At 35.0% G+C, this 1,052,067-nt stretch overlaps 10 protein-coding genes across 19 annotated transcripts; 3 read left to right on the top strand and 7 right to left on the bottom strand.

Annotated features, from left to right (window-relative positions):
- Nucleotides 1–122,879: 122,879 nt before the first annotated feature.
- On the bottom strand, nucleotides 122,880–658,279 carry LOC111047435 (nephrin). The gene is made up of 20 exons (XM_039422826.1): nucleotides 657,997–658,279; nucleotides 208,861–208,995; nucleotides 195,287–195,466; nucleotides 163,684–163,836; nucleotides 152,441–152,629; nucleotides 150,982–151,272; nucleotides 148,288–148,587; nucleotides 146,583–146,719; nucleotides 145,694–145,847; nucleotides 144,490–144,798; nucleotides 142,994–143,266; nucleotides 141,255–141,532; nucleotides 139,628–139,905; nucleotides 137,995–138,134; nucleotides 136,848–136,982; nucleotides 134,401–134,571; nucleotides 134,209–134,361; nucleotides 132,126–132,268; nucleotides 130,081–130,237; nucleotides 122,880–128,575 (listed from the first exon to the last, which is right to left on the bottom strand). Exons 1-20 carry the CDS (start codon nucleotides 658,067–658,069, stop codon nucleotides 128,316–128,318), a joined length of 3,909 nt encoding a protein of 1,302 aa, XP_039278760.1. The 5' UTR covers nucleotides 658,070–658,279; the 3' UTR covers nucleotides 122,880–128,315.
- Nucleotides 555,922–560,449, bottom strand: LOC120350484. Its single transcript, XM_039424007.1, has 2 exons — nucleotides 559,510–560,449; nucleotides 555,922–556,998 (listed from the first exon to the last, which is right to left on the bottom strand). Exon 1 carries the CDS (start codon nucleotides 560,317–560,319, stop codon nucleotides 559,567–559,569), a length of 753 nt encoding a protein of 250 aa, XP_039279941.1. The 5' UTR covers nucleotides 560,320–560,449; the 3' UTR covers nucleotides 555,922–556,998; nucleotides 559,510–559,566.
- A 53,833-nt stretch (nucleotides 658,280–712,112) lies between the features above and the next one.
- Nucleotides 712,113–716,759, bottom strand: LOC111047575. The gene is made up of 4 exons (XM_039422825.1): nucleotides 716,726–716,759; nucleotides 714,937–714,987; nucleotides 714,683–714,879; nucleotides 712,113–714,050 (listed from the first exon to the last, which is right to left on the bottom strand). Exons 1-4 carry the CDS (start codon nucleotides 716,757–716,759, stop codon nucleotides 713,127–713,129), a joined length of 1,206 nt encoding a protein of 401 aa, XP_039278759.1. The 3' UTR covers nucleotides 712,113–713,126.
- Nucleotides 716,760–752,778: 36,019 nt separating this feature from the next.
- On the bottom strand, nucleotides 752,779–753,798 carry LOC111047572. Its single transcript, XM_039422824.1, has one exon. It carries the CDS (start codon nucleotides 753,796–753,798, stop codon nucleotides 752,779–752,781), a length of 1,020 nt encoding a protein of 339 aa, XP_039278758.1.
- Nucleotides 753,799–762,273: 8,475 nt separating this feature from the next.
- Nucleotides 762,274–793,790, bottom strand: LOC111047573 (ankyrin repeat domain-containing protein 39). Of its 10 annotated transcripts, XM_039423998.1 has the most exons (10): nucleotides 793,498–793,777; nucleotides 786,398–786,648; nucleotides 783,104–783,312; nucleotides 781,362–781,465; nucleotides 779,187–779,236; nucleotides 774,535–774,664; nucleotides 773,027–773,268; nucleotides 770,468–770,752; nucleotides 765,129–765,341; nucleotides 762,274–764,734 (listed from the first exon to the last, which is right to left on the bottom strand). In XM_039423998.1, the coding sequence occupies exons 8-10, from the start codon at nucleotides 770,562–770,564 to the stop codon at nucleotides 764,535–764,537; spliced, it is 510 nt and encodes a 169-aa protein (XP_039279932.1). In that variant the 5' UTR covers nucleotides 770,565–770,752; nucleotides 773,027–773,268; nucleotides 774,535–774,664; nucleotides 779,187–779,236; nucleotides 781,362–781,465; nucleotides 783,104–783,312; nucleotides 786,398–786,648; nucleotides 793,498–793,777; the 3' UTR covers nucleotides 762,274–764,534. The 10 variants fall into 10 exon arrangements, with proteins under 10 accessions (XP_039279932.1, XP_039279931.1, XP_039279935.1 ...); XM_039423997.1 differs by lacking the exon at nucleotides 774,535–774,664; XM_039424001.1 differs by lacking the exons at nucleotides 774,535–774,664; nucleotides 779,187–779,236 and adding an exon at nucleotides 778,284–778,424 and having other exon boundaries at nucleotides 793,498–793,754.
- A 9,004-nt stretch (nucleotides 793,791–802,794) lies between these two features.
- On the bottom strand, nucleotides 802,795–844,198 carry LOC111047576 (calcium permeable stress-gated cation channel 1). The gene is made up of 16 exons (XM_022333365.2): nucleotides 844,027–844,198; nucleotides 836,823–836,918; nucleotides 833,354–833,546; nucleotides 832,752–832,834; nucleotides 832,216–832,350; nucleotides 831,497–831,691; nucleotides 827,925–828,107; nucleotides 826,956–827,036; nucleotides 825,996–826,167; nucleotides 824,238–824,446; nucleotides 821,595–821,745; nucleotides 819,597–819,790; nucleotides 807,838–808,026; nucleotides 807,266–807,402; nucleotides 805,224–805,504; nucleotides 802,795–803,378 (listed from the first exon to the last, which is right to left on the bottom strand). The coding sequence occupies exons 3-16, from the start codon at nucleotides 833,528–833,530 to the stop codon at nucleotides 803,094–803,096; spliced, it is 2,472 nt and encodes an 823-aa protein (XP_022189057.1). The 5' UTR covers nucleotides 833,531–833,546; nucleotides 836,823–836,918; nucleotides 844,027–844,198; the 3' UTR covers nucleotides 802,795–803,093.
- A 220-nt stretch (nucleotides 844,199–844,418) lies between these two features.
- Nucleotides 844,419–853,408, top strand: LOC111047577 (signal recognition particle 9 kDa protein). The gene is made up of 3 exons (XM_022333366.2): nucleotides 844,419–844,774; nucleotides 850,435–850,503; nucleotides 852,228–853,408. Exons 1-3 carry the CDS (start codon nucleotides 844,706–844,708, stop codon nucleotides 852,345–852,347), a joined length of 258 nt encoding a protein of 85 aa, XP_022189058.2. The 5' UTR covers nucleotides 844,419–844,705; the 3' UTR covers nucleotides 852,348–853,408.
- Nucleotides 853,409–854,462: 1,054 nt separating this feature from the next.
- LOC111047578 lies at nucleotides 854,463–881,686 on the bottom strand. The gene is made up of 4 exons (XM_022333367.2): nucleotides 881,423–881,686; nucleotides 863,286–863,421; nucleotides 857,792–857,971; nucleotides 854,463–856,529 (listed from the first exon to the last, which is right to left on the bottom strand). The coding sequence occupies exons 1-4, from the start codon at nucleotides 881,669–881,671 to the stop codon at nucleotides 856,147–856,149; spliced, it is 948 nt and encodes a 315-aa protein (XP_022189059.2). The 5' UTR covers nucleotides 881,672–881,686; the 3' UTR covers nucleotides 854,463–856,146.
- A 45,872-nt stretch (nucleotides 881,687–927,558) lies between these two features.
- Nucleotides 927,559–965,626, top strand: LOC111047574. Its single transcript, XM_039423995.1, has 14 exons — nucleotides 927,559–927,867; nucleotides 929,952–930,086; nucleotides 931,250–931,396; nucleotides 935,499–935,564; nucleotides 936,278–936,420; nucleotides 936,675–936,832; nucleotides 938,204–938,400; nucleotides 939,960–940,111; nucleotides 943,019–943,145; nucleotides 944,084–944,264; nucleotides 960,831–961,050; nucleotides 962,326–962,638; nucleotides 963,294–963,518; nucleotides 964,417–965,626. The coding sequence occupies exons 2-14, from the start codon at nucleotides 929,976–929,978 to the stop codon at nucleotides 965,080–965,082; spliced, it is 2,706 nt and encodes a 901-aa protein (XP_039279929.1). The 5' UTR covers nucleotides 927,559–927,867; nucleotides 929,952–929,975; the 3' UTR covers nucleotides 965,083–965,626.
- An 11,613-nt stretch (nucleotides 965,627–977,239) lies between these two features.
- On the top strand, nucleotides 977,240–1,007,527 carry LOC111047581 (RNA-binding protein 25). The gene is made up of 18 exons (XM_022333369.2): nucleotides 977,240–977,605; nucleotides 978,949–979,035; nucleotides 979,289–979,386; nucleotides 979,979–980,022; nucleotides 981,780–982,059; nucleotides 982,690–982,827; nucleotides 983,303–983,494; nucleotides 985,088–985,158; nucleotides 986,849–986,935; nucleotides 994,709–994,950; nucleotides 996,383–996,671; nucleotides 1,000,501–1,000,667; nucleotides 1,001,418–1,001,571; nucleotides 1,002,741–1,003,098; nucleotides 1,003,557–1,003,694; nucleotides 1,004,597–1,004,760; nucleotides 1,005,372–1,005,518; nucleotides 1,007,026–1,007,527. The coding sequence occupies exons 2-18, from the start codon at nucleotides 978,956–978,958 to the stop codon at nucleotides 1,007,116–1,007,118; spliced, it is 2,742 nt and encodes a 913-aa protein (XP_022189061.2). The 5' UTR covers nucleotides 977,240–977,605; nucleotides 978,949–978,955; the 3' UTR covers nucleotides 1,007,119–1,007,527.
- Nucleotides 1,007,528–1,052,067: the final 44,540 nt, after the last annotated feature.

Here is a 1,052,067-nt window from a genome sequence, read left to right as displayed (position 1 = left end):
GTAGTACGAGGAGATCTGATCATTCTGTTAAAAGTTATAAGTGTTTAAAATTTTGATCCTTGACATATCCTTATGACGTACCCCCCCAATACTAGGAAATACTGTAATTAAATGTTTCTAACGGGTGATTCTCATAGAAAATAACCCTCGTGAGATGATTTCAACCGAAATATGTATTTCTCTGTTAGGAAAGCCTTAAAAAAGTATTATAATGAAAAATTTGTATTTTGGCTGTAAGACATGATTTTCTATTTTTGGGTGTATTCCCCCTCTCCCCTCCACTACATTTGAAAATTCCTAAGGAATCCTGTTCATAATGAATTATTATTTCACGTGATGTGTTGTTTCTCATCTATACTAGTGAAATATCCAAGTTGTATAGGGTAGAAGTGGTAAGTTTGCATAATTTTGAAAACCCCTTAAAAAATACCCCTTTTTTGAAAATTCGTAGCTCCGGGACCAAAAATGGTAAAATCCTGCACGACAATTCAATTTATTGGAAATTTTATTATCTTTAATTTTTTTTTAGAATGATTTTTCTTAAGAAATTCAAGGTTTACGAGATAAAATAAGAAAATTGAAAAAAGTCCGAAATTTTGAGGGTTTTTGGGGGTTTTGGGAGTGAAGCCGCCCTCTGGCGTGTCAGAAAATTTCAGATTCGAATTCAGCGCCCCAAAATACATATAGAACCGTCAAGAAAAAATCTTTCGGGGCTGTTTCCTGAAAACGACCATTTGACTGGACTATTAGTAGAAATATTTCTACTCTTTTGACAAGAACAAATATCAGCAGGAGCTTCACTCACTAGAACTAAAACTAAGACAGTATAGTAAAGGAAGATTATATTGAGGAAATGAAATTTCTCCAGGTTCTCACTATCTTCTTACTTGGAAAATGGAAAATTATCGCAAAAAACTAGTAGAGCTTATTTGATGATAGAATGATCATGTTCAGATATTATAAGTATGTAAATGTGAATCAAATTCCAAGGATTGAATTCAATATTATGAGTAAACATCTTCTTGACGAATTATTAAAATTAGTTCGTTTGCAGTTCAAATGATTCATCCAATTTGTAAAATTGAATTGAATAAAAATGGTTCAGTACGAGTGAAAAGATTATAATTATCCATCATGGAGATCAATTGAACAATGGAAAAAGAATTTATGACATCGTAAATTTTAACAATTAATTTGCTTTTTTTTATAGGCTACCTTTCTTCACATTCTCTGTACCCTTTAGTTCACAGTATAAAGTATATACTAATCTTGTCATCTTCACAACTGATGATTACAAATGATTATTTCTGCCCTTGACGTCCAACCTTGGGCTAAATTCCTACAATATTTGATATTGAAAGGTTACAAGACATGACTACATGGAACTTTCTGTCACAAGGCCGAATTTTCAACAGTTTAAGAACATGTCTACAGTCGTATTTTGGAAGCGAATTGTGAATCCATTACTATTTAAATGTGACAGTATTCCAATATTGTTTATGAGACCAGCGTCTAAAGAAGAAAGCCTCCAACTCCAACCGAATGAATGATGACTAATGAAAGGAGGCTTTTTGCCATCGCTTCTCAGCCCTTGGACTTGGAAGCAGCGCAGCGCGTTCCCATGAGTAATTTATACTCGATTTGCTGTCGTTATTCTATCAAAAAACAAAGTACTCCACGGTGAAGTGGCTTTATGCTATTTACATAAACATACTCATGATTTACATGTTATTTACATAATTTTGAGAAATTACAGAATTCGTCGCAGCATGAAGATGTGACAGTTTTATATGGCTGAAGCTGTGCTCCGCTCTGGATGTCAATTTACACTGACAGACTCAATGGACAGCGTCCATCTAGTGTGGACAGGGTTCTTCCTCCTCCTTTTTCATCCTTCTTCTTCTTCCTTCCCTCCAAGTCCTTATCATTCCTAATTGACTCTCGCCTTCTATTCATTCAACCACTGATCGCTCAGACTTGATTCGTAGCCTTGAACTTCGTGGAAAATGTTTCTGGAGACAATTATGACAACATTCATTCTCATAATGGACTTTTTCTCACGCTTCTTTAAGCCTGGAATCACACACCATTTTATGATGTGATGTGTCATCTGGTTACACTCCCCTGGAAACTCTCGCTAAAAGCGTGGTATTGATGTACAGACATCAGATTTTGTTAAATTTTATTACAATGGGAGTCTGATTTTATCTTTCGGTGATTCGTATTCAACGCCTAAGAAACTATACCGTATTTAAAAGAATCATAGAAAACTTAATGGCTTCAGATTGGGGAATTTTGAATGTTTATGCTTTATGCACATGCGGAGAGTCTAACAACTATCGTGGGGAGTCGAGGAGGTAAAACCGTAACTCTTGACAATGACTGCTATCATCAGTCATAAAAGTAGAATGATTGGACCAAAGTAGCTGGTGATTGTGAATCAACGTGAAATGATATCTTATGTAATGACAGAATAATTTTCTATGAAGTCAAGCATTGAAAATTTGATGTAGAGTCATAAAATTACACTCAGTCTCACTTTATATGAAGAAGAGGTTGAATAATCACATTTTAAGTCTTTCTTCTTTAGAGCTACTTTTAATATAAATAAAAATTCACTTGAAATTGATATTGACTTGAAAATGGCATTAATGTCCGAAATATGTTGTGATAAAATAATTTAAAAGGGTACTGAGATTTATATTTTGATTTACATTTTGAGATTTGGATGTTCAGAATGTTTTAAGTTTTTCTGATTATTATTGCTTTTTTTATTGCTGATGATGCTCACATGAGATTTTTGTTCATGCGTGGGTAATGGGGAATGCGTTGATGGATTGATCAAACGTCCATGCCATTGGCGGGATTTGGATCCACGAACCAGGCGGTGCTAGCAGAGCAAAGTTTGTGATTCTCCTTACGTACCCCTAAACCCGACCGGCAATTCATTCATTGGGCAACCGGCCGGTTTGCTCATCCCTTGGAAACTCATTTTACTTACTGCAGTGGATATTTGCTTTTACTCTAGTTTGATATTCATCTCTACATTGTACTGTAGTTCAATAGAATGCATTCTCCATTGCTATTGTTTTCGTGAGAATGGACATTTTACTGTTCGGGAAATATTGTGAGAACTAGAGTAGGATTGAACTAAATTAGTTTAATTATGATGAAAACTCACTTATATGGGTATCAAGATTTGGAGTGAGGAAAATATTGTAATATTGTGAGAATTGGAGTATTATCAATTCTCTAGTGGTTCATTCATGACGAAAACTCCTTCAGAGGCGAATAAAGCTTGTTTAATCCCTGTAAGCATCCCCAATGAGTACGGAAGTGTACAGAATAACCTCATAAAACCTCGACAAACGCCAATTCAGGACTCATTGTGACGAAGCGATGTCGAGTACCCGCAGGATCGAGCTGAATTGCGAGCTCGACACTAGCAGCGAGTTAAACGAGCTTTAATTTAGCCGCGGCAATGGAAAGCGACAGTGAAAGCCTTTTTCAGGCCCGTGAAACGACATCAAGATAAATGGCGAAACCGATTAATAAAATATCGTTCGAGAAAGGAAGGGAAGATCGGTTGTTAACAGGAATAATGATAATAATTGAAGCAGAGGGGGATTTAATTTCTGACACGGACAGCTTGTGTGGGGTGTCTGGGCGAAGGATCTTCTCCCCTCTGTGGCGGCCTTTCCTCTGCTACGTTACGTCCGATTTAAAGATCGCCCTTTGTTCAGCTTGTTAAAGCTATTGGTCGGTAAACACAACAGCCTCCGAGTAAAGGAGAGATCCCTGCTTCTACCAACCGAACCATCCTTATCTCAACCATCTGATAAGCGGGACTCAGTGCTGCTCTTGTCACAACTCGTGATGACGACAATCATTGTCATGATGATGATTGTGTTGATGACGAAACGACAGTAACGGCCGCAGCAATGAAAACAGAGCAGGACCGAATCCCGACCTACGGTTCGGCATTATTGAGAGCTGGCAAGATTACTCTTGTCGCCGGTCCTTCGGTCTTTTTATTCTCATTTGTCCAGACATTGATCTTGCCTCCGCTGCTGCGTCCGCTTCATCAATTAGAGCACTCTTCGATACAATGTGGATGATGATCGCTCACCACAAACTGATTCAACACTGACTACTGGAATACTGAACAAATAGCTTGCTGCAACTCTGACGACAGCATTCCTCTTATTTTGTAATATGAAATATAGTCAGCTTTCTAAACAATAAGAGAACACTTATTTATAGAACTATCATAGAAAGGGCTTATTTGAAAGCACCAATAAATCACTATATTTCAGATTCAAATTAATTCTCAACTTTTATTGTAATTCACCATTATTGGTTGAAATTATTAGTAGCACTCTTCACCAAATAGTTGGAGACTAGCCTGTTATTGATTTATCTTAATAGGATAATGTATATTATTGATACTTGATAGTTTGAAAAAGTTAGTACAATTGTGGAGAGCAGAAGAAAATCAAGGTATTATTGATACTTGTTTATCTTCTCACTCAATTAATTTACAAAAATATTATTATATCTATATGTATTACAACGATGGAATTTTGAAATGCTTGGTTTCACCAAGCCCGGTCAAGAGATTTGAACAGGCACGTTCTACGGTTCATAACTAATTCACTGGAACGTATTATTTCAATGGCGATAGTTACTATTGATTATTTCAGTACAGGCTTGGAAAGCTTACTCGGTTTGACTATGTTTAAATGTCTTCACCGAGCTTGGTGAATCACAAGGATACTACTATATAGCTATATACTACAGTTGAACCTCTGTATAACGAAGTCGCTGTATCACGAGAAAAAAATCGCTGGTGAGAGGTATTCGTTATTGAGAGGTTGTTCTGTCAAGAAAACTAGTATGATCTTATGGATCTTAAATATATCACGGGCGGTAATTAAATGAATATGGTACATAGAACATAACATCTGGAACGTAGATAGTAACATTTTGTGAAATGTCACACATTTTGTGAAGTGTCACACATTTTACAAAATTGAAATTTGAGACAAAAGTAAATGGTGGGAGGATGGAGAAATCCAGCATTCCCGTTCCTTCATTCATAAATGGCGAGTTCTAACAATAATATTATTGAAATGTGTGGCAAAAGCAAGGATGAGAAAGTCTAGTCGTTCACCTGCCTGGTCTACGAATGAAAAGTTCTTGGAATTCTACATTTCCAGTTACTTGCATTCAATTTCCAACATGTGTTTCAACCTCTATTGACTGATTACCACCCTATCTTCTGCCTACCTGAATTTCCATTATTTTGAGTCTATTGACCTTTCTGCTGAAACAATCCCTTGAAAATGATCGTCTGCTTCCTATACACACTATATTTTGTATGTAGAAGTGAAGAGAAAACTTTTTTGAGAGGTCCAAAGTTTGTTAAGTAGAGGTAAATAAGCAGCCAAAACTCTAAAATGTCAAGGGACGAGGTAAAAATTCGTTGTGTAGAGGATTTCTTCAAGTGGAGGTTCGCTATAGAGAGGTTCGACTGTATATACTATTCTTGGGTGGAACGGGGTATGTGACTGTTAAACATATTATGGTAATTGATGTTCAACTTCTACATGGTCTATAATGAATGAGACACTTTGGGATGATTTCAACTAGCCATCGTAGGAGTTTTGTTCATTAGAAATGCTACAATTGTTCATGAAGTAGGCTAGATCCATCATATATACTGAAAGTACTGAATGATTTTCTTCCCCCTCAAACACTCTCCAATAATATTATGATATCAGTTTTCAAGCTTCAAAAAATAATACTTTCTGTGAACTTGATGCAGTCTTGATCATTTTTCCGAGAAGTTCTCGAATCATTGATATAATATCCAACTGGAAAATTTGAACCTTGTAGCAAGTAATTCGGATTGTGGCAAAACAATCAGTCTATTCAGTGATGCTAGTTCCAAATTTCCATAATTATTACTCTTATGAGTAACAAAGGCCCAAATATGATATAGCTCTTATGAACTATACAGAATGCCGGTTCTTATTTCAGTGTTTGAACATTGGAATTCGCCCTGGCATCGTCGTCAGTTTAGGACTGTACAGTAATTATAACGAGATGAGTAAACCGGGCAGCAACCAAAACTACAAAAACATCAAAATAAAGTAGCAGAAGAATAATATTTTGTAATTTTTATCATTCATCCAGCTTCATACTTCCAACCTAGAATTTTTCTTTTGATATTATCCCACTCTATCCCTGTAGACCCTGGAATAACAACATAGAACAGTTCATTATGAGAGGGGTGGACCGTGCAATGAGGCATGAGAAACGTTACAAGCCTTCTGTTCCCTGGCAACAAAACATCAGCTGACTGCAGACTGCAGAGGTGAATTGGTTGATTGATAGGTGTTGCAGATTGTTTTCGTAAGATAGCAACACTTAAAACGGGATAGATTGGACCATTGTGGGAGTGATTTCGGATGTCAGTTCATTTGATTCGTCAGTATTGGTTGGATGGGAAGCACTGTTAACTCTGTTATGAGGAATACTGACAGTGAGAAGTGGATCTCAGTAAATGTACGTTATGTAACCAGCCAGCGAGGTGATGGATGGGCAGATATGAATGAGGTTGTCTGACAGACCTGAGTCGCGTGGCCCTAGCTCTGCGGTCGGTGAGACTCCTGTCTCCCCAAAACGCACCCATGATAATCTCGTTCCCACAGTTAGGCAGTTAATTGCAAGCCTTCATCCGCCCAGATTCTATCAGAACATTCAGTAATCAGCTCCCACCAAACACTCGCTATTCCCGACTTGAGTGCCATTCAATTAACCACCATGAACAGTTAAAACTTACATTGATAAAAATGAATTGGCACAGGCACATGCCTCATGACTGAGGTACTCCATCAATCCTTGAATAATAAACTGTCTGTGGCTCGATTGATTGATAGAGTGGTATAACCACAGTCAACTATCTTTTCCGAATATACCGGCTTCATTTATGAAGTACTCTATGATACTATACTCATACTCAATTCTTACTTTATGTAAATATAGGCCCGCGTCTATTCACACTCTATACTTCACGACTATACTAAAAGATGGACATGAAACTCAACTTTTGAACTCACTGGTTATCTCAAAAATCGCCATTGCTGGACCACAAAACACTATAATTATATACTTCAATTCATGGCTCTGAATCTTGATAATATATGCAAGCAATGGCTGCAGAGGAAAGTAATGCACCATAGTTCGAGAAATAGATTGAAAATAACGCACAAGATCAGTGAAATGCTGAGAACTATATCAAGCTTCATTGATTATTTTGAAAAAGGATTGTTTAATAGTGTATTATTCAAGTGACCTTTCTATTAACCTGATCTTGTTTAATTAGCTAACGTGAATAAGCTCATTTCCACCAATGAAGGAACAATAAAATACAAATAACACGTTTCTATGAGATCGGCCAGATTGAAACACAGTTTGAGACAGTTATAATTGAAAGTAGAGGAGTTTGTAAACAATGTTGAATATGCTTGTTCAATAATTATCAATAGATCTATTTCCAATTTCCATTTTCAGCTGTAAGGAATTTCTCATAACTAATGAGAAAATTTTCTTTCAACAAGTTTTTTGTACTTTTATTTTTTTGAAGATAGTTTATCATTCTGAAGAGTTTTAGCTTATTATTCACATTCTTATTACAATCAAACAGTCCTCTTAATTTTGAATAGGTTATTCGTGTGCAATTGTAATTTCAATTATTGATGATGGTCAATCAACCATATTATTATCACAATAATCTGATAAATTTATATTACCATTTTTATTAGATTTGAACAGTTTGGTTTTGTCATTCTTATTCAATTTCTTGTTAAGTGACTAACGTAGCTTATCTCATCAGTCTACTGATCAGGTCATCACAGTCATCCACGTCAACATCCAAACAACCATATCATTCCCAATGATAGAGCTTTGAAAATTTTGGTCAATGAAACTCTCATCACTTTTTTTGCAACCAAACGTTCTCCAAGTTTCCTTATACGTCATATGCATATCAAGTTTCAAAATCAATCTTGTGATAAAACTTTAAAACCAACTCCAATTTCCTACAATTCGTTACAATCATTATAAACTGACACGCTTGGATATATGCTCCATTCAGAACTCAGATTGTTTATTGATTTATGGCCTTTCAGGTGGGATTAAAAGTATGATCGTGTTATTGATTCTCCACTTTGAAGGGAGATTAGTAGAATTTGCCACGGGCAATCAAAGGCTTCATCAATCAAAACAACAATCCTGTTTATTCTCTATTTACTTATGAATATGTAATAAAATGCTCCCGGGTTCTCACCTTTCAAATAACCGGTCCATCTCGTATTCCCATTAATATGGCTTGTATTTAACAGATTTATTCTTATGGAACCAAATATTTTAATAGCCTTCCGTCGCGTCGAGGATTCGTTATACTTGACATAATGGACAGCGTGTTCAGTTGGATGTTTGTTATTCTCAGATTGGATACCTCGCCGAAATATTTATATTGTCTCCATAGGAGATAATATCACATGTAAGAACTCGATTCGAGCTACTGCTACAACTCAACATCTTTCAACATTTGGAATTGGATGATAAATGTATTTTTCATTTCAAGTTGAGAGCCATTTGACCCCGCTACCTGTCACTATTTGCAAAACGATCCCTGCCACGTTACTATAACATACTGATGAATTAAAAAAATCGTTTTCTGCCTGAGAAGTATTCTCAACACTGATGATTTATTTCGAAACCCACATTTATTAGTCTAAATTTATCTATTTTATTACCTTTGAATTTATTTTCTATGTTTCATCTGCAGCTTCCTGTGACAAGGTGAGAACAGTATTGAATCCTTGGAATGTAGTGAAGAAGAGGCGTGAGTTGGCCTATAGAACAGAGTATAAAAAATAGTATATGGAGTAGTTGGCCTATACAGTATTAATACTCGTTGCATGTGCTTAAAATGTGCTCAATTAGAATTCGCTTCAGCAGTGCTCAATGAACATCTTCATCCATTATTCCAATATTGAACAGTGCAGTTCAATAATACATTTTCAAATGATGACTTGAACCTCTATTTGACAACTACATATTATTATAAGTTCTATAAACATTGCTAAAGAGATGTTTCCAATCTTTATACCAATTTTGAATCGATGATAGTGAAGGAGAGGCATTGTCTCTGTGTATCATCCCTTATTACAAGAACAATAAGAAAATTCATTCCACACCGGAAGTCATCAGCCATCCTGATAATCATGCTTCACATTTTCGTGAAATTGTTAGCAATTGCAGTGCACGTAGTGAGTAGATCATCTCCCCTTTCAGATATGTCGACTTCACACAGATCTTGAAGAACGATCTCTCGGTTTGGCATTTTTATTGTCTCATCCTGCGGAAACTGTTTTCGAAAATGAGCGGAGCATGCAATCCGTTGTTAGTGTAATTTAAAAACAATTTCCAAGTAGGAGAAGAGGGGTGACTAGGCAAGTGAGGGCATATTGCACGGTTAGGGCGGGAGTCAGATAACGTTAATTGTTGTAGTACGTATAGTAGCGTCATCTGTCGGCCTCAATTGTTGAATCATTCATTCCCTTAACAAACGGAGCGACAGCAGCAACCCCTCAGTCCGTCACAACTGGCTTCACTATCCACCCCTTGCACCTCCCCCCACACCAGCAATCCTCCACTGCTATTCATCTTCAACTGTATTATTCATCTTCAATAATAATATCATGTTAGATGTTCATGCTTCGAGTCCTTTGAATCTCTGTGAAGTAGGAAAGAATTACCCGGTGTTATTGATCTCCCCCTACAAAGCTTACAAAACGTATGTTGGTTTAATTTACTTTCTCGAAGACTCGGCTTTGATTCTTACATTTTATCATTTGCCTTTTGTATTTAATAAACTTGATCTTCTGATCTTCTCTTTACTCTAATCAGTGGACTCCCCATCTCGATAGTCAGCTTTGACTCTTGTGTTCTATTTTTTATCTCATGCTTTTTGTAACTGATAGGTTTATTATTTTATTATAGGTGTATTATTCTTTCTAAACGCCAAGTAGTTTGAATAACTTCAATGTTTCAATGTAACTTTCAAATGTTTGAAAGAATTTTGTTAAAATATTGTTTATGTTTCAGTGAATAGTACAATACGCATCTGTAGCACTTTGGAAAATTGCTCATGAGACTATTATTGAAATCCATCAATGATAGAGGTTTTCCATACTGATAATCCACCTTATGATCGATTATACTTGTTATTTATACAGTTTGTGTATGAAAAATGGATTCAAATTCATTCAAAAATGATGCAATGCTCATACTGTTCTTAAGGAATTGGTTTACGCAGCGTTCACGTTGGTATCAAATCAATCAGGTATCTGACAAAAACCATCTCAAAATCGGATCAATGATGGATCAAAACCATCAATGACGGATGGCATTCTTAGCCAATAATATCAGTTATGCCTCTTCAGTGTTACTCTGTTTTGACTTAGATCCTATATTGAAAGCTCTTGGTCCATTCATCCATTCATCATTGTGTTCATTAAACCTCATTGACACTCTAATTCAATCTTGCTTTTATAATTGATACTTGTACACTATCTCAATTGCTAAATTTATATAGAAAAAAATCGAGTACCTACAAATGACAATGCATACTCTCATAATCTCATGCTTCCTTTGCTGTTTCGTTTTTTAAAATAATACAAACATTTCAAATCATACCTATAAATATTCATTCAATAAAGCCTTCGGTGTAGCATTTGCAAAATATAATACAGTGTGAATTCAAAGATTTCAATACAGTGGCTTCACAGTAACTTTCATTTGAAGCACATAAAAATATGCATTGACATAAAACAATATTCAAAATTAGCCAATAAAAATTGGCTGGATGAAGTGTTTTCAATCGAGAGTGAAGCTATTTGTCAGAAACGCACGTGAGTGGAACGAACGCGCAACAGCAGACGTATTTCATGCGTGCATCATGCGTGACCAGCAACGCGTGCCCTTAAGTGGACGTGCCTTATCAGTTACATCCCCCCTTCCACCACATAACCCCACACGCGTTCATGCTGAATTACAAGTTCCATAGCACACACAATCACCCCTTCTGCCGTACCTGATGTTTTATTAATCTACTGAAACTACCTAATTTGATAATTTCGAAAAAAACAGATGTTGTATCAACCCACAACCTCACCCCCCATCACACACAATCGCTAGGTGTAAGTGTATCACTCACCCCATTTCCCTGGAGTGGTTCATACTGCACATCATCACTATGGTGTATCTTTCGGCCAGGCAATTATTATTAAGTGGACGATAAAAATGAAGTGCCCTCAAGCGAGCTAAAAAAGGGTGGCCTAGACGACCAACAGATGACTGTTTTGAATTGGTTGGTATTTAATTTCGCCAAATGATTTCTCTATTGAGGAAGAATGTCATTTGGGTTGCGATTATGGAGGAATACACAAATTTGTCTGGGGGAGGAAGAATATATAATTATGTCACGATTAGTTTTAGATTTGGATAGCAAAAGAGTTGAATTGATGAGGTAGTAGTCAGAAATGAACTCTTGAGAGGGAGTCGTTTTCGAGTAGACCTACTGTTAAAATTTCAATTTACATCCTGCATTTAAAGACATTGAAGGTAGGATTAAGGTCTATTTATTTATTTATTAATTCATGGAATCACAAAAATCATATTGTTAGGACCCGAAGATGACGATAGATCAAGTCTTGATGAGTGAACCAAGGCGATTACCACTCAGATCTGAAAGTTCATCATAGACGATTGGAACAGGGACAGCAACAGGATGGGATTGGAACATGACAAGAACAAGATGAGTACAGGTCATTCATTAGGAACAATATTATTGGTATCAGATAATGAAAATTATTCTCTTAATGACTTTATTTGAACCCGATGGAAATACCACAAGTTTCTTTGTTCTGTAGAACTCACATAACAGTTCTATTCATACAGAACTCAATCTATACTCAAGCTCCAAGTTTCAATTACTACTATGCAGCGAAATCCAGAGGCATGCAGAGAAACACGAGGCCCGACTCCACCAACACGACAACATCGAAGCAATCCAGCTGCTGGAAAATGAAGGATTGGTGAGGAGGCTGAGAAGGAAGAAGCCATTAGAACTGGTCTAGTGCTGATTCAAGTGTCTTGTGTCCAGTGGAAAGCAGAGCAGTGGAAATGAGTGAACCCCACCTGTGTAGTACAGTCATAAGCAGTGTACTAATAATATTAGAATTTGAATAGGATACCCTATGGAGGTTTCTCTTGTATGAAGTATTTATTAGTATTATAGGACAGAAAAAAGTTGCTCATTAGTCCCTAGACTAGATAGCAATCTATCGTTGAATAAAAAAAAATTACCACTGAAAATAATTGCTTTATAATTATTAAAGTCTATACAAAATAACTTTTGACTTGGAGCAACATGCGGCGCAGAGAAATGGAGGGAGATCAGCCAATTACCTTAATGAATAGTCATAGGTAGAAGCGCAGTTGCCAATTTGTCGATTAGACTCAGTCGACTCAGTGCTTTGAGACAGAGCACTTGAAAACTCATTGGAAATTAGAGAACGCTGGCCGGCTTAGAACGGAAACATCGCTACCTTTCTCTGCTGCGCAAGTCCCTCCAAGTCAAAAGTAATTTTGTGTGAAGTATAAAACCTAACTTCCTTATAATTAGAACTATCCAAGTAGAATTGGAAATACGAGTATACTATGTCATAATTTTATCACTTGAATCCACAAATTAAAGCTCCAATTCGAAACTATTCATATACAATTTTTCATTTTAATACCGACAAGCAGCCAATTATTTATATCAATAACGATTTGTCTAGCATTCAGGACATGAGCGGATAATAATTGATGATCAAGATCTGTCTGTCATAACAGACAGTAGCGCTTCATTGATGATCAAGAAATCACAATTTATCTAATCGGAATTTATAAAAAATCATATAAAATCGAAAGTCATATTTCTATCAAATTTTAGACCATCCTGAAAAATTGGGATTATTAAAATAAACAAGGAACATCACAATCCCGAATAGAGTTGGATGATGCTACATTGTCAATGCCAGCAATATTACATATAACTTGACTATATGAATATGAAGTTGTATGGCAATATATCACTGACTCCCATCACTCAGCGCTTTATTGTTCAGCAGTGGTGAGATTCTACTTATGATCGAATTATGCTAAGCTACCAAAACCGGTTGTCCGATTCCGCATGGACAATATTAACAGGTGCCTCCAGTGCATCCAACCCTGGATGTCCCCTCCAATGACCATCACTCAACTGTCAATAGCAACACTAAGATTTGAGGTTTCGCAAGTCTTTTAGTACCATTGAGGAGTTTTATCAGCCTAAATTCTATTAACAGAAGTAGTAGCCTGAAATTTGGGAAGAAATCAAGTTGACTTTAATTGGTATTATGACGTCCCAGTTTAGTGATCATGTTACATTTCATGTGAAGTATTTTCAATCTGTAAATAGTCAGTGAGTAATAATATGTAAGGTATAATTAGATAGGCCTATGTAATAATGTGATTTCAAGTATTAGTGTAACATAATGTCATAAATAATGGGAATACAGATTTTTGTAATTGACAAAATATGAGTATTGAGTAGATACTCTAAATGGGTCTCACATTGAGTATGAATTTATTAATAAAAACCTCTGGATGTGTCGTCCAACATCCAGAGAAATTATTATTATTATTGAACATTTCAAATATTGTACCCAATAATTATCCTACATGGAATGTCGAAATTAAATTGGAGTCGGTAATGAATTTTCAACTCAAGCTGTTCACCTTCAACATATTTTTTCCAACTCTATTATAAGATCTATTAATCAAATGGTGTAAGGATTCAAATTTATCGACAAGATAAATTGAAACAAAATAAAAAGAGTAGAGCTTCATCAACTGCGACAATGAATTCAACATAGTTTTCATTTTTGATTTGTGACTAATTTAAGATAGAATGATTATTGTGACTTTATTGAGTAGCCTACACCGACGCGAGAAGAGTGAGCATAAATGGAAGCGATAGATTCCAAACTGATGCAGTTTTAATGCATTCTAATATGATGTCAATATAGTTTTCTTTGATCATAAGATTATTCAGCCGACATAGTGACAGTTACAATGTCATGAATATATTATCATAATGAGGTGAACGAAACTATTAATTATTGAATTATCTGAGCGTCATTTACTAGACCATCAATAAATTCCAAAATGTCTTCAAAATTAATACTGATCATTATGGAAATCGATTTGGATAGATCTTGAATAACGAGATTGATAAATTGCTAAATCAAAGTCATAGAGAAGAGATCATTCTCAGTTTAAGAAGTATCGGAGAACATTCTTCAATTTTACGACGCACATTAATTAGATCCAGTTCTAGGAATGTGTGGCCGAGAGCTTACAGCTGGTTGAGTATCAAAAGCTGAGGCTGCCTGTTGTTCAGGCCAAACAAAAAACAACACTGATTTACAGCTTTATAAGCGACCGAATTTCCGACTTTTGTGAAAATCAAGTGCCTTTCAAGGTCCAAAAAAGGATTTGCTCGCATCCGAATGTATCTAATAAATTAATGCTACCATTTATAAAACAATGTAGCTTCGTGATGTATGTTAAATTCGCGGCAAAGCAATAAACCGTTTTTTCCATCGTAAGCAATAAATTTGTCAAAGGGTGGTCTCCTGATATTTCCATTTGGACCATGCGCTCCTAACCGAAACTTCTGTGAATAGAAATATCAAATTCTCCATATGGACATAACTCTCAGCAGGATGGATTCTCTTGATTGATATTTCTAATTCTTCTTGATGAAATATACGGATTTGTTGTCATTTTTGTCAGGTTATAAATTATAATATGAAGGTAAGTGTAAGGTTATGGCCTCAAGGTGTCTTTGTCGTGCTGTTTATATTCCTTGCCATCTGTGAAATGAGGACGATTCACTTTCTTGCATTTGTCACATTCTCTGCATTCCTCAACCTCGAATTTAAAAAATCGGAATAATTGTTTCATACTTTGAAATAGGAGATGGAGGCTGTCTCTAAAAGGACCTATCTTAGCAACTGCAAGTGGAGAAACAATACACTGATAACTTGACCAACTTGAAGGCCGAAGACAAATAAAATAATTATATGAAATAAGAAATGTAGCCTAATTGCATTATTTGATTTGGTTCTCTCAGAAGGAATTCAATTTCCCAAGTTCTAAACATAGAATTAATTGACCGAACGAAGTAAGGTCTAAGATTCAAGTCGACGGTTTTGCATTTCTATTTATGTTTATATGTTCAAATGTTTATATGTCGCGTATTTACAGCGAAACGCAGCAATAGATTCTCTCGAAATTTGACAGGAATGTTCCTTTTTGAATTCCGCGTCGATGTATACCTAAGGTTTTTTTTTAAATTTTGCATTTTAAGGATAATACAAAAGGAAAAGGAGTTTCCTTCGATGCATCATAAATCAGCTGTCTAGTGAACTATAATACTACCCGTTCAAAAACATCGAACATCTTGAAAATATATCTTTCCATCAACGTTATTAGACAGTGTTGTCTACTAACTTTGCCTTTTCATAAGCTGAGTTCATGATTCTAGTTTGGAGCTATTGATAGAAAACATTTTTTTACATTTTTCTTTTTTAATCTGATGATTAAAATTGGAACAAATATTATTGAAAATAAATTGATTTCTAAAATCATGAAAAGTGAGAAAAGATGTTTGTAGGAAATCAGCATTATGGTAGTTTATTTTGTTAATTTCAACCAGGACCTCCTAAATATTTAGGAGTTTCAATACACCGATTTTTCGCTAACACAACAACACAGAATGTTCTCTGATGGGTTGATTGGATTGGCGTATCGACGGCAGCCAGACCTGATAACAACGCTCACACTCACATTCCGGGACGACACGTCACGGTACGATTGAACAGAAAGCTCTATGTTTATTTAGGATTTTTCTAGACATTTTAAATTGATAAACTATTTATTGATTTTTGAGAAAACATAACAACAGGTCAATGTAACTTACTGAGCGCGAGGTCTACTGTTCACATAACTACTAATATTTATATTATGTTATTTCATCCTAATCTAGAGCACAAGAATACGAAATTTCATTGTGCAACAAAGTATGACGCAAAATTCATCGAATTATCTTCTCGTTTAGGCTATCATTGTTTATTTTTTATAGGAAAACTAATCTATTATCAAAATTATGCAATCATCCCCACTCTATAAATAATAAATTATGAAACAATATAATAATAATGATTATTGTGATAAAAAAGTGAAAAATAACGATAGGCAGTGCATTAAAAAATTATTGAAAGGAATTATTGTCTTACACAATATGAGATTGAAGCGACAATGCACTAATTGTTGGAGAAATCCAGCTTCCTCTATTCTCTATTTTTGACTATAATTACTCTGTACGAACATAATTCTACAACAAAAATACAAAAGTTGGATACAATTACATGAGAAAAAAAGGTCCTAACAAGATGTAGTGCATGTAATCTGGAAAGAATCAGATGGAATGATGAGATAAGAAGTAGTTGTTCAAAAAAGAGAACCTGATCTTGATTTGATTGGGATAAAAGGTGCATCTACTTTACATAAGTGAGAAAAATTGGTGGAGCAAGCGATTAGTGTTCCGATCCTGGACTTTTTCATACAAATCAAAAAATATCATTAGTTTGATATGCCTTGAGAATAGAATTTCACGGTTGATTTCCCACTTCAGCTCAATAAATAGAATCATGTTTCAATTAATTACAAATAGTACAATTAAAATAACACAAGTTTGCATTGTGTTGTCTGTAGCCCAAAATCTTTAACTCCATTGAAGTAAGAGATGAATGATTGGATCATTCCTACTCAGCAGCGAAATGCGTGCTTATTCTATATTCGCTCATAAAACTAGGCGACATTGATACAACTTCATGATTCCTATAATAATATTTTGGTATTTACCAACATAATGTTGATAATTTTATTCAATAAAAACATGACAGAATATGATCAACTGTCCTGTTTGGAGAACAGTATTGATCTACTTTTTTTATTGATAGTAAATATCAGGGTAGATAGATTAATATAAATTGCTGGAATTACCGATAGATCTTGCCTCCTGATTCTGAATTTATTTCTCGTATATTTTCAGTGAGAATATATTCTTGGAAAAAATTTAAAGAATAGAACACACATTTAAAACACACTTGTTGGAGCGTGTTCATGATCAAATGCTACGGCACATGTTACGTCACAGATCGTATTGAGAACATTCAAGATGATTTAAGAAGGACTTTTGTGAGTGGTATTAGTTCTGCAGGAGTTTTTCCTAATGGATTTGCATAACGTGCTTTGAGTATACTTACTCAGAGCCTGTTAATCTAAAACCATATTTTTGGAGAACCAGTGAATTTCAGCCTCTGCTTCCGTTAAATTCTCTAAAGCCGTAGCCGTGCTCACAAATGAATTAATGCTCTCCTCAAACGAGAGAAATTACTATTTGTTCTTGTATTCACACATATTCATTCTGCCAATGTGTAAACACTCCCCCATAGAAGCTACAGTATTGTTTCTACTTTAGTGTTCTACTTTTTCGCTGAAGATAGCAGAAATTCATTTTAAATCAGTGCTTTGCTAACATAAACTCTTTCACATCTTGTACGATCTGCAAAAAAACCCCAATCTGTGGAAGTACTGAATAAATAATAGTATTGAATGCCATTGTGAACAATATTTGCCTACGACTAGAAAACCTCAATATTGTGTGGGAGTTTACTGTGTTGAGGGATACTGAGGCTCGTGAGATAGTAAAACATGATAGCCCTCATTTGTAGGGCGAAAGTGCGGTGATGGTGATGCACTCTTCAGTAGAGCTAATAACCGATTCAACAATCATTAATTTCATAATCCGTTCGCCCAATGATGCGGAAGCCTATTAGAGCAATTTAATATGTGGGGTCGTTGTGTAACAAGAGCCGATGATTGCTGCTGGATACGCGAGTGCGCGCATTCGCATGCGTGGGAAGGATTCACCACCTGGTTGCTTCTGGGCGGCTGCTTTACTCATACTCATCGTCACTCCAACCCTCAATAAGCAATAGCATTCGACAAGTAATAAATTATTGTTGACGTTTAGTTCGGGAACATATTGATTCGTGATTTGGTTTACTGGTCGCCACTGTACACTAGCATACTCACTTATCATATTGGACATAATATTCACATAATAAATAATATTATCATTATAAATAAATGAAAATTATGCATCATAACGGCTGAAGAAGGCAAACTCCCTTTCATGAAAATTGAATTTTTAAGTGAGATTCATTTAAAATTATTGTTGATATCAGTTGGATGGGAAGCATTGAAAAGCTTATTAAGAAGAATGCCGACGCATGGAGAAAATCGCATTACAGAGTTCAACATTTGAGACTGCTCCTGTTCTCTCAGTGTCGTCTACTTATTTCGTGATCAAGTCCATTTTTCCGTTTCCCTCACTCCTGATTCTTCCTCCAACAATTTTCTATATTTTCCACATAAAAATCTTTACCCCTCCAAACTTCGCTCTCTCATTTCCTCTTCATTCTTCTCGTCCTCATCCTCCTAATCATCACCATCACCCTTTTTCCCCTCTTTCATCCCACCTCTCCTACTCCTCACCCCTCCTTTAACGCATCGCACTTTTCCTTCTACTTCTCTTCCTCATCCCCTTTGCTCCTCCTCCTCCTCCTCCTCCTCCTCTTTTTCTTACTCTCTTCATTCAATCATGATTTTCCATTTCCTCATCTACAGTTGATATGTCACCTCCTCTTCCCCTGTTGATGTTCTTTTATACCTCACCAAGAAATTTTATATGGAAAATTGAATTTAACAAAAATACTTGTATGTAAGTCAAGTGAGACACTAATGATGCCAAGAAATTATGAATTCACTCTCATCAATTAATCACTTTTTGAATAAAATACAATAAAACAAATCATTCATACAATACAATAATATTACATGTTCCATGTAACAATTTAATAGCTTTTTCCTAGACATGAGCTGAAACTCCTCCAAATATAATAATTTACTGCTCCACTTTATGAAGAACCGCTCAGTTCTCGAACAAGGTTGTGAATGATAGTTTAAAATATTGACGGTCGATAATGTTAATTTGAAGGAAGTGAATTAATCGATTTACAGTCATTAACATGTGGAACGTTGACGAGGAGAGGCCTATAGTGAGATCCACTTAAAGATGTCTGCAATACTCATATATTATAACACTTACGATGTAACCAACTCTGACAGTTTAAAGTGAATCCAACTATTATCGAAACTAACAGGGATCATCCTCACGCGTTTTATGTGTGTTTGTGCGTGAGTAAGTGTTATGCTGATGAGCCACTTGAACTAGGAAGCAGAGGGGTGATGGAACTCACACAACATATGGCCACACTTTATGAGTCACGCTTTATACACACTGCATACATACGACATTTACAAGCTTTCAGAAGTTCGACTCCTGCGGTTCCCGCTCGACCCTCCTCTTCGAAAATAGCCCAATATCAGTTGTGTTGTCGATGGTAACAAAATACGGATTGTAACCAATCAAATAACAACAGCTAGCTGGGTTGATTTATTGTTCCACAAACTTCAACAAAGTTACTTGGTATTGGAACGCAGGCTCAACAGTTTTTGGGAACTTTATATTTCTACAATTCATTTTCGAGTTTTTCGTTTTTGAGGTTGGTTGAGTCATTTTTGAACAATTTGTGCAATGAAATAATCAGATATTCTCATTCTTAATAGTATTGATAATGATAAAATATTTTAATAACTTTATGATATAATAATATTATCGTATTCAATTATTATTAGGTGGTAATATTAGATTAATCAACTGTTTACAAAAACAATGGTCATCGATCAACGAAGAGAACGAATAAAGAATATATAGAAAATGATAGAAATGATCAAAACTATCTCTGGCCGTAGCTTTGTTTGTGAGAATAATATGAGAGTCTTCTCAATATCAAGTTCAAGAATTATTTCTTCAATTTTCAAGACCAAGAATTTTCTTAATGTTCTCAATGACTATTATTGTGAAATTGCTCTCTGAGATCTTGAATTGAAATTCTAACTAATCATGATAAACGGGAAGTATATTTTCATGATTTTCATAGAATGAACAACACTATCAAAATCATGTTATAAACATGGAGTGTAACATGAATTCAGAACACTTGATCCAAAAAATGAGCACCTTTTTCACAACGATGATTCGCAACTGGTTGCAAGAAGTGCTTAGACAAAGGAAATCTGATTGTTGGGAGGGGCTGAATTGTGATGGTGAAGAGGGGGGAGGGCAGTGAAGAGGTCTAGAAGGTGAATCGAGATAAGGAGCTCAGCTTTGTGTAAGTCCGGTGCGATAACTCTCCCTAATCCGGGGCACTTAGCCGTCTCGGCCCGTCACAATGCACCCTTATCGGAATTGCGCCCCCTTTTGGCTCCCCCCTCCACTCTCGTTCGCCAGAATATCAAACTTGGCTACCAATAGGTCATTGTGTGGCGCGGAGGTGAACCTGTCCCACTTCTTGGCTCTTACTTCTTACTCATTCTCACTCTTACTTCTTACTTGGCTGTTATCGCGCCCTCAATGACGCCAAGCTTATAATCTCCGCCGATTTTCCCCTATCTATCTCTCACTTGTGGCAATCCGTAATTCTCATAAAGTTCCGCACAGATATACTCAATCTGAGAAGGTTTGTTAGAGTTGGTGAGCAGTAATGGGATATTCCTTTGAGCTTTTCTAGTATCAATTTAGTATTCGAAATTTAATAGTTCGCTTTGTTAGTAACCTTTTCTTTATCAATTGATCAATCATCTTTGAATATGGGAAAAACGTAACTTTCTCATTCAAGAACTAGTTTGCAGATTTAAAAATACATGTCGATTCACTGTTGTATTCTTCACTGGAATGATGATTGCTATGATGATAGTTCAAATTTCTGTAATGATAGAAAGAGGATAAATCGATTCGATAAAGATTTTGAGGGGAGTGGGAAAGGGTTGTGGGTTGTCGCCATTGCTGTTCAATATCTATTCTGAGAGAATATTCAAAGAGTGTGTACATTACGCACAAGAGGAACTCTTGGTGAATGGTAATCATTTAATTAGCATCCGGTATGCTGATGATACAGTGATATTAACTGATAATATGCAAGATCTGAAGAATATTATAGATAGGATTGTGGAAAACAGTAGTACATTATGGACTTGAAATCAGCACTGGCAATACCGTGTACATGATTATCAGTAAAGAGCTGAAATGCCAAATTGAAAGGGACAGAGGTGAGTTCATTTAGAAGGCCTCAATCTTCAAAAGTAGAGATTTGTGGTTGCATAATAAAGTTACAATGTTTTTTCGTTATTGTTATATGGGGTAGTGTACACTAACAAAAGCTTCAACAAAAAGATTGGAGGCGTATGAGATGTGGCTGTATAGGGGGATTTTGAGGGTTTCATGGATGGATCGTGTGACTAATGCCGAAATTCTTGGAAGAATGGGTGAAGGAAGAGAGCTGTTGAATAGTATAAAAACGAGAAAGTTGCAGTACTTAAGGTATATTATGAGAAACCCACACAATTAGGACTTCCTAATAGTCCCAGTAATGGGAAGGAGAGGGGTCCGCAGAAGATGCTGGAAAATTTGAGAATCTAGTTGTCCATGAACTCCGCGGATTTTTTTTTAGCAGCTGTAGTTAGGGTGAAGCTGGCCACTAAGGTAGCCGACGTCTGGAAGCGGACTGGCACATGAAGAAGCAGAAGATAATGATAGTTACTTTTATTATACATACACTTATATTGATATTGTATTCATTATGAGTGAGTGACCTTGGGTTATTGGGTGAAATGCTTGCGTAGCAGCTTGAAGTACCATAGGGTTCGAGCCAGACAGGTGTAATATAGCTCCCGCATTTTGGAATTATATCCGAATATTGGAGAGCATAATTAATGAGAGAATCAATAATATTTTATTAGTGCTTTCGAATGATTAACATTTTGCTTATATTGATTTATTTATCTAGAAGAGTTGCTTATACCATTTTGTGAAATCGAGAGAAATAATTTTATCACTATTTAACTAAAACTGTAAGCAAATCAGTTTCTTCACGAACCTGATGTCTTGATCTGTTAAACATTCATTAGAATCGCAGGTTTTTCCTCACGTCTAGGGTCGATGATGGAATGAGTAATTTTAATTTTAAAAAGAGACAACTAAATTTTTCATTGGTCGATTTTGAAATATATTACAAGCAGTAAAGATACTGCGGCGAGATGCTCCATAAATAATATTGAACTCGATGAGAGTTTCATTGAAACGAGTCTCGTAAAAACCGCAGTAGACGGTTCTAGTTTAGCGCAGATCATAAGATATTAAGTAGTGGTTGGTTAGCACAGAAAAAGTTAACCATAGTTATAAATTTTAATCTGCTTTTGAACAAGCTAACTGCATTATATGGTGGAGAGCTTGAGGTAGGTCTTTTACTATCTCGGCACGTACTACGAGTATTATGAATGGAGTTTTACGAGTAATAAAAATATCTTACAAGTATTATTGTTCGGATTGGAAAGAAAGAATGATTCATTGGGTCAGAGAGACGTTGATAAGGACTCACTGTCACTCTCCACTTGATAATCATTTTTTGAATATAAATTTTTCTTCAATAATGCAGCCTTATTCTGACTTCTGTATGTGCTATTCAATAAATTGATCAACCCAGTAGACAATATTTAGAATTGAAAGAGCTGGAAGCTGAGAAAGTTGGTCGATTTCTCAACTTTAACCCTTTTGTAATGATAAAATTTTTTATTTCCATGGAGAGAACAGGTTGAGACACATTTCAAATTCAAATTCTTCATTCTGCCTGACATTTTTTACAATGTATAAGCTCGTCAAAAGAAAAAAAATACAGTGTACATAATAAGATACATAACACAATATCAAGAATAACAATAGCTCAGAGTATGTATATACAAGTAGGCTAACAGTGAGACGAAAATTTCGCTTCCTCCACACAATACAATATTTCCAACATATTATACCATTTTAAATAAAAAAGAAGATGAAAAACGTGAAAATATACAATCAATTATGAAATGATACGAATAATAACTGAAGTAATCGTGAAAGATGAGCAATAATAATTGATTATGAGAATAATAATTCAACATTCATAATTTTTATATCATCAGAAATGAATTTCTTTGCCCAGCTTCACAAATCTTCAATGTGCTCTATCACACGTTCATGAAAACATAGATTTTGTCTAATCGACTGACTCTTTCCAAGTCAAACGTGTTTTTCACATTTTTTAATAAGGTAAGACAAATCCTCATCGACGCATGCCATTTATCGTAAAACGAGACTGAACTGTTGATACTATGAACTGCGTTTGCCTAGAACTATTGATAAAACTCTATTCAGACAAGATACTATCATAAAATAAATTGAGGATTGTTGTAGAATTGTTCCATGATAAAGAAAATCACAATATAAAATATATTGTATTTTTTACATCTTGTTATTTCAAATTTGTGTAAATAGAACAGTTAAAACTATGAAAAATGCAACGCATTATTCCTTTTCCATTATTTCATTGATTATTATAGTATATGCTGATTGAATTTAAAAAAATTGTTGGAGAAGATTAACAAATCACAGGTCTTTGGAACAGCGCTCATCCCATTCCATCCATGAACATTTCAAAACCACATCAGTTTGTGTCGCGTAGATACAACTTGAAATAATGAGCCACGGACCAGAAAACTGTTTGTTGTGACATCCTTTGCCAGTGACAAAAATGAACTTGCCATGTATGGCCCGCATTATGGCGCTTTTTAACCAGAGATAACGCGTCCATATGCTAAATGCACGTACTTTTTGAAGCAGCTACTTAATTCACCAGTGTCTTTCTGTCCATCAGCTTCTGTGAGACTCAGGGGCACTAAAATGTCTGTGATATTTTGAGCATGCACTAATTGTTCACTGTAGTAGGATTCACTTTGTACAGTCAGCATTAGTTGAACGCGAAGCACTGGTGTAATGAGGAATGCGCACAGTTCAAAGTGAACCTTGCTAATCAACAGGCCTTTCGCTCGGATTAGCTCTTTGCCAATGTTGAGCGGAATCTTCATTCCAGAAGAAATACGAAACTCTCTGGGTTTAATTCACCGCTTCAAAACAGACGAAGACTGAACTCTTCAGACGGTGAATCAGCAGAGCTTCCATCAAGCTTATCACACCCACTAATGCAAGAACAAAGAATTGAAAAAAAACAATAACAGAGGAAAGGCTGCACCAAGCGAAATCGATTTGGATCCATGATTAGGACGATGGTGAGTACTGAGCTGGGATGCTCAGCTGATTCCCAGTCAGTCGATTTAGTCAAGTATAATCGGCGGTGTTAGGTACTACCTCCGTAAACAAAGCCGTAGTGCATTCGTGTGACGTCAGCACAGGTAGGGCTCCTACACCAATAGAAACACTAGCTGATATAGATCAGCTGAAATCAACGAATTTTTATTGGTGTAGGAGCCCTACCTGTGCTGATGTCACACGAATACACTACGACCTTCTTTACGGAGGTAGTGTGTTAGGCCGGTTACAGACGAACCACTCTCGACGAACCATACAGACGAACAATACGACTAACGCAGAGAGACTTTCACACCACATTCGAGAAAACGAGTATTAGTGCAACAGTTTTTAGATGTTTGCATCATACTCGGGTGTTTTTATCAGCTTTATCAGCTGTTTTCAAAGTCACAGGGACTGCGATTGTGGAAGCGTAGTGCTCAAACCAGTGGTACTACACTCGCAAGGAAAATAATCGCTACCACAGCGCGCAACGTCATGTGGAAGTATCAGTGCCACTGCCATGCCTGCCAATGCATTCCATATAAGCTGCGTTTGTGGTACCACAGATGGAAAATAGTCGCTCTCACATCCCACATGCAATAGCGGTTCGTCTGCAACCGGCCTTATTACAGATGACCATGAGAATTCCATTTAATTCCGAAAAATCTGTTGAAAATGTTGTTCTAATTAAATTATCTACTACAGAGGATTTATAAGATATATTGATATTTATATTGATGAGTGAAGCTCAATATAATTCAGTGCTGTATATCATTCCCAATCCCTAGCACGGAGGAGGTTCAGCGGTTTACACAGTCCTTTCGGACAGGGAAGACACGCTGATTCCATCAGTGTAGCGCGCGTGCGGCCCAGGTAATACAAGTAATGTTACAAGTGATCCATGGAGAAATCCGTGGTCTATTAGATAAATAGTGATTGCTTAGCAACATGGAGCTCCCGGATTCAAACCCGGATACAAAAAAAGTTCTTAGCTATGTCACTCTTGAGTTATCGAATGGTCAAGTGTCGGTCCCGGCTATGAGGTTTATGAACGGCTATAATTATTATATACTCAGCCAAGGTGGAACTTCCGTGAGAGACTTCCCTTTCATAAAATCCATATCAATAATTTCACTGATACAAGATGAAAACATTTGAGGAATGTGAAACATTTGAAAAAATTCAGGAAAACTCTTAAAAATCCATGACTGTCAATAAATAATAATAATAATGAATAAATTTTTATTGCCCAAAAAAACTATAACTACTACATCGATTAGAGAAAATATTAGATAAATTACAATTATATACAATAGTTAGTTACAATAAAAATATCTTATAATGTGTCCTCTATATATCTAGTGTTCTCTGTGTGGAAATTGACCTACTCCACTATGGTGTACCATGTTCTAGAGTAGGTTTTGTTTGTATTGTTTTTTGTGTGGATTATTGATTAGTTAGTGTTTAGTAAGTCATCAGGTGGTTAGTTGTTCGAAATAATGTTTTCTATGTTCTGTCTCCCTTTGCTCATCAACCAATTGTGTACTATTGTTTTGAACTTTCTAGGATGATTAATCTGTTTGAAGTTTGCAGGAAGTAGATTATATAATTTTGGTGATACATGATTGAAATGTCTCTGGTATAGTGCCTTCTTTGCAACATTGGTGATAAGAAGATTCCTGTATCTGGTGTTGTGTATGTGGTTTCTGGTTTGAAATATTGTTGGGTTCTTGTGTAATCTGCATAGAATCTCCTTGGAGTAAAGCTGTCTTGGATCCATCACGTCAAACTCATTGAATAGCTGGTCTGATGAATAGCGTGGAGGCTTCTGGTTGATGACCCTAATGATCAGCCTCTGTACCCAGAGAAGCGGTTCGATGTGCAAGAAGCTTGTACCTCCCAATCTTACAATTCCATACAGCATGGAAATAATTAGAATGGAAAAAACCGGGGTTCTAGACAGTGTGACTGAGAAACTGAAATTTCACCCAATTTGTGCCTGTATAATAGATCAAAACCAGCAAGTTTCAATACTTTTCAGACATTATAAGGAGCGAGAAGTATAGGATAACCCAGCTTATGGAACGTGGATTGTATAAGAGGAGCAGACCAGAGACCATTGTGGCTGGAAAATGTAAGGCGAATGTTACGGAAAAATTAAGAACCCTCCAGAGCAACTGTGGTGCTCTTCCTGGGGGAGTTACTATCGCCTCCAAGGACAGGTCGACACACGTATAATGAATCTTGTGTGGAGTACAAATTGTGAAGTGCTGTATTTTAAATACCTCACGTTGCATCGGCAAATTGTGTCATGCTGGAAATATATATCTCCACGTATAACGAATCTTGCACTGAGTCACCAGTATTGAGGTTACAAATTTGGAAATGCGTGTGTGGACGCTGAATGAATACCAGACTGATTGAGTCACTACAAGATTCGATACAATCGTCTGAATCGCGGGAGGCATAAACACTCGCTCACCCTTGATTCTTCTTATGACAGATTGTATAATGATAAATTTTTTTAAAAGTAGTGTAGCGGTTGCTAAACACTGAATACGGATATCTTGAAACTATTACCTGTGATGGAACAGCATACAAAATCATACAGGTCGAGCAAAAATCCCGATGTAGATAATTTACGGGACTGCGTCTCTAATAAGTTCCGAAGGATTAAAATAGGGTACTAGGACCAGATATCGTTCGGAATATATTTCGAGAACAGAGTCTTGCCGGGTTTTATGCTCTATTGTAGGAAATTATATGATCTCCAGCTGCATCTGCTATACAGTCGACGAATTCGCTCCTAAGTCGAAGTTGGTAACAGATAAAAACTGATATATGAGCAGGTAAGGACAGAGAATAGGTAATCTCGATCTGACCCCACACACTACATCCACTTAGATCTGTTCCAATATCCAGGTTGATTCAATTATTTCAATGATCGTACTTGATTGGTTCTTGATAATATAGAATGTGTCAGACACAATGATTGACAGGCTTAAGAAATAATCGAACTCAGAAGACGAATTGACAAAATGGAAATATAATGTAATAAAATATATGATTTGACAGTGCAGATTCAGAGCTTGGATTACAGATTGAAAATAGTTTAACATTAACAAAAATGATTAGAAGTTTGCTTGTACTCTTATTATACCAGGCATGATTCAACAGAATTTATAATTGACTAATTTAACAGTTTTTTTGAAAAATAGTGAAAATAAATTATAAAAGACTTTTAAAATTGCTCGGGTCGTTGTTCTGGCAGCGGAGGATAGTTAATCAACTACAAGTTCTTATAAATTCTATATCAAATAAAATCTAGGATCTTAATGGTTATAAGCGCTTGTCGGCGTGGCCATTACTTTAACGAAGAACAATTTTATAGTTTCTGCACTGTTATCTCTTTCGAAGCGTAGATTGGGGCCCCGAAATGTAAAACTCACTTGAATCCTCTTGGCGGTCGTGGTTCCTTTAGATTCAATTTGTTTGATCGGTGGCCGGTCCAGGCTTCGGTTTCAGCACGTGTGGAATTTTAATTAAATATCTCCTTCATCAAAATAATTAGGGAATAATCAAATTTGAATTTCTAGAATCATCGATTGATGAAATAAATTTGCAAATAATAGATAAATTAGCCTACAGTATTGGCTCACAGATAAAATATACCAAAATCAAACAAAATTTCACTAATAGGTCTTTGGTAACTTTAAAAAGGTTTTAACGGTGAGGATTTTAAAAGGGAAGTGACTTGTCTTTTTCTAAGCCTTTGGCTAGAACCTTTTCTCTGAGAATCTCTGTGTAATTAATTTGCATGAAAATTTGCCATTGGTAGAATGATTATGACGTAGGCATGACGTCAGTGGCAAGCAGTAAAATATAATTCCTTTGATTACAATAATAACCTAATTTGTATAATTTTTTAAACTGCTTAATTCTCTAGATACAGTTCCTCTATACAGTGTACATGCACTAGCATATATGATAAGGCAGGTTTTTATGTCTGATAACAGATTAACATATGATGTTTTCAAACGATCATCCCTTTTGGTGCTATTTCTATGACATATGATTGGCTTAGACTTGCCAAAGAGATTCATTCACCATGGGACTCAGTTGAATCAATAATTTATAATTTAATATTTCTATACAATTCTTATTATGTTCGAAACTGTTATAATTAATTTTTGCTGCTCTTATCAGTAATACAATATTCATGCTATGACCTAGTCTGTTATAAACATTCGACATTATAATGTAATTTCGTGAATAGTAAATAAATTTTAACAATAATACATACATTTTATTTTTCTATTTGAAATTCTTGGTCCTTTATCAATAGTTCTTAATTTTAGAAATAATATTATAGCTTGCATGAAAACCTGGCATGACATTTTATAATATACTAGCAAGAGCCCGTGCTTCGCAAGGATCTATTTTAAAACTTGACAAAATGAAAACTTGACGTAATGAAATTTTGAAGAATTGAGAATAGGCCTATAACCATCCTTGGTTATTTAAGAATCTATAAGCAGAATTTCAAGTTAATTAGTCCAGTAGTTCAGACGTGATGATGCGTCAAACATAATTTTCCTATCCCGTACGTGCATAAGCCAGCTCTTTACTTTATATATATATATTTTTTTTTTACTTTATATAATTATTCTAGATATAGTTAACGACTGCAAGAGATAGGACTGTGGAACAGAATAGTGGTGAAACTATGATAGCGCCAGAAGTGTCTCAAACACAATAGTAGGTACTACATGAACTTTTTGAAAGTGATTTGAAAAAATGTTAAAACAAAAAACTGAATCTTTATCATTCTATCTTTATTTGGAGAGGCTTTTGTTTGAGCCGAATGGAAATCTATTTATAAAAAAATGAATGTCTGTTTGTGTGTTTGTTTGTATGTTTGTTTGTTCCCTGTAGACTTGAAAACTACTTGACATAACGGCATGAAAATTTAGGAATATGTTGTGGGATGGTTTATGAACAGAAATTTTAATAGGGGGGCTGATAATAATTTTTTATTAATCCATTTTACAGACATATGTTTTCGAAATTTTCGGCCGAGCGGCTACTGAAGAACGAAAAGATGATCATGATTCAAGATCATTATTGTGATAATATGATTTAGCATCTAAAGTTACCAGCTGTAATAAACATATCACCCTGTGATAAATTATTGTGTATTGGTATTAAAACGGTAGTTTGGAGTTGAAGTGTAGTTGATTGGTACCAGCTGTTGATAATGGTTCCTTAGAAGACCTATACAAATAATTATCACTCCCCTATCATTGAGAACCTGGAAAATGTTGAAAAAAATTATCACTTGATGAAAGAGAGTATATATATATATATATATATATATATTGTATAGTATTCATATTGCATTCATTAATTACTGAAGAATGAAAGAATAATTTACAATTTTTTGAATTTAGCTTAGCTTATATTCAACCTAAAATGGAAAGAATATGGAATTCTGTGTGATTCATCGTACATCGCATATTTCCTGGACCATATATCGACAATCTACAGCTATGAAAACATTGAATATTTTTCTTTGAAACACTGATATAACCTTTTTTACTTTCCTTGCCCTATTACCATAGGTAAGGAAAGTATTGCTTTCCAAAAAAAATTAAGGTACCCTAATTTCAAGTTTTCTATATGTTTCAAGGTCCCCTGAGTCCAAAAACATGATTTTTGGGTGTTGGTCTGTGTGTGTGTATGTGTGTGTGTGTATGTGTGTATGTCTGTGAACACGATAACTCCATTCCTAATTAACCGATTGACTTGAAATTTTTAACTTAAGGTCCTTATACCATAAGGATCCGACAATAAGAAATTCAATAAAATTCAATTCAAGATGGCGGAAAAAATGGCGGATAATTACTAAAAAACCATGTTTTTCACGTTTTTCTCAAAAACGGCTATAACGATTTTCTTCAAATTTATACCATGGATAGCTATTCATAAGCCCTTTCAACTGACATGAGTCTCATTTCTGGGAAAATTGCAGGAGCTCCGTAATATTCTTGAGAAAAATGGCAGATAATGACTAAAAAACCATGTTTTTCACGGTTTTCTCGAAAACGGCTTCAACGATTTCCTTCAAATTTATACCATAGATAGCTATTCATAGGCCCTATCAACTGGCATGAGACTCATCTATGGGAATATTCCAAGAGCTCCGTAATATTCTTGAGAAAAATGGCGGATGATGACTGAAAAACCATGTTTTTCACGGTTTTCTCGAAAACGGCTTCAACGATTTTCTTCAAATTTATACCATAGATAGCTATTCATGAGCCCTATCAACTGACATGAGTCTCATTTCTGGGAAAATGGCAGATAATTACCAAAAAACCATGTTTTTTACGATTTTCTCAAAAATTACTTGACCGATTTTTTTTATATTCATACTCTGTATAGTTATTCATCAGCTCTATCAACTGGCATGAGTCTTTTTCCTGTGAAACTAATGGGGGGTCCACCCCATCCTTGAGAAATGGACTTTGTAACCTCCTTCTGGTGCATGAGGTAGGTAGGTAGAGCAGTTTATAGAAAGAACACACTCGTAGTCGAGATATTTTATCTGTAGAGCAGCTGTTTTGACGACTTTTAAAAAAATAATCGAATTTCACAATTTACGCAAAGGAAAAAGTACTCTGAAAACAATTATATATATAATTATACACATACACAGTATCTCTTTCCTGTATAGGGCTACTTGTAATATAAATATAAAGAAAATAATTAAAAATCTCAGTACCCTTTTTTAAAAATATTTTTTGTGATAAAATATTTTTAAAAAAAGGGTACTGAGATTTTTAATTATTTTCTTTATACATACACAGTAGTCTGATTGTAGTTGCAAATATTTTTCCGCCAGTCGTCATTATGTTATTGCCCTAAATTATTCTCGTCTAAGAATGAGGCTTACAGTTCAATGAGCAAGGAAAGTTGTGTGAGTGTACCACACCAGATTTATTTTTGATTGAAAACTTTACTGATAGATATTACTACCAATTGATTGAGAAGAATAATATGTTTTCGGAATAATGAATGCTGCATGACTAAGCACATAGGAAGTCCGTATTGAGATGAACATGTTGATTGTCAGATAAATTTCATGATTCACCAAATAAAGTCAAGTGTAACATGATATACATTGGCGGTGCGAAGTTCGCTGGGTAAGCTAGTTGTAAATTAAGCTTTATTATTAATAGACAACGCTGAAAAAGACAGGTTCAATCACCAGGAATACTATAAATCTGTAGAGCGTTTACCACGTAAAACACGTGGTAAGCTCACGCTCTCAATCAACGCAAAATCAATTCGATCAGCTAATTGAAGAAATTGTTTTAAGCTTTCCAATGATTACAACATATGTTAGAATATCATGTGTCAATTATCTCAGTTCCATATGGAGTTCACCTTACCATAAGCTTACTTAATAGGATCCTTTTTCATCCTTTGAAACCCTTAGAAGCAAAATATCTCAAAATCCGTTCTTAGTGCGCGTCTAGCATGTTTGAAGAATATTTGTGCAAAGTTTTAAGCCTGTAGGCCAATTAGTTTGTGCTGTAGTGTTTTTTTACATCAAAATTTTCGAAAAATGCCCTCTCCTGAACCCCCCCTGTGCTCCTGATTGGAATTTTTCTGCATAGATATGATTTTTTTCGTACCTGAACGAAAAAGTTCCTCATGACTTTGCTGTGCAATGAACGGTTAAAAAGTGAAAATTTTGGGGGGCCCAGCTCCCTCATGGGGGGTGGGCAGATTTCTGAAAATCCTTTTGTAGTGGATGTTTTGAAGCTACAATAAACAATTGTGCGAAATTTCAAGTTTTTAGGCTTAGTAGTTTAGGCTGTGGTGTGATTTCAGTTTGTCGGGGCTTAGCCTTTTAGATATAGGTAGAAGAAGAGAAAGAAGAAGAAGAAGAAGAAGAAGAAGAAGAAGAAGAGTCGCCTCACCACACTCCGAACGCTGAACTCTTCAGCCAATCAGAGCCCTCGATTACAATTCGCCGTGCAGCTCGCTCCACAATATTTTGGCTATCCATCACAAGTGGAAAACATGCGAACATGAATACAGTATGGACAATTTTTTATTTGATTAAATTCATGTTTTGAAGAATTCATTGTTACGAATGATAAATTGATAGGAGCTTATAAATATTTTCTAATTCAAATGAAATAACTTCTGAAAAAAATAATGATTGGATAAATACCAATATTGAATTATTGTTGACCAAGAACTCAGTACATCGACAATTCATTCAACTAATTCTGTATTGATGGAATTATAATCATTTTCTCTATTGATAATAAATTTCATCAACTAATCATCAACTAAACTAACTGAAAAAAGTACTTCAATTTCCATGAATTTATTAATAGATCTATATAGATCTAAAGTGTAGGTCATATCTCAATTCACAAAGAGTTCGATTCTTGTTGGCAAGATAGATGTTATTCAATGCAGAAATCATTTTTATTTTACTAAAAGATAGGATAAAATGAATAGTTCTCTTCCAGGGGGAGTTTTGACAACCAACAAAACTCATTTTTCATTTGAAGAAATAATATCAAGAAGGTGCATAGGACCTTACTTTTTTGTTCAGCTTGCCAAAATACCCCTCATTTCAATATTAAAATTTTCGACTGACTGTACAGTGAGTCAATCATTCTATCAAGGCTTGAATAATTTTGAAATTTTAATTGAATAAAAATGGTAGAGAATAATTATCATGTAGATATCAACACCTTTATTTAAAGACATGTTAACTGCAAGCGTTTTCATATTGCCGATACAGCATTGATGAAACTGTAGACGTTTATTTAGCAGTCTTAAAAAAACTGTTCTAGCTGAAAAATTAATAATACATGTCACGTGTAGGCTCATACATACCATCAGGAAAACGAAGTTCAAAACTATGGTTCTCCTAAACATATGTTTTTGAGATAATTTCTTTGATGCAGCTGTTTCACATTCACCATTATAAATTATAAAGAGTTTGTGAAAATAAAAATATTTATTGATTACCAAAACAATACTATTATTATATCAATGATAATAATTAATTATTAAAACAATACTTTTATTATATCAATAATAATATTATTAAACATATTTATCAATTATCAGAACAATATTATTGAGTTTGAGTGGAATTAGGTAGAAAGCAATAATAGAACAGATGTTTTTTTTTTTTAATTTCTATCATATTATTTTGTTATTTCCAATGATTACAACATATGTTAGAATATCACATGTCAATAAATAAATATTATCTCATTTCCATATGGCACTCACCTTACCATGTTCATAACCTTACTTAATAGGATCCTTTTTCATCCTTTGAAACCCTTAGAGGCAAAATATCTCAAAATCCGTTCTTAGTGCGCGTCTAGCATGTTTGAAGAATATTGTTGCAAAGTTTCAAGTCTGTAGGACAATTAGTTTGAGCTGTAGTGTGATTTTACATCAAAATTTTCGAAAAATGCCCTCTCCTGGACCTCCCTGTGCTCCTGATCGAATTTTTTTTGCATAGATCTAATGTTTTTTTGTAGCTGAACAAAAAAGTTCCTCATGACTTTGCTGTGCAATGAGCGGTTGAAAAGTACAAAATTTTGGGGGGGCCCCAGCTCCCTCAGGGGGGCAAATTTCTGAAAATCCTTTCTTAGTGGATGTTTTCAGGCTACCATAAACAATCGTGCAAAATCTCAAGTTTGTAGGCTCAGTAGTTTGGGCTGTGGTGTGATTTCAGTCTGTAGGGGCTTAGCCTTTTATAAGTATAAAGAAGAAGAAGAAGATTGAGTCAGTCAGCTGTGTCTGAGCTGCTACAAAAACATCTGATCAATTGTAAACAACAGTGTAACTTCCAAAAGTTCAATGAGTAATTCGTAAATGATTTGTACTTAATTCGCAGAATAATTATAATTTTATTAAATAATTTTCTGGAAAAAATGCGTAGTACAGAACGGTACTCTTATCTTATACTCAGCTGTTGATAAGAAAGCCTTATCGCTCGGGTGCTAACTATTCGTTTGGCAGATCTTTCATTCTATAAGGGTAATTACAATTTTCCTAGCTAATTCTCTCCTTTCATGAGATTTACTCAAAAAATTCATCACACAACCTTCTCCAAAATTAAAATCGTATTTATGATTGTAAATCTGCGTTAGAAGAATGCGATAAGAATAAGATGTAACTTATTAGACATTACATCTTACATCTTAAGTAAGATGTAACACTGGAATGTTATCTAGAAATATCTGAAGAAAAATAAGTTATTCTGAGAATGAACAAATTAAATTCATTAATTATTATCAGTTATGATACTGCTTATTACTATATGTTATTATAATTTTATGATAGCTTTATTTGTACAGATGCAGCTTCGATTTGCTTTACTTCTAGCCAAGAGCATAATAATTACTTCGTTGAAGCCCGTAGACAAAAATTGTTCGAAGATAACTTACAGATTGAAGCGTCGGTAAAATCTATGTAGACAGTTTTATTAAATGTGAAATTTCAAAGTGGGACTATTAATCGCACCGTATTAGCATCTCATCCAATTATTCTGTAATTTATAGCCGATTTATAATCTGTGGCAGTTGAGTAATTAGAATATAATATTAAAAGCCGGGAGCCGCTCAAAAAAAGCTATTTAAAGAAAATTGAGCAATCTAAATGCAATTTAACAGTACATGATTTGCATCGACGTTGTCGCAATGGCTCATGAATAATCGATTTCAGAAACCATTGCATACAGTTTTTCATTCCATATTCACAGCTTGTAAGTCTTGATAAAACTGAGAATGTTGTTAGATTTTCTGATGCTTCAGATATATATAATAATAATGATATTGAAATTTAATGAACAGGGTATATTTGCTAGACGACAAAAATGATCCATGAAATACCAAACTATTTTTCCACGGAGTGACTCTAAATCAGTGGTTTTCAACCATTTATGTTTCGCAGACCTAATAAATACATTTTCAGCTCCGTCTACTCTCTCCTGACTAGTCAATAATCAGTTTATTAATTGAATAAGTTCCATGTCGTAATAGGCATAGCTTAATAGTAACTTTCCTCATAGCATAAATATATTTGACCTACCTTTTGAAAGATTTGATCTCCTTTGAAATGAGCATTGAAGTACATTCTCGAGAACAATGAGAGTTAATATGAATCAGTGAGGTTGGTTGACGAGACGGGAACAAAATTCGAGTGTAATTCAAAGCCAAATTCGAAGGCATAGAAATCAAGCAGACTTCGGCTTCTGGTGAGCGAATGACGAAAAGAGCATTGGATCCAATTTCACTAGAAAGAACTTGGTGCTTCTTCCATCATCAATTGACGATAAAACAAAAAGCCGAGTGTCTGCCACACATTCTTCTCGACAGACGACTGCTGCGTAGTTAGCGATCATTTCTAAAGGTTTCGCCTTCTAGCGATCATTTATAAGGCGAAACGAGTCTTGTTGCTCCAGGAAAGTCCAGAGGATCTAATCGGCGCCTGTCGTTACTCGATCCCTTTCCATTGTGCAGCTACAGGCGTCTTCCCCTTTGTGTACTAGCATCTCCTGTCATCTCATCGGGGCGATCCTTCAAACTTGGAGACACCGTGACATTGTGAGATAGCATGATCGCATGATGCTTGCTGCCTCAACCATCAGCAACCGAATTCACTTGCACTCTGTCACGTTATTCTTTATATTAAAATAACGATTAGCCTCCTGCTTGGCATCAGTCGGTAAAGCATGATATTTAATATAATTAGGGCGTGGTTTTTTTCTAATAGTATTCAGTCTTAAAAAAAATCTTGATAGGCCTAGATATGGGCTTCTCCAATAACTCTTGTAATTCAATAATAATAAATATATATATATAAATGATACTTATACTATAGAGATGAGGAATATAAAATAAATTGCACACCATGAAAATTTTACACATATATTACACAAATAATGCAAAGATCAGTCGAGGCAAAAAATATATATAGAGCGATAAAAAATATAATATAAAAATAGAACAATATTTGAAATCAATAAAAATATCACAGGCTAACTTTATATTCTAGATTTATGGCACGAATCATTACCATGTGCCTTTATCTTGAAATCATATGCATTCTTTGGCATGTAGCTGTGACATGTACTTGCTAATACTTGTCGGCTTGGATAATTCAATCAAAAATATGTGCTCTAAGATCAGCTGGATAAATTAGCCACTAATAATCCAAATATATCTATATATAAAATCTCTAGTATTTAGTAGATTTATTTGTATCGAATATATATTTTCATCTCAGGGTGCAAGATTCGGCACCTGACGGAATAGGTAGAGCCATTCATCTAGTGAATTAGAACTATGATAAATTATCGCAAATTGTATTGCAAAAAATTGAATATTGATGCATATGTTTTAATAGCCTAGATTTCGTACTTCTTTGATTAAACAGAAATTTCTAAAATATTGATCTATATATTTTTCTTTCAATTAGATACCTTTAATACTAATTTTTACTTGCGCAAGTATTACTCTTATTAATTTCTTAATTTATAATAACCCTTTCGGCGAGCTAGCTTTGATCATCAGATTATTTCGAAGCACTAGGGCGCCCATCACTAAATTCAAATTTAAATCACTCACGTGTCGAAAATCTTCTTGTAAGCCGCCGATGTCGATCCAACTCCATGTGGTCCGGGAATATGGTAGCCGGAATCGTCTCCTCCAAGGGGTTATAAATTTAATTATAATGAAAAATGACTTCTGCTTCACAATAGCATCACGAAGTCTTTTAAGAAATTAAATAATTTACTTTAACTTTAAATTTTTACAAAATTATTAATAAGGTACTTCGCTCTAAAATATTTGGGGTCCTCTTATGGTGGCATCTGGCTGGCGAGTGCTGGTTCTTCCTTCTCAAGTTTTACAGATCCTCTTTCCGACTTTCAAATTAGCATAAAATTTAAATATCCCAATCCTCCGCCATTAAATTCAAATAGATCTTACAAAAAATGCCAAAATATTGCTTAGATTATATGATTAATAATTTCTTTGCATTCGAGCCATATTGATAACATAGATTACACAAATTTTTACACGAAAACTAGTACATTTATATAAATATATATAAATATTTTTGAATTGGCATACAGTTGCCGCCTATTAACTGCCGTTTTACTATTGGTGCATGCAAATTTTATTAGGTATTCATGCGCCTGGTAACTCTTATTTCCTGAATACATTAAATTATTTTTATTTGGTTTTTATTTATGCCTTTGCATGCTAGTTAATATTCTATGTATTAATATTAATTCCATGCTACCTAATAATTAGCCACGTGGACGGGTGTTTTTTCACATTGCACACCATCCGAATGCAATAAAGCTCTGCCAAGGGGTTTTGGTCAGATTCTACGTTCTTCGGTTTGATCGATCTCTAGGTCACCGATCTGTGAATACATCTACCTAACCTCAATCTTCAAATATTTTATAAATAATCTATTTATGAGTAGTAAACTTCCTTCAAATCTCTTTTAGGTTCTTGTACCATTTAGCCAGAACAAGCTGATGCTATCTAATCATGTTTATTATCTGCTTGGCGATATTAGCCAATTACTTTATTTTTAGACCTATTACTATTTCTGTTAGGGCTTTTCATCTACCCAGATTTAAATATGTTACACGCGCCCCTGGGTTTGAATTCAAAATATTTGAGAATCACAATGTTTTTAATGAAAACCCACCCTTCAATACATTGATATACACTATACTTTATTTATAAATTATACTCTCCTACTTCTATCACATTTCGCAGACATATTTGCTGCATCTCCTTTATACCTTTATCAAAAACAATAACAAATTCTCCTCCTCAACACACATAAAAATATCATAAATATAAACTTCTAAACGTACTCCTCCTGACACCATTTACAACACAGTAATTTTTGAATTCGCCGCTTGCAGGGCTGCCAACTTAACTACACACATTTCATAATTCTCATAAATGATTCCTTTTAGACAATAATTTCGATTCATAAACTTCTGGGCTTATATCTTATAGTATTTCTTAGGTCTTAATATAAATAATTTTCTATACATCAGGTACAATACTTTCTTTTGCTAATGGCTCTTTGGTTTTGGTAACTGGTATTCACTTTAAGTCTTTTCAGGTAACAAACGTGGCATAATTAAAAGTAATAAATATAAAAACATATAAATAAATATATCGACATTAATAAATATAATAAATAACAATAATAAATAACTTTTTGGGTACAGTATTTCTTTTTATAAACATATGTTCAACAGATATTACATTCATTTGATTTGGGTGGCTTTGGTCAGCTGTTCGCTGTTCTACAATTCATAGTGTTACATGTTACATCAGAATTTGCTATCGACTTTCATAACTAACCTAACTGCTCAATTTTTTCTCTTAAAAAGGTAATTAACAAATTTTAATTTTACTATCCCCGCTTGTGTCCTTTTTTAGTGGATGTAGCTAATTTAATTACACATTTAAAAATTATTCTTTTTCTTATTGCAGGCTTCTAACGGCTGGAAGGAATTAAAACACTGGATTGTTGCCATGCGGTCCTATGCCAAGATTAAATTTATTAAGGAAGGTTAGTAAATCGGTTTGATAATAAATGTTTTCCTTGATTTCTTATCATATTTATTTCAAATTCTGTGATGTGGTTTGTAGAAATTTCGTGGCTTTCCCGTATCTTTTGGTTTTCTGCTTGTAGCTGTTGTAGGCTGGCTAGGTTATCTGCTGTTGATTTGTGAGGCTGTCCTATTGATAATTTTTTCATCATAAATTTAAAGCCCTTGTATCTCGTGTATTCTTTCAAATAACTCCTTGTTCCTTTAATAATAATTTCTTTTAATCTGTTCTTTTCCGATTCATCCTGCACTCTTAACTCATCATTCCTTTCATTTTCATTTAATACTCTTGATTTCGGTTCATTACAAATTCGTAGGCTCAAGACAATAAACATTTTTATAATATTAAATTTCCAATTATCAATACTAGATTCTTTCAATACCAAACAATACAATATTTTCCCTCATATCTACAACACAGTATTTTATTAATATCACAGCCATTATTACAAACATTACACACCATATCAAAACATTTATCAACTCTTTAATAGTATTATCTCTCATCATATAATATCCAGGTACTTTCACATTCTTCATTAGTCCATCTTCTATTTCCTTTTTGCCCATGCATGAATCCATATTTGCTTTGTTACCAGTTCCATTTTTGTTCCAACATGAATCCATAATAGTTTCGTAAGCAGCTCCGGTTTTGTTCCAATTATTTGATTCCTTTTTTCGGTCACATCGCTGAATATCTCTCTTGAAGCGTATGTGCCGCGGATGCACGCCGTCGGTCCGCTCCTGTCCTCCTCGGTGTCGGTCCGGTGTTCTTCTTTGCCCCTTGAAGCGTGCATGCGGCCTCCATCGGCGCGCGCGGTTCCTCCTTCGCTTTCTACGCCTCCGGGCCTTACGATGGTCGCTCCTCTTATCCGGTAGTCCGTCCTCCCTGTTGTCGTCCTCTTGGTCCGGGTCCTTGGTCTGCTGTGGGGTCAAATGATGCGCGGGTGTGGTGTGCAGATACATGGTGGCGGTCTCTTGATGTGCGGGCTGCTCTTCCTGCGGTGATGGGTCTTCGGCGGGAAACAATATACTTAAAATGGGGTTGTTGCTTGCGGCTGGTTTTAATTGCATGGTGGGCGGTGGTTTTTGGTGGTGGTTTATCTGGAATTGGCTTTTGTTCTTCTAATAATATTTTCGGTAAATCATTTCTGAATGTGGTGTATGACGTTGAAATATCCTGCTTTTCTTGGTTTGTTTCATTTGGGCTTGTGCTTGTTATATCGGGGGTATCATATAGTCCTGGTTTATTAGCTGTAGCTTTCTGTGTATCTGGTGGCGGGTTGTTGGGTGTTGGTTCTGTGTTTTTTGGTGATTTGATCTGGACGCATGCTCTAATGTGTAGTTTGTACTTATTTGATGAGGTGGCGGTTTGTAATTTTTGTCGTAATTATTCTGAGTGTTATCATTATTTGTGTTAAATCGATCACGGCCATAATAATAATTTCTTTCATAGGTTTGCTGTGGATAATGGTTTGTTTGACGATTCTGAAAACTTCTATTATTCCAGCTGTTATTTTGATTATGATTATAGCGGCGTTTAAATTGAGGGGTAGATCGTGAGCAATCATATGGTACTGATTCATAATTTTGGCTGTTATACTGATTAAATTTTGAGTTATGTTGATTTTGTGCGTATCTCTGGTCTGAACGGTGGTTTGATATTGCCATCACAGACTGTATGCCATATAAATGATTTATCAGCTGTTTGCAATCAGTAATGGGTTGTGTGGCGAGTGCCATTCTAACTTGATACGGTAGCTTCTTTAAAATAATACTTGCTAATGCCGATTCATTAATGGGCTCGCTCAATTGAGAATTTTTAAACTGTAGGGCAGTGACGAAAGTGGTACATGCACCGTCTAAGTTAGGGTTGAAATCGCATGATATGATGTCCGCTAGCACGTCCAACTGTTTACTTCTGCTCCAATACTGTTCCAGGAAGACAGCGACAAACTCATCCAATGATGTAAATTCATGGGCTCTACTCCGAAAAAACATCAGGGGTTCGCCAATCAATAAATTAGTCAAACGGAGACGCCAAAAATTCCAAGAGGTAGGTGCAAGAGTTTGTACTAATTTTATCTGATCAATGAATGGTTGAGGTTGCAAATGGCGATCAGTGTTATCAAATTTTCCTAGTCCTTGTAATATACTATGTACGTTGAGGTTGTCTGTTTGAATTCCTTGAGGTTGTTGTTGAATATGATTTTCCAATGCTATTATTTTTTCCTGTGTGATTTGCCATTGACTATTATGTGTAATTTTATTTGCGTTTATTTCTTGATTTAGTTGGGTCAGAGTGGATTTCTGAATTAGTAGAGTTCCATTTAAAGCTTTACAGGTTTCAGTGTTTTGATTGATGCTACCTTGCAGTTGGTTCATTTTTGTGGACATATTAATCTGTTTGTTTTGTATTTCTTTAATATTGTTAATATTTTTGTCAACTGTAGTTGTTAAGCTTTGATTGGCAACGGTAATTTGTTTGTGGATTTCTTGGTGGCAATCGGCCTTAATGTTATTTGTTATATCCTGAATAGGTGTAGTGATTTGTGTATTTAAGTTGTCTATCCTTTCATTGAGTTCACATGTAACCGTATCTAACCTTTCCGATAATCCTGCCGTAACTTTATCCTGACTTTCTTTTTGTAGGGTTATCATTGCTTTTAACTCTTCCCTATGACTCTCTACTTTAGTTTCAATATTATCCAACCGTTGTTCTACTGATTTTATAGCGCCTGTGGTCTCTTTCATACCCTGTTCCACTGTCTGTTTATTTTCCTCTTTTACTGTAGCAATCTCCTTTTTAATTTCTTGCATCATACTATCCATTGTTTTTTGTAACATAATGTTGAAAGTGCTACTCGTTTGTTCCATTATTACCTTTTGAAGCGGATCTAGTTCTGTGGTTGAAAACATACTCTGTTTGCCCAGGTGTGACTCGGCCTCCGGCGATGCGGGTTCTGCAGACTGCTCCTCGCCCCCTTCAAAGTTGATCTCTACTATCCGTTGATTCAAGGGTGTGTCAGCGGCGTCGATTCGAGTGGAGGATAGAGGTTGCAGACCTGGTGGATCGAAGACTATCGACCCAACGCTTCCTGGTTCCCTTTCTCGTGGCGTATTGGCATCTACCGTGGTGGGGTTTGATGTGCTCGGAGTCGACAAGTGGGATCTGTGCAACCGCCGTACATATATGAAACTTCAGAGTTTGCGGGAGTGTGATTCATTATGTCAAATGTGATGAATGCTAATTAAACAGTGATAAAAATGATAAGCGAAAATGCTTAAAAAAGAGACACAACCGGGACTTACAGTGAACAGTGATGTGTAAAGTGTTTGGATACTCTTACAACCAGGTATTTATACTTAAGTTTTTTACAATGCTCTAGCGCCCTCAATGTTTTGTTGATTTATTTTTGGCTAGTTTACAGGCTGCGACTTATTTTCCAACCGGCTTAAACACCTAATATATTTTTGACTAGAAAGTAATAGCAGTTTAGGCTTATAAAATATAATCTCTCTCTATAAACATGTAATTTTTCACAGTACTAATAATATAAAATTTTCTTTAAAACATATAATTTCTCTCTACTTAAAGCTCTGGTTTCCCCAAAAAGTAATACAAATATTCCTTCGCCAGTTTTCCTCACAACTCGTATAAGTTATCTATAATTTTCACTATGGTTATTGACCTAATTTCAAGTAATTATTCAATGAGCTTGGCTCTCATCATCAGTCCCACGTTGGCACGACATGTCTTTGTGTCACGTTATTCTTTATATTAAAATAACGATTAGCCTCCTGCTTGGCATCAGTCGGTAAAGCATGATATTTAATATAATTAGGGCGTGGTTTTTTCTAATAGTATTCAGTCTTAAAAAAATCTTGATAGGCCTAGATATGGGCTTCTCCAATAACTCTTGTAATTCAATAATAATAAATATATATATATAAATGATACTTATACTATAGAGATGAGGAATATAAAATAAATTGCACACCATGAAAATTTTACACATATATTACACAAATAATGCAAAGATCAGTCGAGGCAAAAAATATATATAGAGCGATAAAAAATATAATATAAAAATAGAACAATATTTGAAATCAATAAAAATATCACAGGCTAACTTTATATTCTAGATTTATGGCACGAATCATTACCATGTGCCTTTATCTTGAAATCATATGCATTCTTTGGCATGTAGCTGTGACATGTACTTGCTAATACTTGTCGGCTTGGATAATTCAATCAAAAATATGTGCTCTAAGATCAGCTGGATAAATTAGCCACTAATAATCCAAATATATATATATATTAAAATCTCTAGTATTTAGTAGATTTATTTGTATCGAATATATATTTTCATCTCAGGGTGCAAGATTCGGCACCTGACGGAATAGGTAGAGCCATTCATCTAGTGAATTAGAACTATGATAAATTATCGCAAATTGTATTGCAAAAAATTGAATATTGATGCATATGTTTTAATAGCCTAGATTTCGTACTTCTTTGATTAAACAGAAATTTCTAAAATATTGATCTATATATTTTTCTTTCAATTAGATACCTTTAATACTAATTTTTACTTGCGCAAGTATTACTCTTATTAATTTCTTAATTTATAATAACCCTTTCGGCGAGCTAGCTTTGATCATCAGATTATTTCGAAGCACTAGGGCGCCCATCACTAAATTCAAATTTAAATCACTCACGTGTCGAAAATCTTCTTGTAAGCCGCCGATGTCGATCCAACTCCATGTGGTCCGGGAATATGGTAGCCGGAATCGTCTCCTCCAAGGGGTTATAAATTTAATTATAATGAAAAATGACTTCTGCTTCACAATAGCATCACGAAGTCTTTTAAGAAATTAAATAATTTACTTTAACTTTAATTTTTACAAAATTATTAATAAGGTACTTCGCTCTAAAATATTTGGGGTCCTCTTATGGTGGCATCTGGCTGGCGAGTGCTGGTTCTTCCTTCTCAAGTTTTACAGATCCTCTTTCCGACTTTCAAATTAGCATAAAATTTAAATATCCCAATCCTCCGCCATTAAATTCAAATAGATCTTACAAAAAATGCCAAAATATTGCTTAGATTATATGATTAATAATTTCTTTGCATTCGAGCCATATTGATAACATAGATTACACAAATTTTTACACGAAAACTAGTACATTTATATAAATATATATAAATATTTTTGAATTGGCATACAGTTGCCGCCTATTAACTGCCGTTTTACTATTGGTGCATGCAAATTTTTATTAGGTATTCATGCGCCTGGTAACTCTTATTTCCTGAATACATTAAATTATTTTTATTTGGTTTTTTATTTATGCCCTTTGCATGCTAGTTAATATTCTATGTATTAATATTAATTCCATGCTACCTAATAATTAGCCACGTGGACGGGTGTTTTTTCACATTGCACACCATCCGAATGCAATAAAGCTCTGCCAAGGGGTTTTGGTCAGATTCTACGTTCTTCGGTTTGATCGATCTCTAGGTCACCGATCTGTGAATACATCTACCTAACCTCAATCTTCAAATATTTTATAAATAATCTATTTATGAGTAGTAAACTTCCTTCAAATCTCTTTTAGGTTCTTGTACCATTTAGCCAGAACAAGCTGATGCTATCTAATCATGTTTATTATCTGCTTGGCGATATTAGCCAATTACTTTATTTTTAGACCTATTACTATTTCTGTTAGGGCTTTTCATCTACCCAGATTTAAATATGTTACAACTCTCAATAGAATCTTCCAAGTTCATGGCAGCAGGTGGTGATTGGAACACTGCAAAAGCGCCCTGCAAATGACATTAAATAGCGTATGGAATGATCTGGTTCATTCAAATTAATTGATCAAAAATAAAATGTTTGGGAAACGTATATGGCTTGTAATGTTTTTCAAGTGCATGATATGACATCATCACAATATGAATAGAATTTATTTATTCATTCAGTCATGAAAAATTATCACTTATTAGACTTATATGAGAAGACACAACAGGCATATGCCCAAAACTGTCCCTTCTCAAATTTATACTACAGTCCCAATCAAAATATAGATTAATTCATAGATAGCTACTAACACTACTTATTATTAGAATTGAGAGGCCTGTTTCACCAAGCTCGGTCAAGACATTTGAACATGGTCGATTACGGGGCAGTTTACAACGACTGCACTAACAGAGGATTTCTATGGCAATAGTTACTACCAATAACTCCTGGGCACTCCTCTAAAGTGTGCCCAGTTTGATCAAGTGTCAGAAAATGTCTTGACCAAGCTTGGTGAAGCTGGACATGAACCGTTTTTCACGAAGAATTCGTGCTTGCGCGAAGGTTAACATTTATATAATATGAAAATATCATTGTATCATTGATTTTCTCCATACCATTATCATATTCTATATTTTTATATCAAAAGAAAACATTATCCTATTTGCCAATGCTTGAGATAACAAATTTTGTAAATTTATGGAGAATATTTCCTGTTGAAAGTTCTAAACTCAATCATTTTCCCACGTAGAGAATTTCATCTTCCCTGAATGGTAAAAAGTTGATAAGGAGTATTATCCATGGTATCGCAGGAGAAAAATGATTCAATGATGATATCATTATATTAGCAGAAACTCTGATAATAACAAATGATTGTGAAATTGTCAATCTTTGAGGTAACAACGAACTGTGCCTAGCATTATGCAAACCAGATCACGTTCAAACCAGCAATTCATAAAAGATACAAAAAGGAAGATGGCAGATGTATGAAGGAAAGAGAAGGAGTATTTTTTCGACTAAGAAGGATGGAGATGGAATCTTGGCACACGCCTGAGACAATAAATGATATGTAAACACCTGGCGTTCCAACTATTGTCAACAAGTTCAGGGTGTGATATGCTATACGAACCGAAGGTTACTGGTACAGAATATTCAGTTCTAAGTTTTACCAATTTGAACGTCGTTAGATTGGAGTAGTAAATCATGCAACAAACTACATGGTCTATTCTCTCTCCAACAGCAAAATCTATTGGAGATAGAATGAATATGAATGATAGAAGAGAGAATGTGAAATCAAAGGATTTATCAAAAACAATTTGATACACAAAAGTACTTCAAGCAGTACTCAACTCACAAGAAATTTGCTAAATCAATGATATCACTTGGCATCAACTGACGAAAAATGCTTGAAACTCTTGAAATCATTATTTATATTTTATGATTGGATATTCTCTATGTATATTAATATTCATTTGCAAATTGAACTCAAGGAAATGAGATTGAAGAGGTTTGTAAGAGTAAGTGAATAAAATGAAGAAGAAGAAGAAGAAGAAGAAGACAGAGTGGAGAATGAATGTATGATCAGTGTGAACCTCCCATGAGCCTTCCGTGTTGATATTCAACTTATGTCGAATGCTCCTGTGAAAAAACAGATTTATATCTCCGAGCCACCCCTGATGAACTGATTATAAGGGATAATTTTTTCTATTCCATTCGATGAAAAAACAGCGCCACCCGCAGGCGACTAGAGTAATCCTTTTCAAGGGTTGTCAAATAAAAACGTGTCACTGATGGGGTGGTTGAGAAAAGCCCACCCCTACTTGTCTCTATAAAAAATTCGTTCGCAATACTTCCCGCCCTTCTGGTTTTAGGTTATTAAATAACGCCTTCTCTATATAAAATCTATTTAGCATCAATTTTAAGCCATTTGTGGTGACATTCACGGAAATAGCTGGAACGTTTTTCATTGGGACAATCCATTGATACCCTACTAAAAGTTCAAAAGAGTTCATCAAATGAGCATTTTGTGACGTTCACATGAAGTATCGATTGTTAAACCGATTGATTGTCCGCTACTAATAAGATTGAAAACGACCAATTTATTGTGAATTACGAGTAACTGTTAAACCCTTCCGTTAAGGGGTCGATTGTAAATGACTAATCCTTCCCAATGCTCTATTGCATTTGAGTGGATATTTCGAATCATTTATAACCAACTCCAAAGAGAATAAATAAAATAATAATATTTAAAAATGAAGTCAAATTTTCCTTCCATATTTATTTTGTCTTGACACATTCTTTCAATTATAAAAAATATATATTACCCGCCCTAAATAAAAATCCTCTTCACGGTTAACGGATAATGTGTGCTCGAATATATTTACGATAGAGAGATACCACTTTTTCTCATATTATGTTGAAGTCCCTTTTAAAAAATCCCCTGAGATTCAATATTCGAAATATTGAGTAACTATTTCTCTGCAGGTTATAATGTAATTGATAAGCTGAGTGAAGTATCAAGTGCAGAAACTATTCTCCATGCCTAACGGCAATATCATTCGAACATGTTATAATAATCCGTTCATAAATGACACTTGAAGTTTATTGCTACATGCGGGCTTTATACAACAATATACCGTACTCACGTTCTTGTGAAAGTTGGAGAGAACACCAAATAATGCCTCCCTCCTCTTCTACAATGGTTAGGAGGGAATGAGAACTCTTCAACTGTAACAAAGCTAGTCTTCTATTGGAGAAATATCGACAAGAAGCTTTTTCAAGTCTATTCTTCTTAAATCGAGCATCAATAATTTACAAGTTATTGCACAATATGTACATGATTCTTGTTGTATTGAAGTTGATTCAATTATTAGAATTGTCTGATAATGTAGTCCCACTCCAAAAAATGGAAACTGAATCTTACTACCTAATCCACATTGTGATTTTCAAATTCGCAGATTTCCAGCTGTGATATCAATTGAAAAATTAGACACGAATCAATCACAATACTTGTATTGAGAGCAACCACCACGTATGACATCCATGTAGAAAATGTATAAATTGACGTATTCTGTAATCTGTAGAGGTGCGTACAGACATTCGCTCTGCTCCGCAATCAAACGTCACTCGAGCAGATCGATTGATGATCGACCGGGGAGCAAGATTGGAACGCGAGAAGAACTAACATCTCCTGTAACGTTCATGATCGGTGCGAGTGCGAAGCGAAGACGGAGCGATTGCTAAGCGATGGCGGAACTAGGGCGGAGCGTGCGCGGAGCGGGTTGGCGGCGCGTATATCTGTACGAACGCACCTTAATAAAAAGTTCATGTCAGAGAACTTTATGTTCAATAGAGTTATTTTGTCAACTCCTCAGTCATGATCATATTGAACATATTTTTAAAAATGTACATACTGTAACATAATCAGACAGTATAGTGTAGTTGCTCACTCAATTCTATCTTAATGTATAAATTCCTATCTTGTTTCGTTGATGTCTATTTTCCATCCAATCATTTTATCTTTGTAGAATATAGATCTAATTTGTACTTTGTGCTAAACATATTTTTTGAAATGTACATACTGTAACATAATCAGACAATATAGTAGTTGCTCACTCAATTCTAATCTATCTTGATGTATAAATTCCTATCTTGTTCGATGATGACTATTTTTCAGCCAATCATTTCATCTTTATGGAATATAGCGCTAATTTGTACTTCGTGCCCGAATGTAATCTAACCCATGAATGTATTTTCATCTTGATTAATGGTGGCTAGGTACTCCCAATTGTACCAAAACATCAGTATCTCGATTATCCTATTTCCATTACTGTACATTTCATTTTGTCTAATAATTATCCTGATGATTCAATCCTACTCCAGTAGGATCCTCATAACTTACAATCATATTGTAATTTGATTACTATTTTCTATCAGAAGTAGATTCTTGCTGATAGTTCATTACTTGTTGATTCTTGCTAGTTTCTTATTAGGGGCTACTTGTGATAAATGAGTAGTGATTTTTTGGTGATATATTAAAAAATAGAGAATTAGTTCACTTCAATGCACACAGTATAAGATTAAATATGCTTTCCACGACCTCTGCAGCTTCGAAGTTGGACCGAGTCTCGACTCCTTAAGCTTACAATTTCCAAAGATGCCCAACTTTAATTGCTTGTTCTCAAAGACTTTACTTTCTCGAATTAATCAATCCCTCTTCTGGCGTTTGTCACCTTGTTCCTGGCACTCGCCGTCTGTTTCCCGCTATTAAAAGCTGATTATATTATTAATGCATTAATGTTGTCTACAGGTTCTGTTATCGGAGGAGAGAACTACTCGCTGGCGCGAGCAAGTGGTTGTTAACTGTCCATTAGAACATGAATCAATAAACAACTAACACTAATACTTGGAGATTTCCAAGCCACAGATTTATTCATTTGGGTGTTCAATAATCTGGTTCCAAAAAGATTTATATGGAACTGGTTTCTTCTGTGTGGTGATTTATTTAACAGTATCTACACTACTTCGTTAGTCTATAATACTTATAAAGTGTTGACCTGAGGGTCGATGATTGGAATTGTTATACAACAGATCACATTTCTTATGGTCAATTGACGAATATTCATTCAATATCCAAATAAATATTGCATTGGCTACAATTTAGAAGTTGATATGATATAAACTTAATGCTAGGTTTGTAAGACAATTTGAATGCCGTCACAATATATTATAATGTATTTGTTATCAATGGGTCGTTGGTGGTCTTGAAGAAATCTAATGAGAGATAAGATGAACGTTTATAGGTAAAAAAGATCGGAATGAACGTTTTTCACGTGTAATAGAGACTATTGGAGACTATTTGAATACTCGTTTTACAATGGATACTTTAGTCTGACGTGGACGCGTTTCAAACGATAATGTTCATTCTTGATGCTTGGAGCTATGTCAATTGATTGATAAATTCACTTTCTTCTGATCAAATCGGACGATCTTCTTCATGATTTGTTGAAAAATTGTGGAGACAGCATCAACAAGAAGTAAAGCTGTCAGGAAATGGAAAAAGAGATGTTGTGAGAATTCGATAAATCATAAGAAGTTCGGACAGACTTATTAGAAACCAGTATTGAACATGAAACTTTCAAAACTCTTTCAGTCACGTTCCAAACGATTTGGGAATCTTTGAAGATGAGTCGTTGGTAACCTTAGTCTACGTCTTAATAGGAATGTAAAAAGCGATTAGATCAATATTTAAATTTTTGTCTGATGACACATTGGACATGTTTACGTATTATCGTTATCTAAATTAACTCCAAGTCATAACAGAGAAAACTTCTATACTTATATACGTAGATTGTTTATTCTATGGTCATAGCAAGAAGAACAAGAACCTGGATTTATCAACTTAATGAATCACTCTAATGGTCATCCTCATGTGTGGTATTTTTTACAAACGTTTAGTCTCAAATGATGATATTTTTCAAGATCTAGATCTAGACTGTAGATTTATTATAGAATATAATTACGAATGATTTTTCTTTCAGAAATACTACAGTCCTGGATGAGCCTTTGCTTTTCCAAATTATGTTTTCCAGATTCACTTCCATTGATGCAAAGTTCATACGCATACACATCTTGCTTTCATCAACTCATCCTTGTTGATTCAATATGATCAATTTTTAAGCCTATCCTGCTTTTATCTGCACCACTACTCCATAAGAAGTATTGGAAGTAGGGCTTAGTACTCTATGCTATATTCTACGTATGTCGACGTGGACTGGATTTTCAACATTTTTACTTTGAATTGCAATTGTTCACAGCCGATTCACATAAACAATTCTGAGATGGTTTTATACTATTCCAATCCAACTAACATAGAGGTTGAGAGGAGTTTGTAACACAAACACTCCATTATACTGAATCGCTTTTGATCTCATCCTTGTAGTCTCACAGATTGCTTTGTTTTCAGACTTTTTCACTGGAGCAACATAACTGAATGTTTACGACCACACTCATAGAATTCAACATTACAGGCAAATTATGTAATTCCGAGTAAACTCGAAGTTTTGAATGAAAATCGATCCAGACTCTTCTCCGCACACAAGCACTAGCACTTATAGTTATAGTTATAACCCATGTGAAGAGTTTTCTTTCTCTGATCTCTGTATACTATTATTACTCATATACTGATAATTGTAGCTCAAACATGTATGTGTTCTTGCAGAGGGAATGAATAAATTCATATTAAACTAGAACTGTAACTCATTGTTGAGACGTTGACTGCATTACAAAATCTACATTATAAGGTTGCTGTTGGAAATCCAAATTATCTTTACAACATCATGTATTGAAAAAGTAGCCTGTTCTACCCAAATGGAAAGCTCGGCAAATGAGGAAAACTGCTGTATGCACAGTCTTATGGTGGTGGAAACTATTAGCCACGCGCCCCTAATGAATGCATCCGCAAATCTTGGCCAGTGACTCATGTTTACTAACCGGAAACTTGCGCTTGTCGGTCAGTTTGCAGCGGCGCACTTCAGCAATTACTTTTATCAGTGCGCGGCGCGTGCGCCTACAACTATTTCACCATGTAAATGTACTCAGACCGCACTTTCAAGTAGTGGGAGTGCGGAGAGTTACCTATGAGGGCATACCGTATATTATAACCGTTGCAGGTGTAAATTTCAGCTGCCCCGCATCTTATGCGGGCCCTTTTCTCTATGTCTCTTTGTTTTGTTTTATTAGGATGTCATCTACTTGCCATTCGCCTAGTGAGATACACTTTTCACTGACAGTGTTCCATTTATAAAAAACATTGCTTCCCTGCCAACCAATACTGACAGTATGATGTGAATTAACCTGATGTAGGCTCGTGTCTAATGCTTCAAGTTTTTCTACATTTATTGTCCCCTCCTCGTTCATTTTTTCAACTACAAGCCCAGTTTTTGTAATGCAAAGCGACGCACAGCGCATGCCAAGAAGCCGTTGATGGAAAAAGGAAAACTGTAGGAAACAGCTTGCTGATTATAATATCTTCACTTCTTCAACATCATTCCTGTGTAATCATTTGTTCTGTAAGGGAAAATTCCAGGCAATCCACTTCTGTCCTATAAAGAGTTAATGGAATGATAGTCGCAAAATACTTCACTAATTTTCACTCATTCAAATTATAATACATCAAATTCAAAACTCTAATCTGAATCAATTGTGCTCTCCACGATCCGATATGATTTCAAATTATGAACTTGAAAGGTAGTTTTCAAGTGTTCATTCCACTTCACTCTACAACGATCCTGCACTTAATTGTTTTACTAATAGTAAATAAAAAATCGGACATCGAACTGCAATCATTGTTTTTCATAGTTGTGACCAAATTTTTTTCCCCGCCAAATAAAATTTTTCACGGAGCTTTAATGTATTCTGAACTTCAGAAAAGGATGAATATAGTTTGTAAGAATGTCAGTCAGTTCTAATTGAAAAACTATATTCAAAATCCAGATGTGAGAATGTAGAAAAAATTAATCTTGATATTAAAAAAACATTACATAATAATTTTTCAACCTATACTATTTCCAGCACGTCTATTAAAATTCGAGGGAGAAACAATAATAATTTGCCCCGTTCTTTCTTTTTCAATCTATCTTATGGATTGTGTATTATTGAATGAATGAAGGGATTGGTCCAATTCACGGGAAGGTGAAGACTGTGAATGCGATAATCCAAGGTGCGATAGAAATTACAAGTTACACGCAACTAGAAGTGAGAGTAGCTGTGTTTTCCTGCTGAGGGATACTCCTGTATTGTAGCTGTTAGCTGTATCCCAACCTAGAGTTACTTCAGATTTTATCGTATGATTTATCATGAATTTTGAAACTGATTCATTTCGTCTGGAATGCAAATCAGGGCAACATTTGTATTGACCAGAAGTGTTTTAGTGTCACAGTGTCCGTGAATACAAGGCTCCACATTCGTAATTATATATGTGCATAAATATGTAGCAAGTATAAAGATGTTTGGGTGTTGGACGGAAGCGAACATAGTCACAGGTGTCTCATGGCATCGTTGCGTGTGAGATCACAGGAGATGCTGAGAGATAGCCCCAACGCCCGTGCCTGCGTTATACGCCATTTATCACTCTCACGAGGAAATATCCTAGTGAAAAAAGGCAGAGAGTGCCTCCTCAAGATTTACGTGTTGCTGGGATGTGTTTGTAGTAATGTGGATCTAAAATTGATAAGGACCAGCTAGACTGAGCGTAGACGCATGGACCGAAGCTATTATTGACGCTGATATAATAATAAACTGATATCGTCTGTGAGAGCTTGTTAACGTATATCTCACTTGGAATGTAGTTATAGTGAATATTATAATATTCCGTTGAGATTGTCAAACTGGATTGTTGAACCTGATAACATATTTTTCATTCCCCATAACATTTTTGTGTAGTATTAAAGATAACACCTTGTGATTGCTATTCATATTAAATATAGATAATCGAGTTGTCACAATCAGTGTTCACCAGAGATTAGACTTCATAGTGTTTTTATTCGATATTTTTCTCATTTATGAGATGAGTGCATGCACACATACACAGATATCATACGATTCCCAGTATGATGATATAAGAAGAAGCCAATGTTCATAAACACAGTTTAAAAAGCTTATAATTTCTGTAACTGACATTAAAAAGGAAAAAATATTGAAGAGCAAATCTATAAAGCTTGTTACTCTTTCAAAACAGAAACTGTAAACAGTAACACGGAACGATTTGAATGTGTTGAGAAGGCCAGGCAATGTTTAAGCATATATTATTCAATCATCCAGGATACTGTTCAATCGACTGCATTATTTTCTTAGATGCCGATTAACATATACAAGCGCTGAATTTCTCTTGTGCAATAAAGTGTGTCCAAAAAGCCCCGAAAGAGGCGAAAGCACGCTTTTATTGCCGAAAAGGTTGAACATTACCGTTTCGTTGTAATTGATTCTGTACTTTGCTAATGAATATCCCCAGAACCTTTTCGTCTGCAAACATCCATTCTCTGAAATGCCATTTGAACAGTAGATCGAGAAAATGGCTCTTCTCCTTTGTATTTATACCTTCCTTAAGCATCTTCAACTTCTAAGTTTGTTAATGGCAAATAAACAGACGCCAGTAAAACTTTTGAGGGGTGCAATAAAATTTGGAGTTAAGTATGTGTACTTAAAATACAGTAACCAGCTTCATACCTAATCAATGGACAATAATCTATCTTTTTTATCAATCTATTTATCCAATTGATGATTGAATAATTTATTTGCTGAGATGCTTAAGAATTCACAACATACAGGAATCAATCGTGATATTTTATCAGCATTGTGGAATAAAACTTTGACAAACATTGGGATGATGCTCACATGAGCTATGGACTTGTGTGTGAGTAAAAGAGTTAACCTACAGTTCGAATAAATTATTTACAATTACTAAAGGATATATGAGAAGTCATAATAGGCTAATACCCAAAACTGGAACTTTTCAAACTATTTCTACTATACAAAATTAAAATGTAGGTTATTTCACTATCACTGTCTTATTAATATAGCATTATTATTCTTGGAAAAAACACTATTCAATTGAAAACAGTTTTTATGTCCGAACCACTGGGAAGTGATTTTACACTTTATAACTCGAGAAGACAGATATGTATAGAAAAATGACAGTATAATTTGGAATCGACTTTGCTTTAATTACTAGCCTCCACCAACAAAGAATATTATATGAGCTCAATCTCAAGTATTAAAAAATTTCAGAACACAAGTAGGTTTTTCAAGCAAATGCTGCGGTGAGAAGGAAAGAAAATGGTATGGTAAATGGTAAGAAAATGAAACTACTTCCCCAGTCATAGTAATAATTGCATTCTTCAATTGCAATGTTATAGTTACTTTTTATTTAGCACAGAGGAAGTTTACGAGCTCTTTTCCGCATCGTGTTTGATCCTTTAATGATGTAAAAGCGTTTTTTAAGTGAACAGCCGCATCTTGGCGACATACTTCGAGATCAATTACAGTACCCAACATCTTTTTGAAGCTCAATCGTCATTCAACATTGGTTTCTCAATTAAATCTTCTTCAATCGACTCCAAATCGAATTAATTCAACAATATCATTGAAAAAATCTCTTTGAGTGACTTTTGAAGTTCTGCTGGTTTTTCATTGATAACTGGAAAAACGGGATTCTGCACCAAGAGATTCTCAGTGTTGATATGCAGTAATGCAGTTACTGTTAAATTATAAACAAGAATAATTTTCCGTTCACAAAATGAATATAACCAACAATTGCGAAGAATTGAGTAACAGATAGAATTCAACCAATAAGAGATAGTTCAATGAATCACAAGCCGAACAGACGAGAGAGTAGCGACTGCATGACAAAATTCAACAAGAGTTGAGTAGAATAATAGAGATTTCAACAAATCACAAGCAAACCAATAAGAGAGCAGCAATTTCATTGCAATCACAACATATAATTCAGTTATGAGTAGAGGATTTCAGAAAGTGAAGTTTTTCTCATAGAATAATTTCTCCTTCTATTTGTTGTTAGACGCTGTAACTTCTCATGGTAATTTGACAAGACATAATGAATGTATAAGAATCAATTTCACAATAATTCATTGTAACTTCAACTATACGGCCGTAATCAACAGTTATAGAAGACCTTAATGAAGAATCCTATATTTCAAATGGGCGGCACCCTGGATGGGCCAAAAATGTCTAAGCCCGGGCGCTGTGGTGAAAATGAAGACAATAATCTATTTATTTGTTTATTTCGAGCACAAGGATTATATCCCATGATTGCTCTCTTAACACATAATACAAATAAACAATTGAAATGCAATATTTTATACAAATATTGAAAGAAAAAATAAGTCTTCACGAAAAGTCTCTCTGAAAAATATCCAGTACAGAAAATTTAAACACAATTTGAGATAAGGAAAAAAATTCAAACAATAAAAGAAAAAAGAAAGTTTCTACGATTGTACAAAAGTTATTCGTGGAAGAAAAAAAAATTAGTAACGAGAAGGAATTAAACACACAACTTCAAGGAGTAAAAAAAAACAAATAGATCACTGACAGAGAAGACTTTTCCTAATCAACTCCAACCATCAACGAGGGATTGACCTCAGCAACCCACTCCTCAACTCCCCCCCCCATTCACTCTCTCTCTATCTCTCTCTCTCTCTGTCGGGTGTAGCAATTTATGTGAAAGATGGTATCAAAACAAAAGTTTTAATCACATCTAAACAAGAGTATTGTTCCAGACCAGAGTTTATGCTACTTGTATTATCCTTATCTAGTACTGATAAATTACTCGTTGGTATCTGTTATCGCCCACCAAAAATAGGTCATTTCACAGATTTCGAAAATGCTTTGCTTTCTCTCATGCCTTGTTATAACCGTATACTAGTTATGGGGGATATGAACACCGACTTGAACATGACAAATCGTAGCTTTGACCACCTTCAACTGACTACAATTTTCCAATGCCTAAACATGACTATTTTACCTCTCGATCCAACTCATCATACTAATGAATCAGACACACTCATTGACCTTCTCATTGTTAGTGATCCCAATGAGGTTGTTCAAGCAGGCCAAATCTCAGTCCCAGCTATTTCTGGACATGATTTGATCTACTGTGTACTTTCCCATAAGATACCTAAGCCAGAACAGAAAATTATCACTTATAGAGACTTTAAAAACTTTGATGAAGCCGCCTTCCTGACTGATGTGGCTCAGACTCCATGGCATCAAATCGAAGCGTTACCCTCAGTTGATGACATGGTCAAGACTTTCGAGAATTGGACTTTCACTTTGTATGACAAACATGCACCTTATGTGACAAGGAGGATTAATAGAAAACGACGAGTACCGTGGATGACTGAAGACATACTTAAGATGATGGGACATAGAGACAAAGCACATAGAAAATTTAAAAAGACATTTGACTTGGACAGTTTGATAGAGTATAGGAGCCTTAGAAATAGAGTTAAACAGGAATTACGGAACTCAAAGATTAGGTACTTGAATTCGTTTATGACAAACAACAGACAAGACTCTAAATCACTTTGGCAGGGAATAAAAGAATTCGGACTTGGCAAACAGAAACCGAATCCACAAATAGACTTACCATTGAACAATATAAATGACCATTTCGTTTCACACTCTAACCAACGCGACGAAGTTGTCATTGCTAATCATATCGATGATCTTGAAGAGCAGGTTACAAACTTAGATTTACCAATCACTGATCAATTTCATTTCCATCCAATCTCAGAAGAAGACACTTTCAGAGCAATTCAACGTATTCATAGTAATGCTATGGGTGTAGACAAAATTCCTATTAAATTTATCAAGAATGTTATTTGCTGTTTTACCAACCATTACATACATTTTCAACAAGTCACTTGAAGAAGGCATTTTCCCTGAAAACTGGAAGTTTGCTCTGGTTCGCCCTCTAAATAAAGTTCCACCACCCAATAAAGTTAAGGATTTTAGGCCAATCAGTATTTTACCTGCATTGTCCAAAGTGCTAGAAAGACTCTTTCATGCTCAAGTTGTAAAATTTCTAGACAACAATAGTAAGCTTCATAACTTTCAATCAGGCTTTAGAAAATTCCATTCAACTGAAACAGCTCTGCTTCGTGTCACTGATGATATAAGGTTAGCTATGGACCAAAGAAAATGCACCATCCTCACCCTATTTGATTTTTCTAAAGCATTCGATAGTGTTGATCATACAGTCCTTCTGAATAAGTTGGCTATTCTTGGTTTCAGTCACAACTCGTTAGTTTGGTTTAAATCCTATCTATTAGGTAGGAAACAATGTGTATCTGTCGGTGACAAAAAGTCAACTTGGAAAAACGTTATGCATGGAGTACCACAAGGTTCAATTTTAGGCCCTCTCCTCTCCACTTTGTATGCTAATGACCTTTCTTCCATTATCAAATTCTCCAGTTTCCATACTTATGCAGACGACCTTCAAATCTATTTAAGCCGTCCCATAACAAAAATTAATGAAACAGTTGGAATAATGAATCAGGATATCAATTCGTTAGTGGAATGGACAAAGAAAAATGGCCTTAAGCTTAATCCCATCAAAGCACAACCCATTATAATTGGATATTCTCGTCTTATAAACAATATTGACCTCGAATCGATTCAAAAAATTAGTGTAGACGGTAATGACATTCCTTACTGTAGCTGAGTTGAAAATTTAGGCATTATTATGAATAATACTCTTGACTGGTCAGAACAAGTGAACAAAACTTGTAAAAGGGTATTCTCAGCCATGCATGCATTGAAGAAAATGCACGATATCCTTCCTAGAAACATTAAATTATTATTGGTTCAATCTCTCATCTTCCAACATTTAATGTATTGTAATTCTGTTCTTAATGATATGCAAGTCACTCTGAATGATAAACTACAGCATTGCCAAAATTTTTGTCTACGTTTCGTCTACTCTCTCCAACGCCATGATCATATCACCCCAGCCCACATTGCTAGTTCAACATAAAAGCTTCCCGATCAGAGGCTTTTTCGAATAGTCAAGCTTGTTAGAGATATCTTGAAATACGGTAATCCGAACTATTTTAAAGATGATTTCAAATTTGTCTCTGAAGGTAGGAGGATAGATGCTTCACATACTAGAACCGGAGAAAGTACTTTAAGGATACCCAATCATCGAACTACTATTTTCACAAAATCCTTCTTAGTCAGTGCCTGTTGTGCATGGAATACACTTCCTGTTTCTATCAGGTTTATCGATAGCCGAGCGAGCTTCATCCTGACTTTAAAAAAACATATTTTGGAACAAATCACTGAAACTGTCCGGCCCTAGAACGATCACATGACAACCATCCCTCACCCATTCCACCAATATAAACCTTTAAACCATGTTATAGAACGAATTGTTTATATATATATATATATATATATATATATATATATATATATATATATATATATATATATATATATTATATAAACTCATGTTATTTCAATTATCCACTGCATACTGCTGTATATTACTGAAAGTTGATAACCCTGACCCTACTTTCAGCCTACTTCATTTTATTAATCAATTATTTGATCTTATCTACCTATATAATTATTTTACTTTATTAATTTTCTTTTTTTTCTCTTTCATATTCATATTGATTAAAACTTTTACAATATTTCCATTAATAAATAAATCCTTAGTTTAAATAACGAAATTAACGTTTTGGTAGAGAGTTAGTGGGGAGGATATTTTTAATATTCTTTCCGAAGGATGGACATTGATATGTCCAAAGCTCCGCCAATTTATGTAGATGCATAACAATATGATTATTATCTATAGTTATTATATTACAAATTGCTTTTTCATATCATATACAGTTCAATAATTATTTTCTTAGTCTATATTATGTAAATTCATCTATAATTTTGCTGTATTGTAAGCTATTGTATATAAGTGTATAAGCCAGTATATATTGTAATCTACATAAATAAAGTACTCAATCAATCTCTGACCCAGCAAGCTGAACATTCAAACTCAATTTGTTCATTAATTTCTGCACTCTTATGAATGGTGAGAAAAAATGATGCACCTTGGAGCCCCAAACAAGTTAGCATTCCGTCTATTGAATGACGGAACACTGATATTCAGCATTGTCAGCAAGGTAGGAGAATTTACAGCACCATCCAACAATGCCCAAACAAACAAGTCCGACGCTTTATCTCGACGTTGACGTACAGACTTTAATGAGAATAGATCCGTCAATTGCTGAGTGGAGAACACTAGAGGACACGAGACACGACCTACCAAACCTTCTAAAGTATAAGAACCTCATCAGCTTGTTCTGTACCCTTTCAATGACCCGAACGTTTTGGTCTAAGTGAGGACTCCAAACCATGGATCCATACTCCAAAGTGCTTCTTACCAAGGCATAATTATAGACACTCAGTATTGACACAACATTGCTGAAGTCAGCTGCATTTCTCAGGGCAAACTCCAGTAATCTGTTAACCTAGGAAGACACAAAGATCATGTGAGAGGAGAATGTAAGTGAACTATCATATATGATTCCCAGGTCCTTGCAAGAATCAACTCTGTTAAGAACCGTTTCACCAAACCTGTATGTGTAAGCAGAAGGACATTGTTTTCTAGAGTAGATGATACACTTACATTAGGAAACATTAATTTCTAAACTTGTATTAGCATGACACAATGCAACTATGCGGTCAATATCCAATTGTAATTGACAGCTATCATCCTGGCTACCGAACTCTCGGAATATCTTCATGTCATCATCAAAAATCAGACACTTAGACGATAACTGAAGTGGTTAAAAAAAATATATTTTTCATAATGGTGAAAGTGGATTTCATTCATCAAACGAAAACAAATTTGACAATCCAGTCAACGTAGCGTCTTTTCTTGTCTCTTCTGAAATTCTTCATGATATTAGACTAAATGCAGTTGTGCAATGTAATAATATAGTTTAATTACAGTTCCGAACAGTCTATTACGACCATAATTAGCACTTGTTCAGCCGCTGAACTGCTGCCAATACTTTGCGAAAAAGTAAAAATATTGGAAGAATTGATGGCAAGTAAGTTTATAGGCAATATCACAAGGTGCAACTTATCTACTGCGAAAAGCTCGCGCACAAGTCTGACTCGTGCCAGTCATACGGGTAGCACCTGGCTACCCCTTAAAACACTGCCAGATAATAGTAACGAGCCGTAAAACATGCATTATCCCAGTCACAAGTCATAGAAAAGCTGCACTATAAATAATGTCTGCGAGTAAATTGAAAATGTCTGATAACTAAAAAACACAGACAGCCGGAAAATTTTAGATTTTTTTTTTATTTGTGTACATCTTAAAAGAATAACAGAATAATAACAGAAGAATAATAATAAAGAATACAGAACATGTATTTCGGTTATTAAAAGTTGATTGAATTGAGAAGATTGTGTGATGCATGAACCGGAGAATGCAATTCTTTGCACTCATCCGAACAATTTCAAGTTGGCCACTGTCCAACGCTACTCATCTTCAATAACTGGTTTTCCAAAACTTATTAGACCATTTAAGAAGTTGCATTAAAGAGGTTATCCATGAAATTTACCAGTTTTTTAGATTGGAGAATTTGGACTATGTTAGCTGGCATGAGGATAAAATCACTCAAATGCAATAAATATTAGAGATCAATTCGATGACGCTTCAACGTGAAGATTATCCTTCTTTCTGTTTGATAGGAGTAATAAGGAGCTGTTACAAAAAAATTGATCCATTTCAGTTTACTCTTCGGAAAATAATCATTATGATATTTTATTCCGCAATCATTTCAGAAATGAATTCTACATTATGAGTTGAAGGCATACTTTACTGGTTAGCTTCTTTTTTGGCTCAAAAACTAACTACAAGTTTGAAGTAATCTCACTCTTCCATCAACTATGGATTGTAATACATATATTCAATTCTTATCAAATAATTGAATTACAATAATCCTTCTGATACTGTATAATTCAAAAAATACTAATAATTGTTGCGTTCTCAGCTACTTCTTTATCAACTCCGTTATTGAACTTCTTTAAGTTTGAATAGTCTCGAAATGTATCTTGAACTGGATATGACATTCATATTTATACATATGATGTATTATGTGACATTCTACCTTCCACTGTAAAGTATCAACTTGAGGAACTTTTATTTGGATTTACTGGAGGGTGAACCCAATCTCTAGCTTTTGTCTGGAATGGAAGGCATATTTTCAAAACCAGCAAGCTGAATCATACCGTTTTAGGAACGGTTGTAACTGAGGATCCTTAGATGAGAAACAACTCAATTTTGTTAAAAAGATGACAGAGAAGTAGCGAACGTTGACGATCTAATGGACGGAAAGAAATTATCGCTTTTCTTACAACCTCATGGGGGTTAGTTAGAGGGGCACTCTTCAGCGAAAATCTCACTAGGCTTCTCGAGTGGAATATGATTAATGCCAGATATTTGTTCCTCAAAACTTGAAATCGAGTTAGAAAAGGCGACTTCTAACGTCATCATTAAGGAAGAAAATCTCAGCAACATGATTTCGGTATAAAACATCGCACATTAGTCGACAGCGAATTTGGAAACAAGCCCGCATGACTTTCAAGTCACTTATTACGCACTCCGGTTTACAATTATAAATTTATTAATATTTCATCCACCCAACACATGTAGTATGTTTTTTTCAGCATCAATTTTAAAACAACCGGTTAGGTCCGGTTGAAATCATGAGAAATCTCCAATTATTCTCAAGACCACTACTGCTACATGGGCAAGTTCAGCGTCTCATCACCAGAAATTTAGAGATTTCCCAAGGAAATAGCCAGAAAACGAATTGTTTGAACCTAAACGGAAGTATCGCTCTGACCCTCCCGCATCATAGATTGTCATCCTTTTTATTATGCCAATCAATGGAATCTCTAATGTCTTGTTTATAGCATGAAAAGTTAACAAAATTTCAACTGGATTCAGCGAACAAACAGTACAAGTTCGAGTAGAATATTTCGTGTGAAATGTACATATTCATTATTACTGGGTCAAGTATTCTCTGCTTGAACAGAGGTAGAGTAAAACAAAATGTCATGCAGATCACATACTAAAAACCAGTTTACTCAACAGTGGGACCTCAGTGTAGCAGTATCTTCACGTGTTTTAATTGACAGTCTCGGGTAATGAATTTAATATAAATATTTCGTGAATAGTCTATTTGACTGTGAAGAAATTCTGGGATAAAATTATTGATGAGAAGTATGTCTAGTATGCATAGCATCTCAATCAATACCTTTGAATAGTTTCTCCGAGTTAGCTTTAGTATGAAATGGGAAAAGAGACTGAATAAGAATCGAATATGTATTGAAGGTATAGTAAAAACCTCCATCGCATTGAATACAATGAACATAGTAAAAGAGCAATTATATTTTTGTTCATGATTAGATTGATGAATCAAGGAAAATATTCTGATCGAATTAACTTCTGAATCTATTGGAGCGCGCTGATTAACATTTCAATTTAAAATGTATTACCTGAGAGCCTGATAAGCCGATATTAATATTGCATTTTCTTAGATGATTGCCCACTTCGACGAGGTAGAACTGAAAATGGTATAATCGAATAGTATTGAGTCAGTTGCACAATCCCTGCAAATAAACCCATTCATTAATTGAATAATGGCTATGATATCAGATAAGGTGTATCGCCCACAATCACGTAGCAGAAAAAGAATGCAATGAATGCAGATCACGTATCTTTGCTCATATTCATTGCACATGAGTGCATCAGACACTGCTTTATTTCTTTCAACAAATAAGTTTTCCATTGGCCAATAAAAAACCAGTAGTCTACGTGACGAATTAAGCCCAGACTGGGATTCTAACGCCAATGTGTTTTGGCTGGTGGTTATATTGAGATTCAATTGAGCCTGTCAGAATACCTGATACATTATTCTAATGCTTCTCATTCAACCAATGGTGACAGCTCGAAGCCACACTATAGATTGTAGAATGGAGAGCTTGCAGATTGAGCAATAAACATGAAAATGAAAAAACGATTCGAATTGGAGACTATACTACAATAAAACAGCATTAGTCTAATATGTTGCAGTTCTTATTTCATGTGAAAATCATGGAAATCGTTAGTGGATGTGGTAGGATTAGGAAGTACTCTTGGATAATAAAAACTATTTGTTAATATTTATTTATTTATTCAGTCATGTACAATTATTACACTTATGTGAGAAGGCACAACAAGCTTATGCCCAAAACTGTCCTTTCTCAAATTTATAATCCAGTCCAAATCAAAATGTAGATAAACCTACTATCCTTTATCAAAATAACGATTTACACTTCGAAAACAAACCATTTTCGAATTAAAATAGATATAATAGATTATATTATGATTATAAATGATAATATTAGGAATCTTTTGATAATATTATTGTTATCGATCAATTAGGTTGAGAAAGCTTCAACAATATTGCTGTTGATCAGTTTTGTTTCAAAAACTCTTAATGTATTTCATGGAAAGGAATGAGATATTGCGATTATTAGAATTTTCTTCATCATTTTAATTACTTCAAACTCATTCTTGAGTTTGTAACTTCAATCAGAGAAAACTCCTATAATGTGTAATTGTAATTCTGTGCTTCAATCTATTGAAATGATTCCCAATGGTGATTACGATTCAACTCGCATTTTTTCAACTTTTTTTAACCGATTCAACATTGTATGCCACAAACCCAAATCCTCTCAAACATACATGAATATAGTTGTACAAATAAATTACAGAGAAATATTTATGTATAAAATAGTAATGTTAATAATGTAGGGCCAATTTTTCCATTTTTCCTTCAAGAGGTCCATCATGTGATTGCACATTAATATAACAAATATATTATGGAAATAATAAGATTGATATATAATGATTCGAAATCGAGTTCAGAAACAAGGTATTTCAAAATGCATTGCCAATTTAGAGTATGACAGAGTTGAAAACAGATTATTAGTATGTAGCGAAAGCTGTCATTAAAAATTCAATTCTTCATGAAAAAAATTCAATTTTGCTCATGGATCGAAGATCCAAATATGAATTCATTGATCAAATTCGTTATGTATCAGGTTTGAAATTATTAAGGAAACATCATTGAATAAAAACATTCCATTATGGTCTCAAGAAAAATGGCACCTATAAAAGTGATTGAAGATGCTATCTCTTCCTTATTAGGAAGCCCAAAAATGGAGTTGAACACTAACTGGGTTGAACTGTATCTCATGCTTCTAGAATGGAGTAAACCATATTCATTCCAATCAGTTTCTCTGAATTACTAATTATTTTCTAAGTGTTTATAAAGCTTGAACTACCTCAGATTTCTCCGTGAAAGCTTGAAAGCTCTTTTTATGATACTATTAACTCAATGTAGTTAATAGTTCTAATATCAGTTCTAATTGATTTCAAATCCATTTTATCCAATCAAATTAACATTTTTGTTTGAGTTGCTAAACAATAATTAAACTCCCGAATTATCGATAAATTACTTTGTTGATCTCTATATGCAAAGCAATTTCTCTATGAGAAAAGCAATTGATGATTTTTCAATCTCATTTCACTATTCTATTGTCATTGTAATTGTCTACATTCTGATACTGCTTCAATTGTTTCAATGAATTATTTTTTCGTATCACTTACTGATGACTCTTCCATTAGTCTGAAACTTGTTATGAGTGATTAGATAAGTTTTGGCAAGTCGAACACAACGTTTTAAACTTGAAATCAGTATGTGTTGAGGTTAGTGTTGTATCACCAACCACCACTTAGGTTAGTGATACATGCAACGGGGGAGGAGCATGAAGTCATTCAAACAATTTCCCAATTGAATTTTTTTCCCCTTTTATCAAATCAAATTAACCGAAAACACACAAGACGAAAACAAATATATGACAGTACAATAATGCAAGTGGAAAAAATAAGAGAAATATTTTGACATTCACAGCACTCAAGGTATGAAACGCAATCACGAGACTTGATTAATGGATTTTATTGTTTCAGATCCAACTTTTTACATTTTTACAGTTCTATTTGCCCAACGTAATGCATAATGCTGTTCATTTTTTTTAACGGTGATTGTATGAGTGTGCTTGGAGCCGTGATTGTGCAGAGCTAATTGAAAACCAGCTTCCGCCGGGCGACTTGAGTGCTACTGATATGAGAGCCGGCAGGTGAATATCTTGAGCGGTAGTGGGGTTGAAAGGAGAAGCGGAATGAAGAGAGGGGAAAGGTGAGGCATGAAGTGGAGGAAAATGAAGGAAATAGAGAAGTAAGAGTGTGGTAGTGAAAAGGACTGTCGGAATTTCAAAAAAGAACATTTGGCAGGAGGAAAACACGACTAAGAGGAGAATTGGAGAAGAAGTAAAAAACAATTTTTTGTCGAAAAGAGAACTGAGTGATGAAAGCGATAATTTCGAGTGAAAAAGAGAAGATACATAGAACAAATAGGACCAGCAAAAATAAACAGAAATAAGTGAAACAAAAAGAAAAACTGTTGGAAAGAGGAGAATAGTGTGAATAGAATACTATAGATGCTCATGAGAGCGGAGTGAAGTTTTTTCAGAAAGAGAGTAACAATTAGAAGTGATCATACAAAAGAAACTTATAGTAGTGGAAAACACGAGAGAAATAGAGTTTCAGTTGGAAAATAATTAGAGGAAGGCCAATTGGCTCGAGGTGAGATATTGTGATGAAAGAAAGAAGAGGAATTAAATTATAAGAGAAAAGACTAACAGGAGCGTTGGAAATAAAAATAATTATTTAGATATCATCTGAGACACCAGATAAAGCAAACTGTGAGAAATTGAGGAATGAAAAATTGAATCTCAAGAAGAAGAAGAAGAGAAGAAGAAGAAGAAGAAGAAGAAGAAGAAGAAGAAGAAGAAGAAGAAGAAGAAGAAGAAGGAGGAGGAGGAGAAGGAGGAGAGGAGGAGGAGAGGAGGAGGAGGAGAAGATGGTGAAGGAGGAGAAGAGAAAGGAGGAGGAGAAGTAGTAGAAGAAAAAATAAAACGATAAAATGGGAGGATAAACAAGAAGAAACAAAAAGGTGAGAAGGTTGAAAGAGATTAAAGGAAACGTTGGATAGAGAGAAGAAAACAACTGAAAAAATTGAAAAAACTAAGACAAGAAGAAAATAGGACAGGAACCAGCTTTAAGTAAAAGAAGTAAGGATGAGTGATGAGCAGTACAAGACTGAACGAATGTTGGGTAAGAAGAAGTAGAAGAAGTGGTAGGGCTCTAGGCTCGTGGTGACGAGAGGCGGCGTCTACGCAATGTACAGAGTATTGCGGTAGGTAAGTGTCTAGCTAGGGGCAACGCGACTGACCCACCAACGGAGGTTGTTGTTCAGTTGTTGCGGTGGTTGCGGTGGTGAAGGTCATCCACAACTGCAGTTTTGATTTGCACCCACCCCTCACCCCTTACTACAACCGCCTACTTGCGACAGACTTATAAATAACGTTAGCAGTCGTCGGCGGCTTTATCACTTAGCTCTTTTCCAGGGGACCGGTTTCGCCAGAACCTGAATTTCTAATTAAGAACGATTCTGTCAGTTCGGCGCTATGAATATTGGCTTGACGCGGCTGAAATCCGCACAAAATCGAAGATATTATCTTCACTCACATAAATATATATGCAGCTGATTCCACCGGAATAATATGTTTTCAACATCAACTGGATCAGATGCCAGAGGTTTTCTGACCGCACAAATCATAGCCATAATGTATGTGATCAAATACGCCAGTTTGAATGGTAAACTTTAAAATGTCAGCATAGGTTCTATTTGAAGCATTGATATCAATTTATCAGGAATGCTGAAAGATTGAATGAACTCGAGCATGGCTCTAATCTTCTTGAAACTTGGAAGGTAAACTCGTAAAGACGATGTACGATTTATTGTAGTTCTAAACATCCTGTGATAATCATCATGTACCGGAGAAAAACAACTTTATACTCGGAAGACATAACTTCCAAGCTTGATTCTCTCCCAACATTCCAACAAAATTGGTTCCCCGGCTACAAGTGGTGATCTCAGTGGTGAATTCAGTGTTGAACTTACACATTCAGTGTTGAAATTCATGGGTGTATGTGGCCTGAAAATGTCGGTATTCCTTTAATATTGGATTTGAAATGATGATTGATCATAAGCATAACAGTATGGTATCTACATATTTCTTCAAGTATTTTCAGGGTGAGAGATTTTTAACTAGGTAATATTATTAAACTATGTGATTTACAAAAAGTTATTCTTGAACAGGAAAAAATCATAATATGTTCAAGCTCCTGGGTAGAAACTATTAGAAAATATATTGTTTTTATCGATCTTCAAATATTTCTTTTCCTTTTTCTCCACATCTTAACAGCCGAGTGTAAAAAGGTAAATATAGGTTATATGTCACTGATATACCGACAGGTGACATTTTTGCCATGTTAATTTTACTGGTTCCAAGGATATTACTGGAACATCGAAATGTATCAGATATGTCACCGACGGAGGATGATTCAGGATCTTTTAAGCACTAGGAAACTAATTGACTGAGCGAAGGGGACTAGTTTTAACTCAACGGATTTGCTTTTGCCTGTAAGAAGTGTCACACATTTTTGGCCAAATGCGGCAACAGATTCTCATGGAATTTGACAGGAATGTTTCTTCTTTAATTGCGTATCGACGTTCAAGTGACATTCTCTGTGATTCACAGTTTGGATTCAGGAAGGGTGGAACAATATTGATGATGCTCTTTTTGGACTGAATAGGGAAGCTCTGAGTGCTTTGGATGGATCTCGGAAGGTACTTGGTATCTTTTGTAATCTGCCCAAGGCCTTTGACTGTGTGTATCATGACTGTGTAAACCATCAGTCCCACTATGGTGTGAGAGGAGTTGAGTTCATGTGGCTCATATCCTTTTTATTAGGATCGGAATGCTTTTCGAATCATCTTGGCTGCTGGTGAAACATGGTATATCTCAAGGCTCTTCTCTTGGACCACTGCAGTATCTGATATATGCATGATGTTAACATCTCAAGATTTGTGAACTATGATAGTTATATATATCTTTCCTGACGATACAACTGCATCCATGAAAAGTGAGAAACCAGATTCTCTTATAAGGGAAGCTGGGAACTGTTTAACGGGACTAAATGAATAGTTCAGTTACAATGGCCTCAATTTAAACTCTAGTAGAACTAAGTTAGTTTCTTTCCATGTTAGAGCTGCTCAAGAGAACTTCAATGTGCGGCTGGACACGGATACCTCTCTTGAACAAGTAGATGCTGCAACCTTTCTGGGCTTATGCTTGGATGGTGTTATGTAGTGGAAAACACACTCTTCTGAACTTCTGAAGAGACTGAGTAGAGCTACATTATTTGCTATCTGTATAATTTCCTAAAAAAGTGCTTAGAGTACAATCTCTCTCTCTAAGTACCGTCTCCATTTCAGAGGTTGGCAATCATCATGGCGATTTTTACTTTGTTCACAGCCGCTCTGAATAGGTCATTGGTTGTGCAATCAAACGCTTCCCTCAGGTTTCTCAACCAAGACATTCTCCTGCGTCTCACCGAGCGCTTTCCAACTATTTTACCTTGGATTATGAGGTGCAGAATCATGTACTTGGGTCCTCTCATAATGTGTCATAGAGTACAATGTACCAGTATATTTGGGATTCGTGGATTTCCACAAGTCATTGCAGGATGTGGGAGGCACTGGAAGAAACAAGCATCAGCATAGATTATATAAATGTGATTAAGAGTATCTACAAGGATACAGAAGTATTTATTGAGTTGGAGAGAAGAGGAAGGAATATCAAGATAGAGAGAGGTAAAGCAGGGTTGTCCATTGTCCCCGGTTATCTTCAACTGCTGCCTGGAGCCCTGTCATCATAAGTCTATCCAGCAATATTATATGGGTCACAAACGTGGTGTAACAATATTTATTGTTACAATTGTGAGTGATGAGAATTATTCGAATTAGCCTGAGAAGTTAGCCTGTTGTGAAAATGGATTTTGCTGTTTTGCTTTTCGGTGTTGTGTTGTGTTGACTCTGTAAGTGTGTGCGTAGAAGCTATGATCCTAAGAATAACATCAATTTTCCTGGAGCAACAGCTTAGTTCATGACCCTTGCTTTTCTGCGTTGTGTAGTGTCGACTCTATAGGTGTGTGTGTAGAAGTTGTGGTACTGGGAAGATCAACGATTTTCCTACAATATCAGTCTGGTTCACGACCTTATAAGGCAAGGAATTTATAGCTGTCAAGGAAAAATAGCTTTCACTTGGTGGGAGAATGCATCTTAAATTGTAGTTGTAACGTTCCTTTCTATTGGTGGAAATTTTTCTAGAGAATAGTGGCTACCAATCACAGTTGGCGTTGGTTGGCTTCCCATCTAGTGAGGCCGTTTGCAGCTGTCCACGGCAATACGAGAAAAGCGAAGTGCATTCACTCAGCGTCTGGCCTCCGTCATAAGCAGTACAAAATGTAGTCTGATCAATATTTTGTGTTAATCATGGCTTCCATGCCAGCTTTAGGCCTTTTTAGTATTTGGCTCTGGAACCTTTGTTCCAGTAGCATTTTTAGTTTTTTCTGCCTCAGTACTTGCTTTAATTAAGAAGAGAGAGAGAGTATCAAATTGTCACCTCACAATGGAGATTTTCCTCCTATAACCGCTACTAAAGGTACGTCATAGATTATAATATAATTAAGGAAATGATTATCGATGAAAGCTTCCATCAGAGTGTTAAATTTGTTGTGATAGATACATTTGAGTGTAATATGTAGAAATGTAGAGTACCATTCTGAAGAAGGAATTGAGAATGATATTTTTGATTTTAAATTATTTTTGAAGAGGAAGCTATTAACCTAAATTTCAATTACTGTTGTTTAAATCCAAATTGACTGATGTTTATAGTATATTATTATGAGTTCTATCAGTATTTTTGTTATAGATTTTATTTGTCTTTTTGATTCTAATGAAAAGCTTTCTTGATTATTTAGGAAACACCTATCATGTAATTTATTCTTTCAAATTACACCATATATGTAATCTACGTAAGAGAACTGACTAAACTAACAACAATACTCGAAATACCTTGTTATGAAAAGTAATTCAATCTACTTGTGAATTATGTAGGCCTATTATGGAATAACTATGTACTCATCGCTTTGTGTATAGGGCATAACCCTGGTTACAAATAAATTCTATTCTATTAAATCAAGAGATTGAAGTAGGTAATGTCTATTTATGTTTTAAAGTAATAAGTATTGATTTGAGTTTTATATAACCTAAAATAGGTTGATTTTATTATATAACTGAAGTTAAGTTAATTTGTATTATCCTAGTTTATTTTTTATTCTAACAGCGGTGTAAGTACGGGAACATCAAGTATGGGATAAACGTACGAATCCATCAATTCACGGGTTCATGAACGTGTGTCTTTAAGCCGCTGAGACGCCTCTGAATCGATGGCCGTCCTAGAAGCTTGGGCTATGCTGTCTCCTGTCCATCTGGACGTGTAGTGCTCGATCACCGAGCCTAGATTCAAATTGAAGAAACGGCTATGAGGTAACAACTTTTTCCAAATTAAACGAACGTCCCAGGAACTCCGGATGTGACAAAATGGGTTTTTGTGACTACAGACTTTCAATCAATTAAAACGTGCGGAATTAGACTTTTGTTAAATCGTAATTTTGAGATATTATTGGGGATAGATAGATTATTAATTTTATTAATGTGGTTTGAGTAATAGATTTTCGGTTGTATCTTTACATTGAAATGTGAGGCCATATTTTCTCTGTAAGGATCCAGCTGGGAATTTCAGTTTTCTTTAAATTTATAAATAATTATAATCTTCTAAACTACTAAAAGTTGAAAAAACTAAATAGTTGAATAACTAAAAGTTATTGATTAAATTAATGTTTTAAAATAATTCTCATCTTAAAGTTGTAAAGGATCAAATGAAGTTTCAAGGACCCTAACCTTTTCTAAATTTGTTTTGATGACATATATTTTTTGAATAGTTTTTTTCAAGGCAGTATTCCATGATGTGATACTTGAGGAATGTTTGTCTTTGCAGCTTTCATGATATAAAGATACAGAATAGTTATTATTGGGGATCATTAATATTTGATAATGTTTTGATAGTGTTTTAAAGTTTCCAAGTGTGTTCTAAATTTAATGTTCTAAGAATTTTATGAATTTTATGTGGATCTTTTCTTAAAATATTCATTGTCATTTATGTTTAACTTCTGAGACATATCTATGATAATTTTCAATAATTGCTCTTTTGAAATTAGAGTCCTTTAAGCTTCTTATGATTCAATCAAAAACGTTTTCAATGTAGAGCATACGGAGTAGGTTATTACCGAATTATCTATTTCAGAGATAACTTTTTAAATTTAGTAATTTTATTTTCGGTTTTCATAATGTAACTTCCTTTTTGTTTTATTAATTGTTGAATTTAACTGTAAGAGGTGACAATATAGTTGATACCTTCTCTCTATTTCGTTGTCTCTTGTCATTTCTGGTTTCCCGTTCTCTAGCACTAGGTATGTTTATCAAGCATCCCTTTTATTAAGTTATATTGTGTGTGCTTCTAAATTCTAAATTAAAAATTAACTTTCTAAATTCATAGCACGGCACAGTGGGCGCTGACAGAAAGGTTGGATAAGAGACTAGAGACGACACAAACAAGAATGCTATGCAGTATCCTGGGAATTAAGCTGAGTCAAAGAGTGAGGAACAGCGATGTATTGAGCAGAGTGCGAGTGAAGTACATGCAAAAGGAGGCTCACATCGCGAAATGGAATTGGCCGGGCATGTGGCCAGAATGCAGGAGGACCGATGGACCAAGATCTGCACCGACTGGATTCCGAGGGATAAGAAGAGAAGAGGACGACCAACCACAAGATGGAGGGATGAAATGAATCAGAGAGTCGGCTATGCATGGACCACTACGGCCAGAGACAGAGAAATGTGGTGCAAAATAGTGTCGAAATTATGAAAGAACTTAATATAAACTGTAAATAAACTGTTGTCAACTCAAATACCTCAAGTAGAGAGGCTTTTGTTCTATATGAATGTCAATAAAGCTATTATTATAATTTCCAGGTTGGTGAAACCTAGACAGCTTTATATAAAAGTCTACCATTCCTATTTTGTATCCCGTTTCCGTTTTGGTATCATTTTTCGGGACAAGAGGCTATATTCAAGTCTAAAAAAAGGTTTACAGATGTGTTGTGAGTGATGTTGTGGTTAATACCACACTTTCCATAATGGAAACCAAAATTGAAATTGTCAGCCACTTTTTTATATTCCTCTTCTTCTTCGTTCAAGGTTTAGGCTCTAGCCTGTTCCGACTCACAACAGTATAATTTTATATCTATCTATTACAGTACGGTAGTCTAAAATTAAAATAATAATTAAATAAGTTATTCATCTTTTATATTTTATATCCATCTTTTCCTAGGTCTACCTATATCTCTTTTTCCTATAGGGTGGTAGTAAGGAATTTTCAAGGGAATCCTTACTGTTGGCATTCTATTGACATGCTCCATCCACTGGTTGCGATATGGTATAACTTTTTCGCCCCACTTGGATGTAATGAGCTGGTTTACGTGCGTCATATGGAGGCCGAAAGTGATTGTTTTCTGACCAGGCCGGTAAAAGTTTTACGGCCCTAGGGCTGTAAAATAACCTTGAAGTCAGCTGATTGTGATTTGATGTGAACGTGTTTACAAAATAGTTTATGAAACGGAATCAGTTTAAGCTTCTAGAATTGAATAAAGTTTTTGCAATAAGATACTATCATTTTATTTGGATGAATGAAATACAAATGAGATATTATAAACTATTCAAATTCAATTTTCAGAATATAATAAAATCTAACCTCAAACCTCCTAGTAAAGCGTTTATCACGGAACATGGTGGATAAACGGAATCATTTTATGCTTCTAGAATTCAATAAAGTATTCTGTATATACTATTGTATATACTATAATATACTATTATTTTATTTAAATGAATAAAATACAGATAAGATATATATTATAAACTATTCAAATAATTCGATTTTCATAGAAGGATAGAACTTCTAACCTAAACTTCCATTGACATTCAGATCACATCAGATTGGCCGAATTTCAAGTGTGCTAAAACAGCTGATCAAAAACTTTTTCAAGTGTGATAACCAGCTGATCAAAAACTTTTTCAAGTGTGATGAACCAGCTGATCAAAAACTTTTCATTATTTGTGTTTATCATTCAATAATTAAAACATTTATAATAATATCATCTTATTGTCATTTGGAAGAATAAAAAGTATAAACTCAACCTCTTACATAATTGAACATAATCTTTTAGGTTATTTAGACAAATCAGAATAAAAAATAAAAATACTTGGACAATTTCTTGATATTCAGATTTGCTAGAGCTATGACCTTCCACTTTTGCTTTCGGAAGTGCTTATAATAGACAATGAGAATATTATTATTCTCATATATATATATTGTTTATTTTTCTGTGTGGCGAAAAATTACGTTCTCACCATGGGCAAAAATGTTTTTCCGGCTCTCAATCTTTTCTAGTCCTCGGCCTACGGCCTCGGACTTGAAAACCGATTTCGAGCCAGAAAAGTCTCATTTTCGGCCCTAGGTGCGAAATATACTATTTCATTCATATTGAAATGGAGTGGCCGTAGTCGAGTGGATCAGATGCTGGCTTTATGATTCAGAGGCCCAGGTTCAAATCCCGGCCCGGGCAAGATATTTATCTCGGGCCACTCCCGTGTTTCGGATGGACACGTTAAGCCGTCGGTCCGGGCTGCCTAAAAAGCAGTCGTTAGGTCATGTCTGAGGCCCTGAAATTGATCAGTTGCGACCTGAAAACTCTGACACCAGACCTGAGCCAGCCAGGTCACTCGATATTTTTATTATTAATATTACTAGTAGTTCTGTGAACAGTAGACCTCACGCAGTATCCTCATCCACAAGTACCTGATTGAAACTATAGACCTTATGGAAATACAGCAATAGGCTGGCTTCTCCACACATCTGTGTAATCACTTGTCAGCTGATTTATGATGAATAATATATTCTATAGTCTGATTTTTACTCTAATATTGGCGTTTGAAGGAGGCTCCTTTTTCCTTTTATATTATCTTTGAAATGCAAAATTTCCAAAAACGTATATACGTCGACGCGCAATTAAAAAAGGAACATACCTGTCAAATTTCATGCAAATCTATTACCGCGTTTCGCCGTAAATGCGCAAAATATAAACATAAAAACATATTTAAACATTAAGAGAAATGCCAAACCGTCGACTTGAATCTTAGACCTCACTTCGCTCGGTCAATTATTATTATTATTATAAATAATAATAAGTAATAATAGAAATAAAAAATTACTACTCCACAATTCTATAGATAAAAATATCATTCTTACTTTATTACCACGAAATAAACGCATCTACAAATTTGTATTTACTAAAACATTTCCATCCATAAATTCAAATCTTGCAAAAATATCTCTGAGTATGTACAATGCCCCAATATAAGCTAAAATTAGCTTCATGGGGTAGCCACAAAATTATAATAGGAAATTTTAATAGATTCTCAATTCATGTATGATAGATATAATGATATTATGTATAATGATTAATTCAATTGTAAAACCTAATCATTCATGTAATGTGAGAGAATTTTAATAAAAAAATTATTATTATTATTATTATTATTATTATTATTATTATTATTATTATATTATTATTATATTATTATTATTATTATTATGATTATTATTATTATTATTATTATTATTATTATTATTATTATTATTATTATATTATTATTATATTATTATTAATTATTATTATTATTATTATTATTATTATTATTATTAATCATGTTAAAGGCACCCACCTCTTGCCTTACATCCTCATTTCTAATGTGGTCTCGGCGGTCACAGCCCTTTGTCCTGCGAAAGAATCTCATTTCTGCTGCCTGCACCCTGCTCTCTGGACGTTTTGTTGTGACCCATGATTCACTTCCGTATAGGAGAACAGGGGCAGCCATCACTCTGTAGAACTCCATGAGTGTTTCTTTCCTCGCTTTCTTGTGAAGCGTCCTGCTGATGTTCCCACATATTGATTGGAATTTACCTTTTCTTCTTTCAATATCCAATTCGTCTTTGAAACTGATATCACAACCGAGGTAGCGATATTGTGACACTTGCCCCAATACTTTATTGTCAATAAATATTTTTGATGTCGTGGGGTATTTATCAGTGAATGCCATGATTTTTGTTTTTCCCTGAAAAATTCTAAAATAATAATATAAAATATTATAATATACACAGAACCTGGTTTCGTGGCTTTACCAGCCACATCTTCAGCTGTTTGTTCACAACTACTGTCTACCCAAAAGAAAATGGCGGAGGAGGAAGTGAAAGCGACGAAACCAGGTTCTGTGTATATTATAATATTCTATAATAATAAAAAGTGGTTGACAATTTTAATTTGTGTTTTCATCTAAAAAAAGCTTTGATACGGGTTTTTGGCCTTTCTAATAGATGTTCTTGCAGACCCTCATTCAAGAAACACAACCTTTTTTACTTCTCCTGCTATATATGTATTAGAGCTGGCACTTTTTTTAGAATGACGAATCTGTTTGGGAAGGACGCATGCATATAGTACACGTTTTAGAGGTATTATCCATCCAAACCATGGACTCACTCTACTTGAGAAAGGTTCATAATATTACATGGGGATGAAAATTATCAATCCTTTACCACAGAGAATCCAAGAGTGTGCTACTCCAGATAGTCTGAGATCTATTCTTCTGAATATTTGCCCTTACGAAATTGATGTATTCTTTGAAAGACATCCACTGGAATTCAAGGCCATACATGTTCATTATATGTATCATGATCTCTCTAACCTATTCATTCATTCATAATTTCATTGTTCCGTTAATTTAAGTTAACTTTCCATAAATCATTAGAGCTCAGCTCTATCAAATGATTCAATGTGAAAATTGTATAATAATAGTAATAATAATGATAAAAATAATAATTGAAATTTCATTATTCAATAATTATAAACAGGAAGAAGAATTCCCTCCATACTCCAATATCACAATTTACATTATCTTCTACTGAGCAGAGGAAAATCAGACTACAGTATCAATAATTTTAATCAATCAACTATCAAGTGGATCATTATTCGCATGCAATGACGCATTAGTAACATAGTATTATTTTTCTCTCGACCTTTCTCTGCTTTCAACTCGGGCTGACCAGTTGACAGTACTACTTCGCTACGTTCTCATTCACCCTAGTGTGGCATTCTCGTATTGCAGGAAACTGAATGTAGTATGGTTTGTAACTGCGCGAAGTCTGCTGTCCACTTTACTACTTGTTAGTTATCCCTATTGCATGAATAAATAATAATATTCTGCTCTTGTGAAGGATTTTTAGCATTTTTTTCCAAAAGCTTTTGAAAGGTGCAGGATGCTTTCTGCTCTAAAATGCAGGCAGGGGCGAAGAATACCATTCACACAAAGTTCCTGTGCAAAATGTATGAAAGAAACTATCATCTAATGTGTCTGGAGAGTTCAAGATTTCTTCAACATCTCATTCACTTTAGAAAATCCATCATTCTCGCCATATTTACTACCTCAAAAATAGTTATTTGTGCAACTAGTGCGCAAAGTGACAGTTTGCTGCACCGAAAGAAACGTTTTCGCCACACTTGGATGTAATAAGCTGGTTTACGTGCGTCATATGGAGGCCGAAAGTGATTGTTTTCCGACCAGGCCGGTAAAACTTTACGGCCCTAGGGCTGTAAAATGACCTTGAATAACAGCTGATCGTGTCCGATCTCACAAAAATCATAGAGAGATAATCTCATAATGACTTTAATAATCTATATAATTATGTATCGTGAATCGCGGTATTATGTCTATAATAATATATTTTATTAATTACTGTTTCATAATTTATATTTATTATTGTGTTTTTGATATCAACAATAGAATACGATGATATATCTCCATAGCCTCAACAATATAATGTTGGCTACATTGTCCATTGTCAGAAAGGTACGTATCGCAAGTATTTAAAAGTGAAGAATCGAATTTGAATTCAAAGTACAAAATTGTATCAATATTTAAAAGTGAGGTAGAGTACCTAATAATTGTTTCTTTTTTATTATCGAATTCCACTTCTTAATGCATACAATCAACAATAATAATAAGCAAATACAGCACAGATCTGAAGTTTAAGGTAAGCCTACTGGTAAAACTCAGCCTTGACTGAAAAATTCCTAGTAATTTTCCGTAATTCATTATTAAAACTTTTAGATAATTTTTCTTCAATATTAAACCATATAGAGAAAACATTAGGCCCACTCAAGATTGAATCTTCGAATGTTTTCTCTATGATTTAACTATTTTCAGAGCAATATTTTGTTGTGAAAATGCCAGCAAACCGGCTTCAAATTTGCGCTATACTCTATTATTATAGTAGCCTACATAGCCTACGTTATCTGACTTATTTCAGAGTGACGAATCTGTTTGGGAAGGACGCATGCATATAGTACACGTTTTAGAGGTATTATCCATCCAAACCATGGACTCACTCTACTTGAGAAAGGTTCATAATATTACATGGGGATGAAAATTTTCAATCCTTTACCACAGAGAATCCAAGAGTGTGCTACTCCAGATAGTCTGAGATCTATTCTTCTGAATATTTGCCCTTACGAAATTGATGTATTCTTTGAAAGACATCCACTGGAATTCAAGGCCATACATGTTCATGATATGTATCATGATCTCTCTAACCTATTCATTCATTCATAATTTCATTGTTCCCGTTAATTTAAGTTAACTTTCCATAAATCATTAGAGCTCAGCTCTATCAAATGATTCAATGTGAAAATTGTATAATAATAGTAATAATAATGATAAAAATAATAATTTGAAATTTCATTATTCAAGAATTATAAACAGGAAGAAGAATTCCCTCCATACTCCAATATCACAATTTACATTATCTTCTACTGAGCAGAGGAAAATCAGACTACAGTATCAATAATTTTAATCAATCAACTATCAAGTGGATCATTATTCGCATGCAATGACGCATTAGTAACATAGTATTTTCTCTCGACCTTTCTCTGCTTTCAACTCGGGCTGACCAGTTGACAGTACTACTTCGCTACGTTCTCATTCACCCTAGTGTGGCATTCTCGTATTGCAGGAAACTGAATGTAGTATGGTTTGTAACTGCGCCAAGTCTGCTGTCCACATTACTACTTGTTAGTCATCCCTATTGCATGAATAAATAATAATATTCTGCTCTTGTGAAGGATTTTTAGCATTTTTTTCCAAAAGCTTTTGAAAGGTGCAGGATGCTTTCCGCTCTAAAATGCAGGCAGGGGCGAAGAATACCATTCACACAAAGTTCCTGTGCAAAATGTATAAAAGAAACTATCATCTAATGTGTCTGGAGAGTTCAAGATTTCTTCAACATCTCATTCACTTTAGAAAATCCATCATTCTCGCCATATTTACTACCTCAAAAATAGTTATTTGTGCAACTAGTGCGCAAAGTGACAGTTTGCTGCACCGAAAGAAACGTTTACGCCCGAGCCGTAGGCGAGGGCGGAATGGTTTGTTGAGTGCAGCAGAGGAACTTTGCGCACGTATTTCACATTAAGTTTTTCCTACAGTTACCATTGAATATGAAAAGTGGGTAATTATGGGTAAAATTGCCTGAAATCCATCAAATAACTTAGTAGTGTTTGAATGGCGAGGCGGCTGTGTGGTGTGTGCTGTGGTGGCACTGTGCTGTTGCTGTCCTCGTTATAATATATAATAGTAATAATTAGCGCGTTGTGCTTCATTGCATCTCTGCTCACTATAGCAGCCCAGTCACTGTTACCAACTTCATTTTGATTTTGCTGCACTGTTGCTCCATATAACCTACTAAGTATTTTTCGTTGCCATGTTGCAAATCTGGAGTGCAGAAAAATTTTTCCCGCACTAGAGCGGAAAAGTGATTCTTTGCGTTCTATAATCAGTGCAGCAATGGCCACTTTTCAACGTAACTGTAGGAAAATATTATTTACTAAGCTCATTTCATACACATTTAATAATATTATATTAATGGTGAGATATATATATATATATATATTATATATATATATATATATATATATATCGTCAACTTGAGTTTCTTATAGTTTGAGACTCAACGTGAGAATAGGAACAAGGAAAATACTTGCATTCATATTTCACATGAAAGAGATCCTATTATATTTGAATATTTGTAGAAGCAGGAAAATTTTGGGCTATTAACGCACTTTTGAAATTTGATAGCTATAAGCTATCAGTCTATAGTTCAGTTGTTGGCCATTATTTTCAACGGGTTGACAAACCAAATTGTTTTCCTCAAATACTTAAATACGTATTTATCTGTGTCTACTTTCACATCTTCAGGAAATACTGATGATTGATCCACATTTGACGATAATTTTCCTAAAAATGATCAATTGGAACTTAATTTTTCAGGATAAAAATGTTTGGTAGTATCATTTGCACTACAAACATTTAGTCAATACTCCTGAAACAATTAGAATTATATAAAGCTCTCAGCTTCGATTAGCTGTGGAAAATGACACCAATTCTTTCCATTATTTGATAATCAGTGAAAATGATCTGATGTTGAATATAAATTTCGAGAATATCAGCATCGAATGCATATCAAATTCCCCATCTGACGGATATTTTATTCCGATTTAAACCAACATTTCTCATATTCCGACTCCATTTGAAGGCTTTGTCAAAAGGTTTTTATGCGACTGTTACTAATGGCAAGAGTGTACAGGTACCGCTTGTCAACCACTCTGCATTTAATAAAAAAGTTTCAAGAATGATGAAACTGACAACACCGTTCTATCGACAGATTTATTAAATTATTCGATCATAAACCAAATCAACTAGACATTAATTTTCGGATTCTTGGTTGTTTCTTTCTAAACCGGCCCGGCAGGATCGAGGTAAACTCCAACCACTTCTGTCGAAAGCTATAAATAATCAGCTTCTTATTCCGGAAGAATGAGGCCTACGTAGTCTCAATAGTCGATTTCATACCTACTAAAAGAGTATTTTGGCATATTTTCAAATGAGGAGAGATTGATATCTCAAAATTAATTATTCATGCCAATGTGTCTCCGATAGCGATGTTGATGAATGATTGTAAAGTTGATGTTCTGAGATTCACGGCATGCAAGAAATTAATCAACAACTGTTTTCTCATCTCATAGTGAGTAACACCAGTATGGTGAAATGTATTATACAGTGTGAGTCAAATGTATGGGAACCCTTCAGTATAAGATGGAAATTTCTCGTTATTAGCAAAGCTTTCCCACTGTTGAGGTTACAAGAGAAGATAATTTCAACTAATACAATTTCCTATATACTGTTACAGAACAAAAAAGATGTTGGGGACAGATGAAGAAAGTTACGATAAGTCATTAAGAGGAGGGAGAGAGAAGCATTCAAGTTTCTCAGTTTCCCGAAAAGCCATTCGTCGTAGAAAGTGATGTTGGATTCAAAGCCAAGTCCATTAGTAGATAATGTAACAAATAGCCGCGATAAGATGCAACCATTGAGCAGAGACCTCCTACTCATTGGGACTTAGAGGGACTTTGTAATGGATGGAGCTCATCCAAGTCTTCCTCATTCATCTTACGTTTAGAGTAAAATTCGTTCGTCCATCATATAGTTTTGAATCACTCCATGCTCTTGACAAAGTTTACAAAGTACCGCGTGATTTACTTCACCTTGATTGTTCATTTAGATTCGACTGAATTCTACATGGTATCAAAATAAATTTTGCCTGGAATACGAACAACATTTTTGAAAGAATACTCAGAATTTGCCTAGTTCATCGATTTACAATTATCATTCACGGAACATAACGGGAATAATAACAGAACATAAAACAGCATATAACACGAAATCACAAAAATGATGGAACAAAAGCAATAGCAAGAAAGTAAGTGTAAAACCTGGGAGCAAAAATGAGTGCTAAAAAAACAATCTAAACTTATCAAGGAAAAGCTGATAAATGCAGCAGGAAGTTCCAAGGTTATAATGCTTCCCCCTTCTTAACTGAAGTTCTCATTATCTTCATCAATAGTATTATTTATTTATCCAAAACTTACCCAAATGTATAATAATCATTCATCCATTTATGAATACAATTACAAGTCATATAGCAATGACTAAGAGAAAGAGAGAGCAGCAGGCTATATATTTGTATTTTATATTCAATTCTACATGAAGTATGAAAATGTGGTAATTGCATTTTTTAGTTTGAAAGTATTTCTTTCTTATAATTAATGTATGATATAAGTTTTGGTGAGAAAGAGAAGATCACACAAATATTATTGAAAGAACTACTTTTAGATATTTGAAAGTAGAATGCTGCTATTAACACCAGCTAATCCAGCACTATGAATGGTTCTCCAACTTGTATTTCCTCAATAATGGGATACTATATATAATGAAAGATTATACTTCATAGGGTATTTTTAGAATCAAGCAACAATATAACTTAAAAAACCAAGGCGCCCTCCCACCGTTATCTTGTATCAGCGGTTGTTCAATGAGGTATCATTGTCAGAAGAAACCAGATTTTCTCACATTGAAATCTCAGAATAACAATATCAATATGATGAATGCTAACAGTGCGCCGAGAAGCGTTCTTATCGTTTCTACGCGTTTTCCCACAATTTTGTCGTCCAAGAAATCATTTTCAGGATACAGACTATAGCGCATCTCGTGTTTCTCCACTGCTCAGGTGTCACCAACGAAGCTTTCATGTGTATTGGGATGCGACAGGCGACAAGAGATATGGAGCTATAAATTTTTATTTTATTGCTCATAAGCACTGTTCGGCTCAACAAAATAGGCTTATTCTCACTCTTACCGCAAATTTATCAACACGCTTCTTGACAAACGGTGTTGAAAACGTAATAAAATATCAATGAGTGTGAATGCTGGGAATACGAGTCGAGTGTGGAATACGTTTGGGTCGTCATGGCCGGAAAGGATGCGACATTGTACTGCAGTTAATTTCATTCACTCATTTAACAATCACTAATAAATATAATGATTATAGAATGAAATCACTGAATCGAAGGGAGGAAAACAGGTCAACCCTAGAATGTTTCATTCCCAAAATTGAAGGAAACTAAAGATTTTTAGACTTTTTCGTGTATGCCATGAATGAAATTCGACAATGTTTGAACAAATTCTAATGAACTTTTTATTCATAGCTCTCTCTATAATCTCATCTAAGTGAGATTATCTTATCTAATACAGTTCATAAAGCAAAATTCTATTAATTTCAATTTTGCTGTTTTCTTTAGGAAAGGACTCCATGTCTAGAAAGTCTAAGATATATCAGATCATTTTTAAGAAAAAAGAACATCATTTTCATCTTCTTCCGAAGCCACATTATTTCTATATTGTGACAGTCTCTATCATGGCTAGACACGCGTGCGGTCACATTCAGCTGCTTCTCCATTAACATGAAAATTGAGCAATATGCTTACAAAGATATTTATCATCACAGGTTTCAAAAGAGAATGAAAAAACGAATCACAAGGGTGGAATGTGTACTGTGTTTGGGGTGATACTTATTTTTTGTTGACAATACTCACGTTTTTTTTTATAAATTCAAGAGACTCATCTTGGAACGTGCTCAAGTTTTTTTAAGGATTCCAGGTGGCTATCTGAATGGTGTGATTCCAGCTGGATATGAAATGCATCGGAATTTTTTCGAGGGCTTCAACACTTTCATACTGAACTATGGATGAACTGATTCAAAGAAGGCTGGAATAGAGGCAGCAGCTCTATTTAATTCAAGATATTGCGAAATCTTTTGATACGTAACAATTAGTAAGGCTTTTCTATTTGGATTTTGTCAATAGAAAATTTTCCGAAAAATTGGCTTCGTATCTAGATTAGTAAGTATTGACTGAATCATCTTTTTTCTGTTCAAAAAAGAGGAATATTGTTCTGCAGTAGGGCCTATAACTAAATAATTATAAGTTCCCTCTGAACCAGATTTCCCATATTCGGTGGAGAATAGTTGATTGTATTTGTTCCTGTATGCATTTGAAAATGATTCGTGATGAAAATGATAATAATATTGTCAGTCCAGTGTATCATCAGACCCTATTATCTGATTCGGCTGGTACAATTTTTACACCGTATTCCTGCTTATGATGGACGTGAGTGGAACAAGTTTTTGATTGGTGATTAGTCACACCTCATTCCCATTGAGAATTCAATCCTGCAGAAAAATTGTTATGATCGACTTTCAGGGGAGTTATATCGAACTTGGTCATGCTCAGTACGTTGGAGAGATATGTTTCATGGGTGTTTCGATAGTCTATAATATTGTGGGCATTATTTTCAATTGAAAAACCAAAAAAGATCCAGTAGATCAAACAAGATATTTTCTTGAACTTCTACAAAATAATGTCAGCATGTACCGTGCTACTATGTGCTGCTAGTGAGATTCACTTCAAACTGCAAGCATCTCCATAGAAATACCATCAGTGCTCCCTATTCAACCAATAATGAAAGTTGGGTTGTTTAGTATGTACTTGCCTTGAGTCATACAGTATAATAGTGCAAGACAATTATTATTACATCATCGTTGTTGGAAATCCCAAATAAAATGTATTAACATTTAAATATGGATAATACTTATTAAATCCAATTCAAATTTATAAATTAACACTATAAAGAAGCATAATACGCGTACCTTATGTAACTTTTAAAATCCAGTTTATAGTATGAGAAACTGAAGTTTAATTTCAGGATTTACTATGAAAGGGAAGTCAACAATATGTCTGTACCAATGTATTCTGCTCATAAGTACTAACGAAACTTGTTTCCAAAGTCAGAATATTTTCCTTTTGAAAGGCTCGTAATTAGTACCGTATGCTGTCTGAGAGTGAAAGAGTGTGATTTCGGTGAATATATTCAAATATGTATTTGTTTTATATGATATCAAATGGAGATTGAAGAGAGATCGAAAGCTGAAAATAGTGCATACTCCAGCCTACAGAAAATTGTTAGATCAAGGCTGTTAAGCTGGGCCAGTAAAATTAAAATTCATAGGACAGTGCTGCGACCAGTGGTGATGTATGCTTGTGAAACATGGGTGTTGACAAGTTGTGATAAGATACTGTTGAATCGATGGGAGAGGAAGATCCAAAGAAGAATTTTTGGGCCAGTGCTAGAGGCTGATAGGTGGCGACTCAGAGAAAATGATGAGCTCTAAAATCTGTATGGGCAACCGAGCATAATAACTGGAATTAGAAGAGCAAGAATTCGTTGGTTGGGCCATGTGGAACGGATGCCGGAAACCCGCAAAGCACGAATGTCTCTGTATCAGCAACCAGGGGGGATAGAGAAGACGAGGCCGACCATGCAAGAGATGGTTGGACGACGTGAAGGCAGACCTTCAATCCTTGGGCGTAAGAAGGTGGAGACAGCGAGCACAGGACAGAGATTCATGGAAAAGGCTTGTGGAGGAGGACAAGGCTCTTCAAGGGCCGTAGAGTCAATGAGTGGTAGTAGTTTTATATGATAATATGACAATAATTGCAACTAATCTCAAGGCTATTGAAACAAAACTTCTCCAACAATGAATGCAGAGAGAGAAACAAATATGTACATGAAAAATTCTATAGCTACAGTAAATTGAAAGTAATTATAATTATAAGACTAAAAATATATACAATAGCAAATACAAAATTAATAAAAAATTAAAAATCAATCGAAATGTTGATGATGAAAATATAATAAAAATGATAATGAGGAAAGGTGTACAAATATGATGAGAAGAGAAAAAAGAGCGATAAGAGATGATGATACAATGAAGTTAATTTTGTATTTTTCCCTCAATAAATGAAAGAAATAGACGGGATTTTAATGAACTGATAGAAGTTGCTGAAACTATATGAAATGGTAGTTAGTTCCACAATCGAGAAGCTACAACTATGAAAGACCAGTTGAACATCGCAATTCTGTGGTAAGGCATCTGCAGTGTAGATAAATATTAGGGTAAAAACAGAGTAAATTTAAAAATAACAATAGCCTAGTCCGATCCTTAACGATGATCATTCAGTTCACCTTGCGAGGCTTATAATACTCGTATGCATGATTGAATATACATATTCATATAAAACAATAGTAATGTAGTATCCTAGTATACATCAAGTTTGCTCTGCGGGGGTCGTCATTTCCGTGTAGGCCTATAATGTTTTTCCTTGTTGAATCAAGCGTGTGATTCTCAGCAGTGTCAATTTCATCACAGCTGGACAACCTGATGGTGACTCTTGTTCAATTGTTGATGATTGGAAGAGCGAAACCTGGAACTTAAGAGCACAGTTCACAATCTTCGGACTCTTAATGGATGTCTGAATGGATGGAGAGATCACTTACTGCGATAGCCCACCACCCCAGAGGGGAATCAATACAAAGATTGTTACATATTTCACACCCTTCAACTCGATTCTTCTCCTGAGGTGAGAACTTCTCAGAGTTACTGGACTGCCTACCAGCATACTTTGCTCTGATAAGGGAAGTATAAGTAGTTGATCCCAAGGGTGCCAACCCTTTTTACACTGCTTTAATTTGCGACATTTCAAAAACTATTCAATGATGATGGATTCAAGATTGAATCATTATCAGTCATTCCATATCTGAAGTTAATAAGCGTGCAATCAAACCTAGGCAATCAAAAGCTAGTCAATCGTCATCTATGTTCTGGGATGTCAAAATATTTCTTTAAAATAATGCTATGATGGCTTTGTTCTTTGTTTTCTAGGACTTTTGCTCCTCCCCTTGAGTCCATAAGAATATTTAAAACTTCCCAAATTTCAAAAGCATGCAGCGACTTTCAGTCATGATTTGTACGCTCTTCCAAAAAATGGACGTTCATTCATTAATAATTGTACGATAATCCATTAACCGCTTCTATCTCAAATGCATCTATACTTTTTCCAATATTATGTATGTAAAGGGCTTCATTTTTGGTGTATTTTCTAAGTATCAATAAATCTGTGGTTTTCTGACAATTTCTTAGTATTTTTCATTTAATAGGCTTTATTTCTGGCCATACTATGAAATCGTCACGTTTTCTCAGAATACGACCGAATAAATCGTAGAAAAATCTTTGAGACCCATGAATTTGTTTGGATTATATTAAAAATTGAATTATAAACAATTAAATAATAATAATTTCAATTCAATTCAATTTATTCATTTCTTCAAATTACATTACAATCATAATACACTCAGTGCTTTTAGTTACTCCTCTAGCTTATAGCTAATTGAGGAGTGTCAAAATCATTTACATAATAATAATATATTCACATTCAATCATTACTGTATTTATTCTACAATGAGGAAATTCTTGAGAGTTTGACATACAGTGAGTTCCGATTTTCACCACTTGAGTCGCTCTTTAATTCTTTGACTGTTCATACACAAGTAACGAAATTCAGATGGCCGTAGCCGTCAGACTAGAGACTACACAATCGAACACAACACAGAAGCACAATCAAATAACCTTCAAAATTTATAAACATCAGTAATAATTCATTACAATATTTTTTTATAATCTTAAACCTATCAGCATATTACATTTTACATACAATACTTTCTTTCTATTTTCCATATTAAAATCAATCTAGCCTATTGGAATTTTTATTTTTATGTTTCCTTTTCTTCTCTGTTCACTAACTTTAGTATGCTACTAACTTTACATATTTATAACATAATTACTTACTAACCTGACTAAATTTTAACACACTAACACATAATAAAATCACTTGGAAAAAGATGTTTTATCCTATTCAGCTATTCTTATAAAGAAATCTTTCAATTTTGTTCTTAATTCGCTTTTTCCTTGCATATTCCTCAACTCAGGTGGCAGACAATTCAGCAGGTAAGGAATTCTAAATTTTGATAATCTCTTACCATAGTTATTATTATATCTTTGCGGTCTAAATGCCCTATTTCTTAAACCATAACCTATCTCATTAACTTCCCTGAATTCATTTTTAAAATAATTTCTGGACAGGTCAGTATATTTAGCAAGAGCTTCCATTGACATGATACCCAACAAGTGAATCTCAATTCCATTGAACAAAGTTTGCGTTATTCTCCTAACTACATCATAGACTTATAATAATATATTCACATTCAATCATTACTGTATTTATTCTACAATGAGGAAATTCTTGAGAGTTTGACATACAGTGAGTTCCGATTTTCACCAATTATAATTTTCCAATAATAATAATAATACTATTTATGGTTTTATGGGCACCTTAATTCAGAGCCAATAAGTCAAGAGCTGTCTTGTATGTGGCTAACAGTGGGAAGTTTGTTTCCAGAGACTGAGGGCTTTGTACGGGCGATTCAAGATCAAGTGATAGCAACAAATAATGCTTATAGGAGGCATGTAATGGGAGACAGGACCATAAGTGACAAATGCAGAATGTGTGCTAGTGCAGTAGAAAGTATCCAACATATTGTATCCGGCTGCTCAGTGCTAGCCCCAAGAGAGTATATGTTGCGCCATAGCAATGTGGCAAAAATTGTGCACTTGGAGATGCAGATCAAGTTTGGGAATATTGCAGAGGTCCCCCCTTAATATAACTATCAGCCTCCTCCTCTGGTTGAGTTCAATCACGTCAAGATCTACTGGGATGTCCAAATGATTACAGACAGTCGTGTAGTACACAACAAGCCTGACATCCTAGTATTGGATCAGCTGGAGAAGAGGGCTTATATAATAGATATCGCTGTACCTTCAGATGAGAATGCTCAGAAGACCAGTGGCGAGAAAATCAGAAAATACCAAGAGCTATCATTTGAGCTGAAGGAAATGTATGGGCTGAATACAGTGAGAGTACTTCCAATTGTAATAACAGTCAATGGCCTGATACTCAAGTCGGTTGTGGAAATATGTCGAAGTATTGACTTGGTAGACGAGGTGCTGAAGAGAATGCAAAAATCTGTCCTCCTTGACACTGCACGTAGTGCGCAAGTTCATAAAATAGTCAAACAGTGTTATAAAGATGAAAGGAAGGTTGCATTAAAGTGCCCCTTCTTTGAAAATATTTCCGCAAGAGCGTGCTTATAAAAGGAATAATAATAATAATAATAATATAATAATAATAATAATAATAATAATAATAATAATAATAATAATAATAATAATAATAATAATAATAATGATAATAATAGTATACGGAGTGAGTCATATATATGGGAACCCTTCAATAAGTTGAAGACTGTTCTAGATATAATACAGAAACTTTCAGGATAAGTTATTGATCGAATACTCCACCTTCTTATGTACAAATGAGTTTCAATCCCTCATAAGGGGGTGAATTAGGGATTGTAACTCGGATATTTCAAATGTAAATGACCATTGTGTTAAGCATCACTTTAAAGGCCTTTTCAAAAAAAGAAGGATGGCATCAATAAAAATCATATATGTATTCCCCTAATAAGGAGTTGAATCTGTAGATCAGTATGAAAATTGGAGATTGGTACACATAAATTAATTTACACGTTGTAAATAGCTCCAATCTGTACTAACATCCTCGAAAAAACAGAACTTGAATTAGATGTTTCTAATTGCAACTGCACCACCGGCTACGATGGCAGGGTATTTCTTCAAGGTTTGTTTACCTACTGCATGCATGATGATGAGGGTTTTGAAAACTTGAATCATTTTGACGTTTTTTTTTCAATCAATCATTGTTTTGGACGAGGAAAAGTATAGGATCATCGTATAAAAACTGGAGCAATCAAGATAGGTTCCTGCATTCTTTAAATGCAGTTTGGTGGAATAAACACTCCATTTTTTTCATGCTTATCTTTACAGTAGAATAGCTGTTTCCATCGATGGTTTTTGAAAAAATATCAATGGTCAAAAATGATACCTCCATTGTAACAATAAAACTAAAATTACATCAAAAGGTATGAGAATTGCAATTTTATTCAAATTCATAACCTTAGGTTACACTATTATAGGATCTGAAACTCTACGAACCTATGACTCTTACGCGGATGAGGAGGTAAATGGAACAAGTAGCTTGAGAATTTCAAATATTCTATAAAATTGACTGGGGTTGACTGCATTACTTATCAATATTATGAGTTTTAGAATTAAACTATACTATTATGTCCAAAAATACTTTTTAACTGGGCCGTTGCTTTTCAGTTTCATTATTTAAGATAATATTGAGAACTCCTATCTATATGATCATCATCCCATATTCATACTCTTGTATACCCAGAGGCGAACAAAATTCAATGTTTTCAATATTTCTTTTCTTCTCTTCAAAATCTTCTATTTATGTTTTGTTTTTCAGAATCCAGCTCTATAATTCCCAGCAACTCTCTACTCCACATATCAACTATGTATAGAATATTTTATGTGAAAAAAGATCATATTGAATCGACAACTTGATTTCAGTCCACTTGAATAATAACTGATAGATCAATTGAGTCATCCAGTAATATTGATCAATCAACTAGGCTATTGGTGAATGACACATAATAATCACAAAGAATGAGTGGTCGTCTAAGAATAAAAGCAAATAATAAGTTCATTACTGTGTCAGATGCGCTGTAAAAAAATAGTCTTGATAAATGTCCAGTGAGACACTGGAAGTTGTCCAATTTAATAGGTGCAACTGAGCGACAAGTTTTCTGCTATCGCTCATTGGACTGAAGATATCCAGTGAATTTATGACTGACTTCTCGTGGATTCATCATTGCTGGGCGTCTAATGGACTGATAAATTTATCTGCTAGTTAGTGTGCAAGTCACGGCGTGTATCAGGTCGACATATTGGACGCAATTAGTAGTAATTACCTGTTTTTTGTCGAAAAAGCCGATATCAAAGCGATCAACTCCAGCCCAATAACGATAATCTCTTCCAACAATTAAGAGGCCGGCTCTTTCAACACAGACGCCGCTCATTTGGTTTCTTATTTAAGACAAATACCGAAATAATAACATATGTCAAGCAACAACTAGATCACTATCGCAATTAATTCGGATATAGATCACATTGCAGCCTGCCATTATTACAGCTTGATTTGTTTGTTTCTTCAAGGCCGAGCACACACTATCTAACTGGTGCATTTAATTGTTAACAAATTAAATGTGGTCAGACACCTTCCCTGAAATTATCAATGTAGTTCACCAGACAATCTGAAAATTTGAGATTTTTGGTGAAGGAGAAAGTGCTATAATAGGACTGTAGGTTTTCCAATGCTTTTCAAGGGTACATAGACAATGAGAACTCAAAATTCACTTTGGAAGTGTGTTACTAGAACCCATTTCCACCTGAATAATTATTATTCCCAGAACTACGCTGCAGTTCATACTGAGACACTCAGTTGCAAAGTATTGCAAAGTCATTGAGTATAATTATGAAATAACCTCATGACAAAATTGGGAAATAATACATACGAAAATAATAATCTGACGGTATTCCCGTCACAAAATCTACCCCTGGATCTTCCTCCAGCAAGAATCCAATCATCTCTTGTTGTGTCATTCCAGATGTGTTCACTGACTCCTTCGAAAATCAGGCTTTACTCTGAGGATCCCAAGACACTGCCATAAATCTGTCTAGAAGTACAAGCAAAACCGGTCACGGGCTCACAGCACTCGAATGAAGGAATTTGACACTTCCAACCATTGTTTTTTGAGTTCTCAGTACTGTCGGTTCTAGGCTACGTTCTTCTTGAATTATAGCTTGTTTCATTTAAATACATTGTATCAGGAATAATTAGAGAATTGTTTGTGATTTAGCCGTAGGGTGGTGAAGGACCCCGTACAAGAAAAATGAATAAAACTATTTCCTATCAAACGGATAAGTCCTGATTTATTCGTGGTTCATTAGGCTAACTACTCTGAACAAATCTACATTTCCGCTTGAAAAATGCATTCCTGTGTGTTACACTGACAATTGGTATCTCTAATCTTATCTAAAGAAGTGTTTATTTTATCAGATTGAAATAATGTAGAGGCACAAGGATAATTCTTGTCCATTCGTAAGAATATCACAAGAAAGTGAATTGTGTGCGCTTGGTATTATATCCACCTGTATAGCTGTATTGTATACTTCCTTTAAAGAAAGTTGTTTTAGAAGGGTCTTGTAGACTGAGTTTCATATTAGGTCAAGAATTCATCAATAGGAAGCGAAGTGACACACTTGACAATAATTGGTACCTCTAATCAATAATAATTGTTGTCACTATTGAACACATCATTACATGGTACTTGTAGAGCAAGTTTTCTATTGGTTTCAGAATTTATCAATCCAAAGTTGAATCAATTCTGTCAGTGATCAATTGGTCCATTTCCAGATAGAAACGGCATCCCCGAATAAAATCGTTCAAATTTGCTAAAACACATGTCAAGAGCAAGCATAAATTCTTTGTAGATTTAATACGAAAGGTTTGAAAATTTTCGTCAATATAGGTGTTCCTGCGTTTTTTTGTTTTTGTTTTCTGTTCGTTTTAAAATGACTTCCCTATTCCTAAAAGTATCAATTCAAAGTAGGAGTTTAGAACGACTTGGAGGTGTGCGATGAACTAATCACAAGCATAACCTTATTTTTTGTAGAAATTGATTTATAAAACTTTTCCACAAATACAGTATACTATTACACCACCTGCATAACGTAGCTGTTTGAATTATATTGGAAAACCCTGCCGCACTGTGAAAGTTTTTGAGACTGCTGTGAAATTAAACAACAGTAAGGCGGGATGGGATGCACACCGGAGAAACGCGTTTCGTAAAAAAAGTTTCAGGAAACGTGAAACGAAAGTTGCTCGCAATCGACTGATAAGATTAAGCAGGAAACGTTTCTTTTGTATGCATGCGCAAGTGAAACGGATTGCATGAAACAAGTTTCATGAAAGAGGGCTTCACGAAATGCGTTTCTCCGGTGTGCATCCCGCCTAAAAATATGTTCAAGAAGTTTTTGAATAGCAATATCTACAGCGATATCTACAAAGTGGATGTGACTAATCTAATGGTTGGTTAAGACTACATAATAATGTATATTGCAATCATCTGGAATATTTCTGTAAAATCATAAAACAGTAGTCTAGCGAATATGATCATCTGGAAGCTGTTAGCAGTAGACGTCTCCTTCCTTCCACAGACGAATCCACTCTTCGTTCGCTAACATAGACTACATACATAATCATGTATCTTGGTATCTCCACTGAACATTAATTTTCGATATTGCTGTAAAATTTCAAAACAGTAGCGAATATATTGAAGAAGGTGTTTTAGTAAGAGTAGCTGGGACAAGTCACGATGCTGCGGACTCAGCGTGATTCAACTGGCAAATGCACGCAACGGCCAGACAGACCAGCGGCCACTCACACTCTAATTACGTCTGCAGAATAAGGAAGGCTGAGATGGACCACTTGACTGACCTGCCTCAACACATTTCACAGTGATACCTGAAAAATAATTACTGCTATTACAAATCAAAACATAATGTGAGCAGGTGAGACCGTCAACACTGAGGAAGGCCGTTGAATCAACTTGCAAAAAATTGACTAAATCGCTGCCAAATTATTAGTTGAGTCAATTGCAATTCTCTGCACAAATAATAAAGAGAATTGCTGCTTTTGACTGCTGCCAACGTAGAGACTTTCGCCTCGACAGGGAAGGTCAAACAAAATAGATCAAATAGTGTGCAAAATATTCTCTTATTGCTCATCACCCAGCATGCAACCCTTGAGATTCACTGCAAACTTTCAGTATTGGTTGAATAAGCAGCATTGATGCTGTTCACAAGGATTTCTGACATATTAAAGTGAATCTATAGTGAGTGAATCCAATGTAATATATCGTGGGATTCACTTTTAACAGGCTGCATTTTTTGAATGGAAAGCATTGTATGATGTTAAATAAGAATTTATGACAATATTCATAGTTAATTTAACTGAAATCTTCTCGTTCATTCTCAACCTACGCGTGGATGAATTGTGTGTGATGTCTATACTACACAAAAAGTTTGGCATGCGTTTTTCAGGTGCATGCATTCAATAGGCAGATGTGCATGCTCATACGCACACGCAAATGCACAAGCCGCAATCGCACGCGCTAATGCAGTGTGAGTGCGTGTGCCGGTTGCATAAGCATAATCAGGTCGTCTCCCGGGTCCTGGCAGATCATCACCAGCACAGTCCACCAAACTCTGCATATTATAACTTGTCTCTCTCGCTCCTCTCATCTTACCATTCATCCAACATTGTTCTGGATCACATAATATCTTCTTCTTCTTCATCATATTCTTCTTCTTTTTTTTCTTCTTTTTTTCTTATTCTTCTCCTCCTTCTCCCACTTTACTCACTCCTCCTTCTCCAACCTGATCTACTAGTCCTCCTCTTCCTCCTCATCTTTCTCTTCTTTTTCATAATCGTACTCCCATGTATCTTCCTCAATATTTCTCAACAGCTGCTATGATAAGTTTTATATTTAGTTTTAAGCATCTAAATTTGAAAATCTACTTTGTGAAAATACTTGAGGAAAGAAAATTTTGTGAATTGAAGAAATACAAGACTTTACCTATTTCGGACTTTGTGTTATCTGAATTTGCTAGAGGAATAGCACAAGGTTACCTTATCTTTCCTCTCCCTATCATTTTAATGAAAATATAATGCACTTATTGTATAAATGAATAAACAATGAGTAAATAAATTCTGAGTCAAGTACTTCTCTGAACTTATCTTCATATTCTCCCCACCTTTCCACTTTCCAATAACTTTTGTTTATCTTTTTTACTTCTCCTTCTTTTCCTCTTCCTCTTTCTTTCCATCCTTCTTCTCCTTCTCCTCCATCTTCTCCAGATTCTCCTTTTTTTACGTCTTCTTCTTACTCTTCTTCTACCCCTCTTATTTTTTTTCTTCTTCTTCTTCTTCTTCTCCTTCTTTTTCTTCTTCTTCTTCTTCTTTTTTTCTTCTTCTTCTTTTTCTTCTTCTTCTTGCTCTCCGTCTTCTCCTTCTTTTCTAATTCTTCTCCATATTTTTCTTCCCTTTTTCTTCCCTTTTTCTTCCCTTTTCCTTCTTGTCTTCCTTCTTCTTCTCCTTCTCCTCCATCTTCTCCAGATTCTCCTTTTTTTACGTCTTCTTCTTACTCTTCTTACTCTTCTTCTACCCCTCTTATCCTTTTTCATTTTTCTTTTTCTTATTCTTCTTCTTCTTCTTCTTCTCCTTCTTTTTCTTCTTCTTCTTCTTCTTCTCCTTTCCCTTCTTCTCCTTCTCCCGTTTTGTCCTCCTTCTGATCATTCGTTTCATTCGGGGATCCTGCCACCGGCGATATCTTGGATCAGATCCTTAGCATCTCTCATAATTTATTATTACAAGTCTACTGTCGGTAACGCCTTTTTCTATTTATGTCTCGTGTCTCTGCACTTCTAAATTGCTTTACATACAGAGTTGAGTACATGTTTTTCAGACTTGGCATCCAGTATTTGAGTTGTTTAATTGTTTGAGAGTACACGTCCATACCAGAATGAATAATAAGATGGTTGAAAGAGAATCATGCTCCGAGAGAGACAGCCAGACAGCGATCGTGTTTCCAACTACAGTTATCACTAATCTACGCATTATCACAGAATTCATTGAACGTTGATAGAGAGGTGATTAGTACAGAAATGAACGATTGATGAGTGGAAAAGTGAATCTTTTGGAAAGATCACGATGCAAGTAAGAAAACAAGAGTACTTGAGAAAGAAATTTATTCAATTACTAGGTATCCCTAGAATCTAGGAAGAATGTATGACTGCAATACTACAGTAGCCCTGATACAGTAATCAAGTACTGAAAATTTGAACGCCAAAATGATAATAACAACAGAGGAATATTTCAGAGATTCTAAAGAAGCATACAAAGAACGATATATATGCTTCAGGCTCTATTAATCGAAAGAAAAAAATTATTGAAGAATTCAAATCAGAAAGACAGACAGGAAGATATTTATCTAAAAAAATGCAATTTACAAAATAAAAATTCTATGTAGGCTACTCAGATTCACAAACAACAACAAAAAATAAAAACAATCTCATGAATACACTTTAGCCGAATAACTTTTTAGAAAATCTAGTTCCGTATTGAATCCTGTCTCAATTGGCTTTCTCGTAACCTAGAATACAGAACCAGCCTCCTCATTTCTTCTACTGTATTGAGTTCTCACTATAAAATTATTCTCTGAAAAGTGTATTCTGCAGAGGTTTCTCTTCTCGCAAATTGAACGTTTTTAGCTGATGGCCGATTTTCAGGGCCGGGCATCAAAGTTTCATCGAAGCCTGAAGTACAAGATTAAACTTATTATCATTTATTCATTCTATGTATAAGTCATAGATCTATCCAAAAATCAATAAAAACCTCAGCATAAAAGTATTTACATCTCATACTGATTTATGGTGTTCTCATTAATCCAATCATCACACAATGTGTCAAAGTTACACTTGAAGAAACTGTAAATCAATCTTGCTTGTAATCACTTTTTCATGTAAATCACATTATTCGAACAGTAATTTATTCGGCAGTTGGAATGATCAAGATTTGGAATTCTGAATCGATTCGACCTTGGAATAAAGATGTGTTAGATGTGGACCTGGACAGCACTAACCTACGTCAACAGGCTTTTCCTTATGGCAGTATTTAACGGCCAAGATAAAGACCAGCTATGATGAGTATTATTATAGCAGATGGAGCAAAGTGTCTAATGAATGCATTTCTTTTAGTCTGACAGGAGTCGGGGACTTGCGAGCAGCCAGTGCACCCTTTCTGCTATCGTTAATTGGCGGGAAAACGAGAAAAACCAGCGCACGAGGTTTTTGAAATGCATGAAATTCACAAACGTCTGACTAAAACATATTCACGTGCTCTTCAAATTGACCGGTACAAATAACTGCAACAGAAGCTTCACAATAATTATTTACTTTTGAATTGAGCAACTCTCCAAAAAGAGAATTGAAACGCGACTGAAAGACAGGTTGAATAAAAGAGTGGTGTTTTTGCTTTGATATGTTGTCCAGATCTACACCCCTCCACCGTTCAATGCCTAGATTTTGTTATTCAATTTATTCAAGTTAGTAAACCTGGACATGGCCAATTTTAATTATTAAATTTTCAATTTAATTCTCCTAAATGGAGCATTTTAGCACTATAACGGTGATTATACATGATTCAATCAACAATACATGTTTCGTCACACGATAATAATTATATGCTATCATAAGACTAGGGTAGATTGAATTCCTTATTAAAATGAAATGAATATGTAACATTCAATCATCTGATTTCAATTATTATTAGTTACGTCTGGAAAACATCTTGAAGCATGAGAGAGAAAGAAAAGTGCTTCGCTCCTCCACTTCTCAACCCCACTTCACATTTTAAGCTCAAATAACTTATCGATTGAGTAGACAAATAAATTTAAAACTATTACTTTTCTCGTGGAATATACAATTTCTCAATAGTTTCTAGATTGCATATTATGAGGTGTAATATTTTTATGATAAAAAATCTTTGAAAACTGAGATACGATTCTACAACATTTTCATTTGAATATTACAAAACTTGACAACAATTCTAACAATCAGCTCTCTACACACATTGTAGGTGTATTAGCTATGCTAAAATCTTATCCCAATAAATTCAAATTGTACATTGAATATTCCCAATATGGCATAGTACTTTATAAATCAGTATGAACATGTCTGACATTGCATGCATTGTAATTACGTACCTCCGATTCCAATGATTTGTTCTACTCTAACGAGTAAGTAGAATAACCAGTTCCTATATCATTGATTTTGAAGCGTTAACCATTCTTGCGAAATACAGCCCATCTTATTCTAATTTTCTGGTTACAACATACAAATTATATTAATAATAAATATTTTTGACGTCCTCCAAGACTAGGATTACGCTCTTGTTATTCCTCTATATCATTTCTTGTCTGATGAGTGTTAAGTATGGTAGGATACTGTATATTATATAGGAGTATCTTGTACAAGATTATAGTGTTTATTTGATTTACGAACTAATAATTGATACTGGTTCCCTAAAACACATGCCCTCTTATTACTGAATCTACGTGCGATCAATAGATAGGTGATTTAATTCACCTCAAACTCTTTTTTGTTTCTATTTTAACATCAATTAAAATATCGTATGTAAACGTCTACCTGAAGTGAGATTCAATTTATGCTGTCAAAATTCCTTATAAACAACATCGATGCTTCTCATTAAAACATTGCTGACAGTTCAAAATGAATCACGCTTTAGAGATACACTATAATATTAACGACCTAATGACTGAGATTATGACACCTGATGTGGCCTGATTTCTTAGCAATAAATTGAACACCTCCAAATACGTATTTTGTGGCCCTAGAGACAACAAATTTCTTTTTTTGTTTTTGAAACAATGTATAATGAAGACATAAATTCATTGCAATAAAAGTATATTCCAAGGCTAATATTAGTGAATCAATCTATTTTTATAGAATGATAAACCCCATCAACTCACTTGAATAAACTTAGATATTTAGCAATACAGAAATAGGAAGAGATATAATAGCAATAATAATAGTTGTGTGACTTTTAATCGAATGTCAATAAATCGCCTTTGATACGACGATGAGATTTAGACTGGGAGTCTTTCACGATCGTTCATTAGCGGTCAGGTTACTTGAGAGAAGCTTCATGTTAGTTGACTCGATTTGTTTTGTGTGTCGATGGCATAAAGCAGCTCAGAAGAGACAGAACCCACGCAGTGGTTGTTGTGGGGTGTAAGTTGATTCTTCCAGCGCAAGTAATACGATCTTTGTGAGGTGCGAATGGATTCCAGACTTATTAACAACATACATTTTTCAAGAGTTCAAAACATAAGTGTTATGACGAGACTAGACGTGTGTAGGCCTACTCATCACACCTCAAGATGTTATTTTGAACAATGAAAAAATTAAAAAGAAAGCTCTTAGCAATAGTCTGCATCATTCAAGGTGATGCACAGGTAATTTGTCATTTCGATCGTGGCTAAATTTATAAAGTTGTATGCAAACTGGGAATGAACTGAATTAATGATCAGCCAACGACTGGTCATTCATCAAACGCTGAGGCACAAACTGCATGACAGTTCAATTAAGTGGATCTCAACATCCGAAGTTGCACTGGATAAGGAAGGTAATAATACTGCTTGCTGATCACCTTTATTAGGCTGCATTTTTGCAGTGACATTGAATTCACCCGAACTGAACATCATGTTTTGCATTGATTTTCTTCTAATTCCAGAAGAACAGATGAGCTCTTTTGCAACAAGTAATATTATGCAACCCTTGATGAACAGTATCAGTGATTTTTTATTCAATCTTTTCAATTTGATTTAGTTGACGTAGAAAAGATGAGATTAGCAACTTTGAAGTTAAAACTACCAGACTTTTAACGAGCCATTAACTACTAACTATTAATGCAATAAACTGATGAAGCTTAAAAATATCAATGTGAACATTAATGAAACTAATGCAACTCTTAAAACAGCTACCATAACCATCATCAACTATCGATGCAGTGAACTATTAAAATACAGTAGGCTTTTACAGTTGAACTTAAAACTTTACTATACATTTTAAACAGCTCAGACTCATGCACCATAAAGCATGGTTACTCTAGCTCAAAGTAACCATGTTTTGGCATAGCCGTGGTGAAACAAGGTCGAATAATCAGAGTATATTTACTAGCCTTGATGAATTATAATATCTAGATAATTTAACTCATTTCTCTATACAATTCTCTTGCTTAGCTGCTCAGAGGTACAAGTAGTGGTCTTATACAACATTTTTTGTGCTGATTATGATTGAAATAATCGCGTGAGATGTAATCAAATAAGCCGAGAGGATCATTGAGATTACATAGGTCGTGACTATTGATAGCACCACAATACCTTGTTAAACTTTGACCCCCAGTAATAAGCTACATCAGTTTAACTCCCCTCTAAGCTACCGTACCACATTGCTTTTCAGATTCTACTTTTGATCAGCAGCAGGCAGTCTGGAAGATCCTTTTGAGGAATTCCAGTTCATTTCAACTTCTACAGCAGAACTATTATTGGAAGTAGGCTATTGACAATAATGAAAATATTGAACCCTCAGCGCACGTCATTTATTGACATTTCTTCATTCAATATTGGTTTAGCTATTCTATCTAAACGACAATAATAATGGAGGCAATCTTTAATTGAATGCGATCTAATGGAGGCAATAATTGTTTTTAAATTTACGAGTAATCCAGCATACTCGTGGTATTTTCAAAAAAAATCTCTTTTTCCAAACAAATTAACTCACTGCTCATTAACCTTTGAATATATCACTGGGGTGTACCTTATACCAGACATTTTTATTTGTGTTCTCTCTCCTCTACAGCAAAGTATTGGGATATTCCACATCTATGTAAATTCAATTTTCATCATTGATGTCTTTTCCACATTGGCACTGACTGTCAGTCTGCTACTGCTCAGTCAGCAAAGGAAACTGTCGGCTCTGAGGTGTGGTACACCCCAGTGTTATATTACCGTATGCAATTTTCCAAGCTCAGCTTACTATTCACCAAAAAAATTAAATGTTAAATTGTTTTATTTGATTTTTCTTCAGGAAATTACTACTTCTTCTAAGTTGTTTTTTAGTAGGTTTTTTGTTATTTGTCCATGTTTTAGTGATCCACCTGACAAAATTACTCACAATCCACAGGATAATTCAGATTCGACTTCTACTCCATAAAAAAACTTCTAGAATAAATAAAATGTAGTTTTGAGAGTAATGGAATGTATGGATATGCAAAATTATTTTGATATGGATTTTCTATATGTTTTATCAGTTCCAGTATGAAATATGAATATGAATAGGCATAAGTGTTCCAATCATTTTCAGAGAAAAATATGAAATTTCAGTTGGCTATTATAAGAAAAACCTATAGTCCTATCTCTTTTGCATGAGTACTAAATAAAAGTACTCATTTTGACTTTCATAAAAATAATGTAGGTGAATGATAGAAATAATAACAAATGAATAATGTAGTGCTGTTTTTTCAAATGCCTCACGTTGCGAGCCAAATTGTGTGGTGCTCTTCCTGGGGAAGTTACTATCGCCTCCAAGGATAAGACGACACACGTATAATGAATCTTGCACTGAGTCACCAGTATTGAGGTTAGAAATTTTGAAAATGCGTGCGTGGACGCTGAGTGAATACCAGACTGATTGAGTCACTACAAGATTCGATACAATCGTCTGAATCGCGGGAGGCATAAACACTCACTCACCCTTGATTCTTCTTATGACAGATTGTATAATGATAAAAATTTTTAAAAGTAGTGTAGCGGTTGCTAAACACTGAATACGGATATCTTAAAGCTATTACCTGTGAAGGAACAGCATACAAAATCATACAGGTCGAGCAAAAAATCCCGATGTAGATAATTTATGGGACTGCGTCTCTAATAAGTTCCGAAGGATTAGGATAGGGTACTAGGACCAAATATCGTTCGGAATATATTTCGAGAACAGAGTCTTGTCGGGTTTTATGCTCTATTGTAGGAAATTATATGATCTCCAGCTGCATCTGCTATACAGTCGACGAATTCTCTCCTAAGTCGAAGTTGGTAACAGATAAAAGCTGATATATGAGCAGGTAAGGACAGAGAATAGATAATCTCGATCTGACCCCACACACTACATCCACTTAGATCTGTTCCAATATCCAGGTTGATTCAATTATTTCAGTGATTGTACTTGATCGGTTCTTGATAATGTAGAACGTGTCAGACACAATAATTGACAGGCTCAAGAAATAATCGAACTCAGAAGACGAATTGATAAAGTGGAAATATAATATAATAAAATATATAGTTTGACAGTGCAGATGTAAAGCTTGAATTACAGATTGAGAATAGTTTAACATTAACAAAATGATCAGAAGTGTGCTCGTACTCGCATGACACCATGCATGATTCAACAGAATTTTATAATTGATAAATTTAACAGTTTTTGGAAAAAAATAATGAAAACAAATTATAAAAGATTTTAAAAATTACTCGCGTCGTGGTTCTGGCAGCGGAGGAAAGTTAATCAACTACAAGTTCTTATAAACTCTATATGATAAAATCTAGGATTTTAATAATTATAAGCGCTTGTCGGCGTGGCTATTACTTTAACAAAGAAAAATTTTATATTTTCTGCACTGTTATTTCTTTCGAAGCGAAGATTGGGGCCCCAAAATATAAAACTCACGTGTATCCTCTTGGCGGTCATGGTTCCTTTAGATCAAATTTGTTTGATCGGTGGCCGGTCCAGGCTTCGATTTTAGCACGTGTGGAATTTTAATTAAATATCTCCTTCACCGAAATAATTAGGGAATAATTAAATTCTAATTTCTAGGATTATCGATTAATGAAATAAATTTACAAATACCAGATAAATTAGCCTAAAATATTGGCTCACAGATAAAATATATAAAAATCGAACAAAATTTCACTAATGGGTCTTTGGTAACTTTCAACAAGGTCTTAATGGTGAGGATTTTAAAAGGGAAGTGACTTGTCTTCTTCTAAGCCTTTGGCTAGAACCTTTCCTCTGAGAATCTCTGTGTAATTAATTTGCATGAAAATTTGCCATTGGTAGAATGATTATGACGTAGGCATGACGTCAGTGGCAAGCAGTAAAATATAATTCCTTTAATTACAATATTAACTTAATTTGTATAATTTTTTAAACTGCTTAATTCTCTAGATACAGTTCCTCTATACAGTGTACATGCACTAGCATATATGATAAGGCAGGTTTGTTGTCTGATAACAGATTAACATATGATGTTTTCAAACGATCATCCCTTTTGGTGCTATTTCTATGACATATGATTGGCTTAGACTTGCCAAAGAGATTCATTCACCATGTGACTCAGTTGAATCAATAATTTATAATTTAATATTTCTATACAATTCTTATTATATTCGAAACTGTTATAATTAATTTTTGCTGCTCTTATCAGTAATACAATATTCATGCTATGACCTAGTTAGCTATAATAACACTCGACATTATAATGTAATTTCGTGAGTAATAAATTATTTTAACAATAATACATACATTTTATTTTTTTATTTGAAATTCTTTGTCCTTTATCAATAGTTCTCAATTTTAGAAATAATATTATAGCTTGCATGAAAACCTGGCATGACATTTTATAATACATTGAGTCAGTCAGCTGTGTCTGAGCTGCTACAAAAACATCTGATCAATAGTAAACAAAAGTGTAACCTCCAAAAGTTCAATGAGCAATTCATAAATGACTTGTACTCAATTTGCAAAATAATTATAATTTTATCAAATAATTCTTTGAAAAAATGCGTAGTACAGAACGGTACTCTTATCTTATACTCAGCTGTTGATAAGGAAGCCTTATCGCTCGGGTGCTAACTATTCGTTTGGCAGATCTTTCATTCTATAAGGGTAATTACAATTTTCCTAGTTAATTCTCTCCTTTCATGAGATTTACTCAAAAGATTCATCACAATAATAACCAATTTATTATTAAAAGAATTTACTTTTTCTCCACCTACTGTCTAAAGTGTCTAACTTTACTCCCTGGAACATAATACTAAAGTCATTTTTTTGCCCTCGGGACGAAAAAACAGAAAAACTCCCTAGGGCTTGAAAGTAACTACCTTTAAATTTCATGAGAAGCATCTCTATTTTTAAAACATACATTTGAGATAGGTTAGAAGGTCTAAGCTCAGATGAGGAAACATAATAGGTGTCTGTCATTGAGTCAACTGAATTCAATACCTCAACCAGAAATTCGATCAACTCATGAAATATACATAATGGGTGAAAAATTTGAAAACGGCTTAATATATCTCATAAACAAAGGTAATTTGACGGTGGGTGTGATCGGAGATCATACTCAAATTGAAAATACTACTTTACTATAACTTTAAAAATCTGCTCCGCCATCTTGGATCCGCCATATTGAATGCAACTGTATTTTTTTTTTTAATAGGAAGGTTTTCATGCAATACATGATTTCAATACGGAATTTCGAGGAAAAATGAATGGCGAAAACCGCACATCGATATCTCAAAACGTTTAGAAGATATTAACATTATTAATCTATACCTCTTATGTGTTATTTTCATTTCTGATTTGCATGGTATTGATTGATAATGTGAATATCTTCTAAACAGTTTGAGATATCAATGTGCGGTTTTCACCATTCATTTTGTCTTGAAATTCTGAATTCTTTGAAATCATGTGTATGACAAGCTTCCTATTTAAAAAAAATGAAGTTGCATTCAAAATGGCGGATCCAAAATGGTGGACCAGATTTTTAAAGTCATAGTAAAGTAGTATTTTCAATTGAGTAGGATCCCCAATCACACCTACTATCAAATTAACTTTGTGTATGAGATTTTAAGCCGTTCTCGGACTTTTCACCAACCCTGCATGTTTGTATGATACTTGATATTGGTAGACGATAAGAATTTATTCTATTCAAAATACCAGCCAACAAATATTTTTCATTTGCGATTCAAGTCTGAAACGCGCGAACTGGAGTCAGCCATTGTTGATAGTCGGCCAGCTGATAATTGTTACAACTTCTGCCAATAGATAGCCCAATCGGTAGTGCTAACCAGACGACCGGTTTCCAGGTTTTAGATTTTAGGTTATGATGTAAATTAAAACATTGTCATCACCAATAATGTGAGTTATTAAAATTATTTGATTTGCAGTCTCTATGAAAAAAATGTAGATGAAGGAAAAATGTTGTGTACATCACGAGTGAAAAATGCTTTTTCTCCCTCTGGGAAATCGGCTTCAAACTTTTCCCCTCAGGGAGAAAAAGCTGTACTTTTCACTCTAGATATACAAATAGCTATTTTTCCCCCAAATCAAAACTTTTAGTGGACAAAAGTGCAATTATAGGAGAAAACCCAAGGGAAAACTCTTACATGAATGTTAATAATAATAGCCTAATAATAATAATAATAATAATAATAATAATAATAATAATAATATAATAATAATAATAATAATAATATTAATTAATATTGATGATAATATTAGTTAGTGCTATCAGGCCATCGAAATATAACAAATAAAAGATCTGTAGAGAGAATTTTCGGATATTATTGAAATTTATAGAAGTTGTGATAAGAAATAAGTTGGGGTGTCCCACACCCCAGTGTTATATTAGTGTATCATTTTTATAGGAGTTATATTTTAATGTTAAATACTGCGATATTTTAATTCATTTTCTTATTGTTCTTTGTTACCTTAACTCCAGATGTAACATAGATAGAGAGAAAAGAAAAAGCTAGCTTATTCCACTCAATATCATGATAGCGGTGACCGACATAATATTGTATCTCTGTTGATATAATATTATTTTGTTTATTGCACTGATGATATATCAGCCAATCGGGTAGCAAAAATGTTAACCAGTCACAAAACGCTTATTGCTCCTTCTGAACATCCACCATTTCATGTATAATCAGATCGCATTCAACTGTTTTAGCCAATTAGGTGTGAGAATTTTAACCAATCACATTGTAGCCAATTTTTATTTTCGGATGATGCCCACATGAACAATTCTCAATTCAAACGTTACAGCTTTAGCTAATAAAAAAAACTATCTTTCATTAAAAAGATCTTGATATTCTATTCTCATGAAATTCATTACAGATAATCAAAATTTGACCAGTCCCCCTAGGAGGAGAGTGAATCAAAAAATAAATTCATCATGAGGTTGATTCTCATATAGATGGATCACTCTGAGTGTATTATGCTACGTAGCGAGACGAAAAGATTAATGAAGAAGCCTAATGACAGAACACGTTTTGGACTAATAAGTTTATCATTTCGAAAAACAGTTCAGGTACTGTTGAATTCTCACCGAAAAATTATTCCTGTTATGAATTGATAGCTCAATTTTGTTTTGCTGCTTGTGTCGGACGTGCATCATGTGTTTGAAGACATAAATCGTTCAATCGAACAAGAGCTTAAAAATGATTCTAGTGTTTGTGTACGAGTAATCTTCTCCAAAGCTTTTAGGGTGATTACTGTATAATAATCATTCCAAACATCACATGACAGCTATATACATAAAAATCTTTCCATCTTTTAGTGTGATATCAATTAATACGTGGTTCATCCCCATAATTCGTTAAGTGAAGGATAAGATCGTGAAAGGCGTAAAGTGGGTTTCACTAACGTGAGTTTCATATAGAAAAACTGTGGGAACTAACTAATCAAGCCACGATGTCATCGAAGAACGGTTATTAAGATATCGGTTTTGAGTAGTGGACTTATTTATTCTAATAACACTTGTGACAGATAGGGAAATGTAATAATTCTCATGAATAGTACATGAATCTTTCCCCTGTTAAGGGCTCTTAAAGTATAAGAATTAAATAAAATAGCATAACATGTCTTGTATAATCATCTCAATTCAATAGCCAAGTAAACCAGAAAAACTGAATTCTTTTCTACCAGGAAGAGTATTTTATTACGAATGGAGCAATTTGATAAAATGAGGATGTTGGTTCACAGTACAAGTACCAGAATAGTTGTAAGATAGTTATATTTAATCACAAGAATGATACACAGGAATGAACAAATCGTTAGCCAAATTCGCCATCATTCATAAACGTATTCTCCTTCTTCACTTATGAAAACGTCTTAATGGTACACGAACCGATTAATATCAATATTTTTAAAGCCATTACTCGAGCATGCAGCAGCTTGCTTATTTGGAAACCAAATTATATCGGCTCAAGCTTTTTACAGTGTTCCTGTTAATAACTTTCTACGAATATTGCTGGCACCTCATTATAGCCAGCACGCATGATTATTGATCGCAGATGGCTCGTTAACAGATTTCCATCTTCAATTACACTTTTTCAAAACGTGATCGACCTACTACGAAACCAGAACTTAAGTTTAGTACAACCCCAACGAACCTACCCAAGTAATGTACAGGTATATGTGACTTGACCTAAGACACAGTATTATAACAGGTCAAGGATGTGACCCTTACAACAAAGTGAACATTTGAAAAATGGATAATCAAGACAGCTTCTCCTCATTCCGGTGGTCAAGTCTTATCCTGACCTACGCCAAAAATATTTTATTGAACAGGGCATGCAACGAAAAAGATCAAGATTAATTAATGTAAGAAAATGCTTGCTTAGCCAAGTTACTCAAATTGTAACTTGCAGCAAGTTAATAGCTTCGATTTGGATTTTATTTTTGAAAGCTGTAGCGTCTTAGAAGAGATCTTTTCCTTATAAGTGAACCAGCCGTATTAACATAACCATCACCTCTCGAAAAATTGAGTCAATTAAATTAATTTTTTTAAACTGGTTTCATGTCCTTATGCAGAAGTTGAAGAATTGGAAAAATTCACAATTTTTCATCAAAGGTACAAATTATAATCATTTTTCATGAGAGTGAGTAAAATTTATCTAAAAAAATCACTCTTACATTTGAAGAAAAATGCTATTTTGAAAATCATAGAATCTATCAATAATAGAAAAATATAATAAATTTGATGTTCTGTACACACCGCTGCATTATACAGGACGGAGACGACTAGATAATGACTATTTTTAAGTCGTGATTGAATAATGGTTGAAATCGTCGCCGTCGCCGTCATGCGAATCGCAGTGTCACAAGACACAATGTTCTGTAAGTACCATACCATTAGCATAGTTCATCTTCATTCACAGTTTACAGTGAATACCGTACTCAATTATCTCCTCAAACGGTGTTTATCTCAATTATCACATAATTTCCTGTCCATCCCATTTATCAAATTAAAAGTATCTTAATTATCACAGAAAAATGAAATTAATAGCTCTTCTGCTTAATTGTAATCAATACTAAATTGTATGAGATTCAACACAAGAGTTTCGAAATTTTACAGCTTACATCTCATTCATTATACAGATGAGAAATGCAGAGTGAAATAGCCAATCAGATCATGTCATGAAAATTGTTGGATAACTTTCCGGTTTGTTGCATGTCATTCCATCGCGTCCAAAGTAACGCTCGTTTCACACTGCTAAAAGTTGTAAATATTTTTTTCTCCATATACTTGTAGAGTTTTACTGTCTCATTAATAATCTGATACAGTGTCATGCACATCCGTTTTATGCTTAGCAGCTTTCTGGAGTGAATTTCAATCAGAAAAACGGAAGATTTTCAATGTGAATTGTGAGCAGTCCCTAAATACGAATGAGTGGATTAATATCGAGCCTGCTGAATATATTATGCAGTTTTAGGCTCAATGGTCACGCGGCAAGTGCAAGATTATCGTCATTTTGATCAAATTCTCCATGCAAGGGTTGTTTGTGCTCGGCTACAACAAAGAGTGAGACAGTGTGAGAGAGTGCCTTCACCACACGGTGTCCTTGCAAAAGTATTTTTTCTCCCAAGTTTTATATTTATATTGGCAAGAGCACGCTCCACCAGATTGTCCGATTAGACACAATAAACTTCAATCAAGATTTAAGCCATTATATCTCGAGCAAGCCAAGTCAACCGCTGCAAGATGTGTCACAATGATAATGCAGTTTGCAAATTTGTATTAGAATGCACAGGCCGTAAAAATGTCAACCCCCTGCGCCTGAGTAATTGGAAAACTAATTTAGTATGTCAGAAATGGCAAGCTGTTCATTTTCATGTAATAGGTATTTGAAAAAATTGTCTTCATATGTCGTTGTAGGTTTTCTTATTATGCATGAAATCCAGACTTGCAATTTAGCTACAGTGAAAATATATTACAAAAGATTATCAAAATGAGTGCTACGTTTACATTCGAGTTCCCCATATAGTTAAATGAAGCTATATTTATAAGTTTATTAACTTATCATAAATAGGATCTTCTAGAAAATATACCTTTGAAGAGATCAGCAGTTGGTTTCATTCTAATTACTCTGTTCAAACATCTTGACATCAACAGAAATAGAAAAGACAATAAATAAAACTAAACTAAAATGTGTTCGAGATGAATTTGCGTTGAAATTTAAGATGTATTGAAGATCAACATCATGTTCATTGTAAAAAAGTTAATTGGAAAATAACTAGACGTTCACTTTTCAAAATAAAAAGCGAAAAATATAGAATCAGTAAATTGGCTACAGTATAGTGCGTTTTTGATCTAATGATAGAATAAATTCACAACAAACAATATAATTCCATAAGCGATAAAGCGATTCCAGGCGAAATTTTATTGAATCATAGATCTTAATACTTGTTCTTTTTTCACAATTTTCTACTGAACCTTTTCAAGGTTCTATATTTTCCAATATCAAAAACGTGAACGACTTCCGTGATTGAGTATTTTTTCAGTAACGACATAATTCAAAATTATTACAATGCAGATAAACGTGACACGATAACCATCAAACGAGAAAATGATTGAGTTACTCTTAAATGCTTCAAAAAACTTAATTGTGGGTGATCATAAAACTGCATACATCTTACGGTACCTGCAACCTGCTTCTCATTATAAGCTTCAGTGTCAGTTTTTCGCTGGCAATCATTATTATCGTAAAATTTACTGTGTTTACCTAAGCATCATTAATCTGCTATACCACGTCAATTTACATAATTATTCACATTTTATAGGACAAGACCGGATTCTACCTAATCTAATTATAGTTTATAGTTTGTAGATTGTAATTATAAGGTTTGACACCTGTAGGCTTCTAAATCTCACTTAGGGATTAGAGTCACTCAATATATTGATTGTAAGAGAATAATTATTTGAGGTTCCATTTTGAAAGAAGCAGTGTAAAAAAATGTGGCCTATTAAATTCTTCTTCTTCTTCTTCTTCTTCTTTTTCTTCTTCTTCTCTTCTTCTTCTTCTTCTTCTTCTTCTTCTTCTTCTTCTTCTTCTTCTTCTTCTTTGAAATTCTCTGGTGGAGGGACTCAAAATTAAACCTTGGGGAGGGGGTCCCAAAAGGGTTAAAAGGTGAATTCGCCTAAATTTAAGGGGGAGAGCACAATAATAAAAACAAATTCATGACCAATGACAAATGAGTTACAACTAAAGACTCACTTGTCTTTTGATCCCTGGACACCGCCCACACTTCCTGAGGTCAATACCTCGTAAATCGTAATGAATGTAATAAAAAATTCTGCCAATTGGTGGCAGTACTTGTTGGATAATAAATTCTTGATTCTCATCCATTTGGGCAACATTTTGTTATCCAACTCGTAGTTATGCCATTAGACGGCAGCACATGTTGGGTAATTCATGGAATGTGTGATAGTGAGAGTTATACACCACAAATCTGCTAGGGCCACAAATAATAAACCTGGAATCATTGAGGAATCTAAATTGAGTGTTTCAATTTTCAACGACTCCATAAAAAACGATTGAATTTAATACCTCGATTGAGAATATAGTAGAGAGTAGATAATGACTTCTCCAACTTTCCATAGGTTACAATAGATAATGACATTTTTCACTTCTCCAACTTTCCATAGGTTACAATAGATAATGACATTTTTCACTTCTCCAACTTTCCATAGGTTACAATAGATAATGACATTTTTCACTTCTCCAACTTTCCATAGGTTACAATAGATAATGACATTTTTCACTTCTCCAACTTTCCATATATTTTTACTTTCCTTGCCCTATTACCATAGGTAAGGGAAGTATTGCTTTCCGAAAAAAAATTAAGGTACCCCAATTTCTAAATTTCTATACGTTTCAAGGTCCCCTGAGTCCAAAAAAGTGGTTTTTGGGTATTGGTCTGTATGTGTATGTGTGTGTGTATGAGTGTATGTGCGTTTGTGTACACGATATCTCATCTCCCAATTAACGGAATTACTTGAAATTTGGAACTTAAGGTCCTTACAATATAAGGATCCGACACGAACAATTTCGATCTAATGCAATTTAAGATGGCGGATAAAATAGCGAAAATGTTGTCAAAACAGGGTTTTTCGCGATTTTCTCGAAAACGGCTTCAACGATTTTGATCAAATTTATACCTAAAATAGTCATTGATAAGCTCTATCAACTGTCACAAGTCACATATCTGTAAAAATTCCAGGAGCTCCGCCCCATCTATGCAAAGTTTGATTTTAGATTCTCCATTATCAGGCTTCAGATACAATTCAAACAAAAAATTCCAAGTGGAACAGATTGAGCATAAAAATTTTTTACAATTTATGTTCAATAACATTTTCACCTAAAATTAAAAATAAATAAGCTCGATATTCGAGAAAATGTTATTATTTCAATTACAAACTGTTGGCAACTGTTGATTCTATTAAATCATTCACTATAAAGAGATAGCAGACTCCGTGTGTCTCCAGCGTTATTGGCCTGTCAACAGCTGACTTGGTTCTTTGAATAGTAAACTTGAGATGCGCGTGTACACTAGCGTCAGGTCATGAATTTTCATAACGACAAGGAAAGTTGTGTGAGTGCGCCACACCAGATTTTTTTATATTCTTTGTAGAATACCTAAAAAGCATTGACAAACATTGGAACGTTTTTTAGTCCATGTCTGTCATTAGTATCGTACTCTTGTGTTGGAAAAATATTGAAAACTATCGATTACTAATTAAACAATCGACAAAGCAGATTACTACAACGGTCCCAAAGGCCTCTTTCCCGCATGTAGTTCTCTCAGATAAAATGGAACTAGGAATGTCCTCGTTATTAACATTCACAATGGCATTGTTATCAATAATTAACATCCAAATTTCATGTTCCACCTGTCTCATTATGTGTGTACCTGGCAGAGAAATTAGAAAGCTATACAATACTTGGAGAGCATTGCGTTATACTTTTCATAATAATCATTGTGAATTGTAGCTGTGACAGCTCAGTATAATTTCTCCACAATGAGAGCACATTTCTTGAATTACATGCTGTGATACAAAATTGAATTCTAGAATCAGAGATTTTCAGAATCCTTGAGCCAGTTACAGATTGAAAATAGAATCTTGTCATTTCCTTCACATTATATTATTTTGTTACATTAAAAAAACAATTTGTGTTTGCTTTGGTTTAGTTCCCAATTAATATAGTCCATTCTGCCTGCAGAGAGATTTTGTCTTACACTTATACTTATTGCATTAATTATATTCTATTTAGTCTTACATATATATTTTTCGCATGAATCATTATCCTGTATATTATTATTTCTCTATTATTATACAGAATATCATTATATTGTGTATCATTAGCATTTTGTTATGCTACTACGTATGATTTCTGTTGCACTATGTTCTGATGTGCAATGGGTCTGTCTAGACCAAGCACAAAATAAAAATCAATCAAAACAATCAATCAATCATTCTGATAGAGTAGCCTCCTGCAAATAATAATCTACAGTATTATTAATTCTATTGAATTTGGTGAAAGATAGTGAAGATCATTTATGTCAATAAAATTGACTATTTGGTATTTGGAATTTGGTAATTGTCTATACGAATGGGGAAATGGAAGAATTTTTTTGGTATCAGAATTGTATCTCGGATATGTATTTTGTGAGAATAGTATATTATATGCAGAAGTCTTCTCTTGAATCTATATGTTGGTATCTTATTATTATTATTATTTATTAGATTCTATAGACTCTACTCGTATCCTCAGTTTTGGTTTAATCAATTGAGTCACATTATCAATGTATCAATGTATTTACTTTGTTCGTTATGTGATTTATTTTTATCCTCATTATTAAAGAGACTTGAGACATAAAATGTTTATGATTTAAAACTTGAATTAATTCACATTCACAACATTGCTATGTGATGTCATTTGAAAATTACAATAATTTGTGATGTTATTATTTTAAAATCCTCGATTATTAACTCTCAAGCAAATCTGCAAACACAGTACTAAATAGATCCTTAACAGACAAATATTACTGATACAATAAAAATTGAAAATAACCTGGCATATCCTTGAGAAGTTTGTAGTAGCAAGTATTATATAGCGCATACACAGGCCAGACTTTATTGTTTGTAAATAATACAAACTGCATCACATGCAAGCATCCATGTTTCCCTTTCATATTGGAGATCATTATTTACGGCAAAAAAGCGAGCTGTAACATGTAACCCAAGAGATGTTAATCTTGAGAATACTCTTTCACGAATAAGCCATCGGATGCCAGCTTATTCAAAAGGTTTCGAGATATTTATAGTGGCCAGTGCTATGCAGACCGCTGTAGACCGCCTCTTACTGGTAGCTGAAACCTAATGAATGAATTCGCGATGACATTTATGCCTATTTATGAGCGCCTACTTTGCTAATGCGCTATGTGCTCCGATGCATTATAGTCCAAAGGAGAACTATATGTTTCAGACGTTGTAAAGTATTTGCTAATCCTCGGAAAAAAGCAAAACGAAAACTTCCAATTGGTATCCAATAATACCTATTATACTCAATTGAAAGATATCGCTGATGTTTCCTGAATAATATACACTTATGTCAATAAGTTATGACCTGTTTATTGAGTTACATAATGTGAACTTCATTGACAATTCGTTTTACAGCAAGCTCCATCACCAAGGAGTTCCGATTAAATACATCTCTTATTATAATTGTTATGAGGTGTTATTTTTGTATTTATGAATGCTCCAAGGTATTGGTGCATAATACTCAATGTAAAGTTGAATCATTGATATCTATAAAAAATGATTTTTCTTACTTTAAACTTAGTTCCATTGAGCAGCTACTCTCCGGCGGCGGAAACGCTGTTCAACCCCTTAAGCAAGACATAATGCAATGGATTATGCATTCTCAACACTCAGAGTTCTCAACAAAAGTAAAAGCAAGAAGGAAAAGAAAGATAATTCTATTGTGTACTTCCGGTTCGAATTTTCAAAATTGAACGCACAAAGAAAAATCATAGAATGTACCTTTCTAATACTTCGTATAAGTATGTTGAGTTTTCAAAAAAAAGTGTATGCGAGACGGGTAGGAGAATAGATAGTGCATTTTCAACACCAGTTCTTGGAGATTTCAATAAAAAGTGAACACCATGAGAAGGATGGCCAGATTGTGCGGGAGGGCCGCAGCAATAACGCGCCAACTTTCGTTGAGATTAGTCACCAAGTTTAGTGTGCGACACTAGTGGTAGTTTATTAGGCTGAAATTTTTCTAGTTGTTGGCCACCCGGTGCGCCGGTGCGAAGACGTGGGAAATCAAATGGCGAGCAATCCCGACCATAAGATTCACTCCATACTTTCAGTAATGATTCAATGGGAAGCACTGATATTATACACTAGAAATACTGAGTGAGTTTGGAGTGAATTTCACTATAGTATAGCTCACTGCCTTTCCAGTAGGCTATAGCTGTAGCTCTTTGCATCATCCCCTGGTGAGACACCGCCACTGCTGCCTAGAGATGCTGCTGATAACGCCAGGTCCCTCTCAATCAAGCTCTCTCGCTCTCTCTCTCTCACACACACACTCTCACTCTTTCTCTCCCAGACTTTTAGTGCTTCTCTTCCTCTCTCACAGTTTCTTACCTCTCTCCAGCACACAGCTGTTTCCAGACCCAAGACCACCGATTTTTCCACAACTCTTAATGGAATTTACCAACGTATCAGTGTTAACTTATTGCACCACCAATGTGAATTAGATAAATGAAACGAAAAATGATATTGCAATCATTGGTCAATCGCTCGTAATACCATATGGCTTGACAGATTGGCCTAAAAAAAACCAAACTATTGATTGAAAAAAGAAATAGGAGACTGACTCGCGGTTGCACGTACGCGACCCGGTCATTTATTAACCGAGATTAACCTCGAATTTTAAAACTTTTATGTAATGGGAAATGCAGTTACTTTTAGCACCTGCCCACATTCCATCAACACCAGGTCGAAACTACAATAGCTACATTACCATGACTATATAGTTACTGTAGTCGAAACGAGCGTCACTGCTAATAGTAAGTACATTTCTCACTTCATAAGTGTTTTAAAATTATTCGTAAAAATTATTGGATATGCAACAAATTAAGCACGTGATTAAAGATAACATACGCCTTTCTGATAGGCTCCCGTGGCATTCAACTGTCATTTGATCGCGGTTACATTTAATAGTTACTGAAAGTGTTCAGATCCAATCCAGAAGGAAGAAGGTTAAGAGGAAGGCCAAGAATGCGTTGGATTGATGACGTAGAAACTGATTTAGGGTGGATGGGCATCAGAGAAGAGAAGAAGGCGCAAAATCAAGACGAATGGAGAGGCATATTGCGGGAAGCTAAGGCCCCCAATGTGTTGTAGAGCCAAGGAGTAAGTAGATTTAGTAGACGTACGTGCTACCGGAAGTGTATATTTGGATTCCAATAGACAATATAAACAAAATCGAAATGCATTTAGTCTTATATAAATGCATTTATTCTTACTGGAAGAATAATAGCACTTGTTCATTATTGTTGAAATAATTGTAATTACATGGAAAATGTTTCCTCTGAATTTTTTTGTAAAATATTTCATAAAGCTCTTCATTTTTGAAAAGTGAGATTCTTTCAATAAATTCACAACGATGCAGTAATTTATCATAGTGTTAATAATATTTCCACAATAGTTCAATATTATTATTGGTATACTATGATGGTCAATAAGTTTTACGAGAACGATAATGTTTTGGTCAATATTCTTATGCGATCCTTGTTTAATCGGAGATACTGATTTTTGAGTTGGCAAACATCAGCCCCTTGAGATACTAGGTACTTTCACAATGTTATGCACAACAATGCAGCTCATTCTGCTTTCAGTGATGCCGTGAAACTATATGAAGTGAGACTCACTCTAAACTATCAGCATTCCTTATAAACAGCATCAATGCTTCCCGTTCCTCCAATGCTGCCAGATTAAAGTGAATCTCACTGTAGAGAGGCACCGTATTGTGCTGCTATGGAGTTTGCCACTTTTTACACAATGGAGGAAAGGACCTGTGTATAGTATAGTGAGTGGGGAGGCCACCCCCAGACAGCCCTTAGTTAGGGGAGGCCACCCCTAACAATATGCTCCACTAATCTGCTTTTTTGTTGGCCACTCGATAATTTACTATTAATAAACAAGCTAAATTTATTGTAAATGGATAGGGCATAGCACAGTAGGCCTAGTGTGTGCGAATATTCCGTTGGATTGGAGCAGATGGCACTACTATACCGACTATTAGCTGATCAATGTCGAATGAGATCATATCAACTACTGTTGCAGTTCACAGACATGGAAGTAAATTGCAGGCGGTAGTTCCCACTCTCATAAATATTTATTTTTCGTCTAAATACAAGATAAAAAAGACAAAAATGTAAGTAATAATAAATCATAATGGTTTAGCACAGCCAGCAAAGTCAGATTTGTTCGCTAGCTGTGAGTTCGTAAAGAGAACAAATTAAAAAATACTGAAACATGAGAAAACAACAAGAAGACAAGATAAATAGTTAATACTGATTGTTAACAAATTATATCTTAACATTGTATGGAAATGAAAAAAATGGTTCCATTTCAATTTTGAAATGAAACTAGTTGGAAATTTAAATTCCAAAAATATAATTTAAATTTTACTTTATAATCTAGTTTTGAGACCACCTTCTCCTTGTCTCTCTCACCTGCTGGTTTGAAGTTGAGAGCTTTCAAAGGGATTCTACCGTTTGCATTGTCTATGTGCGCTTTCCATCTATTTCGAAATTTTTCAATTTCTTCATTCAGTGGCTCGTCTCGATTGTCCTCAATTCGGAGTGGATCCAATGTTGTGTATCCCTTCACATTCCTTAGAAAGTGCAACTCAGCCGCTTGGATTCTGCTAATTTCTTTCTACCAAGAACCCATGATTCGCTTCTATGAGTCAACACTGGGATAGCCATGGTCTTGTAGAATTTCAGCTTTGTGTCTCTGCTTACTTTATTTTTCAATGTCCTATGAATCGTTCCACGAATATATTGGATTATCTTTTACTTATTGAAAATATCTTCATCTTTTCCGTAGGTGAGAGTACAACCCAAATAAGTAAAGGCTGAAAATTGCTCGAGGTTTAATTCCCAACAACAATTTTTGTTCGGACTAGCCATTTTCCTTTGAGAGCCATCATTTTTTTGTCTTTGTAGCTGAAGTTCGAAGGTCATACTCCACACATATTTTGTCAGTTGATATATGGAGTACTGCAGGTCGTCCTCTGTTTCCTGTATTATTATTATCATTATTCCCGCATTTACCTTCTCACTCCATTCTTTAAAATCTTCATCTAAATACAAATAAAACATTGTTGGGAAAAAGCGACATCCTTGACTCAATCATTTGCAAGTTCGCTCTTTTGATACTGTTTTAGGCGTTGTATCACTATTATTGATGAAAAGTACAAACTTTTGATCACCTCAATAACAGTTCTGTAATGAGGATGATCTTCACTGTCTAGAACTGTGGTTTCCACTCCTTAAATATTCAATAATTTAGTCTTCTGGTGGAAACGTGAATTATATCGATTTCCGAGTTTCAAATAGCCATAAAAATGTTGTATGGGATTTATCGCTTGGAACTCACCAGTTCTGTAATTATAATGATCTCTTTTGTTTAGAACTGAGGTTTTCACTTCTTAAATATTTAAATTTAGTATTCTTCTGGCGAAAATGTGAATTATATTGATTTCCGAGTTCCAAAAAGCCATAAAAAATTTCGTATTGAATTTTTTTCTTAGGACTTATTGGATCTGAGTCCAGGATGACCTCCTCTTTCAAGAGCTCTCATTATTGAAAATCTTCAAGCATTTTTTGTGTTCTGCTGACAAAATACATTTTTATAGTAGAACTTGGAAGAGCACCTTTTAAATCCATTTATTTCGACTATTTTAACTATTGTTATAATCTCATCAGGAACTGAAGAACTATTGATTCTGCATCCAGAGCTGTCAATGTTCGATGTACTTCTGGAAAATACTCTTCAAACCTCATACTGGCGAAGGTGTTTGTCAATCAAATTGTTCAACGAAATCGATATGTACGTAATGGTTCGAAGAATATGTACCTTGTACCTCATCGTATACGGTTTTTAGAATTAGTATGTTTTGTTTATTTTCATAGAAGCTATAAATTAGTGAACTTAGAAGACTTTTTAACCAGAATTTTAAAACTTTAGATGAGGAGAACAGTTATCTACTCTAGGCGTGAATTTGAGAACCCTTCAACGCATTCATATTGAATGTTGATTCTCAATAATCAATAGTATAATGAAGCAACAATATTTGAACCTCTCTGGCTGATCAAGGACATCAATTTAAGAAAAAAATCATCCATAAATTGAGTGCTTGAATAATACCAATAAAGCAACTATGAAAAAAGTTTGAAACCTATCAATTCAAAGAATCCTAGCATTATCAATGTAGTCCGATTTTCATTATACCACGGAACAAGGGTAATATATTGTTCCTTAGCCCGTGGTTATACAGATCCTTTGATACGATGAAATAATTTTCCAGATAATGATTGAATGAATGCATGAGTAAGTCAGTGCTTCTATATTATAATTAATGACTTTACAGATGCAAAAACAATCATACATTGGAGTGATATAAAATGATAAAGTTGACAGGACCAATACCTACTATTACCTATACAAGTAATAGTAGGTATTGACAGGCCTATATAGCTATCGATATGAATGATTGAAATGAATTATTTAGGGTTTTCAAATAGTGATGTGATGACTTATTATACATTATATAATTATATTCACTATATTATTGTATCCATTTGTAAAAATGAATCAATTTTCCATCAATTAAGAACTATTAAGTAAATTCAAATGTTGAATTTAGTTATGCAACTAAGAAACTTTGATTATTAGGATAATAAATAGGTCTGCAACTGTATTCAAGGCAGGTGCATCGTTAGCGCGATTCCTTCTCCATTAAGTTGAGAAATAATTCATGAGAATTGTCAAATAAATTTGAAATTTTTATTGAAATAGTCGATTTGAAGGCACGCGCCAGCGAGTTCCAAACCAAACTTGGAAAGATGCCTTGTGTTTTTTCATTAGGAATTGGATCAGCATTCATAATAGCCGAACTCCATTCTAATAAGGCCTTTATCCACAATTTATAAAGTGTCAGGTTACTGGATTTATGCCAGAAATAACATTAATTCAAACTAATCGGATTGTGGAATAACACGACTAAAATATTATCGGGACTGTCGTCTGTCTGGTTGTGTGTCAACTGCTGTGAGTTGTGACCGGTTTTAGTAGCTGCAAACCAACGGCACACCATCCACCATCATTCATACACATTTAATATACAGGTACATTTGATTATAGTATTTAGGCCTTCAGTACATAGGCCTACTGGGCAATCAAATTGGAGATGAGAACAGTAGTGGTGCTCTGCAATATCAGCTTTTATGGAATATGGAGGAGAGAGATTTCATTCCTTTGAATCAGATTCAGATTGTATAATGGAAACCAAATAATGTTAATTATTAATCAATGATTTCATTGGCATCATCAGACTGAATACACGTACATGTAGCCTACAATATGATATTCTTCAACAGTGAAGTTTCTCCTAGGTAAGTTGGAAAATAAGATTCCTTTTTCACTACATTTTGAGCTTCTCTTGGTCTCTTAGCCACTCAATTGAATAGAATTAAGTTTGCAAACAAAATTGGGATTAACCAACATGGATAGAATCCCATAAGCCCTTCCACTCTTACACAGAAATTAGACTCTCAATGGATGAAATCAGTGGTTCAATATTTTGCCTGATTTAGCATATGGCTAATTATTTTGGAATTGATATGCTAGAAAATTGGGAATCACTCACCTGGATTTGCACCTCCATCTAGAAAAAATATTGTTTCAATTACCTATTTTAAATGCTTCCGAACAAGGAGTCGAATATTCTAAGATATTTTATCTAAAATAATGTGATATAAAGACGCCATTATTGAAGAACTGAGTAGGCTACATAAAACTGTCACAAAAGTAAAAAAAGAAAATACGGTAACTAATAAATTTTATTTATTTTCACAAATATTTTTGGATTTTCCGCCCCCCGCACTCCCGACTGGATCATCCAAAAATAAGATCAGCGGGCTCGCTTCGCTCGCCTGCATTTTTCATTTGAGCATGCTTCATTCCATCAGAAAGTCAAAGTACTGAGAAACCGCAGAATAGCTAAGAAAAACTTTGATTTTGGGCGTATCTTTGGCGTTATTATTTCAAATTCCTTCTAACACAACATTATTATTACATCCCAGCTAAGCTTCTGTAGTAATATTGTACATTTTCTGTTCATTTGTTCTCGATAAAGCTGAGAAAACGCTGGAAAAACGCAGATTTTGGGCATATCTCTGGATTTTTTTCCAAATCCGTTCTTAGTGCGCCTCTAAAGGGCCAACTGAACATACCTACCAAATTTGAACGTTTTTGGTCCGGTAGATTTTTAGTTCTGCGAGTGAGTGCCATTTCGCTTTTATATATATATATATCTATATATATATCTTGACTAGCCGCAAGGCTCGCTTCGCTCGCCATACCGTTTAGCCAGGGTGCTCCGCCCCCTGAACGCCCGACTGGATTGTCAAAAAATGAGATCTGCGGGCTTGCTTCGCTCGCCTGCATTTTTCATTTGAGCATGCTTCATTCCATAAGAAAGTCAAAGTACTGAGAAAACGCAGAAAATCTGAGAAAAACGCTGATTTTGGGCGTATCTTTGATGAAATATTAAAGTCACCTCATCACAAAATTTTTAGACCCTAGCTAAAACCTCTGTAGGCTACCAAATTTGAAAATTTTCTGTCAATTACTTGATGAAATAACAGAGAAAACTTTGGAAAAACGCTAATTTTGGGTGTATCATTGACGTTATTTCAAATTCCTTCTAACACAACATTATTACACCCCAGCTGAGCTTCTGCTTCTGTTGCTTAAATTTGAACATTTTCTGTTCATTTGTTCTCGATAAAGCTGAGAAAGCGCAGAAAATGCTGGAAAAACGCTAATTTTGGGCGTATCTTTGACGTTATTGCAAATTCCTTCTAACACAACATTATTACACCCTAGCTGAGCTTCTGTACTAAATTTGAACATTATCTGTTCATTTGTTCTCGATAAAGCTGAGAAAACAACGCTAAAAAACGCTGGAAAAACGCAGATTTTGGGCGTATCTTTGGAAATTTTTCCAAACCCGTTCTTAGTGCGCCTCCAAAGGGCCAACTGAACATACCTACCAAATTTGAACGTTTATGGTCCGGTAGATTTTTAGTTGCTGACTCATGCACTCACTCGCAGAACTAAAAATCTACCGGACCATAAACGTTCAAATTTGGTAGGTATGTTCAGTTGGCCCTTTGGAGGCGCACTAAGAACGGGTTTGGAAAAATTTCCAAAGATACGCCCAAAATCTACGTTTTTCCAGCGTTTTTTTAGCGTGGATAGATAGATATATAAACGGCTATTTAAACATTACAGTATTTGCTTTTGTACTATGTTTATCTACATGTGAAATGTTATTGCAAATTCTGTTCATTTCATGCTGTTATAACTCACTCCACAATTCACAACTAGGATGGTGGTCATTAAGGAATCATATAGAATTAAATTGGTGGAAACTGAAGAAGCTTCTTCTAGCAAATAATGTTTAAACAGCCGTTTATATTTATAATATATCTACATTGGAAATGTATTTTTTACATTTATAATATAAATATAAACGGCTGTTTAAACATTATTTGCTAGAAGAAGCCTCTTCAGTTTCCACCAATTGAATTCTATATGATTCCTTAATGACCACCATCCTAGTTGTGAATTGTGGAGTGAGTTATAACAGCATGAACTTCATTGACGCTTTATTAGCAGGTTCTTGTCTACAATACGGAACACACACATTCTGTGAGCACTTGAGAATATATTTTTGTTGCTGTGTACATTATAAAACGCCGAATAACCCTTTCATATTTGTGACAAGGAGGATGCATGCCGCACTGGTAGTGTTCGATATAGAAGGGAGATAAGTGCTTTTAGCCGATGAAAAGATGTTATGAAACTCGGTGCACTTGTCTGCGCTGCGCTGCGCGTTTCAGCACAATGAATAGAGCTGAACCCGTCCAGTTGAAGTGTTGTTCTTTCTCACTATTGCTTGGCGAGAGAAAGACCCTCGTGTGAGAGAGCAAGGAGGGGACCGATACCACCAGCAAGGTTTCTTGTCTTGAAACAAACAAAATATCAAATGCCAGGTCCGTTGAAGTAGATGACAGAAATGATTGCAACAAGACTGAGAGTGGTTTATCACTGATCAAAAATATTCCCTTCAAGAACTAGGCATGAGCTATTCATGTTCATCTAGTATGGACATTTTTATCAAGATTCAATAACTCACCTCTAGGGGTCCATCAAACAAATTCTAGTTCATAAACTTCGTACTCTTTAGTATACTTCACTTTGCACTCTAAAGACCTATATTGATCATCTACTTTTATTACTTATTTTATGTTGATCTTCAACTTTAAACAGTGTCATGACTAGTTGTTAATAATTTCAATAAATTAATAATATGACTACCAAGATAAACCAATAATAACTATAACGTGAACTAGAACAGAGCTGAGCTACTTTTGGACTCCTATACAAGTATAAGGAGAAATGTCAGAAATGAGGGAATTATTTGCTCTGTCAAAATTTACGAACTGAGATGAGAGCTCGTAAAAATTCACATTGATTTGTTTGAAGAGATATTCTTGTTTTGACAAATCTTTCATACTTGCATACAAGTATGCTGAATGAAGCTCAAGAAAGTATGAAAAATAGAATTCCTTAGTGCTATGTTATGGATAAACGCGATATCAACATTGAAATCGAATGTTTTTTTTTCTGCTATCTCACGGTTCTCTGCTGAGTCTATTAGCAGAGTTTTATTATTCCTCTCTGCTATTTTACCATCTTGCTAAAGCGTTATATTCATCCAAAGTTAGTAGAGTCTACTAACGTTGATATTCATCTATTCTATGTATTTGGAGAAAGGTTTTTAGTTTTTCCCACAAAGGTAATTTGCAATGAAACACCACTATTAAAAATCAATTTTAATAAACAAATGATTGATTTTTAATACAAATGTGAAGGTTCGGTCAAAATAAAAATGTCAATGTCTATAAAATACAACTGTCAGCAAAAGATTGCATACAACATTTAGCATGAAAAATCAGAGACAACTTGTAGTAAACATTGAAGAATTTAAAACAGCTCAAAACATAAAGTTCAACATTTCAATTCACACTCGCGCGCATAACAATATTCATTCCTCAACTTGGTAAAAGATGGTAGATTACTTTGGCCTATTTGAAGTGCATGGCAGGATCCACTTTAGTTTCAACTTATACTAATTAAAAATGGGATACTGATGCTTATTGAAACAATTAGTTTGATTTAAAGATTTTTTTGGATGAATTTAAATTAGATTGAAGATTTTTTAATGAAATAGCATGTTTTAAATGCAAATAATATTTTTAGGAGTCTATAAATATTGTAATAATCATGTGCAAAAAAATAGTGATGTATGATTGATTATTGATTGCAGTATCCAATCAGTAACTAAAAATTATATGAAAATGGTGCAAAAATTATTTAAGAATTGACAATTTCAACTTAAGGAGAATAGTGAAAAGAATTGTGAGATGTTATTTTGATAACAAACAATGAATGATTGTTGTAGAAGAAAACATCTGAAAATATTCTGTAACAAAAATCAAATATGGGATCAAAATTCAAGCATAATGGGATCATGATAATGGCATAAAGAATCATGATAATTAAACATTTTATGATAATCAATAATCATATACGTTACAATTTATTATTCTCACAATATATTCTTAAATATCTGAATGGAACCAAGAATAGAAAAAATACGATCAATGTTTTGAAGAGACTGAATATAATACATCAAATTTTTAATTTCAATTTAGGAAACTTCCAATTTATAGTTAAAAAGCCTCTATTCAAAGATAAACATCTCCTTTAATCATCTCAGTTATAGAGATACTGATAATGTTGAAACTTTAAAGAAAATACCTGCTATACAAAATGCTAAAACTAGGAAGGTACTATGGTTCAGCACTCCGAAATGTACACAAACTTTTGATAAGCGATAAATAAATATAAAAGGTGAGATGTATGAAAAGTATTATAGGCCGTTCACCTTGCTCTTCCCCTAAGTCTAAGTGATATATACATACATACAATACATACATACATACAAAGGACACATTTCAAGTATCTCAACATTTAGAAAACAAAAATAATGATCTTATTTGAAATGTTCCTTATTATTTTTACAAATTTCCTTAAGAGAACAAATGTTCTTCAACAATCAATAGAATATTATCATTCAGATTCAAATCGATTTGGCTAAAATGCCAAGGACGTATCAATTTCTGTATCAGAACAAAAGGAAACATAGTGAGATCAAAATACAATTTGATACGATCGTAATAATTGTAACAGATTTTTAATTTATTATAAACGCGGGGTATTATTGATTTTTATGCGTTGTAAATGCATGAAAATATCATTCTCATTCTCGGCAACAATATTATGAATTTTTTTTGAAACATTTATGCTCTAAGAGTTGATTTTATTCTAGTTTTGGCACATCCACAGACTATTCGAATCACAAAAAAATTATAAGAATTTAATTTCTATGAAATTAACCACAAATCTCAAGTTATCGAACTAGTCATGAGATTAATCCTCATCTTCTTCACAATTATCAACATTCAAAATTAATTTTCTTTTCAGGATTACACAATTAATAATGATTTGAGAGAATTTTAAACATAGACTCGAAGAGTTGATGAGAACAGAGTGAAATTTTCATGTATTTCCTTGTTTCAAAACAGATTATATTCGTCATATATATAGAGGTATCATAAATATTAATATCAAACAATCAATCAATCAATATTATCAACATTAGATCATCAATTATTAATGTTATAAAAAATGGAATTGAGCTGATTTAACAGTCGGTCAATCATAACCAATATATTTACATTAAAGACCCTACTGTCACTATTATGTACATTGTACACTACTTTGGTACGATTCTCTGACGACTAGGCTTCCACAATGCACATCGCAACAGATTTAACATCAATCACAATTATGTCAGATACGGAGCAACTAACAAAAACAAAATCTAAAATGATAAAACAATATGTTCATAAGCAGTGTTATAAATTCGTTATAACACCACTGTGTTATAAAGTCGACAATGATTTATTTCAAAGTTATTGTTCCTTGTATTAAAATAAATACTTTGATTCACAAAACTGTTTCCACACAGAATCTACTCGAAAAATAACCCATGTCTTACTGCGTTCATGATCGAAAACTAACAACGAATCGTTAATGATCGTAGATGTGGGATGTAGAGGATGATTTGACTTTCAGTCAGTAAAAAAAAAATTAAAAAACATTGTACATGAATTGAACAATACGATTGATTTCTGAAGATCCAATAGCACTTTGATGTCATTTTCAATACTTCACAATGACAATTCTAATGGCACAACATATGATAAGGTACTAACAAAGAAGTGTTTCTTTATTGGGAAACTTATTTCAGAGTAAACGGTGAACGGTTCTAATGAACTAGCAAGACAGTCTTGCGTCACTAGCATGGACAATGTTCTGACACCTACTGTTCCAAAAATATGTCAAAAGTTTTACATTGAAATCGAATGGATATTCAAAAGCATGTACAAGAACAAAACTATTGCTTAGCATTAAAAACGTCTTCGGAAGAGGAAATGTCCATTCAGTTCTTCAAGCACAGTACCAATGAATTTTCTATAAGGCATTCATTTAATTCCAAAGTATTGAGCTTGATTGTTCAATTATGAACACTTTTCAAATTTGTTATTGTCGTATTCTTTTTTACTAATAAGTAATTGCGATCCCTATTTTCTGATGGTTTTTACTGTGAGCTGTCACATGATTATTAAAATTCAAGACAAAACAAAAAAGCTGAGATCAATATTAGGAATGTTCCATTATTTTTGGAATGGATAGTATTTGAGTCTCGAATCTCATTTATGTAGATAAATATAGTTACTTCTACCAGCGGGTTTCTGAATGATTTCAATAAGCTAAATTTGAATTAAAGTTTCAAAAACTAAATACTTTTTAGGAATTTAGAAGAAAAACTAATAATCCAGGATTCACCAGACATTTTACTAAAAATGTGTGAGGATTTATGATTAATGAAAAATTTTTAATAAAATATCTGTAATTGATTTAGACAGCGGAATTTAAATATAATAATTGTTATTGTTCTGATTCATGCTATATTTGGTGGATAATAATATGCATAAAATTCCATTTAAAATAAACTGAAACTTCACTAGAATAAAGATGAGATATTACATTAGTTCCCTTCATCATTTCTACAGCAAAACTCTAATGCTAAAGAGGACAAATAATATTTTTAAAATTGGAATGAAAAAATAATTAGTGAAAAATTATTTTGTTTAATTAAAGTATTAACTAAATAGAAAACAAATTAGTTTCGGAATAGTGCTTACTATGCTTGGATTTTAGATAAATACAGTGATAGCTATCAACTAATAATGTGATAATTATATGATATCAGCCCACATAATCAAGTTATAAGAGTAATCGTGTTTTTTCATTGATAGAAACATGAATATGATAATATATCATAAGTCGATATTATCCACAAAGTCATTTTAGAACAGAGACATGGGAAATTTTTCAAGTAAAATTATGAAAAGTCACACATAAAACAAAGACTAAAAACGAACAATAAAAACAAAATCACTAAAAACGCAATGAACGTAGTTTCGAACACATTCCTGTTTCATTTGATGAACATCCATCCTAAGACACTCGCACCTCACTAATCCACACTTACGCTGTGTGGATATTGTTCGTTACCAACAAAAAGTGTCTATCACAATTCAATAATTCTCCACCTATCACGAACCACCAAAAATATTGTTTTCAGATATTCTTGAACACAAAAAGCTCTTACATTTGTAACATAAAAACAGAGTTAGGAACTTTATCCAGAACATCACTATTTTCACAAAAATTATTTATTAAAGAAAAATTGATTCAATTTTTAGTTCCCATTAACTCAACGCCTTCTTATATATGTTTTTTGTTTGGTCTGCCATTGATGGCAACCAATCGGGATATTATCCAAACCATCCAATAAACGAAAACATCGGAAATGTGAAATATGTTTAGTAATAAAGGTTTCCTAATTGAAACAATTTGAATAAATAATAAAATCAACGATAATAGAATTCCTATGATAAAACCAAAAATTAACCACTATGATACTGATTCAATAGAATTAAAAAGTAAAATGTTACGGAAATATAATTTTAAAAAGAATATTCTTGGAGAATATCTACAACGATAATAGAATTCCTATGATAAAACCAAAAATTACCACTATGATACTGATTCAATAGAATTAAAAAGTAAAATGTTACGGAAATATAATTTTAAAAAGAATATTCTTGGAGAATATCTACAAAAATAAAAATATATACATAAATCATGATAAACAACTCAATTTAAAACAATATAACCGATGAGATTAAACAAGACTAAGATAACTGGCTACAAAATTAACAAGGAAAAATATTATCTACCACTTGTTTAAAATTAAGAATATGAGAATTTAAAAGCTTCATCATTAAAATCATATTAAAAAAATGATAAAAATTCAAAGTTGAGATATGTGATGGATTTATGGGCTCTAGATACAGTTACGGCATACCGGTGTTCACTTTCTATCAAGTGATATTTTTGCAGAATCAAACCATGAATTGAAAACATAAATCTATGTAGTTATCAGTAACAATTTTTCAGTCTTCAATGAAAACTATAAATACCGGTACTCATATATTTTTATTATTTTCTGTTTCATATTGAGAAATGCAACGATGATTGAATCTAACCAATCAATTTGTGGAATAGATTACCAATAAATATCAGTAAATGTCAGTTGTCTTCAAAAACTAAGATTTGTCTACTTATTCAAAGACAATCATTTAGGAGATAGATGATGAATCTGAAGCATTAACCACACTGCTCGAGTCAAAGAAAAATACTGAAAAGTTTGTCATGAGTGGGTTCTACAAAACATTACTACTAATTCAGTCACATCGATACATTATCTTCTTGACACATCAAATTCATAATCCACTCGATCATTTATCGAAGGTCAACCGGTTGTTGAAACTTCAAACTTTCATTAAGTTTTCGATTCGAATAGCATAGTTTGATTCTGCTAAATCAAGGTGAGACTCAAATTTAAATTCAGTTTCCAGTTTCTCATTTTTTGAAATTCATGTTCAAAAACCAGAACAAAATCTGTTTTTATATTACAAAATGTAAGTGCGAGTGGATACAGTCTAGTAAAGCAGACCGTTCTTGGTGTGCCGAAATCAGCAGACGGGCAGACTCTGTCACACGAGATGACCCTCGGTCTCCATGGCGTTGTAGCTGAAGGTGGATAGCATGGGGGGCGGCGCCGTGAGCACGGTCACGTCCGGAGGTGGCACAGGACGCGGGGGCGGATGTGCCAGGGGCGGTTGAGCGAACTGCACGGGAGGAGGTGGCGGATATGCGACGTAGCGGGCGTCCGCACTCACGTTGTAGTAGGGGGCTCCACCGTCGGGGTAGGGGCCCACCATCCCCACTCCCACTCCACCTACACAGTCGCAAACTGCTGCTAATTAGCCGGTTCAAACACTTGAGATTACACGTGATAAGGATACTCTCAGACAACACAAGATTTTAAAATGTTCACTATCAACAGAGTTATTGTGCAATTTTTCCATATTAAGGTGGAATTGAAGCGATATTGTCTTATCACATTATGGTATTACCATATATTATGTGGAACTGACAATATCGCTTTTATTTCCCCTTAATGAGATTTTATATCTCTGGGCTAAATAACATCTGGAGGAAGCACTGGCTAGGGGTATCAGTATAGTCATCTCTAGTTGAATACAATACTCAACGAGTTTGCAAGATGATGCATCTTTACCTATATTGGACTTTCCACTCGTTTTTTACTGCTTTCAAGTCGAAATGATGTTCATCTGAGTGGAAGACTAGGAAATAATTATGATATTTTTCTATTTATGCATTCTTTTTAACAATAAAGCACAGATCGGGGTTTAGTTGGTTTTACTTGTTTGGGAATCCCTTGGGAAGGTCCCACCTCGACTAATATATCTAAGAGGTCAAAGGGCTGTACGACTGTCATACATCAGCCTTGACCAACAGTGTGAACCTCCGTTTATCTGAGTAATTTATTGAGATGTTCCATTTTCCTCAGAGCGGACCATTCAACAAGAGAAGGATGCATTTTATGGCAGACCAGGTTGAACTGAATCATGTTAGCATTTGTTTAAAATTTTGAATGGAGATGAATCATCTTCTACTCTGTAACTGAGCAAATTTATACACTTCTTTAGCAGATTACGTCTAATGTTGTTAGGTTGACTATGACAAGATGATTTAAAAAACACTGCTGCATCGATCTCTACTTCATTTCAGGTTACTCAGCTTAGTTTTTTAAACTTCACTGGAAGAATATTACAGTAAAAAAGAACAAATATTTCATAACAAAATTTAGCAATCCTATAAATAATTATTATATTATTCTAGGCTACTAGGAAATTATTCCAGTAAGAGAAAATATTGAATAGGAGCGAACATTGTGCTTGAACAGCAGTAATAGATTCATCAACTAAATTTTTTTCAACTGGTTTTTTTCCAATACAATAAAGAGAATACGTTATCATGTCAAGATTGATTATTTGATGAATGATAACAATAATTTATTACTTGAAGTGTATAGTATTGAACATACAGTAAATAATACTGGTATAGTATGACATATATGTGAATGGTATCGTGAAAACTACTAACAACTACTCTAAACAACATCCATCAATACTGCTAGATTGTATCATTCAAGATCACCTATAATCGTGGATCAACTCTATGCATAGTTGCCTAGTATGTCAAGCTGATTCAGTATTAATTATCTCCATAGTTTGTTGCAAGTTTTCTAATTCTATTAGCTAATATTTTATGCTAACGATTAGCAAACGTTTACCTGATTAGTCAATGCTTGAGATTGAACAAATATTGCAAAATTAAGGGAGGAAAAATTGAAAAATGAGAACAGAGAAGTGTAGATGGGAATGAACTCACCACTTCCGTTGTGTGGGAGTGTTCCGTAGGTGTTCCTCTGCAGACCGATCGTCTCAGCCTCTTTGATTTGGTGCTGCATCTCATAGCCAGGGTATTGGAATGGATATTCGATTTGCTCTATCAAATACGTGCTTGCAGCTTGCTTCCTCGCATCCTCCTGTCAAATACAATCAAACCATCATTTGCATAACATTACTTCTTACAAAATAAATAAATAAATGCCGAAAATCAGTAGGCCTGATCGAATTTTGATGATTTATCCTTTGTATGATTGTGAATATTCTGTCATTAGAATAAAGCTTGATTTGATTTGGATTTTTGCACAGTACTGTTCATTCAAGTTTTCTATAAGATATTGCAAATATTTGCTGTGTGCGGAAGGTTTCAAATAATTCTATATAGTTTATTTGGAATATCGTTTAGTTGATTATTCTCATTCTATTAGCATTGGTTCAATGAAATATCTCTAGTTCCTTCCATTGTTTGATTATTTTATTTAGTAAAAAATTTAATATTTTTTTAGAAATTTTGTCAATTTCTAAGCATTTATACTGTCGATATAATTTTTGTATTCAATAGAGCGTATATATTTTTTAATGACAATGAATTCCAATATCCGATGAGAGCTATATAAATAGAGCTGAGGACTTCTACTACTGTAAATATTGGCCAAAGAGCTAAATAGGAAAAGGAAATTTGTTGAATGAAACTGTCCAAATCAATTCAATTATTCCAGAAGTTGGGTAGATTGCAATTTTCATCATTACTCTTCTATAGACTATAATTTGTGATTTTACATGTATGATTGTTCCAAATTTACTATTTCAATAATTATTGTATTACAATTTAATAAATTATTTTCAACAGCTAATCATTAATAATAAAATAGAACCACTCAATTATATTACATCAATTATTAAAGAGAAACTAGAATATCAACAAGTCATGTAGATGTAATTGCTTTAACCTTTCTTTTTAGATTTGATTTAGCAAAATTCTCATTTGTTTAGTTGTCACTTTACAGCTCTATTGTAACAGTTCTGCGCTTCAGGTAATACAGCACTATCATATATACACTACTTCTTGTACATCCTTCTTAATCAAAGTCAAAACTTTATAAAAATGCTGATTCTATTCTTTTTCAACGATCGATAGCGAATGTCGAGTTTGTACGAATTGTCAAAAGTAGTCTGAAACTAATGCGCCATTGAGAATCAAGCAGAGAATAATAACTAGGAGTATAGAAGTGCATTCTCTGTAGATTTTCAGCTCTGATTTAAAGAGTGCCAAGCGGAGAAAAAGCGAGCAAGTGGAAAAGTTCTTAGAGAGCAAGCTATGCTTTGAATTGTAACAGCAGATAACTAGATAGTATGCTTTAGAGTGGATTAATTTTCTCATCATATTTTTTACTTTGAATTATTAACAATCTCTGGTGACAGAGTAGTGACTTTGACATCATTATATCCAGAAACCTGAATTCATTCTTGCTTTTTATCTCCTTCCAAATTGGAATATTATGCTATTCAATTTGCTTCCCGATAGGAAGCAGTTTTAAATAGGAAAGATAGCACAATCAAATTTATCATAATGGTTGTAATAAATATCTAGGGGATTTCCAGTATTATTGGGAGTAAGAATCTAATAAAATAAACATAATTCTTTAAAATTGCAACAAGGGTCCAACAAAACAATCCAACTTATTGTTAATTGTTATAAAAAATTATAGTTCTTCAACATATTTCAGTAACAGTTAAACAAAACAACCCAACTTATGTAAATAAAAATAAAAATCTAAACAGCCTTTTACAATTGTTTAGTCACAACATGTTTCGGCATGATTTTCCAATCACTTGATAATGGCATCATATAGCTGCCGAAACATGTTGTTACTAAACAATTTTAAAAGTGTACTTAGATTTCTATTCTTATATTTTATTCAAGAGTAGCCCTGAAGGAAAAAAGACAACCCAACTTATAGCTTTTATTGAAATACTAATTAAAACATATTATATTAAACTTTTATAAGGAATGATTGAATGACCAACCGTATAGTCCTGATTACTGTCAGAGTAGCTTTCGCTTTTTTCCGACACGGAGCTCAACGTTTCGCCCGTCACTGTTTCATTGTAACTACTGGGAGCATACATTTCTATTGTTGCAGATTTACTGCTACTCTGTTCGCTCACACCTGCAACATTTGTTCATGAAAATTAGTTTTCATACAAATTTGAAAATGATATCCAGCATTAATATGCAAGGAGAATTATTGGTATTCAGATCTCAAACATCTTATTGTTTCTCAGAAAAAAAATGAACAATACAAATGTTATGGATGCTACTTGAAGATTATATTCAAGTTATTATGGGATTTTTTAAAATAAATTAATGATAAAGGAACGTGGAACTTGATATTTGAGTTCTTATGGGAAGTTTTTTGAATAAATGGATGATAAAGGAACGTGGAACTTGATATTCAAGTTCTTATAGGAGATGTTCTTGAATAAATAAATGATAAACGGACGTGGAACACGAATAATAAAATGTGTCCTGTTACCAAATTTGATAGTCTTGGGTGTATGAGCAAAACAAAAAGAAAAAAAGAGTGTGCTGGGAAAGAGCAACAAAAACAAAGCAAAATAAATGAGATAACAGAAAAGATAGAAATGATAAGTAAAGACTTCTAAGAAATATAAAATAAATATAACGAAATAAATTTATATTGACAGATTTGTATTTGAAAGCACAAGCCAAGAGCTAGTTCAGCCAGAGAGAAAAATGAGAAGACAACTTGTTGATGGATTGCAAATATTATGAACGGATGCAAATAGTGGATTTAAAAAGTAATCCTTTACTGTAATCTGGAAGTAAATATTTGGAATACTTAGGAATCAACTTCTTTATGATTGAAATGACGAATAAAAATAAATGAAGATGGAAAATATTAATTTACTCTTGCAGTAAATGATGGATATGATAGCTGAATAACAAGTGTTAAAATGTTTTTTATGATTTGAAAAGAACATGTGAAACTACTTTTGATGAAAAATTAATAATATTTAGATTTATAAACTTACTTATTTTATACTAATAAAACATTTTTATCTCACTCTTCAAAAAATTACTGTACAAGCATTCAATGGTTCATATCACAGGTATACAACTCCACAACATAGACACAACAAATGTTCAACAGGACAGGTAAGGAGTTTGTAAAAAGGATAAAAAAACAATCAAAATTTTCCACGATTAACAAATATCCACTTGAGGTGGGTGTAGAAGTAAGCTCAATCGGTGACGGATTAACATATCAAGGTTCACTACCTATAATGGTTTACTAAGAAAAACTGCTATTAATTGAATAAACACACACAAGATATCCACTAGAGGAGGTTAGCAGAAAGCTGAATTGAAGATTTCCACTACTTTCCAATACCAGAATATACTAATCATTTGTGAGAATGATGTCCTGCTAATATGAGATGAACTAATACAAGCCATCCAGTAGATGTGAGTCTAGAAGGAATATAGATTTTTGACAAACGTTCACTACCAGAAACCCAAATCATATCGAACATATGGGAGAAACTGCTAACTGGGAGATTATGCATCAAATTTTAATGGTTTGTATAGAAGACATCTATATTGGTTACAGTGAGGTGGGATTATTTCACTATTCACTACCAGGACATTTTTAAAAGTGGGAGATAGAGATACTACTATTGATGGGATAAACAGACACAAGGTAATGTTGAAAGGAAGCTAGATTGGCAGGTCTTTCACTACCAGAACATAATATTAAATATGTTACATGGCAGATAATAATGTTATTCATTGATAGGATAAACAAAACTCATAATGTATAGATTATAATGGGACAAATACACGCAAGGTAATATACTTGAACTGAGTGTGGAAGAAAGCTAAATTGGTGAAAGTATGTCTTTCACATGACAGAATACTCCTACTAATTAATGGGATAAGCACTCACTAGGTAGACATTACAATGGCCAGTGTGAAAGAAAGCTAGATTTGGGAGGATGAAAACACACAAGGTGCCCACTTGAGGTGAGTGTGAAGAAAGCTATAGAGGTGGGTGGAGCATGGTGATTGAATACAGTCGACGAATACCTGATGACACAATGCCAGATCTTGCGCGTTTGCGGTAAACGAAGCAGGCGACCAGAGTGATGTTGAGAATGAGTAGCAGCGCGGCGGTGAACGCGACACCGAGCGTCAGCAGCAGCGGCAGTTCCGCGCCAGCTATCAGCTCCTCGGGCAAACCTAGAATGACAAACGAGGTCAGGAGTGAAACCGACATACCTGTGATGCGTTTGTTGGTTTTCCGGCGCAAGCAACATGCGACGAGGAGCACGTTGAGCAGGAGGACAGATGCACCGACCACCGCTCCGATGACAAGCACCTTGTTACTGCCGCCTCCCGCACCCCCGCCACCTCCCTTGCCGCGACTCGCCAGCGACGGCGGCGCCACACCTGGGTTGCAAGTTGCAAGTTGCGTTAGGTTAGTAGCGGCAAGCCCCAGACCCCAGGCCCCCGGCCCTCACCCCTTCCCACAGCATACACACAACACTACCACTTACACACTAATGGTCACAAATCTATACATTACTTGTTTATTGTAAATTTATGATGGAGACACATGAGTGGTAACTTGTTGCCTCCATAAATAATTATTGATTAGACATTAATTTGAATGTATATTCAATTATTAATCTGACTAAACTGTGAATGTGAGGGAATTAATTGAGAATTTAGGGGTTTTGATAATGTCTGTGTTGATAATGATAACTTTCAATGAATAAAATTGTATTAATTAATCTGACTATGTGAATGTGTGGGCCTTACTCTAACAATCCATTGAAAATTTAGGTTTTATTGATAATGTCTGGGTTGATGATGGTAACTTTGATTTGTTCATGCGTATATGAACTTGAATTCTAATGGATTTGTAGTGTTTTTTTGAAAGATTTTTGGTTTAATAATGAGGACTTCCATTTTTTTATTGTACATTAGCTATTGAATACTGTATAAATACATGTTTGAATAATTTGTATACTATTTTGAACAGAGAACTATAATTTGTTAATAATTTTTTGTAGATGTTGGGACTGTTAACAATGACTTTCATTTAGTTATTGCGCACATAAATGTTAATACTGTATTACCTTTTTAATATTGGTAATGACTTTTTGGCAATGCCTTGTATAGATTATGCTTGAAATATTAAGTAAGGCCCGCCGCAAGGTAGACCATTGATATAGAATTATTCATAATCAATCAGCTGACGAGTGGATTATTCATTGCATGTATTATTATCATTACACAGATGTCTGGAGAAGCCTAGCAATGGTTTACAAAACATCCCACGGCGTCAGTTGCTTTTCGTGGATTAGCCTGGGTCTACTTTGCGGCAGGCCTAAGACTTTAATTAGTTCATATCCACATAATGTCCAAAATTATTTTCAAAATCAAAAACCAATTTTCAATTTTTATGTATGACTTCCCGATATGCAAAGAATCTTATTAATGGGACAATATGCAAATAAACTTGAATAGTTGTCTATTGAAATCAATACGGTAATTGTTTATTGATAATGTTTTTTGGATGTTATTAATATTGAATTCAATTTTTTCATTCCAAAAAGTGTTGTATTTTACTACAGTTTGATAGTAGGGTTACTAGAATTATTGTATTTGTTTAGTTGGGATTTTTTTCATACAGAGCAGGAGAATCTAAGCTAGAAACTTGAGCATGAGTGATCGAGTGGTAATATGAATTACAGAATGGACAGAAGTCACCTACAGTATGTATTACGTGAGGAAGTCTCACAGACAATTCTATCAACCCTAGTTATAATAAATGGGATGACGAATATTTCCACTATTCAAAAACTACCACAAAACACAAATACCATATAAGTATAAATGTAGTTTATTAATTTAGTTAGTATTAACTAACTTATATCGTAGAATTAAAAATATGCAAGGTATTATCATGCCAACATGACAGCAATTTGTTATTAAACATGCAAAAATACAGAGCATAATAATTAGTATAATTAGTTAGTCATCAATCAATTGAAAACATGTCAGATACTTTCATTTCATTCATTCACTTATTAATTTCAAAACAGTCCATTTGACTCAAATGATAAATTAAAATGATTAGTATTATTGATTCAGAAAAGCTGTACATTTTTAAATACGAAATAGCAAACGAAGAGTCCACTTGATTAGTTTTGTGACCATTTTGTGACTCAGGACATTAACAATTCTAGTATACTTTTCAAGACAAGGTAAATACAAATAATTATGAGACAGATATATTATATTTACAGGATTAGAGTATTCGATCTTAAATGCATTCAGTAAATATCGTAACAAAATTTAATTGTCAGAGGCCATGAGATAATCACAACTTGTTATGAATATTTTTTTTACATTAATCACAAGAGAATGACACAGTACCACACATAAGAAATAACTTCATTAAAATATGTTATTTTTTGATCAAACAACTCATTCAAGTATTAAAAGAAAGTATATATTCAAGAGTAATGTTGGATGGTTATTGGAATATGAGTTATTTTTCAGACCAAATAAACAATGACTTATCACAAACGATTGATTTCTCAATTCAATTCATTAATATAAACTTTCCTCACATATTATTCGATGAAAAAACTCAAACTTGAAAAAGAACTCGAACGAAAATGGTTCAACTTTACAATATGTAACCGTTCACTTACTGAATGAAGTATCCTGATAACGTTTCTCAAGCAATAGAGGTACTGAAAATATATTTAGTACTCTCGTAAGTGAAAACCTTGTAAATTGAGCAACTTGCAAACTTTTGCCTTCCCTGATATGCTGGGACTGAGATTCTGGACAAATGCAATACAAGTTACTAGAAGCATGCTGACAATAATCTTTTATAGGCTAGCGATATTTCTAGATAATTTCATTAAATTTTTCCCTAAAATGGTTTAATATTGGACATAGCAAACATGCAAATCACAGGATATGACCGTCCTATACCCAACAATCAGTAATACAATTTTTCATGCTAAATATGCATTAATATTTCCCAATATACCAGAATCAATCAATAAACTGACAATAAGACAAATTGTCAAAAAAAATTGAAAAAGGGAATTGATAACTTTAGAAATATTGAATCGAATATTTCAAGTAGAATGTCGTTAAAAATGATACAGTATTATAATATTCAGGATCAAGTGGACCATACACAAAAATATTTCAATTCTGATAATTCAAACACCATCTTACTCAGTTATTTATAATCATGAATATTTTTAAAAACAAACTGATAGAACTAAATTACATTAAATAAAACTCTACTAGATGTTTCAAAAGTGATCATCATTTTTATAGTTAACATCTTGATACTAAGACCACAGATTCAAGCCTTCTTGCCTATGAAAAAATGTTAATATTTTTAAAAAATATTCAATTCATGAACTAAGTAACTATAATTGGCAAAAAATCAAGCAATCAAGCTTAGCTAAAGCAAATTAGTGAACTCATGTTCACATAATATGATATGATTCTCCTGGAATACAGTTTTGTACGGTACACACAAGGTATTTGACTGTAAATGTTATTTTCGATGTAAAATTGAATTAATTTTCATATTAGAAGATTTTAAAAATACATTGAACAAACAAGATTATTCAGCAAATTGATTCAAGCAACATCATGTTGTACAATTAAATACTAGACAATACTTAACTTTAATAATTCACTTTTACTTTATTACTTTCAACAAATTTATTCCAGCCGAACTGATAAGTACTTAACTAGGAGAAAGCAATATCAAATGTGACTAGACAGATTATTTATCTTATTCTATGAACACAAAATACGAATACTTACTCAGCGTCGTGCCTTTCACGATGTCTGGCAGGAATTTTGTTTCTCCCATTTTGTTTTGTGCCATTATGCTGAACACATACTGCGTACCAAGATTCAGTCCGGTGACTGTATATTTCGTCACATTTCCTGCGTCTTCGTACCTAAAGTACAAAGAAAAGTTTAATTGACACTTCTTCGAAGAGAAACTTCTTCAGAGTAGAACATAAAAATATTGCAAAATTATTATTGAATAATGCGAAGAATATAGAGAAATTAGTTGATCAAAGTTAATAGATGAGTATAGATGATCGATCGATGTGTATCAGTGTTATTGTTGATATGACAAGATTTGAAGTTTTAAGAATGAAGTTTTTGAAGACAATCTATAGATGGTAATAATTACAGATAAGCTATAGTTGCTACTACTAGCCAATATTAATCAACTACCACTATCAGTGAATTGTTTCTCTAGTTGAAGATACAGAATTTTGAATAACTTTTATGTAGGGCAATCATAATCAATATTATATTCTACTCAATCACCATTCATCAACTACCGTACTGCACTATACTATTCGATCTAATTAGATGTATTTTAACTTTATTATCAAATAGAATCTTATAGATGGTGTGTGCTAGAGAGGACCTACAATTTGAACTCCGTCCTTAATGAAGGTTACACAATTTGAAAAAATTCAAAAAATTTGATAGGAAACAATAACTTGTTGAATGTATGCATTGTTTGATATTAATTATGAGGAAATATGTAAAGTTCAGGACACATTATTTTATCAGTAATATTGTGTTCTGGAAATATGAAATGAAATTTCATTCTTCTAATACAATAAATTTGATATAACTTTAATAAATAATAATAATACATAAATAATAATATTAATATTAACATTAATAATCATAATAATAATAATAATAATAATAATAATAATAATAATATATAATAATAATAATAATAATAATAATACATTAATATTGTCAATAGTCAACAAATTACAACTGTAGGTATGTTATTGTTACATGTATAATACGAACTATATTCATCAGTCAACAAACTAAATAGTAAAGTGCGCTTACTTGACTTGGATCCAAAGACCTTAAAGAGATATAGACCCACAATGCCTATGCCTTCCCAATGATAGCTCTTACTTGAAATTGAAGGCCGCCGTTGGGGTATTTTAGCACGAGATATTATATCTATATATTTGTTATATTATAGATTACAAAGGCATTGGTATGCAATAATCTTATAGGTTGCCCCCCAATGGCCGATTTCAATTCCAAGTACGACACTAGCGCTGCATGTGAGTCTATGCATCTTTGAGGTCTTTGCTTGGATCCGTAAGCACTCTAAAGACCAACCATCTGGTTGTGAAGAAGCATACCAGCGGAATAATAATAATAATATCGTATGACCTGGCTGGCTGTATGTTTTTCTATGTATTAACTTTATAGGAATTTAATTTGATGATTCCTATGTTGAAATTGATTACTAAGAAAATAAAATAGATTACTGTATTTAAAGATGTAGAATTTTCAAAATAAAACATTAGACAACATTGATATTGTGTTTTTACTTCCTAATACAATATTTTAATTTCATTCTATATAGGCTATTAATTACACATTTTCTTTTTACCTGTAATTGACATTGGAGGTTGTGACAGGCCTGAAGCGTAGCCGGAACGTGGCCGGAAGTCCACCGTCGAAGCCGGGCGTCCACCCCAAGGTCATCGAGTCATGCGTTGTGTTGAGCACAGTGAGGCCCGTCGGCGGGTCGGGACCTGCCTTCAGGACCAGTGTCACACTGGACGTGGCAAAACCCAGCTCGTTGCGAGCGATGCATTCGTATCTGCCATAGTCACTGTTCTCAACGTTTCTCACAATCAGCACGGATTCGTAGCGCACTGGGTCCAGCTAAAAATATATTTCCAATTGAGTTGGATTGCTTATAGTATTTTATGAAATTGGAATTATTTTTTATACTAGAATAAAAGTTATTTTATTGAAAAAATATTTATTAATTTTATATAAGAATATAATTATTATAACAGATCATATTATTAACATTATTAGGATAGAACAATAGGCTTGGCCCCAAACTTTTCTTCTCTCAAATTTTAATAAAGTGTAACCCGTACCAAAAAAGTTATGTTTCTAATGATTTTTAATAAGATATTATGACAATAATTATACAGGCCAATATGATGATGATTATAATGAATATTTTTCGTAACAGAAACTGGAGGTAAAGTTTCCTAAAAATCATTTTCATAATACAAGTTTTATTTCAATTATATTTTCTTATTTTACATGAAATAATTGATATTTCAGCTACTACATCAGCAAGATTCACTTCTACATGTTGTCATTCGTCTGTTCATGTTCAGGAGATTTGTGGTTTATATAAACATACACCAACCCACCATTCAACAACTAATTCATTCATTCATTCATTTATTGTACAAAATACTACAATCATAATATAATTATAACATTGAAGGAAAAACTAGGCTGAGCCTGTACTATTTCTCTCCAAAAAATTTGATAAAAAGTTAATGTTGTCCAAAGGTTGAGGTTATGATATCACACACTACTTCTTCACTTGATATTTGGTCCAGGAATGATTTTAAAATTTTGAAGGTTGACATAATACTTTAAATAAATAGCAGAATTTATCACGATGAATGAAAAAACTTGAGAAATATTACACTTATTTGAAAAATTTGAATACAAAGTCACAAACCTACCCACTATTAGTAAGTTACATCTGTTTTTTGTAATTCATCTTCCAAAGTAAAAAAAATGAAAATAATTACAAAGTCTATGGTACTGAACTATACAGACTTCAGTCTGTATTATTATTCATTGCTGTGAAGTACAAATGCTTCAATTAGAAATGCTTCGAAAGTAAATTTTGAATTTGGAATAACCGTTGAAAATATTTTGAAAAATACGATTTTTTTCCAAAAGTACGAACAATTTCAAGTTTATATTTGGATAATACCGTTGTGATAAATCAAGACAGCACATTACATCACTTCTAATACTAATTATAATTTAATCCTATTATTGAACACATATTATTAATTTTAGTAATTGGAAATTCATCATCCTTGTAATAGGACATTTTATAATCAATGAATCATTTAATTCAACCATGCACTCAATAAAAGCGATTAAAATATGCGTTTCACCTCTGCATAGAAACTAATCATATTCTAGTGAATCAGTAATTGATATTTTCAAATTGACTGACGTTTGACGACTAAGTAGGTGCTCTTGCTAGTCTGATTGCCCAATCCATTGCCAACGACGCAGTTGTATGGTCCAATGTCATCTTTGGTGACAGCGTGCAGGAGCATGGTCGACGTGTTATTTCTGAAGATCGTTTCCATCCTCTGGCCGATGTCTGGCTTTTTATCGCGACGCCACGAGATGTTCTCGGCAGAGATTGGATTGCCTTCCACCTGGCACCAGAACTCTCCATCTTCGCCTTCTCCAACTATTAGTTCACTACTGATATCAGTTATTATCATTGGATCTGTGGATTACCAAAATAAAATATTTTAGAGTTTTGTTCATCACAAACACATTACAAACATATTTATTTAAAGAAACAAAGCATGTTCAAATCTGTAGTATAGTGGCTGTACCAGATTGGTTGGGAAGCATTAGAAGAACTACTCCAATATCGTTATGTTCGATGACCAATAAGTCAAAGTTTCCAGACAATATTAATTATTGATTGGTATTCATTTTATCATTGATATAACCGATTTGACTGTTCTTCCTGTCTGTTTAATGTTTTTTTTCTCTTCTGAGAATTTCTGGAATCCCTGCCACTGCGGTCTTTAATTGTTTTTTTATTGATTCTATTAATCAATCAATGAATTGAGTATACTTATTCCTACATTAAAATATACATCAGCACAATGGATTATCCATTTCATATTCAAAATATTAATAATAATAAGTGTATTCATTATAAGTGTATTCTCTATTATTTACTTCTATCTTCTATGAGCAGATGAGGCTTCTGTAATAACGTGGACCCCCCCCCACCCATACACAGATGTATAGTCAAGTAGGGGGATTCCAAAATATGTTGTATATTGTATTTCATATGCGTGTATTATGTTTTTTTTTTGGAAAATAAATTGAATTGAATTGACTATGTCGAAAGAGATTAATACTGATAATACTGGACAAACATGATGAATAGAGAAAGATATGTACGTTTTAGACCCATATTTTATGTAGGTGTACATTATCACAATAATTCAACAGTTTCCTAATCTAAATATTATAATAATTCATGTCTTGATAATTGTATTAGCACAATGAATGTTGAAGTATTAATGTAGCTATAATTGTTGAAAAAATTCAGAAATTCATAGTATATCATTCCTAAGATTTGTTTAAAATCTTAAATATAAAAATAAAGGCTTATAATCCATTGAAATTATGGAAATTAGTATAGCTCAACTCAGTATTTCATCAAGTTACTCATAAGACAGTGTCACTAAGAGAAAGAGTATAAATCATTCAATAATAAATTGTGACGCATTTAAATATATAAGTACATAAAAATATGCTGGTTGGACTCTATATTAATAAAACATTCTTGAACTATTTGTGAGAAGATACTAACGTACATAATTGAACCAGAAAGGATGATAAGCATTGAGCATTCAATGAGAGAATATCATCTAATAGCACCGGAGAACCCACATACATTCAAATACACAATAATTTATAAGGGTACTCGAATTAATATGTTTATTCATATTAAAAGTAGCCCTGAAGAAAAAAGACAATTCAAATACACATTTGAAGGAAACAGTAATATGAAAAAAGAAAATATAAGGTATATGCCTAATAGTGATGGGATGCTAAATAATTCATAATAGAGTGAAAATAAGCTATAGAAAAAGTTCATAAAGATGATAATGTATCGTAATTATTGATAATGAACAATGAAGAATCCACAAATAAAACTGACATTGCACAGTGATGTTGATGGTGACAGTAGTGGCACCCTCGCTGTTGACCGCTTCACAAGTGTAGGAGCCGGCATCGCTTCGATTGAGTCTGGTGAAGTTGAGTACGGAGTTCTCGATATGCAGGTACGGCCCGGCGACGAGTGGCGACGTGTCCTTAGTCCACGTGTACGAGATTGTCGACGGCCGGCCATGGGCCTGCGTCGAGACAATCAGGCTCTCTCCCTCTGCGCCAGTGAACGATGTTTCCGTCATTTCCACGAACACTGGCTTGTCTGTAATGGACATAACCACGTTAGATCAGTTAAAGGTGAAGAAGAAAAGTGATTGTTGTAAATACTATTTACAACATCGATTTGACAGTAAAATATATAAGATCATGAGAATAGAATAGAAAATATTAAACAATTTTTATTAGGTAGAATTGTGCTACCTTTTTTAATCTACCAAGTACTTAAGCTTGGAACCCTTACTACATTTTAGACTGTTTTTATTTGTTCCTTTCTATGTTTTTGTTTCAAGTACTTATAGATTCCTGTAGACGATACCACCCATTATTATTGTACTAACAATTCAATTGGTAATAATTCAAATGAAAATAGCTGCTCTGGAATTTAAATACGTGCAGAAGACTGGAGGTATATTTTCATTGGCACATAAGTGGATACATAAGGTATTTGGAATAGGAGGCTATAATTAATACATTCACTAATAATTCATGAAACATTTGGATTCGAAATTGTTTGTTTTATTTTCATTTGCATTTCTAAGATTAATGATTTGGTGTAGAAATTAATATGGACATAACTTACATAATATTTGGACGATTTGAGACACACAATTGAGAAATAGCAGAAGTTTTGGGCAATACTTTCCTGTTTTTTCTTTTCTGACTATTGTATTGTTTGCTCTGTCCAACAAATAAATAAAATTACACTTTATGATCTTAGAATTGGAAGAAAAATGAAGAATCGCTATAGTAAAATCAAGAACAAGAATAATAATGTTGTGGAATTGAATGGGTATTCTGTGTATGAAAAATACAGTGAGATTTGTTGGGAATTTGGGTGGTTCTGTTATGAGAGAGATGTTTTCATTTTTCAAGAAATAAACCATTAAACTGAATTCATCAGTATCTCATGATTGTAAACGAATACACAATATTGGAACATCAATAAAAGAGCCATAATAAATTATGAGTTAATCTGAACTAGTTTGATATTAAATTTGAGTCAAATATTGTATTGGGATCATCAAATTGATTCAATTTTAATTTAATGATCGTGGAAAAATATATAAATTTGTATAACGTCACTATTACAATAAGTAACAATAAGAATTATTCGAATTATTCGGGGTGGTTAACATCATTTAACTTTGGATTTTCGTTTGATAATAATTATTTATCGTTTAGCATTTGAATAAATGCGAGTTCTCATCAATTTCCATCTGTAACGATAAGAGAAACAAAGATAAAATTGAATAATGGAATACTTACACAAGACATTCATTGTAACGATGTCATGCACGGATCTCTGCAGTTCCTCATTGGAGGCCTTGCACGTGTACACGATGCCATCGATGTCGGGAGTGATGTTGAGCTTGAGCTGAATGGAGGAGACGGTGCCGCCATGCAGACCCGGCTTGGAGCTCTGCGACATGATGCCGTCCGTGACGGGGATGCCTTCCCGCCACCACGTCATCTTGGCCGGCGGGTTGCTCGAGCTGGCGTCGCAGATCAGGGTGGCAGTCGAGTTGGAACGCAGCTCCTCGGGGTCTTTGCGGATTTGCACGCGTTCCGGTGGGTCTGCAAAAGCAGTTGATCACAGAATTTGAAAAAGATACACAGTACTTATTTCATATCAATTTTTCTTGAGCGTCCCTGCATTTAAATAGGAATACAAAGACGTTGACAATGAATTTGATACTCGATATTGGAGTATCGACTACCTAATCTACATACTAATTTTTAGAACATTTCATATCCATAATACAGATAATCCAATGGAAGAATTATTCTATTTTTTATATTTAGAAAATCTGAATTGAAAAATATGGTTTGCATAAATACTTTTGGACTGAGAATTTTATGAACGTGAATACCTGAATAAAAACATAACCCTATTTCAGACTTCTTAATATTATATGAAATCGGGAGAGATTTTGCAGCACAAGGTATCCTTATTTTTCCTCTCCTTATCATTCTAATGATGTGCTTTGCTGTAAAGTGTAATAATAACATTTTTTCACATTTGAAAACATTCTTATATGGATAACAACTATTGTATAAATTAGAATTTGGCCCGTTTTTGGCTTGAGCCTATGGTACTTTTCTGAAAGTTATGTTATTCCTTACAACTGAACTGAACAAACAAAATAATAAAAGAAGGAGGTATGAATGTTGATAATACAAATATCAGAGACGTTGGAGAATTGTTCAATAAATCTTATAATAAAAAATATTTTCAAAACTCAAGTTCAAGTGCGCATAAAACTAATTAGGTAGAACAATGAAAATGTGCCGTTACGAATATCGTGTTATGAATTGAATGTCGAACATCTCAATCATGAATTTATTACTCCAATCTCGTGCTGATTTTCTGTTCATATTTGTAGAAAATGAGTGACTTATTCGAGCAAAAATTTAAACTGGTAAAATGAAGTCAATGAAGAGGAGGAAATTGGTGTGATGCAATACTTACAAAGAACACTGAGGGTGACAGTTGCAATGAGTGGTATTTCTGTAGCAGGATTAGTTGCCTCACATTTGTAGATTGCTTCATTATCTGTGACATTCGTTAGAATTTGTATTTCTGATTGTACTGAGATACCTGCTTCTTTTGTTTGCGACGGGATCTGTAATAAAATATCAGAAAGTTAATTATTATTAACAATAGGTTATTATTCGTAAACAGTTCACTGTATCTTTCAGTTTGGAATCGTTCGTTTAATTTACTATGCATTCATTGAAAAACAAAACAATTACAAAGCAAATAGTTATATGACTAGGGACAACAAAAATACTTGGCCCAAAACTAAGTCATAGTTTTCTATCAAAAATAAATAAACGACTGTTCAATTAAATAATAAAATATCTCAAATAGTTTTCAAAAATTTCCAGTATTAAATAAATATTTGATTGTTTCTGAAGACTAAAAGTATAATGGTTTCATTGAAGTATATTGACTGAAACCATAAATTCCATCAATTTTGAAATCCTTCACATTTCCAAACACATTTTCTATTAAGTTGAGCTTTTTGGATTGGTTAAATTATTCTAGTTTAATAGTTGGATAGATAACAGCTAACAGTATCTATCGTGCTGTATCTAGAGATTTTGCTTTAATCTTCGCCTGCAACACAAATCTTTGTCAAGCTTTCAATTAATAGAATTATTCATCAACTAATTGTTATCTACTTGAATGAAAATCTTCAATGTAGTCAACAAAAAGTGAAAATATTTTGCTCAAATTTGATAGAAATGATTAACTTGAATTATTGAATCACGATAAAGTCTGAAATATGATATCATAAAAATATAATGACAGTCAACATTTTTGTGGAATTTTTAGATTTTACACTGTGACTCACCTTTTTATCATTCTTATACCAAGTCAATGTTGCAAGAGGGTTTCCCCCCAAAGATGTGCACGAGAGTTTTGTAACTTTTCCGGCTGTTAGGGGTTTACCCGCCTCAACCCCTGTGATAGTTGGCGCACCGGGTGGATCTGAAAATTAAATAAATAATCAGTAAACGGATATCTCAAATACAATTATAATTATAGGTATAAGAGTTTTCAAAGTTTTTCATTGTTTGTTTTGGCAATTACTCATTTGAGGATGATTCAAACTGTGATGATATGATAATAATAGGCTAATATCTGTGATAAAAATAACACAGAATATCACTTCACATTGAATGAATGAATGAATGAATTTTATTTGCCAAAAACAAAATACAAAAAAGCTTTACAAAAAATAAATATAAGTATATGCTACTGCACTTAAACCAAGATACATACATTTATTTAATTAGATATAATAACGAAATGATATCCTTTACATTACAAACAATAGTTTTAAAATGAAGATTCAATTTATGATCACATGCATAAGTACAGTAGGTGAGGCAAAAGGAAGATTCCTTGTGCGCCAGTGTGAGTCGTGAATCAGCTTAATCAGGGATGTAATATATAAACTTGAATCTAGCGTATGAAGTGTTCGAAAATATAATTTATAATATGAAGTTGATTATTGTATAAAAGTCAACGATTGGAAATAATTCAAGTTTAGCCATGCCTCTATGGCTCTTTTTCTGTGTTTATTATTTCGGAAATTATTAAGTGGAAATTCACTTTCTAGTATATTTATGAATTTACTGCTAATGTAGTAAAGTTGCCTTCTAAGAAGAGCTGAGTTGGTGTTATATATTTCATATTTTCTTATTGTATTAGGTCTAAGATTATAATTTATGTCATCGGCTAGAGGGAAATTATGCTCATCTATTTCACTATCCATTACCAACTGCAGGTAATAATCCGTTTTGGACTATTTACAACGACACTACAGTCATAGCCACCTCTAATACAAGGCCCCGGCCTTAGATATTGCAACGTCGCAGTGTAGGCCTAGAATATAATACATGGTTGGTGAAAAAGATCAGCTGGTATTTTTAAAAATCTCTTTCACCAATCATGTATCAGATTCTAGGCCTACACTGCGACGTTGCATTATCGTAGGCTGGGGCCTTGTATTAGAAGTGGCTATGCTACAGTCTAATATTCCGAAAGCGCTCCACATTGTGAGTACTAGTTTTAATTACTAATATTCAAAAATTAGACTGTAGTGTCGTTGAAAAAAGTCCAAAACGGAGAAAATAATAATTGATGATTCAATTAATTGTATAAACCATTACTGAAAATTTCAGACTATTATAGATGTAAGGCAATAAAGGAAGAACACTCTATTATTTACTAAGAAATACAAGTAGTATCTAAAGTAATGGAATTCTTTTTCATTCAATCAATCAACCAACTAACCAACCAAATCAATCTAATCAATTAATAAACCCAATAAATCAACTAACCAACTAATTAATTTATTCATTTTATTGTACAAAATACCACAATCATAAAATAATTATGACATTGAAGGAAAAAATAGGCTGAGCCTGTACTATTTCTCTCCAAAAAATTTGATAAAATTCAATTCAAACCAATAAATCCAATCAATCATGCAATTAATAAGTCAGTCAATCAACCAACTAACCATTTGTTTCATGTATTGAATGACTTACTGAGAACATTGATGGTGTGCGTGCTGACAACGTTCTCGGTGAGCTGCATGTTGAGTCCGTGGCAGATGACGACGAGAGCCCTCTTGTCAGGGACGACGACGGCCGTCGTGTTGGAGGTGGTGATCCATCCCCCCTCCTGCGCAGTGTAGGTGCGCTGTGTCGCGTTCTTCACCTGTTTGCCGCCGATCATCCACTTCACCTCGGCTGGCGGATTGCTCGGAGCCGTCAGGCAGGTCAGTGGCACTATGTCGCCCACCCTCGCTTCCGTTGGTCCCGATATTGTCACGTGAGACGGTGCGACTGGAACACATTCAAAAGAAACTTTAGACAGAAAAGCCTAGAAAAACTGAAAAGAGGAAATTTACGATAGGAAATTTATTGCAGTGCTTACACTAGGCTTAAACTCTATAAGTCTCTACAGTATATATATTATGAATAAATAATAGGGTAAGCAGTGAGTATACAGAGATGGTGAAAAATATGAAAACTGCTCAAGATTTTTTTACAAGGGAAATTTGACGATAGGTCTGATTGGGGATCCTATATTTATTTTGGTCCGCCATTTTGAATATTGTATCATATAATAATGTTATCATTAAGACCGGCATTCCATTTAAAAAAAAGAAGTTGGATTCAAAATGGCGGTTTCAAGATGGTGGGCCAAAATTTTGAAGCGACAGAAAAGTATTTTTTTAAATTCGAATAGGATCCCCAATTAGACAATCATCAAATTTACCTTTTGAAAGAAATAATATTCAGCTGTTTCAATAATTTTCACCAACCCTGAATAAGACTATTATTGTCTGTACAAAATTATAAGGTAATAAGCATTTTTCACTGGCTACTTCTATTTCCAGTTCATCTTGATTTCTCATAATTCTTTGTTTTTTTATAGAAATGCAATGTATGATATATTTTAGAAACTGATTCTTTTGATTCTGTATTCTTTACTTGATATTTATTATTCAATTCCTTCTATAGAAAACACTCTCCTTGAAAAAAATTTAAATAAAAAATGCTTATTTGAATTTTTAAAACATTATTTACAAAATATAACTGAATTATGTCTGCTATATCATGATTTTTGTAGATAAATGTGGATGAGTACCTAGATTGGTTTATGATCAGAGTTTACTTTCAATTTCTCATAAAACATTTTTGAAGAACTAAAAATGAAAACCAAAAATACTAGGGAAAAACTATAAATAAACTAAATTATTAGAGTCAAAATCAGCTATATTGAATCAGATCCTTCTCTTAAAATCAAGTTTAACTTTATTTCATGCATTTCAATTTACCTAAAAAATGATTATCCTGCTGAATTATTTCAAGGTGAACTAACTGAGCCACAGTTCCAGACCGAGCTGAATCCCTGAATATACAAAGTGCATTTTAAATGCCGATATCAATTCAATAATAATGGAATAATAGAACTTCTATGAAAGATTCAGGAAGCTGACCTAACTAAAACATAGAGTCGACTCAATTTCCCAGCGTTAAATTATAAATGGATCAAGCATTCAATGTAACCAGTTCAGCTTCTGCATCATTAAACTTAATCAATGTAATAATAATTGTGACATGGCCCTTGATGTATTACTAACTACTAAGTGAGTGTTCTATGTGAGCTAGTTCACTCCCCAGATTAAATCATGAAGAGCGTAGGCAGCGCCTCATTTCTCATGCTACAGCTTGCAGCTGTTCAAGCATGTATGCAATTAATGGAGGTTAATATTATCACAACATAATCTATTTTAATTAATAATCAATTTGGGGTGTGTGTGAGGAAGGAAGTGAGGTGTATATGTTCATGAGAGGGAGAAGCTCCACCCCACCACCGGATCAAGGGTGGTTTCCACTACTAATCATGATAATCAGGAACGTATTGATATTCTAGGAAGTTTAATCTTACCAAGAAAGTTAGTCAAAAGGAAATCTAATTATATTTATAGGTCATATCAATAAATATTATTAATTATATCCATATTATAGCACTATACTGAGCTATTTTTGGGTATTTTATGAGTTTTTTTTATTCATTCGTTTATATAATAATCATTTATTTTCGTATTCATAAAAATATGAGTAAAAAAGTAAATTCAAATGGCTTTTGATGGTGGAGAGTCCCTAGCGGGAATGTTCCACCTCGCCTGAATATATAATTTGAGCCGTCAATGGGCTTACAACTGTCATACTTCAGCCGGGACCGAAAGTTTAACGTTCCCATTCCATAACACGGGAGTGATCTGGTCAAAAACCTTTGGTGATGAGCGGGCTTGAACCCGGGATCTCTGGGCTGATGAGTAAAGTTGATTAAAAGGGTACTAATAAATTCATTGAAAAAATAATTATTCATCGATAATTGATATTATTATCAAAATTTACTATCACAGAATAAACCATGAGTGCTTCTGGCTTATTGTAACATACTTCAATGGTGATTGAAAACATTTATTGTATTGAAAATTCACTTTATTTTGTATTTTACTATTAGAACTGCAATTTCATGTTGAAACAAACATATTTTCAGCTGCACTTCGTTGAAAAATAGAGTAAAATACAAAATTAAATAGATTTTACAATACGAACAGTGTTCTAAATCATGGAATAGTTCTAGAATATCGATATGTAGGCCTATACGACAAATATTTCTATATGTATACGACAAATTTTATAAATTTGGTAATTACTTACAGAATACAGTCAAGTCAACCTCAGCTTTGAGAGGCGACACGCTCATGACATTGGAGGCCTCGCAGCGGTATCTGGCCTTGTTGTCACTGGAGTCGGCCGTGAACGAGTAGATGTTCTCGGACACTTTGGTGGTTGTCCTGTACTGCATGTGGATCTGCTCGTCGTTCTTGTACCAGATGACCTGCGCAGGTGGGTTGCCGCCTCTCGACTTGCACACTAGCTCTACGGTCTGGCCTCGTCTGATTGTTTCTCCTTCCGTGTAGCCTTCGATGTACGGCGGGCCTGGTGGGTCTGTAATCACAACAAGCATTATCATTAGTGTGTTAGGAATATTCATTCCAGAAACTGTAGAGACTGAATCATTGGTCTATTCGCTCATTCAATGGCTGGAATATTGTTAAGATCTTTTTGAAAGAGAGCATTATTTATTGTAAAAATTGTGTAATTTTCGATCCAACATAATATTATTTATTTATAGGAAAATCCAATGATTGTAAAATATGTGAAATATTGATATGTTATGACACAATTTGTGTCAATACTACTATGGAATCTTACTTTATCACTGAAAATTCCGATACGGTACTTCACGAAAATAAGAATCATTAAACTAAATACTGAACACTGGAATATATGGCATTTCAATCTTGCATTGGAAATGATAGAATATACAATCATTATAAAATTGATTCACTTAAAAATCACTTGCATCTGGAAATACATCTTAATGGCGGATTTCTCGTTTTCTGTCATACAATCATGCCTGACTATAATGTAAAGTTTTGAGCCTGTGACAAATGTTGATCATCAATACATAAATACAGACCATTTTGATGCAGATTCTGGATCAAATTGAAAATCGATGACAAATTTATTCTAGACAGCACTCAGTCAAATATTTACTGGTATGATGATTGAATACAATAGTTGTTTTGAAATAAAACTAATTTCAACAATCAATTCAAATATTCGATCATTGGATCAATCATTAGAGCAAGGACAATGAGAAATTGTCCTCCACCTTGAGCGAGCAGAAAACCTCAGCATTTGTATCTCAAATTCTATTGGAATGGATTCGAGATAGGCAACAATCCGCCTATAGATATAGATAATATAATACTGTAACTAATTATTCAACATACTTTATTTCTACAACTAGTCAACTGCTTCAAACCCATTTCTATTCGACAATTTATCTTTTCATTCCTCATTCAACTATATCAATTATACAGTCTTATATAATTTTCAATCGAGAAATTGATAATATATATCCCACCATTCGATACTTGGATACGCGGTTTCTCAAACTCATTCCTCACAATTCAACTTCTTCTTTTGTCGACAATAATAACATAATCCTAACAATTTGTTGTTTTTAATATTGTATTGTTTGTATTAAATTTGTTGTGGATTAAAATTGAATCGATTCGGAATACGTATTTTTGGAGCAACGACTCACATAAAACACTGAGTTGGACAGTGGCGACATAGGGCAGGTCAGCTGGCAAAGCCTCGTGCTTGGCAGCGCACGTGTAGTCCGTGTTGTCATCATCCGACGTCGGCGTCAGCGTGATTTTGCTTGAAATCGTGTATCGTTTGATTTTCTGCCCGGGAACCGAGATCTCAATGATGCGATCCTCTCGTTTTTCTGAAACAAACAATAAAATATAAATAACTAAATCTACTATTTAATATGAGTTACGACACCATATCACCATTTTTTTTACAATTTAGCATTGAAAGAATGTAGTTTAGCATAGTTATTCATAATATAGGTATGTTTTTATTGAAATAAAGAGTATTTCAATAAAAATAAAATATTTCTTAGAGTTTGAGGATGGTGTGGATCACTGAAACAAGTTGTTATAATTTTTATTTTTAATTTATTATTTTAATAATTTCAGAAAAAAAAATTAAAGAAAGAGAGATTCAAAGATTACCAGTTTCTCACTCCATACATCTACAGTGGATATATTTTTATGAATATGTGATGTTTAACTCGATATAGCTATTCATCTATTCATTCCAAATATTGTCATAATTCCATTTAATCTAATTATTTAAAAGCAAGTTACAATATAATAAAAACTATGGGAGCTGGAACCTCAACAATGAAATACTGTACTATGTAAAACCGATACCCAATGGTGTTTTAAATCTCCAACTTTAGTTAATTCACGAATAATTGATTATGAATACAAATATGATGTATTATGTACTGTATTGAGCCAGTGAAGACAAAAATCTACATCAATTGGGTTTTAACTAATTTATAGAACTTCTTACAGTATTGTATATCACGAATATTTTGGTTACATGAACAAATTATATGAATTATATCTTTCATAACATATCAACATTTCACATATGTTATAATCGTTGATATTATATTTTTAATCACAGAAAGAGTATTATGTTGGATCGTAAATCAGAATCTTCGTATAATTTTTTATCAGAGAGGGAGAAAATCAGAAAACCAGATAGCATTATGATATTTTCAAATGTAAGATACTGGCGTGAGAGAGCAGAGGGTTAGGTTTTGGAAAGCAAAGAACATATTTTATAAAAAGGAATTCTAACACGTGTACTTACTAGTACACGTGGGTAAGAAATTGAGATGATGATACTAGCTAAACAATAACGCATGATTGAACTAGAGGCTTTTTATCAATAAAAAATCCTGTTTTCAACTTGCTCCTGAAAGGGTTCTAAGGACGCAAAGGGTCGAAAAAAAGTCTCAGATGTGTCATACTCAGCCTGCAATGCCAATAGAGTTAGAGAAATGGGTTACAACTTCAGACACTGCCAAGTCAATAAAAACAGATACCAGACACTCATGCCAATGCCAATACCATCCCCACTTGAAATATAGTCTTTCCTAGACACTAAGATTCACTTCAACCTGTCAGCATTGGGAGAATGGGAAGCATTGTTGTTAATCATAAGGAATTCTGACAGTATGGTGTGAGTCTCACTATATTCTCCTCCATTATTACCCGGGGCATTTCTAGAAACTGGGAACTCGAATTTGTGCACAAGTGCAGCCAACATTTCAGTGCATTAAACTTATGACCACACGCCCTATTTCTATTCAGTGGCTCGATTCAATTATTGTGTTGGCATGCGATCGAGGAAGTTCAACAAAAATAATGTTTTATTCCACTGAATATTCAAGAAACTTTATATTGGTCTCAAGTTAAGAAAAATGGGTAGGTATTCTATATTCTGAATGAATAGTAAATACAGGCATAGGCTACCGTAAGTACATCAATAAAGTTGGAACATAAAATTATTTACAATACTGTTTTGTTTATAATTTAATTTCAGCTTAAAGCTGCGTTTACACCAAAGTTATTAACGAAATGTTAATAACTTAATCCTTAATATCGGGGCACCGAGCTTCGCTCGTTATTTTTACTTTCCTTGCCCTATTACCATAGGTATGGAAAGTATTGCTTTCCGAAAAAAATTAAAATACCCTAATTTCAAGTTTTTTATCCGTTTCAAGGTCCCCTGAGTCCAAAAACATGATTTTTATTTATTGATAAACAAAACACAATTCTCTAAAATGATCGTGTTTATATTTTACAGCTGGCTATACGTCAGCTTATGAATTTCGGGGATGCGATATTTTGATTTTCCACAGAATCACTCGCTCAATTTTTACTATCCAAAAACTACTAACCACAAAGTCTCAGCTGTTTCAGCCAAGGATGAATTATCCTTTTATGTCGTTCAGCGAGTTTTTCCAAGGATGAGACCTAGTGCAATCGATTTTTTATATCATAAACCTCCTATGTTCCAAATTTCGTGGAAATCGTTAGAGCCGTTTTCGAGATCCGTTGAACATAAATAACCAAATATAAAACTATAAAAATATAAACAGACACAGATATTGCTCGCTTAATATAATAGGATAGATATTATTTGATTGGACATAACTTATCATACACATGATGAACATATGTGTTTGTCAAGTTCCGTTCAATTTAATAGAATCTATCCTATTATATTAAGCGAGCAATTTCTGTATTTTTATATATTTATATCTGGTTATTTATGTTCAACGGATCTCGAAAACGGCTCTAACGATTTTCACGGAATTTGGAACATAGTAGGTTTATGATAAAAAAATTCTATTGCACTAGGTCTCATCCTTGAGAAAACTCGCTGAACGACATTAAAATGATAACTCATCCTTGGCTGAAACAGCTGTGGATAGTAAAAAAGTGAGTGAGCGAGTGAGTATGTGAAAAATCAAAATATCGCATCCCCGAAATTCATAAGATGAAATAAATATAGCCAGCTGTGAAATATAAACACGATCATTTTAGAGAATTGTGTTTTGTTTATCAATAAATAAAAATAACGAGCGAAGCTCGGTGCCCCGATATTAAGGATTAATTTATTAACATTTTTTTAAAACTTTTGTATAAACGCAGCTTAGTCACACTGATCAGTATGAACCGGGAAAAGAATCAAGGCTGGAATCATTCTTGGGAGTTCTTCAATTTTCAAAAAAATATTCAACTATCATTATTGAATAGAGCAAAAAAAACTGAGAAAGCAATCTCCGCAGTCATAAAATAGTAATGATCTTTTGACAAAGAAAATAAAAATAGTTATCTGAATTTTGAATTACTTTAGTTCTGGAAGTAATTCGAAATTTAATAAATTCGGACTAGAATAGTTTGGTTCAAAGTGGGTATTGTTTCATTAAAATCAGCTGTATTTCTCATTGTCAATATTAACCTAAAATTTATTTTGGCTAAGGTGTAATTTTTGTGATTCATGTTGTGCATCAACATAAGTGATTAATTGAAATGTTTAAGAAACCTTTAGATGTAAAAAATAATACTCAGTTAAAAAAGTCATCTCAGAAGCAATTTCGGTTGAAAATACTGAATACTTTTCCTGGCTTGACAGAAGATAAACTCCTTGAACTCGTACCAAGAAAAGAGAATGTGCTTTGTATCAAGATAAGTACTCATTCAAATAATGTAATTGATGTTTATTGTGTTCAAAAAGTACCTTTATTGTTTGAGTATGAAAATGCAATGTATCCAACAGTCTATATGCTTTGGAAAGTGCCTGACTTAATTCCATCATTTATCACTCACCACGTGGTGTTTTCTTTCATTTCTAATGGAGCTGATCTAATGCTTCCTGGAGTGATCACTCCAGAACCAATTACTAAAGATTCTTATGGAAGCTTGCATAAAGGCTCCCTAGTTTGTGTGACTTTGGAAAACAATAACGCAGCAATGGCTGTTGGAGTGACTGCCATGTCCAGTCTTGACATGTACATGTCTAATAAACGAGGTAAATGCGTCTCCATACTCCATTTCTACGGCGATCATTTATCAAGCCTTGATAAGCTTCTTCCTGTCCCCAACATTGTGCAGTTGAGTCTGCCTGAGCCAACTACTGGAATATTGAATACAGCTGAGAGTGACAAGTTTACCAAGAGTGATTTGGATAGTGGAGTTAATGATTTACAGTCTGAAACGTGTGATCAAGATGGATCTGAACATTTGAATACTGATAACTTTATGAACAAAGAGGACACTTGTCAGACCCAACTAGAGTCGCAACCGATCAATAGATCTGAGCATTCTAATGCCAATAGCATCTTGCTTGAAGAGAATAAAACTCCTGGAAGCCTATCAGAGTCTCAAAATACTGGGAAAGAAATGGAAGAGCTTCTAATGTATTGCTTTCTCAAATGTTTAAAAACAAGCGCAAGAAAAGTTCCATTGCCGTTATTGGTCAGTAATTTTTTCAAAATGCATATATTATCAGCATGCCCTGAAGATAATACGCTTGATTTGAAGAAAACTAAATACAAGAAATTATCAGCTTTCTTGGAAGAAATGGAAGGGCAACAGCTAATAAAATGTGAAACCATTTCCAAAGGGGTTTCAGTGATATGTTTTATAAACTATGATCATGAAAGTTTAAAAACATTTGAGGATATTTACAGCGACATAGAGATCAAAGTCAAGGACCCTGCTGAATCTGATCAAAAAAGTGCTTTGATCGGTGCAGACATGTACTGTATAAATGATTCCACACTTCCCTTGTTTTCACTGTATCTTTACAAGAGAAAAGATACAATTAGTAGAGATGCAGTTAAAAACTGCATAAGAGATTACGTTGAGAAACATAATCTTGTTGATAGTGAAGACAGAAATCTTGTAATTTTAGATGAGTTACTAGAAACAGTAACCGGTAAAACAATGAATTTGACATGGACTCAACTTATAGAGGCAGTGATCAACAAATTGGGAAATGTTGTGCATGCAAACATTGGGAATAGAAAAGCTTTTATGAAGGGAAAAGTATCACCTATTGATATTCAAGTAGGCATAAGAAGCTGCAACAAAAAAGTAACTCTTGTGAATAACTTGGAACTTCATGGCATAAATGTGAAAGACTTTTGCCAGGAATGTGAGCATGGAGTGGCTGCCGGTACCACTATTAATCACCCTCAGCAATTGAAAAGTAGTGCACAAGTGCAGGTGCAAGGTAATCAAGTAGCCTTTGTTTCAAAACTACTCATGAATAAATACAAGATTCCTGTTAGTATGATAAGAGGTCTGGAGAACATTCAAAAGAAGAAAAAATACTAGTCTGATGTGATTTACAAGCACTAGAATAGATTGCATATTTTTATCAAGATTCAAGATTCATTTATTGCCAGAACACTAACAAAAATGCATGACATTGTCAACAATTTTCGTAATATTCATTGTCAACTATCTATAACACAACTAAATTAGATATGACATCTCAAACGTTTTATTTTACTGTCGGTTTCTTTCATGAATAAATATATCTCTATTTCCTAATTTGTTCTTGCTAGATGAGTGGCATTGTTTAAAATATTTTTGGTGATTGGTATTAATATCCATGGTTCATCCTATTAAAAAAAACGTTTCAGGTTTAGCACAGTGAATTTATTGTTATTGATGTTGTTACAGTAACAGAAAAAAAAGTTTTAAACACTACGACGCATAATAAAATAATATCGAAATATTTTGAATAAATTAAGATTTTGAATGTAAGATTTGAAGATTTTTATTCTATATCTTGATCCGAAGATCTTGAATAAGATGCCAAGTCTTTTTAAATAGTGCAGAAATTCAATACTTTTTGGTAAAATAATAAGGCTTGTACAGATTTCTAAAATAAGGTATTTTTTACCAGTAGATGAGGTATCAATATCAAAAAACATTTGGAGGGATAAGTTATTACTAAACATATAAGCAATTATTTGCTTCACTGTGATCTAGTTCAACTGTGTCGGTAATGGTAAGAGTCAAGTCTTTTTAAATAGTGCAGAAATTCAATACTTACTCAATACTTATTGGTACAGAGAGCATAGATTTGTTTTTCTATGATTTCAGGTCTAAAGATCGGCTTGAATGATTTCATATGTATTTGTTACATAATAAGGATGATTGAGTGTATAATTTTCACATTATGCGACAGACAAAATGAATCGATAACGCCATTTTGAACCAACTTGAACTTTTGAAATTAATCACACAATTCGATTAGCAACAAACAATAAGGAGCACGGGGCCAAACTCGGAACTCAATTGCAAGATGGTGGCGTTTTAGTGAGATTGTGACCGGGACCGAACAAGTCTCCGCTGTCACAGTGACGCAATTAATTTCCCGCAATCTGATTGGATTGTCTCAGAAGTCTCCAGTTGTCGACCGCCAGATACGGCGCCGGAATTGCTAAAACAATTCCAAAGGTCGAATATGGAAGACAGACCTAGGTTGACGATTAGTGTGGTGCGCTACCTCTGAGAAACACCCACTTTTAAAAAATATATTTTGCTTCTTCGAAATCAGTCGAATGTTGCCTCACTCATAATACTGCGAGTTGAATTATTTCTACTCTACAGTTATGTTTTGTGTTTTTTTCTCAATCAAATTGATAGGACCAAGAATGGATCTTGAACTTTATATTCTGTAGCTTAAATACCACCGGGAAAAATCACAAAATATATTATTTAGAATTTGGTGGAAGTTGTACCTGATTACCGACTTGAATTAGAATAATACTGTTTTTCTTATAGTTTTCTTGGGGTTATGTACGATTAAAATTGAACCATTTTTCATAATTTTAGAAAGCTTCCAATTTCTTAGAATATATTATGTAGGTACATTTTCGAACTATTAAAATCGTGAGAATCATAAATAGAAATACGCAGTTATTGTATAAAACGATTATACGCAGTTAATCAATGAATGAATAAATTATGGAAAATTCAATCACAGTAATAATTTTATACCAATATACCCTCACGCATCAATGTGATGCTACCACAAACACTCGAAATCACCACTTTTCTGAGAAATTCCCTTGCAAAGGCAAAATAGAGTTGGTTTTCCAAAGCTATGCTGAACCTGAGGACTTGGAGACAACAGCAAAAACGTTTTCTATTGACTAGGGCGGAGGGTGTAAATTTTCTTGATGCTTGCACAATTCGTGCAAAAACTGGTTCGGTCGGGTGTGTTGAAGGATGGGGGGGTTGTGAAAATAGGCTGGCGGGAAATTTCAGTCACGCAACGTTTAGATATTTACGATGTGGAGAATAGAGAAAAACAGAAGGATCGGCAAAATGCCTTTATAAGCTGGTCTTCTGAGCTGAGCTTCGATGCTGTAAACATCTCCTTTTTTCGCAATACACATGACAATTTACGCAAAGTGATAAGCATCCGCAAAGGCATTTGCACAACACAGCTCCCACAAATCTCACCAGGCCTACTGCAAACATTTTCTTCGCAATTTTTGCTGTCCTATAAGTAGAGGCATATGAGTATTACAAGGAAGTAGTGGATAGTAGAGAATTTTTAGTAGAAAAAATGAAAAAAATTACAAACAATGAGGAGCTGATTTATATTCAAGTTGTTAATAATTTTCTTATGAATATCTGTATGTTTGCTGGAGAACAACGATTATTGTGGAATTAATGTTTGTTGATTTCAAATAATGTTATTATAGGCTACTAGCACAGATTTAGCCACAGTTTATTTAGTCTATGCTACAGAATTAGTTTATTAAGTCTAAACTTACGTTACTAGTAATAACAGTTCAAGATAGAAAAGGAGTTCGTGATATTGACCTCTCTTTCTTTGGCAAGATCTGCACATGATAAGAAACGTATTCTTTAGTCATTCTGTTTTTCATTTAAATCTGATACTGCAAGAAACAAGTATGATTTGGAAACCTCCTATCAACATAAAGAGAAACGTACAATTGGAGATTTGATACGACACGATGAAGGAAGATGGATGAGATGTAATCAGAAAAGCTTCCTTATTTGAAACGGAACGATTCAAGAATACTTGTTGAAGGAAACGGGCATTCTTTTCTCAAGAGGAGTAAGATTTTATCTGCATTTCTCCCTATCAAACTTGACTGAGAACGCATAGAAATACATTAATTTCACATTATATTATTCATATTGTTTGTCTCTAGAGACAAACAATGTCCCTCCCACATTTCTGAGAATAAAGTATGGAAAAATTATTAGGCTACGTCTTTTATTGAAATTTTTGGCCAAAATTGTCAAGAGATGTCAATTTATACACTAGGGTAGGCCTATACTATTCTAAATAATGTTCAGAAAAGTTGTTACCTAGTTTGAAGTGTTTCAATTTCAAGATAAGTAAGGTATACCATTGTACATGAATATATAAAATAACACATAGGCCTACATTATTTTATTTCGACTATTCTTCATTTTATCTTTTATATAAGTTTCCAATAGAATTGTTATGAATTCAAGGAATAAAAACACCTATTCGTATGCTTGTAGTAAATACTTTTCCATAATCATGATATAACTCTTACAATAATATTATTATCCAAGTATCATGAATGGAATTAACCTCACCATCATTTGCATTTTTAATCAATTCACAATTGAAAAATTGTAATAATAACGACTTGATTGGAAAGACTCGAATATTGCAGTTGTTATGTAAATAAGTCCAATAACGATAATAGGATTGGATCGCGCATTGCAGGCGTCGGCCTTTATGATGACCTGTGAATCGGCATGTGATATTCGGATGGACTATATTGATGACCTAGGACCCCACCTGATCTGGATTAGTCGGCCTCCATTAATTAACCTATCAGATTTGTGGTTTGGGGAGGATCAGTGATGACCTCAGCCTGTGCTGGCCAATCAAATTATTATGTTGCGGCATCGATTATTGCACGGCTTACAATCACTGCCTTGAGTAGAGGTATACCTCACTTGTAACCGCGTACATACGCATCAATCTATTGAATAGTCTCATGTTATCAATCCAATTTATTTTTCGACTTTAGGATGGAAACAACAAGAATTATTTACTAACACCGATTGATTGAAACATATGATTGGCTTACAATCATAGATTTTTGTGAAGGTGTACCACAGTTGCAACCGCGTACATCTATTGAATATGGTCTCATATGAAAGTCTAATCGGCTGAATTAATATATTTTCAGACTTGACGAACACCGAAAACAGCACTGTTGAACAAACACCGGAAACAACACTGTTGAACAAACACCGAATCATTAAAAAAAATAAGTTACTTGTTCGGTAGCTACGCCATTATCAGTTTCAAACTAGCCAACTGGATATGAGTACAAACTAACTATTCAAAACCAAAGTAGAAAGCGGCTCAATATGGTACTGCGCACGTTGTAATATACTGTGAACCACTCCGTACCTCATACAGTATTATGATGAGCGGCTCTGTACTTTAGTTTCAGTTTGTTCGCAACTGATAATAATGTAGCAACTGAAACTACCGCTTCATTGTTTCAATGAATTTGTAATGATGGCAAGTTATATTATTTGTTATGAATGTCTCAAACAATACCACCTTCAACACAAGAAGCAAAAACACGATTTATTTGTGTGTATACGAATTGATAACAGTTTATTATTCAGATGCATACAAGTAAGGCAATACGAGATAAGAGATTTGATGATTTTGATGTAAGTCTGCGTACAACTTTTGCACAGCGTAACACACAATATATTATTGTGTTGTTACAAGTAGTCCTCAATTGATTACCGTAAGGTTTCTGACTTACGACAGGTTTTCAACTAGCTAATATTTCAAATGTGATAAGGAGAGAATTTTTAACTTTCCAAACAGAATTGAATCTCTCACTATGAAACTATTCACAACTAAATTATCCTCCATCCCAATGAAATAACTTTTTAATCAGATGGAGGGGCAGCATTTCAAATATTATCTCGATTCATTTATCTTAACAGTTGTTCGAGACTGAATAGCAATAAGTAAGGAACATCTCAAAGTTTTTGAACGAGTTATTTCAGGAGTTCTGCAAGGGAAGTTACCGATTCATCTCCAAAAGATGTTTTTCGAAAAACAATAATTACACTGCAGTATTTCTAGAATGGATTGGAACACGGCATCTGGAGTGAAAAAGTTGATAGCCGTTCAAACTTTACGATTGAGTCAAGAGACTGTATTTAAACAAGTATTTAATTACTTACTTCTTCTCAATTCCTTCTACGACTCAAATTGATTTCTCACTTCAACCTTCAACTTCGTGGGCACCGGCATAATTTATTTTAATTTATTCAGAAAAATTCAAGACTTTTGCTAAGAGTTGGATGCTCCAGTGCCAATCATCATTATAACATTTCCAATTACGGAAATGATGCCGCAACTTTTAACCAACAAACATTTCAATTCATCTACGGATGATACCTACTTATTGTGTTGAAGTGTTGATTTAAAATATTGAAAACAGGATGAAGTTCAACGTTTTATTGACGATGAGTTGCCTATAATCTATTAGGAACAATCATTATCAATCAATAGAGTGGATGAGTAGAGAAGGTATTATGCAAATGAATTAAGATTATACTTTGATATGAAATCTATGAATCAAAGACTCATTGCTGATTATGTTTAAAACTCTACACAAAGAATTGATACTGAAAAAAGTTTCAAGAACGGAAGAAAAACTGACCAATAAACGGACAATGGACAAAATGTTCACTTACCAACTCCCTAGAGGAAATAATTGCTTAAACCTTATTACTTTATTATTATTTTAATATTATAGTTTAATAAAATTATATAATTATGCATGAGCATTTTCATTATATACCATAATTTATAGTATTTTGACATTATTATGATCCAAGTTGAGGAGGCCGTTGTGGGTTTTCACCTATTGTCTACAAAGAGATATTGTAAATTAATGAGTATAAATAGATAAATAGTTGATTATCTCACGTTATTGCACCTAACAATCTTTACAATAAACAATTTTCTGTAAGCTCTTGAGACGGTGGAGAAGTTGAGAGCAACAAGGGGATGTGAGAAGATTAAATATGTCTCGGAAAAGTATAGATCGACTTACCTAAGAGACAACTAGCCCTGAACAATGATTGTTTGCTATTGATTTCAGTTTTACATTGATTTTATTGGAAAATTCGAGTTTATAGTAGGATTTTAATTGCATATAAATATTATGCGAATACCTTATTCCTACTAATGTAAAAGTAAAGAGCATAAGCCATATGGTACAGCACCAAATTGATAAAGAATAGAATGTACCTAACCATCAAACTGTTCAAATACTATTTTTAATACAGATAATAATTTTAAGTACAGCTAATTACATTTTTTACTCACCAAGCTTGAGTTCCACATTATGTCTGTACCATACAATGGATGCAGCTGGTTTCGCATTTCGTACTTGGCATTCCAGTTGCAGAGATTGATTCTCATGAATCTCAATTTTCTCGTTAGGTTTGTGATCCACAATTTGTATCGAGGAAGGCGGTGCTAAAATAAAAAACAAACTCAATTATTATAATGTTAAAAAAAAACAAGTGAATTGTCAATACAGTAGCTTGGGCCTACTACACATAAAATCAAATGTTAGCAACTACAAGTATTCATAGATAGTAAATTACATTTTCAAGGGTCAAAAAATTCATTAACACTAATCATGAAATATAATAGATTGATACTAAAATTATGCGCTTGGAAAATAAACTGGAACGAACAAACATAGAACAATAAACAATAATTAATTTGATCTTCAAAATGCTACAGTTTTATGTTTTGTATGCAATTTGTCAGCTTCACATAACCTAAAAGTCGACATAGACAGTAGCTTCTCAACAGCTGACACAGAAACAGCTGGCCCGTTTCCAACAAATGAGTGGATATTTCCTTGGCGGTAAATTTGAAACTTTGTCAACTCTGAAAAATCACTTTCCACTATTTCTACACATGTAATTTTCAACTTTGATAGTTTAATTTCATGGTAAATTTGATAAATTGTTTTTTCTGAAAAATCAGTCAAGAAATTCATCAAAAATTCTTTTCATAATACACCTCCAGTTCAGAAGTGAATCCATTTTACAAATTTCTAATACGGAAGCTCTCTTTCATTTCAAAAGATAATAGTAAGAAACATCCACATTGTACTCAACATTCCTATCACATAAAGTAATCTACAGTATACATTTCATATATCTATTAATCAATATACAGTAATAGAGATTGCTGTATAGTGGTTCTAGCAAGAAAACAAAACAAGCAAGACGATTTCTCTTGCACTATAGTTGAAATTTATGAAATCATTTTAAATAACAGGAATAATGCAATAGTTTTTCACTATATAGTTCAATGATATGATCATTAACTGGTATAGATGGAGGTAGTTTCAGACAGAAACTGATTCGTCTGTTAATAGACAGACCATCGAAGATCCACCAAAGGTTAGCAAGGGATAACAGCGAAATTTCTTAGAGCAGAATGAAAGAACAGTAGCTGCTCTTCCGAGAAGGTCTAAGCCCAGGGGAAGCAGGCCTAATTTAACAAGCTTAAAGGGATAACAAGAAATACAAGCTCTACAAAACAAGGCTGAATATGGTCTCAGTGAAGGGACCAAGCCACTATAATGTTTCTTATTAGAGCCTCTTCCTTGGTCCAAAGGAATAATAACATCATTGAAATACTGCATCCACAGGGACTGAGCATTGTCATATGAGTTATACAATTCATAGACGCTTATTAAAATTGTATCTTTACTACTCATAGAACTACACAAATTATTATGAAGTTCGAAAAATATAACTAAAGGTTTATAATAGCCTAAATTATATGGATAACATGAATAATTTACAATTATAGACGATTTATTTTAGAAAAAGATTATCATGAATGGCATGGAGGAGAAAAATACCACTACATCCTGTACTAGATAGGCGAATCTATGATTAATATTTATGTCACTCTTGATTAATTGATTACAAGGCTACGCTGTGTTAGATGAAGTTCCATCAGTAAATGGAAAATATGATTTCACAATCTGCCTCAAGTACTACCATAATATGAATAGAACATTCTAATTTAACTTTACAAAACACTTCACTTTCTGGATCTCTGTTGAATAGTGGAGCAAACGATTTTTCGCTCGAAATCAAACTTGGACAATGAAACAATTCATGTCAACAGCAGTAAAACACGAACGTTCTTGCTCAACTAATTATAAAAGCTGTCCAACTGTTATTGAAAACGCTTTCAAACGTTTGGTAATAATAATGACCTGTACAAAGCTGAAAAGTAATAATGACTTGTTTAAACGGTTCTTTTTCTACCAAACACAACAAACAATTTACATTGTAGTTAATCGTACTTTGAAAGCACTCATCAGCCGAAAAGAGATATATTGAACAATTCACAGGTTTAATTAACTTTATCATCAGTTTCAAGAAAAACCCATCAAAGTCCCAGAGAGATTTATGTTTTCCAATAAAGTTTATTAAATCAGCGAACAATAATACTTCTGTTTTTGGTGTCACTGCTAGTAGATGCAATCAAATCATCATAGTTCAAATAGATGAATTACTTATTCTATACGATAACGAACTGATTTCTGCTGAACGATGTGCTAACTTTATTGCAAAGTCTTGTCACCTCTAACGAGAAGGTTGTTAACAGGAACCAGTGAGTCTATAAATTTATGGTTTCAAACTGCCAAAAAAATCATAATCTACAGAAGAGGAGTACAGCAAATCAGATCAGAGGGCACATGGAAGGATTGGCATGTAAAATTTCCCAAAGGATGATATGGTGGGATTCACTTGAAACTGTCAGCATTGTGTGAATGGGAAGAAGTGATGCTATTTATGGGGAATACTGACAGCTTAGGATGAATCTCACTATAGCACTTTCCTCGGTTGCTTCTCTAAACTAAAGGAACAAGGAAAAGTCCTCATGGGAACAGCAGCTAGCTTTTTAGCTGACTTTTAACCCTGCAGCCCTTCCAAAAACCTTTAGGGTTCTCGCCGTTTTGGGAAGCTCTTGCTTTCTTACTTTCATCTAATACTCACTCTAACAAATTCAGTTTCAATCTCTTGAATAGGTCACACAAAACTATTCACATATAATTATCAAACTTTACTGTACATAGTGATCATTTAATTGTATGCATCTCTATCTGATACTGTCTAAGATTTTAAACTCCACTGGCATAACCCAATCATCTATAACCCATCATAACCCAATCGTCATGAATCAGCACTTCATAGACGGATTCAACCGTTTATTTCAAGAAAATTCACAACAGTTCATCAAGATAGAATTTTCAAGTACAGCAGAATAGAGAAGTAGAGGAGAAATAATGATATATTTCTCTCGATCCCGTGAGAAGTACTATTATTTTTCATGAAGTGCATCATATAATTATCAAAAATGGAAAATCATGAATAGTCCTTGATAACATAATCCTTATTGAACAGAGCTTCCATCATCAAATTGCACTAGTAAGAAGGGAGAATGAGGAGAGTTGAGGAAAAAATGAGAAATTTAGAAATTTAGAAGAATTAGGGGATGGTACTTGTAATATTTTGTTTTGGGAAACCAAGTATATTCTGTGATTTCTTTCAAACCAGTATTCTAGAGAATAGTGTATAGGAGCCACTAGCTAGTATACTGAATTACTGAAGAATAGTGAACCAAACATGCTGTACTTTTCAGTGAGAAAAGTGTAGAGCGTATTCAGTATTCCCACTTTTTCTAATATTCAGCGTTCCAAACGACCCATTTTGCCGAAAGAGTCGACGAGCTTGTTTGTGCTGGTGGAAGAAAGAGATTGTGTAGGTGAAGCCGAGGCTGAAATTCACCTTTTTCCTGCTGGGAAGGCAACAGAAGTGGAGAAAAAGAGATAAAGGATGGAAGGCGGGTTGATAAAGCAGTAGCGGGCCCGAAATTAGAAGTCGCAATTACAGGCAAAATTAAAAAGTGAACGTTCCAAGACTGCAATGAAAAATAAACATTTTCAATGGGCGCCTCTTATTTTACCATTTTCCAACTGACGGGGAAGTCGACACTGGAAATTATTAATTTTCTTGCGAATCAACAACAGCGCTCTCTGACAAAGCAGAGCGGACCAGCCATATTGTTCGACGGCTGTGAATTTCCAATTTAAAGAGCATCCAATTGTCGAAATTTGTTCGGAAACCAAATTACAGATCAGTTGAAAACAGTTCGAGGACTATTGAGGAATTTTCAAATCGTGAAATGATATTCGAATTTGAATCCGTAATGTAATTTGAAATTCCGCTCCCAATAGTTGTATACCTTCGATTTGCGTACCTCAAAATAATTAATAAATATTATTATTGGATAAATTTATTTGGATATCTTAGTTTTAATGAACTATCACATCCCTATCTATCCAATCAGTAAATTTCTAAAATTCAACACAACAATAGTGTGTGCTTGCTCATTTATTAAATTATGAGTGAAGGAGAGTTAATTTCCAAGAAGCTAGAAATGATAAACAATGCAATCCTCCAAACAAAAAGAAATGGATCAATGCAATATAAATATCCATCTCATTACTGATGGAAACATAATAATCATAATCTATAACAAAAAATAAATGAAGCCTACCTACTCGAAAAACGTATACCAACAAATTCCCCATTTTCCCTAAAAGCAGGCACTTCTAAAAAGCGAATGATCGCTTATCTGTGAATGACATCATCATTTGTTGTGCCTCCCCATGGAGTTTAATCCTATCACTTTTATGTGTCCTAGAATAAACCAAATTGTGTGAAAAGATAGAAGACCCTTTCTAAGAGATTTGGAACTGCTTATCGGACTGGAAGAAAGCACACAGAAGAATTCAATTCTGTCAATTGAAGATAGCAAAACAGCCCTGTTATGACACTTCATATCATATCAACTGAAACTCTTTGCTAAGAAAATGGCGAGTGAATTCGATGCTTGAAACTTCAAATCCCCAAACTTCAATTTCCGTCAGATACATTCACATTAATTGGATCAGATCGAAGAATTCCGATGTCCTCTATCATGAATTTTCATCACATTATTCTCCTCGAGTGTTGTTCATGATCTGATCTGAACGTTTTCTCACAATTCCGTCTCTATCTATGATTTTTGATTAGTTCAACTGAATAAAACTGGAATAACCTCCGTATGGACTGCAGTTCTCATCTAATTTTCCTAGTCAAGATTTCGATTCTATTAGGCACTAATAATTTAAGTTGAGACTGCACACATACTGTGACAGACATAATTATTGCTTATACAGTATAAGATATTACAAAAGGGTTACTAAAAGAGAACATGAATTACTAAGAGAGCTATGAAGTTTTATCCATCAATAAAAAACTGTTGGGTTCAATAACATAGTCTATGTGTCTTAATACAAAAAATACTTTGTGGTTGATAAGCTGAATATCTTGATTTTTTTACCTAGATTATGATATCGATTCTAATTTTAGATCATACAAATTCTAGAGGCACTACATCGAATTGTTGCTGTATTTGGGGAGGGGGTCCCAAAAAAGGTCAAGCAGTGCTCAGAAGGATTATTGACGACGTTTGTTGGGTTTTCAAGGGGGTCCATAGCAGGAGCACCCCTGTAGTACAAATTTAAAATCACTCATTCATCCAAGTTTCATTATTTGGAAACAGATCAAGGATAAATGAGTGTAATATTTCTAATTAATTTATTAATTCAAGCCATCTAAATTCAAAATTTATAGTTTTCATTTTTGTTTTGGACTGAAATTTTATCAAAATTGGACACGTGAAATTCTAACTTTATTTTGGACTTTTTCACCTATAAATTTGGAAGAAAAATAGCACAAGGACTATCTTATTATTTTATCTTTCAATGTTATTATATTAGTGTCATTTGCATTGTAAATATAGAAAAAATAAAATCTCTTCATAGATTCAGAAGATCACATTTTCTATTTCTTCAATTCCCTTGTATTAGAGTTACACTTTATCATGAATTGGATTCTTGATCTTACTAGAACTAGAGAACGTAAAACTCTCAGTAATTTGAAGTATTTTAGATTCCATGGTTGTGGAACGTGAAGCTCTTACTAGTTAATAAATGTGTAGATTATTCCAAAGGTAGACATTCTAATATAATATTTTATTTAATTATCAAATCTCTTATCTTCTGGTGCCCCCATTGGTAATCAGTGAAGGCCAAAAGTACTCGAGTAAATCTCATAACACAGTGAATAGATTTTGGAGAAAAGCGGCACTAGCGTACAAAAAGTCCGAGTAATGCATACGACTGTCAAGAATAGGTGATCACTCGATATTCATAGAAAAAGCCCCAAGCAGAAATAGGATATCTTCCAGCTGTACTTTTTTCTCACTCGCTCTTACTCGTCGTAAACTCGTTCCCTCTCATACAGACAGGAAATCAGGTATAATAATGCGTCATAAAACTTGTACCCCCTTGTCACATGCAGAATTTATTCGCCGCCGCGCAAAGCTTTAGGGGGAAGATTGAATCACAGCGAATCTAAGCCCCGTTTTTATACCAAGTCTGACTCGACGGTAAGAATATATGGGCAGATAAAATCAATGTTACAGACCCTTTCTCCTGGGGGTCTTGCTTCCTGTTCTAATGCGATCAAAATAGATCTACTGCATCCAGCCTATTACTTTCTGCCAGACCCTTCCTTCTTCCGAATCGTGTTGCCAGGCGGAGAGAATGCTGTCGCACAATATTGGCGAGTGCCGATATTTCGAATAAAACATTCGCATTCGAAGCAATTATTGAGACCATACATCACCCTCAGTGACTTCATACTGACTGACCCCTGGGTCACTCTTGGGAAAATGATGTTCCACTGGTCAGATTCACTTCAAACTGTCAGCATTGTTTGAATGTAAAGCAGTCATTGTATATTTATAAGGAATGTCAACAGTTTCGGATGTAGGCCCTTGACACAAAGAAAAATATTATTCAATGGATGTTTTTCTTGCGTTAGGGAACGCATTGCTTACAGTGTGAGAATAATGTCAGAAGAACAGTCAATAGAATGAGATCGATTGAATCTGGTATATATGAAAGATAAATTTGGGTCATTTTTCATAACTCTTGAAAAACTGTTGATTGAGTTTACCCATCTAATAAAAATAACAATGTAATGTTTCAACCAATTTTTCTAAAGAATAAGATTGTCTTAGCTTGGAATATAACTATGAGAACAAAATTCATGTTGTTGTTATTCTTTCTTAAGCCTTAATATAATATATTATTCTTAAAAAATGATTTATCGAATCTACTAACCATTCAATTGAAACTACATAGATTTCTATACTATTTCAGATTCTTATCTTACTTTCACCAACAACCGTTATTGAAATATACATTATCTCTATATATAAAAATGAATGTCTGTTTGTGTGTTAGTTTGTTTGTTCCCTATAGACTCTAAAACTACTTGACAGAACGGCATGAAACTTTGAGAATATGTTGTATGAATATTGGGGATGGTTTCTGACCAGACAGGGGGGCTAATAATAATTATATATTAATCCATTTTACAGACCTATGTTTTCGAAATTGTCGGCCGAGCGGCTAAGGTAGAACGGGAAGATCATCATGATTCAAAATCATGTTGTGATAATATTATTTAGCATCTAAACTTACCAGCTGTAATAAACACTTCACTCTGTGATAAAATTGTTTACTGGTATTAAATCGGTAGTTTTAAGCACATAGGAAGTCCGTATTGAGATTTAAATGAAAACATCGATTGTAAATAATAGATAAATTTCATGATTCACCAAATAAAGTGAAGTGTGACATGAGATACATTGACTTTTTGGCGGTAAGAAGTTCGCCGGGTAAGCTAGTTAAATATACATATTATTATGTGGTTAACATATATGTTGCTATTTTTCTATAATATTCTTAAAATAGTTTATCGGATTTACACAATAAGAATAAACGTTGATTTTCATATCTAATTTACTCTCTACAACGAAATTTAATCTCTACTACTCCCCTCTTCGGTAAAAGTGAAGCACCTTATTTCTAGAGGGTATTGCACCCGAGATATGCATTCCAACAGGGTGAACCCAATCTTTAGAATTGTTTAATGCCGCGAAAGCGTTACTCTTTAAACTTTCAACATTGCTTATGCAGCAACATCAATGTGTGGCGTTCAAACAATACTGACAGCTTAAAGTGAATCTCACTTCTGCACACACCAGTTGGATTCACTTTGGACTGTCAGCATTCCTTATGAATAAGATTAATGCTTTTCATTCATACAATGCTGACAGTAAGAAGTGAGCCCCACTATGGTTCTCGCAGTACTTTGGCCCCGACGCTAAGCTTTAATATTTTTCAAAAGTGCCGTCCGAACCACGCTACACGCTATGAAATCTTCTGGGTGTAATTATATGGCCTAAACAGATGCTCGGCGCAATTTGACGCTGCAAGTTGTGCCATTAATGGAGATATATTGGGCGCCGGAATGTGGCATTAAAGCTTCCGCCATCACAGCCTCCATAATAATTCCTGCACAGCACTGCATGCGAATATCATGCTAAACGAAATAATACCTTCAATTTACTGCGAAATTAAGTAATCAATTTCATCCGAATGAAGGAGATGTTGTAATTCCGCGCTTTGGAAATCAGTGAAAATTGTACATGTCAGTTGAAAAATCACTGCATGAAAACATGAATTTTAGGGGAAATTGATTGTATCTCCCAGTTCCCATCATGGTTGTGTTTTACACGATGAACTTCTCATGATGACATGTGGTCTTTTCAACGATGTCGAGTGAACCATGTGAACTGGATCTCAAAATTGATTTGAAATAGATATGGTATATGGGCATATATAAAGAATTCCTGAATGGGGTTCTTGAATCATTATAGTTCAAAATACTTCAAAGTCAATCCTAGAACCTCGAAATTATCGATTTAACTGCAGACTTACTGTAATTTACTCAATTTCTTGTGATACGATTAAAATACGATCTTCCGACTAGTTTTGAAAATTGAAAACTGTCTTGCTTTCACCACCTACTTACCATTGGAGAAAAAAGTTTCTAGCATTAAGAAAATTTTATGTTCTCTGCTCGAATTGTCTCGACATTGACAATACTGTATAATCATTAAATAAGGAATAAAACTATTGGTCGAATGAAAATTATCTAGACACCAATAGAAAGAAGATATTCTCCCATCATTTTGATATAAAATTTTTATTAATTACGACATCCCATAATTCAGAGAGAAGTGATATTCAAAAGAACATATTTTCGCAATGTTTTCAATTCCCTAAATTGAAATTAGATTTCTTTTTCATCATATAACCCTGAAATTTTTTAAGCATCACTTGAATATCAGACATTATATTCTACTTAGATTTTTCTGGTCAAATTCTTCTTTCTATTTTATAAAGTTGCAATTTCACACAATTTGGGAACGCTGCTGATTTTTCCCAAAAGAGAGCCACGTCTCAAATTATTTATACAAACTATAGTCACGATTTATCTTTTTGACATTAAAAAGCACTCTCTTTAAAATAACTGAAAATTATTGTAGTCGGCAGATTATACGCTCACATTTTCATAGTTTTACTTTTCAGAGTCTGGAGGAAATTTTTTTTGAGTTTCAATGAGTATCTGAGTTACCGGCTTTCTTGAAATGGCATCACAAGTTTGGGGACAAATATATATTATTTATCACTACAATCTCACCAAACACTGTGTCAGAAAACTATATATTATTCGTTTTGGATTCCTTCCAGAAGTCGCCATCAATACACAACACAATTTCAGTCAGTTCAACATAATTATTATGATACCTCGATCATGCTGTGGGCAACTATGGATTTCTGTTTTAAACAACATAATATTATTCGTCTTGGATTTTATTGAAAACAACTAATACAATAATACAGGCATTCAAACAAAAAATATTCCCTTTTTGTGTAGTTCAGAAGTTGATATTGTGGTAATTATTCATATTGAATGAAAAAGACTAAGAAGTTGTCAAAAAACCACTGATTTATTGATAATTGGAAAGACCGGTTTCGGTTATTACACCATTGTCAATCTCTGATAAACTCATCTGTTTATCAATCTCTGTTTATCAGAGATTGACAATGGTGTAATAACCGAAACCGGTCTTTCTAATTATCAATAAATCAGTGGTTTTTTGACAATTTCTTAGTCTTTTTCATTCAAAAAAAATATTCCCCTATCATTTTTACTATCCTTGCCCTATTACCATAGGTAAGGAAAGTATTGCTTTCCGAAAAAAATTAAGGTACCCCAATTTCTAAATTTCTATAGGTTTCAAGGTCCCCTGAGTCCAAAAAAGTGGTTTTTGGGTATTGGTCTGCATGTGTGTGTGTGTGTGTGTGTGTGTGGTGTGTGTGTGTGTGTGTGTGTGTGGTGTTGTGTGTGTGTGTGTGTGTGTGGTGTGTGTGTGTGTGTGTGTGTGTGTGGTGTGTGTGTGTGTTGTGTGTGTGTGTGTGTGTGCGCGTGTGTGTGTGTGTGGTGTGTGTGTGGTGTGTGTGGTGTGTGTGTGTGTTGTGTGTGTGTGTGTGTGTGTGTGTTGTGTGTGTGTGTGTGTGTGTGTGTGTGGTGTGTGTGTGTGTGTGTGTGCGCGTGTGTGTGTGTGTGTGTGTGTGTGTGGTGTGTGTGTGTGTGTGTGTGTGTGTGTGGTGTGGTGTGTGTGTGTGGTGTGTGTGTGTGTGGTGTGGTGTGTGTGTGTGTGTGTGGTGTGTGTGTGTGTGTGTGTGTGTGTGTGTGAGTGTATTTGCGTCTGTGTACACGATATCTCATCTCCCAATTAACGGACCGACTTGGAATTTGATAAGCTCTATCAATTTCCACAAGTCTCATATCTGTAAAAATTTCAGGAGCTCCGCTCCATCTATGCAAAGTTTGATTTTAGATTCCCAAATTATCAGGCTTCAGATACAAAATTTTAAGTGGAAAAGATTGAGCATGAAAATCTCTACAATTAATGTTCAGTAAAATTTTCACCTAAAATTGAAAATAAGCTCGAAATTCGATAAAATGTGATTATTTCAATTGCAAAGTGTTGGCAACAGTTGATTCTATTAAATCATTCACTATGAAGAGATAGCAGACATCGTTTGTCTCCAGCGTTATTGTCCTGACACCAGCTGGCTCAGATCTTTGAATTAGTAGACTTCAGATGCGCGGGAACACCAGCAACAGGTAATCAATTTTCGTAATGGCAAGGAAAGTTGTGTGAGTGCGCCACACCAGATTTTTTAAACAATATCCCAGAATTGGTGTGATGAAGTAGGCAGATTCAATATACATAGAATGACCAATATCATGTAGATGCTTCAAGTTACAAATCGGAAGAGGAACTTGAAACAAGCAACGGGGGGGGGAGAGCATCCAGCTACAACATGCTCTCTTTGACACAAATGTGGATTGAGTGCAAGGCCTCGGTGAGGGTGGGGGGGGGGATGAAGGGACCCGGGACTTATACACAATCGCTTGGATCAACGTTGTCATAAGTTCTTTTATATTTTGTTGCTGGGTCCGCCGCTTTCCTTGTCCGTTCAATCTCTCTTGGAATGTCACCCTAAAGCCGACCCTACGTCCAAAGCTCCCGTCCCGGGATGCGATGGACAGACAAGCGCCTCCCCTTCCTACTCCTCATCCTCCTCCTCGTCTTCCACAAGATTGCTGTCAAAAAGTCCCTTCACCCCTAAACCCCCGCACGAACCCCTACTTTATTTTCTCGGCCTCTATCTGATCGAACATAAAGCCACTGCTCCCAGCAATGAACAATGTTTTTCTCATTTTTCCATAAATAATACGGGGTCGAATGAGGTTAGCTTTTCGAGATAGTGCATGCACCAAGTTTTCGCCTCATAGAAACCGAGGGTGCAACAAATAAATATCCCCTCTGAATGTTCGTCTTTATGATTGTGAATCCATCCAATCTCGATTGACTGGAGCAATCTTGATTTGAAAGGAAAGCAATGCTTAGTCATGGACTAAAATATCCATGAGAAATTGATGTGGAAGAAAAGGCCATTAGAAAGGTCGAGCTCGATTCAATGCAAATTATAATAAAAGTGAAGATTGAATGAATCCATAAGGACGCTATAGCCAAGTTTAAAATAAATTCTATCATATACAGAAGTATCTGGAGGAGTAGAAGTTCAAGTCATCATCTGGAGCAGGAATGTTGGGGGTTGATTCCATACTATGTACGACTATTTTTGTGAAACCCCCCCACCCTAAAAAAAAACAAAAAAAAAACTGATCGTTTACCTTCTCTTGCAGTTTTCGAAGTGTTCAGGGTGTTTGAAGAATGATATCATAATTATTGGATGTCTACTATGTGATCTACTATGTGAGTTGGATTTACTGATGTGGAATAATAAGGATGATCAACATAATTTTTTTCTCTACATAAATCCATCACCAATTCTCATTCGACTCATCTTCCTTTCCAACAGAATAAGCCATTAAAACACTATTGACAGCTTTATTCGGATTCTATTCTCTCACATGATATTGCTGTGGGTTGATCATCATGATTGAGAGTACGATGAGCCGTGCAAACATTCAATCAAATTTCCATTCATAGATCCTGGAGCAATAGTAACCATGTTCAATGGGCTTCCAGGTATTTCGTCATGTGGGTACAGATCAGTATGACATGAATTAATTTGTTTTTACCAACTAACTGTATGATATACAGAACACAGAAAATAGATTGATTTCGGTCACGATGTATTCATAGAGGGAATGCTTCATATTTCTAAAAGCTAGTTATCTGCCAACGTAGCTTCCATAGGATATTTCAATGGGAAGTGTTACAGTACTTGATTGTTCATTCACGATTTAATACTTCATTGAACATTTTCTGAATGTTCAATGAAGTATGAACATTAATAGAGAAATTTGGTAACCTGTAGACAGGAGCACATAGAGTGTTATAGAGAACAGTACTCACAATAGAAACGATAAATATGATGTAACATTCCCCATTTTCTTTGCAGGAAGACACTGAATGCGATTCAAATCTTTCAACAAGAAGACATAACAACAGTTACATGACAATTTCATCCTTGCGAATTATTATCGCTGTCTCCTACAAAATAGCCTTACTATGGAAAACTCAATCGACATAATTCTAGTAATGAAGATTTTCGATGCTGAATCTTCGTTTTTCTCATTTATAATAAATATAGTAAAGTTCAATGGATAATCAGAAAATAAGTGAATGTGTGAAATTATGTTTAGTGCTCACTTGTTAAAACTGGATAAGAATTTTATTTTCCAATTGAATCCTGATGTGAATCATATTCATTTCATGCATTGGGAACAATATGGCATGGAATACATATGATTAACATCAGGATTGAATTGGAATCTAAAATGCTTAATTCCAAATTGTTAAAGCTGTTTCCTTCTTCCTGAGATCAAATTGTTGTAGGCGTTTCCTTATTATGACAGCAGACAAAACGAATGAATAACACTTTCAATCGATAATCAGTGGCGTTTTCTTTGTCTTCTTCAATTTATGACAGCGGCTGCAAGAGTGTCGCAGTTTGAAAGATATCAGAAGACAGAAATAATTGAATTATTCTTTTCTCAAGTCGGAGATGTTTAGACTTTGGTTACATTTGACAAACAAGCTCTCGCTCTTGGCGACAAGTGCTCAACAGCATTCAGAATTCAGCATGGCGTCACACAAAAGCATCTCTTCTACAACGAGCGCCATTATTCCTGTAACTCTTTAACTGGAAGGATTCATAGCTGTTCTTAAATGACATTTTCTTTGTCTCTGCACATAATTAAGACACTTTATTCGTTAGAAATCTCTGCTGGAACAAAACAGAATCTGTGAAACGTTAAAATTGTCTTTTGCTTTCCTTCAACGAAAGCACACTGAAATATTGTTTTAATGGAATTAACATCATTATTTATCATTGGCTAACGAAAAATAATGTGAAATTCGAATAAGTAATGTGTTTCATTCAGCGTGTATCTCTGTTTCTGATTCATCTTCTGGATATTTCGTACAATTTTATGTTAGTTGAAAAATCATTCTACTGATAGCAAATGGTTAAGATTGACATTTATTGCTGTCTTAATAAACATTTCACAAAATAATGAAAGAATGTTGCTGTCAAACTTTCAGTAATAATCTTATCATTGATCCTTTCTACTTGATGCATTCTCATTGATCCATTCACATTCATCCATTTAGGGAAGAATCAAAGAATGGATGAATGAACAGGTAAGAGAGAGTTGATGATATAGTTAGAATAGAACAGAATACAACAAATCTTCAGAGCATTTCCTTTTTTTTTTCAGTGTATATCGGCCTTTCTTCAGAGCTAATTCGACTTTGCAATTCGGAGTAAATTGGTGAATAGATAGCCATCAAAATGACAACATGCAACTAGGAATGGATTTAGTGAATTTTAATCATTACTTCACTAGTCACTACTGTTACCAAGAGTTTGGAATAAATGTGTATTTGCCAGTTTCTTTTCATCAAATGATCTGGAGCAAAAGAGTTCAGCTGTAAGTAACTTGCATTGAATACCAATTGAAAAGTCACTAATTTATTCCTAGAACAGGTCTCAGAGTCACAGAGAAATTTTTTAAAAATTCCTTCATAGAGTTTACATGTTTAACTTACATTTTCATTAAAGTGACTTCGTACGGTCCACACCAGTGGACCGACTTGTGAAGAGAGAGAAAAAGATTTTAGCGAGCAGTTTGCCAAGCAATGTGAACAAACAACAAGAATTTGCTGAGAAAGTAATCTCTGGAATTCTATGTTTTCTTGATCGTGCCAAATCAGTACAATTCAGGATTTTCAACAGAAGTCATCGGGCTACTGAAAGAGGAAGAGAGTAGAAGATTTTTTCAAGAATGTTCAACGTAGATAAGAATATTGACATACTTTGAAGGCAGCACGAGGTTCGAGAAGTATGTTCTTTAGCAGAATGAGTAGAGTCCACTCTGAGCTAACAAGTTTTTGAAGAGTTGTAGGAATCAATTCCAAAAATAATGTAGTTGAGCCAAGAACTGTTGTGTGCTAGAAAATTAGGTGCCAAGAATTTCATCCACTTTTTCTCATTATTCATATATTCTCGCTTAATTTCTGATGGATTTCATGCAAAATTATTTCACAATCTATATGGAACAAGATTGATAGTTGCAAGAAGTTGATATCATTGTAACTTGTAACTATTTTCATCTAATTGCTTTTCATGTGTTGTTGTTGTGTGAAATAAATTGAAATTGAAAATGGGGAAATTGATATGGATGAATTGCCATGAACTGAACCTTGAATGTGTAATTTGATTCCGAAGCAACTGGGATGATTGTGAGCGAGCGTTAAAGCCGTACAAATAAACAGTTCCGACAGAGAGAAGATAAAGCAGAGATTTGCAGCATGGCGCGGCAGTCTGCACCTTTGTTTTGGCAAGTTCATGAAAACACAAAAGGCCACGAGATGCGATATGCCCAAGTGTTGTGGTGAGACCGCTATGCGATTTTCTGAAAGCGAAAGAGCGTCGAGGATTTGTAGGGATCATCCCTCTTTGCAACCACTTAGGGGAGGTTCCTCCTTGCCAAGAAGGAGCTTTCAGTACGGTGCAAATAGAAGTTCCCTCCAAAACACTACACACATTGCAATTCCTTCCCAAATTAGATTGTTTTCTTACGGGGCAAACGTCACTTGGTCACTCCATTCTGGCGAAAAAAATAAAATTCTAGAGTCGATTTGAGGGCTGAGTAAATACATCTTCTCCCCATTATTCTCGGATGTCACTGTTTTCTGTCAGTCTCACTTGAAATAACGCAGAGATGATTCACAACGTACTACGTCCATCTGTGGGGGAGCAAGCTATTCCAAAAGTGTAATAAAGTACTTCTTCGAGAATGAGTCCATTGAAAGTGATTGAGAGGCTCGGGAGGAGATCAGATAAGAAACAACAAAAATTTGTAAAGTTGAAGTGTAAGATAAAATGATAAATTATGCAGTAGGATTGATGTATCTCTTAGATACCCTTAGATACCCTAAAAGATACTCATTTAGATGCAATTGATTATACGTACTTCAAAATGCCATGTATTTCAAGTCACTAAAATGAGACTCACTTCAAAATGTCAGCATTAGTTGAAGGGGAGCATCGATCTCGTTTATAGGAGAAGTGGACAGTTTACAGTGAAACATGAATGTATATTTTCATTGAAAAAAGTTTATGATGTTCCAAGTTGGAGAAATGGGGCGAAATATCTCTTTCCATATTGTGTTGCTGTCAGTTCATGGAGTAACTCAAGAATAAAGTTGATCCACAAACCATTTCATTTTTATAAACTGCATTTTCAACTGGAAGACTCGTAATAAATAATGAGTCTCAAATCTTGAAGACGAAAATGTATGGAAGATAAAGCTTCATCATTCTAGAGGAGCAGTATAGTGAGAAGAAGCATGAAAAATATTTCAATTCTCTTCACAACGCTGGTTTTCAAACTTGTTTGAAAATAAGGTTCCATTACTTCCACGGATACACTATGAAATTATTGTAAACGAACAATGAAACTATCTCATAGTTTGTAGTGGATAAATTCCTGAGCTGAGAAATGAGCCGTGAATAAGAGCATCCATTATTTATCCAAAATTGAATAAAAAGAAAATGTTTATGGAGATAATACAGACTTATGAGGTCGCTTGTAAGAGTATTGCTCACACAATCTTCCACTCTCAATATTTTTTGTGTAATACTTCACCGGTTTCAGCAGATTCTCGCTCAGAACATACATTCCTATTTAGTGCAACACTTTGCCTCAACTCTCTCATTTTAACGTTAGACGCAAGGAAGTTGAGGTTTCATTTCTTTCTCGAATGCTTATACACGGCATTCTTTAGCTGTGTCGGTTGGCACAGATAAGGATGCGATTCAGGAGAAGAAAGGGAATGTCGGAAAAGAGGAGAATATAGAATCGGGAAATGAGAGAAGGGAAGAAAATCTCTTTCTAGTGAGTTGATATGTGTGCACATGAGTGTGAGTGTACGGCTAGAGTGTACAGGGATGGCATGCGAGTGACAAGGAGGGCCAAACACTCAATAGCAACGGAAAGGGGAGGGATAGGTGGTGTGTACGTAGGTGCCGAGAACTTAAAGGGAATGAAATGTTTGAGCGCATCTCGACCAGTCCAATATCCATAAAGTAATATGAACGCCCGCTGTTCGGCCAAAAAGAGCTCGTTTCACATCTAAACACTCCACCTTTCTGCACCAAACCATTCGCTCTCTCACTCGTTCGCCAATCTTGTCGTCATACCTTTTCACTCGCACTCTACACTAAACTCCACATCATAGCCTTACATCACATGCTTAGCCGCCAAATTCGCCACATTAGCCATTCACTCTCTCTTTCTCTCTCTTTATTTCTCTCTCCCTCGTCTCTCTCACTACCTGGAAAACAGAAGCAGTCAAACATTCCTACCGCAGCGTTTAAAAAACGACGTAGCCAGCATTCTCGCTGTACCGTTTCGCTCGCTTTTCCTAATTGAGTGATAACGTTTCAAACAGCAATTCGCAATTTGTTTTTCAATTTCCGTCGGAATTTCTTCGTTCTTCAATCTTCCTGAACAATGGTGGTAAATTAGCATAAGGGTGATGCTTGCTTCCATCAGCATTAAAATTTGATTTGCGTCATCAGTTTCTGTACAATTGTTTGCAAACAAGACAAAAGTCTTTCATGGTGATAAATATCGCCAGGAATTTCAACATGTTCATCAATTTCAACAGTTCTGATAAGTGGACCTTGATAGGATTCTGTTGCAATTAAAGTTCCCTCACGACTAGGCCTACTCTCAAATATAATTTTGTGCGTTGTATGCATCAAACGTGCTAAATTTGAAATACTTGGACTAATGAACAGTTAAAATTCAATGATGACGGAAAATTTTGAGCAGTATGCTTTCAACACATTTTGTTCAAAACATGGTTTTGTAACCCTTATCTAGGAATCTGTGGAGAATTCATTGAAATGCGCTCTGGAACGGATGATTAATCAACGATGAAATATTTCAATTTAAGTATTTTTTTCATCCCATAATCGAGAAACACAATAATAACTCCATATCTTTGCTCCATTGCTTCATATATTGTCTTTGAAGCCATCAAGCAGATTGTAGAACTGAGCATTTGTGAGATACCGTTTATTAGAGTTGAAAAGATACTATAAATTTAATATAAAGTGAATACAAGATACTTAAAAGTATAATACAATATAAATATAATAAAAAGATACAATACAGATACAATACAAAAATATATAATATAAGATACTAGATACATAAAGTGACGTTATATTTTCACTGTGTATTTTTGTCAATGGAAGTTTTCCTAAATACATTTTCTGATATTAGTATTGATGATCCACAGAATGCGTCAACCAATATCACAATAATTTATTATATTGCCTATCATTATATCAACATTTAATAATTATGACCTCTTTCCCAATGCATATAATATTGAATTGTTTGTGAACTGTTGCGAATTGTAGATTTCCAATCGTGTAGCCATCAATCCAAGTCACGATCATTATCAATAGTCGCCGTTCAACTTTGGAGACGACCACGGCTAAAAATGTATATTTTTAATGGGTAGTCGGCAACTTGTCACTGCACTGCTGGCTCGAGGCTCGGGGCTCGAGGCTGGGGGCTCGGGGCTCGGGGCTGGGGGCTGGGGCAGTCGCTGCGCTGATGGCTGTGATAATCAAGTTCCATGGTGAAATTCACTCTCAACTGTCAGCATTCCTTACACATAACATCGTTGCTTCCCATTCACCCAATGCTGCTAGTCTGAAGTGAGTCTCACTGCAGCTGCCAACAATGTTGTCAAACAGTTGGACAGCTGTAATAAATTACATCTTTGGTATTGATTCTGTGACAGTTCCTGCTTTGTATATTGATATAGTTACTCTCGGTCCGCTTGTTATCCAGACATCATTACAGATTAATAGCCTGTCAGAGTACCCAAAAATGAAGTATTTTTGGATTTTATATATTTTCATAGTGCTCAAGGTCACTAGATCTGTAATCACTAGATCTACGATGCAATTGCACCAACTTTCATTCAGTCGCGCAGAAATGGAAACAGTAGACGAAAATTTGTAAAAATCGCACAACGTATAGCACACGGCCTAGTTTCCAGCCTGGCAATTTCCAATATCATAATACAAGGCTAGCTGTGCCTTGTAAATCGTATGTTGAGCGATTTTCACCACTTTCCGCCCACTGTTTCGGTGCAAACTTCATGAAAGTGGGTGCAATGAAATCGTAGACGCTACGTTACATTATAACTCTAGTGACCTTCAGCACTATAAAATATATAAAAGTAACCAAAACTCTCTTTTTTGAGTATTTTAGGAAATCTGACTTATGCATAGGGGGTGCTGGGGTTCAAATCAATCCCAATCAAGAATAACATATTTTCAACTGGGATTGGATACTTCAAACAAGTAGCAATAATCAACAATCATAACTAATCTTCACACAAAGGTGGCTTCAATGGATAACTTGGCAAAATCTATCAAATTATTTATGAGAGAGCAAGAACTGCTTCCAGCATATGTTTGTCATGATGCGACAAACATCATTATTGTTCAAGAATAAATCATTGCACGCTTTCGAATGGTACATTTCTATCGGGTAGAGATTGTGACTTTGATATCCAGTTCACAGATATTCGTATAATTCAATTCACGAGAATTCAGAAGGAGATATTGGCTTATGAAATATGTTCATGTATAGTGATGATGTAATTGAATAGGCGATGTTATTATCAACAGTAATAAATTATTCACTAATTGCAATCGCACATCAATAAAGACAAACCAGCATCAATATTGAAACAAATACCGTATCAATTACAGAATAGATATCACTTGATGGAAGAGAAGACTGCAATCAGTATAATATGAATTGATCATGAGTTCAGTGTACCCGAGTTGGATATCACAACCAAGTAGAAATGACATATTGAATAAGCAATGAAAGCAATGAATGAATGTTGAAAAAAATTCTACAAGATGAATCTAATTATCGGAGGTGAGAGTGGAAAGTGCAATTAGCTGCTCAGCCAGAGTGAGATGAGATGAGATGAGATGGACCAACTGGACTGTGGACAACACCCTCGGCGGAAATTCAGCCGGAGAGAGCGAGGTCAGCCGTTGTCGCATCACGGCAAACATTTCAATTATTTAATCAGACAGAGCGCATACACCAAGTTTAACGAACATAATTTTCCAAATTGATTCTAGGCGAGATTGTATGTAATATCCAGGGGGCAGTGACAGAAGGTGAGGGTTGGTGGGTGAGTAAAAAGGAATGTGGGATAAGGTGTGTTTTCGGGAAAGAGAGACAGACAGTCGGTAGAGGGTTGGTAGATTGTTGGGTCAATGAGAGGGTGTTTCAGATGAACAAACTGGGAAAGATGAGGAAATGTAGTGCTACAATTCAGAATTCTGGAAGTTCAGATTGGGGGAAAGAAGATAGAATTAATGGGAAAGAGGTTGAAAAAAAACAGGTAAGAGAAGGGAGAAAAAGATAGAACACGATAAGAGGAGATGAGAGGACGTGGGAGAAGTGAGAGGAGTGGGGGGAATGGAAAACCAAGGAGAGAGAAATAGAAAGAGAGAGGAAAATTGAATAAAATATAAGACAAGTTGAATAAAAAAAGGGGAAGATGCCCTTGAAGATGTGTGTAGATGGAGGTGGAGAAGATGTGAAAAGAGGGATGAGAATGAGGAGAAGGTGCAGAAGCGAAGACGGTGGAGAAGGAAGAGAAAGAGGGAAAGGAGAAGACGGAGAAGGAAGAGGGGGAGCATAATGAGAAGTAGAAGAAGGAGAAGTATAAGGAGAAGATGAATAAAAGAGAAATAAGAAGATACGGGGAGTGTGTAGATGAAGGAGGAGCAGATTGTGATGAGAAGGGGGGAGGAAAAGGTGTAGAATGACGGAAGAATAAAAAAGAGGATAAAGAAGAAAAGGGATGACTCCAGACTGATCATAGTCGGCGACGTAGCTGAAATATCAGTAGCAATGGATGCACATCAGGATAGATTGCATAGCATTGTATGTGAGATAATAATGTACCGTTGTGAAAGGAGATATTTCAATTCCAACTCAAATTCATTGATTGAATTTGTAGAATACACATGAACAATAATTGATCACAATAAGCTGGCTACGGATATACTATTCATTCTATTGAAAGAGCAACTAATTGTAGTCATGGCGACTGTTTACATAGACAAAGGAATTTGACAATAATAGTAATCGAATCTTATAAACAATAAATCAATCAATGTTGATAAACTCAGAAAAAATATATAGTCCATTAAACTGTAGCAAAACTGTAGATGAACAGTAGTGATCCAATAAGACGCTAATTAATGAGATACAGTTTAGTCCAACTGTGACCCGTCCCTCTTTCTACTCAGCTCCGCAGAACGCCTAATAGCGTGTCCCATTTGAGTGGCAAAATTAACGAATTAGACTTGTACATTCCAAACACTCTGCATTTAAAGTTTTACAACACTTTTGGCAACCTATTCCGTTCTTCTTCAACAATTTCAACTTCTATGTTGGAAATTGTTGCCGCTATCTGCTTCTAGCCGGCCGTAATTCTCTATTATTCCTTACTTAAGGCTCGGAGTGATTCCATTCAAGATTCATCTGCGAAAGTGCCGACCTTAAAGAAGCATACGATCTCTTTCTGGGTGTAAACTTTTAGATCTACTGCTCTTCGGAAGTAATTAATCGGGAGCTCAGTTCTTCCGCGCCGCTCGTAATTGATCCTTATATCACCAGGATTTGTGGAAAACGTGCTAGAATCATCGACCCACAGCTTCCACGAATAAATGGCTGCCGCTCGCTCAGATTCATTCCTTGATTGTTTTCCGAAAATGAATTCCAACGGTTCTCATTAATATTCCCAGCTATCTTACTAACTCTTTATTCAAACTACTGAAATACTAATATACATCTCGTTTAGATAATTATTACTAATAGATGAATTTCACAAAATGCAATAGGAAATGTACCTCTATATCTGTATTGTCTTTGTTGTATTCTATTGATCGTATTGTATTTAATTATTATAATCATTAATTTATTCTTTTGGTTGATTATTTGAATATTAAAATATTATTGAGTTTATTTGGTGATCAATTATACTCTTCCAATACCAGATGTGAAAGAATTGGATATGATATTTATAGGAAATTGTATCTCCATCTCCAATAATAAAATATTATAAGTGATAAACAATCATATTAGAGAATCTCCTATATATTGAATTCGACTCAAGAACACATGACATTTATTTCCCGATATACGAGTATATCAAAATTCAAATGCTGGAGAAGTATTGATCAAGAAAAGAGTTGTAAAATCGTTTTGGAAATAGAGAGAGAATTACTGCATGTAATAAGATTTGAAATGAACCACTCACATCCAATGAACTGAAGGATTTATGAATTACTAGTCTGTCTATTCGAACTACTACCAACAACTACTTTCCACTTTGAACCGAACATATTTTCAGTTTTGTTACCAAATATTGTATCAGAGCACGTTTAATGCTCTCCAGGTTGGCACATTTGGAAAAGCACTTTTTCGAGTTTATAGAGAGTTTTAATTGCTTCCTACGGTTTTACCAAATGCCATTTGAGCGGAATAATATGAAGTTTTTTTCAAATCTATCTCCAACCCACTAACTGACGTTTGAAACAGTGACGGTTAATCGGAACTGCTCTTTTCTCATGAGACTATCCATCTTTGTCAACGCTAGCGCCGAGTTTTAAATTGTGTGACCACAATCGGCACTAAAAGCGAACCGAACAACAGATTTTCACTTTTGGTGATCATTCAGTGATTGTAGTTAGATTATACAATGATCATTCACTCTAATAAGAAACTTTAAAGTGAGAAGCAACGTTATATGTATTACCAAATGCCATTTGAGCGGAATAATATGACTTTTTTTCAAATCTCTCTCCAACCTTCTTACAAACTGCAATACAATGTAACTGTGAACAAGGCCAGATACTGTGTGATGTTTAATTCTGAAGATAGTTCTGATAAGTAACGTTTTGATATTATGACAATGCTTCAATATCGAACTATTGAAATATCTTATAGTTGATTAAAAGTCATCATATACAAAGAAAAGTGATCCAATGTTGGATCTCACGGTATTATAGATGTCAATTTACTTAATGAGGCTAAAATTCCGTGAAATCCCAGTAAGTGGAATTAAAGAGGCAAACTCCTAGTAGTTCTGGGTCCTTCTAAATACTGTACATCGTATTAAATTAATCAAACTGATGGAAGAAAACCTGGAATATTTAAAATGGACGGTGATTTTGAAATCATTAAATACTCCTTTAGAATATCAGTAGGATTACTTTCATTTCAAATAAACCTCATCCACAAAATCACGGAATATTGTATCAATGGGATGGATGATGTGTGTACTTATCTTTTAAATTGAAGCGGGGAAACGTAAATTGAACTTCGAATCTAAATATTGATTCCGATCAATTCCTAAGTACAGTAAATGTTTACAAGGGCGGTGATCAGATTAGAGAACATACATACGATTTCATAGTACATCATCTTGGAAAGTGAATAATTTAGAAAAGAGAAGAAGAATCTATTGAAAACACTCATTTCCAATCACTTTTTTCCGGTAATCATCCTTTCTACAGTATGCAGCTGTGTTTTAGTTGTAATGACTGATACATATGTTCGCGTTTAGAAAATCCATTACCAAAAGGATTAGACGGAGGAGCGCGAACATTTGCAAAGTAAACCCATTTGCAGTTGACCCCCTAACACTGTTTGCTCGGCGAATCCCAATCCAGGAAGGCCTTGCCGGAGTAGGAGGCATGAAGAGGATTAATTTATGAAGGAGCAAGCAGCAGATATTTAACCTCGTCAGATAACTTGATGGAGAGGGGGTTGGTGTGAGATGGGAAACATCAGGACACACGCACAGGCGCGTTCATCCGCGTCGTGTGATGTGATCCGTGGGAAAGAAGAGAAGGGGGAGGGGGGATTTCGAGTATAGGTAGAAAGAGCCACCTCTCCCAAGGGACACCCTCCCGGTGATGTCTCGAAAATGTGACTTCGAATTTCTACGACAAATCAAGGTGCTCTCCGAGATAGAATCAATGGACCTTTCGAAATTTCTTACGTATTTGTGCAGGAGATTTCAAATCTGCACCTCGGGCGCGTCCTAGAATCATCCCATCGCCTTTCAATCTTCAACCGGCTAAAATATTACAATCACGTAACACTCTCCATCATTGTATCTCGGAGGAGACCTTCTGTGTCGGACTCCTTCCATTTAGGCGAGTGACGTCTTCTAAGCGCCGTCTTCACAGACCCAACTTCACTCTCGTAGTCCTAGTCTGATCTTTGAGCTCCCCATTCAACATCAAAATTCAAGACCTACATTCAACAGGACTCATCAAGATAGATTTCCAAATGTTGTTACCATGGAATTAAATCTCTGTTCCTGATCCTAAAAGAAGCATGAAAACATATTTTACAAGAGATGAAACTCTGAGGCAAAATTTAGTCAACAAGTCGATTCGTTAATAATCTGATACCAAACGATAACTTTCACAAAATGCTATCAGTTTGATTATGAAATCGTTATATCCAATCATAATTGTGATCCAATTTTATGGTTCAGTTTGATTATTGATAATATGCAAATGATATTATCATTCTTATTGCACAGTTATGTATATTACTGAATATGATACCAACAACGAAGATTGCCAAATTCATGTACAATACTTATAGCCATTCCACATTAAGTCATCTATTAAAAATGATACTAACAATCAACACTACATTTTTAGAAATAATGAAAATCGAGTTAGCTGCTTTTATCCGTCTTGTGAAAGAACTCAAAGTGGAACTCGGATGAGCTGTTTAGTCATTATTGTTCATGTAAACAACTAACTATACAATTTTTAAACAGTGAGTTAATTACTTATACCCCTACTTTAATGTAACCCAAAATGAAACTGAGATGAGCTCTTTTATCTAAGCGCGAATTCATACGATACAACAATTATTACAATTTCATTCCACATCTGAGTCATTCATCAGAAAGGATACCAAAGAGAGAAGATAACGTTTTATTACAATTATTACAATTTCATTCCACATCTGAGTCATTCATCAGAAAGGATACCATAGAGAGAAGATAACGTTTTATTACAATTATTACAATTTCATTCCACATCTGATCCATTCATCAGAAAGGATACCATAGAGAGAAGTTAACGTTTTATTACAATTATTACAATTTCATTCCACATCTGAGTCATTCATCAGAAAGGATACCATAGAGAGAAGATAACAGTTGTAACAGTTGTAAGTATCAGTTGTAATAACTAACAATTCAATTTTACACATCACATATTTTTAGCAATTTTATTTTTTTTGTGTTATATTAATTCATTGTTACTGTTATTGTAATTATGGTTCTATTGTATATTGTTTTTCTCATAGTACTTTGTGTTTTGTAAATAAATGTAATTGAATTGAATTTCTCAAATAGTTAGAGAGTGAGTAAATTACTTATTTCCATTATGAAATAGAATCCATAGCGGAGCTAATATGAGCTCTGTAGCTGCCAATTTTATTCCATGTCATGTATTGAATGTTACTAACAATGCAATTTTATCAAATAGTTGGAGGGTGCGCCAATTACTTATGTGTCTGTTGTAATAGAACTCATAGTGGATCTAAGATGAGCTTTAAAGCCCAAGCGCACGATGTGCAACGGATAATTTGCAGCTTTGACGCGCTCCGACAAGGAAGGCACGATGAAGCCTCTTTACTGTATTAAAAGACCCATTTTATTAGTCTGCAAATGTGACCTAAAGCCAGGTCTTCTACCTCTATTGTGCTCAATGCTTTTGAAGTGCGACTACTCCACACTTAGGCTAGCGCTCGTATATTAAAAGTGAGAATAAAAAGGTGACATCCTTTGAAGAACACGGAAAATTTCAAAAAAATCTGTCTCGCACTTTCAGGAAATAGTCTGTCCTGAAAAACACAAAAAAGAAACAAATTTGAGCACGCTCTGGAGAGTTTAGAATGAGATGGTCTCAAGGGCCTCTTCGATTATCAGTCATCCAATTACGTAGAGAAAGACAGAAATAGTGAACAATACAAAATTCAGGCATCACGGATGAACTACAATTTTGAGATGTATTGCATTTCTTCACTGAAATGTGACCTCATACATATCATTGCTACTTGATCGAAATTGAATAGATATTCAAGCAGGACGTTGGTACTGTAAGCAGACAAGAGAGGTAAAAACTATTCTATTTTTCTATAAGGTTTTATTTCATTCTCATTTTCAAATTATAATTCATTCAAAATTCAACTTTATTTCTCTATCTAAGTTACAATTAAATTTTTATTTAGTGTAAGTATGAGTCATATAACCTATAATTCAGCACATGACTTTTGAAAATGATGGTATTATTAGAACTATATTACTGATGAAATTCAATGTTATAAGAAAAATAACATTTTCCGACAGTTACCTTGAAAAGTTACCATTTCTGCACTGATTACAGAACGCAAAGAATCACTTTTCCGCTCTAGTGCGGGAAAAATTTTTTCTGCACTCCAGATTTGCAACATAGCAACGCAAAATAGTTGGTGGGTTATATGGAGGATTAGTGCACGAAAACAAAAATTAAGTTGGTAACAATGACAGTGGTATAGTGTTGTGGTGCACGTTATAATAATATTGCGGACAACGAGGACAGCCACCACATGAGTGACAGCCGCCCCTTCATTCATTTACTACATTTACTACTACATTATTCAATTTTATTTATTAATAATAAAATTACACAGAAAAACATTTGATGGATTTCATGGAATTTTACCCTTAATTACCCACTTTTCATATTCAATGGTAACTGTAGGAAAAATTTAATGTAAAATACGTGCGCAAAGTTCCTCTGCTGCACTCAAGAAACCATTCCGCCCTAGCCTACGGCTCGGGCGTAAACGTTTCTTTCGGTGCAGCAAACTGTTACTTTGCGCACTAGTTGCACAAATAACTATATTAGACAGGTCACTCGATCTTATTATTATTAGTTTGGTGAGAAGCATTCAATGAGAAGTAGTGTCGTTATTCATGAGTAATGCGAACAACATTAATATGAAATGAATCTCAATATAGTTTGACAATGATTGTTTTATTTATACTCTATTTGCAAAAAATGCATTAGGCCTACTTTAGCAAAGGCTAGTGAGAGGCATTGGATGAGAAGTATTCTTGCTACCCATGAAGGATGCTAACAGAATTAAATGGATCTCACTATAGTTATACAATGATTGTTTCATTAATGCGCTATTTGCAAAAATATATTATTCCAGCTAAGAGATGTAGGAGCTAGGATGAGGTGGAAAAGGGATGTTGGGGGATTGTTGCTCCATGGTGATGAAGGGGAGGAGAAGGGAGGTAGTGTGGAGTCTGCGCAGAAGCCACCATCAGATGATAGGATCGATCTGGCCACAACAGTGGATTCTGACTGTATTATGGAGGCTGTGTACTGCTCCTAGCCAGGTAACAGCTCTAATGAATAGAGGTGAGAAAGGATAGAAGAGGAAGAATTAAAAGGGGAATCAAGAGACAGAGACAGGATTACAAATGGATCGAGAGGAGAAAACAGTGAGTGTTGCCGTGGATGTGAAGAGTGAGAAGTCACTGAAACGAGAAAGATTTAGTAGTTTTATAAAGTCGGCCAATGAATAGACTACTGGGTTCACAGTTACATCGGCTCATGTCTCTCTCTACCTACTCCTGAAAAGCACCAACGGATAATCTCTCACACATTGATCGTCCAAATAGTGTTTACTTAACCTCCGGGAAGATTACTAGCTTAATCCGGGACATATAACAGTACCCCTAGAATCGATTACAAAGAAAACCTCAATCCACAAAGCAACACGATAACAATTATTAGCCCCCACTTATTTTCCTGTAAGTTGTAAGCTGTGCTCGGGTTAACAGGGTGAACTGTCCTCAATCGATTGATGGCGTCTGCACTGGATAACTGAGTTCCATCTATCAGGCAAATCACACCAATCTATCAGGGCTTTTCTAGCTGGGAGGATCCGGATGGGACCAATGTTGACATGACAATCCGATCATTCTAATCCTGACACGACAAACAATACTCACATTGGGAAAAGAGCTGATATAAGAAGAAATACAAAAATGCTTAGAAATCTTTCCATAAGTATTATTTCCAAATAAAATCAGTAGGAGGAGAACAATGAGAGGGTAATAACGTCATCCAAAGCACATGTTAAACATAACTTCTCTTCAGGAGAAACTTTTAAAGCTTGATGGGATGGTATAATAATTTATTATGTAATTGAATTAAAAATACCTACATCATAAGGTTCTACAAAGAGAGAGTAGTTAAGAAACGTTAGGGCTCCTGACATCAGCACAATTTGTAAGAATGTAATTCTTCCTTTCTTGAGGAATAATATATTAAAATGTCTTGAGAAGGATGCAGAAGATTCTATTTGTATTTACAAATCTTATGTATGCTGCTCTTTGTTCAATGATAAGAATAATAGATTTTTGTGAATTTGATCTCAATAACATTTCATCAGATAGATCAGATTGGAAACAAGATTCATATGGCTGTCAGAGAATATTACTCCTGGGAAAGCTGCTCAACTTCACAATCAAATGTTATCAGCAGACACGAAAATCACAGCGAAGATGATGATAATGTTTTCAAGAAAGCATATTGCAGAGAACAAAGGACGTTATCTCAGTTCTCATGAATTGAATACGGAAGTTTCATTGTGGAGAATGAGGGAGCATATTAATGTGACAGAATGCACGAATATAGAGACTAATAAAGTGCAAGGTAAAGAAGCCTTTGAGACATCATCAAGTACATAGAATGCGAGCAAAATGTAAATTGAGTGAGATAAAAGCAGCTCAGGAAGGAAAATGCCATCCTAACACCACCATTATTCGCTCCAGTAAAATGCAGTGACTAGAATGCAATGTGAGAGTAGCTACAGAATAATTTGAATTCCTGAGTGAAATCAATTACAGTAATTACAGTACACAGTGACATCGAATAGATAGTATATTTCAAGATATTGGAAAATTATGAATTCTTGAGCAATACTCTAGATGTAGAACAGGATAATCGACATAAATCACTGAATAATGCATTCATTATACATGTATGATGAATTTACTTCGTACGAGATATTATCTGGAGTGCATTCTATGTATAGTTATTCCAAGTCAAAAAATGATTAAAAGGCTGTGCAAAGGCTAAAAATAAACTTTCTACTTGTGATATTTTTCCAAGTTTTTCGATTTATATATCATCAAGCTATCAAAATGAAAAAGTTTTCTCGGGAAAACATTTTTTCCGATCATTACTTTTTGAGATATGAGCTCCTGATGTTTTTTTTGGGACAGAACATTTCAAATTCGGTAAGATATAAATCCATTAGATTCAGAGAATGGATTCTTCATGGTATTGTTGATCTAGTAAAACCAAAATTTTCTGAAAATATCAATTTTTGAAAAAGTTATTCATTTACAAAAAAAAAACTCAACTAAAAGTTATTTTTAGTAAATTGAATAACTATCTTAAAAATTGGTATTTTGAGAATTCTTTACTGGATCAATAATACCATGAAGAATCTATCCTCTAAATCCAATGAGACTGACATCATCTAGTTTTGAAGATTTCAGTGACGTGTAAGTTCAGTAATGTTCAACAAACGTTTCAAATCGAACGAAGTTTCAAATTTCCTACTTCATCATTTTAACATTAAAATTCATTGAGCTCCAGAAATTTCCCTAAATTCAAATTCAAAATAAAACAAATTAGTAGAAAAAAAGTGACAAGGAACATCAGTGTATGGACAAAAAGATTGAAATCGGAATATAGTGTTTGTATTGTTCATGAATATATGGAGGAGGCACGCATTGAATTCAAACCAGGATCAGATACTGATGAATAATAAGCTTAACGAGGATATTTCCAATATCCAATAACCCGTTCCTGAAAGCTAGCGTGCATTGTTGGACATTATTAGCTGCATTTCACGATAGAATTATTTTCATAAATAACAGACTCTCCTCTCTCTAATTGAGAAAAATCCATTTCCCGCTCAGGCTCATGCAGAATGTAATAAATGAATGGAGCACCGGGCGGCCATCTTTTTTATTTGAACTCGAGGTCATCGATTCAATAAGGAGTTTCCAATTTCAAACGGAATTTAATCGGATTTATCGATATGTTAGACTATGAAAGAATAAACTCTACTCTTAAAATTGTTGATAGTGCTTTCAAATATTATTCATCTCCAAAAAATTAATGAGCTGTATTGAATGATGAGTATCATTGGATATGATTTTTTCTGTAACAAAAATCTATAGAAACATCGTGGAAAATGTACTATAAAGCCGCGTCCAGACTATGCCGATCGACAAAGTCAATCCACACGTGTCGATCGACACGTTCGATATTTGACTTGCTACATACCTCCGTAAATGTGGACTAGTCGAGCGACACACGCCGGTGGAAGTGAATTTGAATTAAAGTTAATGAATAAATGAGTCACTCGTAGGACGCTGCAGTGGCGGCTGCTGCAATTATCATTGCAGTTACAGAAAGTCATCATGATCGCCGTCGTCACCGCCAAAGGAGATTTTGGGTAAGGCCCAGCCTTGTCCGAGGCAGAAGAAAGTATAGTACTGAAGAATTTATGAAGGATTTATTGCATAATGATGTTGAAGATTTGAATTTGGAATACAGATGTGACGTAGTAGGCATCCAGAACTTTTTTAGAATGAATAATTCTGATTTTGAAAATATATTAAATAAAATTGCACCAGTAATCATCAAACAAGGCACAAAATTCAGACCAGCCATTTCAGTGAGCCAGCGCCTTGCAGTAACTCTGCGTTTTTTGGCAACAGGAGATTCTTACGTATCATTGGGCCTCTTTAAAATTTCAAAGCAAGCAATATTTACATAATAATATTATAAACTTAAAATAATGTTCAATAAAATAAATATTGGAAGAACAGTGTGAAATGCTGCGCAATCTCGTTCAACACGTCCACACTACTGATTTCTATTCGACTTCCTCGATCTGAACCGACTTGATTCGGGTTGAATTCGGTTCGGGCCGACAAAGCCGGGCGACATGTCACCACTTGTTCAACAGTGTCGATCGACCGTGTCGATCGACTCCATTCGGGATAGTGTGGACGCGGCTTATCATCCGTTGAACTGCAAATACCGTAAAAATCCATTCGCAGCTGGAGTAATTTTATCATTAGCTGGAGCAGTGGAGCAGTTTGACCAAGATAGTATTTTCATGAAATAAAGGATCTTAAATAATAATTGTTTCAAATGTTGTATTTTCTCTGAAACTCGAGCAATATTGAGTTCAATTGAGATAAGTTATTGCATGAAATTGGAAAGTCTTTCTGGGATATCATTTCAAGTGTGTGGAAGTTATCTAAGTTACTAGGTGAATGTAATTTAATGGACCTTGTTAATAGTGAACACATTGTTTCAATTCTCGTGCCTCGTGGTTTGACTGTCAAGGAAGTTATGTAGTAGATTTGAAATTTTCACTGCCCCTCCATTATTGAAACGTATTTGATAAAACAGTTTCTGTCTGTTGCTACACCATCATCAATTTCTAGTGTACTGGAAGTTTTCAGTCTATGAAAGAACTCACATATGAAAGACATTGGCAATTGGCATTAGCGATTCTATCAGTATTTAGTAGGAATGAAAGGAAGAACTCACATATGACAGAGAGCCTGGCATTGGCTCGGATGGCTTTGTGGAACTTGGCTGGACCGACTTGGCACTGGAACTCGGCGTCATCCTCGAGGCTGGCGTTGACCACTCGCAGGTTGTACACCCCGTTGCTGCTGTCACCTGTCATCGAGTACCGCGGGTAGCCCGGGATTATGTGGTTGAAGCCTGCAATCACAACACCTTCCATCAGTACACAAATCTTCTTATCTTAATACAAGACAACCTCAGAAATGTAGTATCAAAAACATTCAATAAAGAAGTCGATCGATGATAATGGAATGTATATCCGCTCTAACACGTGAGAAGTTGTTTTGCTTACTGAATATTCTATCGTTTTGTAGTTTCAACTACAAAGATCATTAAAATATATTGTTAAATTGACAAAAAGTGATCAAATTGGTTCATTAATTAGCAAATAGTATGTGATTTTAAATTTATGAAAAATGAAATGATTATAACACTTTGTGTATCAAACAAATGATGTACAGTGCAAAGCATTTCTTGCTTTGCAAGATTGTTATTTAGAGAAAGCACCTTCCACTGGGCAATTGTTTCCAAGAAAAACCGTCGATCTCGTCATCTGTACTATGACGCTATCATTCTACAAGTAAAATCTATTATTCATTTCTATTAGAATCTCACCTAATATAATAATCATGTAGGATCCATTAAAATAAAAATATAAACTTCACATACAAACACATCAATCTTTCTGGCGAAACTTAAATCAAAATTTACCTTTTGGACATTTAGTAGCATTCGAACTGTCTATGATTCACTGGTAGTCTAGTGATCTTACATAATTCAATTCAATAGTTGTGTAAATATTTCGATTATGTTGACAATGTTATGGACAGAAACATATTGATGAAAATATTACGATCTGGAATGGGACCACAGCTGAAATAATGACTGCAGAGCGATATTACAAGAATAGGCCTATAACCATCCTCGGTGAATTGAGAATCTATATGCAAAATTTCAAGTTAATCAGTCTAGTAGTTCAGACGTGATGATGCGTTATAAGTGAATACCCTCTATCCCTTACGTGTATAAATTATTTTTTTCCTCTATTATATTATTATAGATTATTTCTCCTTCACATTATCCTGCAACACCACACAATAATAGAGGTTATGAAAAAACTTGACTGGAAACGGAAGTGATCGGTTTTTCAATCGATTCAATCTCAAAAATATTGGGAGCAATGATTCGAGTGTACCTGTATTTCTGTAGCTCAATTTGGAAATTGGTTAACCAACAATTTCCCCAGTAAACACAGCGAAAAAATGTAATCCCCTGTATCACGGAGGTCGAAAATTCATTTATTTCAAACAAAGTGAATCCAAAAACCGATCGACAACATGCTGAGCCTTTGCGGAAATTCAATTTAAATATTTAATTAATACCGGAATAGAATTGACATTTTCCGTTGGAGATCAAAGCATCTGTTTGTTCAGCGTGAGGATTATCTCCTCAATGAGCAATCTATACAACCAATGCTTCACTGATTACTAACGATTTCCACCAGCGGGGCAAAAATTCAAATATACCACAAATAATCCGATGACTATGGGATGTATCATCAGCTAAGATAACTAATCCACTAACATAATATTATTACATCAGAAATCAAAAAGTTTGTACGTTAATGCATACATTTATGTCGATAACAGTGTGCTAAAGTATCTTTAAACTACAGGAAGGATGTTTTCTTTTAGCCGTTCAATCCTATACTTTGCTAGTTGTGAATATTTATTTCTTTCATTACTGTGCCTCTTGTTGTGAGGTTCGAATGAACTGCTGAATGTGAGAGTACCTTGACTGAGCCAATGGCTCAATAGGTCATTGATTCTTACAAATTGCTCATCGATATTGTTTTGCTTTAGCTTACCAGAAATAGTTTATTTCATTTCAAATAGTTAATACCGTAAAAACCGAAATAGATATTGACGTTATTTTTGTGATAGCGGAAGTGTCATTTCACTTGATTATGGCAATTCGCTGAATTTAAATGCACTTGTAAATTAGAAAAGCAAAACCAAAAATTCAAAAGTTTTGCTGGTGTCGCCAAATCACTATAAGAGAAAAAGTCTTCTTCTTTGCAGTGGGCAATGATTTACACAGTGGGTAAATATTGATTTATTGATCAACAAATTACAAATTTCCTTTTCATGTATTTATTACTCTTGAAGTCCACGATACAACCACAGACAATACTAACATTTCTATATTATTCTGTTTGAATGTACAAGTCGAGTAAAGTGATACATTTGCAGCCATGTTCAACTTGATACGTGCAAGAGAGCATAGCGATAAGAAAGCCAGGCCACAAATAATAGTAAACATCGTATACAAGAGCAGGAACTACCACTCGCTATACATCAGTACAGAGCGACACTCGGGCTAAGTGCAGGCCTCTGATTAATCACGTGCCTCTCCTCCCCAACCCTCCCCCAAACACTGAACTTCCCTTTCAATCCCCCCTCCAGCCCCACACTGACATATCCACATCACGAACTCACATGACCAACTCCGACACATATCCTGCCTTTTTCCCAAACCTCCTTCCAGATTACTTTCCATTTCGCAATGGTCGAGGCTTTTTTTAATAAAAATACGTACTTTATTCAAAATAATATGTAACCTACTACAAGAATTATCAACATTGACGTTTGTGATTGGTGAATGTTGTTCTTATCAGGATAAATTGATGTAGAAATACTCAAGATAGATGATTTATCGAATAGGATTTGGAACATTTTTGATATAATACTCATTGGGAAAAATACCTGTATACAGTTGAAGACTTTCTTCTAATTAAATTTTAGTTAAATGTTAGGGCATCTATAATATTTTTTGACAATTAATAATTTGATTTGAATAATTTGTCGATTTGAAAATTTGATTTTGAAATTGATCGATTGTCAAATTTCGATTTGAAAACAGATATGGTGTATAAAATCATTATTATGATAATTACTTGAAAGAATATCTTATGAAATGGAATTATCTTCAATTAAGAGTTAGCATTGAGCGGTGAACAGTTGTTCATATCAATATTGAGGATGATTCAACAAGTTTGATTCGAACCAAATCTGATGTCCTGACAATGGATAATGTTCATTGTCATTATTCCAAATTATTAATTCGTGATCAGATATTGCTTAACTGGAAAATTAACTAGAAAATTATCAACTGTAGATCTTGTCCACATCAATATTGAAGATGAGTTCTCAAATCCAACTCAAACCAGAGTTGATGTCAACAATCATTATTCTTACATTGAAATTTATGAATTGAAACTCTTGCCAAACAATATGTCTTTCATAAGAAACGGCAATTTAAAATGTATGCAATACTAAACTCCACCAACAGGGTTGCAGCCTCTGCAGGGAGATGACGAAACAATATGAATCTCATGTGATCCAAATTATAAAAATCTCATGATCTCAAATTATTATTCTCATGGTCTTATCGATAAGTTACAGACAATATGAGTTTCATAAGTTTAAGAGATAAATAGTTTGAAATTTGTTGAATATTCTCCAAAAAATCAAAGAACTAGCCTATAATTAAACCATAAAATTTTTTTCCAATATTAGTTTGGGCTATTTTTATATATTTAACACGATTCAAATATTTTTGTTCAGGCCTGTTTAGGATTCAGAGAAGTGGAATCTTTCTCAAACTGAATGTTGAACAGATATGAACTTTGGATGATGATGGAATATAAATGAATATAATATAATGAATAATGAACGTTGTTCTTGAAAAGAAATCATTTAATTGAGGAAAACGGCAAACACTGAACAAACGAAAGTCTTAGAAGTATAGCGAGCGATGTATTATCTCTAGAACTTGGATAGAATGTAGTTTACTCAAACTTCGCAAAAGTTCAATGTTACCAAGTGGAATGGAATAATTGGCATGTTCTGCTCTGTATGAGTGAATAAATACAGTATTAGCTGTAACTGGGAGAGCTGAAGACACAAAGAAAGGAGTGATATAGCAGACAGCTGTTGTAAAGAAAGTTCGAGAAGAAAATAGAAGCTTACGCCATTTGTAAGTTGAACAGCTTATCTGGAAAGTTCTGTATCGCTTCCGCCGAAGGTTCAACAACAGATGGAATATAAACTGGATTTCATGAATTGAGCGAATAGAAACTCATGCCATTCAGCCTACTCACTGGTGAAGCTGAATTTTCAATTGTATATTCACATAAAAATGATTCAAGATAATATACATTCATAGCAGGGGAAATCCTGTTCTGAGCTGAATCAAACTTTTCGATTATCAAAAGAAGTTCTTCATTGTTTTTATGCAGTAACTTCCAGTGTCTATTGGAATGTGTAAGGGCTTGAAACATGAAGAAAAAATGCTAGCAGGAATTTAAAACATATCGGCAATGTGAAATAACACTGTCAATGTGTTCCTCATATTAGTGGTGATGTTTTATGTGTTTTATGCTCCAAGACTAGTGCTCTAGCTGTATTCTCGGTAAAATGGTCCAACCCCAGTCAGAAACAGTCTATTCCAATGAGCGCCATAATGAAGTTCAATGTAAATCCACTATTACATTATGATATGGTCGCATGTATTTAAATGCGCCACATTTCAATAGTTTGATAAACAGCACATTGATCACCGTTAAAACTACCACCCCAACCACTTAATCACGCCCTAGTCATACGGAAAAGGAGAATTGGATAGCCGATATAATATTATAATAAGAACGGAATCTTCCAACTCTTTTACTACGTACATCGTAGGCTACGTCAATTACAAAGTTAGTAACAAATTCTACGAACAACCAGAGATGAACTCAATCTCTGGTTTGAATATATATTTTCTGTATGGAACATTAGTACTACGACCTTATCAAACAAATATTACACAGCATGAATACGATTTCACCGGAATCGTGTCAAGTAATTCGTGGAATGCATTTATTCGAGAATTCAGGAAACGAGATACACTAGATTCTAGCTGAGCTCGTTGTGATGTAATCAAAATTCTCTGAATAATATATGTGAGCGTCGTTTGAGGTGCCTGCAATTCGTAGCCAATGGGCGGAACGAGGAGCGGATAAGGAAATGAGGTGAATCGCTGAGATAAAAGTATTGGTGACTGGGATTCAGCGATTGATGGCACCACCATCACAGTCCCTCCACTCCCCACCACTCCCCCCCCCACCACACGACATCAGCTTTATTAAATAATGATGATGCATAAAAGCCACCTTTGACGAGAAGCGGGCTACTTCTCATGGAAGATACGGTACAGTAGATGGAAAAGTAATCTGATTCTCGATGTGAGTTTATTTAATCGAGTTTTCGGCTATTTCTCATGTTAGATGCGGTACAGTAGTTGAAAGAGTAACCTGATTTTCTATGGAAATCGATCTGATCAAATTGAAAAGCGGTTGTGAGAAACATAAATTGATTCGATAATCATCACAGTAAATATTCAGGTTTATGTTTTATGTTGGAGGAATATTATGGCCGCTTTCGAGGTTATTTCCAATTGTTTTTTTTTCACTGTAAAACCAATTAGGAAAAAGGCTTCGATGACTCCAGACAATCGAAAAAGTGAATGTATCATTGAAATAAATGTAAACTTGAAAAGCCCATTATCATTATTTTAATGATGCTACACTCCAGCACAATAGTTTACCAACGTGATTGATATCATTAGAGTTTAGGCAAGATTTGAATTGAAGCCGGCTATAATTTAGGGAAGTGACGTGTCGTGTGGAGGGTGTCTGGCCTCCAGCCAAGCCGCTTGTTTTTCGGTGCAGCCAGGTGGACAGCATACCACTCTACCTATATAGTGGGTAGGCCTACTGTCAGTATAGGTTAAATGGGAAGCATTGATGTCATGTAGTATGAAATGTTGTGACACTTTCAAGTGAATTTCAGCACTCGACGAGCGGCGATTAGGAGAAAGCGATGTGCAAAAATTAAGCCAACGGACCCTGGACATGACAAAACGCCACACTGGAGGTCGACCCTTTCACGGCTGCGCAACTTCAATTTTCGAGTCGACCGCTCCGGACTTGAGTGACCCCTAGCCGGGCTCCGGTCGTTGCAAATTGCCCGACCTGGGTTATTAATACTGTTAACTAATCTCAGCCTATCAAACGTCTGCGCCACACTGCACTCCATCGTTTGGTTAGTGTCGTTGTCGTCCTCTGCAGCCTGACCACAGGCAGCAACAGCAGAGCAACACAACAGCACCATCACAAGGAGATATCATCTGTTTCGAATTGCACACAGCTAGACTACTCTGTACACTCTTGAAACCGCTTTATTGCAGCCGTGCTAATTGATATTTGACACCGATGTCTCAACACCTCAATTAGAACTGTAGTAATGCAACAGTAACGATCTGATCGAGGTTAGAATCAGACTATAATCAACGTTATTTGTGTTACCGAACATCCTCCTTAACTTGAAGGGTCGCTTTCTTGCACTAAAAATCCTTTTTCCCCAACTACATCGTCAGTTTGAGCGCCCTAGAAGTTAAACCTGCACCAGAGTCACCCGGTTTAACTCGCAAATTAAGTTTAATCTACTAATGAAGGCGTGAATGCTGGAGGTTAGTTACTCTTTAATATGATTGCCCAGTTTCCAAATCTACATAAAACTGTTGTTCCATGATCAATCCATCACCCACGCACAAGCTAAACCCTGGAAGGAAGAAGAAGAAGAATGAATTGAATATAATAATTTAGTTCATCAATGAGAATTCTTCTGGATTCCTATCTTGCTGTAATGACTATAAACTGTAATGACTATAACGAGTGGAATGATTTGCAATCTTGACCTGACCATGACAATCTTTGGCAGTAGAACAATAATATCAAATTGTTTCTGGTGACCAGCAATAATGTAGTTTCAAGTCAGGCCAAAGCCATGAAATCAGAAGATTGAAGGAGAATTTAAATGAAGATGAATGTTTAATGCCAAGATGTAATATCTTACTGATAATCGTGGAACAAGATGGTTAATTATTTCCAAGCTCCTCTATTTGAATCAACCCTAATTAGTTTCAGTAAATTACTATGAATTATTTCTACGTAATTAACAACAATGCTTAGAAAAGGCGAAGTTAATGAGATGAAAAATGTATATTTATGTCAAATTTGAAAGTCGGATTTTCATAGGACTACAATTCGAGTACAGCGATTCCAGCAGCAATGAAAAAATGCTTCGAAAACGAAACCTGTCATTGATTCGAAAATGCCTTGTAGGATAAAAAAGTGTTGGAAATGATGCAGAGGCAATAAGAAGTTCGAGGATGCATTAGAAGTTTACAGAAGTAGAAAGAAGCCATTCATCATGCTACACGATATGAATCACTCGTAAATCATCTGCTGTGAGTAGTTTGCAATTTTCCGACTGGCCATCCATATCAATATTCTTATACCTGGGCACTTTTGCATCTCTGCTGGAAATCCGTGAAATATGCGAGTGTTTGTGTTTTGCCTCTCACTTCACATATCGTTCAGCTACTGCCAGTTTGCCAACTGCTCTTCAACTTGAGGAGTGCCGGTTTTTTCGAGAACAAGAAGCACTTCTATCTCCACACAATGTTCTCGTTTCCGAGCGCGTGGAGTCAAGAGCTCCTCCTTTCCATACTACAGTATACCTCTTACAAGCCTCTTCTCCCTAATGGCTCTGAATCAATCCGGACTTCGTCACACAAGCTCTTCCGGCAGTCTTCAGCTGAAGAGAGCTCCCTACAAATTGCCACTCTTCTGAAAATTGTTTGATTTGTTCAATTTGTCAGTTATTTGCTTCTGTGCTGTTCAGCAGCTGTGCTTTTTATATATCACCTGCTCCATTCATCTGTGATTTCAAATCTCTCCTTACATGTTTGTATTTTTAAATAATTAAAAATATTGAACCCATTATTCAATCCTCAAATATTGATTCTATTAATCTGCTTCTCTCAAAATCTGACTGACTAATAGGAGATTTTCTCCATCCATTCAACTCTCACGGGTCACTGCTGCCTCTATCATTGCCAGTTTTTGGCTAGGCAATTCTTCCCGTGCAGTTATGCTCAGAAATCGAATTAATTAGTTATTAATCTCAGAAATCAAATACGACTCAATAAACCCTGTTGTGTGGTTCAGCATGAGTTAAGATAGGAGGATAAGATATCTAAATAGAAGGACAATCATATCCACAGTACAGATAATTTCTTGGGTAAAATGTGCAATACACCTCAGCAGCTACTATTGTTAGACCTACAACAATAACACGGATTGAGGACTTAAAAACGATTCACACTGTTTGTGAATAACTCCAATACTTCTCACTCAACCAATTCTGACGATTTGAAAGGAATCTCACTATAATCGGAAATGTGATTGGATAATGTCGTCGGATGTGAGAAGAATGAAACTCTTGGGTTCATTGACTGGTGTATTGATGGAGCACAGCGTTACAGGTGAATATATGCGAGGGGTATTCATTGCCTAGCAGCAATAATCCATTGCTTGAACCGATAGCCAGATTTGTTCGCACTGATATCGCATAATCCGGCTGGAGCAAGTTTGTGTGACGCTCGATATCGCATGCTACAGTATATTGTGTGCGAACGGACAAAGCCGTGTATTAGTGTAAGATACAGTGGAGATCTGTCTCTCTCACGCATCGATCACATCGGCTGAATCCCGTCTGCTGGAGACTTGGTCAGGCTCCAGTGCGCCATCAGCTCACTACAAACAGTCAGCATTCTTCACTTATAACATCAATGCTTCCCATGCAACCAGTGCTGACGGTCTCAAGTGGATATCACTATACTGTAATCGAAGAGAGAATAGCTACGGACAAAACATCTCCACCTCCACCTCCACCAACCTCTCCTAGCAACAAACTTATCCAGATCTATAGTTCCCAACCTGAACTGTCTCTGACCTATCTACCTTCTTCCATTCATCAAAAATCTCAACCCTTGCACAAGCCTCGGCTGCACTGTTTTATATTTTCAACTCGTTCCTCGCTCTCAAAAGCAATCAGATATCGGGTGGCCTTTCATAGGTGCGATTGTATTTGATTTTAATTCCGTATTCTGCAACAGACAGCTTCACCCCCAGCCAAGTATTTTGTCGGAGATGTTTATCATCAAATCAGCGTTCTCCCAACCAGAACGATATTAGTTTCAATAGATTAGATGTGACTCGTCCGGAATGAAAACCTATACAATTTATTGTATCTGTTTCCGGTTCCATTCTCAATTAAGGTAAAAGTTTAAATCTTCTGAAGACAATCCAGGTCAATTGTTGATGAATCGATTAATTCATTTGAACAAAACAATGTTATGCGAAAATTCGTGCAGAAATGAAATAATCAACCATGCAATACATCATAGTATGGTCTACAAAATAATATGGACTTATACAATAAAATAAATAGACTATATTGACAATAAGGTCTCCTGACGAGTGGAATTTGATAGTAATACGAGTTATCAAGTCAAACTTATCTTTGCATAAGTTCAAATCATTCCATCCCATATTGAAAACATCATTCAATAATCCAACCTCATTCACTCTCTCCCTCCATTTTCAAATAGATTATCGTGTTGATTGTTTAGGCATTGATCTTTATCTTCCATCTTCCATTCATCAACAATCTTCATAATTGATCTTGATTGGTGATCGTCAGGAGAATACTGATGATCATCTTAATAAATCAACATAATAGAATCATAGAGCTGTATATATCGATCATTCAATAAATGGAATCTATTCATCATGTCAGTAGTGTTAAGGTTTCCTTTACTTCCGTTCCTAGCAACCTTTATAGAGATCACATGCAACAATTCCAAAAACAATGCGCATCAATTCAATGTGATGGAAACAGAACCAATGAATGTTTAATGGTTATTCAGGAGGCGTGCTTGAAAAATGCATTACTTGATTTGGGAGGCGGCAGCTTGTTGCCTATTGGTTGACAATCGCAGAGTAGCTTTTTGGTTAGTAGTTGTAGCAGCGGAAGTGCTCACTTCTTTCTCGCCATGGCCAACATCTGATTAAAACTCAATCTAGGTTGTGCTGTTTGTTCGATCAAATTGGATGCTCACTGTAAACAGCGCGCTTCACAATCCGTTCGAAAATAAACAAAGTCCAGTGAAACGATGGCTGTCTCTGTCTTTGCGATCCGTCGACTGGCTGAGTGGATAGAAGAGCTTTGCAAGTGAACGAAAAAAGAAGCTAAACATAAAGGCGAGAACCGCTGGCCGATAATCGAATGATTCGTTCGCTTTACGAGGAGACAGATATGGCAGAGTCTTTGACTGAACGATGAAGTGGTCTGTGAAAGAGACGCTGTCCATTCGTGTATTATTTGTGGGCATGGCTTTTAAATGGGTGATGACTTTCTCGTGGATTATTTATCGAGTCACTCTATATTTTATTTCACTTCCAGGATAAAACTTCAGAGATTCATTGCAATGTTAAAACTCCAATATTGAATTGTGAAAATTTGGCTGAGTTTCTATTTCACATTCAAAAATAGTTCATAATATAGATGAAAAATGCATGAACTGTCATCAAAATTATTGTATTTTCCATTCTCCAACATTTTATGGGGAGCTTCTATAAAGAACAACCGTGAAAAGCAGGTGAGTTGCGCTTGAAATGAATATTGAGAAGTAAAGTGGAGGAAATGAAAACCTGTTTTCTTTTCAAATTCACAGTTGTGGAACTTGCATCATAATTATTATTATTATTCCTCGTAATAAGATTTATGTGAGTATTCTTCCACGTGAAAGTTATTCCGATCAATTGACATAATAAATTGTATCAATTTGTTAGCCCACTCTGCAAGTTGCACGTTCGTATTAACACCTCTAACTTATCACTCGCTGATGCTTTTAAGGATCAAGTGTGATCGCTCAAAAGTTGAAGTATCTTGAATTCAGCATGAAGCGGCGAAAGAGAAGTAGGAAGAGTAATGCTCAATCGTCAGTTGGGAGAAAAACGTGAAATGCGAATTGACAGCGTACTAAGGCAGAGGGGATTACCGACTCTGATATAGATTAAGTCGCAGACAGTTCCAGGAGAACAGAATTCCCTGAACGGGACGAAGGGGTCTTTCAGGCTGGAATAATTAATCCAAAGAACTAGTAAAACTTACAGGTAATCTGGACGAGAAAAACCGGCTTCCATTATTGGAGTCAAATGAGAAACTTTTCCATTTGCAGCCAGGGCCAAGTTCGACATTTGAGTTTCAAAATGCACTTCAACTTGGAAGTCCAAATCGGTAGAAAAGGAATCTGACAGTCCTATTCACTTGAATGCAAATGCAATCTCGAATCCCTCCTACCCATTCTACACGTTTCCTCGTTGAAGGAGAATGGCATCTCAATACTCAATAGAGTAAACATTTCAACTCTAATAATGCTAATATTTCTCGAACTTCGCCTGGATACGGAATACTATTAAACTACGATGCCACTTGCATATAATATGATTCGACAAGAGTTAAACTTCTAATAGTATGAATCTTAATGCCAGAGCTCCTATTTTCAACAAGACTAGAAGCTAGCTAATGATATTGAATATCATACCCAGCTATAGTGATGTATTGAATTGATTCGATAAATTAGAAAACATCATTATCATGTATCTATTAAACACATTTTCTGATTTGAAGTAAGGTGAACATTAATGTCGAGTGAATTTTAATCATGATTTCATTGGAATAATTCTAGAATGAAACGTTCCCCATTTATCACTTTCTTGGTCATGATACTGCAGTGTTATGCATGTTACATGCATACGGCATGATAGTGGGCATTGCATGGAAGTTCATTGATTCAATAAAATATCATCTATCATCAAGTCAATGCAACAAATGACAGAGCGGTGCTCTCTCGTAAGATGCTCAAAAGGAATGAGGAGGAACGAGGAGATTGATAAATGGACGAGAACGCGAAAGGTATAGCTCGAGATGCTTTTGCTATCATTCGGGGTAAGTTGAGAGAAATATCAGCTGAGTAATGCTCCCGGACACACAGCAGGACAGAGAAAAATGAAAACTACGTTTCCGCATCCAACCATTCAGGGAGAAGCGGCACCATTCATATTATATCATAAATGCAAGGTTATTCGCCAATAAGTTGGCTAGTGAGTGCCGCGTTGAACTAGGATACTGCACTAAATTTAGATCAGTAAACGCTCAGAATTTATGTGAATTATGTAAAGTGGTGCACTAGAAACTGCTTGGCCAATAAAAGAGGACAGAGCTGACATAACTTCTCGTAGTATTCAGTTAAATTCATGACCGAGATGCCAGTATTGATCTCACATAATTTCACAATAACATTCTATAGCCAGGGAAAAAAGTATAGTTCAATCAATGATTTTCCAGATGGTAGAATCACAAATCTGGAAATCTCTTCTCTGATCACAACCTCTGCAATCAATTTCATCACACATAATATTCTCATGTACGTTGTAGTCTCATGATTAATTACTATTCCTCCATCCAAGTTTGAATAACTAGTATAACATTGAAACAATTTTAGTATAAGAGGGAATAAGCAACCACAATATGAAATTATGAATTATGAGTAAATTTTAATAATTTGCATGTAAAGATTTGAAACACAGAGAAAACATCAGACATGAAATACAAATTTGTTTACGAAGTTGACCAATTTATTTATACATAGTTCTTATATTCTGTGTCATCCTGGAGAGTCAACATAAAGTAAATAAAGGCACATTGTATTAATTGGAAATTCTAGAGTACACATTCAAATTGTTCGAGTTCTTGTTATATGAAGATGAATAAATAGGTAAATTGAAACAGGGAACTTCCTGTTTGAGAGAAAGTTTTATGTTTTCAATTTCCATACGACTTGAATGAATATGAAAACAGTTAGACTAGACCAACATAGTTTTAAATAGCTTTACTGCAAAAATTACCCACAATTTGAATTCGAATGAAGCTTGCAGTTAAATAGGAAAACAAAAATAGACGTACTACTCTGGTGGTCACGCACACACTGTTTGGCAATTTGGGAAGTAAATTGGAAGCGGAAACATGATATTTCCTCGTACAAAAACGAATTGAGGAATGGCATGGAATGCCAATAAGACAGAATGCAGCCAGCTCTTGAGGAATGTGCTTTGAGCAAATCAGAGCTGAATTCTATTAAACAAAATTAAACAAATCATAACAAACCAACACAGAGATGCTAACAGCAGTGACGTAGATTGATTGATTAAGTTCTTTATTTATGCAGATTACAATTTATTCATGCATAATTATTATGGGGATAGAGAGAGGAAGAAAGAGTGAGAGAGCGAGTGTGTGTGGAAGAGAGAAAACAGAGAGCAAGAGATGTGCTGACACAGCTACACGTGGAAACTTCAATTGATTTGATTGAAATGATGAATTTATTTGTACCTAGTTATTTTATCTATGTCAACAACATTTAATATAATGAATAAACGTTAAAAATATAATTTCAATTGATTTTAGTCGAAATAGTTGTTGAACTTTTCACGGTAATTCAGTAATTCAATAACTCACCAAGAGCGAAGCCATCCTTGGTCCATTGCACTCTGCCGGCAAGGTTGGCAACTTCGCACTTCAGAGTGATCTCCTCTCCCTCTTGCACCTTCTCATCCTTAGGAGAGACACGAAAGTACTGGAGCTGGGCTTCCCCTGCACAATAGATCAAATTTGAATAGTAAATTAGTTTCATCTATGAGAAAAATTGCCACAAACATCCCATAAATTACACAAGAAGGTGAAAATTCGAAACACTCGAATAACACATATTTCGAATGAAATCATTACATGATTTATTCATGATTGAAAATTGCCAAGAAGATATAAAATTGCAAGTAAAATTGATATAATTGCCACAAACATTGTATCATGACTCAAAAATATGTTGCAAACATTCCACTAAGAAACAAAAAATTGCTGCAATCATCCTACTCCTACACGAAGATTGCTATCGAATCAAATTTTATTTGCCAAAAGTTTCAATACAGATGAACAGAATGCAACAATGCACAAATAAATCATTTCAATTACAATGTTCCAAGAAATTGTCTAGTTTTGAATTGAAATGATTGTAGATTGTGGATTGATATTATCCGAAACATACATAAATTATCAACATGATAACAGGAAATTGAATCACAAAAAGCTATACAATATATTAATTTTCCACTTATTCCTTGTTACCAAATAATTATATATACGTCACATTTCCCTAAAATAGAGATAAAAAGAGAAATAGTATCCATGAACGGCCAGGATTGCCGAGATGACTAATGCGTTGCACCCTTCAGTCTGCTAGCGCTACCTGATCATGTGTTCCAATCCCGCCGGTTGGCAAGGACGTTTGATCATCTCATCAAATAACCTTCGCACTTTACATCACCCACACACAAGGGCTAAGATCATGTGGGCATCATCCCCAATAAAAATTTATAGAAAAGAGTAGCACATAGAACGTCACATAAGTTGTTCAATTTATTCTTTATGATAGAGATCTAAATTACATGAATCCATACGATCTAACAAACTTCAACTTGTACCATGTTGCATCATGATCAGACATGTACATAAGATTGTGTCGTATATAGGAAAAACACAGGATTGTAAAAGTAATAGAGTAACAAAAAGGTAGACAATGGAAAGTATCTTCTGTCATTATTGAAGAATACGTTATTTTGCAATGACAACTAGTAAGCATCCATGTCATAAATAATGGGGAAAACCAAGCCACGTTGTTCACATGCTCACACGTGTCTCTGTGTGATGAGCTCTGTGACATGAGCAGGGGAGTGGAGACTGCACAGTCTAAAGAAGTTGGGAGAACGTGAGTTATAAAAAATACTTATCGTGCTTCATTCTTTGACGTTTGCTTTATCTTTCTTCCAGTGAGCAGCCAATGTAGTGGGAAGTCCTTCTTCGATCCTCCTCTTCTTTCATCCCCTTTGCTAGCACAATCTCGTTCCCCATCTTTCCCCTGTAGCCATAACCTTTCATCTCCAACTCAGAGACAAACCATCGTCGAAGCCAGATTCGTGTTTTTCGTCGGTAAGACGCTCGTGAACAACTTGGAAAATTCATTTTCTCTCACTCTCTCTGTCCTATACCTCTCTCAAATATTTACTGAGCATGGTTCAATCATGCATGTCTTCTTTCTTGAAAATTGAACATCAAACATTCAAAATCTTCACTTAGCAAAATAGTACAAAACATATTTTTCAAAATAAAAATCGCAAACTTCTACATAATAATGTAACTATTTTAATCAAAATCAATGCATTTTTGATTTCATCAATAGTAAAACACTTCTAAGAGTCTAAAGTCATATACCATGGATTTTAAGTTCATTTTTTTATTCACAGTGCACCTTGATAGTTTTGTCATACCTTATACCTTTGTCACCTTATACCTTATAACTTATACCTAGTACCCTTACCTGTACCTTATACAGTAAACGGTACAAGTAGTACATGGTATTCCGTGGAATACCATCACTATCACTATCCCATCAGTAACATTCATCTCATCTGAGTTCTTGTATTATCAGTTGATATAGTAGAAGTGATTGACAGATCAATTCGTTAAAAAATGAAATTATATTTGCCGATGATGTGTAATCATAATATCTTCCCAGGATCGATGTGGGCTAATAAAAAATGTCAATTCACATTCAAAAGAGCCATATAGAAATGTTCACTAACAAGCAAACTTTGAATGTGAAATATCCAAAGACAGAGAAAGTTATTGAACGAACTGCAGATGTTTTGTGCGGCCGCTTTTTGCGAGTGAACAGTATTTTTGTGAAAGCGACTCGTTCCCTGAAAGCCGCAAATGTGTGTTAACGAGAAATTCATTCATATATCGAACGGTTGAGTTGGAAATTACGAAAAAAGTATGGAGAAAAGCCCTTTCAACGTGTTAGAGAAGTTTGTTTGGAGCATGTTGAAAAGCTGTAACAAAGAATATTCCAACGAAACGCTATGCAATACTTTTTCAAGAGTTTCCCTTTGCTTGTGGAGCAAGTTTTACATGTTGAACAAATTTAAAACTGGCGAATGATTCGTTTCATATGGATCGAAATGGAAATATGTGGATGGAAAGTGTATCAGTGTGATAAAAGTGGATAGCGGAATTTTGCTACACTGGAGGACAGACCACAGTCATTACATTGATCATATTTTCCCTATGGAGAATATATCTACATTCGAATATATATTATTTCACACCCCTATAACTACATTGGAGGGATGATCTTACATTACACATTACAAATAATATAGAAAAGACTTGAATATTATTAAAAGATGGAGATCATTGAGAGTGAAGGATATTATGGGACACCATAGTAGGTGAAGATTAAATGAACATGGAATGGTTGAGAATCATGTTTTACTATCAACTCCACAGTTAATGGTGTAAACCTTAATGAGATCACTCTTAAATATACCACAATGTATCATGTATCAATTTTATACATCATAATTATCCATTTGAACTTTATTGCATCTAGGATTTCAATGATTATGATTTTTAAAAGCAACATAGGAAAATAGAAGTGAAACGTGAGAGAATTAACTGAAGAAGAAGATAGGCTTTGAAATTCTACTTCACTCTAGTAACTATTTACTGGCACTATTTACTGGCACTAGTTTTTCCTTGCACATCTGTCTCCCTGAGATCTATTTGCTTCTCCTTCATTCTCACCTTCTAGGAGCCTGCTGTAGAATTACTGATTGAAGAGGTGTTTCTTACTTCACAATTCTCAACCTTACTTTCTCTCTTCTCATGATTCAGTGATAATTATACGAATGATAAAATTAATAAAACAAGCAATGTAATCCTCATTGACTCTAGTGATTTATGAATGTTCTATAACATTTTTATTGACTTTTCATTTCCCATAAATACTTTCACCTTAATTCGTCTTATACTTTCTTTAATCTTTTTACTCATTTATAATTTTCAACTCTAGTACTCAATTGTAGTCTCCTTCATAATCTTCTTCCCAGACAATATGAATCATCATTTATTAGAATAGATCACTAATTCATTTGAATTAAAAAAATATAGATCATCCATTAGAATGGTTGTCACTATTTTCGAAAGGCAGTCGTGGATTATATTAATAACTAGCAGGTAACCCGTGCTTTGCAAGGGTCCATTTTAAAACTTAACAAACTGAAATCTTTACGTAATGAAATCTAGAAGAATTGAAAATAGGCCTATAAGAATCCTCAGTTAATTAAGAATTTATATGCAACATTTCAAGTGAATCAGTCCAGTAGTTCAGACGTGATGATGCGTCAAACATAATTTTCCTATCCTTTACACGTGTATACGTGTATAAGCCAGTTCTTTCCTTCATTATAGTATAGAAGATGATAGATAGATGGATTATATGTCAGTATCTTTGAATCAGAATAACATTTGAAAGGTTTGAGATATCAATGTGCGGTTTTCAATCATATTTTCTCTTGAAATCCTGTACCGAAATCATTTATATCATATGACCACCTTCCAATTAAGAAAAAAATTAAGTTGGATTCAGAATGGCGGATCAAAAATGTTGGACAAAATTTGGGTCGACGGAAAACCTGCTTTTATTATTCGAATAGGATCCCCAATCATACCTATCTTCCAATTTCCCTTTTAAAAGAAATGTTCAGCTGCTTCCATACAACAACTGGAAGCATGACAAATCGAAAACTTGACAAACTGAAAACTTGATGTAATCAAATCTTGAAGAATCAAAAATAGGTCTATAACCATCCTCGGTTAATTAAGAATCTATATGCAAAATTTCAAGTTAATCAGTCCAGTAGTTAAGACGTGATTATGTGTCAAACATAATTTTCCTATTCCGTACGTGTATAAGCCAGATCTTTCCTTTATTATAGTGAAGATTATTATGTTTGTTGCTTTGGCCTGTGATCTATATAAATGTCCTGTAACATCTAAAGGTGCGACCACACATGCTGAACCGAACCTCGAACCGCGCAGCAAACCATGCATTCCGCCGAACATGAGCATGTTTCATAAAGTTAAAAATCAGCTGTTGAACATTCGCCTTACCGTACTCCGAACCGTTCGCCGTGCCGCTCGCCTCTGTTTCAACTTTTCGCCGTACCGCACTCCGAACGCTGAACTCTTCAGCCAATCAGAGTCCTCCATTACAATTCGCCGTGCATTTTCTCTACAATTTTGGCTATCCATCACAAGTGTAAACATGCAAACACATTCGCGAACATGAATACAGAAGTATAAATATGGGCCTTTTTTTATTTTGATTAAATCCATGTTTTGGACAATTCATTGTTACAATTGATAGGACCTGATGAATATTTTCTAATTCGAATAAAATAACTTCTGGAAAATAATGAATGCATAAATAAGTTACCAATATTAAAATATTGTTGACTAAGAATTCAGTACAACGACAATTCATTCAACCAATTCTGTACTGATAAAATTATAATATTTTTTTATTGATAATTAATTTTATCAACTAACCGAAAACTGTCTGAAATAAATACTTCAATTCTCATGTATTTAATTGATAGAATTATATAGATCTACAGTGTAGGTCATATCTAAATAACAAAGAGTTCGATTGTTGTTGGCAAGAAACATGTTATTCAACAGAGAAATCATTGTTATTTAAAAATATTGGATAAGTTAAATAGTTTCCTTTCAGAGGGAGTTTTGACAACCCACAAAACTAATTTTTCATTTGAAGAAATATCGAAAAGGTCCTATGCACCTTATTTTTTTGTTCAGCTTGCCAAAATGCCAAAATTTCAATATTAAAATTTTCGACTGACTGTACAGTGAGTCAATCATTCTATCAGGGCTCGAATGATTTTGGGATTGTAATTGAATAAAAATGGAAGAGAATAATTTATTTATGTAAAAATATCAACACCTTTATTCAAAGACATATTAACTGCATGCGTATTCATATTGCCGATACAGCATTGATAAAACTGTAGACGTTTATTTAGCACTTTGTCTCAAAAAACTGTTCTAGCTGAAAAATTAATAAACCATGCCACATGTAGGCCTATACATTGCATCAGAAAAACGAAGTTTCAAAACTATGTTTTTTCTAAACAGATGTTTTTGAGATTATTTTTTTGATGCAGCAGTTTAACATTCACCATAATATATATTATACAGAGTTTGTGAAAATAAAAATATTTATAGTAATTAAATATTAATAAATTATAAATTAAACATTTTAATCAATATTTATATAATAAAATAATTATTAAAACAATACTATTATAATCTTAAGTAATAACAATATTATTATTAAAAATATTATTTATCAATTACAATATTATTGAGGTTAAGTTGAATCAGGTAGAAAGCAATAATAGAACAGCTGTTTTTTTTTTAGTTTGTATCATATGATTTGAATGTGAAATCGCCGTATGAAATTGTATGTCCCATAATTTGAACATCAATTATGAAAAATGTAGAAGGAAAATTGAAATTTGGGCTTCGAGGTACACGAGATTGATATTCTTGGAATCTATGTGCAAAATTTGGAGATCTTAATCATTCCCGTTTTTTCGGTATGCAATCCACAAGTTGACATGTTTTGATGCGAACAAACGAACACACGAACAAATACAACCCTACTCTCTCTTATTATATAGATAATCCCTCTGAATGCCAATGATTTGCATCCAAAGAATCCCATTCACAGATACTGATCCATAATTGTGAATTATTATCCAGAGCGTAAATTGTATTTTGAAAAGTGAAAGTGACATAACCAACATTTTGATTTGGACAGTATAGTATTAAATGGGACAGTTTTGGGCATGAGCCTGTTGTGCCTTTCCTCATGTTAAGAATTTGTACAATGTGATAATCATTGTCAGATTTCGGATTGCTACTATTATACTGTGAAATTAATTTGCAGTGGAAAATTGAGGTATAAAATATTTCTATTGGTTTCTTTATTCTTATAATTTTTACAAGAGAAATTGAAAATGGATTTACAACAGAAAGGCGTGAAATTTTCGAAGTTCAAAGTTTTGTACTTTCCAGACCTGCACAACGAATTACCTATTTGAAAAATAGAATATGGTTAGAAATTGCTGATGTAATAGAGCATTCAAGTAAGTACACTTAAATTTCTCATAATAAAGTAGGCTAGATTTACCGTACACAATTATTTGATATAAATTTTATGAGTAACCTACTAGCATGTTTACAATTTTTATTCAGGTAGCCCACTGTAGTAGGCCTTTAATAACCTAGTCTCTAGGCCTAAATTGCTATCTTTTTCATTTTTCAAGAGGTTAGAAGTTAACAAAAGTTTATTTATTTCTTTTTTTAATGTTTAATTTGTAGTATTTAATAATAATGTAAATCCTAGACTAGCTAGTTTGTGTATAATAGAGAATTATCACAAGAAAGAGAGAAATCTATTCAACTGATTAGTTTTAAACTCATTCAAGATTGATTGATTAGATTAACATTAAATAATCAGATTCAAAACATTATTCAACCAAGATAACATTTAGCATTTCATGCTAACAATCTTTTACACTTTCAGTAAGTTGGCCTAATCACAAAATACATTTTTTATAATGCAGCTAGTAGTTTTCACAAACAGATTTATTAAAAATAATATCATAATTTGACTTAGAAGTATTTCATTACATTCTAAGTCCTAAACTTCCATTATCCTTGTTGCACCTCAAAATATTGTAAACCCATAGTTTATCAAAATAATAACAAAACTAACCTGACTATTAGAACATTTACTTTGTCTTTGGTACCTAACAAGAATTAATCTTCTCTTAATTTATAATTCAAAATCACTTGGAAACAATATTAAATAGATTGTTATAACTTGATCAGAGTCAGTGTAATATTTTTCTGGTTGACCATTGCTACCAAACTCATTTAAACTACAATATTAATGTATTTGAAAAACTTATTCATGCTCTATTGATTGATATATTGCGTGATGCCAGGTATATCAATGTGAATAGTATAAATTAAAACAGGAGACACACAACATAGATAGATTAAAAACACTGCAAAACTTACATTATAATCGGAAATTTTTAAGGAACTGTGTCCCCTTTCTCAACCGAGCAGAGAGTGTAATGTAAGTTTTTCAGTGTTTTTAATCTATCTATGTCATGTGTCACCTGTTTTAATTTATATTATAAAACTTTAAAGTGTTTTCTGTTATGTGCTATGAATGTAAGTATATACTTATAGTATTTATATCTAATGTAAATAGTTTATTGAGGCCCAGTTTACTTCTAATTTATTCAAAGTCCAAACTATGTCTTATCATTGATGATTAACTTCACATTATCTCCAAAATGAATATGCTGAAAGATTATGTTTCTTTTTTCAAGTACCATTTACAAACAAAATATTGAAGAGAATGTGCTCAAAGGAAATGCATATAAATTCTTTTTTGTTGACAAGGATGGAACAATTCTTTGGAACCTATACTTAGAATAAGTTAGTTAGGTAAGATAAAATTCTACTCATTTTTTAAACTTTATATAGGTGATGTCATTTTATACAGTTTCCAATTTTTTAAAAAGGTTTATCCACTTCAATGTTTTATTATCGATTTGATGGTAGATATTCAAATAGTAAGATTTAACTATGGTACGTGACTAAAATAATAGAAAAACTGGCTGAATTTTGAAATCATTAATAGCTTACAGGAAATCTTAATATTTCGAAACTACCTGAAACCACATGAGATCAAGATGGACAGTTGAGAAGAGTGCTTAAAAAACAATGTATTCACTTATCATTCAGGGAATAGAGTTATTCATAATATTTGGGATTCCTTCCATAAAGAAATAATTTATGTAACATCTAATAATGTGATAACATTACATCAATAATTTGATGTTAAAATTTTTTTTAAAACACTCTTCTCAACTGTCCATCTTGATCTTGAGTGGATGATGACTTTATAAATGACCATACATTAGAACTATGAATAGATGACTTCAAAAATTCACCCAGCAAGTGCTGGTAGAAAACACTGAATAATAGCTTTTAATGACAGTCATTCCACCTTTTAAAATTTATGATTAAATTCATGGATGAAATACCCACATTGTTCTGAGAGAGATTTATGTATTTGCAGTTTGGTATTCATTTTCAAATCACTTAGTTCTACTTATGATGTTGTAGATAATCATCATTCCAGATTAAGCAATTAATTTATTGATTATTTCCATTTGTTTCATTAAACTTGTTTCTCTAAATGTAGAACTAAAAATTACTTTATGCAGTACATTTTGGAAGACTTAAGTAAACCAAACGGTCGAGAAGTAGGTCTACTGACCACAGAAATAAATAAATAATTGTTCATGGTATCCAAAAATATATTGTTCACCAACAAGTTCTTTTGATCTAGGGGCACACTGATTAATCCCAATTCCTGCATGGAGATTTATTTATTCAATCATTCAGAATTACACAACTAACAGATTGATGCTAATAATAATTCAACTGAATGTTGGTTTATTGGAATTTCTCATATAATATTACTTTGTCATTATTGGAGGGTTCCTTCCCAAGAAATATAATTAAAAACTTATACAGATTACAATCAATTTCAGAATTCACTTTGCAAAGTTTTTTTTTATAATGAATAATAAATTATCTATAACTTTTTGATTTCAGGCCTAGTGATGTACCAGCCAGAAGTAGAGGATGACAAAGAAAATCAACTATGAATAATATTCCATGGATATGATTCATGTATGATGTAGTAGCCTACAGAAGAAAGAGATGGACTAATCTAAGAAATATATTCATTTTTCAGTACATCTTGATGTGTTTATTTCATGTTATTCATAATAATATCTTATTTTTCTGATCGCTCCTGCTAACTGCTTCAATTCAGGTAGTTTTGAAGAAAACAGCAAGTGACATGAAATTAATAAAATATGTTTTAATTGTTTATACTTGAGGGATTTTTAAATCTATATTTAACCCAAAAGCATCGAACTCTTATTAACAACTTTATTGGTTCTACTGCTTTTTTGGAACTAATAAAATTATTTAACATTGCTGACTGGCAAATGCTATAGGTAACACGTAGTTAAATAATAGACTTGAATTGGATATAAAATAGGGTATCACAATTATTATGTATTGTATTAAGAATTAAGTAATAGTACTTATTTACTGCATTGAAGGGGTAATAATTCTTTGAATATGAAAAATAAATTAAGCAAAAGTTGAAAATATGATGTTCCAAGCCACATCAAATATAATCACTTTCAATTCTACCTTCTAGGCTATATTTCCAAGGTTTTGATTAAAATTGATAAGCTTTTAGAACATTATAGTGAATAAGGAGTTTGAAAGGCTACTCTAATTCTAATTAATACCCTAATAAAATATTAATTTTAATAGGGCAACTTTAATGGTTAATTGTAGAAAATAACTAGTAGGCCTACCCTAAAATATTCAAAATAAGCATGACCAGTTTCTAATTATGTCATTGTCAAGAGAGTCCTTATTGAAAATGTCGAAACTAATCATGTTTCATTTTGGAATATCACAAGGGTACTAGTTACCTTCTATAATTAATAAATATTCATCCATTTTAAAATAGGCTATGTGTTATTTAAAGTACCATAACAGAACTCGTTTATTAAAGCAAGATATAGTTATCTCAACAATAATTATTAAAATTAGTTCGCCTGTTTGAATACACTTTGTACATGTCATATGTGTTAATCTATAATAATAATAATTTCCAATATTCGTATAGCTTTTACTGGTGAAGAGTCCCTAATTGAACATTGCCTGAGAAGGCATATTGATTTAGGCAGTCAATTGGCCTCACGATTCTTAGACATGATTGTATATCAGCCGGGACCGTACCCATCCAATGATCAAAAAGGGGACTGCTAAAATAAAATTGCCTAAAAAACGTTTACAATATTGATATCCCTTGGTGTAATATATCCCATAGATTCCAAAAATGCCAAAATTAAAGCACTTATTTATTATTTATTTATTGATTTTTTTTCGATAGAGCTTCAATAGGCCTTTGAAGTTGAATACGGTACTCATAGTAGGTAGGCCTACCTATAAACAATGTGATTCAAAGAACATGCATTGACTCTGAAGGCAATTGATTCTAGTTAATAAAATAATTATAATAATATCTTATTAATAATGGAATGCTTCTAGTTAATAAAATAATATCTTATTAATAATGAAATACAATCAGTTACTTCAAATAATTTACCCTTACAAATTTCAAGCATAGGAAATGAAAAGTTAACTCTTAGATAGACATGCCTATAAAGCATAGAATTTTGCATAATTATTGAAGTAACTAATAATTGTGGAAAAGTTATCTGAGTTTTAAAAAGCAATTAATTCACTTTATTGAATTAAATCTCCAATAATCATTTCAGAATTACCTTTTGGACAACCCAAAAAGTTCATTACCCATAACACATAAAGCAAAATTCATGTCAAAGAACTAGTTCTTTGAATGTTACTGTTTCTGCCCGCCTGGGTGCGCTGCAATCGATTCTGCTTCTGCCCGTTACGAAAACACAGCTTTAGACCTTTGCTTTCGATGAATGATTCACAAGTGGAAAAACCGTTGTTTCTGTTTGTCATGACCTCACGAATAAAAATATTGTTAAAAATAATTGTACAGTGGACTACCGACGAGGCCTACTCCAATTACACTCATTCTATCCCCATAAAATAATATTAGCTGAAGTTCCAATGAACGGGATAAGTTCAATATTTTATAAAAAAAGTGATGTCTTCAATTTATTGTTGAAGCTCATTAATGAAGCATATCTCTCTAGAAACAATTCTAGACCTTCAAGTGAACGATTGTAGAGATCACAAACGTCATTGGCCCGGTTGCGTATATTTATATTAACTTGATCATGATCAAATGTATCACTGCACTGTCATCAGAATTGTTTCATAGAATTTGTGACATAGAATCTCTAGTCGTAGATCTATTGTACATGATGGATCATGATATATAGATATATATTGGAAAAAAGTGATGATATATTATTATAAAATGTCGCGAGATTGTCTTGGATGAAGAGACACCAATGAAAATTTGTAGAGAAAAGCTCTACAGAGAATTCTCTTCAGAGAAAAAGCTAAAAAAATGACTGGAAAGTAAATTCGTATGGCTTTTGTTGGTGGTGAGTCCCTTGCGGGAAGATCCCACCGGCTGAATATATAGTAAGCCGTCAATGGGCCTTACGACTGCCATACTTCAGCCGGGACCGACAATTTAACGTGCCCATCCGATAACAATGACTGAAAAAATGGGTCATCAAAAAGCTCATCAATGAAGCATATCACTCCAAGTGATAATTCTAGACCATCAAAATGAACTTTGATCATGATTAAGTGTAATCACTGCACTGTCATCCGAATTGTTTTTTGTTACATAGATTCGGTTAAAGTAGTTGAAGTCATTTTACACTCGCGGTTGAATGTAATAGACTTTTTGTCATAGACATTCAATCTCAGCTGTTTTACATGGATGAAATCAAGCCGGTAAACAGCTGTGTGCAGAACTAATAAACATGATTCTCATTACAGCATACTCTACTGTAATGAAACTATATGTTTTCTTTACAGTCGAGTATGTTTCCTAGTACCGAAATAGGAACAACGAAACTGCTACAAAAACCACCTTCAGCGCTCCAGGTGGAAGTTTTGTCAACTTCCACAAAATTCCTGATTCGGAATTTGTAAACTAGGTTATGTCTATAGAATGCATGTAGTAACTTCATCACAAGCAGGTAATGTTTTCTATTTCTCGATTATTCTTATTTAGATTATTATGACAAGAGATAGTGTAGGTTACTTGTACGTGAATGTCTTTTGCAGTGCTCGAATTAAATTCTAGTCTCGGCTAACACCTCGACTAGAAACCTCATTCTTGCCTGCAAAAGGCCCCTTCCCGTACATGTAACGTAAGATACTATTCCAGTCGTAGATCTATTGAACATGATGGATTGGAACTCTCAAAACAAAGTGATGCTATATTATAAAATGTCGCAGAGACACCAATGAACATTTATAGAAACAAAAGCTAAAGAAAAATGACTGAAAAATGGGCCTTGCATGTGAGACACTCTCTCCCCCACATCCCCAACTTATTGTCTCCGATCGAATGTCTTCGTGTAGATTGCGAAGGAAAAATTATACCAAAAATCAGAGCCGGATTCCTAGTTTGGCAGCGATTGCTCGTGAGGGCAAGACGGGGAATTGAATCAGGGAGAAACAACGCCGGAGAAATGGGTCGACCAATAAGCGGCGAGCGGAACAGAGCAGAGGATTGCACGAACTGCTGAGCCGGCACTGCCGGACTGTGTAAACAGTGCAGATAAGACCCGGCTTGTTTGCCCCAGCCGACCAGCCGACCTGTGACGCTCCTATCGAACCCGTCCAATATCATCCAGAATCAACAAGCGTCTTAATAACTTGCCTTCCAAGCCAGCCACCACTGTTCAACTCACACCGCCTCCCACTTGACACGTTCCTTACTCTAGCTGTCACCGCCAGCAATAGCAGATAGGCAACCCGCTATACATCACTTCTCACTCAGATCATCTCACGTTCCTCAAATATTGAATAATGATTCAATCAAAAGGTTTTCATGAACAATTGAGCTATTTCAAATTGAGAACTATGTTAAGCAATTATTTAAGTACAGTTTAGTAGCAGCATGGGAATAATAGAAGAAATTATATGAGGTAGATTTTCAATAACTGTTAAACAAAATTCATCAAACCTATATTCATTAGGTTTATTTACAGGTACAGTACGGTATTATTGAACTTCCTAATTCACAAAAAGTATACAACATTTATTTAACCTATATCCATAAGGTTTATTTACAGATACATTACGGTATCATTGAAATCCCTTATTAGTATTTTACTCTTGAAATCAGTATTAAGACTCTACCAGCAAGCAAGTTATGCTAGTTATGATTTCCATTTTCAAGTTAGTGAATAATCATTCATTCAATATATAAATGTTCTACTAATTGTGTGAGCAGGAAACGAAAAATTCAATTTGAATCTGATTCTGATTTTATTGATGGATAATGCGGATTATGAGAACAAGATGGCATCCTGGATGTTATTGGTGAGTGAAATGATATGGCTTTTCCATTTGTTAGAAAATCATAGGAATTCCCTTTTATGAAGATTTTAATCAATGAGAATCCTGAACACAAAGAGTAATCATATTCTACGAAATGATTTGCAGTACTTATTAGCGAAAATAAGGCGTTTGCTTTGACTTCTTCGAAGTACTCGGGAATGAAATGTGAAATTCAAACGTTTTTTTCTTCATTATGAAAAATTAATGAAAAGTTGGCAATTGGAAACGCCACGTGCTGAACATTACACAAGAATGATTCCTTCTAATCGATATTGTACCCATCTCGAGATTCGGAGAAGAATTCAAGCCAAGAATGAAGGAACTGGAAACATAACAAGGAGAAAAAGCATACCAAGGGGGAACAAAACAGAACTATGCTGACACACTCTATTAACTCTGAAAGGGTGGGGCAGGGAGCATTTTTCTCGAAACGTGGTAAATATCAAAGGAAAAAGACAAAACCGGTCGAGTAAGAGAATTGAATGATTGGAACGACCTTACACATCGTTAAAATGAAAAATATCGGGCTATATTTGCTCACAGAAAGAAATACAGGATAGAGTACACCCGAAGCGATGGGAAAAAGAGATGATTCGCAATTCCAGTTGCCTACCATCGATAAATTGAATACCGATTTAGCATTACACGATTTGAGTTGCTTATTTACACAGAACACTGTCGTAGAGTGGGAGAAGTATTTAACTGAATTGATAAATCCACTTCAGGGATGAGGATTATGATCATTCAATATAGAACACTGCATAAACATATTCGAACAGAGAAGATAAAAAATATATTTTCCGAGAAACCTGGTACAAATCTGTATATTTAGTGAATAATAAAATCCATTAGTTAGCAGATATAACAGATGGCACACACAGAAAATTTCAATTTCGATGGAATTTCTAAATTTCTGACGAAAATTGTTCCAAAATCCGATAGGTTCTATGAAAGAGTAAATGGCTGATTGAAAAAACGTGATGATTTTAAACGTTTTCTCCAAATTGGTATATTTCAATAATTGGGGTTGATCATCGTGGAGAATCACCACGCATTTATGATGAGAAATAATTGAATAGGAAGAAGGTGACAGCATCCAACCATGCTTTGAGCAATAAATAGAAACTCAATTATAGATGAAGAAATTATACGTCATGAGAACATCACCTAAATAATTGAATAATCAAGTAGATGGATTGTTACATTCTGATAGATTCTCAATTTGATGAAGATAAAGAAAGATACAGAGAGAGATACATTTCAAACATCATTACATCATCTATCCAAATTACTAGATTACACAATAATCCTGGAACTTTTGTGTTCGAATGTGACAACAACCGCATATTTGTATGAGTATGTTTCCAAGAGCGTACTTAATCAACCTACATATCCTTATCTTCTGTTTGATAACGATCCGAAACAGCCAATAGGACAATACGACGTATTGGTCAGACAATACGCGAATGACCAATTTGTTTGCTCCACATCACATGAAAATGCGCATTTGTGCGAATGTAGGCCGGCGAGCCATTTCGAAGCGTTATGAGACGTAAGAGCACTCACTACCCACAGTTCTTTCCGTTTGTAAAAAAGTAGATCGAAAAACATTCAATGCGAATTGATACGCTAAAGCTGCTCGCAGTGCTGGGAAACTGCATTCAGCTTTTTATTGAACTGTAGTAGCGAATGCATAAAACTGTCCGACCCAGTTTTATGCCTAACGCCATGAAACCCGGCACGAACAATGAAATACCCCCACATCTAATACATATAGTGTGGTTAGAATTATTTCAATGACGACTGGATGCTTGTACAGATAACAATACACTCAGGTTGATAAAACCTGAAAAGTGTATAAATTTAATTGATTACTGGTAAACAAATTTTTGAATGAGATCTGATGACAGAATGGTATTTCGATCGGAACATATTGAGAAATTAAGTTTCAATAACAGATTGTATGAAATCTCCATAAAGCAACAGTATTGTGAGTAACGCAATAAGTGTTACTCATTAATCATGAGCAACGGGGGGACAATAATGTTGATCAATATATGGAGAAGAATTTGAATATGACAGGTAAAACCATGGATTTGTATTGAAAGTGAAAAACTGAATGTATGAGTGGGTTTGATATTCAAATAAACATGATGGAATATACGACAGTTTCACTGGAATGCGAACTCAGAAAAGCCTTGAACATATTTATTCATATCATATTATAAATAATTCGATTCTATTTAAATGAGGAAAATTTCAAGCAAAATATCATTGCTTCAAAGCAAGAAATTACTGTACCATAGGGATATCATTAATAATAGCCTATTTGTTTGCCTTATCGATTGGAAGCGTTGTAAAATCGACTGGAAAATGTATTCTGTGTGAAATTGTGTAAACAGGAAAACTATTTAAATGAGGAAAATGTCAAGCAAAATATCATTGCTTCAAAGCAAGAAATTACTGTCCCATAGGGATAGGTGATAATAGCCTATTTGTTTGCCTTATCGATTGGAAGCGTTGTAAAATCGACTGGAAAATGTATTCTGTGTGAAATTGTGTAAACAGGAAAACATATTTCCTAATCTGTGAACATAGTATTGAAGTGGACGAGTTTCCTAGAAGTCATTTCAATTATTCATGGTGATTTCTTAAGAAATCAATACAATATTTCATCGTTTTTTCATCTCTCCGAAGAAATGAATCAACTATTCTCGTACATTCGAAGAATTCGAAGAATAGTATTTCGAACATGAGGAAAAATTCATTTCCTGAGAGCCTATTGTATACAGGCCGAGTTTACTAGAGAAAGTTGCAACAAATTTTGATTGAATTGAATATATTCTAAAATACACTATTTAATGTGTAAATATTTGAGATTTTCCATTGTGTTTATTAGAAATAAACCAACAAGTCATCAAACATTCAATGGATTCGATCGGCAACTCGAACGAGTAGCAGGTGACTGCTGTGTCGAATCGTACAAACTCAGATATCACAAAGTAAGCAGTCCGAAATTAGGGGGTGACGGTGCACCAAACGAAGGTCCAACTATTAGAATAGCCTGCAAGAGTTGAATGTTGTGCCAGGCAGCAACATCCAGTTTGGCCCATTTGCAATTGATACACGTACAGCGGACAGGACGTGATCTGTGTATGTTCATTTTAAAATGAGCCCCTATTATTCCACATCATGGCTACTAATCCGGATCGGCACGTGATCTATATATACATGTATCTATACAAGTCAGTACTACTATAGTGAAATCCAGTTACAACTGTCAGCATTGTTCAAACGGCAAGCAATCATGTTATTTATGAGAATTGCTGACAGCTTCAAATGAATCTCAATACATGGATCTGAATTGTATATCTATATGAGTGGGTACGGTATGTATATGTATAGTGGCCGATACTAGGTTCGCAGGGTGAGCGAAAACCCTAAAGCCTGCAGAGCTCTGTTAATCATGCAAACAGCGAACTTGTGCCGTAACGGACAAGCAGTGCCGACGTCGTCCGTCCGTCCGTCCGTCCGTACGACCTCCTTGAGTACACAACTAGCATCAGCCAACTGCTGCTAAACGGTGATGGTGAGTGAATGAGTAAGTGAGTGTGTGAGTGAGTTAGTGAGTGGGTGGGTTGATACTGACAAGATACAGCAGCAAGATCGCCCGACACTCTCCAAAGTATGTCTAACCAACGATTATGAGCATACTAACTAGCTGCAAAATAAAAAGTGTAAAGAAATTTCCCACTCATTTTGTAATTATTTTATAGAGTGCATGAAACTGAAAAGGCATCTCAGTAATCTACTTTTTCGACAGAACTGTCCGATTCCAAATGTTCAGTTTCACATGCAGAGCACATAAAATCTTTTAAATACAAAATGTGACAATATCAAATATCAATGCTTCAAAGCAAGAAATTACTGTACCATAGGGATATCATTAATAATAGCCTATTTGTTTGCCTTATCGATTGGAAGCGTTGTAAAATCGACTGGAAAATGTATTCTGTGTGAAATTGTGTAAACAGGAAAACATATTTCCTAATCTGTGAACATAGTATTGAAGTGGCCGAGTTTCCTAGAAGTCATTTCAATTATTCATGGTGATTTCTTTAGAAATCAATACAATTTCATTGTTTTTTCATCTCTCCGAAGAAATGAATCAACTATTCTCGTACATTCGGAGAATTCGAAGAATAGTATTTCGAATATGAGGCAAAATTCATTTCCTGAGAGCCTATTGTATACAGGCCGAGTTTACTAGAGAAAGTTGCAACAAATTTCGATTAAATTGAATATATTCTAAAATACACTATTTAATGTGTTCTATTAGAAGCAACGAAACTTGTAAATATTTGAGATTTTCCATTGTGTTTATTAGAAATAAACCAACAAGTCATCAAACATTCAATGGATTCGATCGGCAACTCGAACGAGTAGCAGGTGACTGCTGTGTCGAATCGTACAAACTCAGATGTCACAAAGTAAGCAGTCCGAAATTAGGGGGTGACGGTGCACCAAACGAAGGTCCAACTATTAGAATAGCCGGCAAGAGTTGAATGTTGTGCCAGGCAGCAACATCCAGTTTGGCCCATTTGCAATTGATACACGTACAGCGGACAGGACGTGATCTGTGTATGTTCATTTTAAAATGAGCCCCTATTATTCCACATCATGGCTACTAATCCGGATCGGCACGTGATCTATATATACATGTATCTATACAAGTCAGTACTACTATAGTGAAATCCAGTTTCAACTGTCAGCATTGTTCAAACGGCAAGCATTCAAGTTATTTATGAGAATTGCTGACAGCTTCAAATGAATCTCAATACATGGATCTGAATTGTATATCTATATGAGTGGGTACGGTATGTATATGTATAGTGGCCGATACTAGGTTCGCAGGGTGAGCGAAAACCCTAAAGCCTGCAGAGCTCTGTTAATCATGCAAACAGCGAACTTGTGCCGTAACGGACAAGCAGTGCCGACGTCGTCCGTCCGTCCGTCCGTCCGTACGACCTCCTTGAGTACACAACTAGCATCAGCCAACTGCTGCTAAACGGTGATGGTGAGTGAATGAGTAAGTGAGTGTGTGAGTGAGTTAGTGAGTGGGTGGGTTGATACTGACAAGATACAGCAGCAAGATCGCCCGACACTCTCCAAAGTATGTCTAACCAACGATTATGAGCATACTAACTAGCTGCAAAATAAAAAGTGTAAAGAAATTTCCCACTCATTTTGTAATTATTTTATAGAGTGCATGAAACTGAAAAGGCATCTCAGTAATCTACTTTTTCGACAGAACTGTCCGATTTCCAAATGTTCAGTTTCACATGCAGAGCACATAAAATCTTTTAAATACAAAATGTGACAATATCAAATATCAATGACAAAAAAATCCGAAGAAGCTGAATAGTACTGAATAGTACCAGAGAAGAAAAGTACTATACATGAAAAGCTACACATCTCGTATATTCGTATAAGCGCATCACTCGTATATTCGGAATACAAAAGGGTATTTCAAAAAAAAATTCAGTAAAATTTTCAATTTTATTAATTGTGATTCCTCTAACTGAATAAGGAACGTTTTTCAGTATTATCACGAGATTATGATCACGAGGCTAGAACTTTCATGTGAGAGAGATAAGATGTTTCCTCTGACAAAAAGTTTGTGTGGATTTTTGAGGTGTTGTAGTTTCAAGTGTTGAGTTTGAAAATTCAATCAGCTTGAATTTTTACTAGGATATCATAGAACTCTCTTCAATCATCAAATTTCTTCTATTAGAAGCAACGAAACTTGTAAATATTTGAGATTTTCCATTGTGTTTATTAGAAATAAACCAACAAGTCATCAAACATTCAATGGATTCGATCGGCAACTCGAACGAGTAAAAGGTGACTGCTGTGTCGAATCGTACAAACTCAGATGTCACTAAGTAAGCAGTCCGAAATTAGGGGGTGACGGTGCACCAAACGAAGGTCCAACTATTAGAATAGCCGGCAAGAGTTGAATGTTGTGCCAGGCAGCAACATCCAGTTTGGCCCATTTGCAATTGATACACGTACAGCGGACAGGACGTGATCTGTGTATGTTCATTTTAAAATGAGCCCCTATTATTCCACATCATGGCTACTAATCCGGATCGGCACGTGATCTATATATACATGTATCTATACTACTATAGTGAAATCCAGTTTCAACTGTCAGCATTGTTCAAACGGCAAGCAATCATGTTATTTATGAGAATTTCTGACAGCTTCAAATGAATCTCAATACATGGATCTGAATTGTATATCTATATGAGTGGGTACGGTATGTATATGTATAGTGGCCGATACTAGGTTCGCAGGGTGAGCGAAAACCCTAAAGCCTGCAGAGCTCTGTTAATCATGCAAACAGCGAACTTGTGCCGTAACGGACAAGCAGTGCCGACGTCGTCCGTCCGTCCGTCCGTCCGTACGACCTCCTTGAGTACACAACTAGCATCAGCCAACTGCTGCTAAACGGTGATGGTGAGTGAATGAGTAAGTGAGTGTGTGAGTGAGTTAGTGAGTGGGTGGGTTGATACTGACAAGATACAGCAGCAAGATCGCCCGACACTCTCCAAAGTATGTCTAACCAACGATTATGAGCATACTAACAAGCTGCAAAATAAAAAGTGCAAAGAAATTTCCCACTCATTTTGTAATTATTTTATAGAGTGCATGAAACTGAAAAGGCATCTCAGTAATCTACTTTTTCGACAGAACTGTCCGATTTCCAAATGTTCAGTTTCACATGCAGAGCACATAAAATCTTTTAAATACAAAATGTGACAATATCAAATATCAATAACAAAAAAATCCGAAGAAGCTGAATAGTACTGAATAGTACCAGAGAAGAAAAGTACTATACATGAAAAGCTACACATCTCGTATATTCGTATAAGCGCATCACTCGTATATTCGGAATACAAAAGGGTATTTCAAAAAAAAATTCAGTAAAATTTTCAATTTTATTAATTGTGATTCCTCTAACTGAATAAGGAACTTTTTTCAGTATTATCACGAGATTATGATCACGAGGCTAGAACTTTCATGTGAGAGAGATAAGATGTTTCCTCTGACAAAAAGTTTTTGTGGATTTTTGAGGTGTTGTAGTTTCAAGTGTTGAGTTTGAAAATTCAATCAGCTTGAATTTTTACTAGGATATCATAGAACTCTCTTCAATCATCAAATTTCTTCTTGGAAATTATTAGAGACAACTCTATTGATATTCTCGTAATAAATAGAAAGGATGAGAGAGAAATTAAAGTTAAAATATTAATTGGAATTGATAATAACTGCGCATTCATCTGTACAAATCGGATACTGGATAACCGTACACCTAGTTAATATTGTTACCGTCCAGTTGATTAATTCGAACATACTATACATGAGCGCCATATCAATTCATTGAACAGTACAGTCTACTGAGAAGTGTCAACTCAACTTACATTACACTTACATCGGGATTCAATTTTGGATAGAATGCTCTGCACATACGTGTAAAAATATTTGAAGTTGCACGAATATCGAGTCAATTTTGAAGATCGGATCTTGATGGTTGCTCACTTCATTTGGTAAATTTGAACATTACATTTTTGAGAAAAGTATAAATCCACCTTATACACTATCCACTAAGAGTTGTTCATCCAGTACTCAACTTGAAAGCCCATGTAGTTTCCTATTTTCTGTCGAAGATACCTAAATTGGTTAATCCGAAGTTGAAACAAGGTGAATTCGCCTCAATTAATGCCTTATTATGCACAGCAAATATTTACTCCGCCGAATGAAGCTAAATACAGTATAAGCGATTGCCAAGCTTGGCTTCTTCCCAGCCGGTAGACTGGTGGCCAGCTAAGATTTAAATAAGTAATGAAGAGAAGGAAGGGCTTACCGAACCTCAGCGGGCTTAAGACTGAGTAATGAGCCAGCAAACTCCTTCGATTTCAGAGTTAATCACATAGCCACCTGTTTAGTGATTGAAGAGAGTAAAATGTTTGTGAGATCAAGTAAGGCTACTTATACCGTAAGTAAACCAATTTTATCTTGTTAGACCGAAGTGTAACAAGTTTCTTCTCTGGTGGAAAAATTTCCGAGATTTTCTTTGTTGTGAGGCCTCATTACTTCTCTGTGGTTCACCAGCCAGCCAAATTGGTTCTCTGTTCGATCCCATACCAACGAGAATTTCATGAGAAGAAACCCTGATTGATGAAATAAATATTTTTCGTTATTCTTACCTGACATATGCCACAGGATGTTTCAGTTTCATTAGTATGTTTGTTCGTCAGGATAATTCATTGAAAGGCTTTTCTTTAGGAACCCCTCACCTGATCCATTAAACTGAATATTGGGCAGATTTTTATGAGCACTAGTCCGCAACAAGTGAAGCCGCTTGACTTGGAGCATCACACCCACAATACAAACTGATTCGATTAGATGGCGTTTGTAGGAGCGTTGAAGCGAAACAGCGTCAATTTGAGAGCCAACTGGAGCAATAGTAAGTCAGCAATCCTTATAACTAACATCAACACTTCTCATTAAACCAGTGCTGATAGTTCAGAGTGAATCATCTCACTATAGCAGCAGAGGAATCCGGCGACGAAGTGGTATATCGTCGCGAAATTCGGCGAACAAAGCGAGTGGGTGTGGCGCTGTGATTCACGAATCGTTTGCCTCTGACATGAGAATAATATCAGCAGAACTGTCTTGCCGATAAATTAGTCGAACGCACAACTCCATGAATGGATGAGATGCCGGCGCCACCCTTGCGCTAACGCAAGAAATCCCGCCATTGAGAGAGAAAGAGAAAGAGAGAGAGTTGAGTGTGTGTGAGAGAGAGAAATTCAGCGAGAAAATCTATAAGATAATTCTATCTCATGTTTTAGTGAAATGAAGGCTTGAATTTTCGAGAAAGAATAACATGACTTTCTTGGAGTTACATTTCTTCGATAAAAATTGTGAGAAAAATCACTATTCAACATTGTAAATCATGTAATAGATGAAAACTGAGAAATACACAATGAAATTGTGACTATGTGACTGAGATCATGAACATATATCATTATTTTATCAATAAAATTGTTTTGGTTCGAGCCATTTTCATATCCGCAAAGCAGAGTTTTGCGAAATCGGCGTTTCTGCAGATTAAAAGCTTTCGAGCTTGATGAAATGTTGAAATCAAAGGGTCACCCTTTCTATGATCCCAATCAAATATGAAACATTCTAGCTAAACAGAGCAATTCAATTTAATTAAAATGCTATCCAATTTTGGAAATTAATTTGCGGAGATGAGTTTTATTCAGAAGAATGGGGATGAGAGCATTCGGAAAGGTTATTTTAATACGAGCACAGACAACAGACGAGAGTTTTGTTGATGAAATGTTTCGATAAATCCATGAAATTTTTGTCAGGTACAGGATTAATCCTGATGCATCGAAAAAATTGCGGACTCGCTTCAGAGGTGCCTTTTGAGCAACCACAAATCACTCTGGCGTACATCTCGAAACTTCTCTGCAATACAATACCACGTGATGAAAATATAACACGTCTCCGACAAAAAACACGCTAATTGCTGCGCGTATCTTGGCTGCGAGTGATGAACGAAAACGAGCCATGGTCTGATAGTGATAGGACGCGGAGGACGTCAAGCGGCCCTTTCGTGATTAATAGGCTGTCTCATTCGATGCCAGTGTTATCCAAATTTCTGCTTCCCAGAAGCATTTTCAACATCCAATGAATGAATTTTCAACGAAACAATTCGTAAAAAATAATAATATTCGCCTTAATTTCCATTCTACTGGAAGAATAGTATTTCATCACTATATCTCATAGTATCCGAATAGTAGGATGGAGATGTGAATTGAAAATTCATGAATAATGATTCACAAAGATCACTTTATTAATAAATTTGTTACAATGATGTCACCTTTGGACAAATAGGATCAATTAGACACTTGTGTACGATAAAATGTTGAGATTGAACTATATAACATTTTGTTGGAATGAAAAAACAGAAATCATTCACTTCAAATGCATTTCTCACGACCCTTGAAACCTATATCTGCTATTATAATGTACCGAGAAACTACGATGGTCAAAAATATTCTATTCAGCTCATTTGTGTTCCTCCAAAAAAAAAAAATTATGTCAACAAGGTAAACGTGCTAATAAAGGTAGTATCAATTGGTAATGTCAGAATTTAGTATTATATCGAATCAATCAATTCTTCTACAAACTATTAATGAATAATACTATCGAATTGTATCGACAGAATTATCTTCAACAAAGGCGGTAGGTAACGAAGAGTAATGAGAGGTTTTGCTACTACATCGTTTCAAAACATCCCAGTCTTCCATAATCTTTTAAAAATAATACTAACAAATTGTATCAAATTGTATCCCACTCTTCGTTGAATAATTAGCATTACCGTCACTTAATGTAAATTAGTGTATAAGCCAGTAATTATTGTAACATACATAAATAAGGAAATCTAATCTAATCTAAAAAAAAACTCTTCCATACTCTTTTGAAAATAATACTAACAAATTGTATCAAGAAGGTATTGTGGAGCATCTATAAAGGCAGTGGGTAACAAAAAATGACGTGAGACTTCGCTAGTACAATAATACATTGTGTGGAATGAGCTTTTAGCTTGACCCGCACACAAGAGAATAGAGCACGCTGACAATGGGGGCGGGTGAAGGTGGTTTCAATAAGCTGCACAAAATTGTGTAAATCTGAAATATGAAGCCACAAGATAGAAGTTGGTGAAAGGCTGGTCGGCGTTGACTTGGCGTCGTACATGCGACGTTCACCGATTTCAGACGCTATTAGGACGCCAATTCAGCCCTCCACCCCACCCTCACCCATCAGTACACCGGCAGTAGCCGATCCATTAAGTGTAGACGACGGTTGACTACTCTATAGCGGCCAAATTATGAGTAATAGCACCGGCCATTAGCATTGTACGGCTACCCGGTGCGGTGCCCCTACTAAAAGCAATGTCCTTTCCTCCCTACCTGTCCTGGCATCCTCCTTCACACCTCAAATCCATCGCTATCCAATCCACTCTTAAACAATTCAACTGCTCAACAAATTTCCAATCAGTTTCCACATAAGAAATCGATTGTATTCATTTCTGCTATTGAGTAGTCGAAAAATAGTATTGTTTTCGTGACATCCATCGGAATTGGGAGCAAAGATTGCCACCAAAATGGAACAGGAGGAAACCTTCTAACTACGTAGGCCTTTTAAGTATGTTTCCACTCATAATGTTGTTAAGCAATCCAGCAACTAGATTGGAAATACAGGATTGGATCAAAATGATCATAGAAGGAATTATAATTAATTATGATAGCAATGACACAGGAATAATAAAAAATTATAGTTTAATTTGAATGCTTTAAGCGATTACCTTTGAATCTTGAACCAGTGAATTAATTTGATTTTTGTATTAGGCTTGCAATCGTCTCTTAGTAATACCATAGACTAGGGAAACTGGATGGAGCTGAATCTGTGTAATACAAAAATAATCATCTAATTGCTTCGATTGGAGCTTTATTATTCAGTCTCTTTTAACTTTTTCTGTGTTCCATATGGGAAATTGGTTTTCATATAGCCTCAAAAAGCTCTATAAGCTCGTGAATATCGTAACAGGATTCTATTTCATATTAAGTTGAACAACATCGTTTCATCTAGGATTGCATTTGTAGAATATGTCCGATGACGAAATGAATAATCTATAGAAGTATAGAATCGAAAGAGAATTTATACCACTCTTCTACCATTCATGATATCATTCTACGATTCTTCTACCTATTACCGTCTACTACTATTCATAATATACCGACAACTCAATATAAATAAGGTCAACTGAATCTCACTTTTCCAGATACAGAGTAAATAAATAGGTATAGAATACATTATGTACTCTACAATCCGCAATAATATATTCAGTAGAATTCACAAGTCGAACTACTTCGAACGAAGAAACTACAGTAATCATACAACTAAATTGGGGTACCAACAATACAGAACGGAGAATACTGAAACTGATTCGGGGAAGTTTTGCAAGTCGCACACAAGAACTGTTGACAGAATGCAGTGAAACTCAGTTGAGACTGTCAGCATTGGTTAAATGAGAAGCATTGACGTTTATTGACAAGGAATGCTGTCAGTATAAAGTTAATCTCTCTCTAGTACAGAGTATGTCTTCTATGGTAATCTGACAACAAGTTAAACACCACAAGAAACTTTTAGCTATGCGATGCGAGACTTGAACTTCACGTTTGTGTGACCGGATTCATTGCAAATCTTTCTGCAATGGAATGGATGGTTGAGCTTGTATGACATTCCACAAACTCCAAAATCAAACATAAATTTATTATTATTATTATAACAAAACTAGTAGGATGAGGAATTTTTGATTATGATAATTGGCTAGTAAAATATCAACTATCCAGGTAGAATTATAATGAGTCATGTCAAATGATGAAGTAAAAACGATTCCCAATTAATGAAAATTCCCTTGATTATTTATTAATCTAGCGTTATAATCGGGAACTCGATTCAATGCAGTTCAATTGATTCAAACGCATTATATTTCCATTGCATCTTATACACATGTATATTCATATTTTATGGTGAATAAACTTTATTATTAGTTGATAAATGAGTAGACTCAAATTAAATAAGTTAGAAATCAATTTTAGTAGTTTTGAGTAAGTTAGTCAACATTGGGATTATCAAGTGAAATTTTTTCATGTCTATATATTTTTTTTAATATGATAATGAACATATTAACTAGGAAGAATCATGATATTCAATACTTACAAATGATAGTACAATTGACAAGAATAGTATGAAAGAAAAGGGAGTTTCTTTTTGTTCGAAACCTTCCTTAGAAGGGTATTTATTAGCAATAAGAAATTATTCAACAACGTAATTAATGTGAACCTCAATATTCTTCCAGAGTTTAAACTTTTTCCACAACTGATTTCCGATGTAAATATTACGATTAACGTCATAAAATATAAGTAAATTACGTATTAAATATATAGCCGCGGAAAGGAGAAGTTTACAAGACAGCAAGACAGATTTCTATGATTAATACGAGCATGGGTAATTAGAAGAACGTCTCATTGATATTCCTGAGAAAGATTGTAACAAGATAGGAGCTTCCTGGTCACAGACCAGGTGTCTGAGAATTTCCCATGGCCCGGCTTGTTCACAGGTTTCGTTACGCGTAGCTTGGCTCTCATCACAACCTGTTCTTTTTTTCATCAAGATTTTTGAGGTCAAAGTCTTCTTTTAGACTCTAGATGGGCAGCGTCTACCAGTATACAGTATACACCCACCTTCATTAGAGTACTACATTTTGAATGAATCAATGAGTCGAAATTAAAAGTTGATTGTGTATCAGTTAGTGCAGTCATATCATTTCGTGGAAGAATCTTCTGGGAGGTGAGAAATTGATGAAGAGAATTATGGCAATATGAATGAACAAGAAATAGTTTTTTTCTGGAAAATATAACACGCTCTAAACAAAAGCATTCCATAATTTTATTACAGACTATCAGGTAACCCGTGTTCTGCAAGGGTCTAATTAAAATCTTGACAAATAGAAAACTTGACCTACTGAAATTTTGAAGAATTTGAAAGAGGCCTATAACCATCCTCGGGAAATTGAGAATCCAAATGCAAAATTTTAAATTATTCAGTCCAGTAGCTCAGACGTGATAATGCGTCATTCGTGAATTTCTTCTACCGCACGCCGTATTTTCCCCGTTTAAGTCAATTCTTCCCTTTATCATATTACAGATTAGGGTTGAGGTCAAGTTAAACATTCACCACGTTTGATGATAAGTTGATTGGTTGGAAATGATAAAATTTTGATTTTTCAATCTTCTCGATTGTAAAACATTGAAAAAATATATTATTCTTCGTTTCATTGCATCAATGCACTACTGAACGACAAATTTTTTAAATGTTGAGAAAGGAACTAACAACTATATTATTGTGTCATAACATAAGGATTTACAATACACATTACACAATGAAATAATATCTTGAATTAAGTAAAAGATTAAATTGATAAGGAATGAATAATAATATTTTTCTTTACTTGGAGAGTTTCCTTGGAAGTGGTTTACTTATAAGATGTGTCAAATCACCAGAAATGGATTGTTTCAATTCAACTGATAGATGGGAATGACAAAGGAATGGATCTCAACTGTGATAACACTAAATCCTAACCAACTCGTTTCCTTCGGAAAATCAGCGGCCGATTTTCATGCAGATTGGGCCATGAATTATGAAAAATCAAAAGCGTCAAAAGCAAATCGCTGCTTAATTTTGAGCGAGTAATGGCGGCCGATATCTCTGTCTAAATCGAGCCTTACTCTTCTACTTGGTTAACTCGGTAAATTATTCAAGAACACTGATCAGAACGTCTGTTTTCAAATTAATTGCGAACGATTCGCAAAATGGAAATTGGTGGAAACTTCCGGCAGGAGAACAAATCGCCTCATGTTAAAATGAATCCGGATCTCTCACACTCATTCTTTCTCACTCCTTTCCTTCCCCTATCTTATATCTATCTCTCTCCATTGATCTCCATTTTTTACCTCTCCCCAATATACTCTATCCCTTTCTCACCATATACGCTATATCTCTAACGTACAATCTCTTTCTTTTATAGATATTATTATGCTCCATTCTTTTCCAACTCCACTGGTTCTCTCTCACTCTCTAGTTCTCTCTCTTTCTTTGCCACACACTCTCCATTTTATTTCATCATTCGGTTTTCGCCACTTTGTCACTCGCATATCACTCTCACACATATTGAAAAGACTAATTCTCCAGTTTTGGGCAATAGTAGCTTCGAACAATGGAGATTGAAACGCTGTATTCAATAAATTCAAATTGATGCCATTAATAGGCATGGAATCAGCTGGAATATCGCAATCCCTTGAATTCAAAGCTTATTTGAACATCAATTGAGCCGGAACTCGATGATTGCTCATACGAAATTTGAAAATACTGAACGGCTCAATGCGTTTATTCCTTGCCGGCCAGACCTCACACGTTGAGCCTTATTTCATTTATTTCGTTCGGACCTGATTTCGATTCTCGATTGAGCCACAGATTAAAACAGAAACGAACAGCTCTTGCTTCACTAATTATCTCACCGTTCATGAATAGAACAATAAATTTAATCGGACGAATATTATGAAACGATTTACTTCTGTAGGCCTATCTGTTGCTGATCAATATTCGCTCACATTGTTTCAAAATAGACCAGTACTACATACATTCAGAGCAAAACAGCAGATTATCTAGTCTGATTACTGAAGTTGATAGTTTGATTTGATTTCTCAAATCAGCATCCCAAATACAAAATCTCTTGTCATTATTTTTGGATCAAAAATATCTGTGTTTAAGAGTGCCCTTATTGAACTATTTCTTATGAAAAATTCGAAAATGAAATATTAAGGGCTAATATACAGGGCCCTCATTTGAAAAGGGTTTCAAGAACGTGGTTGAGCTAAGCTTAATTTGTTGCTTCGCAATCAATAACGGGAACCAATCAGAACGATTCTAGTATTTGGTTGTCAGGTAACAAAGCGAACTTGACTCAACCATATTTGCTTGAGAATCGTTTATAAATACTGCCCTCAGAGTCAGAGTCTGCATGAAATTCAGAAGTGTTTGAAGTATGAGTCCAATGGAGATTCATTCAGAAAAAAATTCACGACAAAATCGTTTTATATTCCGAATGACGAATGTTATACTTGTCCAACACAACCGTGATGTGTTGTCCTACAATTTTTGATTCGACTACCATGAAAGTTACGAGGAACTGTCAATTTGTAACAGCTTTAATCTAGTATTCCATGAGTGTTGAAGGTACTACAGCAGGCCATATTCATAGAAACAAATTGCTATATTGTCGGCCATGCTTGCTCTTCAAGCCGCTTGATGTGCAAAATCAACTATTATCTCAATGCTGGGGGCTGCAGCGCCTATTAAATAGATTTTATGTGTAGGGATATTCATAGGCAGCACGTTGTGCCAATCTCCATGTAGGATAATATGGGCCTCGTAACTGGAGGCATCATCAGCATCACTCTGACTCTTTCACACTCTCTCACTCTCTCTCTCCCTAACACTAACATGGAAGCCAAATTGCTAACAATTCACGCTCAACAAGTCTCCCCCCTCTCACATCAATAAATTCCAAGTCAGCTGCTGAAATCTTGATCCTTATGTCAGTATGTTATCAATGACAATAAGAATACTGCTAGATAATAATTATTCTATTGTCTGGTGCATCTAAGTATAAGTATCCCATAAGTATACTTATGGGATGGATCTTAATGACTTCTCTGTTACTTGTTATGGGGAAGTGAGGATAACTAGCCAATGAGCGAATTGAGCCTGCAAAACTCTTTATCATGAAATCATAACATTAAAAATATTGATATTACTATCGAAACCTGAATTTCAAGGCCAATGTGATTATTCCTATTCTACAGAATATTATTATGAAATTTAAATAAATTAACATTATTAGCTCTCAAGTTAACTTGTTTTAATTTTTATTTTCACCAATAATTCTAACAATTCAGTCCGTCTCTACGTAATGTTGACTGGATTGTTGATTGAATTTATGAGTTTATAAGTCTACTTCAAAGTTTGGTGGATGTTGAGTAATTAGATTCATGAATACTTGAACATTCAAGTTACTTCAAATGATTTGAATGTAGATTCCTATAAATCTTTCCAACAAAGAATAATACACTCATTAAAAACTATTTATACAAGACTGTGCGGAAGCAACAGATCAGTGATCCATTTTACTTCCACGATTGATCATTGTTTGAAATTTGGGGGGAATGATTAAATTACTCAACTTAACTTACGATTAACGTTTTAAAATTGATAAAACTAACTACACTGGAGTCTATTTTCAATCCTCGAGTTGAGTTAATTCTTTATTCTTAACTACGATATCACTTTTCTTCTATCATGGTCTCCTTATAAATGGAAGACTTGAAGCAGTCACCTTCTCTACGCCCTGAGGGCTGAATGCTTGCCCTTCACAACTTAGAGACTGATTTCCCAACAGAATACCTACTTGCTTGACCTTTCCCACACTCCCAAGTGCGTTCATTTAGCAGGGTTATAGTAAGTGGTAGAAGATGAGAAGAAGGGAATTGAATATGGAATGACTATGCTATGAAGATTAAGAGAAGAAGACCATCGTAGACCAAATGATCTTCTGTGATCAATGAGATTACTATCTATCTCATTGAGAACTTTCAATAGATTATTAGCATCACTTAGTTGATCAAGATTAATAGTAAGTTTCCACTGAATTAACTCAAAGTTCTAAAATCGAACCAAGTTGTAGTTTGTAGAGCCGTATTTGACTTACATGTGCCCAGCTGGCAGTAGTCGGTAGAGCAAATGAGATTTAAATATTTTTTATATTTATGCGCCTGCTGAAATAAAAATACCATATGGTTCTTACCAGCTTTTCAAGGAGCTTATACAAAATTCTGCTATCAATTGCTGCAAACTGCTGCCGCTTTATCAATCTGCAATCCTTACCGCTGCTCTGATTGACTCCACAATTATAGATGCTGAAGAGGAAGATAAATATAAGGGTTCTAAATATTGCATAAGACAATATGGTACCGACACCAATCCAACTCGCTACCATCTGACAAAGGGGTCAGCAGTGTGGTATAATACCGAGTGTGATCAACGACGGTATTTAGTTAGAATTCCTTATACTTTCTATGACTTGTAGAACTGCTTCGGCTTAATTGTATGACCCTGTGTTTCAGTCAATTCGACTTCAGTAATTATGTTGAGCCATTTAAATACATCTTGAGAATGTAATATTTCTGAAGATTTAACGATCAACGCTGTATATCGCTGATTTATCCAACACATTCGGTGAAGAATATAGTTGGTTGATAATTTAATTAATTTGTCAATAATGATAAAAAATACTAGTACAAGATTGGTCATGCATGAAGACAGGATTAAAAGGTACACCATTCAACAACTAAAATATATAATTGTATACAAATTTATATCCAACGAACAATAATAAAATATGAAACGATAAATATAAAAACAATATGAGAAAGTATGCAAGAAAAAGTATCACAGATGGCTCATTAAAAATCTTACTATGCTTACTAGTATCGATTAATAATTCTTGTAACTTTCCTATCAGCATATATTATATATTTATATGGCTCAATCGTTCGACTTGCTTTCGCTTGTCGAATAAAAATGTATAATTCCGTATTCCAACAATATCAAAAAATTAGATATTAACTCTGAGGGTTTGAGTTCGTCCGTCAGTGGAATAAGGGGGTTCAGTCTAATGCTCTCATATTGGTTGGTGTCCCGGTCGATCTCTGGTAAGCAAGTGGGCAGGTGATCCTCCCTTATTCTTTCTTGGCGATACTTCCTATTTCTAAATTTGCATAGCTGCTGCTATTGGTGGATTTCAACAAATCCCCAATGACGTAATTTGACTTTGTCAAATAGTTCGCAATACAAAGACATAGTGATAAATTATATATATAAATTTGATCCCATGCTAGTTACAATTACACATACATTTTACAATAATTGTATATTTTTATAATTTTTAGAAAGACCACGTGGTGACTTTTTGATATATATATATTTTTTTTTTCAGCGCCTACTAAATACTGGATTCTGATTGGTACATCACCAGTTTTTGTACAGAATGTGCTATTGTGTTACTGCGCCTAATAAAACTAGACCCCATTTCCTTTATATTTTTATTATATTTTCTCATGAATTTATGTGCTCGTATGAATATTTTTATATGAATAAATATATATGTACAATGAATATTTTTATACGTTTTCAAACGTTTATGCATGCTAGAATCTACAAAACCACCTTTGTCCTCGCTTTATTGAGTACTGTTTACTTGCAATTATTTTGCTAGAAAGTATCTGACTGAGTTTCAGATGTTCAGCTTGACCGCTGTTGATGTTGCCGACAAGCTCTATTTCCAAAGAACCTAACCTCAATACAATATTATTTATTAAATAATTGAAAAATGACTTCCATTTCGTAATGTTGCAAATCTTATCTCAATTGTCGACTGATAATACAACTGATGATAAAAGTTTCTGATTTCTTTCCATGAGACCTAATAATTAATTTCAACAAATGAATTTTATGTGTGCCAAAATGCACCGTTAAAAGTTCCAAAGTTAATCTGAAGTGAAGTACCACTCCTACAGGTAGCTATTATCATATAAGTCGAGTAAACTTGAATAATAAGTTGAGTAAATTCATTTCTTCAGAGAAGAAGACAATAACAAAATGTTATATTATTACCTACCTTTTTCAAAATTATACTGTTTAGAATATTTATGTATTTTTCACTTTATTTTCAATCCCATCGAACTCATGCTTTGTAGATTATGAAATTAGAAGTACAGTATTCATTTTCAGACAGATATTAGGAGTATTAAATAAGTTTTCAATTTGCTAGCTGAAGGTGAAAACCTTCATATTGTAGTAGTGAAGTATGTGTAGTAGTAGTAGTGTAGTATTGATAAATATTAAGTGAAAATAGTTCTAGATATTATAACAACCAACATTTTATAAAAATAACGAGCTAATGATTACGATTGTAGATTATCAATCTCTGATAAAGAGGAGTGAAGAACTGCGAATTATAAAAAGTAGAGAGCAAGTGATATGATTGGTTGGTGGATTGCCAATCAAGGCATAGGCATAGACAAGCCACACTCCCACCCGTAACTAACACTTCATTCAGACGTCACAGCTACATCTAATACATGAGTTACCATTGGTGTTTCAATAAGCCACTGAATATCGTGAGAGTATCTTGTATTGGCCAATGGCAGACATTACCCTTCATAGGTCGTTATCTTCCAATCAGTCTTGCTCATTACTAGATTATTATGCTGCTCTTTAGTTTAATTCTAATTCCAACTAACAATATACAAGGTGTGATGATTCAAATCAGTATCGGGTTATTCTGATAAATTAGCGGAATTGACAAATTCAAGTATATTTATTCAATTTGACAACATTATCGGAAAATTATAAGAGTGATTGACAATCAACTAGATAATAAAATTGATTGGTAGGAGAAAAGTTCTTCGATTAAGGTAGAACAAGATGTGTCTTAGACTATTCTCAGTTACGAGTGAAGTTCAAGCATTTATCAATTACTTTGTGAGCCATAAATCCACATGCAAAGTTTAAATTACCAGGGAGACGCCAGAAATTACCGCATTCATCATCAATATTACAAAGATGCTGTTGTAAAATCATTGCACAATGACAGGAGAGTATCAGGCGAGACGTATTAATATAAACGTGAATTATACAGCAGGAATGAAAGTTTTCCTTGTGCAGCAATACTTCCACTTTTTATCTGCTCTGGTTGAGCATTCTAATTTCATGCTACATTAACTATGAACTCCCAATGAGAGTTCTTAGACGCGAAACAAGACTTTTCTAATAGGATACTTGTGTTTTCGGGGGAATTTCATTCTTTAGCTCGTCCTGACACTATGCAGTAACGGCGAGTGGAAAGTTGTAAGCCCAAAAGTTATTTTGTCACATGTAATATCATTTTAAACATTTTGAGACCTCCACTGAAGCTGTCCTGATAATTCGAGTAGAACGAAAATAGAGCTTTGCGAACCAAATGCTGTACTTGACAGTGTCATGTGAATTCAACTTTTTTCAACAGTTTTTAGGGCAACAAATTAGTTGTTTTTTTGACCTCTATTCACATGCTATTCAAATTAGCATCACATACACATTAAAAATGCATGCAGCGCTTTAGTGTTCAGTGAGTACTTCAATAATGAAGAACAACATGATTATCTATTGGTACGGAAAGTATTGAGTGAAACTAATTGAAATTCCGAAAAAAAAATTAAAATACTGTTTATTCTAAACTTAGAAAGAATCTAACCTATTAAACAAGTATTAAAATTTCTCTAATTCAGAACACGAACCTCAACAATTTATATCATTTAGAAATCTGAAAATTGCTTCCTGGTGGTACGATACCTACCTAATTGAACTCATTATTTGTAAGTCCACTTTTCCTGTCGTCATCATCATCATCATTCTATTCATTCACGAACAAATTCATCTGGGATTAACAAAACCCTAGGCGAAAATAAATAAAGAAATACGAGTCGGTGCGTATAACTCAAAATCTTTTACAATTCCTGCCATTAAAAATTTACCATCTGAGCTTAATAACAATAGAGAAGGTATTTCTCATTTTTTACGATTCCGCTTCCAAAAACTTTCATTGATAATATTGATATTGTGTTACATTATTCAATTTTCATGGATTTTTCAATTTAATTTCTTAAAATAATTATCATTCACGTTGAAAGAGTAATTATCATATGGAAAAAGTCAACAATGTATTTCAATCAACATAATCACATCTATGCAATGCATAAGCAGCTGGCCGCACCAAAACCCCATAATGAGTTTTATGTGGTACTATGCTAAAGACAGCAGCGCCTAGATATTATGTTCCAAGTAGCTCAGACAGCCATTAAAGTTTTGAATAGTGCATTAAGTGAGTTATCAAAGTTAACCAGTAAATTGAAATGCAGATACGGGGTCGCAAGACATGGTGATATTTTATGAAGGGGAAAGAAGAGAAGCATCTGGTTGGAAGGGGAAAGATGCCACCACTCCTCACTCACACAAATGTGACTTTGGATGAGAGTTGCTTTCCCAAACATTGCAGCTGCAATGTAGCCAGCCGTTAGCCCGCCCCCTGTTCTGGGGTTGTAATATCATGAGACTAGCTTGCGAAGGGTGGACTACACCCTTGGAGACAAATAGCTATGAACTAATACCGTCTACAGTCATCTGAATAAGTGTAAGATTGGCCCCGGATGGGGACGGGAGGATGAGTCAGCGGCAATCCTCTTGAAAATAGACCCATTCTGTGAAGGGCCACGGGATGCAATGAGTTCATTACCAGAGGACGATGATACCATTGTCAGATGCAACTCATTTCCCCTCCTTGGAAAAGAGGGTCACATGAACAAATTTTTATAAGCCTTACGATTTCTTCTGGCTGAGGGTGATGCCCTTATAGGCTCCAGACTTGTGCATGTGTTACACGAAGACAAAAATCTATAGCTTCAGGTGGTTCCGAATCACCCAGAAGCAATTTATCAATTGGAAATCTATCAATTGAATATTCCTATGTGAGCATGCTGCACTAAATAAGCGAGTTCTTGTAGTGTTGTACTATCGATTATTCTGGATTGGAAGAAACTTACCAGATTACGAACCATAGTTGGGCTAATCAGTATCCAAAGAATACAAACAATAAACTCTTTTTCAACTCAGAAATTTAGCAACTAAATTAAAACAATTAAATAAGCAACTAAAGATATTTCTATGTGAGCATGCTACACTGAATAACCGAGTACTTGTAGATTACTACTATAGATTATGGATATTAAAACAATAAAAACAATTGATTTAGCAACTAAAGATATTCCTTCGAAAGCGTGCTACACTGAATAATTGAGTTCTTGTGGATTACTGCTATAGTTTATGGATATTATTGATTTGAAGAGTCATACCAGATGAGGAAACATAGTCGAGTTAATCAGTATCCAAAGGATACAAACAAGAGAGTCGAGAAATAATGAATCACCCACCTGGAACAAAAAATGAGAAATTTTTTATTCAAAACTGGATGAAACAAATTCAAAAGATAAAAATTGATAGAGAAATTGATGAAAATTGTACAATCTTGGATAAAATCATCAATGTAAGATGCTAATGAATATGTCATATTCAAGTAACGAAGTTACTTGAAGCGATTAATAAATCGCTTGGATCATCTATGTAATAAAGAGAGAGTAGGGGTACATATCTCGTTTGGAAAATTCACGTTTGGTAATTGCAATATATTTTTTATTGCTATCTTTAATATTGAAATAATGATTTTTTGGGAATGAAAATGTTTACCTACATTGATATTTTATGTAAATCAATACTGAATTTTCTACTCCCGAATATTATCCGCTTGATCATTATCTTGAAATTGAATTTTCTTCTGAGAAAACATGGAATTTAAACATTGAAAACCCTAAAATTCATTGATATCCATTCATAGGCCTCGTCTATTGGAATTGCTTCGTACACCTTTCAAACAATGATCTGAGAAAGCAGCTGTTATGTACTACCGTCGTAGTAACCGTAGTATATGTTATGTACTATCCCCCATATATGGAGGATATAGAATTGCCATCATTCCTTATAATAAAACATCAGAGCTTCCAATTCAACACCAATGCTGACAATCTGAAGTAATGTTTTGGGATTCTTCCCAAACTGTCAGCATTGTTTATATAGCATCAAGAAGCTTCCCATCGATCACCGATGCTGACTCTCACTACATCCATGGTTTGGCTGTAGCCTTGGTACATCCTTCGGCCAGATCCTCGAGAATGAAGTATGCTCTCTCTCTCTCCCGCCTTCGTCCCCAACACAAACATACTACATATCTCGTATATTATTAGGTCCCTGCTCACAACAAGCCCTCACCAGCAATTCATTTCCATCCCTTAGTGTGCCCTTAGGATGTTGCGCCAGCATGTCTTCCACCTTCCACCCCCCACCCATTGCTATCCAACACACACTTCTCCCACATGAATTACTGCCACTCTCCACTGCTAATACAATCTATCGCAAACGTGATATATAACAAATATTTATATATATCGGAATAGAACTACAGTTGGATTCAAGTGCGTTTGCCTGCAGTGGAAGTAGCATTTCCACCATTGAAGTATGAATATACCATGATTTTGAAAATAGAATGATGAATCAATGCCCACTTCACTCTTCATTGTGGTTAATGAAGAAATAAAATATCGAATCGACCAAAAATTATTGGAAAATGAATTTTACAAGAGTTGATGATGTTTGCTTCCCAGTGCGGAGCTTAGAAACTGACCGGTAAATGATTGATAGGTTTTATGGCAATTGAGTGAGTAGCAATATCTCGTTAGTAAACTATCCCAAGAACTTAGTATTTGGAATTGGGGTGAAGGTTTAAATCAGAACCGGTCAGATTGGTCAATCTAATAAGAAACTCACTAAAAAAATCAGTTTGAGAATGTTTTAGAACGGGCAGTTGGGTCAATCTAATGTATACTCAGTATTTGGGATGGAGTTGAAAAAAATGCAGTGTCGTAGCGAAGGAGTGGGTTTCCAGGCTACAAATCCCCACCCTCATCGAATGGTGAAGTCCATAGGAGGCCTAAATTTTATCAAACCAACCCGTCCCCCCACACCAATTTCAATATCCTGGCTACTCTATTGTTGAAATGTGGATTGGAACAGGTCAGTTTGACCAATTTAATAGAGACTCAATGTCGACAGTCAATGGATAAGTGTGAAATCAGGAGTTCGATTTCAGGCAGCACTTGTGAATTAGGTCTGTTGATTAGTTGGAATGTATTTGAGCCTGGCTGCTGTACAAACAATTCCAGTAGAAGTTGGTCGTTTGGCGGCGCAAATGTGGACATGTGAGTGTGTTTGTGCACATGTGAGAGTGTGTTAGTGCAGATGGGAGTGTGTGGGACGCAGCACCATGTCACAAGTCGACTGGACAGAAACTGTGGTGTGTTGAAGTTGGAGACTGATGGATGATCATGCCACCTCACCACACACTTTCTGCCTCCTGTGCGACGCCACCAAACATTCTAGCTTCCCTATCACCAGTGGAATGGGTCACCCTTAATGTATTCCGATAACAATACACGGTCACCGGCAATCACAACACGGCCAATCTCATTTAAATGCTAACCGAGTCAAGTTTAAAGACACGCCACCAAACTATCTCCACCAAATTCACTATCGGTCTCTGAAATTGAGTTTCGAATAGTTCAGCTAGAACGAATTACAAATTGTAGTAGCAACACAAATGAATCATTATAAGTTTTGATGAAACCTTATATGATTGTATATAATTATTTTGATTATGATTGTAATAGTTGATGATTAGAATGAATGATTATTGATTATGATCGTAATCGTTAATGATCATAATTAATGATTATCAATTATGAATTGTAATAATTTAATTATGATTGTATATATAATAATAATGTCCTACTCGGACTAGAGATGAGAACTTGAAGGGATATGAAGCATCAACGGATTATTGAAAATGATGAGCTAATAGTTGAATGAGAAAGACCCTTGAAATATATTTAATCAATCCTTCTTAAAAACGAATTAACAGTATGAAAGTATTGTGTCGAAAATTCTACCAAGATTCCATGACAAAGAAATGAATGGAAATGTTGCTGGAAGCCAGCAATCAGGAGTCTGTTAAATAGAATTTTTGAGGTCCTAAATTTTGTATGAAAATCCAGCCACTGTTTGCAAGTACAGATAGATTCTATTCTGGGGAAATATATTGTCACTTCTCAAATAGGTACCTATATGAATAGTCAACATATCTCAAGCCCTGAATCATGGGGATGTCTTCATGAGTAGGATTATTATTAACAGGGTTTCCAAAATACCTGATTATAGAAATGAAGATCATACTGAGCCGCACACTATCATATTTTTAGCAGTTTTTACCATGCATGGGAAACAATTTCGACTAGATTTTCACTTGAGTTATCTTGTATTATTAAGAAGGAATCGATCAAGTCGAAAAACTTTTTTAGTTTATTTTGTTTCGGGCTTGCTCAAGAAATGCTCACTATTTACAAAAATTTCTCAGGAGCATCCATCCGTATTTCTGAAGAGAAAGGAGAAATGCCATTAGAGGGAAAACAGAAGTCACCTCAGGCGTATTTTTCTGTGTTTTGGCTACACTGGGCAGTTGAGAACCACGTGTCTATACTTGAAATACAAGGAGGCTCGGAGCTGTGAAGCCAATTCCTTCAAAAACACGCGTTAGATATTCCTGAGGGACTCTTCTTCTCTTCACTGCTCCCTTTGATTCCAAGTTTCCTTCCATTAGCTTTTCTGTATGTTCCAATAATTGATTGCCAACGCAACAAATTAAAATTAAAGTTCCTTCTATGAAAATTGTTCTAATTGTCACGCACAATTCTACAGGTTCTCGTAACTAGTAGTGGAATCAACTTCATCCATTGTGATTTTTAAATTAGCTAATAGTGTTTTAATCAGGAAATAAAATTGATTTGTATAGTTTAAGCTGTGGTAATGAGTTGGAAGCCTCAGACAATCTCCCACTGATTCAGTCATTTACGAAAAATCACAGAACCATTATTAATGCAACATTCCATGCAGGCATTTCATGCCCTGAACTATTTGATTTTCAAGATGATGAATTTTAGAGAAATAGCTTGCAAAGGGAACCTTCAGATTGAAAAATATGAGATATTATCCAAAAAAATAAAAGATGACTGATGAATTTTAAAAATACATTCAAATGTTCTTGATTAATATTTTTCTGGAGTGAGTTTAATTTTATCAAACCGTGAACTCTTTCGTTTTAATTGCGTCTCTACGATTACATCCATCGTTTCTTCATCATTTCTGAGCTCTCCCATAATTTATTACTCATCTGCAAAAGACAACATAATAAAGATGAATCTACAACAGCCTTCTCTGAACGAGGAAATGTGAACGATGAGAAGAATCATATTCAATTATTATTCGCAACGGAGAAGATCTTTTTTCGTTTATCTCAAGTTGATATTTTTTGTATTCCGCTTAATTTCCTGGAGAAGAATTATTTTTCCAGCTGACAGTTGATCTCCAACTTTTCGACCTTCTTAGTAATCAGTTGGAGAAGAGTCTTAACTTTCTGCTCCAAATTGAATTCACATCAATAAAAATTAATTTCATTTGTGTACTCTTGCCGAGTAGTTGACTTTTCTGTGTATAACGAGACTTTGGAAAAGAAATCTGGGTATCTCAGCTAGGATTCAAGTTTCTATGACTGCACCTTGAGGATTCAATTTTGAAATTATCCACTGATGAACAATGCTGTTTGTGTCTAGCAAAGAGCGAAAAAATATTGGAATGAAACTTGAATTTATTCCGTTCATTGAAATAGAGTAAAAGAGCTTGTGTAATGTATATTCTAGACTGGAAGAATACTGGTGGTTACCCAAAAAGTATTTGATTAATTCATCATGATGTGAATCATTGCTATATTGACTTTTAGCTCCAACATTTTACATACTAATTAACTTAACTCTATTGATTATTGGTTTTCCTAACTGAAACCCATATCACAGGAACTTACGTGAATTTATCATTGTTCAAAACAGTTCTGCTGAAGATATCATAACCAAATAGAACATAATATAATAACTGTAACGTTCTAAGAAAGGATGGCCCGTTTTCCTTATTATTAGATTTACTCGCTTTTCCCTATCACGCTAATGTATACCTGCAGTGCTTGAAAGTCCTGTAGTAGCAGGCGTACTTAAGGACTCTGCTGAATCTATAACATCATGTTCCTACCAGTATCAAATTTGTATCTTGCTGACATTCCAGCGCGAGATATACGCTGTTACAACTTGTAATATGAATGTAAATTTCAAGGAAGTATCGACATTCCCTGTAAACTCTCCATGTAATTATATATTGTACGTGTATCCTAAGTGAAGATGAAGTTCATCTTGTAATGATGATAAAGGTATGAGGTATCAATATCGTATGTAATTGAAAGGGCTTTCCCCGCCATTAGGCATGTTTGAGGGTCGAACTGTGGTTGGGGGGGGTTGTGGGAATGGGGGAGGGGTTTCACGTTGCGAGGTTACCCAGTGTTACCACTACCACTTGGTCCTTTGATCAAGCCATCAACCGGGTTAGCCATTATCACTACTGTGCTATGTTCCCGTGCCATTTGATCATATTAATAAACAGATTCTCATCTTATGATAATTACGTCAAAACATTATACTGTATTCTATCAATAGTATTACTGAATGTTTATCAATTTTTTTTCTGCATCTAGTACGGTAATTGATACAAGGAGATACCGATAAATGAGTATTTAAATGATGTTATTCTATACAGAAATAGAGAGTAAGCTAGTGTATGGGTTCTCCAAGTAAATAGAGGAAAGGAAACATAATTTCATTCTATTATCTATCAGTTTTCACTACCACAGCGTGAGGTCGGATAGTTATCATTGAATAATACTGAAGATCAATACAGACAGATAATAATAATTCAACCAATAATCGATTTATTTATTGATTTCTTTGGTAAAAAATCACTTATCATCAAAATTATATTGGAGGGGAGAATAGGCGAGATTTTCAAGAAGATAATCTGTAGAATGTACATTGATTATAAAAAAGTGTAAATATTCAACAACAAGCAACTATCATTTATTCATTTGAACTAAAGTGTTTTTCGATCCTTTATTCTTTATTGATTCTTTTTCACAATGATGCACAGAGAAATTTCAAAAAAATCCTTCAATTCAAGTTCCTCAAATTTCAACTATCATTGATTTATTTGAATTATAGTTTTTACTCGTTCCTTGAATTTCAATATGCTCATTATAGAGTGGAAGTATTTTACCCAACAGAGCTTTACAGTATAATCTCACGATTATCAAGTTCTGACTGATATACAACTATCCATAAATTACTAGTTTTCATGAATTCACTTTTTTCACTTCTCATTGTAATTGAACAACCTCTATAGTTAAATTTACTACAGGTAATTCATAGTTGAATTTTACAACCGAAAAATAACTCAATTACAATAACAGATTATAAATCTAATATGTACATCTGATATGTCAATGATAAATTTGGTTATCATGAATGCTAAATTCAATTCGATATTGTCCATTTCGGGAAGAAAAGGCAAAAATATATCTCGAAAAGTGTTTTTGCAAATTAGCCAGACTTTAAAGACCTGACGAAGGTGAACTTCGGTCGTCAAACGACACGAAAACTGAGAGGGCACTCCGGCGCTGATGAGAGCAATTCAATTCCACAGCAAAGGAATATTTTCATCTTTGATCCGACAGAATCGACGGAAAATGTGGAGTTGAAAAGGAGGAGGAGATGTTTGTAAGGCAATTTGAGGAGTCGGTGGACAGGCGCGCAGAGTTTGCTACGAATGAAAAAGCGACTTTGAGCGTTCGCTGGCGCGTACAGAACATATTCGAGCGGCAATAAATAAGGAATCGCTCGCTGGCTCACAACTTCAATTAGCGGAGCGCGTGAGGAGTGGGTGGTGGTGAAGTAGTGTAGGAGAAGAAGGGGAGAGGAGTTTTCTGTTTCTTATTATTGAGAAGGGTGGCAGCGAGCCAACCCTAGACGTCCACCTCTCCGCTTTCTTTAGCTTCCTTCACTTCTTCACCACCATTGTTCCTTCGTTGTCTGCAGCCAGCATCTTCCTTATTTATATTTTATCTTATCTGTGGCTGGTAGTTGTGGGGCTTCGGTGACAAATCATACCTTTCATCTGGTCTCGGCCTCAGTAAATAACGTCGACGTGCCGAAAGGAAATTTGATAGCGTTCGCCGGCTAAATGAGATGGCCATTCAGACATCCTCCTGACCATTCCTCCTCCTCTTACTCCCTGACGACCATTCTTTTCTCCAGGAAAGAACGCACGGAAATGAGCTCGACTTTCGCCGGCTGACGTCACAAAAGAATAGTGCCTCCCTTCTCAGAAGTGTTTTTCTCAAAGTTCATATACCTGCACTCATGGAATAACCCTACAGATTTTTGAATTTCTGAATTAATCATCATTCCGCACTGAATTTCTTCTCATTTCAACTTCATAGCTACATTCATCATTAATGATTCAATCTTTCTTCTATATCCTAAATAATGTGCTAATATTGGAAGCCTTCATATTGATAAAAAATTCTTTACTAAGTTTGTTCAATGGGGCTATGTCACTCAAACCTCAATTGAATGGATGATTATTTAATAAAATTCACTCTCCATTCAAACATTGCTTGGATACCGTGAAATTCATTAACTATCAACCTGTGAAACTGAGATATTTTTTAAACAATTTATTTTACTGGAAGAGGTCAAGTGACTCGAACCAAATGTATGATCTCTAATTTAAGCATGGAGTACAGTAAAAAGCAAGTTTCCGACTAGAGCATTCTTTGTATTGATGGATTCTTCAAGACAGTCAAGAATAATCAAAACGGTAGAATGAAGATTGAACATGGAAATGAAAATAAAAATCACTCAAATCATTTTAGACAAACATTATCGTGTATCTCAAATATGTGGCGAATTAAAAATCTACATCACAGCTAACTATTTCACACAAACGGCGATTGACGAAGGCGGTTTGAAAAAGGATTATACCTATCAGGATGTGAGTGAGAGAGAATCAGAATCTTGGCGGGAACATTGAATACTCATTCTAATCATAGAAGCACTCCCTAAAGCATCAATCCTACAGAGACTCTCTACCAAGTATTTTATACAAAAAGATTTGGGAAAATCTTATCAAGATTTGGGTGAGAGAAAATTCGGAATCTTGATGAGAACATGAGCGAGGGAAGTGCAATGCTCATTTCATACACTTCCTAGGATCATTCCTAGAGCAACTCTTTATTCATAGAACAGAATGGATGTTTGAAGAAGCTTTCTTCAGTGAATAGCTGAAGAACTTAGTCTAAAGCATCTGCACGGTTGAAATGAAATACGTCGTCGCTGTGAACAAAAGCCGGAAGGCGTAAAGAAGTGCCAACTTGTCTGCAGGGTGTGCAATTCGAACAAAAGCACAAAGTGACAGAGTGGAAGGAGGCGTTGAGTGGTGAGAATGACACTAATATCTGTGGTAGAATTAATACAAGTGAGTTTGGCAAGACATCCCGGTTCTTGAGAAAAGGTTCCGCACGAGGTATAAACGGAATGCCAGAAGTCGAGGGCGAAAATTAGATCGAACTTCTTAATAAAGCTTTCGGGGAAGAAAGCGGCTGATTTATAAAAGACAGAGAGTTTTCCGAGAGAAAGGTTTCCTAGTGAAAGTGGAGGAAAGAGCGTCTTCTTCGGTCGTCGTCGACAGGACGCCGTAATGAATTTTTCAGCTAGGAAGTGGCGTCGTGCCAGCTATGTCGGGCGTCCGGCTTTTCGAATGCAAAATTAGGCAAACTGATAAATACGAGTCGTAAAAGCAGGCTGTGCGGTCCCCAACACGTGATTCTGCGGTCTCGCATTCCAGCATCGAAACAGATAGTATTTTAGGGGTTGAAGGGTAAAGGAAGCGCCTCTTGTGGTGCGGTGGGAGGGGGGGCGTGTCCAAGCAACGTCACCCGACACGTCTTTGCGAAGGCCGAACCTGGCCAACAGCCCAGACCTGACTATTATTTCTGCCTCTACTATAAATTACTCGATAGATAGTGTTATAGCTCGTGACTCGCACCGTGATAACTCTTACTAATTCCACCCCTTCCCTTATTCAGTCCCCAAACACCTCTAAAAACTACTTGCAGCCTGCAAACTACCGCCAAGATTAATTCAGAATCAGACACAACTTTCTCCATATTTCACGAGGTGAAGAATAAATTGGATGAATGGAGTAACGATAAATGGAGATTTCGAGTTCTGCTGGGCAAAAAGGCGAATGTTGGAATGAAGATAGACGGCCGATTATTAAACAACACAGGAGAGTGTTGCACAGTGGGAATGGTTGAGAGGTAACCACTATACTAAGATCCACTTCCAACTGTAATTGCATCATTTGGATGGAGTGCGTTGATGTTTTTTGTAAGAAATGCTGTCAGTTTGAAATGAGTATCACTTGATTGGCGAGTTCTAGAATAGCACGTCTTTTGAAAGTTTGGTCTCTTTTCTTGGTACATTTCGACACGGCGAGACTTCAACTTTCTTTAGATACTAAACTTGAAACCTAAATTACCTTCTTTGTCCCTCTTCACTTCACATTTCATGGAATTGAAGCGTTGCAATCGGACGTAAAAAAGTATATGGTCAGAAACACTGCACTCAGAACACTAAGATGAAAATTATCAACATTTGATCCGCAATGAACGATGAAAACTGCGAAAGTCTCCCCTTCGAAAATTCCACAACGCATAAATCTAATGAGTTATTGACCGAGCGAAGTGAGATCTAAGATTCAAGTCGACGGTTTGGCATTTCTCTTAATGTTTAAATGTTTGAATGTTTAAATGTTCAAATGTTCAAATGTTGCGCATTTACAGCGGAAAGTGGTGATAGATTTTCATGAAATTTGACAGATATGTTCCTTTTTAAATTGCGCGTCAACGTGTATACAAGGTTTTTTTGGAAATTTTGCATTTCAAGGATAACATAAAAGGAAAAAGGAGCCTCCTTCATACGCCAATATTTGAGTAAAAATCAGACTATAGAATTATTCATCATAACTCAGATGTCTTGTAGACTATAATACTACCCGTTCAAAAACATCGAACATCTTGAAAATGTATCTTTCCATCAACGTTGTAGACAGTTGCACCCAGACCTGATAACAGCGCTCACACTCACATTCCGGGACGACACGTCACAGTACAATAGGACAGAAAGCTCTATGTTTATTTAGGATTTGTTCTAGACATTTTAAATTGATAAATTATTTATTAATTTTTGAGAAAACATAACAACAGGTCAATGTAACTTACTGAGCGCGAGGTCTACTGTTCACAGAACTACTAGTAGAGAATATATCAATTTAAAAATTTATTTGCCAAGCAGATTTGTATAGTTTTTATTGACCGAGCGAAGTGAGGTCTAAGATTCAAGTCGTCGGTTTGGCATTTCTCTTAATGTTTATATGTTGCGCATTTACGGCGAAACACGGTAATAGATTTTCATGAAATTTGACAGGTATGTTCCTTTTTTAATTGCGCGTCAACGTATATACAAGGTTTTTGGAAATTTTCCATTTCAAGGATAATATAAAAGGAAAAAGGAGCCTCCTTCATACGCCAATATTAGAGTAAAAATCAGACTTTAGAATTATTCATCATAAATCAGCTGACAAGTGATTACACAGATGTGTGAAGAAGCCAGTCTATTGCTGTATTTCCATAAGGTCTATAGTTTCAATCAGGTACTTGTAGATGAGAATACTGCGTGAGGTCTACTGTTCACAGAACTACTAGTATTGTTTACTAATTATAAAAAATTGAAAATGTCGATATGATTTATTTATTCTATTAGTTACCAATATCGGGGCACCGAGCTTCGCTCGTTATTTATTTATTGATAACCGAAACACAATTCTTCAAAATAATTGGGGAAGGACAAACAGGCACAGCCCAAAACTGTTTCTTCCCCGAATTTTGATTTATACACTATAAATGGTCCAAAAAGTAGGTTATGTTTCATACACTTGAATTCAGGTTCAATTTTGAGTCAAAATATTTAAAAACAGAAAAGTTCTAATTTAGATTGTTTACAAACCAAATAGAATAACACTAATCACTTGAATAATTACTTAAATAATTATTAACTTTGAATATTATGATTTATGATATTATACTCTTATTTAAAGTGATAAACCATGTCAACAAATTGATTATTCTGATAAAATTTCTTGATAATATTTCTCGCGAGATACGGTAAGCTGATTGAATGATTACACAGCTGATCTCCCACACAGGCACACGCATCTTCTGTTATCGACAGACGACGAAATTATACAGACTCTGTTCTTCAAGGATGAATTATCCTTTTAATGTCCTTCAGCGAGTTTTCCCAGGGATGAAACATAGTGCAATCGAATTTTCAATCCATATCATAAGCCTACTTTGTTCCAAATTTCGTGAAAATCGTTAGAGCCGTTTTCGAGATCTGTTGAACATTAATAACCAGATATGAAAATACAGAAATTGCTCGCTTAATATAATAGGATACTAATTACTAATTAACGATACTTTTTACTCAATGACTATGATTTAATACGTAAATAAAACATCTATACTGATATTTTGTCTATTGGTTTTGTCTATCAATATTGATTCAGTTTCTGGTCTATGAATTATCACAGCACCGAAATCACACTGAGATGTGATTAGTAAAACATTAGATGTAAACATTAGAACATGAACATTAGATTTAAACCTTAGCAAACATTAGATGTAATTAGTCAAACATTGTGCGACGATAGCATTGGTACTGTGAGATACAGTGCAGTATATGAATAACATATTTCACATTATTTATGAATATGATCCAATTACTCTCCATACAACCAATGCTGGCAGTTTAAAGAGTATCTCACTAAAGGCACGCAAAACAGCTCACAAACCTCGATGCCAAATGATACGCTATTCCTGAGACAAACAACAGAATCAGGATGAAAGAGGATGAGGGTCAAAAGAAGGGTGTATCACCCCTAGAAGGTATGTCGAGGAAATAACGGGGTACCGAGTTTGTTTAGCAGGTTAGACGTTGGGGGACGCGACAGTAGAAGAGCAACACAGTAGCATCAGTAGTGGAAAGCGGCGTGCCCGTACCCCGGAAATTACACCCCAAGCAGAAAATAAATTCCAACCGTAGAGGGTGATTATCCCAGTGCTCAAAACACCTTCAAAATATATGGCGATTGCGACTCGCCCAGGTCTGACGCCCGCCCGCGTTACCGACAAAAACTTTGCAGGCAGCGTTTTATTTGCACTGTGTCTCAATTGCACAGCCGTCACATTGCCACAGTGGGGCATTGAGCACTGCTCAACAACTATGATGATCTTTTGCAAAGTAGCTGCGCAACTGCAGTTGTTTGATTCTCAGTTTTGCAGCATAGCTGCTTGATAGTATAAGAACCCTCGGTGCTCCGATTGTCAAGATAGTTTTCGTGAATTTTACAAGTTGCAATCACTCAGGTTGCAACTATATTCAAGATTGTTTATGATTGCGCTAGCTATTTTGGAAAATAGATATAGTTTGCTAGCGTGTTTGATGGCTAAAAGTAAGTTTCCTATGGCTTGGTATTTCAATATTGGAAGAGCTGAGGATCAAATAGAAAGGAAATATTCATATCGATAGTATCTGGACAAAGAAACTAGTCCAAGGAATGTTGAACACATATTATTGAATCTATTGTCTTGAAAAGTTTTGTCATGATTCAAAGTTAAAAGGAAATCTATTGTAAATTGATTTGATTTATACAGTTGAACGATTTGGGAATGAGGTTGGTTTATACCAGAATTGTACTACTCATACTATTCTCTCTATTATCATTGTTATACTGTACGCGTTTCTTTATCACGTAAGAAGTTTCTCTGGAATATTCCGAGGTGAGCTGCAGATTTGTACAATTGTAGCAAATGTGCATTGGAGGAGAGAGAGCTCTTTGGAGGCAACTCAGGTAACGCCATAAAGTTGTGCCATTGTTCAAGGTGCAGCAGTAGTTGGTGGTCGAAAACTGATAGCAGCCTAGACAATACGAAATTTGGGAACCGTAGAAAGGAGCAGTTGCACCGTTCTCAATTGATAGGCTAAGACCTTCAAGCGAGTTCAATTCAAAACTAATCAAAGTAAACCGCACGCGGACAAAGGCAGCCGAAAGTTTTTGTTTCATGAACGAGGTCGAACAGATTCGCTGACGAAAACCTGCTCCTTTTGGCCGATTCAGCATTTCGCACCAGGCTGACCCGGACTCTAATCCTTGGACTTGGGCTGACCGCAGGATTAGTCCCGAATCCCATGGTCTCTGCCGACTTGCCTATTTGCATTTGATAGAGCAACAAGATGGAATTCCCTCTATTATTAATTCATCCCTCGCTACATGATTCCCTGCCAATTGGGTCACGTGGACTCATTAGTTCTAGCTGGAGAGTCATTCTCCAGGGCATTCCGTTCCAATTTTAATTAATTAGTATAATTTAATTTGAGACTCAAAGCTAAATGTGAACGGGCAATCGTGTATGGACGGTGAGTCCGTTATTGTTTTCATAAGAGATGGTTCAAATATGTTTCTATGATACACAAGCTTACAATGTGATTATCAATTCGAAAATATATTTTTGTCTTGTTGGTCAACAGGTTGAAAATGGATGAAGTTATTGAAAAATCATAGAAAATGGAATAAAATAAGAGAAAGTTATGTTCTGGGAAAATAATGTTTAGACAAGGAATCATCTTGATGGTTGTATCTTAGGAATGGAAGGAGTTATGGAGGAAATTCAATTCAAGAAAAGAAAGCAATAATGTTATTACCTTCCTTCTTAAAAGCTTCAGTCTCAAATTTCAATACATTAGTTACAAACTTCAAAAGCAGATACACAAAATGCAAAGTAATGAAGATCCAAATACAGAGAATGAATTAAAATAGGAATGATAACAGTTATATATGCTCACTTTGTAATAGCAGGGAGATAGAAGACACATGCCACTTCTTGGGTCGATGCACAGTACTGGGAGAGTTTCGGATGAAATGGTTCGGTCGCTGGATTATAGAAGAGGAAACTATACTTAGATACCTGAATGGTGAAAACTGGAGAAGATTGGTGGGCTATATTGACGAGGCTTTGAAGTATCGGGAGCAATTGGTTTCAGAATTCAATTACTAAGAACAACATGAGGGTTATATCCCATGACATTTATAGTACCGTAGAATTTTTGTAATTTATGTAATTAGAGATACAGTTGTATACATTTATTCATTTATTTTTATTCTATTTTTTTGTCTCTCTTTCTCATTTTTATACATGCAAATCAGACTAAATATATTATTTATTGGGTAAATGATTTGAGAAGTCTTGCTGCCATTTAGAATAATTATATGATGCGCTAAGGTCTGATGATTAATTTATCTTTTCTAAGATTGATAGCTTTCATTCGGAGCGATTGAATGCATAGAGAGTATCGATAAGATGTTGTCCGAAATAATTTAGAACTGATTAGAGAAGTCAACTTATCAAAAAATTGATATGATATGATACAGATAAACTACCAACTCTGGCTGACGGCATGTGCCATGCCAATTGAATTTTTGTTATTGCTTTGGAATTGTAATTGTGCTTTTTGTTATGAGTATCAATAAATTCTTTATCTATCTATATATCTATCCACAGAGAATGAATAGAGAAGTGACAAATCGGAGGATTCCTATGTAGAATAAAATTAAAATAAAATAATTCTTCATTAGGCGGAGTTAGGACTTTCAAGTCCTCTCTACCTTTCATAAAGCTTCAAGTATTCCGTATAAGGATAGTCAACGAATTTATTAAGCTTCAATTTGATTATTTAATTTTCCTGCTATAACTACTACAAGTACAACTCACTGTTTAGTCTTGAGTGGATAATACCAGAACAAAATATTAAATAATGATGATGTTACATGATAGAATAGAGTGATGGGCGAACAAGTGGGTAGAATAGAGAGATTCATCTACACTTGAACGATGACTTGACAAATTAGCTTCCGGGAAATTGTGGAATAGACATGAATGAGAAACAGAGTGAAGAATGGTCGGAGACAGCAACAAAAGCACCAACAAACAGGACAAAAAAGAGAAAGGAGGATTTAGGATCGAGCGTGGATGGCATAAATCTTTCGCGAGCGAAACGAATGTCGCGAGGAGGCATGCGTATGTGGGGGGGGGGCTGGAAGAAGGACGGCCTGGAAATGGGGGGGGCGCTGATAAAATCGTGTGTTTTAATTTCGTCCGAAATATTCAGTTTCGCAAAACGAAGTAGCGAAACGGATGAGTTACGCAGAAAGCTGCGACCTTATCGCGGCCCTACGATAAATCGTACAGCGAACGCTGCGAGCAAAGTTATCGATAAATGCGTTGTTTCAATTTGCAAAGGCAAGCTCTGCTTCTTTTTCAACAGTAAGCATCGTCTAACGCAGCGAGTAGGGTGGAGAGAAGAGTGGATAATGGGATTTGTTTGAAATGAGGAGAATCTTGTCAAATGCACGATCATTGATGAATTATGATAAAGTGCTAAATGATGTAATGTGGAGTTGCTAAAACCTGAATACAAAACTCTTCATGGAGAAGGTTGAAGAATTTTATAAGTGTGGCTCATAAAGTATCAATAAAACTCATTGTATACTATGATAACTCACTGCTTCACCTATTGGGGTGATACTACTTACTACTTGGATAATATAACATTTGAAATCATAATTGAAAATCTATTCTTTTCAAAATTAATCTTATAATGTTATGGATGATAAGATAACAACTTGAAAATTATTCTACATTTTCGATATTTATGGGAAATTCAAATATTTCTCCATTCTAGCATATATAATTCTGAATAGAGCATTCTGAGAAAAAACTCAAATCATCCCATACATCAAATACAGAGTTAATAATGAAATTGCAATAAAATTTCTTGAATGAAAATGATAAAATTGAGTTGAATAAATTCTGGAAATCGGTATGATTGGAGCTATTCTTCATAATTGTAATCCCTATTTTTGTAATTACAGAATTTTTCTGAAATTTAAAATTCTTGTCCAAGATCTCCAGTATTTAGCACATCTAATTCATACTGTGACAATCCTCATTGAAACTCGTACTAATATAGAACGGGAAGAGTTCGAGAGCAGTATTCTGCAGGATAACCTTTCAGTTTGGAAACCAACCACGACAGCGCAGCTCTCATTAGGAAACGATAGATGAATTATACAAGCGCCAATGAGAACGGTCCTAACAAAGTGAGCGGGACAAATCGCCAGGGTTTTACACAGTATTGCTGCTTGAGGGTGTGGGAGTGGAAGGGAGGGGGGTGCTCAGCAGCAGACGGAAAGATGTCCACAGAGATCGGAGACGACGACGAATTTCGAATGGAGGAAAGCGGCGAACTGCGTTTCCTTGGAGACGCTATCCGACCGTCCGCCTGTGTTTTCACAAGCGTCATAATTCCAAAGGCTTGCCAGAGTGACCTGTTCACCCACCGAACCTCACCAAAACTCTTTTTCTCCAATCCCCCGCTCACCGTCCACAGCAGAACACTCGTCCGTCTGTCTCTTCAGCAGCCTGCTTTGCGCGCCTGAATTTGTGCTGTGGCTGCAATTATTCCCTAATAACGATTCGGAAACTGGCTACGTCTCTTTCTAGAGGGGCCGGATTTTTGTGATCGAGCTTCTCCTCCTTCTCCTCCACCTCCTCTTACTGTTTCTCTCTCCATCAGGAAATCTTCTTTCGAACAATTCATCTGATGAGATTCACTATAAACTGTCAACATTGTTTAAATTGGAAGCATTGGTATTGTTCTTATCCAATGCTGACAGTACAAAGTGAGTCTCACTATAGGAGGCAAACGGCGAAAGAAGCGCCAAAGAAGGAAATAAGAAAGAAAGGAGTCCCGCTCACCACCTAATTCATTGATCACCACTGATTAAAGAGCAAGGAGGGACCACGCTGCAATCGAGGGAAACCCTACTAGAATTTCAATAACTCCACCTTCATCTTATTTCTTTTTCCGCTCGGGGCCGCATTCCAACCTTCCAAGACGCTGTTTGAACCTAGTTTCTTTTATCAAACGAATTTCTCAATATCGTCTCCATTTCTTCACAGCCCAGTATAATTCTCACATTTATTATACCTGATCAAATATTAAAACAGTATATTAAAATGATGGTTGAAATTACTACAATTGAAAATGTCGAATGTCATGGTATATAAGACTTGAAATATGGAGTAGTAGGGAAGGGAATACCACGATACCACGGACATACTGATAAGTTCACAGTTGAAATTTATTTCCACCAAAAATTTAACAATAATTTCTAATTTTGCAATATGATTTACCTTGACCTAGTATCATGACGTCACTATTCAAACTAAGAAATAACGTCTAAGGCACAAGATATGTGAATAAAATCACTGGCATAAGGTTTGAACAGAAATCAATAGATGATTAAAAATAGAAAAAATATACGTCCCTGTTTTTGACTCCACTATGAGGTGTGATTTTGATTATAAGTCCGTCACCGTATTTCATAGTGTTACTGAATGTGCCGATCATTGTTGGGTTCAGCACACTAATCGATTAATCGTTATGCATGTGCGTTGACACCATAGCTGGTACACCGGTGGTAGAATTACAACACAGGCGCTTACTGTGGAAACTGAATACGCGCCACCTAATGCCGGTAAACAGCAGATGTGAAGTACCATACCTTGCTTTCCATGTAAACACGCTAAACCGTATCCTATGCATAGAATAAGAGTTGCCGGCATATATTTGTGGCTCTAATTGGATGAGCACTGCAACAACTTGCATATTCTAAATACAAGGAACGTTTGAAATAACACAAACTCTGAACAGCTTGCTCTGGATTTGCTCGTAGAGTGGGATTGCCTTTAGAATATTAATTAATTCTCTGAAGCGCTCATTACCTAGGAATTTGAGAGCAATTGGTAGGTTCTCACATGTTTACACTAGGCGAAGAAAATAAAAATGTCAATTAGAATGCACATTGCTGTATAGAATATTTGAAATAGGAAAACTTGAAAAAATCAGGATATTAGGAAAGATTAGAGAAAATCTATATTTGAGAGAGTAGTGGAAGAAGTTTTGAGAATAGTAATAGGCTATGACATTAAAATTGCAGTGAATTCAATTTATGTAAATAGTGAACTCTTTCAAATAAATTAATTTGCATTTATCAATCAAGAGATTCTATTACATTCAAATGATACTCCATGAACATCACAAGAGTGGTATTCTCAAATTGAAATTATTTTGACGTTTCGTAGACTCCATTCATTCCATGATGAAACTCACAATCAATCATTGAAATGTATTAAATGTCTTAAAATTTGTGTTTAATGTCTTACTTGTTATTCTTTCAAATATACTAGGGAATTTTTTATTGATTCGTTGATTAAATGATATTGTATTATGATTAACTTGTAACTTGTATAACATCACACGTTTTGACAGGAAAGTGAAGAGACAACATAGCCAATCCAATGTTATATTCGATTCCCATTCTTATCTCTTTATAAAAGATTCAAATCCATTAAGATATTTTGTCACTAATGAAATCGAAATACATATTCTCCCACTCCACTATCACTCGTATTCATAATTTATTCGCACATCAGTCATAGATAAACTGATGGTGTGTAGCTGAATCTCAATTATTGAAATTGATCAATTCAACCAGAATAACATTGAACTACACAATTGGATGAATAGAATCACCGAGTACCTTGCACCAACTGAGCGCAAGACACAACAATAGAGAATAGAACGAAACCGGTGAGCTTGCTCAGTACACATTGCACAGAGTATAGTGGAGGCGTCGCCTTGTAAACATTCACCCTGGATAAATTGTTAGTAGAACGTAGCGGTAATATCCTCTCTACACATTTGCCCTCCAGGGAATGATTCATTCTAGATCACACAAACTATTCCTTTAATATTCTCCTCTACCACTCATAATCACCTCAGTTCAAATAGTACAGACTAACGTTGGAACGCCAGTTCTCCACTGACTTATATAATATGAGGATGAAGATTTGAGATCTTTTGTGTATAACATGTTTCTTCCCTTCTAACTGCTTGTGTTCATAGCAAATGAGTGAAGAATTATTAAATCTGAAGAATCTAGATAGAATGAAAATGATAGAATATAATTAAATATACATTATTACGGATACGGATGAAAATGTAATATTGTGAGTGTCTTTGAATCTATTGGGTCTGATTATTCAACATTGAGCAGATAATTTAGTTTTTATTCAAACATAAACAATGTGGAGAGTGAGGAACTTCTCCTTACTTGTGAGAAACGATGTTAATTTCATTTAGGATGTTACCAGACAGCATAACAAACATTTCAAAGACGCTAAAAACGCACAGTTTTCAGCATACGTTTCCACCTTGTATAGAAGGGATCCACCCATTAATATCAGTTTCAATTGACAACTGATTTCGCCTCAGAGCTGAACAAGATTAGATAACATAGAACACGAATTTTCAAAGGAGGAGACATTTGCAAGGAAATAACAATAATGATAAAACCGAATTCACTTGACATGCTTTTGCTACAGTGACTCTCATTTTAATATTCGTACCAAGAACAATACATGTCATACACATGCCTTGCTTATGCCATCACTGCGCCTTTGTGATTCCCTAATTATACAACATGAATCACGGATAAGAAGCTAAGCAGAGAGCAGTAATTGAATTTCCAACTGAAGTAGGGTGTTTCTCAAAGTTGCACGAGCTTACGGATTATGCGATTTTGAGTAACACTTTGAGGGAGAAAATATAGAGAGTTGTTACAAGTTTCTGAGAAGCTAGAATAATCAATCAAGGGATTGAGCAAGTAGTGATGGCTGTATGATTATCATCATAAACTTAGAACTTTCTTTCATGATAAAGTAATTAGAAAACATATTGGTTAAATCAGTTATAAGTTTGATATTCTGTCGTCTTCCTCCAAGGATTAGACAAATTTCCTGTAGCTTGTTAGAAAATTTTCAACCCTTAATCCATTGAGAATCATGGATATACCTCAAATATAACTTCATAATGGAATCATAATATTATTATTATTATTATTACTTCTGTGATCAATAGTGGTAGCTTGGCTCACAACCTTGAATATGGATGGATTTCAAACTATAATAATTATTGACTGCTATGAGATAAACGAAGAGACATTCATACTCTGGATGGGAAAAAGTTAACATGGGAAAAAAATGCAGGTTTTCGGATATAATTATAACTAAGAAATTTTCACTTGGTGAATAATGGAATGTTCGTGTTTAATTTGATACTATCTGATATGGAATAAAAATAATATAGGTGGATCCGACATCCACAATAATATGAAACAGGATACCCTACTGCTAGAAAATTTCCCAATTTATGAAATATCTGAATTCGAAATTTCCCATAAATCAGATCCATTGTTCTCGTATTAGCAGGGCATAATCAACCTGTCCATAACAAGCGCCCAATTATGCCTAGTTTACGATTTCGCGTTGCGCTCGCCTATGACGTCACAGCGGACGATGGCCCATCTATATACGAGATGTTTGCAAATTCTGCTGCAAATGTGGAACTCCTGGCATGAAATTGGAAGCGTTTGATTATTGAATGCAACTACTAAGGGTGGCCCGTGCATCACTCTGATTCTGTAATGAAAGATTTGAATTATTCAAGCAGATTGAAAATTAAATTAGTTTTCTATGCAAATATTGGCGGTTAACGTATCATTTGATCAGTTGCATTATTCGTCTTTGTTGCGCGCGCATGCGGAAAGGTGAGCGTGTGTGAAGCCGAGTATGAATAATTTACGAACTGTTGCTTATTTTCGCATGATTGGTTTACAGCCGCAAACTCGATCACGCTTCCGAAACATTATTTTATAATTCGTATAATGTTGGATTGTAAAGCACGTATTGCCCACTGCCTGCTACCCGGCCCCGATAAAACCCAAATTACCTTCCGTAACATCGCATTAAGGCACGCCTAAGCCTATGTGAGTCTGATTAAAACGTGTGTGAAAAACTGATGTTTATCAGTGTTATCGAAGTAATATTGTACTTCGTAACTAGATTCCAAACCTTCTGGTTGTTACGAGATAAATATTCTGAGGCATCATTGAATTACCCATCAAATCAATAGTTCAACCTTATTTTCGACATCAATTCCTGTCAATTTGATTGAATCAATCTGAAAATTTTCAAACTCAGTTAATTTGATTATCAGTTAAATTAATAATTCAATTAACCTTTGGATCAATCAAACCTTTCTGGTGTTAGACTAATATAATGGAGTCATCAATGATATTATAGTTAAAGTACCCGAGTTACCCCACTACAAGAAGGTTCGACCAACTTCTGATATGGAATGGCAGTCCTTACTTTTTAGCTATTTTTTTAAGCAAATGAGTTGTACAAAGTATTCAATATCCAAAACTTCAGACCGAATTTTATCGTTTTCTTTTGATATAATGTTTTGAAAAAACGTTTCGTTTGAAATAATTTTCTCAAGAAAGCTATTGGATTCTGGATCGCAATATTGAACAGAAGTTTTAATAGGATCAGAACTTGAGACATTATTGATATATTTTCTAAATTATAGTTTCATCAAGAAAAATTACCAATGCGTGTCTGCATGGCTGCTGCAATATTGAATTGCCACTGAGGTATCATTTCCAGAGAGTCTCGACTGCAGCTGATAATTTTCCAACATAAACCATAGAAAATAGTTCATTAAGTTAGTAGCAGTACATTGTACAGAACAGTTAGTCATAGGTCATCACGCTAATTGCAAGGGGCCAGTCACACCATCACACAAAAGCAACCCCTATATGTATGAACCACTAATACCACTAGTGCTACAACATTTATTAGTTGTCTGCCCTGATTACGACGGCTCGACGAGGATTATTTCATTCGAAATGTGTTTGCAATTCTAGAACAACTCTGTCTCTCTCGCCTGGTCTGCGCTTTCATTAAGGTCACATTGATACTCTCACATACATTCTCATGTTTTGTAATGATCTCCTTCGTTTATTCTTTTGTACCTCCGTTAATTTCCTTCGAAACATAATTATGTAATTATTTCATAAGTAATGGGACGAACTACCTATTTAAATTGAAATTAGGAATATTGGCATTTCAACTTCATTATTTCATCGTTTGTATTGCTTAAAAAATGCATTACTTCGATTTCAATATCGGATGCTAAAATGAATTTTGCATTCCATCTTCCATAACAGAGCATTGATCTGTTTAAACAAGGATATGATAATTCCATTATAAAAAATAATGTATAATATGTAATAAGATAATGCTGTATATTAATTAATATGATAATGATTCATCAATGGATCCTGAAAGCATCAACCATCCTCGAAGAAAGTATATCGACAACCGACTCAAATGAATCTATAAACCATAGAATGCATCAAGATTTAAATTAAGATTATCTCAATCAAATTTGAGGCATTACTCAAATTTTCGATGGCAGAGCAGATATGACTTTTCATGTGTTCAAGTAAAAACTGTTGCTTCAAGTAAACAAGCTTAGCAAACGATATGACTGAAAGACAAAAGCGTTGTGATTTGATCAAGTTTCTAAACATTAACAAGTTTTCCCATGCATAGCTAGGCTATGATTGTCATCATGTGAACCAGATGGAACTGATGGGCTAATAAAAAAGCAAATTTGGTATCTGTTATATGAATACTGTTTCGATAATCCCTCTACGTATTCCGCTGCTCCAGCTCGATAGTGATAATTTGTTTCAGTGTGGTTGCCAGGTATTTTCACTCCAATACCCTCATGAATAACGGAAAAAACCTCATCAACTCTCATACACACAGAGAAGTATCTTCAAAGAGATAGCATTTCATTTATAAAATATTCGCTCCATACTAATACATTTTAAACCAACCTCTCTTTTTTAGATGGTGGAAAATACTCGCATTGAAAACATCTTCCATTAGATACACTGTCAGTGATCCGTGGTCATGCCTGGAATGAACTCTCTTTGTGTATGCGATTTCAATTTTCAAGCAAATACGTAATTAAACTCGCTCCATTCTCCACATGTCCGTCCTTCCACATATGTGATAGATGAAGAATGCAGGTGGTGGGTCATATACGCTGTTTGGCCCCATTTCAAAAATTCCCGATACAATCCTGAATGCCAGAATAAGAATTGTATGGTCATGATGTCGAAATTGGTGTTGGATAATATCACATTATTCTGTAAATACAATGAGAATCTCTGAATGAATTTTTTGTAAGTGATTAGATATCATAATTCCATAGTATATCATGGTTCAATTGAAAATCCCGTAATATTCGTATCTAAATATAATATGGAATTCATTCATGTTATCCTATTTCAATCATGAAATATCACAAAAGTATCATTAAAAAGATAATAATACCAATGTTTCCCAACCTACTTTTTCAATCAAATCATCTTATCCTATTTTTGAATGTATAGCGTACTGAATAATTTATATATTTCTAAAATAATAGTATTTAATCGTTTCCAAAATCAATATTTCTTTGTTACAAGAGTTTTCAGACCAATAAATATATCACTTCATATGCTTGGGAAAACGTATTCCAGGAAGGTTTTCAAAAAAGAAGCATTCCACTTTGACCCGATGCTGCATCAGTTCGCCTATTTGTAGACCTTATCAGAAAATAAGCAGAGAAACATCTCCAAAAGCCATAAATCCACGTCATGCAAACGAAGGTTCAACACAAAACCCCCGAAAGTCAACTTTCTCTCAGTCATCGACGAGAGAAAATCTAAGATCAAGTTTTTGAAAAGACTTTCGAGGACTTGGAAAATCACTTTCTTCTTTTTTACGTTTGCAGCAGAAGGTTTTATTTTTATTCCCTGTAGGGGGGGAAGTAGTAATATTCGTAATGAGTCGTGATGCCTCTTAATCAGTTGGATTACAATGGAGGTTGTGAGGGGCGAGGTGGATTTGCGAGGGGGTAGTATAAACTGAAGCAATAGGATCGGTTTGAAATCCTTGAATAAGCGTATTGTTGGTGGGGAGGTCATTTAGCCAGCATCGAGAGAGAAGATGATGTGGAAACCGAGGAGTGGGAGGAAGAGGAGAAGACCAAGAAGATTGTTGGGAGAGGAGGTGGAGGACCCGTGAGCTTTCAGTTGTGCCGGCGGCGGCGGGTTAGTCTTCCCGAGAGCAGCTAGGGGCGTCTGCAGTAGGCAACAATTTGTAGCTCGAGCGCTCCGGGATTACTCAGTTGTGCCTGATGTAGTAGGCACAACCATCAATTCTCTCCGACTCTCACCGAGTCGCTTTCTCCATTCACATCACCCGGAAACATCGCACTAAGAAAATGGAGAAACTTGAAGCGGTTCGAACAATATAGCCGCCAAGGAATCTCCAGTCTCCAGTCACCCTCCCAGAAACAAAACAAGGTCTACGCCGATGTGCAAGCAAATCACTCCTGATTTGCTTCGCGGCTCCGATTCTCGCCTTTTCATCAAACAGGATAGATCACAAAGCAGGGAGCACACACCGTCTCAAAGTAGATCCGGAAATTGCATTTGTCGAATGATCCACTCTACAACGTAAGATCTCTGTAGTCTCACTCATATTATTCTAACCAATTTTCCATTCTATAAATAATGACTACAGAGATTTTGACCATTGAACTTTCAATACTTATCAAAACTTACGTGGAACTTACAAAAACTCACACTGCTACACTATTACCACTTGTTGAAAACATTTTTAACAACAAATTCATTGAAATATCAAGATATCGCTTTCAGTTATTACAGCAATATCAATAAACTGAAGCTGGAGTGAAGAATAGCAGAGTATATAGTATTTAACAAGCGATGAGATTGATGGATGGATGAACTATCAAGGTGAAAGTCCGCCATCTCAATAAGTCACAACCATAATGACTAGTTAGTGATAACGGGACACACAAAATTAAACAATATAACTTATTTTCACAGAATACACTGTAGAATAATTAAACTCATGAGCTCGACTGATATTCAAAGGAGCAAAGTGAAGTAGGCTATTTATGAACCCTCAGAATTTGTAGAGATTCTAACAATCTTATTACAAGTTTGGAATTCATGTTTGTCGATGAATCAATCATTATTCACGAATGCATGAACAAATAAAGATTTCAGTAAAACTGTTAAATACCTACTGTGTTGATTATTATAATAAACTGGGAGAAAGATAAGTTGAGAAATGAGGAAAGACGATGGAGGAAGACGGTTTACAACAACACTGTATTACGTTCACTTCGAAAAAGTAATCAATGTGAAATGCCTTGCCTTTGAATTAATTTCTGGAGATGAAGATGGGATCGACTGCCTACGGATTGAAGCCCTACAGTGAAGCAGCAGATTGGTTTTAATCATTGAGCGAAGATTCTGAAGAAGGCAAAACATTGTCAGATTTCAATCAGGAAATGCTTTTCTACAGTAACCCAGTACACCACCAAAAGTTACATTAATGAAAGAAAAATATTAAAATGATACACCCAGGTTTTCATAAGTTGATGAGAAATGATCATAAGGAAAGCAATACCAGTTTTTACACTGAACTTCAAATTTCAAGCTTTATAGTTAGCGATGTAAAATATCATAATGAGCGATCATAAAATTCATTAGAATTTTTGATCAGACACTACACCCTTGCGTTCCCGATTGGAATGTAACTGTCGTAAAGCCCATTGATGACAAAGTGGCCTGGAAATTCCTATATTGAATTTCATGTTAGAATTTCTGTATTATGAATCTAAAGCTTTATTATGGGTAGTGTCACTTAATTCACCTGATTAAAAACTCACATGTATATGAACTTGCACTATTCGGAAAATCCAAACGAATATTATTGATAATTTCATATTCATTTGAATGTATTCTTTCTAAATCAGTGGAAAATAATTATATTTTTCAGTAAAAACTAAGTTTATATCAAAATTCGACTAGTGTCCCAGTTGCAAAATGTGAAACGAATGGCGAAAAAGTCTCTAATACAGTATATTCCTTGAAAAGCAGGATAGCCTATAGCTATAAAGAACCGTTACGATATGTTTATGAAATAGGCCTGCCCGCCAAGCAATTAAAAACATTGAGCCTTACCACATACAGAGAAGATTATGTCCAACGATCCCTATCGCGGGCGAGACCTGAATGTAACTGCTATTCAATTTTAGAACCGAAATTAATTTTTCGTTTGTGCCAACACCCAAAGAAGAGGCATACGGGAGACTTGGCGCTGTAGCGCACTCTTCATATGAACGTGGGTCGTATGGTGGCGGGTGGGGCAGTGGGCGGGGGGGAAGGATACCGCCGTAGGCGACTGGAGCAACATGGGGGAACATTCGTTTTTATTAAATCTCCAGAGACGCACTTATTTCATTCTGGAAAATGTACAACTCCCCTCTGGAGGCCTGGCAACCTGCTCCTCCCTCCATCCAGGTCAATGAAAAGGAATACCATATAATTGAAACAATCACCACACAAGTTCAGCAAAACTGTGAATTCAAATGATTATTACGAAAATACTAATTTTCCGTTCTATGGAATATTCCAGATGGAATAATGATGGTTTCATCATCAGAATATCATTTTTAGGCAATGAACTCTGATTTATCTGCTCATGTCATATTTTCAACCTTCCTTGAATTTCAAATCAGTTGGAAGAGAAGAAAGGTAATTAATAAGCTTGAATAGGAATGTTTCGTAAAATAGGTCGAACTTAGCAATAGACATTTCTTTTTGAGTCCTTCTCAGCAAGATTTATTTGACTTGATTCCCAACTGATGGAAGTTGAGCGTTCGAGAAAGCTTCAACCGAAATTAATAATAATAACAGAATACTAAAACAAATTATAACTCCTAAAAGATGTCATCTAATCCAAAGTCAAGTTCCTCTTCTTTAAGGAAGCTAACTGTCCACAGAGCATTTATTGTTTGGACAATCTCATCATTTGATTGTCACACTTGAGCCAGAATTCAGCCTACAACTAATGAATTTCAGCTACATTATCTTCATTGCTGATCTGACAACTGAGCATCAGAGAAAGAGCTGCAAGAAGTTTTATCATGATTCTCATCCCTTTCAAGATATTATCAACCCTACTAGTTTTTCAGATGGGAGAGAGAACGAACCAGTTCCAACCTAAAACACAATCATATTATGTATCAATCATCCTCACAAAAAAATGAGATTGGAGAATTTGGGTGATCAGAAGAACGCTCATCAATACAGGAATTAAACATTCCATTCAATGCTAACCTAACCTAACAATAATTATCTGTTAATTGCAGGAAAAAAGTTTCAAATCTATATCGTTATTTGTATATTGTATGTTATTTGTTTGTAGAGTGAAAAGTGCTGTTTTTTCTCCCTGAAGGAAAAGTTTGAAGCCCGAGGCGAAGCCGAGGGCAACAATTTCCCTGAGGGAGAAAAAAATTTCAATCGTGATAATATACACAGCATTTTTCCTCCACCTACATTTTTATACAAACTGCAAATAAAATAATTTTTAAAAACGTACGTGACAATGTGTTACAACATAATCTAAAAAGTAAACAGAAACAGCTGGCTTGTAATCACAGTTCTCCGCCGACAGCGCTATCTGTCGGCAAAAGTTGTAACAACAATAGCCGCCACAAATACAGCTATGATGAAGTTCCCGTTCCAAATTCGATTAGTTAATAAGGAATATTTGTTGGCTGGTATTTTTAATAGCATGGAATATAAAAAATATTTATACATTTTTTAGTATAGTGATATGAAGTTCTTAATAATTTTAGCAAACAAACATATATTTCATATTTTGATCAAATCTGGTTGAGGTATTGAATTTAGTTGGCTCAATGACTGACTACTCTATATGCTTCCTCATCTGAGCTCAGACTCCTTACCTATTACAATGTAAGTTTTTAAAATAGAGATGCTTCCTATGTTATTTAAATGGAGCCACTTTTCCTCCCTAGTGAGTTTTTCTGTTTTTACTACCGAGAGCGAAAAAGTGACACTTAAGTATTATGTTTCAGGGAGTAAAGTAAGTACTTTAGACAGTAGGTGAAGGAAAGACATATTTTTCGGAAGTACCTTTAGGTGTTCACAGGTACTGAGAATGAAAACTATAGATTCATTCATCTCTCAAAATAGTCTCCCTCCGTCCAATAACCAAAACACAATCATTATATGTAACAATCAGCCTCACAAAAAAAAGAATGAGATTTGAGAATCTGGGTGATCAGAAGAACGCTCATCAGTACAGAAATAACATCGAAAAACCGGCTAAAACTTTGAATACTTTTGCGAAAGTACTTGAAAGCGCAGAAAGGTGACTTCATAAGCACCCTCTTAACAACCACACTCATCACTGGTTATGAAGCAATTTTGATATTCACTGCCACGATCAAAGTGTGGCCTTAATTCTTGTCTGAACGACTCTGAACTAAGTTTCTTTCTCATCAAGAGAGGTACAGTGAGATTGACTACGATCTGTCAGCATTGGTTTAATGGGAAGCTTCTATGTTATTCATTAGGAAAACTGCGACATATCAAGTTTTTCTCATCAATGCAGATTTCCTTATGGATAACTTTAGTTACAGACAGTCTAAAGTGAATCCAACTATCGTAGACAGAATATCGTGTATGACCCGGCATTTGCGTTGTGACTGATCGGGTGGCAGGGCAGACAAACAGCGTGCGCAATAGTGGTTGGTGGAGTCGTCTGACGCGGAACATATTAACAATTCCAGCGGAAAGGTCTTTGATCTGGTTAGAGGGCGGCAGCGGCGAAGAAAGGAAAATGGTATTTACTGCTGACATGTAGCAAGTGGCAGTCAAGTTGCACTGCACAGACGAGGGCGTTAGGCGAAAATTTCAATATATTTGCATATTATTGAGGGTAAAGCGAGAGTTCGAGCACGACGTAACTCTATAAAACAATTGAGCGCTCCGAACGCTCTCTAGATTAGCGCTCGCCTGCAAGTGAACGGAGCTGCAGTCGCAGTCGACTTGCTAGCTGCTGTAGTCAGATTCACTTCATACTGTCAGCATTCCCACGTACAAACTCCAACACTCCTCATTTCAACGATTCTGACAGCAAGATGATCGAACTGTTTCACAAACAGCAGGGCCACATCAACTGATCACCCTCCAACATCCTCTCAACCTCACAACCTCCCCTACCGACCGGCAAAACTTCTCATTCATTTGATTCCGCTTAGTGTGGTTGAAATTCATCCTCTTCCCAGTATTCTAATATCATGTGGAAACAGACTCTAGTCGGACAGGTCTATAGACTTGATCAAACAATTCCAATATCTCTCATCTGTCCGGTTTAATGTCAATTTCGACGAAATTCACTAGCGACTTGGGTTTTGAGAATATCATTTCTCCAACCTTTTCTGGGCAGCGATTCATTTCAGCAACTCAATATTTGTACATAACATGTGATACAATCAAATCCTGCCAGTTCTCGACATATTGTGATAGAATGATCTCATGATGCTGAAATACCTGAAATTTACATTGCACTGAATTATAATATCTTTTCTCAAAGCTGCTGAAATGAATGTTATCTGCTGACTGTGACCTCGCGCCGCAGTGAGGATGGTTTCTCACAGCTTGGCGATGTTGTCATTTGAGATGGGTGTCTGGCTTGGAAGTGTTTCGGCCGCATTGCAGTATGACTGTTAAAGGTTGCCGGAAGATCAACAGCTGGGTTTTTTCGTTATTTTTCATGATAGAGAAATTCTGATTGCAGATTCGTTCTCAGCGACCCCAAGTTTAGCCTGAAGGCTCAGAATGTCAACAATGTTTTTAAATAATTAGAAATCATCAAGAAAAGTCATTAATATGGTAGTACACCACGTTTCTGGAAACTTTTTACTGGTGACTGGAGTTATTATTGATTATAGGTAGCACAAAAATCAAAATGACCGTGAGAAAGAAAAACTGCTGATGAACGCGAATAAGACCGCCACTCCATTGTTCCATTGTCTCGGCTGCTTGGCTGAGCCTGGCTGGAGGGATGAAATAACCGACTGGATTGATCTTTCGTCTGTCCGCTAGGCGGAACTACGCCGACCATTGCTGGGTGGAAGATGTTACTGCGGCCGCTCGCATTCCCACCAACGCTGCTATTATTTTGCTGTCTCAGCGCCTAGTCTGATTCAGCCAAGCAACCCGCCTGCACTGCGGAGCTAGGTAAGATGGAAATGTATCTATGATTGAAGGAAATGTGCAACTTTGAAAATAGAAATGTGAGAGCTTCCATATCGACTGAGGACTTGTGAATTCCTTATAATACTTTCGGAACTGTTTCATTAAAGCTTTTCATCATTATCTGGTAAGTAGTATCATTGTGATAAATATATTATCTCCCATCAGTAATACCAATTTCACCAACTTAACCGACTCAATTAACATTATGCATCTATGCTTCATATATTTCAGGTTAATTGGATAGATAAAAATTGAAGAGAATGTTAAGTTACTTGCATTTTTGATGTCATTATGTCGATTGAGTAACTCTTCGATGAATTTAATAGAAACCTATGGCATAGAATATAACAAACTTGTGTTTTCTCAAACGTATATAAGTTTTCTCTGCCTATGTTTCAAGGAGAAGAATGATAACGAATATATATATATATAATATATATATATATATATATATATATATATATACTAGCCGTCAGGCTCGCTTCGCTCGCCATATCCGTCTAGCCAGGGGGCCTAGCTCCCCGCTTCGCTCGCCTGCATTTTTAATTAGAGCATTTTTATCATATGTTAGGACAATCCAGTCGGGGGTCCAGACTAAACGTCTGGCTAAACGGATATGGCGAGCGAAGCGAGCCTGACGGCTAGTAATATAATATTCCCAGGATTGAAGTAGCAGTGCCCAATCAATTTTTCCGCGATAAATGCATTTAAATCTTCAACTTGATGCCAACCTAACAAAGTCAACTCAACTTAATGCAAACCTGACAGAATTATTGATTTAGTTGCCAGTTAACAACTGTTTCGAAGAGGTACTCTATCTAGATTACAGTTCTATAGTAACATATGATATGGAAATTTCAATTATAATTAAGAGATTGGAAGAAGAAGAATATACATGCTAAAAGACAAACTTTAAACCCTTAAAAACAAAACTTAGATTCGAAATATTGCCAAAAGATTTCTTAGTGCGCCTCTAAAGGGTCAACTGAACATACCTACCAAATTTGAACGTTTTTGGTCCGGTAGATTTTTAGTTCTGCGAGTGCGTGAGTGAGTGAGTGAGTCAGTCAGTTAGTCAGTCAGTGAGTGAGTGCCATTTCGCTTTTATATATATATATATATATATATATATATATATATATATATATATATATATATAGATTTATAATAAGAGGAATAAGAATCTATTGTGCGAGCGATATCATAACTATAGTGATAATGTTTAAAGCTATAATGAACCTATTTAGAGCACTAACAATTTAAACGCATAAATTTCTCCCTTGAACAAGAATTACTAGTATATTCGTTGTGAGGCTTTATAAAGATTATATACAAGAACAGACGTTTATTTGAAGATCAAGCTGTGAAAACACTTTTGTAGTAGATCACATGATGGGAATATGAGATAATTCAAACAGTTGCCTGTCAGAAAGAAGTTATAACCGAGCTCTTGACATTGCGATACTATCTTTATTGAGTAAAAACACTCCACATACAAGGGGCTTCAGCTCTTCAAATCCGTGAGATATTGACTTTCATTATAATTGAACAAGCACACTCATTCCATAATGTGTTCCGAAATCTGGAGTATGTGAGGCAGCAACGTCTAGAGCAGTATTAAGATAGGGCTTCACAACCGAAATTATCAGTTAACTTCTCTCTATTGACTTTATACTCTTCAAATAACAAAAAATTGGATATAAGTTTCATTTAATCACTGTATAGTTGAATGATAGTTTTAAATAGGTAGTCTAATGGGATAATATGTATCTGATATAAGAATAATATAAGTCTCATGAAATAATACGTATAACTAATAAAAAATGTGAAATCTGAATTTACATTGCACTGAATTATAATATCTTTTCTCAAAGCTGCTGTAATGAATGTGTCAATCACCACCGAATACTAATTATCTGCTACTGTGACCTAGCGCCGCAGTGAGGATGGTTTCTCACAGCTTGGCGATGTTGTCATTTGAGATGGGTGTCTGGCTTGGAAGTGTTTCGGCCGCATTGCAGTATGACTGTTAACGGTTGCCGGAAGATCAACAGCTGGGTTTTTTCGTTATTTTTCATGATAGAGAAATTCTGATTGCAGATTCGTTCTCAGCGACCCCAAGTTTAGCCTGAAGGCTCAGAATGTCAACAATGTTTTTAAATAATTAGAAATCATCATGAAAAGTCATTAATATGGTAGTACACCACGTTTCTGGAAACTTTTTACTGGTGACTGGAGTTATTATTGATTATAGGTAGCACAAAAATCAAAATGACCGTGAGAAAGAAAAACTGCTGATGAACGCGAATAAGACCGCCACTCCATTGTTCCATTGTCTCGGCTGCTTGGCTGAGCCTGGCTGGAGGGATGAAACAACCGACTGGATTGATCTTTCGTCTGTCCGCTAGGCGGAACTACGCCGACCATTGCTGGGTGGAAGATGTTACTGCGGCCGCTCGCATTCCCACCAACGCTGCTATTATTTTGCTGTCTCAGCGCCTAGTCTGATTCAGCCAAGCAACCCGCCTGCACTGCGGAGCTAGGTGAGATGGAAATGTATGTATGATAGAAGGAAATGTGCAACTTTGAAAATAGAAATGTGAGAGCTTCCATATCGACTGAGGACTTGTGAATTCCTTATAATACTTTCGGAACTGTTTCATTAAAGCTTTTCATCATTATCTGGCAAGTAGTATCATTGTGATAAATATATTATCTCCCATCAGTAATACCAATTTCACCAACTTAACCGACTCAATTAACATTATGCATCTATGCTTCATATATTTCAGGTTAATTGGATAGATAAAAATTGAAGAGAATGTTAAGTTACTTGCATTTTTGATGTCATTATGTCGATTGAGTAACTCTTCGATGAATTTAATAGAAACCTATGGCATAGAATATAACAAACTTGTGTTTTCTCAAACGTATATAAGTTTTCTCTGCCTATGTTTCAAGGAGAAGAATGATAACGAATATATATATATATATATATATATATATATATATATATATATATATACTAGCCGTCAGGCTCGCTTCGCTCGCCATATCCGTCTAGCCAGGGGGCCCCGCCCCCTGGACCCCCGACTGGATCGTCCAAGAATGAGATCAGCAGGCTCGCTTCGCTCGCCTGCATTTTTCATTTGAGCATTTTTATCATATGTTAGGACAATCCAGTCGGGGGTCCAGACTAAACGTCTGGCTAAACGGATATGGCGAGCGAAGCGAGCCTGACGGCTAGTAATATAATATTCCCAGGATTGAAGTAGCAGTGCCCAATCAATTTTTCCGCGATAAATGCATTTAAATCTTCAACTTGATGCCAACCTAACAAAGTCAACTCAACTTAATGCCAACCTGACAAAATTATTGATTTAGTTGCCAGTTAACAACTGTTTCGAAGAGGTACTCTATCTAGATTACAGTTCTATAGTAACATATGATATGGAAATTTCAATTATAATTAAGAGATTGGAAGAAGAAGAATATACATGCTAAAAGACAAACTTTAAACCCTTAAAAACAACCCTTAGATTCGAAATATTGCCAAAAGATTTCTTAGTGCGCCTCTAAAGGGTCAACTGAACATACCTACCAAATTTGAACGTTTTTGGTCCGGTAGATTTTTAGTTCTGCGAGTGCGTGAGTGAGTGAGTGAGTCAGTCAGTCAGTCAGTCAGTGAGTGAGTGCCATTTCGCTTTTATATATATATATATATATATATATATATAATATATATATATATATATATATATACTAGCCGTCAGGCTCGCTTCGCTCGCCATATCCGTCTAGCCAGGGGGCCCCGCCCCCTGGACCCCCGACTGGATCGTCCAAGAATAAGATCAGCAGGCTCGCTTCGCTCGCCTGCATTTTTCATTAGAGCATTTTTATCATATGTTAGGACAATCCAGTCGGGGGTCCAGACTAAACGTCTGGCTAAACGGATATGGCGAGCGAAGCGAGCCTGACGGCTAGTAATATAATATTCCCAGGATTGAAGTAGCAGTGCCCAATCAATTTTTCCGCGATAAATGCATTTAAATCTTCAACTTGATGCCAACCTAACAAAGTCAACTCAACTTAATGCCAACCTGACAAAATTATTGATTTAGTTGCCAGTTAACAACTGTTTCGAAGAGGTACTCTATCTAGATTATAGTTCTATAGTAACATATGATATGGAAATTTCAATTATAATTAAGAGATTGGGAGAAGAAGAATATACATGCTAAAAGACAAACTTCAAACCCTTAAAAACAACCCTTAGATTCGAAAAATTGCCAAAAGATTTCTTAGTGCGCCTCTAAAGGGTCAACTGAACATACCTACCAAATTTGAACGTTTTTGGTCCGGTAGATTTTTAGTTCTGCGAGTGCGTGAGTGAGTGAGTGAGTCAGTCAGTCAGTCAGTCAGTGAGTGAGTGCCATTTCGCTTTTATATATATAGATTTATAATAAGAGGAATAAGAATCTATTGTGCGAGCGATATCATAGCTATAGTGATAATGTTTAAAGCTATAATGAACCTATTTAGAGCACTAACAATTTAAACGCATAAATTTCTCCCTTGAACAAGAATTACTAGTATATTCGTTGTGAGGCTTTATAAAGATTATATACAAAAACAGACGTTTATTTGAAGATCAAGCTGTGAAAACACTTTTGTAGTAGATCACATGATGGGAATATGAGATAATTCAAACAGTTGCCTGTCAGAAAGAAGTTATAACCGAGCTCTTGACATTGCGATACTATCTTTATTGAGTAAAAACACTCCACATACAAGGGGCTTCAGCTCTTCAAATCCGTGAGATATTGACTTTCATTATAATTGAACAAGCACACTCATTCCATAATGTGTTCCGAAATCTGGAGTATGTGAGGCAGCAACGTCTAGAGCAGTATTAAGATAGGGCTTCACAACCGAAATTATCAGTTAACTTCTCTCTATTGACTTTATACTCTTCAAATAACAAAAAATTGGATATAAGTTTCATTTAATCACTGTATAGTTGAATGATAGTTTTAAATAGGTAGTCTAATGGGATAATATGTATCTGATATAAGAATAATATAAGTCTCATGAAATAATACGTATAACTAATAAAAAAATGTGAAATCTGAATTTACTTTAATTACTGAATCGTTAAATGTTACAGTAGTTTGAAATGATGAGATTTGACCATGAAATTTAACCAATTGCTTTATCATTTCACGGCTTTAACCTCTGATAAAGGTATATTATAAACTTATCATGAACTAATTGATATTAGTACATTAGAACTAATTGTATATTAATTTATTCAGTACAATGAATTGTTAGTACAGTGATTTATCATATCATATCATACACTCATTCCAGCAGTTGGAAAATTAAGATAGGTTAAAAGAAGTCAATTACTGAGTTGACAACAGTAAAGAAGCGTGGACTCAGTAAAGTAGAAAGGGCGTTCAGCGCAAATTACCCTCTAGACTGATATAAAGTATCAAGGGGTGTTTACTTAAAATCCCTCATCCTTGTACCACCACAGAAATATATTCTTCAATCGCCACTGACTCAGTGTAGCTTCAAGTGCTTCACAAGCTTCAAGAATTTAATATATTTTGAAATTCATAAAAAGGTTTTTAATTCCTCCATATATTGATGATGATCGATTGTTCCACTTTTCGAATCATTTTCAAGCAATGAAATCATCATCGATTATCATGACTCGCTAATTGATATAGTAACTCGATTACAACCAATTGTTACTGATTAGAGCAATTAGTCGACCAAATTGCTCGAAAATTTTGGGACGCAGCCGTGCAAAGTACACTAGAATGGAGCGATCAAAGAGTGAATGAATGGTCTCGGGCGCCGGCTCAGACAATGCTCGAATTAGCTCGCTCAATCATCTTTGGCCGAGTGAAGCCATTCTGGGCGCAATCGTATGCACATCGGCGAATGGATCATTTAGCCAATACGCTCTCAATGCGAGTTATCAAATCAAGCAATTGAATGGCGTTTGGAATGTCGATCCTATTGCATTGATATCTTTGACAATTACGCAGATCTGACCATTCACGTAGCATGCATAGATTACTATGTCCATTACAGTTAGTAATGGGGAAGATGGGATGAGCTCTTAATCTTTGTGATAAAATATGTTCTCCAGTTCACCAACCTCTCTATTGGGAATTAAAAATTCAATACCTAATAATTTAAGATGCGTTTTTTTGGCATGAGGTTTCCGAGGATGTCACGATTAAAAACAATTTCTACTTATAATTCATGGTATACTTGCTTTACAAATATTATTTGTGCAAAACTGAATCTCCCTTCTTATTAGGATTCATTAAAAAATATCCACCAAGCATACAAAACTAGGAATTATTCCACAAAATAAGTTTTTTCCCTAAACATACTCTCAAATAAAATATTATTTGTCTTGAACCGAAACTATCCTATTATTCGGTTTCATATCAAAATATCAATGTATTATATAAGACGGACAAAGAGCCAATATTATATTTAATCAAGCTTCGGAACTCCGATATTATTAAATCAACTCACCAATGGGAGGAGAACAAAGTTGGGACTTTATCAATTTCTTACCTGCAACAGAAACGATCATTGATTAAATTTTTCATGAGCAATAGATTTGACAGCATGATTCATTCAATTGGATTTGTGAATTGATGGATGTGGGAGGCTGCAAGTAGAGTATTTTTGTGACTAAACGAGCAAATAACGGTCACACATCATTATATTATATGCACATTACAAGTTCAATGCTAATCTAGGATTGTATAAAGCTATGGTCATATTCTATATAATTTTTTGTAACAACAAGCTAATCCAATTCCGCTCAGATTTGAATGATGCAGAAGGCCCTCTGTGATCAACAATACACATAATTAGACAATTCATATCATCATTATTTAATAACAATGACGATCATTGAAGAAAATTCTACGGTTAAGACTTTCTCAAATCTCAGTACAACATGAAGGGTGAGATGTTCAATTTACAGTTTATTAAGAAGTTGATGTGTGTTCTGCTGCAACAGCGTTCTACTTCACTACTCCACTGGTGGAACAGGTGATTAGAATTATCTACGAAGAGACTCCATTAAACTTCCAGCATTAGTTGAATTGGAATGATTCATGTTATTTATAAGGGATGATGTCAATTTGAGTTCCATCCACATGGATTGATAGAAGGATTATAACTTGAAACTCACATCACGAGTAGCAAAAATACTCGCTCTACCAAATCAAAACATGCAGTGAACTAGTTTGCATAGCTTAGTAGTGGCGGCGTTGTTTAATTATTGAAGTTTGGAGTGGAAGTTTCTCAAGAGCAGTGGGTAAAAGGTTGTTAGCAGGCATGCTTGACGCAGTTAATGTATTCCAGTCATCCGGCAAACTTTGTGAAAGAAGTTTGCGCTAAACCGTAAAGCCCCATGCGTTAGCAGCCAGTCGGTTCAATGCATAAGTCAAATATTTGACCTTCAATTCTTCAGGCAGTTTGTTACAAGCTTTCTGGATTTGGAAAACGTGTATGAAATCACGATTTAACTCTCCAATGAAAAATAGAACATACATGTTTGTCTATGGAAACTATGAGAAAACTAGAACAATGAATTCACTAGTATTCATGATGATACGAACTTTGTGCAATAATCAAGTACTACTATTCCTCATCAAGTCGATCATTAATGGGGAGAGGAGGAAGATGATAGCAATGAACGTATCCATTTTCTAATTTTTCGAATCAATTACCAAAGTAAATATTTCAACTTATTTCCCAAGTATGATATTGAACTAAATATTTATTTCATTTACCATAAATGAATAAAATGTGATACCACCAGTACCTCGTAAACCAACCTCATATTCTACCTTGTTCAGCCCATTCATATTCAAGTTTTGATTACTATACATAATTATAATCATAATTAATTTAATAATTATATATAACTTTATAGTAATATTTAATGCAGATCGATTCCAATTGCATTTTCCTTAAATTGATGAACAGTCGGTACTTTACTTCCCACTACAGACTTGCACAAAATTATAACCAAAGTGGACTAACTCTTTGAGGGACTAAATCATCAATTTATTTATCATACTATCATCAAAAAATATTCACTTCTGAATAATTTGCAATGTTGTGGTTATGCAATTAATTATTTATAACGATAATAAATTGTAAGTTGATTATAACGTGGATTTGACCGAAAGATTAAAACAATTGAGTCTTCTAAATTGTGGATTGAAGTACTATAACTGTCGTTGCAATTGAGTAGAAATTGCGTTAACCAAGTAGATTAAGGATGAGCAAACGGGGTGAGGGGAAGAAGGTGATGGGTTAAGCATGCAGCTCATAAAGCAGGGCAGTCAGAGGTTTGTGGATCGACAATTACAGTGTATAAATTAGCCAAGACATGCAACGCAACGGATACACGCAAACCCCTGGCCACCTGTTGTAGTTGAAGGGAGGATGTCCTTCCCAGTACAGAACCACCTCCTCGCAACTAGCTTCACGGAGATTCACTATGAACTGTCAGAATTTCTTATATGAATAACATCAAAGTTTTCCATTGAACCAATGCTATCAGTGCATCCCGGCTTCCAGCCATGCAATATTCATGTTTCATGTGACGAGCTTTGAAACGTCCAAAAACCGTCTTACTTGATGCCATAATAATCTTGTCGCTGTGGATAACCAACTATTTCATATTTCATCAAGCTTTTCAATCCGGCTACCACATTGTTGTTTTTTTTCATCAAGGAAGAGAAATGCTGGCTCAATGTTTATATGACAGTCCCAACACGTAACTGGAAAGAAAACACATTTTCCCAATATCTCTCACGGAAATAACTTTTCTTGTTAAACGCTCGTCGAATTCCCGGAATTTTTTTCTTCCGATGAAAAAATGGACGAAATGTGATACGTAGGAAGGAAAAACCTGCACCTCAAACAATGATTATTCAATTCAATCGGTTCCTTCACCAGACAAGTTAAACTGTATTAGGATGGTAGGATCATATCAAAATAATGACCAAAAATGGTAATATTTACAATCAATTGCATTATTAATTCCTAGGATGGAAAGATAGAATAAATTAGCACATAATTGATTTAACAGGCTGAATTCCGTTTTCCTTAAGTGAGTAATTAGAATCTCAGTATATTAATCCGACTGTTTCGGGATGAGTTTCCTTAGCTGGCACTTTCTATTGTCTATAGTAAGGTGAATAGATGACCCACAAGAATCGTAAATTTCACAAAGAATGATATCGTTAAATGCTAGCTAATCAAACTATTAAGCCACAACATCTTTGATCAATGTGCGCAAAGAACAATAGTTCACAAGACAATCATGGAATTGTTCTCATTTTCATCAATATCCAGCAATTAATATCACAGTATAAATAAATTTTATATACAATCTCTTCACTCAAAGTATAAGAATATCAAAAACAATGTCGTTGGCAGGAGAGATTGAATATTAAAATATAAATTGTTATTTTAATGTAATTGACAACATCTCAATATTGAATATAATAATGAACTCGAGTGAAGAAACTATTAAATAATCAGCTCAGCTACTTGTTGACAAGTCTATGAAAATAACAGTTTTGAATGGGCTGTAAAAGTAGATGACGTTGACAGGCTATAAAAATAATCACGTGACATGAACGCTGCTACTTTCAAGAGGACCACGGAAGGGAAAGAGGCGAGTCGCAGAGTTGGAATTATATGACAGGTTGTGACCTGCGTCCGCTTAATATTCCGAGCAAATGAGAAGAGTGCAAAACGGAGAGGCGGTGACTTGAACGAAGGCTCCTAACAACTTAGAACACGAGTGAATGAAAACGCTGGAATTTAATTGAAACGTTCCGTGAAAAGAATATTCTCGCCCGAGTGCCAGCAAACTTTACGATAATTAAGGCACGACGAAGCAGCCCGGAGCAGCGATTTATAATAAACACTATTCAGAAGATTTGAAGGTCCAAGGTGCAGCAAAAACTTTGCTTCAAGAAATAACTCGTGCTTTAAAAAACTCTTGAAACGAATTCTGTTCCAATGGCCATTCTACTCCGCGTAACACCCAAGAACAAGTCACCAGTGCACGTTTCAAGTAATGCGCTAAAATAAACAAGATGAGAGTTGCATACCTAAAGAATTTTTCTCGAATAGAATGTATTGAATCAGCTTTCTGTTACTTTTTCAGACTACAACTTCGCACCTCGCAAAGCTTAGCGCGTCAATATCGAATGTACTTGGAGTAAAAAATAACGAGATCGCTTTGTGATTTGAGAAGCGCTTACCGTATTTTTGTATAGTATACGGTTTGTATAATATTTTTATATTATACTTCACAGTATAACAGTATTTTTGTACTCCGACTATCAAGTTGAACACCTTCAACACTCATTGCATTATATTTAATTTTATTTGATCAATTGATCTGCATTCCATTAAAGAATTGTCTTCTGAATATTCTGCAATAAGCTACAAATATCTGGCAAGTGATCGATAATTTGATACTAAAGTTTATTGAGCTCTAATGTTATTGAAAATGGAGATGAAGATCATAAATATATTATATAACGTCAAATTTAACTTTTTACAAGAGTACAAAGTTCAAGGGTTTGTTCCATTTTGCAGCGATTTCTATTTCCTCCTCTCTTTTACTCCGTTTCTTATTGATCATTGATCAAGGAACAATCCTGATTGACACTGTGGCGTAGCGGGTCGATGTCAAACGAGGAAAACGATAGAAGAGTCCTGCGACAGTCGAGACCAGCGACGGTAGAGACCTGCGACATTCGAGGCCAGCGACGGTAGAGCACTCCTGGAAAAGAGGCCTCAAATGTCGCCTGTGGTAGGCGACAGTTGAGGCCTCTTCAATTTTTGAACAGCCCCGACAGTAGAGACCTGCGACCGCAGAGGACTCCTAAAAAAGAGTCCTCTAATGTCGCCTGCGTTAATTTTCGTACTCTCCCGACAGTCGAGGCCTACGACCGTAGAGTACTGGAAAACAGTCCTCTACTGTCGCAGGCCTCGACTGTCGTCGGTCTCGACTGTCGCGCCCCCGGCGTAGCGAAGGGAAGGGTTTCCAGGTTATAACCCCCCCCCCCCACGAGCTCGCTTGAAAAAGAGCGACAGTGAGCTTGCATCCCTCACGCTCATCAAATTCCACTGGTGAAGTGTAAAGAGGGCCAAAAAATTTTGGATAACCCCACCCCCCTCCCATTTCAAAATCCTGGCAACGCTACTGGATTGACACATTAAGAAGGTGACAAAACAGCGGGAGAAGCCTAATCTCAATTCGAAATCAAAAAAAAAATTGAAAAACTTTATTAAATAAAAGTGAATGCAGATAGAAGATCGATAAATGCATTTAATGAGTAATACATTAGGCCGATAGATACATTAAACTCAGATTGACACATTAAGAAGGTATCAAAACAGCGGAAAAAGCCTAATCTCAATGTGGAAACCAAAAAAACGGTTAGAAAAGTGAAGTTGGATGGGTAGAATATGGAGTGAGATGTGTGTTTGATGACGGCAACCGCCCAAACGGGTGTGAATGGGCCCAGGCATGCAGACAGCAACAGAATAACCAAACGGTTATCGCTGTCAGAACACGTTCCGATACTCCGTACTCTTTCATATTTGCATATTTGTTTTAGAGATGCTGTGCCAACTACCCACCCCCACCCCATAGCCACACTACTAGAGAATGAGCTCTATAGTGAGATTCACTTTGAGCTGTCAGTATCCTTATGAATAACGTCATTGCTTCCACATTCAACATAATGCTGACAGTTGAAGTTAGTCTCACTATAGGCTGCCACCATGCTCTCTCTTGTATTGTGGGGCGAAATATTCGATGGCGGCTATTGGAGAGTCGTTTCCATGCATACGATTGGCGAATTCGTGGTGATGCTGCTGCTGCTGATTTTGTGGTTCATGATGATGATGATGATGATGATGATGATGATGATGATGATGATACTGCTGCTGCGCTCGTATATTGACGATGATGACAATGATGATTGTGATGGTGATGCTTTTTGTGTGTCTTAACACATTCAGCTCTCAAAGGGAAGTGACGTCAACTTGTACAGGTCATGTGGAGACAGAGAAGCACTGTTAATAGTTGATGGATATATTGGCTTCACTTGTGTTCTTCTGTTTGATCAGGACAAATTCCGATAGATCCAAAAGTTTCATTTTTCCTCTTTCCTGTAGTTGTAGCCCTTTTCCTTCCTATTATTATCATTTTAACTTTACCATTTACTTCAAATCCAATAGAAATTCCTCTTCTTAATACTATTATTTTAGTGAGTTCAGAAGCTTCAATTGAGGAAGTTAAGGAATTGTGGTAATGAGAAAATCCAAATCCATTAAAAATATATCATGAACGTAGTTATATTTTTAATATCATCCACAAAATATCAATATATTCCATAAAATCAACAATTTTTTACACTGTGGCCAGTGGTACAAGATATTAGACTGATATGAACTGGTTCTAGTGAGTTCCGAACCAACAGCGGGTAAGTGTTGAAGAGGGTACCTAAATCACTCAACTATGTGTTGGCTACAGTTGAGTTGTTAATGTTGTATTAATTGAAATCGAAGATAGAATGATAACTACGATAATTAATACTACACATTACTTTGGAAAGACGCTAAAATGAAATATGAATATATAAAATATACATATGAGGATACATGAGTGACACAATAATTAGTGGAATTGTAGGGTACAGAGCTATTCTTCCAGTTATTCTACTTTAAAAACCTGCTCTTCGATCAAATGCCATCAATGCATGATATATTTTGCAATTTTATTACACATGGAGAAATTTTCATGGTTTTATTCTGATATGGTATTTCGAGATTGATGATTTGGTGTAAAAATTGATATGGACCTGAATATTTGGTTTATTCAGAACAAAATTTAGAAATACAAGAGGTTTTAGGCCTGTTTTCAATTTTCGAACATTATATTTGTTTGCTTCATCCAATAGATGAAAAATGAATGATAATCAATATCAATATATAACGTAAGATAAAAAGTAAGAAGCCCGCCTTAAAATGAAAGCATGAACCCTGGCACATTTTGCGAAAAGGTGATGACGTGGAAGGGGAAAGGCTCTCTCTGATCACACAAAGCTGTCGCCCAACTTCAAAATGTTGGCTGCAGTCATCGCAGGTCACCGCACAGGGTTGGGTGGAGTGGGGAGTGCTTGCAGAAGGAGGGGAGGGGTTTAGTTAATTACGGTCTTTTCATGAAATTACGCCTGCAGATAGATTAAAGCTTTTGCCATTACAGTGTTCGTATCTCGCGTCCGCGCCAATTAGAGTGGAAAAAATATGGAAGCGCCCATCACTTGATCATGTCCTTTGAATAATAATGATCTAATTTCCTGACATAAAAATGCGTGTCACATGCCTGACGATAAAATATCCGATTTATCCGGCTGCCTGTTCAAGGAAGTACAGTCTGATCTTTTTGCTACCGTCAAAGTCATCACATCACCCCCCACCCACCATCATAACATGAGCTGCTAAGTTACATTCCATCGAATCAATTTGAGGAGTCCCTGTTACATTTTCAATAGCGTAGTATTCAAACGTATCTCTAATCACACAAAAGACTACGTTAGGAGGTTGAAACCAATCCATTTCAATCATTCAGTATACCCAACAAATAATTCAATATTATACATTTCCCAATTCGTAGAATTTACGGGAATTAATGATTGAGAATGAAAAATCGAATCATCGAAATAAAACACATGTGTAATATTCCATTTATCCATTGGATGGCAAGCATCCGAATAATACATTGTGATGGAAAAAACAGGCGCTGTCCAGAAAATTATCAATATTTATTTTTGAATCAGATCGTCTTCCATTTTTACTCGTAAATTGCAGAAATTCCTATAACGAACGGTAGAAATTTATAAATATATTTTTTAATTTCTGACGTTTGTATTCGTAGTTTTTTCATTGTTGAGACAGTATTTAGATTATTTACTTCAATAAAACTTGAGAACTCAATACAACTGATATTCGAGTCATTTTTTTCAAATCAAGTACTGTTAATAGAACCTCAGTACTTTCAATAGGAAATGGAAAACTAGCCATGAATTTTATGAGATGAAATCAATCCACTCACATCATCCTGATTCATCTTTAAAACAAAATCATTGGGTTTTTATCAACTCCCAATGAGCGTTGTACATTTATAGCACTTGAATTCAAAAATACAGTTCAAGAGAAGTCTTATGTGTAACTGTGCTTGATGAATTTATAAGTGAATGAAGGTATTCTTAATTGTCAATATACGATTGCCACTTCAACGTAACAACTAGAGCTCTCTGAAAAATTAAATGAGCGAGATTCTATCATGAGGTGAAAGGAGAAAGAAGTCGACAGACGAATTATCCAGTGGATTAGACTCGAATTGCCCCTCGCAATCAACTGCAAAGGCACTGTGAATGGTGGACTAGTCTTTCCACAGATAGAAAGTTTTTTCGCCAACTTGTCGAGTAATTCGCGTAGAATGGCGGCCGCTCTGGGAATTGATAGTCTCTGATCTTCTCGTTAAGAACTTTAATTCTGCAGATAAATGCTGTAAATAAATAATACCGGGAAGTTGCTGATAATGGGGCGTCGAGGTGATTCGAGTTTTGGGGCGAGGAAGATTTCATGTTTCTGCTGCTCGCTGCTCGGCACTCAGCACTCGGCACTCGGCACTGCAACTTAGGCCGGCTGGGACAATAGTGCTCGTTCCAGATTTGTCAAGTTTCCAGAGAAGTTCGCAGCAGCCAACTTAACTGGACTTAAATGTTGAAACTTTGAGGACTCTCAAATAATTTATTGTTTGTGTACGCCCTCTCTCGGGCTGCGAGAAACAGATCCGCTCTTAAGTGAGATTGCCAGCATAGCCCGAATGGGAAGCATTGATCTTATGTACAAATATTGCTGACAGATCAAAGTGAATCTAACGATTGGGCACAATGGCTGTTCACCGGCAGACACCCAATAGAATCTGCGCTTTATCTGTCCCAACAACCTCTATAACCTCCTTCTCAGCCTGTTTTTGTCATATTATTCCAGCTGATCGTAATGTCTGCTCCGCACCCCCCACCAGCAACAAACAATCGTCGAGAACAAGCGAATCTTCCGCAATATGTTCTTGATTATCATCTCATTTTTCCTAACCGAGTTCGGCGATACGATGCTGTTTTTCTCTCAACAGAATTCCTTGTCTCACGAAGCGCTCTGATGATATTGCAACTCACTTCGGAATCAAAGAGAAAGGTCCACCGTGGATATCAAGCTAGGGCATATCCATTCTACTCATTTTTATGAGAATTTCGATTGATGCAATATGTAAATATTATTCTAGGAATTCTACAATGTCAATATTTTTTATTTCTCATTCATGCTTGACAATATTTTCTATTTTATATTCTATATTATGTCCAAATGAATAATGCCTGGTTGGTTTGTTGTTGTCATTGAAATTGTTTTTATCATACAGTATTACTTATTAGTCATGCTTGACGCATGAAGCACCATGATCGAGGTTCTGTATACTGTTTCACGAGATTCTAACCAATGGAAACAGCAAGAAAAATGTGAAATGTGAAATTCATCTAGATAAGAAACGTCGGAAGAGCATACTTTTGCATTGATATTCCACGCATGAATTTCCAGAAAACATGAATGAAAAGTTGAAACAATGACCAAATGACTGTGTTTATATAGGATTTTTTTGCAATCAATGAATGAAAATTTTGGGACTCAAGAACCTTGATTAACATTAACAAATAATAGATGTATCATGTTTTATCGATCACATCTCGCAAAACAAGTCAAGTCCCAGGTGCTGTACACATTTCCTCTCGAACCGGATAAACGGATATCCATCCACGTGATATGACAAGCATTAATTGAATGAGGACACAAACTGGCAATGACCTTTGGACAGGATATTGCCAACAAGAAGAAGTTTGCCGAGGAGTGAGCAGTAGGAGGAAGAAGAGGTGAAGTGGGAAGAGATTGGAGGAGAAGAAAAAGAGGAAGAAGAAGAATAAGATTGAAGAGAGGCAGAGGCAGGATGAAGGCGTCGCACAAAACACGCCAACAGATAAGAGGGATGCGAAGTTGAAGAATGGAGAGCTAACTAAATCAATCCGTAGGTGGCAGGCAGGCAAAGGTTTGGTCTCTTCACACCCAGCGTCAGTTATTGAATCTTCGATTCATTCAACAGAAGTTTGTTTGCATGAGACAAATACGCCCGTATTAGAGTAGGTAGGAAAACATCTGTCACCTGTTTGAAATTTCACTCCTACGCTGTTTTTAGCTTCATCTCTGACTTACAAGCCGGATAGATTCACTGGACTAACTCTGCCTGATAAAACGGCAAACAGGATTACGATTGTTGACAAGATATATGACACTGGCTAGAGAACAAATGGTACGGAAACGGGCGTATGTTAATAATAACGATTGGTTCCAAAAATAACAAAAAAACTATAGATTTTGCAAAATAGTATCACTTTCACCTCCAAAAAACCATAGTTCTAACGAATCTAATCATTGTAGGTACACCAAAGTGAGTTTCAGTAAACATGCCTCCACTTGTCTGTGGAAGGACTGACTGTGCTCAGAAGTTTATGTAATGAAAGTTCAATACAGAACTTTTTGTGTAGTTGAGAAGTTGATATTGTGGTAATTATTCATATTGAATGAAAAAGACTAAGATATTGTCAAAAAACCACTGATTTATTGAAATTAGAAAGACCGGTTTCGGTTATTACACCATTGTCAATCTCTGATAAACTAAAACTAAATACAAGAGCAGCAGAATTTATACTAGTAGGCGAGTACTGCTATTGGTCGAGGGCATGAATGCCTGCCATTGGCCTAGCTAGACAGTCTCCTCCCCCTCAACGGTGTGACAAAATGGCGGCTTAAGCAACAGAATCGCCATGATAATAAAATTTACTTTTTAGTACAAAATAAGAACCAAGAAAACAAATGTGAAAGATAATAAAACAAATATGTAAATGGAAAAACTATTGACTAATGTATGCTTACATGTTTATGATAAAACTAAATTCGTAGTGTTGTACTGGTTGAAATGAATCTGGTCATTTAAACTATACTGGGGATTTTCCTTAATTACTCTTGTTATTTCTAAAGCCTCTAGAATATTCAAAGATCTGCCTTTGTTATTAACATGCAGAAACTCAACATTCTCCTTAACTGTGAACTTGTGATTATTTGTTATCAAATGTTCTGCAAAAGTTAGATTCCCCATTTTGTTTATTCCAATCTCTGATGTGTTCTTTAATTCTACTTTTGAAACTTCTACCAGTCTGATCCACGTAACAAGCATTACAATGATCACATTTAAGTTTGTACACCCCGCTTTTATCCCAAATATCAATTTTGTCTTTACTCTAGCTAAATAGACTATTTGAAATCGGTTTGGTCTTGAAAATTAAACAGATAGCTGTCACAAATGGGTATGAAGAAAGTATGGTGGACAGATTATTGAGTAAAATTAATAGACAAATTTCAATCAATTCTAGCTTTGTAGGCTCAAACTGTGAGGAGAAGACTTTGATAACAATCCCATATTTAGGCCTTGTATCTGATAAGATAGGTAGGGAATTGAAGAGGAATGGATTTCATGTTGCTTTCAAGACCAAACCGATTTTAAATTTTATTGAGATAAACTCCAATCCCACCACCAAAATCAATAGCTTGATTAGAAATAAGTTGACCACCATCACCAAATTATTTAACAAGAAAAGAAACTAAGTATCTAACAGTTATGAATCCATATCCACCTAGACTTTTCGGTCAACCTAAATTACACAAAACTGATGTTCCTATAAGACCAGTGGTATCTTTTGTTAATTCCCCCTGCTCCAAATTAGCTCACAAACTGAATAGCACCTTTCGGTCATTAACAGGTTTTCAACCAAAGTTTAGTATTAAAAATTCATTGGAGTTGGTCAACAATATAAACCATATTCCTGTTCTATCATCTTATAAACTTGTGTCATTTGATGTTACTAATTTATTCACTAACATTCCGGTGGGAGAAAGTCTTGAAAGAGCTGAGGAAATAATGAAAGCCTCTATAAATGATCATACACTCAGAGAAGAACTGATAGGATTGATGAAGTTATGCACTCAGCATAATTATTTCAAATTTAACAATAGATTTTTTGAACAAAGAGAGGGGTTGGCAATGGGGTCACCCCTCTCACCACTCCTAGCTGAATTATTTATGGATAAGTTAGAAAGTAGAATCATTGAAAATAGTAATTACAAAGATAAAATTGTTTACTGGTTTCGATATGTTGATGATATTATTTGCTTATGGAAAGGAAGTAACAGACAGCTAGACAATTTTCTTTCCTATCTGAATGGATTACATCAGAGTATAAAATTCACTGTAGAGGTAGAACAGGATTGTGTATTGAATTTTCTAGATTTGAGAAAAGATCATAGCACTGGTTTTCACAAGTTTTCTATTTTCAGAAAACCAACCCATACTGATGTTATCATTCCTCTTCATTCTTGTCATCCTATTTCTCACAAACTTGCTGCTTTCAATAGCATGGTCCATAGAGCACTAACAATACCTATGAGCAATCATGATTTTGATATTGAGATCACTAAAATTAAACAGATAGCTGTCACAAATGGGTATGAAGAAAGTATGGTGGACAGATTATTGAGTAAAATTAATAGACAAATTTCAATCAATTTTAGCTTTGTAGGCTCAACTGTGAGGAGAAGACTTGGATAACAATCCCATATTTAGGCCTTGTATCTGATAAGATAGGTAGGGAATTGAAGAGGAATGGATTTCATGTTGCTTTCAAGACCAAACCGATTTTAAATAGTCTATTTAGCTGGAGTAAAGACAAAATTGATATTTGGGATAAAAGCGGGGTGTACAAACTTAAATGTGATGATTGTAATGCTTGTTACGTGGGTCAGACTGGTAGAAGTTTCAAAAGTAGAATTAAAGAACACATCAGAGATTGGAATAAACAAAATGGGGAATCTAACTTTGCAGAACATTTGATAACAAATAATCACAAGTTCACAGTTAAGGAGAATGTTGAAGTAATAAGAAATAACAAGAGTAATTAAGGAAAATCCCCAGTATAGTTTAAATGACCAGATTCATTTCAACCAGTACAACACTACGAATTAGTTTTATCATAACATGTAAGCATACATTAGTCAATAGTTTTTCCATTTACATATTTGTTTTATTATCTTTCACATTTGTTTTCTTGGTTCTTATTTTGTACTAAAAAGTAAATTTTATTATCATGGCGATTCTGTTGCTTAAGCCGCCATTTTGTCACACCGTTGAGGGGGAGGAGACTGTCTAGCTAGGCCAATGGCAGGCATTCATGCCCTCGACCAATAGCAGTACTCGCCTACTAGTATAAATTCTGCTGCTCTTGTATTTAGTTTTAGTTTATCAGAGATTGACAATTGTGTAATAACCGAAACCGGTCTTTCTAATTTCAATAAATCAGTGGTTTTTTGACAATATCTTAGTCTTTTTCATTCAATTCAATACAGAACCCTGATTCATAACTACAATACAAGTAACAAACCTGTTGGAAAACGTAAAGAGCTGAACAAATAGTGGACCTATTCATTCGAGCTTAGAATTATTCTTTTTTTCTCTGAACAAAACTGGATGGAATATGATTGTAGAGCCCATAAATCATTGACAATGTGATATCAGATGTTTGCACTAGGAAACAGGATATAGTAGCTCAAAAAATGTTGATGTTGTTGTGTGTCGAATGAATTGAATAATAAAGCTATGAGTGTTATATTTAATATGTAATCAATAGCTGGAAGAATAAGTAGGTGAATGAGAATTATACGGCCTCGTTTGGAAGTCATCTCCTACAACAAAAGTTGAACAACAGCAACTGTTTATCCGCTGTCGTTGTCATGACAACCTAAGAAGTCAGAAGTTGTATTAAGTCCACACAACATACACACACAAATATATATTCATATTCAAATCATCGACGCTTCACTTTGGTTTCGCAGAAAGTTTTGTAGAGCTTAATTAGGATTGAGGTATGTTGAGTAGAATGAGCTACATGTTTGGAAGATCAAAATATCGAGGAGTGGGAAGAGGAGGAGTAGAACGTAGCAGAGCGAGAGTGCGAGGGAAAGAAGGAGAGAACTGAGAGAAAACTTTTGACTAGTTGGCGTGGTGTGTTAATTGCGCCGAACACTTATGAGTACGTGGCGCGTAGTCAGAGGGGAAAAGTTGCAGATTCAAGTTCGAACTTTATGTTTGATTGAACATTATATTGTTGTTAATTTTCGAAACCGAACACACATACACACACACTATCACATATCACTGACAACATTAATAATAATTGTGTTTCCCGCTATCTCACGAGCCAACAGGCGTTAGTTGATTAATTTCGAAAATTACAGAGTGAATTGACTCTGACTGTTTTCCTGCGCCGTCTCTCCGTAAGCCAACTCTCCATTCACGTACAGCTGTCCAAACCGAATACTGGGGGTTAGATCACGAAACTTATATTTATTTTTGATGAAACATGAATAACAATGACAATATTTTTAAATTATTTATGAGGGAATTTTCATCAAATGACATAACCAGATTTCAAGTATAGGTAATAAGAGTCTAGCCCCCCAAAAATGTATAGCTATTCATATCTATATCTATTCAAAATAGATGAATAGATTCCATTTGATCAGTATCCAGTATTCATCAGAGCTTGTGAGAACGCAGTCTCTCGCAACAAAGGATTTTTTCTCGGAATGAGAGTACAGCACATATGGGATGAAATTGATAGTTCATTCAATTGTATTTGTATATTTTCATTTTTGTTCAATAATATTATTGGAATACAGAATTAAATACTCATAGAATGGAATCGAAAGAAGGGACCCGAAAAGACTCATTTTTCTGGAGCATGAAATGTCAATAGAACGCAGTTTATATTATTTACATTTAAACACTTAATCTATATCGAATATACTCACTCATTATGAAGTTCAAGGAAGGCGACCCAACTCCGAAATTAGCATCGATCAACGAATGAGTAATCACCGGCGCGAGGAGGATAGGCGTCACAATGAGGTCATCGATTATCGCCAAGTGCCAAAAAGTGATTCGTCGAGAACGACGTGGATGAATGATTTTGCGCAAGACACATTCTGCCAGCGATCCTCTCTTATCGGGTTTCCGATGGCATGTACGATCGATGAATTATAAGCCATGAAGGCAATAAATTAACCCTGATTGCAGATGCGGGGTTTTGCAAAGCGATGTCTTGAGCTCCAACTTCCGCCTGGCTTCTCCCTTCCGAAACTCCCCCCCCCCACCACCGATCACTACAACACCCCCTAAACGCCACCACCCCTCAAGCTTCTGCAACAACCGCCACTCTGGATTCGGTCCCTAATTAGGAGCCTTGTGCTCTAGTGAGATTCACTCCAATGTGTCAGCGATGATCGAATAAGAAGTATTCATGTTACTAACAGGGAATGCTGACAGTGTGAAGAGAATCTCACTATATATAGAGACGCACTGGGGCCCACCGACAATCCTCCAGGGTGAAACATCATCCATTAATTCTTCTGCCATTGAACGACTGCGAGATAAACTTGCTTCAACTGTTCACGTACTTGGGCTAATTTTGTGTTGGCTGCAATCGAAAATAAAATTGTAGATCACGAATTATATTGTTTCTAGTGTTGAAGGTAAAACAGCTTGGCCTTCAATCATTTGAAATTTCAAATTCAAATTTGAGATGAGCTTCTCCGAGAGAATCCAAATCCAAATTTCAACTGAAGTCAACAAACGTCAACCCCAACACAATCATGTAAGTATCGACAAACAATAAAATTAAGAAATGTTAAATTGTGTCTCTCTATTTGTTATTGGGCAGGTGAATTGGATAGAGAGATGAATTCAGGTTTATTCTATGCACGGGCTACAAGTAGGACAGTTCAAGTTTAATATCTGTATTTTAAAGTTAAGTCCAATATTTCAAATCAACACTATCACCTTCTCAGAACACAATAATTTAATTTCCTCTACCCATATCCACTGTTGTTCAGATTTTCCTCTATACAAGAATGATCTAGCCATATGGATGAAATTCAATAATTATATTACTATGATTATGATTGTGTTGCACAGCTAATTTTTAATAAACACTTTTTCTCAATGATTTTCACATAAGACAAGAATTAAAATGTTGGATGAGATAAGAAATTCTTCTTCTGCCAGTGCCTATTCGTTCCGAATATTGGCGATCAGCCTGACTATGGATATCTTATTTACAGCCATCCTGAAAAGTTCTGTTGTAGTCTTGGAGAACCAGGTACGCAGGTTTTTCAGTCATGATATTCTCCTTCTTCCTGGTCCTCTTCTGCCATAGATCTTTCCTTGGAGAACGGATTTCAGCATGCCGTATTTTTCTTCTTAGATAATAAATTAAGCTTGTGATATTCGATATTTAATAGCTCAACTCATTTCGGTTAACCAATCAAGTCTTATTCTAACGTACTCCGTTAGAATTAAATGGAAAACAATGTTCGAAGCCTATCACAATTTATTCGTTAGTTTATGAGGCCAATTCGTGGAGTTTAATTGAAATTAAGCCCAGCAATTTGGAGAAAGCGTAAAATGAAATCAGAGCAATAACTATTTGGCTTGTGACCGTAATGGAGAGGCTGAGATCTAGGGGTTTAGGGCTTTAGGACCTTTCGAAGGCATTGCCTGTGAGCAGTCACCATTCTCGGATAAAGGCTTTGTTTAAACTGTTATGGTGGATTTAGACTAGGACCAGCGTTTCACTAGATACACTCCATTGTTCGTCCCTTCTAAGGGTTCCTTGATGCTTGATGAATAGTGGTGCAGGCGTTCGTCACTTTTGTCATAAGTTGAAGGTTTCTCAGTAGGAACTTGAATTGGATTGGATGAAATTTCAAGATTTAGAGCCCCTTCCAATATATGGTTTTGAAATCGTAGATACTTCCATAATTTATTGAAATGATTAGATCTTGAAGAAATTGTTTTTCCCATATTTTTATTTTTTATAATAAATTATTAAAAGTTCCCTGTCATTATTTAAATGGAAACCGAAGATTTCGAACCCTCACCATATCTGATTCCTTATTGGAAATTATAATTTTGTTCTTAACTTTTGTCATAAGCTGGAGATTTCTTTGCGAGAATTTTCATATTTTTGAAACATTTTTATAGGTTATAATTCAATCTAGACATCTAGAGTGATGACCCTGTCACTCTATCATGGAATCTCTACCATGGCATCAGATAACATAGAATCATAAGATTCGGAACTCCTCTCATTTCTATGAATTTATTTGAGATGCTCTTTCAATCTGAAACACGACTGAAATTACATTGATCCAAGAAAATTCGCAGAATTGATAATTTTAGAAAAGACATTTTCCGAATGAGCTGGTGTATCCTATTCACTTTTCATCAGCGTTCAAAATCGACAAGTTTGAATTTCACTTCCACTTTGAATGGATGTCTGCCGTGGAAAATTCCAAATCGACAAAACTTTTCATCAGACCTTTCATTAAGAGCCATTCAGCAGCCTCTACAGTTCCGCAAACTTTCCGCCGTTGCAAAGAGCACCCTCATCTTTCTGCTATGATAATCGTGTTTTTCCTGCAGAAATGGGAAGATCAAACGAGTTCTGAGATCTGCCCTCGTAAACTAAGAAAGGTATTATTGTGAAAGCGGCTTCCTTTACTTTGCGCCCTCCAAGAATTACAAAAACTGTAGCAGAATATCAATGAGACCTGGTTGGAATTGAATTTAATCAACCTATGAATTATCGGCCTGAATACCAAACAAGGGAAATACGGTTTTCCACTATTGGACGGAGGAAGGTCTGGCTAATAAAAGCCAGACATCATAAACCGCCCATAAAAATGGAGTTTCGATTTCAGGGTTTTTATTGACTCAAGTCTAAGGAATACCAACGAACCATTCACTTTCTATTTTATATTAATTGAGTGATTGTCTAATGGAGATTCGTACTATTTGAATAATCTACTCAACAAAATGTTAGATTTTTGGAATCAATAGTCTACGTCCTTCGTCCACGATATTTATATTTTTTCAATAAAATCTATAGGAGTTGAATTATAAGTTACTGCAGGATATCTGAATAATATGAAGAAAAAGAATAATATTGTAAACACTCATATGACGGTATGTAGGCCTATTATGCTTGGAATAAGAGGGTCATCTGTTTATATTAGTATGTAGTATTTTTACTTTCCTTGCCTTATTACCATAGGTAAGGAAAGTATTGCTTTCCGAAAAAAATTAAAGTACCCCAATTTCTAAATTTCTATACGTTTCAAGGTCCCCTGAGTCCAAAACACTGGTTTTTGGGTATTAGTCTGTATGTATGTGTGTGTGTGTGTGTGTGTGTGTGTGTGTGTGTGTGTGTGTGTGTGTGTGTGTGTGTGTGTGTGTGTGTGTGTGTGTGTGTGTGTGTGTGTGTGTGTGTATGAGTGTATGTGCGTCTGTGTACACGATATCTCATCTCCCAATTAACAGAATGACTTGAAATTTGGAACTTAAGGTCCTTCCACTATAAGGATCCGACACGAACAATTTCGAACAAATGCAATTCAAGATGGCGGCTAAAATGGCGAAAATGTTGTCAAAAACAGGGTTTTTCGTGATTTTCTCGGAAACGGCTCCAACGATTCTGATCAAATTCATACCTAGAATAGTCATTGATAAGCTCTATCAACTGCCACAAGTCCCATATCTGTAAAAATTTCAGGAGCTTCGCCCCATCAATGCAGATAGATTCCCAATTATCAGGCTTCAGATACGATTGAAACGAAAAAAATCAAGTGGAGTAGATTGAGCATGGAAATCTCTACAATTAATGTTCAGTAACATTTTCACCTAAAATTGAAAACAAGCTTTTAATTCAAGAAAATGTGATTATTCAATTGCAAATTATTGTTGATTCTATTAAATCATTCACTATGAAGAGATAGCAGACCTCATGTGTGTCTCCAGCGTTATTGCCCTGTCAATTTGAGCTGGCTCAAATCTTTGAATAGTAGACTTGAGATGCGCGGGAACACTAGCGTCCGGTGATCAATTTTCATAACGGCAAGGAAAGTTGTGTGAGTGCGCCACACCAGATTTTTTCTATTCGTATTTTATTATGCTCTTGTTCAAATGGGTTGTTAGAACTCAAGCTCAATATGATCACATCTACACATTCACATTGTTGTAAAATTTTCATACAAATTTCAATAAACGATGGTTGGTTTACTTGGAATTCCCAGTCTCATGGAATATGAGAACGCGCATGCAGGTTTGAAGTACGCACTTTGGATACAGGATCTGCGATTGAGTTCCGTTGATTTTCATTATATCAGGTCCTTGAATACCGCTCGACTTCTTCTAGAATTCTAAGAATTTAACAATATTGAACAAATTTGTGCACAGGTAGGATTATTCAGGTATCTTCCTCATCCCACATCTTACTCTTGTATTATATGAACTACATTTCAGTCCTCTTGAGGAAAAGCTGTTTCCGTGATTTGTAATCAAATGTATTACAATATTCATGATATGAGAAGTTGAGCCAAATTCTCGACCATTATTTTCATCAAAATCATATTTAAATTTGTATTATTCATCTCACTTGATATTCTCAAGATACAGTTTCTTCGAATCGGATAAATATGATATCAACTGAATTCTGATTTGAGTAATAAAGTGATTTTTCTGTGATTGCGGCAATATGAAAGCTTATTGGATATCGAGTAGAAGACTAAACTCCTGTATTTCAAATGGATCAGCTTTGAGAGGAGCTTGGGGAAGGAGATGGAGAAATTCTCATTTAATGAATTTAGAAGATCCTAGTTTGATACAACACACATTTATAGTTCAATCAATTTCTAATATTTCTAAGCTCTTTTTGTACAAATACTGAAAATTATAGCAAGTTATTCTATGAAAACAACAACCACATTCTAATCTTGGACCAATATCTTATTTTGATATTATAATTCCAAAAACCAACATGGTTTGCACATCATAATATTGGTCCTATTCGAACAATTGCTGACACCGGCATTCTGCAGACAAAACAATGAAATACACCATTTTCTTGGCAGTTATCCACATCAATTTGGTAGTTGACAGATATGCTGCTCCATTTCATTAAATTGGATGCATTTCATTGTCAGTGCAATAGAGGAGAAGAAATGAGCAGTATTAGTAAGTGGGTCACAGTGATCGTGAACCTTGATGAGAAAAAGAGGGCAAAAGCTGTTCAAATGAGAGAACGGCCATCGAGTGGTGGCGTCAGTATGGCGAGATTCACTTTGGACTGTCACCATTACATAAAAATAACACAGATGCTCACCATACAATCAATGATCCCAGTACAAAATGAAACTCACCATCGTAGCCTGCAATTCGAGAGTGCAATCTAATTTCTGTCAGCAGACGTTGAAAACGATCAGGAGCAGACGATGGTCGATGAAGATGAAGATCTAGAGGAGGATTAAGAGAAGGAGGAGGAGAAGGAGAAGGAGGAAGAAGAAGAGGAGGAGGAGTGTGGGGTGGTCAATTGGAAAGACGAGGGGGAGAAGGTATAAGAGGGTGAGTGATCGAGGGAAAAGTAGGAGGTGGAAAAGGAAGTGGAGAAGAAATGGGGAATACAATGAAAGGGAGAAGAATTGATAGTTTATGCAGAATGAAGGACAATGTTTGAGAAACAAATGAGGAAGAAGATAAAAAAGAATGAATGAGAAGAAGTGTACAATCACAAGAAGGAGAATCAGAAGCACAATGAAGAAGAGACTCGATGATGGGATGGAGGGGTTGGGCGAGAACAGAAGTTGGAGAGGACGTGGACGGAATAGAAGGCAAGTGGTACCACCACTATTGCAGTTGGCATAGAACCAGCACCACCCTACCGACACTCCACCTCTTGCTCACCTTATATCACTTTAATTGCTCCCCACATCGATTGCCACCAAAACTAGCTCTTATTTAGTACGATTTCCGGTTATTATCGGATTAGATTATGGTGTAATGCACCTGATTCGTAGGCCAAGACCATGAATCAAGCACTTGTCGCTCTGCTGCTCCTTATCTGACCACTGATCACCGCCATTACAGGCACCGCAGCTCCAGGGACCACCACTGGTCACACTATTATATTATTAATGTGCATTGTTTTGCCATGCATTTGCATCTGCTGCTAATCGATATGATGCGACACAGAATATGCTGAGATGCATCGACATACATTCATGTTTGAGTGTTCCCTAGTGATGGTGGAGGTGGAAATACCAAAACGTAGCTTGGAGAAATCCTTCAAGAAGATGAGTGATTGAAAATATATGTCTGACAGATCATGTAATTATATGAGAATGAAAAATTATCTGGATCTTAATAATCATTTCACCGTATTTATAGATTTTAACGTATTATCTTATTTGATCTTAAAAAGTCATTTGTCAAAATCAATATCAAACTTGATCATTCATCAGGAATTCCAATGCACTATGTATCATCTCCAGCTCGCTGGAAAACAGTGCTTAATATGAAGGTACAAGCAGTACTCTTGAGATGAGCTATGAGACGCGATTCTCTATATGATAGACTAGGTGTAAAAGGAAAATTAAAGACTATCAATTTAATAGAGAGGGATGACTTGCAGTTGGGGCTACGATCTTTAAAATCTCATCAATCAATATACACCTTCGAATAATACTATCAAAATTGTGAACTTTCAATAGTTGAGACATAAAAGAGATACATTCCTCGTACAATCAATGAACCTGGAGAACCTCCTGATTGTGAATTCAATTGGAGAAGGAGGCAGTTGATCGGATTTTTCGGGCTTACAGTTTCAGTAACATTGATGATGACATGCCGGGGGCAAATGGCCAAACCGTGTCCAAGGTAACAAGCTGCACGTTGAGTGAGGCTCATGATCGGTATTCATGGGGCGGCACTGCCCCCACTATCCCGCCCCCAGCTTCCAACACGTTAGCGAAAAGTGCCCCCTTCCCACCCTTGAACCCCCGCGACAAGGCTGGCATCTGTACGAATGATGACGTCATCTTTTGCTTCATTCCTCCCCAAACCTCGTTTATACTTTGTGGACATTCCATAAATCAACTCAACTTCTACAAAATTCCACACTCCGCAAAAACCTAGTCGACTTCCAACCATTACAATGTAGGCTAGTAAACCGGTTGACTGGACTCTATTGTTCATGTTGTCTTTCTATTATACTAATTAAAATTCACTCTCAAGATCATGGATATATTGCAAATGTTTTACTCTTTTATTTTGTTCTCCTGTTGCACATAACGTCAATTGCTCTGATTGATACTCTGGACATGGTGTTCACCCTGTGAATACGCTGTGGGGGACGACCCCTTTATAGAATGAGAAGCTAGAACAAATACTGAACAAGTAATATTCATTTACAGCAGCGAATTTCTAGCTAGTAGTTGACATACTGAATACAATATGAAATGTTTCCCACTTATGGAGAGTGCTGAGATATCAAGCAACGAATGGAAAAGAAGTTTTACAAATGCAATACCATCTATTCTCTTGATCAAACGAATTGATGTCTAATGGAAGACGAGCAGGTACTGTAATAGAATTCTTTGCCTCAACTTACAAAGGTCAACACATTCTACATTGTTTCTCACTCACTCAGAGATATAACATTATCGAATCAACTTTGACAAATTGCAATGTCATGTATTCACTTGATCGAACGAGTTGTTGTCTGAGGTACTGTAATAGAATTTTCTACCTCAACCTCAACCGATGGCCAACACATACTCATCCAGAGATATCTCTACACCAGCATTATTGATATGACAGCTACAAACGATGGAATCAATTGCAGAGTAATGGTCAAAGATATCACATTATCGACACCACTGCCACAAACGATACGATTGCAACGTAATGGAATCACTCCATCCAATTAAAGGTCGGTACATAAGGAGGGATGATGATGATGATGACACGTGCTGAATAAATTGCAAACGGAGTGGGTCACGAGGGGGAGGTCAACTCTCTTAGATTGCAGAATATGGGGAAAGGGGAAAGTCAAGCCTTTTAGAGGGAAAGCTCAGTGCTACAGGTCGGGATGTTAATGTAGCAGTGTGTCCTTTTTAGGGATTGTGGTGGTGAGTAGTGGACGGTGTGGTCAGCCTGACGGCGATTTATAAAGCCCTAGCAACGAGTTCAGGTCAGTTGATGATAAATAGAGCAAGCCCAAACGCATGGTGGCAACGTCGCTCAAGATTACAGCTTTTGTCAGCGGACCAAACCTTCTCTCCAACTCTCTCACTCTCTCTGCACAGATGAGGCCTGCGGCTCGCTTTTTCATCTGCCAACATCTTGTATTAACCTTTTGTTGCCTTCGACACATGAACCCCGTTCACTCTGTTCCGTCTCGGCCGAAATTCAATGATTGTGTACATGCTCGCCACAATTTCAGTCTCAAACCGAAATGGATTGCTCGTCAACAGACAACAAACACTCTTCCTGTTTCGAAAGTTCCTTATTGGGTTTGTTCTATAACAAGTTCAATCATATTCAATAACTCATTTTCAATGAATCTAACAAAAGCCTATTGCTGCATAACTGGGAAGACATGTGGTAATTTCGAAACTGCAACAGATTTGATGAAAATCCATTTGCGATGGCAACTAAGAAGGTGTCTTAATTTATACAAAAGCGTCCCATAAAAAGTTACTCATAGATTATCGTCATGAAAATCATTGAGGAAAGTGATTTGAAAGAGTAGCACTGCCATTGATAGATAACAGAAATACGATTCCTAATACGTTAATTACAGGTCAACATTATTGATTACTGTTACTTTTTCAACAGAGTGGTATTCTTGATAAATTAATAGTTGGAAACCTTCATGAAATGGAGTTACAATATGAAAGAGCTAGAAATTAGGTGATGAAGAATATCGGAAAGAATATAGAAGGGTGTCACACTCCAGATTTGAAATTAATTTGGACCTCAAAGAGTCGATATTGAGAACTATAAATCAACACTGATCACCAAACTTCACTTTTATTGGAAATAAAATACAAATTCAAAGGTGTTGCAATAACTGGAGATGATCACGTAAGGATAGAAGGACAACTCTAACAAAAATATTTGTCCGAGCAGCCGGTAATAGAAGACTCGTCCACAACGCATCCACAATCGAAATAAAAGAGTATGACCGGAATAAAAAAATAAGATCGGAGGAAAAATAATAAAGTGGAATGCTTGAGTAGTGTGGGCATCAAATAGGAGGTCGACTGCGTGCTCATTCACTCCGTATAGATCTAGCATTATGAAATTACCTACCTATCAATTGTGGGAGGCAGAGGCCATTGTTGGACGAAATCAATTTAGGATGAGATGGTGGCTGGTCGTGTGCCTCACACGTGGCATTGCATTCCTGCGCGACACAGCAGGCACGTGCCACTCTAGGAGGCCGTGGTATAGGTATGTTCTGACCACTTATCCTGGATAACTATATGTTCAAAGATATTAAATAGGCTGTGTTCGGATGAAATGATGGGACAAGAATGAATAGCTAAGAAGTGCCATTGGATTGAGATGTTAAGGTTATTTGTTGCAGCAATTTGATAAGAAAGGTATTATATTTTGTTATAGAAAATGTGAACGAGTAGAATTTGATAACTATCCAACGAAAATACAAATTGAATGCTAACTAATATATTAAGTATTTGCACTTTCCTTAGATTATGATTATATATCCATAGTATTAACATTTCTATTGATTTAATATAAAATTCATTTCAATTTTTGAAAAATATTTGTTCAAGTTCGAGAATTTTAGTTTCTTATTCTAATAGATCAGAATTAATGTGAATCATATAATTTAGCCTACATGTATCATTTCAGAGCTATAAGGTATAACATAAAATGAATTTTCTCAAAGAGAGTAAGATACTGTTTATCGGACGTCCAAAATAACATAAACTTTCAAGGTAAAATAATAATCTTTTTTATTAGAAAAAATGTTCAACAAAGAATACATGCTTTTTATTACTTGGATTCACGAATTGAATTATTTACTGTACCCATAGCCTAATATTCATCTGTAAAAAATCTGTATTGATTGAAGTACTGCTTCCATATGATGTAGGTGGTATTTCTACGAATGTGTGTGTGTGTGTTTCCATACGAGTGTGTTTTTAAGAGATACTGGGAAAAGAGACACAGAGAGAGAGAGAGAGAGAGAGAGATTGATTGATTGATTGATTTATTTATCACATGCCAGGTCTTGAAAAACCTATTCCATTTATAACATTACAACATTGCGAAGTTACAAAATGATTTTATTTAAAATTATTTGAGAACAAATTAATAAATTAATAAATAAAAAATATTATTCTAAATGTACAAAAGAATAAATAATAATATACTAAGTTAAAAATAATTGAGAAATATAAAAGTAAGACAAAAGTGAGAGAAAGAGAGAGAGAGTGAGAGAAAAAAGTGAGAGAGAGAGAGAGATAAAGTGAACAGTGTTAGAGTGGGAGGAATTGAAAGATTGATGCAAAACGTAAATCGGAGCGATGAGATCAATACTGATTATTCCACGCATACATTTCCATTTGAAAACATATTTTCTTCAACACAGTGGGATGAGAAACGTAAAATTTCAATCATTCAAGCAGAGATACTGTGAAAAATGATTGGAAGTTCGGCTTTTTCAGATTGTGCTTTTCAAACGACGGAATGTGTGGTATCAGAAATATTATCCTATGCGGATGGCCCACCTCGTAACAAGTCAGGGAAAAGTTGGTGGTATCAGACATGATAAACTTGTACATGGAATTTTAATATGCTTATAGATGAATTTCATAAACAAGGGAAGACGCTACAAAATTGGAAATTGTCATTGTATTATTTTTAAATCTATGATAAAAATGTTTATATGACTGTATTCCACAACAGCATTTTGAGCGAAAATCTCTTCTTTTCTTCACATTGTATCCTTACCTGAGCAAATAAATATCACCCCTGTTACTAACCATGAGTATCAATGTCCAAGAACTGTCCAAGGACAATTATTCTTTCAAAAAACACTTTTCATTTGAGAATACAATCCCACTCAAATTACTGTCTTTGTTGTATACTGGAATAAGATAGTGCAGATAAATTCCTGTTGTTGAAATTTGTAAATGAACACAACAAGCGAGTGGTTTGTGGTTGAGAGGGGGCTAGAGTGAGATTCACCAAAAACTTGCAGCATTCTTCATAAATAGCACCAAAGCTTGCCATTCAACCAATGCTGACATTTCGAAGAGAATCGGACTATAATGTGTAGTCGGTGACCTTAAGGGGGGGGGGAAGCAGACAACATCCGAAATCTTGGCAAGAGTAAAGTGCTGCGTGAAGCATTCGCGTGGTTTTCTGAGAGCCCTGCTCCCTGCTCCCTGCTGTGGCTCTGGTCATCCTTCTCGGCATTAATTCAAACCATATTCCATTATTAAATCCGTTCTGACGGAGGCCAAACGAGATAGTGTGGCTTGGTTCAGCCTCAAACATATTACTACAATGCTCCAGTATGTGTCCTGCTTTCTGTTGGGCAAGCAATGATTAATGTACGCCGTGAAGTTTTCAGGTTAAAATATGTAGCATCATCCTTGAAGTTATGCGCCGGGTTATCATAGTCAGCGGCATCACTGCAACACAATTATCTCTGTGCAACATCATCATTCTAGAACACGGTCTGTTGTTCTATGATGAAAAATTTAACAAGAACCTTCAGGGTGGTTGGAATTTGAGATTTAAGCGTGGAGCAGCGATTGTTGAGTACAGTATGAATGAGAGTCAAGGAAAGAAATTTTCAATGGGATATTATGTTTTTCTTCTATTCATATTTTCTAATATATATATATATATATATATATATATATATATATATACAGAAAATAAGTCAGTATTATAAGTCAGAATTTCAGTTTAAATTCGATTTACTAATTAAAAACGAGACTTATATATATATATATATATATATATATAATATATATATATATAATATATATATATATATATATATATATATACAGGGTGTCCCAGATAAGGTGTAAACCCCGGCTACCATAGATTTTACATGCAATTTGCAACAAAAAATGTTTCGTAAAATTTTCTCCTATCCACCTTCGTTTTCGAGATATATCGATTTTTCGATATTTTTCAAGTAGGCGTACTTCCAGTCATTAAATCGTCAATATCTCAAGAACCATTGGTTTTAAGTGAATTTTAAGGACATCATTGAAAAGAGGACAAAATTTCACATTGATTTGAGGTATAAAACATGCCAGATTCATTTATTGAGTAGTATTTTTTTAGCGGTCAAAGTTGAAAAAGGGTGATTTTTGAAGTTTTTTTGAAAACTTCAGACACATTTTTCTCGATTTTTCTTCCAGGGTACGAAATAATTTTTATAGCGCAAAAACTTTCTTTTTTGATTATCTTTCGAATGAGACCAAATACAGGTGTCTAGCTTAAATCCTCGAATCAGAATTTCAGTTTAAATTCGATTTACTAATTAAAAACGAGACTTATCTTGTTTGAGTGTGAATAATTGTCTACAATTTGATAGCTTTGTGTCGAGTGATTGAGGGCGTAAAAATACTTTTTCTATAGGAAATTTGGCTGAGAAATTCAATGAAACTGGTTAGAAGTTCGTATCTGCAATTGTTATTGAGATACAAGTTGAAAAAAGTTCAAAGTCGAGTTAAAATCTAAACTTTTCAAACAGTTTTTTCTTGATTTTTTTCACGGTAACAATATTTTTCCGATAATGAAAAAACTTTGCCATTTTATAAACTATCGAATGAGTATAAATTTTCCAGGAAAATTTCAAAACTAGAGTGTTAAAAAATAAAAATTTTCAAGTAGAGCACCCTAAAGCCATCTTTTCGTTGTTTTAAATTCATACCATTGAGATTCAATTGAGTGAGAAGAAAAAATCAATCTGTTCATTAATCAGCTGCTCTGATAGAATAAAAAGTTTTTCCAATGCTCACCCAACAATAGAGACAATTCTCGCAGTCATTGTATGAAAAGTAACGTGCTTCCAGTCGGTCGATAATGATGTCTTTCCAGTCAATAGTCAAGTTTTCCCAGTTGGTTCGTAACATAATAATAAACACGGATACTTGATAACTTATTGAACTTGAGTAAAAAAAAGACTTATCATACTAATAAACTAAAAAAAAATCAAACAAACTACACTCGAAAACAATACTCCAACTAAAATATAAACTTGGAAACAGAAAACAACAAAACTGAAATAGTGAATTGGAAAAATCAAACACTCATGAAAAAACTAGACTTAATAACTCAGGAACACGAACGAATACTTTTTCCTATAGAAAAAGTATTTTTACGCCCTTAATCACTCGACACAAAGCAATTGTATCTGCAATTGTTATTGAGATACAAGTTGGAAAAAGTTCAAAGTCGAGTTAAAATCTAAACTTTTCAAACAGTTTTTTCTTGATTTTTTTCACGGTAAGAATATTTTTCCAATAATGAAAAAACTTTGCCATTTTATAAACTATCGAAAGAGTATAAATTTTCCAGGAAAATTTCAAAACTAGAGTGTTAAAAAATGAAAATTTTCAAGAAGAGCACCCTAAAGACATCTTTTCGTTGTTTTAAATTCATACCATTGAGATTCAATTGAGTGAGAAGAAAAAATCAATCTGTAGACAATTATTCACACTCAAACAAGATAAGTCTCGTTTTTAATTAGAAAATCGAATTTAAACTGAAATTCTGATTCGAGGATTTGAGCTAGACACCTGTATTTGGTCTCATTCGAAAGATAATCAAAAAAGAAAGTTTTTGCGCTATAAAAATCATTTCGTACCCTGGAAGAAAAATCGAGAAACATGTGTCTGAAGTTTTCAAAAAAACTTCAAAAATCACTCTTTTTCAACTTTGACCGCTAAAAAATACTACTCAGTAATTGACTTTGGCATGTTTTATACCTCAAATCAATGTGAAATTTTGTCCTCTTTTCAATGATGTCCTTAAAATTCAATTAAAACCAATGGTTCTTGAGATATTGACGATTTAATGACTGGAAGTACGCTTACTTGAAAAATATCGAAAAATCGATATATCTCGAAAACAAAGGTCGATAGGAGAAAATTTTACTGAACATTTTTTGTTGCAAATTGCATGTGAAATCTATGGTAGCCGGGGTTTACACCTTATCTGGGACACCCTGTATATATATATTGACTTATTGTTTTCCTATATATTTATCCTTTCAATAATGATTAGTATCATTCATTGACTACATAATGCATTGGACGAGATCATTTAAAATAATACTCTGCATTATCTATAACACTCATATTATCTAACGATTCTAAATCATTAACTAGTTGTTCCATGAATGTATTTGATCGATATAGAAATTGAAAGTGGGTTTTCAATTCAGCTCATCGTCATTTCATGGTTTCAAACAATGATAAAAAATAGAGAGGTTTGAAAAATGAATGAGACTTGTATGTGATAAGGTAATCTTTCAACAGATTACCCATTAGTTCCTGTTCTTTGAGATCCAGTTTGGAAATAGCTGCTAAATCAATGGTACTGAGAATGTACGAAGTCATTAGTACTAGAAATGTACGATGGAAAGAGAACCAAATTCAAAATGAATAGTTTTTTGATAGACCTAGGAATCGACCTTACATCTCTGCCCAATATAATAAGCTCCCACTTCCAATTAGGAAACCGATTTAGACCTTCAATATTCTCTCCACTCAAGAGCAACAAATCCTGGCAGGAGACAAATAACTGCTGAATAGTTGATTAGGAATGATACCAACAGGAGTTGCTCCCAAGTTGCAGGATAGATCATGAAGCAGCACTTCACTTGGATAGAATTCGGTGAACCTAATAGTGGCGCGAGCGAGCGGAGAGCACGAAGGGCTTCCACTGTATTTCATTAGTGGCGATCATCAAGCAGCTCGGATGGATGGAAGCTGATCCGGGACCCTTGATGTGTTCCCTGGAACATGTCGATGTGCCTGATGAAGGTCCTCCAGCCAAGTCATCATCAAAGATGAGAACGGCTTCGACAATGCTCCACTAAATTACATTCCGCCCTGCAACGTCTCCCCAAGGAAATTACCAAGACGGTGGGTGAATTTTGCACGACCCGCCGCCGACGCCGACGCTGCAGCAGGCTAGGATTTTTCCCGTTATTGGAATAATCATTCACCGGACGAGACCCAATGTCTCCCAGCCACTGCAACACTATCGTGAGCACTGAACTCTCCCACCCTAAACATCACTTTCGAGAACTCTTGAACTACAGTAACTACATTTTCATTATTATACCATCTGAATTTCAAAGTATTTCTGATTACGCTATCACATCTAACTTAAATTCGAGTTTATTGTGATTCCCCTCCTTCATCAATATACGTACTCTGCAATTACTTACAATACAATCTGACGTTTCGAGAATTGTAATAATGTTATCACGTCTATCTGACTTGGATTCTACTTACTTTGAGTGACTGGGGGCTGTAGGCCTATATTTTAGTGTGTTTCAAAACTATTCAAGTTGAAAAAACAACATATTGTATCTCTATTCCATCATGGAACAATTTGAAAGCATCTCTCATAATAGCGTTGGAATCTATGTTTTTCGAAATATTTTATCCAAATATGAAATAAGAATTTCCTACTTGATGAAGTGGTTTGTGATGCAATTTTAGGTTGAGGATTGATTGTGCTTCTATTCGATATTCTTCTTATTTTCCATGATGATTTATTATTTTATCCAATTTTGGGGAAAACTTACACAACCTGATTCAGGAGAAATACAATGCAATCACAGTATGATATGATTCATAGAAATTCCAATCAAATATGTTATACAGAGTTAGTGAAAAGTATGGCAACTGCTGAATATTTCATTTAAAAGGGGAATTCGACAATGGGTCTGATTGAGGATCCTAGAAGAGTACATTAAAAATCTGAAAGATCAATCTTTATATCTATTTATTTACTAATATTCAAAAGAGTATGGATTTTGTTGGATTTCCAATGTACAAATTTATTACAATCAGGGCCGTTTGAATTCAATCAGCTGGTGGCTTAAACTAAAAATGATCCACATCATAATGAACGAGACTTGATATGGATCCACTTTAAGATGAAATTTAGTTTAAACTGATACTGTGCAAACTGCCCTTAGAGAAATGGCTCGATGTGCGGTTTTAGCCATTCATTTTGAAATTCTGAAACTTAATTCAGTATCGAATCTCTCTTGGAATTCTGTATCGAAATGTGATATCATATAACCCCCTTCCCATTAAAAAAATGAAGGAACCAAGTTCCTTCAAAATGACGGATCCAAGATGGCGGACCAGAATTTTGAAGTGACAGAGAAGTCGTCTTTTGATTCTAATGGGATCTCCAATGAAAGCTACTGTTCAAAGTATCCTTGTAAAAGGAATACTATGGTGCTCTCATAATAATTTTCACCAACTCTATATAGTAATCAAATACTAGAAGAGTGTTGTACTTACTGATTGTTATTAGATTCATAGATCTCAGATGATTTCCTTTTCAACTCACCTGCAAAAGAAAATTATTAATTAGTTTTCAATTAGTATCAATCTTAAAACACATGATATACTGGAACTCTTTATACGAGTAGTGAAGGTATTTATTGTAGAAGCTATCCATATATATTATTGAAAGTAAATATATGCAGTTGTTACAACCACAAATTTATTAAAATATTGAGATACCGCTTTTCTTTGTTACACCATTATCAATCTCTGGTGAACAATGTAGAGTATTAAAGTATAGAATAGCACGATCTATAGAATACTCTATACTATTAAGCGAATAATATGATTGGTAGGTGAATAATGATAATGGAGATAACTCCCACTACACCCAATATGCCAATAGTAGATGTTCTCCATTATTGGTCATTCAACTTATCACTTGTTAAACAGTGAAACTTCTGTTGCTCAGTACTTCATATTCCCAGAGATTGATACTGGTGCAAACAACGAAACAGGTAATTCAATATTCAATTTAATTTGAGGGTGTGACAGCTTTGTATATTTTTATCCAATTCTGGATCATTCTTCGACTTCACTAATGAAACAATGTGGAATTGATAAGAATACATCATGTCAAAACAGGACTGTCGAACGTCGATGTTACCCATAACACAGTTGCATGAGACTGTCTGGAAATTAGTAAGTTATATATTTGTCTATCACTTCTGATGACATAAAAATTGGCTAGAAAAGCCTACCGACAAAGCCTATCATCTGTTGGAATTACTCCATTATGTACACCACACAGATGTGCTCTTTGAATCATGACAATGGAAAGGGATCGAAATAAATTTGTTAGAAATGAAGGCAGCGTATTTTTTTTCAACTTCAACGTCAATAAGCTCATCAATTGCGACTGGAAAAGTATTGATATTTTTCATAGTCAGAGCTATAGATGGAAATTTTATTTATGTCCTTTGGATTCTGGACTCTACACAATGTCACTAATATTTCAAAAATTTGTAAACGAATAATTCCCGCAAACAACTATACCTTTTCCAAAAAGTATGATGATTGGGAGAGAATCATGAATTTGAAAGCATATTGAGAATTAAGAAATATATTCACAAAGTGAGGAGTTAATAAGTTGTGTACGTGTGTGTCTATGATACTAATTGAAATATATGTTACACAGTCAAGAGATACGGTAATTCTTCATTTCTTACATCCTTTTATTCCATGATTTGATAAAAGAGAGAATTATAAGTGAATCCACGATCAAACTTACAGGAGTCAGGTATTAGCACAAATTTCAAACATTTTCGCTCTTGTATTGAATCATTGTCGACTCATTTCACAATAATTGATATGTGAGATCAAATTCATAGAACTGTGATAAACATTGTCACTGTGATAAACGTGATTATCAGCCGACACAACGCTCTCTATATCTGATCATGCAACCTTATTATTTGAGCTAGAATTCAATAACGTCCACAAACGAATAGCTACTATGGCTGAGAGGAGTTGAAGAAGAAGCAACTTTGTGAAAGTTTGGGAGTGAGAAATAGAGTATTGTCTTATGATTGGCTAGAAAATCAGCGAGTCTTCTCCACTTGGCACCGACAATTGTTTGGGACGAAGACACAGCTTTATTCATGACATCGCTAAGTGCAGACTACAATAATTTCCCAAGACTTCCTCATGAAGAGCCAACACTCTGTTCCAGCGCCGGAAGCCGGAACTTGCAACCTTTCTCTTATTTATTGTCTCATTTATCAACTCAGCTAATCACTGAGCGGCACTATTTCTCTCTTTCTGCACTCGCATCTCTCAACAAACTTCAAGCCAAATGAAATACTCTTTTGCTTCACAGTGATGCAAATTGCAGACTTGCACCAATTAATGGCGCGCTTATGATGCAAACTTTCTGACTTGCACAATTTGTTTGCAAGATGATTTGAGCAATCTATCTCGTATAATATCAAATTTCAAAACTCCGAATAAATTGAGTTTTAGATTGAGTATTCTCAAAATCTCATCTTCAAATAATTAAGTTTCTCTTTGAATTTTCCAAGTGGGAAACCAGAATTATTCAAGATAGCTAGGTATAATAATATGTGATTAAATAATTTCCATTAGTCAACAAAGAGGAGAGAGTTCAACCATAAATGGAATGAATTGATAAAACAATTCATTATACTGGGAGAATAGTCTATTTCCGATTCTAACAACTGCAGAAGCATAAATTCCAACAGGAAACTGTTGAAACGCCAATAGGCAAGTGAATAGCCAATACCTTCATCAGTTTCAGAAGAATCTGAGATTCAAATAAATTAAAGTGTCTGAGATTGAACATTTATATACATTATGGGAGAGCAATTATTATTCATTAATTTATATTTAAATAATGTGATTCCGATGGCATGTTTGATCAGTTTGATAATCAAGGACTGAATTGATGTTGATCTAAATTCACTAGTCATTATTGATATCTGTTACTAAAGATTGTTGCTCATCATCATTCACAAAAGTAATTGAAAGAAATCAGGTTTTCATCTTGATCAACAACGACATGAGTTGATAAATTGAATAAATGGAATCATATTTCGCTACACAAACATCAGCAAAGTTGAATTTTTGCGATAAAAATCATTAATATTACGGCATCATTCCATATTATTGACACTTTTCACTTCACCGAAGTATTTCAAAGCACATCAGTTCGAAGTTTCCTTGTGAAGATTAGTCTTCCATTAACATCACCTCCTGGAATCCGAAATTTTTCCCTTCTCTACAATGTTAAACATTATTAGTTAGATGTCTGTCGAAGCTATTCAGACAGAAGAATTCGATCGATATCGAGTGAGAATTGAGAGTTTTAACAAGCCCAAAAGCGCATTAGAGCCGAAATCGATGGAGCCAGTTTAACAAGCCTGATTGCTCGAGCATATTATAAATAGGTGGCTGAATATTTCGATCGGTGCGAAAAACCGTCTGGAGCAGAAATATAGAGCGCGAGTCACAGCACGTGTACTTTGGAATTCATATTCATAACAAAACCTTTCTCGACGATTTAAAATGCGAAACGCATCACTGAATATCATGTTTCTGATCGCGTATGAACAAATTTGAAAAGGCAATAATAGCGAGTTATATCTGCGCCCACATGCATCGTTCTATTTGCATTGGAAATGTTCACAAAGTGAAGCATACTGTTTATGTTGCCCAGCACTACACAGTCACCACAGATGCAATCTAGAAGTTCGGTCAGCCCAACAACAATACCCATCACAGACTTCATCACACTAATTGTGCCCACCTCAAACACTAATAAAGCTTTGAAGCTTCAGGTTTTCACGATAATGCAGCAATGCAGATGATGTTGTTACAAACTGACCAACTTCACTTTCTATAACTCGATATTGTATGCTAATTCCGTAATGCACCTGTTAAGCTATCATTAGTTCTAGAATTTACCTAACAACAACAACAAACATGCGTAGATATGTTGATTCTTACGTTTTCAGTATGGCGAGTAATAGTATGGTGTCCGATTAGTGTGTTGATTTTTAGATTACTTTGTCATTGAGTAGGTAATATGATGGGAAACAAGAATAGGTTCTTATGGAGAACTCATCTATTTTTGGCACGTGAATGACAACATATATGTTCCTAAAAGAAAAAAACATTTTCGATTTGTTATGGCTCGTAATTCTAAGAGTTCTACTTATGAGCAATACTAATTTGAATTATGTACGAATAACGGACCTGATAGTTCCACTTCAAACTGATATCTTTTTAGGACGTTCAATAAAGTAATAAGAAGCTCTTATTACTTCACATAGTATATTGGTGATTGAAAATTGATTAAAAGAGAAATTCTCTAATCTTTTACCGAGTGGAACTCCATTCTACGAACCCCTCACATCGTTTCAAAGATAAGAACAAAACTGTTTTTGGAATCATGAAGTAGGAATATTCTGCAGAAATCCATCATCCAAAAATATCAAAATAAGATTGCCAGTGACACTGAACATCATCTCACACGTTGCTTCCAAAGTAGAGATCAAATTTGCCTTACAGAGAAAAGGTATTCCACTTTCTCCTGGGATGTAACAATATCCATGTGGAGCTATCAGCTCTTTTGCTCAGATTTTGGAGTCAGGCCTCGAAAATTGGCTGGCGGCTACGACTGTTCCTGGAATTTATCTCTTCATTTACTAGCCGTCCCAGTTTTACACCTTTTTGAGTGCAGGAGATTCCAGAAGTCGTCTCTTCTTTTCATTTTTGGAGACAGAGAAAAACGTTATCGTTTCGAAACCTTCACGTTAGTGATAGTTCAGAATCTGGAAAGCATCTATTCATGTTTCTTCTACTCTACCCATTGCTGAGATCAGAAGGATTCTGTCATTATTATCTACTAAATGATATCTAGATATCATTTAGTAGATAATATATAAATAGAAAATATTATAATATCTAGTCTGACGTTATTTTTGTGAATAACGGTTTACTCCGCAGTTCACTGCTCTTGGACAATTTATATAAATCTCTGGAACGTATTATTTCCAAAGACTAGATTATCAATGCAATACATCGCTGAGTAAACCAGCTTATTCTGTGAAGAATAAAATCGGATGGTAACTTTCTTAATATTTCAATACTGATAATTCGATAAATAAATATGAGATTGGTCATGCATGGAAGTGGAGAATCAAATAAAGGATACAACATAAAAAATTTGATACATATATTGTACAAGTAAATATCAAAGACCAAATAAATGTGGAAACATATAGGGCAACAAGCACAAACAATAAATATAAGAACAAATATATCAAAAATAAAATATCACAGATTGGCTCACTACTTTTTTAGCTCTTTAGCACGAAACGTTACCATGTGCTTTTAATTCATTAATAGTATGCATCTATTCTATGTAGCTTAGGTATCGACTTGCTGCTGCTTGTCGATTTAAAAATCTCACTATATATCTTCTTTCCAAAAATCATAAAAATAATCAATTGATAGATCATAAATTATAAATATATTAAATCTATAGATCTCAGTATATTTCTCAATAATATATATATATATATATATATATATTATATATATATATATATATATATATATATATATATATCAGGGCTTAAGGTTCGGCCTCTGATGGAAGTAGATAAATCAATTTATCCAGTGAACAAGAGCTACATTATATCTTTACAAATCGCTAAATAAAATCAATGATTGAGTGGGCATATGTACTTTATAATATTAAATTTAAATACTCCTTTAATCTATGCATCTTTAGTTATATAAATTTGATACAACTCTTATCCAATAAAATATGTTTTTTGTACCTTTTTAAGACTTACGCAAGTTTTATAGTGATTTTTAATATTTATAACCTTTTTGACGAGCTAGCTTTTTATATTTGTTTCACTCGAAGCACTGAGGGCGCCCTAACTTTATATATTTCGATAATTTATCACTCACGTGCTGAATTTTTACAAGATGTTGGCGGCGATCCGAATTTCCTGGTCGTCCTGGATTTTTGGTGGCCGAAGTCGTCCTCTCCAAGGGAATAAATAAATATTTAAATGACTTTCGCTTTAATGCAGCATCACTAAGTCTTATAAAAATTAATTAATGAATTTAAACTTTAAGTCTTTCAAAAGTACAATTTAACAAAGGGTCTTGTGCTCTACAAAATTTAGTGTCGTTCCATAGTGGCGTCTGGCAGGCAATTGGGCAGGTTCTACCCTTATTTTCTACAATCCCATTTCCGACTTACAAATTTACATATATTTAAATAATTCACTACTATGCCATTAAAAGGATCAAATAGTCCGTGCCAATCTACTAAATTATTACCTATATCTTAGGTATAACATTTTATAATTTCTCGGACCATATCCGATACATAACCTGAGTAGTGATAATTTATAAATTCTTATCATTTATAGAAATATTTATATATACATTTGAATCGGCTCTCTATTGCCGCCCATCGATTACTGCAATTTGGTTGGTTCATGCAAATTCACTACTGTATCCATGCGCCTAGGAACATCCTACTTCCTTAATATTCTAATTTATTTTTATTTGGTGGTTTATGTATGTTCATTACAGATAATAAATATTTTTGGACTTTATAAGTTGTTTCTCCCTCTACAACAATTAGCCATGTGCATTCCAAAATCCTCTAGTTGAATACCACTAGTTTACAACAAATTTTTGACGAGGTGTCTGGCTAGATTTCACATTATACGACTTGATCGATTATTAGGTCGCCGATCAGTAGGTAGTTTAAGCCTAACCTCAAATTTTCCAATACTTTATATAATATAATAAGTAGCAAATAAAATTCTTTTCTATTCGGCTGTTTTTTAGCCATGGTACCCGTTATTATCTGATCTTTCAATTGTGGTTATCGCATTTGGCGATAATAGAATAGCTGTTTTACTTCAGACCTATAAAATTCTTCCAATTAGCGATTTTGCTTTCCTATCAAATTTTAATATGTTACACTAGATAGTACTAGATATCTAGATATCTATCAACTTAATGATATCGAGTATCTAGTAAGACATTCATTGTCCAAGTTATTCATTGTGAATTTAATTTAGCTTTTTTACGTTTAGTGAAATTTTCCAATAAGCTCAATCCCTCTGATTTACTGAAAAATGTAGAAAAATGTTCCAACAATAATTCTTCAATTACTTTCAAAGAATGACTATAAAGCAATAATTATCATTGATACAAGAAATTAAATTTACAATACTATAACTTACTATATCTATTAACTATATTATTAACTATTATTATTAACTATTATCTATTAACTTACTATACTATTAATTGGATTCGTGTACATCATAATTATAATCAATGTTCCTGAATATTACAACTTGAGAAAATAAATTTGTAGAGACAATATAACGTAACCATCAATATTCTTTACTAGAGACAACCAAACTCCACTGACCTGCTTGATCAGCAATATACATGATGGTTTTACTTCAAATGTACTAACTTTTCAATCAACCAAATAAGTCCTGAACTTAATTCAAGAAGCAATAGTAGGCTGTGGCTCAACGGGTCCGCTACATCTTCAATGGACATGATTCCTTCTACTCCAAATTAACCTTTTCATTCAACCAATCAAATATTTCACAACACAATGCATTGCTAGGTTCTGGCTGAAAAAATGCAAAAACTCAGCAAAAATGACAGCTACAGAAGATTTTTGTCAAAAGAGGAAGTGTGTGAAAACAGAGCAGCCATTAGGTGCGCACCTGTGCCTTTGCGGTGAATTCGCTTAATTTTGGCAGTATTGGATTGTTGGCTTGCGTATATGATAATAAGACAGCAGATGCTGCCACTACTATTGCAGCTAAGGAGACAATAACGATGGTGAAATTCACTTAGAACTGTCAGGCTTCCTTATGAATGACACCAACATTATCCATTCAAACAATGCTGCAGCTGATAGGACAAAAGATGTGTTGAGATTGAATTTGAACTGACAGCGTATTTGAATGGGTAGAATTGATGTTTTATATGATGAATGCTGACAGTATGGAGTGAATATTATCAGTAAAGCAGCGACAACCGCGACCCGCGTCCGCGAATTCGTTCGACAGAGGAACTTCGTCTCTGCGGCCATATTGCGTGGGTATTGATCCAGCACATGCACGGCCCTAATTGGGATCTAGACTCAGACACTCGCACACCAACTAAAAGTTGCATGTGTGCTGGGTCCCTAACCCTATTTCATCTCTCGCAGATTACTGCACTCTCACTGGCTGACGCCTCTCATTTTTACACTTCCAGCCCTCCCCCCCCCCCACAGTCGAATCGTCAAAGAGCCTTTCTTGGCAAATAGGGCGTATCACGTGAAAAGTTGCCTGCCCTTAGCCTCGCTTCCTTCCGGCACTCTCAGTTTCACCGCGCCACCGCTAACGACACGACTATATTATATTAGTGCTATTCACTTTAAATTATCAGCATTGAGAGAGTGGGAAGCGTTGGTGTTATTCATAAGACATGCTGACATTCTGCATCGTTTGTGATATTCACTTCAAACTGTCAGCACTGGGTGGACGGGGAGGGTTGATTTCATCGATAAGGGATGCTGGTAGTTCAGTACTACGAGTGCTCATGACCCTCAACCTTACCTTCTCTGCCACATCCTTACTCACAACTCACAACCTAATGTTCTAGTTTCATCAATGTTCATTCTATTCATTATAGTTCTGGTATCGCAATTGGGGAACATGATTTCTATACTTGTTAATCTTATCAATGAGGATTCTCTACGTACTTTATCTATCAATTCAATCGTGTACAATTAGGTATTATACTCCAACACAAATTGCCCAACAGGCTCTCATGACCAAAATCATCCCTTTTCAAATTTATCTCCAAATTGATAATTTGTTTATTAAAAGAACGATTCACACTTGAAAAAAAAACAAATTCTCAATTACGAATAGATAAGAAGCGATCATTCAAAAACCTTAATTCATTCATATATTGTACAAAAAGCTACAATCATAATAGAATAATTATGACATTGAGGGAAAACAAGGCTTAGCCTGTACTATTTCTCTTAAAGAATTTTGATAAAGAGTTAATGATGTTCAGAGTTGAGGTTATGATATCATACACTGCTTCGTCACTTGATTTTTGGTCCAGGAATGATGAATTGGAGATTTTCAATTTAAAAGATTGGTAAAATTCTTTAAATGTATCACAATGGATAAAAAACTTGAGAAATATTTCACCACTTCTCAAGAAAGTGGGAGAATTTTACTATGGAGAGTTTTACTCTAATTGGATCAGAAGCATTTCTTTTTAATCGAAAAAAGGAATATGACAGTTCAAAATAAATCTCACCATAGAGAAATTTCATCAAGAATGTTAATCTTGTAAATGTAGATTCTATCTATCATGAGTATATCTCACTACAAAATGTGAGCCCTCGATTACCAGATACTACTTACAATAAAACCAGTATTATATGTATTACTGTATATGTAATATACAGTATATGTAAACCATATATATGTAAACCTAGAGTTGCGAATGAATAAAATAGGTTTATTACGAAGCAGTAGATAATGACGGAGACAAATCAGTTATCTTAATGGAAAATCTTGAGGAGGCAATTTTCTTGTGTATTGGGAATTGGAGGGATTATGCAGAGAGTTAGATTGTGGGTATAGGAATACTGATGAGAAAGAACATGCAAAAAGCTGATACCTTTTTTCAACTAAGCTACTGACTGTTTCAAGCCATCCCTGGGAAGATGACTTCAGAATTAGCTACAAAATGTGCATAGCATAGAATTGGCATTGCTATGAGTATTAAAAAATTGACTACCTTGAATATCTCATCCAACAAATTCCCGAATGGGAGAAGGGCAGAATTAGTAAAAGTGCATCATGAATGAGCGTACATTTCCAGTACGTTGCTCTGGACAAGAACTGGCTTCAAGATTCTCGTATATGAAAATGAGCACATGCATTAGGAGGAAACACGTTTTAGGAGAATTAAAACCGTGGATGTTACTCTAATAGTGAATTCGACCCCGAGGGAAGAAGGTAAGCGACCAATCAACAACAGCAGAAAGAGGTTGGCAGTACAATAGTGCATTAGATAGATTGCAACGCAACTGCAACAGAGCAGCCCTTTATTTTTTCATTTCTCAAACATCTTACAATATTTTTCTTTCCTGTAGCTGGAACTCACTTCTTTTTATAGCAACCCTTGAAAAAAATACCTATAATTACCAAATATGTTTCTTGTCATGCTTGTACTCATATTTGTAACATATGAGTTCTCAGGTGATTGTGATATTGTAAACACTGGCAATATTTTCAAGATTGAATTTTCATTATTTAAAGATGACCGAGGGGGCCGTTTCTCGGTTCCATTTTTACCAAAATGGAAAGTTTGAATAGATGAGATCTGCTGGAGGGTTCACAACTATCAACTCTTGAGAATTGAATACTTTTTATATAATACTTATTACAATATTACGTATTTCGGATGGATACTTTAATCTTTGATCTCAGCTGCCAAAGAACAATCGTAACGTCATGTCAGAGGCCCTGATCAGGTGCGACCTGAAATCTCTGAAACCAGACCTGCGCCAGCCAGGTTACACGACAATATTATCATTATTACTATAGTTATGGGATCGAAAACTTTATTTCAATTAATTCTTATTCACACTACTTATCCAAGGAGTGTCAAGATTTTGCCCCTTTCAAGTCTGCTATCAGCAAATAATGAAGACTGTACAGTGTTCACATAAGATAATGTAGGAGAATATACCACGGTAGCTTCCCATTTTTACTCCAAAGAGGACCTTATCAATTAAAACGATAACAATAAAACTCAACCGCTTCACAGTGGAATAGTGTGCAGATACTTGAAAATATGTTGAATTGCGAAATTTTCTAGAATAATCAGTTGTATGACACTCGATCTGTGGAAATCTTTTTCCATTCCGTATCAATCATGACCGAACCATATACATCCTTTGTTTCCATCCACTGTTGGTGCAGTAATGTACTAGCTGAAGAATCCCGAGGATATCTGCCACAGCAATTGTGACAGAAGCATTCTGGCTGATGTTGTTCGGAGAGACGACCGAGAGCTGTTCATGAGAAAAACGAGATAGAAAAAGGCTTCGTTACGTAATTGGAAAAGACGAAATGGGAGAAACAATAGGATGCCACATCGAGGTCAAGGGAATAAGACAAAATAAGTTAAGACCGTTGAGATAACAGAGGAGGTTTGGGGTTGGGTTGAGGTGGAGGGTAAGTAGAGAAAAAAACAGTGAGAAATGAAACTGGGTTTATAACGATGAACTCGTGGTGGAGAGGGGGTGTTTTACACAGTATAAGATCTGCACCTTTTACTGGAGTGAGAGCGGTGAATTTCCCCTCCTGCAGCAGTTACATCGCGACTGAAAATGGAATGTTGACAGTTACATCTAATAACGAAAATAACTTTTGTATTGCTCGAGGCGTGGCCCCATATTCGCTGCTCGCGTCTAATATGAGAGCAGATCTGCCGACCTGACAGCCATTCGCCATTTAACATATGAAATTTCAGACAACAATTTCGACGAAACTTTTTATATTAAGGAAACTTTCAGCCTAACACGAAAGGCGTTCTCTAGCGATATTTCAGTCAGCATTCCTAACAGCAATACTTTCCATTCGAGCAATGCTGGCAGTTTAGAATGAATTTCACAATAGATCATATTCGACAGCACGAAACAGACAGACTGAGACGAGGATAATGTCACGGTGCTATGGATAATTTCTGATTAATTCAGACCCAAGTTCAAAATTAAAATAAATTTAGCCATTTTATTCGGAAAGTTACCATGAAATGGTTGTTCTTTTATATTAGTATTACTTGATCGATGAGTATTTGATGAGTTGATCACGAGAACTAATTTCTCGATTGGATATGAACATTATATATTTTTCAAGTTTACTTCTGTTACGATAAGATATGAGGCTATTTTCTAAGTTAGTTGATACACCTACTGTAATCATACTAGTTTGTTCGAGTTCATCATCATGAATAATTCATGAATCACATTAATAATATATAGGCTACTTCCGGGATGAAAACTGTGACTAAGAAATAGAGAAATCGATATTTCCGAGCATAAATCATTATATAAAAATATCGGGGGACCGAGCTTCGCTCTGGAGTGTAAAAGCATAGGAAATTTGTAAGGACAGATTGAATTTATTAGTTATTTATTCATTTTATCAGTCGTGCAATTATTTTTACAGTTATATGAGGAGGCACAACTTGACAAAGATTGGAGACAACTCAGACAAAAATGCTCAGACAAAAATGTCAAGACTTATACTCGGGCTTCGACTGCAACAGAGAGTTAGAAACACGGGAATTTCGAAAATGATCAATGTGAAGTATCTGCAACGGGAAGCTCATCTAATCAAGTGGAGATGGGACGGTCACGTGGCAAGTATGGAAGCTGACAGATGGGCGAAGACATACACGGAATGGATACCACGGGACAGGACCAGAGGAAGGGGACGACCAGCGCTCCGATGGAGGGATGAACTTTCACAACGAGTTGGATATTTGTGGCTGACCGAAGCTAGCGACAGGAGAAGATGGGCAAAAATTATTGACAGACTCTGAATTGAAAAGTGAAAAATTTTATAATATAAATTAATGAGAAATTGTATTTGTTTCCGAACACATATATACCTCATAAGAGAGGCTTTTGTTCTTTCAAGAATGTGAATAAAGCTATTATTATTATTATTATTATTATTATATTATTATTATTATTATTATTATTATTATTGACTACCTACGCATGATTCACATTACAAATTTTTAACAGACAATATTTCTTGCACAAAGATTATTGATTTCTCAGAATTTTTAGTTACACTAACTACTGTGTTGTGCTTCCTTCAGTGTCACTGCTGGTATTATCAGGAAACTTCGTTTCTCCATTATTATTTCCCTCATTATTATTATTATGAGGAGGAGGCACAACAGGCTTATGCCCAAAACTGTCCCGTTTCAAGTTTATACTACAATCTAAATCAAAATCTAGGTTGAGCTACTATCACTCATCAAAATAACAATTTATTCTCACTTCATAAAACAATTCAAACTATCAATTACAAATAGATATAATAAGAATTCGATTTAGAATGATATACTATTGGCCGGTTGCAGAGTCGTCACATAAAGTTAAAATCAGGTATTTAACTTATTTATGAAACCATAACTCCACTTTTCGTTGCACAGATGTCAAAGTAAACTATAGCTTCCAAAAAACTAGAAATCTGGTGTGGCGCACTCACATAACTTTCCTTGCCGTTATGAAAATTGATCACCTGACGCTAGTGTTCCCGCGCATCTCAAGTCTACTATTCAGAGATTTCAGCCAGCTGGTGACAGGGCAATAACGCTGGCGACACACAAGGTCTGCTATCTCTTCATAGTGAATCATTTAATAGAATCAACAGTTGCCAACAGTTTGCAATAAATGGATAATCATATTTTCTCGAATTACGAGCTTATTTTTAATTTTAGGTGAAAATGTTTTTGTTTAAATTGTATCTGGAACCTGATAATTGAGAATCTAAAATCAAACTTTGCATAGATGGGGCGGAGCTCCTGAAATTTTTACAAATATAGGACTTGTGGCAGTTGATAGAGCTTAGCGATGACTATTCTAGGTATAACTTTAATCGAAATCGTTGAAGCTGTCTCCGAGAAAATCACGAAAAACCCTGTTTTTGACAATATTTTCGCCATTTTAGCCGCCATCTTGAATCGCATTTGATCGAAATTGTTCGTGTCAGATCCTTATAGTGTAAGGATCTTAAGTTCCAAATTTCAAGTCATTCCGTTAATTGGGAGATCAGATATCGTGTACACAGACGCACATACACTCATACACACACTACTTTCCTTGCCTTTGGTAATAGGGCAAGGAAAGTAAAAACACCCAGTTAGACACATGATTTCGTTGCAGAGTCGTCAAATAGAGCTTATTTATGTCTCCAATCGCTTAAAATCTGGTGTGGGGCACTCACACAACTTTCCTTGCCGTTATGAAAAGTTATCACCTGACGCTAGTGGTCGACCGTTTGCAATTGAATAATCACATTTTCTCGAATTGCGAGCTTATTTTCAATTTTAGGTGAAAATGTTACTGAACATTTCATGCTCAATCTTTTCCACTCGAAATTTTTTGTTTAAATTTTATCTGAAGCCTGATAATTGGGAATCCAAAATCAAAATTTGCATAGATGGGGCGGAGCTCCTGAAATTTTTACAGATATGGGACTTGTGGCAGTTAATAGAGCTTATCAATGACTTATATCAGGTATGAATTTGATCAAAATCGTTGGAAAATCGTTGGACAATACCCAAAAACCACTTTTTTGGACTCAGGGGACCTTGAAACGTATAGAAATTTAGAAATTTGGGTACCTTAAATTTTTTTAACCGTAAAACGGTCATTTAAGTTATGGGCCCGAAGTCGTGCTGTTAAATCCAATATCTACTCCCACCACATGCATTTTTGAGGTTGTGATAGCTTTTTACTTTCCTTGCCCTATTACCATAGGTAAGGAAAGTATTGCTTTCCAAAAAAAATTAAGGTACCCTAATTTCATGTTTTCTATACGTTTCAAGGTCCCCTGAGTCCAAAAAAATGATTTTTGGGTGTTGGTCTGTGTGTGTGTGTGTATGTGTGTGTGTGTGTGTATGTGTGTGTGTGTGTATGTCTGTGAACACGATAACTCCATTTCTAATTAACCGATTGACTTGAAATTTCAAACTTAAGGTCCTTATACCATGAGAATCCGACAATAAGAAATTCAATAAAATCCGATTCAAGATGGCGGAAAAAATGGCGGATAATTACTAAAAAACCATGTTTTTCAAGTTTTTCTCGAAAACGGCTCTAACGATTTTCTTTAAATTTATACCATGGATAGCTATTTATAAGCCCTATCAACTGGCATGAGTCTCATTTCTGGGAAAATCTCAGGAGCTCCGTAATATTCTTGAGAAAAATGGCGGATAATGACTAAAAATCCATGTTTTTCACCGTTTTCTCGAAAACGGCTCGAACGATTTTCTTCAAATTCATACCATGGATAGATATCCATAAGCACTATCAACTGGCATGAGTCTCATTTCTGGGAAAATTCCATGAGCTCCGTAATATTCTTGAGAAAAATGGCGGATAATGACTAAAAAACCATGTTTTTCACGGCTTTCTCGAAAACGGCTTTAACGATTTTCTTCAAATTTAAACCATGGATAGAGCTATTCATAAGCCCTATCAAATGAAATGAGTTTTTTCCTGGGAAAATTGCAGGAGCTCCGTAATATTCTCGAGAAAAATGGCGGAAAATTACTAAAAAACCATGTTTTTCACGATTTTTTCAAAAATAACTCGACCGATTTTTTTCAAATTCATACCCTGTATGTATTTACCCTGTATATCCTGTATACCCTGTATTTATCAGCTCTATCAACTGGCATGAGTCTCCTTTCTGGAAAACCAAGGGGGGTCCACCCCATCCTTGGGAAATGGACTTAGTAACCTCCTTCTCGTGCATGAGGTAGGTAGGTAGAGCAGTTCATAAAAAGAACACATAGTCAAGATATTTCATCTGTAGAACAGCTGTTTTGACGACTTTGAAAAAATGACGACTGAAAAAATCGAATTTCACAATTATTCACACAAAGTACTTTGAAAACAATTTTATATACACATATACAGAAGTCTGATCGCAGTTTCAAATATGAGCAAGGAAAGTTGTGTGAGTGTACCACACCAGATTTTTTTGAAAGATGTTTACGAAAAACTATTTGTATAATTAATTATAAGTAAATTATTTTTCTCTTCCTATGTTTGTTCAAGTTGATTATAAGCTCCAAATCGCTATGGCACCAAATAAATATGGTGAGAAATCTCGCCAAAAGCCAAGAGTCGCCATATGGTTTATCAATTTTATGTGAAGTCTTGTAGGCATGTTCACAGTGATGTCGGTAAAAACTTTGCCCGATGCCAAGACATTGGTTGGATAGAAGCATGCACGGAAAAAAGTGAATAGAGCTGCAGTGTGACCTATGTGTGATGCTAATTCGAGATATAGATAAATGGGCTTCCGCCACCAACCATTTATGTGAGTGATTTTAAACTACGTCTCACATAGCTATGTTTGATTTTATGTAACGACTCTGCAACCGGGCATGAGTTTGCTACAATATTTGTTAATGTAGCCTACTATGTACTATTCTACACTAAAAGCATCTAGTTACTTTTTTGGACTTACTGAAGTAAACATGTTTTCTAAAAAAGAGAAATAAACGAAAATAAGTATTTCTTTCTGAATTTTTCTTCTCGTGAGATCAGCTGAATGATCCCACACTTGCACTCGTTCACTCAGTTCCATTAGGCCTACGGTATCGACAGACGACAAAATTCCCAGCTGTTTTTCCAGGGTTGTATTTATCATTTTAATGTCCTTCAGCGAGTTATCCCAGGCTTGAGACCTAGTGAAATCGATTTTTCATATCATAAAACTACTTTGTTCCAAATTTCGTGAGAATCGTTAGAGCCGTTTTCAAGATCCGGTCACATACAGATATATAAACATAAAAAATATTATATATATTATAAACATAAAAACATCTAAACATCTGAATATATAAACATATACACAGAAATTGCTCGTTTAATAGTATAGGATTATTGATATTATTTCTCATGCCTATCATGCATAATACTAAGTGAGACTTTTCACTTTTTCCAAATAAAAATCTTTTGGCAAAATTTAAGATTCTTTCACTAATTCTTCTTTTAAATCAAAAACAAAAACATTGCAGAAAACATGTTGAATGAAACAAGCCGAACAAATTTAGTCTACTCCAATGAGAGAGTTAATAACCAAAGTAATGATCATTATTTGATGATAGATTTAAGATGAGTTGCATTACGCTCGATATTTGTACATCTTCTTCGTTGATAAATCTCATTTACAAATTATTTCAATATTCTTATGTGAATTAGTTGTTCACCAAAAACAAAGTGAACAATCCATTCAGAATACTTTGGCTAGGATGTCTGGAGAGATGTTGTAGATTCCACAGAGAATTGGGAATAACCGTCTACATGAATTAGGGTAGGTGAGTCTATCATGTTCAGTGGCGTCAGTTATCAGATTACGGCAAGAAATCACTTCATTCAATGCAAAATCAAAGCCGAGTTGTCACACATCGCAGAAATATTTGGCGAAAAGTTTGCAGCCGACACTTTTCAAACAAATCGGATTAAGGAAAGCGGTGGACCGGTGACGAAATGATCGGACGCGTCGGACGTCCGGTGAGGGAGATTCGGCTGAAAGAGGATTGTGTTGGTGTCACTGGCCCCTAGGGGCGCGCCCCCCACGGTTAATATTTTATGGCCTCTGAATCCGAATGCGCGCTCGATATTATTAATGGTTTAGTACCCTCCTTTCCTTCCCCCACCGCCACACACGAATGTGTGCAACGGACGCCTCTCAGACAGGCCTGTCTATTTATGAGCGCCGCATCTGCGCCCCTAACTGACAATTAACTTTTCTAAAACCTGTGCGCGCGCGAATTACGATGCGTTACATCGTTACAAAGAGTTGTAATTGAAAATCACTGAAAAAATCCCCTTTATGGCCTGCGTTTGTTTAATAGGCATCGATTCCATGACTTATTCAGCGTGAACTCTTCGACGCTGAAGTTTCAGGAATTCATTCAATGTTAATTTCGTTCACTCGTTGATAGAAAATGTTACATATCCCCTTATGATTATCATAGAGCATTAGAGGTGCAATTCAAAAACATTAATGAACCTCAGGCAAATAAAAAAATACATCTATTACCTTGATCCTACTCGATGTTGATCACTTTATTCTAATATACTAGGAAAAATAGATAAAAATTAAAGTTTGAAGGTAGACAGCACTTAAATAACATATAACACGATTTATTCCAGTCAAGAGATAGCGAATGACGCAGTGTATTTGATCACATTGCATGTAATTATTATGACGAAAATTAAAATTTCATTAAACAATTTAGACATGAATTATTCATGGGTAGGAATGCTGAAGAACAAACATTACTCTGCTTAGTTTACATGGCATGGGGGGCATGGGGAGGCCCCAGAATTCCTCATCGTCGTTCAGTAGGTTTGTCACAAGGTAACAACTCACAACTGCCAGTATTTAGGTAACATCTAGGTCATTCTCCTTCACGTGCAACTTGTCGTTTACAAGTTCAGCAATAATTTATCCGGAAGCTGAATGCTACTGAAGTGAAGCTGAATGCTCACGGAGTCCGACCATGTGTGTAGTTTACATGCTATGTCCCATAGTGAAATTCACATCAAATTGTCAGCAATTCTTATGGATAGCGGCCACGCTTCCTTCTGGAACAATGCTGCCAGTTTGAAGTGGTTCTCAGTAGAGCAGGCATCAAGTACTACTACGGACATGCATTCTCTAAGGAGTGAGGAGTGTAGTTCCCTCGCTATCTATAGGTCTCACTCTCCGATCGACTCTATCCATTTAATCCTCGAATAGATAGCACTCAGACACCCATGGGACTCCATATTGTCGATGATATCCGCCCGATCATGCGCACCATCCTCGATCTCATCTCCACTGGATTTGGCTCGCCATCATCCAATTTCATCAGAAACAAAACAGAGCTGATCACCAACCAGCAAAGTTGCACTGCTTACGATGACAAGATATTCCAGCGAGAATTAGCTTCTACCAATATTTACATACTGAAATTAAAGGGATTGAAAAGCTATTACGCCGGCTAAGTTCAAAGTCACTGTTTGAAATTTCCTTGTCAAGATAGATGGAGGAGTTCCAGAATATTTTCAACGAGGACCTACTTGATTCAATGAGGATAATTCAGGTTCTACGCTCGAAGTTGAATTGCTTCCATTGTTACGGATTTATAAAATCTAAAGGCACGCTATCGACATTATTAGAGACTGCTTCCAGGATAATGAACATGATAAAATAAGAAAAATATATCCTTCTGCTTTCGAAATGAATCATTGATTCTTTCATATTTCATTTTTCATCGGGATCTTAGCTTACATCGATTAGGGAAGAACCAAATATTTCGATTGCGAAGTCTTCATCATTACGATTGTTACATTCACATTGATAACATATGTGGTACAAGAGAAATACAGAATAATATAAAATATAACGTTATGGTTATCATATTGATATATTGATAAATACTGAATGCATTCATTTATCGAAGTGATAATTCCTTCTTATAAAATAGATCAAATAATGTAGATTAAAAGAGTTTTTTTTTGAAGAGTCAATATATGAAATTTGAAAAAAAAATACTTTCTCTGTTTTGGAGAGATAATATTTTCTACTATATCACTGTGAACGCTACCAAGATTCTACCTCTTGGAACAAAGAATCTAAACAAACTGTACAGTTGATGAGAAAACCCCCCCCCCATCCTATCGAATATACGGTTACCGATTCGACCAGTTCTGTGGACTCTATAGTTGAGGCGAGGTAGGCCTATTGTGACAGACTACCAACTCCATCGGTCTGCGTTCACTGAAATTTTCATTCGGCTAATCGAGGGCTCACACAAATGATGCTGACGTGCATCTTTTTGGTCGAGGGACCAGGGACTGGGCATGATATGGGGGTGTCAAAATGGGAACCTCACGACTGGGGGGAAACTGCAAGTCCAGGTCGCTATTCGTTAAGCCCTCGAGACTCTTGCACAATGCGTCACTCAAATCAATTTACCGTCACCCCTGCGCCACACATTAGCCACTTTCCAACCCCTGTCCAACCATCCCCCTCTTCCCAACGACACAAAACAGCCGAGTTGCGCTAATAATCGCTACAACTGGGTAGTGGTAGGGGACCCGCCAACAAACTCGGGCTAGGCCCATTATTGTGAACCTGGTGCCACCATATCTGAAACTCGCCTTCGTAAACATCGCTAGATTCACTACAATCTGTCAGCTTTCATTCAAATAAACATCAATGCACCCCATTCAACCTTCGCTGACAGTTTAAAACGAGCCTTTATTGAAATGAATTCACTTAGAACTGTCAGCATTCCTTATAAGTAACATCAATACTTCCTATTCAACTAATGCTGACAGTTTGCAGTGACGAATCTCTACAGTGGCAGCTTTGAATGCAGCTTTGAATTTCATCGATTGCAACCTCTCGAGATTCACGTCACACTGTCAGGATTTGTTGAGTGGGATGCATTTGTGTTATTTATGTTTGAAGTTCGTATTATTGTGGACACTCACCTATGCACTCAATACTCGATGATAATATTCCCACAATTATCATAAGCGACATAAACACTCTTGTTCCGTCCACAAATCAGAGGGGGTGCGAGGGTATAATTTATTCACAAATCGATAATCCATATGGACATTATTATTGAACGTTATATGAATTCACTTCCAATTTCGTTTTTCTCTTGTTGTCTGGACGCCACATTGAACGCACCCCTTCATGAGATGGAACAATAACATCCAAGACACCAAATAAATAGACATCTTATATAGACATCTGTCATTGGCATGATATTTATCATAATTTGAAACGAGAACACAAAAAATCTACTCAAATTTGAGGAAATAATATTGGTGATGATGTATTGTATAGTGTGATGAAGTAAAGGAATTGGACATTTCAGCCAGATAAAACTGGACTAGATCATGAAATCGGAAATGCTTCGACAAGATTCCATGTCCTATGAAGAAGAAGAAGACCTAAGGAAACGTATTCTTTTGTTTTTGTTCATTCTGTATTCCACTGTAACAAGAGAATTGCAGACTAAACACTGAGCTCAAGATACAAAATAGCTGAAAATCATGTGAAAGGTAGATGCATATATTCTACAAATGGATCATTCCATGTAGATGTTGCCAGTGTCTGTATTACTTCATTCAGTCAGATATTTTTACTGAATCTCTCTGAGTTCAGATAGTTCTTTCTTATTCTCTTGAATAAATATGAAGAATATGAATATGATCAATCTGTTCGGAAAGAGCATGAAGTCTGAAATCATCCTCTCATTCAGTAACTAGTTTCAGAGCGGATATTGGAAGTTTCAACCAATAAGGAAATCTGTCATTCACATGTGAGAGTATAGTTTCCCTCTTGCAGTTAATGAACAGAGAGAAGGATATTTTCAGAATTGAGTGAATCGCCTGGGAACAAGTAGCTTCAATCCAATAGAATTAGTCTGTCTATGGCATGAGAAAAGAATCGATTGGTACATGTTATGCAATTTCATGAAGTGACATGGAAATCAAGTTTCTCTTTCCCGAACTCGATAACGGAATGGTAGACTTGAATTGATAAATGAGCTTTCCCTGAACTAAATGGAGACATAGTATGTATTCAACCCACTCAAATTATGACTGAGTTTTCATTCTACCGGGGAATCAATGTTGTTTTTTCAGAACTAAATGAAGAAATGGATTTGCTCATGAATGAGTTTCATTTCTGTAGATATGTTACGTTACTTTCCTTGAATTAGATGAAGAAATTGTAGGCTATCTACTGAATTCATGAATGGATTATCATTCACGGAATGATCTACGTTGGCTTCTATGAACTAGATGAACAAATGGTAGACTATCATTGCTACAGAGTAATCAACTATAAATGAGCGATGTTCAATTCAATTCGAGAATAAGTTTTCTTCTTACAGAGTAATGTACGAATATCTTTGACTCTTGGCAATTGCCGACTTGACGCCATCTCAGATATGGTTGACATCATCATCAAATCCATGGCAACTGTTAAGAGCGAACTGCTAAATTGGCCACTGGGATCGGAAGGCACGAAGCCAGCAAACCACCATCTACAGATTGCTGACAAATTTCAATTCACCTCAATGACAAGATTCACTTCATCCTGTCAGCATCAGTTGCAAAGGGGAAATTGGTGTTGTTCATAAGGAGTGCTGACTGTTTTAAGTGGATGACATATAGTGAGATTCATTGCAAACTGTCAGCATTGTTCGATTGGGAAGAAATTATGTTAGATATGAGGAATGGTGACAGTTGGAAGCGAATCTCACCATAGAAGTTGCCGATGCACCCCATGGTTAACCAGCTCCAATCTTGTCGCTCCACTCCTAATGGAGCACGTTTCCATTCACAAGCTCCACGTCAAGCGCTGTGACACAAGAATCACTATCACTCGCAAAGGGGTAGCAGTGAAGACCGATCCACCCTCAGACGTCACGTCAAAGCTGTAATAAAACTACCCCTGCTCTCTTTAAATATTTAACCCGGCTGCCTAACCCTCCACACGACAAACATTATCGCGTTCTAAACGGGCTCAATATTGTGTTTGCACTATAGTGAGGTTCACTGCCAACTGCCAGCATTAGTTTAATGGGAAGCGTTGATACTAGTCATAAGAAATGCTGACGGTTTGAAGTGAGTCTGTGCGGACTTTCAGAAATGCAGCGACGGGTGTCAAATAAGTTTTTCTACAGACGTTCCTTTCAAAGACCCTTCTTTCGTCGCAGCTACCGAGAATCAACTACAAACGTAATTCTTATCCAGCTTTATTTGCATATATGACTGTAAGGGTATAGGGCTCAGGGCTCACATCACACAAAGACCATGTGCAGTCAATGAAATAATGATGACGTTTCTAAGCAACATCATAGAATTCACTTGATATTTAAAGGCCTGTGTGCATAATAGTAGTTCAACTGGAGTTTAACTTAATGCAGCATTAAATCACACCTTCCATGCATCTTCCATGATTAATTTACAGTCCTTGTTTAAAGCACTATTCCCAGTTTAAACCAGCTGCTGAACCAAATCCGTTCGAACTGCTATTGAGCATAATGATAAATATGAAGAAGTACAAGAATGAGGGATAAATATCAACAGTTATGTACCAAAAATATTCAGTAGACTTAGAATTTCTGTCCATCACATTGCAAACCAATGCAGAGTCCGATGAGTATGTGATAATTGCTGATAATAGAGCATAAAGATCCAGATAATTCTAAATTCTTCCTCTTCTTAGGGTGCCTGTCCGTTCCGAACGTTGGTGATCATATTAGCTATGATAACTTTGTTTGTTGCGCTTTGGAACAATTGAGTGGAGGTTACTCCAAACCAGGCTCTCAGATCTGAATAATTCTTAATCTAAGCAATGGTGGGTTTTGAAAGTTCACAAATTGACTCCAAAAGTTCATTGAAATAGATTGAAATATGTTCAATTCAAATATTTTGGCCAATGAAATTTTCAACAGATCCAGTTCTACAAAAGTTTCAGTTCTATTGCCATGAACAATGGAAAACACAAATTTCCTTCAATCGAAATTCAATACAATTTTGATTTCGAAATTCTAATGGAGTCTTGAACAAGCATCAACATTGACATATGCTCTAGAAACAATGAAGAACGTTATGTATATTGGTTGTAGCGGGATTGAGAGGGGTATCGGATGAAAAAAGCATCCGGAGAGAATGTATTAGAAACAATGAGAGAACAAACAGACTGATGGTGTGAGGAGGGAGGGAGGAGGGAGCACTGCAGGGCAAACCCGGGCAACTTTGAAATTTTTATGCGAACCAGTGAATTTACTCTTTCACAGCAGGAATCACTGTTTGCAAATCAAGCAAACATCCCCGAATGGTGTTCCAAATATGCTAGACGCTCGCGAATATGGATGATGACCGTGGTTTATTATTGCCATTCGACAATGGCAACATAGTTCACCGTGCAAAAAATGGGAAATGAATAACAACAGTTATGCACCAAAAATATTCGGAAAACTCTGAATTTCTGTTCTTGATGAATGAAATTTAAAAACTAGAGTTGATGACAAATTGTAGGCTGTTCAGATTGCAAAATCACTAATTTTAGATTTTGATGAGTATACTCTATATATTTATATAATTATGAAGTATGTAATATTGTACTATGGTATATCATAAAGTCTATAATAATTGTGAAACATTTTTGAGTATCATTCTCCCACCCATCGTTGAATCAATAATTGGATATACAATTTTTTCACACCGAATTGGAATCTGCAGTAATCCTACTTCGATAGGAATGGACAGAATAAAACGTTAAAATCGAAAATCAACATTTTTACAACAATAATGTTGAACAACATTTTTCATGTGAAATTTAAATTCGTTTCTTTTGAAATTTCAATTAACATTCGACTGTACGATTGAGAACAGTAGAGCCGAATATACCACGTAATGAGCAGGAAGTTTGAGGTTTATGTGGAGGTTTAAAAGTTAGAGAGTAAAGTTTAGTAGCGCACCAGACTTGGAATTGGTTCTATGGTGGAGAGAGAAGGGAGAGGATGATGATGATGTAAGGAGTAGGTGTGGAAATGACAAGAGGGGAGAGAAGAAGGAGAATGATGAACAAAGAACAGAGAGAAAATGGAGAAAGAAGGATCAAATCAGCCGGAAAATTCCGAGCAAGTAGCTCATAAGTTTGCTTGGTGTCCAGTGAAATCTAGTGGAGCAGTACATAAGATCAGCCCGCGGCATCCGGTGGCCAAATTACACTTTCAAGAGTTTTCTTTCTTTTAGCGCGCCGCTAATTTGGAGCCGATGTTCACCGTTCAGCGCCGCAGGCTGGCCGCTCTCCTTTAATTGAGACCTTAAATCATTTTATATGCTCTTCGGAAAAGCCAACAAATCCCACGCCGAACAAACCAACAAACTTGTGAATCCGTTAAGACAGACGGAAATACTCACACCAACAACACACATCAGGAGCAAGTCTGCGAGGTTGAAGTAGGAAGTTTGATGCCTTGTAGTTCGCTACGCATTATTGACGCACTCACATGTGAGTGATTTGTGTGAGATCATCTTCACACTCATAATATTCTCTGTCTAAACTTGGAAGATTAGGAAGAAATCCAAAAATTTCCAAGGCTCAGATGCACCATCGGAGCATTTACAGGTTTAAACGGAAATAAATCACCTGTTAAGCTGGGTTCACACCAAAGTTATTAACAAAATGTTAATAACTTAATCCTTATAGATTCTATTAGTTTGAGCGGAACTTGACAAACACAAATGTTCATCATGTGTGTGATCAGTTATATTCAATCTAATAGAATTTAAAAGGATTAAGTTATTGAAATTTTGTTAATAACTTTGGTGTAAACCCAGCTCAAGTTTAAATCCAGAATGGAATACATTATATTTTGTGTAAAGATGTGGATTGCCAACCATTCATATGTGGTGTGGTATTTTTGATATTTATAAGAGCATTTGTTAGGATCCCTATGTTGCAAATAAATTTGTAAAAAGTTAAGGCCGTCCGGCTCGCAAATATGCTGGGTTCAGACCGCAGCTCTAGCTCAGTGGTAGATGCATGAATTTTCCAAATATAATTAATCACCACAAGGTTCAACGATTGGTGATTAATAATATTCTTACCGCTGCTTCCGTGAAGTTCTGGAAGAATACCAATAAGGAAATCAAAAAGATAGTTGATGACTGATTACCAGTAACCATGTATCCAATGATGATAAGTAATGAATGCTCTTAATAAGATCAATATTAATTGATTCACTAATTTTATGTGCTGCTGAATTCTATGATTTTGTATGCTGACATAAAACATAAATTATATTCCCATAAAATAATATATATATATAATATTCTTATATCTATAATTTTCTTTAAATAAATTCTTTTCTATAATTTGAATAATTATCACAAGGCATAATAGCATTCACCGTTGTGAGTTTTAAAAATTATAAATTTGTATTTAATACTGATACATGGACTTCAAGTCAATTCGGAATTCTACAATTTAAATTATTACTACAATTTGAATTATTATTTGATTTAACCTGTTCGGTCTGTAGATTTAACATGACATACTTTAATCAATGAGCAAATAATAATTAATAAAATTAACAATTCAATGATCTCAGGATTTTATGAGTTCGTGCCGTGCATGGAAGTAAGCTTCCTACATAAATCAAATAAATTCATAAAACGTTCTTATAGACTATATGATAGCACTCAACACGTTGCGAATTTTTTAAACTTGAATTAATTTATATAGAGCTTTGATCAATTCCCCAATTCACTATTAAAAACCGGCTAATGAGCTCATTAGAACTAACACTCACGGTAATGATGTTCTTGAAGGTCTTGTAGAGTGAATTAATTATTTCCAATAATTAATTATGCAGATCCTTTTCATCTCTGCTGGGCTCGCGCGTGGTCCAGATTTCTTATAAATTTCTCTCAGTATTAAAAATATGTTTATGGGAACAGATTACAATTAAGAACTCTTTGGCAACACTGAGTTCACAAAAAATCAAACATTAATTACAAATATTTTACATTTAAAAAAGGGATTGGCTTGATGATTTTAAAATTTAATAGAAAGTAAGACCCTAATCTCCATGTGCGTCCTCACAGATCGGGATCACAAGCCAAAAAGAAATGATTTTCAGAAAAATTTCATCTCTTCCTTGAACGATTTGTAAGCTTCCTTCTGATTGGCTTTCTAATTTTAGTAAGACTCAATGCAATTGGTTACTTCAGATTCTTCAGGGTTTCTCCAACTTTGTTATAGAAAGATAAATAAAAAGTTTTTATATAAATAAATGGAGTGATTGTCTTAGATTATTCCAATAAATAAATCTCGATATACGATACTATAAAGCAGTGTACATTTAATTTTTTATATGAGCTTTGTGTACTCTTGGTTTTCATACTTTTTTAGATTGCAATAAATACTCATGCAGCAATAATAGTTGTCCTTATCTATTTACATAAACCTTCCCTAGTGTATATAATATATATTTTGTGAGTAAAACTTATAATTCAATTTATACTGGTTGATCGAGCAATCAGCTGATTCGTTAGGTATCGATTCAAATAACTGTCGATTTATCCTAGATCGATTGATTCATTTAAAACAAAAACAAAGAATTCTAACCTCAAATGTACATGCAAACTTTTATTTTTTATGATCTGCCAATAATAAATAAGCCGCTTTATAATTTTTAATTCTGCCAATGGATTCTCATTATTGTTGAATTACAATTTTGCATGATTTTCTTATCGCTTTAGATAATATGATTACTCCTTATCACCAATAGCATTCGATTTTACTTGAGTGGTACTTTGACTAGGCTATCTTTCCTTTCTATTTTATAATTCTATTAAAGCTCAATAGTTAATTTCAAAAATATTTTGTGATTCTAAAATACCACGTGACAATATAAATGCAATAATAAAATTTGCCACAAGAACGTCATGTAACCGCAGATTAACATTAACGTCGATGGTGCCTTGAATCCACCTTGAATGTGTTTGGTCATCACAATATTATTATGATCACAAGCAAATTGGAAATATCACTCATTTAATGACATTCTTATAAATGATATTAATAATAATACTGAGGGTGATTCCCACATAAGTTCTTAAGCTTGTTCGTGGGTAATGGGGGAGAGGGATGATGATGAGAAATTATGACTACTTTTTAGGTAATCGGAACCGACGGCTTATCGTCTCCTCCGAAAGACAGGATAGCAAAATGAAAACGCGGTAAAATGCAATAAAATCGGTAATCAGTTTCAAATCAGGATTCAAACTTGAAGTATCCTCATGAATGAATTCAATCCCATAGCAGGAGTTTTATCCAAAAACATATCTTACCAAGAAACCCCGATCACGTTATAACTACAACAATAATACGTTCTGAAAGGGAAGAACACTTTTTAGTATATGGATATATAAATATTGTCGGTGCCAGAAAAAAATCATCGAAGTCAGAGGAACGGACACAAAGTCAAGTATTATAGGCAACTTTTTAATATTGGCATTGTTCAATATAAGTTGATACAGTTACTTGGCGTTGTATAGGCAATATTGCGAAGGCGTGCAAGCATAGCCTATCGTTTCCCCAGACCGGGGATCACGACATTGGGTTATTCTCTCTTTTTATGGTCTTAAAACACTCTATACATAAATTTAATATGCGATATTACGCTGCATGGTTCACCTTTGCTTTTTCGCATCCAATTTAAAAATCCACCGTTATTGTACACATTGTGTACATGAGGAGTATGAATAAATGAATAATGTGAGGCAGACTGAAGGGGCAGGTTATGTGAACCGCAACACATGAATGTAATGCTCGCGTTTGCAACCATCGATATGATTATAATCAAATTCATGGGAATTATGATGCAATGATTGGAGTACTTTCTAATTTGAAGATGGAGTTACCTGAAATGAAAACTTATTGATAATTTGTGGAAATTTCCAATTGAGTAAACCATACATTGCTTCAGGAATAATTCTTCTTTCCCATTCAATGATTTGTAATTCTAAATCCCAACCCATAATCATTAATTTTCAAAAATCCATAAGTTTTTTATAATGTGCCAGTGTGTATATTCGTATCATAATATACTGTAACTTCCAACAGGCTACTATTATTACATTAAAATAATAATTATATTTTTGAACATGTAATTTTGTTGATCACTTGTATTTCTATGTATAGCATTTCTTTTTTATGTATATCATAAGGAATGATAATTCTAACAAATGTTTTCTATTATTAGAGACGAGTTATCGTATAACTGAAGAGTTGAATGTCTTAACTATTGATACCAGTATATCTTATAATCAATGATAAAACTGTAAATAAATCCATCAGAAGTGAGAAATGGCCAAGAAAACATTGATTGAAACAAGAACACATGAAAACTATGTTGTTGAAACTTATTATGAATTACAATATCAGCCATTATCACTTTATGGTCAGATAATCATGAATTTATATGATAATCCTGAAGCGTCGTATTTCGATTATTGTTTAATGGTGTCTGGACCACAAACTGATGAAGGAATAGAAGGGAATTGATGAATGGATTCATCCCTGACAAAGGGATGACAACATTCCTTTTGATATTTCATATTGAATAATGTAGGGAAGTTGAAACTACAAACTGTATAAAGGGGATTTCGCAGCTCGACTGTAACAGAACTGACAGCAATTGGAATTCCCAACCTGCCGTGTTTTACACACCAACCTGTGTATTCTAATAAGCTCATTACTTGCTTGCAGTACATTGATTGATCATCAATACCAACCTTGGAGTACAGGTAAATTCAATCATAGGCAGTAATCAAACATCGAACCAAGTGAAGTACAGTTTGCTTCTTTTTCTTATTAATAAGAGTTCCAAATTCTTAGCATCATCAATGATCAATCTATTGACAATAGTTAGGAATGATATAATACCATAATTTTAAATGGAATGATACTACAAGCATTCATCCAAAACTCTTTCAACTATTTTACAGACCTATACTGAATGCTGTTGTTAATCCAAGGAATTCATTGCTGACTTCTCTGCAATCAATATTATCTATAGATGGGCAAAGTTCCAGTTAAGATCTTCTTTTCTCACAGGAAAGAATAATTGTGTAATAGAAGGTTTTGTCCCCATCCTCGAATTATTCATCCTTTTTAATACAGAAACAGACATTCATGGGGACAAAGTTTTCTGGTTATGTAGTCCTACTCATTCTCAATGGATACAACTTTTCCAATACAAAAACAAAATACTATCAAGTTAGTCTTGGATATTGTGGTGCACTTCCTGGGGGAGTCACTCTCACCTCCAAGGATAGGACAATACACGTAGGGTGATGTAATACTGTATTTAAATACCTCACGTTGGGCCGGCAAATCATGTGGAGCGGTATTTGATGGCTTCACACATGTAGGGTGAATCTTGTACTGAGTCAATGGTGTAGAGGCTATAAATTTTGCAATGCGTGTGTGGACGCTGAGTGAACACCAGACTGATTGATTCACTACAAGATTCATACAATTGTCGGAATCGCGGGAGGCCTAAACGCTCGCTCACCCTTGATTCTTCTAATGACAGATTGTATAATGATGAAACTTTTATAAGTAGTGTAGCGGACGCTAAACACTGAATACGGATACCTTAAAATTATTACCTGTGAAGAATGAGCATACAAAATCATACAGGTCGAGCAAAAATCCCGATGTAGCTAATTTACGGGACTGCGTCTCTAATAAGTTCTGAAGGATTAAAAAATATGGTATTTGAACCAAATATCGTTCAGAATATATTTCGAGAACAGAGTCTTGTCGGGTTTTAAGCTCTATTGTAGGAATTTATATGATCTATGGCTGCCTCTGCTGTACAATTGATGCATTCGTTCCTAAGTCGAGGTAGGTAACAGATAAAAGCTGATGTATGAGCAGGTAAGGACAAAGAATAAATATCTCGATCTGACCCCACTCGCTACATCCACTTAGACCTGTTCCAATATCCAGCCTGATTCGATTATTCCAATGATCGTATTTGATCGGTTCTTGATGATATAGAACGTATCAGACACAATAATTGACAGGCTTAAGAAATAATCGAACTCAGAAAGCGAATTAACAAAACTGAAATATATTACAATAAAATATGCAATCATACAGTGCAGGTTCAGAATTTGATTTACAGGTTGATAATAATTTGGCATTAACAGAATAGTTAAAAATTTTCTTGTGCTTGCATGATACCATGCGTGATTCGACAGAATTTTACAATTGATAAGATCTAACAGTTGAAAAATAGTGAAAAATGAATTATAGAAAATATTTTTTAAAATGTTCGGGGTCGTGGTTCAGGCAGCGGAGGATAGCTAATCAACTACAAATTCTTATAAATTTAATATGAGTAAATTCTAGGCTCTTAAATGCTAAAGCGCTTGTCGGCGTGGCCAATAATTTAACGAAGAAAAATTTATGTTTTTGAAACTTATTATGAATTACAATATCAGCCATTATCACTTTATGGTCAGATAATCATGAATTTATATGATAATCCTGAAGCGTCGTATTTCGATTATTGTTTTATGGTGTCTGGACCACAAACTGATGAAGGAATAGAAGGGAATTGATGAATGGATTCATCCCTGACAAAGGGATGACAACATTCCTTTTGATATTTCATATTGAATAATATAGGGAAGTTGAAACTACAAACTGTATAAAGGGGATTTCGCAGCTCGACTGTAACAGAACTGACAGCAATGAACCAACCTGCCGTGTTTTACACACCAACCTGTGTATTCTAATAAGCTCATTACTTGCTTGCAGTACATTGATTGATCATCAATACCAACCTTGGAGTACAGGTAAATTCAATCATAGGCAGTAATCAAACATCGAACCAAGTGAAGTACAGTTTGCTTCTTTTTCTTATTAATAAGAGTTCCAAATTCTTAGCATCATCAATGATCAATCTATTGAGAATAGTTAGGAATGATATAATACCATAATTTTAAATGGAATGATACTACAAGCATTCATCCAAAACTCTTTCAACTATTTTACAGACCTATACTGAATGCTGTTGTTAATCCAAGGAATTCATTGCTGACTTCTCTGCAATCAATATTATCTATAGATGGGCAAAGTTCCAGTTAAAATCTTCTTTTCTCACAGGAAAGAATAATTGTGTAATAGAAGGTTTTGTCCCCATCCTCGAATTATTCATCCTTTTCAATACAGAAACAGACATTCATGGGGACAAAGTTTTCTGGTTATGTAGTCCTACTCATTCTCAATGGATACAACTTTTCCAATACAAAAACAAAATACTATCAAGTTAGTCTTGGATATGAATACCTCAGGTCTTTATAGATAAATCCTCACTCTGATAAGGGTACCATATGTCTCTATGAATAAATCCAAACTCTGATTTTCAAAGGATTGACACACAACGTGTGGGCATCCTCATTTAACAAGTGTTAATTTCTAAGGACCTGTCACTTACGGATTATAAGGGGTCACATGAAAGAATATTGAATTTCGCTGTCAAGAAGCGTTGGTCCAGAGACCTTGTTGTACAGCGTTCTTTTATCAAACAGTCATTATTGGATCAATGGTAATTAATGATTCTATTCATAAGGAACTCTGACAGTTTAAAATGGAAGAGCACATGGCAGGCTGTTGCTCAGTCTGGAAGGGTGCAGGAAAGAATTCGGAGATTGGGACAACTAAAGCAAAGCTCCAGGTTTCAGGTGTTTGCGGGGCGTCACTAAGCTGAGGGTACCAGCATGTCCTTTGCGTTGGCACCTACCGAATTACTACTGCACAATGTACAGCTTTCCAAACCCCCCTGACCCTCCCCCACCCAACACAACTCACTAAACCCGCGCGCAGCAACATTTTGAATTCTTGCAGCTCGCACCAGCAAGCCAGTAAGCGACGCACAAAACCGCACGCCGGTTGACTTTTTTCCGAACGCTTTGACGTCAAATATTAACAAACCACCAGCGGTCAACGACGGTCCACAATCAATTTTAATTGGAATCGAAAAAGTCCAAGTAAAACAAACTGGAATCGACAGTTGAATGGACAGCTGTTCTCTCAAAATTGTCAGCATTGGCTGAATAAGAAGAATTCATGTTACTCATGAGAAATGCTGATGGTGTGGGTGAATGTCACTAAAGAGTATCTACTGTTGAAATGGATTGGTTCACTTTGTTACTGGCGAGTTTGTAACACGCTAACCAGTGAGACTCAATAACAATGAAATGTATATTTGCTTTGACTATTTATCTGGGAGGATGATTTATATGAACATATTCATTGTGGGTTTGGAAGGAGACATCAACTGACAAACGTTGCAACAGTTCAATTGAATTGGAGACACAAACGATTTTTTGTTTCAGCATAATCTCTCTTTGTCCGTGAATTTCATATCGATGAAGTTGCATGATTCATACCATATTGATGTGCTCATTCCAACTAAAAAAAGTATTGTTTGAGTTCAAGCCTTTTGGAATTTGCAATCTTTCATAAATTGCTGGAATGAATCACATAAAATAAGGATTAAACTCATATCAGAATAATATACATCATAGACAAAACTGTTCAAGTGTCTCACGTTCACTTCTTAGCAAGAATGAGCTACAATTTAATCACAAATCTTTACAAGCTGTATGATAAATTCCATCATAATTCTGAAAAATTCAGTGTAGATCACTCATATTCATTCTAGATAGTCCATAGTCGAAAGCTATAAAATGGAGGTTATAAACAATATTGAGGGATCTACTAAATAATAAATTATCTCCTTCAACGGAATGATTGGGATCCTCATTGAAAACAATGATGGTCCTGTACCGAGTGAGCTCCTACCCACCCTATCATCATCCACATACTGGACTTATTTCACTGATCTCCAAACTGGCCAAAATATGAAAGTGGTGAATGAGACGCTGACTGACAATAACTAGCGCAGTGCAGTGCAGGAAGCATTCATAGCACGAGTGGATAATGGAGAGCGAGAGTGCAAAAAAACAGAGAAACAAATTGGATTAGCCACTCAGTCGGGTTAATGAGCACTCGTGTGCTAACATGAATATACAACTGGTGGGTGGGCTGTAGGGTTGGAGAGTTGAAGGGTGAAGGGTGAAGGGCAGCCACCAGCCACCACATGGGCTGCCTTATCCCTTATCACTGGAGGCTGGCAAGCCAAAAATGAGTGAGTCATAGTGTCAGCATTCCTCATAAATAAAATCTATGACAACCATTCACACAATGCTGACCGTTCAACCAGAATCTCACAACACTTTCACCACCAGTGGGTAGATGCCGCGTTATTATAAGCTCCAACGGGAGAAGCCGCTAACTAATATGCTCAGACGGGCTGTTCGTACTGTCAGCATTGGTAGAACGGGATGCATTGATGTCGAATACATAGTATGCTGACAGTTGAAAATGAGTTGTACTATAGCTCCCTTGTCAATGGTTGGAATCCGCCGGAAAAGATAGACAGTTTTAATTATACAACAATTGGCAAATGTTGGGCCATCAATTGGTGTTGGTCAGTCTATTTTGTGGGCTGACAGGAACTAGTTCATGGACCTGTTGAGGAGTAAATCTTCATTATTCGTATCGGCATTAATTGCACTGTACATGTATTTTGTATTGGTGAAGGAATTCGGAAGAATGAATGAGTTCATTGAATTGTGATCGAATGGTAATACGTGTAATACTAAAATAAAAAATACTCAAATACTAAATTTTGCAAAGTCTCAAATAGTCTCCCAAGTCACAAATACTCTTTTGCCTAGAAATGAAATGCTGATTTGTCTAATTTTGAATGAATGAATGGATGAAAAACAAAAATGCATTCTCAAAAAGCAAAATGTTACAAACATCTGAAATGCAAATTATACATTTATTTTATAGAATAGTACTCCTCACTTAGAGACGAGCCTGTAAAAGTGAATTCGTATGGCTTTTGATGGTGGGGAGTCCCTTGCAAGCCTGTGTGTGGGAGGGTTTGGTGACAGAATATATCCAACTTTCCGAATTATCAGAATAATATTGTACTACCAACACGGGATATGTTAATCGCCAGATAAAGGAATTGGAACATACAATTTTAATCATAAATTATTGATTATTATAACATGACAAAAATATTAACATGGGACAATCTCAACGATTGTTATAACGTACTGTCAAGACTGGAATTATGTGTATGGTCAGCTTAATTGAATCTGTAAAAATCATTGAGGAATGCTGTGGGACTACACTGCATTCACTGTTTTATTTTGTTTGTGCATTCAAGGGCAGAAAACGTTCCTTGCAAAACAATCCAACAAAACGATAGAAACATCCGGATTTCGAAGTATTAAATTGAAGGGGAAATGAAATTAATAGGTGACATGAGTTCTATTAGGGAGTGACATCAATTCCTATTATAAAAACTATTTTGTATAACGATGATGATAAAATCTCAGAGAAGAACAGTACTATTTCAAAAACCTTTGAGCACAATCTGAAGAGTGCGTCAAAAACAATAAATCGCAGTATCTTACATGTGCATGAAACTCGTGTGAACCAAGCGTTGATGATGAATATTGCACTATCAGAATGTAAATGCACTTCTCGGGAGTTCAATCTCAGCTTCATAGCTAGGTATAAAAAGAGGATTTATTACTCGACTCAGTAAAAGGTATTCGAAATAACTCAGTACTCATATTTGTGGCAGACTAGCCCTGAGGTTTGATTCTGACTGAAATGCGCACAGTCTATTATTGAAAACTGCACTCCACAAATAACGAGAGTCATGCTCGAGAATTTCAATGAAATCCAAACTAAAAGCGCCTCAAGATAAAAATGAGACGCGAGAGATTTAACCCTAGTACCAGATTTAAATTCATTGCTGGCAAGTCAGTGAGGCACGAATAAGGGTGCGAGAAAAAGTCTCCAATCAAATATCTCACTCGAAGTTTACGACTTGGAGGCAGCTACAGTGAAATCCACTTCAAACTGTCAGCATGTCTCATAAATGCGACCAATGCTTCTCATTCAACAGATGCTGACAGTGAATATGCGATCACTCTTTGCAACCGCTTTTTAGCACTCAGCCAGTAAAACGCAAGAAGTCATCGAAACCAATGCGAGCCTCTATAGCGACATTCACCTGAAACTGCCAGCATTGGTTGAACGGGAAACTTAGCTGTTATCTATAAGAAATACTGACAGATTAAAGTAAATCCCATTCGAAGAGGTGGACGTACATTCACTTGAATCTGTCACTATTTCTTAAATTGGAGCGTTGTTGTAATTCATAAGGAATTCTGACAGTTTGGTTTGAAGTGAATAACTACTTGACGACCAAGATTAGAACTTGGCTCTCTGCTGCTGTCCTTCAAAAGTGAGCAGAGCTCATAGCTTTAAAAGTAATTTCTTTGACGCTTGAGAAGTTGGTGCTTCATTCGCCATCACTGGAGGCTGTGACGAAAAGGGTAGAAGACGATTCAAATTTATCTGTGAACTTCGTGAACGGATACATCATACGAAACGATCGACCAAGGAAGCTAAATGGAGCTCGTATGTTGCCCAATTCTTAGTTTATTTATTAGATGTAAGTTTGACATAATTTCCATCAGGGGTTTAAACAAAAAGACCATCAGGGAACAAATGTCCTACTGGTATGAAGATTAATCTAAATATTTTATGAGGTAAAATGTATTGTTTATTGTTAACTCCATCATTAATCGTACCGAGATTTTAGAGAAATTATTTTCTATGGCGTGAATCGATTAATGTATATTCTAGATTAAATACTATTAATAGCATACATATCCTAATCATTTCTACATGGTATGTGATTTTATTCACGAATAGAATGAATACTGTATCCAATATTGTTATATTCAATTCAAAAGGAATTGCTCGATTATTGAAGATTGGTTATCATGCAAGAGTATCTGTAGATCAATGGTTTTACTCCTTCCTTTTTTCTTCATTCTAACTTAACTTTGTTGGTATTTTTCTGCAACTCAATTTCTGAGACAAATACATTAATTTATGTTTAGATAGATTATATTTGGTTCCACTTGATTTTGACAACCACTCTATTATTCCCTTTGTATATTCTACTCCACCACTTCACACAACTGCTTGTGGGGATTTGAAGACTCAATTCGTGTTTTGGATATTATTTGTCATTTGATGCCATCAGTACTCAGTCAATGCTCGAGTTGATGTATCAAACAGTTGAAACATTTTTACATAATCCAACTAAGACTTTCTCTGAACGTCTCACAGACTCCATCAGTCCCACCAACCTCACCATTACTTTCCATCAAAGTATACATTATCCATCAAAGTATACATTAAAAGTCTATGTGGAGAAAATCAAACCAAATATTCAGATCAATTTTAATTTCAGATTTACTGTGTGCTGTGATAGATTTGATTTATACTGTTGTGATCGGAATAGGCAAGAGCCTAAACCTTGAATGAAAGAAGAAGAAGAAGAAGATATTCAGATGAAACATTTCCAATGTATCATCCAAAAAAACAAACGAATCAGCCTACCCGTGACATTACAGTCTTCAATTGACTATTATGCGACTCTCAATCTGGAATCAGATCATTCTTTTTGGAGAGTGAATTACAAAGAGTTCTCCGCTTTCCAGCGAAACATCTGGATAGTTATCGCTGCAAATGAATGAAGTATGAGAGCCCAACTGGCTGCTTATAATGAAGCGGGAATTCTGCTTGGTTGGTAATTCAGTTTGACATGCGAGCCAAGGCTAGGAAGTTTGCACTTCAAACTGTCAGCATTGGCTGAATGGGAAGAATTGATGTTATTTATGAGGTATACTGACAGTTAAAAGTGAACCTCAGTGCAGCAGACGAGTTCAAGTGGTTTTTGAAAAAGTTCACGGGTCCACTGGATGACAGCGTTGACATCGAGTGCCACCAGCAAGCAGGACGGAAGCAAAACTTGAAAAATAAAATCGATTCCGGCGATTTTTATCAATGATTCCTGTTCTTGATGTAGATGAGGGAAGGGAGGAGGGAGGCTGGTGGGGTTTGAGAATAAACAGCTTCCCTCCTCGAAAGGCATGTGGAACAAGTAGTCCAACTGGTGATAATTTACAATCAATTTGTTGATCGTTCAACAAGAATAGAAGGGGAAAATAAATTTAAAGTTATATATATTTCTGTTGAAACTTTATATATATCAAACTTCATAAACTTTGATGTATATTAAAGTATATATATATATATATATATATATATATATATATATAATTATATCATTAAACTTTGATAAATGAAAGATGATGCTTGATCGAAATGGGAGGTCTATCTGATTCACGGTAAAATTGTATCCACAAACCTGATAGAACCAGTTGGTCTTGAGGTGGAGAGATTGGATGAAATCGGTTTGAGTATTTCTTTACAATAATTTATCATTGTTATATTGCAATTTACTATTTTTGACACAATTTCTATTGCGACTGAATGAAGCAATATCGCTAAAAAGAAATAATCGTACTAAGAAATCAAATTACAGTTTGAAGCTTGACATATTAGGAGTCAAAATATAGTTTCCCTGCAATCGAGCTACATAATGCATTACAATCGCACTCCTTCCTACAAGATAAGTACGGAATATTTAATATAATTGTAATTCATAAGGTGCGTACAAATATACGCGCCGCGAACATGAGCAATTCACTTTTAATCAGCTGACTTTATCTGTATTTTTACAGAAACGGTAAGATACAGATATAAAAAGCTTGTCATCAGCTGATTAAAAGTGAATTGCTCATGTACGCGGCGCGTAAATCTGTACGCACCTTTAGACATACCTCATATTTGAACATTGCACTGGAAAATAATGATTTCAAATAGTTGGACCCAATGACCTCTTCCAACATGCAATGGGCGAAAAAATTGTCTATTCCTTGTTCACTAGTTCGAACTCTGTGAAAAAGTTGTGAATATATACAAAGTGAGAATTAACGGAGAACCAATAGTTGACCGAGCGAAGTGTGGCCTAAGATTCAAGTAAACAGTTTTGCATTTCTCTTTGTTTATATGTTTTTATGTTTATATTTATGTTCCGACAGGACAGGACAGAATTTACCCAGATGGACAGTATTAGAGGAGACTGTGGTTTAAAACTGCGCGAGGTCTACTGTTCACAGAACTACTAGTTTCTTTGACATACAACACACACAGTCAAAATTAATAGATCGACTGTAGTTATTCCAACTTCACATGTTCATGCTTCACTCAATTGACACAAAGAAAACCTACAAATATAAACAAGACCTATATTGCTTTTGTAACATACACTGTTGATCTTCAAAATGTACAATGTTCAACACAGTATGTACTTTGACCAACAATATTATCAGCAAGTAGTTCACAAAATAGCTTTCTAAGCAGAAAATAAGAAGATTCGAAATTTCTTTACAGCAACAATCGATAGCGCAGATAAGATCTGAGTTTGCAGCATTGTTTGAATCGAAGGTATTGATTCTAATCATGAAGAATGCTGCCAGATCAGAGTGAATCTTACTATAGCTGCTTACACTGCTTGGTTCGTTTTAAATCTGCATCAAGCCAATTTCCTTCTGACTTACAGAAAACTTTTCTCTTTGCTAAGCTTTTCTCTAATTTTCCACCTCCTTCGTTTCGTAAAAACGAGCGTTGCCGGAATCTAATAAGGCACCACTAGCAGCATTGGCTGAGGCAGATTTCTTTTGCGTCGTTTAGTAGCAAGCAGCTCCACTCGGTTCGGCGGCTAACTGCTCCAAAACTTCACAACAAACACACGTCCTGCTATCAATAGATGCTGCTGGCTGCTGTTGGCACTAGCCGTAAACATTAAACAACACTGCGCCTACAACTTGTTTTCTGTGTCCACAAGAAGGAGGAGTCCGACAATCAATATCAAATTTGGGTCATTTTAATACAACATGACCTTCCGCTGATATGATTTGTTTATCATTCAATATCAAATATATAAAATGTAATCTTAACGATTGTAATTATCATCATTTTTTCATTATTCATTGCTCGTTAGTGAACAATATCATGACGATTAGTTGAGGTCATTAAATGATAATTTATTATTCATTTCTTCACTTACAGATAATCAATATTCATAGAAAATAATTCATCAAGATAACAGAAAAAGGTTTGAGGGGTAAATGCATATTTGTTCACTGTGAATGTGGATACCTGAAATTGTAATCCAGTGAATTACTAAATCTCCAAGCTGTAGGCTAGAAATAAAAGAAAGTCGATTCATAAAACCGATACAATGAGTATCCAATAATAACGTTGAACCTTCAATCCCAACGATTATCATACAATTGATAATAAATAATGAATAGATATATATTTTCTGGAAAATGCAAACATTTACAACTACAATAGATTATTATAAAGAAATTGGCATAGATAGACGATTTGGCAAGATTGATATGAGAAGGAAGGGGCACTTGCCACTAATGATTTCATCAATAAGCTTATCATGTTTGTTATGTTGTGATCAGCATTGAGGTAATGATGCAATACAATATTGTCGCACCTGATTTGGAAGGGGTGTGATATCCAATAAGCATATCATGAGGCATATAATCGATACAATGAGGGGTGCAGATGAATAGTTGTGGCCAATGCGAGAGCATGTGAGATTCCAGGAACACTGAATCAAACTCTATATTCTAGTGATGTTATTATATTCAATAGATTCTCCTATGTATCTTTCGTAGATTTATTTTTGAATTGGAGGCAGCAAGAATCCACTTGACTCATAAATATTGATGAAGAATAGAGAATCCTTACACAATGAACTGAGAAACTGTTCAGCATTTGTGAATCCATGGATACTCTCCACACATGCTCTACTGCCTGCAACTGTAGGCTTGTGAAAACATACCTGAGTGAAACTCTCAAATAGAAACAATCAGCACGGACTCAATTGAAAGAAATTGTAGGTTCACAACGGTCGGAAAAGCATAGATTTCGAAGCAGAATTGGAAAAAGAACTGGAGCCGATTGGATTTTAGCGACCACACCAAGCAGAGTTTAGATTGAAGCAGGAGTTTGATTTTGTAGGGCGAGATCGGTTGGAATGGCGCCTTTTTGTTTGCCATCCTGCTTGTTTTCCGGGAACCCCTCCACTTCAAACAACCCCCCTTGTACATGTGTGCTGTTTTACTCGTGTGTGTGTATTAATTTTATCGCGGCTGAGCTTCCCGCACACAACACACTGGCAGCGGCAGAAGTTTTAGATCGGAGAATAATGAGTTTACATGGCAAATGTATAAAGCAATCACGGTTGAGAGTGAATATTACATAAGTGGTCTGAAAAGTCGAGAGGGATAACTCAGTTTCCTGTGCTGCTGATGTTGATAGATGCAGGAAATAATTCAATAGTTCGAAACAGCTGCTGAGAGTGCGACCGCACGCACGCACGCACATACCTGCAAGAGTGCGCCAACTTTGTGTGCAAGAGAAAGTTGTGACTAGACCATCACAATGACATCTTTTAGCTTCTACCACCCTTCCTCACCGATCAACACCACTAATAACCGTCCAAAGGTACGGAAGCTGCAGCCCCAAAAGTCCCCTCACCACTACCTCCCTGCACGAAGCCTTTTACAGCATTAATTACTAATATCTTTTGATGTGCTCCATTCTCTCTCTATACTCTCTTTATTCTCAAGTTCCCTGTTATAATAAAAATCGACAATATTCTTCCATTAGGGATTATACACGTCTTATATTCCACCTCGAGCTTCTCTCGCTAGACAAATTTCCTCTATTTGCGACATCCTACTAATAAAAGCACTGACAAACCTTATCAAGTTCAAACTTTTGTTTCTAAAGTAGCATCAAAGAACTGAATGACAAGAGAAACATTGTAACTAATGCACTTTGAGTAGTGAGTCACTTCGAAGAATCTTTCTAGGATGATGTGATTCTTTCTGAGTATGTGTGACGTGAAAGGTTGAATGGGACAGGGAGTTGAAGTTTAGGAAATTCTGTCAACTCCATAGTTCGAATTTGAATTTGGTCTCTCGTTATACAAATTTTGACAATTTCGACTGTACTTTGAAACTTGAATTTTTTTTTGTAATGTATTGTAATTGAAATTACCAAAAATATAATTAGAAATGCTACGGACAACTTCAAGTGAAAAATATAATGATATGAGACGCATTATAATAACTTTCTGCAAATGAATAGATTTGCAATCAATCAACAGCCAGATTACATGTTTATATTTATGGAGTTCTTCAATATTCTGCTTAACTATAATTGGCTTTTTATAGCTACTAAAAAAAATGTAAGTATTGAGTAAGGAAGCTATAATCACTGACTAACTACTATCAATTTGAGAGGAAAAACACCGATTTTTCATGCAAATCCAATATAGGCTAGGCGAGAGAAAAACAGTAAGTTTCAGTTTTTTATTACTGAGAGACATAAAGAACACAAGACCCCACTAACGATTCAATTTCGCTTTCTTACAAGCAGGACAACATATGGCTTCAAGATGCTGTCTGCCCTTCTTAAGGCTGTCACATCTGTTATGTTTCACAATATATTCCACTCAATTCTAAGACGAAGGATGAGAAAGTGTATCCAAAACCCCAGTGGCAAGTTTGTGAAAGGCTTCAAACAAATTTAACCCTTTAGACGGAGTGTGAATTCCCCAGAGCTTTATGGATTCCAAAATGCTTCAATTATACGTGATTCTGAAAATAGGAGAACAATCATTTCTAAGTAGATATCCCTATGGTAATATAAAAGAATTATTGATGAATTTTTCCTCTTCAATGAGAAAAACAGATTATCAATTTCGGTAAGGTAAAGAGAGAAATTATACAAGATAAGGATTACCTGCGTCAATACATGTTTTATGTGAAGTCATACAAGTTTTTATGTGACATGTTCACATGATATTCATGAATTTTTCATCTGTCAATGGAAAGTAAGTTCCATTTCTAATGAGCACTAAATGTTATTATTTCAGGGTTGTTTTAAGCTTCGATATTGTTCTAGCAATTTATTCTTCTTTCTCCTTATTATTCCATAACCCTATTTATTGGTCTAGGCTTTTACTGCTTCATTGGAAACTCCAACTCTTTATCCCTTAACCTCATTAACGAAAACTGATCTAAGAGAGAATTCTAAAAGATCTGGACATACTTTTTCATTGTTTTGCACTAGCCGTAATTGTATTTATACGAAACACTTTGTGAAATGAATTGTTCGTCATATCAAATGGCGCGGAATGCGGGATGAACGTAACCCACGCTTTTCTTCCTCGCACCGAACAACTGACGCTATGATCTTCATGTTTCAGCCGAATACATTTTCCTAAAATAAATTACAAGTTAAATGGAACACCTGAAGTCCCATTATTCATAGCGGCGGCATATGTTGCCGTTGCCTACTACAAGATCCTAGTTCACTTCTCATATACTGCGATCTTGGATGCTTGAAGCGAATAAGCGACAGAGACAGCACAATTACCTGCGTTTCAAAGAAAAGGTAGAGATAGAGAGAATAGAATTACTTTAGTGGGAGAGAAAGGGTAGAGTACAATTACTTGGGTTTAGGAGACTGAAAGGAAGAGATGAAAAGAGTAGAAGAGTACACTTGCGTGAATTTGAGAGAGAAATAGTGAGTGAGGAGGAGAGAAGTGGGGAGGATGGAGTTTGGTTGAGCAGCCGCGCAGCTTTTATTTGGAGCAGCGAGGTAAGAAAAATGAAGAAAGATTAATGTTCGTAATTAAAGACTGCGGCATGCGGCAGAAAAATCTGTACCAGGAAGGAAAATTCTGCACCTCTATGTTATTGATTTACAATATAGCACAGAGTCTAATCCTCATCGCTATGGAAAGACTAATTTTGAAATTTAAAAATGGCTAGCTGCATCAAGTTAAATCTATTCTCATCTCGAATCAAGGACTTACTGAGGAGATCTGATCAACAGATTTACGATTGTTTGTCTTGGTTGGAGTAACACAGTATAATACTGGGTGATTTTCAATGATAATTTTATTCTATACAACTACAGTATTTGAAATGACCGTTATTTCGGAGCACTAGCAAGTACTGATAAGATGGTGAGTGAGCACTTATTACCTAAATGTTAGGTGCACTAATATGTAAAAAATAGTGAAAAAGCAATTGGTTAATTGAATTGAAACAGAACAATTTTGGTAAAAGCGGTCCACCCATCCCCTTTACACGCACTATTGCTGTACTGATTAGTATCATTGATTACTTTGTTATGACCCAGTGTACAAACTTTCAGCTTTTGAGTTTTGTTGCGACTTTTCGGTAGCAAGCTATTTCTAATTGGAAGAGGAACAAGGTGTGAGTGGAAAGTTGAAATAGGAATAGTAAAATGTGAACGTCTGGTGACAAGGATTCGAATTTTCAATTTGCGTTTTGACATGTTGATTGTTTGAGCTCGTTCGTTCTTTCAAAACACTAAATGCTCATCTGCTCTAAAATTGAAATCCCAATTAATTGAATTATTTCTGTTTTCAGTAGTCTCTTCTACAAACAACTCTTTGGTGAATTCAATGTAATTTTTAAATCGTGTAATCATCGTGATGCACGATTCTTCAAAATCTCGAGATATAGGTGATATACAAGTTCTAAATACATAAATGCCGGGTAATGTAATTGAAGTATATGGTAGAAAGCATAGAAGTTTACTGACAACTGCAATTAACTGACTTAGAAGAAACAAATAACAGATACCTTTTCTGAGTCGGTGATTGAGAAAACTTTATTGAGATAAGAAAGTAGAATAATTACATACAGGGTTGGTGAAAAGTCCGAGAACGGCTTAATATCTCATACACAAAGGTAATTTGATGGTGTGTGTGATTGGGGATCCTATTAAAATTGGAAATACTACTTTACTATGACTTCAAAAATCTGGTCCGCCATATTGAATGCAACTTTATTTTTTTAAATGGGAAGGTTGTCATGCGATGCATGATTTCGATACGAAATTTCAAGAAAAAATTAAAGGTGAAAACCACACATCGATATCTCAAACCGTTCAGAAGATATTCACATTATTAATCAATATCATGCATATCAGTAATGAGATACCTACATAAGTGGTATTGATTAATAATTTGAATATCTTCTGAACGGTTTGAGATATCGATGTGCGGTTTCCACCTTTCATTTTTTCTTGAAATTTCGTATCGAAATCATGCATCGCATGACAACCTTCCCATTAAAAAAATAAAGTTGCATTCAATATGGCGGATCTAAGATGGCGGACCAGATTTTTGAAGTCATAGTAAAGTAGTATTTCCAATTTTAGTAGGATCCCAATCACACCCACCATCAAATTACCTTTGTGTATGAGATATTAAGCCGTTCTCGGACTTTTCACCCACCCTGTATATTATGTAATAAGTAAAATAAATACAAGTTCATGAAAAACTTGGAATAATAATAATTTCTCTAGATGTTGGACGACACATCCAGAGGAGTTTATTCATAAATTCAGGAACATTACATATTATTTTCTCATACATTTTCAATAATATAACAATATTCAAGGTTTTCAAAATGATATCTCACAATATAATATAATATATTTGTCGAGGTTATCATCAAATTGATACAAATTTATGCTACAACAGATAATAAAAAAATTCCAGAAAATCTGAAACTATATCTATTACCCTAAGCATCACCTAGTATAATGATACTAAACCGAGGTACTATTTGTTACCTATAAATTATCTTATTTAAAAAGAATACTACTTAAATCTAAATCCCACTTACTAGAGGTTCCTCACTACTTTGTATCCCAATACTGAATTGTCTGAATTGAACCAATGTCTAATTTTTCATTTGAAGCTATTGAAATTTTCCTCTCCTTTGATTTCTATTGGATATTGTAGGCCCTAAATAATATCCTAGTGATCTTTGCCCAAATGCTGTATACATTCTTGGTACTTCTTGGTTGTTACGTTCTCTTATTCTAGTATTATGGCTATGATTTATTATATGGTTCCTATTTTGATGTTTTTTCATATACTCTAATAACAATAATATATATAATTACCTAACGCTGAGTACTCTATTTTCTATAAATAATTCTAGAGTTGAAAAAAGGATTTCCCTGTCTCCCATTATTTTCAAAATGTGTTTTTGAATTTTAAATGATGGATCTCTAAAACTGAAGTTAGCTGCATCCCAAACTAACACCTTAAAAGGTACAACTAATGTAAACATTTTTAAACATTTCTTTGACTATGATACGAAATTCTGTCTATTGATGGAATTTTTATATTAGCTTCCTTATTTTGGCAGTTGCATATGTTATGTGCTTGTTCCATTTCAATGAATCATCTACTATTATTCCTGAATAATTTATATTGTCAAAGCGTTCTATTAGTGGGCAATTACAATAATTATTGTTACCATTTCTATCACAATTTATTATGAAGCTTCATTGTTGTCATGTGTGGTTCTGTGCTATTTGTTAATGAAAAAGATAAAAATTTTTTTTTTTAATTTAATGACAATAAATTATTTCTTAACCAACTAGTGATTTCTGTGAGTTCTGTCTCTGCTGTTTGGAACAGTTCTTTCCTTGAACATTCCAACATTTCCTTGGATACAGAATTGGTCCTAAATAATGCCCTAAAGGTTTCTTCCAATCTACATACATCCCTGGTACCTTGATATTACGCATAGCAGGGGACAAGGGAGAAATGTTATGAGTAAATATGAGAGGAATGGTGCAATAGGAATAGATAACGAAGTCAATATTGAATTTAGTGTCTGAGAAGCGAAGATTAGCTAGCAAAGGGAAGCGAGAGAGATGGAGTGAGGCGGCTCCATGACATCAACAAGCGACGACCAGCAGCTCCAAGACAGACATTTTTGAATGATCAGCAGCTTTCGTCAGCCATGTTTATGCTGTACGTGGAAAGAATTATTCGGCAATAGCCGATAAATATTTATCGATAGGAGAATAAATTCAGAGAATAGTCAGGCGATTCACTGATGCTCCGGATATTGGAGAGAGGTTCGGAAAGAAAGAAACTTGAGAAAATTCACTTTCTCGCTCGTGACGCACTGCTTGAGTGGAACAGCTCCAAACTCGAATGTCATGAAGCGACGTTTTTGTAGAATTTGATAACTGAGCGCCACACAAAAATCGCTGAAGGCGTTAATAACAAAAACGGTTCGTTCCCTTCCGTAGAGATCTCTCACCTTCACTCAGGTTCATTTGAGAGAAGGATCACAGTAGAAACTTGTGATAAAGAATTCCCAAAAAAATTGAGAAAAGATTGAAGAAGGAGGATGCGAGAAAGGAGAGGAAAGATGGAAAGGAGAGAGGAAATGCGCGAAAACATACGATTTATAATGGTGCGTACAGATTTACGCGTCGCGAACATGAGCAATTCGCTTTTAATCAGCTGATGCCAAGCTTTTTATATCTATATCTTACCGTTTCTGTAAAAATACAGATATAGTCTGCTGATTAAAAGTGAATTGCTCATGTTTGCGGCGCGTATATCTGTACGCACCTCAAGAGTAATGATTCAATTAGTATAATCATTTCCTGAAAATTATGAAGCATGTATATGTGATTTTTTTTAGCATATCTATCCACTACATGAAATAGCGAAATTATTGTGAGCCCAGGAACACAGACGAGCTGAATAATATTCAATTCTTATCAACTTTAATTAGCTATTCAACTATCAAGAATATAAAACGCTACTCCATTGCTTAAACAAAACAGTTATCGCCCCACACTTAGTAGAAAACTATCTACTTGAAAAAAATTGAAGTTAATCAAACAGTGATGATTAATTCAGCAATTATTATTTTCTTGTTATTATTGCTATCATGGAAATTTCCAAATCTCTTTGTAAATTAATTTATTATTGCTATTATGAACCTTTTTGAATTTCTTTGTATCGATTTCTCATTTATTTATGGATTCCTTATTCCTCACCCAATTACTTAGTCCCGGGTTCCAAAGAAATCATAGTGAACTAGATCAAAATATTATAACTTACATCGAAATATCGTATCCCTCAAAACTGAACAGAACTTTTCATAACAAACGAATAAAAAAAGAACATTTGAGAAGGTTTTTTTTGGAGGAAACAGATTTTTACTGCGAGCAGTATCCAAATCTGCTGTAATTATGGGAAAAACGGAAACAACAAGCATGTAATTCAGCTGCTGTTTGGTAGCAGGACCAACGTGTCATAAAGCGGTTATGGAGAGGAAAGGACCGACTATAAGAATATGGAAAAGTTCCCAAGAGATAATAAGTAGTAGAAACAGTGTTATAGTCTTGGGAATGGATGGGATAAGCGTTCTTAACGGCTTTATGGCTGTTGAAACGTATATGAAGTGGAGAAATTGTGTGGAGTATGACATTAGGTGATAGCGTAGCGTAGACAGAGCAGAGCCTCTGGTCATTAAGAAACAAGGGCTGCGCTCAAAGTCGATATAGATACACAGAGCTGCATTAGAAACTTCCCAGCGTTCAGTGCACCAACAATCGCGGCGATTTGATCAGCTGTTCAACTCTTGCTCGATAACTATCACTTTTAGTACTCAAGTAGCTGCTCTATTCCCAAACATGAACCCTGTTCGAAACGTTTTCATGAGGATAACTTTATTTATCGACGCATTTCTGTTACATCAACTCTCTTATAATGACTTGTCATATCATAATTAACGATAACATTCATCTAACTTGTATCACAACGTATTATTTCACATTGACTGCATGTCGGTATTGAGTTTAATACGCAGTCATTCCTTATTGAATTTAATGTACCCGTTTTTTACTTGATTTATAGTTCGTAAATTGAAAAATTCACGACAAGCAGTAAAGTCATATATTTGAGTAATTAAGCTTAATTGGCAAGGATATTATTTCCAGGCTCCTCAATTATTCTCTCACTAATTCTTCACCATATCTCTCTTCTATTCTAACCGTTAAATGTTGTGGGTTCCTGATAAGGCTAAAGAAAACTCAACAATTAGGCATAGCTTCTCAGAATCAGATCTTGAACTGTACTTGAACTGAATATGAAGGACATGGATGAGCATTTACGAGACTCATCAATTCTCTCATCATTACAACACCCAAAACATATATTCGAAGGAGGATAAGGATTTTTTGTCATGGTAATTTTTAATGAGATTATTTTCTCACTCAGATTTTGAGCTGTAGAAGTTTCTAAGAGGCCATTGTAATGAGAATTAGCAGACTAATCAATTTTTACTCATCATTACAACACCGGGAATAAATAATTGGAAGAGGATAATCAATTCTAATAGCAATAAGTTTCTAGTTTTCTCATGAGACTAAAGAAAATTGAGCAATTAAGCCAAACTCCTCAGACTCCATCTTGAACTGCACAAGTATGGTTGAGGCCATGAATGAACATGAGCAGAGGATTTAGCATTTAGTAGGTGTTAACAGGCACAGCTTGTGTGATGTAAGGTACATGGAGCAGGAGCCATGGCAAATCTCACGCTATTATTAATGCATAGTCAACAACATGACTGTCTTGTTGACATTATACAATATCAGATCACATATAGCCTGAAGACGAATATCTTAGCAGAAACTTGGACAGATGAGTAGATTGGAAAGTTATGATTTGAAAAGTTATCTGGTTCCACGAAGAAAAAGAGTGGAGGGATTCATCTCGATAAGTTATAGCCTACTTTTATCTTGATATTGTGATTATTGTCATCATATATTAGATGCTGGATTATATCAACAATTAATACTATATCTATTTCACTGAACAATAAATAATTATTCGGAATTACCAGGATGAGAACTTTTTGTGTTATCTGAACTAAACGGATTGATCTACCCTTCCTTTATCAGGTTACAATTCAAACCTTTGAGACAGTAAGTTGTCACCAATGGATATTTTCTAGTAGCATCGTCATCCTCGATTCTAAGCAGTTCATCAGTTAACATCATGCTCTGCTCAGTTGTCATGCAGTTGTTTCGGTTGTCATCCTAATCTAATATTGAGTACTAAGTAGGAGGAGTTTCGTTATCAATTCGGATCTTAATCTTTTTAAATTTAAAATTAATTGTTTCGAGTGTTTCTGTTTTGTTTCAAGTGTTTCTGTTTTGTTTCAATGTGGAAATTAGTGAAGAATTGGAAAGTCGCACATAACCTTTATTTTGACAATTTAGTTTATGAAATTGGGATGAAAAAAAGTTTTGGACTGTAGTATGTTTCTTTGTTCTTAAGTTGATCGTAAGTGATAAATAAATGAATAAATAATTATTTCATTTGGGAATGGAATAGTTTTGGGCCAAGCCTGTTGTTCCTTCGCAATCATATTTATATGATTTGTGATTGTATCCACAAATGAATAGATCTAGAGAAAACTTTCAACATTTTGATTGTATAAACTTTCAACGTTTATTGGTATCCAACAATAAACACAACAGTTACTGTTTTATTTCAAAATACTCGTGATTACTTTATTCAATTTATATTACTCGGCAATTGCTTGATTCATTTCATGAACCAGTTCAGTCATTCTAGCAGATTGAATAGAAAGTTGTTCAAATTCATATCCAAAAACTGTGGTGAACTATTCTGATAACATGCGATCAAACAACAGTAGTTATGGTAGTTGGTAGTTATGGTCATACAGTATTTTGATATAGGAAAGACAATTTCCAACTCAAAGCAATAGTAACATGAATAAACGTATTCTCATAGATGATGTAACATATTTGACAGCTCTGCCTATCGGCCAACTATATTTACACGAAGGACAGGCCATAAATTATTGTGCAGATTGATGTCACGTTACAATTTTATGTGTAAGTTGCGAGCGCTCTGTAACAATCGGCGTTTCCATAGTGACTATTTTGCAGCCCTGGAGGAGGTTCAGAATTTGACACATAATTGATCATCCATCAGAAACGTCAATACGCGAGCTTTCATGGAGAATTAAAATATTATTCCTTCAGGCACAGAAAAATGTACGGGATTTCCTATTGGGTAACAGCCACATTTGAGCAATTTCTAGAAGAGGACATTATTCTACTGTAACAGAACGGCTTTGAAAGTTTATAACATATTCCTGGATGACAGAAAAGGCTTTTTCTAATGTATAAAAAACTATGATAATCACTGTAGTCATGAAAAATGGGATTATTTCGCAAATTACACCTTGAAGTGTCGATTTCAGAAAGAGGGAATGTACTCTGAAATGCGAAATATTTGGAGAAATAATTTTCAATGGGTGAAACTAAACAAAACTAGTACAGTTGGAGTTGCAGATTCCGTTAGTTAATAATCCTGGGAATATGAACTACTTTAATAATATTACCACTGCTATTATCTGATTATTATCCACAGTTCAGAGCTATGAAAAAACATAAATAGTAGAAAATAGCATGCATGGTAACATGAATAATAGTGCAATGAGAGGCATATCGTATATAGAACAATGAACAGTGGATTCGAAACAAAGAGTAGAAAATCATGAACATTGAGTAGTAGGTATGCAGAGGAGGAACGAAAAGGTGAAAGGAGTATGGTGTTGAAGTGGAAAAGTGATGACGTACAAAAAACAAAAAGATGAAGGAAGTGAGTCTGAGAGAGAAAAGTGAGAGGGGATGGGAAAATTAATACAAAAAAGGGGAGGGAAAATGATGTAGAGGAGAAAGAGTGGAAGAGAAAGAGAGAGTTAGAGATAAAATAGAGAGGATAGGAGGTTCGAATAAATGGAATGGAGAGGAGAGAACGACAAATGTGTGAAATAAATAACGAAAAAGAAAAACATATATTAGCATAGAACAGAATAAGTGGATACTAGCAATAATAAAGCAATGAAAAAGATAGTGAATAAATTGATATAAGAGAGAGTAAACGAATACAGGAAAAAGTAAATGAACAAGAAAGAGATGAAATAGGTTTTTCGAGATAACAAGGAAGAGTGTGTGAGACTGTGAGAGAGAAGATGATGAATTAGAGTAGAAAATACAAGGAACGAACAAAAAACAGGGTTCTAGAATAGGAGTGAGAAAATATATTGCACAGGTGAGTAACAGATAGGAGAGAAAATGCGATAACAAGTGAGCAAGACAAAAGATTATCCATGAGAAAATGTGCTAGAGAAAGAAAAAGAGAGTGATGGTGAAGGTTTGGTTGTGGGGGGGGGGAGTGGGAGGTTTTAGTGCTGATGTGACGAGTGGATTCCATTGGATGTGGTCTGAGGTATCAGGCGTCGAGGGTTCGTGCGAGCGCGATTTTCATTCCATTAGTAGAGTTCTAACGCTTCACCCCCAACTCTTCCCTCCCTAAGCAGTCGCACCCCCCTTACCACCAAAAAGCAACGTTCTAAAACCTTTCTGCACGCGGTCCAATTGGTCTGGTATGGCACATCTCACAGCGGTTTTTTGCAACACCTGCACAGCAGCAAGTGACGCTCGAGAGCCCATAATGCACTGATAATTTTACGCACCGACGTCTACATAATTATTGTTTTGTGCTGGTTGTGTGTGCCCAATTGAAAGTGACAGCCGCCAGCCGAAAACGCAGGCTACCTCCACTGATCCACTGTTGGCCTTGAATAGGTTACAGGGAGACACTTTTCCTACTGGGTAGAGAGAGTTATTGAGCCACGGTAGAACAAAATTCGGAACTACTACTCTAAACTCTCGAACAACATTTTTGGAAGCTCGATTGGACTATTTCATTGGAAGAGCGTAGTGGAATAGTAGAGAAAAGATACATTGCATTACTCGTCTCTGGTAATATAGAGAAGATAACTGGAAAAATATTTTTATAAAATACAAATACGTACATTATAAATATTCAGCATATCTATGCTCCTCTTTGTCATTATAGGAACCTACATACAAGAAAGTCTAATAATGGAATTGAATTGGTGTATTGGAGTGAGCCCCTTACATGTCAACAGTTCGAATGTTCCACTATGTGACAAAGGAAATATTATTGAAAGTGCAAATCCCCTACTTTTTCAACGTTAGACTCTGCCACAAAGGAAATATCATTTAAAAATGAAATCCCACACTTTTTGAACGTTAGACTCTGTCATACAGGAACTTTATGAAGTAGATACAATACTGAAACGTATTACGTATGTCCAAATAGAACGAAAATTTGCGCATTTAATTTGGCAAACGGAATAACGGTAGCTGGGACGACAGACGATTGCCACAGATGAGAGGGCAGAGGGCATCATCATTGTGAACGCGGTGTGGTCGCGTCATGGCGAAATGTCACTCGCAAAGATAGCAGCTACCTCGGCACCTCGGCTGCACTCAGCACAACACAACAGTCTGGTAATTAATTTGCCGCGATGGAAGTAATTTTGAGAAGACATGAGCGCCGCACATACGCTCTCCCCGAAGTCCTCTGCTGGCATTTACTTCCGTCGAGGGACTTTGCGTAATGCACACCAATGACACCACACTCTCTCTCTCTCTCTCGTTCCCCGTCCTCTATCCCCTTGATTCCCATTTTCAGTCCCGAAATAATAACGGGTTCAGCTCTAATGTGAAGTGCGCCATTTCAAGAAATCCACCACCAAACTACTCTGTCGCACAAAGTCGACGCCCCCGGTTACTCCATGCTGCTTATACTCTATGCTCGCCTCCATCTTGCCTGAAATCCACTTCATACTGTCAGAATTAACTGAATGAGAAGCCTTGGTTTTATCTAAAAGCTATGCTGTCAGTTTAATCACACTATAGCAGCTTCAACATTCTGCTTATTACTGGCAGGTTAAAACCACATAGAACGCTTCAAATTCAATTATGCTTGAAATTCGGCTAGGAATTATAATTGAAGAATATGCTGTGCACGATTAAGTTTGGTACGAGCCAACTTTCCTCGTTGAAAGGCGGATTGGATAAAATAAGGATGAATTGAAAATTCAACTACTTCGCTAGAAACCTTCAGTTCAATTGAGCATCAAGATTGTTTACTGAATTCCAGTGAATGTTCAAGTTTTTTAAATTAATGTACTACTACACCCCTGGAGACTAGTATAATTTGTGTCTTCCGAATAAGATATTTGAATGGTTTACATTGGAGAATACAAAAAAAGAAAACAGTTTACTCTAATAAATACAGATTAAAATTCATGTAGTCTAGCAATTTTTAACCCATTCTGAAAATTCCATGATTTTTTTTTCAATCGATTTTCTCGGACTTCCCGATAATAGAGTAGATAACATTAATTGTTCAATGATTGAAATTGAAATATAGATGTTTTGTAGTAAATAAGAGTGCAATATCAATCAATTTTGTATAATAGATAACATAAGATGAAGCCGAGAAAATCGTGAAAAACATGGTTTTTCAGTAATCATCCGCCATTTTTCTCGAGAATATTACGCAGCTCCTGCAATTTTCTTAGAAATGAGACCCATATCAGTTGATAGGGCTTATAAATAGCTATCCATGGTATGAATTTGAAGAAAATCGTTGGAGCCGTTTTCGAGAAAACCGTGAAAAACATGGTTTTTTAGTAATTATCCGCCATTTTTCTCGAGAATATTACGCAGCTCCTGCAATTTTCCCAGAAATGAGACTCATGTCAGTTGATAGGGCTTATAAATAGCTATCCATGGTATAAATTTGAAGAAAATCGTTAGAGCCGTTTTCGAGAAAATCGTGAAAAACATGGTTTTTTAGTAATTATTCGCCATTTTTTTCGCCATCTTGGATTGAATTTCTTATTGTCGGGTCCTCATGGTATAAGGACCTTAAGTTTGAAATTTCAAGTCAATCGGTTAATTAGGAATGGAGTTGTCGTGTTCACAGACATACACACATACACACACACACATACACACACACACACACACACACACACACACACACACACAGACCAACATCCAAAAATCATGTTTTTGGACTCAGGGGACCTTGAAACGTATAGAAAACTTGAAATTGGGGTACCTTAATTTTTTTTGGAAAGCAATACTTTCCTTACCTATGGTAGTAGGGCAAGGAAAGTAAAAATAAGAGAGAGCCTGTGAACGCAGCCTTGAAACTTATTACCCATCTCTATTCACACTCAAAATATAATTCCGATCACACACTGTCCATACTCACAATCCACTTTCCATATTCACTGTTTGCTCCACTATAGTATGATAGTAGATAGATGGATAGATGGATATGCCTCTATTTTACACTTAGAACAATACAGATAAATGGATTGACAGATATGCCTTTATTTCACACTCAACACAATACAAATATTGGGCGAAGTGGAGGCAATAAGGGCCTCATAGGTTTATGAGAGTTATGTATTTTCAAATTGATTATTGAACAATTTAATCAATACAGCGATTGTATTATATTGGAAATAAACTAAAAATCATTCAATCAATAATGAAAAACCATGAAGATTTTGAAATTAAATATTCCATCTAATCTATGTGGCTTAGTTGACATTGTCATTAGGGAATAATATGAAAGAAGTCTACACCCATATATAATGCTAAATGATTAAACACAGTCCAACAATATCATCAGATAATCATTTTTCGTTAAACGCTATGAACAAAATACGGGCTCAGAAGAAGAAAACGCTGTAGGACAACTCTTCTTCGAACTATTTGTTAGTTTAGGTTGAGACGGTGGGGCTATTCGACAGTCCACGGAATTGTGGCAACGTCGTAAAGGGGGCCGTAAGTGGAGTGTGTGTATATAGGCGCAGAACAAATAGAAGTTGTAGAAAAAGAGAAGATGGAAGAGGAGGTGAAGAAGAAGAAGAAGAACAATAACCATAGAAAGAACAAGTGAGAGAAGAGATGGATGAGTAGGAGGAAAAGGAGTAGAAGGACGAGGAGGTGGAGAACAGAAAAGAATACAAAAATAATAAGCATAGAAGAAGGAATTCGAGTAATATTATAGCAGGAGGGAGATGTGGGATCCCACAGAGTTGCACCTGTCTTCTCAACTTCTTTGAGGCCCCTCTAAGTGGTGAGAGAGACAGCATGTCTGAAAATGAAGGAAAAAATAATGGGAGGGGGGGGGTGGAACCGAAAAAGTGTGTGCACCACGATATCCAACAACTGATCTCCCTCACACTTGTTTAGTTAGGCAACAGGACAACGCAGTCTAGAACAAGGAGCTCAGTATATCATATAGGACTATATTCAGGGAGGCACAAACAACAAGATTCCAATATTAGGCTATATTATAAAATAAGTGGAAAACCATATTAGAATATTGAGTACATAATGATTGAGGGAATTGTACTCTACATTAGTGAGAATGTAATTATTGTTGATTGATTGAAATTAATATTTATAATTTGCTCAAAATCTTCATTGCCCACTGTTGGTAGAGCTCCAACACAAAAATGATGATAAAAATCTACATCACTCTGAAGCCTAAAACTTCCAGGAAGTTCTTCCTGTACATCTTATGAACTTAATCATTAATCTTTCCTAGTTTAGGTTTCCCAGGTCGCCAAGAATTAGAATTCATTTGAAAGCGTTCGTCAAAAAAGATTTGTGGGTCTTGTGAACTTCTTTGGTCTTGCGAAGTCATTCATTCATTCATTCATTTAATCTATAAATTAATCGTAATCAATTATTCGTAGGAGCACGGAAAATTCAAGACGGGAGACATAAAATCGAATTTACAGAAAGAATACATTACATACATCTAATATTCTTCAAAATCATAAATACATTTAAATATGGTGAAAAAGCTCAGTTGATGTCAAAAGTCATCAACTTTGATCTGGAGAAATTGTACTAAGAATTAGAATTCCAGTTCATTGGCAAGAACTAGTCCTGAATTAATGAAAAATAATTCTAGTTGACAAAAATTATTACCTCTCCGATTACAATAGTTTTTATTGGAAGTTGTAACTTCACACTGGTTTCCAAGCATTGAAAGTTAATGCCTTCGTCAAAATACGGTATATGTAGGACAAATTGGTATGTTCAATTCACATTTTTTAAAATACAACAATGCAACAAACCACCTTTTATGTAGATGAAAACATTCTAATTTCAATCGATTGAAAAAATCTACCACCCTACCTCAATAACAATCCTAACTGTATTTCCACGATATTCATTGAATGTCACAGTAATTTCAATAAATTTTTCGCTTTATAAATTGTGGCAGTGAATCATGAACTAGAATATTGTACGAACCTATTTCCGGTGGACCTACTTAGAGAGCACAGAGCACCCGGATAGTGAGACACTTATAAAACTGTCAGCATTCCTCATGAATAGTATCCATGCATCCCATTCAACTAATGCTGACAGTTGAAGGTGAGATGCACATCTACCTCGGATTCGATTACTGTGGACAGTCGGTGGAAATATTTTCCGAATTCAGCAATAGAAAAACATTCATTTTCCGAGTCGGCAGAATGCGAGGATGGTGCAAGGAGCAAGAGAAGAGAGAATAAAAATGAAATATCAGGCCAGTGGGTGGGAGAGGGGAGGGGGTGAGTTGGGATCCCAGCAATCAATTCGGGATTCGAGAAAAAGTTGAAAAGAGGAAATGAAATGCAAAAGCGGTTAGGGAGGGATCGGTGAGCTGGCCGTATTGGCCAATCATGGCGGACGGCGTAAATTCAATTCCGTCGACCCTTCGGTGACCGGCAGCCTCGGATCCGGACCGCTGGCGTCCCAGCCAAGAATTGCGACTATGACCGGCTACTTGGCCCAACCAAGACTGTTCTGCTGCCGTCTTCTTCTGCATTATTCAACGGGACGCTTCTCATTTGCGTCCCATCTGAAACATGCACCTCAACCGAACTGGGACTCAAGACACAATCGGTCACAACTGTCGGGATAAACCGACCTACTCGATCACAACCAATTTAGATACAACTTTATGTTGCCAGTCTCCCATCTGATGATATTTGTGTTATACGATCAAAACCAATTTTTGTACAACAATAATTTTTTACGCAAACTTCCTATCTCATGTTATAGTACTCTACCAAATTAAATAAACTCATATCAACTTGAGAATTACTCATTACTCATTAATTATTACTGCAACGTCAATTTGCGAACTCACATCATTAGCGAAATAGTGGTATTTTGGAAAACGTCAAGTCTGAAAACTTGATCGGCAAACTTGCATCGAAGCTGGAGATTGTCGCTGTAGTTTTTTTTCTCGCTGGAATGAAGATAAATCCGGAGTGTCGTGTCTGATGCATGACGCTTGTGTATCAAGAAGAAGGTTGCTGCGCACACTGCCGAGTAATGCGGAGAGACAAGACAAAGTACAGTAATTAAACACCGGAGCAGTATTCAAAGTTTAACAAGGAAAGGGGGTCTCGGCCGTTGCTTTGCCGTAGAGGAGGAGCTAGGTTAATTCTCTGCTCAGTAGTGCTTGAGCACTCATTCTTGCTCCACTTTCTTCTTCTCGTTCTTCATTCGCCCTTATCAGCTCTCCTCACTTCTCCTTTTTTTCCCTGTACAGCAATCCATCCCTGATCCCTTTCCTCAGCACCAGCTGCCGGTTCTCCCTCATTTCTCACACTTTCTCTTCCTCCCATCTACCCTCTTACTCTCAACAACCTATTCTTTCTTATTACTCATTGCCCACTGATCGAATTAGCCGGAACGACTTCTTATTCAGTCAAACAGGAGAAAAAGCTTTCCGTGAGTCTCAAGAAGAAAAGCTTCGATCGGTTTTCAATTTGGTTTCGACTGGATCCACTGTTCCGCCTTTGCCAACATACTGGCCGGCTGTATCTTCCAGGTTTCTTCCCATTGTGTGACCAGAATAGCAGCTCTTTCGTCCACATGTCCACTGAAAAATAAAAAGACAGTGGTGCTTCAGTTCCGTCCACTACAGGTAATAGAGTAAGTGCCAACACAATTCAGATGTTCCTTACACGTTTTTGAGTACATGTTTTGTGGAGCCACTGAACAGGTTGATATCACGGTGGAATAATTTGAGGCGATGTAAAGCTTTTTTTGTTCCATTATCATTGATCTAAATTCTATACTGATGGACAAATTGTTGTTTGACAGATATATAGATTTCGAAGAGACCTATCATCAAAAATCTATGCCAGCATGAGAATGAATATATTATTTTTATAAATTCTCACCTCTCAACTCACATACTTTGAAAGATTGACTTTTAATAGAACAAATATTTGTAACATCAATTGAATGTAACAATAATTCTTCAGATATTCAATAAATATATTTCCACCAACATTGGATATCTTTTAACCATTAGTTTCTCATTAAAAATAGTAGGGGTAGAATGGAGGAGGAGAGTATAATATGTTGAAATTCTCAATACACTGAGATACATGTTAGTGTAATCAATGAGATTCACATTATAGCACATATTTAATTATTTATCAGTGTTTAAAATATGCACGAACTAACAAGTAGCCCATCTAGATAATGATTTATCTATCCATTCATTGGATAAAAAAATTACAATATCGGAATGAAAAAACAGAAGCTAGCTAAAATCTTCTGTTCCTAAATTTCAGTTCAATAAAATGTTTAAAGTAAGATTGATTTCCCATCACAACAGTTTTCACTTCAAAAATAAATAACTGGAATACACTATATTATATTTATGTAGATATATATAATTTTAATATAATATAATGGAGCCTTGGAGCCTAGGTTCAAAAAATACTGTTTTGGGGAGAAATCCGAGCGTGAATTCTCATCTATCTATATATCTCATCCTCATCAACCTCTCGAAGAACAGAATTTCTGCCAACACAAACAAACCCCGAATTAAAAAACGCTAACACAGCTTATTGTCCTGGAATTATTAACTGGACGGAGTGAAAATGAGACACAAGCCTAGGAAAAAAGGGTTGACTTTTGAGTTCATTGATTTTAAGTCGATGATATCCTCTCTATTTTCGCAGGTGTCTACTCTTTTTAATATCAAGGTTGTTTGCTTTTAATTTTAGATTATCAAGGGATAAAAAAGCGAGTGGCGTAGGCAGCCTCATTCAGGTCTCCGCTGGATAAACATTACCTATTCAAGTGCCGTCCCTGTAATGTAATTCAGAAAAAAATCTTCTAGTACTTTCCTCGGTTCAGTCAACTACTGCACAAACCTTTCAAAGGGATCTACAGACTATTGTTCTCTCGTTAATTACATGGAGAATATATGAATAATTTTTGAGAATAATCCACCATCATTCTGGATAGAATCTCAATATTTGGTTACGGACTTCTTCTTCTTCTTCTTCACGTGCCTGCTCCGTTTCGGATGTTGGCGATCATAATGGCTATCCTGATTTTGTCGACGGCGCTACGGAACAGCTCTGCAGATGACTGGTGAAACCATAGCCTCAGATTTGCCAGCCATGAAATTCTCCTTCTGCCAGGTCCCCTTTTCCCGTTGATTTTTCCTTGAAGGATCTCTTGCAGAAGTCTGTATCTTGAGCTATTCCTCATAATGTGGCCGAGGTATTAGATTTTTCTACTTTTGATGGTATTCAGGAGCTCTGGTTCTTTATTCATTCTCCTGAGAACCTGTTGATTAGTAACTTTTTGCGTCCAAAAGGTTACGGACTTAATCATAAGAAATCTCTGAAATATTTAGTTGGGCCTACTAGCGAACACAAATTTCAAATTTCTTATATCTGAGATTCTTTATTGATCAATCTATTTACGTGAGAAGCGATGAATTATAATAAATTGGACAAAATTAAAAAATACTCATAAGTTTCAGAAAACTTATCAGAGCTGACAGAGAAGAAAATAAGTGAATAATGTTATGAATGAATTCAATAAAATGAAGTAATTGATAAAATTTAGTGTAATTTATGGGAATAATTGTGATGAATGAATATGATGGAATAAATTGATGAGGAAATGGGGAATCATTTTATTTTTCCAATAATAAATTGAGAAGTTGAGATTAGCATGGATGGATATGAAATACCTTGCATAATCACTTTATAACTATTGACGCAATGCTCTCTATCAGGCTACAAAGAGCAGCGAACAAACAACAGTCAACAAAGGACTCAATGTACATTATCCAGCATATACAGAGAATCGAAAAACTGACCAATATACTAATTTACGTTCAATACACCAATTCATCCAAAATGGTTTGAGTAGGCCTAACAATGATCATCACAAATAAATAATAGAAGGAACTCAAAGTCAATACTGAACTCGTTCACCAAACTCTGTGGATATAACTCACTTTGTATTTGTACGCCAACAATCAAATACGAACTTATCGTCTAAGCAAGGAAATATGCATTGATACTTATTATTTGTTCCTATATTAATATTAATTTTTTGTTTTCTATTTTCACATTTGTAGTTATGTTTTTTATTATATAATGTATTTCTGAATAAATTGGAATTGGAATGTGAATTCAACTTGAAAATGACACGACTATTATTTGGTGGTGGATGAAGGAGCGAGATCACCCCACCCATTCATCACATGTTTCCTTCCTAACACACTTGCCCGACCCATATCCAAACGAATTACGGTTTTCTTGAAAACCAATTCTAACAACTAACCGAAAACCTAGCCACTCAATGAAACAAAATCCTAACATCTCAAGTTTTGTAAGGCAATATCATGTTATAAGATACTTTATATTTGGAGGCGAAAAAATGGTGCCAGTTTCGAATTGGTGACAATTGGTGACAAAGTCGAGACAAGACGGCTTCTGTGGAAGACACAGCTGGTATGCACCTGTTGAACGAATAATTCAGATGAAAGAGTGACGGCCAGACTTTCGGGAAGGATGGATGAGTCAAAGAAGAAAGAACATGGAGAGGAAGAGAAAGAAGAGGCAGCAGACTGTTGGAAGTGTTGGTAAGGGTCCTCTTACCACGTCTCCCAGCCTATTATCCCTGTCGATCATATTATATCGTTCCACAGGAGAAATCGCTGGCTTCCGCATCATCGTATTGCGCCACAGCGCCTACTCTTCAAAATGAAGAGCAGATACATTTTTATCTCCTCTTGGGACACGGAAACGACGACGAGAATAAACAGCGACTTCAACATTTGTCTCTGCTGAAATTTGCTACTCCGCGTGATTTGTGACTTATAACACTGAAAATATGACAAACGATTCGCAGTTTTGTTTCTAATAGGACCGACTTAGCTATTCTACGTTAACAGCTTCACAAGTAGGTATAGATTCACTAGTAGAAATTCTACGATACAATTTACAATGCAATCTACTACTTCATTCGTTCAACCTGAGTCTATCTTAAGCATTCAAATATGAACGTTCACAATAATGAGTGTGATCAGCGGTAATACATTTTTTCCATTCTACTTTCCTCAGAATAATTACTCCAGACTATCAGATTAATAATACAATATAATATAATAAGTGATCAGTGAACTTGATTTGATGGAAAATATCATGATCAAATGACCAATTTTCTAAAATTAACAAAGAACAATTAATGATAAAATCATTCTAAATATAGTGAATTGCAACACAACGATTCGAAACAACACATCAGAAATATAGAGACACCATCTGTTCATATGAAACCATGGAGTCTTTTTATAATACTGTGTTTGGAACATCATTATTGTATCGATTCAGCTCCTATTCAATGTTCTATCCAGAGTAATAATTTGCTTCTACTCCAGGGTAATCAAGTGTCGATTCAAACTGCTTCATAGAAGAAGTTTAACTAGTAGTACTGTGAACAGTAGATCTCGCGCTCAGTAAGTTACATTGACCTGTTGTTATGTTTTCTCAAAAATTGATTAATAATTTATCAATTTAAAATGTCTAGAAAAAATCTGAAATAAAACATAAAGCTTTCTGTCCTATCGTACCGTGACGTGTCGTCCCGGAATGTGAGTGTGAGCGCTGTTATCAGGTCTGGCTGCAACTGTCTACAACGTTGATGGAAAGATACATTTTCAAGATGTTCGATGTTTTTGAACGGGTAGTATTATAGTCCATTAGACAGCTGATTCATGATGAATAATTCTAAAGTCTGATTTTTACGGTGATATTGGCGTTTAAAAAAACTCCTTTTCCTTTTGTATTATCCTTGAAATGCAAAATTTCAAAAAAACATTTGTATACGTCGACGCGAATTTCGAAAAGGAACATACCTGTCAAATTTCATGAAAACCTATTGCTGCGTTTCGCTGAAAAAATGCGGGGCATAAAAACATAAATATAAACAAACATATAAACATAAAGAGAAATGCAAAACCGTCGACTTGAATCTTAGACCTCACTTAGCTCGGTCAACTAGCACATCTGATGATAATATTTGTAAGATTCATTGACCATCAATATTGAATGTCTTCATATTCTATTATATACCAAAATAATTAGGAGAAACGTACAAAACCTTCAATTTTTGTTTGTTCTGTATAATTTGCAGCAAGCCCTGAGTAATTTCAATGTCGATGCTATCGCACAAATAAACTCATTCGCACCGTGATATCTCAAAGGTGAACATTCTCTGCAATCAGTAATGATTGAAAAAAGTACAGTGTTTAATTTGAGCCTGGGAAAATGTCTGCAAACGTAATGTTTCGCACGGTTTACATGAACGAGTTGAGCAGTGATAATAACACTAATTAGAGTGAGTTTTCATCTAATAAACCGACAAATATTGCCGAGGCAGGCGATCCGTTGGGAACCGGGCAAAGTAAACAATAGCAGAAGAGCAGCAGCAAAGAGATGGCTTTTTAGTATGTGAGAAAAACCGAGGCGAGGAGTTGAATGATACGAATACGAATACAGAGTGACTTCTACTGCTAGTGAAGCCACGGCGGCGCGACGGATTGCAGTTGGTTCTCTGTTGCCCGTGGAGCCACCCAACTGTCGCGTGAAGCGCGCGAAAATTACGGCGCGATCAACTACGGCCAGTGGAGCCGCGGCCTAAGGGTTATCAGTCAGGCCCCAACGTTCAACAGTACGGAATGGCCGAGAGCGCAAAGGCGTCAGTCAGAACTCAGAGCTCAGTGAATAACAAACATGATCTAGGTTCGAATCTCGGTCAATGACTTTTTTTTTTGTCGATGAATTTCGACTTTTATTAACTTTTTTTTATATTAGTTACCGTAATTTAAATTTCAATCAATTTTTTAGATATATTTTGAGACAAAACTGTGAAATATGCAATTAGGCTATATTAATTTTTTCATCACATTATTTCAAAATAGTAATGAAAATTCTATTCATCCATCTATCCATGATATTGCACCGGGCGCAAAGCTCGCGCCTAATATTAATAGTATAAAAATATGGTCATTATTGTAAATTATTAATTAGTAATATTGAAATTAAGTGACAGTAAAAGTTGTCATAACCAAGATTCAAACTATCAAAATAGGCTGTTTGAATTTTATTTATTTTTTTATTTCTTATATATTGGGAAGTTTTTTTTGGGTGTGGCGAAAAATAGCGTTCGCACCATGGGCAAAAATGTATTTCCGGCTCTCAATCTTTTCTAGTCCTCGGCCTACGGCCTCGGACTTAAAAACCGATTTCGAGCCGGAAATATCTCATTTTCGGCCCTAGGTGCGAAATATACTATTACGTTCAATGCACCAATTCATCCAAAATGGTTTGAGTAGGCCTAACAATGATCATCACAAATAAATAATAGAAGGAACTCAGAGTCAATACAGAACTTGTTCACCAAACTCTGTGGATATAACTCAATTTGTATTTGTACGCCAACAATCAAATACTGTTCCCTAGACACGAACTTATCGTCTAAGCAAGGGAATATGCATTAATACTTATTAATTGTTCCTATATTAATATTAATTTTTTTGTTTTCCATTTTCACATTTGTAGTTATGTTTTTTATTATATCATGTATTTCTGAATAAACTGGAATCGAAATGTGAATTCAACTTGAAAATGACACGACTATTATTTGGTGGTGGATGAAGGAGCGAGATCATCCCACCCATTCATCACATGTTTCCTTCCTAACACACTTGCCCGACCCATATCCAAACGAATTACGGTTTTCTTGAAAACCAATTTTAACAACTAACCGAAAACCTAGCCACTCAATGAAACAAAATCCTAACATCTCAAGTTTTGTAAGGCAATATCATGTTATAAGATACTTTATATTTGGAGGCGAAAAAATGGTGCCAGTTTCGAATTGGTGACAATTGGAGAAGACAAAGTCGAGACAAGACGGCTTCTGTGGAAGACACAGCTGGTATGCACCTGTTGAACGAATAATTCAGATGAAAGAGTGGAAGAGTGACGGCCAGACTTTAGGGAAGGATGGATAAGTCAAAGAAGGAAGAACATGGAGAGGAAGAGAATGAAGAAAAAGAAGAAGAAGAAGAGAGAGGCAGCAGACTGTTGGAAGTGTTGGTAAGGGTCCTCTTACCACGTCTCCCAGCCTATTATCCCTGTCGATCATATTATATCGTTCCACAGGAGAAATCGCTGGCTTCCTTGAAGCTTCGCATCATCGTATTGCGCCACAGCGCCTACTCTTCAAAATGAAGAGCAGATACATTTTTATCTCCTCTTGGGACACGGAAACGACGACGAGAATAAACAGCGACTTCAACATTTGTCTCTGCTGAAATTTGCTACTCCGCGTGATTTGTGACTTATAACACTGAAAATATGACAAACGGTTCGCAGTTTTGTTTCTAATAGGACCGACTTAGCTATTCTACGTTAACAGCTTCACAAGTAGGTATAGATTCACTAGTAGAAATTCTACGATACAATTTACAATGCAATCTACTACTTCATTCGTTCAACCTGAGTCTATCTTAAGCATTCAAATATGAACGTTCACAATAATGAGTGTGATCAGCGGTAATACATTTTTTCCATTCTACTTTCCTCAGAATAATTACTCCAGACTATCAGATTAATAATACAATAAGTGATCAGTGAACTTGATTTGATGGAAAATATCATGATCAAATGACCAATTTTCTAAAATTAACAAAGAACAATTAATGATAAAATCATTCTAAATATAGTGAATTGCAACACAACGATTCGAAACAACACATCAGAAATATAGAGACACCATCTGTTCATATGAAACCATGGAGTCTTTTTATAATACTGTATTTGGAACATCATTATTGTATCGATTCAGCTCCTATTCAATGTTCTATCCAGAGTAATAATTTGCTTCTACTCCAGGGTAATCAAGTGTCGATTCAAACTGCTTCATAGAAGAAGTTTAACTAGTAGTTCTGTGAACAGTAGATCTCGCGCTCAGTAAGTTACATTGACCTGTTGTTATGTTTTCTCAAAAATTAATTAATAATTTATCAATTTAAAATGTCTAGAAAAAATCTGAAATAAACATAAAGCTTTCTGTCCTATCGTACCGTGACGTGTCGTCCCGGAATGTGAGTGTGAGCGCTGTTATCAGGTCTGGCTGCAACTGTCTACAACGTTGATGGAAAGATACATTTTCAAGATGTTCGATGTTTTTGAACGGGTAGTATTATAGTCCATTAGACAGCTGATTCATGATGAATAATTCTAAAGTCTGATTTTTACGGTGATATTGGCGTTTAAAAAAACTCCTTTTCCTTTTGTATTATCCTTGAAATGCAAAATTTCAAAAAACCATTTGTATACGTCGACGCGAATTTCGAAAAGGAACATACCTGTCAAATTTCATGAAAACCTATTGCTGCGTTTCGCTGAAAAATGCGGGGCATAAAAACATAAATATAAACAAACATATAAACATAAAGAGAAATGCAAAACCGTCGACTTGAATCTTAGACCTCACTTCGCTCGGTCAACTAGCACATCTGATGATAATTTGTAAGATTCATTGAACTCCTGACCATCAATATTGAATGTCTTCATATTCTATTATATACCAAAATAATTAGGAGAAACGTACAAAACCTTCAATTTTTGTTTGTTCTGTATAATTTGCAGCAAGCCCTGAGTAATTTCAATGTCGATGCTATCGCACAAATAAACTCATTCGCACCGTGATATCTCAAAGGTGAACATTCTCTGCAATCAGTAATGATTGAAAAAAGTACAGTGTTTAATTTGAGCCTGGGAAAATGTCTGCAAACGTAATGTTTCGCACGGTTTACATGAACGAGTTGAGCAGTGATAATAACACTAATTAGAGTGAGTTTTCATCTAATAAACCGACAAATATTGCCGAGGCAGGCGATCCGTTGGGAACCGGGCAAAGTAAACAATAGCAGAAGAGCAGCAGCACAGAGATGGCTTTTTAGTATGTGAGAAAAAACCGAGGCGAGGAGTTGAATGATACGAATACGAATACAGAGTGGTGTATGCGAAGAGGGTTGTATGTGACTATGGTGGGATGGGGGGTTGGTTTGACGAAGGAACGACAAGGAGAGGTGTCAGCCCGAAAGTTAGACAGTCACGTTTGCTCATTTGCTAACGACGTGCAAGACAAAGGCGAGCGTCAACAGACGCGCTAATTGTTCTAGTTTTGTCAGTCGTGCCAACACATTATGCCGTCCGAAAAACTGCTCCCCCCCTCCACCCATGGCCCCCACGTTTCAACAGGGTCAACATTCATTTGTAGCAGATTCATCTGCGCTGCTCAATGCCAAACTAAATCTGAAAATTGAATTGCAGCTTGAATCGCAGCCAAACTACAAACGTATTGTTTACACGCCTAAATTGTTCAATTCGTTTTCTCTCGATAGGGAGCTGCAATTGAATGAATGTGCTAATCCTATTCCCATCAACTTTTGTTAGTAATCGGATCACCTGTGTGCGCTTTAAATTGCATTTGATGATTCTAGCACATTACGAGTCTTATGATTTTCAATGTTAGAGAATGAAACTCTAACGCTCTACATCACATTAATAATGCAATTTTATTATCATTGTTAGACCTGGCTGAGCCAAGTTACCGGTCAAGTATGATTTCATAGATCGGTATCAGTATATATTTGGGATTCACATTTGAGGTAACCAGAGATAATTTATTACAAACCTGTGTTTCTTGTTAATCGTTGATCTTTTTTCACAATTTAAAAAATTGTAACTGGAAGTTATCGAATTCTTGATTCTTTAAACTATTAAACTGGTAGTGACTATAACGTTTTCAAACACAATCATTGGGAAAATCGAATTAATACGAAAGTAGTTATTATGGAATATTCGGCAATTCACCATCAACCTCTTTCAATCAAATTATGATTTACAATTTTCGAATTACAAACTACACAAATATTTGACCAATAAATTTTTGAACTACTTACATTGAAAAAGATATGAGAAATCGAGTGAAATTCCGTATTTCAACACCCGCTTATTAACAGGGTTTCAGTGTTTAATAGCGACAAGATAGATTCACTTGAAACTGTCTTTAACCCTTGGAAATAGCATCAATGCTTCCCAGTCTACCAATGCTGACTGAGTCGTTCTCACTGTATAAAACTGGGTTTCCTACGACACTTGTAGACAAAAGGCCGGTCGTGAAAAAGCGTCGAGTCGCGCCGTTGGACGACAAATCGCTGCGTATTCACGGTCATGCGTTGCTGGTCAACATATGCTCCACCACATTATGCGCAACCAACAGTCCTTGGAAAGACACTGACACTTTCAGTTACTACAAACATCGGAAAATAATATGTTGATGACCTAAAGAATGGAGAAGATATTTTTCGATTGGAATCGAACAAAAATTTTCAAGCTTTTCTGTCAAAAGTTCCAATCACGATTCTGAAACTCTTGGTTTATGTATTTATTGATGCCGTATTGAGCAATATTATTGAACTTCTGGAAAGCATCAGTTCTCGAGTTACCGATTGATTAGTGGATTCAACCTACAAAATATCTAATCATTGATAATGTGGTATACAAAATAATTGTTAATCGAGGTTATTAAAACTTCATGTAAATGTTTATCTAATATTTGAAATAATTTTGTCTTGCTTAATAAGGAACAGTAGCCTACCTAATGTTGACATGAAGCTTACCAATCTAACGTGTGACTGTTTCAGGCCCTGTGAGGAGGCCAAAATTCTCTCAATTTTAATAGAGCAACTAATAAACAATCAGTAATAGTTCTTGGATTTGAATCAAGGTCAAATAAATTCGCACAACTTCCACTCAGATCTACTCAATCATGACTTATCAATATATTACAATCTCTAAATAGCTTCCACATTGTTTTTCCATGAGATGGACGGTTTTACCAATACATAATAAATCATAGTAGGATATGCATTCGAGCATTTCTAGTGAGCGGTGTAGCATAAGAAACAAATTACGTCCAAGTTGATCGCTCAATCTGCCTATATCTAATTGCTTCTAGAGCTCTTGAAGCGGAACGAAGACATGTAAATGTCAGATATAATGGTGCATGAGCATGGACAACATGACCAAGGTCCCTACCACCATATTCGAATTGCATTGAAAACAAAAAGTCCATATATAACTTGCTCCAGTTCTAGTTTAATGTTATGAATATAGTTTGCTAATAACAAATTATCCGGGATTTCTTATTGAGAGTATAGTATAATTTCTTATTGAAATATATACACAGATTTAAGTACATGTGCAGCACTTATAAAGAACAAAGAATCTATGGGTGGTAACAGGTTAAATAATTTTCTTGTAACGAGCAACCGTTACGAAAGAGTTATTAGGTCACGGATTGTAATGTTGAATAATTACTCCTATATTGAACTATTTACGTCTGAATGCATAGTGATTGATAATCGACAGTAATTTTGCACGCTACTCTGAAATGGACCAAGACCCATTTAACCTTCTCATGACTAGCTAGGGCTTCAAATGCTAGCAATATAATGCGGTATAGGACTCAGGCTATGAATGTTATAACTTTGAATGTCTTCAAAGAAAGTAGTTACGTTAACTGCAATTTTAGTGCGGAGTTGAAACGATTTCTCCATATTTCCACAGTTTCTACAAATACATCTTTATTTGTAACTCACTCTTAAATTCAAGTTTAATAGGTGATGAATGACAAATTGTTCCATCCCAATATATTATTCACAAGAGCATCATTATATTTACAGCAGCATATCAGCAATAAAATAAGCACGATAGAGCATATACTTCATATCATTCAAACACAATAAAAATTTTCAAGTACCCTTTATTTTATTATAACACAACTAGTTTCAACTCTTCAAGAGCTATTTCATTCACAAATGTAATCAATATCATAATATGTTTTATAATATTCAATGTTTTGAAGTTTTGAATTACAGTTTGGTGCAATATTTTTATTCTTTTCGGTTTTCAATCTAATTATATTCTAAATTTTGGTTTGCTTATTTCTGGACTCGGAATTTGATTGAAAGTGAAGCAACATAGCCTATCTTATAGACATTGGCTTACTACTATCGAAATTCGGAAAGGGAACAGTTTTGGGCTAGGCCTGATCATCCTTTTCCAATCATGTATTTGATGTGTGTATTGTTAAATGTAAAAAAATGAATAAATATTTGCAAAAAAAATCAATACTGCCATTATTATTACGGAATATTCAAAAATGTATGGCGTTTTAAATAGAAAGATAAAAAAATGGTCAAAAACCACAGACTTTATTGGAAATTAGAAACTGAGCAATAAATGCCCAACCAAACAGAGCTTTCTGAGAGTGAATCCATAGTGTAATTGTTCCTAATTTCCAATAAAATCTGTGGTTTTTGACAATTTCTTAGTCTTTCTATTTAATATGAATAATTACTACAATATCAACTTCTCACCTATACAAAAAGTGTATGTTGTTTGGCTATAAGGGAAGTTCATTTCAAAAATAATAAGTGACGATCATCGATCATACGCAGGACGCAGGTGTGTTGTTGCAAACTCGTTGTTTTGAGAACTGCAGTCTGTGAACATCAGTCTGCATCGCAACACATAATTTTCTATACAACGTTCCTCAAATTTCAATAGGGATTCGCTATGTGCAACGTATTGGACAGTGGATGATGTTCTACTGTAGCTAGAAAGGAATTTAAGTGGCGGAAAAGAGACTAGGTGAAGTACTAGAGTGAGGGCGGCCTTGGGGCTGTCGAATAATGCAGATGTCCGGCACCAGGGGGCGCCTCCCCCCACCACAGGGTCCCCGAAATGCTGCACTCTTTGGACGCCAGTCACGGAGCATCCCTCTGACAGGGCAATCATCCCCTGGCCGCCTGCCAGCTACCCCTTTCATATTCCTTCCGCTTCAATATGTCTCTCTCTCGTGTTTGCTTACCCGGCCGGCCAGGGGATACATGCAGCGTCGACCTTCTCAATTCTCGATTCTCGTTTGCTCCAGTCGAACTATGCTGCTGCTCTATGCAAGTCGCATCTCTGGCCGTCCTAATACGGAACGCCCGCCTGCCCACCAGCACGCCTCTTTGAGTAGCAGCTTTCTTGCAAGCACCAGCGTTTCTTCGATATTTTTCGCCCTAGAAGGCACGGAAGACGACAGTATTCAAAAACTAATATTTCTCTACCACCCTCCTAATATCATTTCTGTGTACACTGCATGAACGGATGCCGATAGTTTAAAATCTTGAGGAAATGCGTTGATTAATTTCGACTACAAATTTAACAATAAAATTTATGTCAATAAATTATTTAACAACACAATTTCATCGATCTATCAAGTCTACATTATATAACCATGAATTTTGAAAATTCATACTCACTTAACGTTAACCGGTTACCAATTTAAGTATACATCTATTCATTCAGAACTAGAATTAACTCTATCAAAAAAATTGGAATAAATATAAATTACTTGCAGAGGATCCATTCAGAATGTTTTCAACCAACTATATCAATACAACTTTCTCACCAATAAACTTTCTATGTCAACATCCTTTCATTGGTGGGAAGGAGCCATCGATCCTTCGCTACAATGATTTATTTCCAGCTATAAGCCGGTTCATTGCACGAAATTTTTTGTCGCCGTATTTTACGACAGAGCTGTCGTCAATGATGGTGGAGGGGAGGGAGCATTAGGGAGGAAAAACAGCTGTAGCAACAAACCTGAATGAGTTTAATGACTCATCGCTCCACGGCGAATGAGTGATATCGACTCAGAAAAAGGAAAGAAAACGTCAGGAGGAGAAAACTGAATAACAAGAAATGTAATAAAGTTTGCTGTAAATCCGACGTTTCATGTCCCATTTTCTTTAGCTACGTAGCCATCATATATTCAGCTCCCACCAACATCAACGTCTCTTATTTCTTCATCTTCGTGCCACATCACAGAATCTTATGAAATAATGTTGTAAACCCTACTTTTACCATCCAGTGGATACGTCTGACATGCAATCATCACAACATATTGGGGTTTTCTGAGAAATTGCGAGACGTTATGATTATGGGTTATCCTTGGTTCATCTGTAACCTGAATAAGTTTACCAATGTGGGCATGTTATTGTATTTATTACACAAATGATATTTGTAATAATACCCGGAATTAAAGAAATGTTTTTGGCTGGATAGACTTCACTCTAAAAGAGGTTACTTTTTTCTGAAGCTAATGATGCAGATGTTGAGAATGTTATAAAGATGAAGAGATCAATATTGTTAAGGATACAATACTACTTCACCAGAACTGAACAGTACGAACAATGGAACTAACATACTCTATACTACTATACTGACTAGCATAGTCTAATAATACTACGGGAGGAAGCGATCAAATCACTCTTCTTGAATTTTAATGTTTAAATCACCTTAACTTGAAAATTCATTTCTCATTAAACATTCTAATAATATTTATTAAGATTGCTATTAACCTCTGATGGACAATCCCACCAATTGTTCAATAAACTCTCAAAGTGTTAATTCTCTAAGGTGAGATCTATCGTAAAGTATAGAAAGTAAAATGTACTTTTAAAATATCTAAAACAAGCTTCTGGATGATAACTCATGAGATTTTAAACTTGTGCAAAGAATACTCTTTTTACTTTTGAGGTGAGGGCTACTGAGATTATTGAAACAATATCGAAGGTATCAAGTACCCTAGAATAAAAGGGTATTTTATTGTGTTTTTTAATTGTGCAAAGAAGTAAGTAGCTTATCAAAAACTTATAGTCTAACATGGAAGTCCTTAAATTGCAAACTACAAAATATGGATATGAGCTCCCTTATTGGTGAAATTTTTTTGTTCGTTCAAAATATCCCCGCTGAATATTCCTTGTAGATGAGAATACTTATAGAATTTATTATTGATGGTCATTGTGAAGCCAGTCCCTAATTTCAAAAAATGGTCTCACGATAAACTTCCATCATCAGTGCCTAATTCTCTCCCGAATTTTCCCCGGAATCATGTTATTACGTCAAAAAAGTGAGATTAAAAATAACGCGTTTTTCATGAGAACCACAGTACTGTGATTTAGTGATGCGTTGGAGCATGGCTTGGACATAGGAGGCACAAAATGATGAGAGAAGTTTATTGATGAGAGTGATTTGCATACAAGAGTGAGCGTAGTGTGGGTAAAACGTCATTACAATTGCTTGCATACATTAATAAGTAATTTTCTCGATACTCACAGCGGCGCAACGTTCATCCAGTTCAATTCTGTAATGAAATGGCCGCCGCTGCTCATGTTGATGTTGATGTTGATTTGGCCAGCATTACTATGATTGCTGTGATGATGGTGATGAGACCACAATGGTGATAACACAATGTCCCCTGGCATGACGTCATCAATACCAGAATGTGCCCACAGTGCAACATTCATGTCTGGATGTGAATGTGTGGCAGGATTTATTTGGATGAAATTTTCTAATCCACAGGAAATATCTTACAATTACAGCATAACGATATTATGCGTTTACTTTTATTCATTCCTATATCAAAATAATGGATGAGAGATATTTTCTACCATGGATCATGTGCCTCTGCGTGTTGCAGTGATACTGCCACTTATATCACAATAATGTACCATACAGTTTGTAGATCTTGTGTAATAACAGTTTGTGTGATGAGTTTCGTTGTCAGAATATAGTAACATAAATGCATCCTATAATGATATTAAACCAATACGTACAGTTTGAATTGAATCTCACAATAAATTTCAAAATAATTCCAAATTTTCTTAAATAACTCAATACTAGTAGTTCTGTGAACAGTAGACCTCGCGCTCAGTAAGTTACATTGACCTGTTGTTATGTTTTCTCAAAAATTAAAAAATAATTAATCAATTTAAAATGTCTAGAAAAAATCCTAAATAAACATAGAGCTTTCTGTCCTTTCGTATCGTGACGTTCGTCCCGGAGTGTGAGTGTGAGCGCTGTTATCAGGTCTAGCTTCAACTGTCTACAACGTTGATGGAAAGATACATATATTTTTCAAGATATTCCATATTTTCGAACGGGTAGTATTATTGACCGAGCGAAGTGAGGTCTAAGATTCAAGTCGACGGTTTGGCATTTCTCTTATGCCCCGTTCCACAAACCTTGGTCAAAGACATTTGAACATGGTTAATGTCTATCAGCTGGTCAAATCAGAAATAATTCGTTCCACAAACACCAGTTACGTTTAACCACGGTCAAGCCAATGGTTAAGTTTGACTGCCGCCGAACGGGCGATCAAATTATTTGAAAACGGTCAAATACTGGTTCGATCAATTTCCTTGCTTGTTTGTGGTTCATGTTTTTGACGCAATGAAAAATTTCAAAGTTATTAGTGCGATTGATTTAGTTGTAGTGAGTTATTTATTAGGTTCGTTCTCGGAATCTTTTAATTAGTGAATTATTATAGTTGACCGAACGAAGTGAGGTCTAAGATTCAAGTCGACGGTTTGGCATTTCTCTTAATATTTAAGTGTTTGAATGTTTAAATGTGTATATGTTGCGCATTTACAGCGAAACGCGGAAATAGATTTTCATGAAATTTGACAGGTATGTTCCTTTTTAAATTGCGCGTCTACGTATATACAAGGTTTTTGGAAATTTTGCATTTCAAGGATAATATAAAAGGAAAAAGGAGCCTCCATCATACGCCAATATTAGAGTAAAAATCAGATTATAGAATTATTCATCATAAAACAGCTGACAAGTGATTACACAGATGTGTGGAGAAGCCAGTCTATTGCTGTATTTCCATAGGATCTATAGTTTCAATCAGGTACTTGGAAAGTATTATCATATAGTATGATGAGATAAAATGAGGTAATCATGATATTCAGACTTAAAACTTTCATTTCAATGGCTTAAATGTACGAATATTTCAAGCTAGTATCTATACCAAATAGTTTGAATCGGAACACTGCAAGACTGCAATCCGACCATTTGAATTCGAACAGAGAATAGTCAGGTATGACGTGCTTGCAATTGAGCGAGCAAACGCCAGTTTTTTAATGAGCTCTTAGAAATTAGATCGTTATGAAGCTGGCTGAGGAATGAAACCCACCCTGCTATGTAGGCATCACAACTTCTTGCTTCCTATTCGAATTTGTGTCACGTATGCAGTGACATACTTTTAATACGTGTTTCCACTATTATTCGATACATTTTCTTGTTGAGCCACCGGGTTGAATGAATACGTGACACCGTGTGCTTCAGTGAGACTCACTTAAAACTGTCAGCATTAGTTGAATGGAAGGCTTCATGTCATGTTGAGGAATGCTCACAGTTGGTAGTGAATAACTGATAAACGTGCAACTCATGTTGCATCATTAAATTATGACTATTGACTATATGAAGCAATATTAAGAAAAAAGAATTTGCTTTGGAATTACTGATCAAGAACTTATTCTATGCCATTATCCCTGATTATTCTACATACTGTATTTGAGCCACCCAACAGGTAATCAGGTAAGACCATCAACACCAGAATCAAAAGTCTAATAAAATAGGAGAATGCATGTTTATAAAGTACATGAGTACAAATTAATTAAAGTTTACGTTCATGGCCAAAGTATCTATGAGAGCCCATTGAATTGAGTGTTGGATGAGTTAATTGATATTATTACTATTATCTATCCCTTCAATTAAAATAACAAATAATTGAAATTTCTATTGAAATGATCTGTATGATACAGGGGATCACTTAAAAATGAAACTGGATAGTTCTTACTCTTGATGCGGCGAAAAAACGCGTTTTTCTATGGATATAGGTTGATAGCATGTAGGATAACACGGCCCTGAATATCAGCCTCCCGTCGTTAACACTCATTCAATCACAAGTGAAATCATGCTCATTTTCGAATAGCCTGAATACCTTCCTACTACTCAATTTTACATTTCAGAGGATACGCGTTACACGCGCCATGTCTGATGGATTCATAAATCCCTCATTAAACATAGGTGATATGATACAGATACTAGGAAAGCCTGTCAGTAACAAGAAAAGTAATATGCATAATATACTGTACTAAATTGGATGACTTTACGTCTGATAGCAAAGCATTGAAACAAGGAAATTTCCGCAATATTGAATTTCCATGTTACTTTCAAGCTACTGAGATAGAGTTATTTAATTAATAGCTTTATCGTTAGTTAGATAATTAACTCTCCAAAATGAGTCTCATTCCTATCTAAATCAGTAGGGATACGGGAATGCAATTTTGATACTTGATTTTACTAGACTACCAATGGCTCGAATCAATGGACCAACATGGGTGAGGTCAGATTTTCGAAGTTAACACGAGAACATAATATTTTTTGGTACAATATTATTGTACCAAAGGAATGAGATAAATATATGCGAGATGTAAAACTCACAGTCTAGTGGAAATCACAACATAAAGTGAATGCACGTTGTCCGAGCAAACTGAGAAGACAGGAAGGTTGATTTGAGACGTGGTGGCAGCAAGTAGGTTTAGGTAGGAAGAGGACATGTGAGGGATCCGGAATGCATGATATCTTGCCTGGACCTCAATTATATGCCTCACGGGGAAGATGTATGTATATGAACATGTTCCACATGCATGCTTTCTGCAACGTGAGTATGCAATGTAGTCATGCATAATGCAGTTATGGTATTATGCAATGCCTCTGCCCCATTGGATCCTGTCTAAGATTGCAGTATTGAGATCCCGCTCGGCTTCCTCTAACCCAGCCATTGCTCGTATCACAGATGTAGTCAGCGTTACGAGAAGCTATTCGCGATAAATCTATTTCCACCCCGGAAAGAAAACTAGATGCAGCTCCTTGCAATACGTAGTCAGTTGAATTGGTACAGAGGAAGCCAATAAAAAGCAACTGATTTCGAGAATGGAGTGAACTGCTCAGCAATCGTGATTTGAATATGGGTATTAAGTCCTTCAATTTGAATCCTTTATTTCCTCAATTCACTCAATGGCATTACTTATTCTGAAATTCGATCGGAGAAAATAATTTATTCATGCTGTTAAATATTATTTTATCACTACTTCTTCACTTGCTAATTATCTCATTTTCAGAAAATTCAACAATTTCCAGACTAATGAATAAGATATAGCTGATTAGAATATTAGGTTGAAGGCCGGTGTAGCCGGGTGGTCTGAGGCTTGGCAACTTCAGTCTGCTATCACTGCACCTGGCCGTGGGTTTGAATCCCTCCGGGAACTGTTCATTTGATAATCTACTACCCACGAACTAGTTAAGCACAAAAATCTGTAAAAATGGTCGGTACCAATCTTACCAATCTCCTTTCCATCTACTTGAAAACTCAGCAGAAGATTTGAAGGACACTCACCTGAAAAAAAATACCAGTTATAAGTAATGCAACAACATGATAAGTTTCTAAAATAGGCCTACTACATCACCACTCGTGTTTATGAAAAATGAATTTCATTTCCAGCCACAAAAACAAGACAATTCTTATGTGAATTGTGCTACAGAAACGAAAATGATCCTCAGCAGCATCAAATAATTATTAGTAATGACAGCAAACAACCAAAATTTGAGTGAAGTAGTCAAATGTGAACTTACAAAAATTTTATAGAATAATCTACTAAATTTCTTGTAAATATTATATTGTAGCAATATAATATTCTCTTTTTAGTGTGCACCTCCTACTCTCAATTTCCATAAATTTCTAATTTTCAATCACCATTCAAGATTTTGAATCCGTCTTTGTGAGGAAAATACTTTTTCTCTTATCTGGATAAATATTTTTGTACGCCGAGTCTACAGCAATCAATTATTTTTCTTTCCACGTAAATTGAGACCGAGCCTGCTGAGTGTGAAATTCACCGCTAAATGCACATTACACAGAACAGCAGTTTGGTGTTGGGCCGGGGAGGCCTAAAATCATCGGCAACAGCTGCTAGTGCGCAGAGAGTGTGTGTTGCAAAGCGTGGGTGGTACAAATTTCCATCTAGGAGCGTGAGGTAGCAGCTAACTACAACCAAGCGACGCTAGAAATGTTCAGTTCAACCCTCGAGGTTTTGCAAATGTGTTTGGAACATTGATTTCCTGTCTACATGATGGTGAATAACGCACTGAATTTTAAATTAATAATTCCAACGTCATAGTCAAGCTATACAACAATGAATTTTCATTTGCATCAGTCATACACTTGAAATTAATTAAAACTACGTAAAATTTCCCCAGCCTCATAATGCCCTGAAAATGTATATCTACATGTATTACTGAGAGAGAATTTGGTTTATAGCCGCTAAAAATCTGGTTATCAGTAACGTGGAAGTTGACATTATTTGAATAATAATCATAGCTCATAATTATTGTTTGTAGTAACTTGAACAGTTTCCAGTATGAGAATGTCAATTATACTGGACGGTTGAAACAATCATCAGTTCTCAAAGAAAGGAAAATGAGTGAGTCAAGAAACAATAGTTAAATCGATGACTCAAAAAGACAAGATAATGATATTGGAATAGAGTAAGTTCTTGATGAAATGCGAGTAAATGTTTTCTGCAAGATATCAGTCGTTCTTGTTGCCAAGTAGGATCGGAATCAACTATCTGGTCACACTTTATCGGCACTGAGACATTCATTAGGAGTGACCCACGACGCAGAACATAACACCAGACGCTAGTTGCTGTCCTAATGAGCAACACAAGATTTGCGTCGCGTTACAATGGCGCACTAGTGGTTGAATTGAATCAAAAGGGCGCGCCGAGTTCTCAACACCTAAACAGATAGAATTTCACGACTGGCAATATAACTGGGTAGCCTTCTCTACTGCAGCAATAACAACCACTATTCGCACTGGAAACGATCTTGTTCCGTCCTTTGACGCTCAATTAGCTCGTTCAGTGAAAGGAGCTATGTGCCCTTGCACTTTCAGTAATTGCTCAAACAGTCCAGTACTCGAACATTTCGATATGTGCGGTTTCGGTCTCAAAATCATCCGCACATGCACTCTTCACCCCGAGTCAGGTGTTCCCTTTGGTGGCTGTCAACAGCCATGTGCCACCAGCTAAGTGCTTCGCGTTGAATTGAATTATAACTCGATGCACACTTATCCCATTAACATTAAACATAAATTGTTTGCAAATGGGTGAGATCGGATAGTTCGTTATCGATATGCCAGAATGCTAATTTTGGTTCAGTCTAGTTTTTTCTTCAACACTGTCGATTGACTAGGGAATAGATGGTCAGATTAGTATTTTATGTTGCAAGTTAATTTTGTAGCACTAGCCTATCCAATTTATTAATGCTCATACGTTATCTTGAATAGTTGATTACAGGGTGACTACTAATTCCTACTACTCTGTTGCAGTAGTCTATCCAACTAATTGCTCTGAAGCTATCATAACCATCTCCAAACTAATCTCTCCATCAACGGGCTTTCTTCAACGAACGATTGTTCACCGCAAATGGAAATGGAAATCCATTATATTTACATCACATGTATGTGGGAAGGAAGTACTATTTGATAAATAAATAAATAAATAAGTACATAATTAGTAGTTCATGGATATTAAAATTCAAACTGATATAGTCAATCTTCTCAATATACAGTATATAATAATATCAGAGCTCAGTAATGATGTATTATAAAGAAGAGAAGATGTACTGTCCTTTTGAAGTTGAGCTCATTAAATTACATAAGAATCATCAGTTGATTGAAATTATAGTCAAGGCTGAAATAGAAAATTTCTTCCAAAAAATGTCGGAATCGACTGAATGTCCATGTACAGTAGTATGTAGTATCCATCTATATGAAAATATACCAACATGAAAAAAAATAATAATACTCAGGGTGATGCTCACATAAGCTCTAAGGCTTGTGCATGGGTAAGAGTGAGAGGGATGATGATGAAAGATGACTACTACTTTTTAGGTAATCGGGACCGACGACTAATCGTCTCCGTATCTATGTGATTCTGCTTTGGTCAAAAACTTTTGTCCCGGTCGAGATTCGAACTCGGGTCCTCTTGATTAGACCGGCGCGTTATCACTTACTCTAACGAGTACAATGCAAAAATTTGTATAGTATTGTAGAATTCAATGTTTATGAGAAATTACATAAAAGGTAAATATAGATGCAATAATTATTATTATTTATTATTATTATTATTATTAGCCGTCAAGCTCCCAGATGGAAGACGCTGAGCAAAATTTGGTTCATTTTTTGTTTTTCTTGTTCTTTTTATCAATCCACCAGTTTTTCATTTTCAGTGAGAACTCCGCTTTCCTTGCTTCACTCCATTTTGTTCCCACTCTTGGCACAGTCATCTCTGGTTTAACTTCCCATTTTTCAACCTTTTCTCTGAAACTGTTCCTGTTGTATATTTCATCATTGTTAATGTTAGCAAGTATTAGGTCCTTCTTGACGTTTTTCATCCATGCACCTCCATTACTAAGGGTTGCTACATATGTTACTATTCTTTTTGTAAGTCTGTGATCTGGAAGCCTCATTATGTGACCATAAAATTTAAGGCGCCTTTTCCTGATGTCTGCTTCTATGTTAGAGTATTCTTCAACTTTGGCTGTTTTCTGTAGTCTATAACCATCTTCGGTCTTTCTTGGTCCAAGTATTTTTCTAATTATCTTCCTTTCTTCTTTTTTCAAATTTTCAGTATCTGTTTTTCTGCTAAGTGTTAGGGTCTCGCTGGCATACAACATTGTTGGCTTGATTACTGCGTTATAATGTTTGATTTTGGTATTGATAGACATACATCTCTTATTATAAATATATTGCACTAGCCCTAGGCCTTTACGAGCTTTCCGTATCCTTTCATTTTGTGCATGTTTTTCTGATATAATTTCCCCAAGATATTTAAAGTATGGTACCTTCTTAATTGTTCCATATTTTGTTTGTAATTTAGTAACTTCTATATTTGATGTTGTGAAAACAGTTTTTTCAAATGATATTTGTAAGCCTACTTGTTCAGCACATTCTTTTAAAATTTCTATTTGTTTTATTGCACTTTCCAATGAATCTGACATTATAGCAAGGTCGTCTGCAAAAGCTAAGTATGGAATTTGAAGATTATTTTTCTTGGTTCCCAGCGAGATTGGCTTCCAGTGGTTCACCTCCTTCAGTTTCTTTTCCCATTCTTCCATTACTCTATCAAGAACTATGTTGAAGAGCAGTGGTGATAATCCATCACCTTGCCTAACACCAGTCTTTATCTCAAAAGGCTTCGAAAGTTCTCCCATAAATTTTATTTTTGATGTTGTGTTTGTCAATGTTTGTTCTATGATTTTTCGAGTTTTCTGATCCAGGCCTTTCTCTTCAAGAATTTTAAATAGTGTTGGTCTGTGGATTGAATCGTAGGCTTTCTTAAAATCAACAAATACGTATATTGTGGCTTTACTTCGTAATTTTCTTATCTGTGATATTAATTTCAAGTTCAATATTTGTTCTGGACATGAACGATTTGGTCTAAATCCAGCTTGGAAATCTGAAATTTTGGGTTCTAGTTGTTTCTGGGTTCTTTCAAGAATACAAGCTGATAATATTTTATAGGCGACAGCAAGAAGAGAAATACCCCTATAGTTATTCACATCGGTCTTATCTCCTTTTTTATGCAATGGGTGTATTAGAGCACATTTCCAATCTTCAGGGATTTCCTCTGTGATCCATACATTCTGGATAATTGAAACTAGCTCTTTTCTCGAATTATACCCTAGGTTTTTTAAAAATTCTGCTACAATCCCATCTTCTCCAGACGCCTTGTTATTTTTTAGTTTACCTATGTGTTTGATGATTTCTTCTTCTGTTGGTGGTAATGATTCATCCTGTTGTAGAGGTATGTGGTTGAAAATCGGGAGAATTTCTACAGGTTCTGGACAGTTTAGAAGATTTTCAAAATAATTAGCTAGTACTTCACAATTTTCTTCATTGCTAAGTGCAAGACTTCCATCTGTATTATCTTATATTAATATGTATGTATCTTATATTAATAATAATAATAATTATTATTGCACTTTACCATTTTTACTATTAATCTGTGGTACCTAATATTTCCTTGATTTTCTAGGTATCCTAGGTTTTCTATGGAAAACATCCCAACCTACAGTTATGAAGAGCTCATGGAAATTTTAATCAGTACTTTTTGAATTGAAAGCAAGCACTACTCTGCATTTGAAACAGGCTATGTAGTCTTCTAAGAAACTAAAAAAATTACCGTCATAAAGAGTGACCTGATTTGGCCATCATAGAACCATGAAATGATCTAGATTAAGATTCACTTTGAAAAGTCAGCATTTCCTATACATAAAACATCAATACTTCCTTCCAACCAATTCTGACAGCAAATAGTGGATCTCGCTGAGGATTGACGTAATAATATATTATTCACTTCCAGGAATTTCCATGGAGTTTTCTTGGAAGAACGAAATTGACTGAACCTGGCAGGCGGAAATCTCATTGATTTTCAAGAAAAAATCGTGAAAGAGAAAAAAAAGGAAGAGGAAGAGCGTGTGGGAAAGGAAGAGAGAGATTGACTGGGGGAAATGGGGGATAAATCACCGACAGAATAGGAGGAATCTACTTAACACGGTCGCTTGATTTTACGAAGTAGGTTAGAGGTAGCACCAGCAAGTCGTTGAGTATGGAAAAGCTCGGTGTATTGAACAAGAGTTTGCACTAAGGCCTCGCATCGCACATATCCATGGCGAGCATCCTTAATACTGCACGAATGCCACCTTCACTAGGCAAGCGGGGTGAGATGATGCTACCACTGCTACCCATCCATCCAATGCTGGCAGTTTGAAGTGAATCGAACATAGCCCGGGTACACTAGCACCTTTGCTCTCTATCAGAAACTACGACATGGCAGCCAGCAAACGAGTGATGCCAAGGGTTAGGCGAGAAAGTGCTGCTTCCATGGTGAGAATCACAACTGTCAGCATTGCTTGAATGGGCAGCATTGATGTTATCCATGGGGGATGCTGACATAAGCCATGGAGGTGCTCTGCAGAAAAAGCTCTATTTTACTGAGCAACTATTTCCTAACAAACGGGTTGCAAAAACTGACACAGTTTAACTGTGTTTAGAGTGAACAAAAACCCGGCAACATGGCAGCTATTAAAATGAGCTCAGGTAATGAGTATTACTCAGGTTCAGGTAATGTATGTAACAATGGCATAGCTATATGTATGTAACAATGGCATAGCTATATGTATGTAACAATGGCATAGCTATATGTATGTAACAATGGCATAGCTATATGTATGTAACAATGGCATAGCATTAACTCAATGTTATTTGATCTTCAACTATGCGCAATATGGTTATGACACCATGTCAAAAGTCTTAAGTTATGTTAGTTATAAATTTGATACGTTCATGACATTTTAACACTCCAAACGATTACGTTTAACTATTGTTCAACTTTTGAACCATGACTACTGGTCATATGGTGAATGACAAGATCTAATAACAAGAAACAAATATGGGGAAACAATGAAATACCACAAAAAATCGGATGAAATGAGAAAAGTGTCAATGACAACTACAGTTATGATGTTGAGTAATTAATAATAACGAATATTGATGAGTCATATTCCCATTCATTTGAAAAATTGAAGCTTATTAAACAAGACAACAAAATTTATAGTAATCGAATTCAATAGTTCTCATTCTTGAGAGGGATATTAGAGATGTAGTGATATTTCAAGTTCCTTAGCCGGTTCAGGAATGATAAATTAGATGGTAAAATCAAAAAATTATTCTCTGCTAGTCACTCATCCAAGTACGGAGGCCGTATCAAACAAGATTGGTAGAATTGTATGATAACATTGAAACGAAGCTGGTACAAGAAGTGTGGATAGATTCCATTTTTCTATTATTAATCTGCTACAAAACTAATTGATTGAAATCATCAAAAATCATCTTGACTTCAACACCTCCCAGTCTTCAACAATAAACAATACGGAGTACTCAACAAATTCATTAATTCAGGATGTAGGACTATGTTTCAGATTGTTAATATGCTAGTTTGTAAGCTATAGATACCAAGTTGCATAATATTGCATGCACTTTGGTTATAGCATCATTGGGGAGGCTATATGATTTACGATGTTGTATCTGAGTGATGTTATGTCATAGATACTGTACTATTCTTGATCGTTGAAGAGAAGATCCTCATAATTGAAGTGTTTAGGTTGATTGTGCAGCTCACAGCTTCCAAACAAGTAGTGGCGGTGATGGTAGAAAGGAAACAAGTACAAGTTTACTTTAGATTAGCGGGTGGCTGAACGACTGGTCCTGGTCTGGTCGTGCGTCTTCTGCTCTTCTTCCTCCTCCTCCTACTCCACCATCACCTCATCCTTCTTCATCTTCTTTTCCATCTTCTTATACATTTTCTTCTTTATCTTATTGGTCGTTTGACCCGTGAGGCGTCTGGAGTCAGCTGCAGAAGTTGTTGACCGTCGGCCTTGGCCAGTGAGTTCCCCCACCACTCTCCACATGGGATGCAGCCAGCCACGCGACTTCAGCTCCAGGCACACTGCTCCGAGTGACAGAGATAGTAACTGACCACGGAGATAAAGAGAGAATGTCAGAGAGCAAGGAGAAAGAGAACTTTGCTAATTGGACTCGCTGTACTCGCCAGCTTGTTTCTTCCATCCAACCAAACTCACTCACATCTTCCCAACGATTTCATCTTTCTTTTTTATATTTTATGCTCACGGATTTCAGCTTCCTTTTTTATTTCTGTTGTCTTCGTCAGTATTCATTCTCTTCTTCCCTATATTCATCTTCTCTAAAGTTTCATCCCTACTCTCTTTTTCCTTGTTCACTTTCACCAATAAAATAAAATTATTGTACAATTTTCTTCATTCTTCTTCTATAAACACATTCTTCTCATCTCTCCCCTGCCCAATTTCATTTTTCATTCATCTTCCAATGTTCTCTTATGATAACAATTTTCTGTTCTTTTGTCTCCTACTCATTATTCTTCCACCTCACCTTTTAAACCTTCTACTGTTTGCCTCCTTTTCTACTTTAACTCATCCTTTTCCATTTTATATCATTCCGTTCATACATTTCTATTCTCCTTTATTCTTCTCATTCTCTTCTTCTGTTTCCTCTATCCTTTTTCAACGTCTCGGACTCCTTCTCCCCATTACTTCTCCTTGCACTGCTCTCACCACTTAATTCTCTTATGTTCGTATAATTTCTTGTTTTTATTCTTACAATTCCCTAGTTAATCTTCCCTTTCTTCTTCTTCTACTCCTCTCTTTCTCCTCATATTCTTACTCCATTTAATATTTTTTGCTCTCTTTACCATCCTACCCTTAGAATTGTATAGTATTGTGGAAGTGTGAATGTGTGTCTATAATACATGATAATGTAATTTTCTGTTTAAATATATATTTCAGTTAGTATAATAATAATTTTAATATATATATTTCGGGGTGAATTGAAGAATTTAATTTGGATTTTAGTTTAGTAATAAAATTGTTGAATCATTAGCATTTGAATAATTGCAACATCTCAGTAATTTCCATCTATTTCAGTTAGCCTATATATTTATTTATTCATTCTATCTATCTTTTCAATTGAGCCCTTTATAATTCTAGGAATATAGCTGATTATTCTGTTCAGCCTAGATAACAGTGTATTAAAAAAATCCATCCCAATTCCAACCTAACTCTACTCATTCTTTTCATCTTTATTTTTCAATAACTCTCTTGTTTCTTCCTCTTTTTTGCTCTCAACTCTGTTCCTCTTCTTTCTCTTCTTGTCTCCTTCTTCTTCTTCTTTGCATGCTCCTCCAACTTAAATCTTTTATTTTCATTTGGTGCCAACTCGCGGCCCAAACAAAACAACCAAATACAAATCTCGGCAGGTGCAGCTCGAGAATCCTGTTCTACTTCTCTCCTCTCTCTTTTCACTATAGGCCACTTCCCTTTTATTTATTCCTCTTTTCCAATGTCAACAGGTTCAGCTGCTTCTCCTCAACCGTGCTGATGGTCAGCGAAGTCGTAACTTCATTCACCCAGAGCATAGAATAAAACAATCGTAATAATCTAAAACAATCGTATAGGTTTTCTCTGCCCAGAGTAGGAGATAGTTTAAGAAGTGTACCGTAACATGATTGTGGTTTATGTTGATAGTTCCTTGATTCCTTATGATTTAGAGTTCCTTGTGATATTGCGGAGATGTTGAATATTGAAGACACTCGTGTACGTTTTATCCGTGATATTTTTATCCTATGAAAAAAATCAACATCTTTTGCCATTAAGAAGTGTTCCATTGACGTGAGAAAAATATCTAAAATCGTACACTATAACCTCTATTACCTTGCTAACTTGTAGTAGCTTATTACTACGTTTTTTATTGGTAACCCACATGAGCCTTGGTGCTTATGAATGGAATTTAGAATGAACATCGCGTTTTTCATTCACAGGGTATCCATATTTCTCAACAACACTAGTAAGAAAAGTTGATCTTTGGAACTATGACGTGATTCACTTCCATAAATCATGAGTATTTTTTGTAAGCCAAAGGTGGCCAATATAGTCCATTAAATGAGAGATAGAGACAGTGGAATAATGAGAAGGAGGATGTGGAGCTGACAGAGTATTTCTGAGGAGGCAACTTGAATGCAGGCGTTTAAACGTTCCTTACCGAGAGGTCTAATAACACAATTTTCAAAGTTGTTTGAACTGTTTCAGGGCATGCGATTGGAATTAATGGTTGGGGGGGAATTGGGGGGTTCTAGGGGGGTGTTCCAACCCTAATACGCGTCCTGGAGTTTGGCGTTGAAAGGATAAGACACGCGATGGAGTCCGACACTGACCGGAAATCAGTTCAACTCCTCGATACTTTCAGCAATAGACACTGAAATTGCTGTGAATAAAAGTTAATAGCCAGCAATGAGTACTGCTTGAATGAAGAGGCGAAATTTAACTTTCCCATGCTCTACTCCAATGGGAATCGCAGACGATACCGTTCACGTAATAATAGACGAGTTTGAAGTCTGTCAGTACTTGCATGATAACGGTTTGGAAAAACTAGTTCTCTGAACTGCCTGGGAATGACCAATAGTGAAATGATCTTGATGGCAAAAACTGCAACAGGAGACATTAAGTTGTAAGATCTGCAAGTACTATTAGACAACAACAATAATTATAGACTAGCAGAGTTTGAGTTCAACTACAGTTCTATCATAAGGCAAGAGTGACCCCATAGTTCTTTAGTAATTAGTGTTGATGAATCCCAACATATGGATATTGCCAAAGAAAATTTTACTTTTTCCTCGGTATTAAATGGAGTTGAAATAGTGAAAAACAAACAAATAGAACCTGCATAGGGATAATATAACCTTTGATTTGAACGGGAAAATTATCAAAATACAAACAAATAGAGCCTGTATATAAAGGGATAATATAACCTTTGTTTTGTATGTAAAATGGGTGATTTGGATGTTTATACAAGCAATATATTAAATTTGTAAACTGATTCAATTCAAATTGATTTGATTTGAAAATTAAAAGATTTTCTTTATCGCTTGAAAGGAGGAGAGAATCACTAGTAGCCTATACAAGAAAGGATTAGATAATGATCAACAGTAGAGATGATTTGATTCAATAATTAGTAGGAAAATAGTTCGATAATCGCAAATTTACCAATTGAAAATTGAGCAATTCAATAATATACCAGAAAGAAGTCATTTCAGTCAAAGGTACTAGTTTTCACATTCTTACATTTTCAAGATCGTAAAATAGTATTAACATGCAGAAAAAATAAACATTAGTGGATGAGAGATTACAAAGTCAAGAAAATGTCATACATTTTTTGCCAAGAAGTGGAATGAAAGAAAGCTCAACTAAATCTGCAACTATGTTCAATTTATTGACCTTTAGTTCATGTTCAACTTGAACAGTTCGAGTGCTTCATGATACAGAGAAGATAACCAGTTTTAGAAATCATCACGACTGAAAGTAATCTAGGAGGAAATTGCTGGGTAATAGCGATAACAGATTTATTGAAATAAAGTCAACAATATCGATCAGAAGTGGAGCAAAACACGTCAAGTGGATTTTAGACATTCAACTTGCTTGAGCAAAGAGCACTCGCATGTCCTTTCATCTCATTTTAGCATCCAGCGTACGAGCAGCACGTCAATTTCGCGCATTATTCTAAGTTCATCTTGATAAGAACGCTCGCTTCGTTGGTAACAGCTTTAGTAAGGCGACTAAAGGTTAATGGATTTATTCACTCACTCGTTTTCACAATCTATTTGAAACTGTTCAATCAAGTATATTCCTCATGATTTTTTCTATTCAATATTACATGGATGATCTAGGAACATTCATTTTCTATAAATATTTTTCCATAGGAACGCTGAACAAGTCTTCTACTCCCCTCTCCTTCTTTGAGAAAAGAGTTTAGTTTTAATTCAAAACAATAATTATCACTCTCCAATGAAAGTTCACATTGCAGTTAAATAGAGAGCCGATTTTCCAAATAATTCAAAGACAACACACTGAATATGCAACAAATATCAATCTATCTGATTGATAATTCAGCCTAGGCCTATAGAATATGAATCTGATTCTACATTCTCGTGAATTTGCATTTTTTCTTATAATGTAGTGAAGTGTAAGAAATAAGAGCACCTATCTATCTATCTATCTCTTTGTATCAGTTTGAAAAACAACCTGAAGTACCTATTTAAATGTTTATGAGCAACTATTGCAATATCAATGTCAATACAAATAAGCATGTATGATGAGTGAAGATAACGCAGTATTCATGGACTAGGCCTATCGATACTTAAAACTTAATAAAGTAGGTAGGTAATGTAAAATAATTTATTACTCTATCCATATTATTAAACTCCAGTTGATTTTAAATTCAATTCTAATACTCGTTCTACTTGTATTGTTCCTAATTGATATATTCATATTGAAATTCCTGATTATCATTACTATTAAAATTTCCAATTGAATATATAATTATTATTATCGTGGTTACACATCATCATAATCATTCATAATTCATCATGGACTAGGCTTGTAAAGCCTGTTCCGGTCTCCACTGCTTCCTCGGTCTTCCGATGTCCCTTTATCACCGTGGTTCCATAACAAAGAAAAAATCTGGTGTGGTACACTCACACAACTTTCCTTGCTCATATTATTTTGAAACTACGATCAGACTTCTGTATATGTGTATATAATATTGTCGGATCCTTATGGTATAAGGACCTTAAGTTTAAAATTTCAAGTCAATCGGTTGATTAGGAATGGAGTTATCGTGTTCACAGACATACACACATACGGGAGGAGACTCATGCCAGTTAAAAGAGCTGATATAAAAACCGTGACGTGAAAAACATGGTTTTTTAGCCATTATCCGCCATTTTCTCCGCCATTTTGAATTCAATTTTATTGAATTTCTTATTGTCGGATCCTCATGGTATAAAGACCTCAAGTTTAAATTTTCAAGTCAATCGGTTGATTAGGAATGGAGTTATCGTGTTCACATACATACACACATACACACACACACACACACCTTAATTTTTTTTGGAAAGCAATACTTTCCTTACCTATGGTAATAGGGCAAGGAAAGTAAAAAATCTCCGAATGATACTTAAAATCCATTCAATCTAATATTGAAATGACTTTACAGTACTTCAAATTACCACAGATTACAATTGGAAATTCGAGTCTCTTGGCGTACTATCAATTTTTCCAACTGGTTTGATGGTTTCTCACCTGTCCCTAAAGGAGAGCTATCGGTTCTTATACCAATATCTTGATTGAAATTATGAATGGGTTTACTGTTTCTGAATACAACCTCCAGTCTAGAGCAAATCAAATAATAATTTCATGAAAATTTGGCATTTGAAACGCAAATACTCAAACAGAATCATTGATACAAAATACAATCATCCTATAAACTAAGTACTTATCTGTTGATTTTAATTTCACTTATCTGGTTACAGGCTTTTATGTATTTTCATCTCACTAAAAATACGTAACTTCACAGAAACCATAGTAATTTAACTATTACAATCTTTGAAAAAGCCAAGTTAAATTTTTACACACCTCGAGAAGCCATTTTGAGCAAGAGAGAGCTCACAAAGACGAACTTGCTGGTTACGACCTCATGACATCATCCGCACTAACGAAACATTAAAAATTTAAAATATTAAGTTGCATTTTCTACCATTTAGTATTCTCAATAAACTTTATTTTTAATCTGTTTCGAATTTTATTCAACCTTTATCCTGTCCATAATATTGTTTATTAATTTAGAAAGAGAAAATTGTTGAATATTCCAACATCATTAACCGCTGATAAAAATTCACGCAAATGTTATGCACACTTATCGATTATACATAATATCGACTATCGACTTTTATCAGTCTTGAATATGGAAGCGGAGATTCGATTTTTTAGGGAGAAAATGTAATATCATACTCTCTAACTGTGTTGATCACTAATCAATTGTTGAATAATGATCATTGCTCTATGAACCTTGAAAGAGTGAAATCGGTTCTAACAAGCACTGAAATCTGTTTAGAATTGCAATGTAAGTCTGCACAGTGAGTCTGACCCCATTCGATCTTATTGAAATGAGCCCAATTAGTATACAACCAACTCAATTACGTGTAATTACATAGATAGCTGATGATGATGAAATAGCAATGGAACAATGCGAATGGTGGCCGACTAGATGGACAGGGGGTGGAATGGTGGGGGTGGGGGTTGAAGCTGCACAATGGTGGAGCAGAGAAGCAGAGCACTCTGGCGGTGATGAGTCGCTGCAGGGCTGTAGGTTGCAGGACGGATAATTCACATTCGCCGACAGTGGAATTGTGCCAATATCCCCCCCCCCAAAACAGTCCTACTTCTTTTGATAGTCGCGAGGAGAGTAATGATGAGTAAGTGGTGGTGAAGGAGGAGGAGGATGAGGGAGAAAAGAAGTGGGATGATGATGATGATTATGATGATGATGATGAGAAGTAATAGGAGAAGGCAGAGTATGAAGAAGAAGAGAATGATAATGAGAGTAGAGGAGGAGGAAGAGAAGAAACGAGAAGGAAGAGATTAGAGGTTGAGAAGGATCTGGAAAATGTGGAGGATTATGTTCAGTATGAATAAGGAAACGGTGGAAGAGGAGATGTTAAAACTGTGTAAGAGGAAAAGAATGAGGAGATGGAGCAGTAGAATAATCTTGAGGAGGAAGAGAAGCGGAGGAAGATGAGGAGGAGAAGGGGAACGCGGAGTATGAAATGATAATGGAGGAAGATTAGGGATGGGAGGAGAGAGGAAATAGGAGTAGAAAAGAAGAGGAGGATGAGAAGTAAGAAGATAAGGAAAAGAATGGGGGGATGAAAAGGGGAGGAGTAGGAGAAGGAGCACGAAAAAGAGAAAAAGAAGGAAATTGAGTAAGAGGAGAGAAAGGACAGAGTGAGTGGTGGAGAAGAATTTGAAGATGGTTAAATCACATTTCTAATTTATGTAAGTTACAATGTTCGCTAGCATATTATACAATCAAAACAATAGCTCATCACTCTATGAAGAATTATTTGAATCTCGATTGTATTATAATATTGTGATGTAGCTACATAATTCAACAGAATTTCAACAAATAATAAACGAGGAGGAGGAGGAGAAGAAGGAAGGGATGGAGGAGGAGAGAAATTGATTGATTGATTTTTATTTTGAAGTGGTGAATGATGGAAGATTGAAAAATGAAATAGAGAATAATAACCATATGTATCTCATTGATAGTTGCGGTGGATGGTTAGATAAAGTAAAATGAAGGTAGAGATAGAAAGGATGTGAAAGGAGGGAGCGATGGCGAAAGAGGAAAGTGATAGAAATGGAGAATGATGACATAGAGAACCGACTGAAAATAGAATGGGGAGAGTAGGCTACTCTTGAAAATGGCTAGCCATTTGAAAATGGACTAGCTGGAGTGGCTGGCCAATTGATGTGTCAATGATAACTTTTACCCGTAGGAAATATAATTGAATCATGAAAGTTCATTACTCTCGTGATTGCTCCATTTCTAATAGTATCCATGCTCTGCATATATAATGTGTGTGATCAATATTATGGAACAGACAAGTATGATTTTGCTCAAGCTTCGCAACTATTATATTATCCATACTTCGCATCAACGTTGTGAGTTACGATTGAAACATAATTTCAAATAATTTCTCAAGTGGGGAAGTTACGGGTCATAACTCACTGAATAGTCAAGTCAAAACTTGATGATTTTCCTTGTTGATGTCTATATAATGATGTTGTTAGAATTCAGTGGATATATTATGAAATAGAACTCATCTCCCCAGAGAGTTGGGTAAGAGGTTTTGAATGTGTGAAAGTGTTTTAGGGATTAATATTTGAGATATATGAGTTTCAAAATTGAAAATGTTCTGTTTGAAGTATTCAAATCCATTCGATTAGTATGAGATCTAAGATTCAGCCTACAATTCTGTAATTTGTTTTCATTGAAAATTTTTTCCACATTATAAACTGCTACTCTATCCATATTACGTGTCTCTCTTCTTAAACAAAAATTGAAAACGATCTGAATGATCAGATCTATCGATGAAAAATATGTTTCATAGCAGAAATATTCTGAAAGCAGAAGTGATAAAAACTATTAAGTTTGAATACCAGATTGGTGCCATTAATCTTCTAATCTGTCTAGTATATAAAACCAGAACTATCGATAAAAGATATTAGTTCCTGAAAGCATGACTAACTGAGATCATCAATAGCTATCAATGCAAACCAGAGTATATAACAACTACTCAATTATGTAGATACGATTAATTTTGATATTATGTGATTTTTGAACTCAAAGCGGTTGATACGTGGTTTTTATCTGTTCTGCATAAATTTCACAACAGGTTTGAGAGACCATTCTGACAAGTAGAACCTGTTTGGAACACATCTAATCACTGCTGCCGGGAATGAAGGGTGCTTGAAGGAAGGAAATTGAAAGGGACGTCCGGGTGTCAGAAGCGAAGGAGAGGATGACAACAAGACGTATTAGTGCACTCCTCTCCACCACTAGAGAGAGATACAGAATGAGAGTGGGAAGTTGGGGGTGGGGTTGTAAGGGTGGGTTAACAGCGTCTTGGATGGCATACAACGTAACGTCACAGGGAAAGCGTTTTTCACTAGCCTAAGTGAGATGCCGTAATTTATACGTCCATCCGGGCTGTGATTGCTCCTCCACCGGACAAGACGGACCTAGCCTCTGGCAACAAATCCTTCTACTAAAAAGCATAAGCTTTACATAGACGAAACACTGACAGTTCAAAGTGAAAATCACCACATCTTCGCTACCCTCGCAACGTTTTACTGCTCTTCTCCAGGAGCTGTCCCCTGATGCGAGCATATCCTATATGGCCCACAGTGCTGTCCAGCTTTCACGTGCCAGACTTGTTGGAAACCGGGAAAAACCACTAAAAGGGTCTTCTGGCTGCTCAGCATCAACAGAGGATGTCTTGTACAAAGGGAAGCAGGAGTAACTGGACTATCATTTTTGAAATCTCCAGCAGAATAAGAAAATGGTCATCATTCTCATGTAATTTTTCATAGTGAATTTACTCCTACTATTTTTCATTCAGTAATATGCTATTATATCAAGTTGTGTAGAGACGCACCACAAACACACGCCGCATGCCGCGTAAATCTGTAAACAGCCGAACTGTACCAACATTATAACAATAATTGTTGAACATAGAATACAAATTATTGTTTTTTGGAGGAATTATTTTGAAAATTGTACAAATTATTGTTATTGGTGGAATAGTTTTGAGAATTATAATAGTCAAATCCCCTAACTGAATTGACTGTAATTTTTTCATATGTGTTCTATAGTCATATTATGTATTGAGGCGAGTGGAATTGAATGAGTAATTCCAACTTCATCCGATCTACATGATTACAATATAATATGATATTTTCTATTAATTCTGAACCCATTATTGTAGGAAACCAGCAGAGATGAGTGGAAAATAGCCAAGATTTCTCCATAAAGTCTATTATCATTTATTACATCAATGAAAAAATCACAGCATTTGTATAGAAGCTTACAGCTTCACGCCAAATCAAACCTCATTGAATATAGATTTGTTTTTACAAACTTCCCTAAAATTAATAAGGCAGAGGTGAGAAAAAATTGTAATTTAATGGTCTTTAACAATAATTTATTATCATAAATAGCACAGAACAATATAAAATAGAATAACGGAGAATAGAGGTTGACGGAGAATGTGAGTTACTTCACATCTGCATAATGACAATACAGCATTGCAAATTTCAATTTAAAAAGTAATTATCAACGAAATATAAACCTAATGATGAACAAGCCTAAATTGATGACGGAATACTATACAGTCTGGATGAACCAATAGGAAAGTTTGAGCCGAGTTTTCCCTTGGTATTAGTATTTTTTAATAACCTCAGTAATTTACAACATTTGACAGGGAAGAATTTTAGGAATATAATATTATTATCTCCGCTCCCATCAAGCTTCTCGAACATTTCATTCCAAAAACTTGTTCGTCAAACTCAGATGGCCTCGGGGGGTATGAAATGAGATTACTTTCTTTTACATTCAGAGTTTCTAGGAATTTTATATTCGAACATTTTTCTTTTGGAGGTTAATCAGAAAAATATTCATGAGCTCATCTCGATAATAAGAGTAATACGATAATAATACGATTTACTAACGCTAACTTTGGATTTCCTCCAATGGAGGAAGAGCACCATTAATTCGTGGAAAGTACTTGTGACAATGGCTTAGCCGCAAAGGCTGAGGTGTCAACACTCTTGCCTCTGGTCTCAGTGCCCTAGTCCTGGAATCTGCAGACTTATTACTCGGCCTCATTAATCATTTTGACCTCAGTTTCTACCACGAATTTATCTCAGCGCTGGTAGCTTTTCTACCAGTTTAATTATGTTTTTGTAGCTTATAAATGTAACGGGATTAGTGGAGTGCTTAGAAATTGGTTGTTACTTCTACCTTTTCATAGTTGTTTGCAAATCACAATATTGAACAGAATATTACAGTGTTTTCTATAAATCAACGTTGATGTGGTTATGAAGCATGACGCTCCATGATTGAACAACATTCAAGTTTGAATTTTACTCATACTCGACTTTATACACCAATTTCAACCCCATTCTGTTGTTGAATCAACATTATTTTAGATTTTATTAGTGATGCAGTATACAGTACCATTGAGGAAAAGACTGGAAGGTTTTATAGAGTGGGTACTTCAGAGATCGGAGAGCGTAGTAATTATAACAAATTGTAGTTGGTTTCAAGTTCTTATTGAGTCCGATAGACGATACTTTCAACTTGATTAATCGATTAACTTTGAAGCCAACTTTCAACATCGTACAGAGTCACTATTGTGGTGGTTACTGGTCACCATAGAGAGCTCTTCTTCTATTCTCGAGATGTTGATGGTCCGTGAGAGAATTAAGTAGAGTTTAGCAGGTCAAAAACAAGCCGGCCAAAGGTGCATGGATCAAAGTAGGCTTCTGACCGCTAGTCACGTGATATTCTCAAGCGCTACACCATATTAAATATCCTTTGCCAAGTTCCTGTGGCTTCAATCGAGTTACTTGCTAAGAGCAGCTACACAACCACTAATAGAAGTTTACTTCATGATGAAAATTCGTGAAAATTAAATGGAAAGGTTTTAGACCTCATGAAGTTTCTGATAAAATCAATGGGTGATAAGTTTAATCAAGATTGTGTTTTACTACAAAAGGTAATGTACATGCGCGAATGCACACAAAAAAGATTTAGGAGCTATCCTCAACAGTTTTGGATTTTGCATTCACTTATCAGTCAAAATAGAAATGTTAATGACTTGTATGAAGATTAGTTAGGAATTTAACAGACGTTTACTTAGTCTATGGTAGTATGAATACAATATTCATATAATAATGGAAATCAATATTCTAGTGAGAGAGGAATTTTGAATTGGCACACATTTGAACTAATAAATTAATATTGTAACCTGAATATAAATAACATGAATACTTCCAATCCAATCAATTGTGACAACGTGAAGAGCATCTCACAACAATGGAGCAGCAGCAATCTGTCAGCATTTCTGTTGAAAAGACATAAATTGTCCCCATTCAACCAATGCTGCCACTATAAAGTGAATCTCGCTCTAATAAGGCAGAATCAAACTGACAGCATTCTCTATAAAAACATGAAAGCTTTCCATCCAGCTAATGCTGACAGTATGATGTGAACGTGGCTATGGCAAGGCAGCACTCAGTCAGTCTGCAACAGGAGACCTCCAGCTCCAGCTCCAGCTCCAGCTGACGTCATTCGGTGTGGCTTTTCACCGACCGAGTCGAGATTTGTATCGACGCGGGTATCTAATGGCAAAAATTGGAGACGGAATGATTGATGTCTGGCGCTTTAATCGAAGCCACAAATAGAGGGATTTCTCTCGCATTCTAGAGTAGTAGTCGAGAGTAGACGAGTAGACGAAGCGCACTCTAGGCCATCAAACAGTGATCGGGGGGAATCTTCGGCGAGGTGGGTAATGGCGCCATTCAGGGGGATAAACATCCCCCGTCACCCTTCAACCCCATCGTTTCCAAATCCCTCGTTTCCTCACGCGGTGTGCGTTTCCAGTTTACGCCTGCGAATAAATTTTTGCGCTGGAAACAAACAGGGGTCTGAGCGGCTGCAACTGTCTGCAACTCCAGGGCAACGCGTCGTTTAGGTGATCGTAAATACTTCTGCAGTCTGACTGCTGGTTATTTTACTTTCATAAAGTTTCACTGCAATGTGTGCGGTGGCGAAGGTGGGGCAAAATATCAAAGTCATGCTAATAGAAACGTACAGTACTGTGATAGAAATAACACAGTAAAGGGTGAGAGTTGAATTATTGAAAAGGATATCACAGTTCATGAGTAATGAGAGATGATCTTGGTAATAGTCATAAATGGAATGATCAATCCAAAAAAAATCATCAATTATCAAGATAATTATAATATTTATGAGATTGAATATGGGAGAGACCTTTTTAATCATCAACCAATTTTAAAAAATATTCAGAACCAACAAAGTGATATTCAGAAACTACACCAGAATACTGACAATAACTAAGCTACGATATAAATTACTTTATAGAACCATAATAAAACGTTGTTTGGTATAGCTTTTGTTACACTGTACGAACTGAGTGTTCAGTTGGGCCTACTGCGAATTATTACAACTCAATGCACACTGGGAACACAGATGTGGAATTTCTACATCTTCAGGTACAATGAGAGAGATGTGTCCACATTATTATGTGCAACTGACAACATCTCTTTTATTTCTCCTCGAATATTATACATTTATTGATACAGGCACAAGTAATATACAATGATCATAAGATGATACATATTATTATTATTATTATTATATCAGGAGAAATGAGGCTAATCAACAATTGTTGATTGCAATGTAGTTTCTCTAGCTCCTGTAGTGTAGAGTGAATTGTATATTCACTGAAATGTCCAGCAGTTCAGTCTTAAGAATTGATATAACCCAAAACAGGGCTGAGCTGGCAAAGCAAGATTTCACACGGCACAGCACAGCAACACTGTTCCGAAAGCAACGGGAAGATGTCATAATTTTATGAATCTTTAAATAAAAAATGCTGATTAGAATAATAAAATGCACATTTTATGGAGACGTAAAACTCGGTTTACTTCCTCTGCTCGCCTCGCTAAGCCGTTCCGACGAAATTCTGTAATCCGAAATCCGTTTGCAAGAAGCCTTCGCGCACAGTTCAAGGGTTATAACTGATGCACTAACCCTAAATCTTTTCAATGTCTAGTGGGAATTAAAATCAAATACACCCTGTTCTCAGCCGTTGTCTGCTCAAGAAAAGCCGTAGCACACAATTTAATGCTGAAAAAACAGGATGAGCAAGGCATTAGACTGCTGATGTTGCCTATAAGTCATTTTGTCATAAAATTATACGCAAAAGCGAATGAGTGGCGATTTTTTGCATGATATTCTGGATTATTACCTTGAACGTTACCGACTTGGTTTATCAGAAAGAGTTCACACATTGTAAGCCTCAAATTTACTAGGACATTTTACAGCTAGGTATCTGAAAATTCAACTCTGCTGTTTTTCATGTTCTGTCTTCAAGCTAGAATTCATGCTACACTTATCTCATTTGAATTCTTTTCAAAGTAGAAGTTTTCAAACTTTCGAGTTTGATTCCTAATAATGGTTTGATTCCTTCATCCACAATTCATCACCTTATTCATGTTCAACTCTACTTAATTCAACAGCATGTTGATTCATTCCTATTGATCATAGTAGATTTGAATGAAGATGTTACAAAAATTAGCGGAAGTTTCCTTTTAGCTTGTTTGGTGACTCATTAGCAATGTAGGAATATCTTTCCAACAGCATTGTGAGTACACACAATTTTATAGAGAGATATTATGGGAAAGAAATTGTAGAATTCATTTTATAGAATTTATTATTATATCATTGCTGAATCGTAATCTCTGTAGAGGGAACAATATTCAAAACTTTATTGTAGTTGTGAACAGTTCCCATCATTGCTTATATAAATGAATACCTCAAAATTTTCAGCAAAAATTATTCAAACCATAAACATTAAACACAGAATGTTCAGTTCAAAAACATACTGCAACCAGAATAATCAAACTCTATGAATATACATTGCTGCTCCTTCGTCAATGAGTTTGCACAAGTTTTGTGAATGGTTTCCAGTACAGTAATAGGCAACTCACAGAATAACAACACGTCCAATAACATTTGTTTACGTCCGGTCATAATACTGTTGCAAAATTCGCATTTGCGATGGTGGAATATGCTAGGGAGGGGGGGGGTATTTTGTGTACAGATGAAATACCAATATGCAGCCGAGGAGGGGAATTTGGGGGTCTAGGAGGGGGGGATACACGACGTGGCTGATGTTGGCCACTCGTCAACGAGGCTGCACGAGCCAAAGCAATGATCATGAACATAACGAGCCAGGAACGGTGCGGCAACGGGAACGGAACGGGAATGGGTTGAGTGGCACAGCATGGCTTTACACTGCAAGCACGTCACCAATTAAACTTTACTGCTCAAATTTAGGTCGACTAATATTATTTGATCTCGAACGATTCGATTATAGCTTTCTGTCAGTATTCTTTCCATATAACACGAACGCTTCCCAGCCAAACAATGCTGACAGTATGAAGTGAATATTACTATAACGTGCTGACTTCTCAACTGTCCAAACACTGTACAAACACTTGCAGATATGTCGCACCAACTATTCGACCCTCTCCCGCCAACACCAAAAACTTAGTAAACTAACACTTTTCGTGATTGGTTCCTACTTTCTTTCCTCTTTGTCACAATTTTTCCAAAGAAACTGCGAAGACAGCACTAGCCTAAGACTTTTCCAACTCAGTTGCATACAATTTATGATCTACTGTTGAGCTCCACGTATCTTTGTTGCAAATTCTAATCTATTAAATCCAATGTCTATCGGTCTTTTCAGAGGCTTTGTTAACAACAAATCATTCCGGTGATACCAATTTTGAAAACTTTGAAGGAGATGAACATCTGATCAATTACTTGTTACGGATTACATTGTAATAATTGCAATCCGGCAAATATCAAAGCCTCATCCTCAATTGTTGTGAGTTTTAGTGTTTGTAACTCGCGTTTCATTTCTAAATAAATATCTAGATATTTTCTATTTAAGTAGAATAGAGCTAGCATATTCAACTCTTCCCTCTTCACTAAAATTATATCAATAAGTTTGAATTCAGAACGGATATTGAGAATGATTCATGATGATTAAATAATGTTCAAATATATTATACTCTGCAATACTATAAGGATGATATTGTCAGAATTGTCAGAATTGATGATATATCAAGCACATGAAGATCTATATTCTATGTTCGGAAACGCATCGTCTAAGTTAGTATGCTTTCTCAAACAGAGGAGAATGAGAAGTTGCACATCAGAAATCAACGATGAACTATATAAAAAAGAACAAGATATAAAAGAATGAGATATTCTCCTAAAATGGATTATGCTGAATCGAATAACATCTCTCTTCCTAAATTACAGTGTACTTTAAAACGTCGTACTACAAGTAGTACTAACAAGTCTCCCGCTAGGATAGTTTCCAACTTTACTGCTCCATCATTATCTAATTCTCCGCCTTGTTCTTGTTGACGACCGAAATAAGAATGACTTGGCATGGGGGAGCAATACCAGGCCAGCATTTCCATATATATTTACGTCTTTTCTATGCTTCTTTTTCGTTACTCCTATGTTCCTCTCTTCTCCAGTTCTTTCTCTCCTGGATGACAAATGGACATCTGCTTCCTCAAATTCATTCCTTCTATCACCGTCACTTACCCCCCTCCAACACATCATACATAACGAGCCGAGCGCCGCGCACTTCACCAGCATAAAGCATCTCATCTTTTATCAGCGGCAAAATGTGAAACAACATTTTAAATAATTCTCCACTACAAGAAATATAAATTTAATGATATAGTTCACCAAAACAGGGTACGATAACGATTCTACATTAAGGTCTTTAGTATAATTCAGAAATATAGAATTGTTACATGATCATTTGTTATGAAAAGATTACGTTTTATAATACGATTAAACTCCACGAGTATCAATAACTCAAACATTTCTTCCTTCAAGGATTTAATCTATTCATTTTTGGGAATTCTCTACTCCGAATTGATTGTTTATGATGAATTATCTGCCATCACCGCGGTATTATCTAATTACTATCTCATGTTAAGGATGTAAGATGTGTTTCACACACAATAAGCTTCGGTTGACGTGTGAGGTTCTTTGAACCTTTGGATCCTTGAATCCGTTTCTTCAAAAACATAAGGATGTAAGAGCTGTAACAATTACATTCAAACAGTTGAACAAACCTGTGAAGGTACTTTGGAAGAATTGAATGTTTTAATCCACCCGAAAAACATACTGTAAATAGCTGAGCGAATTACGCGCATTTATTGAAATTTATGTTCAGCTACCTATGTGGATTGGAGTTTGATGAAAAAAGCGTAGATTGGACGATTCGCGAATGCGCTATTAAGCTTGTAATAAAAAGTCTTATTCGCTGTTAGGCAATCTACAGTGAGGATCACTTCTAGCTGTCAGCATTGGTTGAATGGGTAGCATCGATGTTATCTATAAGGAATGCTGACAGTGTAAAGTGAATGTGACGTTGAGGCGCGGTGCGGCGATCAGCATTTGCACTTTTATCCAATGTTCGAACGTCCGTAAATTTCAATTTGTGTCGCTCATTTAATTACACGACGACGCTGCGCAGGAAGCATTAGTAGCGAACATGTGGAACACAGTAATAATTGCATCGTCTCATTTCCACAATGATTGCAGCTTCAATTATTACTGTAACAATTGATGAATTTTGTGGGCGGCTCCTATTCCTATTCGTATCCAAATGAACTGAAAACTGAATCGATGGCACACAACATGGTGCGCTGCTGCTATTGATTCTGAGCATATAGTATCAGGGGATTTTATTGTGGCCGCCTAACAGGTGTGAAAATTCGCTCCATTGCCGAATCTCTTTCAAAACTATTTTCCAAATCCTGCTGCGATGCGTGAATGCAAATACTGATTTCGAATTCAAAACCAATAAATTCGTTTGATTCCAAATACTTTAATTTAATCTAAAAAAGTACATTCAGCCAGAGAGAATTCTTGTTTTATTCTATATTTCAACGTATTCCTATCTGATAAAGGTTTTGGTGGTGAATGTTCAAGGAGTATGTTATGAAATCAGAGCGGAAAGGATGGATCAATGTACACTTTCCAGGAAAAAATAAGTTTAAGGATTTTTACAGATAAAAACAGTTCCCTTCAAATTGTAGGCTGCTTATTGAACTATCCCGATCATGAATGTATGATTTGTCATTTGAAAATTGAATAATGCATTCATCCTTCAAAGATAAACATTTGATCAATCCTATTCTTTGTTACATGCTACAAAGATACTATCAGATTGTAGCTGATCATTGAAAGAATATTCATGAACATGATTTTTTCCAGAACTGACAATAAAATTTATTAAAATCCTATTAATTATATCAATGATTCTTGTTACAAACGTCTATGTTGTTGATGTTCATAAAAAAATTAAAAATGTACAGTGTTCATATACTGTTGTATACTGTTGTTTAAATGTTCTTTTTGAAGTGAACAAGCAATTATTTTTGCATTATACTATGCAGTTGTGTTATGTTAGGTTGAAACATTATGTTACGGCTGCCGAAATAGCTCATTGAATTGTATGAAAATTAATGAAAGAGCACAACAAATAATCGAATAAATACACTTTGAGAACCATGACAAAAAGTATGACCCACTAAACGCGAGCCAGAGACTGCAGCAAGTCACTTGGTTAGAAAGGAATAACATTCAAATTATTGAGATCAATCGAAATTCGCTGGGAATTTGTCGTTTGAGTGTGGGTTCAGAGAGATGCAGAAATCTGAATGTGGAAGGACACTGGTGGTCTCCGGCAAGAGAGGAAGCACTTGAGAAATAATATCATGCCTTTTACATAATTCATGACGAGCGTCTTAGTGCAGCGAGGTCGTTCTGACCTGGACCCCGCTAATCCGAATCTGCCTCATTCAGACCTCTCACCACTCATCCACTCAACCTTTCCACATCTTCTTCCTATTCTTGTCCTTCTTTTCATCCTACTATTATTATCCATCTTTTGATCGTCTCAATCTTGACTTCTGTTAGTTTTATTTTGCCCATGGTTTTTAGTTCTTTTACTATTAATGTTCATATTCTTCTCGCCTCAATCTATTGATTCTATTTTCATTCTTGTTTCTTGTATCACTACTATAGACGTCGTCTCTCTTCCATTCATCTCCTTGTCGTCCAAATTTTTAATTTTGTTTATTTTTTTTGCTATATTTCTCCAGTCTTGACTGGTCTATAATCTTAGTATTTTTTCCTTCTTCTGTTATGTTGAATTTCTTCTTCCTCAAATAATACGTTGTCTTCTGTTTTATTTGCACCATTCCCACTCAAGAAAACACTTCTTTTTCTTCTTCTTCTTCTTCTTCTTCTTCTTCTTCTTCTCCTTCAACTTCTCATTCTATTCCTTCCTCCCAATTAATGATCTTTCTTTCTCATTACATTATCGTCATATCAATTCTTTATTCTACTCTTCCACGTCCTTCTCCTACTTCTCCACTATATATTTCTTGCCCTTCATCTGTTTTCTCTGCCACTCACTGTTTCTCCTTCTTTCATATTCCTCCCCCCTTATTACTATTGCTATTCTCAACTTTTCCGTGTCCTTTTTTCCCTCCCTATTTCTTATTATTCATCGTCATATCGTCCACATCTTCTCATTCTGCCTCGAATAAACCTATCCGAAATTGCTTTCTCAAATATTAACACAATACCTCTGCTGCTCTGGATCAGATTTGTACAGCGCATGCGCGTAGGCTACCGTCAAATGCAAATGTCGGCCGTTCTGAGAACTCACAGCACCGCCAAGCATTGTGCGGCGGATCCTCATTTGAATTTGGCGCCATTGTGCTCTCACAAGACAGCCAACTAAACTCGCTTACGTCTCCAGTGTCTACACACAATATTGTATTTCTAGCGGGAAATCCTTGACATGTTACTCTATAATCATATGGCAGAATTTCTTCCGTTGAAAGGAATCATTCCTCCATCCAGCCACATCGGGTAGAGCCACACTAAACAAACAATGTGTTTCTCTTGGTGGCATTCACTTTATAAATCTAACGTTTAGCATGGAGTTAGTTTTCAGTTAACGTTTAGATACCATGATTTCTTGTTGCCACAAGAATCTAGTTTCCAAGTATTAAGTTTCTTGTATTTACCAAGAACGTGGAACTCGGAGCGCTCTCTGTGTGCGCGTAGCCTGTTCAATAGAAACATATTTGAAATAAATAGAAATAAAAATCTCAGTACCCTTTTTTTAATTATTTCATGACTATACAGAGAAGAAACAAATTTTAAATAATTAAAATCAGATAATGAATTTCCCAAATGGAAAATGATTGGTTGTCAAACTAAAGTTTTCAAACTAGTAGATTATTTGAAATGAAGAAGTGTCGCAGTTGCAGTGGTGGGGCCAACGTGAAATTCTTTTGAAACTATCAGCATCAAAGCTTATCATTCAGCCCATACTGCCAGAATTAAGTGAAATCCACTATAGCAGCGTGCAGATGACTTGTGTCAAAAGAAGGTGAGTCCTAGGCTGGCATATATATAGATGTGTATATAGATATCAGCATGGGTTGTATAGGGGTTGATATAGATATATTATATAGATATATAGATAATAGAAGTTGGCTGCCAACTTTTCTCGGGTGGCGGTGCCAACTTTCTTTCCAGGCCGGCAATGGCTGCTCCACTTCTTCATCCTCATTCAACAACTTCTTCTCTTCTCAATCCTTTTCGACTTTTCTCATTCTCCTTCCTTTTCCACTTCTTCTCCATCATTTTTCTTTCATTCCTGTTCAATTCAATGTTGCTTTTCTTGCTGAATCTCAAACTCCTCCTCTTTTTCTCGTTTCATCCTTCCTCTTTTATCCTCCTCCACTTCTCCCTTAACCGCTTCTTATCGATAATTCTCCTATTCTTCAAATTTAGTCCTTTTCTTTATCTTTTCCTTTTCATCTTTCTTCTTATTCATTTTAACTCTCAATCGTATTTCTTTTTCTTCTTCACTTAGTGCATTTTTCACTTGATTTATTTCCTCTTCTATGGTTTTTTCCTCTTCCTTCTCAATCTCTCACTCAAGCTTTCACTTAATTCTATCTAAAATGCTCTTCCTTTTTAGAATCAAATGCAGCTTCCTCCTCTTTTCCTCTACTCATTCCCTTCCTCTATTTTTTCTTCTTCCCCACCTTTCTCCACTCTCTATAAATTTCCTTTTCTGCTTTTACTCCATCAATTTATTTCTAGGAAGTTGATTTTCTTTTTGTTATGACTCTTCTTCTCTCCTTTTTCCACCATTCCTCTCCACATCAATTTCCTACACTTCTCCTCTTCCCTCTTCATTTTTACTCTTTTATTTCTTTACATTGATCTTCTTTCTTCTTCACCACTACCGCTAGTAAATGTTTTCGCTCAATTTTCTTACTATTCAATTTTATGATTTTTATTCACTTAAATGATTTTTTATCACCTTTTTGTCTCTTTACATCCTTCCCCATTTTATCCTATTTCTTTGTTCTCTTCATTCTTTATTTTTTCTCTCTACTATCAAACTCATGAATACCCTTCACACTTTTTTCTTTCTCTCTTTTTCACTTCTTCACCCACTTCTCCATATGCCACTAGATATACCCTCCCCTCAACTCCTACACATTCTTTACAGCACTTTCTGTTTCCTGCGCCGATTTATAGGCTTCTCTAGCAATAAAACACTCTGCAAGAAAGAAGGTGTATATGAAAAGTGGTTCGGGCCAATCGAGACCCAATATTTGGCCCTGTATTTGGGCCAATCACAGTATCTTAACAAATACTATCAACAACAGAATAATTGTGGGCATCCGTTCTTCTAATTTAGAAGATGTTGTCCTAGCTGCACATAACGCACAATTTATTCGATTTTGACACTCTAAATAATGACATTAGGTTTATGCCCGAATCTGGTGATTCCCTAACTATAAATAAGAATGTGGATGAGGCTTTTCACATATTGAGATGCGATGCTACGTGACACGACGTAACGAGAGTCTGCTAGATGAGTTACTTACTTGATGCTCACTTGGTACTTACATTTCACAAGCAACATTAAATTCAAGTCAAAATAGAAGTAGACCCAGTTCACTCGCATTCATCCGGACAAAAATCTTCGGGCATTCGTGTTTAATGCCAAGCTTTCAAATTGATGAGTTGTGTTCAATAAAAGATTAATAGAACAAAGATTAAATACCTTGTAATTCGAGGGAGTTGGTGAAGAACTACTATGAAGTAAACTCACCTGAAACAAAAAAGAGGAAATAATTGGATAAAATTGGTTGAACAAATCATCTTGATCTCATATATATAAAATTACAACCTCACTTCATAACATAATTACTGGTTTCCAATGATGAGAAATTAGCTGGACATTGAAAATTCTACTTATTAGAATAAGCGAAATGGAAGTTCAATTAATTATCAGGATTCGTTCAACATGGAAACTGCGCTGACGACAAACTTATCACTGGACTGAACAAATACCATCGAATGATGCTGGGATACACTTTGATCACGCAATTAGTGAAAGCAATCAAAGAGAATCCATTCAACAGACTTGAGAGTGGTTCAAACCGCTCTATTTGAAAGTAAGTTTCCGTTCAACTGTCAGATTTTGTAGAATGAGAAGTGTTGAAGTTATCCACAAGGAATGCTGACAGTTTGGAGAGAATCCTACTGGGTTAAAAACAAATTCTGTATGGCTGCGTTGCAGAGCCGCAAATAATTGGATTCTTGAGACTTAATTGCGGAAGCTAGAACAACGGAATCGTTCTTTATGTTTAGCGAGGATCCATGCAATTCCAACAAGGTTCAATGGCGAATTTGCAATCAATAATATATTTAACGACTAGCAACCTAACAATCATTCATTCTGGTTGAGCCCAGATAATATGTAACATAGATATACGCATGGCTTAGTGCGAATATCCATAAACACACCTAGCTCTGATTTTTGTGATTAAATTCTGAACATTACTGATACCATTACTCAATGCATGAGAAAAGGATAAAATTACGATTTCGTTTCAATACAATAATTCAAGTAATCTCCCTGTTATAGTTTTTAATATGTTTTTCTCGTGAAATATACCAAGAAAACCGGAGTAAGTTAAACCAAGAGATAAAAGTAGTTGGTAAAGAAAACTTAATTCTGACATGTCATACGTGGAAACAGAATCACAACTACATCCTGTAGTGATTCATATAAACATTAAATAAGATTACTGCGAAGAATCCAACAGACCATTCGATTCAACAGATCAAAAATGAACAAAGATAGAATGAGAATTTTGGTACTCACACCTATCTAATGACTGAACGTACTTTATTGCGGGATCAAATCTAATGAAAACGATACCTTTATTGGAGGGAAATTATCCATGGATGGGGTTCTCTCAAGTTTGTTGTTGTCAGAAAAAAACGAAATTATCGGGGTTTTGTAGAGTTCGCATGTCGAACAATCAAATAACATTAATGGATGAGAGCATAGGTGATTCTCCATCAATCACATTCCATATTCTGTTGAATCACCAGATTTAATTATGGTTTAAAAATGCATTCAATATGGTTTAATATACGAATCATTGTTCAGTTGAGATTCAAAATTACACTACCAAGGTGAACCTGATGAGTGGAAAATGTAACTGAGAAAAGTGTTTTAAAGTGTTCCAATTTAGTAAGCGGAGAGACATTGAGGAGTGAGTTAATGGAAGATTTTTATGACTTTTTCAAGAAAATAAATACAATCTTCGTCTTCCAATTCAAAAATTAATTCTATACTCATCTTGAGATTGTCTTATCTCAAGCTCAAAGAAGGTTTCACTGTGTGTTCAACGTACCCTGAAGCACGTGATACGAAAAATCAGCGTTTCGATGTAGACGAAAGCATCAATTTCAATTGCTAGTCCAAAGAGATTTTTTAATGAAATTTGAATAGAAGTAACTTTACAATGAAAACCCTTCATTCGTAGTGTGTTTCTCAGAAATAAGTCAAAATAAATCGCATGCAAGAATAGTGCAAGAAACTGTCAGTTTCCTGTAGATAGAGGAGAAAGACTCATTGACTGATACTGAAGATAGAGAGAGAAAGAGGGCGAAATAGCTGGAAGCTACTTGAGAAGAGAAAAAATGCAATTAACTTTGTAGCGAAAACTCTACTTCAATTAAAACACCGACTCACAAGAAGAGGAAGAGAACACAACTGCGTTCTTTACATTTTTTCTTCTTTGTCTTCCCTGTATTTTACCGCTTTATTCGTTTTCTTCTCTTCATTCTTCTTCTTCTTCTTCATCGCCTTCACAGCTCTTCTCGAATTTTCCCCTTCAATCACACCCACTTTTCACAAATTGTTCTGGTGAGGAGGATTCATATGTACATATGTTTTACAAGCTAAACTTTCAACAGACAAACCTGGGATATGAATATATAAAATTCAATTGGGATTGGATAGTATTAGGAAGCATTTCCATTGCTGAAAATCATGAGAATATTATTAACTGTTACTGAAGTCAAAGACTTCAAGAAGAAGTCAGAGAGAAATAAGAGAGACAAGAAAATTAAATATTGAGGAGATTTATTGTGAATCACGTTTTTTCAGTTATCCTTGACTAAAGAGTCTGACAATCCGGACATTCCTAATAAAGATCTTCATCATTATAGAAATTTATTTGAAAAATTATTTTTCGTGTAGTAAGTTCAAGTTCAACCAAATTGTGATCAATATAATCATTGAAAAGATCACAGAGAAGTAACATCTACAAAATAAATACAACTGATAGGCCTACGCTGAAGGTTCACCAGTCGTCATTTATCTACCCCTTAAAATAGGAAGTCTCCATCAAAGAAATTGGAGTCTCCATCATAGGATGTCATTATATATTTCCGTTTGAACAGGTAGAGTCAAACATTTCTGAAATTCGCAAAGATCTTTCATGTCTAAATAAATAAGGAGAAACCCTCTGGTGAGATCAGGATTCTCAATGGTGCAGCATCTGTTACAATATGGAAGACAATTCGGAGTGAGCAATAAATTGAAGTAGTCTGGCTCAAGGCTTAATACCTACGAAATGAAGAGGTATTATAGCTATTAATGTAGGGCAGACTTTTCTATTATCAGTGAATGTACGAACAAATATGTATGGATTGTATTATACAACAGCGATAACATATAGCTCAGTAATGGACTACTAGACTAATAATTGATTTGATTTGATTTGATTGAGTACTTTATTTATGTAGATTACAATATATACTGGCTTATACACTTGTATACAATAGCTTACAATACAGCAAAGTTATGGATGAATTTACATAATATAGACTAAGAAAATAACTATTGAACTGTATATGATATGAAAAAGCAATTTGTAATATAATAACTATAGATAATAATCATATTGTTATGCATCTACATAAATTGGCGGAGCTTTGGACATATCAATGTCCATTCTTTGGGAAGAATATTAAAAATATCCTCCCCACTAACTCTCTACCAAAGTATTACTCTACCAAATAATGAGAGTCGTATTTCGAAACAGAAGAGAGTTGACCACAATGAGAATAAAATAATGTCCAATACACGAATTTAATCAGTGATCAATTAAAAAAAATAATGAAAAGGAAGTATAAATAATCTGATAGCAGAGTGTGAATGATTTTCATTGTAATTTTATTCCTTCCAATATTCAATCTAAGTGGAGACCATGTTAGCACGAAACAAAAGAGAGGATCGAATACTTTTTCGCAATGTATCTGAATTCCAATCCGAAGAATATAGCCTCAATTGGAATCTTCGAAAAAAATCCCTTGTCCTTCAAGTAGAGATTTCAAATATCGGAATAAATCAATTTAGTCAAAATCATTAATTTCAATATCGAAATGGCTCAGATTTATAATAATCAATTATCATCGCCTGTTCACAATTGTTCAGTTCAAATTCTAAAAAAGCATAACCTCAAGTGATATCCTACAGTGTGAGTTAAAATGTTATCCCCGAGTACTAATTTATTAAAATGCAATTAGGTACTGTCCAAACAGCACCACAGCACTAAATCGTGTGTTTCAATCAATCTAAAAATAGATCTGGACCAACAAGCTGAATTTATTCCCGTTCGAAAAATCGCAGGTGCTCTGCAATGCATTGTCCACGATGCAATCATGCCACTGTTTACTAAATGAGACCAACACTCGATATTTCAAACATCATACGTGCTGTTCTCTATTAGTGCAGATAAATTTGCTGCATCACAATCACACAGACGCAGATGAAAATCAGTGCGCGGATGTCTGCGTTGATGCTGCGGCTGCTGCTGCTGCTACTGTACAAAAGGTTAGCCTGAATCGCCGTATATTTTGAAGCTACCTATAAATTTAGGTGAGCTCACTTCGGAACCTGGGCAGTTGTAGATAACGCATCACTATCTGTCCCGATCAGGGGTCCCCCATCCCCTCGCCAGACTATGATGGACGTATTTAATCTGATTTGAATGCGCTGTCACAGAAAAGAGATCTAACTACCCCTCCACCCTGGTTTCTCGAATGAGTGGGGGGGGGGAAGTGTTCAGTCAGCTTTGCACCGAGTCAGGATCCCCTGTCTCCCATCTCCGTCACTAATCCCCTCCATCCAGCTCTGTATCGCGCGGATTAAATGATGTATGATTCTTCCGTTTTCCAGCATGAATAAACATTGGAAAAATTTGCATAATCAATAGCGAACACCGAACGTATTGAGCGGCCCCACACCTCAACTATGGCTAGTTCGCCTCTTAAATTCCACTATAGCGAGTATGCGATTGCAAATCGAACTAAATATGCCAGCCACAGATAGCTCTCATAATGTACAGTTATCAATTCTGGAGATTTAAAGTACCGTTTGAAATAGCTAATTGAGAACCCGATACTGCACCCTCATTGGTTATCAATATTGAATTAGGAATCCGTCTGATATTGTTTCACATTAATATGATCGTTTTATACTGAATTATGGTAGGGGAAAGAGAAAATATGAGTTCATACTGTTCGGAATCCGTGAGATATTATTTCACATTGATATGATTATTCTATACTGCAATTAAAGAGGATAATATGGACTCATACAGTATCGGTGCAATGTGATTGGTCCTGTTGTATTGGATCAATAACGATAATTATTACAAAAATGGGTGATTGACTCGAGTCCTATTACAGTTGAGTGATGTAGTCATAATGGAATCTCTTAATGGGTATTTTTTGAGTATTCATTGAATTTTTCCACTTACTAATGATTTCTCTTTTTCTTCCAAACTAGTATAAAATTTCAAGCATGTGATTTTTCTAATGATATAAGCTATCCTATTATATGAGGCGAGCAATTTCTGTATATCTCTTTATATCTTCATATCTGGTTATTTTTATATCTGGTTATCTGGTTATTTATGTTCAACGTATCTCGAAAACGGCTCAACGATTTTCACGAAATTTGAAACATAGTAGGTTTATGATATAAAAATTCGATTGCACTAGGACCCATCCTTGGGAAAACTCACTGAACGACATTGAAAGGATAATTCATCCTTGGCTGAAACAGCTGACACTTTCGTCGTCTGTGGATTGTAAAAAGTGAGCGAGTGATTCTGTGGAATATCAAAATATCGCATCCCCGAAATTCATAAGCTGCTCACTTTTTACTATTCACAAACGACGAAAGTCTCAGCTGTTTCAGCCAAGGATGAATAATTCACTACTTGCAAATATTTTAGTTTTTATTATTTCTGTACTCAATAAACGCAATAAATTTGATTTCAAGTTCAAAATGTTCATTTTTATCATTTAATAAACCCACAGAATCTTATTTTGCTCCTCCTGAAAAATTTCAGCTTTGGCACTTACCTCCTTTTCAATGTCAGGGCCTCAATTATCCTTTTAATGACGTTAAGCGAGTTTTCCCAGGGATGAGACCTAGTGCAATCGAATTTTTATATCATAAACCAACTATGTTCCAAATTTCGTGAAAATCGTTGGAGCCGTTTTCGAGATCCGTTGAACATAAATATATACCCATATATACCCATATAACCACATAACCATATAAATATATAAATGGTTTATATATATATATATATATATATATATAGAAATTGCTCGCTTAATATAATAGGATAATATCTAATAGGCCTACTGCATCAATTTCAATTATTTAAACTATTCATTTATGAATTTTTGTTATTTGGATTTATTGAACAAATCCTAGAATGTTTTATTCTCCATTTGATTAGAATGAATTTCCTAAACGTTCAAGAGTAAATTGAATATAATATTTGATATACTTTGGCTACTCATGAGAGGGCTATCAGAGACGATGAATCAGACAGAGCAATCATGAAAAGTATAGATACCGCAAAATGTTTTTCATCATTTTAGAATCATGGAAAGTGTGTCCTATGAAGATAGAATACGTGAGTGGTATGGGAACGTAAGATTGAGACAGAGAATTCGAATTGGTGGTTAACGATTAAGTATAATATACAGAGAAATGGAACGGGAAAGAAAAATGAAGAACTAAAACACCATACAACTGGAGAGTATAGTCCAAGGCCGCTTGCTGCTCGAGGGATCAGCGTTAGTACACGCCCAGATAGACCAAGTTTCTAGGGAAGAGAGAGGGAAACAGAGCATACTGACAATGTATGGTGGTTGAAGAACAGAGAGAGTAGTGGGCTGACCACAAGAGTTGAACGTCTCTAATAGAAATTATGAAAGGAAGCAAGAACTACATAACAACTTCTAGCAGCCGAGAGATCTGTACAGTCCAGAACTGCAGTTGAACCATACTACCACAAATTATTATTATAAACTTCTTTTCCACTATACACTTGCATGTAATTGCAGAACTGATTAACATATTATTTATTGAAGAACAGGGATTCAAATTGTCCTGAACAAATAATGCTTGAAAACCTTAGAGTAACTGATATTTCCTTATTTTATATATTACTTATCAGTGGACGCAAGTCATGTACAGCAATCATTTACTGGATCAAACTTAGAGGTAAACTTACAGAGGTCATTTCACGTACTTATAGAAAGTAAGTAAGTACTTATAAGTGAGTACCAACATAGAGGAACAATAGCGTAAGTAGATATCCCATGGTATATGGCGTTTATGTTGCAACTTTTACTGTTATCTCAAGCCGATTACTGTCGATTATTGTCAATTTTTACTGTTTTGTCGGGGTGAGAGTGTATGAACGGCACAGTATGAGAGACTACCAGCGTCACACAGCTTCAAAGGAAAGAACTACGTGGACTATCGGCTTGAGATAACAGTAAAAGTTGTGACATAAACGTCCTATGCCATGGGATATCTACTTACGCTATTGTTTCTCTATGGTACCACGTACTTATCAATTCCATTTCATGGATAAATTAGATGACTAATATTATAATACGATACTCACTTATCATGGTATTGACTGGATAATCTCTGACAGAAATGAAAGATACGTACCTGCAAGAAGAAATGAATAAATTTTAATTATTATTCCAACAAACGTACCAATTGCAAGTGAATATGTTGATAGATAGAGCTAATCAAAGCAAATTAAAATTCCAAAATAAGTTTCATTTCACAGTAGAGATTATCAACATGAGTATAATTATAATAGTAGGATTGTATCTGACAGTGATAGGATAGTTTCAGGATTCATTTTATTGATTTATTAGTACAGTATTTGATTCTTTCCAAATGAAGAAAATAATAACGACACAGTTTCCAAAGCCTATGTTCCACTGTATGATGCCATATGAACAGAGTTTCATGAATATTCACATTTTGCAGTCATGTGAATCATTTTTCAACTCTCATTGACAAATCCAACTATTTTGATCAAACTACACGAGAATAATGAGAGTGAAGGATGTTCAAAGTTAATGGGGAATTATAAATTTGCAACTATAGACAATAATTTAAAATTCTGTAAATGTAACTATTATCAAAAAGCTCCTCCCTATGTTTCATAGCATCCTAATGAAGTGTGTGAACGTCGAACTTTGACTATCACAAAACAAGTTCTGAATACAGAGAGATAATTCAACATCAACAATGTAGCACATATGTATTTCTCATACTGTTATGAGTTAAACTGATACCAACAAGAATAATACAAAAATAGCTACAGCATACAGTTGATGCAGTTCTATTATTTTCTCAAATCTGTCGGCCAGATTAAAACGATTCTCTTGCGTTGAAACTGAATAATAAGCGCATTATATAGCTAGCTCCACAGCACTCTACTCCAGTTATTGTAGGTACTACAACACAACACACACACACATGTTCGTCAAAGCGTAGTGTTTCAATCTAGCTTATCTTGCCAATATTCAAGCGAACGAGTATTGAATATCCTCCATCAAGAATAGTCAAACATTGAATCAGAAATTATTAATCTAGGATATTGGGTGAAAAACTCTGTGGCAACGAGAACCGATCAATGATTTTAGGATAAATTACGCCCAAACTTTGGAACCTTGATGAAACCTAGGAGTTTATTCTCAACAATACACTTCTTCATAGTTGGAAGGAGTAAACAAAATAGAAAAAAGTAACAAATGAATTGTATGAATTCAATTCTGCTTATGAAAAATAGTGTAATACTAGATCACAGCTTTTCAGCTGAATATATATATTTGAAATGTCGGATTTTTTATTACCTCTCTCAATTTTATGTTTTCACTATGCTAAATATTATTCATACAAAGTGAGCCTATCACTTTGTATGATGATATTTACTTCGGACTGTCAGAATTTGTTGAATGGGAGGCATGAATGTTTCACAGAGTGAGGTACATAAAACTAGCTCCATCTTGGATAAGTTGCTACACGATTATGGGGCTACTTATGTCTCTGTAAATGAAGTAAAATGAAATGTTGTTTTTATTTACCGTGTTACTGTGCGCTAACCTGTAGTGGTGAAACTTTAAAAGTGAATCCAACTCACGTATTGAAACATTCAGTGTTGACAAGTGAAAATTTGCAATTATTCAACAGTTTCGAGACGAGATGACAAATAATTTTCACCAGTTTTTGGAAGTGTTTGGGGAATCGATGTTGGTGGGGGCGAGGGGGCGAACGAGAAATGAAACAACACCCGTCGACCACGTATGAAAGATGGAGTATTCGGGTCCTTTGAAAACAATCATCTCCTTTTTGGAAAACATTATTTTGATTGCCGAACGATACAGTCAGTGATGCACACAGTCATCCCCGATGGGAAACGGGCAATTTGCATGACAGTGGACTGTCACAGGGGACCAACCGACCGACCAGACCGTCGACGCAAAGTTGTGAATGGATGAGCGAACGCCCCCCAAGATACAGAAACCATTACAAAAATAAAAAATAAACGGCAACTGGAATTCATCCTCCGTTAGCAAGATAACGGGCTGCCACTGTGCTCACACTCACACACTCACAAACACGCACGTTTCTCTCATTTCTCCTGCTGCCAAAATGAATCGTTGCGAGTATTTTTGAAACTGAAATCCTGCCCGGCCTGTCAGAACTCAACATCCTGTCAGTTGAACTGTATCTCTTTTCTAGACTCTGACAATAGGAAATCCGAAAAATATTCTTTGGAAAATTCACGGGCAACGCTTGCAGCGAACTTCAACGTTGGGAAAAATATTCGCTTCCGAATGAGTTGTTAAAAGACGAGAGTAAAATCAACGAATCGGTTTTCATCAGACATTTGGGATAATTTTGTGTCTTAATTGGTAATTCAATCATTGTGAGGGAATTTCACTTTTGAAAATTTTTGAAATCTTCAGTACTAGATGATTGAAGAACTTGACATAAATCATCCAAAAATGTCAGATACAAATCAGTTGTAGAAACGAGGTTCATTGACCTGTGACTACAATATTATGATTAAAATATAATATATATTGAATACAATATTATATATTATTATTAAAATCACAATATTATGTTGGGAAAACTATCGTATCAATAATTGGAATACTTTGATCGTTGTGTCGCAAAACCTAATCAACATTCCACTTCACTTCAAAATAAGTACAGTAGTATCATTACACATATTACAACACACAGCCCCATAAAACTGCACAGTACTATAAAATGTACTACACAATACACTGGAAGACAGGTAGTACTTTGGGATGATTCATGCAGATATAACACTTGTCCATGACCTATCAACACATCAAAGATTAAACCGAAGTTTATGGTGACTTGCTACTCACATAATAGAAAGGTATGATGAGGTTGCTGGCATGAAGAATAACAAGTCAAAGATTGAATTGGTGGAATCGACAGAAACTCCAATCCCTAGTTTCTACTTGACCTGAAATGGACCATTATTCTGAGTGGAAAAGTAATTTTTGAAATGACAAGTGGCTTGACACCTCTCGCCAAAACACTCGATAACATGATCGTCAAAAGTGGAGCTATTGAGAATGAGTGGTAGAAGATATCGACGATGGAACACATTTTGACAACGAGTACAAAGTTTCTGGAAACAACACTACAGGGGGAAATGTGCAGCCTGGCTTGGGGGTAGATTTACAGTGCGTGTATACTAAGGCCTTACCCGAGAGCTGGAGCAACTCTGACTTCCCACAGAGAAACTCTGAATTTCCGGCTGACAAAGCTCCAGCATTTATTTCACCAGAATCGTGCAGGCTACGCTTACATACACAGATATAAACCGCTGGAGGCAGAGGTGACCAACTTTCGGAAAATGGGACGAACGCTGAACATTTAGGCAACTACAGACTGCAGAGTACAAACTTCCAGACTCTGCGCTTTTTATATCCAACTGAAACTGCTAGGACGAAATTTTAAAATGCAGTTTCCTTTTTAGTTATAGCTGGCTCACCAGGAAAAACCTGAATGACGAGACTGAGACCTCATAAAATTATACCGCAATGGAGCAAACGACAAAAAGTTATTTTATTGGAGTTACTTTTGAAATATTGGCTGGATTCCACAATACTTATAATGATGGGAATCTGGAATACATGTAAGTCAGCCACTTACACCTTCTTTCAATATTACATTCCAAGAAAATAACATTTCTCCATGCACTTGATTTTTCTAGCAGATCAGTATACAACGGGGATCATTCGGAAGGCGAATAGGAGCTATGGTTCTGTACATCCATCATCGGCTTCCGACAATAAAACTTTCCAATCTTTTATCTCAAAACACAATATCCATGAGTTTTCCTTGTATGGATATTTTTTTAGTGATCTTTTCCCCCGTACCTACTGTTGTCCACCGTTTGTATCTTCTCTTGTTGAAATATTTTTCTGCATCTCTATAAAACTCATTTTTCTAATTTGTAGACCTACTATTCATAGGGGTTACTATTTAAGATCGGCTCCAACCTATTTGTAATATACTCCAGACTACTTTTAAACTATTCGATTCTAAGTTTGCACTTAGAATGTATTCTCTGAATACAACGCATTTCCAGAGAAGATTCGAATGAAATTAAGTAATAATGGTAGAATAGTACTTCTAAATTGTTTGTTATGATTAGTCAAAGTTCTAGGACATTTTCCGATTGAGCAGCCACAGATACTTTTGGAAAAGTGGCACTTGAAAATTATACACCCGTGACCGTCAAATCGCGAAACTTTTCTTGACTTCGGTCTAAAACCGGAGTAACTGCTGTTCTGGTAACGCCCTTTGAGTTCCAGCGCAAGTCTACGATGAAGCATTTGCATACATTAAAAAGTAAGATCCTCCGTCAGATCTCATCCGTATTCTCACCGCGTCACATTCAACCTGCAACTTGTTCGCATCTCTAACAATAATACATCCCGAAATTATTTCTGTTGATAATAATACAGCTATGAAGCTAGCTGATACTGGATCCATTGACTTCATTTGAAGCAGAATTTACACATTTACATGGAGTGATAATAATATACACATTCATGTAAATAGAAGAAACATTTTCAACAAAGAAGTAATTATTGCTACTGAGTAGGAACCTACTGCGTGAGTCAGGGGAACCGGTACGCCTCTTCATTCATAACAAAATAATATCTTTTCCCTGAAAACATTCATCCACATTGCATCGGAACTGAATATTGTGTAAATGAATAATATTCATAAAAAAAAACTTTCTTCATGTCATCATGCAGGAGACTTGATTTTCAAATGGGAACGATTAAACTCAAATCTAAGTAACAGCACCAGGAACTAACCTTTTCACAACTGGGCTAATTAACACGTTTTATTAATCAAATAAATTAGTGGATTAGTTAAATTTATTTGTGAATTACTTTCATTGATCTGGTAGATTTACTTTTTACTGAAAAATTAGATTTAAGTTTTACATCAAAGCACATTTATATCCTTCTGTAATTAATGCTCTGTGAATTGAAATACTGTACATCATATTCGATTTTTTTGTTCGCGTCCTGAAACTCGGGATAATCTATGGAGATTGTTGAAACTAACACTTATTCAATCCTGTAGCCTTATCATTTCTATTTTTTTAATCGAAGAATAATAAAATCTCTGTCGGAAAACCGATGTAGAAGTTCTTTCAAGAAGAATAAATTATACATCATCATATTAATAATTTTTGAAGAGAGATAAATAACTGAAAACCTCTTCATAATCTAGGAGATGTTCAAACAAAGCTACACTCTGTAAATAAGGAACTCCATCCAGTAAATTCAAATATATCAGATTTTGCTCTTCTTGCGGAAATCTTTTTCGCTCCCCTTCTTTCAAGCGTTAACGGTTGAGTCTTTAATTTGTTTATATCTGCGGAAAAAACAACAAAGTTATCCAATCAAATAAGCTGTTCTGTCGTAGAGTTGGAAGGATGCATTTTCATCTTTCGTGCCTGAGGCCCTAGGGCTGACGAAAGAGGATCAGCCCTAGGGAGGAGGAAGGAGGGTGATGGTGGAAAGGAGTGAGTAGAAGAGGATGGAAAAGGGAGTGAAGAGTGGAGGAGCTCGTTCTCATTACGACGGCACTGCTCAATCTCTGTTAAGAATCTTTTTGCAGCTTGATCCTGCTCGTCTGTTCTACGAAACGGGGACTCTGATGTAGAATATTTGCCAAAAAGTAGAAGGTGGATCTCCTGAGGAGAACAGATCTTGCTCATCATTACAGTGGAGTGATCAGCAGATTTCCAGAAACACAGCACGAAAAATACGAAGATTGTCTCCAATATTCCATTTCTAACAAGAAATGAAGAGCTTTATGGTACAAAACAGTAATTTATCTACAGTCGATTTTCCTTGTTTTGTAGACATTCAAGAGATGGAAAGTGAGAGATAAATAAGTTGATATATTGTACAGGTAGAAGAATCTAGTTATTTGCCATCACAGTATAATTCCCAAGTGACTGTGAGATCCTTCTTCTCACACATTTCATTCTGCTGTAGTACAATAATAATTTTCATCGGTATATGTATTCACTTCATACTTTTACCATTTTTCACAACTAACATCTATGATTCCCATTCAACTTAAGCTGACAGTATGAATTGAATCCCACTACGAGCCTAGAAACTGAATAATTAAGGTGGGCTGAAGAAGTGATTCGATGAGTAGAACTCCATTAAGACCTACCTATTTGACGAGATAATTATAATATAATAGTTAACTAATGAGGTCCAAGCTGGAATTGAAGGTAAGTTGCAATATTTCAACTGATGCCGTTTGAATAGTCGATAGCAGACGCGCACAGTGTGGTGTTTAACGGAAGATATACTATAGATTTACGGGGTCATTTGGCAGCGTTTCTATGAAAGATTTGCAGGAAAACAAAACGGCTAGTGAATTATGTCGTTGAGGCCGAAAAATGAATAATCACAGCGGGCTGGCCCGAGCGGGAGCTTGGCAATTGTGGATGGAAGAATGATAATTGAGGGCCTGTGCGTGTGAGGGCGAGTGAGAGAGTGTGATAGACTGAGTGAGAGAGAGCGGCAACATCGGTTAACCTTTGAACTGTGCCCAAGCCGCAGGTTGCAGTCTGCTGTTGCTGCTGCCTCATTTTGACGCATCGCACCGCTTCAATTCACTTGAATCTGGCAGCAGTTGAATGGGGATCATTGATGATATTTTTATAACGAAAGCTAATAGTTGAATGAGTTTTCACCATGGTGACATTCACTTTAATTTGGCACCATTGATTGAATGGGAATCAATGAAGCTATTCATAAGGAATGCTGACTGAATGAAGTGAATCTCACTACATCTATAGTCGTGCGCCAGATTTTCTACACAATGGAAGACAATGACTCACGACCACGACATTCATAAGAAATGGATTACTGTATTGTGAGTATTACTACTACCATAGATAAAGGATAAGTGTAAACTATATTTCTTGTCTCTGCTACTACTCAGGTCTAATACTATCAGTACTACTATGGTATTGTGGTTATGTCTATTTACTATAAATAAACTGAAGTATTTTTACTAAGCTCCACTTTCTACTTGTACTACTATGGGCTTGTGGTAATGAGTCTATTTATCATCTGTAAACTGAGGTTTCTTATTCAGATCTATTAACCATCAGTTGAATGTATTTCAACTACGATCCACATTAAAATTTTTATCTGTACTACTAATCTCTATCAAGAATCTCTCACTAATCTCCAATTTTCTATGAAATTCAGTGGTGATATGTATATTACCTGTTTATATAATAAACTTATTTATAAGCTTATAACTAGTGAACCAAGGTTTTTTTACTTGGGTCTATCAGTACTAGTGAGCTCATTGTAATGAGTTGAGATCCGTGATTGGGGGTGCATTATTGTTAAAACTGATGTTTTTTTATTCTGAACAACTATTTGATTATAATGTAATCAGCACGTGTTTTACTATCATAGTAGTAGCACCATTTATGATTTCCATTCTATTTTGTAATTGAGTGGGGTTACGTTAGCATCCAGTATTTTCAAGTGAGTATTGTTGAAATTTAATACTGGAAATGGATAAAACCTCATTGTTTAAAGATGACAAGAAATATTTGATTATAAATAATATTACTGATTATTCATTAACAGCACATCTTGCAATTAGTGTAAAATGAAACGGTGAACAACTTTAAAGGAAAGTAATGAAAATATAACAAGTTTTTATAAGTTTGATTTTGAAAAGCGTTGAAAATCATAAATTGCAATGGCTGATGCATTTATGATTCTTTTGAAACCTGATTTTTATAATACATGAAAATGAAAATTAAACACGATTGTAATTTATGTGCATAGGGATAATATTCTTCAATTTTAGAGCAGGAAATACATAAAAAGTAGCATGTTGTTTAATTTGAGGACGAGTTGAAAATTATAAATTACAATCGTGACACATTCATGGTTTTCGTCATGTGATGTATACGCTGCACTGCAGCCCATAGAGGATGAAATCAGGTACGTCAAAAACTAGAGCAGGCATCCGTTTGTGAGAATGTATATAGTATGGAGAATTTAATGAGCTGACTTGGAGAGTGGAGGATTTCACTGCTAGGCAGAGCCAGCTACACATGTGGAACAAAAGAATACTTCAAAGCATATTCCACCCTTAATTGACGATATGGCAATTTGAAAAGGCATTTTCAGGGAAAACTGCGGGTGTTGCGGTTTCCTTCTGTGTAGCCTACAGCTGGCTAAAAAAGCCGGGAAGCCTTTTTCCAGTGCAATGCTGCGTTCCACCGTTTTTCCATGGAGTAAATATTCATAATACAAAGTAGAGAATGCTCGCGCACTCATATATATGGCCACGCGCGCTGCCTCTACAAAGCCAAAACCCATTTACAGTATGAGTTGGAGTCGAAGCTTAAAAATTGAAAATCGCTGAGTTCATCACTTTGGAATTTCAAGGCGCATAATTCATTACCCGGGAAGAACGATCATTACAAACTGAATAGGGAGTAATAGTGATCAGTATTGCATACAGGGTATTTTCAATTCGAGAGTCATCTAAGAGAAAGCCAATTCTTTCGAGGGATATTTCAATATTTTTTTAGTTTTGATGAGTATTTCTTCTACTTTCAACCATCTCCACTCACATATTTCAGAAAGCATCTTTATCCAGGGCAATACATCCAAATGTATTTAAATATTTTGTATCATGATATGCTATACGTCAGGTTGGTGTTATTTCTATAGGCATAAGAGTATATGTTATGCTTCCCAAAAACATTATTGAAACAAATGATTTTTTATGAATTTCAGATTCACATTTTATATGAATTTTCAAATAATATGGATATTGTGAAATGAGATAATATAGAAAAGAACTGAGGAAATGAAAGAAACTAATGAAATGAACTCAGTTCAATATCATCTTCTGGGAAATAATAATTCATAATAGGTAGTAGTTCTGTGAACAGCAGACCTCTAATAATGTCCATCGGAGTGAATTCTGTCGTGTCGGCGACATAGGTATCGGTGTATGAACGAATAATGGCTGTTTGGGTCGTTGTATCGACAATGCTAATAATTTGATGTAAACAGCTATATACTATCATCAAAAGCTTACAGAGTTGAAAGCAGAGAATAGTCGGAAGAAAATACTATGCTATTTCAAGTTATCAATTGCATGCCTTACTGCATGCAATTAATAGTCCACACAACAGCTGTTTTTCCACTAATTTACATTGAGATATTGAATTGCATGCGTCATTGCATGCAATTTATAATCGAATCGACAGCTGATTTATGATGAATAATTCTATAGTCTGATTTTTACTATAATATTCACGTATGAAGGAGGCTCCTTTACCTTTTATATTATCCTTGAATGCAAAATTTTCAAAAACCTTGTTTATACGTCGACGCGCAAAAAAAAAGAACATACATGTCAAATTTCATGAAAATCTATTGCCGCGTTTCGCCGTAAATGCGCAACATATAAACATTTAAACATTCAAACATTCGAACATTCAAACATTTGAACATTAAGAGAAATGCCAAACCGTCGACTTGAATCTTAGACCTCACTTCGCTCGGTCAAATAATATGTTGAATATATGGCATTGATTAATAATATTCACACGGGGAGATAAAATTCCAAGGCAATTATTAAGGCTTGTATTATTTTTCTTGGACATTTTTAGGTTGTCACAGACGCATATTATGGAGAACTTTATTCCAAAATAAACTTGCAAACAATAAATTATGAATTTAGATGGCCTAATTCAAATAATTTAGGTATTCCATGGCATTTATTTGACTATTTATCTGCTCCAAAACAATAACTGAATTAAGTTTGCTCGGTTAAGTCTAGAACTTAAATTTAAACCCTACCCCAGTAGAGGGTTTAAAATCACGCTGTTTTAAGTTCTGGACTTAACGATTTTTGATAAATCCTTGACTCGGAAAGAGACGAGAATCTAATTCAAGTCCTGGACTTATAAGCCCTTCACTCAGAAAGCGAAATCCAGGGTCTAACGTGATCTCTAAACTCCAGGGTATATTATTCGAGTCCTCGACGACCTCGACTACGTTAACGTTCTGACTCGGAAAGCCAATTTTCTGACTCCAGAGTTTAAAGCCGGTTAAAGTCTAGAACTTAAATAAATACCGAGCTCGGAAACCGGCCCTAAGAGAAATGCCAAAACGTCGACTTGAATCTTGGACCTCACTTCGCTCAGTCAATTAAGAGAAATGCCAAACCGTCAACTTGAATCTTAGACCTCACTTCGCTCGGTCAATTAATGTCTGCCTAATTTGGGAAAACATTAATGAAATTTTCATCATTAACTCATACGAAATGTATTCGATCTCTATAATGAAATAGACGTTCTTCTCTTCTTCATGTGTTGTAAAAGATTGTAAGCCATGTATGCGTAGATAGATCCACATGCCACACCAGGAAAAAAGTGAACTTATCAGATTGGTGAACGGAGCCGGGTAATCCTAGCAATTCCACAGGTGTTGCTCTGCACCCAGCACCCATTACCAAACGACGGCTCACTCCAAACCCAGCAAATCCCATTCCAATCCTGATATTCAATATCAAATCACAACTGTTACATTCAATTAGAACAGCTACTCGAAATGTGGAATGTCATCAGCAGACACATCGATTGCTGATAAGAATACCAACTTGGATAATTCAATTAGCGGGGATTGCCTGCATTAATTGCAACATGTTCCAATTAGTCCGACAGATTGCTCATTTAGAATATTATGAGATTCGTAGTTTGGACGTAATTTCTTGTCATCAAATAGAGAAAAAATGAGAACTTCAACCATTATGATTTTCTAAAATCATAGAAACGAATTTCAATCTGAGAAATGGAATCAAGATTTTTTCCGGAAGTTAATTTTCCCTTATTCAGTGGAATCCAAACACTTATACACTTCATTCCTTATCACATAACACTACGCAAGAGTCAGTGTAGAATACTCTATTCTTGAATATACTCTATATTCTTGAATAGGATACTCTATTCTCCAGTCTTAATGTACCTTAAGGTATTGTACCAACAAAATATTCAATTTTATTGACGCATATAGTTGGAAAACACATTGTTATTGTTGGAACTTGTTGAGTTTCATTGATAACAGAAGTAGGTCTATAGAATATTCCAGGTAATATAATGTTTGTTCTCTCTTCTCCTCGACATTTGATATTCCAGTATATGGAAAAAATCAATGTTTTCGAAAGGAGCAATCAGTCAACTCAACGACTTCTTCCTCTTAGAGCTTCTATTACTTTACAATCCGGCCAGAGCTCATACTTATCAGAACTATATTCCTTGATCATATAAAACATCCGTGGATAAAGCGTTAAGACATGAACGATTTCAAAGGCAAACACAGACTATCAAAATTTGAAGATGATTTTTGTCAACAATGGATATCACTTACAAGTGATGCGTGATAAGTGAATTTGATTTATCGATTGTCCACGGGGAATGGAATTTCCCACCCAAGATCATCACCCAATAGGCTTTGGTGGGAATTGAATGGACACAGCCTGGTCCTTGTTATTGAATAAACAACCCCTAATTTACATTTGGAATGGGCTTTGATGTTGCAATTTGATACGCTTTCAAGTCAATTGAAAAGGTGCGTGGTTGAATAGTTGATATGATTGATTCCTGCTCACATTTTCCATGCTTCAATGATCTCCGGTCGTGGATTATTCATGGTTGAAGTCAATATTGGAATAATGAAGCTTGATATCCTACTTTTTTCAAATTCTGAAGCCCATCATCCAAAACATCCTGACAGTTACAACTGAATATAACTAACAACATTTTATAAGAATAAACAGAAAATGGTTTCATTACAGCTTATTTTGCTTCCATTAAAAATTGTGATAAGAAAAGTGTTAGGTTTGTATCTTGCTCCTACCAAAACTATCATGATTTTATACTCAATGTGGCCTGATAAAATGAAATAAAAACTTAATTGCAGTTTTTCTAATTCTCACGTATTTTACGTTTATTTTGAATGGGGATTCTCACATTTGACATGAGTATTAAATAATCTCAACTACACAAGTATCAACTAGTATCAACTTCTCAACTACACAAAAAGTTTACACATATTGGACATATTGGTGGATAAAACAAATATATTTTTTACTCAATCAACCAATCATTATCGTGAAAATTTGAATCAATAGAACGAAATAATTCAGTTTATCTCAGAAAACTACTTCCTTAGTGTGGTTATCACTCTACCAACAAACTTGTACAGTGGAAACTATGATGACGAATTGGAAATTTGTATTCGAAAGATAGGATAAAATAATTTTTTAGAGAATAAACGTTTCGACTGTTCGTTCCGATAAGAACGCTTCCAATCAATTGCAGAAATGGACCATTCGATATTGCCGCAGACCGGTATAGTGTGAGATTCATTTGTTATAGCCAGTACTGGTTGAATGGAAAATATTGAAATTATTTATGAGCAATACTGACAGATCGAAATGAATCTGACTATAGAGATGGGCTCGGTTTCAGTGAGACCACACTTGAATTGGTCCGTTTGCGACACAAGATTTAGTTCTGTTCGTTTTATCCAGTCATCTGTATTTTAATTTGTCAAAGGGCTCAATTTGGCCCAGCGTAAGCTACAATATCCTATGTGCACTAATTGGAAATTGATTCCATAGTCAGTTCTGGTCTGTATCCGATATATACATAGCATTCACAACTGAGCGACAGTCAGTCAGTTCGCCTCTGAAAACGTTAACATACTTCGAAAAATCTCTATCAATAACGTCGATTGTTCGCAACGCCAGCGATGGAACCATTACGTTAAAAGCAGTTTACCTCGATACAAAAACCATCTACTACTACTAACCTATTTTAATAACTGGAATTTAACTCCGTTATTGAGCACAGAGACAAAAAAATTTCAACTACATGTCTCATTCATTCATTTTACTCAATGAATCAAACTTAATTGCTCGGAAATATTTGAAGAAGCTTTTATTCTTGATGAGAGAACTGTCAAAAAGAGAAAAAGTTTTATTATAGAGAATATAAACTCTTGATGGACAACATATGAGTGAAATAGTCTAGTACAGATCATAGAATCATTTATTCCATAGAAAATTATATTATTTATCAATTTTTATGTTATTGACATTTATGAATATGATCAATCTATTCTGTCAATTGGAGATTAATCCGAAAAATTCAGAATTAGGAACTAACAGGCTATGAAAAACCTGTAAGAGAATGGCTGCACTCCGAATCGATATCACTATTCAACCTACCTTCGATAATTACCTACGATAATAACTTCAACCATCTTCAGAGTTATCCATCTTGAGTTACCATCAATCCATCTATTACGTATCCATATATAACCATCAACATCGTCTACGTTCCAGTAGACGATATAGACGATATATTCGAGCAACTATATTATCAAACAAACAAAGTGATTTGGATTCTTCAATGCATTTATTCAACAAAAATTACATTTACAAAGTCCATTTCCAATTTCAAAAGAGAATATGAATTTGATAGATGGTAAATAGAATAATACCCCTATTCCCTACACTCTGAATGACTGAAAGAGAAAACAGAAACTAGAAGAATTCAACAACTCATTTCCTGTCAGATAACTTGGCGATAACCAGATAGCTAGATGTGCAATTGGAAAAACATTATCGCAATTCACTGGAGTAGTTCATCAGTGGATGACTTGTCCAAACATGGAAGATGTTTTTGAAGAGTGATTGCAACGAGCCGGAAGCAAGTGAAGAGAGGATAGCAAGAGATCACAATCACTTAAACTGTCAGTATTGTTTGAATTGGGGGCATCACTGGTTTTATATGAGGCATGCTGACAGTTGAAGTGCATCTCAGTATGGTAGTAGTGAGATTCATTGTCAGTATAGTTGAAATGGGGAGTATTTATAGTTTATTATAGGGTATAATGACAGTTTGGAGTGAATCTCACCATGCCACAGAAAGTGTGGAGAATGAGTAGCTGAGAAGAGCAGAGCAGAGCATGTTTGTTCTGGTCGGCCGTTGGTTGGGAGTCTGCTCAGACTGTCCCAGGGGCGAATCCGACCTGCCTCGTTAATTGATCTGTACGGTTCAGAATTTATTCTGCAAGCTGCTCATTGCTGGCTATAGACGAACGAACACCGACATTTTCTCTCGACAAAAAACGAAAAAACTAGCTACGTCCATTGCCGGTTCATTCTACCGATAAATTATCTGCCTCGGGTATTGTGGCATTGTTCTTCGCCTGGTTCGACTTGACATTAACATCAGAATAGATTTTTCACCGCTGACTTCCACGACTGATGACGAACTTGAAAAAAGATCATCTGGATCACATCATTCTACTTAAACTAGCTCAAATAGACTCTCACAAGCAGTAAGATTTCGTAGATCCAGGAAATAACATACAACCGATTTCTTGAATATTAACTATTGATGTACGAGCGAATAAGTTATTTCTACAAGCAAAGGTTCCCCATAATAATAAGAGCTGAATCTAGTGATAATGTAGAGTATAATCAAGTCAATTTCATGGCGTTAATATGTTGAGAAAGAAAACGACTTTCTCCAGTGAATTCCTGACTAATGAGATAATCAATGGAGGTTCTTAAGTGTTCTGGGCTATAGGTATTGATTGAAAAAAGGAAGAATATTATATCAGGGTATATATGGTCTTGAATGTCAATTATTTTCCAATTACAGAATTATATTTTATATTTATATCATAATTCAATTCTGGAGAGTGATGTACTGCACATGGAAGGGTGTCTCCAGGTGGAAGTCACAAGAATGGTTGCTGCTTGAGTGTCAAGATTCAATCCAGATTGCATCCTTATCTCTCGAGATAATCATAGATTTGTTGAAATATTGCATAAGCTGCAATAGAGAACCATGTTTACAAAATAGAGATTCCAGCTACATGTACTGTGATCCTCATTTTCTCGCTAATTAAAATACATATTTAAAATATCCGGTGAATGGGAATCCGCTCCATTTCACAAGGGTTCTCCATTCTGCCCAAGAATTTCCACGAAAGACTGGATTCAATTTCAGTCGGGCACTCCGAATCCTGAACACAAGTGGAGTTGTTCAAATCTATGCGCGCCAAGATCGCATACACTGTGTTGAGCATTAATTATATTAATCCAGGTAAGGTCAATGGCGGCGGCAGCAGAACGGTTCATTAGATGCTGTGGTGGGAGAGGGGGTGTCTAATATTTGGTGGTTGTGGTAGGAGGAGGGGAGTATGTGGGTAGGGTGAAGAATGGGGATCGAGTGCCTTGTTGGAGTGGTGGGTATGGGTATATGGGTACTACCCACCATATAGGGTACCATTGCTGCACCAATCTACAACACTCCAGCCTATTATACGCTGCGTATGGTGGAACACGATATTTGTATGGATATATAAGAGTGTGTGTACGTTGGAATGCATGCGTGTGCGCGTGTAAGGGCAAATGCGTCGGCGTTTGAAGGGCTTTGGTGCTGCTGTGGTAGTGGTATGAGGCAGGTTACACCAGGTGTGTTTATTACGGTAGCTGCCAAGAGGTTGGTAAGCTGCTTACACCGAGAGAGAATACGGCAACCCGGACACTAAACTAATCTATCTCAAATTCATTTGTAACCGGCAGTGTGTATTTCATCTCTCTCTATCCCTCCCGCTTCCTCGCTCACGCGCCCAACAACTCCTTACGCAGAAATACAGTTTTCCAGACGACTGACTAATATGATCTGGTCTGCCTCCCTAGCTGATGATGCTCAGCAAAAATTGGATGTCGATTTGATAATTCAACTTTCATTTAGGCTAAATCTCCACAGCAAATACTCATTTATCACTGGATCTCTCTAATAATCTTCCATAATATGATGTGAATATCATTAAAAAGGTTGAGAGAGAAACAAAAACTATTTCCACTCGAGTTTAGATTAAAAACGTAGTCTGAAATAATGTCGCTTATTTTAACAATTAAATTGATGAATCGCTAATATTTACATTCTCATCCAGAATTGGATAACATTGGACAATTTTGTAGAAGTGAGAACCTAAAAAAGGGCTATGCTATTTCGAAATTTTTTATGTCTATTTGAGCGAGAATTAGTTCAAAATATACTTTGTTTTTACCTCCTGATCTGTGTTTTTTTATGAAAGTAGAATGAATAAATAAATGAAATAAAAGAATATCTTTGTTGAGGTTCAAATAATATTTTTCTCAATCAAATCTGAAAATTGCCTGGGAATAGCTAAAGCTTTCAAAGAACATACCTGAATTTTATCAGTCATATTCTACTAAGCGATCAAGTTTACATTGTAAAGTAAATATCAACGCTCCTTCCTTGATTGGAATTGAAACAAAAATAATCTTCTACTATACAAATAGGAACGCTGAACCTGTGAGAGAAAAAATATTGATCTTCTTACGAGGATTCAATTAAAATAGTTGGAATCGAAAACCCGTCAGGTTGAGGAGTAATTTGTGTTTTATAGAGCTCTCAGTTACTATCTAGTGAAAGAGATTTTCCATCGGTAGGATCTCAATATAAATCTACTATTTTCATTCGTTGAAGTGTTACATGCTTTCAAATCGATTTTCGTCTTTGGATTTGTTCAGGCAACGTCAATATCAGAAGGATGGAGGTCTTCAGGAACTTTTTCGGAGCGCAAGAAATAATAAGAGGAGCGGGTTGGTATAGGGTGCCCCTGCCCCGCTCGAGTCTGTGGGGGTTTTATTACAAGACGCAGCGATACGAGATATAAAAGTCGTATGGGACAGATGATCTTACTCAGATTCCTACTACATGTGACAGTCTACTATTAAATAAAGGTTATATTTGATAATAAAACCTGAAATATGAACGTTATGCGAACGCTATTATGGTAATGGCGGCTTTGACCGACCTTTGAACTGTCAGTATTGGTTGAACGAGAACCAATGATGTTATTTATGAGGAATTCTGTCAGAAGTGGATCTTACTCTATGGGGTAATTCGTACGCATCTTCGTTTCTCCAGGACATTATACTCAGAATCGCGTTTCATATATAATAAATGCTGTATCAAAAGCAAGACAAGTGCATATATATATATATATATATATATATTATATATATATATATATATATATATATATATAGAAATATAACCATAATGAAAACTCGAACTTAGTTATCACATGCTAATTATATAGACAGCTACAGACTGATCATTCATTATATGGTAATACAATCTCAATTAGTACGGATTAAATTGTGTCAGACAATCTCTGATCACATCAGAAGAGGATTCATCTTTCATCCCTGTTCCTTATTGCTATTTATCCAGATTGGTAGAGGCATCGATAGAGACATATTGAATTTCAATAGATGATAATACTATTGGTTTTCTAATAGAATAGTAGGATAGTAAAATTCAAAAATCTACAACCTTCCGATTCATTAATAGAAAAAAACAGAATTAGGTCAATACACGTACTAATACCCATATTCTTGTATATGATAGCTTTAGTGGTATAAAAATTTCATTCGTACACACTCCCTGAATCAACTCGATCCACACAGCATTCATAGAAAGTAGCTTCATGGTAAAGTGTCAATTTGCTCATCCTTTGAAAGTATAATCCTTTGAAGTCGTTGTTCCAAAACATATTTACTGAGAATCCTATTTACTTTTCTAGTTGACTATTGACTTCCACAGAAATCGGACTATTACTCTTGCATTTAACAGTAAGAGAAAATTTAATCTACATTCAATTCAATTTTTAAATAGGTATTGAAGTACAAAGTGAGATTCCCTTGACCGAATTTTTGAGATTATCATTAAACCTATTAAGTTCATCTTAGTACACCTGGATATTATCCTCCTTATAATGATTATGATTTGAAGTAGAATGAAGATGGTTGTATTTGTTTGAAAATAACTGTTTGGTCATGATAGTCAAAATTCTGTCATCCAAACTGAACTGCAGCTCCCAAGTGATGCCCCAATTAAACTGTGATCGAAAGTTTGCAATTGGGAATACGCCATTATCGATTGTGCTCGAAGTTCAGCAATGGATACTGTAACTAGAGAAAACACCAGGACTCCGGTTGGTTGAATTATTCATGATCGATAACGCCTTTGATATTCATAATGGAAATGTATTGTGATACACTGCAGAATCCCTCAAGTCTACTGAACAGAACTTGAGTTAAACTGGACCATAATCAGGAATATACACATATATACTTGGAATAAAAACAAGCAGCCCCTTCATTACAACGGTAGTTTCGTGAAAAATGATTGGGGGAAAGTGAGATTAGAAATAAAACGAGAGTTGTTGAAAACGCAGTTTAAACCCTTGACATGAGGGCATGTAATACAGGTTACATGATTCTCCCTCGATATAAACACATTTTTTTTCCTCTTATCACAACGGCAGTTGCTACAGAGGAAATTAAACAAAAAATAAACTGGAGGGTGCATCTTTTATTCTTCTCTTTCTGAATTTCACAGTTTTTTATTGTCCACAATAATTACCACTAACATTCAAAATAAGGAGACAATATCTATGTGGTCAGAGCAACTCTAACTTTGTTGACAAATTATATGAATGATTGTGAGAAACGAAAGTATGAACAACTTTTATTGTGATTACCCCTATGCATGGAGGAAGCAATAAATAATTTGTTGAAGGGAGAGTTTGATAATTCATCTCTCCCAGAAACTGTGTGAGACATACCGCTGCAATAATATAGGTGGATGTAGTAGTAGATAGTGGTAGAATGAATTATCGACAATAACTTGATGGTAGATTATAAATTATTTAATCTTCATTATCCTTCATAATCTATCGAATCAATAGAGCCTAATCAGAGGCTCCTGATATTATTAAAGATATGAGTTTGGTTATTGTCTCGCATATTGGAACGTAAAAAACCCGATAGGTTTATTCAAAATTCCGTAGGTCCACAATTTCAGTTAATGAGCTAACCACATTTAATTACTAATCTCAAAATTTGTTCAAGCTTCGAGATAAGTAGAGGGAGCCTTTTCGAACAATGGTCAATCATGATGACACCGTTGTAGAGTAAACGATATATTTGATTCGAATTAATGGATTAATTACATCAATCAATGAATTATTTTGGACACGTCTATATTCAATGAAGACCAATTTACACTTTGATTACTAGAGACTGTTTTGAAATTATGTTTTTGACATCGGTTGAATTATTTAGACGAAACAGAAACATATTGGAAAATATATTAAATGTTTCAGGATTCTTCATGGTATCTGATTTTAGTCATTTATGTATTTATATTTATTTCACATTCCAAAATACAAAAATTATAAAGGTACTTGATCAGAGAAGGAAAATCCTTTAGGACTTTGGACTTATAAAGAATTATTTAATTACAATTCACAACTACATTCTATTCGATCTAGATTTGTGTAACATACTTTCGATCAATTTTTGAAAATTCAGGAATGATAAGGTCACGTCATTTGGAAATACTGGCCTCAAAAATTATAGGATTCTGAGTCACTATTTCAGTCAGATGAGAAAATTACAAATTACCCCCTTTTTTCATGAAACGTCTACAGTACTAGAGATTCACTACAGGCTGTCTGCATTGATTGAAAAGTAAGCATTGATTTTATTTATAACGAATACCGTCAGTTTGCAGTGAATCCCACGATAGAATACCTAAAAACAACGGTGCTTGCGTCACGGACTAATGACACCGGGGAAGATTGGAATCTCCCCAAAAAATATCGGAAAAAGTTAACAAAAACAGAAGCAATCGGTTGGCAAACAGATTGATAGCAGAGTGGTTGTGGGCAAATCATGCTGATGAGTTGGCGAAATAATGCTATTTACTTTTTAACTCTCAGCATCTCTTGTAGAATGTTTACTACCTTTTCATTCAACAAATGCTGACAGTTTGAAGTGAATTTCGCTGTAGCATTGTCTTGGCGGCGCGTTTTCCAATCACCTAGCTGATCCGACACACACCGCCGAACTAGCCTATTAATTTCTGCACTGCCAGTCAGTAGAGGTTGTCCTAGGCAACGGACCTCTGCTTTTTTCTTGCGGCAACTGAACGGTGCTACTGGCTGGCTGCAGTGAGTTCCACTTCATCTTGTCAGCATTCCTAATAAAATAATATTGATGATTCACATTCAACCAATGCTGATCGTTTAAAATGTATCTAACTTCTAGTCGGTCACTCAGCTCAGCAAACTTGTGAGAATAAATAGAGCTGGAAGCTGGACCGACCATTAAACTTCCTACCTCACACAGATTATTCCGTTATCTACGAGACTTATCTCGAGACGTTTGTACCTCTCACTATCCGTTTGTTGTTCTTCTGCTCTGAATGCCTCATTAGTCGCATTCGCGAGATGTGCCACTGGATCGGATCTGTCAAGCCCACTTTCAGGTTCATGACTATGTGAAAAGATTAACGATCCAGATAGATCATGTTGTTTCGCCTGCAAATTACGCTGATTATCTTTTTTCATCCAGTTTTTAAGGAGATCCATGAATATGTGGAAAGATGGTGCAGATAAGAAAATGTGGCACCTCCTGAATAGATCTGATTATATGCTTCCTTTCTAAATTTGAGGCTAGATGCGCCAAAGTAGGCCGAATCTCTCTCAAATTTGGTGACTAATTGGTTTTTTTCGTTAGGGCTGACTCTTGAATACAATGAAAATAGAAATCCAAGTACCCTTTTGATTTTGATTTTTATTTCTATTTGTGACTAATCTATGTTTTAAATTATTTAGCAGTGAGAGTTTGTCTTCAATAAACTAATAGAATGATTCACATTGGAAACGTTTACTCCAGTTGGAAACACTTTTCAAATGAATAAAATGAACATTTGTTCAGTTTGAAGGATATACATTTTTCGCAATATCATCCAATTTGTAATATTCTACGGAATTAATTCTTAACTCACATGGCGGACATATAATTCACCATCTAAACCAGTTTGTTTTTAACGTATATTTATTCAGAAGTTATAAGATATAATATTAATATAAGTATATATTAAAAACTTGTTTCTTCTAATTACAGAAAATTTGCTTCATTTGCTATCGTAATGTTGTTATGATCTGTTTTTCACTACATCATGCTCATTCCAGATGGAAATAAGCTTCAATTGACTAATATCTAGGTTGTCTTAATAATACTTCTCTTCTGCACTGTCTCTGAATTCATAATTATGTTGGAATTGGAAACTAGGAATTGAATATCAAATTCGGCTTAACTTTTTACCATTGTCTAGTCTATCTGTCCAGCCACTCCCACGTCACTGAGACCTTTTTCACTTGTTGACAAATAACTTGTCATCAATAACAAATATTCTATTGGCTGTTATCATTATCTACCCCATACATGTAGTAGTACCTCATACATGGGGATTGTAGATTGAGTGGGAGAGGGGGCTCTTATTGCTCCAACTTCGCCCACATCACTTGTGATGTTATAGAGTGCAAATGAAAGACATTTATCTATCTACCTATCTACAAGGAAATTCAGCCAATTTCACAGAATGCTTATACGTCAGAATACTTCACCGTCCAACCACCTCATGAAACGTTGAAGTTCATCTCAATTGGAATTGTTTCGGAAGAAATTCCAGGATAATTTCCAAGACTGAAGTAGGATCCGTGTTCAATTGAGGAAGTAATTTCCCGACGGAGGTTGGTCGAAACACAACAAAGTTCGTCAGTAAATCTTGCTCATGTTCTCATGTTATATGTTAGCTCCTGCAATTTGATGAACTCCAAGTCATCAAACATCAAGTAATCAGTCAAGACGAATCCATCTAAGTTTCAAAGCAGGTTCCTTATACTGTAATAGGTACAGTTCAATAACTTGCGGTAATTACTAACTTGTTTTTTCAGTAGACTAAGTAGCTCCTGTTACAAAGTGTTATCATTTCGTCCAATATCAGATTAAATGAGTTTATGTAATTTTTCAATGAAAAAGGTTATCACAACCGAGATTAACATAATTATTTCTCAAAACATGCCAGTTGCCCTAAAGTTCGGCTAATATTTCAAGTGGACCACAGATAAGGATGGATTAAATGTTAAGAAAATTTTTCACAAATGAGAACTTGGAATATAAATACTTGGAACTTGGATATAATTGCTGCAATAATCAGTCACAACATCAATCAGTAGATAGAAGTTTATAATCAAATATTCACGTTCTAAAATCGCCTGACTGGTGAGAAAATTTGGACAAGATAGACAAAATGTCGTTATTAGATCCCGTTATAAACATATAAATAATATTCTAATTTATAATCAACTACGTTATACCACAGAGAAACGAAAAATATATTTTATTTCGTTATTACAATGTTTCGTTATCTCTGCTATAAACAATTATAACACAAAACCAAGTTAAATATTTTCAAATTGAATGAACGTATATTGAAGGTCATTAACACTTTACTGTATAAAATGTAACAAAGATATTTGAATAGGTCTTCTCAATTTGATTGCTAAAATACCACTAGCAATCAGTAAAATGACAAATCAAGAGTCCATTTATAATTATCACATGTTCATTTGAATCAAGAAGCAATTATCTGTGGAACTAATCGCTCTGTATGCTACACGAGCTATAATTAAAGAGTTCCATCAGCCCTTAATGAACGCCCTTGCAACTGTCATCGGCAAAATTATTCAATGATTCACGCCCTTCATGTCTGACAACAGAGGGCTGACCCTCTCGCTCCCACCGCTGACCGTGATAAATTTTCGAAAGTGATTAAAAAACCTGTTAATTGCAGCCTATCTGACACTCTCCGCTTTAAAGACCTGTAATGGGGATTTGCATTGCAACTTTCAGTCAGTTTTTCATTCTTTCAACAAATCAAGGTGACAAAAATATTGTTTTTCAGTGAACTTTATGAGTACAAAGAGGAGAATGAAGAGAACAGATGGTATTCATAGAGAAATAATATACTATAATACTAAAATTCTGTTAATTCAACCCCTGAAGGGAAACATTCAATTTAACCCTCATTGAAATAATCAATATTTATATTGTATTATGACCTATATTATATTAATGACCTATAGTTTCTTGAAATCTTCACAGAAAACATTGTGATTCTTTTTTGTTAGCTTACTTCTAGATCTCTTGGAAAGAAACGGTCACTAAAGGTAGGCGCACACAGATCGTCATCGGACGGACGGCATGCATCGGACGGATCGGACGATTAGATTTGATGCATTATTTTCAATTGGAGTGCGCATACCTATACGATGCGGACAGGTATGCGCACTCCAATTAAAAACAATGCATCAAATCTAATCGTTCGATCCGTCCGATGCGTGCCGTCCGTCCGATGACGATCTGTGTCCGCTTACCTTAATGTCATAGCCACCTCTAATACAAGGCCCCGGCCTACGATATTGCAACGTCGCAGTGTAGGCCTAGAATCTTAAGCTGCGTACACATATACGCATATCTCATATTTATTTTTGGACGAAAGTTGAGCTTGAACTTCATACAGAAGAAACATAACCTTTTTTTTTGGACATGTAATCAAAATTTGGGAATAGAATAGTTTTGGGCCAAGCCTGTTGTTCCTTCCCAATCATATTTATATGATTTGTTATTGTATCCACGTATAAATAAATAAATAAATAATGAGAAGAGATACGCACTGCTGCAGCAAATACTCCAAGGCAAAATTAACAGCAAGCCGAGGTAGAAGAAGAACATGATGGCTGGCAAACCTGAGGCAGTGGTATGACAAATCATCCGCAGAGCTGTTTCGCATCGCAACCAACAAGGTAAAAATTGCACTGATGGTCGCCAACATCCTAACCGGATAGGCACCCTAAGAAGAAAGAAGAACTTCTACATTTTTATAATGAATAATCTATTATAGCCAAATCAAGAAAAATCGCTTCCACATACTATTATTCCTTATAATGAGAATATTTTTTGGTCATCGATGGTTGCTGAACAGTGATTCTACTACAATTATTATTAAATATTATATTCAGCGAGCAATTTCTGTATATATTTATATGGTTATTTATGTTCAACGGATCTAGAAAACGACTTTAACGATTTTCACGAAATTTGGAACATAGTAGGTTTATGATATAAAAATTCGATTGCATTATAGGTCTCATCCTTGGGAAAAACTCACTGAACGACATTAAAAGTATTCATCCTTGGCTGAAACAGCTGTGGATAGTAAAATAGTGAGTGAGCAAGTGAGTATGTGAAAAATTAAAATATCGCATACCCCAAAATTCATAAGATGACATAATAGCCAGCTGTGAAATACACAATCATTTTAGAAAATTATTGTGTTCTGTTTATCAATAAATGAAAATAACGAGCGATGCTCGGTGCACCGATATATTTATTATTAAATTGAACACTGTGAAGACTGAAAGGTTTTAGTTATTTTTACAGGCTGGAAAGATTGAGAATATAATTGATCTAGGCATCTAATTACAAGTAGAAATGTTTTTAATTAAGTATCCTAATTTCAGGGGACAACCGCCGAGAAATTATGCAAGGAGTGACGGATTTCAAATATGAATTTGTTGAAGTCGTACGTATGGACAAACACTGACACAGGTTTGTGCTCGAATGCCTGAAGGTTGCTGCTTGGTCTTTGATGTCAACTGCTGATGACTGTATCATGCGATACGCAACAAAAGTTGTCCTACCAAAGTTCTGGTAGAACAACAGCAGTTGTACACTTTGGTATTCTCTTCCTCCACTTCTTCCACCACCTCATCATCCTCTTCCTCATCCATATAATCCCTCTCCATCACCTCCTCCACCAACTCTTCTTCACCGCATTTTCCTTCTTCACCTCCTACTTCCATAGCTCATCCATTAGAATTATCGTCTTCAAATCCTGTTTCTCTCTCTCAGTGCAGTAGAAGTCGAACTTTTTAAACTCCAGCTAGAAGTTGGCTATTGTTCAATGCCTGAGTCTTTCAACAAGGAAAAATAAATGAGTACTGCGAAAGGCTCGTTCGATGAATTTCTGTATTAATGTAAACAATGTTTGACCCAGTAGCTATCACGAGTTCTATTTCAATTGTTTGAAAACCTACTTTCACTTTTTGATTTGGTGAAGAGGTCAACACAACTCACTATAAACTATGATTACTACGATATGATCAATTCTACCCTCTACTCATTCTTATCCATGTACAATAAATAGTTCTATTTTCCTTCACCCTGGACTATATAGGAGAATATTATACAGTTATTTATACTGTATTTTTTATTGTAAAAGTGTTCAACTCGATGTCTACTTTTGATAATAAATCTTTTAAGTCATAAATCTGAAATAATAGAGTATTCATTGAATGTCAATAATATAATATTAATGGGGCGAAGTTGGGTATGAACCCAACAAACTTGAAGTTGGAAATAGCGCACATCGAGGTGGCCCCTGACTGCGATTTGAAACAATAAAAACCAGGAGCCATTTCGTCATGTGCTATCCATAGTTTTGAGTTCCCCGACGGTATTTGTCCTTAAATAATCTATGGAACCTTAATCAATTATTACAATGATGAATGGGTTACTGAGGAAGTTTGTGAAATAAGGGGTACATCTTTCAAGGACACACACATTGCAGTTCCAAAGTACGAAAGATAACGGAATTCCAAGGTAAGAGAATAGTTATTTACTCGACTAAGTTCTCTCGTATACTTCATTAATTTCATCAGCTTCGACATTTCAGTAGCAAAGTAATGTTTCGTGTCTCGGTTTAATCTTCGTCCAGCGGGCAAGGGTGAGAGAGGATTCCGTTGTTTTTGTTTACATGCGTATAAACAGTTGTATGAGGAGCACAGGACCACGTGAAATATGTATCAATGCCGAAACTAGACCAAAAAAGGAAAAAGGTGATAGTGACATTCAGTTCAATCTGTCAGCACTGGTTGTCTGGAAAGCATTGATGAAATTCATCAGAAATGCTGACAGTCTGAAGTGAATGTGAGACACATCTTGACCTCCTCACCGAGAAGGGTCTCTGGGGTTGGATAGACGAGCAGAGCAGACATTCTGTGCGTTCTGCGTCCACCGGACTAAATTAAACAAGTCCGTTCTCTAGTTTTGTTGTCGTCCATTAAATAATTAATCGCGGTCGTGAAGGAGCAAGACAGGACACAGGACAGACCTATAAATCCCCATGTGCCATATTACCCCATGTCCCAGTCGCCGTAAATCCCTGTCCTTTCTTTCGGAGTGTCTCCCAGCGTCACTTTATTCGTATTCTACTTCTTGTGCTTGTTCTTCCTCCTCCTCTTCTTATTCTTCTTCTCCTTCGTTTCTTGCCATCCTTGTCATCCTCTTTTACGTTTTCTTCTCTCCTCCTTTCACCTCCTCCTTCTCCTCCAAAGACGATTAATTCTGTTTTCTTCTCAATTTTCTTCTTTCTTCGAACTCATCTCTCCCACTTCATCGCCCTTCATTCACTCTTTCTTTCTCACGTACTCTTTGGTCTGATTAGTCGGTTATTCTGCTTCATTCCTCCTACATAATATTCACTCTCTACCTTCCATCTTCTTCCATACTCAATATTGTTTTCTACAGCTTGGTTTTTCGGCTCCTCTCTCAATCAGTTCATTTTCTACCTTTATCTTCCATCCACTTATCCTTTTTCTTCATCCTTCTCCTCCTCCTTCTCCCTAGATCTTCTTATTTTTCTATCAGAAGTAGCACACTCTCTCATCTTGGAATTCCAAGTTTTTCCAATCCACAGCACAGAAGCTAGTTGAATGCACAAAAGCTCAATATTTTATAAGTTGAATGGAATGCTAGAAGTGGACGGGTGGCGCTGCTTGACTAGCAATTCCATTACAGTACACATCTGTAATCTAAGAATCTTCTCAGGGCATTGAATGAAATTTATTACAGTGCTTTGAATCATCCAAATCGTCTACAAGGAACACATTGGTTTCTGTCTTACTAACACAATAGTCACATATTTGTAGTGTGAGTCTTGTGTCGGAATCCGTCCTCGAATGAAATTCAACCAAATATAAGTATACTAGTGGATCACACATTTCCCGGTGGTTCGAAACCCAACTAGAGCTGGAGGTTCACTCATCCTTCATTAGCATCATCCTCCCCATTGCACTGCACAAGCCTGTAGCTTATGTGGGTATCACTATCGGAGAAGTATATTAGTTTCCGAATTTGATTTTGTCTTCAGTGTTGAGTAAGATCGAATGTAATAGCATCTTACGTCACATGGACGGGAAGGGGCCTTTTGCAGTCGAGAATGATGTTTCATTCGAGCACTGCAAAAGACATTCACGCCCAAGTAGCTTACACTATTTTTTGTCATAATAATCCAAAGTAGAATAATATTGAGAAATAGAAAACATTACCTGCTTGTATTGAAGTTACTACATGTTTTCTATAAACTAGCCTAGTTTACAAATTCTGAATCAGGAATTTTGCGGAAGTTGGAAAAACTTCTACCTGGAGCGCTGAAGGTGGTTTTTTGTAGCAGTTTTGTTGTTCCTATTTCGGAACTAGGAAACATACTCGACTGTAAAGGAAACATATGGTTTTATTAAAGTAGAGTATGCTGTAATGAGAATCATATGTGAATTTGTTCTGCAGCTGTTCACCGGCTTGATATCATTCATGGAAAACAGCTGAGATTGGATGACTATTTACAAAAAAGCAGCTTCAGCTCTACTACAAAGAAATTTGCATATTCCAATTATAAATGGATTAGTTAGAGACTATGAGCCACCGTCTCAAACTTGATGTTTGCTAATCTTAGTTAGATAATCATGCAACGACAAGATACGAGAATGTGACATTACAGTAACAATACCAAAAGTTTACAGTAGTATAAAGAAACTTTCTTATATCTGGAGTAAGAAACAAAATGTCTGTTTCCCTCTTGCAATGGAATTATTCTCAATTGCAATTTCCTCGATGTGATTGGTGTATTATACGAGCTTTTCCCAAAAACGGAATCATTATAATAAGTAAATAATGATGTTAGCTGTAATGAGGAGAATAATCAAGTCGGAATATAAACTGGCAGTAGCTAACTTTATATAAAGTAGATACGGTGATGTAATTCCTATTTCGTTGCAATCAGAAGGCAGAAAGTTAAAATGCTGGCAATCTGTGTGCAGGGAGCAAGCAATGCACAAAATAGACGAGCATTATGCTGCAGTGAGACCGAAACGTCCGACGGGTCCCGTCCAGATCCGTTCCGTTCCGTGCCTGAGCCTGTGCACTAATGGCGTTTCACAGTTTGCGGTCTTTGTACATCATTGTTTCTAGCATTGTTCCATCTTGCGTGAGCATATGCTGCGAATTTCGCTATAAAACTAAATGGGAGCGCAGCTGTTGTCCGTTCTAAACGCGTTTGAATTTTCACATGTCCTAAAGGCCACCATTCCGCCCCCTTCCCGCCGCAACGCAGCTTAACCTCTAGCTCGTAAGCCTCAACTACTGTACTAAACAATAGAAATAATACGATGTACACACAGCCGTTTAGCTGGCTTCCGTTTACTTGCTAGACCCGGATTTACTGCTTTCAAAGTCACGTTATTATCGAACAAGAATTTGTCCCACTCGGTTTATGGTTACGAAACTATAAGATAAGGGTTTAGTGTTGGAGAATCAATGCGGTTCATAAACCACAATGATGATCTCGTAATATTCGGCAGTATTCAAGGTAGGTGAAATAGTTCTGCTTAGTGTCATGAACTGATCTAAACGTTATTCCATCCTTATAAAAATCAATCAAGATTTTCAAGCTGATGATGTATTTTCATCTTTTGGAATAAATAGCTCAACCTGAATCAACTACACATCAATGAATTTCAAAGTGAGTAAACTTCGCGTAACCAACAATGTGGTTGTCTACTTTCAAATTTTCTATTTCCCTCTAATTTTACGTTATTATTCGAAACTTGGTTGTTTAGAAATACTATTTTATAACGCTGAAGATGTTTTAAATATAGTTAAGAAATCGATTGCTTTTGATATGCTTTCAATTATTAAGAGAAGACTGGTAATCCACATAGAAAAGCCCCACACAAACACTTCGATTTTTTTCGTAAGATATTTTGCCGTCCTAATGAATTCTATCAGATTAAACGGAACTTGACAAACATAATCTGTTTAATCTAATAGAATTCATAAGGACGGCAAAATACCGAACGAACGGCAAAAATAGACGTGTGTGGGGCTAAACTGTACATGACAAACAAATGTCAATAATGTGAGAGTGAATTGACATACCTTACAGCACTGATAAAGTAGATACAATCCATATTTATCATTGGAACTCACCTGAAAGCAGAAACAATAAGGCACAATTAACTTTCTATCCAAATTGTGAATAGAGGCAGAAGTCAGAAAAAATAAAAATAATTTTGGACATCTACTTGTGAGATTAACTTTCAACTATCAGTATTGTTATATGAGAAGCTTTGATGTCATTAATAAGGAATGCTGACATATGGAATTGAATCTCAGTTTAATATATTGGATCTACTTTCTAAGTGGGAAATTGTTTCTCACAGCCTGTCATATTCATTTATTCATTTATTTATTGGATAGAGCGAACAATACAATAGTCGGAAAAGAAAAAACAGGCTATTGCCCAAAACTTCTTCAATTTCCTGATTTTGTCACAAATCGTCCAAATATTATGAAGGTTATGTTCACTTCAATTTCAACACCAAATCTTCAATCTGAAACTATGAATCAGAATAAAACAAAGAATTTTAAATTTAGATAGATTGATAATGAAACTTCCGTTAAAACAAAAACCAAACTTCAAATATTCACAAAATATTTGAAAATATACATATTTGAGGGCCCAGGAACTACATTCTATATTCTTGGTGTCTGAAATATTTTTTCCAGAGCATCTCCATAATCAAATCCATTACAATTTTCATACTTTTCTCTATTTGATTCTGAGTTCAACAGAATGAACATTCGTAGGAATGAAAATAGAAAACGGTGTGATGTCACTTAGGAAAAGATCTTCTTGAAAGCAGAAGTGAGTGGACTTCTTTCAAAGAACTATTCGCAGAATACTCTTGTGCACTAGAAAGTTGGAAAAGTTCTATCGGAATGGCACCTGAACTTTGTGAAGTAGTGTAATACGAGGAACGCCAACAGTTCAGAATGCATTGGGATGCAAACGGTACAAAAGAGAGAAGCCACTGAGAAGAAAATAAGCTCGGACAGCATAAAAAAGAGTAGAATGAAAGAGAAGGAGATAGAGTGACGGCTCATCTCAGGGGTTATTATTCCTGGCTAGCCACACAATGTGTTGTGAGTGGAAGGGATACATTCGCCACGGGAAAATGCCCTGGAACCAATAGATTTTTCGGTTGTTACTACTCTGTTTGCCTTCTAGTTCGTGTCTACTACTCACACCAAGTTTCAACTGAACGTTCCCAGAGACTACGTCCATCTTAGCGTCTAAAAGAATTCAATCTGAGGATTCGATGAAGTTTAATTATTTGTAGTAGAATGTATCTTGGAATCAAATCAATAGAATAGTTGCTATTAATATTGGCTAAACACACAGAAATTCGATTCCACTGTAAAATATTATATTTTCTAATTCAGTCCATATGAATAGAATAGAGTAATAGGTAATGAAGTGATTGGTGCATGCAGTGATAAATCTTTTCTATTTTTGTTTTCAGGCGGTCATATGAGAACAATTATTTTCACTAATAAGCTTCATAACATTAGTTGAAATAATTGCATTACATTGTACTGAACCATCAGATTCAGACTGTCAGAAGCAGGTAGAAAAAGATTATACTTAGATGTAATTTGATTCTTTCATGCTCTCACTGAAACTTGGTAATACTTTGAACAAAGTACAGGGAATTATTCTTCTCCAATATAGTGGGTTACAAGAAAATTGCGAAAGAGCTTACATAATTCCATTTGAACCAAAAATTCTATCAAAATTCTGTCTACTCATTTTTTGAACGACATTTATTTATTTATACATTAATACATACAATATCATTCTCAACAAACTATGAATGATTGGGAAAGAAACAACAGCCTTTAAGCCCAAATCTGTTACTTTCCCAAATTTAGATAGAAATTGTCCAAAAATAGGTTATGTCTTATGCAGTAACTTATGTCTCAATTATTCTGATATTATGCAGTACTAAAGCAGGAGAACTTATCCTTGTGGCTTATTCTGTTTCTATGCTTATTTTACCGATGTTCATATCATCATTCTATGATGTTGTAGTGCAACATCCTATATTATCGTATCGTCATCCTATATCAGTTTGTAGAGGTGTCACTTGCTTGAGAGCCATTCCGATCTCATCAAAGAAGATAACTGGATCCTCTATTGAGTAATTGAAACTCTGGAGTTTTGTTGGCGAGTTGAGTATTTCCTTAACGATCATCATATCAGTCAAGGGTTTCGTTGATGAATTTGTTCAGAGCTTCAGTTTCAAGGATGGATTGGGATAATTGATGACACGGTGAGGAGGAGAGAAAGAGAGAAGGTGCAAGTTAACAAATGCAGATTCCGTGAGAATTATAGAGAAGCCTTATAAATCAACTCATCTCGTTGAAAACCAACTTCAATTCGCCCTTCACTTTCTCACTGGTAAACGAAATTTGGAAACAAAACGACAACCCCCCCTGACGCCCACTCACACCAAGACTGAGCCCTCCCCCCTTTCTCGTCAAACAATCTACAACTGTAGATTTACCATCGGCTTCCAACAAGACTGTAATAATCGCACAATAAAATTCATCCACCGTTAAGGCTTGACACTTGTTCACCACACCACTCACTTTCTATTGTCAGCAACCCATATGAATAACATCAATATTTCCTATTCAACCAGAGCTGACAATTTAAAGTGAATCTCACTACACCAAGCCTTCCAAGTTTACTCACTTACGTCCTCAACTCTGTTTCTGCCACGCTATAAATATTAAATTCTCGCTTTACGTTACGACCAAACTTACCTAACTCATAATGCTGACTAACCGAAATTCATTGTCTCCAAATTAAACCACCAACATCCTCAGAACGACAAAAATGTTTGCATATCTGCACGGCTTTCATGATGAAAAGTTATGTCCCGTTTCTTAAGCGACCAACTCGAGGGTTTTACGAGTCTCAGAATATTCTCGCCTAACTGATGTTGAATATATAGATATGGTGATAATATGTGGATATGATGGAATATGGAATTTAAATTCAATTTGTCATGGGTGATACAACATTTATCACTGCTCTTATCGAAGAAAGGTCTTATTGAAGAAGTAGGCAGAGTACAGTTTTTAATCCTAACACAAATCATGGAACAATTCCACGGAATATCTGTTAACAGTGTTAAATCTTCACACATGTAATACTGATAAACACTGCACTAGACTTTCCAATGCTCAAACTAGAATTGAATAAGAATTTACAATCAAGCTTGACTATGATTGTACAAAGTGATTTTATAAAACGTGTAATATTATCTGTCCATTTTTCTCAATGTATCTAGTACCGTAAGTTTTTCTCCTCAAAAAAAAATGGCGTTATTAAAAATTTCATAATAATTGAAAAAAAAATTAGCCCAAGGATTTGTGCTGATTCAGAATATGGCATAATAATTGATTTTTTATATTATATTTATACTTACAAAAATAACCTTCTCTGAATTCAATTGGAAAACAGAGATTGAGTGGGTCTATAGGCGTTTAAAGAATCATCAGCATGCATACTTATGAAACACTTGGAAAAAGAAAAGGAAGTTCTTATTGAAAAAAGTGGGACTGGAAATCCACTCAGAATAAGCAAAGAATGGCGCGGAGGAGTTTTCATTCAAAGGATTCGAAGGAAGAGCAGAGAGGGGGAAGAGTTCTTCGCCGTTCGTCTCCTCGATTTGAAGAAGGAATACGGATTTAACAATAGAAGGAGAAAAATGGGAAAACATCAGCCAATAAGAGTCCTATTCCTATCTCGATAACAGGGCTTCCTCTTTACAAACAGGCAGGAGACTGGGGAATCGATATGCATCACTCAGAGATTAAAAACATCACATGAACGCAGCAGAAGATTCGATGGAAAAGCGATAACCGCTTTCCAAATCGAGCATCCATCCGGCCGAAAACCTAAAAAGAATCATTTCGTCAACCAAGACTACCAACCAACATTACATTCGGCGATTCTCGTCTCGACGTAGACGACTGCGTTCAGCTTTGAAAATATTCAAGCAATATTATTATGAATGAGAACAGTGAACAAATAATTCAGCAAAGACGGATGACAAAAAAAAATGTGATGGAAGTATATGATATCGGAGGAAATGTTGTTAACTATTAATATCACCAAACACCAACATGCATGTACTAACCAAAGCACATGGTTATATTTTGATAGGAAATGTGAAATGTGTAAATATAACTTCAATGCTTCTTATTCAACCAATGTTAATAGTATGTCACCATATACGAATCCTTTTGAAGGATAAGGCACATTGTATGTTGCATAAACTACGAATAGAATCAACTACGAATTGACGTAGATACATTTGGACACAGGCACATCATACAGAGTTTTCTTATGGAATTGAATGAATGGACGTTTCATGGGAAGAGAATTTCACTGGGAAGCGTTATTCAACAATATTGCCACGGGTAGGAGGAAAGTAGATTGACATTGGTTACAATATGCATATACATGATAATATCATGTAATATTATTGAATATTGAATATCACAATGGGGAGTTGATAGAAGGTTGAATTCTCAGAATTCTGATTCCCTTTCATATCGTCCGATATATAAGTAGAGTAGGTTATACGTTATACAGTGTGTTTATAAGGTTCGATAGGGATTTCTCATATTCAATCTCTTAAAATAAGGTCGCAACTCATAGAAGTATCAACTCTCTAGAGCGTTCGAAGGTTGGCTAACATGACATGAATTACCACTCCATGTTGTGACTATTATGAATTTTTTGTTGATGTTAGTCTAACCAGTTCCTTCAGCCTATTATATTGGGGCCATTGATACGTTGAGAATTGGGAAATTTTGGGCCAATCAGTTGGAAGGAACTGGGGAATTCGATCAATGAAAGTACAGGAGTTTAAACGAAAAATGTCCGAAGATTATTTTTTCGTAAAATATCAGGGTGATACAGTATATTATGACTATATTGGAGAATATCCAACATAATTCACACTCGAATTTTCCTATATATTATTATATATTATGATATTATTACTATTTCTCATTATATTCATATACATAGTGTGGAGCGTTTTTTAACGCCTCACACATGTATAATCATGTAATGCTGTATTTAAATGCCTCACGTTGGGCCGGCAAATCATGTAAAGCGTGATTTGAAGGCTTCACATATGTAGAGTGAATCTTGTACTAAATCAACGGTGTTGAGGTTATAAATTTTGTAATTGCGTGCGTGGACGCTGAGTGTACACCAGACTGATTGATTCACTACAAGATTCAATACAATTGTCGGAATCGCGGGAGGCCTAAACGCTCGCTCAACCTTGATTCTTCTAATGACAGATTGTATAGTGATGAAATTTTTATAAGCAGTGTAGCGATCGCTAAACACTGAAGACGGATATCTTAAAATTATTACCTGTGAAGAATGAGCATACAAAATCATACAGGTCGAGCAAAAATCCCGATGTAGATAATTACGGGACTGCGTCTCTAATAAGTTCCGAATGATTAAGATACGGTATTTGAACCAAATATCGTTCGGAATATATTTCGAGAACAGAGTCTTGTCAGGTTTTAAGCTCTATTGTAGGAAATTATAGGATCTCTGGCTGCATCTGCTGTACTGTTGATGTATTCGCTCCTAAGTCGAGGTTGGTAACAGATAAAAGCTGATATATGAGCAGGTAAGGACAAAGAACAAATATCTCGATCTGACCCCACTCACTACATCCACTTAGACCTGTTCCAATATCCAGCTTAATTCAATTATTTCAATGATCGTATTCGATCGGTTCTTGATGAGATAGAACGTATCAGACACAATAATTGACAGGCTTAAGAAATAATCTAACTCAGAAAACGAATTAACAAAATTGAAATATATTATAATAAAATATATGATCTCACAGTGCAGATTCAGAATATAATTCACAAATTGAAAGTGTTTCAACATTGACAAAAATGATTAGCAGTTTTCTTGTACTTGCATGATACCATGCGTGATTCGACAGAATTTTACAATTGATAAATTTAACAGTTTTGAAAAAATAGTGAAGAATGAATAAAAAATGTTTTTTAAAATTGTTCGGGGTCGTGGTTCTGGCAGCGGAGGATAGCTAATCAACTACAAATTCTTAGAAATTCTATATGAACAAATTCCAGGCTCTTAAATGCTAAAGCGCTTGTCGGCGTGGCCAATAATTTAACGAAGAAAATTTTATATCTTTCTGCACTGAAATATTTTCGAAGCGTAGATTGGGGCCCCTTTAAACTTATAACTCACGTGAAATTCCTTGACGGTCGTGGTTTTCTTCTTTGGATCAAAATCGTTTGGTCGGCAGCAATCCAGGCTTCGGTCTCAGCACGTGGGGAATTTTAATCTAATATTTCCTTCACCAAATTAATTAAGGGATGATTTAACTTTAAACTGTTAATTTATCGATTGATGAAAATAATTTACAAATAACAAATAGATTAGCCTAAAATATTGGCTCACAAATAAAACATATAAAATCGAACGAAAATTTTACAAATAGGTCTTGGTAACTATAACGAGGTCTGAACGGTGAGGATTTCAAAAAGGAAGTGCTGTCTTTTTCTCTAAGCTTCTTGGCTAGACCTTTCTTCTGAGAATCTCGGTGTAGTAAATTTGCATAAAAATTTGCCATTGGTAGAATGATTGTGACGTAGACATGACATCAGTGGCAAGCAAGAGAATATAATTCCTTTAATTACGATAATAATTCAATTTATATAATTCTTAAAACCACTTAAGCTCCTCGACATAGTTCCTCTTATACAATGTATATGTGCTAGCGTATATGATAAGGCAGGTTTGTTGTCTGATAGTAGATTAACATATGTTGTTTTCAAACGATCACCTTTTTGGTGCTATTTCTATGCACTATGATTGGCTTAGGCTTGCCAAAGAGATTCGATCACCATGTGGTTCAGTTGAAATAATAATTAATAATTTAATATTCTTATACAATTTTTATTATGTTTGAGACTGTTATAATTAATTTCTGCTGTTTTTATCAATAATATACTGTTCATGCTATGACCTAGTTAGTTACAATAAGACCTGACATTATAATATAATTTCTTAAATAATAAATAATTTCAACGATAATACATACATTTTTATTTTTTATTCGAAATTCTTGGTCCTTTATTGATAGTTTTATAATTTTTAGGAATGATATTATACCTTGCATGAAACTGCATGACATTTGACAATACTTTGAATCAGTCAGCTGCGTTCGAGCCGCTTTAAACATCTGATCGGCAGTAAACAAAGTGTAACCTCAAAATTCAATGAGCAATTCATAAATAATTCGTGCTTTATTTGCAGAATAATTATAATTTTATTGAATAATTTTCTAGAAAATATTCAGTACAGAACGGTACTCTTATCTAATATACAGTTACTGATAAGTAAGTTTTATTGCTCGGTCGCTAACTACTCCTTTAGCAAATTCTTTCCTTTTAAGAAGGTTAATCACAACTTTCTCTCTCTTCTCATGAGATCTATTTGAAAAATTCATCACACAAAAGCCCCCAGGATATTTCAAATAGGTAATTGGGAGACGAGTCGAAACGATGACTATTTGAAAAATCCGATATTGTGATGAATACACCATTTCATCTCCTTACTTCTACAAAAACTCCACACTTAACACTAAAACGATATATCGTGCGCTTTTGGCTATGAGAAAAATAACTAATTGATTGTTCCTTTCATTGGATACAATCTAAATACAATAATTAATGAGGTCTCTTTGGATCCTTCATTATAACAACTCCACAACTTCCATTCACGGGTGGCTTATGAGCAGACCCACAACTATAACAAATATACAAAATTCAACATATTATCCTCTTAGGATTCGAACAGTATTTGCAACAAATATAGATTTTCATCATTTTTCATGGTTATTACAAGTTTCGACTCTTTGTTCTGGCTTTTACATAAATTGGGTGAGAGTGTGATTAACTTCGGTGACTTGACAATTGTCTACCGTTTGATTCGAGCATTCTTTTTTACGCTTAGTACGTTGTGTACAAACAGGGTTACACTTGAAGTGATTTTTGACTTTTATCAATGCTGGTTACAAATATTATGTTTTCAAGATTATATTTATCAATTTGAATTATAATTCATGATCTTTTGATGCAACAATAATAAATTCACATTTGAAGTTAAGAATTCCATTTTCTTTTGAGCTTTTTAGAGATACATTTATATGACATAGAACATGCGCATTTCGTGCAATTTAACATAAATATATATTTTTGGTTGCGTTTTTTACTTATAATTTCACATTAAATAATAGATTATAACAGTTAATAACGATATTGCTTTGATTCATTAACGATTTATTCTGTGATCTCGCACACATTGGCTGGTGTGACAAAGAAAATTATCGAACAGGCTTTGGTTCTGAATAGATTTCTTGATCGATTCTGTATTTCGAGGTTATATTGACGTATTTTTTCAAATAAACTTTGTTTATTTTCTTTCTTCCTATTCACTACTAACTTCATCTGATTTCTAATTTACAAATATTTTCTGTTGATAATATAATTTTTGTTTCTGTTTTTCAGTTGTGCAGATGGTACTAGGCGATTGTTTCTGTGATGACTATAACATGAGGCAGATGGCTTGATCAGGTTGGTCATTTTCAAAGTTGTTTCGTAGTTTTATTTTCTTGACTTAGAGTTGATAATAATTTCTTCATTTGATGTGGATTTATAATGTTTCCTTATTAGCTGAGATGCGGTGAAGTTAGGTTATTTTGATTAGGCTGCAGTAGAAAAATGCTAGTCTGCAAAGATATGATTCGATGGTAGGCTGTGATTATGAAGTGTTTGATAATTGGTGTATTCCACAAATGTAGTTTCTAGTTGATTGAAAAACTATTTCCTCCTCAAGCCCCCATCTAAATTTGATTTTTGATTTATTTCAAGTTCCAATTCCGATTTGTGACTGTCCATTTCACTAAACTTTGCTTGAAACGAACATGCCTGTGGTGTAAATCAATTCTTACAAACGCATTTCCTCTTTGTCGCCTGTAACATGCAGTTTGACGTTTTTAAACCTGACATGCCGGTGGTGTCTGTGGGTTCTTCTAAATAATATTTTCCTTTTCTGCATGCTAGTGTACAGTCTGTTTGATTTCAACCGGACATGACTGCGGTGGTTGTAGGTCCTTCCTGATAATATTTTTCTCCTATCATGCATGCTTGTAAAAGATTTGATGTACATTTCAGCCTAACATGACGGCGGTGTAGATAAACTCTATTACTGCTTCTTCTTTTCCGTTGAACTGCTATTTTGCTTGTGTGTAGTTTTGATTTATAGGTTTTTAGTTTTGGTTGTGATTCTGATTTGTTGTGTGTTTCCGTTTCATTTCTATTGTTTAGTGGATGATCTTCATGAGTACTGGTTTTATCTGTGGTAGGTGCTGTCCTCGGTGGCTCGGAGATACGTGCGGTCGGCGGTCCGGGCTGCTCTTCTACTCGGCGGGCAGCGTCCTTGGACTCCTGGTGGTCCGCGCGCGGTGGTACGGGCTGTCCCTCTATGCCATGGATGACGTCCTCAGCTTGGCGGGTGATGTCGTCCGGTCCCTCTCGGCGTTCTGCGGGGTGCGGTGCGACCTCAGTCTTGACATTCTTGGTAGGTTGGTCTTCCTTATATGTGTCATGTTCACTTGCTTGTTTTATGACCTCCTCTTCAAGTATGTTTGCTTTCGCATGAATGGGCTCGGTCACTGGTCTAATATTGATTTCCATTGCATGACACTTCTCCTCAATTTGCCGTGTTACTGTCCTGCTTTCCTCTGCTGCTTCCTTCAACCTTTGTTCCGGTTTTTCAAAACTCTTTTCATATACTTTCTTCAGTTCTTCATTTCCTTGTTTGACTTTAACCTCCTTTATTGTATCCTTCTCCACACATATATGTTTCTTAATGCTGACTTCGGCGTTGATTTTTCCATATGCATGTCTTGGGATATCCTATCCAATCGATTATTCGTTTCTACAATGGATTTATCCAGACGCTCAGTTAATTTTTTGATGGTATTATCGGTGTCATGGAATGCTCTGTCCATTCGTTGACTCAACTTCTCCAAACCTGTTCATTTACCTTCTTTACTTCTTGAACTTCCTTTTTTAATTCTTCCTTTGTTTGGTTGTTGTCTTTCTTTATTTCTTGAATTCCCTTCTTTAATTCTTCCTTTGCTTGGTCGCTTTTTTCATTTAGATTGTTTATTGCTTCACTTGTTTGTTTGTTTCCTTTCTCTATCTTACTGGTTATTGCTTCCAGGAAGGCGTCCATACCTATTGCAGGAGCGGGCGTATAGCTAACGGTCATCTGCTGGTTCTTCATCCGAGCAACGGTGCGAGAAATAGGAGTTCCTGTTTCTGGGGCGTCGTCGTCTGTATGCTCTCCCGATGTTTCGTCCTCCGGCCCTTGGGCTGCCAACGGATCCTCCACTAGAATGCAGCTCTCCTCCACCTGTGTCGACGACAAGTCATCTAGTAGATGTGGATGGAAATCGGCGGATGCGGTGGCAGATGCGGATGGTGGTGAGCGATCGGGTGAGATGTCTTCGTGTCCGACAGACTTGGATTGACCTGGTCGTTTCCTGCCATAGTTTGCGGAAAAATAGTGCAATGAAAGTGTGCAGTGAATAAACGTGGAAATGTGGATGTGATATACAAAATAAGTGATAAGAAATCCAATAGAAATTGTTATAGCTTCGTAGTGAGTGAAATACAGAAAAAGTGGTTTAGCAATGTGTTCAGTGATAAAATGAATCAAATTGGCAATATCGTTAACATAAAAAATGATAATAACATACAGGGTACACAATGGATAATGCGGTAACAAAGGTACGCCTCTTACAATTTATTATTATTATTATTATTATAAATATTTTACTCTTATAATTTCTTGCCGCAATTATATATATGGCTAGTATTCTTCGCAAAATTTTATATAAAAGCAGTGATGCTCTGCTTGAATTATTCCGCAATATATCCGTGATTTAATTTTACTTCCCTCTTTATGCTTTAAAAATTTTAAAAATGTAAATAACTTCAATCCTCTTTTCCATAAATTTTCTATAAATTGTTTTGGTGTAGACCTAATACTCTTAAATAGTATGACCTTTCTTATGGTATTTCTTATACCTATGACTTATGATATGACCAATTTTCGAATGACACAATAATGAAAATCTGAGTTAGATTCCTTCTCTAAAAAACTCATCAATTGATAATTTCTTTTCTGTTCAAAAATTGGGTATGGCACGTCTTGCTGTTTTATATAACAGTGAACAGTTAATATTAAATTGAAGAAATTCACAACCATAAATTTTTTCAAAAAATTTTCCTGTTGTCAGCGCTATAGTATACTGAGCAACTAAGTAATCTTCGTAGTCGATTATCCACCTCATCAATGCCTATCACAGTTGGGCGCCAAATCATGTGGTGCGGTATTTTTTAACGCCTCACACATGTATAATCATGTAATGCTGTATTTAAATGCCTCACGTTGGGCCGGCAAATCATGTAAAGCGTGATTTGAAGGCTTCACATATGTAGAGTGAATCTTGTACTAAATCAACGGTGTTGAGGTTATAAATTTTGTAATTGCGTGCGTGGACGCTGAGTGTACACCAGACTGATTGATTCACTACAAGATTCAATACAATTGTCGGAATCGCGGGAGGCCTAAACGCTCGCTCACCCTTGATTCTTCTAATGACAGATTGTATAGTGATGAAATTTTTATAAGCAGTGTAGCGATCGCTAAACACTGAAGACGGATATCTTAAAATTATTACCTGTGAAGAATGAGCATACAAAATCATACAGGTCGAGCAAAAATCCCGATGTAGATAATTTACGGGACTGAGTCTCTAATAAGTTCCGAAGGATTAAGATACGGTATTTGAACCAAATATCGTTCGGAATATATTCGAGAACAGAGTCTTGTCAGGTTTTAAGCTCTATTGTAGGAAATTATAGGATCTCTGGCTGCATCTGCTGTACTGTTGATGTATTCGCTCCTAAGTCGAGGTTGGTAACAGATAAAAGCTGATATATGAGCAGGTAAGGACAAAGAACAAATATCTCGATCTGACCCCACTCACTACATCCACTTAGACCTGTTCCAATATCCAGCCTAATTTAATTATTCCAATGATCGTATTCGATCGGTTCTTGATGAGATAGAACGTATCAGACACAATAATTGACAGGCTTAAGAAATAATCGAACTCAGAAAACGAATTAACAAAATTGAAATATATTATAATAAAATATATGATCTCACAGTGCAGATTCAGAATATAATTTACAATTGAAAGTGTTTCAACATTGACAAAAATGATTAGCAGTTTTCTTGTACTTGCATGATACCATGCGTGATTCAACAGAATTTTACAATTGATAAAATTTAACAGTTTTGAAAAAATAGTGAAGAATGAATAAAAATGTTTTTTAAAATTGTTCGGGGTCGTGGTTCTGGCAGCGGAGGATAGCTAATCAACTACAAATTCTTAGAAATTCTATATGAATAAATTCTAGGCTCTTAAATGCTAAAGCGCTTGTCGGCGTGGCCAATAATTTAACGAAGAAAATTTTATATCTTTCTGCATTGAAATATTTTCGAAGCGTAGATTGGGGCCCCTTTAAACTTATAACTCACGTGAAATTCCTTGACGGTCGTGGTTTTCTTCTTTGGATCAAAATCGTTTGGTCGGCAGCAATCCAGGCTTCGGTCTCAGCACGTGGGGAATTTTAATTTAATATTTCCTTCACCAAATTAATTAAGGGATGATTTAACTTTAAACTTTTAATTTATCGATTGATGAAAATAAATTTACAAATAACAAATAGATTAGCCTAAAATATTGGCTCACAAATAAAACATATAAAATCGAACGAAAATTTTACAAATAGGTCTTGGTAACTATAACGAGGTCTGAACGGTGAGGATTTCAAAAGGGAAGTGCTGTCTTTTTCTCTAAGCTTCTTGGCTAGACCTTTCTTCTGAGAATCTCGGTGTAGTAAATTTGCATAAAAATTTGCCATTGGTAGAACGATTGTGACGTAGACATGACGTCAGTGGCAAGCAAGAGAATATAATTCCTTTAATTACGATAATAATTCAATTTATATAATTCTTAAAACCACTTAAGCTCCTCGACATAGTTCCTCTTATACAATGTATATGTGCTAGCGTATATGATAAGGCAGGTTTGTTGTCTGATAGTAGATTAACATATGTTGTTTTCAAACGATCACCTTTTTGGTGCTATTTCTATGCACTATGATTGGCTTAGGCTTGCCAAAGAGATTCGATCACCATGTGGTTCAGTTGAAATAATAATTAATAAATTAATATCCTTATACAATTTTTATTATGTTTGAGACTGTTATAATTAATTTCTGCTGTTTTTATCAATAATATACTGTTCATGCTATGACCTAGTTAGTTACAATAAGACCTGACATTATAATATAATTTCTTAAATAATAAATAATTTCAACGATAATACATACATTTTTATTTTTTATTCGAAATTCTTGGTCCTTTATTGATAGTTTTATAATTTTTAGGAATGATATTATACCTTGCATGAAACTGGCATGACATTTGACAATACTTTGAATCAGTCAGCTGCGTTCGAGCCGCTTTAAACATCTGATCGGCAGTAAACAAAGTGTAACCTCAAAATTCAATGAGCAATTCATAAATAATTCGTGCTTTATTTGCAGAATAATTATAATTCTATTGAATAATTTTCTAGAAAATATTCAGTACAGAACGGTACTCTTATCTAATATACAGTTACTGATAAGTAAGTTTTATCGCTCGGTCGCTAACTACTCCTTTAGCAAATTCTTTCCTATTAAGAAGGTTAATCACAATTTTCTCTCTCTTCTCATGAGATCTATTTGAAAAATTCATCACAATAGTACTAGTATATTTAAACTTTTAAATTACAGTACTGAAGATAAAGAAAACATAGAAATGAAGATTGAGACAATAATATCGAAAAGTGAGAAAGTATCGCTTCGAATTGTTCACATTAATTCGTTCGCATGTCGACTCTGATTGTACACTAACCACCAGGGGTAGAAATAAAGTGATTACATTCAACACACAACTAAATCTGGGGAAACAGGGAACGTTACCAGAGGCAATGTCCAAATCAGAATAAATTTCGCTTTCCACTTGCATGCTAGTTAGGCAAGATAAGTAATCATTGTTTCAGTCTAATTGCGAGCACAAAAATCCCACTCCCCAGTTTCACTGGCTTTTTGATATCACACGTTGCGCTCATCAGTGGGACGCGAGTGGATGACAAACATAAAACCGGCTGAAAATAATAATAATAAAACAAGGCGAGGCAAGTGAGATGGATGAGAGGATGAATACTGATGAGGTGGCGACTGTTGTACGCGCAGGGACGGGCGCCTGCTTTACTTGTTCTGCATAGAGCGATAGTATTTTCTGGAGATTCTTTGCTGACTTTTTGAGACGGTGCTACGAGTCTCTCTCATGAAGGGATCCACCTGTCGGACCTCCACCTCAACTAACTCTCCACTTGTTACGCAAGATAGTCGGTCGATCTCCTCTCACGGGAAAGACAAGATGTGAGCTCCATTCAGAAACCGGACTCCTCGTCTGCTGATGACCGCATGTCCCCGACCAATCTTCTTCATCATTTTACACCTACAGTGGGATTCACTCTCAACTGACAGCATTCGCTATGGATAACACCAGCGCTGCCTATTCAACCGTTGCCGACAGTAGTGAATCTCACTATAGCCTCCAAGTCCCTCGCCACTCCCTCCTCATTAAATGTCTGGAACATTTCATCAGCTTCTTGTATGTTTTACTCATTTCCTCCGTCCTAATCCTCAACCAATCTTCTACATACTTTATTATCAACTCTATTCGAATAAGTTGTGGAATATTATGCTGAGCGACGGCTTCCTCTTGTACGGAGATTCCGTGACTATGGCAATTAGGAGCTATTAGATCTACTTATTACATGTTATCATGTAAGAGGGTTTACGAGTACAACAGTCTAGATGAGCTGGATAAAATGAGGACATTTCCTCACAGGAAATTGAATGTAGTGGTAATCGTAAATTATTGTTTAATCTAGAGTGACGTATTATGTACAAAAAAATCAAAGGAGTACAGAATATCTTTTTTACATATTTATTCAATTGTAATGGGGCATGGTTTCTTATCTTATTTGTGATTTATGATTCAAATCCACGACATGGAAGAAGAATTATTAAAAGTCTCTGAGATCTCGAAAATGTGGGATTAGTGTTAATGGAACCAATAATGTTATTCCAAGAGAGTTATCATGTCACAATTATCATCATCAAGCGACTACCTTTACTTTAGTTGGTTGTGGATGAAGCATAATATATATCCAAAGTTATGTTTTACATAATACTGTTATGATATTGTTTGAATAATCCGATTTATTATAATAATAACTTAATATGTGCTAGGAGTACCTATGTATTGAAAACTTGGTGTTTATCTTTTCTCAATTTGTATTTGAAGAGCAAATGTTAAGAGCACAAATGAAAAGCACAAAACTAAAATCAATCTTTTTCTCTCATTTGTATTATTTTATTCATTGATAAGTAGTTTTTGCATTAGTTACGAATTTCCACTATGGTTTCTAGCACGACTTCAACAGTAACAAAAAAGAGTCGATGATTCTGTACCGGAAGATCCCCCGGGAATGTGCATATTGTCAGGGATTTCATTGAAGCTGATGGATTCCAGTCGCCCTACCATAAAAAATCCAATAAGCTCACGATAAGGCACAAAAGAATCAACTCCCTAGATGTAATATTCAATAAGGATTTGGATTATACTAAGTAACATTAATTGAGTGGGACCAGTTTTTTTACAACCAGCACCGTCATTGAGTACGATATAGAAATTGAATTACAGACCGTATTATGAGATGGAACGACAGAGAACCCCAGAGGTTGAAGAAGACGGCGAGAGAGAACTTCCCAAAACAAGAAAGGAATCATTCGAAAAAAATGAAATGCTATTAAAAATTCCGCCGGAAGAATATCCAATTAGCTATTGGAGTGAGAAAGATTATATCAGGCATCCCTCAGGATTCTATAATACCCGAAAGAACCAAGAATTGCTAAGAATAAAGTAGAAAGAAGTAGGAAGAAATTTTCAACAACGGAGAAGAAGTCAGCCAACGGGCCTAATCCGATGATGGTGGGGGGAGTGGTTGAGAGAACGAGAAATCAAAATTACTTGCTCACGCCTTCTCTTCTTCATTCTCTCTCACTCTTACACGTATACAATTTTCAACTAGTACTCTTCCCCTAAAAGTTAAATCACACTTTCATTCAGCCCATTCCATTGCATGCACTTGTTCGTTGAATAAGTAGCTCAGTATCCGGCCAGAAAACTTACGTAGCTTATCTTGCCGCATTGCAACACATAAAAATCCAACTATTAAAGTCTTCATCTTGTAATTCCAAAGGAAATATTATTTCCGTTGGGCATTCGTCCTACATAGAGAAATCAACACTCGGCCCCATTCGGCTCTTATGATGCTTCCCACGACCAACACATACTCTCTTCCATTCGTAATCCTAGTATGTACCCTACACTGTACATTGGAACACTATATACTACGAGCCCATGGTACTGGGATCAACAAAATCATGTAGAGAATAATATAGGTCGAAGTAGTTGATATCCAGAATATCCCTACTACATATATATTCAAATAAGCCACAGTGGCCTATATCTTATGCAGTAGTTGTTGACTGGATTCAACTATACTTGAGGAGACTGAAATGGAGAAATTGAATCCATCTGATATTCGCTCAGCTAACTTTTCAGAGTATATAGTCCAGTTTCTCATTTAATTCAGTAGGACTACTTGAAAGTTCTATTACATAGAATTACTAGTACTCTTTTCAAACTAGACGTGTCTCGAAGAAGGTAGGCCTATCATATCATAATGATGGGATAAATACCCAAAACGTGTATCAAAGAGAATAAAAAGGGTACTAGGTTACTAATTCCTTGTTATGAAAGGAATCAGGAAAGGGTCACATAATGTAATAATTATCTAGTTATTTGTATTGTACATTATTAAACTCAGTGAAGCTATATATCCATTTATTCATTAGATAGGACGATGTGACCAATTAATTTATTCGAGACAGAATTTTCAAGTAAAACAATTCTAATCATCCAATTCCAAGGAATGCCACAGCCTGAGAAATTTCGCAAAGATTTTGTCAGTCGAGTTTCGGTGCTACTGATTTCAAATGGATGACACTGTTTACATAGCACATCACAACGTTTTCCGTTGAATGTAGCCTGCAGTGAATGTAATTCCCTTTATACTGTCACCATTCCTTATCTATAACATCAATGCTTCCCGTTTCACCAATGATGACTTTTTTGAGTGAATATTTTGGGAAGGTTCGTTTTTCGGGAATCAGGCCCGCGAACAAAACATCAAGGGTGGGGAGGAGTAGGAGCGGAGCAGCGTCTTTGTGAATTGACAAGCAGACGACGTAATTAAAGCAACAGTCGTTGACGTTCGCGCTGTTGTTCTCGGCAGCGACTTGGAGCTGCAAAGATCAAAGGTGCAGGAAGCATGAGCTGGCTCAAATCGGTATCAACAATAAACTGGCAGTCGATACATACGAGAACAGAACAAGAACACGCTCCTCGCTGATACAGCCGGCAACAGTCACAGACGTGTGTCACTCCACCACCTGACATTTCCCCCACCCCCACCCACCACAAACCCTCACATCAAACTCTACAACACTTCGATCAACGACATTTCACCGATCAGGTTTATTATTGGTTGCCTTTGACAAAGGACTTGCACGCTCCAACAACGAGAAATGCCTGGCTATGGAAATCGACACAAAATATAAACAGTTTTCCACGGCATGAATAAAGTATCTTCCAGCTTCCGCTGCTCTAGTTGAAAACATCAATATTCTCTGTAAACAGCCATTACAGTGAGTATGAACAGGCCGGTATGGATTTATCGGAAAATTTTTCAATTACAGTTTAACGTGTTTGTTCAGTACAAAATAGCGTGAGAGCCACAAGGAAGGTTTAAGAACTTGTGGCATTAGATTGTTCAAGTTTTCACCGACATCTCCTATTTTTAGTGTAATATAAACGATATATTGAAACAGAATCTGCAAACGAGCGTTACATTTCATTAACAAAGAGAATATTGTCAATAAATTTTTGAAGACAATAAAGTAGGATCTATCCAAGGCTTTAATAGAGAGGAGGGCCTAATAGAGGTCATTATAAAAGAACAGAATCTGCAAACGAGCGTTACATTTCATTGACGAAAAGAATATTGTTAATAAATTTTATAATGAAAATAGAGTAAGATCTATCCAAGGCTTTAATAGACAGGAGGGCCTAATATAGAGTATCATAATACAAATAAAAAGAATTATTATAAAATCTAAATACTTCAGTCAACTTGAGATAGGTGGAAGGAGACATTCTCATCTGAACAAGTAACATTTATAATATATTCAACGAAATGGTGGAGTGATGTAAACAGAACATTTTGTTTTAATAATATTGGTGAGATTATTCATCAGCTGTAAAGCCTTGGTGTTGATTCACATCTATTACATAGTGTTGGTTCAAATATTTTGAATAATGGTAGCAAAAGTTGAAAATTGCCCTCTTTCGCTTGACGTAAGTAGCTATAGTCAACCTTGTAGTAGTAGCTGTAGGCCTAGTATATAGATAGACTAATCTGTTCCATTTTCCATCAAACTATTTTCAACAACTACACCAACCAATATATATATATATATATATATATATATATATATTTTAAACACGTAGTCGTTTCGTTGAGTGTACTATAGAATGTTTTCCGACAAAGCTACAACAGTTGTAGTTATGCTGACAATTTAAAGCAGGGGTGTCCACTCCGTTAAAATGTAATGGCTAGCTCCCCCCTCCTCTATACAAAAAAAATCTCGTCAGTGAATCATAGTAGTCATATTCATAGTGGTTACTACTATGAAGATAGTGTGATACGGATATGAAAAGATGCTCTTCGGCACTTCAAAATCAAGTTACAATGACAAACGGGTAGGTATAAGGAACGAATATGACGAACTGATCATAAAACCACACTAGCAGCCTCTAGACCAGATATATGCTAACCCTTCTATCAGACACAGTACAGCGAGATTCACTGACGAGATTTTTTTGTATAGAGGAGGGGGGAGCTAGTCATTACATTTTAACGGAGTGGACACCCCTGCTTCAAATTGTCAGCATAACATCTTAATGGCATTACATTAATAATTCTCATTCAATAAAATATATTCTGACACTTTTGAGTGAATTTCACTGTAGGCATGAAGTATGGGTTCCGAAAATCATAACGGGCACAGTGATGAAGAGGCAGAGGCTTCAGCTTCACGCAACCGGTGAAGCCAGCAGTCGGTTGCGCATGCGCAGTCTCCGCAATCCAATTGACCGCCGATCATTCGGTGAGATTCACATTATATTATCAGCATTGGTTGAATGGAAAGCTTTGAGAATATTTTATAAAGGAAGCTGACAATTCGAAATGAGTGTCACATTAGCTAGCACTGGTCAGTTCGGTGAAGTGAATTTCAGTATGGCTCTGCGCTGCCTCTGTCAGTTTGGTCGAAACTAGCTCCTATCTAGCTGGCTTAGCACCAGTAGAACCGGAATCGCCCAAGACCGCCCTCAACATAGATAACCGATGAGCAGCATTTATTTTAAATTCCGCTAACAACGAAATTACATTGCCTCCTTCAAAAACTGGATGAAAATCGAGTTCATCTCATTGTTTTTCCAGATCGGTCATAATATAAACAAAAATCAATTTATTCTTAAATCATAGTAATTATTTTATTATGCAATTATTAAGAATTAATGCATGAAAATTCATCATATATACCTTGATGGATCCAAATTAAAATTAACAAAAATTCTGATTCTACTGAAAAATGAAAATCTAAAAAAAGCGTGAAATAAGTTGAATTTTATAAACAATATTGTTGGGCACATGCTTACGACAATTTTTGAGTGAATTGTGACACATAAAAACTTCTCTTACAACAACTTTTCCATACATTTTTTGTAGTTCAAGGACTAAAAACTTGATAACGTAATTCAAATGAAAAATAAATAATTATTGATCAATATAAATACTTCAACTTTGATCTACAGTGGCAAAGGAATATATTTAGAGTTTCTTTTTGCTGGTGATGGTTAGATTTTATATTTTATTTCAGTATATGTTTGGATAATTATGTTTATTTATTTATATTTTTAATGAATAATGGCATATTATTAAGAGTTTGTAATGAATATTGAATATAATGAATATGTTTTGAATATTCTAAATTGGCAATAAATGAAATTGAAAATACTGAAAATTGAAATTTATTGACATAATGCAATATATTTCAGTTTTAGGCTGAAATCTGAGTTAAAACTGATCACCGAATGCCTGATGGGTAAATGTCAACAACTATCATGACGTATTAGATTTGTTATACAAATATTAATGTAATACAATATAATCATGAATGTCAAAATTGATTCACGACGGGTTATTGCTGTACATAGGATGATTCTACATCATTACTTATTTTGAGCAACTGGTAAATATTGTTTCTTCCCATGCTTGGAGGGATTGAAAATTGCCTCATGTTATCTTCATATTTCAGAGCATGTTATATATTTATTATGGAGGTCGGCAGGATGCACTAAGGAAGATTCTGTGGACATCATTCACCTCTTCCATTCATCTTTATGATGGCTCGTAAACCGGCAGCTGATTCCATCTAATCTCGCTCATCATGAAGCATGTTTCCCGTCTCTTCAATCTGGACCTATAACGTTGATATTTAACCTGATCTTTTTTTGTATTTTGAGAAGGATCGGAGGTTTTGTTGTAAAAGTACTGAAAATTGCGAGGAAATTGAGGGAAAGTGGAGACAAGTTCCGTGCTATCAGGTTTCTAGTACAATAATTGAATGAAGAAAATTCTCGGTAGCACTGAAGAATACGGAAAATGTCACATCAAATGAAAACTTACTCTCTCAGATGAATGATTATAATATTATTGAATATTGTATAGACAACACCAGCCAATATTATAATATCATATTACTCAATACTGAAAGAGTTTGTAAGTTGTGTTTCTTTTCTGGCTCAAAATTTTGCAAAATTACTCAATAATTTCCAATTTGTAAAGATATGAGATTTTTATATATGTAGTAGATTTGAGTTTAGTTTTGTTTTTAATTAGTTTTTAATATCAAAATTTGAAATTTTTAGTTAAGTTATTAGTTTTGAAGTGGGAATTGGACTTTTTGAAGTGAAAAGTGAAATCTTGACCTCATTCTTTTTTGTAAAAATTTGGGAGAGGAAAGTTTTGGGCTATGTCTGTTGTCTTCTCCCAATCATATTATTTATTATGATTATGATTTGTGATTGTCAATGAAATAAATAAATACTTCATACTACTACCATGATATTTGGAAGTGCTGTTGAAATTGTTGTCCAGAAGAATTAGTGTCAGTGTCTTCGACAACAATACGGAAGGAGCTGATTTGAAAAGCATGGTTGTTTGAGATTCAACTTTTACAAGAAACTAATAACTTGACCTAACAAAAATCCCCAAATATCAATCTACCCTTTTTTGAGCCGGGAGGTTCGAAACATAATGGCATTATCTGTTTGGAGTGAAGTGAAACATGGAGTAGAATAGAAGCGTGCCCAGGGTCAGAATTGTAGTCGACTGATAGGATGTTATGTAGGTTATGGGGTAGGAGGTGGTCGAAAGGGGTACCGGGGGGGGCAACTCTTTTACTGAGGACGACGGCGCCATAATCCCGGTTTCCATTTCTGCAGATCCTTCCAATCTTCTCCCTTCAATCCTTCCTTTCAGTCCTGTTCTTACTTTTCTCTTGTTTCGCGACCTGAGAAGATGGTATTTTATAAACCGTTCTGCGCGAACATTTTATGCTCTCCCAACTAGAAAAGCAATTTCGTTTTACTTTAATGCGAAACTCGATACGTTTATTCCCTACAAAATGGACCGACACTCCATGAATGTCATTGCCAGGCATGAAATCTTCCCTCAGTCTGTTTCGACGTTCGAGAGAGCTATGATTTGTTTTTAAAATGTATTTATAGAGGAAGCGCACTTTGATACGTATGATGGGAAAAGTGCATTGCCAGCTCCAAACGCACTTCAATACGTATCATGGATTACTACCACTCCTCCCATCACGCAGGGAACTATTATTATATAGTAACGATTTGTAATTGAACAACAAAAATCAACAACAAGTATATTGGGATAGATATTCCAATAGTGTCAAAAATCACTGATGATAGTGTCACCAATTACTAATAAACTTGTTTATAACTTACTTAGTATTACATCGCACTTGAATATTGGAATCAGTACCGCACACAATATTCATTCATTGATTTTTCTGTCAGTTGAAAAATTGATAAATTAATAGAAATTGGAAATAAAGCGTGAATACCTCAGTTGAATGTGAACCCTGAATTAGCATTGAAGTATTTCATAAATATTTTTGAAAAGCTCATTTAAGTAAATTACTCCTATAAAGGTGAATTCAAAGATTCATTAATAATATTCTGGATTGGAAGAGAGGTAGATCTATTGATAAATACTTCATAATAAACAACATTCATTTATATTTTTGTCAAATATTTCACCGTTGAATTCACAATATGTTCTATGGTGAGACCCACTTCAAACTATCAGCGTTGATTAAATGGGAAGCAGTAATGAAAAGAATGCTGGAAATTGAACGTGAATCTTAGTATAGCATCATGGTTCATTTCTTCATACAATGGAAAGATACAACAGCAGATACTCTGCCAATTTTCTGTACAAGCTACTGTTTGCATTATTGAGTAGTAGAGAAGTAAATTGAGTTTGAAGCGTTGCGTTTTAAGCAGGGAGATTTTATCTTCTAACGGAATATTTGAGCAGAAAATCTCAATTAACGTGCCCGGCCTTTTTGCCGGACAAAAGTGAAGGCCATTACGATTTCAAGAACAAAGTATGAATGGGTTGATTTTTTATGGATGCTTCCTCTGTAAGGTGGAATCGGGAATCAACTGTGAATAATGTACGGGAATTACTAATAAGTCATGTTCGAATTTAAAAAACCTCCCCTTTCACTGACCAAATTATTTATTTGAATTTTTTTCGGAAAAATCCAGGGAGACTGGTGGGCTGCGATTCGTTACAACTGATAAGAAGTTATCAAGGTTTAAAAAAAAGTTTCAATAAAAAAAGAGGGATCAATAGTGTTTAAAGACTGACCTATTCCTGAAAGGGTCATGATATGAGAGAAGAGAGTAAGACAGTTTAAGGTTGAGTCAAGACAGCTTGAGGAGGGGGATCATCATAAATGATAGTTTGGCAAACAATTTCACGATTAAAAAAAAAGGAAAAGGATTGATGCAGAGTCCTTCATTGAATCAATGTACTGGGATGTTCTTACAAATTGAATGATCACCTCCCTTTTATCACACATATTTCAAATCTATAACATTGAAAAATAGAAATCGAGTAGCAGGAATATTACACTGTCTTACAGTTTTATCCTGTTCTACGAGATGCGATGAAATTGTGATTAATTTTTTAAAAGTAAAGTTTCACTACAGTAAATCACCACTGTTAAAAAAAAAACTTTCTGAAAATACTAACTTATGGAAGTGTTTTCCATTCTGGAAGTACTTCCTAATAAGGAATAAACAGTTTTTAATCGAATACTTTTCTTTCCAAACAGGTAATATTGTGGACTGGAGTTGTTGAAAAACAATTCAATTTCATTTGAATAAAAAGTTTGTTTTTCAACAGCATCCGAATAACACGTGACAAATCTGGATTAGGGTTGAGCCTTGAATAACAGTAAATCATGGAGGGATGCTAAAGCATTTGTAACTGTCTACCAGTGTCTGATGTATTTCGATGAGCAGTCTTCTTCCCAGTTTACGTCCATCCTTCAACGTAAATAAACAATCTAGATTTGTCATTCCAATCGCTGACTCATCTCTCTCTATTACTCTCTTCTCTCTATTACTCTCTTCCCTCTCTTCATCTCTCTTTGTCTGTTTTTACACAACCCTCACTTTTCTCTCCCTCTCTTCCCAACGGTTCCACTCATCACCAAATTTCTTCATCTCTCAATGCTTCTTCTCGTTATTTTTATTCAAAATGAAAAAAAACTGATGAACTGGAAGTTCAATTACAGAGGGGGGGGATACTCACGCCTCTAACAGTAAATCAACGATATTTGATCTTGACAGCCATCATTCAATTGGTTTTTTCATAGTATAGATTTGTTAGTAAATCGACACTAGCAAAACTGAGAAAATGCATGACTCTAAATTACGGTAGCTCAAGGTAAGCTTAAAATAATAAAAGAGCAGAAAAAAAAACATTTTGTATGATTAAATTTGAATTATGCAAAATTTGAAATCATTGACCGACCGAAGTGAGGTCTAAGATTCAAGTCGACGGTTTGGCATGTTTAAATGTTTATATGTTTTTATGTTGCGCATTCACGGCGAAACGCGATAATAGATTTTCATGATAGTTGAAGGGTATGTTCCTTTTTTAATTGCGCGTTGACGTATATACAAGGTTTTTGGGAATTTTGCATTTCAAGGATAATATAAAAGGAAAAAGGAGCCTCCTTCATACGCCAAAATTAGAGTAAAAATCAGACTATAGTATTCATCATAAATCAGCTGACAAGTGATTACACAGATGTGTGGAGAAGCCAGTCTATTGCTGTATTTCCATAAGGTCTATAGTTTCAATCAGGTACTTGTGGATGAGAATACTGCGTGAGGTCTACTGTTCACAGAACTACTAGTTATTGAGGGCAACACCCTGCACAAATCGATTGATATAGTTTCAATCTTTAATGGTTCTATAAAAATTGTGATTTGCCTTCCGTACGTAGGCTTACTTCATAATGATCAGGATACATATCATAACTGTGAAATCTAGGACTTATAAATCCTATACTATTAAACGAGCAACTCCTGTTTATATGTTCATAGGTTTGTATTCACCGGATCTCGAAAACGGCTCTAACGATTCTCACGAAATTCAGAACATAGTAGGTTTATAATATAAAGATTCGATTGCACTAGGTCTCATCCCTGGGGAAACTCGCTGGACATTAAAAGGATAATTATAATCCATCCTTGGAAAAACAGCTGATAATAATTATTTCGTCGTCTGTTGGTGATGGAAATGAGTGAGCGAGTTCATGTGTGGTGGACTGTGTCAAAATTATGACTCAGCTGTTGAACTTTTGTAATCATTCAATCAGGTACTTAGTGCCGGTTTCATAAATCTGGTGTGGCGCACTCACACAACTTTCCTTGCCGTTATGAAAATTTATCACCTGGCGCTAGTGTACTAGCGCATCTCAAGTCTACTATTCAAATATATGAGACAGCTGGTGATAGGTCAATAACGTTGGAAACACACGAGGTCTGCTATCTCTTCGTAGTGAATGATTTAATAGAACCAACAGTTGCCAACAGTTTGCAATTCAATAATCACATTTTCTTGGATTTCAAGCTTATTTTCAATTCTAGGTGGAAATGTTACTGGACATTAATTGCAGAGATTTTCATGCTCAATCTTTTCCACTTGGATTTTTTTGTTTAAATTATATATGAAGGCTGATAATTGGAAATCTAAAATCGAACTTTGCATAGATGGGGCAAAGCTCCTGAAATTTTTACAGATATAGGACTTGTTGCAGTTGATAGAGCTTATTAATGACTATTTCAGGTATAAATTTGATCAAAATCGTTGGAGCCATTTTCGAGAAAATCGTGAATAACCCTGTTTTTGACAACATTTTCGCTATTTTAGCCGCCATCTTGGATTGCATTTGATCTCCGATATTATTAATAATTGGAAATTACTTTATGTGTCATAAAATTTCATATTACATACCAAGGAATGTATTCTAGATAAGTTGGTACAGACCGTTTCACATAAGTTTTCTCTTCACTCAATTTAAATGAGAAAGAATGGACATTGAATAGTGAGTATTTCTCATAAATAAGTTAGTATAGTAGACAGTGAACTTGATGGAGCAAATGTAACATCTTTCAAAACTATAATTGATATTGAAAAATCAGGAAATTTTCAATTTCTAAAAGTATGTTCTATCAAGTTTGCTATTCTGGTGATTCTATAGATGAATAAATGAATGTATTGAGTAGGCTACCGATGGTGGAACATGCACTGTTGCTTCGGGTGGGTGGTGGAAATATTCATTCGTAGTTCATTAATAATCTGCGCTCTGTGTGGGGTCAGGGCAATAACTTACGGATTCGATAAACCTAATCAATTATCAAATGAATAATAAATATTGTGAAATGTCGATTGACCCTGAACTTTCTCGATTGCAGCCGCCATCTGTCATCATGTCATTACATCGATCAACTCTCCTCATCTCTTATTTACAATCGTACTCAAACATTACAATTCGTTCAGGAAATCTTTCCAAAATCAGAGGAAGAAGTGATTATAAGTATTAATACTTGGATAAGTATTTAAACTTATATTGGATAAACTTATAGACGTATTGATGACAGAAATATATAACATATTTCTTACAATGGTTCATTGAATTAAAAAATTGAATTTCATGTCCACGTTTTGTTTTGATGAGAGAAAGTGTACATTTTTGGTGGGATCTGTTGTGAAAACTAGTTTCAATTTTCTTCATTTTTCCGTTAATCTAGAAGACAAGTTGGAATGATAAAATCAATTGAATGTAGATAAAACTTATATAAAAATCACTCAATCGAAAATAATGTAGCAAGTCACTCTCTTCCCAGAGTAGTATTGAGTATTGTGATGTTCAATATTCAAGAACCAAAGTGTAAGTATGTTTCAATATGGAATCAATATGTCTGTTAAATGGGGGAGAATCAGTATTTCTGTTATATTTTCAACTGATCTTGACAAAAAATTTAAACTTATATTGGATAATTTAATTCCAAAATTCAAACTCCGAATCCATATTTAATTTCAATTAACAGGGCTTACAGTTTCTGTTCCTGAGATATTTTTGCAAGACTCCATCCAGAATATTATCTAAGCCACTTGAAGGCTTTCAACACCCACTGTTCAATTTCGATCTTAATATGGAATAATATATAAGTTTTGATTGATTGAGTACTTTATTTATGTAGATTACAATATATACTGGCTTATACACTTATATACAATAGCTCACAATACAGCAAAATTATAAATGAATTTACAAAATATAAATTAAGGAAATTACTATTGAGCTGTATATGATATGAAAAAAAGCAATTTGTAATAACTATGGATAAAATAGATAATATTGTTATGCATCTACATAAATTGGCGGAGCTTTGGACATATCGATGTCCATTCTTCGGAAAGAATATTCGAAGTATCCTTCCCACTAACTCTCTACCAAAAGTTCTGAGACTTTATAATTATGTCTTATATTCAAGAGAAGAATTCGCAGAAACAAGGTTCTTTTTCTAATCAAATGTATATGACATGACAAGAACTATTATGGTACGTATTTGAATAATTATTGATGAATCGTCAAGTCTTTATCCCTTCAAATCAAATCAATTTATTTTCCACATTGCATTACAAAAAAATGTAAAATTACATAAATTCAATTATAAATAAAATACATCAATTTAAATAGAAAATGATACATTATTACATTAATTTTAGTATACCGATGGCGTGGAATTCCCCCAAGGAGACTATACGTCTGTGAATGGGGGAGAGTTCTTGCATGAAAATAGAGTAACATGTATCTTTATCTGTGCTATGTACTATTAATTCAAAGAGGATGAAGTAGATGAAAAAACAAGCTTCTCCAGTTTGTTTGGTTTGAACAAAAGGTTTTCTGACCCAGGTAAGGTTCATAAATTATATAAGATGATAGAGATAGAAAGAGAAAGTGAGTGAGCACTCTACTGCCTGCGATTATCAACGTTAAAGCAGTAAACAACATTGAATAATTAAGAAAGCAGCTACCTCAGACAAAGCCACTGGCATGAAGCACCTCGATTCATCAGTTCTGTTCGAGATTCACATTCAACGGTCAGTATTTGTTTAATGGGAAACATTGTTGTTATTTAGGAACGGGTGGTGTGAGGTGGTAATCACCTGTGTTACAATTTTAAAATAACAAGAAGCAGTGGAGTGTTTGGGAGGGAGGATTGGTTCATGGATGAGTTTTCAATTAATCGTGACCTAATAGCGGAGTGGTCGTTCACAGCACAGATTCCAATATGGCGCCCGACGCCCTCTTGATGGGGCCAATTAATTGCAGGGGTGGCCTGCGAGCCAAGGTGCGACAAGTCCTGCGTCTAATTACACCGCATACATTTCCATACATTATTGAGCTGTGAAATGCGAGCGGAGGATACTTGGACTACCACCACCGAATGCAAACCAATATAATATATTTGTGTGGGCGAACAATTGCCACACGAAGAAAGGGTCTCCATTGTCTCTGGTGAGATTTCAGCATTCTGTATCAATAACCTCAACGCTACTCATTCTACCAATGCTGAATATTTGAACTAAATCTAACTATAGTTTCAGTGTTCCTCTAGTTCAAATGAGTTGTTAGTTCCAATAGCCTGACCTGTTAACTTGGATTACTAATTTCCTGAAGTGGGATGTTACAAACCGATTTGTATTTGAATGTAATGAATGAGAATATGAGGGAGTCAATGAATCTGTAGAATGTAGAAAAGATAAGATAATTGTGGACAAAAACAAAATTGATTTTTTGAATTGATTTTTTTACAAACTCCTTTCAATGAGGTGTGATAGAAAACAATTTGCACTTACAATGAGAATATCAAAAAGTCAATGAATGTGAAGGATGCACATAGGATGATCGAATCGTGAAAGGAAATAGCTTCTGGATATCTTCCAACCTCTTCAAATTGAGTTTCTTTGAAATGAGTTTGTAAGGGGAATAAATTCCACTGATTTTAAAATACGATTCCTACTTGCATTAATGAATGAGAATATTCGATAGTTGATGAATGTAGACTGCAGATTCGGTTAGAGAGTTGTAAACAGAAATACTTTTTTGGGGTTTTCAAGAGAAATTCCGTACTAATGAACACTATACGATCCACTGAAGAGACAGAATATGTACTAAAGGAATAAATTTCATATATTTGAAGAGGAATTCCTCACTAATGAGCACCGTAGAAACGATTATAGAAATGAATGAATTGAAATGAATTTGAAATGAACCAGAGTTGGAATTTAATTCGTGGGAGGAGGGAGGGTTTATGAAGGGTTGTGGTGAGTAATTATTTGAAATTGAGTTCAAATTGAAGGATTCGCAGTATCTGAAATCAACAAAATTCAATTTATTCTAAAGATTGAGAAGATTAACGTTTCCTTACATTAATGAAATAGAAATTGTTATGGAACTTATATGGAAGAAATGGGATAATACTTTTGGAAATTTGGCAGGAGTTTAACAAGCACAGCATCCCTTCAAAGAGAATCAGGCCGTTTGAAGAAGTCTACAGACTAGACGCCGCACTCAGATGCCACGGGTGGAAGGGAGTGGTAGGGGGTAATCTGATTCAAAAGCAGAAATGTGCGAGAGCACCATAAACAGAAGGCGAGGAGTATAAAAATGTAATTCGTACGTCTTTCCGGGAAATTCTATTACGAGTCGGGCCTATTAACGTCCGATACACAAAAGGGTTAATATACGATAGCAGACGGATCCTGGTAAATCAAAGAAGGGTTCGCGGGGCGACCAGGGCAGCCCGTCACTGGCAAAAATCCAAAGCTGTTTTGTTCCCACAGCGCAGTTAGTGCCAGACTCCGGGCGCAGCGGCACAACTCCTCTAGATTGAGACCCATTGTACCCCCTCGGACTCCTCCCAACCCACTTTACTACCCCTAGAGCCTCTTCCCCCGCCAGCCATCAATTTGGGCGCCATTCAACGTGCGGAGACCAAGCCTTGAATTTGAAATTCGGCGGCGGCGGCGACGACTTCATTCTTCCGGATGCCCCCCAATATGACACGCTGCCACCACGCGCAACTACATTCAGCCGGAAAATCACACCCTCCTTGCAGTGAGATCCATTCAGATCATGCAGCATTGGTTGAATAGGGAACACACATGGTATTCTCATAAGAATTTCAGACAGTTTCAAGTGAATCTCACTGTACCCACAAAGGAAGGTTCACTTAAAACTGTCAGCATTCCTTATGGAAATAACATCAACGCTTCCCATTGAACCAATGCTGACAGTGAATCTCAGGATAGCTAGTTGCTTCCCTATTGCTCGCATCTGGTTGTATCCCAGAACTAGGTCATCCTCATCCCAACAGTTTCCTATCTGCTGCCAAAAAAATTCCAGCCTATATTCCGAATTCTTCACACAGGAATCCACTAGCGAACGTGGAATAAATAATTTAAAATTTTCATGAATGAATTTTCCCTCTCATTCATTATAGGATTTTAATATTGAGTTGGGTAATTCCCATGTAATAGATTGATCAAGCATGTAGCCTACCACAATAATGATAATCTATTATCCACAAGGACAATAATAAAATATGGTACATGAAACTGAACGATTTTCATACAAACTTTGCATTGAAATTGTTGGGTTCATTACACATGAGCACAATCAAATCAAATCATTAATTCTGATGAAAATAATTCAAATATTTATTTATTCGAAGTAAAGAGTGTAACGTTATTTTTTGATGGAATAACGCTTAGCCTCCTGCTTGGCGTCAATCGGTAGAGCATGAGAGTTAGCTTAATAACTATAAAATCTGGTCGTGGTTTTCTAGGCTATAATTTCACCAAGATCCTAATATGCTCATTCAGGAGCTCTCACAATAATTTAATACTGATAACTAATAGAAACACACATATATATATATATACATAATTTGTATCCTATGGTATTGGGGAATAAAATGAATGGTACACCATGAAAAATTTGATACATATATTAAACAAATAATCTCGAAGTTAGATCAAAGGAAAAATATATAGAGCAACAAATATACAATGAAACAAGAAACGAAATCAAATAAAATATAGCACGAAACTTTACCATGTGCTTTCACTTCATTGATCATATGCATTTATCTGCATGTAGCTTTGACATCAACTTGCTGTTGCTTGTCGATTTGGACGATCCTACTTATATATTAACTTCTCAAATCAGAGCATGATAAATTGATAAATCAACAATTAAATATATATTAATTTCTACAGTTTCCAATAAATATATATATATATATATATATATATAATATATATATATCTCAGGGTGCAAGATTCGGCACCTGATGGAAATAGATAAATCAATTTGGTTTGGCCAGAGCATTTTTGAATTGTGGCGCCAAATCCCAGACTACAGTTCTGCCCGTAGCAGGCTTGTTTGCGCTAGTGTCGATCGTCCAGCTGTTTGGTTTGTCGAGGAGAAAAAAGCCCCAGTCATCTTGTTCTTGTTCAGTCGTCCATTTTAGTTTGTCTTGTCTCGTTGTCTTGTTGTGAAGACCGAGTTTGTAATTTGTAATGTAATTTCAATCGGAAATTTCTTGTTGATAATTGTTTGAGTATAGTGTGTGTGAATTATAAATATAACAGCGTAAATAGTGTTGAATTGAATCAATTAGAATCTATAAAGAATCCAGTTTGAGCTTTGTTCAAAAATACAGTATACAGAGCCTGCAAGTTGAACATGGAAAACCAGCCTGGAAGCGAAAACCTATCTTTTTCCCAGATTTCTTCCCACTCGAATCTGACCAAAACACCTAATAAAGGCTTCGAAGGGCAAGTAGACAAAATTGGATTAAATCTGGTGAGTTTTTGCTCTTTTTATTGTTCATTAATGCAGAGTTTGACTGTACCAATAACCTGGCTCAAATTGAAGACCAAATTTTGCTCCTTGTTAGTATTTGATAAATTGAATAGTAAATTACAGTCCTCTAGTAGCTCTAGCCTGAGCTTTGTTCAGAACATTATCTAATCATATAGTTTTGTCTTCAGCAGTAACTTGTCTTGTGAATTGATAATCAAAGTTTAACTTTGATAACTTACTAGTCGTGATTCTTCCTTCCATTTAGTTTTTGAACTCATTCTTGTTTTATTGTCTGTTGTTTTGTATTGTCGGGGCTGAATTGTTTTGTGTATGAGTTCAGGATGGAGGAAAAATTACAGAAACAAATCAGGGTTCATCGCGCTAAACTGGAACAATTGTATGCCAGATTGCAAAAAATTTATGACCTGTCTAAAAATGTCTCTGATCCAAAAGTTGCTGAGCAATTTTTAGTGTTGTATCCTCGGGTGTCTCAGACCATTTCGGATTATGAAAAGACAGAATTAGTGGTTAATGAGTTGGAACTTGAGTTGAATAAAGACCATGTTGTAGCATTCAACGACTCACATCTAGATCTGTTTCAGTATATTGAAGTAGCGGCTAACACTATCAAACAGAAAGAGGCCACTGATGCTATTGCTCAATCTTCGGCAGCTCCAGCAGCTAGTGCACAGCCGGTCGTGTCCGAGTCAGTACTGCCCAAAATCGACCTTCCAAAATTGATGGGAACCAGACTCAATGGTCGGTGTTTTATGATTATTTAAGGCATTGGTACATGACAACAAGAGTTTGAACGATCAGCAGAAGGTCCAATATCTTGTAAGTGGACTTACTGGACAAGCAGCAAATATTTGTCGTCATTTGCCACCATTGGCTAATAATTATCTAATAATTTGGCAGGCATTATTGACCCACTATAACGATCCACGAGCGCAAGTCGATGCCTATTTCAAACAAATTTTTGAATTTCGTCCAATAAAATCAGAATCAAAGGCAGGTTGTATTGCGATTTTGGATGGGTTTTGCAGTTCCATCAATGCAGTGAAGAGATTGCGACTCACTGATTTGTCAGACTCGATATTCCTCTATCATGGCTTGAGATTGCTGGATCCAAGTTCTCGTAGAAATTTTGAATCGTCCGTACATGACAAGGCTATGCCAACTTATGCCGATTATGTCAAATTCATTGAAAAGCAAATTAAGACTCTTCCTTCTGATGAGAAACAGACTGAATCGTTTAATATGAAGCAGTGTTTGTGGTTCAATCCAATGATTCATCTAACGATGCATCTAGTAAAAATCCCAATTGTCTGAAGTGCTCAAAACCGGGTCATCGGTTAGTAGATTGTGCTAGTTTCTTGAAAATGACTCCTTGGGATCGTTATTGTTTGATTAAAGGAAAGTTTTGTTGTTTTCGTTGTCTTGATGTGGATCATTTGAGTAAAAATTGTCATAGTAAAACTCAGTGTGCTCAATGTCGAGAATCTCATCATTCTTTATTGCACTTTTCCAGATCAAGTTCCAATGAAGGTGTTGCGTCCTCGTCGAACTCCAAGGCAGGTGGCACATCACCTATTAGTTGTTGTTCTACATCCAATGATGTAGAAAATTCGACCGTTGTGTTGTCGACCATCACTGCACATGTTCGAGATTGTAATGATCAGCTTTGTAATGTTCGTTTCTTGGTTGACCCGGGAGTCAGTGTCATTTTGTTACAGCCAAATTGTGTCGGCGTTTGAGACTACCATTCCAGCCCATGAAAACCGTTGTTCATGGATTCGGTGGTGGTATTAGTGAAGTTCGAGGTCGTACTTGTGTGTCGATTCAGTCGAAGTTGGATCCTACCGTCAAGTTTTCGATGGATGCCACAGTGGTAGATAGAATCATCGAAAGGTTGCCTTCTTGTGAAATCGACAGATCCAAACTTCATCATCTTGAAAATCTCACACTAGCTGACGACAAATTCTACCTTCCTAGTAGAATAGATGGCATCATTGGTGCAGAGTTAGTTCCTCACTTGCTACGTGGGAGTCCTAGTACAGGTGAATCGCACGAATTGATGACTGTTAATAGTGTCTTTGGTCACATTCTGATGGGGAGAGCGCCGATTCTCACTTCAACAAAGAATGTGTCGAATTGTTTTACAGCCATCTGTAGTCCATTCGTTAGTAGTCCATCATTGGATAGTTTTGTGGAACGTTTTTGGGAGTTGGAATCGTGCCCTGCACCAAGCTGTCAACTGAAACCGGACGAGTTGGAGTGTGAGGTAAATTTTCGGAAGTCTGTACATCGTGTGAATTCTGGTCGTTTTGTTGTTGCCTTGTCATTTGCGGAGCCGCCCAGTAGCTTGGGAGATTCGTATGCTGTCGCCGAACGCCGACTGCTGAGTTTGGAGAAACGACTAGAGCATGACAGCAATACTCGTATTTCATATCATGAAATATTGATTGATTACCTACGTCAGGGTCACATGTCGTTTGTAGCAGATCAGACAGACCGAGGTGGTTACTACATACCGCATCACGCCATCGTGAAAGCAAGCAGCACTACCACGCCCATCCGAATTGTAACGGCCTGCTTACCACTGCACAGTTCGGTTTCAGAGCGGGTAGATCAACCATAGATGCAGTTGGCTCGCTTGTAGACGACATATTAGACTGCTTCAATTCAAAGAACTATGCAGGTTTAGTCCTGTATGACCTGAGTCGAGCGTTCGATGTTGTCCAACATGAAATTTTATTGAAAAAATTGTATTATTTAGGTGTGCAAGGGAAAGCTCTTAAACTGTTGCAATCGTACCTGAGTGATCGTAGGCAGACTGTAAATGTTAATAACGAATTCTCCAAGTGTTGCATTGTACGTCATGGTGTACCACAAGGATCAATACTAGGACCCTTGCTATTTCTGATAATGATGAATGATATTGATTATTGTACCAAATCTAAAGTAGTTTGTTATGCTGACGACACATCTATGTTTTCTGTAGATACTGATATCCTGGCTCTAAAAGAAAAAATGTCGAACTGTCAGGATGAAATGAGCATATGGTTCAGGGCAAATAATCTACTTCTTAATAGCAATAAAACGCAACAAATAATTCTGGGGTTGAGGCAAATTGATAAAGATAATTTAAAATGTGTGAAGATTTTGGGGATATATCTAGATCAAGGATTGACATGGGGCGCACATATTGATCACGTTTGTTCCAAGCTGAGCCGTGTGTTATATCTTTTACGCAGATTGAAAGAATATGTACCTCAACATTACCTCAAAATGACCTATTTTGCCTTCTTTCAAGGTACATTTGCATATGGTATATCATTGTGGGGTTGTGCTACTGATGTACAAAAAATCTTGCTCCTTCAGAAGAAGGCTTTGAGAATTGTTGGTAATGCAGACTACTTAGAACCTTGTAGGCCAATTTTTGTTGAACAGAAAATAATGACAATTTATAGCTTATTTGTATTTTTACTAGCTATGGAAGTGAAAATGAATTTTGACTCTTTCCTACGTAGGGAGAATTTTCACCAGCATAATACAAGGTACAGACAGTGTATAGAAGTACCATATGCCAGGCTGAGGAGAACTCAGATCAGTTCAAGAGTAATTTCTATAAAAATATTCAATAAGCTTCCGTTTTTTGTAAGAGAAATATCTGTTGCTCAGTTTAAACGTCAAATGAGAACACTTTTGACAGAAAATCCGCTTTACTCATTGACTGAATTCCTCAATATGAGCAATGCAACTATTAGTAGCTACTTCTGATCAAATTTGAATTTAGAGTAAATCTTAAATACGTGTGAACTATTATATATAAACTTTCATGACTTGTATATTTTGATTGCCTATTATGTGATTATTATTGAATGTCTGTTAGATTTATTATCATTGTAAGATTATCATTGTAATGCTTATAAGATTATGACGTTCTGATTGTATAGTTTTTTATACTTAAAGGAATAAAATCTATTCTATTCTATTCTATTCTATTCTGTATTTGATGCTGGTTCCAGAACATCATCGGGTTTGTCATTGAACCAGGTTCTTCATGCTGGTCCCAAATTGCAGACTGACATTTTTGTTTGTTGTCAATTTTCGTTTGTTCCCAATCGCACTAACTGCCGACATTAAACAAATGTATCGACAGATATTAGTGGAGGATTCCTGCCGTCGTTATCAGCGTGTATTGTGGAGATTTTCGCCGGAGGATCCGATCGAAATTTATCAGCTCAATTGTGTTGTTTTTGGTGTTTCAAGCTCTCCATATTTGGCACTTCGCACAGTCCACCAGCTTGTAGAGGATGGAAATCGTTTTCCAGCAGCCAAGGCGAGAATACCAAGAGACATGTTCATGGACAACTTAGTCACATCTGTCGCCACAGAGTCAGAGGCCGCGGAGCTGTATCATCAGTCCAAGCAGCTGTTTGAGGGAGGAGGTTTCTTGCTCACAAAGTGGACGTCAAATTCACCATCAATGCTGTAGAAATTCTCGGAGGAAGAGAAATCGTTTTCGTACAAGGATTTCGAAGCAGACAACTCCTTGGCTATCTTGGGATTGAATTGGCAACCTAGTACTGATCTGTTTCAGTTTTCCGTCAAGTGTGGTGAGGTCGTCGCTACTAAGTGTTCTATTCTGTCAGTGATGGCTTGTATCTATGATCCACTTGGTCTCTTGTCACCGTTTACATTATTTCTCAAGTGTCTTGTCCAGAAACTGTGTAAATTAGGAGTGGATTGGGACGAGAAGCCGCCTGAGTCTATATGCACTCTTTGGGAGAATTGTCAAAAAGAGTTGCCTCTATTATTAAAATTTGCTGTTCCACGTCACGTTGGTTTGTTTCAGGATTCTCACATCAGTTTGATTGGCTTTTGTGACGCATCATTGTCGGGTTATGGTGCAGTTATCTATGTGAAGTCGCAGAAGGAGAGCGAGGAGTCAAGAGTTGTATATTGTGTTCCAAGTCCAAGGTAGCACCATCTAGAGTTGTTTCAATACCTCGTTTGGAGTTGTGTGCGGCACTCTTGTTGGCAGAACTCATGAATTCAGTAGTCACTATTATTAGTGAACGTTGTCATGTGTCTCGTATTGTCGCACTCTCTGATTCGACAGTCACCTTGTGTTGGATTAATGCTCCTTCCGCAAAATGGCAAACTTTTGTTGGTAATCGCGTCGCAAAAATACAGGATTCTTGTATACAGGAGTGGATGCATGTTGCCGGAATTGAAAATCCCGCTGACTGTTTGTCTAGAGGTTCATCACCAGTTGAGCTTGTGAACTTTCCGTTGTGGCTCTCAGGTCCATCATGGTTAGCAGAGGACGAATGCGATTGGCCCGTCCGAACTCAAATGGAAGAGATCGTGGATCCACCGGAGGCGAAAAAACCGTCAGTGTTGACAGTCACAAAATCTCCTGATTGTAACAGCAATGCAGTATATTCATTGATTGGTCGTTGTTCGGATTATGGTCGTCTTTTGAGAATTGTAATTCTTGTTCTCAAATTCTTACAAATCTTACCCCAATCAGAGGAATCAGATTTCGATGTTGCTGAGAGGTATCTATGTAAAGTGGTGCAGAAGATACATTTTTCATTAGAATTTGTGCAATTGGAGCAGGGAGAAGATTGTTCTATGCGCCTTCATCGCCTGTCTCCATTCATTGATAAAGGCGTGATTCACGTCGGCGGTCGTTTGTCTCATGCTGGACTGGAATTTGAGACTTGTCATCAGATGATCCTACCAAAATTCGACGCTTTCGTATCGATGTTGATTGATTATCATCACAAGAAGAACTGTCATGCTGGACCTTCGTTATTGTTGTCCTTGATCAGACAGAAATTCTGGATACTGTCTGCTCGCTCTATTATTTGTATTTGTGTGTTTAAGTGTAATCGTTGTTTCCATGTTCGACCTAGTAATAATGCAATCATTCCAAAAATGGGTGACCTGCCTGCTTGTCGAGTGTCAAAATGCAAACCATTTGAAAATTGTGGTGTGGATTACGCTGGTCCTTTGCGTATTACTATGACGAGACGTCGTAATCCTTGTATTTTGAAAGCCTACATTTGTCTGTTTGTGTGTATGGCAACAAAGGCGGTACATATGAGTTGGTATCGGATCTATCAACGCCATGTTTTTAGCTGCGTTTCGTCGTTTTTTGTCCCGTCGTGGACCCTGTCGTGTGATGTATTCCGATTGTGGTACTAATTTTGTAGGTGCCAAGGAACAGTTGCGAAAGATATCTCAACTTTTGAATTCGTCCGAGTTTCAAATCACATTGACTATTCAACTCGCCGAACACAAAATTGAATGGAAATTCATTCCCCCTGGTTCACCGCATTTTGGAGGTCTGTGGGAGGCAAATGTCAAATCTGTAAAGTTGCATCTGTTCCGAGTAATTGGCAATCAACTTCTCACCTATGAGGAACTGAACACGGTGTTGGTGCAGATTGAAGGTGTCCTGAATTCCCACCCACTGTGTGTACTGAGTGAGGATCCGTGTGAACCGCTGGCTTTAACTCCAGCGCATTTTTTGACGCTAACACCATTGAAATCGTTTCCCATGCGGGATGTGGACAGTGTCCCTGTGAATCGTCTCACCAGGTATGAATTGATTGGTCAACTCATTCAATCGTTCTGGAACCGATGGAGAAGAGAGTACCTGCACGAACTCCAAAGTCGTAAAAAATGGTTGAAATCACCCACTTCTATCAGTGTGGGAACGGTTGTGGTAGTGGACCAACCAAACACACCTCCATTGCAGTGGCCACTGGGTGTCATCGAACAGGTGTTTCCGGAAGTGACGGCGAGGTTCGAGTGGCGAGTGTTCGCCTAAAAACTGGTATTTATAAAAGACCAGTTACAAAACTGTATCCACTCCCAACTCAATAGTTGTTTTGCTTGTTGCATTTTTTTTCTTTGTGTTGTTTTTTTGTGTTGGTGTTTTTTTGTTCTTTTTGTCATGTCTGGATTTTTTTCCTTTCCTTGGTTTTTTCAGTTTTGTAACTTGGCTGAAAAATAGTTTTTCAGAGGCGGGGGTATGGTTTGGCCAGAGCATTTTTGAATTGTGGCGCCAAATCCCAGACTACAGTTCTGCCCGTAGCAGGCTTGTTTGCGCTAGTGTCGATCGTCCAGCTGTTTGGTTTGTCGAGGAGAAAAAAGCCCCAGTCATCTTGTTCTTGTTCAGTCGTCCATTTTTTAGTTTGTCTTGTCTCGTTGTCTTGTTGTGAAGACCGAGTTTGTAATTTGTAATGTAATTTCAATCAGAAATTTCTTGTTGATAATTGTTTGAGTATAGTGTGTGTGAATTCTAAATATAACAGCGTAAATAGTGTTGAATTGAATCAATTTGAATCTATAAAGAATCCAGTCTGAGCTTTGTTCAAAAATACAGTATACAGAGCCTGCAAGTTGAACACGGAAAACCAGCCTGGAAGCGAAAACCTATCTTTTTCCCAGATTTCTTCCCACCTCCAATCTGACCAAAACACCTAATAAAGGCTTCGAAGGGCAAGTAGACAAAATTGGATTAAATCTGGTGAGTTTTTGCTCTTTTTATTGTTCATTAATGCAGAGTTTGACTGTACCAATAACCTGGCTCAAATTGAAGACCAAATTTTGCTCCTTGTTAGTATTTGATAAATTGAATAGTAAATTACAGTCCTCTAGTAGCTCTAGCCTGAGCTTTGTTCAGAACACAATTTATCCAATGAACCAGAGCTACATTATATTATTACAAATTACATTATAAAATCAATGATCATGTGAACATTCGTATTATTAGCTTAGAACTTAATATTCTTTCAATTGGTGTATCCTTTGATATATAAATTGACTCGTTCCTATTCAATAAAATATTTCTTATACCATTTTTAAGACTTGCGCAAGTATTTTTATTAATTTCTTAATTTTTAAAACCTTTCCGACGAGCTAGCTTTTCTTTCTTATTTCACTCGAAGCACTGAGGGCGCCCTATTCTTATTTCAACTATTTTTCACTCACGTGCTGGATTTTTTATAAGTTGCTGATGGCGATCCGAATTCCTGGTAGTCCTGGATTATTGGTGGCCGAAGTCGTCTCTTCCAAGGGATTAAAAAATATTTAAATGACTTTTGCTTTACTATAGCATCACAAAGTCTTATGGAAAATTAATAATTTGATTTAACTTTAAGTCATTAAAAAGGTACAGTAAAAGATATTGTGCTCTACAAATTTTGGTGACATTCCATGGTAATGGTTGGCAGGCAAGTGGGCAAGTTCTCCTTTTCTTTTTCACAATTTTCATTTCCGACTTGCAAATTTGCATAAAATTTAAATATTTCGTTACTACGCCGTTCAAGGCTCAAATAGTTCGTGCCAATCTATTAAATTATTACTTATGTCACCCAGCTGACGTTATATCTGTCTTCGGGCCATATCCAAAACATAAACTGAACAACAATAATTCATAAACTCTTATCATTTATAGAAATATATACAAATATATTTGAATCGGCTCACTATTACCGCCCATCAATTGCTACCATTTGATTGGTTCATGCAAATTTGTTATAGTATACATGCGCCTACGAACCTCCTACTTCCTTAATACATTAATTTATTTTTATCTTGGTTTTTAGTAAATTTTTTACATGCAATATAATTTTCTAATGATTATAGGTTGTTTCTCACTTTACAACAATTAGCCATGTGCATTTTTGGTTCCTCTAGTTGCATACCATTTAGTTACAATAAATTTCTGCCAAGGTGTCTGGCTAGATTTTACGTTATGCGACTCAATCGATCATTAGGTAGCCGATCAATAGATATTTTACGCCTAACCTCAAATTTTCAATACTTCATATAATATTATATAAGTAGCAAATTATTCCCATTTCTATTCGGCCGTTATAAATTTAGCTATGATACCTGATATTATCTAATCTTTAAAAACGTTATCGCATTTGGCGATATTAGCCTATTATTCCACTTAGACCTATAAATTTCTTTCAAGTAGGGATTTTTATTTACCCATCAGAATTTGCTACGTTAAAAGAGTAAAGATCACAGCTTCTCATATTGTAGGCTAATCCAATATTATTATATGAAAGAAAAACATTTTTTCCATCGCATAAATCACCGGTTCCACGATATTTACCATAGCCAGAATTTGAGGGCATTTATTTACTGCATTGCAAATTATTATAAATCATTGCATGCATTGTTGTTATGTTTTTAGAGCCTTCAACGCGTTTTAAGAGCGCTCCAAATAGTTTCCTCCATATTAGGTGAGAGGTTACTGCCTCATATTGTTCATGATTTAAAGCTGTCAGCCGAAAATCCAATTGATGGAACAGCCATTGAGCCGTGTACAACCGGGCTAAAAATAACGAAAGACCCAAGCAGCAATGCATTACGGAGCACGCTCCATCCGGAAAGTAATAGAAACATTATTTGTTACGACCCAAACCAGTAGGACTTGTACGTTTTGTTTTCATTGCTACCCATTCCATCACAATGGTTTCCCTTTCACATCTAGGCCAATAGCAACTCAGTACCCAAGGAACCATGTGGCGGTACATTACTAACAATGAGAAAACAAGAATGAAAAATCTATGGACAGAGTGGAGAAGTAGGAATGAAGTGTGAAACGACTGCTATGATTGGTGTACGGGAAATGTAGGATAACTTTGTTCAGCTTGTTTGAGAACAATGTTCTAAAGCATACATGACTCTACAATAATACAGCAACAATTTTCATTCCAGTAAAATACTTTTTTCTTGTAAGGGAACATACATGTAGTTTGTCCACCATCGATTCAAGTTATGATTTACATCAACCTGACTTATTTCAACCCAACATTTATCAACCTAAATTATTATTTTCGTAAGTGTCATTTTTGTAAAAATAATGATTCCTTAATATATTTGTACATACGAACTACCCTTGGACTCAATTAATGTAGTTTCAAGTATTAAGGACTACAATCAAGAAATTATACTATTAAAATGGAATTTCATCTCAATCTGACTGAAAACCAAGTAATGGTATTGTTGATTAGTTGTTGCTATTGATCTCTCGAAAATTTCCTTTCTCATCATGGTCATAACAACTCGCTGATCAATAGGGGAATGATCGATCAACCAAATTCAAACTTGAATTATACGTGAAATGATCTGAGTAAAAAAAGTGTCATTATTATTCATCCTTGTGTATGATAGAATCGGTAAATATTTAAATATCGATTGAAGATTATCCCACCATTGAGTATTTATAAATGCAGCCTCAAAAACTGTAAGTTTTACATAATATTTTTTCATAGATCGTACTTCAAATTCAGCTATTATGTGGACTCTCCACTGTGAATCGAACAATAGAACAGAATCCACAATGAACACAATGAATCCTCTTGTTGACAAAACAAAGAAAAGATGCAAAGACGTGTTCGGCTCTCTCTCTCGAGGTGGAGAACACGACAGTTAGGCTGATACCAATAGGGGGGGGGGGGTCGTTGGGGGGAAACTGTGGGGAGGATACGCCCTTCCTTTCAGGATTAGCACCTCTGAGCAATTTGCCGTAATCGGTGACTGCAGAGTTACATTAAACGCACGAACTGCCATTACTTTGTATTTTTCTTGGTCTAACTGGTCCCAGTGCGTTTGAGTCCATTACGGGGCACCTCGACTGAGAAAAACAAGCCGGCCCAATAATCGTTTCATCCGAATTATTACGCTTTTTGAGGATGAACGGTATTGACTTTTTATAATCGGCAACAGCGATTCGAATGATTTAATACTATTCCAAAACAAAGAAGGAAAACATTCTATCAGTTACAGAGTCATAAGCCAAGTTTCATCCACCTCGGTCGAAAAATGAAGGCATTGTGTACATCAATGGAGCTTTGAAAAGCACTGACAAGATTTGTTGTCATATGATTTATAACGTATTGCTAACAATGGTATTGAATATTCTGATTGAATTGTACTGTATATTCAACTATCATCAATGTATTTTTTTCATTCAACATTAGCCTGTGTATCATTGTAATCTCCTTTCAAATGAAGATGTAAAATTTTGGTGTAATGTGATATGACCTGTGTTATTAAACTTATTGTTTTTATTTATGTAGTAGTAATGGAGTAAGGTGGTAATGGAGGACTGTTAATTGATAGAATTTAGTTAAATAGATAGAATTAATTGATAGACTGTAGATGAATAGATAAACTAATAGATTAATTTGATAGAACTGTTCGATTGATAGAATGCAGAATTAGAAGTAGACGTTCTCACAAACGTGATAGTTTCTGGTGATGGAAATATCCAAATTATTATTTATAATAATTCAACAGTCTCACAAATACTGATTTTCCTTGTAATTTCCGTAAACTTTACATTCATTGATAATACTTTTCCACTCAAAGAGGAATTAAGGGCTGAGGTCAGTAAGCATTCTCTCATGAAGAAAATGTTCTTGGGTTCTTGTTCGAGGGAAAATTTATCTCAAAATACATACACTTCATACATGGTGATATAATACAATGAGACCAATAACTTGTCACTCAACTAGGGTGAAGGACAAAAACCATTCAGAATTTAATTATAGGAAAAATGTTCGGAAGCAATTTTCATTGAAAGTCGGTTTGTCGGTCAAACAAGAAAACGGAAGACAGAGGGGTATCGAACGCCGGACTTTGGAACTGCTGCAATGGGTCAACAGAGTGTGTGTGAGTGTGTGCGCGTGTTTGGCTACCAACACCAGGCTTCGAGATCGGAGCAATGACGCCCAAGTCGAGAGGGCAAACCCGAATCAGCAGCGGCGTTAATTATTGGACGATGTCGATTTCCAATTTGGAGGCGGCTCCCAAGGAATGTTACTTGCGATTCTTGACGTCCCAACTCCAGCTCAGAAATGGCGGAATTCTCCAAACTAGCAATTGCACTGCAGCTTTATTGGGAGCAGGAACATTGTGTGACCATGAAATCACATTACACTTTAAGGTTATAATCATAAATCATGATAATCTTTCATCATGTGTAGTAAAAGAAGTATTCACAATTTTGTAAATACAAGCTAAACTACAAGGCAGGGACGTATATAAGGGGGGTCCCAGGGGGCCCAGGCACCCCCCCCCCCGGAATGATGAATATAAAGGAAAATAAGTACAGTAATCTGAATTTTTTACGGTAAAGGCATTCTTGACGGACTGACGGTAAAATAAAAAGGGCGTTGAGGGCAAATTACCCACTGAATATGAGTAGCAAAACTGATAGCCTATAAAGTATCATGGGGTCTTTACTTAAAATCACTTAACCTTGGCCCCTCCAAATATATATTCTATATACGCCACTGCTACAAGGTGATTGGAATATTGTGTTCTAGAACAACCTAGCTGAACTGTTATTTTTCTATTGGAAGGTAAGGTACATAGATGATGTTTTGAACATCTTAAGATATATCAGCTCAAGCTGTGAGTTGATGAACTACACATTTAATTGAACTAAATTAATGTTGATTTTGGCTAGATGATAACGTCGTTTTTTTATGTTTCGTTCGCTCTAGGCGATTTCCTCATGAGTCCTGGTCTCGTGTTAATGCTTGTTTAATTGGGGAAATGAGTGAATGAGTGAATAGCTACAGGTTTAGGTGGGTTCCGGACCAACTTTCCTGAAAAATGCTGATTGTATTACACATCAAACACATTGTACTGTCTTTGGCTCCTTCCTCTTATTGAGAAGCCTGATTGCTAAAGAATTTTGAGAACAGTTCCATTATAACATAGTACACCATAGAAAATATTTCTTCATGAAATATACAGTATCCTCTAGAATAACAGTACAATTACGTGAGCAGTTCGAACGCTGACTTGTTTACATAACGCCTATTCATTACATGTCATTATAAGGGAAATATCATTTAGTCCTCACTTCTCCCTATCAAGTTTACATGCATGAAAGTGTGAATGAACGGTACTGTGTTGGTGGCTTGTAAGCATAATGGACTAAATACAGTGTTGCGGTCGTGTCCGAGCTCCAAAGTGTTAAGTAAATAGATTTTCATCACGCTTGACCTCCCAGAAAAAGTTGAACGGTTTTGAAGACAATAAGGAGACAGAAGTGGTCTCTCAGACCTTGGTCACGATGAGTCACACACTGAACTGTGTACAAGGCAGGCTTTCCGGTGGAAAATGAATCCGAAAAGCGATGAAGAAGAACTGTTTCCTGTCATGATTGAACAGAACACTTCCTTCGCCGGTAATTGCGCTCCGCTCTGCTCTGCTCTGCAAGCTCATTCGCATTCGTTACACACTTTCCCATACTGTACATTACCTTATTATTATAGTGGCTACTCTATATTGCTTCTTTCAGCTTGTCAATCTAGCATGTACTGTTGTATTCCATCATCCTGTTCACAGTCAAGAAAATATAGCTGTAGCTGCAGAATATTATGACTTAATTAGATTTCTCAATTATTGTTGAAATAATTGTTATCGGAATAGTAAGGTCCATAGAGAAAACTACATCACTTAGCAATAATAACAATAACTAACCAGATAGCTAACAAGATTGTATCATAATCTATGCAAAACCTGATTGGAGTGGGTAGGCCTACTAAGGTGAAATGGAGACAAGCGCAGAATTGCATTCAAGCTGCAGACCGTACTTTAAAGAGATGAAAATTCTACCTCTTCCGAGCTTGTACATCCTGGAGACCGTATGTTTCATAGATAGGAACAAGAATAAATTCAGAACGGGCGCACATTTCCACAGTTATAGAACAAGGCATAGGGAAGAGTTGCGAGATGATGCACACAGGACCACCATGTATGATAGAGGAGTAAAGAGTGCTGGGATTCGACTGTACAATAAATTACCAGCTAACATGAGAAAAAATACAGGACGTAAATTCAGAGTATTGATGAAGTAGCAGCTTTTGAGCATTTGTGCATACTCAATTGATGAATTTGAAGCACATTACAAGATGAGTTACATTACAGTATTACTATGTACATATTTTTATGTAATTTTGCTATCTAAAATAATTGAAATATGACTTGATTTGAATACATATTATCGACATATACAAATACCCTTTCCGTGGGTGGTAAATTGGACGAATAATAATAATAATAATTTGGTGAAGTAGGGTGAAGTAGGTGGGTAGTAGGTAGTAAGTAGTATACATTTTTGATAATGCTGAATTTCTTCATGAGAGTTATTATGACTAGATTCTAAACTCCAGAGTAGCATTAAAATTACATTTCTTATTGAAAGTTGTGATGTGGAGTAAGAGAATAGGTTATTCATGATATTACATGAGAGACTGGAGCACTCTCAAGGTCTAATAAACTGAGAACGTGCAACAGAATTTCTGTTTTCATATGAGAATGAGGCATTTTCATTTTGCAAGACGGAAACAGATATTTCATGGAGTAAACCTGTGACGAGTTTTTCCTCAAACCTGAGAAGAATTTGAATGCTTGGATGCTCAGAGCCTCTACATTATGACAAAGTGGAATGCTCCGTCTCCCATCTTATTTCGAAAGGGAATTATGACGAGATTGGAAAACTCATCACGGCTCTACGAGGAGAATTGAGCGAATCTGAGAAATCCGATTTAAAAAAGCAAAACTTTTGAAAGAGGAACTTATGAAGGATAGGACAGTGAAGCACAAGAGCAGAAAGCGTTCAAGAGAGCAGAACGAAAAACGGGCTTTCTTTGTGCAATTCTACATTCACTTGGGCATTTCCATGAGCTCTGCGATCCTTGAGGCATATCTTCTTGTAAGACAGTTTTCCCCTTTTTGTTTCTCTGTGTCTCTCAGAGCAAGGTTTCGCGCAACCGACTCCCATGTCACTGGCATCTTTCAAAATGTACACTTTCTGAAAGCGTTCTAGTCTTTTTCCCCTACTTGAGAAAAAGGGCTCACTAAATACGTAAAATTGGTATAATGTCTCAGAAAATGGAATATTTATGATACCTCCAATAATAAATTGGGTACTTTACTGGAGAAGTTGGATAAAACTTCTTGTCTGAATTAACAGCCAAGAGATTGATTTAGTATCTTTTGAACATAATCTGTTCAGAAGACATAGGAGTATTTTTTTATAGGTATAAAGAATCTAAAGTATCTTTCCAACAAATAAAGCTTCATATTGAAAAATAGCTTAGCTGATCAAGTTTGATCATTTCTGTAATTGAAGAATAACAGAGGGACAATACTTAAATTTGCATTGTATTTCAAACAATTAGTGAATAGATAATATAAAGGTGAGGTAGAATAATATTATACAGAGAATCAGAGAAGGGAAGTTTGAATTGAACAGAAAAACTCTAGCTGGAACAACCAGAGCTATAAGGAATCTCGTTTGATCGTGTTAACGTATCTTATCGTGGAAAAGGAAGAGGTCAAGAGGAATAAGTTTCTAAAGGTTGAGAAGCCTCGAAAACTAAGCAGGGACGTGGAGACGCTACGGAATTTCCCAGGAATAAAGACGACCCTTTCTAGAAGAGCGCTCTAAAAGTGAGGCATCCTATACTATTGGAAGAATACTATCTTTTAGAGAAGTTTTAGGAATTTGAAGAATTTTCAAGACAATAAGAACGAATTGTACGAGCCAGATTCTTTTAGAGGATCAACTGTTTGTTGCTCCAGATCAGGAACAAAGTCACCAATTTAATTATTGTATGACTCCTACAGTTAATAGAAGACTAAACTGCAGTCGATGGACTCGGACGGCATTCCTTGACATTCCAAATTCAATTGGTTTACCTTCAGTATTTAGGTGAAATTTCCATCCACTATCCAAATCTGGCATTTTAGGAATGCATAAAATTAGCAACTACTAGCAGACAATTCAAAACTTTTCTACTTCTTAGAATGATAGCAGTTCATGATGGAAGTCCAGAATCGTCGAATTCTATCATTTTTGAAGTATCAAATACAATAAGCCATATCATTGAATATTGATAAATATTCATAGATCTGTGTTTATAGATCCCATACCCTACCCATCCCATACAATGAGTATTGTATCCTTGAACCAAGTCATCCTGTTTTCTTTGAAAATGATCTACGTCCAAATTCATAAGCATTATAATCACTATGATTCAGGTAAATAATTCCTTCCAAGAAGACTAGAAAATAGCCAAAATCCTTGAAAAATGAGACTAGAAGCTTGTATGAAAAACAAGGAGCTGAGTTGGATGTACACGCGAATAATATTTATGTCAGGCATTCCTAAACAATGTATAACTATAGTTTCGAAATCAGATTGTACAAGAGCGATTGGTCTTCTACATATTTCTACATTGTATTCCTATATTTCCGATATCAGATTCATATCTTCTTCCACGATTTATATCTATACCTTAAATTTCATGACTCTACTGTACCGGATTCTGATTCAGAACAAGATGACCACCTAATAGGATAGCGTGTCCGACGCAATTTCAAAAAAACGGCGAGAATCGTTGATGTATAACTGACTTCATATTCACAACTCGAAGACGTATTTATTATTTCACGCGATCCGAGGAAACGCCGGCTTCCGGAGAGGTGTGACGAGTACGTGATTTGAACAGGATGCGGCCAATACAGTCGAGATGGAAACGCTGCGAATTTTTGATGCCGCTCATAATTCGTGGCGTGAAGTAGGTGATCAGTTTCAACGAAACGATGGCGCTGAACCAATGGCACCATTATAGATCACACAGTACTCGGGTATGATGAAGAGCAAGACAGGAGTTTAGACTGAAATTCACTTTTAGCATCCCAATGCTTTCCATTCAACAAATGCTGACAGTGAAGCTGGAACAACAATCACTCAATTTCCACGCAGGTGGTGGAGGTGGTTGTGGAAAGTGCGTGCAAATTTAGATCACTGCGTTTGTTTACTTTTACCTGAAAGTTTTGCCAAAGAAGATTTCCGGGGTAGCCTACACAGAAATAAGGTTGATACTAGAATGGCATGTCGTGAATCCTACTACCCTCTTTAAAACATACAAGCTACAAATTACGATTTTAAGCTATAATAGAAAAGTTACAAAGTAAAATTTTCAGTTCCCGTATGTATTGCAATGTATTGTTCAAGAAACTAGGGTTCATACTATAATAATACATGCATTTCATCAAATTACCCACCCCACTTGGTAGCATACACACAACTATTTAACTACAGAGTTTGAATAATACCTGTTAATGTTTTGTGGGAAGCAATCAATCGATTCCATGTTCTTAGAACTTCATTCTTGGTACCTACTTTATTACATGTCGAGAGCCCCAATGCTGAGTTTTGGAGTATGCTCATTTGACACTTACCTGTAAAAAAGAGATAAATCATTAGTTAATTTTTGGTGTAGTTGAAAAGTTGATATTGTGGTAATTATTCATATTAAATGAAAAAGACTAAGAAATTGACAAAAACATAAACAGATTTATCTGTGTTTTTTGACAATTTCTTAGTCTTTTTCATTCAATAATCATTAGTTAATTATCAATCGCAAATAATAAAGCTTCAATTTCATATCATGTGAGGTTCTATTCAGGATATAATCATAGAGAAAAGATAGCATTATACGATCTCTCCTCTTTGATATGATTTATAGAGCTTTGTTTCTCCAATATTGAAAACAACAAGAATAAATACTATGTATCATATCATGAGTTTTGCCAATTTGTGATCCCAATCCCCATGTAGCCTAATCTGATCCAAATTACAATTCATCAATCTCAAATTTCCAAATCCAATGTAATTCCCTGTTTGCCAGCAACAACCCCCCCTCCATAATATTACAACTCTTTCATCATCTTGTTTCTGGCTTTATATTATTGCCTCATTTCACAACGATTCCACCCCAAACAAGGGCTACAGCCGCAGGACAGCTCCATCACTAATTTCATCACGTCGAGAAGGATCTTTTTCGGCGAGTGATAGCCCCGGAACAAACGTTCGAGTAAAGTCAACAGAATGGAGAGCCGCTGCTGCTGATGTGCTGTGCTGCCTAGGAAGGGATATTCATTTGGCTTGGAGGTGTTGAGAGCCTTCTGAAGTGGACGTGGGGATAAATGCTAACCGAAAACTCGAGGAACATGAAGAAGAAGAGATAGTGTGAGTGAGAGGGGAGGAGGAAGAGAGGAGTCAGTGAAGAGCTTCGAAGATGAAGAGCGACTGGATCTGAGTGCAGCCAGAAAGGACACGAAGAGAGTGAGTAATTATTTGGTGAATACGTTGTGGATGTGAGTTTGGAAGGAGTGGGTAGGTGATCTACAGTGAGATCCACTTTAATCTGTCAGTATTGTTCAAATGAGAAGTGATGATGTTATTTTAAAAGGATCGCAGACAGTTCAAAGTAGAATAGCCTGGCCTGTCAGGCGAATCATTCATGCCTTACCCGCTCTGCACTCTGCACTCTGCACTCTGCACTCTGCACTCTGCACTCTGCACTGCACTCTGCACTCTGCACTCTGCACTCTGCACTCTGCACTCTGCACTCTGCACTCTGCACTGCACTCTGCACTCTGCACTCTGCACTCTGCACTCTGCACTCTGCACTCTGCACTCTGCACTCTGCACTCTGCACTCTGCACTCTGCACTCTGCACTCTGCACTCTGCACTCTGCACTCTGGGAAGCCGCCAACTTTGGAACAACCTGCTCTGTGTTCTGTGTTGCCATTGCCTTGCATCATAAGGTCTCAATCTACCTGCCTACCTTATAGTAAGATTCCCTTCAATCTGTCAGCATTGTTTATATTGGAAGATTCCATGTTATTCATGAGTAAGTAATGCTGACCGTGTAAAGTGGATCACACTTTATCTACCAATTCGTCTCGCCCACAAATTTATTCTCCACTATTTGTTGTCCCACTCTCACTAATGCCCTTCTTCCTCCCACCTTCAATGATCGACTTCTCTTTCTAGCAGAAAATGTTGTGCTTCAGAAAGCGGAAGAAAGTACAGTCTCTGGATTGTCAGCCGGTACAATTAGAGAGAGAGAGTCGCATGATTGTTGATGGTTGAAAGTAAAATTTATGATACTCTTATTTCATGTTTTCTACACTGATTAATTTCCACGCATCACAATCTTTTTGTGATGATATCTATCTATATAAGTTTAAATAATAAAAAAACAATATTATGAGATGAGATGTTGCATTTATATAGTATTATATCATAATAATGTTAATAATATTGTGAGGATGATATTTCAAGGTGATTCATTATAAAGAATGATTACATTTTACAAACATTTTTACAGAGGGTAATATCTACATTAGCTCTAGGCTTATGTGTGGGTAAGGGAGGGGATGATGATGATTGTGATGATAATGAGGGATGAGAGATGAATTTACTGACCTAATTCATAACATGTTAGTATTACACAAAAAAATCTTCTTATAATTTTGTAATTTGAAAAGATGTGGATTATGATTTTTCAGCTAATAAACGTTTGCATTTAATGTGATTATGAGTGATACTCTATTAGGCTCCATAATGCATCATGAAACTTCAGATTGTCAGTTTTGTCAAATTTGTCGTATTGCTTCTAAAATTCGAGATATTTATCTCTAAATATTATTAATAATTCCGAATCCCTCTATTATTTTCCTGCTACAATGATCTACTTATAACTGAGTCGTTCACAATGAAACGAGAAAAACGCGTGCTATCGGAAACATTACTGATAATCCTACATTTTTCGTATTATTTCAATAGTTAGAGATTATTATATCTAAATATGATTAATAATTCTGAATCCATCTTTTTTTTCCTGCTACAATAAGCTACTGAGTGGTTGAGAATGAAACGAGAAAAACGCGTGCTCTCTGAAACATTACTGATAATCCTCTGTAAAAGCTTCAAATGGAACTGAAGTTACATTGAAATTATGATTAATGCTGACCTACGATCGGAGAGGTAAACTTTTTTCAAAGGAATAATCCAGATTTCGCATACTATCTAGAATAGATGCAAAATATATGGATCAATTGGAGTAATTACGGTAATGGAATAAAATCCTATGTCAATTTGTTATCATTTCTGGAAGAGGGATATCTATGTATCTACTGTGCATCAATTTTGTAAAAGCATTCTTATCCTCTTCGGAAAAGTGGTAGTGGACCAATGAGGATTATACGCATTACCTCTGAACTATTCTGTACGGAATATTTTCCTTTGCAATGATAAAAAGATTAATTTGCAAGAATGATTATTATATTAATTTTTAGGTCCTTTATTGAACATGTACAGAACCTTATTTACCTTGCACAAATCAGGAGCTACGTTGAAATAGGACTTCAAAATGGGAATGCATATATTTTGAACTAGCTGGCCCGTCGAACTTCGTACCGTCAAATAGCTGTTAACATCTCATGACAAACGTTAGCTGGATGCACACCAGAGGAGGCGCGATGCGGCATTTTGCATCCAGGTGCTTCTTGCTTATTGGTTTGAATGGAAGAACTCACACACACTGAATCGGGCATGGCGTGGGACGGTGTGATAAGGCAATCTCCATAGTATCAACACTTTGTATCACCATGCCGTGCCTACACAGGTGTGCTTAGTCTTAGCTTAATCTGATACACAACATTTTTATGAAAATTATCCAACAATCAGTATTCACATTTATATCTCAATATGGACTTCCACAGACAAGTCCATAGGTGTGCACAACTAACTGTACAGCAGTTTGTATTTTTGATTATAGTTCAATGCAGCTTTCTGGGAATTGAAAGGTATCTCCTTGCTGCTAATTTTCCCGAGCATATTCTAAATTTACAGCATTTCTAGTTCTACGACATAAGTTTGGACATCGTTCGTACCGCAGCATTAGAATTAAAATTTAGTGAATCAGAAGAATAGTTATTTGTTTATCTAGAGTGGAAAGTACTGTTTTTTCTCCCTGAGGGAAAAATTTGAAGCCCGAAGCGAAGCCGAGGGCAACAATTTTCCTGAGGGGAAAAAAACATTTTTCAATCATGATATACACAACATTTTTCCTCCATCTACATTTTTATAAAAACTTCAAATAAAATAATTTTCAAAAACGTATGTGACCAGACAATGTGTTACAACATGATCTGAAAAGTAAACAGAAACAGCTGGATTGTAATTACAGTTCTCCGCCGACAGCGCTATCTGTCGGTAAAAGTTGTAATAACAATGGCCGCCACAACTACAGCTATGATGAAGTATCCATTTCAAATTTGATTAGTTAATGAGGAATATTCGTTGGCTGGTATTTTGAATAACATGGAATAAAAAAATTATACATTTTTTTAGTACGGTATAGTGATATGAAGTTTGCAATAGTTTTAGCATACAAACATAAATTTAATATATTGATCAAATGTCTGGTTGAGGTATTGAATTTTGTTGGTTTAATGACTACTCTATATGCTTCCTCATCAGAGCTTAGACCTTCTAACCTATTTCAAATGTACGTTTTTAAATAGAGATGCTTCCCATGTTATTTAAATAGAGTCACTTTTACGCTCTAGGGAGTTTCCCTATTTTTTTCCTCCCGAGAGCGAAAAAGTGACACTTTAGTATTATGTTCCAGGGAGTAAAGTAAGCACTTTAGACATGAGGTGAAGGAAAAGAAAATTGAAAAACAGATTCTACCGACGGCTGTTGGATGACGCAATGGTTATAACAGCTGATTTTTATTTCTGTGTGTGACCAGCTCACAAATCTTCTTCCATAAGGATTACATGTAAACTTTGAAAGACCGTAGGAAAGAGTCCTGAAGTCGGTTCATAAATTATATAGTCCATAAACCTGGTCCTGAACATTACGAACACAACTAAAGAAAAATCATCAAATTCGGTGCACACATAGAAAAGTTCTTGAATGTCGAAATTTGAGGCTCGATTTTCATTTATATAGATATAGATACTGCACACTGCAATTTTAGTAGCTTGGAAATTCTTCATTATTGCATTTTTTAAACATATTGTAAAAATGCAAAAATATAAGTGAATGAAGATGAAAGCACTGAACCCATGTGGATGAAATGAATACATAACTGAATTGGGTGCATCCGTAACTTATGTCCTCACTGATGTCACTAATGTCCTAGATATTTTTAAAATACCAGTGTCTAACCTTTCAAACCATATTATCCGAGACCTCAATCAATTTAATGAAAATCCCTAGTCGTATTCTGAATATACTATATATCAAATACATATATCATTACAAAAGACTGATAGTAAAAATATTCTCATAGACACAAGTGATACAATTCCAGTATCTACCCAGTAGAACAGTAGTAGGCAATATTTATTCCGCACACATTTTTGACCACCAAACGGCGCTGGTAAGGCGCATGTCCGGTGATAATGGGTAAAAGCTGGCTGCACAATGAATGACCAGCATTTAAAATTGCCAGTGAAAAAGTAAGCAGTGCATTGGCTTGCAAGTTGTGACACGCGTGGTCTACACACTGCATACTGCCAATATTTCATAGGACAGCAAACGGCTTTCACCAGAAGATAGGCCGGATATTGCAGCAGCGTTACTCGTTACTTCCTCCGCAGTTATCTGCAGCTCACGTTGCTAGGGTTCATTTTCCTGGTTCTGTTGAAAACTGTTCCTGATTTTTCTACAGAGAATGAACCAACCATGTCCCACTGATTGGACAAAATATGCGTTTGCGAACTATCTCTGATCAATCAAGTAGTTGGGAGGGACAGAGGGATGAATGAGGAGAGTGGAGAGGAAGTAATGATGCAGTAGGAAGGAAGGTGTAGAAATTGTATTTTCTGAGAATGACACCTACATGAGCCCTAGGCTTGTACGTGAGTAGCAGGTCGAATGATTGAAAGGAAAGGAAAGTTATGGAAGAACGTGCAGTAAGATATTAAATATGTAATGCATTGCACTTCATAAAAACACATTTTTTAAATTAACTGGAAGTTTTCAAGAATATTGAGCTATACTGACATAGTAGGTTTTTCTCCTAATAATTAGATTGATGAGGGTAATAGTCAGCTTGTAGCTCAAATACTACGTTATTCTCTTCCTCAGCTGATTTTCTTTGCTAAGAGAATGGGAAACTGTTAATGTGCATTGCACAAAGAAATTTAAGATCTTCTCATTAAAACATAGTTGATTTCAGAAAATTATTTAACATTTGTAGAAAAAAACCAATTGAATATTTGGAGGATAGAATAGTACTTATTATAGTAATTGAAATGTGAGAGAAGGAACAGAGGAAGAGAGAATATGAGAGAGCTCACTTTGAAAACTTACAATGAATCCTTCTCGTATCCACACAACTAACAGTATAACAGTTTTAGTTGAGATCAAAAGTTTAGATAAACAGAGACAGAAAACGGTGACCGTTGTGATTGCGGGGCGACCCGACACACAAACAATGCCATGCGGCGATGCCATCCAAGTTTTATGATGTCAGTGTGTTGCATTTATAACAGATGTATCGCCTAAATTTGGAATTCATAAGTGACATCTGTGGGAAGGGGTTGGTGCGTTAAAACAGCGGCCGAGGGGTGCGATGGTGTGGGTGCAGTAGGGGGAGGAGTAGGAGGAGGTTAGATAGGCGATGGTACTGCGGTGCGTTACGGTGTAGGCTCGGAATACGGAATCAATAATGTGATGCTGCGGTGGCGGGGTTACTTGGGCGGCACATGCCTCTCTCCCAAAACGCACTCATTCCTACTCAAACTAGTCTCCTTCTCTTGTAAGATCTCTCTCCGCCGTCTGTGATGACCGGTACAAATGCACATGGCTCGGTCAAACAAATCTCAACACCAGCTCCGGTTACGTGCCCCGGTCGACGCGGCTCAATAATTCCGCAGCCTTGCCGATTTCCGATCAACCTCTTTTTGCATTTGAAAACATGTGCCGCGCATGGAATAACAACTTGTTCCCCCCTTTCCCAGCCCTACGTTCCTACCCCGACGCAACACTTGCTTGCCCTCTCAAGAGACCGTTCCACATCTACAGAAACCATCCTTACCAAGCGTTGAAGAACGTGGGAAGAAAAAATACCATACTCATACCAAATGGAATTCCGCAGCTCTGGATTTGACCGCGCGAAATTAATGATTCAACCTCCCAACCGTCACACAACATATTATTCCAGAGTGTTTCGTCGAAAAATCACGTCTACTGCTGGTCTAGAAATTTGAACAGCAGCTTCATATAAACAAACTCATTGATCTCGATAAGATAATGTCATTGAATGGAACGTGAAGTTAGAACACAAGCAATGTGATACCATAATTCAGAATAAGAATACTCATGAGTCCTTTTCATTTATTAAACATGCATTATATTGTTACTGGAAGCATATCATACTTTTGCTGATAAATAATTAGTCGAACTTTGTACAAGTGAAACTTCTAAAATTTACCACTTTCCTGAATTCAGGAGTAGCTTATGCAATACGCAACGCATGAAACGTCAGAATTCTTAAAAGTATATCAGCTAGGAACAAGATAATAAACTTACTAAACAATATAGGTGTTTGGAAACTAGAATTTAAAAAATCTCTATTATTATTGAACACGCTTCTTCAGGTGCAACAACATAAAGAGCAATTTCCCAAACTATAAAAAGCTTGAAGGACAAACAAAAATTGTTATTATCATACTTGGTTAATTTTCAGGGAAATTTCCTCCTACATAACTGTCTTATTCAGTCATAATGAAAACAACCATCAGATTAAACAGCACATTTTCAAATGAACCATTCTCTCTTGTATAAAGAGTTGGAGTTGGAGTAGTAATGTACATTTTAGTGACAGCGTCTCGCTTTGGTAGCTGTAAATTCATCAGGCTGCGACTAATTAATTTTTGCAAATTGAAACTGTCCTAAGGGTTTCCTTATGCAGTTCCCGGGAGCATCGTAGACCACACAGCTCAGACCCCGTTGCAGTGATGACTAGGCCTAATTAAACGGGGACACTTGAAGCATATACGCTCAATGAAACCGAACACCCGGTGTAAATTTACTCGCAAACCGTACTGATATTGTTTACGTGCTTGTGCATGTGCCATTCCTCGGGTTCTCCTCAATCACTCTCCTCCAATAACAATCACTCACTCTCTCACAATCACTAGCTCTGTTTATTTACTCAAATTCCCTCACTCAATCTTTTTCTCTGAATTTGTGGCGTCTTTTTCACATACTTCATTTCACTCTCACTCTTTCTATTTTCCTCCTCAAACACTTCAATTTTACTTTCTCTCTTTCTCACTCTTTATCTTTCTCTCCAAATCTCTATCTATATATGTCTCTCTCACACACTCAATCATTTTCTTCCTCACTCTCTTCCTCTCTCGTACTCTCCTAGCAACTCTCTCCAGCACGATACGAATCTGCTCTCACAATTTGCAACAGCTCCATTTCTCAATCCGGATTATCAGCAGCGAGTTAATCATGATCATCTAATTCAGAATAGCTGTGATGCTTGTAATCAAATATACGTCTCAGAACTCCCTCTCGGAGTGCCGGATTATCCGCCGCTTGAGACAATAACAGCAACAACGTTATCTGCTCTACAACTTCAGTCATGAGTATCGAAATGGTATCCGTTTCATCACATTCAGATAGAATGTGTAGAACATACATAACTTTCATCTAAGCAAATCAGATGAGCTGGATGTTCTGACATGTCTGACTTCTTGGAACAGATATATTCTTTAATACATAAACCAAGATTAAACGTATGGAACAGTGATTTTCGATAATTTTGAAAGATAAAGCATTGCCATCTTGTTCAAGATGCATTCTTTTTTCAATGCAAGAGGAACGAGAATATCATATGATTGAAAGAAAAAAGAAACCAGAGTAAAACATGGAGTAAAATAGAAATGGTTTCAACACTCTCGATACATGTGCTTTAATTTCATGATAATCAACACTATGCAATAGGGTAATGGAATTGTGTTCCATTATGAGTCACTCCATCAATACTTCTCTTACCTATAAGTTTATAAAGAAGAGCTATTGGAGGAAAAATGTCATGCGATATCCGTTACAAATGATCTGACGACTCATTCACTTATGCTCTTATCATTATTCAAAAGTAGTTTATTCGATGTTTGAATTTTCCAATATAAAATATATTTTAGAAAAGCGTTCTCGTCAGGGCATTACTTCCACTAAATCAATAGTAATCTTGAATAATAAGATTGAAATGCCATTGAATATGATTAAGGAAACATCCATTGACACTGGGAGATTATCAGCACTGCATAGAGCACATTATATGGCTGCCAAGGATTGATGCTAAGCTACAAAAGGAAATATTCCGACAAAAGGTAATCCGTTGAGAGAACGAGAATCACCGCGCACATACATCACAAATCTCCGTTATTCTATGAGAGACAATGAAGGCCTATCTATCGCTTGTGCCTGTTTCATTCCGGGCCTTCATTTTTGTGGCATTAATCCAACATAAGCACTGAGTCCGTTCCATTATGGAGTGGAATGATGAAAAATGGCAAAATGTTCAATGAAGCCTGCCACTGAGTCTAAACCAAATCTGACGGTCTGTAGCAAGTCCTGTTACAATGGACTGTCGACTTACATAAATGCAATATATTCTAACAATAACTTCCAAACGGAAAGTTGTTATTTGAAGTGGAATTCTATTCAAAATAAACTGATAGTGGAGTAATGTTTTCCAAAGGAATATTTGTATTTTTTCAATGAACATAGGGAAAGCACATATTCAGTGATAATTGAATATGAAAAAGCATCCCAATTGTATATTCACTTACGGTATCACCAATCTTAGAACTTTCATAGTACATAATAATGATGTTTTTAGTGATTTCTCTTCCTTTCACAAATAGTTTGAGTCAATTGAATGGATAAGGAACTCCCTTATTCAACTCCCTTCAAGATGAAATATAGTTTTCAGTGAATTCAATGATTTCTTTACATTGTTTATAATGGATTGTTCATCCATCATAATCTACAGCACTGTTCTTTAATTTACTATAGTGTGTGGATAAATGAGTGGAAATAAAATGCTAGTTTAATAAAAAGTAACTGAGATTTTAATTGGATTAAGCTGCAGCTAATATAAAAAACATTATATCATTAATGAAATATCCATTCAAAGTGATGTTCATGAATAAATTCACACAGATGATCTTCTTATTGTTGAACGTATTAAGGGGTCAACAACTGGTGAAAAACTCGCAGCCGAAGGGAAGATGAGCCTAACTATGATGAAGCAGGAGACGTCAGGGATGAAGCAGGGAGCCTGACTGAGTGAAGTGCTGAAGACACATCGTAGTTAGTGTCAAGAGACGTGGTGATAGAGCAGAGGGGTGAGGGGTGTGTTATATGTTGGCAGGAGGAGGCATCATCATCCATTGTTTCGTGTGTTGCCATGGTAATGGAGTCGCAGCTTCCTTTCTACACTCGCACTCTTTTAATTACCGACGTCGGGCTGGTCATATCTCAGGCCATGAATAGTAATGCTGCCGGCTGCTCAAACCTATTTATGTTTCACATCAACCGGCTCCGTGACCTACCCCCCTCCTCATCAACACCCCAACAATCCCCCCCACCAAACAACCCCCGAAATCCAGAGCATCCCGCGCGCTGTCATCCCTTAAATTAGAATCCGCCCTCGCGAGGCGACCCATTTAGATCGCTAACTTCCCGCTCTGCTCCTTAAATCCTTCCAAGACAATTTCGTTTATCCCCCGATGGCTTATAAATTTCTGTTCACATATACACTGTCTATAAGTTGCTGCTCATCTCGATATGGAGGCAGGGAGGAAAAATATCAACTGTGTAGGAAACGTTTGGCTGTCAAACCTTGATGTAAAAGTCCTTTAGATCTGTCAATCACAAACTGAAATAACGTGTCAATATTCTGCATGAGTTACAACATGTATGTATGTTACAACATCAAATGTATTGATAATAGGAATCGAAAGACAAACTTATTTTGTTCCTAATTTTGTTGAGGATTATAGTATAGCCTACTGAAGTTTTGGAAAAGTATGATAAATTCACAAATAGCATTCTGATGGTAAAATCCTCAAGTTGTTCTTTTTCACATTAGCTGCAACAAAAATACCAGAATACACGGAATAATATTACAGTATCAAAGTAAAATCTCTAGCAGATTCCAGATCTTCTGTCAGAATTTTCTGAGAAAAAGCTTTCCAACCACAATGAAATAAAAAGTGAAGATATAATGTGATACCGTAGAACATTTTTAAATGATCAATGGTCCGCTAAACCATTCAAAATTAGAGTTAAAAGGTTCAAAGGTTATGTTACAAGAGTTTTTATCAACAGTCAACAGGGAATCCATAGCTTAGAACATTGCAGACCTACAATGCTTATCATGCTACATTGTTATAAGAAGAGTAATCAGAGGCTGGAGCGTTTTTCCGCGCGCCGACACAACACAAACGATGAGAGAAAAAACGCACAGGGAAGAAGAGTGGAGAGGGGAACGTTTCCAAGCAAATAAAGGGGAAATTAACGAAACTGTATTAGAAAAATCTGCCAAGTGTAAATGCCTTTCTACCCTTTTATTCATCATTCTTCTGCCAGTTCACTTTCTCTTTTCGACTAGTGCAGTTTTCATCTCGTTTTCCCGACTCTTTTTCCACTCCGATTGTGTCCGCCTCCTCTCCTCACCATTCCCAACCCTCTTACCACCTTTGCTCTTCCTTTATTTGCTGCTTTCTTGTTTGAAGGCATTCTGCCACCGACACGCACTAAGAAATAAAAGAGAGGAAAAAGAGATAGAATGTAGGGTGAAAATAGAGTGAATCACTGAGAGAGAAGAAGCGAGTGAAAGCAAGTAAAAGAGGCAAGGGCAAACTGCGTCACGATTGATCCCTATCCCCTGAGGGCTGTCCCCCTTACCACACCTTCCCCTACATCACCCACAATGCAGAGACGGCAAGGCATTGTGTTGAGGAGACCGTACACTCACTGTGTTCTGTTTCAAGCAACGTTGCAGGGGCGTAGTAACGACTTGAGTAATTAAAACGCACTCCGCACTCCGTTCAAGCCGATTCCTCCCTCCTCGCGGATCGCTGCTCTCAGATATTTTTTCGCCAAGAAGGGGCCAAACACGCTCAAGAGGGTCGTGGCGACGCGATGACAAATACGCACGACTTCAGCCTTCTTCTGCATCTAAAATTCTTCTTTCCTCCAGTCCGCATTGCTGCCGCGTTTATATTCATTATAATAATAAACAACGTGATGCTTCCTTCCTTTCCGCTCTTCAGCGTTTATTGCCGAGATAGCCAACGACATGGAAACTCGAGATATTACAATACTCACATTAAGATATTACGCATAAGCTAATAAGTGCAGACGACCCCGAAATAAATTAGCAAAAATTAGCATTGGTAATTCAGTATTGATGCCAATGAATTTATATTGCAGTAAAATGATTTGCAACGGGGATTCCAGTTTATGCGTCAATCACTCTTCTTCGTGATCGTAGAAATACATTTTGAGTGCATTTTCATTTGGAGTTTTGCTCTACTTTATTTCCCTCGTGGAGCCTAGAAATGTAAGGAAATACAAAGTTGAGAAATTCAAAATTTAATGGGATGTAACTTATGGCCTTCAATGGCCTTTAATTCTTGACAAATTGATCGGATACCTTCTTCCTCTGTTACATTTCTCTTACATAAATTAGAGAAGTACAATAATACAAAGTTGGTAACGAATTAAAAATTGAGTGGGATGGTCTTTCTGAACTCTGAACTTTTTTTATAGAATGCTTATGTTTTTAAACTATTAAAAATTGTTTCTATATGAAACATGAAAAAATACTTTTCCGCAATGAATACAGATCATCCATACTACACTACTTCTAACAGAAGTGATTCTTGATGATAAAACTTACATTTTAATAGAAAGATTTATAATTAGGGAAGTCTAGAACCAGTCTATCCAGTGAAACTGTTCTCACCTGCGGTGGTAAAAATGATTATCATTCTACAGTCGAGTGAACATAAACGATTGACCACTGGGTTAAAACGTCGGAAAAGCCGATGTAAATCAAAGCTGTTCCACGTCACTGTTAATAATTCTTGGAAAAAATCTAATATAGTTTTCTTCGTTTGATTGGAGAGTTCTCAGTGCTCTTACAGCTCACAGTCAACAACACAGATTTATTAAAAGTTCCAGTAGAAAGTTCGAATCATTCGTTTTTTGACGTTTAGAAAGTACATTGAAATTTCTCGTGACGAATGTCTCAACTGAAAAATGTAGAACCGAGTTTTGGAGAAATAGGAAACTCCTGAACGCAATATGATTTGGAAATGTGTAGTCGGAGAAAATGTGTTGATACTTTATGAGTTGGAGGCAGATTCAGTTACATCTTTTCATACTTCCTAGTAGAGAGGAATTTTAATGTGAAATATTCAGGTTCAATTTACTTTAACAGTATAAACTCTTGTTTTCTTCATTCTCTGAATTTCCTTTGCTAGTATTGAGCAACGAGTTGGAATATTGTCTTGGAAATAAATAAATAAATAATTGACAAAAAAATGAGCTATTTTGTAATAAATTATTTATAAGGATAAGTTGAGCATCAGCACTTAACCTAGAAACAAAAAAGTAATCATGAGCGACAAATAATCACATTTCGAATACACTCTGTCTTATAACGATGTTCGGCCAGATTTATACGTTGCTTGTAAAAAAGTAGGAATCCTGTACAATCTACCATTCTACCGAAGATTCACTAGTATTCTATTCCACATTCATGGAATAAAGTGTAACATCATTAATAGATGGAAATTACTGAGTTATTCCAATTATTCAAATGCTAATGAATTAATAATAATTATTAAACGAATCAATTTGGATTTTCGATTAATAATGATTACCACACCATTGATAATTGACAATGATAATAATAGCACCAAACCCCTAACTCGCTATTTTTGTATGGTTTCACAAACACACGTTGTGTTCTAGAGAAACTATCGTCTGTTGTAGCATAGAAGGTGAATGACCTACTTTTTCAAAAAGTTCCAGATTGATATTATAAAACAAAACTCTATTCAAATTTAATTTTCACTCCTGAATTCATGTTGAACATCAACGATTGAATTTGAGAATGAAGATGTCATAGATAGAAGAATTCGCATCTTGAGACTCCAACCTTTTATTCCAGAACAAAAGTAATCGAAAACAGTTGAAGAACATTGCAAAATGAAAGTAATTGGAAACAATTTCCAACTTTTCACTCACAAAATTACTAAGAAAACGAACTGAAAGTGACGCCTATTACTATAGGAAATGGAAACTTTTCGACCTTTTGAGCTTCCAAGATTGGTGTCTAAATGGAAGATGAGCAGAAGAAAGATGCAGTCTCTCTGAAGTATGGTCGATATTCGCCTGTAACTTTCGCCTTGGCAGCGCTTACAGGGTAACTGAGGCCAGTCGAGTTAATTAGAGAAAAAGTGTCGGATTATAAGAAGCGCGCGGGAACCGTTCTCACGGCAGAACAATAAACGAATCGGAGGAGGAGAGGAGGTGAATGAGGAGGTCGCTGTTGTCGTGGGAGACGGACTCGCCAACCGGGCATTAGCAGCAATTACATCCTTGTCTTCTTCCGCCCTGGGACCTGAGTCCTTCTTAGTGCACCTGCCCCAGGTCCAACTTCCGTCCCCTCCTTTCCCCCCACCACCATTTCCAACCCACCCACCCAAAGAAACCTTAGCGCGTACCCTGCTTATTATTTTATTCAGCAGAAAGGGCTCGTTACGGTAAAGTAACTCTGCAAAACTAGTTGTCCTTTCATTTGTACGTTCAACGTTCCTGAGAGACCCGATCGAGCTCAACTGGTTGGTGTTTCTTTTGCCGTCGTTATCGTCCAGCCAACTTCTCAGAACAAGCTTGTCACAACTGTTATTATTCAAGTTCAATTTTTTACAATCCGACACTTTTTGTATGAGAATATTCATTTCTCATTAAAGTTATGGGAGCTCAAGACTATGACTCACAGATAGCCCAAGACTATGCTGGAGTTGCGTGAGAAGAATACAAGCATCCATATATTTCAGATTGTGACAACACAAATTGGTGTCGCTTCTCACGAAGAACGTACTAAAGACTTGAAACCATGATACAGCCTACTAGAATCAAATAAATGCTATGAATTATTAGAAAAGTTTCTATTAGTAGTACTTGAAATTATATTTTTAATATGTGAATATTTCCTATTTTAGTTATAATAATTTGAAATATTATTTCTATGTTTAGTTTTGAAGCATTTAAATTGAAAAATCTACTTTTTGAAAATACTTGAGGACTGAAAATTTTGTAAATTGAAGAACTACAAGACTTAACCTATTTCGGACTATGTGTTATCTAAATTTGGGAGAGAAATAGCACAAGGGTACCTTATTTTTCCTCTCTCTATCATTTTGATAGTGAACTTATTGTATAAATGAATGAAGAATGAATGAATAAAGAGGTTGAGAATTTTCCTTACTATAGCTAACAACATAAAACCTATGGATCAAACTGACTATTGGACAGGTCTATTAAATGCTTGGTCATTGCTGAATCATAACCCGTGGAACATACATGTTGTGAGGAACACTGAGCTCAATCTCAATAACTCGGAAAATCAGTGCTTGTTGCAGCAACGGACTCTTCTAATTTATTTTGGTTTTGGTGTTTTTTCATCTTTTAATACATATATTCCCTCACCATATTCCAAAACTCATAGAGTAAGACAAAATCTTAAATCATTGAAGATAATCCTCAATTTATAGCCAACCCAACAAGACTAAGACCTTTTTCTGTCACAGTGGCTCTACCCACTGCAAACTTCAGTGTTATGAAGTTAAGAGGTGAGGCGATTTCTCACAAAGAATTACATAAAGATTGAGTTAAGAGTGCACATCCAAGAAAGTCCAAGATAGAGATTCAGCTAAGTCGCCAATCCATCAAAATTGAACAAAACCCAGTAGCATAGTAACTTTAACCAATTCATCATCCAGATGTTATTTAGCTCAATGGTGATGAGAATCTAGCTAAGCATTGAATGCAACATCATTTCATTCTCGATGTGCGGGAGTGATCGATCCGACATGTGTGGTGTGGAGAATCTAGCACAAAGAATCAGCTAAGAACGCGCATCATACAGTGATCGGCAGGGAGGGACCGAACGAGGGTCGTGACTCGTGACTGGTGTGACTCTTGAGCATGTCCCCGGGCGTGATGTGATGGCTGGTGCAAAATTAGTTGTCCCGGATGAGAATCACTTGACAGGCGGACGGACGTCTGTCGCTCTGCCCCCTTCCATGGCAATCAACACTCACATTCACTTCAACCTGTCAGTATTCTATATGGATAACATTAACACTTCCCATTCAACCAATCCTGACTGAAAGTGAATCTCACTAAAGCATCATATACTGAGATTCATCTCAAATTGTCATTTTCGTTGGAATTGTGAGCACTTGGAATGCTGAGCGAGTATCACTGTTGTAGCACCCTCACTCAGCGTTGCCACTATTCTGCTCCAATTGTCAGTTCATCTATAGTGAGATTAACTTCTTCAAATTGTCAGCACTGGATTAATGAGGAGTATTGAAGTTTTTCTAATGTGGATGCTGACAGTTCAGAATGAATCTCACTATGAAAGCTCAACAGAACAATACTGTTTAGCATAGCAACTGAACGAAATAAGCTTCCACAGATATTCATCGTCCACAGATATTCATGATATTCTCATTCAACGGAGCGTGGAAATGTTTCTGAACTTGACTATATGGAAGTCAAGGTGTGAAGGTGTAGTGTACTTTATGAAGAGTCAAAAAATGTTCAAAAGGTTGTTCATAATGGTTGCTATGTATGTTTAAAAGGTTGAATATTTGAAATACTGTTGGAATGTTGATGAATATGATCAGTCAAATTTTGCAAATAAATTGATTAGATGCTGCCAAATTTAAAGTTGATTTTCATTTCGTCAACTTTTCACGCGTATTTAGCTTCAATTTGTAAATTTGTTGAGTTAATGGCTATCAGCTTCAACCAGAATTATTATTGTTTCAATTCAATTTATTATGTATTTTCACACATACATACAAGTTTGATACATATTAAAAAAAGAATACATGCAAACATCAACACAACAAAAATACACATAAAAACAAAATAAAAAGAAAGTGGTTCAAAAAATGGTGATGATGGATTGAAGGGTTTTTCCAACTAAGGTTATCCATGTACTAGGAAAACCATCAATCCTTGAGAAGGTGAAAAAGGTAACAGGAAAAGTAAATTGACAGTAGATATGAAAGGATGGGATGGAGGAATAAACAACTATTTTTTTTATTACCAATCTCGTTTTTTAAAACCTTATAAACCATATAAATTATTGATGAGCCCCGATTTATAAGAGCTAAAACGAAAACTCCGACAAATTTTATCAAGATCTGAAATTATGTTCAGTTAAAATATCGGTGAGTAAAGCCCACAGCTAGTTGAGAAAAAAATTGTACTACTGAACAGAATACATTAGTCAATAATGTACAAAAAACTTCTAGCATTTAATCCGATGAAAATAATGTAGTATTTTCTACTTGAATAAGCATACGAAGGGGAAGGTGAACTCAGGGGGACCATTTTACAACCGAAAGGAACCATATAAATATTATGGAATAGCTGCATAGTGCAAAAATTTCACTAATGATCGAAAACAGAAAAGTATTGGCTACTAATGGACCGCGGGGTTATTCCGGGAATGGCATTAAATTTTCAATTATTATTATTATTATTAGTATTATTATAGACTGAATATTTCAGGATGTAGAGATTTTGTTTGGCATTGAGGAAACACACAGATGGAAATGGTATCTGTACAATAGCAGTGAAACACTCGGCGAAAACTGAGGCGAAGCTGTTTTCAGCTTGAAATGAGAGGCGGACGCCGTCTGAAAGCCGATTACGGAGCGAAGAAGAATCGACTGAGGTGCAGTCGCAGTGCATTGCACGCTGAGCAGAAGGTGAAGAGATCTGCCGAATTAGAGCATCGCCATTCATACATAATGGTGATAGAAGGCAACTGAGACTGAGACAGGGACACTCGTGCGCAAATTCTAAATCCTATTAGCAAGTGATGCGTTTCTATGCTGAGATTCATTTTAAACTGTCAGCCATCCATGTGAATAACATCAATGTCTCCCATTCAACCGATACTGACGTGGAATGAGGCATCCTGGCCGTCTCTTCGCGTACGTGAGTGTGCGCAACAATAAACTCACCGCGCCGTACCATTATTTACAGCAAAAGTATGTTCAGGTTCACTTCGAACAGTCAGCATTCCCTATGAATAACATTAATACTTGCCATTCAACCAATTCTGACAGTCTCATGTAAATCTTACTAAAGAGTGCTGGAATTCAGTACAATATCCTACCTCATTTGAGAGAATCACGTGACCGTATCAAAGTATTACGATTGAGTTCTTCGTCATTTTGAATCGTAAAGCTCGAGATTGATTGATGCAGATAGCTAAATCAATTCATACTTCTTTCAACAGTTTGATTCTTATCTGAATTCGAATACTGAACCGACAATTATTTTATTTTCTTACAAAAGGATAATCGATGAATCGGATTTTTATAATTAAAGAAACCCATAGTCGGATTGACATTGAAGTTTTCTCTAATTTATTGTTATTTTATTGTTCCTTAGAATCTAATCTTCAACAGTGGAGACGAAAATAATAGAAAGTAGAAAGCAAAAACTTTTCATGAAAACAATCATAAAAATATATAGAGTAACACAGAGAATGCAGAGATAGAACTCACCAGGTCGGAGAAAAAGAGGACCTGAATTATGGTCAAAGTAGGTATATAACCATACGATACAGAGGAATTTGAATGAGAGAGGCTAAAAAGGGAAAGGCAGAAATGGCAAATGGGACACTCAGATGATAGCATCACTTCCACCAAATCCTCCTCTTATAAGGTGTGATTTCACACTTAAAAACTACGTCAATATTCCATCCATATTCCTCGATAATCATCATTCAACAAATTGAAGTTATTGGACAATTCAAACAAAGGTTGAAGGTGTTTTCTGACAGAACACAAGCATTAAGATAATTTGATGCAGTAATACATGTTTCAGTGCTGTAATTTCCAGTTTCTAGAAAATGCGATAAGACAACAGCAACAGCAACAGAGCAAGCTTCAACCGACTGCTAAAATGTCGGGAAACACGCGAAACCTGCTACTAAAATTGGCCTCAACCTTAATTCGATTAGGAAATGCTAGCGACGCTGCTTAATCACATAAATAACTCAATCTGGAGAACACACATAGAGTAGAACATTTCTAGGAGCAATAGTAGCACTAGACATGCACTAGGAAGGAGCATCCACGCTCCACACACAATCTAACAAGTTATTCTACCATTTGCGTAATTTTCCCGATTAATGCTCTGCTATTCATTATTCTTATTCATAGCTAAGATCATATCCTGAAACTCAACTGTGGAAGAGAATTAATCGATCAAATACATGGCCAATTCATGAAATTGTAAAATGGATATGTTATACTCGACAGGACAAGTATAACTGTTGGGACGAAGATGGTGAATAAGAATAGAAATAATGACACCTGCAATAATCTTATGGCCATTAATTCAAAATCACTGGAAAAGCATGACTACATTAATCAAGAGAAGAGATCAACTATTGTCCAGAAATTTATGTGATTTAATATCTAGATAAGTTCAAAAATAATTAATCTAAAATCATGTTTCTGTCATGTAAAGTATTCAATCATTGATCTTAATCAAAATTATTTGTTTTAACACAGAGTTGAGCTGTAAGGTCACCCCTAATACTAATTACACCCGCTTTATTCAAGTCGTTCTTGCCGGAACAAATCAACTAAGCATATTAATCAAGTAGATTTACAATCTGTATGGCAAGTTCCAAAACACATGCATTCACAATCATCCCTGGCCTTACATGGCAGAGGACTTACTCCCACTGAACTGAGAGAATAAATTTGTATTAAGACGACCCTTGTGCTGGTGACAATAAGTTTGGGAATGTCAAGTTTTCGAAACACAATGGAACTGAAGAAACAAGATGCACAGAGGTCCATGTCAGGGAGGAGGCGTTTTGTCGGCAGAATTAATTCGGCGCGTTATTAGTGCGTAAGCGGGCCGACACGTTTTGTTTTCAATCGTGCAGGGGGTGGTGGAATGTGGGGGTATTTTTGCTCGGTAGCTAAACGGCCGAACAAGTAAGCACAAGCGAGCACAGTGGGCGGACGAGAAGATCATATATTCCCGGATCTCAGGGAAGCCCCCTTAGTAGTGCTGTGAGGGGGAGGGGTAGGTTGAGAGATGAAGAGGCGATATTTTAGAACGATTCACGCTCAATTGCCCCCACCCCATCCCACATGCGAGCACCTTAAGCCTCCCTCCCTACCCCCCACACCGTGCACAGGTCATAAGTCCCTGACGATTTGCCCCCCCTATACATCCTCTCACTCCTGCTCCATACTCATATCCACTTTGACCTGTCAGCATTGGTTGGATGGGCAGCATTCATGTTATTCATAAGGAATGCTGAAAGTTTGAAATGAGTCTCCTCACTGGCAGCATTGGTTAAATAGGAAGCCTAGATGTTTTTGGTAAGGCATGCTGACAGTTGAAAGTGGTTCATAAAGGGAACATTGCTTGAGACAAGGCGCAGAAAAATTATTCCGCAAGATGGAAATTTACGATCAAATAATACAAAGCGATTCCACAACTCCTTTCCACCGACATTAGACAACCTTCACGTGCTGCAATGCAACATAACAATTTCAAAACTGCGAAAAATGTCTACTCGTATTTTTCATTCATTTTGAAGACTCACACGTCCTAATGTGGGACGTCCTGAAATGCTACAAAGCATGAGAATTTTATAAATTCTATTTTTCCAATTAAAAGAAAAAATGAAAATGTTCACAGCATCTTCAGTTTTTTATTTGAACTTTTAATCAAGTGTGAACTTACATTTCATAGAACTAATGAGAAATTCATGATGGAAAACTCATAAGACAATTTTCGCCCTAGATGCAGTCGTAGTTCCTTGAATTTTCCTCAAACTCAATATGTAGAGATTTTTTCGTGGAAGTAACCAAGTAGTCAAAATATTGTCATTTTCTGCCAAAGAAAATGATTTCTTACCTATATTACACATTCCTTCTTCAAACCAAGTTTTTGATGCCACGTTCCAATAAAATCTTCCAAATACAGTATTCGGTGTTCCTAATCTACTCTTAGAACAGTGCCGTCTACCCCTTAGATCACTCTAGATGCAGTAGCTAGATGCAGATCACTCTAGATGTAATGTATAGCACTCTACATTAGTTTAACTAGATTGTCTAGTAACTAGAACTTTGCTCCAAGTGTTTCAAAACACTTCGAATGTTCCAATTCCACGTGATTAATGATGAAAAATACTGTATGAAAGCTACCTTATATTGTTAATACTAATTTATTGGTATCTACTTTCAGCTGCTCTAACATTATCAATCCCCAGTAAACCCTATAGTGAGATTTTACTTTTATAATTAATCTCTACTGAGCACAAGAGGATTTCACTAGAAATTGATGAAGATGGAGAAGTTTCTCAAAATGTTCCAATAAATTATTGGTTGTGACAATTTCAATAGTTTTTATTCGATATGGATACCCTAGCATAACACAAAATATGAAAAGATACAATGAAAGTGAAGAATAGTTCTACACATTCTTCAACTACTCTTCCCAGTCTCTTTTCAAAAAGCCATTAGCAGACAGAAATTCAAAATTTGTCAATAGCACTCTTGAATTTATAACTGTACAAATTAACTGGGATGAATCAAGGTGGAAAATCCCTCCTTGTCTCGAACTCATTCATTCCTGCCAAAATCGCGGTAAAAGAAATAATGAGTGAGAGTACTTGTTGAGAGGGTAAGGATGAATAGGACGCTTCATGATATTGAAGAAGATTTATTTTGACTGTGAAAGTCGGCTCTCATGCTTTTCCGAACGAGTTACTGACTCATGAATGCATTTCTAAAGTTGAAGTTGCCAGAGAGGTTCATAATTGGAGCTATAGTAAGTGAATTTACATTATTTATCACCCAAAATTTACTATATTTATCTCCAAATGATTAGTGATAGTATTGTATCCTATATCATTGGAGAAAAATAATATTAAAAACTATGATATTCCTGATACATTCTCTGTAGAAAAACAAGTCTTCTACTACTTACAAGTAATAAAAAAATATTATAATAAAATATAATTACAAAATATTACAAGGAATACTGGGATCAGAAAATTGACAAACATAATCAAGCATTATAAAAATGAGCGCCAAAAAAGGACTGGTTCAGAAGTGAGAAGAAAATTTGGAATAACAAATTCACATTGAACTCAAAACAAAATAAAATGAAATATCTGATCATACATACATTTTAATGTTTCAAATATATTCAATTCAAAATCAAGGTAGAGAAGAATTTCCTACATTATAGTTAATGTTAATAAATATATTTCAATTACGTTGGTTGTGATCAAGATACAGTGAATATTGAAAATATTGATAAGAATAGAACTAAACTCAATCTAAACAAAAATTTGCATCAAATGCATTCTCACATAAATTACATGTTTGGAAAAATTGTGGACAAACCTTCTATTGACGATCAAGTATTCAAACCACTATTAGTAGAAAACCGGTACATACTGCAACCAGTATAATATTCCAAATATTAACAGCTTGGATATATATATTAAAGTATATCCTCGAACAGGTTTCAGAGCAGGAAAACAGTTACGAGATGTAAAATCACTCTCACTGGTTTGAAATAAATGAGTTTTGCAGATATCATCTTTTGTACAAACGCTGGCTTCATCATATTGAATTGATAGGTGGGTGCGCTGTGCGCTGTTATCTTGTATCGAAGACAAAAGACTATAATTTTACTGATTTAAAGGTATAAAAGTTCATAGTTAGTTCTGTTGACTTTGTTCCACAACCATAAAACCACAACTGAGCTAATCCAAAACCTTCCGATCAAGGATGAGATCCCAGTTCAAATATTTAATGACTGAAAATTTTGTGGAGTGAAGAGCTACCAGACTTTACCTATTTATCGGACTATGTGAACAGTTTATTTCAGAAAGGGACCTGAGTCAATTTTTATAAATTTTCAGTTTATGCTAGATTCAGTTACTATGGAGGTAGACACATAGTTTAGTGCAGAAAAGAACACGATTCAATGTCTATATCACAGAGAAATCATATGACACATACTATGTTTATTGCAGAAAGGGACCCAAATCAGTGACTGAAGTACTTTTCTGCACTAAAGTAGCAAGTTAGTAAACCTGCAACTTGTCCGCTACAGCGCTACAGCTGGTATTATTATTATTTAAGCTTAGAGGTTAGGTATTCTGCATTTTGCAATTAATTCAACAACACTTATTATAAGTGTTAACACTGCTTATTACTATTGTAATTTCAATGTCTCTAAAGTTGATACGAATACAATACAACTTCCTCAAGCACTAGCTTATACTGATTCAGAAATGATACCTTTGAAAAAAGAAAAAATTGAAGACCTCAAGAAAGCTTTGAAGTATGTCCCTCATGAACATGAGCCTTTTTATCAAAAAATAATAAATTTGTCAGAGCAGAATCAATAGAATATCAAAAAATGTGAAGTTATCTGCTCTTATATCGCTGTATTTGTGTCAAAGTTATGAATAATAAAATGAAATTGAATTTCTTATAGTGAGAGTTGATAATTTTATTGCAGAAAGGTACCTAAGTCCATGAAATACAGGGACAAAAATAATGTTTATACTTAAACTATCTCATAAAATAGGATATTATGGGTACTAACAGACTTGTACAGATGAAGTTGGCATAAAAAAAATCATCAGGTCGAAAAAATTCGGATTGTTCTATCCAGACAGTTTTTTGCAGTTCATGAAAAATCACTAAAAGTGACTCAGGTCCCTTTCTGAAATAAGCTGTTCATGTGTAACCTTATCTAAGTTTGGGAGGAGAGTAGCACAAGGTTGCCTTATTTTTCCTCTCCCTATCATTTTGATTATGTACTTATTGTATGAGTAGAAACTATTACTATTGTAATTTTATGTGACGTTTCCGATTGTATAGATGTTATGCTTAAAGGAATAAAAATCTATTCTATTCTATTCCAGAAAAAAATGAATGCACTATCGATTGATAAGAAAGTATTTTCTCATTTTCGAAGTCCTCAAATGCTTATTTCAAAGTTGAATGATTAATAATATTAGTTTAATCAACATTCATTTCAATAAAAGTATTTCAACCAACTTTGATGATATTAGAATTATGATTATCATATTTATTATAAATCTTGAATGACAGTCGGATACAGTCGAATACTATACAAATGGAAAGAGCATACAAAGCCCAACTCAGTAGTGATTACAATCATTTCTCAGAAGTCAAATCACTCTTGAGAACTAGAATCATGATGGAAAGACGTCTTTCATTAGAAATTGAGATCCCAGATAACAACAATTGAATCAAATATCAAATCTGAAGAAGTAAGTACTTGGATTACAAATATGATTCGAATTTCTCCAATAATAAATTACTTTTCAATGGAACAAGAACAATTCTGATTGGCAATCATTCTTTGAGATGTTCCGCCAGTTCGCTGCAGGAATCATTTCTGCAGTTCACCGACTGCATCAGATTACAGTGTAACGTGATAGGCTAGGCCTCAAGGTATCGTTCCTATTGGGGTATACAATTTTCATAGTGAATTGGAAATAATTGAACAGTTGATGTGTGTGTGGTTAGCTGAAACTGATTCGAGCATGCTCAGTTCCGAGTGTGTAGATTCGAGCATGCTCAGTCCCGAGTGTGTAACGTTGGAAGATCGTGTAATTTGAAGAATTACTCTTTTTACAGGCCGCAATGAAATGTTCTCTCATCTGTCATCTCTCTCCCTCACCTATTATTTCATCTTCAGCCTCACAGAGTTTCTCCTTCTGGAACTCACATTTCCTTAGTTATAAGTTACTGAAGCCATACTTTATCGCTATCGTTTTCCTTGCTGGCAACCACCATCCATGGTATGAAAAGCAAAGACTTACAATTACATACGAACAATATCCACTTGATACGTCTATTCAAGATATCGTGCACAAGTTCTGATATCAATTGGATATGAAAACATGTTATAGGATATGAGTATAGAGCTAATTCTTACAGTATTTGAATAATCACATTACTGGGTTTAATAATGTAGAAGCATCAGGCGAACAAGCACTTTCTCGGGAATAATGTAATTTATTATTGAATACTCAAGTGCTGAAGGTTTTTAAATACATTCTTCTGTGGTGGTATAGGAAAATCATCATTGAAGAGAAACTAATAAGCTGTGAATGATAAATAATCATTGACTGATGCTGTTGAATCTGTGAGTTTTTAAACAGAATCTTGTGTAATAACTTGTCATACTAATTCGGGTTTAGTATTTTTAACGTGAGAAATAATTCCATAACAATACCAAAGTTAGGATTCGGAATGATTAAATCATGAAGCCAATTGGAATTTCGAAAAGAGTTTCTAACAGTACTCACGCCATATCATTGCTTTTTTCAGAGGGATTAATTTTGCAGAAAACAGTATACCAAGAACTGAATACAATCATGTTGATAATAATCTCAACGATATAGATTAGCAATGGAGGTTGTGGTTATTGTACAAAGTGTGAAAAAATGGAGCAAGAGAAAATTATTTCAGAACCCCTTGTTAGGGGTGTCAGAACGTTTACTTTTTAATTAGACAATTAGCTGTCAGGCTCCCTTCCATTGAGCGTTGCATGTTCAGCCAACATTTTCACCGGTATGATTTGTTGCCGTAATAAACTATACCACAATGCTTATGAAATCATTGAGCGAGGAGCATGCAATAAAGGCGGGGGTCGACCGCAAACAAGGGGTGAGAGAATCACAAGAAATAGTGAGTAGAATCAGATGTATGAGTTATGGGAATCGTTGTTCATTCTTTCCGCCGAAAGTGCCTGTAGAAGTATTAAAGTGCCGCTATCGTGACAGCGTAAAAAAATGTTTGTGCAGGCATTACCCGGTGAGAAGGCAGTACATCGGAGCGGAAACGTTCTGTTTACCGAAGAGATAAAATATGAAGGGAAATTTGAGAGAGAGAGAGTGAGAGGGAGTTTGCCAACTTTCGACCGGGGGCTGCTTAGGTGAAGAAATCGAAGTTTCAACTTGAGCGCCGCGGCGTCATCACTTCTCTCTTGAAATAACGCCCTCTGCCGTCCGAGATTTCATTGAAATGGAAATGAGAGTGACAGGAGAGCGAGGAGGTCATGCTACAGTGCCAAGGCGGAGCCGGGGGCGGGTGGGCCTAGTATTACAATACAGAGAGCGCCCTGTCGATTTACATCTGATGATTCAGAGCACCCCTCATTTCGGACCACTTAAGGCCGGCTCATCACCACATTTTTATTGCATAGTCACCTTCACGCCTCACGCCCTGTCAATAACACGCTCTACTCCCACCAGTCTAATGAGAGGTGCTATGAAAAATGTGCCTACTTTGAGAAAGTGAGTGGAAAAACAGTTATGATTTGCAAGTTTTTTGAAAAGGCATTGATTAGAGACAATGATTCTTAGATCATGTTATATTTTGTTTATTTTTTCTATTTGTTACTATTTTTTCAATACTGTTATTCAAATCAAATCTAACAAATGGTTCTTTATTTTAACTTCATTGCACAATAGGCTTCAATAATTCGAAACAAAACAATTTCTCAATCATGAACAGTAAATAACTATTACAGCATCCCATAATTTTTACATTGTAATTGAAAATTGAACATTGTTCAAAATCGCATACTTAATCTTAGAAGATGTCAAGACATAAAATACTTGCTAAATTATCAAAATTGTAGGCAAGTAGGAGTAAATTACTTTACAAAAGTTTTTCAATTGATGCATTCGCGCACGGATTCACACACCACTCACGCATTTGAATAAATAATTCACGTGTAAATAAAATCAAAAAGTTAACCAATGACAATGATCTAACTCTCAATATTTTCAGGTGAAGAAGAAAGAAGCCATTTGAAAATTCGTTTTTTTAATGAATGAATTATTAGCGCTTTTTATGTAATCAGGCACATTATTAAATAAATTAGGACTGAGAAAGACTAAAGATTTTTGAAAAAGAGGTGTTGTAAGCTTTAGGCGGTCTTAGAAGATTATTACTTTACGTTGGATTGCTTCATTTTCCAATGAGAATCAACTGCTACTGTATTATGAACGTCGAATAGACAAATTTATACTAATTTTTTTGTTTGAAGGAACACTTTTCTCTCTTTCGAGAAGATCTACTTCCACTGTTATCAAATAGAAGAGAAAAAATTTGAATATGTTTTCCTTGTTCCAAACGTTTTCATGAATTAGTTGAGATGCGTGAGAATCCACGAATTCTATGAACTCCATGAGTTAAATTGAAGTTGGGTACGTTGTTGATTAATCGTTGACAGAGCAAATAACACTGTAGTTGGTGAATACTACCATAGAGAGAAGATAGCATTAGATAACATAGGCTTATGCTATTCTTCTCCATGATACTACTAACAAATAAAATAGCTCTAGATATGAGCTGTAAATAATAAACAGTAAGCCTCGAGTAAACATTTGAGGAACTACTGAGAAAAGGAGATAATAAAATATTTATCTTTATTGGAAGAGTCCACATTCACTTCACATTTATTTAGTAGTTAATTAAACTAACAGATTGTTTAAAATATTCAGATGTTACCCGGAAATTTCATTAACAATTTCGACAATGGATGGGATGCATGAATAAAAGTGTGAGAATTGATTATTTATTATGTTCCAATCATAGTGTTTTACAAATTCCAAATGTGGAAAGCTTACACAATTACGAATTGAAAACATTAATTTTCTATTTTCCGAATTTCGATAGTATTCATCAATTATTGTAATCTACAGATGGAAATTACTGAGGTGAATTACAGTATTTAATTTGGATTCTCGCTTAATAATAGTCTAATAATTATAATAGACGTATGGAAAATTCAGATTGGATTTCACCTCATTTATGCATTCATTATTCCCTGAATTCAACAGTAGTTTAAATATCCATACTCGCTCCAATTTTTTTTCAGCGAATGATGATTTGAAATGGAACCATAAATCTATTCATCCTTGTCTTCTGCATATTGTTGCTCATAAAAAATAAACGTATACACGATTAGAACAGCCAAGTCACAGGAAGCAGCTTGATCCAAGGTAAATAACCCGGGGTTGCTGAGCAGAATGACAACGGAAATCGGTGGCATGAATGAGAGATTCAACGTGATTAACAGAGAAGACACCAGTTTTTTCCCGATTTTCAAAAGTTCATTCAATCTTCTTTATTTTATATGTTTCTATCCAATTTCCTCCTCAGTTTGAAGGTCAGCTGGTCTGCTCGTCTGGTCTGTGATCGAAGAGCAATTCTCGTCAATGGACGTGAGTGTTATTTATAAGAATAAGATGATCCACATCCGTCGAAGCGAACTGCCGGCCGGCCAGCCAGATGGACTTCCGGTGGCCCAAGATTTATGCAGGAGGCGCCTTTCAATTAAAAGGCTGCCGGATATCGCCCAAAACTAAGAGTCCTTTCGTTATACCTGGCCTAAAATGGATGAATTTAAATCACCTGTAAATTGGAATTCCCATTGGAGGTGCTAACAATGGAATAAGAAATAATCATTATGACAGGTTGAAATGGATGGATTCAAACCACTTGTGAATTGATATTTAAAGGTGCTAACAATGGAATTAAAGATACTCGTTATACCTGGTAGAAATTGGATGGCTTTCAATAACCTGTGAATTCAAATTCCCATTGAGGGTGGTAACAATGGAACAAAATATTCTAAATTCATCATAAAACTCTCAACTGCTGTGCCTGGAAGTGATGAACGAGGGAATATTGGATATTCAAGGTAAATGTTTCACAAGAGATCCAGAAAAAGAATCTATGAGGTGAAAATAGATTGTACCGTGAATCAAAAAGTGCCCTGTTCGTTCCATTAACAGCCTTTAATTCAACATTTGAATTGTAATGCATTATTAGACTGTTTCCGGTTGTTGTTAGATTTCTAATAAGTGAAGGGAAACATGCTTTAAAACAGATCCTTGTTGATGGTAAGCACGAGGCAACACAGACATTTGTAAGCAACAAATCACGAACCGCATCAGACCCTCACAAAAACCTCACAATTCAAATATATGAAAGAGATTTTGACCGACGGCTGAAATTTATTTGCTCGCGAGTTCGCCGGTGGCGCGCCGTATATATTTTAAGCTGTTTACAACTCGACAACAACTTTTTCCACGTGATGATAATAAAAGGGGAGGTGACTTACGGCCTTTTTTCGGCCGTTTAATAGCCGCCGAAAGTGAGAGGAGGCAGAGGCGGGGGGCTTTGGAGGCGGCAGGCCTTATCGTGAGACACATTTCCTGTTTATAAGGTTATTCTTCCCCGCGGTGACGCAGCATTGTAGCAGCGTCTGTTTATTTGTCTTTCCCTTCATGGAAATTGCCTTCTCCTTCGCCGATGTCATTCCGGTTGCCTTCTCATCCCCACCCTTTACCATAGTTTTGCCATTCCTTCTCCCAGTTTCATCTTCCCTTCTCCGCATTTTCGCAGAGAAGAATTTCCCAGCAAGACACAATGTCGGCAAACGAAACCAGACATCCAACGACTTTCTGATTCCATCCGAGAAATTGATATTCCTCTGACGTAATAATGCCATGTACGTTTCTCATGCAAAACTGAATGTGTTATCCACTAGAGCATATGAACTAATTCATATAAATACACATTTTTCGAAGATAAAATTAATTTGTAGGATTATACTGGGAAACGAATTAGCCTAACTGGGGATGATAAAGCTGATTATATTATGATGGAAAAAGTACAAATAACAAACACAAAGTCCAAAAAACGGGTGGGAATCATATTGTTCATCTGCTTCCGAATTGAAGCTTTTTTGCATTAAGGGGTGGGAGAAGCACGAAAATGTCAATATGAAATCATTATTTTATACTCCTTGGATTTAAAAATCACATCCCCGGCACTTCGAGATAATGCTGATGTAACCTACGAAATTGCATGATTCAGATTCGTTGAACTTGATCTCTCAGTTCCTCTGCTTTTAACAGTATTACATCTGTCGGCTCTCAAAAACCTGATGATTTCAACGACAAATGAATTGATGAGGAGGAGGAAGAGCAAATTAATATTTACACTCATACAATCAATTTTCCGGTTCACCAGCCCCACAAATTTCCCCCAAGCAAATCAAGTATTAATGAAAAGCTTCTCAGCGCTTCCCTCCAGAAAAGGTACTCCGCTGTCTAACGAGAGGAGGGGGAGAGGAAGACTGAGAGACAGAGTAAAGAGCTGCTGAAGGAAATTTGAGAGAGTGTGAGGGGAAGGAGAGAGATACTGGAAGAGACAGGGATTGAATGAGAGATGTTGAAAGAAAATTGGGAGAGGGTGAGAGAAAGAAAGAGAGATAGAGTAATAAGAACAGGGTTCTGGCAAGTTGCAGGCGAGAGGCAGCAGTCCAAGGACGATGATTCTTTCCAGTTAATTTAGTGGAGATTTTTCAATTTCGAGTCGATTTGATGGTGAGATGGTTGATGGCGGCGGAGGAGTATTGTGCATTGGTGAAGAGGGGGGTAGATAAGGTCGGGGGGGGGATGTGTGATGGGGCAGCCATTATGCGCGTTATATCTTGTACCGCTTTATTACTCGGGTAGTAATACAAGAGGGCGAGGAGAGATGGCGTACAGGCACCACCAGCCAGCAACCAGCAGCACAGCACCCTACATCTCAATCTGGTGCACAATGGAATAGACGATTATCATCATTTATCATGACTCTTCGCCTCCTACAAACAATTATTCAACCGTCGCAGGCTAATCCTCCTCGTCTTCCCGCCAAGGAGCTCTGCTGCTTCGATCGGATGAAAAATGCATGCAGCCAGCAGTGGCGGTGGCGGTCTTGGGTCCATTATTCGAAGCAAGCCACGCCGCGCCGCACTCCGCACGCCGCACCGTGTCAGCGCCATCAATCTCAACTATCCGACACACCGGCTTCGATTGTTTTAATGAGGTGCTGCTACTGCTGCTGTTGCAATGACGTGTGTTAGTATTCCCTGCTTGTCTCCACACGTTCACACCCGTTTTGCAAGAAACACATTACCTCTCCAACCATGTAGTGCTGATCAATTTGAATAAATGCGATTGAAAAAACTGGAAGATCAGACGGTTGAATTGTTTTTCCTGCTTCATGTTTCTCTGCCAACTATGGAGTTATTGAACTGCAATTGGAGGATCCAGATACTTTACTAGGTGTATCTTCTGCCAGCCTAGTAACTTATTGAAATTATTTGAATATCCGCGATTGAAAATACTTAATGATCAAACGGTAGATGTTAAGAGTGGTCTCTGTTTGGGGAATCTAATAAGATTAATCACTACTTCTTATTTTGAACACAGCATAGCTCAATGTGCATTGATGGCGGGAAATAAGATTTCAGAGTTGGAAACTAAAAAAGTTAAATTTTCTGAGTGAATGTTTCTGGAGTTGATTATCGGTATCGGCTTTCTCACCCTGTATTATTGGAAAATGTGATTGAAAAATTACACTACATCTCATAATATTTACATATTATGAAAGTTGAGAAAGGATGTTTATGAGTTATGAGTTTGGATCCCGTTTTAATACCTGCTATTTATCAATTGCTGTTGTTAATTACTATTTACCAATTTAGTTGTAATTTTTTTTTACAAAAATACTACTTTGACTATATTATTATTATTTTAAAAATATTTTGACTGTTTTTAATTTTATTGTATATTGACGTTTGTTACAACACTTTGTGTTTTATGACAATAAAGGATTATTGATTGATTGATTGATTGAAAAAGATTCTTGTTTACTATTGATTTTCTTACAATTCCATCAATAAGTGAAAAATAAGAAAATATAGCGTACTCTGATGGAGTCTACTCTAGTTAGAAGAATTATAATACTATGGTTAAAAGGCCTTGAAAGATAGCTGAAATGAAACTGGCTTGAAGTGAGACGGTCTATCAATTGTACAATGGATGCATTGCAGATCAAATCCGCAAAAGAGATTGTGGACAATCAGAGTTAAAATAGCACCGTCACAAGATACAAACAAGTCAATTAATTGGTCCAAGTCCAATCTTCAGAGTCGTGGGATGGAAGATTGCATTCACTTGTAAGAAAAATTGTTGAAGGCGAAACGAAGGTCCCATAATCGAAACCTGTTTCCTCAATTATCAGTTTGTTATTTATCCGTTATAATTTACTGTTCCATGAATGATTAGCGTAGGAAGAATCAGTTTTCAGCGAGAAGAAATCTCATACTCCGTTCCACTTTCTCAATCGATAATTTGCTCGAGATTTGAAAACGTTAATGACACACTAATAGAGACAAAACTGAGCCAAGTAAATGCTGCTGATAAGCCCACGCTCCTGATTATCCAGCCAATCACTCGATGAGACAAGGACAAAATCGGTAAGAATAAAAACCAAGAGAGTGGGTGTAAACAGGAGAGAAGACAAGAAGAAGTGATGATAAGGGAATAAAAGAATAACTGAGTGGGGAAAGAAGTAATGAGGAAAGAGGAAGAAGGGAACGATAATGATTAAATGAGAGGATAGACATGAAGATGTTTAATGAATTGACATATTATGAAATAAGGTTTTCCAAGGAGGAGGGAGAGAATAGAAAAACCTATAAAAATTGGCCGTGAGAATAAGAAGAGAATGGGGTAAGGCGAAGTTAGAGAGAAATAAAAGTATAAAAATCAAAGACTAGAAAAAGAATGAGCAGAAATGAGAGTTGGAGAACAGAACAAGTAGAGAAATAATAATAATAAGAAGAAAAAGAAGACGAAGAAGAAGAAGTGTTGGAGGAGGAAGAGGAGGAGAAGGAATAAGTAAAACGACAAGGAACAAGTGAGTAGGCAGATAAACGGTCTAGTGAAAACGCAGCCACATCCTAGTTCGCTTTCATCGTTTTTGAGAGCCGAGAAAAATTGTGGGAAGCTCACATGTTCAGGCTTTATTCGGGGGCTTGCTCAAAGCGCCTACTGTAACCCATTCAAGAGGTTGAGCCTTATTTTCGAGAGCTTTCAATGCGATGAAAAATTAACTGTGCAACCACTCCTGGCTTCTCACCACTTGAATCTACTTCTGCCGCCGCCGCCGCCGCTCAGAGCAAAACAGCTTTCAATAACAGCGATAGCAGCTGAGATTTGCTATGAGAAACCTGAAAAGTACAGAATGTAGTGCATCACTCGGAACGGATTGTGCTTTCAAACACGCTGCTTGATAATATATGTTGAACACAAATCGAATCAGCAAATTTCAAAATAGTGGTCGTACAGATTGTGTAATGTGCATCCCTGTGTAGTACCGCACAATTAAGACAAACGACTCACATAAAGGATAGAGGCTGATTGTGTGTTAACTTGCCTCCTTAACAAGCTAATTTGTACGTTCATTTGCTTTTTAAAAAATACTGTATAGGGAATATTGATGCGACAGGAAAGAGAAATGGAGCAAGTAACTTTGCTAAAATGAAGTTCAAGAGGAGGCAACTGCATTCTAGTTGAGATTAAATTTAGTTTACAACGATAAAGTGCATTTGATCATGGCTAAACCTCAGGCCAGCTTGTAATTAGCAGCTGCGGAATAATACAATATACACTGATCAATTTATTTGCAAATCGATTGAATTGTGGAGGAGAGGAAAGGAAAACCTCATACCTAAAACACAACAAGGAATAACATCATTGAGGATATAATGTATCATGTTGCCTTGATCGGTTTACAGAGCAACACTAGCGTTCTAGTGGAATAATGCGATGCCAGAATTGATGAATGACAATTACCAGTGATGTATGTTGACGTAAGTGCATTCGCTGGCATCCGATCTAGTACGGTTTCCGTGCAATTATTGGCGGACATAACATGGCAACAACAGCTATTGGAGACAATGTCTTGACCCCGGCTGATATGACCCCAATACCCCGTGGACCAGTTATCTTTGCGGCATGCCTCCCCCTTTGCCCCACCCAATGACGTCATAAACAACCTTCGCGCCCTTCCACCCTTCAACGCCTTCGTTATCGTTATCTGCTGGCTTCCATTCAGACGACCAATGGCTTCGGACCCTTATAACCGTCAGTATCAGTATCATCATCTCGAGTGCATTGTATGATACAGCAGCAGCAGCAACAGCATCAGTCGCCGTAGGCCTACCTCTCACCAATGGTAATCATCCACACTAATTTAGGAACTGCCAAATGAATTGACTGATACCCGTTGAGATACAACCAATGTTCACAATCAAATAGTGATTGATGAAAATAATGAAAATCAAATATCGACTTTATGTAGAGGACTAAACTAGTAGCAACAGTCTGGTAGATTATTGTAAACTAACTTACTCCTTGTGAACAAATTCTCTATTTATTAAATTAAATCGAAAGATAAAATGGAGATCTAAAAATCGAAGTACCCTTTTTTAAATATTGTTTATCTACATTAGAAAAACATTGAAAATAAGAATACATAGATTTTAATTTTTCATTTCTATTCAAGAGTAGTCCTAACCAAAAAAAAATTAATTAAATCTATTATTGACTTTGATAAAAGTTCTCCTTTTGATCAATATAAAACAATTTCTATGTGCAAATGATAGAATATTTAATAGCTATTTGGTACTCACAACTTCACAATGATTTTGTAAACGCTTTAATCAGCACTCACCTGAAAACAGAGGAAGAATAATTGATTAGCAAGAAAAAAAATGTTTTATAATTTTTATTCTGTATAAATCTTCATTACAGTGATTGTGATATTGTCTTTAAAAAAATATGACTTACACACCCTAACGATTATCATAATATACTGTATGTAAAATGTTCAGTTCTTAATGACCTTCTGCTTTTTCAAGTCATCATAGCAGAAGCAAATAATTTACTTCCTGTATTCTCACGACAGGAGAGTAGTCAAAAAGAATTATTCCTCGAAAACGAAGGGACATTTACTGATGTTTTACATCATGTGAAAAGTTTTTATCCTGTGGCATGAGAAACAAATCCAGCAATTATTTCTCGTGGCGATTCCGAGAACATATTATTCTATTTACAGGAAAAATGAAAACCTATGATGATGTCCTATGGCAGTGGCTAAATCTGACACACGACATATTTGAAAGTATGAAAAATCATAAAATATATTCGAGCACGGGTGTGCATTGGAGTGAAGGAAGCTTAACCTGGAACGGGATTTTCGAGAATTCAATTAAAAACTCATATTTTTGGACACACTGTCAATATATCTGTTAGCTTTGAAAAGCGTTTTTAACTTTTTCTGAACAAGGGTAGAAAAACGCAACGGAACCTGATAATGGAGTTGAAAGTTTGTTTGACTTTGTTATTTGCACTCGGGGCTAAAAAGCTACCATCACTTTCCAAAGTTAATGAACTATTAAAATTGAAAATTGTCATTTATTTTTCAATTCAAATGTAAATAATATTCCAACCCACTGACTATAGAAAGGATTCATAGATAATCTGTATTGATCAGATGATCCATAGACGAATTAAATATGAGTTCAAGACGCTTAATGCAACTGCACTGATGCTACTATTACTACTACTGAATAGTGAGATTCAATTAACACAGTCATCATTCCTTATGAATGGTCCCAATGCTTTCCATTCAACAGAATGTTGATATTTTGAAGAAATCTCACTATAATTCTACTACTACCAGGTACTACTGCTACTGCTATACTATTATACTACTGATACAGTACCAGTAGCTACTACTACTACCAATACTACTATTTTTGGGGCGAGATTTGAATCAATTAACTTCATTTCCAATTAATTCTGACCGAAATAGAAATATTTTTAACAATAGAGTGGGAAAATAGATTCAAAAACATGTTGTTTCGTGATATTACTTCACTGAAGGAAAGCCCTCTTTGACAAGGCTCGAGACAGGGTGCCTCGAAGAAAATGAATTCTGGTAGAAGAAAAGACTAGGCATGAGATCCTGCGTTCTATAAATTACGCAGGAGATTCTGTGGCCATAAATAACAAAGATAAATAAAAAACGCCCTGGCCAAAACAGAAATTATTGTTTCAGTATTGGAGGGTAAGTCAAATAGTACGAGTACCATAGCTCACCTGGGACGTTTTATTGATGGAAGCAGATAATGAGAATTATTTAAAAAATTTATAACAATTAATCTTTGTCTTTATCCTTATCTGGCTGTTTGTTTATGAATCAAATTGAACGGAAGCGGGAAAGTGGGAATGTAGCAAAGTAATTGCTGTTCAAATGCCGCACAGTGAAACCTGAATACAACACAGTGAGCAGTAAATTAATTTTCAAGCATTCTTTAAATATGATCAGGATGATATTTTAACTTTCCATATCTGTAGAGGCCATCACATGAGGTCGAATGGCTAAAACAACAACCAATAGGATCATTTCAAGGGATGTTTACCTATCTGATGAACTTTGAATTCCATGAAATTTTTGAAATTGTTGTACGAGGAAAATCATTGCACGTCATCAACATGCAACTAGTGAATTCGATTCAGTTTGAATTCCATATTAATTCGATAACGTCTCAGTTGACTGTTCCCTGGCTTCCAGATCTAGAAATCTTTCACTAGCAATACCACCAAAATTTCACTGGGAATATTCTTGGGTAACTATGATCGTTGTTTACCAGAAACTGCCTGTATAATGATGACGTTGATAACACTATCAAATCCAGTAATGGGGAAAGCATGTAAGTTTAATATTTGAATTCTAGAAAATTTGTGCTGAGCCATTAGAGGAGTTGTGGATACCAAAGAAAGTGTGAGACTACAAAAAGAGTGTTGAATACTTCCCTAATTTAAAAATACATCAAAATCTACATAATTGTGAACTGGAATAATTTGTTTTGGTAGTATTCTTCCAGTTGAAATTCACATTCAAAAATAATGAGACTGAATAGTACAGTAGCTTCATACAAGAATCTCTTTTGGAATCTAAATCAAACTAGTCATTTTCACCTATCACAGTGTCGCTCTTTCCACTACAATCAAGTTCTTAACTAGTCAAGTTTTTAACTATTTTCAATATTCTTTTTCCATGTTAACCAAGTTTCTTCCACTATTTTCAAGTTTCTCCAACCACTATTTTCAAGTTTCTTTCTCTGACCACTTTCCACAAACAAAGACCTCTACAAATTATGTCAACGGAAAAGATCAAACGAAAGTAAAACGATTATTTTTGCAGACCTTCGGTACTGAACAGTCATATAAAGGAGTGACCCACATAATGAGTGAGTCAAGTGCACTTGGGCAGGGCTGCAAACTATGGCGATATTCACTTCAAACTGTCAGCATTCCTTGTAAGAGTATCAGCAATTCTTCCCTTTCAACAAAACTGACTGAAGTTATGTATGTCTCTAGACCGCACACGCCAGGTGAACGAAGGGCAGATGATCACCAGCTGCTTCAAATTTGTTGCAACTGAAGGCACGCGTGCATCACCTGTTCCTTCTGGGCACCTGCACAGCCTGCCAAGCACCTATACTATAGTACACTATGCACTTTGAGCTGGCAGATTGGTGAGAAGGAAAGCACTGATGTTCTAAGTTCTGAGCACTGATGTTGTAGGGACAGTTTGTAGTGAAACGCACCAGAAGAACCCAACTTGCCATTTACACTCTTTGGATAGGATTTGGACGAAGCATGCTGACTGACGTACAATCTGCTGTTAATTAACTGATTTGAATCCAGTCCAGAGAGCGGCAGATGCTGAAAGTGAAAATGGAACCGGCTGCAAGCTGTACATTATCATATTGTGAAGGACTGAATATTAAGCTGACAATAAATAATTTGAAGAACTTCGGACAATGGAACGGAACCTTATGGCATCTAAGACGTAAAATTGTCGATTGAGTTGCAGCACGCAAGCTTTGAATTTTTGCACATCTAACGTTTCCTAGCTGGCAAATTTTTGGGGAAAAATTAGTTTTGCATATTAATAGTTGACTGATTGATTAATTTGATAAAGTTTGTAGTGAAGCTATACATCTCGGAATTGATAATAATTTTTAACCAACTTCTATTCAACAACTGTTGAAGATTGACACAGAAGTTTCAGAGCTTCCATTTTATTAATACAGACAATATACTCATGAAATCAATAGAAGACTTTAATGAGCTCTATCATAAGTTTGCGGGTGCCTGAAAACAATGTAGTCAACACCAGTTGAGTACAACAAGAGCCATACTTCATACTTTCAATCCGTGAATGTATTCCCTTATTTTCATCGAACTATGTATGTTTCAAACTCAAAGATAGAATTGTGCTGGAATTAAGAATTGTGTATTCAAAATTGTGTGAGAAATAGCTGAGCCTGTTTTTTTTCTTCCACTATGTATTTTTGTCAATGAATTAAATAAATAAATGAATTAGGTAATATAACTGAATGGTTTCTATGAAAATTGATGGATGACCAAACTTGATCTGTTGGAAATCGATGATATTTCAAGGGGATTGAATATTCCAAATTCCATGGAAAATAATGAATCATATCAACTCCACTCAAATTCCATTATTGTTTTTTGGAAGCGAAAAAGATTGATACAGAGTTTTCAGTCAAATTCAGTTTGTTTTCAATTTTCAAATGTCAATTAATTTGATTTCATATTTCAGGAGCACTCATTAGTTGGCTCCACTAATTAGAGCCATTAGAACAATGAGTATACTATAATGAACAAAGTTTCAATTAATGTAACCCGGGAACTAGATAGCCTACAGTACTACTACCTAATGAGAGAACAGGAACGAAAATCGTCAATTATTGAAATTCTCGAAAGTCCATTACAAACATTTCATTCCAAATATTTCTTTCAGAGCAATGGATGTCTGTTATTTGTTATATTGTTGGTGTTAGGTATACAGCAACAATTTGTCAGGTAATATAATATACAAAATTGGGTAACCTATGATTGTTAACATTAAGGCTCGGTGGCACAAAAGGCGGTTAAATTTTAACCGTGATTAATTTTACGAGAGCCAATCAGAGAAGACCTTTTTGATAAGACGGGTTCTCTGATTGGTTCTCGTGGAATTAATCACCATTTAAATTTAACCGGCTTTTGTGTAACCGGCACTAAGTCTGTTAGCAAGAGTCTGTTAAGAAAATATTCTTTTAAATCTCAGGATAATCACAAAATATCTTATCAATCTGAAAAATTGATTGGCGAGAACAAACTAATATGAATCAAATTGAATTAAGATCGATTGAATTTGCAAGAATATGAAATTCGAAATACAGGGGAAAGAACATAATTTAGCCACAGGACTGGCTTTATTAATTGTACATAGCAGTTGCCTTCGACGGTTTCTGTTGCAAAATTGAAAGAAGCACCTGTAGGAGATGGAGTTTTGACGGGAACGAGAGGCAAATTTGGAGCGCCGACCCTCCCGCAAACACTACCCAATAAACGAAAAACTTCTAACGTTTTATCGAGATCATCCCACAGCACAGGCACTCTTCTCTCGACAACTTTCTTAATTAAATTTGTGATTCTTCCTGCATCGTTCTTTAGCCCAAAAATTTATTAACATCCTTTTAATTAGCCGGATAAAGTCCACGGCATGCTACAGACCAGGCAGGGTCGTGACAAGTCGTTAAAATTAATACTTGGAACAATACTTGAACGAAAAACATGTCTGCCAGTTGGAGATATTCGTAGCATTATTTCAAAGGGAAGCTCGCTACAGCGAGTGACATTACTGAAACAGAGTCAAGCCTGAAATGAATTTGGCCTTCAGCTGAAAAGTTCTAATTATCAAAATGTTTGATTCTGGATGGTGGTGGAAGATATTTTGAAGGAATTTTAATGCAGTACTGTACTTGGAAGAAGAAAAAATATATATATAGCGTAAAATTATGAGTAAAAATGAATTGGATAAAGAATTAGCTTAACTAATAGGATTCAATAGAATTTATAAAAATAGGGTACTATAAGACATTTCATCAAGAAATTCATAATAACAGAATGAATTTGAAGTAATGAGGGGCTTCATGTCCGGAGACGGAACTGAACTATTATTGATAAAAATTAACTAATGATATATTATACTAAGATATTTATACTGCAGTTTTTCACTTCATTTTTATTTTCTCTCTCTGTCTAGAGACCCAAGGTGCTAGAGTGGTAGAACCCCACGGAAAATCCGGGTTCCTTTATATCCATAACCCTCAATATTCTAAATCCTTACCCCTCACCAAGCCTTAATATCCTCCCTATTGTACTTTTCATATTTTCCACTTCCCTGTGAATTCTGCCCATCCAATTAATTAGCCTACATTAGTTTCATCATTTGTATGATTTCCACTAATATTTTTCACTATGCATTGTATTTAAATTCAGAAGTGTTATTTTTGTTTGGTTTAATTTTATAAGTGTTTGCCATGCCCATAGGTCTCGTCAGACCTGGCAATGTAAGATGAACTAATAATAAATAACAAATATCTCTCTCTCTTTCTTCAAATTACATGACTTACTACTATAATGAAATTAATAAAATACTCTTCTTCACATATATATTCTATAGATGTCTATATAGATATCTGATATAGATGTCTCATGTAGATCGAATAAAATCAATAGCTGAGGATTGGAAATTATTAGATCAAAACATTGCGAACTATAATAGTTACCAAGGTTACTCGTGATGGAACTCAAAATTAGCTCAGAATCGAAAAACAAGTGAATTTGTATCGATTCGATTCGATTCAGGAAATTCAAACAACAAACACACACACACACACACACACACACACACACACACACACACACACACACACACAAAATCGCACTGTTGCCCAAATGTAGAACCTGTTAAAATTTCAATTATTAGAGCTGAATGGCGAATTGTATTACTGTACTCGATCAACAAATGAGACAAACATTCTAATTTTGTTTGCAATTAAGGTCCCTGGGCCTGAAGCCTGAGCCGGAGACCTGCAAACTGCATCGGGCACATTTTCAATGAGCTTGTAATCGTGCTATCGACTGCTCTCTCCCAACCATCACATGAATAATTATTGAGCACAGTACAATCAAGCTTTGACATTGGCGAATCTAGTTACTCACTATTCATTGGCATAGAAAACACTGATCTCTGAGTTTCATCATATCTATGCTTTGCAGGAGATTTAATAATATAAGAAATTGAATCAAATAAATAGGTCAATTGAATCAAGACAATAAATAATTTATTTAAATTTGAATTAGTCAAAAATATGTATACTATGCATAGGTCTTCGAATAAGTCACATGATTAGGAACACTATTAAGAGAATATATACGTTTTAGATATTTAGACTAAATAACTGTTAAACGTGGAACAAATACTACATCAACATTTGAAAATCGATCACTTTTCAGTGGAAGCTAGAAGAAAGACAGTCAGATACAGGAAAGACAACCTGCCTAGTCAATTTCAAAAAATGTACATCAGTGAAACAGAAGCGAGCAGTGAGAAAAATGATGAAGAGGATATCAGTGGCAGCGAGACTTTGTACTTGGAGCTAATTATTCTTGTTTCTAATTAACTGAGTATTTAAGCCTGCCGGGAGGAATCATTGTTGATGATGTGGGGGGGGGGGGTGTTAGGGAAGAAGACGCTATGTAACCGATAACGCGCCCTGTAATCCGCCAGGGCTACCTATAGACAAGGGGGAAGAAAAAGAGAGAGGGGGTGAGAGAGTGAGACTCATCCCATAAGAACTGTTGCATGTCAGTAGCACACTAGACAATGAGAATTTTCTTCTTTGCAGACGCTTCTAGTTTTCCTCATTTTTATCAGGGGATCTCATCTTTTTCGACTTTTCCAAAACATCTCGCAGGGGAGCCGGAACCTGCTATGCCATTTTCATCTCATAGCTTCTACTGACTTTCTAACCCGCATTCGCCGCCACCTCCACCCAATATTACTAACTCTCCTTCTTACACTCTCTCTCTCTCTCGTTCTCTCCCTTTCTCAATCTCTTCCTTACCCACGCACTCTTCTCAGACTACTCAAAGCCAACAGAGGCTTCTTCTTCCGCTTGTATTGCGGAAATTGAAATGCTAAACAGAGTGGATCGTTTACTCTGAAATTTTTCCACCTCTGCTCTGGAATTGAAGCGACTCTTTCTTGATTTCTCAGAACTTTCAAAATTTTCTACTAATATTTACAAACAGTCTTTCTATCATAAACGATAGCATGATACATTTTCCAGCAAGATCCAGAGTCATATTTTCCTGTTATAACGAGGAGGTTCGACAGGGAATTGTATTACAATCATAATGATTTTAGATGGAGAGTATCAAGGCACATGTAACTGATACATAGTGTTTGTAATAAATCAGGGTTTCACCAATTCATAATATTCACTATGAATAATAATTTCAAGTTATGAATTTGTATTAAAATATCAAATCACCATTTCTCACAAAATATTTCATAATATTTAATTATGCACTATAAATTCAGTCAATGTGATGAACATAACGTTTTTTAAATCGCTATTAATGAGGATGTTCACTAAGCTGGTAGCAAAGGCACATAGAAACAGAATCTCTGATAAAGCTTCGAAGATAGTAAATGTATGACGTCGAATTTGGTTTTAAGCTTTGTCATTTCATCAACTCGGGACTTGTTTATAGTTTAGCTCGTCTAACTACATATAGTTCATTATCTTAACAGTCGCTAATGATAAGAAAATATAGAGAAGGACCAGTTAACGCGATCTGAATTTTTGAAACCAAAAATAAAACTGTTATGAGATGACTTGAGGTGGTACTCATCCTTCACCTTATCTGAAAGTTGGACGCAATCTAAGAGAAGTTTACTATGTAATAATATCTAAACGTAAGTACTGTCTGACATTCTATAGTTTATGTCTGTAGACCACCAAGCTTACGACTACAATCAAAAGCCATGAATGCATATTACGGTTGAAAGACGGCTTCTCAACGAGCAAGCTCATCACATCTCTTAAATTATTTTCGAGCGCGGAAAAATGTGATTTGTAAAGTGGTAAAACGACACTCGAATCCCGGCATGCCGTGATAAAATGCAACCGTCTGGTAGAACACGCGTGAAATATGTATCGTAATGCACTCGCAACGGAGATACGAGTCCAATGAATATTTGACGGGCGTGAGCACTCAGTTGCCATCATGTCGAACCACCGACTGTCGTCATTTGAATCATGTAAAGCGTCGCTGCAAGAAGTTCAAGTGGAAGTTGAAGAGCGTATAATATGCTGGTTGGTAGAGGGTGGATGGAGAGGTGGGTTGGGTGGATGATGAAGGGTAAAGTAGAGGGTGGTAGGCTAGTTGGATGGTGGATGTTTAGATAGGGGGGGTAAAGTGTTAGGTTGGGAGGGTTGGTGGGTGAGGTTTGAGGACACCAACATGTCTAAAAGCAAAGCAAACCAAAAGCATATTTTCATCACTGAAGGTGAATAGTGTAGTATAGCATAAGTTATTCGAAGATGCAAATTTTGGGAGACCAGCAAATATAATATTAAAATCCATCTACTTTAACGGTTAGGTAAGTGTTTTCTCGACTTTCAACCTGCCACATTATACAGTATACTAAATTAAAATAATTTAAAGTTAAAATTTAATTGATCAATAAAATTATTCTTACTAATTATATGTTTAACATTATTAATCTCAAGTAACAGATTGGATTTAATCTGAGTGTTGGAATAGAGTTCAGGATATTTGTATAGATAATATACCAAAATATTGTCACTACTTCACATCATTTCAGAAGTAAGTGGGCTACTGTATATTCGAAGAGACAGTTCAACAATATGAATTCTTGAGTAAATGATATGATGGGAAATATAAAAATATAAAAAATATAATAGTATTTAATAAGAGATATTACGTAAGAGAATTACGTATATTAGAACCTGCATTCAAGTGAATACACCAAACTTGCAACGGCACACGAGTTAAAAAGATACTGTGTGAACTACCGGAATACATAGGGATAATACTATAATGCTACGTGAGTATGCAGTGAATATGTGGAAGTATCATGTAATCAGTAAATGTAGATATCTACAAAGTTTGCAAAGTACTATAACCATATGGGACTATGCGATAGTAGAGAGTATTCTCATGAGTGGCGTATTGTGATAAGGAAACGTTCTGTACTAATGTTGTTGGCTACTAATGCAGCAACACTTGTACGAATGAAATTTTTGTTTAGTCTTTAGGCTGCAGATGCAGTGAGGAGTGAGCAGTGAGGAGCAGGAGCACTGTACTGAGCACATTATTATTCAGAGCCAAGCAAAGCCTGGTGTTAGGTGCGAACCCAATTTGCCTGCGTGGGATTCCCACTAGCACCTGATATCTGCGAGTCTCCTCTCGGAAGGAAGGCAGCCTTGCACGTGTAGATCTGTTACGGAAATTTGAATTCTGCAAAAATCATACCGTGTAGCCGAGTGTTGTGCGTTACGGAATCGCGTATACAGACAATACTGTCTTTACTCGTCCGAAATGTGGAGGAAATAATAAAAATGTTGTCTGTCAATTTAGTTCAGTTGTTCAGTGTATATTGAATGATTCTGGAAAATTTGTTCACTCGCCACCATTTTCTAAAAAAATTTATAAGTCTATTTAGTTATATTATTCATAGTAATGGTGTTTTTACTTTCCTTGCCCTATTACCATAGGTAAGGAAAGTATTGCTTTCCGAAAAAAATTAAGGTACCCCAATTTCTAAATTTCTATACGTTTGAAGGTCCCCTGAGTCCAAAAAACTGGTTTTTGGGTATTGGTCTGTGTGTGTGTGTGTGTGTGTGTGTGTGTGTGTGTGTGTGTGTGTGTGTGTGTGTGTGTGTGTGTGTGTGTGTGTGTGTATCTGCGTCTGTGTACACGATATCTCATCTCCCAATTAACGGAATGACTTGAAATTTGGAAGTTAAGGTCCTTTCACTATAAGGATCCGACACGAACAATTTCGATCAAATGCAATTCAAGATGGCGGCTAAAATGGCGAAAATGTTGTCAAAAACAGGGTTTTTCGTGATTTTCTCGGAAACGGCTCCAACGATTTTGATCAAATTCATACCTAAAATAGTCATCGATAAGCTCTATCAACTGCCACAAGTCCCATATCTGTAAAAATTTCAGGAGCTCCGCCCCATCAATGCAGATAGAATCCTAATTATCAGGCTTCAGATTCAATTGAAACAAAAAAAATCAAGTGGAGTAGATTGAGCATGAAAATCTCTACAATTAATGTTCAGTAACATTTTCACCTAAAATTGAAAATAAGCTTTAAATTCGAGAAAATGTGATTATTCAATTGCAAATTATTGTTGATTCTATTAAATCATTCACTATGAAGAGATAGCAGCATTACCCTGTCACCAGCTGGCTCAAATCACTGAATAGTAGACTTGAGATGCGCGGGAACACTAGCGTCAGGTGATCAATTTTCATAACGGCAAGGAAAGTTGTGTGAGTGCGCCACACCAGATTTTTAATAGTGTATTATGCGAACGACATTCCATAATAACGTATTTCCATGATTCTAGGACATTCAAAATGGATGATTGAAATGAAAATCGATGAGGTCTTAATCAACATCATCAAAATTAACAGAACGTTCATTTCTTCATTCAATGACAATGCGAAAAACAATCAAAAATGGAGAAACTAATTGGACAGTACTTATTGCAAGTTTGTTGGAGCATTCAGTCTCGAACGAAATCCATGAAATATCAATTTATAACGATAGAATACTGCAATTTCCACCCCAATACCGGAAATAAACTGGGAGACTCAAAAATTGAATAAAATATCATTCAGAACAAAATTAATAATAGATCGTTCTCCAATCATTAGAGAATGTAATGACAGTTGAATTGGAAATCGGTTGATTGAAACTGATAATATTTATTCTCAAAAACCGCGCTTCGCATTTGAATACAGTATTGTCAAAGTTCAATCGACAAATATCCAATACAATGATGAGTATTCATGCATTAATATCTTGTAAGGAAAATGGGTATCAATATTCCTTTTTTTAATCATGATCCCATACTAATCATAAATACTAAATCATAATATATGACTGTGTATCTAATTGTGTATATTGAATTCTGTATGTGACCTGCTCATGTACTGATGTACTCTGGCTCAAATAAAGATCATTAAATCGATAAATCAGTAGATATTTTCATGAACATGACTTAAACATTGATTTTATCTGTGAGGAATTTTTTCGATGGAACGGTATTCCATTTATTTGATGTAGGTACATTGGCAGGAATCACCGATTTTTCGAACAACACACTTTTATTCAGTGAGAAATTTAAAATGTAAAACGTTCGGTGATTGAGAAAAGAAGCCAGAAGACTCAGGGGGATTGAGGTTTGAAATTTCCAATCCCTATTGTTGTGTTTGGTACTGATGGAGGCGAGAACTGTGGGTGGGGAGGGGGATGAGACAGAGCGAAGTGCAGCCCAGAGGGAAATCTTTACAAATCGGTGAAAGGTAACCAATAGAATGTTAGCTTCAATTACCCATTAATGGCAGTGGAAACTCGAGAATAACGTTCAAGAATAAATTGTTATGTATTTCCTTTCAATCGTGATGAGAGTGGTTGTATACACTGATCAAAATTAATTATATTATCAGATCAATTTCCTTGACTGATATTATTCGAATGAATTCGCAATTCGCAATATAAAAAGTATTAGAATTAACAGATTTGTCAATTTAGTGAATCTAAATTGGTGGAGCTGAAAGTAATAAGTAAGCTTCACTTTTTCAGTAATTTCTTCATGACTGGGAATTGCTTTTTTGGAACAACAACTCTGTGGAATGTTGCTAGAAAATTTTAATTACTATGTTATTCGATAACAGACTGAGGTTTTCTGCTAATTCGGAATTGTTTATTTCATTTTTTTGGAAATAGAGTAACTACTTCATATCTAAAGGTGCATATATACGCGCCACGAACATGGAACGCAATTCACTTTTAATCAGCTGATTATATCTGTATTTTTACAGAAACGGTAAGATACAGATATAAAAAGCTTGGCATCAGCTGATTAAAAGTGAATTGCTCATGTTCGCGGCGCATATATCTGTACGCACCTTTATACACAACCAAATAACACATTTTGGTTGCAATGAAAAACAAGGGAAGGGGAACAATGAAGCAATACAAAATATGAGATGAAACCAGTTAACAATTATGAGGGTGGAATTCTATATATCAGAAGATTATCCAAAGCACTTGTTTATAATTACTTCCAGAGAGAAACACTGTGACAGTAATATGGACCAGTATAACAATATACGACTTTAACTAACGAACAATAATAGATTTAACTAATTTATTAATAACATATGGATTGCCTGAATAAAACCAATATTTTTAGAATTCTCATAATCCCAGTTATGATAATCCAAAATACGATGAGAACAATTGTCAAATTTGAAAAGTATGGAATTTTTGATGAAATCCTACTTTTGAATACTCTATTTGCATAGCCAACGTGGTACTGCATGGCAGTTCCATCAAATAACCTTCGGAATAAGTCCTATTTGCACAATTTCCATTCGAAATCTTCGAATCCGATATTACCCAAAATACAACGATGATTTTGCCGATGGATTTCGATTGATTGTAATGGAAATGAGTATAAAAGCACCGGAAATATCGGTTCGGCCTGGAGCTATGATACAACAAACTTTGTTGGAGTTAGTAGGCGGTGCATATCGGAGAATGCACAATGCACAGTTTCAGTGCATTGTTTGCACTGACTACTACACTGACAAATCACTTTTGACTGACAGCACTGAATATGAGTAGAGGTTATGCTTCCTATTCAAGCAATACTGACGGTATGAGGTGAATCTCCTGTGTGTGTGTTTTGTCAGTCAGATTTGTTTGTCGCTCGCTGTTCGATGCTCGCCGAGTGACGACGAGGAGTTGGCTCGATACAAATTTCAAAGTAAAACTGTGAGCTGCGAGCGAGCACAAACTAGACCCGGCACGGGGAACTTACCGAGTGTTTGATTTGCAAGCAAACTGCGCCCGTTCTGATAGTCAGTGGCACAAGTCTACTTGTGTGTGGACCCAGTCGCCAATCCCACCGACATCCCTCAAGAGTCCTTTGGCACGACTCGAAGTTTGGCGTCGAAACCAACGCAAACTGCGTTATACTGAGCGTGATTTGCCGAGAGATTTGCTGCCGATAGAACGAACATCTGGAGCGCTCTTCAGGTCCAAGTTTGTCGTAATCAACGCCCAAATTAAACGCTACCTCTGCCTCACTTCAAACTGCCAGTTTTGGTAGAATGTTTCTCATTTATGTTATCTACACGGAATAATGACAGTATAAAGTGAATCTGACGCTAGGACGGCAACCACCACTTGTTCATCTATTGTTAATGTCATTTGCCTACTAATTTGATCGCAGTCAGATAACACTCAAATGCCTACTTGAGGCACATTATAACCTTAATTAAATTCCGAGTGTTATCGTAACTGAAAAATCTGTAGACATACTCGATTTACTCAAGATGAGAAATATTAGATAGAAGTTTGAAAGATAGCTTTAGGTATAAACTAATTGGAGCTTCATTTCTAGAGAAGTACATAATTGATATAAGCAATTTTGGACGAAATTGTGTCAAGTTGGATCTGAATTTGCAGTTGGAAGGAAACTATTTTCGAATTGACAAATGCAATTTTTGCTCTAAATAATTTAGGAGAAATATAAAGGAAAACTTAAAAAATTGAAGATTCCAGATTATGATGAGATGTGTGAATCATATTTGAATGATTTTTTCACAAGATAAATAGTATTTTTTTTATCGTGAATTTGGAAGCCGTATTAGCACGACCCATATATAAGAGGGCTTCATCTATCATCAACCATTAACTCTCATCTTACCAATTACAACCTCGCAACCAATTCCCTCACTCTTTTTGATTAACATTTTTGTGAGTTACGCGGAAGCCGGATTTGTCTTGACGAGCTACAGCGGATCTTTCTCGGATCCAACGACATTTCCAACCGTAAATTAAGTGCATCTTAGCGCTGTTTGATTGCAGTTGTTAGAATTTACAGTAGACGGTAGTCCGTGGTGGCTGTCATAAAACTGTCATTAAAACCCCTAAGCCAGCTATGTTCTTTCCACTACAGGTTTGAAATCTTTATTTCATCAGAAACGCCTTCAACGCTATTCACATCAACCAAAACACCTTGAGAAGCGATAATCTGTTGAGAAGTTCAACCTAAAAAGGAAACATACCTGCACTTTCCAATGTTAATTTATTGTACAAATTCTGCTTTGGGAAAGTACATTCTTTGGTATGATAACATTGCTATTAAAAGGGTTCCTTCAAACACCTATAATAAATAATAAATAAATAAATAAGTTTATTTCCACATAATTCAAACAATACAAAATACAAGTTCAAAATACAAAATACAAATTACATCTCTACATAATAACTTAGACCATACTATTTCAAAAAATATATAGAAACTAAAAAATTATAAGTAATAATAAAACATAGTAAGACATTTGTAATAACATAATATACCATCCTGGTTATGTGGAATAGGCTACTCCTGAGGTTGTTTTTAAAAAACCTGTATTGGGGCAGCCATACACTATTATTTTTTAAATTTTTTGGAAGTTAAAAAAAGGTCCGATTGGCGGGCACTATTTTGTTCGCTTTAACATTAGATATTGCAAGAGTTTTACAAATGATATACATAGGCAATATATACCTCGATAAAACAAGAAGGAATTATTCTTTATACATTTACAAAAATAGTAAAATAATAATCATAATAATATTTTTCTAACAAAGCATAACCTCCACACTATTCAATGATTGAAGCCACTCTTTCACTTTTCTCTGCAACATGTATAATGAGTGGGATAAAAGACAATAAGGTGGTAACAAATTGAACAGTTTTGGTGCCAAATATGGAAAAGATCTACGGAAGGACTCCTTGTAAGGTCTTGGTACTTTAAATCGGTTCGTTGTTCTCAGGGATTGGCTATAGATATTCGCTTCCACACCAATATTACCACTTCTCATATAAAATATTCGGAGAACTCTAAAAACATATAAATGTCTCAATGGCATAATTTTCAAAGTCAAGAATAGTGTTCGAGATGGAAATCTTCTCCCTTTATGCATTATCACTCTTAAAAGCTTTTTCTGTGATATTATTAACGGTTTCACTGTAGTTATATAGGTACCTCCCGAGCATACCAGCCCGTATTGAAGTCTGGACTCCACCAGAGAAAAATACAGCATTCTTAAGACGTTAATTGGGCACATATAGCGTAGAAAATAGAATTTTCTCAGGGTAGATATTAGTTCACCTTTTATTTTTTTAATATGTTCTTTCCAATTCAAATTTTTATCAATAACAACGCCAAGATACTTAATAGAATCACACTGTTCAACTTGCATGCACCTGTTACATGACTGCTGAATGGGTGAGGCTACACATTCATTACACTTATATAATATATCAAGAATTGCCTGATCACCCCCTCTCGAATTGAACGATATGAATTTTGTTTTGTTGCTGATATTCATGCCATTTAATTCAAACCAATACTTCAATTTTATCAGATCATCGCACATGCACTGACTAATGTCAATCTCTCTGGGCAAGTTATATGTCAGGGCAGTATCGTCCGCAAATGCTGTTAGTTTTCCAATGAATTTCCCATTACAGAGGTCGTTCACATATACCAAAAAAAGAATAGAACCCAGAACAGAGCCTTGTGGGACTCCACAAGATAAAACCAAAGGCTCACTTATTTTATCAGCTATTCTAACCCTCTGACTCCTGTTTGATAAGTAACTCTGGAACCATTTATGTGTGACACCTCTCACTCCTGATAACCACAACTTATTCAGAATTATCTCGTGAGAAACACAGTCAAATGCCTTACAAATATCTATAAATAATCCAGCAACACCATTGCTAGTATTAGTTCCCTCATGTAATGCATTGCAAACCGCCAAAAGCGCGTCTTCAGTGCTCTTACCTTCCAAAAAGCCATATTGGTTAGAGCTAAAATAAGAAGTGAACTTATAATACAAAATCAGTCTGCTTTTGTAAATTTTTTCAATGAGTTTAGCAAAAATAGGCAATAAAGATATTGGCCTATAATTACCCATTTGTTTGCTATCTCCCCGCTTAAATATCGGGACGACCACTGCCTGTTTTAATTGTTCAGGGACAACACCCAACTCAAAACTAAGATTTATTATATATACTAAAACGGGAGCTATTAATACGCTGACCAATTTTATTGCTTTCACCGAAATTCCATCAATTCCAGACGACTTACAATCATCAAAACTTTTCAGAACTCTAACTATTTCATCTGTACAAACAGGGTTTAAAAAAAAAGAATTTAAATAATTTCCTTCTGGAAACCAATTTTTATATTCATTTCGTTCTGTTATACAGTTAGCGGAATTATTTTTCAATTTATCTACTGTATTCACAAAATAATTATTAAATTTATCAGCAACTATACAAGGATCTGATACAACATTATTTTCTTCGGCTAAAACAATATCTTTATTTTTATTCTTCTGGCAACCGGTTAAATCATTTATTAACTTCCATTGTGCAGCTGTGTCCTTTGCTTTATTCTCAAATAAAGAATAATAGTAAGAATTTTTCGTAAACTTTAAATCTGCAGCCAGACTTGATTTGTAAGCTTTATAGTAACTAAGAAGGTCATTATTATTTGGATGCTTTATTGTCTTTTTATATAGTTGATTTCGTTTAGTTATGCGTCGATACAAATTATATGTTATCCACGGTTGTAGTGGTTTATAACTGCGTTTTTTGGGAGCCTCTACCTTTGATCTTCCTGCAGCCGTTATTAATTTGTTGAGAAATAATTGATAAGCAACATCCACATCATTAGTATCATACACATCAATCCAATCAATACATTTCACATGTTCATAAAAAATTTCATAGCTAAATTTAGAAATAGAATTGACTAGGCTAGAAGAGTTTTGGGAGCTAGGATTTATTATGTCACCTATATCCAGGAGACAGTAAATTAGGTAATGGTCGGTCACATCAATCTTAACGATACCAGCAGAACATGTCATGTTATCTCGAGTTCTATAGAAAACGTGATCAATTGATGAGGAGCTCATTCTATTAACTCTGGTTGGTGCATTTATCAGCTGTTCAAGACCAAAACTAGCCATAAGTGTTAGATATTCATAATTTTCACGAGTTACTTCCTTAACACATATATTCAGATCTCCACAAATAATTAAATTTTTATCGTTTATATTTTCCATGAATGTTTGTAATTCATTTGTGAAAGCAGTGACACTATAAGATTGTAATCTATATACAGCTAACAGAGCAAACTTAATCCTAGGAGTTAATTCTACACTAACATTTAACACATCAAATGTACTTGTATCTGCTTGAGTTAACTCACTTTTGAATTTATTGGTAATGAAAACAATTACTCCGCCTGCCCTGTGATTTTCATTACATTCATAGTAAGCATTATAACCATCCAATTTATAAAAATCAATTTCCTGTTCCTTTATCCATACTTCTGAGAAAATAAAAATATGCGGACGAACATTCTCATCAAGAAACTCACTCATGAAAGATTGGAAGTTCTCTCGCATACTACGTATATTTTGATGAACAATAATCAGATTATCCATATTTACTTCACATAGATTTAGAAACGAATTAATATAATGATTATCCCCCATAATAGAAGTAGAAGAAATTTAAATAAATATTAATAACTAAATTCTTTAACTTTTTCGCAAACATAATAAAGTTCAATAATTTTTCACATCTGAGAATAAGGCTACATGATAAAAGATCAAATTCAAATTCAAATTCAAAATTCAAATTCAAATTCAAATTTATTTATTTACCAATTCACAAGAAATTCACAAAATAACACTTATCAACTAATATACATTGGTGTGGCTGGAAAAAGAAGCCTTGAGCTCCAGCCACGAGTTCGAAAATATTCTTTAAATTATTTGTACATTTGCCGTGAATAATATTCTAAAATACAAACTAAAAGATAGTCAATCAAAAACCAAAAATATGTATAAATAAAAACAAAAATCAATTCTTGAATCAAAAATCAACAAGCCCAATAATAGAAATAGGTAGGCTAATATAGAAATATAATAATAATAATAAAAAAAAAATTCTTGTTTCAGGAAATCAAAAAAAAACCAAGTTTAAATTGAGCGTGTTAAAAACAAGTTATAATTATAGTAATTTAATTTTCGATTTTAAAAAAGTAATTCTCTTTTACCCAGGATCTTATTTTATTTAATCTATTACTTGTAATTTTATCCCTAATGAAATCGTCTGGTATTCTATTTATTAGCTTATCGCTCTGGAACTTGAATTGATGATTGCTGGTTGTCAATGCAGTGAAATTTATACTGTAAGCACTTACACTTGCTGGTCTTAAATTGTAAGTGACATTGCGTTGAGTAAATAGATGTGTATTCTTATTTATGAATATAATTAAGTTTGTTATGTACGTTTGGCGAAGCGTTGGTAAGTTTATCTCATCAAATATTAGTCTGCTAGGATAGCGTCTTGGTCTTCCTAGCGCAGCCCTGATGATATGCTTTTGAATAGTAAAAAGTTTATTGAAATGGGTGTCAAAGGCTGCTCCCCATACTTCTATATTGTAGTGGAAGATTGAGTGAGCATATGCATTGTAAATTGTTCTGAGAATGTTCAAGTCTTTCAATGATTAATTTTGTAAAATATTGTAATCAAGTATTTTAATTTATAACAAAGATTTTGGATGTGAATGTCCCATTTAATATGCTGATCAATCGTAATTCCTAAATATTTCATTGACTTAACTCTTTCTATAGTTGAACAAGTACAGTTGGGAGTGTCGCAGTTATGATTATGTATTATTAGTTTTAAATGTTCTGAAGGTTGACCGCTTCTATTAGGCGAAAAAGTTATATATTTAGTTTTTATTGTATTTAATGTTAGAATATGACTTTTTAACCACGACTTGACCACTGAGAGACCGCGATTTGCACAGTTGAATGTCTCATCCCAAGTTGAGCCAGAAAAGATTAAAGCAGTGTCATCGGCAAAAGATAGAGCAATACCATTCGGAATGCGTAGTTTCAATAAATCATTCACATAAATCAAAAACATAAGAGGCGATAGTACAGTGCCTTGTGGCAGACCATAATCTTTAATAATCTGGATATCAGTTTCCAAAATTGGGTTCGATCCTTCAAATAGCTTGCGAATAGTTTTTTTGCTATCCCCCTTATTCCACTATTTTCCAACTTGTTTAATAAGATAGAATGTGGTATTGTATCGAACGCCTTCGCTAAGTCACAGAATACAGCAAGTGTTTTTTTATTACTATTGAAATTTTTGTCGATTATACTTGTCAAATGTAACACAGCATCCTTGGTAGATTTACCTTTTTGGAATCCATACTGGTTGCCCTCAATAAATTTATTTTTTTCAAGAAAATTCAACAGTCTTGCTTTTATAATTTTTTCCATGATTTTAGACAAGTTGCTGAGTAGACTAATAGGTCTATAATTTTGTGGATCATCAAGTTTATTGGATTTAGGAATCGGTTTTATTAAGGCTACTTTAAATTTTCTGGGAAAATATCCTAGTAGAAAGCATCTATTAACTATGAATTCAAGAGGACAAACAATATAGTTTGAAATTTTCTTTAGACATATGCTACTTATGCCATCCGCACCTGGAGAAGAGTTTGGTTTTAGCTCATGAATGTATTTATTTATTTCTGTAACATTGGTTGGGCTTAGAAAAAAGCTATGTAAGGTTCTAGGTGAGATTGTTTCGGGAATTTCAATTATATTATTTTGAATTAGGTTTTTAGCATATTTCTGGCCTACTGTTGCAAAATGTTTATTTAGTACGACAGCTTCAATTCTAGCTTCAAATTCTTTAGTTTTGGTTTTGGTAATTTCTTTTATGCAATCCCAAGTTTTCTTAATATTACCTTTATAATAAGCATTATAACCATCCAATTTATAAAAATCAATTTCCTGTTCCTTTATCCATACTTCTGAGAAAATAAAAATATGCGGACGAACATTCTCATCAAGAAACTCACTCATGAAAGATTGGAAGTTCTCTCGCATACTACGTATATTTTGATGAACAATAATCAGATTATCCATATTTACTTCACATAGATTTAGAAACGAATTAATATAATGATTATCCCCCATAATAGAAGTAGAAGAAATTTAAATAAATATTAATAACTAAATTCTTTAACTTTTTCGCAAACATAATAAAGTTCAATAATTTTTCACATCTGAGAATAAGGCTACATGATAAAGACAAGAAAAGATCTAGTAATCCCAGGCTACCTCTATTTTTTTACTATATCTTCTAGACAGTTTATTGGAATGATAGGGCCAGTCGATTCCCTTCTCATCAATATCCTTCCATCCTGGACCCAAACAAAAGCATATTTCTTCTTTTTCTTTTCTTCTCGCGCAGCAATGAGAAGTTTTCTTCTACGAATCGTGAGACTATCGTTTATGTAAATTGGATTACTTACAGAGAGACCCATGGACGCCGTTGTCAAATTCCTCTTCTCCCTCCTTTTCTTCAACAGTAGTTGTTTCGAACGCCGACTGACGAATCTGAGGACTATTCCAGGGGGGCTTTCAACTCCTTGTCGCTTTCCGAGTCGGTGACACGCATCAATCATCGATTCATCGATGTTCATATCCAGAGCTGCTCCCAACCTGCTAACTACATCTTCCAAGATTTCATCTTTTTCCTGCGGTATCCCAAAAATTTCAACTGTGCTCCTCCGTGAATACTGCTCGGCTTCATCAAGTTTGTCCTCCAGCTCTTTCACCTTTTTCTGTAAGATGTTATTTTCAACTTTCAAACCGGCTATTATGTCAAGACACTCCTGAATTTTCTTAGATTGAGCTTCTGAAGCTTTCACACAGTCGTCAATCTTCTCGTGGCATAGGTTAAGAGATTTTCCCAGGTCAAATTCAATTCTAGTTCTATGTTCCTTGGCCTCCTTCAACATAACTGCAATGTCGGACAGTGTAACAGCGCTATCATCGACACTATCAGACGTATTTCGCGTTTTTGGTGGCATTATTAGAGAGTTTATTTGATGATATGTGACGAACAAAATTAAATAGAAAAGTGAATTCCTATTCGATAGATTGAATGCAAAGTTCTTGAATGGATACGAATCACAGCGAATATTCGTGAGAATCACAAGAGAATTTCTAGTAAATAAATTGAATGCGATTTTCAAAGCTTTTCTATCTTTCTCCCATAATGCTAATATTAGGGGCATGCTTGTCGACAGTGTATAGCATTACCAGCAAAACAACGTTTCTATTTATATCTCTAAATACATAGGAATCTTTCCGATAGAGTAGCATAATATAAAGCATCATAGGTGGCTGTGGGTAGTAGTAAGTTTTCTTTCATCCCCTACAAAAAAAACCAAACAAAATAAACTACCCTTCTGATCCATTCCACTTACAGAACTTACAGAGATTCTTTACAAATCACATTAGTAGGGATTCCATCGATATTTCCTCAAATTTATCCATTTGTTCATTACAGCTATCGAATTCCTTCAGTTGGAAGAGTCGCATCTCTCTTTTAGAAGGAAACACTCTTTGTCATTGTCAACCAAATACAACGAACAGTTGCAGTCATTCTACCTTCACTTCCAACCAATCCCCGAATGTAAATGACATTCAAATACAATTTGTACCTCTACTCCACCCCATCAAAGCTCCTGATATAATTTGACAAGGGAGGGTGACAAGTGACACCTACAATACTCCAAACACGGAAACGCTTCACAGTAGGCTACAGAGTTTAACGCATGCTCATTGTGAAACGTAACTTCATAGTTAGTTCATTAATAATTTCTCCTTCATTGATGATTCTATAAATACATAGGAAAATGCCTTGATGGAAAATAACATTCACGCTATCAACTATCAAGGAGTATATCACTGAATAAATATTATTAAAGAAGTGTTTTTGTAGTTCAAACAATAATATAACAACTGAAAGAGAAATAATAATATTAAACAATTACTATTCAACAGGTAGTTCCGCACAGAATAAACGCATAAAATCACGAAAGATTCGAATTGCAACCACGCCTTATTAATTAAGACTCACTTCTAACCTCCTACTAGGTTCTCTCTCTTAATATTAGTAATTACTTTGTATATAGTGGCTCAGCAAATTCTTTCTCGGTTGATTTTGTTAAGAATTGAGACGTAGTTCCAAATTATGCCACTAGATGGTAGCAGCTACTGGTGGTTTCTCCTGATTGGCCAACGATTATTCAAGTTCTGCTTGTAGTAACTGAGTGGAACATTTTGAAAAGCAAGAGTTCAAGCTTCTGCTTTTTCCTGTCAGTGGGAAATACTCCGTACTAGTAAATGTGTGTATTATTTTCTATGGAGGTGTTTCTAGGTGACAGAGAGAGATGGTTCGATATAAAGAAGACAAAGTTATTCTTAGTAGATTAGATGATTTTAACTATCATTATAGTACTGAATTGAAGATATTGTACACTAATATTCAAGTAGGAAAGTGGTAATAGTGGAGTGAAAGTGGGTGATAACAAGTGAGTATGCCCAATCAAAGAAAACAAAAACTTCATTTTGCAACCATTCAAAAAATAATATCATTTTCCCAGGTAATTTCAAGCTTTAATTTGAATCTAATTGCATATAATAATAGGAAATTTCCTATAAAATTGAAGTTATCATCGTGGTGCAACGTTATTATCACCTTTCCCACATCCAGTTGCATCCTACAGCGACCTCCAATTTTATAATGCAATTAAAGAGATACATTTTAATAGGTTACATCCGCTACACTACTGATTCATCTAGATCGGCCAGCAGCCGAAACTCATTAGCGCTGAGACTTTATTGCAAATCGCTTCATGCCAAAACGCGGTGGCGCTCAAGGTTGATGTTTTCACATAAGACTTCTGACCAATAACCCCGATTAAGTAAGAATTAATTTAATAAGAAGGAAATATGGCCGATAATTACTACAAGTCCGCCACTATCGAGGGAACAATTACAATAGGAGCGCACTTTTTCCCAAGAAGATCTTTATTTAGCATGGGAATATGCTAATTCCAGCATTAATTGTACAGCCAGAGGAAGTGGAAACTGGTTTGATGTCGACAAGGAGCTGTCGGACCACTTTGGACAGGTCAGAGAAAAAATCGAGAGAACCAGTTCAGTCCCCGGTGCGGGCAACAAACCCCCTCCCCCCGACACAGGACCCCGCGTGCCCCATTCACCATTATCTACTCAACCTGTTCTACTAGCTGGCTGCTAGCTGCTGGCTCCAATTCATTTCTGTAGCAGAGCAAGTGAGCCACAATCCGAAAGCACAGCATGCACGCACCAGACCACATTTACAACAGGAAACTGCCCGAGAGGAGATCATGCATTGTTGAGTCTAATATCTTCATGATTTAAAAACCCTAAAATACTTCAATGTATGATGGGTTAGCCCCATTTTTCCAATCACAGTTCAAGAACAAAGCTTTTCAAAGTTTAAAAACATAGCTTACGTGAGTGATTTAAAGTGAAACATCACTGGTGTCCACAATGATGTAGAGCAGACACTGAGACACTGTAATGGCTTGCTATTCTGCTACTGTTATCTCCTGTTCCCGAATCAACAATTATGTAATAAATTGAAAATAAGAAACATCATTTGAAAGAAACAAAAAATAAAACTTCAAAGATAATCTTATAAAAATTAAATAAATTTATTCGACAAATTGGGAAGAGAATAACTAGGTCTAATACGTCTTCGTTCATTTACCAGCTCTTGCAAAAAGAGTCATGAGCAGCAACTGAATAATATGGTGAACTTGCACACTAGTAACATTTCATTTTTCATTTGGAAAACTTCTGAATTCATTCCCAACAATGATTCCCAAATTACTGTAACTTGATTACGGTTACATTGGTCTTTGAAAATCTCATCCCCATCGTAGCGAAAACATTAAAAAATCAAGGTACTGTAATCGTGAAACTATCAAGTGTTATTAGGTGTTAACTCATACATCTAAATCAAAAAATATTTGAAATAAAAAGAGTTCCCTAGTACAATAATGTACTGTACAAGCTTTATGAAAAGCAGCTGAGAAACATTTTTCAAATAATATTTTGCCATCAGATTGAAGGGATATTGTTTTGACAAAGATTTTATACTAATGAAAGAATAGGAAAATCCGTTCAATGATTTTAGTAGAACAACAGAGAATCAACAATACGAGTTCATGAAGGACTTCATCAGTAAAATGGTTGAATCCACTTCAATCTGTAGACTACATCCCAGTAACGCTCTCTACCTGCTGTACGAATTTGAGTATTTCTATCAGGTTTCTGAGTATTCATTTCGAGAGATTTCTGCAATATAACGGTGAAATGGGAGTCCAAAGAATTCATCTCTATCTCCAAACACTGTGCAAAAACATTGATATGTTTTATAAGCCCGCATTCTATGCTCGAGGAGATTAGAGGAGAAACTTGTCCAGTATATCTATCCGAATGAGAAGGAATGTGTTATGAAATTTGATAATACTCGTACAATGGAACGTGAATACAACCTGTTAATAGACAAGTTCTGGAGTAGTATGCTAGTATGCGTCAATTCAATGCCATTATATTTTCGAAATGAATTTTATAAGTGACATTACCGTTACAAATAATGAATTAGAAATGTAACTGAATATGAATGGTCAATTTATGAATGAACGCTATGGAATAATAATCAATTGAGGATACTATCAAATTTTAATCAAAGTAAACTACTTGAATATCCGTGTAGAGAGGTAATATTGTTTGACAATCAACGTATCACTCCGTCTTTCTACGTTCTCAAAAAATACTAATATTGTATCAAAATGTTGTTGGTAATGTAGAGTAGAAAAAACGGTTTGTAGGAGCATTAAGTTCAGCTCAAGCAAAATTTTAGTATGATTGTAGAATCGAAACGGCTTTCCATGGAAAATAGTATAATATTGAGAGAGAGATATTGAGTACACGAATAACAGGGTTTTACTTCATGAACATTCATTGACAGATTTTCACAAAAAAGTAATCTTCTCTCATCTTCGAATCTTGGACGGAATGAGCTCAGGAAAGTTTTGAAGATGGATCCTGAAAAACCCATGACAAGATAAAGTTGAGAGACTTTTGAGTTTACTTAAAAAATCTGTTAGGTAAAGTTATCACGAACTTCGATTACCCGTGATTTATATGTTTTTAATTTTCAGACTACAACTAGTGACTGGATCATTAGCAGCTGGAACATAGTGAGTTCATCATGGAGGGGAGAAGTTGCAAGTAGGTTACTGAGGAAAAGCAGAGTTTAATAATCATCAGTTTTCTCTAAGTTTGGGAGGGAAGATAGTCGACCGCACGAAGAGAAGATTAATAAAAAATGGAAGGCAAACTTCAGCCAAACTTGCACGGGAAGCGCGATTTGTAAATAAAAAATTATCATTTAAAAAGTTCGGCTCTCCAGGAGAATGTAACTACTTCCTAACGACTTTTGAAAAGAGGGAGATTCAAGTCGACAGCTACCTAGTTAAAAACACCAGAGGTAATAAGCAGCTGAAGGAAGCTGGTGATGCAGAATGGGTGACTGGAAAGAAGGAAGGCAAAGAAAATTATTATCAATGAGTAGAAGGTTTTTTGGATTCTACTGATTTTACACCATCTTCCTTTCAGCAAACAATTACCTCACAATGGTTAGAATAAGAGTAACTATAAGAAGAGCTAATTATTTTAGTACGATTATAAGTAGTACAAGTAAATAAGCACAGTAGCACAGTATAGTATTGTAGTTTCCTCACGATCCAAAAAACATATTTTTCTAAAGCCTTATTTTTAATCTACAGGGTGTTCAAAATTAATATGTTTCATGATTATTTCCAATTATCCTTTCCTTTCATTGAATAAAGTTAACATGGGTTCCTCTGTATCTTAAGGTGCGTACAGAAAGGTGCGAACACGCGCATTTCATCAGCTGATGCTATGCTTATAATATCTGTATTTGTATAGAAACAGTAAGATAAGGATACAACGAGAATTTTGTTAGTTTTCATAGCATCAGCTGATGAAAAGTGAAATGCGCGTGTTCGTGGCGCATAAATCTGTACGTACCTTGGAGTTTAATTCTTCCACAGAGAATATTCCTAAATCGAATAGAATTATTTGGGAATTTATCGAGATATTGGATGGAACAGTAGAGCTCGTATAAGAGTATTAATAGAAAACAGGATAATTGAAAATTAATGGAAGGTGGTATGGTATAGTTGAGTTTTTAGGTTTTATAGTTCTAATCTGATAAGTTAGAATTGGATAATGTTCATGAATAAAATTGACCTGGTTTATTTCATGGACTGAGAAATGAGTCTGTTTACAAAGGATCCTCATCCTTACAGAATCGAATTTCATAAAACCTAATAAGGATCATAACGATTCATGTTTACAAAATCACTTCAAATAACATAGTTGTCTTGATGTCTAGACAAAACTGTTCCATGAGATTAGCCGAATTTCAATAAGAAATTATTAAATATTCTTTTTGATATGGAAAATTGCAATCCCAACCTCTTTTCTACTCACTTGATAGTACTTTATTCATGAACATACAAAGCAGAGGGATCAAGGATGAAGGGCTGAAGGGCTGAAGAGCTTCTTGAGATTGTAACGCTGAAATACAAAATATTCTTCCCGGGTCAAGTTGTTGAAAGGAGAGTGATGAGAGAGGGAGAGAAAAAAGAGAGAGGGTGAGCGAGTGGAACAAGAAAGAACAAAGGTCCCCGTTGAGTGCACAAAATACTTTCTGGTCTCCCTGCACAGTGAGGACCCGGAGGCGAATCGTTGCCAGAGGCTCAAGGGAAATGATAAAGGATAAATTTCTTTGAAGAGAGAAAGGAGTAAGCCGCAATTAGATAGAGAAACGACAGACTGTTCGCTATTCCCACAAATATGCTGGCAAATTTCAACTACATCATCCCCCTCCAAACCTCTCAACAAGGGTAGGGCAAAACTCAAGCAGAGTACCTCTCCCAAAACATGAGGACATCCACGGGATCAAGAGCTTATTACTCTATCTCTTATAACCTACAAAGCAATACTGTTTGAAAAATTTCAAATTGTCTACAAAACAAATTGGAGGAGATGATTATGACAATTATACCTTATTCGTGTTCGTTCAATTATAACAACTCTCATATTTGGTCATTGTATTTTGTTCCCAGAGAATAAGTTATACAGGTAGATTTGAAAACTCTTGTTTACATTACGATAGATAATGTTTGTGACAATTTTTCAGAGAACAGTGTTCAGGAGAAATAGTTTTTTGGAGTTTTCATGAAAAACCGAGATATTTCATATTTGTGTGGTGACATTTATGATTTGTCAAATATGAGTTAGTTTCAAAGAATTTCAACACAATAAGATTTTATGAAATGTAATAAGCGGTGTAAAACAAAATTGACCAGAATCGGGATTAAATTATTATTAATGAGTTTGAAATATTATATGGATAAACAGAATTTTATACATTTGAAATGAATAATCTTATTCTCAGATATGAAATATGATTTTGAAACACGGATTACTGATAGTCTATTAGTTGATTCCAAGAGGAATATCAGCTCATTGCCTCTGAAAAATTGTACTTGAATTGGAGAATAACTACCGTAGTGATGGAATCAGCATTTCATAAGTAAATTACATAATTATATAATTCAAGACATAAACCTTTCTTGTAATATTCCATGAAATTATTTCCATCCCATTTACTCAGAGCTCGTATTTTGGAAACAACCTGTGTCAAATACCATGAAATTATTTCCATCCCATTCACTTAGTGCTCATATTTTGGAGACAACCTGTGTCAAATCCCATGAATTTATCCACCATATTATATTCATTCAGTGCTTGAAATCGTTTTCCTAATAGATAATAATAATGATACACCGATAATTGGAGGAATGATGCAGTATTGATCTATTCGCAAAGCCACTGTAAATAGCTTTCACAAACCAAATGCAATAGCAGGTACATTAACATCAAATTCAGCCAGACTACTGCACATTGAACTGCGGCAGACTCCAAATTATTATGTGGACAGGATGTAGAAACACTGTCTGTGTTTCCGTTATTTTATTCGACAATGAATGCATGTATGCACTGTAATGTGCACATACACACCGATGCTCTATTGACAGTCTGTAGGCCTGCTATGCATGCATAACGTAATCCCTAATGAGAGTAAGTTTAAACATGCAAAATAATAGTATTTCTCTCACAAAGCTATACCAGCATGCACAACTCCTATATTATTAACATTCCTGTGAATCACGTATGTTTGGTTGTAACAAACCGTGTCCACACACATAAATATAGAAAAGGATACAACCGTTCATGAAGCTGTCATTGCTTCATTTTCAGTACACTTTCACTATGCAAAGGTATTTTAATTAATAATTTATAAAATGTCATTAGGAGATATTCATATATGTTATTAGTGCAATAGCAATATTCCTTGCGTATTCAAACGATGTTTATTACTATTTTCATTCAATCACGAAAAATGATTATTCACATCATATTCATTCAGTATCGATGTCCAATTTATAAGAGTGACTATTCTATAATACTCATATATCATATATATGGATATCATATATCCAGCATAACATTTTCTATATTAGTACAACAGATTATTCAAGGATCGATTGAAATTTGTGAAGTAGCTAAGACAAAACATATTTTGAAGATTATTTTATCGGTTTCACAAACGTCAGAACCTTTATTATTGGTCCATTGGTGACTCTGAAGTTACAAGATTATAAAAAGCATTAAAAATATTGAGTTATGAAATGAAGCATACATACAGATACACCAATCGAGATGTGGATTGTTTTTTTATTCAACGGACATCATTGACTTACCTATAACAGAACAAAAACAAATGAAATTAAAAACCAATTCGTACGTTGTTCAGGAATGGATGATTCAATATTACATAATTACAGTTAGGGAAAAAGTTCAAATTGTATGATAAAGTACAAATAGATAACAATGTCAAAATAGTACAAATTACATCTAATGAAAAAAATCTCAACAAAATACACAAACAATGAATATTCACAAAATAATTGTGAAATGAACAACATAAAATATCAATTGATACATAGTCTTGGATTATGTTTATGTTTGAATCAAGCTTAAACGTCATATCACAGTCATGTGAAATATTTCAACAATACTACTGTATTTCGTCTGCTTGGAAGAACAACTTCAATACTCTCCAAAATATGTCATTGATACACTGCTTTACGATCGTTCAAATGTTTTCCACTTTAAAGCCTACTACGGTTTTCCTGAGTCTTTGGTTCCCTGCCTGCTATTGAAGAGTGATACACTCTGGACTCTGCTCGTTTGCTGAATTGTGTAAAACGTTTTTTCCTACTACGAGTGTTCCCTGTCTGCTTTGGGGGGAGAGACATAGCCAGCTGGGACTGAACCGATTTTGGAAGTAGTTTGAGACGAAAATCGAAGCGAACTACTATGAGATTAGCGAGCAGCGGCGAGTTAGCGACATGACGAGACCGCACCGTGCAAAATTGAATCCAAACATTGCAAAAACACAGGGTTCGAGAGCACCGCTGTTGTTGTATACGAGGGATTAAAACTGCTTTATCTGGTTCATTCTATTGCGGATCGGCTGACATGCGAAACAACAGCCAGCTTCGACACAAACGAGAGTGGAGTGCTTCAGTGCTGCAGCGCTGCAGAGTGCACGACAAACAATCAATTCCAATCCGTTCGCTACCTGATTACACATTCAACGAATGTTCCTCATTCATGGAAATAATGCGTGAGTCCAGTGGTGCGATTTGGCCCACTCCGACCCACAAATAAGCTGGCTGCCAATCTCGTCGAAATATGTTTAGTGCGTCTCGATGGAGAGTGGTGCTCCACATAACCCAGTAGGCCTATGTCTAAATTGTTGCAATCGATCTATCCAACAACTAGACACGTAGACAGTCCATTCCAGTACCATCCGAGTATTCGAATCTGACAAGTATTCATTGGCAAGTTTTTACTATCCGACAATGTTGTCAGTGAGAACAAGATCATATTTTTCCACGATCGACAACAATAATGACGTAGTCTTATTAAACTCTCCTGACTAATGATAACTTTGAATACAGGATTGACCTTTTGGGCATGTGCCTGTTGCAACAGCTGATAATAATGCTGCATGATGCCAATAAATAAATAATATATTATCAATGAATTGGAAGAACTTAATAATATAGAAGAAAATGCATGATATATTCTCATTATGATAGTAGCGAACAAATATTTCGCTAAAAAATATTTTTTGCAACCTTTATTGCATTCCTATATTTTTTCAACAATTTCCTAAATTTTTTTTAAACACAAACATTTTCAATTCGACCATAACTGACAGTTTGAAGTGACTTCCACTGTAGGTGGGATTGAACGGGGAGTACATTTTATTCGCAGGAGAATCCATCAACTTATCAATGTTCTAATATTGAAATGAAATTCAATTTACAAACGAATGAAAATAAAGAAAAAGTCTTAACATTCATAGCAAACCTCTGGTCGTCAATAATTCTTTTCGCCATGATCTACTACCGAACGGGAAAGCGGCGATTGAAACTTTCAAAACAGATGAAAATCTCAGCCGAAATAAAAGCTAAACAGCGACCGCATTCGAACGAAGGGACTTACTTCTCACCGCCCCCGATAAATCAATATAATGAACAGCCTCAACATCTAAATTTCAGCCATTAGATGTTTCCAAACAGCTCTCTTTTCGCATTCAGAACGATTTATAGTAGAAAAATGGCCGGGAATGAACGCTTAAAAAGCCTGGCAATAATAACGAATAATTCACTGCGAGTTTTATGGATGAAATGCTATTCCCATGCCAACATCACAGCCATCTAATGGCTTCAGCATTAGGTTAATAGAATGCTGTATTGATTTATACTGCCAGCATTCATTGAATATTCCAGTCGAAAATAATAAAGTATAATCTCTGAGGAAGGAATGATCAACTGTTTACCTTATAATTTCCGGATGCACTTCACGGAGCAGAGCTCGTGGGTGGATTATTTGTAACTATTGAGCCTAATTCATTTTGTGCAGCTCAAATTAATCACTTGATCACTTCTGGTGAGAAAATAAATTAGGAAAACATGAAATAAAGGGTAAATAGCACCCTTTCCGAAATATAGTAAATTAGGAGAGTGGGCTGAAATTTATAAGAAAATTGTTGAGAATATCTGGGTTTACATTCATTAAAAATTTTACTACGATTTCGTTTCTCAAGACTGAGAATTTATAATTCCTAATGAGAGTGAGAATATTGGTTCCTTAATTCATTACTCTATTCTTTCGCCGGATATGTGTGTTTCGGACCACCTTCGATTAAGGATGAACTGATTAATCTCCCATTATTAGTAGGATGTGTTGCATATTGTTCTTGTATACTAGAAGGAAGACCAATAAAGAAAGAGAATAACAATATCTATTCATGGAAAATAATATACAGAAAAATGCAGTACATTATTAACACTATTTTCTTCAGAAAATAGGTGAAAGAAAACGAATTACTATTACTGGAAAAAGAATATTGATTCAAAGAAAATACTTAACAGGATCATAACATTTTAATAGATTAGTACTTGTATAGTATTGAATATTGAACACACACTTTCCTCGAGAGCGTGGAGATGGAAAGGTTTTTCCTTTCTGGGAACAGAAATTACAGTCGGAGCCATCAATAGTGACAATATTACGTCCATCTTTGAATATAGTTTTGGTGAGTGCCCCGAAGTGTTGCAACTTGTAAATGTTGGTTTCTTGTGAGTAGCCTCCTCCTGTTCCTTTTGACCGGATCTCCTCAAGGGCAGCGAAAACGTAAAACATGCTCTAGAAGCGCTACTGCACAGTAGACAGCCTGAAAGATTCTCCGCCTATAATTTCTGTTCACAGAAAGAAAAAACTTTCCCATCGTTTCTACGCTCATTAATTGGATGATTCCGAAAACAAGCGGCTGAATTTGTTTCCGGTGAGTCCGAGGAATAGGAAGAGCTAATTGGGAGCAGTACAGCGCATGCGCAGAAGTACGAAGTTCTGAAGACGCCGGAAAAACTGATCGGGAGAAATATTCAGCCATTCATCTTTCCAAGTGAGAAACACTACGAATATTGAGTTCAAATGACCTTTAATCCATTACGGAAACTGCTTTTTGTTCCTTCTTAAAACTTGCAGATGATTGAGGACGGAGAAAGAAAATCTATTAAGATACCGCTCACAAACTTTAGCTATGCGTAATAACTAATGAGATTCTCACAAAAGGTCATGAGATTTCATTGATGTCAGTTCATTGATTTATTTCTTCTCATTGGAGGCGATATTGGGAGCAAATTAGGCAAATGATGAAGAAACTGTGAACTTGTAAAAATAGGGTAAACAATAAATAAGAGAAAACAATAAATCGAGAAATAATACTCGATTTAGGGAGAATTCGTACTTTTCAAAAACATTATCAATGGTTCATCAATAAATCGTTCAAGTGTCAAGCCTTATCTCAGTAAAACATATTGCACATTTTATTATGAAGTATCATTCTATATTATAACGTATTATTCAATACACGAGAATATAATCTTAATATTATACTAGGAACGTTTTTCTTTCATAATTATTTCATTTTTCATTGATTCATTGTTCAAGTTTCAAGCCTTAGTCTTATCTCAGTAAAACATACACATTAACATACTTTAATATTACCCATAATACTTTTGTTACAGAAGCGATTAAATTGCTGGGGATGACTGAAGAAATTGAAGGATGAAAAGTGAATACTGATGAATCAGGCAATTTTGAAATATAAGGAAAGATAATAAAATGAGAGAGGTCAGTCTATGATTTATCTCGAAAAAAGTTAGTTTTGAACAAAGTTTAATCATCAAATATAAATATAGAACACGGGCCTACACATAATAAAATACAATGCCCATATAGATAAAAGAAGCAGAATATACTTGTAGGATACTTTTTCTCTCCGTTTGTTTGAAAAAAACTTAAAAGTCATTGGATAGTAAATATCACGAGGAATATGGCGAGTTAAGCATAATGTTTGTAAATTGTAATTACATATTTCAAATACAGGAAACTTATTCAAACGAGTGGATGTCACTTGCTCATACGGGTATAGGGGAGCTTTTTCATCATTATGAATAATAATATGTAATGTTTCTGAAAACAGCTTATATTAAGCCCATTAGAACTGGCTTTGCAACATGAACTGCTGACAATTGCGGTGCTATATGCTCAGTAAAAAGTCGAGTTTTTACAGAAACGAACAAAAACGTTAGCCAGCATCAGTAATAATTTTTTTGTTAAATTCGAATCAGCGAGTAACTGTCAACTGTCGAATCACGTTTCTTTGCAAGATTAAACCAAGTACCAACAGTTTCAATATAATGAAAGTCACAAAAAAATAATACATGATCATGAGCAGCAGTTTATTGTGCAAATTTTCAGTTTCTCTCCATTTCACGGTCTCAGTATTTCAGGATGGATTATGTATATAGTATAGATTGATGTATATTGTCAAATTTTATTGAAAAAAATGAATAGACCTACTAGAGAAAGTCACGAAAAAAAATCCGAATCATTACATTACTAATATAGTCAACATTCACTATATAAACAGTAACTGTCATTATAGCCTACTTTCCATTCGAGTAGACGAAGTGATTCGCGTTTTTCTGCACGTTCTATTGTTTTTGAAGGGTATTTAGAATCTTCGAAGTTTGTAAATGAATCTTTCATGCTAAGTAAATGAGATTAAAATCAGTATCACTCTGAAGATTTAAATCATAATACACTCATTAAAGAAAATTCTATGGATACTCCATTAAAATTAGTGAGCACTACACTAATCTACTTTTTCCAATGATTATGATTCTTCACATTTTCCCTGGACTTAAAAATCTATATTATTATTCTATCGAGATAATCAATAGTTGAGGTTTGTAAATGTAACAAATCATTTGCAAATATTGGGATACTATCATCCTGATTCTTGGAAAGCTTAGTAACAGATTATGCAGAAAAACGAATTCAACAGCTATTTGCCAGTACATTCGAGACAGATGATGAATGAAGTATTGCTTAATAGAGCAAATGAACAGGGTGGAATGACGTCGATCATCTGCTCTCAGGCAGAAACATGGAAATCAGCAATGTTGATAACAAATGTGCAAACAACGATACGATTCCTAATGTTGTTTGCTCTAGCCTTTGAGGCACACCCTGTATTAATTAGTGACCTGACTGACCTGTGAGCATACTGACTGACTGGTCACTTGTCTGCGTTGCACACAAGTAATACGTTCAATCAACGATTATAATTGCAGAATAATTGCCAGATTTATCATAGGGTATGCAATGCATTCAGAGCGCCCTACTATCCCTATATGTAATACAGTCACTCAGACAATATATTGTCAACATGCACTCATGTCACAGGGTTTATGTGATTCTGAAACAAATTGAGTACTGTACGTGAGTACTGTAATGAAAAGGCAATGTTTGTTCGCTATGAACAAAAATAATTGGCATCGGTCTGAATGGGCCAGATTTTCATAATTTGAAGCTGGTGAGAGTGAATCAGTCATTTTGAAACTGAGGGACGTGGACACAAAATAGAACTGATCAAATTCATAAGTAGGGGCGAATTAAATTGATTAAAGAAAACAAATCATTATCCTTTGTAACATATTCAATTTGGATAGATAAATAAAAATCCCTAGCTGAAATATTAACAGGTCTAAGTAAAGTAACTGGCTAATATCGCCAAAGAGATAACATAAAGATTAGATAATATCAGATTGTCCTGGCTAAACTGTATAACAGCCTAAGAGGAATTGAAATAATTTTTTGCTAATATATAATATTATATAAAATATTGAAGGTTGAGGTTAGGCATAAACATTTAGTGATCGGCGACCTAACGATCGACCGAGCCATGCAACGTAGAATCTGACCAAACACCTTGGCAGAAATTTATTGTGGCAAAACGGTATGCAATTTGAGGACAAAAGGTCTCACGTGGCTAATTATTATGATGCATGAAACAAATAATAACACATAGAAAATTAACTAGCATGTAGAGAGCATATTTTAAAAACCCAATAAAAATAATTAAATGTATCCAGGAAATAGGAGGTTACCAGGCGCATGAATACTGAAATAATTTGCATGCACCAGTCACATAATGGCAATTGATAGGCGGCAATAGTATGCCGATTCAAAAATATTTGTATATATTTCTACAAATAAATAGAATTTGTATAAACTTGTTGTATAGTCTATGTTTTGGATATGGCCCGAAGGCAAAGAAATTATTAAACATACAACATAAGTAATAATTTAATATTTTAGTACGGTCTATTTGAACCTTGAATGGCGGAGGACTAGGATATTCAAATTTTATGTAAATTTAGAAATCGGAAATGAGAATTGTAAAATTGAGAAAGGAGAACGAACACTCGCCTGCCAAATGCCACCATGAGAGGTCCCTAAATATTATAGAGCGTAATACCTTGCTATAACTTGTAAAAATTTAAAGTTAGATTGAATCACTAAATTTCTTATAAGACTTTGTGATGCTCTTATAAAGCAAAAGTCATTTTAATTTTTTTTAAATAATTTTGTAACCCCTTGGAAGAGACGACACCGGCTACCATAGTCCAGGACCACCAGGAGTTGGATCGACATCAGCAGCTCATAAGAAAATTTCGACACGTGAGTGAGAAATATTGAAATAGTGATACGGCGCCCTCAGTGCTTCGAAATTACATAATAATCAAAGCTAGCTGGTCGAAAGGGTTTTCTTATAAATTAAGAATTTAGTAAAAAATACTTGCGCAAGTAAATGTAGTATTAAAGGTATTTTATTAGAAGAATAACGAATAAATCCACATATCAGAAGTTCTATAAATCAAAATAGTATAAAATCTAGGCTGTTAATACATATTCATTTATGATCTTTAATTTCTGCAATATAATTTGCGATAGTTTGTCGTAGCTCTGATTCACTAGATGAATTGCTCTATTTATTCCGTCAGGTGCCGAATCTTGCACCCTGAGATAAAATATATATTCATTGCAAAGAAATCTATTAGATACTATAGAATTTAATATATATATTCGGATTATTGGTTGTCAATTTATCAAGCTGATTTTAAGGAATCTATTTTTTAATGGAATTGTCCAAGTCAACAAGTATTAGCAAGCTGATATCGCAGCTACATGCAAATAGATGCACATGATTATAAAATAAAAGCACATGGTAACGTTTCGTGCTATAGAATTTAGGGAATAGTATTTAGCCTGTGATATTTTATTGATTTCGATTATTGTTCTATTTTTATATTATATATTTTTATCGCTCTTTATATTTTTTGCCCTGATCTATTTTTGCAATATTTGTTAATATATGTATCAAATTGTTTATGGTGTGCAATTTATTTTAATTCCTCAATACTATAGGATAAGTACTATATATATATATTTTTTTTTAATGAATTACCAGAATTATAGTGGAAGCTCATATCTGGGCCTATAAAGATTTTTATGAGACTGTATCCTATTAAAAACCACGACCTAATTTTTATAATTATATTAAAATATTTCATGCTCTACCGACTGATGCCAAGCAGGAGGCTAATCGTTATTTAAATATAAAAAATAACGTGACCCCTTTTAACCGTCCATAGAATCTGAGGAAACACATATATTTTTGGGTAGTTTGGGGTTTCAAATAGTATGAATGAGTGTAAAGGGTTCATTAAAAAAAAATTGTAAAAGGATGACATATGGTAACTTACTAGGGACATTAGGGAGACTCTTGTATATTGAGTATATTTGGATGGAGAAAAGGTTTACAATTAAAGGGTTCACTTAGATTTTGGGTGGTCGAACTGTGAAAAAGACTGAGTGAACAACTTCGGTTCTAATGAAACAAACTGAATAATATAGTGTTTATTACTCCATCAGATTTTGTTAGTCTACATTTATCTTCTGTACTTTATTGATGGCAAACAGAAAAATAAGAGTTAAAACTATCAACTTGGAGACAAAGCTCCAGAACTTGGACTTGAAAAGTAAGAAACTACCACACCCAATCAATAAAATTGTCACACCAGAATTATTCTTCATTTAAAATTGTTGAAGAATTTTGTAGGTACATTACTATTCAATAGTACAGTAAGTTCGTTAAATCGTTCGTTCGAAATAGAATCTGTAAGTACAAATTCTATAGATCCTCTTAATTTCCAATTACATAAAAATCAGATGGTAAATATATTCTCAGGGGGGGAAGAATTGAGTATCCTCCCACGAGAATAACAAAATCATTAGAATTGTTGAAAAAATCATGAAAATGAGTCAAAATGTCGAATTTATTCCACACAGACCAATGAAAACGATAATAAAACATTACAGCCTTATCTTGAAAAATTATTTCTACAGAATTTATATTATGATATCAATATGAATTGAATATCACGTGCTAGTTCATGGAACATTGACACTATTTATGACATGATACTGTGAAGACAATGATATAATTGGACAATGTATCTAATGATCAAATGTCTAGTGAAGTTGGTCCATGACATTCAACTCAGATTATGCAAAACTGAGAGAGCTAGTAAAGTGAATAGGCAAGCTATCCGTATGCCGTTGTCTCTAAACACCCGAAGAAGCTGCTGCTGCTGCTGCTGTTTGAAGCCTTGTGGGAGGTCCTCGGTTCTACAAGCCTGTTGAAATAGACACAACCACCAATGTAGGGATGGGGGGTGGATTTGGACATTACGGTTCACTCGATCCAAAACATACGGTTTCCCTAGGGATACTCCGACTCTGGGCCGTGGGACCGGCACATAAGGTAAACTGTATCATCCTCTCCCAGAACGAGGACACTGGCTGGTCGGCTAGACCATTTCCACATCCCTTTCCCACACCGGCACCCCCCCCCCCAACAACCCCGCCATCACATGCGCATTCAAGTGCACTCCAACAACTGTGCAAGTATATAGTTTGTAGTCAACAGGCTCATTTCCTAGCACCACTTAAACTTCCAGGTGGCGAGGAAATCCATGTTGTGCAAAGGGAAAACTTTCACCTACTCCCACATCTTGTTGTATTATTTGAGGAGTTCTATTCAGTACAAAGATTAGATAAAACCATACACATCCACTTCCATTTACAGAAATATTACTTGCATTATGACCGGAAAATATCACAGCAGAAGACGAAAGTTCAAGGGAAAGGAACCAGTACGGAGCAAGATAGAATTAAATGATAGTAGCCTATCCTGGAACCAGTACGGAGCAAGATAGAATTAAATGATAGTAGCCTATCCTGGAACCAGTATAAAATTTCAATTACTTGGGCTGTGATATTTCTGACAGGAAAGGGAGAGATACCATCAACAAGATACACCGCTTCCAAAACATAATGTGGTACCATACATAGAAATCTAAAGGATAATCCTAGCCAGAGCACCAGGTTAGAATTTTACAAGAATATAGCTACACTAACCCTTCTATATGGATGTGAAACCTGGGTGCTCTCAGGGTCAGATGAGAGTAGACGACAGGCATCAGAGATGAGGTTTCTCTGGAGAGCCTATGGGTGTAGCAGAGAAGATAATTATAGAAACACTGAGAAAAGGAAACAACTTAACGTTTTTTCTATAAACGACAAAATATCTCAGAGTAGGTAGAGTAGCATGTAAATTGAATGGAGGAAGACAGGCTACCAAAATTGGTGCTGAACTATAAGCCAGCAGGCAAGAGAGAGACCGAGGTCGTCCAAGAAATAGATGGGCAGATATGAGGTTCGGAACAGGCAGAGATGTCTGAACCCTGCAATATAGGAGAAGAAGATAACTTTGTAAAAATCTATTCAGAGTGAAGATTTGTGAAACAATTTGAACAAATAAAAAATATTTGACAAAACAAAATCGACTTTCTATACAACTTCCACTTTTCAATTCTGGGATATTTTTTGTGGAAATAAACAAAATAATTCTGTACACCACATCCATTTTTAAACTATATTGGTAATTTTTTTCAAATACAACGAAAATAATTTAGTTGAGTAGATGCAATTAAAGGAAAAGCGTATGCTTCCTCTATTATGTAACCTAGTATAATATTCGAAATTATTCTATACCCAAAGCATTTTCTACGCAATCACCATTGAACAATTTCTAGGGTGATATAAAAATAAATGAAACTAATTCCTATTTCAATCTCTGGATTAAAGTATCTTGAAAAATAAAATAAATCCATAGCACTCGCCCCGATTTCAATTTTTTGCAGTAGTCACGAGCTTGGTACTTGGCAATTGGACGACGCTGCACCAATCGGTGGACTGGTGAAGCGTTTAACGACCAAACGTTTTAATAGCGTCAGTAATTTTGCTGAGGAGATTTTTAAGTGGCACAGGTTGAAGTCATAGCCGCGTCTTTTACTGGTAAAGTGAGAAAGAGAGGGGGTAGCCAACTGTAGAGTGTGAGGGAGAGAGTAAACGAAAAACGTTTGCAGCAAGGACCAGTGGCTGAACGATTCATGCAGGGAATTAAATTGAGCTTATCCAAGTGGACAATTAAAACGGCGACCGAGCGCCTCAAATCGGAGGTCGGAGTAATGAGGGCGTCGCGTCGCCCGCCGTTCGGTTCAGCCGAATGAAGCCAGCCGCACTCACAGCCAAGGCCAATGTCACGCACATCAAATCACCTGCCGCCGACTCACTGCCACTTGTCGATGAAATTCCAACACATAAGATGAAGATCGGTAATGTATGAGCACTTCTTCACTCTTTTCCATAGCTTTTTGATTCGAGGACCCATCAAGTTTAGTATGAAATATATATGGTTCAATGTAGTGATTACAAAGATGATGATAGTGAAAGTGTAATGACATTCAATAAATGGAGTTCCTGTTAATGGTATCTCAATGACAGCATGAGAGTATTCGATGAAAAAACTTATTAGCCTACATCGCTACATCAGAATCTGTAAAATACTATTAATTTAACCAAGTAAGCCCCTGACTGAATACAGTCCCTTGTTAACCTAATTCCTAGCTTCGATTGAATTTGATAACCCTATGTATCATTATCTTTGAAGCTCACAAGTACTAGCCTACTAGCATAATGCATCATCATTATACAATGTAAAGTTTCTTAAACTTTATTATGATAGCGGGGCGCATCATAGTCAGTCGCTATGCTACCTGATGCGGAACAAAGCAATGTTATGATGATGTAGAGCTAGTTTGATTGTGAGCATCGGTTCGTTCAGATGAGAAACATGGCAACATGGCAGCTAGCAGAAGGAGCGTCCAGGGCAACGTATGACCGATGAAGACGACGTATAAAAAGGATGAGAAGAAGAAGATAAATAAGAAGAAAAAATGAAGGAAGAGGAGAAGGAAGGGCGGATGATGACTCGCTGAGAGCTAGAGCAAGGTCTGGCAGGTGGCTGCTACAGAATAGACGTCAGGGCAAGGTGGAGCAAGGTGGCTGAAGTGGAAGCAGAAGACAGCAGGTGGTGAAGCAGGGTGACCAAACGAGTTGGTTAATTCTGCCGCAGAGTTACCTGCTCTACTTCCTCAACTACTCTCTCACTCTCACTCTCAAATCTTTCTCAATTACGTCCTCTCACTCTCGCTCCCCATAAAAAATACACACACACACGCACTCCACATCTCGTCCATTCCCCCGCTGACGGCCAGAAAGTCCAATAAAAACTGACTCATATTCATTCCGCCACCACTCCCTCCATCACACACCTACACTGTCTATCCACATCTATTTCTCTCTATCATCACTTCCATCTGGCTCACATTCGATCTTTTTTCTCTTGTCTTTTTTACATTCATGGTTCTTTGACTCTAGAACACGAAGATTGCGCTAACTAGTGGTCCAGTAGACAAGTCATATCTCTCTAGTTCAAAAAACCTTCCAAAACCAATAACAATGATGAAATCGTGTGAAATAAGATAGAACATTTTGCTGAATTATCATCGGGATAATACTCATATCTTCAGATATACTAAACATCTGTTAGTAATGACTGAGGAGATGTAGAAAGGACGTGATTGACTTACGAGTCAATGGAAGAATTTTATACTTCGAATAAATCATTACATAAAATTAAATAGTAATTTATCAAATTATCATGAATTTTTACTGTCACAAAAATAGGATTGTGGGATTCAAATATTTACTTTTTAGAGTATTCACTTCTCAAGGCTAGAATGTCAAGTACAAAAATTGAATCTGAATTCAACTTCGTTATAAAAAATACGAGATTATTGAAATAGAATATAACGCTATTGAAGAGATTTGAATTAGAACGAAATGATACTTATGACTCGATTTGTGGAATCAACTTCTCAAAATTGAATTTTCATCCGTTGTTATCATCCTCCATAATCCCACCCCAACCAGTAATGAAACTTTGAATGTTAATTACTTTGTTTTGCAGCATACAAAGTAGTGGTGGGTGTAATAGAATTTGTTTGTGATAAATTAATATGTCATAGGGCCTACAGTAATTTGTCGCTGACGAACGGGCATCTCGTTGACATATTGTTGAGTTAATTCAATTAGAAACACGAAGCTCGTCCGTCATAAAGCCGCCATGTGGAACCATAGTGTTTTCATCCTTGGCAGAGCGTGGCTTTAGATAGGCTAATGATGTCTGCACTGTGATGTGTAGTAGCAGCCTATGTGTACACTCCACAGTCTACTGACCATGTAAAAGCTTTATCGCACACATCAAGTAAGGCACATCGCATAGTCGGCGCCTTCACGTATCATAGCCGATAATTTTCCGCTCCCTTGACTCATTCTAGAAAGATGTTCCATGTTCATACACTCAATTATCACCCTTTTATGCATTATGCTCATTACTGCAACACAACATGATTGTTTGTTTTCATTGAAGTTTTAATCTGGGTTGATTAATATTAATGGAAAATGACTTTATTTCTCTAGACTTTATCTAGCAAGTAATACAGTATTAAATGAAAAATATTCATGATTTATCTTCTGCATAAGATGTTTACACTCAAATAAGTAGGATTGGAAAGAATTTGAAATGGTTGATGTGAAGAACAATCACATATTTCTGCATAAATATTGAATACTGATCCAACATTGTTAAGATAGCAGCATCGTTTGAAAATATATACTGATCAGAGGGAAAGCTTTCTGATAGCATAGAGAAAAAAATACCAATTATTGATATTAGTTTATCTCTGCTGTTAGTAAACTGTGGCTTGCAATTATAATTAGTTGATAAGATCGATTTTGGAATCATCCTTGTTCCAATTATTTTACAAATTATTTCACACTTGGTATTGTAATTCAACAATTTCAAATATGGAACAACAAACATCATAAAAATAACTTATCTTATTAATCTGCAAACACGTATTCAATTGAATTACAGAATGTAACCCCAAAATAAATTTTAACAGGAGTAAATTATTCTGGATATCCAATTTCAAGTGGATAAAAGCTACTGAAATTACCCTATCCATTCATCATATTACTCACTTTGGAAATGAAAAGAGTGGATTGAAAGTCCACCACTTTGAAAAATACGGGTGTTTGGTGAAAACCTTATGAAACGTTTTAGCAGTGGCTCTAGTTATTGGGGACATTCATTCATAATGTGTCTACAGTTCATTCAACATTTCAAAGTAAGAATGAGCACTTTAGGAGTGGCATGAGGACAGCGAATTGATGAAGTGTGGAGTGGGTTGACTGTATAGGTGGAGGGGGGGGGGGTTTGCAGCAACTCGGGTAGCCGGTCGGTGGTCGGTTATTGAAGGGCAGACTACACATGAAAGAGAGACGATCTCTGCTTGCGAGAGATTAGCATTGGCCATTAAAGCTCTGCTTTATTTAGAATGAACGTCACTTTGTACAGAACTAACCCACGGCCCGGGCCAGGCAACCTCAAAAACGATTCCGCAGTTTATTTGCACATTTTATTCGCAACATGGTTAAATCCAATTGCTTTGGCGACCTGCTCCAGTGACTGCAAAGTATGCTACCATTTCAACTAGAAGCTCTATTCGATTTTTTAGCATACATAACATTAAACTGCCCATTTCGGAATGGTGATTATCACACGTCGTATATTTTAACGACAGGATTACAAACCAGAGCGGGCAGCCGCTCTACTCCTGAACAGAAGGCGTTTGTTTTGTTGTTGATTCAAATCCAACAAATTGACTATAAACAGGAAAAGATATCAGTGCTTAGATTGTAGCTAATGAATTTTATCCACTACACACTGCAATCAAGAAGTAGTATTTCTAGAGCTAGTTTGGAGGAATTGACAACTAGAGAAAGAACATTTCTTGAACTTTATTATTAACTGAACTTTATTATAAACCCTCCAATTTTACAGCACATTGTGAAAGATTCTAACAAACATCAATCTTACCAGTACTTGAATCAAGGCAAATGAATCCCATCCAAAACATACTTGGTTGATATAAATTTTTTTTATCAATTTGTTTGATTCAATAATAAAAACCATAATAGTTTTCATGATTCTTGTTGATTGTCGAATTGTGATACAAAAACACCCAATCTTTAATTCTGTTCCAAGTTTCTCGAACAAACTATTGAATAAATTAAACTGCTGTGCGATGTACCACGAAATATGAACATCATTTAAGAATGCATAGCAGCGAGAGATAGAGTAATTTCAGTAAATGTGTTCGAGGAGAAGGGAAAATAGTTGCAGCGAGATAGTTTGTGTATGTGCAGTTTTTTCGTAGTTTTCTCGTTACACTTAAAGATTGCAGCTGCAGGGACAGAATGGTCGAGCTCACTTGCTTTTTATCATTTCTATGTAAATGCTCAGTGCATAATGAGAAAAAAAGTTGTTGAATTTGACCCATATCTCGGCGACAAGTGAGTCACACTGGAAATAAAAGTCGGTGCGATAAGACCTGGAGCAGACCTAGATCAGACATGTCGGTTGAACGCATTATTTCCAAGATAAGCGTGGAAGCGAAAAGCTGAAAAATGCAACTTTTAACCCTCTCATCCCTTCAGCACATGAAGTAGGGATGGGGACTTTTGATCTGTGGTTACTGATACTCTATTCTCTAATTGGGAATTCATGCTGATCAGTGAATTGATCACTTGAAGAATTCAAACTCTTATATATATCCTGGAAGAATGTGGATGTATTCATTCACAAACATCTAATTCAAACAAGGAATGAATTCCATTAATCGTATTCCAGACCAATTGAATCATACTAGACTAGACTGATAATTTGTTAGAATACAATTAACATAATCTGAAATTCTATTTTAATAAGAATTCAAGTGATACTTTTCAGCTGCCTATTATGAATCATCCCATAAATAAGTACATGATTCTGACAAAGAATTCCAAGTGCAACATCTAGTTGTAATGGAAGCAATTGAAAGTAGTGTTATTGAAATTAGTGAAAATTGAACGTAATATTTTATTTGCTGGCTGCCTAGTATAGGCTACGGAAAGCTTGCATTTTTTCAACCTATGGACGAGGTGAGGATCTTTCTCAGGGTTGGGAACTGCCTAGCTTGCATCCCAGCCTGGGAAAGATAGTTTCCATCCACTCGTCCCATCAACAGTTTCCGGCTCTTCTTCCCCCCTGCCGTAGTCTAGTTTTCCACGTGTAGGCCTAGGAAGAGTCGGACCTGAGACAAAAATTGCATTCTTTCCGTGCACTCTTGTTTTAACCGTTGAAGCGAACACAGCGCGCTCAGACATCAATTCTTTTCGGGAGTGTGGATCACCAAAATCATCGTTCAATGGATTTCTTCAGCGTCTTCATTATGGGTGAGTCCCGAATATTAATCCTACTCAAATGACAAGGGGCGATCGAACTTTATTTACATAACGATAGGTTTTTTCTTGTTTATTTGTACCATTCCAAATCTCTTTCAATGTTTTTTTTGTATTAGGCTAGGCAGCCAGAGTAGAGTCAAAATTGATGTAAAAATTTGGTAGAGGAAATGTTTAAATACAACAAATTTTCATAGAGTAAAAATTAGCTTTCTTTAACCACGTCTAACTTTTGGTAAAAGCAGTTAATCATACTAAATCTACCCGAGAAATTACATAGTAATAAATAGTACGAATAGTACTAAATGCAAAGAGATTATTGTTAAAATTTTAGTAGGATTGTTGAAAATCAAGAGAACAATGATTGCCAATTAACAAGTAACTCTATCGAATCAATCAAGTAGATTCTTGAAAAACTCACTGAGGAAAAACTCATTGAGGAAAAATACCGAAATGAAATAGAACGTATAGGATATGAATTTCATCCGACAGATTCACGTCCAATTCTATTGGAAGAGAGCAACATGATCTCTCACCAATCCAGAGCACAGTGTACAAGGGAAGAGGTTGGCTCAAGTAGATGCGAGCGATAAGCCTAAGCTCTAAGAGAACAGTGGCAAAGGGATATTGCAGAGCAGGTGGTTAGGGGTATGTGGTTGTGATCCAGAGTGAAGTTGTGAGTTTCTCTAGTTTCATGTGCTTGCTTGCTTGCCGGCTTCTCAGACTGCTTCTTTCAACATCCCCCCGGGTGAAGTGATCTCTCAGTTCTGTGATCTTCAGACCCATTCGAAGCCCCCGGGACAGACTCCGCCAAATTACCACATTTTAGCCTGACATTCACTTAAACGCCTCCTCTTTCATGCTTGCCCCATGTTATATCAATAATATTCAGACTTCATTTGCAGGTATTTGAGTTGCTCAGACAAAGACTCAGCCATAAGCTACAAGCCTCCAAGCTTTCAAAGCAAGGACCCTGTTTCCATTTCATGGTAATATTTCCGGAAAATCCTCTCACAATATATTCCTGATTATTTGGAACATAAATACATGACTGACCACAAAACCTAGAGGTTCTATTTCTGTTAATTTGAATTACCAGGAACAAATCGATTCGAAGGATCAATGGTATGGAGATTAATTAATATGATTCAATCAAACGACATTCAGTATGAATGACAATTATTATCAACGATTTTTTCACTTCAATTGTTACAAAGTGAATATTGAAAGAGGAAACATACAGGAGAATTTATAGTATTGTATATCTAGGTTGTAAACCTTCAACCTAAAATTAACCTTTCAGCAATGATGTGAAAGTAATATAATGAAATATTCAATTGTGAGTCATTTTATGAACTTCAAATTTGGAAAATGTATGATATTTCCTTTATTGATTCTCTGTGACTTTGGACTCCATTACTAGAAAGATAATTAAGCCGTGTTTACACCAAAGTTATTAACAAAATATTAATAACTGAATCCCTATAGATTCTATTAGAATGAACATAACTTATCATACACATGATGAACATATGTGTTTGTCAAGTTCCGTTCAATCTAATAGAATCTATAAGTATTGGATTATTAACATTTTGTTAATAACTTTGGTGTAAACCCAGCTTTAATATTGATTATTGATGAATTGATTTTCATTATTCAATTCGATTTTAATGAACTTAATTATATCATCATAGAATTTCAATGAACATGGAGTTTATTGAATTCCGTTACTTGAATTTTGATTATTTGTATCATTCTATCAATTTGCATGTCAATTACTGAAATTACATTGATTATAAATATGGAAGTAAATTTGGATTGAAATTGGATACATTACATTGTATATTATTATCATTGGATTTTGCCGAGGTCTTTTTGAATAAATATTTTCAAAACAATTCTAAGATCGGTTACCGATAAGTAGTTCTCTAAAAAAATAATTTCATATGACAACAATGTTCGCTTGTTTTGGCTGGACTCCAAGTACAGTACAACTCATCCCCAACTTTTGTCCCTTTTTTCTTTTATTGTCCCTGTCATTGTTACAAAATTTGTCAACAGCTACTACAGCACTATTCGCCCTTGGGAACGTGTCGTTCCGCTAGAATAGAAATAACTTAGAGTATGTTCCCCAGAGATTTTTGTTTGACAGCTGAGACAGCTGCAAAACCAAAACTGCAGCATGTTACTACGTGTTTTGTACGCAAGAAATGTTCGAATCTGATTTCTACTTTGGAAAATGTGTTCCATTGTTTTAAACAAAGTTATTATGACAAAACTTCACTGTGCAAAAGTAAATGTCTGTTTTCTCTATCTAGATATTCTATTATTTTGGAATCAAATTGATCTTCTGATTTAGTTCGTAGATACTGGATAACAATGTAAGCTCTGACAATACGCCGTTAAGAATACCATCTCATCCATCCCATTTTTATGAAATTGAAATAGACGTGTTACACACGTCTGATATATGAGACTCATATTTGTACTAAAAGCGGTGATTTTTTGACACAATTTCAGTAACGAACGAAAAACGCTTAATACATCATTATCGTCGATGCTAAAGCGATTATAAGTAACTGGTGACAACCACTTTCTTAGGGAATTGTCAATCAATTTCAATAAACCCAATGAACCAAATTCAATACTTTATTAAATAAATTTCATTGTAAGTGTCATTGACAAATCTGAGAATTATCCTATGGTGAGATTCAATTTGAAATTTTAACATTCCTCATCAATAGCATCGATTCATCGAATGGCTACAGTTCAAAGTGAAACTGGAGAGGCAGAGATCACGTTGAATTTGCACGTTTATCACTGCGACATTTTGAAGTCAATTTTATTGAAGTAGAAGAAAAACGTACAGGTTGGAGTGAACAATTTCAAAAAGGATGATATCTATACTGAAGACTAGTTCGAACTAATCATAAGAGAGTTCAAAGAGTCCGAGAGTTCGAACGAATCATAAGAGAGTTCGAAGAGTCCGAGAGTTCGAACGAATCATAAGATACAATACAAAATCGTATTCTATTCGGTAGTTGTTTGGAGGAAATATTCGGTTCTGGCCCGAGTATAAAAGCTTTTGGCGGGGTTCGCCAAGTTCCAGGAACGATGCGCCAACTCGTTTGAATTGCAATTCAATAATTTATGTAGCAACGAAGGAGATTCGTAGCGCACAAAGCCAGTTTCTAAACCACTAATTACTTCACTAACTCCATTCGCTGCTCGAACTTGAGTCTTGAGTCGAGCCTGTGCTCTGCATGAGGTTAACAATTAGTGCTTCAGTCGTGATTGTTGGATACGGCCACAAGTCGACAGTCGACCAACTTGGTCGATTAAATGTCGGACGAGTTGACAACAAACTGTTTCAAGATTCACTTTATATTTTCAGCTTTCCTCTTAAATAACATTAATTCTCCCCGTTCAATCGATTCTGACATTGTAAGGTGAATCCCACTATAGCGACAAGTAGTCGGAGACATGCAACGTTCGAACACCTCTCCGATTTTCCTCGAATCTCCACAGCCAGGACTCTGCCTCGTTTCTTCAAACCCCTTCCGACCACCATCCCCCATTTTCACGACGGGCACTCCATCATTCTTAAAATCCCATTATTATTGACGGCACCAACAGGCTTCATTATATTTCTCTTTCGTTTTCACGACAGTAAATCTCGACCAGCCAGCTTCTGGCAGCACCTTTCAAAAACAATTTTCCGACGGCAAAGATTGCGACGGAAAAAGTTGGGCCGTCGCTAAATGGAGCCGACGTAATCAGTGTCGGTTGGTTGGAACCTGCACTCAAAATGCGTCTCTCGCAGCCACTTGACTCGGGGATGATCTATTAATAATTTAGGTCACTCTCGCAAGCAGCCGTCATTTCTAGGAAACACAACGGTTTGCTTCAAATCCAGGTTCGAAAGTGCGTATTATGGATATTATGGCGAAAATACTGGACGAGGATGACATATTATGAGTATATCACTTTATATATTGAAAGTATACTAGTTATTATACTACTATACCAGCATATTACTCAAGTTAACCGCACGACGTTGAGTGATCAACTTTGTCCACAGCTGATTAAAATTTGGCAACCTGATGAATTGGCAACGTGTATGTGTTTTGGGAAAGGGGTGAGGAGTTACTCAGCTCTTCCAATTTCCATCGGATTCGAACGTTCGAATATTAGCATATGAAGTACTTACTAGTACAGTATTAGTAAGAAACATGTTCTCCAGTAACAAACTCTTATAAAAGCAACAATATCTACTTTCTATAAGAGTAAGAATACGGGAGTATTCAATATATAAGTTCTACATTAAACGTTGTGTTATCTCAGGTTATGGATGTAGCATTTAACTACAAATATGGTTGATCAATAGAACATGGAATACATTTTTGAATTACGGAATAATAAGATAGATAAGATAAGATTCTTTATTTCGCATCCAATTTACAACAACAGAACAGCGCACAAAACTAAAAAAAAGATAGCAAATAAGAATAATAAAACAATACTTAAGACAACTTTTCAACTGAATAAATATGAAATTTGCTGATGATACTAATTGTATTAATTCTCATTATAGGATGATGAAATGTAATCTAGCACAGCTACTCTGTTTTACAAAAATACACCATAATTAATGCACGAAATAAAATACTTCATGCAAAGACCTTGATGACAAGGTCACGTTCGCATTGCAGGAGCATCACTGAACAGAACTAAAGGACAGTTCAAAACAAGCAAAACTTAACTTAATAAATAATAATGACAATAGATAAAATATATTATAGTTGAGAAAAGAAATGCAATAAAAAATAATAAGAACTAAAAAATACAAAAAAAAAAACTATCCTTAATATAATTCAAAGAACAAAAGTACTGATAAAAATCGAGGTAGTCAGGCCAAGTTAACCAATAGTTTAAATATAACAATAATATAAACAGGTTAAAGCAAAGGCAAATGAATTAGGCTTACATCATTTAGCCATTTGATTAAATTTAGCAAATTGACGATCTTCAATGAATGAATGATTTTCTTAGTGTATATTTGCTTTTAGAGATATATCGATGATTTTATAAGGTATACTCATAGACCCTAATGATTTTCATTGATGTATTTAACAAATTTAATAATTAACAATGATTATATCTGTGGTAATAGTTTATAACCAATTCTTCTATAAGGTAATATACTTCAATTGTTTTTGTCAAATGAATTAAATGTGTACTGGATCCAATTCCAAGTATTTGCTCCAATTAAGTATTTACTTAAACAGTGACATTGTAAAGATCTTCCAATCTCTCAGGGCTGAAGGAGAGGAGAAATTTTTTCAGGTTTCCTTTAATTAGCTGTATTCTATTGCAGTTATTGTATAAATTTTTATCGGAGAAGGTAGAAGATTGAAAAATTCAGGAGTCAGGATAATAAAAGATTTTTTAAATAAAGTGCAGTTTGGTCTGACACCCCGGATAAAACCCTCATCAGCCTTGTATGATGAGGGTCAGTTACAGTATCACTATAATCTATTGACACGCCATCATTCATACTTATCAAATAGAATATAGAGAGCACCTTAAATACATATAGATGTCTTACCGGGAGGATGCCAAGTTTATCGAAAAGCGGGAAAGAACTGTCACGAGGCCCCACTCCAGCAACTACCCTTATAAATGATTTTTGAAGCTTGATTATGGGTGACATAGTTGTGAAGTAAGTACTGCCCCAGCAGCTTAAACCATAATTAATTCTAGCATGAGCAAAAGAATAATAAACCTCTTTTAATGTGTTAATATTGCAAATACCCTTCAATTGATACATCGTCCTGAGGTAAAAATGTAAAGATTTTTTAAGACTTGAGATGTGGGCCTTCCACGTCAGATTATGGTCAAGGAGGAGACCCAAATATTTAATTGTGGTCTCACCACCAACTATTGGGCAACTGCAGCAATCATGGTTGCAGTTGCTGGCGTGAAGGCGAAGAGGAACAGCAAAACTCTGAGTACCAGTGAGACTAAAAAGGATGTAGTTGGTCTTCTGGACATTCATGGACAGCTTATTGCAGGTGAACCATAGTGTCAATTTATTAAGGTCATGCTGAATATCCTCCCTAAGCTGATCCTGAGTGTTTGTGTAGGCCAACGCAGAGTTATCAGCAAAAGCAGTTAACTGACCTCTAAATTCACCCTTGAACAAGTCATTGACGTAGATGAGAAATAAAATGGGTCCAAGTTGCGGTACTCCGTGATAGATATATAACAGATACCCTGATGCTCATAATAGTTGATGCTGAATTGCGAAGTATTGAGAGAATAATACGTGTTAATACGAATAATACGTGTACGTATTACGTAATACGTGTACGTGAATAATACGTAATACGTACAGCTATTATTGAGTAATTGCTTCTTATTCCATATTATCAAGCTCAATTTATTCAAATGGTTTCTTTTATGATCCAGTTTCTTGTGTTCTGTGCTATTCTAGATATTTTATGATGTATTTATTCCCAAAATGTGTACTATTAAAATGAATGTCAGTATAGAAGCGAAGCGTATGCAGACAGACGGAGAAAAAAACAAACATCAGCATGCAGACGTGAACAGTATGCAGAATATGGAGACAGATGGACATTTGTCTGCGTTGCAACAATTGAACACCCGGTGAATATATCTGTCTGCTACGTAGTGCGTTCGCCTTTAACATCGTCATCGTCACTTCAAATTCTGCAGAAGGTTAATCAACAGATAGTTGAATATAACTGAAAGTTTTTGCCCGTGTACAAGGAAGTTGATTATCGATTTATGCCACTGAAAACTTCCAATTCAGTTCATAACCATTTAGTTAAATAAATTTGAAATATTGTATATTTGAATCTACTGTGTAATCAAATACACAGTGGAAGCTTCTGTGCAAATCATCGGGAAGTAGAATTTCAAATGTTTTCATTAAATTTAACGTCCGTCCGATCCTGTTGGACAGCGTGGTGACATAAACTGATGCAAACAGTCATGTAAACACTACAAAACATGTGAACACCGAAGTAAGTGCTGACTGATGATTGCAGAGACGTACACACAACGTTTACGGATGTTGACGAATTTTCTACTCCAAAGTTCAATCACGTGCTTTTGATCTGGAACATCTGCTAGAGGTTTTCTCTTTTGTAGCGCAGCTATACACAATCCCAACAATTTAATGTCCTGCTTCTATTTGGGAGTCCTTTTGATCTCTTCACTCACCGGCCAATACTCTTGTGTACTTTCTGTTTGAATGTGTTTGCTTTCTAAATAACGTCGATTTATTCCCGTCCGCGTATCTCAGATGTATGGTGGAGAAATCTATTCTGATCTTCAGAGAGGGCTGAATTTATTCTTCTCTCAGGCTGAATTCTTCTTCTCTCATGTCTCAGACAAATTCTGATAATTTCAGGTCACTGTCTAGCAGTTGAGGCGAATCCTTCCAGATAATATATACATTTTTAAACGCGTAAATTTAACTTTGTCAAATTTCCAAGAGTTCAATTCTATTCATGACAATCCAAAAATGGGAACCAACTTCTATTTTCTCTTACGATTTCCTAAAAACAAGCTTTAATATATGGAAGAGTATGAACAAAATGGAAGCTATTTTCAGAGTGTCCACAAGAAATGGGACTTTATTTAGCAATTAATTGAATAGAGATGAGTTGATCTTACCTTTAATTTAGAAGAGAAAATATAAGAAGACAGAGCTGGATGGAATGATTACCTACTAACAAGGAAATTAGTAAAAAATGAAATCTAGAATTTTGAATTATAGAAATGATTGGATTTTATTTTTGTAGTAGGCTGATTCTTGAAGCAGGAAAAATTTATAGTATGGTTTTTGTCTGTTTTTCTCTGAAACTTGTAGACAGACAAAGAATATGATTGATGGATTTATCGCCAATGTTTTTGTTTGCTTCTTTCAAATGCATGTTGCAAATATTGGAAAATCGCATGATAGAAAATTTTTGAATTGATCGAAATAAACTAATTTATTGAGTTGAAGAGCAGCATGACCATATAGTGGTCGTATCCATGGATTATGCTAAATTAATTTCCATAGTTGTCATCGAATGATGTGAAAAAAGTATTTCTTCACAATACTTGCAGATTATTCCACCATAATCTTGCATGCGTTGGTCCTTGATCATGAAATTTCAAGAGCAGCTGCAAGCATGAAGAAATACCCTCATAATTAATATTCATAGAGCGTACTACATACACATCGCGTTGGTCTCAAACCACAGTCTCATTCGTAAGCAATTTTTTTTAGAGACCAGACCAAGATTATGGGGGCAGTTATACGTATTTTGGCGCCATCATTGGAGGTGTAATTTATCATTGTCAAACTCATGATTGACATCGTATGAAAATCTTGAGATCTGAATTCGTGATGAAAACGATATGGAAAATGTTGAAAGGCTTCCTGAGCCATGATATCATCACAAAGAGCCGTGTGTGGCAGAAACGGTGTGACCCAATCCTATCCGAAAATAGCATCATTGCTTTCTTGGCTCCAACATCCGACCTCAGCTGGAGAGCACTTCTTCATCACTATTTTGAAATTAGAAACACATCTGGTCGAAATATTTCGAACACACGCACAGTTCGGCCGTTAACACTTATTTTGCATTTTGAAATGAGATCGAGGGCTCAGATCCTTTGTCTTCGATACAAAGCTGTAAATTTTTACACTGTTTACTCTTTGTGTTCGCTAACCAGAAACAAAATATCACATAGTACAATACTTAATGGACTAATGCATCCAAATAAATTGGGTCTACATAAAGGTAGCTGGAACTTATTCCGGCCATTTCTGAACAAATGTGCTACTGATATGCTACAATATCGGAATAGATTTCACATATGAAAAAAGTATTCAATACTTCAATTATCAGTATTTAATGAACAAAGTCCTATAATATTATAATAGCATAATTTCTATAAATACAGTATTTATTCTCAACTTTGATTAATTTATCCAAGCCTGTCAACCTGCTCTCTCACAGTTAAAAAATGGAAAATTTCCAAACGAATAAATTACTATCCACCTCCATTCATGTTATTTATTTTAATACTTGATGCAAGTTACTGGTTAAGACCTTTACGGATTATCAAAAAAGGATTGCAAATTTTGGAATGAGAATTTGTATTATAAGGTAAAATACAATAGTCAGTCAAGTAATTATCACTATTCTGAAAGTCCCAAGGAGTCTGTTCTCTACTACAGTAGTTCGGTACACACTTGTCCAATGTTTTATCAAGTAATGGCTCCTCGGCTATCTAATTAGGCCGCTATTGATAGGCCAGCAAGTGTAGGCCCTACATAGAGTCAATCATTGTTGATGAGTTAATGCAGATTGACGGATTGACGCGGCCTACTCTCTAGTGAAGTGGTCGATCGAGAACAAGTTACAGGCAGATGGTCGCGATCCATCAGTAGGTGAAGTTGAATCAATCTGCAGTGTAATTAATTCGTGGGTGGGTTTGCTGTTGCTCCCGCCCAACGTAGACAAATGACAAGTGAGTCCAGGCTCACGCTGGGGCCATCATTTCTAGCTCTCTCTCACTCTCTCTCAATTTTTCCCTCTCTCTTATCTCGCAGTTTCCGTTTCGCGTGTCCAAAGTGCACATAGACAACGGCCGCAACAAAGCGCCCCCGCACACTGCCTGATTTGTTATCAGATCGTTGTCTCTACATACTAGGGCCACGCGGTGCCATCTCCCATCACAGCGAGACGTGGCATCCATGCATTGTGCGTGACACACAGCCAATTTCACGCACCATCATGTATTTATGTAATGTGCCATTATTTTTTATTAGCCAGGAATCTTTGTGAACGCATTCCAAATGGTTGGAGCACAAGTAGTAGGCTGGATGTTTTTACTAGGGTTCCTGTCAGAGATTCAAGGCTAACATACAGTAGCAGACGTATGTAGACAGAGGGAGGAAAAATCAAACATCTAACAGCACACATGAGAGGACAAATGCAGAAAGACGGACGTCTGCATGTGTTACAACATTCGAATACCCAGCAAAGAGGGATTTTTGCAACGTCTGTCTGCTGTTGTGTCCGTTTGTCTTTACAATTCGAATATAAAACTGAGCAATAAATGGACTATTGAATTGGATAATGATGAATAGTGTTACAGAATTTGGGTTCTATTAATGCATCAGAATATGAGTAAGACTGACTCGATTCTAGGAGTTACTTGTTTTATTTACAAGGATTGCTGCCAGGATTGTCTCACGAGTTGTGGATTCGTAATAAAAATGAAGAATAAATAAATTGGTCATCGAATGGAGCATAAGATACTGGCTACTAATGGGATATTATACAGTAGGAGTTGAGTCCTTTCAATGAATTGATTAGTTTCAACAGGATCAATACAGTTGGATGCAATATAAATATAATCATGACTGGATGTTGTGCCTGTATTGTTGAGGATCTTCGTTCCAACAGTTATTTTCACAGTTAACAGTTAAGATGTAGGAAGAGAAACAATTCTAGATAAATCATCTTACTCAATATTATGGGAGAATTCGAATATCATGGTATTTCTCTAATTATTAAAATGAATGAAAGGATTAGATCATGATTGAAGAAAAGTCTTAATTTCAAATGATGAATGTTTTAAAATTCTGTTTTAGCATGTTGGCCTGTCAATAGGTTACATGTCAATATGTTGAATCCTACTATATCAACTATCATGATCACGTCGACATAAACATTATAGTATGGAATAATTTTGTGGTACAGATGCACAGAAGTAGAGATACAAATGCAGGGTTGATAAATGAAAAGTACGAGCGATATGGAAGAGGGTAGCGGAGTAAAACCCGATACAAACAATGATGACTTGCTTTTTGGAAAGCGAGCTGGTACCGTGCAGATACGTACGATCGAATTAAGGTCAAGTCTTTTCGTCCTGATATAATACGTCCGGTAATGTAACTTCCTGCACTCGATTCTCCATGTCTAGGATGGAATTTATTCGCTAGAACTACAGTTAACAGGATTACGAGGTACAAATGGCAGTTGTGGGGTCGGGTGTGGCGAGTAGGGGTGTAGTGAGGGTTCGGGTTGTGGCCGATTGTTTGCACGTGACGAATTAGCCGACGACAGGACGACAGTTTGCACTCTGCGCCCCCGTTAGTTTGTAAACTCAGCACGGAGCGGCAAAACACGAACGAACCAACACAACACAACACAAATTTCAGGACGGTTGAGTCTACAAACACGAATGACAATTTTTCGAAACAATACACTGCACAATACAAATTGGCAGCACACGAGAAATGCGGTAAATATCTGACGTGGAAGAGTAAAAATTATTAAAAAAGTTTAGCGATAGAACAATAAGCTTCCGGAGCTACTACAATGCAGGTTGTGTTTATGGCCCCAACACACATTAATGGCCAGCCACAGTTCACATAAGCTGCATTCGGCCACATTGATCCGAATCATGCAAAAAGCTCTCAGCGCACTATTGTCTGATCAATTGAATCACAAAATCGATAAATTCATTTTTACACCAGAGAAGTATGATGTGAGAACAGAAACTGTAACAGAAACGTACTGCTGTCTGAAACACTCATGAAAACTTTGTATGAATTGTAATAGAAACTAGCTGGTGTCAGGAACACACATGTAATGGAATGTACACAGCATAGTTATACTGTTCTGTATATTCAATTCAATAGCGAATATCTTGTCCATAGAGTCTATTTAAAAACAATCTGCCACTGCAGTTATAAATGTTACAGATTTATCATCAGAGAGTTGGTATTGGCATGAGTCAGTCCTTCAATACACAAGACCGATAAGATGCCGCTCTCACAATGAAGAATAAGGTTCTTTGGTATGTATGAATTGTTCAATAACAGGCAAGGGACAATCAATGAACATTTTAATTATGGAATGTTCACTTCATAATCTACTCTTTCCACTGTTATTTTGTTCACTGGCCATGACACAGAACAAACTTATATATTTAGAGGCTAGAATTGAGTACATTAACTATATTACCTATAGTTACTATATTGAGTAATATAGTTACTGAAGAAAGGAGGAAATATTATTATAATAGGTTGAATTAGATACAGAGATTCGATTCCTATCATTTCTATTTATTCTTGGACAAAGTAACTTATTTGTAGGCTAAAATAGAAGTAAAGTAAATTCATTAAGTTGAATTAAATTTGGAGTTTCTCTCCTATAATTTTTAAGTTCTATCGCTAGTTTCTATCTATTCTTGCTCATAATCTAGTGCCCTAACAAAACTTACATATTTTCAACGGCTGGAATAGAGGTATTATTAGTACGTAGAATTGAATTTGGAGCTTGTAACTCCAGTTGATTAATAAACCCGCAACAAGGAATAGAACAGATGTGAGCATATACTGTATAGCACTGTGGCTGCTACTACAATACAAACTATAGCTAGCTTGGACGTTGGACCCCACATAAAACTACAAGTTACAATGGTATGAGGCAGCAAGGAAGATAAGTTAATTATTGGTGAAGTTGATGGTGTCGACGTCGTCGAAAAAACCGGAGAGAGAGAGAAAGAGACCCGAAATTGGAAAACAATGTGTGAAGTGCGCCATAAATCAGCGGGCTGGAGCGACGGAGGAGACATCAAGATGCAGGATGGGTGAGCGATTTGTTCGGAAGCGCGGATTATTGCAACAGATGAGTCTTGGCCGAAATTCGAGTCCGTAGATCAAAGCCCCCCCCCCTCAGACTCACTATTTGAATCTGATCGTCATCATTGAGCCTCACCGGCTTATTCTTGCCCATTACAACGTCTACGTTACCCTTTAATGTCCTCCCTGGTCCGTCCGACCTTCTATTTGCATCCATTAGCCTCAATGTCCGTCCACTCCTCCCCGCCATCTCACCGTATCAGCGACTAATAGCATCAAGACTCTTATCGCATTTGCATAAACGGCGATATCGTCTCACTCACTTGATGCTCCCACTCTTTCCAACCTGGCTCTTTGTTCGAGGCTTAAAATTTCAAAAATATAATGAGAGGAATTAACTGATACTAGAGAACTCACCTCAGAGATCAGAGATCCTATTTTGGAAAAGTAACCTTTAGTAATTTGCGAAATCTCAATTCTCGATCAGCAAAAAGATTCAATGGATAATGCGTGAGTTTGGAACAGAAACTATATGACAATCAGATCATAATCTGATATACGAGTAATGAATCAATATTTTAACTTTTGTTAAAAGAAGACTTCTTATCTTGAATTGATAATAGTACCAAGATATATGTGAATGTATATATTGGAGTGGAAATTTGGAGTTGATAAAAGTAAACTATGATATTTTTTTAGCGATCAGAACATGCTATAAGTATTCAGTATTCTTCATTTAATTGGAATTTTTAATTAGCATTCATCAGAAACGTTAATTGATGCTTACTATTAACAAATAATTTCCTATGGTTCATGTTATTTGGAAGTACTAGTATTGAAAAATTACTAGTGAGATGAGTACTCTTAGTAAAATAGCTGTGGCAAATGGTTCAATTTTATTTTCCTAGCCCTATTATTATAGGTAAGGAAAGTATTGTTTTCCAAAAAAAATTGAGGAACCCGATTTTATAAATTTCTATACGTTATTTCTATAAGTTCCCCCGAGACCAAAAAAGTGGTTTTTGGGTATTGGTCTGTATGTATGTATGTGTGTGTGTGTGTGTGTGTGTGTGTGTGTGTGTGTGTGTGGTGTGTGTGTGTGTGTGTGTGTGTGTGTGTATGAGTGAATGTGTGTCTGTGTACACGATATCTCATCTCCCAATTAACGGATTGACTTGAAATTTGGAACTTAAGGTTCTTACAATATAAGGATCCGACACGAACAATTTCTATCAAATGCAATTCAAGATGGCGGCTAAAATGACGAAAATGTTGTCAAAAACAGGGGTTTTCGCGATTTTCTCAAAAACAGCTCCAACGATTTTGCTCTAATTTATACCTAAAATAATAGGCATTGATAAGCTCTACCAACTGACACAAGTCCCATATCTGTAAGAATTTCAGGAGCTCCGCCCCATCTATGCAAAGTTTGATTTTAGATTCCCAATTATCAGGCTTCAGATACAATTTAAACAACAAAATTCAAGTGGAAAAAATTGAGCATGAAAATCTCTTTAATTAATGTCCAGTAACGTTTTCACCTAAAATTGGAAATAAGCTTGAAATTCAAGAAAATGTGATTATTCAATTGCAAACTATTGGAGCTGTTGATTCTATTAAATCATTCACTATGAAGAGATAGCATACATCGTGTGTCTCCAGTGTTATTGTCCTGTCACCAGCTGACTCAGATCTTTGAATAGTAGACTCGAGATGCGCGTGAACACTAGCGTCAGGTCATCAGTTTTCATAACGGCAAGGAAAGTTGTGTGAGTGCGCCACACCAGATTTTTATGATTTATGTTCACAGTGATATGATTTCGCGATCATGTTGGACATATGAATCTTCAATTCACGTAGCGCCAAATCCTACGAGAATTGAAGATTTTGAGAAAACTTTATTGCAATTTTCATTATAGTTGGTATGATATGCTCAATTATAATAAATGGACTTCATTAAGATTATTATTCATTTTAATTATTATTATTAAGCACTTAATCACTGAAAGGGGGATTCATTTTGTGTCATTCTAAATTCAATTGGTGTTACAAGCTCGTCTTCCAATAAGGATTGATCATACAGTGCAATATTTTCAGTAGTTGCGTCATCAGCAAATAAGGAGTGAGCTAGCTAAACTAATGCATTTATCAAGTACTATTCAACTCCAATTAGGTATTAATGGATTGAAAGTAGTTGTACTTTTATCAGGTGTACTATTGAAAGCATTGGAAAAAGACAAGACTGAAATGATAATTCACTCAATAAAAACTAATTCTAAAGTCACATTTGAAGAATTTTCCTTTAAAAATTTTCACGGAAATCTACAGAAAAATCTTTAAAAAGAATTATAGGAATAATTCCATGAATTATATCATCATCATAAATAAAATTATCATTGATAATTTCCAATAATGTTTCAACATAATGGGTGTGAAACAATATCACTTATCTAATAGTAAAGTGATAATAACTAATATTGCTTATTTGGTGCAGTAGTACAGTAATTTCACTTTCCCAGTCCAGAATCATCCTATTCTTCATAAGAAACAATACATTTATGTAGCCATGACCATGAATATCGTAATTAAATGTCTACTGGATGAATTATATTCTCCCCGTAATGTGATTCAGCAATCAATTGTTCTAGTCTAGACAATGCTTCGTGTACTATCTATGCCGTATATGAGAATTCCGACTCATAATCCATCTCGATAATATTATTTTCAACACGGTAAGTTGAATTATAATAAACTATATAGATGAGTCCATATAATTTGTTCACTTGAAAAGCAAATATTCATGATTCATGATATTTTTTCATTTATATATTTTTTCCAGTTATTCATTTAATCTTTATCATTATATTCATAAGAAAAAGGAAGCATCAAGTTTTAAACATGAATAACTTCTTTTCATTGTATAATTTTATTTGTTTTTCTTTGTGAAAGATTCACTGTCATGACGGCCTCAAGACGTCACAGTGAATAATTACATTATAACTTTATCATATATAGTATGAAGTAATCTCAAGTTTTTTCTGAGCCTTTGCAATTTTTGTATAATAGGTATAATACCTTCTTTAGCATTATTAAATTCTATTGTTTATTAATTCATACTACTTGACCTGAATTGAAGCAGAATAATTGCAGTTAACTGCAACCATAGATAAAGTATAAGCGTAAGATATTTATATTTCTTAAGAATCATAGTATATTATATAGTATACTATACTATAGTATACTATAGTATATTATATACTATATTTCTTGTCTCTGCTGCAACTCACTGCCAACACACAATGAATCTCTTATGTTGGCAGTGCCAAATATTATATTTATGTTATTGCTACACTCAAGTTACAACCAATGTCTATTTATATTTCATACTCTTGTAATTATATTGTAAAAATATGTATTTGTGATTTTTGGCAATAAAATCAATTCAATTCAAATATAATTATTTTTATAATTGGAGCAGTAAAGCCTACCTGATTTCTGCAAGAGTTTATCATTTTTTTCACGTACCTGGAGAACAAAACAAATTCATTTTAGTAATACAGCGTAATAAAATGATATAATAATCATATGTGGTATTTGATAAAAAATCATGAAGAATCAAATATTACACCAGGAATAGTTTTTAATAATAATATTATGGTTTATAAATTCCATGTTCAATTCATAATTAATTTTTATGGAAGACGTAGGCTAAGCCTTGAATGTAGGCCAATTCCTTGACGTGTCAAATATATTCAATTTGTTAATTCAGAAACTTTTTCATTCCAGTGAGGAATTTGACGATTACCATAATTTCACTTATGGAAATTTATATGGTAACGAACTAAACCGTTACCTTTCCTAGACACATTATAAATTATAATACGATATGAAAAACAAGACGTAGGAATGAAACTTTGCCATGTTGATTGAGGTGAACGAGAAGTTTGTATGCGGGTACCTTCACCCACACTCTAACTCTTTCTCAATCGTAACTCATTCACTCTCACTCTCTCTTTCTCTCTTTATCTGTTAATAGTAAAACTCCAACCCTCTCACACTGTTTCTCTCTTTTATCCCGTTCTTTCTCTTTTACTCCATCAAACTCTCACTCTCGTTTGTTCCTTGTTCTTTCTCACTTTCCAAATTTCTCAGAAACTCTAATTCTCAGGTGAAGACACAATCCAGATGGCAGTGGCAAGTCGAAGTTTGTTTTATGTACGTTACACCGGAGACCAAATTCATTTCCACTTAATTCCATGAGAAACAATATTGCGCGCGGGGTGGAGGAAGGAAAACTGTAGAAGTATGAAACGATGAGAAAAAGTTTGATTTGTTCGGCGTGGACAGATGGAAAGGGTGGTCCCCGAGGGCCGATATATCGCACCCGAGGGGCGTAAGGGGCGAGGGATCCGCCCCCACCGATATGTTATCATAGCAGACAGCCGATGCCTGTTTTCCACGGCTCTGGCATGCATAGCGAGCCGCTGTCATCTCTGCACAACCTTTATTTACTCCAAACCCAACTCACATATTCTGCACTCACCTCTTGCTATTAATGCTTCTTGAGAGAACAACGGACTTGCATAATAGGTAGATGTAAAAAACGTAGATGTCATAATAGGACACATCTTAATATCTGTGCCAAATGTCTCGCTCTACTATTATATCAGTTATATCAGTCATGTAATATGATTCTTAGACTACTTCTGATTTAGTCTATAAACATTTTACTTGGTAAAAAAGGTAAATAATAATCTCGATACGTTTCACTGAATGATCAGAATCTTCTAGATGAAGAAAATAATGAATGAAAAATGAAATTACTATCAATTGAATAAACTTTTCTCATCTGAATAATCTAATGGGAATACGAATACTCGTAGATGTAGAACCACTTGATTTTCCAATTTCACAGTGAAATTCTATTGATAACACCTACATGTTAATTCGATATCCATGCCTATAATCCACTCATATCGAATTGCGTGGAATAGAGATATTGTATATTGAATTATCAACTTCAACTACACCGTGTTGAAGTTGATAGAAAAATAAAATAGGAAAAAACAATTACTCATCCTTCTTTTACTTTTTTACAACATTCACAGCCGGAGCTGGGCTGATGGATAAGTAAATGTCCGGAAAGGATAGTTTGCAGGGGAGTAAAAGTAAAAGAGGCGGGTCAAGGGGTGAAATTTAAAAAACCAAGGCAGATTGTTTTTTCGGTCGCGTTTTCATTTTCGTCCGACTTATTACTCGTGCTTTTATCACGGTTGCCAGCTTCATTGTGTGGTGGAGGAGGGCCGAAGGGGGAGGAAGCAAGGGAACCGGAGAGTGTAAGTTACAATTTAATTTGGCGCTAGGTAAGTTGCAGCACAATGATGAACGGCGCCATTACAAATCCTACGGATAAGGAATGTGGCCCGCGTACAGAGCAGTGAGAAAAAGAGAAGCCCAAAATAAAAAGAGCCGGTTCTCGTAGAATGCGAGATCGCTGGTCGCAGAGATAGCAGAAACGCGCGACAATTTCCAGCTGAATAATGCAGCACTAGATGCAAGTGGCAACTATACCACACACGAGCGTCGCGACGTTCATCTGATGACGTCACACGACGACAGGGAGCGACGCCCGAACCGATCGAATCACTAGAGCAGGCACGTAAGCAATAAAACCCACTTCCAGCATATGTGACAACAAGCCACTGTTGTCAATTCACATGTCTGATGGAGCAATTCGTGAAACAAACTGTGACGCTGGTAGGCTAGCCCTCCGTCCAATCCGCATTGCATTGCAATCGAATTCTGTCGAGATTCTAGGCTAGGTGCAAGAATGCATTATTGTCAGAGTACTACATTTCCCAATCAAATCTTGCGAAAGTTTTCCAAATTAAACTCTGTTATCAAAGATGTAGTGTAATCGTTATAAATTTAAATGAAGCTACATTTGAATTTTGTATTTTCTACTATTTACACAAAAGTTCAGTTTCAAAGCTCATGTAATAATAATAAAAAGTTAACTAGCCTAATATGCCCAAACTAATGGCTAGCAACAAGAGTTATAATCGCATTCACGATTGGGATGTGAAATATGACATTACTTCTTTTTGAATGAAATTGAAAAAGGATTAAATCAAGTTTTCTAAGAGATAGTTGAGAGATGAGGGTCCCTGTTTTTTTCATCTTAGCACTTCATTTAAATCCATACATTTTTATGAATGGCTCTGATCTAAAATATATATTTGAATAAATTCAAATGATCACTTTACAGTAAAAATGAAACTCACTTCAACCATGAGACTGGAGGAAAGCTTACAAAAGCATAATGCATATTCTCATGCAGTATGTACACAGATTCGACTTGATTGGATGAGTTTATTAAAACATACTAGTTCTCGTTCCGGTTTCATAACAAATTTGATGAGTATTCTCCAAGCGGATTCAAAGTGAAGATTGAACGAAAATGCTCTTTTGATCCGAGCTCTAAAAAAGGCTGGCTGCAGGTAATACAGGTGAAAAATTCAAAGGAATATTCGTGGAGGGGGCCTTGAGAGCTGCTGCTGGATGTCGCTTAATTTTTCATTTCGGCAAGACACGCGAAGCGGGGAAGTGGGGATGTTTGGAGAGGGGAGGGGAGATTGAAACGTTGAAGTGCTCATAGCGCGTTGTACCTGTGGTAATGGAGCAGGATGTATGGGTGGGGGAGTGTGGAGTGGAAATAGAGAATATTAGAAGCAGAGAAAGCCATTGTCTTGGCTTGCAACTGTGTGGCGCGAGTGGAGCAGTGCTCCGTGCCTCAGGCGAATGCCTTTCCAGAATGAAAGCAGCAACCCCCGGCCTTAAGAAGAATGTCTAATTAATTCCAAATTATCGGGAAAGAAGAAACAGCTTGAAGCAAGTGCGAGCGATGGTTGGGCACAATACACCCCCTTCCACCCCCCAAGAAGAGACACAGCGTCCCTCCACCCTCCCACCACGACAACAACCACCCACCCCTGACTACCATCTTCTTGTTTCACCTTGTAAGCTGTTCTAAGCTGCATCACAATTAGAGTAGTTGGAAGTTGAATAAACAGGCCAATTAGCCTCCGAATATCAGGAGGGAGCTTGTTTCTGCTCATAACAGCTTTCCGAACCAGAGCTTAGATCGATTAGTTGCCAACTACCAGTGATACCCTTCACAGTGAGTATTATCAATCAGTCTCTGTCATTAGAAAGTTTCCGCGAAACTTGTGGATGCTACAACAGGTTATTCAACACAAAAACAACTACTGTTCCGAGCATTGTTTCCCACCATAATCGGAATGGAGAGTACTCCAAGTTATAGAAAGTAATTATTACACAATTCCTAATAAGAATGATTGTTTGATTACATTTATGTACTGTGGTTTGAGAACCACATTAATATTCCACAAAGGAATCAAATAAAATTTATTTCCAATACTTGCAGAGAAACACTTACATAAATATGTGTGACAACAACAAATAAATGTGAAGAAAATCAATCAATCATATCAAATAAAAAAAGTTGATTGAAGATTTGAATTTGAATAAGTCCAATTTGAATATATAATTTTCGAGTAATCATTTTAAAACTAGTCACTCTGACCAACCATTAATTTCCCGTTGAATAAATTGAAATAATAACCTCTCCATATTAAACATACAGATGAGGTTAGGAGTTGGTATGAAAAACAAAAACAATTATTCAAAACAATAATGATTCACTACATCCTGCTCTTCCTCAACGTACTATCAACATGTAAAATCATCTCGTAACTGATAAGGAATTGAAAACTACAATAATATCCTTAAACTATAATATTGAATATTCAAAGTTTAATAGTAAAACCATTACTACCAGGAGAAACCTTGTATTGTTGTAAAATACCCTGAAATGCTTATTCTCCATTCTTGATAAGCTTTAAATGACATCCTGGTTCGATTACCAATATTACTATCCGAAAAAATATCAAAAATAAGGGAAATTACATGATATTAAAAGATCAACAACAAGAAATATTCATGAAAATTCCTTCCAATATCGTCACAATAAATTAATGCTAGAAACAGCCAAGTTTCAATGAACGAGTCTAGGATACAAGATCAATCAATCCTTTCTCCATACAGGTATATTTTGTAAGTATCTATGTTGCTATAATAACTGTTAATAGGCTTCTTCCCTCTTCTTGTTGAACCATAACACAAGTTTGTTTTGCAGCCGAAGTTGAGTGTCATAATCGTTATCTGAACGGTAAACATTGACTAGAGAACAGAGATGATTAATAGAGGAGATATAGTGAGAGTGCCAGCATTCCTCATAAACAACATAAACACTTTCAATTTGATCAATACTGACAGTTTGCAGTGAGTCTCGCTATAGTATGTTTGGCTTGTTTAGGCCGTCTCACTTCTGGTGAGTTGTTTGCAGTGGTCAGCAGTTCGGCCACTATCTATTGCTCATGTCAACTTTGCAAGTCTTTATAGGCTGCCTGCCATGGACGCAACTCTATGGAAGAAGCTATTGACTGATAGGCCAACTAGCCTACTACTACTGTTTACTGGCTTATTACTACCCATCCACATCAACTAGGGACAAACTATTATTTAAAACTTCTCTAATGAATAAGTTAAAGGTGGTAAAAGTATAGATAAAATCAAAGGTCATAGAAGTTTGGTGAGTTTTGTTAATTTATTGTCATATGAAGCAGCAACTACGATGCATCAAGTAAAGACTTATGTGATGAATAAACTGTTCTAATAATTTATTTGAAAAGGAATTCACCATCAAGAAGTGGAAATTAGTTGTTTTTTATTCAAATGTTTGAAAATAGTTGATTGTATATCTAGAGTGAAAAGTACGACTTTTTCTCCCGGTGGGAAAAAGTTTGAAGCCCGAGGCGAAGCCGAGGGCAACAATTTTCCTCAAGGGGAAAAAGTATTTTTCGCTCGTGATGTACACAACATTTTTCCTCCATCTACATTTTTTTATAGAAACTTCAAATAAAATCATATTAATACAGTAACTTACATATTGATGGCAATGTTTCCTAACAACATAACCTAAAATCTAAAACCTAACAACCGATCGTCTGATTGGCACTGCCGATTGCGCTATCTATCGGCAAAAGTTGTAACAATTATATCAGCTGGGAGGCTACCAAAAATGGCTGACTCCAGATCACGCGTTTCAGATTTGAAATGCAGATCAAAAATATTTGTTGGCTTGTATTTTGAATAGAATAAAATATTTTTAAAATAATTGTATGAATTTTTATTGTCTACTAATATTAAGAAAATAATATCATACAAACATGTATTTCATGAGTTGATTAAATTTCTGGTTGTGGTATTGAATTCAGTTGACTCAATGACAGACACCTCTATTATGCTTTCTCATCTGAGCTTAGACCTTCTAGCCTATTAAAATTAAGTTTTTAAAATAGAGATGCTTCCCATGTTATTTAAATGGAGTCACTTTTCCACCCTAGGGAGTTTCTCTATTTTTTACTACCGAGAGCGGGAAAGTGACACGTGACACCTTTAGTATTATATTTCAAGAAGTAAAGTAAGTACTTTAGACAGTAGGTGGAGGAAAAGATTCATTCTTCTTCTGTGATTTAGGTAATTTTGAAAATTGTAATCAGTACGAGTATTTGGCACTTTCATTGACTCTCTTCGACTACAAAGCAAGCAATTACTCAACACTCATTATTTATGCATATAATTAGAAATTACACACACACATACACATATGATCGAGACCAGTGCAACTGCTCAGTCTGAGGCAGTTATGTTTCCAAAAATAGTGCTATGTTTGTCTCCACTTCAAAATTGATTGGCGAATTCAAGATAAATGTAATTGAATGGATAAAACGTCAATTTGAAGGCTACTATCATGAGATTACCTTTGAACTATCAGCACTGGTTCAGTGAAAAGAACTGATGCTATTTATGAGGCTTGAAGGACAGTTTGTTGTGAATCTCACAGTAGAGTTTGAATCTTGAATAGGAGGTGATATAATTTTTGATTGGTACATGGGGTACTCAGATGGAATCAAAACAATATGTTGATTTGGCTCCAATGGTCTGGAATAGGACTCCCAGCAATGAATTCAATTGACTAAATGAATTGGAAGTTGGAGAGCATTGGCCCAGATCCTTTCACATTTGTGTTACGAGACCCAGTTTACATAATCCATCAAGACAATAGAGAAAAACAGACGCATTCTTGGGGAGGCGAACACGAAACAGGAATACAAAGCTTTGAGTGAAGCTAAATAGCCTCCATCAGGAATGCCATATGTTTCTTTTTCTGGCTCCTGGCTCTTCAAACATTTCAACCATCTTTACGAGCAAAGGACAAAAGGCTGCTTGATGCAGTTAAGAGTTGCGAGGCGGAGTGTCTTAATCTTAAATCAATAGCGCCGTTATTCTTCAGAGTCCGACTAACTGGAGCAGTTCCACTTTTACGACATCCCCAGAGATGTAAACAACGGTAAAGAGATATCCATGAATCCTAATGAAATTTGAAACTGCTCTTCTTCATCCGCCATCATTATACTCTTTCAAAATTCAAAACAAAAGCAGAATCTCTGCTGACAATAGAAGATGAATTTCCAGGATTGAATTAACCCCAGAGCCAGCTTTTCATTAAAAATTATCTAGATTTACCAGTAGATTTTTATTTTGTTGTGTTCTTTCTTGGAAACACATTTCAAATTGAATGAATAATTTAAGATCGCTGGGAGGTAAAGTGGAAATATGGTGTTAAATGTAATCAGAATTAATTTCTGACAGGCAAGAGCTATCACACATGAAAAATCTACTAGTATACAACCAACTTTACTTCTTACAAATGGAAAATAAAAATCGATTGAAAGTATTGAAGTGTTGAATAGTAATGAGAGTAGTGTGATAATACAGATAAAGATCGATTTCCAGTAGGATTCGACTTGCATTTCAACGTATTAAAATAATTTTGAAAGTTTCTGTTTCCTTCATTAAGTATTTTAGGATGGTAGCTTATATGAATTCAATATTTATTTATTCAATTTCCATTCAATTGACAGTATTCACAAGGTATACAGGTATACGCGCATTTCCCAGATACTTAATCTGTTAAGACAGGTCCACACCAGTAATGCAACGTTCCGGTCCTACTCATGTTCGATATTTCCGTGGGGTGGAGAGGTGGAGGTGGTGGGACAGACCACATGCTCCATTCTAGTCGTTGTCATCCGTGTCTGGATCGGAGTGGGATCGGAATGATGCATGACAGTAGTGACCCTGGCTTCAGGGGCTCCAGTGTTGATTATCATTCTTATTATTATGTACAATAATTATTCAAATTATTGATGAGTTGAATGAAAGACTAAGGCTGTGCACAAAGGCTAAAAATAAACTTTCTATTGATGATATTTTACAAAGTTTTCCGATTTGTATATCATCAAGCTATCAAAATAAGAAAGTTTTCCCAGGAAAACATTTTTTCCGATCATTACTTTCTGAGATATGAGCGCCTGAAGTTTAAATTTTCGGGACAGAACATTTCAAATTCGGTAAGAGATAAATCCATGAGATTTAGAGGATTGATTCTTCATGGTATTGTTGATCTGGTAAAAGAAAAATTTTCTGAAAATATAAATGTTTGATAAAGTTATCCAATTTACTAAAAATGACCAGAAACAACTTTTTGTTGAGTTATTTTTGGTAAATTGAATAACTTTATCAAAAAAAAATTGATATTTTCAGAAAATTTTTGTTTTACTAGATCAACAATACCATGAAAAATTAATCCTCCAAATCTCATGGATTTTTATCTCTTACCGAATTTGAAATGTTCTGTTCCGAAAATTTAAACTTCAGGCGCTCATATCTCAAAAAGTAATGATCGGAAAAATGTTTTCCTGAGAAAACTTTCTTATTTTGATAGCTTGATGATATTATTAATATTTATACAAATCGAAAAACTTCGAAAAATATCATCAATAGTAAGTTTATTTTTAGCCTTTGCACAGCCTTAAGACAAAGACACAGTTAAAAATCAAGAAACACACCAATTGGTTTTCTCCAACAGTTGTCTACATAGCAAAAGTCTACAAGCGAAAAAGTGTTAATCCTATTTCTAAATATATTAATACGGGAGAAAAGCAACATGGTTTGACTTTTCTGCAAGCGTTGAGGGATAAAATTCTCTCGTTTACCCAAATTCCTGTATTAGGTCTTCATAGAGCTAGATAGAATCTCGAACAATTTTCCTTGTACCAGCTGGAGAAAATCATCTCCCTTTGAATGACAGGAAAAAGAAAGGGTTCATTTGAGGAGAAATTGGGGGAGGGGGGGGGGGGGAGAGCGCATGTCTTACAGATGGTAATGAGCACGGAACGATAGACGCATCCTAGGTGGAAGAGTAGTATAGTGAGATTCACTGCAAATTGTCAGTGTTGGGTGAATGGTAGGCATTGTTGTTATTTAGAAGGAATGTTGACAGTTAAAAGTGAATGTTACTCTGAAGAGAGGAGACAGGAGGAAGGAGGGAGGAAGCTGTGAGGAGTGTTTGTGAGATAGAGGGTGGAGGGTTGATAGAACATAGCTTGTTCCCTGTTCTGCCCATAACAGACAACAGACGGCATCAAAGTTTCAAACCCAAGTTGCACACAAGTACAGTTAGCAGGAAGGCCGAGTTGAGAATTTAGTGAGGGACGATGGTGGGAGCACGAGCAGCAGGAGAAGGAAGATAACGAAGGAGGTCGAGAGAGAAGAATGAAGAAGGGTTGGAAGGACTTTGCTTACCCATACCACCAAACCAGACCGACTATTACCTCCTCGCTCCACCCGTTGGCCGATTCAGAAGTAGACGAGAGACAGTTGGCCATGAAGATTTCTCGCCAAGTTGTCAAACTAAACTCTTCCCGGCCATGAAAGTTGGCTCCAGAAAGGCATTCGACAGTGTTTTATTCATTCCGAAACACTGCCTGCAACAACCCAACTAAATCAAAAGTATTTGTACCTGGCGTTTTAAATGCAGTTAGTCCGGAAGATTACCAATGCCACAATTACTGAGGCGATAGGACTAAATCTAAGTCTAAGCACATAATCCAAAAGACGTACTACGCCTTTGGCAAAATAATTGGAAGGATTTTTTTTTATTCTCAGACTGAGAAATGGAAAAAGTTCAAGTGAGAAATTGAACTGCATTGTAAACTTTATAGATTGATTTCGCAGTATTTCCTAGGATGTAGATGATCGTGTTTCTAACCCTATCAAGTGAAGAGTGAAGGAATAGTGGAGAATGGTCTGATTATTTTTTATAACTATACAGAGAATGAGAAACTGTAACTCTGCAATCTGTGATAGAGAACAATGTAAAAGTTTGAGTCTAATGAATTATGATAGATTCTCAAGAACTAATTGCTAGAAAAATTGATCAATATCAGAACCTATATTGAATGAAAACCTATATTTATTTTCATGTGGATATTTTTCTTCAACCATGTATTTCAGGAATATAACTGTACAAAATGAAATGGACCTTTAGCTAGAATATTTACATCGAAAAATCAACATAGATTGCAATCGGCTAGCTTACTGATAATGTAACTTAACCCAATTTCAAAGCAGGCATTAACTAACTAATCATACAGCTTATTAGCACAGACTTCTCTGAAGCTTGCACGATATTTGGCAGCAATTCAGCAATTGCTCCTTATTTTTTTCAGCAGTGGAGAAAAATTGGAGCCAATTGAATTTCAAATCTTGGATGCTGATTTTAATTTGTTTATGAGTGGCCAAGCTTGGAAAATTGACTGCAGATCACGTGCCAAGCTATGCTAGATCATTTCTCGATGCTTTTGCATCATTTAACTTAGCAACTCGTCCATCAGAGAATAAATAACATTCACAAGAGAATTTTGTGCTGCTTCGATGAACTTGAATATCAGTAAACCATTTTTGTAAATCGTCTGCATACTATATGAATTAGCAATTCTGCACCCTGGAAATAAATTCTTTCTATGAAATTTTCATGTGGAGTATTATTAATCTATTCAAATTCTATTCTATTCATATGATATAATATAAGATCGTAAGTTTCCATATCCGATGATGAAACCTATTATACAACCACAGTCCACAAGTCAAGAAGGTAGAAAGCTCGATTTCATATTTTCATGGGTGGACAAGTTTTTGATGAATGAAATGTGTGCCGAAACCTTTCCTCAAAGCTGGAAGCTGAACTATGAATAAATTAGAAATTTAATCCGTCAAATCGTTACTCGAACATCAAAATGTTATCTTTTGGAAGATTTTATCAGGCTGGTATTCCTTCCCATGAGATTACAGCCTCTAATTGTAGTCATTATTCGTTTAATACACTTGATCATCAGGATATATACGTAATAAAATTAGAAGATAACTACAGCTATCTTTGTCTCTCGATAGTCATCTCATTTATGACGATACTCGCAGAAACATGTTGTAAATGCTTTTCAATGTGGTCATTCCCGTCGATCAATCTCTGTTTCATGAAGAAACACTAGAAACTTTTCTTTTGAACAAGAGTAATCCAACTTTTGAAACATGCTTGAAGACTGAGTCCAATCACTTGTACAGAAGATAAGGTTGGTAAACGGACGTCTCTGGCAAGTCATACTTCTTGCTGAGTAAATAATTCTCTTTTAATAAGAGTTGAAGAGGTGGAGGATGAGGAGGGGGAGGAGGAGAGTTGTAAGGAAAACGAAAAGGGTGACCGAGAGAACTCCTTATCGGAAGTCGCCTTATTTACACTGACTGTAATTATAGAGATTCTGAGGAGGATGGTGGGGGTGCCGTCATCATTCGTCCTCTTCATTTTTATTTACATTCAGAAATTCGATTTGAAGTTTGTCGAATAAACTTTCGTTAGCGGCCGTGGGAAGAAGTTTAGTGCGCGCGAGGAAAAATGAGCGAAGACGGAAGGTAGGTGACTTGGAAATATGTTTGAACGACGTCGGCGTCGGGTTAGGTCTCCTGAGTCATTTGGGCGGCGACGCCGGCAAGTTTTAATGGCGTTAAGTCTCTCAAGTAGTGAACGGTTTCGCTCGGCGCTCTTGACAGCAGCGGCGGCGGCGTGCAAGCATGTATTAACCAGGCGAGACTAACCGAATTTCGTTCTTGAACCCTAAATGGAGGATAGGGCGGCGAGTGAGTGAGTGAGTGAGTGAGTGATTTGATGATGGTAGCGGTGGTGAAGTGAGAGGAATAATATACCGCCAGTGATATTCCCGCGTCATATCGCATCGCATGACAAAACATCTCTTTACCTTCACCCCCCCCCACCACCAACAGCAACCATCCATGGTGGTTATTTGCTTTTCCACGGCGTATTGCTTGTTTTTCTCCATGTAAATGAGCTACACAACCACATTGAGATCCCCATTCAACTGTCATCATTCTATATAAATAACACCAACGAAATTCGTTCAACCGCTGCTGAACGTTTGGAGTGAATCTAGTCTCTCCCTCTGGAACTTCGTTCGTTCTTTCGACTAGAGCTCCGCATTATTGTTATTACAAGATATAAATTGAAATTATGTTAATACCATGTTGTTGATAAGCAGTCTATCTAAATGAATCAGCTCAAATTTTCAGTGGTTTGTTGTGCAAGTTTCTTTTCCTGCGTGCAAAATCTATTGTTAAACAGCGAACCATGTAAAATTTATTACTACTGTACCCCAGTTACGTGCTCTGTTGACTCTCTCATGAGTTCTGGGAATGTTATTCATAACATTACAAGTTTACTTATAATAAGGTAACGTTGAATTGAGATGACTTTTTTACAATTTACAATAACAACAGAGAGTCTTTACAAGTCATTGTACTTTGTTCGATATGCGAAAAATAGCTTTCGACAAATCTTTGTTTCTGTCAATACGCTCATGACTTATCAGAGCTGGATGATAGTTTTGAAGAACAATTGAATATTGCATTGTGAGACAAGTTCAGAAAGAAGACGTTAACGATGCAACAATGAGTGGGAGAAAGTATTAACTGTAAAGAAAGCAATGGAACAAGTGAGAGAATCATTATTACTACATAGTCTATATCCTTATGGAAAAAGATCAATGTTCCTCATTCAACTAATGCTGACATATAGAAAGGAATCTCACTATACAACAGCATCCTCCAATAGGCAAGCTGACTGAAGCAGGCGTAGTAGAGCACCTTTACTAGGCAGCAAGGACCAATTCCCAAGAATGTACTCAATCTATCCTGCATGTCTGACCGACTATAGTAACCACCGCCAACGCGTCTGTCGACCAATACATCAACCAAGTATCATCATCATCTTCCGGTGTCCGGAGACTCACGAGAGAGATACACTATCTCTCTCACACTCTCTCTCTCAGGGCTCTCTGTCGGCGAGTGATTCGACAGATTCGTGTAATGAGCGCTGTCAAATCAATCAGCACGATTACTTAATCACTTTAACGGCCCTAATTAAGCGGCCAACTTTGATGTCCCAAATTTCGGTGCAAAGCCATCATCGTTTGTCTCACTCGCCAATAAACTCATAAGCAGCAATAATTATCATTATCAATTGCTGAACACAGAGTAACAGATGTTCTTGCTCTCTGACTGCTCGGACGACTCATTGTTCAGTGACTGACTAGTCAGTTGTTCATTTGTGGGGAACGAATTAGCAAAATGTTTAATTAATTTGAGGTTCATTGATTTTGATTGGTGAATCATGTAGCGAACTATCAATATAATTCTAGATTAACAAATATTATTTATGTTGATCAATAAATATTATCAGTAGCCTACTATTTTACAAAGTATATATTTTTTCCACTTTGCAGTTTGTTTCTATTCAGGAAACTGCACAAATATTATGTATTTTATATTATACAAGTACAGTATAAAGTTATTAGTTGTTTTTGGTCCTAGGTTGTAACTTGTGATTGAACGTGTGATTGAATGAACCATGGCAGGGAAATAAGAAATTACTATGATGGGAAATTATTTTATGGGAAATTCAATTTGCTACAGTGAACGCCATATTCTTATTCTGTTCATATTTCCCTAAAAATCATCGTTCGCAATATAGATCAGAGTAGCTCCTCCATTTTTTTAATAATATTGGAAAACAGTCATGCCTGGCGAATTTCATATTTTATTACTGAACGTTTCCCTGCTACTAGGCTGTATATTCCTCCTCTGTTCAATAAATCCGCTTCTACCGTGAAGGTAAACGGTTGACAATTTTGTTATGAGCAGATACATGAAGGTATATTGCACCTGTTGCGCAAACAAAACATTACGAGCGTCGAGTATATTCAGTTTAGTTGGGAAGCTTGTTTCAGCCTTCTTCCATTTCCTTTCGTGGGCTGCTCTGCTCTGCTTTGCGTTGCGTTTAGACTGATACGCACTTACAGCGATGACGCATTTCAGGCGTTTCGAGTGCGTTTCCTTGTCTTCAGGCAACCTCACCTTCTCCTTCACCACCTCTTCCTCCACCACAGCTTGCCGCTGATGTCTGTCTCCTTCCTAGTAATTTACTGCAAAGCCTCTTACCGGTCTCTTTAAAACAAAAGTCTCTCATTATTCCATTTATTTTATTCCGGCTTCATTCCTGTTAATACCTTGAAAAGAGCTGAGCGTTCTCAGCGACTTACACCAAATAAGAAAGGAAAACAAGTCTCTCCCATTGTTTATCTGTTCAGTTGGACTGTGTGGGAATTGCTGGTTTATTGTTTGCTTTTTTCATTTCTACTTTCTCAGCTTATTATCAAACAAATCATCGCAGGTTGTCTTGAGACACCATATTTCCAACCTTTCCAGATTGCTTGATCTTATCAGCATTGGTACATAAGTGAGGCATCTGTCATTTCTGGCACTGAGACTTATTCTGAAGATTCCATATCATATTCCATTCCTTCTTTTTCTAGGTAGCCAACAATGCCTTAGAAAAAAAATTATAATAATTTTATGAATGGTAGAAAGCAATTCATGGAAGGAATCTACACCTCGAAGAATCTGCTACTGATTGATTAGTTGAATAAATTTATTGTGAGCAATGCATAAACAATAATATATAACCATGCTGCAAACGAATATTACGACATTGTAAATAAAATACGACCAGTTCCACTATTTTATGAGTTTCCAGTAGTCTTTAATATATCTCTGGTATCGAGGCATCGACATTGAGGGCTCAATGCACCATAATTGCACAGAACATTTCTACTGGACAACAATAACAACTGATTCAAGATTGCAAATTATTTTTGATAAGGAATGAGCAAGCAGTACAAGTTGAAGAGATAGTTGACAAATAAACGTAGAATGTCAGACGAAGACGAAGCGATGTAAACTCTTCACGAACACTCTCTGTCGCTCACCCACCGGACGTCCCAAGACATGGCCCTGAATTGCTCGCAACAAGACAATATGCGTTTCCTGTCCCTCATTCTACACCTGCATAATTATTTATCTCTCTCTATTATCAAGTTGTCTTCCCACCTACGACTGACTCCCAGTATCCAGAAGGTAGTTGAACTCAAGAGCGGCTCCATCAATACAATCCCACATGGAACCAATGAATTGAATTGAATTCCCTGCTTACATAATGCCGTGCTGAACAAGTGAAGATAATTTGTAGACTATAAGGTAGTTGAGATTCGATAGAATGGTTGTTCTCCACCCATTCAGAAATATGGAGTACCGGTATATTTTGACTACAGACTGGAAATATTATACAATATAAATGCCTTCGGAAGAAAATTACAGTAATAATTGATAGATTTCATCTTAGTTCCGAACTTTAAAATGACTTCCTTCCCTCATTGAACTAATAAATAATATAATTTCACTTGAAATGTTACACTTTCCATGAGTATTATTATATAAGGGCTACTACTCATCAACATCAACTAAAAGCAAAGTAAAAATAATTCTAGTTAGGTTAGAAATGATTGAGTATTACATACTACTTCCTTTAAATATTGTATTAATCCATTTCACGTTCTATTTCAGTGTATATTCCCACGTATATTGTGTAACTTGATGTAAGGTGAAGAAATTACAAGAATTTCCAATGGAGAAATTGGAAAACTTGGGCATTATGCTATCTACTTCTCTATTACAAGAAAGCTACAAAGCTCGAGAGACGGTAGTCGGAAACATTCCCAAATCGCTCCAAAAAATATATTATTCTTGGAAGCAATTGCTGAATCTTCACAATAGTCTTGATTTCCTACATCAATAGGAAAGAACTGCTTAGTTTCCCAATATTGCTGGATGAAAACGAACAAAAGCCCGGAGATTTGAATCGGAATCGAAGAGCAAAGCTCGACATAACAAACAGTCGAGACATCTTGTGGGAGCAAGATCAATAATCTAATCGTAGGACAACAATGGGGAAATGCGAGCGAACGAGCGCCCCGCGCTTAGACAAGATGTTACAGATTATGTAGCATTACGCCAGGATGGAGAAAGTTCTAGAACGATTCTCGATAGTATTAATACTCTTTCTTATTTTGGATACTGACAATAAAATCCAGGTTAATCCCGGACCGATGGATGGTTTGGGTGAAGCGATGAGGTCGTAGTCGTATACCCAGTGACGTATTCACAAGCCTGCCACGATGGATGGATGAGCTTCTGCAAGGATAGAAGTTTGCAGCCGAACATTATTTCTCTTCCATGAGAAAAGCCTTCCAGACGGATTACGCGGGTAACAATTTCCTTTCGTTTCCTCAACTACAACTGTAATCCTTGCTCGCAAGAATAATTAAACTTTCTTACGACGCAACTCCTATCGCCCAATGCTCTAATCAAGAGCTAATTCGCCGTGTAACAGAATGAAAGAGACGAAGAAATATTTAATTATAAAGCCTGAGACGGATTAAATACGCTGAGCTTTGGAAACTTGCAACTAATTCAAGAACAATAACCACGAAACGCCTGATCCTCTGGGTATGTCACTGACTATGATGTTCGTCACGGTGCATTACGCTCCTTCCGCCAACTTTCAAGTAACGATATCGCTCACTGGAGGAAACCGTTCACACAAATAATGTTATGACCATCAGCTACCGTCAACATGAAACATATTATTAGTAATTAGTGAACTTGCGGATAATCTACACGTATTTTCGTTCTTAAATGAATATATTAATAATCTGCCAATGATGCCTGTGTAACATTAATCTTGTGAACCCAGAAGTTGGTTTTTATTAAATTAAAATTCATTCGAAAACACATTTTATCAATTGGTTAATGATGAGTGAAAATTGGTTTTGTGTTTAATAGAGAATTTATATTTCTATAATACTTACAGAGCAGAATGAGGATTATTATGATTTTATTAGGGATAAAACAGTCATGTGATCGACAGTGGATATCAATCAGTTACAGTACGGTACAGTAGAATTGAAATATTACTCACTTATTTGTGTGGCTGTGGAATGATATTATTTAGATAATTAATAAGTATTTTGTTATGAAAACACCATCGATCAGATTAATATTATGTTTCAACGAAAACTACAATATTAGAAAGTGGAACAAGATCACGTCCAATGAGCTACTACAGTACATTCCTATCGTACTTCATCACAAAATTCTCCTCCGTGACTGAAGACAGGTCTCAATACGAGTAAACTTAGTAAACGCCATGGAGTTCGAAAACTACAGCGGCAAGTCTCGCTTTATAAGGTAGCACTGTACTTGCCGAGCTTGCCTTCATTGTGTAATAAACAAGTATCTTAGGAAAACACGGACCTGAACAATAAAGGAGGGTTGTAAAACAGTAATACGCCTTTAATTCACGGTAAAGGTTGCAGGCATCCTGCATGCTCAAAGGATTAAGAGATCAGGATCAAGTTGTCTGACTGCAGACAATATGGATGTTGCCCGACTAAGCACTCTATAGTGTCTACTCATTCCTAAGCTATTTAATTCTAATTCAGGATGTATTCAACAGAGTTCCTGCAACAATTCAGTTTGAAACTATTGTGTAGGGTGGAATGTTCAATCTTTCTTTCAGTATTCGAAATACAGTCAAATCAAATTTAATACAAATCTTCTCTATCCCACAATAAAAAAACCTCCACAATAATAAATGTGACATAATAGAATAATGCAATCGAATACGATTACATTATAAAATGATCCTACATTGTGATCTACATGTAGACTCAAGTTGAAAAAAGTAAGCTGGAATTAAAAGAGAGAGAACAGAAGAACTTTGGTAGATCTCTATCAAACAGGAGGAAATGAGAGCCAAAAAGAGCATAACATTTACTGTATCCAAGGTACTGTCAAGGTACAAGGTATCTCATTACATTGACTGTAACTATTTAGTTCTATTAATACTATAAGGTATTCATGAAACACAACTCATTGATCATCTTATTGAACCTTTCTGTAGGAAGCACAATAAAACGAGATATTCCCACGGAATAGAATCATAATGAAAATTTCATCCTTAATTCATTCACAGTTTGTAAAAGTTAAAATTCACTTGTTGGAGTCGAAACAGGAGCTGAATTATCATCAGTGTTGTATATCGGCGAAGTGCAAGTATTTTTCCAGAAATTGCTGATCGTTCGCCGTCATCGGAGCCTCGTATATTTCCCCTGGAGCCTCCTATTCTTTTCCCCCTCGGTGTCACTGTTCCGTGTAAGCAGCTTAGCTAAGCTGATTAGAAAGCTGCATCACCAAACGATTCCTGAACATATTACTCTTCCCATTGTTTCTTACGACCAAATATGAACAGATTCAAGTGTTAGAATGAACATGGAATGGAATTATCAATGCATAAGTTGATACAGTGCGGAAAACGAGGTACCGTACGTAAATGGAAACTTGAAGTGTTCTGGTAACATATTCCGTTTATTTTCACAGGAAATGAATGCACTTTGAGGAACCTGGATTTTCAAATTTCCATCTTTTGAAACTCCTTATGGAGAAAATTTGTATTTCCTTGGGTTATTGTATTAAAAATGAAAATTCCTATTTTTGAATTGCATTCTAGGGAAAACATCCCTCGAAATATGTTATCGTATTACATATGTAGAAGCAATTTGGTCGCTGATTGAGAGGTAGCGAAACACATTCTGATGATTTCAAGAGGAAATTACGTGGTAAATTTCCTGAAATACGTTCAATTAGGCCTATGTTTGATAGATGTCATTGGTGAAACTTAGTTTTCCCTGAAAATGTGTTATCACACATGCAATTTGTTTTTGAACGCTAATTTGAGTGAATCATTTTTCCTGTTATAAGAGTGATATCACTAATCACTCCTTAAAATCAGATTAAATAACAGAAAATTCAACAACATGAAGGAGCCATGAAAGAAACTGGGTTCTGAATTCCAAGCTCTCGCAAATTGAAGCAATATGAAATGGAAGTTCCATGTAGAGATAGTGGTAGTTGACAGAAAGACAGAAATAGAAGTGAGAGGTAGAGTGGAAAAGTGAGAGAAAGAGAAAGTGAGGATGACATGAAAACTACGATGCCATGCCAGCTAAAATAACGTTCCAGATGAACAAAAATTCACTATAAAGATAGGTTGTTGATGAGCAATGACAATTTTGAAAGAGAATAGCACGTTCTGGAAATATCCTAACGAGGGGTTGAGTAAGGCAAGAAGACCGACCTCGTCTGTGGTAGAACGCAGAAGCAGTTTCAACACGACCACTACCACAACCCCCCCTCCCACCGATCACCCACCAACAAGAGCACCCTTCAATAAACTTTGATGGATTGCCTCCCGAAAGCACCGAAAGCAAGTGATTTTTCACTTTACTTTTCCCGCTCACGAAGCCAGTTAAATAGAATACACTCAGAATTAATTAGTGCTCATTGAAAGTAGCTGGAAAAATGACATTGCAGAGAATAATTCAATTTGTGAAATTGCTCCAACAGTATTGAGATAACATCAAAAGTTTCAACAGCGATAACGATCTGTGAATAGTTTGTCGATTTCCACTTCAACAAATCGGTTGATAAATTAATCGAGAGCATATTCAACTAAACAGAGACCATTCCAGCCTTTCAACAAGGAGAAAATCAATTGAAAATTAATTCCTGAAACAGGTTGAATTTATAGAGGATCGGAGCTATGAGGGATTCAAAATCAATCTGAAGAAGTGATTTAATTAATTCAAGAGTAATTGCATGAGATATAAATAATGCATTTCTGTAAAATATTAATGGGTAACAAAATATCTATTTCTTATACAGTTTAGAACAATAAATTCATGGAAATAACTAATAGGTTGAAAATGGATAACAAAATATTATTAGACTATATTATTCATGGAAAATACAATTTTGTAACGTGTAAGTGAATTGAACAGAATGTACGATAGAGGATTGATTTAGTGTGGATCAAAAACCATTACAAAATGTCTTGTATTTCACCGATACCCAGGGGGTTCCAAATAATATAAAATTCTATTGCTATGGTGTAATACAAATAATACAACCAATAATAAGAATTTGACACAACTTTTCATATTTCGACTTTTTCATCAGTTTGAGACACAGAAAATCAAGTACATACAATAACAGGTTTTTAAGATTCTATCCAACCATAAAAAAGTTTGCACAACATAGGTTATCAATGAGCTGGTAAATTGAGATGGATAAGACTGTGCTCAACTTCCGATAGGCAGGTTGTAATGGAGATCCGGATGATACTATTTCTGAAGGAAGCCCCTCAAGTGCCTTCCGCCTAACTTTTCAACTTTGAAAAGATTATTCTAGTCGATAAAAGGTGTAACAATAACAATCTGGATAACAGGATTGACACCAACAAAAACATCACACCTATTTGTGATTTATGATAAGGCTCTAAAAACGTTTTATTCTCAATATCCATAGCTGTAGCATCCTACATTTTATTCTGATATTATCAAGCATTGTTGCCATGTAAATATTTTCACTATCGATATTTGAATCAAATTTTCAGTATATTCATTTATTTTGTTAAGGTGTATCCAGTTTGTTACATCTTACTCTTACAAAATGTTTTCACCGATTATTATCCAATTCCAATTGGATATACATATAAATTAGAGTAAGATTCCGGTCAATCAACATTTGTTGTGGAAGAGATAACTCAAGTTCATACAGAACTCAATCATGTATCCTATCCGTTGAAGGGCAACGATAACTCCATAATGATTCATATCATTTGAGACGTATTTCAAAATTTAAAGGATCCTGTGAAGCAATGAGATAATTCACATAAATTATACCAAATAAATAATGGTTTGTTTTGAAAATTTGAACCATCTACATGGATAATTCCGGTGCAACTTCATTTATTTTTCGAAATGGAATTGAAACTATAAAAGCTGAAAATAAAATTAAAGTACTCCATTTTGGTTGGTCTTTAGCATTTTCTGACTGAAAGGCAGTATGTTTGCGACCTTTATGGTGAATTGGAGATGCTTCAGGGAACGATTCGAGTTCCCTTGACGATATTGTAGTGAGCTGAGAGCTGAGAGGGCTGGCCGGGAAGCAAAGAAGCTGAAATTCGTCCCGCTGCTTCGGAGAGCATAAATTGCATCAGCGACCTATAACTGAACGTTTTCTTCGGCAAGAGCTCATCCTTGTAATTTAATAAACGGCTCTCTCATCTACAGCGCCGATAGATGACGCAGGCTGGCGTCGTCTTTTGCGTTCTTCTGTATCATTTTATTAGAAATTCGTGACATTGTCGTGTGTAGGTGTGCGTGTGTTCAGTGGAGGCCCCTTGACGAGAGCGCAGGGTGCAAAATAATCTATCTGCCGGGTTTCCCAAATAATTCCAAGGACGTGTTCCGAAATTAATTATGAACACAAGCAGCGCTAATGCTTCCTTGTGCCGATCGGTGACAAGCAGCTGCAATTTTTGAGAGTGGAGTGGCACAGCCCTAATTGCCCTCCTGCCAAATGATGACAGGCTCAATAATTAATCCTGGATCGGTCCTCGACGACACGACAGCCACGATATTTCTTCCGACAGGGAGAGAGTGCGCGAGAGTGAGCCTTGTATGAAGGGGTTTGTTCAAACAAATGACCCTACATTTTCCACCATAATAGCTTCACCTCATCAGAAATTCATGTTTATAGTATGGTGTGTTGAAATGTACAATAATGAGTGGTTTTCCACTGTGTATTCACAAATATGAAGGCGGGGTGATGTACTATTGTGGAAATGTATATGCAATAAAAGACTGAAGTAATGTACAAAGTTAGTGATATAATGAAATCAGATCTTCAACAGTTTAGATGTTTACAGCCGGGAGAAATTTTGATAAAGTAAAGCAGGGAAAAGTTTGGAACCGTACGAAGCAAACGATGTGCAAAACCACTAAATATAACTATAATTGAATAATGATTCAGAAGTTTGTTATTTTAAAAAAAAACATGAAAATAATTTTCAATAAAACAATTTGATAGGCTATTTAAATTATCTCCGTGAGTGTGATGACTAAATACATGGAAAGATAGAGGAAGAGAGAGATTCAGAAGATAGTAGATAGTAATTTTTAGCTTTCTTGTTCATTATATCAGCAGGAAGGCTTTATACAAAATTTTCCATCCCATAAATTAATTTTGTGATTACTTGATGGACAATTTTCCAATGTTATTTTACTCATCGGAGAATATTCAAACTGAAAATGAGACAGTTTTTCATTGAATAAAAATATAAAGACATCCTGAAATGTCACAACAAGGATAATTTTCCTCCATGGATTATAATAGGCATCTAACAGTTTCGGTTGGAGTCAATGAAGCGTGAAATGTTGAAAGAGTAGTGTAGCCACCTTGTGGAGGAGCTTTTGCCTCTGGTACGTTTGTATCTGTTAATTCCAGATATCATTACAGCTATTCACCAATTTGCGTGGAAATTAATCATTCTAATTAGCGAAACAGCAACAGCGAGTGGTGCTGAGTGCTGAGGAAGCGTCTCGGGGCGTAGTGAGGGATTTAGCGAAAGGGCCTCATTAGCAGGGAGTACTTGGATGGGCCAGAGGGGCAAAGGACGGACTCGAGAGTCGTCCATGACAGACAATAGGGCGCCGCAGCGAAAAAGAGTGCCAAATCGACAATGACCTGAATTATGAGCAGTCATTAAAAATGCCATTCAAAATGCGAATATTGTTCTCGGTGCGCTTTTCCGTCGTCCTGGAAAACGCGGTCCATGTCCTGCGGCTCATTAATTAGTTTTCAGAGCAGTTACAAGGCCAGACGAGAAAAATGCAATCTAATTTCAAGAATCATCTGAAAAAGTTGAGAAACACTTAAATGCCATTTCAATAAGTGCAGGAAGTTGAAAATCAATGAGAATCGATTACGCAGAAGAGAAAAAGTGAGAGCACAATTATGTTTGAATGAATTGATTGGGAAATTACAGTTTCCAGTTTCAATCAATGAGATGTAAAGAGGAGGCTACTTAACAAGGATGTATAATATAGATAAGAATTTTTTAGTACTATGTGAAGATTTCATTTTTACTGTAATAAAAGACATGATACATTCCATACCAGGTACAGGTAAGATCAGATATATTTTCTTCAATTTTATATGATAAAATATAAGAGCTTCAAGGCGGTGAAGGGATAAGAAGGCAGTGATAATATGAGAATCGTGGGGAATTTGTTACTTCTGCATTGTCAGTCGAAAAATAAAAATTATTCTTTATTCTTCACGTTCACGAATCGTTGGAATAATCAGGAAAGATGAACATAAGTTAGAAATGATTCAGCAACTTTGAAAGTTCATTTACTTACCTAGATAAGCAAATCCATTCACTCACTATTGAAATTTATACGTTTACTCACCTGCAAAGAAAAAATATTTAAGAAAAATTCTTATGATTTCGTATTGTATAGATAAAGATAAATCATTATTCTGAAAAGATGAGAGAGAAGAGTAGCCTACAATAAATAATAGATGATAAACCGTCAATAATTTAACGATGAACTTCTACATGAAAGGAGTGAAAGGACTTGAACATTGTTTTGAGATTATACATTTGTAACCAGTGACATTGAACCGCTAATTAACGTTTTTTTTTCAAAACTGATCTGTTTTGGAGTTCCGATAAAATAATTTAAAAAAAAAAATATTCTGATTTAGAAGCAAGATTCATTCACCTGTTAACAAAAACCAGGCATTCTTTCTTCCGAATTGATTATAGTGAACCAACGAGTTAGTATTTCCTGTGAGAAAATAGAATGAACAGGATATCAATGTTAATTTTAAATCATTTCTAGTCCTTTTTAGGAAAGATTTGAGGATGTGTCCTCACTCGTTATTAAGTCGGTTCCCAAGCTTTGGGAGCAGTTGAAAAACAACAGAATGTTCCTGAGATACATCAATGAAATGAGATAGCCGTCATGTTAAAAGTAATGGGACATTTTACAAGAGTTTACAAATGCGCTAATAACGTAACTGTTAATAGGGGAATTTGAACTATCAAATGATTGATGTTACTTTGAATAACTGTTTGTATCTTTCGAGTTTTAAGTGAGTTTGAAGTTGTGATTTCAACTTAGATGAGCTGCAATAATATTAATAATGGATAAACTACCGCATAATTCACAATATTGATGAAGTTCATAGTTGAATGAAAGAAATAGTCAAATATACAAAGAAATGGATCAATGAACATATTATTTTCATGCGCTGTATTGTTTCGATAATAACGAACCAAATCTTAGCTTCATAGTGTTCAAATAGATTTATTAACTTATTAACTTTTTTAATCAACCTTCTAGTACTTGAGTACAGGAAAATATTGCTAATTACCAATTTCGCTATTAATTATACTAGATTATAATCAAAATGATATCAGATAATAAACCTTATATGCTACTTGAAATATAATTTATTAGTTGATTCGAACAAAAAACAGCATTCATATTTTCAAATACTTTCAAGTCATTTCTTCAACTTTTCACCTCCTTTTTTGCATTTTATTTCCTCTCTTCGCATTCATTATTTTCACCAGCATCTTCATCTGCTTATTTCGCCCAAATGATCTATTCGTTTACAAATGATACCCATCATCGCACATTGATATGAAAACGACAAAAAAGAATCAACTCACACACATTTCTGAAATCATACAGAAGTTCAGAATTTTTGTTTTGAGAAAAAAAAATCTAAACACATCTCTGAAATCATACAGAAATTCTGAATTTTTGTTTTGAAAAAGATAAATATACTAGTAGTTCTGTGAACAGTAGACCTCGCGCTCAGTAAGTTACATTGACCTGTTGTTATGTTTTCTCAAAAATTAATAAATAATTTATCAATTTAAAATGTCTAGAAAAAATCCTAAATAAACATAGACTTGTCAAATTTCATGAAAATCTATTGCTGCGTTTCGCTGTAAATGCGGAACATAAATATGAACATAAAAACATAAAGATAAATGCAAAACCGTCGACTTGAATCTTAGACCTCACCTCGCTCGGTCAATCAAACATTGAATAGAGCATGAATATTAATTTGTTCGTTGTGTGACACAAGGTAAACAATCCGTGATCAATGGGAAGATTCTGCTTGGGAAAAACAATTATTCTGTTAAAAACATCGTATGAGTGTATTTACAAGAAACCCATGTGAAAATCATGTCGTCAGGTGTTATCATCGTTCAGATTGTGAACTTCAAGTTCATTCCACATCACAATACAAGTCAACAGCACGGCCGAGTCTATTATGTTGGTCTATTTATGGTCAATGTCAGGTACTACTTGAAATCAAATTACCACCAGCAAGCATACCAGCATAATGGATGCAAACAAGGCGATCGATGAACCTGAATAGAATAGAAGGAAACAAATCCACCCATCTTACTGAGTTGTTGTGAAAATGATGTTGTGGTACTTACCAGATATCCATATTGAATGTAATTGTCACAAACAAATGGAAATGTATAGGGAATGCAACAATTTCAAGACTACCTATTCCACCAAAAATGTGTTGTAAAAGTTGTAGCAACTTTGGTATACGACTAAAAGTGGAGTAATCTTTATCGTAATAACATTATTTTTGATACATTACTCTCTACGATCTTTTCTCCCAATCCAATCATACATTTCCTTAGGAGGAATCAACTGGTTATATCACACGGTTCTCAAAAACATGTTAGAGTATAAACATAACATTATTAATATGTTAGCAGCCATTTCAACTTTCTTGTTGAATATGTTGTAATTCTCTTATTAAATGAACTTTATTATTCATCAAATTATTCACAATAATATACTTTGACTCTCCTCTATGAAAATCCCTAGGGATGACCATAATAAATATACATAGAACATAGGAATAAACATATTTATTCAAGTAATTACCATACTAATCTACTTCCACAACCTACTTCTACAATGATGAACTTTTCTAGCAGGCATAACTTTATGTTGGCGATTCACTTGTTTCTAAAATCCCAAACCAAGTGTTCCAAAAATCTGAATTGAGAAAAAAAGATTCCTGAATAGACCTGGAGTTTTTCTTTCATCCAAAGTTCAATTCTTGTAGGATATTCCCTAAAATCGTCGTTCACAATAGTCAATAAAATCGATAAAATCATCACGTGCTAGGAAGTTGTAGTAGCATTCCTGGTAGATAAACGAGGCAGCGAATAGTTTGTTGCAAACTTCCATGAAGAATAAAGACAAGTTTGAGACGATGGTTCAGTAGCAGTAAATCAGGGCAAGTGGAGAGTCGGCCGCCGTCACTGTGGTCGCGCTTACCGATAAATAACTCCCACGTCAATAAGGAACCGAACCCTGGACCCTGTCGTCGGTCGTCGGACGGCTGTGATCGCAAAGTTCATCGCCTGAGCAACTCTCCTCTTCAAACCATTGATTAAACAACGTTTCTGCGGTCCAGCGTACTTGTCCCTCCGCTTACTTCCTCGAAATCCTCATCAAATCAACGACAATAGCCAAGTAGAAACTATTCCAAGAGCTAACCATTTCCAAGTAGTGTACTCCACAATGCCCCATTTGATAGCACAGCTACAGTTTATCTTCCTTGAATGTTTTACAAATTGACTCCATTCATTACGAGAAAATATTTATCTAATAAAAGTTCAACAATGAGATGGGCTATTTTTTCCTGCAATAAATTGCCAATTTATCAAGATGAATAAGTAGAAACGATAAATGTTTGTCAATCTCTCAATAACTCAATTCTGAACAAAATGGATCAAACATTTGAAACCTGGTTGACTTACACTAATTCCTAAACCTTATACAGAATTTTCAAGAGATGATTGAAATAAATATTAGAATTAGGAGTACAGTGACCTATTGAAAGCTCAATGAAATAATAATATTATTGCAGCAATAGGAGGTTGTGAGGTAAATTGATTGATTGAATGATTTCTATTTTGACCTAGGTCTAGAAAAACCCATTGCACATCAAAACATATTACAACAAAGATAATACAATATGAAAAAATGAATAATAATAATATATGACTGTAATGCAAAAATATACGTGTAAGACTAAAATGGTAAATGGAATATATTTGTGATAAAAGGGGGAATGAATTGTGCTCTTCCCCCCTCAGAAAAACAACAGGAATAATTATACTGGCATATTTTGTAATTAAAAATACTTCCGAATAATACAATTGGATTTTGTAATGGAAAATTATGGAATATGTTGGAATTTATAAGCTTATGAGACCAAAATTAACCATATAAAATATTGAAATGAGAGCACTTCCATCCCCTAAAAAATGTGAATGAAGTACTCCAGAGTATTGTACATGAAGATCAATAGGAGATAGAAACAAAAAAAGAGAGAAAAGTGCAGCGTTCCAAAGGATAGTCTAGTTTAAACTGAAGGTTGGACAGCTTGGAAGAGGATAAGGTGGCTGGTTACAATTTGGGGAGAGTTGAGAGGAGAAAGGAGAGAGAGGAAGGTTGAGAGTGGAGTGTTCGGCAAACTCTCATCAATCACGCGGAGAGACGTCCTTGTGAATGCCGTTGGGGTAGAAGGGGGAGCGATAGGGGGCAACCATAGTTACGCGGAATGTGATCGGAGAGTGGCAAATGTCCTGGAAAAATTAGAACGCCTGAAAAGAGTCGAGAGCTCTTGCCGTGTAATTGCAGTAATTTGCAAGTAGTCCTCCCGGATAGCACCTTCATCGTACATCGCCACCACCCTCAGCCGAAAACAAGCGCGCGAACATAGACTCCTACGCTGGCCATTTGTCATTTCATGCGGCACACTGCACTCAGACAATCGCACACTGTGCGATCAGCTGTTCATAATCTTCTGCAACTATTCGATGATGCTCGATTTTAGTATGGAAAATTAGAATTGTTTCTCCACCCTTGTGAAAGAAGAACTAAATTATACTTGGTTCTGAATAAGTTGAAAACATTATTGGGCGATACTGAATCTGGGGAAAAGTTTCAATGGAAGACTATCCATTATGATTGAAGTGAATAAAAATTCAATTATTTTTTATATACAAGGTATTATAATAAAAAATAATTTGAGAGTTGTAAAAACTTATCAGTTTAGCTATTTTTGTTATCTTTTCGGATTCACTGCAAACTTTCAGCATTGGTATTCCGAAGTATTGATGCTATTTAGATCGAAATGAATCTCGATATGGCTATTCAGATGTGATAGTTATAATAGTTGCAGCCCTAGGCAAAATTTCCATGGATTCAATGTTCGTTCAATCTTTGAAATCTCATCACACTAACAATCATTTGTTGAAAACTAGAACAAGAAATTCATATTTTAAGATTGGAGCGTTCTTCAGTAAATATAAAAATAAACTAAACAGAATGGTTCTATACGAGAATGTATAGTAGCATAAAAATATGCTTTCGAATGGTTTTCTAAAATATATACGCAATAAAAGAATAAAGTTTTCCCAACTATTTTTCAATTATATAATTATGACTTAGTATTAGTTGTAGCTTTTAAATTTACGAACTAGCTAGCACATTGCAAGAGGTAGTTCTAGGAACAAAACTCATTGTTGTACAAATCGAAAAAAGTGTGATAGTATGTATGCAGTGCATAATGTTACAAGAGAAGAATAGGAAAAATAAAAAAATCTCGAACACACGTAAATCGAACCAATACTAATACTAAACAATCCCAAATGGAATGAAACCTTAACATTCATAGATGAGCTTGAGAATAGGAATTGAATAAAAGAACAGGGTTCTAGCCGGGAGAAGACAATGGTGATTCTCATTCAATGACTGTCATTATGAGAGATCACAGGTGGAAATCGAGGATGATAGTTACACACCGGCTCATCTAGCCTGTAATTCGACTAAATGATGCAGCGGTGACAACCCTCAAAACAACAAACCGATTAGAGCCAAGAAAAATAAACTGTGCTGTTTACCTTTAATCAGCAGTATAATTTCAGATCAAGAACAAACCACTCATCCAGAATGGGATGAAATTACAGAACATATAAATTCTATCGAATAAATGACCCTGCATAACTTTGTAGGACATTATTTCAGAATGATACTCTGTCACAAAAATTATTAGATATTAGAATTAACTATGTTTAGTCCATTGTTCAAGAGGCTGGGTGTGACTGATTCATCTAACTACAGTGACGATGTACATTTCCAGATCAAACGTGATTAATGAGCATGTTATTAATATTAATATAATATTTATGAATGAAAACAACTAATGAATTCCACCAATATTTATTGTTAATATAAATAGTTCAAAGCATAAAATGCCAGGAAGTAATGACAATGAAAGAATGGCTAATTAGTTCCTAATCTGAAGCAACAAATATCCGGAGACTAGGAGAATATAGAAATTTGAATTTAATTCAATTCTGAAATTTGTTCATTCACTTTCTAAAATGACGAGGTAATTCAAATTATTTTTATATGAACCAATCAGGTCAAATATGGAGATTTGAAAGATTTTTATCTTTGAGCGAACTAGAGATATTTCCTATGATTGAAGATCGAAAATAAGAAGATCTATGATTGAAGATCGAAAATAAGAAAATCATTGTTAGTATCAAGAACTATTCCATGTTGGCCGAGACATCACACATGTAGCATGAATACATGCTGTTGTCCATATTGTGAGCGGAATAAAAATGATAGAAATTTCTATCAAGAGAAAGATATTCCTGCGCACTTGGATGATTCTCAAACACGTTGAATGGAATGGCTAATATTTCAAGATAGTGCACCACTGGCTGGAGATTTATTTCGCGAAAATAAAACAAACTGCAGAGAGTTGTGTGATCATCGTTTCGGAAAATTCGTTACAGCGATTTTCGCGGATGGACTTCATCTCGTACGCGAGCGAACGCGCGCGCAGATTTTTATCGCTCAAGTGAAGAATTTCGCAGACTTGATGCAAACCTCAGCGTCCCTCCTCACCACCTCCCCACAGCATGCTACCCTTCCTTTGAATCTCCCGCCGAAGAAAAATGGCTTGGGTCGAGTTGCGACCCAGAAATAGCTGTGCGAACCATTTAACAGAAAATGCTCAGAAAATAATGTTCTCGTGTAATGTATTTGCCTCTTACAAAGTAAACCCATTAAACCTTCATTGATTCCACGTGGCTTTGAATGTAAGTAGGCGGCCCATTCAAAACTTAAATCCACTATCCGCATTAAGTATAGGCTTTCAAATAATTCTCTCCAGACAGCTTCAAAAGACATGTATCCATGCCAAACTGCTTGACTGCACTACTTCTTATCATACTTGGAGACATATAATTATATGCCACACGGTCTCGTATGAAAACTTACATGTTGCTCTGGATAGGCGCGATGATCAAGAATATTGCTCTGCGTCTATTAAACGCGAGGAAAGACTTATCTCGCCCTGGAATGTTTTTTCCAGTATTGATGCATTGTAAATATTGTAACACAATCTATGTAGAGCTTTTATAATAGATTCAAGTTGAATATGTTTTGTAATGTTGAAGAATATTCAAAATTCAGAATTGTTAGTTCAGCTTATATTTTTGTGTGTTTGTAAGTAGGGTATATAATTCTCAACCAGACTTCAGAATGTGATTTTATAATGGAATTCCTTAGAAAGAATAAAAATCTAATTTATTGATTATCTACTTATTAAAGACCTCAAGAAGTTGCTCTTGAATATTATTCTTTCTAATAAATGATTATTCTTTTCTTATAATATAATATAACATATTTAACTTTTTGTGTAGTTGAGAAGTTGATATTGTAGTAATTATTCATATTGAATGAAAAAGACTAAGAAATTGTCAAAAACCACAGATTTATTGATACTTAGAAAGACCGGTTTCGGTTATTACACCATTGTCAATCTCTGATGAACTAAAACTAAATACAAGAGCAGCAGAATTTATACTAGTAGGCGAGTTAGGGCTTAGTTTGTTCCATTATAGAGAGAGATAGATTGCATAAGATTGCCAAGAAACAACCCTTTAATCCAATACTGCAAAATCAATTTAAAACTTATAGGAATTATTTAAATAATCTGATCAAAATTACAAAAATAACTATTTTAGAGTAAAAATAAATAATTCAAAGGGTGATCCAAAACAATTTTGGTGTACTGTTAATGAAATAACAGGTAAGAATAAAAAATAGAACAATTCCCAATAGAGCAGTTTGTTAATATTCAAGTTGATACTGATGTTCATAAAACGGTTGCTAATGATTTTAACAACTATTTTTCTTCAATTGGCCAGAGACTAGCCAACCAAATCAAGATTAGTGGACCTCCAATAGCAGATGATAGGGACTATAGAATTGATAGAGAACTTTTGAATTTTCAAACCATTTCAGATGAGGTTATCCTGTCAAATATTCAACAACTTCGAGGTATGTCAGCCCCGGGCTATGATGGCATACCTGCTCGTTTTTTAAAAGAAAATATCGACCTGTTTCTGTCTCCTTTAAAGCATATTTATAATTTAAGTATAAGCACTGGTATTTTCCCAGACGTTTTCAAAGTGGCAAATTAGAGAAAATTATCAAGCACCAACTTACCTTATATGTGGAACAGAATGGCATTCTCTCTGAGCGACAGTTTGGATTCAGGACCAACAGATCTATATCTGAGGCATTATTCCAGTTGAACCAGGAACTGAACGTGTCACTAAATCAAAATAAGAAAAATCTACTTGTGTTTCTAGACCTAGCAAGGGCCTTCGATACGGTGGATAGGCCCAGGCTTTTAAAAAAACTTAATCTTATAGGAATACAGGATAAAGCGTATAAATGGTTGGAATCATATTTGACCAATAGACAGCAGATGGTGCAAATAAATGGAGTAGAAACCGAATTGAAGAGCATCCAATATGGTGTGGTACAAGGAAGCACTCTGGGGCCGCTTTTATTCCGAATTTACATCAACAATCTACCTAAACTGAATGTAACCGGAAGCCTTTACCTGTTTGCCGATGATACAGCCCTGCTGGTTTCTGGTGATACGAGAAAAGAGATGTATGAAACTGCTGTGAGTGACCTTGCAAAGTTGAAAAAATGGCTTGATCATAATACATTAACTCTGAATGTGAAAAAAACTAAATACATGGAAATTTCATTGAGAAACACTGTTGAAGACACAACTCAAAGTTTAATGTTACACTCTTGCAAAGCTCCACTTGTGGTTGAACGTCGATAGAACGTGTGAGGTGCTACAAGTACATGGGCGTAATGTTCGACGACAACCTCAATTGGTCAGCACATATTGCATACATCAGAAACAGAGTTCGTAAGGCTATATTCTTGTTCTACAAGCTCAATAACATATTAAATCATAAGGAACTCAGGAACATATATTTTGCATACGTTCAGTCACTAATACAGGGTGGTATAATCTCATGGGGTGGATGTTATAAAACTAATTTGGAACCTTTAAAAGTAGCACAGAAAGCTGTTTTGAGAGTAGCATTGAAGAGAGACAGTAGATCCAACTCACATGACCTGTATATAGACTTCAATGTTTTGGATATCAGGCAATTATTTGTGAAAAATGCACTAATTTATATGTATAAGCACCATACTGATATTTTCATTAGAAATACCCACACATATCCCACCCGAACAGCTACAATTTCAGGAATAATAACACCTAGAATTAACAAAACATATTCATCCACAAACATTTATTACATAGTTCATATGCTTTTCAGGAATATTCCCAACAAACTCAGAGAATTTGATGCAGCATCTTTGGTAGTGTACAAAAAAATTGTGAATCTTTGGCTAAACGAAATAGGTAGGGATGGAACCGAAAATATCATTAGCTCAGTTTATAGGTTATAGAGTTTTATACCCAACTTATTCTAGATGAAGCAAGTAGACTACTAACTAGTGGACGTTCTCAAGCTCCGGTAAATTCTATTTTTCAATAAGATAAACTAAATTTCAAATCTCTTTATTTCTTTACTATCCTTACCTGTTAATTTCTCATACAAGTTTCATCTTAATCATTTAATTCAGATTCACCCTTACTCACAGGCAATAGCCTATGTAAGGGTATTTCTCATTGCTGTCATATTCTGTATTTTGTACAGAACAACAAATTGATACTATTGTTACTATAGTCTTTATTATGCTATGCTTATGAATTTTATGTTATGTTGTAGTAGTACTGTATTTAATGTTGTGCTGTGCAATATACATAAATTTTGTAAAGTGTTAAGAGAATAAATTTGATTTGATTTGATTTGAGTACTGCTATTGGTCAAGGGCATGAACGCCTGCCATTGGCCCAGCTAGACAGTCTCCTCCCACTCACCAGTGTGACAAAATGGCGTCTTAAGCAATTGAGTGGGAGGAGATGACAAAATGGCAGCTTGAGCAATTAAGCAATTAAGCCGCTATTTTGTCACATCGTTGAGTGCTGGCGTAATTGCTTAAGACGCCATTTTGTCAAACCGTTGAGTGGGAGGAGACTGTCTAGCTGGGCCAATGGCAGGCGTTCATGCCCTTGACCAATAGCAGTACTCGCCTACTAGTATAAATTCTGCTGCTCTTGTATTCAGTTTTAGTTCATCAGAAATTGGCAATGGTGTAATAACCGAAACCGGTCTTTCTAAGTATCAATAAATCTGTGGTTTTTGCCAATTTCTTAGTCTTTTTCATTCAATAACATATTTCCAATTATATTATTCTTGAAATATTATTGCAATTTAAATAAGTTGATCTTCTGAAGTGAGCAATGGCAACTACACTTTACCGACTGTAATCTCCAATAACTTATCATCTTTGACACTAATCATCCCAATCAAGTACTCAACGAGATAATTCAATGCATCCTTCACGAATGTACATATGCTTATGAGCAGATGACTGACGTCCAATTTTATCCAATAATTGACCAAACTAACTTGTTCTCAAAATATCAAGAGTCTCAATTGCCATTGAATGAATCTCAATAGTGCGATTATCTTTATCTATCTGAATGTATTGAATGGGGAGCAAAGGTGTTATTTTTAAGGAATTCTGGCTGACATTTGGCTAAGTGTATCCCACTATAATCTTAGTCCAATAATGAGAGGGCTGGGGATACTCTTGGCCTCATATCATTAAAAAAACGAATCCTGAACAATAAGATTAATAGAATTAAAATTCATTCTATATCTCAATATAACATAGAACTCTATCTTTCCAAATACCATTTGTTGAGAGTTGAGATGCAGCCCAGTCAATTTCAAATGTAGATGAATTGTCAAACTTCAACAAGACGTTTTGGATCAAAGAGCACACTACAAAACGCGAGAGTTGTAGTAGGTTAGGAATAGTTATCAGGATTCAAATAAATATTGTTTGTTCTCCAGGCCCTTTATCTAGGGACAATGAAAGTGTACAACAATGGATGGGAAATAAGGGTTTGATTTATCACCAGACAGTATCCAAGTATGAAATGACATGAGTTACATTGTTAAGTTGGTGCAGGATGTATAAACAACAGATGTCATCCACGTTTTTCTTGATCATCGACGTGGAAAATCAACATAATTAGCTACTAAAACAAGATTACAAGTGGGAAGTGGGTGTTCATCTTGTTTGAAGAAGGAACAAAAGCATAAGACATTAACCAATTTTAATGAGTCTTGAAAAACAAGAGAGGAAAGGAACGATTGAAGTCCATTTTTATGATATTGAAATTATTTCACCTAGAAATCGACATTGACTGATGTCATGGAGAGATTGGGAATGGTGAAATCATTTCTGAATTTTACTGTAATATCATAAATCATAATTTAGGTAAACTCATAATATCATAATTTAGATTATTGTAAATTTAGTAATAGACACTGTAAATTATATTGAATAGAACCGTATAGAAGTGAACCTAATCATTCATTATAGCTTGTAGTCTACATTAATATTGTTCCATAATCGTATTAACAATCAATCAAGTTTGAAAAATGCAAGTTTCAAAGACTAATATTCACTTTCCCTTATGGGGCCTTAATAATTGACCGAGCGAAGTGAGGTCTAAGATTTGTTCCAAAACTAAATTCTTATTGGTTAACTATAAATTTTAATTCTGTAATTTGAATAATTATTATCGAATTTTGTTTGTTTATGATTCATAAAAGATTATACTTTTGTATTTTGTTTTGCAAGTTGGCAAAACTGCTGTTGTACAGCTGGACTGTTACTCTGTATTGTAGACTGGAGGCTTCGTCAGTCGTCACTCACTACTACTTTTGGATTTTGGCTTGGTCTGACTCGAAAACTTAAGAAATGATTTCTCCATATCGTTCTGTATATCTTCCAATATGAATTAATTATGCCAAAATAGGCTTAGGCCTTCTTTACTTTATGTTTTGATTGAGTCTTGTTTTTAAATCCATATGGGTAAGTTTAAAATCTTTTTCTAAATTTGTAGATCCTGAATTAGCTTGTAGATTTTTATCACTCCCTCGTGTACAATGTCATTTATAATAATTTTAATATTTTGTTATATTTCTTAATATTCTGATCTTTATACCGAATTCATTTAAAGTATTTTATTCTCATTATCTGAAGCAAAATTTACGAAACGTTATAGTTTTTCTGCTTTATGACTGGACCTAACCTGTTCTACTGTTCAATGACCCAATTCTCAGTTATTTAAGTTTTTATTATTTTACTTCTGTTCTTTCTCACCTTTATAATGTCTCTAAATTTATTTTATTTTCTGAGAATCTCGCTCTCAATTCATTATGTATCTTTTCTGTAATTATTACCTACTAATTTTACAATCCCAACATAGATATCTTGTTTTAACAAGTAATAAGTTTGTATGTAGTATTATCAGTTTGCTATTTGACCATACAGGTTTTTTGATTTATGTTAAATATAATTATATTGAAGATGTCATGACATACTACCGACTTGTACAGAATATCTAATTACTGGACCATGGAATTTGAGTAAACTGGACTAAACATCATGATGACACAACACAGTAATGTATCTACGACATTTTTTTCTACTGAATTCCGGTAAGCTTCATCATCAGATTTCTACATTCTCTTCAACTACATATTCTCTTCCCAAATTAATAACTTGGAAATTTTTAATAACGTATAGTGAAATATAAAAGGGGTAGCGCTATTTCCTAAATTCATGAACTCTAAATTTAAAACTATATCAATCTTTTGTAATTCTGTACTTTGTAATACTATCTTAGTTTCTTCTCTATTTTCATATTTGTTTCGAGGAATATATATTATTTTCTTGACTCTCTCAAATTTGGATTTTCTTAACCTTACTTCTTTCATGATGTTGAGCTGCTGGCATGATCCGCCGACTCTGGGGTTCTTTGCATTCTTCCTCTTGTTTGCAATTAGTTTATTTTTAAATTGGTTGTAACAGATTCAATTAGATGGTTTGTCATTTCTCTTAACGTTCAAATGTTTATATGTTGCGCATTTACGGCGAAACGCAGTAATAGATTTTCTTGAAAATTGACAGGTATGTTCCTTTTTAAATTGCGCGTCGACGTATATACAAGGTTTTTTGAAATTTTGCATTTCAAGGATAATATAAAAGGAAAAAGGAGCCTCCTTAATAACGCCAATAGTAGAGTAAAAATCAAACTATAGAAAAGAACTTCCAAGTCAGTCTTGCCTCAACACCCACGACTTACAATCTCCATGAAAGGTTTGAAGAGAGATTACAGACGGAAATTGGGCAAGAATTTATTCCGAACATTGTTTGAGAAATGATTGGATAAAAACTTGTAAATATCGCGGGGAATTTGATAAGTTGCATCGACCTCCAAGTTATGAAATTCACTAATGTACTTTACGCCCCGAAAGTTTCCTGATCGAATTAGGAAAGTATGGCGGCGTCGCGACGAAGGGAGGAAGGGAGGAGTGGTGGTGAGGAGAAAGGGTTGAAACATGACGACCATGATTACTGCCATGTCTAAGTGAGGGCTGAAACCGATAGGCTAATGATTCGCCCGGAAGATTCAAGTTCTGCTGCACAAGGGACAATTTAGGTGATTGGCAAGGCTAGAGAGCCAGTCGGCTAGAGAAGGACGGAAAATAGAAGTCGGAAGACGTAATCTCATTAAGGAGCCATACCGAGTGCGTCTCTCTTTTTCCAGATCATTATCACACTAACGATGCACGACAACAAAGAGATAACTCCTAACAAGCTAATCTAGAAACTTGTGATGATTTTTCAAAAGTTATACGAAAATAATAATTTCTTCCTAATTACTGATTGCACCCAATGCGAGTTATCAACTTCCTTCCAGTGATCACACTTGGAATTAAATTGGGTGTGAAACTAGATATCTTCATGACTGAATTCCAAATTAAAAAGTGATGACATGAAGACGATAAATAATTAAAATCAAACTTATGCACATTGAATTACTAGAATTTTATTGAGTTATCCATGGCATTTTTATAATTCTTAAGAAGCCTCTTGTTCATAAGTTTGATAAATTGTTTAATGTGACAGTAAAGCGAGCCAATAACCTAATCATAATCAACAATTCAGAGGCTGATACTACACCTATTTAAGTCCTGACTCACACAGATGATTTAGGAGATGATTCCCAATAGTTGCGTGATAGTTGCATTACGTTTTTCCAGAGAATCTCAAACGTTGATCAGATTATTATCAACTAGATGTACAAAAAATCAGAACACATTTTTCAAAGGGAATTATTGTCCAGCAGTATTTGAATGCACAGTATCAAGTGAACGCGATATGATCAAATGCCTTGAAGCTTCAAGCTAAATTAAAGCTAGAACCTAATATGCTGATTGCTGATCTATGATTTATAGTAGTAATTGGTAACTACTCCTACAATTATTTGCAGACTCGTGGAGTCTTTTTGGGCAGATGACGTAAAACGTTTTCAGTGAACCTATTGAATGGAGTTTTCTGTTTGCCCAGTAGACAATATTTCTGAACAATGGTTACCGCATAATGAGAAGATGACAGACAACGACATAATTCCACAACAAAACAAAATATTGTAGCTATTCAAATCATAATCGAATAGACTATTCATTCTATTTATGCTTTCAACAGATTAATACTGACAAAAATTTGAGATAATTTTTCATCTACAGAATCAATTTATTAATTTGTTGAATGTATGAAAAAGCTTGAATAATGTGATACTGTATAGTCAATACTTGAGAAGTGAGAATAATAATACAAATGTGTAGTGAACGTTCTAATTTTTACAGTGTAATGAACAATTATTAGAAAAACTTAGAATCAATTTAATGCCTCTAGTTTTTAAAAATGATTGGTGGTTTTTTTGGTTTCTTATGTAATAATGCCTTTCTTATTATATGATTGTTACCTTGGATCCTTCATTCTCACTTGTGTCACATCTATTAATCTATTAGAACAGAACGCGCTTCTTAATATTATAAAGATTAAATGAAGTAAAATAATTTATTAGTTCTATTAAGACACTGAGTGCTGAGTCACCAGCTAAAAATAAATGGTTAGATCCTGTTAAATGTGTAGAAATATTCAAATCAAGTCAGTTGAGAAAATTAATATTTTCATGTAACGTTGAATGTTTCTCTCAGCCGTATAAGTAGATTGAATAAAAACTAGACAAGCAAAACAAGTAACGGGCAAGTGGACAGTGCAGTAATCATTCTCCCACACATCACTCCTACTGATGTTTCAAGGATTCAAGCCAAGTCAAGTTCTTTGGCCTCAAGATACTATTACGTCCAATCCAGTTTCTTTCAAGTTCATTTTTATCCAGTGATGGTCTCTATTGGCAATTTTACTACACGTATTCATTATTGGTGCTGTAAATAGTGGTGAAACGGGCATTAAAAAGTAAGAATTATGATGCAATAAAAATAACAGTTTCTTGATGACATAAACTACCACTACAATTCTATCAATATCGTTACATTATCACCAAATAAACTAGTAGTTTACCCATAATTGAAATAGAGTAGGTACCCCATAAAATTAAGGATGGTAGATTGTTAATCACAGTAATAATGAGCATAAGAAAGCACTTTGATGTCACAATGCTTGTGAGTGGTTATGCATGTATGGATGGAACATACTTGAATGTGAGTTGAACGATGTTTGTTGTTGCCGCTCACTTGAAAAGTGAATTGATATAGTCTACGGTAATCGTAGTTTGGTCAAATTTGAAACTTGACAATAAAATGCACTGTTATCAAGTATTCCAAATAGTTGGACTTATATTGTAAAAAATGAAGTTATTCATCCTTATAAGATATTACTTGATACAAATGATAACAACAGTTTTTATTAATTTAAGAAAATAAAAGTAATCCCTCAATTCCTATAACAAAAACGCACACAAAATTCAAAATCTATTACAGATTCTATACCACTAGGTCACTAGTCACATTTGGCGTCTTCAAAAATTAATATACACTGGATGACATTGTTGAGCGCATGTATGAAATTCAAATCACGAATTCTCCTTCGGGATGAGAACCGGGAAGAGGAAGTTTGTGGCCTGAAAAGTTGACATTCGCCGGAGGAGTGTGAGCAAGACACAAGATAGGCGGAGCAGAAGAAGCGATGCTACACCATGGAGATTCACTTTGAACTGACAGCATTACTCATTAAAAGCACCGTCACTTCTCATTCGACCAACGCTGACTGTATGTTATACAGTTGGCCTGGATCCACCAGCATCATATATAGGCTTCGTTCGTCAGAATGCAGCAACTTAATTTTATTCCTTCGCTCATAGAAGTGGCTTATGTAAATACAATAATAGCGCCACACAGAGGCTGGTCTGCTCTCTTTTGTCAAGCCAGGCCGAACATTATTGGATCACTTGACGCCAATTTAGCGGCCAGCCGAGGTAGATCATGATAACAGTCTGCCAAATATCAGCTCGCTTAAAAACAGACTTATCACTGCATGTGCAGATTTTCCACATTTGAAACCGTTAATCACAGAAAATTCAAAACTTTAGTTGATTCAAAAGCATTATTTGTGTAACTTGAAGCATTCACTCAACATAACTTCTGGACTGTTTATTTTTAATTCAAGATGTTTCATCTTAGATAATTAACAGTAACAGACCTCAAAATAACAGTTACAACATCTAATTCCATCGCTGAGATGATGGGCCCGTCATCACAAGTTCTCATTTCTGAAGAAAATTCACTGAGAATGTAGGAATTCACTACTATCATCCAACATTACGGTCTGAAAACATATTGGGCAAACACCAGTTATAAGTATTGTCTTTATTGTCCATGAATGAGCAATGAATAGGGCCATGAAATGATGTAATGGAGAGAAAATATTTTTACAGGAGGGATACTCCATAAATCATAGAATGATAAGTCAACAGTAAACCAAGTATAAAAAAGTTGGTTCAAGTCAGAGAAGTGAAACACGAATAATACTAATACCATAGAGAAACAGAATAACAAACTTGACTATATTTCCTTCGCTAATACCAATGAAAAATATAATCTAAATACGTTGTCTTTGCTAATACTAATTAAAAAGTGGGTTATTTATCATACAAGCATGTAACATGCCAATTAATCCCAGTAAACAACCTCATCTTATCTAGTGCAGCATATTAATTTAGTTGATATGATATGGATGGAAGTGTCAAGTGAAATATTAGTGTCATTAACGGTGGCATCAGCCGAGCAGAATCGTCCTCGATAGATGAGAAGGATATATGGCGCTCTACGGGATATTTGATGGATTTCGGCTGACTTTTTCTATTATCCTTGGAAATAAATAATGGCCCGCCATAACGGAAAAGCTTTTCCGCATCTACCTTACAATATTCATTACATGCGTTTTTGAAACCATGCCATAAGGTCCTCGGTTGGGCCCGCCGACGAATACAAGTGTATTGCTGGGGGATTTGCGAAAGTGCAAGGGAAAGGGTAGATAGCGCTGCTGATCGATGTGAGGAGAAAGGTAGCACTTTGCCCCTATCAATCAACACCGCCCCTTCAACGCGCACTCACACACACCGCAGAGGCCTCTTTCTCCTTCCCTCCACCCTCACACTTGCTCCCTCATCTTTCTTTGTGAGACTGGCATTGGCATGGTACTCACTCACTCTCACACACACACACACATGCACTCTCTTTGCCAGCAAATGCTTTCCTCGTTATCCACCAACATCCTGTTTATGAAACATGTATCGTTGCTTCATAAATCATAGCTGATGCACGCACACATCGAGCAAAACTAGAAAAACATCTTAGGTTACTGGAATAATATTTACATCTAGAAAAAACAACATTTAGCAATTTTCATGATTTTCGGGAATCAAGTTACATGATTTCACATATGAAAAATGAGTTGTCGTGAAGGGTTCAACATAATATGTTCATTTTTTTGTAACTACAGTACAGTAAATATTTGCAACTGATTGTATATTTAATTGTAAGAGTTTTGGGATTGTTTTAGACCCTGTGATTCACTGGCTAGTGACTGCACCAAAGAAGAGATAAACGTGGTTTGGTAAGAAGAGAATTCATTACTGTGGCTCCTAATTAGTGAAGATAGAAGTACTGGGTGGCAGTATTTGCAAAAGCCACAAGCCTAGCTCGCATCTTGCAACCATAGAACTGAATAGGTAGAGTTGTAAGCTCGCAACTCACAGCCATAGAACTAAATAGGTAGGTTCCCAGTACCCTGTTGCCGCGGTGTCAACCTGGCCTCATTCTACTGCTGATATTAAACGCCAGCAACTTATCGCCTCTGGTCCAACACCAGATATACCCACGATATATGTTAATTAAATTGCTGTTTGTTTTGCTGGTCAGCTCGGGTTCACCTACTAGCCAACGCCAACCGATACTCTCACTCCGTCTCACACACTCTCTCACTCTCTCTTCTACTCATCCTCTATATATATCTTCGTCCCTCTCATTACCACTACTTCCCCTATCTCTATCAACCTTAGAAGAGATCTATACCTCTACAATACCTCCCTTCTTCCTCGCTACTATAAACGTTCCTCCCAGATACCATTACGCTATCTAGCTAACAAATTGTTGGCCCGGTTACACTAAGGTCCCGATCTCGAATATGTATGTTGCACAGTATTCACTTACCAAGTTCACGCTGCATAATACATGTACTATATATACCCTGTAATGGTGACCCAATGAGAGGCTGTGGAAGAGCTTGGATATGGTGTAGCATTGGGAGAAAGACTAGGAGGTATGTGAGTAGAAGTAGCGGAGTAGAGAAGATGATGAGAAAAAGAAAGAAGGAAGGAGGTTGTGAAGAAGGAGAAGAATAGTAGTGGGGGGAGGAGTAGGAGTAACAGGAGAAAGAGTAATAGGAGGAGAAGGGAAAGAAGAGGAAGGAGTAACAGAAGGGTTAGTAATAAGGAAAGAAGAGAAAATAATTATGATTTTTTGATAGTATTGAGCAACAACAGTAAAACATTTTTAGACACAGGGTTGGTGTAGGAGGAGAAATTGTTTCACCAAGTTTTTATGAAACCAAAATCTAAAATATCAATCAAGCTTGACTAGTCTAGCATGAGGCAATTCAGTTTGATATTTACAAATTGGAGAGACCACGAAATGAATAAGAAACCGAATATTCTATCAAAAACCGGTTGAGAATATTATACAGACAAAATCGTTTCCATGCTTTTTAGAAAAGAATGCGCTTCACATATCTTAGTCACGTTCACACATTTAGAGCCTACACTAAAATCTAGTTGAAAAATTTACGTTTGGAAACGTCAGGCTCAAACGGTTTGTTGTAGTGGGAAAAGTTATTATTGATTCGAATATTCAAGTCTTGTCAATCCTGAACCATCACATCAGTTCTTTCAATTAGTTGAAACTTGCAGATTTGGTTATGGTGTGGATGATCTCTTATTTTTTCCAATGCTAATTTGAATACCACGCAACAAGGGATAGTTGGATCCCGTTATTTACCTTACTTACAGGATTAAATAATTAAATTGTGAATTACAACGCACTTGGTGTTGAGGATGATTAACACATGAGATGAACAGAGAGCAATAGTGAGTAGAAAGCCGATTCCACCTGACCTGACATAAGAGGATTGTTGACTGCACAAACAAGCCTGGAATGATTTTGTTAGTGTCATAATATGCACCATATAGGTATGGGTATATAGGAATAGGTATGGTCGCATATATTATAATGTAATTAATTTGGGTTTCAGCCAATAGCTGATCTATCTTTGTTTGAACCGAGATGGGCACGGAGTAAAAATCCTGTTAGGTTCTGTAACTCAGAGAAACCTTTAGATTCTCGTTTCTGTGATGATATGGGCCTTGGGCATTGAGTGAGCTGCAGTTATTGTCAATTTTGAGATAATCTGGAAATCTTCACTGTTCTGACAAAGGTGGTAATAGAAATTGAGAGAATACGATTTTAGGTTAAATTATGATAGAAATAACTATTACTTATTGAACTTTTTTACATAAACACTACTAATTTCAGCACTCATGCCATTTTCAAGTGTCCTTTTTGATAATGGCGTGAGAGTGGAACTAGTAGTGTTTATGTGTAAAAAATAAAAAGGTAGGTACTATTTATTTCTATAATAGTTGGACAATTCAAGAGGCCCAATTAAAATACTTGTAAGAAAATTACAGGTATCAGTTCTATGATAGTACAGTAGCATTCTATTGGAGAGCTGCACCAATAACAATATATATGTTATGTCACGTGGACGTGACACCTGTCCGGATCTGCTTTTCAATCAGTATAACTATGTCTTCAATTAATTGGGAAATTAGTTATTTATCTAATTCCATTATTGAATATTTCATACTGTACTATCACATTTATGAGCGTCAACTTCGTGTAAATGCTAATACTGTTCAGGCATTTTCAAGTAATGTAATCATTTAATTTCATAGATATTAAGATCATGTTTGCAAATTATGATTGGTATAATTCTATGTTTGATCATAGCTATTTGTGGTGTGGATAAGTACCTTAAAACGTTTAGAGTAAATGTATGAATGTAAAATGAATAAATTATTTCACGATTATCATTGTACATGTTTCCAGTAATATTTCGTGGAATTTCCCAAGGCTTAAAGCATCAAGCATCTATTATGCAGAGAGAAGTCTTAAAAATTCTGGCCTCGGAAAACGTATATGACTGATAAATTATAATTTTAGAGAAAGAAGCTAAGCAACTTTCCCGCTACAATATTGTGAAGCACAATAGTGCAGCACATTCTCAACTTTCCTACCTAGCATAGAGCTTTTTCTAGCCAGCTTTGGACTCGCAACAATAAAAATACTGAGCAGCACAGCGAATGATGAAGAATAGGATTTCCCCGGGGGGAGGAACGAAAGAGAATACAATTTACTATGAGATCTGAATTAATTCACGTAATGCTCTTGTAAATTTAAAGGACAAAGGAAAAAAGACGCCTCGGGGGAGAGATGACTGAGTACTGTGCCATTGGAAACGGCATAAAATAGGAACGAAGCAGAACATTGCAACTCTACCATAGCCATAGCCTACCTCTGCACTCCTTCCAACACATGTACAATGTTACTCTTTCGTATTCACACGCTGATTGAAGTATTAAGAGAAAAATGAGGATGGATACAAAAGTAATGGAGACAGGTTAACAGAAGTTATCATGTATAAAGTAAAATAAATCATTGTTTAGAATGGAACTCACACAATCAATCCAAAAGAAAATAATTAATTATAGATTTTTGAAATCATAAAGATGAGACAGCATAGGATATCAAATGTTTCCTCTATTGTGAAATCATGAAACATTTCTTCAATTCTATTATTTTTCAAGAGGTACTAGAGTAATTTCAACACAGTAAAATACCATATTCTGTAATACACTTCCGCAGTAGATTAAGATTGACAATTTTCTATGCTTTATTTCTAAAACTACAATCAAATTCTTGTTTCGCAAAATCGTGACATCCAATATTATCATAAATATCCATTTCTTACTCTTTCAACAGTAAATTCTAATTTATTGTTCAGTATTAATATTATTGTACTCTAAATTCCAAGTTAGTGGAACGCAAATTTTCAAAATTGTCTATAGAATTCAGATTGAATTAAAATATAGTTTTGGGTGACAATTCTTCTTTTGTGAAGGGTTTTAGAACATGAAGTACTGTACTTTCTCAATTTTACAGCTCTTCACTTCGAATCTTATTGTGGCAAAGGCCCGCTCCTACGCTACAAGGCTGCTATGGAAATAGTTCAATGACGAGCATTCACACACTAGTTAAGATACCATAAAGAACACAGACCTAACAAACCGTTGTGGAGGAGAGACACTGTATGCTGTGTACAGCTATTAGCAGCATGATTGAAATACAACGTGAGAACTAAAGTGAGAAGAAACGATAGTCAACTCTGGGGAAATTACTGAGAAAGAAGCGGCCTAGTAGCAGCACAGCGTACGAGAAGCAAGCCTATTGTTGGTTTTATTGTGACAAACGGTTGCGGCAGTGAGGCATTATTTTTGCACGCTCAGGGAGACCTTTCCGGGTCAGCCTTGGATACATTCAAGCCCTTGTGAGGGTAGGTTGATGGCGGGGGGGGAAGGGTTTGAACTTACAAAGATTTCAAGGAGCAAAACGACATTTTACTTGGCGAGATTCTAAAAGGTGGGCCACTGCCATTGCCGGTGAGCTCCGAGCTCCATTTGCCGCCGTCTACCAGTTTTCGTTCGCCGCTTCATAGGATAGACTTTTTTGAAGTTGATACGTTTTGGGAGCGGAGAACTTTGCGCGGAGATAAGTCACGCGGGAGCAATGAAGTAGTTCCCTTTACACTCCAACTGAAGAGGTGCTCGCTGCTAGCATCCAAAAACGCCACCCGCCACCGAACTGCTCTTTCCTTCGATTATTGCCGACAACCACCGACGCTCTCAAGTATGTGCTGATCATTAGGGCAGTATTTTCAACCCATATTCTGGACTGAATTGATTATAGGCCCATTAATATCCGTCTTTATTTCTAATCCGGCAGAACTGAATTGAATAAAGGTCGGAAATTTGAAAAGTTACCGCATTCATCAATATTTTGGGTCTATCTTCTACTAAAAAAATCAGACCTAATGGCACTGAAGTATGTGCTGATTATTGGGGCTGTATTTTCCATCAATATTATCTGCCCGGTTGAACTAACCATTTCAATAAATCCCGATCAAAAGTTTGAAAAATTAATCAAAATTAACGTTCTCGGTCCATCTTGTACTGAACAAATTTAGACCTGGTGATCTAACATATCTGAGTATAACTAGATGACTTCATACAAATTCCTCTAGTTTGAGAGGATAATAATCGAGCTGAATATCGTATTTTGTACATGGAACCATCTACGAAAAAATAAATAAATTACTGAATTTGAAGCATGGGCAGAACCCTGGATGAGCAAAGAAACAATATTATGTTCTTATGGCATAAGTTGAACATAATACTTTTAGATAGATATTCAAGAAGAATGAATTTAGAAGTAGCCTACTGCAGGAGCAGTAAGTAGAGAAAAGTTTATAAATTGATTTATTTTTGTGTAAAATGTATTTTCAATTTATGATAATAATTATTGTGGCATGATTATTGTTACTAGTTGCATACAACAAAAGCTTCTATTGCTATTTCTATTATATGAAAAATATTCATAACTCTTAATTATTTGGATTATATTCATTAATTTATGTCTGTCAAGAGATGAAATTTAGATTAGTGCTTTCAGATAATCGATGACTTTCATGAAACTTGAAATAGCGTCACACCTCTAGCAAAATGATAGAGTAATAGAATGAGAGTGAGATGCGGATTAATTTCACTTAGGCTACCGTACAGAAGACAATTGTTCACAAAAGTTATCATGAAAGCTAGAAAGTGACATGATTGATACACAGGTGCATTGGAAGTTTCCAAGTTCAAAGCACAACTCCGAACAACTCTTGATAAAATGAGGAATTATGTATATTCCTCGAAATTATATCCTGGAAATGAATTATCTCGATTTTCGTATAAAATATGCTGCAAGTTTCAGATGATAAAAAACGTCAGTTGGCCTAGAAGTTGAATTATTTCTCTTTTCAACTTTCCAAGTCAAATTATCGGTGCTCAGCGAAAAGCTGGGAGAGGAAGGAGGTCCGAAAGCGAAAGAAGCGAGAGGAGGGATTGTGAGAGGGAGGGGGATTGAGACTCGGAAAAACAGTTTTCCCGTATTTTTCACCTTATTTCTCTCAGGCGTGTATTGATTTCAGTCGCAGCCATATGTCAATTCGGACGCACCAGTCAATGTGCGCTTTGATTTATTGAATTATTCAAACACCTGAGCGTTTCCGGAACGTAAGCAGTTCGAAAGTATGTAGATTTTTCCGATATTCAATGTGATTCATCAATAACAATATTCCGGGCAGATGACTCCGTCAGAAACGGACAGCTATTTTGAGAGACAGTCCAGGGATGAAGTGATGGTCTGATAACGTTTTACCAAGTTGGAATGGGATTAATCAAAGCATGTAGAATGTTCTGTAAATTTATATGATTAACCTAAGATAATTATTTTTGAAAGGAATAATTATCGTTACAATACGCTATTAGCAATAAAGAATAGAATAGAGTAGAAGAAGAATTCATTATATTTGATGAATTTGCGAAGTTAGAAAAATATTATAATCATTGTTATAAAACGTATCGTTCGTCGTTCATGAATATCACTATTGATTTGAACTTTTCGTGTCTCAACTGAGACAATGAAATGTTTTCATTTAGACATTCCTGAACGTTGTGAGAATCATTAATAATAAAGCACTTAATAAGGAGATAAATTTTCTGAATTTGGTATAAAACCAAATCAACCTTCTCTGATAACAAAAAAGTGTAATGAACTGTTCTACTGGAATAAATTCAAATGGACAACGTTCAATAGAGGAAAAATACTATTTGATGAACTGAAAGTGTAACTATTTTCAGCGATCTTGATATTCTAGTGCAAATATAATTATCAGACCAAGGTCTAGAATAATAACTATAAAACGTCCAGACAACAAAGTATCAGACAAAACAAATTGCTCGGTCTCTGCCCACTGTGCTGAAGCCTATAAATAAGCCTAATCTAGTTCATTGACCAAAGTGCTGACAAATGATGACTCATACCAAAAAAGAAGAAGCTTACAACACAACTACTATCTTCCTGATTTTAGAATCAAAAGGTGAATGTCATAGAGAGAAGAATTTATCAAGAGTCACTTCACAACAATAGTGTAAGAACAATTTCCTAAATGATGGACTGATTATTATTGTTATATTTTATGTATAAATATAACCAGACAGATAAAACAAGTAAAAAGTAAACAATGATTACAGTATAATTCTATAGTAGTGTTGATAAGTCAACGGTAACAAGATTCTATTCTACGTCGATAATCTGTCACGGGCAATGAATACGGTTCTAAAGATAGATAGTCCAAGATAATTTGTATTTTTTAGCAGTCGATGATTGCTACAAAGAATTCGTAAAAAAACATATTGAAGAAAATACTTTGCCAGACAGAATATTTTCAGGAATGCACTTTTCATATTAATGTGAACATAATGTATTTTTTCTATAATTCACCAAAAATTTAAGCTTCAGATTAAGATTAATGTTGATTCAGTCTATGCTGAAAACAAGCAAAGTTATTGGCAATGATAGCTTTATTATTGAGCTATTTAAGTTACATTATAGTTCCTCTATGGCTTCATGAGTAATATAATCACAATCATGGAATGTGGAGGAATAGAAGGAATGTATTATCTATAACTTCATTGGTTGAAACTGTCGTAAATAAAAATTTAGTCTACTAAAAACTTATTCCATTTTGCAAGTTGAGAGAATAGACTTGAAATGAGTCATCATTTTGAAAATCATTCATATACTGTAGTTGTACATTTCAATGATTGTTTTTCCATGGAAACATTTCCATGGAATGTGGTACAAAGGAATGCCTTTTGTATGATGATTATGATTTGGAGACGGACGTCCAGTTTCGGTTTCATTCCAGTTGCTCAATACTGGATACGAGTAGGTTAGTTTGACAGATAATAGCAGTCTTCAGCTTCAAGGCTACAGGTATCAAGACTCACCTGACAGTTTTGATCTAATTGCATGTGAATTTCGGTGGGTCCTCCCAACATCGGGCCAATTGTTCGGTAATAGCCTATTTATCTCTAACCTTTTCTGACTCAATTGGAGAACACTGAGTTCTTTTTCCAATAAGAGTCAGATGGTCAGTTTGGCCTCAATTTATTTAATTGTACTGATTGAGTCAGTCTACAAAAATGTACAGAACTATGCATATCAAATCCATCGTTGCATAACAAGTTTTTCCAATCATTCCTACACCTAAAACACAAATACATGCACAAAACTTCAATCCAAGTATCGTATTTATTCTTATTCATTTAACAAGCGTTTATCTTTGAAATGATTGGAAGAGACAAAACAGGAGAACCTCAACAATTTATTCACTGAATTCAGATTTAGATGAACAGCTTAGTTCGAATTTTAAATAATTCACTTTTCAAATTTCAACGCAGTTCCCAGTCCGAAAAATGTTTGGAAAATGTTGCCAAAGGTGATGCACAACTGAACAAATTATTATGTTGTAGTTTCTAACTTACTGGAGTTTACTGATATGTCTATTACAGCCAGGAAGAATATTTAGAAATAATCTTATAAAGTTATATTTATCTTTTAGTTCATTTACATCGTTCAACTTCGATCTCTTTGATTTTAGTTGAATAGACAGCATATATGTTTTGCTTCACTTAAAAAAATGTTAGCACTAAAATTTGGAATAAAAAGATTAAGTTAAGTTAGATGAGAGAAAAAATGAATTGTTCAATTCTTTAATGAAATTAGTTGAAATAACCTGACTGGTGGAAGTGGTTTACTCTGCTGTTAGGCGAATACTACTTTATTCAAGCAATGACAGACGAGTATGTGATGTGAATGAGGTTTGTGTATTGCTTGGTTTGCTCGTCGGCGGTTTGTTTTGACGCAGTTGAAGAACAAACGATGCGGCCTCAGCGCCAAGATTAACGGCCAGTACGAGGATAAAGAAGGACGGCTGTGGGAAGGATAAGGAGGAGGAGGGTGGTGGCAAGGAGGAAAATTCGACCGCGGCCTCGCGAAAAGCAGTAAATTACAAGAACTGGGGGTGAGATATGACATTCGTCAGCGTTCTTGGGACCCTCTCCACGAACCCCAGCATATAATCCTTCAACGCCAATATCAGACAGCCTTCCTTATCTGGCTCGCTGTTTTGTTTCCCCTAAACTTGTTTCATACTCGCCTACCATTCCGACTACTAATAAAAAAATGATAAAAGCTCGGCTAATCGAAAGACAGGCGCTCGTTTCTCTTACCACCCCAGTCCCCCAGAAAATCATGTGACTACTAACTACCAACCCTCAGCCCTCTGATTACACTGAGCCACTAATGAGTAGCATTTGAATGCGAATGGCATCAAACATCACATCAATTCAGCTTGGAATGAAACGGACAATATTAATTCGCCGCCGAATTTATGTGTTATCTTCAGTCTTTGTGAATGAATAAGGTTGAATGCTGGTTTTCCAGATCTATCGATTTTAGATGAAAAACAATACAGTAGTGAGAAAGTAACCAGCAAAGTGAAGAGCTTGAAAATAACACAATTTTGAAGAATATGGAAATAAGATATATTCACACAATTTTACTATAGGACTAAGTCTGAAAAATATTCATCATTTATAAATAGCTCCTATTGGGTTTATGAATTTATAAATTTGCATAAATAGCTTCTGCATGGACCTTGAGAATTGAACAGAAATACTCGTTACCACTAACCTAAACGTGAACCTATATCTCAACTATTTCTTTTAATTATTATTCTTTATATATTATCTCTCTCGTCATCAATTATAGTAAACATTTCAGAAAAAGCTCGTTTTGCTTGTTTTGTATTTTTTTGTAAAGGAAATAAATTTATTTTTTCACTATATTAAGAAAATGAAAAGTAAGCCTTGTTAATAATTAATATTATTATCAATATCTTTTAAGGCTATGAAGTTGGAAAGTAAATTGAAGTTAAACAAGACCATAAAACATTGATTGGCTTAATTAATGAATGTAATTGAAGTAATACGACCGAGTACGGTTAGGAATAGAAAGTACATGTTTATCCATTTTAGATGGAGTACTCAGTAATAAGGATCAATTTGATCCAAATGTGTATAACATTTTGGCAGAGACAATCATGCAATTGATGGGAATTTAATGCGCATCGGAATAAGTTATAGGAATGAGTGGGGAATAGAAAAGGCGCGTTATCCATTTGAGAGAGTCCTGCCATGAAGATGAACTTCCAAATGTGATCCTGCTCATCATCCATTAAACTGGATCCATTCTAAGTGAAACCTTGAACTGACTCAGACGTGTTAAGACGCTTTCATTACGAATAATAGGCTGGCCGTAAACAGGCAGGACGAAGGACCATTAGTGACAAAAGAATGAACAGAGTAGAGCAGGTCTACATTTATTGGTCAGACTTCCTTTCTTGTCTTTGTTGATGACTTCAACTTATGTCTGGTGCTTTGCTCTTGTCTTACTTTCAAAACAAAGACGGCTTAACCACATCAACTTGATCAAATCGTTAAGACTCAACCTGGAAGGACATTTAATTTTTTTCAAATTCAGAAGTCAAAGTTTATATCCTTCACAACCAAGTTTTAGAGCCTCTCCTGAGCTGGTTGTCATATTTTAAGATATCGGCCGTAAAAAACTTTCGACCGGCAGGATGAATTATTCTTGATCACACTTTGAAGGCCGACTAAAGTCTTGAAACTCAAATTCAACCGCTTTGAATTATGAATAAACTTTTTGAAATTTTATTAGAAGAGTAAATTGAGTTTTTAAAAATGAATTGAAAGAATATACTAACACTCTCCTCTCTCGTCACTCACTCAACTGCAAATCAACGAAGGTAACAAGCTGCGAGAATATTCACCTTCAACTTTCTGAATTTCATCTAACTTTTGACATTTCCTCAGGATTTGATCAACTTTTTCGATCGTTCCAAGTTTCCTGGAATAAACAAGAGTTCTCACAACTGAAAATCCGAGTGGAATAATTTCTTGACCACTCGTTACTTATCTTTTAATGTTGCTTATAACTGTCTACTACATTACTGTGAACTGATTTGGGGAACGTGAAATGGAAGAAAATCCACTATTTCTATAATAGATCCATATTATAGATATCATCATATTATCTATATTATAGATTATTACTATCGGGAATAGGTTCTTCACACTAAAACAAAGCGAGTCCTAGATAGGGCCACAAAAACGCCATGAATGATTCAAGCAATAAATTCGATCATCGGAGTTTTCTGAAGACAATCCTTGATTTGGAAGTAAATTAATCAGCCGTTCTTCAAATGAAAATGAGAATATCTGAAGATGAGAGACAGAATAACGTGAAATTTGAAATGAATACAGATTAGCAAGCAGCTCCTCGAGACGTTGTTTTGATAAGAGAAAATAAAGTTATTCCTTTTGATCCCTTTCTCGAGTTTGCAGGGAAGGAGTTTCAATTTTAGAAGGTATTGATCTTCGGCCCTGCAGGAACCGGGCTAACTGATCAAAGAGCTCTTGAGCTCACCCTAAATCTTTGTCTGCTCCAATCGACTCCATCCCCCGGAGTCTTCCTTCTTCCCTGCCTTTTTTCCCTATAAGCGACCAATATCTATGAGGGACAGCACGAAAGAATCGCGCAACAAGTTCACGGAAAACATTTCACGAGAATTTGCATCATTCATGCCCAAAGGAATGAAAATTAATATTGGTGTCTATAAAAAAACACTGAGTCTCTACTTATCCACCTCAAAGGTGACAGAATATGAACCAGAATACCCTACTAGCAGAATACGAATAGATTCAAATCTTGAAATGAAAACTATAATAAATAAATGCTACTGAAAGTAAGATGAGGTGAGTGGATGTGTTTCGATTATACATGAAAATGAAAGAATTTAATTTTATAACTTGATAAGAAAAAATATTGAAATGGCATCACGCCCTTTTCAATTTGATATGATCGTAGAATGAGCATAGGAATGTTTTTTTTGTGATATCACCTAAAAAAAGCATATTGAAGAGCATACTTTTGGTAATAGAATGGATAAATTCAATGTATTCACAATCTCATAATTATTACGTCAGTGCTGTTCAAAAGTTGGAAACTAGCAATATAACTTTTTTGCGAACTAAATATTTTACTCAAATTACAATTGGAAAGCATACTCATCGATATTTCTATAGGAATGAGACACTACGCCAACAAATGTAGCTTCTCGTTACAAATGAATTTGAGGAAGATTACCTTTTATAGGCCCTACTAAAAACGGAATTCTGATTATATTTTATAGGACTTTCAATCATTTTCAAGAGTTTCATATCAATTGGAGGCACTGTGCTTCATAGAAGGAAACAGTATCTAATCAATATTCAGTATTCAATATTTTATGAGTAAACGAAAAACTCATGTTGAGATAAAGTGAAAGTAAAGTTTCAGAAATTAAGTCATGTCTGTAGTCTACTGATTAGGACTGGTAATAATATAGTAGATTAGATTGAGATTACGGTATCGAAAAAATGAAACAACAAGGATACATAAAAAAAATTAGTATGAAGAATGGAAGTGTACTGACGTTTTTAAAAAATATTTATAGTATTTCATATAAGTTACTGTTTCACAATAATTTGTTAAAAAAAGATGACAGATGACAATCCATCTGAAATAAATTAAAAGGAAAGCTCAAATTCGTTAGCTAATTGATTTAAAAAAGTTGTTGTTTATTTTTCTTGAATTTTATTTTAATCAAGTTATCATGTCACGAAAAAGGTTTTACCCTTAGGTACCTAGTATATATAATGTATTCTAGGTACATTGGTTCTGTTTTCAGTTCATCGCAATACAATTTGGTTGTAGTTTTCCTCGAGTAATACGGATTTGAATTGAAAAGAGGCTTCAGCCTTACAACTACAGCAATTATTGATACTTCCTCTTATCGCTGCTTGTCATTTTTATAGTATTTTGGTAGCCTCAATCCCTAGAATAATATAATGATAGCCTTACTACCCTGAAACATCATTTAGCGGGAGGATTGAAAATGAGTTCATCATAACTTACATCTTTCAAAAAGATAACATCGATGATGATGTGGTTTTATTTATGAATTGTTTCAGAATACGTCCTAGTAGCCAGCAGAATAATTATGTTCACAATTTATGACGGACAAACATAAATGAACAAAACAGCCTGGAAATATTTTAGTTATCAGTAGTCGTTGGATGGTTATGGAGTAATTCTTCAAAATGATCAACAAAAAACAACACTATCAATCTATAGGTTGATAGGAATAATGAAACTGATTCCTGCTACTTACAGAAGTGATTGAATTTTCCTATCTTACATCACATTGCCTAAAATCCAGTGAGTATAGAATGTACTCTAGAATGTAAATTGAGGAATGTAATCTAGAATGTAGTATAATTGTATTCTGCTGAATGTAAAAATTATTCAAGACAACTAATACTGTATTCCGCTTCCAAAATATAGACTCTTGTAACAAAAATTACAAGGTGTTGTAGTTTCTTGGCTATCGATAATGATTACTTTAATAGAATAGAGTTTGCAAAAAAGGCTGTATTCGATGAGTTCACTTCATTACTATTTTCCTGAGATTTGTTGAGAAATCAAACCTCAATTTTAAACTATACAATTACAGATCATAAAATTATATTTTTTGTGATGGATTTTATCTCAAGTTATGAATGATGTTTTTTCTATGTCAGCAGTGTACAGATCTTGAAGCACTGTGAGCTGTGAAGAGCTGTTATTGTCGTTGTCGATACAAGATTGAAAAGTTATAATGAAATAACATCGGGGCACCGAGCTTTGCTCGTTATTTATTTATTGATAAACAGAACATAATTCTTTAAAATGATTGGGGAAGTACTAACAGGCACAGCTCAAAACTGTTTCTTCCCCGAATTTTGATTTATACACTATAAATGGTCCAAAAAGTAGGTTAGGTATGTTCCATACACTTGAATATTAAAGGTTCAGTTTTCAGTCCAAACATTTAAAAACAGAAATTTTTAATTAAGATAGTCTACAAACCAAATTGAATGTTATTCTCGTGAAATAAGATGATTGATTAAGAGCCACCCAGCAGCTGAGTGCATCTGCTAAGAAAGAAATCCTTAAGGTTGAAGGATTAAGAGAAAAAAATTCACTTTGTTGATGAATTTGGAAACATCGCGAAAATATGTTTTTATTTTAAATATGACTATTATTTTTATTTATTTATTAAGAATAATTGAATGAAAAAGACTAAGAAATTGTCAAAAGTCTTAGTCTTTTTCATTCAATATGAATAATTACCACAATATCGACTTCTCAACTACACAAAAAGTGAAAAAAAGAATTATGAATAATTTTAACTTTCAAACCCTCAAGCTGGGTTTACACCAAAGTTATTAACAAAATGTTAATAACTCAATCCTTATAGATTCTATTGGATTGAACGGAAGTTGACAAACACACATCTTCATCATGTGTATGATAAGTTATGTTCAATCCAATAGAATCTATGAGGATTGAGTTAACATTTTGTTAATAACTCTGGTCTAATCGCAGCTTTAAGCTGCGTTTACACCAAAGTTATTAACAAAAATAATGTTAATAACTTAATCCTGATAGATTCTATTAGATTGAACATAGATTATCATACACATGATGAACATAATTATGTGTTTGTCAAGTTCCGTTCAAAGAATCGAAAAAGTTCGAAAAAGAATCTATAAGGATTAATTTATTAACATTTTGTTAATAACGTTGGTGTAAACCCAGCTTTACGGGTTCTTTATCTTTTAGGTCGTGTTTATATTTCACAGCTGGCTATACGTCAGCTTATGAATTTCGGGGATGTGAAATTTTGATTTTCCACAGATGCACTGGCTCACTCACTTTTTACTATCCACAGACAACAAAAGTCTCAGCTGTTTTTCTGAGGATGAAGATCCTTTTACTGTCGTTCAGCGAGTTTTCCCAGGGATGAGACCGAGTGCAATCGAATTTTTATATCATAAACGTACTATGTTGCAAATTTCATCAAAATCGTTAGAGCCGTTTTCGAGATCCATTGGATATAAATATATACCCATATAACCAGATAACCATATAAATATATATATACAGAAATTGTTCGCTTAATATAATAGGATAGTAAAACATAATGAATGCAAAATAAGAGATATCCTGAAGGTTTAACCATCACTGTAAAAACCTAGTTCACTCTGAGAAGAGTAGTATCAGAGAGAAGATATAAGAGAAGACTCAAGACTATGTTTTATCATAGAGAAATAATAGCATAAGTAGATATCCCGTGGTATAGGGTGTTTATGTCGCAACATTTACTGTTATCTCAAGCAATAGTACACATAGTTCTTTCCCGTGAAGCTGTGTGACGCTGGTAGTCTCTCATATTGTGCCGTTCAAACACTCTCACCCCAACAAAACAATAACAATCGACAATAATCTACAGTAATCGGCTTGAGATAACAGTAAAAGTTGCGACATAAACACCCTGCCATACCATGGGATATCTACTTATGCTATTGTTTATCTATGGTTTTATCTCTGGTAGTATAAACAGTACTCGTAGATATACTGTGAGTACCGGTAATGAATGATGCCGGTATCAATGAAATATAACGTAATCAATCCTTTGCCGACTAGCGTGTAATCAGATGCGTAAAGTTAGATCAATCAATAGATTGAAACGTAGACAAGAAATTATACTATCCATGATTCACTACAATAATAAAATATTGAATTTCATTCTTCTTATTATCGAATGAAGCTACTGGCAATAATGCTTTATTTTTTATTCAAACTTCCACATGAACGAATTGTTGCTGTTTCCATGAATCTAGTTTTATAAAATATCTAAATTCGTATGCCAAAAATGTAGTGATGAACATAGATATGTATGTTGGAAAACTAAATGAAAAACAATTCAATTTCCATTTAAAATTCCAAGAAAAGAAATGTTTCCATTTAATTTCCAATAAACATGTTTTGTCAAGACAAATAGTTAATTGTGGATCTATTATCCTTAGATTTAATAGATATAAGGATGATCATTGGCTTGGGTGTTGGAAAACTAAATGAAAAACACTTCAATTTCCATCCAAAATTCCAAAACAAGTATTGTTTCCAATTCATTTTCTGATCAGCATGTTTTGTTAAGAGTTAGGACAAATAATCTCTTGTGGATCTATTATTATTTGATTTAATAAATGTAAGGATGATCATGGACGTGAGTGCTACTTACTGAAAGATAGAGCTAATTTAAAATAAAAACAACCGGTTTCTGTGAGATAAGGAGTTCTACGATTGAAAGCATTGTCGAACGAGGTCAATTCCAACCACTACATCAGTTAAAAGAGGGCTGATTTCAGAATTGACTGACTACCTGTTCACAGCGTTTGGAACAACACATGGTTTTAGTAAACATACCGATTGGAAGAATGCAGGTAAGGAGTAGCAGGCACGGTACAGCGAATCCAGGGAAGTCCAGCCGGATCTCCATAGCTACGGCAGGAACGCAGGCGAGAAGTGATGCAGTTTATTCATCAATCATGAAGCACACAACACACTACACAAAGCACAAGGGGGTTCAACTCATAACAGCACAATAATCCAGTAAAACTGTCAGGTCGAATGATTGGAACGAGTCACTGTGGATGTAAGCCGCACTGATCACATCTGACATACACTCTCCGACAGCAGAAGCAAGACTGAAGATCGAGCCAGCCACTGCGCAAGATTCAGCCAGCCCAACTTCCAGAGGCCGTCGCTAGGTGCCGCCACCTGCTGCTTCTGCTTCTTGGGCCGTACCCCACACGTTCAAACTTTCACAACCCACAACCACAACTCCTTTTAGACCTTTTATTTCTACTTAAACTAAACTAAAAAAAAAACGACAAAAAATTGTATTAGATTCCAAATACCCTTTTAAAAATTCACATTGATTATAAAAGAGTTTTGATCGATTTAAAATCTTGTTCATAAATTCACCCTCTCCAAATACCGTGTAGCTACTAAAGACCAAAGGAACATTATCACACTTCAAATCTGATCAAACCATCAGATTTAAGCACGATGCATGGGTAAACTGGAAAAACTTTCCTAAAATGTAATTCTTACAATTAAATAATGTTCGAAAAAAATGTTTGGTCTGTTCAAATATATTTTGACAGTATCTCAGTTAAAAGAAGATGTTGAAACAAGAAATTATTCATGCAAAATATCGAGAAGACTTACCTTTTTCACTACTAGTAGTTCTGTGAACAGTAGACCTCACGCAGTATTCTCATCCACAAGTACCAGATGTCAACTGTTTTAAGTGTTAACAAACTCAGTTCACGTTTGAATTTGTATTCCATATTATGATATAATTCATCCAGTTCCGTGATGATCTTTCTATCTGATGAAAATTAATTTTTTAGGATCAAGAATATTATAATTTCTCCAGCATTATTTAGTTCATTTGTTTATTTTTATTCACCTATTAAATTAGTTTTTTTCGAATGTGAGAATATTGATACTGATGGCATGCATAATAATACCATGATTGCAAACAAAATATTGAAACCAAAGACCTTAAAGCTGCGATTAGACCAAATTTATTGAAAAAATGTTAATAACTCAATCCTTTTAGATTATATTAGATTGAACATAACTTATCATGTACACAAGATGAACATCTGTGTTTGTCAACTTCCGTTCAATCTAATAGAATCTATAAGGATTAAGTTATAACCATTTTGTTAATAACTTTGGTGTAAACCCAGCTCAAAGATGCATACCTCTTTAATGTCTTTGATTGAAACTATAGACCTTATACAAATACAGTAATAGACTGGCTTCTCCACACATCCGTGTAATCACTTGTCAGCTGATTTATGAAGAATAATTCTATAGTCTGATTTTTACTCTAATATTGGCGTATGAAGGAGGCTCATTTTTCCTTTTATATTATCCTTGAAATGCAAAATTTCCAAAAACCTTGTATATACATCGATGCGCAATTCAAAAAGGAACATACCTGTCAAATTTCATGAAAATCTATTTCCGCGTTTCGCCGTAAATGCGCAACATATAAATATATAAACATTTAAACATTAAGAGAAATGCCAAACCGTCGACTTGAATCTTAGACCTCACTTCGTTCGGTCAATTAGTTTTCTCCAAAATCAGTATTTTACTTATATCTTTTTTCTGTTTCAAAAATGTGAATGTATTCCTAGATATGGAATGAGCTATTTTCATCGGGCCTTACTATTATCACAGACGAAATAAGTAATATTAATTTTAATTTACTTCCTCAATGCTATTATGCATTAATAATAATTATAGTTCTGAGAATTACAGTTTAGAGAAATTCATAGATATAAGTTTTGTAGACACTTAAACCTGTGAATCATCCAAAACTAGAGAGCATTATCAACATTGATGGAGGCTCACTTTTCAAGGTAGTACAGTAATAATATTATGAGATAAAACTAAAACTAAAACTGAAAAATCAATTGAATGATTCTTTGGAGTATTGGACTGAAGTACTTTTCTGATCTGCAAGGCTGGATTTGCACCTAGACACTGAGGTCCGTATGTAGACTGTTTAAACGGAGAAATGACAGCAGTTCGTTTAAACCCCTTATGAAACACATTATGATAAATGCAAGCATATCTACAAGTAAACGTGGTTTGGCGTCAAACGTAGTATTAGCATATGGTCCTCAGACTCAATTATCACACATATATTTATGTGCAAAAAATATTATTGAAATAGTATATTCAATGCAACCGTAAACTAGATAAACAAAAATCGGTGATGCAATCTACAAGAGCAAACGACGTATCTGACAAGTAAGATATGACCTACAAACTAATTATTCAAGTTTTTGTGAACAATGATCAAAGTTTGAAAAAAATCTTATAAGTTGAAAGAAATAAAATCATAGATAATTTTGAAAGTGATTGGAGAAGAAAGTTGAAAAAATTTTAATCAAATAAAATTCAATCTTACTAACAGAAGAATAATGAATGATATTTACAAAAATACTAAAGTAATCTAAAGTAACGTAAACTGAAATTGTTGGTTACAAATTAAATTGTGCTTATTTGAGCTGGACGATTGATGTGATACATCATAATAGTTATGGTTTACTCTAATGAACTATCGCAATCGATTTTGCCATAACTATAGCATGGCTTGCTTCTTACTTTCCTTGCCCTATTACCATAGGTAAGCAAAATATTGCTTTCCAAAAAAATTAAGGTAGCCTAATTTCACGTTTTCTATACGTTTCAAGGTCCCCTGAGTCCAAAAACATGATTTTTGGGTGTTGGTTTGTGTGTGTGTGTGTGTGTGTGTGTGTGTGTGTGTGTGTGTGTGTGTGTGTGTGTGTGTGTGTGTGTGTGTGTGTGTGTGTGTGTGTGTGTGTGTGTGTGTCTGTGAACACGATAACTCTATTCCTAATTAACCGATAGACTTGAAATTTTGAACTTAAGGTCCGTATACCATGAGGATCCGACAATAAGAAATTGAATTAAATTCAATTCAAGATGGCAGAAAAATGGCGGATAATTATTTAAAAAACCATGTTTTTCACGGTTATCTAACGATTCTCTTCAAATTCATACCCTGGATAGCTATTTATAAGCCCAATCAACTGACATGAGTCTCATTTCTGGGAAAATTGCAGGAGCTCCGTAATATTCTTGAGAAAAATGGATTTTGTTGAATTTCTATCACGATTTTCTCAAAAATTACTTTACCGATTTTTTCAAATTCATACTCTGTATAGTTATTTATCAGCTCTATCAACTGGCATGAGTCTCCTTTTGGGAAGCTAACAGGGGGTCCACCCCATCCTAGAGATATGTACTCTGTAACCTCTGTAACCTCCTTCTCGTGCTTGAGGTTGAAAGGTAGAGCAGTTTATTCAAAAGAACACATAGTCGAGATATTTCATCCGTAGAACAGCTGTTTTGACGACTTTTAAAAAATCATTGAATTTCACAATATTTACACAAAGAAAAATTTACTCTAAAAACAATTATATACAATAGTATGGTCGCAGTTTTAAATTTTTAGCCACCAATCATCATTATGTTATTCCCCTAAATTATTATCGTTAAAAAATAAGTTTCAATGAGCAAGGAAAGTTGTGTGAGTGTACCACACCAGATTTTTGTTGGTTACATTTCTCTTACTCAACTTCCATGTCTGTTATTATGAGAGCAAAATATTGCTGCTTTCTCATTTTTAGCTTGTGAGTAATTCAACTCTATTCTCAACTCTCATTGGCTGTTATCATGACTACACAACCGCTACTCTCTCATTGGTTGACTTGTGTTGTCAATTTATTCTCCCATTGACCGTTGTCATGACGATTGAATATTGCTCCTCTCTTTCTGGTCAGCTTGTGATTGATTGAATATTATTATAGATAGGCCTCATATCCCAGATATATAGTGGTGTAAATGAAAATGAGAAAGTTGCTGCCCTCTTTCTGGACATAAGAAAGGCGTTTGATTCGGTGGACCACTCATTGTTGTTAGCAAAGCTCAATAAATCTGGTATATGAGGGATATGTAATAATTGGTTTTCTAGCTTCCTCTCTCATAGAATTCAGAGGGCTAGGATATGTTACAAGCTAAGTGATGAGGCTGTAACATATTGTGGACTCCCACAAGGTTCAGCCCTGAACTATTCGCCATATTTGTAAATGACCTTTGCTCAGGAACTCTGGAAGGACGTATTACCACTTATGCTGATGACACAGCTCTGAGTTATGTAGCTGAATCCATTAAAAATATTAAAGCACATATTTCTGAAGATTTAAAAGCGCTCACTTACTGGTTCGATAGAAATTCTCTTACACTAAACATAAACAAAACAAAAATTATGCAATTCAACTTAAGACCAAATGGAAATGAAATCTGAATGCCATAGCTCATTCTTCAGTGTGCATGCTAAGCAACTGCAACTGTAAAGTCGTGAAAAGTACATCTTCAATAAAATACCTGGGTGTTCTTCTTGATTCAAGATTGCGTTGGGAGGAACATATTAAGAACGTGAAAAAACAACTCTTCATAGCATGTAGGAAGTTCTATCTTCTGAGAAATTCATGCCCAAATGATGTATTCAAAATAATTTACTATGCCACTGTAGTAAGTAGATTGTCATATGGAGTGGTGGCTTGGGGAGGTACTTATTTTTCCATTATCAATCCTTTAGTAGTGGGACAAAAGCACATTGTCAAAGTAATGGATAGAAAACCTATGATACATTCGTCTTTGGCTATATTTAGAGGCTGGAATTTTCTCCCTCTCAGATACCTATATTTTCAAAAAAACTATTCTAAGATTTGGAAGACAAAGAGAAACAAATTTAGAAATAGAGCGGGGCAGGAGACAGGACTTGAGATCAGGGTACATGCTAATACCTCCGCGACCATATAAGGAAATATTCCGAAGGTTTTACTTGTATGTAGCCCCCCGAACATTCAACAACTTGCCGGTAGAATTGAAGCAAATCAATAATAAAAAACATTTTAAAAATGAAGTAAAAGCTTGGCTTCTATCACAAAATGATGTGGAGAGTTTATTCTCAAGAGTAGAATAGATATGAATTTACGGGTTTCATTGGATGAATGTCTTCTCTCTCTCATGGAAATTGTGTGAAGATAATATTATTATTCAAGCTACATGTGTAATTTTCCTATAATGTTGATAATTATGGACAGAAATCTATTAGTCTGCTGATTGCCTGGAATGTGCATTGATTGTTGGTTATTCTTTTCAAATGAAGGGAAAGTAGATAAAAATTTAATATACATGTATTTTCTAAACTAAAATTCCTCACCCTGTCATATTATGAAAGTTCCGACTCGGCAAAAGAATTCATTGCTTTTTCTTTCTTAATTAAAAATATCATGGTGCCCCAAACAGGACTTTTAGTCCTCGGGGTACTTGAAATTATTTATTCTTCTTTTGATGTAAATGAATTATTGTGATTTCTTTGTACAACGTGTAATCGTATTATTTTTATTATCTTTATATTTCATAATTTGCAAGATTGTTGTTGTTATATATCTACTGTAGGTACTATTTATAATTTCTGATTATGTGTAATGTATAAATTGGAAGAATAAATGAATTTATTATTATTTATTATATTATCATTATTACTCAACTTCAATTACCATTCACTGCCAAGACGGTTAAAAAGCTCAAAAAAGTATGTTACATCTCAATATACCCACCCCCTGATCGTGGACTGGAAAAAATTATATGTGATATAATTATAAATCGTTAAGACTCCAACTTAAGATGATGCATTATCTTATTCTCATAAGTAATACTGCAAAAAAGGAATAAATCAGTCATGGAATATCTTTTGGGTATTGAAAGTAGGATATTTCATGAACATTCCATTCACTTTTACGGATCATCATAATCTTTAGTTTCCATAACCATAAAGATTGTCATAATTTTCTCCTACATGCGTCTGAAGACTCTTTTGATGACAGAAAATCTCCATTCTCATTATTACAACGTTACTACGAAAGTGTGAACTATCTTCAAAATGATATACAAAAAGTTTTAAGAAGTAAAGCGTTGAGACTATTTAACAAAAATTACGTTCCAGGTCACTAAAATTCTATCAAGAGAAAGACCGTAATTTTTTGTAAATAATATTGTCATAGCCTCCTTGGAGCATCTTGTCATATCCGTCCGGGAGCAGGAAGGTTATGCCAAAGAATGAATCAAATGAGACCAGTGTAAAAAATCTGGGAGGTGGGGACACACCACGTCTAAATTTGCTGTCGGCTGATCCTACAGATCGAATAATTTAATGCAATAGACTGATGTGGGGTGTCTCTGGATCAACTTGTTGTTTTTTTGGAAACGTCATTGTGACGAAAGCAATAAATTATTCAATCAGTAGTAAATTTATTAATCCAAGGGTGTATGATTTTAATTCTAGGATAAAATAACCTCCTTCTAAATGATCGTCTTGCCGTAAGCAACCATGGTTGAGTGAGTGCTCCATGTTGTAATTGTTTTAAAGTTTGTAACGAATTAAATTTTGATAAGCAAGCAAAATCGCCAAATGAACAGATGTTATAGGTCTCGAGCAAACAGCTGCTCTATTATCGCCGGGTGCGATAGCAACAAGTGAAAGATTAGATAATAACGGGTATCATGGCTAAAATTAGAACAGCCAAATAGAAAAGAATTTTTATTTTGCTATTTATTATATTATATGAAGTATTGGAATTTTGTGGTTAGGCTATAATACCTACTGGTCGGCAACCTAATAATCGATCAAGCCATGTAATTTGTAATCTAGCCAGACACCTTGGCAAATTTTGTTGTAAACAAATAGTATTCAACTAGAGGATTTGGTAATCACATGGCAACTTATTGTAAAGGGAAAAACAACTTATAAAAATTTATTATCTGTAATGAGCATGTACAAAACACATAAAATTAATAGAAATATTAAGGAAGTATGATATTCAGTAGGCGCATGGATACATTTATGAATTTTGGATGAACCAATCAAATTCCAGTAGTTGATGGGCGGCAATAGCGAGCCGACTCAAATTTATCTATAGATATTTAAATAAATGATAAGAATTTATAAGTTATCACTACTCAGTTTATGTATCAGATGTGGTACGAGTAATTATAAAATATAATACCTAAGATATAGGTAATAACTTAGCAGATTGGCACGGACTATTTGATCTTTTTAATGGCGCAGTAACTGAATATTTAAATATATGCAAATTTGTAAAATGGAAGTATGATCGTAGAAAAATAGGGGTAGAACAGAGCCCACTTGCCTGCCAGACGCTGCCATGGAACGCCACTAAATTTTATAGAGCACAAGTCCCTTTTGTTGAATTGTACATTTGAGAGATTTAAAATTTAAATTCATAAATTAATTTGTATAAGACTTAGTGATGCTGTATTAAGGCGTAAGTCGTTTAGATGTTTGTTTATTCCTTTGGAGAAGATGACTTCGGCCACCAGAAAATCCAGGACGACAGGAAATTCGGATCACCACCATCATCTTGTGAAATTCAGCACGTGAGGGATAAATATCGAAATATATGAATTTAGGGCGCCCTCAGTGCTTCGAGTGAAATAAAAATATAAAAAGCGAGCTCGTCGAAGGTTATAAATATCGAATTAATATGAAACTTGTGCAAGTCTTGAAGAATACAAAATAATATTTTATTAGTTATGAATTATATCAAATTTGTATGTCTAAGGATGCACAGATTAAAGAGGTATTTAAATTTAATGTTGAAATATAAATATGCTCACTCAATCATTGATTTATTAGCAAATTATAAAGATATAAATGTAGCTCATGTTCACTGGATAAATTAATTTATCTAATTCCACCAGAGGCCGAACCTTAAGCCCTGAGAAATATACTAAGAGATATACAGATTATTATATTTGAGATTTATAATTTATCAATTGATTATTTTTATTATTTTTGGAAAGAAGATATATATTGAGTTTTAATCGACAAGCAGCAGCAAGTCGATATCTGAGCTGCATAAAATAAATGCATAGGATTAATGATTTAAAAAGCTCATGGTAACGTTTCGTGCTAAAAAACTAGTGAGCTAATCTGTGATACTTTCTTTTTGATATATAATTTGTTCTTATTTTTATTGTTTTTGCTTGTTGCTCTATGCATCTATATTTATTTATTTATTTGTTGATTTTTTGTGTAATATACGTATCAATTTTTTATGGTGTATCCTTTATTTGTTTCCCTACTTCCATGCATGACCAATCTCATTTTTATTTATCAAGTTACCAGTATTGAAGTATTAATAAGATTTACCATCCGACTATATTCTTCACCGAATAAGTTGGTTAAGACAGCGATATATAGCATTGATAATCAAATCTTTGGAAATAATACATTCCAGAGATTTATATAAATTGTCCAAGAGCAGTGAATTGCGGGAGCTCCTGGGCGAGCCAGTAAGAATTTGGTCTAATTTATATTCTAAGAACCACAACCAGTTATGTAATTTTTTACTCATGCTTTACCGACTGCAGCCAAGCCAGGCAACCCGTTATTGACAAAAATAACGTGACAAGTTGAAGTAACTGTCTTTTAAATGTAAATCAGCACCAACTTCCGTTTTTTCTATACATTTTCAATCAATCAATCAATCAATAGTTTATTTTTCCTTCATACAATGCATACATGAATGTATAATTACATAAATACAATTGACAATTAACAATATAAGTAAAGTAAAATAGTATTATTATTAAATACGGAAAGTCCCTGAAAAGGTTAAAAACCTGAGCACAGGGGCCGAGTGTTATTACTAAAACAAAATTATTTCCAAGATAAATAAAATTGGTGGATTCCTATTAACATCTAAATTTGAAAAAATACAAAGAAGGAGAGTAAAAAAAAGTAAGAAAATACGAGATAATAAAATAAAAAAGCAGACATTCTTGAATGATTGTGAACTTATCCTAGTTACAATATTACAAGAAATCACTCATACTAGGATGTGAAGAAGCAATCCATAAATCTATCTCTCTCAGAAGTCTTCCATTCAAATTATCTGCTATAAAAAGGTAGGTATCACATTTATAAGCTTATGAACAATGTAATCAAACTGTCTTCTACAAATGGATAGAACTGCATTGTGTGGTTCAAAGGTAATGGTTGAGGGATGGAGATTGTAAGGCGATATACGGAGGTTGAAAAGTTCTCTATGTTTATTAATGTAAATAATCAAATTCTTTATATACAGCTGCTCAACCGTCAATACATTCAATTCAATAAAAATACTGTCACTTGGAAATCGTTTAGGTTTGCTCAAAATTGCCTTTAGTAATGCTTTTTGGATGGTGAATATCTTATTGAAGTGATTCGAATAAGATGCACCCCAAATTTTTATACCATACTGAAGATGAGATTGAATGTAGGGAAAATAAACTAATTTTGAAACGGCTATGTTACCCAACCTGCTGATATTATAAAATTTGTTTATCCAGTGCTTGAGTTTATTACAAAGCTTATCTATGTGAATATCCCATCGCAAATGCTGATCAACTATAACGCCTAGATATTTAAAATAATTTTCTCTTTTCAATTTTGAGCAGCCACAGCTATCGTTCGAGATTGAAAGCGTACAGTTTAAATCATGAATATGAATGTGGTCTAGGTCAAGTGGTTGGCCAACCATATTGGGAGAGAAGGTCATGAAGACGCTTTTATTCGAATTAAGAGTGAGAATGTGCTCATCTAACCAGGTCTTAACATTCTTCAATCCCGACTTTGCAGTTTTCTTCACCTCCTCCCAAGATGGTCAGATAAACACTAAAGCGGTATCATCCGCAAAAGCGAGTGTCACACAGTTTTTCAATTCATTTAAAGACTTTCAACATAATTAATTTCCAAATTACCATCACAGCGTTGAACGTGTTTCACAAGTTTTAAACTGCGATTTTTTTGTGCAAAGTGTTGATTTTTAGTGTGAAATATATTTGCAATTTGTTATCAATTTCTAGCTACTTATTTTACCCGTGTCTTGGCAAACTCACAAGGTATAATTGTAAGACGAGTAAAGATCTCCTTGAATTATATTCTTGACTGTTGGAGTCAACCAGAAGTATTGAGCTAAGGTTAGGTAACCATACATTTGCAAGCACCCCTTCACACCGCGAACAATAACCTGTGATTGGAATTTATTTTAGTATTTCTATTGAATTTTATGAGGTCTGTGTGATCGAGTCGAATGCGACAAGCTTTTGTCACGAAATTGAAAATCAACCACGTGGATAACCAGAATAATATTTTTAGTATGGAAACTATTGCATTTTGTACATGATAAATGTGGGGATAATTAATTTTTTTAACAAAAATTGTATAATGGAGTATTAAGATACTTTAGAGAGCACTATTTCTCATGAGTCTAATGACGTAAAATCACGCCATTACAATGGACCAATCAGAATTTTTTTATTTAAATTGGGGTAGCCATTGGATTGGGTTAGTGGAATTGTGCAATTTGAGGAAGAAGAAAGAGACGACTGGAAGACGCCGACCTATGAAGACTGATTAGAAACCTCCTAAGGCCTTTTGCCATTTTAAAATGCTTTAATGAATTTAAAAGTTGAATGTATTTTTTTTTATCTGTAAAATAACTCAGTGGCACAGTAATATTGTTTGAGTTATGTAATTTAAAGTCCTTAAACTTTTCTGATGAAGAAGATGTCTCCCGTCTACTACAAGAAATTCAAAATTTATTCAAGTGAGTCTAGGTAAGCCCCTATTAACTTCGATCAAAGATCTCATTCGTCAAATATTCTAAATAAATTAGAGGACGAAATATCAAGAATAATCCTTGAATAATATTGAAGTGGGGTAGAAAATCATATCAGCTTGCAAGCTAATCTTAATAATAATTTTAAGGAATCAATTTCATCTTCATCATTAATATTGTTTGTTCAGTAAGAGTTCATTTATTTAGACATCTCAAAGTTCCATAGCGGCCGAACTTTAGATAAGATAACCTAAGATGAGAGATTTAAATATTGTAATAAAATTTCTATAATTACGCTTATAGGCCAAGGTCAAGCATTGACTTTTCCGCATTATTGAATTTATAATAAGATTTCTAGTCAAAGGACTTTATTTTAATATTGCATGAAGCTAAACCACTATCAAACTGAATGTTATCATCCTGTCATTCCGCCTATTATATTATATTTATTATTATCTATATTATATTAAAGCGAAATGGCACTCACTCACTGACTGACTCACTCACTCGCAGAACTAAAAATCTATCGGACCAAAAACGTTCAAATTTGGTAGTTATGCTCTGTTGACCCTTTAGAGGCGTACTAAGAAATCTGTTGGCAATATTTTAACTCTAAGGGTGGTTTTTAAGGGTTTAATGTTCGTCTTTTAGCATGTATATTCTCTTAATTATAATTGAAAAAAGGCCATACCATATGTTAATATAGAACTATAATCTAGAGAGAGTACCTCTTCGGAACAGTTGTTAACTGGTAACTAAATTAATAATTTTGTCAGGTTGGCATTAAGTTGAGTTGACTTTGTTAGGTTGGCACCAAGTTGAAGATTGAAATGCACTTATCGCGGAAAAATTGATTGGGCACTGCTACTTCAATCGGAGATATTCCTGGGAATATCATATTACTAGCCGTCAGGCTCGCTTCGCTTGCCATATCCGTTTAGCCGGACGTTTAGTCTGGACCCCCAACTGGATCGTCCTAACATATGATGAAAATGCTCAAATGAAAAATGCAGGCGAGCGAAGCGAGCCTGCTTATCTTATTCTTGGACGATCCAGTCGGGGGTCCAGGGGGCGGAGCCCCCTGGCCAGACGGATTTGGCGAGCGAAGCGAGCCTTACGTCTAGTAAAATATATAATTATACTGCATACTCTTAAACCTGTCTTTTCTCATTCTGACCTGTTCATAATACATGACCAACCTCATACAATCCTGCTACATTTAAATATTATTCTGACTCATAATAATTTGGAAGGAAATACCTCCAATAATATCATCAATTTAAATTAGCAATATATAGTCCTGATTGAATTTATCTTGTGAATATAAATTTCTAAAGATCACTCAAGGTGTCAAACCTATTATAGATATTATAATTATTATGAGGTAATCAGTCTGCGGCAGAATAGCAGCCAACATCAAGGATTATAAAGATCACAAGGCATTCTTGAATCCTTTTATCTTTGATCCCGTCCGGTATCATTCGACATCTTCGAACAATTTGTCTAATGGTAGTGGATCGGTTTGAAGGTGGAATTGGATTGTATTTTATAATCCTTGAATCCTTGTATACTTTTACCATGAAAATTTGTTTAAATTTTAAATTTAAAACTAATTACGTTTAGATATACATGAGGCAGAGGATAACAATTTTTTTGCTGATATATATTTACGATACATGACTGATTGTGGTATTGTTATGCACCGAAATATATACCAGCACTATGATTCTCATCTTCTGTGTCTACAGGTAATTAGTTTAAAATTGGAAAATATAAATTAAAATCGGATGTAACAAGCTTTAATAGTGTTATATTATTAACAATAAATAGTTTAACACATTCAGAAATCAGACGACAGTAGCACTACAGAACTGAGACACTGCTGCTGCTCGGCTGTCGCACGGATATGTGTGTTCTCCTACCATCATCACCGTGACACGGACGTAGCTCGGCCGTACCTCGGCACGGACTCGGTACGGTTATATGTGTCCCGAGCTTTATAGAGAATTATTCTTCCATTATCTTGTACTTACAAACATACAATGATAATAAATTCTCAAACAAATAGTTAAGAATTTAATCAGAAAACATTTTTATTAGGCTAGAGGCTAGACCTATAACTTATGTTTAATAAATTATTTATCATTTTGACACATAAATTGTAGAATGAGTAATGCCAATCCTCAAATTAAAAAACAAAAATGGTTTAAACTTTGTATGCAAGAGAATAAAAAAATTGTTTGTCCTGCTTTCTCATTTGCCACTAAATTTTCTTTCATTCTATCGACACTTATCTGCTAACAAGCATCGGTTGAATACGCTTATATTATGATAATAAACTACTAACTATTCACAATTTATTAATTTTAATTTGTAGCAATTACCTACTTCTCATACCATTCTAGAATGAAATAGAATGCTGTTCAAGACGTTTGCAATACTATAAAGTAAATTACCGGTGAATACTATTCTAAGAATAATAATATTGAGTACTTTTTTCATTTCATACAGTTTTAGTTAGTTACAATGCTGCACGGTATTGTTCCAATGAGTGAACGGTATTACCCCAGAAAACACTTTTAAATATTATTGTTAAGTGTATACTGCTAACTGCAGACACATACTCTCTCCAGTCTATGTCACACTAAATACTGTGTAGACCAAAACGTTCCATAATAATTTATGAAAAAAGTATTGTTTGACTTTGTTGCAGAACAAATAGGTTTGTTTATCTGTCTGATGATAGGTTTTGGGCAACTGAGAAGAAGTGGAATAGAATTGGTTGAAATGAAGGACAAATGCAAGACGGCAGCGAGCTATTGTAATGGTTGGGGGTGGTGAAGGGGTATGTAGTAGGCTGAGATCTATTGTGGGAGAGCGGCAGACCGCGAAAAATTCAGCCGTCGCAATGATCCCTCTTCATTCCTGGCGACATCGACCCTATAAAACAATTTTTCTACCGCTCATCCGCGAACAAAGAAAGAAGTGTTTATTTTTGTTGCTTCGTTTGAGAACGCGATGACAGCCACTCCTTTTGTAATCCTTGCGCAAAAAATGTCCTCGAACGAGCTCTGTCCACTGTCACTTTAGTGAAATTCACTTAAAACTGTCATCATTCTGCACGAACAACATCAATATTTCGCATGCAACCAATGATGACAGTCTGAAATAGATCTCTCAATGGTCGTACGTCCTACCCTATCTCACTTGGAATTAGAATGAGTGCTAGGAAAAAGTTCTCTTCCACATTTTTCAAAAGCAAGACCATCCCCTGCTCTACACACTGCGAGTAGACAAGTTGAAGATATCCCCTTTTATCATACAAGGCTCATCTCCATTCTGCTGCTTATCTCTCTTCTGGTGGAAAATTACAAATGGTCACCATAATTCTAGAACATAAGAAAGCTGACGTAAAAATATTAATGGTATCGTAATTCGATGTAGAGAAACAACTCATCAGTAACGGTCATTTATTGTAAATTATATTTTATTCTATATACGTTAATATAAGTGTCAATATACGAGTTTAATGCCAATACCGAAGATAGTATACTCTATCACGTTCACTGAAATAAAGGCTTGAAGAGGAAAAGGCTTTGTCCTTTATTGTCTTAACTCGAAAGACCTTCTTTTGGATTAAAAAATTCCTCAGCCTTGGAGAGTTGTGTGAAGTAATGTGCGAGTCGAGTAATAATATTATCATCATGAAATAAAGTTGCGATAAAGTTCATGTAGATCAGAGATAAAAGTTGTTTCATTTCAAATATATCTTTTATAACTTAGTATAATATGGTTGATCTGCAATCCAAAGCAAACTGATGAGTGGTTGATTGATGACTGATTGACAGTACTCCGTTGTTCTTTATTCAACAAGTTGGGTACCGCTGAGTTTTACAAGTTGAATTTGTTACTTTTATAGCTCAGTGGTTCTCAAAAAAATACAATATTTATTTAAATATTTCAAATAATATTGGAATTTGAAAGACAATAACATTTTATATCTCCAGTTATCAAGACTCAAGTAAGATAAATTGTATATAATATTTGAGTCAGGTTGAAGACTCGATACATGTCAATTGTAGGTGATCAATCAGTTGAATATTAAGCTTAGTTGATTAATCAACAGAGAGGTCAGAGTCGCTTTGTCCATTATTCCCTTTTCTGGAGAAATTCCACTCATCAGTTATGAAGAATATTCCTACAAAGTAGAAGCATTGAAAGAAATTGCCACAAGCAGTAATATGCTATTATTGTTTTATTCAAGTGGGCAATTCTGAGAGTTTGTGACTTCAAAGTACTGTATTTCATAAAATCCCTATCATTGGGAACAATAAGAACAATATCATAATGCTTCTTCGGAGATGAAAGGAAATCAAGCTCAGTTTAGAATCTAATTCAGATGACATTTCCAGTCAAGGGATTTCAATAGTGAGTTCAAGGAATTCCAGTCGATTAGAAATCAAATGAGGAAAAGTGAACAATGGTGGGTATCAGTTCCAGGAAAGTTTATTTGAAGGGATGTTAAGTGCGAATTATTTTATCGTTGAGTGGAAAAGCTACTCTCAGCTCCTTTACTGATGAAAGGGATGATTGGCGAAGTCATTCACTTCTAAGGAAGGTTCCTGGTGAGACTAGAATAATACTCAGAAAGGGCGCCAAGTTTGAGGAATGGCAATGGCTAGTGGCTATTGGCTAACACAAAGTGAATCAGCGTCAACGGACTTTTGTTATGAGGAGAAGGGGTTGGGGTGGTAAAGATTTATCGAACCAAACATAAGGAAGAAAGGTCTCGTTTACGGCCATGGATTTATATCCACATCTTCGGCAGCAACCAAAGAATATGACCTCATTGTCTTTCCGACATTTATGATATTTGAAAAAGTTTCAACATGGTATTAAGAGCTTGTTTCTTACCAGGAACTCTTCTGAGAGGATTGATAGCGAAAGGGTATGGGGTACGCCTTTTAATGCCAGATAAAATCTGTCAGCCATAATACATGGACATTGAGCTCATGGACTGTCGACGGTAGTAAACCCCCACCCCCACTCCCACTCACCATCTAGCTTCTCTTATTATCAAAATTCTACTTCCTATAGACGGCATCCTCGATAGTCCAACATTTATTTACATTAAATGAAAATATTTTCATATCAAATATTTTCTCGAGGTTTATTCGAAGCTTAAATGTAGGTTACATTCTGTTCGACTCGAAAACAACAGACCTTGTTATCTGAACATTCTTCCAAAATGTGGTCTGTTGACTGACAGCTCAAATTTCATATGCTCTATATGCTCAAACATACAACATGAGTTTAGCAGTTATTATTTCAAAGTATATATTTCTTCTATATGTATTTAACTACTGAAAAACTCCAACAATTTGGTACTACAGGCACAAGCATTTGATTCTGAGATGATTCATTTCTGATAAGTAACAAATAGCTTCTCTGTAATCGGAATATATTTGAAATTTTGAGAAACGGTGTAGGTTATCAGGGTACGTTCACTCTGACTTCAATAAGTGAGAATGTACAAATCTGTTTCAATTGGACCATGAACCTTCCCCCCAATTTTTGGCAAATTACAATCACATACAAATCCATTTCTTCAATTCTGTTGCATTACTACTTTCATGCATTCATCATCCATTATAATAAACATTAAACAATTATTCACGTAGAAAAATTGTGAAACCTCAGAAAGATCTGAATTGGAGCAATTTTTCTGAGAGTTTTATGGCTTTTGTCCGTTGCTACACCTGCTCTCACATGGATTCAGTTTTGCTGATATTTGCCCACAAGCACTTGCACACTGCACACGCAGATCTGGATTAATCGGTCAGTTAGATAAAGCTGGAAAGGCTGGCGAAAGCAAACCGACAACGAAATGGAAAGGTCTGGCGTCTGTCTTTCGTATTATATTGTATCCAGCCGTGCATGAAACCTGCAAGGGCAGATCCCACGGCAATTTACCGCGCCAACCACATCCCTTTGGACCTCGATAAAAACTTCTCGTCTCTCTAATATCTTGCATAATGCACGAAGGCGGCCGGCAATTAATCTAAAATATGCCAGCAATTAAACGGCAGCCAACGCGAGTTGAGTTTCGGAAAAATATCCATTACCGGCGGCCGCTCAACGTTTCGCGTGTCCGGCTGCACAAATTAATGCCACATTTCCAATTTATACCACTTTTAATTTATAATTATTGAGCTCTTGGGAAAAACGTTACCATTGTGCAATTCATTATAAACTGTCAGCATTTTTTGAATGGGAATCATTGGTGTAATTCATATCATGGAGTTCTGCTAGTTTAAAGTGAGGTTCTCACTATAGAAAGTCGACTTCCCTGGGAAAGTTGCACAATTCAATGCACCTTCAATTAACTTCAATGTAATAAACAACAGTCAGACATGACGAGTTTAATGAAGAGCGATCGTTTCGATTGGCACGAACATTGTGAACATTTGCTTGAAACAGTCGCAATAATATAGAACTATATTAATTAGATAGTATTTCTTACAATGTTTTACTGGAGGTTGGCTTCCTTTGATAGGATGACTGATTCTGCAACGGAGGCAAAAATACTCAAGCTCTAGGAAGCAGTTTTGAAGTATTCACCAGAAAACAAAATACTTACAATCACAATCCACTCAATCATTCAAGTTTTATCAGTTTTTTTTCTGGAAAAGATCAATTAAGATAAATTTTTCAAGTGAATGAGCATTACATTAAATATTGTGAAGCTTTTCGCAGTTCTACTGAAATTTTTGTAAGCGGAGACGAATTCAAAATGTACCAGGGGTGGTGTTTTTGAAATTTCAAACGGCCATGGAAAGTGGTAAGAAAAGTCAAAACGTTTTAGGGGATAGAGAGTTATTCCTGTAGATGTATACCTTTCAAGAGCTATCTCATGGCTATCTCATGCACTATTTATTTGAAATTGATAGCAACAAGTGATCAAGTCTTGAAATTGCTAATTGAGATACCCGTAAAAATGATGATACAAGTAAAATCTCAGGCCCTGGAAACATCGTTTGCTGTTAGAAATTATCATACCACAATTATGTTCTGTATTATGGATGAGCCTGAGTTGATTATCAAGTAATCGAGAATGCACTCTAGATTCCTTGGTCTGTATCATGGAATCTGTTTGTGTTGAGTATGATAAGATGAATGAACAAAGAATCTGATTAAACAATTTCTTACCTTGTTTTGAACAGAATCATTTTTCATTTTTGGATTAACCTTGATCCCTATCATACCGTAATTCTAGACTCCGTAGTTCTTTTCCTGGATCACAATAAGTCGAGTAATGCTTAACAATGTTCGAAAAATCTCTACAAGAAAAATCTCACATCGTTTTATAAATGTATAAATTCATTTCATTTTAGAGCTGTATTTTAGCGTTTTCCACAGTAGAGCTTTTGCAGGATATGGACTGGAAGGACTATACACCCACTTCTCAACTGGAGATTGATTGAGAAGAAAATAAAATGCCATGGAACAAAGTGCGGAATCGAATCGGACGATGCAATAAGACTACACTAGAGAGAGGAAAATCAAAATGTGAGTGCAGGCTGCACATAGGAGTAGAACACTTTCCTCTGTTCCATTTGCACAATTCGCTCTATTTTCAATTGCTTTTTCTCTAGCCTTCCAGCGTCACTAGGGTGAGATTCACCTCAAACTTTCAGCATTGTTTGAATTGAAAGCATTGATGTGATTTATAGGGGAATGCTGACAGTTCTACGTGAATCTCAGTAGACCATTTCTCGGAAAGTTTTGCACAAAGCTGCAGCGCGGACGATGTGCATGCGCGGACGGGAAGCAAAGCTCTCACTTCTATGAGGTGAAATTTGAATGAGTGCCAGAAAAATGCAGTTACATACACCTCACCCTTGTAGTGATTTCGTGGCAAGCTTCCTCATTCATTGCGAAATCAAACAATGGAGCCTTCACTTCAATGGTAAATTCTGAACTTGAAAAAAAATTGAAATGAGACGATAGAACATGAATTTACATGCAGTAGACTGGATAATTATTGCAATTGGAATCATTCCTGGAAAGACTAATTGTTTAATACTGTCAATTGTTGTGCCTTTGGAAAACCCAATACCATACTTTTGAAATATAGGCCTATTTTTCCATGATTTCAGGATATGTGATGACTGGGAGATCAACATTTGGATTTTTGTCTCAGTAATGAATAGAATGGAACTGCTGAAATTCAATTTTGGCTGGACTCTGAACTATAGAAAACTTAATATTTATTGCAATATTGGAATAAATAAGAAACATATACATTCAAAACTTATTTGAAAGCATATAATTCAAGTTAGTGTTGCTATACAATGAGCTATCTTGTACTGTATAATGAACTTTATTGAAGATGGAAATGAAATGCATATGCAATGATTATTTTATAGTTTTAACAACATAATCAACTGTTAATAGATCTATCTAATTAATAGTCCACATACCTTAGTTAGGGTAGACTTGATAAAAACCGATGAAAGCCGATGCAATTTGCCAACATTGGTATTCAATGTAATAAATCACTGAGGGCTTTATTTAATATGTTATCACAATCAATCTGTGAGAGTGAATAAATATTTGAGGAAGAGATAAGGGACATCCGATTAGATAGCAGATGGAGGTGGATGGTGGATGGAGAAGCTCGTTTTTAACTGAGAGATGATGGTTGGGTGAGAAGGGGAGGGGAAAAGGTGAGATTGGGGTGGAAAGGTGAGGGTAAGGTGGAGCCTGAAAGGAGAGGTCCCATGAGGCCTTTTCCTCCCTCAGCCAGCCACGGAAAAGTACAAGCTTTTGTAATAAAAGCTCAGCACTTTTCCCTGAAAGTTCGTTCTCGTCTTTTTAATCTGAAACTACCAGGAAAGGAATGAAAGTCAATAGAAATTCTTCTTCTATTATCATAGTAGAATTCTATCAACGGCAGAATCAACTTCAACTAGAATGACGATGGAAGAGGAGTGAGTCACTAGAATTCGATGATATTAATCAGGTTCTTTTCGTTGTGGCGAGTAGTTGTCGCATTTGTGAATAATCTGCTGAACTTATAGCTCGTCTTTGCAATATTAAGCGCAAGAATATTGATTTGATCGTGAAAAGCGAGAGATTCACGGGGATTGAACTAAAGGTACAGTTTTCCTAATGAAAGAGGTGTGATCAATTTGTATATTGTACTAGGGATGAATTTTCAAAGTTAAAATCCATTTTGCAGATGTCTTGTAATTTGTTTACAAGGACAATTTATATATGACATAATTCATTAAGGCCATGCATTCATAAAACGACGAAATTTTGGAATAAGATATAACCTTCTATACTTTCTGATTACAATAGAAAAAAATAGTCAGCTAGTATCAACAGCAATCTTGTTCATGTTTTATACAAGATTTCACGTTACATGTTGATTTTCCTGATTCAATAATTGGAACTATAAAATCAAAATTATTTCCCACTCAATACACAGTTCACAAACAAAAATATAAATTACATTTTTATAGATAGATGAGAATCCGCAACTCCGCAAAGAAAGAATCTGAGCGCGGATGCGAGTTGTGCTATTTCATGAACTTAGAATACAATATTACTAAACATTTAATCAGAAATTTGAAACTAAAACGAAAGTAAAAGAAGCAAAAAGAAACAGTATTACATTGACAATCTTCTCAATCGAAAAAAATCACTTTCAATCATAAAGTTAAAACTGAAAACGAAACAAAACAAGTAAAAAATCAACATTACATTGGCAATCCTCCAAATAAAAAAAATCACTTGATAATATTAAAAATTCCAACATCAAAAACACCCCTTGAATTATAATTGTTATATTATTCAATTATTAATATTCAAATTGCACACTTCAATCAATAATATTTATCAATAATTTAGACAAACAAATGGAGCAACGACCAAAAATGAATAACAAAAGAAATCTATTGAAAAATAGCTCTAGGTACTACAGTAAATGTTATTACTACTATTATTTTTATGTTTCATTTTGTGAGATTATTACTGTTGTGGGATAAACAACTATTATTCAAGATCAACAAAAAGATTGCAGTATATCACCATTTTCCCTCAACCAGTGTTCTAGTTCTGTAGAATAATATTGTTTGCAGCTTATTTCTACGATCCTCACTGGAATCAGGAGCACAACTTTATCAATTTTGTATTTGAATTGTTGCCTGAATACATTTAGATGCATCCTGATCTGGTTTATGGTCATTGTTCTCAGGTTGTATGGTGTGTCTCTCATCATAAGCCTCATATTACATTTATTTACATATAGGATCAAACTTTTACAATACAACTCCTTAACAGTGAGCACTCCCAATTCTTTAAACAGTTGATTACTTGGATAGCGTCTAGGTTTACCCAGGGATGCTCTTATGTGTTTTTGCACCACAAAAATTTTGTTTATATGACAGCTAGCCGCTCCCCCCCAGGCCAGTATCCCATATTGCAAGACAGACTGTGCATATGCCACATAGATCAATTATTTAGCTATATCCATGTCATTTAACAAGTTGATCTTATAGGATCTGAAAATTTGATACTTTATATTACATTATTCTTGTTGGTTATAGAAAGAGGGAAATCATCAGGAAATAACCCTCATTAGCAATCGTATCATCTAAATCGCTCAATTATCATCTAATTGATTAGATGAAGGTTAAAAATAAAATTAAACGTGTCAACTACAGAGCTTCCAGGTAGTCCCAATGTACCTCGAATACTATTCTACTTTCCTTGTACAGCTCTATTAGCCCAGGTTGAATCACTTTAGATATTATAAATTTTCTGAATTTATCGTTGAGTAGGCAGCCCGATTCTCAACTAATAATGCTGTGAGTTGCTCTAATTTTGAGTTGATGTGGAAAGTGAGAGAAGGGAGGGAGGCTAGGCCGGACCCTGAAAGACAGCGCCGCTACGTATGAAATGGTCGGATTTCTGTATTGGGCAGAGGCCCCTTTGAAGCAGCAGTTCGGGCTGCTACTGATCAGTGAAAATTAGCTTTCAGACAGATTACGGCGGTTAAGTCAAGTTTTCATCGGCAAAAGCCGACCCTTGGCCGTCTACTCAACTGTCAGTATTTCTTACAGATAACACCGTTGCTACCCATTGAACCAATGCTGACAGTTGGAAGTGACAGTGTGACCTCCTCCTGCACTTGAGCTACTTTCGGCTTTCGGCTTTGAACTCTTCAACCTGCAACTTGTTCAGCCACCACCAGGGCTGGAGCCGCCCTTGCCTTTTTGCCCTCTCAAAGGTCATTAGGAATAAATCGATTTAAAGCCGCATTTGGTTTACTGAATTGAGTTACTCCTTTGAGCAGCATGCTTCGCTCGCTTTACACTCATTGCCGGCTTCTGAAACACGGCACAGTTCCCTCGTCAACAGACCGCGCCATCTTGTTCTCTGAAAACGGCACCATCGCTGAATGAACTACCTGGATTTATCGTGGCGAAATAATCAGGTGTTCTGCCCTGTAGTTCAAACAATGAATGCTCAAAGAAGGGTATAGGAGTAAAAGTTTTGAAGGCAATTTTTGACCCCGCATTTCTGTTACGGGTAGTTAGGAGGTAAACATATCAAAAGTCCCCACCCTTACCTCCTGTGCTAAGGGAATGAGGGTGGTTCAAAAATACCACTTTTTGGTTTCTCGCATATAACTCGAAAACTATGTATGTCATGGGCATAACTGTTATATACAAAATTGAAGCTTACATAATTTGTAATTATTTACCCAAGATATAAGTGTGGGAGCAAAAAGGTTGAAAATGAAACTTTTAAACCACCCTCATCCCTTTAGCACATAAGGTGGGGATGAGGACTGTCGATATATTCTCCTTCTAATTAGTCTCAACAAAGCTGTGAAGTCAAAAATTGTGTTCAAAACATTCCCTCCTTTCCTTTGTCAAAGGACAGTTAAAAAACAGCGAAAATTTGGAGGCAAACGTGTTTTTTTAAGATATCACACCTTCAAAATCGGATATCTCGAAAACTATAGAAGATATAGGGAAAGGTTAGGTTTCCACACTCAACACTGAAACTGCTGTAACAGTTGATGGAAAGCATAATTTACAATGGTGAAATAATACATCAAATTGAAGAGAATTAAATATTCCACAGCCCTACGTTCAGTAATAATTTTTTTGATGCATTGTTGTTGAGTAATAAGCCCTGAAAGTGCAAAAAGTTGGAAGAAAAACTGTCTTTTCAAAGATTTTATACTTTTAAATGTGAATATCTCGAAAACTACAGAAGTTATCAGAACCTCCACTGAACAAAACTTAAAGGAAATTCATCTAGCTTCATTTCTGTTCAGTTAATCATGTCGCTGAAATGCATTGTTCTCAAGATACTTGCGTGCAAGCCAGAAATGAAAAAACGCAACTCTTAAACCACCCTCATCCCTTAAGCACAGGGGGTAGGGATTAAGAATTTTGATATGTTCACGTTCTTACTAGTCCAAACAAAGCAGCGAAGTTAATTTTTTTTGTTACAAACATTCCCTCCAAATTTTTCTGTCAATTGATCTATTGTTGTTGAATTGATGATTTTACACTCTACACTGTAACAATCGTAGTGAGATGCGTAAAGTAATGAAATGATACATGAAATTGAAGAGAATATGATGCTCTTTGAGCTTATGATTAGAACGGATTTTCCCAATCAATCGTTTACAAGTCATAAGGCCAAAAAATGAGAAAATCGGAGCCGGAAGGGTTTTTCTTAAAAATGTGACACCTTCGAGAGCTTATATCTAGAAAAACATGAGAGATATGGAAAAATGTTACAGATGAAACTTGTAGGCTAATTATTATAAGCTTCAATTTTATAATCCAATAAAATCTCCGAAAGACTCATATTGTTCAAGATAAATGCTAAAATGCAAAGTATGGTACTTTCAAACCACCCTCACCCCCTTAGCAAAGGGAGTAGGAGTGAGGACTTGGTATGTTTACCCACTTACTATCCTTAAAAGAGCTGCTTGCTCAAAAATTGTGTTCCAAACGTTTCCCTCAATAATTTTTCATCAACTGAACTATATGTAACATAATTATGAATGTTTTAAAAATTCCACTTTTAACTCCCTAAAGTACAACAGGCACAGTACACCACACCAAACAGTACATACAGTAAACCAAACATTTTTAATTTAAAACATAAATGATGGAATTACTAGGGAAAATTAAAGGAGAGATGTTAGAGTATAGAATTGGCTTCGGTATTATGTTAGAGGTAAACTGATATATTGATAAAAAAGGAAAAATGAGTATATATAGTAGTCCGTTTCAATGAGAACTGAAGTTAATTACTCACTCTCCCCACTAACTCATACTTTTGATCATCTTAATAAGTTGTGAATTGATAAATAGTCGCGGTTTGTGGTGAATCTAAAATTGAAGTGAATAAATTCAATTTATAAAGCTTCAGAAACCATCTCGGTAGGGTAGTTTTTGATGAATACGGAAAATAAATAGATATGATAATAATTGTTGAGATGAACAGTGGTATACTTGTGGTACTCGCTCTGATTACTGGTTGTATAAAAACATGAGCGAAATATTGCTTGTTCATAGTCCAATTCGAATCTACCCAACTGCAGCCTCCATTACTGATCAAACTGAAGCAGCTTCATTAAAACACTGAACAATAATTGTTGCAAAACGCAGTCCACCGGTCAAATCGTTTGCCCGGGCGACCAGATACTCAATTAATTTACTTAATTGACGTCCTAATGTAATTATTAGATTGGTAGCTGGATTGTGAACAAAAGGAATGACTCATTCAATTATTGTCTGTGATTCAGAAGTAGATAAGAGTGCTTCATTCGGCATTCAATTCTGGTTTGTTGATTATGGAGGTGGATCATCAACAAATTATACTTATACTTACTTTTCATATTTCATCGTTATACTTGTGTTTGATAGAGTAAGAGTGCTGAGTGGACTTCCCGATACCCGATACCACAGTTTGGAATTTTGTGAGTATCAGTTAGTTTAACCCCCAAACGATCTATAAATACGGTGTGATTTTAATAGTGCACTGGATTACTATTAGTTGACTCTGGTGGTGAAGATGGATAGCATTTTCAATTGAATAATAATAATTGTAACCAACCTCACACACACAACATATTTATACAACTATTACCTAGTTTTATTGACCGAACGAAGTGAGGTCTAAGATTCAAGTCGACGGTTTGGCATTTCTCTTAATGTTTAAATGTTTATATATTTATATGTTGCGCATTTACGGCGAAACGCGGTAATAGATTTTCATGAAATTTGACAGGTATGTTCCTTTTTAAATTGCGCGTCGACGTATATACAAGGTTTTTGGAAATTTTTCATTTCAAGGATAATATAAAAGTAAAAAGGAGCCTCCTTCATACGCCAATATTAGAGTAAAAATCAGACTATAGAATTATTCTTCATAAATCAGCTGACAAGTGATTACACAGATGTGTGGAGAAGCCAGTCTATTACTGTATTTGTATAAGGTCTATAGTTTCAATCAAAGACATTAAAGAGGTAGTATGCATCTTTAAGCTGGGTTTACACCAAAGTTATTAACAAAATGGTTATAATTTAATCCTTATAGATTCTATTAGATTGAACGGAAGTTGACAAACACGTATGTTCATCATGTGTATGATAAGTTATGTTCAATCTAATATAATCTAAAAGGATTGAGTTATTAACATTTTTTAATAAATTTGGTCCAATCGCAGCTTTAAGGTCTTTGGCTTCAATATTTTGTTTTGCAGTCATGGTATTATTATGCGTGCCAATCAGTATCAATATTCTCACATTCGAAAAAACTAATTTAATAGGTGAATAAAAATAAACAAATGAACTAAATAATGCTGGAGAAATTATAATATTTTTGATTCTGAAAAATTAATTTTCATCAGATAGAAAGATCATCACGGAACTGGATGAATTATATCATATGAAATACAAATTCAAACGTGAACAGAGTTTGTTAACATTTAAAACAGTTGACATCTGGTACTTGTGGATGAGAATACTGCGTGAGGTCTACTGTTCACAGAACTACTATTTATTTGTATACTGTGATATCCATTCATTTGATTCATTCACATGAATTAATTCACAGTTGATTTTCCATCTACTCATCCAGAGATCCTGATATCAAATTGCTAGTAAATGATGAAAAATCGAAGCAAGAAAATAGTTTACATAATAAATTTTGAATGAAAAATTTAAGTCACTTAGATTCTTTTTTTCAATTTGGAGATTCTGCATATGAAGTAATTATTCCTAATTTTGATAGGTAACTATCAATATCATTCCCCTCTTAGTGGAATAAATGACTTCAAATAACGAAACGGGAATAATACATTACTAGAAAATCAGGGATAAACTCAAATATTGGTCTGTAAAGAATTATACATTCACGAATTTGAATAGTATGAAAACCAAAAGATACACTTTTCCTCCATTTGATTTTTTCGAGAATCACAGTGGCTGAAAATAACAGGTTCATAATATGAACAGGTTCAATATATTACATTGAGTATAGGTACTGTAGTGCTTGAATAATACAATACTAGAGAGAAAAACAATATAAAAACTTGTAGTACCCCTTATTAAAAACTTCAAAATATCTTAACGTCTCACAGTCATGAGTTTTTAATGGATGGTACTACAAGTTTTTATATTGTTTTTTATTAATTTGAACAAACGTAGCCCATATAAGTGAAGTGATTCTATGAAATACTACAATAGTACAAAGGAACAGATAGAATAGGGTTTCACAGATAACAGTATATAGTAAATAAAAATAGTTTACAGAGTATAGTAAACATTATTGCATTTATTGGTATTTGGATAGAAAGGAAATATCACCGGATAAAATGGGGAGGCAAATTATGAGTAACTGTAGAAAAACATATAGTTATTACTTATTTATATGATAATATAGCAAATCAATATAGCAAATAGCAATTAAAAACCTAATTACAGTTAAAAAATGGCTGCAAGACCATATATTGACTTTAAATGCTGATAAAACTAAGTACATCACTTTTTCACCCAATATAACTGGACAACCAGCAACTGATTTAAGTCTTACAATAGAAACAGCAAATAATCGCAATGAAAACACTGCAGATAATACAGAAGTTCATAATACAACATTAGAAAGGGTGCAAACAATTAAATATCTGGGTATACTATTAGATCAAAATATTAAATGGAACAAGCACATTGATTATTTATGCTCAAAGATGAAATACCTAATTTACATTTTTTACAAAATAAATAAAATAAAAAACAGACATAATACGAAAAATTTACTTTGCATATGCTCAATCACTATCTCAATACATTATAGAAGTATGGGGAGGTGCATATGACACGCATTTAAAAAAGTTATTTATCCTACAAAAACATATTATCAGAGCAGCATTAGGAAGGCCACGACTCTATCCTAGTAGGGAAATATTTCTTGAATTTAAGGCTCCGACAAAAAGACAGAATTATATGAAAAACGTTATACTCCATATCAATAAAAATAAAACTTATTTTGCTACACACATTTCACCCCATAATACACGTCCTAACAACAGATTTAACACAGAACTCATGAAGCTAACCATATGCAGGCATCAATTTCAATATTATTGTAACTACATTATAAACAAAATTCCAAATGACTTTATAGATAAAAAAATCACACGCGATTCAATTAAAAGTATAGAATATTGGATTGACCAAAATGTATTCTTTAAACTAGTGGTATAAAGTATAATGTTGTATACAAATAATTATTACTAAAAACAGTGAGCGATGGACATGTATACTCTTGAACCAGGCTTGTAATTGTCCCAAGTCACATTACAGGAACTTCATTTTATTGTATCAGTTCATTTGTTCTTCTTTGAGAAAGTTTCACTGTCATGATGGCCTCAAGATGTCACAGTGATTAATTAGATTAAAATTTTCATCATAGTATGTATAGTATTCTCAAGTATTTTTTTTTTTGCTGTGAGCCTGTGCGTTTTTTTGTATAATAGGTATAGCTTCATTAGCATGATTAAATTTTTAGCATTGTAATTTCTTCGTTAGCATTATCAATTGTATATTAATTCATATGCTGACCTGAATTGATACAGAATAAATAAACTGCAGCTCACTGCCAACACACAAGGAATCTTATGTTGGCAGTGCCAAGTATTACAGTGATGTTATTGATGCACTTAAGTTACAATCAATGTTATTTATATTGTATTGTAAAAATATGTATTTGTAATTTTTGGCAATAAATTCAATTCAATTCAATTTTTCCAATTTCTCTATGATATAGCTCTCCTATTTCTCTATGATATAGATTATAAATTTAAAAATAAATAAATTTTATTTCGATCTACGGCAGTACTATTTTCCAGTTATAGTTGATATAGATTAATTTTGATCTACCATCTACGGTTATACTATTTCCCAGTCATAGTCATAGTTATATTTCCCAGTTATAGTTTCCAGTCATTGCAATATAATTTGAAAACAAACTAACGATATACTGATACATACAATTGCTCGACAGAGTTTTGCTATAGTTGGAGCTATGGTGAATTTATAGCTGCATTTGTAGCTAAAGTAGAATAGTATATACCAAGATTGCAGCTATAATTAGAAGCTACAAGTTGACTGTACAGTGATGGCAGATTGGCAGAGCGCGAGAGCAGAGCAGAGCAGTGTGGTGTAGATTAGAGCAGAACGCGATGCTTGGCGAGCAATCAAACAGCTCAATACTCGATACGGACAACTTGAAGGGGTGTTGTGCAGCATGTGAATTAGACAGACCAGCCACCAGAGCAGGACAGCGAATCCAGTCCAAGTGGGTGCCTAGCAATTCCAATTCCGATTGACGGTTCAGCTTTCATCGCAAACCTCGTGTATGCTTACCTCTTCAGCGTGCACATCGTTATCCTTCACACCCGCTTTCTCTCTCTTTCACACAATCACCATCATCATACCTCTCTGAGAAACGAAAAACCTTACTCTAACAATTCTTAATAGAGGCAGTTTAACAACAATCAATCAAATTTTTTCTTTCTTGTCTCTTTTCTGAATGGAGCAATGTGTAAATCTGTCATTCATTGTTGGTTTTTCACTCGAGTATCTTAACATGTTTCTATATTGAGTTATTGTATCTGATCTGTCACTCCTTGCACAGCATTTCCAATTAATTTCGGTTCTCAAATGATTTTAAGACTATCTTCTGCATATATGAGATGAATTTTGAATGAATCATGAATTGTAATGATTTTTACAATTCATTTGTCTTAAGAATTAAGTTAGGTAAGATACAAAGGTTGGTTAGGTTATTGAGTTGACGTAGAAAATCACGTCTGAATTATCATTACTAATCGACTACCCTGGGTGTGCCCTCAACATATTTAGGTTTAGGTTTAACGTAGATGCGATCTTTGATTACATAAATGGGGATGGTTGAATTTAATATTTTTATTTTCCATCTCCTTCACCACCCATTATTGTTCCTCCGCACATTCTTTTTTCTCCTAATTTCGAAAAAATTTCCTACAAGGTAGTAAGATACACTAAGCCTACATGCATTTTGACCAAGGCTAGTCGCATATTGAGATGCGACGCAACGTGACACGACGTGACCCGAGTCTGATGAATGAGTTAATATCGTACATGGTCATATATTAGCCTAGAATGTTCACATTGAGACTAAGCTAACTAGCATGTGTAAAAATTATAATAAGATCAAAATCTTAAAATCAAAATATAAAATATAAAATCAAAATCAACTTTCATTGCCTTGCCGTTATGAAAAATGATCACCTGACGCTAGTGTTCCCGCGCATCTCAAGTCTACTATTCAAAGATTTGAGCCAGCTGGTGACAGGGTTATAACGCTGGAGACACACATGAGGTCTGCTATCTCTTCATAGTGAATGATTTAATAGAATCAACGATAATTTGCAATTGAATAATCACATTTTCTCGAATTTAAAGCTTATTTTCAATTTTAGGTGAAAATGTTACTGATCATTAATTGTAGAGATTTTCATGCTCAATCTACTCCACTTGATTTTTTTTTGTTTAAATTGTATCTGAAGCCTGATAATTGGGAATCTTAAATCGAACTTTGCATTGATGGGGCGGAGCTCCCGAAATTTTTACAGATATGGGACTTGTGTTAGAAAGCTTATCGATGACTATTTTAGGTATGAATTTGATCAAAATCGTTGGAGCCGTTTCCGAGAAAATCACGAAAACCCCTGTTTTTGACAACATTTTCGCCATTTTAGCCGCCATCTTGAACTGCATTTGATCGAAATTGTTCGTGTCGGATCCTTATAGTGAAAGGACCTTAAGTTCCAAATTTCAAGTCATTCCGTTAATTAGGAGATGAGATAATTGAGACGCACATAAACTCACACACACACACACACACACACACACACACACACACACACACCACACACACACACACACACACACACACACACACACACACACACACACAACACACACACACACACACACACACACACACACACACACACACACACACACACACACACACACACACACACACACACCACACACACACACACCACACACACACACACACACACACACACACCACACACACACACACACACACACACACACACACACACACACACACACACACACACACACACACACACACACACACACACACACACACACACACACAACACACACACACACACATACAAATCAATACCCAAAAATCATGTTTTTGGACTCAGGGGACCTTGAAACGTATAGAAATTTAGAAATTTGGGTACCTTCATTTTTTCGGAAAGCAATACTTCCTTACCTATGGTAATAGGGCAAGGAAAGTAATAACATAATATGATGATCATATCAACTCATCTAGCAGATTCGGGTTACGACGTCATGTCACGTCGCGTCGCGTCCCAATATTTGACTAGCCTTACAGATTATGATTTTGTCTGATTGTAACGAAGTTTATTTTGTTACTGAACTTATGTAGACTGAGTTTCAATCAAGGCTTATAATCTGCAAAGGTGTAATTATTGTATGATGTCAAAATGAAAGTTATTTTTCCTCTCTTGTCTTGCACTTACTCTTCCACTGTTGGTATGAATAAGAGAAGCGTATTACCTTATTACATACAAACGTACCGTACATGCTTGTAAACAAACTTATTTTTTATTTACCATTTTCTCTTCAGAATTGTATCTTCTTTGCTTTTCATTTGCTTTATTCGTAATTTCCAATGTCTCAAGTGTTTAGTAATGATAGTCTCTGCCTATATAATCTAAATTTCCATTCTTAATGTTTCTGTCTCTCCTCTTTCACATTCTTACTTTCTTCCTTTTTCTCTTTGTTTTGACAGACTGATTCAAATACTATAAATTTTGGTCTTTCTCTCGATTCAATCAACTGATTCATCAACCATCTCTCACTCGCTCACTAGTTTCTAGGTCTCAGTCCACCCAATTTCTGAACTCCAGCCCTCAGTAAGTGAGGGTGTGCGCGCGTGCGTTAGTGTACGTGTATGCATGTGTGTGTTAGCCAACGTTTTCGTTACTAATCAGACGAATCAATTCTGGCAAAGCTCGAACACTGATTGCAAATAGGAAGTTCGGCCAACATAAACGTTTGCGGTCTGCATAGCGAGTGAATCGATAGTTCTATTTACATAATCGGTTACAGCGATGAATTTGCTACACATGTTCCATCCACCAACTGCCAACTCATGCACTATTCTGTGATGAGATGCACTCCTAACTGTCAGCATTGGTTCAGTGGGTAGCGTTGATGCTATTTATGAGAAGAGCTGACAGTATAAAAGGAATTTTTCTATAGTCTAATGATGGAGCCTATAATGCCACACATTCAATAGCTCCGTTAAAATCATAACTAAATCGATGGAAATAATCTAAATGGATATCAATGATTGGAATAATCAGGAAATCGGTCTTGTTATCTCAGGAATCTCAGGAAACCGTATAGTGAGAGTAATTCTTACCCCGAAGCTATTTTGAGTTTGAATGTAATAATGGAAAGTACTTTCCAATTCCAATTCTTTTCAATTCTATAACAGATAGTTGAGAAGGCTAGATTTAATTTGCCAACTTCTGAATAACACTTATAAAAACAGTACGTATTCAGTATTTTGTTATTTATTCATTTATAAAAATTTCTAGAACAAGTTGAAGTCTATTACAACTTCCACTTCTAGTTTTACAAGTTGAATAGTGATTCCCAATTCGAATTTCATACTCGAGTTATGAGAGCTCAATCACGACAATTTTCAACTTAAAGTAGGTTATATGGTGGCGAGGATCGCATTATCTATCATCTGGCATCTGGTGTTAATCTGCTTTTTCTGGGTTATGAGTGGGTTAGCATTAGCAACGCCCGTCACTAGTCACCACTCATCAGACGGAGAAGAGCTCACTAATATTGAATGCATATCGATTTCAGTAGTCAACAGCGAGCACTTCAACACTCAATACCCGACCGTCACCTTGCAACTTGTTCCACTGCTCTAATCAATAAAATAAAACCTGCAGTCAGCGTAGTGAGATTTCTTTCAAACTGTCATCATTCCTCAAAAGCAACACCACCGTTTCCTATTCAATCAATTCTGACATTCTGAAGTGGAATAAAATTTGCAGCCTGTGTGTTAGATTCTCTTTAAATTGTCGGCATTCCTTATGAACAGCACCAACGTTTCACATAGAATCATTGCTGACAGATTGAAGTGAGTCATCGTAAAGTTTTCCATCCATCCAAGTGCGTTTGACACATGAATCAGCGACTGAGTTACGAGTATTTTATCAGTCGCCTCCGCTCAAGCTTTGGATGTGAGAGGAGTGCAGTTGGCAGTGTTTTATCGACTGCTCAAATATCGTTATCATCACAGTACACCCTATTATAGAACTCAGGTTATGATCGTAATTGATACTTTCCTGGCAACATAACTCTCTCAACAATGAAACTATGATTGTATTGTACATTCTGATATTCTGATGCGAGAATACTAGTTTCACTCAACTGCTGTAGGTTCTAAATTTGAGTAGAAGAAGATGACCCGTTGTGATAAGGACATGCTGGGATTGGGTTGCCTAGCATAATCATGGGGGTTAGTTTCATTCTACTATTGTAGGTTTGAAATCTGTCTGATGGGTTTGATTTCTGGAAATCGGGGTGCTGGAAAAACAACTAACTATGGTGGGCCGTCCACTGGAACCGATTTCGTCCGAACTAGCATCGGCCGAAAACTACCGAACGCGACAGAACGATCCCCCAACAAAGAAAGGAATTATTGATGCTCGTCCATTGCAACAGGTTCATACGGCCTTGCACGGCCGTCTCCGACCGATCAATTTTTCGATCCGAATTGATTGGGATTTGCCGGCTCTATCCGGCCGAACTAACTTAACTAGTCGAGCTGAGACAACAAAGTGTTCCTAACTTAAAATTGTTTCACAGTCTTGTTTGTTTTTTGAAGTTGTTCTAATTTATAAAGTTGTAACTATGGACAATGAAAAGTTGATAAGTTTGGTTCAAGAGCATGTTCCATTGTGGGATATGCGAGACAGAAGGTATCATCGTCGTGATGTTCAAAGGAGTCTGTGAACAAAGATTGCTTGATAATGAATAACTAATTTAATGGATACTTGTTGAAGGTAAGATTATTGTAATGAATACCTACTGTAATTTAGTGGATATTTGTTTATTCAATTTTCAAAATCTCAATATAACCATTGTTTATGAAAATTTTGATGGCTATGATAGTAGTTAATTCAATAATTGGCAACTAGACTGACATAAACGGTTCTAATGGACGACAATATTCGGCCGAATTAACGGCCGGCAGATTCGTCCGATCCAACTGCCGAACGGATCGGTTGAATACGGTTCCAGTTGACGGTTACCGTAAGAGATGCACTCTCTTATAATTTTATTGATGTATTGATACGGTATTTGATTAAACTCTATCCTCTCTATTACTAAACCTGAAAAACTGGGAAATCATAATTTAATGGTACAACTCAACTTTTGTTTTTATTTTTCGGATAAATGGAAATTCACCATATAATCTTTGGGGACTGAAGGATTTATTCATTTCTAACCTGAAACCAGGGTCTTCGTTTGAGGCAGATAGATAATGTGAAATTATCTGACTTTTCAAGCAGTATTCCTGAACAGTCAGTTCTTGGAGTGGAGCGATTTAATTATTCCGTGAGAAATTCAGGCACTTAGAACATCTGTAAGCTTGGTTTTACATAAGTTTCTGCTCAGTCACTGATGATAAGATTTGAAAGCAGTAAGGACACTCTTATTACCTTTCAATAAACGTACGCCATCTGGAAGCATGCAAAAATCTTATTTCCCTTTCTCTTCACGAAAACTTGCCAGCTATTGGTGTTCTAATTTCTAATAAAGCGCGGCAGACATTTGCAGATCTGAGCACTGACTGCGCTGCTCAGATTCTATTGGCGATGGCGACTGTAATATCCAAGAGCATATTGTTCTACTTCAACTACTAAAAGAACAATTAACTGTACAGGACATTCTCGCTCGGAAATCTTTCCATTTCATTTCCAATTAGAACGTCTGTATTCTCATTTTGAATCGCAGACCAAAAGTCCAATCAAGAAAGGAAATTAAATGAGATTTTGGAGATTCATTGCAATTCATTAATGCAATGATGCTAATTCATTCTGGAATCATTGTATTTAGATCTATACTAGACTATGTAAGTGCCGTATAAGTCGCACTTTAGAGTGGGGAATATAATTTAAAAAATATGTAAAAAGGGTTGACGCTTTCAAAGGAAGAAAAAAGTCCTTATTCTGTTCTAGCCTTCACAATATCAAACTTCTATAGAAATTAAACATTGTTCAACATAATAATAATTATGATCTGTGGGGTTCCTGAATTTAATCCTGTATTTTGGAGTGATTTTAATCTTGATTCAAGTTTGATTGAGTTGAGGTAATTGGAAAAAGTTATTTTCTACTACAGTCATCGAAATGATTGAATCTTTAAAAAAACTTATAAAATATTAAAAAATGAATAACCACAATCAGAAAATAAGGTATCCTGATAACATGCGGTTCTGATGTGAAAGTCCAAATTCAATTTGTCAAAACGTTCCAAGTTCTAAGTTTGTTCGAAATTGATTGGAAAAAGATCTTATCAACACCTCAGCAGGTCTTCCAGCAACTGTTGTTGAGATTATATAGTTCTCCAATCAGTTGAATTGAATCTTCAGAAGTAGGAATGTTCGATTTAGTGGTCAAGTAGAGTGGACATTACTGTCCAAACTTCGCCACGTCAACAAATAAAGAAGTCATTCTATTTTTCTCGCGTTTGACAAGAACCATAGAATGTAAATGTGAATAAATTCAATGAGAAGTTGCGAGAAATTGCATTTGTTCAAATGCTAATGAATACGAAATAGTTGGGCCTATTAATTAAAAGGGATGAAAAGGGCAAATAGGAGGTGCCGGTCTTGATTCCCGGATGGCAAATAGTTTTAGGATAGTGGCTCCCATAAATCTTCTTCTAGCTGTTCACACAGTTGACAATATTTGCAGAACAGAAGAGTTTAAGGGAGGCTTACAGCATTCAATTTGGAATTTTGTTCAATTATTGAATCATGAGATATATCAATTCTGTTTTGAAGAAGGTAGAATGGAGGAGAGCGGAATATATTTCATTGCGGTTTCTCTACTCTTCATAATAATATGTTTCAACTCCTTAAAAATTACTCTTCCTTTCTGTTTATGAATACGGAATAATTCGTGAATTGTGCAATTTCAATTAACAACGCCAGGTCCTGCGTGATTAATATTTAAAACCACCGCCCTACTCTAAACTATTAATCCCGTTGAAAGTTTACTACACAAACAATGCCCTATGAAGGATATTGAATAATCCAGGTTGGAATTCCACTGATTGTGATATTAATTATTAACGAAGATGTGTTACTAAAGCCATGCCTTTGGCGAGACACTGACCGAGTGATAATTATGTCTCTGTTGAAGCTGCACCTGGAGCCAACTATAGTCAGATTCACTTAGATTTGTCAGCGTTACTTGTTGACAAAGCATTTACGTTATCTGTGAGGGATGCTGGCAGCTTGAACAGCGCTGACACCAAATGAGATGCACATTTTCCATAGCCAATGGATTATTCGCGTTTTGCTAATATAATTAGTTCAACTTTATAAGTTAATAAGCCTGAACGGTGACCACTTCAATTGCACATGTTGTGAATTATTACAATGAGTTCTGAAACTAGCAACATATTTCATTTGATATTTTCACTACAAGACTGCCAAAGTTATTAACAGTTTTAGAAATGTAAACATCAATGGCAAAGTCAAATACCACTTGATATGCGTATTTGCTTGTAAGTTCAAAAGTTCATTAGGTTGAAAACTGATGGTTGATCTTATTAATACAAGCACTCTTAGTGTGCGGTAGAAAAACTACCGAATTCAGATTACAATTTATACCAAACATAGTATAAAGTGAGTTCAGAGTTCAGTTTACATTACTACACATACAGTTTCCAGTTGACAATTTTTTTTTATGTAGCGGTACTGGAATTTTGAGTTCATAAACATAAGACATGGGTTTTACTCCACCCGTTATCGACTGCGGTGATAAAACACGTAAAACAGAGATGAAATATTGGAGTGGGTGGGAATTAAAGATGGAGCAGATCAATTCATTGAACGTAACAAGATGTATGAATTGAGCAGAGCAGGCAAGCGTGGACCGAAACGACGACGTTTATCGAGGAGCGGTGGCGCGAAAAATCTGCAGGGCCTTCTCTGGTGTGATCCACTTGCTAACTGTCAGCATTGATTGAATGGGGAATATTGATGTTTTTCGAAATGAATACTGACATTTGAAAGTGAATGTTAGATTATAACGTCGTCGGGTCATGCCAGATGGTGTCCCATCGCCATCTTTCTCTGGTCCCCTGGAGCTTCTGCCGCCTCTATTATATCCTCCGCGCTCTGTTTATTGAGTTATAAATAATTCACTCGGAGCCAATTTTGACGATTTTGTTGGCGACGACTCCCCGATCGATTGACTCGAGTCGACTTCAGGCAGATGCCACCAATTTGAAATGCTTGACTCAGTCCACACTGATTTTTCGGTTTCGGTTGCAAACCAAGATTGTTTTGAAAACTTCAAAACAATGAAGTTGAGAGATCAGGTTGAACAGCAAACAAAAAGATCAAGTAACAGCAACAAAAGTAACAGCAATCTTACTCGAATCTGAAATCTACCATCCAGCATCTCTGTAGCTGTAGTTGCATCTATATCACTACTAGATATGACTACACGAATTTAGAGTACAATCTTATTCTAATTTTAATATTATTTATACTCATGTTATTAGACTCATTTTATTATAAATATTGTAATAAGATATATTAATTTTATAGAATAATACATTATAATGATTTTACATGAACCCATAGACATAGACAGAAGATAGCATATTAAGAAGATATCACAATGTTATAGATCGCTTATGCTCCACATTTCAAGCCGAATACTGTCGACTACTGTCTATCATCACTGTTTTGGCCGGGTTGAGCGTGTGAGAGACTACCTGCGTCACGTAACTTCCCGAAAAATAACTACTATGACTATCGGCTTGGATTAACACTGAAATTTGGAACATAAACGCCCTATACCATGGGATATGTTCTCATGCTATCTTTCCTCCATGCTATAACTTACTTTCTTTTATTTGGGCTTGTTGTATGTACATAAATATTGAAAATCAAAGTACCCTTTCAAACATTATTTTTTAAATATAAATGTTACAATGTTGTAAATCAAACTTCGATTTTTAATGTTTATGCACCTATAGCTCAATATAATAAATTATATCGTGAGAGAATAACGTGCTCTACTATTATCTCAATATTTGATTTTGTATTTTGCTATTTTCAATGTAGCCTATAATTATTTGATGTGTACCGATGTAAACAATAAAACTTGATTTGATTTGAATACATTTTTAGGTGATCTCATGACCCAAACTGTGACCTTCCAATCTAACTGTGATAAAAGTAAAAAATTGATATTTTCTGAGAGATTATGTGTAGGTTTGGAGTGAATATTAAAGTTTTGAAGTGGAATATTTTTTCCACTAGAATTGGAATTGGGAAATAAAAGTAATTTTAGGCTTAATTTTCTTTGTGATAAGACTATTCTTTTAGTATGAATTGACTTGTCAGAACGGAAATAGAAATACAATATTATGTTTTTTCTACTGCTAGTTTTACATTTAACAGCAAGTTCCAATGCTCATGCTATTATCATCAGTTGTAGGTTGAGTAAAAACTGGTTTTCGAAGTGAATGAATTAATTCACATTCAAAATCAATTCATTTCTATAATACTACTCTCATTCTATTCCGGAACAGAAATTGAACAGAAATCATCATGCTAATTTCAAACAAATACTTCCTCGTTGACTGATAAAAAAATTGCCGTCAGTATTAAATTTCCCAGAGAGAAATTATTAATTGGAACAGATACTAAGAGGAAAACTGGGAAAGACTATCTATTTAAGTGGGCGGTTGGTTGTGAGTTAGTATGAGAGATTGAAAAAGCAGAAAAAGTGTAGCAGAAAGCGAGAAGTTGGCTATTTTCTGTGGAGGGAATGGATTTTGAGAAAGTGGAGAAAATGACATGGAGAGGAGTTCGGGTGTAAGAGTAAGACTGGAAGCACACATTTAATATTCAATTTCCGATGCGTTTTTATTCTTGAAGCGAATCTGAGCTAAATGAATCGGAAAACTCAGTCGAATGCACGGACGTTAAAGGAATTTCTCAGGCCCCTTTTGTTTCCACTTCTCTCAGAGTCCTTTCTTATTAATTTAATGGCGCTCAATAGACATTATTTATCGCTATTTTTATTGTTTGAATGTCTAAAACATATCAATTCGGGTTGTTTCCATTTTCCCCACTGCACAGAAATTTGTGTAGTTCACTTGGTTTTATTAGTTGAACAAAGGAAATAACTTCGCTTTTTACCAGATGGTGCACTTCCAAGGATTATAAAGTTTAATTTCAATCGAAAAGGGCCATTTCTGTGACCTATAGGCAAATTTCATTTCATTACTTGAATAAGAGTACCTACATTCAGCTCAAGCATAAAAATCGAAATTAGTAGTATTCTGTATTCAAAATAAATTATGTATTCAATTATTCCGGAATGTAACTGCACCTGTATAATAACTGTTGGTATAACTTGGAGAATGTTGAGTTAACGTAACTCTCTAATCTGCATTATTTCGCCAATGAATTTAAGTTACCGGTATTCATATTCCCAAAGTGAGTGAATTCCATGAACTCAACTTTTTCGTCTCTTATCACTCTTTTTTACTTTCCTTGCCCTATTACCATAGGTAAGGAAAGTACTGCTTTCCAAAAAAAATTAAGGTACCCTAATTTCAAGTTTTCTATACGTTTCAAGGTCCCCTGAGTCCAAAAACATGATTTTTGGGTGTTGGTCTTGTTTGTTTGTGTTTGTGTGTGTGTGTGTGTGTGTGTGTGTGTGTGTGTGTGTGTGTGTGTGGTGTGTGTGTGTGTGTGTGGTGTGTGTGTGTGTGTGTGAACACGATAACTCCATTCCTAATCAACTGATTATTCGATCAACCATATGACAGGTTGAATTATATAAAATTTACTCATAAAGGATATATTATGTATACTAAAGGAAGTCGATGTGTAGAAATACGAACACCCATTATTTTTGTATAAATATTTATTATAATCTAGAAAAGCATGATAAATCAAGAGTATACAAAACTCATATAAAAACTAAATGTATTAACATCGCATGTTAGGATTTATTTATGAAATCAATTTAAGATAAACACTCCATACATTTGTATAAAAATTCTTTTTTATTTAATTTTTTCTATTATAAAGCCGAGGAAGCCCTGATTCCCAAGGCAACCAATTGTATTGAGTCTATTAAATTGAAGGCCAATCAGAGAGTAGCTTACAGAATTATTCGTAGAAGAGACAAATTTTTCTAAAAACCTCCTTCTTCTGGCTTAAGATCCCGACCTGAGAGGATGCACATGGAGTTTAGGGTTCTTTCTTCCTCTTTTTAAAAAATTTTAAAACTATTAAGCCAAACCCTTTTTTTTATGTAAAGTATTTGTATTAAATGTCAATTATCTGTGAACTCAGTGCTGTCAAAGAGTTCGTAATTTGTAAAGATTCCCATAAAAATATCTTTAATTCGAAAGAAACTTATAAGAATCTGGATTGCGCGTTAGCCCAGCAGTGACGAAAAGGAGCCTACACAATTAATTATTGGAAATAATTAATTCAGACCACGAGACCGTCAAGAACTTCAATTCAGTGAGTGATAATTCAAACGAGCTCGTTTTTTCTACGTTCAGTGGGGTAATTAATAAAAAAGCGCTATTCAAATTAACTTGAATTAAATTAAAAAATCACCACGTGTTGTATAATATCACATAGTTCATAAGAACATTTTATAAATTTATTTAATATATGTAGGAAGCTTACTTCCATGCACAGCCCGAATTCATATTAAAAGCCCTGAGATCTCATGTTTGAATATTGATTTATTAATTATAATTTTGTTAATCAATCAAAGTATATCATATCAAACTTATAGACCGAACAGGTTTTTGTTTGCAGAATTTTGTATTGATTGGAAGTATAAGTATCAGTATTAAATATAATATATTTATGAATTTGAAACTCACTATTGTGAATATTAGCAAAGCCTGTGATAATTATTCAGATTTTTGAAATAGATTATTTAAGTGAATTATAGATATATCGAATATTTTATGCACATCTTTTTTATGGGAATATATTTTGTGTTTTATGTCAGCATACAAACTCATAGAATTTTTTATTATATCCTAACTCATCTCGTGATATACAGTTTGAGCTATTTTAATATCAACAAATATTTAGCAGCACTTAAAATTATTGAATCAAGTAATATTAACCTTATTCAGAGCACTCAATATTTATCATCCTTTGATGATATTCATTTTATCAGCCAGAACAAGTATATTGAAAAATTATATTAATAAGGTTCCAGTTATATCATATAAGGATCCAGAGAGCTTCAAGAACTGGCGTTGTAAGTTCTAAGGAATTTTGAAAGGGTATATTGGTGAATACTTGTATTCACGACGAGCGTTTTAAGAATCAACTAGAAACAATTATAGTTGGTCCTTATTATTCTCTAGTGATACATGGTTACTGATAATCAGTCATCAAATATTCTTTTAATTTCCTTACTGGTATTCTTCAAGAACTTCATAGAAGCAGCGGTAAGAATTATCAATCACTGGTCATTGAACCTTATGGTAATTACTTATATTTGGAATATTCGTGTATCTACCACTGAGCTAGAGCTGAGGTTTGAACCCAGTAATTTTGCGAGCCGGACGGCCTTAATTTTTTGTGAATTTATTCGCAAAAGAGGGAATTTAGAGACTGCTCTTATAAATATCAGAAACGTCGTATTATCTGTGAAGGATTTACAATCCACAACTTCACAATGTCTGTGAACACGATAACTCCATTCCTAATCAACTGATTGACTTGAAATTTAAAACTTAAGGTCCTTATACCATGAGGATCCGACAATAAGAAATTCAATAAAATTCAATTCAAAATGGCGGAAAAATTGGCGGATAATGGCTAGAAAACCATGTTTTTCACGGTTTTCTCGAAAACGGCTCTAACGATTCTCTTCAAATTTATACCCTAGATATCTATTTATAAGCCCTATCAACTGACATGAGTCTCATTTCTGAGAAAATAGCAGGAGCTCCGTAATATTCCTGAGAAGAATGAATTTTGTTAAATTTCTATCACGATTTTCTCAAAAATGACTTGACCGAATTTTTTCAAATTCAAACCCTGTATAGTTTTATATCAGCTCTATTAACTGGCATGAGTCTCCTCCCTGAGAAATCAACAGGTCCACCCCATCCTTAAGAAATTTACTTTTTAACCTCCTTCTCGTGCGTGAGGTAGATAGGTAGAGCAGTTTATTCAAAAGAGCACATGTCGATATTTTATTTGTAGAACAGCTGTTTTGACAACTTTTAAAAAATCCTCAAATTTCATAATCCAAACAAAGGAAAATGTACTCTGAGCACAATCACAATAGTATAATCGTAATTTTGATTATTCAGCCGCCAATCGACATAATGATATAAGCCTAAACTGACATGAAATTTATCCTCGTTAATGAGGCTTATAGATCAATGATCAAGGGAAGTTGTGTGAGTGTACCACACCAGATTTTTAGATTTTTTTCCTTTGAAAATGTAAGATCAGAATAGCAAAAAACTTAATAGTAATGACAGCTAGATTAGACATTTTATTGGAAATCAACCGAGTTATAGAGATCATAGAGCTATTAATACTATAAAGATTATTACTCAAATGGTGTTTTTGGGTTTTTGTTAATGTTATTCATTTTTTGACTCTCTACAACAATAAAAATACACTATCCGTGAGTTGAATTTTATAATTGTGAAGGTGATGTTGTAGATATCTATATTGAATGAGAACGAATTGAAATATTATCAAAGCCACTGATTGATTATCCACAATATATTATATTCTGCTGCTCTTTAATGATGTATTAAGACATTTTGAGCTATAAGTTCCGGTTCTTCTACTATACATTCTACATTTATACATTCATAGATACAATACAATTCTTAGCTCATTATGCATGATTGGGAAAGGAACAGCTGTCTTAAATCTGAAAACAATGTCAAAAAAAATAATATAAACAAGAAATTTAAAACATTGATGAGTTACAAAATCAAATCAAATAAGAATGTTCTACGAAATCATCTCTTATTGAATGGAAAATACAGTAATAATTCAAAAATTTTAAACTTGTGAAAACCAGATTTTCATCTGAAATATAGTTATAGACTAATATTATCTTAATATTTTTGTAATAGTTATTTTATTTTGTAATAGTTATTTTTGTTATTTTAATATTTTTATAATAGCTCAATCTTCCATGATTGGCCGTTAGTTGACCAATCAAGGTTCAGCTTCAAGGTTCCATTGGCCAAGACAACACACATCCACTTCCGACAGTATTCCAAATATAATTATGAAACAGTTAAAAAGTAACAAATAAAACCAATAGTGAAAGCATTGAGCAGCAGAATATATGTTTATATATTTATTTATACATTCACAGATACAATATTATTCTTAACTCATTATTCATGATTGGGAATGGAACAGCAGGCTTAAATCTCAAAAGAATTCCTTTCCTAGATTTTGATAGATATTGTTCAAAAATAAGTTAAGATATATCCATCGTAAGCTTTGTAGGTCGACAACTCTACAGGACTCATACTTGGTAAAAGGAGAACTGATAACAAAATTAGTTGACTTCTTTCCAGCAGAAAGTAAGAAAGAAAATCAATTAGAGAAGATGTGAATGAAAAATGAAAAATATAAAATTCCATGAACCCGAGAATAAAATTTTAAAAAAAGTCTAGGTAGAAAATCGATATAAAATCAAGAAAAAGTCCATGAACGAACATAGACTGAGACTCTGAAATTCTAAGCTTGTCATGTCTCAGCCAATGACAGAGTTCGATGGTAATTTGTCAACCAATGACCAATCAAGTCGTTTTCATTCTATTCGAATGCATAACTTCAAGAATACATTCAATTGAATGATCAATGGTCAGTAATCACTAATAACAAAATTAGTTGACAGCTATCCAGCAGAAAGGTCTACAACTCCGCAGTGCACAAACTGTCTCAGACAGCACCGTATCGCGCATGCGTTAGTAACGGTTTTTTCCCGTTCCATTCAGTCAGATCTTTGAATGTAACGTTCTTTGTGATGATGGTTACCGAGCACTGTAACTGGAGCCGTCATTCCATTTAGATGAGGATATTATTATCTAATGATGATTTATCATTAAATTTGATATAATAATCAATATATTATCTTCATTTCATTCAATAAAAGAAAGAATACTTTTCAATAATATAATTAATAAAATATAATGATTGTTATTCAACTAATGTTAAAAAACACTATAACTAAGTCAGCATATTGTCATTTCAAAGCAAAAACCTAACCCCTAACCTCCCCTTTTATATTAAAAACATTAATAAACATAAATCTTTGTAAAAACCCGTAATCCCTTCCAGCATATGGCAATTTCAAAGCAAAATCCTAACCCCCTAACCTATCTTTTCACCTTTTAACCTATCTTTTGAAATATCAAAAACCATAATTTTACCTGTTTCCTAGCCCTTTCTAGCATATTATTGCAATTTAAAAGCAAAAACCTAACTCAGCCTCATGAAACATTATTGAATATAACTTGAAATAACCCAACCCCTAACCCATTCACATTCAATACTTTGGATTTCAATGCAAAATCCCAACCCCCTAACCTATCCTTTCACCTTTGAAACAACGAAAAACATAAATCTACCTGGACCCTAGCCCCTTCTAGCATATTGCAATGTGGAATATATTCCTATGTTTGGTTTTAAAACATCTAAATTTGAAAATTTACGTTTTGAAAATAATTGAAGGCTGAAAATTTTGTGAAGTGAACAACTACAAGACTTGACCTATTTTGGACTATGTGTAACCTTATATAAATTTGGGAGAGGAATAGCACAAGGCTACCTTATTTTTTCTCTCCCTATAATTTTTATAATGTACTTTTTGTATAAATTAATAAAGAATTAATTAATAAAGAAAGCAAAAACCCAACCTATCCTTATGAAACATTATTAAATATAATCTAGATAAAACCTAACCCTCAACCCTATTTCGTCAATTAGTTGAATTTCTACATTGTTGATAAACGATGTGGCAACCTTGCAATGGGTGAAAGAGATAGCGCCATCTGCTTTGTTGAATGATACACAAGGATAGCAACACCATTGCAAATCACATTCTACCATTATAACGTGGACCTCACTATAGATACTCAAAGAGTACTTTTGAATAACTATGTGATAACTGTGACCGTTGCTGGCCGTTACTCTGTATCTGCAACAAAGAGAAGCTGCTCGCAGTGCAGGCTGGATGCTTGTCTGACTTGGACTAGGCGCTGAGACAACAAATTAATAATAAGCAGCGTTGGTGGAAATGCGAGCGGCCGCAGTAACGTCTTCCACCCAGCAATGGTCGGCGTAGTTCCGCTTAGCAGACAGACGAAAGATCAATCCAGTCGGTTATTTCATCCCTCCAGCCAGGCTCAGCCAAGCAGCCGAGAAAATAGAACAATGGAGTGACGGTCTTATTCGCATTCATCAGCAGTTTTCTTTCCCACGATTATTTTGATTTTTGTGCTACCTATAATCAATAATAACTCCAGTCACCAGTAAAAAGTTTCCAGAAACGTGGTGTACTACCATATTAATGACTTTTATGATGATTCTTAATTATTTGAAAACATTGTTGACATTCTGAGTCTTCAGGCTAAACTTGGGGTCGCTGAGAACGAATCTGCAATCAGAATTTCTCTATCACGAAAAATAACGAAAAAAACCCAGCTGTTGATCTTCCGGGAACCGTTAATAGTCATCCTGAAATGCAGCCGAAACACTTCAAAGCCAGACACCGAACTCAAATGACAACAACGCCAAGCTGTGAGAAACCATCCTGGATCCTGTACTGCGGCGCTAGGCTTAGACTCAGAATTACCAGGTCTACTCTGTACAGGATTTATCCTCGGAGAAAAGAAGTGAGTAAGAGTCGCGCTCTACCGTCTGTAAAAGGAAACTGATCAGAAAACAGTTCACTTCTTTTTCACTAGAGGCCGCTAGGTATAGGAAACTCATCAACGTACTTTTGTCTATCATCCACTAACTGAGAAACAATGAATTTAATTGAGCAATGAAAGTTCATTGTAATGAATTTCATCGCATTATAATTATGGGTATTCCCTGAAACTTGATTTTCTACTGGACAGAAACTAAGTTTCAGAGTTGAAATTGCTGAATACTCTTCGGCTACATTTACTTGAATCTTTGACTAGTACTAGAAATATATATATTTTTTTAAAAACTTGTCTGAGGAATCGTCTTATAAGCAAAATAGTTTACATTGTCAGATGAAGCTCTTTGGAGGCATTACTGTCTTATTAGAACCCTTCTATTCAATGCACATTTATCTTATAAATTTAATGCATTCAAGTAGAAATGAAATTTATTGAATTTTCCAACTATCTATGTTATGGCCGGTTGCAGAGTCGTCACATAACTTTATTGGCTCGTATATAGCCTATGTGCATCCACAAAAACACAATTTGCATTGCACAGATGCCACATAGCTATGTGGGATGGTAAACTAAAAGCGCTCAACTAAATTCCTTCTCAGGCGTTGGTTGCACAGTCGTCTGATAGCATTTATGAGAATCTACATAAGCTAAAATCATCCTTTCAAACTATGGATCCGAAGTCGTGCTGTTAAAATCTAAATGCATGCTTTTAAACATGCTTTGTAGGTTGTGTTATTGCTATGAAGGTGTTTGTTTCAGCAAAATATTCTTATGAAAGTGATATTTTATAGGCACGGAATAGGCCCGGTTGCACAAAGGCCTGTTAAATTTTAACCGTGATTAAATGCCATGAGAGCTGAATAAGGGAAGCCTTCTTTTCGAAAAAGCCTTCTCTGATTGGTTTCTGTGGCATTCAATCATGATTAAAATTTAACCGGCTTTTCTACAACCTGGCTTTTGACTTTTAAAAGATTCCAAATTAAAAGTTGTTCCACAAATATGAATTTCAATTTATTTGTTCACTGTTGCAGTGTGCACAGAGCTTAAGTTTTGAAATTTTATACTTCAGAATAATTATAAATATAATATTTATTCATAATTCAAGGAAGACATGAAATTATTGAATCATACAAAATAAGGAACAAACAAGCCATATAATAACAGAAGCTGATAAGAGAAACACAATAGTAGGTACCTTAATAATAAAACAGACCATAATGAAAACGTATGAAACTTTATCACAGAAAACAAATTCGAACGTTTCACAATAGTATAGTAAAAACATCAATAGTATCATATCTTAATTTGCAACATTTGAGCAAAGCTGATAAGAGAAACACAATAGTAGGTACCGTAATAATAAAAGACCATAATGAAAACGTATGAAACTTTATCACAGAAAACAAATTTGAGCGTTTCACAAGAGTATAGTAAAAACATCAATAGTATCATATCTTAATTTGCAACATTTGACAACAAAATTTGCAAACACAAAGATGGACTAGCAATATTGAATCACCTTTATCAGGATACCTTGCAAACATAATCTCACAATATTCTTAAATATGGAAGACGTGATGTTCCGCCATCTTGTTTTGAGGAACTTTATGTGAGCGCTTTTAGACCTGTTCACAGCTATTCCTTTTTGCACTTTTGCCCCGTATAGCGGGTTAGGTGTCATATGGCAACTGGGTCACACTTTTCGTAACAGAGCATCAGTGTGACCTATGTGTCTTACTAAAGGCACCTATAGCTAAAAGACCTCTACAAAACGACTGAGCAACGGCCAACAGTTTATGTGTATGATTTTAGTTTATGCCTTACATAGCTATGGGTAGAGTTATGTGTGGACTCTGCAACCGGGCATAAGACTTACAGTAGTTAATCTATCTATAATATGATAAGGGAAAGAATTGGCTTATACCATGTACGGGACAGGAAATACAAGATAAAAGCATCATCACGTCTCAACCACTGATTTGATTAACTTGAAATTTTGCATAAAGATTCCCAATTTACGGAGTATGGTTATATGCCTATTTTCAGTTCTTCAAGAAGATTTCAGTTTGTCAAGTTTACAATTCATCATTTTTTTAGTACGTCAAGTTTTCAGTTTGTGATACTTTGCTTGAGTGATCATCTATAATGTTTAAAAGAAAAGAATTGGCTTATATATGCATGCACGGGATACGAAATAAATGTTTGACGCATCATCACGTCTGATTAAACTGATTAACTCAATTAATATAACTATCTTTCACAAGCTTTCATGATATTACTAAGGAAGATATCAATTTATACATGAACCGAATGGTAAATACAAGATTGACGCGGTCAACTTGCAAATTTACCAATAGAAGACAAATCTAACTCATTTTTTTTGCTGAGAATTCTCAACTCTGATGAAACTTATCCAAGTAATTTTGACAGAATAGTAATTAATCTTCTACTTTCCCATGTTTCCTGGACATAAGGAGATTGCATTTTACAAAACAAAATGTTCCCTAGTGCAAACAAAGCATAAATCACCTGTTAGCTATATAATATCCAAGATCAATACTTTTCTGTATACATTTAGCCTAAGTTATTATATGCTGAACAAAGTCTAGTCCAACCTTTGGAATTTTATAAAGACATTTCGCCAAACATTTGAAAAATTGTACATGCAATTGGGAAATAAATGAACCTCGATACATAATTTTTCCCATCTAAATATTAAGTCGTGGAATCACCAAAATTCACTTTTGAAAATTCAAAAATATTATTGGTTTCGATTTTTCATCTAAAGCTCACTGAATTCTGAATGAATATGAATAATGCAGCAAATCTTGGTTACTTGAATGGAAGTTCGGAAGAAGGAATAAGATAAGGCACTCTTGAAAGCATTCAGCGGTCGATATAGTATAGACTAGATTCATACATTACCTATATAGATATTATGCAATGGAAGTACAGCAACCCAAGCGTACTATAAAGGCAGAAGAAACTATCCCAGTTGGCCGTAGTTTGAGGCTTGAGTCTATTTCAAGAAGGAAAAACTGAATTTCCCGACCCAGTTCTCGAGTATTATCACTGTTGCTATTCTATTGCTGACAGCAATATTGCGATAAGAGCAATATTTCACACACAGTTTCCTTATTACTTATCCATTGAAATATTTTGCTTGCTCCAAAGATCTAGAGAAGCACATGAACGATGATAGATTTTTCGCTAATGTAGGGCTTAATGAAATGTAAGATGTATTTAATCTTTGATAAAATAATAATAATAAATAAATAAATTTATTTCATTTAAAAAATACAAACAAGCAATTAAACATAAAAAGTAAAAAATATATAAAATACAATACAATAGGTCTATAAAAAAATATGGAATTTAATTCTATTGGAAATTAACCTACTCAACTATGGGAAATCCCATTTACTAGAGTAGGAGTCAGTAGTAGTAATAGATTCTGGGTGGGGGTAGAAACTGCAAATACGTTGGGTAAGTGAGCTCACAAATTGTTTGAGACTATGTTTTCTATATGATGTCATCCAGTTGAAATAATCCAGTTCTTAGCGGCAGTTTTGAATCTTCTTAGGTATTTTATAGACTTGATCTGTGCAGGAAGTAGATCTAGTGGTGTAGGAGTTTTGGTGCTAGGTGGTTGAAGTGTCGTTGATATATTGCCTTCCTATCCACGTAAATGCCTAGAAATGTAAGATTTAAGTAGATATTATAATTGAGCATTGAAGTGTTGAAAAAAGATTAAGATTAAAACCGATTCATTCCATTTCATCATTCAGGAGTATAGTAATAGATGTAATATCCACTTGATATGGATACGAATGGTGCTGATGATAGGCTATTGTAAGAAGTAGAAGAAAATCTCCTATTAAGTGAACGTTATATGCATAATTTCCCCCAGACGGTACTTTGCCATGGGAAAACATTGCTTGTAGCAGACTATTTATCATAAGGAGTATTTTTGAATGATTTAATAATGATCTTTATCTATTATTCATTTATCTTTATTTTTATGTATAATTTCCCTCATTATTATTATAGTTCCCTCAGTCTGAATTTGATCAACAACAGGTCGAAACGTCGTAACTGTTAGAAGCAAGTGTTTTCATCTTCAAATGTGTTTTCAATTTGCGATTTTAATACGAGTAAAGTAGAATAATCCTATTTATTTAGAATCAAAACTTCATGAAATGGAATAGATAAAATCATTCGGCGAGGAAGGCTAAAGGCAAACTCATACAACTACAGTCGGACGTATGCTGACAGACGGAGCAAAAAATCATTCCCGAGGTGTTCGAATGTTGCAGGGGTCCGTCTGTCTGCTGCATACGTATGTCTGTTGCTGCCTGCGTTCGCATTAATAGTCTTTATTTCCTCTTGTTATTAAAGAACACTTTCATAATAGCCCAATCAGAACATCAATTTACAAGAATATCATTATGTTGATCAAAATTTTCAATTCGGTAATCAATGGAATAATATTTTTCATTTCCAATAATAATCTCTCCAAAACAAATTTAGAAATTGCTTGAATTGAAAACACATTATTATAATATTATTTGAAATAATATACTTTTGTTAATATACTTGTGTTATACTTTTGTTAATATTTTGTATGAATTTCGAGTGAATAAATTTGAATTTGAATTTGAAAAATGCAAGATTAAAACTATCCAAATAGAAAATACAACATCTTTTGTTAATATTCAATCCATTTCTGTACAATTTCTGGACTTTTTTCATATTGTAAATGTTTTTACTAGAATATCACTATCCACATTGCCTCCATGACAGGTATCCACCATTTCTAATTCAACGTTCTTTTAATTTTTATCATACCTAAGTAACTTACTCTACCGTGAGTAGGTCAGTAGATACTTGTCTATCAGATATTGACTGCATGTTTCCAAGATAATAGTTGAAATTTAAAACACTGGAGTTTTAAAACCGATTTAATGTTGTCTCGAACAATGACTGAGATAAAATTCACTGATCCTCGCGTTTGAACGTACTATAGGAAAACATGTACTAGATAGTATGAGTGGGAGAGGAAATCAGTAAATCTGTTAACAAGACAGGCACAACTACAAAAGCTGTGAGGATATCGTAAAGTCGTGCTAAAGCACTAACAGTATCCGCAATTGTTTATATAGTAGTTTGTTTGGCGTATCTTCTGCTGATAAAAAAAGATTGCAGATAATTTAGGGAGAAGACCCGTAGTATAAGACAGGAATGGTCGGTCATGCCTGCAACGTGGATGCGAGCCATGTCGAATGTCAATAAGGGATAGTCTGCTCTGCTTATTAGTTTGGAAGTTTTTGCACGAGTGAAATAAATCATCAATTCCATTTCCAATTACAAACAATGCAACAAGCACTCCGCTCGCAATTGTTGCAGTAAATATTATTCTGTTTCTGCGTGCATTGTGTGCCCTGTGCCAACAATAAGACTAAATGCGCCACCAGTAAATTACTCACGTTCTGCTGCTAAGGCAAATCGATTTCGTAACACTGTATTCAAAGTGAACTTAGATTTGTTCATGCATTTGCTGGATATTGAAGGAGAAAAATTGAAAGAAAATAATTGGCTGATACAAATTTCTGTAACAGTCGAACTGGGTCAGAATCAGTGATAAAACAGCCGAATAGCGATTTATCTAAAAGTGAAACTAAATCGGTGAACGCACATGCACACACATTCTAATAGGAAATAAAATAATTGGCTGGTAGAAAATGATGATACTAACAATTAGTGGAACTGAATGAGAATGTCTACTCCACTGTATGGATTATGATCCATGAATATTTGGAACAACTTTTTTAAAGCTGTAGTACATTGCACTGAAAATAAAATATTCCAATAAGAGTATCAATGTTGGCAAAGAATTGGTATCTATCTATCTATCTTTGTTTTTATAGTTATTTATTGCATTTTCGTGTTTACTGGTCTTGATATTGAATACTTGTTTTCCAACAAATGAATTGTTCATCGAAAGTAAAGTTCTCAGCGTCAGACAGTTATATATATATTTTTTTAGTTTTAGTAATTTATATTGAGAAGAATACAAATTTTACTGATTTAAATTCCTCATAGCCACAACACCAGAATTAGAAATCTGAATTTTCATCTCGTTCCCAGGATGAACACAGCTTTTGGTCAGAGATCTGTACAATATCTAGATTCTAGAATTTACAATAAAATTCCGAAGATCGCGAAGGACGAAATAAATATAAATAGATTTGAAAGAGCAGTACGAAACTGGTTATATGATACTGGAACCTACCAGACCGAGGAGCACATTGTATATAGGATATAGGACAAACTAATGTCATCTTTTTATAATATTCTTATAAATATTATATTCTACCTAACTAACTTTTATAACTTAAATGACCAACTAAATTTTTATACATGTTTCAGAAAAGAATATGATCACCCCGACACATATTATTATAGTGTGGTATCATGATTAGGACGCAAGTTTATTATTAGAAACTTTTGTATGTATATTATAATAATTATTGGTAAATTATCAACCGGGTACATCCGATTAGCAGTTTCACTTTCTGGCTGACGTTTCGTCATTATCCCAGATGACATCTTTGGAGCCGAGGTAATGCTACACTGACTGACTCCTGTCTGTGCTTCGAAATTCTTCCTCGTGGTCGAAGGGAGTACCTCCTCCCCTCTCCTTCTTCCACGTGCTCGGCCTGGCGCTGCTGGGTGAATGGAATTCCCGGAGAAGTGTCTGGATTTTGTGATGTGTTTGTTGTGTTCAGAATGATTTTCCAAAGAGAAGAGATATTTCTACTGTCATACCTTTTGCAAAGGCTACCTTGTTTATCTATTTCCAGAGCCTCTAATACAATCCTAACCCGAGAATCTTGGATATTCGCTATTTGTTTAGAATTATTTAAGTTTATTTTGTGCTCTGTGTTCTTTTCGTAGTTGTAAAGAGCTAAGGTTGATTGTTTGTTTTTTATGCTCAGTTTGTGTTCCTCTATCCTGGCTGAAATTCTTCTATTTATTTGACCTACATACATCTTGTCACAATTCAGGCAGGGGATGCTGTAAACGCCTTGGTTTTCTAGCTCCAATATCTCTGAACAGGTTTCTTTAGGAATTTCGAAATAGCTTGGAAAAGTTTGTAGACTGGTTTGATTTGATGTTTTTTCAGTATTCTTCCAATACGGTCAGTGGTACCCTTGATGTATGGAAGGGGGACGGTTTTTTTAAATGCTTTCTCTTCCTTGATGTAATGATGTAACTTTAATGTTAAAAGTTAACATCATAATAATTATGTTTATTTTTTGTCAATAAGTTCCTCTGGTTGCAATTCAATGGCAATCAGAGAAATTATTATCATTACTTTTTCTGCCACTTTCAAATTTTCCATCTAGATTTGTTAGTTACTAAGTATTTAAATTTAAATTTATTAGAGGTGGCTATGCTCTACTCTATGTCTATTGGAATAATTATTACTTTATTTGGAATAATGTGGGCGTTACTTGTCTCAGTCAACTACAGAACTTAACCTTGATTTGTCACAAACGTATTCGTGGGGCAATCATATTCCTTTCATCCCATTTACATTCATTCCCATTTGCATTCAAAATGGCGGACATGATTTTTAAAGTCATAGTAAAGTAGTATTTTCATTTCGAGTAACATCACTAATATCACCCACCTTGGAATCACTTCTTTTTATGAGATACTAAGCCGTTCTCAGACTTTTTCTCTTTTTTCTGCTTAGAATAGTATTGATTAATAATGTGAATATTTCCGAAACAGCTCGAGATATCGATATGCGGTCTCCACCATTCATTTTCTTTTCAAATTCGGTATCAAAATCACATATCGCATGACCACCTTCCTATTTAAAAAAATGAAGTTGCATTCGATATGACGGATTCAAGATGGCGGACCAGATTTTTAAAGTCATTATAAAGTAGTTTTTTCAATTTTGATAGGCTCCCCAATCACACCCACCGTCAAATTATCTTAGTGTATGAGATATTAAGCCGTTCTCGGACTTTCCACACACTCTGTATATTCTTCTGCTTAATATTTATGTTTCCACTTTACAAGAAATGTATAATGGTGAGACAACCAAAACTAGTATTTCATAATGTTTTTATATATCAGTGGCTGAAACAATAATTTCAAATCGGGTTTCTCCAATATGAACTTTATCCACCTTTACTGACTATGATCAACCCCACACTTACACAATGAAGCACATTCTACGAAAATTTGGACAATATTCGCCTATGTTGCAAAGTTAAGGTTTTTGGGTAAAAAATCTCAACAAATTTATAGAAAAATTGTCAATTTATTTACACAAATATGAATTCCTTACACATAAGAGTAATAATGAATTTGATATGAGCAATGGCAAATTTCTGATCAAATAATTATTTTCTAAAATTCGGTAAAACTTAAAATTTACCTAAATGAACATTGAAATACAATATACAGAAAATTGGTAACTCAAAATAATCACATAATATGCTGACAACATAACAAGATAAAAAATAATACATTCTTTAAAAACAGATACATCTAATAGATACTGAATTATTATTCTTCAGCCCTATTGGTGAACATTCTATTCCGTAGAATAGTTCCAAACTGGATACGCATATCTTAATGTATTCTTGACCTGATGGGATGAGTTAAATCGAACAAATTATCTTTAAACCAATGTCTCTGGTTCAATCCGTTAATGAAACGAATGAGAAAACATTATGTTTTTATGAATTAAAAAAAATGGATCACATGAAAATTTTTTTCAGTTCCATCAGTAGAATTGAATTTTACTGAATTATTCAAGTTCATTGTTTTTTCAAAACTAACACAGCTAATAGCAATATCCCAGCTTATTGCGTCCCGCAACACCCAATAGATTACATTGCACTAGAGACGGGAAAAAAGTGAAGTGAATCAAGGATAAAAGTTACTTCTTTCAGTTCGAGCCAATCTGCAGACCAGTGCTCTGCTTTTACAATTTATTTCTGCTCTGCTGAACAAAAAACCCATCGGTTCTCATGTGGGAGTTTACAAAAATACAAGCAACATGATGAGGTTTTCAAATGCCAATTTTCAACGGTATTCTTTGGAGAAGAATACTTTGATTTTCAAGGGAGAATTTACACTTTGGTAAATAAGATTTGTAAACACTCACAAATAGTGTTTTTTTCCAGCATGGAAGAAGTTGTTGAAAAGCAGGAATTTAGTTTTATAAATCTAAAATCCTGCCTTAATTGGAAAATGAGGCAGATGATCAGCTATTGGCATTTTGCTGGGTGGACCACGAACAATAGGCGGGTGATCAGCGCTGTTTGTAGGAAGCATACTGGTCGGAAGGCACGAGTATGTACTTGATCTCAGGTGAGATGAGCTTATCCTGAGATGCTAATGCGTAGTAGGTATTCTGGAGGTCAACTTCAGGAGCAGAGCTGGTCGAGTGGTAGTAGGGCTGCGGTGAGGGGGTGGGGGAGTAATCGTGATCATGGGGTGGTTGGGGGGATGGTGCGTCAGGCTGGTCCTCGTAGATAGGGGCGGGAGTGGTGCTGCGTACTGACGCATAATCGCCAAGGGATGGAGCCGAAGTAGTTGACGGGTAGTGTTTGTAGGCCTCTGATAGGTACTTGGCCGTTATGGACTGAATGATGTCATCCGCTTTAACATACTTCTGGGCGACGGGTATCACCGGAGTAGGCTGCGCGTAGACATCATTGTAGGTGGTGTAGTAGGCGGGAGGGGGGGCGGTGGGACTCTGGTAACCGAGTTTTCCGTCCGACGAAACTGACGGCGAAATTTTGATCGGAGGAGCCGCTTTGTACTTATGATACAAACCTGCCGCCGCTGTTTTGTACCCACTCTCCGGATCATACACCAGCAACGTAGGTGAAGTAGGAGATGTCTTTGGTGACCTGTTATATGGAATCTTCTTATGCACCAACGTAGATATGTACCCTGGGATCTCGTGAGGGTGTGGTTGACTCAGTTGAGCGACTTGCTCCCCACTGTATACTACTTCTTCGTTGGGAACAATTTTTTCGCCCTCGTATGTGACATCTGCCCTGTAGCCCTTGTTGTCGGCAGTGTAGCTGACCACTTGGACTCTGCCATCGGGCAGCTTCACCCTGTACTGACCCTGCGTCGCCTTGCCGTCATGTGCCTGCGAGTGCGAAAAGTCATCACCCGAATGCTGATCCTTCACCGCATATGAGAAGGCGTAGTTCTTCGGAACCTATGCGAGAGAATACATGGTTTTAAAAAAATGAATAAATGGTTTAATCTAGGTTTCCATTTTATTCTTATCCTCACTAAGACTTATTTAATATATTTTTAATTTTGATATCTTGTTACAGAAGAATATATTTGAACGCAAAAGATAAGAAATTCAAATTTATCGTCAATGTATCAATATATCAGAGAAATGAATACTACTCAAAACAATAGAAAACAAACATAAGCCAATCGATCAAAACAAGAGTAAGCATAACAATATATAGGCCTAACGTGAAAAGGAACATAATACACCGGATAAAGAGAATACTGCAAAAAATTAAGTCTAAGCGTAAGCATGACTAGTTGTGAATTATTGTTTCAATTACGGTAGTAGGTAAAATGAAATATTCATAGGAATAGACCTTATTGACAAATTCAAATCAGTGAATTATAGCACATACAAATAATACAGATAAATTGATTGTGCTACAATGCTCACATTTTGTTGTTCAGAAACAACAGTTGATTGATTACAGATATGTCTTCTTACTGATTTGAGGAAAAAGTGGATGTATATAAATTATAATTTGTTTGAGTTTCACACGATACGATCCTATTTTGGTTGTTTGAGCATCAGTACTTGGTACGTACATTGACATATTTGGAGGACTTGCTCTTGAACGTTTTCTTGACGACAGCGGGGACGGACGGGAACTGCACGGGCCGATTGTCGTCGTTACGTGTGTCCACCCTGTGGAAGAGGGGGTAGGGGTGGTGCAGCAGGGTGGGGTGGGGCTCGTGAGGTGGGTCCCCCCTTGTACCTCGCCGTAGTCCTGCAGTGAGGTCGCCTCATAGGGGTGCGGGTTGAAGTTACGCGGCCTCAGATACCTCTCCGGTACACTCACTTCTTGGCTTCTCACTGCGCAAGTTACCGCTGCTACCAAACACAGCGCTACCTGTAACAGTGATAGTTTTCCTAAAGAAACAATACATAAGCCGGAAGCTAGTAGTAAAATCTGATCGAATTATATTTCCTCCATTAAAACACCCCCACCCCCAAGGAAAAACATAATCACAAGAGTAGAAAATATGTTGAGTCCATCTACAAGATGATACATCTGCGAATAAGTGTTATTTAAGTAACTAAGCTTCACTTGAAAGAAACGAAAGTAAGAGCTGAAAACATCAAACCATTCTTAAGGTGTGTACAGACTTGAGCGCTCAGAACACGCGCATCTCACTTTTCTTCATTTGATGCTACATGCTACGCTTATTATATCTTCTGTATATTACTGTTTCTGTACAATTATAGTCAGCTGATTAAAAGTGAAATGCGCGTGTTCGTGGTGCTCAAGTCTGTACGAAGCTTTGTACAATGACAAGATACAAGACAAAATAGTGGACACTATCAGTCTGATCCTCACATGCCATAAACCAACAATGATGCACTTCTTCAAACCCAGTACATTTTTCAGCAATCGTATCAGCAAGGAAAATTCCACAAAATAATATTCAATTCCAAGAGAAATTGGATCTGTATGCGGTTCAAGGAGAAAAATTTGATCAGATACCTTTGTAAAGTTCATCAATTTATTGCAGTACATTCTCTCAGCACTCGATTCAGCTAGAAAGATTCTCAAAATATTAATTTTGGAGAAAAATTTGACCAGTATACAGGTCTGACAGGGAAATTCGATCAGGAATAACTGGAGATTTGCTTGAAGAGGAATTCAGGCTAGTGTTTTGAAAATAAATTGAAACATAGTTTATAATACTATATCATATGAACATTATTCTAAGATTTATTGGAGTAGGACATATTTGGTATTCCTTTCGTTTTTCTTTTTTGTTCACTTTCAACAATAAGTCAATACGATTCGTAATTGAATATAATATATATAGTTGAGCTTTTCTATGTATCAGATGAATATATTTTATTATACTACATAAACATATATTATGTAAACAATAAGAACAATACTTGATCAACATACTATCTCATCAACTACATTCTTATAATTAATTTGAATGAAGCCGCCGTGGGGCACGAGAGACTTCTCTCCACCCTGGCCTGCACCACACCGTGGTCTCGATTGAAAACGAAAAGGGAGTCTAGAGATAAGTTGGTGCAACTGTTCATTATGCTCACGTCACGTCCATTGCAAATTAAAGAAAGGCAGGGGGCATTCGGCTCACGACTCATTAGGGCACGGGCACACTCACACTGTTTTCTCGCTTCGTTCACTCCGACTCTCATAGTTCACACTGAGCGCGACGCGCGAATTAATTGATGCACATATTCAATTATCTGCCAGCAGCAGAAAACAGATTGCTGCTTGCTCATTTCGCAACCGATACCTATCAAACGAAGGAGGAAGCACAGACCCTAACAACATCTGGACTAGACCAAACAATCCGATTGCCAATGATAGGTCACCTCAATTCATCATAGCGGCTCTCATGTCGAATTCTCACTGCTTGTTTTCAGATACCTCAGGCGTGAGATAGCTATATGGGATTTACTGGAAACTCTCAGCGATCCTTTTTATTAATATCATCAACACCTCCCAATCAACCGATGCTGAATCACTGTAGGTCATCTATTTCTCCCTCTCCCACCAGAGAAGATCACTTGTCAAATACCTATATTTTTTATTCATGAATATAATATAATATTCTTTTCAGAAGACTTACAGGTGGTGTTGGAATTTTGATCCAGTTCTGACATTTTTGTTAATCATCCATGTGATTTTTGCCATATCTGAATTAGAACGGGAATATTAATTAGAATAACCCTTCCTATAACAAGGAAATCAATGAGAAAGTATTGAGAAGTTAAATGATATCATTACATTTTTTGAAATATTTAACCTGAACAAATATACTTTTATTACAAGCTTGATATCTTCTAACAATCATATACACAAGCTTGATATCTTCTAGCAATCATATTTATGGGAAATCTAAAAGGAAAATGTTTCGTCTTCTCCTCTATAATAAACAGTAACGGTATGATAGAGGAGCTACTTTTAGAAGAAAAGTTCAAATCTTCACGAACTGCAGCACTCCTGGGGTCTACTGGGGCTGCCCAGAAAATGTCTAGCCATAAAACCAATACAAATAAGAGGGAATCTGATATAGAAGTAATGTGGTCTAGAGTTAAGTTAGTACTGTTGTTCTCAAACGTTCCCATTATAATATTATAAATATCGGGGTACCGAGCTTAGCTCGTTACTTATTTATTGATAAACAAAACACAATTTATTCTTTAAAATGATTGGGGAAGGACTATTATGCAAAGCCCAAAACTGTTTCTTCCCCGAATTTTGATTTACTATATTTACTATATTTAGTCCAAAAATTAGGTTATGTTCCATACACTTAAATTCAGGTCCAATTTCCAGTCCAAACATTTGAAAACAGGAAAGTTCCAATTTAGATTGTTTACAAACAAAATTGAATGAAAAAATAACACTCACCAATCACTTAAAACTGTAAAATAATGATTAACTTTGAAAATTCTGATATATTTCAATTTAGAATGATATACCATGTTATGCTCAGTTATTTCACCTTTCAAACCCTAAAGGTTTCTCTATCTTTCAGGTCGTGTTTATATTTTACAGCTGGCTATTAATATGTCAGTTTATGAATTTCGGGGATAAGATATTTTGATTTTTCACAGACGCACTCGTTCACTCACTTTTTTATTATCCACAGACGACGAAAGTCTCAGCTGTCTTTCCAATTATGGATTATCCTTTTAATGTCATTCAGCGGGTTAACCCAGGGATGAGACCCAGTGCAATCGAATTTTTATATTATAAACCTATACTATGTTCCAAATTTCGTGGAAATCGTTGGAGCCGTTTTCGAGATCCGTTGAACATAAATAACTACATAACCACGTAACCATATAAATATATACAGAAATTGCTCGCTTAATATAATAGGATATATAACAAGATGCAAGGTATCTTTCAACATAGAGAAACGAAAACTATAAACGATTTAGTTCATCTCTGCTTTCAAGTGAGTTTTATGATATCTTCAAGCTTATTTATCAAATCAAACATTTTCAGGCTTTCATATAACAATCCTTATAATCTGATTGTGAGTTAGAAAAGTAAATAATGGTTTTTCAAAGGTGAAGCAAGAAGGTAACGAAAATCTCGAGATAAAATAAAGAAGGAAGTCTCAAGGTAAAAAGAACAGTATTCCGCGTTTAAAGGTTTCGTTAATACACTGATTGATAAAAGTTCTCTTGCAAACCAGCGATTAAGTTGTGCTTAGTTTACGGCTTATCATCACGACCCAGTGACTGGCATCGCCAGTAAACAAAGAATGAATAGTAAAGGATCCGCAATGCTTTTAAATGGCAAGATGTGCCTTGACCCGTCTGTGGTGAAATTCACTTCAAACTGTCAGAATTCTATATGCATAGCGTCATTGCCACGCATTCAAACAATGCTGATGGTAGTGAATCTAACAGAGGCCACTGAAGCCAGAGGCTGACAGGCCTGAGGTCACTCAATCTAAATGATGGTGCATGAAGAGCTGAAGTCTGAACGGAGAAAAGAAAAGAGGAGAAGGAGACGAAAAAGGGGAAAGCAGGAAGATAAAACAAGCGAGAGAAAAGAAAACAGGAAACATGTGGTAAAGGTGGACAGCAGGGAGGAGAACGAAGAAGAAAAAAAAGTAAAAGAAGAATAAAAGGGGATAATCATACAAATGAGAACTGGGAGATAATGAATAAAATAACGCATGAGAAGAATGGAGAAGAGGGAAACATACCGTACGACGACATGAATGAGTGAGACAAAAAGAATGGATAGAAAAGGAAAATTGTTTGGAGAAAAGGTATCTATTGAGATGGAAGGTAGATTAGTGAAAAACGTAGACGGATTAGTAGGATAGACACATGATCAAATAGAGAACATCGAGGATTGGAGAACCGAAGACTAAGAAAAATGTAAGGACTAGGGCAAAGTGAAGAGAAAAATGAAAGAGGGAAGAATATGAAGAAGCAAAAAACACAAAAAAGTTACGTTATAAAGGAGAGGATGGATCAGATGAAAAGAAAAGTACAAAGATAAGAAGCATGATTGTAGAGAAAATAAGAAAAAGCGTACCATTTTATGATGAAGAGGACAAAAAATATAAATAAAAACCAAGAAGAATATAATGAAGTAATAAATATAGTGAAGAAATAGAGTCAGGAGAAATAGAAAAGGTGAATGGATTGATAGGGGAGGGGTGAAAGAGAAGACAAGATAGGAAAACAATCGAAGAATAAAGAGTTTACAAAAGGAATACAACTATGAGTAGTTTGTACAATTCAATGATATTTAACGCCCAGGAGGAGCAAACGGACATTAAAGTTAATTGTGAAGTAGTAAAGTAGTAAATGAAGAATAAGGAGAAGAATGATAATAAGGGAAAAGCAGAAGAATAAGAGGAAGGAGTTGAAGAGCCAGTGGGCCGTGATATTAGCAAGCCACTGCAAATTACACACCGGCTGGCTGACATCAGCATCACGATGCTGCTAAGTGAATTATTGCCATCCGGCCGTCAGTCCAAACATCGATACTCTTCTCCATTTATCATTATTTGGTGCAGTTATCGCACCGAACACTATCCAAAAATGAGGAACATCATGATTTTCCCACTTGGGCAATGACCAATTACGGCTTAGAAGGGCAGAACGTGAGTCATGTTCATTACGGACGACTCAAAAATATTATGAGGTCAGTTCAAAGACAGTTTATTTCAAATTGACACAGTAGGAAGGAGACTCTTCAATTTTGGCCCGTGATTTAGTTCAATGTAAAAACGTGATAAATTAATTTTGGTAGAAGATCCAGTCCTATTCTGTGGTAAACTTATCTGGTTAAAATTTATACATTGATAGTTAGATACAACTATCATTCTTAACTATGAATTATTGGGTAAAGAACAACAGGTTCAAAGCCCAAAACTGTTCCTTTCCTAAATTTGGATAGAAATTGTCCAAAAATAGGTTACGTTTATCAATTCATAAGTTTTGTCCAATTTTGAATCCAAAATATAATAAACTAGGAATTTGGAATTTAGATAAGTTAAAAACCAAATTGAATACAAATATTTCACTAAACCATCTCTGATAACTAGAAAATACTATATTAATTATTGAAAACGTTAAAATTTGAAAAGAAACTCAGACATACTACTGAATGAAGGGAATTGAATGATGGGAATTCTATCCATCAGTAGGCCTACAAGGGAACTAAGGAACAGATCTTCAGTGGAAGATTCTCCGGTGGACTGTAAATACAATGATTTTCAGAAAGAATATTATATCTCCGAATATTATTAATTTCGAGGAATGTTCTAAGATCAAAAACAGTTCTAAATTCTGATTCAATCATTTGATACTTTTTCTATTATAGTACCCATTTAGAAATATATTATATATTGAAAGGTTTATTATAAACTACTATTCTGAAAGTAAGTAGAAGTTTGTGCAAGTAAGTAGAAGACAATAATGTTAACTATTCTATTAGTCAGACTATACTTTTACTTGAATATAATATTTTCCACCCATTTTCCGAAAAAACATTGTTCATATCAAATCGATTGCATTGAAGTCATAGTAGGTTGAGAAACGTTAGATTTGGTCCAGAAACGAATCCTGGACTCTTTTCCTTTTGTTTCTCTTCTAGGTGACCGATTGGAGATTGCATCAAACAGCTGTTTGATTTCTGCGTGCAGCCTACAGTTTGGGGGTGGGCCCAGCTCCCAGCTCCCAGCTCCTAACTTCGTGGCTTTGTTTCTCAATGCAGTAAGGAGTGACCGGCAGAGTTCCCACAGTTGCAAAATAGCCCAAAGAGCCGCTGCAGAAAGACAAGGTCCCAAGCGCTGCCGGCTTGTCCTTTACTAGTGCGATTCACTTCAATCTGTCAGCATTGCTTCTAGTGCTCCCTATTCCACCAACGCTGAATCGAGAGAATATATCCACAAAACTCCACTTCGAACTGTCAGGGTTCCTTACAAACAGCATCAATCTATTCCATTCAACGAATGCTGATAGCTTAAAGTGAATCTCCCATAGGCCTTCCACTTCTTCCATCTCATGTCAGATGTAGGCCTAGCGTTGCCAAGTTTGTTGAATCCGCAGCGGCGATCTCATCTATGCTATATACAGGGATTTACTGCAGTGTTGGTAGAATGAGACACATTAACGTTATTCATAAGGAATGATGACAGTTAGCAGTGAATCTGACAATAGCGTGAGTGAAGTCTCGACCGCGACCCACATTCCATCCGATAACAAACACATTCACGAGCCAATGCATCCTTCCTATTTTTCTCGCCACTGCATCACCCACTCCTCACACGCTAATTGTATGCTATGTTCTTCTAAAACAGTACAATCACTATAGGCTGAAAACACACGAAAAATTAATTGAATTCACTCACTACCAAATTACTACAAAACCGTGAGTTCACAATGCTGCCACTCAACACAAGCATCCACGTAATTGCTTGCTTTAGAGAGATTAATTCTAAACTGTCAGCATTGCTTGAATGGGAAACACTGATTTGTGCTCATAAGTGATGCTGACAATTTGGAGTGAATCTCACTTTTTCTGTGAAATAGTCAACTCACTATCACTATATCACACGAATAATTAATTGAATTCATCAACAAATTACTACCACAGAGTAAACTGATGAGTTTTCTTAAGTTACTTGCATTGTAATGCATTCACCACATGCACCGATGCTGATTGTTTGATATGTTCCAGTAAAAGAGAGCTATCATGATACTATTAAAACGGAAAATAGTCAAATCACGACAAAGTAAATTGAATAGTTCTCCCAAGTTATTTGCACTTCTGGTCTCGCTGATAGATATGAGTGAGAGTAAAATGTGGGAAAGCGAGAAAAAGAAGAAAGAAAGATAACATTCAGGACCAAATTTACAACAAAATTTTCAAGAAGATAACTGTGAATTTTTCCACTAGTTAACACTTCTGATTTGTAATATAGATAAGAGAACATGGGAATATTAATGATTGTTAATTGCGTTTGGTGATGAAATCATGTGAAAATTCATTGTTTTAATGTCTTGCTTACAATTTCTTGTGAACTTTCAAGTCATTAACCAGACTCCTATCGTGGGGTAAAAAATGTTATTAGTTGCTTTAAAAGCGATAGTGAAAAAAATTAAGAGAGATGAGATTTGATATTCTCATGAATTTTAGATGATGAAATAATAGTATATTTTTTCCCTAAACAAACATAATAATTTTCAACTATGTATTTAGAGGATATTGAATCACTTCCAATGAAGAAATTAGTTAATTATTATTGATTGCAATCGGGTCATATTGATTGAATTAGTCGAATATACTCTTGTATATGACTAGACGACGAAAGTACATATTTCAGTAATTTTCTGCAAACTTCATCAAGTGAACCATAAAAATATAGATTTCATTATTCTTCAGTTGAGTTTCTCCTAGAAATGGACGTTATAATATTGTGAGTTACTGATGACTGGTGCCTCGAGTTGTTGTCAGTTTGTGGGTTTGTGGGTCTATTTATGTTCGACAATTAATTAGTTTTGGAAGTTGATTCAAATTATTAACACATATTCTTTGAATCATCGTACATATTGAGTTCGTTGGCCAACGGAATCGATTTTCTCGGTCACTCCTCACAAAGGACCAAACAGATTGCATAGCTAAGATTCTCTTAGTAGACTACTTTGAGAAGCAAGACATGCATCATTACAAGCATGTTCATATCCAAAATATTATTTTGCCGAACTAATCATGATAAATCCAGCATGCGTGTTTTACGTTTTTTGCATTCATGGATTTCAATGACCAAGATTGGGTTCTGAGAAGATCATGCGTAAATCCAGAATTTGTCGGTCTAGGACCGTTAGGTTAGGAAATCAGTCTGGGAAAAATAATATTTTTTCTACGGTTTTAGAGAATCATTGTCACTACATTAATTTATGTTACCGTTGTCTCTCTTCAGATTACATTATGAATTGAACTATACCAAATATCAAACAATAGAAGGTTGCTATCAAATTTAATAATGTTTTTATCGCATCGAATACAGCTAACACAGCTAATGAGCTAAAATTACATGTTAATAATTATCTCAATATTTTGTTGTTTACAAATTTCGCTTCAATACAGGAAGAATGTTGTGCTATAATGAATTTGGAAATGGTGGGTAGTTTTTTAGATTCCAAATAATTCCCTTTCAGATGGTACGCTACTATCAAACTGTACAGAGTTGACAATCAAAATATCGAATATTTCAACATGGATGCAGCAATGTATACAATGTTTGCTAATTTTACATGCATGTAATGAAAAATGTGTTTGTTCAGAATTTGTACGTTTGAATTGGTAGCTATTGATACATGCGAACTGAACCAAATTCAGGGAATCAAATCGATTGAACAGGTGCTATTAGTCGTTCCGCACAGTAATTAGAGAAAACAAACTGTTTATTGGAACGTTTGGAGCGATAACACACATACAGGCCCACCCCTTGATGTTAGCTTTGGAATAGATTTTGGTTAATTTCAAATGAACACGTCGATTCTCTCTGATGAACCCGTATATGCTCCATTGTACTTCAAAGCATTCGGAAATGTAGGCTACAGGCATGCTTCAATAATTGTTTACAGAAGATAGCTTACCCAGAATCGTGGAACTATAATCGAATAAGAGTTAAATACATTTGCATCAATAATTGGACATATTGTCAACATGGTGAAATCGTCACAGAAATTGGAAATGATTTTTTGGAGCTTCATGGTCGCTTTCTACAAGAAAAGTTGAACCAAAATTCTAGAACATGAGGTGACTCAATTGAAACACATCATGATATATGCGACCATTTATATCGATTAAACGAGTTTAACATTGGAGAATAGAAAACGACCCTTAAGGCCTGTTTCCAAGCTTGGTGTTTTAGCTAAGTTCTAGATTTTAAACAGCTGGAGTCAGATAATTGCCTTTCCGAAACGGGGCGTAGTCGTAGTTTTCATGATAATCTTCATTTTCTCATTTCTATAATATTGGAAACGTTTATCCTTGACGAAATGAATCATTCCTAAATAATTCAAAATAGCTGAAACTTACACTATTTTATCTTTAATTTATTTTGTGTTCAATTTTATAGTTTTTCGAAATTTAATTTAAACGTGGACTACGCCCCGTTTCGGAAAGCCCATTTTCTGACTTCAGCTGTTTAAAGTCTAGAACATAGATAGCTAAATCCTGAGCTCGGAAACCGGCCCTCAAAGTCTTTAATAACTGTACTTAGCATGTAGGCCTATAAGCCGATTCTTCCCTTTAATCATAATCATAGATTATTCCTCCACAAAAGAAATGCTGGAAAAAATGGAAAAACTAAAGGTTTGTTGTAGCAAGTTCTCCAAGCTAATCTATTGTAGATGTTTCTTCTAAAAAAGTATTCGAGAAATTAAATATACATAGTTGGAGCTTGAAACCTTCCAGATCAGGAAATGAGTTTCCCTTCATGATAAAAATTTCAATCCATGATGATTCTTTCATGAATAATAGGAAAAGTCCTCTTCTATCGTCAACCTATCCATCAAATCCAAATCTACCTACCCTTGTGAACACAAAGTGTCGATCTGCATGTATGCACTGAATTGTAGGGGAAGATGTCGAGTTGAACTCAAACAATGCGATTTACTCGTAAGATTTATGACGAGGCAAACGGTTCTTTGAGACGATTGCATTGGTGATAGATGTCAGTTTCGTGACTTTGAGTATGTAAACCTCGTTCCCCGTCCACCATCTTCACCTGTTCCCAGCCTTCACCGGCATGTTCAGTTGGCTGATGGTAATCAGTGGCGGGGTTGGGGTTGGGGTAGAGGCTCGGGGCTAACGCCTTCACCACAGATAACGTTGTGATAAACGACCGTCAAACACTTGAGAACCAAACGGATCTTCAGCGACAGTGAAGCGTTGTCTTTGATAAACATAGCCAGGACTCCTACTGTACGTCTTAGATCTTCGAAGATAGATCATACTTATAGGTCATACTTATGATCATTGCACAATTTGACATTGCACTATTGTACAATGAGCATACAATTATTTACTAATACAATGATCATAATGATCAACGTTCATCAATGTTTGATCTTAATACTGTATAAAGTTTCAAAACGTATGATCCAAAAACAATACATCCCACGAAGTAGAGATTTTTTTATAAAAATATCTCTCATGAATGGAAGTGATTTTTTAAAAACTTCAGTCAAATCTGGATCTTCAAAATTTGTTGGATCGAATGAAGGGATTGGAGGATTAATAACTAATAGTTGAATTGAAAAACTTTGACAGTCAAAACACTGATGATATTAACTAGGTGATTATGAGGATTGGAAGAAAATCCTCTTCGGTCTTATCAAGTGTTTCTTGATGTCGGCTAGTTTTTGGAATGGTTTACTAAAATCCCACGTATTTTTTACCAATTGTTTGTATGAGAAAATATTCTGTTTTTTTCGATTTGAGTCAGTATAATAGAAGAGCTTGTATGAAATTTTGGAATTTCAAGTTGGACTTGAGCTTGATAATTATTGTAATATCACAGAGCATTCATTTGAAAATTGATAATTTATGATAATAAACATGATACTAGCAAGTTAGAGATGATATATCAATCATAATTTCAGATGTAACTCTGTTGTGTTGAGAATGTTTAGACTTTTTGAAGACACACATTGAAAAATGATTTATTTATGTTCAAAGATATGGAAAAGAGGATTTGAAATAGAGATTGATTGTTTTTAATCACCAATTATCTAGAAATCACCGTCAATTGATGAATTGATTTAGTAAATAAAGTTTCAGGTGACTAGTTAAGCTCATACTCAGGAAGTTCATTTGAAACTAATCTCTCATTTACAATGGAAATAACCTTGAAATATCGAACTTGAGTCACGATCATTCAGTATCTTCGCTGTACACCAGTATTAAATATAAATAAACACAATAATATATCAGCACACATTTTCCTCAATAGCACTGGAAACCGATCGCAGTTGTTCTAAAACGGCACATTACCTGACCTTGGCTCATAGATGTTGTACCGTGTATCCTGCCGATGCTGCAAAGACACCTTTCACTGTTATGAATATTTCGATCACGATTTGAATGAAGATACACTGGTGAAGCAGAGCAGAGCAACAACAATCGCGAGAACTGAATGGTTGAGAAGTAGCCTGAGTAGCCTGAGTAACCTACCTTGAGCGAGACATCCATTATGAGACACTGCACTGGCAAGCTGGACTGACTGACTGAACGATCGTTGGTTTATCACGAGTGAAATGTGCCGGCTGCTTTTATAACCTCTTCTCTGCACTGCTCCTTCCACCAACGCCCGCCACCTCTCATGCCAAAAGTCCGAACGGAAGAAGTCCACCAAAACCATCCAAACTGAAATTTGCAAGCAAGCGAGAAACGCCCGACGAATTTTCTGGAATTTCTTTATTCATTTTCTCCTACTCTGATTCATCTTTTACTGGATCTTCTTCTTCCTATCCTCTTTACTCTTTCTTTTTTCCCTATTCATCTTCCTGTGCTGTCACTTCCTTTTCTTCTGTCTTCTTCTCTCTCCTATTTATTTGGTTCTCTCTCCTAATGAATTAGTTCTATATCTAAATATTCGTGGAATGGTTCTTAGCATTTTTATTCTACATCTTTTGCATTTCTATTCTACATCTCTTTTGTATGATAATTCCCCTTTATTATTAACATTATTTTGTGATTTACGAGTTAAAATCTTTTATCTTTATTATTATTCACTTTATTATGTCAATTTACTCAACTCTTGTTAACTTAATGATTTATTGTTTTTAACTCTAAATTAATTTTCAGTCTTAATTTTCTACGCTTGGACATAATATTTCGCTGGAATTTCCAACCTTCTTTTTTCACAGTCAAGTGCTGAAGGGAAGGTTATCCTTGATACCCTTTCTGAGAATAGACATCTGAAGATCCAAACTTCAACGTTTCATGTGAAAACATTACACTAATACCACAATATTCGCATATTTCATCATTTTTCTTTGCTCAATATTATTGTAAAACTCTTCAGTCTGAATGATTCATCATGGTATTTTACTCTTACTGGTAATTATTTTCAGCGTTAGAACGTAAGTTGAATTTTGTTTTGTTAAACAAATGAATAAAGGAATCTGAATCTGAATTTACGATATTTCTCTGATCTTCTCCTACTTCTAATCTCTCATTTCATCATCATCATCATCTCATCATCATCATCATCATCATCATCATTTATCATGAGTCAAGCTTCTGGCTTCCGGGGCTGTTCCTGTTCTTTACTTCTCCTTTCTCCAATTTATTTATCTTTCCTTATATTCTCCCTCTTCCTCTACTCATCTTCTCTTCTCTTCCCTGAACTCCTCTGAACTCCCCTGCTTTCTTCTATTTTCCCCTGTACTCTCTCCTCCTATATCCTACCCTCGTCTCTCTTAACAGCTTCTCTACCCTTTTGATTCTCTCTTGGATTCCCTCTCCTTTCTCCTCTCTTTCCTTTATCCCACTCTATCTACATTCCTACATTTTATGTAGATTTTTCCCTCAAGGAGGAAGAGATATAAAAGGCTGTTCTCATTTATTGTTCTTAAAAAAATGAATTCCACAAGAGCATCATTTAAAAGCAAATTCCTACCTCAATTACCCAACTATCCCAACAACTATTGTAACGTTTTGACTTTCGGAGGGATAAATAAAAATTCCTATTTGAAGAAATTTATAGGTCTAAGTGGAATAATAGGCTAATATCGCCAAAGATGATAATGTTTAAAGATTAGATAATATCAGGCATCATGGCTAAATTTACAACGGCCGAATAGAAATGAAAATAATTTTGCTACCTACATAATATTATATAAAATATTGAAAATTTGAGGTTAGGCATAAAATATCTATTGATCGGCGACCTAATGATCGACTGAGTCGCATAACGTAGAATCTAGCCAAACACCTTGGCAGGAACTTATTGTAACGAAATAGTATGCAACTTGAGGAACCAAAAGATCCACGTGGCTAATTGTTGTAATATGAGAATCAATCTATAACCTTTAAAGAATTACTTTGCATGTAAAAAACGAATTAAAAAACCCAGACGAAAATAATTTAATGTATTAAGGAAGTAGGAGGTTCTTAGGCGCATGTATACTATAATAATTTGCATGCACCAATCAAATGGTAGCAATTGATAGGCGGTAATAGTGAGCCGATTCAAATATATTTGTATATATTTCTATAAATGTTAAGAATTTATGAATTATTATTGTACAGTTTATGTTTTGGATATGGCCCGAAGGCAGATGAACTATCAAAGATGTAACATAAGTAATAATTTAATAGATCGGCACGAACTATTTTAGCCATGAATGGCGGAGGAACAGATTATTTAAATTTCATGTAAATTTGGAAATCGGAAATGAAAAATTGTGAATTAGAAAAGAGAACTCCCACACTTGCCTGCCAACCACTACCATGAGATGTCACCAAAAATTGTAGAGCGCAATATCTTACTGTACCTTTTAATAACTTAAAGTTAAATCGGAAAATTAATTTTCTCATAAGACTTTGTGATGCTATTGTAAAGCAAAAGTCATTTAAATATTCTTTAATCCCTTGGAAGAGACGACTTCGGCCACAAATAATCCAGGACCACCAGGAGTTTGGATCGCCATCAGCAGCTCATCGAGAATCCGGCACGTGAGTGAATAATATTTGAAATAGTGATAGGGCGCCCTCAGTGCTTCGAAATGAAATAAGAAATCAAAGCTAGCTCGTCGAAAGGGTTTTGAAAATTAAGAAATTGGTAAAAATACTTGCGCAAGTTTAAAGATTGTATAAGAGGTATTTTATTGGATAGTAGCGAGTCAATTCATATATCAAAAGATACACCAATCAAAAGAATACTAAGTTCTAAGCTGATAATACAAATGTTCATATGATCATTAATTTTTATAATATAATTTGCGATAATATAATGTAGCTCTGATTCATTAGATAAATTGATCTGTCTATTTCCGTCAGGTGCCGAATCTTGCACCCTGAGATTAAATATATTTATTATAAAGAAATTTATTAGAAACTATAGAAATTAATATATATTTTGATTATTGATTTATCAATTTACCATGCTCTGATTTGAGAAGTTTATATTTTGAAATAGAATTATCCAAATCGACAAGCATCATCAAGTTGATGTCAAAGCTACATGCAGATAAATGCATATGATCATGAAGTGAAAGCACATGGTAGCGTTTCGTGCTATAGAACTCAAAAAATAGTATTAACCTGTGATATTTTATTGATTTCGTTTCTTGTTTTATTATATATTATATATTTCTGTCGCTCTATATATTTTTGTTTTGACTTATTTTTTTGGAGATATTTGTTAATATATGCATCAAATCTTTTATGGTGTACTATTCATTTTATTCCTCAATACTATAGGATATAAGTTTTATATATATATATATTATATATATATATATATATATATATATATATATTTTATAAATTATCAGTATTATTGTGAAAGCTCATGTCTGGGCCTATGAAAATTTTAGTGAGATTATATCCTAGTAAAACCACGACCAGATTTTATAATTATTAAAATAACTCTCATGCTCTACCGATTGACGCCAAGCAAGAGGCTAAGCGTACTCCACCAAAAGTAACGTGACACTATTTATTCTTATACTTTTCTTATCCAGTTTCTTCTACTTTTTCTACGAGTTTTTTCAACTTTAGTTATGTCGCTTCTCACATCTCAATCGCCATCTTTCCTTGCTTATTCAGTCTCCTTCAAAGAGACTTCTACTCTCCATTTGAATGTGAACATTGGATACCCATTTCCTTCGCGGTCTTCCACGCCTATTTCTGTTCGCAGGTCCTACTTTCAAAGGTAGTCTTCCTTCATTCATTCTGCGCAGGTGTCCATACCATTTTAATTGCTTCTCTCCAATGACACCCATTATTGTGTTTTTTCTTATACTTTTCTTCCCCATCAATCAATCCTATCTTCCTTTAACTCGTGCTTCTCCTTATACCTATTCTCTCCTACAACTCTTACTCCTCTTATTTTTGCGAAATTCCAATAGAATTATTGAAAGTTTGTTGCTACCTCTTTTAACTATTTATACTTTATCATACCGTTTATTTTCCCTCTTGTTTCTCTTTGATGCTGTTACCTCGAACATAATTCAGCTTCTCCAGAAGTAGGGGACCGACTTTTTTGAATCTCTATCAAGTAGTATTTTTTTAATCATCGTTCTTCATATCCCCTTCCCATGTACAATTACAATTTTCTTTTCTTTCATGTTCTTCGTGATTCTCTGTTCCTTGAAACTCCACATCTTCTCCATCGATTCTTCAGTGTAGAGTCAGTATAGCCTAACCTCTGCTTGTCTCATCAACTCTGGATACTCCGACCCCTTCTCCTCCCTCAAAACAACACTTTCCTGCGAATTTCTTCGAGACCCGAGATGTCAAAAGCAAAAATAGCTTGTCCCTCCCTTCTTCTAAGAGCTCGCTTCTAAGAGCTCGACTATGTTTCCACCTTAATTTGTCATGGAAAACGTTCTAGGAAAATGAAAGCGGAAATGACGCTTTACTCTCGCAGATAGCCCATTTACAAAGTAAATAGTTTTTCGATTCACTTTCAATCATCTCAATTTACTTCTTCTAACTTGTGTCTTTCCAGAGGTGCCAGTTTTCAGAAAAAATCAACATGAAAATAGCAACCTAAATTTAAAATTGAAATTTATTGTTCACAGATCATAAATTCATTCATTATCTACGATAAAATTGAGAATAATCATCTAACTTGTATTCATTCTTATATCATTTACTATCTTATTATTAACTCATTCCTTCTATCAAAATATATTCAAAAAGAATGAATAGCCCCTTGAAGTAAGAAATCATGCATGTTGTGAATATGATAAATAACAGAAAGATGGAGGATAATGTAACGAATACCTTCATTAGAATAGAGGTATTCAGATATTTTATTAATATGATTAAAATTGGAGAAAACTAAAACATTTGTTCAATATAAGTTGATAAATGTATCACACTCCCGTGGGAGTTGCTGGTCCCCTATCGGGCGCTTCCCCAGGTGGCGGATTGGGGAATGCTTTCTAGATATATGGGGGTACCGGGGAAATCAAATACCCGGGGTGGACCAAAACCAGCGAACGGAGATCAGACGGAGATCAGAGGATATTCAAAGGCTGAGGGAACAAAACCCTGAAAGAAAACTGACTGCTGCCTTGTAGTTAAAAATGATCTGGTCCCCCAGGTTGGGGGTTATGCGAGGGGCCGACAACCCTCCCATGCAAAACGAAACTAGTTATGAAAGCTCAACAAGAAGCCTCGGAATGTGGACAGGATTTTAGGAAAAATACAAATAAATTGGATAAAATTTCTTAAGAGAGCTGGGAATACGATGTTGGAAGACGACTGCACTGGATAGAGAGGGTAAAGTCTGATTGTAGAGCATGCCAAAACTCGACTATCGGGTTGTAGTATACCACATAAGTGGAGTGAGAAATCTATCACATGTGATACATAATACAAATTATATTTATTTATTTATCATTCATCATTTACAATCAACTTGAGGACAAAGAAACAGACTACAGTCCAAAACTTCTTTTCATCCCAATTTCATAAAATAAATTGTCCAAATAAAGGTTATGTGCGACTTTTCAATAAATTCATCACTAATTTCCACATTGAAGCATAACACAAACACTTGAAACAATTAATTTTGAATTATAAGAGTAAACTTATTCTATTAGACACTGATTTAGAAGAGTTCTGATTTCAGTTCAGTTTCTCAACCATGAATCAATTTTGGAACATTTCAATACAATAATCATCATATTTTTCTGATTATGATTTTTGAGTAGTGTTAATGAATATGAGAAATAAGATAAAGTTCATTTTTAACTCTACATTATATTGTTTTCAAATGGCAATCGCAGCAGGATTCTGTAGAAAACGTTTCATTATTAACAAAAAGATTAGTTGTGTGAATTCAAATTCTGATTTCAGTGAGATTTGATTCCCAATCGTTCTTTTAACACTTGTAGAAAATAACAACAAGAGTACGGTAATATTGTCCATTTTGGATACTTGGCTAGAAGTGTTTGTTGAGTCTCTACTGTATTGATTATTTCTTCTTCGGTCATACATTCAAGGCATCCATTTCCTGTATCAGTGAATCTGAATTGCTTTGCATGTCTTGGAAATTGTAATTATTGTTTTGAAATTGTGAGTTTTGGGAGCTATGATGCCTAACAAGCTTGATGCTGTCACTATCAGAACTCCACTAGTTTCCACAGAACTCTACCTAAGATACTATAGAACTCATCCTAGATAACATAGATATCAATTACCTAGATACTGTATCAAGCTCTGTGTGATTGTCATCAGGCAGGCAATAGCCAACAGTAGTCTACTCGCCTTCTCACAAATCAACTGACTAGGGCAAGACAATACGTATGGAACGATTCTCTTCAAACTGTCATCATTGTTTGAATGGGAAGCATTGATATTATCTATAAGGAATACTGTCAGGAGAATATGAATCCCACCACACTCCTACTCAATGTGAAGATGTGATTTGGTGTGTAGGCTATGGGTGGGTGAGGTATGGGAATCTGTAGATTATTTGGCACTGAAATGCAATAGGAGACATCCTGCCATCCAGCATGAGACGTGCATGCTGAATTCGACGCATGCACATGTGTGTCAAGTATATTCATCATACGGCAACCGTCCCAGGAGACAGGTTCATTATGTTATCCGTTAGTCCATAGCATATGTAATCAGCCTATCAAGAACCTTCAATGTGCTTCAATAAACTGGATTCACATCAGGTACAGGCGCAGATCAAGGTCAAGTGGATCAAAGGCATCTTGATGAGATTCCGCCAAATGCTCTCTCATTGCCTAAGATTATTACATCTCAAATCTGAGATCGTGCAATCAATGCTCGCATGAGAAGCATCATGTTACCATCTTCGAGATGTCTATTCTCAGATATCAACTTGGAATCCACTATCATCAAGAGGTCTAGAGGTGAAAAATACTCGTATAACATAATGTTGCCAGATAAATAAATTTTGACTGAATTTTCCGAGAGAGTTGGAGAAAATAAAATCTTGTGCATTTAATTAAACTAGAAAATACCGCTGGATTTATTAAGAGAGTATGGATGAATGAATAAATTAATAGATTATTGACGTAGCTATTGAAGTAGGAACCGATAGATTGGGTATTATAATGTCGTTCATTAATATATGTATTTATTCATTCAGTGATATGACGTTTATCGACCTGCTTATTCACAATTCATTGAAATCTATGATGATATGAGGTGAAGAATTGTTACGCTATGAGCCTTTTGCTTCCAATGTGAAATCCTTGTTGCACGAATAAAACTCCTCCATCATTCTATGCTTCCATTCCATTCTTCATTTCTAATTGAACTTTTTCTTTGAAGCCTCTGAGAAATGAATGATGTGTCTAGTGCGCTTTTTTAACAAGCATTCCACTCTTATCAATTCCATTCGGTACTTATTCAACTAATCATTCTGAAAGTGCAGGTTGTTTGGATAACAGCGATGTTTGCTTCATTCCATGCTGGGAAACTAATAATTGTGAGCCGGCGAGTAGGCTAATTTCGGTGAAAAATGTTCACTACCAATCAGTGAACGAAAAAGTGGGTCACGTTCATGGTGCACAACAAAGGAGGGGAGTCATTCACGAATGTAACGAACAATCAAGCCTCAGTGCAGTGGGCAACAGTTCCATTGGGCAACAGTTCCCACAGTATCGGGAAGCAGCAGCTGGGAACGGGGCACTTGCTGATCGGATAACAGCACAAAATAATAATCGCGCTGCTTAAGCCATCAGTATCAGGCTAACTTCACACGCATTCGGTTTCATTCGGTTCGGTTCGTTTTCGGTTCGGTTCGTTGCCGAAAACGAATGCGGCTTTCACACATATCAGGTTTTAATTCCTCCGGTTCCAATTAGGTATTTTCTTCTCAAGCACAGCAGTGTTTGGATTTTTTCATGCTGGTAATAAAATATAAAAGCAGGTGTTCAAATAGTAAGATGTGATTTCTTGAACAACAAAATTTTCAATTTAATTAAAAATTTTGAACTATTTGAAAAGTTTATTTTTGATTATATTAATTTTGGACGTTCAGAATGATTATTTTTTCGAATTGAAAATTTGTTTCAATTTTGACACATGGTACATAACGTTCATCTCTTCTCTCCATTAATAAAATCATGTAATTTTCATGGAAAAATAAAAATTATTTTTAGCAAACTATTCATTAAGGAAAAAATGCTCCAGAGAACTAACAGAAATTAATTGACCATATGATTTTGACATGGAAGATTTTTAAACAGATAATCATGTTATCAGGTTAAAATAAAAACAAAAAGTGAGCTTGTGTAAAAGACTTTGTTTCTATTTCCGGTTTCCTAGCAACGAATTCGAATATGATAAAACCTATTCGTGTCGAGGGGGGGTTCGGTGCTATGCGGTTGCTATTCGGAACCGAATTCAAACCGAATCACCGTTTCACATTTATCGCAATTTGCCGAAAACGAAACGAACCGAACCGAATGTGTGTGAAAATAGCCCTTCGCTAGATTTTGAACCAGATGGAATTTATTAGAGTCAAATGGGCGTTCGGTTCTATGCGGTTTCTATTCGGTACCGAATTCAAACCGAATTACCGTTTCACACTTATCGGAATTTGCCGAAAACGAAACGAACCGAATGTGTGTGAAACTCACATGAAACCTTACGCAAAATATAGAATTTTCTGTACTGGAAGCAGTAAATGGAGGAATGAGGAATGTTATCCACTACTTTGTTTATTTTTTGTATCTAGGTCAGAATATAATTGATAATATTGACAATTAACAATACCTATTCACTAAATCATGACTAAGTTATAAATACTTGGAGATGACCTTAGATAATGACATTTAATTATTTGGAATGGTTCAATATATATATATATATATATATATATATATATATATATATATATATATATATATATATTAAATAGAAACATCATGTTCTTTCATCAACTAGCTGTGAATTCTCGATTAGTGTAGTACTTAATAGTAGTACTTAATAGTAGTGTAGTACTTAATCTTTGGGATTTTAATAGCTCTTGAAGATAGCAATGACACTGGGAGCTGAATTTTTGAAATAGTAAAAGTTTATGAGGACTCTGAATGCTTTTCACGACCACTCTATTGAAACAACATAGTCACTAAATAATAAGTCACATTCGGAAACTGATTTATTGCATTACATTCGCATTTCAGGGAACACTGATCACTACATTATATAATCGACGTTTTTCAACAAGACTGGGGCTACAATGAAAGCCTTTTGGATGTGTTTTATGTTTATTAGCACTATCGCAACAAATACTTGGTACGTGGAGAATAAATTAAAAATGTTTTCCAACAGTTTCACAGCTATTTGTTTTGTAGAACTCACGACCCAACGACATTGGACATTCGACTCCGGTGTGTAATTAATCGTAACGATTATTACTGATTGAAATTGAGAGGCTGAGCGAGTGAAAGTGGGCATCGCCATCAAAGTTTGTAGCTTTGTCACGGCGAGACAGCACCACAGCACCACAGTCCACAGCCCACAGTCCACAGTCCACAGTCCACAGCCCACAGTCCACAGTCCACAGTCCACAGTCCACAGCCCACAGCCCACAGTCCACAGTCCACAGTCCACAGTCCACAGCACTCTTCTATCTGCTGCTCTGCATCACACGGTCGGTATCGTGAGCTCGACGATCGACAGATGCCCGAGTAATGTATTCACCTTCGTTCACAAAACTCCACTCAACTCGCACAAAAGTTGGAAACAATGATGTCAAAGCTGCTGGAGGTGACAGAGGCCATAATCATACAGCTCAGAGTTGGTGACACTTCCGGCAGTTCGGTGGCTAACTTACTCTACTAAGTTGCACTTTGAATTGTCAGCTTTGGTTCAGTGGTTTGTTCGTGGAGCCAATATCTATATTAGCAACTCCACTTATAGTTGGCTATGAATTTACGTAGATAAGTATTGACATCATCTACCATTCTAATATTTGATAATAATAATAATAATATTTTAAATTTATGCTACTTGGATAAAAAATAAAAATGAAAATACGTAATGACATCATTCATCACTCACATTTATCAGTGAAAGAATATTCATTCTCTTTAAACAACAACGCTGAATTGGTTTATCACTTTATGAGATGAGCTATCAACCATTTTAATCATTCAATCTATCAATCATTCAGGATGATTCAACACCTAGATCCTGAGAATTTCAATGGATCAAGAAGTTCAATAATTCTAATATCATAAAAATTGTGGACATTTTTTGGCTTTTGTTTCACCCCAAGAACCCTAGCTCGAAATAGGTATGAGGAGATAGTATAAGGAGAACTATAATCACTACTACCATAATCTCCGGGAATAATCTATGCTTAAGGTCAAATCAAACATTGAACGTACAGTACTTTTCTTTGAAACGTATTTCGATTACATCGTGTTATAATAATTAAATCCATGTTTCTAAAGCATGCGTTTCGCATTAGTACATATCAATACAATAGGCTCTGAGGGGTAGATAACAATGAGACTTTCAATATCGCTTTAAATGATCACAACTTCAAAAAGCTTGCAATCGGTGATTGTTGTTTAGCGCTTTTTGTCCCAACCCCTAAAGAGCCGTGTTCATAGTACTTGGGTCAACCTTAGCTGCTCATTGATAATCACCTCATTCATTCATATTCATTTGATATTTCAATAGAGTCTTCAAGATTCATAATTATAGAACCTAGATCCTGAGAATTTCAAATTCAATAATTCTAATGTTATAAAATTTTTGGCTTTTGTTTCACCCCAAGAACCCCTTTCCAGGATGAAACACTGTAAATGAACGTGAAAAACCTTTAGTACACACCTGGTGTGAAAGTAGGGGTTAGTAGATTCTCGTTTTTAAATCCATTCAATGCTGTCGATATATCAATACTCAGTGAGTATATTGAAACAAGAGCGTGGACGTGTGGATAGTACAGTGCTATTCTCTTTAAACCGTCATCATTCCTCATAACTACTAACATCAAATCTCCAATTCATCCAATGCTGACATGCTCATGCCTCAGAATCTGGCGAGATTCACTTTCAACTGTTATCAATCCTCATAACTAAATTCAATGCTTCTCATTGATCTAATGCTGACAGTTCGAAATGAATCGTACTATAGTAGAGCAGTCAGTTTGTGATGCGTGAGATAGCTGGTCGCTGGTCGCTGGTCGTCGACGCACAGATCAGGGCAGCAGTGGCTGAGTCGCGCACGACTGCGTCCAACCAGCCGCCAGCACACACGACTTCTCTCACCTGTCTTCTCTCTCTTTCTAGACTTCTTTCTCCTCCACACTCTATTTCTCAGCGATTCCATCTTTTAGCGTTTATCCGTCCCGTCCCGTCCGTATGGTCGATATCCAGACAGCTCGCCAAGCATCGATTAGCACCGACTCTGAATATTTTTCGTAATTGATCGCAGTGAAAACAATCAACTGCGGTTCGATTTTCAATCTCAGCTCGGCGCAAAAATATCGATATGCTTATAACCGTTTCACACACAGTTACACAAGCCCCGTTGTTGTTTATCTGGAAAAACTCAGTCACGAACTGTTAATATTCATTTGTTAGCTCAACGATTGGAGTTCGATCTTAGACTGTTGCAGATTTACTGTGCATTGAATATGCAATGGAAAATACTTTTTGCAATTCAATAAAAATAAATTCTTTGCAATTCAATGAGAAGGATTGTGAGAGATTCAATGTGAAGAAATTCTATGTGTGGCGCTTCCATATGCACTTGAATAATGATAACCTCTACTATAAGTAGTTCTCAATATTCCTTCACTCCTCAGATTTCAGTACACTTCTAGGAATTTGTACCACTCCTCAAATAAAGGATGAACCTGGAAGACCTAGAGAGTTCATGTACGTTACTGGTTGAAAATGAGAGAATGAGGTAGAATGCATATGATAGGCTCATTCACTGCTACAAAAAAGTATTCTTCCCATATGGGAATTGGTAAGAGATTGCCTTTGTTCTAAATAAATTAATAAGTTGAAAATGAATTAAAATTAAATTAATTAATAATTTGTTCTGAATGAATTTATAAGAAAATGCTAATGAATAAATAATCATTATTAGAACAAAAATCAAATGTTAAACTCATACTGCAAACATTTCGCTGTGGGGTGGCTTACAACATTTAACTTTGGATTATAGTTTAATAACAATTGAGTATATTTTATTTGATGTTCAGTCACAAAGTATCCCCGATGCGTTCGTTTGTTGGATGAATTAAAATAATTCGATATATTTCCAATTTTTGTATTTTCCATACAATCGGGTATCCAAAGCTGCAGCCAGCTCTATCAAATTGACTTGGAGTTGAATGAAATAACGTGGGCCACAATTAAAGTCAATTTTATATGCAGATTGACGCATGTAATATGTATGCATTTTTCTACCTTGAGAGTATCGCTGTAATAATTCAGATGGATAGGAGGAGTGCTTCAGGCTTCAGCTGATTCTGTGAGATGAGACACGCTGAGTTCATTTTGCGAACTCGATGAGAGCACGTGACAATCATGCTGATGCTCATGTTTATGTATTCGCCAAGTGTGCTGCAATGCTGCAATGCATGGAAGTTTGGTAACACACACGTTACGCACTGCAAACAGGCCGACAGCCAGTATTTGGACTGGAAAATCTAGAAGAAGAATTTAAATTAGAATGTTTTTCACCTTTGTCATTCCATCAGAATGTTGATAATAATTATTTCATCTGGGTCATGAATACAATTGAGCCATTTCAATCTACAGTAAGATCCACTTCAATCTGTCAGAATTGGTTGGAATGAGAAGCATAGATGATATTCATAAGAAATGCTGATATTCTGATGTGAATATCACTGTAGGTTAGGTTTATTTAATTCTTCTCGAATTACGGTGTCATTCATTAATTATTCCCAAAATTGATTGTTATCATGGTTTATTACCAAAGACTAAGTAAACGATAAAGTAGACATACTTTACTGTCTAAGTAAACATAGACAGTAAACAAGGTTGGATCAGGCGGATCTCCTATATACTATACTAGCCGTCAGGCTCGCTTCGCTCGCCATATCCGTCTAGCCAGGGGGCTCCGCCCCCTGGACCCCCGACTGAATCGTCCAAGAATGAGATCAGCAGGCTCGCTTCGCTCGCCTGCATTTTTTCATTTTTATCATATTATAATAGGACAATCCAGTCGGGGGTCCAGACTAAACGTCTGGCTAAACAGATATGGCGAGCGAAGCGTGCCTGACGGCTAGTAATATAATATTCCCAGGATTGAAGTAGCAGTGCCCAATCAATTTTTCCGCGATAAATTCATTTAAATCTTCAACTTGGTGCCAACCTAACAAAATCAACTCAACTTAATGCCAACCTGACAAAATTATTGATTTAGTTGCCAGTTAACAACTGTTTCGAAGAGGTACTCTATCTAGATTATAGTTCTATAGTAACATATGATATGGAAATTTCAATTCTAATTAAGAGATTGGGAGAAGAAGAATATACATGCTGAAAGACGAACTTTAAACCTTTAAAAACAACCCTTAGAGTTGAAATATTGCCAAAAAGATTTCTTAGTGCGCCTCTAAAGGGCCAACTGAACATACCTACCAAATTTGAACGTTTTTGGTCCGGTAGATTTTTAGTTATGCGAGTGAGTGAGTGAGTGAGTGAGTGAGTGAGTGAGTGAGTGCCATTTCGCTTTTATATATATATAGATAGGAAGTCCTGGTTGGACCCAATGTATCTAAAATACAAATGTATTCTAAGTACATTGGTTCGATCTGTGGTATTAATTGAAGATGTGATAATAGGAATCATTTCAACTTATTCACAGTAATTAGAACTGAATATGAAATATAAAATTGGAGGAATTGGAGGAACAGAAATTGACACAGCATTTACAGTGTTCAAATTATCAACCATTAATCAGTATTCCGCTGTAATGAATTGAACATTGTTGATTACCGTTGCCATTATGCACTCAATGAATGCAATTTATATCGATTTATCGATTGACATGCAATCTTGAAAGCAGCAATAATACTGAGCTTCAATGCATGTATATTTATGCGTTATGGAGAGAAAAATATATCTATGTTGGAGAGTCTCTCTATACGAGATATAGCTTTATCTAAAGAGATTATAGTCATTAATGTAATTTTATTCAGGCGGAGAGAAACAATTTATTATTCAAAGTTCAGAGTTTTTCTCTCTTAGTCATTTTAACCATAATGAATTTGTACCAATGAGGAATAAACAATAAAATTGAATTACCTAAGATTTGTAACATTCAGTCTTGTAAATCATGTAGGGACACGTTACACTGCACTTTAAATGTTTTTACTTTACTTGTTTTCTACTTGGGATACTTACATTGTATTCTCAAGTAATGTTCACTACGGCCTATTTACTTACGGCCGTATATTTACGGTAGATTACTATTTTATGATTGAGTAAAATTTTAAAAGTTGAAGTTTGGTAAAAGTAAGAGTTTGGAGTGTCAACAGTAGATTAATATTCTATCGATTACCTACTATTTACGGAAATATTGGTCATAAACACACCAACCACAAATTTATTCCCAATTTAAAGGGAGTAAACTTTGATATTCTCTCATTGGAGTGATTCAATTATTATCATCTACCAAGACCTTTACAATTCTAATTTGTCGCTTTTGTGCTGTGATTGATGATTAACAGATGAAAGATTTGAAAAATTATGAATTTCAGATTTTGTGAAGTATGAAACCGTGTGTGATTCGAGAAGAGTTTAATAAACATTACTCTTAGGATAATTAACCTTATTATCAACAAAAATTATGGTATCATGATCACCGCCAAGATATCAAAATTGCCATTACTAAAATACCGTAATGAAAACTTAATTTGAACTTGAGATGTTTTCATATACAAGTGGAGGAAAACATTGATTGCCAATGCTTTGAAATTGAATTAGGCAGCTCATTTTCAAATCACCAACAATTTTCTCCAATATTATGTTAATTAAACTGAGATTCCGTGATTATGAATGAATCCTTGAAATTGTGGTAAATGAATCGAATGAATATGATAATATCCAATAAACTGCAATCTATGAATCTGCTCGATAGTAATAATAAACTTATATTTGATGCATGAAAAAGCTCTAAAAAGTTCACTTTGGTGTATGAATCTGCTTCATACATAATAGTCCAGGCGCTGGCTTACATTGAGCATACATGAGAGAGGCAGAGAAATTTGACTTCGGATTATTGTTAGGGGGTCTTTGGTGTATATGAAACTCGATGTCGTCACGTCCCAGGGGTGGTCGACAGCTTGGGGGGAGGGGGGTAAGTTGTAAAAAACGCGCGTTTATAAAATCGCCTGTCCTGCAGTTACTATTCATAGTACAGCTTTTAATTTTTTCTCAATATTATGTACACATAACTGGCTTTCAATGTGGTCCTATACATTTTTGCGATAAACCACAAAGTTTTTCCGTAAAAATATAAAATATCTCGAAAAATGTATTTTTTTATTATGGACTTTTTGTTATTTCTCGAATATTAAAGTAATTAGCCGACTTAGAGGATAAGGCTCCCAATAAACGTTGTAGGCCGTTTCTTGCTGAATCCAATGATATATATATAATTTGGGGGTTACGATCATAGATGCGGCGGTGGGAGGGGGATAAGTAGCACTGTTACGCTGCGGCGCGGTCCTACCCCATGAATTATGCCCGTAATGGCCTGTCTATCGCATCGCTTCTACTAGTCTATGCATTCAAATTATGTATTTCAGGAACGCTATCTCATGTATTTTCGGTCGCTGAACACGATTTTTCAACTCTCAAGCCTTAATAATTTATAATTCTCATCATAATATACTAATTATGGTCAAAATTACAAACTTCATCTCATTCTGCAAGGAAACTAAGAATGACTGTTTGAAATAAACGAAACTTGGATTTCAAGAAATAACTTATATTAGGATAGAATAAAGATAATATATATATATATGTTTATGTTCTATTGTTTTTATCTCAAATTAATTTATTGTGATGCGCTGCAGGCTAATTATATTATTAACTGCACACTGGCCACGCTTACTTGATATAGTGGTCAGTAATTTCAAGAAATATTTGTGGAATTTCTTAGTTCTTCATGGTGGAAATGGAATCCATCATTCATTCATTATCATAATGATTATGTTTAGTATGATAAGGTTAATCTTTCGTGAATCTCCAGTTTGTCGTGAACTTTTGAGAAATTATATCCAATATAATAATAGATATGTGTCAAATCAAAATGAAATGAAAATTTAAATATTCATTCATATTATTTCTAACAGTATTATTATAATGATATTTCACTAACTTTTGATTGATTCATCCATTATGGTATTCCCGTCCAGACTGTTTTGAAATGGTAATAAGTTATTCAATATCAAAATTTGGGATTCGAATAGTTTTGGGCCATGCCTGTTATTCTTTCCCAAACATATTTATATGATTTGTAATTTTATCCACAAATGAATGAATGAATGTATGTATTCCTGCACGTAGCTAACGTATGGATTATTCCTTTATAGATTCTTGCATGTCATATTAATAAATCTCTGCCACAGATTTAGAAATCAAGTCTCGATGGTTTGGAGAGCATATTATTGGAGTGATTCTTTTACTCTGTTGCTATTATGTTCACTACCTTTGTTTGATTTTAGACCATAGAGATGAAGAGCTATGTCCACCTGTATCACTCCATCTTTATTGAGAATTTTCATAACTCTTCTCATCACAAAGTTTCCATAATCTTGCAGCGTATTGAAGTTTTGAAAAGTGAAGTAGGAGTTGAATTCAGGAGAGCCAAATCATCATTATGCGAATTTGTCAACGATATTTAGGGATTTAGTCAAATCCACAACTAGTTTCACTTACAATTTCATGGGCCAAGTGAGATTAAGAGTTTTTTTTCAAATATCCATCAGATGTTGACAGAGATTGCGGTTATTGTAGAAATGCATGCTGCACTAAAACTTCAATGCTGAATTATCTTTAAACAGCTACCTAGTAAAAATACAGAGATCAGATCTTTTTGTTCTAGAATTAACTAAGACTAGGATTTTTGTTTGATTGCATCGTGGAGAATGAAAGAACTCTGTTTCATTTTATAAGTGAGAATACACTTTTACAATTTGCCACAACTATGTTCAGATAAAAATCGTTGGAGACCGAATAACTATTTCTTTCTATACGTTCAAAAGAATCACACACTTCTTCACTTGCTTCCAGACCATTGATAACATTATGCAGATTCTGTTGTCCATCAGAGTCTTGAAGAAAAATGTTATGTTCTCTTGAGAAGATTATGCTTCTGGAAATCATTCTCATCTCTCATTATTCTTGTTTTACTTCATTAGATGACTTTCTTCACAATCTCCAGTGATATCCATAATGATGTCAACATACTTGAACAGAATATCTTTGATGGAAGATTTATTTATATAGTAGCAGCCATTTTAGGAAAGCCTTTGAAGAACTAGCTATTCCAATCACTCAGTTTTGGATGATCGAATGAGGGTTTGCTCCAAAGCATGATCGGTTGTCACATTTATTAAATTTTCAAGGTTTCATTTGACAGAGAGTCAATGTATTGACTGTATAGAGTTAATGTGTCCTTATTGGAAATTATTTTCTACTTCTATGGGTATTTTTTTATATTTTCTAGATATAACACAGACTTTATAACATAGTTTGTGTGATTGAATGAAAAAAGTATGGGATCTTTTCTCGTACAGTTTCTATGTGCAATACCAGAGTCCTTCCTTATAGACATGAATACAATTTAAGATAATTAAAACTATGTTACAATAATCAGTCATAAATTTCAAGTAGTCATTGATTTTGTTTCTAAAAAAACTCCACAAATAGCTCCTGACTTCTTTCAAATATACTTTGACAATCTCTCATATTTGAACCGTTCATGAGTCCTTGTAGTTGTTTCATTGAATTGATTGCTTGCTCTCACACCTTAATTATACTGATCTCCCCTCAATAGATTTCCAACAGTATTCTCTCCAAATATTTCAAATTCAACAAAGATATCTCTCATTCCACTTTCATTCAAGTACCACCCCAAGACAATCAGTCAAACTCAGCCAGATGAAAAGTATCTATTCGTAGATATAAGTTACAGAAATCAGTTGATAAAGCTGCGTTTACACCAAAGTTATTAACAAAATGTTAATAACTTAATCTTTATAGATTCTATTAGATTGAACGGAACTTGGCAAACACATATGTCCATCATATGTATGATAAGTTATGTTCAATCTAATAGAATCTATAAAGATTAAGTTATATTAACATCTCCTTAATAACTTTGGTGTAAACGCAGCTTTAGAGTTGTATTTCCTTTGTAATCAAATATTTAGTCATATCACATGGGAGTAATTGGCATTATTGTGCTTCAACTGTAAATTTATATTAAGAAAATATTTTACTCCTGTTACACGGTGCTCTATATGGGGTAGCCTATATTATTTGTTTAACTTACTCCATTACTTGACTTTCGCAATTCCAAAGTGATCATTGAACTAAATCGAATAATTATTCTCTCTTAATGGAATATCAGTTTTTTATCGACTGAGAAACACATATAGGATTCCTAACAGGATGGTTTATCATTACAATGTAATCATAAATAATGATAATGAGATGAAGTTTGTAATTTTGACCATAATTAGTATATTATGATGAGAATTATCAATTATTAAGGCTTGAGAGTTGAAAAATCGTGTTCAGCGACCGAAAATACATAAGATAGCGTTCCTGAAATACATAATTTGAATGCATAGACTAGTAGGAGCGATGCGATAGACAGGCCATTACGCGCATTAATCATGGGCCTTGCATCGTCTCTCTCGTTTTGCGAAATCGGAGGCAGATTGGCCGGCTGATCACGATGCAACGATTTCCAACAGTTGCCAGATTCTGCCTCAATATAACCAACCCACTGGAAAAGTATATATTTATACGTACGATGCCAGCGTTCTATGGTGTGTATACTGGGGGTGAACCAAGGTCACCAGTTTGGCAATACGCACTATTCTCTTCCACAAGTACTCCGCAATCTCTTTCCGAGCGTTCTTTCTCTACTATCGATGTGAGCTATTTCGTCGCCGCGTGTCAGATTCGACTGCTGTTAATTGTGCTCGATATGTTCGTGATCTGGACTGATGCCCTATCTTTAGTCCCCCTCTCCAACCACCCTCCCACTTCAAGCAGTTTGTCGCATGCCTGCAATTACCCGCTTCTTATTTCGGATCGGAATACAAATTGAGAGTCCAGGGGACACAAACTGCAACGCATACCAATGAATGCACATCAACCGTCAAAGGTCAAATTAAAAGACGGAGGACGAGGAGGGTTGGAGGAGAAGGAGAAGGAGAAGGAGGAGGAGGAGGAGGAGGAGGAGTTGATGCTTACTTGTCATATCTGGAGAGTAATCAAGTTTTCAGTGTGAAATCATGAATATATATTTTCAAAATTGTTGAAAAATTATTTTGCTTGTTCCCATGTGGCGCCAACCACTAGGTAATCTACTAGTTTGCCTGCTCCTCTAATCTGGCCCTGATCCACCTCTTGAAGTATTATTGAAAATATTCCTATCACTTTCCTCCAAATAATAAGCAGTATCTCGATGGTATCTGCAGTATGAAGATGGGAGTACAATGATCTGAGTTACAGTAACTGCATAGAGATTATCATTACCTAACACTTTCTCAGAGAGAGGATTCATCGCATAGATAACAAACTATTTCTTCGAAGCACAGATCTTTCAATCTTACTCTCTTTGCATGTAGCATACAACATTCACAGTCAACAATGACAAAGCATTAAGAGCAGGCTGCCTCGTTTGAAAACAGTCGATGATGATTGAATTGGGCGGGATTCAATTGAAAGGAAATGCAATGTGTAACAGTTGATTGCTTTTTTATTGTAAATCTTATTGAGATTGGAGCGATAAATTCGATCAGATAAAAATGATGGTTCAATTAGTACGGTGCGCTCATTTAGTGAATGAAGTGGAAACAAGTAAGCAGTAGTTGGGTTAAGGAGTATTTATTATTAGAGTGGCTGAAGGCGTTATTATTGGGCGGTTACCACAGGTTAGCTGGCAGCTAGCGTGGATTCAATTTGACGGAGTCAGCATTTCCTTATGAGTAACACCAACGTTTTTTGTTTAACGTATGCTGAAAGTTTGAGGTGGATCTAGAAGCGCAGATAAGCAGTTTTAATGAGAAAACGGAGGACGCCAGGCGTGAAATCTCCAATAATAATCGCCGGTTAATGACAAGAAGGAAGGGCGCTCGCGGCTCTGATTTATTTTGATGGGTGCGCGTATTGTTGGAGGAAACTAACCTGAATGACTGCAATGGCCGCAGCCGCCAGTCGCTGCCCGCCGCTGCTCAGTCGTGCGTTGCGTCTTGTTGCGTCGGTGTTGTCCTGGGTCCTGGGTCCCACCCTCGCCGTCACGTCGACCACCAACAATATTTAGGCGTACTTGCCATTGTGAAATACTATTCGTGCCATTGACGTTGCTCCAGTCCTGTTTCCGGAATATCACACATTCGACATCGAGCATATAGCACATTCCATACCGAGCTTTCAGCTTTCATCAATGCTCAACTAGTCAGCTTGATGGATAAAGTACGGTTGTCATTCTCCCCATTACGAAAATATATTGAAAGGAAGTGCTTTCCTTTATATTGAAAGGAATTGAAGGATCTCTCTTTTCATTCCTTTAAAAATATGTCCCAAAATCTGGGTTTTATACAAGTATTTAAATTCAAATTATATTTGAGTCGGATTCCCACATATCAGTAGGTTCTATCAGTGTACGTATCCAGTTCCAGAAGTACAGTGAAGAATGACTACTGTAAAGAATGGCTATACACAGCCTGGCCAAACGAGTATGAATGAAACGTCACAGAGTTCATTACAATCCAGGGGAATATTATTTCACAGTACCGAAGACTAATACTGATATGCAGGAATCAAGCTTCATTCTCGTCCGTCTACAGTGTACAGCACAACAGTAACGGTTCACAGTAGAATCAAAACATAGAGTTGAAATTATAATTATTTTCATTTATTTATTCATATGGCTTTTATCCGCAGAGAAATCCTTTTTTATTATCTGCATTGCCGTATTAATTAATGTCAATTAATATATTTCCTATTTACACCATATTCCTATTTTCCAATTTACATTTTGGAAGTTTATAGGTTATATATAAACAAAACGTTTTATCACTGAAAATTTACACTTTCACTTCCTGAGATTCTGAGTTGTTATTTTATAAAGTTTAAAATTGAGAAAAAATAATCCAATTCAGATTGAATCGAGCTCAACTCCACTTTACTATAATGAATTTTATAACTTTAATTACCTACCTTTCCCTGCTTTCTTCACTTATCAATTCTTCAGCTACATGCAATGAGTTTATTGATCAAAGTCTGATTAGAGGTTGCTTCATTGATGTGTAGTCGAGTTAAATTTCCAATACTCGGTCGCTATTGGAACCAGAATGAAACAATGTGCAAATCAAAATCGTTACGAGTTGCGAATTCCGATGAGAAATCAGTGTGAGAAGATACTTTTAGCCGTGATTAGGCTTTGGAAATATTCGACTGACAGTGTCGGCTGTCGCCCTGATAATGAGGTTAGTGTGGGAATTCGTTTCACTGACAGAAATAATGCGTGCAAAATTTCGCCCGATCACTGTGCGTATGCGGATTTAATACGCTAATTGACAGCGCCTAGCTGATTAGTTCCATCGTGAATAGCTGTGATCACATATCATAATTATTACAGGCTGAAAGAGTCTTCAATCATTTCAATTTGAATCAGGAAAATTCGGCGCTAAAATATGGAATTGTGAATGAATGCTTCCATAGAGATCTATAGTGATCATTATCTAGATCTATTATCTGTTTTGACTTGGCCTGTATTTATATTGTTTTTGACTCAATAAATTAAATTTTAATTTGAATTAGATTAGATTTTATAATTTATGACACTTGAATCAGCAAAATTTGGCGTTAAAATATGGAATTTGAATGAATGCTTCCATAGAGATCTATGGTGATCATTATCTAGATCTATCTTACTTCATAGAAACAAATCTTACGATTATACTTACGGTATACATAAGTAGGATATATTGTACCGGTACTATGAATTTGATGACATTATCTTCGATACGAAACATTAAGAATATTTTTAAGTTCTAGCTTCAAAAAATTAAAAGTACGAGAGTCAATCAATGAAGCACATCAATAAATAGTATTGAATAGAAAATAGGGTTTCAATGATTTATTTATTTATTTACATTACAATATGAGGGCACCAGGAAGAAATACTTCCCATAATAGCCCTCTTGACACTAAAGAAATTACAATTCTAATATAATAATAGTATAATATAATATGTCACGTGGTAATTTAAAACCACCAAATATTTTTAAAATGAACCAATGAAATGTAATAGAACTATAAAATTGGAAAGGAGGTTAGACCTACTCAAAGGATAAATCAACTTAAATCAAGTATCATTAGCGATTAGGAGTAATAGCATTATCAACAATGATAAGAAAACATGTATAATTGTGATTTAATAACTATGAGAACCCATTGGTAAGATCAAAAAATTATAAAGCGGCTTACTTATTATTGGCGGATTATAAAAAATAAAATGCATGAACATTGAGGTTAGAATTATTTGTTTACATTTTGAAAAGAATTAGTCGATCTTGGATAAATCGATAATTATTAGAATCAATACTGAACGAATCAGCTGATTATTCGATCAACCCATATAACAGGTTGAATTATATAAAATTTACTCATAAAGGATATATTATGTATACTAAAGGAAGTCGATGTGTAGAAATACGAACACCCATTATTTCTGTATAAATATTTATTATAATCTAAAAAAGCATGATAATCAAGAGTATACAAAACTCATATAAAAACTAAATGTATTAAAATCGCATGTTAGGATTTATTTATGAAATCAATTAAGATAAACACTCCATACATTTGTATAAAAACTCTTTTTTTTTAATTTTTTCTATTATAAAGCCGAGGAAGCCCTGATTCCCAAGGCAACCAATTGTATTGAGTTTATTAAATTGAAGGCCAATCAGAGAGTAGCTTACAGAATTATTCGTGGAAGAGACAAATTTTTCTGAAAACCTCCTTCTTCTGGCTTAAGATCCCGACCTGAGAGGATGCACATGGAGTTTAGGGTTCTTTCTTCCTCTTTTTAAAATTTTAAAACTATTAAGCCAAACCCTTTTTTAATGTAAAGTATTTGTATTAAATGTTCAATTATCTGTGAACTCAGTGCTGTCAAAGAGTTCGTAATTTGTAACGATTCCCATAAAAATATCTTTAATTCGAAAGAAACTTATAACATCTGGATCACGCACTAGCCCAGCAGTGACGAAAAGGAGCCTACCTAATTAATTATTGGAAATAATTAATTCAATCCACGAGACCGTCAAGAACTTCAGTTCAGTGAGTGATAAGTCAAACGAGCTCGTTTTAGGTTTTCTACATACAGTGGGGGAATTAATAAAAAAGCGCTATTCAAATTAACTTGAATTAAATAAAAAGTCACCACGTGTTGAATAATATCACATAGTTCATAAGAACATTTTATAAATTTATTTAATATATGTAGGAAGCTTACTTCCATGCACAGCCCGAATTCATATAAATCCCTGAGATCTCATGTTTGAATATTAATTTATTAATTATAATTTTGTTAATTGAACAAAGTATATCATATCAAACTTATAGACCGAACAGGTTTTTTGTTTGCATTTTGTATTGATTGGAAGTATAAGTATCAGTATTAAATATAATATATTTATGAATTTGAAACTCACTATTGTGAATATTAGCAAAGCCTGTGATAATTATTCAGATTTTTGAAATAGATTATTTAAGTGAATTATAGATATATCGAGTATTTTATGCACATCTTTTTTATGGGAATATATTTTGTGTTTTATGTCAGCATACAAACTCATAGCATTTTTTATTATATCCTAACTCATCTCGTGATATACAGTTTGAGCTGTTTTAATACCAACAAATATTTAGCAGCACTTAAAATTATTGAATCAAGTAATATTAATCTTATTCAGAGCACTCAATATTTATCATCCTTTGATGATATTCATCTCATCCACCAGAACAAGTATATTAAGAAATTATATTAATAAGGTTCCAGTTATATCATATAAGGATCCAGAGAGCTTCAAGAACTGGCGTTGTAAGTTCTAAGGAATTTTGGAAGGATATATTGGTGAATACTTGTATTCACGACGAGCGTTTTAAGAATCAACTAGAGACAACTATAGTTGGTCCTTATTATTCTCTAGTGGTACATGGTTACTGATAATCAGTCATCAAATATTCTTTTACTTTCCTTATTGGTATTCTTCAAGAACTTCATAGAAGCAGCGGTAAGAATTATCAATCACCGGTCCTTGAACCTTATGGTGATTATATATATTTGTAAAATTCATGTATCTACCACTGAGCTAGAGCTGAGGTTTGAACCCAGTAATTTTACGAGCCGGACGGCCTTAATTTTTTGTGAATTTATTCGCAAAAGAGGGAATTTAGAGACTGCTCTTATAAATATCAGAAACATCGTATTATCTGTGAAGGATTTACAATTCACAACTTCACAAATATAGTATAAGTCTAATCTAATATAGAAAATTCACTAAATTAAAGAGAGATGGAGACTACAATATTTTTTAACTAAAATAGAAGATGAAAAAGAGGAATATGATGATGATAAGTATAAATTAATAAGAGAAAAATAACAAGATCGTTATGTCAATATTTTGAACCAACAATTGAAGATGATAACGAGGGGTATGACAATGATGATGATGATGATTATGATGATGAAGACGATAAAGATGACGATGATGATGATGATGATGATCATGATCACGACGACTATGTTGTTGAGTGTAAATTGAAAAGAAAAAAAAGAACAATATGGGCATATTACCAACGAGCAATTGACTCCAACATCAATCTCCTTACTTCCAATTCCGATTCACCCAAATGTGACCCTCTACTCAGCCCATTCATCAGTCTCTGCACTCTAGTTAGAGGCGAGAAATAATTATGCACAGTCCTGCTTCTAGGCAAAGAAAACAAGACAGAATTCCTGGCATTGAAGGAGGGCACATAAAAGTTAAGCATTGACAGCAGCACAGGAGAATGCACCACTCCATCAAGCAGCGACCAAATGAAAAACACTGAAGCTCTATCCCTGCGTGAACTCAAGGAATCCATCGAAAACATATCTCTCAGTGTGCCAGAAGGAAAACCAAGAGGACAAGCTCTTCTAAACCTCTTAAAATACAGAAAACGAAGCAATTTATTTTGAATTTTCTCAATTGCACGATTATCTTGGTCAGTATGAGGACTCCAAACCATGGAGCCAAACTCAAGCACACTCCTCACAAGAGAGACATAAACACTTCTTATTATAGCATCAGGGTTACTGAAGTCAGCCGAGTTCTTCAAAACAAACCCCAACAGCTTGTTTGCCTTGTTAGTTACATACTCTATGTGGGAGGAGAATGACAAAGATATTGTCAAAAACAATTCCCAAGTCCTTGCAGATGGTAACTCTGTCCAGAATATGATTATTAATTCTGTAAGTGAAGGCTGTGGTTTATTACGTTTCCTAGAATACGTCATACATTTACACTTGCCCACATTTATCTCAAGACGATTCACCGCACACCAAAATGAAGCCCTGTCAACATCAATCTGCAACTGATGGCAATCATCAGGACCTCGGACCTCTCGATAAATCTTGATATCATCAGCAAAAACTAGACATTCCGAGGACAACTGGAGAGAAAGCTCATCAATTAGCAAAAGAAACAGAAAAGGACCCAGATTACTTCCCTGCGGTACTCCAGAAGTACTGAAAAAAGCAGATGACTCCATTCCCTTCACAGATACAATGTTCGGCCTATGGAACAAATAGCTTCGAAACAAGGAAATCAGCACTTCACTGAAGCCAAGGTTGAAGAGTCTATGCAATAGCACACTGTGATTCACTCGATCAAAAGCTTTCGCGAAGTCTGTGTACACAACATCAACCTCTCCACCTGAATCCATCACTCTGGAAGTGTATTCCGTGAACTGAAGCAGATTGGTTTGCACAGATCTACCTCACAGGAATCCATGCTGACAGTCTGATATAATAGGAATGGAATGCCATAAGATTCTTCTATATAGAATCTTCTCAAAAATCTTTGAAAATACTGACAATAAGGAGATAGGATGATAGTTTTTAATCAAGTTTTTTCCCAGATTTAAAGATTGGTACAATTTTTGAAATTTACCACTTACTAGGAAAGTGGCTCATCCTGAGCGACAGATCAAGCAGGTATTTCAAAGGTCCAACCAAGAGCTCACCACACCCTTTCACCACAAATGATGGAATCCCATCGGGACCCGGAGATGTCCGTGGTTTAAGGCTTTTTATTGCCAAAAGTATGTCCTGTTCCGATGAAGATGATATATTCAAGCCACCAATGGAACCAATATGTTGAAAATTATCATCGACTTCAGTTCCATAGCAGGCAGTGATTGGCGTGTAAACGGACTGGAAGAATGCTGCAAACCCAGCTGGGACCTCAGAGCCAATAAATACCTCAACATCCAGCACCATCTTCTCACAAATATCTCCTGCACTGTGCTTGCCATTTGCAAACTTCCAAAACTCTTTGGAGTTGTTCCTGATATTTATCTGGACACAGTTGACATAAGTCTGGTAAGCCACCGCGATCAGAGCCTTCACGTCTCTCCTCAATCTAAGAAATTGATTCTTATGATAATCTGAGAAATTCTTCTTCCGAGCATACCTATTCTTCTTTTTTAACAGCCGAATAATCTCCGCTGTAAACCATGGAGGATACTTCGAGCCCTTACCATTGATAATCTTCTTGGGAATAGTAGCATCAAAACAACTGTGAATTACTCCATAAAAGAAATCAACAGCTTCATCGACATCTCTCAGCTGATATAAGCCACTCCAATCAGAATCTCTCAACATTTCATACAGAGAGAAGTAGTCAGCCCTCCTAAAGTCATAAGCAGAGTGAATACCCGGACTCATCTGCTGATCATGTGGGGTGTCAACAATCAAATTCATGCTCAGAGCCGGGTGGTGGACCAAATCCTCGGGTACCAGTGGAACCGAATCACGAGTCACCTCCACAACAGGCAAGTTTGAGAGGATCAAATCAAGTGTTCGTGAGTTCAAATTCCTCACACTATTAAATAACTGCAAGTTATAATAACCCGAAAATTGACAGAGTCTTCTAGCAACTACAGACCCACCACCCAGATCATACATGTTATCGGTGATCTCTGGCAAGTTGAAGTCTCCCGCAATAAAAAACCTATCTCCAATCTCATGAACATAGTTTTCAAGACAATCAAAATAAACTTCAAAGTCTTCAACAGTCGCATTATTGTGAAAATAAGCAACGTTTATGATATATGGAGCATTGAAATATGAGATGAAATATATAATAAATGGTGGTGTAACTGTAATCTTTAATGTTTTCTAATGAAGTTTGAACATGTATTCATACTTGGATCCAGGATCGAAAATGAATGAAAATAACAATTTGTCTAGACATACAAATTTGAGTTAACAGAAAAACGATTTAAACTGTACTATTTGTAATAATTGACATGCTCAATTCCTTTCATTTACTGACCTTTCTATCACAATTTTCCAAGCGTAATGCATTTGCATGTACAGTACTAGGTACTCTTTGAAGACATCTTTAATTAGACTCCGTTAATTCTTTTGATTGAAAAGTGCTGATCCACCGTTACAGAGTAAAAGTCTCCATTACTTTGATGGTGTTATCCTTAGTTAGAACTTGTCTTCTGCTTTTCTATTGGTGTATAATTCACCAACCACCAACTATACTACCCCAATCTCCAATTTCAGTACGTAGTCGCTTCTAGACTGGAACCAAGACAAGATAGTCAATAGTTGAGTATTAAGTTTGAAACTAATCATCCGACTGTACTGTTCGAGAATTCAATGCAGTTAGTATTTGCGCTTGATGAGTGCAGTGTGTATTGGAGAGAGAAGAGTGAGTGAGAGTGGCACTAAGCACCCACGAATTGCACTCCTGCTAATACCTTGTTACATTAATGAGATAAGAGAACTGAGCAACAATCCATCTGTCCTCTACAGAAGTTACTCGTGGCTAATTAGTAATCAAGTATGTAAAATAGCTTGTCTCTTGACACACAAACTTCAAACTTCCTGGTATATTCCAATTTGCCTCCTCAATCAGATTCCAAGTTAGTACCGTAGCCTAGGCTACAGTTTAAGTCGTTGACATCATTTTCCAAAAACTCAATGAAGTAAATTTATTTGGCATTCCAGTGTCACTATATCGTATACTCCTATTATATTAAACAATTAGTCATTCCTGTATGAATGAATCAATATCCAACGTCTCTTGAAAATGGTATTTGGTTTATGTCTTAGTTTAGGCTGTACATTTGCGAATGTCGAATAGCATGAAAAATAATACACAGCTATGAAGATTTTAGAGTGAAATTCACACGTGAAAAATGTAAAAATATCCTTCATTGTGTTGTGATTGATTATAATAGTTCTAATACATGAGCCAGACAGTCAGGATTCATAACAAAGTGATAGAATAAAATTTTATCGTAAACGTAAGTGTTCAAACATTTCGGTGGAAATGTATTTGAGCATTGGGAGGTTCGGATAAAACGGAAAATCAGAAAACTGATGGTCGGATAATCGAGGCTTAACTGTTTCTAAATTTTCACTGTAGCCTGAAACAGTTGTTTCTGAAATTTCTATGACAGTCAACGGTTTTCCTGAAAAACTAGTTTGAATTAGGTGGTATATGGATGAAAAAGTTGGAATAAGGGAAAAAGAGTAGATATGAAAAGCGAAAATGCAAGAGAATTTGGGAAGCACCAGTGTTTGTCGCGATGATGACTCAACTTGTATGACACTGCTTGTATCATATTTGTGCCACAAATTGCAGTGATTCGCAACGTTTGTTTCTACTCAAATATGATATCAGCAGTATTATGACATGTGCCATATTCATGATAAATGTGTCACATCATTAGGGAATCTGCTAGCAGCTTCATCGACCTATAAATGCACGATTACTGTGACGGTGGCCTGTCGAAACCAGAGTTGCTTCTCTCTCCGACAAATGAAACCTCAGCTGCCACAATATTACGTTCCAAGTTTGATGACAATGTTGACACAATACAAAACTCACCGACATGTTCAATAGGAAATACATGTTTGCTACGAATTTATGAGTGTTTCTCTGAATGAGGATCATCAAACTTGGAAATGAATTTATTATTTCAGAAAAAATATACTTGAAAGTTCAATATCAACACATATTATGTAAAAGCCTATAATAATGTATACTAACTACCAAAAGGTTTATTAATACCACGCATTAACAAAATAGATTATTGAAATTAGATAAAACTTCGTGCACATAGACCATTTGACAAGAGAGTAAAGAATGAATTAAATTGCATTCAATACATTATATCACAATCATATTCTATACTCTCTGCTGTTAGCTGTTGACCTATTTTTGTGAGTATGAATTGATCCACTATTCAATTCAACACTACTAAGGATCGTTAACTTATATTGGTAATATCACTATTCTCCAATCACACTATTAACAAATTACCATCCTGATGAAAGATGGAGATGAACCCTCTCAACGTTATCCATCAACAAGGTACACCTGTAGGTGCGATCAGAACGAGTGGGTCGCGGTGAAGCTTTCGGTTTCGATCGACGCCACCAATCAGGTGGCAGTGATGAATACATTTGAATGACATCGTGCTGAACCACTACCTCCGTAAACAAAGCCGTAGTGCATTCGTGTGACGTCAGAACAGGTAGGGATCCTACACCAATAAAAATTCGTTTATTTCAGCTGATCTATATCAGCTAGTGTTTTTATTGGTGTAGTAGCCCTACCTGTGCTGACGTCACACAAATGCACTACGGCTTTTTTTACGGAGGTAGTGGCTGAACCGCAATCAGGACTCAACCGTACTGTTCATTCCCATGCTTACACAATAATGTGTGTGTTACTTGGAGGTCGATCGCGAGCGCGACCTTAACTCTAAACTGAAAGTTAAACATCGATTTGCCCGTTCTGTTTGTATCCCGATAGATCATCCAACGTCATAATGGATGATCGCTATGATCATGCCATGACATGACAATCATCGTCTGTCATGATAGTGAATCGCTATACAACATCATAATTTATTGTGAGCTACATAATAATAGTACAGTACTTAAGCCGGGGCCACACTTACCATGCAGCGTTCCGATCCTACTCATGTTACATTTTTCTATGAGGTGGTGTTGGGACAGATCACATGACGGACATTTGTTGCATGCTCCATTCTAGGCTGCTGTCATCCGTGATCAGATCGGAGTGGGATAGGAAGGCTGCATGATGAGTGTGGCATCGGCTTTAAATTGGTATACTTCTATCCTACCAGTAGCTTCATTCAATATAATCAATGTACTGTTTCAAGCATTATTACTTTCTATAGATTTTATTACTGCTTCGACTCACATTTATTAGGATGAGCTTCTCAGAAGTCCAGAAAAGCAAGAATCTGCAGAAATGCCTGAGGTTGCAATAGAGCACTGAACAACCGAGCGATTCGCGGGTGGAGAGACCAAACCTCACCACTGCTCGATGAAGAGCGGCCATTCTTGGGAGAGGTGAGGCTTTTGACCCTGCAAAGTTTTGGAGGGGCAAAAAGAAAAACCCAGGAGACCAGGGATGGGTGAAACTCCATGCACAAATGTGGGTCAAGAGGCTAAGTCGAGGGCGACCAGTCGCCAGGCGGCCTAGAGGCAATTTGGCGACCCCTCCCTCAGCGGAAGGACTTACAAAAAAGGCCAGGAGTGGAACTCACGTAGGTCACGAGGACCAATCAGTCTGAAGAGACTGCCAAGCATATCACACTGGATTGCGAGTGACTAGCGGCAAGAAGAAGGGCTCTGTTTGGCTGTAAGCAACCAGGTGATCAATGAGATGTCAGAGTATAGAGAAAAACTCCTGAATCTAGTAAAGGACACAAGTATTGGTTTGCACAACTAATGAACTTGGGACACACAATAAGCTCCAGTTGCCTTTGGGGTTCTTTAAACCTTTGGATCCTTGAATCCGTCGCTTCAAACCTAACATACATTTCACTTGGAATGTTATTTTTTGAATCCATTCTAACAGATCATACTCACACCATCGTACTAGTTTTTTCTTAGTTACTTCTTTTTTATTTGTACAGAGTTGCCAGTGGAACGGGAAGATTTTAATAAGTAATTCCAATATTCAATGGTTATAAATGTAAAGAAAAAAGCCCGTTACTGTATAATAAGTGAAAAAAAGATTTTTGAATATAACATTATTGTCAAATGTCCTTCATTGAGGAGATTTTTTCTTCATATTTATTGATATTACTTTTCTTAAAGAGTTATATAGTTACGATAAGTACTTATTTAAATCTTACCATTTCGCTGGCTAACCCTGAATATTTTAGATCAATAGTATCTTAATATTTATTTGATTAAAACAATGTACAAACGAGTACATCATCAAAATGATAGGGAGAGAAAAAATAAGGTAACCTTGTGCTATTCCTCTCCCAAATTTAGGTAAGGTTAGTCCGAAATAGGAAGTCTTTTAGTTCACTTCGCAAAATTTTCTATCCTATCTTCACAAAGTAGATTTTAAAATTTAGATGCTTCAAAACTAAACATAGTATCTTAATATCAATATCATCTTAGCATCAATAACTGTTAAATCGAACGCGCATCAATAATAATCGATCATTCAGGTAATAATATTGAAACAATTCCAAGTAAGCTGCTCCCATTTCAAAACTCAAGATTTCATGTTAGTAACTAGCGCTAGTGTTTTGATAGCACAGCTTGGTATGTTATGTTATGCACTGAGAGAAAAAATTCTGCATGTCTGTACTGTTTCTGCTGGGTAGGGCCTGTAATAGTACTGCTATTCTGAGTAGGCTATATGTATTGGAGTTGTGTGGACTGGACTCTAGAAATTCAGTAGGCTTTGTGCTTTGCGGCTGAGTGTGATATGGTACAATGAACTCAGATGAAGATTGCATTTATAATATTAATGTTCAATCGTAGAAGGTGAATATCACCCTGTCTGTTGGCTGCTATATAGTATGATAGTGCCCGCAGCTATTGAGAGTCCGCCCACCCGGCCATTGGGAGATTGGCACTATGTACCAGGAAACACCACTCCGAGATGAGAGAGAACGCCAGCATTCAATTACACAACACAACCACATCAACATTACTAAATATCATCACTTGCTATCAATTGCACAGTACTGTATTCATTCATTAATTTTTATTAGGTAATTTTCTAGCACTATGGGTACGGTACCATTATTTGATAATAGGCACTCAACTTTCTTTACATATTTCTGTTTTGCCTCATTGAGTCAGTTTATTCACAAAAATAACATTCTACCATTCTAACATTTCTACCATAAATCTTTTATTACATTATTTCCAAGGAATGTATGAATTTGTACTTCCAATGTCATCAATCGTTGTACCTTACCATTAGAGTGCTCGGCTTCCATTGGAATTTGATACTAAGGATTTTTACTCGAACATGTTATCTGTTTAAGTTACTAGACCGTGTCGAAAATGAAGTGACTTATTACCTTGAGTGTCAGATTACTTGCATTAAATGGTGTATTATCTTGTAATAGGGGTGTAAAAATAGAAGTCGAGGTACTAGTGACTTATGTCTAGATTGTGATTCTGGAATATGTTATAAAATAAAATGAAAAATGCAAGAGGTGAAATAAATAATATAAAACTCTTTTGCAAAACTCATGACATCTTTTTCCGAAATTCGTGGCCCTATTTAAAAATATACAAGGTTTTTTAACCTCTCCTATTGACCATAATTTCATTATTGAGGCATTTGCCATACGAGTGGACCAGCCCCAATAACATCCTGTTCATAGAATGTTGCCGCCAAATGGTTTGAAGTTGATGGCTATGACATTGTTTTGGAGCTATTAAGTTGTTGGAAGCGCTAGCCCTCAATCTTTCTTTCGCTTGGAAAAGGTAGGCTATACATTTCTAGAGGCCGTCAGGTTTGAATGAAGGAAGGGTGAACTAGAATATCTCATTTGAATTGCTGAAGGAGCCGTTTGGTTGCAACAGCACGGTGAGGACGGATGTTGTCGTGGATCACAAAGTTTTGGATGTCATTTTAACTGGAGTGTTTAAATTTCAGACATTTTTCACGCACATCAGCACTCAGTTTTTCTATTTTTCGAAAGATTTCTGCTGACCTTTTGCATTTTGTTACATAACATAATATCACGTACACCCTGAGTAGCTTCAGAGGTGGGTGATTGATACCCAGGTGTTGCTCCTGGATGACTTCGCTCAGTCGTAATGTGGGCGGGGAAAGGAGGCAAGTCGAAGTTCCTCTTCCTTCTTCTTTGTGCCTCAGCTGGCGTGAACAGCACCTCCTGGTGCTTCTGACGGCGTGAAGTTCGCTCTCTTCTCTGATGACACCACTTTGATGTAATTTGTATCGGCCTTACGGCCTCGGTTCCGCTCCAGTGAAGTAGGAAAAGGAAGGACAGACAGGATAGGGACGGCAGACAACGGTCCGCTGTGCCCTGGGGAGAAGGAAGAATAGGGACGGCAGACAACGGTCCGCTGTGCCCTGGGGAAATGGGAGGACAGGGACGGCAGACAACGGTCCGCTGTGCCCTAGGGAGATGGGAGGACAGGGACGGCAGACAACGGTCCGCTGTGCCCTGGGGGAATGGGAGGTCAGGGTCGGCAGACAACGGTCCGCTGTGCCCTAGGGAGATGGGAGGACAGGGACGGCAGACAACGGTCCGCTGTGCCCTAGGTAGATGGGAGGACAGGGACGGCAGACAACGGTCCGCTGTGCCCTAGGGAGATGGAAGGTTAGGGACGTACGGCAGCCAACGGGCCGCTGTACCAGGGCAGGAGGTCGGGGACGTACGGCAGCCAACGGGCCGCTGTACCAGGAGCAGGAAGGTTGTGAGCGGAATGCTGTGGTCTGGGGCTCGTCCGGCCTTTAAATACTCCCCCAAAGTGGAGGGGATGGAGTTGTGCGGCCGCCAGAGGCGGTGGAAATCGTCTCGATGCGCGGAAGATGGTGCGCCATCGGTACCTTCCTTATCTCCGCGGTCGGCTAGCCTTGCTGATAGCCGAGCGTCTTTCAATAATATTATTTATTATTTTCTCGTCACAATTTTACTTTGTGACAATAAAAGTAGTGATACTAAGCAACTAACTCTTGGCGGGAGACTCAATTGAGGCGGCCATTTCTTTAGCTCTTAAACTTGACTACAATGTTGAAAATTTGGACGCGCCGATCACAGAGCATTTGGTGGTGACAAACGTTCAACTCTGGGAATGTGAACATCGCCCCTCTAACCATCGTCTAAATCTTATGACGATATGTGATCAGAGGTTGATACCATTTCCAACTATATCTTCAAGGAGTCATGAGATACGGTTTTCTAATTGTTAGGATAGGCATATGGTGGAAGAAGCGTGTTCTCCGCTGCAAACTGTACCTTTTTCTGACGGCGCTCCAGCCATGGAAAACATATTACGGCCTTCAGCTAGATGCCTAGATGTCATGTTGAAGCTTCGGAAATATGTTACTACTGTATGTCAAATTTGAAAGGATTAAGAATTATATTTTATTTCTCAATCTAGAAGATTTATTGGATTTTATTCAACTTAGCATTCTTCATACGTAATTCCATATTTTTCTATCTTCCCTGGATCCTCGTAGATCACTGCCAGGGCTTTCGCGGAACACCTTGTGATGTGGTTATGTTTTTACTGCTGACCGGACGGTGAAATGCTGTGACCGGCTTGTGTACCTACCAAGCCCAATTCCATATACAATGGTTCACAATCGGAATCTGGATGGACGATCATGTACAGCGGCCCCGCCCGTCCAACATTTGTGGATGCGCTTCTATCCTTATTAATTTCAAGATTTAAACATGCATTTGAAATTAATAAAAAATAAACGAATCAATTTGATAATAATGTATACTTCAGTCAATCCAATAGAACACTGTGGAACAAATAAAACATTTTGATATGAGTGAAAAAAGATAATTCATTTATTAAGAATAATATCGTACAGTAAAATAATATATGTTTTTAAATATTCATTAGTATAAGTATTCATGACAATATTTATATCTCAAAATTAAAAACTATTCTATGACTTTCGAAGGGTGTTCCATCACGCCAAATGGCATAATTTCCTCAATGTAAAATATATTATTATGTGAACCAAAAAGAAATTCTAATGTTAAATATACAGTAGAATAATTGAGATGAAAATAATAATAATTATTAGCTCAATCTTTAATATTTTTCATACATTTTCATACATTGTGTTTTAATATTGCGCTTTCTGTTTCTATCTCTGCCCAGCAGAGCAAAAATTCATTGGAAAGCATCCCTTAACAAACAATATGGAATGAGTATCTCAAGAAGTTTTTTGAAAGCTGCCAGACAATGATTTTATCAATTTGTATTTGATTTTATTGGGTTAAGCATCTTATAGCACAATTCAGTGACAGTAAGTTCATGTATATTTAGATAGATACATATATTGCTTTTGAACGACTAATTACGACATAGCAGTCAGGTATTTATATAAATGAAAGCTATTAGCTTCTACTCACATTAGTGGAGCGCTTTCGAACACTAGGCCCTTCATCAACACTCAGTGTCGATGATAGTCAACACTATCACTATTATCGTAGTTATTAGTATGTATTTTTAATGATATATATGAGTAGGAGCTTAATATTTATGTTTGATAATTTATCCGCAAGTCGGTGTCACGTTGAAAGTGTGAATTTAATTTATTTTCTTTATAAAGTCCCACATTGACCATCTCGGGGCTCATTAGGCCTATACTTGTTTTTGATATTTCTTGTATTGTATTATTGACATGTAAGTGTGTTTTTTATCCAATAAATTTGAATTTTAATGTATTGACATATTCACTATAGTGAATCAAGAATTTGATATAGGAGACAGTTAAATATGAACAGTACTCAAATTTTGCAGACAATGATAATAGAAAACTAATAGACCAGCCTTCAAATTAATAAATAGTGCACCATAATTTTATTAATCAGCATTATTAATCCGTTTGCTCTTTCAATTCAATTTATTTCTACAAAAAAATACATGATCAAATGTTACAAAAAATCAAGAAGCTATAATTATTAAGGGATTCAGATAATCACTACAAAAGTTTCTTTGTTTCGAATAGTCGATTTAAAAATGATGTCTAGTTTCTTTGTCCACGATTTATTATTACGGTGATTATTCTCAATTCTACCTCATAACAAGTGAAATTTTATTATTTGAAAATGCGTTGAATTGACAAGATACGAGATAATTACAATCTCATAATTTATAAGAATGATGGATAAAAATATTTTTATAAAGAGTACAGTACTCAATAAGAAATCACTCAACACATCAAACGTGTAAGCTTTGAATAGAAAGATAGGTACTCAAGAAAAACACATTGATTTACATTGAAGTATTAACCTATTGAACTAACCATGTTTGTTAGCCCCCAATTAATCCCTAAACTTATTACATAAATATCAATTGTAAGCAGATTATTCAATCGCATGCTAACCAAGATTTACAACAAACAATACAAGTAGTGTTATTTACATCAATACTATTTATTATATCAAGTTACCAACATTTAACACTAAAGCCTTTTTAAATAATCGGACATATAAACATGCAACATCTTTCAAATGGAAATAAATTAAATAAATCGTTAAAAATAAAATAAAAGCTATTAACATTTTTAGATTTGAATTTTATAATCAAAAATATTTATATATACATATCCAAGTACTTTGAAATAGAAGTGAAATCGGCCTAAAAGGTATTGAATTAAGGTTAATAACGTAAAATAGAACTATTACTTCTCTGATAATAAACCGAAATGATGAAACAAATAATGATGGAAAACTTAATTTTAACAGTGGTTGACAGTGGACAATACCTCATTAAATAAATCTTATCAAACAGATTTTGTTTCATTCATTATGGAGAAATACAACAATAGCAGCCTTACAACTATAGATAGAAAGATCTAGCGGGTTTACTATGTGGTATTTGAAGTTTTATCAGAATGCCATAAACAACATCCAAAATCTTATCAATAAATAGGAATTGAAATAGTACTTCTTTGATAATAGACAAATAATTTCAGCACATTTCTTTATAACATTAAAAATTGTTTCAGCTTTAGTACCTCAAGCCTCAACATCCAACATACTATTTTCAATAACCTGGAATTAAACTAGTACTTCTTTGATTTACAAACTTAGCACATTTTCTATAATAACATTAAAAACCCATTAACAACAACATTAAATATCTTTCCATTGGTTACTTCAGTAAAGCATCAAGTAGATACTAGATATACCACCAAATAAATTATCAGTGGTTTATCAAGGATAAGCAGTTCAATGAATATACAAAAAATTAAACATCTAACTTTAATATATTGGATTTTAGAAATAAAACATAGAACTAACATTGACAACAATTAATTCTTGGTAAAGTAGAACCATGCTAATCCAGCTGATCGGTTAATCCGACTAATAATAATTTATTATCTATGCTTCGGCTAATCAGTCCTCGGCGCAGTCTCCACATAGCCTAGTTTAACCATGATATCACATTCATGTACCGGTGCATCATTGCGTTCAGTTTGGCTTCTGTTGATGATGTATTATGCATCATTAGTGCAAAAAATATAGTATGTTTTTATTTAAATAAACAAGTACATCCAACTATAGTAGTATTATTTTTTGGATTATGGATATAAGACAACCAACTAACTACGACAACAATGATTATTAATACTTAGTAATACAGTGGTAGGAGTAAGAATAGAAATGCTAAATCAGTCCGTTCAGTGTTGGCAGATGTCCTTGTTTGTCGGGCACCTGAGCGAGGTGAGGACATGCCTGCAACAGAAGTTTGGCAACAGCGCAGTGGCCTCCCTCCACAGCTCTATGCAGAGCAGTTCGACCGTCACAATCTGGCAACAGCGCATCTGCCTTGAAGTCTAGCAGCAGACTCACCACTTCCTCCTTGCCTGACACACAAACAAAATCACTATTATTCAAATCAAATCAATTTCCCAGTCATAATTTATTGCTGCAATGTCGACAAAACATCATTTATACTTATCTATTTAGAAACTTAGTAGATTTGGGAGGAGCGTTGTCAATGTTATTGTACGAATCAAATTAATAATATATGATTTCAAACATTTGAAAAATGTTGTTTGTAAGAATAATATAAAGAATAATATTCAAACAATTTCCCAGACACATAAATGAGCAATATAATAGACCAGCAATTTCTGTATTTAGTACCAGAGTATATTATTAATAATATAATTTAGCAATTTATGTATGTATATTCTCCTTAAAAGTATAAATTCACCTTTAGAATATAGAATAAACAGATTTACCACATATGATTACCTTTGAGAGCTGCGCGGTGCAGGGCGGTGGCGTTGGCGGCACGCGTGGCCAGGTTCACACTGGCACCTGACTGCAGCAGCAGCCGGCAGACGGCAGTGTGACCCGCCCGGGCCGCGTAGTGCAGTGGTGTGTAGCCGGCCTTATCCAACTCATCCACGCCCCACACTCCTCCTCTCAGAAGCCGGCGCACACGATCCTCGTCTCCATCCAGAGCTGTTCAGCAAAAAATGTTCATTAGACTTAAACTTACAGTCAGATTCAGACATCAAACACTCTTAACATAAAAGGTTCTCATTTAACCAATGCTTAGTGCTAAAGTGGAACTCACTATGCATAACCACGAGAGACAGAAAAAACATTCATTTTTTCAAATGCATTCAGAACTGCAACAACGGACAAGAAACATGCAACTTATTAATTTCGATCCAATTAAAAATTCGATTACTTGGGTTCCTTTATAATGTACTATCAATGGTTTATTATTCACATTCATCAGGTATGAAAACATGAATCGGGTTGATCGTAGAGATACTTCTCCACATTCAAATAAATTACCGCACGTTGGTATCAAAGTAAAAAATCGTGTGTATACATTGCAGTTTGTTTTGGATCAAGAAAGCATCAGCTTTAATTATGCCACAACAGTAAATTAGTATATTATGTCACGAGGCCGGGAAGTATGAGTTTACGGTAAATGCAGTTAATCACGTGACTGGTGCAAAATGTTCCCATGGAACGCCACTTCAAAATCTTTGGTTCAAGCTTTTGGCGCGCATTTATGAAGTTGATCTCCACCGTGTGTCATTTTCTTGGCCATAGTTGGCAAGGTATTTTCCCCCTCTTTTGTCCAGCAAACCACATCTTTTTATCAATTTTATCTTATATTCTTTGTGTGTTATATGCATTGTTTTATTGTATAGTGTTTTTTCCCATTGTATTTTTGTGCGTTGTGAATAAATTGAATCGTAATCAATTTAGTTTTCGTAAGGGTCATTCGATCAAAGATGCAGTCTCAACTTTGGTTACAGACGTCTTAAATAGCCTGGACCAGAAAGAGTGTGCTATGGTGATATTTTGCGATCGTTCAAGATCATTTGATATGGCCAATCACAGATTGTAGTTGAACAAACTGAGGCATTATGGCGTTAATAATTTAGCTTTGAGATTTTTCAGTAGTTATTTATTGGATAGAAATCAAAAAATCAAACTCAATGATAACGATGGCAAATGCTACTTTTCTGAATTGGAAAAAATGCTATGCGAAGTTCCAGAAGGATCTATTTTAGGCCCATTGTTTTTCATTAGTTAAGTGAACGATCTGCCAAGCAGTATAAAGTCCAAAGTTCTCCTCTTTGCAGATGACACTATATTCATTGTAACTGCATATGGCATATTCTCAGAGTCTTGAAGTTCTGGCCATCTTGATTGATAGTTCTCTGAGTTAGCATGAGCAAAACCACGCATGTGTGTAATAGAGTCTTTAGTAGAATTCATCAGCTTGAAATGATCAGAAACTATTCACCGAAATCTGTTCACAGTCACATTGGTGAACGCTTTGATCCTTCCATTTCTCTTCTACTATTCAATTATTGTCTACGGTGATCTATCCAACAAACTGAATGATCAATTGCAGAGATCCATGAATTTTGCTGTAAGGTTCATATATGATGGCAGAAGAAATGCACATACAACTCCTTTCTTCATCGATTTTAACTGGCTTAAATTGAAGAAACGCAGAAAATTCTTCATTTGATGTTTAACATATAAATTATTGGTTCTAAATGATTCAAGAGTATCTTCGTGAGACTTTTACTTTCATGACTGACGTGGATATACAACGTCGAACAAGAGCTCATCGCTATAAGTTACAGATACCTCTGCATCGTACAGTATTTTTGATAACTCTTTTGTAGTTAAAGACTCAGGAGAGTGGAATGATCTGCCTGATTATATCATTCTTTGTGGTTCGTTTAATCTTTTCAAAAATAAGTTGTATTAGCATCTTGGTAATTATACAGTTTGAAGGGGGATGACTTGAATCATTGTAGGTGTGAGCTTGTCAATGATTTCATTATAAATTGGAAAGTACATAGATCGGCAACTGTTCGAAACATGAATTGATCAGTTTGGGAAAATATTTGTTATTCTCAGTTATTATTCGTTTTTTTTAATTTCTTTTCTATTCCATCTATATCTGTCATAGTTTGGGAGATCAAATAATGTTTATATAATCTATTCATGAATTTCATACATTTAATCACATTTTAAATAATCATATCAATTAAATAGGCTCAGAAGCAGGTGTGAACATGAATTGAATTAATTTATTTACATTTATATAATTTATATTTCTTCTTTCTCTTTTTAAGAATTGATATTATTTTATTCTTCCCCTTATTTCATGTTGTCCTCTCTCTTTTTCATAACATTATCCTGAATATATACTTTGATTAGGCCTATCTTATTTATATCAAATTTAATTAATTTTTAATTTTTTTCACAAGACCTAGCACGTCATAATAAAATCAATCAATCAAGGAGATGACCTCAATGTGAATACTAAGATGACAAAGTTATTGAATTTCAGATTGAGAGCGAACAGCGAAATGGAAATCATAATTAACAAAACTTTCAATGGGTGATACATAAAGAAGCTTGTTTTTTGGGATTCAGAATGATGAGCAATCTTGGGTGAACAGATCAAGTAAAACATATTCAAAATAAAATGTCCACAGTGATTTATTCATTGAATGCATTGTTGAGTAGGGTGGTGAGTTCCCAGACTTTATTACGGGAATTCCATGGATATTTGATATAGATTATTCAATACAGCATTTTGTTTTGGGGCAGTGGAAAATCAATCTTAAAGCGATTTTTAGAAAACAAGATAAAACTGTAAGGCTCAACTCACACTACCTCGACTCAAATCGTACGACTCCAGTCTCTCGACCTTACGACTTTTTTTACTTATTGTCACTAGTTCAGTTCCATGCTACTCCATTTTCTAACCTTACTTTAATGAAAATATAAGATCTTATTAGTCTTCACTACTAAGCATGTAACAAATTTATAATATTTATTATGAATATATTGTCTTATCTAATTCTTATTATTGTCTTATCTAAAATGATGAAACATCAATTTCATAAAACATAACCCCACTTTCATTAAAAATGCACGGTACTATGCAACTCAAGTCGAGGCTCGACCAACAAGTTGACTCGACCGACGCTCGATTCAGTCTCACAGTCATGAGGTCGCAGAGACTAGAATCGACTGGTCTGAGTGTCACCATTCGAAAAACACAAGCTGCGTCGAGAAGAGATTAGAGTTGCAGTCTCTTCTCGACTTCAGTCGCGTAAGAGTGAGTTGAGCCTAAGAGCAGGTTTCCGAGCTCGGGATTTAGCCAAGTCCTAGACTTTAAACAGCTGGAGTCAGAAAATGGCTTTCCAAAACGGGGCGTAGTCACAGCTTCTATAACAGTAGTCGTAGTTTTTATTTTCTCATTGCTATAATTGGAAACGTTTCTCCTTGAAGAAATTAGACATTCCTAAATAATTCAAAATATCTGAAACTTTACACTATCTTCTCTTTATTTTATTTTGTTTTCAATTTTCTAGTTTTTCGTAATTTAATTCAAACGTGACTATGACAATGACTGCGACTACGCCCCGTTTTGGAAAGCCAATTTTCTGACTCCAGCTGTTTAAAGTCTAGGACTTGGCTAAATCGCGAGCTCGAAAACCGGCCCTAAGAGTCATTGATGATTTGAATTCGTGGGATTCAAGAAGAAAATATTCAAAATCTCTATTCACTATTCCAAAATCTTGAACATTCTTGTATATTATTATCAGATTACCAGCTCTTTACTTTTTGAATTAGTTGTATTTATTAATCAATAAAAATGAGGAGAAATTGCAGAGAAATCAATTGCAGCATGATTACAGAACAAGGTAACGAGGAGCACTGCAATATTATCCTTGTCACAGAACCAACGCTTAGGAGATGGAGCTGTTCTACAGTGGATTGAAAGTGTTCAACGTTCTGCCAGCTGAGGTGAAGAGCATCAATGACTTGGGATGGATGATTCAGGTGGAGATTGAAAGAGATGTTGTCTCCTTCTGCACCCTACACCATAGAGGAGTGTTTTGAGTTATTTTTATGACTTTGTGTTCTGTTTCTGAATTGGTCTAGTGCATTATCATAAATACTCCATGAAACGTATTTTTATGTATTTTCATATAACTTATTCTAACTCTATTAAACGAATATGGCATGTCACAAACTACCGAGCTATGCTTGATTATGTAGTGCCTTTGTGATTCAATAACTTCTATTTTATTCTATCGTTACATACATTCATGATCACGTAAAGCACAATATTTTTTGCCACACAACCAGGAACTAATATCATAGAGAAAAGATAGCAAGAAGAAATCCCATGGTAAAGATCGTTCATGATCCAAATTTCATTTTATAATCAAGTCCGATAGTCCACGCAGTTCTGAAGCTATGTGATGCTGGTAGTCTCTCATACTATGCTGTTCACACACTCTCACCCGTCCAAGACAGTAATAAACCCTAATAATCATCAATAAAGTCATTAATCACAAACCAGAGAGACCAGTGAGGGTTTTTTCGACATACTATACCGCTACTTCCAGAGACGGGGTACCCTGTTTCCCACAGTTTGGAGCCCCACTGGACCCCCGAAACTCCGCCAGAGGCTTCACTGTGCCCAGCTACTCCCAGAGACGGAAAGTCCAGATGACCTCCCATTCTGGAGCCTTCACCTGACCGTACACTCGTGGGCCAGGCTATTCCGAGGGACAGAGTGATCCTACTCCCCCTGGTTGGTGGCTTTTCCATTTACCATAAGAACCAGCAACCCGCGGTCGGTGGATCCAGTACTACCTGAGACGGGGCACGGCCAGATCCCCAAACAAGTTCAAAGACCAGTCTGATCCCTCAGGGGCCAAAGTTTTTGTGTCAGAATAGTTACTACTTAGACAGAATCCTTGTCTTCCACAGTCTTGTTTAGACAATTCTAACAGTTCATCCCTAAGGCGAGCTCCAGCAATATCGAATATTAACGCCACTTTCTCTACTAGGAGTAGCTCAATAATAATAGGACTATAAAGATGATAATAACTCGAGTTTTGGGAAACATATTGTGTGCAACTGATGTGCAAACGTTTTCCCAAACTTGACAGATGGCCTAACCCAGCTATGTTTCATTCGGCCGAATTATATCTCGTTTGGCAAAGAACAGTTTTGCACACAAGTTACACGAATAGCTATTTCTGTGCAGTATGCAAAATAGTAATTTATAGATTTACCTGCCGACCAGACGCCTCGTTCAAAGTCCATCTCGTCCAGAGTCTGCGCAGTTGACGACTGCGCATGCGCACAACACGCATGGCTCTCGTCACACATATTAAGTAGAAGTAGTACACTAATCACTCACACTAACACTGAAACTAAAGAATAATGGTACACATTCAACAGACGGTCTCTTAGTGGAAAGAATGCACTGTGTGTAGTGTCCAAATGGCCGATGCGTGGGGTCCCGAAGTCGAAGTCAGCACTCGGTAGCCGAAAATCTGCTCCAAAACTGACAGCACCTGTCAAACAAACAAACAATAATAATTGTGAACAATTTGAGCCATAAAAACAATACTATGAAATACAGGGTATCATTTTATGAATGAATATCGGGGTTACAATTCTCAATAATATTTGTTACATGAATAAGCATGACAAAAATGAGAAAGCATCTAAAACAGTTTTGTTGACGGACGACGAAAATGGGAAAAACTCGCTTCTATTCTGCAGTTAGCTTCCATCATTTTATTGTTGTATGGTGTGAGCACAGCCACCTTCATGATTAGGGTGCTCCGTGCTAGGAAGAGTGACAAGATCGCACAAGTTGGTTCGTTCAACCATAGAAAAACAGGTTCAACTATATTTCTTCATTCTTATTCTATAGTTCAACTTGTCAGCCCAAGTTGAAAGCAGTAAAAGCGAGTGAAAAGTCCAAGATAGGTGAAAATGCATTGCATGCCACATTTGACAGCTTATTAAAGTGATTTCAATTACTAAGAAATTACTATAAATATTGAGTCACCCGGCAAACCTAAAATAATACCTCAATTTTAATTATTTAGGTAATCCAAACAACTGAAACCATAAGCAGTTCTTAACCTAATCTCGTAACTCCAACCATCCCTTACTCATCCGGTATTAATTAATAACAAAAACTAATATATTCAATAACGATCTATTTCAATCCTGAATCCTGATATATGTTACCGAAAATTCACTAAGTTCATCCACATTTATTATATTTTAATCATAAAGTAGTAATATACAAAGTGTTCTGAAAAAAGGTGCCCATAAGCCAGGGGGTGATTCCTCACATCAAAAGAAGAAAAAAGTTAACATAGATCCAAAAATGCTTAGTTACCAAGTTATACAGGGTGAAAGATTTCGTCTGAATTTCAGTCCCCTGCCCTATAGGTATTTGTTGGCTGTTAATTAAGATGTTAAATTCAGCATACTTCAAGAAAAATGAACTGAGAAATTGAATAGAACCGTTTCCAGACCGTTAGCTACAGTAATTTTCAAGATATGTGACGAAATACGCAAAACTTGGTCCCAAAAAACAAGTTCCTTCAAGGTTTGACGCAGATTTACTATGTTAAATGTACAATAAACACAAAATATTTTCTTACAGAACTTGTAGAAAATTTAATTTTGAAGAGAAATATGTAGAATAAGTTATAATAGACAAACGCAACCTTGAATAAATAATCCTTAATTACATACAAAACGCATGAAAACTAGAGAGCTTAACAGATGTTGTCTATTTTTCATGCGTTTTGTATGTAATTAAGGATTATTTATTCAAGGTTGCGTTTGTATATTATAGACTTATTCTACATCTTTCTCTTCAAAATTAAATTTTCTACAAGTTCTGTAAGAAAATATTTTGTGTTTATTGTACATTTAACATAGTAAATCTGCGTCAAACCTTGAAGGAACTTGTTTTTTGGGACCAAGTTTCGCGTATTTCGTCACATATCTTGAAAATTACTGTATCTAACGGTCTGGAAACGATTTTATTCAATCTCTCAGTTCATTTTACATAAAGTACGCTGAATTTAACATCTTAATCAACAGCCAACAAATACCCGTAGGGCAGGGGAACTGAAATTCAGACGAAATCTTTCACCCTGTATAACTTGGTAGCTAAGCATTTTTGGATCTATGTTAATTGGAACTTTTTTCTTCTTTTGATGTGACGAATCACCCCCTGGCTTATGGGCACCTTTATTCAGAACACCCTGTATAAGTCAGGTAGTAAGTGAACTTATATAAACCAGCTTACTCATAAGTGTTTTATGACTTGCGACTCTAGTCATCTGACTTTTCTGGTGATATCCAATAAAAACCATGCATGTTTTTGCTTGCCTCCTGTCTTATGACAAGAGAGCATGCGCGCTAAGTTGACGACTCTGTTGATGACGGGGAGTTGTTGTGTCATGCGACTTGCTACAAAAGATTGGCGAATCGTTCTTTTAAGACATTAAAAAAGAACAATAGTTCTTTTACGTTCTTGCGACACATTATTGCGAGACATGTCGCACGCAGTATGTGTAAGCGCTGAATTGATAGCATTTGTTGATAAGAGATCAGTACAGAAGATACTTATCACCATGTCCTAAGACACCACTGTGTAAGCTGCCTCAAGTAGTTTACAGTGTAACTACTCTATTCATCTCATGTTTAGTTCTCAACTTCCCATCCAGATACTAACATCATGTTTCAAATCCAAACGACTTCAGTACATCAGTTATACTGGTAGTGGGACGGACTGCCTGTGCAGGTGAACTGACCTGGAGGGGCGGATTGTTAAATGTCTGTCCGTCCTGTCCGATGCGACTGCCCCAGCAGGCCAGGCCTCCGACTGAGGATGCCAGTGCCGCCAACTCGCTCCGACTGAGTCCGAACACAACGCTCTGCCGCCCGTCCTCGCTGCCCTTCACCACCAAGTGAGGCATCGCCACCCCCCACCCCCACCACCAGCTCACTCTTTGCTAACAGCGGATGGTGACGTTCCTTCGATTTGGCTCGGCACCTGATACAAACAACCTTCATTGATTTTCTATGAAATATGACATAAGTAAATTACAGAATCACTTACTATATTAAAAGAAAAACGGTAACCAAAACGGCCTTGATTGATTTTCTATGAAATGGACATAAATCATTTTGGAATAAATTATAGAATCACTTATAATATTGTTACGATAATCTATTACTTACGAAACTCAGGGTTATAGAGTTCAAGACCTCATGTAATAAAACAAATAATTTCTCTCATTGCCAAATAATGCATTGAGAACAAAGTTCTAAAATGATAATACAAATAAGATAATAGAAAAATCTAGCTATAAAATGTATACAGAACTCTGACACGTTATAAATGAAGTCCTCTTTCAATAGCTTTGGGATAGAAATTGTGTAAAGGAAAAACTAGTTATGATGGAAGATTTTTATTAGAAATTGCAGTTAACCAACTGCTGGAATATTTTTACTGTAAAATAATTATCTCAAATATCCAATTAAAGCTATATAAATAGAACTAAGGACTTCTTCTACTGCCAATATTAACCAAAGAACTAAATAGCAGAAGGAAATTTAAAAAATGAAACTGTCCAAAAATTGTGCCCAGACCGGGCCTTAGTTCTGTAGCTTTCATTGGATATTTGAAATGAATATTATACAGTAACTAGTTATGAATTTAAAAATCAGAAAGAGCACTAAAAATGAGCTGAAAAAGGAAAAGAATTAATCATACCCAATATAGTTGAATAAAAACGTTAGATAATACTTTTTAAAATTTTCAACGTGAAATAAAACATTAGTATTAAAAAACTATTAATTTCGAAAACAGTTTAACAAAACATGTTCTAATAATTAGTATTAATTATTACTTCCAAAACATTTGAAAAAAAATACAAAATATTTTTGGTATATTAGAATCATTATTAGGGATGACAAAAATCAAAACAAACTAAAATTGATGGTTAGTTGAGGATATGTTGTCTAACGCTGGGTTGCATGAAAGCCTGTTAAATTTCAACCATGACTAAATGCCACCAGAACCAATCAGAGAAGCCTTCTTTTTAAAAAAGTCTTCTGTGATTGGTTCTCATGGCATTTCATCACGATTAGAATTTAACAGCCTTTTGTGCAACCGGACTAGTGTTCAGAAATATTATTTAAGGAAGAGGATTGAGAGGTTAAAGGGTCACGAGATAGAGAACAAAAATCTGGTAGATAATTTAGTTTTAGGGAATACAATCACGCTCAAGCTTAGAATCTTGTGAAAAATGTTTACAATAGTGGTCAGGATGTATCAAATAATAACGAGCCAACGATTTGGAGGTAGGCTCATCGTAGGCTCATTAACATCGATGCATAACATTCAGTGGGAAGAAAAAACAATCAAGGGCGAAGGACAATCTTTGCTGAAAACAAAACATCAATGAAAAACAATAGAATTTAAATAAAAAATGGAATAACCTATCAATTTGATTGAGTGAATTTCATTCAATATGGAAGAGTCTAAAAATTGTTCGAAAATGTCCATCTTTTATGACAAATAAATGTATTTGAGTTTGAAGATTCATTATTCTTAATTTTTTAAATATTTCAATTCAAAATCGGAAAAGTACTCACATAATCAGGTTGTATACATTTATTTGAAGAACACCAATTTGAAGTTCCAAGACACTAATCGAGCATTCAGATGCTTATTGCTTACCTCTTTGTAAACAATCAATTTTCTATACAAACTCGGTTCCTTAAAAATAATTAGACCAATAATTTGACGTGTTTTTTATGTAGTCATAGTTTTGTATTCACTCTTTGTACGTATTTTTCAATAATATCAATATAGATCCTAGTGCATAACAATAAACACATATTACAAGCAAAAATTTAATCTGAAATGATAAATTAATCCTGTATTTTCAAAACATAGATTGCCAATACAAAAATTCAAATAACATTTCACTACTACACTATAGCAAGCTCAACTACCACTTCTAAATAATTCACCGTAAATATCAAAACGTGAACCCCTACATTAGTAAAATCATGCATGAGAATATTAAAAGCTACACGCCGTAAAAAATGAAAATAGCACAAAGAAAGCACAACCAATATCATTCCATGCATTGCTAAGGTCAAAGGTTACTCGAATCAATAAAAATAGAAATCTAAGTAGGTACCCTTTTTGAAATTATTTAGTCACGACATGTTTCGGCTATATAATGCCATTATCAAGTGATTGGGGAAAAATGGCATTAAAAGAATATTATTGCAAGCTTCTTATTTTTGATCATAATGTTTGGACATTTATCAGGGGCGTGGCGTGACTTTTTGGCTCAGTCATCTCCAGGAACAATTCAGTTGAAAGTTTGAATGAAAGCTGCACCCCCTCCCCTACTTTAAAGATAATGTATCATTTTGGATGATTGATTATTTATCGAGAAAGATGACATCTAGAATAAGATAAGTATACTATTCAAAATCCTAGAGTTGAAAAGTCTAGAACTTGGCTAAATCTCAAGCTCGGAAACTGGCCCTCAAATTAATTAAAGAAATTGAAATGAAATTCGTTATTCTTTATTGATTCATACAACAAGTACATCATCAAAAATGACAGGGAGAAAAAAATAAGGTAACATTGTGCTATTCTTCTCCCAAATTTAGATAGAGTTACACATAGTCCGAAATAGGTTAAGTCTTGTAGTTATTCACTTCACTAAATTTTCAGTGCTTAATTATTTTCACAAAGTAGATTTTTAAATTTAGGTGCTTCAAAACCAAACATAGAAGAAATAATTATCAATAACAAATTGCAAACAAAATAATAATCGTACGGTTTGCAACACTTGCGCGGAACAGTGGAATCGCAGAAAATAGCGATGTTTTTGACCGTTTACTCCACCATCGTTTACGGGGAGAGGGAGAGTGATGATGCAGAAGAGTGGTGTTAGCGAATGCTAAATAGCATTACTGGAATCGCATAATTTTGAGAATCACATTGAACGGATGGAACTGATGGTGCAGTAGTCAAGCTTGGCGCGCTCGCAAAAAGGTTTCTCTTTTGGTTTCTCCACCTCTTTTTGTATTTATTTTAAATATTTTCAATTCAATAATATAAACATTACATATCAATTTCTGCCCAGTCATCGGCGAATCCAGAGATGACCGGACGCCTCGCCTCTGACATTTATATGATTATATAAACTAGGACTGTAAATTTTGGATTTACAATTGAATGATTTTATAAAAAATGAGGTAATTGTCTAATTGAATTAAATTTATTATTTTATCTCTGTTTAATTTTGCCGCCGCATAAATGCGAAATTCTTTTTAACATTCCGTTTTCCACTATTATTACCATAATTTAGTATTTTCATATTGGGATTTATACCTGTGAAATTATGGTCTGAATCCATAAAATGATCTCGACAAATTTATATTTGTAAGGCTATCATCCAATTATGGTCAACTTTGTTTTTTAATTAATTCGATCTAATTAATTGTTCGAGGGGCATGCGAAAAATAAGCTTCCTAATAATTTACACTCGCCGTGCAAGATGCTAGACGAAACTGTTTTGATTGTTGGTTATTTCATCCTTCCCAACTACGGGGAGTGATCGCGCGACCTTCAATGGCGGCCCAACAGCCATCCGCGATGTAGCCTGCTGTCACCGTCACTCCCACTAGTAAAATCCGTTTACCGATTTGATTTTTAGACGTGAAGATGCTCAACCTTTTGAAATTCATAAACAGTTGGAAGAAGTTCATGGAAAAGCTTGCATCAGCGTCCAACACGTCAGCAAATGTTGCCGGGAATACTCCGGAGGACGCATAGACGTCCACAACAAGCAGAGCAGCGGGAGGCAATGGGAGTTCCAAATCGACCAATTTGTGTATTGAGTGCCTTCTCAAAGATATAAGAATGTGGCTGACCAGGTTCTTGAGGTTTGTGAAAAATCATCCACAACTATTTGACCGAAGATGGTTTTGTAAAGAGGTGTGGGTGTGACATAGTGCAAGCAGCCTTATCACAAGCGGCACGAGGCGCATGACGGCCGAGTTCCTTGCAGCAGGTATTCTGGAGTAAATTACTCGTCAGGAAAATACTTTTCCCGAAATACATTTTCGACCAATCTGGTGGCTATGTAGAAAAATAGTTTCAAGTGCAAGCTTTCAGATGGTAAGCCTATTTATTGATAAAAATTACACATGAAAAAATGTGTAAAAAACCTTATTTTTTACATGCCTCTCGTAATATTCAAATGGAAATTAAAAATCATGTAATCGTGAACAGATCATTTGGAACAATGTCTAGTGAATTGAATTTCTCGGATATATGGTATAACAAATTCTTCTTCTTATTTAACATTATAAGGGATGGATTCCATTGAAACAACTATAAAATAGATTAACATCATTATCTTAGTTTACTACTCATTTACTAGACTTGGAAGATCTGTGCAAAGTTTCCCATTACTACGCAAATAATAACCAAGGAACCCTAATACCTTGGATAAAGGCATCTCAAATAGCATTAATTAATTTTATGAAATTAATTGTAATTAGAATCTAAATATACACTTAATTACCTGATACTGGGACAATAATGAAGGTAATTTCTAGAGATTTAATTTTTTTCAGTCATCAACTGGCAAAATAATAAACTACACAGTAAAGTCAATACATAAATTTATATAAAGGATGGCTTAATTTTATTAAAGAGCTGCTACAAATGAAATATACACCCTAATAGATTCTATAAGCTCTACACAAAATCTTTTTACAGAAAAGTTGAATTCTACATAAAGTATTTATTTAAATGAAATTTTTCCAAAACAATAACATTTTGACACTCAACATAATTTTGGACATTTAGCATTCTCCATTCTCATTGCGGTGCAATCAAGCCATTACTAAAAAATAAGAACTAGATGCGTTAATTATCGACGAAAATCAATCAAATTGAATATAATAATTTACAACTTGATAATTTTCGAAAATTGATTTCAAATAATAAAAAAGTGAAGAAATCACCTTGATAGTTATGTAATATCTTGCGTGAGCCTACAGCTTATTCGCTAGCAATCATGTAGTGTTGAATGTATGGCCCAAGCGAAAATTGTGCCAAAACCACTAACAATATTTTTGTTTTCAAATTCTTGAAATAGGAGTTATCTGGAATAGGATGAAAACATGTTGGAATTTCAATTTCACCCATTGAAATTAAGTCTTCTACATTATTTTAAGGAATATTTTGAACCATCAGAAAGTATTTTGACTACATTATTCGAAAAGCAATATTTCCAATACGGATAATAAAATAATAATCATATTAATTGTTATTGAAGAAAATCCTGTAGGTGCCACCAATTTTGTAATGCCATATTCAATTGTCTTTAATGGTATTTTAATGATTGGAATAACTAATCGTGGGTATACTTTCTATTCGTATTAAAATTATTATTGAATTAGAATTATGCTGTCCTGACTTTTTATTTATTTGTTTAACAACAAAATACAACAACATTACAATATTGGTCTGTTGTTGCTCATCATTTTATTGCAAAATTTGTTGGTTTTAAAGAGAAAATCGTCAAAATATCAATGGGCAAATGAACTAAGTGGCAATTACATATTACGCAATTCCAACATTCATATTTATACTGTATTAGAATTAATAGGCAAGCTCAAAATTGATTCTCTCCCAAATTTGTGATTATAAATATCTGCAAGGTTAATAGAGCAATAACATGAGCAATGACAAAACATAGAGATGAAAGGACCTTTAAAAAACATTCATCTCAAATGAAACTGAACCTAACGAGTTACGTTTCTGGATCATGCATAGCAGTCGAATTCTACCCCAATGTTAAACTAGAGGAGAATTAATAAATTGAATACTTTCTCATGGCTATACTAAACGGAGCAATTGTATACCTCGAATCCTTTAAATCTCTAATAATGACACCTTCATTACGCTCCTTCAACTGCAAAAAACACAATTCAATTTCATGTGACTATGTCCATAAAAACATTGCACAAACAAAATAACAATCGAAAAAAGATACGCAAAAATCAAACTTCCGAAAAATATGAATAAAAATAAAAACCAAGGGGAATTGCATTATCCGTGGGAAGAACTCTATACTGAGACACAAATTATTGTTCTTAAAAGTGAATAGTGTAAGTTATTCTTACAAACAAACAAAAAGTCAAATTAAGATATCAAGAAAAATCCAATTTTCTACTAAAAACTCATTAAAAATCAAAATAATTGAGAATGAGGGAGTACTTACTACAGCGTTTTTAAGAACTGGAAAGAATTAAAATTTTTGAAAAATTATAGTTTAAAAAATATTACAAGCAAACTGCATTATTAAAATATTTTAAACGCGATCAAAAAGCCTGTTGGATTTATAATAGAAACTCTTCCAGATTCCAAATGATCGAATGTATTACAGACAATTAATTATGATCACTAGTCCAACTAGCATTTACGGATGGAAGCAATCAGTAAATAATTCAAAGCCGCAATTGCAATTCATTTCCACAACAGAATACATCGGAACAATAACTTAGAAGCTAAAGAAATTAGAACCTATTTTCTCGAATTAGTCCAAGGATTATTTTGCATAGAGAGCTACAAGAATAGTCTTCAAAGATATTGAATGGTTTATAAAAATAGCTTTTTCGAGTTAGACCGGGTCGTTGATTTATTTGAAACCAGCAAAAAAGTCATTGTCAAATTTCATCTTTCAAAACTGAATTTATGAACAAAAATAAAATAATACATTTGTATAAGTTAATTAAATAAAATCAAAGCATTAAAAGTGGGGCACAAGACAGTTAGTTGGTGAATTAAAGCAGAATAGGATGAAAGTGGTTTTAGGAATGTGAGAGCAGTTAGAAAAAGCATTAAAATATTAATTAAATTTCAATACGTCATTCCTAAACTTTTTTTATTACAGAGTGGATGTTTTAACGGGTATAAATAGAAATGTATCACTAAATTCCTCAGCTCAATAAATGGATTTTTCTACATAAAGCAGGTAATGAAGTTCATTAGATACTTTGACCTGAATAATATTCATTATTATCAACCTCAAGTCAATCTCAACACAATCGTAATTGTTTTTCTCATTCTATTTTCATAAAAAACACTTTTCCCCATTTACTTCTTGTAGATTTGCCAACTTGACTTTCTTGACTACTATTCAATTAATCTAGGATTCTTTATTTTACGCAAGACCTATCTTATTACACCAAAACTTACTGCTGTATGTGCTACTTGTCAAAAACTATTTTTCCAAACTTCCAACATGGTTGTATTTCAATTTTATCGATGTCATGCATTGTACAATAATACAATATTGACACAAGTCAAATTCATAGTATTGTAGGTTGTTGAACTACCTTTCTTTGTATTTAATTAGCAGAATTATCATCGTCAATATTATGATAAATTATACTGTTTTTGTCATTTATTACTATAAGATAATATACATAATGTAGTAACAAACTTAATTTTCTTATTTGGTTGTATTGTTATAAAATCTCTTCATTTTTAGAATTTTTTACGGTAATTATCAACTTATAGCTTATTAGTTTTCAATAGTGTCAAATAATTACAATAATAAAAAAATACCTAACTTAATCTTCCTCTAATATTGATATCCTTATTAGTGCAATCAATTACTAGCAAAAATTTATTTAATATCTTTGAATAGTGCCTATTATGATTTATATGAGATCTTTCAAATATTATTTCATCTACCTTGATTCTCTGTCATAATGTTCCTCAACATAGATAAAAATTATGAATCTTGTTACGTATTGTCAATGTATGTATGTTGAAGTACTGTAAATTATTACTGTGACGTTACTGGTACCTATTACTTTATAAGTCCCATAAAATATAAATAATTCATCTATTATGGCACCTATAGAATTAACAAAATACCCGACCGGTTATATCATTCGTACCAATGATACCAAGCCAAACTCAAAGCTTAGTGTGAATGTGAGTGTAAGCTTCAGGCTTTGAAGAGAGAAGATACAACAACATCAGGCACTGAATAATGGATGATAAAGTGAGAAAGAGAGTGCTTTTACCAATATCTCCCGACACAATGTCCACACTATTTCGCCTTCGCCGGAACTGCAAACAACTTTATAGCCCAACTCACTGAGAAGGTTGATGACTCTGATCGGTTCACCTTTAACAACGAAACGATGTCAGCCTCAAATTCAAAAATACTTGAACACATTTCACAAACATACTGGAAGCATTGTTCTGCATATAAGAAGATTTAGGCCTTTTGGAATATAGATGTATTTTGATGAATTTCGTGGTAGGCCATTTCTCTGCAATGAATCCAACAAATAAGAAATTGCTAACTACATAGTAACCTTTTTTCAAGTTTTTTTTCATAAACACTTCCAGTTTCAAGTGTCCTTTTTTCAAAAAAGATGAAATTGTTTATTTGTTAAAACATGTGCAATAAAATAGTGGTAGAAATGACACACAATTTATTATTTGTTTTTGTAAAGTAAATGTGTTTGTAAAATCCACTAGTTCTTAACATAAAAAAGAGGGTCTTTGTTATTAGAACACATTTCAATAGAACACACTTTATACACATTTATTAACATTTTAACACATTTCAAACTAATTTTGTATTTTGAAAACATTTAAATATCATAGAAATAGTTTCACTATCAAAAGAAACTGTCAGTACATGAATATTAATCAATAATACATTCAAACATAGACAAATATAGAGCTAATTTAAGGAAAGCCTGTACATTATACAATAATTACTCAACTAGTACCCAAATAAATGAATGAAAGAAATCATAAGGTCTACATAGAAAATAATTAGTATATATAAAGGAGAAAATTAAAAAATATAATTCTAAAAGAGCAAGAAGTTCATGAAATTTAGTCCATCATCAATTATAAGAAGATTAATAATTTATAATGAGATTAAAATGGGGAGTACGCATCGCATAGTATTAATCAATATTTAGAGAACATGCAATTCACAGACATTGAAACAAATGGAGATGGAAGAATTTAGATAATACATTTTTAATACACTGCAGTGTTTTCAGTTTGGAGAGTAGACTAAGTTTAGAATAACAAAGGAAGGGATTGTTGTAACCGAAATTACGATATTTCCTAACGATATTGACGTAATTCAATGGTAAAATTACTGTAATAAGAGAGTCAAGAACAATCAAGGATGATGCATTTTGAACTGACTATGGCTTAAAAAATGTGACCTTCACTGCTTCAGTCCACTCAACTAATAGTTGAATGTTTCGAAATCACTTCTTGGTGGTCCGAAATTCACCAAAGACTGCAGTGCCATTATCATTCCTCCGATCAGTCATGAAAGAGATAATGTGGGCATCATCTTCAGAGATGAATAGCCTATATACCATTTGAAACAATACACCAATACAAGCTGATTTTTCGAGTGATTTTCTAGAACCAAAAAATAATTTGAGACAGCACGTATTTGATTTCCAAACTTGATTCTTCCAAATCAACTCACTAACAAAATTGATATTAATTATGATATCTTTCTGATGTGAATTGCTGAAATCAACCCGAAAGTTTTGACATACAAAAAATCTGGGAACATTATCTTTTAGTTTTCTTTAGTGATTCTCTCCAACTTCTGACAAATGTTAAGAACATTATGAAAATTTTCTAGAATATAACGAATGTTGTCTATATAGTGCTGAGTGTTGATGGTTAATGTACACTATTTCTTTGTGATTTCAATTGTTTGATTGACAAAATAAATTTGAATTTGAGTGTTGAGTCCATACTTGTTGAAAGGTACCTTTAATAAGGACGCCGTTAATGATGTTTCTCGAGGAGCCGACAAATCGCTCGAACAGAGCAGACACCTCGACCTCCTCCAAACCAAACACCTGAACATCGGTGGCGTGCAGGGAGGCCTTTACAGCAATGTAGTAGTTCTCAGACATGATTCTGCTGACAGTGCAGTTCAAATTGGTGGAGAGTCGGCGAGTGGAGTCTCCTTCACTCCTGGAGTCAGAACAATTATTCACGCTTATTTTGATTGTTGGCTTGCGACTACATTCTCCGCTGCTGGCTTCTGAACAGTTTTCCAAACTGCGATTGCTTTGAGGACTGAGCATCGTCGTGTGTCAAAGTTTCACAAATTCAAACAGTTATTTTCTGATGTATCTTCACAATTATTCCAGTTTCTTAATAGTCCAGTAAGATTAGAAAATTTAATCTACAGGGAATATTCAACAATTTTGATGTTATTACACACATATAGATATTTCAATTTATTTTTTTCCTCTATCAGCTTTATAATTTATTAAATTCGCGAACAGTGCATTGTGGAGCATAAAAATTTCACAAACAAAAATAAGCAGTTACTTTCTGATTTATCTTCACAATCCCAGTTTCTAAATAGTCAGGTAATATTGAACATTTTGAAAATTGATTGAGTCCTTGTAGATATTCATTAATTTTCACGGAGATACACAGATCAACACTAAACTATTATTTATATGACGTAGAAAATTGCATCTACATGAAATATGTATTTATTTTCTTATCAAATGTATTATATTTTCTGTCTATTAGCTTTGCGGGCCAAGTGTCATGGAAGTTAACAAAGATTAACATGCATTTTTCTAATGTATCTTCACAAACCAGTTTGTTAATAGTCCAGTAAGATCAGAAAATTGCATCTACGGCGAACATTCAATGATTTTGATGAGAGTACAGATTTTCTCAACAACTCGAATCTGTCAATGAGATTTATCGTCTACACTACAGTATTAGTTTAGCGGGCGGAGTATTATGGAGTGTCATATGGGGTATCATGGAGTTCTCAAACGAAAATGTTAAAATTATACTACTACACAGTGATGAGACGCAGTAAAAACTCAACTAGCCACATCAAAACAAGGGTAGTGCACACTGACAAGCATCACTGAACAGTGCAGTGCACACTGTTTACTGTTTACGGTTCCGAGTAGAACTGATCAATGCTGGACAGCCGACGTCCGAGCAAAGACAATAACTCACATGTCACACACTGGTCGGGTTTTTATAGAGAAAGACTCGAGTATTATTTATGACACAGCGATCGATGGAAAACGCGTGGGCAGTAGGAAAAGATACCTGTCACGCGAATGAGTAAAGAAGATCGGAAAAGGGGAAAAATAATAATTGGGACTAATGGGAACGAAGGAAAAAGTAGAATGGGAACGAATGAGGATAATGAACAGTGGGAATAATGTAGAATGAAAACTTATACTGTGATCTAGGCTCACTAAACTGTGCTCAGTTGAAAATACCAACTCAACTTATTAAAGTACTTGATAAATATTATTTTACTAAATACTTTTTATAAAAATACTACATAGAAATTACAGATCTAAAAGTAAGTTAAGTAAGTATGAGTTATAAGGAAATAATGTCAAAGGGAAATACCCAATACAATGTGCAACGTATCAACAACTAACAAGTCAAAGAAAGAGATGGAAGTGGAACTACGAGAAACAATAAGGAAATTGGTTCAACACCAATAGAAACTTCAATAAGAGTGAGCATTGTTAAGTTATGGAAAACTTACAGAATAATATTACTCTAACAATAATAATTACAGGAAAGTACAGTGTAAACGGCGATAGTAAAATTATTTGTCAAGAAATTTGATATTTATATTGCCCTAATTACTATTGTTATTGAACATATAGAATTACAGAGAGCTAGCAAGTAATATTCAGGTGTCAAATATTCTCTAATTGGATTGATAAGAGCAGGTAGAGTTAGCTAGGGAAAGACATGAATGAAGTACTATAAAGTATGCATATATTTTTATGAATGTGCAACATAACGATTTCCCGAAGTGAATCAATATAACTTGGTTAAACGTTTAGTTTGTTATTTATGAATCCCACTACATCAGATAGTTACCTCTCATATTATCAAGACAACAAATCCATGTTAGCGAAATATCAAGTTATTAATTTCAAGTTAAAGTTATTATTAAAGTCTTCCAGTTTAACAATGAGGAATAGAACATACTGAAACACAGAGTGTTCTGAAAGTCACTGTGCACTTAAATTATGGAAATGAAATGAATCACAAATAATCACAAACAAAACAAATTAATTAATTAACAAATTTATTTTAATAACAAATAATCTGATATGTTTTATACTCACAACATTATGATTATGTGGGTTATAAAATATGTTTAGAAAGGCCTCATCAATATCACATCAATACAGCACTGCACAAATTTTTTTCATACACCTTACGTAATTTAATAACAATAATTCCTCGAATGCATGCTTATATCGCGGCCCCCGAACTACTATTTATGGGGTGTAGCAGAACAAGCTATATATCGCAACAGACCACAAGTGATTGGCGAACTAAGCGCATCGGCGTGGCATGCATTCGACGAAACACTGTTATGAGTTGCATGAGGTTAGTTTTGAACTAAACGTGTGCTGAGTGATATGATGTATTGATGTGAACAGAGGCCATTTCCAACATATTTTATAACCCATATAATCATAGCGATGTAAGTAAAGAGACTAATTCAATTAATTTGGATTACAAATGTATTTCATTTTCATAATTCAAGTGCACAGTGACTTTCCTAAAATTTTCTAGAATGGAATAACCATTTACACAAATCTATAAGTTTTATATATGAGAAAAAACCACACCAAAAATAATTTCTTTGTTAAACAAACTTAGCAAACGTTTCAACTTATCCTATAAAATTAGGGCAGCAAAGTTTTGCTAACCAGTACCAGTGTGGTCGCTGGGCTCGGGGCTCAGCTGCCAGCCCAACAATTGCCAGTCATAGATCGACCGCCAGACTGCCTGACCAGGCTGCCTAGTATTATGACATCCTAACATAGCATAGGCTACCTAATATTATTATAGGGGCCCAAGGTAGATATTATAAAAAGAACTTTGAAAGTTTCCCCTTCCAACAGTATACAGGCTGCCTGTATTCAGGCTCATTTCGGATTGAAACTTTAGTAGTCAATCATCTAAAATAACTGATCAATTAAAATAGTTATTTTGTTGAATAGGTAGAGAATGAGGTTTGTGATAGTTGACTGACCTTGGCCTAGGCCTTGGTTTGCTTAGGCGGTTGTGTGAGGGTGGTTGGCTCGGGTTCGGTGAACTCTTTGCGCATGGTCCACATGTACTCGTTGTAGTCCTGCTTGACAGCCGTCGATGAAGAGGCCACCACCTGGTAGCCGAGCACCTCCAAGGCGGTCAGGATCACACACGGGTGCTGCAGGTAGACGATCGTCGAGTCGTCGCAGTAGCCACCCGAAGCGAACCGGTTCAGTTCGACTATGTCCTCCGCTAGCAACAAAATCATTACGATTAATAAATTACTACTTTATACAAACTATCAACTTCAGCTATTATTTTAAACTTGTTTATTACATGACTACTAGTCAGTTCACAACGTGAATCTACTACACATGTACAGAACTGACAAATCTACGGCAAACAGGCCACAAACTATCAGTCTTTACAATGTGATTGTATATAATAAATGTTATTGCAACATTTATATAACAATGTTATACAACAATGTTGTATGCCAGCGAGACCCTAACACTTAGCAGAAAAACAGATACTGAAAATTTGAAAAAAGAAGAAAGGAAGATAATTAGAAAAATACTTGGACCAAGAAAGACCGAAGATGGTTATAGACTACAGAAAACAGCCAAAGTTGAAGAATACTCTAACATAGAAGCAGACATCAGGAAAAGGCGCCTTAAATTTTATGGTCACATAATGAGGCTTCCAGATCACAGACTTACAAAAAGAATAGTAACATATGTAGCAACCCTTAGTAATGGAGGTGCATGGATGAAAAACGTCAAGAAGGACTTAATACTTGCTAACATTAACAATGATGAAATATACAACAGGAACAGTTTCAGAGAAAAGGTTGAAAAATGGGAAGTTAAACCAGAGATGACTGTGCCAAGAGTGGGAACAAAATGGAGTGAAGCAAGGAAAGCGGAGTTCTCACTGAAAATGAAAAACTGGTGGATTGATAAAAAGAACAAGAAAAACAAAAAATGAACCAAATTTTGCTCAGCGTCTTCCATCTGGGAGCTTGACGGCTAATAATAATAATAATAAATGTTATTGCATATTATTGCGATAATAGTATTAAAATCATGATAGATTTTTTTGGAAATATTACTGCACGCATCGTTGGAAGGCCTGATTTTTCCCAGAGGTCTTCTCGTGGTCAGAATATACCAAGAGACTTTTCTCTCATAGACAGCTTCTCCAAAAATATCATAAAATACTCTACTTTTGGTCAGAAATATGAAAAAGAATATGACATTAATAATGTAAATCAGGACTCATATATGTTCGTGGATTGAATTTGAATTAAATTTACAAGATAGAAATACAAAGTACAGTATTACAAAGCTGAGGGAACACAGAGTATTTGTGTCATAACCCTAAGGTGAGAAATTATCAAATCAATAACTCTCAACGTTGAAAAGCACTAAGTGCAAACTAGGCCTGCTTTAAAATGAATTTCTACTCTGGACGGCACAAAAAAATACCATTTAAGTGTTTGCACATTTGCTAAACATTATCGTACTACAAAAATGTGTGAACTCTTCAAGGAGAACCAATGACAGTCTCTTTCTTTGCAGCCGAACAGAAATTCATTGGAAAACATGACTATAGTATGCGTCTACTGTTTTTCAATGTAGAGAACGGATTTCTGTATTTTATGAGAGACAAGCAGGTAAACCGGGCTCAGCAAGGGTCGATTTTAAAACTTGACGTAATGAAATCTTGAAGAGTTTGAAGTAAGTCTAGAACCATCCTCGGTCAACTAAGAATCTATATGTAAAATTTCAAATTTATCAGTCCAGAAAATCAGACGTGATGATGCGTCAAACATAATTTTCCTATACCGTACGTGTATAAGCCATTTTTCCCTTTATTATAGTATAGATATGGCACGAATTAAAGTTTCCCATCTTTTTAGAGAAAAACTCGTCCAAACAAATCCAAATTTTATACATGAATTCAGTTGAGGACTCAAGTGGACTTGAAAGGGGGACTCATATACTTCCAAAGCATTATGCCGTAAATTGGCTATTTCACATGATGAATGAATGAAATAATGGGTTCTTGCGTACAGGATGATCTAAATTGGAATATAAATCAAAATGAATTTGAATTGAATATGAATTGAATACTAGTTCGAAATCGTAATCATAATAAAAGGATAGTCAATCATTAGTTAATTGGAATTAGTAATATAATGATTAATGTGAGTCATCTGGAGGTTAGTAATTGTGTATTAAATTAGTTTGATTGCATGGTATTCCAGTTTATCAATTGTCGAAATCGGGCAATTTAATAATACTAATGGAATCATCCACTAATAGAACGAGAGAAGACACAATGACGTTATTACTGAGTACATGTAACTAAAAAAAGGAATTGCTGTACTTTCCACAATGAAATGATATGCAATTGGGACCAGAAAAGCTTATTACTTCATCTTATCAAGACATGACCGATATTCTATCTTATCTGAAGTTTTGATCCACCCTACAATGACGATAGACCTTTTGATCTGTAGAGTTTTAGAATAAAACAATTGATACAATGATCTGTACTTGGTGAAGAACGTTAGTTGTTTTTTTTTTCAAGAAACAAGAATAATTGAATATTACTTAAAAATATATTTATTTTTATTATAGGGAGAGAAGAATTGAGGTAACCTTGTGCTATTCCTCTCCCAAATTTGGATAAGGTTACACATAGTCCGAAATAGGTTGAGTCTTGAAGTTCTTCTTCACTTTACAAAGTTGCCTGTCATTAAATATGTTCACAAAGTAGATTTGCTTCTTCACTTTACAAAGTTATCAGTCATTAAATATATTTACAAAATAGATTTTCAAATTAGATGCTTCGAATAATATATTAATATATTTCTAGGAATATAGTTCGAAAAATTTGAACGATTTTCGAAACATAGTTGAAATTCGTATCCAATTTGAAGGGAATCTTCTTCAGAGAAAATATGTACAGAAATAGACTAGATGGAACGAGGAATACAATTAACATATAAAAACATTAAGGAAAAAGGGAGGACTAACTTGAACCAAAAAATAGACGGTTTGAAGGAAATTACCCAACAACAGTACTACCTTAATATTCAAGTACCGTAACAAATATTCCAGCAAACGTATGGGACAAATCAAGACCATGAGGGTTGAGGATAGTTTCAACAGAAATCGAACGAAAATATTGTAACTAAGTTCCAACAGGTTGAATTTAAAAAGTTACAATTTCAAATACGGTAATGCAAACATTGAACACTATAAAATTGTCATATAATTATTGAAAAAACATGAATTTTTCTTCAATTCATTTCTAGTCAAATATACCGGTAGTTGATGTGATTGAAAATATGTATTTAAATGAAAATATACTATGAAAATATGATGTTATTGAATGGTTGTATGAACTAATAAAAACAAACTTATGAAACACTTAAAACAATGACAATGTTATTAATAATTTTCGAAATTAATGAAAGGTAGCAAATCCTCAAAAATAGGATTGAAGCTTACTTCCATTCTCCATAATAAATTACTATTGTTTGGCTAGCTTTCAACTCGATTGAAATAGTGAGTTTTCTTGACAACATGCCAAAAATGTTCAATTTCTCATCCATCCGGCACTGGTCCATCAAAAGATTACAAAAGAATGCCAATTTCTTAATAGACCAGCCAAACTACGTCAGAACAAGTATAGACTGCATAAGACATTTATAACAATGATGAAAATTTTATCTAATTCAGTGGTACCTAATGGTTTATTTTTGGGAACGAGGTTAAGTGCAGTTTCAAGATGAGTTGAGTGACTCACAAGAACACCACAACACAATAGTACTAAGTGTCATTTAAGTAGACAATATCTAAGAATAAAATATATTATTGAAATAGAAACTTAATTGGAAATCTGACACTTAATGGGTGTCATGTGAGACACTTAATGGGTGGGTATGGAAGTACAATCTTTGAAAACATAATATCTTACAATCACAACGTTGCAATTGGAGGAAAAATAGAACTAATAAATCAACTACTAGAGAACAATTTCAACTGTTGATCGAGTCAAGTAGAAGCCAGAGTTATACTGTTGAAAGAGTGAAGTTCTAACTGGCTATATTTGTTGGGTTGTTTCTTTAAAAAGTTTTGAAAACTTTTGAATTGTCGATCAATCAAAGAAAGTTATTGAGAGGTTGAACAAAAGTGAAAGTGGAATAAAAAAAGAAGAATGGGTAGAAGGGGAAAGCAGGAAAAGCGTCACAAGTAAGTTACAAAGAAGTTGTGGTACCAAGAAGTACCACCAATTCAGTCCACAACACAAGTCAACAAAGATTGATAGTGTTCTATGAGGGATTGATAAAGCGACTCATTTATTAATGCATCAGTTCAAGTCTATCAAGTGAGTAAACAGTGATGCACTCGATTACTGTATCCTGAATACTAAAAGAGTTTACAGTTACTTATCCATAGCTTTTTTTCAAGGCAACATGGACGAACCAAATGCTTAAAGAAAGCGTTTGTATAATGCATTTGATATTGATTTTGAAGTAGCTTTGAGCATTAAATAGGCGAATTATATTTTCATACAAGTCAAACTAGAAATTCCCCTATACACCATGTTGAATAGTTAACTGGATGAGAAAAGGAACAATAGAATGCATTTCGTTTTGAAAAGATGATATTTGAATACAATAAGTGCACTTCTTGCACCACCTTCAAAATAACATCATAGATATTTCCTAGTCACTTATTTTTAGTCATTTTCAAGTTAAATCTACAATGTAAAAATCCAATATTAGCAATACTTGCAATGATATTTAATTTGAGAGGATAGAAAGGTTTGTGTGTTAACGCGGAAATGTACAGTTTGTAAACAAAATGAGAGAGACAGTAAAATCTCATTGAACTGATCACTTCCGGAATATCATGTCACGGTCTATTGAAAATGCACTGAAAGCATCATTGTCTAGATGTACAATGGTGCATGCTATTGTGCCATACAGTATCACAGTGCAGAGTTAAATTAGAATGGAATTATATTTGCTTCGTCTACTTACAAACATAGGAAGCAAATCAGACACTGCATTTTAAACCTGAACTTCACTGAAAGTTACATCAATTTTGTATCGATACCGTATATAAATTATTGTACTGTTCTATAAGTGCATTGTTTCAAATAAGCTATAGGCCTACAGCCTAAAATAAAAAACTTATAAAAATATTAAATTTGCACATTAAAGGCAGACAACTTTGGCCGACAGACTGAGGTGAAATACCCCACAGGTGTTTGAATGTTGCAAGGCACACAGACGATTGTCTGCATGCATACGTTCAATATTTTCTCCGTCTGTCTGTTGCTAAGTGCGTTTTGCCTCTAAACCTGTACAATGTACACCCAAAGTTGGTCTGCACCTGAATTAAATTTAGTTTGAATTTTTCTTTTTCTACCTAGTAAAATTAAATTACCTAGTAAAATAGTTTTGAACCTTAAGTAGGCCTATGTTATTTGAGTTTTTGGTATGAGGTAATTTATGCGAAATTTTGAGATTTTTAATTCCTCCTTCTAGATTCATGACCAGTTAGCTGGATAGATGGCTTCAAAACAAAGCAAGATACCATCAAAAAATCTTTTCTGCTGTGAAGGGCTCTGAGTCTGTCTATGCAGCAAGTAGATTACTCGTGCCAGCCTGGTGCAAACTCCACCAATGTGGCCTGCACATGTCAATTTGAAGCCAATGACAAATCCCAGGAGTTTTACCACTGATTTATGAGTCAGCAAGGCTACGAAGTCCACAGACAAGTTGCTCGGTCTTTCCCTCATTCAAGCAGAGTCTATTTCTCTCGAACCAATGCTTGGCATCATCAAAAACTCAACAAAAAAAAGTCTGCAAACAAGCTTGTTCAACTGTCCGCCCTGTAAAGTGTATCGTGGTATTATCTGCAAACATCACTACCGGTCTAAGAAGCCCAAGATCATTGATCATGACCAGGAAGTGTAATGGGCCCATCACCGATCCCTGTGGCACCGCATAATCAACTTGCAAAGGCTGTGAAAGAGCACTTCCAATGGATACGATCTGCTTCCTTTCAGTCAAGTAGGATCTGAGGGTCACAAGCACCTCACCACCAATTCCATAACCGGCAAACTTCTCAAGAAGGACTCCATGAGGCACGCAGTCAAATTCCTTGTTCAGATCAGCAAGGACCAGGTGTAGAAAATATCTCCCCTCAAATGCTTTATCAACCTTCACATGTTCTCAGGCTTTAGCAAGTTGCTCCTTCATTAGGGCCTCAAACACCTCACCCAACAAAGGAATGATTGATACAAGTCTATAGTTGTTCAAAGACTCAGGGTCACCCTTTTTGAAAACAGGAATCGTGCGGGATAGCTTAATGATATCAGGAAAACAGCCATGACTCATATATACATTAAGCACGTGAGGCAGGGGAAGAGCAATCCCATCCGCAACACACTTTAGCACACCAACTGTAGCTCCATGGACGTCAGGACTGTGGGAGTTCTTGAAGCTACGTATAACACGAACAACATCCGCAGGCTTGATCAGATCCCCTTCCATCTTTCAAACTTCACTTGGTTTTTATTGTAACCAGAAAGCATTGCACCTTACTATATTTATGGAAGCAACAATCTTTGCCTATTTAGATAATAAATTACCGTATTAGTTAGGCTAATTCATGATTTAGCTTGATCAAGGTTTACATTCTATTCTATTCCGGCTTTTAAATTCTCTAGCCAAATCCTGTTTTTTGCAAAAATCTAACATAACCTAAAGAATGCATCGTAAGTTAAATACTATTTGACAAACTTAGTAGGCTATTATGCAAATATCTTAGAGACTGCATCAATTAAGTTGTGATTGAGTTATTTGGTTTAATATATTCAAAAGCATTGGAATAAAATACCATAAATAATAATAAGCTTACAATAGGCCTACTATCCTTGAGTTTATCCAACAGAGTCTTGAACAAGATTGTAAACGATTGAAAATTAATTAATAAAATATACAATATATTTTCTAAAATTCTTTAAATTTTTAATAGATAGTATAGAATACCATTAAATAATAATATTCCTCACCTTTTAATCCAGATACCAAAACTCTCCACGGATATCTATTATCATATGATGCCAAGTTACCACGAACTATAATGTATGGCATCGATGACGGTTAAACACTAATTACACAAGTTTTTATTTCATTATTTAATATAGAATCAATAACAATTTTAAATAATTTGAGAAGTTTTAATGGAAATAAAACAGAAACGATAAAACTAGCCACTTGATGCAATGGCAATCTGAAAATCACAATCACAGAAATTAATCACAATCACAATGTTTTTTTAGCGTATCTCCCTCGAGGTATTCGTGCGAATGCGCAGAAGAAATACGAGATTTTTGTCTATAAATCGAAAATAACGAAAATATTACTACATGCAGAGCTTTGGTGGGTATCTTGTCAACTATTGCAGCGTTCCTGACTTTGGCCATCGTATCAATCGCATGGTTCAATGATTTACAGCCAAAAAATACAGAACACCATCCACTGAATAATATATATCATTCATTGATATTAAAGAGCAAAGGCCCCAAAACTTACCCTTGTGGGAATCCATGTTTCAAGAGTGCAGGACTTGATGATAGTTCACCATTCTATATAGTCTACAACCTGCAGCCTATCACTCAGGTACAATTTTTATCAGTCTGACAGCACTGACTCCAAGACCATATACTTCTCCAGCTTTACCAATAGAATATTGTGTGAGACACAGTCAAAGGCACGTAATAAATCGCACATGCAAATCGATCAATCAGTGGCGTGACGTTTCCAAACTGGGCCCCCCGCAAAAAAAAAAAATCCGGGCCCCTCTATCGATTTTACTTTCAAAATAAGCATCAATGGTGCTGCGCTTCATCCATGCATTTAAACTTACGCTGGCATCAATATGAGAGGAGCTACTTTCGTGATCTTTATTTTTTTAGTCAAGCCCCTCCAATCCCTAACTCCTTTAACCCAATAATTATGATAAAACGTAGACGTTCGGTCAGCAAACAGCCAACATGGATGGCAGTACACATAGTCACCTTTCTGTGAATAGCATAACCAATCTCTTCTTAAAGATATAGGTACCGTACCAGTCCTAGTGAGGTTTTCGTAGTAGCTCGTCGAAAAATGCACACCCTATTTTCTTGATCTTGATGGGGATCACAAGGAAATGGACCCTTGGGTTGGCAAGGACCATGACTGACAATTATTTCTCCAAGTCTATAATTTCCAATAATGTGAGGAAAATATTCTCGATCGGTCGGGTAATCGTTATTGACGTTGAATAATTCACAACTATTGTCAGGCCTATTACAATCTGATTCGTCAATTTCTATAGCCGCAATTGTTTTAGACGAGCCAGCGATCGATTCCTTATTTTAGTTTTTGTTATAATTGGAAAATTTGCGAAATTCACTGCACTAGTAGTTCAGGCAATGAATGCTCAAAAGAGGGTATAGATGGAAAAGTTTGGAAGACAATTTTTGACCCCGCAGTTCTGTTTGGGGTGGTAAAGAGGTAAACATATCAAAAGTCCCCACCCCTACCCCTTGTGACAAGGGCTACCCCTTGTTGGGGGTGGTTCAAATAAGGTACCATTTTTCGGTTTCTCGCATATAACTCGGAAACTGTGTATTTTACCGACATAACTGTTGTATAGAAAAATAAATCTTACATAATTTCCTACAATATTCATCTCACAATGTATTCTATATCTTCTCTAGTCTTCGAGATATCCGCTCTTGAAGGTGTATCATTTTTGAAAAAACGGTATGCCTCCAATTTTTTTATATTTTTGCTCTTATAACTTTTTTAACATCGATCGCAAAAATCCATGCTGATTATGAGCTTATATAGTGAGGTCCACGTTATAATGACAGTATTTGATCAACTTTGGTTTTGCTATCCTTGTCTATCATTCAACAAAGACGGTGGTACTATACTTTTCTAGGTCCACAACGATGACAATTATGTTTTTGACAGTGTAGAAATATTATTAGTTAATGCAGAGAATCGGCATCGCTATTCTTCTATCTTTATTCACTGCCATTATAACGTGGACCACACTATAGAGCATTTAATTCTCTTCAATTCGATGTATAATTTCACACTTTTACGCATTTCTCTACAACTGTTCCAGCAATAACTTTAGTGTTTAGTGTGAAATCTCTAGTTTTTCAACAATAGACCAATTGACTAAAGAATTTGGAGGGAATGTTTTGTAAACAACTTTTGACTTTGCAGATTTGTTAAGACTAGTCAGGAGGAAAACATAAATCAAAAGTACCCATTCCTAACTCATGTGCTAAGGGGATGAGGGTGGTTTAGAAGTTGCATTTTTCAGCTTTTTGCTTCCACACTCATATCTTGAGAACAATACGTTTAACCGACATAAATAGCATTCAAAAATGAAGCTTCATTAATTCTCTACACGTTTTGTTCAGTAGAATTCTGTGATATTCCCAACAGTTCCCGAGATATTCGCTCTTGAAGGTGTGCAATTGTTGAAATAACAGGTTTTTATGCGGTTTTTTTTGCTCTTTCAGGGCTTATAACTTTCTAACAATGCATCGTAAAAATTAATGCTTATCGTAGGTTTGTAGAGCATTAAATTCTCTTCGCAATGATATATTATTTCACTATTCCAAGTTTCCGTTTCATTGTTATAGCAACTTTAATGTAGGCGGTGGAATTTTCAATCCTGCAACATTTTGATCATTTAACAATGAAATTTGAAGAGGGTGTCTGTTACACAATTTTCACACATTGCAGCTTGATTTGTCTAGTTAGTGAGTGTACATAGCGAAAGGGCGCATCTCTATTCCCTCTGATGAAGGTGTGGAACTGCTGAATTGGCATTTGTTGCAATATTGAAAATTCCACCGCCTACTGTATAGTAGAGAACAAATTAGAGAAATCTACTTCTCTTATGCACAAGCTGTTTTACAATATGGAATAAGAGCTTGGGGTGGAGCCTTGAACACACATTTTGAAAAACTTTTCATAATTCAAAAATATATTATTAAAACAATTCTAGGCAAACCCAGACTTTATCCTACAAGCGATCTTTTCAATGAATTCAAAGTACTAACTGTTCGACAGCTGTACATAAAAAACTTGATAATAAAACTGATTGAATGAGAGTCTGCAAAGCAGTCGATCTTCCTTTCCTGAAGCCAAACTGAGCAGGAACCAGCAGACCATTAGGCCTACTCTCAAAATAGTTGTACAGCTGAACAAACAATACCGACAGCCAGCGAATCCTATCTCAATTTGCTGTGGGTGTGGTAAAGCGATATTTTATGGATATTGGCATGGCATTTGGATTGCACAAGTGTGCAGTGACCCACCTTCTGAAAGGAAGATTACAAGGCCTGTTCAGACATTCAGACAGTTGATTGGCCTATAATTGCCTGAGTTGGACAAATCGACTTTCTTGGACAAGAAAATTTTTCTATATTCTACCAGCCAACTAGGGATCGGGTGATGATCACACAGACAGTTTGTGAAAATCCTGGTCCAGTGATGGTGGGTACAAGGTAGATGCTTCCACCAGTACCCACTGATACCATCAGGGCCAGGTGAGGAAAAGTTTCTTAGACCTCTTACCTTTCTCACCTTCTCCTCAGTGACTGGTGCACAATCTTCCCCCTCATTCTGCAACAACCTGCACATTTCTACAAAGGTTCCCAAGGCTGGAGTATCCTTCTTGAGTGAAGGCTCAACCTCATAGATTGACTCCCAGAATGCTTCAATTTCCTCTACAGCAGGCATATAGCATTTTTGTTTCCTTCAACCGGCTTTTGTTGTGCAAGTTTGAAGGTAGCATTATCCTCAACCCATTTTACCCTTTTATTCAGTGACCTACAGTATGTTTTAAATAATGATTTTCTTAGTCAATAGTGAGCCATTTCGAGCAGAAAACTTGAAATTTTCGACATGTTGGAAACTGTTTAGTTCCGTAAGATAATACAAAAGTTTCTCAGAAATAGTTGAAACTATTTTTCCAACTGTCAAAAGTAGTCGGAAGAACGTATTACTGTATGGTCTTTCAGAAGTTTCACCACGTGTTTGGGGGCATCTTGAATTTAGAACAAAAGAATTTTGATTCCCTTCAGTGGGTTCAGGACTTTTTTCTTTATCCAAACAAAATATTTAAAAAATCATAACTAAAGTCAATGAATATATTTTGTAAGCAGCAATGTATATATTTAGTGGCTGGACTATATTTAGGCGCACTCCTTTAATCGAGAAGTTTGATGCAGATAGGACAGTAAAAACACGACTTTCACCTTGAGTTCTGAGATGGACTGAACAGAATGTGCAGTGGAATTGGGTTACTAAAAAAATTTGTTAAACAATAAAATATTGAAAAAATCACTTTATTCTATCTCAAACATACGTAAATTACAATTCCAAGACTCAGCGTATGAATGAGAGAAGAAACTAAATTTTATCACAGAGAAATAAAAGTACAAATAAATAATCAGTAACCGTGAAACGGTAAATAAGCAATATAAATCTTCAATTATTCTGAACTGAATACAGAATTTTTTTATCTTGACTAGTTATATTCAAATAACTTGAACTATCTGTGTAAAGATTAATCCAATATTGTGATGGTAGTGTATAAAACATAACAATTTCCTATTTGCTGCAGTTAAAGACGAAATCTAGATTATAGAAAGGTGGAATCTCATTGTACTGAAACCATGTTACAATGAAATATAGTACTGTATTATTTCAACATGCTAAAAATGGGCTGTCTATATAATGGTTGAAGTTGATTTCTGATTAAAACTGAAACTATGTGTTTTATCAAATTGTTTCTTGTAAGAAAATTATCTGAATGTGAAAATTCAATAGCCAAACTTCCAAGACATGAAATCAATTTAAATTTGGAAGACGTAACTGGAGTAAAATGATTGAATAATCTAGCAAATTGGAAATTATTGAGGAATAGTCATTGATTTATAATTCAAATTCTACAACATCAGAGGTTTTCAATAGAATAGTTTGAATCAACAAAAATTACAAATTTTATAGTTTTTTCAGGTTTTCCAAAACATTTTTGAAAAGTCCAAAAACTTATCAATGAGTTACGCAATTAGAAGAATTTTAACTACAGGGAAATGATGTATAAAATTCAAGTAACCAACTGCAAGAAATAGAAAGTTGATCAATATAACACCAAGAATATTATAGTATAGTGGTCTTAAGGGTGTAACTGATCATTCAATAAAATTGTTTCCATTGATTGAAGCACCTACTGATTGTTAGTGGAATAGCAGTAGCTCTAATATGCAATAAAGAAGTACCTACTAACATAAGATGACATTGTCATAATATGAATGTTGGTGCTGACTTTGTAACGTTCGTGTGTATACTTGATAAAACGTACTGTGCATTACATTAAGTTACTACATTAATTATTATTAGTGCAGTAGCTATATTTTTGTTAATTTGCTTGTCAAATACACAACTTACACCATCCCAACAAAACACACTCTCAAAAAACTTAACAAAAAATGAATTACAGTTATCGCATAGTATTAAAAAAGGCACACCTGCGTGGAAAATTAATAAATGAACAAATAATAAATACTTGTACATGAATCTGTTTCATCACGGCAAGAAATTTCATATCTCAAATCGATTAATAAATGAACATATTCTATAAAATTTTCTGTCATTATGTATTCTAAATAATGTGTCCTATTGATAATGATCACTACTACTTCCTGAAAGAAACATATCTGATGGTATTGATCTTGAGATTCATTTGGTTATGGATGGAAATTAAAAGTAAATTATTTTTTACGTCGGTTCAATTTTTATTTAAAATGAAATGAATTTTTTTTTTAAATCCACAGAACATGTGGAAAGTGAGTAATTTTATAGCATGATCCAGTGAATAAATAAATAACACAATAAAGCTCTAGATTTTGGAAACAGCACAGCCCTTAAAATAGTGGAAAAGTACTTAACAACTAGCTTAACTCAACTCTACACAAAGGTGGAGTTGATATATATTACAGTTCCTCTAACACAGAATAGTTCTATATTATGATTGCCTGATAATTGCTTATAAAATTCTAAATACATCAAATCATTATTTTTAAAAATTAATGCTGTGTTGAATATGAATATATAATTGAACAACCAAATAAATATATTGATTGCAGGTACTTTGTTGTGAAAAGTAGTTCTAAGAATCAAAAGATTTATTGGAATATCGATATTTTCTAAATTTAATAAAAGGTGCAATATGTAACAATAAGATGTTTTAGAATAAATTAATAAAATAATTCAATAACAGTCAAATTGATGTTGAATAAACAAGACAAAACTAATCAATAATTAATGAGAAATCGACTATTATCCAAAAACCATTATCCAAGAAAGGAGATAAATGAAATAAAATGGTAACTCAGTGTAATAATATTATATAAAACAATTTTGTATAAATAATTAAAGCAGATTTACAGTATAAGTAGAAATTGTGCGAGTTTGAAAGCTATATCTTTGGATTGTGAGAAATCTTATAATTATTTCTCGTAGAATATCGTACATCAAGTTGAATTTAAAAAATAATATTGAATTGCAATAATTGAAGAGAATTAAAATTTCTGTCTGCAATAAATAAATTAAATATTAATTGATTATTAATAATAATTTTACACCCACTTGTCAAAAACTATACTCGAAATAAATAATAGGATAACTCAATACTATAACGGGTAACTAGGCTCTAAAATCAACTAAGGAGGTTTAGATTTGCAACTATTTGATTCATCAATAAAGAAGTTCACGTTTTAACAGTGTGCAATTCGATACCGTATACAGAACAATAATCTACCACAACATTCCACAAAAATTTCAATCAATCTATGCAGAAATTCTTGTATGGATGTAAAAGTGAATGTGTTTAATTTCTTTATGTCTTATTTGTACTAAACTTTATCATACTCAAGCAAAGTTTTGTTATCAATTAGAATCTGTCAAAATTCTTCAAAAACGTTATTTAAAGAAATATCTTATTGTTGTTGTGATATGCATAAACCGGTCTCGAAATTTTAAGTTTACTTTGAAAGAATAGAATAGGTCATTCTTCAAAAGAAAAAATCGCTTCAAACTACAGAATACGGAAAACATGTTATAAAAGAATTAGTCAAAAACGGTATTGAGAAATGGTGGATGGTGATTGATAATAATGAATCACACAATTACACTAAAATTGAATAAATATTGAAATTTTTCAACTCACTACAATCAATTAAATGCTATCGATTTCTAAGGGGAACTTCAGCCTTCATATCACAATAAAATATAGAAACTCCTTGATTTTACTAATGAGCTAATATCTCATTCCATCTCTCAATAACTACCAAAATATTTTTCGGGCGTCTTCAACTATAGCCTACATAATACTTGGTTGATTCATGGAAACAGAAGAGGCCGAGCTCTAAAATTACTCTCACAATTAGAATACTACCTTTGAATCAACAGGGTTTGTTCAGGTTAAAACTACTCTTTTGGTTTGAATTAAAAGTAAAACATTATTTGGTTTTTGTTGAAAGACATTAATAGCAATTAGGAGTTATTATCATACAAATGATAATATTCACCTACATATTGAAAACCTATACGATCCAGCCTATAACATGTCGTAATTTATGCTACACAAAAACTATTCAAAATTCACAGAATCATTTTGGTTATTGCAAGAATTTATTAGATTTTTGGGATTCGGACAGTATTCGGTCGAAATTCACTTAAAAACAAATTATGAATCCACAGGATAAGAATTTGATCCATGCAGAAATTAAATAATATTTGGATTGTCTTAAAATCAAGTCGGTAATCTCAATTCAATGAAAAAGATGAGATTCATTAGTTTAGGGAAAACCACGATTTGAAACCGAAAAGAAGACGTAAAAAGTATGGATGATGGAAAAAATAAGAATTGAAAGGCAAGAAGAAACCGAAGAAGCACCGGTTTAGGACTATCTATAAAGTGGTTCAAGTTTAAACTGAATCAGAACAGCTCCTGGGTTCAACCCAAAATATAACACATTGAAATAAGTACACGATTTATTGAAAACTCTGACAATTTCAATGCAATTTATATTTTCCTGAAACATTCATATATTTGCAATTTTCTTGTAATTAATGTATTTTTTCCCAAAGTTGTATTTTATCACTTTTAAATTGTAGTACTAATAATTATAGTACTTAATAGCCTCATTTGAAATGGATTATTACTTTTGATTATCCAATTTATTGTGATCATTCATTTACTTGTTTAGTTGTATTATGTTACAAGCAGCTAGTGATCTACAACAGCTGATTTTGATCTTAAACCACCAGTTGATTTGATTTAGTTCAAAAGTACTCCAAACAAATAAGCCTTAGGACCGTATGCTAAAAAAAAGATAAAGAAATCATTCTTCTTCCGAATAAGAAGATCTTAGTATAATGGATAAATCAGAATCCAATTTTTTATGATCTCTGGATGGACTCAAATTTATAACAGAGCCAAATGTGCCACCTACGTTTAACGCTAATCTACGATTACATGTAGGTATGGTAGCGTTTAATATTATATGTTTCATTCCGGGTTTAAACGAACAGCTGATCTTTAAGCCGAGATGGTGCATGTGGGCAGGACCTCCTATATACTACCGGACCTGAGCCTAGGAAAAAAATGGCCGCCATAGTTGGTGGACTTATGGGAATTTCCACTAAGGAAAAATCACTAAACAGATGTTTGGGACAGCCCAAGTTTGTTGAAACCTCAGTTCGTCTAGCTCCCATTTAAAAGATTAATGCCGGCCACCAACTACGGCGACCATTCTTTTATAGGCGCAGGTCCGGTGAATGGAAAGTCCTGATATGGGCCTAAGTACCATATCAAGCTAAATCATTAGCAGTAAAGAAGAACAGTGGAATAATATTGGTAGGTAGGCAAGGTACTTCGTTATAATGTGTTACATTCTGTTTTACCAGCAGCTGATCTAATCCAGCTCAAGCCAGGACCTCCTATATACCTAGTATATAAAATATCCTGCTCAAGCTTACACTAGGAACACGGGCCTTGGCAAGATGAAGAAATAAGGAAGAGAATTGTGGATGGTGTCTGGATCGATTAAGCTCGATAGCCAAATCCGACAAAGATATCCCCCATCTTCTGAACAAGAAGATAGCTTTAGTTTAATGAAGAAATCAAGATTAAATCTTAAATCCGTCTATGGATGGATTCAAATTGATATCTGAATCAAGCTAAATCTCATTAACACTAGAGAACAGCGGAATAATTGGTCGATAGACAAGGTACTTTGTTATAATGTGTTACATTCCAAGTTCAACCACCTGCTGATCCAATGCAGCTCAAGCTTACACTAGGCACACGGGCCTTGACTGGATGAAGAAATGAGGATTCGAATCTTGGATGGTCTCTGGATGAATCCAGCTTGCTAGCTAAATCCGATGAAGAGATCCTCCTTCTTCGTTAAAGCCTTGGCAAGGTGAAGAGATAAGGATTAGAATTTCGATTGGTCTCTAGATGGATCCAGCTGAATCCGATGAAGAAATCCTCTTCCTTCGTTAGTAAGAGGGTTAGAGTGGCCTATGCGTCGGTGGCGTTGGTAGCGTCGTAGTTCTGGTAGAGACTGGCGTGATCGCCGCCGGCGCCCGCCACAGCAGACGGCGGCTGGAAGGTGTGATCGGTGCCGTAGGAGGCGTGGCGCTGCATCCCCTCTGTGCAGCTGAACAGGTCTGGCTGCAGCTGCAGCTGCAGAGGCGACGGCTGCAGGTCGGGTGTCATCGCTCCCCGCTGCAGCACGTCCGGTACGAACTGATGACGCAGCGCGCTGTGTCGTGGACTGTTCACTGTCTCCACGGTTAGTCCGTTCTGCAAAATTGTTTCAAACATCAATCATTCTCTGCCAACAAATTGAAACTATAGTATTATATCATGAGTTTCTTTGTACATTATTTTTTTATAACTTTTCAATATTTCATTTTCTCTAAAATTTCATCTTGTGAGCAAAACTTTTCTTCAAAGTAAAAAGGCACAGAGGTGGAAATTAAGAAGTAAACTATTTAGATTTAGGTACACTCTTTCTCTTTTTCTTTTTCAGCACAAAACATCCTGAACACATTTTCCATCAATTTCTATAGGGCTACTTGACAGATTTTTCATTATAGAATAATAATAATTCATCTAATTGCCAATGATTTGCAACCAGAGGAGTTTATAAATATACCATACATTGATTATTAATATATTATTGAAATATATTTTGCTATATAACTCCTATAGTACTGGGACTTCATCAGATCTGCCAGATTTCAAATTGTCTTAAACATAAAGTCAGATGGATAGAGCCTAAAAGGTTTTGTTTAGTTATGTTTTAAAGGTAGAGGGAAAGGTTTTGCTTTTGAATGATAATTTTTTTGACGGCCAGCCGTCTCGGAGCAGGGTCACTGTCACTTCTGAAAAATATTGGCAGATGCTTGGTTTTTTCTATATTCAATGTTAAGGTATTCTGCTCCATCCAACGTTTGATTTTGACCAAATCTGCCCCCGCCTGTTCGTAAGCTTCGTCTCACGTGCAGCCGGACGACACCACCGCCGCGTCATCAGCGAAAAGGAACAACCTACCACCCGTGGAAACCTCCTCTAAATTATTGATGTATATCAAGAACAAGAGCGGCCCCAGTGTACTTCCCTGAACCACTCCATAGTCTATTCCAGCCTTTTCACTGTTAATGCCATTCATACTAACGTATTGGATGCAGTTCTCCAGGTAGCTTATGAACCACTCTCCAACGATTTAATACCTATGTAATGCAATTTTGAAATCAACTTATGTCGATCTATGGAGTCGAATGCTTTAGCTAGGTCCAGGAAAGTAACCAGGACACGTCTCCTATCTCCAATCTCCTTAGCTATGTTTTTAGAAAACTAAAAAAATGTATGAGATGTGCTCCTGTCCTTTATAAAATCGAACTGGAGATCTGATATTATATTCTCACGCTCCAAGTAATCAGCAGGCTGTAACACATTTAACACATTTTTCAATGATCTTAGATAAGGTGCAAAGCAGAGAAATCGGTCTGTAATTAGATGTTAAGTTTTATTGACCTGATTTAAAGATTGGTACCACTTTAGCTATCTTACAAGGTTATGGAATATTTTTAAAGAGCATTTTATTGGATAAGGTATTCAATATAGCAGGGAAACTATGCCTTTCTAAAATAATTTTCAACTACTCCTTTCAAAAATAGTTTGAAATGAACTTGAAAACTTTTTTGCTGTAACTGTTAAAATAGTTTTAAAAAGTAAATGCAATGTTCTTAAAAGATTCAATTTATTCTCACTCCATTTGAGATTAACCTGTTGATTCACTCCCAATAATTCATTTTATGGTGTGATTGTGTAAATAGAATGAATAAAATGAAATATAGACGTCAAATTTTGTTCATAATATAGGCGCTATGTGTTTCAAAATATAACATTGATCTTATGAGACACAATTGAATATGGCCGAGTGTTACTGCCCACTCTTATGCCTAGTCCATATGTTGGCCCAGTAAGCTGGCCAAGAATGGTAATGCCTAATCCTCATCTAGGCCAGCGCTGGCAAACCACCCATCCACACACTAGCGCTGGTCGTCATTGGGAAAACATGTGGATGCGGCATCAACCAATAATTTTAATAATCAATAATGCTAGAAGTACGGTGATGGTGACCTGTTGACAGACGGGACTGAAAGCGCCGCAGCAGCGGAAGAAGGAGTGCGCGACTGCGACGATGATGGTGATAATGAAGCCGACCAGCGAGAAGAGCGAGATGGCGTTGAGGCCACGCCTGAGCAGCGACAGCGACATGAAGCTCGCCTGAAGCAGCACGATAGACACGATCACGTAGTTGATGGCCGTCGTGTGGATCTGCTGGCTGATCTTCGACGGGCCGTACGCAAAGTACAGGTTGTACCGGTCCACGCAGTGCTTCATCACCATGTATAACAGACCTGTAACACACAAGTTATTAAACACTTTGAAAGAAAATATTGTTTGAGGTGTATGGAAAATAGTAATACTTGCTGAAAATTAAGTAGCGGTCGATACATTGCTTCATCACCATGCATAACAGACCTGTAACGCACAATTTATTATTCATTTCAATAGAAAATGTTCAAGTAGTATGGAAAATAGTAATATATGCCGAGAATTAAGGAGCGTTTGTTATTGATCCATCGCCATGTATGAGGGTACAAACACACTGAAAGCGGAGCGGAGCGTGGCGTTCTAGAGCGGAGCATGGCGTGGCGTGGTCAGAGCGTTCATGATACACACAGGAAGCGTAAGAGCGTCAAGCGCCTAGAAAATGGCGTTGTCTAGTTTGCACGGACATTACCATAGGAAAACAATAGCATAAGCGTACACTTATGCTATTGTTTCTCTATGACATTACTTTGTGAGAATAATTACTAACTAATTAGTATTGGATATTAGCTAAGCCTGCTAGGACAGAGTGGGTTAATGAAATTAACTTAAATCGTCGACTATTTGTTGAATAACTATCTGCTTAATGTGTTAAGAAAGAATGAGTCCCGATTTTTTGAGTACATGCTAATGTCAACTTCAACCTTTAATTATATATTTTGACGAGAGTGAATCCTGATTTGGAAAAACAAGTCACTAATTGAAGGAATCTGCTGAAAAAAGACTTGTAATAACACTAAGGTAACCATATTTCATAGAAATGGATTAGAATAATCTTACCTTTGATTTCAAAGAGCAATAGATGAATGTTCTCTTTTGAATAATCAAATAATACACATTACAGGGGAATTTGGGCATTATTATGTACAAGTCCATTATTATGTACAAGAGAAGACCACTAGTATGTACATTAGTAGGGCACTCGCTCGTTGACGCTCCAAAAAACAAACCAGCTTGTTCGAAAGTTTGACGCCACGCTCCGCTCTGCGAGTAGACGCTTCCAGTGTGTTTTAGCTCATTACTTAACATGATATTGTTCACGACGCTCCTCAACGCTCCGCTTTCAGTGTTGTTGTACCCTAGCAGAACGTTTCCACATCATGGTAGTTGTGCCTTTGCTATGCATAAATGGGGAAAGGCTCGTTTGTCTTATGTGAGTGAGGAGCAGTTCAGACAGTGTTCACCGTATATTACAATTATGTACCAGAACCACACAATTTATGAAAAAGTTTGATAGAACAGATTATGTGAGTAGTACGAAAAATAGAAATAGTTGCCGAAAATGAAGTAGCGGTCGATACATTACGATGTATAAGAGACCTGTACTACACAGTTTTTTTATTGCAGATGATGCCCACATGAGCGTTAAGCTTGTGCGTGAGTAGTGGAAAGTGTGTGGGTGATTTGATGAAATGATCGAACGTCCATGACTACAGGCGGGATTCGAACCCACGACCAGGTAGCTAGCAGATTGAAGGGTGCAACGCCTTAGTCGTCTCAGCTAACCTGGCCGAAATTTTGTTAACTGTTTAATAGAACACATTTTGTGAGTACAGACTGTACAGTACAGTAGTACGAAAAATAGTAATAGTTACAATCACTATTAATATGTTTTTTCAACAAAGACAATTTTGCAAAAACTATTTCCCATACAAATTATACATTAACAAAAAACATTTCGAATTTCGATTGAATGTAACTAAGAGCTATTAGATCTGGAACATCAGATAACATGATTATGACTTTCTATTATAAATTATTATGCATACTATAAGTGAAATACTGACCAAAAGGCGTTATCAGAGGGCAGGAGAGACTGAAAACGCAAGTCATTGCAAAAATAAGAAGCATCCAAGCATATTGAAGACCAAATGGGAACTCCCACATAATTGTCTTTTTCAAACTCGCAGTTTCTGCCTTCGATCTGTAAAAAACGAATAGAAAGAAGCAGATAAGATAATTCCAAGTATAAAGTATGGAAAAATGTTGAATATATTTCACAATCATGAACTCTTTTCATTATAATTTTGTCCTCATCGGAATTCCTTACAATAATGAATAAAGACGAGGTAAATCTTGTCAACCAGTATTTAGTTTTCAAACAGTTATAAGACAGAACCAAGTTTTCATGGTTTTAACCGCCACTACTTCAACTGTTCAAGCCATGAAACAAAGTTCTGTTATATAAAAGTTTGTAAATTAAATACAGTATAGTAGTTGACTTAATTTGAAATAAGCTATGATACCTAATCATGATTACAGTTTGTGCAGGTGAAAACTCCAGTTAGGATAACTTCATTAACCAAAACCTTCAACAAAATTGATTGAGACTCTTGAAGCACTCTAGAAAAAATCTTACCGGGCAATGCAGAGTCGAAGGGTATAAACAAACAGCTCTGGAAACCTGATCAATTCCAAACTAGTTCCAATGAAGGCCGAGGTAATAACGTAGTTGACAAAGAACGCTCCCTTGTCAGGCATGAAAAGACACTCCCATCTGTATTTATCATCACCGGCATGAATTGCAAACTCCACAAAAGCCTGGGCACTGAAAACCAAACACAAACCAATCAATGAGGAGGATTGTTTGTTTCTATCATGTGGAATTGAATATAAAAGCTTTTACTGATTCAGCAATGCATTAATGAAATATTATCCAAAATTATTCTTGTGAAGTATTAAACAGCTTCATAAAAAATCTAGGAACTTCACAAAAACAAAGTCATTAAAGGAATAAGTTAAATTACTATTATCTTCAATGATTATTATAATCCATCCTCATTCAAAGTTCTACTTCATAGAATTATGTTCATACAGTGAAGTACCGGGTGTCCCACGAAGAGGTTTACACGTTTGATTTTATTTTACGTGCCCATTCATGCACCGAACTTTTTTAAATTTTACACAGTTTACAAAGAAGTTTCTAAAAATATACTGGGAAAATTTCAACTACCTAACCTTTGTAGAAACAAAATGGCGGCATATTGAAAAATAATACTTTAAAAACATTAAAAAGGTGTTTTTGGTTTTATAAAATATTTTTATTGTTGCACTTGAGGGCAACATAACTTTTGAATAAAAAACTAGAACAAGGCCTAATAAAAAACCTTAAAAGTCCAAAATTATTGAAATTTAAACCCATCCACAGCAACTTAAGAGCGCTTAAGAGCGATAACAGCGCTTAAGAAATGATTTGTAAGCTCTTACAAAGAAATTCCGCGGTATCCGAAGAGGTTCCTCTTATATTGATCGTTTTAGTTCCACATCATTATTGAATTTATGGGTATAAACTTTCTCCTTCAAGTAACCTCATAAAAAGAAGTCACTAACAGTTATATCTGGTGATCGGGGTGGCCAATCTAAAAAATCACTTCCACGACCAATCCAACGGCCATGCAGTTTGTCATTAAGTAATTGCTTAACATGATTTGCGAAATGAGGTGGAGCACCATCTTGTTGGGAGATTGCTTGATCAATTTCTGGTACTATCAAATGAGAAAATACTACTGCAACGTAGTAAACAAATAAGATAATAACTCATGAAAGTAGTAAGCGAATTGGTAATGCCGTGCTACCAATTTTTCCTTAAACGGTTGGAATAGCATTTAACACCTATCAACCTAAGGATAGTTGTCGGCTCCAATGAAATAGATTCTTGATAAATTGTGAATGGATCTATTGCCTATGAATGAGAAATCCAGTTTTCAGAGCAAATTAACTTATAATCTTCAGATGAATTTTGGCAAAATACAGAAATATAGGTACAAAGAACAATAACTTACAAGTCTAAGCGTCTAAAAATTACTACCTACGAACTAAGTACTTAACCAGTTTACAGTTGAAAAACAGTGGCTATTGGCTTGGATACAGAAAAAACAAATTATCCACAAAATAGAACACTATAAACTGTTTAAAACTCAATTTAAAACATTAATAAATTCACTTAAACAGACAATAATTCAGAGCACAAAATTACACACACAACAGCCAGCCATGTTTTCAGAAGAAGAAAGAACAGGAAAAGCTACAAGCCAGAACAGAGAGACCTCAAAAATTCATTGTCCACGCTACAGACACGTCACCAAAAAATTATAACTTACAAGTTTAGAATTCACATTTTATATTTGTTCTCAATAAAACTTTATTTTGAAACTGTTATTTTAAATTTATATATATATTCTATTTAAATAAACTATTTATCTAGTAATTTGTTAACCCTGCCTCGGTGACACCATGGAACAATGCAACAAACATTTACGATAATAAATTCTCCGTCAAAAAGTTTGTCCGTCTATTGATGACTCTGACATTTACTATAAAGTTCCATAGATCTCGAATTGAGGATTCGATTCAAATGTGAGAAAAAAATGTAATATTACAAATACCCCCCTCTTGACATAAAACAAATTTTACTGTTTGAAAATTTAAAGAAAAAATTTACATTTACCCTAATGAAAATTGTTGAAATTTAAATTCGAGAACAGTAACAATTTTTTCTAGAAAAACACTACATGTCATCCAAAAATATTGAAAATTATTATAAAAATTCATCAATAGCGTTTGTTATATGTTTCCAAACAATATCTCAAAATATAGAATATCAATATTACTTTTGATTTAGCTTTATAATTTAAAGAAAAATATCTCAACAGAAAGTTTAATATGTAAAGAATAGTTTTTTGAAATTGCACATAAATTTAATTGATAGAAAAATTTAATTTTTATTGCATAAAAAAATTTTAGTATGTTGAATAAAAAAATTATTATTATTATTATTTTTTTTTTAAATGATTGATGAATTGTTACATTTAATTTTCACATAAAATTTCAATAAATCAAAAAATGTTCATTTCTTTCACTATTGACGCGGTTGATTTTATTGATGCACATTTTGGAAAACAGTCCGTTAAGGCACTCAGTATGATTTTCAGTTAAGTGTGACTCCAATGTGATGACGTTAAGTGTTGGGCTGATCTGGATGCACGTAGTGTTGGGCTGATACTTGTAGTCGACTGATGCATATCAAACTCGATACAGGTGACATCTCAGTTAGCATTGCTTCATGTTTGTAGTAGACGGCTGCATTCCAAATTCAATACAGAGTCACATAAATTTTGTATCATATTTGTAATTATACAATGTACATTTCAGGCTTGAAATGACAATGTAATTCGTTTTTCGGAAAAGAGATAGACGCTGCATACAGGATTAACTTAGGTGAGGATTAATTTAGGTAAGGTTTGGTTTTTTGATATTTTCAGCTTTCAAGGTTTAGAGTTCTGCATACAGGAATAATTTAGGAGAGGATTTTTTGAATCAATTCTTTCATGATACTGTGACTGTTCTTCTGAATTCAAAGTTGTGAATGTGAACATGGATGGCAATTACCTCCAGGTAATGCAGTAGTGTTGAAGTTTGAGATACAGAGTCAGCAATAAGCATTGGCATTGCTATTGGCGTATGCTTTGGTGTCGGCTTTGGCATCGGCGTTGATATTGGCATTGGCGCAGGCATTGGCATTGGCGCAGGCATTGGCATTAGCATTGGCGCAGATTTTGGCATTGGCGTAGCTATTGGCATTGGCGCAGGCATTGACATCAGCACAGGCATCGGCATTGATTTTGGTGTTGGCATCAGCATTGGCGCAGGCATTGGCGTAGCTATTGGCATTGGTGCAGCATTGGCGCAGATTTTGGCATTGGCGCAGGCATTGATATCAGCACAGGCATCGGCGTAGATTTTGGCATTTTGGCGTAGTTATTAGTGTTGATATTGTTGTAGGTATTAGTGTAGGCATCAGCATTGGCACAGATTTTGGCATCAGCATTGGCGCAGATATTGGCTTCGGCGCAGGCATCGGCGTAGATATTGGCGTTGGCATCAGCACAGGCATCGGCGTAGATTTTGGCGTAGTTATTGGTGTTGATATTGGTGTTGTTATTGGTGTAGGCCGCAGCGTAGATTTAGGCGTAGTTATTGGTGTTGATATTGGCGTAGTTATTAGTGTAGGCCGCAGCGTAGATTTTGGCGTAGATATTGGCGTAGTTATGTCACACTAGTTCGAAAATCACCCAAATGTTCTTAACACTCTTCATGGCGTTCACTTGTTGCTGATTTCGAGATTCACATGATAACTATTTCAATGTTAATGTCTGTGCTGTACCTGTTATCTTAAAATGCTTATAAACTAATAAGAAAAACTTGATTAGGCTATCAATACAATCTAATACACATGAAAATTATTTTTAAATATTTATGAAATTGAAATTTGTTAACATCTTATTATACAGTCAGCAATACATAAATTGTGAAATATGGACATATCAATGATAAATTAAAAAAAAAAATTCATTTTCATCTATTCACTGTTCAAATATCAAAATTTTAATCCATTCTTCAAAATAGAAATAGAATTTCATAACACCCTGTATCATTATCAAAATTGTAAAAAACATCAGATCATCACAACAAAATTTAATTTCAATACATATTTCAATAATTTCAGACAATTGGTCTTCTATTCACAATCATTTCATAATATATCTGCAGTTCATTATCATTTAATATAACATTTCATTTATAGCAAGTTCATTTCACATTTATGATTTATCATTCAGGGTTTCAAAATTATTTAGTTTTAATTTTGTTCAAAAATTGTATAAAAAGCAAATTATTTAATATTGTTAATCATCGTTTGTTGGATACTATTGTTTATTTCGACTTTTCAATGTTCTAAACACAAACTACATTTCATGACAAAACTTTACTATCAATCATTAAACAAGAAACCATTCAAAACATCAATAATATTTTGCTTCAAAGGCAAACAATATTCATAATTAATCATCATTTTGCATCTATGGCAATCAACATAAGTAATCAACACAAAAAATATTATCTCATTACTGCCTCTCTAAGTCATAACCTCTGTTATTCCTTCTTTAGGCAATAATGGGTTTCCATCTCAAAAAACAATCACATACCAGCAAAATTCTAATCAACAAACCCCACTAAAAATTCTACATTCACTCCAGCATCCATTTCAAACGATAATCAATCATATCAAAATTTATAGAACAAACAAATTTAAAAATTTTGAAAAAGATATCAATCACAAAAAACTTATTTCAATTAATAATATAACAAAACGTTTTAAATTGAACCATTTATTTTTTTAAAATAATTTAAAATTTAAAGACTGTATAATAAGTACAAACATTTCAAGATTATAATACAAAGATGATCAAGATGAATAATGGGTAAATAAGTTCCCTAAAAAATACAAAAAAGAGAAATAGAAAACTGGGTAAATAAATTCCCTAAAACAATACAAAGAAGAGAAAGATTAATTAGAGCCTATCCTACATGTCAGTACTGAACTTTGATGAGGAAGTATATTTAATAAAATATACTACTATGGAATTTTGTAAATTCCAAGTATGACTCTAATTTGTTATAATTGTGAGCTATCACTCCCACAAAAACAACTGGTGAAGGAAAAAATATGTTGACTATTGTGACTGGGTGGAAAGTTCCTAGATGTCTGTAAGGCAATGTGATAGCAGACTCTAGTATCGGACCACAAAAACAAAAGTATGCAAAAGTTTTTACAAACATTTGTTGTTGCAGTCATAAGGTTTTTTTATCGCAAACAAGTAGGTCAGATAATCGAGTCCAGCCATATGTGGTTCACGCCCACACCTCTAAAAGAATCACACCTACTTGTCTACCAAAAATCCAAAGTATTGGACAGCAAAGAAAAAATAAAATGCAAAATGGGTTAAAAGCCCAGAAGAAAACTATAACCTAATTACATATGGCTTATGGCACGATATGCAATGAAAGATGAGAACATGGGACAAAATTGCTCTGAAAAACCTAATTACCTAATATGATACCTAAAAAAAAATAGACATGATTAAAATATGTAATACATGATGAAAAAATATACCACAAGCAAACAATTCTTTACACTACAATGGATAGATTTTAGAAAAGTTAAGTTTTATCAACAATTTAAAGATTAGGAAAATAAGCTACTATTTTAACTTCCAAAATTATTTCAGAAAAATACAAATTTAAATGACTATGGACAAGATTGGTTAAGATATGCTTCATAGAAGAAATTTACTGAATATTACACAAAGACAGGAAAGAATCGAAAATTGAAAAGATTAAGGGCCAAGAAAATAGGCTACAGGAAAGAAAAAAGACACAATTATGGACTCTTACCATACACTGTGTAGCGATTATGCTATTCTGAATCCCGGCATAACACAGGATTCCTAATCATTGTGTGTTGGGGAATACCCTTTCATCATGTGATTCACTGTCATCATCTTGTAAGTAAGCAACTTGAAACAACCTTTGAATACTAACACATCAATGGATACTTTGCGTTTTGTTTTCTTCAAGAGCATGATTTTATTCATGGGTTCATTTGTTTCAACAAAGCCGTTTTGCCTACAAAAGTTAGTCATGTTCACTTGAGAATGCATTGCATACACCTTTTCAATTCTCAGTTGAAAGTTGAACTCATCAACTTGACTCAAAGCAACATTCATTTTGTTTACATTTTTCCTAACCTCTACAGAAACCTGTCTCATGTAATCATTCACTTTGTTTACAATCTTCCTAACTTTTGATGTAGTAATCTGATCCATAGAAACATACGATTTGTTTACTGTTTTCCTAACCTTCAATGTAGCAATAGTACTTTCTTGATAGTTGACTTTCAATGAAGACAACTCCCTACCTACTTCTTTACTCAATTCTACTATCTCACTATGGTTGACTTTTTCAACAACAGTAACTAGGCCTACATTGTCAGAAACTTGAATGAGTTGATCTTGTAACTTAACACTACTATCATCCTGCTTCAATTTGTTTTCATTTTCATGACTATCTTTCAATGTTTCATGTGCATTTTTCAATAGAAGGTTTATACTAACCTGCTCTAGTCTTATATTAGTACATTCTTGCTTCATATCATCAAACCTAGCATTAAACTTAGCATTTTGCTCATCAAATCTAGCATTTTGTTCATCAAATCTAGCATTTTGCTCATCAAATCTAGCATTTTGCTCATCAAATCTAGCATTAAACTTAGCATTTTGCTCATCAAATCTAGCATCTAGCTTATCAAACCTTTGTGTTAAGAATGCTATAAGATTCAGATCATTTTTAATGTTTGCCATTTTGTAATATGCACTGATTCATTAAAACTTGATCTCTCTTGAACCGACTTCCCACTCAGCAACAAACCATTCATAACCTATCAAGATATCTATCCTACCAATAATTTTTTTTTATAACCAGGGATATATTTTGTAGTTTGAGTCCCACACCAGGGCGTACCATTTGGGACATATTTATTTTGTAATTCGGTCCCACCACAGGGGTAACATTTGCCGTGCTACCAATTTTTCCTTAAACGGTTGGAATAGCATTTAACACCTATCAACCTAAGGATAGTTGTCGGCTCCAATGAAATAGATTCTTGATAAATTGTGAATGGATCTATTGCCTATGAATGAGAAATCCAGTTTTCAGAGCAAATTAACTTATAATCTTCAGATGAATTTTGGCAAAATACAGAAATATAGGTACAAAGAACAATAACTTACAAGTCTAAGCGTCTAAAATTACTACCTACGAACTAAGTACTTAACCAGTTTACAGTTGAAAAACAGTGGCTATTGGCTTGGATACAGAAAAAACAAATTATCCACAAAATAGAACACTATAAACTGTTTAAAACTCAATTTAAAACATTAATAAATTCACTTAAACAGACAATAATTCAGAGCACTAAATTACACACACAACAGCCAGCCATGTTTTCAGAAGAAGAAAGAACAGGAAAAACTACAAGCCAGAACAGAGAGACCTCAAAAATTCATTGTCCACGCTACAGACACGTCACCAAAAAATTATAACTTACAAGTTTAGAATTCACATTTTATATTTGTTCTCAATAAAACTTTATTTTGAAACTGTTATTTTAAATTTTTATATATATTCTATTTAAATAAACTATTTATCTAGTAATTTGTTAACCCTGCCTCGGTGACACCATGGAACAATGCAACAAACATTTACGATAATAAATTCTCCGTCAAAAAGTTTGTCCGTCTATTGATGACTCTGACATTTACTATAAAGTTCCATAGATCTCGAATTGAGGATTCGATTCAAATGTGAGAAAAAATGTAATATTACAGTAAAAGTTTCAATATGCCGTCATTTTGTTTCTACGAAGGTTAGGGAGCTGAAATTTTCCCAGAATATTTTCAGAACCTACTTTGTAAACGTGTAAAATTTTAAAAATTCGGTGCAAGAATGGGCACGTAATATAAAATTAAACGTGAAAACCTCTTCGTGGGACACCCGGTATATTTTTAGGGATGTTTCTCTCTATGAATATGTTGACTTATTCTCACACAATAGGCTGCAGACCTACACAGTTCATATTATTACCTCACTAATTACCACCGTAGCCCCTACCCATACTGTTTCTTCAAATAATTTGTAAGCGAATGCTGCCTTTAATGCAAAGATATATTCATCATAAAAGTATGTTACAAATTGAATCATTCAATTGAACCTTTTTTATATATAAAATAAACATGTTTGTCCTCCTCTTCTTATTAAGCAAAACAAACTTCTGAACCTTTCGCTTTTAGTGAATAAGATTAAAGTAAGGATTCTATCTTAATCTTCTGTCCTTTCAGCCAATGTAAAATCTTACCACTTCAAATGATCACAGACATTGCCAAGTTTGACTGCATTTTCAAATTAATTCTATTTTGATATTAAGGAAAAATGATGACATTCAGTAGATAAGGGTATATTATATTGTATATGTACATAATATTTCATGTTATATTTCTATTGAAATTTTGCTTATTCATTGGTTCAGGCAAGTCATGAAATGATGTTAGAGAACTACAGACTCAGCCCAATATTATTGTTACCATACTAATAAAGAAGTTACAACAGTTTCATATTATAATGTACTATTTCCAGATATTGTTTTGTTTAAAACTTGTATACTTACAGAGAAATAAATTTGATAACTATAACTATTAACAGTATTTAACATAACGATAACTATGAAGGTTTTATGGTTAAACTGTAACTTTAGCTATAACGATACTTATAACAATATCTGTCACTAAAGGTAATAGTCATAAGATACTGATAAGTACAGGTAATATTCACCTAGTTAATCCGAGAGCGGGTAGAATGAGCACCATGAAGAGGAGGAAGATGAATGTCTTGCGCATGATGGCGTGGTTGCGCTCGGACCGCGTCCAGTGGCTGAGCCACTCGTCAGAGTGCGACACGATCACGGGCAGAAGTGCCGCCACTGTCCACAGCAGCAGGGTCGGCAGAAACTCCGATAGGATTGCACTCTGCAAAAACAATATCAATTATCAATACAGTACTATCTATCAATAATCAAATCAAAGTTGATCATAGGTAGTACAAAAAAAAAAACAGATTCAAAATAACATTGCAAAAGCAAGTCAACACCTCAAATAAATTACTTAGCATTAAACTAAGGCTAGGCACACACCAGTTAGTCAAGACAATACTAGTCACGTTTAGTCACAATACTTTACGTAGTTGCTCATGAAGATATGTCTAACTGCAATGACAAATCAGTGTAAGGCTGGGCACACACCGATTAGTCAAGACAAGACTGGACACGTTTAGTCACAATACTTCACAATGTTGCTTATGATGCAACTCAAACTGATTAGTAATTGCAGTTAGACATGACTCCATCAGCAACTATGAGAAGTATTGTGACTAAACGTGACTAGTCTTATCTTGACTAACTAGTGTGTGCCTAGCCTAACATGAATTTCTGAGAAGGAGAGCTGGTGAACCGTTCTCCATTATTATTATCCAACATTATTATATTTATTTATTTAGCGTATGGCATTTTTTTGTCAAATTTTTAAAATTTCACACTTTTATAAGTGCACGTCGAGATATACAATTTCGAGAGATTCGAGATATACAATTCTTTTCAGAACTTTTCTATGAGACGACTAGGCCCTGGTATCAAAATATGCCACCTGAACATTGAAGGCATCAGTAGAACAAAGTCTGAGTTCCTTTCAAGGCTAATGTTGGAGCATAAGTAGATGTGATAGCTCTACAGGAAACTCATACTGAATCAGAAGAGCAGCTTTACTCAAGAGGACGAATTCCTGGATATGACATCATTGGTGCTACATACCATAGATCTTATGGCATAGCTACAACTGGGGGAGCAAACTTGGAGAATGTCACACTTATCTCAGAGAGTCAGGAAGATAATATCCACGTGGTTGTACTGAGAATAGACGACCTGTCCATAGTTAATGTGTATAAGCCCCCTGCAGTGGAGTGGCCAGTCCAGGTCTTGGCACAACTTGATTATCCATGCATATTCATTGGAGACTTTAATAGCCACCATGATGCATGGAACTATAGTCAGAATAATAGCTGTGGCAAGTCCCTTGTTGAATGGGCAGAAAGGAACAATATCCACATTATTGATAGCCATCATCGGATTCTATCCTGGTGAATGTTTTTTGCACAACTGTATTATTGCTTCTCAATTCATTAACAATTTAAAGGAAACGCACACAGCAGCAGAAAGACGGAGAAAATAATCAAACGTCTGCAGAGATCTGTCTGCTGATGTGTGCTTGCCCCTCAATACAGAATATCAGATGCATACCGATGGCTATTGAACACACAACAGTTCAGTGAACGACCTTCATTCATTACTTCTTCTCCTTTAAAGTACAACAAGCATTTGAATAATTTACATTATGATAATTTCTAAATCAATTTCGATACTTTCTTGTCTAATGAAACTTTATTTTGAAACTGTTATTTTAAATTTATATATATATTCTATTTAAATAAACTATTTATCTAGTAATTTGTTAACCCTGCCTCGGTGACACCATGGAACAATGCAACAAACATTTACGATAATAAATTCTCCGTCAAAAAGTTTGTCCGTCTATTGATGACTCTGACATTTACTATAAAGTTCCATAGATCTCGAATTGAGATTCGATTCAAATGTGAGAAAAAATGTAATATTACAGTAAAAGTTTCAATATGCCGTCATTTTGTTTCTACGAAGGTTAGGGAGCTGAAATTTTCCCAGAATATTTTCAGAACCTACTTTGTAAACGTGTAAAATTTTAAAAATTCGGTGCAAGAATGGGCACGTAATATAAAATTAAACGTGAAAACCTCTTCGTGGGACACCCGGTATATTTTTAGGGATGTTTCTCTCTATGAATATGTTGACTTATTCTCACACAATAGGCTGCAGACCTACACAGTTCATATTATTACCTCACTAATTACCACCGTAGCCCCTACCCATACTGTTTCTTCAAATAATTTGTAAGCGAATGCTGCCTTTAATGCAAAGATATATTCATCATAAAAGTATGTTACAAATTGAATCATTCAATTGAACCTTTTTTATATATAAAATAAACATGTTTGTCCTCCTCTTCTTATTAAGCAAAACAAACTTCAGAACCTTTCGCTTTTAGTGAATAAGATTAAAGTAAGGATTCTATCTTAATCTTCTGTCCTTTCAGCCAATGTAAAATCTTACCACTTCAAATGATCACAGACATTGCCAAGTTTGACTGCATTTTCAAATTAATTCTATTTTGATATTAAGGAAAAATGATGACATTCAGTAGATAAGGGTATATTATATTGTATATGTACATAATATTTCATGTTATATTTCTATTGAAATTTTGCTTATTCATTGGTTCAGGCAAGTCATGAAATGATGTTAGAGAACTACAGATTCAGCCCAATATTATTGTTACCATACTAATAAAGAAGTTACAACAGTTTCATATTATAATGTACTATTTCCAGATATTGTTTTGTTTAAAACTTGTATACTTACAGAAAAATAAATTTGATAACTATAACTATTAACAGTATTTAATATAACGATAACTATGAAGGTTTTATGGTTAAACTGTAACTTTAGCTATAACGATACTTATAACAATATCTGTCACTAAAGGTAATAGTCATAAGATACTGATAAGTACAGGTAATATTCACCTAGTTAATCCGAGAGCGGGTAGAATGAGCACCATGAAGAGGAGGAAGATGAATGTCTTGCGCATGATGGCGTGGTTGCGCTCGGACCGCGTCCAGTGGCTGAGCCACTCGTCAGAGTGCGACACGATCACGGGCAGAAGTGCCGCCACTGTCCACAGCAGCAGGGTCGGCAGAAACTCCGATAGGATTGCACTCTGCAAAAACAATATCAATTATCAATACAGTACTATCTATCAATAATCAAATCAAAGTTGATCATAGATAGTACAAAAAAAACAACAGATTCAAAATAACATTGCAAAAGCAAGTCAACACCTCAAATAAATTACTTAGCATTAAACTAAGGCTAGGCACACACCAGTTAGTCAAGACAATACTAGTCACGTTTAGTCACAATACTTTACGTAGTTGCTTATGAAGATATGTCTAACTGCAATGACAAATCAGTGTAAGGCTGGGCACACACCGATTAGTCAAGACAGACTAGTCACGTTTAGTCACAATACTTCACAATGTTGCTTATGATGCAACTCAAACTGATTAGTAATTGCAGTTAGACATGACTCCATAAGCAACTATGAGAAGTATTGTGACTAAACGTGACTAGTCTTATCTTGACTAACTAGTGTGTGCCTAGCCTAACATGAATTTCTGAGAAGGAGAGCTGGTGAACCGTTCTCCATTATTATTATCCAACATTATTATATTTATTTATTTAGCGTATGGCATTTTTTTGTCAAATTTTTAAAATTTCACACTTTTATAAGTGCACGTCGAGATATACAATTTCGAGAGATTCGAGATATACAATTCTTTTCAGAACTTTTCTATGAGACGACTAGGCCCTGGTATCAAAATATGCCACCTGAACATTGAAGGCATCAGTAGAACAAAGTCTGAGTTCCTTTCAAGGCTAATGTTGGAGCATAAAGTAGATGTGATAGCTCTACAGGAAACTCATACTGAATCAGAAGAGCAGCTTTACTCAAGAGGGCGAATTCCTGGATATGACATCATTGGTGCTACATACCATAGATCTTATGGCATAGCTACAACTGGGGGAGCAAACTTGGAGAATGTCACACTTATCTCAGAGAGTCAGGAAAATAATATCCACGTGGTTGTACTGAGAATAGACGACCTGTCCATAGTTAATGTGTATAAGCCCCCTGCAGTGGAGTGGCCAGTCCAGGTCTTGCCACAACTTGATTATCCATGCATATTCATTGGAGACTTTAATAGCCACCATGATGCATGGAACTATAGTCAGAATAATAGCTGTGGCAAGTCCCTTGTTGAATGGGCAGAAAGGAACAATATCCAACATTATTGATAGCCATCATCGGATTCTATCCTGGTGAATGTTTTTTGCACAACTGTATTATTGCTTCTCAATTCATTAACAATTTAAAGGAAAACGCACACAGCAGCAGAAAGACGGAGAAAATAATCAAACGTCTGCAGAGATCTGTCTGCTGATGTGTGCTTGCCCCTCAATACAGAATATCAGATGCAATACCGATGGCTATTGAACAACACAACAGTTCAGTGAACGACCTTCATTCATTACTTCTTCTCCTTTAAAGTACAACAAGCATTTGAAGAATTTACATTATGATAAATTTCTAAATCAATTTCGATACTTTCTTGTCTAATGAAACTTTCATTGATATGGAATATTTATCAATTTTCAGATATATTACTTGTTTTGATTTAGAAAAATTTGAATCAGAATTCGATCTCTGGTTTCATAAGCCACACAAAAGTCCCAGAAGACTCTTGTTGTCACCACAAGAGAAGAAAATAGGTACTGCATTGATCTATAATAACTTAATTCTTCTATTCAAATCCCACAGTTTGTTTTTCTCTAAGTACATTGAAAAAAACGTAAATAGTTTCCATAATTTTATATTACAATAAAATAAGTAATCAATTAGGATGGTAAAATGATTATTGATGTTTAAATATAGTAGAGTTTGACTAAAATGAGCCTCATACCATCTTTTCAATCTGATTCGGTACATTGAAAGTGTCAATCAGTTTAACAAATATTGCAGGTGTAGTCAAGAAGAACAGAAAGATGAACAGGCAGAAGTTGAGGAGAACAGCTTTCCAGTAGAGACTGTGAGATGGTACGGCTAGGTTCTCCCTGGAAAATAAGAATTGGAAAAGTCACTTTTGAAAAATTAATGTCAATTCTCCAAAAACGTACCATGAACAGTGAGGACAGATATATGACAAAGATTACAGTTCAATTTACAAATTATAGGAAATAATCATTGTGAGAGAGATCAATAATATTGTTACTTCTTTATTTACGATTAACATTCAACTCATATTATGTAGTAATCAATCTGAAAAGAATCAAAATCAGTAGAAAATCTATTCCAATATCGACTTGATATAGGCATATTTTAAATTCTTCTAAAGAATTTTGAGAAATGTTTTGTCCACTTATTTCTCCATGATTTATACTCTCAGAAAATCATTGCTTGAAAATTCAAGTGAAAATCAAGATTGTATCTCAGATTCAACTCTTCCCGTTCTGATTTATTTCAGCACTCTTCTCACATAGAAAAAAAGAAAGAATTTTACTATAGTGAGGTCCACGTTATAATGACAGTGGAGTTGCCAATCCTCTGTCTTGTCAATGCCTTCTATATACGGTAGCTGATACAGGTTTATTGATGTAATATTAACTGTTCATTCTCGTTTGAAATAAAAAATTGTATTTTATTAAGCAATAAATTATATTTTTCAATAACTTCATAATGTATTTTCATAATTAAGATAAAATATTTTGTTAATTATTAATTCTAAATTGTTAAAAGACGATCTGGCAACAGAGCAAAGCGAGAAAGAGATAGCGCTATTCGCTTTGTTGAATGATAGACAAGGATAGCAATACCATTGCTATATAATCAAACACTGCCATTATAACGTGGACCCCACTGTAGCCGCCGCTCGCCGCTAATAGCCAGGTCTAGTGGATGTCACTATTGTCCCTGTATGCAGGGGCTTGAACGTGTGAATGGGATCATCAGGCCATGAGAGCTAATGTTAATGTTTACTTTTCCAGCCCGACTATGCGCAATTCATTGGAAATCTAACCTAACCTAACAAATCATCTATAGTCAATCAAACAATCACTTTTATTCAGAACATATATGAAAATATACATGGATAAGTTATAAAGATAAAAAAGAGAGAATTCGTCAAAAAGGTTATTATTACTTTTATCTATTTTCCCTTCAAATATTAATATTTTCTTACACTAGACAGAAAATCAAAACTCATTTTTTATAGGAAATTATTTCAAGCTGTAGCATGATAATTCGAATATGTTTTTTTACAATTCTTCAGATTCCAAACTATCACGTTCATATTACCTCATGCAACGTGGTAAATTTAATAGCTTATGAATTGCATTCACATGTACGTTGGACTCTGTTCGAATTTTTCGTTATTGTGTTTACTTATTGTGAAATTGTTTTTATTTATAGTATTAAGATGGTGAGATTCAGGTGATAAAAAACAGCATCTGATTAACATTGGTTTGCTATCCTTGTCTGTCATTAGACAAAGCAGTTAGCTATAAACCCTTTTCTAGCTCCTCACAGTTGCCAAATATAATGAACTACCAGAATATCTAATTTAAATATTATGGAAATGAATGATCAAATCATGAAAGATATATTTTCTTGGTGAATACAATATATTTGAGATTTAACTTTGATCATTATCAACGAGAATCACTATTAATATTATGTCAGATATACCAGTAGGCCAAATCAGTTGCTGACTGTGAAGAGATATAATGAACTACCAGAATATTCAATCTCAATAATTATGAAAATGAATGATTAAATCACGAAAAGATATATTTTCTTGCTGAATATAATATAATATTGAGATTTAACATTGACCATTTGCAACAAGAGTCATCATCAATATTATAATAATATATTTGATATATTTATATAACATTGATCATTTTCAACAATAATCACCATCAACATTACGTCAGATATATACCACAGTATGACTTGAATACAGCTATCTACTAAAGAAAACAGAAAAACGGAGAACGTCAACAATTTTTTTTACATATTAGAATGATTAGAATTACGTATGTTTAGAAATCTTCGAGTTCAGCATTTATTTTATTTTTATTCTTTATTAATTTTTTCCTCTCTTAGTATTGGGGCGCTACTCCTACTGGCGGACAAGTTCTCACTTATGCCAGTAGATTTCCACCAAGCTTATGCTATTTGAAGTATTGAATAATAATGTAATGATAATCCTCAATACATTCAGTTTGATTGTGCATTATAACTATTACTAGTTAGAAATATAAGTATTAATGCTATTATTGTTCAATTTATTATTTTTTAGTAAGGAATGTTCTTTATTTGAATTGATTGTGGTGCATTGCATTTGTATTGTATAGTTGAATGTTTGTACCTACTTTGTGGAAATAAATTTTAATTTGAATTTGAATGCGTTCCTATTAATTCCAGTGACTTAATAGCTTGAATCTCACTATCTAGATAATAGTTTTGCAGGGGAGATTACTATCTATGAGTCCACTAGATGATGAATTTGTTATTTTTGTAGTAGGCTAGGCTAGAGGTAACTGACCAGCATATGTCGCGAGGCGATGGCGCAAACTGCACGTGCCAGTTGTGAGGCTCGAGGCGTCGGCTAACCGAGGAGGAGGGGGGAGAGGTGGAGCAGCGACAGGTGGGTCGATGGTCGGCGTAGATCTTCTTGGCGCTCTGAAGCGACTCCATCGTCACAAACACCACGCCCAGCGGCCGTTTCAGCGCCATAGCGCGCTCCGTCTCCACCTTAACACAATTCAAAAGTGTTGAAAAAGTCTCAGGGCTGTCGTACTCTATGATCCCAGCTTAAAACATGTCAAATAATGCTTACTTGTTCCTTATTTTTCATTTTTCAAAAAGGGCTACTTGGAAGTTTTACTACAAAGAGTTATTTGTGTCCTTTTTATTTTTTTAACTAGTCGTTAAGGGTAGTAAGTTATTTATTTATACATTTATACATAGGTTACAATATCATTCTCAACTATGACACGTGTCAGTGTCCAAAAGATAAAAATAGTACATGTAATTCTATGTAATAAATTAATGATAAATATGTTATTTAAAAAGTGCTGAACATGTATCAGGGCTGTCGCGCTATCAGATTCCACCTTACACACAACAAATTCAATCATTAATCCATCAAACTGATCACAAAAATATTGAAATCAAACATTGAAAAAGTCTCAGAATTGTTACACGCTCTGACTCCACCTTAGAACAAATCAAATTCAATAAATTGATCCTGTATGTTAAATAAAAAGCGCTGAAAATGTCACGCTCTCTCCATCTTAATACACAATAAATTATCAAACACATCACAATAATATTACTGACTAAGCCAATGTTTACTGACTGTGTATGTATATTACTGATTCATAAGAATGTATTATTACTGACTAATTACTATGTATATTACTGATTCATAAGAACGTATATTACTGACTAAGCCAATGGAAATCAAATCAAATTTGAGGCTCGAGGAATTTGAGGAAATGTCTCGGAGTCATTGCACTCTCCGATTTCACCTTAACACATCATCATCCAATAATCTATCAAGCACAATCACTATTGAAAGATGGGAAATGCAACAACCACTCACTGTACTTATAAGAATATCGAATATTAATTTGCAGATGATAATAATAATGTCAATGGGAAGATATCCTAGAAAATGTCAGTAACCATTTACAGTTGTAAAAATAAACGAAAGATCAATCACTAGATCATACAACTATTTTAAATAGAAAAGCTTGAACTAGTCACAAGCATAAAAGTAACGAAAAATACAATAAAAGAAAATCTATTATCACAATAATATTATTGGATAGAAAAACTTGTAAATGTCACAACAAAACGTGGTCAGGCACTCCGAGTTCCAGCGGTCTGAAGACTATATGGATATAGTAAATTTATCATATTTTGCTTTATGCAAAACCTTTATGTTTTTTGAACAGATTCTAATTTATTACTTCTTTTGTGCCATTCTTATGAGTTACAGTCACATACCAAATTCGAAATTTGAGTTTCCGAATTATAATTTCAATGTATTCACTAGCATTCAAACAATTACAATATTATATTATTCATCCTCCCATCTTGTTGATCACTCAATTTCTTATTACACTCTCTATTTATCTTGGCAATTATTGTAATATTGTTTTTTAAAACAATATTTAAAGCTTGTATAGTGTAGTGAACTAAGTGGAGCAGATTGAGTAAATTGGGTTTTAACCTGTTACCTTCATTGGTAAAATTAACTACTTGTACATTTATCACAAAAGAGATGAAGTATAACCTCCGCTTGAAGTCGGTTTTCCTCCTCCGAGTAATAAGAGATGGCGTCAACGGTGGATCCCAGGACATTACAGCAGCACAAGTTGCCGCAGATGTGGGGCCGCATCTCCAACCTGATTCCAGTGTCTTTCAAATAGTTCTCACAGAAGATCTTTGCTTGATGGACAGTTTCTCTGAAACAGAGATGGAGATATCATTTGCAAGATGGAGAATATTAATCTGCTCCTCTCATGAAGTGGTATTGCGTCGTTTCTATACTCATAAAATTCTTTAAAATATGGTTTAATTAATTTAAATAGTCATTTAAGCTGAAAAATAAATAGTGTAATATCATGGGCGTGTTGAGAATGAAGATCTTTGCTTGATGGACAGTTTCTCTGAAACAGGCAAACATTAATTAATCAACTTACGTCATAATAGTTTAGAACAAGTCTGATGTTCACTAATAATTTCATTATACTTTTGAAATTAGCATAAAATTATAACTATGTAAATAAATTACATAGCTGAATAATTTACTTATATGTAAATGAATAAAAAACTATATCTTGTATCAAGAAGGGAAATGAATGCACTTCTCTATAATGAGATTCAAATTTATAAAGTCAATGCAAATGATAGGACGCCATGGTTGCAAATTTTCTCTATCCACTGAATTCATATGAGATATCTGTGATTCAAATCATCCCGGTATATCTGATGTAATACTTATTGATTATTCTTGTTACTCTATCTCAAATATATTTTATTCACCAAGAAAATATACCATAGTAAAATATGGTTGTTCATTATAATATTTATTCAATGTCAATCAGGTGACTTTATAATGAGAATCTCTCTACAGAAAGATTTTCTTGGCCCAATCTGTCGAGTACAAACTACTAGAAACTAAATAGAAACTAATTGCCCGAATTAACACTTGGTTGGTTAACACTGAAGTAGAAAATTGAAATTGACCAACCTTTCTTTATCTAAACTGCTCACTCGCTTTATGTTATATGCTAGTTGAATCCCTTGAATTTCTAATTCAGGATAGGCCTCCCTGAAAAAATCAAATAATATGAGTAAGCCAAAAATATTTCTGAAGTAACTAGATTTCAAGATTTGACTGCCTTTATTTTATAAGATTAATAGTGCATTAACAAAATTACAGCATATTATACAAATCAAGAGGACGAATTACTTACAACCAAATAATTAAATACCTTAGAAATTAATACATTATCAAACGAAAAAATACAATATAATAATTGATTACTTTGAAGAAGAATTACTGCCGATATATACCGGTATCAGCTACCTTCTAACAAAGGCAATGACAAAGCAGAGAATCGGCAACATTGTTCTCCCTATGAACATTACATTACACATACATTCAAAACTTCATCAATTATTACAATTTCTAATGAAATAAGATTGAGTTCTATAAATCCTATCTATAAGAATAAACTATAATCGGTAATCTATTGAGCTAACGAGTATAGTTTCTGTAATAATATAAAACACAATACATCATTTGAAAAACTAGAATTTAAGTAAGATTTTTAATGAGTATAGGATATTCACATTTGAAAAAAAGTATCAATAAAGGGTTGTCTGCGTGCATTGCCCACCCATAACCTATACCGGTATATAATATTTGGACAATTTGAAACTAAATTAGGAAGTTGAAGAAGTTTTGGGCAATAGCCTGCTTATTCTTTTCCGATCTTTGTATTGTTTGTGCTAACCTAATAAATAAAAGGGGCGGCTCGAATAGGCCTAATAGTTGTTATGCTAGTTGTGATATTGTCTTTCTCTATTAAAGAATTAAAGGCTCCAAAATGACTGAATAGTTTCAAGTTGGCAACATAAAACTCGCACTATACCAATTCTACTACAGGCTCAAGTGGATAACTTTATAGATTTCGGGATAGAATGGTAAACAAACCTGAAATGTCGATGAAGGTCGTCAGCATCACAATTGCGCCGGGGAATATTCGAAATCATCAAAGTCCTAGAGACAGTGTCTCTGTCTTCAAACTTGAGATTCACTGAGAAACATCTCATCACATAAATGCCCAATGGAAGATAGAGGAGTGCCAAAGTGACATGCGCCCACAGCCAAGAAGAGCTGCAAAAATAATTGTAGTAGGTTAAGACTTTAGAATTTGTGCTTGAGTTTCAATCCGCTTTCCAACTAGAGAATAAGACTATAGTCATAAGATATCGCTTTGAATTCTGTTAACGACTATATAAATATTGAATGAAAAAGACTGAGAAATTGTCATAACCACTGATTTATTGATAATTAGAAAGACCGGTTTCGGTTATTACACCATTGTCAATCTCTGATAAACTCCAGAGATTGTTTATCTCCGGAGATTTAAACTCCAAAGTTTATCAGAGATTGACAATTGTGTAATAACCGAAACCGGTCTTTCTAATTATCAATAAATCAGTGGTTTATGACAATTTCTCAGTCTTTTTCATTCAATATGAATAATTACCACAATATCAACTTCTCAACTACACAAAAAGTGACTATATAAATACTTCAAACACGTAAAATCAGGTACAAACATGAAATGCAGAGAAATATAGGTAACTTTTCAAGAGTAGACGAGTATTTTGAGTATTCCTTACGGATGTTATCAATTTTAAAAATAGTATTTTTCTCTGAAGATTGGAATGTAATTCTATTAAGTTTTAACTGTTAGTAAAATAATCTTCAACTATAACGATATTATTCATTATTTCATTAAGAACATGTAATAGCCTGGAATACATGAAAATATGGCAACTTGTATGTAGCTAAAATATAAGAGAATAGTATAATACAATATTTTTGTTTGATCCGTATCATTTGCACATAGATATATTTGTAAGTCAATAAAAAATGTAACACACGTAATACTTCGATTGAAGTCAATCAATGAATTGTTGAGCATCCTCTAGTCATTTTTTGTCGAAGGATTTGGCATGTTTAGAGCTGCGTACACATATTCGTGCTTCCAACCAGCACCGAGCACGCTCCTCCCTTGTACCGTCCTCGTACCGCCTTCGTTCCTCCATCGAACTACAGTCGCTCCGCCCACGTACCCATCATGAACGTTATGGAAGATGTTAGCTCTTCTCGCGTTCCCCGGTCGAACCACTGTTGCTCGCCGGTCGAACATCAATCGCTCTGCTGGAGTGACGTTCGGTTGCGGAGCAGAGCGAAAGTCTGTACGCATCTTAAGATCGCGGAACTGGAAGAGGCGATGAATCAGAAAGGGATGAATGGAAGCAAACTGTACAAATATCACTTGACTCTATTTCAAAATAATGATAACTAATGAGAATACAGAGTGTTTATAAATGAATATCAGAGTTTTAACTATTTGTTACATTAAATCTACAAGTATGGATTATATGTCAATTGAAAAAGCAACTTCAACAGTTCAATCAAGAACCTTGAGAAGACCTCAAGAACTTACGAAGCGCTACAGCCCTACATGGACCTTGACATCCTCAACAATGCGCCTCCAATGATCTCTATCACTTGCTCGCCTCCTCCAGATTCTCACTCCCAAGCACGCCAGATCTCTCTCCACATCTTGAAGCCAGCGGGTTCTGGGGCGACCTCTTCTCCGAGTTCCTTCCATTCGACCAACAAGCATCTGTCTCTGTATTCTGTTTTGCTCCATTCGTTGTAAATGGCCCAGCCAGCTGATTCTTCTAGACTTTATATACCTTACTATATCCCTCCCTTTCAAGATGGTATTGACTTCTGCTTGTTTCTTATTCTCCATTTTCCTTCTTCATATATTGGACCATATATTCTTCTCAGAATTTTCCTTTCAAAGATCCTCAATGCATTCATGGTTTGAGAACTAAGAGCCCATGCTTCACAGCCATATGTCACTAGCGGTCTTATCAGGGTTTGGTAAATTTTCATTTTAGTCCACTAACATTATGACATCATTTAGTTCACTATCCATTTTAGTCTAAATTTCATTATATTTTTGTTTGCATAGTATGCTCTGTTGCCTTGTTCAATTCTTCCAATTTCACCGCTGATGTTGTTACCCACATTGAACTCTGTGCCGAGATATATAAATTTCTCTACTTTTATTTATAAAATAGAATTATAGTACCCTTTAAAATTGATAAAAAATAAAACAAGAATACAAGTTGTAACGTAACTACTAGTTTCGGTGATCAAACCATCGTCAGGTTATAAAAATAAATTTCCAATAAATGTTTACTAATAGTTTTGTTATTTTAAATATCATCTTCTTCTTCTTCTTCTTCTCCCGAGCCTATGTCCCATTTCTCTTGGGGTCGACCCTCCTAATCCTTTTCCGCCATTCCGGGCGTTGTTGAGTCAGTTCAGGCTCTAAATCCGTCGTCCTCATATCCTTGGAAATGGTACCCATGCAGGTTGTCGGCGGTCTACCAGGGAGTCTCCTAGGCTGTTCAATTTCCATGACGAGTCTGGTCATGTGATCCTCACCGCGTCTCATAACGTGCCCGTACCAGCGTAAGCGATTTTCCTTTAGCTTATCAGTTATATTAGCAACTTTAAATGTTCCTCTTACAGGAACACTCTGTAAAGGAGATGATTTAAATATCATCTTCAAGTAAATTATTTTAGCATCTGCCCCTATCTATCAATTTATAAATACAAGGAAGTAGCCCTGAATTCATACATTTTAAAATTGTCTCTACATTTTCATATGTATATTCGCCAACTTCAAAATCTTCATTCGTTCTTCTTGTCAGAGATGGCGTAACTTTGATGTAATAACAGTTCAATATGGTCACAACTTGTCACATGGCACACATGTCGAGTTCTTTCCAAATATTAAAAAGTGTTTCTCCAGTAATTCAGTCCAGATTCTTATTTCAGCGAGGTTTGTTGGTAGCGGAGAGACGTACACACGATCCAAAAACAAAGGTGAACGGCGAAAGGTGATCAATAACTTATAGTACGGCGTTCATACAATCAGGTTTTCGTGGAGGCCATGCTTAGCAAGCCCTGTCATTCCGCCTCTTAAGCGGGTTAAAGTCGGGGAGAGTAGAAATTACAAGTAACTGGCGGCAAGTGACTTTCATTACGTCACTTTCATCAATTTCCATTTATAAAACATTGTTCTGGATGAAAATTGATGAAAAGTAACGTAATGAAAAATTGATGTTTCTACTTTTCCTGTTTACAAACCCTTCTACAACCGATTAAATCATCCAGTTCAACCAATTCTAGCGAATCGTGGCGCACGCACATGCGCACTGGTGCCGATCAAACTGTTTTAGTTATTCTTTCACTTGAATTATAATTTTAAACTGTAAGTTTAATGTTTAATTCACTGTTAAGTTTAATTTTTATAGAGTTGAAATCCCGATATTCATTTGTAAATACTCTGTAGATTCACAACAGTACTGACTCTTATTTGAAATACATGATTCTCTACAGTACTCACAATTGTGAGCTCCATCAATAACTTTTGAATGATTTTTTCCAACTAGATTAACACTTACTTAGGGTTGAGATTGCTGACTGTTGTGTGTCCAAAAAGCTGGTCATTGCCTTCGATGTAACTTCCGTGGTAGTTTATAGGTAGAACGACAAGCAAAGAAACAGAGGTGATTATGCTGACTAGAACGATAATGTGTCTTTGGAAAGATAAGTACTGAACTGCATCGTGGCCACTTTTCACCAGAATATTTTCATCTCTGGAAAACACGAATGTGTATCAAAAAGAGATTATACATAAGCAGTAAGCATAGATAATTCAAACCATTTGATAGGTGATAAACCAATGAAAATAAGAGAGTATACTCTCATGTAATTTTCTTATTTGAAAGGTAAGAAGAGTATCAATAATCATATTGTTTTATTAGCAAAACATGTCAAGTTCAATAACATTCTACAAGAGCACATTTTGTTGCATGTGAAACATCAAGATGATATCAAATTTCAAATATCTTTCCCTGGAACGGTTTCGTGAATCACACGTTTGAAACATTCTACTTCTATAAGTCACCTCTACTAACGTGGAATATAGATTAGATCCCAGCAGCAATACGAGCTTTTTTTTAATCATCTACTGATGATGACATGAGCATCGAAACTCAAGTTTTGTGTAAATAAAAAGATTGAAATTCAGATTTCAGAGAAGGATCAAAAACATATGGGTTTATCATACAAATCGACAAGAGGACAACCATGATTCTAAATAATAATTTTAGAGACTTACTTGATTTTGAAAATAGCAACAAGCCAAGAACAAAATCCTCTGTCCAAGTGAACAGAGGAGTCGAGAGAAGTTGGAGAATTTATTTCAGTGGCACCGACTGCCTCATCCGTGGTTCCATAGAATATCTGAGTCCATCTGTGAAGTATGCAATTTGAATGATTAACACTAGGTTGAGAAAATGCAGCCGACAGTTTGAAATTTTGGCCTAGTGAGTCACTGTGGGCAGCCAAGAACATCGTAGGTGTTATTTTATGACAGTTGAGGAAGAATAGTGACAACTTAAACCCTGTTTCTAAATTGAAATGTGGGAACTTGATACTAAAAGTTCACACATGTTAATCCACTCGTAGTCAACAAAATGCGCTGTTATGTATTGTATTCAATGTGTTATTAAAGAGTCTATTATTTTGCTGCTGTAAAATATCAAATTAGATAAAGAACTTCAAGGTATTTCCGTACATCAGGACAAACGCAATAAAAATTATTTTCAGTTGATTATTATTAAAATGTTCAACAGAATTTAAGCCATTTATCACCTTTCTTCATTTTTCTGGACAAGAGCTAGACGTCCGTAGTTCCAAGCTCGTTTCCTCAAACAAGCAAATAAAGTTATGAGGATCTGAAATAGAACAAATCATGATTTGAGTAAATACGTATGATGAAAAACATTGTGGAGAATAATTAATTTTCCAAGTGAATCCAAAAATTAATATTCTGACAATTTTAAAATTAGGATGAGTTTTCATCTATAATAATTAATATTTAATTGGTAACAAATAGATGAAATAGTTTCTCAATTCATCAGATGCAGACAAATAATATAAAAAACTTCCATCATTAGATTGTAGTTTCTTACAATACATAGTTTCGTAGATTCTTCTTCATAACAAGGCTATTAGTGACTATCTTTATAACAAGGCAATTAGAATACAGTATTCGAATTTTATTCTTTGTAACAAGGCTATCATCATATTCCTAGTTTCTGGGATAATAGTATTCTACTAGAAAAACATTTGACCATTTCTGTTGGTGCAACTATAAACTTTGAAACATATATAATATTTGAAAACTTTCCTGCATGGGTTTCAGATAGTAATAATTTCAGTAGAGTATTAATCTCACTCTTAATCTGACTTACCAGCCATCCTAAAAAGTTGAGTAGTAGATTTTCTGGTATTCCTTCGTAAGCTGGCGTGATGATTTTGTTTGTGGTCCTGTTGTAGTAAATGCATCTGTCATTGGACTGATGGAAAAGTCGGGTGTGATTTTGCGGTTTGTTATAAGAGCCTTCTTTAGTCAAAGTAATGAAGGACATAATAAAAAGAGAACACCTGTAACAGACGATTCACTTTAGTAATAATAATTTATATTTTGTGGAATTTACAAAACATTGAAAACTCATAAAATCTCTTACACATGAATAAAATTATAAAACATATTTATTTTTCAATTCTACTACGTGACCAACGTATGAAATAGCTTGCTTACGGTACATCATTATGCAATAATGTTGCCAATGAATTACTGGCTATTATATTGATGTAATCAGCATTACTAAAATAGGCTATACTATTATTTGATGAGATCAATAAAATTGCAGAATGAAATAAAGAATACTAAAGTGAGGTCCACGTTTAAAAGTCATTTGATTAACATTGGAGTTGCTGTCCTTATTTATCATTCGACAAAGCAGGTAGCGCTATTCTTTTCTAGCTCCGCAACGTTGCCAGATTGTTTTTGAACGATGTAGAAATATGATTAATTACCAAAATACAGTATTCAAACTCAATTATGAAAAATCAATATTATATCATTGACAGAATAATATATTTTCTTGACGAATAAAATATAATTGTTTACTGTATTATCAACAAGAATGAGGAATTAAGAATTTCATAATTCAAGATGGAGAATATTAATCTGCTCCTCTCATAAAGTGGTATTGAGTCGTTTCTATACTCATAAAATTCTTTAAAATATGGTTTAATTAATTTAAATAGTCATTTAAGCTGAAAAATAAATAGTGTAATATCATGGGCGTGTTGAAAATGATAAATCTTGAACGAATCAAGAGTTTAATTCATTGTAGAATGCATATTTTTCCTGAGAATATTGCATACTAAGAAATTTATTCCCTCACTTCCTATCATCCACGTACTACCTGAAAAAGTACTTTTACCATGGGAAATTCATATCAGTAATTCAATTATTGAAAAACACTGTGAGAAGGAAATGAATTTGCGAAATAAAAGTAAAAGATAAAAATATAATGATTGCGTAAATGCAGTAATAATATCTGGATTTATCACATCCTCAATCGTCGCTTTGCGTTACAAAATTATAAAACCTCAAACCGCAAAAAGTAAAGGAAACACTGCACTCGAAATTCTCATTCAGCAACTTGAACTCACACAGGAAGCACAAATTCCTACTCATAGGACCTATATTTAGGTACCTAAACTTTAATCATGATTTTTGAATTGAATGAATAACATCAAATAAAGATTTCCATTTTTCTTGAAATTGTCAACTGTCAATGATGACTTGGGGAAAGTGTTGTCTTGAACCCAAGTTATTGAATAACAATCAAAGGGTAAGATTAAGGTACCTTAATTTAATGCAGTATATACTTGTACAAGGAGATACGATGGATGGGTGATTTATTCATATTATAAAGGTGACAGAACACAACATAACAAAAGAACAAATAAAATATTTTGATTGAAATAGACTTACTGTACTAGTAATAGTCTTTATACAAGAATTTCAACTTCCAATTCATAATTATGTATTTACATATTGAAGCATGCATATAAAATTAAATTATTATAGAAAGAAAAATTTTACCAGATCAAAATGAAAGATTTACTTTTTGAGAGAAACATTTTGTAAGCTCAGTCTGATTTAGTACAGTAGTAGAGCACTAGTACATTAATAATATGATATGGAATTCACAAAATCTGATATTTTTAATGAGGAATTTGCTCCGTTGATGACTATAATTTCAATTATTAAAGATGTCAAAAAAATTATTTGTATGTTTTTTTTGTTTCAGCAGAGAGCTTTGTTATTAGGTTGTGCGTGGCAATCGTTAGCGTATTTTATTAAAAAATATACTAGAGTATGATATGATTATTACCATGAATTAATATGAATATTTACAATGTATGATAAAATTATATTAATATGTTTCCATATTTACAGCAACCAATCACCAATTTCGTTCATTTCAACTAAGCTACCGGCACAAGTTAAGCAAACAGCAATCTTTCTTTGGTTATCCTGGTTGAACCGGAGTAATGACATGCACTTCTTATCTTACTGAATGCCTTGCCAGAGAGAGCGAAATCTTTGTTGAAAGCTCATCTCATCATAGTTTGAAATCAATTTCAAAAGAATAAACCACTTGAGAAACTATACTATTCATTCGTTATCACAATGGTTTATTACAGAAACAATGCATATTTGTTCTGGAATATAAAATGCGAGATAATTTTTAACAATCTAACAATTTTGTTCAAAAGTTTTGAGTGAAATTCTTTGAAGTTGATGCTGTTCAACTTATAATAGACATCGACCTTTACAATTAAATATGCTATATATTTGAAAAAAAAAATATATATATATTATTAAAAAGATTATTAATATATTTAATAATAGAAGAAAACGCATTTAGTTGATATGATGCTGTTCTTACAATAAATTATTAAATTAAATTATAATATTGCAATATATGAATTATCAATCTAGTTTGAGACTTACAATATTGTTATAAATAAAAGCATTTCACCAACATTTATGCAATTATAGATAACTTACTTACACACTTTTGTATAGCCATTTTTTGCTACTTGTGATAATTTTATTGAGCCTCAATACATTCTATAAGGGGCTAAAATATTTTTCTATCAAAAATCTGAGATAAGATTTCACCCTTAATAATTTTGCAATTATCAATTATTACTATATTCAATGAACTATCAAGCTATGAACGATACTTGTATAGTAAATAATAATACATTGAAAACTTCATAGAAAGAAATAAAACCACAAATTTCACAAGAGGTTCACTTTTTCAGATTAATCATAAGTCCTAAATTAGTTGCAACAGATTGCTTAACGTTCAGCGCAAACGGTGCAACGTTTTTACAACTACCGTTGCAAAGCAGTTGCAAACGACTCAACTGTTCTTTGACGATCTCAAATCAGTTTGCCTACGACGTTTTTAATTAAAAGTTTTTGTCGGTTACATGTAATAATTGAATCTTTTCACAAGGAAATAGTCCAATAGCATTAAACCACATGAGTTCTAGATTTCAAGAATCATTTACAAAATTAATTACAATAATACAGCTATATTAAAATCCGGTCGAATGATAGAGTTAGGACATTCAATAAAAGACAATGACTTAGATTATGTCGATTCAATTTTATTAAGCCAAAACACTTTACAACTGGCCATGTCAATCTACAAAAGGACAAGTAATGTTTCTAGAATTAGAACGAACACATATTCTGTACAAATATATCTAGGATATTTTGGACAATCACATTCAGATGCATGCTGAAGCACATAAATTCGAAATAAAATTATAACAATACATCACCTCTACTGATTCAGAGAAGAATGGTCATGCACTACTTAGCCAAGGTTCTCTGGCCAACCAAATCTATCTAATCAAGACAAACCGTCTTACTCCCCTCTAAAACCATGAAATAAACAAAATGTATTAATTGAATCATGCAAGGAAGACAAATCAGGATAGAGTAATGATTTAAAATAAAACTACTTAGGTATTTTATACCTAATTTTCAGGAATTTCATGGAAAGATGATTTTTGATGGATTGATTATATGTTCAAAAGCTTATTACAATATTAGCTTTTGATGATTATTTGGCTATTGATAAGAAATAAAGTTGGCGTGAGTAAAACTATCAAATAAAAATAACATTCAAGGTACTTGATACTTACTTACTTGACAAGTAAGATATAATAGATTTGAATATGTGTAAAAAAAGCTAAAAACTTGGAACAATATTATTCATACTAAAAAAGCTATCTTTTCTATTACATAATTAAAATTTTGTAATTCTTGAGTTTAAACTAAAACATTAAATGCCTCTTCACACTCAACTACGCCACGCTGAAATATCGTACGTCCCGGTCCCATCTCCCAATGTTGAATCCAAGCTACGAAACTGTCCCGTTCACATCAGCCTAGCGTGCTTTATTGCAAGATAGAAAGACTACGTCTTCGGAAGACGTATTTCAGCATAGCATAGCTAAATGTGAGCATACATTAATTACACAAAGGTTTATCCTATACTATTAAACGAGCAATTTCTGTTTATATGTTTAGATGTTTATATATCTGAATGTGACCGGATCTCGCAAACGGCTCTAACGATTCTCACAAAATTTGGAACAAATTAGGTTTATGATATGAAAAATCGATTGCACTACGTCTCAATCCTGAGATAACTCGCTGAAATATATACGTCCTTGGAAAACCAGCTGGAAATTTTGTCGTCTGTCGATACTGTAATGGAAGAGAGTGAAGGAGTGCATGTGTGGAATCATCCAGTTGATCTCACAAGAAGAAAAATTCAGCAAAACTTATTTTCGTTTATTTATCTTTTTTTTAGAAAACATGTTTACTTCAGAAAGTCCAAAATATTAATTAGATGCTGTTAGTGTAGAATAGTACATAGTATATTAACAAATATTGTAGCAAACATAGTATATCATTCTAAACCGAATTCATAGCATATCTATTTGTAATTGATGATGTGTTTGTTTTTTAAGTGTGGATAAATTGTTATTTTGATGAGTGATAGTAGCTTAAACTATATTTTGATTTGGACTGTAGTATAAATTTGAAAAGGGACAGTTTTGGGCATAAGCCTGTTGTGCCTCCTCATATAACTGTAAAAATAATATTGTACGACTGAGAAAATGGATAAATATAAACTATAAATTCAATCTTTCGTTACAAATTTTCTATGTTTTTACACTCCAGAGCAAAGCTCGGTCCCCCGATATTTGAGTATAATTTAATATACAATTTTCACGGTATTCAGCATTTTCATGTCCTGCATGTGAAAGCAGTTCTTCTGAAAATGTTTGTATGATATTCATTTTTTCATTTATTTAATTATTGATACAATTACATAATATAGCAATAATCATATTAATCATCATAATATAGCAATGACTAGGAGAGATCAGCAGGCTTAGCCCAAAACTGCTTTTTCCCCAAATGTTACAAACACTAATATTTCCAAAAGATAGGTTGCATTTCATTTTTGAGAATTAAAGACCAATCTTCTGCCCAAAAACAAAAGATGAACGAGGAATGATTGTTTGTAAGCTTTTAATGCATATAGAATGGTAAATAGAAAAATCAACAAGACTAGTAGACCCAATAGACCCTCCTATCAATAAAACCTGTTGAAGCCTCGAAAAGTAATTGAAAATCTATAATGCCTTTCAGCTTGTAAACTAATTTATTTGACCGATACTAGAAATTGATTCTATTGTTTTATGTGATGCGAGTCAAATGGTTTGTGAGGTACCAAATAAAATAGACAGACCAAGAACAATCATCATAGCATACTAAGTACAGGTTGCACAACAGCCGGCTAAATTTTAACCGTGATTAATTCCACGAGAGCCAATTCTCTGGTTGGTTCTTGTGAAATTAATCACGGTTAAAATTTAACCGATTGTTGTGCAACCGGGCCCAAGTCAGTTAAAATTGTAAATCTTATTCATATTAAGTTAATCAAGAAGGTGCCAATAAGTTGGATGGAGGGGGTGTGCTGATAGCAGTTAATAAGAAGTATCGAGCAGAATTATGCGCTCTTGATTTGAATGTATATATAGAAACAGTAGGTGTATTTGTATATTTTTCTAATAATAAAAGATATTTCATAAATACAGCCTACTTTCCGCCTGAAGCTTGTCTGCCTGTCTATCGCCAATATTTTGATTGCCTCGAGGCCAGTGTCAACTTATTGGATACAGATGTTATTATTGCTGGAGACTTTAATATTCCCGAGATTACTGGATCGAATTATTATCTTTTCAATGGCTCATTCATAGCTAGACAGCTCAATGATACTCTGGCCTCCGTGGGTTTGGAGTCGCGCAATGATATTTTAAATTGCAATCAGTGTACTTTGGATTTGGTTGTATGTGACAAACTTAGCAAAACTACAGTTTCAAGGGAGGCTCCTGTGGTTCCTGAAGACTGCCATCACCCATCACTGCTTATAATGATTGAGATTCCATCCCTGTCTTTTCCCAAGCCTTCAGATCCAAATATTTTGAATTTCAAATACAATTTTAGAAAGGGAAATTATTTTTTATTGTATAACTCACTTTATTATATAAATTGGAATCATATAAAAACAATATAATGAAGTTAATGAGGCGCTCAAATTTTTCTACAACAAAATTTATGAATGTTTTGATTTGTGCATACCTAAAATGAAGCCATCCAATGAGGTTAAATATCCACCCTGGTTTACTAGGCAAATTATAGATGACTTGAAGAGAAATAACAAACTGCCCAGAAAAAGAAAGAAGTCTGTTTATTATGAAACTGAGTTTCTGAGGATACGAAGAGAGTTGAAAGCTAACATACGCAGGGAATTCAATAACTATGTGGTTAGAATTGAAACTTCTATAAGGACAAATCAGCAACTTTTATGGTCGTTTGTGAAAAGTAAAAGAAAGGGAAGTGGTGCCGAGGTACCTCAAGCGGTTTCATGACATGGCAGGGTAATAGGTGTACTGGTGGTGCTGTTGTAGATGCTTTTGGTTCCTACTTCTCTTCCGTCTATCCTGATAATAATTCATCATATGATCGTTTTTCTATCCTAGACTGTAGAGGGATGAATGATGGCTTCGATGGGTAGGGCTTTACAGAGTTCTCTTTGGTTGAAGTGTTAACAGCTATCAAAAATTCAAATGGCAAGAAGTCTACAGGTCCTGATGATATTCAAGCCTATATTATTAAAGGTTGCAGTGAAATTTTAGCTGAACCTTTGTTATACATTTTCAACATGGCTATTAAAACATCAACCTTTCTAGATGCTTTGAAGATTGCGCGTGTGACTCCAATATTCAAGTCTGGCAGTAGAGAAAATGTTGAGAATTATTGTCCTATCTCGATCATCAATGTGATAGCAAAGCTTTTTGAAGTATTTTTGCATGGTCGGATTTTCTGGCTCACCAGGTCTGGAATAGCTGAAGCTCAGCATTGTTTTATGCTGGTCGCTCGACTGTTTCCAATCTGCTGCAATTTAGCCATGAGGTACATTCCGTGCTCGCTGATGGTGGTCGCATGGACGTTGTCTACACGGACCTATCCAAGGCATTCGATACTGTTGATCATGACATACTTTTGGAAAAACGTTATAGTAAGTTCGGCTTCTCTATCAAAGCAGTAAAATTCATGGCCAGCTATCTATGTAATCGTCAGCAATATGTTCAGTTGAGGTTTCACAAATCCAAAAAGTATATAATGTTCAGCAGGAGTTCCTCAGGGATCAAACCTAGGACCTCTTCTGTTTCTTCTTCTAATAAATGATTTGCCCCAGTCAATAGAGTCCAGAATATTACTTTATGCAGATGACGTAAAAATATTCAGACATATGAAAGATGCAAATGACAAAGCTACTCTGCAGAAAGATATAAATAATCTGGCTCAATGGTGTCATTCTAATAAGCTCAAATTGAATATTAAAAAATGTTATGTAGTTAGTTACTCCAGAAAAACAGACCCATATTTTATAGATAATAAGTATTCGATTTCCGGACTGGAATTGGAGATATGCAAAGATCTTGGCATCATTTTTGATGAAGCTTTTAGATTTAATGTTCATATTGATCATGTCGTGAATAAAGCTTTCAAGATTCTGGGATTTGTGTGTAGGCAGTGTAAAGAGTTCAGAGATAGTGTCCCTGTTTAATATTAGAGTGTACAGTGCTTTGGTGTGCAGTGGATTGGAGTATGGTTCAGTGATTTGGTCACCTTACCGGACCAGCACGGCTCACGACATTGAAAGATTGCAGAACAAATTCCTGAGATACCTATACTGGATAAAATATAAAATTGTATGTCCATTTGATTTTTCTGTAACAGGTCTCAGAGAACAATTTCAATTACATTCGCTGGCTTCTAGAAGGGATATGCATGGCATTACTTTTCTATGTAAGCTAGTGAATGGTGCAGTGGACAGCCCTTCCCTTTTATCATTGATTAATTTCCATGTTCCGCGATTGACAGCTAGATCTTGCAATACATTTTCAATTGCCTTCTGCAGAACAGACTATAGCATAGCCACCTTTAATACAAGGCCGCGGCCTACGATATTGCAACGTCGCAGTGTAGGCCTAGAATCTAATACATGATTGGTGAAATAGATCAGCTGGTATTTTTAAAAATCTTTTTCACCAATCATGTATTAGATTATAGGCCTACACTGCGACGTTACAATATCGTAGGACGCGGCCTTGTATTAGAGGTGGCTATGACTATAATTATTATGAACCAATTAAAAGGATGCAGCGCCTATTCAATGTGAGCTGTAACGGTCTGGATATATTTGGTGGGTCGGTTGATTAGATTGTGCGCGCGTGTCGAAGTAGGGTTGGTGCCTATGTGGTCGGTGACGCATGAGTTGTCTGGCCTGTCTCTTGATGGTAGTTTTTGATTGTTACAACATATATAGTACGGTATAACATATTATGATTTTTTCTCTTAACTGTATTTCTTTGAAGTGGAACGAAATTCTGTTTTATTGTACTCTCATATTCATAAATCATATTCTGTCTTATTTGTTAAATAAGTACTTAGTTTACTCATATTCTAATATTTCCTTATTATTTGTTAAATAAGTACTTATTTTACTCATATTCTTAATATTTCCTATTGGTTTATTTCTTATTTTTAATAATTTTCAATTTTTCATGAACTTTTTTCTCTTAATAATTATGAAGAACTTTGTGATGTTGAATCGGGAAAAGTTTTGGGCTATAATGCCTGTTGTTCCCATACCTGTATGTATGTATTTTTTGTAAATAAATAATCAAAAATAAAAAAAAGGTGGTGTAAAATTTTATAATTTATCTTTCATGTATAGTAACTATAAAACGCTTGTTTAGACAAAGACAAAGGCATCCATCAACGGGAGTCTAATTCTATGACAGTGTTGTTAATCCTTGCAAGATGAGTTGAACTAAATGAGTTTGTTAACTTACTTGTAACCTGGAGAGAACAAAACATGATTGTCCTATTATTGTCAATGACAATCATGACCTCATGTAAAAATTATATTTAAGTAAGTTTTCAGTAGCGTCGACCGGGGAGACTTTGTCCCAAATTGCGGAAAAATATTCAAAACCATTTATCTCCGATCTCTGTTATCCGAAATCAATGTTCAACATTGATAGCCGTAGCCCTGATCATTATCGAGGTTCCACAATCGATAACTTGTCGAATGTTATATTTCAATTGGTATATCCATAATATTCATGGTTGAACTGGTTATAGGGTTCTGTTACTAGTTAAATACATCGAAAAGGTTACTTTTAGGTTGAACTTGGGGTGAATTTGTCTCAGTTCAAAAATTATGATAGGCCTATGCAGGAAATGATGCAAATTTATACAATTCAACATTATAAAAAGGCCTATTATGTATTTCATCTAATAAAACAAAATATCCACCTTGCTTTGAATTAATACATTCTGAAATTTTTTTACTGATTCTGCAGCTGGAGCTAAGATGCCTCGACGCTACAAAAGATCTTTGGGCAGCAGAAACTGAAATATTTTTCAAAAATAGCTATTTAAGTATTAAGAGCGTAATTTTGCAAGAGCGATAAAGAAGCATTACGCGCGAATTGCGCGTACATAAATACAAAATTTATTCTACAACTGCACAAACCTGTTAAATCACTTATATCTGGCGGAGTTTATAATAATTCGTCTACACTGATATCCATCATGGCTGTAGAATCGGTACAATTACCGATTTTTTAGGTTAAGATCTGACTGAGAGTGGTTTGTCTTTTGGCGAGCTGCTTATCAGCTGATTAACGAGCGTAAAGAAACTCTTCTACGATGCGCGAATGATTAGCGAGCGTAAAGAAAATCTACTGCGCATGTGCAGATGGTTAGCGAGCGAGAAGGATTGAAAATGTAAATTCTTTCTTCACGCGCAGTTGTAGAAAAAATAATTTTAATTTTTCAAAGTGAATTTTATTTATTTTTAATGTTATTATCCATTTTAAACGTTAACAATTGGTTTCATTTTGTGCAACTCTTGAAAATGAACTTGAATCCATATATTTTTCACAAGTGAGACAAAGTCACCCTAACCCGTGGTTGACATTCTCTTATTTTCAAAAAATATATCCTTATCAAAATGAAGAAAAATAACAACTTTTTATAATGAGAGATACACTTCAAAAATTGCAAGAGATATGTATGAACTTAAGTATTGTTTACAAGCTATAAAATGTTAACACCCCAAAATTTTGACAAAGTCACCCCGGTCTATCGTAGTGAACAAATTGGATCACCAATTTGTATCAACAGGAAGGTTATTAATTTTTCCGCTTTCTCAGGCAATCGATATGGAAGGTCCACATACTGAAGTTATTTAGAATGAAAACCACTTACAAAAAACTGTAATCTGAGGACATACATAAGAATAATACTTAATAATACAAATGAATAGTAAAACAACTATGCATTAACCAAAACTAGTGAACATGAAGGTAAACAGGAGATACTTACGCTATAGAGCTTAAAACAAAGCGATAACCTAAATTTAAAAATATAATTCTAGAAAAAGAACACCAACTACTAAGGCGCCGGCAACAACATTTCAATTTTTCAAACATAGGAAATTATTTCAACAAAAATCTTCGTAAACAAGAAAAACCACCAGCTGTTGCTGTCACTTTAGCAGACAGTCTGTGGCACTGTGGGTTGTCAAGTTCAATGCCATCAAAATTTCATTGTGCTATCTTGATTGCTTGATATAAAATATTATTATATATTTTTTATCTTTAATCCTTCAGACTGAATTGAATCCAATTTTAAATATTTGGGAAAAATTTAAATGTCTCTTCAATGATTTACTTGATTGGCTACGTAGAATAGATTAATCTCAGTAAAGTCGGGATATTTTCGAAAATCACAAATTCACAGAGTAATATGAATAATTTAACTTGTTCACTTAATTTTTTTTTGTGATATTTGTGTTATGTGAATATTTTATTGAATGATTTTTAAACTTTTGATGAGTGATTTGACGTTGCTGATTATATTGATTTTGATTTTACAGCTGCTTACTGCCTGTTGAGTTCCAGTTCAGTTTCCAATTAATTCATAATCATGTTAGGATTTTAAGGTTAGTTAGCCACATCATGTATTAATTTGTTCAACTAAGAGTTTCAAAGAAATTATCAAAATGTTTCTAAAAACGTGGGAAGAGTTTGAGAAATCGGCCATGCATTTATATCTCAAAGACCCTATGAAGGTAATAAACTTTATACTTTAACAATTTAGCACACATGTTTTGATGTTTGTCATCTCCAGCATATTGTGTACAATGTCCTAAAAATTAAAAACTTTTTATAAATCCAAGTTACTTCCTCGTAACAGTTGAAAACAACTTTGAGGCTTTCTTTTACAATTTAGAATTCCAATTGGATTAGCTACGTTCAAACTTGTACGTTCGAATTTGTATAACATTCGTTCTTGTCAGATATACAAGTATAACCTATAAAACTTTGTATGATCCTTCATCTATACTATAATAAGGAAAAGAACTGGTTTATACACGTACGGGATAGGAAATTCAGAAATAACGCATCATCACGTCTGAACTTTTGGACTGATTAACTTGAAATTTTGCATATAGATTCTCAATTTATCGAGAATGGTTATATCTTGGCCTATTTTAAATTTTTCAAGATACCAGTAGGTCAAGATTTTAGTTTGTCAAGTCTCTTATCAGGCCATAATATGTTATACCAATTTCTATGTAACATTCTAATGAATAAATAAATGATCTTTATTACCTTGTAAGCTTTTTGTAGCAATTGGTTCGTCAAAAAACAAGCACACAAAAAAAATATATTTTGGATATCTATATCTATATAAACAAAGGAGAAATTGATAAAGCCTATATTAAAAGCAAAATGTCTTTGGTGCAAAAAAGACTATATCACATGAGTATAAAGACAGTATCCTATAAAGTTCATGAATAAAATTCTTTGATAGTAGCATTCGGGATATTGAAAAACTCACTTATTGAATACAGAGTGGTTTTCACGAGGAATGCATGGATGAATTTGTGGAACTGCTGTGTTGTAAGAGTCCTCGCTGATGCTGGCAGCCGGTTGAAAAGCCCCATGCTGAGGCTACCAGGGCTATTTTGTATCCTACTCAGTCTTGTGAAGGGCAGGTTGAGTTGGCTTCTGCCTCTTGTGTTGTGGTCATGAACACTCCTCAGGCTCAAACATTCCAGGCTGCACTTGATTTTTTATGGATATGAAGATGTAGAGGCAGATAATTGTCATGACCGATTCTGCACAAAACAGTGGGCGACAATGATCAATTATGCCAGAGCCCGTGATGATTCTGATGGCCCTCTTCTGCTGCAGTAGGAGAACTCTATCAATGCCACTGGCTGCACCCCAGTGTTCCAATCCATACATCACTATTCCTTGGAAGAAAGAGATATATGCAATCCTCACATAGCTTTTAGGTTCACACAGCATCAGCTGACTAAGTAGGTAGATTTCTCTGGACAGCTTTGTACATATATGTAGTCGATATGTCAATTTCGAATCCAGATGGAAACCCAGAAGTCCAACACTTCTCGCCTGATCTGTGACATTTCTCAAGCCAAATGCATTCTTATAGGTACTTAAATACTAAATTATAGCCTGAAAGGGGCACTTAATTATATGGGCCGCTGAATCCAGCATTGACACCTACATAGGCTAGATCGATAAGGGGGTCAAGACGAGTTCAATCATGTATTACATTGTTGACTTCAAAGGATTACCAGAAAAAACATGGCTTCAAGCTGAGTTTTTTTAAAACTTTTTATGGTTACAATAGATTTAATAATATAGTTGAATCTTATGTAAAAATTTATTTGTGAGTATTTTAAACTATTGGTCTTTGTAGAAAAATAAATTCTGGAGAAAAAATGTTTTATCCATTGATAGCCTAAACTCAAAATTTTTCGACATATTATTTGGATAAATAATTGCACACCCCATTTTTTCAAATTCTGTTCTTCATAAAAAATTTTTAACTCTCCTATTTTTTTAGTGACTACTAAATTGGCCAAATCAACAAACTTTATAAATAATTATCAAGAGTGTTGAATACAAAATGCAAGAAAGTGTAGTATCCAGTATTTAGGTCCATAAAAGGGATCACTAAAATGAATCCCACTGGGACACGTCAAGGAAAAGTGAAGTAAAAACAGCTGCCCTAAGGCGGAAATCAAATAAGAAAATAAGCAATCACCACACTGCTCTCCAACATATTGAACTCACAGAGTGAGCGGGTGAACCGTGAGCAGGCTCTTCAGAGCCCCTTGAAACCGCACAGCAGTCAGATCCGTGGCCAACAGAGGCAGCCTGTTATAGAGGCTGATAGACATATGAGCTATACCAGTCCGGGTTCTCCTCAGCCTCTGGTAGGGTACATCTAATAAAGAATATTATCAATTGTATTCTAACCCCGTTCACATGCCTTGTAAATAAAGTCATTGCGGAAGGGAAATTTCCCACCTCACTCAAAATCACTAAAGTAATACCGGTTTTCAAGAAGGGTAAACATGAAGATATTACAAACTTCAGGCCCATTGCTATAGTTCCTATTTTTTCGAAAATAATAGAAATTCTGCTTGGAAAGCAATTTTGCAAATTTTTGGAGGAGAATGACTTGCTCTGTAAGACTCAGTTCGGTTTCCGAAAAGGCCTATCAACCACCCATGCTCTGATTAAATTGGTGGAGGAAATTCTGGACTGTTTTGAGGAGAAATGTTCTGCTGCTGTATCATTCTGCGACCTCAGTAGAGCTTTTGAATGTGTTTCACATGACATCCTGTTAGCAAAATTGAAGCACTTACAGATTGAAGGATTAGCACTGGATTTATTCTCCAGCTATTTGCAGGGCAGAACTCAATATGTATGTGTGGATGGTAAAAGCTCGAGTACTTTGTCTGTTAAGTGTGGAGTACCTCAGGGCTCGGTCCTGGGTCCTTTGCTCTTTCTTATTATGATTGATGATTTGAGCATCAATGTCCCATCGAAAATAGTCTTATATGCAGATGACACCACAGTTCTCAATAGGCATTCAGATGACACTCAGGCTGTGGCACTTTCTGAATCTAATTTGAAGGTAGTTCAAACGTGGTTGAATGCGAATGAGCTGCTTCTCAATGCAGATAAAACAACAACAATCACGTTTGGGCTTAAAAGTAGATCTGCTTCCAATAGCACAAATAATAAGGCTCAGAAATTTTTGGGAATCATTGTAGACCCTACTCTAACTTGGACCCATCACATTGCCAGTCTGAAAAATAAGTTGAGCAGCAGTGTATTTGCCCTCAAACGTCTTTGTTGTGAGCTGGACCAGGATGGCATTCGTCAGGCCTATTTTGGCATTTTTCAGTCGCATATCCAATATGGCCTAATAGTCTGGGGTTGTGCAGCACAAGCGCATGATATCTTTTTGTTGCAGAAAAAGGCTGTCAGAGTCATTGCCAAAGCTCCATTTCGTGAACATTGTAGAGAAATTTTCAAGGGATTGCGTATATCAACACTCTTTTCATTATACATATTACAATGTTTACTGTTCTTGAAAGCTAATCCCGATAAAATGGAGTTGAGAAGTGCTACACACACACATAATACTCGAACAAGTCAATCTTTGAATTTAGCAAGAAGCAGACTCCACAAGACAGATCAAAGCCCCACTAATGCCGCAATCAAAATTATGAATAGACTGCCCTTTGAAATAAGGCAACTTAATTACAAAAGGTTTAAAAATGTGCTAGAAAAATTTCTCTTAGATAATCCCTTCTACTCCGTCAAAGAATATATGGAGAAAAAATTATATCCAAGGGATTTTGAAATGAATTAAAAATAATGTATATTTTTGAATGATGTGTATTGTTGTATATTATGAACTGTATGTAATGTATATTTGAATTTCAATCCAATGTACTACTGTGACTGTTTATTGTAGTGGTTTATTGCCCGTTTTTATTGTGCTGTATTGTATTGTGTTGACTGGCCTATATGTCAAATTGTGATGTACTATTGAGGCTAATAAAGATATTCTATTCTATTCTATTCTATCCAGCCTGAGTCTACCCTTAGTCTCATACGGGTGGAAGCTCTGTCGGGTCACGAGGAGCAGGTTTGCATGCGTTCTGAAAAGAGTATGAAGAGCATAGAGGGAGAAGACAGACGGTGGAGATCCTCTCTTAATAAAGAGCGGGTGACATGCTAATCTACCAGCCTCATAAATAATCCTAAAGGCCCTCTTCTGGAGACTAAGGACTCGGATGACATCTAACCTTAATCTGATCTGATCTTATCATACCCAGCCTGATTAACCGAGTCTAACCTAATTAAACCAAACCTAACATGACCTTACCAAACTAGACACAACCTAGTGTAATACAAAATCAATCTAACCAACCATACCATCAAAAAAATTAAGTGTAGTTTAACCACGCCTTATGTAACCTAATGAAGCCTAATCTGACTCAACCAAGCCTAACCTAACTTGAGATAGGACTAATTTAGTACCCACTGTAGATAGAAATATCAAGAATAAAATTAAAAAGTATGAAGTGTGCAATTTTTTCAAATATTTCAAAAAATTCAGAGTATATCAAGTGAAAACATTTTTTCCTTCAGAATTTGTTATTCTATAAAATCTAATAGTTTCAAATACTTATCAATCACTAAGTAAAAAAGTTAAACTCTTATAAAGCAAAAAATTGAACTTTTTCGCAATATCTCATAACTACTTTAGTTATGAACTTGAAACCGGTTTCAAGATTGGTCTATTTTGAAACCTATTGTAGCCTTAAAAATAATAAAAAATGATTTTTTTCAATTTTTTTGACATGTTTGTTCTGCTAATCCTTTGTAATCAACAACAATGTTTTACATGGTTGAATTCGTCTTGACTTAACTTATCGATCTATGTAGGCCCCAATGCTGGATTCCGCGTCACTTATACTAGAGTGAAGCCGCCTGATGCTCCAGATTCTCAATAAATCTATTTTATGTGTTTGAATAATTCCATTGAGTCACTCTCAAGTGCTCAAGCAAAGTTTCGGGTTTTGGAAACGAGACGGGCCCTTTTTTGAACTTTTTCCATATTGTAAATGTTTTTTCATGTTTAATAAATACCACTGACATGGGTTACATGAAAGAAAAAAAATAACATGAAAAATTATATTCAATCTAATAGAATTGGAAAAGACGCAAAAAATCTTACATTTATAACTATCAAATTGTATGTAACTCAACTCAGTCTGTATACAGCTTGTAAGGAAGTTAAGTTCCATCAAATGAACCATTTGGAATAATACAATTACAAGTACTTGATCACTGATTTAGATTCAATAATTATAGAAAATACAAGTAACAGATGTAAGGTGCAAAGTAAAAGATAAGTTGGTGCATGCTATCAGCTAGAAGTGCCTTCCAGAAACAATACTGGGTCAATAATGAGGTTAATGAGGCAGAATCAGAGGACAATAGAGTTTGAGTTGGTAGAGGGTAGTCGAGAGTTGGAGGATGAACCTTTATGAGCCTTTATTGAACAATACCCACAGTGGACTGCGATCCCATGATTGTGCCCAGTATTGAGCCCTGAGATTCACCAAAACTCACAAGGACTCAATTCTCAATTAGTGAATTTGTCTGCAAGGAGACATTTTTATAAATTTTTATTCTTGCTCCTCCAATTGAAGTAAAATATGTTTGGTCAAGTTATACATTTATAAATATTCCTATAAATCTATTCCTTGTAATTTGCAACCAATTCTGCTTTCTGAACAAGGTCTGTTGTTTTCCTGTGTTGAATGATGAATAATCAATATTCAACTCTGTCTCTATTTCTCTTAATTTTGTTCTATCTGTTTTGCAGATTCGATACATAATGAAATACACACACAACAAAAGTATATTAAAAATAAAAATAACTGATGACGTAGTGGTAAGTTATTTTATTTTGAAGTATAATATTGAATAATTCTCATTTCCTACTACCTATTTAAAGTAAGGCTCGGTCTCGCAAGTAACTCTTACTGGTCAGTTGCCTGTAATTGTGAGCATGCTGATGAATTTTCTCAATTGCTCTTTATTCGTCACCCATGATCCCTTATTGTGATTAATCTGACAAAAGAACCATAGATCTCTTATTGTTGATTTGCATAACAATCTAAGTTAACTATTACTAGATTCCTTGATTTCCAACTACAGTACTATAGTTAATTATTTTTATTAACATTGATAGTCCAAAATAAACTGAATCGTAAAATTTATTTTTATTTGGCGATGATGCTACTAAGTATTTAATTTATCAATGATTTTTGGAAATAAATGCTACGTTACTACTTCACAACTAATAAATTGTTGATAAAATTCTCTAATTCCTTTGCTACCTATCTAGTATTTTGTGAGTGCTAATAAACACATCACAGTTTGTACTGTATACAAATGTATTATTGAAAGATCATAAACAATTACCTACTGCATTCATAAAATGTGGCTGTGAACAAAATAGTTGACCGAGCGAAGTGAGGCCTAAGATTCAAGTCGACGGTTTGGCATTTCTCTTAATGTTTAAATGTTTATATGTTGCGCATTTACGGCGAAACGAGGTAATAGATTTCCATGAAATTTGACAGGTATGTTCCTTTTTAAATTGCGCGTCGATGTATATACAAGGTTTTTTTTGGAAATTTTGCATTTCAAGGATAATATCAAAGGAAAAAGGAGCCTCCTTCATACGCCAATATTAGAGTAAAAACAGACTACTATAGAATTATTCATCATAAATCAGCTGTCTAGTGGACTATAATATTACCCGTTTAAAAACATTGACCATCTTGAAAATGTATCTTTCCATGAACGTTAGTAGACAGTTGACTATAATACTATCCGTTCAAAAACATCGAACATCTTGAAAATGTATATTTCCATCAACGTTGTAGACAGTTGCAGCCAGACCTGATAACAGCGCTCACACTCACATTCCGGGACGACACGTCACGGTACAATAGGACAGAAAACTATGTTAATTTAGGATTTTTTCTAGACATTTTAAATTGATAAATTATTTGTCAATTTTTGAGAAAACATAACAACAGGTCAATGTAACTTACTGAGCGCGAGGTCTACTGTTCACAGAACTACTAGTTATATGAAATTATCATCAATATAAATTTATTTATACAGATTTTATTTATATCATACAATTGCTCTCTATATTCTACTGAATTATATTTTATTTAGTTGGACGTTCTGTCTCAGCGTCTGAATCAGTCACTTGCCAGTTGAAAAGGAGGCAACATGAGACAAATTATTCAGAATGAAATGAATATCACGTACTTTCTCCAAGTTTTGATCACTCCACTAAAAACTTGATAACAAACATTATAGACTGAAGAAAGTCTCATTGAGTAGAACGTGTAACCATGGAAGGAGATGAACTAGATTCGAGGTGAAGAAATCTCGAGAGCTCCAGACAATATCTTCAATTAAACTCCAAAAATTACAACCAAAACATTGCCTTATTTAGTGCTTTCCAGATTATTAAATATTCTGTAGTCAGCCATTCACAACAACTGAAAATTTCTTTTTTTCTTCTTTGATTCTTTGTAATATACAATTCTTATTTTTTATGAACTCTATTTTCGATTTACTCGTTTCTTACAGAATCTTCAGTTCAAAACAGAAATCATCCAAGACTTCAAAAAGATCGAAAGGTTCGTTAATAATTTGATGCGGCACATGGCATCAAAAGAAAGGATGGTTGAGGATAGCAGAAAGTCATGAACATTCGAGCCTCTGTTGTGCTGCAATACAGTGGACCAACATTTTTTTCTTGGATACATTATCCAAATATCCAACAGAATAGAAATTCAAATCGTGATTACTGTGTAAATCCCTCATCGGTTTGGGTGTCTGGTTCGTGTATGGTTTTGTTGACGAATCATTGAATTAATTTTGTCACAAGTGTTGTGGTAATACAGATCATAGTGATACGGTTTATGACTGATAATTTGAATATTAGTAACGCTGTAATGGCATCTCGATTTTAAGCTGTTGTCTATTATTTCTAATGCTGCTGTTATCAAAAAAATTTGGTGTCTCACCAAATATTCGTGTTCTATCAATGTAATTTGGTCACTTCCTAGTGATGTTACACCAACTATTATAATATATACATATGAATATATATAATACATATTTATTATATTTATTTATACCACATATTGCAAATCATCGTTTATTATCCTACTAAATAGCTTGAATAAGCATTATTCATTTTAAAAATCCAAAATGGCTTCAATAGAAAATTGTATTTTATTTTATTCACTCCGTATCCAATCTTTTTATGTGTAATGTTTTCATTTGAGGCTTATGAAAAATACTCAGGCAATGAAAGCGAAGGCCCTTATTACATTAGGACTCCAGGCTGAGACATCAGTGGTGTCTGTGTGTTGTGGTGTCAGACTGGGACACCAGTGAAACCACCAGTGATCACCAGTAGGTGAGAAACCTGGTTTCTTGTCGCCTACTGCTGCTGTGGGTAATTGAGTGTACCGTATAGTTTAACTATAAACTCAATAAGAACTAATGCTCCACGTCTCGCTCAGCCACTTGGTGTTTCACCCTGAGTGTTCCAATGCAATACGGGCCTTAGTTATGTAGTTGTTTAGTTGGAGAGTTGAACAATATGATATTATCGTACTTTTAAATGCTATTATTTTTTCATAGATAAGTGCAATTCATTTTGTAAGGGTTGTTTATATTTTATAAAGTATTTGGTCATAGAGTTAACTAAAAAGTTGAGGATGAGTTTTTAAATTCGAATAAAGATAATTATAATTCGATCTTAGTTTTTTTTATTCCTTATGGCTATAGCAGCTAGTAATAGAAGTTGTTTTATCGTGGAATCTGTAGACCTACTCAACATTTTCGAGAAAGTATGCATTGAACTCAATAGTGAGAGTGACTCCTACATGGAAGATGGATAGATTTCTAAACTATGTTCTGTAAAATTTCCTTTTCCTACAGTTACCTTGGAAAGTGACCATTCCTGCACTGATTACAGAACGCAAAGAATCACTTTTCCGCTCTAGTGCGCAAAGTATTACTTTGCGTACTCTTAATACTTTGTGTATTATCTTGCAGTCATCCCAATCAGCTGTTGACATGTATTTTGAATACGAATTTTTTCCATCTATATTTTTTCTGATTTTTAAATAAATTAGAACTCATTGAATTATACATTTTGGATATTATTAATTATTCATTATTCCAAATAATATTTTTTCATTCATAAATTGATTGTTTCAAAAATTATTTAGAAATTAAGATTCATTCAAAATTATTCAAATTTTTAAATTAATTGTATTAATTTAATTTCAAATTTGAATAAATTATCGATTATTAATTTTCAATTGGATTATCAAGTTTAAAATAAATTAAAGTTGTTATTAATAACAAAATTATACAGACAAACATTTGATGGATTTCAGTCATCATTTTACGCATAATCAACCACTTCTCATATTCAATGGTAACTGCAGGAAAAATTTAATGTGAACTACGTGCGCAAAGTTCCTCTGCTGCACTCAAGAAACCATTCCGCCCTCGCCTACGGCTCGTGCGTAAACGTTTCTTTCGGTGCAGCAAACTGTCACTTTGCGCACTAGTTGCATAAATAACTATTTCACTAATGCTAAATGTTGGCACCTGAAAAAGTAACATTCTGTTTTACAATTAGTTGGCTTGCTTTCAGATTAGAGCTCTATTGCTTGCTATTTCTGCATGCTTAGAATTTATAGATCTATGCTTATGTGATTTTTCCAAAGTGGAGTCTATAGAAGTAATTACAGGTGGAATAGAATCCATGGGTAGAATCTTCAAATAAAACAATTGATAAAATTTTGGTTTGTTTATTGAGCTATGGTGATGAATTGTGTGTGATGATGATATACAGTATTTATAAAAAAATCACTTATAAATTAAATAAACTACAATTAATGGTTTTTGATAAATTATATCTAATTATTATAAATTGGATGTCTGTTTCAAGTTGGCAGAATTTTATTGCATTAATATACTTGAATAAATTGAAAGAGGAATAATTTATAAATTATGTACCAAATTAGGGTATTATAAGCTTTGAAGGATTTTTGATAAATCTATTTTTCTTACAGTATTGAACACAATCAAACTCACATTTTACAGTAATTATTCAAACGCATCATTCATACAGTGTAGCTCATTAATACCAGATTTGTATGGATGCAAATAAATCTGAACATCACCTCAGATTTATTGCAACAAGCAAAACTTTCTACTTAATTAATAAACAGTCATCAATGTGTTGAAACCTTTCAGTTCAACTCTTAGTTTGATTTTCAATGGCTATTTACACTATTGTTATTTTCAACGATGACACAATAATTTTCTCCTTCCGCTACCCTATGTATCTAGTTGTGTATCTGGGTTGCTTATGACAAATGAAAAATAGTGATTTACACCGATTGATAGCAACATTTCTAATGTCTTCTTTTAAAATTTCAACAAGTTATTGAATTAAAAAAGTACATGGTAATTACATAATCCATGGTACTAGTCTATTATTGATGGATAGTGTGTTTGGTAACGTATTCAGTAATGGCACTGTAGAGTTCTCTTTGATGTTTCCTTCGTTTTACTGGAAGATCTAGAAATGCATAAGTTAACAAATAAAATAAATGCAAGAAGTATCATTTCACTGGTACGTTCAGTTTGGTAAACTATATTGATTTTGCACCATACCGTACCAGTAACTCTATCTACGGATAAACGACCTTACATAGGTAACAATTTGAATTTAAAAAATTATATATGAACGTGGTTGGGAAACAACAATTCTGATAAAAGCTCATCTTGATAACTATTTCAATTCCTTGAAAAAACTTTGAAAAGTTTTTACTTTAATATAACTTCCTCAACTTTATAAAAGAGCCATCATGCCGTACAAAAACTTTAGAATAAGAATAATAGCCTCTTTTTCACTGGTAAATTATGTAAACGATAATTGATGTAACAAGAAACTCAATTCCTCAATTCGAAATGTTGAGTAAGTTTTTCTTACTAAGGTGAATGAGTGAAACAAATATCGACAATTATTCCAAAATAATGTGAAGTAATCCTCCTTCTGAGACTATAGCCTGGTTGCACAAACGCCTGTTGAATTTAAATTGATTCAACTGCCCCTAGAACAAATTAGAGAAGGCATCTCTAATTGGTAACCATGTCATTCAATCACTTAAAATTAACCGGTTTTTGTCCAACCAGGCCTTACTCTTACAAGTAGCTTAGTACGGTACCTTGAATAAAGCCCTGTTTTTCAAATATTAATGTCTGCTAGGACAAAATTATAAAGTACAAAGCTAAATGATTAATTACAAAGCTCATTTGGCTTTGTTTCACTGGTAGTTAGCATTGAGAATGCTCAAAAAATTATTAGTGAAGAAATGAGTGGATCGCTCATTTGTGGAATTGTCAATATTTTTTGTACTCATTCATGTTGCTGTTGGTGGGGGGGGGGGCGGAAGGAGGGAGCATCGGCAACTCAAAGCCTGATGCCGCGGTTAGTGGAGGCGACATAGTTGAGGAGCTCCTCGCTGTCCTCGCAGATGAAGGGCTTCTCGTGATAGCAGGCGACGTCGTGCCAGGCGATGCCATCGTTGTAGACGTTGTTGAGTACGCTGAGACAGGATTCGTTAGTGCCGTTGATGTCGAACTCGGCGTTGTCAGGTTGACGCACCTTCTTGTGGCCCGTCTGCGACCAGGGGTTGTATCCCCATCCAGCCGGCAACTGGTTGGTCGGCGCCATCTTCACGCGGTTCGCCGACCAGAACCAACCGTACAGACTCTTCGGCTCCAGGTCTCGCCTGTTCTCGCAGCCCTTGAAGTCGCACAAGCGGCCCGACGTCCAGATGTACGGCACATCGTCTGCAAATTGTTTCATCGTATTATTAGTTTTCTTGTTCTTAAATTTAAAAACAAACTAAATATTCATTTGTAATGGTTATTTTACACAAAATAACGAATACACTACACTGTTTAAAACAGAAACCATTGAATGAGAAAACAAATATGAAGGAATTATCCTGGAAGTTTTTAAAACAAGAGGAACAATTGACGGTCTGTTTGCTTGAATATCTATATGGTTTTTAAGATGCTATTTTATGCTCGACTGTTATGTTCCAGTCGGTCATATTTTTATTGAGCTGCACCTGTAGGCTTTGACTTGTCACGATTCTGTCGGGTCTCAACTTTTATCCTTTCCCAAAACTGGATCGATTTTAACCTTCTTCCTGAACCACTTTACAAAGTTCTCCAAGTAGGTCAAGTCGCAACGTTCAGGCGGTTAACAGTACTTGTTAATATATCTATAATTTTTTAGCATTACATTGAAGGTACGGTAATTAAAAAACAGGCGCTAGCTCCAAACTTCATGAATCATAAATTTGGTACAATAATTTGTCTATAGTTATACATTGCCTTTATCTATTTTTACTTTTACAAAAGTAGGCTACCTAAATAACCTCCAACTAATGCTAATGTTGTTGCGAAAGTGAATTTTTTTTCATTTTGTATTATTAAATAACTTAAGAGAACATTGGGTACTTCTATGTAATGTAGTGTTGTAAAAGTGAAAATAGTGTGTTAGGTGCTTATTAGATTATTAACTAATTTCACGTGAGCCTCGTGAGGAGTTCACGTTAGGATGAAAACCTTTGGAAGAAGATAGAATAAAACTAACTCATTGATTTTTGATAAAATGATGTAAAAACAAACCAGCAATGTCCATTTTATATTGGTTAAATTAAGTTGTGAAATTTTGGTTTTGTATTGAGGAGGGAATGTTGAATTTAATGCTAAGGATTGTTGAGATGTACGGTAATTAAAGAGAAAGGATGGATGTCAATAATTGTAGGATAAATAGAGAAATTGAAAGGTTTCATTAATAATTTCTTCCATAAATAACTCGGCCGAGCCTCATCAGTAGAAATGGTACGGTACCGTGCCCTGTAGCTGTAGTGACAGCGACAACACTAAAAATTCTCGCCACGGTGGTGATAAAAAGGACTTTATCTTAATAATGATTATAATTCCTATTGATTTAATTAGGTACGGTAGTTCTACACAACAAAACTGATTATTGGAGAATGATTTTGGTAATAAACATATTCAATAAATAATCAACTTACTCTGCTGGATTAGTCTAAAGACAAGATTGTTCTCCTCTTGTGTTTCCATGGAGACAAGGTCCATGCAGAACTCTCGACAGATATTCCTGGCATCTAGCCAGTCCAGCCTCGTGTTGCGGAACTGTGGCAAGTGTCCGCTGAAGAAGTAATTGTGTCCTCTATAATTGAACTCTTTTGGTCCTGAAAAATAAAAGTTACAGTATTAATGTATTGATTTCGTCATGATAAGATCAAATAAGTATCCTACAGTATATGAACATAATTATACAGTATATCTGATATACTGATAAATGAGGCTTGTTTTGGCATAAAGCTGTAAGCCTTTTTATAAAACCACTTACTGACATGGGCTACTTTTCAAATTAATAAAACAATATTAAAAATCTTGAAGCACCCTTTATTTAAATTATATTACACCATCGTCAGGTTATAAAATAAAATAAATTTGAAACAAAATGAACATATGCTTAATTTCATATGATTAATTTATTTCTGGTTAAAGTTATTAAATTAAAAATTGTATTTATCCTCTTTCAATTTTATCAAAAATAGGATTATTTAAGTCAAATTGGATTATATTAAATTATTCGTATTCAATTTTGCAGTTTTATAGACATAAAATTCTTCTTTTACATTCAATTTATTACTTTCATTACCAATGCTCAATATTTTCATATTAGAATTTATATTGATATAATAATTATGATTATTTTCAATTAAATGCTCAGCAAACGCTGATTTTTATTAGTATTTTTTGATTTTAGAGCCTGAATATGTTCATTGAACCTTTTTTTGAAAACATCTACGTGTTTGACCAATGTAACATTTTTCACAATAATTATTACCTACTACATTCCAGTTTATAAATGCCTGATTTCTTAATTTGTTCCTGTTGTATTTTTTTATTAGAAATCACGTAGATGTTTTCAAAAAAAGGTTCAATGAACATATTCAGGCTCTAAAATCAAAAAATACTAATAAAAATCAGCGTTTGCTGAGCATTTAATTGAAAATAATCATAATTATAACAATATAAATTCTAATATGAAAATATTGAGCATTGGTAATGAAAGTAATAAATTGAATGTAAAAGAAGAATTTTATATCTATAAAACTGCAAAATTGAATAGGAATAATTTAATAAATATAATCCAATTTGACTTAAATAATCCTATTATTTAAAATTAAAAGTGAATAAATAAAATTTAAAATTTTTAAATATAAATTGAAAATTTAAATTCAATAACTTTAACCAGAAATAAATTAATCATATGAAATTGAGCATATGTTCATTTTGTATCAATTAGTAACTATTTATTGAATTTTATCTTATTTTATAACCTGACGATGGTGTAATAATATCACCGAAACTAGTTATTGAACTATTTTAATTTTTTTAAGAATAAAGGGTGCTATAAAATTTTATATTGTTTTATGAAGCTGTAAGCCTGTATAGGCTATGTGTTGTAATTTTTCTATTTATATAAATAAATTAATAAAATATCTGAAAGTAAGGTTATCAAGCTTGAGTTTCTTTTAATAAACTCTGTACAGAAAAATATTGATTAGTAAAAATTTTCTCTATTCAGTGGAAGAATACCTACATTTAAGATATTGTCAAATCAGCGGAAAATATATCAAAAAATGAGTTTATTCTGACGATAAACTCTGTGGAGAAAAACTATTATTCGTGAATATGAAAAAATCTTTTCATTCCATGAAATTATAAAACAAATTACAAATTAGCATGAGGTTGAGATATTTTATATGAGTGTGTAGTTATTCATTGTCTATCTGTGTTGGAAGTTCGATAGAATAGAGAGGCTAACGAACTGAATTTGTACAGAGAGTGAACTAATTTATGTCGCATTATTCATTATGAATAGGCTACAGTGACTTAATTAAAACTTTGTCAGTATCAGGTGCCGTATCAGTATCAATTAATGCAATTTTATCATGTCTATTATTTCCATTCTTATTTCTTATAGACTTGTAATGTCCAATTTGAAATAAGATATTATGACAGTTTATTCCATATTGGGATATAATTACTAGTTTTTAGAAGGTTTTAGCGTTGATAAGTTGATTTTAGTCTTGGTAAAGGGATGTTTTAATAAAAAAATGAACATCTTATATGCTATATTTTTTCTATGCCACAAGCAACTCTATTGTTATATTATTAGAGTAGTTATTACAGTCATTAGTAATATACTTGTTAGGCCTAGGATATTCAACAAATAAAAATAATATAATATTTTATATTAAAATTCTGGCTCCATTCTCCATTATGATTTTGGGGGTGAGAATACATGAATTATGTCGCACCTCACACACTGATACGTATTGGGCCTAAATAGCTGCTATTTACAAACATTCTGTTGGCCTAAAACAAGTAAGTGTGTGTTTGTAAAGAGTAGGCAGTGTGAATTAGGTGAGAGTTGTTATTCTACAGTGGGCCAGGAGGACTGTTGGAGAGAGAGAGAGAGAGCAGTGACCACTGAACACGTGACGTAAGTCTGTTTCAAGTCGAAAGGTGAATGGTAAAACCTGCTTCGCTTTTAATTTGACAGTAGTACAAAGTACTACTGCAGCCAGCCACACACGCACTCATAAGCTCCGTGGCGGGGACAGTTTGTTATTCATTTAACCCACTCATTTATTCATTCAGCCATTTTTTTGTCAATAATTACGCCATACGGGAAGATTCAATGGAATTTGCCCAAAGCTGCTTCAATCACTGATTACAAGAATAAAGTCCAAAATAAGGCTTTGTCCGTTTCCAATTCATATAATTTATTGTTGGAGGCGGCTGTAGCTCTAATCTGTAGCTTCTCAATCTAGAAGCACAATTAAATGAGTCGTAATTTTATAGACGATTTTTGAGAACAGCTCTCAACAAAAATGCTTCGGTTGCTGAGCAACCAATAGGCCTACCGGTACGGTAACAAAGGAACAAACAGACCGATTTCAGTACGGTAATCTATTTTGGTAGCTGGGCAACCAAAAATTGCTTGGCTGAAACCTATCTTAAAAATTCTTTATGGAATAAAATAGAATGACTGCCTTTATTTTTGACCTAGGAGGGTGAAGTTAGGGCGCAGTCGGCCCTCTCTTACATTTAACCCTCAAAAAAATAAATATAGGCCTCTAGTCTTATTAATTGTAGTCTATTACTGTATTATTAGAACTAACTCCTTAAGTTAATCCCCAACCCTGGTGGATTTAATTTGTTTAATTAAAAAAGAAATTTAAGTCCCGTCAATGTTTATTTCTCTTTTCCTAGGTCCTGGAACGTGGATCGTTCTTATTTAATTGGAGAAGTGAAGAATCCAAGCTTATTGAAATAGTCTGCGGGTTCGTTCCTTCCAGGAAGACCTTTCATCAATCAACCTTCCAATAGAATAAATTAATATTCAATTACAGTTCAATTAGTTTTTTGTTTTTACAGTGTTTATTTGCTATCCAAAATGCTACTCAATCAATAAGTTGAAGAATACAGTAGAGATGATATATAATTATTATAATGATTTATATTTGTTTATACATAGTGACAGTGTCTCATTACTGTTTTTTATGTAGCTGCCGTTAATACTCGTATATTTAAATACAGTTAGCGAGCACTTTATTTTTATGGTCTATAGGATATTAATTCTTATTGCTCATCTGAACTTGATGTCCTTCATTTGGTGATGGTTTTCAATTCGTGATGTTTCTAATTACTTCCATCTTCCATCCATAAATCACCTTGATGAGAACTGATTCATAGCTTTTTTAACTTCTTATTTCATTGTGGAGATTTCATTATCATTTTTCCAAAGATTATAGCCTTTTTAAAAATTGTTGAGATTTAACACGTAAATTACAAAGCCTTGTCTTTGTATATGAGTCCCAAGTTGATTGATTATAGAAAACGAAGTGTTTTGAGTTGCTATTATCGAATCGGTTATTTATATTGGAATGTGAGAGTTTGGCTTTCTGAAGATGAATGAAAACGTGTCTTTAAGAATTTATTGGAATTTAGAGACGATGAGCGGGATTCGTTTGCTAGAAGATAATTATTATATTATGAAGCCATCTGTTATTTGCCTTCACTATGAGCATCATTAATCTGGTGTACTTTGAATGGAATATTTTTCACATAAAACAGGATGGAAAGAAGAGGACGGAAGGAAGTAACAATCATTACAGAATTGGGTAATATAAACTTAATTATACTGGCTGCGCTCTCCCTCTATCATACGAAAATTGAAGGGAAATTTCTACATATATGAATTAAGAGTTCAATCACTGCTCTAGTGATGCACTGCAATGTGACGGAAGCCAATTCAGCAGAGGTGCCCCTTCCCCCCCCCCTGAATATACCAAATTTAGTAGCCTATAATATCTAGTATACCAGCCCGTTCAAAAATAAGGCACCATCGCAATAAAAATGTCGTTAGTCGCTATTTTAAACAATGTTGAAATTTTTTTGGATCGTCCCCCCCCCAATTGCATACTTACCCCCTCACCCTGTGGATACCTCTGATCTCACTAATCACTAATCAAACAGTTTTATCAGTGCAACATCAGCAATGAAATGCAAATGAGTCTGTAAAAACTAGTAGATATTAAAAATATTGATATCGTTGTCAAAACTAATGGTACCGTACTTAGGCCTATAATAACTTTTCAAACTATTCACATGGATGCTGATCTATTAAGATTCAGCTTCCCCACACCTTATGAAACAGCGAAAAAGGTCAGCTAGTCCAAATGAAAGCCGTAAAAATCGGTGATTCAGTAGGAATAAAAAATTACTATGACACTGGAACTTGAACTTTATTGAGGTAATTCTCACAGAAACTTTCCCCTCACGCATTGTGCCTGAAGAAATAAGTAATTTACTTGGATCATCCAACCGACATGAAATATACACCTGGTTTTAATTTGTACCGTACTCGTTGAAGACGAAGACCAACAAAAACATCTGAAGAAATTATCATCTCTTGTAAAATTTCTAAATACTGTACAATTCTGGACTTTGGGCTCAGGTGAAAGTGAAGAGTTGTTTCCAAGCTAATGATGAGAGATTCTTCTAAGCGTAGGTGTATGAGTTTGTCGACATGCAAATGAGGTGCTAACTCACAGATTTGAACGCTTGGGAGGACTAAACTGTCTATGTTCGAAGATTTTATCCGTTGACAAAATTAAAATTCATCTTAATTTGAAAGCAGGGAATGTAAGAGTTGACTTTAAATTTTTTTATTTATCATTTCCAAGCGGTCTCAAATCACGAAAAAATAAATACCGGTTTTTACCATGGACAAGACAAATACGGTACCGGTACGCTATGCGTATTTTTGATAAACTATTTCTTGATCTATTCCAAACAACGATGTATTCACTACAACACGGATTCAGACTCTTTATTGCAAATAATATTTACCTTTACCATTACTGAAAACCGATTACTGTAGTTTTTAACCGAAACATTGTTCAAAGAAGATTGACTCACTGTTAGCGCACTTCTGCGGCACTGGTAGTGATAGGAATCTCCCTGGCTTTTGCGCTGCTGGCCTTATCTCGTTGATTGCTGCACTTGTCAAGCCCAAAATGGCGGCCAAAACCAGGCACGCCGAGAGTAACGTCATCTGAAAAAGAAAAACAGTAAGTTTTAATAATGAGGGAAATCCATTACTCACTCTCTCTCTCTAACAAAAATTAATGAAACAGTTGGAATAATGAATCAGGATATCAATTCGATAGTGGAATGGACAAAGAAAAATGGCCTTAAGCTTAATCCCATCAAAACACAACCCATTATAATTGGATATTCTCGTCTTATAAACAATATTGACCTTGAATCGATTCACAAAATTAGTGTAGACGGTAATGACATTCCTTACTGTAGCTCAGTTAAAAATTTAGGCATTATTATGAATAATACTCTTGACTGGTCAGAACAAGTGAACAAAACTTGTAAAAAGGTATTCTCAGCCATGCATGCATTGAAGAAAATGCACGATATCCTCCCTAGAAACATTAAATTATTATTGGTTCAATCTCTCATCTTCCCACATTTAATGTATTGTAATTCTGTTCTTAACGATATGCAAGTCACTCTGAATGATAAACTACAGCGTTGCCAAAATTATTGTCTACGTTTCGTCTACTCTCTCCAACGCCATGATCATATCACCCCAGCCCACATTGCTAGTTCAACATTAAAGCTTCCCGATCAGAGGCTTTTTCGAATAGTCAAGCTTGTTAGAGATATCTTGATATACGGTAATCCGAACTATTTTAAAGATGATTTCAAATTTGTCTCTGAAGGTAGGAGGATAGATGCTTCACATACTAGAACCGGAGAAAGTACTTTAAGGATACCCAATCATCGAACTACTATTTTCACAAAATCCTTCTTAGTCAGTGCCTGTCGTGCATGGAATGCACTTCCTGTTTCTATCAGGTCCATCGAGAGCCGAGCGAGCTTCATCCTAACTTTAAAAAAACATCTTTTGGAACAAATGACTGAAACTGTCCGGCCCTAGAACGATCACATGACATCCATCCCCCACCCATCCCACAAATACAAACCTTTAAACCATGTTATAGAACGAATTGTATATATATATTATATAAACTCATGTTATTTCAATTATCCACTGCATAATGCTGTATATTACTGAAAGTTGATAACCCTGATCTACTTTCAGCCTACTTCATTTTATTAATCAATTATTTGATCTTATCTACCTATATAATTACTTTACTCTATCAATTTTCTGTTTTTTTTTCTCTTTAATATTCATATTGATTAAAACTTTTACAATATTTCCATTAATAAATAAATCCTTAGTTTAAATAACGAAATTAACGTTTTGGTAGAGAGTTAGTGGGGAGGATATTTTTAATATTCTTTCCGAAGAATGGACATTGATATGTCCAAAGCTCCGCCAATTTATGTAGATGCATAACAATATGATTATTATCTATAGTTATTATATTACAAACTGCTTTTTCATATACAGTTCAATAATTGTTTTCTTAGTCTATATTATGTAAATTCATCTATAATTTTGCTGTATTGTAAGCTATTGTATATAAGTGTATAAGCCAGTATATATTGTAATCTACATAAATAAAGTACTCAATCAATCAATCAATCAATCAATCTCTCTCTCTCAATTCTGGTAGAGAGTTAGTGGGGAGGATATTTTTAATATTCTTTCCGAAGAATGGACATTGATATGTCCAAAGCTCCGCCAATTTATATAGATGCATAACAATATAATTATCTATAGTTATTATATTACAAATTACTTTTTCATATCATATACAGTTCAATAATTATTTTCTTAGTCTATATTATGTAAATTCATCTATAATTTTGCTGTATTGTAAGCTATTGTATATAAGTGTATAAGCCAGTATATATTGTAATATACATAAATAAAGTACTCAATCAATCAATCAATCAATATAGAATATGGTAGAAACATATCAAATGAGTTGAGATTAGGTCTGTGTACGTCGCTTAAGTGTTTCATAAAACCCTCAGTATTCATGAATTCCATGAAATGAAAGAATACTAATGAATTCATAAAATAAGATGAATATACTCAACCAACCAAGAAGTCATTATTTTCTTTCGAATTTCTGGACATTTGAATGTTAATATCAAAATAATTGAATGTAATTTCAATAAGACAGTACTTACAAACTGTACCATACAGTACTTTTTACTGTAGTAAAAGTGAAATTAGCTGCTTATTAAATTATCAATCGATGGTTCAACCTGGAATTAAAAGGGGTTATTGGCTCATCTTGTTTGGTAGACTCTCAGGAAACATGCCATCTGAGGCTCGTCCAATCAGTAGTATTCCAATTTGAATTTATGAATAATTTTATTATAAAATGTATTTTTAGGTAATAAATGTAGTTGTAATAAACTTAGCATCTTGATAAGAGTTGTTAATATATTATTATACCTCGAAGAATGTTGTATTCTATCTCATATCTCAATGGATGAGCTACAATTTCGAGATTTTTGTAAGCGGTAGAGACATCGAGATAAGTAATGAGTTCCGAAGTTTACAAAGTTGACTATCCAGATCACATCGTATTTTCAAAACCAAATGCTTAACAATGTCTGATAAAACTGACTGAAATGCAGAGATGAAGCAATCTGAATTGGTGGCGCCTATCTCAGATTAGGACAGAACATTCCAACGAAAGATTCTTTGGCAACAGGTGATGATATCTCAACCAATCACAGTCTTTCTCTCTCTGTTTCTCTGCACCCAGCATCTTCTCCAGGTTGAAGATCCATGTTTATTATTCGGTTGCAGTGAATTTGATTGGAAGAGTGGATGCAAGTCCTCCGTGACCGCTCCAACAGCCTTGACAAGGCCGTCTATTCCTGTATTTGAGATAGGCACAATTCCTCTCAACCTACTGCCGTCTATTGCCCAATGTCCAACAAGATCTATCAAACAAGAACGGGCTGCAGTGCTTGGCGCCGCACTGCTGTCTCACAGCCATCAATTTATTCAAAATTGGGCCTACCAAAGCTATACATTGAAAGCAAGAATCAATAGGATTAAAAGAAGACACTCAAAAGGTTAAACTACGGTGGTCACGCACAAAACTGCCCACAGATTCCCAAAAGAACCAGAAAAACCTCATCGATCTTCTCATGAGAACTAATACAGTGTTTTCAACATAAAATATTTTTTCAAAAAAACAGACCATAGTGAATTGGATAGCAAAACAAAAATTTGCTCACAATTTGAACTAAAAATATTATTATTTGATTCATCATTATTCGCATTAAATTTCAATATTAATTTAATCTTGGCTAGTTTGCTCAAAGTTTGCTTACAAATAATTTGCTCACAATACGTTTGAACTACAAATTATTATTTGCATAATTTTGAATATTTGTGATCAGGATGAAATCTTGACAATAGAATTAGCTTAACACGTTCATAGGTGCAGAGATGAATCTCTATCTTCTCTTTAATTCTCAATCCTTGATAGCTCCAATCATGATCGCGGCCAGTTATTGTTACTATCACATGAACTCTCATACATGGCACAATCACGAATTTGGATCTCTTGTATTGTAGGTACAATCAAGTACTGATGAACTGATCTTTCATTCTGTTGATCTGTGTTTATTTTGTTTCCATATAATATATTTTTCTCTTTTGATTACATTAATGGATTGAAGATTTGAGTTTAAATGGGGATATGTATGAATAATATTAATTTATATGGGGGTATGTATATCACTACAGTATAACATCGAGCATTGACTACTTGGCTCTCAAGTAATGAATATCACATTTTGGGATGCGGATGGTTTCCCTGAAGATATTTTGATAAGAAGATTAATAAAGTTTTTTTCAGTTATAGATTTATAAGTTATTTCAATCAATGCAATAATCATTTTTATTTGGCAAGAATGGTTCATTTTTCCTTATGAAATATACTAAGGGGACAGCTGTTGCTGTTTGCAGTTTACCTTATGTAATGTGATGCAGAGAAATAGTAGTAGGAGGTACCTCACCATTGAATGTAAACAGAGAAACAGGAATGCGACACGCACAAGCCTTGTGAATCGCAACATCACATCGCATCGCATCACTTTCACATCACATCTTTTACGCCCGCGGGTTCTACGCGTGCGAAGATCTCCACTTGTTTTTGTATTGAAGATGTGTACGAATATTCAGAAGGTCAGGAAACTGACGCGAGGTCTTCGCTACTGTAATGAGATCCACTTAAACTGTCAGCAATCCTTGCAAATAACAATAATGCTTCCCATTCAGACAATGCTGACAGATAGCCGATAGTGGCGAGATGAAGCGAAAAGATTGCATCTTCTCAACCTCTGAAGGAAAGGTAATATAATGAAGTTCCGTATGAAGAGCCTGTCGCTAACTACTAAGTAGAGGTTCGAGGGCATCTTCACAACTACATGCTTGCTTTTGTCCGACGAATTAATTGCGCTACTTCGAGGTCTTTTCATCGCGTTAGTAGTAGTACGATATAAATTAACGGCTTTGCTATTAAACCTTCTTCCTCTCACTCACAGCCAGCATTGATGAGACTCCGGCTATAAATGATACTTTGCTTTTTAATATGACACTATCAAAAGATACAATCACTAAACATAAAGACAGGCGATTCCAGTGGATAGGATGATAATGATACCGGCATGTCATCTTTTGCGATTTATTTATGTAATCTTATCCATGAGTTACTATGACCATGAGAAAAGTATATTAAAATCTCCCGTTCAAGTTTCCATTAAGCAGATAATTACTGATAGTTGGAGGATTCATATAGACCTTGCTGATAACGTCCATTCATTTTTTTCGTTTGTGTTAAAACAAATTAATTTACTACCGTACTCCAGGGTTTACCGAATGAAATTCAAGGTATACACATTTTAATAGCTCATCTCATTCAAGTAGTTCGGTAATATTGAGAAAACACTTGAACAGAGCAGTGACTCTAGAGGTTCACTCTTTAACGTATCTTAAATGTTTTCAAATTTTTATATATAAGAATAGAGAATATCTCTGTTTAAATCAATAAACTCTTTTCAAATGTCTCGTTATCCAAAAAAGAATGATCAACTTTCTGCGATTGAGACTGGATAAGAAAGAAGAGTTATTGGGTTTTTTGAGTTATTGGAGACTGAAAGCATCAGGAGGTATCCAAAGAGAAAACTTGCTTTCATAGGTTGTCTGTCAATGATCCTGTGGAAGCAATACAGTACATTAAGCTGATTGAATAGTTCATAGTATGTTGACAAATTTTCTTGTAGTTGAGTATAGAAAACGCACCCATCCTACATTATTCATATATTCTGAATAGGAAATGTCAACTCTGGTAAAGTCTAGTCAAAACAACGATTTTTCAAAACTTATTCAAAGTTTACAGACGAAAAGATTTTAAAGTTCTAACTCCTTTAGATGTTGAAAACGTAGCATCGCATATTAATTAGTGAGAAGCTTTCTCTTACATCGTTACATGATTGTTAATAATGAGTTTGCCAAGTGTGAGATTCTCCAGTATAGAATCTTTGTCAATAATTATGAAATATAACGTTCCAAAGAAAGAGTAAACTCAAGTCCAATCTTCTAATTTAGTACTTGTACAGAAGAAGTGAAATTGAACAGTGAATGAGTTTCTTGAATAAGGGAAAATGTAGAACTAGAGAAGTATCAATAAACTGTTCTCTGAATAATCAAACTATCCCTTACAAATCTCATAATACCACCGTCTCACAAATTCAGTATCTCAGAAACGGGTGAGATTGGCTGTGACAGATGGGTATCCGCTAGTGATGATAATCTTCCTGAATTAAACTTTTTTGAAATTCCAGATTAAAGCAGTGTGTAAAAAGGTAGGTGTGAAAAGGCAGAACAAAAAACTATGTCATGTATCACTAGGCATTCGACTTTCGACGAGTGAAGGTTCTAATTGAGAAAACTTTTGAAATGAAACGGAAATATTCTTTATTATACGGAGTTGGGACTGTTTATGAGGTCCAGTAGCAATACTGGTTGCTGCGGTGTATTCGTGCAATCTCTAATAAATATAAATCAATAATTTGTTTCAATCCATCAGTTTCCTAAAAGTTAAGTACCTAAGTAATTTCCTGGGCCGTTGCCAGTAGATCTCAATTTTCAGTTGGTTTCACTATTTGAATCAATACAAGCCGACAGTTCAAGCGAACTGGTCCATGCAAACGATTTATCTCGAGGTATAAAGCGATCATGAAGATGAAGAATTTTATTGAGTAGATGAATTAGTCACCTGGACTGTCGTATTACCTTATCTTTGAGGTGAGAAACGAATTATTATGTATTATTATTGATTTGGTTTGTGAACCAGAAAATTTTATATTCCAGGACATTTAGCGGTAAATCATATCATGTAATATCATTCAATTCATAGTAGTCTACTAATTACAGGAAACCTTTTCAAATCATGATATTGCATAATTACTTATACTATTAGGCAAGTTATGAGTCTTAGGAACTCTGGAATGATTTTAAACTTTCCTCATCTTGGAGATATTCGATACCAGTTTGAAGGACGAACACCTTCTCCATCAACATAATAATATTTGAATATTTGTTTATGTTCCCGTTCATCACTTGGCTACACATGTTTCTCATACTTTATTCCTCTAACGGCACAATTCAATAAATCAATTTCTCTGGTTCAACGCTCTCCAAATATGAGATTCGCTCAATATTTGATATTTCCGGTAAAGTTCAGCATGAAAAATGAACGAAAGTTAGTACTTATACTTCCTGATTCCATTTATCGAATGAGAATTCATTCTAGATTTCCCCAGATTTCTCTTGAATGAGAATGCATTTTAGATTTTTAAATCTCTCTTTGATTTTTAGATCTCTCTTCTGTTAAATTTTCGGAAACTATACATTCTTACTTTTTGTTCTGTACAATATTTACTTTTTACCTAGGCCTATTTCTTTCAATACACACAATTTCTTTGGGCTGCATGTTCTATTCAATGTTCTACTTGTCTAATTGTATTGAGAAATCATTCAAATCACATTTTTCCCCTATCATGATAATCACTGTATTCAAATGAGAAATTCAAAAATGTTCAAAATAGAAATATGCGGCAAGCTTTAAAAGTAGTTTCTTGCAATTTTTCTATTATAGTCAATGAGAGTCCGATGAGAGTAAGTGCAACGTTGCCAAATGAGAGTTGATCAACGTTGTCCACAGCTGATTATAAATGAAAATTGCGGTAATTGATATTTTTATAATTCAGTGGGATTTGGTTATAACGCAATTCAAGGGACCACATTAAATATTTTAATGACGCTTGTATTACACTGTAATACTATAAGAGAGGGTTAAAAATTTCAATTTTAAACCGAGAAAAAATAAAACATATTTTTTACATGGAAAACACACTTAATGAAGGTAATTTAGTAAATACCTTAATACTTTAATATAATTTATTATGTATGTATAACTGAATCTTATCTAAAAACTCAAGTCTAAAAATCAAAATATCCGTCTGGCTATGCTGCCTTCTCAGTTCTCGGCCCAAATTTCTTGACGTTATATGAGAGGTTCTATAATTTACTGACATTGAATCCGAGATTTTCACTATGTAAATTAGTTTGACGGGACCCATGAATAAAATACGTTATATTTGACGCTAAGGCCAAGGCCGTTATAACCATGTTATCCTGTACACTGACGAATTGGCAACGGTGTGAGGAGGGACTCAGCTCTTCCAATTTTCATCGGACTAATTTCGTGCGATTCACTATAGTAATAATTAATAGTGGGATCCATCCTTCATGTTTTGAAGTAAATAAATTCATCTAGATTGATTATAAATTGCGCAATTGTACATAGAAATTGCGCATTTAGTACTGTGAATAAAAAAATTGAATAATTAAATGATTTTGATATATTTCATTGGAGGATTATTTTCTATGTAAGTCAACTTTGTAAATCCGGTCTATTTTTTCCAAGTTTTAAAGATGCTTTTTAAATTAATACATTGGGAGGATAATTTTCTATTCGAGTTGATTTTATTTGATTGAATTTACTTAGTGAACATTTTACGCGTATGTGCATTGCATTGGAATAGGCCTAGTTATCTTAATTTAAAATTTACGCTATTATCCGGCTGCTGTGGAGTGGGCTATCAATTCAAACTGACAGCATTCCTTACAACTAACTAAATCAAATACAAATTGTCTATACTATATTTTTCTGCATAAATAATACAATTGGCAAACAAAAGTCTGTACATCAATTAATTCTCTCCATTCAACCCAGCTGACAGTTCAAAGTTCTAGGATAATCTGACCATAGTAGCAGAGGCAGCGACAGACCGACCCGTGTTGTGTTGTTTCGCAACAGTCGCTAGTCGCTCGTCCCGTTGCAACATTGCAACATACGGAGCCACCAGACGCGGCGGCCGATCTGTCGTGACGAGATGCTATTATGCTCTCTCCGCAAGCCGCTTTGATTTGACACATCTCTCTTTGTCTTATCATTCTTGTTGCAAGATTCCCATATTTTATTGAGGCTGCCTCTACTTGACCAAGACTCGGCTGCACCCTCTAATGAGAACCATTGTTTTCTTCGATTTATCGATTTTTGTTCCTTGATTGCCAGATTTCCATATTTTTGTTGTGTTTCTACTTAGCCAAGACTCGGCGCACCTCATAAAGAGAGCCTTTGTTTTCTTCAATTCAAAGTTTTTCATTCGTTTAATGCCAGATTCTCATCTGTCTCTGTTATTCACGAGTACTATTATTCTGCTATTTTGAGAGCCGAGGCTCTCAGCTGCACCTCTTGATGGAAACCTTTGTTTTCTTAAATCATTATCGTGTTCCATAAATATGTGCACTATGCGTTATGAAAACTGTCATTTCTGGTTGAAGATATAACTGGATCTCCGGTGAGGATGAAGATATATTGGCCTGTTAATGTAGTATAGTGTAGGATAGGATAGTGTAGAACTATGGATAGCAGAGGAGTAGTTTGTTGGAATGTTACATAGTTTACAAATTGGGATGAGACCCACACAGAACTCATCAGCAGGTTTACATTCTTACCTGTAATATCAAGTCTATAATGCTTATTGAGATCGAATATAGTTGAACAATGTTGAGCTGTTGAGAAGCAACTAGCAATTATTGACTATTCGATATTGATAAAATACCATAGAGCTTCATTCTCATGATAAAATATCCCAAGGAATTAGACAGCTCCATCTTGATAACCTCTAACATAGGGAAATAGTAGCGTCTACTAGCAGTGGTCAACGCCATACCGCTACGAATAACCAGCGTCCAAATTCTTTCTTACAGGGAACAGGGACAATAGAAGGATCTTCAGTAGCTGCTCATTGTCCCTGTGTGCAGGGTGCTTTGAATAACTCGCTACAGTTCCCTCACGGTAAATCCTTTGTACCATCAATCCTTGAGCAATAATGATCACAGCTGAACTATTTTAATTTATTCATGTTTTTAATGCATTATTTTTTGATTAGAATATATGTACGTACTTAAAACTTTTCCAAGTATAAATAAATCTATTGATTATTCCGAAATTTTCTACAACTATTTTCAACTACAACAACCGTTGACAAAGGTGGCACAGCCACCGAAGATTTCGGAAAATAATGTAAGTCTTTTCCATCGTGGATTTGTATCGTATTGCCTATTCAAATTAGTATCATAAAACTGTAAAGTGTTTTCTGTTAAGTGTTATAATATATTATTATGTACTGAAACATCATTCTCCTTTTGAAACTTGTTTTTTTATTTTCAATATTATTATCACAAATTGAATTTACGATCTTCAACGATAGAAAGAAAGAAACAAATTAATTATATTTGATTTCATATGAGTTTAACCCAGCTGTTTACTTGGTAAACCAATACAAAACTGTAACATTACAGTACATATTTCCAGCTCCGATCCTATAAGTCATTTATGTAGCTAATGGTAATAAGCTGTATTCAAATTACGTCTACTATCAACATTTCAACTGACAAGAATAATTTTTCTAGTTTATTTAGATTCACGCTATATTATTAACAATATACTCAAACTCATTCTTAGATTAGTAGAGATAGAGTCTCCAGTGCCTGCATATATCGTGTCACTAGATTTTTCTTGATAATACCGTATGTGAAATGTATCTGAACAGGAAGAGAAACCAACAACCGAAAGAGGAACGCTAATTTCGAAATGCCGATGCAATTAATCAGCGTTGTCTGACACCTGTCTACTGGTAGGAGACGGCAGATTCGATAACGCCGAGAGATCGTTGATAGGTGAGCGCACATGACAAATAAATTCAAGTCGCGAGTTACCAGGGGGAGGGGTGGAGAAGGTGTTTTGTCTCCCACATCAATCACCCAATCACCACCTTTGCTGGACGACAGACAGACTGGATGAGTTGCTGAAAAGTCTCCACAAAATAACCACAGCCCGGCATTATCTCGATTTGGAGCGCATTTGATAAGAGCATCGCTACTTTTGTTGCCAGTTGCTACTCCTCTTCCTTCACCGGCTTCGGCGGCCTCATCTCCCAGTCAGCCTAGCCAATTAGTCGATTGTGTAAGAAGAAATTGCGGCCTGTTTTGAAACTATTGAAAATCAACGTTAAATAACTGTTGAAACAACCTATTAATAATGGTGGCTACGTCTTGCTCTACAGTCACCGCGACGCGCTATTGTTTTAGTCACAGGTAAAGTTCAACAGTAATAGCCAGCCGGCTGATGATGGCAAAAGTTAATGAAGCGCTCAGTCTGCAACACCTTACTGCTGCCACTGTCAGCATTGAATGCTCCATGGGGAGCATTGACTTTACTCCATAACAGCTTTATAAGAAATGCTGGCAATTTTAAGTGAATCTCACTGTAGGCCTATTGCCATTGCCTTTGCACAACTCGGTCGGCGTTTCAAATAGAACTGACGATTCAACTGAATTGCCTATCAAAGAGCTCATCATAATTATTATTGTGGTCAAATTAATTATAATTGGAAGAGACTCGTGCACAGAGGATTTGAGCCTTAATAATTGCTTTTACTTTGCGAGAACAAATGGCAATGAATTCAATTCAGCCCACATTCCAGTTGCCTCAATAATATAGTCTATCCCCGGAACTATTCCAACTGAGTCAAATTTATTTGCCGTTGTTTTGAACCTATCCAAGAATATATAGAATAATTCTATAATCAAACCTATATGAGGAAATCATAACTATATGAAACTTATAAAATTATATAAACTATATAAGATCTAGGCTACAGCTCGCTTAGAATAACACTTGATGAACAGACGATGGGCAGGAAAACTATCCAAGCAGAAATGGAATAGAATGTTATGTAGAATACAAATAGAATAGACCTCGAATCACTATACACTTAATGAAATTGATCATGATAGAAACTATAAAATAAATATAAATGTTGGTATTTATATTGTAGTATTATAACGAACAGATAATATGAATGAAACAAACAGTGCTTGAAACAGCAGTTGTGATGTTGAAGAGAAAGACTTGAGAATATGGTAGAGGAGACCCAAGGATGGTATATTTTAATAGCTCTATACACACTATTCTTGGAGAAGACTAACTAGGGGATCCAGAAATGTGAAAAGGTTTTATGGAGAATTCCCTCATGGAGGAATATTTTCAGGCTGATTGACTAATTTTTGGCCTTTATTGAGGGCTGAGAAGGATGGAACTCCAGGTTCTTTCTGCCATACAGCCTTGGAGAGAACTAAGAAAAGAGAGAGAGAGACACATTGGTCAAGGAGCAGAGCAAGCTAATAAAGTTAGTTTGAATCAAGTAAAACTCATAAAGGAAATTACAGAAATAGATCTTTATTTTTATCTATCATAAAGGCAAATTGAATTAACATTTGAGTGATGTGCACTATAGTATTAAGTTCAATATCAACTGTTTTATTCGCTGATGAACTAGACAAAATTATAAGTATTGAAAGAAGTCAACTCTATCGCTCTAATAAAGTAATTAACACTCTCTGAAACACTTTGACAATCTTAGATAACCCAGACCTCTTTTCAACCCTGACATATTTACCTCACTACAGTTCCACATACATGAGTAGTTTCTATGTACATAGGCTTCTTCACTCGGTACTTTATGCTAAATAAATGAAGTTTGTACTCTCAACGAATATAATTTGAAAAGAGGCAAAATGATTTCTCAATGCTGTGTTACGTAACCCTGATTAAATATGATTTACTCTTAACAAGCTCTCATCTGCGATTGCTGTTGTGTACTGTTACTGTAATAAGTCGTGAGTAACTGTCAACAGCAATCTTGCGTCACACCTTCGTTTTTGATAGCAATGAGTGAGTACCTGAGTAAGTACTTGTACCTAACTAGCTAAATTTGTTCACAATTTATTATGAAAACAAACCAATGGATCGGTAAGGGTCTCATCCGTTTGACAGAGAATGTTAACAACATTAATTAGTTAGTAAAAGGCTCCAAAGTACAGCGTTATTAAAATAATATAATTAGACTCCTTTATCAATAGATCTACAGCATGAGTGATTACAGTGAGAGTTGAGAGAAATATTGATCGGACAGGCAGTTTTCTCTCGACCAGCAATACATTTTCTATTTACTAGTACTAATGAACTCGGATTTTCTTTTGTCTGTCTGTATGTAACGCGATTACGGACAAATGCGTTGATAGAATTCGATGAGATTTGGCAAGAATATTCCTTTTTCAACTGCGCGTCGATGTATACACAAGGTTTTTTTTGAAATTTTGCATTTTAAGGATAATATAAAAAAAGGAATTCCTCATTACTCTGATATCACTATATATATCATCTACATTGAAGATAGGATTAATCAGACAATAGAATTATTCATAATCGATCAGCTGACAAGTGGATTATTCATTGCATGCATTACACAGATGTCTGGACGTGTCTATTTCTATAAGGTAGGGTTTCAATATTTTTCATGATGCGTGCCCATCAGTATCAATATTCTCACATTTGAAAAACAAATTTAATAGGTGATAGAATAGAAAATGATTGAATGAACTAAATAATGCTGAAGAAATTATAATATTCTTGATTGAAAAAATAATTTTAAAATAGTTGAGAAATATTTTTATTAGATGGAAATATTATCACGGAACTGGAAAAATTATCATATGGGATACAAATTCAAACGTGAACTGAGTTTATACATAAGTGAGTTTTTTGATCTTGGAGAAAACAAGTAGCAGTTTTAAGAGTAAATTATGATTCAACTGTGAATTGTGATTCAACTGAATCAACGAGAACAGGTGACATCAGATACTTGTGGATGAGAAAACTGCGTGAGGTCTACTGTTCACAGAACTACTAGAAATATGTTATGGAATTTTTAACAAAATAATATTACAAATAATTTCATGGTGATGACACAATCCATAAGTTTTCTCATTATTTTGTTTAGCTTTTTCATTGATATGCTAAGAGCAAATACTTTTCAATCAAAAATGATTATACGGGATATCATGAGAAGATACTCACGATCAGGAAATCATTATGCTATCAAAACGTGCAAACGAAGCATAACATGTTAAAGGCCGCTAAGATAAATAGCATGTTGTGTGCCCGTTTTATCCATGTTTACAATGCATGGAATAAGCAGTTCACTTTATCTATCCCAGCTATATCTTTGAATTAAGTTTATACAATGTCTTAGCTTCACCGTTGGCGAACAAATATTCCAGTTTGAAAGACCACTGTATGAGCATCATATTATAGTACCCCTATGCATGAGCAACAATACAATAATTGATAGATACAAGGTATAAGATTACAAGAAACAATGGTCAGCACGAACCAGGATCAAAGGTGTTGTATCAGTTGATCATACAGTCTACATAGTATTAAGCATTTAAAATTGGTCAACCCATTATCTACGAGAATTCGTAATTGGCGAATTTATTTAGAGAATTAAACCCATTTTGAATTTTAAACCCGAATTTTCGCAAGAGATTGTCATCCATTAATTGCTCCAATCAAAGTAAGTTTCGGATTTAGAATGCATGGAACTTGAATTGAAAATTGCATTCAATTACATGAATCAAGGCAAATAATAATGGTGCATTATTTAATTTCTATTTGCTCCAAGAAATTCGATCAGTACAGATGGAAGCTGAATAGGGTCGATAACTGACAGTTATCAACATAGAATTTCTTTTCAATAACATCCATCGTTGTTTCAATGATCACTATAACTTTTGCTGAATGATCTGAAGAGACCTTTTAAAAAAAATTGTATGAATGTGATGCAACGTTTGCTATTCTAAATAAACCAATAATTACATTATTGTGGAATGCGGATGACTTATTATTATAGACTTGTGGAGATGAGAGATGAGCAAGGAAATGACTTCATACTATCATTTAAATCATTGTGTTCGGAAGTAGATTAGCAATTCATAGTTGGAGGATTCAGTGTGTTGACCCTGAATCGCCGCCCGCCCAGATTTCAGGCCGCGAAACAACAGTCGGTAATTTGTCGGCTAATGAACAGGGAAGACATTTTTTACACCTGTGCTTATTTATTATGACCGTTAATGTCTGCCGTCAGACATACAGCTGGTGATACTAATAACTAAGAAGATGCAAACAGGTCAAGGTGGGCTCAATGGCTCAAACCTAGCTATTCAATTGTTTCCAGATGCTACTTTGTTGTTTACCATCTTATCACAGCATCAAGACATGCACTCTTGCACGCGCAGTTGAGCTCATTCGCCCAGAACATATTGTGAGAATAGCTGAATAATACCATAAGTCTATAGAAATTTGTTTAGTTCGTTAGTATAGCAATATTAGTCAAGGTGTCTTTGAAAGGTTCAAATTCTCAAATGACCAATTCATCTTGATGTGAGAGAAATTTCACAATAATAATTATGATTAATGTCTACTGTGTAATATTAGTAGAATAATATTTTATGGGACTCCCATCTACTCTCACCTGTATATTATGCCAACATTTCAGTTAGGCCTAAAAGTATGTATGTTTTAGTTTCTGCCTAGAATAATGAATAATACATCATTTTCTTCTCTTTTCTTCTCGAAAGAATCGAGTTTTTTAGATAGCGTTACGTGTTGTTAGATGTTTAAGCATCGATATGGTTTTTATCTTCTTATTGCATGTACAAAAATGAAGGAGATGAGAGAAGAAACTATTATATTGAGAATCAAAATGATAGAGAATCATATTTTAACTGAATACCTGTCAAAACAGGATATCTGACAATGCTCTTTCAGCTAGAGAACAATGTGAGAACAGCTGCATCTTTAAGGTAAGTTAACAAACTACAGTTCCCAAAGTAGATTATCTCAAACCTGGAAATTCCCCTAAATATTAGCCTCACGACAGAATGGTTGTGCCGCACGGAATGAGTCCCCTTTTGTCAATTGATTTGTTCAGTCATTTTAAACAAACTTCCCAATGTTTTAGGCCTAATCAGGTTTCTCCACTGGTTTTTCGGTTATCTTTCAAATTTTTTCTATGGTTTCCAGGTAAATGAATCTAGGGATGAATATACTATTTATTCGATCTCACCCCATCTTGTCATCATTTCGATTCAACCTTAATGGTTTGTTATCGTGTGTTAATTCAACAAAATAAACAGAGTAGGATTGTTTGTTGTGACTTGCCTGGCACATTGACCGACTCTGAGCACGTGACCAAGTTCTGCTGCAAACATCACGAGATGCAAAAGGGGAACAACAACAACTGATTTGGGGTACAGTGACGGAGGGGCGAGGGGGTAGGAAGGGTGCCGATGTGGAGCGAACTTAGCTGGCCGGCCGGCGGTTGCATAATGATTGGCAGCAAATCAAGAGTAGCACGGTTCGCCTTCCTAGAGTAAGATTCACTTCATTCTGTCACTATTAGTTGAATGAGAAGCATTGATGTTTTTCATATGGAATGCTGCCTCCTGCTGCTATAGTTAGATTCACTTTCAACTGTCAGCATTAGTAGAATCGGGAGCATCGAGATTATCTCAAAGTAATACTGACAGTGCCATCGGCCCGGCAACAAATAAAATACGAATTCCACGATTTCACTTTGAAAGGATGACAATGATAACTTCTTGAACACTGTCAATTTGAACACTGTACAAGAGACAAGACTGTGGTGTGCAACAGACCAGGCTACCATGAGTCATGCTCACGATTGGTGCAGCACGACATTACACCATGACAACATCTTCAGACTTAAAATGGATTTTGACTAACTGTGCAACAACTGATTGTAAAGTGTTTTGAAGCCGATTCCTGACTTTATGTTTACCGTACTGTATGTTAACTCAGTAGGCCTACACAAGTAGACTACGTAATCATTGAACAATACTCTTTTTCAATAGTTTTCAACTGTGTATTCGTGAGAACCACGGTATGGTGTGCAATCTATTAATTTCGTTGCTGTAGAACTCATTCTCCGCCTTAGATGAAATATGCTGAGTTATTGCTCCATTGAGAAACAGTTCAGCTCTAACGATTTGAACATTATTTGAACTTCAAACATTGTCTCTTTCCCCGCGCACGCATCTATGCGGGGAGACAATTTCCATTCATCATTATTTCCATTGTAAAATGTTTTTACTTGAAAATGAAGAATTGAACTGAGTGATCTCCAATTTTATGTATAGCACGTATTTCAGAAATGCGATGACAACCACAATATTGCTAGGAATGAACTGAAATTCACACTCATTTACTGAACCAAAATGCTATACAACGAAAATGATATATATATATATAATATATATATATATATTATATATATATATATTATTACATCTTTTATAATGACCAGTTTTATTAATGTCTCATTGTTTACTACAATAGCGTAATTCCCAATTTATTATTTGATATAGTTTTCAAATTTAATTTAACACAATTGACAGTTCAGCACTAAGAAAAAAGCTGTTTGGCCTTACTCTTAAGGTGAATTGCCACATATCAGCTCATGAAATACTTTTCCCATGTATGACTTCTATTTGTCAGCCGTCGCTGAACCGGACACGGTCATTGAAAATATGATAAATAGGAATCCTTCTCAAAACTGCGACTCCTTTGCTATACAAGCATCGAAAATGATATGCCAAAATAATTAATATTTGGAACATCAATTCAATTATATTATTGACTTGAGATCCTATTGAAAGGGAAGGAAGCTTGTCATTACCATTCCATCTTCAACAGAGACTACAATTGAACGGATATTGTTGCTCAATCTTTATTAATTTAATCTAATTTTTCATGATAACTATATTACTTTATGGAAAAATAGAATCCTTTCAAAATAAAAGTTGTATCCTGTAATATTTATTATCTTGACTGATGAACTTAAACTGGATCCAGTCATGAAATTAGAATAAGAATTTATTCATTTAGAATTTAATCGATTGAAAACATGAAATATAATAATTTTTAATGGCATTCTTACATTTTTGCTGCACTCATGAACTTATTTGCAGTTGAAATAGTAACGATGAAGGATTTCCAGCGTTATCTGACATTCAAGATTTGGAGTATATTCTGTATTGAATACTGACAATCGATTTCCTGACAATCAAGGTTTGAGCATGGTAGCCTACTCTATATTTGAGTACTTAATAAACAAAGAAGTGTGATCGTAGGAAATCCAGGGCAAAATGACACTTCGCAAGCAGGGAAAACTCTAGTATCTCTTCCACTCTCGATAATGACAGTAAATATTAAACTCACTCCACTCTCAATATATCACACTTTAATTTAATGGAATTTGATGAAAAATAACCTCCCTGTTTAGATTTGAATAATGAATATTTTCACTCCTAATTATTGCCGTTACCATTGTCCATTCTCATAATTATGCAAAATACTTCTTCAAATAGTGTCCATGTTGTCACAAAATACTAGTTTATTGTTGTTTTTGTGGTGAAGTGTATTTTTGTTGGTTTTCAAGCAAACTCTGCATGGTTAAGGAATTTATTTATTGTTCTAATAGAAATTTTTCTATTGTTTATTATTATATTCTATGTAGATTATAGAAATGGCACTCACCTTCACGATTTCCAAGTATAAAAGAGACACTGAGTGTGGTGGTCGACGACCAAGTAAGTCCTTTGGTGCGCCGCTGGTCAAAGGAGAGCACAATATAGAATTAAATTCGCGTCCTATGGTGGAGTTCCTATATATATAGAGAAGGGGGGTGCGGCCACAGCCACCACTTGGTGGTGTCAGCAGAGGTGGTGGCGGAGATTGGTGGTTTGGAGGGGTGACCTTACCACTACCACCCTCCCCTCCTGACATCTTCTCTTAAGCTCGACCTTGCCGAAGTTCTTCGTACTTTCACTCTCGATACCGGCCTGCCTGCAGTGCAGCCTGTATCGTCTTCACTTTCAATGTCAACGCGCAGGCAATAAGCATCCAAGCAACAGTCACTCAATCAGTTTACTGGAAAATTCATAATCAATTGAATGAGACAATGTGTTGCACTCTTCATAATTACTCAGAGTACTTTAGTTTGATTGAATAAATAATGCTTATTGCTCTCATTCCATGGAGGTCTGTGTGCTCTACATGCGGCTAACGAAAAGGCCTGTCAATGGCAGAAATATTCATCTGAGGCTGTACAGGGACATCTTTTAATAATTATCATAATAATTATGGGCTATGTACGCATATCAAATCAAATCAAATTATAATTAATTATAAAATAATAAGAATAATAATGGATAAAGAATTTGTCTACGGATTGCATCATGTAAAATATTTGAAAATTACTGAAAGATGATAATTGAGTAGATCTATGGATGAAAACTTCACAATCTGGATAAGGGAGATTTCAGTTAATCATGGTTTTGCTTCTAAACGTGCTTGTGCCTACCGGTGTTTAGATATTATGTGTCTCACCTGTACTTCAATATTCCATGTGGTTTGACTATTATTTCTACAATTCAACTATGTTTTTTCCTGATATGGGCTTAAAATTTCACCAACTTGAACTGTTTATCAAGAAAGTCTATCATGGAATGTTGAATCAAGTCCTACTAGTAGTTCTGTGAACAGTAGATCTCACGCAGATCTCATCCACACTTACCTGATTGAAACTATAGACCTTATGGAAATACAGCAATAGACTGGCTTCTCCACACATCTGTGTAATCACATGCCAGCTGATTTATGATGAATAATTCTATAGTCTGATTTTTACTTTAATAATGGCGTATGAAGGAGGCTCCTTTCTCTTTTTATATTATCCTTGAAATACAAAATTTCCAGAAAACCTTGTATATACGTCGACGCGCAAATAAAAAAGGAACATACCTGTCAAATTTCATGAAAATCTATTACCGCGTTTCGCCGTAAATGCGCAACATATAAACATATAAACATTCAAACATTTAAACATTAAGAGAAATGCCAAACCGTCGACTTGAATCTTAGACCTCACTTCGCTCGGTCAATGACTTCATCTACCTCTAATATAATTGAGGATCCCAGTATAAATCCAGACGAGTACCATCTAAGTTGAGCTTCGAAAAACATGAATTGCATTCTAGCCACTATAGTGATAAATACATTATTTCAACAATGTTTAGCCATATTATATGATTCTTATTTACTTACAAAGCTTTATTCATGCTTCACAACCTTGATCACTGTGCTTCATGGGTGCTTCACATACATGCTTCATCACAGTCGTTGTATATTCCAGAATATGTTCATATATCTGAGCAATAAATTAGATATGTCTGTGACTGCTAGGTCACAGTATACAAACAGTATGGAAACTCGTCTAGTACCCTAGCGCAAAAATCCGCCAGCTTGTTAGGAAGCTCCGCATTGTAATAGTATTGATGAGAGGTTCGGATCACTTTACTGATCTCGTTCACTGCCCCGAGCCAATCAGGAGACCAGGATTCGAATTTCCTAAGGTCACCTGACGTGTCTAGTATTTGTTCCATGTAAAAAGCATTGGTTGGATAGAAGTTTGATTGACAGTTTCCATTCTGTATCTATTCTGTGGCTAGGTCAAGCATTCCCCTCAACATAGAAGTTGAATACTCTAAAATTCGACAAAGGTAAGTACCAAAGATTCAAGTAGTTAATGACAACCACAGAGGGGTTATTTTGATATGATTATTCAAATAATATTATTTTTAATAGCCCCCACATATTTTTCTACTCCATTTTATATAATTCTCATTATAATCTAGTCTAATGTAATCATCTTACATTTTGTAAGTCTATGGTTGTTTCTCATTCAATGAAGATGATATAAAAATAGCACGCCTATAGTCCGCCATACTAAAATCCCAGCCTATAGCCTACATCTATATGCCTAATGTATTAGCAAAGTATATAATGTAGTCTAAGTAAAGCAAACTTACTTGTGCCTACTTGTGCTCGTGCTAAACGCTGCAGTTCATTTACTTGGAATTACCAAAGACTTAATGAAACTCAGAAAACACTTGAAATTTTCAAATAATAATGAGTAAAAAATGATGAATCATTTTTCAAAATATAAGTTGATAATATACAAAATAAAGTGAGAAGAATATGATTCTTGGTTGTTGTGTTTGTAGTTTACCGTTATTTTAACCTGACAAGTCGAAGAATACGAAATTTTTCACCTCTCAAGCAGAGATAATATCATTTTTTCACTTCTACGTTTGCTGTGCTCTCAAGGTAAAGAAACCGTTTTCTAATTTACACGCTTTTTCATTCATGTTCACTGAAATATAATATTTATGATGAACCACCGGTAGTTTTCAGCCTATAAATATTCTTATTAAGTGCATGGTAGTTAATAATAATTAAAGTCATACTCAATCTGCCCTACTTAGTAGGTTGACGTGTAATTCGTGATTTAGGCCTAGGCTCTGCTCACGTGTGGCTCTTTGTTGCACGTCTAGAGTTATCATGCAAGTGGGATTCACGTTATACTGTCAGCTTTGGATCAATGGGGAAAGTTGATGCTGTTCACCAAGAATGTTAACAGTATGAAGTGGATATTACCAAAGACATTCTAGGCTTCGACATTATGATACATTTCCAATTTCTCGATTCTACAAATAACGTCTCTTATATGGACGTTGAAATTAATGGAAGTACTGTTTTACTGTAAATCAGCTCGTAGAGTTTTCAGTTCGGCAAGTACCTATCTTGACAAGTTCTTGAGATACTGGAAGAAATTGGAAGTTGAGTCTCTCGATACATCAAGTTTTCTCGACATCAAGTTGTCCTAGCAGAGTGATACTCAGTGAGGTACACCATTGCAAACTATTTATGGATTCGTTAGAATGGGTTAGGCAGAAGTTAGTTGAGAGTTAAAGGCTAGGCTAAAGAAAGCTTAGGGGTTAGGGTTTTCCTTTTGAATGGTAATATGCTGCTATTATATTTGTAATAATATAAAATAAAATTTAGAATTAAATATGATATTGTATCCACTGAACATTCTAAGAGCAACAGGTACTTGACATACTAAAATTTGGACGTACAGAAGTTGCCTACCCGGGCTGGTTCTTGATCAACTGAAATCTTGATAAAGTGAACGTAACCCTATTCGAACCTACTCGGTCACTTATGGTCACAATCAGTTTGGATTATTGAAGATCTACTGAATATGTTTCAATTTTCCTTCACTAAGTTTTTCACCCCGGCTCTACAGACCTGTCTTTATCCTAATTATTTTTTCTTCATCATTAATCCTTCTATCACTTTTATCCACTTCCATTTTTCTTCTTCTTCTTTTTTTTCTTCTTCTTCTTCTTCTTACTTTCTTTCTTTATACATGACGAGAACTCTTCAGAGTTCAGAGAGCGTGTTTCCTGGTTGATCTTCCCTCCCCTTTTTGAATGTCAGTATCACAATCGTTATTGTCTGATATTGAACAGTACTTGCTAGAGTTTCACAACATAATATCATGCAAATCAATGACAGATCAAAAACATTGATTGATCGACATAAAAAATAACAAACACTTATGCAAAGCATTGTCAGGTCACCTTTAACCAACGAATGATCCAAACATTGTGATTGACGACTGATGCTTAAGAGATGTGCAGATGTGCGCATGAGACATATGCAACCGTCATTGAACGAAAGAACGAAAGAATAAAAGCACTAAGCTTTCACTAATGTAGAAATGTGACATTGATTATCAACTATCACGCCTTCTAACTATGCACACATTAGTCCCTACTCGCTAGTGGAAGAGATATCCTTGTAAATAAATAATGTATGCTCATGATAATAGGGCATAGGGATGAGGTAATTCTTTTAGAACGAAGACCTCCTGCTGAAAGCTGAAAATGTTTTTACTTATTAAACCTAATGGATGATAATATTGAAGCTGGAGAATTATCCTATTCCAAATTCCACTAAACACCAATCTGGCTTTATCTCTCAAGCTTGAAAATTTTCTTTCAAATAATTGAACAAACAATGGAAACAAAGTGAGAGTTGAGTGGTTGTGTTGAAGAATATTCTTAAAATAACATTTGAGACATAATTTTATTTATCGAACGTTGATATGGTTATTATCATAACTTTGACATGAGAAACAACATGGATTTAAAAATGTGAGAAAAGCTGAAAAAATAGATCGTCATAGCCGGATCTTAAGATATAATTAATAATTAATTTGATGCTTTACAAGTTCACACAGAACGAATGAGGACAATGTTTTCGCAACAAACGGAAGGTCCCTGAACTCAACACTATGGTTGGAGTTGCATGACATCGGCTAAGATTTGTAAACAAACATCCACTTAGCTGCCAGTAGGGCTTCGATAACCATCGTACTCATGTAGCTGCAATGAGGCTCTTCTTCTTACGGTAACCTCGGAATTAAAAGGTGAATGAATTAGGGACGACGCGACGGCCCTGTTTTGCTGTAAACTAATGATAGGAAAAAATCTCGCAGCCCTGGGTTAGCCATAATTCTGGAAAAGGCGCGCATTGATTCTCCGTTGCTGCTCACTGCAATTTGTTGGTACATGATACTGCAAGTAATAATGCTGCTCAAACATCGTTCAACAATATCACGTGGTGTTCGGCCACTCGTTATTCGCATGATTGCGCAGCAATTTGCAGCCGCGAATCGGCCCGAGTGGATCATGTTTTGAGGTTATGAATGTTTTTACTACTTGCACTCTCATAAGAAAGTCAAGGCCTCCTCGCCATCACCGCCGCCTACATAACGTTCGAATCTCTCATTATGCTTCAGTTTCATGAGAAATTTGAGATAACGACCTGAAACTATCAAAGTGATAATACATTGTAGTACAATACATAGTAGATAAACATCACCTGTCCACTAGATACTTGGACTCTAGACCAAATAATTCAGTAAAATAATAAACGAGGATCATAATTCACTATCAAGGTGGTGGGTCTCTTTCAAATTATTTCAGGTCATGAGAATTATACTGATTTGGAAATTACAGCTTACTCGGAGATGAAGATAATTATCAATTAATGTTAATCATACATTGGTTGTGAAATGTAATTATTGAGTATCCCAGAATAATATCGCACAAAAAATGTATATTTAAAATACACCATTGCCTTATAAACCAAGTCGTAATATGGCCTCTTTGAGTCAATGCACACAGTTTTTCTATAATCTTCTCCACAATACTTTATCCTCACAAGAGTATAGGTGAAGATAAAGCACAAATTATTACATCGATACTGATATACCTAGTATATTCAGTAAAGATGGGTAGATAGTACTACCTATATAGTATCTACTATATAGTAGATAATACTACTGAATTATATTTGCTGTCAACCTCTTCAATTATAAATTATGTCATTCCAACCATTTCGCTTTTATGTATTACATAGATAATAATGAAGTTTTTTACTATTCTTGCAAAAGTTTAGTTACATAGAACTTGACAAAGATAGACTGAACTAAAATTACTCAAGTTTTGTTAAAAATTTCTACAATTAGACTACTAAAGCACACTGAAATTGCATATCATATATTGAGTTCAAGAATGCAAATCAAAAAATACTCAATCATAATTTCAACATTTTATGAATATGTATCATATAAATGATAACGTCAACCAAGGATCCTAGAACATAGGATGTAATTTGTTAATTTCCATTTTGACCTTTACTTGAATACTTTTAAATGCACAAGTATTGTAATCATAAGTTGCTTATAACTTTTGTAAGTCATTCTTGCTGTTTTACTATTCTATACATCACACACAACAGCCAATAGAACACAATAGCCCCACAAGTAGCAAAGAGTTGTGCTTCGGCAAATAATATTCTATAGGCCTACTTATTTAAAAATGGAAGTGACAACTCCATTGTATAACACGACTTCGTGCTTGATTGACGACAGAACGGATCCACCTATACTTGGATTCACTTCAAACTGTCGGCATTGGTTGAATGGGGATCGCTGATGTTATTCATAAAAAATGATGACAGGTACAAGTGCATCTTACTCTACTAACTTCCACTACCGATAAGTGAAAAAGACATTGAAACTTCCGATTTGACATGGGTGTGTAATTGGCATTGTGTATTTTCTGTGCACACAGAATATTATATAGATTTGAGAAAGCTTTGCAAAGGAAAGCCTCTCAGTGCCAATTCCTATGTAGGCTTAGGCCGAATTGCTCACATGTAGGCTATATGGTTTTTTTTAATTTCATAATCACTTACTGTTCTTCCATTGTCATTTTTGACATTATTACTACTGCAGAATGCTAAATTGTATGAATACCTTGATTTGGGATCGGTTTTTCGAAGTAGTTGTCCCACTATTTATTTGATGTAGATGTGGAAGTTTGATTATTAGATTTAGTTGTCATAGCCTGGATTTACTCAATAATTCATTTTATAAGAATAAAATTGAAATTTTACTTCTGGTGATTCGAATCTGTAAATATTGTCAACAAGATTCTACATTATCGTAAGAATGTAGCATTTTTTTAACAGTTTGCTCAAATTTTTCACACAAATTTAACTAGGAAATCCAACTATGAAGATGGACATGAAGAAGCCTACTGATTCTCTAACCACAGAAATCTTTTTTAAAGTTCATAAATGGAATAATTGTATTCAACGGCCGCTTGAAGCAGAGTTTGCGGATCAGGTTGAAGAGATCAACTTAATAGATGGTTAACTGGGCAGCATATTCCAGAAACTAGGGCAATATTCGACTTTCGTTTGCCCAACAAAATAAGCAGCCACTTAAACTGTCTATGAATATTAATAAATTTTGAGAGAACTTCGCGTTTACAAACTATTGGAACGATTTCTCAAAATAAGCCTCTAACCTGATTAGTTTTATCGGTTGTTTACAGGTGGCGCCATTGGATGTTATCAAAATAGCAAAATAGAGACTCACCAAATTACCAGGAGTAATTTATTACTTTCTAGTCAGCCCTAAAAGAGTCTAGCATTTCTATTAAGATGAAACTCCGCTATCTAGATCAAGCAAGTCAGTGTGTTCTCTATTGCTCTATTCTGAAAAAAATTGATTAATCTCTCAGTTTCCGACGTAAATGCCTGGCATTTGAAAATTCAATCTTCTGCTTTCATTCAGTCCTCGATTTACTGGTTGTGTTTACAGAAAGCAGCCACATCAATTCAAGATAGTTAACTTCAGTCATCTCGAATCTCAATAAGTTGATCTGGAAATATTATTCATCACTGAATGACCAAATAAGTAATAAATGTTCAACGTCTGTATCATTCTAAAAATTAGTATCAATAGTATCTGAGTGAGAGCCTGAGTAGCTATGATATCATTCCATAAACTTCTATCTATGGTATCTGGGTAATTAGATACCAGCTGTCACAACAAGTATTAATAATACTAGTAGTATCTGAGTCTAGATGATGAGATTCAACTAAGTAAGGTTCAAAGCCTGAATCAACCTTAAAACTAAGAAACTTTAACAGGGCCTTTCATAAGCCTTGTACAGCAAATAATTAGTAATATACGTAAGTGTACCAATCTACAATCCCTCCGGTTGATCTCATTTTGAATTATTTCACTCATGTATCCTATTTTGCACGAAACAATTCTCTGGAAAATAATTCTCAGAAATAGTAATACTGTGGTGATGTAAAGTTTTCCACGATAATAATTTCATAATTTTAAAAGGATAACTTCACTGAATAAGCAGTAGCCCAATAGTGGTCTAATAAGTAGTTTGTTAGTTTCAGACTTTCAAGAGGTCTCGAGATTGATCTCTTATTTCTTTCAAAGGTTGGATTCCCCTATATCGATATCATATATCTGACATTCTCACACTAGACTTCATTACTTATTCATCAGTCACCCGAACTGACTTCAACTTGTACTAAAAGCTGCTTACTAATGTCAAGAGGTCAACAAGAGGCGAGGCCTGCCTCACACAATGGCGATTCCAGCCAACGAATCCTGCGTTTGCCTTGTTATTATCACCGAGGCTTTCCTCCACAATTTCTTTTCATATTACATCTGTATTTTTTCACTCACTTTCTCCCAATCCTTTCCACCTTCATTCATCTCGCATTAACGAATAGCGCTGTAATCATCTATAAGGATGTAATAGCTGTGAAGTACCTATAGATCCTGAGTTGACAATGAGAGTTTTTCTCTAAAGATACGTTATGTTGTCATGATAAAAGAATGGGTTGAATCTTTGATTTCAGTTGTACTAACTCATGAATAGTATTCATAATTAGTAATTACTGATTAAAGTAATTAGCTTAACTGATATGTTAAGCTCTCTTTTTTCTCGAGGTATCACATTTTCTCAAACAGGGGTGTCCGGGTTTCCACAAGGGGGTTTGGACGAGAATATTCCTGGAATTTTCTCTCAATTTGTTGTATTCGTAAATGAATTGCAACTAGAACGCTTCTTTGAGTCAAGTGACTCGAGCTCGAAAAATAATCACAATCGAATTATTAGCATTGAGTTAGCCTTTTGTGAGAGAAAGCTTTGAAACGGATACAAGAGCATGAATCAGAAAAGTGCACAGAATCAACGTACAGCCCGAAGCACGCCAATATTGCCGCCTGATGATAATGCAAAATATCCAACACCACAAACATTGATAAGGCTCACTGCAATTAGCACGATCTAGTGGTGGAGTAAACACGATAAAACTATTATGATTACACGCAATCGTTAGAATGCACAATGTAGGCTAAAACTAATCGAATCTAATCGAAATTGACTAGCTTTTTGTAAGTTGGAGGTCAGGATTGAAATTTATCTCATAATTTTGCCAGGTACAACTTTTTTACACCTTATCAAGAGGAGAAGTGCAACACTGTCATAAAATTATCTTCTAATTCGTTCCGTTGCATTGAATGTATTTTCCAAACTTGCCCATCAAGAAACGAATTTTATGAATATCCCATTTTGAATATTCTAGAGGTTCTTATTATATTTTCGAGTGTCATGCATCAGTACCTATGCTAATAGCTACTATAATAGTGCTTGTTCTTACAAAACCTTTCACATTCATTTCAGAACGTCGGAAGGCTTCAAATATCTTTATCTAAGTAGTTCTCCTCATCTCTTGATTAGTTCTTGACGTTGTTAGTTCTTCATTCTTGTCAATAGGAGAAATGAACAGAAAATTCAACTCATCGGAACAGGGGCGTATATAAGGGGGAGGCCAGCACCCCCCAAACCCCCCCCCCCCCGAAATAATCAATATAAAGAAAAACCAGTACAGTAATATTACAGTGATCTGAATTTTTGACGGACTGAAGGTAAAGGAAAAAGGGCGTTCAACGAAAATTTCCGATGATCAGAATGAAATAACATCGGCTTTGCTGTTATGATTCGCCAATAAGCGTTGAGTAACAGATAATTCAGCTTATTACAAGCTAACCAATGAATGAGCAGCGATTTCATCGGTATAACGACAGCCAATAGGCGTTGTGAAACAGAAGCTTCAGCCAATCAAATCTAACCAATGAATAAGCAATAAATCCATTGTCATAACGACAGCCAATTGTGAACCAGAACGTTCAGTTTACACAAGCTGACCAATGACGGAAAAGTATTTCACTTTCAGAAGTCTCTTTCATGAAAAACCTGTCTTAGCACTGATTGAATTTTGTAAAATTTATCAATAATGCATTCATTTCATTCAATTATTTATGATCAGTACGTAGCACTTAAAATTTGGCAGAGCCAAAGTACCACTATGTTATTATATAAACATACATTCAACCAAAGAGAAATATGGAATAGTTACTAGTGAAAGGTAAATGGAATAGTAGGGCCAATGAGAGTCTCTTCAAACTGTCGGCACTCCCAATGATGGCACACCAGTGCTTCTCATTCAATCAATATTGACAGTTTGAAGTGAATCTCTATCTAAATTTCTCTATGCTCAACATAACCAAACGATGAATCGATGCAGTAGTCTTTCAGAGCAGCAGATTATTATTGAATCTTCATTCCAGTTTTGAGACTATAATGTTAATTAAAATAGTTGATGTATTTGAATAATTCTGGTCCACATGTTGTTATTAGTGAAGCCATCACCGTCATCCGATAATCACTGAGTTCATCCTCTAATTACAATTCAGATCGGGGATTGACCTTGACACAGTCACGACCTCTGCAGTCACTTCCTCATCAATGCCGCCGCATCTCAGCTGCACTCAGCACTCAGCACTCCTCCACATAATAATGGATCATGTTTCTCGATATTTTACCCTTGATTGAAATCCTGCATCCATCTTCCAGCTCACCTTGCTCAGATGATTGGATGATGTGCACTGTATAAAGTATCATGTCGATTTGATTACTGGTTGCTGTGTGATGTGATTGCAAATGGGTTACGTCTGACTGAGGGGACGATAAGTGTGATCACAGGTTATCACCAATCGTTTACGAACTTTTTGGTTGCTGAATGGATTAATAATTGAGAAAATAGCCTATTTCAATCGGATGTTATATACAAGAAAGAATTTACAATTTACTCTACTCATAGAAAATATATTTGTCTGGATACAATGTATCAATAGAAGAATTACCCTGATAATAGGAATGACGAAACATTATTGTACGAGTCTTTATTAGAAGGCGACACGCTTGAAGATTTTTGTAACTGTTATTGAGGCTCTTGAATTCTCCTTTAAAGCTTCTTAATATTTTTTCTCAAATAATAACTATGTTATCAACTATTCTTATGAATGATCTACGCCAAGAACGCTTCGGTTGCCTAGCAACAAATAATAATAATAGGAGCCAATCAGATCTATTCTAGTAGCTATGGAATCAAACCTTACTCGGCTTACAGTAACTATAATATAACCTGGTTATATAGTTACTGTAAAAAAGTTTTATGAGAAATTTTTATCTATATGAAAAACGTTCCTTAGTACAATAAAATTGTAATCAATTCTTAAGCAACTTATTAGTCAAATGAACAACATACATTTAGCCCTACATAAGGGCTACATACATAAGTTCAGCCCTATGTGAGTGTTAATAATAAATCACAATATTGAAACAATTCACAGACCCATCAATGTCAGTACCTGAAAAAAGCATTACATTTCACAAACATTAAACAACAATTCAACATATACAAATAATAAAGGAGTAAATAATATTCTAGTACAGCCTAATAAGATGAGCGTCATTGTAAATGTCTCTACATAATCTCCGCTCTTCAGATTAATCCGTCAGTCTAGCTCATTATGACCATCACATTTTGTTGTGAAAACAAGAATGAATTTTTGAGAGCATCGCATCACGTTGCAGATGGTAAGCATTCGAAGCTTCGTACTTTGTACAGCTATTGCGTAAGTGTTAAAAGCGTTCAAGACATCTTCAAACCTTTCCAACGAATCGCGCTGCATCCACATTATTTTCTCTTCCATTCTCTTCTTATTCTTCTCCTTCATCCATCGGTTGTAGCATTGCGTAACTTTACCACGGTTTAAATTGTCTCTGCATGAAATATAAGACGAGAACAGGGATCAAGAGTGAATTCTGATTGAACTGGTCATCAGATTCTGATTAATATGTTACTCAGAAAACCGTTCTAAGCTATAAATCAATAGAATTTGATTTGATTTGCAGAGAGTAGATTGAGTATGACTTTGGCTACTTAATCCTAAACTATTAAACGAGAAATTTATGTTTAGATGTTTAAATGTTTAGATGTTTGAATATTTGGATGTTTGAATGTTTAGATGTTTATAAATGTTTGTATTTCACCGGATCTCGAAAACGGCTCTTACGATTTTCACGAAATTCAGAACATAGTAGGTTTATGATATAAAAATTCGATTGCACTAGGTCTCATCTCTGGGAAAATTCACTGAAGGACATTGAAAGGATAATTATTATTCATCCTTGGAAAAACAGCTGATAATAATATTATTCCGTCATCTGTTGATGATGGAAGTGAGTGAGTGAGTTCATGTGTGTGGGACTGTGTGAAAATGTTGACTCAGCTGTTGAACTTTTGTAATCATTCAATCAGGTACTTAGTGCCAAAAAAGCCGGGTTATTTTCAATCCTGATTAATTCCAGTAGATCCATCTTTTTGAAATGGTCTTCTCTGATTTAGTTCACGTGAAATTAATCAGGATTTAAATTTAACCGGCTTTTGTATTTTTTGCATTCCTCTGGGAATTAATTTTAATCTACTGTTATTAGATAGAACATTTTTGTATAAACTATGAATGTTATTATAATTTCTTCTTTCGTAATAAATTTTTTATGCTTTTGTACTCTAGAGCGAAGCTCGGTCCCCGATATTATCTTTATATACAACTAGTCTACAACTTTACTGTATGTATGACCAGAGAGTGCATTGTACTGGTGCAGGGAATGAAATGATCAATAACAGCAATGTAATACACCATACAAAATTACTTTTGACTTGGAGGCGCAGAGAAATGGAGGGGGATCAGCCAATTACAGTGATCGATGAAGTCATAGGTAGAATTGTTATTGTTGTGTGCGCAGTTGCCAATTTGTCGATTAGACTCAGTCGACTCAATGCTTTCAGAGAGGAAACTTCGTAAGTTTAACATGAGCGCTTGAATACTCACTAGAAATGAGAGAACACTGGCCGGCTCAGAACGGTAACATTGCCGCCGTTGTATCCCTACCGCTGTATGCCTTCTCTGCTGCGCATGTCTCTCCCGAGTCAAAAGAATTTTTTTACTGAGTATAATCGAATCTTAGAAATACTGTCTCAAGAAGCAATATCAATTCCAACAGAGAATTGTAATAGTAATTTCTAATATCAAATAGATTATAATTTTTCAACCATTCATTTTCATTTGTGTTTATTTCAGTTGAATATATTTTTATTTCGGTTTGATTATTTTTGTATTGAACAATAATAATACATTTCACAGTTGATTGAATATCAAGAACAACACCTCGATAGGCTAATCTAAGTAAATTACCGTAAATAACACAGTATGTTATTGTGAGACTAAGCTGTCAGTATTTGTTACCAATTACACCATCGCTTCCCATTCAAGCAATGCTGTCAGTTTATAGTAAATCGAGTGCAGATTGAAATGCTACTCTACTCTAATGCAGATTGAAATGTTATTTTACTGACGTAAGCAAGGGTTTATTGATTATCTAATTGCATACTCATCTTCTCAAGGAGCAACACTGGAGCTATTTGGATTTGAACGATTAGATGTCCTGCTAAGTTCAAGCAGCTTGTTATAGCATCAGATTGCTATTTACAATGGAACAAGTTGATCAGGTACCGTGTAGTCAACTAGTAGGCCTACTCACCATTATTATTCTTGTAGTAGTTTTAGATTACTTAATATTGGGGAGACTCCTCTTCACTCATTTTCCTGCAATTATTGAAGAGTAATTTTTATTATTCTTCATCTCCTAGATTATCTTTATTTTCTATTTTGGTTTCTTCTTATTCAATGTTTCCTTTTATCTTCTCTTCCAAACATTATAAGAGTAAAGAGTATGAAAAGAAGATAAAAGGAAGAGAGGAGAAGATAGATGAAAGATGAGATGAAGAAGAGGGTACACCTCTCCGTTTGTGCCTCTCCTACTTCTTCTTCTGCGTCTACTTACAAAACCCCATAAAAATTGATATTAAGAACAAATAATCATTAATGAGTGAGCTTGAGAATAGATATAAGCCTTGTGACACCTCTCCTTCCTGATTAGTGAACAAGAGAAGCGCTTGTCTCTGTGGCCGGGGTGGCCGGGCTGATCAATTATCTACTATATAAGTTGAAATACATGCGCCTGCTACTCTCTTTGAAAGGGTGACAATAAAGAGCTCTAAATAGCATCTATGAGTCTAAAAATCGTCTCCCGGTGGTAAACGGCCACGCTCAACATCGACCGTTTCCACCTACGCACAATCCTGGAGCTCATGCTGGCATCACCCTCAGCAAGAAAAAAGAACTCGAAATGTGTCTAATGTAGATATCTGCCAGTAGGTGGCAGCGGCAACACTTGTTGTTGAGAAATTGACAAGAATTCTAGATTCTGGCTCTCCTCTCAACATTGGTCTACAATTATTTAAAATGCATCCAATTTATATTCTGCCAGTAGATGTCGGCAATTGCTAGATGACAAGTTCACAATATTCTTGATTCTGATTACTCTCTCCTAATTGGGCAGCATGTTGTAATTCAACTCGGAATACTGTCAGTAGATGGCAGGAGATACTGGGTTATATTTTCAACTCTGCCTTCTCTCTCCTGATTGGTCAACAGTAATGTATGTAATTCTAAACTCTATCAAGGTAACAGCAATTTCTGGGTGATGAGTACAAATGGAAACACTCAATGACTTACTCAATACACTCAAGTATCATGAAATAAGTCAATAATGCATAATGCAATCACATCATCCAAAATAATGCTTGACATTATGATATGATATTTTATCTGAAAATGGACGTTGGCATTTACTGAGAAATGAGCATAATTACATTATACGCCGAGAATAATGTTCTAAGTGTAAGCAGAAGTGTTTTAGAGCACCTAAGATAGTTTGCCAAAAATGTGTGTCATAGACATTGTCTTTAGAAGTAGGCTACTCTCCAACTCACTAGCGGTCAATTATTATCATCAATCTCATATTGATCATGTTCTGGCTGGAAATTTGTGTATACAGTCTACATCATTAGAGAACTCCAGTTAGAGGTGCACGTTTATTATCAGAAAACCAAGTCCAAATTATCCATTGAATCATGACCTATTTGAATCAAATTCAATGCGTTTAACAGCCAACCACAGATGCATTAATATAATTATTGACAAAGGAGTGCGCTTGCTGAAAAAGGATGTGGGGTTTTGTCACGTTAGACGTCATTGTTATCAATGCAGGCAAATGAAGTTTGCTTGTCTTTGCGGCGCGATTTGCACACACCAGTTGAACTGCAAGCAGTTTCATGCTCATAATAAAACGCGCTTGCATGATAAGCTCGGACAGCTGGTGTGTCGATGCGAACTCTGGTTATTTGCGACAACGAATTTACTTATTAAAGCACTTTGCCTAATCTCACCGCCGCCATTGCGAACTGCCACCGTTCAAATGTTTACAACACTCTTCGCGCATTAGGAGCCACAGATGATGATGATGATGATGATGATGGTTGTATTCTTCTTACATCAATGTCTTCTCTTCTCAGTGCTTAGCTCTTTGGTGTTACAGCTCGGTGCAAATCACCGCGACTCAGGCAGATGTCATGTGACACAAATTATGATGAAGCATTTCGTGGTCAATGGACGATATCATTCAGTTTGCGGTGAATTGCAATAATTCATATTACTCGAGAGCATTTTGTAATGGATCTCTTATCTGTTTCTACTCTTCATCGATGTTTCTGTTTCTCGTCTGAGAGAAAAGCGATGCAGTCTAAATATTGTGCAGTATCCTATTATATTGAGCGAGCAATTTCTGTATATCTGTTTATATTTTTAAATCTGGTTATCTGGTTATTTTTATAACTGGTTATTTATGTTCAACGGATCTCGAAAACGATTTCTAACGATTTTCACGAAATTTGGAACATAGTAGGTTTATGATATAAAAATAGTATTACACTAGGTCTCATCCTTGGGAAAACTCGCTGAATGACATTAAAAGGATAATCCATCCTTGGATGAAACAGCTGAGACTTTTGTCGTCTGTGGATAGTAAAAAGTGAGCAAGTGATTCTGTGGAAAATCAAAATATCGCATCCCCGAAATTCATAAGCTGACGTTTAGGCAGCTGTAAAATATAAACACGATCATTTGAGAGAATTGTGTTCTGTCATGGCTTACTCTATCTATAGTAGGCTATGGTTCTGTTTATCAATAAATAAAAATAACGAGCGAAGCTCGGTGCCAGGATATTAATCTATTAACTCATCAATACGTTCTATCTTATTAAGCTCATTAGATTCACACTCACATCATTTCCTTATTATATCCACAAATAGATCACTCAAAATATTGAATATTATCTTTATATAGATTCTGTAACACCTGTAGACTATTAGCCTTGGCCTATGCTTAAAAACAAACACAATAAATCGTATTGCGAAAATAAACCACTTATTATCTATTTATCCATTAGTGCGAATTGACTCATCATTGGAATGATATTAAAAGAGGAAAAACAGGCTAACGCTTCAATATTACTCTCCCAAATTTGGATAAATATTAGTTCGAAATAAGGTATGGAGAAACATTAAAAAATACGGAATTCTATAAGTGAATTTAAAAAATGATAAAGATTGACACCCCTATGTATGATTCAACCTTACAACAAACTTGATCATCTTCTGTTGATATCACCTAGTGATGGTGAATGAAATAATTCTTCATTCATCGATAGATTTCGCCTAATATTGATCTTGAAGCTTGTGGATCAAATGAGTCTTGAAGCTTGTGGATTGAATTAATAATAGTCAAATTTTTATTTCAAAAGAAATGTACTTTCTTATATAGACAGAAAAACAAGCCAATAGACATATTCAAAGAGCAAGAAAAGGATGTTGGCAGCTGCCTGAAAACGTTTCAAACAAGAAGATTAGGCGGCCTACCCACCTATGGAGCCCATTACCCACCTATTACCCACCTACCCACCTATGGAGCAGTTTGTGTCAAATCTATCAAATTTAAAAGCCTACAAGGATGTACACAATGATCCCATGCCACTTGAATGCAAGAGCAATAGATTGATAAAAGTAATTAATAAGTATGTTTGAAAGAATTAATAAACGTGGGAATTAGGCTTCACTATTTTTTATGACACCCCGAAGCATGGCTATTGTTGTAGACGGCGTTGTTTGGCATTGTTCGTCAGTGAATGCTTGAATGAACTGAGAAAGAATGAGAGAATATGAGCAAGTGGGGAACTTCTGCAATGATAAACCACCTTATTGAAGATCCAAATCAAAACGCAAGATCTACTACTACCGCCGCCTCCTTACCTATCGAGTTAAAACGGCAAACGCTTCGTTCATCATTCGGAAGGACATTTGCAAAGGATAGCTTAGAAAGGAGAAATGACGAGGACGTGAGACTTCAAATGACTCTTAACAAATTATGAGAGATATAGCATTGTTCGAGATGAAAGTAACAATTCATCTGTGACTTTATTGAATAATTCATCATATTTGCAGAAATCAGGTCGCATGTTGCATCTTAAAAAGAATGCTATTTTCAAATTATTGAGATGCAGTGCATCTATAATGGAGCCCTCTCTCACCACTCATCGACCTTCATCTGAACTAATAAGGAATGATAATCATTACAATTACAGAGCACGATTAATAATTACTTGTCTCCACGGATTAGAACAATTCTTAAAAATCAGCTTTCTAGACTTAAGAGAACTCCACTTCTCAATCTTCAATTATTTGATTATCAACAGTAAATCATAAGATATATTAATTATTGAATAATCATTAATCAAGCATTTAATTATTATTAAATAGTGCAGGTTTTGGGATAGGACTTGGGACTTAGATGTTAGACTTGATAGATAGATATGATAGACTTAATTTGTTCATAAAATATGGAAACAAAAGATGGGAATCTAGATTTAGTTCAAAACAAATACTTCAAATACAATCTAAAATGCACATCCGAACCAAAAATTAATCTATCGCCAATATTAAAAAAATATTATATGAAGAAATCTGTTAAGTTGATGATAAAGAACAGGATTTGGAACAGGATTAGTCGCAGTCAAAGAAGATTGCCAATTCTACTTCTTAAGTACAATTTGGTTATCAGTACGATACATCGAACAATATTTTGTTGCAGATTTGTTATTAGATTCCATATCAGCGGCGCCGACTTCAATCAAATATTGGGGGACAAAGTCTATTATCAAGATTTATAGGGGGGTTTCATCCAATGATGGGGGGAGGGGGTTGTGAAAATACGCAACTAGTAAGACTGCTTCTATGTATTTGATTTTTGTATTTTTATGGTTTGTGGACATTGTGGAAGTAGCCTTTGAAAATAATGCAATAGGCCTATTATATCATTTCACACTGTAATAGTCCAGTTTTCACATGTGAATATAATAAAAATAGCTAGACAGATCCATAGTTTCTTATAATTGGTTCCATTTGAGATTTTTGAAATTGAAGATAGAGAAAAAATATTATTTTAATACTTATTGATGTAATATTCTCTTGTAACATATGATGATTGGGGGGGGGGGCAGAATACACGCATTGCTCCCCCCTTCCTGAGAGATTATTGAAGGGGCACAATGTGCCTTGCCCCCCCAAAATCGGCACCACTGTTCCATATCATCCAAGGTACCTAGAATAGGTACATTGTATTCTAGGTACATTGATATCATTCACAGATGATACATGAAGTGCTCACAGTAACCAAAAATCAAAAAATGAGAAAATAATCAGATACGTCGAATCTCAATTTATTACATCAATATTGGTTATTGTACTTGAGATGACAAACATTCAATTGTACCCAGATGTCAAAATGTAACCGTGACCTTGAATGCTTCATCATTTTTTAAACACTTGATGTCATAGAGAATAGTTTGTTGTCAGTGAAGTCGTTAACTCGTCCGTTTTTCATGCGATAGTAAGCCTACATTGTTTATTCATCTTCATTCATCCATCTGCAAGACCACGTGTGTGACTCGAATAATACATTGAGGAAGTATTCTAAACTGATTCACGACCTGTTTATTCTTTATTCATAGATTCCCAACAAAGTCGTCTGTAGTGAGAAGCACTTTCAACTGTCAGTATTGGTTAAAAGGAAAGTTTTGGTAAGCTTTGTATAAGGAATGCTGACAGTTGAGAGTGAATCTCACCATAGAAGCAGCTATAAAAATTCATGAGACGCGATGTACAACAGTACAACATTGATCCTACAAAGAATCAGCACTGTATTTACAGTGCTCGAATAAAAGAGATGCTGTCTTAATTAATTTATTGCAGGCATAAAAGATAATGCTTTACTGTAAGTGGGCACGATATTGTGCGTGGATTTAAATAATTCAATTGGAAACATTCCAATGTGCGTACTTCCCCCGAAGAAGATTCAAAGATGCACAATACAAGAGATCATCTCCTTTGTACTCATTCTCTACATATGGCTATTGATCATCCTATACATACAAACAATAATAATTGCTTTAAAAAAGTATTGATGCCCTTGAAAGATCCGATCTTGAATATTACATCACGTTGCTTACACAAAATTCTACTAATTTTAGATTCGCTGGTCAATAACTATCACAATAAAACAAACGTTGATTTGATAATTTTTATTTATAGGTTTGGTTTCAGAAGTGGTCGGAGCTGGATTGGTTTTGTTCTTATTGGTATTACAAGATGATAAATCATAATCTTTATGACTGTATGGAATACCTTTACTATTATTTGTTTCTCAGTACATTATTATTAAACAACTCACAGTTACCGCTGTGTATTCTCGATTATAATAATTATTTGGCACCTTCGTTTGCATAAATAAATACTTACCTATGTGAACAAATGATAGCCAACCCCTTGTTGCTCATGCATAGAAATAGATGAGAGAATCTTAAAGTTTTCTTCTACCAATAAAATTTTTTGAACTAGTGAGAGTTCTTCTAGACCTAAAACCTCTTTTATGTTGATAATCATATTATTGTGAGCGCATGAGTATGGTGCATCGCTTTACTCTTATTCTAGCTGCATTAAGAACACCCAACTGATAACATTTTATTCTTGAGATTTTGATCATAAAATATCAACATCCAGTCAAAAAATAGTGATCAACTTCACTTTTCAAAAATGTATTTATTTATAGACTACTCCTTGGAATGGAGCATAAACTTATAATATGTTCGAAAAACAGAACAGACAAGTTCATTATTCTGGTTTTCCAAATTATATAATGTGGCATTTTTGACTAGAAGGAGAGAGGGCTAATTTATTAGAAATTCTTAGGCCTACACATTAGGATTTGTAGGATTACCACTTTAAAATAAATCACTTTTAATCATAGATACTCCATACGTTCTCTTCCGCTCAATTTGAGTATACTTTTAAATTTGATTGGAATACTTACAATCCTATTTTGTAAACAAAAGTACTTTCCAAGTCAAATTTGAAAGCTGGTATTATCTCTTATTACTTTAGAGCACTTTCGCCGGGAGTTCCAGAAATTCTTTTACTCAATCACTTCTCATACCGTACGTAAGAAACATTCAAATATGTAATTCCAGTATAAACTTTAGTAGGCTTTAGTTGGGATTTCAGTATAAACATATCTGATGATGAACAAGTGATCATTGTATTAATTTGATAGTATTGTACATCCACAATAATTCAATACAATTCATTTTAGTGTGCTATCAAACATTTATCGATAAATTTTTTCTCTACATGATTTACCATTTCAGAAGTCTTCAGGAAGTTTGATAGTATTTCGTTCAATATCTTCGCTATTATTCTGCTTATTGATATGTCGGGTGTTTCGGTTTTTTTGACATTATTGTTTAATTATTATGAATAGTTGAGATGTCTTGAGTAGTAGTTAAGAGTGATTCCAAGACTTAGTATCACTTATGGTCTCAATATTAATTATATGCATTATTGATTACTGATTCCTTGATCGATCTTTATCCATCTAATCCATGCTAATCTTTTCCATGAAATGTAATTTATCGAGAGAAACCTTGAAAAGATGAAATTCCTCTATTTGTCAAAAGAATGGTGAAAAAGTTCATGTTAGGACTCCTACTTGAATCATCCAATACAGTATTAAATGTATGAGGACATGGGAATGCAACAACATATGATTGGAAATGACCTCATTATTTAACCCTTCAATCTCTTTAGTGATTTCAACTTGGGTATTTAACATGCAATTTGTCATAAGTTCTGAGTCTTTAACTTCTAGAAGTATCTTGGATAGTGGAAATATCTCCTGAGAGACTAATAAATGAAGTATTGTATGTAAGTTTCAATTATTCATCACTTGAGGAGATAGAAAAGATGGAGGAGAGGTAAAATGATGAGCAGGAGAAGATGTAGGAAAAGTAAAAAAGGAGCAGGATGAGGTAAGTTAGGGTAGAGTATGGGGATGCTTGGTGAGTGGTGGAGTGGTATGAGTAAGAAAAAGAAAAGATGAAAGAGAAAAGAAAGAAGGGAATCAGAATAGAGAGTATATAATGTAATACTATACCATATAGAATTTAATACTATTATAATCTATACTCTGAATCAGAAGGAAGATGATTTCTACTCTCGGTTTTCATGAATGCTTTTGTATTGACTGATTGATTTGTTATCTGCCAAGAAGATATGAGGAGGACAGGGTTCCATATGTATATCATGTAGCCTGTAACCTCTCTATATCTAATTCTGCTATAGATAACGACTACTTTGTAACTAAAATATTCATTTGACAACTATAAATCTTTACAACGAGTTCTCTATATAATTTCATTTGGAACCAAATTTTCACGACACTTATTTTCACTTCCAATAAGTCTTTTTTATTGGGGGAAGCTGTATACTACTGTTCTTTTCAAATTTATCTTTGGAAGATACTCAAAAACATTCATATTAATGAAATAATATAACCTACTCGACGCAGTAGGCCTATATAGTGAATTAGCTATCGTTTTCACGACTGTTGCCCATGGGAACCGGCTCACCTATTACGAGAGGTGCTGTGTGAAGTGCTCTAGTGATTTCAAAGCCGTCAATTGAAATCGGAAGGCCATTGTGTGAAAAGGAGGAAGGAGGAAAAAGAAAGCAAATGCCGAATATTGAGCAGCGCAATGTGTCAATGTGTGAGCGTGGAATGTGTGAGCTGCGGAAGGTGAAGCCTAACAACTAACAACACTGGCAGCCACAGCACGTTCACGTTATGCTCCAAGTGGCCTACTATTCATTCACGAATACGCATCCTGAGCAAATAATAATATAACTCGCCTCTGACCAAGAAAGTGAAGAGTCTCCATTTCTATGTAACGTCTTGTTTGTACAGAGCAAGTTGCAAGTCGGGAAATAACTGAGTAAAATGTTCATTATTAACTACAAACAGTATTTGCTCAACCGTTTCTCTCTCAGAAGACCTCAAACACTGTTAACTGAAGTGTGACATTACTGAATCTCTTTACATAAATGTAAAGAGTTATCCAATCAGCAAACAGTTAGTTATTCATGTCATCGATAAAGAAAATCCGAATCTCACAATAATATTGTTGAGTTCTCATCGTATTCATTTCACACATCATGACTTCAGTGGAGATCAGAAGAGCAATGTTAGGACTACCACCTACTAATCTACTATCATTTGAAATTTCCCACAAACCGTTTGCAATTTGGATTAGAAACGGGTATAGTATTTATAATGTATAATATTTTTGAATCCAAGCTCAAAAAACTCTATTTTTGTTGCAAAATGATGGTACAACTAGCTTCATCAAATATATTGTCTACGGAGGAAGGAGGAACAAGCTGGTAATCAGATGAAAAAACTTTATTGGATCAAAATAGTTGATTACGGCAATTCATTTTCTAAGGCCCCTATGCAAATGCTCGGTTTAAACTGAGTAGTGTTAGATGTTCGATCATGATAAATTTGTTTATTCATTTATTGTAAGAAACAATATTATGACCATGGAGGAAAAACTAGGCTGTGCCTGTATCATTTCTCTCCCAATTTCTGATGAGAAGTTTATGTTGTCTAATTTTAGGTTATAAAATCACACATCACTGCTTCGCCACTTAATTTTCGGTCCAGGAATAGTTATTTGTAAATTTTGAATTTTGAAGGTTCATGTAAGTAATCAATGCACCAAAGAAACCAATAAATTAAAAACTTATTAAATATGAAAATATTGCATTTGAAAAATTAAAAAAAAAATGCAACCATATCCACCAGTAAACGTGGTTGTTGTTTATGGCCCTATGGTGTATATTAATCAATGGTCAATTATTAATATTCTGTTCGCTATTTGAAAATGCAAACTTTATTAAGTTTCACAATCACATTGTTAATAATGTATCAGACTCTTATTAAATGTACGCTTCTGCATATCAATAACCGATTTTCCTGTTAATCTTCCAAAGAGGATGATTTCAGTCCTTGGAGAGATGCAACAAGGCCATCCGTCTAATTAAATCATCGACACGGCGGAAATCTGCCGAGTACTTAGCTACCACCGCCGCACCGCCTCCTAACAAGTTATTGCCTTTAGTGTAGCCTATCTATCTAACTTGTAATTCCGTACGTGTGCTGGTGCTAGTCGCAGTGATGACCCTAGTTCTCCTTCAACCTGGACAGACCTCACACTCCTAATGGAAAACCGACAGGATAAAACTTCTGGTCGAGAATTCTATTCAAAACTACAACAAACTGCTATTAGCTTAGTCACTTGGGGGAACAATCTAAAGTGGTCCAGCCAACGAATGTTCAACTCAGCCTTGGATAACTGAAATTAGGGATAAAATGTTCAACTTTACAAATCACTTTAATTCAATATCTGTTTTACTGTCATAAATATTTTCCTATACTGTACCAAGAGCATCTGAGGGAGATGCTGATCAGATTATCGGAATTTAGGATTGTGAAAAGAAAAGAAAAAACTCTGAAAATAGTTAAAGCCCATTCATTTATTATCAAATCATAATATTCTATCGATTCATGGATTCGTTTGATAAGCATTGTCTCTCACGTTGGGTCGAGTCAACTGTGAAAAGAGTGTTTAAGGTGAAATAAAATAGTGTAAAAGAGTATTTGCTTGAAAAGTTCAAGGTCGCTGAGAATTCCTCAAATATTAAGCCAAAGGCAGTTATGAACTTGAAATATTATCTTTAAGTCTTAAGTGTACGGTAACTTACCTCTGAGGTACCGTTACTGATGACAAAGAAAGTATATTTGGTATTTTGTTTCAACTACTACAGAAAACCTGAGGTCCCAACTATGTATTATGTACAATTTGGTACTGTACCATGATTATTTTTCCCAAAAATAGTCTAGTCATTCTGTACTTATAGCGGCGGAAAATTTGGAGCCATGTCAATTTTTCATGCAATGATTCTGAGTAGGTTGTTTTTGAGTGATTGAGGGAAATATTATTGATGGTCCACATCCACAATAATATGGACAGTCCTAACATAATAGACGAGTGGCCTGGAGCGTCTCAACACACATTGTGCTTTATTATGTTATATAACATAACAACATGCTATTTGCCATGTAGTCCAGGCGCTGGCTTACATTGAGCATACATGAGAGAGGCAGAGAATTTGACTTCGGATTATTGTTAGGGGGTCTTTAGTGTATATGAAACTCGATGTCGTCACGTCCCAGGGTGGTCGACAGATTGGGGGGGAGGGGGGTAAGTAGCACTGTTACGCTGCGAAGCGGTCCTCCCCCATGATTAATGCGCGTAGTGGCCTGTCTATCGCATCGCTCCTACTATTCTATGCATTCAAATTATGTATTTCAGAAACGCTATCTTATGTATTTTCGGTCGCTGAACACGATTTTTCAACTCTCAAGCCTCAATAATGATATTTCTCATCATAATATACAAATTATGGTCAAATTACAAACTTCATCTCATTATCATTATTTATGATTACATTGTAATGATAAACCATCTTGTTTCTTGTTTGGAATCCTATTTGTGTTTCTCAGTCGATAAAAAACTAATATCTCATAAAGAGAGAATAATTATTCGATTTAGTTCAATGATCACTTTGTAATTTCGAAAGTCAAGAAATGGAGTAAGTTTAACAAATAATATAGGCTACCCCATATAGAGCACCGTGTAACAGGAGTAAAATATTTTCTCAATATAAATTTACAATTGAAGCACGAATATCTTATTTATTCATTTATTTATTCCAAGAAAACATAGGCTCACAGACAAACTCCAGTACGAGCCTTAATGTCATAGATGATAGTTTAACATTACAATTAACATACAAAAAAGAAAACAAAAAAAAATAATATCGCACTTTATAAAATCACGATTCAGTATATAACTAATAAGATTAGAAGAGAACGATTCTTTGGTAGCGGTTCTGACAAACGGTATTTGAAATAGCATATTAAGTCTTGGTCTTTTGCATAGAACATGTAAATTTAACAAATTGATTAAATCTGGCATGAATATATAATTATTTAGAATTTCATATAATAACATTAATGCTCTAATGGACTTTCTGGTTTTCAATTTTTGGACTTTAAATGTTGACCTTAAGGTTTCAGTGGAAAAAACTATTGGACAAAATATATTGTACTTTTTAAATAGAGATATAATGCCAATTACTCCCATGTGATATGACTAAATATTTGAATACAGAGGAAATACAACTCTAAAGCTTCGTTTTCACCAAATTTATTAACGAGATGTTAATAACTTAATCTTTATAGATTCTATTTGATTGAACATAATTTATCATACACATGATGAACATATGTGTTTGTCAAGTTCCGTTCAATCTAATAAAGATTAAGTTATCCACATTATGTTAATAACTTTGGTGTAAACGCAGCTTCATCAACTGATTTCTGTAACTTATATCTACGAATATATACGTTTCATCTGGCTGAGTTTGACTGATTGTCTTGGGGTGGTACTTGAATGGAAGTGGAATGGGAGTTATCTTTGTTGAATCTGAAATATTTGGAGAGAATACTGTTGGAAATCCATTGAGGGGAGATTAGTCTAATTAAGGTGTGAGAGCAAGCAATCAATTCAATGAAACAACTACAAAGAAGGACTCATGAACGGTTCAAATATGAGAGATTGTCAAAGTATATTTGAAAGAAGTCAGGAGCTATTTGTGGAGTTTTTTTAGAATCACAATGCAAAATCAATGACTACTTGAAATTTATGACTGATTATTGTAACATAGTTTAAATTATCTTGAATTGTATTCGTGCTCTGGTATTGCACATAGAAACTGTACGAGATAAGACCCATACTTTTTTCATTCAATCACACAAACCATGTTATGGAGTCTGTGTTAAATCTAGAAAAAAAATACCCACAGAAGTGTAAAATCATTTCCAATAAGGAAACATTAACTTTAGACAGTCAATACATTGACTCTCTGTCATAAGAAAATCTTGAAAATTTAATAATGTGACAACCAATCATGCTTTTTTTGAATGTATAAAGAAATAGTCATTCGGTCTTCAACGATTTTTATCTGAACATAGTTGTGGCAAATTGTACGAGTAAAATGTATTCTCACCTATAAAAAGAAACAGAGTTCTGTCATTCTCCACGATGCAATCAAACAAAAATCCTAGTCTTAGTTCATTCTAGAACATAAAGATCTGATCTCTGTATTTTTACTAGGTAGCTGTTTAAATATAATTCAGCATTGAAATTTTAGTGCAGCATGCATTTCTAAAATAACCGCAATCTCTGTCAACATCTGATGGATATTTGAAAAAAAAAACGCTTAATCTCACTTGGCCCATGAAATAATTACAGTAGTGAAACTAGTTGTGGATTTGACTAGATCCTTAAATATTGTTGACAAATTCGCATAATGATGACATGGCTCTCCTGAATTCAACTCCCACTTCACTTTTCAAAACTTTCAATACGCTGCAAGATTATGGAAACTTTGTGATGAGAAGAGTTATGAAAATTCTCAATGAAGATGGAGTGATACAGGTGGACATAGTTTTTTATGTCTATAGTCTAAATTCAAAAAAGGTAGTGAACATACTAGAAGCAGCAGAGTAAAAGAATCACTCCAATAATGTGCTCTCCAAACCATCGAGACTTGATTTTTAAATCTGTGGCAGAGATTTATTAATGTAACATGCAATTATCTATAAAGGAATAATCCATACGTTAGCTACGTGCAGGTATACATCCATTCATTCATTTGTGGATTAAATTATAAATCATATAAATATGTTTGGGAAAGATTAACAGGCATGACCCAAAACTATTCTATTCCCAAATTTTGATACTGAATAACTTGTTACCATTTAAAAACAGTCTGAACGGGGATACCATAATGGATGAATCAATCAAAAGTTAGTGGAATACCATTATAATAATACTGTTAGGAATAATTTGAATTAATATTTAAATTTTCATCTCATTTTGATTTGACACATATCTATTATTATATTGGATATACTTTCTCGAAAGTTCACGACAAACTGAAGATTCAAGAAAGTTTAACATTTTCATATTAAACATAATTATTATGATAATGAATGGATGATGAATTCCATTTCCACCATAAGGAACTAAGAAATTCCACAAACATTCCTTGGAAATCAAGTAAGCGTGGCCAGTGTGTAATTAATAATGTAGCCTGAAGCGCATCACAATAAATTAATTTAAAATAAAAACAATAAAACATAAACACATATAAATATGATCATTTTCTATCACTTAATATATTTCTTGAAACCCAAGTTTCGTTTATTTCAAACAGTCATATCTTAGTTTCCTTGCAGAATGAGATGAAGTTTGTAATTTTGACCATAATTTGTATATTATGATGAGAATTATAAATTATTGAGGCTTGAGAGTTGAAAAATCGTGTTCAGCGACCGAAAATACACAAGATAGCGTTTCTGAAATACATAATTTGAATGCATAGAATAGTAGGAGCGATGCGATAGACAGGCCACTACGCGCATTAATCATGGGGGAGGAACGCTTCGCAGCGTAACAGTGCTACTTATGCCCCTCCCACCGCCGCATCTATGATCGTAACCCCAAAACTATATATATCATTGAATTCAGGAAGAAACGGCCTACAACGTTTATTGGTAACTTTTTCCTCTAAGTCGGCTAACGACTTAAATATTCAAGAAATAACAAAAAGTCCATAATAAAAAAATACATTTTTCGAGATATTTTATTTTTTTGCGGAAAAACTATGCGGTTTATCGCAAAAATGTAGAGGACCACATTGAAAGCCAGTTATAAGTACATAATATTGAGAAAAAAGTCAAAGCTGTACTATGAATAGTAACTGCAGGACAGGCGATTTTATAAGCGCGCGTTTTTTACATCTTACCCCCCTCCCCCCAATCTGTCGACCACCCTGGGACGTGACGACATCGAGTTTCATATACACTAAAGACCCCCTAACAATAATCCGAAGTCAAATTCTCTGCCTCTCTCATGTATGCTCAATGTAAGCCAGCGCCTGGACTAATGTGATGTGTTGAATTCATCCGAGGACATGGATGTTTGATTATCTCGTCGTATTACCCACGCACGAGCATAAGCTTATCATGTGTATCAATGGACATCATACAGAAAAATATATGGCACCGTCTGAAGATAGTAGATACTCGTTAGACCAAAACGAATACTTGTTTTTCACAATGTAGAAAACTCAATATAAATAAAATTGTATATTCATGTTATATAAATAAATTATTACTTACTATACTGTAATAAAATATTTAGTCGCTATAAATACAGATTTTGCAATAATGTCAGCCAGAGGTATGCCTACCAGCCACACAGAGGAGGGTATGAGGCAGTAGCCTTCTGATGAGTATTCTAAAATAATAGTGCAATTTGTTCAATTGCAATCAAAGCAGTCCCACAAGATAGAACTTGCAATTTCGTCAGCCAGACATGACAGAGGCACCAACCACACAGATACGAAAGTGGCACCTACAAGATACGACCTACGTCAATGTGGACTAATCAAGGACTGCAAAAATAACAAGGCGCACCGCAATATGTGCCGTACCGTACTGTTCAGCAATGTGTGATGTCCGGCTCTTCCCAGTCACGAAGCGGCGCTTAATGAGCGCTGATTCATTCCCGGAAATAAGCATAGCAAAATGTCCTTGGCCGGCAACCAATGGTGGGCAATAATTACTCTATTACATGCACACTGTGTTTTTTGATGGGCAACCTTTCTCATCGATTTCTCATTCACCTAGCAAACAATTTTTGGTAATCCCATAATGACTGCAATAATTATTATTCTCTCTCAATTCAAAGTACACTTTGAGAAGACCTTCTCATTGGAGACTAATCTTTGCAAGGTCCTATTTAGTGCAAATTCTATCTCTACACGGACCGGAAGTAGACTATGCTCTAATACAGTAGTTCTTATTTCTCTTGATCTTAGAACTTGAAATGTGTCTAAACTGTTTGTAACTTAGAGTTCCTCCCACTTGAACGTAATATACTATTTATCATCATCATAGATTGATCGATTGATTATATGTAGTATTCTTTAATCAAATTTAGAGGTGTTCCAAGAACATCTATTACAGCAATGGAGAAATCATTGGCAGCAGTATAAATGTATAATACTGTACCATAAAGAATTAATATAAGTTAATCTATAATATAATAAAGGAAAGAATTGGCTTAAACATGTTCTACGCCGACGGGATAGGAAATTCAGGAATGACGGACGCATCATCACGTCCAAACTACTGGACTGATTATATTTACATTTTGCTAATAGTTTCTTAATTTACCGAGGATGGCTATAGGCCTATTTCATACTCTTCAAAATTTCAGTCAATTTTCAGTTTGTCAAGTTTTTATTTGAACTGTTGCGGAGCACGGGCTGCCTGCTACCTGCTAACCTGCTAGTCATCAATAAAACCAATCACCTGACAATGGAAATCAACATCAGTACTCTTCTCAAATTCAATCAGTACTCTTCTATATTCAATGGAATTTGAGAGTTCGGTTACGGATTTGGCGATCGAATATCAAACTATAATCGATTTTCATGATTCAATAAATAGGTTGATAGACCATTAACCAATTATAGAAATTAATTAATAGACTGCAGAAAAATCTGGAAGAATTTGCAGGTAATAATAGAGCAAGGGTGGATAGCAAAATGAAATGCTGCTGGAATTCAAGGTAGGTATACATCAAGCAGGTGAATGCAGAAGGAAGATTGAAAACGTATTATTCGATAAGGCTTCTGATTGACCAGTTTCAAAATACAGTTCGTGTGCAAGCTTAATAGATTGAGTGAATCAAATAAAACTGCCATAAGAGGAGAACATCCTTCTCGGTAAGTACAGTACTATGTAAATGATAATATGACGTCACTATCGTACGGTAGTCGTGCGGTTGCAGGAAGGAAGGTGAATCGTGAGAAGCGTGGTTTGAGGCTCGAGGTTCGAGTTGCCGCTAACTACGGTAATTAGAACACTCTCTCATACCACCCACACCCCCACACCCACCCATGTGCCACCTACCCACCTTCACCACTTCTAGCGCATCACAATTCAAGGTCGAAATCTGCAAGATCCGGCAATAGACACGATCAACGGGTTCACGAGTAAACACAGAAAGAAACGAATTCCCAGAGCGGAGACGCAAATTTTTAATAAAAAAATTCTCCAGAAAATGTACCTTTACAGGAGCTCTGGAATTTCAGAACAAGCACTAATTAAAGTAAAGAAACATGTTCCCAGACAGGAAACGCGAACTTTCAATTAAAAAAAATGCTCCAGTAGAATTACGTTTACAAGAGTTTACGTTACGTTTACTAGGTATGGAATTCGACGACGAACTCTGGAGTAAAACACTATGTAGATACAAATTTACAGACAGTAAATGCGAATTTGAATAACAAAATTCGTCATAGAAGGCTACTTTTTATGATTGTGAAAAATGGTTATAGTTTGTGTAAAATAAGTTGAGACTTGGCCCTCCATCCCAAGAATTTACAGGGTTGCCAAATGGTGTAAAATTGCAAGTTTCTCAAATTTCCAATTCAACGTCAGAATTGGATGTAAAATATCATTCCCGATATCCTAGTAGTGCTAGAAAAGATCCAGGTTTGAAGGATCAGAAGGAAATTTAACTTTTATGATAAAATTGTAAACATCGCGAAAATTTGTTCTTCTTTTGAATATCACTTCTCTCAGAATCATTAGGCGACGTAATGCGTAATAATTTTATATCAAATTAACGGGGAGAATGTCTCCTTTCTATTGGTGTCTGGATCATTTCTATCTGACTTATAGTTATTTTTTAATTAATGATTATGTTCGTCAATGTCGAGACATTTCGAGCAGAAAACATGACATTTTCGACATGCTAGAAACGTTTTTGTTTCAAAAGATAAGTAGGTGGTGAAAGCGCGAAAGTTTTTTATCATAATTATTTTTTTAACAGCTTTTTACCATATTTTTTTATGTTTCAGGGCCTACAACTCTCCAACAATGTATCATAGAAATGAATGCTTACCGTAGATTTGTAGAGCTTTGTTTTCTCTTCAATTTGATGTATTATTTCACCACTTAATGTTTTCCTCCTATTGTTAAAGCAGATGCAGTATGGGGGTGAAAATTCAATTTTGTAACAATTGATCACTTGACAATGAAATTTGAGTCTGGAACATCTGGTACACAATTTTTGACTTTGTAGATTGATGATAACTAGTTGGGAGGTAAACATAGCAAAAAAACGCTTCTCTAGCCCGTCTATTGAAGGTGTAGAACTGCTAAGTTGACACTTGTTGCAGAGTTGAAAATTTCACCCCTCACATTGAATCTGCTATAACAATAGAAGGAAAACATTAAGTAGTGGAATAATACAACAAATTGAAGAGAAAACAAAGCTCTACAAATCTACGGTAAGCATTCATTTCTATTATGCATTGTTGGTGAGATGTAGGCCCTGAAACATAAAAAAATATGGTAGAAGCTGTTATTTTAACAATTTCACACTTTTGAGAACGTATATCTAGAAAACTGTTGGAGATATCACAAATAACCACAGAACAAATATTGTAGAGAATTTATCAAGCTTTATTAATTAATAGTTAGTCATGTCGGTTGAATGTGTTTTACTCAAGATATGAGCGTGTAAGCAAAACATTGAAAAATGCAACTTTAAAACCACCCTCATCCCTTTAGCAAAAGGGGTAGGGATAAGGATTTTTGATATGCTCACCCCCTAACTGGTCCCAAAAAAAGTGCGAAGTCAAAAATTGTGTTCAAAACATTCTCTCCGAATTCCTTTGTCAATTGGTCTATTTTTGCATAACTGAAGATCTCACACTCAACACTGAAGCTGCTGCAACAGTCGTCTGGATGTGCATAAACTTGTGAAATTATACATCAAATCGAAGAGAATTTGATGCTCTATAAGCTCATGATCAGCATGGAGTTTTCCCATCGATATTCAAAAAGTTATAAGAGAAAAAATAGCAAAAAATTGAAGGCAAATGTGTTTTTTTCAAAAATGTCACATCTTTTAGAGTGGATATCTCGAAAATTGGAAGAGATATAGAAAATGTTGTCGAATCAATATTGTAGGAAATTATTTAAGCTTTAATTTCTTATAGAATACTCATGTCTGTAAAATGCATATTTTTCGAGTTATATGCGAAAAACCAAAAAAATGGTACCTTTGAACCACCCCCATCCCCTTAGCACAGGGAGTTGGGGTGAGGACTTTTGATTTGTTTACCTCCTTACTACCCTAAACAGAACTGCGGGGTCAAGAATTGTCTTCCTAACTTTTCCCTCTTTAGCCTTTTTTGAGCATTCATTGCCTGGACTAAAGCCACATGATTATAAAATTAATAGTGGAAATGACAACCTCGCCTCGAATAATCCAAGCAGTGTTTCATTACGGTACAGCCTTTCTAGAGGCAATCAGCTGCTTACGTTTGAAATAATTATTCAGTCAAATATCTCGTAAATTTCCAGCTTTTAGCATACAATTTGGTACACAATGCATACCATGCAGCCGCCCTCCTAACTTTAAAATTCCTTGGAGACCAAAATACGATCTTCCGACTACTTTTGACAATTGAAAAACTAATTTCAATTATTTCTGAGAAACTTTCTCGCTTTCACCACCCACTTATCTTTTGAAAAAAAAGTTTCCAGCATGTCGAAAATTTCATGTTTTCTGCTTGAAATGTCTCGATATTGACGAACATAATCATTAATTAAAAAATAACTATAGGTCTGATAAAAATTATCCGGACACCAATAGAAAGGACACATTCTCCCCGTTAATTTGGTATGAAATTATTAAGCATTACGAAGCCCCATGATTCTGAGAGAAGTGACATTCAAAAGAAAAACAAATTTTCGCGATATTCCCAATTTTATCATAAAAGTAAAATTTCCATTTAATCCTTCAAACCTGGATCTTTTCTAGCACTACTATGATATCGGGAATGATATTCTAGATCCAATTCTGACGTTGAATTTGAAATTTGAGAAAGTTGCAATTTTACACGAATTGGCAACCATGTAATTTCTTCGGATGGAGGGCCAAGTTTCAACTTATTTTATACAAACTATAGTTGCCAATGGTCATATTATTGATAAAAACCAATTTTTATAAATCAATGAATATTTTTCACTATTGTGCGAGAGCTCGTAGTGATCGTTGTGTGGCCATTTATATAGTGTAGTGTAGAAAAGTAAAGTAGGCCGTTTTTACGGTTGCAATTAGAACAAATTCGCGACGGATAATATTCTTTCGGAACTCTATGTGATTGTGTTTTCAACGAGGCCGTTTCTGTGCAAGCGAATGATACCGGATAAAAAACTGATCCATCTACCCAAATTCTTGGTGTCAGAGTTCGAAAAAGAAGAAAAAAAATACGAAACTGTGGCTACGAGAATGGAGGAGTCATCAAATGCTACTGATTGTCCATCAATGCAGTGTTCACCAGATAAGTACATTGGAGTTAAACTGAAATCAGCAGCAGAGCAGATCCTCTATAATGTTTGAAATAAAATTGAGCTGATTGGAGAAATCAGAAGAATAAAAACACCAATCAATAAAGAGTATTGAAAATCTTGAAACTTTATTATGTTCAACACAGAGCTGCGGAGAATAGAGAAAAATCATCTCCACCAAACCAGGTTACCTAAGAAACAGGTAATGACACTCTATCAGAGGAGACTGAATATAGTCCAGTCAAATGGTCGTTTTTCAGGAAACAGCCCCAAAATTGGATCTTTTTCCAGTCCTGTTCAGAATTAATTGTTCTTTCACTTGATGTGTGGTTTTATATGATTACAATAAAAAGATCCAAGTTGTATAGGGTAAAAGTGGTAAGTTTGCGTAATTTTGGAAAACCCTTAAAAATTCCGCTTTTTTGAAAATTCGCAGCCTCGGAACCAAATATGGTAGAGTCCTGCGCGATCACTCAATTTATTGGAAATTTCATTATCTTTAATTTTGTAAGGAATGCTTTCCCTAGAAAAGCCCAAGGTTTTCGAGATTGAGTTAATAGAAGAATTAAAAAAAGTCCGAAATTTTGGGGGTAAGCCTCTAATGTATCAGCAAATTTCAGATTCGAATTCAGCGCCCCACTATACATAAAGAACCGTCGAGAAAAATTATTTCGGGGCTGTTTCCTGAAAAACTACCATTTGACTGGACCAATGGGTAGAGCTCGCAATAAGCGATCATCAAAGAAAAGGAAGCTCTTGAATTCCCCTCCGATTGTTTCTTCACCTCATAAGATTCAAAAGCAGTCATATATTGCTCAACATGGATCATCGGCTGCAGAAAAGTTGCCAGATAAAAGCAAAAAGAATCACCCCTTCCACCAGTGATAGTGGAAGACGTCAAATCTTTTCAATCAATGTATGAGGAGATAACAAAAGTTGCCAGTCATCAATCTTTCAATTTCAAAATTTTGACTGAAAATTCGTTGAAAGCAAGTTTTTAATAGAGAAAGAATTCAGAGAAGCAACAAAATGGTTGAATAAAGCTGAATACTCATGGTACTCATATGAGAACAAACAAACAAGACCAATAAGAGTGATGGTCAAGAAACTGCATAGCACTTGCCAACCAGAAAGCATAGTTGACCTCAAAAATAGAGATTCAAGATAATGAATGCTAAAAATAAATTACAATGGAAACCAAGGAATCGCTTGATATGATTTTCTATTTTATCTGCAAAATGGAGATTGAGTCACTGGTTTCATCTATATTAGTGTGTTAATGTAAGGAATGTCAAGATTTTGGACACACACACACACACAAAAAATAAACCAAGAGCCAAGATGTTTGAAGGGTGCTGGGAAGCACACCATAATCAGCTGCACAAAACCAAAGGAGTCAGAGCCAATATAAGAGCCAATATGGACAGAGTCCACTGTGGAGGGAAGAATCCACCAAACTATAGAGGATGTAGTATAGTCTGTTGAATAGCTATAGGAAAAAAATCCAAGAAAACGGGAAACCAATGTTCAGTAGATTGTTCAAGAAAGAAGTCCAACAAAAAGCTTGGAAGGGAGGAGCAGATCTGGATTTTTCTCATCGAAAAATGCAACTTGAGGTAGTAGTGCAATAATAATCAGAGAAAATATAAAGCATTATTAAAACAGAAGAAGAATCAAGAACACGAATGACATAAGCTCAATCACACCATCCCAACTGGAAAGAAAGGATGAGCTTCTTAGAGCACTGCTCAGAAAAATGGCGTCCATTCAAGTAAAACTTCTTTGTAGAGGTGAGTCTTTTGACCCTGCAAAGTTTCGGGAGGGGGGGAGCAAAAAGAAAAAATCCAAGAGACCAGAGATGGGTGAAACTCCAAGCACAAAATATGTGGGTCAAGAGGCTAAGTTGAGGATGGCCATGCACCCAAGAGGCAATTTGGCGACCCATCCATCAGCGGAAGGACCTACAAAAAAGACCAGTAGTGGAATTCACATGGGTCACACGTTTGTGGGTGCAGAGACCAAACCACCACTGTTCAAAAAAGGCTGCCATTTAGGCAAAACTCCTTGACAGAGGTGAGGCTATTGACCCTGCAGAGTTTTGGGGGGGGGGTCAAAAGAAAAAACCCAAGAGACCAGAGTTTCACTCCAGGCACAAATGTAGGTCAATAGGCTTAGTCGAGGGTAAAACCAGGTGCACTAGAGTCAATTTGCCGACCCCTCCCTCAGCGGAAGGACCTACAAAGAAGGCCAGGAGTGGAACTCACGTAGGTCACGAGGACCAATCAGTCTTACGAGACTGCCAAGCATATCACACTGGATTACAAGAGACTAGGGGCAAGAAGAAGGGCTCTGTTTGGCTGCAAGCAGCCAGGTGATGAATGGGACTTTAGTATAGGGAAAAACTCCTGGATCTTGTAAAGGACAGAGGTATTGGTTTGCCCAACTAACGTACTTGGGAACACAATACGCTCTGGTTGACGTGTTGACGTGAGGGGTTTTTTGAACCTTTGGATCCTTGAATCCGTTCCTTCAAACATAACTTAACATAACAATATTGGGGCACGAGCTGCGCTCGTTATTTATTTATTGATAAACAAAACACAATTCTTTAAAATGATTGGAGAAGGACTAATATGCTCAGCCCCAAAACTGTTTCTTCCCCGAAGTTTGATTTATACACAATAAATGTTCCATACACTTGAATTCAAGTCCAATTTCTGATGAATTTCTTAATCATTGATATTGAATCTTTTCAATTAGCCACTTAAGGACGGCCTGAAGACATTCACCGGACGCGTCCTCACCTGCTCTGGCAAGTGGTTGAACATCCTCAGTGCCAGCACAGGAAAACTCTGATTTCCTGAATTAGGCCTATCACTCTAGTGATTTTATTTCTCTCTCCATTAATTCCATATCTTTTTTCTTCTGTATTCTTATCTTTTCTCTCTCACCCTCTCTCTCTCTCTCTCTCTCTCTCTCTCTCTAATAATCTTCTTCCTTCCTCTAGTAGGCTACCTATAGTTCTTTATTCTCTCTTTCTTACTTTGAGATTTCAGTCAACGTTCGCTATGTGCGTGAGTGTGTTGTCTGCTATAGTGAGGTTCACGTCCAGGTTATAATATCAGTGCAATATAAAAGCAATGGTACTGCAATCATTCAACAAAGTAGATAGCGCTATCTCTTTCTCGCTTTCCTCTGTTGCCAGATCGTCTTTTAACAATGTAGAATTAATAATTTATTAACAAAAAATTTCATCTTAATTATGAAAATGCATTATGGAGTTATTGAAAAATATAATTTCTCGCTTGATAAAATATATTTGATTATTTTCGCCGAGGCATGCGGCCGAATCTGTGCAAGACTACAAAGTTAGTAGAAGGAATATTATTCTTTCTTTCTTATTCATTCTCTGTGCCACTCTGTGGCTCTGAAGCGCAGTGGTTACAGTTACGGTAACCGTAGCTCCAGTTCGCGTTCCGGTAAAGTTATGACCTCGTTTGCGCATGCGCCAACAAACTTCGTTTGTCCACAGAGAACAATCCTTCTCTGTGGTTTGTCACAGCACTCGTTACCAGAGCCCATTGATATATATAGTTAGATGACTAAGCTATACCTTCAAGCGTTTGGAAGCATGATGCCTCCTTCATTTCTCGTCGCCATTGAATATCGGGCAAGAATTCAGGCGCCCAGACAGACTTATATGGGAAAACATGGAATTTCATTGCGTTATATCTTTCGACATACTTGATGGATTTCAATATAATTTTTTTTCAACTTTTCGTCATTTCCATTACCATAATATGATACAATGATTTGTTCATTGAACATTATTTTTAACTCGACCAAACATCTAATTTAGTGAACCTACCTCACTACAGATTTTGATCCATTCTATTAGCAAATGAATCTTATTTTTACAATATTTCCCTATTACCATGTATTTAGGATATGGAAAATAAAACATGAATTTATTATAGATCGCTAATATTACCGTATATTTTATTAGAATAATAAATAATAAATTAACTGTTATCACAATATTTCGTGAAACTGTTTCCATTCGTTTTGCAACTTAAGTATAGGTACCTAACTATACTATACTCTTATATTTAATATAAGATAATAAATAACTACATATTATAAGAACGGGAAAAATAAAACAAAAATTATAGATCGCTAATATTACCGTATATTTTATTAGATGACAAATAATAATAAATTAACCATTATCACAATATTTCGTGAAACTGTTTCTCATTCGTTTTGTAACTCAAGTATAGGTACCTAACTATACTCCATACTGTACTCCTATATTTAATATAAGATAATAAATAACTACATATTATAAGAACGGTACCTAACACTATACTCTATACTCCTATATTTAATACAAGATAATAAATAACTACATATTATAAGAACGGGAAAAATAAAACAATAGCAATAATGAAGAATTTATAGACAATTTTAGCAAATAATATTTTTTATAATACAAATTTAGCAGACAATATTTTCATAGTTCACAAAATATTACAATATAAGACAAATTAATGGAATGGAATATGGATACCTATATTGGATCTATGGAAATAAAATATTTATTATAATATTACCGCAACTTATATTTTATTACTTGGCAAATAATGATAATGAATCAACCTAAGCACAATATTCCTTGAAACGATCATTTGGCACTAGGCTTAGCCTGCTTGAAACATGACCTATGAAAATATAAAAATACTTATGTATGAAAGAAATATTTTTATCTGGCGCATGCAGATTCGTTCATCCATAAGCACTGCATGAAACTACCATACTTTGAATATTTTTTATTGCTTCAATAAAAAAATATTATCATTTGAAAAAGGCTCTTTTTCTACACAGCGAATACAAATACCCGACTTCTTGCCCGAAATTTCTGGTAGCTACACTAGCGCAGTGGCATCATAGCGGACTTCGCTCTTCTTAATCTTATTCTCTATATCAATGCCAGAGCCACAAAGTAGGAGGAAGCTTGTCACAGCTCTTCTCTGAGCAGCTTCTCTTTGTCTCAGAAACAGAGTAACGGCCAGCAACAGTCACAGTTATAACATAGTTATTTAAAGTATTCTTGAGTATCTATAGTGAGGTCCACGTTATAATGGTAGTGTACGATTGCAATGGTGTTGCTATCCTTGTCCATCGTTCATCAAATGTGAAAGAGTTGGGGTTCGTTTTTATTTAGGTTATATTTATAATGTTTTATTAGGATAGGTTAGGTTTTTGCTTTAAAATGCAATATGCTAGAAGGGGCTAGGGCTAGGGTCTAGGTAGAGTTATGTTTTTTGATGTTTCAAAGGTAAAAGGATAGGTTAGGGGGTTAGGATTTGCTTCGAACCACATGTTCGAAATGAACCATGTTCATGAAATGAACCACATATTTGTGAACATGTTCATGGAATGAACCATATGTTATGTTTTGTTCTAAAGATGACGAATAAATTGAAGTATTAAATGTGAAAGGTTAGAGGTTAGGTTTTATCTAGGTTATATTTAATAATGTGTTATTAGGATAGGTTAGGTTTTTGCTTTGAAATTGCAATATGCTAGAAGGGGCTAGGGTGCAGTTGGAGCAGTGGCGGCGTGTCCATGAGAGCACAAGAGCACGTGAACCCCCTATGAAATTGCTACAATAAATTAAAGTTCAAATCAATAGAAAATTGATTGAAGTAATAGTAATACTCAAATTTCTTGTAATATTAAAACAATAAGGAGCGCACCAAGCAAGGTACACGCAATGAGATAACCTTTTGAATTACGCGCTACAGCAAGCAGGATCACTGCTCCAAGCGTTAGTATGGGTTCAAATGGTAGCTGGGCGAGTTCAATTCCCTCCCCGTGGGGGGTGGGAGACTATTTACATTAGCTATACGGTGAGCTGCTTTCCAAGCAGCTCATAGCTGTGATAGTGTGCTTTGCATTGGCGCCATTGCCTTCTAGAGCCGTTTCCACTTATGAACTGTTCTAGCTGGCACTGGCTACTACTTTGTTTACTGTTTGCAGTTTCACGTTCGCGCTACATGTGTTGTCGATTTTGAGGTTAATTCTTGTTTCTTCTTTCTTGTGTTTTGAAAAGTGAGAATGGAGGATTCAAGAAAGGTTTCAGTTAGCTATTTAAAAGAGATAGTGTTCTCTAATTTATCAATCGAGGAAAAAATATCGATTAAGGAAAGTGGTAGGCCTACACCGACAATTGATATACATCAGACTTCTACATCGAAATCCAGGACATACAAGAGAGATTTCAAAGACCAACAATATGAAAAGACATCTTGGCTGTGTGGTTGTGAAGAAACTAACAAACTTTATTGTTTTCTGTGCTTGTTGTTTGCTCGCGAAAAAGGCGATCCAGCATGGATTAAGAACGGTGTGTGTGATTTAGCTCATTTGACTCAAAAAATTAAAAAGCATGAAAACTTACATGCACATATTAGTGCTTCATTGGATTTCAATTTACTTGGTAAAATTGATGTTCGTCAACAGCTTGATAGTGCTTATTGTTTGAGCATCAGAAAACATAATGAGCAAGTCACCAAAAATAGGTATGTGCTTTCCAAACTTATAGACTGCATTAAATTTTGTGGTGCTTTTGAGTTAGCTCTTAGGGGTCATCGAGAGGACGACAATGCTTTAAATCCGGGAATTTTCAAAGGCCTTGTGAATTTTACTGCAGAGCTTGATTCGGCTTTGAAAGAACATTTAAATAGTGCTACAGTTTTCAAAGGCACCTCCAAAGACATTCAAAATGAATTGCTGGACTGCATGCTTTCTGTGTGCCAAGAAAATATCAAACAGGAGATTAAAAATGCTCAATATGTTTCTCTAATAGCAGATGAGACAACTGACATTTCGTCTGCATTTCAGTTAGTTTTAGTTTTTCGGTGTATTTTATCAAATGGTCAACCAGTAGAGAGATTTTGGAAGTTCGATAATCCTGAGGGTTATGATTCACAATCGATTGCAAAATGTATTTTTTCAAGTTTGGATACTGTCATAACAATTCCAGAAAAACTCATTTCTCAAAGTTATGATGGTGCGAATGTGATGAGTGGACAACATGCTGGTGTGCAGACAATTGTGCAACAAACCTATAAGCATGCTTTTTTTGTGCATTGCTATGCACATCAACTCAATTTAATTGTAGCACAAGCAGCGAGTCAAAATCAAGATGTAAGAATTTTTTTCTCAGATTTGAGTGATATTACTAATTTTTTTCAAATTCTCCTCAAAGAATAGATGTTTTAGACAGAGTAGTCAGCAAACGTGTACCTAGGGCGTCAGCAACAAGGTGGAGTTTTAAAAGTAGAACTGTGAATACAGTTTTTGAATATAGAGAAGAGCTAATCGAGTGTATGGAGGAGATTCAATCCACATCAAAACAACCTTCTAGTATTATAAAAGCAGGTGCTATTGCTCGTCTTCTCAAAGATAATAGATTCATTTTTTGGCTCTCGGTTTTTCACAGGCTAATGCCTCATGTTGACATTTTATATAATCAGCTGCAAACAGTTAAGACAGATGCTATAAAAATCAAATCAAATGTTGAACATTTTATCAAAGCTGTTGAAGAGGAAAGAACTAAAATAAATGATTTGATGGAGATGGTAGCAGACTGTGCAGGAAGTGTGCCCAAACGTTCAAGGCGCGAAGAGGACACCTACCTCAGTAGAACAGTGGCTGCCAAGGAAACCTGTGACATCATCACCACTCAAATCAAAACCCGGTTCTCATTCACAACATTCTATTTAGCAATCTGTTTATTGGACTCACAAAAATTTTAACATTTCAATAAGGATTTCCCAGATACCTTGCTTGACGATACTGTTAAGGTTTACTCATTTCTTGAGAAAAATCACCTAAAACAGAACTTGAAATAATTTTTAGAAGAGTAGACTTCAGAAATTTGCTTGGTGCTGTCAGTTTGCTACAATTTTTCATTGAAAATAACTTAACTTCGTCATTTCCGAAACCTATAAACTTTTGTTGATAATTTCAACCATCCCAATGACAACAGCTGAAGCTGAGAGGTGTTTTTCTACACTAAAACGAATCAAGACGTTTTTGCGCTCCACAATGAACCAGGACAGGCTATCAGCATTAGCAATGCTGACTATTGAGAAGGAAATGATAGCAAATATCATTAACTTCAATGAGAAGGTGATCGATGTTTTCGCAGCAAGGAAGGAGAGGAGGATGGATTTTATTTTCAAAAAATGCTCTGTAAATGCCAACTAGAAGGAGGGTGAGTGTTAACAAAGTCTCTAAAAGCATGTTAATCCTTATTTCTTTGATTGGAAATTATCTTACATCGAGGAAAAATTATTGCTGTTTTCTGTATAATTTATGATTTGTACATGAATTATTCAATGGGAGTATGGGAGTACATCTTCTTAAAGACATCTTCTTATAGTACAATATCTTAAATATCTTCTAGGTTGAGAATCCTGAGTATATCTAAATACTTATTATTATAAACGAAAATCCAAATTATTATATAGGTACTTAATATAATACAACCCATTAGAATATTTTGTTACCTACGTAATAATATGATAGGCCTAGTACTCTTCTAGGAATAAAAAATTACATTCTACTACGTGAAACGAACAAAATTCACTTGAAACATGGGGTTTAACAAATTATTAAAGATCTAGATCTTGTTGCTCATGTTAAATGTGAACCCCCCATTAGTATTTGCACGAGCCGCCACTGAGTTGGAGTTATGTTTTTTGATGTTTCAAATGTGATAGGATAGGTTAGGGGGTTATGATTTTGCTTTGAAATCCAAATTATTAAATGTGAAGGGGTTAGGGGTTAGTGGTTAGGTTTTTTTGGATTATATTTAATAATGTTCCATAAGGTTAGGTTAGGTTTCTGCTTTAAAATTGCAATATGCTAGAAAGGGCTAGGGTCCAGGTAGAATTATGCTTTTTGATATTTCAAAGGTGGAAAGATAGGTTAGGTTTTTGCTTTGAAATTGCAATATGCTGGAAGGGATTAGAGGTTTTTCAAATTGTTATGTTTATTGATGTTTAAAATGTAAAAGTGGAGGTTGATGGTTCGGTTTTTGTTTTGAAATGACAATATGCTGACTTAGTTATAGTGTTTTTTAACATCAGTTAAATAACAACTGTTATATTTTATTAGTTATATTTTTCAAAAGTACTCTTCCTTTTATTAAATAAAATGATAATATATTGATTATTATATTGAAGTTAATGATAAATCATCATTGGATAATAATATCTTCATCACATAGAATGACGATTGGCTCCAGTTACAGTGCTCGGTAACCATCATCACAAAGAACGTTACATTCAAAGATTTGACTGAATGGAACGGGAAAAACCCGTTGCTAACGCATGCGCGATACGGTGCTGTCTGAGACAGAGAGTGGTTTGTCTTCTCTGTGCCAGAGCTTACCTTGTCTAAATACAGCAATATAATGTAATATACTAGTAGTTCTGTGAACAGTAGACCTCACGCAGATTTCTCATCCACAATTACCTAATGTCAACTGTTTTAAATGTTAACAAAATCAGTTCACGTTTGAATTTGTATTCCATAATATATTAATATTTATGTTAATTTAAACAATGAATAGAATATATTTCTATTCCAGAATTTATATAATATTCATCCAGTTCCGTGATAATCTTTCCATCTAATGAAAATTTTTTTTCAATAAAAAATGTTATAATTTATTCAGCATTATTCAGTTAATTTGATTTATTTTATTCACCTATTAAATTAGTTTTTTTGAATATGAGAATATTGATACTGATGGGCATGCATAATAATACCATGACTGCAAAACAAAATATTGAAACCAAAGACCTTAAAGCTGCGATTAGACCAAATTTATTAAAAAAATGTTGATAACTCAATCCTTATAGATTATATTAGATTGAACATAACTTATCATACACATGATGAACATAAGTGTTTGTCAACTTCCGTTCAATCTAATATAATCTATAAGGATTAAGTTGTAACCATTTTGTTAATAGCTTTGGTGTAAACCCAGCTTAAAGATGCATACCTCTTTAATGTCTTTGATTGAAACTATAAACCTTATACAAATACAGTAATAGACTGGCTTCTCCACACATCTGTGTAATCACTTGTCAGCTGATTTATGATGAATAATTCTATAGTCTGATTTTTACTCCAATATTGGCATATGAAGGAGGCTCCTTTTTCCTTTTATATTATCCTTGAAATGCAAAATTTCTAAAACCTTGTATGTACGTCGACGCGCAATTCAAAAAGGAACATACCTGTCAAATTGCATGAAAATCTATTACCGTGTTTCGCCGTAAATGTGCAACATATAAACATTTAAACATTAAGGGAAATGCCAAACCATCGACTTGAATCTTAGACCTTACTTCGTTTGGTCAATTATATATACATATACGCATTACAATGCTGTATTTAGAAAAGGTGAGCTTAGTGCATATACATGCGGATGTATGGTGTAGCATATCTGAATAGAGCATAATTATATTAGAACAGCTGAAAATTGAACACCAACTGAAACTGAAAGTATCACTTCTGAAGTTGTTTCTTAATCTATCTTTCGGAGTTTCGGGTACAGAACCCCTCTACACCCCCCTCCAAAACAAAAAAAACGGGAGTTTAGGTAATTGACCGAGCGAAGTGAGGTCTAAGATTCAAGTCAACGGTTTGGCATTTCTCTCAATGTTTAAATGTTTGAATGTTTATATGTTGCGCATTTACGGTGGAACGCGTTAATAGATTTTCATGAAATTTGACAGGTATGTTCCTTTTTAAATTGCGCATCGATGGTTTTTTTGGAAATTTTGCATTTCAAGGATAATATGAAAGGAGAAAGGAGCCTCCTTCATACACCAATATTAGAGTAAAAATCAGACTATAGAATTATTCATCATAAATCAGCCGACAAGTGATTACACAGATGTATGGAGAAGCCAGTCTATTACTGTATTTGTAAAAGGTCTATAGTTTCAATCAAAGACAGGTATGCATCATTAAGCTGGGTTTACACCAAAGCTATTAACAAAATGGTTACAACTTAATCCTTATAGATTCTATTAGATTGAATGTAAGTTGACTATAAAATGCATGCCATGACGCATGCAATTCAATATCTCAATGTAACTTGGTAAAAAATTAGCAGCTATGTAGACTATAAATTGCATGCCTCATTGAATGCAATCTTCATGCACTTTTAAATAGGACGCAAAGAACTCATAACAGCTCGTCTGGGCGCCTAGATGTCTTCTGGTTTTCTCGCGCTAAATTCCGGAAAGCGTTATATGATAATAACTAAATCTTGTGTAAGCATGATCTGATCAAATAAATAGAATGTGTGTATCAGTGTGGATGTGCTTATGGTTTGAGACGTCGTTATAACTGCGCGAGGTTCACTGTTCACAGAACTACTAGTAAATAGCTTAGGTCTATAATGATTCGTTTGAAGGCTTTTTGCATATCTTTTTCCTTGAACTTACTTTTTTGGTCAATGTCACTTAGACCTACTTTTCATTACACCACCATAAGTACATTTGTACTTCAATTCATAATAATTATACAAGCTCATCCTTTATATTTATTATTTTTCACTACCATATTTTTTTAAATCCTGGAAGGATGTAAACTTCATGATTGAAGCATTGAAACGATAGGTTACTTAGAAATCATAACCATGTGACCAAAAACCATCAACACCATAATGCACATGTAAATAGCGGTAGGCGCGAATGCGCAAATGTTTACCGGAACGCGAATGGAGCTACGGTTACCGTAACTGTAGCCACAGAATAAGTACAGAAAGGAAACTTGTAATCAATCGTCTATCTAACCAATGCTTTTTACATGTATACTGTGCTGTAGCCACAGTGACTCTGAAGGAAGACTGCCATTCGCACTGTCGCCCTCGTCCTCATTTGTAAGCACTCTGCCAGAGTGTGGCGCCGGCATTTTAAAACTAAACAGCTGATTCGAGATCAACTTTCAATTCAAGTTCAACCGACCGTCTCCGTCACGAAAACGTGAAAGTGATGTTTTGTTTGGAATTTGAATTTGAACATTGAATAATATAATTTAAAATCAATTCGAAACATTTATGTTTATATCATTGTAGAATAAAACTTATTGATAGAATTATGTAAATTTATATGTGAATAGTACGCTAGTGCATAATATAAGGCCAACTAAAATTCAAGGAATATGTAGGCCTAATAGGGTTACTTTTTTCAATTAACCTAAAATTATTGTAGTTTAATAAAAACGCTTTTCTGGAAAGAATAATTTTTACATTGGTATTTAATTGGTAAGTCTTAATCAATGCAATAGAAACTATAATCTTTATTTTTGAGCTCAAAAACTAGAAAAACAATAGCCTAATATTGTAAGCCCAAGCTATCAAGTTTGGTAAAGCCGGGTATTTGGATTCCCGCTTTTTGTATGCTAGACCTAAGTTACTTTATTTTATATTCTGAATTTTTGTAAAAAAGATCGCAGGAATTCAGTTCATCTTTGTAAATAGTTCTAATATTTTAATTGAATTTGAACGTTGACTTGAATTATTGAAGGATATGAACATGGATTTTTATTGCAAAGAGTTGATAACTTTTCACGTAGGCTAATCGTTATGCAGATTTATCAAAACATATATTACATTATTTGAATTATCAATTTTTTCTTTATTGAACGAGTGTTAGCGAGTTCTCACTTTTGACTGACTGACGGCCAAAGTCGTTGTCCGTCTGTTTGTATGTTGTACAATAACTATGAAAATTTGAACACATTCCTTGAACTTTTTTTCAAAAGTTTGCTGGACAACAAAATTGACTCACTCCTTAATCTTTTCTCAGGATATAAGAATAGCATTGAAAGTGCATAAGAAAAAAGTGGGGTGTATATTTATTCATTGAATTATCTTTGCCTATTAAGAAAGTATTCAATGCATAAAACTTCATTGTATTAATTGTTATAGTATTCTTATTTTTAATGTAATTGCTTTTGATGAATAAATTTTATTCGATTTAAATATTTTTAAGCCCTATCAACCGACATGAGTCTAATTTCTGCAAAAATTGCAGGAGCTCCGCAATATTCTTAAGAAAAATTAATTTTGTTAAATTTCTATCATGATTTTATAAAAATGGCTTGACAGAATTTTTTCAAATTTATACCATGGATAGTCATTTATAAGCTCCATCAATTGGAATTAGTCTCTTTCCTGGAAAACTAGCAGGGGTCCACCCCATCCTTGAAAAAAAAACTTAGGCTGGCCACTAACGGTAGATCATGCTTCTTACATTTTTGTGTCTTCACTGCTGTGATCGCCCCAAAACGCTTCGAGCAAAAATATTTGAGGTTAGGTTTTTGTATCTCCAGGGTTTTATTGACCGAGTAAAGTGAGGTCCAAGATTCAAATCGACGGTTTTGCATTTCTCTTTATGTATTGATGCTTATATGTTCCGCATTTACGGCAAAAAACGGCAATAGATTTCCATGATATTTGACAGGTACCTAGCCTATGTTATTTATTGAATTGCGCGTCGACGTGACGTATTTACAAGGTTTTTTGAAATTTTGCATTTTAAGGATAATATAAAAGGAAAGGGACCCTCCTTTATACAACTATCACTAGAAGCTAATTTCCCAATTTGATTAATTTTATTAATTGCATGCAATTGATAATCCACTCAATAACTGATTAATCATGAATAATTCTATAGTCTGATTTTTACAGTAATATTGGACAATGTGGGAAATCCCTTTTGATTTCATATTATCCTTAAAATGCGAAATTTAAAAAAAACCTTATATTTATATACGTCGACGCGCAATTCTAAAAGGAACATACTTGATAAATTTCATGAAAATCAATTGCCGTGTTTCGCCGTAAATGCGGAACATACATACATAAAAAAATGCATAAATATGTAAAGATAAATGCATAACCGTCTAATATTAGACCTCACTTCGATCGGTCAGTTAAAAATAGCATATATTAGTAGCCTACCGGTCTGTTCACTATACTCTGTACAAAATAACGTTTGACTTGGAGGAATAAGCGGCGCAGAGAAATGGAGGGAGATCAGTCAATTATTATGATTGAGAGAGTCGTAGGTAGAAGCCCAGTTGCCAGTTTATTGATTAGAGTCAGTCGAGTGGAGGCTTCCAGACAGGAAACTCCGTAAGTTTAACATTAAATCTTGAATACTCTCGAGAAATTAGAGAATGCTGGCCGGTGCAGAAAGGAAACTTCGCCACGATTGTATCCCTAAATCTGTAATTATTCTGTATGCCTTCTCTATTGCGCATGTCCCTCCCAAGTCAGAAGTTATTTTATACACAGTATAGATTTCTTTATGCAAATGTAATTTTAAATTTTACTTGTTTCAGATACCCTTGCCAAGTATCCAGTTAATGTTGAAAATGGATGTAGATATTTCGCCTCCTGCTAGTTTGAACTCAATGGTTGATGAATTGTACAGTTCAGGAGTGAGCCACAAAGATGAGATCAAACAGCTGACACAAATATCCTTTTTCATTAAATTTGATTAGATTAATTTTAATATTTGTTTACTTCTGAAATATCCTAATTATAAAAATGATCCGTTATAAGAGATAGCTTAGACATGGTCGATTTCTATATCTGCTCATTTGTTTTCATTCAAGGTTGGGTGACAATTTTGAAAAGGCGTTTTCAATTTTGAAAAGGCGTTTTTGCGTTGAGACAATTTTGAAAAGGCTATAATGTCATTGTAAGTTATAAATCATTTTGTTCATGATAATATTTGGAGTTTGAATATTCTGATTTTATTACAATATTCTATAATTTGCCTAAAGAAATATTTAAAATAACTCTTTAATGAGAGCAGGCTCAACAGATTTATAAAAATCATATTCTGTTTTTCATTGTTCGAGTTTTATTTATTAGCTCCGGTATTGGTTAACAGGTATTATTAGACACTACTTGAAAGTATTAATATCTGTTCGATTCTACTAATAATTATATTCATAAATGGATAATAACATCTGTGTCTCCAAAGAACTGGATTTATTATAGTTAATTTTTATTGCTCGATGGACGATTTTTTTCACTAGGGTGATGGCCATTTAGACTCCTTGCCTGTATAATGCAAGCATCCTTGCATGGATAATGGGAAGCATCAAGGATGATGATGATAAGAAGGGTTGAGTTGACTTTCCACTTTGGGTTGATTCCGAACCATCGAGATGCAATTGATTTAATTAGGTTGGATGATTAGATAATCATGTATCGAGGAGATATAATTGTGTGCTTCATAATATTTTCTCACTGCCTGCCACACTTAGTAATGGGGTGCTAAGAACTTCATATCGAAATAGCTCATTAGGAAGAGTTTCTCTTGGTTTTAGTATTATTTTGTTGGCACATTTTCTCGTTTATACGGTATGACACTGCCAATAGTCGCCATGTTTATTTGTTCCAAACTACTTGATGGTAATTACACACATTTTTCGACAAATATTGAATGACTGAAGTTTTTCACTGATTTATGGTATCCACGTATCCTTGCTAGTGAATTGTTATAAAAAATCAAGAAATTAATTACAATATACTATGTATTTATTGTAGAGTAATCTAATAGTCATTGTAGAATAATCCAACCTCTTGAATATTGTGAGTTTAATGATTTTCTTTAATCGAGCATTACAGACTAGATGAAATTTCCAACCTAGAATATAAATTAAAGGCAATTCAAATATGTTTGGGTCCAGCTTTGGATGCTGTGGAAATAGACGAGCTTGAACCGACTATTTCTCGAAGCATTCTTCCATTCACCTACCGACTGTTTAATAAGGTACAGTACTGTAAGAAATGTTGATACTCCATAGTCTCTCAAAGAAACAAGATGTTGGTTCAAGGTTTGCTCTGTGGTTTCTTATGGTTTAAAGTTTGCTCTGTCCAATGTTCCTGTATGCTGACGCGACTTCTTTCATGAGGCCATTTGCATACAGTAATAACTTATTTCTGTGTCATATATTAGGCCTATTATTTTTCTATCTTGTAAATTTCTCTCAAGTTGTTGCTTACTTGGAGGCTATTATTATTATTTCCCAATCGTTGCTCTAGTAGGGTAGACTTAATTCGCTTTATTTTTCTGTTTTCTCTGTTTGTTCTAGTGTTATTTTTAAGTTATTTTTATTCAGTTATTTTATGTTGAGTCCATAAGGTGGGCATAAAACCCCCAGGGACACGTCATGAGAATACAAAAAGAAACAAGTAGGCCAGTCGACCTACTAGTCAAAAAGAAAAATAAATAAAAGCAAGCAAAAGGAAAGAAATTAATCAAAAATAGGCGCTTACCAAGCTGCTGTCCAACATGAAAAACTCACGGATTGAGTACAAAGGATTATCCAACAATAAGTCTCTCAGGACCCTCCGAAATTTGCCGGCAGGCAGATTCCTAGCCATCACCGGCAGCTTGTTGAAGAGCCTGACAGATGGATCGGCATAGCTCGAGTCCTGCTCAGTCTTTGGTAGGGCTCGTCCTGCCTCTGTCTCCCTCTAGTCTCATGTGGGTGAAAATTCTGCCTTGTTACAAGCTCCCCCACATTTGCATGTGTTCTGCAGAGAGTCTGAAATACATGGAAGGAGAAGACTGTGAGGATTTTCTCTCTCACAAAGAGGGGATGACAGTGGGCAAGACGCTCAGCACCACAAAGGATCCTCAGGGCCCTCTTCTGAATGAGCAACACTCGTGAAACATCTGTGGCTCCACCCCAAAGCGTGAGGCCATACAGGACTATGCTCTGGAAAAAACAGAAATAGCAGACCTTAAGATAGGATTTCAATTTCTTGAGCAGGAAAACCACTCTGCTCAGCCTGCAACAGACAGCCTCAATGTGGTCAGCCCAAGAGAGCTTCCTATCCAGAACAAACCCAAGCAGTTTCACCGTGGAAAAATCATACTCATCCCCATTTCTGAGGCTGAATATGATTGACTGCGTTTTATCATCGTTGAGAAGAAAGAGGTTTGCAGAAAACCAGTCTGTAGCAAACAACCTGGTCTCCAACATCTCGGCCCTCAGTACATCAACTCCATGACCATGATCGTAAAAAGTGGTGTCATCTGCATAGCAAACAACACTTCTGCCATCCATGCGAGCTACATCGTTCACTGAAATCAAAAAGAGAAGTGGCCCCAGGACAGAGCCCTGAGGCACTCCACAGTTGACACAGTTTCTTATACGAGACAACACACCATTAGCCAGTACAGCCTGCTTGCGGCCCCCCAGGTAGGATTGAATCAATCTAAAAGGGGATCCACTGACCCCATAGTGCTTGAGTTTTCTCAGAAGGATTGAATAATCAAGCGTGTCAAAAGCCTTGCTGAGGTCACACAATGTGAGCCCAGCAAGTTCACGCCTCTCAAAGCACTCATAAATTTTACGCAGAAGGAAATCGACAGCATCAGCAGTCGATCTTCCTTTTCTAAAACCAAACCGGGTGGCCGCAAACAAGCTGCACTGCTCACAATACTCAAGGAGCTGCTCAGCAATCACAATCTCAAAATTTTTCGAGATTATAGGCAGAATAGAAATGGGCCTATAGTTGGACGGGTCAGTTTTATCTCCCTTCTTGAAGACTGCAGCTCATCAGGAAAAACGGCCTGTAAGAGACACTGATTAATACAAACAGTTAAAGGCTCAATAATAGACAATATGATGTCCTTAATAAATAAGCTAGACATATAATAAATGTCTTTACTTGTAGATTTGCTCAAGCCAGTCACAATCCGTGAAACATCCTCACACGTCACAGGGTACCAGGTCAGGAGCTGAGAGTCTGGAGGGCGAACTGAGGCAGCCAGCAGGTCCACTGCCACTGAGGAGGAAGCTTGGATCCCCCCACGGATCCTATGAATCGAGTCAGTCCAGGTGTCATGTAGATCATCCGCAGAAACAGGAATATTAGATGGCACTGAAGAACACGTACTTGCTCTGATAATACTCCAGGCAGCCTTGCACTTATTGGGAGACCGGTCAATAAGTGCAGAGTTGAACTGCAATCTGGCCTTTCCTAACTGCCTGCTGGTAAGACTTTTTCAGGCCAGAGTAGATTCTCCTTGAAGATGGAAGTCTATCAGCTCGAAATCTCTCATATGCCACAAGCATCAGGTCACGCAAATCAAGCAGTCCATCTGTGACCCAGGCCACTCCATGCCTCTTACTTTGTCCTTGGAGGATCCTCTTAAGAGGAAAACAGCCATTGAAGATGCACAGGAACTCATTGAAGAATGATGTAAATTCAGCTCAGCACAGGGGTGAACCAACAGCAGGTCCCAGTTGATGTTATCCAGGAGCTGGAGAAAACGTTGCTGTCCACACTGTAATGGGCCTCACCCAAATGTGCCGCTGATGCCTCACAGGCTCAGACACCAGATTGGACACTTCAATGGTGCATTCGAGTGCCAGTTGGTCACTGAGGAAAAGGTTAAAGGGAGAGCACCTAATGCAGTCATCAATCCTCAGGGTTGAAGCCACATTGTCCAGGCAAACATCGAGTCTAGTGGGCTGCCAGTTGGCCAGATACATGTCCAAGGATCGAAGGAGATTGATAAAATCTTGAGCGGTATACCAGAACAATATGCAGTCTAGCAAGCTCATAAGAAACACAGGCAAATTCATGAGCCTTATCCATGCAATGTGTAGAAACATCAACACATGCAAATAGGGCATGCATATCCACATCAATGAAAATGGCCACACCACCACACTGGTACTCACTTCGACTATAGAAAGCAGCCAACTTATAGTTAGAGATGTTCAAAAGTTTAAGTTCCTCAGGGCACATCCAGTGTTCAGACAAACACAGTATTTTGTACCTCCTGCTTGTGCTGACAATCAATTCCAACTCATTCACTTTATTTCGAAGGCATTAGACATTATAGAAAAGCAAATCGATAGAAATATCAATGGTAGAATCAACAGCCTTACTCCCATCATTCATGTGTGTCACTTGACCTGGGCAGCCCGGCTTGGTTGGCCTAAAAAAAAAGTAGCTGTCAAAATCAGATTTATCCATACCAGATTCAGTCAGATATTTCACAAGCTCCCCTACCTCCATCTCAGGGTGCAGCCTAGAGACGAAAACTGATTTTCTCCTATCCACTGTCTTGAGGGGTAGAATACCAGGTTTGGAGGGGGAAATTTTTCTGGAGCCAATAATAGTAGTCTTGGGCTTTTTTAATAAAGCAGCGCGATATGAGTCAGTCCCGGTAGAGATCACACTAGGCCTGTCACTTGTCTTCAATCCTAGTACATTAGCTGAGTCACAAGATAAAAAGTCATTTGGAATGGATTTCGAAGTCTGAGCCGGAGTACACTCAACCTCAATACTATCATCGCAGAATGCATCTGTTAGGTCACACTTGGCACTAACTTTGTCAATGTTTAAAATTTCACATCTATTTTGTCCACTATTATTTAATGATAATTAAACCTAGTGGTTTGTTTGCTAGGGTAAACTCCTACTGTAGTTTTTTTACTGTGTTTTTTACTATGATTTGTCAATTCTATAAAAATTATGTCATTGTTACTTTAATAAGAAATAAACTATACACATGTAGTATTTCATTCCAACTTTGAAATATCCTACCTATTCGAAAATAATTGATATTTTATTCGTGTCCAATTGTGATTTTTCTTTTGTTCATAAGTAGTGCATTTTCCACAACCGATGCGCTTCTTTAATCGAATGGGAGAATTCAATGCTATGCAGAATGTTTGTACGAAATTCATTACTTATTTATTTACTTACATGACGATTCTTATGAACCAATTCCAATAGTCTTATCTAAAAGATAGAGCTTCAATTCCTACTCCATTACTTTTGAATGTAATTAATTTTCTCTATCATCTTGAAATTCAAATTTATAGCAGCCTAATTGTTTCTTGCAGATGCTGAAAGATATTGAAATTGAAGTGGAAAAAAATTGTGTTGACAACATTTCAATCACATTGCAGGCAAGTTAATTTGTTTACTAATGGCTAATGTAGGCTAATGTTAATGAATTCATACCTACGCCCAAGTGAAAGAAAGAACTGTGCTCGGATATCAGTTCAATAATGTTTGTCAAATTAGTTAATATCCAATAATAATTGCTATTTAATATTTGATAATATTCAATAGTTGTAGAACAGAGCTGAAGGATTCAGTGGAAGACTTTAGTATTTTTAAGTGTATTTTACTTTTTAAGGAATGATGGATTAAAATTAATGGTTAGTCCAAGTGACCAGTTTTAATAAAATTCAGCAACAAGCAATGAACAAATATGAACTTTAGTTGAAATTTAAACTGGTCAGATCGTTACTTTCTAATGAATAAATCTTATTTATTGAGAATAAATACTACTTGGATTCATTAATTCATTCCATTAACTTGAACAAAACCAATATGAAGGAGTATTCTTCTTCTTATGAGGGTTTTTTTTCAAAACCATTTTTTCTTGTATTTTTCCAATAAGTAAATTTATTTCGTATTATGGATTAAAAATGATTAGAAACTAACATAAAAATACCCAGGACCACCATTAGAGTTTGTTTGATGTAATCCGTAAAACTAATTCCCTCTTTTTTTTCACCAATATTTATAATTCTAGAAGGTGTCGTGTTTGTATAATTCTGTTTTTTCTGGTTTTTTAATGTTCATGAAATTCCAAAAAATCGTTTTTTTTCAGACTTGTTTTGAAGTACTGTGCTGCTGTGAGAATACTTTGAAACATTTAGCAAAATTTGAGAAACTCAAATACGAACAAGTTACCAGTCTACCAATAAATATTGCCTCAATCGTCTTCAGCTCATTCGATCACTGTCGATCAAGGTATTCTACTCAGTAATCTTGCTCTATTAAATTATTCTATAAAAATAGCAAATTTTTTCCATGTATTTTCTCCCTTTTTCATTATCTTATTTATTTTAGCAAACTATTAACATACCTAAGAAAATAAGTTTGCTAGATTATATTGCTAAGAATAATTGTTAAATATTGCAACATCATGGAGCAGGGTCGCATGAAAAGCTCGCATTTCAGTTATTTTTCCAATATTCAAAATGAATATTAGCTATTTGTTTTAGTGACATTATTTACGGAGAAAATCTATCAGATGTTACCGAAGTCCTTACTGCTCTTTTTCATAAGACATGCGATGTTCAAAACAATTTGCTGACGTTTTTGACAAATGGAGTGAAGTTTCATTGCTTGTTTGATGATGAGCTGCAGTGCCTGTTAGAAGGTAAGTGAAATCCAATCGTGGATTATTTATAATAACATTGTTGAATGAAACAAAATTAATTTAGATTTGTGTAATATCCAATTATCAAATTTTATCCACACAATTCGCTTTAACAATTTAACAAATTTTATCATAGTGTTCAAACCCGACCACTTATAGTTGTAAATTCCTAGTTTTTAAGTTTTTATTTCCTAGTCTGGTTGATTAATTCTCATACGTTTGCTGCTTTGTTGCATAGGAAACCGTTCTAAGTGAATCTCATTATATGCTATATATAGATTTTTACAATCTTACATAGCTTGTAGAGCACTCTTCATCTTCAAATAGTTTTCATTACTTATCTTCAAATAAATTATTACTTGACATCACAAGCCATTTTAGCAAAATAAAAACTATAAGTAATACTATAAATTGAAGTACCTCATGAATGAAGTTTTTCATAGTTCTTTACTGGATGCGTTTCTCTTATTAAAAAAGTTCATAAATATAAATAGGTTATAATCATTTTCATATTCTAATTTGAAAAGCCTTAGCTCTGCTACATTAAAAACTTTATCCAATTAATGTTTTTCAAGAAGTTTCTAAGCAAACTGTAGAACTGATGTGTTTCAAAAAGAAAGCATGATTTGACTGTTCTTACATTTATTTGATGGGTCATGAATTATTATGGCCAACTGCTTCTGACCACTCTTAATTGAAATCCATTAGAAAAACTGTTTAATTTCAATCAATTCCATCAAGGGCCGGTTTCCGAGCTCAGGATTTAGCTAAGTTCTAGACTTAGAACAGCTGAAGTCAGGAAATTGGCTTTCCAAAACAGAGCATAGTCGCAGTTTTTATGGAAATGTTTATTTTCTCATTTCCATAATTGGAAATGTTTTTCCTTGACGAAATAAAACATTCCTAAATAATTCGTAATAGCTGAAACTTTACACTATTTTCTTCTCATTTTATTTTGTGTTCAATTTTCTAATTTTTCGAAATTCAATTTAAACGTTACGACTACGCCCCGTTACGGAATGCCAATTTTCTGACTCCAGCTGTTTAAAGTCTAGAACTTGGCTAAATCCCTAGCTCGGAAACTGGCCCTAGATTTATTTTATTGTTTCCATCTTAATTTTTAACTAATTAAGTACCTTCTTTATTTAATCCATCATTTAATGGTTATCTTAATTAATCAAACTATCAACTAATGGCATTATTTAATAATTTAATGTTTGAATTCAAGAAGCTAAAGTCGGCACACTAGGAGAAGTAGCTGGATAGCCCAAAAAACAGTAGCTTTCCTTCGTGTGCCGAATAGAGATGAATATATTTTCTATTTGTAATTTTCAATTCTATTCTATTGTGTTTTTTATTTTGCGTAACTAGTGATGGAATTACTTGAGAAATGTGGTGAAGTTTTGATGACTCTCGGTATCAAGCCGCTGGTGCAGCAGTGGAAAGGATATGCGCAGATGGCATCAACCTACAAGGAAGCATTCCAAACGTCCCTCGATATTGCCAAGCCGGTCTGCTTTTTAGCTAATGATTTGAGCCAGCGACTGTCCAAAACACTTCATTTACAGGTAATTTATTAAATTCACTTAATTTACTACCTTAATTAGCCGACCTTTTTTCCTGGCCACACTACTGAAATGTGATCAGTTCATTTCCAAGTATGTTCATAAAATGTTACTTATTAAGTGATATTTTTTGTGAGGAGGAAATTTTGTGGAGTCGTCCAATCACTCTACTTAAGATTAAAGTTAGACTAGTATTTGTAACTGTGTACATGACAGGAAAATGCTGAAATTCCCAAGGAACTTTTTCCCAGGTGTAGTGGCAGAGTTGTAAAATTTTCATGCGGCTGCCATGATTGAATTGAATTTATTTGTTTCCGACAAAATACAAGCATACAATATACAATTAAACACAGCATACATAATAGAATAAGTATAAGCTCACAATTATTGAACCTTAAGGTTTGTTTGTGAGTTGTGACTTCGAAATTATTATTAAAAAAGTGGAAATCAATAAATAAAAGAAGGAGATCAATCTCCAGCATAGATAAAACAACAATGCTCCACTTGTGTATCGTATAGAATACAAGAATCTAATTGAGGAAAATATGCATATACTTATAAACAAGATCTTGGAGTAAATATTAAAAATGAAAAACGAAGGATAAGACTACATGAGGAAATTAAACTGTTAATGATTCTACAACTAAATTATAAATATAGCTAAAAGAATATAGAAACTGAGAAAAAAATAATTAATAAAAATATGATGCGATATAATAATTAACTCCGCACTCATATACACACACACCCACACAATCAATCACACACTCGCATACAGGAGGGGGACACGCGCGCACACACACACACACACACACACACACACACACACACACACACACACACACACACACCACACACACACACACACATACATACATACATACATGTTGAAAGTTTCATTTGTCAATTAGCAGCGATCCAATATGAAGCTACCACTCACTTCTACCACCGATTGATAAAAACTTAGGGCCGGTTTCCGAGCTCGAGATTTAGTTAAGTTCTAGACTTTAAAAAGCTGTAGTCAGAAAATTAGCTTTCCAAAACGGGGGGTAGTCGCAGTTTTTATTTTCTCATTTCTATAACTTAATTGGAAACGTTTTTCCTTGACAAAATTAAACATTTCTAAATAATTCAAAACTTTCTTTATTTTATTTTGTGTTTAATTTTCTAGTTTTTTTGAAATTTAATTGAAACGTGACTTTGACAATGACTACGACTACGCCCCGTTTCGGAAAGCCAATTTTCTTACTCCAGCTGCTTAAAGTCTAAAACTTAGCCAAATGCCGAGCTCGGAAACGGGCCCTTAGTGTCATCCGTTTTCTAACAGGAAAGAATAAAGTGTGACCGAAACTCACCATGTTGTTTAGTGTGTATGGCTAATTTCAACATTTGGAAAGAGTCCTCATTGTTTTCTATTTATGCTCTACATTTTGTTTCCATTACATTAAAAGTATATTTCATAGATTCAAACTATTTGTCGATTTTTGAAATGTTTGTTTCATGATCTACCTTTTTGAAATATAATTTGCGCGGAACTGAATTTTTGTTGTTTGGTTTTGCAGGAAAGCAATTCTGAAGAATGTAAACAAATAATGAAGGAGTTGAAAGTTGGTGCTTTTGTCCTGAAAATAATCGTAAAATTATGTGAGCAATATGCTGGTTATTTAGGCAATTGTCATAAGGAATTGACCGTTTTATTAGTGCGACTTTATGGGTTTGTAAAAATTGAAATTATTATTCATTGCTTATTTCAATATGGGCGGGTGTAACAAGTAGGCCTATTATATCCTATCAAATTTACTTGAAAACGGTGAAAATTCACAATAGGAAATTTTATTAAAAAATAAACTAATTATCTTTTATTCTTGTCAAAATTAAAAGATAATCTTCATTAGGATTAAAAATTCTTAGCAAAAAATTATTCTGGCTAGATTCGAACCCATAGCCTTCCATTCACAAGTCAAGTCCTGCGCATTACCTTTGCGTCAAGAATCCACTCTCTGAACAAACGCTTTGTTTGGGCTTCTATCGTTACGTATTCAATAAATTCATTTCATTTATTAAAATTAGAATTAATCCAAAAATGAAAATAGAAATATATCCATCCTCGATAATTCAGATTCCTTAATGCATAGTAAAATTTCGAGTTGATTAGTTCTATATAGTTCAGTCAAGGAAAGGTTATAGAGGGAAAAGTGTTGAGAAAACAATTTTTGGCCCCGCAGTACTGTTTAGGGTAGTAAGGAGGTAAGCATATCAAAAGTTCCCACCCCTTACCTTCTGTGCTAAGAGGGTGGAGGTGGTTTAAAGGTACCATTTTTTGGTTTCTGGCATAAAACTGAAAAACGATGTATTCTAAGGACTTGAATGACTTATAACAAATTAAAGCTTACATAATTTCCTATAATATTCATTCTATAACGTTTTTTATATCTCCTCTAGTTTTCGATATATCCGCTCTTGAAGGTGTGACATTTAAAAAAAAAACGCGTTTGCCACCAATTTTATTCTATTTTTGCTCTTATAACTTTTTAAAAATCCATGCTGTTTATGAGCTTATAGAGCATTAAATTCCCTTTAATTTGACGTATAATTTCACACTTTTACAAATTTCTCTAGACCTTTTGCAGCAGCTTTAGTGTTGAATGTGAAATCTTCATTTTTGCAATAATAGACCAATTGACAAAGGAATTTGGAGGGAATGTTTTAAACAAAATTTTTGACTTTGCAGCTTTGTTGAGACTAGTTAGCAGGAGAACATATCAAAAGTCCCCATTCCTAACTCATGTGCTAAGGGGATGAGGGTGGTTTAAAAGTTGCATTTTTCAGCGTTTTGCTTCCACGCTCATATCTTTATTACAATGCGTTCAACCGACATAACTAACCATTCAAAAATGAAGCTTGATTGACTCTTCACACTTTCTGTTTAGTGATATTTTGTGATATTCCCAACAGTTCCCGAGATATTCGCTCTTGAAGGTGTGTAATTGTTGAAATAACAGGTTTTTATCCAATGTTTTGCTCTTTCAGGGCTTATAACTATCCAACAATGCACCTTAAAAACTGGTGATTATCATAGGATTGTAGAGCATTGAATTCTCTTTGAAATGGTGTATTATTTCACTATTCCAAGTTTTCCTCTCATTGTTATAGCAGCTTAAATCTAGTGGGTGAAATTTTCATTGATGCAACAAGTGTCAACTCAGCGGTTCCACACCTTCAACCGAGGGGATAAAGATGCGCACTTTTGCTATGTTCACCTACTAACTAGTCCAAATAAAGCTACAAAGTCAAAAATTGTGTCACAGACACCCCCTTCAAATGTCATTGTCAAACGATCAACTGTTGCAGCAATGAAAATTTCACCCCCTTCAAGAGTGAATATCTCGGGAACTGTTGGGAACATCACAAATTTCCACTGAACAAAAAGCGTAATAGAATTATCAAGCTTCATTTTTGAATGGTTAGTTATGTCAGTTGAACGCATTGTTCTCAAGATATGAGCGTGGAAGCAAAACGCTGAAAATGCAACTTTTAAACCATTCTCATCCCCTTAGCACATGAGTTATGAATGGGGAGTTTTGATATGTTCTCCTCCTGACTAGTCTCAACAAAGCTGCAAGTCAAAAATTTTGTTTAAAACATTCCCTCCAAATTCCTTTGTCAATTGGTCTGTTGTTGTAAAAATGGAGATTTCACACTCAACACTAGAGCTGCTGCAAAAGGTCTAGGGAAATTCGTAATAGTGTGAAACTATACATCAAATTGAAGAGAACTTAATGTTCTATAAGCTCATAATCAGCATGGATTTTTCCCATCGATTTTTAAAAAGTTATAATAGCAAAAATAGAAAAAAATTGGTGGCAAACGCGTTTTTTTCAAAAATGTCACACCTTCAAGAGCGGATGTATCTCGAAAACTAGAGGAGATATGAAAAAAGTTGTAGAATGAATATTGTAGGAAATTATGTAAGCTTCAATTTGTTATGTGACAGTAAAGTCCTTAGGATACATAGTTTTTTAGTTTTATGCCAGAAACCAAAAAATGGTACCTTTAAACCACCCCCACCCCCTTAGCACAGGGGGTAGGTGTTGGGACTTTTGATATGTTTACCTCCTTACTACCCTGAACAGAACTGCGGGGTCAAAAATTGTCTTCCAAACATTTCCCTCTATACCCTTTTTTGAGCATTCATTGCCTGTAATAATAGTTCAGAAGTGACGGATGATGTGTATTTCCTAACACGTGCATGCATAAGCCAACTCCTTCCTTTAGCTAAATTATTTAGCGGAATTTTCTATAAGTATTGTATTATTGTTAAACCGATGTTTCATTCCTTGCGATGAGTCATCGGTTAAATTCCATCCAGAATAAAAAAGCGTAGAAATTAATTTCAGAAATCATGAACCTTGAGACATTTAAGAAAACTGTGGGTGCATTTTTCAATAATCAGATGGTTTTTAGTTGTCTTTGGTTCGTCTTTTATACTTCATTCGTTATCAAATTCATTAAAATATAACTATCTACCATAGTTTTATTATTACATGGCTATAAAAAATTATAAGCACTGCAAAATTGCTTGGAAAAATGATTATCTATACAAAACTTAACAATTTTCCAGAATTTCCAAGCCTTTCTTGAATGTCAGTGAAACGCCCAATGAAATAGTAGATTTCATTGAAAGGAATATAACAGTTGGAGTTGGACCACTGATTACTACTCTTCTTGACGACAGAGGATTTATTGAGGTTAGTAAATAATTCGTTTTTAAGTGTTTGTCAAGACACAATTCAACGTCTGTTTCAGTACTCTGCAGGTTCTGAGCACTTCATGTTTTCTTCTGAACTCAGACTTTTTAAATTCTAATCAAAGTATTAGACTTCAGAATTGTTTTCAATTTTAGTTGCTCATATTTTCCAGCGGAATTTTTCTTCTTGATATCAGTTGAAATCATAATTTTGTCTGAAACATTTCGAAAATGACAATCTTATTCAGTCTCTGATTAAGTTTCAATTTCAGTTTCTTATTGATTCCTTTATATTCTCAGTTTCTTGATAATCAGTCTCTTAATGTGGGTGCGTTTATAATAATGTTATTACAATTCCATTTGAAATGATTGGACCAAAAATAGTTTATGAGAATTTGGACCATCTATGAGAATTTATCAATCTCATACAATTATCTTTCTTAATAACAGTACTCTTCTTACTTCATCACCTGTTTCTTCCTTCATCATAACTTTAACTTTTTTATTATTATTATTATTCATTATTTTGTGACAATAATGTTCTTCCTTCTTCATCATAAATATCTTCAATATTTTTTAATTGTAATGATGTTATACTTTTTTCTCTCACTTTTATAATGTATTATTTCTTTTGTATATTTAGAATAATATTTTTAATTTGTAATTTCGCAATTGTAAAATTAATTAATCAATTATAATTGTTATTGTAATGTTCACAAAATGCAATAGGTTTTCGAGGCCTGGCATTTAATAAATAAATCAATCAATTAATCTTAGACTATTGAGTTTCTGAAGATAGTGTTAGTGGATTATTTTAATTGCATCGTGTTCTTATCGGAATATAAAATATTAGGTATGATTTACTCGATATAAGTGTAAGTTATAAATGTATTGGATTCAAAATCAAAGAGTTTAATAAAATTTCAATTTGCTTCCCAGGTTATCAAGAATATAAACTTATCTACATCAGACAATGCAGACCAGTCACACAGAATAGGCCTACTACTTCTATGTGTTGCAATTATGAAGAAGCTTGTTGTAAATGACAAGGAAACTCTACAAATATGGATCAAGTCTGGAGTTTCCTTCATCCACATCATTTTCGACCTCATTGAGCAAGGTATCATCCAGGACAAAACATTTTTTATTACAAAATCTATACACACTTGTCAAATTATTCATTGCAAATTATAAATGGTAATCCTCGATAGCGCTGATTACCAATACGCATTTTTTACAACTGAAAAGATTAATTTTATTTATTTACAATATCTCTTTGGAAACAACAGGTCAAAACCCACAACTGCCTCCTTAACTTAGATCATAATAATGCCAAAATACCATAAATTATAATATATCATGAAAATTCTCATGCATAATCTTCTTCTATACTTATAAAATTCTTATCTCACTGACTCACTCACTCACTGATCACGTTTCCCGGAAAACTACTGGATGGATTGTAACAAAACTTGGAATATAGCATCCTTATACGTCCTAGGTGCTCACTAAGAAATCTTTCGGTGATATTTTAACTCTAAGGGTGGTTTTTAAGGGTTTAAAGTTCGTCTTTTAGCATGTATATTCTTCTTCTCCCAATCTCTTAATTATAATTGAAATGTCCATATCATAATATGTTACTATAGAACTATAATCTAGAGAGAGTACCTCTTCAAAACAGTTGTTAACTGGCAACTAAATTAATAATTTTGTCAGGTTGGCATTAAGTTGAGATGACTTCATTAGGTTGGCACCAAGTTGAAGAACTAATTAAAATGCATTTATCGAGAACAAATTTAATTGATTGGGCACTGCTGCTTCAATCAGAGCTATTCCTGGGAGTATAGATAATTTGTATTTTTCATAAAACAATTTTTTATGACGGGAGTTGCTTTTATCAATTGATCCAATTATATCAAGACTAATTTTGTTTGTATATCCGACAGATCGCGAAAACTGCTTAGACAATTTCGATGAAATTTCAGTAATTTAGTATGATATATGGAGGGTATTTTTAAAACTTCAGAAGTGTCCGTTGTGGAAACTGTTTGCAAAGAATGAGGAAATTCGGCCAAAATTTAACTTGGGCAAAAGAAAGGATGTTTTTATTAAAATGACCAAAAAACTGTTGTTGCTTTTCCTAATTTAAAATATCTTCCATAGAAGTAAGGCGCTTTTCCCATGAATCAATTATTCCCAAACATTGATTGTTTTACCAAAGAAAATAGAAGGTAGCTTTCGATAAAAAATATTGGAGAATATGCATAACAGTTCGTTGACTGTCAGTATTCCTCATCAATAGCATCAATGCTCCCCATTCAAACAATGCTGACACATTGATGTGAATCTTACTATAATTTGGTTACTTTAGATCAGATGAAGATAATAATGTTGATGATCGCTACTGTTTCAATTTCAATCATGTTTGACATTTTTGCGTTTGATGCCAGCTGTTATTATTATGTGAAATAAACTCTCATTGAATGAAATCATAATCATTGAGGACAATTATACTAAGAAACCAATAATTTATGTTTGAATATGTGTGTTTGTGGATATGTATGTATGTCGGACGGATCTCGAAAACGGCACTAACGATTTTGATTAAATCAGGATTATAGTGGGTTTGCGACAAAAAACATTATTTTGGAACAGGTCTCAACTCTGGGAAAATTCGCTAAAGTTCCTTGAGAAAGGATTATTGGTCTCGAAAGTAGCAGCTGATCAGAAAAAAGTTTCCCATAGTCTGTTGAAAATGTAAGAGAGTGTGAGCAAATTAAAAGATTATAATAGCTGTAGTTGAGTTATACCAAATTTGGCGACCTTATTTTAAAACATTGCAGTATTCGTGGAACATCTGGAAGAATAGCTTCAGGAAGTGACCATATGATAGCAAAAGAAATTTAAAATCGATCTCTCCAAACATATAGTAGTTGAATGTAATGTTCATGTGAGGTGATAGAAATGCGAATAATTTCTTCAGCTTCTGTTGTATTGGTTCCTCTGTTGCTCTATGTTTGTACGCAGCCATGGCCTTGAGAGAGCCAGTTGCACTGTCTGTTATTTCATAATCCGGATTAAATACCACATGAATCAATCAGAGAAGCCTTATATTAAAAAAACCCTTCTCTGATTAATTCTCATGAAATTTATTCCTGATTGAAATTGAACAGGCTTTTGTGCTACTGGGCCTGATATTTTCATGTTTTAAATCAGCCAAAAACTAAATAGAAAAAAAACAACATAATATTCCATCAGCTGTTCTTATTTCCTTTCATGATGTCGTTACATGACACAATACAAACTTATTGATATTGATAGATCACAAGTAAATACTAAAGATATCAATTTAGAGAGAGATTAAATTGAGTTGCATGTTAGTTTACATCCAAATTCTCATCCCTAAGCTTTTGGTTTCAAGCTAAGATCAAAGAAAGAAATCATAAATGGTAGTCAATAATCAAAGTGATTGAATAAACTCTGTTCAGATTTATGCAAATTCACATTAAAATGATACCGCTTTAATATTTATGATAGTAAAGTTTAGGACATGAGAAATCAGTTACAATGAATGTTATACTAACTATTAAGAATGGACTTCCATGGGAAAAAGAATCAGTGGATTGGCTGCTTTTACACTTTTGGATAAGTGAAACGAAAAGTGAGCGATGCCAGGCTATGCCAAAAATTCCAGAATAAGCAAGAGATCCATGGATACCAGAGTCATCAAATTCCAAATCAACTTAATTTGGAATTTAATCTTCAATTGCATCAAGCAAAAACAAAAATAACATGATCACTGCTAATTTGATAACTGTCAACAGGAAATATCAATTAATTGCCAACGAATAAAGTCGCACTCTTAAGCCCCACTCAATATTCTACAAAATACGCTGCAATTAGACTACGGAGTACTTCCAACACATCAATTAATTATTGGAATGATTTGACTTAATAATTTTCATGCCAAGTTGTGGCCAAATCTCAAAAACGATTATAACAATTTTGGTAGGATTTAGATTATAAATGTTTCACAAAAATAATTTTATCTTTTAATTCCCGTAGCGAAGCACGGGTGCCCTGCTAGTTAATTATATAAATATACTATAATATTAAAATAATAATAAGTATTCAAACTATTGAACTAATTAAACCAAGTGGTGATGCAAATTAAGTTTGCAAATGAATCATGCTGATGAGTGCATCAATGTCAAATTATATAATTAAACCATAATATAAAAATAATAATAAAGTAATTAAACTAAAACTTAATATTAAAGAAAGATGAAAAAGAAAAACATTACTCTAAATGTCTTAGTAATATACTAACGAAAAACTACCTAAACTACTTTAACAAAAAACTGCAACAAACCTAATACAGTACTACAAATAAATTCAAGAGAAAAACAATCACCAGACACAAAACTGAAAAAGGAGTTTCAAAGCTAAAAAAATAACAAATGTTCATTAAGGTGCCATGGAAATGCAGGAGATGTTAATTAATTAATGATGATGAAGATGATGACCAAGACGACGACGATGATGATTATGCTGATCATAATAATGTGATTACTACAATGAAGATGACAATTATGATGATGCAAACAAAGCCCAAGTGATGATGCAACTAGTTTTTAAATTGAGTTTGCAAATTAATCATGCTGATGAGCGGATTAATATCCCCGTCCACAAGAGAGTTACATGCGCACATTATTCAGAAGGTATTCACATTTACGTTTAAAACTTGACTGACCATCATAAAATAATATCCAAATCCTTACTGTAAATATTATACAATCTAGTTGTTCTATTAATTGGAGAAAAGTACCCTACCATAGTACGGCACCTATCGACAGAGAACAAACAATGTCCTCTTGGATGTGTTGTTGAAGGCACATGCAACTTGATCAGGTTGGAAAGATGACTGCTATCAATCTTATCATGAAATGACGAATGCAGAAACAAAAGAGAAATCAGATCACGTCTACACTTGAGCGAAGGAACCCTGAACAGCTCTCTTAATTCACTACTCGGTCGTTCATATGGAATAAACCAGACTTAAAATTTCTTGTAGTACAGGAGACGAAGAAATTTGTTTTCGACTGACTCCAGTTGACTAGAAGTTATGTTGACATAACAATTGCTTCATGTTCAAGAATACTGCGAATTATAACTTTGAACAGGAATATCGTTGTATTCTCACTATTGAAATCAACACAAGTTCTCGTTATAAAAACCATCAGCTGACTAGATTTACTTATTAGCCCATCCACGTGATCTGAAAATCTAAGTTCAGAGTCAAATATTACTCCCAAATCTTTCATTTTGCACACTCTTTCCAGCTTATTTTGGTTCATCATGTACCTATCACTGACAATACCCCTCTGCCCAGTGAACGAGATTACTTTACACTTATCCATATTAACATCCAACTTGCTGTTCGTGCACCAGACCTGCAACTCATCTTTGTCCTCCTGGAGTAGCATGCAGTCATCTGAATGCTGTATCTCACGGTACACTTTCACATCACCCCAAACAGCAAGCATTTAGAATATAAAAAGACATCAGACAGATCATTGATAAAAAATCTGGTGTGGTACACTCACACAACTTTCCTTGCTCATTGAACTGTAAGCACCATTTTTAAATGAGAATAACATAATGACGATTGGCGGCAACATATTTGAAACTACGATCAGACTTCTGTATATGTGTATATATAATTGTTTTCAGAGTACTTTTTCCTTTGTGTAAATTGTGAAATTCGATTATTTCAAAGTCGTCAAAACAGCTGTTCTACAGATAAAATATCTCGACTATGTGTTCTTTTTATGAACTGCTCTACCTACCTACCTCTTGCACGAGAAGGAGGTTACAAAGTCCATTTCTCAAGGATGGGGTGGGCCCCCCATTAGTTTCCCAGGAAGGAGACTCATGCCAGTTGATAGATTTGATAAATAACTATACAGGGTATGAATTTGAAAAAAATCGGTCAAGTCATTTTTGAGAAAATCGTGAAAAACATGGTATTTTAGTAATTATCCGCCATTTTTCTCAAGAATATTAAGGAGCTCCTGCAATAATTTTCCCAGAAATGAGACTCATATCAGTTGATAGGGCTTATGAATAGGGCATGGTATAAATTTGAAGAAAATCGTTAAGCCGTTTTCGAGAAAACCGTGAAAACATGTTTTTTTAGTAAATATCCGCCATTTTTCTGCCATTTTGAATTCAATTATATTGAATTTCTTATTGTCGGATCCTCATGGTATAAGGACCTTAAGTTTAAAATTCCAAGTCAATCGGTTGATTAGGAATGGAGTTATCGTGTTCACAGACATACACAAATACACACACACACACACACACACACACACACACACACACACACACACACACACACACACACACACACACACACACACACACACCACACACACACACACACAGACCAACACCCAAAAATCATGTTTTTGGACTCAGGGGACCTTGAAACGTATAGAAAACTTGAAATTAGGGTACCTTAATTTTTTTGGAAAGCAATACTTTCAAAAAAACCAATAGTTTAGGGCAAAGGAAAGTAAATAGGGCAAGGGAAAATAAGTTAATAGGGCAAGGAAAGTAAAAAACAAACAATAATGGACCAATGTTTGATCCCTGAGGTACTCCTGTATAGGTGCAATAATAATCAGACTCCTGCCCATTGATAGAAATACACGGTTTCCTCTCATAAAGATAATTATCTAACAATTTGATGAGCTGTGAACTGAGTCCAATTTTATGCAACTTCTGGATCAATATATTGTGACTCAGTTTATCAAAAGCTTTGGTGAAGTCTACATAAATTGTGTCTACTCTACCCCCTCTATCCAGAATTTTAGATAATTCATCTGTGAAGCACAGTAAATTGGAGATAGTGGACCTCCCCTTTAGGAATCCATGTTGGAAGATGGAAACCTTAGGACCGACTTTGCCTTGAACCCTTTTGGAAATAATCTTCTCAAATATCTTTGCTAGTGAATTGAGGATTGATATTGGACGATAGTTCTGAATCAAATTTTTATTACCTGACTTGTGGATGGGAGTCACTCTGGAACGTTTCCAAGCATCAGGGAAAGTACCTGTTTTTAAAGCTAGATTGAAAATTATTTTTAAAGGTCCAATCAACAAGTCCATACACCCTTTGATAAGGTATGGAGGAATACCATCAGGTCCACTGGAGCTCCTTGGCTTCAGGCTTTTATTAGAGTTTTTTATCTCTTCCTCAGTTACTGGCTCATACTCACAGAATGAATCTACATCTTAAGAAAAAATAGAGTTTGAAGGCCCATCATTGATTTGAGCATTCCTGCAGGTATTCTGCTTATCGTAAACCGAGGAAAAATAATCTGCAAATGCATTAGGAATTCGTGCACCATAATACTCTTTATCTTTAAATTTGAATGTCTGTTGATTTTGGGAACCTTTACGCTTATTATTTACATAACTCCAAAAGTATTTTATATTTCCGTCCATTGCAGATTCGACCCTATGTAAATAATAAGCTTGACTAATTTTCAATTTAACAATTTTTCCGTAGCGTTTTGAACATTTCATCATGATACCTTGAAATCTTTCTCTTCTTGGCATATTTATCATTTATCTTCAAATCTCTTATAATATCCCATGTGTACCAATGAGGGAATTTTTATTTGCAATTCTTGCAAACAGCGGTCCAAATCTGAAAAATCAGAACATAGACTACCGGTACCTAGAATCTTTGTAATATTCACTGGACTGTAAATTTCGCAAATTTGAGGAATACTGAAGCATTTATCTCGAGAATTAGTTGAAGTGGTAATAATAACGGGTATTGTTGGTGAAGTACTCAAAGCAAAGGCATGGTAGTGTCATTGTGATTGAAATATTTGAAGAAGGTCACAACTGGGACATGCTTTGGTCACATCAATTACTTGGAATTCAGTTGTTTTTGTTTCATTTGAATCGAGGCAGGTATCAACGAAAAGGTGGATTCCAAAAGGTCTCAAGTCAAAAAAGTGAATTTCTTACGAACTATTTTTTCCTATTTTTGAGAAATTAATTGAATGCTACTTTAGAATAGAATTAGTCATGTAATTTGCAGTTTCAAATCCTTCTTTCAAGACAATTAAAAGTGAGATTTAATCACAACATTTTTTTTAAGAAGTTAAACATTCGGTTGTTTTCTTTACGACCTTAATGCCCGGTTGCAGAGTCGCTACATAAAGTCATACATAGTTAACAGAGCACTTTTTGCGTGGTATGCTTCTATCCAACTAATGTATTGGCAACGGAGAGGGAATCACTGTGAACAGTTCTTCCAAACCTCCAGTTGGATGACGTCACAACATGGCGCTTGTTTCACAAAACTGCTGTCTGCTTATTGTGTTGTTTATGCTTGGAGGTTACGAATCAAGATCGTAAACTGCAGACTGTAATTATTTTCAGTTTGATTTTATTTGGTTTTATTTCAGTTTGATTTTTACTTTCCTTGCCCTATTACCATAGGTAAGGAAAGTATTGCTTTCCGAAAAATATTAAGGTACCCCAATTTCCAAATTTCTATACGTTTCAAGGTCCCCTGAGTCCAAAAAAGTGGTTTTTGGGTATTGGTCTGTATGTGTGTGTGTGTGTGTGTGTGTGTTGTGTGTGTGTGTGTGTGTGTGTGTGTGTGTGTGTGTGTGTATGAGTGTATGTGCGTCTGTGTACACGATATCTCATCTCCCAATTAGCGGAATAATTTGAAATTTGGAACTTAAGGTCCTTACACTATAAGGATCCGACACGAACAATTTCGATCAAATGCAATACAAGATGGCGGCTAAAATGGCAAAAATGTTGTCAAAAACAGGGTTTTTCGCGATTTTCTCAAAAATGGCTCCAACGATTTTGATCAAATTTATACCTAATATAGTCATTGATAAGCTCTATCAATTGCCACAAGTCCCATATCTGTAAAAATTTCAGGAGCTCCGCTCCATCTATGCAAAGTTCTATTTTAGATTTCCAATTATCAGGCTTCAGATACAATTTAAACAAAAAATTTCAAGTGGAAAAGATTGAGCATGAAAATCTCTACAATTAATGTTCAGTTACATTTTCACTTGAAATTGAAAATAAGCTCGGAATTCGAGAAAATGTGATTATTCAATTGCAAACTGTTGGCAACTGATGATTCTATTAGTTCAGTTCAGTTCAGTTCAGTTTCAGTTCTTCGCCACAGTCAATTGACCGGGGAATTGTCAAGTTTTATTATTAATCTCAATATCAAAATTTGATATAAATAAAAAATATATTTATTTATTTTTAATATAAATAATCTAATTGTCAAATCTTAATAGTTTATTTTTGCAAGTACTGGAAAGTATGTTCCTCTGTGTATTCAGAAACTGCATAATATGGCCTTACAATCAAGTATTTTTTTAATTCTGAGACAAATAATTTTTTGCTCTCAATAGTTTTGAGATGTAGCGGGAGAAGGTTGAAGAATCGTGATCCTGTGCAAATTGGAGATCTTCGAAATTTATCTAGTCGGTGCCGAGTGATATTCATATTGGTCTTATTTCTTGTGTTGCAGCTATGTTGATTGCCTCTTAAAGGTGGATTTGAGTTTTTTGCTAGTATTATAGTTTCCAAGATGTATATAGATATTACTGTAAAAATTTTGTTTTCCAGAAACAGAGGCCTGCAGTGCTCAATTACATTCGTTTGAAAAATTGTTCTTATTGCCTTTTTTTGAATTCTAAGTATTTGGTCAAGACAGTTTGGGGTGCAGCTCCCCAGGCAACATCCCATATCGCAGGTGCGAAGTAAACAGCGAATAGTAAGCAGTTAGAGCCGTTTTTTCATCCGTAGTATTTCTTATTCGTCGTATCACATAAAGTGCTGAGGATAATTTCTTAGATAAGTAGTCGCGATGCTGTTTCCAGCTCAAGTTCTTATCGACCATCACACCAAGAAACTTAGTAGAGCCCACCGCCAGCATGCTGTCTTCTCTCAACTCCTCATCCTCTCTATTGCAGTTGTTTGGTGTGAAGTTGATGAGCGTTGTCTTTTTCTTGTTGATATTGAGTTTCAGACTATTGCAGATTGATGTGGCTTCTTCAAATGCTAGGCTAACTCCACTATTGTTTGCTTTCTGATTGGTAGGTAAAATAATGGTAGTATCGTCAGCAAAAGGATGCACGTTTTGTTTTCTGTGAGTAGCTCTGGGAAATCATTAATATAAATAAGGAAAAAAAGAGGTCCTAAGATTGACCCCTGAGGTACTCCCCTAGTGACTTTCTTCATAGATGAGTGGATGTTTTGTAAGCTTGTTTCGTTCTGGTATAATATGTCCACGTATTGAAATCTCTCAGAGAAATAATTCTGGATCCAACGTAAGGCCAGTTCGCTTATGTTGAGCTGTCTGAGCTTAGAAATCATTATATTTTGGTCAAGATTATCGAAAGCTTTTTGGAGGTCCAGAAATAGTCCTGATGCTATCCTTTTATCCTCCCAGATCTCATTTTTTGTGCTGCATAAGTCGGCTATAGCTGTGTTAGTACTCCGCCCCTTCCTAAACCCATGTTGGAAACTTGTTATCAGTTTATTATTCTCCAGATGGTTGACTAACTGATCGTAAACTGTTCGTTCCAGAAGTTTTGATACAATGGGCAGGTTGGCTATCGGCCTATAACTGTTAGGATCTTGTTTGTCTCCCTTTTTGTGTGTGGGATGTACCTTGGCTATCTTTAATTTCGTGGGTAAGGCTGCTTGACTAAGAGAAGAATTTATAATATGTAATATGGGCTTGATTATTTCTTTTTTACAGTATCTTATCATCCTTCCTGGTAACTCGTCAAATCCAGTTGAGTTATTTGATTTAAGTCTATTGAAAAGAATGTCCAAATGAGACTGTGTAATTCTTTTGAATGTTAAGAGAGCTGGTATGTTTTTGTTTGGAACTATTTGAGTACTATTCTGTTGGTTAGGATGAGGGCTGTATGTTTGTGTAGCAGCCATCAATACTGGATGCTGTGCTCTGAGTTTTCCTTGTTATAGGAATGTCACAAATCCGGCACCCATATTCAATCAGTAAATTTTGCAGGTCTTTTACTCCTTGGTTGTCTGTTTTTAAAATATCAAAATTCGCATCCCCCAAAATAACAATATGATTATTATTTCTTGCTTGGTGCTGTAGAAGATGGGCTAATTTTTCTAAGAATATAGCTGTTGTGTTAGCACTTGGGGACCGATAAGTTCCTATCAGAATGAGGTTACGAGATCCATATTTCAACTTCATTGCTACAGTTTCAAAGATTTGTTCAGCTGGCTCACTTAAATCACCTAGTTGAATCTTTTCAATTTCCAAAGATATGTCATTTTTTACGAATAGTGCAATGCCACCCCACATTTTTTCTGACCGGCAGTACTCACTCAACAGTCTTTATCCTTCAATATTTGTTATATTTAATTGCTCAAATCTCAAACCATGTTCCGAAATGATCAATATGTCTGGAGAATATTTGTCTATCTCGATAAGCAGTCTGTCTAGTTTACTTTGCAGTCCTCTTTGGATGTTGAGATGGAATATTGTTAATGGTCGAATTGAATTGAATTGAATTGAATTTGAATTGAATTGAAATTATATCTAGAATTGGTCTATTATATCTAGGTGAGTTTTTTGTTATTCTATCATTCCTATTCTTATGGTCCTGCTTATTGTTTCTATGAGGATGAGTCTTTTGTCTGTCTATTGTATTTGCTTGATAATCTGCACAAGATTCACTGGCACTTATAAAAAATTATTTGATCTGCTATTATATGAATCCAAATTTGAAACTCCAAAGCAGCCAATTTCTACACTATTTACTCTATTTACATGTGATTTACTAAGCCCAGTAACATCCTTATTGGTTCTTTTGCCAATAACGTGTCTTGTAATAATTTCCTCAACTTCTCTTTTCCACTACTCTTGTTCAAATGTAGGCCATGCCGAGTATAATCTCCTCTTTCGAATTTCGCTAGGTCCAATATATCTATATAATCAGTACGAGATATTGCCCTGGTCAGCCATTCATTAAGTTTCGTGACGTGGAATTTCATTTGTGGTCTGTCATATCTACAGGGTACAGTACATATTGATAGATTCGTTCGTTTTGCAGTTTCAAAAACAGGTTGCAGGTCAATTTGAGTTTTATGTCTCGTGCACTCGTCGTCCATATCATTGGTTCCGGCCATTACCAAAACTCTGTCTTCAAAATCAAAGTCTTTTGTCATTTGAGCCAAGTCACGTGTTACTGCTTTGAAATTTCCGCCAGGTTTAGCAACCACTGTCACTTCAAAGTCATCATTTCGCAGATCGTTGTTCAGATCCCATCCCAGGTCCCTACCGTGACTGTCGGCCATCACCAACAATTTTCTCCTTCTTTTTTTTTCTTATGAGTTTTCTTCTATTAAATCATTCACTATGAAGAGATAGCAGACCTCTTGTGTCTCCAGCGTTATTGTCCTGTCACCAGCTGGCTTGGATCATTGAATAGTAGACTTGAGTGATGCGCGTGAACACTAGCGACAGGTGATTAATTTTTATAACGGCAAGAAAAGTTGTGTGAGTGCGCCACACCAGATTTTTTTTATAGCTAAATGAATGGATTAAGTAAAATAAAATTAGAGGTAGAAGTAAAATAAGTAACTGGTGTATGTATTTATTATTGTATAATATTAACTTAAAAAAAATTATTTGACCAGAATTATTCCATTACCTCCTGGCATTTTGATATATCTTGGAAGCAAAACAGCCAGTTTACAAGATAAATTTCTAATGACTCTGCATACGGTGCTTATTATTAAAACTAATAATAATTGATTATTTAAAATTAAGTATTGAAAATTGTATTACATCTTCGTCCAAGCTACTCGAATAGTCAATGATATTTTTTTCAGTTGATTTACTCTTTGTCTACAGTTTTAAATAGTTAACGTTATTATAATGTATGATCATTTTCTTCTGTCTTTTAAAACATGCGAACAAGTCAACATAACATTAAAATACACTTGGCGCGAATATATAGTAGTTTTATAAGCACGATTTCGGGCATTTAAATTAAGAGCACATTTAGTTATTGGTAGCCTCAGATGTCGACATCTGCCTGTAGGGTTTTCGTCTCTGCAACGGAAAAACCTGTTAGTTGGCGCGCTGTTACCTATCGGCAGAGCGATAGCTAACAGAACGTCTCTGCAACGAAATTGGCCTGTTAAATAGTTAAGTCCGCGCTGTTAACTATGGGTGACGTTATTTGTCGACTCTGCAACCGGGCATCAGTCAGTGACTTAAGCTCTTCTGGAAAATTCATTTGGGAGACAACTTCATACTATTATTCATTTATAAGAGTATTGATAATCAGAGCTTGTTTCTAAGATGTCAACAAAGGTTTAATAACTACACACAAGTACACAACAAAATATTAATTTTTATTTATCAAAATCAATCACATTTTTGTCAAAATTTGAAAAGTAAAGTTGAAAAACCTCTTAAATTAAAGGCTTTCACACTATAATATTATTATCGTTGGAGCCATTTTGCACATTTTTAATTTCAGTATTATAGAAGTCTTTTGAACTTTAAGGTAATGAAATTAATTTAAGAAGGTTTTCCACATATTTCTTCTTCATTTTACTGACATGATTCACTGATAGCGTGGCCTTCATTGTACTGTACACTCCTAGCAAATTGCATCCTATTTTTACAACTTACTTTACTACTAGAATCACCACAGTAGGTATTTTTAGCTTCAATGTCTTTATTGCTTTTATTTGAAAATGAAAAAAATAGTTGTTCTAGCATTAGAAAAGGGAGCTTCTTTTATAAAAATCGTTTTGCAGCATCCATGAAATCAAAAATTTCCCAGTCTTTTCCTAAAACTTCAACTGTAGCTAAAGACGCAAACACTTTGTAGTACTCCTCTGGTTCAACTATGGTTTCTTTTCTTCTGAATATTTTTCAAAACATCCAAATACTCTATCAGGAGGCATATAGCTATGACCCCTCATTGGAAAGCAATGCTGAATACTATTAATGCTCTGGAAGTCTGCACATAGTTAAGTAGAAACTTTTAATTTTTGTTTTGTCCACTTCAAGCCTCAGAAAACAGTTTTCAAAGTCAAAGTTTCAAACAGTTTTCAGAGTCAAATATTTTGCTGGAGTATTTTAAACTTGTCTTCCAAAATCCCCAAAAAGTTATACAGATCTGAAACTACTTCATTAGAGCCTCGACCGCTTTGGTTTTCAGTCCATATGTATATAAAAGTATTAGTAGAATCTTGTGTATCTTCCATGATACAAAAATAAGGTTGTAAACCCAAATTTGTCGAGAATAAAATACCTCACCAACTCTTAGTTTTGGAAGAGGCTGGTTCTGCTCCATGTCAAAAGATACCTTCACTACATTAGGTTCTGTTCTTTTGAACAGCTCATAGAATTTCTTAGCTCGTAACTTGTGTAATCTGTACTTAGCAATAAGAGAAGCTTTTTCTTGAAGGTCGTTTCATAAATTTAGTTCACTTTTTGTTAGATCACAAAATGAACAAACGTCTGTCTTTGCACTGCCAAAACTTAGATTGAATTTTGACTGAAGACTCGAAGAACTTTGAGTAAGATGCAAGTGATCCATTTTGTTCTTTTTGAGTCTGTTTCCAAATACGCTATAATTTCTCAATAGACAACTCAGACATAAGTTCACTCTTTTTAGAAAATCTGTGATGGACAAGAACGTAGAATTACACACACTCAATAAAAAACCATTCGTCTGTCGTATAAAGTAAATTACTCACACTCAATAAAACACCATTTGTCTGTCGTATAAAGAAAGTATTTTGTAACTGTTGGAGAACGTGGATTTGTCTTGTTTGGAGGCCTATGTTGCTTAGCCTCTTGATTGACTAGATACTTGAATAGGAAGTTGTTTTGATCAGCAGCAGTCTTATGTGAGTAGATTTTATTGTAAAAACTACTTACATCATTTTGAGTCAATAGATGTGCCTTACAAACATCACCTTTATGAGCACAAACAAAGCGAGGATCTGGGTGAGCTTCTTTGCTATTTCTGGCGAATTTCTTGAGATTTTTGTCTCACTGGTCTTCATTTTCCTTTCTCTTCTTGGCACTATTTATGTCGTTTACAGGCACTGAAAAGTTTTTGTATCAAAATCTAAATAATTCATTTTACTCAACACAAGTTACGTTTTGATTTTACTTGTTTAATTAAAAAAAATCAGCATAACCTCAAACTCACAGCAAATAGATGGATAGGTGCTGACTGCTGGAACCGCGCATGCGCAAAAACTTGAGCTGACTTAAGCCTGTTTGGAAAAGAACGAGGCATGACTAAAGATTGTGATTTGGTGTGGAAAATTGAAATGGACATAATCTATGTATAATATTTAGACAATTTGAAACTAAATTAAGAAATTGGAAAAGTTTTGGGCAAGAGCCTGTTTTTTTCTTTTTGTATTGTTTGTGCTAACCTAATAAATAAATAAAGCACTTTTGAAAAACATTACTGATTTGAAATATGTATAATATACTTGACTTGAGCTGTTATGGCATGAATTGTTTTTCTAATGTTAGAAATGATGCTCTAGAATCAGATTCAACTAAAACCTCAAAATGTGAGAAAATGCCCTTTTGAAATCCACCTCTTCTTTCACTACTGTCAGTGGCTTGTGCTCATCCTTAAGCCGCGTTTACACCAATAATAATAATAACTTAATGTTAATAACTTAATCCTTATAGATTAACATTGTTCTTCCATTGTTCTTTCTTTTTTACCTTATTTTTCCTCTCCCTATTATTTTAATAATGTATAAATTGTATAAATGAATGAATGAATAAAGATAATGGTAAAAACAAAAGTCATTAACATTTTCTTTATTAACAAGGAATTTCCTGTTAAAAACACGAGTTATTAACTTTTGTTAAGATAAATTTTTGATGATTCAGTCAAGTTATTAGTGTCCCAGTGGGCTTCACTTTAGTGATCCCTTTTATGGACCTATTTAAATAAATACTATCAACTTTTTGTTCTAACTCCGGTGTAAATGCAGCTTTAGGGTTTGAAGGTGATTTGACAGTAGATTTTGAAGAGCTACCTTTGGTACGTTTGCCTTTTAGAACAATTTTAAACCAGCAGGACGTTTTTAAAATGTTTTATTTGAGTTAACATTAATTTTACAGGAATTTGCCTTTTGTATTTATGAATAACACATCCTCCTTTTACATTGTAAACATTCCAAACAACACCTTTTTCTTTTACCATTGTGAGAAAATATATGTAGAAAATACAGATGCAAGTTCATTCCAATTGTTTAGAATCATTCAAATCTCACACAAAAATAATTCTATATTTTTCTCCATCACTACTTTAAGCTTCAACTGATTGCACGGATACTATTAAAAACCTATTATAAAACTGTTTTCACGTTATAAGAAACCATTCTTATAAAGTTAAGCTCCTGCTTACTGATAACTGAGTTACTAGAATAAGATACATGTCATGTCGTGTGAAGAAGAACCAAAACAGAGCATGGGTTACCCTCTCCCCTCCCACTTTGTCCAATTTTATATCCATTCATTCTTAAGCTGCGTTTACACCAAAGTTATTAAAAAAAGTCAACTTAATCCTTAATATCGGGGGACCGAGCTTTGCTCTGGAGTGTAAAAGCATGGAACATTTGTAACGAAAGATTGAATTTATAGTTTATATTTATTTATTCATTTTCTCAGTCGTACAATTATTTTTACAGTTATATGAGGAGGCACATCAGGCTTATGCCTAAAACTGTCCATTTTCAAATTTATACCACAGTCCAAATCAAAATCTAGGTTAAGCTACTATCACTCATCAAAATAACAATTTATTCACACTTCAAAAAACAAACACATCATCAATTACAAATAGATATACTATGAATTCGACTTAGAATGATATACTAATGTTTGTTACAATATTTGTTAATATACTATGTACTATTCTACACTAACAGCATCTAGTTACTATTTTGTACTTTCTGAAGTAGGTAAACATGTTTTCTAAAAAAAGAGAAATAAATGAAAATAAGTTTTGCTGAATTTTTCTTTTCGTGAGAACAGCTGGATGATCCCACACATGCACTCGTTCACTCTCTTCCACTACGGTATCGACAGACGACAAAATTTCAAGCTGTTTTTCCAAGGACGTATTTATCCTTTTAATGTTCTTCAGCAAGTTATCCCAGGGTTGAGACCTATTGCAATCGAATTTTCATATCATAAACCTACTGTGTTCCAAATTTTGTGAGAATCGTTAGAGCCGTTTTCGAGATCCAGTCACATACAGATATATTAGTCACAGATTTAGTCACATACAGATTTGATATAAACAGAAATTGCTCGTTTAATAGTATAGGATAGATTCTATTACATTGAACATAACTTATCATACACATGATGAACATATGTGTTTGTCAAGTTCCGTTCAATCTAATAGAATCTATAAGGATTAAGTTATTAACATTTTGTTAATAACTTTGGTGTAAACGCAGCTTTAGCGTGGTCATGAATTTTCTAGTAGCATATGATTATTCTACGGTAGTACAAAATTAGTTACCGCCTTAAATGTATTTTTTGCCCTTTTGTTTTACTGAACAGGCTTTGGTGATTTTGAACTGGATATAAAAATAGAGAGGACTGAGTCTGCCGGCCAAAGTGATCTGTACGAAGCTATTGTCACTCACACAACCGCTTATCTGCTAACATCGACCACCGAACAGGCGTTCACTCAACTTGAAAAGTTCCTCGAATCCAGAATTATTCAAAGAAAATACTGGGTGGCGCTAATGGCTTCTGATATCTTCCTTATTCTTTCAAGGTAGTAATGATATCGTTTTTATTAATGGATGAATAAATAATAGTTTTTATACTTTCTATAGAGATAGACTTTTGCAGTTTTCCCATCCAATTTTAAAGATGGAATCGTAATTAATTACATAATTCTATCAGGAACTTTCTGCACTTTCAAAACTGATTTAAACTTTTTAATTTAACATTTAAGCATTTTAATGAATCTATCGGAATGTATGTACGGTAAATGAAAAATAAACAACTAGAGGAAATAATACGCAAGCCCAACTTGCAACATCTCGTTAAATAAGTCCATTATTTAATCCAAAGTCCAATTCAACAGCTGTAAAATGGCTTCACTGCATCGCCGTCCAATTCTTTGATTGATTTTCCTGGAATTGCTTCCGTTGTCTCGTTACATGACGTCATTTTACAGCGGCGAAATTTGAAAGACCTACCTGTACCAATATTTCTTTACAGTCTAGATTGACCACATCTCAATAAGTTGGAAATGTTTTTATTCTATTTAAACTAATTAAAATCATCATTCTGTCGAGCTATTCATATACTTTACCCCAATCTGTTTCTCAAGAATTACTGTAAATTCTGGAAAAATTCATTATCTACAAAATTATTGGAAAACATGATTTTTCATTGGACATGAAGACTAGACTATGACGTGGTTGCAGACTTAAATTTTAATCAAGATTGAATTTCAAGAGAACCAATCAGATAAGCCTTTCTGGAAAAGAAGGCTTCTCTGATTGTTTGTTTGGTCCTCGTTCTATTTAATCACGGTTGAAATTTAACAGGCTTTTGTGCAATTGATCGTAAGGAAGTTGATATTCGATTTATTTTGACTCTCAACCGTTCTCACAACAGTCTGTTAACTTTTAATCCTGGTTAAATGCCACGATAACCAATCAAAGAAGCCTCCTTCTCAGAAAACTCTTCTCTAATTGGTTCTCGTGGAATTCAATCATGATTAAAATTTAACAGGTTTTTGTGCAACCGGGCCTCTTAAATTCTATCATTACATACAGTTCAACTCTCTCTGCAACCTCTAAAAGTTTAATTGCTCATTTCACTAACTTCAAATTGAACATGAATTAATATTATAATATTAATCATTGATGGCTTTGATTAATATAATTATGATTTCTGGTTTTATGGTAGAGAATTTTGAACAAACATCTCAAAAAGTTTTTCTACTTTTTGATGTGCTACTACTATCATAACTTCATGTTGTAGGCTGTGTAGAAAAATATTTCTCTAAATGAAAATTTATTTGTTATTTACAAAGGTTTGGAAATAGTGACTTGAAATTGCAACAAGCCAAATACTTCGTATCAAGAAGTGTTTTATGGCCTCCCGAGAGCAAGCACACACCAGAATGGATATTTGTGAGCAATTTCACTCACCGACTTCTAAAGTTGCTTCCGTCGGAAGTGGCTGACAATCTGCTGTCAGACTACCCGCCATCCGTGTGGGCCGAGCTGGGCTGTGGCTCGATTCCCGGCTTCTCAGCTGTCAATGTCGATCACGCCTGCAAATCTCTGCAAACATTTCTCTCCCACCACAGTGATAGCTCTGAACCTTCAAATTTCAATAACATGGTAATCTGAATATTCTGTACTCTTTTTTTATGTTTGAGTTTTTTTAATCTGAATGGCTATGTTTGCTGAAAGTATTACTAATATTTGAATTAGGAAGGGAGTTCCTACTTTTGACTTGAGGCTTGTGTCGTTGTCTGTGTGTGTGTGTGTGTAATATGTTCGACGTTTACTTTCGAATGCTTTCATCAATCAGCTTCAAATTTTTCAACACATATTCTTTGAACAGATTGAGTTCTTTGAACAACGGAATTGACTCACTTCTTAGTCCTTTTTAAGGGTATAATAGGATTAAATTGAAAGTGCATAAGAAAAAATGTAGTATTTTATCATTACAAATCACAAATCTATCTTTCAAATCATAATCTGTCAGCAATCAGCAATGCACGATTGATATGAAGCATGCAATAATAATAATAATGCGACTTGAAGTATATTCTTGACTTTTCTCTGTTTGCAATAGAACCACTGACAGAATATCATCGGCATTTCGAGCAAGTTATCCTGCCCTGGGGGTTCACTAGGAGTATTTTTATATCAGTCACTGTATTCATTCGATTTGAACTTTTCTACTATGCTGATTTTGTGAGATAGCTCATAACAGTTCACTGTCATATTGCTACTGAAACTTCAATCTTGATTATTTTTCATTTTCCAGATTAGTGAATTACTTTGTTTGCCCAGCCTGCACACTGATATTGACATGGAATGCTTGAAACATAAGACTCTGCTACCTGCATTGGCAAAACTGTGGCAGATTTGTGATCATCTTTTGTTTTCAAATGAGAAACAACTTGGCTATTGGTTTGACAAATTTATTGTAGATTTGACTTCGGCTAGCTGCAATCTTCTTATTCTGATGGATAACTCTCTATTAAACCTGGTAGGTACCTAGGATCTAACATTGTATTAAAATGAATATAATAAAATTAGATAGTTACAATTAATTTATAATAGCATTCAAATCGTCTAGCGCTAGTAGTTAGTATTTAGTAGTTAAACATGTTTTTCATAAACCTTTGAACATTTTTAATTTGTTAATTTAATTATAGGGAATAGAAAGTAATTCATGCTTATCTATTTCATTATTTTCATTGTAGCATAACTGAAAATATATTTATTTTTATCTCACTCTTTGAGGCGTGAAAATTGGAATTTTCAATATGTATAGCTGGTTTTATCAGTGGAGGAATGAACTTACTTTAACGCTGTGCGATAGGCTGAAAAATGTACCAATTGAATAGAAAAAATCCTAAAAATAATTTTATTTGAAAATGGAATTACTTTTCCAAAAATTGATATTTTCTGAAAAAATTCTTCATTCCATCAACAATATCCTTAAAATGTCTTATCTCTTACCGAATTTAAAATAATCTGCTAAAAAATACAAACTTTAGGCGCCCATAGCACAAAAAGTAATTATTGGAGAAAACTTTTTTCTGGAGAAAATTCTATTATTCTTATAACTTGATAGTATCCAAATCCAAAAACCTTTAAAAATATAATCAATAAGAAGCCTGCCGCTCAGCCTTTAACTACTTTCCTCTTGATCTTTATTTACAACTTATTGTATATTAAAAGATGTATGTCTCTCTTATAGCACAGATTTCTAAATGATTATCACTTTCAGCCATATCTTTCAAATTCCATCCCATTTGAATTGTTGAATGTTTTTTATGGTTCTACTTATTTCTAGTATACTGTATTCAGTTTCATCCTAAGGGTTTCTACTGAAATATGTATATTTTGCGGCGATACAATTGTTTGTTATAATGTTTCAGATTGTTCGTTCACTGCAGCAAGCCTTGAAGAGAAATTGTGCAAGTAGTAAATTGATTTCAATCGAGTTTTTAAGGGTTCTCGCTCATATAGAAATGAAATCGGACAATTCGCTGACACAAATCTTTAAGAGCATCGCTTGCTTATTCTGGAAGTTGATCGAGGACGCGGATCCGATCATCAGCTCCAATGCTGTCGAATGTTTCGAGTATTTTGCCAACACCACCCTTCACACTCGCATCATATCCATGACAGGCCAGCAGAGCTCATCAACGCAACATCTCATCACTTCTTACTTACAGCGGAGCTTCATATCTGACGCTAATGGCATTATTCAAATCCCAAAGAGCTTAGAATATATCGGAAATACAAATGCCAAACACAAATGTGCGGTCACAGTTTCAAAATCACTGGTCTCCGATAGAAGTGAATCGAATCACGCATTCAGCACGGAAGTTACTTCAAATGAAAACGTTGCGAGTAAATCTCATGAATCTTCTAATACCAAATTGATTTCATTAAATGAAAGGTTGAAAGAAATTGTTGAGAAAGCTTTAATGAATAACGAAGGAGCCCGTACAAATGAGCGATCTGAATGTAATGTGAAGTTTGTCATTGAAAAACTGGAAAATTGCATTGCAGAATGCGAGGATAAAGTCGTTCAATAATGTTTATTACTTACTTTAGAGTATTAAGTACTTGTAATTATTTTTTATGTACAGTACCGTATTTTACAACTTGTAAAATGATTTTTGAACTATCATAATATTTCGGTAGTTTAAACTCGTCCTCCCTCAATTTTAATGAATCTCTGTCTGTGAAAAAATACGTTTTACTTCTAATTCTGTAGATAATTTCATAATTCATTATGTAGTCGTATTACTGTTGTGAAAAAGCTATTTGACAGTCATATACCATTTTCATATATCATTAATCATAAATATCTGCTACCTTTACATTTTAGTTCACCTAACATTTTCTCTTCAGATATTAAAATAGCATTTTTTATTCTTTAGATTATTTCACATAGAAAATGAGTTCCGTTACCTTTTTTGTGAAGAATCAATTTCAGTATTTCATTAATTTTTGGAATTTTTATTCATTATTAAACATATTTCATTATCCGAAAAAGTTGAATTTTTTATTTATACAGAGTTGGGCAATGAAGTATGAAGGATTTGTGATAGCTGTTAATACATGTTTTTCTTCGAACAAAAGTCAATTCTTCATCAGTCCTTGGATAATCATAGATGGGACAAAATTGAAATATTAATTACGTACGAAAAACAACATTTGAAAAATAGCGTCTGTATTTTGAAAAATATCAAAAACCTAACAACATGGTAGATAGATAACGATTTGAATTGACAGTGAAGAAATGACGAAGTTTCGACCAATCAATCAATAATCAATGCCGCAACATCCTGTCAAATTATCAAAAATAAAAAATAAGTTATATAAAGTATTTTTTTCCGATTATCACTTTTAAAGATAGCTATTTATGAGCACCTTAAGTTTTAATTTTTCAAACATAATTTCAAATTTGGTAAGAGATAAATTCATGAAATGTTGAGGATACATTCTTCATAATGTTGATTATATAATAATAAATTCCTCAAATATCAATTTTTGATTAAGTTATTCCATGTTCAAAAATCTATATTTTCTGAAAAAAATATTCATTTCATCAACAATACAATGTTTCTTCAAAATTTAATTAATTTATATCTTACCAAATTCGAAATGATTGAAAAATTTTAACTTGAGATGCTCATAAATTTATTATGAAGTAATAATCGGAAAAATCTTACTTGTTTTATACTTTTATTTTGATATCTTGATAATAAGTTTTTTGTGGCATTAGTCAAAACTTCATTAGACTACTTCAAAAATTTAAAGCGCTCATATCTGAAAATGTAATAATCGGAAAATATCACTATTAAATGGTTATTTTTGTCTCTCGTACAATCTTAGTAGCTGGAAAAGCACAGAAGGAAGCAATGGAAAAATTGTCGATTTTCTATGGGCTCAATCACAAGACCTTTTCCATTGTCCGTTGGAATGAGGGGTAAACGCTCTAGAAAAGCAAATTTAACAGGAGAATCATTCTTTTAGGACGTAATTTTGGAGAACTTTTAAAGATACTTGATACGAAAAATAGTTTTTTCCTTAACTAAAACTTGTGAACCGAGTCAAATTTTTCTATTATTAAATAAATAAATATCTTTATTTGCAATCGGGGCCACGCCCCATACAAAGTCAAAATCATCATGATACAGACAAAATACGCAAACAATATGGAAACATTGATTATAATTACAAACAGGATAACACAATTCATTCAATTGAGTGAAACGTCATGAAAAAAATTGCTGCGATTGTTAAAAAGACTCACTGCCGGCTCAACCTGTTATGCTTAGTATCTCTGATCTTATTTTGAGCGCCTCTACTGTAAAATTGTACACGGAATTTATTTTTTCTACACTCAAGTTAGATAGCAGTACCATTACTTTATCTGCGTCATTTACAATATTCTGAGTAAATTTAACAGTGAATTGCCTCCTGATGTGGCAATACATGGGACATACTAATAAAAAATGTTCTACGGTCTCATCAGTTCGAAAGTTGCAGATTGGACAGTGCTCTTTGCAATTTATCCAAATACCCTTCCCTTCAAAATACAGGTAAATACTCAGTTCGTTAGCCAATCTTAGTTAGGATAAACAACGAATCTTCGAAAAGGCCAATCTATATCTGAACTGCTCACCTAAAATGAAATTTGGATTCAACTGCGTGTAACTGGGAGAGGATTGAGAATCGATGGCTCTACCTACATCTAAGTTGTACAGATTACCACAATATGCTTCTTTAAGCTCCTCATAGCGTTGTTTCAAAGCATTCACATCAATACTATAATTCGTCCACAAATTTCCTGCTGAGGCATTGAAAAACTGGCTTTTTAGTGAATGTACCCAATTGAATCTGAGCTTTGAATTATCAATTCCTCCCTGCGCTAATTCTTATACCATAATATCGTAGCACTTTCTAGGGTATCTACTATTTGGCATTTCCAGTATTCGAATCAACCATTTGATGGCTTTACAGAACACAATGAAAGCCAATTTGAACCTTGCTGACTGAATACGGATTGCCCAGTCAGGAGTGCCGCCATTCAACAAAAGTAGACATTTGAAAAATTGACATTGAATTTTTTCTATGGATTCTATGCTGAACAGGCCCCATATTTCAGAGTTATATAATACTCCCGGTAATAAGACAGTCTCAAATAACTTTATTTTACTCTCCCCTGTATTGCATTTCGCCTTAGCCAGAGCATATCTAATAGCTGCACCAATGCTCTTTGCCTTTGTACACATGGATGAGCAAAAATAATTGAATCTACCTGAAGTGGAGAACTCAACCCCCAAGTATTTATACGTTTTTGCGATTTCTATTTTGTCATTGCGGTAGTAAAAAGATAAAAACTTCCCTAATCTTCCTTTGTGGAAAGGTATCACCTTTGTCTTATCCGTATTTATTTTTAAATGTATGCTCTCACAGTAGGTCTCCAAGCACCGAAGTTTTCTAGGCATGTCTGAAGGACTGTCAGCCAAAATTACAATGTCGTCCGCGTACTGGAGCATGAATACATCAAACTGGCCATATATTTACACCGTGTTAACCCTGATTCCTGAAATAATCCTCTATATCGCTTACATAGAGAGAGAAGAGCAGCGGACTGATGGAATCGCCCTGCAAAACACCCCTCTCCACAGGAATAATATTATCACCTACTTTTAATATTGCATGGCTATACAAATGATCGAGCAATCTGATAATTTTACTGCTAACTCCCATGCTTCCAAGCTTGTACCACAATTTAGAGTGGGGGACATTATCGAACGCAGCCTGGAAGTCAATAAATAGTGCAAATAAATTTTTCTAGTATTGAAGAAGCTGTAGACCTACAGTAACTATATTACCCAACTATATGGGTAATATAGTTACTGTATGTATAGACCTAATAAGCATATTAGTCCAGTCAATATACACATTAAAAAAGGGATGTGCTTGCAATTTATATTGTGGTTATGATTTTTAATTATATTGTTTGGATTCATTAGAGAAGTCCAAAACCTATTATTTTTTCATGCAAAATTTCCTTGTGGTAGATACAGAGTGGCCCAAAAACCTCGTATTTTCGGGATTATTTTCCTGTTTCCATCTCTTCCCGCCAAATCCAGTAATTGGACAGAAAAATCTGCTTCGCCTTTTTTTAGATCAAGAAACTCCTTAAAAAATGAAAACATTCGGAGCTCTATCTTCAATTAGTACTCAGTTACAACTTTTCAAAAATAAATACGGTTCAAGAGAAAATCAATTTGATGATTTTAGTTTTTGATCAACCATATCTTTCGATTGTTACCATTTGAATGTATAATTTGAAACCCCTCTGGGTGCTATTTTGTGCTCTACTATCTCAGGTAGAGCGCTCTATCGCATATGGATTTCCAGGTACACCTGACAACAATGTTCCTTGTATTTTGAAAAACACCCAATTTTCAGCTTCAATCATCATCACCAACTCCATTGCCATCACATTGAGATTTCTCACAATCGCATAGTTACCCACCTGTACTTTATTTAATTTAAGAGAGGAATGTTAAATTTTAAGGGTTCGCTTGTTTTTCCTCTCCCAAAATTATTTTAATGATAAGTGGTGTAAATGCTTATAATATATTACAGATGAAGAGAAAAATAAATAACTATCACGATTTCCATCATTCTATTATGAGTAGGTAGGTTATTTTGAATACGGTACAGGTTATACCAACACCTACTTACTGTAAGGCTAATTTCACACACATTCAGGTCGGTTCGGTTTGCTTTCTGTTCGTTTTCGGCCAATTCCGATAAGTGTGAAACGGTAAGACTAGCTTCACACACATTCGGTCTAATTAGGTTCGGGTCGTTCCCGAAAACGAATGAGAATTTTTATACATATCAGGTTTTAATTTATATGGTTCTAATTCGGTATTTTCTTCTCAGACACAGCTGTGTTTGGTTTTTACACTATTCATGCTGGTATTAAAATATAACAGCTGGTGTTCAAATAGTAAGATGTGATTTCTTGAACTACAAAATTTTCAAGTTAATCCTTGCCTGATAATTTTGGAAGCTTCTAGAACTTCTTGATCTGACAGATTCTTCTCAAGTTCGTCACAACCATCATCATCTTAGTCAGTTCAAAGAATTGGAATATGTGACAAAAGCAAGATATAGAAAGTCCAGTTGTTCACTTGCCTGGTCTACAAATGACAAGTTCTTGGAATCCAATTTAGAGTAACTTGCATTCAATTTCCGAAATGTCTTTCAACCTCTATTGACTGTCCACCACCCATCTTCTTCCTACCTGAATTGCCATTATTTTTAGTCTATTGACCTTTCTGCTGAAACTAAACAATTCCTTGAAAATGATCGTCTGCTTCCTATACACACTACATTTTGTATGTTGAAGTCAAGAGAAAACTTTGTTGTTGAGAGGTCCGAAATTCGTTAAATAGAGGTAAATAAGCAGCCAAAACTCCAAAATGTGATGAGACCAGGTACCTAATATTTTTTTATCTATATAGCCTACATGTTATTGTAATATAAATAAAATGCAATTTCTCAGAGATTTCTTCAATTTCTTTTGTGGAGGGTAAATTCTCATAATTTCAAAAAACTCTCCTGAGCTCGAATAATTTTATTCTATTCAGACAATACCATCCAAATTGAGAATTCTTTCGGCTCTCAATCCAACTTGAAATGTAGACAATTTTACCTCTCACAAGTTCAATTATTGTTTTATACATTATATCAATCGTCAACGGCATTAATCAGCTTTAGAATCCAAGCCAGTTTTAATAATAATTTCTTATTGATTACTGAATAATAATTATTACTGAGAGTTCACTTGAAATGTTAACATGGGAGAAATTTCGTCAATTCTATGTATTTCAGAACAAACTTCTCAATTTGAACATAGAGCCTACTGATCCGAATAAAAATGAGATTGCATATAATTATACTCTAGAAATGATCTCTTACTTTAATAGACAACTCCTGATAGGTACATCACACTACTATTAGATCAAGTTCTACAATTATAATAGAGTGAAGTTTCCTTGTTCCTGAAGAATTATTGAACTCTCTTTTTTATTAGTTTAATCACAATTGAATGTTCATAATTTTACATAGTATGATCTATCAATACTAAGGGTTCCTCTTTTGTCAATTCTCCCCTATGTTTTCTTCTCATTCATAATTATTATCTATTTCAACTGAATACTCTCAGTAATACAACTTAATTATAATCAAGTGAAACATCTGAAACTGTGGAAACTCCATGATCATTCCTTACAGCTTATACAACAATATTGTGTCAGTGTTATCATAATTTAAAAACATTTATATTGGAATGTACAGTGAACAATATCAAAAGTGAACTTAGCTAAATCCCGAGCTCGGAAACCGGCCCCTAAATAGAGAATTCTTTCACATTTAAAGATTCCAATCTGACTTGAAATGTAGACGATACTACCTCTCACAAGTTCAATTATTGTTTCATACATTGTATCAAACTTCAACTACATTAATCAGCTTTAGAATTCAAGCAAGTTTTAAATAATTCTTATCGATTACAGAATAATAATATTATTGAGAGTTCACTTAAAATGTTAACATGGAATAAATTTCGCCAATTCTATGAATTTCAAAACAAACTTTTCAATTTGAACATAGCCTACAACTAATCCGAATAAAAAGGGAGATTGCATATAGTATATACTCAAGAAATGATCCCTTACTATAATAGACAACTCCTGATATATATCATACTCTTATTATATCAAGTTCGGCAATTATATTATAATACAGTGTGAAGTTTTCTTGTTCCTCGAGAATTATTGAAGAGTCTCGTTTTTATTATTTTGATTAGAATTGAATGTTAATTAATCAATTTACATAGAATGAACTCATAATACAAAGCATTCCACTTCTGTCAACTCTTCCCTATGTTTTCCCTTTTGAACATAATTATTATTTATTTTAAGTGAATACTTTCAGTAATATAACTTTATTACAGTCAAGTGAAAAATCTGAAACTGTGGAAATCCCATACTCATTCCTCACAGCTTATTAGCCCAGTCAATGAAGGTCCAAAAAAGCAGTTTCGATCCGAAAATTAAATAAAAGCTGAATTTCCCACCATCGATAGAACCCTCCCAGAGGGTCATTCTCCCAAAAGTCCCAAGAAATCCCCTTGGAGCTTTCTGCCCCAACCCCCTAAAACATGAAAAATGCAGGTAAACATGGGAAATCAATTATCTCAGTAACCATTGATTAGAAACAGTTCTATTATATGCCATTCGATTCGTTAAATTATGGAATACAATATTGGTTATATTCATTTTTCCAATGAAATTGACAGTTCTCTTGATAAAATAATATATATGTAAAAATTTTGGGGGTTTGCGATTTGATTTTTTTGTTTTCTTCAATTAACTTTGAAACAAGTAGTTTTAAAGGAAAATGAGCCAAATAATTAATGTGGCCACTGTCATTGCAAATCCATTGATGTATATTGTTATGTATTTGCGATTCGATTTGACGCTGTGGAAGGGGAAACAATCGACGCGGAACGGCGCGGCTGACTCTCTTAGCCATAGTAAACAGCAACCTGGAAATCAATTATCTCTGTAACCATTATTCGGAAAAAAATCTATCATATGTCATTCGATTCGTTAAATTATGGACTAAAATATTAGTTGTATTCATTTCCTCAATAAATCAAACAGTTTCCTTGATAAAATAATATATATGTAAAAATTTAGGGGTTTTTCGATTTGATTTTTGTTTTCTCCGATTAACTTCGAAGCAAATAATCTAAAGAAAATTAGACAAATAATTGATGTAGCCACATTCATTGCGAATCCATTGATGTATATTGTTATTTATTTGCGATTCGATTTGACGCTGTGGAAGGGGAAACAGTCGACGCGGTACGGCGTGGCTGACACTCTTCACCATAGTAAACAGTAAAAAACAGTAGTAGGCCTACTGCTTTCTAAGTTGCATCTTATTCACACTATGGCGCTCGAAACAATCAATTTTGTCTATTGTTTTGACATGCGATGAAACTAATTTTTCACATTTTAATTCTCTAAATTCTCAAAAATCATTTTGTTGTTATATATGTGCTAAATCATGCATTCTATGACAGACAAAGATATTGTTTGCAACCGATAAAATATTCATACTATTACATAATATAATACATATTTAAAATATGTGTGTATGATCATAATTCTATGCTAAAATTTATTATAAGTTATGAATGTCAAAAACTGAGATAAATCATAGATTACAATAGTGTTAACAGTGGCAATTTCCTAAAAAATCATAGCATGCAGTGTTTGCTGTTCTACAGTTAATATTCTCCAAGCCAGGTTGATAATATACCTTCAGTTGAGCCAAATATATATGACGGCTGAGGCATAAAAAAATTTAAACATTGGGCTTGTTGAGTTGAAACTTTCTATGATTCTCTCTGTAAAGTAGCTTATCTTCCGTTCTTACTAGCTGATATATCTACATTATTTAGACAGTCCAATATGAAAATTCAGTAGATTCTAAAGATGAAAGCCATGAAAACATTCAAATAAAGGAAGAGTAAGCATGCATAAAAGGTAGAAAAATCATGAAAGTGTTTCACATTTAACCACAAAGTACCCTACCGTATTATATTAATTGAAAGATGATTCATCATCTTCTATTATTTTTGTTGACATATCGATTTTTCACCTCCACTCACATCTTGTCATTCATTACACAAGGTTGGCAGAAGCTTTTCTTTATGTCGATTAATGTTGATTGAAATTGATTTTGATTAGGGCACCAAAAGAATAGATCATTTTCTATTTGAAGCATTCAAATTAATTCTATTGAACATGATTTGTTATGACTTAGCATTCACAGATTAAGTTGGGTGAAGCTATTCGAAAAATGTACCTGATTATCAATTTCATGGTTTTTATACCATTCTAGTTCATTGTGATCATTGAAGGGTTGAAGTGATGAGTTAGTTCAAGTGAATTCTAGTACACAAGTATATTGTGCTTATAATGGGCTCTTCTTTATTTTCTATCGATGTTTTGCTCCAGTAGAGAAAATTTAAAATGCTGGTTTTACATTTTATAAGCTTCAAAAATAATATAAATTAACGATAATATAAATTTGATAAGTCCAGTATTAAATTAATCGATGTTGATTTTCATTGTATCGCTTTGTATCAATGTTTCTTGCACTGTTTGCAATTCATCACTCTTCTCTCAAGAATTAGTTTTTTTATAAATTTCATGATCTGAAAATTGAAATTAAAATGCTATTTGGATGACGTTCACATTCCACTGTTTTTTTTACAATAATTGTTACGTTGAAGAGTGAGGCAATTCAATCCATTTGGAAGTAAAAGGAAATCACAGTGCGATTTGAACAGTGGATAGTAACTTTGAAATTCAGTTGTTCAATTCATTTCGGCTTGATACTATCATTTGTAATTATAGTTGATCAGAAATATGCATTGTATATAATGTTTATATTTCAGTTTTTTTAATCTTCTATCACAGTCTCGCTTTCATTCATAAACATGATAATCCTAAATACGTTGATTACCTTAAAAATGTAGCTTATCTTACGACGAACAATGTACAATACAAACAATTTTCATTAAATTACTATTATGATGATCATTGGAATTTCTGCCTGTGATTGAGAAAAAGTCATTTTATGAGCCTTGAAATTCATACCTAGAAAAAGTTGCATTATTACTAGAAATTTTGTTATTTTTACTATTTATTAAGGTACAGTAAATTGATTTTTGTGATTATAGAGATCAACTACTTTATTCTGAATCAGGATAAGGATAAATAGGGAAATTGTGAGATGGGGATAACATCCATAGTTACATAGCATCAATTTGAAAGCTCTGATAATAATGATTTGAACGGAACTGCGATTCAGGCTTGGTATTGCCTCTTCATGTTCCGTGAGAATAGACATCTTCAGAGTAATTCGTTCTCACTATATGTGATAATATTGGTAATATTTGGTAACATTTATTAATATTTTAACCGAATGTGCAACAAATTAATCTACTTTCAGCTTGAAAATTTTCAACTTATCAGGAGTACAGCAGTGTTATCATATAGTATGTCAGGTAGGCCCACCCTTTTATTTTTTTTTGTTCACGAGATCCGATGATATTCATTCCATTATCAAGTGTTTAAATCATAAAGAGTGATGAAACAAGATAAAACACAAGAAAAGCTATGAAAAGAAATTTTGAATCTTCATTTTTCACAAAATAAGGATAAGATGAAGGAGTTGGACACAAAATATACCATGAAACTTCGTTGAAAAACATCAATATCTGAAACTAGAGTTATCAAATTGTGTTACCTCTGACTCGTATGGAGAAGGCACACTTCAAATTAATATAATAAATTCTATGAGCAAACAACGAAATCCTGATTTTTATCATAAGCATGATTAAATCAAGAAAATTGTAATATTTTTTTAGAGTATTGAAAAGTGGAAATCTATATACAGCGCATGTTAAAACAATAGACAGAATTAATTGTTTCGAGGCCGTAGTGTAAATGAGATGCAATGTAGACAGCAGTATTATTCTGTTTACTATGGTGAAGGGAGTCAGCCGCGTCGGCTGTTTCCCCTTCCATAGCGTCAACTTAAATCACAAATACATAACAATATACATCAATGGATTCACAATGAATGTGGCTACAATAATTATTCGTCACATTGTTCTTTAAAATTACTTGCTTCGAAGTTAATCGGAGAAAACAAAAAATCAAATCGAAAAACCCCTATATTTTTACATTATATTATTTTATCAAGGAAACTGTTCGATTTATTGAGGGAATGAATCCGACTAATATTGTAGTCCCTGATTTAACGAATCGAATGACATATGATAGATTTTTTCCCGATTAATGGTTACAGAGATAATTGATTTCCAGTTTGCTGTTTACTATGGCTAAGAGAGTCAGCCGCGCCGTTCCGCGTCGACTGTTTCCCCTTCCACGGCGTCAAATCGAATCGCAAATACATAGCAATATACATCAATGGATTTGCAATGAGAGTAGCTACATTAATTATTCGGCTCATTTCTCTTTAAAACTACTTGCTTTGAAGTTAATCGAAGAAAACAAAAGAATCAAATCGCAAACCCCTTAAATTTTTACATATATATTATTTTATCAAGAATACTGTTGATTTTATTAAAAAAATGAATAAAACTAGTATTGTAGTCCATAATGTAACGAATCGAATGGCATATGATAGAACTGTTTTCAATCAATGGGTACAGAGATAATTGATTTTCCGTGATTACCTGCATTTTTCAACTTTGAGGGGGGCTAGGGGAGAAAGCTCCAAGGGGATTTCTTGGGACTTTCGGGAGAATGACCCTCTGGGAGGGTTCTATCGATGGTAGAAGATTCAGCTTTTATTTAATTTTCGGATCGAAAAAACCTTTATTGACTGGGCTATATATGCAATAACAATATTATTGTGTCAGTGTTTCAATAATTTAAAAACTCTTTTATTGAAATAAACAGTGAACCATATCAAAAGTCTCTCTAGAATTCTGAGCACAATCTAAAATAGCCATGTTGCTTCAGATTGTAGAGAGTTCTAGCTTCCCTCCCTTAGTTTTGCTGGAAACATCAAGGGAGAGGTACAAGGTTTTTGAATCATTGTTATGTTTTTGAATAGGGCTTGTTATTGATATCCTGTCTGTGTCTGTTAAACACGTGGTGTGGAGAGTGTAGAGAATCCATATCGATCTCGCAGTAGAATTTATCACTGAATGTATTCATTGACTTGACTATAGACAGTGTTGCCAATTTTTAGTGACTTCCTTTGAAAGAAAAAACCTGTAGACTTCCACTTTCAAAACATAATAGATGAATATGTGAAGATAAAAATACCGGTTATGTACCCCATTTAGTAGGATATTATCTCGAAAGGCATACTCAGATCACCTCATTTCGTAAACTACATACTCATGGAGCATACACACTTCAGAGTCCCGTTTAGTAGGTCCAACCGGAAAGAGTGTATAATGAATGTGTGTATGACGAATGTGACGCGGATCTGGTGGATTTTTCTGAAAGCGAAAGTATGTGAACTCTAGATTTGAAACGGGGTGATTTTGGAAAAAACTGTTTAAAATAGTAATTCGGATTCAGAACAGTCCTAGAAGTCGTTTTGAGTGGATGCACACTGAGGTACAAAACGGGCGCACCCCGTTTGGTAACCGCTCGCCGTTTCGTGTTGTGCTTGAGCACAATTCACCCCGTATGACCCCTCTTACTAACACACACACACACACACAGATCAACACCCAAAAATCATGTTTTTGGACTCAGGGGACCTTGAAACGTATAGAAAACATAAAATTAGGGTACCTTAGATTTTTTTGGAAAGCAAAACTTTCCTTACCTATAGTAATAGGGCAAGGAAAGGAAAGTAAAAACTACCCGACAATATTTAAATCTTCCGCTTGTTAGATTTTGCGGCAACCACTACCAACATAAAAATTTGTATACTTAAGGATATTCTACAATGATTGAAATATATATAGAAAACTCTTAAAACAATAAGTTTATTCAATAATATACCAACTTATATTATCAAATTCCGATGAAATCACTTTTGTTTTATTGCTATTATGAATTATGATCTAGAAACTCTTGCTTTGCTTCGGCTCCGTCAACATAAACTGGGAATGGAAAACTGTAGGCCGTGAAATTCCTTGGTGTGATTGGAAATTAAAGTAGAATTTTTATTAAGTTAATTCATATCTCTGAAAATATAGATTTTTAGAATAAAAGAGCTTTTTATAAAAATTAGATGCAACCTCCAATTGTTTTCCAATGATAGAAGTAGAACACGCTTGATGATGAAGCAGGTGAAAAGTGATTACTAGTAAATCTCCGACTTCGCCATATTGGATTATGGATGTGAACATTTTAGTTCCTACTTCCTAGACTTTAGGCTATGTGGAATTTAGTAAGGATTCTGTGCAATTTTTACGTTTTTGATGTGGAATTGATTATACACTAGGTAAGTTTTTTAATATTAACTTATACTCATTTCTGTAACCTCTTTGATCTTTTTCATAAAGTATAACTTTATATAATTTTCCCGTAATCTTTGGTAACGTAGCTTATACCAATCGGTCCTGTTTCTCTGTAATCAATACCGATACAAAATAAGCTATATTACAGCTTATTATGGACATAATTACTTAAGTTCTCTTCAACTCTCTATCAATTATTAAGTAGTTTTATATTTCTACACTTTTACAAGTAGTAATATTGGGTTCGGGATCAAACCTCAACCGTTTCTTAAGCATTTCAACTCAAGTTACAAAAAATTAATTTAATTTTTTAACTTAATTAAACTCTGATAGGTACGGTACTAAAGCTTACACATTTTGCAGTGCAGAGTTGCGGAATTGAGTTGTCAAATTTCTGTCATTCAATTCAATTTTTCTTCCGACTGACCAAACATTACCGGAAAGACATTATTAGATTAATACCTTGGGTATCATAAACTTGACAACTGTCTAGGCTAGTCAGTGTCAGAAGTAGTACATTCATTCTCTATTAACTTTTCCATCGTTGTTGTGTTATATATAACTAAGTTATAATTTGAGTCAAGTCTAGATAATTCAGCCTAACGTTTTTCCAGACATGCTGTATTTCAATAACATTGATCTTGTTTAAGATAAATTTAGCTGATTATCTTTTGTAAAATTAATTTATTCTAAAATATTTCCATGCTGTAAGATTTCTTAACTTAATGTTATTGTTAATTCTGAGTATTATTATTGTATAGCCTACTGCTGATGCTGAACAAAATTAATGAGCCTACACAATTTTTACTGAGTTGTTGCCATAATGAAAGTTTAATGAGATTAGATCTAAGAATATATTTGCGATATTAAACTAATGAAATGTTTCCTAGTTGTAGAGAAATTCTTGAACAACTTTTCTAAACCGAGCTGAATCACTGCCTCCGTAAACGGAGGTAGTGGCTGGATACAACACAACTGGATGATCAAATAATATTATTATGAGAATGATTAGTAATGTTTCCAATTAGAAGTTTTTAAAATGTTTGTCCTCTTAGTACTACTTAGGTACCTTAAATACTTTTTGTCGAACATTTGTCATGTATGTGTGTACCCAGCTTTAAAGTAGGTTTTAAACTATTATAACATTTTAAGCTATTGGACTTACTGTGGACTCAGTTTGTAATATTTCATTCCATAAGATAAGTTTTCGAAGTAAACATGTTACTTCTATAATTGTCCATGCAATCTGAAAATAAGATATAAAGGCAAGCATTAATTTCTATATTATTGTCCTTTTAATAAAAATGTATTTTGTGGATTTTTTCAGTTAACCAATGTCAACCGATCCTAATAATCTGGTACCTCCAGGAACGCTTTCCACCTCCTATATACCAACAACTGCTTCTTCAGGAAAGTGAGTTATATTCATTAATTTTTATTTATTATACACGTATTTTTGCTTAGTGGTTGCTTATTTATCGTAACACCTAGATTATTCTCTTATATGACTGCACTTCATTCTGCAAACTTTATTATTTATTAGGATAATATTAAATTATTGTGTGCAGTTGTTCCGGTACAAACCAGACAGCAGGAGTTGAAAAATGAAAATAAAGAATTATCGTGCTTTTACGAATTATTAATCAATGATAATTTCATGTTTGCAGTGTTGGTTACATGGTGATGTCCTACCCAGGGAGGCCTCCTATGGTCCCTGGAATCCCTATGCCTCCTGGCATGGGGATGCCATACATGCAGATTGGAGGTAGGTCACTTCAGACTGACTAAAACTTCAACATCAAATGAATATTAGGCTACTGTGGCTTAAACTGATTGTTATACTCCATTTGGGTGACTGTGTTATTTTTTGTTCATTCGAAGCTCTCATAGAAGGTAATATTTTTGTATGCTACGCTATATTTACGTTACGCTTCTTATATTACGTTATGTAATATAACGTTATTTTACGCTATTGTTTTACTCGGAAAGCCATTCTGTATATTATCTCAGAAAAATGAGATGAACTTGGGAAAGAATAAACAAAATAATATTTTGAATTTAATATTTGTCGAAAAGTTTGCGTCGAAAAAATCGTGTAGATAGAACTAGCCTAAATATTGAAAAATGTAATATTAAATAGTATTTTACTGTCATTAGAATTGTAAAGCAATAGAGAACATCATAATAATTCACAATAAGTAACAAGAATTTATTAACACCAAGTAAATAGAATATTAGTTGAAAAAACTCATTTTTTGATGATGAGCCTACTATATGACACGTGATGTCACAGTTCATAATTTAAAATTTTGGAAGAATCTACTGACGTTTGAAACTGATTTTTCACATATTTACAGGTCCTGGTCCAATGATGCCTGTGATGCCTATTGCACATCCACACGTAAGCTATTTAGCATAGTAAAACCAATTCTTCATCTTATCAATTCAACCCTTCTAAATATAATTGTTGTTGGCAACTATTTATCAATTTCTCTATAGTTTTCTCCTGCCGATTGAAACAGTACTTGGAGGGTTTACTAAAAAAGCCACTTTAAAGGCCCTACTAAAGGGTTCACTAAAAGAATTGCACATCTCAAACATAGTCGGCGGTAGAAAAATATCGGCTTTTTCACTCTGACATCACACATATTCCTCACTTGACAGTCGTTTTGAAGAAAATGTAGTAGCCTACTCTACACTCGATACCACTAAATTCTGAAGCCATCAATAGGCCGTTTCCATACACACAAGTTTTGCGCCGACTCGACGTCTAAAATGTCGTCTGACACCATTAAAGCCTACCACACTTACCGACAAAATATCTGTAATTTTATTCTTTTATTGATTCAATGACACACAGTCAATTTCATTTTTTTAAATAATTTGGTGGAGAATCAACAGGCTCAGCCCAAAACTGATCCTCCCCCGAATTTTCATTCATTACAATTTCAGCTCATAAACAGGGTTGCAACTAATATCGTTTCGAGGAGAGTAAAAATATTTAGAGTAGCCTATGATATTTATTTGTTTTCCTTAACAATTTCATTTGTTTCTTGCAACCTGTAACTTGCTACCGAAATACTCAATAGAACGCTACGTAACCTCAAACTGGCAAAATTATGTTCAAACCTCCTGATTATTGAGCGATGCTCTCATTGATATGCTTGCTCAATGATGTCGGTGATATCTCGATGATAAAATCAAGTCTGCCGACAATCGGCTGACACCGTCGGTGTGTGTAAAACTTGTTATATTTGACACCATTTAATTTCGACACCCAAGCCATATCTTGTCGGCGCCAAATCGGTGTTTAAGTGAACGGCCATGAAATTAAGTTCCCGTTATGGACATTTAGAGAAAGGTGTGATACTGATAAAAAATTTCCGTTAGGTATAATCATAGAAAATATAGGTTAAGATATGTTTTCTCTGTTTCTTATGCTACTTTTTCTGTATGATATAATGCAGCCGAATATTAACTGTTTGTACGTGTCTATAGACTTACTTGAAACTATCAACATTCCTTATTAGTCATTCATTACAACATGAAGGCTTCCCACTCAACCAATGCTGACAGTTTAGAGTGAATCACTACACAACACAAAACCCAAATGTAATCCGTGCAAACCGTAGTTTGCTGCATGGGGCTTTATTGCTTACGAGAATAGGAGCACACTGTTGCCGTTTTTATACTGATTCTATCAAAATGGCCAACGTTCTCTTTTTCGCTCTTTCACACAATATTAGTTTACTGGCTTTCTTGCTTCTGTGAAATGTGGCAGCACTTGAAAGCAATGATGCAATGTAAAGTTTGCATAGACTATAATCGATTTAAAACTTCTCAAATTCTATCTATTCTATTCTATTCAACTTCCTTCTTGGAGGGATATGCGGAGCGGCGGCAATGTTCCCATGCTAAAGCGAACAGCGTTCTATAGCTAATAATGGGTGTTCAACGGCTTATGATACGCATGTGTAGTTTCCTCTCAGAAAACAATGAGTCGACTGAGTCTGATCGACAACTTGGCAACTGCGCTTCTTTCTATGACTATTAATCACTGTAATTGGCTGATCCCCCTCCATTTCTCTGCTCCGCATACTCCTCAAAGTCAGAGGTTGTTTTTTTATTGTACTCTAATAGTGAGATGTTGGGTTGTAGATGATGACCGGACCTCCACTGTCGGCGACGATGCCGACCCCTGCGCCAACGATACGGCCGTACCGCCAACACCACCACCACGGCACCCGACCCAACAACCCGGGTCGCAACAGTAAGCAGCCGCAACATGTGCCATCGAACGCCCCCGCCCCCGCCGCTCCCCCGGCCGGCCCTGTCGTCACTGTCTTTGTCGGCAACATCACTGACAAGGCGCCCGACCAGATGATACGCCACATCCTCAACGCATGTGGCTTGGTCGTCTCATGGAAGCGTGTGCAAGGTAATAGGCCTACACTATCTTTCCATAATGAAAATATAGCATAAGAAGATTTCCCATGGTATAGGTTCTTTATGTTCCAAATTTCAAGCCGATTACTCTCGACTACTGTCTATTGTTACTGTTTTGAACGGGTGAGGTTGTGAGAACGATACAGTATGAGAGAGACTATCAGCATGACATAGTTCCACGAAAAAGAACTACGTGGAATATCGGCTAGAGTTAACAGTGGAATTTGGAACATATACCCCCTATACTATGGAATATCTTCTTATGCTATCATTTCTCCATAATATGGAGAAACAATCTTTTCTCAAAGAATAGGTAACCTATTTTCTGGATGTATTTCAAGTTCAAATCTTCCCGCTCTAGTTTATTTTAACTGCCGATATTTCTGTGAATGCTTCCATAAGAACCAGAGCTGCTCTTTTTTCCTGCGCGACTGGGTAGACTTCAACCTGAAATAATAGAGCCGTTCAATAATAGATGATAATGGAAATACTCATCTGGGTACTCAAAAGATATTGACTTGTTAATACTATTTGTTTAATTTTCAATCAATTATTATTTATCGTGATTGGTGTCAATAGATTCTAAATATGAATTGTAATTCCGAATCTTCATTTTTTGCAGCTTTTGGCTTTTGTGAGTACGGAAGTCCTGATGCTGGTTTGAGAGCTATCAGAATTCTACATGAAATGGAAATCCGAGGGAAAAAACTTGTAGTTAAAGTAGACCCAAAAACTAAAACGGTGCTTGATGAATATAAAAGTGAGTAAAACATTATCATTTTTATTATATAAAAAAATTAGTAACACTATTATTTAAAGTACCTAGTACAATAAATTTTTTAATAAATATAGCCTAGTGTATTAGTAGTATTGGATGGGTTAATCTAAATGAATAATATTATCAATTGAATTAGTATAATTCCCATGTTCTGGGTCAAGCTCTCTAGGGCAAGATCACATTGGATGCGTATATGTGCAAGATGCGCAGATGAGAAACAACATCTGGAAAGAGCAATAGGAACACACACTGAAAGCGTGAACTTGCTGTATGCTACAGACAAGTCACAACATGTTTCAATGGCTAGATTTTGTTTTTCGGCTCATGTATGATCGATCTGATGTGCACATGAACGCATTCAATGTAATCTCACTCTTATTTCCAAATTCCATGAAATGTTATCTATTTTATTATTTCATTTTTATCATTAAAAATCCGATGTGAATGTTGTTGACAGTTGAAAAACGTAAGAAGCTGAAAGGCGATGCGTGCGCTCCGATTGAGACTGACGGCGAGATCGACGCTGACGAATACATGGATGAAGAAATGAAGAATGCTGATAAGATGGCACAGGAGCGCATCGAAGTCATATTTCAGGACTACGAAAATGAAATGAAAAGCTACAACTCGAAGGGCGAGCGTAAAACTGGTTCGTTGTCATTCAGTCATGAAGTTTCACTTGATTTTTTTCCATATTTCGAGTCTAATAAAGTTTTCCATACCATCTAGTCCTCTGCTTCTTTTCAAATTCAACAAATACTATAGTTTTCTCCACTGTAAAAAATGTTGTTCTACTTTAAAGTGAGTGATCGAAGAATCCTTGGTCTCTTTCATGGATTGTTTTTTAGAGATTACACTTTTTAGAACTTAGGTTTATGTAGTTGGATTTATTCTTAAATGGGTACAATTATTATCATCTAATTTAAAATAACGGATTGTGCCTGAATGGATCACCCAAATACCAACAAGCTTGAAAAAATTTCGAAAATGATCAGAGAATATTATATTCTATTCTGTTCGAAGGTTCTATCTTGTGAATGTATCTTTAGTATTTATTGAAAGATATTAATTTTACTGTATGATTGTCGATGCACTAGTTAATTACTGCAGAATGTGTGTAATAAAAAATGATATTATTGTGAGAATTAAATGGCAATCATTTGACAGTCGAAAATTCGAGCTCAAACTGTAAAAATCATGATGAAAATAACTCAACAGACAAATAAAATGTTGGATTTGTTTGAAGGCTAGATTTCTGAAGTAGAAGCTAGTCAACGTGAATTTAATTCATCATTCTAATTCTGATTGAAATATGGTTCAGTGGAATACAATTAATTCTTATGGTTGAATGAGCGACAATTGGTATGCATTGTTCGTGATGATAGACCTGTTTATTAATCGTTTTAGTCGATAAAAGTTTATTGATTAGTAATTATTAGAAAAATATTCGAGATTATGAACCAAACCTCGATGCAAAGATTTCAATGCCGCTGATCATCTTTTATTTTCCATATATTTTATTTTGGATAAAAGTTATGACAATAATTATTGATTCTACGTCAGTTACAGTATTTATATTTATTATGTATAATACTTATAGTATTTAGAATAGTAAAGGGTGAGCATAAATTATTGAACACATTCCATAGGTGAATAAAAAACAATCAATAGTAGTAGCGCGCCTATTTTTGTGGCAAACATTTGTGTAGCTTCTATAATTTGTGATGACCATCATAGAAACACAGTTGGGGGTGACACAGTCGGATTAATGGTGTGGGGTGACAGAGCATCAGGAGAAAGCTATGTGTGTTCTGTGGTTTTACAAAAGCAGATAATCGGTTATTAGCGTTCAAAGACGTCTTCGTTTAGAGTATGGCCCTGAAAAATTAGTTGCATGCAAGAAAGTTATGTAATATTGATGAACTAAAACGAAGAATTGAAGCCGCAATTCAGGTCATCACTCCAGATCGACAATGTATGGCGTGGTAATTGAATATCGTATAGATTATTTTATGTGCAATAAAAATTGCTCACGTAGAAATTTTTCGAACTTGTTATGTTTTATAGATAAAACTTTTATTTCAATAAATCAATATCCATGAAGTACACATCGTTATTTTTTATTCACCTATGAAATGTGTTCAATAATTTATGCTCACTCTGTATAATAATGTAATAATCGATATAATAGTTATATCTATTTATTTGTCGGTGAATTTATGACTTCTTGCACTTGTTGCAGATGTGGAACGACGTATCCAGCGCTCGCAAAATAATCAGGCTGAGCATACCAAAGAACCAGATAGCAACTCGGTGAGCATTAAATTTTATTCCTTAATATTTGTAAGTAATTCACTTTGGCACTTCATTGTCTCAATAATCACAACGTCTTCATATTAGCTATAATGTTCTGTATATTAGCTATTTTTGAATGATTCTCCCGCATTCGAAGAACTTCTATTGGAAATAATGAAATACTTTTTTTCAAATGCGTTACAAACTGACAAGTTTATTATTATTCTATGATATTGCTTGGAATGTATAGCTTACATTGATAACCTGAATGTTGAAAATGATACTCAGTTCTTTGGATGTGAAAAACATTATTCTCGTAAAATTTCTGTCTATTCATACATTGAATAATATACAAAACATATGAATAGTAGGGAAATGGTCAACATGCTCAGCCCGAACTGTCCCTTTCCCAAATTTTTATAAATTTCCAAAATGCTTAAATATTCAAACATTTTAAAATAATGTTCTATGTAAAAATTATATAAAATTCATAAAGAATAAAGACTTGAAAGAAAATTGTTACTTTCTAGTTTATGGTGCTATTTTTTGTATTATCAATTTGTGAAAATGTCGCATTGAGATTAGTGTTATCTAACACTAATGGTGCTGATGATACTGATACTGATGCTTCTAATTGTTTGACTATCAATGAAAGTAAAGCAGAAAATATTCTATTCTCGCTCAGAAATAATTCAAGCAAGGAGCACGAGAAGTACCTGAAGCCGATTAAACTGTTGGGTTTTGTACTAGACAGTAAATTGAGTTGGAGTAGCCACATAGAGTATTTGTGTAAGAAACTGTCCAGAGTTATGTACCTACTAAGATAATTAAAATGTTGTGTCAGTAGGGAGGTACTAATACTGACTTACTATGGCTTATTTCATTCCCATCTCAATTAGGGGCTCCGTCTTTGGGGTAACTCAAGTGATATAAAGAAGGCATTTATTTGGCTGAAAAAGCCATAATTATCAACAATATTCATTATTTAACAAATTACCGACAACAATAAAAAATTTACCAAAAAAAAGTTCTTATCCACTTTAGCACAATGGCTTAAAACAGGCTTTTTATACAATATACGAGTACCTTAATCATAACGTAAGCATCTGACTATTTATAAAAATGTACATTGTATGGAACGTATGGTATGTATATTGTTTGTATATGTAATGCTATGTGTTATGGTAGGCCTTATGTTAGCTTCACATGACGTTTGTTTATAACATTTGTATTTTTCGATGACAATAATAAAGATTGATTAATTAACGTAATAAATTATTTCAAAATTTGATGTTTCTGTGTTTGCTGTTATTCTGGTTCTTAATAGACTTGTATACACTACTGCACATTCTGTTTAAAATATTGCTTAAGGTGTGATCACCTTGAATGCGTACATGTGCAAGTGCATGCTTGGTTATACACGTTGAATGGATGCGGTGGTGTGTTACATGTGATGACTAAGTGTGCATATGGAATGTGGAAAGAGCAACAGGAACACTCACACTCACACTGAAAGCTTGCTCATGCTAATTGTGTTCAGTGTGAGCAGCAACATGCAAGTCACAATGGCACTTTCCAATTTTTGTTTTTCGACTCATGCATGATATTGATTTGACGTTCACTTGCACATTATTCACATTCAATGTGATCACACCCTTAGCTTGACGTAAATAACAGAGTACTCATGAAAAGCATTATAATTTTGCAGGTAGTGGACTTGGACGATGCGAACATTGAAGAAGGAAAGCGGGATCTGATTACTAGAGAGATTGGCAAATTCCGAGAAATCATGAAGGTAGGCTAATACCTATTATCATTTTGATCGAGTTTAGTTGTCCAGACGAGTACATTACTTATGACGTACATGGAGCAGATCTTTCAAAATAAATTAAACAAGTGGAACATACATAAGAACTATTTTCCAAGTCTTTTTCTCTGCCATTTGCGAAATGTAATTTCAATTATTGAATTCCAATATTTCAAAATATCAATAATTTCATCGACAGAACCGAAATAGTAAATTTTTATGTGTTTCGCACTTACATTGGGCTTTTCAAAGGCAAATCAATCATCAATTTGATTGGTTGTCTTCCTTTTCTTATCTATTACACTTGATTCAATGCCAGCAACTGTCTCATCTTGTGCTTCATTTTTGTCTTGAATTAATTTCTTATTTACTAAAGGAATTTAATGAATATTATTAGAATGTTTTTTCCTTAGCTAATTTATAATTCTCTATCTTATCAATTAATTATTTTCATGCCAGAACTATTGATTTAATTTAAAAAATGGCCTATTTCAGTAATATTTGAATACTTTCAACTCTCCAAATAGCGAAACCGGCTTTCATTATACAGTAAAATAACTACTCACGTTCTCTTGAGGTCATAATATTTTTGTTAAATGCTTTTATGTACCCGATTTCGCCACGAGCTATTTATAACTATCGCATATTCCAAATTTGTTTTTTTTACATTTATTTCTCAGATTTTAATTCTAAGCTTGATAGATGATAATATTTATTCGACTATCAATGAGTTCCAGTAAATACTTATTCTCTCCCTCTCCAAGAAGAGACTTCTTAAAACATTTGCTGTCATTTGTTCAAAGCGAAATGTTTTTCATGTGCTTCTTTCGCAATGATCCTATGAAAGAGTGACTTGGATTAGTTGATAATTGGGGGCTAAGTTTGAGACGAGACAGTTGTTGGGCATTGGTGATAGGAGTGGTGTACAGTATGAATGTTGAATTTGTATGAGGGGTAAGTGTTGACCCTTGCTGACGTGGGCTGATATAGGCAGCGCGGCGGGGGGCGGAGGCGGTCGACGGCCGACAGCCAATGGCATTGCTTGCTCTTTCTCTGTCCAAAGTGTTGAGTCTGTGGTGAGTACCTGTGCACTTATTCTGCGGCGACGCGGGTCGGTCTGATTACACACACCTTCGGTCGTCAGGTTAGGTTTACCACTCATTGAGAGAGTAGGCTAGGTTAGTGGAGAGGAATAGAATGGAACATTGCTTTTAACCTCCTTTGAATTAGAAATACGTTTCATGATATAATTTATTGTTTCACAAGCAATTACGGCTTGATCTCAATATTGCCAGTCAATTAGTTCTAATACATAATATACCATCAATTGAATAGTTCCAACAGACTCCATAGAATCAGAGCGCATGTGCTATATTCTACACCCTTTAACACCCCCAGCCCCCAAAGACGCTTTCATTTCAAGCATATTCTCGTTTCTCGTGTTCTAACTATCTGTAGCAGATGCACTCTAAGGATTCGGGACATAGGATTAGATTCTAGCTGTGAAACCTATACATCCATGTATACCTTGACTCCACCATGAACAAACAATTGCATTTAGAGATTGGAAAGTTCTTCACACAAGAGTTGATTTGGCTGCCTACTAAACTTTGCTCATTATATTTTAGTTTCCGAGTGAAGTAATTAAAGAAGGTTTTTATTCTGGATCTATAACTTACTGATAATTCAGTTTTACTTGATAATTTGTAATTTTATCAAAGACAATTTAGTAACTTTTATTAAGTTATTCCCCTTTTATTTTTTGTCAATTTTTCATTTATTCCTTACATTAGGAAATATTATTAGATCTCGATGACCAGGTACCACTTCAACTTAGAAAACCTTCTGTAAGATTCACTTGAAATTGTCTGCATGGGTTAATGGGAATAATATTGATGTTACTTATGAGGAATGCTGACAGTTTGAAGTGAATCTCACTATAGTAGAATTCCACATGGAAATTATCTTATCGTAACGTGTCCGTTAACTTATTGCAACTTTCAGCCATATTAAACTTATATTTTTGCAAGTTATCTAGTTATATCAACTAAGGTGTTTGAAATCAATTGGACCGACCCGTTTCCATAGGTTAATATTTAATGGAAGAATACCAATTAACTGCATGCTTTTTATTCTATAGAACATGTCATACTCTAGTATACTCACATGCATGTCGATATCAATTTGTAACAAATTTTAAATAATATTCACCCATGTGATTTTCCGTTACAAATACAAAATTGTGTACTGTTCTGTTGATTGATGTTGTTTATATTTCTAGCTTGTATGAATAGAATAGCACTTTGTGTTTAATTTCATCAAGGCTGCTTCATTGTCCAATTGAATATTTGCTTTTGAAAAATAGACTATACAATTAATTTATGGTTACTCCCAATCCTAACACCAATCTCTTATACCTTCCCTTTTCCTTGTTCAAATACCTTTATGCCTTGCACTGTTTTTGCTTTATTAAATATCACTCGACTTTCAATTCGCCATTAATGTTAACTCTAATAAGTAATGTTTAGATCAAACGTAAATTAATTACTTGTTCATTATCTATTATATTAGACGGATAATGTATTATTTACATTTTAACATCGCCAGAGTTTACTTGGAAAATTTAAATGTGAATTAGACAATTTTGTAAATGTAGCTGACTTGTATAAGGTATTAATATCACAATTTATAAAAATTAATATTTCCACTACTATTTCTTCATCCATAATAGAAGTAATTTATTAATCTAACATGCCTTAATAGAGTTGAATAATAGTACTATTCGTTACTGGTGTTTTATTAACTGTAAAAAAATAAAATATGGCACCTAACTGTTTACATTAAACTTACCGTAGCCTATTTGTTTTAAATAGAGTAACTTGCAATAATTTTATATTGAACTTCCAGTAGCTTTATTCATAATACGCCATCTAAGAACATCTAACAACAGTGTTCACTTACAAATTTTTCACGCTGTAATCAATTAGCAGAGATCGTCAAGAGAAATGGATGTAGTTTATTTTGTTGGTTATGTTTGTTAAAATAGGGTTATAATATTCCAATGTCCTCTCTCTTCAAACCTCCAAATTTATACCTCTATGCCAGGCTCGATAGATATAAAAAATAAGCTTTTTAATGTCTGTAACTGATAATTCATCAGTCATAATTACTGATAATCATCAGTTCATTACTGAACATCATAATTATTAATTATTATTTTGGTAGAAGTGAAAGTTGATTGTTTAGATGGTGTTGGTGCTACTATATTATTAATGTTGCTTTGTCAATCTTATTGAAATTGGTACTACTCTACGTATAAAATTTTGTTTATAAAATTAGGTTTATAGCTCTCGTATCATGTTCTATAGTACAACATTGCTAATGGCTGTAACAAGAAATGTTTGGGAAGAATTATATTCTAATATATCTTGCAACTTTTTTAGTAATCGCCTATACGTTATGTATTGTCTTAATCATAATACTCTATACTCTAATAGGGAATCAATATTCTACCGATTCAATATTTTCATATGCGCTTGAAGATGGCACTGTCCAGCATATATAAAATATATAAATTATAATAATTTTTTTTGTACGTCACATATAAAAAACATGCTGTTTGAAAAGGATCTCCACTATCTAAAATAGTTCATTTTCACTTCCTGTCAGTAAATTGCATTGCATGTATTTGCTTTTTGGTAGTAATCTATCTTGAGAATTGAAAAGTTATTTATTAACTCAAAAAATGTACTGTGATGTGCTGATGCTGCAGTTATTATTTAGTTATATGATTATACGGCCCTAAATCAGCACTCCCAATTAGAGCCTATATAACCAACCCATCGTTACGCATGATGCTATCTTTATTGGACAATTGTAAACTACATGTTTTATAGAATAATGCTATTTTACAGTATTTTTGTCTTAAAAATACTTGAAAATTTTTACTTTTTTGAAAAATGTACCGTATATTCTAGTCTTGGAAATCATTATTGTTTTTTAGTTGAAATACTTGAATCCATTTAATACCTATTTATCTTATCGGACACAGTTTTTCTTTGTTGGAATAAACTTTTTCTCACTCCTAATGAGTTCTATAAATGTGTGATGAGTTATATATCTAGTGTCAGAATATTCAATACAATGTTGTAGTCTCTATCACTGATTTGTTTATAATTTTGACAATAATCACCTTTTTGACAATAATTATTAAAATGTAGGCTATTAACAAAAGTTAACCTTTGTCCCATGTTCTCAATATTGGTGAATAGTTTTGGCTGTTTTGCATGCACTTGGCTTGACTGTTATTAATAGTCTCAAAGAGATTTTTCAACATGACAGTTGTGATATACCATTCATATTGTCTTTACTGCCTACACCATATATCCACCTCGTATATTGAAAATTGATCCATATATTTGCTAATGAGAAAACATTGGATCTGTGAAACAACTTCTATCATATATATTCTATTTTCGATTCCTCTCCTCTATATTATGGTCAAGCCATGAATATTTCAATTAGAGCCTCTTATCAGCTTGAATATATTTTCATTCTAATCGTTAACAGTATTTTATTTGAAAACGATTATCCTTTCTTTCAACGATTCTATACGCATGTGGTTTACGGATATTCGAATTATATTAATACTGTATTGAAATCACTTACATTTGACGAATAATAGCAAATGCCAATTTGTGTACAAAATTATTGATCATTCTTCATGAAGGGTTTTGAAATATAATAGACAATGTATCTGCTATTAGGAAATGGATGCAGTTATTGTCAGATGGCTTGTTAAGTTTTTGAACAATATTCAAGTCCCAGGTAAGTCCCTTCAGTCACATCAGCTCATTAACTAATCTTATCTCAGCTTTGCTCGCAGTGTTGTTTTTGCACCAGCTTTGTATGTTTCTCGATTCCATGGCTTTATACTAATAATTAATACATCATTGTATTTAAGTTCCGAAGAATCAATCGTCTAATTATTGAGAATTAATAGATCTACCATTCAATTCAAATGAAAAAAACGTTATGTTTTATTACGTTGAATTATTATCTACATAGAGGTAAATCAGTAGTTATAATGGTGAACAGATCTAGAGGAAAATAATCCAAAATATTTAAAAAGAGCAATCAACCAATCCAACCAATCTATTAATTTGTTTGTATTAATACTTTGAAAGAAAAATGTACGTTGATTTTATGGATTATGGTTGAAAATATTGGTGAGTTCAAGTCATAGTAAGAAACGCGATGCTTTCATTCAAAGCATAGCTGCACCTAAATTGGTTTTAAACTCTCCCCATAATTCTTCATTCAGCATGAAAGCTCTGGAATGTGATTGAAATTAAAATTGCATTGTTGTTATTCTTGTCTCTGTAATTGTATATTATTAAATTAATTATTCATACCGCAAATTACAACTCAACTAATCTGCACGAAGTTATATGTTATCATTTATTACATCGATGAAATTAAAAGTCTTGAAATAAACTTGAGCTTCCTGTATGTAAGTTTGTATGTAATTCTCCTAATGTTTATTATTGATAGTATTAGAATATATAACTATAGATAGATAGCCAACAATCTTCCACCTCAAAGTTGATTAATAAACTGAAAAATTGGCTGCTTTGAAGCGTTTTCAGACACACTATTTTTCTTCAGTTGATCTTTCATCCTTTCCTATCTGCTAAACAAATATGAATTTTTAATTTTTCTAGCCATTCTCAAAGAGCATACAGACATTTTATAACATAGAGCAGTTGATAAAAACTTATATAATTTTCTTGATACCTTTCATACTGCATGATAATTGAGCATGTTGAATTAGTACTTGATAAATGGAAACGCTTTCTCATTAAATTGATGAAGCGGTTTCACATCAATCCAGGTACAGTAGATATAAATAAGCTGAATTCAATTCCTCCCACATATGCTCTTAAAACTTGTGTTTCTTGATATTTCAGAAGATGTGTGACCGGAAACTGATTTTTCTTTCAGGCTCTCCCATTGGTAAATCTTCTATTTTTTAAATAACCTAATTACTTATCCATGCACCTTGCATTTTCATCCATAAATGTTGACTTTATTCGTGCTTGTATGCTTATGGGCATAAGAGATGAGTGATCATTTAGTGTTACAATTTTTTGACTTGTGATTGTTTTATTTGATACTTGGTCTTTAGATTTGGTCCACTGTCGACAAGTTGTATTTGTGTCTAGATAATGACCGACCTTCAGGTTTCTTATGTAAGTATGGATACCTTATAATTCAGCCTCTATCTCCTAGCACTTATAATTGATTATCTTGTTGTTGATATTGTTCTAGGTCTTTAAACTATTTCAGCTATCTAGAGTTCCATCAATCAATATTAATTACTCCTTGTTGATCAAATTTGTATAAGCGATAGCTTTATTCAGAGATCTTAATCCATGAAAAGTTTGGATTATTTCTTGTTTTCCAAGTGTGTGAAGTTTCTGATTTCCAGCTTCATTAGCTTATTCTAATTTATCCTCTATCTTTCAAACTAAAACTTTTGGTTCCACATAGAATACTGTCAGTTTCTGCTTAGAATAATCCTCTTATTACCAAGATAAAACTATGAATGTGTTTCACTTAGCAACAATATTTTGAAAACTTAGATTTCCTGAAATTTGGTCAATTAAAGTTTTGAATTGGGACTTGAGATTATTGGGACCTGGTAAATAATCAAATTCAGCTAGATACATCTCTATCGTTTTATCAGTAATAGTATTTTTGTCGCGGATGATTTTGATCGCCCATGAGCTTTTTTTCTTGCTTGTGCGTGGGTAATGGGAAGTGCGAGGGTGATTCATTTATGAGATTTCTTCACTACATCTCACTGATGGAATAATATGAAGATCAATACAATTTCTAACTAGACATTAACTATTTTACTTTTCATGTGATTCAAATCTCAGTAGTTGAAATTTCAAGTAGAAAAAAAATTGGAGAAACAATCATCCTGACTTCTATTTCTGATATAGGAAAAAATCTTCACCATAGATGCTTCTGCAACCCTTCATATTGTGATTTAGTTAGTTTTCAATATCTATTGAATCATTTGAGATATGTATTGCTTGAATAGATTTATGATCATCAATGTTTCATGACACATTTTCAATGTCTGCAACTTGATGTAGCCTACATCATATAATGCAACATATTCAATCACCTTCCTATCGTACATCAACACTTCACTCATTTCAAACCTTCTCTTCACAGAACAACCTGAAAATTTAGTCAGAAAGTAATGATTACTTTATTGCTGGCACTGGAAACCTATTGATAGAGCTAATTTAGTTTGCAAAATGACTTGTTTAACAGTGATTCGGATAGCGTTTATTGATGATGCAGTACACCGTGCGAGTGGCTTATGGAAGATAGACAGGCAAGAGTGATGGCGCACCAGCTGTAAGTCACAATTTGAAAATAAATATCGCATTTGTGTTATTTTAAGCGGGTCAACCACATAACCCATTCTTTGACGAAATCCTACACGTTTTTGTCCTTGTTAAAAACTCAAATCATTGTCCTGTTGAATCAATTCTCAATTAAATATTTTGGATTCAACAATGTATCATCCTGTAGGCAATGATGTTGATAATCAGAATTAGTTCTCATCACCCTTAGAATGTCTCCCGGCATGTTATCGGAATCTGTGTCATCCAGTTATAAGGAATGGAGTTGTCCAGTTGGCAATGGTGTGATTCACGCCGTGTTTGTCTCTCTGTTTAGAAGCAGGAAGAAGAAAAAGAACAGGAACGGAAACGGAGGGAGGAAGTGCGGAGGGAGCGGCGGGAGGACTCGCCGGCTACCAACGGGCGTGACAGGGAGAGGGAGAGAGAGCGAGAAAGGGATCGTGAGAGGGACAGAGACAGAGAGAGGGAGAGGGTGCGGTCTCCGAGCAGTCGGAGTAGCGTTGGCAGTGTTTCGCCCGAGCGCCGGCATCACAAGACAAGGCACCGTTCACACTCCAGGTAAAGTAGCTCTGTGAACAGTAGACCTCATGCAGTTTTCTCTTCCGCAAGTATGTGGAGTCACCTGTTCACCGGCTTTTCCAGACATCAGTGTGTAATGCATGCAATAATGAATGAGCCACTTAGCTGATTGATTATGAATAATTCTTTAGTCTGATTAATTCTATTTTCAGAGTAATAGATTATATTTATATATCAGAGATGATAAATTATATATTTATAGTGATATCGGAATATGGAGGAATTCATTTCATCTTTATATTATCCTTAGAACGCAAAATTAAAAAAAAAACTTGTGTATACATCGACGCGCAGTTGAAAAAGGAATATTCCTGTCAATTCTCATAGAATTCTATCAATGCGTTTGGCCGTAAATGCGTTACATACATGCAGACGAAAGAAAATCCAAGTTGAAACATAGACCTCACTGCGTTCGGTCAAAAATCCATTCTTGACTCGTAACTTTCTTCATCAATTCATTCACAGCTGATAGTTAAGAATCAATTTAACACATATTCAACGTCATACCTGTCTTATAATAAATTGCTGCAAAAAATACTTGAGTAATATTTATTAAGTACCGTATATTATTAGTTGCTAATCAGTAGTATATCAACTCTACAGTAAACACTATTAACGTGGTAACGTGGTGGAGCGCTTTGGAACGTTGAGTGCTCACGAATTGAGTGTTGAAGATGGATATAACTATTTCTATTAGACTATGGTAGAAATAGGAAAATTTTGGGCATGAGGCTGTGGTGACTTTCCTTGAGTCTAGTAATTGAATACGATGAGCTGAATAAGTACTGGACCTACTACTCACGAGGTTGAGCGCTTTCTGACCATTAATATGCTCAAGATGTCCGTCTTTGGTAATCATTTACATAAAATTAGACTGCTATGTCGTTGAAGAAGTGTTGAAATTGATTCATTCACTAGCATCTGATAATGGTGAGTGAAATGTAGCACAGAGCTGCTATCCCAGTATTAAGACTATATTTATCATGATAATTTGAATAATTACTCAAAACTAATCATATTTGTTCAATTGGGAACCTAATCTGTTGAAGCTTCTTTTAATAACAAATTCCATTGAAAAAGGATTAATAAAAACGTTGATCCTAGAAATTCAGGTCAAAAGTAATCTATCTGTAAATTATGAAGGATTCATAAGAGAGACCAGAATTTATATGGAATCATTATTATTTACAGTTATCATTTTTTTACTTCCTTTCTTTTCTATTATAATGTGTGGAATAAATTTTGATGGAGTGTTGTCAAATGTTAAGAGTCTACAGATTCGTAAAACAAATGTTTTTATAAAATATTTACAAACTTTGGTTGTTTATAAACAAACAATAAGTTTGTTCTCAGATGATTTGATCGATTCATTCACGCATTTCCTGTTGTTGATGATCTTATTTCATTGCAGATCTAGAACGAGAGAGCGTGAAAGGGAGAAGGAACGTGAGAGAGAAAGGGAGAAGGAGCGCGAAAGGGAGAGAGAAAGAGAAAAGGAGCGCGAAAGAGAGAGAGAACGTGAGCGCGAACGAGAGAGGGAGCGTGAAAGAGACATCCGAGAAAGAGAGCGTGATAGAGACAGAGAAAGGGATGAACGAAAATCGGAACGAGATCTGCAACGAGAAAAGGAGGAGGAAGAAGAACTCAAAGATAAAAGAAAACAAGAGAGGAAGGCTCGTGAGAAGGAAGCGGCTTATCAGGTTAGAAAGCAAACACCATTCTTCAAATATTTTTCAACAAAATAGCAGTCTGTCAAAATCTATTAGCAATTAATTCTCAATGTTCTAAACAATTTTTCAATTTCATTCTTCAAAAGGATTGCTGTGTCTCAATTCATGAATCATAGTATAATAGAATATAATCATAACATGAACCATAATAGTTAGTTTTTCAGTATTATATTTCTAGAAATCACAGTAAGAAAAATTTCAATAATTTATATAGATTAGAGGATCAAGTTGGACTGTCATAATACCTATAAATAGTAGAACTATTGTTGGTCCGATCAATTTTCATTCTTCCTGAAATTATTTTTATTGCTTAATTCTCATTTCATATCTTTATTTTATTGAATTTCTTAATTTTACTGTATCAAATTCAATTTTTTTCTCAAATTCAAATTCATTTATTGCCAAAAAGAAAACAAACAATAATTTACTCATACACATACATACACGAGCAAAAATAAAAATAAAAAGTTCATAACACAATTACATATACATGCATATACATGAGAGAAGAAAAAAATTATAAAGTTTCTAGGCATCACCAGCAAAAAGATAACTCTTTGCCCGCTGGTGAGAGTTGCTTAAAAAAATTCATAAAATAACTATAAATTGAAACGAAAAGGATTTATAACAAAAGTAGATAGACAAAATATACTTTAAATCAATATTTTTCAAAAATGTGGTCCAAAGTAGAATAATTCACACTTGTATTAAAATTTTATAAAAGTTCAGAATTCAGAGAAATTCTAAACTGAAAACTGAAACAGAAAAAAATTCACAGTGCTAGGTTCAAAGTGAAGAAATATTTACCTTTAATCCACTCCGTTATGCTCTTCTTTGATATTTCATCATTCAAATCAAAAGGTATTGCATTTATTAATTTGCTGCTTGTGTAAATCAATCTTCTTCTAATGAAAGTTAACTTTATAGTATAAATTTGGAATTTTTCTATTACATTTGGTCTGAAGTTGTAGACATGTTTATTTAATTTAGGAAATTTGCTTTTATTTTTTAATAAGTATTTAAGTAAAGTTTTAACGTAGAGTTGTCTAACTGTAAATACTTCAAATTCCTGGAAAATTAGATAAGTGGGGTATAATCTCTGTTTATTCAAAATGGTTTTAATAATATTTTTTTGGACAATAAAAAGGTTGTTCAGGTGTACATCAAATGCTGCACCCGATATGACTACCCCATATTGTACTGAAGCATGATATACAGTTTTCAAGTTTTTGATGTTCAATATTTTTTTGAGTTTATAGAATTTATATGATATATATTTGAGTTTTTCACATAAACATGATATATGAGGTTGCCAATTCAAGTTTTCATCAATTATTACTCCAAGATATTTTGGATTTTTGTATTTCTGGGCAATTACATTTTGAGCGGTCAGAGCAATTGAAGTGCAGTTTTTATTTAAAATTATTGTCCAGGGGAATTTGGTGAAAACGTTATACATTTTGTTTTATATACATTTAAACTCATGGTGTTTAAGTCAAGCCATTGCTTTATTATCATTATATCACTTTCGGCATCACTAAACAAGCTTAACCAGTCAGCACTGGATAACATTATAGCCGTATCATCGGCAAATGACACAATCCTGCCATTTTTTAATTCTTGACGCAGTTTTCTCAGACGAGTACCCATTCTTCTGTATATGACCTATACATTCTAATTTTTCAACTGTTGTCATGCCGTATGGAGCAGATTCAACCACTTTCTTGAAGCCTTTGCTGTCTCCATCCCCCAGGTATTTTGTATATCTTACATCATACAAGGCTTCTGATCTTTGAAAATTGCTACAGCTCCTGCAACCTCCATTCCTCCACTAACACCAGAATAATTTGAAGAGCATTGACCAGTCCTTGAATGTCTCTCTCGATCTTCATCACTTTTACATGTTGGACAATATTTGCTGAGAATTTCAACATCTATTACTTTCCTGAAGTTATTGTAGTAGCAGACACAACACCATTCTTACTTTTGAAACCTCTCTTTTGCCAGCTCCCATCTATTGCTACAGTCAAATCTCGACTTTCTTCTATCTCAACTGCTTTGTACAGCATTTTTCATTGATCAGTAGCAGCTTCTTTTGTTGCGTCCCCAAAATAGTTGTCAGTGCTGAAATTTTTGTGGTGGACTAGGTAAATTCATGACAGCACAGAATGTGTCGCCTGACGCTTGTCCCTTCCCAATGCTCTCATTGCATAAACAACCTCAAATTATTTTCATAGCCCTTGTCTGTTTTTGTAGATGTTCTTATGATTCGTTAGAATTGCAATTTTTACATTTTATTACTAATTTAGAAGCTAATCCTAATCTTACAGATGTGTCTTCAAAAAATGATAGACTGTCCTCAACACTACAATATTTACATTTGGCACTCTTAGTAATTAGTTCGGAAAGTAACTTAAATCTACTATTATATTACCTTCATTCACAAAATTTGAAGAAGAATGTTCAATTTCATTATAACGAGAAATAGAAAGTTTTTTCTCTGATGCACTACTGCAGCTGGCAACAGATGAATCGTGCTGGGATAACCTATCAATGCTGTCTTGCACTTCCCTATCAACTGTTTCGCCTGAATCTTCTTCATTTTTCCTTCCACGTCCACCAATACCTTTTCTTTTTTTGAATACTTTCTTACTTTTTGGCATTATGACAAAAAGGAATAAAACTTCAAAAAACTCACTAATATCGCGATTTTGATCTACCGATTAGCACGCACAGGTTCAGTTTGTAGCTTTGTTTACGTTTGCTAACTGAAAAACTAGATTGATATGATCGATACTCTATCGACTATTATATCAAGTATCGAAGTACTTATTACAATAAAAATATAACAAATTTCACAAAATTCACAGAGAAAAATCATGCAAACATTTTTTTACAAGAAGGAAACACAAGATGCATGGAGAACCGGCGAATTTGACAGGTTGCAGCTGTTATCAAAAATATTTTTTGTAGTGAAAAAATTTTTCCATGCATGAGGTTGGTAGTTCCATGTACACAAACATTCAAAGTATCCAAAAACAGCAAAAACTGAAAATTGAATTTTTTCATGAAAACCATGGTTCTCGGTTCCCTTAAGTCAAGCCATTGCTTTATTATCATTATATCACTTTCGGCATCACTAAACAAGCTTAACCAGTCAGCACTGGATAAGATTATAGCCGTATCATCGGCAAATGACACAATCCTTCCATTTTTTAATTTCAATTTTAATAGGTCATTGACATATTATATTAAGAATAAAACAGCTGATAGGACCGGACCGTTCCTTGCGGTAAGTCATACGATGTTAGATTTAGTGTGCTTTTTTTGTGAATTTAAGGTTAAAATTTGGGATCTATCTTGTAAGTAGCATCTAAATAAATATAAAGTAATTCCCCTAAATCCCATTTTGTGTAATTTTATGAAGAGTGGTATCGTGTCGTCGAATGCTTTAGATAGGTCTAGAAATATTGACATGGTTTTATTTTTGTTATTTAAATTGTCTTTTATCTCATTTATGAAACAAAATAACGCATCATCTGTACTTTTATTACTTTGAAACCCAAATTGACATTTCTCTATTATATCGTACTTGCATAAAAAAATTATTAGTCTTACTTTTATTAGTTTCTCAACAATTTTAGCTAAATTGCTAAGAAGGCTAATATCCCTTTAATCATTACCCATGTGGAATCATAGTATCAATAAAGTCGTTTTTTGTGAGAGTATTAACATATAATAGAATTGATGAAATATATAATTGAAAAATCGAATCAAACTACTGTTTTTTGTGTTAAAGGAACGACTTCGAACCTGGGAGAGCAGAGAAAGGCACAAAGCAAAAGAACTGGCAAGAGAGAAAGAGAAGAAACGGTTGAAGGAAGATGAACGTGAACGGGAAGCAAAGCGTTTGAAAGAATTTCTCGAAGACTATGATGATGAGAGGGATGACATCAAATTCTACAAGTGAGTGAATTTTGATATTTTCTAATGTATATATAATAGAACATTTTTACTAAATATATTTGGGATTATGTAGCTCTTTTATGGAGTAAACCGATGTTATCTATATTGTTTTATTCCAATCCAAAACTGATTTTGATGTAATAATTGTTGATTTTCTAATTGAAATAAACTTATTTGAGTTGTTGGTGCAACTAGAATATTGTTTGAGAGCAGTGCAGGTAATTGAATTGTTCTTTTTGTTTTTTTTTAAGTTTTTACAGAAGAGGAAGTCTTATGAAATGAATTTGTTCTTGGAACGGTGTAATCTACTTTTTGTGTTTTGATATAGGCTAATCTACTTTTGTGTTTTGATATAAAACCTTCACAGGTCTTTAAACTTATTAATTTTGAAATTTCTGTTAAACACTGCTTCGTGTCTTATATATTGGTCAAACTACAGATACCATGTTGAAACACTGGTAGGTTATAAACTGAATCTTGGAACATCTAGTGAAATATTAGTAAGAATTCTGAAAAACGAAAGCCCATGGATTCGATCTGTATTGCAAACCTATTCTGGTGAGATTTGATAGAAAATCTTATCAATTTTACTAAGAGACTAGCATATTAACGCTCACTATCAAACTGGGCCTAATAAGACGGAATAGAGAAAATTGAAGATTCACTCGTTCGTTGGGGTATCACTAGTGTTAAAAATATTATCAAGTGATTTTTTTAAGATTTAACTTATTTTGAAATTACTGTTCTCAGGGGTAGAGAACTACAGAAGAGGCTAGAAGAAAGAGCGAAAGAAATGGAGAGTGACGCCAGAGATAGACAAAAAGAAAAAGAAGAACTTGAGGAGCTACGGTTGAAGATCTACACGAGCAATGAGTCAGCCGATCCAGAAACTGAATATGCCAAGGTAAGTAGTTGAGTTTGGATTTGAAAAGCTCGTATTTGTTGGAAGCTGATTAATCAATCATTCTTAATTTTCTTGGTGTTACTCTTGAATGACCAATCATATAATGATTAGGTCACATGAAACGTACGAGTATCAAGTATATATATCAATGATTGAATATTAGTGATTGTAACCTAAATCAGCATTTCATTCTCCTGTGAGCTTTTACATATTATTGAAATTTTTATATCAATTTATATTGAGTCTCCAGTATCTTGAGAAAAGATTCTGATATTCCACAAACATAATACGCGTCTTCGAATAAAATAATAATAATAGGCTCACATGACGTAAATAGAATGGAATACTTTTAAATAAACCCAAATGGAATACTTACATATTGACTCTCAGGCAAGTAAAAATATAACTAGGCATAATATGATAATAGAATAGTTGATGAAATTATTTTCTTCTAATTGTAAAGCTTCCAGTCATTTGTTATCAAGGAATTATTTGACAAGAGGAAAAAGAAAAACTTGTGGAGCTACGTAAATCACAGTACAGAAATTAACATAATATGTACCAGAGTAGTTATAATGTTAGAAAATTAGAAGTAATATTTGGGAATATTGTGTCACTACAGAAATATTGGGTTAGTGAACTTTTTCCGTGAGATCGAACCTGAATTTATTTTCTGAAACGTGAGTTGTATAGACTGTTTTACAGTTTACACAATAATTAGTAACTCATAAAAGGAGTTATAACATAGAAACAGTCTTCGAGCAAATCATAATCGTAATCATACCTTACATTGACTGAATACTTACATATCTCACACCTTCTTACTTGCCGCTAACAAAATACTTGGGGTCAAGCCACAAATGGCGGCAGTTTCTTAGGCGACAGGACAGGATACTCTTCGGTTGGCTGGACTGAAAGCTCACTTGTTACGGCAACCCAATCAGCCAATCGGAGAGCTTCCAATCCTGTTGTGCCGACTGAATAAACGCCTCGTATGGCCTGGCCCCTATTCTAACAGAAGAATGAAATAGCATTCATATTCCATCAGAATAAATTTGGAAACACGTATTAATTTTTCAAGGAGATTGATAATTTACTCATTTATCCCGAAATACCATCACCCAAATGAGAAGTGTATGCGATTTGAACACGTTTACTGGTTGATTCAGGTGCTGCAAGAACGAGAAGAGCTGTACAAGCCGAAACTGGTGATCGACGTGAACCTGGAGCAGGCAAAGGCGCGCGAGAAGGAGAAGGAACGCGAGCGCGAGAAGGAGCGCGAACGAGAGCGCGAGGCTGAGAGAGAACGCGAAGCTCTGGAGAAGGAACGCGAAGCCGAAGAGCTGATGGAGCTAAAACGGCGAGCTGCACTGTTGGCCGAGGCACAGGCCGAAGCTGAACGCACATTGTTGACGAATCACTCGCCCTCCAACTCGCCCCCCTCCCCTGGGGACCACTCGCCCCCGCCCGCCTCGCCCGAGCCCCATCACCACCATCACCATCATCATCACCACGAACCTAAACCTGGTAACTACTAAAACGAGTAGCTCACAATTCCATGTTCATTGTGTACCCTTGTGTACCACAATAGCTGACAAATGAATAAAATAGAATAGAAATAGCTGACAAATGAATAAAATAGAATAGAAAGGCTGTATTTAATGTTTACCTTGCAGTGAAAGATAGGAGCATTTTTTTCACTAATGCCTTAATCTGACTAGCAACTTCGGCCATGAAAAAACGTGAAGCTCAATATAAATCCCACCTACATTATTATTTCATTTCTTACCTCTTAAACAACTAACAACATAAGTTTAAATAACTAAAAAAACATTATTTATTATTGTTGTTTCAGTTGAACACTCCATTGAAATATACAAATTATGCATGTATACATTTTTATAGTATTATATTTAATTCCCTATTTCAATATTTTATAGTATTATATTTAATTCCCTATTTCAAAAATATTTTATTTGTTTCAGGTAAAACATGGACCTCGCCAAATGCCGATAAAGATAAGGACAAGAAGAAGAAGAAATTGGACGTTAAAGAAGTGTTCAATACTGATGATGATGAGGACAATAATTTGGGAGGAAAGAAACGAAAACTTGTTCCGCTAGGTGATTATTATTATTATCTAATGTTACACTCAGATTTACTAATTAGCCATTAGTTGTCTTCTGTCGATAGCAGGTCCGTTTCAGATGCGTGGAAATATTATTTTCGCGACCAAAATGTTGTACCTTCACTACATGGGTGGCAAAGCCAATGTCGTTACTCCCAGATGCTTACTGAAGTAAATTCTCAGCAGTTATTTAGAAAGAAACTTTATTTCGCTAAAATACAAAATACAAAATCACTAGAAAATATTTCCAATTGATAATACAATAATAATTGAAATATACATCCATAATCATAGAAATGAAAAATACATTGTACGAAATAAAATTTATGACAAATAAATAAACACTTATAATATAAACACTGATTATATTTTCATCTAATGTCAGTATCTCATAGTGTATGTCTAATTCGGATTATATTGTATTAAAAGTTTGAATCATTTATTGATCTTAGAAAATGATATATTTTGCTGCACATTATAGTCTGCGTATTGATTTAGATACTGTACTCTTTTAACATATGAAATTAATTACGATATTAGTAATGAGTAATAAATGCAGTACTCGTGATTCTTTTTTCTTTTCTATATGGAATATTCTCTTATATTTGGTAAACTGCTATGTTTTCAGCTTCTTGATGCTAAAAGCACTCTTACGCTCACTTACTCTCAAACGTTTTCTTAATTTAATTTTTATGATGACAAAAGAAACAAGAGAGAAGAAAATTTGGTTGCAAACAATTTGAATTTGTTGACATAGTCTCCTTTTAAGAGTATTTTTTCATTCGAGAGTAAATCATTTAATCTCTAAATTGGTTAAAACAATTATAATTTGTTAACAAAGTCTTCTGTCAAGATAATTTTTTGATCACATTATTACTGTTATTATGTTTTTTCTAGATTATTCGGAAGACAAGAAGAAGGTCAAAGATGATGTGAAGAAGGAAGACTCGGCTAAATCTCAGGAAGAAAAGAGAAAACATATAAAAACATTGATAGATAAAATACCAACGGCTAAAAACGCGCTTTTCGCGTTCCAACTGGATTGGGCAGCTGTAGATAATGTGAGTTGGTTGATATCAGATATTCCTCATTATATATTGTACATCGTTCATCAGTTAATTTAGCATTTTCTATTTTACTTGTATTATGGAGAGAACAAGTCCATTTCAATGTATTGTTGCTTGGAATTCCTTTTCTTTTAATTTTCAAATTTATTAGATCCTTGTTCTAATTATTCATACATCATCACTCAATATTGATATAGATTTAAGTAACAGTACTAGAAAACATGGAGCTTACAAGATTTTGGTGTAATCTTGAACTTACAAGAAGTTGAGTACATGAAACTTAAAATATTTTGGTCAGATCGTGAGCTAATAATGAAGAAAATAATGTTAGTTATTATAAACTATAATTATGTGAGTTTTTGGTATCGTACAATGTTTTTAGAAAACTTTACCATGCTATTATAGTTTTCTATTTAGTATTATATTGTTATTTATACTATAACTATTAGCTACTATACTGTTATTAGTTTATATTATGCTATACATGCAGTCCAATCGACAAGGCAGTGCACAAAATCGTGTTTCTCGTGTTTATAATATTCTTGAAAAATCCTGTCATCAAGTATGGGATCATATTTTCATTGAAGTTATGTTTTTGTTTCCAGCAATTGATGGAAAGGAGAATAAGACCTTGGATTAATAAGAAGATAATTGAGTACATAGGAGAGCCGGAGCCGACTCTGGTTGATTTTATTTGTTCGAAGGTGCTGGCTGGCAGTGCGCCGCAGGGCATTCTAGACGACGTTCAAATGGTCAGACATTAATTTTTCATCAAAATGTCATCATTAAACATATCAAGTAGCACTATAATAGTCCGAGAGATATTACTTTTAACACGGTTCTCACTCGAAGACAGAAAGGCCCGTTACTCTTTCCTTCACTAATCTAACTAATCACTCGCAATATCTAACAGCATTCTTCCCACTTTTGTGTCAGCATCCAATATTGTGCGCAGCATGCTCACTCCACTGCTCCACTCACCTCTCTGTCTATGCTACAAACTGTGCAAGGAGAAACTGGTTTTCCCACTTCATGTTGAAAGTAATATCTCTCGGACTATAGTAGATCATATAAATAAATGACACTTCTTGTGAACTAATACAGTATTCAACAATGTCACATGGAAGATAGCACTATCAACCTCTACTTATTTAAAGTCAATTGTTGAGTATTAGAGTGGCCATTACTGTCCAAACTTCACCATGTCATCAAATAAATATAATTTATTCTATGCTAACTTAGAATAAAATTTATACCTATAAATTATTAACGTTGAAATTTTGTGAACAGGTCATTTCAAAATAGTTAGCAAATGGATTATACAATTTTGATCTTCAGTTTTTCAAGGCAGTGATGATCAAATAAAATTCTAAATTTCTCAAAGTATCGATTCATGTGATGTTAGATTAATAATTTTTGAAAATAATTTTTGTTGAATAGCTCGAATTGAAAATTGAATAAATTCCACTAGAATTGATATTTTGAGAATATTGAACATTTTTATAAAAAAAATTCCCAAATCTGGTGTTGTCAACTCTAAAATGTTAACTGCTATTCATGTAATTCAGAGTTTTCTATAATAATTGTAATTCATCCTTTATTTAGATTATCCTTTTGCTTCTTGTTTTACTAAATATTCTATACCTTGCGAATTTGTCCTAGCTTATTGCAAATTGTATTAAGTACTTTTTCTAATATTTAAGCCATGTGCGCACAAATGTTGGATGAATCTGTGAAGATTTCAAAGTCAGTTAGATATAATCATATCGCTCCCATTTCCTGCCTTGATCCCGCGTCGGTTTGCAACTCACAAAGCTTTAACTTACAATAAAATAATCACAATTTTTTATTTATTATTTTAACTTTACAATGCACCTAGAGCTGGTGGATTATCTAAGAATTCTCACGTGATAGTTTTAATGAAAAATTGCTACAGTATTTCTACTTCATGAGGTACTTCATTACTACTCTAAATTCTTGAAAATTCAATTCATTACCTAAGTTGAACTGTAGGTTCAAAAGCTGAACTACTACAAAAGCTGATTCCAACATATCATCGGTGTAAGTTACCGGCGCCGTGAAAATATAATTTCCATGAGTTCTGATTGGTCTATTCCCACTCAGCACGGCCGAGCGAGTATGAACAGTCCTATTCGAAACTATTGGTAATAATATTCTCATTGTACCGGTCACTTTCATTGATACTGATCTGTAGGAATGCATGATAACCACAATGATTCATGTATGCTTTTGTTGCAGGTGCTTGACGAAGAAGCTGAAGTGTTTGTTGTGAAAATGTGGAGACTATTAATTTATGAAATTGAAGCAAAAAAATTGGGACTTGTGAAGTGATAACTTTCTAGTGTTAGTGTATTATATGTAAATAGATAAGTAGAACATCAAGCTGTGAGAAGTGCGAATGCAACTTCAATTTTCATCAACTATTGATGGAATTACGTTTAATTTTGACCACAATGGTCATCGATTTGTATTTAATCAGTACCAGACTATTATCATCATTCTAGCTTAGTTTTCGACTGTTTGTGTTTAATAATGACTTTTATGAAATATAGAAAAGAAATTGCACAAGCAACACTTTGTGCTCTTTGATGCCATCTTTTTCATTAGATTGAATCATTGATTGATTAGATTTGATTGATTGATTATCTTGAACATAGAATTACTGGCTCTAGCTCAACTCTGCTATTTTTTTTTATTCAATTGATACCATCGATAAATTAAAATTAAATATTTATGAGTTTTTCATTATATTTTTTCTTCCTTTTTTTGTAGATACTATTTTTCCTACAGTTACCTTGAAAAGTGACCATTCCTGCACTTATTACAGAACACAAAGAATCACTTTTCCGCACTAGTGCGCAAAGTATTACTTTGCGTACTCTTAATACTTTGCTTATTATCTTGCAGCCATCCCAATCAGCTGTTGACATTGTTGGCGTGTATTTTGAATGCGAATTTGTTCTACCTATATTTTTTCTGATTTTCAAATAAAAAAAATGAGAACTCATTGAATTATACATTTTGAATATTATTAATTATTCATTATTTCAAATAATATTTTTTCATTCATAAATTGATTGGTTGAAAAATTATTTAGAAATTCAGATTTACTCAAAATTATTTAAATTTTCAAATTAATTGGATTAATTTAATTTTTAATTTAAATAAATTAAAGTTGTTATTAGTAACAAAATTATACAAACATTTGATGGATTTCAGCCATCATTTTACACATAATCAACCACTTTTCATATTCAATGGTAACTGTAGGAAAAATGTAATATGAAATACGTGCGCAAAGTTCGTCTGCTGCTCTCAAGAAACCATTCCGCTCTCAAGAAACCATTCCGCCCTCTACGTAATAATGGTTTCTTGAGTGCAGCAAACTAACTTTGCGCATGTATTTCACATTAAATTTTTCCTACAATTACCATTGAATATGAAAAGTGGGTAATTATGGGTAAAATTCCCTGAAATCCATCAAATGTTTTTCTGTTTAATTTTATTATTAATAAAACCTTTTTTACTTTAAAATTGAATAATAATAATTAAATTATAATGATTAGTAATTCAATTGAAAATTAATCTGACTGCTTGAAGGGGGTTTATCTTATGTGAGCATTGAAATGACTATAGTGAGGTCCACGTTATAATGACAGATTTTATGATAAACTTTGATGTTGCTATCCTTGTCTATCGTTCGACAAAGTAGGTAGTACTATCCTTTCCTAGCTCCACAATGAAGCCAAATCTGTTTTTGACAATGTAGAAATAAAATTAATAAAGGCACATAATGGCAAGGCAACGCCGTTCTCCACTGCCATATTATAACGTGGACCACAGTCAGTGTTACCAACTTAATTTTGATTTTCCTGCACTGGTGCTCCATATAACCTACTAACTATTTTGCGTTGTCATGCTGCAAATCTGGTGTACGCAAAGTAATACTTTGCGCACTAGAGCGGAAAAGTGATTCTTTGCGTCCTGCAATCAGTGCAGAAATGGTCACTTTTCAAGGTATCTGTAGGAAAATAACTATTTCCTACAGTTACCTTGAAAAGTGGCCATTGCTGCACTGATTACAGAACGCAAAGAATCACTTTCCCGCTCTAGTGCGGGAAAAATGTTTCCTGCACTCCAGATTTGCAACATGGCAACGCAAAATAGTTAGTGGGTTATATGGAGCACCAGTGCAGCAAAATCAAAATTAAGTTGGTAACTGTGACTGTGGTGCGTTATAAGAATCTTGAGGTGGCGGACAACAGTGGATGACAGCAGTTGACAGCACTCAGCCACCCCCCCCCCCCCGCCATCCAAACACACATACTTCATTCTATTTTATTTATTAATAATAAAATTACACAGATATACATTTGATGGATTTCAGGGAATTTTACCCATAATTACCCACTTTTCATATTCAATGGTAACTGTAGGAAAAATTAAATGTGAAATTCGTGCGCAAAGTTCCTCTGCTGCACTCAAGAAGCCATTCCGTAAACGTTTCTTTCGGTGTAGCAAACTGTAACTTTGCGCACCACTAGTTGCACAAATAACTATTCTATTCAAGGTGATCATGCTCTATCATGACATTGACATTTCCTGTCAAACACATGCAAATATATCTAAAGAATGTATGAATACGCAATTTTGAATTATTTTACTTTGCATAATGCAAACTAGTCATTCCGCACAAAAGTAGGCTGAAATCCACTATTATCTAGAGATTTATCAATTTTCCCAATTCTCCCATTGACAAATAACCTTTTGGTTACTCCTTAGGGTAATCTTCTGAACGATATAACTTTTTAACGATATATCTAGAGCTTTATCACTTTTCCCAATTCTCCCATTGACAAAAATAACCTTTTGGTTACTCCAAACGAACGATATAATCTGATGAACGATATAATTTTTTTGAACCAAATAATTATCAAAATATTTTACTTTTTTGGCAGTTTCATGTCAGTGTAGTTGAATAAAATTCAACTATAATAAAAAGGCAGTTCAATAACATGAGATTCAATTGAATAAATAGAACATAATATAATCTTACTAAAGCCAATAGAAATATTACTGACGGCTACTATGTTGATGCTAGGTGGATTTGCTGATTTTCATAATAATAATTATTGGAAACGCCCAGAGCAGACATATCGAAAATATAAAAATAAATAATTCTGTTGCGGGATTTCAATGCTTGTGATTGATGGATGCTACTTGAAATGTCACCAAGGCATACAAAGTTTCATTTATGAGCTCCACAAGACTTCATAAAAATCAAGGATAGATAGATAGATAGAAAATTTTAGCCTTTATCCAATATAAATAAAAATAATACTACAATCATGTTACAAAATAAACAAAAATTATATAATTAAGATAATGATTGTGCTAAATAAAAAACATGAGACAAAAAACTTGACATAATCATAAAGGTTGTCTGCCAGAGTTGGTAGGCCTATTCTACAAAAACAAAAGAAATTCGAAATTTTGTGAAAACAATTATCATTGGAAACCAAATAAAGAAAAAAAAAATAAAGAACCTACTACATAAAGAACAAATAAATCAATAAAGCTGAACAAAATGAAATAAATACTACTATAATGCCTCAGTAATTTTCCTTTTTATATTTAATAATTAAACTCCCTAATCATTTCATTTCTAATACTAACTGCCCTTTCCACATATCGCGCTAAGAGACTCCACTCTTTTCCATTTAACCACTCCATCATCTCTATATCATTTAATACATTCTTCCCCAGAAACATTTTACGTAACCCCACTAAAACAGGACATACTCCTAGGAAATTTATGGCTTTATGTCTTCTCTTTGCCTCAAATTACACATAGAGCAGAGCCATTGAGATTCTTCCCTCCCGCGCCCAAAATTTAAATTTAAAAGAGCTCCACGTGCCTTGAAGATGAAACCCACTGTCTTCTTATCCAAATTTAAATTCAAATAACTTTTACCTCTTTCCTTGTCCAATAGGATATAAGTATCATGAAATTGTGCCGAAGCCGCACTTTGAAAACTACACATAACATTTTCCTCTTTCATTTTCTCATACATACATTCGAACTCACGCTTCCATTCAATCCTATTATCAATCACATCCTGCCAGCCTACATCCATACTTCACATCCAAACGCATCCATTCCTTAAACCAAGAAGTCTTATGCTCTATTATTCTTTCAACCAATTTCCTCGGCAATCTATTTCCAGCCATATTTAATGCCTTGAACATATATTCAACATGCATCCTAAAAACTTTTAAAAATGCTGGTTCCATGTCAAGTTCCATCTGCAATATATAGTTGGGTGTTGATTGCGGCAATGATAGCATCTTTTTCGCGAAAAATCTAGGTAAAGATTCCAGCACGTCACAATTCCTGTATCCCCATACCTGTGCACCATACACCGCCACCGCCTTCATTACAGCTTCATACACCTTCCATTTCGCTTTCATTACAATCTCATTTTTACAATAAAACGTCTCCAGACTCCATTAATTGCGAACTTAGCGACAGATACACGTTCTTTCACATGCTCTGAAAACGACAGCTTCGGCGTGAGTATGACACCCAGATACTTTATACCTATTAACCACCTCTATACTATTCCCATTCAAAAACCATTTCTCATGACTAGCCAAGCGACCCCCTCTCCTGAATACCATAATTTTAGACTTCTCAGTATTGATCTCTAATCCCAATCTATCGCAATATTCGCTCAAATTATCTATCATCCTTTGTAAAGCTTTTGGCGTTGTGGCGAATAGTACTAGGTCGTCGGCGTACAGCAGGGCCTTCACATTAAGCTCGTCTAACCACACTCCCTCCACCATATTATCACATAAATCGTTTATAAACAAAGAAAACAGAAGTGGGGATAAAACGCATCCTTGCTTTAAACCGCTAAGTGTCTCAAAATAGCTAGTCATTTTCGTACCGGTACTACACCATATACTAGCTTTTGTAGACTTGTACAATTGCTGAATTATACTTATAAACTGATTGGACACACCCAAATCATACAGTTTATGGATAAGGGCATTTCGATCCACCTTATTAAACGCGGCCCTTAAATCCACGAAGAAACAATATACCTTCCCACCCCTCCTCCTCAATTTTAAACTAATTATGCTAGAGAGATTGAAAACATTATCGACTGTAGAATAACCCCTTCTAAAACCAGCCTGGTATTCACACAAAATATCATTCAACTGAACCCATTTTTCTAGTATAGCCAGTAAAATTGTAGCAAACCACTTCGCAAAAGCATTAACAAATGATATCCCCCTATAATTTTGAACCTCTGAAGTGTCACCTTTTTTATGAATGGGGAATATTACAGCCTCTCTGAAGTTTGCCGGTACATCCGCATACTGCAATATGTGATCAAATAAACGACAAACTTTCTCCGTCAATTCATCCGGCATATTTTTGAAAAACTCTATTGGGATACCATCTGTTCCTGGCGCCTTGTTATCTTTCAATCTTTTAAATGCTCCTTTAATTTCCGACCTGTCTATCAAACCATCCAGAATCTCATCTCTTCTAAACGGAACTACATAATCTATAGACATTGCTGTTTTATTTGGAGTGAAAAATCAAGGAGGTATTATACATTCTTAATTTGCGGGATGTATAAAACTATGCCTAATTTGCGGGATGTATAAAACTATACCTAATTCTAGTTTTAATCGAATGATAATGTTTCAACTATACCTGTGAATTATTAATCGATCCACAATTTTAAGAGTTTCTATCAGTTACAATATTTTAAATAGAACTACTGTGAGTTGTTAAAAAAGGGCGAGACCATACTAGGCGTTTTTTCAGACGCCATCCCAATCAGCAAATCTGAGAGCTTCCTGCCTTGTGACTCTGAAAACAACGCCTAATATGGTCTCGCCCTAACTCTATCTTAAAATGATTATAAATGAGTTTTCCACTGAAATTATAAAATTCTTATCTCACTCACTCACTGATCACGATTTCTGAAAAACTACTGGATGGATTGCAACAAAACTTGGAATATAGATTCCTTATACGTCCTAGGTGCTCACTAAGAAATATTTTGACGATATCTCAACTCTAAGGGTGGTTTTTAAGGGTTTAAAGTTCTTCTTTCAGCATGTATATTCTTCTCCTAATCTCTTAATAAATTATTATAATTGAAATGTCCATATCATATGTTACTATAGGACTGTAATCTAGAGAGAGTACCTACCTCTTCAAAACTACAGTAACTATATTACCCTATGGGGTAATATAGTTACTGTATTCAAAACAGTTGTTAACTGGCAACTAAATTAATAATTTTGTCAGGTTGGCATTAAGTTGAGATGACTTCATTAGGTTGGCACCAAGTTGAAGAACTACCTAATTAAAATGCATTTATCGAGAACAAATTGATTGGGCACTGCTGCTTCAATCAGAGCTATTCCTGGGAGTGTACGTAGATGATTTTTATTCTTCATAAAACAAACTTTTATGACGGGAGTTGCTTCTATCAATTGATCCTTTTCTATCAAGACTAATTTTGTTTGTATATCCGACAGATCGCGAAAACTACTTGAACAATTTTAATAATTCAGTATGATATATGGAGGGTATTTTTAAAACTTCAGAAGTGTTCGTTGTGGAATCTGTTTGCAAAGAATGAGGAAATTCGGCCAAAATTTAACCTGGGTGAAAGAAAGGGATTATTTATTAAACGGCCATTGTTGCTTTTCCTAATGTAAAAATATCTTCCATAGAAGTAAGGCGCTTTTCCCATAAATCAATTATTCCCAAACATTGATTGTTTTACCAAAGATAATAGAAGATAATCAGTCGGATGTAGCTTAAAGGAGACAACCTATCGTAGAATGTCGGAAGAAGTGGCGGTGTTTCCATTTCTGCAAGAGTTCTAAAGCAACTTCAGGTAACTCTTCACCATGCCCCGACCCTGCTATTGATCATCTTAATGGACCAGAAATGATAAAACTTCTACAGTCACTTATTAACTCTAAAGTTACAAACATTGAATCCGTCGTCACTGCTGTTCAGTCAAGTCAGGACTTCATATCCACAAAGTATGATCAGTTACTGACTGAAATTAAAGAGATGCGTAATGAAAATAAGAGATTGACTACTGATATTTCGAACCTAAAAACAACTCTCCCAAAAGGACGCTATTATCAACGATATGGAGACACAAATAAATGAACTTGATCAATATGACAGATTAAATAATTTAGAAATTCACTGTCTTGAAGAATAACCCGTTCCAATTGGCTCACTAAGGGCCGTGCTGCAAAACTTACAAATAAAGTGCTAGGAAATCCTTCAATATGATCTTCTTCAATGAAAATCTGACACCTTATAATAAGAAACTGTTTAAATGCAAGTAAAACGTAAAGCTAGACTCCTGGATTACAAATATGTTTGGACATCGCAAGGAAAAAAACTCGTATGAAAAGAAGAGAAGGCTAATATTTTGCTCATGAAATGTTTATCAGATTTGGAAAACATTATTTAGGCTAATGATTTGATTGGACTATAGTATAATGACATTCATATTGCAAATTTTATTTTATTCAGCTCCTGTCATTAAAATTATATGTTAAGTCAAATACTAATTATTTACTATACCATATTCACTTTTCTTTTTCTCAATAATAACAATAATAATGTTCTGAACAAAGCTCAGGCTAGAGCTACCAGAGGACTGTAATTTACTATTTAAATTATCAAATACAAACTAGGGGCAAAATTTAATTTTCAATTTGAGCCAGGTTATTTGTACAGTTAAACTCTGCATTAATTAACAATAAAAAAGAGCAAAAACTCACCAAATTTATTCCAATCTTGACTACTTGCCCTTCAAAGCCTTTATTAGGTGTTTTGGTCAGATTCAGGGTGGGACGAAATCTGGGAAAAGACAGGTTCTGGCTTCCGGGCTGCCTTTTCGCATTCAACTTGCAGGCTATGCACTGTGTTTTGAACAAAGCTCAGACTGGATTCTTTATAAATTCAAATCCTATACAAATTAATTCAATTCAATACTATTTACGCTGTTATATTCATAATTCACACACACGACTCTCAAACAATTATTTACAAGAAATTTCTGATCGAAATTACATGACAAACACAATTTTGGTCTTGCAACAAGACAGGCTGACAAAACAAGACAGACTAGACAAGGACATCGAGAAGGCCAAAGCAGCAGGACGGTCTGCGCTGGCGCAAACACAAGCCTGCTATTGGCAGAACTGCAGTCTGGCATTCTGGCGCTACAATTCGAATTCTCTGGCCAGACCATACCCCCGCCTCTGAAAAACTATTTTTCAGCCAAGTTACAAAACTGAAAAAACCACGGAAAGGAAAAATCCAGACATGCCAAAAAGAACAAAACACCAACACCAAAAAACAACACAAAAGAAAAAATGCAACAATCACAACAACTATTGAGTTGGTAGTGGATATAATGTTGTTACTAGGTCGAATACGGAAACAACAATTACACTTAAAGACACAAATATGAATAATAGAGCGAGCAGACAGTATCCAGAATTTCTGTCTGATCAAGGACAACAATAACAAAGGTCCAGCATGACAATCTTCTTGTGATGATAATCATTTAACATCGATACGAAAGCATCGGATTTTGGTAAGATCATCTGATGACAAGTCTCAAATTCAAGTCCAGCATGAGACAAACGACCGCCGACACGAATCACACCTTTATCAATGAATGGAGACAGGCGACATAGGCGCATAGAACAATCTTCTCCCTTCTCTAATTGCACAAATTCAGATGAAAAATGCATCTTCTGTACCACTTTACATAGATACCTCTCAGCAACATCGAAATCTGATTCTTCTGATTGGGGTAAGATTCGTAAGAATTTGAGAACAAGAATTACAATTCTCAAAAGACGACCATAATCCGAACAACGACCAATCAATGAATATATTTCATTGCTGTTACACTCAGGAGATTTTGTGACTGTCAACACTGACGGTTTTTTTGCCTCCGGTGGATCCACGATCTCTTCCATTTGAGTTCGGACGGGCCAATCGCATTCGTCCTCTGCTATCCATGATGGACCTGAGAGCCACAACGGAAAGTTCACAAGCTCAACTGGTGATAAACCTCTAGACAAACAGTCAGTGGGATTTTCAATTCCGGCAACATGCATCCACTCCTGTATACAAGAATCCTGTATTTTTGCGACGCAATTACCAACAAAAGTTTGCCATTTCGCGGATGGAGCATTAATCCAACACAAGGTGACTGTCGAATCAGAGAGTGGGACAATACGAGACACATGACAACGTTCACTAATAATAGTGACTACTGAATTCATGAGTTCTGCCAACAAGAGTGCCGCACACAACACTCCAAATGAGGTATTGAAACAACTTTAGATGGTGCTAGCTTGGACTTTGAACACAATAATACAACTCTTGGCTCCTCGCTCTCCTTCTGGGACTTCACATAGATAACTGCACCATAACCAGACAATGATGCATCACAAAAACCAATCAAACTGATGTGAGAATCCTGAAACAAACCAACGTGATGCGGAACAGCAAATTTCAACAATAGAGGCAACTCTTTTTGACAATTCTCCCAAAGAGTGCATATAGACTCAGGTGGCTTCTCGTCCCAATCCACTCCTAATTTCCACAGTTTCTGGACAAGTCACTTTAGAAATAATGTAAACGGTGACAAGAGACCAAGTGGATCATAGATACGAGCCATCACTGACAGAATAGAACATTTAGTAGCGACGACCTCACCACTCTTGACTGAAAACTGAAACAGATCAGTACTAGGTTGCCAATTCAATACCAAGATAGCCAAGGAGTTGTCTGCTTCGAGATCCTTGTACGAAAACGATTTCTCTTCCTTCGAGAATTTCTCCAACATTGATGGTGAATTTGAAGTCCACTTTGTGAGCGAGAAACCTCCTCCCTCAAACAGCTGCTTGGACTGACGATACAGCTTCGCGGCCTCTGACTCTGTGGCGACAAATGTGACTAAGTCGTCCATGGACATGTCTCTTGGTATTCTCGCTTTGGCTGCTGGGAAACGATTTCCATCCTCCTCTACAAGCTGGTGGATGGTGCGAAGCGCCAAATATGGAGAGCTTGAAACACCAAAAACAAATCAATTTAGCTGATAAATTTCGATTGGATCCTCCGGCGAAAATCTCCACAATACACGCTGATAACGATGGCAGGAATCCTCCACTAATATCTGTCGATACATTTGTTTAATGTTGGCAGTTAGTGCGATTGGGAACAAACGAAAATTAACTAACAAAACAAAAATGTCAGTCTGTAATTTGGGACCAGCATGAAGAACCTGGTTCAATGACAAACCAGATGATGTTCTGGAACCAGCATCAAATACAATTCGGATGGGCGTGGTAGTGCTGCTTGCTTTCACGATGGCGTGATGCGGTATGTAGTAACCACCTCGGTCTGTTGAATCAATATTTCATGATATGAAATACGAGTATTGCTGTCAAGCTCTAGTTGTCTCTCCAAAGTCAGCAGTCTGCGTTCGGCGACAGCATACAAATCTCCCAAGCTGCTGGGCGGCTCCGCAAATGACAAGGCAACAACAAAAACGACCAGAATTCACACGATGTACAGACTTCCGAAAATTTACCTCACACTCAAACTCTTCCGGTTTCAGTTGACAGCTTGGTGCAGGGCACGATTCCAACTCCCAAAAACGTTCCACAAAACTATCCAACAATGGACTACTAACGAATGGACTACAGATGGCTGTAAAACAATTCGACACATTCGTTGTTGAAGTGAGAATCGGCGCTCTCCCCATCAGAATGTGACCAAAGACACTATTAACAGTCATCAATTCGTGCGATTCACCTGTACTAGGACTCCCACATAGCAAGTGAGGAACTAACTCCGCACCAATGATGCCATCTATTCTACTAGGAAGGTAGAATTTGTCATCAGCCAGTGTGAGATTTTCAAGATGATGAAGTTTGGATCTGTCGATTTCACAAGAAGGCAACTTGTCAATGACTTTATCTACCACTGTGGCATCCATTGAAAACTTGACGGTAGGATCCAACTTCGACTGAATCGACACACAAGTACGACCTCGAACTTCACTAGTACCACCACCGAATCCACGAACAACGGTTTTCATGGGCTGGAATGGTAGTCTCAAACGCTGACACAATTTGGCTGTAACAAAATGACACTGACTCCCGGTGTCAACCAAGAAACGAACATCACAAAGCTGATCATTACAATCTCGAACATGTGCAGGGATGGTCAACAACACAACGGTCGAATTTTCTACATCGTTGGATGTAGAGCAACAACTAATAGGTGATGTGCCACCTGCCTTGGAGTTCGACGAGGACGCAACACCTTCATTGGAACTTGATCTGGAAAAGTGCAATAAAGAATGATGAGATTCTCGACATTAAGCACACTGAGTTTTACTACGACAATTTCTACTCAAATGATCCACATCAAGACAACGAAAACAACAAAACTTTCCTTTAATCAAACAATAACGATCCCAAGGAGTCATTTTCTAGAAACTTGCACAATCTACTAACCGATGACCCGGTTTTGAGCACTTCAGACAATTGGGATTTTTACTAGATGCATCGTTAGATGAATCATTAGATTGAACCACAAACACCTTTGATTTATTATCCTTTTTGTGCTTCATATTAAACGATTCAGTCTGTTTCTCATCAGAAGGAAGAGTCTTAATTTGCTTTTCAATGAATTTGACATAATCGGTATAAGTTGGCATAGCCTTGTCACAGACAGCCGATTCAAAATTTCTACGAGAACTTGGATCCAGCAATCTCAAGCCATGATAGAGGAATATCGAGTCTGACAAATCAATGAGTTGCAATCTCTTCAATGCATTGATTGAACTGCAAAACCCATCCAAAATCGCAATACAACCTGCCTTTGATTCTGATTTTATTGGAAGAAATTCAAAAATTTGTTTGAAATAGGCATCGACTTGTGCCCGTGGATTGTTATAGCGGGTCAATAATGCCTGCCAAATTATTTGATAATAGTTAGCCAATGGTGGCAAATGACGACAAATATTTGCTGCTTGTCCAGTAAGTCTACTTACAAGATATTGGACCTTCTGCTGATCGTTCAAATTCTTGTTGTCATGTACCAATGCCTTAAATAGTTCATAAAACACCGACCATTGAGTCTGGTTCCCATCAAATTTTGGAAGGTCGATTTTAGGCAGTACCGACTCGGACACGACCGGCTGTGAACTAGCTGCTGTAGCTGCCGAAGATTGAGCAATAGCGACAGTCGCCTCTCTCTGTTTGAGAGTGTTAGCCGCTACTTCAATTGTAATATTACATTTTTTTCTCACATTGGAATCGAATCTTCAATTCGAGATCTATGGAACTTTATAGTAAATATCAGAGTCATCAATAGATGGACAAACTTTTCGACGGAGAATTTTTTATCGTAAATGATTGTTGCATTGTTCCATGGTGTCACCGAGGCTGAGAAACAGAATAAATAGTTTATTTAGATAGATAATATATATGAAAGTTTAAAATAACAGTTTCAAAATAAAGTTTTATTGAGAACAGATGTAGGGTGTGAATTCTAAACTTGTAATTTATAATTTTTTTTGGTGACGTGTCTGTAAAATCGACATTGAACAAGGCTTTGGCTCTGTGACTTGTAACTTAGGCTTTTCCTGTTCTTTCTTCTCTGAAACTAATGGCTGGCTATGTTTGTGTTGTAAATTTTTGCTCTGAATCATTTTCATTTATGTGAATTTATTAATGTTTTAAATTGAGTTTTAAACAATTTATAGTGTTCTATTTTGTCCATAAAATTTGTTTTGTGTGTATACAAGCCAATAGCCACTGTTTTTCAACTGTAAACTGGATAAGTACTTTAGTTTGTAATAGGCTACCTAATTTTAGATGCTTAGACTTGTAAGTTATTGTTCTTTGTATTTGTATAATTTTATCCATGAAGATTATAAGTTCATTTGCTCTGTAAACTGGATTTCTCATTCATAGGCGATAGATCCATTCATAGTTTATCAAGAATCTATTACATTGGAGCCGACAACTATCCTTAGGTTAATAGGTGTTAAATGCTATTCCAACCGATTAAGGAGAAATTGGTAGCATGGCAAATGGTATGCCCTGGTGTGGGACTCAAACTACAAAATATATCCCTGGTTGTAAAAAATTATTGGTAGGATAGATATCTTGATGAATTATGAATGGGAGATGCTGCTGAGTGGGAAATCGGTTCGAGAAAGTTCAGGTTCTAATGAGTAAATATTTTTTACGCAGTAGCAAGATGGAGAACAATAAAAATAATGAAGTTTTATCCAGTGAAAACATTCAAAACTTAGATGAAGAATCACAAGATTTAGACCTAACCTTAAACAATGACTCAAACGATAGTGTAGCTGTAAGTGAAATCGTTTCAAATGTAACAAGTCATGAGAAAGTAGTAGAAATATCAAATGAAACAAGTATGGTAGGAGCTAAAAATGATACAAATCTTATAGCATTCCTAACACAAAGATTTGATAATTTGAAACAAGAGCAAAATGCTAGGTTTGATGATATGAAGCAAGAATTTGCTAGCATACGACTAGATCAGGTTAGTACAAATCGGGAGATAAAAGAGATAAATGATACATTAAGTAAAAATCACAAAGAAATAGGTCATCTACAGCAGAAAACTAATGATCTTGAAACATCAATGTTAGATGTAGAAAAATCAATGCAAAACAAAATCATTCAAGTTTCTGATAGGGTCAATGAGGTTAATGAAAGAGTACGGTAAATAAAAATAAGATCATAGTTGAGCAACAAAATATGACACAAAATGCTATCAATGCAGAAAATAATGAAAGTATTAAGCATGTTGAAAAAGAGGTTGTAGAATTAAACGAAAAAGTAGACAAGGAAATCAAGGTATTATCCTCTTTGAAAGTAGATTGTCAAGAAAATACAGCTGCTATAACTGAGGTTAGAAAAAACATAAATAAAATTAACATGTCAACAAAACCGATGTGTAATCATACTGGTAACAATAGTAATTTCGATAGGTTTGAATTCCAAATGCAAATTGACAAAAAGAATCCAATGCATTTCTTAGTAAACTTGACCGAGTATCTTGAGATAAATGAAATCACAAACTGGATCAAAATTAAGGGTATTTTGGAAAACAATTTTAAACTTGAATTTTAAAAAACTTTTGAAGTGAAAATGCACTTACTTTTTGTATAGTGACGATCGTTTCGACCTGTTGTTGGTCATCATCAGACTGTCATAGTATGGATATACAAAAGTATGGATATACAACAGAGTAAACAATTTTAATTCAAATTTTGCTCATCATGATTGGTGGATTTTCATCCGTTTTGATATAAATAACTTTGAAGAATTTAAAGAGAAATTCATTGCTAGAATGTGGTCAGACGACATTCAGTCATCTGCTAGAAATGATTTGAGATTTGGAAAATATAAGCCAAACTTGTCTAAGAATCTTACTGAGTATTATATTTCTCGTTTCAACATTGCTAAGAATCTAATTCCAGCCTTAGATAAAGATACTATTTTCAAGTTTTTGAAAGGTCATTTTGATGAAACCATATCTACAGCTGCTATTATTCGTAACATTAAGACTAGTGATGAGTTTATTTGTTTGTTGAATGAGTTTGACAATACTGACACTTACAAAGTAAACAGACAAATGCCCCGTGATCATAACAATGCTCAAGCTGGAGGTCAAAATAAAACAATAAGTTTTCATCAGAGTGAACATAGGGATGATAGAAATAGGTCTCAGAATTCAAATGGTGTGATGTTTCATGATAATAATAAGCAGTATCAAGGAGGTAGGAATTATTTCCAAAATCGACGGTACCAAAATGGACCAAACAATAATGGTCATAGAGATCAAAATTTTCAGCATAATTTCAGAGATAATAGAAATCATCAACTTGTGAATTCAAATCAATCAAATCCAAATCGACCAGCTAACAACTACCAGTTAGATTTCAGCTTCCCACCGCCAGGTTACATGCCTGCTCAAACTTCAAATCAGACAAATGCAAATCGTCCAAGACATAATGCTCCTTTAAACTAATAATGGGACGACGAAACGACAGCCCTGCTCTCCCAGTTAAGGAAAGGTCAAATTTTGATATAACTGTAGACATGAATAAAATAAATTTTGATTCTGAAACTTCAAACAGGTTTGAAGTAAGAAAGCCAGAATTAATCAGTCAAATTCATGTGCAAGAAAATAGCTGTAAGAATTTAAGTAATGAAGTAATGCCTAGTTATCAAGAAAGTCATATTAAAGCATCAAGTGTAAATATGGTACATACTCCAGAAATTCAGGTAGATGAAGATATGAATAAATATGAAACTGTTTGTCAAGAAGAACCATACATGATAGGTTGTATTTTTAATGAACTATTGGAGGAACAAGAGAATACTCCACCTAAGTTACTGGATATGACTTAGCAGAAATAGAAGTACAAATTTTCAATAAGAAATATCAAATGATTATTGACACCGGCTCTGAGGTAAATGTAATTAATGAGAAACTTGTTGATGAAATGAAGAAAAACAATCTCAAGTTGAACTTGGTACCAGCTCCTAATGTAAGTATAGTTGTAGCTACTGGTATGAGACATAAGAAGATAAATAAACAGATTATGTTAGAGGTATTTTTTGGTAAGTTAGAATTGCCAATAGTTTTTCTTATAGTTCAAGATTTAAATGTGGATATTTTGGTGGGTTGTGATTTCTTAAAAGATGCTGGAGCAATTATTTTTTTTTTTTTTTTTTTTTTTTATTTTTTTTTTTATTGTACAATACTATAGCTATCTAGTCTGGAGACTAATGAGCTAATTTTTTCTACCCTAACATACTACTTGAAAATGTTAACAGCGAATATCTCATTAGATATTCTCACTGATATTGATTGTTTAATTAATATGTACACTTATGACTGTACTATAGAAGCTAGATTCACTCAATCACTGCTCTGCTCTTTCACTGGACACTAATTGAACAAGCACTACACTAGCTCATACGGTTTCCTCCTTTTGAGCCTCCGCACCAACCCTCCATTGTCTAGCAGCTGGATCGCCTCAACGTTGTCGTGTTGGTGCAGTCGCCCCTCGTGCCTCTCCGCATGCCTCTGGATCTCGGTGGACACCAGGTCGACGTGCAGGTCTCTATGAAGATCGCTGTTCCTGACATACCAAGGAGCATCCACAATGTTCCTCAGCACCTTGTTCTGGAACCGTTGTATTACATTGATGTTGCTGTCTTTGGTACACCCCCAAAGTTGTATACCATATGTCCATACTGGCTTTAGTATCTGTTTGTACAGAAGTACTTTGTTTTGGATTTGTAAGTTGGAGTTTTTACCGATCAGCCAATACAGCTTCTTATATTTGATTCCAAGTTCCTCTCTCTTCTTCTTGACATGGGCCTTCCAGCGAAGCTTTGCGTCCAAGGTCATACCCAGATACTTGGCATCATTGGCATATGGTACAACTTGGTTGTTAACTGTTATTGGTATGGGCAGGTCCTTCTTATTGGTGAAGTTGATGTGAATCGACTTTGCTTCATTTAGTTTCATCCTCCACTTTCTAGTCCAATCTTGAATTTTGTTGATGGATCTCTGTAGTTTCTCTGTTGCAATATGGATATTACTGTCTACTGATAATATGGCTGTATCGTCTGCAAATGTTGCTGTAGTATTCTCATCAAGGCTGGGAATATCACTGGTATAGAGTAGGTAGAGAAATGGTCCTAGAACACTTCCTTGAGGAACTCCTGCTTTTATTTCCTTCAAATCAGAATATGAATTTTCATGCCTGACTCTAAAGTATCTGTCAGTCAGATAGGATTTTAATATATCTGTAAATTGCTTTGGTAGCACTTTTTTCAGTTTGAAAAGAAGACCTTCATGCCACACTTTATCAAAAGCTTGCCCTATATCAAGGAAAGCTGCTGAACAAACTTTTTTCTCTTCAAGGCTCTTCTCTATTACATTCACAATCCTATGCACTTGGTCTATTGTTGAGTGTTTCACTCTGAAGCCAAATTGGTGATTTGGAATTAAGTGCTGTCTCTCAATTATTGGTGTTAGCCTACTCAGTAAAATCCTTTCAAACAACTTGGCAAGCACAGGTAGCAATGATATTGGCCTATATGATGATACTTCATGTGGCTCTTTACCTGGCTTGAGTAGCATTATAACTTCTGCTACTTTCCATATTCCTGGTACAAATTTGAGTCTGAAAGAGGCATTCAAAATGTGTGTTAATTTTACTATTGCTTTTCTTGGTAGGTGCTTGAGGACTAAGCCAGTTATCATTTCGAATCCAGGGGTCTTTTTGTTATTCAGATTTCTTATTTCTCTTTTCACCTCTTCTACTGTGACACACATTATTTCTTGATTTGGCTGTAAGATGTTCTCCTCTGCTTCTAAAGTGTCTTCTTCAGTTGTGTTGTTTGGTTTAAAAACGTTCACAAGATGATCTGCAAAAGTATGTGCCTTTTCATCACTACTCCTTGCCCATTGTCTGTTCTGCTTCCTGAGAGGAGGAGATTGATGAATGGGTTTTTTTATTTTTTTAGCTGCCTTCCAGAGTGAGTAGTCTGTACTGCGTTCTGCTGTTAAGTTTATCAAGTAATTATTGATTGATTCACTCTTGATACATTGAATCTCTCTCCTTAGTTCTTGAGTTAGATTGTTTAAAACTCTTTTGTCTTGAGGGGAACGTGATTGCTGCCATCTCCTTCTTGCTCTTCGTTTTTCCACAATCATTTCTCTGATTTCCGCAGGGTAATTATTTCCAGTGGTTCTTCTTCTGAATTGTGGAGTATTACACCATGCTGCCTGTTGGATATCAGTAACAAACTTCTCTAACTCCCGATCAATCTGTTCTTCGTTTCTTAATGGCGAGTTCAACTCTATTCTTTCATCCAGCATCTTTTGGAAACCATCCCAATCCGTGTGGCTGTTGACTAGCGCAGGACAAGCATTCTCCTTCTGTAGAATTGAATCACTGAGAGTCAAAATGATGGGTGAGTGGTCCGAATTTAGATCGAAACTATCCTCTAAATGCAAATAATTTACCGATATATTCTTTGTCAGAAAAAAATCTATAAGATCTGGGATTTTCCTCGTATCGGTGGGCCAGTAGGTTGGTTTACCAGTTGAAAGAGCTTCGCACCTCATCTCTCTCATTGCTTCATAGAGCTGTCTTCCCTTGTGTGTTGTTAAGCGCGATCCCCAATGCACGTGCTTTGCATTGAAATCTCCACCAAGAATGAATTTGTATCCTAACATATCAAGCAATGATAAATATTCATCTTTTCTGATGGAATATCTGGGGGGACAGTAAATAGCTGCAACAACAAAATGATAATTGACTGCTTTCACTGCTACACCTGTCAATTGTATTCTATCACTTTCGAGTTTCACTTGTTCATGATGTTGTAGATTGTCTCTGATGATGATGGCACTCCCACCCCTTGCGACATTGCTGGGATGTAAAGCATGATAGATCCTATAGCCTTTGAATTTTATAAACGACTGCTTTGTAAAATGAGTCTCAGATATAAGACATATATCTATTTTTTCTATGTTTAGAATTGCTTCCAACTCCTGTTGCCGTTGTAACAATCCATTTGCGTTCCATTCCATTATTTTTAGTGAATGAATCATTTGAATTGCAGTAGTTTACTTTGTTCTAACTTCTGGAATTTAGACTGCAGTGAGGTGATTATTTGTTCTTGTCTATCCAGTTTTGCCAAGATGAGCTGCAAAATATTATTGTTATCTCCTACTTCACTTTTTGGCTCTCCCAAATTTGGTCTATTTTCTTTTGAGACAATCTGGGCGAAAGTTAATTTCTTAACCGCGCTTTCATTGTTTGGATTTTGGGTTTGTGTATTTTCTGTGATTTTTGGTGGAATATTCTTCACTGTGTTCTTCCGTAAATCTGGAATATTTTTTGTTTTATTGGAGTTTCTAATCTTTTGCAATTCGATTGCGACAGTGCAGCCTCGATAGCTGGCTGGATGTGCTTCTCCGCAATGAATACATTTTGGTAAAGCATCACTGGGTTTTGTACAGTCTTTTGTTTGATGTTTACCTGCACACTTTACACACCTAGGCTCCTTGTTACAGTATTTTTGTGTGTGACCGTATGCTTGGCATCGTTTGCATTGCGGTATCAGGTTGGCCTTCTTCAGTGCTTCCACTTCCACTTTGCAACCAAGTATATTTTTAAGTTCAAAAACTTTTTTTATATTTTCTTCCGCACTGAATGAGACTATAAACATATCTAATGGCTCTCTTGTCTTCCACTTAAGCTTATTTACAACTTCTAGAACTTTCAATCCTCGTATCTTCAAATCTTCTAGTATCATGTCCGTACTACAAGAGTGATGAAGTTTTTTAATCATTACTCTTATTGGTCTCGACTGCTTATCTTCATAGGAATGCCAGTTAAATCCGTCATTAATCAGTTCTCTGGTAACATTCCGATAAGTTTCGGAGTCAACTGCATTTATTTTGAACGTTTCTCTACTCAAGAGTTTTATTCTAAATTTGTCAGCTGGCGACACTTTTTTCAAACTCTTAAGGAGTCCATCTAGATTCTTGATACCATCCACTATGATTGGGGGTGGTGGCATTTCTTTCTTCTCTCTCTTCTCCACGTCAGTGGTTTTAGAATTTAAGTTCTGTTGAATTCTTTTTGCAGACACATTTTTGACTTCTGGCGATGGAGTACTAAGCTTCCTCTTCTTGGTAGCCCGCTTGTACGAGTCCTGATCCATTCCGTTTCTTTGGCCAATTCTTCTTCATTTGTTGAGTAGTTCTCGGCTGCTGAGCTGGTAGGCTGTGAGCTGTGAATCTTCTTCTCAATATTCAGAAATCTTGCTTCCAGATCCTGCACTTTTTTTAACAGTTCCAAGTTGCTCTTTTCCAATTCCTTCCTCTTCTCATCGGTCTCTTTCCAGGCGATGAAAAGTACCTGCTCGGTTGAAGTTTCGAGTTTATTTAATTTGATATATTTATCCGGTGAACACTGGATTTCTGATGTATTTAGCATGGTGTTGGTGTCCATACTGTCGTTAGTGGCTCCCTGTTCTCTTTGCTCTTCTGTAGGAATACTAGGTGGCTTCACTAAATTAGACATATTTTGAAAACATACCTTTCAAACAGCCCTCGTATCAACACTCACGCACACGAAAACGCGAACGCGAGCTTTAGAACGGCCGCGAAAAGCAGGTCGCTTTGCTTGCATGAATTCCGCGGTCGACGACCGATATTCGATGCAATATTTTTGTTCCACTTTTGATGGCGAACAAACTGCTGACTCACTACTTCTACACTACACTATTACTAACTACTCCACTATACGTCCGTTCTCTACGAGTTCTAACGCAATACTGGAGCAATTATTGATTTTAATCAAAATATGATATCACTGAAAGATTGTTGTTTTCCATTTATAAAAAAGGATACCTTGAAGTACAATAGACTTTTTCATGTTAACATAGTAAGAGATCAAGAAACGTTTGATACTTTATGGAATCAGCAAATTGATAATTTAAGATTACAGCTAAGCGATGAATCTCCTGAATTGGTAAACAAATTAATTGAAGTATTTGAAAATAACAAAGATATTTTCTCTGATAGTCCTGGATCTGCAAAAGACTATTTATGTCAACTTAAAATGAAAGATGATGTGAAATTAGATAAGAAGAGTTATCCGATTCCATATCAGTATAGAGATCAAGTCAAGAAAGAATTGAAGAAAATGTTAGATCAGAAAATCATTGAACCAGGTAGCTCTGAATATACAAGCCCTATGGTAGTAGTGAAAAAGCCAAATAATGAAATTCGATTATGTTTAGATGGAAGAGAAATAAATAAGTACAGAATAAGGGATTTTACAGAAACTGAACCAATAGATAACTTGATCATTCGTTTCAATAAGTGCAACTACATTAGCAGTTTTGATCTCACTCAAGGTTTCAATCAGGTAAAATTAACTGAAGATAGTAAAAAGTATGTAGCTTTCAATGTTTTTGGACAGACTTATCAATATACACATCTACCATTTGGATTGAATATTAGTGGTTCTGAATTTATCAAGTGCTTGTACAAAATGCTAGGTGAAGAGGTTTGTGAGTTTACTATTGCTTATATTGATGATCTTGCCATTTCTAGTATATCTCTTGAACAACATATCAGTCGAATTGAATTATAAGTTGAGGGAAAGTAATTTGAAGTTGAAACTGAATAAATCGAAATTTATTGCAGATAAGATAAAGTATTTGGGTTATATTATAAGTAAAAATGGTATTGAAGCAGATGACTCTAAGCTAAAGGCTATTCAGAAATTTCCCATTCCTCAAAATTTGAAACAATTGCAGTCATTCATAGGTCTCTGTAATTTTTACAGAAAGTTTCAGAAAAATTATTCATACTTGACAAATCGTTTTAAGCATCTTCTATGCAAGAAAAATAAATTCATTTGGACTGAAAAAGATAATAATACCTTTCAAGAAATTAAAGACAGGTTCATCGATTGTGTGATCTTGAAACATCCTAATTATAACAAAAATTTCATTTTGGCCACTGATGCCAGTGATGTAGGAATTGCAGCTGAGTTATTTCAGGAAGGTGAAGACAAGGAACACTGTGTCATTGCATATGCTAGCAGAAGCTTAACGAAATCTGAATTAAATTACACAATATGTGAGAAAGAATGTTTAGCTGTATTATTTGGCTTGATGAAACTTCAAAATTATTTTGGTAATCAAAAAATAGTTGTCCGTACAGATCATAAAGCCTTGACCTTTTTTAAAAAAATGTAAGATAGGACATGGTCGTTTGGGAAGATGGATTCTTGCATTACAGAATTTTAATATTGAGTGGGAATTTGTAGCAGGAAAGGATAACATTGTGCCAGATATCATTTCTAGAACTGATTATGAAGGTAATTTAGAAAATCGAAATTCAAATGAATTCAAGGTATTGAATATCATTAAGAGTGATAACAAGTTAATCGAGATAGTAAAGAAGATCAAAGAAATTCAAAAAGATGATGTTTGGTTAAAAAATGTAAGAGAAAAGTTGGAGACAGGTAATTTGAATATCAACAAATTTTTTAAAGTAAATGATGATATTTTGTTCACTAGAAAATCTGGAAAGAATAGCTTTTGGAAAGTTTGTGTGCCTTCAGCACTGTATGAAGAATTGATAGTTGAATTTCATGAAAGATTAGGTCATGTAGGTATATCAAAAACATGCAAATTTATTGAAGAAACCTTTTACATAAAAGATTGTTACAGACTTGTTACCAAAACTATAAGATACTGTAAGTATTGTCAACTTGTAAAGACATCAAATGAAAAGAAATTATTAGAAATGCATACCATAATTTCTGAGAAAAAACATCACAAAGTGTTCATTGATGTTTATGGAGAATTACCAGGTGGCAAGTACAAATGGATGTGCATTATTCATGATGGCTTTACTAAGTTTACAAAGTTGTATCCTATAGTTAAGGCTAACGCTCATAATTTAGTAAAAGTTGTTGAGAAATATGTAAATGAATTTGGTAAATTTGAATATATAATCAGTAATAATGGTACTTGTTTTCAAAGCAGATTGTGGAAAGAATCTATGGAAAGATTAGGTATAAAATATTAATACATTTCAGTTTATCATCCCCAGGAAAATCTTAGTGAAAGACCATTGAAAGAGGTCAATCGCATATTGAGAACTTACGTTCCTGTAAATAAGCTTAATATTTGGTACAAGTATATTGATAAGGTTGAATTTGTCATCAACAACAATTTTCATGAATCGACTGGTCACATACCCATGGAGCTTATGATGAATCATAAATTGGCACATCTTGTTTTCAAGTATATCAAATATCCTGTAGAAAATAAGTTTGAACTTGAAGAAGAAGGTATCAGAAACAAACGAATACTGTACAGAATAAAGAATAGAGGTGTCATCAGAAGATTCAAACAGAATATGCATAATAAACCCAAGTATAAATTCAAGGTTGATGATCTAGTTGTAATTCGAAATTACATTTTGTCGAGCAAGCTGAAGAAGTTTTCTGCCAAGCTGTGTCCTAAATATCGTGGACCTTACATAATAAGAAATGATCTCAATAAAGGGTGTTTCAAACTGGAAGAGATAAGTACAGGTAAAATTGTGAGAGTCAATCAATATATGATGAAGAAATACCATCAGAAAGCACACAATGATTGGGAATCCTGTGTTATGCCGGGATTCAGAATAGCATAATCGCTACACAGTGTATGGTAAGAGTCCATAATTGTGTCTTTTTTCTTTCCTGTAGCCTATTTTCTTGGCCCTTAATCTTTTCAAATTTCAATTCTTTCCTGTCTTTGTGTAATGTTCAGTAAATTTCTTCTATGATGCATATCTTAACCAATCTTGTCCATAGTCATTTAAATTTGTATTCTTCTGAAATAATATTAGAAGTTAAAATAGTAGCTTATTTTCCTAATCTTTAAATTGTTGATAAAACTTAACTTTTCCAAAATCTATCCATTGTAGTGTAAATAATTGTTTGCTTGCGGTATATTTTTTCATCAAGTATTACATATTTTAATTATGTCTATTTTTTTCAAGTATCATATTAGGTAATTAGGTTTTTCAGAGCAAATTTTGTCCCATGTTCTCATCTTTCATTGCATATCGTGCCATAAGCCATATGTAATTAGGTTATAGTTTTCTTCTGGGCTTTTAACCAATTTTGCATTTTATTTTTTCTTTGCTGTCCAATACTTTGGATTTTTTGGTAGACAAGTAGGTGTGATTCTTTTAGAGGTGTGGGCGTGAACCACATACGGCTGGACTCGATTATCTGACCTACTTGTTTGCGATATAAAAACCTTAAGACTGCAACATCAAATGTTTGTAAAAACTTTTGCATACTTTTGTTTTTGTGGTCCGATACTAGAGTCTGCTATCACATTGCCTTACAGACATCTAGGAACTATCCACCCAGTCACAATAGTCAACATTTTTTTTCCTTCACCAGTTGTTTTTGTGGGAGTGATAGTTCAGTACTGACATGTAGGATAGGCTCTAATTAAACTTTCTCTTCTTTGTATTGTTTTAGGAAATTTATTTACCCAGTTTTCTTTTTCTCTTTTTTGTATTTTTTAGGGAACTTATCTACCCATTATTCATCTTGATCATCTTTGTATTATAATCTTGAAATGTTTGTACTTATTATACAGTCTTTAAATTATAAATTCTTTTGTTATAATAAATAAACTTCAAAATTTGAAAGTATTAATGAATTCTGTAGCCATATATATGTGATGTATTAATGAAAGTTGGCTTGAATAATATAATGTTTTCATTGAATAAAAACGTTGTGTTATATTATCAATTGAAATGAGTTAAAGGTTAAAATTTTTCTAAAGTTTTTTGTGATTGATATCTTTTTCAAATTTTAAAATTGCTTGTTCTATAAATTTTGATATGATTGATTATCGTTTGAAATGGATGCTGGAGTGTATGTAGAATTTTTAGTGGGGTTTGTTGATTAGAATTTTGCTGGTATGTGATTGTTTTTTGAGATGGAAACCCATTATTGCCTAAAGAAGGAATAACAGAGGTTATGACTTAGAGAGGCAGTAATGAGATAATATTTTTTGTGTTGATTACTTATGTTGATTGCCATAGATGCAAAAATAATGATTAATAATGTTGATTGCCATAGATGCAGATGATTACTTATGAATATTGTTTGCCTTTGAAGCAAAATATTATTGATGTTTTGAATGGTTTCTTGTTTAATGTTTGATAGTAAAGTTTTGTCATGAAATGTAGTTTGTGTTTAGAACATTGAAAAGTCGAAATAAACTATAGTATCCGACAAACGATGATTAACAATATTAAATAATTTGCTTTTTATACAATTTTTGAACACAAAATTAAAACTAAATAATTTTGAAACCCTGAATGATAAATCATAAATGTGAAATGAACTTGCTATAAATGCTATAAATGAAATGTTATATTAAATGATAATGAAATGCAGATATATTATGAAATGATTGTGAATAGAAGACCAATTGTCTGAAATTATTGAAATATATATTGAAATTAATTTTTGTTGTGATGATCTGATGTTTTTTACAATTTTGATAATGATACAGGGTGTTATGAAATTCTATTTCTATTTTGAAGAATGGATTAAATTTTGATATTTGAACAGTGAATAGATGGAAATGAAATTTTTTTTAGTGAAAATTTGTAATTGATATGTCCATATTTCACAATTTATGTATTACTGACTGTATAATAGGATGTTAACAAATTTCAATTTTATATATACTTAAAAATAATTTTCATGTGTATTAGATTGTATTGATAGCCTAATCAAGATTTTCTTCTTAGTTTATAAGCATTTTAAGATAACAGGTACAGCACAGACATTAACATTGAAATAGTTATTATGTGAATCTCGAAATCAGCAACAAGTGAACGCCATGAAGAGTGTTAAGAACATTTGGGTGATTTTCGAACTAGTGTGACATATCTACACTAATATCTACGCCAATAACTACGCCGATGCCTGTGCTGATGCCAACGCCAAAATCAACGCCGATGCCTACGCCAATGCCAATGCCTGCGCCAATGCCAAAATCTGCGCCAATGCTGATGCCAACGCCAAAATCTACGCCGATGCCTGCGCCAACGCCGATGCCTACGCCAATGCCAATGCCTGCGCCAATGCTGATGCCAAAGCCAATAACTATGCCAATGTCAACACCAATAACTACACTAATAACTACACCAATAACTAAGCCAATATCTACACCAATAACTGCGCCAATGCCAATGTCTGCGCCAATGCTGATGCCAATGCCAAAATCAATGCCGATGCCTGCGCCAATGCCAATAGCTACGCCGATGCCTGCGCCAATGCCAATGCCTGCGCCAATGCCAATGCCTGCGCCAATGCCAATGCCAATATCAACGCCGATGCCAATGCCGACACCAAAGCATACGCCAATAGCAATGCCAACGCTTATTGCTGACTTTGTATCTCAAACTTCAACACTACTACATTACCTGGAGGTAATTGCCATCCATGTTCACATTCGCAACTTTGAATTCAGAATACCAGTCACAGTATCATGAAAGAATTGATTCAAAAAATCCTCTCCTAAATTATTCCTGTATGCAGAACTCTAAACCTTGAAAGCTGAAAATATCAAAAAACCAAACCTTACCTAAATTAATCCTCACCTAAATTAATCCTGTATGCAGTGTCTATCTCTTTTCCAAAAAACGAATTACATTGTCATTTCAAGCCTGAAATGTACATTGTATAATTATATGATACAAAATTTACGTGACTCTGTATCGAGTTTGGTATGCAGCCGTCTACTACAAGCATGAGGCATTGCTAACTGAGATGTCACCTGTATCGAGTTTGATATGCATCAGTCGACTACAAGTATCAGCCCAACACTACGTGCATCCAGATCAGCCCAACACTAACGTCATCACATTGGAGTCACACTTAACTGAAAATCATACTGAGTGCCTTAACGGACTGTTTTTCAAAATGTGCATTAATAAAATCAACCACGTCAATAGTGAAAGAAATGAACATTTTTTGATTTATTGAAATTTTATGTGACAATTAAATGTAACAATTCATCAATTCATTTAAAAAAAATATATATATAATGATAATAGTAATTTTTTTCATTCAACATACTAATTTTTTTTTATGCAATAAAAAATTGAATTTTTCTATCTATTAATTTATGTGTAATTTCAAAAAACTATTCTTTACATATTAAACTTTCTGTTGAGATATTTTCCTTTAAATTATAAAGCTAAATCAAAAGTAATTTTGATATTCTATACTTTGAAATATTTTTTGGAAACATATAACAAATGCTATTGATGAATTTTTATAATAATTTTCAATTATAGTTGACATGTAATGTTTTTATAGAAAAAATTGTTACTGTTCTCAATTTTAATTTCAACAATTTTCAAACAGTAAAATTTTTTTATGTCAAGAGGGGGGTATTTGTAATATTACATTTTTTTCTCACATTGGAATCGAATCTTCAATTCGAGATCTATGGAACTTTATAGTAAATATCAGAGTCATCAATAGATGGACAAACTTTTCGACGGAGAATTTTTTATCGTAAATGATTGTTGCATTGTTCCATGGTGTCACCGAGGCTGAGAAACAGAATAAATAGTTTATTTAAATAGATAATATATATGAAAGTTTAAAATAACAGTTTCAAAATAAAGTTTTATTGAGAACAGATGTAGGGTGTGAATTCTAAACTTGTAATTTATAATTTTTTTGGTGACGTGTCTGTAAAATCGACACCGAACAAGGCTTTGGCTCTGTGACTTGTAACTTAGGCTTTTCCTGTTCTTTCTTCTCTGAAACTAATGGCTGGCTATGTTTGTGTTGTAAATTTTTGCTCTGAATCATTTTCGTTTATGTGAATTTATTAATGTTTTAAATTGAGTTTTAAACAATTTATAGTGTTCTATTTTGTCCATAAAATTTGTTTTGTGTGTATACAAGCCAATAGCCACTGTTTTTCAACTGTAAACTGGATAAGTACTTTAGTTTGTAATAGGCTACCTAATTTTAGATGCTTAGACTTGTAAGTTATTGTTCTTTGTATTTGTATAATCTTATCCATGAAGATTATGAGTTCATTTGCTCTGTAAACTGGATTTCTCATTCATAGGCGATAGATCCATTCATAGTTTATCAAGAATCTATTACATTGGAGCCGACAACTATCCTTAGGTTAATAGGTGTTGCTGTGCTACCAATTTTTCCTTAAATCGGTTGGAATAGCATTCCACCTATTAACCTAAGGATAGTTGTCGGCTCCAATGAAATAGATTCTTGATAAATTGTGAATGGATCTATTGCCTATGAATGAGAAATCCAGTTTTCAGAGCAAATGAACTTATAATCTTCAGATGAATTTATACAAATACACAAAGAACTATATCTTAAGCCTAATTATTTCAGAGTTATTACGAACTAAAATACTTATCTAGTTTACAGTTGAAACACAGTGGCTATTGGCTTGAAAACACAAATAGCTATTTATTAACAAACTAGAACACAATGAACTGTTTAAAACGCAATTTAAAACATTAATAAACAAAAATGATTCAGAGCAAAATTTTACAACAACACAAAGCCAGCCATTTTTTAGAGAGGGAAGAACAGGAAAAACCCAAGTTACAATTCACAAAGCCAACGCCTCGTTCGGTATCGATTTTTACAGACACGTCACCAAAAAATTATAACTTACAAGTTTAGAATTCACATTCTACATCTGTTCTCAATAAAACTTTATTTTGAAACTGTTATTTTAAACTTTCATATATATTCTCTATTTAAATAAACTATTTATCTAGTAATTTTGTTAACCCTGCCTCGGTGACACCATGGAACAATGCAACAAACATTTACGATAATAAATTCTCTGTCAAAAAGTTTGTCCGTGTATTGATGACTCTGATATTTACTATAAAGTTCCATAGATCTCGAATTGAAGATTCGATTCAAATGTGAGAAAAAATGTAATATTACAAATACCCCCCTCTTGACATAAAAAAAATTTACTGTTTGAAAATTTAAAGAAAAAAATTTACATTGACCCTAATGAAAATTGTTGAAATTTAAATTTGAGAACAGTAACAATTTTTTCTAGAAAAACATTACATGTCATCCAATAATATTGAAAATTATTATAAAAATTCATCAATAGCGTTGTTATATGTTTCCAAACAATATCTCAAAATATAGAATATCAATATTACTTTTGATTTAGCTTTATAATTTAAAGGAAAATATCTCAACAGAAAGTTTAATATGTAAAGAATAGTTTTTTGAAATTGCACATAAATTTAATAGATAGAAAAATTCAATTTTTTATTGCATAAAAAAATTTAGTATGTTGAATGAAAATTGTATTATTATTTTTTATATATATTTTTTAAATGAATTGATGAATTGTTACATTTAATTTTCACATAAAATTTCAATAAATCAAAAAATGTTCATTTCTTTCACTATTGACGCGGTTGATTTTATTGATGCACATTTTGGAAAACAGTCCATTAAGGCACTCAGTATGATTTTCAGTTAAGTGTGACTCCAATGTGATGACGTTAGTGTTGGGCTGATACTTGTAGTCGACTGATCCATATCAAACTCGATACAGGTGACATCTCAGTTAGCATTGCCTCATGCTTGTAGTAGACGGCTGCATACCAAACTCGATACAGGTGACATCTCAGTTAGCATTGCTTCATGTTTGTAGTAGACGGCTGCATTCCAAATTCAATAGAGAGTCACATAAATTTTGTATCATATTTGTAATTATACAATGTACATTTCAGGCTTGAAATGACAATGTAATTCGTTTTTTGGAAAAGAGATAGACGCTGCATACAGGATTAATTTAGGTGAGGATTAATTTAGGTAAGGTTTGGTTTTTTGATATTTTCAGCTTTCAAGGTTTAGAGTTCTGCATACAGGAATAATTTAGGAGAGGATTTTTGAATCAATTCTTTCATGATACTGTGACTGTTATTCTGAATTCAAAGTTGTGAATGTGAACATGGATGGCAATTACCTCCAGGTAATGTAGTAGTGTTGAAGCTTGAGATACAAAGTCAGCAATAAGAATTGGCATTGCTATTGGCGTATGCTTTGGTGTCGGCTTTGGCATCGGCGTTGATATTGGCATTGGCATTGGCGTAGGCATTGGCATTGGCACAGGCATCGGCGTTGATATTGGCATTGGCGCAGGCATCAGCGTTGATTTTGGCATTGGCATCAGCATTGGCGCAGGCATTGGCATTGGCGCAGGCATTGGCATTGGCGCAGGCATTGACATTGGCGCAGGCATCGGCGTAGATATTGGCATTGGCGCAGGCTTCGGCGTAGATATTGGCATTGGCGCAGGCATCGGCGTTGATTTTGGCTTAGTTATTAGTGTAATTATTGGTGTTGACATTGGCATAGTTATTGGCGTTGGCATCAGCATAGATTTTGGCGTAGTTATTGGTGTTGACATTGGCGTAGTTATTAGTGTAGGCATCAGCGTTGACATTGGCGTAGTTATTGGTGTAGGCCGCAGTGTAGATGAGTCACACTAGTTCGAAAATCACCCAAATGTTCTTAACACTCTTCATGGCGTTCACTTGTTGCTGATTTCGAGAATCACATGATAACTATTTCAATGTTAATGTCTGTGCTGTACCTGTTATCTTAAAATGCTTATAAACTAAAAAGAAAAACTTGATTAGGCTATCAATACAATCTAATACACATGAAAATTATTTTTAAATATTTATGAAATTGAAATTTGTTAACATCTTATTATACAGTCAGCAATACATAAATTGTGAAATATGGACATATCAATTACAAATTTTCACTATATAAAAAAAATTTCATTTCCATCTATTCACTGTTCAAATATCAAAATTTAATCCATTCTTCAAAATAGAAATAGAATTTCATAACACCCTGTATCATTATCAAAATTGTAAAAAAAAAACATCAGATCATCACAACAAAATTTATTTCAATATATATATTTCAATAATTTCAGACAATTGATCTTCTATTCACAATCATTTCATAATATATCTGCATTTCATTATCATTTAATATAACATTTCATTTATAGCATTTATAGCAAGTTCATTTCACATTTATGATTTATCATTCAGGGTTTCAAAATTATTTAGTTTTAATTTTGTTCAAAAATTTGTATAAAAAGTAAATTATTTAATATTGTTAATCATCGTTTGTCGGATACTATAGTTTATTTCGACTTTTCAATGTTCTGAACACAAGCTACATTTCATGACAAAACTTTACTATCAATCATTAAACAAGAAACCATTCAAAACATCAATAATATTTTGCTTCAAAGGCAAACAATATTCATAAGTAATCTGCATCTATGGCAATCAACATTATTAATCATTATTTTTGCATCTATGGCAATCAACATAAGTAATCAACACAAAAAATATTATCTCATTACTGCCTCTCTAAGTCATAACCTCTGTTATTCCTTCTTTAGGCAATAATGGGTTTCCATCTCAAAAAACAATCACATACCAGCAAAATTCTAATCAACAAACCCCACTAAAAATTCTACATACACTCCAGCATCCATTTCAAACGATAATCAATCATATCAAAATTTATAGAACAAACAGTTTTAAAATTTAAAAAAAATATATTACAAAACACTTTAGAAAAATTTTAGCCTTTAACTCATTTCAATTGATAATATAACACAACGTTTTTATTCAATGAAAACATTATTATTCAAGCTAACTTTCATTAATACATCACATATATATGGCTACAGAATTCATTAATACTTTCAAATTTTGAAGTTTATTTATTATCACAAAAGAATTTATAATTTAAAGACTGTATAATAAGTACAAACATTTCAAGATTATAATACAAAGACGATCAAGATGAATAATGGGTAAATAAGTTCCCTAAAAAATACAAAAAAGAGAAATAGAAAACTGGGTAAATAAATTCCCTAAAACAACACACATTTCAAAATAAGTGATACATGATGAAAAAATATGCCACAAGCAAACAATTCTTTACACTACAATGGATAGATTTTGGAAAAGTTAAGTTTTATCAACAATTTGAAGATTAGGAAAATAAGCTACTATTTTAACTTCTAATATTATTTCAGAAGAATACAAATTTAAATGACTATGGACAAGATTGGTTAAGATATGCATCATAGAAGAAATTTACTGAACATTACACAAAGACAGGAAAGAATCGAAATTTGAAAAGATTAAGGGCCAAGAAAAATAGGCTACAGGAAAGAAAAAAGATACAATTATGGACTCTTACCATACGTAGTATTTACGGTCATTGCTATTCTGAATCCCGGCATGACACAGGATTCCTAATCATTGTGTGTTGGGGAATACCCTTTCATCATGTGATTCATTGTCATCATCTTGTAAATAAGCAACTTGAAACAACCTTTGAATACTAACACATCAATGGAGACTTTGCGTTTTGTTTTCTTCAAGAACATGATTTTATTATTCATGGGTTCATTTGTTTCAACAAAGCCGTTTTGCCTACAAAAGTTAGTCATGTTCACTTGAGAATGCATTGCATACACCTTTTCAATTTTCAGTTGAAAGTTGAACTCATCAACTTGACTCAAAGCAAGATTCATTTTGTTCACATTATTCCTAACCTCCACAGAAACCTGTCTCATGTAATCATTCACTTTGTTTATAGTTTTCCTAACCTTCAATGTAGCAATATTACTTTCGTGATAGTTGACTTTCAGTGAAGACAAATCCCTACCTACTTCTTTACTCAATTCTACTATCTCATTAGGGTTGACTTTTTCAACAACAGTAACTAGGCCTACATTGTCAGAAACTTGAATGAGTTGATCTTGTATCTTAACATTACTATCTTCATGATTATCTTTCAATGTTTCATGTGCATTTTTCAATAGAAGGTTTATACTAACCTGCTCTAGTCTAATGCTAGTACATTCTTGCTTCATCTCATCAAACCTAGCATCTTGATATTGTTTCAAATCATCAAACTTTTGTGTTAAGAATGCTATAAGATTCAGATCATTTTTAATGTTTGCCATTTTGTAATATGCACTGATAATATATTCATTAGGACTTGATCTCTCTTGAACCGATTTCCCACTCAGCAACAAACCATTCATAACCTATCAAGATATCTATCCTACTAATAATTTCTATAACCAGGGATTTCATGGTGTACCATTTGGGACATATTTATTTTGTAATTCGGTCCCACCACAGGGGTAACATTTGCCGTTTTACCAATTTTTCCTTAAATCGGTTGGAATAGCATTCCACCTATTAACCTAAGGATAGTTGTCGGCTCCAATGAAATAGATTCTTGATAAATTGTGAATGGATCTATTGCCTATGAATGAGAAATCCAGTTTTCAGAGCAAATGAACTTATAATCTTCAGATGAATTTATACAAATACACAAAGAACTATATCTTAAGCCTAATTATTTCAGAGTTATTACGAACTAAAATACTTATCTAGTTTACAGTTGAAACACAGTGGCTATTGGCTTGAAAACACAAATAGCTATTTATTAACAAACTAGAACACAATAAACTGTTTAAAACGCAATTTAAAACATTAATAAACGAAAATGATTCAGAGCAAAATTTTACAACAACACAAAGCCAGCCATTTTTCTAGAGAGGGAAGAACAGGAAAAACCCAAGTTACAATTCACAAAGCCAACGCCTCGTTCGGTATCGATTTTTACAGACACGTCACCAAAAAATTATAACTTACAAGTTTAGAATTCACATTCTACATCTGTTCTCAATAAAACTTTATTTTGAAACTGTTATTTTAAACTTTCATATATATTCTCTATTTAAATAAACTATTTATCTAGTAATTTTGTTAACCCTGCCTCGGTGACACCATGGAACAATGCAACAAACATTTACGATAATAAATTCTCCGTCAAAAAGTTTGTCCGTCTATTGATGACTCTGATATTTACTATAAAGTTCCATAGATCTCGAATTGAAGATTCGATTCAAATGTGAGAAAAAATGTAATATTACAGTGTTAAATGCTATTCCAACCGATTAAGGAGAAATTGGTAGCACGGCACAATATACTGAAACAGATCTAGATGTGAGTCGTTGAATGCTACAACATGATCTTTATTCAACTCAAGTTCCAACTCATTAACCACTAATTCTGTCTTTTCATAATCCGAAATGGTCTGAGACACCCGAGGATACAAGATTGGAAATTGCTCAGCAAATTTTGGATCAGAGACATTTTTAGACAGGTCATAAATTCTTTGCAATCTGGCATACAATTGTTCCAGTTTAGCGCAATGCACCCTGATTCGTTTCTGTAATTTTTCCTCCATCTTGAACTCATACACAAAACAATTCAGACCCGACAATACAAACAACAGACAATAAAACAAGAATGAGTTCAAAAACTAGATGAAAGGAAGAATCACGACTAGTAAGTTATCAAAGTTGAACTTTGATTATCAATTCACAAGATAAGTTATTGCTGAGAACAAAACTATATGATTAGATAATGTTCTTCCAACAACTCACAAACAAAAGATAACTTGTTGAATTGAACAAACAAAATCATGCTGGTGATTAACCTTCACTAACATGTATAAAAAAAATGGACAATACAAATTCCAACAAACAAACAAATTCCTGAAAAAAAGCACAATGAGCCTAGTTTTAGGAAATTACAATTCCAACTGAAATATATTTAATTTCAGACAAATACAAATTGACAAGAAACCTTGCTCTTTGAACAAGGCTACAACAAACTTAAGTTGAGCATGGATCAGACCATTCTCAACATGCCAACATTGGACAAATACAAAACTGCTTAAATCCAATGTGTGTGAATTAATCAACAAATTACAAATTTAAATTCATCCCGGCTCGGCAGGATCATAAAATGTTCTGAACAAAGCTCAGGCTAGAGCTACCAGAGGACTGTAATTTACTATTTAAATAATCTAATACAAACAAGGGGCAAAATTTAATCTTCAATTTGAGCCAGGTTATTTGTACAGTTAAACTCTGCATTAATGAACAATAAAAAAGAGCGAAAACTCACCAAATTTATTCCAATCTTGACTACTTGCCCTTCGAAGCCTTTATTAGGTGTTTTGGTCAGATTCAGGGTGGGACAAAATCTGGAAAAAGACAGGTTCTGGCTTCCGGGCTGCCTTTTCGCGTTCAACTTGCAGACTATGCACTGTGTTTTGAACAAAGCTCAGACTGGATTCTTTATAAATTCAAATCTGATTCAAATTAATTCAATTCAATACTATTTACGCTGTTATATTCATAATTCACACACACAACTCTCAAACAATTATTTACAAGAAATTTCTGATCGAAATTACATGACAAACACAATTTTGGTCTTGCAACAAGACAGGCTGACAAAACAAGACAGACTAGACAAGGACATCAAGAAGGCCAAAGCAGCAGGACGGTCTGCGCTGGCGCAAACACAAGCCTGTTATTGGCAGAACTGCAGTCTGGCATTCTGGTGCTACAATTCAAATTCTCTGGCCAGACCAAGTAATAATCCACTTTTTCGTTTCTTCAGTAAAAAGAGAGATAATAAATTTGGCGACCTTAATAATTTAAAACATTGCAGTATTCATGGAACATCTGGAATAATAGATTCAGATAGTGACTGGATTATAGCAAAAGAAATGTAAAATCAATCTCTCCAAACATATGGTAGTTGAATGAAATGTTTATTGTGAGGTGATAGAAATGTGACTAATTTCTTCAGCTTCTGTTGTATTGGTTCCTCTGTTGCTCTATGTTTGTAAGCAGTCATGGCCTTGAGAGAGCCAGTTGCACTCTCTGTTAATTCATTATCTGGACTAAATACCACGAGAACCAATGAGAGAAACATTCTATTAAAAAAACCCTGATCTGATTTATTCTCATGAAATTCAATCCTGATTGAAATTGAACTGGGCCTGATATTTTCATGTTTCAATATCAGCTAAAAACGAAATCGAAAAAACATAATATTCCATCAGCTGCTCCTATTTCTTTTCATGATGTCATTACATGACGCAAGACAAACCTATTGATATTGATAGATCACAAGTAAATACTAAATAAGTTGTCAATCCTATTATATTAAGAGAGCAATTTCTGTATATAGTTATATGGTTATGTATGTCCAACGGATCTCGAAAACAGCTCTAACGATTTTCACAAAATTTGGAACATAGTAGGTTTATAATATGAAAAATCGATTGCACTAGGTCTCATCCCTGGGAAACTCGCTGAAGGACATGGAAAAGGATAATAATTATTCATTCTTGGAAAAACAGATGATAATTTTGTCGTCTGTACATAACAGAAGATGCAAGTGCCTGTATGGGAGAGACATAGAATTATGTCCAGCTGTTGAATCTAGAAATTTTAATCGACTTGATCAAAATAATCTGATTTGTTGACTTGACATGGTATATCATCCTAAATTAGAGTATATCATAATTTTCAAAGTTAGTTACTATTTTACAGTTTTAAGTGACTAGTGAGTGTTATTTTGTTATTCAATTTGGTCTGTAAACAATCTAAATCAGAAATTTTTTGTATTCAAATGTTTGGATTGAAAATTGGACCTGAATTCAAGTGTATGGAACATAACCTACTTTTTGGACTATTTATAGTGTACAAATCAAAATTCGGGGAAGAAACAGTTTTGGGCTGTGCCTGTTAGTTCTTCCCCAAACATTTTAAATAATTGTGTTCTGTTTATCAATAAATAAACAGCAAGCGAAGCTCGGTGCCCCGATATTTCAGATAGATATTAAATTGAGTCATATGTTAGTTTACATCCAAATTTTCATCCCTAAGCTTTTGGTTTCCAGCTAAGATCAAAGAAAGAAATCATAATAGTGATCAATAATCAAAGTGATTGAATAAACTCTATTCAGATTTATGAGAATTCACATTAAAATCATCCCACTTTAATATTTATGATGGTAAAGTTTAGGACATGAGGAATCAGCCACAATAAAATGTTATACTAACTATTATGAATTGACTCTTTTGTATGAATGGACTTCCATAAAAAAATCAGTGGATTGGCTGCTTTTACACTTTTAAATAAGTGAAACGAAAATTAAACGACAGGCTATGCTAAAAATTTCAGATTAAGCAAGAGATCCATGGATACCAGAGTCATAAAATTCCGAATCAACTTAATTTTGAATTTAACCTTCAATTGCATCAAGCAAAAACAAAAATAACATGATCACTGCTAATTTGATAACTGTCAACGGGAAATATTAATTGCCAATGGATAAAGTCGAGGTCGACTCTTGAGCCCCGCCCATATTCTACAAAATTCTCTGCAATTGGAATACTATTCTACAGAGCACTTCCAACACATCAATTAATTATTGAGATCATTAGACAAAATAATTTTCATGCCAAGTTGTGGCTTAATCTCAAAAACGATTATAAAATTTTTTATAGAATTAGGATTATAAATGTTTCATGAAAATAATCTTATCTTTTAATTCCCATAGCGAAGCACGGGTGCTCTGCTAGTATTATATAATCTCTTTTAGTTTTTATGACTTTCTTCATTAAGTTTGTTTCTATATAGTTACAATATTCATCTCTGAAAATGCTATTAGTGGGATTGTTTTTGGTGCGTCTGAATAATCTGTCTCTTATCTATATATATAAAAGCGAAATGGCACTCACTCACTGACTGACTCACTCACTCACTCACTCACTCACTCACTCACTCGCATAACTAAAAATCTACCGGACCAAAAACGTTCAAATTTGGTAGGTATGTTCAGTTGGCCCTTTAGAGGCGCACTAAGAAATCTTTTGGCAATATTTCAACTCTAAGGGTTGTTTTTAAGGGTTTAAAGTTCGTCTTTTAGCATGTATATTCTTCTTCTCCCAATCTCTTAATTATAATTGAAATTTCCATATCATATGTTACTATAGAACTATAATCTAGATAGAGTACCTCTTCGAAACAGTTGTTAACTGGCAACTATATTAATAATTTTGTCAGGTTGGCATTAAGTTGAGTTGACTTTGTTAGGTTGGCACCAAGTTGAAGATTTAAATGCATTTATCGCAGAAAAATTGATTGGGCACTGCTACTTCAATCCTGGGAATATTATATTACTAGCCGTCAGGCTCGCTTCGCTCGCCATATCCGTTTAGCCAGACGTTGAGTCTGGACCCCCGACTGGATTGTTCTAACATATGATAAAAATGCTCAAATGAAAAATGCAGGCGAGCGAAGCGAGCCTTCTGATCTCATTCTCGGACGATCCAGTCGGGGGTCCAGGGGGCGGAGCCCCCTGGCTAGACGGATATGGCGAGCGAAGCGAGCCTGACGGCTAGTTATTTATAAGAGCCAACACGTTGCTCTTGTATTGTGTTTTTGTTTCTGCTCAGTGCATTATTATTATTGACGATTATGAGCATATTTTATTGATTATTTTCATGGGACACAAATTTACAAAGGGAATATCATATATTATTCACGGTAGTAAGTTATTTTTTATTTCAATGTGTCCATGGGATACTTATGAATGCAAATTAAGAACACTTGTGTAAAGCAAGAATAGATCTTAATTATAATTTAAATACTTCAACTAATTATAACTTCAAATGATATAACATTAATTATTTATGAAATTTTTCAACTACCTTACAGCACAGTAGTGTAATGCGCTTTATTTCTTGATAAAATAACAGCTAACAGCATTAAAGCCATTAAAAGTCGTGATTATCCATTTTTTTATAATAATTAAGAAAAATAAAAATCTTTCTATTGTTTAAATGATGTTCATACATTCTTAGGGCTTATCTAGACTGTTTATTCTTTTGATAAAGCTAGGCAACCGTTCGTATTGTTTCAGGAGTTGTTGATAAAAATAACGTTAATATCCTGAAATTCCTAAAGAAGCTGTTAGTTCTTTCCACAGACCTTCATAAGGATAAAATTTCTAAATGAGAATAGAATCTGTTTAAGAGAAAGAACTAAAACGATGCAGAAAAAACTTAGAGAAAGTACAAAAACGTATTTGAAATGATATTATCAATAAATCAAATCGTGTGTTCAAACGATTTGTTTTAGACTCACCATTAACATTTATAGGATTTTCACTGAAAATTGGTTTTGATATTAGTTCAAAGGGGATAAAATGCTGAACATTTTGATGTCAATCAGTTATATGTAGTGTTGATGGTTAATTTGCTATGAGGGCTCAAAGTTTAGCATTTTTACATTTGAATGCATGTTAAGCCGGGCCGAGAGGTCGCAGCATGACGTCACACCATAGCCGGCTGCGTTCTCCACGCGTCTTATGTGATCAAGGCAACCTACTATATACTATTCTTGGTTCTAGCTTTCTTTATTCTTGGTTCATTGGATAGTTAGATAGATAGATAGCCTGCCTTTATTTTAACCTGGAGGGCGAAGTTAGGGCGCAGCCGGCCCTCTCTCCCACTTTACCCTCCTATACAATTCTAATGTATCTACATCACAACATAAGGAAATAATATTTCGAATAGAATAATAAGTAATATGATAAAAATATCACAGATTGATCTAATGACATCCAGCTGTGTTACTGCTGCCAAGTGAAACTCATAATCACACCGTAACACCTCATAATTATTGGAATACTCATAGGCCAAATCCAAACTCACCGGAACCTGAGAGAAGTAGCAATTCAATTCTTCAATGGTATGTCTGACCACCAACTTGGACTTATCCTTGCCTGCCCCGAGAGACTTCAAAGCGCGCCATTTGGAAGCTATTGATCTATGATCTATTAGAGTTTGACAAATTTTTGAAATATTGACTTTTGGAATTTCTAATTAACTGTTTACATCTATTTCTTTTTGCTTTAAATTCGTCAAAGGTATTTGTATTGTGTGTTCGTCTGGCCAGTGTAAGTCTATCTCGTTCTTTCATAATTTGTTTAATATCCTGAGTAATCCATGGAGCTGGTTTCCTGGTGACACATCTTTTCCTTAAGGGAACATATTTATTGAAGAGCTATTGTAGATTATTGACTATTATTAAAAGGATGTTATTGATATTATTTGTGTAGTAAATCCCTTCCCAGGGCATGTGAATTGTCTCTTGGAATAATGCTGTACTATCTATATTTTTGTAGTCATAATACTTGATTATTTTTGGCTTCATTTTGGGGGGCTTAATGGTGTACACGCAATATATTAGATCATGTCCTGAAAGTCCGGGAGCTGGGATCTGTCCATAAGTTCTTACCAATTTGGGATTAGAGACTACTATTAGATCAAGGAGGTATGGGATGTAGCCATATGGTGGGTGGCCTCCAGAGGGAGCAGAGTCAGGTTGCATGAGTCAAATATTGTCGTCAGTTGCATTCTGTCAAAAGTAGCCGGTCCTCACAAGTCTGTGTTGAAGTCTCCCATAACAATAGCATGGTTATAATTGGCCATACACTGCGTAAGAACCTCACTGGAATTTCATTGCAAGCTCCAAATTTTGTCCTCAATTTCTCATCATCAGTTTATCACCATGCTCCGTCGGAAACGTTGCGCTATGTTTATTTTGTCAGTTCTAGGAGAACCCCAAGAAAAAAGGGTCTGGGTAAAAAGTTGGCTGCGAGATAGAGAGGCTAGCTCTCATATTTCGTTGCTTCGTGAACTAAGGCTGTCTCACCATGAGGATCTAACTAATTATCTAAGGATGAGTGAGGAAAATTTCCAAAAACTTTTAAATTTGGTTGAAATCAGAATCACAAAAATGGACACTCATTTACGCCAGGCTATCACTGCCGAAGAAAGGTTGACTGCAACTCTGAGATTTTTGGCAACGGGTCAAAGTTTTGAAGATCTGAAGTTTCCCACGCGAATTTCACCTCAAGCACTTGGGAAAATCATACCCGAGACCTGCAGACAACTTTACCTGGTGCTAAAGGATTCTTATTTGAAGGTAAGATTAAATTTAAAAAAAAACTTAATTCATCTTATTATATTTTATTTTGCTTAATTACATTGAAAAGTTATGTAAGCAGATAGTTTATAGTTTATTGTGTATTGAAAAAAATCAGATATTTATTTTAAATGAATTTAACAAAAAGCTAATGCACTTTTCACGAAAACTATTTAATCTAGTGCAACAATATAAATTCAGACAACTGGTTATCAGAGTCAGCGTGAGCAGATTCAAAGTATTCCTTTACTTCCGGTATTCCTGTACTTCCCTCTCCAGTTATCGGACTGAAGTTGTTAGTAGTCTGGAGGTTTTGATCTTGACCAAAGGAGTAGGAAATATTTTTTTCTACTCGACGAACTGGTGTTTGTGGCTGTACGAACTTGAGACCCCGGACATCAGTTTCCTCTTGAAGCTTTCCCTTCACACCATACATCAACACTTTGTTGATTAACATTTCGGCATACAGTTTTTGATCTTCATCCATACGGCGTAATTTGCATGCTACATTGAGCCCAATGCCATCGAACTCATCGTCCTCCTTCAAAGCTTTCACAGCTGCGTCGATAGCATCTTTTCTTTTCTTATGATTGCCCGATTTTTTTGGATTTCCGGATGAAGTTGATGGGCCTGATGAAATATTGTCAGTCCAACTGAGGTTAGAAACTGAGGAAGGGGGTGATACCAGTTGTGATGATGTATGGTTTGAGGTTTCATCCTGACTCTCCTGGAACATATAAATTGAAGAGGAACTTTGAAACGTTATAAATATATAAAACGAAAGATAATATTGTTTTTTAATAACAGCAACAATCTATCTGTTTGTAGGAAATAATAATTTTGAATGAATTGAATCTTTAAACTCTACTTTTTTGTATGATAAAAAAATGTATCAAATTTGATATTGTTGTCAAATATAACATATGATATCACGTAAATTACATAAAACATAATTACATATGATATAATAAGCTTTGTTTTATATTTATTATTTGTTTCAGTTACCAAACTCTGAAGAGGAATGGCAACAGACAGGGAAAGATTTCGAAAACAGATGGAACTTTCCTAATTGTGGAGGGGCCATTGATGGGAAGCATATCAGAATCAAGAAACCTCCAAACAGTGGCTCATATTTTTATAATTACAAGGCGTTCTGCAGTATAGTTTTGATGGCAATCGTTAATGCAGACTATCAGTTCATATACGTGAACATTGGCTGTAACGGCAGAGTCTCTGATGGAGGTGTAATTGAATGTACCGGTTTTTATACAAAGTTACTAAACAAAAGTCTCAATTTGCCACCAAACAGTGCCAACAAGGCAAACCTCAATTTTGTATTTGTAGCTGATGACGCTTTTGCTTTGCATGAAAACGTTCTCAAACCATATCCTCAAAGACAATTGACTTATGACCAGCGCATATTCAACTACCGTTTGAGCAGAGCTCGCAGAATAGTAGAAAATGCTTTCGGCATTCTGTCAAGTCGTTTCCGGATATTTCACACAGAAATCAACTTGAATCCAGAAAAAATAGATTTCATTGTGCTAGCAGCGTGTGCTCTTCATAATTTCCTGAGGAAGGAAGCAAAAGCGTTGTACATGCCATCGAATTCACTTGATGTAGAAGATATTGATAGTGGGGAAGTTATTCGAGGGGATAGGGTGGAAGATCAGCTGGTGGGTGATTGTGTGAAAATGCAAAAGACAATCGTGATAATTACAAGAAATATTTTGTTGGAGAAGGTGCAGTTTCCTGGCAAAACAAATTTGTCACCAATAATTGAAGAGGTCGTTTCCAAAAACCACTATGTCCAAAATCACAATTTTTCAGTAGTACGATTTTTTGTTCCAATTCATATTATTCTAGGAAGTAGTTTTTTTCCATTTCCAACTACGTTCCTAATGATAATAAACATAAAAATATATGAATATATTGAATTTTAAATGAGATATTAATAAATTTGCAACAGTTTTTCCAAACACCAACTATACAAAGTAGCGGCAGAGAAACCTCCGTCGTTTGTAGTTTCTACGTCCATGGACGTAGTGGAGTTAGGAAAAAAATGTTAGATGGGTTTGGAAAACATAAGACACTCTTTGCATTGTAAATGAACAAGACTTTTAAGATTAATTTTTATTGAGGGTTTTAAGACATACAAATTTCTCATAACCCACTCCAAATGACAGAAAAATAATATATCTTGAGAGTTAAACTATGAAAAAGGACTGAAATAGATTTTTTCACATGAATCATCATTATCAAAAATCAGGATAGTGTAGAGCTACAATAAATAAGTACGATGAAAGACAATTAGTTTTATTTCAAAAACATAAAAAATAATAATGAACAAAAAATAGTTTTGAAAAGTGAATTGATTATCAAAAGCGAACTGATAAAGTCTCAATATATAAAAAATTTACAGGAAGGGCTCTTCTTCATAATATTTATACCGTTTGTGTAAAATCTTGCAGAATGAATCAGATGAAATGTACTGTTGTGTGTATTTGATATAAATTAAAGAATAGAACAAAAATAACTTACGAGTTGTGATTCGTTGCTCCCAATTGTCGCTCTAGTTTCTTCATGGTCGGCTGTAAACAATAGCAAGTCGAAATACCACAGTGATGGGGTGTATGCGTCATCTCCTGATGAGCCTGACTTCGGCTGTTTCACTTTCTTTGCTCTTTACGGAACGCACATCTCAAGTTATTAATTTTCTTTTTCACAGTGTCAATGGTGGCTGATGGCACAGTTTTTTTATAAAATTTTAATAACTCTCCGTAGGCCTCATCCCGCGATCGTTTATTTGAATAGGTATTGTCCTTCACTTTCCACAAACACGGGTATGCCCGATATAATTCAATAAACGCTGAAATGAAAGGAGGCTTCCCGTCCATCTTTCGTTGTCAGTCCAATTTCGACTGGTGTATGATTTCACGAAAATGATCTCACGCAAAACTGATGGAAACGGTGACAAAGGATCGTGAGCCTGCAGGCTGACTGATAGTGTGTGGTGGCGGGCACATGAGATCATTATCTGACAGGCTCCTGCCTGTCGCGAATCTCTCATCCTATCGCCGCCTGCCCGGCGACCACACACCTTCAGTCCTGGTGAACTGCAGTCCCATATCTTCAGATCAAGTGACAAATGTGTGGGCAATCCCGATCTACGGCCTTACGATTATCTTCAGTTAAACTGACAGTGTATGGGGCGCTTTACTATTTGATTTGACTCTCGGCCCTAGCGCCCTTAACCTCTTATGGTGAAAAATTTGGTTTTAATCATACGGGGCCCCATACACTATGCGATTGCCTGCAGGCCGCCGCCTCAACAGGCGATCGTAAGACCAATATCGCCGAGTTCCATACACTAGCAGTCAATAGTCTGCAGGCGGCCGTACTGAACTGCAGATGACAGCCTGAAGGTAGCACACACTACAGTCCAGTACCTGTAGGCGGACTGTCGGTCAACTGGAACAGGACTGTAGGAGATCCCCAGTTTCTCATCAGTTTCTCAACATCAGTTTATCACCATGCTCCATCAGAAACGTTGCGCTATGTTTATTTTGTCAGTTCTAGGAGAACCCCAAGAAAAAAGGGTCTGGGTAAAAAGTTGGCTGCGAGATAGAGAGGCTAGCTCTCATATTTCGTTGCTTTGTGAACTAAGGCTGTCTCACCATGAGGATCTAACTAATTATCTAAGGATGAGTGAGGAAAATTTCCAAAAACTTTTAAATTTGGTTGAAATCAGAATCACAAAAATGGACACTCATTTACGCCAGGCTATCACTGCCGAAGAAAGGTTGACTGCAACTCTGAGATTTTTGGCAACGGGTCAAAGTTTTGAAGATCTGAAGTTTCCCACGCGAATTTCACCTCAAGCACTTGGGAAAATCATACCCGAGACCTGCAGACAACTTTACCTGGTGCTAAAGGATTCTTATTTGAAGGTAAGATTAAATTTAAAAAAAAACTTAATTCATCTTATTATATTTTATTTTGCTTAATTACATTGAAAAGTTATGTAAGCAGATAGTTTATAGTTTATTGTGTATTGAAAAAAATCAGATATTTATTTTAAATGAATTTAACAAAAAGCTAATGCACTTTTCACGAAAACTATTTAATCTAGTGCAACAATATAAATTCAGACAACTGGTTATCAGAGTCAGCGTGAGCAGATTCAAAGTATTCCTTTACTTCCGGTATTCCTGTACTTCCCTCTCCAGTTATCGGACTGAAGTTGTTAGTAGTCTGGAGGTTTTGATCTTGACCAAAGGAGTAGGAAATATTTTTTTCTACTCGACGAACTGGTGTTTGTGGCTGTACGAACTTGAGACCCCGGACATCAGTTTCCTCTTGAAGCTTTCCCTTCACACCATACATCAACACTTTGTTGATTAACATTTCGGCATACAGTTTTTGATCTTCATCCATACGGCGTAATTTGCATGCTACATTGAGCCCAATGCCATCGAACTCATCGTCCTCCTTCAAAGCTTTCACAGCTGCGTCGATAGCATCTTTTCTTTTCTTATGAT

Source organism: Nilaparvata lugens, chromosome 3, assembly GCF_014356525.2.
Source record: "Nilaparvata lugens isolate BPH chromosome 3, ASM1435652v1, whole genome shotgun sequence".
Taxonomy (NCBI): domain Eukaryota; kingdom Metazoa; phylum Arthropoda; class Insecta; order Hemiptera; family Delphacidae; genus Nilaparvata; species Nilaparvata lugens.
The sequence above is the reverse complement of the archived record's forward strand: the minus strand, read 5'-3'. Positions and strand labels throughout refer to the sequence as shown.

Excerpts from the sequence above, each read along its gene's own strand:
- LOC120350484 (XM_039424007.1), bottom strand. The coding sequence starts at position 560,319 with ATGCCACCAAAAACGCGAAATACGTCTGATAGTGTCGATGATAGCGCT.
- LOC111047435 (XM_039422826.1), bottom strand. The coding sequence starts at position 658,069 with ATGGAGATCCGGCTGGACTTCCCTGGATTCGCTGTACCGTGCCTGCTA. Across the intron at positions 145,848-146,582 it reads GGTATAAGAATGATAAAAAG|ATCCCGTCGCAAACAAAAGA; the intron begins GTGAGTCACAGT and ends ATTTTATTACAG. Across the intron at positions 141,533-142,993 it reads CATCAACATCACTGTGCAAT|ATCCAATGATAATAACTGAT; the intron begins GTCAGTTTTATT and ends GGTAATCCACAG.
- LOC111047575 (XM_039422825.1), bottom strand. The coding sequence starts at position 716,759 with ATGTCAGAACTGGATCAAAATTCCAACACCACCT. Across the intron at positions 714,880-714,936 it reads GCGCAGTGAGAAGCCAAGAA|GCGACCTCACTGCAGGACTA; the intron begins GTGAGTGTACCG and ends CACCCCTATGAG. Across the intron at positions 714,051-714,682 it reads AGTCCTCCAAATATGTCAAT|GTTCCGAAGAACTACGCCTT; the intron begins GTACGTACCAAG and ends TCTCTCGCATAG.
- LOC111047572 (XM_039422824.1), bottom strand. The coding sequence starts at position 753,798 with ATGTATGATCTGGGTGGTGGGTCTGTAGTTGCTAGAAGACTCTGTCAA.
- LOC111047573 (XM_039423997.1), bottom strand. The coding sequence starts at position 783,251 with ATGTCTGAGAACTACTACATTGCTGTAAAGGCCTCCCTGCACGCCACC. Across the intron at positions 779,237-781,361 it reads CATTGTGTCGGGAGATATTG|TTGAAGGAGCGTAATGAAGG; the intron begins GTAAAAGCACTC and ends TGTTTTTTGCAG. Across the intron at positions 773,269-779,186 it reads AGAGATTTAAAGGATTCGAG|GTGCCGAGCCAAATCGAAGG; the intron begins GTATACAATTGC and ends TGTTTGTATCAG.
- LOC111047576 (XM_022333365.2), bottom strand. The coding sequence starts at position 833,530 with ATGTCCTTCATTACTTTGACTAAAGAAGGCTCTTATAACAAACCGCAA. Across the intron at positions 819,791-821,594 it reads CGAATCAGATTGAAAAGATG|AGTGCAATCCTATCGGAGTT; the intron begins GTATGAGGCTCA and ends TTGTTTTTGCAG. Across the intron at positions 803,379-805,223 it reads TCAGTCCCGTCTGTCAACAG|AACGGACTAACCGTGGAGAC; the intron begins GTCACCATCACC and ends ACAATTTTGCAG.
- LOC111047577 (XM_022333366.2), top strand. The coding sequence starts at position 844,706 with ATGTTTCTAAAAACGTGGGAAGAGTTTGAGAAATCGGCCATGCATTTA. Across the intron at positions 844,775-850,434 it reads ATCTCAAAGACCCTATGAAG|ATTCGATACATAATGAAATA; the intron begins GTAATAAACTTT and ends TCTGTTTTGCAG. Across the intron at positions 850,504-852,227 it reads AAATAACTGATGACGTAGTG|AATCTTCAGTTCAAAACAGA; the intron begins GTAAGTTATTTT and ends CGTTTCTTACAG.
- LOC111047578 (XM_022333367.2), bottom strand. The coding sequence starts at position 881,671 with ATGTCAGGAGGGGAGGGTGGTAGTGGTAAGGTCACCCCTCCAAACCAC. Across the intron at positions 857,972-863,285 it reads GCCGCAGAAGTGCGCTAACA|GACCAAAAGAGTTCAATTAT; the intron begins GTGAGTCAATCT and ends TTTATTTTTCAG. Across the intron at positions 856,530-857,791 it reads CTTTAGACTAATCCAGCAGA|ACGATGTGCCGTACATCTGG; the intron begins GTAAGTTGATTA and ends AACAATTTGCAG.
- LOC111047574 (XM_039423995.1), top strand. The coding sequence starts at position 929,976 with ATGTTGAAAATGGATGTAGATATTTCGCCTCCTGCTAGTTTGAACTCA. Across the intron at positions 935,565-936,277 it reads ACATTTCAATCACATTGCAG|ACTTGTTTTGAAGTACTGTG; the intron begins GCAAGTTAATTT and ends GTTTTTTTTCAG. Across the intron at positions 943,146-944,083 it reads ACGACAGAGGATTTATTGAG|GTTATCAAGAATATAAACTT; the intron begins GTTAGTAAATAA and ends TTTGCTTCCCAG.
- LOC111047581 (XM_022333369.2), top strand. The coding sequence starts at position 978,956 with ATGTCAACCGATCCTAATAATCTGGTACCTCCAGGAACGCTTTCCACC. Across the intron at positions 1,000,668-1,001,417 it reads GATGACATCAAATTCTACAA|GGGTAGAGAACTACAGAAGA; the intron begins GTGAGTGAATTT and ends TACTGTTCTCAG. Across the intron at positions 1,004,761-1,005,371 it reads ATTGGGCAGCTGTAGATAAT|CAATTGATGGAAAGGAGAAT; the intron begins GTGAGTTGGTTG and ends TTTTGTTTCCAG.